The following is a 996544-nucleotide window of genomic DNA, read 5'->3' as shown; positions in this document are numbered from 1 at the left end:
AATACAATAGTGGGTGTGAGTTGAATGAGCAGAGTTAAGCTGCAAGTATGTTCTTCAAATCTGAGGCAGCTGCTTGCCGAGTTCAAACTTCAGCTTGGTTGGCTGGTTGCTTTTATGGATTGGAGTAAACAAATTCAGGGAAATAATAAAAAATTCCATACTCATAAAATAAAGCTATTTCTTATCACATAACCCTATGAGAAGGCATAGCAATTTATATTCAAAACACAGGCAAACAGGAAAAAACTGTGGGTTAAGAAGATAAAAAATGAGTAATTTCTGCCGTAAAACCTTATCAAAGGCCTTCGAGACTGCAAATAAATAACACTCCACATCTGTACCTTCCAACAGATCTGTCGTTTGCTCACACCAGGCACTTCTTAAATTTCAGGACAGGCAAGGAGGAGGAAAGCAAAACATCTGTGGAGGGAAAAGTCAACAAATTTCAAGAGCCAGAGTGTCATTTGTTCTAAAATCATAGAGGTCAGGTTAAGGAATCCTCTGTGCAGGATTACAAGTACCAGTTGGGAGCCAAGTACAAAGGAAAGGCAAAGAAGGAGCATCTGTGCAACATAAAATCCTGCCAGCTTCCAGCTTTATAACAGCATTTAACCATTTCTTCAAATTGCAGCATGCTGAAGAGTGCTGTCTGACATCCATGCAGTGATAAGTACCAGTTTATTATTACATGCATTTATCCCCATCAGAATATTCCATTCCATTCAGAGCTAGAGAACGAATCTTGAGATCCAGCTCTGGACTTTATCATCTGACTCAATTATTACAGTTTAACTAAACAGCTCTGTGTACAACTTGTAACTCAAATATATACGTTGAATTACTCTGCAGGACTACATCACTGTTTTTCAGTGTTCATTATAATCATTCCCTAAGAAAACAGATTCTTCTCAAATTTCATCTGAGTACATACGTTCTTGGAGAAGATGGTTACTGTGGTCCCTTTTCCACAATTCATTGCTGGGAATTACAAAGTATCAGGCAATCATAATGTCCCCTGGTTCAAGACATGGCACTATTAATATAATTCTTTCCTAACCTGTGTTTCTAATGAATGATTATGACATTAAATGAGAATCTCAGCTTCTTAATCAAGTATAACTCCACTACACATTTACACCAAGTGAGTGCACTGGGTGTTACAAATTGAATATTAGAAATTTCTTAGTCTGTGACAAACTAATCCAATGAAAAAATGGAACGCCGTGGTACAGGTAAGATCTTGAATCAAGATCTTGAGTTAAGAAGTGTGTGTGAGAATGGAAGTATTTTAGGGTGCTGCACTTTCGTGCATGTTTATACAGTCCCCCAAAACCATCTGTATAAACAGGAACTGAGCACTGCTAAGACAAGAAAAAAGCTATTTGTAAATATGCAGAGAATACTCAAGCAGTTATAGGGAACTTCTTAAAATCTTGTTTTCTCTCTCACCAGTTTTCATGAATTAGGAAAGGGCTTAATGTTTCATTTACAAAGGAATGGAAAATCCTGATATTTAGGATGATGTAGCACAAAGTGAGTATGTTAATCTAGCCATCTGTGGATAGCAACCTATGGATAAAAACATTGCCTTTGGCAAAAAAGAAGATTTGGGAAAATTAAAACTAGAGAAAGCCCAGTCTGAATGGATCCGCTCTGCTGTCCTGCGCCTAAGTAAACTCCAAGTGAACACCAAATATGTTTTTTCAGCTTTTGTCTGTGTTGCTGTGCTTAAGGCTGAGCTATTGTGTTAATGGCAGGTTCCCTTCAGGCCCCTCAGGAGCATGAGGTCACCTCCTGACCCCAGAGGGCAGTGGGGGCACCCATAGCTGTCAGCAGTGCCGGGCTTTTCCTCATCCATAGTATTTAATAACTTCACATTCCACTATCCCACCTTACCACCCATCCCACTCTCAAATGATCATTTCTCCTGACCAGATACCAGGGCATACTGGGGGAAAAATTCCAGTGGTGAGGCACTGGCACAGGTTGCCCAGAGAAGCTGTGGCTGCCCCATCCCTAGCAGTGTTCAGGCCAGGTTGGAGAGGGGTTTGAGCAACCGGGTCTAGTGGATTGTGTCCCTGCCCATGACAGAAGAGTTGGAACTGGGTGAACTTTAAGGTGACTTCCAACCCAAACCATTCTATGGTTCTGTGGTTTCTACACTGCGAACACCAGAGACACAATACATTAACACAATATGTGCTGGAATTGGGATAGGGAATTTAAAATAGTTCCCAGAAGAAGGCACACTGATAAAACCAGTTACTAATCCCACCCAGAACTACATTTAATGGCAAAGTAAGGTTTTTTTATCAATAGCTATATTGTACAACAAAGGGTCTCTAATTTTTAGCTGATTTTTGTTGGGCTCTTTTGCACACACCTGTTACCCAGTCTTCCTTTCTGTCCCATTATCTCATGAGCACTACCAAAGTGTTCTGAAAAAGCATTCTGGAAATAATTATCACTTGTAATCAAAGGAAAAAAACAATACAATAAACTGCTGGTCTGCCTCTAATAAACATTCAGCCTCTACTAAAACTTGGTTTAGATAACTCTTCAGTTGTTCCCCAGAACCTTTCAAGTACTTTTCTCTCTCCCTCGGAGAAGTATGTCCAGAAGTTCCTAAATCTGAGCTGTGACAGACCAAAGAGAGGAATAAATTCAAAGCAAAAGCCCCTTCAGAGCACAACCTGAGCACAACTTCTTCTCTGCGGAGGCACCACCTCCACAGCTTGACGGACTGGAAATGCAATCCAAGGAAAGAGGTATATGCAAGGGCATCTTCCAGGTCCCTCTTGGTGTTCCTCAGCTGGTAGCCTAACACTCGGCTTCAGCAGCAAAAGTCTTTGCCCTTTCTAATTGTGAAAGTAATTTCCAGCTGTAACTTGGAATTTATGTTATGACAGCTTGGCTCTTAGATGACAAATGCTTCCAGGAGTATTAAAGAGAATCTGCTCTTTTGGATGAACCTGGGAAACAGCTGCTCCAGGAGACTACACAGAACTGTTACAGAGTAGAGAAAAGGCAGAAGTGGATTTAATCCTTCCTGCCAGGCCAGCAAAAGCACTGCATAAGCTGCCCCTGGGTGTATTAGGTCCCTCAAGGGTTAGCCTGCTGCATGGTACAAGTTTTGCTGACCTCAGAAGTTGCCTGGACTTCAGTGCTCACCAAAGAGGAGGGCAGGTTCTGGGGAGAAGCAGGCACTTTAGGACAGTTTGGGTGCAAAAAAGTGTGAGCAGAAGAAAATGAGAAACTGAATTCCTACTCTGCTCCCACAGCAGTAAGTCCCATAACACAGAGGGGTTTTAATCCTTGGGCTATTGCCCATGCCTGGTATATGTCTCCACCTTCATGCACTTCCACGTCCCTCACACTGACAGCACCTAGGTTTAGTGGTACCCTTTCTTCCCCACTTTCAAAGGGCTCTGAACACCCAGTCACCCCCTCCTATTACCAGCTATCACCTATCCCAGCTGCTAAAGGCAGTGAGTCCAGCCACCTCCTGCCAGGCCACTGAGAACAAGGTCCTAATGGCCGCAGCAAAGAGGCCAACATCCTCCTGCTGAGGAGATGTGTGTAGAGGTAGGAGAGTACGGAAGCAGTGTCACTGGCTGTTCTTGCATGGGGAATGTGCAGGGTCCTTCCCTAATCTCAGTAAGAATGGCATGCCATCAAATTGTATAATAAAAGTGATTTAATAGTAAGACAATAATACAAAGAATAAGAAGAGGAATAGTGAGTAATTCTTAGATCTTTTCATCTTGGGAACCCTGCTTTCATGCAGCATCAGATAGACCCAATGCAAGCAACATAGTTGTCCCAGATAATTTTGAAATTAAATATGTCACTATCTCATTGTATTGTGGTAAACATATTGCATGCCTGGATCATGCCTAGGCTCCTAACAATGAAGATACTTCTTGTAACTCTTGTCTTTTTATAGCTACCAAAGCAGGAGATGCCAGTGGCAAGAGATAACTGGGTAGCAGGAAGCCATGCCTGCAGAGGGTGACATGGTTTGGAAATAGGTTCCACATTGCAAAATAAGTGGTGATGTTTTTCTGTTGGTAGGTTTCTGCTGTTTTCCTACTAGAACTGACTCAGCATCAATGGTGTTGAAGGCAAGACTGAGCATGTTTTCTGTGAACAGCTCACAGGCCAGAAACTGGGATTATTGTCCAACAGGAATGATTGGATGGTGTATGGTATTATCGTGAATTTATTCCTCCCCCAAAATCACAGTGAGTTCACATTATTTTTTCATTTGTTGAAAAAAAATGTAACCCATAGGCAGTAGGGGTTCTGTCACTGCCAGTAGTCAGCCACAACCCTTCCATGATGCAGTTCCCAGTCTGGGAATGGGATTTTTCCTTATATTTTGACAAAACTGCTTGCAAGATCTTGAAGTTTCCAGTGACTCATGCAGGCAAACAAACAGCCACAGTTACATTCTTAATGTGAAGAACAAGTGTTACAAGCAGGAAAAATCTCACCAATCATCTCCAAACTGATCTTGGACTTAAGGGAAGGAGTTGTGGGACTTGAAGGATCCAAACCCATCACTTCCGAATTTTTCTTAGGAAGGGGAAAGAATATGACTTGGACCTCACAGAGATGTGCAAGCTGAATGGCATTTGTGTTCCTAGCATCTCACATAGTTCTGAATGGATAGAGAGTTTATAAAATAACTCAGTTTATACTTTTAAGCCATGATTAATTTGTAAGAGCAGATTAAAGTTTATGACTATTTTCTTCCTTGTTTTTTTGCAAAAATAAATAAATAGGAGTTAATCAGTTAATCATACCCTCTGCTCTTTTTTTTTTTTTTTCATTTCTTCTCAGGTGCAGTCAGGTATGCAGCTGGGAAAAGATCCATAGGACATCCACGTTGTTCTGGTGGTTGAGCTTTTAACAGCAAGTGCTGAGATTTTGCTGCCCAGAGACATGTACCTGCCTGTGCAAAATCTATGTTAAAGAAAGGTATCTTGGTGTGAGATTAGCAATGTTTCACCACCTTTTTGGTAGGATATCTACAAGTAATGCAAGAATCAAAGCTTTATGAAAGCAGAAGGTGAAAGCCAGGTGCTTAAATAGGTGACCTTAGCCCAATTTCTAGAACAATGAACATCTTCAGTTGTCTTCTGTAGCTTTTAAAATGAAGTAATTTATTTATACACTTACACATGAATTTGGTGTCAGCTCTAAGCTTCTGTTATAGAAATTTGCCATAGAATCTAATTCAAGAGGCAATTTAACTTTATTAACGTGGGAGGAAAAATGTGCCTAATGCGAGCTATTTTTTAATCTTAACTGCCATTCTTGCTGTTGCAAAAAAGTGCCTGCCACCTATCTGGAAAGCCATTATTAGCAAACTGAATAATTTATCACCTCCAATTTTCAAGAAATTAGCTCTGCCTAAGACTGAAACCAGAAGCCATTTAAAAAATAATAATCTAAAGATCTATGTCAGGTTCCTAATTTGAGAAACAGTAGGAGTGTCCTAAGGTGAGGCTTAGGGACCACCATTTCAAAACCAGCACTAACTCTTCCTGTCTACAAAAGCAGGTGAATATGCCTTCCTACTATTTAATAGGTACCCTTACATGTATTTGAACTGAATTTTCATAGTGAATTAAAAAAGGACAATGTAGTTGGGAAATCTCTGTGCTTCACTTTTCTAATGCTTTTTAGAGAGGTCCTCTGCTGCTCTGACATTACCATTAATATATAAAATGGAAGCAGAGTTAATGCTCACATTTCGTCTTTGAAATTAACTCTGCATTATTTGAAGCATATGATCTTGAATTAAATACACTTACCTTGAACTACCTACGGGCAGTTATGGAATCTGTCTTTAGGTTGTGTTGAAAGGATAACCTGACTTGCAAAATAGGTGAAATCAGATGCCCTATTAATTCATAAATGAATAAATATGGGCCAAAGGACAAAGTTTATGGGGCAATCATAGTTTAATTACTCTCAAGTTAAATTGCACTGACTAGAACTCATTTTCTAATTCCCTTTCTACTTGAGTGCAAAGTCAGTGTTAAATGCTACCAAGTCTGACAGTAGTCTTTGCTATCCTTTTTGGTATTGTGTAAAGAAGCACTCAGCAGCGAGGAAGCTTTCCAACATATTGTAATATCTAGCAAGGTATCAGCTCCACTTTAAAAAGAATTATAATTAAAAATTCATGAGGTACTGGAAATGTTTAGGGTTAGGGTTAGCAAGAAGAGACCACATTGTCTATGTAAATATTATACACATGGAGGAAGGAAGGAGGGAAGGAAGGAAGGAGGGAGGGAGGGAGGGAGGGAAGGAGGGAGGGAGGGAGGGAGGGATTGTTAGGCTGTATTTACTAAGATGTTGTCTGTGTAAACTCCATTGCTAATTACAGGTTTGTTCCAGAGAACGAGACACAAAGCCTATGAGCTCGATGAGGGGAGAGCTTAGGTGGTGATTTTCTCTAGCTAGTCTTTGACTTAAATCAAGAAATGCCTGTGTTTAAATAAATGAAAACATTATCAAGCTTCAGTCAGTGGTTATCTGCAGCAGCACTGTAGCGTTGTATTTACTGCTCCTGCACATTTCTCATCAAGGAGCAGGTGCTGTCCTGCAAGTGGTAATTAAAATTCTTCCCCATCTGCAAAAACTCACTTCTCCTCCATTCCCTTCCACTATCATGCAGCCAGAGGTGACCCACCGCAGGTACTCCCAGGAATGCGCACCTGCCTGCTTAGAGGCACCATCAGGCTGAAGGTAACTTTTGTGGCTAACCTTGAGCTGCCTGTGAAGGATTGATTTCTCTCTTTACTTCAGTTTTTCTCAGTACAGAGGGGGGAGAAACCTTTTGTATTGCATGCACAATACAGCCAAGCAAACTTTTATTGAAGTTTTTTATAAATGCCATCAAGGAACAGGAAAAATAGCTATTACTGCTGTGGGATTTGTTTTAAAATATTAGGAACTACAGATGGTTGAAAGCTGCTCTCTCAAAGAGTGACTGAAAATGAGTCAATGAGTCAGAACATAGAGCTTACACAGTGAGTTTTGGTGAATGCTTTCTATTAGAACATTTCCAAAGTACCCTAGAAACTGTAAGCTGATGACACAAAAAAACCCACATAAGATTCAATTAATTGGCATGACAATGAAGCCACAAGCACAAGATCATATAGGGAAAAAGAAAAAAAACAAACCCAAAACCAACAAACAACAGCTTTTATCTATAAACAGGTCACTAACATGTAGGTTAAGAATTTCCTAATGAGACTGTTCAGTTTTCAGACACTGCTAAGTTATTTGTGACAAGGCTGTACCTTAGTGGATTGTGTTCTACAGGGTATTTAATTCGGGTTTTAATCGAATTTTTAATACTAATATACATAGCTTATTTGTTTTAAAAGTAATGAAGTGCTTCAGAAGTTAGAAAAGGTACTTAAAAATGTTAAAAAGTAAATATTTGTAATAAAAAGTTAGTTATTAAAAATATAGAATCATAGAATGGTTTGGTTTGGCAGGGACCTTAAAGATTATCTAGTTCTAACCCCCCTGCCATGGGCAGGGACATCTCCCACTGGACCAGGTTGTTCAAGGCTCTGTCCAACCTGGCCTTTGAGCACTTTCAGGGGTAGAACATTCACAGCTTCCATGGGAAGCCCATTCCAGTTCTTCCCTATAGCCAACCTAAATATCCCTTGTTTAAGGCTCAACCCATTACTCCTTGTCCTGTCGGTACAGTCCCTTATGAAGAGTGCCTCTTCAGTATGCCTGTAGGCCCCTTTCCAATACTGGAAGGCTGCTCTGAGGTCACCACACAGCCTTCTCCAGTTTAAACAGTCCAAATTTTCTTAGCCTGTCATATAAATTACATTTAATCAGTTTATTGAAATTTCACTTTTAAAACCTGTGTTGGGTTTCATTCAAATCTCAAAGTCTTGCTACATGGTGTAATCTCCAGTAAACTCCGCGTCGCGTTTGCAGATTTTATTCTGCAGGCAATTAAGGTAGCCACTGGGTGGCACTGTAAACCTGCAAGTCAAAACCTTGAATTCCTTTCCTACTGACACCCACTTTAGCATGTTGATAAAATCAATGTAACATATATCGCCAAGCAGAGCCCACCAGCTTCTTCTGTACTGGTAATTTTTGGTTTTCCGCACCTTACACGAAGTCCCAGGTGCAGCGCCACGCTTTGCCTTTTGCTGGCCACTTGGTCTGGGGCCCATGGTACCCTGCAGGAGACTGGCCAGCTCTGTGTGGATGCTTCAGGCAGACAAAACAGTCACTCTGATGGAAAAAATGATGAGACAGGCTGTCTGTAGGGGAGTTTTTCTGCTCCTGAACAGCTTAGCATTGGCTTATTTCATCAAGCATGAGTTTTATGCATTTAATTTTAAGTAACTTACTGGCTGCCTGAATGTCCTCATCATGCATATAGTGCTTGAAGATTGACAATATCAGGCTTATTTAACACACTGCTCCACCAACAGCATTTCTGAGTAATTTCTGAGAGTCCACAGAAGATGGTAGAAGGGTGGATGGGAGAGGGATGAGGATGGGCACAGGAGCTAATGTGCAAATTTGAAAATTAATGTGAGTACGATGGGGACTTCTTGGCTGTAGCATTTCACAGCACTCATCTATAGATAGATCTATCATATCTATCTCTTGCTTCATCTGAATGCCACATGAGCCTCATCTCTTTGAAAAACAACCAACCTTCATGAAGCCTTTTATTCCCTGAAAAATTCTGATATTGAGCTCCTCCTGGCGTCATACTGAACTAGCTTATTTGCATTTGGCAAGTAGGATGCTGTTGTAGTTTATGGGTGTGATTGCTCTGCCAAGGTAACAGGTTTAACTGTTACATATTTTGTGCAATACTGACAATAAATTCCACATCCCTTCCTGAAGCAAATCTCTCATTAAAATTAGTTTGAACTTTACCACAGGAAAAAAAAAAAAAGTGAATAACTGGAATTTGGATTTACCACATGCCAGATTTTGCAGCAGTGACTGCAGTGAAGCCAACAAAATCCAAAGAATTTGCTTGAGATCAAATCTTTAGCTAGCAGTAAATAATTAATAGGCAATTGTTACTAAAAGAGATTATCTAGGGAAGCTAATAGCTGTTCAATTTAAATTCAAATGTCTTTTTTCTCTCTCTAATACGTATTTTAAACCACCTGTCTTTAAAATAAAGTTCGTTTTTGTGCCCATGTGAATTGGCTATGTGTTATAAAAGAGCCTTTCCAAGAATGTCTGAAACATAACAGCTATCTTGACAATTTTCAATACATCATTCCTGGCTGGGAGTCTCAGAGGAAGAGAAACTAAACGATGAGTGAATTATCCTTTTATCTCTAAAAGTGATCTTTCTGAATCAGGGCTGAGGCACTGGGAGGAAATGGGTTTGGAGCGCTAATAGTTCTTCTATCTTGATTCCCTCTATTCTCTGAGCAGCCAATGTCCCAAATTTCTACTTTATGGGCAAGATTTCACCGGCAGATGTAGAAAATGGTCAGTGACTAGATGAGGGGATTAGCATACAGGGTAGCGGTAGCCATACACTAACTAAACTCCTCTTGCAGAAGTGCTGGAGTTGCACAAATACACCTGCTTAAGACACAGTGGGATCCACCAGAGTCACATGGATACAAGTTACATAAGCTAGGAGTTGCACAGCTAAATCAGGAGTAATGCCTCTAAAGTAAAGGCGCTAGATCCCAGCAAGTACCCAACAGCTCTGTTCCCAGCTACTAGGCTCCCAATCACATCTGTGCCAACAGGCAGAGCATGTCTGTGCTGCCTGTCTTCTCTCTGCCCAGGCTTTGCCTTCTTGACCTCCAGAGGCAGAGGAGGAAGAGGCAGCTGTAATCAGGACATGATATAAAGGCAGGCCAGACGCAGCTTGTCTGGCCGGAGCACACCTGCTGAACAGAAAGATGAATGTTGAATTTCTGAGTATGTTTCCAAATGGCATCACTTGTTTTGCAAACAGCAAAGTAAGCGCATACCATAGCTTTTTAGCTTTTCAAAAAGGGGCATGTGGCCATGCTTTTCAGGCAGCCCCAGTCCAGCTGATAGAGCAGGGAACAGTCAGAGACAGTGGTGGGGCAATGCCATAAGCCACTGAGCAATGTTAAAGATCCCAGTTTCAACGTCTCTGAATAAAAGATACTCTGACAATATGCCATGGTATTATAACTGGCTTCAAGTCTTATTTTTTCTAACCTGAATGCAAGCAGAATTAGAGTATTCCTGAAAACACCCATCATTGGCATATTTGAATCACACCGTCATTTGAAGCAATTGACAAAATCACAGCTACTGAACTGTACATGTGTTTTGGTGTATAGGAAAGGCCAGGTTAGATGGGGCTTTGAGCAACCTGGTCTAGTGGAAGCTGTCCTTCCCTGTGGCAGGGGGGTTGAAACTACATGATCTTTAAGGTCCCTTCCAATCCAAACCATTCTATATTAGGTACCCATTCTTATATAACCAATGAAATATTTTGGTAGCTTCTTGATACTCTGCTAGGATGCTTAGTGGTTTAGAGAGGAAAAATCTCATGAACAAATCTTGTAAATGCAAGCCTCACACAAAGCCTGGTTCCTATACTCCAGTGTCATCTGCACGTTCTTTAAAAGTCTTTGAATTAATACTTTAAATATTTATACTGTGTTTCCTTTTCATCACTTTTGTCAGGAGCTAATGGGCTTTCAGTTAATAAATTATACCATGTACATTTGATAACTTCAGGAGTGTGTGCAAATCTCTGTTCAGTTAGGGTGCAGAGACTCACGCCTTTCTGTCTTAACTACCACAACAACTGAAAAAATTCAATGGATTTTATTTGCCACTAAAATGTCAACAGAGAGTTTAAATAAAAGGAAATTATCTGTGCAGGCATAGTTTTGTATTAATCAGCAGACAGAGCTCTTCCCAGTGTCAGAAGTATGGAAGGGATGCAACAATGGGCTTGTAAGAGTCTATGAGAAAGCTCCCCCATTTTTGACTTTGAGTTACATGTGAATGCTTAAGATGCAAAGCCAGACAGTCACATTCCAGCTGAGAATTAACAGGTGTGACTTCCAAAATAAACAACTTTGACTGACATTGATTCAGAATTTGGCCTGTTGTTTAGATAATATTTTTGTTTGCTTAAGGGCCCAGAATACAAAATAACTTCACACGGTCACAGATGTTCTCAGATCATCTAAATGCAATGGATTGCATAAAAATGTCATTCAGTTCTAGAATATAGGATTTTTAGTAATTGTCCTGTAAATATACATTGCAGGTCTATACTTTATGAAATAGTGGTCACCTACAAAGAGATATAACCAGAGGTCATATTACTACTTAGCACTATGTTTATTTTTTTAGCAACATTTTTTTCACTGTATCACTGTATCACACATATTTTTCATGTCTAAAACAAAGCTTATCTGTCAGCACTTGTGTTAGAAGCCCTCAAATGACCTAAATGCCTCAGGAGCTATGTCTTTATGAGGGGCCACTCTTGCCTTCAAGTCAGCACAGATCAGGAACTAGAGCTCTGCTGCAGCAAATATGGTGCTGCCAAAGCTTACACCTCAACTGAGCTGTGCAGTGGAAATAATGGCTATGCGTGGCTTGAGAAGGACTCAATGTGGAGCACATCAAGAGGAGCCCAGGGGTTACTGCTGCTGTGTCTTGCCTAATTCTATTTCCTTTCTCTTTTTTTTCAGCCATAGGTGTGAAAAATAATACTTCCTACAAGCTGTATGCATAGTAGTGGAATAAATATAGCCCTGATTGCATCAGAGAGTACAAACGCCTTTCAGAAACTACTTGGGAAAAAACCTGCCTCTGTAGCACTGTCAAATGCCACTGGTCAATCCTTTGGTAAAAACAGAGAGGGAACCGGTGAGGCTTTCCTAATAAGAGCAAAGTGGGAAAAAGTTTGCCAGGCTGTGGAATGAGAGAGTGTTAGTCTTTCACAGCTGATGATCTCACAAACCAGTGGTTCAGAACTGTGCTTATTACATAGCAACAGAATCTCTTACAAAATCAGTTTTTGCAGCAGATGCTATATGCTGCACACGGACAACTCAAAGGACAGTCCCTCTTCCAGTGCTTTTCCTGTGACTGCCTGGATGGTTCAGTAAGTTATACAGACACCACTTCTGCAAGGACATGTTACGGCTGTATACCGCTGCTAATGGAGAATGCGCCTTAATTTATGACTTCTACCTTTATGGCACTTTTTTTTTTATTACTGAAAGCATTTATTTGAAAATTAATACGGCATGTAAGCATTATAGTAATAGCTGAGATTTGTTTATGAGATTTACTAGGGAGGGTTTAGGCTGACACAAATAACAGCTCTAACTAGCTGATTATTATCCTTCCCAGAAGACTGATTCAGGAGAATATCAGCAACTATTAATATTGAAAGACAACATACCATGTCCAGTGCTTTCCTATGTCCATACTTGTACACATCATTTTGCTAATTAGAAAGAGAAAAAAATATGTTTGGCACCTGAGACTTTCTGTATGAAACCTGGCTGGTGCCTCAGAGGAAGGTGAACTTATATCAGATTGGCAGGTCATTAGGCTGCCCTCCAGTTTACAGTTTCCTAATCCTCAGCACCTATAGCGTGGCTTAGTCCCTGGGGCCTGAGATGTTTTCCAGAGCCTTTGATAACACTGGCAGTTGAAATCCTCCTGAAAAAATCTACATCATTCTTAAGTCTATGCGTTGCTCTATCTAAAATTTTTGCCCCCTCCTTTTTGCTGCATCTGTGTGCTTCTTTCTTCCTGTGCTTCTTACAGAAATTCACAACAACTTTAGGCAGCGCAAAACAACTCTCTCCCTGTTTAAATGCTAGTAATTATTGCTCTTCGATGAGTGTAATTTATGGGATAATCATTCAGCTTTCTACTGCTTACATTCACCTTCTCCTTCTTGTTTAGGAGGCAGTCTAGTTTAGCACATGCATTCCTACAACTCATATATGAGAGGGCATATCCTTGACTTATCATCATCTGTGTTTTTTTTTCACTTGACAGGTTGAAAAATGCATACACCTATTTTCTCTGATGGTTCCCTTATCACTGTGGGCCTTCCCGAGGCTATGTCTGCTCAACCATTCAATTTTGATTCTGGAAGCAATGTTAAGGCCATTAGCTGTGTCCACATAAGGATGCTGTTATAAAAGTTGACAAGCTTATTAATCATAAATTCAGTAGACATTCTGCTTCAATCTTTCTAGGGTCTGCTTATGCTTCATATATGATGTGAGGGTTTGGGAGGAAGGTGATGTATTTTTACATTAGTATTTATGTCAGGTAGCAGACAGTGTTCAGCATTTTCATATCAGTTTCCACCCAAGCAAGAGCACTTAGCCCTTTTCTACCTGCATTGCACATATTTTGCTCCAGAGTGAGACAATGAAAAAGTGCAGTTAAAGAAGTTCAAGAACAGGTGGCTGTCGACAAATGTTCGCTCTGTCTTATCAGTGGGGGAATATCACTGTTCCTTTGTCATCATCTATTACCCAATATTACTGCAATATCCATGACACTATCATTTGAGGGGTAGGCAAAAACAGCATATTAAGAAATATTTTGCTTGCTGCTCCATTCCATGAGCAGCTTTTAAAGTGAAGCTGCCAAAATCTCTATTCCAGAGCACTGGTGGTTTCCAGGCTGCTGGTTAAATACATCTGATGAAGATGATGCATGTATATTCATCTTTAGATTGCCAAACAGATTCAGTTATGACATTTGTAACGCATTGTATGTTCAGCCTGGACTCATGAAATGGCTTAGCAAAGTCCATTAGCCTTGGAAAAGTTGAATCTATTTCCATGGAGGAGGGAGGGAAACAGACTGTAACCTTCTGCTAGCATCTGCCAGCATGTTGCTCTGAGCCCACCAGTTCAGCTTATGCCGGCACCCAGCCCTGGCTACAGATAAGATTCCTTATCACTTGGAAAACAACTGGCTGCAACTCTTATAATTGCATTTTCCTCTAATTGCCTGCGTTTGTTCAAATCCAATAAACTAAAAGTGAAATGCATCGATGCAAAAAACGTACAGATCAGCATCAAAGATAATGTGAATGCAGTGGCCTGTGAACTGAGGCTTCTGAATTTTGCACATGTAGGGGAGCTGAAGACTGCAGGAGAGGAGGTCAGATTTAAGACCGCAGCTTGAGAAGAGACAATACGGGTCACCAGGTCTAGTCTCTGCATCTTGCAGGCAACCATATCATAGAATGCCTTTTATCAGTTTATTGAGCTCTGTGTGCAGTAAATTTTACGACAAATGCCCAGGTTGGCACTGTTGTTTCAAATCCTCTGCAAATATTGTTTGCTATCTTCCCTGGTCCAAAAAGATAAGATTAAAAATAAAATACTCCAACCCCTCGTCCTGCTCACCCCAATCCAACCTCCTGTTTTAATTTCATTCTTAAATTTCACTATTACCATTTGGCACACATCATTTTCCACCTTTTCAAAAAAGCTTGCCTTATTGTTAGCTGACCTGGCCACATATCAGTGCATCAGACCTCACCTTTAACTTACCTCCACCGCTACAGAATATGCTGTCATTCCACCTCAAGTGGAATCATTAACTACAATATCCTGTCTGCCCACACTCCCATAACTGCTGAAACCCCGTGGCTGTAGACCACAATTAATCTTCTGTGATGTTCAGGTACAGAACAGACACATGTTTGATTCTCTCTATTGGGAAGTTGCTCATTAGAGGTTGTAAAATAAGAGAAAGGATGATTATTGGTGGGTCTTTCTTCTCCTTTCTTGTGCCTGTACTCTTTTCTTTTGCCTGTACTTCAGCTTGAAGATCTTATTTTCCCTTTGATTTGCTCTATTTTATTACTTTTAAGATTTTTTTTATGCAAGTTACTTTTCATGTGTTTTTTTCACCTACTGGGCTATACCTTCTGCCACCAGGCTATGCTCTGAGGGATGTCCTTAACTCCCCTTAACTGCAACTTGACTCAGATCTCACTAGCCTTTGTTTGACCATACAGTGACTCATATTATCTCATAGGATTTCACGTATTTCTGTCATACCAATAATAGCAAGATGCATTGCTTTAATGATTGCTTGAAAAGTTTATTTGTTCATTCAAGCCCCAGAATCTAAGCATCGATATCTTTCTTTAACTTTGAGCTTGGAAATTTAAAAGTCAAGCTATTAATTGTCAGCATTGAGTCTTCAAATGTCTAGAGGGCTGTCTGCCCTTTTGTTTGATAATGTCTCTGAAAAATCCCAAACTGAGACACTGGTATGTGTTCCAGGGAGTTTTAATTAGACTCTGGTTTATCATTTGTCAGGCATATGAAAGTAAATGCAGAGTTTCTTCTTATATCAGTAAAATCTGTGTAAGAGTCATGGATCTGAGATTAAGGCTCCACAGCAGCTTTGATTCAAATATTTTCTCAGTTCTTTTTTGCATCATTATTGTAATAGACTCTGGATGGAAATATCTAAACCCCTTCACACTGGGTCACATTGATTTGCAGTACTGATTTGCCAAATTTCACGAGGACTAAGATAAAAAGGGCTTGTGCTTTCAGTTGGAGAAGAATGGTTTTATTTTAAACACAAAATCAGGCACAAAAAATGATAGTTTGGTGTTTGATTTTATTTCTAAAATAAGTTTATCACTTCCCTCTGGCTTTGTCCCTTAAGACTTTATGATACAACAGCATTTTGAAACACACTTAGGCAGTAAGAACATAAAAGAGGTGCAGAAGCAATTAACTTTGCAATAAATAACATTCAGTTACCTGGTCTTTACTGTGGCATGCAGAACCCCATGGAGCCAGGACACATGCACATTGACATTAACAATGCCTGGGGAGAATCACTTATTTTTAAAAGTCTATCAAAATCAGAATATTGGCAGATTGAGCAGGAGGAGTCTGTAAGACTCTTACTAGATAATACTGAATTAATGGTCTAGCTTAAATCCCATCTGTCTCTAAACTGCAGGTGCTATACTCAATACCACATGGAAATGCTTCTCTCTGCTCAGGACCCTCAGAGTCAGCTCTGCCTTTTGTTTCCAGAACAGAGCATGGATTTTCAGATTCCAGAAAAGTAGGTAACTGCAGTGACACACTAAATGTAAAATACTTAAACAGTCTTTGGAGGAGGGACTGGGAGTTCTGCCAGCAGACCATACAGTCACACTTATTTTTGGACTCTCTGCACCCACGAATGTTTAAGAAAACCCTGCTAATTTGAGCAACAGCTTTAGGAGAGGCGGGGATATTCCCTCATCCCAGAGTGACGCATAGCCCCTGGTCACAGGATGCTTCAGAGAGCTGTGGGTTGGATGCCACAGGCAGCTGAACTGAACCTGCTCCAGGTACTGAAATAAGTCTGGGTGGAGTTGTCATCCAAAAGACAGACAGACAGACAAAGAAAGAAAGAAAAGTATCAATGTATTCTGTGTGAAGGTCAACTGAATAGGCATGTGATGGACACTTAGCTGATCTGACTCCTGTGAGGCAAGGCAAGAAAAACCTCTTTTTAGATCAGATTAGATTTAGGCAAGGAGTATACGGGCTCTCTTTTCTACTTTCCAAAAATGCTGTTTTGCTTCTTGTGATGCCTTCAAAATCTAACAAGTTGACCTTCAGAATCTAACAAGATGACCTTCAAGAGCTCTGTGAAAAAGAGTACCTGTAGCAGATGTGGTGTGGCAGCAGTTGTACTAAAACCTACTTCATACAGTTTGGAGAATCTGTTCCAACTTTTTTTTCAATTTGATTCAGAAAGCCACAGACCACAAGTAGCATTTAGCAAACATCCATATTGCTATCAGGCAGGTACAAGCCATTTTATGGGTGTTTATGAATGTAGATGTGACTGCTCATAAATGTAGTGATGAATAATAGAACAGCAAATGCTTTTTATACTGCAATGGTATCCTTCATGTAATGACCTCAAATACATTTATAAATGGTGTCAAATCAGTCACCACGCTGACTGTTTAGAGGAGGAGAAGGCTGTGCACAGATGACTAAATAAAGTAGGACAGGGCCCTCAGTGTGTTCATGAGGATGGTGGTGAACCCTGGGACATGTCCATGTGCTAAACTGTCCTTTCCCTGCAGAGGAGAGGGAAAGCATGGAAAGCAAGTGGGTTTTGGCAGTGCCTGGGAGAACTGTGGTAGGCACAGGAGGAACCATTGCCCCAGAGGACACAGGTGATACTGCAGTGCAGGGTCATGGGCTGCCTCTGTTTAATATAGCCAGATGGACTACCTATTTGTCTTGCGTACACACAGGGAAATTGTGACAGAAGTAGGAGCTGACCAATCATTTATTCATTTTATGGAATTGCAAAATACTTCTGCAAGTTTGTGGAAAAGAAATAAAACTTCCTGCAATTATGTCTAACATGAGAGTCACTCTGGCCACTGAACACCAGCAGGGATCGAGCCTGTCATTTCTGGTTTACATACACTCACAAAACCCAATCTCTCTCTTTTTATTCCATAAATAAATATGGATAGTTTAAGCTTATCTTCTATCAAGAGGTCTTCAGAAAAAAGCATTGCCAAAGCTCTTGTTAAATGAGCCCCTGCTCAGGCAGTCATTCACCTCCAGGTCCAATTCTTCATGGGTCAGGCAATCCAGCAGCTCCACATGGGACCTTACTAAAGCATTCCAGGAAACCTCCAGGGACACGCAGTCATTAAAGGCTGTTAACAGCACCATAATTAAAAACAAATTAACAGGAAATCTGAAACTGCCTTAAGAATTGTTCCCGTCTTGTGTCACATCTCATAAATCTCAATTTGCCTTTGAAACTTGACATAGTATTTCAGAATAGCTGCAAGATCGACAAGCCAACAACCTACAGAGTAGTAAAAAAACTACAAAATTTGCTTCCTTAGCACCAAGACCAGAGGCTATCTTTGAGAGTCTGCATGGCACCCATACTTTTAAAACTCTTTATTTACTTTAGAGGAAAGGAGCAGCACAAGAGAAGATGGTTCAGGAGCTGCAGTTGTGTTTGTAGTGAATATTTCTCCAGCATGGCTGTTGCTTTCTGCTGAACTTGAAACAAGTTAAGCCTTTTCAGTCAAAGCATCCTTCTTGTCACAGGTAAGTAGCTAGGTAGTCGGGTTATGCAGTTTCTGCATCCTTTTTCAACCAGGTATTTATTAAGGACGGTTTAGGTACTTTCTGCATCTTTTTTTAGCCAGGTCATTATTAAGGACACCCAGATAATGAATGAAAAGGAAAATTTCTTCTGAAAGAGCATGAGTTGAACTTCCCAGCATTTTAGAAAAGTCTATTCTTAGAGATTTAAAATATTCCTTGTTATAGTAATATATTTTTTAATAAAGCTGAGCCAGAGAAAATATATGGGATTTTGACTTCATAGAGAACATGAAATTTGCTTCAAAATCAATTACAAACCTATATGTATATGCTGATAAAACTATAAGTATCTTGTATGCTCACCAGTTTAAAAGATAATGTCAGACTTTGGTTTTGCAGGAAAACAGAATTTAAACTCAGTGTGTCAAGACAGCTATGTTTCATTAGGAGCTGTTGGGTATTTCCTTAAAAACTCAAATCTTCTGGAAAAGTAATTATGTGATGATCTCAACTTTCATTTAAAAACAATGCAATTGTCCAGCCCCCCACCTGGCTGCAAAGAAAAGCTTAAAAATATTCCCAAGTGTATTCAAGAGACTCCAAATCTACACGCAAATAAAAGAGCCCATAGACAATAGACTAACATTCCAGGTCTTTGTGCACCCATCTTATAGTTTTTTTTCAGGGCTGACAATCCTGATTCCTTCAAAATAAAATCTAATAATTTGCGTTGTCAAAGAACATCAGAAAATATAGCTTGTCATTTTTGTCAGCTTACCAGGTTTTTTATCATTGCTAATAGTGCAGTTTCTCTTATTATAGTACTTAGACGACAGAGTTCTTCAGCAAGTTTTGGGTCATTTTTTCCCCCTGCGCACTAACATTTTTGGTTAATCCATGGAACAATTTTCAAATACAAAGTATCATGTACATCTTACCTATTTGCTTGGGGTTTGGGGGGTTTTGTTTGGTTGTTGGTTTTTTTTTTTCCCTGCCAAACTTGCACGCGTGAAATTAACTTGTGCTTTCTGACAGGCTGTGTCGACACAGGTCAGCATTTCACTGGCCCAAAAGCAGCCCAAAAGAACCGATCCATCCTCACAACACAGGGCAGGGCAGCAGGCAACTTGGAGGAAAGGGAACTGGAAAGTGGACAAACGCCGCCCAGGACACCAACTGATAGGGGACTATTTTTGTTCAGAAATTTAGTTCCTGAGATGTCCAGATGAGGCCACTGTGGTTTTATTGTCTCGATGCCGAGAAAGGAATTTAATTTGGTTACCTCAGAGTTTCCCGTCTCCCCAACTGCAAGCGCGCTCAATAGCCTGTTTTTCTGCTGGAGAACAAAGAAAAGGAAATGGCTATATTTTTTTTGTTTCACGCAGTGGTTACGGCAGTCGTGGAGGCAGGAAGGGAACTGGACAATGGAACCTGCAGATGTGGGATTTCTTTTTTAAAACCCCGTTGCTGCTGCTGCTGCTGCCTGACAGGCAGTGGAGATACAGCAGTGCAATAGCAGGAGATGCTGCGAGTCTGAAGCAGAGCAAGCATTTTTGTTTGATAGAGAGCCCCGGGTGAAGCTTTCCAACAGCAGCCTGACCCAGGCTGTCCTGGGCTATATCACAAGCATAGTTTCAAATCAGTGGTGTGATGCAAAACCAGGGATGGGTACGGAGCACTTTGGCTGAGTCACGCTGTTAGGAAATGCGGATTTCTGTGCTGAGAGGCTGGACCAGACCCTGCCAAGTCCCCAGGCAGTGAACTGTAATGCATTTTGGAGACGGGGATGACATTCTCATCCGAAAGTATCTGGGCAGCCAGGGGGGAGACCGTGGCTACAGGAAGACTGTTTCCTTTGTGTTTTGTTTTCATTTGTTACTAAAAGCAACCTCCAGAAGGAAGAGTTCTGAGGCGATTGTGGGGACATGGGCACACGTGTCAGCACAGGCACAGGGAATGAGGCTGGCCACCAGGCAGAGCTGTGGCAGGTTCCTCGTTCCAGCAGTGTGACTAAAAGGGAAATGCCTAACTTTGTAAACAGTCTCTAAAAGGCTTTTTTCTTCCCTGCAGAAAAGAATGCCTTGTTCAAATCCATTTAGGCTGTCTTATAATAGGTGCATTTTTAACAGCAACTGGGCAGACAACCCAGAGTCAGGACTTGTGAGAGGCTCTCATTTTTGCTTCTCCACCTGCTTGGGCTGAAGGGCCAGATTTTAGCCTTAGGTCCCCTTGTCACGCAAGGCCAAATCCGGCTGAGCTTGGCCTGCTGTTGGGTTTCCTCTCCCCACAGAGCCACTACTCTGCCTACAGCACAAGGGTCATCTCTGTCTCTCTGGGGCAGCATGTCTGCGCTTCAGCCCTTTTCAGGCTTGTCCAGGCACTCCAGGGAAAGCAATACATCAGCGATTACTGATTGTTGATTTTATGCCGTGCAGCCCTGTTAAGGTGCACCTCTTAATTGGTCAGCTTGCTCAGCTTTCCACAGTCTTATGCTTCTTCCTGTGGTCCTGTCTCCTTTCCTGTTGTAGGACCCCACTTGCCAGACACAACCACAGGGACACATCCCCTCTCCCCTCTTTTCTCTAGCAAGAGCAGCTTTATGAGGGGCCCAAAAAGACTGGCAGTACAAAGGGACTGCAGGGATTGACTCTAAAGAGGTTTCTGGAGTGCCCCAACTCCCAGCTGCAGCTTCATACAGTCTTTTAGCATCTGAACTGATGCAGGGTTTTAAGGAGAGGTGCTCTGAAATGAGGTGTTGGGGAGTGGTATAGGCATCACTAGATCTCTCAGGCAGCAGCAAGGCGTCTCCATCACCACAGATCCACTGGAGAGGAAAAGCCCCTGAAAGTCCTGTACTATTTACTGCAATTTTCATCTGGTTTAAATGGTGCCTGAAGTTTTTGCATATCCTTTTTAGGTTCCCTTTGAGTTTAAATTCACTGCAGATTCCTGTAGCAATACAATTTCTTTTCAGCAGCAGAGCTAGATTCAGCTGTTGTTGGGTATTATTATACCTCAGTGCTTCCTTCCTCTCCCATCAGTTCCTCTGTCCTGGAGTTAAATGTCACTTATAGTTTGAGCTATTTGACTGCTAGTCCCCCTGTACCCCAGAATAGCCCAGAAAGAGAGGAAAGTTTACGGGGAAAGGAACATAAGTGGCACAAAAGATTGCAGACCCCCAAATTCTCACTAATAGATGTGAAAGCAGCGCAGGATATTTAGGACAGAGTAATTTGGGCAGAACTGTGTGGTATGACTTCTCACACTTGGCAACGTGGGTAGCAAGCAGTCATCCAAGTGGGCTCAGATACCACTGGAAAATGTCATTGCTGCAGTGAGGGTGGTACCCTTTCAGAAAAGAAAGAGGCCTATCCTAATCTCAAAGGGGATATAAAAGTTAACACTTTTTATGAGCATTAACTTTTTCTTCCCCCCTTTTATTTTTAAGTAAACAAAAAATAAGGACTCACAAGAAAAAGTCTTTACCATCATTTTTACAATGTGCAGTTTTCTGGTGGACTGGTAACTACTTCAGTGAAATCAGGAACATAAAAATAATTGGGAAAATATCCTTTAAATCTGAATTGAAATGATGGCTTCTTTGTTTGCTTGTTTTCTTCTATAGCTTGCTTGCTTGTTTTTTGAAGTCACTCTTGTTAATTGTCCTGTAGCCATGGTATGAACCAGATAGCCAAGAAAGCTGACATGGTGAAGTTATATACAGCATCCTTGTGACCTTTTTCCAGTGAAGATACATATCTGTCCAATAAAGCCCAGGCCAAATGACAGTGACAGCTGCCTCATGGCATTCAGTTTGAATTGAACAGGTTTACTCACAAGTCAGGAGCAAGTATTTCATTACAGCCTGTGCACCAAGACCAGCATAAGCCCCCAGAAGTGAAACTTTCCCTCAGCAGCTATGGAAACTGCCCCGGTGGACTGAGATGCACTTCACAGGCTCCTCCTTGTCTCCTTGCTTTGACTTTCCTGCCTCCTGCAAGCTGTCATCCTCTGTTGGCATTTGCATGTTGGTGTAAGCACTTGCAAGGGAAGAAAACCTCACTTCATCTCTCAGGAGGGATCCAGGGTGTTATGGGAACTGAGCACTCAAAGAACGAGGGGCGAAGGAGCATGTGTTTTCTGAGGAGAGGTCCAAAGTTGCCTGCATGGGAAGATGCTCTTCTCTCAGGGAAAGAGCCTAAGTCACTGCTGAAACAGGGATTGCGTTATGTCAGCTTGAGCCTTATAATGAAAGGGATGACCAACACACCTGACTTCTTGTGGGGACTGCCTGAGGTGCAGAAACTGAACCTTTCACACAACCAGCTGGTGGTGATTCCTCCTTCACTGGGGAAACTGGACAGGATAGTAGTGCTGAACTTGGGTGACAACTGTCTCAAGTATCTGCCTAAAGAGATTGGGCTGCTGAGGAACCTCAAGGTCTTGTTTATCAATATGAATTGCCTGACAGAAGTGCCAGCAGAGCTCAGCTTGTGCAGGAAGCTGGAGGTTTTGAGCCTCTCACACAACTGCATCTCTCAACTGCCTTTGAGCTTCAGCGACCTGACAAATCTGAGGAAACTGAACCTCAGTAACAACAGGTTTGTGCAAATTCCCCTCTGTGTTTTTGCACTGAGGAATTTAGACTTTTTGCACCTAGGGTCCAACAGGCTTGAAAACATTGCAGACAGTGTCCAGTATCTGGTCAATCTGCAAATCTTTATCATAGAGAATAACAACATACGCATTCTGCCACGGTCTCTCTGCTTCATCACCACTCTGGAATTACTAAATGTTGATTACAATGCTATACAGACTGTCCCAGATGACCTCTACCTGCTGCACCAGCTGCCACGCATTGCATGGAACCCAATGGACAAAGGTCTCCACATCACCCACAACCCTTTGTCCCGTCCTCTGCCTGAGATCATAGAGGGGGGGCTGGATGCCCTCTACACCTATCTCAGGAATAAAAAGGAGCACAGCTGAGTTTCTGCCAAACTTGGGATTAAGCCTGTCATCAAGACTTACTTGTATCGGAGCACTTCCCTGCACTGGCATTTCCACTTCATAACGCCCGGACATTGAAGACTGTGGATGGCTTTAGTAAAGGTTGAAGGAAAGCAAGTAAAGTATGGTGGTCTTGATTAACTGTGTGAAGAATAAACTTTCTAAAAGTAGCCACCTCTGCAACCTTTAGTTCTGGTGTGCTTGGGCTTTTTTGGGTTGTTTTGTTTTTTTTTTAAATGGAAAACAACAAACTTGTGATAAAATATTTGCTCTTTGTTTGACAGAAACAAATTAAGTCAGACTGCTAGAAGTGCAGAAATGTGTATTTGCCAGTTATTAGGTTAGAGGTATATTAATATAAATTGGATTTACTATATGTGATTGCTGTTGCACTTTAACTCCTGCTCACTTCTTTATGCGAAGATAAACCGCTATATAAACAAACACTGCTATCTAAGTGACTCTCAAGGAGAATGTTCAATTTACTTTCAGTAGTGAATATATCCTGAGCTATATTAGCTTGCAGACAGTGTATTACTGGCCAGTTCAATACCATTTGTTGTTTACCCCCCAGCTCTGTGCTAGACTCTATAAATTACAGGTGAAGATCGCTGCTGAGGAGGTGATTTCCTAGGTTTTTGGAAGACCCCAAACTTCCCCAAAGTCCCTAGTTCCCTTCATGAGACATTCAGCCTTTCCCAAGGAGCCTTCTAGGATGCTGGCAGTGGTTCATCACATCAGCCAGGAGCAGCACGCCCATGAAGCAGAGAAACGAACATGGGTCCTTACTCCTTCAAATGGAAGTTGTCAGATGAAGTTGCTCATTACTAGATGAGCAAGTGCACTCCATTTCCTTTCCTGCATCCCTGCAATCAGAGCCATGGAGTAACTTTACTCAGGAGGCAGTACTTGTCTAGAGGTGAAATATTTCTTTCAGGAAAAGCAGTCTCACACCAGTCATTGGCTTAAGCGCTTCAAAACTAAATACTTATTTCTGTGATTTTCAGTATTAGCCAGTAGCATAAAATTCAGGTCTTATGTGGTTTCTTATATTGATCTTCTGTGAGTGTCCTTCATCAAAGTTTTATCTGGTAATAAAGAGGCAATATGAAAGAGCTGTTAACAATTTATGCAACCTGGGTTTTTTTGTTTTCTCACACCAGTGTAAAACAGAAGCAACTCTGTTGAAATCAGTTGAGATAAATGCTTGCAATGGCAGCATAAAAGAGGAATGAGCCTGTAATTCTTGGGCTAATTAAGAGTATTCAAAGCCACTTTTAAAGTGCTCCCTATCCTATGTCAAATCTCAGGAATCAATGATTACTTTCTAAAACATAATTTGCTTGAAATTATGGAATGCTGTGGAAGGCTGAGCCTGCTTCTAGTGAACTTAATGGACAACCCCTGGCTGAGGGAAAATCTCTTCAGCAGAGGTAGAAGAAGCCTGGTAACAGCCAACAATTATGTAATTCATAGGTAGATGCAAGCAGACACAGATACAGCACCTTTGCCCATGCTAATATTTTAAGTGCAGTATTGAACATAGCAATGAAGAATCAGTGCTCAGAGTATATTTCTTTCTGGGGCTGTTTACCCTGATATTTTATTATATTGAATTATTTTGTGTATCATTTCTTATCTTAATCGAGAATTTCAGTGTTATGCCCAGGAATCCCAGTTTCCAAGTGTGCAGTCAAGGACGAATCTTACGCTTCTAGCAAACAAGAAAACTTTTTGAAGAGCACATCTGCTTAAATGCAAACAAACAAACAAGACAAGTAAACAAACATCAAAGCAGGATTTTTGTGACTCTTTTTACTTAATGTATGTTTCAAATGCAAAGATATATTATGTGTGGCTTTGCGGACATATGTCACCCATGCAATGAGATTTATAACAAAGTTCCAAGTTTTTAAATGAAGAATGCACCTAATAAATTAAGATGTGATTCAGTTTGTGACAAGAAATAAAGCTGCAATTATTTATAGAAATACCAACAGACAATTCTTGGAGGGGATTAGACACAGATTATTAACTTTTATAAATGTCCAGTTCATATCCCTAAGCCTGGCATTCATGTAAACACTGCAGTCCTGCAATAGTGCTTTGCAGGAAAATTAGACGCCTGTGGCATTAATCACCTGATAAGATTTTCCATATAACAGTATCCAGGATTATATGACACCAGATAGCTGCTGATATGATCTGACTAGAAGAGGTATGCACAGTCATTTACATGGAAGATGTCAGGCTGGACTGTGTGTTCATTAGGATACCGCTACAGAGGGTGAGAAAATGTGCATGATTCAAGAAAATGGTCTCCAGACAGGGGATTAAAAAGCAAATTTGACATAATCAAGTGCATCTGGAGAAGCAGATATAATATGAAGTGCAATACCAATAGTTTAAAATTCAATTATTCAATTGAATAATAATAACCTTTTACTCAAGCTAATAAACCTTTGTAAGCACATGAAACACATAAAAGTCTCTGCCTTCTTAAACAGAATAATAAAAGTAATTGAATAAATGGTACCTTAATGAATAATTCAGATTTCACCATTAAGAAGATAATTTCTACTGAACTGCTTTAGTCTTTCATTCCTCAACCAAGACCCTTATAAATACCTTTCTTGGAGATACAGAAAATGATCTCACATGACTAAAGGTCATGTTCTGAATTCTACCCTTAAAAAAGACTGTATATCACTGTAAATATGTAGAAATATCCATGAGAGGCAAATAAAGACATATGTATTTGCGTCTGAGAGGAAACAAGATAGAGAAAGCAGTCAAGAGGCACAAGAGGGAGGTAGAAAGTATGATGTCACACCCTGGCCCTAGTTTTGAGCCGGGCATTAGCAAAGAATTGGTGGATTTCAGCATTGTCATCTGATATTAGCTGTACACATGACAGGGAATAAAGGAGCTGAAACACTGCAGGGACTGTAGTCATATCTCATAATATGTGGTGACAGTACCACTTCTACGTGTATATTAAATGATACAATTTTGACTCACAAAATTTCAGAGAACTATACACAGAGTGTTATATTTGTTACTAGTACTCACTGAAGTTTTCTCACCTGAAGCTCACAACAGCATAACTTTTGATGCATCTATTATTTCTATTGCTATTGGTGGTGTTGGTCTTCAAAGGAATAGAAGAAATGGAATCCACTTGTGGAAAAGGATACTTTCTTGGCAGGGTGACTTTTCTATGGTTACTGCTCAAAGAAGCTCTCAAAAAGCTTAGAAAAATTCTTGATGTGGATGAAACAAAGGGCGAAGCACAAGAGCAAAGTGGAAAGAATATAATCAGGGGTCAGAAGGTTGGGATAAACGTAGTATACAACAGGGCTATACAATTTGTTCCCCAGATATCATCAAATACACAGGTGGTACTTTTGGTGAGGTGAACGGATTCTATCTATTTTTATTCTAAATCGAAAAGAAAGCTTCTGTGAAAAGTTTCAAGTCTAGTCAACAAACAAAGCCTTTGAAAACTGAAAGGTTTCTGGCTCTTGGCCTACCCAAAGTTAGTGGCTTCAACTTTGACTGAAAGGAAAATGTTTTCATCTAAAGTGTTGCTGTAACATCTTACTGGAAGTTAAAGCTGAAATGAGTTTTACCTGCTGCTCTGGGGTTACTGGGCAAACCTGCTATGTGGACAAACTTCCTTACACACTTGTGACTTCCCAAAATCTATTGCAATTTCCCAGAAACCGCATGGGGCACCCATGGACACATAGTCTGTCCAGGAACACCGGCCTGTTATGCGAGCATAGCAGCAAGAACTACAAAGACCAATTTCTAAGATGCTCTGGGATGGCATTTCAAAACAGAATTCTTCAGATTCCAGATGGAAGCTAGTAAAATTTGGGTTAAATATGTTACGATTATTATTTTGGTTGAAAAATGTCAACTTTTTTTTTTTTCTAACTTGCCAATATTTTCTCCATAGTTTTCTTCATTTTCATCAAAACTCCTTTTTTTTTTTGTCAAACCCAAGAACAGTTTTTAGGTATTTTTACTATAACGATATGCAGGTTGCAGCTTAAGCTTTTTTGAAGATAAATGAATTAATTTCTTATTACTATGCTGTAGCTTCAGGAAACCATATCCTTCAGTTAGTATTTTAAGAAATTTACAGTCATCATTTAAGTGAAGGAGGATGCATCAAAGAAGTATTGCATTGATCCTGCAAAGATCTGAACATGTTCTTTACTTTGCTAGACCAGCACATTACTTGAAAAAAAAACCCGTATCACATCATATAATTTACACAGGTAGAAAAATCATTGATACTTCAGCTTATGTCCTTAACCAAAGGGAAAAAGAAGCTTCTAAGGCCTTCAGCAGATGAGAGGTAAATAAAGAAGATAAAGAAAGAAAGCAAGGAAAATGACCTATACATCTGGCCAGTATGGTTTCACCAAATTCCAGGGGTAAATTTGCTGCAGAATCTTCAGATGATAGTTCTTGAGTGATTCAAGGAGTGCTTCAGTCTGCCTTGCACAGTTCTGTTAAGCATAATTAATAGGTATGAAAATAATTATATAAAATTAACACTATATAAAGGGGTTTTAAATATTAAGAAAATAGTCATATTATTATGTCACGTGTTTCTATAGTCCACATATGTGGGAGATGAAATACTGAAACACCTACAGCCAAAAGAAAACTGCTGCTGACTGTATAGAAGGGTCTTCATTTATATGAGAATATATACATTTACCATTTTATATATGGCAATAAAAAAAGATTTAAAGACTCAATAGATGTTTAAATGGGTATGAAGCTTTAGATATATTGGGACAGAGGTACACTTTAATATTTGTATGTGGAGTAAGCCTGAAAATCCTTTTATAAAACGGCATAATCCTTTCTCTGTACAAGTAAGAGGCAGAATAATAATTATAAAAGATGAAAAAAGAGACACTGAAGCAGGCCTCTTTAGAAATATATTAGGTTATCTGAACACCCTGAATATCCTAAGAGGAAATCAAATTCATATAAAGATCTTTTTAAAGTGGGAATTACATAGGAAATGTTTTTTCTCTTTCCCAGCAATCCAGAGAAAAGCAGACTGCTGACAATATTACTTTAAAACTCTTCTTTCACTCCCATACCCCCATTGATTCCATGTATTTGTCTGTGGTGATTAAAGGCCAACCAGCCTTCAAATAGCATCCCTCATCACTGTCTTCTGCAACCCAGTGATACTGACAGCGTCCTGCACCGATACAATCACCTACTGGACTGAATAACTTTTCAGGGTTTAGTGACAAAGCCTGAAATTCATACTCCAATGTTGGAGTCACATCATGCATAGCTAAAAAAGGTGGTTTCCAGTGAAGCAGGAAGTGTAGCAACAGTTTTAGAAAAGGTCACTGCAAATTATGCTGCCTCATAAAGTGAGCTTACCCAGGCAGACTGAATAGAAGACCAAAGGGCAGAGCTTTATGTTTTCCTGGGGCTCAGATACCGTAAGTTCATTGATGTATAGCTTCTTTTAATTTTCACTTCCCAGACATAAAAAAATAATAAATTTCTCTTTTTTTTTTTTGATACAACTCTTTGAGGGAAATACACCCTGCTCCGTTCTATGCTGGATCTGATGTCCAGCCTCTGCATCATGGGTGTAGTCACAGAAACAGCAAATTGCTATTCCCCTCCTGCAAAGCCAGTGTTGACAGGTGAGGGTGGGTGTGAAAATGTACCAACTGTCCAATCCCTTACCCCTACACCTATACAAGGAGGGCAGGACAGGGGAGGCTGGCAGGCTCTACAACCACCAGTCATGAGACTGGTAACCTACCCAAAACAGGCTCCATGATCACAACACTAACCTGATGCACCTGCCCTAGAGGTTTCAGAGAGTGGTTAGTATCCGGACACAGTTTCTATGGTTGATAGGGAAAGATAGGTACATTACTCCTGGGAGGCACTGGAAAAGAAGTATTGCTCTAATGCCCTACGTTGTCTCAGGGTCTCTCTTTGCTGGCTAGAAATTGCCCCAGGACGTCTGCAGAAATTGCCCCAGGATGTCTGCAGACTAATTTAGGCATCTGAAGCAAGGCCAGTGAAGCTGTAGGGTACAAATACTTTGCTTTGACTTACAAATACCTCCCTTTGCCTGGCCTTCCCTCTGCAGCATGAATGCAAAGGACACGAAGCACTCTCTCTCAATATAGTATAACATTCAGACTTACTGAGAAGGGTTAGAAGATACATCAGAAAAACAACAACAGACCTATAATACTCTGTGCCAAATGCTTTCAATGGCATAAAATTCTCACTAGTTTTCTCCCTATCTATTAAAATGCTCCACCTCAAAGCAGGGGTACGCACGGCACATTTGAAAGAAGTCTCTGTAGTTTTCAGAGGTGGCATTCCAAAATCAGCCAAAAAAAAATGTTTACCAAGTGAGTAACAGCAAAATGACAGTAAAAAAATCACTTCCTTCTAGAAAACAAAGCTATTTTCATTATACTTTCCTGGCTTGGTTTTGGTCCTTTTTGTTTTTAGAAACATAATGGAAGTCTCTGTATGTATATATGGGGGTTTGTATTGGTCCATGCGTGTACTTGTATTTCCCCAGTAGGGAAAATAGAGGCTATTAATGGTTCCTAAATTGTTTCCCGTGTAAGCAAGTCCTTCGTGGCATGAAGTAATATAGTGCCCTGTAAATGGCACTGATGGGAGAGCTGAAGAATCCAGAAGAATAAAACCTTCACTTTGGGAAATTCATTCAACTGAACGTGACTTGGTTAAGATAGTGCTTTTCCATAGCCATTTCTGTGCACAAGCATCCTGTATATCTTTCAGCACACTTACCTTCTTTTTCCAGTTAGAAAATAACACTGTAAAGAGCAGATTGCAACATGGTGTTTGTGTGTTCTGTCCACATACAAATAAAGTTAAATATACTAACCTTGAATTCAGTTCATTAAAGAAAACCCCCTCTGAGCCTGTATGCGTATGCATTTGTGTGTGCATATCTTTGGAGGTATTTGGGAGGTTTTTACAAATCTTTGCAAGGTTGTATCTGAAAAATATGTGTGAGCCGACTTAAAACTAGCATATTCCACTGCAAATGGAATGCTGGTAATTTAGCATCAAAATAGGATTTAAAACACATCATGGTACATTACGTTGCTTTTGACTTTCCAGGACATGAAGTTTTTGGGGTGTTTTAGAGTCCATTGGGACTTTACTAAGCAATGTGGGATTTAAAATATGGGAGAATTTGAATTAGTTTGGGTTATTTTGATCAATAATCATACAAGCAGGTACATTCATTTTCTGTTAGTCACTAAAAGTTTAGTCGCTCTTGCAGTGAACTATTTGAAATGCATTCTTTAGCCCATCAAATAAGAAAAGAGGTTAAATTCTACACAGCCTGATCTGTCTAAGAAAATATATAGATCTGACACCAAACTGAGTACTTTTGAAGTTCAGTTTGGAACAGGTATTTTTAGAAGGCTCAAAATGAAAAGTTCAGACAATCTTGCCACCCAGTTGTCTGGGCTACTCCTAGAGACAGTGGTGATCACCCAGGGGTTGCAGAAGAGAAAGCAAATGAGTGCCCTTAGCCACACTTGGTAAGTTTTCAGTTTCACAAAGCCCGTATCGGGGATATATTTGATTCATTTCTCGTTTGGCTCAAAGTTATTAATTTACAGTGGTTAAGATGGCTCGTCTTCCTTGGACTGGCATGCAGATATTAAAGTGCATGGGTGAGAAAATTCATCCAGCATGTCAAAATCCTCATAAGGACTAGCCTTAGAGGAGGATATGGAAATTTACCAGGGACTCAGAATTCTCCCTGGTGTATCAGGGGTGTCCATTAGAGAGTCTATTTAATGTTCTTAGGCTAGACTAATATGTTGCAAAGCAGTGACATTTCAAACCTAATCTGTGAAGCTAATAGCTCTTCTCAGCAAGTCATTTTCACATTTACATCACTTTAGCATAGCCAAGATTTGGATAAAGATAAGTATCTTTTTTTTTCTTGCCAGTGTAGCCAGGGTGATGAGTCACCAAACTGGGATTTCTGCAACAGTCCCCCCTCCCTCTAGTAAACCCCAAACCAGCAGCTGGCTATTCTGAGCAGGACCTAGGCTTGTGTGTATATTAAACAACAAATACACAGCAGAAATGCCCCATGTTTGCCTTGCCACGGTTCATACCAGCAACAGTATATTTAAAAATATCAAATAAATAATAAACATAAAGGGGGGCAAGGGGAAAAGTATTACCACTTTAGAAGCTACTGCTGGCATCTAGTCTTTCTAGAAAGAAGCCAGGGCAGCTGAAGTACAGCTTCTTCTATATTAGCTATCTGCATTTTCTCATTAACTCTGTTGCCTTTTTCTTTTCATTTGTCCTTTCTTTGTTTTATTATATTGTCTCTTTTCTATTGGCATCCACTCTATTTCTTTTTTTTTTCTTTTGCCTTTTTGTTTCATATTAATGAGTTGCAACATTTTTAATTAAAGCTGAGGGCTTGACTGATGCCAGTTCAACCCTCCTTTTCTGAATTTGCCCTCCAAAACAAGTTAATCATTAGCAGAGGCCTCTCTTCATCAACTATGCTGGGGGATGACAATAACAAAAAAGAGAAAAAGGAAAAAAAGGAAGAAAAAAACCAAATAGAATATGTGAAAAATGGCAAACAAGCCTCAGGAAGCAGTAACTAGCCAGAAGAGCAGAATATACTTAGCACTTAGTGGCATTTTTCTGTGCTCTGTAGCTCATAAATACTCAGTCTCCAATACAGTTCAAGACTGACATTTATGTTAACCAGTTACCAAAGGGCTATTGCAAATATTCAAGACATAGGAAAGAGTCTATACACAGCTGTGAACAAACAACAAGTCCTGTCCTCACCTGATTTATAATCCAGAGATCCCTCTTGGTTCCTATGAAGTTCTACATGAATTCACTGCCTCTGTTACTTGTATTTTGGAAATGAGGAATTTTTGGTCCCCTTGTTGTCATATTGCTACAGAATGATTTAGAAACACATAAAAGCAGGAACAGAGTCACTTGTCTAGCTCCAGATTTTGCCATGTGCTGAAGATGGTGAGATTTATGTCTAGTTCTCCATTTCTGCTGTAAAAATGCTCCTGCCTATCTCACTCCCTTTCACCTGTGTGTAATACATTCCTACTCTTTGGTATTGATCCTTTAAAAGTTGTAGCCTGAAGCTGGAGCAAGGATGCATAGCCACGATTTACAAAGGAAGAGTGGTGACAATCACACTGTTCACAGAAAGAGGGGGAAAAAAGGTAGGATAAAGAAAAGGAAGACAACAGGATCCAGTAAAGAAACACAAATTTGCTTTCCTAGTTTGGACTGACTCAGCTGATCTGCATATGCGGTGTGCTGCTCAGCACTGCCTTGCCATGATTGTCAGGCAATTAGGGGTTTGGGTCTCTCCTTGAATGGGGTACTCACCCCAGCAAAGCAGGATCAAGAGAACTGCCCCTACAAGCCTCACCTTTTATTGAGTACAGTCAGAATGGTAGGCATGCAGAACTGAAGAGGGACAGACCTGCTGATCTTATGGTATAAGGTACAGTAACAGCATAATAGTGTAATTTATCCACATTCTGAAAAGAATCAGTCAGGGTTGAAAATAATGATCTTGCTTACTGCTGGGTGCTTGAAGGTGCAGCCAGCTCCATGGAAGGTGGTGCTGCATCAGTTTTGCACTCAAGGGAAGGGTACGAAAAAATCTTCTGCCTCCAAGGACAACCTCCTGGTTTAGGATCCTGAAAATCAGAGATAGATTTGAGCCAACCATACCAGTTTAGAAGTTGTTTCTCAGCCTGACACTACAAAACATAAGTCAAACCGCAGTACAGTATCACTGAATACATGCAGTTAGAGTCTTATGACATAAAAGCAGGCAAATATTATGACTAGAAGGGCATTTTAATATATTATACTCTTACATCGTCATTCGGTGTTGAATATATGAATTATTAAGCACGATATAATAATTCCTCTATTAACATGAAAATGTTCACATTTTTAATCTAGAGATCTCACTGATGAAGCATGATTGTTCAACATCCTAGATGGCAGCTTTCTAAATTATGTTATTCCCCATGGCAAGTGAAAGACAGATCACAGACTTAATGGAAAGAACATTTTTGTTTTCCCTGATGAACAATGGGGTTTACATTTCAGCCCTCCAGCAAGAAGAGTTACTCATGATACCTTCTAAATTAGTACCACCTCATAAGTTGCACCCAGGGTACTTCCTAAATTAACAAGTAATACATTTAGGAATCCCTGAAAGGCTTATTATCTCCTGTCTAATATATCATTATCACTGTATATAACTCCCAAAATAGTGTGCCCACCCCTTCTTCTACTGAAAGATTCCCATAGGTTAAACAGGGCATTGTAGAGGTCCATTTCTGGCTTCCCGTTATACTTCTGTTTCTGCAGAGGAATTAAGACTAACTGCGAAAGAATCATTCCCCTGGCCTTTCAGTTTATGTGCTTTCGTAGCTGTGGAATAACAACAGAATTGCCACTCCATTATGTTATCATTTCTATTTGATGGTATAAAAGTAAATGCTATATTCATAACCCCACCCAGAGATGAAAAAGAGCTGTCGTTCCAAGGTTAGGGTATTTGCTTCTGTATCCCAAGTCCTCCTGGCTGTTTTACATACCTATGCTGCTGCAGTCATCTTTGAGCTGCCCGCACACCTCTGTGTCACCACTCAGGATAACGCCAGGAAACAACATGGGGTGAAGAAGTGCTGATCTAACAGTTTGCTTTGGGAAGTAGCTGCTCATTAACATGCTCTCAGTCTGTCATGCTTTGAGATGCTGGTCAAAGGTGTTTGCAAAGCTGGAAATCAGGATATGTGGACCTCTTCAGCTTTGTCTGCACTAAGAATTTAACCCACTGCTGACAAAGCACATCGGCAGCTTGAATAGCTGGAGCAGCACTCACACAGGTTTAGCCAGAGCATGGAGATACTACTAACAGCTTCATACAGCCCCCCAGCCCTTGTCTGAGCTCCTCCACTGCCTGCTTCGACAGCCTCAACAGTTGTTACTGTTGCTAATGCCAGTTCATCCCTTCATCCCGAGTAGAAGACTGCCGGCAGCAGAAAGCTGTTTCTAGGCAAACTGGATCTCTGCAGGCATGCAGAGATGCCTGAGACAGTGCCTTGGTGGTCTCTAGCTGGGGTTACAGTGATTCCTTATTTCCCTGAGACAGTTCCCTTGGCTGCCTTTCCAGCAGAGACCTCACTGAAGTTCAGCTACTTTCCCTCAGCAGGTGTAAGGCACAGCAAATACTGAATCTTCTGACTTCAGAAGGAACATATATACTTTATTTAGTTTTTATTGTGCTGGCTAGAATAACTCACACCTATGAGCTTTTAATACTGTTCTCAACTGTAGCTAATAAGCATGGCACAAAGATGGCCATCATCTTGGAAATAAGTGGCCAAGAATTTGCACAATAGAAGGTTGGGTTTTTTTCAGACTCACAAGAAGACATATATTATATTTCTTTCTGGAGGTACCTTCCAGCTGCTCAGTGAGGTAACAAGAAACAAATATATCTACAGACTCTCTGCTACTTCTTTTGTGAGCCGACACCATTTGCATTATAAACATTTTAACAAAGACACATTGAGCTAAATTTAACCCCACGACTTTGATGAGTTTAGTCCACTGACTGTGGAGGAAAATACAGAGCTGAGTCTTGTTTTTGGTTAAGCTCATGAGTACAAAGAACTCTCTCAAAAACTGCCACTGTGGGACCTCAGCCAGCAGAGGCCCATAACCAAATAATGGGAACTTGTTATCACTCTTTGATTATAAGTATCTGTTGGCTAAATACGCACAAAGCTAGTACCCCTTATTTTTAACAGATAATCTTGTTGCATCTGTTTTTAAAGAACAAAGTTTCCACTCTCCATTTCTGAAGGTCCCACTAAGTCATTTAAATATGGTAGATTGAATTCCAGAATGACTAAATCTGATTTGTAACAAGAATCAGATCAACAGATTTTTCTTATCTCAATGCAAATGCCCCTCATCTATGTGAATTAGGAGTCTCAGTCAACTCTGAGTTGACTCTTACAAACTCCCAGGATTCAATTTCCTGAGCAGGAGACAGTATGGATTAGTTTGATTTATAATAAATTTTAACCCTCCCAAGGTAGCTGCCAGCAGGAGGAGATCTTAAAATATAGGAGTCAGATACTGAGGTTAATAATTAATGTGAAGCCTCCAGATCTTACAGCTATTCCAATCTAAAGTAATCATATAAAGCTCCAAGAAGCCAAAAAAGAGGCAGAAAGAAAGTCACAAGAAATACATCCTTAATGGAGCCTACGTGTCCTAAGCTAGTGATTCTGATACTTTAGCCATGGAGTGTGTGTTCATTCATTACCAGTAGAGAGTGGGATTCATATTTTGAACCCATGCAGAAGCTGACTTCAGTTCTTGGAACTCATCTCTCTTCAAAGCAAACACCTCATCACCAGTTTTACCCTTCCCTGAAATTCAAATTTAGACCCTTGATTGCAAAGATAAGGTCTGCAATATGAACCATCTCTGAGTTACCACAGAGCAGCTGTTGCCCCAGAATCCCACACCGTTTAGTTCCAAAAGCACTGCTCCTCCATGCACTGTTAATGAGCCGGGGAACAGTAGAAAAGGACATAGAGGACAACTTGGAAGTCTGCAAATTAACAGGAAACTGAAGTTCAACACCTACGGCAGACAAATTGCAGGAATTCTGTAGCACATGTGCAAAATTAATAGGCGCCTGAGGAATGGTCTAATGGGGAAAATGAGTAAATGCTGGAGTATGTCAAGAACAGCCTTTTTCCTACAAAGTTTCAGAAAGGGAATGCCCTAGTATAGGATTGTTTTTTTTTAATGGGACCTGTTAAACACAACACCATGTGGGTTCATGATGTTAGACTATCCGTCCTGCAAACTGTCATTAGGGAGTAAATTGGGCATCCACAGGGATGTCATAGGACAGGGAACCATTTTATCAAAGGTCCATTCTTACACTGCCCTGGACATGTTTGTAGGAAACTCTTTTAAAAAGTAGGCGTGCTTGAGTAAACGCTAAAAAGTATTACCTGCATAAACACGGATGTGTGGATTACAGACTTAAATCCACCAGAATTGTGCATGCAGTGGCTACACCTGTATTTTATGGGTTCTGTCAGGTTCAGTCCTTAGAAATGAGTTTTTAGAGCTATGATGAAAGGCAATATAAAAATTCATAGTATTTATTAGACATTTCCGTTATAATCGCTTCAGATAATATAATGTATAAAAAAGGTATTCAGAGATGTAATGAACACTGTGAAAAGAACTGTGTATAAAAATATGGATCAAAACTGACATCAAATTTCCACGAGTAACAGAAAGCCCTTTTACAAGGTGGCAGAAATGTCTCATAGAAAACAGATTGGACAGCAGCCATTTGGTTGCTTACATGTTCACAATACACATCTTCCTGATGGACTGCTTTATAGTGGACTGATCCTTCACAACTGCCTGAGCACGGGGTCCTGCTATACCAAGAGAGACAAAACCTGCTTTTAATGGGCACTTGTGAAACAGAAATGTTTTTTCAGGAGGCCTGTATACATATTTGGGAACAAAGGCTGGGCCGGAGGAAAGGCTGGGTTTCATCCTGCCCTCAGCTCGGTGCTACATTGGGGATTTCAGATTTGCTGCTATCCCTGCATCAGAGCAGAGCTTGCTTTCACAGAGGAGTATGCGGCAGATGGCACTGTTGCTTCAGCAGTTCTGCAAGTCTCTCATTTTTTTCCCTTGTAGGAAGTCACAGGTAAATTTTTCCTACCTCAATCTGTGGGATTTTACCCCATTCTCTGTGATCAGGTCCATCCACACCTGAGCACAATGCTGCAGCACCAGGGTCCCTTGGTGCGAGCGTCTCCTCCTGGGCAGCCCCACGTCCACCGCGCTCCTTGCTTAAGACCACTCTAACTCCTGGCAGTTGCTTTATGTAGGGAAAATCTTACATTTGCATAATAATTTATTCCCATTGGTTCCCTTGTATGCCCAATTTAATTAGTTTGTAACATTTTAGTGGTGTTTTTCTCAGACGTTAATAGCATGTTGGGGAAGCTGAGCACGTTTCTGCCATGTCTTTTCACTTGCAGTGCACAGAGACTTTTATCTAACTTTGTCTCAGTGATATTTTTCTTTCTTTTTTTCATGTTAGATGCCTTGATGCTTATTTCCATTCATTTCAGAATTGTTATGCCAAGCAGTTTTTTAAGACGCTAATATTTCTGGGTTTCCCTTACCCCTTTATTGTCAGTCATTTAGATGTTAAATTAGTTTAGACTTTCCTGGATGTGTTTTAATTAGATACTTGTTTATTTACCACTAGCTGCATATGCATGAGCTGGCTTTTTAATACAGTCCTATCCTGAAAGCTGCTGAAAGCTTCTACTAAAATCAACCAGCATCAAGGCAACTGGAAACTTACTGGAGGTTTAGTCGTTAAAAAAAAGATAACTGAGGAATTGCAACTACTTTCTGTCTATCCTGGCAAATGCTCACCCAGGCAGGATTCTGCCCTGTTAAAAAGCACAGGCTTGGTGCCCAGATGTGACCCTCTGAGGTGCCTGGCCGCCTGTGTGGAAACCAACCCCCACCAATTTGGCATTATATCTGCAAACAAAAAAAAAGTCTGGTGTTTGAGATCAGGGAAGTAAACGGGGGGAATGGGAGCCACCTAGTGCAGTTAATAAGAAACCCCGAGCACAGTGGAGTGTCTGAATCACAGCAACCAGCACAGGTCCCGTTGTCTGAACCAAAGTTGCAGGCAAGATCTGCTGTGTCCCTGGGTCTGACAGGTAGGATGCTTGTCTGAGGCTAGTGACCCACATTTTTCTTGTGCTTGAGCTGGACATGTATCGCTGGTTTTCTCTGTAACATGACATATGGGTTCTGGCATGTACATTGTATTTGTCTGAGAAGTAGGAAACCTTCCCCCCAGGCTGAGATTGTTCTTACCTATTTTTACCTCTTCCTGTGGAAGTGGTGGAATAGTAGAGAAAGAAAAGTGACTTTCTTTCTCTGCAGTATAAAAGCAAGCCTGACTTGAGATCCTAGATCCCCTCATGTGCCTGAGGCATTTCTAATCTTTGGACCCCATCTTCCCAGCACTTTGGATCAAAAAGGAGGCACTTGGTAAAGGTGACACCAGGATTAAGTGACTTGAGTGCCAGTGTCATACACAGTTTTCAAATTAGGCACTAAGTCCTGTTTTAGTAACTGAAGTTATTTCTATGCTGTGGAAGTCAAGAGTTGTTTCCACCTTCTGTTGTTGAGGAAAACCATAATCATGTGCTGCTGCCATTCTGAGACAAACCTTTCTGTCCATCATACTTTTGCTGAGTCCCTTTGTGCCCTGAGTTTTCTACAGGCTGATGCAGTGAAATTCAGCATAGATTCAGTCTAAATGTGTAGGCACAAGAATTACTGAAAGTACTACCTTCCTCATCACTTTTCCCTTGTATATTTGAGGTAGAAGCATATTTGAGCCACAGCAATCTAAGATAGACAGATTTTTGTGTCCCTCTGAAGCCTACAAGTCTTCCAGAATTTTAAATCTAAATAAACCTTGAGGCAAGAATGTTAAAACATAATCCTTGGGATGCACATGGGGGCAATGGACTGGCTGAATCAGAAACATATGCTGGAACTTCCTGGCTGCTAGGACAATTGAAAGTATAGGAACTACTAATTTGGTGTGAAATTCTGAAAGTCTGTGGTGTCCTCTTGTCACTCTGTAAATGTTCAGTCCTTTGTTGCAGGAGTAAATTGACATGAAAGGATTTAGAGAATGAAAGACCTGTCTATGTCCTCCCTTCAGTTTTCCTGGAAGTGCAGGATTGCTCCTTACACCACAGAAACGTTCATCCTCTTTAGGCAAGAAGTGTTGCCCTTTTGGTTTGTTGCTGTCTGCATTTAGCTAAAAATTAATCTTTAAACCATCACAACTATGAAAGCAATCTCAAGAAAAAACTGTGTGTATGTTTTCTAGGAGAATGAACATGAAAGACAAATAAGGCAAAACAAAGCAAAATAAATGCAAAAACTGTAGACTGAATTATGTAATCCTTACTCAAATGAATATTAACTGGAACTCTTCACATGAGTAGACATTGCAAAAGCATATCAGTATCTCATAGGTTTGCTTTTGTTTGAAGACAGCTGGAAAACAAAGTATTCGTCAATGACATATGGATGTTAGTACAAATTGCATACTCTCCACTAATCAAATACTCATGAAATGAGCACATCCATCATGGAAATTAAACAATAACTTCTTACTTGAACAAATTCTGCAATGAATATGTTACAAAAATAATTAAGAGATAATGTCAATTGGCTAGAACTTTATCATAAGAAAATGGTCTCCATTTGTGAGATTAAAAAAGCCCAAGACAAATCATGAACAGGTGTAAAATAAAGTCACGGGCACATTTTTTTTTCAAACTATGAGACATATTCTGTGACAATATTTTATTATAATATTATTGTTTCTATTAAATCAGTTGATGGAGGGATCCTTTAGACAGCTGAATGACAATTGTTCTCTGTAACATTCTGGAAAATCTGAGTCTTGATTAGTTTCAAGAGCATTTTTTTTTCTTCTAGCCAATAGTCATCTCAATCAATGAAATTATAATTTCTTTTTAATGTGCTACATATTTTTGAAGAAGGAGGCTATTTGATTTCTTTATGCATCCAATTAGACATGACAAGACATGCTTTGAATACATCACCACCCACTCATTTCTTCAGCAGTGTCCATAAGAAAAGAGTTATTTTCAAGCATCCAAAAGCTCTTGCTAATGTTTGGTTTCAAAGACAGGAAAAGGTTGGTTTGGTTCTTATTTAATCTCAAGCTTTTCTTTGGGGCAGAAAACATTGATATTTTCATTTCTCTTAGGTATACCAGATTTTGCCATATTTCCTTCATATTGGCACAGTAGACTGCCTCATCTCCAGCACTGCAAAGACAGGCAATGTTCTGCAAAAATACAAAATGCCTAACAGCCTCTGGGAATCAGCACAGAGCTGGAATTCCAGCTCTGCCAAGTCTTGTTTATATTTCCTAGTAGTTCCCAGCCATTGTTTTACACCTACCGCCACCATTCTAGGAAGCTATCAGGTTTTAGTCCCTGGTTTACAAATAATTTAAGAGAGAAGTTGCTCAAGTTTACTTCACATAGAGATGGAACGAGAAATCTGTATTCAAATTGTCAAAAGCCTTGTCGTGATCAGAAAGTACCACACCATGCACAAGTCAGAATACCAGCTATGAGAAACCCAAGTTCATTTCTTTGCTGTAGCCTGTGAAAATCAAACTCTAATTTTTCATCTTGCAGGGAATCCTGCTACATGCTCAATTTAAGCTGATAGCACAGAATAGCTAAGGAGAAACAAAGCTGCAAAGCCTTAACACTTGTTGGTGAAGATATTTCATCATGTTTCACATACCTTTGAGATTCATTTACAAGAAACCTCCTTCAATTCACTTCTAGGTGGCCATGTATGTGCTTCTGCATGTACAGGTGGCCTCTTTTGTGCTCACTTTTCATCTTCTCATTTCTTTTTTTGTGTGATGGTATTGCTTCAACAGCAAGGGAAAAGGGACTTTCCACCCCAGATTAGTTTATGAGCTCATCTATGAGCTAGGCCGATCACTCCTTTATCAGAGTCACAGCAGAGGAGAGAATTGAACCTTTGCTTCTAATTTTCAAGGTGAGAGTTTTCAGTCTCAGGTATATGAATGGAAAAGGAGCAGTTAATGAGAAATAGCAAGTACTCCAGGTTGTGTAGACAGGCAGCTCTGTCCAATGACAACTGGTACTTTCAGAACCCATCTACTGCATCATGCTCCACATACATGGGGAGCTGGCAGGCACAAGTCCCAACAGCTTGCAGAGATTTGATGTCTCTGAGATCTGACAAAGGTGAACCCCTGCTAATTACTATTTGGACTTAAATCCAAGCTGAAGTTTAGATCCAAGCTGCAGCAATTATTACCTTCTCCAGATGTTGTAAATGTTCTGATTGATGATATAAATGCCATTAGTAATAAAGATTTTTGGTTTGGGTGGGTTTTTATAGGTAGCAGTGGCAGTTGTACACAATGAATGATTTGACTCATTTTTACTTTGACATTGCCATTAACTGTAGCTATAACAATGCATTTTGCTTCTTTTAGAATACAGACCTAATCTCACTTTCATTTAAGTTAATGGCTAAATTGCTATTGACTGTGGTGGGAAGAGCTCTATGCCCCTATATAGTTAACTGCTGTAATGTAATTGCTTCACTATGGTGATCAGTGTTTGTAATACAGGATTTAAGTTAATAATCCTTTTTATATTTCTATATATGTGAAAGGCAAGCTTATAATACAGAAATAATATGGTCAGTGTTGGCAATAAGTGAGATTACACCATACAACTTACATGTTTCATAATGAATGTGTAGATTCTAATTAGAATTGGAACTAAAGTGAGCACTGTCTATGGATTTATCTTAACTCACAGGGATTATCTTCTGCTTCATAATGTGAATGCAGCTTTTAGAAACTGAAAAGAAATAATGAACTTCCAGGTTGATTGAAGCTGTCAGAGTAACCGTGGCAAGTTAGAGCTTGAAGCCAGTTGGCAAAATGGGTTTTAAGACATATCCTTGCTTATCTTAACTCACATTCTGCCTCATTTCACAGGCTCAGGGCTTCACCTCTGAGAAGGAAAAGATGTGGTACATCATGTTTTGAAGAACATAAGCAGATTTGATAGAAGTCTGGAAGCAAGGACATACTTTCATGAAAATGCAAATTTAAGACTGCATGGATTTCACTCCTACCTCTTGAGCAACCATCTCAGACCATCTTCTTTTGAAAAAAAGACCCATTGCAAGTAAGTTCATTGCAATCAGTTTGGGTTCTGAGTTTTCTTGAATCAGTAAATACTTCTGAATTTCAAACGAACATGCAAATATCTGGTAATGTTGCACAAGGCCATCGCAAAGGGGCAAAACAGCCTATACAATATTATTTGTGTAGTCAGAGCAAGGCTATATTTGGCATAAAATACCTGAAAAAGTTTATTATTGAGGTCTAAGGCATTAGTAGAGCAAGTGTCTGGTAACAGAGACAATATTTCTCTGTGCAGTTTGCTACATAAGTAAATATGCTGTCTAGTAGATAAAATGACATGAGAGTATAATTTATTCAACATACATAAAAAAAACCAAACCTAAACCACACTTGAGCTAGTTATCTACAGACTTACACAGCTAAACCTCCCATCTCAGAAGAGGGAAGTAAATCTGGTTTATGCTGCCACTGCCAAAATATAGGACAACCACACAGCACTGAACTACTCATTAGCACAGACAGTGGGTTACCAGCAAAAACACTCAAGCACATATTTACTAGGGAGTATCAGGAGCTATTACTCCCACCTGTCTTCTGTAGCACAGTCATTACTCACATGATCAATTAGTGCTGCAGTTTCCCTTGTGTCCTGCACTGGCAAAAACACCTGAAGAAACACCCCTGAAGTAAAAAATTGCCTACACCCTTGAAATGAATGATTTCCTCCTCTTGCCTCTCCTCTAAATGTAGAAGATGAAGGTGCCATGGGATCATGCAGGAATGGGGTGGCTGGATCTGCATACTGCTCCCTGTGTATTTGAGCTTGGGGGTGCTGGTTTCTGTGAACATGCTTGAAGCAAAACACATCTCTAATGCTCTCTGGCTTGCATATATGTCTCCAAGTAAATAATCACCCAGTCAAAAATTGGTAAGGACCACAGAGCCAGCAATTATTGGAAGTGTGTATATCTAACTGAAAAACAGAAATCTCTGAGATGTGACCAAACCAAATTTCCTCTCCCTGCCTCCATTTCAAAAAAAAAAAAATTAAAAAAAAAAATGTTTTCTCAGCAGTTGAAGAGCCCTCACAGCAGAGTTGGGAATGCCTCCCTTTCCTGCTTCCTACTTCTCTCACAAAGCTGAAAACTGACAATTAGTGCATGTCCTAAGATGCTGGAACACTTCAAGCTCGGGAGTAGAAGGGAGAGTGTTGTTTTCTAGAAAACATCTTCTGCTTCCACAAAGAGCTGGCTAGCCTCTATGCTAACATACAAAGAGAAAACGACTTTTGTCCTCTGACTTGCCTGAAAGAAAGAATGTCCATACCCACTTTCAGATGGTGGCAGGCTGTAAACCTTGTGAGAAAAGAGGAATATTAGTGCTTTCCAGCCACGTCTGTTTCAAGGACTGCAGACCTAAGGCATAGCTTTGCTCACAAAACTCTGCTTTTGTCTCCTGGCACAGGCAGCTCTCTTCTTACATCCCAGATCCACACACTTATTTCGCTGAAAGCCTACAGGCAGCTCCTCACTGTATTTCAAAGAGTACAATAGAATAAGGGTTCAAGTTTTCCATGCCCTAAGACAAGCTGTCAGGATGCAAACCTGCGCTCAGACATTGCATTTAATCAATCTCCAGAGCCTGACAGGGCAGAAAACATACATGTCCCCTGCCTCCTGGTGATTGGACTGACCCACTCCATACTATTGCATTAAACTTCCTTCCAGGATCTGGATCATCTGGAGTGCTTGCATCAGCTAAATTAGCTATACGGATATAAACTAGAAATTTAGGGCAGTGATATAGAAACAGGTTTCTAATTCTAATTAGTTCTGCTCAGTTTTATAGGATTTTGTAAACTTCTGCTTTTCTTTCATCCTGGACAGTTATATTTCCCATGTGAATAAATAATTTCAAAGAAGACTAGTATCATAGAAAAGTTATATCAGAAGGGAATTTTGGAGGTCAACTAGTCCAACCTCCTGCTACAAAGCAGAAGTGATTTCAAAGTCAGATTAGGGTTGCTCAGTGCCTTTACCTTTCGAGCTTTAAAATCCCAAGTGGCAGCTTCCACAAACTTTCTTGGCTCCAGGTTTTAAACACTTTTACTGTAAAAAGAACTTTTTTTATATCCACTTCAAATTTCCCTGGATGCAGCTTGTTATTGTATTTCACTTTTTGCCTCTGAGAAGCATTCGCTTTCCCTTCTCTGTAACTTGTCTTTAGGCAGTAGAAGGTAGTTAGCTTTGCTCTTGACTTTCTCTTCTGCAAACAAAGCAACCCCAGCTCCCTTTCCTCATGTGTCATATCCTCAGCTGACAAACACCTTGATGGCTCTACAATGGACTTGGTCCAGCTTGTCCATGTCTCTCTTGGATTGAGTGGCCCTGGACTAAATACAGTATTTCATGTGCAGCCTCTTCAGTACCATGTAGAGGGCAATAACCACATTTCCCAGCTTAGTGGCTACGCCTGTGCTAAAGCAGCCCAACAACAAGTACACCTCCATTGCTCTCTTCTGTGCAATTTGCTGTTCACCAGGGCCTCAAGTCCTTTTCTGCAGAGCTGCCTTTCCTCTAGAACCTAGCCTGTACAACAGCATAGGATTACCCTGTCTTGGAAGAAGGACTTCGAACACCAAGAGGCTCCTGTCAGCTTATTAATTCTGCTTGTGGAGCCTCATGTAAGTGTCAGCTGTACCCTTCAGTGCATGGATGCCTCACCGTAAGTTAGCACAAGGCATGAGCTTGCTGGAGGTGTTCATTAATCAAGATGTTGATGAACGTAATTCAGGGTATGTTAATAGGTGTTAACCCCAGTAGACTTCTTCACGTGCCAGCACAATGCAGCAAAATCTGAATTTCTTTGGGCTCTCTTTTCTTTGTTTTGGTGGTGTTTTTTTTTTATCCCTACAGCTTTAGCAGGAAATCCATGCGAATGTTTCTGGCATCTTTATGATTTATAAAAAGCAAACTTACTTCTGCAACATTTTTGACCTAAACATCTACTTAGCAGAAACACAGTAATAACAGTAGCAGTGCTAATACTACTGAATGAGGTAGCTATCATTTTAAGTTCTAAGCCTTAAAACAGCATATGTCTTAGTACATTTCAGCGCTTTCCAAGAAAATAAGCAAAAAGTTCCTTCCTTACTAAAATGGAACATGAGGTGGTATTTGTGGAGGGGAAGACACTCAGTAGAGGCAGCTAAAATATTTCCAGAGGAAACATTTTCCCATAACATCTGAAAACTCCTATCCAAATGCCTTATCTGTCAAGATCGCAGCAGTAGGGTCAATTGTATATTGCATTTTTTATGTATTCTTAATTCATTCTGCAAGCACACACACATGCATACACCCACACCTGTGCATGTGTGCTCACATTTTATGTTGTTCCTTCTCTCCCCCTGTATTTTTCATTTCTTTCAATTGCCATCATATATGCTGAATTATAAAATGATTCATTTTCCCCATTTAGTGCAAAGCTACTTTGTGTTTAGTCTTACTAGTTTATTCAATCCTTTTGGTATTGGATACAGGAGGATATTAAGTTTAGGTGGTATTTTTCAGGTTTTTGTTGTTTTAGAGGAAAAAAAGCTTCTTGCAAGCTATTATTTTCAGCTTTTAACTATACAATAGTAATAAGATTTACTTTCTAAAAATCAAAAGCCTGAAGCTTTCTTCTGATTTTGCATAAAATAAACTTTCTGCTTTCTTTTCCCTCACAAAGGATAAGAATTGCAGAACTCCAAAAGTATCCTCAGCTGATACTGTTCTTGTTTTCAGTTTCCCTCATTCAAAACCATTTACATCTGCAAACTTCAGTATCTTCATCATCCATATTTCTGAAACTCTTCCTTCTGTCTCTACAGGTTGTCCCCATTCTCACTGTGGGATATCTAAATGGTATGAGAAATCATATACCATTAGCAACAACACAAACACTTGTTTGGCAAATGCTGAAGAGGGAGGTCACTGAGGAGGAAGAGGAGGATGCTTTCAACCATTTCTGCCATACCCAAAAGAAAAACAGAATTGCTCAGCACAGGCTGTATATTTCATGCACTAATCATGCTGAGCATGCCAGGACAGTATGCAAAGCTTTATTTCCCCTCTCCCCCCCCCTCTTTTTTTTTTGGTTGGTCTGTGCACATAAATGATTTAAGGGGTCTTTGTTTCCTGGTTTGAAATCCTTACCAAATTGGTAAAGCCAGAAAGATTTCTAGGCACGGATTTCCAGCAATGGCTTTTCTAGGCACGGATTTCCAGCAACGGTTCTTGATGGCTGGCTGCTGCCTATGACCATCTCAGAGCTCCTCAGCAGCTGCCTCTTTCCACTGGACTGCTCATTCCTAGAGCAGGAACACGGCTTTTGCAACATAAAAAGAAGAAACTTCTCCCTTCTCCCCTCCCATCATTTATGGGAATTTCATAACATGGTATTTAAAAGCTGAGTGACGCTCACTTAACCCTAGTGAACTGATTTTTGTAACAGTTTTAGCCCTCCAGCTTGCTTTCGCAATGGGAAAGATTGATGCTATTTTCGGCTGAAAGATGAGACTTTCCACTGTATCTTCTAACTGACTTTGGGTAGCGCAGCCAGAGGGCTTAGGGGCATCAGGAATGCTAGCAGTAAGAAGATGGCATGTAGCAACAAGTTTTTATGACCTCCAAAATCCTACCTTCTTGTCTGATTTGCCCTCAGTTTACTAAGAATGGAAAAACATTGCTGCTGTTCTAGTAACCACACATCAGTTAAGCCATGTGGGCAACATATCATCAGGCCAAAATATACACTATTAAAACTGGAGTAAATAACGTCACTATACTGAAGTCATAGCAAAAGCTGCACGTTAAAAAAGAAAACGAGCCTCAAACACAACCCCCCTCAGCAAACCAGGAATGTCCAAGCAAGTTTACTGTTACAGCTCTGCAGATACATGTGTTACTGCTCCATTTGACTTACATGTGGGACTGCAGCAAATTGAAAGGAAAATCGCATCAGGTTATGCCAAGTCAACCGGAGAAATGTATTGTGTCTCCTTAAATGCATCCTTTCTCCCAGTTTCAGCTGAATAGTACCACAGCTGTTCTTATGCTGTTGGCAGTTCTATGTATGCGTTATGCATTGACTTCTGCCAAGTAAGTTACCTTGGAGGAGCTGCCCTTAGAAATGCTGATCTGCTGCTAAATACTGAGCCCCTCTGGGGCACTTCTAAGTGGTTGCCCTGAAGGTGGGAGACCAAAACTGCAATAAATCCTTCTGGAAATTCAGGGCAAGTATATCACTGTCAAATGAGAGAGAGTCGGCCAATTTAAAAGTATTAACTTGCTTCCCATATGTTTTGTAAGTACATAAAATAGTATCATTAGCACAAATAAAACTGTCATGGTTAAAACATTTGTGATTATCTACTATATGTGGTATTCATTTATGTACATTATGGAGAGGTGTGGGAGTGTTTACAAAAGGATTAACATATTACCAGCAATGACAGCCACACTGAAAATTATCTATTATCAGGTCTAGATTTTCAGTTGCTTTTAACTTTTCATGTTTTTTTTAATGCCTGCAGCTTGATTTTGGGGATGGGAGGGAGCAAATATTTCTGTTACCAAGCTCAGCCATTGACAAAGAGATTAAAGGAAAAATATATTTCTTTGCCCTTATTAAAATAATTTAAAAAAAAAATGCTACTCAAGAAGTAATTCTATTGAGTATTTAAGTTTCAGACCAATCAACGTATAGAACTATCCACTGAAGGGCTGGATAAGAAACATGCACTGAATATTTATCCACTAGGTGACCTTCCTTCAAGTGCAATCACTGAGACAAGGAACCAAAGGAAAATGAGGGAATGCATTTGCTAACAACCCTAGCAAGACAGAGGAGGGTTGGCTAAGCACTGTTTGCTCAGAGGCAATGGGGTAAGGGGGAAGGTGGCCCATTTTCCCACATGTGCCGCAAATACATAGTAACAAACCACCAACATTGCACCAGCAACCTGTTGGAGGCAGAAACAAGTTGAGTGATTAATACAAAGTTAAATTCTCCAGTGCTTTCAGATGCACACAGAGAAGAATTCTGAGTCCCTGAAATATCTTGGTCAATGATGTACCAAATGATTGCTGCTTCCTTTTACTCTTCAAGAGGAGGGAACTGAAAATTGTATATTCTCTAAAATACGTTGTCCTTTGCTATTGGTCTCCTGCATTTTTCGGTGCTTTCTCTCTTCATATTCCTTCCAGTCTAATGCTTGCCTAATAGCATTTCAGACTTCAGAAATCCGCTGAAATTTGACCAGCCTAATGCCAGTGTTTTCTGTAGTGACCTAAATGCCATGCGTCTTTCTGTTGCTTTCTGATTGCTTGAGGTTGAGTTGTAATAAAATAACTATGCCTTCACAGCATCTCCAGGCAGCTCCTTTTGTTTCCTCTGCAGCCAGAAGAATCTTCTAAAATCTTTTCTTAGCCCCCTTAACTGGAGAGTGATAAAGAGCTATGCTCTGGAATATAATTTGCTACTTCATGAACGCTAAGCTCTTTCAGAACAGATGGAGGTTGGCTCACTGGGGGAAAAAAAAAAGAAAATAAAAAAAAGCCCAAGGTAATTTTGTGATGCTCAGTATAACAATTCTGCGAAGAAGCCTCCTTTCATATTTAAAATCATTTGCTATTTAAACAAGCTGGTACATTTAGAACCACCCAGTGGATGACGAATCACTTCTCCAAAGGTGCTGACTGCTTCTCAGACTGCCTGCACCCTAAGTACACATAGCAGAGTCATTGGCAAATTTTGTTAATGTATTTTTACCTCTTTGGAAAAAAAAAAAAAAGAAAAAGCTAATCCAGTCCTAGGAGTTCTATTTAACTTTTGCCTCAGATATAATATTGTCAATTTAAAAGGTGGGGGATTTTGGATCTTAGAAGAAATCACATTGGATGAAGCATGAAATCTGGAAATCCAAGAAGTTAAAGATACAGGTTGTAAAAAATTGACTTTTTTTTCTACTAGATGTTAAACTCATGAGCAGCTGACATGAGCAAAAAAGGAGCCCAACAATGCTGTGAAAGGTAAAACTGAGTTCAAATGGTAATGCTGCATTTTCCACACTTGGTACCCGTCACTGTCCATAATGCATATGTTTGAAATGTTTTCTGATTTCATTTACTCCAGTGTAAACTCCGGAGTAAAATTGGTATGAACATGATTATTTCGGCTTTGCCCCAATGGAAGTGATTTATCCTGCTGTCTGTTTTGTCCCTATAACAACAACAAGGATTACTATCACAAAGTGATGGAGTATAATGTTTCTGATTATGCTAATAATAAACCCCAAAGAAATCCTTCAATCTTACATGCACATAAGCAGCAGAACAAATTCCCTTGCATGCATGTCAAACAGCAGTTTATTCCCTTTCTCTTCCAGACAGGTTTAGAATGTAAGCTGGTACAACAAAGTGACAGCTGACTCTGTAAACTCTCTGTCTCCATATCCATATCTGCCAAGGTGCTTGTCTACTGCAGCGGTAGGTACGTAGGATGTATTGCTATGTTCTTAATATTGTTGGTTTTCACTACTTATCCACTATCAAAAAATGCTTAATACCCTCATAAAAACAAAACAGGATGTGATTCCACCCCAAATGTAAATAATTTGTAACTACATACTACAGCTGAGCAAAATGCCTCTTCTGTGCTCACAGAGGAGCTGTTCTTGCACAAGCAGCAATGAATGTGTTTTAAGCTGGTCTGCTCAAATACTTCAACTAGCAATAGTTTATACTGGATTTTAACACAGTTTACCACTGCTGGGACATTACATTCCGCATCACATTCCCCAGTCTTTGCATAAGCAATTACAAATATGTCAGACAAGGCTCTGATGATACCTTTTGCAGGAAGAGCTACTTATTCGCATACATTTCCTGTGTACAAATGTGCAAATGTGATAAACCAAAATTAAATTCAACCCTGCAGTTAAATCTTAATGCAGCTTGCTTTTTTTTTTTTTCCCTAGGAATGATGCCTCAGGCAAGGCAAGAGTGTCTCAGTAAGGAAAAGGATTAGCATTTTCTAAAATTTCCAGTCTTTTTATCTACCACCTTTTCCTAAATTGCTAATGCTTCCCCAGCTATTAAAGCTGCAATGGCTTTTGTAAATCCACTTTCTGATTATGTGAGTTAAGCTATGAATTTGAGACCAAAAAGAAAATAAAATAAAAGCCTGAGTGAGTTATGTCACCAATTGCCATTAGTGCTTCAAATCTAGACTATCAAAGACACTGGCACAATGGCCAAGATTGTCCCAGCATTTAAAAAATAGTATTATGAGTCCTTTAGAGAGGTAAATGAATTACAATCTCTTCGCAGGTGAGATAAGGTTTGTGGGTGGGAATAGCTTCCTATATTAGACCAACCATTATAGTTGGAAAATGTAGGCAGAAAGGGTTCATACACAAGGAAGATTATCTCCTTTTCCCCACTGTATTAGTTTTTCCAGTAAAGACCTGCAAATTTTACCTTGCCCGTATGCTTTGACCATCGCAGTTATAACCAGAGTAACACAAGGCTTTTTAAAACCAAGCTGCAAACTAGAAATAAGTAAAATGAAAAAAAACAAGAGGACATCTTCAGCCTGCAGTGGTTTTGAACTTTCTCAACTTCACCAAGTCCATTGGGGCTTGGACTATTTGGAGTGAGTCTTTATAAATTAAGATCTGTGTACTACATTGCTAAGAACAAAAAAGCTGCTTTTTTTCCAAGGTTGTCTTCTTCTAGTAACACCAGAAGACAGGAACAGAGATAACCGGCCTCCTCAGAGAATGCTTTTGTGAGGCTGCCTGCATGATTTTGCCCTGGCAAGACATTTCTATACCCTTCATGCTTCTGCACAGGATTTAGCAAATATTCATTGTTCGTACATGCTATGCATGGTATTTGACAATAATATTTTCCCCATATAAGTTTAAGAAGCTATTCTATGTCCTTCATTTCTTGCACATTGCTCTGCTCTTCCTTTTATTCTATTTCTTCTCTATTCTAGTCTCCATCTTCATGCTTTTGCTATATTGTCTGCTTTCCCATGAGCAAAGCTGCTAATGTATTGGTTAATATATCTTTAAAAATGTCAGGAATTTTTGTCTCCAGGACCATCTTCTCATTTCTCCTGAACATATTTTGCTTCTTGTCCCAGAAGCACAGAAAGTAAAACAAAATTCAAGTGAGATGGCATAATTAGGTCACAATTTTATTAATAAAAATCATCTGGGAACAACTGTTAATAACTTGTGCAGGGTAGGTCACAGTCTCTTCCCTAATTGTTTTCACCTGCTTGAAGGCTGCTTCCTCCTTCCCTGTCATCCCACTCCCCACCATCTCCCTACACTATGGAGATCTCCTCCTTTGCTCCTTGCTAATCCCCAGCCTAACTTTGGGGTGCCCTGATCATGCAAAGATTAAGCCTGGGAAAAGGAGATTGTATCCTTTCAGAGACATAGTAGGAGCTCTGCTTTCCACTGTGCTCTCATTTGATTTGGCTTTATAAAGCAAGGGATCAGATTCCTCATCAGATAAGTGTCTAAGATGGCTTTCTGTCACTTGCTGAAATGGGCCACTCTGAACTTATCCTCTCCAGGGTCCCAGCCGTGTTCCTGGGAAAGGCAGAATGATTCACCCCATCTCAATCAATCTGGTGATGGAGGAAAATTACCCAAGTCCCCAGAATGTGGGAACAACTGCAGCAGGCTAAAACCCAGTGTTTTCCTGAAGCCAGGTGAAGGAACTCCCCTCTTGGCCATGGTGAAGTGGGTCTGGGACAGGGAGGCAACTTGGAGAAGAGGCACCAGCAGCTGCCAGCAGCCCTTCCCAGCTGCCTACGCAGGAGCTACAAGCACCCCTGTCCACAGGCATGTCGCTGAGCCTGTGGCTCAGCAGGAAGGAGGGAGTTGTCTCAAAACCTGAAAAGTTACTTTCCCCCAAACCAAAAATATATGGTTTCAGCAGCTGATGTTCTGAATCGTCATCCTTAAAGAAACCCCAACAAACCCTGTGACGACATGAAACTGCTGAAGTTACTGAGAGAGAGAAAGCCTGCCTGGTTTTGTAAATGTGTCCTTTCTTAGAAGGAATTGCACTGTGCTACCATCTGTGCAAAAAATTACAGAAAGCCTGCAATCAAAGTAGAGAGAACAGAGGAAGAGAAACATGAAAAAAAAAAAGCAGTTTGGCCAAAGTCATGTAGGCAGGCAGTGGCAGAGCAAGAACTAATACCCTCAGTCTCATAATTCCCAGTCCTTTCCTCCTGTCATCTGAAAATGCTTTATTTCAGGCACTTGCTATTTGCTGGTCTCGGTGGGTCAAATTGGACCAGAACATTTCAATGAAAAACAATCATTTTTATGTTCCAAGAATCACACTGAACAATCTTGCAGCTGAGGTTTCTTAGGTAATACGCAGCTGTTAGACGGAATGAAAGTTTGCTGTAAGTGCTTGCTGCTGAAATGTGAGAGTGAAAGATGACTTTGGAGAGCTTCAGTAGTAGCTCAGGCAATGTGTGTCCTCCCACAGATAGAACAAGGAAATTACATAGTCAGGGACAAGGCAAAAATCATAACTGTTTTTTATTAGGCTCTGTCCTCTATTTGTTAGGATTATTGCCTTCACTGTCATCGAAGTGTAAATCTGGTTTTTTTTCTTCTTTACACTGTAATTACAATCTTGTTTGGGGGAAGTAATATAACTGGAGATGAAAAAATACCCCTAAGCCCTCCCAGTACAACTTGCTTAAAGGGAAGAGATGCCTTTTTAATAATATATTCTACTCCTAATAATATATTACAGCAGAACAATCTACAATGTATGGCAGCAGTCTTTCAGGAATGAAAACAAGAGATTTAATTGAACATCTATCCTGGAGCATTCATTCATTCTCTGATATCACATTACAGGTAAAAACATTGGAATTCTATTTCAATAATAAGATGATGTTTCATTCAGGCTGTGGGGCTTTTTCTGTACTGTATGTATTCCAAGGTCTGCAAAAGCTGGCACAATTATAAAACTATCATATTAATGACTGGATTGTGTTAATTGGCATTAAAGAATATTTATGCTGGATTGACAAAGTTAAAAAATTTAATTGGTCACAGACACTTGGGTGATGCTATCCAGGGAGTCCTATTAGCACTGGATTGCTGTAGGAGCTTATCCTTGTGGTTGACGGCAATATTGCACAGTGAATAAAGATGCAATGTAACAGTAAATTTGCCACCTTAGATTTATGATACTGAGAGGTCCAAACCACACTCCATTCTGCATGGTCTGAATTACAGATCTCTACTTAGCTGGACAACATAGACCTGCTGGTACAATTGTGCCTATGATTACAACGCTCCAGAGTGTGCATTGCATTGTAATGCAGTTATTTATGCTGTACCTTTTTGCTTAAGGCAATAATACATCAGTACATATATTTGAAAGTCAAAGGAAATTGTTATGCCTCATTACTTGAGTGAACTTTCCTTAAGATAGATGCAAGTGAAACTCAGAGAAATCTGAGTTTCTCCCTGCAATCATTCAATGGTAACTTGCATGCCTTCAGAGTTTTTCTTTTGACAGAACATGTTACTCCTGCAGTAGATAGTTCTGTGCCTCTTCTATCCAGTATCTCTGGAATCTTCACCCACATTTAAGATCACATAGCTTCAGACTGCATTAAGCAGCAGAGCAAATTGTATTTCTCTTATACAGAGACTGGGCAGGTCAGCTACCTGGAACACTGCTTCCTTTGCTGTCACTCCTATAGTCTGGTTTATAAACACAACCTCATGTATCCTGAAACATTACATCCATTAAGAGCCCTTTGCCTCTGTGCTTCCTTCAGATTTTTCCAGCAGCCAGGAGCACTGGGGCCATGGAGAGGTTGTGGAGCAACAGAATTCTGAATACATTTCTGGAGCATCTCCAGGGAGACTTTTCAAAAGCAGAGTGTGTGCCCCATGCTTTCAAAAAGAAATGGATAAAAGGCACCTGAGTCCTCTGGTTACCTTAGAAAAATTCTCATGAAAGTCCACTTACCTTTCCACAGCACTGAGTAACTTCCTTTAAAGATGACCCCTACCACTACAAGCAGGTGACACTGAAAGCTACAGGGTTTTCAAGGCAGACGCTCACTCAGCCTTTCCTGTGCTGTGTCTCACAGCAACTCAGCAATTGAAAGCCACTGTCTGATGGGGTCATTGGCAAGAATTATTTGTTCAGCCTCAGTTGCTGAATACTGGCCCAGACATTGTGGGAACACTACACCAATATCCACCATTGACAGTGATTTCAAAGTGTGGAAAAAACATCAGGTTGCACGAAGCGAGGCTGGTTGGCAATTTGCATGCTATGAGGATACCCTACTAGTGACACCTTAAATGGGGAAGCAACCCGTATGTTATACAGGCTTACCAAATTTCTCTGTAAGGTCATTTCACCTTTGTCACTACAGAAAATATGTTTAGCAATATTTTGCTAAAAGATAATAAGAAAATTTTGATTTAAAGTTGCTTTACTCACTGTTAATGTCTCATTAACTCATTAATTATGCACTTGTTTTCTTAATATTACTTGTAATTCCTTTTTTTTTTAATATTTTTTTAATGTTCTTTGTATTTCTTTAATATTACTTAAGTAGCAGCCTTCCAGTACCTAAAGAGGCCTGCAAGAAAAATGGAGAGGGACTTTTTACGAGGGTATATGTGTTGTGGTTTAAGCCCACTTGGCCACGCAGCTCACTCGCTCACGCTCACTCCCCGCCCTTCCTCCCCCCCCCCCCCCCCCCCCCCCACCTCCCCGAGGAATGGGGAGGAGAATCGAAAGAACGTAGTTCCCACAGGTTGAGATAAGAACAGTCCAGTAACCGAGGTATAACACAAACCACTACTGCTGCCACCAATAATAATAATGGTAAAGGAAATAACAAGGGAAGAGAATACAATCGCTCACCACCCGCTGACCGATACCCAGCCCGACCAAGCAGTGATCTAGTCCTTCCGGGTAACTGCCCCCAGTTTATATAGTGGGCATGGCGTGCTGCGGTATGGAATACCTCTTTGGTCAGTTTGGGTCAGGTGTCCTGTCTCTGCTTCCTCCTGGCTTCCCCTCCTCCCTGACAGGGCATGAGACTCACAAAGTCCTTGGCCAGAGTAAACATTACTGAGCAGCAACTAAAAACATTGGTGTTATCAGCGCTGTTCCCAGGCTGAAAGCCAGAACCACAGCACTGCACCAGCTACTAAGAAGGAGAAAACTGACTGCTACTGCTGAACCCAGGACAGCATGTAGGGATAGTGCAAAGGGTAATGTTTTTAAACTGAGAGTAGACTTAGATTACATATTGGAAAGAAATTCATTACTGTGAGGTTGGTGAGACACCGGAACAGATTGCCCAGGGAAGCTGAGGATGCCTGTCCCTGGAAGTGTTCAAGGACGGGTTGGATGGGGCTTTGAGCAACCTGGTTTAGTGGAAAGTGTCCCTGCCAATGGCAGAGGGTTGGAACTGGACGATATATAATGTCCCTTCCAGCCCAAACCATTCTATCATTCTATGATTTTCTGATTCTATGATATTTGACAGAAAGCAGCTGCAAGATACCTCCTTAAGCCCAGTCGTGCTTATCATCACTGTTAGGACTATTAATTCACTGCAGTATACTTTAATGTACTATAACATTTAGAAATGGCATTTGGATGTGCAGTAATATTATTTTGCACAATTAACCTCTGGTTCCCTCCTATATAAGCCTGTTCCAACGAAATACCAGTTACACTGTGTTATTTTCAAATTACATTGGGGTTTGTGCCTTTTTCCTAACAGGTTGCTCTTTCCTTAGAGAGTAGTAACACACATTGAATTGTAATAACGTTTTATTGTCCTTGTGACAAAACACTATAAATCACAGAGATAAAAGGAGATGAACCAATTCCCCAGCCCTGGTCAAACAGCTCCTGACTGCAGTTTTCAAAATCCAGTTCTAGATCCATAAGTTAATTTTGCAAACAAAATGAGAAAATATCAACAAGGAAATATTTCTCCTTGAAAATGAAAATTAAAAAAAACCCAAACATCTAAATAATTCCACCTTAAAATCTGTGCCAAAGACCAAATTTTTCAGTTCAGGGCCATCTTAAGATAGAGCTACGTAGTTTGTTTTATTGCTCAAGAAATGGCAAGTAGAAGGCTCTGTGACAGTGCAGAGCAGAGCAAATGTATGCAAGATGTTTGATAAATTTCATCCTGAGCCCTTTTATTCTTTTTCTGGAACTGGCACCTTACCAGAGGCTTAGAGAATTACAGAAGTATGGGATGGTTCTAAAATAATGGAGAAACATGGGGGTTTTAATTTGATTATTGTAATAGAGATGTGCCACTATAACAGCAAGCTCCATTACAGTGATGGAGGCTACCTCTGAATGTAGGACCTTTTTAGATGAGGAATAGACCATTTTAGTTTATTCAGGATGCAGTGGGTGAAAATTCTCATCTCTTTTATTAATCACACTAGTGAGGCATAACAACACTGAGCCACACACTGATGTAGCTGATCTCACAGATTCATCTTTCTGGTGGACTGAACTGGAAACAACAGTTTATGAGATCTTTTTGACAACTTACTGCTTTGCAGTTCTATTCTGTCCAAATGCACCAAATTCTTGACATAGGTATTTATTTTTATTTTTTTTAACATAGATTTTGTTATTTTTTTTTAAGACCCAGAATCTAAACAAGGAGAATCTTTCTATAAGATTCTACAACAAACCAACTAGACTTCTGCTCCTTTTTTTGACAGCATATTTTTAAATGACAGTAACTTAGCTTACTGTGTTGTCTTAATTATAATACTGCATCTGAGATCAGAATGTAGCCCAACTTATTTTTCCAGTCCAAGGGAATGGATTTGACTTAGTCAAATTATGCTTACTGATGTTTCATGCATAACTTCAGCTGAAGACTATCAGAGTTGTATGTGTGCATCTCATCACAGAATTTGGCCCAAGGGTTTAGAGCTCTTAATAGTTACAAAAGAGATTATGTACAACTTTCTGACACAAATAAACAGTTTTAATGCTGCAAGGTTTTAAGAATTTATATTCATTTACGCCTAGATGAAGGATAACAGTGGAGGTGGAATGAGTACAATCTTCCTTCTTACACTGCTTATTTTGTAGTAGAGTGATAAGATTCAGCAAACTAGTCTCCTCTGGGTAACTCATTGCATTGACTTTCATCTGAAGTTACAAAGGTTTTCACAAGAGCAGGCTCTTAATCCCCCCTGCTTCTTGCTAGATTTTCTAATCTTGGACTGTTATGTTCAATCACACGTGAACACATTTCTCTGGCATTTGAGCTGCACAAAATCTATTGTGTGTGGTTTCAAACACGCTTTAATGTACCTCTAAGTTGTTCAGTTTATTCACTTATTATGCTTTTCCAAATGGGGAAAAGTAAGTTCACAAAGCAGGAATGAATTGTTCCAAGGCCAGTGTTTGTTTATATCAAAGGGAAAGGTTCAAAAACATCATCAACAATGTCTTCTCCTAAGGTATACCTGGGAGAACATTTGGATTTGCCTCAAGTAACCAAAAGAATAATCTGGGCTAATAAAATCAACCATGATTAAGAAAGCTATCTAAGGATATGATTTTACACAGCATAGATGTGAAATGCTGCACAAAAGCAAGGTTAAAAGATATGTGTAGGATAGTCAATGATGTGTAAGGACGTAGTCTAGCATGAGGGGGTGGATGCTGTATGGCTGCCAAGCCCATATACTGGATATGACGTTGTGGTATGGAATACCCCTTTGGCTAGTTCAGATCAGCTGTCCTGCCTGTGCTCCCTCCTCCCAGCTTCTTGTGTCTCTCCTTGCTGGCAGATCATGACAGACTGAAAAGTCCTTGACCAGGGTAAGCATTACTTAGCAGCAACTGAAACATGGATTCAGACTAAAGACAAAACACAGCACTGTGCCAGCCACTAGGAAGAAAAATATCCCAGATGAAATCAGGACAGTATCCACCTCTTACTCCGACCCATAGCAGGAAAACTGCAGACAGCTCAAACACCTGTTGATATACTGACTAGTGGCCTGGAGTTCATGTGGCGTAATAAGCGCCCATTGCTTGCCCATTCATACGTTTTCAACCCTCAGCACTCACGAATAAAAGCAATTAAGGATGAATAGACTTCCTTTGACTCCCCATGGAGGACTTTGCAGAGCAGCTCACTCCTGGTGCTGCAGAACATCTGCTCGCAGAGGGACATGGCAACTTGGTGCCTCACGTGGCTCTGGGAAAGGAGGGTTGCTCCTGACGTTCAGACATGTAAGTGAGGCTTGAAAGATTGGGTAAAGTTTGCACATGAGCATGCTGAAGGGCCTTAGGGAGGATACTGAGGGCACTGAATTCTGCTTCTTTGTGCAGGTATGTACTCCTGCACAAAGGAGATGTTGCCCACTACTGAATCCCACAGCAGTGTTTCACAGCAATGCAGATGATGGGATGCAGTGGAAGACAGCAGTGAGAGGAAGTCCCAGTTCCTTTGGGGCTTCAGTATCTGCTCTCTAAAATGGTGTAATAAATCACACAGACATAGGGGTGCAATAAGGAAACAATGTCCTAACTGCTGGATAATGTGAATTCCAGAGTAATGCCATCCTCAGAAAAATAAATAAATAAAGGATTGATGTATTTCCATTCCCTGAAACTCTCTTTGTGTGAGATTTTTTCCTTAGGTCCATTAGAGCTACTTGTCTTTCCTATTTACCTCCCCTACTATCCCTTTTATCACCCGCTTTACCCACCTACCTCGCTTTTCACATTCCTCTTCCATTTTCATGTGTCCTGTCTTTCTGTGGCTTTGGCTATCACTTCTGAAGAGCCTGTAGTGTGTCCCTGGGGCTGGCTTCTGAGCAGTAAGCTCCAGTGCTTCAGGAAGGTGACCTGTGGTATTTTTAGGCTTGACTGAAAAAACAGCAAATAATGCAAATAAGACAAGATTTCTGTTTTGCACCCCTATACTTTGCACCCCTACACACACAGTTTGGGACTTGAATCCTTGATGTTAACACAGCACAGATGTTTATGCATGTGCAGGGGGAGAGGATTTATCTTCAGAGGTCCTAACCCACACAGAAGGAATAAACACACAACTTTTGCACTATTTACTGGTAAAAAAAAAGAGAAGAAAAAAAAAAACACACAAAAAAGGAAAAGCTGGGCACAGAGAATAATCTGTGGACTCTGCTGGAACTATGAAGCTGGGCTCTGCTGTCTTATTGGAAAGAGAGGAGGAGATAAAAATAGAACTTGTTCTCGTATAGAAGAGTCTCTCATGCTGCTAATCAATTTGGTGGCCAAATTTGCTATTGTGGTCTGATGGTTTAGCTCTGCCAAGTCTTGTAATTATCTCCATTCCCATTCTCCATTAGTGGCCTTTTCAAAGGATATGAGTTTTCACAGTGTCAGACTATGCCATGCAGTGAATACCACACCATCAGTAGGTTACAAACATAATACAGCTTTACAAACATAAATGCTTTACAAATATAGCCTCTTGCAACAGTAGGTGGAACACAACAGTTATGTGTTTCTAGGCCTCGGGGTTATGGTTTCCTAATGGGTGACCTTTCCTCCCTTCAAATCCTTTTCCTTGCAGATCATGGTGTGACAGTCCCATGCTATCTCATTAGCTGTGGGAAAATTAACACATATGAAAAGATGAGGGAGCATTCGGATAACTACAGCTGACAGGTAGCACAAAATTACTTGGAACAGCCAAGGGACTCTGGCCAACCATTCACTCTGCTTATCATTCTCCTAAACATCACTTTACAAGATGCTGTTGCAGAGGAGGGCACCACACCAGCCCACAGGCACACACCAGTCTTTGGTGCTGTTCTCAGAAGTGCTGCTACACTTGAGCAGTACTTTCATATGTGAGCGAAACTCACAGAAGCCACATGCCAGAGCTGTGGGAAGACCTGCTGTGGCTGACAGTGAGCAGGTGGTTTAATGATTGAAGGCAAAATGAAATGTCTGTTTTGACTGAAGGGCTATGTACTGTTTTCCCAGGAACTAAAATGTGGCTTGGGGACCTTTTAAGTGCATGCACACATGCCAAGCACAGTATTTAAGAAATGCAACATCACATACAATATTTAAGAAATTAAACACAACATTTGAGAAAATGAGAAACACCATGCTAAAAATTCAAAGACTTCTTTTTTTGAAAAAGAAAAAAAAAGAAGCAGAAAACTGAACAACCAGATGAATCCCAAGAGAATCTGATGATTAAGTGGCTAAATCAGGACATCTGCAGGATGTAAGAATAATAGAAGGAAGCGGGAGTTTTGGCTACCACTTTTATAATTAGCAATTGTAATGATCTTAGTGGTGTCCTCCTGAAAGAATTTGAATATTCATGTTGAGGCACAGCATTATGTTTCAGCGCTTTTGGTAACTGTAGCCACTTGCACAGAGTCAAGCACACACTCAAATCAGGAAGTCAAAATGAGTGCTCCAAATACTTTCTGTCGGAAATTATAAGGAAAGCTGTTATTTGCATGCAGTAAGATGGGAAGAGAAGCAGAGTGTCCAAGAGCTCCCCTTGGCTTTTTCAGTTTCCTAAATAATCATCCTGCTTCTTCTTCCTTTTTTTTTTTTTTTTAATTACTGGTTAAATTCAGACTTGACCTGAACAAATGCAAAATACATCTGAATCTATAAAGTTAGATTTCATAACATCAGGCCAAACTGTAGCCAAAGGCACCCAAAGTAGCACTTACTATCTATAGAAAGCCGGGCGTCCATCCACTCTTCCTGGCTGGATGCTAAGATTTCGTAACAGCCTAGGCTGAGCCTGTAGGTCATAGAGGGTTACTTGCAGTTGTACTTATTTAGTCGTTTACTGGATGCTCTGACTGTTGCTTAATCTCATCACCTTTACAAGCAAGTCAGACCCATGCCTAGCCAATCTCCTCTTACCTTTCCTCTAGGTTTGTGTCACAAAGGAACTAAGATGGATGAAGTGCCTCATCCTTGCAGAGAAACATCTAGACCAGAGTCACTCCTCTGAAAAGCAGTAGAAAGAGGGACCCCCACCTGCCTGCTGATAGATCTGGCACCCCCAAAAGGTTGCATACAGCCAGGCAAATTGGGGTGATCTAAAGAGAATTTACTTCACTTGCTCTCTTTAATTACTGGAAGAAGAAACCACAAACAGACTTATGTAAATTTGATTGTGTGCATGTGTATTTCTGGACTGTGGACACTAGGCATAACATGCAAATGCCAGTTAATGACTGATACACAATAACAAATGTTGTTAGGTCTGTAGATTGCTCTTGAGCAACTAAACTGTTTACTTCCATCCAGGGCAAAAAGGAATTCACTAGTGGTGTGCCAGAAGGCAATGATCCAAGGGCAACCCACGTCCAGAGGAGCAGGCTAGCAGCTGCAGTGTGGTATCTAGGGCAGAATCAGCTTGGTAGGTTGGCACCTAGGGAGTGTTACAGGCATTTAACAGACTGGTTGGGTCCAGTCCTGGCTTCCTATCAGTCAGGGTCAGACTGATTTCACTTCTGTGCTCAAGCAATGCAGTACCTACCCACAGAAAGGCTCTTATCATCAAAATCCTACACTGACAATCAGTGTTTACTCTTTTTTTCACTCTGCTGAATATGACACGATGTGTATGCAAATCTCCTCCTAAGATTCCATTTTTTTACCAGTTTTTTACCTGTTTGTAAAGGTAAACAGGTTGGTTTCTTGCACACAAACCTCTGCATGCTTCAGATAGCTCTATGCCCTATGAAGTGTATTTTGGGGAGACTAATCAGCTTTCAAACAAAGAGATTATTTCCATGGATGCGTGTTGCCATGGATTCATGTTTCTTCCCGAAGCATCTGACAGAAAGGAAGTGGCACTGCTGGTGATTTGCCCCTCAGAGGCTGGTGTTCCCTTCACAAGCAATCCGAGTTGTTATGCAGTTGGCTCCAGTCATGTTCGGTACTTTGGATAGCTGTTGCATAAATTTAACCGCTCCTCTCCACTTCAGCTTTCAGGCTAGGGTTCATTTCCATCACTGTCAAGATGCTCCTCAAGTTCCATCAGTGTGAAGTTCAAGTGTCTAGAGGTCCCACTTTTACCCTGGGCTGGCATTCAAATCTTCCAGGTGTTGAGATATTTTTAATGCTAGTACACAATATGTCGTCTCAAAATTCCTCTATCCAGATCAAGGGATGTTTTAGTAGCAAAAACAAATACCTCAGGTGGCCTTCCTCTTTCATTTGTGCACCAGTATATTACACTGTGTTCAATTAAAAAAAGCTACAGGGCTTTGAGCAGCCTGGTTTAGTAGAAGGTGTTCCAACCCCATGGCAGGGGTTGGAAGCAGATGATCTTTAAGGTTGGTCCCTTCCAACCCAAACCATTCTATGGGTCCATGATTTTCACGCAAAATGAAGCAAGTTTACTGTGTATAAAAAAAGTAATATAAATCTGACATAGGTATACTCAGCAAGTCTGAAAAAATAATACTTTATTGAAGGCCTTCATATGACAAGCCATTGTAGACCTCTCTGCACAGCAGGATCATAAATACCCTTTTGGGCACTGGTGTGTTTACCCACATGCATGAAGTTTAGCATGTGCTAAGGTGCCTTGCCAGGCAGTGGGAAGGCACTTTAATTGCATGATCTTCCACATCAATGTTGTTGAATTTTGGCCACAACTTACAAGGACTCAAGTAAGCAACTGTTCATTCTGCAACTTGAGTCCTAGCCTCCAAAATCTATTTTTTAAAATCCAGACACGTCTCTTAAGAGGAAATGTATGTAAACCAGGAGAATTTCAGAGATAGAAACTATGAAAATCCTTTTCCCCAGAATATTAAAATCAGAATTTTATATTTGCTCATATTTGCAGATCCACATCTTTCAGTTTTTGTTGGTTGAAGACTTACCTTTAATTCTACAATCAATAGAGTGCAATGTTTAGGTCCAATTTGTATGTTTTGGACTGCATTCAGCTGCACAGATTTGCAAACAGCAGCAGTTGGACTCCTGAATACTGATGTGCTGATACTGGAAGAGCTAGCTCAGGGACCCCAATTGCCAGTTCCTGTATTACATGACAGTCAGAGTGAGTAAACAAATTAGCAAGAAGGGGTTTTGTTTTTCTGGGTTGTTTTTTTTGGTTGGTTTGTTTTTTTTCTGTTGCTCTTATTATGTGGTGGGGTTGGGGGTGTGTGTGTTAGTTTTTGATTGATTGGTTGGTTGCTTTGTTTCTAAATTGCAATATTTATGAAGAAGAGGAAATAATCCCAAATTTACATGGATGGCAAAAGCCTACAAAATATCCTACTTGCCCTTAGATGGACTAATCTCATCCTTTAAAGCCCAGCTGAACAGCAATCACATTATTCAGGCAGGCCCCTTGTCCTCAGACAGATGCTGGCTTGGAGGTCTTTGGAAAGGAAAGGGAGGAGCATCCTGTCTGCACACATTTCCCCAGAAAAAAAAAAAAAAGCTTTGCTGGCAGAGCCAGGAAAGATGCTTTTCAGTGATAGCTCCAATGTTTATTGTTTCATACAATATTGCCAGAATTTTGGAAGGCAATATCTAGGTGGAAAGGTATTGTCTTATAGGAAAGGATAATGAATGTATTCGAGCTCTGCTTTTGTGTAGGAAGATGAAATTATCCCCAGAATATGTTGCCCAACAATGTCTTTCTGCATTGAATACTTCCAAGTGGATTGTGTTAAAAAAATGCAGCAAACTGCCACCAATCTCTTGGATTACCTCATTTGGGAATAAAGGGGGTGCTCACAATTCTTCTCATGTAAAGATGCAACAAGCAAAGACTGTTGTTTGAAAGGTCTCTCTCCAAATAATAGGGTGCTACCTGTTTTCAGTGTAGGATTTTGTTGCTGGCTTAGTTTTCATTGGTATTTTTCCACTCTCCTTTTAGCTCAAATATTAGGAGACAGAAAACGCAAGAGAAGTGACATCAGAGACAGATTTTTGTGTTATGGCACTGATTCATGAAAAATTCTGATATCATACAGATCATGGGTAGGTACAAAGAAAGGGAGACATGAGCCATGGATCTGAATTTCAACACAAGGCTACTATCACACATAAGGTGTGAATAAAGTAATAAAAGCCGTTGAATATAACAGGATTCCTACATTTATTCTTGGCACACAGTTCCTAAAAGGTTATGGAGTGAGCCAAAGGGTACCAAGGTTCCCTAATCCACTTAGGGCTCATGGTGGGAAAAAGCATAGGAAAGCTGGTCCAAGAGTCCCAGGTTTCACCCTCATTTCTTGGAGCTCAAGGCCCATCAGCCAGCCTGTCTCCTACTGCTGGGTGGGCTCTTGGCTTGCACTGCATCCAGCCATACCAGGTGGTGTACCACAATCCCCCAGAGTATTATTCCTGTCCTATAACATGGGATTTTTTTTCTTGGTTGGCTTATTTAAAAAAAAAAACAAACAAAAAACATGATCCAGATATGTCTATAAACCTCTTGCTGTCAGATGGATGCATTTCCCACTGCTCTGAACTCCTTTTCCACCACTCCTTGCATAGTAGTGTCTTTCCCTGTGAGTCATATCACCTCTTCCCATGCTTGCTGTCATTTTGACCTCTTTCGAATGCAGCTTTCCTGCTGCCCCTGGTATGCTTCCTGTCCACCCAATTTGACAACACTGCTGACCGGGGAAGCACATGGCTTGCCTGATTGCCTGGAGCAGCCTGGCATCCCTTCCCTAACAGGTCTGCAGCACTTCATCCATCGCCTCCTTTTCTCCAAGAAGACTTTTCTGGGTTGTGCATACCCTAAGATGACCAAACATGAGCTGGCTGTGCTCCAGCCCTCCCATTGCAGCTGACAGGTGGATGGGTGCTTCCCAGGACCTCCAGCAGTGCACTCCTTTTAATTATTGCATCCTCTTGTGAGCCTAAACAGTGTCTGTAATGCATACTAATGGCCTAACCTGCATGACCAAGCTACTCAAAGAGCTGAAAGGCTTCCCCTGATTTTTCTTCTGTTTCTCTGACTGAAGAGACCAGCCAGAAAAAGCCCAGCAGTGCCATACCATATGGGACCTTTCCTTTGACCTCCTTTTGTATCGGCCTTTCCCCTATTCTCCCAGGATAGGAACGAAAGAGTGCTGGTTCCTCTGATGATTGCCCTTTCATCTCACTGAGTGGGGATATTTTGTGAAACCACCTTCCATAGAAAAAGACTGTTTTTTTTCTCATGGGTGACCAGTCTAGTACATTCTGCTGCTTCCTTGTAATGTTTTGATAAAGAGCATCTTAGCCCTGAGAAAGGTCATTTACTGGAGCAGAAATATCAGTAAGGCATCTCCTTGGGTAACGGTCATAGCTATGTAGGTCAGTGGGTGAAGCAGGAATACTTGTGGATAATTAAGCTCCCTGTATGGGCACACTTTGGACAGGAAGTGAAGGGTACTTAAAGTTAGAAGAGCCCATTGACTCCAAGGTAGTCTTATGCACAGATGACCAGAAGATTGACATGCCAGGATCAAAGCACAATCTTTTGCTCCTCAAACTGGCATCACTTAAGAGAGAGGGAATGCAGAGGGAAAGCACCATCCTGGATTGCCTGCCGGTAACTTATCTGAGACCTCAGCGGGGAGAATATTTCAGGGTAAATACCTTTTTAAGTGTATTTGCCTCTTTTTCTATGTTCAAATTGTCTATAAACATGTTTTTGCAAGTCTGTTTGTCATTCTGAATGATTTACAGTGAGTGAAACTCAAGTTTAGGCCCATTTACAGGCAGCTTATTGCAGGTTTTCAAAAAAGAAATTCAGTCTGATCCAATTTAACACAGGGATCACATGGCATGTCTTCTTGCCTCAATTGGATAATTCTTTGATTCAGCTTTTTGATGTGAATATCAATTATTCATTTGAATTTTAACATTCTAGTACTACTTGATGCTATTCTAATAGTATATGCTGTTTCAGCAAGTATTTCTGTACAGATATTACTTGTCAGTAAATTTATGGCGTGAAAACTAAAACCAAGGAAATGCAGAGTTCCTTTCAAAATACAGATGAATATTCATAAAAGCATTACAGTGTTTGCCTCTCTGATGTTTAGTGTTGATCACTCATCCAAAGTTGGAAGGATATAGCCTGAGACATGCTTCAAGAAGGCAGATAAATGAGGAGCAGGGGAGATTAAGTTATAAGTAACAAGATGATTGTAAGACTCCTGGACATTTTGGGGCCGCAAAGCCCTTATCAAAGTTGGGAGAAAATTCTACTGGGTGTTATACAGGCACGATGTAGAAAACTAGCTCAGAAAATAGGACATTCAAATCCAAATTACTGCAAGAGCCCTGGTCTAACAGTACATTGTGAATAGGAGTATACAAAGCATACTGAGAGAACAGAAATTTTAGTGGGCTTAACTTTTCATCAGCTTTGTGGGCCCATTTCTAAGATTACAACATGGAGAAGTCTACATTGGAGTCTGATACAAAAATGGATAGTTCAAATGCTTTACAGGACAAAAAAAAAATAACAGGGAGAAATCAGTGTATCCAGGTCTCTCAGTAGGCTGCTGCCACAAGAGGTGACTAAGTTGGTCAACCAGGAGTACACCTTTGATAGCAGAGCTACTCAAGAATGTATTGACTTCAATGTCTTGAATTATTTGTTTTTTTTCTTGTCACTGAATTTTGTTTTGTTCCCCATTGAAGTGTCCGGAACACTCTCTCAGATGCAAAGGGATTAACTGCATCCCACAGAATACTCAAGAGGTTTGACAAAATAAAATGCAGTAAGGCTTTGCCAGTAGTTGCATTGTGGAAGTGTTGGCAATTTGAGCCGCAAGTGGTAAAGGTGAAATAGCTGTGTAATTACACTCTTGGTTAAACCTCTTTGAAACCAGTAGCTAGGGGAATGTCTAATCACAGTTCTCCACTTCAATATAGTTGCAAGAATACAAGTGAGTGGCTCTGATTTCTCTTACATATGGGGGAGTTGATACCATTACAGCTTCATCTCCACATTCCAAAGATGGAGCACGGGCACCCAAAAGCAGAGCTGCCTCACCCCTCCTTGTTCTGTTGAAAATTTTCTGTATTGCAGGAAAAAACTGTTGCAAGGACAGAGAAGCTGAAAAAAGGGAAGAATCAAACAACAGAGTAACAAAGAGGAAACCATCAGGTATAGAAGGACAGGTAGAACGGCTTCAGAGAAAAAGCCTGGAGAGCTTTTGGGTTGGGTGCTAGTTCAAAGAGATTTTTTGCTCACTGCTGTTTGCCTTTTTTTTCTGGTAGTTGTTGTTTGATTCCTGCTGTAATCAGGGAAAATAAATTAGAATACATAACAGATACTTAGTTTCGACATGAATTTTGCTTCCTACAAGGCAGCACTCCAGTTGACTGTTCAGATCAGCAGGCAAGTTAACCTCTTTGGGAATGGAAGGAAATGCAACTACTGTCCTCCACAGAAGAGAGCCATAAGAAGCCATTAATCTCCCTTATGTAAGCAGGCAGGTGATATGAAAATTTCCAGATGGTGTGTTTGGATCTCATTCCGCCCTGAATTTAGGATGAAGCTGTCCCAGGCCTCTGCTTCACTCAGTGTTTCATCAGCTGATGTTCTGAAAGCTGCTTTTTCACCACACTGAGTTAAATCTTCAACAAACCCATCATTTTTCAGAGGATTGGACACATTAAAAATAAAAATAAGGATCTTCTGGGATCCAAAGATGTAGGCATTAATTTGAACCTATGGATTTAGACCTGTGTCTCCTCCACCCTTCCCCTAAAAGATTAAAGGGTGTGTGTGGAGTTTAGGTTCTAGTCTCTGTTGAAGTCTGAGGGGTGCAGGGAAAGCTACCCCTTTGTCTTGTCTCTTCACACAATAAATACTGGATGAAATTCATACTGCAATCATTGGCAGTAGAGCCCCGTGTACACCAGCAAAAAGAGATTAAGAGTGTCTCTTGGCACATCCCATCAGAGGACTTCTTTTATCACTTGAATCAACAGAAGCTTTGGATCAACAAAAAGAACTGAAGCGGGTGTCTCGTTTGCCTCGTGCCAATCTATCCTTCTCTCCATCTTCAGAAAATTGCTCTTTAGCTCTCTCAAGGATACTGAGCACTTGGGTAACCATTTGTTTCTGCTTTATCTTGACAGTACAAACCCAAACAACAATAACCCTAGGATGCAGAAAGACCCAAAATCACCTATGTTTTATTATTATCTTCATATGCATGATATATTGTATTAAAAAATCCCACGTGCTATGTCATGCTATCAGATATGAAGCAGTACTTCTCTTCAAGGTTATGTTTAGCAGCTCTTAAATGCAGCTTTTAATCAGAAATTCCTGGCTGTCCAGAAAGAAGCACGTCTTAGATGGATATTCTCTTATCTTTACAAAAAGTCTTTCTTGAGCCATAGTTTTGCACACTCTCCAAGACTCCGAAAGAGCGGGTTAAGCTTCTGTCCCTTCCCCCAGTCACTCATTTACACGTTACGCTTTCAAGTCTATGTTGGCAAAGCTATTTAGGTGTTTTGCACTGAACTAGGTATTGTAACTAGGGAGCACATGACAGGGAACTGTTTTTTTTCACTGGCAGTGTTAACTGCTCAAATTGTACATCTGATTATGGCTGCAGGACATGTTTTCTTGGGCTGACTTAGTAAAATTGCAGCTTGCTCATGCCATACTCTAGTCTTACCTGATAAGAATAAACACTGTTCCAAAGCCTTACCATGCTTCCACATTAATGTTACCCTCTTGAAAGACAGGATATGGGATCTGTCCTGCTGCAGAATGGGAGTAATTCTGCTCAGTTTTGGGGTTTTAATATTGTGGAGAAGAGCAGCAATTTCCTGCCCTGCTCTCCCAACAGAGATGCTTTTGAAACAGCAGAGTCAGCTGTTCTCCCAGATTTGTGCTGTCTCCTTTTCTTGAGTTTCCCTTTCATTTATGCCTTTTTCTTCCTGTTCCCTAACCTGCTATAACCTACTTCCACACTTCTGCAACTGCTTAAGAAAGAGCCATCTCCCTCCTACTCCTTCCCCCTGCCTACCTCACCAACCTGTTGCTGGAATCTCAAATCCTCAAGCACTAAAAGAGAAGAGGCTTCTTTTCTCAGCTAAATTAACACCAATCTGCTCTTGTTAGCTTGTCATTCTCCCGAGAGCAGCCATACAACCTCTTCATTTCATTTCCCCTTCCCTTTGCTGCTTAAGAAGTAGCACATCCTCACACCAGAGACACTTGCGTGAATCAATTTGCAGTGACCAGCTTAAATCTCTCCTGGGCTACTCTAGCTTCTTTCATTTGGAGCTGTACAGTAAAGAAATAGCTGCCCTGCAATGGTGGTAAAGGAAACCTGACAAGGGACAGAGGGAAAGTGCTTGTGTTAGTGTACTGTGCTTGCTCCTCAAGTCAACTTCCATAGCCTCAGTGGGAGCATCATCAGGTCTGCTAAGCACATCTGAAACATTAGTCTTTTTTATGATCCTTCCAGTTTTCTTATACACATTGGATGTTTGGGCATTTCAGTAGAAAAGCTGTCCGATTTCTTCCCTCAGGATCAGTTTCATGCCAGTAATCCTTGCCAAACTTGACACAAGCGACGGGTGAAATCCTGGCTCAGCTAAAGTCAATAGCAGAGCTCCCATGAGAGCCAGAGTCCAGACCATACTGTCAGCTTTTTCCACAGGAACCAGCCTTCTCATGCCTGCTTGTCTGGGGGGCTTTCTATCAAGAGAGATATTCCCTCCTTGCAGAAGAGAAAGGGCTGGAAGGCAAGCAAAACAAGCCCGGTGTCAAGAGGACCTTACACATGATGTTAGGGCTTTTAAAGACAGTCTTTCTTTTCTTTGAAAGGTGTGTTATAAACGTAGCTGCTAGGTGCAAAGCTTCCCCATGTCCCCTCACCCTCCTTTAGAATGACAAAACATGCTGTATGAAGCAGTGCATACATTTTCTCCCTCTGCCTTTTCTCCAGTGAGTATTTCTTAGAGAGGAAATAACCTAAAAGAAACTCATTCTATTCCGCCAGTCATGCCTGGAGAGGAGGAGCTATCTAACCTCCTGGCTGATTATTCTTTAAAAATAATAAGAAGAAAACCATGCTTTTGTTTGTTTTTTTTTTTTACTGTATCCTTCACGGATAAATCAGCTCCTGACCGACCTCACTGTCAAGCTGCGGCACCAGCAGCTATCCAATTACTCACTAAATGTCTGTGAATCATTTGGTGTGTTAGAGATGATTTGCTGTAGGTTGCAGACTCCCAGTTAGTCCGTCTTGCTGGAGAAATTAAAGTCTTTGTTGCCATAGTTTTGCTGACTCTTTTTCATCATTGTGTTTTGTCATTTGACTACACCCCAAAGATGCAAGAAAAATACAAAATAACATCTACTAAGATTTTAGTATCTTCCAGGCTCTGAAATGTCCCAAAGGCAGGGGGTGGGGATCCTTGATATAGTCACAATAGCATTTTCAGGAGAGAAACTATGGAGTTTTAAAACCAACAAAAGGTCAATGCTGTTAGTAACACTGATCTTCTTTAGTTGCATTCAGGTGGGCTCATGACACTATCTGTCCTAGGTCTGGATAATCCTCTAAATTCCCAGAGAAGTTAATTGGGAGCCTGAGATTTTCATGCCAAATCCTCACTCCCCAGCAGGAATAAATAGCAATAGCTATTTCCTTGCTCTTTGCCTCGTCTATGCAACTGTATACAAAGAGCTTACACACTCCACACTTGCAGTAATTTAAACTTTTGGGGCTGCTGATTTTGTTTGCAGCCACATATTCCCACTAACTAATCAGAAATAGACTTGCTATCAAAGGCAGAATATTCCCCTCCCTGTCCAGCAGACTGGTTTACTGCAAGAAAACTACAGACACAGGCAAATCTTCCAGACATGTCAGACTTCTAACAGAGCTATGAATTCTCTCAACAGTCAGAGGTAGAACATTAATAACCACTACCATAAAACAAATCTAAAAACTGCAGAATAATAATAATAATAAAAAAGATATTTATAGAGGCAACACAGGAGATGCAACAGTAAAAGAGTCTCCCTTTGGGTCATCAATTCATGAGTTCTGTGATCCTGAATAACGGGCATGCTTCCAAACAATAAAATAAACCACATCATCTATTCAAAATCACTAACTTTCCTCTTGCGTTCCTTAAAGGTGAATTGCAGCAAATGTATAAATTTTAGTGCGTTGTAACTTGTGTGTCTTTTACTACCATAGGAAGTGAATTTCACAGAATTTATTGGAAATCATTATCTTCCTGTGCTTCTTAAAATTTAATTTAAAATTTGTCACAGCAGCAGCAGCAAAGCTGACACAGTGTAATACTGGTGATAGAGTGATACTCTCTGAAAGAACTCCATAGGAAGATCTGCCATGATTTGCCAATAACAGTATCTGTAATGATATTTGCTTCTCAAAAATCACTTCCAAAATAAAATAATGAAATGTTTGTGTTTGAAAAGGACTCAAGGACAGGGATCATGACCAACAAAAGAACATTAACTGATCTCAGCAGCGGCATCAAAAAAACCCAACCCTCCATGGAAGCAAAATATTCCACCCTATTTAATTCAATATTTAATTCTTCTTAATAATTTCATTTGGGACTCTGATAGCAGATGTAACCACTTGCTCAATTACAGTGTGTTTCACACCTGCTCTACCCAGACTGAAGAGGCAAACAGGTGAAAATCAAGCTCCTGCTTACTCTAACCAAGGCACTTTTTGACAGAACGAGCATTTTTTACTGTTGAGAAACGCTCCTGCAGGCAAAACTCTGTATGTAACTTAACATGTGGAAAGTAAGCCCTTACTTTTAGAACACGCAAGGGTCATAATTATAAACTAATTATAAGTTCAGGTTATGATTGATAAATGAAAGTGAGCGTTCAAAGAGGGATGTACTCAAATGCACATGGAATAGGTGTCTGCATTTGTGGATATGCACACGTGTTTATCTGTTTCATTGTAGGTGGGTAGGCAAATATCAAGTGCTCCTGTCTGGCCATCATTAACCAACTGATTTTCAACAGGTGTTGTGGTAGAAATGCTTACTGTCAAGTTGAATATTGTTTTCATTACAGCCTGAGGAGTGATGAGATTTTTCTCTTCTGAATTCTTTACGTGATCCCATGCTGATTTGAGTAAATGTAATTTCACTGTGAGTTTCATGAAGTTCCTAATATCTTTTCAGGGGCTTTCTGACAAGATGTATTCTATGATTCACTTCTTTTGAAGTTATCACACCTCTCTCCTGCAATCCATATCTGTTTATAGGGTAAGTAAGTTCACCCAGTAGTTGATTATTAATCCATATAGGCTTACTGAAAACAGCTGTATTCGGACACCATTGTATTTGCAGTGCCTTCAGATCAGGGTTTAGGATTATGGACCTCTCACTTAGCTGTAAATAATGTTTAGGAAAATCCAAAAAACGTAATACCAATAAACACAGAGAAACTTCGAAAACAGCAACATATGGTACATATGTGACTATTAAGTACCCACCAAGAAATCCTTGGTCTAACTCCATAAATCCTTAATCCAGAGATACCCCCATAGGAGAGCCCCTAAATAACCTTTTAATAGTAACCAGACACTAAAGAATGGGCTCCATGGTCTCTAATCCATGTGGAGCCTTCTTCAGTTTTTGCTTCTAAATCAGCAGGAGCTGACAGTAAGTAAGTTCACTTGGAGTAAGACACAGTACCAAAATGGGTGTGCAACTGCTGGGTCTCTTAAAATCTTTAAGTGCTAATGGCACCACAATTAAGATATTCTGGCATTCAGCCTCAGATGCAGGCAGGCAAGACTTAATGTGATCAAATTTAGACAGCAAAATTGTATGTTCATATCAAACGTAAACAGATCCTCATCTATGACCTTCTTCAAGAATGTGTGAAAGGCAAGCTAGGTCTGCCAAGATTTCCTAGTTAGTTTTCTAAGGAGGCAGACAAGGATTAGGCAGCTAACAGAGGAAATGAAAGACTATTTATCACTTCATGTTTTATAAAACATTCCATAACAACCTGTAAAAATGTCAAACACAGAAAACCCTTAATCTGGCATTTCCTCTCTGTGCTCCTGTGAGGAATCCAACTCAGCAGGAAGTTAGACCTGACACCTTTAGATTCCCCAAGTATCGGTTCCCTCTACTGCCACAAAAAAAGGAGCTCAGCCAGCTAACGGCTGTAGAAAACATTGTCATTTTTCAAACATAAGGCCACAAGGAGGAACAGATCATGACAACCTCCCCCAGGTCTTAGCTAGAACGGCAAAAGTGTAAACTCCTGTGTGTGCTTCATGAAGCTTGTTTCTTCAGCTGTTTCCTTCCTTTGGTTTATTTTACTTAAACACAACCATTTTGTGAGCATGTGCTCAGGTATAAAGATGAAGAGGTAGACCAGGCCCTTGTTTTTGACACTGAAAGCAGTGAGAAACAGCAATAAAAGCTGCAAATTGTAGCAAGTATGAAATCTATTTCACTACAGGAACTGTACTTGGCTTTCTTTTAATTGCAGGTGATGGTAGAGCCTACAGGCAAGTGTCCGAGAATTACACTAAAAACTTCAAGTGCCTAAAGCTGTACATAGAGATGTGTTTGGATAGGGTTTTGTTTATTGTGGGAAGGTTATAGAAGAAGTACACAAAGGTATTTTGCAGATGGGCTCAAGGTGGCAAAGTGATTGCACTACTTGAATGTTTCTTTCTATATATGTATCTTAATTGTACCTCAACTTTCCTTTAAGAGAAATAATCTGTTTATTTCAGATAAAACCTAGAACTTCTTCAAGAAGGATAAAGACAAAACAATTTCTTAAAACTGCACTTTGACTTCTGGGAATTACGTAGTCTGAAAGCAGCTGTCTTCTGCCTTGCTTTCTGTAAAGGTGCCTGTCCCATCCTTTAAGTGATGTAAGCCTGCTTCTAGTCTGACTTCCACAAAGAGGCATACAGAGAGAGCATGGAGACATTTTCAGAAGCAAAGATGGTTGCAGGATTTTCAGCCTGCCAATTAGGTGGGAAATGATGTTTCCTCTATGGTTGCCAGCTTTGTCTTATCCCATTCCTGACAGAAAGCCCAAAAAGTGACATGACTGATCTCCCAAGCTTCTGAAAGTACAGGTACTTTCAATATAAGTCACCTGAATTGATGGCTCAAGCACTCCCAGCTGCTTGGCTGCTTAGTATGCCATTAGGCAGCTTATTACGCCAGCAGGCCCAGCTAGAGAGCCTACCCATAGGCATATCTGCAGGCTGCTCCTGAGGTCTCCTGTCAAATGGGATGGGATAGGGATGTATCGGTCACCCAACTTCTCTGGAGATCCCTGCCTTAAAAGGGGGCAGACTTAGCCAGTAATTCGTGTTGAGCGAAATGGAGGGAAAGCAGCAAAAATACCTGTCTTGCTTTAATGAAAGAACCCTGAAAGTTTGCCAGTTCTAGCCTAACAGTGCTGCTGTCAAGCCTTCTGCATCTGTTGGCTAACAAAAAATCCTGCTCCAAATGGGAAATGGGAGATGACAAACCAGTTCGCTACCTAGGCTTACTTTGAAAATTTCCCAGAGGATGGCTGTGGGTCTTGGAGCTTATTTGCATTGTGTTTATTTTGGGCTGTGAAAAGAAAGGAGCTTAGGATTTGTTGTTTGGGTCTAGGGATCTGCCAAATGCTGAAGAAGAGAATCAGACCCCTGAAACAGTTCTGGAAAATCCACAAATATCAATTACTAACTAGAATCTCAGTCTAAGCAGCAAAAGCATAGAGTAAAAAGTCCCATTTTATGTTCCCCCCCCTTCCCTCTCCTCCCCACCCAAAAAAAAACAAACCATGAAGGATCAGTTTCAAAGGTCATCTACAGTGCAAATTAGACAGCAGTTCTGAGGGTCGGCTTGGGAGGTTACCCAGGCTACAGTCAACACTGATTACCTACGTTTGAAGCTTACTAGAGTAAGACTGCACTGACATAACATGATGACATGCAGCAACTAGCTTTTTTCAGTGCTTGGCTCCTAGATCATTTTCTCCATGCTTTCCAACATTTTGATTCAATTTTTGCGTTGGTCTTAGTCACTTCAGTGTATATATAAAAATTGCTGTTGAGCTGTGATTTTAAGGCGTTCTGCTGCATTATGTAATGTTTTCAAGAAAGTTATCAAATTCCTTCCCAAAAGTTTACATGGTGTTAGCCTCTCGTTTTGATGGCTATTCTGTGGGAAGTTTGCTCAGACCTTTAAAACAAATTTCTAATACCACATGGACTTCAGCGTTCAACCTGTAACTTTTGCAGTCTTATACTGAACTCTCTTTAACAAGAAAAACCTAACAGAGAACTACAGATGTAGTCTATATTAGCATTACTAAGAAAAATATGATAAAATGGGATAACATAGCAGTTGTTTCATGAAAATAGTTATTCACAGACTCACAGAATGGTTTGGATTGTAAGGGACCTTGAAGGTCATCTAGTTTCAACCCCCCTGCCATGAGCAGGGACACCTTCCACTAGACCAGGTTGGTCTGTACTAAATGATATTAAAGCTGTGCCATGAACTAACTCTTCTGATAGTCAGTTGTAAATACCATCATAGGTTTGGTTTTTTTTGTGAGCCTTGCAGTCTAAATATCCCAGTTATTTACTGTCACAGAATTGTGTTTAACTTGTTTGCAGTCTTGTGTCTAGTTGAATAACCTAAAGCAAATATGCCAATAAGTAACACTGTTTCCTTGTTCTGCTGGGAAAGGACTAACATATATATAACAGACATACATATAGGTACATATGCAGGACTGATTTCTGTAGAAACTATTCTTGTAAAGACAGTTACAAAACCTCATTGAGTAGCCCTGTATAAAATGAGGAATTTGATGTTACTTACTTGTCCTTTAGAGTACTGGATAAACGTATTAAACCGGACTTCAGCATCCCCCTTAATAGTATTCCTGTTGCTAGGAAACAGTTATCAGGACCCCACAAGCCTTGTCTTTGGGACTGCTTTCATACTTTACCCAAAGCCCCTGCTCTGACATGCTTGAAATTGTGTTTCCATTTTTCATTGTCTTTCCTGCTATTTGTCTCCATTTGTTTTTGCTTACAAAATCCAATTTTGCAAATGAGCAGATACATATCATGTAACTAACCAGCTGTGCAAAATTGAGCTCTCCTTCAAAATGTGTCCTCGTGGTGTACACCAAATATATTCCTGGAATAGCTTTTCACCCTCAGTATTTGTCCTGGGATAAGTGTTAGAATGGATTGGACTACTCGTGGAAGATTACCACTTTCTAAGTATTTACTGAAATAGCTGTATTTCTGTGTAAAATACAATGTTTTCTTTCCCTTCACTGGTGAGGTATTTATTGCACCCACTTACCGCAAGATTATGTTTAATTGGAAGCCTCATTGTTTCATTTGATGCTCTTTTAGATTATTTCACTCTGCATATGAGACTTCCCATTGATTTCCTAGAAGGAAAGGACACTAGGTCCTCCTCTTTATCAAGCTTATAAATAGATTGTACAGTTTATCTTTAAAAAATCCTAGCAAAGCCAAAATTATAATTATAGCTATATAATTATTAAAATATGTTCCTAGCTGAGCTTATTATCGCCTCTCAAGAATCAATGAAGAAATAGAAGCCATGGATTTGATGACAGGGCTGTTTCAGTGGTTCTTGTTTTACAAAGCACAATGAAGGAGGTGGTGAAAAGGTCACAAAAGGTGGCAAAAAGGGTGAATTCAGCATTCTGCCATAGAAGGCGCTGTTCAGCATCCTCCAAGGATGTTTCTAAACAGCTAGTCTGAGATATAAAAAAGCCCCAAGCTTCTAGACTTACCCTATTTAAGCTTTTACATATCCCTGATTCAACACGATCTCCAGATATACATTGCCAGGACACTTTCCCCTCAGCGTATCAAACTTCTGACCTTGCAGCTGTTATAAGTCAATCGCAACGACACGTCCTGCTGTACCATGTTATAAATAAAGGTAACTTGCTCATCAAATTCCAAAGAGCTACAAGTACTATGCAGCCTGATCCTGCAGTTCTCACACAGGCAAGACTGCCACTGAGCTAAGGCTTCATTTATACTACTGATGGTCTCAGCTCCCTTTTATTCATGGTGGCATAAATCAGGATTCACTCAAATAAAATCATGGGTTTAGGCAGAAAACAGAGTGTGAGTGGAGAACCAAAGGACAAATTCTTGTATGCAGTAATCCCTCAGACTTCAGCCTTTCAGATTTCCTGAAACCTTGGCCAGTGGAAATCCTGTCCCCCAGCTACCCGAAACCAGTGGATACCTTGCTTCTATGGAAACTGTAACTTCAGTGCTAGTAAAAATGGTTTCTGAGTAATTTGCAGGGCTCACTTCTTACGCTGCCCACTTACAGAGTTGGGTTGCTTTAGCCAGGCTGTAAGGTCTTCCTTCTGCTTCTTGCATACTGCAGTGTATTGTATAGGCTCTCAGCCCTGTCACTTTTCCAAATGGAAATTCAAAAGCTGAAGAAAAAATGGAAGAAAAAGGTTGGAGTTAGAGACAAGCTGCTGAAAGAATCATCCCATTGTCATAAAAGGAAGATCATGATTTTCCTTTTTCTGGTTAGGGACCTCAAATTAACCATAATGAAATGCTGTAATGCTTTATTTATATCACATAATCATAATAAATATCATAATAAGTGATCTAAAATTTGTGTTGCTGCCAATGCAGGCCACTCAGAATGCAGGATGTAAACTGATATACATGCACTGTAGATCACAGTGAGCCCAAAAGAGAGACAACACTGTAAAACAAATCCATCTATATAGCACAGTCTTGTCACGCAAATCCCACTATTTGTGATAACTTCCCCTCAGTGAATTCAGAAATTGCCCAGTGAATCTCTAGCATCAAAAAAAAATGCATTGTCCTTGGCTTTTACATCCAAATCAAAGCCCTGATTTCAGAAAAAATATACTGCTCCAGTTTTAAAGCTGCCTTTGGGTGAGGTCGTTAATGGGACAATATATTTGTAGGCCAAATCAAATATGGATTTAGTCAAATTCTTGTTTTGGAAAAAGCTGATCACTTCATCACTTGAATCTGCTTGGCTGTCATTCATTAAAATATGAGTATCATCTGCTATTTCACTCTGGGCCTAGTGGCAAGACTAAATAGTGCCACAGTAAAGTAAAAGAGGTATGCTCCAGCTGTCCACTGCATCTCCTCTGTCCTAAATATATCTCTTCAGTGGTTTGGCTGGCTTAGTTTCCAGGAAGACTAGCAAAGGTTTAGCTTTACATATGGCTAGCAAAATGAATGGGCAATAAATGAAACAGGGTTTCTGGGGAAAGCTTTGTTCTCAAAACACGGTATGGAGTACAGGACTTAAGAAGTAGCTTTGCTGTCCCTGTGTGTTTTGTTACAAAGACTCTTGAAAAAGCATGATAATCCTTTCTTTTCTTGCTGGCATTATCTTCTTTGAAAACCTTGGTAAAACTCTGCTTTTTCAATATACCTACAAAACCTTGGCAACAGTTAGGTTTTGCTGTGCTAAGAACAGCATCTATCAATCAGGTTGGTGGAGAAGGTTTTACTGCTTCCTTATATTCCCCATCTCCATCTGCTGCCTAATATACACCATTTGAAGCTCTTGTGGTAGGAAGATGTCTCACTGTTGTGTGTTTATGTGGGAGGTACTGGTACAAGGATAAAACTCTTAGTTCTAAGTTCTAGAAATAATAATAATTTTCAAGGTTCCTCAACTGTGTCGGCAAAGTGGTATTTATGGCAGTGACAGACACCTTCACACAAAGAACCAAGACACAACTCTCCCAGCCTACTCTTGCCTTTCTCTTTGCTTGCAAATGCTTTGTTCATGGACCCCACTGGCAAAAAGGAGAGGAGAGAAGAGAGGAGAAGAAAAGAGAGGAGAGGGGAGGGGAGAGGAGAGGGGTGAAGGAAGAGGGGAGGAAATAGCTTACAGAATGTCAAACATGGCTTAGAGAAAGTCAAAACTATACCTTTTTATGCTCCAGAAAAATGGGAGTAAGCCACTGAGGAAGAAAACAAGCTGGATGAAGATGTTTTTCAGACACATGAGAGATCTGGAACTGATGATTCTCTAGGGTGTGTCAGGAATTATGAGACAGCTTTCAGATATCATCACCTTCATGGTGATGAAGGTCAGAGAGATGGAGTCAGATGAGACCCCAGGCTCTGAGGATCCCTCTAGGCAGGAGAATTCAGAGGACCCCCTGTCAGAAGAGACGTACATTCTAGGCTACTTTCATGGTCATTGTGGACTAAAACTGGGGAGCTTGGCATGACCTGTGTGTATTGCAAGCCCACCTCTCATTAAGATTTGATACTGTGAAGTTCCCCCACCCTGCATTTGCTTCCCACTTTGCAGAGGGCCTGGGGCAGGGCAAGCTCTGCTCCACAGGTGAGACTGAAGACATTTGTGTGTTACCATCAGAATGGAAGGGCCAAGGGAGTCCTGCCTGCAGATTTGCACCTCCCATCACTTTTACATGCTGAGATTTTGGACCTGCTGTCCTGAGTGCACAGCATCTGCCAGGCACTGTGCCACAAATCCTTTCTCAAGAAAATACAGGTGAAAAGCAGCTATTGATACTGCTCAGCAGCACAGTCATTTAGGCAGCATGGTTGTTGGGATGATCACCAGAGAGGAGGGTACTTTTAAATGCTCTCCCTCAAGCCCCAGGCGACCTGTGATAGTCCCAAAGAAGGTATGTTGGAATAGCTGGGTGAAACGGATGTTTTTATTTCTGATGCCTTTCCCCTATAAAATATTCAGGTTAACAAAGAGAAGATTGTTCAGTTGTAGAAGTAGAGATGACCTCTGGACTCCTATGAGCGTCTTATGCCCAAATGAACTTGTCTAGTGAGGAAGCTTCCCAAACCTGCAATTCATTCTTTTGAGCTTTCATACTTTGTGGGCCAGTAATTAAAGATATTAAAAGGAAAATTTGAGGGAGGGCACAATTGTTGATTTTACCCACCTATTCGCTTGTTTGTTTGTTTGGAGTTCAGCCATTGGAGGTGTGATTCCTCTGATGTTTAGAAGAAATCAGACTACAAAATATCCTATCGCTTTTTTCTCTTGGCTTTCTCAGTGACAGACCGTATTACTCAGCAGGAGAAAAGGAAGCTATGGCTTTCATCTTGGCTTCTATCTACTGGCACTTATGCTTATGTTATCAGCCTTTAGGAGAGACTGTTGCATTTTAACCATTTTCCTGATTGCTCAATTATCAATCTGTCATTTCATCCAAATTTCAAGGGGGCTTGACCAGACCTGTTTTCAATGCAGATACAAAGCTGATTACCTCTTTGGGATCCTCATAAACTCCATCTCTGACACAAGATTTTCCTGCAGAATGGTCTTGTTTTTTTTCTTGGAGGCCCTTTGTCTGGGGTTATTACTTTGGCTGTCTTAATAAGTAAGAGCCATCTGGAGGCATGGTTGACCGAGTTTGCACCTGCGTCTACATCTGCACTGTCTGGCCATGTCAGGTGGATGTTCACTTAAAAGATCCATCTCAGTGTGAGAAAAAGGAAAATAAAAGGGAGGGAGGGTGTAAAACTGTTATTCGTGCCTCACTGCAACAGCAGGTGCACCATATGGCTCTCAAAGTAATTAGGGTGAAGAAACAGCATCAAGACTTCGTGTGGTGTGGTCTGTAAATGATCATCAAATCAAATTCTCTATCAAAGATGGAGTTTTCTCTCTCTCCACTGGCAAATCGATACACATTTGAAACAGCACATGTGATCTGCTGCCGTACGTGCAGGCACCTGGAATGCAGACAGAAACCTGGTCAAGAGACCATTCTTGTTAAGCAGCCATCTGTCCTAACAGAGTGTCCCAAAGCACTCCCAGCCTGTTGACTAGTTATGCTTCACTTATTTGAAGACAGTCTTTCCTAAAACAATGTATTTTCAGCCCCTTAAGTGGTCACCTAGAAGAAATTTTACCATGCAGCATGTTAGGTAAACAGTACAAAGCTTCCTGGTAGAGTTATGCTTTGGCAGCAGAACAGGACTTTGAGTTGCTTTCATCTCCAGACCTAATTATTTCTAAAGCTTCTCATAGTTTCCTCCCTTTTCTTAGCTTTACACTGTGTTAGCTCCCTTAGACACAGGGAGATACTGGCTCCTGCTTGAGTCTGCTGGACTAGTTTATGATTAGCATATTAGATATCTGTTAGCACATGATAATTTACCATCCCCGTGTCTCAGCTGACAGCACCTCAGTAGAGGACCATTATGTCTCTGTACAGTCTACTGTTTTGAAAAGGACTGCTGCTGCACACCTGCCTGCTTTCTCTTCACATACTCTGTCTCTAACCCATCTGAAATAACCATCCTAACTACTAATTTTTCTCTCCTAATTTTTTGCAACTTTATTTCCCATTTCGAATCCTACATTGTGCCCAGGGAAGAAGCTCTGCACCATTCTGGCACCATGGGAGCAACATCAATGGAGACCACAACCATTGATGAGCAGTTTAATGACAGGCCTGAGGTTTTAAATATTTTTATGGTGGTATTTCTGTTTATGTTCTGGAACACGTCTCTGTCACACACAGCATTTCATCAAATAACTGCAGTAAAGCAATACTGCATGAAAAAGGAGAAACCTAAAACTGAGCTTGCAACTGGCTTCTCAGATAATCAGAGAGTGGTGAGGGAGCAGCTGTACAAGGCTCAGATACTGCAGGATAAATTCTGTAGCAAAACTTACACATAGAAAGAAGTTTTAACAATGTGCATAACACTAGCCTAGGATTTAAATCTAAGAAAGCAGCCTGTTTTCCTGCTGGTATTTACTACAACCTGAATCATTTTTTATTTGACTGTCAGCATGTTTGTTTCTTTTTCCCAAATGACATTCTGCTATGGTGAGCTTACAGCTTAAAATTGATAGAAGATTTACCTTTCCAAGTCTGTGATCTTTCTTCAGTAAGCCAGTCTGTAGCTGAATGTTTTCTGTTAAAGGAAGCTATGACTGAGTTAAAGTTATACTGAATCCCTGTCACAGACGCGTGCGGCACGCAGGAGAAGAAACCTCACGTGGGCTGCAGCACAGGGTACTGTAGTGGACTGCTGTAGTGTAGGGGATTGTAGTCTGGAAGTACAGTGTAAAGCATGTGATGCTGAACCCAAGAGAGTTCTATAGAATCTTTATTTCTGTTCCCCAGGACAGTTGCATTTGCAGTGTTTAGGTATATAAATATGAAACTGTGATTTTAGTTTGTTGTTTGTTTGTTTGTTTTTTTTAAACCCACTAAGAAGCTAGCCAGCAGTATCTAAACTTGCTGGGTTTTTTTTGGCAAGAAAGTTTGGCCCAGCTCTTATTCATTTTCTACTGATATTCAAAAGCTAATCAAGGGACAGTCTACTTCCTCTGAGGGACCAGTACATCTCTGAGGTCCCCAACAAAAATCAGAAGAGCTCTTGCTTTCTTTTGAAGTGTCCCTCTCCATATCCTCCCCATGTCCTCTTCCCCCAGGCTTGGCAGGCCTCTGAGTATGATTCTCGAGTACATGCTGTTGCAGATAAGATGCATGGAGGGAACATCTCCATTGGTCTTCTCAGGAAGAAAACTCAGCTCCTCACCCGAGGTGCCAGGCTCTGGGTCCCCACCACATGGAGGGGCCTTCATGGCCTTCAATGGCTTGGCACACGATCTGAAGCTTAGTCTTTCTTGCTAACTAGCTGAAAGCAGGTACCTGTTCAGGGTTCTCCGGATCAGCTGGATTTTAGTTTCTGCTCAGTGAACTGCATGTTTTCTGTTTCAGGCAAAGCAGTGTCTAATTTGTAGACTTATAAATCCTTTATTGCTTCTAGCCCTCAGTTTAATATAGAGTCAGCAGTTCAACTCTCCTAATTTCTGCACTCTGTTCAAAACTAGATAATTATCTATCCCTGTAATTACAATGGTGAGCAACGTGTTACTACCTGACACAGGCACTCCTGGTTACTCAGAACAACATTTTTATCTTCTAATCTAGTAAAAAGGAGCCGAATTTCCCCATTTGTATTGCTAAAATCAACTTCACACATGAAACCTAAACAATTTTTTGCCACTTCCAGAGTGGAGAAGCTATTGTGAATCTCTTTGCCATACATCTGGAGTTTGCTCCATCAAATATGTCTTCGCAGAAACGTGAAAAAATTATCTGTAAGATACCTAAATCTTAATTTTCCTGTAAAAGACATTTTAGGAGCTTTCCTCAGCTTTAATTTGCATTATTGCCTTTGCTTTTGTAATATCTTCATAGGTACCTGAAAATAGAGTTTATTTCCCTACTGCTTTTGATTACTCCTGGTTGGTAAACAATGCAGATTAATTGTTTTCTGATGTAGCAGAAGCAAACGTGATTCTTATTCACAAGTAACCTTGGCAGTCAGGAGGGGCAGACACAGCCCTGGGAACAATGTTCTTAGCCAGCTGCACTTACAGAGTCACAAAGCAAGCTCATGTTGCTGTTGCTTAGGTAGAAAAAGCTACTGCAGAGAACTAGGATACAGTCATATTCAAATTAATAGGTGATTAAGGTGAAATGCATCTTTGAACTTATTTCCCTGTTTTTACAAAGCTCTTTAATTTTTATGGAACACTTGGAATATGCTTGTTTTCCTGTTGTATAATCTCAGCTTCCATATCTTTCTGAAAGACCTGTGGCAGAAACATAAAAGCAGTGATGGGACTGTTCTTAGAGCATGACTGCATACTGAAAAGAGCAGGAAGCAGACCAGCCCCATCACAGCTTGAGTCCTAGTCCTGTTGCTGAGACATGAGGTTCTACTCTACTGTTGGATGTACAGTGCTGTGTTTTAGAACTACCATTGCTTCCGCTTTAGGTTAGTAGCAGACCTCTGTATACAGCAATGAGTGGACAGACAAGCTGGGATGAAACCTATTGCAGGCATCATGCTGTATTCCTTTGCAAAACACAAACATACACTTAGTGATGAATGGGGGGGGGGTGGTCTAAACTTCACGGTAAACATCCTTTTTCATGGAGGTGTATAGGGAGTCAGAGTAATTTAACAGTTTATAAAATGAAGGAAATTGATATACTTGCACTGCCAGATGATGGAATATATAAAAAAAAAAATGTTATCATTCTTCAAATGCTGTATGTTTGAAAACAGAAAGAAAAGAAATAGAGAAATTATACCATTAATCTATTCATTTTGCTTTGTGGTAATGTTTCTTCAAATCAAATTATTCTATAATGACCTATTCAGTGTTTTGCATTATCTTTGAAACAAATCGTCTATTATTTTGGTACTTCTTTGGCGACTAAAAATGTGTCTCAGCTCTTCAAACACTGATGTAGAAAAGTAACATTTATTTCTGTTTCACAAATAGGAAACTGAGGTATTGTGATCCTAAATATCTTATTTACTGGTGGGAGAGGTCCTGGTGAAATTCTGCACATAAGTTTTGCAATGGCAGAGTTAACAGAGGACAAAGATCAAGCAGAAATGAGGACAGGATTGTGACTGAAGCTAGATCACCTCACACTGAGCTTGAACTATCCTTCCTTAGTTGCAGCAGGAGTTTTGCCCAAGTAATACTATAAAATTAGGTCTCCATACGTGTCAACAGTTTTAATAAAATCCTTTACTCCTAAGTCATAAATATAAAAGTCAAATGTGCAGTATTCAATAGTGCAGTATTTACTTGTGGTCAGCTTGAATCCAAATACCCTTTCAGTACCCTGATTCTGCATTATAAGGATGTCATTCCAAGATATTGAGCTTGTTTTGAGCAACAAACCAACTGCTCTCAGTATAACTGTGCTGAAACCATTGTAGGACTAAGCCCTATGTGGCACTTACACCATTTGAATTACGAGACTCAGTAGAATATTTCTGCACTTTTTCTAATTAAAATAATAATTATGTAGTGCCTATTTTCATGGAATTCCAAATGTAAGCCTCAGGGTCAAATGGCTTAGAAAACTGAAACTCTCCACTCCTTTTGTAAGGGAAAAGGAGACAGTTCCAGACAGCTTCATTTACATAAATGACAAATACTGTTTACCAATACTTCCATCTACTGAGTTCTGCTCTTCAGTTGGAATCTTTCTGCATAAATGACGAAAGATTATTGCTCATGCACCCTAGCAGCATGCCCCCAAGAACTGGTCAGTCACTCTCATCAACAGGTAGTCATGTTTGACAGTGGAGTAGAAAAAGATCAGTTAGAGGGTGCATAGACTTTTTATGAGCATGGATAGTGTTCATAGGTCTGGTGGTCATGAGAGTGGCTGGTAAAGGTCATATAACCTGCTTAGTTTGGTGACTGAAGACAACACATAGTCAGGATAGTTAGAAGGCCTCTTTGGGAAGACAATACCACACCAGCAGAAGCAGATCTGAAATCACAGAACCAAGCCAAATTAGCTGCTCATCGGAGTAGATGCTGGTGAAGTGCTTTTCCTTGAACTGAAGATGTATGGTGGAGGATCAATCAATCAATTTATAAGCACCTCGAGGGTAATAATAGTCTAGTGAATGCGAATTTGTCAAGGACAAATTGTATCAAACTAATCTAATTTCTTTCTTTGACAGGATAAGTGAATAAGGGGTAGCAGTAGATGAGATATATCTTGACTTCAGTAAGGCTCTCGAGTCTCCTACATAGCATTCTCGTAAGCAAATTAAGGCATATGATTAAATCACTGCAGAGAAGGCTCACAGCTGTTTGAGAAAACAAAATCAAAGAGAAACTATCAATGGTTTGTTGTCAAACTAGGAGGACATTTAAAATGGGGTGTTTCTGAGCCCCGTTCTGTTTAATCCCTTGCTGATCAATGATTTGGATGATAAAATGATGAGGGTGCTTTAAAATTTGGAGGGAGTTCCAGAAACTGGTGTGTTGTTCTGAAATCAGCTGGTGGAAATTTAATACAAGCATATGCAATTATTACAAAAGTGCTTTGCGTACATGAAATGGAGAAAAAAACCTATTAGGAAGCAGTGACAGTGGACAGGCAGAAAATGAGTTAGAAGTTAGGGGAACAGAGAGTGGCAACAGTGTGATACTATGTTAAAAATGATTCTTCTTATTCTTGGATATATTAATCTTCATTTGTAAAGGGCAAGAGGTTCAAGGTGGCTCTAGGTGACCCTGCTTGAGCAGGGAAGTTGGACAAGATGACCTTCAGATGTTCCTTCCAAACTCAATCCTTCTCTGTTTCTACATAAATCTAGCTATTCTTGAGACCACTGATACCTCAGTTAGATTGCAGTTTCAGGCTTCAGGATATAGGAAAGATGCAAACAAATATTAAAAGGGCAAAAGGAAGATAAATGATAGAGGCTTGAAAATCTTAACATCTTAAATAACTTAGTGTCATTAAAACACGTAACTAACATTTGAAAACTTGGTGTTCAACAGACTTCTGATTTTGTGTCATTTTGTTGTATATTTAGAAGTATAGAAGTTCTCTATTTCTTTTTTTCCAGTTGAAACCCCTAATGTTTATCAAGTTTCGCCTTTTTGGTGGTTTGTCTTTTTTTGGTTAGAAATATCCCTAGACAGATGAAACTCTGCTCTTGATGTTGGCAACTAAGATTTACAGAAAAAAAATAATTTCAGATCTGTGTGCTTTGGGCTTTGTAAATTTTATAGTATTATACAACTTTCTTCTGCATCTCTGTTTTACTGATTGGAGCAACACAGGTGAACTAAATGAGTAATGTTATTCAAGAAAACACTGTGGCTTTATAGAGTAACTATTCATGAAGAAAAAGCCTTGAAACATTTCCAGAACTGGAAGCAGAGAATTTATTGTTCCTGCTGGAATCCAGAATAACTACTGCTTTGTGCCATCATTTTATAATCCTTGTCTGTCAATAAACATAACTGTTGCTAGCAATAAAAATGATACAGGATCAGTCAAGCAATGCTATTCTGCTAAAACAAATTTATGAGCCAGTTAATATTTTTAATCCTGTTACAGAGATGACCTTAAAACCCAGACCATTTATCTAAGCCTCTATCCCCTAAAGGAGCACATGTGGATGTCAGATAAGTGAAACCTGCTTTTGAATCATGTTGATCTTGGGCTGAGGTTGGGCAACAAGAGGGAGAGAGGGTGGAATGGTAGACATCTGTCTGCAAAAACAAACCAGCCCCCTTAGTGTCTGTCTCCTAGCTAGTACAGAGTTGGTCAAAAACTCTTGGAGACTCAAATGAAACCATTCATTGGATAGCACAAAATTCAGTATATTTTTTCCTTCTCCACATCAGCTATATGCCAGTGATTATTCCACTTCCACCACTGATCCAAGATGACTTACCACAACAGGGAATCGTTCTGTTTTCACCACTTCAGAAATCTCTGACATTGTTTGATCTACAGCATCCATTAGACACACAGAATACATTTCCTTCTCTATTGTTCTATTATTAGTAAGATACAGCAATGACACTGTCTGCTAATTGCTATCCAACTAGTGCTTTGTGCTTGTTAATTTTGACTAAAACACTTTTCTGCGTAACACAGTGTAGATATTCCTAATAGGGGAAAGACAGGTAGTTAGTTGGTGTCTTAAGTGTTACACAGACAAATAAAAAATTGACTGATAATCAGATTTTTTCAGATGGAAGGGTCGGCTCTTGTCGCTATTTTCTGCACTGCACTCTTTCTCTCTGTCCTGCAATGTATAATGTCTTACTCTTGTAAAAGGTGCTGAGATCTGTAATGGCTACTAGAAGAAAACATGCTGCTACCCACAGCTTATGATGAACTAATACAAAGGAATACTCTCTTTCTGAACCTCGTGCAGGTATTCTCCTGAAGATGAAAGCCAAAGATGTCCTAGGACAGAGTGTATTTTAGCACTGATTGTCTATGTCTCCTGGAAAGTCTGAAAGACATCAAGGCAAAGCACATTGTATTAACAAACCAATCACAGGATCCACCCACTATGAAGTGAGAGGGGCTGTAAAGATACATATTGTTCTTGTTTGGGAAAGACAGGTGGGTCAGTCCAGCAACAGAGGTGCTGTTTCTAGTTCTAGTTTGTCATATAAAGGAGGAATTTTTGATTGCTACAGACAGTGATCCTTTGAGTCCTGAAAGTAAATAACAGAATGTGCAAGGAAAAGAGTTTTCTTTCACCCAAACTACTTACACATTCTATTTGTTCTTGGACCTAGACCCATATCCAAACCTTTTGCACTGCCTCATCAAAAATACAGGTTGATGTTTCAGTTCTTATGTATACCAATGTCCTGTACTGTGCACATTGGCACATATCTGAGGCAAAACAACTGATGGCTTTTACAGAGTGTGAACTAATTGTTGAGATGATATATGCACAGGGACAGCATTCAAATATCGTAAACCAGGAGATAATGGAAGCTTTCTGGTCATGAGGAAATATATTTACATACCTGGTCTTGTAGAAGAGATGGATTAAATGTTAGTTATCTCTCTGCAAGTTGGCTGTTTGTGGAGAAATCGAGTCCTGCAGCTCCTACTGAAGGCAGAGTTGTGAGTATACAGCATCTTTGAAGAACAAGACTCTTAGATATACATGCCTGCATTAAAAGCAAGTTTGGTAACCATGTGGAATGCTACATATAATTTTTAATGTCTGTTCACTATAAATGTTTACTTGTGAGAAAATGTTCTGGTTTCACTGTTAATTTTATTCAAATTTTTGTATCTGAAGAACAGCCTTCAGACAAATAATTATTTAAGTGTACAGATGAAAACAAACCTTAGCAAGTCTATAGCTTCAATTAATTTGTAAGACATTGGAATGGCTCTCTGAATAACAATCAGGAGCAGCCACCCAAGAAAATCAAGATGTAAGATGAGTGCAACAAAAAGGCCTCCTAAATTCAGTACAGTCTAGTGACAGGCAAACTCTGTATATCTTCCTACAGAACTGCAAGAAGGTCACATGTGATCTTAATCATGTGTGAAGATATGGGTGAGCACAGCTCAGTGCAGCACCCTTGCACTCTTCATCTTGCTTAACATGCCTGGGCTCCAGCACACAGAAGATGAGTTCCAACTTCTCAAACACTGTCTGAACTTACAGCCATTATCAGTTTAAAAATCACACCTCTGCTGGAAAATGTTTTACCTATATTGTTATAATGGCACCTATGATTAAAAAGAGGAAAAAGAAACGTATTGATTATTTCTTTTCTCCTGTTTGTCTGGGGGGCGGTGGGTGGGGTGGTGGTTTTTTTTTGGGGGGGGGGGAGTGTGTGTATTTGAAAGCAGCCTGTACTTTGCCTGTTTCAGTCTAGTTACTCTGTTATCCTGGGGGAAGGGAGCTAAGGGAGGGTTTGGGGAAGGAGAGAGAGGAAAGAATCACATAGCAACAAGAAAAGAAATTAAAAAATAAATAGGATAATATGATTTCAAAGTCTGGGGAAAAAAATAACACAGGTGTTTGTGGATGTATCTAGAGAATGATAAGGAAAGTGTTTTAATTGACTGGATTTTGAGCTAACAGCTCCTCTTGGAGAAAGGAAGGCTATGTCAATTTTCTCACTGCAGGGAAGGCAGAGCAAGCAGGGGAGGAAAAACAGGTGAGAACCCTTCTCCCTCCTGTGGCTGCCATTCTGTGCCTGCTTTGAGACGTGCATGTGCTACACGCAGAGCCTGGACAAAATGACTGATGTACTTCTCTTGCAAGGCTGTTTGTGAAAGAGCAAATACTCTCCCAATCAGTTCACTTCCCCCTCTGTGTCTCAGTGCAATTGCCAAGCTTGAAAATTATAGATATTTCATATGCTTAAGGAATTGCTAACTCACGCTCCTGATTTCCTTTTTCTCTTCTTTTCACCGGGTGGGCAGTTTTCATTTTTCACATTCAATATCACTCCTTGTTTTCTCCTTTCAAATCTAACAGTGACACAGAAAGAAAAAATGAAGATGTCAATACTATAAAGAATACCTCATTAGTTTTGATTTATTATTTTTCCCTTCCCTTGCAGAGAAAACTGTGGATTTAATTTGAGGAGGACCCAGTTGGTAAACCGCTACTGAGCAGGAATTCAGCTGGAGAAAAATGCAACTCAACAAGAGCAGTTTTGATAAGCTTACTTAAATCCCTTATACATGAGCTCTTTCTTTCCCTCTCCTACACAATGTGTGGCATATTGGCTTTTGTAACACTGACTACCTAAAAGGCTACCTTGAAATTAATTTCACAAAATACCATTTCCAAAACATGTTTTCAAAACTTTATTTCTGATTAGAGAGGGGAGATGAAAATTTAACCTTTGATCTAGACTTTACTCTAAATAACTTTTTGCCAGTTTGCCCTGAACCGTCATTTCCACTGAATTGACTAAGAGACAGAAGATGTGAGAAGCAAAAACCTGTTTTCTGAAAATGCTATGATCTTGCCAGTGTCTCACAGACAAGTTGGAACTAGTCTATCGCAAGCTGCTTTAAAAAAGTAATATTTGTACCATTGCAATATTTCTTCTTTGAAAAAAGAAAATTTAATGATGGATTCATAAGTGATGGAGCCTGCCATTTCTCCACCCCCTTGGCCACAAAGTGCAGGAGCCTTTACTCAAAGAAGCCATGGCTAGATTTAGGCAGTGCTGATTCCAGGTGTCTGTTTAGTCCTTGTTATGGCTGAAGAGGTTTTCTACTCACCATGCAACCAGAGGTGACTGATCCCACAGTCTGCTATTGATTCCTTTTGCAAAAATACCTGGGTTTGGGTAAATGTTTTCAGAACTCAGACACTGAGGCAAATTTTATTTTCCTAAAGCTAAATGTGTGTTCTGAATTTCCAAATGACCAGAGAGGCAATTCAGCCCAGGGAAATGGGCATGGAAGGGAAGGAGGAGAGGGAGGAGTGGCAGGTTTGGTTGTCATATTTAAAATTGATACTGACATGTGAGCTTTGTGGGATTTGAGTCCTGGCTTGCCCTTTATTTCTGTAAAGTATTTAGCACATTTTGGACCCTGCGAGCTGTTGCATTAATAATGATCTTGGCTCACAAATAACAAATGGCCTTAAGCTCAGCACAGTCAATATTTAACCTGGATTGGGAGAGAAGGTGGCATTTGAAGCCCTGTCCATCTCAGTATACAAGCTGCAAGGTAAAGCTCTTAGCCATCCGTATTCTATTAGTAATCCGTATTCTGGGCTTTCACAGTGCTATTGTAAAGTCATAGGAAAAGGATATGATGATATACAGACTTGATGAGCCACTGGAAACAATGTGAGATGGTGCAATAATGTTAGCAATAACAATTTGTGTCTTTGCACTGTTCAGTGCAGGAAGATGATAGAAAAAGAATGTAATACAGTTTAACAATAACGGTTTTTAGAATGTAATATTCCTGAAAGGGTTTTCCTGTGAGGATTCTACCCATGATGGTGGAGAAAATGGGAGAGAGAAATTCTCTGTGTTAATTTTAGGTTTATAAAGCAGTTTCCTTTTTCCAAGGAAAATGATATTGAAAGACAAAAAAAAAAAAAAGAGACTAAATTTTATTCACCATTTTGTAACTATTAAATACAGATTCATTACAATAATACAGTTTCTTTTGTTTCTATTTGTAAAACGTACAAGTGTTACAAATATGTTTATCTCCTTTGTTGTTACAGGTCAGCATGGGCTAAAAAAATTGATTGCTAAACAAGTTGTAGTCTATATTTATTTTTGTACTTCCCAAAATTTTAGCCAGTGGTTACATGTTTGTGAATACGCATTTTGTAATTTATTTCTGCTAACAAACCTTGCTTCTACAGATAAAGATTATTCAGTTCCTCTTTAGGGAGAAAGTCGAGATAAACGGAGGCATGTAATAAGGTGGGGGGAGCATTTGCTGTGAGGGGACTGATGGTGTAAGGCAGTTGTGAGTACCAATTAAAAGCAAAATATCTCTAGAGAGATTTCATTTATGTTTTTTGCTCCTTGCAGTGAAACTTTCTAATGAAGGAAATGTCCTTTAAATTCACTGCTAAGTGCTGCTACGCTGAAGCGTGCACTATAACTCCAATCTTAAAGACTAACAGATGTTTTAACTTCTGTTAAAAGACAAAACACTTTTTTTTTTTTTTTAAGACTGTCAGTGTTAGTGTGTGCTTGTTTACACTTGGTATCCTTAAGGAAAACAAACCTTAACCTTGGCACAATGATGGAAACTGAAAAAAGTGATGCTGAATGACTGACTCCATTTCCTTTCAAGGGCCCAGTGCAGCAGTACAAGACGTCTTCCTGTGTGACATGCAGGGGCTTTAACAATAGCATATGTGGAAAAGTGTTTAAGTGTTTTTTTTTTGATAGTCAAGGATGAATTTCTGAAACAATGAATATTTAGATCTAACTTCCTTCAGCCTTCTCCCTCCCTGCTCTGCACCCCTTCCCCCCCCCCCAGTAAATTTAAATGAGATATTTATATTATAGCTGAAAGTTCAGCATTTATAAAATAAATTTGGTACATGATGCAGTGAGCATCAATAGGAGCAGGTAAGTTTGAGGGGAAGGTTAGGCATTTTTGTTTCATTTAAAAAATTTTTTTTACTGGTACAAACTAGTTGATGAAGATAAATCTCTAGTGTGTGCCTCTTCTTGGTACCTAAGTTCTTCAGAGCAAGGAGAACACCTGAAGAACTAAGTCTTCAAGTATAGTCAGCAGAGGGAGGTATTTCTGAGGGTAATTCAGCCTGTTCTATGTGAAGGATGGACACCTTTTTATCTCTCTCATCACCACCTCAGTGACTATATAAGCTCAGCTGGCTTCTTTACAACACTCCAAAGTTAATTTTGGATGAGGCTATATTTAGGTGACAGAAAGTAATCTTCGTTGGTTGTTTTAGGGGTTTTATTTAGTTTTTTTTTTTTTCCCCCAGTACCTTAAAGTGAGTCTGTACTACTGCAGTAAAAGCTGAAGCTAGTGATAGTTTTCTTGGGTTATACCCACTGCATAGAAGTGATGCAGGAGCTCAGTTCTGCTTTTTCATGGTTATACAAACTGCCACTGAAAACAACACTGAGAAAGGAAAGAAAAACAGTGCCCTAGAGCATGAAGAGGATATCCTACTTCCACTCACCATACATGGATAACAAAGGAAATGTGATTTGACTGAAATGGCACAGCTATTAACAATAGAAATATAAATACCTATAATATCATATAAAGCAATGTTTTGATACCATTCTGAGTGAAGGATTTTCCAAACAGGAAATCTACCTGAGAACCTGATCCACTTGAGAACAGCGCGAGTGCAATGTTTAGTGTGTTGTATGTTCACCTTAGGTTTTAGTTTCAAAAGAAGTAAAACAACATCTCTTGTGAGCTTTTTTCTTTTTTGTCACTTAAACTATTCTAATAAAAATGCTTGCAACTGTTTTTCTTCACAATCTGAGAACAGAAAAGCTGTTAGCTGTGGGTTTGCTTGTTTCCAGATAAATCTCCAGCATTGCCCTGTTCCTTGCAAGTGTTTCTTGCATTGGCTGCACCTCTTAAGGTTGCACAGTGAAGCTAAAAGGTTCCTTTGCAAATTGTGACCTTCATGACTTTTCTAAACAAGGGCAAGGGAAGTTTCAGAGGCAGCAAGTTTGGAGTTGCTATATGTTAACTGACTCATTAGCTTTCACAAAACAATGACCTTTACTAACATCTTCTCTAACATGGCTCTCTTGAAAGTAAATTCTTCCTCTGCCCTGATGGGTTACCTCACTCAGTGTGTGTGTGACTGCTTCCTCCCTTGCTACTTCTCTAATTCCCGTTTGGTGATGAGCACAGCTTAGGTTTCTGTGCAACTCTTCAGTCTGCTCTCTTCTGTTTTTCTTGTTTGTTCTGTGCCATTCGTTGCTTTCTGCACTTCTGCAGCTTCTGTTCTTTTTAGAAATATCATGGGAGTGACAGCGGTTAATGCAAACACTTCACAGAATTTCTTGATGCCAGAATTATGAAAATCTTCTCTTGATGGTATTTTTCCATTATTCACTATACAAAGTGCTGAAGCAATACCTCAAGGAATGTTGTTTTCTTTTCTTTTTCCTTGCATCATCCCCAATTTCAGCTGATCATTGATTCCTTCTGAGCCAGGATTCAAATACGGACTCTGTTCATTCTGGCTCCTGCAGATCTTTTGAATGCCATCTGACCAGGGCCCCCATAGCTTTCATCTGTTTTCACTCCAAATCCTCCTTCTAAAATGTAAAATGATGGCCTCTAGCCAGCATGTTGCATTTTACTTTTCCTGTGTCCCAGACCTCAGTTAAAGATTTAACAAAAGCAAAAAAGCTCTCTTTCAAGCCAAATAAAGGAATAAAATCTAAAAGTTTTTCCAGATGAAAATGTTGGACCTTTCACAGGAAGCTCATATACTCTTTGGTAATTGAAATCTAGCACAAGCTTTGTCCACATAATAGGAAATAGCTTTTTTATATAAACTATTTCTGGAGCTTCTGATTGTTGCCCTCTACTTTTAATACCTCTTATATTATAAAATTTACATGAAAGATGAAAGCAAATGAAACTTTGCATCTATGGAGGCAGACTCCCTGGGTTATTAGCTATAGTTCTGTGCTGGGAGTGAAGGATAGTGGCAGCTGCTTGTACTTCAAGGAACACCTCTCAGCTTCCCTCTTGCAAGCATGTCATCAGTCACCACAAGGGTATGGAGGGTCTGTCTTGGGCTTTCCCATACATGTGGAAGACCCCTCTTTGCAAGGACTGACATGCCCAGTGGATCTCGTAGATGATGTATATACCTGCAGAGCAGCGATGCTTTTGAACATCAACAGCAGAGCTCCCATTTTAACAAAGCACTCTGATAAAACTATGTTATGCTCAGGGGATTCTGTTATTTAAAATCCAGTGGGAGAGGGGGCATTGAAAGCTGATAATCTTCATACTTACTGCACTGTGAGCTTTTGTTTGTCGTTGACGTGACTTTGCAAGGAGAAACTCAAATGAGGGATGGGGTGGAGAAGAGGGTAAACTCTTTCCCTCCCACTTTCCAAATGACAGGCCTGATGCAATGTAGTTATATACTATATTCATGCTAAGCTTTTTCACAGCACAAAGTACTACTCAAACACAATAGGTGATTACTACAATTTCCTCTCTTTGGCTCACAGACATTATATGTGTGAGCATCTCTTAATTTGCCGTTTGTGATGCTAAATGCTGGACAGGATTTTCCTGCCATTTATGTTCTCGGCAGAAATTTTCCTCTCTGTACAGTGCACTGTAAGTGCATGTGTCTACCAGGGCAACCCAAACCCAGACCAGGCTGCTCTTAGCCTGCTGGGGAAGACAGTCCTGGATGTACTACTGGAAGAGGTGATTCAGAAGGACTCATGACATTAAAGCACTTCTGTCCAAATATATGACACAGATTTGGCATGTGTGACACTTAAAGCTGATCCAGCTGGAGAGGGATTTTAAACAGAAGATGGTGAACCTTTTATTTCTTAGATGCCTTTGAAAGAGAATAGATTTGCTTCTCCTCCCAAACCACAGACTTCTTTCCTTCCTTGTTCATTCTCAGAACATCTTGCTTGGCATAGGCGTTTGTGAGCCACTGGTGCAAAACTAAGTTTAGCACATGAAAACAGAAACACTGCAATTACTGATTATTCTTTAAGACTTGGTTTCACATAGTGAAATATCAGCATTGAGCTTTTTGTTTGGTTTTCTTTTTCATTTTTTTCCGTTCCACACATTGTACCTTGAACTTCTTATATTTCATGGAAAAAAATATTCTGTTTTTCTGGAGGTTTGCTTTGTATGGATTCTGGAAGATACTTTGGAAGTCTTAGCACCAGAAGTATTAATGCATTGAATCATTTAAAAAATTTCTTTCACTGTTCCAAGTACCACTAGAGTCCTAAGGTCACAAATACATGTATTTCCTGTGAAGTTCAAGAGTGGGCTTTAATTAAGCTGAGGAACAGGCTGCCAGCTGCTGCCTGAAGCCTAATGTAATGGCAGGGACAGAAGAAAGTGAATGTATAGATAGCTTTCAAAGGAGGTTGTGAGACAGAAGACTGAAGAGGTGGGGAATGCAGAGGTGAGTTGAAGGGGGGAGACAGACAAGAATATAGAGGTATCTATGTGACATAAATGAAAGAGGAACAAGGAACCAGAAAAATTTGAAAATGCACTGTGAAAGGAGATCTATTCTTATGAAGAATGTATAGAAGGTGTGGCATGCATGTGGCATGCATAGCTTAGCCAAATGAAGACTGTGTGGATCTTGTTGATGTCGATAATTTCTTTCTAAGGATACATTCCGGGGAGAGCAGAGAATTTCTTAAACTAAAGGACTGAACTTGCCTAAAAGGAAGAAACTTAACCGTAGGATCATAAAATCAACGAGGTTGGAAAAGACCTTTAAGATCATCAAGTCCAACCATTGCCTCAGGATAAAATCAGAATGGAAACTGGATTTCTAATTCTAAGGAGATTTCCTAACAATTAGGCTTTGTGGGAACTCTGAGGTGAAGCCACCACCTTTTTTTTAAGGTGGTGCTTGATCACTCTGTGAAAGCAATTATATGAAATGAATCTTCCCAGGCCTCTATTTCTACAATATATCAAATTTACAAACACATATGTCTAGAACTAGATGAAACATGAAATAGGTAATATGAAAGTTTACGTGACCTTCATTGGTGTTATTGTGGAAACTGTGATAATACCACCATAGCAGTAAATGCTCATTTCATTTATGTTTGGTGAAATTGTTTCCTGGAAACATTTATTGTCATGCAGTATTTCACCTGAGACATTTTCAGTAAGATACAAAATGTTCTATAAGCAGAATGGCTTTAATATAGCATTGCTTTCTGAAGCTGAAATACCTTAGGAAAGATTGTTTCTATAGTAATGAGTTGTGCAAGAAAAAAATGGCTTGAGAATGTTGGGGGAGGAGGAAGCAGGAGTTGCTGTTGGGTTTCCTAGTCAAATTCAATGAACTACTGAGTAATGTTGACAAGGAAATTAATGGAGAAAATTCCAGGGTTTTAGAAATTATATTCATAAATATGGGAAACTCAATGCAAGTCAAAGTCTCCAGTCTCTACATGTGCCAGTGACTGACTCTTTTATGTTTCAGTGCACAAATTAGAGCTGCTTCCTGGGGTCTTGGAGACAATTCCAGATTTTTTGGCAAATTCATCATTAGAACAGTGCAGCATGTTGGGACAAACAAAAAATAATTTGTATTGTTAAGATATCATTTTTACTGTGGTCACCTCACCTTCCTGCTCTTTATTTTTATTCCCTTGATCATCTGATTCATTCTTCCAAAATTACTTCTTTTCTTTGTAAGACATTAATTTTCATTGTCCTGGAGACTAACTGGCTCACTTTCCACTCCAGCTCTGCCTTCTTATTCTTGTATGGCTTACATAAAACTGACTGCACTAAATAAGAGTCCTTGACTTACCAAGTGCAGCAGGGGAAGAAGAAAACACTCTATAAAAAGGCCTAAACAACTACTGTGATAAAAGTCTTGCACTGATTTCACAAGCATTACTAACTTTTCCCTAACTTGGACAGCATATGAAAGGCATATAAAAAGTGTGTGACAAGTAAAATAAATTTTAAAAAAGTCTTCTTAGTATAGTCATGTAAAATAAATTATAGTCATGGTAGTTTTACAAAGAGGTACATTTTGTACTCATCAAGGGAGATGGTAAAATAAATACTCTTCAAAGAGTTAAAAATACTTTATTACAGCTGCTCTTCCCAGTGCTTTAAGGCTTCTCTCTCCCCTCCATAGGTAAGTAGAAAAGTATCTCTAATGCCTTGTCTTTGTGAACAAAAATAATATAGCTTAGATAGCTATACCTTTAAAATATCATGAATAAGCACTTACAAATGTCTTACCAGCTGAAAGTAACCTAGATGAGAAATTAATCATTTTCAGAAGCTGTAGTTATTAACAAAATATTAAATCTTAAGAAAAACATCCATGAGAAAGATTCTGCCACCTTTATGCAGGCTTAATAATAACTTACTTGGAAAAGAAATCCCAACTGGAAATTAGTGAAGAAAGATACTGTGCCGTCTGTTTAAGTGTGTCAAAGCTTGAGCCAACAGCAACAGAACTTTTGAGATGCTATTTTTGGCTATCTTAAATATTGGTTCAGTTTGGAAGAGAACAATTTAATAAGCATGAGCCATTGTGAATTTCTGAAAGGTAAATCGTCTCAGACAAATCGTAGTACTTAATGAAATAACTGTTCGTATAGATATAGCCAGCAGATTTAACATATTTGGATTTGCATAAACCTGTAGTCAACTTTATATATGATGGATTATTGTGACATGATCTTTTCAAATATAGGACAGGTAATAAAATAAAATAAAATAAAATAAAATAAAATAAAATAAAATAAAATAAAGTAAAATAAAATAATTAAAAAGGAACATCAGAGAAGAGGAAAGCAAAGGGCTGAAATTACGAAAGCCTTAGCATTTACAGAAGAGCAAGGTCCAAGAGGGATCTCTATTGAAATCAAAGCCTCTTAATATTAGCTTGTATAATATTCAAAGAACTATGCCTTCTCATGGAGGTTCATTAGATTTTTGCCAATTGCTGATCAAAAACTGATCTCATAATCAATTTATAGAGAGTAAAATGAAATTACATTTTATCTGTTTTAGGATGATCTCACTTGCATGGCCAAGCTAAAAATGCAACAGAAAAAGATAAAAAGCATTTTAATGCATAACATTATACATTTGAATAGAAATGAGGTATTTGAAGTAATACATTATTCAAATGACATTTGATTTGCTAATATGATTGAGAGAAAGGCTTCATGTTTGACAGCACAGCAAGCATTTCCAGGCATACATGTATACAACAGCAGCTGCAACAGCCAAGAGGATTTGCTTTAGCCATCCACACGTGTTTTGTCACTTTTCAGTGCTGTTACCTGTGCTTGAGGGTGCAGAGGCAATTCCTTTCTGAACTGTGAACCAAATACTGGTGATGGAAAAGGCCCTTTGAAAGAGAACTAATTTACAACTTAAGTGTGAATATTTTTAAGACCTCCAGCAACAGAGTCACACTGTATATTTTTAGCTGCAGGTGACCTGAATCACTGTCTGGCGACATCTCTAATATATAGAGAGGCTTTACTGCTTTACTCAATATTCTCTTTGCTGCATGAAGTAAATGATGTGAATGCCTCTTTAGACCATTCAGTGCTGATTAGTAGGAAAATTTGGATTCTTAAAGTGATATGAAAAGTATAGCATATATCCTACAAATAAAATTAAACTTGAAAATTTTAGAGATTCTTTTGACAGATAAAAGCTTGAAATAGGCATAGTTTCTATAAATTCAGAAGAAAAGCTTTCTGTGAGTTGTGGTGTTTTACTAGTGCTAACATTCTGAAATCATTATTTTTTAGCTTGCCTTAAAAGGCATTATGTGATCATTAAGTGTAATATACTAAAAATATATTGATCAATCTATCATCTTGCAAATTTAATCAAATGGATTATTTTGATTGATTTGAGTAGGGAATAAATGAAAGTATCATCATTTAAAAATCAAGTACTTACAGTTTTGTAGAAATCTGCCTTCCTTTGAAAAGTCTCACCTGTTATCATGTGATGAGGATGTATCAAGAAAAGCACTTAAAATATAATCATCTTATTAAACTATTTTTTTTACATAAGCATGTATTTGATGGTTAGCAGTCATTGTACTCCTCTAAAGTAAACTCAAAATAATGAAGGAAAAGGAATACTTTGCTTATGTTTATCTAACATTGGCACAAAAAATTCAGTTACAAGAAAAACAATTTAAAGATGGACTGAAAGTAAATGTTGTATTTTACAGCTCTTGTAATGGAAAAATTTTGATTAACTTACTTACCATTGGTATTACATTACTAAATGGTGCTTTTTAAATACTGTTTAGCAGAGTTCCATACAGACTTGTTCCACACAGCTCCTGTGGATTTCAGACAGAACAAAATATGTCTCACTAAAACTTCTGCTTTAATAATAAGTGAACAGAGAACAACTCAGTTAATTAGCTCTAAATTAGAACACTGTCTGCATGTATGGTTGAATGCCAGTTAATATTGCAGGATTCTGGATAGCACATCGGGCCCACAACCCCAAACCTGAATATGCATATTTAATATATCTAACTGCTTACTAGGATAGGATAACAAACATAATACTGCACTTTAAAGTAATTTTTGGTTTAAACTCAAGGTCTGTAAAAGTATGTCTATCAAACCCTGTTTGTGTTACATTTCACAGCAAATGTCAATAAACATCAACCCAAAGGAATTTTCCTCAAAATCTTGCCTCCAGGAATCCCACAGTCACTACAGTATAAAAGGGTAAGTGAACAAACTTCGTGTATGCCTGAAGGTCATCAAACTTGTGCTAGCAGGGTCATCGACCATAAATACTCTCTCCTCTGCTGCAGATTCAGAGTATAGACTCCACCATCAGAATCAAGTATTTGATGCAGTCCTGGTGCATTGGGAGAGACCGTATTTTTTCTACAGCTTTACTGTGGGCACTGAAGTTCAACAAAGCAATATACAGTTCAAGCTGCCTGACAAAGAGTCAAGGTTGCCAGACCCTGACTCCCTCTGCATTCAACAGACAACAGCTGCAATGCCTGTTTTAGCCATCTGTATGGTATAAACATATTTATTTTGCAGACAGGACACAAACAAGCTCTGTCCTCACTCCCAAGCTCTAGGTCCTACTTCACAATATCGCTTCACGCAATTGTGCCTGATACAATGGTGAGACTGCTCACAATGCCTGCTGGATTTTCAGAGTCTCTGAAGAATTAATAATGGGAATGGGAAAACCTAAATCTATAAATGCTAGAAGAGTATACATTCCTCTACTTGAGGAAGGAGAGGAAGTAGCTATAAAAATAAGCAATAAACAACAGAGGTAGGCAATACTGAATATGAATTCTCTACTAATTTCTGTCAGTGTTTTAAAATTGGACAATAAGCCATTCAAGAAGCCTTCTACCAAACTAATTCCTTTTGCTTTCTGCATTTATTTTTTTTCAAACTTACAGTTGGAAGCAGATAATCATAAATTTTTGCTGGTGTTTTCTCTCTAAGGAAAACTTTCACTGTTCACAACAGTTAACATTGAATTCTTCTAGTCCTCTAGAGGTTAGTTTTCATTTTCCCAGTAAAACCTCATGCTGTCAATATTGCCCCTTGGTTCTTTAGAAAAATGTGCCTAGAATGTTCCTATTTGTTTATAGTAGAGATTTTATTATCTTGTAATTTCCTAACATAGTCTTCTGTTAAGAATAAATCTAGGTTATATTTGCTCTATTTCTTATGATTTTGTGGATAATGTCTTCCCTACAGTCTAAAAAAACCCCACCAAACCCAAAACAAAACACAATTAATATTCTTCTTGCAATTCTGTGAAATATTTTAACCACTTCAATCCAATTTCTTAACATATTTTTAATATTTTACTTGGGAATGTATTTTAATGATTTCTTTTCTGAAATTAATATCTGCAGTATGTAAATTGTGGTAAAGACAGACACTGGACTTATTTCAATTCCTTGTCAGCACAGTCTGTGAATTTATTTAACCATTATAGCTGCAGAAACCTATGTCTGCTACAGAATTCATTGGTGAGAATAGATGAAATATGGAATAACTTCTTCAGATATATCCTCAAGCTACTTAAGGAAAGGTATAGTAAGAAAAACAAACAAACGAAAATTAATTCATATATCCGTAGGTACTAAAATATGTTACTGCTTCAATCTAATATATTCCTTTGCACATCTACTGCCTTTTCCTATATTTGTATGGGAAAAAAATTGTATTGCCAAGGTGGCTTTCTTTTAGAAAGTAACAAAGCTAGTGCTTAACTTCTTAAAATATCTACGTTTGGAGAAACAATCCCTTCACTTAACTTCAGCGCTGATTGAAATGCAGCCCTGCTCTCTCCGCTTTGAACATAAGCATGCTTATTATAGTGTAACCAGTTTTCAGATAGCTTTATCTTATAATATACTTTGAATGAAATACACTAGTTTTGATTCACAAAAATATTTCATGATCTGATTATAAATCTTGTTGCTTCAGGGGAGAAATTAAGAGGTGCACTTCTGCTCTACAGCTCCACCATAGAGACTGGGCAACATTTCAAATCTTACTATTCCCTGTGCAAACCACTCAGAATGTGCAAACCACTCACATTGCCACGTCCATATTAAAGGGAGTATTTCTGTATAGTCTTTTAAAATATGAAAATATTGGAATCTTGACAGTTTAGTCCTTGCACTTCTCAAAATTTTAGGGGACAAGACACCCTATATTTTCTTTCCACAACTTCTTTACCATATAACTTTTTTACCATTTTCTCTCACCATAAAATATGATTTAGTGACAGGTCTGAACTCTTTTGTCACATTCTGTAGGTCTATTAAAGTTTGTTTTCCACTCCCTACAAAACAAATATAAGCCCCCATAAATCTGAATCTGAAATGTGTCCGTAATTTTGAACATTATTGACTGAAGCAGAAACAACAATTTTCTCCTCTGCTTCTTGAAGAACAATGCATGTTTGTAATCTTAAATACACAACAATGTAGCCATGCTGATTTTACAAGTAAGGAAGGTGTTGGAAAGAATCAAACACTAAAACAGTTTTTCCTTAAAATTGTTTGTGGAAAAGACATATTTTGGGAGGCAAATTAATAAATTGTTGAAATGTCTACTTTCAACATTTTCTAGAATAACAGCAAACTCCCTAAATCCCTCAGGTAATTTTTTTTTTGTTTTGCCTGGAATACTAAAATATACATTAGGCAAAAAAAAACCCCAACCTCCAAACCCAAAAACAACCGCCCCTCCAAAATAACAACAGCAACAACCAAACAAGCAGAAAGAAAAAAGAAACAGATCATTTTGTAGGTTACTTGTTTGTTAGGGTTATCCTTTTACCCAGAACCAAATTTGGGTTCCAAGCCTGGCTCCACAAAATGTCTAAGGATGAAATACTGATACATAAAGGAATTCCAGATGTGAGAATTCCTTTTTTTGTGGCTCAATTATTTCCCTACTTGACAGTGTAAAGCCTTTTATGAAGTCCCTTTAGAGACTGTGTTTAAATCCAAATAGTAGGCTTGAGTTTGAGAACAATTTAACATTCTGCATCCTCTTAGTTTTTAATTTGTTATTTTAAAAATAAAACAGAGAACTGATTGGTGTGATAGCCATAATGTCCATAGAAGTGCTTTAGATGCAGACTTTCTTAAATGCAGACATTTAACTGGCTTATTATATATCTTATATAATTTTCTATTTTTCCTATTTCTATTTACTATTTTTCCTCTCAGCAGAAAAAGAATGGATTCATCTGCTAATGATTTTTCTAATAGCTAAAAGAACTCAACCTGGCTTTTCAGTGGTTAAACTGGATTTTCTCCCACCTGCAGTGATATACTTATTTTTCCAAAATATACATCAAAAGTGGCACATGCCAAGTCAGGTAGTATAATTATATACCTCTCTTACCTATGTAAGAGAATACTACATATATAGACTTAAGTAAGTTATGACACTTCCACAAAAGTGTAGAAAAAAATACTGTTATGGATCTCTTGATGTTCAGGACAATAGGTGGCTTCCATTTTTGCTGTGGCTTTCTCTGAGTTCCAAACCATGACCAACCTGCTGAGGAATGGGTAATATCGTACATACTGCGTACCAACAGAATGTGAATATTCTGTCAGGCCTTAGTGACTTTTAAACTCCTACGTTGCAAGTGTGTTCAGAAGAGGCTCACAGGTGATGAACCAGAAATAGTGTTAAAAAAGTCAGCAATGGCCTGCTTGAGTTCTAAGCCAGAGCTGAGCTCATTTAGTGAATAGCGGGATGTTATTAGAAACTTTTTCTTACAGAAGACAGAATCATAGGTACAAGGTGAAGAAAGGAGAGAGAAAAATGAGATGACAGGGCAAGGGGGAAAGAAGGCTAATGAAAAAGCGAAGTTAATATAGCCTTACAGCTATAGCCTTGTAGCCTTAAGGAAAGATAATATAGCCCTACACAAAGTGGTCTTTTGTAGAAAAAGATGGAAATTGGTCTTTCTGTTTATGTCTGAACTGCTGGTCTCAGGAGCATGTGCATCATCCTGTACTGTCACATGAATCCCTGCCGTAATCATCCACTAGCTTCTCTGCACTTCCTTTTCAAAACAGGGAAAGCTTGTATGGCAGAAATGGTGTTACATCGCACCCTGGTTTTCTGCTGAGGGACCAAGAGGCCAGAGCATGCCATGACCTCACTGTTTAGCAGGCTTAATCCTATTATAAATCATACACTCCTGGAGAGATGAAATGTAGTGCACATTCCAATGCATGTTATTTACATAGTAGCACTAGACAGCAAGATGCCCCCCCAAAGTATACCAAAAAAAATAATGTACTGTAACATTATTGTAACTGTAACAGTACCACATATATTAAAAGAAAAATACATCCAAAAACTGCTGATGTTGATTGAACTGGAAAACAGGCCTCAAAATGTAAAGTCTTATTATCCATATCATGAAGAGTGGTTCAATGCTGTGAGTCATCATGACTCTACAGCAATCCTTTTAACATTTCTGACAACGGTGTTTTGTCTCTGAGAGAGCAGGGAGAGAAGAAAATTAACTATTTTTAGTCTCTAACCTGAGAATATCTGGGACAAAAAGAAGAGGCATCTCATAGAGTCTCTTTTGAGGTTTGTTCCCAGAAAAGGCCTCAGTTGGAGAGGTCAGTCCTCTCTTAAGAGTGGTAGTGGTTCCCTCCCTGACCAACTATTCCTACGTGAATATATGAAGCTCCTTTCAAGTAGCAGCATACCACACAAAGAGGATAAAGACAGATCTCTTTATCTAAAGATGGAGTTAAATATTTAATGGGTGCATTGGAGTTCCCAAATTTGGAATATAAAGTTTTTATAAATACAGCTATTAGAAAACCATTTGTATGTTGATAGGTTAAATATAACACCAAGACTGCAGTCCTAAAAATGGCAAACAGCAAAAGGCTTATCCTAGCTCTTGCTCTGCTCCTTTGATTATATAAATATACTGCACAATAATAACTATGTCTGACAAAAACCAGCCTGTTTCTGACTCCTTGGTTTCCCTCTTAACGCCTAGAACAAAGAGTGCTGTTCGAGGTGGGGACGTGAGAGGAAGGGCTGCAGCAGTTAAGACAGTTTGGCAGAGTGCTACAATCAAAGAGGTAGCCAGAGCTTTAGCAAATCACAAATGGTCCAACTACCTTGGCCCTGTGGGCCCTAATAAGCAAAACAGTCAAATCTGTGTCTCCACTCTGGAAAAAGTAAAGGATCCTTTGATTTCATAAGTCACTTTCACACTGGCAGAGGGATGCATGTGAAATCCTGCTAGCCAGGTCCTACAGATGAGTCATGCTACTGGAGTTCCTGCTTCTTTAGCAGCCCGCTCCCTGGCATCACACCCTGCCTAGCCCCTCTCTGGAAACTGCACTCTATTCAGTGTATCACTGTTGCTAAATATGTTAGCTGTGATACACAACATGCTTGTTCAGCAACTGAACTGAAACAGACACTTGGCCCATGGGCCTGAAGGCTAGATCGCCACTTAGAGAAAAGTATGCATAAACAAATTCTGCCTCATTTTACACCTTATCCTTCCTTTCCACTTTTGTCTCCAGCTACCATTAACAGACTCCTTTTCAGTCTCCCCCTTCTTATCCTTTTTCGTTCTTTCCCTTTCATCCTTGTTTGTGTCTTTTTCATTTCCCCTTACTTTATTTTTTTTCCAAATCCTTTTGATCATTTGTCTCCTCAGACCCACAGTTCTTTATCCAACTGTGTTCATGGGCTTTTCCATTTTATATCAGCTTCTCTCTCTCTTCCTTCTTACTATGTTCTTCCTTCTTACTATGTCCTTATTTCTTCAGATGAATTAAACCTTATTCCAACAGTCCCAGGACCTGATCTTCAGCATTGTCTGTTAACAAATTTTAGTCACTCTTCCTCAATGAGCAAATTTGTATGGAAACAAAGCATATGGCTAGAAGGAACAGCATGGAAAATGGGGTGATAAAAATCAGTGGTATGAAAATTAATTTAATTATATTATTCTTATCATTGTATCATCCAAATGCTCATTTGCTTTGATAATGATTTTCCCTCAGCATGTGTGACATCTCAGTCATATACTTAATGTATAGGTTTTTCTCTTATTTGTTATTAAAAAGCAGTGAAAGGTTTGTCTAAATGAAATCTGATCTACATTCTGCCAGAAGGAATATAATCTTCAGAGCAAATGATCTTGCCAAGAATGTCTGTGCAGGTCATGTATGCATGTATCTGTTTTAATTATTCCCCTATAAATATGCTTGTGTTCTTTAGCTGTACATAAGCACATACACCGGTACACAGGAATATGGAGTATGTTATCCAGTTACAAATTAATCTCATTATCCATTAAACTGGTACAAACAGAGTAATTTGTTCACTTTCATATGCTTTCAGGCAAAGTACCTCTGCCTTGAGTCCTCTCACTTTCTCAAGTTTCCAGTTTGAAACTAATACTCTTGAACTTAAGATTCCTTGACTAGCAGTCTAACATCCTTTAAAATAAAAAACAGACAAAAACGCACAAAAAAAAAGAAAAAAAAAAAAGAAAACCCCTGATAGTCCCCCAGCCTTCCTTACATTGCCAAGCCTTCCAGTCATGTACTGTGATAGAGTGGTTTTCAGATTAAGTATATAACCTTCAGGCTCTATGTGCCAGAAAAACATAGAATTCAAGTTCAGAAAGAAATGCCTTTAGTTTAACTTGCAAGTTTTCAACATCTACAGGTGCTCTGGCACACTTTCTGCTAATCTAAACTGATCTCTACATCCATATTTTTTTTTTTGTCGGCAGCTGAAGCTGATCTCTCTCTTCTTTCCTCCTTTAGCTCTCTTTATGCAACGACGTCCTACTCTCTTCTGCACAGCTGAATCCCACTCTGACCTCTCACTGTTCGATGATGATGAACATTAAATGTCTTTTTCAAGCAAGCCAGCTACTGAGGATGACATAACATACACTCAGAGAATCCCCTAAGTGCATGGTACAAAGCAGACCTCTTAATCTGGTTAAGTTACAATTCACTTTGTTGCAATATCTTTACAAAAACACCCTCTTCCTACAGTTTGCAGCATTCTAAAACATTGTAACATTCCATGCATGAAAACTTATCTTTTAATACTAGATAAGTCTTCTGCAAACTCTTTTATTGGTACATGAGTGATATCCATAACATTAATTTCTTAAAGTCTTTAAAATAGTTTCCATTTTATAGACTGTAATTCATCATAAACCCATTATTACACATGTATTACAAATGAAAGCTCATCTTTACAATGACACTGACATTTTGTTTCACTCTGAGCAGAGCCAAGAGAATGCCACTGATACGTTTTCTGATTTCCCTCACCTAAAGAACTCAGTGAATTCAGAAAGATAAATGTCATCAACTGAGATCAGCAATCGCATAACATGTATGTTTTTAATTGGGACTTTCTGTCTTTCATTGTGCCTGGTAGAGTGTTCTCCTCCAGCAATTTTTTTTTTTTCAGTTGTGCTGGACCCAAAGGACCATGAAATCTAAGTGGACCATTTTTATTCCAAATAACCTTTTCATGTTTAGCTATTTGTAAGTTCCACTTTTCTTTGCCAGTCACAATGATTTCATTATTATCTGGGTCCCTTTATTTTGGGTCTCTGATTCCTTTCCCCCTTCATGCCTTCCCACTTCATTAGTGCTCCTGTTACATGATGTTTTCTTTCTTAACTGCACCTTTCCTTTGTTTCTTTGCTATCCTTCCCTTCCTTTCCTTACCCTGCCTTTTCTATTTTTTTCCTAGATTCTTCATCCTCTTCATAGAAACTGAATCACAGAGTATTAAGAAAAATGAGAAAAATTGTTCTCAAGGGCATTAGGAGCAGTGAAGAAATGTTTGCTTCTCAGTAAAACATAAAATGTTCAGTGAATGTGAGGGACATTTTCACTTACATTCATCTAAAATAGATATAGCTAACACAGCTGACGTTCTGCTATCGGTGAAGAAAGTCTTGTGGCCATGTGAGCTGCAACAGATTAAAGAAGCTGAAGCACATTTATGTCAAAATGGTATTTATAAAGGTCAAAATATAACTTAGGGACTGAAGATTTAAGCACTGGTTTTGGAAATAGTAACCTTAATTGGACAAAAAAGCCTATTAAGTTAGGACAGGAGGAATTATATGTAATTCTTGGTTCTTTTTTTCTCTTTTGCAATGTGCAGAGTGACTTCCTTCTAACTTAATTGTGTGCTAGGTATTATGAACAGTACAAAACTGTTACATTGTTTACATTATCTTCTTGCGCAATCAGCATTTTTAATATTAACAAAAATATTGACATGCTTATAGAAGTTAGATTAATTAAAAAAGTTACTCATCTTTACCATTCAAATCCCTCCCAATTCTTGTCAGATTTTATTTGAAATCAAATTTGTTATTTTACCAGTGCACTTGGTGACTGTTTCAGAACCAGACGCACAAAGTTCAAAACTGGACCTAGAAAAAGATGAGAATAAACCCAGCGACTTCCTTTTTGTATCTTTAACAGCTACCACTGTGCTATCTGTAAAAGTATCTTCAGAGACAGTCTTAAGGCCAAATGCACGCTACAGACCACTCATGCTGACACTCACAATCATTTTCAGGCTATTATTTCCCAAACTGGTGAGAGACTAGTGCAAAAAGCTTCCAGATCATCCCAGACAACAGAAAGCATAATCCACATTACCACAAATCCACTCTGCTGCAGCTGCAGGAATACCTTCCACTCTGCATTGATCCAAGTTTCCCCAGACATCCGCCTTAGGTCAAGGTTTACATAACCTGTCTTTGTATCATTACACAGAGCCATCAGTAGCCCCAGTCCTGCTATACAGAGGACCTACTCTTTGTCAGACTAGTTAGAGACATGCTTTTAGCTATACATGGCTTTCTATCAAATACAAATGAATAAAACTCTTTCAGTGGACCTCTTCTCCAGACCCTCACAGACCCAGTGAATATATTTCTGAGGTTCCTAATTCCAAAACATCCAGAATAGACCATAGCACAGTATCCAGAGGCTCAGCTTCACAAATCTGAGGAAGAAGCAAGACAGGAAAAAGCAGAGATAAGAAGGTACAGGAACTGCTGTACTAGCATACATACTAGCTAACATCCATACTTCAACTTTGACCCTGGCCATTGCTGGAAATCACATTTTACAAAACTTTTTTTCTGCTTAAAGCAGCAGTAGAATGAGTCTGGGGTCACCTGACATTTGCCTTGTGAGTCTGCCTTGTGATCTCTTGCATTTCAGCCCCGGATGCTTCCAGCCAGCCTTATCTGTGGACCAGCGGTCCAAGGCAGTCTCCACTGCTGTGCTCTTGTCTATCCCTTCTCCCCAATCCTCTTTCTACCAAGCAAAAGGTCAGTGTAAAGCCTCAGTGCTATTTCCTTGTATTTTCAAGCTAGCATGCAAAAATACAAAGTTATGCCTATGTAAGAAAGCTTAGTATCCTGAAATCCAGTGTTAAGTGCTGAGGGAGGTGTGTTTTTACTATTGATTTAACTGGAAACAGGACTTGATCTAATAGGAACAGTACTATTAGTGAAAGTGTTAAGGCAGAAAAATCAGGCACAGGCTTGTTCTTCTACTAGTGTGATTATGAAAAAGCAAAAAAATTTTGATTTCTCCGTTTCAATTTTCCCCCAGTTATTCTGTTGGAGAAGCTGTGTATACCTGGTTTTGAGGCATTTCAGAGATAAACAGAAGCAGTTATTTCCATTCATGCTATGGATTATTCCAAAGTGTTTGGCACTTAGATGGAAGAAATTCTAATCTAGGAAACTTTTAACTCATATCCGCAGTGCTTGTGACCACAAAGGTTATTGTACATAATTCATTCAATTATATTCTGAAAAGCTCTTTTACTTCACTGTTTGCACTTGAACCTTTGAACTCGGCAGAGGTAACTCTGACGTTATAGAAATGTTTCAATCTAGGTGTTTTAAAACTTGCTAGTGCTTGATTTTAGTAGTATTCTTTCAATATGTTTTGTTTGTACTGTAATAAAAATAAAGTTTTGTGATGAAAACTTATTGCCCCTGATTAAGCATCTGTCTTTCTGGAAACAACATGTCCTTAGTTTATGGCTTCATAGAATCATAGAATAGTTAGGGTTGGAAAGGACCTTAAGATCATCTAGTTCCAACCCCCTTGCCATAGGCAGGGACACCTCACACTAAACCGTATCACCCAAGGCCTCATCCAACAATCAATGACTGGTCAGTTCCTCAACATGAGAAAATTTTCCTTAGCAATGTTCACATCTGATCACTGCATAGGAGAAAGGAGAAAACAACATTGTATTGTTTGCCACATAGATTCACCTTTCTGAGAGCTTTAACTAATACTACTATGTAGCCCTTTGAAGTCTACCACCCTTTGACGGTGAGTAGACCTTTTTTTGTTTGTTTGTTTTTATATGGGTAATGGTTTCACCCCCAAACACACCTGTAATTCCTATTAATACTGATGTGAGTCTAACAAAAACAATTCTACCACACTGAAGCTTTCCTGTGCATAGAATTCCCATTAACTTTAATCTAAGTTCTGCAGAATAAGCAACAGCAGGATCAGCACTCATTTTGAAAAGCAAAGTAGTATGTAATGATTCGCCACATGTGCAATGCCTTCCTGACTTTTATTTATCATGCTTTTATTTGGGTAATCATTCTTGTCTCATTAGAATGGTTATTTAAACTTGTGAGAGGAATCCATTTCAGCATTTTAGCACATACATTTGTATCCATCATAATTCTTAATTTAGGCTTAATAAAATAATTTATCAGTATAAAATCAATTATTAAATAATTGATTTTTTAGCACAATAGTACAAGGAGCAGGCAAATCAATAGCATTCATGGCCACAAAGAATTTCAGGTTATCATTCCTGATGCCTTTGACAAATCAATGGGTAGTTGAATTCCTACTAATTTTATTATGTGTAGCTTGCTAAAAAATTTCACTGTATGCAAAAAAGTCATTCTTCGATTAAGTACATTTCTGCTCTTATTCTCTCCTGTGCTTGCTCTCCTCTTTGTCTTCTCGGGGCCACACTATTTAAATAAGCTCCCATTATTTTCAGTAGGATGACTTGCTAAAGGGAAATATTTGTGTCCCTTCAGTGGACATCTGCTGTTGGTATGAAAGCAATCAAGAGGAAAAAATGATGGTATGAAGCACATTTAACTTTCACGCCTCTTCATCATTCTGCACAAGCGAACACCAACAAAAATTCAATCATAAATATGTCGAAATATATTCCTCCCCTTTCTAAAAAAGCAGAAATATAAAAAAAACCAGAAAAAATGCTAAAGATAAGTCAATTTTACTTGTGAACCTTTCAACTTTGTAGTACCTTCCTTGACCCATTACTACCATTTAAAAAAAAAAACAAACTTCTAAATATACAAATATGAAATAAATTCTACAAATGACTAACACAAACTGCATAATTTAGACTTGTCATCAGTAGAACATATAATTTACTTATCAACAACTTTTTAACATACTAAGGTAAAAACTTGCAGTCAGCACAGGTGGTGGTGTGAGAGGTTGTACTTACACCTACGTTCATATGCTGCCTCTGATGGATTCTGGATCACTGACTACTGTGGGCTCAGAATTGCCTCTGATGAGATGGTATTGCAGTGTTTTGCAACAGTATAAATTGCTGTTAAAGTAGACTTCATGAAAATTCTTTTTTTTTTTTTCTGTTGTAAAACAAGATAAAAAGTGCATTTCCTTTCCTTCAACTACAACTGTAAGAAAAAAAATCTGCACCTCATGTGCCAATTGGATCCAATTTTATAACATCTCATGAGTCTCATATGACAATTGCATTGAAGTAATAGTAGGAAGTTGCCTAGGAATGCTGTTGACATGAATGCTACATTGCTAAACAGGAGTTAGTAATGAAGAGGCAGAAGAAACTAATTCTATCCATCCACAACTGTTTTTAAGACCCACAAAGAGAAACAAAGAGGCTGCATATTTCACTTCTGTTTCACAAACTCCTAATTAGCTGTAAATGAACTTTTGTAAAAACTTAATCTTATGCCAAGGCACAGCTATCATTATCTGATGCTAATTCAGAATTATTGAAGAAAAATAAGAGAAATATATGTGAGTGAACAAGCTCAAGGGAAGTCAACAGGTAGAAAGAAAACTAACCTTATATTGAAGATGGCTTTTCAGCTGGTTTTTGCCTCTTTTCATTTTTTCAGCTGGCTTTTGGGTTCATTTTTGGTGGAATGAATCCAAGATGTCAGTTCTCCTAACTGGAGATACCGTCAGAAGGGCTCTCACAGACGTGATCAGTCAACACTAGCACTGATGGCATCAGACATTACTATTCCTTGCCTTATATGAAGACAACTAAAAAACAAACTTTTGTCAAGTATTTCTAGAGATTGCTATTAAAGGATATATTCCATCTGATGGGAGCCTGCAGGAAAACACACTTTAGAAATGGGTTTATCTATGGAGAGGGATGGACTAATTTGTAGCAAAAAAATTATAATGCTATAGCTCTGCTGGTATAATTCAGTGTGTGTTTCTTCTATTATGTAGTAAATGTTAATTTGTTTTGGAACAATAACTCTGTCTTGAAAGACTGAGAAGTTAGCTAACTTCACACTGCTTACCTCCTAAATTTTGATTCTTCTGGTCTCGCTCTTTGACACAGTTGATTATAAAAGCACTGAACAGAAAGAACAGCAACTTGAAGTTCAAATGAGTAAGGAGAGGTAGAGCAGTACAGAACTTTGAAGACAATGAAATTAAGCCTAAATTTGTAATAGGAAAGGATGTTAAGCCAGATGAGTGACAAGATCAAAGCAACGAATGACAAAGATGATATTACAGTCTGTATTTGTACAGACTTTGAAGACTGAATATATGAATATTTGCAAGTATTTGCATTTGATCAATCCTGTGTTTCTGTTTCTTTCTGCTCCTGACCAATTTTATTCAGCCACAGACAAATCTGAAGGTTATACTGCTCCCAGTTGGCATAAGTCGGTGTTTGTTTAACAGTATTAGGTATTTGAACCATCTTGCTCTCCTCTCCTATGCGTACCTCCTCATAATGTTGATAGAGACACAGCTAAGGACATGCACTTTTTAGGAGAAGCTAGGAAGAAGTGGGAAAAGAAGAACGGTGAAGATGCTTTTCTTTACAAAGTAAAATATTTTCATTTTATGGGAAAGCTAGAAAAGTATGGGAAGTACAAGGAGTTAGAAAAAATATTGAGAGCCATGTAGTACATTTGAAGATGCAAAAGTAGAAAGTAAGATGGCTCTGAGTGCAGTAACAAGCCTTAAAGGTCCTGATTAGCCTCACCTGGAGCTAGTCTCTGCCTAGTCTTCCCAGGAGCCCCATTTCAGATCACGCTGGAGCCTTTAGTGTCTACTGGTGCTATGCTGTAGGAACACTGGTTTCCATGTGTCTGGTCACAGACCCTGTTTACCCAGACTCTGGCCATTGGGTTGACTTCTGGGCTTGATCTTGGATCTGTCTTGTCACTGTGGACCTGCTTGGTGATCACCAACATGATCCTAATTCTGATTTCTAGATTGTCTTCCTGCCTTCATCTCAAACCTGCCTCATCAACATAAACTTGCCTGATGGAGTCTTGGTTGAATCTGGCCATGGTCTCTCAGCATGCCCTACTTAGCTTTCTGGGGCTGGTGGATTAGAGCCCCCAGCCCCTTTCCTTCTGGGAGGTGTTACTGTTCTCAGCTTCTGGTTCCCCATTCCTTAAGGACCAGCTGACCCCTTCTGTTCCCTGACAGGAAGGTCAACTTTGAAGATCCCTGCTTCTCATGTATACTATACAATGGTTAACTATTTCTTAGGGTTAAAAGCCACAATGGTTTTATGTCTTTGTAGATTGTTAAACACAATAGATTTCTAATAAGATGCCGACAATCAGAACACAAGACAGTCTTTGGCTTGCAGACATCAAAATGCATCAAACACAACCAGAATGAGGTACATGTTCTTCCTTGTCTGTACAAATCACATGTGGATAGGAGACTATGTTGATTAATGATCAAAACTCCCCTCCAACCTTGCTCTTTGATTCCAGCAGAAGGGACAGCATTGCATATAGAGTTAATTTTTTTACAAGTTTACAAGCTTCTACCTGCCTAGGCAAACCTCTATCTTATCCACCTTATTATAGCGAAGTGTGACATTATAAAATAGATACTATTCCACAATGTAGCTATTTGTTCTTGGGCTTGAATTAGCAATAACCATCTTGCTACAATGCCATCTGTTGCTCTTTGCTCCTTCCCTGACTTTCAGAGCCTAAAGGTCCCCCGCTGATTCCTTGGCTATTTCAGACCTCTCACCTCTATTTCAGCAATTGCTCATTAAAGATTGCTTCTCTCTGGTCTTTTAAATAATTTCTTTCCACAGATCTAGATGTGTTTTCTCTCTCAAGTCCTATCTATGGTTTCATATAAAGGCCAAGAGTGGACATGTAGAATTTCCTCAAGTATCATAAAAAATGTTATTTTTTGACAGTTGGAAACAAAGAGGACTTCTGTTTTTAATACCACCAAGCTTCAGAGTGAGCAAGTGAATAAGGCAAGGTGTCCTTGGTACCAAATGGATCATTATCATTGCTTGCACAAATCATTAGTACAAAAAAAAAAAAGAGAAAGAAGCAGGCAGTCATATTACACATGACAATATGTGATAGGGAGCAGCCACAGTTGTGATTAGCACATCTCAGTGCCAAATGAATAATCAGGGATCAATTCCAGTGCCAGCAAGCCCCAGCAGCAATAAGCAGGAAAGATGATGAGCCTCTACTGAAGATGGAACATTTTGTGTGCAGCAACTTTTGCAGCTGGTTTATACTGACCTTAGATTTTAAGGAGTTATCTGTTGTTCCTCAGAGGCAGGCGAAGATGGGGTATGTGATGAATGTGATCTTTTAAGAACACTATTATGTCCTCACTTTACCCCTCAAAAATAAAAAAGGGGCACACCTGACGTTTTGAATAAACACTAGATTTGTTCAGAACACTACATTTATCACTGAAATAGCTCTTCAGTAACAAATGAAGCTTTTACAGCAGCTAATGATACAGATATATTAAACGTTATGAAATAAAATATAATTGAGTATAATACAATCAATAAATCCTGGTGCAGACATAAACACTTTTTTATTTTTAAAGCTTTCGACAAAAAAATCAGCAGTGAATGGAGAAGAATATAAATAAAAATCTGGGTGAGAAGATAAAGCTAAGTGATAAGTGAACATTGGCAAAGGAGATGATATTGCTCTGTATTTAAGAAGAAAGAGTAACAAATGGATAAGAAGCCCAAAACCTTTTACGTTCGGCATATTCTCCCTCAGCCTACAGAGATAGTGGGATTTCTCCTGCATGGTCCTCATGGCCAAGGATTTCCTCTGCAATTTTACTGTAGCAGAGAAGTAGTTTCGATCAAAACAGAATCTGAATCATTGTCTGTATTCCTTTTAAGAAAGAATATCTTATTTTTGCTTATTAGCTGTACTTAACTAAGAAAATGTGCCCCTGTCCTGTGATGAGAATTACTTTTTCACATGTAAACAGTCGTGTCATTGAAAGATTCATGAAACTTGTCTGTCTGAGCTTTATAACAAGATGGAGTGTGCTACTGAAAATCATTCTTGTCCAACTACTTTATAGTGCAAAAAATAGCTTCAAGCTGTGAGTGATGTTATCTGCTACAGATCCAAAAGATCAGGTTACAGCTGTGCAGCCTGCATTCTCGGCCACTTAATCAGCATTGTCACAGGTCAGAAAAAGGCAGGATGTTTGACTACTCACTTTTCTATTTGTGCTGTAACACGATCAAGAGCGTGTTCCTGCTTCATATCATTATAGGAGAGGTGACTTCATGCTACGGATTATGCAGGATGGCCTTGATGTCTTACAGAACTTGAGATATGTTTACTTGTTCTTGTGCCAGTAATATAGAATGAATAGCACTGTGAATATCATTAGTACCTTACAGGAAAGGCAACAGCTAAATAGATAAACAATATATATGTAGATGTTCAGCATATATGTATGCATATCCCAAGAACTTTTCCTTGACATTGGTCAAGTACTTCTGCTTCCACATTATGATACATATTTTCACCTCACACCACTCCAACCATTAACACAGTTCTTTCTCAGTTTGGAATTTTTAAAAATTATTTGTTAGAAGTAGCTCAGAGATCTGGAATATCAGAAACAGATCTGCAAGAGAATGATTAGCATGGAGAGGGCAGCTGAGCTAGTGAAGTTTGTGTGATAAACCATGTAATTATTGGTAATTTATCATCAGGTTGTTTCATTTTCCCCCAGTGGAATATACACAAATTCCATATTTAAAAAATAAAATAAAAACTTTGCAATGAAGGCTGGTTGTGTGCATTTCCTATTGATGTACATTAAAATCTAGGAGACAGTTGCAGCAATGTCCAGATTATTTTTTCTCTTTATTCCGTATGTTTTACTCATTCTTTTGACTCCTTTCAAGCAGGAGTAATTCTATTTGTGATACCTGTGATCTTCTATGCTCCTAAGCTGAAGTGTAAGCGGGGAATGTAAACACGTATTTCTTTGAGGTGAACTTGGTTCAAGAAAAGATGCAAAGTATCTGTTTGTCAGTAAGAAACAATCAGCAAAGTAATTTTCTTTCTTTTTTTTTTTTTTTCCGATGATTCCAATCCCCTTTCCAGGCACAGTTTAGCTCTTAATGAACTCTCTTGAAGGCATTCTTGGAATCATACCACTAGTGAACCCGTGTTTTTTTCTCTAGTGTTTTCTTGATGCTCTAATTATTTTTCTTGTAGTGTTTCTGGACCCTTTTTTCATACATGCTCTAGTACTAAACCACAGCAAAACAGAGCTAACAATTCCTGATCAGCCATGCATGACCTGTGTTTCCTATTGTTCGCACTGGTTTAGCTATTCCCTGGAGCTTAACTGTTTCTTAGATTTACTGTAATTAAAGCAGAATGGTTATGTCTCTGAAGGTCAAGCACTTTAGCCTTACTCCTACCATAACTGTGACCAGTTTTAGATACTCTTCTGTAATCCACAGAACTCAGTGACTTTTGCTTCCATCTCCACTAAGATATGCTAGATTGCTGTGGCTATAGGCATGGAGTTTTTGATTCCCTGTAACAAATATGGGGTTGAAAGTTATGGTTTTAGGTCTGAACATGATACCTCACCACACTGTGTTAGGATTGACATTGCCTGATCAGAGATAAGATTTTACTTGTGTCTGGACATTGTGAAACTAGACAAAAGTCATTGTTAGACTAAAAATTAGTTTTAACTGTCCATTTCTGGATTTTTAGTGACAGATCTAGCAGAACACACATTTTACAGTTAAATGTGCCTTAAATTACTTATGAGACTTCTTGAGGGTTTTTAACAGTTTTATAGTTACAAAGGTAGCACTTTCAAGACTAGCTATAAGTTTAGAAGCCATAACTGCAGCCTTTAAAGAACATAAAATTTGCATAAATTATGCAACCAGGAAAAATTTTAAAATAAAAAAGAAATAGAATTTTTATTGCAACACACCCCTAGGTTACCAAGACTTTGGCGGATCAAGGTAACTTTTTTTTCGGGGAGAAGACTGGGAAGTTTCAGGCAAGTAATAAATGAAAAGGATGCTCACAGTTCAAAGGAAGTCTGACGTCAGGAAACACAACAATTAATGCTATTCTGCCCCCTTGCGTTAACTTCTGAGGTAGCTGCCTTACCCCCACGCACCTCAAAGCTCAAGTCCCTTCGTGAAGATTGCATCACATAATAAACGCATTAGGGAAAACATAACAGAGCAGTGTCCTGACAACAGCGTGGCTGGGCGACCACTAGAAATGATAAAGCTGCGTGCCTACGTTTGAAGATGGTGTATTATATGTAAAAGTAATGCAAAATATGCACAAATCATTAATATGTTGTAACTTGCACTATCATGTGGGGGATGGGTAGAGTTAAGACTTCAACCGAAATGGGAGTGAAGCCAGCTAACTGTATATGAGTAGCACAGAAAACAGAAGACCTGTGCTGGAGAAAAAAAGGAGAATCTAGTACTTGAGCTCTCCCATTTGTTTTTGCCAGCTCAGGCCCTTAATTATCTAGAATCTTGGTTTTACCCTTTTATTTGTAACCCGCGGGGAATAATAAATAGGCATTAATTTTGGTCACACGTGCTCTTGAAAAATAAAGCTTGCACTGAAAGCCATAGCCAACAAAAATATGTCCACCTTTAGAAGACCAATTTAGAAACTGGTTTAAACCCAACAAACACATCTCTGCAGTGCCTTGGACACAAGGAGACAAAGCCCCAAAGTGGAAAAGATTGTCAAGCAGCTGTATTTCATTCGTGATGTAGAGATAAGTGCCAGAAGTCGCAGAGTGCAAATAACGAAAGGTAACTGCTATTTTAACGCGATTTTACTTCCATCATTACTACCTAACCCTGCCAATTTATGACGTCATTCTTCACTCACAGGGCTGAAAGCTGCGCCCCTGCTTTGAGCGGGGGGACGGACTGGAGGAGCTCCAGACGTTCCTTCCCACCTCCCGCCCTTCCCAGCCGTCCCAAAGCGCTGCGGAGGGACGCGGAGCGGCTGGGACTGGGGGCTGCGCAAGCGGCTTCGCAAGCGGCTTAAGTTTTGTTAGCGGCACGCGAATGAGAAGCAATTTATTTACAACGCAGTGCCGCTCGCCGCCAGCCCGGAGAAACCCATTTACATCTCAATTTCCTTTCAGCATCAGCCTTTCGCTGCGAGGGCTGAGCTCTTATGCTGGTGATTTCTGCGGAAGGCCGAGTAGTGGCCTCGAACTAGTTCTCCTGACAGACTCCAGGCAGCCTGTAAAAACATAACAAAACGGTTATGAGGAGCCAGCTCCTTCTCCGTCTCTCACTGATCCATCCTCCCCTTGTCCCGTTGCCCCGGCACAGCGCCAGAGCGGTGGGGCGAGGAGAGCGGGGCCGTTGCCCTGCGGCGGCGGTAGCCGTTCTCTCAGGGCCGGTTCAGGTAGACACGGCGACCTACGGCTGTCGCCGGGGCCGGCCCGCGGCAAAGTTACCGAGTGGCTGGGTTGAGATTTTATTTCGTTACTGTTATTCCTCCCTCTTCTCCCCTCCTCCCCTCGGTTCTTCTCTCCCCCGCTACCCAGGAACTTTTGACCTCGTCTTGCCGTCCATGGAGCCGCCTCCTCTGCTCACAAAGCCACTCTCGGGGCAGCGAAGGGGGCGGGAAGGAGGCTCGGGCACTTCGCCTCCACAGGCGACGGCCGTAACCGCGATCCCGCCCGCGGCGCCCCGCCGCTGCGAGCCTCGCCCTCTAGCGGGAGAGAGCGGCGGAGCCGGCGGCTGGGCGTGACTTCCCGCGCTCCCTTTAGCCTGCCTGCCTGCCGGGGGGGACCGCGAGTCAGTCAGGGAGCCGAGCTAAACCGGGACTAACGGCGGCGCCGGGCGAGGAGACTCCGGGATTAACGGTGCCCCCCCTCCCCGGGCACCGGGGGAGGCGAGCGGCCCTGGGGTGAGGGCAGCAGCGCGGTCGGAGGAAAGCGGGCAGCCTCCGGCCCCTTGCACCCCTTTTCCCTGCCCTTAAAAGCGAATAGAGGGCGAGGAGGGGAATACAGCCCGCGAGGTACCGAGTGGGGGAGTCTGGCTGCCCCTTCCCCGCCTGCACCGCTGCCTGGAGGGGGGCGAGAGGGGCGCCTCCTACTTTGGCAAACACTTTGGCACTTTGCTGGATCCCGAGCAGGAAGGGGTGGAAATATGGGGAAAGTTGGAACTTGCCTGGTTACTTTGGCCGGACTTTTACTGGCGGCGGGAGCGCAGACATTCACAGGTAAGAAGCCGTCTCGCCGCCCCGGGGCTCGGCAGCGCTGCTGCGTGCGGGGGCAGCAGAGGTGCGAGGGGGGAAGCGTTGCACTTTCGGAGCTGGTTGGGTTTTGCTTTGGGGTTTTCTTTTATTTGCTTTTTATATAGTTTTTTTTTTAATTTCCCTTCCCTGTCTCGTGCCGGGGCTGACCCTTCGGAACCGCTGCGTACATAGCGGGGGGAAGGCGGCGGTGGTGCCGGGATGCCCCTGCGGGCTAAGGCGAACGGCGCTAAGGAGGGCAGGAGAGAGGACGGCGGGGCTCGGGCAGCTCGAGGGCAGGGCTGGAGGGGGACGGGCGGGACTCAGGCTCACCCCGGTCGCCGACTTCCCGAAAGTTTCCCGGTGTCCCGGCTCGGGAGGCGGAGGGGCGAGGTGAGCCGCCGCCCAGCCGCGGGGCTGACGACGGGGGAACGGGAACTTGGGGTGCTGCCCGGCGGGTGCTCCACCGCCCGCCCGCCCGCCCTCGGCGGCCTCCCCGCGCTCTCTCTCGGAGCTCCCCACCTTTCGCGCTACCCCCAGTTACGGCTGTGGAACGCCGGCAGAGCCGGAGGTAAAGCCTTGGCCCCTCGTTTTCTGCAGACCCCCAGGATCGTCACCTCGGAGGGCAGGGCAGAAGCTGCCCGCGTCTGCGGGGTATCAGGATTCACATCCACCGAGGAGCCCGGCAAAGGGCTCCATCAACAACGTTTTGTCTGGTCCCTGAAGTTCTAGACCTGCAGATGGTTATCTTGGTCTCGAGTCCTCAGCCTGCACCCCTGCCCTATTTATATGTTGAAGAAACCCATAATTTTAGACAGAAACTGGGATTGTGAAATAGTTCTGTGTGCTTCACTGAGAAGAGTAACTTCAGATTTTGTTTGTTTTGTTCCTAACATGAAGTTAGTGCAACTGAAAAGCACGTTAAATTGAAGACATCTGGTCTTCGGTTCATGGGAAGTGTGCTTTGATCTGGTGGTGGGAAGCAATACGTTTGACTGTCCTTGTTCACGCTGCAGAACAGTTTATGTTTTGTATGTTATATATTGCTTGTATGCAACACTGTAGCTACATCAAGTTTCATGGCTAGGAATTGGTGGTCTGTTTTAAAACTTGCTTTAAAAAATAAACATTTCTGGGTTTATGTTACGTTCCAGGGACCTTTTGTACACGTAGCTTCATTTCCCCTGATTTCTCTCCAGCATTTTTACTGCAGATGAGACAGAAAATCCCTGAGCAGAAAAATGTTTCGTACCGTGGTGATATATAACAATGATGAAATCTTTTCCAAACAGTCACGTTAGGAAGAAACTATGCTCTGTAGTGAATTACGGAGCTGAACTCATGTATATTAGCCCTATAACTCATTAATATTGTAAGTCTAGTGTCCAGACTTCAGTGAAAGCGCTTGCTTTATTAAGATAAATCCATAACTCATTGCTGACCTGCATAAACTGTCTTGTCTTCTTGTTTAAAGATAAGCTGGGGCAACTCTTCTGGATATTTAAATGACTTGTGCATGCGATATGCTGATGCTATACTAGGGTCAGAACAAAACTGATGAAATTTCCGTTTTTGTACTTTACCATTTGAAGTGTGTGCCTGGGAGTTATTTTTGCTTGGGGGAAAAAATTGCTGTTGCTTTTGTTAAAAGCTTGATGTATCAGTGTCATAGAAATTAAATTACAGAAAAATCTGTCCTTGAGTTGGGTAACTGTCTTTTGTAACAGCTATCCCTTGTTGCAGATGGGTTATATGACTAATGTATAAAAAGTTTAAAAACAAAGGAAAAAGAAACAAAACTAGCTTGATACTTGTTCTAAGCAAAGAATAGCAGTGGTGAGCTAAGTAATCTCTGGCATTTCTACTTCCATTTTTATTTTTACCCTTTTCTAAAATGACTGTTTTACAGAGCTTGGTTCTAACTTTGCATTCAGCTATTGTTTCATTTAAGTTTCTTATTTAGAAAATAATCTTACTGAAAGATCAGATCTTGGCTTTTTAAGGCCTGGAAGCTTTTGAGTAATCTTTTGAAAGCAGCTTAACAGTTAATAACAATGAGATCTTCTCTGAGTCCTTAACTAAAGAATTTAAAATTCTGGATTCATCAGTTCAAGACGCAAATGGTCTCAAGAATTTGAGTTCATGAGATGTTACTGAGAACTATCTTAAATGGACAATGCTAGCTATCTTAAAAGTAGCTGGGGTCTTTCTGTGAGAGTAGGTTTTGGTGGGGATTGTTTATGTGGTTGGTTTTTTTAGCTTCTTTTCTGAGAAACCGTAGCACACCTGATTTAGCTGGTTTTGTTTATAATTTTAACATAAATATTATTAAGTGGTCCTTATGCTAATATGCTAATATTACAAAAGTTACTGAAACATCGCATTCCTGTCATACATAATGCCACTTGACTCCACGGTGTTTCTTCTTCCATCTCCTTGCTAGATAATGCCACCTGACTCCACTGTGTTTCTTCTTCCATCTCTTTGCTAGATTATTCAGGCTAGGGAAAGCAGTCTACTCCTCTAAGAGATTTAGGTCAAACACAGAGATGTGGAAAGTTAGAAGGGGCACTGTAAGCCTAAATATCAGGCCTTATATAAAATAAAGGGTCTGTCAAATAGCAAAATGGGAAGCTGAAATCAAAGGCAAGGAGATGTGTAATAGAACTTGGAAATGGTGTTTTTTATTAGGTATTGTGTGCAGATAGATACACATTTGCACACAGCTGAATGCTGAAATTGGTGCTTCTTGCTTATGACCCGAATCTGACCAAGGATGAGCTATTGAGAGAGAGATCTGGATGGGTAGACTGACTGACTAAAAGTGCTTGTCAGAGGCCATTCATAATGAACTTTGCACCAGGACTAGTGGCAATTATTAAAACAATAGGAGGAAAAGTGCTGTACAAAATTGAAAATCACTTTTCATAGTGACTAGTAAAGGCCTTACATAGAGAATAGTAGTCCTCAAGCTATTTTATGGATTAAAAATACAAAAACTTGCATTCTGGATGGGTGTTGTGCTTTATATTAATCTGTTTCATTTCTGGGTATGGGTGCTTTCAAACAAGAATTGCATTTTTCCAAAAACAGAAGGAAGAATTTTGATGTGCTGAAGCTGAAACTTACTGTGATGAAGTTGATGCTTGGTGATTGCAGAGAGGGAAGATGAAAAGAAAGAATATAGGTTAAGTCTTTATAGCTCCTACCCCAGCTGAAATGAAACTTCTGGCAATTGGAGGAATGTACAGAAAATAAAAAGTTTCTCTTATAATTGACCATGTTTAAAGAGATTTCTCAGATTATTTAGGATCTCTGTTTGGAAGTCTTGAATAAATATTCTGATCACTCTACCAGCAAATAGTTCCAAGTGTGGTTATATCTCATTTTAACAAGTTCTGCTGTTGCTTGCATTGCTTATTCCACCTGCTTTCATTCCTCTCCACCCATCTATCAAGTCTGTATTCCTGCACTTCCTAAGGGAAGTAACATATGCTACTGAAAATGCAGCTTTATTAGTGGCTGACAGAGTTAGCTCATCAACAAAACTTCCAGTTAAATTTCATAGTGTGGACCTGGCCTCACTAAATGGTGAGAGTTGTGGTGGAAAAATTCTTAAACCAAACTTCCCTCTGTCAGAGATTTTTGCTGCTGCTGTTACAGCTGTTAGGTGAATAGGTGAATTACTTGATTTGTGTTTTACACCTAAAGGTATTCATCTTTAAAATAGTCCAGCAAATGAATGGAAGCATGTTGAAGAATTTGCTTCTGAATTTTGCCTTAAAAAAAAGAAAATCCAGCCTTTGAGAGAAACAGAGAAACTGAATTTTTTTTTCTCTATAAGCTGGGATGTACTTTAGGATGTTTCAGGAAAAAATGGGTCTGGGCTTTGGAAGTGGCACAGTTTGTCAAAAAAGAAACTGCAGTGGGTATGTGGATTGGGTTTATTTTTTATTTAGGTATTTTGGTCTTGTTCTACTTACAAAAGTTAGTGATGAATACTCATCAGAAATTAAAAATAATTCATACAAAATATAAGGATGTAATAATACAGGGAGAGGAAAAAAATCCTGTGATGTTTATTTGGTCTCTTGACGTAATGTTTGTCAGAATCCGCAAAGAAAACGCATCACAGTGTCCTGAAACAATATCGGAACGTATAATTTACGAAAAAAATAATGTATTTAGTGCTCTAAGGAGTTGCTAGATTGACAGGTAGAGAGAGCAAATCCTCAGGCAAATCACAGAACATGTTAGGATAGAGCGAGTAAGCTTCTGAACTCCATCTCACTAATGTCATTTGAGTCTGACCTGAAGAAATGTGGAGATTATTTAGTTTTCATGTGTGCGTATTCATGCGCTGAAATGGTCAGCAAATGTCAAACAACCTAGCTGCCAGTGGCCAGGTCAGTTTTACACATTATTGCTGAGAGTTGGTTCAGTTTGCATCATTAGATTCAGCTAGGGGAAGATAATAGGTGTAGACTTGACAGAGCAAAGTCCAGTGATGTTGTGGGGTCAGGACCTGTGAACTGATCCTGCATTTCACATGTTGCAACTCTGTGCTGAAGGAAATGCTATTTGAGAAGGATCTCTCTTGTGTTTAAAGCTCATTAGTATCACTGTCAAAAACTTACATGAGGTAGCTACATCACTAAGTTTTAAAGATGTTTCCCCAGAAAATGACATGCATTTATGAACCTTTCAGCTCACATTTACAACTGTTGTATAAAGAAGTTCTGAAAATTTTCCAGGGAATAAATTCTTTGTTGATATGTGAATGCAGCTGAATTATTAGATCAGTTTCTTTAGGAAAAATTGGAAGTCCTCTTTATTTCGTTTGATATTGCTGATAACTTCTAGATCTGTATTTCTGTTTCAATGTGTAATGTTATCGATGTATTAAAAAGCATTTTAAAAAACCCAAACCATTTTGGAACATATGGTTGTATATGGGGGGGGGGGGGGAAGGAGGAGAGGGAGGGAAGGAGGAGAAGTGTAACAAAATTTATTGTCACTTTATGTGAACATAGTGGAGTGAATAAATACTACTTTCTGTTTTTTTTGTAGTGTCTGAGTTTTGCCTGCTGTGATCTGCTGCTGATCACTAGGTGTAGCTGCATCTCTAAATCCGCTTTTTGAAGCACAGAAAGAGGAAGGGCTGTAAACTGGGCTTTATAAGAATGTAGGTGTGTATCTGGAGCTGGGTAGGTGTGAAAATATTTGATGGATTTTTTTGACCTAGAGAGTTTTAATCCATTGGTGGCTTGTTTGCACGAGTTTGATTATAATACAAATGATTTTTTAAATACTTGTAAAAGGCTACTTTCAGTATCATTGTTAGTATATGAAAGAAGGATGAATAAATAATATAATAAAAGTACATAGTAAAATGCATGAAATTACGAAGAAATTGTCAGTAGTTTCCTAGTGGTTTTAAATGCAAGTTTTATTGTCATAGAGATCTAATAAGGGTATATCTTAACCATCTTGCTTGATCCTTGTCTTAAGGAAAAGTTCAAGTGTTGTGTGAGTATATCTCTCCTCTCACAACCTACCAAGCTTTCTGTTCCATGCAAACGAATTCTTTTCAGACGTGATGTTGATGTCAGTGGAGTTCTGTTCTGCTTTTGGAAGGTGGTGTGTTGGTTTTTAACCCACGTAACTTCCATTAGGGTTACAAGAAGGTACAGAGGGTAAGTCCCCACATACTCCTTAAAAACGAAGGAAAGACATTTAGTCATAACTTATGGTGATTGAGTGTAATAATAGTAGTTTCTGAGTGTAATAATAGTGAAGATAAAGGTGTATTTATGCCTCTAACACATACTTGTGTTCAGTAGCTGCAGAGAATAGGAAAGAAGTGTCTTGGCCAGAAGTGTCTGACTCCACAGTGACCCTTTGCCACCTGAGGAGCAAGGGTAGGAAACAATGTAATGACCACATTTGTTCAGGCGAAACCACAGCGGGACTGGCAGGAAGGAGTACTGAAACCAGGTGAGAATTAGGGTGTTTGAGGAGGAAAGGTGGGAAGGAAAGTATAACATTTTCTGGAAGAGCGTAAGAGATGACACTGACTGAAAGAGAAGATGTGCTAGAAAAAAAAATCTGAAGTCCTAAAGGTAGCTAAATTACATCTGGAAAAATGAAATTAATTTGTAATTATTCACATATTTTTGTCATCTTAGTTTTGAATATGTTTGTCTTTAATAATATGTTCAAGGCTTGAACATGTCTTCTGGCAGTGTTACGTAACATTAGTTGATTATCTTTACACATATGATTAGCTGTAATGATGTTAATGAATCTTTAATTTTTTTTCTGTGGAATGGTATAAAACCAACATTTTTCTTACAATTGTATTTGTCCCACCCCCTCTCCCTCCCCTGCTCCCCCAGCGTGTAATCTGCCCTGATTTAGAGAGCAATAAGTTTTGGTTGCAGTAGGGTTTAGGTTGGCTTGGCTCTTCCCTACCCACCCCTCCCCCCCTTTTTTCTTTTTATCTTCAGTGTTCAGCTTTTATAAATATCTCTTACAGCAGTGTTCTGTTAATCACGAGAAATGTGGTTTTGCTCTGGAATAACAGCTAATTGCCTCTTTCATCACTTTAGCTCTTCATCTTCTAGGAAAAGGAAATAAAGCATCTTATGGCTGTATTAGAGCAGGGTTGTTTGGAGTTTGTTTTGCTCTTTGAGGTTTATGGCACAATTATTTTGGGGAAGTTTTCAGAAAGATCATGCTTTATTACCTTGAATCCTATTGCCACTTTTGTCCTTAACTCTGAAACCAAATATTGTTTAGATTCTATTTTTGAAAGTAATATACTGGATAGCATACTTTTGTCTGTGGCCTTTTGTTTTAATTCTGTAGTGCATAAAGATAGGCTGATGAGGTAACAGAACTGTTTAGTTGTGCTGGAAGATTCTAACATAAGATTGAAGAGGATATTGCAGCAGTTTCTGCGCACTTTCAGGTGAATAGATAGTGGACCTCTACTGTCTTGAGGTTTTCATAATGGAGTTGTTCTTACAGGTAAATGAATAGAGGAGCTTTTCACGTTTATTTTTCTAGTGAATATAGGCTAGCCTGAGTAAATAATTTCCATCCATAATGTGCATTTCTGTACTTGTGTACATGCTTGTAATCTGTGCACTAGTTTGTATGTCTGTGTCTGAAAAAATTGAATTGTTACCCTTTAGCAGACTTTTGCTGTACTTTTTGGTGTTCTCACAGCAGTGATGGTTGCGGGGGAGTTACTTTGGTTTTTTGGTTTTGGGTTGGTTTGTTTTTTTTTCCTTCTCTTTTTCTTTTCTCTCTAAGGTCAAATAATTCCTTATTTTGGGAGCTGATGCCTAGTAATTCTGTTATACCTGTAACAGTAATTTATGATAAAACAAATTGTCATCTACATGCACATTTTAAAGTTTTGATTACCAACTTTACATAGTTTTGGTAGAGAATAAGGTTCTCCAGGTTTGAAAAAGGAATATTACCAGGTTGTATATCTCAAGAAGAAGCTATCATCTTCCTAAAGGAGTTCATGTTGTCCTCTACCTGCACAGAAACTCTTGTTTGTCTCACTTCTGCTGTTCTCAGGTTCATGGCTTTTTACTGTTTTAAGAAACAGTTCAGGTAAAAGTTGAAAACAAACATGAAAGTCAGTTGCTATCTCAATGAACTGTGTTAGGCCCCAGAGCAGACATAACTATTTTCTCTGGCTTTTTTTTTACAGTTGCTCTTTCTTCTTATGCGATTTGTGTATTTATTTGTTTTTTCTTTGAAAATAAAAATTCTATTATTACCTATTTCTTCTTCCATCCTTCCAGTAAATAAAATTGCTGTGACAAGTCCAGTGATTCCTAAGAACTCTACAGCCTGTTCAGAGAAGGCTCACAGGCTTGGTAGAAACTTGTGAGGAAATACATTTGTTTCAAGGTTGACACTGTTTGCATATCTGTATGGGACTGTATGTAATCTGTTGTGATTGCTGAGATGTTTACGTCGACCAGTAGAATTCAGGATCAACAGAGTTCTTACGACTACAATTTTGAGAAGTAGTTACTATTTTGATAGTGTAAGATCTCTTACTTAATTGTTTAAAGATGTGTCATATAATCTTAACCAGGAGATTATTTTCTCTCAGTGGAACTTTCTGAGCCTGGCAGTTTTTCTGGTTTCACACTGGGATGACATAGCCTAACATGATTCATATCACTGGTGCACAGAATGAAAAAGGCAGATATATATATTTTAACTCCAGTTGTAATAGTCAGTTGCTTAGTGATCAGAACTCCTACAGAGGTGTGGGAGACCAGGATTTAAGTCTGTGCTCTGGCATTTGATTGTGTTATGGGTGAGGATTTTCATAGCCAGGCTTTTCTGTTCTTTCTGTGGATTTTTGTTCAGTTTTGATCGGTAAGGTTGTTTTAATTATTTTTTTTTCCCATGGTTGAGAAATCTGCTAAACTTTCATATAAAAAGAAAAAAGAAAAAAAAGGAAGGTGGCAGTTCCGATCCCCCAGTATATTTAGAGAAAATCTACAGCAGCCATTTGTCACCACCTGTAACTTTAGTTTTCCCTCAAACCTTAGCAATGTGCTTAAATAATGTCACATGTTTAGGAGATAGAGACAATTGTGGACATTTTCAGGAACCATAGTTCTCGGTGGGGTAGTTCTTATGTTAATGACTGAGAATTACTGTAGCATTTTTTTCTTTAATGTTACCTCTTCTGAATTCTGCAGAGTAGATGAAGATTATTTTACAAAGCGCTGCATTCAACACTTTAACATAAGCACTTTACATAACACATCACTTAAGCTGTTTTTCTTTTTAACTTCTGCAGAGACAGCTGTTACTGAAGTAATTTCTCAGTTATGTAAGGTAAATTGTTGACCCAGTGATAATTTTAAGACATTGCAGTTGATGCCCTCTTTACTGTGTCTGAAAGATGTCAACTTGACTAGGTCCTAGCTTGGAAGAAAAGCTTTGCAAGCAACTTTCTAAGTATGAAGGTGATCTTTTGGTTAGGTCTGTGAGTGTCATGAGAAACCAACAAAACCAAAACACAATTAAAGTTAATATTTAGTTAAAATGTTAGAGGTTGAAAATTGGAAATGGAAGCCTGTATATTGCCCAGCATTACTACCCTCTGTTTATAGTGACAGGAAAGCACGTGGATTGAAGAGCACGTATGAAGCCCATGAGGTGTGTTTTATTTATTTTTACTTTAAGAATTGTTTTTACAATTGCCTACATAAATCTAGGCTAGTAAGGAATTTATGTGAATTAGCCTACCATTTTCATTCAGGGGTCTGGAAAACACTGGGGTTTGACTTATTTATCTAAGAGTGTTTGAGACTAGCACATGCCCATTAGACTGAATATGCATTGAAACTGCCTAGGGCTCAGAAGCCCAAGACAAGTTGAAATACACTCTTGACAAATAAAGGCCTGGCTTCTACAGCAGTCATTCAGCAACAGCAGACATGGATTGGGGTTTTCTTGAGTTTTGCAAACAAGTCTTGCAGAAACTTCAGCATTGCGTTTTTACATATACAATTGCTTGACAGAAAGTCAGTCTGTCCACTAGGATCTGGTACTTCTTTGCATCCTGAATATTGGGAGTTAAATATTACCCACGTAAAGAACTTGACACAACCACAAAAAGGTGTGCACATAAGAAGCCTAAAAATGTTCTTCAAGTTGTAGTCCAGTGTCTAGCATCAGATTATCCATGCCGGGAAATGATGTGGAAATAGCCCCTTAAGAATAATGTTATTCAGCTACTTCTGTTCTGTTTTCAACCACAGACAAAAATACTGTTGTGCTTGTGGGTTGATTCACTGACAAATCCATTGATCAAAGTACACTTCAACCTTATTCACCTGTACCTTCCTTTGTCATACAGTGGATTTAGAGTCTAGAAGTACAGGTAGTGATTTTCAGATTGGAAGTAAAGCCTTAGGTATTGCATATGTTCAGACTGAGAAGTTCAGGTAAAGGCTGTCTGAGTTTGGCCTAGCTGTATTTCTAAAGTTACTTCAAGGGGAATTAGGGAATGTAAATTGTGCATGCATTGTCTGCTGCTTTTGAAATGATTTCTCTGATTTCTACAGAGAAAACAGATACAGTCTTTGGATGATGTCTGAATTTTTACTTGGAAGGTACTGTCTATGATTCAGTGATGAATAGAAATAGAAAGCAGGACTCATCAGTCAGGAACTTCTTTTGGAGGTTTTGGTTACATGGGTTGTAGTTTAGGCTGCAGCATAGAAGCTTGTATTTTGAAAGTTATTGCTTGCCTGTCACTTCTGTTGCATTCATTGGAGAAATTGAGTCAGTTTCTGATGTGTAGCACAAACTCCAACACTTTGTAATGAAAACTGTCAATATTTTTTAAGATCTCAATTTCAAAACGAATATAAACTTGTAGCTTCCTGAATTGGACCACAGTAAATCTCCTCAGTGAAGTAGTATATGACAAGCTTGCTTGCTTCAAATCAATGCTTGTAGTGGGTGGATCACAGGAGTTTTTCAAACCGCGATTTGTGAACCACTCACTCTAAGTGAGAAATTGCACTTTTCCAGAACTTGCTATGTTAAAGTCTTTGCAAGCTGCAGAGTGCTAGGCTTGCAGCAGTGAAAAATTAATTCCGGCTTGTATGCCAGAGTTGGCTGACGTGTATTTCTGGACTTCTGGGAGCAGAACTGAAAAAAAAAAAAAAAAAAAAAAGAGAGATCTGCATGTTTGAAACTGGCATTGAGCAAATATGTGGCATTCACCAGCAGCCCCATTCACATGATTTCAGTGCTTTGACTCTACACAGTGGTCTAGCAATAAAAGAAAGAATTGGCCAATTATAGTAATCTGCCAGAGCTGTGTACTGTGGAATTCTGTGCAGAGGAAGAGGGAGGGTTCTTACCTACTCTCAGTTCCATCTACAACTGCACTTTAGTACCAGCTATCCAACAGCAAATAACATACATATTTAGCAAAGCTTCAACCACCAGGCCTCCTTTAAGAACATATTGCTTACCTGCCACTTCCTGTGCTGTACTTTTCTCTGTTCATGTCTGTTCCTCATTGCTGTGTGCCACGAATTGCAAATCATTTGTGCCTTCCTCTGCCATCTCAATCCTCTGGGCATCTGTGACTGAGCTGAGAAGACAGCGAAGACTGGAGGATGGTAGGTCCCATTAGGATATCCTGTCGTGCCATGGGCCACGCTGTTGTGTGCCCCTATGGTTTGGAGATCTATGTGTGCATTTTGAGAGAGCCCCAGAGGCTCTGGTGGGGGGGCTGTGACAGATGCTTGGGAATACAATTCCTCAATGCCTCAGTATTATTTGTAATAAAGTGTTGGGTTTTTTTGTTTGTTTGTTGTTTTTTGTTTGTTTTTGGGTTCTTTTTTTTGTCTTTTTTTTTTTTTTCCCCCTGAGACAGATGAGATCAAAATGATCCTGTGCATGTGCTAACACACATGGCAGCAAAGCATGTGCTTATTGTAAGTACAGCAAGTGAGTGAAGCTCAAGTCTTTGCACTGAGTACATTCACACCAAATACTTGATAGGAACAGCAGGTGCTGCTAGTGGAAAATGAGATACTGTTGGCCAGATCTAGATTTCAGACCAGATGGACATTATTTGTAATATTATTTGTGTGTGAATGGGTTTTACTAGAGTGTGAAGTAAACTGATGAAGATCTTTTTGTTTGTTTTCCAAGCTGAATGAATTAGTACTACTGGCACTATTTACACAAACACAGACTCAAAACCTAAAGATGAATAACACCATTTTTGGGCGTACTATGAAAGTAATTACAGAAAGCTCCTGTTGACACAATAATTGCAAGTGAATCAGGTGTTAACAAAAGTCAGCATGAACTCACTAATATCAGCATTTTGTAGAAACGTAGTTACATGTATAGTTTCTGGAAATACAGCTTGGGTTAACCTATGTTGTGTCCATGCTATTTTGGCCTTTGTTTTTATGTGCTTTTAATGCATATAAATGTGTATGCATAGTGTATTCTGTGCTATCAGTGCATATTTTTACCAGTGAAAATTGTGCTTTAAGATGAGTTTGAAAGTTTCCATTGTACTTTGTGCAAATTATTAATGAGGTTCCTATTGATGAAAGTTCAATATATAAGCAGGATACAGGCCGTGCTCGCAATGCAATATATAGTCTGTGCAGAAGCTGAAGTGGTCTATTAAAGCATTCAAGTTCTCACACCATATTGAGGGCAGATTTCTTCTTAATCCTCGTATGGCTGGTGTCTCTGCTGGAGTGTTAATAGATAGTCTAATTTGTGAGCTAAATTACTAATTGTATTATGAGTCTAAACCTTATTAAGCCTTTTGTGTAGAATTAGATCACAGAGCTTTGGGAAGCTGAATCCTAGTTGGGTTCTGTCTCTTGTCTTTAATGATGGGAGCAAGTTTCACTGACGCCTTCAGAGCTGCATAGCTCTGAGACTTCCAACTGATTTCTCTTGCTACCTTCTACAGCAGAATCATAAGTTTGAAAAGCAGAGTGACTTTTAGAGTAGATGAAGATTTTCAAGCAGGGTCTCAATTACCTGGAAGGACTAAGATTCTGTTAGCTGAGGTGAGGCCATGATTTGGAATGTAGAAGGGGGTTACTCTGATCTTGTGTATACACAGTGTGTGGAGGTTCAGCTATGGAGGATTTTTTTGCAAAAGCTTTAAAATGGCCACAGTTATTTAACAGGATAATGAGTCTGTTAGAGGTATATTCCCATAAAAGTTCAGGTAGATAAACTTTTAACTTCAGCAGATCACTGGAGTTAGATTCTTATTTCCAAATATGCTCACTACCCACCTAGAGATGGAGGATACTCCCCTTATCGCTCACCTGTGCTGCTAGATTTCACAGCACTCCTCATCTCTTTCTGTGCAAATCTATCTGGGTCAACTGAAACTATTTTCAGAGGTGGTTCATGCTCCCCATTCTGACTTTGCATTGGAGTCAGCCTGCTAATGGAGCCCGGTTGGAGACAGAGCTGATTGCCTCCAGCGGCAGATTGGTAATAAACAAAGTGGGACTTAATGGATTTTGACATCACTTGCAATAAATTTTTATGTTGATGTGAAGATGGCTGTGAACTGTTGCGCCTTTGATACAAAAATATTGCACCCATAGTAACTAATTTTCTTTAAGAGAAAATATTCACAGTTACTCCATACAGTTTCCTGTGTATACACGAGATAGAGTTGCAGTAGTATCAAGTTTTAATTTATGCACTTTATATACAACAGTACTTTAATCTGTTGTGAGAAGCTATTCTTATTTTACACCTGAAGCTATCAGGGCCCTGTATGTATTTAGTGGCTTTGCTTTTTATTGTTGTAGATTTCATGCTATTTGAAATGCATGGGCAATAAATGAAAATAATAGGATATATCATCTTGTATTTTTATAGAGCTTTTTTCTATTTCTGCATAGCATTTTGTAATATACTTTGTAGAGTATATTAATAAAAATACAGTGTCTGTTCTGAGAAAGAAAAATTCAGAGGCTCCTGCGCTGTTCTGTTTCATGTGCATTGGTTCTCTCAACCTACACACTATTTATTACGTTACCGTTGAGTAAAGCAGCCACAGGACATTGCCAAGAACTAATTGTCTTCAGGTGTATCTGTAGAAGCCTGTATTTCTGTGTAGCTCCCAAATTGATTATCATACTTATGAAAGTATTTTGGTAGGTGAATGGTTTTTGAGAGAGTTTTTGTTTGTCCATTTTATGAAAAATAGTCCATATTCAGATGCAGCTGCTCTTGAGACAAAAGCTTAAGAGCACTACATATTAAATTTCTGCTGACAGGAGGGCAGTTATGTTGAAACTCGCAAGTTACCTTATCTACCTTTTGGTAACAAATACAACTGACTTTGGCTTAGATTTGCAGATGAAATAATTTTGGGATCCAGGAATGATGAACTTCAGAGCTTTTTGCATACTTTGTTAGAGATGTGGCTAGGAATTAATGATTGGACCAAATCAAGCTGCTACTTCTATAGAAGAGAATAATGCAGGTCACTGAGGCTCATACTTTGTTAGAAAGGCAGAACTAATCTTACAAACCTTAATGGCCTAACCTGATGTTCTGGGAGGGACTAAAGCAATCCGTATGTATTAAAAAAGGCAAGTGAGTCACTGTGTGCCCACCCTGAGACCTCTAGTCCCAACACCTCACCCCGGTCTTGCTTTCTGTCAGGAAAAGCAAAGGTGGATGTTATCTACGAAGCTGGTTATCTTGTTTGTAGGTTGACCAGGCAGATGTTGTTTCTGATTGACATGGGTATGTATTAGGAGAAAAGGCCAGACTAGGTTGCTGAGACCCTCTATATCTACATTCCTGCCCACTTGCTGTCTTTTCCTCCATTTCTAGACTCTGTGCTTAAAAAGTACAGTGTCCTTCTACCCTGATCTTTGTTAAATAGTCTTGGTAATTTTCTTGGTCTAGCCTTGATTGGTTTCATTTATTTGTGAGGTTTATTTGAGTTTGGGATTTTGTTTTTTGTTTGTGTTGTGTTTTTTTTTTCCCCTTAGGCTGAGAAGTGGTAATTGAGCATCGGTAGCTTTCCTATGGTGGTTTTCTTTGTGTTCTCTTTTTGCACAAGAGGCCAGGTTCCCATAGAAAATGGCAAGAGCAAATTAGAAGGGTCAGTGTTGTTTCACACCCCTATTAAGTACAAGTGTCTTTTACTGGAGGTAGTACAACAGAAAACAGAGCATTGCCATGCCTTATATCTTTCAGGGCTGGTGTCACTGTGTGTAACAGCTTCATTTTCAACTGCAGCTACTGATTTAAACCAATAATTAAGTGGCCTGTTAATTGATTTTTTGAGAACTCCTATGCTTGATCCTTGAATGTATTGTTATAATATTCCTGTAGTTGGAGAATGGAATATGGATTTCATGTCTTCAAATAGCAGCATTTTGAATTTTTACATTCTCTTTGGTGCTTTGAAGAAGACATTGCAGACATAGTGCCTCATCTGACGATAATCAGATAACTACGTGCAAAAACTACCTCCACTGAAGCTTTTGCTGCTGTTTTTCAGCTTCCTGAGGCTGGGAAGGAAGTTGGTTCCAGTAAATAGCAGGGGGCTACAAGAGTTACAGGTATGGAGTAGCTGGGGAGTGTGGTGGTCACAAGTGTCTCTGTGTGTTTCTACATCTGTGCTCCATGTGATGACCTTATCTACTTAATGAACTGAGATAGAAATAAAAAATTTAAGAATATTGGTTTTAGTAACTATGCCCTTTGAACCCCAAACACAAGTGGCTGATAATGTTGGGAGAGTACATGAGAGGTAGGGCACTTCCATATCAAGGAGTCATAGTTTTAACAAAATTTACCCTGAACTCAGTAGCTGTGTGCCCATCTGGCTTACACCCTAGTCTACAACTGGTTCATTTCATTAGTACTGGTCAGGATGGACCCACCTTGGTAGAGCCTGGACTTAAGTTTTAAGGTCTTATATTGGGCAAAAGTTGCCCCGTCCACAATCTGTTCTTCTTCCTACTGCTTCCAGCAAAGCGTACTTCTTCCTACTGCTGCTCTGTAGCAAGAGTTTACTTTATGTCTTCCCACTTTTGATGCCTGCCTCCTTTCTACACCTGTCTGTGGGAGCAACACAGTTGCCTCGTTTGGGTTGTAGCTATCTGGGAAGAGGGGGCCTTACTCAAAAAGCAAATTGTCTGTCCCCCGTTGTGCCCATCCAGTGGGCAATGGCATACGAGTAATTCAAGTCAGGAAACAATACTTGTGACTTTGAGTAAGCTGTGGTGGTTTTTTTTTTTGTTTGTTTGTTTGTGTTTTTCTTGCTACTTATGGTATATGCTACATATTAATAAGGAACCTTCTGTTGCCATGGGCAGAACCTCCCAGTGGGAGGTACAGGAGAAAGCTGTTTCAGAAGCAGAGAGTGATGGAGAAACCTGGCATGGCGGCATGGGAATTGGAGCTGGGAGGGCTGACGGAAACATTGTAAGTGTTGAATCTTTGCCACAGAAGAAGCCAGTGCTGTACTGACTCGGGAGAGAACTGTGCTTTGAGCTAGGGAATTTGTTCTAGAAGTTTTCCAGGGATTACTACCACTGTCACTGCATGAAATGTAGGGACAATTTGTGAATGGACATGCAGCTTTACAAAAGCATTGCAAACTAAGAGCTTTTCAAGGTACATTTAGTTGCAGTGCTTTTCTGCTTAGACTTGCTTATGGTCTCCTATATTGCATTTACGCTGTGGGAGTTTGAGAGCTGTGGCCTTGGTGTTTATTCCTAAAGAAGGGAATGCTTCTATATTAAAAAAAAAGAAAAAAAAAGGGGGGGGGGGAGAAAAAAGCGTAACTGTGTGGTTGTTATGTTAAATGAATTTTAAAGCTGGTGAGAAGAGGCATTCAGAGATGAGAATGCTTGGGGGGAGAAATGAAAGCACATTGAAGCTGTTTCCCCTTGAGGGCTTTAGGCGGGATTGAGAAGAAGTGGTGCATACTGAAGCCTTGTTTATAGTCTTTCACTTACTGTTAATAAAACAGGGATGTTCTAAAAGGTTTCCATAATTAAAATGCAGTCCTTGAGTATAGTGCATTTTCAGAGTGGTCTAAACCCCGCTGCCTCTCAAACTGCTTAAATCATTATTTATAAAAAATGCTTCAGTGGACTTACTTAGTGCTTTCAAATTCTTTTCAGTAAGAATTATGCTAGAAATGTTGGGTATTGAATAAATGAAAATAGAACTTATGGGGAGGCTTATAAGTGTACAAATTGACTGGTTAGTAAGTAATTACCAGTACAAAGATTGGTTTTGCATTCTCTTTTTTTTTTTTAATTGCCTGAATATTAATAAATGTGGTTCATTTCTGGAAAACAGCAAGTTTTAATAGTCGAGCAGAAATTAATAATAAAAAAAGCTGAACGATTAGCATAATAAATAATTATGGCTTCTAGGGTTTTTATTGTTAAGATAATAAAATGTTAAAAAGCAAACCACTTGAGTAGAAAGTAATTGCACTGACAAGCGCCACACAGCTAGCATTCACAATAAAGTAAACCTTCCCTCAATGTCAACCTGATTTGCTATCCACATAAATGCTTCCTCACATTATGGAAATGTGCTTTTTCTATCAACAGAAAAGAATAAAACTCTCAGCATCTAATTAATCTTGCCTGACATTTGATTTCATACTCAGGTTAAAACATGAGTCAGGTGGGTCTATTTCCCCCCTTACTCTATGTGCATGACCACAGGCAAATCTCTCCATTAATGTCAAGCTGCATCTGTGTGTCTCTGTCTTTGCCACATGTCAGTCATTAATGCATTAGTGTTGCTCCTATTTGATTCATATGCACCAGTTTTCTTGTCTGGAGGGCTCGGTAAATAGGGAACCGCCAGGCTTCAGCTCTACATTAGAAGTGTTTCACCTTGACCCTCCCTGTAAAGGAAGAGGGACGCTACAAGAAGGATCCGAAGTAGTAATTTTTGTAGCATAGGGAATTTCTGAGTTGGTGTGATCAAGTAGAAGAAAGAAGCAAAACCGATTTGGCTTCGACATTTTTATTGATTAAGGGTGCTCTTGTTAAAGACTAAGAACATTTAATAATGCCTAACTATATTACCTGCAGTAGTTTAGACTTGTTGATGGCAGGATTGTTTTTCTGATGTGCACAGAAAAACTCTACAAAACTAGTCAGGAGCATTATGGGTATTTTATTTTCTGAAATTCTAGTTAATGTTTTCTGCCAGAGGCAGCATGCAGCACTTGAAAATGTGGTTGTTTGACCTTGTACGCTAAAACCTGTGTAACTCCATTGTATTTTCACATACTTTAGTAGTGCAAACACTTAAAAAGAACTTGGGTCTAAACTCTGCTTGTTCCTAAAAATAAAATAGTGATAAACTTAAGCAGTTTCATAACTAAAAGAAAGTTAACAAACTGAAAAATATCTCATTATGAACATAGTCTGTATGTGAAAATATTTTCCTATAGTGTTTACATGCAAAATCCTGTAGCGTTGGGAAATAAATATTTGCTTATGTAGTTGAAAAGTAATAGGAAGATTTTTTTATTTTGTTTTTTTTACTGACTAAATGCAAAAAGTAAAATCATCACTGATGAAGAATGCCTGATTTTATTTTTTTTAATATGTATTTTAAAAAATTAAGTTTCAAACTTCTGTTTCTAGTGTCAGTCTACTACATAGCAAGTATGCAAGTGTGAGTGAAATTGTTTTTCTCTGCATTCTGCGTAAAGAAGAGTCTGGATGCTGTTTGGAAGAAGTGGTTTACAGCAGTTCCTAGATATAGCTGCATAGCAGTCCATTCTATAAGTAACTTATTAAAGCTGCTGAAGAATCCTTAAAAAAATAGCGTACAAGATCAAACAAAAAGCTTGGCACAAGCAATCCAGGAGGTTCCTCGATTGTGTGGAAGACAACTTCCTCCTGCAAGTAATAGAGGAGCCGACAAGGAGAGGTGCTGTGCTTGACCTTATGCTTACCAGCAGGGAGGGGCTGGTTGGAAATGTGATGCTCCAGGGCAGCCTTGGTTGTAGACATCACAAGATGGTCGAATTTGAGATCCTCAGGACAGTGACAAGAGCGTGCAGCAAGCTCACTGCCCTGGACTTCAAAAGAGCAGACTTTGACCTCTTCAGGAACCTGCTTAGTAAGGTTCCATGGGATATAGCCCTAGAGGGCAGGGGGGCCCAAGACTCTTGGTTGATATTCAAGGATCACCTACTACAGGCTCAGGAGTGTTGCGTCCCAACTAGAAGGAAGTGCAGCAGGAGGGCCAGGAGACCTCCTTGGATGGATAAGGAGCTCCTGAGGAAAATTCAAATGAAAAAAAAGGCTTATAAAAAGTGGAAGCAAGGACAGGTGGCATGGGAAGAGTACAGGGATGTTGTCTGGGAAGTTAGGGACCAGGTTAGGAAAGCTAAGGCCCAGTTAGAAATAAACTTGGCTAGGGATGTTAAGGATAACAGGAAGGGATTCTACAGGTACGAAGTGAATAAAAGACAGACTAGTGACAATGTGGGCCCTCTCTGGAAGCTATCAGGAGAACTGGCTACCCTGGACTTGGAGAAGGCTGAGGTTCTGAATGACTTCTTTTCCTCGGTCTTCACTGGCAAAGGCTCTGACCAAACCACCCAAGTCTTGAAGGGCAGACGCAGGGACTGTGAGAATGAAGACCTTGCGCCCACTGCAGGAGAGGATCTGGTTTGAGACCATCTTAAGAACCTAAACGTGCACAAGTCCATGGGACCTTATGAAATCCATTCATGGGTCCTGAAGGAGCTAGCAAGTGAAGTTGCTAAGCCACTGTCCATCATATTTGAGAAATCATGGCAGTCAGGTGAAGTTCCTGATGACTGGAAAAAGGGAAATATAACCCCCATTTTCAAGAAGGGGAAAATGGATGACCCGGGGAATTACAGACCAGTCAGTCTCACCTCTGTGCCTGGCAAAATCTTGGAGCAGATTCTCCTGGATGGCGTGCTAAGGCACATGAAAATCAGCAAGGTGCTTGGTGACAGCCAGCATGGCTTCACTAAGGGGAAATCCTGCCTGACCAATTTGGTGGCCTTCTATGATGGGGCTGCAGAATTGATGGACGGGGCAGAGCAGTTCGATGTCATCTACCTGGACTTGTGTAAAGAGTTCAATACTGTCCCACACAACATCCTTGTCTCTAAATTGGAGCGACATCAACTTGATGGATGGACCACTCGGTGGATAAAGAACTGGTTGGATGGCCGCACGCAAAGAGTTGTGGTCAATGGCCCAATGTCTGCATGGAGACCAGTAACGAGTGGTGTCCCTCAGGGATCGGTGTTGGGACTGGTCTTGTTCCACATCTTTCTCGCTGGCATGGACAGTGGGATTGAGTGCACCCTCAGCAAGTTTGCCGATGACACCAAGCTGTGTGGTTCGGTTGATACGCTGGAGGGAAGGAATGCCATCCAGAGGGACCTTGACACGCTTGTGAGGTGGGCTGCTGCCAGCCTCATGAAGTTTAAGCATGCCAAGTGCAAGGTCCTACACCTGGGTCAGAGCAATCCCAGGCACAGCTACAGGTTGGGCAGAGAAGAGATTCAGAGCAGCCCTGCGGAGAAGGACTTGGGGGTGTTGGTTGGTGAGAAAATGAACATGAGCCAGCTTCAGTGCACGTTTGCAGCCCAGAAAGCCAACCGTATCCTGGGCTGCATCAAAAGGAGCATGACCAGCAGGTCGAAGGAGGTGATCCTGCCCCTCTACTCTGCTCCCGTGAGAACTCACTTGGAGTATTGTGTGCAGTTCTGGTGTCCTCAAGATATTAGTAAGTATTCTATGCAAAATGCATATACAACTGATGTTTGTGCCAAGTTGTTTATAGATGAATAGAATGTAACCAGAAGATAATAGGCAAAAAATATAAATAAGAAAAGTTCTCATTATGGTGAGCACTGCACTGAGTAGATGGCTTCTTCACACGACATCTGCTTTTGAACAGTGACAAGTAGAGTAAGATACCAAAGGAATTAGCATGCTCATGATTGACTTCTGGTGACTGTGGCTTTCCTGCTTTGTTGTGTTGGTGCTTGGCTTGGTTGTCATACTGTAATCTTGAAAGGCAGCCTCACCAGGTGGAGGTAGAAGATGGAGCCATGAAATGCCACTAGCTGCTGAATTATTCTCAGCTATGAGGTTCTTCTCTTAGCTTGTCCATGGATAATTCTTGACAGACTTTCCCTTCAAGAAGCAGGTCCAGAAACCTAAAGGAGGAGCAGTAACACAGCTTTGGTCTATACTTACTAATTTTTTCCACCTCAAAGAATGAATATTGCTTTCTAAAAGCTTTAAGAGACTTTGAAACATAGATGTGGAGTTGGAGAAAGGCTTTCCTTCAGAGTACCCCATGTAGGTAAAAGCAGCAGATTTTTAGACTGGTTGTAAAGCAACAATCAGTGCTCTGCAGGTTTTTTTTCAGTTGCTTTTGGAAGGGATTAGAGTCACAGAAAAAGTAGAAAGAAACTTCTTTAGACTGTGCAGCCCAGCCCACTGCTCAGTGCAGAGCATGCTGACTTCAAAGCTACGTCATGTTGCTCAGGGCCTTGTCTGTTTGAATTTTGAGTATCCTTAAGGATGGTGGGAAGTTCCACAGCCTCTCTGCTTAATATGAACTTGAAAAATTTACTTTTTCAGCGTGTTAGCGCAGTATTTTTATACAAGAGAAAAAACTGAAGAGAAGATATTCCAGAGTGTATTAAAACATAGAAGATAAAAGCTAAAGGATGTTTTAGGTTTCTGAATACACCGATTTTGTCATACATCTGTCAGGAAGGTTTTTCTAAATATCTTTTCATAGTTTTGACAAATAATTTTGTGGGTGCCAGTAATGGAAAATGCTTTCTGTCTAGTTTTGTTCCAAATGAATACAGCTGTAGCAGTGACTGCTTCTGATTGTGTTATTTTCAAATAAGATGATGACCTATATCAAGTAAGAGATAGTTGTTCCACAAAACATTTTCATTTGGTTTTCAAATTTACATAGCTTAAAGGCATAAGCTTAACTACTTTCATAGCAGTAATTGTCATTGTATGATACCAGCATTCTTGTCTAATGACAGAGAATACTGGAGCTCTTCTTAATGAAGATGTTTTTTTTTCAATTAAAAACTTCATCAGAAGAAAATACACACTGATACTAAACAGAAAACAAATTGCAGAACCACTAAAATGAGAAAAATGTATTTAAAAAAATCCCTGTGGAGGGAAATTAGTAGTTGAAGGATAAGAACTGCTGTTTTGTCCCAGATAACACTGGCAGCAAAAGAAATGTTAGTATTGAGACTCAGTGGGGATTTGGAAGGGAGGAGAAGTGGTGCCTATAGAGTAGTTTGTGGAAAAGAGCAACAAGCACAAACATGTTTTCCTCTTGCAGGAGAATTAGAGGCTATTATGCTGTATTAAAAGATTTTTTTCACAGAATCACAGAATGCCTGGGGTTGGAAGGAACCTCTGGAGATCTCCTAGTGCAACCTCCCCTGCTAAAGCAGGTTCACCTAGAGCAGGTTGCAGAGGATCATGTCCAGGCGGCTTTTGAATATCTCCAGGGACGGAGACTGCACAATCTCTCTGGGGATCTTGTTCCAGTGTTCTGTCACCCTCAACATAAAGTTTTATTTCATATTCAGATGGAATGTCCTGTGTTTCAGTTTGTGCCCATTGGCCCTTATCTTGTTGCTGGACAGCACTCCAAAGAGTCTTGCCCCATACTCTTGACACCCAACCTTAAGATATTTATTTGTATGCATTGATAAGATCCTCTCTCAACAGGCCCAGCTCTCTCAGCCTTTCCTCATAGGAGAGATGCTCCAGTTCCCTAATAATTTTTGTAGCCTTCCTCTTGACCTTCACCATTAGTTCCTTCTGTTTCTTGAACTGGGGAGCCCAGATCTGGACACAGTACACCAGGTGAGGCCTCACCAGGGCAGAGCAGATGGGGAGGCTCACATCACTTGACCTGCTGACCACACTCTTCCTGATGCACCCCAGGTTACCATTGGCGTTCTTGACTTCAAGGGCACACTGCTGGCTCATGACTTGTTCATCATCAGGACCCCCATGTCCTTCTCCACAGAGCTGCTTTCCAGCAGGTCAACCCCTAACCTGTACTGGGCTGTGGGGTTATTTCTCCCTAGATGCAGGACCTTGCACTTGTCTTTGTTGAGCTTCATTTCATTCCCTTCCATCAAAGTCTGATTTCCTGTGCTCCTATGCTTCCTTCCCTCCCCCTAATTTATCTAACTGTTGTTGACTCTCAGTTGAGTTTTATTTGTTCCAAGTGCTGTAGAAACCTAAGCCTTTCTTTTTGTTTGGAGACCGAATTAAGAAAGACTCAGAGAAATGGGCCCAACTAGACATGCTTTGGATCCCAGGCATTCTGGTATTCACAGGGCTATTTGTTCGTTTGAGACTTATTTAACATAAGTCTCCATTGCTGTCTGCTTTCCTTATTTATCCTTCTTGCAATAAATTTTGTTCTTGCCAGAAATGTGCTAAGTAATGAGATGACATATGCTGGTCATTTCCAGGGGATTAAAGTTCATGTTTTCAGAGAATTCCAGAGTTTATAGTCACAGTAAAAACATCTTGCTGGTAATCACTGAACAGTGAAAAGGTTATGGGTTATTCTGTGTTTAAATTAATTACCATGTCAGACTTCTAATTAGGAATTGGTGTATTATAGCTGAGATTTCATGAATGACTAAAATCTGTATTTCTTTCTGTGTTTCAGGAATCTCAACAGGCTCTGTAAAAGTGACACTGGAGAATCTAGGTGCATAGTGGGGTTTTTTTTGTTGCTTGTTTGTGGCTTTTTTGATGGTTTGATGTTTTGTTGTTTTTTTTTTTAGTTCTGTAGGACAGTGTAAAGGGGTTCTTTTTATTTTTTATTACTGCTGGTGTGGCTACCAGTGCTGATTTTTGTCTTAGAGGATAAAATGCAAAAGACTAAGTAGCATGCTTCTGCATGTAGTCATGTAGCTGCTATTATCGTTTGAATCTGTGTGCACATGCATATGGGCACATAAGTGCCAATTTTAAGAACTGTCAGTTCAAAGCAAGACAAAAATACGTAGTTTTAAAAAAAACCACTTTATACTTGCAGACCAATAGAATTGTGAATATCGGATTGTACATAAAAGGTATCTGTGAGCATTTTCCCAGAGGTAGCCTATTTGACTCAGGCCAGCAGGGAAATTAAGCGAAACCTTCTAAGTGCAGATCCTCTTTTTTCACTCTCAGTCTCATTATTTGACACTAACAGAACTCAACACGCTACTTTTGTCCTTTACTTTTTTTCAGCGTTAACATTCTTTTTACCATACTCCTCGCTGACATAGTAATTGTGGCTGTTTGGAGTATTGCTTTCTATAGGCAGGAAGGCATTTTGAACAGCAGCCAATGGTTCTACAACTTGAAGCTTCAAATTCTGTCTAATTTTACAGTGGCTATTTTATGCCACGGACTGTTACTTGTAAGAGTGAAGTCAGAGAAATAGAGTAGGCAATGTATGGTGTTCTGCATTTCCATTTTGCTCTCTCTGTCTTCATTTCAGTAGTTGACAACGACAATGTCTTCACAGAAATGGTGGTGCAGTGGGTAGTGTGTGTGGTAATGGCCTCGGGTTTTTTGGTACTTGGGAGAAAAGGGAGCATCAGGATTGTGAGAAGGTAATATAGGAGGGACACTGATGAAACCAGCAAGCAGAAGTTACACAACTGAGAACTTTGATATTTCATTGCATGGTTGGGAACCCACCTGATCCTGATGAAAAGAATACAGTCCCAACCTTTTGCTAGGCCAGCATCTTTATAATTTAAGCTAACAGGAGTAAAGGGGTGTTTTTAGGTGGCGTAGTTGGAAAGAAAAGCTTGAAAACATGGACTCTATGCTAACTGCTGCAGTGATGCTCAGCTTATAGATACTCTTTCTTATATGGATGCTGATTTTAGTGTAACATTGTGGGTACCAGTACAGCTGTAAATTGTCAGGTCAGTTTTGCTTTCTAACTATAAATGTAGAAGCAGGCATTGCAGTAGTTTACTGTGGAGAAGACAAAAACAATACTGACAGGCTGTGGCAGGGAGGCTGCAAGCGTGAAAGTCTCCACGCTTGCAGCGCACATCAGTCAAGTATCAGAGGGTTGTAGGAATGGGACAATAAAAGTAAGGTGTTTTTTTTTTTGCATTTCCCTGTTATTTTTCTTAGATTTCCGGTGACTTTCCCTTTCCTTTCCCTTCACAGATTAGAACCTACAGATCTGCTTTCCAGCACATCATTACATAAGGCCTCTATTCTTAGTTTTTCATATTAGCATTAGTTCTTCAGAATGTATTTAAAATGTCCTAGTTGTGAAAAGTGAAGTTTTGTAAGAGAATCCTAGTTGTGTTAGAGAGATTGCAGGGATAATTGAGAAAGGAGACCTAGGGAATTGTGAAGACAGAGAGGATATTGACAGAACTGGGAAAAGAAAGGGAATAGAAAAGACAGGGTGGAAAACCCTGCAAAGCAGAAGACAAAAAAATTGTTGAGAACATAGCCAGAGAGAAGAGAAAGAAAAACAAAATATGTGTGGATGTGGAACATACGGGAATATTTATCTCATTTATTATGTGTAAGAAAAGCAAAAATAAAATAAGAGGCAGCAGCAAACTCAGTGTTTTAGTGTATTTAATAAAAACTAGTTACAGTATGTTGCAACTAAATGAATTACATGATGTCTGAAGAGCTTTTTTATTTTTTGGGGCATCTGATGATGCATGCATTTTCCAGTCTAGGTATCAGGTAGATTCGCTGCAGTAGTGGACATCGTTAAATTTTCAACTTCTTGTATGCATATCAGACATGGGTAGGTATTGCATTGTCTCTTTCTTTGCAATGATAGTTTGCCCTTAAAAGAATCTTTAAAATTAGGATATTCCTCCCCCTTCCCTCTCTCCCCCCTGTTTTCTACACTCTTCAGTCTGGGCAACCCACTGTGTTTTTAGTTGACCATGAAAATAAAGCAGATTTGTCTACTCATTTAGTCGGTGTTATACAGCCTGCCGATACTGGCAAAACTGCACTGGGGCAACGTTTGAGGCTAATATATTGCTCTTCTTTTCTTTCTGACATCTGCTTAAAAAAATAAAGCAAACAAAAAACAAATGAGCAAAGAAACTTCACAAAGTGAGGTTAAAAAAAATATAATCGTTGATGCTCAATCCCCTTCTCAATCAGGTTGAATGTACAACGCAAATAATGGATGTTTTGAAAGAGTGTCGTAGATCTGTATGTAGGACTATATGGGTTGTCACAGTCATTGTAGAAAATTATATACTACTGAACTTAAGCTAATATATTCTGTTAACTATTTTAATGAAATATAACATGTATTTACATTCTTAAACTGAATTGCTGCAGCTATGAAAGATCTCTATATTTGCTTCATGTATCTGAGTTCTTCAGGCAAATGTACAAAAATGCTTTGGTCCTCGCTACTGTCACGTCATCAGTGAAAGATATTTCTTCGGTGTATGTAAGTTTAGTGATTGAAGCACGATTTTGGATCTTATCTGGGTATTTGTACACCCATTCAGTAAGAGAATTTGTGATTGAACTGGCATGTTTAATATGAGTCGGTGTTGCATATAGTCTTTTATGAGTACGTTTATACAGAATGAGTTATTTAAAATAGAATTCTGCCTTTTGTAGAAAATGCCCTATATATTATGACTATAAATTATCTTTTGACTTTAAATATGAACTATATAATGGCATTCCAGTAGCTAATTGTTTTTGCTGCAAATGTATAATATAATGTAATTTAAGGCTTGGAGGACCATTAGGTCATGATCTCCTCTGATCTCTGGGGCATAGATCAAGTATCACTGCGAATGAAGAACAAGTAAAGCCGCACTTATGAGCACCAGGAGAGGAGTGCTCAGGAGTGTGTGAATTCAGATGGTACTAATTCCCTTTTGAATACACACTGAAAATGTGGATAACTGTTTGAAAAAAACAGTAAATTATCTTGCTTTTAGTATTTGTGCACAAATACATTTACTGCACACTAGACTAAGATGTGAAATTACATTGTACTGGCAATTCTGTACTAGCTTACAAGAGGAGGTTCCTGAAGAGCTGTGCCTGTGAAATAGCTGTATGAACCACCAGTGCTTGGAAAAACAGCCCAGCTTGAAGGTATTCAAACTGCACTGTGGAAAGTATCTATGTAATCTTTGTGGTATTTTATCATTTTCTTGGGATAATTTTTGTCTTTGGTATATTTCATGTCTTATTTTAAAAGGATTTAAAGTTCTGATTTCATTATACTGTGTTACTGTCTTCTGCGGTAGATTCAAGGGAATCTTCTGAGTTAGTCAAAAGATTATGATTATTATAACAGATTTCCCACCCCGTCCCCTGCAGCTGTTATTGGGTGGCTTGCACTAGCTGTCCCTGATACTGGCATCTTATGAACTTGAAGAAACAACAACAAAAAAAGCCAAGAGACAGTGTGAAAGATGTACACACAGACAGGGATTTATTGCTGTTGGTGCAAATTACATTGCCACAGCTGTTCAAAGTTAGATGAGCATGCATAAATGTGGCATTTATTTTAACTGTTTAATATTTTCTGGTTTTTTTCAATGTTTAACCGTCACCCGACTCTTTTCACCTCTTTGTGGTATTTTACAGTCCAGTTCTCATCTCTCAAATTCAAATGCTGCTGCTTAGGGCTGTAATAGGCATTCTTACACTGATTTATTCTTCCTTTGCAACAATAGAATTCTGAACTGTGAATTGATGAGTAAACCAGAAGCTAGGCAATGTCATTTGTTTCCTTTTTCAGAAAATCTCAAGGCGAGAATAGTAACTATACCGCATCATCTACCTCCTTTTAAAGTTTGTGCCTAAATTGTAGAGACCAGACTTTTTGTTCCCCAGTACTAGCCTAATATTGATTCATATGGTTTTGAGTGTGTATATTTTGAATAGGCACTATAAAAATAACATCCCCCCTCCCCTTTTTTTTTTCAGACACTTTCAAAATTTGTATTAATTAGGTCTCTCATCATTTCCTCTCATGTAGCTGCTTCTTCATGGGCATAGTGCTTGTTGTATGCTGCTTTGCTGTTAAAGAAAACCTTCTTTTTTGTACAAGGGAAATATTTCTGTAGTCTGTTCTTTTTAAAGTTATGCTGGATGCAGTGGGAAAACAAGTTCTCTATCAGGCTGATGTGGGTGAAACAGAACCCCCTTAGGTGTCACTGCAAATAACCGTTTCCGATGTCTAGAGAAACAGTTTTTAATTGTCTTGGCTTAGCTAATATTAGCAACTGAGCTGCTGCTTTCTGAATACTTCTTAAATGTTGGCAGTAATCGAATAAGAGATTGGTGATGTCTCGGTGCTTTTCCAGTTTTCAGATGGTTTAGGCATAGAATCATAGAATATTGTTCTAGATAAGACAGAATACTATATGCATGTGCAAAATGTTTATAATTTAATAATAGTACAACCTTGGAATAAATAAAACGTATGTTGCTATTTGTCAGTGTGTTAATTGTGAGCTCTTAATTCAGTCTAACAATAAGTTTAGCAGGGCTAATTTTAAAATATTTGAACTTTTCAATAAACATATTAAAAGAATATTCTCATTTAAAGCCAGAGGTATTTTTATTTCTTTTAAATATTGTTGAAACGGTGCATATGTAAAAATACATCTTGGATAAGAAATATAAATCTGTCACGTGATTTAAAGGTTAAAAATCATTAAGCACATATGCCAAGCTGAAACGATCTCGATAATGACAGTAAAATAGTTCCAGTTGTTTATTCCCTCCACACTGATCATCTGTAGCTATCTCTTCTCAGCAGATCTCAGAGCACATTACAGAGGAAGGTATGTTTCTTCATTTTATGGAGGTGATTTTGGCCCTCTGCCTTATTGATCGATGCAGTACTTTTTTCTGAGTACATCATAACAACTCTGCATCAAGAGCTCTTGAAGGCTATAAGTAATGATGAGATTTTCTTGTCTTTCACAAGCATTCTGGTGCAATGCCTATGTATATGATAAGATATGGCCCTTCTATAGAACTGTCCCTTCTCCTTACCCTATGCAGCAAAGGACAAAGAAGGTATTTCAGGTTTCGTCAGTACTGCATTTACAAAAGTTCAGACATCTGAGCTGAATAAACCTTCATGGATGTAATGCTTGGTTTCTAATGTAGCGTTTTACAGTCATAAATTTAAGGCAACATAAAAGGCTTATTTCAGCTTTCTTCTGTGACTGTAATAGCTTGACAGTGCTGTAATAGAGGAACTGTAGAAAGATGTGTGTCCCACAGGATTATGAGAGTCATGATGTTGACCACTTACTTCGGTTATAACATTCAAAATTCTAGGTCTGATGCATTTTAGTTTTTTTTGTTTGTTTGTGGGTCTATCTAACGTCCCAAAACTCTCTTCCAAAAAAGTTTGGATTGCATTTTGACTATTCCATTTTCATGTTTGTTAGGTGTTTTATTTGATAAAGAGAGGTAAGCTACCATACTTTCTTATCAGATGACTGTTACACTTTTTATAGTGAAAAATATGGAAGGCATAGATTGCAGGATCGTTTAGGAATTTCTTGAGACCTACCTGGTCCTTGGAAGATAGAGGATAGTGTTAGCTCAGTTACAGGGATCAGTGATGCTTTAAGGTTAGCAGCAGCAAACCTTCACAAAATCTCATGATATAGTAGTCTCGCAAACTGCATGAGGAAATCCTCCTGAATATATGTTGTGGTGGGTTTTGGAGATGAGACTTCATCTCTGCCGTTGTGTTTGAAGGATTAGCTGTATGTTTCTGTATGCTCTTGGGAGTCTTAGGAGGCCAAATGATCTGATGCAGTTACGGCTAACGGCCTCAAAATAACACTTGTATTATGGCCAGTGTGATTGACAGGCTGTGATCATCCAGAACCATCTTTAGTTTGGATCATAATTGGTAGTGAGGGACCGATTGCCAACACATTGCATGGACTATTAATGTTTGTACACATCTAAAGTTTTGCCTTAGCCAGAGTTGGAAAGTGGTTGGTGAGGATGGAAGCAGGTTATGGTAGACCCTGTAGGCACAGGTGGGACTTGAAGGGCAGTTTGAGGATGCGTTGAGACAACCAAGATGTTAACAGCAGGGCAATTTTAAGTGTTCCTTTCTCAAGCAGCCTTGATGTCCAGTTCAACAGTAGTACATACTACTTCAAGCTTGTTTATTGCTTTCTATTTTCCAATATTTCAACTCCATTCTGCAGCAAAAGAGGATGCAGTTGGCAGGTGGCTACTGTAATGCAGAAAAAGAGGATTGGACTTCTGGTCTTCCTTGTGGCAAAGGCCTGTAGAATTTGAAAGGAAGCTATCCCTGCCATCTAATTCTATTGGATTATTTACTATAAGAATTACTTAATTTGGAAGATACTGTAGGAGAACTTAATATATACTTTTCCAGTATGCTCAACATAGTTTTTCTAGTTGATATCCCTATTATGTTCTACTGAATTTTATAAAAATATGTCTCCAGACAGATCTGGATAACTCTTCTTAATGGCTAGGAAACAAGTCAAATAGGAGTGGGGAGATGTGTGGTTGCCCATATGTGTATCCACGCACATACTTACATCTATCTTCAAAACGGAAGGCAGGCATTTATAATAGTTTTATTTTTACATTTTTTCCCTGTTCATCAAACACATTTTGTAAGGGGAAGGTTATGCAATGTAAATTTTCTCAAAGCAATTTTTATTTGAAATTTCTAGAATTAAAAAAATCCTTTCAACAAATAATAAATAGTATAGATTAGAATGCTTATCTGCTATGTGTAGATTGGAGTGATCTGGGGAGACAGCAAAAAAAATTAGCTTAATTTTTGTTTTAATTAAACAAGACTTATATCAGTTATGAAGCTCCTTGCGCAAATAATCTGCTTAAGTATATTTTTACCAGTCTCATTTAAAATATCATGTTTGATATCACTGCCTTGTAATGCAACTACTGTGACTTACTAATTTGCCACTAATTCTTTATTAACATAATCACTGGAAGTTTTAATAAAATCAGTCTGGCTGATATTAACAATTTGCTATGGATTTGGTGCTCTGTGTTAGAGCATATACAGTTTGTTGTGCTCACTTCCTGGTATACAACTTGCTGAGAGTATGTTTCCCATTTTGTAAAAGCTGCGTACAGACAAACCCAAATGCTTCTTTGGAACTAAGTTCTGGAAAAGTATAGTTAAACTACTTGCGGTTCATCTTAATTATAGTTCGATTATATGTAGAGTTTTCCATGCTAGAATAGTAATATGTTTTAGAAAGGCTTTATCCCTGATCTGCTTCAGAATAAAATATTTTTGTTATTTTTACTTTTTTGTTCTAGAAGTATTTAAGCTAGGAAAAAAACAGTGAACAAACCACTATTTCCTCTGAACATGTCTTTTTCTGCAAAAAGTCTTTAAAATTCTTGCTGTTTTTTTATTGACTTAAGAAGAGACAGAAATAGGAGCTTACTGAAACTACCCAACGATGGGAATACCCGCAGTGCGGTTAATCTGAATAAAGTATGGTGGTTCACAGTGAAACTGGTTATGAAACAGTTTTGGCATAACTGGTTTTGGGTTTGTATTTTTCTTTCCTGAAGTAGTTTATATGACTGGGTGCACAGACCTCCAGTTCAGTTGCTGCTGTGCCTCCAAAAAACATCATAATGTCATAATGCTGTAAAATCTGAAAAATATTTGCTGTCTTTACTGTATGGACCTTTATTTCATTTTATGTGAAGTTTTCATAATGAATACAGATTTTTTTAGTTGTGGCAGCCTTAATGGAGAAGCAGCTTAATTATTGATAATTTACAAGGGTGGTACACTGGCTGGATTTCACCCATGTAAATCTGCTGCTGCCTTAGCAATAGCTGGAGTGTATCATTTAGTGCTTAGGCTGTTTGTGAGCTATACAATATCATAATTATAGAAAGAAATGTACAGATGTAGGGGGCTTGAATATAAATGAGTTGTGCCTCATACAGTCTTGGTTTTTTTTAGGAGGGATATACACAGCATGTGTGTCTAGCTCTCAAGTTTCTTGTCCCCCAGTGTTGTCCATAGTGTAAGGGAACAGTTGGTTATTGTTTAGGATTACTGTACTGCAACATAGGAAAAAGGTTCATGCAAGCAGATAGAAAGCAAGAAAGCTATTGTGTATTTGTTGTGAGAAGCAGGACAGTTCTTCAGACCTAGACTGACACAGTGTAAGCAGAGCAGTAGATGCTTTTGGCCAAGGAGAGGCCTACAGCTGAAGATAAAGGACACACTCAAAAATGCAGAGAATAAAACATTGATCACAGCAGCTTTATTAGAGTAAGTTCTGCAAAAGAAAACCCAAACAAAACCCCCTCCTCAACAAACGAACCCCGCGAATAAGCAAACAAAATAAACTAAAAGAAAAAAAATAAATTACAAGATTCTGGTTAGTTTGTGTCTGGATGGGGCTTTGAGCAACCTGGTCTATGGAAGGTATCCCTGCCTGTGGAACTAGATGATTTTTTAAGGTATTTTCGAACCTAAATCATTCTATGATTCTGTGGTTTCCTATTTATTATGTAGCACAAATCTCTAGCAGTCTAGCAGTAGCCTTTGTAATAGTGTCATTCTTGACACACTTGACATTTTAAGTGGCTGGTTTTTTGTGTTTGTTTACAAAGATACTTTGGTTTGTTTCCATACGCTGTACTTGACTCTGTGTGAAATATTTTATTATACTGTGCACTGTTCTTAATGATTATTACTAAATACAGATGATACAGGTTGGGCAGAGAAGAGATTCAGAGCAGCCCTGTGGAGAAGGACTTGGGGGTGTTGGTCGGTGAGAAAATGAACATGAGCTGGCTTCAGTGTGCGCTTGCAGCCCAGAAAGCCAACCGTATCCTGGGCTGCATCAAAAGGAGCGTGACCAGCAGGTCAAAGGAGGTGATCCTGCCCCTCTACTCTGCTCTTGTGAGACCTCACCTGGAGTATTGTGTGCAGTTCTGGTGTCCTCAACATAAAAAGGACATGGAACTGTTGGAACAAGTCCAGAGGAGGGCCACGAGGATGATCAGGGGACTGGAGCACCTCCTGTATGAAGACAGGCTGAGGAAGTTGGGGCTGTTCAGCCTGGAGAAGAGAAGGCTGTGTGGAGACCTCATAGCAGCCTTCCAGTATCTGAAGGGGGCCTATAGGAATTCCAGGGAGGGACTCTTCATTAGGGACTGTAGTGATAGGACAAGGGGTAACGGGTTAAAACTTAAACAGGCGAAGTTTAGACTGGATATAAGGAGGAAGTTCTTTACTGTGATGGTGGTGAGGCACTGGAATGGGTTGCCCAGGGAAGCTGTGAATGCTCCATCCCTGGCAGTGTTCTAGGCCAGGTTGGACAGAGCCTTGGGTGATATGGTTTAGTGTGAGTTGCCCTTGCCCATGGCAGGGGGTTTGGAACTAGATGATCTTAAGGTCCTTTCCAACCCTAACTATTCTATGATTCTATTCTATGATACACTATGGAACAAATGTACAAATCCTTGCAAATACATATAAGGAACATCATTCACTCTCCATCATCACCTTCGTTTTCCATCTTCATTTGAATGAAGGATTTTGCTGTACACATTTATTTTACCTGTCACACTGTATTTATCCCTCTTTTTCCATAAGAACAGAGCTTTGTTAACAAGCAGGCTCCTCAGTGGAGCAGCTCTTTTAGGGAAGAAAAAGAAACTTGAAACATACTAAATATATTGAAGAAGTCTCAGTATATTTATTTAAGCATCTGTTCACACAAATCCTCATTTCAGCTTTTTTATGCACATGGATTAGATGACATATATTGTTTCCTTCAAAAGGTACCAATTTTGTGCACTACAGTACTCAAATGTCATTGTAGAAGAAGCACAGGTTAAAACAGATGTCACGAGTTAGGAAAAAGAATGAAGTTTTTCATACAAAATCAGTTTTAGAAGTTTCTAAAGAGTTGAAGTAAAAGAAAAGTAATGGCTGTTAAGATACAACCTTTTAATCTGCTGCTTCAGACATAATGTGTTCACCAGTGCTTTAGTAGAGTGTGAAGCACAACCAAGACATCTGTAGTGACTCGACATGGCAAAAAAGCTTGGAAGTAATACACTGATTTCTGTAAGCAGTACAGAGCGGAAAAGGGAATTTATTATTTAAATGTTTATGAAAAGAACAAGAAGTTTTAATGTGTGAAAGTGCAGAAAAAAAGAAGAAAGCCTAATTGAATGGTGGGGAAAGCCGCAGCTTTCAAAGCTAGCGGTGGCTTTTTCTTGCTTCTTAAATTAAGCTAGGAAGAAGGCTTTCTTTTCCACTAAATAGCATAATTGCCCCTACAGTAACTGTGTGTCTTGAAGTCTCATGTTTGTTTTCATGACCTGCTTGTTTATTTGTAAGAAGTATTATTAAAATAATTGGCAGGCTTTGCTCAGTAAGGTGTGTGTGGGAAACACACTAAAAAAGTGGGGTATGATAAATGATGCACAGTATGATAAGTAGTTTGAGGATTTTGGTTTTAAATTCCATCATAAGGATTAAGGTTTAAGGTTCTGCTTTTTGGGTCTAACTTTTCCAGTCATAATTTATCCTGTGTCAATTAGATAAACCACAATATGTTTCTTGCTCTTTTTGATTCTTGGTAAAGCAAAGATAATTGTAAAACAACTACTCTGATGTGGTATGAATGTTCCTTAACTGTATAGATTGTTTTGGATGTATTTGTTGTGCTGTACTATATATTCGGTTAAAATACATGAAATTTAATGAGAGATCTGGATTTAACATTTGGTTTCTAATGTTTAATGAGTTGTTCACAGCCTTCATTTTAAGTTGGGAATTTCTTTTGTCTGCTTAAAGAAATTCCCAAATTTAATATGAGGCCTAGTTTTGTCTCCAGCACTGCATAAAACTACATTCTGAGTAAAGGCTTTTGTGCTTGAAAAGTGTTCTGCTTTTTGGAGGTTTTTTTTTTTAACGATTCTTTTTTATTTTATTTAATTTAGATTAAATGGGTTAATACACTTATTTTCTGTTCTTTGTATCTGTGCCTTGCTTACATTCTTAGGGAGCACTGAGTTTCAACTGGACATGTACCTCTGACATGAATTTTAGGATTGGCTGGGTTTGTGCACCTCAGTTCATATTGCCAGACCCTTCTGGAGGAGGCAGATTTGGATTCTTTTTGGATGAAACTAAAGCGGGAGTTGTGTCACCTCCTGAAACTACTGGGTTTCCAGTCCTTGAGACTACACTGCCGTTACTCTTAAAGTCAAATCCAGTGTGGAAAATGGCCCAGCTCAGCTGTTCTGCTCTGCAAGGCCCTCGCACCATGCAGCACCCATTTCGTTTTACATACCTGAACGTTTTACAGGTATGATGATGCTGCAGCCAGGACCATGGCAGATGTTTGAAGGTGTTGCTGCTTTGTGATGCCCATGTGCCTGTTGTCAGTTAGTGACTGTTGCAACAGAACAAACTCTGTGTTTACTTTTCATTCTGTCATTATTCTGTGTTTGGTTTGGGTCACATTCTTCATAAAAAACTAAGGATTAGACAATGAATCCTCTGGCTGCATGGACCAGGGCACTGTACATTGTTAAATGAGTAACAAAGGGTTGGGCTCTTTGAAAACTTTGAAATTCTTTTTTTTTTCTGAATTAATTTGTCCAAAAACTTGAAATTTTCATTTTAATACATTCCAGGGTGTATCTAAGAAGCTTTCCTTGATATTCTAGTATTTGATTAACATAAATGTTGCTAACCCAAAAGAAAGCTTATGTAAATCTGTGTACATAGTAAAACTAGGCTTATGATACTCTGTAATAGATGAATTTTGTTGAAGAAAATACTTGCTGGGAGACTGAATGGGTTAACAACTATTCTGGTTTACCTGAAAATCCTAACTTGAAAAAATATTCCCAAACTCTTTGCATTATTAAAGTCACCTTTGCAAAATCTCTAGTGTGTGTTATAGAAAATAGAGTTGTTTGCTAACCAACTCTATCGCCCTTATTAAGCTTTTTCCATTCTGTAAAAGCAATAGCTCTGAAATACAGAAGAGGTTGCATTAAATCCTTGGCTGGCAATTTTGTGTGGGATTGAGTATTGAAATGCAGCAAAGCAAATAATGAAGGCATATGTTTACCTATAATTCTTTTTACCTTGGGAGAAGGATTAAATAGGAACAGTTTGGTTGTTGTCAAATTCTTAACAGTTGCTTTCAAGCATGAAACAGTCCCTGGGCTCTCAGAGGATTTACTTAGCAGTTTGAATAGAGAGGTCTTTACTGCTAATGGAACTGAGATGGCAGGCTTAAGCAATGGGGTGCTTTATAGCCTCTTTAGCCACTTGAGAAGATATAGCATCAAATAGCTGAAATTGTCTTGGTCTCCATTGGTGTTTGCAAAGTTGCACAAAGATTGGTAAATAAATAATTCAGAGCTGTAGGAACGTCTTGATGGCAGAACATTGCAAGTATCTAAAAGCTTGATTCATGGAAGATTTAATACTAGGAGACATTCTGTAGTTTTTGTGAACTTTACCCCAGGGAACATTTACTGATGATACAGAAATAAAATAATAATTGAAAAACAAAACCCAATCTGATGGGGTTGAGGTTCGTACAGAACGATTTAAGATTCCAAAATTTTCTTCATAAAAAGGCATATGCTATCTTTGTGGAACGGCTTACAATTACTGAATTATTTAATAATTTTTAATATGAAAAAGTTGAGAGTTTTCAGTGTTTGAGGTGTTTGCTGTTGAATTCCGTTACTGTGTGATGCCTTTTTAATAAACAGATAGAGTTTAATAAGATCTTTACCAAAACATTTAGGAAGTGTATTTAGACAATCCACGACTGTGGATTCATGCTCAATCCTACCTATAAATCAGATTTTCAGTTCTGGTTTTACCTTGAGTTTTTTTTTGAATGTTTTGTTTTTGTTTAATATTTACTAGGTATGCAGAGTGGATCCTTTCTTTGAAAGGAGGAGGCAGCAGAAAGACTACTAGCACTGGAAGAATGTTAGGTTTGCATATTACCTTTGTTTTCTGCCAAGTGGGACAACATTATTTATGATTTTAAGAAGTACAAAACATTCCCACCCATTCTCTCCCCTTCCCCCTTTAAATTTCTTACTAAACCTGCCAAGGAGATATTTACTATTTAGAAGGTTTACTACAGGGTTCAAAATGTAATGAGAAACTATTCTGGTTGAATACCCACAAACTTGGGCTAATTTTCAGTGCTTTGAAAAGATTCTTGCCCGCTCAGTTCTGCCCACGCTAATTGCTGAGTTTGTACTGAAGTCTTAAATTTCAGCTTCTCTAATCTTTCCTCTGAAGGCTATCAAGTCTGTGCCAAGACTCATTTGTAAGAAGGTCCAAGAGCAAATATATTAATTTATAGATTTGTAGATTTTAATCTTCCCTGTTGCCTTCCCATTATGTAATGGCTTTCCCATTACAATTTGCGCCTTTTTTAGACCTGTATCTGCAAAGGTTTTAATACAGAAAGTCTATCTGATAGATAACAAGCCATATCCTGAGCTAAGTGGTTTCAGTGGTAAATTACTGTCACTTGGAGAATTTAAATGAATGCCTGTTTCTAATTTGATTTGTCTGACTTTGAGTTTCTGCTCTGTTGTATCTCCTTGTGCATTTTTTTCACTAGGTAAGGAAGTTGCATGTTCTCAGAAATCTCCTTGTTCTTTAAATTCTTTAGACCATGAGCAAATCACCTCTTAAACCTTTCTGAAATTATTAATTATTTGGACTTTATCAGTCTCTCATCAAATGACAGATTTCCCATACCTTCATTAATGCTTGCAGTTCTTTTCTAATAATTCTTTGTTTTCTTCTGCCGAAAGTGTCTGCTGTACACTGAAGCTGGCTAATTCATCTAGCTAAAATAACTGATACTGTATTTTATTAATTAATATTTTGATTGCAGTATCAGCAGTAGAAGACTGCTTGTCTTCATGCTTTTAATCCTTTAGTTACTTCTCTTTAGATTCCCTCTTACACCATCTACCCAGCCCATTAAAAGTTAACATCTGAGACTTCAGAAACTAAAGTTCCTGTCTAATGAAAAAGCTCAAGTATTACAACTGCTAGTGATGACATCATGAAAGTCAGTATGCTGTATCTTCCATTGGTCCCTTCGTATAGTTGATACTATCAACTATAGTTGATGTCTCACCTAATACATTGCTTTTAGTCTGCAGTAGAGCCAGAATCACTCTGATTAGGTTCCCTTACAGGTAAAAAGAACATTCACTCTGATCTGGTCTTGTTTTGCTGTCTTCTGCAAAAAAAATGTTGGTGGGATTTAATGAAGGCATTTTGAAGTTTACTGCCAGGATAAGAGGATACTACTATCATGTGCAGAACTTGCTCCAAGGAGGATGAATCCAAAGAAGATGTATAGTGGTGGAAAACATTTTGCTATTTCTAGGAAAGAGACATCTTGATAAGGGGCACCCCAAATTAAAACCAAAATGCTTTCAGATAATGCCTCAAATGTCCAGCTGGACATGTGCTCTGTGCTGTATGGGTTCTGTCAAAATGGTAGATGAAGTCACAGTTTCCATGGAAGAATGGAAAAATGATGTCCGTCTCCCACAATCTTTGAAAAACTTACGACCTATTGGTAGGTTTTAGTCACTCTCCTGGGGTATTTTGTTGCTAGTTTTTTTGCGGGGTTGTTTTTTTTGTATTACTGGGGGGATGGGGGTGGTGGTGGTGAGCCTTTTTTTGTTTTGTTCTGGGTTTTTTTTGCCTGGTCAGGGCTTCCTTCGAGTAACACTCCATTTAGTGGCCTCTTGCTGTGGAATATAAGTGCACTTTTGTTCAGGTCAGCAGACCTTATCCTGAGGTATTGTTACATTACTTGTCTTCTAAAAATGAGTATCACTTCAGGGACTTACTTGGCTAAACTCTGACATGTTCTTGGGAACCTAAAGACTGGTCACCTCCTGTTATCCAAGAAATAGCGTACTTAAAACTCGGCTCGTTTTCAGGCATAGCCAACTTTTACAAGCTTCTTTTCTTCTTTAAAAGAAAGGCAAGGACATTTTCCAGGTCAAGTGCTCTTTTTCCTCAGCTGTGCAGTGAGGCACATGGCTTCTGAAATCAAGAATATGAAATGGGATAGCTTTGTTCTGCTCAAATCTTTTGGGAGCCAATGCAGTAAGGCATTTTGTAACTATTTACCAGTATGCCTGCAAAGTGTTTGGGATGAAATCCTTGTGGATTTGGAGGTTTGGTGAATCCTGGTGTCAACCCAGAAGTAGTTGCTCTGGTGGATGATTTCCACCTGTAAACTCATAGGCAAGGTAGATACGATTTTAGCAATTCAGTTGCCTGGACTTGCAGAGGGATAAACAGATTATTGATGCTAGTGAAATAACTGGGTTAATGTTAAGACATTGGCAAAAAGATGATGTTTAACTGCTTTGAGAGTGTAAGGATGGTAGAAAATTTATTTTCTTAAAACCCACTGACTTCTGAAATCTTAATCTTGCAAGCACAACGCTCCCTGTCCTTGTATTAGATTGGGCTGTTTAGTGATCTGATCATTACGAATCCCTGATGTTCAGTGTCTAGCAGTTCACAGTGTACTTGTAAAAGGATGGGGGGGAATATCAGAAATCCTATGTTGAAATTCCAGCTGTATGTGCAGAGGTCACTATAGTGGGGATTGAAGTTTTCCACAAGCAAATCATGGCAACTAACAGTGATGAAAGAAACTCCATTAATTCAAATATAATAGCTATTTAGAGAAATTGGATAGATGAATGCTCTGCAGTGTTAACTAATTTACAAAAGAATGGGTATTAAATGAATTAAAACAAATGAATCGCTCTTTACTCTGGAAAAGTAAATTGCTAGTACGTGCAGGTTATATGCATGCGCTTGCAAATACTGGGCTTGATGACTCTTGATTTCTCTAAAATACGATAATGAAGTTCTGTTTCTGCTGGTAATCAACAATTAGAGTGAAATCTTAGTTTACGGGTCTTGAGATAGTCTTCCAGGCCTTCTGCATTAGGAGTAAAACAGGAAATTTTGAGCTCAGGGTCACCCAAGCTAAGAGGCAGCCCAGCTAGATAAGCTCATAACTGGGTTTTTGGGTTTATGGTTTGTGGTTTTTTTTTGTGTGTGTGTTTGTTTTTTTTTTTTTTGTTTGCTTGGGTTTTTTTTTGTTTTTTTTTTGTTTTTTTTTTCTGTTATCATTTTATAGTCTTACAAGCACTGGATTTGAGAAATAAATGTTCACCTTTGAGAGAACCCAGCCTTCCTTGTTTTGCTGTATTGTTTCGGTTAGCATTTTGCATACGTTTATTTTGTTTAAAGTGTGTAAGAGGAGAAAGTGTCAGGGATGTACTTTATCTGTTGTTTCTGCACATCAGTGTTACCTGGCTCATTTGTTGCCCAGCATTTTAATACTGCTTGAGTAAAGCCCATAGCGTAAAAATTAGGATTCCCCCTAGCTGCCAATTTTTAAAAGGTCTATGTTGGTATTGCTGAAGTCATGTTATGGATATTAACAGTGCTCAGAAACTCAGAAGCAGGTGTTGCTTTCTCACACCTGCACTCTAACAGCCATTAGTCCTTCACTACAGAAATAGTGAATTTCCATACCTATTTGCCTTTGAAACGTATGGTCATGAGATAAATATGCACATAACTATTGTTCGGTGAAGCAGAAATCTGTGTATGTATACATATGAAAACACATAGTGTTTCGTTTCCCTACAACATGGTGGCATACACAATGTTGGAAGCTGCTAGAGCTCATGAAAAAATCCAGAGGATACCAATTATATTTCTGTCAGTGGAGTATGCGTAACCTCCAGGGTTGCCCTTTCTTACAGCTTTTTGTTTTCCTATATTTTGTTGCTTTAATAGTATCCACACATTTGACCTCTACATCCTGTGTCAGAGCTTTACTGAAATTCTGTACAGAAATTCTGCTTTAGTAGTCTGTGTCCTTTGCTATGGCAATCTTGTGGAGATCTTTTTTATTTAAAAAATCGACAGAATTTGCTGTTGTGAAAGGTTGATTTTACTGGGCAAGAACTTTTCCCCCTGTTTTGGGCTTAATAATAAATTGAAAGGTGTTTTTTAACTAAGAAATGAAAGATTAAGAGATTATTAACTGCCTGTTAAAGGCCAGTTTCCTTTTGTTTCTCTTTCCTTGCAAAGGAAGCTAATCCGATTTGTGGTTTGTGGAAATTGTCACATGATTTGTAGATTATATTAGTGGAAGGTACTGGGGGTGGATGAGTATGAGTGGGTCTGTCTGCCTGTGAACTCTAGGCTGTAGCAGTTTCCACAGTTAAATCCTCCTTGTACCCCAGCATTTAATGTCCAGGTAGCTAACTTCCACCTGCTGTTCATATGTGTTTCATTGACCCCACAATTCTATGAAGAACCCATATTTGGTTGACTGTCTGGGTTTGTTGGTTTTCTTTGGGGGCTGAGGGGAGAGGAGAGGTGTGTGTGTGTTTGTTTTTAAATGCTTGAGCTTTGATCCTTCCTTCCTGGCATGGAAGCCCTTGTTCTCCATATTTATCCTTTACCTCTGAACAAAAGGTTTTGTATGTGCTTGTCCAAATGATTATTTACTAGTCTCTGACTTAATGTAGCTGAGGTTGCTCTGTCACAGTCTTTATTACTTAATGTTTTTCTCAGTCTTTTTGACATCTTGAAAGTGAATTTGGGGTTGGTGCAGCTTTCTTAAAGGTCACTAATGCTGTCCTGTTCAACATTTTTGTTAAGACTTTCCACTGTACACCTAGTTAGATTTGGTTAGTTTTGGTCTTTTTCCCCCTAAATAGTTACCACTTGAGATGTGTTTCAGGTACTAGGTTTTCTCCTAGGTTTTAGTTAATTGAAGAAATGTCAGAAATTTTATTTCGTGCTCTGATTTTCTTTGTACAGTGTTTTAAAGCCCTCATGAAAAAAGTGCATCAAAACTGTTATCTTTTGATAAATTTGCTTCTAATGATATATTTCAGTTTTTCAAGGTATTCACTATAAACTGTTGCAAATTTAGGGTAGTTTGATGTGATTGAACTTTGTAGCAGCTGTTCTCTCACTGGGGATTGTTCCAGAATTCAGGGAGAGGTTTCTTGTTCTTGTCTCCTTCCTTCCTTCCTTCCTTCCTTCCTTCCTTCCTTCCTTCCTTCCTTCCTTCCTTCCTTCCTTCCTTCCTTCCTTCCTTCCTTCCTTCCTTCCTTCCTTCCTTCCTTCCTTCCTTCCTTCCTTCCTTCCTTCCTTCCTTCCTTCCTTCCTTCCTTCCTTCCTTCCTTCCTTCCTTCCTTCCTTCCTTCCTTCCTTCCTTCCTTCCTTCCTTCCTTCCTTCCTTCCTTCCTTCCTTCCTTCCTTCCTTCCTTCCTTCCTTCCTTCCTTCCTTCCTTCCTTCCTTCCTTCCTTCCTTCCTTCCTTCCTTCCTTCCTTCCTTCCTTCCTTCCTTCCTTCCTTCCTTCCTTCCTTCCTTCCTTCCTTCCTTCCTTCCTTCCTTCCTTCCTTCCTTCCTTCCTTCCTTCCTTCCTTCCTTCCTTCCTTCCTTCCTTCCTTCCTTCCTTCCTTCCTTCCTTCCTTCCTTCCTTCCTTCCTTCCTTCCTTCCTTCCTTCCTTCCTTCCTTCCTTCCTTCCTTCCTTCCTTCCTTCCTTCCTTCCTTCCTTCCTTCCTTCCTTCCTTCCTTCCTTCCTTCCTTCCTTCCTTCCTTCCCCATTCTAGCTTTATCTTCTTATTGCAACTTTATTTTCTGAAATTTGCTGGTGTTCCAGGACTTAAATTCTTGCGTAATTATTTCCTGAAATAACAATGCATGACTAAGAAATTGCTTAAGTCATCTCTTTCAGAAAGTCTGAACTATATGATCTCAGTAGAACTGCCTGTGGGATGTTAGTCATTGATTAACATTCTCCTTTACTAAAACAAAATTAATATTAGAGACTGCATTGTAGGAGAAGGATCCCTCCCCTGTCTTATAATGCAGGTAATATATCTGCAGCTTTGGATGCTTTTCCTAGTGCTGCTCTTAAATAGGGGATAAAGCAAGTCTGCAAACCTAAAGTTTAGTTATATCTTCATTTAATGAAATGTATAACTTGGTGTAACTTGACATATTTTTTGGTTTTATGTTCCTCAGCCCTAGTAAATGATCAAAGGTAGTCAGTAACTTCATCAGGTTCATAAGGCTGTGCTTAGTAATACACCTGGGTAATTTTAACCAACTTCGTCTGGAACAGGACTGGGGAAATGCATTGGAAGCAAACGAAGGTGCATGGGATTATACTTGTGAGATTAACACTAATATAACTGTATTGAAAGCTGGTTGTAATCTTGTACCCTGTTGTCACCAAGTGTGGTGTTTGAATACAAAGGATAGGAAGTCTCAGGCAAAATTAAGGGTAGTTTATCTTGGCTGTACACCCTTTTTATGTAAACCTTGAGTAAGAAATGAAAGCTTTAGCTTTGCTGGATGCATTGTATCTGCAGTTAACTGTCCTAAGTGGTGAGGTATATGTGACTGCTTCTGCTTGTTGCTCTGTCAGTCCCTCATTGCAACACGGGAACTTGCTTCTCCACATTTAACAGCTGAAAAAACCCTCAGAGTTAATTAGTTCCTGTTAGCTGTGTGAAAATTGGTGACTGAGTAAAGGAGAGAGATTCAAGTTAGTGTGTGCCAGGGGAAATGACTGCTGCAGAAGCTCAGCTGTAGAGTGGCTGGATGCTTGCAAACTCGGAACTGTCACTGTGGGATGCTCTGTTATAGCTGATGGGAGGCAGGAGAGAGCATCAGGGTATTGAGGGAAATGTGAAGATACCAGTTTGTGGAAGTTGTGATAAGCTGTTACAATTTGCAGAAGGAACTCTTGGGCTGTTTCCTAGAGCTTTGTTCTGTTGTGAAAGAAGCCAAAGAGCTGATTTTTCTTCCTTTTTTCTATCCTTTAACTTTGATAAAACTCAGATACACAAGTTTAAAATTTGCTTTCAAGAGGCACGCAGTGGAGAAGACTTCTGACAAAGATATTTTGGCTCTTCATTGCTGCATTTTCTTTCAGAGTTGTTTTTAGTATATTTAACATTCTGCTGCATCCTGAGGGTAGTTCTTAAACTTCTGTATGTTAACATTATTGAATTAATTATTACTGTTATATGGACTTAATGAAGATTAGGTTTTGCAGTGTTTAAGGTTGTTTGCCTGAGGTTCTAAGCTTAGGAATATGATTAGCTGATTGGTCTGCCATGACCTTAAGTCTTGGCCTAAACACAAATAGGACATCTGCATGACAAAGCATGGATTATATATTTCTATGGCAGTTAAAAAATAATTTCTTCAAAAAAAAAATAGAAGAAGAAATGTGAAGGCTGCTTGCGTTCCTGTCAAGTTGCATTTCTTTGTCAGAGTGCTACTTTAAGTAACTGCAGATAATATTACCTCCGTCTTTTCAAGGCTGAACAGGCCTAGCTCCCTCAGCGTTTTGTCATAGCAGAGATGCTCTTGACCCTTAATCATTCTAGTAGCCTTCTGCTGGACTTGCTCCAGGAGCTCCGTGTCTCTCTTGAACTGGAGAGCCCAGATCTGGACACAGCACTCCAGGTGAGGCTTCACCAGGGCAGAGTAGGGCAGGAGGATGACCTCTTTCTCCACCTGCTGGCCACACTATTCCTGATGCACCCCAGGATACCACTGTCCACCATGGCCACATGTTGCTGGCTCATGGTTAACTTGTTGTCCACCAGGACCACCAGGTCCCTCTCTGCAGAGCTGCTTTCCAGCAGGTCAGCCCTAACTTGTACTGGGCTGTGGGGTTATTCCTCCCCAGATGCAAGACCCGGCACCTGCATTTGCTAAATTTCAAGACGTTCCTCTCTGCTCTTCTCTCCTCCTGAGTGATAGCACAGCACTCTGAGCAATAGCCACTTCACCTAGTTTTGTATTGTCAGCAAACCTGATGAGGAGGGGCAGTCTTCATCCAAGTCATTGATGATTAAGTTAAATAATACTCAACTCAGTGTTGAACCTTGGGGAGCACTGCTAGTTACAGTTGTCCAACTAGACTTTAGTAGGTTGTTCACCTTGTGTTGTGAATGACATGAAGTGGAAGAGTTGAATTGCATGTTGACAGGGACAGTACCATCTAAGACCTTTGTCCTGATGCAGATTGCGACCAAGATGCTGGCTTATAATTTTTGCTTGTGGACAATGACAGCTAGTGGGTGTTCTGTTTAGAAGTTGAATTATGTTGCAGGAATTTCTAGCTTGAGTTCATCCCTGAACTGAAAAAAAAAAATGCTCAAAAATACAAGGAGCTTTGAAGGCAGTTTCTCACAAAGACAAAAGGCAATTTAAGTTAGTTGAAATAAAATACTATCCCAAAATATTTACCAGACCGGTGGTGGAAATACACAATTAACTTTGTGTAAGGAACAAAAATATTATATTAAGAACAGCTGTCTTCAGAAAAGCTTACAGGCCTTCCTGATCTGCTTGTTCCTTAATAGCCTTCGTCTCCTTGAAAAATCCTGAGAGAACTGGAACATTTTGCATCTTTTCATGAAGGTCAGCATTGTGTAGTTTTGCAGAATCAACCAATTTCAGAGTTGGGCACCCCTGCTGAAAAGCCCTGCCAGAGCATAATACAAAAAGAAAAGTGTTTTCCTAAGTAGCTGACTCAAAATTAATGTCAGTGCTACCAATCCTGTGCCTCCACACCTCTCTCCCTAACAAATAACTCACTGAACCCTTGGAAATCAGCTGTTGTATAGCGAAGATCAGAGACGATCTTAGTAAACAGATGTGTCACTTTGTGGCCAGTATAACATCATGACTTTTACAAGAGCTGCATTATAACATAAAGAAGAGGCAAGTGAATCTAAAACATGTGAATGAGGTTCTGGCCATGAGAACATGAGTCACAAAGATGACAAAGAACAAGGGAGCAAACCCCAAATTAAATACGGTGACCTTGGTAAGAATGCCAGTTATGAAAGTGTCTTTGAATGCTCACTGCTGTTATGAATGTACTTGTATGGAGGCAAATGCCCTATCTTTAAAGAAAAACAGCAGAAGAAACTAAAGAAAAAACCCAAACAATTGCAGGCTGCCTAACAACTACAAAATGAAGACAAAATCCAGCAAGGAACCAATAATTAAAGGCAGTAAGCGGAGGCACTAAGCCCATCCATTAATAAATGTACATCAACAAAGTAATCAGCAGATTAAAGTCCAAATAATGAAAACATTAGGACTGCAATACTAATTTAAAAAACTAAATTAAGCAGAGGAGATGTTACCATTGTTTCTGAAGATTCACCCCGTGTATATGTCCTCAAAAATAAAACTGAATTAAACAGCTTTTACTGGCCTCGGGGGGGGGAAGTTTAATCTACATATTTTGTGGTTTAGTTTTGCTGAATAATAGTGGGTTGGTTATATTCCACCCACAAGCTTTTAAAATCAAAATGTAACCATTCTAGTCAGGAGTAGATATAATACCACCAGTAATTAAATATTAGTAGGTGATGTGGTTGCTCTGTCAGAACAGTAGTAAAATAAGAAGGAATAATATCTTTTTGGTAGCACACGGTAGGAGTTTCACTAATAAATGTTTCCCAATAGAAAAGGTATTTCCATCATGGTGTGATCTGAAAAAGCCTGAAAGAGAATCATAGCAAATTAGTCTTGGAAAAAAACCCTTGAAAATCTGATCTTTGCAGAATGACAGATTTGCCATTTTTTGATGATAATTTTAGTTGAAATTACCATTCCAGCTTTATTAGATGGAAAGATAGCCAAAATGCAGTGACATATTATGAGAAGTCTATTAATTTATCTTTTGAATAAAAAAAAAGACAGGATGAATTTTTCAGGCAGTAAAATACATTGTCTTATTTAAGTGTTGTAAATGACAAGATTTCTGATTTACGGCCTTTTTAGCAGTTTAAATGACATTGCAGAATGTCACTTTTTCTAGGTTTCTCCTCTCCCTTTTTATTTTGTCCTGCAGATTTTTAGATGACCATAAGTTTTACTCCCATCTGTCGTCTACCTACTCATTCACTGTTGTAGTTGTTTATGCCACTATTCCCACAGCAACAGGGGTAGAAAATAATTGCTACTAAAATCAGTTGAAATGTAGTGTGAGAAAAAAGTTCTAATTCATTGTAAGCATTTATTTAGGTAGTTGGTAACATTTGGACATACGCTAAAACGTGGATTAGCAAATTGCTAAAGTTTCTGCAATTTTTTAATGCCACATGTGATGAGGTTATCTATTACTATCTTTAAAAAATTGATACAGCTAAAATATCTTCAGTAATTTTCTGTTCCTGTCTCTTCAGTTATTGAAATTACGCATCTGTCAAAAGTTCATTATGGTACAAAGATGAAAATCCCATTATTTTAGGATCCTAAATGTCTTAGATCTGGTTGATAATATCCTAATACGATGAAACCACTTCCATAGCTTGTACAACTACAATTTCCAATGTTTCACTTTTCCATTCTAGATACTGTCCAGGCACATAGTGCATTGTTAGACCTGGGAATGGTTGTCGTTGCTGGCTTGTAGGTGATCTGCTGGAATCACATACTGGCTGCAGTGGTTGATGCTTCTGACTTGCTTAGATATAAGGAAGAAGCTCTTTACTATGAGGGTGGTGAGATGCTGGAAGAGGTTACCCAGAGAAACTGTGGCTGCCCAATCTGTGGAAGTGTTCAGGGCCAGGTTGGCTGGGGTTTTGTGCAACCTTGTCTAGTGGAAGGTGTCCCTGCCTGTGACACATCATCTTTAAGATCCCTTCCAATCAAAACCAGTCTGTAATTCAGTGTTCTCTCCAGTTCTATGCCGCTTGTGCATGTAATAATAAATAGCCTATTTCAGATACTCCAACACCTGCTGGCTCTTATATCTCAGGAAAACTGCAGAGTAGTCATTAAAGCAAAGGTATGAAATAGCTGTTCCATTATTGACACAGCTACAGCCAAAAGGTAACTTTAAACCAGAAAGAGCAATGTATATTAAGAGTACTGAATTAGCTTATGCTCTGAATCAAAACACATTTCACTTTCACTTAACAAAACATATGTGATCATCCTGATTTCTGCTACTGGGGTAAACAAGCTGCTAAAGTACAGCAGTTCCTGTAACATAATGGAGTTGCAGTATGTGCTGAAGTCTGTTGGCTGTTTTTTCAATACTCAGATAGTTCCAGAAGTTACAAAGGGAGCAACTTCAGGTAGTTATAAAAATATTTATGACCACTTTAAAGTTCAAAATCATTCCTTAGGTGTAAATTCAGTGTACTTGTTCAGTATTTTTCAGTGTTGCCTTCAGTAGTCTTGTGTCTTCTAACAGACCTTTTTCACTTCCTAACACTTGTGTTTGGAGGTGACAGGAAGAAATTGTGTTACTTGGATGTTATTCACCTCTGGTAATAGACTACAGTCTCTAATATTTCTGGGAATCTTGATACCTGGAGGTTGCCTCTACTGCATTAGTCTTTTCTAAGTGCTAAAATTTGTATAAATACCTAATCTAAAAAAACCCAATGCAATGTATTTAATTATATGAAACTTAACATTCATTATAAGCTTCTTAATCCTATTTTTTTTTTTTTTTAAATCTTCAGATAGCACCCGATCTTGCAATAGGTAATTTTAGTGACATTTCATATTGATTTCTAAGATGGATGCAGTTTATCTTTGAATAACAAAAAATCTGAAAAGTAATGTTAAGAGCATGTGAATGGCATTTTAGTAGAGATGTGTATGGTAAGAGAAATAAGTTAGAATTTCAACATATTTCTATTTTGTGCATTCTTCAGTTTCTTGATTTTAATTTGTGGATCAGCTGAGTTAGCAAATATTTTTTCTGCCCATTCCATTTAGAAAAGTTACTCAAAACACAGACAAGGTGCAGCAACAACTACCATTTACTTTGTAATATCAGTAAGAGGAGGCAGATCTCTTTAATGTCACTTTTTCTAGAGTCTTAACACTTGGATTTTTGCTCAGTGCCTTTAGAAACTCTTTGAGATAAACCAGAATTGCTCTCTCAGGGCTTTTGTTGCTCAGTTCAAGTCCTTACATGCATGGGCATGAGTTTTATGGACATTAATCTTCTGGTAATGGGAGCTAATTTCTTCAACCACTTTTGGTCATGAAAAGCCTCTAGAGTTTCTTTAAAAAACACAGGAAAGGCACTGATAACGGCTGTGGGATACCCAGGCGTTAAATGCTGTGGTATTTGTGGTTACTTCAATTTGAATATGTGGAACAGGTTTTGCAGTGAAGTTAAAAATCCGGGTCAGTTCTGCACCTCAGCTGTTGGAGGCTGGAGCCCACAGTACGAGGCTATACATGCCTTTGTTTTCTTTGGAAATGCTGCCTCTAGTTGCTGCTTCGTCATTTAACTTGCAGATATTGGCAGCTGAAGTTTCTGAATTTTGGAAATCCTAAACTGCACATAGTACTGGAAAACCACTGTTAGGTTAGCTTTTCATTAGCTGAAATTCAGATGTTCGGATGTTCATTGTATGAAAAATCAAAACACTCAGGAAGAATTACTTGATATGTATATTTCATTAATTGGTGCTTGTCTTGAACTTAGAAGCAAGACAATTTTGTGTGTGTGTGTGTGTATTCTTGTTTGGTTTGGTTTTTTTTTTAATTTTTTAATTTTTTTTTAGATTGGGTTTGTGCATTTGTTTCTATCAGTCATGATATCATAAATGAAAATCCCCATTGGTGTTTGCTGGATCACAAAGAATGACTGGTATTTTTTCATGAAGCATAAAGAAAATCCATTGTATACGTCTCTGTAATCTGTGTATTTCCATCATATGTTTAATTTCTTTTGATGTCTTTTTTTGAGGTAGGGTGTGAGTGTGTGTGGATGTTTAAAGGGACTTTGATTCAAATTTACGGAACTTACTAAACATGTTAAATTGGTGAGAGTGTGGAAGAGCTCAGTATGCTGATCATCAACAATTCAGGTTATCATCAACAATTCAGGTGTCTGTATTTAGAGACTTAGTGTCATTCACTCGGAACAAAACATAAAACCTCCACCTCTTTTACAGGTCTTTTTACAGTGAACCAACACTATTCAGCAAAAGAAGCTGTGATTTCTGCTGAGTTAAACTGTCTGTCTACCTGTCGTTTTGTTTAATAACAAAATCAGACTTAGATTTTTATGTCAATAAAAGCAGTGTACCCTTGCAAGTTCCCCAGCACTTTTTTCTAGGGATCAGGCCCCAAGTTCTGTATAGTTTGAGAGTATGCTTTGTGTCAGTGTTTAGTATCTTTGGTTGTTAGCTGTACAGCTACTAAACCAAACAATTAGCATAGAAAAACTTGCTTCTTCTATGATAAAGCATATGTTCAGTGATCTCTCACAACAGAACATTGACTGATTAATGTATTGCAGAGGAAAACTGGAAACTTCTCTTTTTCTTTCCTTTTTTTTTTAATGATTATTTTTATTCCTGTGATTGCCTCAGTGCCCTGCATACTCCTGTGTCAGCAATTAGTGGTAGCAGTGTTTCATTAAGCCATCAGATTTCTGATGCGGCACATTCTGAGACCAAGAGATAATAGGGAATCATTTATTTAAACCTCAGGATTAGCCTCTGATGCATCAGGCTGCAGTGTGTCATTAACAGCAGTGGTGGTAGAACGGTAGACTAAAGCAGATACATGGCCTGTGGTTGGTAGTCTAAGGTCAAATGACTGCTGTGCTTTGTACCTTTAAGCTGGCAAACAGGTATTGCAGCTTACATAAATTTGAGTAATAGCTGTGTGTTTATATTTCCTTGTTGTATGAATCAGTAGGTTGTATTCCCCAAATATTTGTTTTACCATGTTAAAATAAATGTAAGTCCACAAAGTAACTTTATAAGATCCGTATATATCAACAGACTCTGAACTTTCAGAATACTTGCCAGCATTCATGTTGGTAAGTCCCTATAGGACTTAATTCTGAACAGCTTTATATGCATACATAAGCAAGAAACATCATGGGCAGTTATTTTCATTGTGCCATTAGCACATCTGATACCAAATTCATACTGAAAGGAGCTCAGTTTTGTTTTTCATTGTTAAATGCATCTAGATTATTATTAATGCAAAATGCATTTGAGATGTTCCCTTATACAACACAGCAGTTGTATGAAACCAGAGTTTTTATATTCCTTGTAAGCTTTTACAAGGAGATACTTGATTTCTGTGCTGAAGCACTAGCTTTTAAAAGTAAGAACTCAGTTGATTTAATTTGTAAATTACACAGTATATTGAACTTGCAAATTATTGTGCCATTAGAGAGATAAAAGAGGATTTATAGGTGCTTTCTCCTTTTGATTGAACAGTACTGTCACAAGAACACTGTAAGTGCGCAATGGCTGAAGTGATGAACCTTGCAATCCTATTTGGCTCATATGCAGAGACAGAGATTCTACAGGGCTGAATGGCAGATAGCAACTTGTCTACAGTGCAATCACAACATGGCATAAATGAGCTCTAGTTCATCTGTGTTACCAGTATCAGGTCTGTTATCAAGAAATGTCAAAGTCCCACGTAAGGGTTGTGCTGCACAGAGTGAGGAGAGGTTTTCCACTGTGACCAGATAGTTTTAACCTGTTGTTATTACTAATGCTCAAAGACTATCAGGCTACTTCTTGTTGTAAATCAGCCCCTAGCTTTGACACCAGGTCTGCTATCCTCTTTCAAATCTTTTGCTCTTAGGTCACTTCACTGGCTTCCAAACTCCCTCAGACCTCACCTATAAGATCATAGAATCATAGAATAGTTTGGGCTGGAAGGGACCTTCAAAGGTTGACTAGTCCAAACCCCTGCAATGGGCAGGGACATCTTCAGGTTGCTCATAACCACATCCAGCCTGGCCTTGAATGTCTCTAGGGATGGCGCATTGGCCCCGCCTCTCTGGGCAACCTGTGCCATTATTTTACCACCCTCATTGTAAAGAATTTCTTCCTCTTGTACAGCCTTAATCTCTTCTTTTAGTTTAAAACTATTACCCCTTGTCCTGTCGCAATAGGCCCTGCTAAAAAGTCTCTCCCCATCTTTCTTATAGGCCTCTTTTAAGTACTGAAGAGCTGCAGTAAGGTCTCCTTGTAGTCTTCCTTTCTCCAGGATGAACTAAGTTGCATCGAATGAAAATTAGCCCTTGCAGCCTGTCTTCCTTTCCCTGTTGTGTCAGGAAGAGGACTGTGAGGGAGCCACAGCCGATGTGCCGTCTGTCCCAACATGGAAGGCATTTTCCTGAGTCCTCTGGCTGCAGGCTGGCTCCACTGCCCATAGCACAGATTGTGCTGATGGCTCTGCTCCACAGAAAGTGAGGAGCTAAGGGCTTCCTCCTGGTTCTGCTGCCAAAATAACACAGCCTCAAGGTCAGCCATGACTTGTATATAAATCCATTTGCCAAAGTGTACTCTTGCCTTATCTCCAGTTACTGCAAGCATTGGGGGGGAACCTAGTTGAGGACAATCCTATACCAGTCCTTCCTAAGGCCAAGCAGATCCCTGCGTGGATGCAGTATGGAGGTGGGTGGGAGGGAAGTGATTTCTTATCTTGAAATGTATCAGCTGATGTGAAGGCATAACTACCCTGCAAAGCCAGGTAGAATTTTGCTTGTGTTTAATTCAGTACACTGGCTTCTTATGTACCTGGTATTCTTAATTTGAAATCAGCAACAGCTGCCTGAAGAAACCTTTTTCTTTCAGATTCTGTTATCTGTTGAGTTCCTATGTTGCCTTTCTAACTTTGGTCTGAAATGTTTCATGTCTTCACAGCTTCTTTATATTCTGTTTGTATTTTTTTGTGGAAGGACACAGGAAGAAATACAAGCCAGCGTAAACTGGAATGGATTAGAAATTTGCTAGCTATGATGCCTGGTTTCATGGTTTCCATATTTTTGAATGGCCGCCTCCTGTTACCGGTATTATGTATAAAGAATAAAGTATAGTAGCTTTGGAATACTGATTTTAATCTTTAAACTTGTGGACTTTACCTTCTAATTCTTTTTTTTGCTTGTTGTAATTTCCTTCTGTAATTTCTATGGAAGGTAATTACAGTGTTTAGCAGAATCTTCAAGTCCACAGGTAAATGAGAGAGGAATCAAGAAAGAATAAGAAAGTCATAGTTTCTGGCAAGGAAAGCTGATTTACTGTTCTGTGTACTGAGGCAGGTTACAGGAATAAAAATAGCATGAAAAATACATGGAAACTTTTTTAATTTTTTGCAAATGTCTTTTCCACTTAACTGCTCAATATCTAATTACTACTTCTATTTTGAGAGAACTGATTTTAAAAGTAGACTACAATAAAATACAATAAAAATGCTTATTATAGCTTAAGTTGGTAATGTTGACACCCTTAATTTGAGTGGCTACAATCTCATTCTAGCCCTTGCGCTTTTACTTTGTTTTTGTTGACTAATGGAGAGTATCTCCACATTTCTAAAGTAGCCAAATAACATCCTGATGTATAGGCACTGTATGAGCTAGTCAAGTCTGAGATTGTAGCTGCACCTTATGTAATAAGGAGATCAGTGAATAATGAACAAATACTTGCTGAAATGTAGAATATCAGATGAAGAAGACTTCAAAGCTCAGGATTCTATAACTCATTTCCTTCTGCCATCTCCATTTAAAAGTAAAATATATATGCCTAGGTTATATTGTGAATAAGAGGTGTACTTACAGGAAATAAATAATCCTTTAGGTCATGTTGAGTCAGCAGAACCTAGATATGCTAAGTCTTACTGATGTGCAATGTTTTCATATAGTTCTCTAGTTGTTTAATTCAGTGAGACCTTTCTCTCTGGAAATACTTATTGTGCTGAACCAATTGTCTTCCAAGTAGCTCTGTTTGAATGATTCTGGTTGAATCGTGTGTGTTTCAGTCCTTGTCCTCTCCAGATATCTCATCTTTCCTGAGCTGGTGAAACACTAGATGTTTAGTATATGCTACAAGTAGGTAGAAGTTTGAGGAAAGGTGATGTTCATTCTGCAGACTTTCAGTAAGGACACTGAATGCAGACCATTGTAGCCCTCAGAAGCTGTGTCAGTCTGCATGACTCTGTACAGTGGGGACTCATCTTTGTTGTCTCCTTGGGGACCAAGAAGGTTTGGGATCTCACAGGTATCTACTCCTATCCCAAAAGCTGTTCTCTTCCATTCCATGTTATGGCATTTGCAGAATTCTTTGCAACAGCCCTGGGGATTTCTCTGACATTAAAAAATAAAGGAAGAAACTGTAACAGAATGACCTTTTATTAACGAGAAACCTTAAGCAGCTTGTCAGAGCTGCTGGGGTAAAAGCAACACCATAGTGTATTCAAATTTCAAATTGGTACAGTTACATTTTCAGTTTTGTGTCTGTTAATGCTCTCCCTTATGCACTGGGTGGCTGAAATTTTCTTAATAGGAGCCTTTAGCTAAGGCTTTGGAGAGACTATCCGGTTGACTAATAACATGTAATAATATATAACCTGCATATACTGGACAATTGATCAGGATTGTTTTCCACTGGGCTGTATAAAAAAAGTTGCATTTCCTCCTCTGGCTGTTTGGGAGCCTTTCTTGGCTTCACTGATGGGCATTTGGGGGCAGGGGTGACAGCCCATTTTCATTTGGAAAACTGTGGCTGAGTGTGAGCCGCTCTTTTCCATGGTCATTGCAGTTAGAAGGAACAACTGAACAATTTGCCATTTACTTGTATCTTCTGGGGCTTTCTCTTCCCTTCACATGAAATTATTTTAGCATCATGACATCATTGTAAATTCATCTGACCTGAGGCAAACTGATCTGTGGTTAATGATGATGGTGCTGTTAAGACAGGTATATAGTTATGGTGGCATGAAGGTAAAGCTGAATTATTTTTAAATTTGGGATGCTATTTCTGCACCTGGGACTAATCCACTAAATAAGAAACAATCTTATTACATGTATCCAGTAGAACTTACTCTATAAAGCTATCACGCTTAAAAAAAAAAGAAAATTTGCCTCTGATGGATTGTGAATCAATAATCTCCTGCTGTATATGAAATGTTCCATAAAGAAGCTCCATTTTAGGAGAGTAAATGGAGATTAGTCCTGCTAGGAGAGAAATTTTGTGTTATAAGTCATTGAGGCTGCTTATTTCTTTTTCTCCCTCCATGCCCCCTGCCCTGTTTCTCTCGCTTCTTCCTTACAGAGAATATTGTGCCAATGAAGGGAGAATGGCAATCCTAGCTGCCTCACTCTTGTTTTGCAGAAGTGAATATTGAGAAGCACTTGGGGGGGTTCTTTAAAAATAATTATGTCTTCAGAAAAATAATTGTGTCTTCCTGTGCCTTACTCCCCAGATGTTATCAGTGGGCCTTACAAAGCATACTTTGCCATACGTGCTTGTGCAAAAGCAGAGTCCTAGGAGGAGTTAGGAAGAGGCAGTGAGGTGTAGAGGGGCTGCTGAGAGGCAGGAAGACCCAGCCTGTGAAGGGTCAGAGCCTGGGGAGAGCAAGGTAGGAGTCAGCAGGGAGGGAAGGTGAGTGGAGGGTCTTCAGTAAAGTGGCTAGTCTCCTGCTGGGGATTTTTTTCCAAGGAATGGGGAAGTAGGGTGGATAAGTTATTTTTTAACTTTCTTTTTTGGGGGTGGAAGAGTGGGAGCGGGAAAAGGTGTCATGGTGCTTTTATTTCACATCACACCGAATTATTGATCAGTGAGGATGTAGATAGAATGGTGGAATTCAGGATCTTGTGTGGTAGGACCAGTAGAATAACAAGTAGAATTGCAACCCTGGACTTTAGCAGGGCAAACTTTGGCCTTTTCAAGCAATTGCTAGGGGAAATCCCATGGGCAAGGCTGTTTGAAGGTAAAGGGGCCCAAGATAGTTGGTTGGCATTCAAGGATTGCTTTTTCCGAGCTCAAGATCGGAGCATCCCGACACGTAGGAAGTCAAGGAAGAGGGCCAGGAGACCTGCGTGGCTAAATAGGGAATTGCTGGGTATGCTCATGTGGAAGAGGAGAGTTTACAGGTCATGGAAGGAGGGGCTGGCCACTTGGGAGGAATATAAGGCTGCTGCTAGAGGATGTAGGAAGGCAGCTAGGATGACTAAGGCCTCCTTAGAATTAAACCTGGCGAGAAGGGTCAAGGACAGCAAAAAGAGCTTTTTCAAATACATGGCAGATAAAACTAACACCAGAGGCAATGTAGGCCCACTGATGAACGGGATGGGTGCCCTGGTGACAGAATATACAGAGATGGCAGAGTTACTGAATGCCTTCTTTGTCTCTGTCTACTCTGCTGCAGGCAGTCCTGAAGATCCCTGTACCCCTGAGACCTCAGACGAAGTCAGGTCGACGGAGCGGTTTGCCTTAGTCGATGAGGAATGGGTTAGAGACCAGTTGAGCAGTCTGGACATCCATAAATCCATGGGTCCAGATGGGATGCACCCATGAGTGCTGAGGGGACTGGCAGAGGTCATTGCTAGACCACTCTCCATCATCTTTACCAAGTCTTGGGAAACGGGAGAGGTGCCTGAGGACTGGAGGAAAGCAAATGTCACTCCAGTCTTCAAAAAGAGCAAGAAGGAGGACCCGGGTAACTATAGACTGGTCAGCCTCACCTCCATCCCTGGGAAAGTGATGGAACACCTTATCCTTGGTGCCATCTTAAGGCATATCAAGGATAAGAGGGTTATGAGGGGCAGTCAACATGGCTTCACCAAGGGGAAATCATGCTTGACCCATCTCATAGCCTTTTATGAGGAAATAACATGGTGGATGGATGATGGCAGAGCAGTGGATGTGGTCTACCTTGACTTCAGCAAAGCAATTGACACAGTCTCCCACAGCATCCTCACAGCTAAATTGAGGAAGTGTGGTCTGGATGATCAGGTAGTGAAGTGGACTGTGAACTGGCTGAAGGAGAGAAGCCAGAGAGTTGTAGTCTGTGGGGTGGAGTCTAGTTGGAGGCCTGTATCTAGTGGAGTGCCTCAAGGGTCAGTACTGGGACCAGTGTTATTTAATATATTCATCAATTATTTAGATGAGGGAACTGAATGTACCCTCAGCAAGTTTGCTGATGACACTAAGCTGGGAGGAGTGGCTGACACACCAGAAGGCTGTGCTGCCATCCAGCGAGACCTGGACAGGCTGGAGAGTTGGGCAGGGAATAACTTGATGAAATATAACAAGGGAAAGTGTAGAGTCCTGCATCTGGGCAGGAAGAACCCCAGGTTCCAGTATAGGTTGGGGAACGACCTGTTAGAGAGCAGTGTAGGGGAGAGGGACCTGGGGGTCCTAGTGGACGACAGGATGACCATGAGCCAACACTGTGCCCTTGTGGCCAAGAAGGCCAATGGCATCCTGGGGTGTATTAGAAGGGGGTGGTTAGTAGGTCGAGAGAGGTCCTCCTTCCCCTCTACTCTGCCCTGGTGAGACCCCATCTGGAATATTGTGTCCAGTTCTGGGCCCCTCAGTTCAAGAAGGACAGGGAGCTGCTGGAGAGAGTCCAGCGTAGGGCAACTGGAGTGAAGCATCTCCCTTATGAGGAAAGACTGAGGGAGCTGGGTCTCTATAGTTTGGAGGAGACTGAGGGGTGACCTTATAAGTGTATATAAATATATAAAGGGGGAGTGTCACGAGGATGGAGCCAGGCTCTACTCAGTGGCAAACAATGATAGGACAAGGGGTAATGGGTACAAACTGGAACACAAGAGGTTCCACTTAAACTTGAGAAGAAACTTTTTCTCAGTGAGGGTGACGGAACACTGGAACAGGCTGCCCAGGGAGGTTGTGGAGTCTCCTTCTCTGGAGACATTCAAAACCCACCTGGACACATTCCTGTGTAACATTATCTAGGTGTTCCTGCTCCGGCAGGGGAATTGGACTAGATGATCTTTTGAGGTCCCTTCCAATCTCTAGCATACTGTGATACTGTGAAACAGATACGTGTGCACACACACACACACACACACACACACACGCATTCATGCACTGCATCTACATATATATATATCTTTGTGTGTCTGTAAGTGGAAAAGGCTACTATTTGAGATAACCAGGCAGTTTTGCATTTAAAAACACAAATAGTGAAAAAATGACAGAATTTCAGAGTCTGCATTTTCAGCTGCTTTCTCCTGATGGGATCAAATAATAGGATTAACACTGCAAAACCAAAACCAATGTGTAAATAGCCCTTGCTTTGAGTTATGCTTCAGTTAAACAGTTTTTATGTCTCAATATCTATAAATAGTTTGGTAATGCTTGCATTAATACATATGTTGGTAAAAACTGTACTGTTTTTTCATGATTAGAAGCACCACCATTAGAAGAATATAGAACAGATATTCATGCTGTGTGATAATCTTCTACTAACTGTTTTATTTGCTGTTTATATACGGATATTGGGTTGGAAGCAGTGCTCACTTTGTAGGGTAGAAGGTGAAAGTATGGCCTGGCTTAGCACAGAACCTTAGCAGAAACATACAGTCAGCTTCTGAGGACTGTTTCAGATTTAAAGCATCCACCTTTACCATGTTGTAACCTGTCCAGCAACCATATAAGGTTCTGGAGATAGTTCAGAAAAATCTTGTTGATTATGATGCAGTTGCTCTAAAGACAGTAACTGCAGTGAGTGCAGGTTGCCTGGATTCCTGCTTAAAGCATCTGGCAAATTGCGTACAAATCACCAGAGCTAGTGTGTTCATGCCTGTGTTTTCAACACCCTTCTTGCCTGTTCTGTCTGTTATTAAATTACCAGCATATGTTTGGCTGGGCTTTGGTGATTTGTTATGAGGACACCTCCCATTTTGCTTGAGAGTGACAATGGGCTTTGTTGTAGCACAATCTTCAGTCCTAAATCTGTTACATGTAAAATCGGAAAGATTCCAACATTCGTCTTTGTCAGGTGGGTGTAGAGTTTGGATCTCAGATGCTGTAAACCGTGCTGCCATTCAACTCAATGGTACCCTGACTGTGGAGTTCAGTTGAAAACAAAGTAGATCTAGGATGCTTCTGAATATAAAATTTGTGAAGTTTTGTGCCGTTGATTCTTATGACTATAGAACTTGTATAAAATAATTTTATAAGTTGTTAGCTGACTGTAAGTGAAAGTCTTAAACAAAATACAGTTGATTTAATTGACTACGTGGTAAATTAATGAGAAATGTCTATTATGAAATTTTCAGTGCAAGACTCCAGTGTGCTCTAGACTTCATTAAATGGTTGTGAGTTTTAGGTCCCTTGGTAAGATACTGTCAGATATATGCTTTGACTTTGTGTCTGTGGATGACTGAGGGATGACATCTGTGGTACTGTTGTAAACGTTCCAGAATATTTAATATTAATGTGCCTTAATTTATAAACTATTCTTAGCAAATGTATATGTAACTCCTTAAAATCCTTAGGTATAAGAAAGATTTAACAAAATAAAATCTAAATCACTGTGTTGTGATGAAATAGGGTATAATCCTCTCAGTGAGCTTTCATGCTGTAAAAGGGAAATGGCTGTTCTGAATTGAATGCTCATACAGACCTCTTCTGTTTGCCAGGTGTCAAAAACTCAGTGTCACATGTAAAAATAAAAATATTTTACAATGGGACAAAAGAATGTAACTAATATGTTCATGATGGCATCATTTGTAGATGGCCTTTGGTCTTTCAGTAAAGTGTTACTCATCTCTGAGAGCAATAATAAGTATACAACCTGTTAGCTTGCCTCCGGTTTATCATCTCTTTGCTTATGATGAAACAGGATCAATGAACTGATATGTAGAAACTTAAGCATGTTTCTCTGTCTCTCTTTTCTAGTTTTTAAATGTTTTTATCAACTTTTTTCTGTTTTTCCAGTCCTTTCTTGTTGATGGTAATGACACTGCTGCTTCTCTATGGTTTACATTTCCATTAGGATTTCCTTTCAAATTCTAGCCCGTATTTCTCTTTCATGGTCAGATGGTCATTTGGGCCAACCGCTTCCAGTTAGTCTCTTATCTCTCAGCACCAGTCTGAGTGAAAAATGAGGCAAGTTGGTCCACTGAAATGTGTGTCCCCTCCCATGTTGTTATTCCTCCTTCCCCCCCCCCCCAAAAAAAAAAAATGTCTGTAATCATTGCTCTATCATTTAAAAAAAAAAATATATATAGTCTTTGTTGTTGAAGGCTACAAGTCACATTGGATTCAATTTCTGAATTTTACACTGACAGGAGGCAGATTGCAGTGAAGACCATAAACTGACAGTTTAGGGCAAGCATGCTATTGCCTGAGGCAGTCAAGGATGTGGACCACTCCATCCTTCTGACTTAGGACATTCATCCCTCCTGAGGTTCCTTGTCCTTTCTGATGATAGATTGAGAAAGACAAGCAGCACATGGATAGACAAACACCTCACCCAGGCACTTGGTGCCATTTAACAGTTTCTTCCTGCATTTGACATTTTCGTTTCCCTTCTTCACCTCGCTCATCACTAACTGTTTGGGTCTTGTTTTCTGTACACAACACTAATAGAGAACGACAGAATACAAATACGAGCTCCATTACTCATTTTATATGCTGTATATTCTAGCAAAATATAAGATTATATAGGAAGCCTCACCAGCTGAACCATGAAAGGAACACTTAAGATTTAATTGACACTGACCTTATGTGACTGTCATTGAGGAAAAAGTTGTTTGGATTTTTTTGTTTCTGTTTTGCGTTTTTTGTGTTTTTGTGGGGGTTTTTTGTTTGTTTTTAATGAAGCATCGATATCCATGAATGTGCAGGTATTCATTTATTGCTCTGTAAAACTTTCCTGAGTTTACTACCATCACAGTACCACTATCAAAATACGCGTTGCATATAAAATAATCTTCTTGTCTTGTTACTGTGTTTTGCTCAGGTGGAATCTTAATACAGAAGTAAGAAACTGTAGTGCAAAACAGATTCCTTTATAGACCAAATATGTGAGCATGCATGTATTTTCCAATTCAGTGTTACAAGATACAAGCTCACGTTGCAGAGGAAAGAGTCTTTAGGGAGACTTTATCTCAATTTCGTGCATATTCTTAAAACTGAGAGATGACGAGGAGTTAGAATCTTGACCAACTTGGTCGGTAAGTGGAGAAGGAGAAATGCCTTAATAATAATTTCGATTCTGGTCTCTGATAGGGGCCCAGGTGATGCATAGTTTGATGTTCTTCATAGCAGTGTAAGGAAGTTCTCAGAAGAGCCAAAGCGACTGTGTGAACCACTGCAGGAGATGATTCCTAATCGGTGTATTCACCAAAAATCCTAGCTTTCATCTTCAATACCAGTAAGCAAAACATGCCTTTCCATAGCTGTACTGTTGGCATACAATCAAAGAATCAATCAGCTAGGTTGGAAAAGACCTTTATGATCATCAAGTCCAACCATTACCCCAGGACTGCCAAGACCACACTAAACCACATCGCTGAGGGCTTCATCTACATGGTTTTTGAACAGTTCCAGGGACAGTGATTCCATCACTTCCCTCAGAAGCCTGTTCCAAGACCTGATTATCCTTTTTGTGACAGAATTTTTCCTAATATCCAATCTAAACCTCCCCTTGCTCACCTTGGGGCCATTACCTCTTGTCCTGTCACCTGTTACTTGGAAGGAGAGACCAATCCCCACCATACTACAGCTTCCTTTCAGGTAGTTGTAGAGAGCTATAAGGTCATCTAGCCTTCCCCTGCATTTCTTCCAGACCTTTTCCGGTAAGATGGTGGAGGAGGCTCTTCTGCAAATATCTTCAGAAACTTATTACTGACACTTCTCATGCTCTGAAATAAGGCTGGATTAAAATAGGCATAATTCTAGATGATGATACTAGTATATGTTAGTGTAGATTTTTGATTAACAGCACTGATACTGTGCAGAGATTCCATTTTGAAATCTGTTCTTCCTTGGGGAGACCCTAAACTGGGAAGGAGATACTAGAGATCTTCAGTAAATCAGATCACTGTCCATTTATACACTTGGATTGAGGTTTATTGTTTTCATTTCTATTTCTGAGGATTGTTTCCATTAAGAAGAAAATACTGAACTCATCAGAAATCTATGGTCAAGTGTTCTATCTCATAACCTGTGAGCGTGGTTTTATCTTAATCACAAAAAGGAAGAGAGGTAGTCTTTTGTAATAGGAAATAATTGCCTACTCAAACCCACTGAAAAGAAGGTACAAATGGCACTGTTAAGGGTGAATTAACAGAAAAAGAGGCTTCCCGTGTTTTGCTGCTTCTCCTTTCAGATGCATCAGTGCATTGTGTAGAACAGTTTGTGGAGCTGTGATTTAAGTTAAAAAACTTTATTTAAATCAAGTTCTATGGGATTATTTAAACTGAGAGTCCCACCTGCAGATGGGCAGACAAACTGTAGCCTGCTCAGTTGTGAAGTGAGTATTCATATTGTTTTATGTGGTTTATAATAATGGAAAGTGAAAGCTCGTCAGCTATTGATTTTGACTGCTGAAGAATTTAGCAATACATATTTGTATGATTGCAAGGATCATGAAGAGCTATAATGGCTTTGCTATGTCTCTCTTTCCTTCTATCATTATAGCCTCCTGACAACATGGACATTATCTCCAGAAATAATGTGATGATAAATATGCTATTTAATCCTCTTTTACATTGAGCTCCTATGGGACAGATTATGAAGACAGAGAAAAGTTTGGGCGTTATATGGATATTGCAGTCATGTGCATCTCTCATCTCTAATCCCCCATTCTTGAAAATACAAAAATTCTCATAACTTCTCATGGAGAAATTAATTACACTGGGTTAGAAAGCTTTGCAGGCCACTGTGACTGATTTGGTTGTCCAAATTTATTTTATGGCTAGAAACTGCATGTGAAGTCATATATGGTCTCAAAAGAATGCTGCTACTGCATATTTAGCATAATGCAGAAGAGCTGGTAGTTAAATATATAAAAAGAAATATCATGAGTATTTGCAGATGCTTTACTGTGAGTTTAAAGATAATGATTTGTGGATTCCTTCAAGAAAAAATTGAAAGGTTAATTTTTTATAACCATTTATAATGTTACTCATAAATTTTCCAATTTCTCTGCTACTTAGCTACAATACATTATTTAGAACATAAAAGATATTAATTTGAAAGACTGATCTCTAGAGATAAGCCGTCTTTCCTTTTTAATAAACCATTTAAAGTACAGGGTGCCTAGCAAGAGTTTTGCAGATAATATTTCTGATTGCATTAAAATAATTACTTATTTCAGGTTGTATTATTCCAGACATTTGTACTGAGAGGAAGAGTGCATGACAGAATTTAGACTTCATGTGTGATGATAAAACACCACATTCCCATATGGAGTATCTGCAGAAAATGAAGGCATAAAATTTGCTTAATCATAAATACTCTAAATCAGGCGTGCATGCTTCTCTGTATATGATGCACATATGGTTACTTCCAGAATACAAAGTTTGTTTTTTTTTTTAATACCTCTTTATTAGATGAATAATATTGGACAGAAAGGCAAACCCAGTCTATAAAATAAATGATAATTCTGAATTCTTAAGGAGGTAGCAAAAACTGGTAAGAAAGTGAAAAGTATCATATTTGCTAAGCATATGAATCTCAGTACCCCATGACAATACAGATTCCGGGAACTCTTTAGTTATCAAGAGTTTGCTGAATTGATTTACTCTGCAACTGGCTTCATACATAGTTCCCGATTTGGAGTACAAGGATTACATGCAATTATTAAAGCAGCTTCCATCATCTTCCTGCTTGCTATTACCATCTTCAGATCAAAAAACGTGTTGGAGTTTGTTTGCCTCTGTGTGTCTCATTTGGAGAGCTGACTGTTGTCTTTCCTGAGTATGCTCGACTGATAACTGGCACTTCACTGGGTCTTCACAATTCAGTGGACCTCTGTGCTTTCTGAAATCTCTCTGCTTTCTGAAATCTCTCTGCTCTCGTATGATTCCTAGAATAGCTAGTTGAAGGATAATGCGTTTCTTGGGGAAGAAGAAAACATTAAATGAAGATCCAATTTGATGGATTTTTTTATGTTGAATAGCCACATGAGTGAAATTCAGACTCCTCTTACTTAAAATGCTACACTTAAACACCAGTGATGTGCCAGACACTTCTTCAATTGGATGGGTGGAATCCAGTGTCTCAGTTTCCTCTCAGGTGTAACTCAGGAGCAAGGAGTACTAACTCGGCTTCTCTGTTCTCCTACTGTCTCCTTGGTGTTAAAGGTGAGGTAGTGTGGTTTGATGTAGGTAATAGAAGCCAGTTTTGTCTAAGAAGCAGATGAAAATTACCCATTTGCTTGTTGGGAAATTGCTCAGCTGTTTCTGGGACAGACCAGAATGCTGCAGTGCTTTGTTTTTATAGAAATTGCATAGAAATAATGGGTTGTCAGCATCTGGCATGTGCTATCCGGGCCACCTCCTAGGTCTGCTGCTCTGCTGAGACATTTTAAGTTTTTCAAACTATGCTAAGGTAAAAGGCTGCTCTGTTATTCTTGCTAACTGGTTTTTGAACAGTGAAGGTTGTTTTAAGACTAATTTCTTGAATGGCCACTTATTTGGTAAAGCTGAAAAGTCTTTTCTGTATTTCTGGAAGAAATTACACTGTTTGGTGCCGTCTGTGTCTCCTGTAATACAGAAAATGTTTGGCATCATATGTTGTATTTCACATTTCAATTGCAATTCCAAGGTGATAGCAGAGGAACAGAGTGTATTGCTTTTTTTACTATATAACAGAATTGGCATTCACACGAAGTTAAGATGAATTCCTCTGAAACAGTGTTGCATTTCATGCTCTTTTTATACTGGCATTTGCTAGGATATGGCTGAACATGTTGTTTTTTGGTCTTGTCATCTCTCCTCTTGACATGCCCTTTCCACTAGAAGGGTATGAAATCAGCTAAGGTACACTGTCAAGGAAGTTGTTACATGGAACATCATCTCTTTCCCTCTTTCTCATGCATTAAAAGTAATATGCAGGGATATCTTGTCCGTAAAAATTGTTGTAGTTTCTCTATGTGTATTACCAATCTCAATGAAGTTTTCTTGTGATGTGCATTGGCAGTAGATACCAGAGAAAGGTGGGTTAATGTGAAATGTGGATGCTGTGCTCATAATTCAGAATTAAAATAGAATGTTTGTTTTTGCTGCCTCTCTCCCCCCATTCAAAGTTAACTCATTTATTCTCATTTATTTCGCAAGTAAGTGCTGCATTGCTGTGTTGTTTCTTCTCTCCCTTCCATGAATGACTCTCTAAATTAAGAATATGAAACGTTTGTTTCATTTATAATGAAGAGGATACTAGAGCTTTGATTATGAAACTTGCTAGTGTTCTTAAACATTATAAGCAACTTAAGCATATGCTTGGATATGATGTAGCATATGTTTATGGAAGAAGAATTTTATGAGTAATCACTCTTGCAGCAAAGTAGCTAATAGTAAAGTCAAGAAAGGACATCTGGAATCCTGTTCTCTGGCCAGTGACCTCTACTTTTTCATGAAGGAAGTGAATGTACTTTTCAAATATGTCATGAGCTTCCAAGTTGGGTCACCACCCTTTCCTGGCAGGGGTAATGGTTACTAAGTTTTGTCATCGGTCCAGTGCCAACTTTGTTTATAAAACTTAGCATTTTTAGTACATGTTCAGTAATTAAAAGTGCTAGAAGGTTGAGAGTGGCTCTGGATGAAAGTAGGCAAGATGCTTAGTGTTCGTGAAAGATCTTGAAAGGGAGGAGATATCAAAGATAGAGTAGTCCAAACTCAAAAGGCAATGTTTTTGTTGGAGAGAAGTAAAAGTATATGCTAGGAGGAGGTGGAGAATGTTGGATCAAGGAAAGTTATTTTAAGGGGAGAACTTTGAGTCATTTTGTTTTTCTATTTTGACCATGCAATTTTTCTTTTCTTCTTACACCTTTTTCTCTGACATAAAATTTTGTGTCCAAACCATCCTTTTTCTGCACAGAAGGAGTACGTACTGGTAGATCTCGGCACACAATGGCTTCAGTGCAAGATTTCAAGCACACGTAATTGTTACATACAATCGGGCTGGGTTTGGGTGGTTGCTACAAAATTTAGCAGCTCTTCCCCCAGCCTACCGACAGTGTCATCTGCTTCCTTCTCTGTCTTGAGAGAGCTGAGCTGTTGAGATATAATTGGCAAAATATAGTGGATGGAAATGGAGCTATGTCAGTGCTTTGGTTGGTTGTTGGTTGTCAGAATATGTTTCTTGGTTTGCTTTTTTTTTCTTCTTTTTTTTTTCTTTCTTTTTAAGTAAGTGCTATTGTAGTATACTGTAAAGATTGGTTCAGATATACAGGTGAAATGTGGATGAAAAGGCATACTCAAGTCTGTGAACTGAAAGTGCGCAGGAACACAATAGATGTGTTTTTGAGGTACACACTTTGAGCAGGAAAGAATTCATAAATAAACTTACATGCTTTGAAAATATAGTTTCTATTGGTGGTTGTTTTTTAGTTGCATCTTGAAGAGGATGGAGTAAAATGTACTATAAAGACAGTAAATGTGTTGGAAACAAAGCTAAGAAAATTTTTCTTTAAAGGCCAAAATTTATTAAAAGGCGCCAGTATTGTGAATGCATAATTTATGCATAAAGACTGAATTGTGTTTTGCAGAACATCTTTTGTCCTAGTTTATCTCTTTATACAATACTCCTCTAGTCATTAAATATAGTTTACTTATGTTGGAAGACAAAGTTCTGTATGTTTACAAATCTGCACAATGATCTTGAAAGAAAAGAATCTGTAGTCCTATTGTACTATTGCAAGTGCCTTTTTCGTCTTTGGTGGAGACTGAAATTCACTGAAATAGACCAAAAAAGAAAACAAAGGGGTTTGTGTATTCTTGGATTTTTTTAGCATGTGTACAATAAACTATTCCTTGGCAAACAGGACTTTCAGTAAAGAAACAGTATGTAATTGTTTTAAATGGTCCCCATACATTCCACTGAATCAGAAAATGGAATATTGTAATTATGAGTCACATTTTTGTTTTTGAAACAATGTTGTACGTTTAAAACTTAACATGGGGTACTTGGAGTGTTTTGGGTTTGGGCTGCATGACATAATTTGTATGCTGCTGGGAAAAAGAGGATATTGCTTTTACCAGAATTTAGTCTCAAGTGCCTTAAAAATTTAATCACTGTAAAGATCAATATATAAAGTATTCAATATTTTGCAAAGCTTAAAGGAAGTTTGGAGTTACAAGATTTTAATGAATTATTGAATGCTACTTGCGGGAGAGAGATTTAAATAAACTAAAAATAATTTTTTTTTTCTTTTTTTTAATTGAGTGCCTTGCTTTGTTAACAGAAGCTTAAATTATCCTAAGGCTGAAAGACTGCTTGTGTAGAAGTCACCAGGCATGGTTTGCCCCAGAATTATTTGGAATGATTGTATTATAAATGCAGAGACTTTCAGGGCTACATGTAAACTGCATGCCATCTTATAAATTATTCACCATAGCCCACAGGTATAATTATTCAGAGAAGTGAAAATGAAGAAAATTATTTCCTATTAATGTTTGCTTATTCAGATAATTATTTTACTTACTTTTATTCAGTTTTTTAGTTCTAAATTGTCTGCGTCCAGCTCATATAATGTACATATACTTTGTATGCATTTTCTTTGTGAGCCAAAAATAATAAAAGATGCATGAATAATATGTGTTAATGTTTCTGCAGCACATTACGTATTTTATTTCACTCTTGCATGTTGTGTTTTTAAGCAACTCCGTCCTTTATCTCAGCTGCAAAATACAGACTTGCCATATTCCTAGACTAGCTGTAATGCATCAGAGGATTTCAAAAAGGTGCCGAGGTTGATGAAAGTGGGGCTCTCCAAGCTGCCATCTATAAAATATGAGTGTTGTATATGGAAAATAAAAGGCCTCTGTGTGAAACAGAATGTCAAGAACAAAATTGCTTTAGGTCTCATTCTTCAGACAGCCATATATACAAATGTTTTTGCTAATGTGAGTGTCCCATTGAATAAAATTAATCATGTTTGGTGTTTAAGATAAGGACTCAATACTCCAGCCTCTCCAAAACAAGTGCAAAATTTATTAGAGCTCTTTCTGTGCTTTGCAGTAGCTGGTAGAGGCAGTGTCCATCTTGCCTCTCAGCTGTTGTAAAAAACAGAGAAACAGCAGGATCATGCATATTTTCTTTTTAATTAATTTTGGCCTCTTTCTTGTGTGATTTTATAGCATTTCTGTGAATGACAAGAGCCTTCAGGTGTCATTATATTTTTCTAAGTACAACAAAGAGCTGGAACTAATTTTAAAATCAATTTCATTGTGTGCTCTCTGCTTCTTTTGAAGCATTGTCATCCATTTGTAGGTAGAGCAAGTCATGAAAAGCAAGTTCTTCAGTTAAAATAAAATCAAGCTCCCCCTCCCCCCAACTCAGTCTAGAAAATAGGGGACCAATTTGTTTCTTTTGACTCAGTGTGTTGAAGTCAGACATCTTGTGTAACCTAGTTGTTTAGGCTTCTCCACTTGTTAGTGGCAGGAGACGTTTTACTGAGTCTCACCTTTCTTAGTTTGGGATGAATTACCTTAGAAAGTGGCTGTCTCCTCTTTGTTACAGGGACAGTGTAAATGACTAACTTAAAACAAATAATGACTTTCCAAGAGCTGAAAACCAGTGAGTGGTTATATTAGTATTTTTGCAGCTCAAGCCATTGGTAATCCTCATTGGATATGGTGCTGCAGGTGCATAATGTCACTATCAATGCTGTCATCACTGTCGTTGTTGGAAAGCAGCAATAAATAGGTGCTTTTTCTTGATCTGTCCCTGACCCTTCCATAGCTTGAATTAAAATGTGGTTATAATGTAATTCTGTATTAGGAACTTTTGAAGAAAAAAAAGTCATCCTTTTTGTATTACTATCTAAACAGACTAGTAAATAATTCAGTAACTCTGGAGAGTCCCAGAAACAAAAATATAAAATTAATAAGGATATATAATGGTCTTTGGGGAAATGTAGTTTTGCACTTAACTCTTCTCATAAGTAGGTTGCATCGATCAGTTTGTAGTTGATATATGTTAATAGTTTCAAAATTCTGAAACTACTCAGTAATTTTAAAGTTAATCAAGAGTTTCAAAAGAAAAAAACCCAGCAGATTGATATTTCAAAGTGGAATGGGTCACCTTGATGTAGTCCTTGTTTTTTTTTTAAACTGAGATAATCTCAGTTTAGCAGAGGTAGAATTACCTCTCCTGGGGAGAGAGTGTGCTTAGCTTTCTATGGCAGTTGTAGTAGGAGGACTTGTCGGATGTAATGGTGTCTTCCTGCCACAGTGAGTATTAGGTACAGTAGTGCTGCCTCACTGAAGCCAGCAACATCCCACATACTTTAACAGAAGAGAACATAAACGAGGATCAAAAAAAGTCTGGGTAATAGAAATCCATCTGGCTCTTACATCTTTACCTCATCAATTATGAACTGCTTGTTTTTGTGTTCAGGGACCTCAAAAGCCCCTTACAATGCATCTCCACCCTGTGCTGTCTTCTCTCATTCACATAGACAGGCTGGTGCCAGCTTCCATCATCAGATGAGTACAACTGTGGATGTCAGTTTGTGTGACAGTTTATCCATCTCTGTTCACTACATAAACCTAATTGTCAGTAGATGGCTGTCATCAAACTTGGATATGAAAATGTGAATGTAAATAAATAGAATCACAGAATTTCCTGCTAGCAGTGAGACTCAGAGACTTTCTGTAGAAATATCTTCAGACTCCTAGATCTCTAAATCAGTTGACTCAGATCCATGAAGTTTTTTGGGACAGACAGGCTGTTCCAGTCTGGAATACCCAAAGACTTTCCACATAATTTTTAAACTTTCACTTGTATAAAATCAAAAATAAGCATTAACACCACAAACAAGGTCATGTTTCGACTGTGTGGTATTGCCAGAGATATGCACAGAAGGAATGTGGATCCAGGGCTCACATCAGAGAGTGTCTGATACTCTCTCAGCTCCACTGTCCCTGAATGGTCTGTGTGAAATGGCACAGGTTTCTGTCTTCTTGTTTAATTTCGTGAACTTCAGCTGAACTTTCTTCCTCCTCATCGCTCTACTCCCTGACCCATCTTCTCCTTCCACTCCCTGCTTTCTCATTTTCCATATTTCTAAATTCTGGGGAAGGTTTGATCTTGGCAGAATTTTGCTAGCAGTGTCTGTGTTCGAACTGTGTTGAGTTACAGCATTTGAAAGCTGTCTAGTTCACATTTCTCATGTGGGTGTAGATGGAAGCAAGATACAGAATTGGCCTGGCATTTAGTCAGGTACTTAATATATCTATTCTTGTTGCCAAATGCTGGGGGTTTTGCTGACATCAGGATTTGTAAAGTTGTTCTTTTTGATAAGTACTTTGAAGAATTTCCAATATAAAACAGGCTTGGTCTGCTATTAAGGATGGTGGTTCCCGAATGGCTTCCGTGACTGATCTTACTCTTTTGCTTAAGCTGATACTTAAAGCAAACTGATTTTTCTTCAGTGAATGATATCTTATTTTTCTAGTACTGTTTTCAAAGTCCATTTTACTCAAGTGTCTTAGTTCTCTCTGAGTTGGTCAGGTTCTTCCACAGAATTTTATAACCCTCTCTAATACTTCAAAAGTTAAATATGTACAAAATGTGTTAGGACATGAACAACATAAGTGCACAGATTAAAAAAAAAATATTCAAGAGCTTTGATTGAAACACATTGTTAAGTTTAGGAAAAGAAAGAAATAATTGTTTTCCTTAAATATAAATCTTTAGTGGAAAACAAAAGATATTTTAAAGATGCAGGGTATGAGAACAGTTTATTCGATGCTTATAAAATGTGAACGTTTGTCCTTAGGCATTAAAATCTTCTTGTGCCTTGCCTGGTATCTCCCATTTGTCCACTTCTGTTGCTTTCCTCTTCACTTTAATAAGTGATCACGTGTGCACCAGCTAAATGTCTGATAAATCTCCAGGCGAAGCTAGGTTGACTTGTGTGGAACTGACTTTAAAAATATTTGATGGAACATTGCTTCAGTCTCTGAATACTTGTCAGCTTAGATTTATTACAGCTGCTCCCATTACAAAGATGTGCACTTTGGTCCTTAGGGATCTTTCTCTCTCCTTTGCTATATAGTCCCAGCTATTGTGGTGTTGCAGTTGATCAATTATTCACTTCGACAATTTGAGTCCAGCAGAACATTGACAGAGTAACTTATCACTGCACCTTCCCGATTACTTTTCTTTTGTATGTAGTTGTTTGGTTTTGTTTGTTGTTTTTTTTTTTTTTTTGAGTGAAAGCACTTGTATATTTTATTTTTTTTTTTAAGTAGATGTTAAATTTTATTCATGGGGTGAAAAAGGCTCCAGTGTCTTCTGAAGCATCACATAGTGTGTGGAATAAATGTATGAAATATCAGTAACTCTCCTTAATATGTTTGTTATTGTAGTCATAGCCCAAGTTTCTGTATGCATAGGTGAATTACTATATACAGTTGTTGTGGGAATAGGAACAATAAGGGAATTCTTTGGAAGATCTTTAATAAATAAATCAATATTATAAAAGTATTTCCATAGGAATGCCTTCCAACAGGCAGTTTAGAGTTTGTGCAGAATCATAGCTGGCATGCCATACTGCTATGTAGCTGTGATATGTAAAATAAATATTCTTAAATATACTTTTTAACCTTCTGAAAATATGTGTAGTCTCAGTGGATTCTGATGTCAGCAGGAAACACTCATTTTACTAAAGTAAGAGGAGTGCGTACTTACAAGGGTATAAGCAAAATTGATGACTTACGCAACTACTGTTGATGATAATGGTATGAATTGTTGTTTAAAAATATCCCTTGAAACAACAAAAAACCTACCCCCCCAAAAACCTCAAACCCCACCAAATTTCTCATTAAAATAATCAATGGTACAGACTTAAAGTGGAGCCAAGTGGAACTGACAATAAATTAACAACAATTTTAATTCAGTTGGAAACCTTTGAGCAGTTATATACCAGAAAAATAATATTGCCTATGTATTACCATACTTCTGTCTCATGTGGTTTGAGAAAAACTTCAGTAGTCAAGGTTAAACATGTAGTAATCATATTTATTCCTCTCAATAACATAAAAAAGTATATTCTCTAATGTCTTAAAGTGGAAGTATCATGTAAAAGCTCAATCAGTGTTTCTTCCCTGTCCTCAGGAAAAAATCCTCCCCCTCCCTTTTCCTGCATCTGTACTGGAAAAGTGTAGGTCAAAACTGCAGAACCTTTTAGTGTTAGTGGTCAGCTGTGCTATTTAAAGTTCTTCTAAGTGGACCCCTGCGGAGCTGGTCATTTATCACTTTAAAGTGGATTAAGTTAGCACTGTGAGGTCAGTTAAATGTTCCTTCAAGAATTTTCTTCTTTTCTCTGCCTTGGGATAAAAGAATAAAAGTGGACTTGTTACCAGCCCTTGTCAGAGAAACTACACTTGACAAACTTGAAACTGGTTATCATCCTGAGACACAGCACTGGGCCATCCTCTACTTCATGAACAGTTGAGATTTAGATTTACTTCCTTTTCCTTTATCTAACAATTTTCTGGTTTTCTTCTTTTCAGACAAAACTAACTGCATACTCACTTTTTGGGGAGAAACTAAGTGAGTTTGTTGTGGAGCCAAATGATTTTAATACCAAATTGTTTAGTTTTCTCAAGGCATTTACTCAGTGCTCTAGGTTTTGCTCTAGACTCAATGCTCTAGGCTTTTTTCCTGTGAATAAAAGAATGAATACACAAAAAAAAAAAACAAACCAAAGTATTTTTCCCTTAGTTTTACTGAATGAATGTCTTCAGTAAATATGGTAAGTAGGATTTCAGCCCAGAGAGTAAAGCTGAGGGGAGGTGGTGGAGAGGGAATCAGATCTTACAATCTGTAAAGCTGCAAGAAGAAAGCTCTAGTGGGAAATGGAAATTAAGGGAAAAGCACCAGCATTACCAGCCTTTTACAGTAAACTTACATGAATTCTCTCCCCTCTGAGAGGGGAATTCTTACCAGCATGCATCTGCTCTCTTAGAGAACCCTAGGATGAGGAGGACAGGTGATCTATAAGGTAACTGGACCATATGAGGGTTTTTATAAAATAAGAATAATCTAAATTTCAGCTGAAAACCTGAAAATCTGAATTTTATGTCAAGAAGCTCTGCTTGTTAACCAGCTGCAGCATCCTGTGCAAGCTTCAGGTTCACGACTGGCTCAGGGTACTGAACACATGCTGGGCATACTGGGGCACTTCTCTTGCATACTGTCAAGAGCAGGCTTAGCTGACCTGCTGTGTCATGTCTGCTGTCTTTTCCACTAAGATTTTAATTGGAACTTCTATGCTCACAAGATTATTTTAACCGATTTAATATTTTGGTAGACTTAATTTTAGGAATGCTTTAAAGTTAGTTCATCTTATTCTCTCAGCTGAGTTCAGGTTGCTATTAGGTGAAAGGCTTCCAACCACTGGATGGCCTTTGCAGAGGGCAGTATACTTCTTGTGAGGTTCTGTATTCACATTGTTGGGCTGGAAGTTCTGAACTGAATTCAGTTCTTCATTTGAAAAAGACTCTACAACGTGATACATTGTGTTCCTTGATATTGGCTGGGTTTTTTTTTGACTGTTGGTTATTTATCTCTAAAGTATCTTTGAGATCTAAATGTTGGACTTAGCTTCAACCACAACTGGTTTGTGACCCAGCTGACGGTGGGGAGAGGGAAGAAATAAATATTCCTGTCCAAATCAAGTGATTCTGAAGGGCAAGCTTTTCTTATGATTTGAAGACTACAATATGGATTTCATGGTGTCCAAAAACTTTCTGGGCAAGGCACTTCAAGTTTGAAGTTCTCCAGAATGCATTTAGTTTCTTTAGGATCTGGGACTATGAAATTATTTTTAAAATTCTATTTTGAGCCATTGAGGAGCTTTTACAAGTGTCTGTATTACTGTTAACTATCATGACTTATTTCAGTTGTGCAGATGGAGTTAGTAGTCAGCCAAGAGGGATGATGATAGGAATTTTAAGTTGTTGTGTATTTGTCAGTTGGGTAGTCAGCATTATGAAGACAAAATTTGGTATATAATCAACTTTCAAATTTACTGTTTTTTCAGCTCTTTGATGTAAGAAGCAGATGCTCAGAGCTTCCTTGGATACACTTGCAAGGCAAGCTTAATTAGATAATAATTCATCTGCTATTTGTGAAACACTCTATAGAGTATCTCTCCTGTAGAGTCTTGTGCTGGTATTTTCTGTAAAGAGTTTATTTACAGTCCATTCTTATACCTGTATTCTTGAGTTTCACTTGCTTCATGCCTAGTTTAAAATCATAATTAAGTAAATCAGGTTTGGATTTCACATACAGGCTGAGCCAATGTTCAGACAGTGTACTGTTCCAAGAGACTAGTGCTGTCTTGAATGTTGCTTGGTTAAGCAAAGTGACTGAGTACATGTTAGATTTCACTTTGAACCTCATAACTAACTTGCCCTTTTCAGTTAAAACTGCCCACCCACAATAAAGAGGTCTTCACTAAGCAACTTAGTTTCAAAAAGAAACACCATTTATTTTCCCTTCCCTAGAGTTCCATATGTTAAAGGCCTCCCCTTGGCTTTCAGCAGGCTGCCCGCGGACGAGCAGATGCTGAAGTACTAAAACCCTCTTTCCCGGATGGTGGAGATTGTTGGCCACATGTGCAGGGATCATGGTTGCATTTAGAAGTGGAAGGGGAGGGGCTATTCCCCAACTTCCAGTGGCTAATAATTGGTGAGTATTGTTGGGACATGTTGCTTTGCTAACCTTCATAGGTTACATCATAGTATGTTGCTTATCCAGTTCTCTGCCTTGGTCATTGTTGCCAGTCTTCATAAAGATTCCGGAGTGGCAGCTAGATTCATTGTGAGCCACATTGTAAATACGCTGTCCATCATCCCTTGAACACATTGTATAAAGACTGGTCTAATATATAACTAGTCATCAGGGAGAAAGGTGAATTTTATGTAACTTAAATTTTAAAGAAATGTTCAGAATTAATTGACTGAAGTATTTAGGCAAAAGAAGGAATGTAAAAATGATGGACAGCACACCATCTTCCCCTTTGGCCTATGCATGGGAAGTAGGTGAACAGTACTCTGCCAAATGAAATCTCTTGTGGATGGTCATAATGGCAATTTTGTGCTTGCATATTTAGCATATTTAAAAATGGAAGGTGGGCTGAAGAGCTGTTCGGAAAGTTACTGTCATTATCTGTGGTGGACAGTTAGGGGAAGGAGAGAGATACTTTGTACATAATGGGAAAATACGGATACTTTAGGTGTCTGGCTGTAAGGCTATCTACTATTCATCGTCTGATTGTCTGGCATCTTTCATAATCTAATGTATCAGTCCTCTGAAGCCCTTTCAGGAGAAGTGCTTGTACTATTAGGGTTTTTTTAATCAGAAGCCAAGGTCTAAAGTGCTAAGCTCAAAGTATTTTCAAAGGTAAGCGTCATCTAGAAAAGTGAGATGCAGGTCTTTGAAATATGCAGAGTCTGAATTAATGTATACATTATGTAGATTGCTTGTTCTGCAGTGCTTAACTGCTGAAGTCTTGTGTAGGTGCAGTTATATTGGAATGAAGATGATTTTGTTAACAGTTGTTTCCCTTGCTGAATGGGTATATAAGTACATAGCAGGGCTTTTACCTGCGGAGCTGCCCCAGCAAAACTTTCATCTGTGGTTTTCCTGGAGGGCGTACAGGAAGCGTACTGTTATGTGCCACACTGAGCTGCAGATTCCTGAGTCCCCAGACACACCCATTTGGTGTTTATTCTCTGTACTGTCTGGAAAATCAGCAACAAGTGTTTCAACATGTTGATTATGATGAAATAAAGATGTGCTTTATCCCTGCAAATGAGTTGTAGAAGCTAGCTTATATGTTTATTCAGCTAAGGATTCTTTATATACTTAAGTTCTTGCACATCTTTCATCTCTCTCCGGGACCCAAATTTAAATCCGGCACTCAGGGATATCATGCGGATTTGTAGACTTGTTGGTGGATTGTGGTTCAATAAAACAATGAAAAGATTATGCTTATCCATGCTTATTCCATCTGTAACAGATGTAATATTAATAACATATATATTTTTTTTACTTAAGTCACTCAGCTATAATCCAGTGCAAATTAACTAAAATTAGAAATAGTCTTTATCATTTCAGAGCACTTCAGGCAAAAGAACATATCTGATTATTGCTTGTAAAAGATGCTGATAGGTACATCCTTTTTGCATACAGTATGATTTTCAGTGAAACAAAATCATGTTGCAACATGCACTTGCCATAGAGGTGGGCTTGCTGGCACATTGACTGAAATGTTCCTTCAGTGGCTTGCTGTAATTTTTTTTTGCTATGCAGAATTTGGGGTTTTAAATGCATAGTATTAGGTAGTGATAGATGATGTTTAGGCTCTCAGTTACTGCTATGGAAAATTCCCTCAGCTGTGGAGACTTTTAGTAGCTTCCTACACCATTTACCACTTTATGGGATAGAAAACATCTTGGGAAGGGAAATAAGAGTCAAACTGCCATTATTTCAAACTGGTGACGTGGTCCAGGTGAAGTCACAGGCTGCTCAGGAGGGTTGTGGAAGCTCCTTCTTTGGAGACATTCAAAACCTGCCTGGACACATTCCTGTGGAACCTGCTCTAGGTGGCCCTTCCTTGGCAGGGGGGTTGGACTAAATCATCTCCAGAAGCCCCTCCCAACCCTAACGATGCTGTGATTCTGTGAAGCCTGGCTAGTATCTCACATGCATGTTATATTTCTAAGATTTTTCCTAGTTGCTTGTACTTGCAAAGCCTGAGATACTGTATGGGTGCTCAGGTAGATCGGCAGGGTCAGCTGAAGTTGCTCATTTTTCTAAATGGAAGTATGCATGTTTTTTTTTATCACTGGGAGTTTGTGTTTTGAAGCGCGTATGAAAGGAAATGTGCTCCACAAATACACAACATTCCAGAAATACACAACATTTCTCCTCTATTATTGCATCCATTGGTTAGACAGGTGTTTGACATTAGCACAGACACACTATAGTGTGGTTAGCAGAAACCATTTAATTACTGTCCTAAATTTCCAAATTGGTCTGTAGATGAATGCCTTTCTTCATCAGCAGCTAAAGTACGATGAAATGAAAGGCTGGAACAATAGGAACACTGACTTTTAACTCTGCAACAGTAGAATGCTTCTCTAGATTTACCATTTTCTTGAAAGAATTTCCTTTAGAAGTGAAAAATTAGGTATTGTTTTGAATATGTCTGAGAAGAATAATTGTACATTGTATATAAACAACAGGTAGCATTTCCAATGGCTGTGTGCTGTACTGAGAATACGGGTATGTTACCATCTGCTTCTTATAATAGGATTGCATCTATGTTTAGTGAATGCTTTAAAATAATCCTTTTTTATTATTTTGCAATATGATAATATTCCTTTTAAATGAACAACATGTATGTTTAGCATGCACTTTTTAAAAGTCAACAATTTCTGTGAAAGCTATCATGGTGTAATAGCATTGTATGAAAAGCTTCTTTTCTTTATAAACCCTTATATTTAATCCCTCAAAGCGGCAAGCAACATGCTGGCCAGAGAATTAACTTCAGATTGAAGATAAAGGGGAGGCCAAAGTTAATGACAGCTACAGAAACCTGAAAGATATAATTTGAGTAGGAGAGTAGCAGCTTACAAAACAGGCTGCAGTATTTGCTTTATGGCAAATAACTGTTGCAAATGGAAGTGTATTTTCTGTGTCTACACAAAACCACATTTTCTGGTAAATAGATTCTTAAACTCATATTCCTGTGAACATGCAGGTAATACGTTACATGGGTTATATTTGCTAGCTATTTGACTTTAGAATTTAAATGGCAATGTTGTGTAATATAAAATTAATTACACTAATCATACTTAGTTTCTATTTCATATTATGAGATAGTCAAATAGAAAGGTAATTTCTTTAATGGGAAAATAAAGAAATCTTATTTGCTGTGAAACCCAGAAAAAGGGATACCATGTTATTAAAGGTCAAAAAAATTATGATTTTCATGACTTTAAACTTGTTCTTAAAGAAACATAGTAAATATTCTCTGACATACTTAGCAATTGTTTTCAGTCCTGTTTCATCAGGTGCTTTAGTTATGTATAAGTCTCAGTGAGTTTCTAAAAATTGATGTGATGCCTCAGAATGTGCCAGAAGTTACTGGTGGAGTCAGGTGGGGATTCACAGCTGTCTTGAAAAAATTGATTTCTTCCTAAGATCATTTAATTTCATTTGATCGGGGTAATATAAAATACTATATGCATCTCTTAGAAGTCAAGATGTAAAAGAATTGGTCAGGTGTATAATTGACATTTTAAAGTGTGTGTTCTCTGAATTTGGGTGTTCCAGGCAAATGCTGGACCAGGCACTATTGTTGACCTGTATTCTACCTCTCCATAATTCATGAAGTCCCAGAATGGCTGAGATTAGAAGGGACCTCTGGAGGTCATTTGGTCCAATGCCACTTCTCAGGCAGGGACACCCAGAGCCAGTTGCCCAGGACTGTGTCAGGATGGCTTTTGAATATCTCTGAGAGGGATGAAGACTCCACAATCGCCCCAGGCAACCTGTGCCAGTGCTCAGGCACCACCACAGTAGAAAAGTATTTCCTACTGCCAGAGGAAGCCTCCTGTGTATTTAAGGTTGTGGCCATTGGCTCCGGTCCTGTCACTGAGCACCACTGAAAAGAGCCTGGTTCCATCCTCCTTGCACCCTTCCTTATGTACTTATAGAAAGTGATTGGATCCCCCTGAACCTTCTCCTTTCCAATCTGAACAGTTGTTAACTGTAGGATTTTTCTCATAGGAGAGATGCTCCAGTCCCTTCATCATCTTTGTGGCCATTTGCTGAACTCTATCCCATATGTCTATGTCTCCCTTGCATTAGAGAGCTTAGAAATGGGCACGATCTGGTGGGAATGGTTGGAGATAGAGAGAAAACAGTGATTTCCAACCTGTTGGTTGTGCAGTAACACTGAAAGCCAAGGGTGAAGAGTCTGAGGTTATGAGACCTTCCTTCTGTCCCAGCTCAACTCTTTACTTCTGGGAAGATTCAGGAGTTTTTACGGTTATTCATATCTGGATCGTTGTATTCAACTTTCACTTGTGCTGTGTATCAGTGCAGCAAGATACTGCTTCTTTACAGAAGCAGCACCCGGTTTATTGTGTTCTGCACACTTAATGTGGGGAGAAATAATGAGAATAAACTATAGTTGTTCCTTAAGACATAGTACAAGTACATAGTAGTGGTATTCAGCTTGCATGGGTACAGGACTGCTAGGGTAAAAATAAGATAAAAAAATTCATTTGGAAAATCCACACAAAACCTATTGGATCCATATGGTGAGGTGAACACATAGCAATATTCAAGCAATGCCACTGTCATGATATTTTTACATACAGAAAGAAAAACACTTTCATCAAGTCTGCTAATAATTCTTTGTGTCACATGGCACTGAGGGTACAGGAACTTTGTCCAAATTACTGTTTATTCTATTGAGAACAGAAACAAAGCTTTTACATCTTTGTAATTTACATGGGGTATCTGTGTACTGCAGCTTCCTAGAAAATGCATCCTAAATTAATGCTGCTTTTGAAGAGGTAGAAATTATCTAAAAATTACATAAGTAATCAGCAGCATTGAAACCACTTGAAGAATGAAGCTGATACAGTCTTGAGAGTTAAGTAGGGCAGTTTATTAAAACAAATGGAAGTTATCAATTCCAAGCTTTCCCACTTTCTGAGCCAGTATATTAGAGCAGGAATAAGCACTGCATAAGAGAATACTTTAATGACAGAATCCTCTTATCTTAGAAACCAAGTAATAAAAACAGTTATTATTGTCTGGATGCAGCTAGCTTAGCCGTGGGATTAAGTAGCACAAATAGGGAATCTGCCTTTTTAAAGAATGGCTGACTGTTTTTTGCCACATAGGTCAGGAAGGAGAAAGCTGTGGCTTTGTTTTATGCACACCTTCCTACCCTATTCAAAAAGCAAAAGGTGGTAATGTTGCTTTTGAAGAATTCATTAATACTGCTTATAAACTTTTAATGCTACCTTACTTGAGGCTTATACTGACTTAGTTACAGTGATTATATCCTGTAATGGAAGATTATTGTGGTCTCTGTTTTAGAAAATTCAGAATATCTTTTATTGAGGAACAGGTGAAAGTATCTATTTGGTGAATGTTCTATGACAAAAAACTAAAACTGATATCTGAATTCATAATGCCTTGATCCTGTGGAAAACCTTGTTTGGGGAATATTTCCAGGCATGGCATGAGCTACCTATTTCTTTCTGATAGATTTCAGGGTGGTGAGTGTTTTCTCTCTGGAGGGTCCTCTTAAACTGAGATGTTCAAGCTCTGCTGTTAAGCAGTTTCGAAGGGAATTGCAGAACAAAAGTTCTTAACAAAGTTCTGGCTCTTCAAATTGGTGTCTTGCATAGTATTCGGTCAATTTACCTTCAGAGAATGCATCAGGGTTCATGTTTTTTCTCCCATTACTTCAGCCTTTAGATCTCAATTAAGCAAAGTAGCCTAGCACAAGCATATTGTTATGTAGGCAGTCCTGTCAAAATAATGATGCTCTTTAGATCCTAAGTAAGCACATGTTTATGTCTTAATAATGTGGAAGGTGAAGAGCAGAGAGATCAAGGGGTAGTTCTTCAGCTGGAGGTGGGTCTCCCCTCAGAGAAGACAGAAAATACTACTGTAGAGCTATTTAAAATGGTTTTAAGCACTCTGCATAATCAAGTATTCCTAATGCATAGTTGATTGCTTTTCCACAAAGAGTGGTTGTTACTGTTTTCTCTTTCTCTGGCTCTTTCCTCCTTTTCGTATAGTCAGCATAAAAGATTTAACATTTTTATTTTGTATTTCAAAATACAGGTTGATGGCCCAGTCTCTGGAAAGAAAAAGCTCTGTCTGTGCCTCTGATGTGTCACTTTTCACTGCTTCTTCTAGGAGACTCAGTTTAGCCCTCTTCATGGTATACCTTGAAGGTGGGTCATGAGGGTTAGCATGGACAAAGGGAAAAAGTTTGCCTTTGAATTTCATTTGCCAACATGTCAGCTTTGACCCAGGTCATGGAGTCATTCAGCTGAGACTTAGGAAAGGCCTTACCAGTACTGTGCTGGGCTTTCTTTCCTGTCTGTAAGGAGTGACTGCCTTTGTAAGTTCAGACATATTCATACAGGCTTTAATCTCCAGTGTTAGCTTTTTCCTACTAACTGGTTCTAGGCTTCACCAGACTTCCCTAGAAGAAAACACAGAGAGTTTAATGAATCTGCAGAATTAAAATTGTGTCTTAAATGTGCAGAACTGTGTTTTTATTTCTGAGCTTGACAGTTCTCTGTTTAGTCAGATATAGCAGTGGTGTCTTAAAATACGCAGTGTCTGTAACACCTACCTACTTGAACTTTCTGAATCATCAGAAGCATTTGATATATTTCCCCTAATGTCTCCCCTACCAAAATACTCTGTTCAGATTTTGCTGAAACTGTTCCCTTCCAAGTCTCTTGAGCTTTTCTTAGTCCTTTTCTTTTGTATCCTTTCATCCTACCAGGAAGAAGATAACCTGCCAACTAATTAGCCCATCTAGGTTAAATAAAATTACCTTATCATCAGGACATTTCATATAACTTGTTATAAATGACAGCATTGGCACTGATTCGCTTCTTTCACTTAAATGCTGTGGTCTTGTTAACAGAGTTCATGCGATGAGCAAACTGAGATGTTCAGAATTGCAGATAATGATCCTCTGACTTCTTTTCACCTTTCTTCTCTCATTTGATGGGGCAAGCTCTAGTGCATTCATCTGAGTTATTAAAGTGATTTTTGTAATACATGAATCCCTTTGAAACTTATACTTCCTTATTTCTTACAAAACATAATTATCGCTTCATTAGTAAACTATAGTCATGAGATTTTGCCATGGGTAGCCAGTTAGTACTGGTTTTCTTGTTTGATCATTAACTGAATGTTGTAGTTAGACAAACATTTTGCTGACTAAAATGCCTAAAAATACTTGGTGAAGTTCAAAACCATGAACTGTTTTGGATGACCTTGAGTTTACAAAAGCACATCCAGTGTGCTGCGTGTGCTTTTCTAAGTCTGGGGTTTTTGCCATGGGGATGGGCAGCTGTAAGCATGTCCACATATTTCTGTTCAAAACATTTGCTCATGCTTATATAAATAAAATGTTCAGTTATAAGACATCATTCTTGCAGTTGTGTTTTTTTATAAATTATTTTCAGTTATGGCATTAAGTTGCAGAACAACAGTATGAACAGTCACAATACTATTTGGGAAACAGCCCATTTCACGTTCATCACGTAGTCTGTAGGGAAGTTCTTTGTCCTGCTGAAGCTGCTGTTTTATGTGATGAAAATGGTGGTGCTGTTGCATATTACAGTAAATATGAATAGCTTCCCGAATTTCAAGTAAGTAGACTTCCAAATTAGCAGTCACTTAATTTCCTGCTGATCTAAGAGACTTGGCTTAATTTCAGTCCTTTAGAAGTCAATAAAGTGACTTTTACGTTATTCTTACTTTTTTAAAAGATGAAAGTTGACTTGTGCTGATGGGCAAAAGTTGCTTCTTAGTGATAGGGTATAGTGTTGCTAGGCAGTCATAATAGTTAATATTTCTGTGTAATATTTTTGTGTAATATATAGGAAAGCGATTATCACCAAGAACACTATCTGATAATTCATCTGAAATAAAATGATGTTGGCAGAAATATTGGCATGGCGCCTATTACAGCTTAAGACCATAAGGAATGTTTATTATTAATACAAAATCTGGTCATGCTTCAATTCCTTTGTGCACCCCATACAACACTGGCAGCACTACTAATACTTGAAATTTCAGGCATCGGTAGAAGTTGTGCACTGTTTTAATCACTTTAGTGTTAGTGTCAAAATTTACCATAATAATTTAAAACCCCCAAGAGAGTAGTATTAGCCAGTGACAACTTCTTGAGCAGGCTTATTTATCAATGTAGGAACTGTACATATTTTATAATATACCTTCCAGAATCCGTGTTCTCTAAGGTCACATCTGCAAAATTCAGGCTTTTTGGATGCAAATTATTTAACCACACTTCTTGCCTAAGCACTTCAGCTTAGTTGATGTGATAGTAATAGGTAATGTGAGCATTGACTCTTGGCTTCTTGGGTTAGAAATTTCACTGTGCATCTTTCTTCTCATGCCTAGTTGGCAACAGTCCTATTGTGTAAAGTTGAGTTTTGATTCTTTGAAACAAGAAAGTGGTTCTATCTTATATGGTGTTACATGATATTGGTAACACTGGTAATTTTGTCTTTCATGTAGTTATACATCCATGTGTATACTATTTGACAGGGCATCTTTATTCAACAGAAGAGTGAAATATACTGTGTAACTGATAGTTTTCTCATAGAATCCTGTATTTCCATATTTATCCTGTTTATGCTAATCATGCAATTGCTGTATATTCATATTTGCAGATTTTCATTCTGTGCCCATTGATTTGGCTGTTTCAACTCTGTAGTTTTTATGTCTGAAGATGATCCATAGAAATACAAACAAGGAATTGTATCAGCAGTATTTTATTACCAAAGCTGAAATATGTCAGACGTAATTACCAAGACTAACATCTGGAGTAGTTTATTGAAGGAAAACCTGCCAGGATTGTTAGCACATACAATGGTGCATTATCCATATGTATGAAGCTTTATAACTGGAGCAAGTTGGGCAAGTAATACAAGTGAAAAGTAAAAAGCACAACGAAGGTAATTTATGAATGCGCCTACTGTGCTGATGTGTTTGAGTAAACTACTCAAAGTAGCTGTATCTCGAATGTTTCCAAGGTAATGTGTACTGCCCAGCTAGAGGACATTTTGGCAAAAGCTATGGGATACAGAGTATTTGAGCTTACAGTTAAATATAGGGTAAAGTGAAATGTGAGACTCTTCAGGAGAGAAAAGGTCTGAGGCAGCGTCACAGAATGAGTGGTTAGATTTTGTACCTTTTTATCAGGCCACTGCTCTATTAGGAGACAGTTTTGGAGTGCTGAGAGTCTTGATACTGGTTCTTGCCCTGCCAGGGGCTTGACAAAATGGTTTGGAAAAAGTGTTAACTATCTATATTCTCCAGACTGTGTCTTTTCTCCTTGCTGGTAGAATGGGGGCCAGTGACCTTTAAGTATCTGATACTTACAGACAGGCATAAAACCACCATGTATCTTGATGAATCTAAGGTACATAGGAAATAATGAGGTAGAAATTGAGAAATGCTCTCAATCACTTGGAAATTTCCCACCACCACTTTAACATTTTCTACATGAGGATTCCAGTACTGGATGGGAGTTTGTGCAGTCACTCTGCAACACAAGGCTTTAATAGTGGATTCTTGTGTTATAGTTGCAAGCAAAAGTAAGTACATATGGCATCTGTGCTGGGAGTTTTACAGTGGTTGTTTTGTCTGGTGATGATTTACACCAGTAGCATGCGATAATGTTAATATGATTATCGCTGTAAATCCACTGTACCCATCCAGTGTTTACTTAGCAGTATCTCTTTCTAGCATGTATTAGGATAATAGGTTAAAAGTCAAGAGTATTGGAGGGATAAAATTGATATTTTAAACCATTTTCCCATGTTCTCTCAGTGTTAATTGTAAAGCTTTTATTTTATCATGCTTTCTCTTACACATCCCATTGTCATGCATATTCGCTTTCTGGCCTTTTTCCCCCTAATTGTCTGTTGCATGACTTGATGATTGGCAAAAAGACTTAAAATGTTGATGTAAAATGCCTCTTAACTAGGACATCAAAATCTATGTTATTGATTTCTGGATGTTTTCAGTTATTGCATAATTTGTGAATGTACTTCACATGGATAACTTTAAAAGTTTGTAGAAAAAGCCAGTCACAAAGCGTTCAGCTAGTTCCCATACCAGTTTTGGTAGGTACTATAAGGTGTAGAAAAAATATTTTAATGTAAAATGCTTGTTTATGTGAACTTGAAAAATAATCTGCTTTTGGAAGGTGATAAAACTACCTGATATAATTTTTCCATGAAATATTAATACCATGTAATTAATTTAAAATAACATTAAAAAGATAATTTGGTAAGTGTAAAATTAAATATTTTTAGTGAGTACAAACCAAATATTTGGCTTTAAACCCATGTATTGCCTTAAAAGTTGCTAGTAGTTGCTGGTTGCGGAACAGGCAGTGTCCTGTTTACTTAGATAGCTGCAGTAAATACTTGTTTACAGATCTGCCCTCAGCAAGAGTTTCAATTCATGCTTAATTATTAAGAACAAATGAGTCCCCAAGGAGATGTCATGTATTTCATTATATCTGAAAAGAGCTGGAGTGCTGTTCTAATTACTTTACTAGTTTCTTCGTATGCCAATTATACCTCATACACTGGGAACATCAAGATTTTGTTCAGAATCAAATAATGTTCGAGTTTTTATTTTTCTTCCTCATTTTCAACAGTTTTAAGAAATTGGGTAATTCACAAGGAAGCTTTAATTGCAAAATGTACACCTGCATTAGAAGGTAATAGCCCGTTAGTCTAATACCTTACATGTCTGAGGGTAGTATTTTATATTTAGTAAAATCAGTTTAAAGGCACTGAAAGTCAATAAAACCATAGTGGGTATGGTGCAACCAGCGTTTGTAAATAATCATAGTAACTCCATTTCATATTGGGGATTTTCCTCTTGGGAGGCAGTCATATATACTTAAGTTTGGAATTTTCTTTTGGGGTTGAGCTGAAACCTGATGACTTGAGATGTGTGAGAAAAATCAATTTTTTTTTTTTTTAAAAGACACTTCCTTAAATGGTGATTTGTATTTACTTTCAACAGTAAGTGAAAATAAGAGGCCACAGAGGATTTAATCTGGGTCAACTTTGTGAAACTCATTTATAACATATATGGATGACATGTGTAAATTAACAATAGTCATTTATTTATTTTAGAAGTAATAAACGGTGTAATGAATTACACTGATATGTTTATTTTTCTTTTAGATGTGTGTTACCATAAGAAGAAATACTGAAAATATGGCACTTGACAGTCTTATGGGTAAAAAATGCAATATATGATGTGCCAGTGCAGAACTGAAGCCTCTGTTTAATAAACTGTGCCAGTGCAACAGATTTATGTTGCAAACAAATCTTTCTTGTGCATTTGAAGATCAAGTTAAGCACATATTTCCTTGCACGTTACTGGTTTGGTTTTGCTCAAAAGAAAGGAAGTAAAGCTGAAACACAACTTAAAAACAAACTTACCACATTTCCAAACAGAATGATGATCACTATTTAAAAGAGTGTGCATCCTCCTCCCTCCCTCCCAAACCATTTAATAACCTTCATGTAATCCTTTAATCCTGTAAGCTTTTATCTGGGGTTTTGTATATATTACCAGAGCAACTTTCTTTCATTACAGTATCATCAAAAGAATGGATTTCTGATGTTCTGTAGTGCACAGGGAACATTAAGAATTTTTCAAAAACAGTTCCTTTCTGTCACTGCTTTGCCTTTTAGACATAACAAGTTTTTTCCTTCTCTCTGCTTCTAATAATATATTTGAAAGGCATTTACAGTTTGGAGGTGTAGTTATAAAAATCTTGCAATTGAGTGTTTTTCCACAAAACTTCTTAATGGGTAATAACTTGAAGGTTGATAAGGAATGTCATGTAACTCACTTTATTAATTTATGGTCTAAGAATTCTTCCCTTAGTGTATAACAAGCTGACCTTTTGCAAATTGCCAAGACAGGAGGAATAAATGACATTGTTACAATGAAAAAAGATGTATAAATCGAGTGTTGCATTTTTAACTTTGAAGGCTGAAGGTCCAGTCATGTTATTTCCAAACTTTATTAGTGATTGATGCAAAATTAATTTTCTAATGTTTTGGCTAATTTCCTTAAAAGCTTGATCGCTATAAAAAAAAGTTTCTGTTTAAAACATCAACATTGATGTCAGTATTGTGATCGTTATTCTAGACAAATCTTTAAGGTATTTATGCAGTTGAAGTTATTTCAAACATAATGTGTGGGTTATATTTTTGTTAATTAGATTGTAGTTAGGAGTAACATCCAAGTGTCACTGAATAAGCTGCAAATCCCTGTATTTGTTTTATGTGTTAAAAACAGAGTGTAGTGTTTGTAGAAGTTGTCTCAGAATGGTGTGAGTCAAGTCCAACAATTTTTTTTTAAGCATCAGATCATAGACTATTCTTGTATGGAAACCTATACATCTTGTAGTTCTCTTCAGTGACTAAAATTACAGGGGAAATATCTGTGTGCAGAAGGACTGTAAATGCCTCTTCCTGGACCATTCTTACTGTCATCACTGACAGCAGGCAGAAGGCCTGGAGGGGCATCTCTTCCTCAGCTTGAAATACTCATCTTTGAAAGGACTGATTCTGACTTTCTGATTGCCTTTGTCAGGAGCATGTATGAAATTTCTACATTGATCTATGTCATAGATATTTCTACATGATTTTGTGGGTGGGGAAAAAGTAGCTGAACCTAAGAGAGGCTATAGCTTTCTAGGCTAAATTTGATACGTATCTTATGACCACAATTTATGTGAAATGTAACTAGCAGTATTTGTGAAACAATTTGGCCTCCAGTTTCTTTATATTGAATTAACTTGTTCCAAAGGACTGCCAATTATAATCAGGCTTCTTTTGAAGAATCTACTGGGGATTACATTTTTAAGAGAGCAATTTATTTGGTGAAAACACTGTTATTTACTTACAGTGCTCTTTCCATCCTTTTACTGAAAAATTCTGGCCTAGTGTTTGTTACTGCAAGTGTTCAGCCTAAAAATTATTGCAGCAAAATATAATAGGTATTGAAATAGGTCTAGATTATTCAAAGTGGGGTGAAATTAATTCTTATGTCTCCTGCTTTTGAGAGGAAGGAAAAATTTCACATTGACTGGATGTACAAAGGAGGAAGAATTTTTATTAAGTCTTAATAAAATTCACATAATGCATTTTATTGTTGATAATATGTTAATTTTATTTTTAGTTCAAGTGTAAAATGATGGAGTGCTTAGTTGATGTTGGTGCATTTCAGTGATTGGCCATTGCAGATGGAAAAGGTACTTGCTGGTTTTATTCTATCATCTTCTTTCAATAGCTCTATTTCAAAGATACTTAACATAAACTTAGCTAGAACTATGTGACTGGAAGCCGGAAAGGAACAAATGTAATATTTTTTTTTTTATTCATTCTAATAGTAATGATGATTGTATCTGCCTTCATGTGGTCAGTGTTTCACAAATTCCCGTATTTCTCTCACAATTTCTGAGAAAATGTTTTGTTTGGTTGTTGGGGGCTTTTTTATTATTTTATTTTAACACTTGCTGTATAATTAGTTTTCATGCTTGGCTCTTTTGATCTCCCTTTGCTTCTTAGTTTTTCTTCTAAGAAAGAAAGGGCCTGAGGACTTACCTTTATTCTTATTTTTATAGCCAGTATTGTTTTCTAAGTATTGGTTGTCTGTGCTCTAGCAAGAGTTCTGTTATTTAGCAGTCTTGAAATGAGCTTGCTTAAGATCACTTCTGGTACGCCAGTAGTGCCCACTCCCCAGATATATAAATAAGTCCAAGAGAATTTACTGTTCTTATCTCAGTGAAAATTCAGCTTATTCACTTGCAATGTGCAGTCCAAGGACTGATCTAAGTAACTATGTCTGCTGAAATACGGAAGCAAAATCCACAAAAATCTACATGTTCATGATCTTGCACGTGTTGTATGAGACAGTGCCATGTCTCCAAAATTTAATCCATGTTGGATTAAATGCAGTAGGATGGAAAGAATGACAGATGTTCTTCTATCAGCCTTGACAACTAGAAAGGCATTCTTCATAAGGAAACTGTTAATTGTGTTTCTGGGAAGGATTTTAATATGCCTAAATAGACATTTTTTGCTTATTGACTTGTTACTGAAGATGACTGTTAGTGGAGGAAAAAAAGCTATCCTTCATATAAAACCTGACAAATTCCTGCACTGGGAAGCTTTGTAAAATAATTAATACCTGAGAAAGCCCAGAAGCAGCTACGGAATTGCGAGAAGTTGTTGAATCATAAGAAGTGATGAAAAGGTCAGGAGAAAGAAAAGGAGAAAACTTGCTCTCTGTATTCCTCTGGTGTAGGCTAGTGCAAAAAGGGATGGATAAACATGGTTTAGTCTTTGTCTTGACTGTTTTACCAGAAATCTACTGAAACCAGACAGAACAAGCAGTGAATGCAGTTTGTCAATGGGCCATCATCTTTCTGATTTTCAGGGCCTGAAGTGAGAAGCGTTAGTTTCAAATCCAGTAAAAATACTTTAAAGAGCTTAGGTGTCATGCCGTGGAGCTTTTTTGGGTATTGTAGTAAATGCTGGACTCTTGTTGGGCGTGCATGGTCTTCCTAATACATTTGGGGCATTCTCTGTGGGACAAGAAGGAAGCCAAGCGTTCCAGGGTGGCTGGCAGAGTAGGCAGGCAGCTTCGCCAGCTCACCTTGCCAATTCTGCTTAGAATTAACCGTCAGTGAAACACCAAGGAAAACAGAATGCCCAAAAGCTTTCAGTGGGTCTTCTGGCAAATGCATCTTCCTGAAGGTCCAGGACTTGCTTTTTATACAATTGCTGCTTTTTTCTCTTGTCTTTTACTGTATAGTAGCTTAAAGTTGTTCACCTTCAGGGTAAGTTCTTTTATTGTGAGACTGTAGTGTCATCAGTCATCCTTCTGTTTTCTTGTCTTTGTACTGGTGAGTCTTGCATCCTTTTCTGCACAGCAGTACATTTTAGTGAGCCAAACCCAGGACAGAAGGTATCTTCCCTCCAGAGAATTTAAGGCTTATGTTGGCCAGTAAACTGAGATTGAATCTGTTGATTTAAATCCAGGAACATTGCAGGACCCCTCTGCTGCTTTTTAAAAATTTGTCTGTTGCTATGTTGTGTGGTGTTCCTTCCCTAGGGTATATGCTAGCCATGGTCTCTGTTGCAAATAGCACCTCGCTTTGGGATCTCAGTAAGGCTCATAGCACCTGCCACAAGTCAGGCTTGTGGAGAAAGAGCGGCAGGGCTCAGCTCAAACCTCATAGTTCAGCTGAGCTTTCAAAATAATCAGACTGCTGCAAGGAGTTAAATGCAAGCATTTCATATAGCCTGTTTGGGCTCATCGTAGCCTTAGCTCTAGGGAATACAGAGCTGAAATTCTGCCACTTAATGAGTTTAGTTGGTTTGGGATTGGGGGACAGTTAAATCAAAACAACAAATACCGACTGATTTTCATGTTAAAATTTTCTTCAGATTGTACTACACCCAATTGAGGGTTTTTTGATGTTTTCTTTACCATAGTGTCTGCACTGGTATTGTAATCTGCTTTCAACTACACACATAGCTTTTGTTGTCCAAGTAGGACCCAGTGGGACAAGAGCGTATGATTTTACTTAATTGTTTTTCTGAAGTATAGCAATTTCTTCTGTCTGCTCTTTGAATATTAATCTCTCCAAAGAAAAATAAGAATTATGAAGGAGGTCCATATGATAAAAGTCTGCTTCCATCTGCCCTGTATCAGGTATGCCTTAAAGGAAGGGTGCTGGGAAAGTTGCAAGAAACCAAAAATGGTGATTTAGATAGTAATAGCTCTTTCAACCTTAAGTATAGCATTGCTGCGGCTGCACTCTGTAATTACGATGTCACTTGAGGATTGCTTAACAATTTTGATGCTTTAAAATATGACAGACTAATTCTAAGAAATGTTATTTTAGTTCTGTGGCACTTGGAGTGGCGCACAGGTGCTTGAAATTTCTGAATGTACACTACTTTCTGCTTAGAAATTTGAGACAAAAAGGCACCTCTGAAATGAACTGTCAAGCTTCCTTAGAGGAAGATGATTCAGATCTAACCTTCCACAGTAGGTGGTATCACTAGGGATGAATGAAGAATTCTGCAAGATGTAATGCCATTTCACCAGCAGGAAAACACTTCATATTTAAGATAAAAATGGTTTTTGAAAGCTCCTGGCAGACTCAAAGTGACAAGGTAGCTCCTATGTATTTGGTCTATAGCAGGATGGGAAACATCAGAAGGACAACCTGGGACAGTATATTTAAGGAAAGCTAGGATGAAACGAAGGTAATACAAATTGAATTTGTCCCTGAGCTTTTTTACTCAGAAATCTTGTAAATGTCACATTTGAGTTTTTGCAAACTTTACTTAAAATAAGATTCCTTGTGCTGCAGCGTGTGTAACTGTCAGGATGCATTTATGAAGCTGTATACCTGTCAGTCAGACCACATCAGTGAGATTTGACAGAGCTACTGCCTCGTGTCTGTACTTCCATAAACTTTTCATAAGTCTTTTCATCAAAGGTGGAGAAACTTGCTAGTGAAGTTAATAGTCTAGCTTTTTTTTTATTATTATTATTACTATTTTTTTTTTTATCCCTTTACCTTTTTCTTTTTTTTTTTTTTCCCTTAAAGAAGCCGGTCTAGGTTGAGTCCTTCTTCCATCTGTTTGACAGAAACCTGCTGTGGAAGGTACCTCACTCTGTAGTATGAATTGTGTACATAATGCTGTTCTTCAGCTGTGTTAAATTATACCTCACCGACAGCTAAAGTAAATACCCTGTAATCTTTGAAATGTGTGGTACTTTGTCAAATCAATTCCTTTTGTTTTCTTTGTTTTGTTTCTTTTTTTTTTTTCTAAGTCTTAAGGGGGACAAAGCCTGACTGGATTTTCTTGTAGACTTGTCTTTCCTGGATGTACCCCCACAGGTTTCAGAGACTTTCTCCTGGCGCACATCTGAAATCAGAAGTGGTTTCTGTTAATCTTCCAGTACATCTCTCCAGATATTTTGAGTTGTGGTAGTATGAATACATTTGGAGTTACACATGGAGACATACACTATCTTTTTCTAAAGAAATCGCTGTATAAGCCATTCTCACTTTATAATTTCTTCCAAACTGAGGAACTCCAGACACTGTCCATCTGTGATTAAATGAAGAGCAATCCAGCTGAAGGGCATAATGCATAGTAAAAATACATTCTCCTGAAATGCACACTGTTTGAGCATGGATACTGAAATGACTAGAAGTCAAATGCAGTCACATGCAAAAATTACTGCAAGATAAAAACCCTTTTAAAAAGTAGAGAGTATGGATTTTCTTTTCTAAAGCTTAGTGCTCTAGGATTTTGTGGAATGTGTTAAAGTGACAAAATGTACATTCTGGGAGTCTCTGTGCAGGTTTTTTCAAAGAGCAGGTAATTACACAGAATCTAGTTCCAGCCCCCCTGCCAACTCACACTAAACCATGTCACCCAAGACCCTGGTCCAACCTGACCTCGACCACTACCAGGGATGGAGCATTTACCACTTCTTTGTGCAATCTATTCCAGTTCCCCACTACCCTCACAGTAAAGAATTTCCTTATATCTAACCTGAACTTCCCCTCTCTAAGTTTAAACCCGTTACCCCTTGTCCTGTCACTACAGTCCCTAATGAAGAGTTCCTCCCCAGCGCCCTTGTAGTCCCCCTTCAGATACTGGAAGGCTGCTATGAGGTTTCCACGCAGCCTTCTCTTCTCCAGGCTGAACAGCCCCAACTTTCTCAGCCTGTCTTCAAATGGGAGGTGCTCCAGTCCCCTGATCATCCTCGTGGCCCTCCTCTTGACTTGATAATAATTACCAAATGGCTGCTCACTTGACGTTTTCTTAGAATATTATCAGTGTTTTTCTTCTTTTATGAAAGAATTGTTTTTACATAATTTTCAGTATGTAACTTCAGTGCCATGTTAGCTAATTGCTCGAGGAGGTGTGGGGGGAAAATCCTATGTCTTTTGGGGGCTTTGATTCACTATCCTCTTCCATTCCCCAAGGTTTTCATAATGGGCTAATAAGAAACATTTTTACCAGATATGCATTCATTTACTGTATTTAAAATAGAGATAGTAGCAAGTGTTAGTTACATTAAACACATGCATTTATTGTTGTTGTTAATGTCAAGGAACTTGTTCTGCAACATTTTTGGCCTTCAGCTTCTTTATCATAATTACAGAACATTGTGCTGTTCTGATGGATATGGATTCAGACTGTTTATTGACTGGATGTTTTTTCATGAAACGGATGGTGAACAGAATGCATTGAAATTCAGTAATATGCATAATTCATCTATCATAATTTAACAAATGGAAAAGACTAAGACAAGCTGCCATCCATCACAATTATTTAACTACACTCCAGGGTGAGTTAAATTGTATTAAACAACTTTTGGCTTAACAGATTTGGAGATTGTATTGAACAAGTTGCATCTTCTCTATCAGCTTACTGCTGCTGTTCAGTGATTTACAGTTTTGACATTTGTTACAAAACATTTAATTTGAATTAGATATTTTTCAAAGCTCTTTAAAAACCAAACTTGCATAGGTAAAACATTAGAAGTGTCTAGCACATAAATAGCTGCAACCAAATTTGGAAGCAATACTGCTGTAAATCTGAACTGTTTCAGAGGTATCTGCTTGTTTCCTGGATTAGATGGTGGGGGTCCAGGGCCTTAAGGGAACTAATTTTTCTGATTTAGGCAGTTGTGTCCAAACTCAAGGAGAGGTAAATCCTCTTGCAGTCCTGAGACTCTTCAACCCTTAGATTCAGCATGTGCCTCAGTTTTCTTACTTTGTTTTGAGTATTGTATGTTGCTTGTATGACAGCTTAGCCAAACTAAACTTTCTTCCCATTAATAAGAGACAAGCTAAATAAAGAGGAAAATCCAGTTAACCAGGTAGTTCCTTTGTACTTTGGTACATTTGACAATTAGCTGTTAAATTAGATTTACATGTGTTAGGTAAGAAAAAGCTAGCACATTTTTTCTGAGTTCTGCTCTTCCTCAGGGGACTTTCATAGAAAAGGAATTACGGTGTGCTAATGTTGGATTTCGTGGCATGTGGTGATTTAGAGTGAGTATTTGCTTCTGGACCACGTCACTGACTGTGAAAGAGACTACCAAAGATCAGTAGAAATTATTGAGAGGATACAGTCGGAGAAATGCTGGTAGCGCAGGGCAGGCTGCACTAGCTGTTGAACATAGCCAAGGTCTGCAGCTTATATTTGACATGTTGCACCACTGTTGCCAAAAAATCTTCATCCTTTGCCCATCTTAAGAGGATCTGAAATATGGCAAATTTAACTGTCAGGCTTTCTTCTTCAAGGCGTTGGAATGTAGCTGCCATCAGACCCAGGTCATCAGCTTGGAGATTCTGGCTGTATTGTAAATGCACTTGGCTGCTGGTCAGTATAACAGCATGGGTGTGATTGAGCAGCATTACACTGCGCTGTATGACTTGGCTTGAAGAAACTTGGGACCTGCCCCTAGAAATGCTAAATGGAGCAGACCGTCAGGCAAAATACCACTGTGCCTGCCATGGGGAATTCTGCTAGGAAGCTGTGCTGAGCACAGATGTTGTTTCTGGAATGTTGCAGTTGTGTTTTCAGATGAGTTCTTAATTTTGAATGCACTTAAGCACAAAATGGAAGTATCTCTGCATGCATTTTGGTTAAGGAAAAAAGCATAATAGAAGGATGGGACATAGAACCATAACTTGTGGATTTGAATTTCTAGTGTTTCTTGATATACTAATATAAAATTTGTAAACTCAAATTAACATAGTTTTGTTTCATCTTAATAGTAAAAAGTCTTCTCTTCAGATTTTCCTTGGTGTCAGCTTAGGGTCTGCGCAGTTCTTACTCTGTTGATAAGTAACTACTGTATTAGCAACATCATAAAAACATGCCTGCGAAATGCTCTTCTTCATTCTTTACAGGTTCAGTACTGCTTTCAAAATATCCAGAGAAATCCTTAAGATATTTCTGCCTGGTGAAGTTCTTGTTAAGTCACCATAACATTTTTTTAAAGAAAGCTTGTATTGTATCCCATCTCTTCTGAAGTGTAATATGATATCATACAAACAATTACATTGGAAAAGACCTCCAAGATCATCAAGTCCAACCATTACCCCAGGGCTGCCAAGACCAACACTGAAGCGTATCACCGAGGCCCTCATCTAGACAGTTTCTGAGCACTTCCAGGGATGGTGATTCCACCACATCCTTGGGAAGCCTGTTCTAAGACCTGATCACCCTATCTGTGAAGAAATTTTCCCTAATATTCAATCTAAACCTTCCCCGGTGCAGGCTTGAGGCTATTACCTTTTGTCGAATCACTTGTTACTTGGGCACACTGCAGGCTCATGTTTAGCCAGCCATCAGTCAACACCCCCAGGTTCTTTTCTGCCAAGCAGCTTTCCAGCCACTGTTCCCCAAGCAGGTTGCATGGAGTTGTTGTGGCCCAAATGCAGGATCCGGCACTTTGCCTTCTTGATCCTCATGCCATTGGCCACAGCCCATCGATCCAGCCTTTCCAGATCCGTCTGCAGAGCTTTCCTGCCCTTCATCAGATCAATACTCCCAGGCACCTTGGTGTCATCCACAGATTTACTGAGGGTAATTCAATCCCCTCATCCAGATCATCAATGAAGATATTAAATAACACTGGCCCGGTTCTTTGCAGAAGAGTCTGAATAATAGTCTATTCTTAATCCAGTCCTTTTCATCTTCCCTGGATTATCTCATCTACTCTTGAATGCACCTTCCTTATGCTGAGAAAGTAGGGGGGCACTTAACTCATCTTAGATGATGCTCTTTCCCCTGTTCTTTCTACTCTTTCCCATGCTTCTTGATTTAATGAATCTTGGTGTTTTATTGGGGCTACAGCTCTAGTGCTTTGTTTTCTTTGATACATGCATATTGTCTTCAAATAGTACATAATTCTAAAATCAGATGCGTTCTTTTCTTGCCTTTGCAGATAGATGTTGTATATGTCTTCCTCGCCTCCCCCATCAGTTACTGCAGCATCTGCTGGTGTTCCTTTGTATAGTCCATTAGAAATCCAAAACTGCATTCCCTGCTATTGTGCTAGAATGAGTGTTAATACTGCAGCCTTTCGCTTGACTTGCCTTCTTCACTAAAAGCTTCCTGCTGTCGGCTTTTATGGATTATCACGTTTGTAAATTTGCTGTTGGCCATAACTGCATCTTTCTTCCCCCTTCCCTTAAGCAAGGCTAGTTAGCTTTACCTACCTGCTACTTGCGGTCTTCTTGTAGCTGTCTACAGGCTATCTTTCATGCCCCTTAGTCAAGTGACTTCTTCCACATGGTTATCTGAATTCAAAAAACATCTTCAAACCTGACACTGAGATTATGTGCAAGTAATTAGTCAACTGATTAGGATGGAGAGCAGTGAAAGGCAGCCTAAGATGATACTAATTAGGGGCTTTTGGCAATGTGAAAAATGAACAAAGATGATTACAGAGAGATGGGCCTTAAAGGCAAGGATTTACAGTTTTCAGTAAAGGATTTACAGTACAGAAGCTGTTGTTAATTCACCATCTGTGAGAACTGCTGCAGAGTGTTAATTTGAGATTTTATCTTGAGGTTGTCTTCATGAGTAACTCTGTGGGATAGTGGTGTGCCCTTTTTAAAATAGTGAAGCCATCTTTGTTGCTTCATTTTTTTTTGCTTGTCTGTTTATGGTGGGCCTTCACAGGGACTACGGTTAGCTGTATCAAAAAAGACCTCAAAACCAATTCCATTCTTGTCAGGTTTTGTGCATGTCAGATGGCTCCACACAGTGCTCAGGATATTGTAATGCAGAGATTAGTTCCCTGCAAAGAAAATGCCAGAATTGGGATATTACCATATATAAGCTATGAAGTCAACAGCAAGCAAGCAGGTAAGAAGGCTCTAACACCATTCCTTCACAAGGAAGAATATGATCAGAGGGCAGCTGAGTGAATGTACATCTTCCCCATTGCCCTCATGTCCTGCGTCTACCTGGCTCTGAAGTATAGCTGTTTAAAAGTACGGATTGTAAGTAGGCCATTTCTCCTGTTTTTATAGGCTTCTTTTGGGAAAACAGAAGAAAAAACAACCAGAAATAGAGGTGTAGGAGGTGGGGTATGGGTGAATGCCACTAGTCCTTTGGGACTGAAGAATTGATCTACTGCTGAAAATCAGCAGAGGAAAATGACTTTAGCATTAGTATTAGTATTGCATTTAACTTAAATAAGCTTCCAATATGCATGAATTTGAAGCTAGACTAAAATACTTTTGTAAAAAATGGGAAGCTAAGTATGCCAAACAACACTAAGAAAAATAAGAAATACAAATTTTATGTCACTGTGGTTCCTTTAGTTTAATTCTCGGTTGTTCTTGGGCTTACCTGAGGGGGGGAAAAAAAAGAAAGAAAAGAAAAACTGTGTTACGAACGTTGGAAAATATGGCTGAATGTAATGTGTGTATAAAATGTAGGACACTTGTCTTGTAAATGAGGCAATTTTCTTGGAAAGGAGATCCATTATTTTGTAGTACTTTCCCAACTGTGGAGAAGCAGGGGTGCATTTTGTCAACGATATTTTTAATTTTACATTGATAAAATAACTTTCTAAGGAATAGAAACTGTTAGACCCCGTGAAACTGGCTGTTCATCTTGTAACTACTAGTGTCCATTTTAAAAGAACAAAAGCTCATTATAAATTTTTCTCCAGAAAGTTCTCATGCATAGAATTTCCTGCCCCCATGAATGTTTTAGTCCTTTATTTACTTTTGTTGAGCTCTGTTTCTGTAGTCCCATTGTTCACAAATCAGCGCGTTTCTAAATAAAATGCCGCATTTCCCAGAACACTGCTAATCATTTCATGTCACAGGTGAGTTATATCACAATTTTTCTTTCCCTTGCAAATAAAACAAAGTGTGTGAAAAGGTGTGTGTGTGTTCCTAAAAGCCTCAATCCAGCTTAGTGGAGATATTTGAAAGGGCAGTGAGTACACTGATAGTGATGATGATTTCTGTTATAGCTGATTGTTTTACGTCATTGCTCTTGAGCTATGTGTGGTATTTTTATGAAACCTTTTGGACTGGTAGGGTCTATTTAAAAATATCTGTATGACTGGTTTTATGTTTAAGTCTCTGGGTTTTGGGGGGCTTTAAATTTTTTTTTTTTTTTTTTTTAGGAAATGTCCCATACTTTCCTTACTACTACGATTAGCAGTTTACTTACTAGAATCATAAACCCACATAACTACATTGGTAGGCTTGTTCATGATAAGAACATTTCTTTCTAACAATTCATAGGTGCTTATTTGTGCTTCCAGAAGTAACGTGGGTTTAGAAGTAGTAGAGAATGAGGTAGTCAAATTTATATACAGAATATTACTAATAGCAATAATAGGTTTGGTTTATACTTGTTAAGTAAAGAGGAAAAGTAAAATAGGTTATAAAACTAGAGAGGAAGTGGGGGAAAGAGGTAAAGGAGAAATGGATGTGCATTAGAAAAAGTTAGGAATTGTTTAAAACTGGTAAGAGAAAGCATTAATAGGGTGAATGGGGATGACCAAGTAATCATCTGTAGAAGCAGTGCAAAATAGTAGAATGGCTGACTTGGAGTCACCTGTGTTACGTATTTGTAATTCTTCAGTAATTAATTTCATTCAACATGAGGTTATGCGAAGGAGATCTTTTCTCAAGAGAGTGTGATGTTTTGAGACAAGATTGACTCTTCAAAGATATGTGACATTTAATATTTGTAAAATATTTTATTTGGGGCCGTTTGATGTCTAGAAATTGGAATAATACAGAACAATCAGCATAAATCAAGTGTGTTTTTTAAAAAACGGTTAGTAGGTCTCAATAACATAATTGTAGTTGGTAATCAATGTGGAGTATGTAGTGGTGCTCAGAGGATTAATTTTAGATTCAGCAGTGTTTAACCTTTTTATTAGTGATAAGGAAGAAATACAGATATTCCATACAGATAAGTACAGATAAAAGCATGCAGATGACAACAGGGTCAGTGCCCTGCTAAGTAGTGATCAGAGGGGAGCTGAGTGATCTTACAAGCTGGAGTGCAAGAAAGCACTGCATATTTTGACACAGAAATGAAGACATGCCTCTGGCTTCAAGAAACACTATCAAGCAAACAGTAATTGAAAAAGACTTGGAAGCCATGTTTTTTGATGTCTGATCAGAAGTATCTGAAACAGGAAGAATACTTGGCATTATTATAATGTCATCAGAATACTTCATCTAGGTCATACAGCATCACAACTCCTGAAGGACAACAAACTCAAGGGAGCTCAGAAGAACTATGTTGAACCATTAAGTGTTTGAAAGCATACTTTTGAAGTTCCTTAAATCTACCAAATACAATCTATCCAATAAATCAAATCGACTACATTTGATCTGAGTTTGCAAGCATGCTGTAGAGAATCATTGTTTGATACTTGAGGCAACCCACAGGATAGCAGGCCACTGGTAAAACAAGCCTGAATGACTGAACAAATTTAGGCTGAGAGTTAGGTGAATTAAGTTTTGGAAAAAAAATAAGAGTTGAAGTGGACATTCCTTTGGTACCGCAGTCTAGATGGGATGCACCCATGAGTGCTGAGGGGGAGCTGGCTGTTGTTAAGGCCCTTTCTAACCCTAACTATTCTATGATTCTATGATGTCACTGTGAAGCCATTGTTCATAACCTTTGAAAGCTTGGTGACTGGGAGAGGTGCCCAAGAACTGGAGGAAAGCAAACATCATTCCTATCTTCAGAAAGGGCAAAACAGAAAATCCAGGCAGCTGCATGCAGGTCAGCCTCACCTTGATCCTAGGAAGGTGATAGAGCAGCTAATTCTGGTAACCATTTCCAGGAATATGAAGAAGGAGCGATGAACATGAACTCACCAAGGGGAAGTGACTGATTTGATAACCTTCGTGACCAACTTAATAACCTGCTATGATTAAATGACTGGCTTGGTAGATGAGGTGAGAGCACTGGATATTGTCTACCTTGATTACAGTAAGGCTTTTGACATTGTCTCCTACAATATCCTCTCAGAGAAGCTGATGAAGTATGGGCTGGATGAACAGATGGTGGGATGAGCAGAAAACAGTCTGAACACCCAGATGGCCCAGAAGGTCGTGGTCACTGATGAGAAGTCCCATTGTAACTCAGTGACTGGTGGAATACCTGTGGGGTCTTTATACAGGGTCCAGTCCTACTCAGTGTCTTCATTAATGATCCTGATGATGGGGCAGAATGTACACTCAGCAAGTTTGTAGAAGACATCTGGGATGTATGACTGTTACGCTAGGGGTTGTTCAACAAAGGGAATTGCAAAGTCCTGCGCCTGTGGAGGAACAACCCCACGCATCAATACACGTGGGTTCTCACCAGAGAGCAACAATTTGAAGGTCTGCCTTTAAGTTCAGTCTATTTCAGTACTGATACCACATTTTTGGGGGACAGGTTCTTGTGAGAGCTCATTAGGTCGTCACTCTTGTTACCTTGTAATGTGACTGACTCTTACTAAGGAGAAATGTCAGCTCTGACATTTTCTTGTTCACTTGTGCTTGCGTTATTAGTATCATCTTCAGATTTGAGTTTCTTGCAGGGTTTTTTTTAAGCTGCTTGTCCATTTGGGAGGTTACTTCTAAAACTAGATAATATCCATAAATCCAGGGACAACTGAACTGCAGTGCATTGCAGTTTCTTGAGGCAAATGGTCAAGTGATGTTGTCATAGTCACTTGCTTTGTGGAAGACATGACCGTCTAACCTACAGAACAACTAAGAGTACTAGTGTCTAGTTGTTTATCAAATATTAGTAAAGCTTAATTTATTTCTTATTTTTGTGTAAAAAAGAAAAAAAAAAGTAGAAGTTCTAATATTTTCTTTCCACACCACAATGGATTGTCAAGCACATACCCCACTTTGGAGTCTCCTGTTCTAGGGTGTCCATGTTTGGGGTGGGGAATGCGAGATGACCTCCCTAGGTCTTTTCCAACCTCAACCCTTCTCTGACTCTGTGATTCAAGAATCTAAAAATGCTGAGAAGTAATATTGCAAATACATTCAAGTGATATGTTTGAGATGGTGTTGTGGTGATAACTGGATTATTCTGCCTGAACTCATTTTCCAGGGAGGCTGACAAACAAGAAGAGAACTCTATAGCTGGATGCATAATTGTCAAATTATTATCAGGAGACAGTTGTAGGAGAGCATCATGCTTCCACACCTGAAGCTGAAAAGAGGACTGTATTGTTAGTTCATGGGAACAGTACTTTGAAGGGCTGTAAGCAGTTAGGAATGTTTGCTGAAGTGAGAAAGACTGAACTGTTCATCAGGATCTGTACAGTGCTAATAGGGAGGGAGGCTGAGGGTAGAGAAAGAGAGGCTTTTTGTGAAGGCAGGGTGTTTTTTTGTTTGTTTGTTTGTTTTTTAAAGACTATACCTCCAAGTCCTAAAAATGTTAAACATTATGGGAAAAAAAAACAAAACATGCAAAACATACTGACTTTCTGTGTTAAACTGTTGTAGTATGTTTTTAACTTGAACAAATACTGTTTTGTGTTTACAAGATGTTGTGGGCTATCATCCTTGGCTCCAAAAGGAGCAGAAGAACTTTAGATGTGAATAGATTGGGCTGGCTGAGAGTAGGATGAGGGACTGCAGTCTATAATTTGACATGATAGCAGGAGAAATACTGAATTCTACCTGTGAAAAGAGTTGAGAGGTAAGGCCTGTAATGGTGCTCAAATAGACTACGAAAGAAGAGAACACAGTGAGGTTAGTAACTGACATCTCTATAATTTAAAATGTTTAAAATCTGTGTTTGCATGTGTCAATAAAAGATAGGCTCTACTTCAGTTAGGAATCAAGTACTTTACATCCTGAGGTCTGTGCTGTGTGTTGGCTTAGACTGGTGGTGACAGATTACTGTACCACTGTGTTGCATCCACTTGAACTATCCCTGTATTTGGACAGCATTGGCACTTGACGCACAATTTTCACCCATTGAAGCCTTGAGACTTTTTGGCAACCTCAAAAGTAGAGGCCAAACATTAAGTAATATGCATTTACATAGGAAGAAAATTGCTTCAAGAGCTCAATTGTTTATTGTTTTCTCTGTAAGTAATTAAAGGTAAACTAAGAAAGATACTTCAAAATACAGGTAAAATACATATCTGTATACACTGTAATAACAGTTAAAGTTTATGAAAATTGCACTTAATAGTATTCTTAAGTAATTGAGCTAAAAAAACTCTGAGCTAGTCTAATCTGTTATAAACCAGTGACTGTCATAGCCTACACTGTTTGGAGACATGTACATTTAGCTTTTCTTAGATTATCCTGTCCTGAAGTGAACTGTGGCAACAGAGGGCAAGACCTTCCCAGTTTAGTAATGTTCTGGGCTCCAAGGAATAGCAGACCCTTTTCACAAAGTATTGGAGTTATTTAGCCCAGTGTGATGACCAGGACCAAGCATTGCTTTCATCAGGCATGGAGCAGGAATTAGTAGAAAGCAAAAAATAATTTCAATCAACCTGACAGTCTTTGGATTTGTTGGTGCTTAGATATTGCAGTCAGTCACACAGAGACTTGAAATGGTTTCTACAAGGTTAGAAAGTGAGAAGCTCTCTCTGGCCTTGATTTGTCTTCTAGTTGTGGTGCAAGCTTTAAGTGAGTTTACTAATGATTTATCCTCTTATAGACAAGAATTGGAAGTAATTATTTTATCTGGGTAGTGTAGTGATAGTGTGCTACTCTATGTGGGAAATTCAAGAGTTTGCTCCTTGGGTCATACAAGATGTAGCATGTCAAAGTTCCAGCAGTAGTGTTTTTAATGCTGTGAAATATGTGTCTCTCTTATAGTTGATCAGACCTTGTGAAAATGTCAGAAGTTTTTAAAATTAATTATTTCTTCTCTTTCTGGAAGGCTATAGATGTTGTGAATGAAATAAAGTATGATTTATTGCAAGAGACAATGACTAAAAATGGGTAAAAAAAAGCAGTAGCTAACTACATTTAAAAATAGAAAGTTATTTATACATGTAGTACAGTGAAAGCCTGTTGTGCTGACTGTATTTAACAAGCGGATCTGGGATTCAGCCTTGGTGCTGCTAATGACTGGAGGCGTTATTGATGTAGTAAACTAATTACTCTGTGATGAAGTTGCCTGTTGGAAGTTTTTGACTGCTTCATCACTGTGGCACCTCCTACAGGTTAATTCATTGAGCAGCACAGGTAAAACCTCCAGATGGAGGTCCTGCTCTCTTGTCATCCAGGCGTAAAGAGTTGTACTGACAGCGGTAACTAAATCGAGATGAATATTTTCTTGAATTATTGATTGAATAGCTGGAGCTATATCATGAACTACATGGTTTGGGATGCATCTTTAGCATTTCATGGTCACTGCATGGGAAAACACATACACAGTAACTTTAAAAGGCAAAACAAAATTATTAACAGCCTTTCTTAGCTGAAGAACAACCCCCAGATTAAATGAGGAAAAGTACAGCAGAAAACCTGTAGACTTAAAAAAAAAAACAGAACAAACTTTTTGATAAGCAGGCAGGGAAAAAGGGTGCTGCAGAGAAATACCTCTTTGTATTCTTTCTGTGTATAAAATTCTCTTAATGCATTTGTTCTCAAATGTCTCAGTACACACATTACAATTCAGAACATAAACAGCCTGTTTAATTAGATGATGAACTATTTCACTTAAAATTTATAGGGAAAAATGCCATTTGTAAGATAGGCTAATAGCAAATTGAATGAATACCAATGTGTCCTGTCTGATTTTGCATTTGCTTTAACCATTCATGAAGTATAATATAAACCTCAGCATATTCTGTCCAAATCTAGGTCTTTGATATATTGTGCAGAACAAATATAAAATCCATCTTAACATTGTTGGTTTTATAAAAATATTTTAATTTTGTGGAATCCTTTATGCAGGAATGGTTAATGTTTTGGGTTTTTTAATTGTGGTGTAGCTGAAAAGCCTCATGAGACTAGTAAAACTGACGCTGCTTTTGTTCTTTACTTAAAGCTGGAAGTGTGTTGTAAATAGTCTGGTTTTCTCATCCAAGCTTAATATGCTGTTATCTAACAGGACGCATTAAGTGTTCTGTAACAACTGCAGAACTCATCAAGCAAATGGAAAGATTAGCCCTGAAATCAAGCTTCAAACTTTTATTTTCTCACAGTCAATAGGCAAGTAATGCATGCTGGATTTATAATGATATTGAGATTGACTGCTTAAATCCTTTTTAAAGTTCAAAGCTGGAAACAGATTGTGTGTACAATCAATCCACTGTAGAGTTTCTAAGTAGGGCTTGCGATAAATAAGTGAAATTGGGTTTGACTGAAATGGCCCATCAGTCCCATAAGGGTTTAACAGGAAGATTTCAGCCTCAGAAAGACGGGTTTTGAAGAAGTATCAAGCATTGGTTTCACATCACCTGAGATTGCTTTGTGGAGTCTGTCCCCTGGGAGATGTAAAGACAAGAGGCTCACTAAAAATGAGCAACACCAGAAGAATGATCTAGCTTGAAGTACACTTGTGTTCTTTAGCTTGAAGAGTTTAAAGGTGAAGATACGTTTTAAAAACTCAACTGGCAGATAAGAAGAATGCTGTCAGGTTTCTCAATGAAATCCCTTTATATGTGGATAAATAGGATATTACTGTTGTTTTTTGACAACAGCAAAGAAGCCCACCAAAACTCAAACTTCCTCAGCTCAGAATATCATGATAGTTGGATGAAATTATAGTTAAACTCTCAGCTATTAAAATTGGATTTGATAAAACAGGTTGTCTTCAGTCTTGCTATCTGATGAATTTAGAGGCAGTATTAACTGCTTTCACTGTCTGTGAAAGTTGTGGAAGCTGGGGAAGAAATGAGCCTTGGGACTTACTTTGAGGATATCCTACACTTCACTAGCAATCCAGCCCTGGTATGTTAAAGTTTGCTGTGGGCCTATTGGCTTAGAGCTGACTTTCACCTACCCCAAGATTTTGAACTGTTTTGCGCTGTTGTATTTATTGACCTTAGAAAAGCATAATGATACCGAACTTCAAAATCAGAATTTTATTTGCATCTTATTCTGATATAATCTGTGCTGTTAACAAGTACCCAGGAAAGTTTTTTTAAATATCACAGGTTTTGATTATTCTGTGACAGCATGAGGATTTGTCGATGACTGCCCATTTACCTAATGCTGTTAAGGCAAGGAGTGAGCAAAATGACTTTGACCTATAAAGCAGCATTGGTTTGTACAGTCAGAGCAAGTGTTCTTTACCTCAATGTGAATTGTAAATTTATGTGATGAATGTGTTGAAGCAACATAGTCTTTTTTTTCATAGTCTCATAGTATGAAATGCAGCTGAAATCTTATTTGTTTTAGGAAAACTTGAATGACTTGGCACAACCACAGATGTAAGAACAGTGACTGCTTACTGTGTTGCTTATTCTTGCCTTCATTCATGTCCATTAATTCATGCATCCTTATTACAACATGGGGGAGATAATTGTAGAGTACAGTTTCTAATGAAGATGTCAGATTTTAGTAACTTTAAGTCATAGGTGCTATTTCTCAAAGTTATTTAAAAGTACTTTACTGAAAATCATATTACACTGATGTCAGGAACTTAATGGCCTTATGAGTTTAATGACTGGCAGTGGTGGTTGTGGAAAATGGGGTTTGACTGTCTTTTGTTAGGCTGTATATCCCCAGAGCCCTAGGATGGATGTATCATGAAAAGGTTTGTCCTCATGACAAACTGAAAATCTAATACAGTTTTCCTGAACGGATGTTAGAGAAATGATCTGTTGTGGTTTCATGGTTACAGTCTTGATGCCTGTACGTTTCTTAGGTTGCACTGTTTTATAAAGTGTTGGAGTGAGCAGACCCTTCATTATGATGGATTTTGGCTGCGAGGTGTGTGTTTCAATCCCCTCCTCTCAGCTGGGGTGAAAAAAAAGACTAAATATCCCCACCCTGCTTTTTCCTTCCTTCTGAATTGCATTTTATTTCATCTCAGATTTTTCCCCTACCTTTTTTTCTTTAATGTCATCTGTGCAATTTTGTATTGTTCCCACTTGTACAGTTGTATTGTTTCCAAAATGCCTTCCCCTGCTCTCCTCTCCCGTTACCTAGCTGCTTCTAGAGCAGCTCTACCGTGATACATGTGATTTCTAGTGATACATGATGCTGGGGTACTCAGGTGAGGTGAAGTGGGAAGGAGTAAGCAGTTTTTAGGATAAACAATTTAAAAAGTAGGATTAATATAAAGTACTGAAAGCAGAGAGATGTCTGCTTTCTGTTGTCTTTTGCTGAAATTTGCTAATCTCCAACAGATCAGCACAAATACTTAGATCCTTTGTAAATACTATATTGAGAAATTAATGGTGAGTGATTCTTGAGCTTACCCTTTGTCAGGGCAGCACTTCACGTAAGGAAACAATTTAGGATTTTGCCACTAAGCCTCAGTAGCTCTATAGGCATAAATGAAGCAAGGAAAAAAGAAATCAAATTATTAATTTCTTAACATGTTTAGATGTTTTCTCTAATTCCAACTGCATGTACTTGGGCAGGGGGATTAGAACTAGATGATCTTAAGGTCCTTTCCAACCCTAACTATTCCATGATTCTATGTTTTGGTGATAGCTCTCCTCAGTGAACTGAAAGAAGTGAAGCTAGAACTGCAATAAAATCCAAGTGAGGGAAGGATGGAGGCATTCTTCATAATACTTAAATTGAGAGGGGCAGTTTCTGTTACCAGTGCAAGAAATTGTAAATAGATGTTGAGTGGAAAAGAGGGACCTATAGTATGCATTTTGTCCCTCGGCTGTCAGAAGGGTGAAATGCTAGAGGCTACTGCTTCAAAGTCAAAACTGGCTAATGTATGGTCCCCAAGCTATCCTGAAAATTACCTTGTTTAGTTTCTTCCCTAGGAAAAGGTAAAGAAAACACTGTCTCGTGTTTTACTGTAGTTTTTCAAAACAGAGGTGTCATTTCAAATCCGTTAGAGCTACTGCATATTAATGTGTCAAAAGAAATTATGTCCAGTTGTTGCCTTCTGTATGTATTACTGCAGTATGTACATTTCCCACCCTTCCAATACGTCTCTACTAGTCTGCATTTCAAGTAAATAGGAAAAAGTACCTCTCCCACATCTCTGTTTTGTATCATCTTTCTTTACCAACCAAGGTGATTGAATGCTTTTACATGTTTAATAAAGGAGTTTTGTGCACTCCTGGGTGATATTTATAAAAATAAATTAAGGTGAATCCTGTGATATAAACTATATGAAAGAGGAGGTGTCTTTTTTTTTTTTTTCTCAGGGGGCTTATTCCACTGCCAGCGTATCTTTTGAATTTTTACTTCTTTTTTTAAGTATGTGAAGAGAAGGTTCCTTTTGTTAGTTATGCATGGGTCAAAGCTTAATGTCAAAATGTTTTAGTCAGTTTACACAAGAGATTTCTGCACTTTGAGGCATGGTTTTGTCGTGTATTTGTGATAAACAAGATACAAAACGTATGGGAAATGTGTCTTCTACTTATTCATTTTTGTTGTGGTTTTGACCACAGTCCACAATTTGGGCAGGTTGAAAGAACTTCAAAACACATGTATATCACCTGCCTTTCTTTTGCAACTGGTATGCCTGATGTAATTTTTTTTAATATGCTATGTACATCTGTAAGTTAAATATATGTTGCAGTCTGGACTTCTAGTTGTTCCTGCAAATTCATTCCAAAGTACTTATTATATAGAGATTATTATTTATTTATTTATTTACTTATTTATTTTTATAAAGCTTTCTTTCAAAAAATCTGTCATAATGATACGATATTTATTACTTTTGTGAATTCCCTGATCTGGAAGTCAGTTTAAGCATTAAATTAATAAGAAACAACGGTATGGATACAAAAATATGAAAAATGAAAAAAAACCCCATCCAAAACAATGAAACAAACCAAAACCCCACACAAACCCCTTCAATCACTAATAGTTATCCATACCAGTTATTTGTACAGGGAATTTCTCTTCAGTATTAACTAGGACTGGAAGACCAGCTAGTACTTTTAACCTTTTAACACCCATCATCCTATCTTTCACTATTACTAAAGCATAAAATCTGATTTCTGCAAATATGCTTGTTTTAATAATACCTTTCAAAATAGGGTTTCCTAAATATGTTTCTACATAATCCTCTACTTTCTTTATTGGATTTAACACTCTCAAATATTTCTTTTTGTAGATCTGTTTTAATTAATGGTAACTGTAGTAGGGATATAATTTGTGTAAGTCAGTATATATGCACACTTGCCCATATAAGCCATACCATACATTAAGAAAAGCTATCACTAATATCATAAAGTCAAACACCCTGGCATTAAAAAATGGCAGGAATAGGTTTGCTCACAAAATAGTAACATGCACTCATTTTCCTCATAAATATTTACTGATATGAAAATGACACAAATGTATGGATATTATCTGCTTACATGAACGATATTTATTTTATGAACTTTTATTAGTATCTTTTATCCTTGGTGAGTGGTATCTGTTCCTATATTCCGGTACCTGAAAGAAGTTTAAATACACATTTTCTGAGGAAACTGTTCCTTCTTTTCAGATCTTTTCACTAGAGTCCAGGAACCCAACTTTGAAGCATTCTCAGTTCCTATTAGGCAAGTGTAATTTTTAAAAAAACATTCTATTTGCCTAAATGTGGGCAGGTTTCCAGGGGGACTTACAACTAACAGGTATGTTTTCCGTAAAATGCAACTTTGCTTACAGTATCCTGTGTCACCAAAATTGAAACATTTTGGAGACATTTGTGTTGATTCAGTTCTGTCTGATGAGCAGAGGGAGAACCGACAGAACATTTGTAAATGTTTTATGAACCCGTAGTGAGCTTTTGAAGTCTCATAAATAACAGCTTTTAATGTTTATCCAAAACATATTTTTTCTTCTGTATACTGTCATCACCTGCAATCCTTCTGAATTGGGTCCGTGAATTCAGAACTAACATTCTCATACCACCTTTTCCATGTATCTTAGCACAGTTTCATATCATTTTCCATCTCTTACTCTCCCTTACAGCCAGAATTAATATCTGGCCTTTCTTAGTTGCAAAACACATCCTTCTACCTTAGCATCTTTGCTCTGGCTCATAGGGTTTTTCCAGATAGCTTTTTCATCCTCTACCTTTCTAAAACCCTTCCTGAGCACAACTGTGACCAGAGAAGTTTTTAATTGTAAAATCAGTTTCATCTTGCTTACCTCCCTCGCCCCTACATATATGCAGAGTTGACAAAACATAGACCCTGTTTTAAATTAGATCACCTTTATTCCGCACATGGTTTTTCAAACTGCCTGACCAGTAATCTGGATTACAGTATTATTTTACAGCTCTGGACACTTACCTCTGTCAAAAACTTGGTTTATTTTGAGAGAAAATAAATGTTCCACTTACTTTAAAACAGACTGCCCACTGTTGAAAGCTCACTTGTAAAGCCTGGATAAGAATTGTTGGTGTGTGTGTCACAGCAGATACGTGGCTGCTCTGCATGCACTTTGGAAGCACACAGAGAAGTGTTTCTTTCAATAGCTGTCTCTGAGCTAGCATGTCTGCAAAGTCCTTTTAACATGTGATGCTGTAACACCTTTGAAATGGCAGGTAGAGCCTTTTTTCCTGAGATCCCAAACACAAAGCAGAATCCAGGCAGGCTGTTATGTCCAGTTTCTAATCTGTTCCTTAAACTGTCCATTTGTGTAGCTGTAGTTAGTTTACTTGAAGTTTTATTGGCTCATTTATTGATTTCAGAGAGTTAAACAATCTCTTATTAGGTGATTTCTGTTATCACCCTATCTTTAATGAAAGTTGTACAGCAGACCAGAGTCATTACGCAGGTTTAGAGATAGCATTTTAATGGTTTTTTTTTACATCAAAAATTGTCCACTGATTCCCACTTTTGCTTTCTCTGTTAGCCAGTGTATAATTGAGAATGGCATTTTATTTTCTACATTATAACTTCTTATTTGCCCACAGGGGAGTAGTTTATTCTCTGATTTGATGTTTGTCAGTTTAGGGGCCCAGGATCCTGTTTTCCTAAAGCTTTGTTTCTTGGTTTAGTTTTGAATTGTCATGAAAGTGTCTAGATAAGGCCTTTGTATCAGTTCTAGTAATGTACGCATGTTCCCTGCCAATGCTAGCGTTGATACTCATAAGCATTAGAAATTTTAGCCCTTGTACATTTGGCAGCATATTTTTTCTGGAAATTACATACTGATCTGAGATCTTTGCAGGAAGTGGTGCGTCCAGCTTAATTTTAACCTTGTTTTATGTCATTTTTTGTGACTTAACCAGTCTTTGTCTTCTATTATCCTACTTTTTTATAAGGTATTCTTTGAGAATACTTCATAGCAGGTGTCACAATCTGTAAGACAGAATACTTTTTCTGAAAAAGACTTTATTCACATTAGGAAAAATGTAGTGTATTCTTTATCCCATTTACTTTAATTGGTTGCTTTCATCTTAAATTATATTCCTCATTTAAGCTCATAAATTTTTCAAGATCTAAAGTAATTTAACCAAATAAAAATAGAAACACGCAAAAAGGACTACGTTTGGATGATGGCATAGTTATATTGAACTGGATTCATGATGGTTAAATGGATAATTGTACTTGAAAGAACCATAGGCTGTAATAGACTGTGGTGTGTCTTGTACATTTGTCAATTCGATTCCTCTTAGGAATCCCAAAATATCTACAAAATGCAGCATAAGCCAAAGAATCTTAATGGGATACATATCTCCTGTTTTAGTTATAAATATTTCAGTCAGCACAGAATTCATCCTTTAAAATACATTTTGGCTATCCAAACTGTAATGCAAGTATAATAGGCAGGGAAATTGCTTGATTAAACTATATAGCAGACAGTGTGTATTTTGATTGTAATTTATAAATTCTAATAGCAAAAATGGGCAGAATTTCTCAAGTGTGCTAGTTGATTATAAACAGCTGCCTATCTTGGCAAAGTGTTGTGGAAAAGGGCAGGAGGGCTTGAGTAGATGTGAATGTAGGGCTTTGTCGAATGTCATGACCTGTTCCTAGAGAACTTCATCTTATTTGTGATACAGTCAGATGTGAGAGTCTGAACTCTGGGGAGCAGGCATAAGCCATTAGGAGGGTTGATGACTTGTCTTTTTTTTTGTTCCAGTAAGATGTTCTGTGTTATTTGTCCAGTCTATAAACTCGCCTAGACTTCTAACACTTATATATGCTGTGTATGCTATTTTAATCTACAAAATACTTGCCAGAAAGCCATGGCTGGGCAAAGCCTTCATTAGTATTCATCTAAGTGGCTGGCTATAGAAAGAAAAATGGCTTGGCAACTTGTTCTGTTAGAGATCATCTGTGGACTGGGTAATACTTGGTGCAATTTGGTTATTAATTGTCGATGGAAATGACTTAGGAATGGAAGGAATTTGAAAGTTCCTTTTGTAGCAGATGTAAAGGTTAGATATCCACTTTGGAGAAGTTATAGTAAATTCACAGAGGTTTGAAGGATGTCAATGGCAAAGATAAAAGAAAAGAAAAAAATAAATCCTGACAGTGATTTAGCTATAGACTCGCAACAGAAATGAAGAAAAACAAGCAGTGAGAAACAGTCCTGCTTTGACAGAAAAATGGTCTAGACAAGTAGAACTGTCATTCTATTTATCCATGGTTTTGACATCTTCCTAACCAGTGAGAAAGGGATAACCCTTTATTAACCATGTAGAATCACAAACTCTTCCCTTTTTTCCAGTATTGGACATTTTGCAGTATTTGGCTAAACTTCTGTGTTTGAGCAAGAAAACACCTTAAATTATTTTATGTTGTCTTATTGCTAGAGATATGTATGATATAATGAGGTATGGGAGCCATTCCATACATTCATTAGTCCTGTGTTTGAATATAAACCCTTATTTATGCCAGGTTTTATTTTGGTGTGTATTTTTTGCAGTGTGCAATGTAGTCAAGCTTGGCATAGCTTGATATTTAAATTTATTTCCTAGTATCATTTGCAGTACCTTTGCAAGGGAACTACCTTTTGCTTTACCTGTGGTTTGGGCTTTTCTATTTTTAGAAAAAAAGAACAAATAGGTCTGTGAAAGTTGATGGTTTGCTTTTGTGTCTGAAACTGAGCTTGTGGCATATTTTATGAAGTTTGAAATTATGCAAGTACTATAACAAACGTGTAAATGGCTGCCTAATTTTCTAAGCCTTCCCACTGGAAATGTTGCAGATGCTGTTTGATATACTTTATACAAATCTCTTGAATTTGTGAATTGGTTTTAACTTTAGGAGAGAGAGAATTTATGTGTTGTTATCATGGAGGTGAAAGAGCTTGGAGTTGCGAGTTCCTTAATGGGTTTTCTGTTCCCATTAGATTATCTATTTGAATCTTGTGCACCTAAAATTGTACAGAAAGATTCAGCATCCAGAGGTGCCAATTTCCGTGATAAACTTCGAGCTAATGAAAACTTCCTATAGAAAGATATTTTAGGAAGGAGAAGAGTATAGGATGACCACTAGCCAAATTTTGTCTTCTGCTTCTTTATAAGGTATTCTGTATTGCCATTTATAAACTTCTAGGAAAATTTAGACTTTTTAAAAGTCTTTTTTAAAGCTAGATCTTGTCTGTTTCCTATTTTAATACAGCTTGGCAAGGCTAAGCCTACTGTGCCTATGGACAGACAGCAAGGATGATAAATAGCCCTAAAGTTTACTTTTGTTTGAACAGCTGCAGCATTTACTTTAATATGGACAGAAATATCTGTGACTAGGGTTATATTTGTTTTCCTGAATAGGAAAGATGTCATTCTTCACTGGAGTGAAACACCAAACATCAAAGAAAACAGAGTTTTGTAACCCTGTGTTAGTCTCCTGTTAGAAAAGAACAGTGTAAAAAAGCTGGCCAAGTTTCCTCTGTACCAGAGGAACAAAGCAAAGCTTTTCCATTTTCTTGTGGATAATGCTAAATTCCATTCTTCTAAATCTGTGACGTTAGATTTTTCCCTGTCCCAGCTTTGGATAATGTGAGCTTTTATAACATGTTACTCTAAATTTCTAAATTATTTAGGAGAAAGTTGGAAAAAGAGAAGATATAATATTGCTTTCTTTCAGAGTTTAAGGCTACGTGTAGATTGGCATTTTGAGGTAGATGTGCTGTATTGTACCAGAGGCACTGACCCCACTAACACCCAGGCTAGTACCTGTTTGTAGCACTATGCGCCAGGAAGCATTTAGGCCTCCCCTTACTCAGGATGCATCAGCTGGGAGCTGATGTTCCCACCCTCACAGTTTTCTTCTAAAATGTTCTTGGGCATGGAGTAGTTTGTTTGTCCTGAAGAGTGCTAATCCTTCAGTCTTATAATGTTCTGAATTCTACTGCTTTTTATTTTGCTGGTTTTTTTTTTGATACCTGATGATTGTGTCATAGGAGAAAAATTGTCTGCAGTTCTAAATCTGCTCCTTTACACTTGAGATTTTGTTGTCATGATAAGAAGGTTTTATACCCTCTCCAAAAGTGATGATTAATAAATACATAATAATTTGCATTGAGACATCTAGAAGTTAACGTAGACTGCTATCTGCATGCCTTGTTTAGTTTTTATCTTTGTGTTTATTTTACAGGATGCTGTACTTTCGATGAGCCTCTCAGTTCCTGTGGCTATAGTCAGTCAGATGATGATGATCTTAACTGGGATCAGGTGAACGCACCGCTAAAGCCCTCGTCAGGTCAAGGGATGCCATCTGGTTGGTCATTTATTTTGCTTTGTTTCTCGTTGACATGTGTTTATTCAGCATTTCTTGACAGTTATTGTTAGATTTAGACAAAGTAGCATTCTGTTTAATTGCAATGCTCAGATCTTACAAAGTGATTTTTGTGAGGTGTATTTTGCAAATCAAGGGTTTTCTTTTGTGGCGTGGGGAGCGTAAAGGTTAGAAAGTAGAAATAGAACCTTGATGTCATCAGGGAAGGCAGAAAGAAAACAGAACAGTGGCATGAAAGTGAATATGAAGTAGTACTAGAAAGAGGCAAACAGAACTACTCAGTAAGACTCAAAGAAAGGAGAAAGAGTAAGAGATAAAACAAAGATGGCCTTAGGCATTTTCATTGAAAAAGATATTAATCAAAATCTGTTCTGAAAAGAACTGGAGGGTGAAAAGAGTTATGAAAAAGGAGAAGAGTGGTATCCTGAAACAAGTGCCCTCAATGATACTGTGCTTGTTGTGCTTAAAAAGCAGCTGTGAAACTATTATTTAATGCACTTGATGAACTGCATGCAGTTGGACCTAATTTCATAGCAACGACCCTTGTATCCTGCTGAGCTATAAACTTACTCTGGTAATACAGTCATTCGTTTACCCTTTCACCCTCACAAATATGCAAAATCTGACCATTGGTTGTCAAATATTCACTAGCCTAAAATATATCAATTATTCGTTTTTCTTTTTTTTACCCAGCCATGTTAAGAATTCCCACAGGTACTGATCTCCATCTCCTGGGGAAAGCAGCATCTTTGGCCTTTAAAAGCAGCCTCTTGTAACTTGTCAACTAGAAGTAGCCAAACAAAAAGACCACTTTATAAAATCACTGGTTTTAGCATCAGGATGACTTCTACATTAGCCTCATAATTTAGTATAAATATATCCAGATCACTTAAAAGCATTGCAGATGAATATCCTGGTGTTTCATATCCATTTAAATTATATTTTTAAAGCACTTATAATGTACTTTGATAATTTTGTACAATCTCTTTAACAGTTACCCTTCTCAGGTAAATGTTCCTCTGTTATTTTTGTATATGGGAATTAGGGGATGAACAGTGTGAATCTTCAGAAGTGACTGTATAAACAAAGCCAGAATGTGTGCAGTCATCACTAATAGACTAATAAATGCACTAGAGTACAATATGCATTAATCAGCCCTAGGTATCATTCACTTTTGAAAATGCTCACTATAGATTTATCAGTGTTGCTGTGTGTTGTGGACGGTATCACATTTGAGGTTGATGGTTGAAGAGAAGTGCCTTTTCCTTCAGCACTTCATTTCCCCTGGCAAAGTTAGGAATCCCAAATTTGAGATGAATGTTCAGTTTGCCTGAGTCTCAGTGCTTGGATTGTTGTGCTTGATTGAGTTCATCATTCCAGATAAAGGAGGTTCTTGCAAATTCCTTTTTAGATTGGATCTTGTCCAGTGGTCTTGGCATACACTGCTGAAAAATTTCTGGACTATTTCAGGAGTGCTTAATATTGTTTCTCAAGTTGGAGCTAATACACATAGTTTATCAGACATTTTGGCTTGCAGTACGAGTTATACATTCTTTTTCTCAGTCACGCCACTGGAAATTCATTTTCTACTGCAAACTTCATTCATTACTCTCCCCACTTGTGTTTTCTGAAAGCTATTGTTGCTATATGTTGTTCAGTCTTCTTGGCAGATAGAGGAGGTTCAAATCTGTGTTCTTTTCTGTGGTGTGAGCATAGGCTTGAAGAGTATTTGGTTTGTTTTGTTTTCCCAGGGGCAAGAGTCTGGACTAGGGACTGTTTTGGTTTTTTTTATGGAGGGAGAATGATATAGTTGTAATCTCATTTGTCAGATGTCATACAACTTGTTTGTTGTCTTCCTGTCTTTTTATCAGAAGACTAAAATAATGTTCTGACGGTCAACTAAGATATTAAATTTGGTAACAAATTGTATTTAGAGTTTAGAGAGTTTTATTTCTGCCCATAAAGGAAGTGAAATGCTTTGGGAGTCTTGGGTCAGAAGATGAATGAGTTAGTCTGAGGAGGGTTTGGATATTGGTGCCTCAAAAGGTCAAAGACCCCTTTGAGAGGGAAACAAATGCTCATTTTTTGCAAATGAGAAGTGCCGTGTCTAAAGGCACGATCCAGTCAAGTGGTATCTAATTTTTCCTCATAATTTCATCTAGACAGTTTTTTCCTGTTCTTGTTCAAATCATCTTAATGATTTTAATTAGTTTTCAGTTAGCCTTAGCCAGAGGGTTGTGTGATACACTTAAAAAATGATTGCAAGTAGTTTCTCAGCAGTTTCTGAGCTACATATTTTAGAATAAGTAAATTCAGATGATAATGAATAGAACATCTTAGATTAATGGTTTGTGGGGAATTCTTGGCTTGAAAGCAAAATGCTTTATGCAATGATGTTGTAATACTAGACTGAAACAAGAATTCCCAGTTCAGTAGTCCCTTGTCAGTAGAAAACATTAATGCACATAACATTCCTAATATCAGGCAGTATGCTCCAGTGAGTGAGTTGATGTCAATATGTAATATTTTGTATAATTTGGTGGCAGTCAGGGGGAAGCACACTAGTTATGGCATTTGATTTCTTTTAATCCACGTGAGACTGTTGAGAGTGTAGCTGTACTTCGGATAGATAAATATTTTGGCTTGATGTGTTATTTCAGGGAGACAAAAGAAATGTCGTATAACATTTATGCATGTGTGTGCATGCATTCATGTACACTCTACATTTTAAATGTTAGTGAGAATTAATAGTTTTTTGTGAGATCTAGCTTCAGATGAAAATTGGTAAGTTGTATCAAAGATGATAACAAAAAGTTTCTAGAAGTGTTTCTTACAGTGGACTTTAATCTTTGTTGAATTGTTACTTTAGTAGAGAAATAGAAATTTAGTGCTAGTAAAGTAAGTAGGGTTATAGCACTATAATTTTCTTGATAAATATAAGCATCACTTTTAATGAGTCAGTACTAATCTAAAACTGTGTTAAACAGACCCAAAAAGCAATGACATGTATATTTCTGTGTGTATTTGCATGGCTTAAATGAGAGTGGTTAATGCACTTTTCTTCTGTTTCAAGTGACCTGTGAGACAGATGGAGTAAATGCTGTACGAAGAGTGGCTCTTCTCTTTTCTCAGCCCCTTTCTCCTTTTTTTTCTGTTCCAAGAATGTATGTTTATAATATAGTTCTAAACTATAATTATAGAAACAGTCACATTAATGCCATCTTGCATTGTTCTATAGAACAGTTAGACCAGTTTGATATTAATGTATATATATAATATATGTTTACAATTACAGGTAGCTGTAGACCCTCTAGCTGTAGCCCAATAAAGATGTCTTCAGAAAAATAATGCCCAAACATTAGATTACGATATTGGCAACTGGTTGGCGCTGGGGTTGTGCTGGTGGCTTTTGTGAGAGGAGACCAGGGGCTGCCTCATGTTGGACACATCCAGTTCCAGCTGTCTCCAGTAGGCCAACCTCAGGGCACAGCTGAGCTGTGGCACCTCTGGGATAGCATGTTTAAGAAAGGTTAGAAAATGCTGGGCAGCAGCTGTGGGAGAGAAAACAGAGAAAAAAAGTGAGAGGAACACCCCTGCAGACACCCAGGTCAGTGCAGAAGGAGGAGAGGAGGTGCTCCAGGTACCAGAGCAGAGCTTCCCCTGCAGCCTGTGATGCAGACCATTGGGAGGCAGTGATGTGGTTTAAGCCTAGCCGGTAACTCAGAACCACACAGCTGCTCGCTCACTCCCCCCTCTTCTTCTCCTCCCAGCTCTCAAAGGGGTGGGGAGGAGAGTTGAAAGAATGTAACTCCCACAGGTTGAGGTAAGAGCAGTCCAGTAACTAAGGTATAACACAAAACCACCAACGCTACCACCAATAATAATAATGATCAGAGGAATAACAAGGGAAGAGAATACAGCCACTCACCACCCGCCGACCGATACCCAGCCTGACCTGAGCAGCGATCTAGCCCTTCTGGGTAACTCCCCCCAGTTTATATACTGGGGCATATATAATGCTGTGCCCCTGCAGCCCATGGAGGTCCATGGTGGAGCAGATCTCCACCCACAGCCAAGGGAGGACCCCATACTGCAGCAGGTGGACATGCCGTGAAGGAAGCTGTAGCCTATGGAGAGCCCACACTGGAGCAGGCTCCTGGCAGAAGTGGTGAGTGTCCTGTCTTTATCTTGACCCACAAGATTTTTCATCTCATCTTCTCCCTCTATCCTGTTAAGAAGGGAAAGTGGAAGAGGGGCTAGGTGGGTGTCTGACAGCCAGGCAAGGTCAGCCCACCAGTAAAGGCTTACCCAATCCAGTTAAACACTTGGATGCTGTGGTTGTTTTTTTAATGACATTTTTGATGAGTGTGGGCTGTAGCACCGTTCCTTGTTTACGTCACATTGATGGCATCTTCAGTTTTGGCTTCCTTTTAGAAAATAGCAAATTTAGGATGTAACAATTTATGCCAAGTTCTTGCAGATTTATGTCCCATGGGTATCTACAAACCACTTTGCATTTGAAATGTAGTTGCAAAGATCCTGTTCCAAACCAGCTGCTTTTACATTATTATTTTTTTTAATTTCCCCTCCTGTACTGCATCAAATATGAACTATTTATCTCAGTTCCTTGTCTGCTGCCTCCTTAGTTATCACATATTAGCATAAGTGGTGTTATACCAGTTTTGCTTTCTGCTGTATCATGACGGCAGTCTTCATCATCTAATTGGTAAATTCCGGGAGAGACCTCTATGATTTCCTTCATGTCGCTTCACCACTGAAAGCTGCTCCCTGTAAATACATATGATGCTTTCTCATTGTTTTTAAAACTTCCTTTTGTTGTTATGTCTATGAGGAAAAGAAAAAAATGCTGTGCCTAAGTCCTTTTGTGCTGTTCTGATCAGTACTGTTTCCTCATTCATTTGTTCCATTTTGTGTTTGCCTAGCAGTTCTTGTTTAGTGCTCTAAGGTCCTGTGATACTGCAAATAAGCATAAACAATATTCTGGAGCTTCCTGCATTTCTAATCTGATTTTCACTTGATCTCCAAAATAAAAGATCAGTTGCTCTTTTTCTTCCTCTGGCCTGTGCCAGCTTTACTCTGACTCATTTCATGCTCATTTCCCATCCAGCTCATTGTGGCCTGTCCCATTTTGGTGGTGTGGTGTTCCCACAGAGGAGTACTCTGGTACTTCACATTAAAGCTCAAAACTATTGCTTATTCTTAGATGTTTATGGGAAGGAATGCAGGCTGAGTATGTAACACTGCAGTAGTGAAGCCATCTCTCTGACACCTGGCAGTGTGTCCTAGAAGAGAAGAACAGAATTACTGAGAGCAACAGAAGTGTTGGTTGGATTAAAGGGGAGAGAGGAGGGAGGTACAAGATGACGAAGTGTGTAAAAATATGTATATGGGCACATGCGTACATACAGTGATGCAATTAGAATTTTAGAGCTTACAGTAAAAAATTAAAATATTGTAAAGTGCCTGCTGAATTTGTCATTTGCTAGAAATATTTTCTGTTCCTGTCCATGTATTTTTTTACTAAACACTGTGTTCAGTTGTGTAAAATCTTTCTGCAATGTTTCACAGTTCCACTTGATTTCTAAAGGACAGTAGCATCATTTTTCTTTGATGCAGAGGTTGGTTTGATAGCACTGAAGGGATGTCACTGCATTTGCAGTGAGTCACTGGCATCAGCTTTCCATTCATTTTAGAATTGTACAAAACCAGTTACAAATCAAATCTTCACAGGCTGCCATTCAGTGCATTGAAAGGATATTTTCAGCAATGAAGACTTCTGTGTTTGATGTGGTGCTGATCAAAGCCAAGATGAAGATTCTGTTTGTGCTATTCAAGGTGATAATATGTGATTTTCATGGCTATATGTAATTTTTTGAACGGCCTACTATCGTTATTTGTATCCTGAATATCTAGTGTTGCTTTAAAAATTTAGTAATATCTGTGCAGTGTCTGCAGAAAATGCATATAATGCTTATATTAATTATTGTTTAAAATGGCCTTTTGATACCTAGTTAGCAGACAAGTGTAGCTAGGAGATATTCCATAGACCAAGCTACTGATTTAAAGGAGTATTTAATATTATAGGCTGTGAAGTAGTTGTGTGAAAAATGTACCTTGTTGTTTTATTGTGCGTGGAAGTGTTGTGATCCGTTTTAAAGACAGATAAAGCGATCAGTTGGCAAGTCTATGTTAAAGCCAACTACAGTGTCTCACCATGTGAAGTTGTAGTGCTGTCACTTTCCATTGTGATGAGTATTTTCTCGTTAAGTATATTTTAGCACTGCACTATGTTTATCCTGTGTTAGCAGGGATGCTTTTCTTCTGTTTAGATTCAGACAGAAGAGAATTAAATGTTTCTTATTCAATGCTGTTTCTCCCAGATTAAATAGCTGCATTTTTAATTTGTGAGAATACTCTTAAAAGTACTACCAAGGTGTGGGTGTTATTCCCTGTGTCACTGTGTTCAAGTTACATTTTTTCATAGAATTTTCTAGACCTAGAACACCGGCATGTTTAGCATTTTATTGCATACATGCAGACATTAAGGACATGCCTGTTTTGCAAGCAGCTCCAGCTTGTGTTGACATATTCAAGCCAGTTTCCAATTAACTGCCTAAGCTAATATCAGTTGCTGCTAATATGGTGCAACGTGAAGGTCAGCCTGAGCAAACCACCTGAGTACGGACCCAGCTAGCTTTGTGCTGCCATGGCTACAGTCTAAGCACTAAAGGGGTTAGCTACTTTAAAAACATACCTGAAGACTTTAGTGAATAGTGTGCTTAATGGATTTGTTCAACTACCAAAGTAATGCCACCAGCTGTGTCTGAAGTATTGCTTGTTGTGATAACTTATGGGAATCTTGAGGTCTTTTCTGTAACTTCTGACCTGACTTACAGATTTCAGCACCTGACACAAATCCTGGGCTTATTACAAATGTTGAGCCTCCAGTATTCTTGCAAAGGGAAGTAGAAGATTGATCTGAATCAATGATGGACGATGGTCCTAGCTTGCTTAATAGGCCAGCTGGACAAGTTATTTAAATGCATTTTGTTTACAAACCTAATGGTTTCAGACATAATAGTTGGGTTGATATGGTAATGTATTATTTAATCTTTTGTTGTAGCTGTTCTCTACATATGATTTATTTTACACTTTTTTCTTCTTTTGTAGGAAAAATATTTTGAATATAAGCAGTGTGATTTATGAAGTAATGCCCAGTGTAGATGACTGACTTTCAGATTTGCATTTGAAGCAATGGGCTTTCTTTAGCATTTATAACTGTAACTTAACAGGAGGAGAACAGTTGTCCTGTTTTCTTATACATCCCAGCAGCCCTCTGATGCTTGCAGAAATGCAGAGCATGTTGCACGCTAGAATCTATCAATAGTTGATAAAGATTTGTTAAAGATGTTTTACTGGAAAATTATATGATAAATTATGTTTGAGGAACTCTCATGTAGAAGACGGAGTCTGTGAGAGGTCTGGGAATTCACATTTCATTAACCCAAAGTATTCTCAAAGCAACCTGGAAGATAAAATTGACTGCTGAGGGTGTTCCTGTGTAACACTATGTAGTGCCACACAGTGCTAAGCAGGCCTTCTAGCCTAACTCATTTAACTTGCTGTGATTACATATTTCCTGCTGACGTATATAACCCTGCCATCATATGTGCTGAAAAAGTTAACATAATAAGCTAGACACTGGAGCTGGGTTTGAAATGGATTTCTTGACAACAAAAATATTTAGGATTGCAAAGTTTTACTGTTACGCATTAGAAACCCAGTCTTCCTCCCATAGTGCCAGACACTGTCTTGCTGGTTAAGTGCATCAGAATCTTCTTTCAGATTTCCCTGCTAAATTAAAAGTAAAGTACACTGAATAACTGGGATTTTTTTTTTCCTTTTTTTTTTTTAACGTTTTTGGGGTGTTCATGAGGAGTTGCTTTGAATGGGGGTAGGATTATCCCAATTGGAGAGAGGGAAAGTGAAGTAGGCAAATCCCAGCAAGAGGGAGGGAAAGTGCTTTGTGTTGTGCAGCCAGTAAATAATGGCTAAATTATTTTATCATGGACTCAGGGCAGCTACCTTTGCATTACCTTCTGGTGAACTGGCATTTCTCAACTGGACTATTCGCCTGGAAAAGAAAAAATCAGTTACTTCTTGTGTAGGCTCTTGATTCAGAAAAGACCACACAGAATGTAAATTTTCTTTCCTGGGGATATGCCTGAGACATGTAAATGTACCCCAGGAAGCTTTAATCTAGGCAGTTAGGGATCTCATAGTAATATAAATGAAATAGCACATTCTGTAGTCCCTAGGTACTCAGTGCTGAAGACTGTTACTGTACATTCCCTACCATGGGTAAAAGCACTGCAGTTTCTGCTCCAGTTTCAGCAGAATTGTCTTAAGTATCAATGCGAATTTTTGTGCTTGTTTGCCTACCTATTTTATTCTGTTGGAGAATGAAGATACTTAGCCAGTTTGAGGAGAAATTGTGACCAGTAAAAAGCCTGTGGGGACTGTGAGTAAACAGTGAGTCTGAAGATGTGCCTGTAGGAGCTGCACTCACTGCATTACAAGATCAGGAGGAAGAGAAACAATCAGAGTATTCCTAAATAAGCTTTTTCTTGTTTAGTAATTAATCTACTGGAAAAAAAGCCTCTTAATTTCTTGCAGTCTTCAGGGCTTTTCTTTCATTCTCATGGTTATCCCATTAGATTTCTTCTCATCCATCCTGCCCTTTAGAAACTAATAAAGAGTGGATCAAAACCTTTCCTTGCATTATAGGCTTTAAAGTATGTAACGTGACTACCTCCATTTGAGGGCCTAAGTCGGTTATTTCCTGAGTTAGAAGTTTATCTTTTAAGACAGTTCTTTTATAGGACAAGATCATAGTCACAGTTAAAATGCCAGTGAGCGGCAGATGGACTCTATCATTCCTCTTTAGGAGCGCAAATGTTATGATTCCTGAGGGAATCATATTCTTGGCATATTATTTTAAGGATTTTTTCTGAAATTAAAGAGGGAATTCTTGTCTCAATTAGATTTATGGGAGATTTTTTTTCATCCCTTCTTACAGCACTTAATTCGTTGGCAGGCATTGATGACTGATAGTATGTTAACGGCTCGAGCTGTGACTATAGTTAGAGCAGCCAAAAAGTCATTGATTTGAGTGATTTGAGGCAGAGGTCATTAAATGCTGCATCAGAAAGCTATTTGGCAAACCTGTCATTTACGGAGTACTTGTTCTTTGGGTTGAATTTGAAATTGCTCTGAAGTACAAGATAGTGATAAAGAAAGCTTCTTCCTCATTAGTGTCTAAAATGAACCCCGTATTCTGACCAAACCCATCTTTTGATCACAATTTAAGAACAATGTATTTTTAGCATCTCCTTTTGTCTTCCTCCTTTTACCAGAGAATTATGTGGTTTAAATTACTCTGCTAACCTTAATCAAGTCTTGTAGGAAATACTCCGTGTAATATTTTAAAATCTGATGCACAGTAGAAGTGTACTGGATAACATGCACAAGCAACATTTTTCTGATGAAAGGAATTGGTTCAGCCAAAAACAGCACATTGAGCAGACTACGTATAGCCACCTAAAAGTTCTGCTTGCTGTGCCCCTGCAAGTGTCTCCAGATATCTATGATTTTTGGGCTTCTTCTCCCACGCTGAGGACAGTCATGTTGGCAGAATGTCAGGTGGCAAATGTGTCTGTGGAGCTAGGTTTGTACACAAGCAAAATGGACGGATCATATTTGCTATTGTATTGAAGTCTTCTTGCATTCGAGGCAATCGGATTTCCCAACATATCAACACAGAGTCTTAATTCCCTTGTATATGTTCAGAGAACCCGGAGTCAGAGAAGAAGCAATTAAAAGGCTTTCATGAATTCCATGAGCTGAATTAAAGAGCTCAGTACTTCTTTGTTTTCGGTGTTAAAGCTATATAGTTATTTCCCTCAGTAGCTGAAATAATGCATTCTTCATCTAGGAGTCACAACATTTCTAATCAACTGCATTTCAGTAGCACAAAGGAAAAAAACTACCCAGTCTGGACCTCATTGAAAATGTAATGATGTACACAGCCATTTAATTATGAGGAAACAGGTGCAGGTAATTATCCAAGTCATAATGCAGCAGCTAATAGCATCAAATATTTGATAATTGCATGCAAGCAATTGATCACAGTTCTGTGCTTCTCACATGATACAGATTTGAAAAGCACTTTTCAATACATACATATTCATATTAGAACATGGATGCTACAGATGTACTCTTCTCACCCCTAACTTTATACACTATGATTTTTCAATGAGATTAGATGTTATTATATTGTTTCTTAAAATCTTACTCTTTCATTTTTCCCCTTACCTTCGAGGGGAGGAATCTCCTTCTGCCAAATTTGAGTTCCTGATTTCCCCATATTCTTGCAGTCTTCACCTCTCCTTGGTGTCACAGCTCTTGCCAATTAACTCTTGAGTCATTCTGGTTTCTGCTGGAGCATGACTTGGTGGAATGCATTTCACTAGTTGCTGTTGCTGGGCATTGTGGTGCCAGCCTGAACTCAGTAGTCAGATGTTCTTCCCAGGGTATGTGTCTCCTGCAATTGCACAAGAAATACATCAGATGTAGTGACAATGGGATGATCCTTAATATATTCTCTCACTTCTCATGTGTTACAAGCCACCAAAAAAGAAGGGAGGGTAACTGGGAACTTGCTAAAGTAGCTTGCTCTTTTACACAAGGCCTGTGTGATCAGAACACTGTTCAAAGGAGCTAGAGATGCTCCTTTCTGAAGCTTCTTTAAATTCACATCTTAAGTTGCAAGGAAATGGCCCTGTCTCCAAGATGGGAACCTAAGTTGGTCATTAGCTCTCCTTTTGCACATGAGCTATTGCAGAAAAGAAGTCAACATGAGAAACTGGTATGTAGAAGAAAAATCAAGATTTGTCAGGGACTTGAGAAGGCTCTGAAAGGAAAACAGCAGGTGAAGAGAAGCATGCCCTCAGTCTTTTACCTCTACAGTATTTTAGCGATTTTCGGTGAATAGGAATCAAAGCTAATTACTGTTTGAGTGGCAGACAGCACTGACCCTGTGGTTCTCACATCTTAGGAAAGGGATCCTTCTACTATACTGCTACTTGAAAGGGTGGTGTTCAGATCTCTTACAAGTAGTACCCCAAGACGGAACTGAGAAAACAGGCTTTCAGAGGAGGATTCTGGGCTTTCTGTATCCCAAGTAGGGAAGGGTACTTTTCTAGAATCTAGCAGGGTACCTGAAGAAAGGGATATAAAACTTACTATTTTCCTTGGTGTTTCCTTATGAGGTTTCCTTATTATGCAGCCCCATATTAAATGAAATGCCCTTGAAAGGTCCAGGCGGGGTTGATGAGGGTCCTGAGTTCTGAGTTCTGGAAGCTCATGGCCTAGCAGCGCTAAGAGTGATTTTGTTTCCGTAGCTGAAACAAAAAGTTACATTCTAGAGTGGCGTTGGGCAGCGGCAGCATCAGGTTCTCTTCATGAGTGTGCAGTTTACCTGTATAAAGAGATGTGGTATATTTCAGCAGTGTTACTTAGATGTTACCGTGCTATGGTGCTTTTCTTGTGATGTTTCATTTTGGCATGAGGCATATTTGTGAAGGCAGAAAGTTGTTTGGAAAAATGTCAATTCAGGCATTTTACTTGCATGGCTTGAAAAACATAAGCAGATTTACTGAGTGCATGGCAGCTTTTCCCCCGCCCTGTTGTCGTTCCCCTCCACACCCTCCCCCTGCTTTTTAGTGTAGCAGTAACAACAATTACATAATTAGTAAGAAGCTAATTATTATTTTAGTTACAGCAAGGAAAAGCTATATTTTGCAAGGATATATTATAGCACCAGTTGAATTTAAATTGCCCACGCTAACTGTTGTAGTATGTCTACATCCAGTTGTACTTGTAAGTTAATGCAAAGTATTAAAACAGGTCAGTTTACCTCCTGTGCAAGTCCATAAAGAAGTAAAGTTCATTAAAAAAATGAAGGAAAAAAGAAATAGCCCTTGGAATACACACCTTAGGTATGGTGTGTATTCACAAGTGAAGTCAATCTTTAGGATTTCTATGTGTATAAAATGGATTTATATTAGGTGTAGTCTTCACATCTGCACAACACCAGCAGTATGACAGTACTTCTTGTGTTACAAATCCATGTCAATTAACCTTGTCCAGCCTCCCCTTTAGTTTCATCTTTATTTTCTGTTCATTCTCTTCAAGCTGATTTGATGTTCTCTGTAGCATCAAGGTTCAGATTACATGCATCCTTTTCTATCAAGTTATTCTCCTTTATAGCTGTTAGAGATCATTTTCCCTGAACAGCAGTGATATCTTGACTCAGTAACAAATGGGTCATTAAAAAAATGTTCTCGAACGTGGATTATTTCTGGAGTCTGAAATCTGTAATTGCTGTGATCTACTGAAAGGTATTTAGCAATGACATGTGAAATTGTCCAGACATAAATGAAACGTTTAGTGAGTTTGTTTCTCATTAATGAATTTCTTTTCCAGGAAAGAGCTCCTCCGAGATCTTTTCTTTACCGTATTACTGTCTTTAAATGAAAGTACACTTTTGGAGAAGCTAGCTCTCTACCTGTAAGGATGAAATAAAAATTGATACTGCAATGATGCTTCAGACTGCTGCTATTTATCTTTTGTGTTTGGCGAATATAGCCTATCATATGTAATCATAGAATGGTTAGGGCTGGAAAGGACCTTTAAAGATCATCCAACTCTAGATCATCTAGTAAAGGAACACAGAAAACCCTCTGGTATAATTTTAAGTTGTCTAGTTTCTTTCACTGGTAAATTTTACTCATATTGCAAGAAAAATATTTGAAATTATGTACCCTGAGGCCTCTGTTTTGCGTGCTAATAGGTAGGTGGCTTTTATGATGAAGGGCATTTTAAGAGCTTTTCAATGGCTGTTAGGCTGAAGCCTAACAGAAGTCCTAATTTTTGTACTACGTTTGTTAAATGACAGATCTTTGTAATGAAAGCAAACATTAATTGCCAAAAGATTTATTCATTTTTGTTACTTTTTGATTCTGAGGTTCTGTTACTTCCAGGATTCTGTTCTTGTTCCAATTCTGTACAGTTTATCTACTATGATACATCTTGAAAGAATATATATATTTGCAAGAATTTAATTCTCTCTTCCTTCTGCTTTAAGCTCAGTATGTGCATAAGATTTCTGTGGTCGGGAAGTCTTCATAGCGCCTTTCTAAAGTCTGCTGAATCCAGTAGCCACAGACTTGATATTTTGCATTGTCTGTTGTGTTTGTTATTGTGCGCCAAATTTCTCTCTTTGCCAACTCTAACTTGAGATGCTTTTTGTAAGCATTATTATTTTTCAAGGATTCATTTCTTAAGAAAGCTTTGTTGGTGTACTGCATTTTAGCATATCAATGATGTGGAGTCTAGGCAAGCACAAACTGTCAAATTCCCTAAAGGATTCAGGGATATCCTTTTTTTATTCAGTAGCCATCTGAGCTTTGCTTTGCCTTTTGAAATGTGTTCCTTGATGGTTTTCCTAATATAAATAAAATTTGATGGAACATTTGAAGATAAGTCTAAAAAAGCACATGTATTAATATTTATGGTTGCATTTATTCCAACTCCAGAACTGGATGTAACTACGTTGATGATTTTCAGTACATCTGCTGAGCCACAGGATATTCTGAGCAAAGTAGTTGCCTTTACTTTGAAATGAACACATGAAGAGATTCAGTTTAACTTAGCTTTCACATGCACAGATGCATTACTTAAATTCAAGATAAATAATGTTTCAGGCCGCTTTTTCTTCCAAGGCATCCTTCAATACTTAATACAAAGCTTCATAATGCATGCTTCTTTTTATGTCAGAATTAAGTTGTGAGAAAGCATGTTTCTAGAAATTGATACAATTTGTCTGCAATTTTGGAGTTGCTATTTAAGTGCAAATAGAAGCAGATGACACCAGGTTTTGCCCTCATCTGGTATTCTTTGTCTACAATTCTGAACTTTGTTATACAACACATGTTAATTATAGCATAGTAATTAAAAGTATAATCACTTTTTCTTTGTCCAGTACATTCTTTGTTATGGTATCAAAAAGCATTTTGCCTCAAAAATTTTAAGTGTCTTTTAAAAGAGACAAATCTCGTTGAAAATGAAATTCCTAGGTAAATTTTGAAGTGTCTTTTTGGAATAGAAGTATTTTATTATAAGAAGACAAAACTTCCTGATGGAAGTTGTGAGGACAGCATACTTAGAACTTGAACAACATGTTGATTTTTAGTAATGCATTGTGTCCCAACCAGGGGCTGAAGCTGAATTATAGTTATCCTGTCCATCCTGACTTCACCTGGGCCTCATTTACTTATGCTAGGCTAGATACATGCAAATGCTCAAAACTAAAATTGTAATGGACTTTAGTTTGTGAGTATAAATTGCTTGTAATTCAAAATAAGGATAAACTTCTAGGAAAAGAACACAATAAAATAACTTTTCTGTGTCATTTTTTCCTCTCCTGCTCTTTTTTTACTCCTTCCTCTGCCTTCACATTCTTTTTCAGTAATGACAAAGAAAGTCTATTTTGTGTAGTTACTTTATCTTAATTAGGGGGATTATATTCACAACTTTGTTACACTAAGGAAACATAAGTGTAGTTTTACTTTGGAGTTCCAGATTGCATGTAAGGATGCCCGAAATATTTTTACTTTGAGACTTGGATGGGAATGTGCTTCTTAATTTTACTGGAGTTCCTTTAGGGGAAAAGAGAGTGGTTTTTGGTGGAGTTGTCTCTTTACAAGGAATGCACCATGTGCCTTAATATTCTATGCACTCAGAGAACTGCACTTTCCAAATATATGTATTGGCTCTGGTCAATGCAAGTGGAATATTAAGTTTCTTTACAAAACGACAACAAAAAAACCCCAAACCCCATTAAATCAAAACCATTTCAGTTTTGAAAGGATAAATCAACCACTTTCATAAAAACAATTGTGTAGTGAAATAGCATAATATTTAAATATTGATGTGCTAAATATATATTTGAGATATTAAATGTTATTACACAATTTACTAAAAGAAAAAACTCAAGGCAGTAAAGTTGTGTGTACAGTACAGTTGCGTAGTGTTGTAGTAGGCCTTGTCTCTCAGCTGGGAATTTTTCTGCCTCTCTAAAATTTTGGGTTTTTTTTTACTAATAGAGGTCAGGAAAAAACTAATAGGTCTCATGCCAGCCTACTTAAGGGGTGTCCTAGTCTCTAAAGGACTTGCTTTTATCACAGGCAGGATAGCTGCTGCTGGAATAAGCTTGACATTAGATGAAACCAAGTATTACCACAGTTGAGTTTCCTGCGGTTCCCATCTGTATTTTGCCATACATCACAATAGAGAGAGGGGAGGAGCTGAAATGTTGCTCAGACTGAGTGCTTAAAGGTGAGTTCCTCTTGGAGTTTAAGCCATCTTAATTAGCTACATTGTATGCAAAACAACACTTGTTTGTTTAGGGATGAAGGAAACTTTTAAATGACCAAGTCAGCATTTTCTGAAACCTTTCTGTAAGTATAAGAAATTAGATCATAAGCAAGACACTTCAGCGGACATATGGATTGGGTGGGGAAAGAACAAATACAAGAGACACATGTGGAAAAGGGTGCTTGGAAAAGAATAGAAAAAGTATGTACTCATTTTATGGTCTTATGATTGGTTGGTTGGTTGGTGTCAGACAAAAAAAAAAACAAATTGGGTTGGTTTTGTTGGTGTCAGACAAATGTCTTAGTTTTCCTTAATTTTCTGTTTTGCTGAGTGCTCTGTCCATCAACAATTAAAGTCTAGTTCAAGCACCGTCCAATTAATAAATATTGTCCCTTTTTATCTTGGGATGGGAGTCAGGAGAAACTGTGCTAGATAAGCAGATGAAGATCATGTAGTCTGAGTGTGGCAAGTTGATAAATCATGTTCTGTGGTCAATAGCACTGGTAGCAGCTGGAACAGAATTTGGAGGGCAAGAGATGTTTCAAAAACAGAACATCCAATAAAGTGCTGGAAGAACTAGATCATCTTTAAGATCCCTTCCAACCCTAACCATTCTGTGATTCTGTGATTCTATGCTAACATTCAAGTCTAATTCATAATAAAATTCCCAGAGCAGTTCTTTTAGGTGTTTTCCAGTAGTTTCTCTTTTACTGGAGCAATTTAAAGTTGAAATGAGGCCTTTCTGGGTTCTGTCAAATGAATCCACCTTTCTAATCCTGAAACACCTTTCTTCAGCATTTTGAAATGGAGTGGAATAGCTCCTGCTTTTAGAAGCCTTTCAAGATTATGCTATGCTTTCAGCTTCTATTTTCCTGTACTACAGGGTCATCCTTTGAAAGAAATGTGATGGGCCACACTGCTGTTACTTTCTGGTTTAGAGGTAGGCCGTATCAGTTCGTAGCTGTGATTTTTTTACTTTTTTTTTTGTTGTTTAACATTAGCATGAAGTCTAAGAGGGCTGTAATGGTTTTGCTTCAAGATAGACAATGGCTCTACCAACAATAAGCAGTTGTCTGGGTAGGGTTAGATTTTCTGCATCAGTTTTCTCACTGTTATCAATGAAGTGCCTCTTTAGTTATTATATTGCAAACATTTAAAATGTGATGGAAGTGTTTAACTCTGCTGTAACTGCTTTTGCAGAAGACCTGAATCAATAATTCCTGGTTTCTTTAGTAAGCGCTACCTCATGTAACAAATGTGATATTTTAAATGTCAGTGTTGCTTAGGATTTAATTTCTTACTGAGGTTTGTACAACTGGAGAGGAAATACATATATTATTATTTCTTGTGGATGAGCTGAGATGAAGCCTGGGTTTCAGTCATTTTACATTGACCAACCCCTTCCTTCCCCTGTTAGGGAGAAGCAAGGGCTGGCTGCTTCTTATGAAAAGGAGATTTGGGAGCCAAGGGTGACTCCAGCACCAGCTGTGGCCTCACAACATCTAAACGCAGCATGACAGAGCTACTGAGAGAACTAATATCCTGCTAGTGGGATCCAAGGAAAGCCCCAGGTCCAGGGTCCAGAGACCTGGCGTAGGAGCTGAAGGAGAAGAGCCTGGAGACAGGGCTGGGGATGGGCACTCTTCCATCATTGCCAGGAAGAACAGCAGATCAGTTGGGTCCTTGATCTGGTTTACTACCTGGCCTCATAGGGCAGAAATAGGAAGTACACAGTAGAAAGGTGTGGACTGCTTTCTTTAGCAGTACTGGTCTGTAATGGCTTAAAGAGGTAGGCTACAGAGGTAGGCGTTGAAATGCTTCCTAGCCTAGCTTCTGCATTCCACCTGATACGCTGCTTAACAGATGGCTCATCAATGGTAGTTGAAACAATTCTTTGCCCATTTCAAAAAACAATTACATTTGACTGTAACAAAATTTCATGTTATACCTAGGGAAACTAAAGTTTTTTGAAGGTTATGCATTAACAAGTGTCTCCTGAGAAAAGACCTTTTCTTCCTTCTGTCAGCATGATCTTTTTTTCTGTTTGTGTAGCAAAACTGGAAAACAGCTTATTCCCATTTTAATTAAGACAAAGGGAAAAGAGAGAAAAAGCTCAGAAGATGTTAGTAAGATGTTTCCTGTGAGTCGACCAATAAACATGCATTCCCTCACCACAAGTTGATGATCTCTGTATCTCTTAAGCAATATTTGGCATTAGCAGGCATATGTACTGTGTAGTAAACAGTCTTCTGCTTCTGGCTTCAGGTAATAATAATAAAATAGTAAACTGCATATAAACAGCTCGAATGGGCTTGGTTTTAACATACCTGTCAAATGAATAATGGTATGCTGTAAAGTAATTATTTGACTCAGTATTACATAGGGAGAATGGTTCTACTTTTTACTAAACCAGAAAATTAATCAAGGACATAGTAATCATGACTAAAAGGTTACCGTTTGTTTTACTTTCCAGAACAAAATGAACTGTCTTATTTTTGTGGATGCCGTTGTCCCAATTTTTGTTTCAATTCTGTATGAACTGATGATTACTGTCCTTGTTTCATGCCTGTCTTGCATACTTAGTGCAAAAAAGCTTGTCAATATGAAAAACAGGGCAGGGACTGAGAAAAGTGACATTCACCACTGATGACCATTTGGGAGAATCATTTATCATGCAAAATAACTGCAAATGCACACAGTCTGGCCCTCATAAGCTGATTTCTTGTTAACTGACAGTAATAAAATTTGCACTCTTATTTATCCAAGAATTTCAACTGTTTTTCCAGGAATGAGTAACAGCTCATAACAACCATGAGGCCCTGTGGTATTCTATATAATTTACAGGCAATCTTGTTGACCTACGCAGGCTAACTGACTCACTTGACATAATGAGTCAGTGGCAGTGTGTGGAATAAAGCTGAGAGGCACTTTAGACTAGTTCATGATTCCTAACAGGATGCCTATATTGCTTTCCATTCTAAAACACCAATGCTATCTCAAAGTTTGTAGTCCACCCTTTATTTCAATGAAAGTTTTTAAATTAAAAACAGCCCTAATGAAAAAGCCATTATTAAAATATAAACTTCTTATAATGGATGTTTGAACTCAGCACTGGGCAATTATTCTAAAGGAATGCACTAGAAGCAGTGCAGGTATCCCTGCATATAAGGTAACAGATGTTGATTTTTTTTCTGTATTGCATATCTTTCTCACTCCAGTGAGCTCCAGCTTGCAGTTGACTCAGGTGAAGTTTCTCTTTATATTAGTGCAAGGCTGACAAAAGTCTTTCTCATTCTTTAGGCACTTTTGTTGCAGAAAGCCTGAGCTATACCTCTTCAGCATTTACCCAAAGACAGAGCATTATGTCGAGTACTTGAAGTTCAAGGGTTTCTCTCAAAGTTCATTTTACTTTGCAATCATTTATAAACATTAGTATTCTGATATTGCTTGCCAAGAGTACTAAATGTAATTTTTTTTAATTTCTAAGTCTGATCATCAGATACAGATTTGTGATACAAATTGCTTTTGAAGGGCTAGAGATTTTCTTTGGCAGTTGAAATTTTTAAGTCTTCGATTCCAAGTCTTTGATTTTAGAGATGGAGTCACTGTGCAGATGTACACGGGCGCTAGTCATGCTTTTCAGCATTTTTGGTGATGATTTGCAAGACTTGGGTATCTCTTCTTACCTGGGGTCAATTAGATCATTTTGAGGCTAACAGCTGCAAACCGCATGAAGGTCTATGGGAGAACAAAGCAGAAGGATAAAGAAAAGCGTATAAATTACAGGGCTTTCAGTAGACTGTGCAGCAGAATTATTTCCACTGGATTTTCTATTAAAATTACAACTATTTTTTAAAAACAGTGAATGTTTATATTACTCTATTATCATATTAGCTAAGTTGTCCTGACAGAACCCAACCCTAAAATACTACTTGTCTGTGCTACCCAAGTATTAAGCCATTGTTAAATAATTACAGTACTAAGTATTAATACTCCTTGTTCTCAGACAATTAAAAAAAGGAACAAAACAGAAGATTACTTTCTATGGAGGATTGCAGGTTTCTCTCTTGATCTTAGTAACCTTATTAACCAAAGTTCAAAAGTGTAAAAGGAGAAGTAGCTACTCTATAATTGCTGTCCTAGCTGAGACAGATAGAAAATCATAATTAATAGTAGAATGACTATGTGTTTGTGCTAGAAATTTGTAAGGAAACGTAAGCCATGGGAAAATATGAGTTTAAATCTCTTTGTGGATATAAGCTAAGTATTAGAGAATTTTAGTTATTTCTGGGGATATGGTCTCTCTTGAAGTGCAAACAATCTTTTCTAACTGTTTAAGCATGTTCTTATACTGTTGTAGGGAATAAAATACTCACTGCTTTTCTCCTCATGCTTGATTAAAAAGTAATTTCCTGGCAGTGGTTTTCTTGGGCATCTGAGAATCCTTAAGCATTTTTTGACTTTTTTTTTTCTTCACCTCTTTTTCTTTTCTTTTAATGGACTGAACTAGTGTATTAGTCTTTAAAGAAAAAAGAAAATCTTTTTAGTTGCCATGAAATAAAAAGAATGCTACAGAGAATAGCTGAAGTGCTGTTATTTTGGCTCAACCAGTGTCTTTCCATCTGTTAGAAAATCATTTGGGATTTTAAAGGTATGAAATACTATTTTTGTTGTTTAATGCATGATTAAAATTAATTCATCTAAAGAATGCTTTTTATATGTACATTAACTCATGTAATCGGTAGATAGGTAACTGATGAATGCACTAAGGTTGTCAATGCTTTCCATTGCTTTCAGACCCTGACTGTGTGCTTAGATCATGTCTATGTTGCTATTTGCACAGTGTCCCTTCTAATTAAGTTTAAAGGCTCAATCTACTTTGTAGCAATTTTCCTGGTATGCATGAGGTCAGGTCAAACCGTACAGTGTAAGTGCTTCTGTATACGATCCACCTGCGGTTTTAGAAATTGTGGTAGCCATCGCTCCCATTAACAGAAATTAAGGAGTTGGGATTCAAGACAGAAGCAAAAGCAAAGTTCAACAATTAACTTCTTTAGTCTGTTAATATATTGAATGCCCTTTCAAACTGATTTAGTCAAAGAAAGAGGGTGACTTGTTGAACACTGTGAGGGAATTTACACAGGGACATGATTGAGGAAACCATTGACTGAAGAGGTTTGCTCCTAATGAAGCAAAGAAGTTAGGTAGAATGTGGCAGTACAAGAAACTCCGGAAATGTAAAGAAAGAATTATGCAGGTAAACTGTGAGTCTTAAACTAATTTTTGTCGGTGTGAAATAAGCATCAGTACTTGTTAATAATTACAAGTAATGAACTAGCTATACTCAAAAATGCATCCTTTTTTAGGAAACCTAGATTTTCATAGAAGTAAATAGTCTTCACAGACTCTAGTTCTTAAGAGAATTAGGTTTCATAGGATTTTATTCATCTCCCAGGTCTTTGCTTCCTCCTTTGCTTTTTATTCTGAAAGATTCAGAAAAGAGTGGTTATGAATTACTGCTGAAAAGTTTACACAGCAGGTATTGAGACAGCAACTTTTCTAATAAAGTGTAATGACTTTTAAATCAATGAAACAGGCATATAAATTGTAATAATTTAAATAAGTTTTAGTGCTGAACTTGGTTTGTTTTAAAATATTTGGTTGAGGAAAAATGAGGATTCTAGGGAAAACAGAAGTTCAAGATTATTCCTGTCTACTTGCTAAAACTAGACTTGCAAGGCTGTAGGTCCTTCCTGGAGTAGCCATTGTCAGAATATATTCCAGCATTTTTGCCCCTGACTTTTGACAAAACAAGGAAATTCATAACACATTCTCCTCATCTGCCAAACTAGGCTGAAAATTAAATTATTTTGTATTAGCAATCTTGCCAGCCCCTACAACTAGAGGAAGTCCTGGATGGAGGTTTCTCTTTTTTAAGAAAAGGCAGCAGGAGCTTGTGTGTACCATTGGCTCCTTTCCTTCATTGCTTTTCCAGTTTTGCAGTGTGACTTTTGTGACTTTTATTACTGAAATACATGAAAAGGTGACAGACTATTATAAAAAGATGAGAGGAAGCAGTATATTTGTAAGGCTGGACTGATTAATTCTCACTGACCTCCATTACAGAAATGATATCAGCCAATCCACCTACTGAAGTGATAATAAAGTAGAAGTAATTAAGGTTTAATAAAAATCTCTCTTACATTATTCTTTCAGGAAATTAACTTACACTCTGTTAAAACTCAGTGATTTTTACCTCTTATATCATGACAAGCCTTATCAAAATGATGAGCAAAGGCTAGGAATAACCTACATGCATTTGTCTATTAATTTTTCATCATATGGCAAAATCTATGGTGTTACAGTCTGCACAAAAAATCAAGTTTGAATGTTATGAAATGGGTGACGTTGCTGCTTAAGTAAAAAAAAAAAAACTTTCCTTTTAGAATAAGTACATTACAAATTATTAAAAAACCTCTCTCTTGAGAGGCTTACGTAAGAGTAAAAAGAGTTTTTTAGTTACAAAAGTTAGTGAAAATTTTAAACAAGGTGTGAACAGCAGCGCTCAGCATCTTTGCTGTGACAGTTCATTCTGTGCATAAATGGCATTCAGTATGTAGCTGTCTGTTGTGCTTCTCATAGCAACATGGGTGTCTCAGCAAGCATTTCAGAATACTTATTTAATATCCCCCTCCTTCAAGAAATATGTTTACAAGAATTATATTTCAAATGTTATCAATGTGTTCCAAAGTCTTCATCTCTGAATTTGTAAATCCATAATTGTGCAACAAATTAAAAAGATTGCAGACATCTGATGAGTAAATGTACATTTGGTTTTCAGCAGACTATTCTCGACTTTCCTGTGTTCAGCAGGTGATAAGAAGCAATAGAGGACAGATGACTAGGAAAAATTACAAGTATAATATGGAGTGAGCGAGTTAGCAATGTTCAGTGTTCAGATTAATCCAACGGATTTAGTAAACAGTCCGGTTTGCCTGTGGAGCTGAGCTTTTCACTGTGCTTCAGAGAGTTGGTACTTTCTAAGGGGTTGTTTCGTTTATAGTTTATTTTCTAGCTTTTCTGAAGAAGGCACCTAGGACTCTTAAGCTGAAGTTGCAGCCATCTATTTCAAAACAAGTCAACTTCCAAACTAACTTTAAAAGGTGTATTTATGGTACCATACCTACAGTCAGTTTCCTCCTCCCCCCCCCCCCCCCCCCCCTTTTTTTTTTTCAATTCCATCTCCGTTTTGGTTTTAAATACCTGGGAGTCTGAATGTTCTATATACCGTCTAAAACACGCAAAGTACGCTGGAAAGATAGGGACTGTATTATTTTTAGCTTGGCTAAGTACTAGAGTTGTAGGTATCACTGGTAATAAGGAGCCGAGTAAAAAAATACCGAGATTATAAATGGAATTTTTAGTTCGAGGATGTTCTGCCACTGGTATTTCCTTGGCAAATTATTCCTGGGATGATTGCAGATAAATCTTTGAAATTGGTGCACATTTCATTTATTTGAAACTTCACCGCTAAACCAGTCGAAAATATTTGCAAATGTAAAGTAGCCAGCCTTCAAGTGATCACAGCAAAAATTCCAGCAGAAGGAACTGTGGTGTTGAAAGTCTGGTTTTGGTAAGTCAAACCAAAACTATATTAGGTAAAACCATCTTATTAGGCAAAATGAGAAGGCAACAAATGAGAGAAGAGAAAACAAATGCACCAGTGTTTCAAGTAAATCCAAGTTGTTTGCCTAAAAATGAATTTATGTCACTATGTTTTGCATTCCTGCTTTTGACAAGTTGTAGTCTGAATGAAACAGTTTTTATTATACTGTAAAGGGTAATTGACTCTAGCAATTATTTATTGTAGGATTTGATTTTTCCTTAAAATTTTAACATAATCTGGTTTACTATAATGTTTTATAATATTTCTGAAGACTTTTTTCCTTATAAAATGCTGTTGGAAGTATGGCTTATTTGGGTATGTGAAACAGGCTTTGAAAATACTTCAGAAGATACATTAAAATGGTTCACATTTGCAGACAAGGAAGGGAAGTTTAAAGGAATTGAGACTTTAAATCATATCTTTAATTGAACTTAAACCAAACTACAGTCAGACACAGTCAGTTTGGAAACTTTTTTTGTTGGTTTTTTTTAATTAATCGTTATAAATACAGAATCATTACTTCATGCATGGTTTGACATACCTAGACCTAAACTGTTGCCTACAGTGTTTGTTTTTATGGTTACCTAGGTATGAGCTTAAGGCTGCCTTCTTGTACACAGCTATCTGTTGTTAAGATTAGGGTGACAGAAATAAGAAACTGTTAATGTAAAAAACATTAATGATGCGTAACAGGAAGAAGCATTAAGGTGTATTTGTAGTAAAACCTGCCTGTAGCTATCATTATCATGGTCAGCCTTCACCTCCCTTCTGCTGAGAGCATTGCAATGGGGATGGGTTGCTCCAGTGGTGGGTTGCTAAGGAACACTTTATGCCACACAGCAGCATCGCAGTAACCATTAATTGAAAGAAACAGTTGAAATTCCTCTCTTTCTGATACCTAAAGGAGAGCTTACAATAAAGCTGGGGAGGGACTTTTTACAAGGGCCTGTAGGGATAAGGCAAGGGGCAATAGCTTTAAGATAAAGAGAGGGTAGATTTAAATCTAAATCTAGATATTAGGAAAAAATACCTCTGCCCTGTTATCTTTTAGTTTGGTTTCTGGTTGATTCTGCTTTATCCTGCAGCATATCTTAAATACATGTAAATACATGTTCCTCTTTCACAGCAGTTAAAGCACTTAATTTATCGCTATTCCCCCTTCAGAATCACTCATGCCTGACTATTTAACATCTGGGTTAAATTCTGTCTTGAAAACATTTTCAAGAGTGTAAGTCAGTGTTGTCCAGACTTTTTTGGTTTGAGCATTGCTACCAAGCCTTAACTTTTTTTATAGACCACCAGCCAACCTTAATGTAAAATTTAACTGAAAACACCATACAGAATGGCGCTAAATATGGTTCTGCATGGTTCATTTACTTTCGTTAATTTCAGAATTACGGCTCTATCAAGAAGTGCCTAAATACTGTTAGAAAAAATAGTTTCAGGGCTTAGGAGTCTGAGTTTACTGAATTAATTAGCGCTTCCTTCTCAGGGCAAGGGTTAGTTCAGATGCTCTGTTAATATGCACAATATATATATATGTGCTAGCATCATTTTACAGCTCCTAGCTCCTAAATTCCTCTTTAGCTACTGTACTTTGTTGACAAATTAGCTCTTATGAAATCACTCTAGGATTTCTGTATCACTTAGGTATTTCTGAAAATTTGTGTGCGTGAATACAACGGTATTTCAGTTAACAATTTTTAAATAAGCTGTGAAATGTCAGGTTCTTTCAACAGCAGGAATTCAGAACTGCAGAAAATATCATGCAGAAGCATTATGCATGTACCTTCTCAATTTTTAATCCTATTGAAGCCAAATTAAGTAAGTATCTAAGTGCTTTCCTGAACGATACTTAAGCACATCATTAAACTCTTGTGTTAATTAGAGTCTTAAGCTTTCTTTCTTGGGAAAAAACCCAACCCTGTTGTTCTCTTGAGTGACAGTCTAGTTCCTGGGATTGTGAGTCATGGAAACTGGAAGGTTTATTTCAGTGGTGAATCAGGCCCAAATTAATACCTTTAATGCATTTATAGCAGACTAGAACTTGAAAATACAAACAGTATCCTCCATGGGACTGCATAGGAAAAAAAGATATGCAGTTCCATGGGGTAAGTTGTTAACTTCCTTATGTACACTGGTTGAATAATTTAGGGATGTTTTCTACTATATTTAAGGTGGAGATAAGTTGAGACTAAATAGGACATAGCAAATAGCTGTAGTAGTATAAGAGTTAAAACGAATTCCATCTCAGGCTTGGAAAAAGACTCTTTAAAAGAATGAGAAAGAAAATTCCTACTTTATCAGCATGGAGATGACTTTGGAAAGTCTGCCTGTTGCCACAGTGAAGAAAATTATTGTGTGAATAAACACTGATAAACTGGCAACCTGCACAGTATTCATTACTTGTGATGTGGTCTGTGACGTAATCTCTTCTAGATAAGAGCTTTTAAAGACAGATTGCACTGTAGTGATTCACATGCCTAGAATAAAATAGTTGAGTCTTTTTTTTTCTTCCTGGAATGCCAAGAAGGTTTTTGGTTTGTGTTTTTTTTGTTTGTTTTTTGTTTGTTTGTTTGTTTGTTTTTTAAAAAGAATTTTATTTTAGAGGTGAGATTTCAAAATTGTGGAATTAAGTTAAATATGTTCTTCAGACAAATATGACCCTTATGCCTTAAATTATTTTGATTTTTTCATTTGTCATGTACTGAAACCGTATTATGTAACCCTGTCATAAAACTAGGCCTTCGATAACAAATATATGTGTACTTTTTACTTGCTTTAGCATTTGGAAATCAGGTAGGAAAAAAGAAATCTGAACTCTTAAGATATGTCACTCTTCTCTCTGTCATTGCTAAGTGTAACAGGATCCCTCAAAGAAGAAAACCTAAGTGAAATATGGCTTTCTATACCAGTTTGTAGAAAATGCTGCCAGCAGCTTCTTTGGCAAAGGTAAAAGTGCATTAAAAAAGAGAGAAAGGTATTCTGGAATGGAGATGTAATGGGTCTCTAATTCCCATACAGAGTCAGTCCAACTAATGCACTATTCCAAGCTGATATACACAGAAATATAAATCTTGATGTAAACCAGAGTTAAATTCCATTTCAAAAGCAGATTTTGAATTCATGGTGGTGGGGTTTTGGTTGTTTGGTTGGTTTTGCTTAAATTTTTTTGGGGGTGGTGGTGTTGTTTTTTTGCCTTTTTTTTTTTTAAGTTTTTTGAAGTTTGGTTTGTTTTTCTTTTTAACTGTTGTGCAGTTGCCATGGGGCACGTGAGTGCTTTCATGCTGATATAACAGTGCTTTCCTGTGGGTACGTGGGCTCAAGAGTAAAGGTTCTGCACCATCCTGTTGCTCATCAGCTAAACACAGGCTCTGATGTGCTTAAAATTTTACTCAGCAAGCCTTACTTAAGGTCTCAGAAGTGTTTCTATGGAAGAAAAATGCTGTGAATGCTAATCTAAATTAATGTGTAGTATAAGTGGGGAAGAAGCTCACTGCTTGTGTTTTGTAGTTTCAATCAGTGATTTGGTTCACAAAAACAAGCGAACAAACAAAATACAGAAATATCTTCTAGGGAAGCATCTCTGATTTTACTTACACGGGTAAGCTTCTAATTTCTGAGTAGGATTTTTTATGTGGAAGTGAAAGAATTGAAGCTGTATATGGTTCCTGCTAAGGGAGCTTTCAGATGAATGTATTAAGCAGATGAGAAAAAGATGGTTGCTTTGATTCAAAAGAGTAGGTTAAGCATTACATTGTCATCTACTACAGATCTGAAGTTGTTTTTTGTTTTATGCTGCCCTGTTCTTTAGATAAGGTAGATAAAGTAGATTTCTTGTTGAGTAATCTTTATTCACACTCATTAAACCAGGAGTAAATTACTCCAGTAACAGAATGGCCCTTGAGGCTAATATGCTTCTAAAATTACTGGTATGTTAAACAAGATATCAGAAGACTCCGTATTGTGGGATTTGGCACTATAGGCAATACAGTAATGTTTTGTTTTCAGTCTTAAAGGTCTGTGACAAGCTATCAGACTTTTGGGTGAAATTCAAAAAATGGATTTAATTTGCTTGTGCTGTGTTACTGCAGATACTAATCTGTGTAGCAGCTTAGTAGTAGTTTACACGCCTGATAATATTATGATGACAGTTTGCTTTTATTAGTGGTTAGGAAATTGGTAATGGGCCAGGTGGCAGTATACTTTTCAGAGAATATTGTATGCAGAAAGTCTGCTTTTAAATGGAATGTAACTTATTGCTGGGGTGACCTGAAGTTTGGAAGAGTATACCAAGGTATGATCATTAGTCAAACATTAACCTAGCAACCTAAAGCTGAAACAAAATTGAGTTTCTATAAAGTTGTACAGCTCACTGTCTTTGGGCTTTCAGAAGCTTTTTGTTTTAACCTCTCTGTTTAGCAAACCTTTCAGCCAAGTCATCAGGAAGGGAGAGGAGCACCAGCAGCACTTAACCCTGTTCTTGGAGACGGCCCTTACTGTATTTACTTCCTCAAAGCTGTTAGTTGAAGAGTAACTGGTTTACCCCAGGAACTCCCCTGAAACATGTTAAAGCTGATTTCTGCTTATCTCCTGAGCATTGTTTCTTAAATGCTGAATTAAGTGGTTGAATGGTTCACAAAAATAACACCTAATGTTACTAGCTGTTCAGCAAAAAGAATGTGCTTAGAAAAGAAGGGAGAATTTCAGGGCTACAGCATTAATTGTTAGCATGTGCTGGTTAGTTTTACAGCTACTTATCTTTGGTGACAAAACAACTGCCTCATGCTTTGAATGCAAAGTTATAATAAAACACGTTGATAGGTAAGCAACTCATTGAAAAACAGCTTGCAGTTTTGCTTGCTTGCCCTCACTGTGTGTGCAACACACAAAGAAGTAAAGTTGGATTGGGAAGGAGCAAGCATGGGAAAAATAGAGGGATAAAGGGATTCAAGAGGTTCATCAAGTGTAAAATATCTGACCACTCAGTGTACTGTTGTGACTCTGCCTGACGCTCGATCAGCACAGACTGTCCTGTGTTCTTGTAAAGTCTCATTTCTAACCATCTTGTGTGTAGATACACTCTCATCTTAAGTGTGTGTGTGAATGCTTGTGAACTTCAAAGTAGGCTAATCAGAGAGTAGTCAAAAAGATTTGAGTGCCGGCAGCTGATGTGGGACCGTGAAAGTCAGGGGCTCTTGGGTCTGGGAGCCTGAGCATCTGGGGAGGAGCAGGGTGTGGGTTCCTTTAGCAGACTGAAATTCACATTAGCTGGAGAGGAGGAACAGGGTAGGGCTGCCCATGCTGTTCGTGTGAGTGCTTTGTGTGTTTATAGGGATGCTTGTAGAGGCATCATTTTTTTCTGTATTTGATCTTGAGGCCATCTCTTTGTGTATGAATGCCTGTCTGCATTGGGAAGCCTCACCACCAGCTGGATTTGGGGACAAGAATCTGCAGCAGTCCTGTCTTTGTCAGGCTGGGAGAGGAAGATTCACCCTGGGTCCTGAGAGGAGCCTAGATTTGGGTACTCTGACGCTTTGTGTTGTTTTGCCAGAGTTTGTTGTATCATTGAATTTTTTCTAGAAACTATTTGACATCTATTGTAATATCCTTATTAAAGAAGTTAAATAGCATCTAGTTTAATGCTGATCCAAAGAGAATCTCACTAGCAGAACCTCATCCCTTGCTTACTGGAATTTCTTAATTAACATTTGCTTCAGTGACTCAGGCTTTAATAGACTTGATGTGCTCTGTTATGCTGCTCTAATAATTTTGTTTACTATGTTAAGTACTTTACAGAAGTCTTTTGTATCTTTAGCTGCTGTCTTGTTCACCAATACTTGCAATCCTCTCCATCTGTAAACCCACGCTATTTTTAGCAAGACCTGTTTGTCAGTTGCCATGTTGATTGTTACTTTTTCTGTTTCTATCCTTTAGTCCAGAAAATAACTGAATCCTGTATTTTGACTTTTCTTCTTTTGTTTAGGATAGATCTAGCAGCTGTGTTCTAGCAAGCCTGTTCCAATCTCACTGCAGGTACGCAGACTAAAGAGTTAACCGGTGGAGCTGTGTACTATTAGGAACAGACAAGGCTAGGAAGATCTGTGAGTGTAGCCCTTGGAGGCAGGGAGAGAGCCTTTTGCTAAACAAGTTTTATTCTGTTTGTGAGATTGGAAACTTCATCTTATTTCCCTGAAAACGGAACATGCAAAAAATTCTTCATGCTCATATTGTCATTTTGTGTGTGACAAATGAGGTAGTGATTCAAGGAGTCTTTGAAGATTATTTTTGCATGCATCTTATATGCTCTGATAAGTCTATGGTTGGTAACAGTGTGCTTTTTGCTCAGGGACAGTTCTTTGAAGGGAGAAGAGAGGATTTCTTCTTTCAGAGCACCTCACTGTAGGAGCAGCTTTTCCAGGGAAGAACAGGGCAAGCAGTAATAGATGTGCTGAATGGAGAGCTCACACTTCAGGAGTTTTCTTAGAGTGATGGGGAAGAGATACAAAACCAGGCCAGAGATGATGAAAAGAGGGGAGATTTTTCTCTTGACCCAGAGGAGAACCAGTAATGTGCATTGAAACCATACAGGTTATTGAAAGTTGCTAGTGTGAGAAGCAGCTCTGGAGGGAAAGGGCCCTTGTTGCAAAGACACAGTTGGGCAGAAAAGGTATTTATTTTCAAACAGCGGTATTTTATCTCTCTCACCCAAAAGAATCTGAGTTGTCAGACAGAAGAGAGTTTGTTCAAGTTTATGTTCTAATAAAACATTGCTTCTTCAAAGCCCTTTCTGTATTTTTTTCGTGTGTTCACTTTAAAGAAAAGGTGCAGACAGGTCTGTGTCATGTTTGAGATCAAGTCATAGCATAAAACTTAAAAAATCCAGCTGTTAAAAGAAATTAGCCACCTTTGAAAAATCCAGCTGACTGCATCATAAACACTCTGAGAAAACTTGAAAAAAACTTTGTGTACCATTTGTGGGAAGATTCTTTAGTGATTTTTACAGATTAGTTTACTCTTTTAACAGTTTATAGCACAGTTCTCACTGGCTGTAGGAGCTCCTGGTGGAGCTGCCAGAGCATTTCATGTTAGGCCAAACATGGGATGAGAGATCTTACAGAAATTAAAACAAGAATGTGCAAGCAGCGCTGATGTTTATGTGCAGGTACCAAGTGCTTGGTATCTGGAAGCGGTGCACCTGAGCAGAAGTTCCAGCTTCTTTAGGTACTACTAGTCATGCTTTGAGAGATTTTCCAAATTACAGGAGCTCCATAATTTTCAAACGATACTTGAAAATCTATATTCCTTTATGTGTAACATTAGTAAATAGTAGGAAAAAATACTGAAGACAAAACCTCTTCTGTTTGCTAGCTTTGGGAATTAAAATCCAAGGCTGGCTGTTACTAAATGCAGGTCTTCTGCTTTTGGCAATACTTCCAAGACAGTCCATACACATGTTTATAAAGTATAATAAATAAAATAACATGTATATATGCATATATAGGGAGAGATAGAGGGAGACTTTGCCTTGCCTGAAAGTGGACACTTGAGCCTTGCAGTTCATCTGCATATGCACAGCAGTTCCAGTATCTTGGACAGTGACATACTTAGTCTTGGGCACTCAAAGTAGTCACACTCAGTAGTATTTTATTGGTAAAATGCAGCTGCCCCTGTTTGTGTTGGCAGTAGTATTGGCTGGCATTTAGGGAATCCTCATTTGTTAATAAAAAGTAACTGTTTATATCCACCTAGTCACAGCATTTTTGGTACCTTTCAGCCTTACAGAGATGTTTCTGCACCTGAAGGGTGTTTTGTTACTAAGGTACTGCATACAATATCTGTTCTTTAAATCAGACTTTCTGCTTTCCACATTTTTCAAATATTCAAGGTCAGAATCGACCAATACTGATGCCTAAATAAGCTAAATGCCACTACATTGACACAAAAATAAATATAATTCTAAATGAAATCACAACAGGATTGTGTCTATAACCAATATAGGTCATAGAATGCTAGAATAGCTTGGGTTGGAAAGGACCATCAAAGGTCATTTAGTCCAACCCGCCTGTGATGAGCAGGGACATCTTCATCTAGATCAGGTTGCCCAGAAACACATCTAGCCTAGCTTTAAATGTCTGCAGGGATGGTGCATCTACCACCTCTCTGGGCAACCTGTGCAAGTATTTTAGCACCCTCCTCACATCCAGCCTGTATCTCCCCTTTTTTAATTTAAAACCATTACTTCTCGCCCTATCGCAACAGGCCCTGCTAGAAAGTCTTTCCCTATCTTTCTTATAGGCCCCTTGTAAGAACTGAAACTTTGCAATAAGGTCGTATCTGTTTTCACAGTCTGGAAGGAAAACTAATCATTTGTCCTCAACCATGAATAAGACTGGCGAAAAATGAATAAAGTAGCTTTCTTTACTCACTAGTCACATTTTCTTCATGCATGAAAAATGATATTGCACTCATTTTCATTGCTTCTGACATTCCAAATATAAAAAGTATCACTTAACAAGGTGATATGACATGGTGAAAACCTGCAGAAGTGAGTGGATATTTTTGCTTGTGCCATTTCCATCATTTTCATAGGACAGTACATTGCTTTTGTAGTTGTCAGTTTTGGGGTTTTTATCTAAACACGCATTTCTTTTTTCCCCCCACTTCTTGTGTCACTCTATCTTGCGCATCCTTTTGTGTACAAAATTTTATTTTCTTCTGTGCTTACTTCACAGAAAATTCCCATTGATGCTAATGAGAATCACCAGGATGTTTGGTTGCCCATTTACTCTGGAGCAACTCTAGTCTGTATTTTTTTTTGCAAGTATTGCACCTCCTTAGAATTAATATTTTAATGAACCAAATGTTTGCTGAATTACTGCTGAAACATTTTTGCAGTACAGAATTGTAAACAACAACAGCAACTGTAGCAAATTCGTCAGTTTGTTGATTTAAACCCTCTGGGTAAAATGATGAAATATGGATGATTTAGCAAGTTTGTGGATTAAAGAAGCCTGAATTTAAAGGATGCTGAGTACCATCAGCTACATTGTATTTTATTCTCAGCTTGATTTCAGTGTGTACTTTCAAACTATTAAACTGCATGTAGTACCTAAATATAGACCTAACCACTGAACCTACTACATCACATTTAAACTTTTTGACTGATGAAATATCATCATCCATGTGTTCAAACATGAAAGTACATCTAGGGAAATCAGACATTTTAGAAGGAATATGTTTATAGTAATATGTGCACTTGCTATCTCTTATGAATGAGTACTGAATTGATTATAATTTTATGTTTTCTTGTGGAATCATTTTTTCCTGGCAGATAACTTGTTTCCTAGTAGATATACCAGTGAATAGATGCAGTTATATTTTGTATGTATTTCTTACGTGCTCATATATGTTATAAATGATTCTGGAGAAGTGATCCACCATAAGAAAGTATGCCATGGCTTTTCTGTTTTGTTTTGGTGTTTTGTTTTTCTGTTTGCAAGGTTAATGTACTTCCCCCCCCACACCCCAGCCCAATCACCCCTTTTTTTTTGGTCAATATTAAGTGTTTATTTGTGTATTTATTTTCTCCACATGCTTTAGATTTATATAACCATCTGGAATAGCATTCATTATTCAGCAGTCCTTTTAACATATGACAATAGTAAAAGCTGAAAGAGGAAATTTCTACATGACTTAACACTGAAGATAAGTTGACTAGATTAAAAAAAAATCCAACATTGTAAGAAAGACTTCAATGCATTCAGTTCACTTTTTTTCTGTATGAAGACAGTATAGCTTTAAGTAAAATGTATGTGATGATTTCTATCTAATGATTATGCCGTGTCATTTTATTACTTTTTTTTTTTTCTTCTTCTTGGGAGATCCACAGTTAGGTGTAGAAGCTGAGTTGATCTTTATCAGAATTCCCATGTCTGTTAAAACAGATACTGTCAAACAAAATACTGAATTCCTTCATGAGACGGCAGCCTTTCAAAGACAAGGGCTAGTAAAGGATTAAGGCACTTACTGGGGGCTTCCATGAAATTTATCATAAAATCATAGAATAGTTAGGGTTGGAAAGGACCTTAAGATCATCTAGTTCCACCCCCCCTGCCATGGGCAGGGACACCTACCACTAAACCATGCCACCCAAGGCTCTGTCCAGCCTATCCTTGAACCCTGCCAGGGATGGAGCATTTACCGCTTCTTTGGGCAACCTGTTCCAGTGCCTCACCACTCTTACTGTAAAGCACTTCTTCCTTATATCCAATCTAAACTTCTCCTGTTTAAGTTTTAACCCATTACCCCTTGTCCTGTCACTACAGTCCCTAATGAAGAGTCCCTCCCCAGCATCCCTGTAGGCCCCCTTCAGATACTGGAAGGCTGCTATGAGGTCTCCATGCAGCCTTCTCTTCTCCTAGCTGAAGAACCCCAATTTTCTCAGCCTGTCTTCATACAGTGGGTGCTTCAGTCCCCTGATTATCCTCATGGCCCTCCTCTGGACTTGTTCCAGCAGTTCCATGTCCTTTTTATGTTGAGGACACCAGAACTGCACACAATACTTCCGGTGTGGTCTCACAAGAGCAGAGTAGAGGGGCAGGATCACCTCCTTCGACCTGCTGGTCCAGCTCCTTTTGATGCAGCCCAGGATACGGTTGGCTTTCTGGGCTGCAAGCACACACTGTCGGCTCATGTTCATTTTCTCATCAACCAACACCCCCAGGTCCTTCTCAGCAGGGCTGCTCTGAATCTCTTCTCTGCCCAACCTGTAGCTGTGCCTGGGATTGCTCCAACCCAGGTGTAGGACCTTGCACTTGGCATGGTTAAACTTCATGAGGTTGGCATCAGCCCACCTCACAAGCATGTCAAGGTCCCTCTGGATGGCATTCCTTCCCTCCAGCGTATCGACTGAACCACACAGCTTGGTGTCATCGGCAAATTTGCTGAGGGCGCACTCAATCCCACTGTCCACGTCAGCGACAAAGATGTTGAACAAGACCAGTTCCAACACCAATCCCTGAGGGACACCAATCCCTGAGGGACACCACTCGTTACTGGTCTCATTGAGCCATTGACCGCAACTCTTTGCATGCGGCCATCCAGCCAGTTCTTTATCCACCGAGTGGTCCATCCATCAAATTGATGTCTCTCCCATTTAGAAACAAGTATGTTGTGTGGGACAATGTAAAACGCTTTGCATGAGTCCAGGTAGATGTCATCAACTGCTCTACCCCTTTCCATCAGTTCTGTAGCCCCATCATAGAAGGCCACCAAATTGGTCAGGCAGGATTTCCCCTTAGTGAAGCCATGCTGGCTGTCACCAACTGTGTTTTCTTTTTGCTTGACCTTTGTCAAACCCACAAAAATACAATGGCTTACCTCTGGATTTTAGATTTACCCATATTCTGGTAGTTGTGTAAACCTGAGATTTCTTGTGTGAATGTTTCATGTTCATCTGGCCCACAGTGTGTTTCTGCTGATTATGGCCTTCTTACATTTTAGATTACTGAAACAGTGAGAAATAGAATGTTGCAGATGTGTGTACTGTAGATTTGAGTATAATGTAATCAGAAACTTTTAGAAAACAGTGATTGCATGGAAAAGTGCATGAATCTTGCCTTCTTGCTGTCTTTCTTTCTGCTAAACTAAAAATTAAAAGTTTTCTTCAGCAAAGAATGGATACTCATTCAATTACTTCTATTTGTGTTACCTTTGATTAAGGATATCTCCGATTATGTTATAATAGCAGTCTATAAATTTAGTACAGAATAATGCCTTTTAGGAAGTAAAATATTCAAATTTCACAGTTAATTTCCCTTTTTTGTTTTTTTTTTCAACTTTACAAAGTCATTTATTTCCTCTAGAATGAAAATTAATGAGAAGTTATGCTTGATAAATAATCTAAAGAAACTGCAAAACTGTACTATTGAATAGGTAAACCTATTTCAGATAAAGGTACAGTCTGGACTCTAAACACTTTCCATTTTGAGAAATGGCTGAGGAGCCTGTATCTCATTAAAATACCAAGGTATCATCACCCATCCGAGTAAAATAATAATAATAAAGAAAACCAACTAAACGGCTTAAAGATTGTTTTCTAATAACTGTTTGAGAAATGTGTGTGCTTACATATTTATGAGAGCAGTTAGCTATGCATTTATAGCATGCAATTGCAACAAATCCATTTCTTGACTTTTATGAAAAATGTAGGGTTTAAATTACCTCATGCATTTTATTGATGCTTTTTCTTTCTACAGTAGACATTGTGTTGAATTTTATTTCCTTCTGTGATATCATAGTATATGTATTAATAGAATTATTTCCTTGTGATTTGTTCAACCCAGAAGTATTAATGTCTTGAAAAGCATGCTGTATTTTTTAATGTGATGTCTGTGCAATCATTCAAATTCTTTATTCGCACGTGTTCTGGAACATGATTACTTCGAAGGTAAACATCAATTAAACACATTAATAACACTGAAAAATAGGGCATGAATTGACTAGCAGTTCATGTGAGGGTTGTTTGAATGTAAGTCTTTGAGCTCTACATTCACATTTCTTGTTTGATGCTGAAGTTGGGACCATAGTGTAACATTCACCCCCCTTTTTTTTCCCCTCTCCTACAAAGTTTATCAGTTTGCTGAATATTTTCATTTGTTCCTTTTTTTCTCAGCTCTTGAGGGCAGGATGCAATTGTCACAATCAGTCAAGGATGTACCTGGTGATCAGTTAGAGTAAGGCTAAGGAATCGAGAACATTTTAGACTCTGTCTACATCATATACTGCAGTCCACCAACTGAGCACAGCTGCAATTGTTTTTTTTTTCCTAACTTCTTAAATCTATCATCCCAGAGGTGCTACCATTATCATTGATGGGCTCAGCCTTAGCCAGTGGCAGGTCTGCTTTGGAGCCAGCTGTCATTGGCACTGTCAGTCACAGGGGAAACTTCTGTCAGCTTCCCACAGAAACCACCCCTGTGTTTGTTCCACTACCAAAACCTTGCCAAACAAAACTCAGTACAGGGCCTTCGTATAGAGACGTTCATATAGCTGAGACCCACAGCAAATTCTCTTTTAACATGTAGATTCAGCACAGCGCAGATCACTTTAGTGTTTGTTTGTCTCTTTCTTTGCCCAGCTATAAATAAGGATTCTAATGCGAGATTTGAAAAAGTATCTTGAGATTCTCTAATATACTTTGAGATTTAAATACCTACCGAATACAATTACTGTTATGTTAATAGAAGCAAAGCAAAATGTTTTGGGGTGTTTTTTTTTAGTGACCCTTTAATTACAGATTGCCATATTAGGGGGAGGAAAATAAAGAAACTGAATGAGTGACTTTGTTTTGCAGGTTCTTTCATGTTGGTGAATACATCTGGGAGATATGCGGGACAGAAAGCTCACCTCCTGCTGCCCCATCTGAAAGAAAATGATACACATTGTATTGATTTCCACTATTATGTTTCAAGCAAGACTGGATCTAGCCCTGGCACTTTGAATATATATGTGAAAGTTAATGATGGTCCTATTGGTAGCCCGATCTGGAACACATCTATCACTTCTACTTGGAACAGAGCAGAACTGGCAATTAGTACTTTCTGGCCCAATTTTTATCAGGTATGTTTTACTTGTCATGAAATTTTGTTTCTCATAGTAGTTACCTGGTTCTTAATCATAATGCTGACTTTAAATCAAAATATTTTCTGTATTTTTTTGATCTTAATTATTTTTTGTAGATAATGCTGATTGCTTTTACGTATATGTGGTTGTGTTTATATGTTTACATCTATTTTTAGAAGATCATGAAGTGTATGCACAAACACATGTTTTAAAGGTGGATGAAACAATTATATTGAAACAATGTAGAAATTTTACCATTGATGTCAGTCAGTTGCATTTGTTTCATTAGGGATGCTGGAATTGAATGCCAGTAGATTTGATTGCAGTAGAATCCTCAAGTTTGATCTAGATCACCAATAGCTGTTGCTTTAGAACCAGCATAATCCTTTGAAACCTCAGTTTAAGTCTTCAGTTTGAATGCAATATCCATTTGATTTGGTCAGTAGTAGACATAAATATAGCAGTAGCTTAAACCACGACACTATTGTAGGAATAGTCTTCTGATTACATCCTAAAGATTTGGAAGTTCTCTTGACATTTCCTAAGGGTGCTGCTTTTCTGTAGGAAAGTTTACAGATGATACAGGTATTTATCGTTGAATAATAATTCAACAGTTTTCTCCTTCCCATGAAAATACAGTCTGTCTCCACAAGCAAGTAATTTGGTGTAATAACAGCAGACCAGTCAATCAGATATGTTATTTGGGCTCCTCTCATCTTCCCTTGCAGTTTGGAAAGTTTGGGTTGGATTTTATTTGGTCCTGTGCACCATAAAATCACAGAATAGTTAGGGTTGGAAAGGACCTTAAGATCATCAAGTTCCAACCCCCCTGCCATGGGCAGGGACACCTCACACTGAACCATGGCCTCGTCCAACCTGGTCTTGAACACTGCCAGGGATGGAGCATTCACAGCCTCCTTGGGCAACCCATTCCAGTGCCTCACCATGCTCACAGTAAAGAATTTCCTCCTTATATCCAGTCTAAACTTCCCCTGTTTAAGTATGAGCCCATTACTCCTTGTCCTGTCACTACAGTCCCTAATGAATAGTCCCTCTCCAGCATCCCTATGGCCCCTCTTCAGATACTGGAAGGCTGCTATGAGGTCTCCACACAGCCTTCTCCAGGCTGAACAGCCCCAACTTTCTCAGCCTGACTTCATATGGTTTGAAGTTTTCTGAAGAAAAGCTGACCCAAAGATGGGGGTTCTTTGACTGAAGACCTCCCTAGGAAGTACAGTATTGTCATTCCATAGTGTTGTTCCAGGGGGTGACAACATTTTAATACCTACATCAATACCCTGATTACCGATGTCACAAGCAGCAGAGCTTTGTTTCTGTTCTTGCATGTGATGTTTAGGCTGACCAGGTGTTTGGTTCCCTATCATATTCTCATTATGGTATGGCGATGTCCACTGCAAGGTTCTTTGGGGGGATTCTAGTGGACTTTTACCTGTGGCTGTAGCATCTGTTCTGTAAGGGTGTCTCAGGTGAACTGAAAATACTCCTTTTGAAATTTTTTACATCTAAGTCAAAAACACACTGAAGAACTTTCTGGAGTCTTTCCCTATGTGATTGTTTCAACCACAATCGACACAAAAAGCCTGGTCCAAAAGATGAGTTTGGAGTGCCTAGCCCATCTTGCCCTTGGAACATGGGATAGGTGGCAGTGAGTGCAGTATTTGCAGACTCAAAAGAGCATACTTACTCTTCTTGCGTCAGATAGTGCGTTCCTAGGTTGTGTAGGGACTTTTTGCAGGGTCCACATTTGCATGCTGTGCTGTGCCTGAAGTGGCTAGGAATTGCTACATCATTGGGGCTTCCCAAGAGAATTCATGGTAAATTTTTGGACATCTCGGCAAACTTAAGTGGAAGGAGTCATGGTGTGGATCTTGTATAACTGGCTCCAGGCTTGAGGAGTGAATACTGGCAGAAGGGCAGGCATATTGGCAGAGTTGAGGCTTACCTCAACATTGTGGGAGCAGCTGTGTACTACCCGTTTCTCTGGAGCATGAGGCTGTATCCTGACTGCGGAGTCCAAGCTTGATTTAGCCATATCTTTACATGTGTCGGGGTGAAAGGTCAATGTGTGTTTTGTTGTCTGTCAGAGTTCAAGGACTGTTTGCAAAGTGCACTTAATCATATGGTTTAATTTTACGTAGTCCTGTGAGGAGCAGAAGTTGAAGTCAGTGATCCTTATGGGTCCCTTCCAACTCAAGATACTTCATGATTCTATGACCTTACTGCAAGACCCCACATTTCCAATTTTGTGCAGATGTTGAGAATGCCCTCCAGTGATTCCAAATAGCCTTCCTGTCTTCACTGAAATAATAAGGACCAGTCTTATTATTAGCCTCAGTAGTTGGTGGGAGTAGAGCATTCAACAGACAATTTCATGGCTGACATTGGATATAATGCTGGCCAGTTTGTAACATGGGATGTACTGGAGGGTTCTGTAAGCATGCTGGATGGTTCAGGAGTGCTATGTGGTGTGTGCACATTTCACAGACACTAGGTGAATGTGTGACTCTCGCACATGCCTCAGTTTGGAACATTATGAACCCATCTGCGTTCGGAGTGAATTTGGAGAGGGGCTTCTAGTTTCCTGTCTTTTGGGTTTTATGCAACAGAACTAACTGGTCTGTGAAACAACAGTTGGTGAAGACAGCTAGTGCTTCATAGCCTCACTCTAAACCAAAATGTTAATGTGGACAGGGGAGTCTTAATAGAAGAAGACTTGACTCTGACTAGTAAACTTAAGCTAAATTAACATGTTAATAAAAATCTAGGTAAGCTCTGATGGTTTTAAATGTTACTGATATTAGTAATAATCTGTGTCAGATTTCTAACAATATGATACATCTAACTGATGTCTGAATAATATGGATATTTGGCCATAGAAATAGAAAGATAAACTTTCTAGTCCGCTTTCTTCTCAAGACCTGCCATCTGGACTGATTCACCCTTTTTCACAGGTGAACCCTTATATTCCTGGATGGGGTACTGTAGTTTAGCATATTACCATGTATCAACTGATACGTAATAAATACCCGAGTCTGTCTGTAGTGGATTGCCTGTTCTCTCTTTGCCTCTGGAAATACAGAATTTTTTATGTAGTGTTTCTCTTTCTGAGGAATATAGTAAGTAATTTTCTTTGCATTTGCTGCATATAGTCTGAAATAATACCTCCTCGGGTATCACAATTTAGCTGACATGCCAGTATGTCATATGCTATAGTAAATCCATGGCAGTCCAAGGAATCGGTGTAAAATAGTGTAACTTCACTGGTTTCACTGTAGATAAGCTCATTTATTTTGGGGAAGCTCTGTCTCCATTTTGACAGGTTATGGTCAATCATCTTCATTTTGTTTTCTCCATCCTCTCAGAAATCTGTGATGCAATTTCCTCACTCACCCAGTGACACTTGCAATTTCTTATTGTTTCTGAATTCTTTTTATCTATTTTCATGCTTCTCCTTCTTCACAGGGTCTATTTTGGGGGGAGGCAGGAAGTTTGCTGCATGCAGCTGGGAGAAGGGAGGGGAAGGAGAAGGAGTGTATGTGGGTTTTGTGAGAATGTGTGTCTAAATTAGGTGAGAGCTCAGATGACTGCATGTATGGTAGGAGAAAGCAGAGGGCCCATCTGACAGGTGTCTAGCACCCAGGTCTGTTTCCTGAGCTGCTATTAATTTGATTCCAAACTCTGACCTCTTTTGGCACAAATGCACATGTTTATCACATAACCTCCAAAATGTACAAGACTTCCTCCCAGGGATTTTCTGAGGCTGTCTGTCCTTATTAAACAGAATGTAAAAAAGTCTAAGAAAAAAATTAAGGAATGATAGGGCCATGTTAAATTCATATATGAAAGTTGGTAGTTTCCCAATGAGTAATCTTCAGGAACGCACTCGATGTTACTACATGAAGGGACAAAGCAATGTAAAAATTTGATTTTCTTTGCTGGTTTTGTATCACATATCCATGTAGACATCTGCATGTTTGTGAATGCCTTATAATTTTGTTCCATTAGTAGGAGACCCACAAGGTGTCAAGCTGCAAATGAAAACAAAATGTACTACAAAAATCTGAAGACAAATTACATGTGATAACATTTCGGAGTTATAGTATTTGTACAGTTTGGGATGTTTAAAAACACAGTGGTGGTGGTCTGTTTTGCTGTTGATTCATGGAAAACATAGGCAGCTCCCACTAGGTAGCTGACTAGAAATTAGGTTGTGAAAAAGTGAATTAGATTGTGAAATGTGGAGTGAATTTTAATCCAGCTTGTAAAGATTTATTTCTTTAAACTGTGTATTATTAACACATAAGTGCAAAGCATTCAAAAGATTTAATAATTGACAGTATTTTATTATTGTAACACCAGTTACCCAAGCTTGTTAATACCTTTCAGGTTGGGTTTCCATTTAGAATTGGCTATTTGGAAGTACAGTCTCTGAAAAAAGTAATTGATTTCTTTTAATGTGCACTTTTCCTTTTAGTAGGTAATTATTTGTGTAGGTTTCACCCCATATGAAAGCTGTATTACATATATAAATCACAATGATAACTGGCATGTAACAACAGTAATTGTAGTTTAATTACTGCTTATTTAAACTTAAATTGTCAAGTATTCTTGTGATTAAGGATATGTTTCATTCTATAATTAATGGTCCTCTAAGTGCTACTGCTTAACATCTACCATTGACTTTAGGGTGTATCTACGTTGGGGTCCAGTTACTGATTACAGCATAGCTGTAGTAACATAGGTTCAAGCTGCCAAACACCTTCTGAGGGTTAAAGAAATCCATACAGCTTGTTCTTTTCTGCTGGGCCTCCTGGTCTCTGAGCTATTTGTTTCTAAGTAGCTGGGATATTTCTACAGGAGCTAGTCTTATTTCTGTATTATAAAATCCTTTTAGGAGTGCTCCCCAGAGAGCGCATTGCCGCCTTCTTTTTGTCATTGGTCACAGGAGAAGTTTGTTTTGCTGAGCTATTGTCTACTTGGTGCATCTTAAGCAAGAGAATCAAGGAGTTTATCATGCCATTAGAGACAGCCTCAAACAAAACAAGGCTTCGCATAATTACTAAGACCTTCACCCTCCATACTTGAATAGAATTAGGATGTACACAGAAAAAGAGGATTAAATACTATGTAGGTTTCTATGGGTAATGGTGAGCTGGTTTTTACATTCTTGAGGAGCAGTCTCAGTATGTTAGGAAACATTAAAATTGATGCTTGAGATCCGAGTCCTGAAAAGTCTGCTCCCTAGTGAGGAAAGGGTTGGAATTTTTGGGGGGTTTGTTGTTGTTTTATTTAATTTTTTTTTCCTCATTTGGATGTTTTAGCAGGAGGCAAATCTGTTGATTTCAGGCTTGTTTCTTGCTTGTGTCTTTGGGGTGGGTTTTTCTTTCTTTTTTTTTCTTTCTTTTTCATGTTTTTCTTCCCTAGGTTAGGTAATGATTGTCAGAACAATTATTACTATTTAAAATATATTTTATGGCTTTGAAGCATTGCAGTTTTGGAACTTTATAAAATGCAAAATGCCACTACTGGATCGAGTCTGGTGAGCGGCTTGCATTCCACAATTTGGAACAGCGCTACTGCAAGTGACACACCTTCCCCCTATCAGTTTTTATATTTTGCATTTTTTGTTTTGTACTTTGTACTTTTCTGGGAGCCAGGTATGGCAGCAGTGAGCTGAAACAAATCTTGATTAAATAGAACAACAAACACTGCAGTTTTAAAGTCCAGAAATGGAATTGAAAGGATTAAAAATAGCTTCCAGTGAAGTAATACTACTCTCTATGATGCTGCATGTTCTTTAAACATAAATTCCTATGAAGCTGGAATGAGAAAATAGGGTAAGAGGCTGGCAGTAATTCCTGATCTTTCTCCGTAAGGACACAAAGGAGTTACAGTATCACTTCACGCAGAGATGAGATTTATCCTTTATATTCTGACACTTTCTCTTGTAAATTAGGAGTTTAGGGAATAAGAAGCAGTAGATCTAACCTACCTTTTCAAATCTGGTCTTAAATTTTCATTTGTTCCATAACCTGCTTTTTATATGCTTTGCTTGGAGTTTGGCTCATGCAATGTACTTAAGTCATCAGCTAGGACTGAGAATTAAGCTTCTTGTGCAGTAAAGGTCAGGCTCACATTCTCGTGTGTTGTGTGTGTTGCATTCAGCTGTGCGCACACAGTTCCTGAACTGTGCTTTGAGCTCAAAAGAAACTTTGAAATGCATATTGCATTTTGAATCACCACCCTGTGTCAGGCATCTTAAATAGTTCTTCTTCATTGAGTTGGGTGATTTGGGAGTAGTTATTTTGAGAAAGATGTGACCGTGTCAAACCTCATACCTAAATTTAAAAACCTCAGCAGTCTAAAAATGGCCAAGAGTAAGCAGGTGTGAGCTTTTTGTCATATACACAAGTCTGTGGTTTCTAAACCAAGAAAGCTTCTGGCTATTCAGTAGAGAAATGTAAGACGACAACGAATTTAGAAACAAATACAGACAAGTAAGATTTAATAAGTCTTAATATCAAGAGCTCAGTTTTCAGCGTTGCTCAGCTGTAAGAGGTTTCTTCTGAGTATCACTCAGGCTGGCAGCAACCACCAAAGTCTTTAATGGGCTTGAGTGCTTGTGTGAATGGTGAATGGTAATTGTGCAGGAGTGAGGGGTGGGGAGGGAAATGGCATAAAGCAGACATGTGTACAAGACAATGCCAGTTTTCTGGAGAGAAACTGTTCCCAACACCTTGCAAAATATCGTCAAGGAAAGGCTATAAGCAGCATGTAATACATCACTGTCCCCTTACTGGGGGTGCAGGGAAGCAGGAGTGCAGCCTGACGTAAAGTAGCTTTATGAATACACCTTTCTCTTTATTGTGTTTGCAAAGTGCTATTTAAGTCCTGTGAAGTACAGTGTGTTTATATTAAGTACAATCCACCTTTTGACTGAAGGACTAATTTCTCTACAACAAAAGCAGGAATTTACGGAGTGAGGTTGTGTGGCAACCAAACCTGTTTATTTCCATTGTTCTTTGGAACAGGCAAGTTATCTTGAGTCGCACATTTTCAGCAGTAAGCATTTATGTTAGCGAGCAGACCCCCTTTCTTTGTTCATATGTAGCAAGGGGAAGTGGCAGGAATGAAAAGCTAATTTTGCTCTTCACTGAAGCAGGGAGGATCAGGGACAGTGCAGCGCTAAGCCGCTTCCCTGGTTCCTGTTTGGCAGGCCTGTGAGGGGGAGAGTGGTGTAAAACAGCTCGCAGGCTGACATTTGCAGAGTTCTTCCTGAGCAAGTGAATTGAGTGTTTTAACCAGTTGTTTCCGGACTGATAAGAGGGAGGAATAATAGGAAAAAAAAAAAAAAGGGAAATCCAAGGAAGTCAAAATGTTACAAGACAAGCTGCTTTTCAGCTGTGAAGTGGTGGGAAAAAATGGATGGGAAATAAGTTTCTAGGTTTCATTTCTAGTGAAATTACTAGTAAAACTGATCCAGATTTGTGAATAGTCTTGACAACCTTAATACATGCTTTTCAGTGAATAAATGAGGCAACAAATATTTCTAGGTCGATTTCTGAGCAACTTCGAACCCCTCTAACAGTGTGCAGCACACTTACTAGGACTTTCAGAAATGTGTCATGCGTAGAATCAAATTCTTTTTTAGTGCAAAGGGGAAAATGCTTAGTTAAGCAGATATTTTGGTCAATAATTTTCATTTATTACTTTAAATAAAACAAAATACTGGATTTGGATACAGCACTTGATAGTATTTCACAGCCTGTGAATGGAACAGAAATTATGTTACTGTATCTGGAACAGGTGTCATGTTCTTTTATATATGAAGTAAAAGGCACATTAGTGATGTCTCTGACACTGGTATGACACGACTGGCTATAGTGTCTCTTTCCATTTACTATAAATTGCAATTTTTTTTGCAGAAGAGATTAAGACTTACAATTATTAAAGTTGATACCAGGTTGGCTATTGCTTTCAATAGAAGCATGAATAAACTATCAATATTTCAATTTATATTACTTTGGAACATGTCCTCTTTAATGCCAATAATTGTAATTTAATAGTGTGTCCAGCTGGCACTTTCTTGATGCATTGCCTTGCTTACTTGTGATAATGATATTTTTGATATGTTGTCCAGAGATATGGCAGTGTATTTTAGATCACTCACTGAGTTTTTCTCTGTTGTCATAAACAGTCCGATTCAGTTATTTCAAGGTTGCAGTTTCTGCCTGTGAACTGAAAGAACTGATTTAAGTTTAAAATCTTTACGTTTTATTTGTCTGCAAGTATATTGCAATAATATTGAAAACTCTTGGAGAGCCTGTAGCTAAGCTCCCCTGTTATGAATTACAGAAATTAAAAATTTTGAGAACTTCAACTCAGGTATTGTGTACGTTTTCTTTTCTAAAGCCTCAGGTATTTGGTTTTGCTGGAAGTCAGGTAATTCTTTGGAAAAGACACTTCTATGCAACGTTTTTTAAAAATAGTTAAAGCCCTCTTATCTGGTAGCAATATTTTTAGCAGAACACTTCTGACTGGTTTGGCTGCTTCAGAGATGTGCATGTGCCAGTTCCTCCCAGGGTTTTCTAGAATTTAGCATACCTAAAAGTGAAGAACTAGATAAAACCTCCTCTGCTCTGCAGTGATGGGGTCATGGATCAAGTAGATTTTTCAGATGCCTTTTCGCAGATACGCTTCTTATAATAAGTGCTTAAAAACAGAGAGATGTTTCATTTTGTTTTGGTTTTTTTTGTTGTTTTGGTTTTTTTTGTTTTTTTTTTTAAATAAACTGTATTTCAATGAAATTTAGAAAGTTAATATGTATTTTTTTTTCTCTTCATGACAGCATATAGGAGAGAAATCAGTAACTGTTCCAAACCCACTGTGTTTTTATAGGCAGGTCTCAGCCTCCACACTTAGATTCAGTTAACATAATGATTTTCCTAGTGGCAGCGTATTTCCCCATGAAATTTTTCCACCACTTCTGAGACCAGGCTGTCTGCTGACTGTTCTTCACTGCTGTGTTGTTATAGCCTTGCATTAACTGCAGGTTCCTGGGACTATGCCATGGTTTTCATGTCCTACAGTCTTTCAGATGATCTCCATTTTGAATAGGCTTGGTAGCTCTTCAGGAAGCGGAGCAGTCTCCTCCTCCTTCCAAGGGCACCAGTATAGCCATTTCATATCAGCATAACACAAACATGCAACTGTTTGTCATATTTGGTAATTGCGACTGCTCTTTTTCCAAAGTTCAGTGAGTGAAGCCAGGAGCTGCATTCTACATCTTCCACTGCTGTCAAAACTTAGGGCTACACTGTGCAAGTCTCTGTATTTCCATTGTAATGCTGTTAAGGTGAGCATAAGAGCGATCATGGTTGGAAAATCTCTTTCAGGTCTTTGAATGCAAGTTGTTATTTAAGAGCTTCTGTTTTTTTAGTTCAAGAACTTCTGCTTCCCAAGACAGTTCCTAAGACCAGTTCCACTGGGAAATTTTCTTTTTTGTAGGAAAAAGATGTTGTGAATTTTTGAGTGGTCTTGCTCTGAATGCTCAAATGAATGCTGAAAGCTAAATCCATGCCCTGTTCGGATCAGTGATACCAACTTTTAAGTGCCATCGGAGTACTATTGGGCATTTAAAAGGCCACAGGCTGGGGCTTGTGACTTACCAATTCTTTTCTTGTAGAAATTGTTTCTGCAAAGTTTGGTTGGTGGCTTTTGAATTTTCCCCATTGCTGTCTTGTGTTTTCTTGTTGCTGCCTGGTTATCTAGGAGCAACATAGGCACTGTAGGTTGAAAATTCTGTGTAGGCAGGAGGCAGAACTAGAATGAAAAGTAGGTTTTTTTCCCTGGTCAGCCGTGTGGAGTTAAAGCTATATTTCATTAAAGTGAAATTGGGAGGGAGAAATGAACAGTGTTTAGGAAGACAATGTCCGAGGGAGAAGAATAGGATTGGTGTCCATGAATATAGCAACGAGAAAGATGGGAGAAGGCAGAGGCAAGAGACGGTGAAGAATTTGCTCACTTCAAGGCTTGTTTTAAAATCAGAATTAGTGTTTATTCGTCACCAGGAAACTATGATATAATATTACGGGCTTATGTTATCCATGTGACATGTTTCCGTTCTGTATCATCCTCTTTCTGCTGAAATAATTTCAGTAAAGGACACGATGCGTAGTGTCCTTCTGCATCTGTTCCAAGGTCAAGTAAAGCATATGCGTGAAAACAGTTTCTAAACTCTCTTCCTCAGTGTATTTCCTGAGACTAGTTACAAGAGGCAGTTAGAGTTAACTTTCCAAGCAAAAGGATAAATAATAAAAAAATTACAACCTGGATTTGATTATGAAGTTCTTGAGCATTGGCTTGGAAATGTACCTGTTAATGTTACTGGCATATTTTCTTCTTTTCCACATAAACATTCTTGGGATATTCAAAGCTAAGGCTGCCAAAGTTTGGAGAGGTTTACTTTTGAGTGTATTTAATTCTGACGACAAGAATGGTCCATTTATTTTGTGACCTATTTATAGCCATTAAACAAACCATGGCAAATGGATCTGCTTTACTTAATTCGCTACATTTGGTGGAAGATTAAGAGCATGGAAAATACATTCATGAAAATAGGTATGTTTGTCTCTGATACCGTGCAAATCTCTGTATAATGCAGAACTGCGTTTTTTTTAATTAAAGTAGTTTACTCTGCAAGACAAAGAATTGAAAATAAAATACGAACCTTAAGATGATTATTTCGTAACTACTTTAGCAGACCAAATACTGGGGGGATTTGGTTATTCCTCATTGTGAGCTATGTATGATCACACTTGTAAGTCTCCAAAAATACTATAAAGATGAAAAAATGTGAATTATGTTCTCACTAATTTTAATTATAAGAACACCACATTTTGAGGTTTTTTTTGATTGTATTTTGTTTTCAAAGTGTTCTCAACATATTAAAAAATTAGATATGTTTTCCATAACAGAATATTTTTATATTCCCTGTGTTACAAAGCTGGTAACTGAAATTCTCTTTTTGCTTCTCAGGTTGTTTTTGAAGTGGTCACTTCAGGTCATCCAGGATATGTGGCTATTGATGAAGTGAAAGTTTTAGGACATCCATGTAGTAAGTACCTATCCACTATTTTAAAGCTAGCCCCCTAAAATGAATAAGCCACTATGCTTCAACACATGTGGAGCAAAAGATAAGTAGAATATCAGAAAACAATGTAACTGCTATAAACGTAGGCTGAGTACGTACAACGTGTTCCTAGCATTTGGGCACTGCACCTTATTGGCTTTAAAGACATCTCTTACATGCACCTCGTGTACAGCACTTGGCATGAGCCCCAGAGCCATCTAACTACTCATTCAGAGCAAAAGTCATCAAGATTTGTTGACCAGTTTTCTGTCTGCATGAAAACATCTGTGCAGCCACAAGCTGAGACATTAGTGAGAGCAAATGAAATATACAAGAGCTGAATATATATGATTTTTCTTTCCAAGGCTTAGAAGGAAGAAAACTCAGCTGGCTGAGGGCTGAGGCTTTGCTAAGCAAGGTTACTTAGGGTGCTTCATGAGGTTCATGGCTTAATTTCTGCACTGTTTTACTTATATTTCAGGTAGGTTTCCTTATCCCATTATTAAGGATATGTAATACTTAACTACCCTAAGTTCTTTTAAAACTGATGCCAAAACAAACCCTTGTAAATTAATGCTTTAATAGGGTAATCTAGATGTAATTGAACAGACTACTTAGATAATGATGATTTCACATATCTGCTATTTGTTATATGTGTTAAGATCATACATGGAATTGTAGGTTGTTAACTTACTGACCAAATGACCGAGTGGGGAAAAAGACACCTAACTTCTGTGTAATTGTTCAGCATATTGTGCTTGCATGAGTTCTTTATGGCCTGTAAGAGCTGTGATTTAAAATAAAAAGTGATTATCTGTTAGTAACAGAGTACCTCCTGAACATGGCTTTAGTGTTAATGGCAAGAAGATACAGACATTTCTTCAAATACAGAGACAGTTATGCAGAATCAGCAACTGTTATTTCTGAATCACTTAGTTCTAATAAACACAGCAGGCTCTCATGTTGTTAGACAGTATTTGTGCTTCTGCATTTTGAATTTTTATCTTTGGTTCAGATGGGGTAAGTCTAAGGCAGCATTTTATCAGCTTAATAATTTTTCTTATACACATTTTGAGAGGTTTGATCTGTGCATTTGTACCAATCAATTCTAAAAACCTGCAAATAGCTCTTAGTGTGGAGACTGAGTTATACCCCATAATGCATAGAGTTCTAATGTGGCAGTGCTGAAATGCAAAAGCTTTAATGAAAAGTTCTTTGATCAAGTAATTAAACTGTTAGAAATTAAGACATCAAACCAGTTATATTGTCTACAGGAAAATTGAAAATTGTGTGAAAATTGGAATAGAGCTACTGTGTGTCTAAAACTTTGCAAGACTCATAATGCTGTTATTTCTGTATATTGCCAGAAAAAGTACTTTTAGAATGATTAATTCTTTAAACAGAAATTGAAATAGGAAAAATATTTGCTAGGCAGTTTTCTGGGTAGGATGGATGAAGACCAAGCAGAGCACAAGCTCTAGCTAGGCATGTAGAACTGAAAGGGATAGATTGTGGTGGGTGGGTGAGGGTTTTCTTGTGTGAGTGTTTCTTTTTAAACTATTTTATTCCGTCATCTTCTCCTTCTTATACTGCTTTGCACTGGGTATTAAACAACTTTTTCTTGAATACTGGTAGCTGGTTACTTGTAATTCCTAACAAACAATTGCAATTTCTCCCGGTGAGAAGATCTTTTAAGAAAATGTTACCAACACTATAAATGGTTGTGGTGCTCTGCTAGAAAATGTATATTTATTTTGCCAGTTTACTGCTAGCACTGGCATTTCCATGTCTGAAAGTAATGTTCAGAGCCTCACTTATCTGCTGGTATTAGTCAGTGCAAAAAGTCACCTTACCTGCAGTAGGATTTGAATGTTTGGGAATGCTGCCTTTTCAAGGATAAGTTTCTGTATCAAATTTCGGTGTTTTTCTGTGTCTTGTCGTTGACTCTTTCCAGTAAACCAAAAGTATGCATACTGTCTTTCCTTCTTCAGTGGACATAGTTCTTTTTTGAATATTTATTTCATTTATTAGGCTATTTGTAGCTTTAATGCTTAAATTTTTACTGGAAATGTTTTCTTTTTCTATTTGAAAAATGAGAATTGATAAGGAGAATGCACTGGGTTTTGGGTTTGTTTTTTTTTCCCTGCAGTGTTGTTGAAAATAATTTTATTTAAAGAATACAGCTGTGGTTGGTGAGTGCTGTGTTAGTATTTTAGCTGTTTTATGTGCTACATTTCTAAAGCATCTCCTCTATGGACACTGTACCTGGTTAAAACAAAAAACTTGTTTCCCTGACAACATCAGTCAACTTCTTACTGTTTTGTCTAGTTGGTAGTGTAAGTATCTAATAGGATATTTTTTCAAAACATAATTAGTTTCTAATATGATCTTTATTAATAGAGTGTTATTACCAGAGGGGCACTGAGCTAAGATTATTTACACAGCAGAAACTATTAAAGAGCACCCTTCTCTTCTGCTCTTTCCCAGGTGCAGAAGTAAAATCTAATGCATAGTTGACAATTTAAACCTTTTAAAGCAAGGCTGTTTAATTTGCTCAGTGTGTTGTTCATAGCCAGTACTTCCATGTTGTATAACTCCAGTGCTCTTATCTTCTTCCAACAGCAAAAACTCCCCACTTCTTGCGTCTTCAGAGTGTGGAGGTCAATGCAGGACAATTTGCTACTTTTCAATGCACTGCCAATGGTGGAACAGACTCAGGCGACAGACTCTGGTTACAGGTAATTTCTTTACTAATGCAGTGATATGCTGGGAGGAGAGTTTGTCACTCTAAAAGGAATGTAAAACATGAAAATGATAGGGCTGTTCATTTCATCAATATTAGATTTTATAGCCCCTTTGCACTGCTGCAGATTAGATGTTCTACTGTAGAAAATTATACTGGAAGATTTTCTTCTCTTGTTCCAATGGGGTGTCTTATTAAAAATAAAGGTACTGGTTTTGTTACTTGTGGCGATTATGAATAAAGGCTAAGAGGAAGAGCCAAGGAAGGCTCCTCTTGGCCAAGAGGAAGGCCAATGAAGAGCACATGACTTTCTCATGTCTGTGCTGGCTAACTGCAAAATTACATACAATGACTTTCTCTGTTTACCTCTATTTCTGTTTAGTATTTTCAGCTAGAATTACGTTGTTACTTTTTAAGTATGGAGAAGACAAGTATGACAGTCAGATCTGACCTTTTGTATTATAGAGCTAAAGGATCTTGCCTATATTCATTGTCTGTAATGTTTCACTTATACAGTAATGTAACTTCTAGATAGGTGTCAGATCTTGATTTAAAGACTCTCTCCAACTCATTTTCTTTCAGTAAAGGCAGTCTCCCCTTATCCATATATGTAATCTTGTATTGAAACCATGCATCTTGATCTCTTTTAGTAACGGGCATGCAAGTTTAACTGCTGCCTTGTCTTACTTCCATCATTCCAGTGTTGTCTGGCCTCTACAGCAAACAGTAGTCTGTGTTTAGACTTAGCCTTAGGGTATAGTAACCTCCAGTTCTCTATGCTTTCCATACATGAAAAACAGCATGCTAGAACTGAGACATTGTCTGTGAGAAGTAAATAAGAATGCCTAAAATAATGCCCAAGGAGATCAGTCAGGTGAAAGTGCAGTATATGGAGAAGGTGGAATAGGAATATTGAAGCAGCAGTAACAGGTGGGACTTAGAGATGAAATTCTCTATTTTTGTTGTTTAAACAATTTCAGGCTTTTACTATAGTCTTCCTTTGACATTGCACTTGATGTAAAATTTCATCAAGCTTTTCAGATATGATTCATTTTAAATATGACAGGTTAAACAGATGAATAGTTATACGAAAACTAGTGCACAAGCAAATAAGTAAAACCACTTCAAAAGTGAAGACATATTTATCCATATATGAATGATAAACTGTTATGTCTATCCAGAAAGAGCCTAATCAAGTACAGTAGAGGACAATGGAAATTTCTGTTATTTTCTTTTTGCATGGTATTTTTAATCTCTGTGCTGATTTAAGGCTGATATTTCTCTAATTTCTCTAAGGATATTTCTCTCCAGCCCTTTAAAGCCAGTATTACAGTGTTGAATTGGTAAAATTAGACTCCCATCTTTCCTAAGCCACTGAGATTTTTTGAAACAATGAATTTTTCCAGTCATGAAAAGAGTTTAGCATGTATGGGAAAATAGTGGGTTGTTATTTCATCAGTGATAACCTTTGTAGAGCCTTTGCATCTTTGTATAATGCTCTTTTGTGAAATTGAAGGTAGAATTCAATATAGGGAAATCTTGATTCCATTCAATTTTTCCATATATTTCCAGGATAGTATAACTTCAGCGTGAACTTTTTTGCATGGAATGTATAATCATGTACACAATTATGAGATTTGTTTTCTTTTTCCTATATATGAAGAATGAGAAAGTAGAGACAGATTGACTACTCGAGGAATTTTATCTTCCAGCAGGGCCACTATTTACTTATCCTGCCCATTCAACATACAGGTCCCTCTGGTAATCAGTCCAAGGTTGTGCAAATTCCAGGTGTGCCTTTGTGTAAGAACATTTTAAAAGTTGACAGGATCTCCTGGATAGCTTTGATTTATTTTTGTACTTGTTTGCCAGTTTCCACAGATGTCTGCTGCAACTTTACTGTAAGGGTGATCAGAGAGCTCCATTTGTAGAACACTGCAAATCAATGCTATGAGATACAGTTCCCAACAGGATTAGCTGTATTTTAGTGCACTAAGTCACTGCCTGGTAACAGATCCCTGGGCCTTGCAGTTCTCCATCAATCACCTGGGACCATCTGGTTTCATGGTGTGATGTTAAGGAATTTTGTATATGCCTGCTTATAACATCTCATGATACTGCCACAGGACCATGAGTACAATGGAGCTATCTGTAATAGCTGTCAGGAAACATGATATCTTCTATGTCATATGTCTCATTAAATGGATGTTAAAGATCCTTTCCTGCCCAGATAGAAGCAATATTCAACTACAAAACATCTTAGTGAAAGATGTTCTTATGTACACTAGAGCCAGAATAAAATAAGCATCATTCTCTGGAGACTTTTATGCTAGCATGCAGGTAATAGGTTTTAGTGGTATTACATATGGGTCATGCAGTCTCTCTGATGCGTCTGCATTGTCCACCAGTAATACTAAGCCCTTTCTAGAATTATTTTGACGTTGTAGGGATTTTTTGGGTTGTTTTGTTTGTTTGAGGGGTTTTTTGTTTGGTTTTTTTTTTTGGTTGGGTTAATTTTGGTGGTTGTTTTGGTTTATTTTTTGGTTTGTTGTTTTTTTTTTTCCTTTATAAAACCTTGAGGGAGAGCTGCAGTAAATACATAAATAAATAATGGTTGTGTGATTTTTATCAGGGCTTTCTGAGCATTTCTGCCATGTAAGTCATATGAGGAGGCCTAATCTGTTTGGAATTTACAGTTCCAAAATATCATGAGATAATTTGCTCCCAAGTGATTTCCAGTACCAGTCATTTGTTTTCAGATTCACATTGTTAATCTGAAGTACAGGTAAATTGACAGAGTGAAATTACAAACCCACTGAGTTCAATGACATTTCTGAGCGTCTTCAGCATTGGCAAGATTTTACTCCTGTACTTCTGTCTCTTTTATCTTGTACCTCTCACCTTGTATGTAGCACAAGACTTTAGGTTTAGTAGTACAGAATTTTTCTGGCAAACAAATATTTTACTTTTTGCAGTCTTTTAGAGACTGCAGGAGATAGATGTTCCTTAAAACAAATGAATAATCCTAACTTGGTTGGTTATTTTAGTCTCCTCTTGGCTGAGTAGTTGTTGGAAACAGCATAGATGTTCTTAGTGTAATAATGCCCAAGCTTTGAAGCAGTCTTAAGTGAAATCTGTAGTCCATTATTTTTTTAATTTCTTTTTTTTAATTTTTCTTTTCAAGGCTATCCCGTTTTTATTTCCTATGGAATACGAAGTCTGTTAATTTATGGAATATTATTGAATTTTTTTGCAATTAAAAGCGTGATAGGGGAACCACAATGTATAGGTTAGCTGTCCGAATTAGGCCACTGAGCCGCGAAATATTTTCATGATGCTGTGATCCATATTTACTCTTTGAGGAGAGGGAAGACGGAAAGCTGTTTTCCTATTCCTCAGTGCAGTGTTTCGCAAGAGAAACATTTTTCCCTGATCCTCCTAGGCAGCTGAGAACACTATTGCATGAGCTAGGATTGCAAGCTTGTCAGAAAATTTGACAGCAAATTGTGGGTATTTTCAGTGATATCATTTAAAGTCAAGCAAAAGGACTCAAGAACACCACTCTGCATTGTACAACTAGTGTCCAATAAGGTCATTGGCTAGATTGTATGTCTGTGAATTCACGTCCCAATTAGGTTATGTTCTAAACATAAACATACTTTAAAAATAAATCTGATGACACTAATGAAGGAATGTTTGTAATTAATAGATGCGTCCCCTCTGCTTACATTGTCTTTAATGCATCTGTGGACAACACAGGTTATTTGTCAGGATGGGATGACTCTCTTTTTTGTTGAATGATGGATTAAAAATGTCATTCCTGTGCTCTTTCCTGTGTTTCCACTGTAAGGGTACAATATAGCCTTTACAGTGGGAATCATAGCAGTTGCTATATTATTTATTTTGTTTCTTTTAATTAAACAAATTCCTTCTTGATATTACAAGCTCCAGAAGTTGACACCAAAAATAAGATAAAGCACTATGCACTAAAGAAGCCAGGAGTCCCAAGGAATGGAAATACACTTCAGAAGGAGCAAACAAAACAAACCCAAAACATTTGTAGGCGGGAGCCAAAGTTAGAATTGGGAAAGAAATTAACACGTGAAACACAGAACAGTTAATAGTCAAGTGAAAGCAGCTGAGACAACATCTTCTGAAAAGCTTGTTCTATTATTAGTATCTAGTAGATTGGCACAAGAAACACTAATCTGTATTACAGGAGAAAGGGAGCGGAATTCTTATTTGGAAATAGCCTTCTTTTGGTGCAGCCTAGAAGACTGAAAAAGCAAACATTCTGCTTTCCACAAACATCTTTGAGCCAGGAATCTAAATTGTAGCTTGCAAGTTAGAATGAAGTTTAGAAAAATAAAGATTTATTTAAAACTAGGTAGATTTCCTGCACTGCAAGCCTGAGGTAGACACATACATAGATTGTTTTTCTCTGGAAGTGTATGAAGTTTGAACTGTCATATATTGAATATTTATATGTACAAAATATTATATTAAATAGTAACCAAAATAAAAATTATCAAGTGAAAAGTGCTTAAATATTAAAATAAATGTTTCCAAGGCAATACTTGGGAAAAGTATTTAGGGCTTCACTTTGCCTGCTAAATACTGTGTAAATAATGGCTGACTATAATCTTAGTGCTTCATAATATTACGTTGTTTCTGTGTGATGGACTGATACGATCTTCATTTAATAGTTGAGGATCATAGACACTGATAAACAAAATCAACATGTATTCCTTGTGTTTGGAAGCAGTCTCTGAGACATCTGGACCTGATTCCCTGCATGTAAGGCACTGATCATGTGTCCACTGATGTTAGTTGCAACTATGAGTGGCCAGTAGTTTGGGGAATTGACCTTTTCAAAGAGTTTTTTTGTTTTCAAAGGCTTCGAGAATATCAGTAAACAAGAGTCCTGGAAGCACTTTAAGTGACATGGCAGAGGCATAGTTTTACTATAAAACTGAATCTTTTGATAATAATATCTGAAGATTTGTTATAGCGTCACTAAACATGCGACAGTTGCCTTTTTCAGGGACTTGTACCTTGACTCTGTGGGTAGGCTTTCTTTGGGAGAGGTTCCTCAAACAGTGGAAAGCTACAGTTGATGAGAAAGAGAGGTCATCATTTCAGTGAAGTACTGTGTTTTTCCTAGCCTCATTCTAAAACATGGTTGAAATTCAAATAATTATTTATAAATTTAATTCTCAGGCACATAACATTTATTGCAGAGATACAGACCTAAGTGTAGTAATTTGTTGAAGGTAAGCAAATAACAATAGGATCTCTGGATGTATCTGACAGCTGTAATAAATGGCATCATCAGACTTGCCAATAGCAAGAGGTTACTGGGTATTCTCTGATAGAAGGGGAGAGTGTGAAGTCTTTCATACCTAATGGTTTGTGCATGCTGAACACATACTACTTGATTGCAGCCAACAAACTGAATAGTATTACTCTCATGGCCACTCTTCTCTACCCTATATAAACAGCTTATAACCTGTTAATAAGGGATTTCACTTTTCTTCTTGCCTTTCCTGAAAGCTGCCTTTCCCCTAATTCAATGTGTATTTTTGTGTATCTTCAGTAATCTTTTGCTGAAGGTATAAAGAGTATGAAAGGTTTTACTCCTCTACATGCAAAACTGCAAAACCTGTATGCATTATTTATTGTTAGTCAAAGGTAGATATCTAATCCTGTGTCAGAGGGAGTTCTGGAAAGCAAATTGCTTTCTGTCGGAATACACACACGAATGAGAGGTATCAAAAACATCCTTGTGAGAGTGTAGAACCAGTGTAATGACTCCTGGCAAATTATGAAAATAAAGTATATTTATAGGATGTACAAAGTACGTATGTGCGTGTGTGTGCACATATGCTTATGTGAATCATATGAAGTATACCACAAGGTACAAGAGTTTTGTAAGAATTTTTCGTTATGCTGTATACTCTGAGGCTTTCATATAATTACAATTTTCATAGCTACATCTGGAAGCACTTGAGGAAAAAATGTTTCAGCCATTCTTGAGTGTTAAGATAATGAAGCAGTATTTTACCTGTTAAAATTAAATCATATGCATATGTAACAACTTAGTAACACAAACAGGTGGAACTATTAATGCAAACTGTACAATGAGGTAGGCCTAAAAAAGATGTTCCTTTGAATATTAAAAAAATGGTATGGGTTTGATCAGTAGGTGCTTTTGTGTACCGTGGGAGTGTCAAGTGGGAGCTTGACAAAGTTTGTTTGCAAGTAACCTGAAAAGTCAGTAGCTTTTGATCCTCCTCATTTGCTGAAGATGTCTTCTTACACCTTGTATCTATAGTGTCAGAAGTGCCACTTAAGAGAGCCATTATTATTTTTATTTAATAAGGATGATATGACACTTGGACTTTGGACAAAAATCTTATGGTAACAGGTAGTTGTTCTTTTTTCTTCTTCCTTTTTCCCTATTAGAACTGCGTCTCAAGTATTCAGGAACTACCAGATACTAATGAATTGACTGCATACTCCACTGATTTGCAGAAAATTTGAGGACATTTGTGGACATAAGCAAGTTAGAGGAGATGCAATAAAATTTATCCCTTTCCTCCAACCTTATCCATTCCCATAGATAATCTCATTTGATGAAATGACCCATAAGAAAAGTTATGGTGGTATTACCTTTATTAGTCTAACCTTTTTGACATTCTTGTCTCTGAATTTGAAAGTGAAGCGATGAAAGTAGTATTCTCTTTTTAAGAAACTCAGCGTAATGTTTTAATCTAATGATTATTTTGGAGTGTTAAATAACATAGTACATGGTGATTAGCAAACTTGAGATAATGGAGCAATTGACCTGTGCCATGGAGGGCTGGTTAAATTCAGCTTGTGTTTTAAGAGTGTGTTAGGTATGCTTGTTTCTGGACTCTGAAGACTGCCTTGATATGAAGCACAGTTTAGCAGCAGTAGAATCACTTAAAGACACATATAACTTAGGCAATTGATGAAGTAAATTCAATAAACTTTCTGTGCTATGCTCTTGGACCTTTGGAAGGAAAAAAAAGAGTGACCTTTACAATGAATACTGTACTTAAAATGTACAAACTTACTGTCGGAGGGTATCATGTTCTAATTGGAATTGAATGGGGGGTTCTTTTTTAAAACCAAGGGCTGTTGAAACTTCTTTGAGACAAGGAGAATCAAAGTAAAGATTAAATTCAATTAAACCAACAGGGAAAATGACAGGAAGGAAAAACAGAGCATTGGGGGAAGTGTGTATTGGGGGTGGGAGCTGTTAAAGTGACTTAGTAAGACCAAAACACCTCCAGCCAAACCCCTCTGTTAGCTTCCCTCTTATATGAACTAATGTATACCTTATTTATTTAGCTTATTATTGCTGTGGTTGCATTTATTCACTAACTGCATTCTCACTGTTGAATTTACTACAGTTCCCTTTAACCATAGGCCTGTGTCTCTTCTTGCCATTCATTTCTTCCATTTAGAAGAATGTTTTCAGTAGGCCACTGCCTCACACTTAACAGGGCATGGTTTCTTGTCCTGAAATGTGTGTACTACTTTCTTGGCTACTTCTTCTTACTTGCTTTGTAGGACTTAGTATCTCTTTGGTTTTGCCTGCTATTCTGGTGGTTTAAAACCTTGGTTGACCCCAGAAGACATGTTGGTCTTCCTGCATCCCATGTTGCTTCTCTTTCCATCAAGATAACGCTTTTCCAATGAAGAGAATGTGGGACTTGAGCACACTGTTTTTTAACTGTCCTGTTATGTGCTTGGATAGAAAAGGCAGACAAATGCCTGCATTAGTATATTTTGCATTGTATATACAGATGAAACTATACTAATGATCTTTACTTTCTCATTTTCTCCTCATTACTTTGCTTCTTCCCAGCCCCTCCATAAAGCCTGGTGTTTGCAGAATGTCAAACCAGAGTATTTAAAATCAATAAATAAAATAATAAAATAAAAAAGTATGTTATTTTCATCTTTTTAGCAAGTTGTTCATCCTAATTCTTGAAATTTTTAATCATAGAATCACAGAATAGTTAGGATTGGAAAGGACCTTAAGATCATCAAGTTCCAACCTCCCTGCCATGGGCAGGGACACCTCCCACTAAACCATGTCACCCAAGGCTTTGTCCAGCTTGGCCTTGAACACCACCATGGAACACCGCCAGGGATGGAGCATTCGCAATTTCCCTGGGCAACCCATTTCAATGCCTCACCACCCTTACAGTAAAGAACTTCCTCCTTATATCCAGTCTAAACTTCCCCTGTTTAAGTTTGAGCCCATTACCCCTTGTCCTATCACTACAGTCCCTAACGAAGAGTCCCTCTTCAGCATCCTTTTAGGCCCCCTTCAGATACTTGAAGGCTGCTATGAGGTCTCCACGCAGCCTTCTCTTCTCCAGGCTGAACAGCCCCAACTTCCTCAGCCTGTCTTCATACGGGAGGTGCTCCAGTCCCCTGATCATCCTCGTGGCCCTCCTCTGGACTTGTTCCAACAGTTCCATGTCCTTTTCAAGTTGAGGACACCAGAACTGCACACAATACTCCAAGTAAGGTCTCATGAGAGCAGAGTACAGAGGCAGGATCACCTCCTTCGACCTGCTGCTGGTCATGCTCCTTTTGATGCAGCCCAGGATACGGTTGGCTTTCTGAGCTGCGAGCTCACACTGCCAGCTCATGTTCATTTTCTCATCGACCAACATGCCCAAGTCCTTCTCCACAGTGCTGCTCTGGATCTCTTCTCTATTAATACAAATAAAAGGATGATGAAAAGTACTTAGTGTTGTGTATTTCATACAATTAAGATACAGTATTAGATTGAATGATTTTATAAGTAGGGCTATGAATTCAGCAGAATTCTTAGCAGCTGCATGGATCATTGACACAACTTCTGTCCAAAGTATAAAACTCCCCATTACAGAGTGATTTCACAGTGCTCTCTTTTCTCCAGATGTTTCTGAGGATACAGCTTCCTACAAGTCATTTTGTATTCTATTGTGTGCTGTTAAAGATGAATGGAAAGAAGATTTGGGATTTTTATGTATTTTATGAGCACTGAAAAATTGTTAGATAATATAAACTCTTCTCAAACACTCTGGAGTTTACTTGAAAACTAAAAAATACATTGAGCCGGGGGGGGAGGTTGTTTTGGGGTTTGGTTTCTTTTTTTTTTTTCCTTTTAAAATCTTAAAATCTCTGTGTAGTAATAACAGATTTGTTCCTGTCAGAATGATGGAAAACAATTTCTGTATGTGCAGAGTTAACTGCTCTGACTAAATTACACTGATGTTAATGACTGCAGGAAATGAAATAATATCTTTGTGTTCTTTCTGTTTGTTTAATTGTATCTTCAAATAAATGTCATTGCTTAATATTTGAGAATGTGACTACTCGATGTGTAACTTTAGTAATATTTTACATTATTACCTGGCAGCTGCAGCCAGCGTTTAGGTTTAAGCATAATAAACAGAGATTTATGGAGAGCTATGTGATTTAAAGAAAAGTTAATGTTCAGTTTAATGTTCAGTTACCGAACATTAAAATATTGAAAGCTGAAATATTTTTTGAAAGGTAAAATAATAATGTTTTGCTTGAATGCTCATTAGCTACACGTGCAGAGTGCAGTTCTGGCTCATAGCAGAATAATTCCAAATAGGACAATAATAATCTTCTTCCAGCACAGCCTCATTACTTAAATGAAATACACTTGTTAACTTACACAGATGTGTAATACAGGATAATCACAGGATATGTGGTGGTTCTGATCTAGACTGACAAACAGTTGTCTTGGTTATGAAAGCAGTTCTAGAAATTCAGAGGTAGAGCCAACTGTCTTAATTATTGGAATGATATAAACCCTGCAAAGCAATTTTGTTGAGGTATTAATTACTATTTGATTTAGATTTGATACATATTTTAAACGAAATTACTTTAGGCACTGCTGATGTTATTTGAGATCCCACTGGTATGGCTCTAATCACAGTTTTATTAATGTGCATATTTGAAATTGGAATAATGCCGACTCTTTCTTTTATTAAATATATGAAAAGCTCCTTAGTCTACCTGTATGGACAGAGGGTGACTGACTGACTGATGGTTCCTTTTAAGTCTCTTCTGTCAGAATTGTTGAAATATACCCTGAGAGTGATTAATGCAGTGGTACTGCTGGATGTAACATCCCAGAACTTCAAACCCTTTGAATTACTGCTGCATTTTTGTTAAAAGTATTTCTGAAAGGTTAATACATATCTTGCTGTTAGATTGCTTTAATTTAGAAAACTAAGAGTTAGTTCATTGTGTAAAAGAGACTTTAAGTCTCATTTAAATAACCATCAGCTTATTTATTTTCATTCTAGCTTGCCTAAAATGGAAAAATAATATGCATTTTAGAGTGCTTTAAGCTGTCTCTGCATGCATTTTAATATGGTGGTACTAGGAATATGGATTTTTAAGCTGTGTATATCCTGAGGTTAAATTAAGATTTTTTTTTCATATCCCTATGTATTAAGTAGCATGTTGTTTAACAGAAAATTAATTCTTACAAGTGATTTATCATTTACATATTTTCATTAGTTGTCTTAAATAGCATTTTTAAAGATGTGCATTTGTTTGTTTGAAAAGCTTTCTCTGAGCATTTGAAAACATTATGGGCTGCTCAGCAGCCGGTAGAATCTGTTATTTTCGGTTTTGGGTCTCAAGGTCTTGCAGTCTTTTGTTTTGTGGTCAAAACTGTTCTGCTCTAAGAAGGTTAGATAGCTCTGCCCTGGGGACGTGGCCTTTATGGTCCAAGCAGGTCTAACATTAAATGATTAAGGCATTTTCCTCTTTCCAAAGTCTGAAGAGTCCTGTTCACACAGTTCTCTGAGTCCCAGAGGCAGGAAAAGCTTACAGGCGTAGTCTATGGTAAAGCCTCAGTCAGTCTTTCACACGGCAAAGCAGGGCTGAAGTAAAAAAGTAAAAAAAAAACCCTGTTTATCTTTGAATTGTATTTAAAGTAAACAAATAAAGCCCATCCAGAAAAGAGAAGCATCCTACAGATTTGCTCCTATTAACTGTTTTAATGAGCTCTAATATAGAGTATCACAGTGCTGCATTGTAGATCATGAGTTTTCTAGTCATCTGTGGAATGGGATTAGTAAATTACAGACTTATCATTTTTTGTTTAATTTTCAGTAATTCTTGTGAATACTACTAAAAATAATAATTTGTAAAAAATGGTGTAGTGGGATGAACTAATATGTTCAATAAATGAATGTTACTTTGATATCAGGAAGTTATTTCTAGCCATTATAAATGAATATCTATTGACAATCAGTACTGAGATTTGTCATTTTTCGCACCATGCCATTTATCGTTTTTTGAACCAAAATGTGCCTGTTAAATATGGAAAAGGAAACATTATTGACTCTCCCCTCCAAATTTCAGATAGTGAAAACCATAAAAGTGACCGCTGTCATACCTGTGCAGCTTTCTGAAGACAAATGTGAATCACAAATAAAGGGAGCGAAGCTGGCCATTTCCATATAGTTAAAACAGAACCCATTCTGTACTTAAATATACATATCAAATTATAAATAGCATTTTTCAGACTAAAAATAGTCTTTTGCCATTTTTTCCTTACTAAAATAAGAGTCTGGGAGAGGTTGTAGGTGTAGGATTTTTTAAATTTTTTTTTTTTTTTCTGTGCAGCCTGTTTAGCTCTCTTCTCCAATGCCTGTGGATTGAACTTTTCTTATACTTGAATTCATTACCTTCATTACCATTCCTTTATATTCAGTTTTAAATCAATTAGGCAACTCTCCTATTCATTTGCTATAGTCCCAGAAGAGAGAAGACTTGTTCTCTTCAGGTGGTTCTTTTTTTTTTCTTGTGGAAAGCAAACCAGTTATATTTCTTCGTCTTTGTCTATTCCAGACACTGTGTTTTCCAAGAAAATACTTTTCCCAAAAAGACTAAATAATCTGTGGGTTTGGGGTTTTTTGTTTAGGTTTTTTTTGTTTAGGGTTTTTTTGTTTGGTTGTTTTTTTTTTCACCTATGACTTCTAGTAGGAGGTATCATGCTATTGGTTTCTGTGGATCAATTTAAGTTCTAACTTTTAATTAGACACTCTACGCTTTGTCTTGTTGAGTTTGTAATGTTTAAGAGAAGCCAGTCAAGATGATCTTTATGAGTAATAGTCTCACATATATTTTACAAGTGTATTAATAATAAAGGCTTTTGTTCTGGAGCTCCTTCAAGAATTTTGAATCCACCATTCATAACCATTTCACATATGGATTTTGGTGGGGGGGCAAAAATCCTCGAATTCTCTGTAGAGCCAAGCTGAGTTACATTTAAGGCTCATGTAGTTTGTTCATTTGAAGAAAATGATGTGTGCCTCTGAAATGTGCTTTACCTTCTTCCTTTTTTAGCAAAATTATTGATGTGAATGCATAGCATGTGTTGCTTGGCCATATAAATCAATTATTTGGTCAAACTAAGATTTCCTGTTTTAGAACAGCAGTTAAAAGAGTTGAAACCAGGTGAGATTAGTTTTTTCAAGAATCAGCAGAAGGTGAAAAAGATTATGGGACCCCAGTGAAAAGCTGCAAAGCATCGAAGAGTTCCCGTTTTCATATACATAGGCACAAAAAAAGATGGGAAATATTTACTATGGGGCCAAGTATTTGAGCAGTTGCCTTTCTGGACTGCTGTTCATTTATATGACAACTCAGGTTGTGGTGGTCAGGATTTCTGTTGGCTACTGGGAGACCTGATGGGGGCCTGTATGGTAAGAGACAGTCCCCTCTCTGTCTGGGGCCAGTGGGGAGTGCACATGCATCATACCTTTCCATGGTCTCCTCTCCTACTGAGCGGCAGCTAAGGCAGAAATTATACTGCTTCATGGTATTGCCTGGTCCTTTCCCTTCACTTTTTTGTCCTTTAGCAGCATCCTGTAGCTTTTGTTGGGTGAGAACAGCAAGAAATAATTCTTACAATATTCATATGGTTCTTCAGTTGTGTTGTAACCCATGAGTGTCCTGGTAAAGTCTGGATGCGGTTGCCCTGCATGGAAGGGTGGGTGTACTGAGCAGGCTGGAGTGCAGAGGGGCTTGTTAGCACTCTAAATGAGCTGAGCTAGTTTAGGTACTCAAATTAATCAATGTGTGGCAGTATGTTGTTCTCTAGGGAATAACTTACCCTGTTTCTTGGCAGGATAAAGTAGCCTGTGTAAAGCTTCCAGATGTTGTGACTAGTAAAAAGGAAAAACTAGCGTGGGTGGATGTAACGTAAGCACATGACTTGGCTATGCATAGAGTCCTTAAGGAGTCTGAAAGCTGAAGAAACGTACTTTAAAATGAAACTCTTAAAATGTGGTTTGAGACTGGTCGGTAGCTCTGATAATTAGGATCAATCAGTTATTGTCTTGGGGAAAATATAATGTTGCTTTTAAGAAATAATAATTCTCCAAAATCATAACTAACCCATCTGCTTGCTTCCTGCTGTCTGCAGCCATTCTTGCTAGAAGGATATTACAGTGGTAAAAACAGTAGTTTAGAAATAGTAGTGCAAAATATTGCTTTCCAAGTGTTGTTTTTGGTAACTGTCATGCCATGTCAGAGAAGCCGGTTTATCAGCAACTCCGAATTCTAGGAATTTTAAGGAGCTGGTAATTGCCTGAAGTACTTCCCAAGTAATAATTTAAGACCAAGTAATTTTTAAGGCATAATAGTACATTCTTCTTTGGGCATCTTACAAGCCCTTTTTTTTCCTTTTAAGTAAGCTGTGCATCACCCATGTTTATTTTTGAAGAGGAAATAACTGCCTTACTGTAGAGTAATCCTATTTACTGTTACTTGTGCTGCTTCTTTAGCATTTAATGGTATGATGAATTTTGATGTGGTTTTGTGATTTATGGGTGAGTTTAATTTTATGTACCTTGTCCTTGAAACTCTCTGGGTTATAACTGGTATTTTAAGGGTACTCTCAATGTAGTGGTAAGTAAATGCTATAACAAAATGAGTTTACTATTTCCTATATAGATCTTAAATTCTGCTGGACAAACTACAAAATCTAGGGCAGAAAAACAAATCACCAGCTGTGTTGATGGTTTATAGAAGCTTGGTAGTGCAGGAGCCTTGCCCTGGTTGAAGCTTCTGAAGTCAGGAAATTCTACTAAAACGATCTGGTATCGTTATATAGCATCAGACTGGGCATATACCTTCATGAAGAGTGCCTTTTGGGAGGTGCTTATTGGTGTTCTCCAGTTTCTTTTGATGTTTTGATGATGGCTGTAGCCTTCAGTTTGTTGAAATACATGTTTCTATGAAAAGTGCATCTTTCTTGTTCGCTTTCTTGAGTGAATGTTTTCGCTAGATTTGTATATGTGGGGTTTTTTTTCAGCCAGCAGTTGTAATTCTAGTAATTCTAGTAATCTGGTAATTTGATGATGATATATTTTCTGAGAGTTTGCTAGTGTTCATAGGGCACGGATCCTGTTTCATGGACAGGTGAAACACACTTTCTGATGACTGAGAGCCCAGTCTCAATGCCCTCATCTTTGTGTCAGAGAACATGACAAGATGTCATCTCTGCCCTCTTATGCCTGCTGCCCTCACTTTTTCAGTCCTCCAGCCATGTGCCAGATCACATGAGGGAGCAGGTTGGTAGCATGGGACTTACACTGGCCTTTGTGCTCCTCAGCTGTTACACAGCTCGTTTTCTTGTGCCCTGCCTACACAAGATGCACAGTATGTTGAACTGAAGGTGAAACACTGCACAAAAGTAGAAACTCCCCAGTTCCCATTATCAGAGTGAGGAAGTGAGAGATGGAGATGGCCTCAGCCTTGTGATCATTTGCCTGGTAAATCTGTGCCTAGTTTCTTCCTCCTGAGTCACTAATATCCCCACCTGTAGGTGCTGCTATATGAGGACCACCCACTTACATTTCTGTGCAAGCTGTGCAAGATGCATACACCAAGTAGCAGATGCAGAGCAGGAAGAGAAAGCAGACACTGAGTATGCTGGGTTTCATGTTTCTTTAAAAGAAGTAACTTTAAATATTTGTGTAAAGCAAGCCAAGCAAGTAAATGTTACATTGCTCCTGAATCTTTCTATTAGTTAATCTATAAAGAGTTGAAAACAGCTGTTCCAGATGAGTGGTTGCCCACTGATGATAAATGGTTTAACTCACATGGGAAGGCAGTAAAGTCTCACAGAGTAAACATCTGTAAAAGTAACATACAGACTTCTGCTTTTATCTTGCCTCCCCTCTTGGGGAACTTGAGGTAAATAAAATTGGTTGTCAGTATTTTTTTTCTTAACTATGACTAACAATATTCTTTATTTTTGTTTCCTTACCTAGGGTATTTATGTAAGGGATGCACCTCTGAAGGACATAAAAGTGTTCAATTTTCGCCGATTTGTAGCTCTTTTCAGTGTGGTAAATGCCACAAAGAGGGACGCTGGCAACTATCGCTGCATGATTCGGACAGAAGGAGGAGTTGGTGTATCAAACTATGCAGAACTGATAGTCAAAGGTATGTCAAAATAAAATTCATTATTTGCAAGCTTGGTACATGGAATTGCTAATTCAGTAAGAGTACCATCCATAGCCTGTTAAAGTCGATAAGAGGTTCAATAAATAGACTCTGTTTATGTAAATCTTAAGAGTCTATCCAGCTGTAACAATGGAATGACAGAAGCAGCCAGGGCTAATTAACCAGTTACTTGTTGATTGTTGTTTTAAATATTTCCCCAAAATGCACTGTTTAGAGCTGTGTATCTTTCAAGTTTTTTTAAAGTATGAGCATAATAGTGGCTGTTTACCTCCTTTGTGGAGACTGCTTTCTAAAAACATACTTACTGCAAAATACAAGAGATTTACACTAAAATGAGCACATAAAATATATATACTCCAACATATGCAGGGCTGTTTTTAAAAACAGCAGGAAACACTTAAATAAAATGCATACAGATCTGTACATCCTCATTATAGAAAACTGTGCTAAACCAATTTTTAACATTCATTATGTTTAAATTCCATTTTGCTTGCTTGTCTGTGAGATGAGCAGGTGTTGATTGGAAAGGAAGAAACTTGAGCTATGAGTTAGACTGGGGAATAATAGTAGAAGATTTAAGAGAATCATAATAAAGAAACAATTTTCCAAAAGCAGGAATATGGTTTTAATGGATGCGGATTAGGAAAAATGGACAGAAACAGGACAAGACAAAGAGAAGCAGGTTGCAAATAGCCAGTGTGTGAAGATAACAGGACAAACCAAATTGTAGCGTTAAAAGTGAGATGAACTATTAGAATGGACAGATGGAGAACAAAACAGTGGCTGAGATGAGAATATAATTATAAGGCATGGTGGAAGAAATTAGGTTATTTCAGTTCAAGCATGAAAAATAAAAAGAAATAAAAGGGAAATAAAAATGGGTGGCCAAAAATGGGAATGTCAGCAAGGAAAGAAATTGTGCAGTATAAGCCCCAGTAGGAATAGCATCTTTCACACCTAACAGCAGTGAAAATGAGGAAGAATGGAGACTGCCTGAAGGAGGCAGATGGAAGACTTGACTACATCAGTGACAGGAGGTACAGAAGCTGAAGAATTTAGATTTTTCCAATTTCTTTAGTTTAGGGAGTTTTAATTTATTAGTGCTCCTTTTGAGGTGTAGTAGTTGAAATTATGAAGTGTATCATTACAGCATCTGTGCTTACTCAGATTCTTTCAGAAAATTTGCACTGGGCACTGTGGACAAATGGATAGCCTTAGGGTGTAATCCCATTAACTACTTGTAGAGTGGCAAAGTAATTATGGTAATCCCCGTTGCCTGTATTGGAGCTTTTATGAGGCCACCTGCAGGTCATTCCTTCTGACCTAAAAAGACCCATTTTAAACATTGTGCTGTAAAACCTTAGATGACTATACTGAAATAGCAGCATTAGGGGCTAATTAGTAAATACGCTTTTACATTGATGGCATATAATTAAGAAATTGTATTTCCTATTTTTTTCAGCAGCCTTTCTGCAGTGTTAGTTAGCAGAATTCAAAAATAATGGCTCGATTTTGGTGCAGCTATATCTTTTTTTAATCCATTACCATCAATAAATCATGGAAAATGTACATTTACCCATATTGCATGTAATGCTTAGTATACTTGGGAATTACTGATGGCTTAATAATAGTATGTGTAGAAACAGTGGTGTAATTACTCCCTGCTCTTTGTTGGAAACAATGAATCTAATTCTCTTCTCGTTTACACTAGCGTAACTAAACTGACTTAGTAGGAATTGCCCTGGAATTACATTGCCAGGATGACAGGACAATCAAACCTAGCTTTTGTAAATTAAACAGAATCAGTTTTTCACTATTACTGTGCTCTGTTTCATTCTGGTTGCTGAATTTGTAACTCCAGTTGGAAATAAGTAAATTCTTCTTTTTCAAAGTATCTTTGCTTTTTAATTAGGGAGCACGTTACAGCTCTGTACAACATTCATTCTACTTCATTGTAGACATAGTTTCACTAAGTAGGAACTTATTCTAAGTAAATTCCAATTACTTACATAAACCTCTTGAAGGTTTGTAGTGTTGCTGTAGCATGGTGATGTGTAGCATTGGACACCAAGTACCAGAACTTTTGAAATCAGCAGAAAGGCCAGTAGCAGGTGCTGAAAAATAAACCCGAAATCACAAAGGAATAGGAATGCAATCTGGAAGATAAGAGATATGTAAGTAACTGCCTGATGTTCTTTCTTTCCCTCTCTTTTGCTTCTTTACCTGAGCAGATACAGTCATAGAGAGGTTTAATCTGTATGGAGGACAAAAAAAAAAAAAGGCAATTAAAGAGCTGTCAGTTAATCCCGTGTTATCTCATTAAAGAAGTGTAAACATGAATATTGTCTAGATCACGTGAAAAAGCCTGTCAGTGAACAATTAGTCTGGCCTTAAAAGCGAAGGAAAAAGAATCAAGGGTATTTTTTGAAAACTTGTTTGTGTTATTTGCCTTTTAGAGGATGGTGAAATAAAGTATTGATTGATCTATTTAAATAAATCCTGAAGGGGAGGTTTTCAATTTACTTGAGTGTTTGTTCTGATAGGAGAGGCTGAAAAGACAAGTGCCTTGTCATTGTGTGTGCTCAAACCGCACGCTATCCTCATCTAAGTTTGTTGGAGAATTGGATTGAAATGTCACTTTTTCTAATTGGAGACATGAAATTCTTGTCTCCCTTGCCTTGTCAGATCACCCACTTATTGTGAAAAACAGCAGTTTGTATCTAATAGGTGACATAAAAGTAATCAAACATCAAGCAAAAGGAAAATTGTAGGGTGGAATTGATTAAATGTATTTGGTGAAGTAAATTAGACTTTTACATACAGTCCCTAGGTTGAATTTTTCTAAAAGTGGGCAGACCCAGCACTGATTAGGTTTAGAAGAGCAGAATGAGTCCGTCTGACCAGACATCAGATTATTACAGAGTTCAGACTGCTTATTGAGTTCAAACAAGGTAAACCTAGGTGTCAGATTGACTGAAAGGAGTTTTGTTAGGTTTTTAAGGAAGGACATAGAAAGGTAGCCATCTGTAATACAGGCAGCTTAAATGTCTGCATCTTTCCAAATGGAAGATTTAACACCAAGAACAGAAACAAACCTATTTGGATATCTACAGCAAACAATTTATTCTGGAGGACAAAATCATTTTGAGAGCAAGAGACAGTAAGAATATATTAATGGCTGCTTATCTTTAGTATCAGTTGTTCTTATACATTAAGTATACACAGGTACTTAACATCTCTTTTCTCTCTGCCAACTACCCTTTTATGCTGGATCCATCGGTCTGTCTGTACCCCTTTTTTTACAAACTGCTGGTATGAGGACTCTATTTTTATGGTTGCTTGACAAACCCTGTCATGAAGTCCTGCTTTCAGATGCTGTTATTTTGACAAACTGACTCCAGGCTGATATTATCCTTTGTGGGTGTGTGCCTCAGCCTGAAGGTTTTGAGAAAACCTCCCGCCAAAACAGATGAGATAGTTCAGCCATTTTAGCAAACTTGCTTTAAGAAAGTGCTGAAAAACTCTGGCCTTTGAAGCAGGGACTTTTTTTCAGGAGGATAATAGTTAGGTCAAAACCACTGTTTGTCTGTACCCATGAAAGTCAATTTAAAAGCTACTGAATAAAACCCAAACTTGGAGTGGGCATTTAGGGTAGATGAATTTAGAACACTTAGGTAAACAGATGTGGATGGAGTAAAAGTATTGCAGACTGGGGCACCACTGTCTAAAAAGGAGAGTTGGCAAGTCAGGACTGGACAATTCAGAATGAGTTTCGAAGAAACTGTGTTTGGGGAAGAGAACTCTTTGTGCCTTGCTGGCATGGGTAGTAAAAGTACAACTGCTACTACTATAGGGTTTAGCAGGAATGCCAGCTGATTAGATTACGCCTGCATAGGCTTACCAGTGTATAGTACAAGGACACTTGTTTTTCTGTAAAGTTTAATAATAGGTATAAAATGGAACAGTTACTTTTTTTTAAATAATGACTTTAAAAGTAATTTCAAGAACATTAGGGTAGTGGGCCAGGTCAAGTTTTCATCCTAAACAATCTCAGTAAAGGAACAGTGTAAAATTATCTCGTGTTATGCATCATAGTGTTTAGAGGTATTGTTTAATTAAATAATTAAATGTTTTGGCAGGAATTATTTAAAGCCTTTTTTTGAGAAAAAAAAAAAAAACCAACAACAAACCAAAAACAGAATTGCATGAGGAACTGTAGTGTTTCGGTCACCTCCATGTTTTTTGTTATCCGCGGGGATATTTGTTGTCCTTCATCCGCAATTAAATGCTGTAAAAATGACACTGTTCTTCATCATTCCCAATGGCATGGAATCATTTGCATGCTCAAAAGAGGAGCAGAGGAGCACAATAATATGTATATATGTATATGTGTATATATATATATACAAAAAAAATGTGGGAAAATGGAAGAAAGTAGTTTTAAGGCTGTTTAGTTGATTTCAAGACTATACAATTATGATGATGTGATTAGTTTTATAATTATTAAGACCTTATTAATGTGGACATAGCATCAGAGATGATTGATACTTTATTTTTATCACTTCACCTGCTCATGATGTGCTAAACAGTATCACATGGGAATACCATGGTATTGACTTTCTAACAATTACTGTTTAATTTAAGAAATAAATCAGATTGCAGGATTAATGTTTTTTCCCTGTTCCTCTGTAAGTGAAGCCTGGCTCCATTCTCCCACTCACCTCAGAAGAAAAATCGGAAAATATTATTATTATTGAAGTAGATATCCTCCCCCCCATTTTTTAAATTAGCTCTTCTGAGCCACCAAGGATAAACATGTATTTTTTGTGTGATGCCTTTCCTCTCCCTATAAGAATTTTAAAAGAACTGCAAAACATAAAGATCTTAGGATCTTACAGAAAATATCTGGAAATTCTGTATTATTCTGTGTAATTAAAATACAAAGCAGTGTAAATAAAGGAGTTGACATTTCAAGTTTCCAGTTAATATAGAAGGCATAAGAATGAATAGTTTATATGAATAAAGTTTCTATGCAAGTACGGTTAAATTTGGTTTTATCCTCTGCCTATGAGAAGGGTTGCTCCTTATAAAGGCTTTGTCTTTTTCTCATATTTACTGTAAATGTAGGGTAACATTAGAGCATCTGCCTGAAGCCTTCTGACTTCTGCAGATCTCTGGTTTAGTAGGGTGGCCACTGTTTCCTTTCCATAAGAGATTATGCTTATCTCCATTTGTCACAGAATTTAAAAGCACTGAATTTGAAATTATAAATGAACTTACCTTTTTTTTTTTTTTGAGTTAATGTTGTATTTCAAAAGCATTTTTAAAGGGTTTCCCAGTACTGGACAGCGTTTTTTTTTTAGCTGTTTCAAGAAAGATCTACAAGGAAGAACTTCTCTTTAAGCTAACCAATTAACCTAAACAGCCAGTGCTAGAAACTTGTTTCTGCAATCAGTTGAAATTCTTTTTCTGAATATCCCTAGCTGTAAAAACACAGGTTATTGTACCATTTTTGTAAAGGTATTAATCGCAAAGTAATTTGAATGATATGTATTTCAGACTACCCTGGTGGCAAACAGTAAAACTGCTTTCAGTGAAAGGTAGTGGTGCTGCAGCCTGATACTTACCTGATTAAGTGATTGAAATTTCTCAGTATCCTAAAAAAATTAAACCATTCTGTCTAAAGAACAAATAAAAAATAACAATAAAAAAATAACATAAACAAATAAAAAGTCAGAAGAACAAGTTTCATATTTCAGTCATGAAATTGGCTCATTATATTTGGTAGTACACTGTATTAAAGTGTCTGCTTAACTCTGGATCTCATGTTTTTAACCAGTCACTTAATAATGAGCATCATATTTATAATGAAAGGTTCATTTTATGTAACCTCAATCTCTGGTAAGAAGACTAGTTTTAGTATTAAACTACGTTACTAGAATTAAACTGCAGTATATGTAGGCTTTGATAAAATAATGCAGCTTGCATTAACCTTTTGCACTGTGGTCACAAAGGAATGAAAAATATGCCCTGAGGGATAAAAAGACAATAAAATACTGTCTGTTTCAAGTTCTTGTAATACTTGGAATGAATTGTTGTAACCACTAACCTTAGTGACCTAACTCCTGAGTTCGCATTTTGAATGGCACTTCAACAGCTTTTAGTAGCATTTGAAACTTGAAAGTAATTAACTGTTCTTTCAGCATGGCTAAGTAAATGCCTTAGGATGCTCTATAAAAGTTCCATTTCATGTCTTGGTTCACAAAACAGCCTAATGATTTAAATTGATGCTAAATCATTTTGAGGCTGTTTCCAGACATGTTATTGCTGTATGAAGCCTGAGTTTATATACTTCAGGAACAATAATTTCAATAAAACTGCAGTATGACTCTAACCAAAAGATGACATCAGTTTGCCATATACTGCTACTGACATATAACCTTGTTTTCCTTACTGATTTGAAAATGTAAATAATATTATTTTCTTTATGTTTTGGAATCTGCCAGAATATAATAAGCAATTTTTATGTCTATTCCTATCAGTGATAATTAGTTAGATGTCTTCAAAGGCATTTTGGATTGTTGCTCACTGTTTCATGCTCTTTATTACAATAATCAATTTGTTCTGTTAAGATGAAAATATATATTGCTGGTGCCTTTGTTTGCCATTTTGTGATGGCATATTTCAGCAATTACTAACAGGTCACACAGATCGAAGCTTACATACAAGTGTGCAGTGCTAATTAGAGACTATCTATCTGAAGCATAGCTAATCTTCAATGTACTTTGTGCTCTGTGGGTTGAGTACTCTTTCTGTAACTAAAGAAAGGTATCCTAATGCAGAATAATTACATGTTTGTTAAAATAGCAAATCTGCTATTTTTCAGGAAACAGTAATACCTATTTCCAGAGTTCCTTTGTCCCCTGTGCATCATTCCTATATGTTTTTTGCTTTAACTCTTGACTTTGAAGTCTTTGAAAAGAGTATGAAAAATATAAATTCAGTTTCTTTTCTGTTTGACTACCTATATCTCAGCATGCTGGAAAATGGTTAGCAGAAGAGGATAAATCTGAATCTACAGCTTAAGGAAGGCAGATGTTCTACATTCATTACATATTCTGTGTAGCCTTAAGAAGGTGGCAGTGTTTGCTGATAGATATGTTCAGAATATTGGATAAAACAATGCCTTATTACAGCAGTCTGATTTCATTCTACTTCAATATATTTAACCAATGGAAGGGGTATTTTGTGCAGCTGTGATGTATGAAGCAGCAGAGTAATTTCCTGGTTAATCAACAGGAAAAAAAAAAAAGAATTTATTTTCCTTTAAAAGGAGATGAGGTCTGCAAATTATTTCTGCAGTCTAATTTTAAATGAGGTGTCTATCATCTGATAAAGAAAAGTTGTTTTAACAGTTAAACTTTCGAAATCTTTAGAATGCCAACTATCAAAAGATGCTTGCTCTGTGAGACCAGGTACTGCTTCTGTGTGGCAGCAAAAATAAGCCGTAACATCAGACTCATATGAAAGACTAAAGAATTCCCCTGGCTCTCATTTAGAAGCTCTTTCTGTTTAACCAGGATAAAGGACTTGAAAAATGCTGTATTTATTCTGCTTACACTGAAGTCTATGAAAATACGAAGGCTGAGTAGCACAGTCTATGAGAAATAATGAATAAAAAATTCATTTTGTTTTCATGCAGAACTCACTGTTCTGGTTATGTCTAAGGATAGACTGCAATAGCAATTTTAGCTTAAAAAAAATACAGTTTTCTGTAGGATTTCTATTTACATCCAGTAAGAACGATATTTTGATAGGAAAACCTGACGTCATCTTCATTTTTAAACTGTAAGTTATAATTTGCCATGTAATGTCTGATGACTAGAGTATCAGTTGTACCCAGTTTGAAGTTACTCAGAATAAAACAAAATTTTCATATTAGAATCTCCAAGTACATAAGCAACACAGTTTGCATATTAGATTTTATTGGAAATAAGGTTATCCTAGTGATTATTTCTTCATAACTCTAGTTTTATGGATTCTTCAACTCTAATATAGTGCAAAACACATTGCTTATTTGAATGTTTTAGAAGCAGAAAAGAATTACAGTGTAATCATTGCTGTTTTTTGTAACTTGCTATGCTTCAGAGCCACCAGTTCCCATTGCTCCACCTCAGCTGTCCTCTGTTGGTGCAACTTACCTGTGGATACAGTTGAATGCCAATTCTATCAATGGGGATGGACCCATTATTCAAAGGGAAGTTGAGTATCGAACTTCAAGTGGAAGCTGGTATGACATACAACCTGTGGACTCCACAAGCTATAAGATTGGGCACCTGGATCCTGACACAGAATATGAAATCAGCGTATTACTTACAAGACCAGGTGAAGGAGGAACCGGCTCTCCTGGCCCAGCTCTCAGAACAAGAACAAAATGTGCTGGTAAGTACTCAAAAGCAACTGGAAATTTGTAAGCATCTTTCTAGGGTTGAAAACGTAAGTTATTTCACTAGCAGTTTTTACTGTGTACCTTAAACCATCAGGCTGCAGGATCTAAGACTGAATGCCTTTAAGTATAAGCTATTGGTGTATGTCAGCTACAATGACCTTGAAGCCAACCTTCAGTGCCACTGTAGAGATGCCTGTGCATTCTTTATTGTCAGGTATGCACTGAGCTCTCTCCATTTCATTACACCCCTTCCTTGCCAGTTTATGTTTGATCCCAGGTTGTTTTTTTCTTCTCTCTCTCCCTTTTTTTTTTTTTCTCCCTAGTATCCCAAGCCTGATAAAAATTCTCTTTCTTTTGGGTAAAGTTCCTTTTTTCTTTTTTTCAGTGTCAGATATATCAAACTTGCAGACAAAGTGGAAAGAGATCCCGTGTAACAGCAAAAGTATGCACTGTTAAGTCTCAATTAGCAGATGAGGTTTAGCAAAGGGCTGCTTTCCTGAGTGACTGACAGCATGTCTTTTCTTTAAGTGAGGTAGTGTGATTTATTTTCCTGGGTAGCAGTCTTGGCTCCTGTTTTGGATGTTATAATTAATAGTGCTGACCTCTGTAAAAAGAATTCAGAGTAGACCTATTATACAAAAGCAATTGTACAGTAATTTTCAGGAAGACTGGCAGTGATATTAATTTGGGATTCAACTGCTCACAGTATACTCTGACCTGGAGGGTTGTTTTTTTTTGTCGTTAGTATTTTGAATCTTCTTTCCGCTGCTGTAAAGTTGGTGGAAGATAGGCAGAAGTGTATGTAGAGGAAATAGGACTAAGCCAATGGTATTAGCTTATTGATCCTAATCTTTTAAAGAATGACTTAGTATTATTTGTCTTTTTAACAAGAAAAATCACATACTTCAGTTCTTAACTGTGAGGTTGGCGAGGCACTGGAACAGGTTGCTCAGAGAAGTTGTTGCCGTCCAATCTCTAGAAGTGTTCAAGGCCAGGCTGGACAGGGCTTTGAGCAACCTGGTCTAGTGAAAGATGTCTCTGCCAGTGGCTGGGGGTTGGAACTATATGAGCTTTAAGGTCCCTTTCAACCCAAACCATTCTATGGTTCTGTGATTTCATGTATTTCCATTGGATATGAGAGTAAAGTTACTTTTTGTGAAGTCACCTGGCCACCTGTCAGTGGCTGAATGGCATTTTAGGTGAACTGACTGGTAAAATACCAAACATAGAATGAAATAGTTGTTGTCAGAATCCCAGTGTTACGTTTTGAAGATGCAAGCTTATACAAGTACTAACCCTTTTATATTATTTTTGTTTTCTTACTGTCATTACTGGAAAGAAGTATTTAATGAAAAATACCAGAAAGCAGTACTGTTATCATAACAGTTAAGTATTTAGTATTTATAAGATTTATATTTACTAGACCGAGATAATTTTAGCTTAGTCAAAAGTGAGGCATAAAAAAATTAGAGTTCCTATCAGGAGGCTTTCTAGGTGACTATGCCTTTCATAATAATGTAAAATTATCTGTCTAGTCAAGATAAGTATGTATTTAATACACAAATATTTCAGTTTTTTTTAATTAAAACAGTTTTTTCATAGTTTGATCATAATATAACATAGAGTGCTGTGTAAGTGAACCTGTCTGTGCTGAAGGCTTAGAATGTGGTGGGCTGATAGCCAACAACCAAGTACCCACACAGCCATTTCACTCAGTCACCTCTGCTGCAGGACAGGGAGAAAATAGAAGGAAGCAAGAAGACTTATGGTTTGAAATGAAGACAGTGTAATAGGTGAAGCAAAAGTTGCACTTGCAGGCAAAGTGAAATAAGAAATTTATTCAGCATTTCCCGTCAGCAGACAGGTGTTTAGCCGCTTCCTGGGAAGCAGGGCCTTGGCACACGTAATGGTTGCTTGAGAAGACAAACGCCATAAGAATGAACTTCCCCTCTTCCTCTCCTTTACTTGTGCTTTGATTGCTGACCATGACTTCATATGGTATGGAATATCCTTTTGGTCAGGTGGAGTCAGGTGTTCCCACTGTATCCTCTCTCCCAGACTCTTTTCCACCTTCAGTGTACTCACTGCAGGGACAAAGTGGGAAAAAGAGAAAGCCTGCAAGCACTGCTTAGCAGCATTCAAAACACTGGTGTGTTACCAATCTTCTTGTAGTCACCAATCCAAAACACAACACCATACGGGCTACTGTGAAGGAAATTGATTCCACCCCAGCCAGACTCAGTAGAGAGAGAAGTCCACAAGTTTAGTTATATTTTTGGCCATCATATCCTTTTGGTCTTTTCAGTGGTGCATACTGTTAAGTGTTAAAACATGGTTTCAGAGTCATAAACCGTTATGTAGTGGAAGTATTTTATTATCTGGTAATGCCTTGTAATACATCAGCATTATTTGTGTTTTCATTAAGCTAAATGGTAACTCTTTTCAATTAAAAGCAGAAAGTGATGGCTGGCTGAAAAATGTAAATTGTGTGATGATATTAAATCCATCTCTATAAATTGTCTTTTTTTTACAGCAGAAGATCCTGCTTTGAAGGTGTAGTGGTTATTGGTTAACTATTAGCAAATGTGACATGCAAATAAGTGGCCCAAGGGTTTAAAAAGAGATGTTGATAAACTAATGACAGTATAATTAAGCTGGGTAGGAGTAAAATAATGCCAGTCTCCAAAGCATACCATGGAATTAATAAAGCAGGAGTCTTAAAGAGGAGAGTCATTGCACCTTTTTAATTACTGTGATAATTGTATGCTGCTTGCCTGTTCCCTAGGGGTCTAGTGAACCACTTGGAGACTTGAAGCAGTATGCTAGATATTCAATAATCTTAATATTTCTCCAAAGCATTTGAAATATGTTTTCATTTTAGCAAAATGAGATTTCAGAGGCTTGTAATAGACAAGTCTTATCTGCAATTTTAGTAAATAAAAGCATCTATAATTAGAATGCAAAGGAAAAAAAATCTCTCCAGACTTGGTTGCATCACCTCAGTGGAGCAGTTACATGCTTTCTAAAGTGCTTTGACTTCCTTTTGATGAAATGTAATACAAATGTAAGTGCTTTTCCAGTGTAATATTCAGGAAGGCCAAGGAATTACATTCGGGTCCGGATTAGATTAAACCTAGACCGTGGAGTTCAGGTTTGAAAAAGAGGAGTTTAATGGATTTTGGCCATTGTGGATTTTGGTTTGTGGAACCACATTAGAGTCAGACTTAGAAAAAGGAATGTTTCTCCTTTCAAGATCTGAAATCAAGACCTCACCTAGTTGTCTGGAATTTGAATCACCAGTTGCTGTGCTCAAAGCTTCCTCTTCCTGCAACTGTCTCATATGGTGTTATGATCCTAGAAGAGTGATGCCAATTAAAAATAAAAGGGGGGGGGGAGGGGAAGAATATCCATCAGGAGACACATGACATAACATTTCCATCATACAGCATATCTCAAATTACTCTGAGGTATATTTCGACTCTGGCATAGTTGTAAAATAAGGATTCCAGAGTAGTCACACACAATTAGCACTATTTAGGAGCAGGATACCCGAATGCTGCACACTAAAGGCACTGTTATTTGAGGAGTAAGACTTTTAGCTTAGTGTGGTGCTCACAACGTCAACTACTACTATAGAGACCTCAACCACCCAGCCATTGCTAGCAGTTAAATAGCTGCACAAATATTTGAACAGAAGGAATCACCTTGTATGTAAGCACAGAACCAACAGTGGCTCTGCCATATGGGATATAATAAGTTTGAGGATCTGAGAATCAATAGTTATAAAAAAAACGCTCTTATGCTTTACTGAAGTAGATTGGGAATCCTCTTGTGCCTGAAAAAATCCAGAATCAAATCTCTAAATCTGGCCCAAACCCAGTAGAACTGCCCATAGTAAAACCTACGTAGGATTGTTGAAGGATTAATAAGGTAGACAGTGTTTTGTAGTTTCCCCTTATCTGTATCAGTATTTCTGTGGGTAGAATTATTTCAATGTTTTGCGGCATATTTTGTCTTTAAAATGGATTGCATGATACCAATCTTGATCCAGTGTATGTACCTGCACTCTAATGGTGAGACAGTGCCCCAATTAAAACAGTCTCCCAGAAAATCCAGAACTGCTATAGCCTCTCTATTAGGAAACTTTATTTTTTAACAATATGTCATTCCTTGAATCCACTGGTGAACAGAAATAGCATAAAGCAAGCTACTGGAGGAAGATAAAATAAAATAAAATCCTTTCTCCTGCTAAGGGAGAGGATTTTTAAGGCCTTCTAGGGAAAATCATTAACTTTCCTCATCATGTTTCTTTTTTCACTGTGACATATTGAATAATTCTAGAAAATCAGCATATTTTCCTTTCCTGAATCAGAAGACTCTACTGTAATTTAAGAAATTGAAAAAGAAGTAAAAGACTGCCATGAAAGAAACTTCTGATGGACTATCCCCAATTTGTGAGGTTTTTTTAACAGTCAGAACTAAACCACAATTATTGCCTTGGGATATTTGCAAAAAAAGTCACTGACAATTTAACCAATAATTTTCCAGGCAGAGAATTCACACATTCCTTGTACAAGGAAGTAACAGGAATGTCTTAATTAACATAGTTCATTTTGCTGTCTCTTCTACCCTATCACCAGAGATTGTCAGGAGGAAAGCTGTTACTCACAGTACAACTGAGCTCTTGATTCACTGCTGCAGGTTAGTTGTAAACTATCTGTTACTCCTGGAAGGCTTGTTGCAATCTGGAAGAACAGAGGAAAGGAACTCTTCAAATCCCCACTCTTAAAGATTATTCTTTTTCATTTTATGCATTTTGATCGCTGCTTTGGCTTCAGCTGGGTAATTTTTCAAGGTGTCAAAATAGCTAGTTCTGTGCTGGCATCTACTCGTGCTGTGAAGAAAAATCTGCATGTGCCAAAATGCTCACTGGATTGAACAGTGAATGAACAGGGATGGAATGAACATCCTCTTTCCTCTGATCAGTTAAGACCTCTCTCCTATTACCAGTTTGTGAAAATTATCATGTGTGGACCAGAGCAACAACCCTCTTTTGATTATGTAATGTCAACTAAGTTGCCTGTTTACTCTTCTTCAAAGGGGTCATAATTTACAAGCATATAAGACCTATAGCCATTTGAAAAACTGTAGGGACTTTTTAAATAGTCCCTAAAATTACACAGTACTGTATTGTCATACATTCTCTAACTGCATCAGGTTGCAAGAGACAAAAGTATCTTAAGGCAGGTGGTACGGGCCAGCACCTGTCTTGAGCCCTGCATGCAAAATCAGTGTGCTTCTGGCACACCAAAGAGTACTCTATGCCACCCCTTCCCTCCTACCCCATGACATGGAGCGCTTTGCCAAGTCCTACATGGTGGACAGTCTGCAGCACCTAGTGTATGACATTCTGAATGCTCAGTCATCTTCGTAGTTGATTTTCCCTATTTTCTACCCTCTTCTTTTGTCATCAGTTCTGTAGGTAGTCTCTCCCTTTGTCAGTGTTCATGCCCTAGCATGTCTTCAGTCTCAGTGGTACTGCTTATTTCCATGATCTTCCCCATTCTATATCACTATTAGGAAATTAGTTTCTTCCTAAGAACTTCTTCAGGTTGAAATGGTGGCTGCCTTTCTCTGTCCTTGCAGGCTTCTGTGGATCTTTTGACCCTTTTGTCTCAAGAAAGGAGGGAGAATCTTTGTGTCACTGGGAATTAAGTTCTTCCTTCTTGTTGTTGTACCTTGGGGGACTGTCTGTGAACATGTTCAAGTTTTTTCAGGCATATAACAAAGTCTTACCATGGCTTAGTTTTGAGATCATAAGAAAATGTCAACTTGAAGCTATAGTGCAGATTCTTTTCTACAGCTGTTTCTCAAAACTTTGCAATTTTATCTCAGAAGTTTGAAACAAGGTTGTGCAGCGGTTTTGTGTCAGAGCTAGACCTCAGATCACGGACACCTGCACCCTGAGGAGGAGAGTTGCAGATACTGCACCATTTTATATTCCATGGAAAAGTTCAATAGTGTTTCTAAGGTCACCATTCAAAACCTGAAGATGTAATAAACTTTAGTAGGAGGTTGGATTGATTTATCAGAACAGGAAGTCCACAGCAAACTTACATTTCATGTATGGGTTTTATTGTGAAAATAAATTACAGTTTTAAAAGAAATTTGAAATTGAGAATTCCTACTGTATCGTATACCATCCTTTTCCTAATACCTTTCCAGTATACAAATCATTCTCATATAAGGCTCACTTTCTCATAAGGGTAAAGGCTAGTATTGTTTTTTGTTGCAGCGTAGCAGGTGAATCGCAGCTTTTGGATGTGCAGAAAGTAAGCGCTTAGATTTTAATAGAATTCCAAGAAAATGTTACCTAGTAGGATGTATATCCATGTCTCTCTGTCAGTTGTCACTTCCCTCTGATTTAGAAACAAGAAGAATTTATTCTTGGAAAGGGCCCTACTGAAAATACAAATGATGTCCAGCTGTAACTACTGTCGGAAAGTTCTTCCCTGGCAGCCACTTGCCTGGAAACTAGGATCCCCATTGTTCCTTACTGACCTCTGATGCTGTTTTACAAAACAGCCTTCCTTGGTGTTATTGGAGATCTTGAGTCAAGGAAAAAAAAAAAAACATAAATTTCTCCCATAAAAAAAAAATAGGTTTTTTTTTTCAATCCACATCTCCTTTTCATCTCACAGTGCAAAATTCCCCTCTGTGAGTCTGGTTAAGTTCATGAAAGTTAATGCAGCTGCAACAACTGTCACTCCTATCTTCAAGACGGGCAAGAAGGAAGACCCAGGAAAGTACAGGCTGGTCAGCCTCACCCTAATTCCTGGGAAAGTGATGGAACAACCAATCCTAGAAACCATTTGCAAACACGCAAAGGACAAAAGCATGATCAGGATGGGTCCACAAGGGACAAGTCATGGTTGATGAACCCGATAGCCTTCTGCAATGAAATGGTTTGGTAGGAGAGGGGAAAGCAGTGGAGATACTCAAAAGCTGTCTGGACATGGTACTCGCAAGGGAAATTGCAGGTCAGTTCTCCATTCTGTGATTCTTCAGTCTGTGAATACAAACACTTTTCCTAACAGCAGCAGACAAGGAAGCTGGTGTTATGTAGAAATTACTAATCCCTGTGCTTTTGTGTTGTCATTACTCACTAAATACATATTTTCGGTTTAATTACAGAATCCATAGGTCTCACTGGAGAAACAGAACATTTTCCCTCCCCATCACCTGAAGGGGAGAGCGGGAAGGGGACAGGGAAACTACTGTGAAGGTCTGTTGGCCCTCTCTGATTGGACTACAGATGGCTGGAGTGTATAAGAAATATAGACACATTCTAGTGATGATGAAGACACAAGAGTATTAAACCTGAATGTCAGATTGGTTTATTTTGAGGAGCCTCTCCTTACAATGAGGGGAAGCATTTAGGATTCTTTTCTGACAATAATATTTGGGTTAATGGAGGGGTGAACACTGTGTTTGTATAAAGAACTGCCAGGTAGGACTGTCTTTGGTCATGTGAAAACCAGTTATATAAATGGAGACTTAGTTCTTCGCTTTATTATATTCCCATTTCAAAACATTTACAGAGGAAGAAATTAGCCTGCTCTTTGAGACAAATGAACCTTCACCATCTTATAGCAAACCTGAGGGGCAAAACTATTAATTTCACATCTGCCAGGTAGAGGGAACGTAAAGAAAACATAATGACCCTTGAGAAAAACTAGATAATATGATTCTCCTTATGACATATTTCCATCTTCACATTTGTTGCAGTCTCTTATTAATTCTAAGGACAATTCTAAGGATAATCTCAAAAAAAAAAAACAAAAACAGCCCACTCAAAAACCCAATTTTACCCAACTTTGATTTGTGAAAAATTTCACATTATGGTCTGAAAAAAAAAACCAATGTTAAGCTGGGAGTGCGCTTGTTATAAACAGAAGACTGGTATGTGAGCACCTTTCATAGTAATGGTACATTAGCTATACTTGTGATAAATATTGATAGCGCATTACTTAGGATTATTCTGTTCTGAACAAATTGAACATGAGCTGTTTCATGGATGCATTGAACCTCTGTTTTCAGGAGTATTATTAGTGAAGATTTATATGCACACAGTTCTCTGTTTTTAAAAGGAATTAGAAATACAGAAAAAGGAATTCTTTGGGTATAGGTGCCTTCCCTGTGAAGTTCCATGGGTACCTTGAATTTATCCTTAAAAACTTTCTGCTGAGCACTTTCTCCCCTCTTCTGAGGGGCAATTTTCACATCAGTAATTCCAGTTTTCACATCCAGTTGTACCATACTGCCTTCCTGTTATAGGCAAACTTCACTTTAGCAAATGATATGGGAAAGGATAGCTTTTCCTCTTAGTCACTAGAGAGGGTTTTATCCAAAAGGAAAGCAAAATCTTTTATACATTTGAAGTGGGTAAAGTGTATTTGCTTCTTTAATTTATGTCTAAAAGAATAACTAATTATGTGTGCCTGAGAGTGTGTATATGTCTGTATACATACACACATATATATCCCCATCAATCCAGTTCTCTTTTTCCTTTATATACATGTATGAATATATCACCCCTATGACCAAAGGGGACTTAGGCTCTGAAGAACAGGTTTTGTAATTAAAAAAAACACGAACAGTTGGGTGAAATTCTGAGCCCTCTCTTTTACGAGCCAGGAAAGTAAGATATCCCATGGACAATGGAAGCCTCATTTCTGAAAGATTTGTCAACTAAATATCATCGCCTTTTGACGGTAATCCCATTTGCCCTTATGACAGACCTGCAAGGCAGGAGGCAGCGCTCAGTTAACCAGGAGTCTGCTGTCAAATGCAGTATTTGATGTTAAGACTTCTGCTTCTCTACCCTGAGCCTCCTGAATGAGTGCACTAGCTTGGCTCTCTCTCATCTTCTGGAATTAAATTCTAGCAGGTCTGCATCAAATTTAAATATGATCCAAGTCGATTTGGATAAAATATGCCAGTGGTTTTAAAGGGGATTGAGAGATGGATGGATGCATGGACAGGCATGCTCCTCTGTTTTATTATTTTAAGGCTCACTGTTTTATTTGAGACTGTTAGACCATGTGCTAGCTTGCATAGCATCTTTGGCCAGTTGTGAAAACACAGAACTGCACAATTCTATTGGAGCATCTGTGAAGCATGAAACATCCAGAACTTACATAGAAACACTGAAATCTCTTAGTTTTGTTTGTTTTTTTTTAAATACTTTACAAAAAAAGTAGAATCATGGGTTTGCAGAACGAATGGTACATTAATTCTGCCTCACTTCAAAGGAAAATGCACAATAACACCACTCAGGTGCTTCCGTTCTTTTTTTCAGTGCTTGGGAGGCATTTTGGCTTTGCAAAGCTGTTTGTTTTACAAATGTAGAATTGTACACTGATTCTAGTCCAACCTTCTGAAAGTTCCCAGGAAGAAGGGCCTGTTCTGTGAGTTGTGGCTTTTCTGATACTACTTTTTTGCCATAAAGTACAATTACATATTTATAGCGTGGACTGTAGATGAGGTATCTAGTTTTAAAGCTGAAATCAGGACAGATGCTGATGAAGTTATTTTTTGATTTTGGAAGAAAAAAAAATCTCTTCAGAGTGCTGGGTCACTGCAGTACTGAAAATAGGTAACGCCATCCTTCAGTTCAAGTATCTCTTCTGGTCAGCGAGTGTACATCACGTTTCTAACTAGAGAGTAACAAATTTCATACAGTTCAGAGAGCACTAGACCTCTGTTCTGATAGATTTAAAAGAATGTTTCTGTTTGGTAATCCACCTAATTACTGCTGATTGTGGTGGTTACACAGGGATGGGCATCTCTGTGGAAGTGAGATTCTTCCAGACTCTTGCAGGCAACAAACATTCCAGACAGAAAAGTTGCTCTATATTCTTTTTTTGCTAGACTGTATCTACATGGCTAGATGGATTCTGGCCCAAAGAAAATAGAACATTTGATTATGAAGACACTGAGCAGACAAATACTTACTTAAATATCTAAAAGGAAATAAAATTGGAGATGCTGTGCATAGCATTATTGTGAAGTACTGTATTAAAAGAAGAAAATGGAGAGCAAAATAAGACTGCCAATGAAGTTGATTTAAGGGTCTTGCCTTTCAGTATGCTTTTTCATCCATAGGGTGATCTTTTTTTAGAATGAGAATTATGACCAACCATCTAAAATACTTTTAACAATTGTGTTTTCAATTTTATACTTCTGATGTCTGCATTTGTCTTTCAATATATACCAGGCTTTGAGCACTCTTTTTATTATTTTAAATGCATTAACAATTATCTGTGCATTTGGTTCATAATTATTCATTCTGTTCAGCTTGATCCAGTTCCTCGTAAGAAAAAAAGGTTTTCTTTTGGGAGAAGTAGAGTTCAGTTTTATCCATTAATTCATGATTCAGAGCCCTCTGAAAATGTTTTGGTTCAGAAATTTTGCAGTAGAAAATGATGTTTATAGTGGACTGGTATCTTTTAGTATTATACATATGGGAAAAATGCATGTAGAACAAAAAGGCAATAGTGTTTACTCTTGACCCGCAGAAGCACCTTTTCATTTCTAAAAAAGTTATATTCTTTGGAAACAAAAATCAAATTGTCTGTCAGTTACTTTTTGTTTTGACTGTTTCTGCAGATATTTTTCTTGCAATTAGCTAAAAAAAATAAAATTCAATAGTTTACTTAATTACGGTTGTACAGCATTGAGTTTGAGAGGATGAACCAATGTGTAACTGGTATGTTTGGCCAAGTAAATTAAAAAAAATAACTTTTAATGACCTGAGCGTAATTATAGATGGCCTTGGAATGACAACTGGCAAAAATTGTACTATAATTAAATTTCCATTATAAAAGTTTCATCTTTTTTGTCTGACATGTAAGGCTGGATTGTGAAGAGTATTCATTTATAAGAGGAAGAATTAGAGAGCTATAATTTATAATTCAGGATAATCAATGAAAGCATTTCTTTTGTCAAAAAAACCTTTCACTGACAAATAGCATTGCATTGTTGTTTTAAAAAGAAATGAAAATGTCTTCTCATTATTTTTTCACTTACTGTAAAAGGAGATGAAAAATTTTGGTGGTTGAATTAAGTCTTGCAGTAATTCAGAGCAATATCATGCAGATAGGGCGCTCAGTCTGTTTTCTGTTAATTAACATTAACTTTGTCTCAGTCTATATCTAAGAGTGTTCATGTAGAAGTAGGATCTTTCTAAAGGTCATCTTACCAACTTCCATTTAATCTAGAACAGAGTTGCTACCAGTAGAAGTGATAACATATTGTGGTTTTCAGACTTTCCAGTTATTGACTGAAACGGACCCTTTGCTTTCCGATACTGTGGTCTCAAAGAAAATTAGTTAAAACATTATGAAGCTACCCTGTTCATTTTTTACATAATCCTTCAAAGGGAGCTCCATCAAAGATCAGTATTTTAAAAAGTTTTGGCACCAGATTTTCAAAGGTAACTGCAAAGCTCAGAATCATTCTCATTTAACCAACAAATGGGTGACGCTTCGTCCATATGCTCATTGGTGCTCTGTATTTACAGAATTATTTTCTGTGCTTTTGTTATCACTGTTAATTAGACACAAGTCTAATTGTATAGTGATTCCTCTTACTATACTATCTCTTCATTACTTGAAATGTATATGCCATTAATCTCAAAATGTGATGCTTGCATATACAGAAAAGTTAGACTCTTGACTAAGTAAAATTGCCTTTCATCTTACCAGTGAATCTGTTAAATAAATGAATCTATTTCTGCTCAATTAACATGACAGAATAGTTTGGCATGAATCTTCCTAAGCTAATTTATTTTATTATGTGTTACAGTGACACACTGTCTGCTAAGCAGTTAATGTACAATATTGCACTGAGTTCCTGAAACAACTGACTTGAAAATGGGTGATTTTCATAACAACGATTTTCAGAAACTGTCTGCTAAAATTCAAAGTGATCATTTCTTCTGTGTGTACTACCGCTTTACTGTTAGTCTTTTGACTTATAGACCATTGCTTATGAAAGCAGTCAGTGTTAATATCTAAAAAACCTGTCAGAAAATTACTGTTCTGTATTCATTTTCACACTGTGCAGTAGCTGCTTTCTGAATGGTAGTGGAGGCCAGTTTGTAGTCTCTTTTCATTCAGACAACAGGCTTTGAACTCTGCAAGCTGATACATACACTGATTACTAAAACTATACAGTTTGCAATTAGATAACATCTTAGGGTTTATTCTGCATCTGGAGCTTTATAGATGGACCGTTCTTCAGCAGATCAGAATAGAGGGGTTTTTTTCCCTTAAAATTTGAAGGTTTGAGCTGTCTTCTGTTATTGAGAAGTTTTAAGTGGCATGGCCCTAGATGTCTTCTGTAACAACTGTAGTCTAGTATCAGTTGACTTGACAAGTTGAAATACTGAAATGGCAGGGTGATACAATATTCTGCCTTTGCAGTGTCTTAAAGATGCTTGAAGAAGAAAAAGGCATCCCTCATGGAATTTAGTGAACATGAGTACATTATAGATACACATAAACATTGAATTATTTCTTCATAGGGAATAGCTTATTATCTAGATAAAAAATGGGCACATCTAGTAGAGCTCAGCAACAGAGTAAAGAAAATCTTTATAAAAATTCTTAGATTGTACATAAATGGTGAGTTACAGCTCAGATTTACAACTCTTAAATCTAGGTTTATTTTTTTGAGCCCAGGTAACCAATTTCTTTTTTCTTAATTTTTTTGCACAAGATTATTTCTGGCCTTAAAGGAATGCTGAAGCTATCAAATGATGGTGAAAAGACATGTAATATCAGATAAAATAATTTTTAACTCGTTCTTAGAAAAAAATGAACTATATTTGCTACCATCTTCCAGCATGATGAAAGTGGAAGAATAGTTGTTTCAGTCTAAATTGTTAACATTCAGCAAAATTAACACAAAGAGTTGGTAAGAGACTGATAATGAAATATATGTGACAAGTATATGTACTGGTATCTGCAGGCCTGTACTTCCTATTACTGTACTCGTTCTCACACAAAACACCAAATTTAAGGTTACCAAAGCAATTCAGGAGATAATTAGTTGCTTTATTTTAACATGCACTGCCTGATGCCTGCCTAAAATAAAATACATTGAGTGTCATTTAAAGTAGTAGTGAATAGGTTTGATTTTATTTGGTAGAAAATGTTAAAGAATATATGCTACTCAAATACTCTTCCTAAAGAAACTTAATGTGATGCCATTTTTATTGGATTCTACAAAAATGACAACAAATTCAAATCAGAATTTTGTCATGCTGTGTTAAAAGCACAGGGCACATGATGTAGAAGAAAAGCAATTTTTGTTTATTTTCAGTTTTATGTTTCTATGGATTGCGAAAGTTGCAATTATGGCTGTTTGGAAGAGGGAAAAAGGCTTCAACAGTGTTGCAGTGGTATTAGATGTTGAAATTATGACTGGAATGACTTTTTCCAGTAAAAAAAAAAAGCTGAAATGTGCTGCAACTCAAGACTGCTCTAGAATGAGACAGCCTGAAGGAAGATGCAGAAGCTGTTATGGATCACTAAACCTTTACCTACTTAGAGCTTAAGACTTGTGAAAGTTAACACTTGGGTGGCTGGAGGCTCATTTCAGATGGAAGCTTTCTAGATGAGGATAAGGAGACCCTTGAGTCTGTTGCTTTGGTTGAAGCTCATTAATTCAGTCCAACCTTGGCTTGCATTTTTTTGCTGATTTCCAGCATTTTCTTTTTCTTATATCCATGGAGAGAGCTTCTTTCCTCCTTAACTTTCCCATTTCATTCATCATATTTGACACTAGTTTTAGGTAGCATTTCACATATAAACTGTATTACAAAATAGGTTATGTAGGTGTAATCCTGAAAAACGCAGTTGATAAAGCATGAATTCAAATAATATTAGATTTTTTTTTTTTCACTAATAATGATCTAGTGCAGGAAAAGAAATTCCAAGGCAAGTCTGTGGTATTTATCAGGAGTAATCAGAGTAGCAAAGCAATGTTTGTTTTCAAGGTACTAATAAGTAATCTGATTATGCTGTATAATTGTATTACCATCATGCTGTTATTTCAAGTGATTTTATTTTGGGGAAAGTAAATATAGGCAGTAACACTAGACTAATTTTGCCTTCCGCAGTCAAACTTGGAAAGGTTTTGTCAATATTTTCACAATAAATTTTCTGCTGACTTTTCCAAAGAATTGCTGTAAGTAATTTGAGGAAACACTGTAGTTTCTTAGACAGCTTAGTGCCTATGGAAACAATGTTACTCCCATAAAAGTATTTTTTAAGATTTAGCAGAAGTATGGGTTGCTAATTGAGAATTACCTCCAGCTTTTACATATGCTATCAGAAACTGTGCTTTTGCTGCTCAGTGTAGTCAGCATGGAGATAAAGGCTTTGCAAGAGGCTGATTCAGAGCAGGATCCAAACAACGTGTTCTTATTCATCTTCCAAATGAATTTTTGTTTTTTTCTTTTAATGCAGCTTTTAAATTAATCTTTTAAGTTTAATTAGCTTTTCACTGATGAGAAAATGCTTGTAAGGGAGACTACCTCCTGCGTCTTTGTAAATACCCACGTCTCTTTGGAGATAAAGATAAAATATTCTAGGATGAAGGTGAGATTTGCTGCTATTATAAAATAGGTAAAGACCTGCTCAGGCTATTGGCACAGTGATAGTGTCTATCATTACGGAGGAAGGGCCAAATTCAAAACTGAGGTCAGGAACACCTTGTTTAAAGCCTTGCTTTTAGGTCTTTGTTGATTAAGTTCTGTGTTATAATATATGAGATGGTGCTTTGACTTTCTCAATCTGAGCAGAATGTGTTGTTACTCTTGTCCTGGGTTCAGCAGTAGCAGTCATGTTTCTCCTCCTTGGTAGCTGGTGCAGTGCAGTGTTTTGACTTTCGGCTCGGGAACAGAGCTGATAGAGATGTTTTGGTTTGGCCAAGGACTTTGTGAGCCTCATGCTCTGCCAGGGAGGAGGGGAAGCCAGGAGGAAGCAGAGACAGGACACCTGACCCAAACTGACCAAAGAGCTATTCCATACCACAGCACGTCATGCCCAGGATGTATCTGGGAGTTAGCCGGAAGGGCTGGGAGACTGCAGGGTTGGAGGAGGTATCGGTCGGTGCTTGGTCGGGCTGGGGGGGCGAGTTATCGGTCAGCTGGTGCTGAGGTGTTGTATTCTGTTCCCTTGTTATTTCCTTTATCATTATTATCATTGGTGGTAGCAGTAGTGATTTGTGTTATACCTTAGTTACTAAACTGTTCTTATGTCAACCCGTGGGAGTTGCATTCTTTTGATTCTCCTCTCCGTCCCTCCGAGAGCAGGGAGAGGGCAAGAAAGGGGGGGAAGTGAGCGAACGAATTACCTGACTGGGTTTAAACCACGACAACTCTGAAGAGAAGGCAAATGTCTCCTTAATCTTTCAGACTTTGTTAATTCATTTTTAGATGGGTCATTGCCAGGGTTAAAGTATAACACTTTGCTTGCTCTCAAAGACTGTTTCGAGGAGTATATATGTAATATACTGCTGAAGCTAAATCAATTGCCGGATTACTCTATGCCAACAGTTTGCCTATATGTCTACTTTTTAAAAGTTTTATTTTATTTATAAAACAATGAACAAATACCAGTGTATGTTTTGAGTGTAGGGTTTTTGTAACCAGCTGAATGGTAAAAAACATTGCAGGTCCTATACCACTGCTAGTCAAGATAGACTAGAAAGTACAGTACTGGACTGAGATAGCTTACATTTACATTCTCACATTTTGATAGTTCAAAACAAGACTTCCTTTATACATAATTGGCAGCTGGAAGAACAAATCTCTGATTTTAGCAACGTCCCCTCCAAATCTGATGAGAGACGGGATAAGGTTCTTAAGACGGTAGGTGACTGAAAAAAGGGTGGCACAATGGAAAAAGAAACATAGGCATGCCAGACCTTCCCCTTCCCTACCAAAATATGTACTAAATTCAGTAGGTTCAAATCTGAGATGTTTGATTTTTTAAAAACATTTTACTAATTTTCATAAAATAATTCTTAGAATGTCATCCTGTGCTGCCTGCTTCTTCATTTCTTCTTGTGAGTGCTTTTATTTTCTAGAATCTTCTTTACTTTTTTTACTCTCCTTCCTCGGCTGCATATTTTTCTTTTGGTTTAGACAATCAGTCCCTCTATGGCATGACATTGAGGATCACATTACACTTAAGTCTCACTAAAGTAAATATGCACACCTGAAAGAGTGTAGTAAATTTTACGCTTTTCCATTTTACTGTGTTTGGTATGGTAAGAGTGAAAATATTAAAATATACCTTGTTTTAAGATGTAGATTGTATGTTTGCTTTACTCTTACTATCCTGTCCACCAGAAAACGGAAATGCTAGAAATAAAGCAACTCAAAGATGATGATTTAAGGGACAGTATCTTTATTTCTTTTTCCTCCCTTTTTATAGGAAACAATTTAACAAAAAAAAAATCTAGGGTAATACCTATGGGATTTCAAAATTTTAAAAACTAGAAATGTTTGAAAGAATTCTTTAAAAATACAGGTGACTGAGGCATTATTTAAAATAATACATTGTATTGCTTTCTTTGAATTCAATGATGAAACTTCCTTGCAATGTTTTCAGAAAGCAAGGATGGAAGAGGTTTGGCCATAGCAATAGCCATAAAAATGATCCCAGGCTTAGACACCTGGCAGTTGAGCTGGGATTTTATAGATTATGCTATGGGCATGTCCATTTCTCCTGGGCTCCACTTCTGGGGCTAGAAACTTCTCTGAAACTTTAGCTAAGTGACCTTTTTTCACTTGTGATCCATTGTCCTTGGCCAGCCAAGGTCTGCTGAAGTCTCCAAAGGAAATGCCAACAAATAAAGGAGAAGCAGCTCTTTCTGTCCTGTGGAGGAATTAAATTTGGCACAGGCCATCATCAGGTGCTTCAAGCAGGATTGGCCTGTGAAACAGATCAGAAGAACCCAAAGGGAATACTATCAAAGAAATGTGAACGTCCTGCATCATCTGGTTAATCTTCCTTGTAAAATAGAGAACTACTTCAGAGTTGAATTTGATCCAAGAAACTCCTGACAGTTTCTTTGATGTTTTTTCAAACCAGTGAGGATTAATTTTTTTTTTAAAGCTATAGTTTCAGCATTGAAAGGACGTCTGTCATTGATACATCTGTGCATTTGGCTTCTCTATGATCCCAAGAATTTGTAAAGAGTTTTTGAAACTTGTGGTGGTGAACTTTTTTCTTTATTTGGATGACACTTTCATCAAGCTATCATCCAAGAGCAAAGTCATTTAGAATATAACCAGGGTGAATTGTGAACTCAGCACACATTGATTTGCAATAAATCTAGACTAAAGCAATCTCATCTTCAGTAGAGCACTGACTCCTCCAGGGATTCAGATAAACACCAAAAGAGACAGAGCTGTTCTTTCAGAAATTAGATTTAGAAAAATGAAAGCTGTATTTCTGCACAGATTTCCAGAGATACATCAAGTTTTGGATTATTCAGAGTTAATGATTTTTTTCCCCACAGAGATATTGCACCTGTTCAAACAGTGCTAACTTCAGCATGGAACCATTCCTGGATGCAAAGGAGTAGCTGGGATCCACAATAATAACCTTGTTGACCTGTGTGACCTGGTGTACAAGGGGGGTCCACTGGCAGATAGCATCATTCTGGAATTCAGAGCACATTGAAAAAAGGAGAAAGCTTAGGAATTTGAACGTTAGCCAGAAGGCGGCACAGCCTGAGTATCTTGGAATATGGGAGTGTTAAATTGGCGAGGAAAGTCCCTAGTAATGAGAAGTCTTTTAGGAAATAGTTCCTGGACTAGTTTCAACTTGTATTTTTGCAGAAAAACATAAGGAGGAGTATTGGCTTCCCAAAGGGTTGGATTCCAGCCCCAGCACATATGTTTTACTGTATTTTTTTTGCCAGTTCCATGGTATCTCTAGAAATGTAGAACTGAAAACTCGTGCAGCTAACTAAACATCCAAGTAGAGTTAGCTATAGATTTTTTCATCAGATAGACACAAGACAAAATACTTGCTTGGAGGCCTTTTCCTTTTTCACAGATCAGTTTCTTTCAGTCTTACTGCTTTGCTTTTCAAAGTCAAATTTTGACGGAACTCAGATATTCAGAGAAAGCTATTTTTGGTGCCTAGTCTTCTAAGAAAGGATCATGAAATCGGTATTTTAAAAGGGGATGAAAAGAGATTTGCAGCCTGTATAAATCCTATTACGATGCAAATATATAGTGAAATTTCTCTTACGTCATGGATTGAAAGATCTTTTGAAAATACAGAAGTTCATACCTTATCCTGTCTTGGAAAAGTTAGTTAGCAAATTTATTCAGCCACATTTTACAGAACCAGATTGTGCTATAATAAGTAGCAGGATCACCATCAGGTAGGAGCAGCACTTGCAAATCTTAAATGTCATGGATTATGTCATAAATGGTGACGTGTAAAGATCTGCTGTCAAAATAGTTATACAGAATATAGGTATTGCTTGGAAATGTGCTAATAGCAAAAGGAAAAGAATTAGAGGAGAGATGTAATGATCCTTTTAACAATCTGCAGGTCATAACATTTCACTTCCTTTTACATGCATACAAGTGGCAAATAAAAAAATGGATGTAGAAAGTAAATGGAAAAAGTATTTTTGTTTTCTTTATAAACTTACTTGAAGGAAGCTTGGCATGTGAAAATGGCAGTTCCAACTACAAAAATATTGGAAATATTTCATCCAAGTGTATTTAAACCACAAGAATATTTTCCACATCTTGGACTGGTACTACTGCATAGATACTAGACTTTTCTGACGTTCATTTGTCGAGATGGAAGGAACATATTATTAAATTCAGATGTTAGCATGTTTCCCCTGGTGACTAGTCTGTGGTTTGCAGAGCTGCAGATGTTTCTGTCCTCGTAAAAAAAAAAGGCAATTCCTTAACTATAATGATACCTGTAGTTAAGTGTGGTTCCAAAACATATAGCGCTAATGACATACAAACTAATTACACCATGTGATTTTCACTGTAATAACTCATGTAGAATCAATTTTATTCTGGTTGTGGATCTTTTTCATCTGTTCTTCATGCTTTTATTTTATTGTGCTTGGTTCTCTTACCAGTTAGTGATTTCCTTTCAACTGCTAGCATTTCATTTTTCATGACTATGCAGGGTTAGTGCTGAACTGCCTTTACTAGACTACAGACAAAAAGTCCAGGTCTAGGGGCCTTGCCTTCTCCACAGGATCTTAGCTGTTATCAGCGTAATTAGCATCACTGTGAATGTGAGAAGTCTCAGACCCTGATGTTCAGTGTATGTCAAAACTGCCTGGTCTCAGGTGCAGATAGTGGTAACAATCATCTCTTGTATACATATAACATTGCTGGCAGAGTGGTAATTTCACTAGTTTAATTGATATTTCCCCCAGCATCGGCTAGTAACTTAATGTATTCTTTAATTTAAAAATCAGATTTTGAGACAAGGTGGAGGTTAGAGCTCTTAATTTATACTTTCATGGTGTTGGTAGATCAGATAGCTTTAGAATGATTAAGTAATGTGAAAAGGAAAAAAAGTTTAATGATTGATTAATTTGTTTTGGTAAAGCACAGTTGAGGATTCTTTTTTTCCAGTTTTCATTTCCAGACCTCCATACAAATTTTAACAGCCATACAGCTGTGCCATTACTGCTTACAGCATGCTGTATAATGCATATAAGCCTATTGACCAGAGGTCTGCTCAGTTACCTGCTGAGGGTTATACAGAAGTAATTGGTGGAGCCACAGAAATCTCAGCTGAAAAACACCGATCCTGGTGTTTTATAGAAGGATTTGTGATAAACTCTGTCATCTAGACTAAATTGGGAATTACAAATTTTGTAAATCCACATGACTGTTACTCCCATGCTTAGTGTGTTTCCTAGCAAATGGTTTAGACGTGGGCTAAATTTTGCATAAAAAGGAAGCAATACTGATCCATCTCCATGCCTGTAGCTTCTTAGTACAACATAAGACTTCTTAGGCTTTTTCATTTGACCATCTCTGAATGCTCAGTTCAGAACTGCATAGGTTAATGGCATATGCTGACTAAAGAATAATGGGAAACAGAAAAAATTGAATTACTTATTCCAGGAGTAGAGGGGAAAGATAAGATTTCTGTTGACCCAGATTAGGTCTGTATAAGTGTTCCTAAGAGAGGAATGCTTGTAGGCTGTGAGCTGGGCTGAAAGTCCTGTTTGCCTCAGTTAGAAAACACAGTATGTTCTTTGGAACCACTATTGTCAGTGATGTATTGCACTCTCATAGTAGCACCTCAGCTGAAGTGTAGGAGGTTTCAAAGCTCAGACAGGCCAGCTCATGCCTGTCCTGGGTTCAGCAGTAGCAGTCATTTTTTCTGCTTCTTAGTAGCTGGTTGTCCTGGGTTCAGCAGTAGCAGTCATTTTTCTCCTTCTTGGTAGTTGGTGCAGTGCTGTATTTTTGACTTTCGGCCTGGGAACAGAGGTGATAACGCTCAAATGTTTGGTCTGGCTAAGGACTTTTCTGAGCCTCATGCTCTGCAGGGAGAAGGGGAAGCCAGGAGGAAGCAGAGACAGGACACCTGACCCAAGCTAGCCAAAGAGGTATTCCATACCACAGCACATCATGCCCAGGATGTAACGGAGAGTTAGCCGGAAGGGCTGGTAGACTGCGGGGTTGGAGGAGGTATCGGTCAGTGCTTGGTCAGGGTGGGGGGCACGAGTTATCGGTCGGCTGGTGGTGAGGTGATGTATTCTCTTCCCTTGTTATTTCCTTTATCATTGTTATTATTGGTGGTAGCAGTAGTGATTTGTGTTATACCTTAGTTACTAGACTGTTCTTATCTCAACCTGTAGGAGTTGCATTCTTTTTGATTCTCCTCTCCACGCCTCTGGGAGTAGAGGGAGGGAAAGAAGGGGGAGAGTGAGTGAACAAGCTGTCTGGCTGGGTTTAAACCACGACACTGGTGCAGTGCTGTGTTTTTGACTTGCAGCCTGGGAACAGCGCTGATAACATCAATGTTTTTAGTTACTGCTCAAATGTTTAGTCTGGCCAAGGACTTTCTGAGCCTCATGTTCTGCCAGGGAGGAGGGGAAGCTGGGAGGAAGCAGAGACAGGACACCTGACCCAAACTAGCCAAAGAGGTATTCCATACCATAGCACATCATGCCCATTATATAAACTTGGGGCAGTTACCTGGAAGGGCTAGATCACTGCTTGGGTCAGATTGGGTTGGCGGGTAGTGAGGTGTTGTATCCTCTTCCCTTGTTATTTCCTTAATCATTATTATTATTGGTGGTAGCAGTAGTGGTTTTGTGTTACACTTCAGTTACTAGACTGTCCTTATCTCAGCCCGTGGGAAACATGAAGCAAGGGACCAGAGGTTTCATCTGATGGCCTCAGTTTCAAGACCCTGTGATAAGATCAGAGACCTGCAGTAATAGTGATATAAAAGTTAGGACATATTTGCTCTATTTACCATAAAGCATTTGTAATACTAAATTTATTGTACCTAAAATAACCCAACATAAAAGCTACCTCACCTGAATGTGGTAGAGGTTTTCTAAACTTCAGATAAACAGTGTATGCCATAATTGCTGGTCATAATTGATAATCATTGCTCAGCACACAAAAAAGATGGTCCATATGCTACAGCTTGACAAGGAGCAGCCAGATTGTGAAGTTTTATGATTATTCCTGCAATTTGTTGCATACCAAAGCAGAGGTTACATTGTCCAGAGAATAAGGAAATGTCTGTCCTGGGTTCAGCAGTAGCAATCAGTTTTTCTCCTCCGTGGTAGCTGGTGCAGTGCAGTGTTTTGACTTCCAGCCTGGGAACAGTGCTGGTGATACCAATGTTTTCGGTTGTTGCTAAGTGATGTTTACCCTGACCAAGGACTTTGTGAGGCTCATGCTCTGCCAGGGAGGAGGGGAAGCCGGGAGGAAGCAGAGACGGGGCACCTGACGCAGGCTAGCCAAAGAGGTATTCCATACCACAGCATGTCATGCCCGGGGTGGGGGTAACTGGGAGTTACCCGGAAGGACACGGGCTTCTGGGTCGGACTTGTTTCTCGGCGGGTGGTATTGTTTTCTCTTCCCATGTTATTTTCTCTTATCATTGTTGTCGTTGGTGGTGGCAGTGGTGATTTGTGTACATTGGTTGCTGGGCTGTTCTTGTCTCAACCCGTGGGAGTTGCACTCTTTCGATCCTCCTCCCCGTTCCTTCGGGAGCAGGGAAGGGGAGAGCCCCGGGCGGCGGGCCTTTGATTGCTGTCAGCCCGGCACCACTCACTGGGAGTGAGTGAACAAGCTGTCTGGCTAGGGTTTAAACCACGACAGTGTCATTATTGTTGATGTGCTTTATTTATTTACAGTTTTAAGCTAGTTTTATTTTAGCACCAGTAGAAAGAGATGTTTCCAAAGATTAAATATTATGTATATATAGAATCATAGAATCAGAGAATAGTTAGGGTTGGATATGTCTTGTTTCTAGGTATCAATAAGGAATATCAGATAGCTATGGATGACTTTAACAAAAGAAAAAAAAAACTGTAAAAAATTTAGTCAAGGAAAAAGAGAAACTACCAGTGAAAAACAGGCGAGAATTTGGAAAATGCACTTTTACTGTGTTTGTTCTTAGGAAAGTTTACCAGCTGGGTTATGTTTCTATAGGAGAAGGAACGGATCCTGAAATAGTCACTACTTGCACAATTCCTTTAGACATTAGGTTTTTGAAAATTCAGTCGTTCTACAAACTTTTATAACTATTTCTAAAATATTTCCTGAATAATGAACACAGGTAAAGCTTTGTTTATGCTTGTGTGCACCAGTGTCTTACCATGTTAATTTGTTCTTTCTAGACAAATCATTTACAGCTGAAAAGAAGTTTTCTAATTAGGGATGCAGTATTCTATTCTAGTATTTCAATAAAAAATCAAGCCTGTGTTAGAAGGGTTGAGATTCTTTTATGCCAGCAGAACCCTCTTGAGTTTGTACACTTTACAGATAGAGTACGATTTTAGAAATTCAGGTAAAGAAAATGGTATGTGGTGACTTCCTTATCTTTCTTTTTTTGTTTTTTGGATGTTGGGTTGTTTTTTTTTTTCCTCTTTACCCTTCAAAACCAAAGTCCATATATATCTCATTAGCCAGTAACTCACTGTAAAAGCTGAGGAAGTAAACAAGTTTCTAAAGGTACTGTTATCCTTTAGCAGTAATTATATGGGTTATAAAAGTGGTAGTTATATAAAATATAGTATCTACTATAATATTTCAGCTATATTATTACCTAATATTATACTTTTAGCTACACATTGTCGCTATATCACATAAAATGAGTAGTTATGTACATTGAAGGAAACATATGATATATGTGACATGTAGTCTAGGAAGTAATTCCACATGAAGCCCACAATACTAAATGTTTATTTTACATTTACTGGCTTGGTTGCTTATTTTGCAGCTAGTATTTTTCTAGCAACAGCAATCCAGTTATAATGATTTGTCCTCGCAGAGTAGATTGCCAGGAAGCTGAGCCACAGTCAGCCCATGGTTATCTGTTGGTAAATTATCCAGCTTTACAGTAGGCTGGGCCACAATGCCAAGACCTGAGCTGGCTCCCAGTGAACTTAGCCAGGGTCTGGAAGCCACATGGCTGTGTTTGTGAAAGGTTATGCATTGGAGCCCTCAGGCTGAACTGACATTGCTTCCTGAGGCTTCTCCACATTCTCTTTTCTGCCTTAGACCCATATTGCACACTCCCATTTCAACTTGGTAGTGGCCTAATTTATACAAAGTGTTTCGTATCACCTAGAGAGTTTTGTTCTGTCTTGCTTATCTCATTTTTCCACTATCTGAACAATAGATAATTTATTGTATCTTGGTTTTGGTTGCTCACAGCCGTATAGATTTGATTGGCGCTATATCTTATGGTATGTCTGTAAGACTGTACTAGTTTAATTGGAGTTCTGGCCTTAGTCTGGTTTTTGAGGCATGATCTACAAAATCTATGGTTTTATGTGGTTTCATGTGAGCTGTGTACTCCCACTTGTCAGTTTGAATTTAGTCCTGCAAAGAAGGAACAAGTCCCTAAGGATCTTTAAATTTTTAAAAGCTTGTTATCCTGAGGAAAAGGCATATTCACACATTTTCCATTCTCAAAAAATGGCTTCTTTAGTTAAAAGAAAGCTCTGGCAAATCTCTCTCCTCCTGAGCAATAGGCTCTAAGTGGTGGCAGGAAGTATGATGTATTGGGATTATAGCTTGTGCTGTAAAGGTCTGAGCAGCGTTTGTATTGCCAGACTTGGTGATGTACTATAGAACCAGGCATGTACTATTTAACTGAATGTCTGTTCAGTACCTCTTCTGTCATGCAGTCAGATTTACCTCCAGTCTGGAGGTACTTGGTTAACAAAACAGGAAAGGTGCAAAATTAAAACAAGACTGATTTCTGTAATAATTATGTCCTGCATACACAAACTACAGTAGTTATGTTGAAGGGCAAAGTCAGATAATGCCCCAAAGCATTTTAACTTCTATAGCTTCTGAATGAATAGGGGCATGCTGTGACTCTGGGGCATATTAACAAAGTAAAATCCTTACTTGGATGAACCTCTATAATACTGACTCAAGCCTGATGCAAATTTTGTAAGAAAATAATGCATTCTAATTTTTAATGCTGTCAGATATCTTTGTAATGTTCAGAAAAGAGACAGATTTTCAGTACTGTTCTGGAGTACTTCTGAAAAATTATCTACCCATCCATGCCTGGTTATGCAGATTGCAAAATTTTTAGATGGCATATGCCCTGACAGGCCCCCTCTGAGGATCAGCAAGTATTTTGGTATGGAGATGAACTGTAAAATGTAGGTGAATAGTTACGATTTGAGTATGTGGTAAAGTAGCAGAGGAAAATTACATAAAAGGTCTTCTCCATCTTAGCAAAGTGCTAATATTGCTGCCATGTTAACTGCCAATATCAGATCGTCCTCCTACATAGCATGGAAATTGCAGACTATCAGATGTGTACAGTAGGAGGTTGTCAGTGAAGTCCTGTGCAATGCAAAATAGATGTCAAGGAAAATCAATAAACAGCTGCTGACACACTATAGGAAAATTAATGGGTGAGGAAAAAAAGGTGGTGAAATGTGTCACTGTTAAGCTTAAAATATTTTTTTTTGAGGAAAAAAGAAACCTCTTTTGTCTGTATATATTGTTTTTAGAACAGATCTGTAAAAAAAAGGGAAATCGTCTTCATTTTGCACTGTGAATGTGTTAAGAAACAAATACTTTTCTAACTATGCTTTTAGGAAGTGTTTAAGAAAGCACATGATTTACTTTTCCAAAGTATGGATGGTTGTATTTTCCATGGAGTAATAGTAACAGAAATAGCTTCTGGTTCTTTAATAGCTTCACTTCTTTCTTTGGAAATGGGTGTTACCCATAAGACAAACAAGGAACACCTCTACTTGTTCCACTGTACAGAACTGCTAATGCACCCGCATATGGTCCTGTGTTGCGCAAAAGCTTGAAAAACTTGAACGTAGGCATTAATTTTACCTGCATAAAGGTACACGGTTCTGAAAGCAGATGGTGTTCTCAGACTGAGGTTGTAGAGCTTGACTTTGCTTCTGTTACCTGGATGCATGGGGCTGAAAGAGGAACATCTACGAATCCCCCACAGTCAACTACAGCAGAATTTCTAAGCTCCACTCTGGAAAGCTGAGAGCACATTTTTGTCATGTGGCCTCATATCATATTAACGTCACCATCCAAAAGCAAAATTGAAAGGCGACTGGTGCTTTTTAAATGCTGTTGGAAATAGTTAAAGGGATGATGATGGAAAGAAACACAGGTAGGGCAGCAAGGCATGTGTTGATAATTCATTCTAGCACTACTTTTCAAGCAGTCAAGAACATTAATAACCTGCAAAGGGCAATATGTATGTTCCCTAATACATTTCCTCCAGCAGTGTGGAATTGCATATTGTGATTGGAATCAGAATTATTCTTTGCTTTCAAAGCTTAGTATTGATATCACTGTAGAATTTCACAGAAGACAGCGAAAGAACTGAGTAATTTATTTAGTTCTAAGTCTTTCCCTTGGCTTAATTTGCTGCCTTTTTTTTAAATATAAAGCTAACTTTTGTTACTGTGTGCCTCCATTCATGTGCATTCATTTCAAACCTTGATTTTTTTTCTAGGGGAGATATATAACATTGTACATGGCTGAAGCAAAGCAAGCACTTAAAGGAATTTTGCAGTTAGTGTATTGCAACTGTGGAGTTAGTTTTGTTTACCTTTATGACTTCATAGGGAACAGAAAAAAGAAATAAAACAGCAGCGGATATGGAAGGAAATCATAAACCTAGGAAGAAATCTGGATTCTCTTGTTCCTTTGTCTGAGTTGCTTCCCTTATTCTCTTATTTTCTCCTACTCCTTTCAGTCCACTTAGTCAAGCTAGACGTGTGGTATATTTGCTTAAGTAAAACTAATGTTACTCAAATGACAGTGTGTTAGATTGGTGCATGCAGTTGGTATAATTGCCTATTTTTATATTTTGTTCCCATTATGCATGTAATACTAAAGAAAAGAGAATAGATTGGTTTATAATAGAAATAGCTGTCTGGGGCAGTCAAACACATAATTGAATATTTTTCTTGTTTCTTTTCCTTCTTTTCATGAATGATTCTGATAGTCTGGGTCCTGAACATGATAAAACTATATTTAAAAACTACTAAGTAATCGTGTTTACTCTGTTTACTCAAGTTCAGTTCAGGTCCCTAAACAGAAGTAACTAGTGAGTATCTTTGAAGATTCATTGTAGTGTCGCTCCTGGTCTCTCTGACAATCCAGAAGGGCAGATGATCTCTCACATTGTTTATCTTATCTGAAATCCTTGTACAGATGAGATATGCTGGAACATTTCAGCAGTAGGCACCTATGTTCAGGCAATTAAACTGTGCCCAAACACACTTTATTGAGGCATGTTGAAATAAATTGTGTGGATGAATTTGTTGTTCGTTCATTTATATTTTCAGATTTTGATATTTACTTGCGTGGGTGAAATCTTGATAGATTAGTGCCGTAGCATCTTCATCCTCATACTGCTTCTGTGGAAGGCAAACATTTGTATTCTATTACTCTAAAGTGCAGAAGTATTACATGGCAATTAGAATTGTGAGGATAATTGCCTCTTATGGGTGCATTATGCATCAGTTGTTTACTGCTAAGTGAAATGTGAAAAGCTGATACCAAAGCAGGCAATAATGAAGGCGAGAGCTTGACAGAAGGGAATTTATTCCTTGCTTGTATGTTCTGAGTGAGGAACTCTTTTTATGTATGAAGAGCATGAGTCTGCAGTCAGGCAAGTCTGCAGATCTTATCAAAAAAAACTTCTACTGTGGAAAATATGTGCCATTCCCTGTGACTGTTCATCATTTATGTGGCAACCCAGTAGTATATTGCTATGAATCCAGAGAAAAATTGTCAATTACAAGTATCCACTTGCATGCTCTGGTAGCCAGCCAGAGCCTTGAAGAAAAGGGCTTTGCTCATCTCTGTCCTTCACATTTCATTTCTAAGAATGTTGTACAGTTTCTTCTGCAAAACTCATTCTGATAAGCTCACTGAACTGCTGAAATTGTCTCGTTTCAATAAATCTACAATTACACATGTTATTTTAGAGCATCCAGTGCAAACTAAATCACAGTATGAAAAGGCATAAAATTTGTATGTAATAACAAGTACAGTGTGTACAGTTCTTTCTACGCTGACCCTGATCACTGCTTTGAAAGAATGCCTTACACAACATTGGCAACACGTACTAGACAAAAGAAAGTAGGGTTATTCACAACTCCTGCTACTATTTTCCTTATTTCAATCTAACAATAAAAAAAGAGTATGCACACTTCTTAATTTAGGATGCTCCAAAAGAAAATTTAAGATCTTGCCTTTTCCACCTTGCTCTCCAAAGGGACTTTTGGAGTTCAGAAAATGAATTTTTGTGAAATGTAAAAACATGCAATTGAACAGTGAAAGACAGATTTTGTTTCTGTGTCCATGTCTTTTGGTGAAAAATAGGAGGTTTGTAAAATGTTATGCCTTGTGAGAAGGGAAAGGTAGGAATGTAGCCTACATACAGACTGGAGGACAGAATATAGTACTGAGGGTTGTTCCTTCCAGGCCCATTGAGTCCAATACCCTTGTGTTGCTCTGAGATCATAGCATATGTGTAAGTACTGTAGAGAATTTTTTTGGATCTAAGTGAATTAAAGACTCTAGACTGCCACACTAAGGACTTTTTATTCCAAAAACAATGATATGTGAGGCAAATAAAAAACAATGGCATTCTGTACAACACTTAAGTATTTTTAATGGACTATCCAGAATGAAAAACAAGATGATGAGAATCTCTCCATATCTAAATCTGTAACATCCTTTATTCATTATGTGAAAATAAATGAGTTCCAGATAAAATACAGTTATCAAAGAGATTTATCAGAGATATATAAAGATATATTTCTTCACAGTTTTAAAATACATACTGTAGAAATTTTTCCTCCCTGGCATAAACTATATGATGTGTATGTATCTAATATTATCTGATGTTTCACTTGTTCTCTGCAATCCTTGCATCTGAATCTGTTCTGTAGTCTCTAATTTTGTCTTCCATTTTACTGAGGTTGTCAACAGAAATAGGTGCTGTCATTTAATTTTGTATGTATTTGCCTCTTAGATCAATGGAATAATGAATAATTATATAAACTAGGCCCAATGGTTTTATAAGTGATTAATATTATTGGTGTTAGATTAGGCACTACTAGAAGAGTATTGCCTGCTTTGTTGATCATTTAATGATATAACAAGTTATTAATTTTAATATATTTAAAGGGTCACGTTATTGTTAGTAGGCTGCTGTTGAGAACCATATTCATATAGTATATAAAGCATCTGTTTTCTTTCAATAGATAATTTACCCCCCACCCCCAAAAGATTTCTGTAATTTGGATTGCCTTTTTGATTGTATTACTTACTTATTTTTAAATCTCTGTTTATACATTAGTCCATTATCCTTTCTGGGAAACCGGTGCTGCTTTTTAAACCACTCAGGTGTGTTGACTGGATTTGGCAGTGTAAATGTGCGAAGGGCTTGAAAGGAATGACACAATTGATTCCTTCCTTCACTTTTGGTAGATGGCCATTCAAGAGATAAGTAGGGGGTCAAGACTTTAATAAAATGGAGAGCTAACTGTTAAGTATATTAAAGGTTGTTGTGATGATTTTTAATATCCATTCAAGAATGGGAAGTTATTGTTGTCATTCTAATGCAAGCTGGAGAAAATTAATTAATTAATGCAAGTTAATAGAGTAAAGCAACATTTTAAAAAATTGTAGTATTGAAAAAATGGAGCTTGTTTTTTCTATTTCTTCTTATTTGTCACACACCATTAAACATCTTTTCCCCTAGGCTAAACTAGACATCTGCTACTTTGGCCTACTTATCAAAAGAAATGAAACTTTTATTGGCATGACATCATTACATTTAAGCTTCTTTAAAAGAGGAAGAAAATACCAGCTTAAGGTATCTAGGGTGCCATTTAATATCTAGATGAACTACCTACTTTTAGCAGAGAGAAGTGCTAATTCGTAAATGATCACTCAAGTTCATGCACCTTTGTGTGTATTCTCCTGCTCACACACAAGTCCTTGGAATGATTATATCCCAAATTTTTACATCAGAATGGCCATCAGCCTCACCTCAGAAAGAAAGGAGAATAACCAGTCAGCAAGAGCAAGGAGTTAATGATGTTGATGTGTAGACGGGTTTGGGGATTTATTGACATCAGGGTTGGATTTTAAGTCTCCTGAAGCTATTTTTAAATTGCTGGCAGATTAAAGAAGAGTGTGTTAGTACACAGGCTATTGTAATCACTGTGATTTGTTTTCAAAACTTCAAATGCAAAATGGTTTGCATTTTTTGTGTTTTTTTTTGTTTTTGTGGGTGTTTTTTTTTTTGTTGTTGTTGTTTGTTGGTTGTGGTTTTTGTTAAGCTAAAATTAAAACTTAATTTCTGGAGTATAGAACTATAGGTGGATTTCTGAAGCTACAATCACAAAATAACAAGAGATTGCTGTATTCCACCTGTCAGCCTAGAGCTCTGTTTATTCATAACATACTTCAGCCTCAAAGGAATCCATAACATTTTCTTTCTAATGCTGATGTCAGCTGTTGCCATTGGGCAAGCTACATTTTCCTTTGTCTATATTTTTGGAAGCTCTGCGTTCTTAGTCCACACATAGCACTGCATTTCAAAAGCATGGGAGGGAACAATTAATGGCAAACTTAGAAAGAAAGCAGCTATCTCTGGCTTTGGTTTTGGTTTTCTCATGGTTTTTACTAAGAATCTGTTTTCAAGGAAATGATGTTGAATTGAGTTTTCTAGGGGCTTGCCCAAAGCAAACCACATTAGTAACTGAGTACTAGTATTTGAATATTTCTTAGTAAAAACCTGAATAGTTTAGTAGTATTTTCCATTTCTGTTATCACCATGGTTTGCTTTTCAGTGGAAGGACTCTGCCTGTTCTGAAATATGCCATGTAGCATGTCAGCCAGATTTCTTTTTTTTTTTTTCTTGTTTGTGACACCTTTTTTGTCCAGCTTTCTCAGAGGAATTAGATCTTGTAATTTCTTCATCCTACCAATACCAGCAGTTCATACGATTAAAAGTTTTCCTAATCTTGAAGCTAAGTCTTCTTTGCTGCAGTACAAACCTGTTATTTTTCAGCTGTAGACGCAGAGAAAAGGTAATCCCCTTCCTGAACATTCTGCTTGAGTCCTGAGCAGTCCCAGCAGTGTTGTTTTTTTCACATGTGATATTGCTAAATCGTAAAGTCAAAGAATCATGACAGGGTTTTGTCTCGGGAGGTCAGCCGGTCCAATCTCCATCTACAAGCAATCCTTAAAAGGCTGGCTTAGCTTGTTCAGAGCTTTTTCAGTCATGTTTTGAATATTTCCAAAGACTGAGGTTCCACAGCCTCTCTGGACAGCCTGATGCAGTGCTTGACCACTGTGAAGAATTCTTTTTTCTTCATAGTTAGTTGAAGTTTTCAAGATGAGAGATGGCTCTCATCATTTTGTTTTGCACGTCAGAGAACATGACAAGTTTTTATCTGCAATTCTCCTTCATGTGCAGGAATGCAGTAATTAGAAATGTCTCTTTGACTGAGCATGCCCAAATGCGCAGTTCCCTCAGCTTCTCCTCATTATTTGATGCATTCCAGCCCCTTTATTCACCCTCTGAGCCATTCCAGTTTGCTGTCAAATCTCATGTACTAAGCAACCTAAACATTTGCACATACATACAGCCTCACTAGTGCCCTATACAGAGGAATAATCATTTTCCTTCACCTACTGCTAATGCAGTCTCATACGTACTTAGTAAGGGCACATTTTCTGTCTCTTTGACTGACAGTACAAACTTCATGCTAACTACAAGACTGTCTTCTACAGTTTCCAAACTCAGGGCCTGTTGCTTTGTCACAGAAAGAAAATACTGTAATTTTCTATACGATGTTTTCTTAGCAAGTCTGCGTTGTCTTCTACTAGTTTGGCAGGGATGCAAGTAGTCTGGTTAGTTGTTCTATAGCCTTATAATTCTTCATGTATCTTCCTTTAGTCTTAGAAATAGCCTTAAAAACCCCACCTTAACAGCATTACTTTTGCCTTTTTGAGATCTAAGTTATTTGAGTGCCCTTCAGCGTACCTCTTTCTTCTCTACTGCAGGCTAAGATCTTAATCCCTTGAATTTGTTTTTGATACTCAGTAAGTCATAGTTGAGTTTTTTAGTGCAGACTAATACAAAAAGGACATTACATGCTTCAGTTACCTTAGTGTCCATACTGCATATTTTTCCTTTTTGTTCAATAGCAAGCCAGCATTCTCTTTGGTATTCTTTTTTACCATAGTTTCTGAATCAATTATATAGTTTTGCTGCACCCTACTGATGCTGTCTTTGTGGCCAGGCATCTGTACTTAGTGATTTGGCTGACCTGTCATTGGCTTCTGGTATGTAAGGTTTGAAAGTAAAGAGCATTTTCCACTTGAATTTCTGAAATTTTTGTTGGATAAAATTAATATTCAGCCAACAACTTGGATAACTCATTAACCCTCATTATTTTGGCTCCAAAGAAGACAAAATCTTGTCAAGACTTTAGAGGCCTATGCGAATTTCATAGGTTATGAAAAAAAGAAATGCAAAAAGCCTTCCATTCTCTGTATAGAAAAGTTTATAGAGGATTTGGACCTTGTTGCTTAGGTATCTGTATTACTCTGTGGATTCTTGGGTGTTGTTTCATATACAAAGTCCAAGTACAGTTTTTCTGCAAGTCCCCAGCTGTATGTACCCTTCTCTGTAAGCATATTGAATCTCTGTGTTTTTCAAAAGAAAAAATGTCAGTCCAACCAACCAGCAGAGCAGAACAGAACAGAACACAATGTTTGTACAGGTTGCAAAATTTGTATTATGCATTGTAAACTGAAGGAGTTTTAAATTGAAATTTTTAAGTTGAAAAGTGCCTCTCTGGTTTTAGACACAGTTGCAACAAAAACTGTGCATTTTTCTTTCACTGAAATGCGTATCAACATTAGCAGTGTGAATGACTTCCATGTAATTTGAAAAATACATGTATATTTGTTTCCTTAGGAACCTGCATAGTTCCTGAGTTTTATGCTGTTTGCTGTTTCAGCACGTAAATCTCGTCTAGCTATTATCTGTTTATTTCCAGAGAATTTTGAGTCTGGCCATATAAAAGATCTCAAGAATATTGCAGAGCTAGACAAAATGAATAGCCAAAGATTTACTGTTTTTCTTACAGTTACTTTGTCTCTTTCACATTTGTGAGTCATAGTATATGGTCAATGAATGAAAGGTAGGTTCTTCTACTTACAATATGAAAAGTGCAATGAATATATAGTATTTTCATTCCTAGCTGTAGAATCTTCAGTGCAGCTGAAAACAATGTTTGTTAAATAAATTTATTTTAGATTGATGTTTTCAACACTTACTTCTTTTGAGTAAGTAAAATAACTTCTCAAGTGATAAACAAGAACAAATAGAGGAATTACATGTTATAAGGAGGAGACAGATATTTCTGGGATTCCACAGAATCGTAGAATTATAGAATTGTTTAGGTTAGAAAAAAACTGTAAGATCATCAAATCCAACGGTAAACCCAGCACTGCCAAGTCCAGCACTAAACCATGTCCCTAATCTACGCATCTTTTAAATACCTCCAGGGATGGTGACTCCCCTGGGTAGCCTGTTCCAATGCTTGACAATCATTCTGTGAAGAAATTTTTCTTAATATCCATTCTTAGCTTCCCCTGGTGCAACTTGAGTCTGTCACCTTAGGTAGACAGTATACACAGCCTTCCCATCATCCTCTAAGCAGATCACAAGTCATATATCATCAGAAATGTATTCCTGTTGGTAAATGGAACCCTTGGCATTGACGTGTTACCACTTCAGATTCTTCTGGAATATGTTTCATGAGAATAACCTGACCAGTCTTCATAAATTTTCACTTACAATTCCAGTTGTCAATGTTTACAGCTGGCAGTGTTTGCATAAGTAGTATGTAAATTCATATGCATTTATTTGTTCAGCTGTAATTAACAAAAACAGAGTTTTGTGGTGATGGAAAAGTCAAACTTCTGATCCTTAGTTTAGCCACTTAAATGCATTTTGGATCAATTAAACTGTGAAATTTCTAGAAATACAGTTTACTTTTTATTCCCTCTGAAAATGCCCCATTTGTTCTTCAGATGTTCAGTGGGGTGACAGTGATGATCTGTAACTGAAGGAGAAAACCTTTTTTTTTTTTTTAATGGTAGTGAGAAAACAAGAATACCCTTGATCTCTCAGAGGTCTTGTTCATCTCCACCACTGTATGGTGGAAGGTGTCCTTGTGTGTGTCTAAGGCTCAGAAGAGCTTTTATTCATAGGCTGCTTTGGCAAATCGCTCTGCATTTTAAGAAGCTAATTGTGACCCTGGTCTTCAGTGATCGTAAGTTCTCATATTCAAGTTTTCAATTTGCACATGTAAAATAAGGCACCCACTGAAATTATAAAGCACAATGGTTCTTGAGAGTGTTGTGAAGTATTTCTACAGTACCTAACTAGCATCATGTCCCTGAAGAATAACAGGAAAAATTGTTGGGGGCAGAACATGAAAATGGTGGCAAAAAAGACCCAGAGAAGACCGAACAGTGATTCACACAAAGAACAGTCAAAGGCCAAGGATGAGGAACTGAGACAAAGAAAATAGTGATAGCTTAGTGAATGACGAGGAAATTAGGAGGATCTTGACTGTAGAAATATGTAGGGAAAATTAATATCTCCCTGTGATGAGGAGGTCAAATACAATAAAGCCACGCATGGCAAACTGAAAACAGCATGTAACAGGGTAAAGTGACAAATGGCAGAAGGTGATTCTGCTGTTACAGGTGGAATTCAAGAAATGTGGAGGACAGAGAGGATTTAATTTATCCAGGATAATTCAGGTATAGGGGCTTTCAGGAACCCAGGGACTAAAAGTTGGTTTTTGATAATATCACAAGAGAGAACAGGTGTTGGCAATAGGCTGAATGTAGAGGGGTTTAGAAGGGGTTTAGGTGGGGGAGCTTTGACTTCTTTCTTGCTCTGAAATTAGAGGAGTTATGCTCTTTCCTTGTAGGCTTCTGCCCATGTTATTCAGTTAAGAGGCTTGTAATTCTGAGTTTCTGTTGTCTGACACTGAACAGGTGCTTCAGGTTTTTTTTCTCTCCAATTACTTAGAAACAATTATTTATTCACTGTTTTTGTTAAACTTTAATAAATACATGAGAGACTAGCTAACATTTTGCTTGACACATCTTAATGACTCCCTTACATCTTCATGTGCTTGAAGATAACTGGTGAAACCTACTGAAAATTAAGGCTATAAATTTACAAGTAGGGATTTCAGTCTAATCAATATTTTGCTGGTAATGATATCAGTTTATTCTTGTGAAATACATTGGTTATAAGGTGTAGACTCAAAGTCTGCAAATGAAAAACAGGTGTCAGGTTTGGCAGGGGCATTACTGTCATGATCTCTGGAGGACAGTGGGTTGTGTCAGCAAGCATAGCAGTAATTCATAGCAGTATGTGAGGAATTAATGGCAAAATTAGAAACTCTGGTTCTCATTTGTGAGCTTGAGTTCTTTAATAATATGTTCTTCTTGGTTTTACATCACTTCTCCCTCTCTTTTCATTCAAGTTGAAATTCATAATACAAAATATATGTTCTCTACCTGTTTTTGTTCAATTATGGCATGAGGTGCAGTGTGTGTTAGTGTTCCTAACAGTTCCTGCTCAGAAGAGTGGAACATGCAAACACTATGCAGGTCTCTGTGTGTGTGACTCTATGTGGTCACGCAAACTCTAAGCAGATGTTAAAAGACTAAAAAAACGTTGAGGCCAGAGAAAGAGGACTTAGAAATGGTAAATGTAAACACATTTCCTCATCACATCCACAAACACTTACACAAAAATAAAAATTCTAAAACCATGATTTGTGATGAAAGATAAAACCAAGTGCTGTATAAAAATTAAAAACAGGAAGCTTTTCTCCATTGTATCAGAAAGCTCTGATTTTGCAGTCTGTTTTCCTATAGCAGTTCAATTTTACCCATCTATCAGGAAGCATTTTAACAGAAAAGAAGAGACTGAATAGAACATGTCTTTGCTATAAGTTATACTTTATAAGCTTAGGAAATACTTCAGGTGGTGTGCTGAGTACACACCGCTTGATGAAAAATACTGCTTATAGTTATGCTAATACAGAAGTAATGGCATCAGTCAGGAAAGGGATCTCTCCAAACTTTGTAGGACTTTGCAGCTCCAGTAGTGCAGAGAGTTCAGGTCTGGTGTCAGGGAATAGTGATCATTTTAGATAAGCTGCTCTCATTATGCTGGGAGTTGCTCATCTTTGGAGCTATCTGTCCGTCACTTGACAAGTCACACTTTTTCTCTCCTCTTGTGATAACAGGCGGTATCCTAGCCACTCTATTACTATCAACTCCCAGTACTGCCAAATGCATCAGCAGCTGCTAAAACTCTCATCTACAAATTGTGGAAAATATCAGCAGTATGATACCGTGCTGTTTCTTTATGAACATTAAGAAGATGTCAGAAATAGAATCATAGACTCAACTAGGTTAGAAAAGACCTTTAAGATCATCAAGTCCAACCATTACCCCAGGTCTGCCAAGTCCACCACTAAGCCATATCACCGAGGGCCTTATCTACATGGTTTTTGAACTGTTCCAGGGACAGTGATTCCACCACTTCCCTGGGCAGCCTATTCCAATGTCTGAGCACCCTCTCTGTGAAGAAATTTTTCCTAATATTCAATCTAAACCTCCTTTCATGCAGCTTGAGTCCATTACCTCTTGTCCTATGGGAGACCAACCCCCACTTCACCACAATCACCCTTCAGGTAGTTGTAGAGAGTGATAAGGTCCCCCTGCACCTTCTCTTCTCCAGACTAGACAACCTCAGCTGTTCCTCATAAGACATTCTCCAGACCCTTCACCAGCTCTGCTGTCCTTCACTGAACCTGCTCCAGCACCTCAATGTCTCTCCTGTAGTGAGGAGCCCAGAACTGAACACAGGATTCAAGGTGCGGCCTCACCAGTGCTGAGTACAGGGGGATGACCACTGCTTTGGCCCTGCTGGCTACACTATTGCTGATACAAGCCAGGATGCCGTTGGCCTTCTTGGCTGCCTGGGCACAATCTGCTCATTCAGCCAGCCAGCAATCAGCACCCCGAGGTCCTTTTCTGCAGGCAGCTTTCCACCCACTCTTCCCCAAGCCTGGAACATTGCATGGAGTTGTCGTGGCTCAAGTGCAGGAGCTAGCATTGAGCCTTGTTGATCCTCCTACCACTGGCCACAGCACATTGATCCAGCCTGTCCAGGTCCTTCTGCAGAGCATTCCTATCCTGCAGCAGATCAACACTCCCAGCCAACCTGGTGGTGTTCACAAATTTACTGAGGGTAACTCAATCCCCTCATCCAGATCATCAGTTTGATATCTTCATATTAAACGACACTGGCCCTAACACCGAGCCCTGAGACACACCACTAGTGACTGGTTGTCAACTAGATGTGATGCCATTTACCACCACTCTTTAGGCTTGGCAGTCTAGACAGTTTCCAGCCCAGCAAAGAATCCACCTCTCCAGGCTGTGAGCAATCAGTTTCTCCAGCAGTATGCTGTGGGAGACAGTGTCAAATGCTTTACTTAAATCCAGATACACAATGTCCACAGCCTTTCCTTCATCAGCCAGGCTGGTCACTGTATCATAGAAGGAGATCAGGTTGGTCAAGGAGGACCTGCCCTTCATGATCCCATACTGACTGAGTCTGGTCCCTCCGCTTGCCCACATGTGCTTTATGTTGTCACTGAGGATCATCTGCTCCATGACCTTACCCAGCACTGAGCTCAGGCTGACAGGCCTGTAGTTCGCAGATTCTACCTTCCTGCCCTTTCTGTAGAAAGGTGTCACATTGGCCAATCTCCAGTCGCCAGGGACCTGCCCACTAGATCAGAACTGCTGATGGATAATGAAGAGTTGCTTAGTGAGCTCCTCTGCTGGCTCCTTCAGCACTCTTGGGTGTAAGCCATAGACCTTGTGTATGTCTAAGTGGAGGAGGAGGTCTCTAACCATTTCTTCCTGAATTATGGGAACTTCAGTCAGCTCTCCATCTCTGCCATCCAACTCAAGGGACTGAGTACCCAGAAGATGGTGGGTGTGACTATTAAAGACTGAGGCAAAAGCAGCATTAAGTACCTCAGTCTTTTCCTCATCCTCAGTCACTAGCTTTCTCCTAGTATCCAGCAGAGGATGGGAGTTCTCCATGACCTTTCTTTTATTGCTAATATATTTGAAACAGTACTTTTTATTAACTTTTATGGCAGTGGCCAAATGTAGTTCCATGTGTGCCTTCGCCTTTCTAACTTTCTCTCTACGTAACATAGCAACATCCTTGTACTTCACTGGGTGACTGTCCCTTCTTCCACAGGTGATAGATTCTCTGTTTTTTTCCCAAGTTCAAGCAGTATCTCCCTGTTCAGCCAGGCTGTCTATTCCCCATCAGTTTCATTTTTGGCACATAAGGACCGCCTGCTCCTGCATCTTAAGGATTTCATTCTTGGAAAGTGTCCAGCCTTCCTGGACCACTTTGTCCTTCTTTCCAGGATATTCTGCCAACCAGCATTCTAAACAGGCCAAAGCCAGCCCTCCAAAAATCTAAGGTAGCGGTTTTGCTGAGCTTCTTCCTGACTTCTCCAAGGATTGAAAATTCAGTCATTTCATGATCACTTTGCCCAAGACGGCCTCCAACCATCACACCACCTCAAGTCCTTCTCCGTTTGAGAGCAGCATCAAATCCAGGCAGGCATCTCCCCTAGCTGGCTCACTAACCAGCTCCCTCCAAGAACCTCCTGGATTGTTTCTTCTCTGTTTCTTCTCTGCTGTGTTATACTTACAGTAGACATCTGGTTAGATTGAAGTCCCCCATGAGAACAAGGGCAAGCAATCGTGGAACTTCTCCCAGTTGTTTGAAGAAAACTCCATCTATAGCTTCAGCTTGGCTCGGTGATCTGTAACAGACTCCTACCAGGATATCAGCTTGATTGGCCTTCCCTCTGATCTTCACCCACAAACGTTCAGCCTTCTCACTCACAACATTGAGTTCCAGGCAGTTGATGCACGCCCTGACATACAATGCGACCCTGCCACCTCTTTTGCCTTGCCTATCCCTTCTGAAGAGCCTGTAGCCATCCACTGCAGCACTCCAATCATGCAAATCATTCCACCACGTTTCTGTGATGGTGATTATGTCATGATTTCCCTGCTACACAATGGCTTCCAGCTCCTCCTGTTTGTTGCCCATGCTGTAGGCACTGGCATAGATGCATTTAAGTTGCCCTGTGGATCTGGATTCCAACAGCAGCACACTACCCAATGGCTAATGTCTAGTGAGCCTAGTGTTATCCCTTTCCCCCTTCAAAGCTTGTTTAAAGCTTTCTCTATAAGCCCTGCTAGCTCCTGGGCTAGAATCCTTTTCCCTCTTTGGGACAGGTGTGCCCCAACTGCCACCACCAGCCCTGGTGCTGTATAGACTGACTCATGGTCAAAAACCCAAAAATTCTGGTGCTGACATGTCCTTCCTGGCCAGCAGAAAGGACTTAGTTTTCTTTGCTTTCTGTCAAGAGGATGCCATCCTTGAGCACCTTCTCAATGACTGCCAGCTGAGACCACATCTGACACCTGCCGGGCTCCTGGGCCCTTTGCACTCACCCTGCCCGCGCAGACTGCCACACCACTCTCCTGCTCACTTACGCTCCCAAGGGCAGTGTTCAGGGTTAGTGCCACCCATTGAGTCATTTACTTGGATCAGCAGAGCTGCCCTATCCTGGGCAAGTCCTGATGAGGACTTGGGGCTCCCTTGGTGGCTCCCAGCTGACATCTGTACACTTGCAGTGCTCTGCAGGAGATGTACTTGACCTTTAATTCTAATTATACTTTTATAGTTAATAAATCACGAAGTCTGGATATTCTAACACAATTTGTCTTTGCAAAAGCAAAGCAAGACATGAAGTATGTGCAGAGCTACTTTCTCGCTGAGATACCACATCACCTGAGAAAAAGACCTGGCATGGGACAAAGAGTTACAGTACGCCTATCTTTTAAATAAAGCTTAAACTATTTCCTGCTTTCCTTATCAAAGCTGCTAATAAATGCTAAAGATGCCATGTCTTTGGTACATGCCTCCAGTTAGGTACCCAATTCACCTTATTTCATAATAGTACCTTAGACATCTGAAAACAGAACCACGAGGCTTTCAAGCAATTCTCACCTTATATTTGTAGGTATCATTAGCTAGTCAGTGGACTGCTGAAAGAAACTTTACAGTGAACTGAAAAGAGGGAACATGCTTCTATTTCCGTGCCTTTTAGTAAGAGAAATCAGTGTATTCCAGAAATGGTGTTTTCCTGATATATCTGTATGCCTGCAAAGCAAAGATTGCATATAGGAAATGAATACAGCATTAAGTTATTGTGACTTTATGGTATTAGCTTCAAGCAGTGATAATGTGCTTTCGATACTTCTGTTATGGTCTTAGACTCCCTAGAGAACATTGACTTTCATCATGAAATCTCATGCTTCAACATTCTTTGTTCATTGCTGTTTCATTTTCCAGTAGGGTGATCTGTAAACTTAATGTCTTGTCTTTTATCACATGTGGAAGCCATATGAATCAGGTAGATTAAATCTTTTGCCCAGTGGATAAATATGGATCTGATATTTCATCTCAGATTGGATATTAAGAGCTGAACAAATGTGCTCATCTTTGGTAAAGGAAGTTGCTGCAGGAAAATGACCAAGCAAAACTGGCTTGTTCACAGAAATTGAATCGCTCTAGGAAAATGTCATGACAGATTGCAAGACTAAATTTGTAATCAGTCTGGTAGGACAGCCTTATTGCTCAACAATCACAACAATCTAGCTGTCACATGGACTTTTGAGGTGTGGGCTGCGCCCATTCCAAAGCCAAGGGATACAGTGCTTTCTTGAAGAACTTATGAAAACATTACATACATTTTGTATATGAAAGCATATACAAAAAAGAAATATCATTAGCACCAAACCCAATTACAAATCCATTTGCTAGCAATTACAAACTTGCAGGGCTATGTTGCGTATGAAGCAAAGACAGCGAAGCTTGTGAAGACTGGAGAGAATGTTTTCCAAGCAAAAGATGTCTCCAGATTGAGTTTACAGACAAAATCAATTGCCAACATTATTCTATAAGTAATGGGAAAGTAGATTGATGGAGGCTTCTCACTACTCCTAGCTATTCCATATTGCCGTATTCCTAGATATTGTAAATGCTTTCATTTGTTAGGTAATACCTTCATAAATTCTGTTAATAAAATAAACCAATGATGTGTAATAGCTTAGACAATTTGTGTTACTCCTGAAGACATTGAAATGAATGGATAAAAACAAAGCTACATGCTCAAGTTTTTGGTCAGCCCCTATTAAATGTTTATGCATTATTGTGAATGAAGGAATTTCTCACATAAAATGCAGACTAACTGTGCTGTATCACAGTGTATACCTAGCTCAGTTTTAAGGCATAAACACTTCTTGGTGTACTTTTAGGATTCTGCAAAACATCCAAATCCTACAATAAAAATCACAGAAACGTTTCACCTTGTGAGAACTAAGTAATCATCAAATATTTAATGAAAGTGGATGCTGACTGTGTTTAATCATGCTAGAAATTGGTATGAAAGATTAAAGAACCATCGTAAGGGAAAACCATTATGTGAAAATGTGCACTTAACAAAAAAGAGAAATGAATTGAAATATATTTTAAATGTACTGCTTTTTTGAAGATTCAAAGGCCTCAGGTCTGCTGTAGATAGAAGGGCCTCTAGTCTTTTGCCTTCTTATTTTGCAACTAGTAGGTGAACAGTTTGCAAGCACTTTGCAGATACTGTAGGCAATATGCTTGACTTAGCTTTGTAATGTTGTAATTTGTCTTTTTGTTGAAAGGATAGATTTATTTCTTTGCGCTCACATGGCCAGATTCTGCCCTGGGTGTGTACCTTGGGTATCAGGTTGCCTGAACCAAAATGACAGTGTGGTTTCCTATAGGCAGTGTTTTACTATAGTACAAGATTGAGATGTTAGCCTGTGGTCACAAGGTGAGCCTTTTGCCATCTGATAAAGTTGGTTTTATTTTGAATGCAAGTGAGACAAACACATTTTACAAAGTAGAGTCAGTTGCAAAAGGAAATGGAAGTTGAAAAAGGAAATAACCTTATGAATTATCAGCTTTACTTTGCCATATACCTCCAGCTATAAATGTTTGATTTATATGAAGGACTTCTTTTCTTCTTCAACCTCAGATATTATATTTTAAAAGTTATTTCTACAATATTACTGAAAAAATGTTTACAGAAACAAGCTCAAAAAGCAGTGACTATTCACAGTGTAACAAGTGTACAGATTGTGCTATCCATATACTTCTCTGATTAGAATAATTGCTAAATAAAATTGGTAATTAAAGTTGGAGGGCTTTTTTCTATCCTTTTTCTTCTTTTCAATTGTCCTGTATAGATGATGTTCCTCTTTTTCTCCTCTACAATCTGGTCAGCATCTTCCGTTCCTTAAGCTTCAGTCTTGTCTTTGCTGCTATTTAAATTCTGTTCAATAACAAGGGTGCTCACCTGTAAGTACTCAATGTGGTATAAGCCACCTTTTGCTCCCCAGTGTTTGGGAATGTCTCTTCCTGGTGTTGCAGCAATCATACCTAGACCACCAAGCTGGTGGTGACCTGCAGTCTGCAATGGCATAGGACAGTTCTGAAGGTCAGATGTCACATGAATAGCACAATTGTTTTCAACAAACATGCTTATCAATAAGTATCTCATATGACATTTCAGCTATAAACTTGATGGGAGTCAAGAACCCAAATCCTTTATTTTGTGAAATTCTGCTTTTAATAAAAAGAAAGTTTTGCTGTGTTAACCTAAGTCCTGATAGTACTCCCTCTTTGCTCTTCTTAAGTTTGCATCTTCGTGCAGTTTGTGATTTTTCTTTACTTTCTTTCCATAACTTCTAGAATGATCCAGCTCTATTTCAACTAAAAAGCAAGCTATTTGAGAGCTATTTTGTCTATTTTCAAGAAAGTAGTCAATGATATGAAACTTTTAAATATGGCTTTTTATATTAGTTAGCCTTAGAGTTCAAGATAAAAATTAATGTCCTGACATTGTGTTACTTAGATTTTGGATATGTAAATGTATTTTAAATTGAAACAGCAATCACTAATGTTGCCATATGGACTGGCAGACTTAAATGCATGTAAAAATAAATTTACATGGGAGTGAGATATCTGCAGGCCACTGCTAAGTTCCTCTCCTGATAAGACAAACAGCTATACCTACCTCTAAATGTAAAGGCATACACAAGAAAACCACAAGATCACTCAGATTGATACCAGCATTATTTGTGCATTTCTGTAGCTTTATTGAGAAATAATAGAATTCTTTAATTTTTGTAACCAAGTGAAGGAACTCAGGATTTTCAGTGATATTTGTGATGCTGTCTGGCTTTTTTCTGCCTGTTTATAATGTTTTCATAATGGCTTTTTTGTATATACAGTATTTTTGTAATTATTATTGAGTGTTATGGGAGCTCTATATTAGTCAGTGGTTTTGGTAGTTTGCCTTCAGAATGTTTCCAATGCTCTTCTTCATTTTTCGTTAAGGAAATGAAGAAAGCTCAAACCAACTATTAGCAATTTTCTTCCATGACATTCTAAACAGTGCCTTGGGCAAGAATAAAGTATCTTCATGTGTGTATAGGACAGCCTTCATGCATGTATTTCTTTTGTCTCCATAGCATTGCTATATTTGTTTTGTTGTCCATGTGTTTCCCTCTTAAGAGATGGCTCTATATTAAGATCAGGAAAGCTGTTTCTATTTTTTAAATTTTAAATGAGTTGCAAATTCTTCTGAAACAAATAGTTTAATTTATTGTAGTTTTAAATAGCTTTTGGGTTGTACTGAGAGTACAATTGTTTCAACCACATACAGTCATGCGTACAGACCATCCTATGGTCTGCTCAACATACTGAAAAGAATAATATGTCTATGGTAATGAATATTAGGCTTTGATTTTATCAAGAGATTCTAGCAACATCATAAACAACAGGTTTGACTCTTGAGCCATTTGTTCATGTCATTGGAAACTGTAGATAGAAATATTGCCTTATTTTATGTGAATTCTTGGGCAGTACTTTTATATATGGATTCTGATTTGGCCTGTTTTTTTTATGGGTTTGCTGTTTCGTTTTGGTTTTTTTTTTTAATTTTGGTTTTCTTTTTTGGTGTGGTTGGTTGGTTTTAGTTTTGTGTTTGGTTTTTTGTTTGGGTTGGTGTGGGGTTTTTTTGGTGGTGATGGCGGTTTTTGTTTTGTTTTGTTTTGTTTCTGTTTTTTTTTGAGAGAGCAACTGGGTGTCTAGTAGCCAAAACCAGTGGAGGTCAACCCACCACAGATGGGTTTGGTATTTTGAATACTTAGGTCAGATTCAGTTACAAGGGAGTGTTCCCTGAATGAAGAATACTGTAACAAGACCTCAGTAAATAGCACACTAGAATAGACAAGAAATTTTGCACTATACAAATGTTTTTGTTTAATTTTTGATGAATTCATAATGTATTAAGTACTGGAGCAAAAAGCAACTTTAGATTTATCATCTCTAGGAGCATGTAGCCATGGTAATTAAAACAGTATTATTTTAAAAACTACAGCAGAACACTCAAGATATATGAAAGGGAAATATCCAAGAAAGAACACCTTTCTTCTGATAACTAAAGACACAGACATTTGTACCCCTACTAAACAGTTAGTTAGATATGCTACAGAATAATGCAGTCTGCAGCGTGGTCTCTGTGAGGAGAGTCCAGAGCTGACGTGTGCTGGGCTCCAGCCAACTCACTGCAGGTCACAGCTGTGAAGAGGAGGAATCTGCTTGTTTCAGTTTGCTTTTGTTCCTCGCTACTTAAATCTATTTCAACTGGCAATAAATTAAATTAATTTTCCCCAAATTGAGTCTGTTCTGCTTGTGACAGTAACTGTTAAGCAACCTTCCTCTCTTCACCTTGACCCATGAGCTTTTCCATCTTATTTGTCTGCCTCTCCTGTTGAGGACTTCACAAACTGTGTAACCTATTATCTTCAATTTTTTTTAGTTTCATCATCGTGACAGAGACAGGGGAAAACCTGTGATGAAATACTTCGGTGCTTGGAAGAAAACGGCATGATTTATAATATATGCCAGTAATTTATAAATTCAGATTAGAGTAAAATATAAATAGTGGCTGTATAGCCCTTGCTTTTTTATTACATTGTGTATGACCTTTTTCAGAGTAGCAATTATTTTCCATTAGTTCAGTTTGGGGGAAAAAAACGCTTAATGGACTTTGAATCCTGAGTCACTGGTGATTGCTGTCATATGCCTTTCCGTAATTTCTTATACCAGCTTAAGTTCTGGTGGACATTTACCAGCCACCTTTTCTGTGTTTTCCATGAGGTGTGTGGTAAAACTGCAATCCAGGGCTCCTTAGTGACCTGTGGAGCTGGCTTATGACTCAACAGATAGCAGCTGTCTAGGACCAGTGAAACTGTAATCTAGTCCTGGCCTCTCTCCTTTGCTCAGGTTTGCAGGTACTTCAGCAGCCAACCTCCCATAACCTCCACTTTCCTGAATATTTGATGGATGCTTTGTGTTCTTCCATGTCAGTTATGGTTCTGGCATAAATGCATACATTCTTTAATCCATTTGACAGGACCAAATTTAGAAGAGGGAAGGAAGCAAAAGGACATAACCAAATGCAAAGTGACCTGTAGCAATTAAAGCCAGGGATGCTGGAGGCAAAAGGGGAAAATGTAGTCCTGATAAATGATTAATTTCTATGACTAGAGAAGGGAAATGGCACAGGCTCAAGACCAAGTGTGGAAATAAAGCATGGCTTAAAAGAAATAAGCAGCACTAACCTGTGGTACAAATTACGCAAAAGCATATTTTCTTCTTTATCCTGTGCTTGCATTCCTTTGTTTACTCTTTTTGTCAGTATTATCATATATTTGTGTACCTGAGGCACACCATCAAAGTCCCAGCTATATGCATTTTTGTGGGAATCTTAGAACCCTGATAAATCTTATGAGGAAAAAGAGAATTAACTTTGAAGCACTTTACTGTCCACTACACCTGTATTCCCCAGCTCTTTTCCTTCCTCCTCCACTGGAATGTTATTTTATTACAAGTGTGTCAGAAGCAAGGATGGGCTGATTTATCCTGTATTTAATAGTATAGTTTAACAGTATAAATTCCCTTCATGAGCAAGCATGTTTTCTTACATTTGCTTTTTACAGGGAATGATATAGCAGAGAATGCTGGTGGCAATTCAGCTGTCACAGGAAAACTCAAACAAATCTGCCAGAAAGGAAGCAATCTGGGGGAGTTCTTCAAGAAATTTTCTAGATAATGTGATGTAACAGGGAAAAAAAAAAGAAAAAAAAAAAGCTAACTATATTCCACCAGCAAATTCAAGCGTGTATACTTGTATTATAGGTATTTTCCAAATACTTCAATGTATAAAGACGTTATGTACAGTTATTGAGTGAGAAATACAGTCAGCAAGAAGTTCCTTTCGTACAAGGTGGCCTGATACACAGGCAAACAAAAATTACTTTACCTACATAATTTATGTAAGTTCTTATATAATTCTAAATTAAAACATCCCAAACTTGAAGTTACCCAGATAGCACTGAGGAAGTTTGTATTTTGCTTCTTTTAAAAAAGCCTGAGTAAACCATTGGTTTTGTTTGTGCTAGCTTGAGAAAGGAATCAGGAGTTCAATGTTAAACTGATATTGAGGCCCAAATTATTAGTGACAGAAGGTACACAAAAACAAAGATGGGAGTTTAGATTGGTGGGTGAGAAAGCATCTTCGTTAACTCAGTAACTCCTCAGGCTTGTGTGAAGCTCCTGGAAAAGTCCTGAGGATGGGCCTAACCTGAGGAAAGTTAAAGGCTGTACCTAAACTGACTGGGAATTATGTAGGAGGTTCTCTTGTGTAAAGGGTCTTGTCAGATACTAAACAGGTGATCTTCTCAGCTTTACAGTAATTACCTCTCATTTAATATTGTGATTACATGTTAATAGTGGTTAGCACATAGTAATGTAGTAGGAAGACAGAATATTCTCTTCCCTTTTGACATGTATGTATCTAAGTCCAAAGTTTCTTTTACCAGTTGTTACAGAGAATCTGATTCATTTATCAGGCTTATGCATTTGAGAGTTATTTGTCAAAACTGATCTCACTCTACATCATTTGGTTAAGGTTGATTGCACATGTCAGATTAGAAAGAATGGTAAATACTCTTTTTGGACAAGTAACATCGATTGGTGACATTTTCTCTTTTACATGGATTTATAAGACCATGTTGTCCTGTCATCTAGGTTCAATAAAGGCCTGTTTTCAATCCCCAATGTAGCTAACACCACTGTACATAACAGCTCTGAATTAATGTGATTTGTCAGTAGCAATAGGCCACAGTGATAATCTGAACATACTGCTACATCTTATTCTGACTGATCTATGAAACAGCATTGCCCATTTATTTTTGCACGACATAATAAACAGTCACTGGGCTTCTACTTTCAGGGCAAATATTGAGCAGCTGAAACAATCACTAATTTACACAATGGTTTATCTTTCCTCCAGCTGACTTCAGGGGCAACTCAAGCAGCTGTGCTGTAAAACTTAATGAGTTCAAACATGCTAATTTGTCACACAACAGGGCAAATGGTACATGTTTTGCCATTAATATTAGTCACAATTACAACGTGACTGGGGCACTTACTGTACAAAAATACATGTACTGTATTGGTGTATAAAGAGAACAGCTTGCCATACTACAGTGTCATAGATGTATTCTAGACATTTCCAGGAAAATGGACTAGAAAAGAAAAGGTTTTTCCCTCACACTGGAAATTAAACTCTTCTCCTGGGTTCCCAATTTTTGACCACTGCAAAGAAGAGTGTGTGTTACGTTAATGCTGTTTCCACTGTTTATAGCGTCTGGATAAAATTACATCTGTTTGATTATGAGCCAGCCACCTGCACCAACTTTTATATATCTGGAAGTTTCTGAAGTGACCCTGTGTTACCAGGTGGTTTCATGTTCAGTGAAGACAATACTGTTTCGTGGAAACTGTGTAAAGGAATTATGTCTGGTGGCCACACGAGCAATTCCTCAGGCCTTCACGTTCTTTTGTGTTGCTTGCAGCTTCTCTAATATGAGCAGCATCTGGGCTGTATGCTGTATAAATTGTTGTATAACTCTGCTACTTGTACCAGCTTCTGAAGGGTGCCACAGGTGTGGAGTACATAACTGACTAAATGTGGCTCTGTGTCAGATCAGGAGATAATTACGTCTGCTTTGTTAACATACAATGGGTGTGATAGAAAGTGACAATAATGATACTGTAAACCAACCATGTGATCAACTCAGAAAAAGGGTTGAACACCTATGATTGATACATTCAGTCGGGAGGGACAGTATAGGTCATTCTGATCCACGAATCTGCGAAAGGTGGTTCTACCAAAGGTAGCATCTAACAGAAATAGCCACTTTATTTGCCATATTACCATAGTAATTCTTCTGAGAATTATTTGTCACAACCATTTATTTCTTGTTGATTTACATATTCATGTAGGTTCCTGGGGTGAAGTGGGGATAAATTGTCACTGCCATATCTGTGAAGTGAAAAGTATATGTCTGCACTCTTTATTTTTCATTTCTCAGTTAGATGTGTACTCCCTTCATGCAAAAGAAAGAAAACCTTAAGAACACATGCTTGTCTGTCTTTCGAACTCTCTAGAATTAGCTTGTCATGAAATGTAAAACTAATGTGTAGTTGTAAAAACCACTGCCAGCATTTTCCTCACTGGTGGCTGATGGCTAAGTAGATTTCGAAATGAAAGGGGTTATTATAAAGTGATTACTGAATAGCTAGGTATGTCATTTTAAACAAGCAACTGAAATCTTGGTTGCAGATTTGGAATGTAATCTTGTTTGTATCATTCATACTTAAAATCGGATTTTGATTGTGGAGGAGTAATCATGTAATGTAGGTAATTTGACAAAAATGTATTGACTGATGTTTTTCTTTCATTCCTTATTTAAACGTATTAGAATTTAAATGACTCACCATTCAGAGTATACCTATAAAATGACAACATAAAGAAATATTAGATTCAATTTGCATTGGTGGAGATTCAAATTTACAATAAAGTGAAAAGTTTGAGTATCAGCTCTCATAAAAGAAAATACTGTATAGAAACTAACACATAAAAAATGCTACCTTTAAAAGGGTGGTTTTGATGATTAAAAGGGTGTTTGATGATTAGACCAATATATTTCACGACTGTGAATGTCAGCCTGAAGGCGTAGGCCTCATGGGAGATGTGTAGCCATGAACTGGAGAATAAGACATGAAAAAGTTAAGGAAACCATCTCAGGTAGGATTACATCATTCATGTTTCGGTATCCAGTGCTTGTAATAATACATTACTAAAAGCTTAAATCCAATACCTCATCTGGTTTCAAGCAACAGCTACACTTACTTTTTGTAAGCAGTGAACTGATGTCTCAGATGCTTATTAGAATGTGTTTTCAGTAAATCTTCTATAATTGGTGAAATATCATCATTCTCTCACAAGAATTCCTGTACTTCTAGGTTGTGTTTCAGCTAGAAATATCATTAAAAATAATCTCCTAGTCATAAGGTAATATTAGTACTTATGATCCTTCCTGAAAAAAGTAGACTGCTGCTACATTTCACATTTGAATTTGTGGAGAAGTGAGTGAAGGTTCAAGCTGGCTCATTTTAAGAACTTAGCCTACTCATTTTAGTGCTGTGAGCGGTGAATATGTGTTTTGTTGTTTTCTGAGCTCACACATTGTGGAACTAGCCAATTCTGTCCACAAAGTACAGAAAAACCTGTGGAGAGCTGTGCTCTGCTGTAGTGAGTTAGAAATAAGACTGAGAATTAGGATTCCACAGCTTTTGCTGATGCCTTGTAAACTTTAGCAGATAATTAATTTCTTTTGAACTTCAGTTTCTTTGTATATAAACTAGGAGAAATGCTATTATTGTACCTCATACAGATACAGAAGTTTTAATTACACAATACTTTGGAAGTATATGCTAGAACAAAACCAGTGGAAACACAGTCTTGTGTCTGGTTCCATGCTGAAGAAGAGTGGTATTAGCTATAATCTGACTAACAGCATTATACCTTGGAAGATGCTAGGTTTTCACTTTTGCCCATTAGCCTGCTGGCATGCATCTCTGGCAGGAAAATGAGGCTGAGTATGAGCACATGCTGTAAGTGTGAATCTTGCAGTTTTCAGATGCTGGAAGTGGGTTATTGAGAGATACAAAACTATCCGTGCTGGGTTGCCCTGAGATATGTTTTTTTATACTTAAGTCTTGTCATGGACACCCCTCCATTGTGCCAGAGTGGATGCTGGTTACTGATTAAAGGTGCTGGGCAAAATGTGCAGGAAACATACACTTCTGAATGCTCTAAAGTCTGCAGTCATTTTGAAGGGTGCAGAAGGGGCCCCCACAGGCTACTGCTCAAAGGTAGCATCCTGATAACTTTAGGGTACATACACCCTTGTGTTCATCTTCCTTCACTGGCATTTTGACTGCGGAAGATGAATATAATTCAAAAGAAGATAATTATTTTTTTTTTAAGACTTTAATTAAAAACAACTAATTTCTCTTCCCCCGTCCCCCCCAGCAGAATTTGCTCAAAAAAAACAAGGCATAGTCCAGTTTTCATCGTACTTTATATACAAACCTGATCATTCCTCTTTTGGGATGCAGATGTCTATCATTTCAGTTCTGCTGTCTCATAGTTCTTTCTCATTAGCACTGCAGCTCTGCAGGGCTTGCATCCCAGCATTTTTTAAAGTGTCACGGAGTATGTTTAGAAGACTTATGGAAGTGCTACTTTTCTGTGGGAGGCATCTGTTTTTGCAGGAGAGACATGTTCTTTTGGAAATGCTATTAGGAAGTAACAGTGAAAGATTGGTGAGAATTTTAAATACTATAGCTTGAAACCTTTCCAGAAGATGCTGGCTATCTTCTGTGGTCTGTTCTGGCTATCTTCTGTATCTTCTGTTACTCTTACCTAAATGATCTTAGTAACTATTGCTATCAATATCCATGGCTGCTCCATGCCAGGAAATAGAGATGCCCCAGATGAAACCAATGTTTCAAGTTTTTACAAATTTACAACTGATCTTTAGAGCTTTTAATATATTTCCTTTCTGCCCAAACAACCTGTGTTCTTAGATAAGGAAGATGACCACTCTCTAATGTTCCCCTCTTCACTCTTCACTTCATTTTGGGATCTTCAGCAGCTTTGTGCACACTGGTAGCTTTGTCTTTGGTTTCACTTTAAAATGATGGGACTCAGCAGGACGATGACATCAGCACCATCATACTAGGATTTGGATTTTGATGATGAGTCATTTCTCCCTTTGTGTCTTTGTTTGCCTTCTCTTTGTTTGATTCCTTTCTGTTATAACCCAAATAACAGGCGGTATGAAAAATCACAAGGGTAAAGTGGCCCTTTTATTCCTTTAATCCTAACTATAAAGCAGTTCTTCATAGTAACAAATTTGACTGTTCCTTTGGCTTTGAGATGCAGCTGCATAAATCTAATACTTCTGTTGACCAAAATAAAAATGTGTCAAAAAATGGTAAAATTACACCACCTGAAATCTTGCCCATTGAATATTTCTTCACAGCATTCTTCAGGTTTTGGAAACTGAAATTCGAAAAACCCAGATCTGTTACCAGATCTGAGAAATCATGTGGTATTTTGAGTAAAGAGGAGCTCTTGTTGAACTTCAATCTGTTGTTGAAGAATGCAGACGAAGAATAATTACAGTATAAAAAATCATTCCATCACAGTTTAATGTGATCTTTTACAAAACTGTCTGACCAAGTTTGCAAGGAGTTTCAAATTGTTTGCATGCATGTATATCAAATCAAATAAGGACAAGCCGAACAACTAACATATTTTGCCTACTTTCTTGTTTGTTGTCAACTACAGATGTATACAAATCTTGAGATTTGTTTTCTAAAAACAAACCAAACATTGTTACTTTGATAGCAGCTGACTTAGAAGGAATATAGTCTCTTCCCCTATAGATGAAATTATATTTCATTACCTCATGATCTGTGCCCCTGAGGCATAACATAATATCTAGACTACTGAGGAACAGCAGGGTATCTGTTTATCTGGAGAACTGTAGGGTGAGTAGAGAGGTCTGGCTTTAAAAGTTCTGCAGAGTGGAGTTTTACCAAGTAAAGACAAATACGGATGAAGTATGGTGTGCATAAATATATTTAAAGTTGTGATCTCTTTAATTAATATTTTTGTTAATTGTTTAATGTTTTATTTTTCCTGCATGGAGAATTGAACTTTCTGTGTCACCTCCTCAGCTGTTCTGTTTTGTTCTTCCCTGGAAGGTACTTCTGATTCAGCAAAGTGCCCTGACAGCCTGATAACTTTTACCTGTGCTGGTGAGCTCTTAGAGCATGTGTTTGACTTAAAACACAAGTAGTCTTTTTTGAAACAAAGTCTTAAATTGCCTCTTGAATCAGATGTAGCCCTGATTTAGCATGTAGAATCAAGTCTAAAGTGTGTATGTGCTTCTGGTCTCAATCACTGTAGTATGCAAGTTACAGGCATTCATGAAACTGCGACACCCTCTGATACTGATGCTAGAGTACTCTGCCTTCAGATTACTTTACTCAGAGTACTTGATGTGAAAAAATGTTAAGCGATTTCAGCAAGACTGCTAAGGCAATCTGTGACAAAGTCTATACATTTAATTGTAATTTAATACAATTAAAGTTAACTTCTGTGTTTAAAAAAGCTGTAGTGGATAATTTCTTAAATCTCAGATGATTGAGTTTTAATCTTAAATGTGTATATTTTCTTGTTCTGTTCATACTTACTTCCTGTGGAAGGACCGCGGAGTCCAATCTGGAATTTAAATCATGAGAGTTGTTACAGAGCTAACTACACTAATAGTTTGCCTAGACAAGAAGTAAATTCTTCATTCCTATCCAGATGCCTTTGAATAGTATCTAACACACACCAGATGTCTGCAGCTACCAGAGTAGCATGGAGTGTCAGAAAATCACCACACCACCACTCTTTTCTTCATCTTATTTCAGTAGGTCTGTGCAGTCTGTGGTGAAAAGACAAAACTTCTCAGACTGAGTTTTCATTCTAAACCCAAGTTTTGATGATCAATGACAGGATCCTAAAAATGCACCTAAATGTCTCTGTGATTCTGAAATTGACTTTCTGAAAAAGCATTGTACTTGTGGCAAGAGGTGAAGTGAGAAATGAGCTGTGAATAGCAGCTGGAATGGAAATTGATCCTGTCTGTCAGCCTCTGCTCCATATTCTTAGGAAAACAGAGTGGAGCAGAGAAGGAGCCAAGATCACCAATTAGATGGCATGCTAAAGTGCCAGGGGCTAGAACCAGGCTTGCTGGTCCCTCAGGTCAGAGCTGCAACTGTCAGAATTCACTCCTGGATACCCTGCTGAAACTGGCAGAAGGAGAGCAGTATGAAAAATGCTGCAGGTGCCAGCAGGGGAATTAGTAAGAACTATCTGGCTAAGCTTCAGGCATGACAGGCAGTACACTCCTTTGGGAGGAAAACCTCGTCTCGTGAATTGTTAGGCCTTATTCTCCCCATTTGCCTCATGATTTTACCAGGGAGGTGTAAGAAAATAGCTGAGATATTGAGGAATGACAGAGGCTCAGTTCATCTAGAGAACTCCCAAGTGAATTGAGAAGTGTGACTGCATAACCTCTCTGAAACCTTTCCCAAGTGAGGAAGAAACAAAGGTTCAGCAAATAGCTGTTGTGGCATGAGGTATATATGTTGCATAACAAATGGTGTGGCATATTAATCTCCTTACTCATTTTCTGTACTTAAAACATGATTTCAGCTGTGATTAACGCTGTGAAATTACAATTGTCTATGTAGCTATTCCTTACCTTACTTAATGCAAGGTACCAACAGCAGTCCATTGCTAGAATGACAATCTTCAAGTACCACATCAATAGGTAGGGCAAGTCCCTTGAGCACAACATCAGCATCTCTATCGAATGCTTATTTTTTTCACTTAAATTTGAGAACTCACTATGGGAAAGTAATAAAAAGATCTGGTAGAAAACAAAATCAGACAAATCAACTTAGTATGCTGTGGTAATTAATTCAGCTTCCCCTTTTAAAACAGTCATTAGCTGTCATTCATTTTGTTTTGCTTAACATTTTTCTTTCCCCAAGTATCCTGCATCCTTCATAATTAAGAACATATACTTTCCAGATACTGGAAGGGATCTACTATGCTCTCAGAAGTATGTCACATTAAATATTTCCTCTAGGGTATACAATGATACCTCCAGAGAAGTTCAGTGCTAACTTGATCAAATAGAAACTTTTCTTTTGTTGCAATAACTGCTATTTTTCATGGCTGTTTTAAGCCATGTGGGGTTTTAATCAAAAATCTCCATTGTTACATTAGCTTTTATTTCTTGTTAAAAGTAGAAATGTTCCTCTTCATCTCTTTCCTGCTTATTGTATTAATTAACTGTTCTTAACCAAAAATTGTATTTGACTAAAAACTCAGATGAGCAGATGAGAACTGATATCCTCAGATCTGTAATGAGGTCATGTCTGATAAATCAAGGAAGCGTGGTATTGAAAAGAAAAATGAATAAATAGATTAAAGTAGTGGTACCTCAGGAGTTAGGTTTATTTGATGAAAGAAATAATAAAGCATCATCTTTTCTGCTAACCATGTCCATTTTGAGAATTTAAAAGTGACGTTGAAGACACAAAGTGAGGAAATTCATTGTACAGGCTTCTATCTTCAGAGGCTTTTTCACAAACAAACCTCTTTGGAATATTCAACCTCACTTTCTCAGTGGACATCCCCCAAAACCAGCAGTTATACCACTTGGTGCTTCATACAAGATGTTGCCTTACTGACTTCCTGTGCTGTGTCCCAGAGGGTTTTTATATTCTAACTCTTCCTTTCTTTTCACTACATGCTGTCACTGAGTTGTTGACACTCTACACTTACCCATGAAGTGGTCATTAGGGCCCTATGAGTTCCATAATCTCTTAATGAATGGTAAGAAAAACAGGTATGAGCTGCCTGATACTACAGATTACGGAAGTAAGGCAGGAACCAAAGCAACCAGGGCATTTGCCTTATCTGATGAGCTTTATCCTGTGGATATCAACAAAAACTGTGTTGTCTCCATCTTTAAAATCAAATTTCTTTTTACCCTGGTCTGTTTTGTTAGAAGTGAAAATGTATATCTGTCATTCTCATAGCAATGACTTCAGGATTTAACTAGAGGGCTAACTCATACTTTTTATTAAGGTAACATGACATAAGAATATTTTCCTCCTGGGCAGAAATCTTGGATAGGTTTTGATCCATTTACTTTTTTTTTTTTTTTTTACAGCTTGGAAAAACTCAGTTTCAGTTTCAAAATGCTATGAATTAGTTTTATATCTCTAATAAAATGATTTCTCAGCTCCCATGTGAATTTTCTGATGTGCCTACTATGGAGCTAAGCAGGCTGTTCCATATTCTTGCAGCTAGGAGCTTTGTTGTATGTCAGGGTCACCCCAATTTTGTTGTTTTCTAGTCCCATTAAGCTCATTCAGATAGCAGTACAGTTACACAACACCCACCAAATCTCCTTTGCTATTCATAGTCTCACCTACATGAAGAAATGCTTAATAGGAAACAAAAAGAAGAAAAAAATAGAAGAAAACAATTTTTTCATTACATTCATGTCTGAATTATGCAGGAGTAAATGCTTAAAGACATGAAACTTCTAGGACTTACTTACCTTTGAGCTTTGCCATCAGTAATCTTAATTGTTGTAGCAGTAGAAAATGTCCCAAACACCAGGATTCTTAGCTGGGGTATCTGTGTGGGGAAGCAGGTAAATGGCTCTATTGTGGTTTATCCTTGGTGAGTATATTTTTACCAGTCAGTCACTAGAAAGGAGACCAGGATTAGATCTCTTATTGAATTTGTTTTACTTTGCCATTTTGTCACCGATTGTCAAATATTCTATGTTGGTGATCAACACTGTTGGGTAGTGGCAATTAAGAAAAAAGAAACAAAGAAAAAAAAAAAAGAAAAAGAAAAAAGAATCTGGAGAATTTGAAAGGGGAAAAAAATACCGGGCTTTGTAGATGTTAGAGAGAACAAGCAATTTCTTAACACCTTTTCTTCAAGGAGTTAAGATGAATAACATCTTTGAACAAATATTTCAAGCATGCAGGGATTTTATTAAAAAGTAAGAAGATGAAATCCTGTGTAAATTGTTTAGAACATTCCTAGTGAAGGCACGTTGATTAATAAACATAAAAGAGGGAAGATGCATATTAATTTGTTTACGTGTAAGAGGCTTCTAGCTCATTAAAACTCTTCTAAGTATTTAACTAGTGAAGCAGTGGATAAAACCAGACATTGTCTTTAATCTTGTTGAGGGCTCCAATATGAAAAAAACTAGATTATTGCTAAATATGTATAATAGCTTTATTAATGACAGTGTTTTGAAAACGTTTGCGGGGGGTGAGGGGGGTGTCAGCTCAGTGGTTTCATTGTAATATGGTGGAAGTTTGGCTTCACTTTTCTGTCTCAGTCTCTGGGACCAGTAGGACTGAATGTAGACAAGGCCCTTGGTGGCATGGTTTATTGGTGGACTTGGCAGTCCTGGGGTAAAGGCTGGATTTGGATGATCTTAAAGGTCTTTTACAACCTAGCTGATTCTATGACAAAAATTTAACTACATCAATGACAGTCTTTGGTTCTTGTGTATAAGTAGCCGTGTTCTTGGGTATGATTCTGTTAGATGTGATCTATGGCTGGTTATCAACTGAGAGATCACCAGGAAAGCACAGGTGCATTAGGGTATCAGCTGATGTGCCTTGTCTGTTTCTTTTTATTCTTTGCTAAACAACTAGGACAAATTTTAGAGGGGGGGGTGGGTATGGGGATGAACGACGAGATGACGACAACATTATCAGGTAATGTTGTCAGGAAAAGAACCCTATGGACTATTTTAAAGGAATTGAAATATTAACTTAATGTCCTGGCCAAATAGAGATTGAGTAATTGCATTCAGTCTAACTTAAATGACTAAAAAATAGCGGAAGAACAACTTAACACTTTTTCTTTGTGTAAACAGTCCCGGGAGAAAATCACCATGTATTTGCAAGTTTTCCCTTAACTTTTCTTGTTAGATACTGGTTGTGTTAAAGTTTTTGCTTTTAAAGTGTTAACGCAAATTAATTTGTAAAAAAAAAATGGGATGCATTTATTTTTTGCAGGCAGCAGATAAGTAAATAATAAGCATCATTTAAACTGTATCATGTACTTTGAGTTAAAGCATAAAAACTTTCTGGTACTTTGTTTGCTCTTCATTTTTCATCAAAGACTTTTCTGTCCCTTTCTCATATTTTGTCTGGGTTTTTTTCCCTGATTTTTCAGATCTGTGCTTTTATTTCATTGTCATTTTCACCATTAGAGATAAAGCAGTGAATTTCTGTTTCTGCTTATACGTCATATTTATGGAAATGTACAGCTTGCTACTCCTGTTACTTACTGCTATAACATGAATAAATAATCATACTATAATTATGTTGGTAATTTTGCAGATCCGATGCGTGGGCCACGAAAACTAGAGGTTGTGGAGATCAAATCTAGACAAATCACCATTTGCTGGGAACCATTTGGATATAATGTCACACGTTGCCATCGATACAACCTCACAGTCCATTACCGTTACCAGGCTGGAGGACAAGAGCAAGTGAGAGAAGAAGTAAGCTGGGATACAGAAAGTTCACATCCCCAGCACACAATTACTAATTTATCACCATATACAAATGTCAGCATCAAATTAGTACTAATGAATCCTGAAGGACGAAAAGAAAGCCAGGAACTTGTAGTACAAACTGATGAAGATGGTGAGTTTTATATTTACAAATATTTATACATGCATACTGTCTAATAGTCAATACACTTCTGTATAAATGCATGTTCTACTTTCACTCAAATCTGTAACAAAGTTCCCACCGAATTCACCAATTTTAAGGTATTAAAGGTTCCATCGGAAGTGTTAAAATGAGTTTATACATAACCTAAAACATCACACGTCATTTAATAATTTCTTCATTAAACTAATAACTTATGCTTGAGCTATGCTCTGCCTATTAAAGGTTCCAGTATCATTTTGAAGAAATTTCAGGTGATTGTTCACAGTATCTTCATGTAAGCTTTCCTATAGAACGATGTGCTCAACATTAACTATTTGTTCTTGACTTGTGGTTTAATTTTTTCCTCTAGCTTTGGCTTTCCAACTACTGGACTGCTTATTCAGACAATATCAGTATATTCCATATACTGACATTGAACTATATATATATTCCCTTCCTTTTTGGTATTTCCAGCTAACGGGGGGGGGGGGGGGGGGGGGGGAGTCAGATCTCATTTTTTTTAATTTTGAGCAATAATGTAATTTATGAATGTCTTTTTTCAAAAAAGCATGACAACATAATTGGCTAATATGGCTCTGTAATGTTCTAATAATATTACATGGAAAGGTTATGCTGTCCTCCTAAGTCCTCTGTGATATTATTGTGATATTGTGATTATACTTGCAGAGAGTTTACTGGAACTCTGTTAGCTATGATACCAAAATGTGATTCTTTGTTGAATTGGTCATGCATCAAGAATCAGTTTCACTTTCCCGGAGCGTTCTGAGATATAGCCCCTTCATGCACTCTACAAGTGCGCCCAAGTCTTTTGACCTTGCTTTTAACTATTTTAAAATGCATACTGTTCAAAGAAATGTTATCAAATGACTGGCATTGCTTTGTATAACAAATCTGTCCTCCTCCCAGTTTTCTCGTCTGCGATCTGAACAGGAATGGCTTTGTATTTTCTTCCAGATCAGCGATAGATTTACGGCAAACATGTTGGAAAAATTTCTAGAAAAAAAATCAACAATGATGAGTTCCTCTTATAACAAATACTTGGAGTCTGTCATTTAACCCTATTAAATCATTTACCATCTGCTGTCTTGGTTTTGTGTACTACCAATTTCTAATCAAAATATATGAGGGAATAAATTAAACAATTTAGGAATGTATAGTTGCTATTGCAAAAGTTTTGACAAAGCATAGCTAACAAAACATTGCTTAATTAGAATTAATTCTGCTGTCATCCTCTAAATTTTATTCAGTTCAACTGTAGGATGACAAAGCTAAAGACCTTATTGTTATCTGGGCTGTTCATGTATTTTCTGTAGAATTTCACATAATATGTTCTTATTCCTGGCCCTCTAGATTATTCCGAGACCTATTAAAAAACAGCATCGGTAGTTAAGAGAATACCATGGACAAAAATTACAACTTTTTAGTATACTGTACACCTCCAGTAAGGTACATAAATCTGGATGTAACACAACAGAGTGTACGGACCCAAATAACCATCATAATTTTTCAAATCACACAATCATGTAGATTGCAGGGGACCTCCAGAGCTCATTTAGTCCAGCCTTTTGCTCAGAGCGGGTTCTACTGTATTTTTGCATATAGTTTGTGGAAAAGTGCTAACCCATCAATGCCTGTTGCCTCACAGCAGTCCTGCGTACAATCCCGAAGATTTTCTTTACTCATTCCATTGCAAGTGTTCAAAAACTAAAACTGCAAATACATGTCCATGTGCTGTTTACACATATTCTTCTCTCAAAACTGCATTGAGATTGGCTGAGGGATAAGGAAATTTGTTGCAGAACAAACAGTAAACAGAAATAGATCTCTGACAGTGGTCTTGACATCCCTGACTCTTCAGAGCTCATTCATATAAATTAAGAGACTTTTAAGAAAAATGAATAATGTTAGATATTTGGTTTGGCTGCTTCATAATTTCCTGACATTCACCCTGTTGTAGGTCTTCAGGTCTAATGCCAGTGAGCACTGCTGTTCTGTTGAACATGTGGCTCATCTTTCCAAGCTAACCATTTTAGTTCAGTCTGTTGAAGCTATACGTTGTTACTTCAATACTTGTCCATTTTCATATATGAATGTTTACTATGTTTTTCACTGTGGGACAGTAACACTATTGAGAAGTAAGTACCTCAAGTAGATTTTACTTGCAGGAATTTATATTTGAGATATCACCTAATTCCTTATAAAATGCTGGCTTATCCTTTTCTTTCATTAGTAGCATTTATGGGATAAGTGTTATGCTCACTAATTCCTTCTTACACTGAAGGTGACACGTTTCCTTTATGGCACAGTTTTGTTAAATTAACCATTCTTCTCCTGAACTGCCCTGGCCTTTGCTTCAGTCTTGGGGAATTAATAGTGGGATGGGTTTTATGCCTCAACAGCCCAAATATTAATCAGAGTGTCTCCTGAAATTTTTCTCAAAAGATCATTTTTTCCTCTTTTTATCCATTAGTCCCGAGTGCTGTGCCACTTGAATCCATTCAAGGGAGCACCTTTGAAGAGAAGATTTTTCTTCAGTGGAGAGAGCCAGCGCAAACATATGGTGTAATTACTCTGTATGAGGTACCTAGCATTTTGCCATGTTTAAATTGTTATGTATAGTTTTGATTTTCAAAATGCATAATTTGTAAGAAATATTTTTATTTTTTTACAGTGTATGTAAAATTAATCTTCTTTTTGAAGATAGTACCGGTTACAAAGTAATAAAATCACATACGTAATGTAGGAGTGAATTACGCAGGAAGCAAACTGTCCCTAGGTTATCAGCTCTAAGAAACCTGGTATTTTTAGAGCCATGTGATACAGCATTCTACCTAGTAATGTGGATCAAATATTGTAAAAAGACTGAAAGAGAGATCTTAGTGAATTTTTTTAAAAATAGGAGGCATTACACAGTGGTGACAGTCAACACCACATTTAGACTCGTTACAGGGAGCCTATTGTAATACAAACAAGCGGGCATAATTAAAAAAAAAAATCCCCTAACATTTTTTAAATGCAAATTAACCAAAATTGCATGTTGTTAGATGTCTAAAAATCGCTGCTTTTCCTCGTGTGGAACCTTTGCCTGAATACCTTTTAGAAAAATTGACAAAAGACTGCACAGATTAAGCTGTCAGACAGTAATCACTGTTAAGCTTCTTACCTGACCTTGCTACAAAATTGGTATTGAAATGATTTGTTTAAAAAAAAAAACCCACCTAAATGAGATACTGTGTAAAAGAAAAGTTGAATTGAATGGTAACCTATTGATACTGTTTTGAAAACTACTCTATTGTAAGAGGATAAAATGTTATGAAAAACTATGAATTGATTTTTTCATAAAACTAACTACTTTCCAGCTAGTTCAACAGTTGCCTGTCTTCAGGGATCAGAATGTTTTAGTTAATATGTTAATGTTCTTACTGATGTTAGGCTTTGTGCACCTAGACACACACCATGATGAACCATCTTTCTACTTACAAACGCACATGCACATCTAATTACACTGCTGAGGAGTATATGCACTGTATACGTGCAGTTCATTCTGTAATGTATAAACATACAGAACTCCATCATCTGTAATGGGAGATGTGCAGATGTATTCAGAGATGGAAAAGAATAGCATGGCCAGACTTTCTAAGGTAGTCAGGACTGTGCAAGTCAAAAGAAAATAGTATTCCAACAGTGAACAGAATATTGAAAGGTAAATGCCGGTATCTCATTTACTGTTTATCTAATGCACTTCAAAGCAGAGTCTGAGGGAGCAAGGCAAACGGTTAAGTCATAAACTTGATTTAATTACTTTTTAAGTAAAAGATACCAACAGACTGATACAACCGATCTGTCCCTTGTTTTAAACATGCCGACTCAGTCCAGTCAGGTGGCTAAATGTGTACAGACACCTAGTTGCTGAAGGTTTATTTGTCAATACCTTTTCTGCCCTGATGTTTTCTTATAAGCCTAAAATGTATCACAAAGGTTTTATTAATATGACTGCTAAACTACCCAGAGGCAAGCAAATATACACAGTGAATCATGGGGACATTTCATCTATTTGAAATGTATACTTGAGGGGAAATATAAAAGTATACTTCAGGCATATTTTATCTAACTGAAGCAGGTCACAGGGTAAGATCCAGACAAGTTAGATGATATTTATGTGGTTTATAGATTGATTTAAACTATTCATGATGTCTCAGTAGACACCTCTCTGGCTGATCACTGTGCTGTCAAGGTAGTGGATCCAGCACAGCTCCAAACAACCCAAGCTTGAAAAGTGAAGTGTCTAACTCCTGCCTATAACTTGTTGCAAGCCAAGGCTTAGAAAAAGAGGCATCTAAGCCCTGGCTGTGTGTACATCAAATATTCTGATAATAAAAAGCACAGCCATTAAAGTTGCTCTTACACAAACATATGCTGTATTTGGTATGTTCATGAAAACTATGGTGCCCTTGGCATTCATCTTTCAGAGAATGGTCTGTCAGATGAGCACTAACCTAGTAAGGAGAAGGTCAGGGTAGGGGACATTTCAGATTGAGGGATTCCCCAGTTCATTATAACATGCTTGCAGGGGAGTGACTGAGGCATGCAGGGAGGGGCAAATGGTCCTTCCATTTACCTGTCACCTGCCACTGGGCTGTAAACAACCGTGGGTAAAAGAATTGTAGTGCCAGGAGGAAAGCAATTGTGAGAGTGCCTCTGGAGTTGAAGAGGCATAGCTCGGGTGAGGCAAAACTGCAAGTATGTAAGCCTGAGTCAGACCTAGGAGCAAAGTTGCTCTTTCCAGGTGTCCTGGGTTCAGCAGTAGCAGTCATGTTTCTCCTTCATGGTAGCTGGTGCAGTGCAGTGTTTTGACTTCCAGCCTGGGAACAGTGCTGGTGATACGGATGTTTTCGGTTGTTGCTAAGTGATGTTTACCCTGACCAAGGACTTTGTAAGGCTCATGCTCTGCCGGGGAGGAGGGGAAGCTGTGAGGAAGCAGAGACGGGGCGCCTGACCCAGGCTAGCCAAGGAGGTATTCCATACCACAGCATGTCATGCCCAGGGTGGGGGTAACTGGGAGTTACCCGGAAGGACACGGGCTTCCGGGTGGGACTCGTTTCTTGGCCGGTGGTATCGTATTCTCTTCCCTTGTTATTTTCTCTTATCATTGTTGTCGTTGGTGGTAGTGGTGGTGATTTGTGTTGTACATTGGTTGCTGGGCTGTTCTTGTCTCAAGAGTTGCACTCTTTCGATCCTACTCCCTGTTCCTCTGGGAGCAGGAAAGGGGAGAGCCCCGGGGGAAGGGGGGGGGGGGGGGGGGCTCGATTGCTGTCAGCCCGGCACCACTCACTGGGAGTGAGTGAACAAGCTGCCTGGCTAGGGTTTAAACCACTATATCAGGGCAAGCTCTTTAGCTGGTAGCTGTTTTTTATAGGGGTAGCCTTAAAACTACAGGCACCTTCTTTCAGCAAGAGGTCCCAGGGTCTTGATCCCAGCAGACAACATGAACTTAAAGTGCAGTCCTGAGTCTGCATCCTTCAGCCAGTGCGGAAGCTCAATCTTCTCACCTCTGTATCTAGCATTTCTTACTCTGAGTACCTAACTTTACATGTTGTTAAAAATCCCATAACTTGGCCTGTTTCCCAGGGCCAGGAATTTGCTTTTATGCCTGAAGGAGACAGTCTTTTAATATATGTGGATATCACATATATTGGAAGTGTGTTGAAGTATCAAGTATTAAAGTATTCATTGCTATTGTGAAATTACATGCAAATCCAATTATTTTACCAATATTTAAAGAGAAAAGCCTTTAGATGAAGAAATGACATAATGACAAATTATACTATTTTGCTTCCCTATCACCAGTACAGATCTACAGTTGGAGGAATAAAGGGATTAGTCCTTTGGGCAAGGTTCTGTCTAAATTTGATAAAAATAGTCAGGATCCAGTAAGAAAATGACCCTCATGCCCCTTTTTGTCATCCATCATTCTGGAACATCAGCTCTTAGCTATCTAATAACTAAATGCTGCAAAAAAAAATTGTAAAAATCTAACATAGACCGTGGAGTCTCCGATATCCTGGCATTATTTTGAATAGAACTTAAATGAGATTTTGGAAAATTCATTTAAGAATCATAGAAATGTAGAAAACAGAGTTTACAGGGAGCAGCAAGGCATCATTTAGTTCACGTATCTACATCAATTGTGTATGAAATGTAATTGTAATGCAGTTGTTTAAACTCTCTTTTAAAATCTCCAAAAAAAGTTCTGACCCACTCTCCCACAAGCAGGCATAACAGCTACCATCAGAAAGGGAGATTATTTTGGGCAATATGTAACCTTTATTTCTTTACTGATAAAAGTTCAGATATTTTGTAATGCAATGTTCTTCTGTCATAAGTAGGAGAGTGAGTTGAGTCGTTTTAGGGCACTTCCAGTGCAGTTTATGGATGGGGAGTTGTAGAGGATCTGCCTGTATCCACTGAAATAATGTCGGGGTTTATCTAGGTGGTATCAAAGTTTTTATTAACAATTTTCCGCGCTTTATTGGTGTTATATGAGTCATATAAAAATCAATTTTCATTAAGTCAGAGGTTCTAGGAAATTGCAAGTGTTTAAGGTGTGCAATGCCGACACTTAGATGTGTCTATGTACTGTCTTATTAAGTATAATGATATGGAATAAATATAGCTAAAGGAGTGTCAATTATCACTTTGTATAATAAGAGTGTTTGGAATTATTTGCGTAAAAATGAAACTTTAAAAAGGAGGGATGAATCATTTTTACTTTTTTAATGGATTTCTTACTTTTAAATTCTCATTACAGAGCATAGAAATTAGTAATTAACAGAAGAAATCTGGATCAAGTTTTACTGTGAACTTATATTAACATTTCTAATGAAAACTGAAAATACTGTTTGAATCAAAGAAAGAGCTGAGGATACAATGTACACTATGCATATATTACTTAACATTTTATCTCTGTTTTCCTCCAATGAGTATCTGACCTAGGTACAATGTAATAACCTGAAAAAGTCCAAATTAGCAATTACGATACCTAAGCTTCAGACTAAAATAGAAGCTTTACCCACTTCCTGAAAAATTTGCCTTAAGCTGCCCTTATCATCTTTTATGGATAATCTTATTCAGAGCAAAGTGTAATTATAATGAAGTCAGCTGGAACTGGATGCTATACCTTCTGTTATTTGCTTATCTGTTTACCTGATTGTTTTGGTTTTCCTGTTGTTATTGATTGAAACCAATAGTAAGATGAATTTAAAAAATGATGCTGTTAAAGCCAGCATCTTGAAAGAATTAATGTAAGCCTTAGCCCATCCTTTAGAGTTGTAATCCAGCTGCCTCTAAGTCTCTGTATCTATAAAAGTAATAACTCATACCAGTTACAGCTGAGTTTCTGTGTCCCTTCATGGGATTTGGAATTTGAAGAGTACAAGAGAGTAAGATAGCTTATCATAAAATGTCTGACAGCGCATACATCCAGAGGGTTTACTGGATAAAGATGCAATCTCTGTCCATCTGTTCAAGGCAGTTTATAACTTTCTTATTCTTTTGCAGATCACCTACAAAGCAGTCAGTTCCTTTGACCCAGAAATAGATTTATCCAATCAAAGTGGACGAGTCTCAAAGCTGGGAAATGAAACACACTATCTCTTTTTCGGACTGTATCCTGGTACTACCTACTCTTTCACCATTAGAGCCAGCACAGCTAAAGGCTTTGGACCTCCAATTACAAATCAGTTCACCACTAAAATATCAGGTACTTGATTAAAGAATATTATAATTTGCTTATGATAACATCGTGTGCAATTCTTTTGTTGTTTAGTTCCTCCTTAGGATTTAACAAGCAGCAAATTGAAGAAGTAAAATACATGTTCATCCCTGAAGATGTCAAAGTGACATATATTAACATACCTGAAAAACTTCCAAGTGCTTAAGTACCAGCTAGTACTTTGAAATTCCTCTTCACAACTGTAACTTATGACCCAAGAAACCCTATGAATTATGTGCCTCCAGTCAGTGCCAGCTGCTGTTGCAACATTTAGCATAGGGTTTTCTGGACATGAGGATGAAGGTTTCATTCAGAGCTTAGTCAGCCTTGACGTGGTTCTAAATTAGTACAGTAACGGTGCTGGAAAATCTCTTCAATGAGCCATGAACAATTGAGAGTAGAGCAGAAGTACTGTATGTCTACCACTCGCTTAGAAAGTGTAGCTAACTGCCAGCCTGAGTATGTTCCTAGAAGGCGTGTGGACTGAAGTGGATATGAAACTGTATTAGACAGGAACATCAGGACTAGTGGTTTTCAAATAGCAGCAGCATGCCTTTGTCACTTCTGCAAATCCATGAACAATGTTTTATAGCCTTCCCAGAGGCAAAGAAACACTTCATTTCTCTAGCTGATGGGATGCAATACAATTGCATCCTCTAAAATACTTATGTAATTGATGACAAAATGTTTTACAAAGTTACAGTTGGAATCCCTTTACTCTTCACTTCTATACAATCTTCTTGGGAATTAAACTGACAGTTGAACTATGGCCCCTTAGTAATATTTATAGAAAATTGCCTTATCTATTTGTGGTCAACTGTGCTTTTCAGAAAAGATAAAGGAATGCATTTGGGTTCAACATCTTGTTTCTCTTTTGCTCTCATTCTGTGTATTGTCCCCATCACTCATTTTCTGTCCTCACTGGAATGAAAACAAGTAACAAGTGTTAATCAGAGATAGATAGACCAATTTATTTTTTGTTCTTACAGGAAAGGGCAGTTAATGCATGGTGGAAATTATTGCCAATACAGAAGTTAGTTGATAATTTTCAAGTTACAAAATAATTCTTTGTAGGAGGTCTTAACATAATTAACAGTGATCAGTAAAGATGGGATTCATTTTTCATCCCATTTGCTATACTGAGCAAAATCTTTCTCTGTCAGAAATCAATTTCTGACACACCAAGACTCAATAGGACTTAAGATAGCAGAATCAGCCCTTATTGCAATGAGGAAGGAAGGAAGAAGACTATTGAGAATGGATGAGAATTCAATCGTCTGAGAATAGTGCTGGATCTTAAATTTTTTTCTTTTCTAAATTTGATACGTCCCCAGCTAAAACTCAGTGGTGTGAGCAAGCATTTCAGGCATGTTTGGGAATGAGAATAACCTCCAGGCTACCATGTGATGAAGCTTTGCTAGCTATCTCGTCTGCACCCCACTCTCTCATTACATTGTGTTAGTTACTGCACTAACAAGGAATGCTTATGACTTGTCCATGGGTAGTTAAAGCCATGGACAAGCTTTAATCTCCTGGGGAATTTAAAATAGAAGCAGAATGCATATATTTCTTAGTCTTGTTGAAAAATCACAACTGAAATTTTAGCTGTTGAATATGGTATCTTCTGCAGTGCTATTGGCCTGAGATCTCATTGTCTTCCTGTAAAGCTTTGAGGCTCTTGATGTGGCCAGTGCTCTCCCTTTTGGAGATATATGGAACAAAACCACTGAACATTTATGAATGAAAGGGTTTTGGTTTTTAGAACAGATGAGGTGGCAACAGTGCATTCTGACCAATTTCTGGATTGAGTCATTGCATTTTACTTTGTCTAACTCTAGACCGCATTTTCATTTGAATAAGATACTCAAATTTCCTATCTTAAGTGTTTGAGTACTGTTCTGTACTGTAAATAGTTGGTATGTTTCATTCTACAGTAGTGTGATTGGCACTGATGGATGAAGCGATCTGTATGTAAATATGTATTACCAAAAGCAGAGCTGGTAGCAGTGCATGCTATCAGAAATGATGGGCACTCTATTAGAAGACTGTTTTCTGTTCCATATAACTTTGTGAAAAGTCAGCTGTGTGGGCTAAAATCTTGTATGCTGTCTTTCATACTAAGAAGAATTTCATCCATCTGAGGAACGTGGCTGACATTGTGGAAAATTCTGCTGACTGATACATTACTGAAGTGTTTCCAAACTGGGATTTAAATATTTAGCAAGAAGAGAGACATTAACCTGGACCATCACTCTGAAAATCTGTCCAGATTAGGGCAATTTGTAATTTTTACAGTTTGCACATAAATGATGGAAAGTTGACAGAATTGAGCATCTAATATTACCATAGATACCATACTTACTGAACATTTAAGTTCTTTGAGCTTTGAGAGCCTTGCTTGTGTGTTCGTCAACTCAGTGTGGCCCAACACAGAGAATCTCTAAGGGCATTACCTTTTAGCGCATCTGAGCTTTCTGCTTCCAGAGACGCATGCAGTTGCAAAAACTGTGGACAGGAAAAAATATCTCCTGTTTTCTCTTCTTATTGATAATCTCCTTCTTTACATGGGAGCAGTGTGGCGGAGAAATACTCCTAACCTAGGCAGGAGAAAAATGGAAGAGTAGATAATATCCAAGTATCTGTGGTGAAGAGAAAACGTAACCAGGACTAGAAGATGGGACTTGGAGAACCACAACTCATACTCTGGTCAGGAAGACAGTTGTAGTGGAGAGGCACTAAGATTAGTTTAGAGTGCATGTAGGGACCTAGGACACGTAAATTAGGAAGATTACAAGACTTGTTAAAATGTAGGCAGGAGACCAAGGGCAAGAAATGACAATTGCAGTGTTGCAAAAACATTGAAAGTCCATACAGCTTTCTGGAGATGCACTCACTCTGTGCTTCCCTTGTTTTCTTCAGGATGGCCGACTTGAAAATAGGGCATTATGTGAACAAATTCTGGATATTCAAAACTGCAAAACTAAAATATGTGAAAATTGTGTCTGAACCTTTAAAGTACTGTAATATGCCTTTAGACTTCTCAAAGTGGGTACCCAATTTACTTAAAATTATTAGTTTAAATGTTTGTACCTTATATCCAGGATTGTAAATAGAATAAAACCTTCTCACCTTACAAGGAGGTTTTAGAACACTATCTTTTACATTTGTAAAGCATTTCAAGACAGGTGAATATCAGTGAAAAGCAATGAAAGTGTTAATGTTTTCATGGCAGACTGACGAGTTGTGGATGAAAGTGTTAATGCAATCTTTACTTGGATATGTAAGGCAATATGAATAATGGAGAGAGTTCATATGCCTTTCAAGTAGATGCAGCTGCTACTGGGAATGTGAAAAAGACTGGAAAATACACTTGAAAGAAAGACTCATGTTGTTGCAGCATTTAATTTGCTAGAGGGGCCCACAGGTTGCTATATTTATGCGGAGCATACTATGAGTAACTTCTTCAGCATGATACACAAAGTGTCCAGTGGCTGGAAGTTTCAGCTGAACAAACTGAGATGCCAAACAGGTCTCCATATTCATCATGAAGTATAATTAACCATTAGAAGAACCTGCTGGAAAAAAAAACATCTTGTCCCCTGCTAAATGTGTTTTATTTTTCAGCATGAGTCAGCTTAGGTAAGTTCACTGCCCAGCATTATTCTTGTGGTCAGAAAAAAATCATTGTGATGACAGCTTTTTGCTTCTGTAGTCTTTTAATCTGCTAATTGTATATCATCATTAACAACTGGAGTCTAAGGATACAACAGGCTGCTAAACAACCAATTAAGCAAGCAGCCTTCCATCCAATATAATGATAAAATGTGACTAGATGATAGCACTGAAAAAAGTAGCAACAGTAAAAGACAATAACTGAGGCATCGTTTGGTTTTATCCCAACTGTAGTTCCTTAACGAGGACATAGTTTGCAAAAGTGCTATGGAGTACGGCTTCAAATGAAGGTACTCTCTCATGGTGATAATCCTGATTATTATTGTAAATTATGTCTGTGGTGGATAATGGGCCCAGGACAGTTACAGCACTAGTTAAAATTCCAGGAATGACAAATTCTGAGAGTGCATCCCAATACAACTGACATACTGAGAAAGCTGGGCTCAGTTTCAAAAACTACAGTCACTTCAGCATGCGCATTCGCAGATGTTCTTCTTGAGATAAGTTTTCTGTTTCCAAGTCATGGATTCTCAATACTTTCTGCAAACTTACTCCTACTAGTGTCTGTTTCCTGTCTTGAAATTGGCAGCATTTGGCGAAATTTCTTTGTTTGGTTTTTCTTTTTTTTCTTCCCCCCCCACACCTCCCTGAAGTTATTTAACAGTGGTCTCACACTTGTGTTGTAAATGGAAAGCATCTTAGATGTATGATATGGTCTTCGTATCTGAAGAAGTCTTTAAAATTACCTATTCAAATAAAGATACAGCTCTTGAAAGAAGAAATACAGGAATAATTATTATTTCTGCATCTTTTCTTATTCTAGCACCCTCTATGCCACCATATGAACTTGAAACACCTTTGAATCAAACTGACAGCACTGTGACAGTCTTGCTGAAACCTGCACAGAGTAGAGGCGCTCCTGTCAGGTACTGGGGGGAAAATCTTCGTAAAATTAAAACCAAATTGATTAATTTCTTGAACATGCTTTTTTGGGATTTTCTACACAGCAATCAGTGTCTAAATTCATGTCTTTATTAGCTCTAATTAAATTAAATAACTGAAGAAAATGAAGTGCTTTGATGTTGAGTGTTTGTGTATTGTTTAAAGGATTTGATCCAGATGCAAGTGGCTTGTTCTTTGAAGATAAGGAACAAAGCCATAGTTCTGTTGTGTGGGTGGCTTCTTTAAGGTAATTGCTTACTGCAATGTTATAAGTTCAAGGGCATATCACATATTTTATGCTGAGCTACTGTCTTTAATATTCAGCCTTCTTGTTTACTTCACAGATTTAAGATAAACTCCTAGTAAGTTAGCCCATTTAAACAATATGTGCTGTAACATTCAGAACGGATTTACATTTAATTGACCATGATAGCAGAAATAGGGGAAAAAAAATCAACCTGGAAAACCAGTAGCTCATGTTCTTTAGTGTTATATAGTACCTGTTAATGAATTTCCAATTTGCAAAGGTTTATTTCACTGCCAAGAAACATGGCACTGTGTAAGTCCTTCATTGATTGGAACAAAAGATGCTTGCTTTTAGCTGAAGAAAACAAAGGAATGATTAGATTATTTTGAATGCGAACCGGTAATGAGCTCAGTACTGTGAATAAATGAAAATACAGATAAGAGAAATACAGATATTTCAGAGGTTTAGGATGTTTCCCTCTGGCTAACTGTGTATCATTGAAAAAGGTGAATTTTTTATTACTGGAGGAAGTTTCCATCTGTAGTGTGTGATTGTCAATTATTTTCATTGTGATACTAAGGTCTTTGGTCTGGGAAATATAGACCTGGTAGACACGTATATGTGTGAATGAAAATAAATGTGTTTTGGGTTTCTTCAGAATATTCAATGTTCCATGTAATTAGTGGTTTGGTCTTATTTTTACTATACAGCATATTTATTGCTGCCTTATGTATTATATGTATGAAGCTTTAGGTATGTAGGAAAGGCCATCCTGTTGGTCATTAAGAAAACTTTTTTAAAAGAACATGTGAGACTTTGGGTAACTCTGTGCCAGCTGAGAAAAGAAAAGAAAAAAAAAAAACAAACCAGAAAGCATTTAAAGCAGGTTTAATGAAACTGATTTAGCAAGATAGATTAGAAACAGAATGATACAATATTTGTCTTAATTTATTTCACAAAGCTATAATTTGGTCATTCTAAATTCAAGTATGTGGGTTGAAATAATACCAGTTGAAGTTGTTGTTTAAACACAAATGTATTAGACCATTAATAATAATAATAATAAAAAAAAATTCATTCCTTTTATCTGCATCCTGAACTAAAGATGATTGACTTCTACAGCAGTAGTGACACATCAGAAACTTCTGACAGTAGAAAGGAGCTAGTTAGGAGATTAAAGTATGCTAAATGAGGGGCTGAGTGGTTAGGAAAATAGGAGGGAAGATTTAATATAACATGAAGCTGTAGAACTGACAGATGAACACAGAGTGGCAGATTTACCGAGGTCCTTTGCAACAGGTCTTAAAATGAATGCTGACTGCAAACCTACAATGTAAATTCAGAGTGAAGCAGTGTGAAAATTAAAGAATTTCTTAATACCTACAACATTTTATCGTGCATTACATTCTCAAGCACACTGTCATTGCTCAGCTTGTAGAACACATTCTGCATATGGATTTTATCATCTTAATCTGTATTCATTGGGTGTTAAAAGTTTAGTCATACTTCATTTATGCACACCACTAAGCAAGATGCCTTGTCTATTGATTCTGCTACAACTACCAGCTTGGTTAATGCAGATTTTTGAAACTGCACTAAACTTGCAGTGTAAATGATTGTTGTTGTTTTATTGATCAACACATCAGCCATGTCACATAAAACTTTTAAATTCCTGAGATGGATAAGGAGAGCACAAATTCTGCTGTTCAAGTCAACAAAGGCAATACCTGAGGAATTTCAGCTTTTTTTCTGTGATTAAATTCTTCTTCTCTACTTAGTATGAAACATCCTGGTATCTTACAACTTATTTAGAATCTGCACGCAACCACTACAGCATTAAAGGAGAGAACGGGCAATGCTGATTGTTTAGATGTTGATTCAAAAAGCAGACTTTATAAAATGTTCAGGAAGCCCTGTTTACAATGATAAAGTACACATTAATCATGAAGGCCAAATGGCATTCCAGGTTGTTTTAGAATTCGTAAGACTGGACAAGATTAAAATGTATTTTGTCAGAGTTTTAATACAAAAAATACTGCTTGCTCTGTCTTCAATTTCCATCATGTTTTATGACTGTTGCATTTATTTCAAGGAGATTATTTTGGAATTATATATGTTTAAAGCAGTAATGCATTCAGTAATGATGAGTGTATGTGCTTCTTTAACAGCTGGCTAAGCTATTTTGACTTTTTAGAATTATTGTAATTTGCAAGGCTTTTTTTTTTTTTTACATCTAAGATGATGGCTTTGTAGAATTGCATAATACATGTCCTTGTATCTGAAGGGGGCCTATAAGGATGGGTGGAACATTTTGTTAGGGACTGTAGTGATAGGACAAGGGGTAATGGGTTAAAACTTAAACAGGGGAAGTTTAGATTGGATATAAGGAAGAAGTTCATTAATGTAAGGGTGGTGAGGCACTGGAATGGGTTGCCCAGGGAAGTTGTGAGGTGGTGTTCAAGGCCAGGTTAGACAAAGCCTTGGGTGAGATGGTTTAGTGTGAGGTGTCCCTGCCCATGGCAGGGGGCTTGGAACTAGATGATCTTGAGGTCCTTTCCAACCCTAACTATTCTATGATTCCATGATTCTATTGTGGATATTCTGTCTTCTTTTCAAAGGTGTATTTTACAGTAAAGTTTTTAAGAATTTTCATTAAAAGCATGGAAATGCAAATATTTTTTTCTATGAGGGTTCTTCAGTATCTGTTGAGGAACTCACTTTTCCAAGACAGTATCATTTGTATCTTTTACTTCTTCAGGGCAAGTTAGGCTAAAGTTTGAAAGACCCTGAGGACAAATTGTCTGTAGGTTTATAGAATGGTCAGGTCCTTATACTTCAGCTAAGGACCACTAATTTATTGCAAAGATTTGGCTCATACACAGAAATTAAAACTGTAGTGCTCACTGACTGCATGTTAGAAAGAGTTTCAAATTGTTTGCCACATTCCATAAGAGGTTCTTCTGACCTCCTCTGAAAAAGTTTTCCTCCAAGCTTTTAGCTTCAGCAGAGAGAAGCAAGTTTTCTCTGTCACATAGTTTTCCAGTTAGTCTTGCCATAATAAAGGTTGAGTGTTTCCACTTCCTTTATCTCGCTTACATAATCAGCAAAATACTGTTGCCACACCACCCTCTTCCTGCTGTTCTGTGCCACATCCTCAAAAAACCTTAGTAGTAAACATCCCAAAGACTTCTGCCCAGATAACACAAGAACGACCTGGACATGGCAGGCACACTGAGAGCAGCAGACAGGGGAAAGGAGCAAGGATAAGAAAGAAAGCAAGACCATCCAGGCTCTACTCTGCCCCCTGGTCTCTCTCACATTACTGACTTTGGCTCAGCTGGATTTGCCCCTTCTAATCAGTTAATGGCTCATTCAGACACCCTTTCTGCTCTTATAGACACCATAGACACTTGGTACTCTTCTGTTCCAGTCTGAAGTGAGAGAATAGGAGGGCCAAGTGTGTCAGCTAGCAACACCCTGGGAATACAATACTTGACATTAAGGATGCCGCGGTGCCTTCTGTGTGGAGTATGTGGTATCTGTCCCACAGCACCTGAGGCTGCAAAGTCCAGACGAGAGAGAGAACTGCAGCAATTGCGAAGTACTACAATTTAAAAGTACCTTAAAGAAAATATGGAGAAGGAAGCAAATAAACTTCAAATTATGTGAGTTGAAAGCTGAGAGTGTGCTAGAGTGAAGACAGTCTGTGTACTTTCAATGCATGCCCTTTATAATCAATGTGCCCAACATCTTCAACATGCATAAATAAGAATAACTCTACTGGGAAAATAAAGCAAACATCTCTTTACTTGAAGTGCTTAGTTTTGAATCATACTTTTAATCTCTCTTCTCTTACTTCTCTTCTCAAGAAGTAATGTATACTGTATTTCAGCCTGAAAGGCCATATGAAGTTATTAAGTATTTTGAAGTGCAGCTGAAAACTACCATAGAAATTTCAAACTGCATGTTCCCTAAAGTGATAAGCACTCCTTTCTACTACTTATCAGATAAACACTTCACGATCTGTTCAGACTGTTTGAATTCCAGAGAGATTTACATTTCTTATTGGCTTAATGCAGACCTTTAAAGGCACCTTGTAAATTCTGGGTTCACTGTCATAGGTGGAATTAAGGCCATCTGCACATGATCCCTAGGATAGGAACGGCATGATTTAAAGGAAGATGCATGGTGTAAAGAAACCATTCTCAGCTCAGGTCCAGGACATAATCCTGTAGATGGCTTAGGCGTTTCAACAACATTCGTAGTATGATTCTTAAATGAATGACAGAACACCCAATTCCTACACCCTGTCTACTGATAGGAAGGAGTAAATTAAACTGAGGCAGTCACCTTTGAGATGCAAAGACTCATATGTGATGAAACAGTTCCCTACTTGAGCCACCACACACTCCACACTAAGCAGAGGTCACAGTTGCCTTCCCAGCCCTGCCACACATGTTGTGAGGTAGAAGGTCATGTCTAAGGGCCTCATCTCTTTCCTTCAGCATGACAGGTACCATAAGGATTAGCTTTCAGTGACTGTTTTGTCACTGTGACTGCTCTCTTTCTCATAGTCTGAGAGCAGGACTTTACTCCTAGTTCTACATCTGTTAGGGAATGCAATACTGTTTGGACATTTCCACGTAAACGGAGATGGGGTCATCTGAAGCCTGAGAGCTTTTGCAGGACCCTGCAATCCTACAGATAGCCTTCCAGAGAAGTCATTACCTGCCTTTATTCTTGAAACCTGCTGTCTTCACAAAAATGCTCACCTGGTTGGCAGATCAGCAGATTAAATTGTTTTCCTGGCAATCAAGAAATCCAAACAAAAGCCAGCAAGCTAGCCAGGCTGTTTAGAAACCCATGGCAGGTATCACTGAAACTCAAAAATCAGCAGGGCTTCAAGCATTCTGTATACAAAAATTTCAGGATATTTTCTATAACCTTGAAGAGACCATAGGGGCATTTTTATTGCTGTTGTAACTACATGACAGTGAAAGGGCTGGGCCTTAATGTTGTAATCCACTTCACAGAGAAGAGGTACTGGTATCTCCATCTTGAGTTTACATGTTGCATAGAGTGCAGCATTAATTCCCATGCATGAATTATAGAGGCAGACATCTTAAGTATGATTGTAAGTTCAGGATAAGTGAACAAATGAGTTTTGAGATGAGAGAATGCTGATTTGCACAATAAGAGATTTGTTACCGTTCTGTGTGGGAAAAAAAAACAGGGCAACAGCACATGCAAATAAAAGCATCGCAACAACATCTGTATTTTTAGCTCCGTCCTCTCACAGTTCCTACCTGGCACATTATGTAATGTGCTAGCATGTTATTCTAATTTCCTTCTATTCCCAGTAACATTTTATGATAATAGGGTAATGAGAAAAAAAGAAAACCTCATCTAGATGCAGATGAGGAGAGAAATATCAAAACTGTACATTAACGAGGAGGTTGGAAAGCTTCCCAATAAAACGAAAAATTAACTTTGGCCTTTCAAGAGCTCACTGATAAAACAGTCTAGATATTTGGTGGATTTATGATAAAGGAATGGTTATGTTGAAATAATGTTATTGTACATGTTCAAGTAGCATTACTAACTCAGTAGTATTCTGAAATGTCATGTTCAAAATATAGCCTTTAGAAATAGAGTGAGACTGCCAGGTCTAAAAAGCATGAAGGGAACTTAACTGTCCATTCTTCGGTTTGCTTGCTACAAGCATCCTTTCTATTGTTTAAGGGTCTGTAAACATAAAGGTTTGAGTTGTATGCTGTAGGGTCAGCTCTTGCCTGCAAATTGTATTTTCAAATCATAGTTTTACAACCTGTAAGGCAGCCAGTAAATTTGTTTGAGGATGTCTGTGATACAGAAGGGATGGGGTTTTATTAATACCCATAATTGTCCTTCTTTATAGCAACAAGTATAATTATTTACAGCAGAAGGGTCAATTTCAGTTTCATTGAGGGAACAGTACAGTAATTGCTTATGCTGTAAAAATGCTGTAATTCTTTTTTGTTATGCAGTAGAACTTGTCCTTGGATTGTTACTGGGACTTGAGTTAGAATTCATGGTATATGTTGTCTGGGCATGCCTGGTGCAGCTTCACATGTTCTGCTGGCTTATTCAGAAATTTCTATGGTCCTTTTACTGTGATTTCTCACATAATCCCTTGGTAAAAGGAGCATCAATTCTTGATTTCTTTATGTAATTATTCATGTCACTGAGAGCCTAGCATGTAATGCTATCTGTCATTTAGCAATATGACTAATAAAAATGAATCTATTATAAATAAAGCAAGCTATAGTGATTCCAGAATAAAAGAGAGAATAGATTATTCCATATCTCCTAAGAGATTATTTTTCAGTTTCATATCTCACCAATAATTTCTTGTGGGTTATGGTTATAATTAACAACCAAAGCATTTGCTGCACTATTACGAGGCGCCGCGTTTTGATTTGGTTTTGGGTATTTGGTTGTGGTTTTTTTACTTTCCTTCTACATGCTGGTCTCAAGTAGAATGCAGTGGAGACCATATCGTTGCATAATTCCTAATGATAGTCATCTCTGAGTTGCTCACCTCTCATACTAGCGGTGTGATAGTCCAGTTCAGCTGGGCTAGTTCTCTGCTAGCATCCTTTGGACCACTGGATCCATCAGCAATTCAACTGGTGAATCATAAACTCTTGGAACTCATACCCTGTTTTGCTGCCTCTGGACCACCAGCTTCAGTCAGAATTGATAAAATATGTTTTTCTTAAGCCTACTTACTGAAATGAACAGCTCAGACTCTCAGTGTGCAAGGAACAAAGCAGTGTCATTTCTTCATGATCCTTTTCCATGGAATGGCTACTTAGCGCTCAGCTTAGCCTACTTGAGTTCAGACTTCAGGTGTGTGTATTTACTAGTGAATTTTGTATGCCCGATACCATTCTCTGGTCACGAGGCCAGCTGGCTAAAAACAGTCCATGTACATACTGCAGAGCTCACAGGCCCAAGGATCACCTCTAGATTGCCAGCTGAGAATGGGCCCTGATCATGTCTAGAAATTTTGGGGATCTGGTAGCTGGCTGGTCCAAAGCCCTGCTGGGAACCTTTCAAACCATTTAACAGGGAGGACAGTGTTCCATTTCTGTGTTCAATCTCCTGTGAACCACCACCCCATTCTGAATTATTGCTTGAGTATCTCAGTAAACCAGTAGAAACCTCTAACTAGGAGCACAAAGTTTCTGAAGCTTCTCCTGGGCAAGCAAGAGACCTGAAGTTCTTGCTCCTTTCTCATGGGACCTTAAATGTGTTATATTTTAGGTGGTCATTGAATTAAAAGGGAAATAATGGACAAAGAGAGTAATCCATTTGATTAGACAGTTTCCTTTATGAACACTATCCTGTGATTTCTTGTATTTCTGTCTACATGCTAGGCCAGCCTCAGCAGGAGACCGCAGTAACCCTGCTCAGATGGCTGTGGGGTGGGAGCAGTTTGGTGAAAGACTCTCAGGTTGAAAACAGTATTGAACCCTGGCCTCCAGTTTCTGATAACATGCTTAAGTTGTTAGGTTATTGTGGAAAAAGCTGGCATGACTGTCACATCTCTCTTAAGACAGCTCAGCCGTTTATCCTAAGCAGGTGTAGACCTGCATGGTAAAGCCCCAAATAAAGTCTGTTTCAGGTCTTTAAATGTAAGCATCCACTTCTGGCTGTGTTTAGGTAGTTCCTCAGTTCTGGACACATTGATCACCCCGTAGAGACAGTATGAGAGGTACAATACCACCTTCATCTCAGAAGTAGCCTCTGTAGTTGTAAAGAGATGTGTTTATATCTCCCACAGAGTGTGTAGGGGACAGAAATACTCAAGTGTATTTCTGGGCAGTTGCCTTGAGAGAGGGAGAGAGAAAGGTGTTAACTTAGGGATCATAATGAAAAGTAGTGAAAATTGCTGATAATTACTGCATTGCATGATTTTAAAAGTGTATTTGGTTTATACATACCTGGGTTCAAACACAGAACAACCAGAGCACTCCTTGAAAAGGTAAGAAAGAGATACTGTTGCTCTGTTTTTACTGCCAGATATTCGTTTTCATTTTACTGTGTGCTGTGGGAGGATTGAAGGGGGAGTATGTGAGTCAGCTACTCTTCCCTGAGTGGCTGTTGTACAGGATTACATGGGGATGTACTTTCTGGAAACATTTTAAAGTCATTTTCTGACAATGTGTATCACAGTAGCTGTATGTTACTTTGTAGCCATAGTGTTGAGTGACCCATTCTGAATTCCTGTTCCTGTTAGGAACTGCCAGGCACATATAACCCATTACTGTTTTGGGAGCTTTCACTGTTGATCTTACTGTATATTATGCATGTGCACTTCTTACATCCTTAATGTCAACGTGAAATTAGATTTTCCACTCTGGCTTATCATCTCACTACAGTTCTTTTGTTTTCTTGGAGGTTAGAATCTCGTTTATATTTTTGCTCTCAAGTGCTGGATGCCAGTGTGAGGTATTGCTACTGCAAAGAACGGAGTTGCATTTAGTAATTGTTTACCCATTTGGCTAAATGAGCACTCAAAAGTCAGTCTTGCAGGTCATACTGGAAAACATAGCTGCTTGGGTTCTGTTAGTTCTGAAGCCTTGGTAATGTTGCAGACAGTCTTTCTGTGCTTTAGCTGTGTCATATACTTGAAATTTTTTTGTTGTTCTTGAGATTCAGTTGCTTTTCTTTGATAAGTATTTAAATTAACTATGTATTTTGAAGAGGCTCACAGGAGCTCTAAACCAGCGCCATTATTATAAGTAAATGTTCAGTGTGCTGCGTTGTGAAGTACTGAATTATCAACTGAGAGGTGACCTGATAACATTCTGAATGTTTTGTTTATAGATATCAAACATAAATACAACACATTATAATCCATTTGGCAGCAAAAGTAGATCCTACCTGCAGCACTGGATTGGAATGCTGCACAAAAAAAATACTGAATAGTCTTCAGGATTAACCTCCTACAAATAGGATGAGATGCAAAGTCTGCTTTTTATGACCTAATAGCAGGGATGCATGTTGTAAGATACAGCCTCATATCTGGATATAACAGAGAAGAAAGTGTGTATTGATGACTTGTGGTATGACTGAATCATCAAAACATGGCATGGCTGTGAAATAGTCAAATAGACTTTACACCGCAGGTGGGGTTTCCAGCAAAGGTGACAAGCTGTAAAAGCCATTGTACAAGACACTGGCAGGACCTCATGTGAACTCCTGTGCCTAAATCTGATCTACCAAGAAACACAGCAGCAGAGTATTACTGCATAAATGATCAGAGAATTGGCAAACTTGTGTTACATGTGGAGGGACCAGGAGAACTGGACCTGTTTCAGCTACCCAGTTAAAGCCCAGAGAAGACATGATTGTTTTCTAAAAATAGATCAGAGGAGGCAAAAGAACTTCAGAGAGGCAAAAGAACAATTCCAGTTCAGAAAGCGTGTGCATGAACATCTCAAATATATAGCCTCTTCCCAGTGGTGAATTGAAGCACTGAAACAGGTACAGATATAAATGTCAAGAAGGTGGTGCTAGATTAAATTTATAGGAGTGATGATGAGGTTGCGGTATTGTGTGAGTTAGTCACATGGCACTGTGATGCCAAAAGTCCCTTTTCAGTTTTCTGTATATGACACCCCACAAAAAGCACAAACTTTTGACAAGAAGCTCACACAAACTAGGATTGTGTTCATCAAGGAGCCAAAAGTCAGCAGGGCTTTTTCTCATCTCAGTTACAACACAGAAGTAAGCTGTACCATTTTAATTGCCTTTTCCATAGATCTTTTGGCAATTGTGCATTTTCATACTGCTGTTGACCTTAGGATTTTTATTTCCAGTGCCACAGCCCTGCTTTTCTTCCAGTATTGTGTTTTATGAGTAAGTTTGTATGAGCCCTTTATTCACCAGCAAACACTAAATAGATGCATTAAAAAAGATTCTGTTAATAATATATAAATATATGGCAGGAGGACTGTGGTTTCCAAGACAAAGTAATTTGGGGGAATTCCTGACTCAGTATAAATAATACTTGACTGACATATTCTGTGTGTACTAAAGTATTTTGATCATGCATTGCAAGCAAACAAGTGAATATTTTATTTGGTGTTAAGTGTTATTAAAAGAGACCACAGAATAAAGAGGAATGCTACATGGAAAGGGGAAGGAAAGCTATAGATGTGCTCTGAGTGCAGCACTGTCTTTTCCTGTACTGGATGCTAAAAGAGTATTAATTTTACTGAACATTAACATGAAAACTTTCTTTCTGCTACACTGTTCGTTTAAGTAGGAAAGGAAATCACTGGCATTTACAACAAGAATCATGACTCTAAAGCATTGCTAAGTAAAAGCTAATCTGCTCAACTGGATTACATTAAATGACATAAAGAAACATTAGAGTCACTTCCTGGGCTCAGCAGCTGAAAGCAGCAACTCTTAGTCAGGAGCACTATAAATGCCTCAGCCTGAAACAGTCTCAGAGAGCAGTAGCATAGATGTCTAAGGCATTATAAAAATGTTAAATTTAGGGAGAAATTGCCATGGGGAAATCAGATGAGGGCGAATGAATTAACTGTATTCTCCCATCTAGAGTTGAAGCTGTTTTCAAGATTAGTCTTGTAGGGTAGTAGAAGCACAAGACCAAAATCTCATCTGTATTTAACAGTTGTGCTAATCCTGAACTGTGCAGAATCTTTTATCTGCAGCCAGATTTCCTGTGGGAAGAGCTGTACAATGTCATGCTGCCAAGGTTTCTATGCCATCTAATCCTACCAGAGTTGTTCCCAGAGCAGGAAAGAGGAAGAGTTATACCTTCACTGACAAAAGAAGGTCAGCTTTCTATTTAGCCGCAGAAGTCCTGAGAAACTAGGGATGATGCCACAAAAGCTGACTGGTTTTCTGTATCTGCCTGCATCATTCTGCACTGCTGATTAGAGTGCCCTGTGGAGTCTTTTCGTAGGGAAGAAAGGATGAAAATGAACACAGACAGTAATCTCCATTTCCAAATTGCTGGACCAGGCCCCACTGCATTTAAGTTGTGGAAAGAAGCGATAGCATTGAGAATTTTGTTGTGGGTATTCTTGCTGTGGTCCTGCTCTCCCACATCAGAGTTGGCAGGAGAAAAATGTATCTGTGCCTTGGGTTGCTTAAGTGATAACACTAGGCTTTTCTGTTCCAACAGCACAGGCATGTGCTGCTTTCCACCAAGTCTCCTGCGAAAGCATAGCATCTGGCAGGAGAAAATGGACAAATGAGACAACATCTTAAACCACCGCAGGGGATGCTGGAGCTAGTCTCTCTGTGCTCCATGTTGTATCCCTTAGCTGAATAGATTAAAAACTTCATATCCTCTGTGAGTGCTTTAATGAGCAGTAAACAGTTTTCAAGCTTTGAATCCAAAACCTGTTGAAATTGGCTTGTGTATTCATTCAGCTTCCTCAGCAAATATTTTTCTTTCTGTGCTGCATGCAAACCAGCAGGTTGCAGAGCATCATTGAAAAAGGGAGAAAATAAACATTCTTCCTCTACTTATAAATTGCTCATTTTAATACATCTTTTTGTTTAAGTCCCCAGCCCAATTCAGTAGTGAGTTTCCAGTGCACAGCTTTGTAGAATATGGAAAGTTCTCTTTATTTTAGTGTTAATATTGTCATTAATCCATTAGCCAATCTCCTGTTCTACATGCTACTTCTTCATTTCTATGTAATATACAATTTCCTTGATCAATTTGCATGTGTATATTATTTTGAATTCATAAATATGAGCAGTGCAACTTGCCATGGTTACACACGTGAACGTTGTTGCATTTGCGTAGTGTCCACACCTCACGGACACTCTCCAGGGCACAGTCACAGGCAGGGCACAGCACTGCAGGAGTGTATGGTTTATTAGAAAGTATTGCAGTAGAATATTGCTTACTTGTAATAAGTTTTTCTCAGTGGAAGTGATTTGTTTCTAATTTGTTTCGAATTTTGTTGTGATTTTAAATATATAAGCTGTAGGTTTGTTTTTCTTACCTTTGCAGACTGTATCTCTACGAATTTGCAGAGAACAGAATGTAAACCACTGTCCCAGGATGCAGCATCTCATATAATAAACATAAATTGGGAATTGAATACAGGAGAATGAGCAATAGTGTATCTTGTCATCTTTCTATTCTTTAAGAAAATTACATTATTTCTCAAAGTATTTTTTTTCATTATTCTTATACTCCATTTTTGTGCAGCTACTGATCTTCAGTGCCACTGAGGAAGAGACCTGGCGTCTGCAGGTGGCCCTGGATTTCTTTAAAAGTAGAAATCCTGCAGGCAGGCTTTTGCATTTTGCCTCTTTTTCAGTTACTCCATTCCTTTTAATTCCAGTACAGTATTTTATCATATTATATCCAGCAAGTCTGAACATTGTAGAATGATAACAACATAGTATAGTATTTCTTAAAAAAAATACTTGATTCTCAAAATTGTTTAGTGGAGATGACATGACACACACAGCCCCTGTAAATTTAAAGAGCTAGGAGTGTCCCAGTTAGGTGGGAGCCTGCCTTCTTGCTTTCTTGAGATTCCAAGTGAGCCGGACATTTCGACCTTGCCAGATCTGTTCTCTACCTACTTTGTGAAGACTGGGTGATAGCATTGTGTCATGTCTGTAGTAAGAAAAATAATTAGTTTGTTTCTTCCTTGCACCCTGGCTTACATAGCAGGAAGGAACCAGGTGGAATCTAATGGTTCAGCTACTGCCAATGACTTTGGTGGAGCTGGCAGTATGTTGTAATCAATTTTTCCGTTCTAGTCAGAAGCAGAGCTACAATTTGCATGCAGTAATGAGCTTTCTTTGAATGTCAGAGACAGGCTTACGTTTTCAGAAAGGCTACTACTGATTCTGATAGGATGGGCTGTGTGATCTCACGTGTTGTTGCATATTGGTTCGCTTGTGTTCAGAATTTTGGAATTTCCTTTTGTTTCGTCCTTGTCGATCTGTACGTCAGTGCCATTGTGCATCAATACTTTCTTTCTCTGTGACACATTGAAAGGAAAGGATCAATCAGCTCTGCCATTGCTTTTAGTTTTGAATATTTGCTTCAGATCCCCCTAACTTCATTCTTTTTTGGACTAAATTATTTTAGACAGTTTTGCTTTCTTTGATTTCTTTTAATCTGTGACAAGCCTTTACTCCTTTTTTCATTTTTTCTAGTTGTTTTATAAATTGGCTTTGGCAACCTGAAAACTTGTGAGTTAAATGGTGTAATATTGGCTTATAAAAGTACCTCGCTTGCTGTACCAACATATTCTTATCTTGTATTTATGAACTTAGCTTTTTTTTTTCCTGTTCCTTTTAAAAAGAAATTAAGCAAAGAACATAAAGCTGATTAAGAAGCTTTGAAATGGTCTTTGGATTGTTCCAAATGTCATAAATGTAAATTCATTGAAAGTATGTTTTCTGGCTTGGTACCAAAATATGTTGCCATGGTCTGAGCAAATTTTGTTGAAATAGAAAATACTTTTAATAAAAAACACAGTTCTTCAGACAATGAAAATCTTATTTTATGATATAATGGCACATTTTAGCCTGCAATAATAGATAAGATTGCTCAGTTCTTATGATTCACTACTACACATAGGATTTCAAGGTCATATTATTTACTTTGGGCTAATTTACAGTTGTAATTTTTCCCAATCTGGTCTTGTTCTATTAAGTTTTTGGTAATTCACTTGACCTTACACTCAGGTAAATTGAGCACATGAAGAGAAATGTATTCATTAAGAAGTCTTAAAATTATTTATATTTCATTGCTGGTATTTTGTTTAAAAAAAGCCTTGGCTTCCTAAGATGGTAGGACCACATCTGCTATAGTTTGGTGCTGAGAAACTGCCAATCTGACTGAAACGAACACTTTTAGAATCAGCTGCTAGTTCTTATTGATTTTTTATACCAAATAAGGTGATCATTTTGCATACTGTGTGTGATATCTAACCTTTCATTATAAGTGCTGTGTCCTTGTCCTTGTTACAAATTTCTAATTACTGAATCGCAATGACATCAAAGAAAAAAAATTGCTCAGATAAAGAAATCTTTAAATTAGTTAAGTCAAAAATATCATCAGCAAAAATCTTTCATCTTGACCTAATTTACTTGAAATTCTATGCCTGATGTGAAGATTAATAACAGGTGGCCTTTTAGGGAGCTTTAGTTTAATGTTCTGGTTGTTCTTTTATTATCCCAAACCTCTATAACTAAAGGATTTTTTCACCGTGCCCTTTGTTCACAAGATGGGCCTGTAATTGAGTTCATATTTCTCACCCAACCTTTCAGATGTAATTAATATTTTATTATATCAGATTTTATCACTGAATAACTGAGCAGCAGGGTATTGAGCCACACGCACACTCCCACATGCACGTGCACACACAAAAGTGATAGTGACTTTGTGATGCCAGGCAAGTTCCATGTAATGAGTTATGGTTGAGAGAATACAAAATACACTCATGGTACCCGGCTAATATTTGAAAGCAGTTTAGGACTGATCTTATCTTTATCACACCAGGACAAAGAGAAATTAAACTTACAAGAATGAAATATTCAACAGTGTGTTATTATAGCAAACATATGGCACCTAACAAAAATTGTCTGTGCAAGACCAGCTATTATCTGTTTTCATTATTATACTTTATGAGCAAGAACTGTTAACGTCATACCCTTTTTTGTGCTAAGAGAGAGTTACACACTGTTTTCTGAGCTTTGTAAGCAAGAACAGCTCCACAGCATGACAGATGTAAAACTCTGAGCACTGAAGTTGATACACTATTTGTTCCTTAAACTGGAGTAAGCCAAAATGCCTTCCTTTCACTGCACTGCATACTGAGGGGGTCTTTGTTACTTTAAACTATTCTGATGGAAAGAAGGTGGGTTTAATACAAGTTTTGAAAAATGGAGGCAATCTTACCATGTAAATAACTGTAAACAAGATTGGAGAGAAATATTTGCTAAACCTATGTAACTGATGATCAGTGGTTTTTGTTATAAAAACATCACACATAATTTGGGACTAACTGGCATTCCTATTCCCTGCACAATTTTACAGAAATCTCCCTCTGGCTCTCCCTCTGTGGCTGTCCCTCTTTTCCCTTGCATCCCTCTCACCCTGCTCCTCTTTCCCACCCCTGCTTGGAACAGGCGATTGATGAAAAAAAAAATACTCAAGACAGAGGTCACCATCAGGATGGTGTAGAAGAAGGTTTTTACTTGAAACGGTTTGTTCATTCTTTGATATCAACAGAAATAGCCTCTTGAAATGTATCTCTGCAACATTTCTTAAAATTATTTTTATTGTTTGTACAAAGCAAAGTCACCCAGATAATGAGTGACCCATCTTAAGTGGGTTATAGAGATGAAGAAGAGCTAAGCCTTTTCAGATGGCCAGGAGAGGAATTACAGTGTTTCCAGTTACTGAAAGCCTTAGTCTTACTGTGGTAGGAAGTATGGTCTGGAAGATACAGCACTGGAACTCAATGCAGATGGGAATATTCTTTTATTTCTGGTGCATGTAGGGACAATTTATGCAGTGTTCTGCAAATCAACATATCACGCCATCTCCATTCTTATCTCTAAAATTAAAGTAAATGAAAATAGCATTTTCCTCTAAAGAAAAAGAGAAGAATGTATCCATGTATGGTTCTGAAAAAGTTGGCAGTGGTGAGGACTGTCATAATAAGCAGCTGTATGTATAGCTAACTGTCTGGAGGGAAACTTTTTTACTTACCTCTTCCATGATGCAACCTAGCCTAGTGGAAAGTCCTGCCTACATCAGGGTGGTTGGAACTGGATGACCTTTAAGGTCCCTTCCAACACAAACCATTCTGTGATGCCCACCAGAAGATCTCAGAATAGTGACTTTGTGGAATGTTTTGTGGAATTATCCTCACAATCTGCTCCTGGTTTCCACTTATCTTAAAGCCGTGTTGTGAGCAGACTACAGAAGAAGTAGAATGCATCACTATTTTATATTGCTCTGTAGTGAAGTCAGTCTAAAAGCCCTGGAGAATCTGAAGCCTCAGGTTAGTTCAGTTTAGACCAGCATCACTTAAGTGAATGATACTGCTGCTTGGGCTGTAAATTAAGAGCATAAAGACTTGTGGAGTGAGATCAATAGTGTCTGGTGTCTAGAGGGACTGAGCCCTTATACTCAGTAGGAATAAAAACTTGTTCACTGGTAAAATGAAGAAATGAAGTACTCCTTGGCTTGTGTGTGCTATGTAACATATCGAAGATAAGAAACTTTCTGGAACATAACTAAGTTAAAGTTTATACCTGACTTTATCTTGGTTTCAAAAAAAAACCAAAAAACAACGAATCTTATTTATCATGTTGTTCACCTGTCTGTATGTTCCTTTCTTCCCGCATTAAATTTGGACCTCTCAGAAGCTTTCAGACACGTATGAAATAAATTAAAAGTTGCATGAATAGTAAGTTTCTCCCACACTTTGGAATCTCCGGATACAGAGGGAAGACTGACATTAGCAGATTAGCATCTGATGAAGGATAGGCTGTGTTACGGTATGAACTAGTTAGTTCATTTCATTTGGTCCATCAGTAGAGAGCTACAATTCACATACCATCAAACCCGTATGTAGCTCAGAAGCAGCCACAGCATGTGTTGCCTCTTTTCCAGCCAATATTTGGGAGATACTAAAAGGAGCTTAGCATATTGAGGGTGGGAGCTGGGTATCACAGGCAGCGTGTGGAATATAGATAAGACTATGGCATGTTCTTGGGCATGCATTCTCAACTTCTTACTGTAAAACTCGTACCATCTTAGTCTATTTATAAGGCTTTGAAGCATCTTCTGTTCCAAGTGGCATTTAAAGAACCCAGTACTGAATCAATGTATAATGGGATGCTCTTATCACATATATGTTGAAGAGATATCAGCAAAGAAGTTTTATGTTTGCCAAAAATATAATGGTGACATACCTATTAGAAAGGCTACCAGATTGGTATACCGGAGTTATTTATGGGAGCAGCCAAGTATCAGTTTATAGAACAATTAAAAAAAATAGTAGATCAACATGAGTGTAAAGAGATCTTGTAGCAGTCATTCTTGAATAAACAACCCCCTGAATCTTATGAGAGTATGTATGATTTCATAACTAAAATAAGAAATCTAGTAATTTTATTAATGTGTACCTTTGTAAAAGGTGTTTCATAATATAATTATGAAGTCAAACACCTTTAAAAACATATTTCATGTAATTCATAAAAAAGTAGCTGACTGTAAGCTGTTAAAAAAAAATGTTTTATTTAAAGTATATCTGTATTAGACAGAATTCCATTTTTATTTTACCTGCTTATCAAAGATAAAGATACATCTCAACCTGTTTTCAATCTATTTTCTGTTCTTTTATTTTCCTGTTATTTTCTTCTTCTCTCCTTCTCTGTATTCCTACCTGTGTAGTCCTTTGTATTAAATATTTCAATATTTTTATCTGGGGTTTTTTTCTCTGTTTTTATTTCTTTTTTTACATACACATTTACTTACCTACACATTAAAACTATTTAAATGTCTCCTTACAGTCTCTTAATTCTAAATAGCCAAATTTTCTCTTGCCTTATAGTAATTGCACCTGTAGAAAATGATGTAGAAGTCAGTGTGAAACAGTACCATTATAAATAGGTTAAATTTTATTACATTCACTTAATTCTGTGCAAGACTACAGAATTTGTACAGAAACTATATATTTTCTTGGCATTTGTGAGTTTGCAGAGAAAGAAGCCAAATGCATAAATCCATATTAAGTATGGAAAACACAAGCCACAGAGAGGTTGTTAAGTGGTTCAGAAGAAGTATGTTTCTGATCATAGAATTTTGTAGCCTTCAATATTTTAGAGCTGGTGCGTTTTTTTTTCCAGTAGAAGAAATAATAATGAAAAACTTTATCTTCAAAATGACAAAAGGACATATATGCTTATCTTTATAAAAAAAGGGAAGAATTATGTGGTTATTTTGTATTATGGAGCTGCTAATACATTGTGCCTCATCGAAGTGATTGTATCAGTACAGAATGTAGTCAGTCCCTTGAAGAATGGGCGTGGGGAAACTGTATTTCAAGATTAAGGAATTTCAGGTGTAGAAAAGTATCTTGAGACATAGTTGTGTCCTTTTCTTCCTGTTTGTACTGTTTCTGACAGTCTCTTACACTTGCATACCAGTATGATAGTATCAGTCCCAAGCGTTCTGGGGCATCACTATTTAAATAATTAGGAATAATTAACCGTGTGGGGCTGTATAGCCAGGGAGAAAAACAAACAAAACAAAAACAAAACAACAAACAAACAAAAATAACCAAATAAACAAACAAAAAAAAACCCAACCCGTCAGTATTTATCAAGGATTTGGGGGTTGGGAGGGTTAAGAGAACAATTTTAACTCCATTGCCAGTCAGCAAACCTCAGTTAATAGCAGAGCAGTCTCTTGCGCCACAGTCGTTGGCTTTATGTCTAACCATCACTTACAAACATGTTAATCAAGTAGTTCTTATCAATTTTACCATGCTGTTTCAGCAGTAAACTAATACTTGCTTTGAATAAGGCTAGATTAGCATGTGTATTGAATTTATTGATTTTTGCAAAGGATGGATGGGGCAAAGTTAAAACTGCAGTCCAGCAGCACACTGAATGTTGTAAAACAGAATACAGATTATCTACTGCCTCTTACATGTTGATAATCTTTTATTATCCTGCTAAAGCAAAAGTATTACAAACTGAAATCCTTAAAAGATTTTTTTATTCCTCCCTTATTCTCTGTCTGATTTGTTTACTAACAGAACAAAGTTATATTTTGAGTCATCATTTATGATAATTGAATACAAAGGCAGAAACATTTCATGAATGGTACATGGTTTCCTGCAATGACAAGCCTGAAGATCTGCTGGACATTCTCTGTCCCTGGGCTTAGATTCTCTAAACCAGTGAACCTGTATACCAAGTAATAAGGCAAAAAATTAAATACACTGTGTCATCAGGACTAAGTGACACCCATCTTGCCAATGGAAGGTGGAAGAAGTGTGCCTCATTGTCTCCTTTTCCTTTCTTGCAGTTTTTCTTATAAGAATTTTTGGAGCCCAGACTCTGATGTCTCCCTTAAATCCTTGTTCAGACTTGTAAAAGAGGAACTTATCCGTTCTTCTGTGTTTGGAAAAAAAATATTTAAATCCATGATGAACTTATGGTGGCCATTGCTTTACCACTTTCAGAGCTCACCTGACTCCTCTGCAATTATGATGTTGTGTAGTAAGTGTTTCCCTCTTGAGGGAACTGAATTCATTGTCATATCCTTCCCTGGTGACTGTCCTTGGAGGAAAGATCAGGCAAAATATGTTTAACTTCCAGTGACATAATGCTCCCCATATGAGAACCGTCAGGATTTCCTATATAAAGGAGTGCTAAGGAGAGTTTTGATTGGATGTATTTTTGCCAGAAAATCCCTTTTGTAAATACTGACTTTTAAGTCTTGGAGACTGTCCATACAAAAGAGTTGGGCAGTCACAAAGCAGCTTAGGAGTTTTACATTAAAAACAAGAAACTGTTCCCCAATGGACTTGGTTCTGTGAAGATAAAGCCTATTAGGACACCTGAGAGTTTACATTTGGCAGTATCTCAAGGGGCTGAACCTAAGCTGTCTTATCTCCTCCTTTACAGCTGTTTAGGAATTTCTGCTTTGATTTAATTGAGAAATAGGGGCCCTTGCATGACAGTGGAGGTGCTGTATAATATTTGACCCTCTCATGTTCACTTCAGGTCTGATTCAGAAAGATTTGTGTCTTTCTCCAGTATGATTTTTCCCACGGGCTGAAAATTTCAAGTGCCAGTAATAGTTTTTCCCAAGAACAAAGACAGACCATGCCTTGGAGGATCTAACCAGACTTATCTCTTGACTTGCAAAGCCAGTAAATAAAGCCAGGTATGAAAGAATCACTCCATTCAAGTTTCAACAAGCTACCAGCACAAAGTATTTTTGTTTTCACAAAGGGACTTCCTAGTCCCTTTCTTACACTTTGGAAGCACCAACTGTCCTACAGACATAGAAATCTGCTAGACTGTGGAGCTTTGGTTTGCATAAAACCTCCTGACTTCAAGTAAAGATGCAAACAGAACGTTACAGGATTTTAAAACCCTTTACTCACAAAAAGAAAAGGCAATACACCTTTAATGCTGGCATGTGAAACACTTAAATGCAAGAATCCTGACTGCTTCTGTGTTGCCACTATTATTTGTAATGTTGCCTACTTCTTTTTTCCCGGTTATAAATTAGATCTTAGTATATTACTTTAACAACGCTTGCCTCATTGCTGGCATTGGTACAGCAGTCTTAATTTGGAGGGTTGGTTTGGTCTGGTTTTGTTTACTATAAGTTCTGCATTTTTATATCTGAATCTTATGTTCATGCAGGGCTCTCTGGCTTCACATCTGTACTGAAAATGACTGCACATGGAGTGTATTTTGTTCAGTATATATTATGTTTTGCCACAACTCCAGAAGTAGTGGCAAAGCCTATGATGGTGAGACACCTGATAAATCTGCCATTATCATTCTCGCATTCTTTTAATGCCACCTATAGTAAGTATACAGACTCTTGCTCAGTAGGAGGCGAGTTAGTGTCAATTTCTTGTAGCCTTCTTCTGTTTGCCTGCTAGCTGTAGATTATTAATTCCTGTCCTTTAAAAAGTAATTTCCCTCTTCCATTTCATGATATGGTTTACATATTATTCCCAGTACTATAAAATCATAAGTTATAGATTAATTACAAGAATATAGTGCAGTATAAGGGCAGGAAAAAATAGATCAAAATAGTCAATTTTAATCCGTATAGATAGATGTGTTATGAACACATCAGAGACAACTAATGACATGAAGAGATGAAGAGGAAGTTATGTTGAAGATTAGATTAAAAAATTGTCCATTGCTGAGGTGAGTAGCTCAAGAGAGGACGCCTTCAACACCGGAGCGAGGGGGAGATCAGGGTCCAGGAGCCTCAACTCGGAGCGACGAGAGCCACCGAGGGAGCATCAAGTCATCGACAGGACCTGCCCAGGAGACGAGAGCAGCCGACTCACGGGGCCGGGGGGGGGGGGGGGGGGGGGGGGGGTGCCAGGAGGAGCAGCACCAGCCCTGACTGGATAAAAGCCTGCAGTGCAGAGCTCAGGGTGTAGAGAGTGCCTGCACTGGTCTCGTGAGGGAATGGTGCACAATGGGCAGGGCTGCACTCGGTGCTCCCTGGTGGAGGTCCTCTTGCAGCAGGGGCTGAGCTGCGGGATGCTGTTAATAGACTGCGAGATGTCAGGGAACCTGAGAGGAAGCAGGAATGCTTGCTCCCGGCCCAAACTGTGCAGGGGCCTCAAGCATCTGCTGTAGTTCATGGAGAAAAGAAGGAGGCTGTTAATCTGGGAAGTTGGGAAATAGTAACAAAAAAAACCAACGCAAAAAGAAGGAAGAGGACAATTAAAAGCATAAGGTTTCCTCCTAAATCTGTTGTCCCCACTCAGAACTGCCCTGCAGTTCTACACGGGGCTGATGAGGAAACATCCTCACACCAGAAACAAACAGCTGATGCCCTGGTAAAGAAGATCTCTACTGGTGCTGCTGGGAAAAAGCAGCGGGTCGTAGTAGTAGGGGACTCTACTTTGAAAGGGACAGAAGCACTTGTCTGCCGGCCAGACCCCGTCTCAAGGGAGGTGTGTTGCCTACCAGGGGCACGGATCAGGGATGTTGCAGAGGGGCTGCCTGCTCTAGTAAGTCCCATGGACTACTATCCACTTCTAGTGATCCATTGGAGATGTGTGCACGTCTACAGGGGTATGATATAATAGGCATCACAGAAACATGGTGGGATGGCTCCTACAACTGGAGTGTTGGAATGGAAGGTTACAGGCTCTTTAGAAAAGACAGGCCTGGCAGGTGGGGAGGGGGAGTTGCCCTTTATGTTAGGGATAGGCTGGAGAGTACGGAACTCTGTCTGGGGACAGGTGAGCAGTCCACAGAGAGTTTGTGGGTCAGGGTTAAAGGGAGAACAGCGATGGGGGACATTACTGTGGGGATCTGTTACAGACCGCTGATCAAGGAGAACCTGCGGATGAAGCACTCCATAGACAGATAGGAAAAGCCTCACGCTTGCGGGGCCTTGTTCTCATGGGAGACTTCAACCACCCTGACATCCGTTGGAAGGACGGTACGGCCCGGCACAAGCAATCCAGGAGGTTCCTCGATTGTGCAGAAGACAACTTCCTTCTGCAAGTAATAGAGGAGCCGACAAGGAGAGGTGCCATGCTTGACCTCGTGCTCACCAACAGGGAAGGGCTTGTTGGAAATGTGACGCTCCAGGGCAGCCTTGGATGCAGCGATCATGAGATGCTCGAATTTGAGATCCTGCCCTGGAGTTCAAGAGAGCAGACTTTGGCCTCTTCAGGAACCTGCTTAGTAAGGTTCCATGGGATACAGCCCTAGAGGGCAGGGGGGGCCAAGACTGTTGGATGATATTCAAGGATCACCTACTGCAATCTCAGGAGTGTTGTGTCCCGACTATGAGGAAGTGCAGCAGGAGGGCCAGGAGACCTCCTTGGATGGATAAGGAGCTGCTGAGGAAAATTCAAAGGAAAAAAAGAGGCTAATAAAAGGTGGAAGTAAGGACAGGTGGCATGGGAAGAGTGCAGGGACATTGTCTGGAAAGCTATGGACCAGGTTAGGAAAGCTAAGGCCCAGTAGGAATTAAACTTGGCTAGGGATATTAAGGATAACAGGAAGGGATTCCATAGGTATGCAGCAAATAAAAGGCAGACTAGGGACAACGTAGGCCTCCTCAGGAAGCTGTGAGAAGATCTGGCTACACAGGATTTGGAGAAGGCTGAGGTTCTTAAGGAGTTCTTTGCCTCGGTCTTCACTGGCAAAGGCTCTGGCCGCACCACCCAAGTCTTGGAAGGCAGACGCAGGGACTGCGAGAATGAAGACCTTGGGCCCACTGTAGGAGAGGATGAGGTTTGAGACCATCTTAAGAACCAGAATGTACAGAAGTCCGTGGGACCTGATGAAATCCGTGGGTCCTGAAGGACTGGCTAATGAAGTTGCTAAACCACTGTCCATCATATTTGAAAGATCATGGCAGTCAGGTGAAGTTCCTGACGACTGGAAAAAGGGAAATATATGCCCCATTTTCAAGAAGGGGAAAATGGATGACCCAGGGAATTACAGACCAGTCAGTCTCACCTCTGTGCCTGGCAAAATCTTGGAGCAGATTCTCCTGGAAGGCATGCTAAGGCACATGAAAATCAACAAGGTGCTTGGTGACAGCCAGCATGGCTTCACTAAGGGGAAATCCTGCCTGACCAATCTGGTGGCCTTCTATGATGGGGCTACAGAGCTGATGGACAGGGGTAGAGCAGTTGATGTCATCTACCTGGACTTGTGCAAAGCATTCAACACTGTCCCACATGACATCCTTGTCTCTAAATTGGAGAGACATCAATTTGATGGATGGACCACTCGGTGGATAAAGAACTGGCTGGATGGCTGCATGTAAAGAGTTGTGGTCAACGGCTCCATGTCCAGCTGGAGACCAGTAACGAGTGGCATCCCTCAGGGATCGGTGTTGGGACCGGCCTTCTTCAACATCTTTGTCACTGACATGGACAGTGGGATTGAGTGCGCCCTCAGCAAGTTTGCCGATGACACCAAGCTGTCTGATTTGGTTGATACCCTGGAGGGAAGGAATGCCATCCAGAGGGACCTCAACATGCTTGTGAGGTGGGCTGATGCCAACCTCATGAAGTTTAACCATGCCAAGTGCAAGGTCCTACACCTGGGTTGGAGCAATCCCAGGCACAGCTACAGGTTGGGCAGAGAAGAGATTCAGAGCAGCCCTGTGGAGAAGGACTTGGGGGTGTCGGTTGATAAGAAACTTAACATGTGCTGGCTTCAGTGTGTGCTTGCAGCCCAGAAAGCCAACTGTATCCTGGGCTGCATCAAAAGGAGCGTGATCAGCAGGTTGAAGGAGGTGATCCTGCCCCTCTCCTCTGCTCTCGTGAGACCTCACTTGGAGTATTGTGTGCAGTTCTGGTGTCCTCAACATAAAAAGGACATGGAACTGTTGGAACAAGTCCAGAGAAGGGCCATGAGGATGATCAGGGGACTGGAGCACCTCCCGTATGAAGACAGGCTGAGGAAGTTGGTGCTGTTCAGCCTGGAGAAGAGAAGGCTGCGTGGAGACCTCATAGCAGCCTTCCAGTATCTGAAGGGGGCCTGTAGGGATTCTGGGAATGGATTGTTCATTAGGGACTGTAGTGATAGGACAAGGGGTAACGGGTTAAAACTTAAACAGGGGAAGTTTAGACTGGATAGAAGGAGGAAGTTCTTTACTGTGAGGGTGGTGAGGCACTGGAATGGATTGCCCAAGGAAGCTGTGAATGCTTCATCCCTGGCAGTGTTCAAGGCCGGGTTGGACAAAGCCTTGGGTAACACGGTTTAGTTTGAGGTGTCCCTACTGTCCTGGGTTCAGCAGCAGCAGTCATGTTTTTTTTTTCCTTTGTGGTAGCTGGTGCAGTGCAGTGTTTTGACTTCCAGCCTGAGAACAGTGTTGGTGAAGTCGATGTTTTCAGTTGTTGCTAAGTGATGTTTACCCTGACCAAGGACTTTGTGAGGCTCATGCTCTGCCAGGGAGGAGGGGAAGCCGGGAGGAAGCAGAGACCGGTGGCGCCTGACCCGGGCTAGCCAGGGAGGTATTCCATACCACAGCACGTCATGCCCGGGGTGGGGGTAACTGGGAGTTACCCGGAAGGACACGGGCTTCCGGGTGGAACTCGTTTTCTTGGCCGGTGGTATCGTATTCTCTTCCCTTGTTATTTTCCCTTATCATTGTTGTAGTTGATAGTTGCGGTGGTGATTTGTGTACATTGGTTGCTGGACTGTTCTTGTCTCAACCCCTGGGAGTTGCACTTTTTCGATCCTCCTCCCCGTTCCTCCGGGAGTGGGGAAGGGGAGAACCCCGGTGGGGGGGGGGGGACACGGACCTCGATTGTTGTCAGCTCGTCACCACTCACTGGGAGTGAGTGAACAAGTTACCTGACTGGGTTTAAACCACGACACCTACCCACGGCAGGGGGTTGGAACTAGATGATCTTAAGGTCCTTTCCAACCCTAACTATTCTATGATTCTGTAATAGCTTTTTTTAAAGAAAGATAAAACTTGTTACATCACATACAATGAGCAAAGATGTATGAATCTGTGTGTTCAAAACATGCATGAAATATTTTTAAAACGCAATTAAATGGCAGTATGATGATGATCTTAAAGATCTTTTCCAACCTAGCTGATTCTGTGATTCTATGACAGGACTTTCACTGTCTACACAACTATTGGTGAAATTGTGAGGACCCTATAGTTTGCTGGATTTGGGCAATCAAGTTATTAATGGACATAAAACTGGGAAAACAAGGTGGTTTGGGGGTCTCTTAATTTTACCCTCTATTGGAACGTGAGTATTTTATCAGAAGATTGCAGTAAATTGATTCTAGCATATAGACGAATTAGGGCTGTAGGAATAAGTAACTGAAATAATGGTCATTATGCAGATTCAGGGTTATTCTATTTCTTGGTGTTTTAGCATTTAAACAAAGCAAGCAGACAAGTCGAGATACAGAAACAGATCTATAAGTACCAGATTTATATGTTTATAATAAAGTATGAGACTAAGAACAGTATTATTAGAATGAGCAGAAAACTTGAAATTAATCTTCATAGTGTCACCATAACAGTCAGCCAAGATAACCCAAGAGTTTACACAGCTGATCAGGACACTGTTAGTGCAGTTTAACAGCTTTGCAGTCTATGTTCAGGTTAATTTTTCAAGGATAATTCAAAAAGCAGATATTGAAGAGGTTTCAGTTTTGAACAGTTGAAGCAGGCTAGAGGGAGTAAGAAACTTTCCTATTCTCATTTCACAGCAGGAGAACTGTGGCACAAAATAATTGACTTGCCTAGAATCACACACAACAGTTGTATTAAGATTAGTAAATGAATTCAGATAATCTTAGTCTAGATTCAGGTCTTTAGCCCATTTTTCCTTTACAAAATAATTTTTAAAAAATTCTTTATCGCTTCCATTAAGTGAAGCATCAAGACTGTTTAAGAGAGAAAAAATAAAACTGACATTTCAATAATGAAGTAATCAAGCTTGTTTTGCCTTTGTTTTTGATTTAAAATTACTTTTGGTGGAGGTATAATCATAAATTCTTAAGTCTCATGTAATAAATGCCTAGATCATTCATGTTAAGAACTTCTGAATTAGGAATCTGAGAGTCCATGCTGGTATCCAATAGGCCCTTATTGAAAAATTATTTTATCACTTTGAATAAGACTTTGATTAATTAAAATTTGATTTGCTGTGTTCCAGTAATATGGACTAGGGTCTTGATTCAGCTGGTTACTGAAGCTCATCAGTTCATGTACTTAAGAATAGATATACACTTAAGTCTCTAGAATTGTTTGAACTGTCTGGTTCATTTGCAAAATATTCTTAGCATCTTTGATTACTGTGTCAACATGTTTTCTTTCTTCTTTCATGTCTCTTGTTCCACTCTGAAAAAAAAACGGTATATTTAGCAGACATTGACTGGCTATTTTAATTTAAGCAATCTGATTTCAGTAAATATCTGAGAAGGCTGGTATGTCTAATTTCTAATGAAAATTACAGCCATTATTTTCAGGTCTGTATCTTTGCACAATCATTTAGATTTGGAATTGGTTTGGAATTGTTAAAATAAAAATTAACTTAAAAATTACATATTTTTTTTCCCCAGGCATCTTTTTAATCCCCAAATTTGAAATATTTGAATTTGAATATTAAAAATAATTCCCATGTCTTCCTTTCTTGATGCAAAGTAAGTTTCAGTCTACATAAAAGTTGATTTTGTGTTAAATTTTCAGGGCATTGGAATTCTTCAGGAGAGCTGTGTAATATGAATTAAACTTAAATTGCATTTCTTTCCTTCAGAAAGATCAATCTAAGTTCTACCAATAACCAATAATGCTTTTGGCACCTTTCAGTGTAGTGTAGCTTTTATTGTTTGGATTACAGATAGGAGGAATTTATTCTCTGAAATGTAGAGGTGTGGAAAAGGAATAATACAACCTCAAGCAAGCAGAAAATCCTAAGAGGAGTAATATAGTCCTGGTGCAGTGCTAGCTCAATTCTCTAAGCCTGAACTCTTTTCAGAGTAGACAATTCAGCTGTTATGTATTAAAGAAAGCAAATTTAATAGTAAGAATTAGAGGAAGCTTTTGGATTATAATTGTAATAGGGGTAATTTTGTAAGATTCATTAGGAAGATCATCTCATTTATACAAATGTAAAACGTATCACATATAAAGTTCTGTCAGGTTTCCATTGACCCAGGTACTTATAATGTGTTAATTTACATCAGAGAAACAGCAGTGTGTGGAAACTGGGCAGCAGGTAGGATTTAGTTATTTTTCATTAGCACTTGGACTTTGATAGAGGGGAACAGAAAAGAGCTGCTTGACCTTCCAGTGCTTAAATTATTAAAGAGCAAATAGATTTGAGGTCTAGATGCTTGCAAATCTAATTTGGCTTGTGGAGTAAGGATGAAAAGACATTTTGAGTTTGAAATTGCTCCAGTCAACTTAGTTCGTTCTTTAATGTATCTGAAGATGAATAGATGGTAGGCATTTAAAATGCAATATACAAGGAGTAGTGCATGTAGTATAACTAACGTGAATTTCCCAGGGGAAAAGTAGCATTTTAATGTTTCTAAAGTATCTACAATCTTTACGTTTAATCACTGAGTGAAAAAGTAAAAGAATCCTCAGTTCAACCCACAGTGAAATACATTGTCTGTTCTGAGGTCCCTCGTATATTCGGTCCTGTTGAAAAAAAACAGTAACAGTACTCTCCTGAAGGTGACAGCCAAACAACTTAGTTCACTCTCCATCATACTTCGGTGAAACTGAGGGATTTTTATGTTTGCTGTGCTACTAGCAAGTGTATCCAGGTTCATTACCTTTCAAGATGTTAACACTGCACCCTACTTTTTTCCAATACTCCCTTTATATTTGCAAATGGTGTTTATTGTAGTTTCACTGTAAATTAGTTGTTGGAGGAGGCAACACGCTGTCCTCAAAGTAGCTCAGAATCCCAATTCTAAGCAACTGTGTTTTGGGCTAGAAAATTAACTGCTGAAATTGTGTCAAACATGGATTTGGAAGAGCAAAAATAAGATTTTAATGTAGTTATTTCAGGGCTAGTTTTTACAGATCAGTTCTCACAGGATCAAAGAAAGGTTGCCATATATTGACCTTCATTTACTACTCAGCATGGAATTAATCAACTAATAAAAATCTTTCTGCTAGATGAGTAGACTTTGTTTCACAGAGCTGCAAAATGTACAGACGGTGGCCTTCAAGTAGACCCTAGAGACATTTGTTTGTTTTCCTGGCTATACCAAACATAAACATGGTTGAATTTCTTCCTGGGGTTCAGCATAGATTAAAGCTTCTAAATTTACATAGGCCACATACAGATGTCTACATGTGAGCTGAGTATTTAGTTATTAAATACAGTCAAGTGGAGCTTAGAAAGCAATGAATTGAACCCCAAAATAGACCCTCTCTGTTCAGGTCTTGAAGATCTGTTGCCTGGGCTGAGTAGGTCTCAAGTGACTGTAGTAAGAGTTTACAGATGTATAAACATCTTCATGAAGACACTAAAATTCAAGTGTCTTAACTTTAGGCTAAATTGCCACCATAGTGAAAGTCTAAATCAGGCAGAAGAGGTATTAAGCATTCTCAGTGATAACTTTCTGGGCATTTTTTGTGAACACGGGAAGTGCAACATCTCCTAGTGGAGATGCTAGATCTTAAGAACATAGTGAACAGGGTCTGTTGCTCATGATCAGTAGGCCTGGTAAAAAAGAAAAACAACAGTAAGATAACCAAGAGAACAGGCATTCTTTTGCCTCTTGCTGATACTCAGCTATGAAGGCTATGCAGACCTAGCATCATGCTGTGATAGAAACATAGGATCATAGAATGGTTGCAGTTGGAAGAGACCTTTTAAGATAATCAAGGCAAACACACACACCCGCTGTGGGCAGGGACATCTTTCACTAGACCAGGTTTTTGAAAGCCCTATCCAACCTGACTTTGAGCAGTTCCACTGATAGGCCATTATTCAATCTCTCAGCATTATCTAAATATGCAAAGGCAGCTCGAATCTAGAAGCAGTTAGTCTGGTTGTGCACTGAGTCAGTAAGGCTCCAGGGGGTGCAAGAGCTAGAGAGCTGTATGCCAGCGCTCAAAGCAGCTTGAGTCTAACAAGAGCCCCAGAAGGTGTAGTTCGCTTGCTATGAGCCGACCTGGTGACTGCACAAAGTCATCCCTTTTATTTCTAAACCAGATTTGCCTTTGGAAGGGGAATAGCCATAGCTGTGCAGTGATATGACTAAACCAATAAGCCCTGTTAGGTCCAGACTGAGACCTGCAGGGGCCCCTGCCACGCATCCCTGTACTTTGGGCAGAGCCTTCTGTAAACATGATCATGTACATACGATGGAGTGGGAACAACATATCAGAGACAGTGCATATTTGAACTTTAAGAAACATACCATATGCAGAGAATGCTGCTTTTTATGAATTATCAACCTGAAACATTATAAATTGTTATTAGATGTAGATGATGTGCAAAAATGTGGACACATTGACACTTTAACATCAGTTACCTATACTGACTTGCTTTTCAAGATTCCAGGAGACAAATAATGATTAAGAATCACTGGTCCCCAGTGAAGCAATAAACTTGCAAGCCAGTCCTCTTTAGAGGCATGGACTTCCCACTTCACAAATTTGAAAGCACTGACTCAGGTTTTACAGCAACTGCAAGGGTATAATGATTACACTGTTTGCATATACAGCAGAAATCACAATTTCTTTGTTCTTGCTTGAATGTCCATAGGACCTTTACAACGAAGAAGGATCGACTGCTCCCTTTAGGTCCCAGTCTAGCAAAGAATGCAAGTGAAAACTGCTTTGCAGGATGCAGAAACACTTAAAAATTTGGTTATCTTTCAGATGTGTAAAAGTTCTTTGCTGAGTGAGAATAACTTCCATCAAAGTGTTTTATTCTTGCTCAGCAACAATCAGTATGCCACTGAAATTTAAAAAACCTGTACTTTTGTGTGCTTTTGTAAGTAATTATAGTGTCAACAGTTAAGCAAATATTCTTCCCTGTCTCTCTGTAATTTATTTCTTCATTTTTGTCTTACTACTAACTCAATTTTCTTTAAACAAGATAAGCAGGTTAAAGAATGGAATCTATAGCTTTATACTTACTTCTGTGAACAAAACAATACATAATTCACATTTTAGCACTAATTCAGGAAGCTTTTTTCTGTGCAATAGTTAGAATAAGAAAGTGTTCTGTGCACTTGCTGGAATGAAAAGCTGTGGTGTGTGTAGCTAGATTTGTTTTTCCAAAACAAAATTAATTTATTTGAAAGCATGAATCTATTCCACAAATACGTAAATATCAGAATGACATTTTCTTCCTGTGTCCTTTGCTTTTAACTATTCTTTTTTTCCGTAAAAACCGGTATGCTAATTTGGCATGAGAATGAGTCGACTGCCCAAGTCTTAAAATAACCTGTGTGTTTCTTTTGTTTGTTCCTTTATACACTCTTAGTGTCTATCAAATAGTTGTTGAAGAAGAACGCCCACGGAGGACCAAAAAGACAACCGAAATCCTGAAGTGCTACCCAGTGCCCATTCATTTCCAGAATGCCTCACTTTTGAATTCCCAGTACTACTTTGCTGCAGAGTTTCCAGCCAATGGTTTACAAGCTGCTCAGCCTTTTACTATTGGTGATAACAAAACCTACAGTGGTTTCTGGAACACCCCTCTTCTTCCTCATAAAAGCTACAGCATCTATTTTCAAGCTGCTAGCAGAGCCAATGGGGTAAGTCTTATGACAGGTGTGGTTTTCTACACAGTGTGTAAACAGATGATTGGCATGAACTACTAAGACACCCTTTTTAGTTGCTAATGAGAAAATGAAGTAACCATGAAATTTAACACACTGAGTTTAAAAAAATAACAGTTTTCCTAATGCAATATCGCTTAATGATTAAAAGTTACAGGAAGGAGGAGGGGAAGACAGCACATTTTGTCAATAGTGAATAAGCAAAGTAGTGCACTACCATTCTATCTTAGTATTTAAAAGCTGTCCAATGAGTTTGTTAGGTTGTTTTTCTTTCTTTTTCTCTTTTGTTCTATTGCTTTGAAGAGAAGAGCGTTGTGGTGTCTTTTGTGAAATTTAAGCCAGACTTGATTGTAAATTTTAGCACATCTGTTTTGGCGCATCCTGTCCCATTACCTTAGTTTGTAACATCTTGAACACCCATTTTCTCATTTGGTTCCCTGACTGAATTAGAAACCTCTTTTTTCACCCCTTTCTTCAGACAGTGAAAGAAGATAAGTGGATGGGACTGAAATAAAAAGTGTGTAAAAAGGGCTTTGCAGATCATGTTTCATTAGACTAATTCTTCCTAGAATTGTTTTTCATTTCCTGGACAGACCTACCCAGAGCCTTTCAATTCTTGATAAGCTTTGGCTGTCTGTGCTGACAGCCTGGAAATGTCTTCTGCCAGAAACCATAATGGTCCCTCTTCCACAGTGTACTGACAGTGCAGAAATGTGAAACACCATTGATTATTTTTTCTTTCTAAAATTATCTAACATGATGCCTTAAACTGTACTATCTGTAAGAAAAAGAAAGATCTCCCAAGGTCATTGTGTTGCCAAAGTAAAAAAGCTGAAGTCTTGCTTGTGCTCTTGTGAATATCTTTCACGTATTCTACTATACAGGTTTCATTCTTAGAGGATTCTCAAGTGAAATGTTTACGTACCATACCCAGGCAGTGTTTGTCCATAGCATGAAAGCACATTGAAATTGCATAAAAAGCAGTTATATATCTAATGAGGCACATTAAATAAACAGTCCTCTGACATTCTATCAGTACTTTTAAGAATAGAATCGTGGATTACTTTCTTTTCTTAGAAACACATGATGTGACCTTTTTCCTCTTTATTTGACACAGGAAACCAAAATCGACTGTGTGAGGGTAGCCACAAAAGGTATGTTCATATTATGTCATGTATTTTGTATTTCAGCTTGCTGACCTTCCCTTCACACGGTCTTTGCAAACTTCCAGGAGTGTTTATTTCATAAAAGGCATCACTGAAACCATTACAGAATTTTAAGTGATTAATTTGCATCTCTTGTTGAGCTTTGGGAAGTTTGTTTGTTTGTTTGTTTTTAATAATTATTGCTCACTTTTAGTTTTCTACTTGAACACAAGGTTTTTAAAATATATCCTGTGGGTTTTTATATGATCTCACAATATTTTAGACTTTTCTATATATAGTAGAGTTGTAAAATTGCAAATTTCAGAGTGCATATTAGCTGCTTATACATCTGTACTGAAAAATTACCCCTTACTCATAAGCAATTATCTTAATTGTTTTATAAAAGAAAAATGAAGAAATCATGTTCTTCATTTTCATGGTGCAGAACAGCTCCGTTTATCGAACTGTCAGCACAAGATACTACCATTTGTGAGACAAGTTTGTGGAACTGAGACAGTGCTAACTGTAGGTTTGATCAGCAAACAGGGAAAGATAAACGTGCTGCTGCTATATTGAACTTTGGAGGCTACGATCTGTCAGTGATTATCTTTGCAGTGTCACTTTTTTAGTACATCTAGCTGGTAGCAACTACAGAGCCTGAGAAAGAAGTGATGGGGTAGTATGATTATATGATTATTTGGAGTTTGTAATAGAGGAAAAGGGAAGAAAGTTCTGTTGTGAATAGGAACAGGTACTACCACCCTGCGATCTGGGCACCTAGTAAGAATAGGAAGCAAAAACTACTTCACCCCTGTACCACTGTTCCTTGTGGGAGATCATGCATGTCTCATAGTGACTATCCCTAATGTAACTGATGCCAGCATGATTTCCTTTATATGTAGACTTCACAGTTCCACCGCCATTGCTAAATCTAAATCAGATGGATGAGAATCTCATTGCTTGACAGAAATCTTAGTATGCAGTTGCCTCTGTTGAAAGGCTTGATCCTCCCTTATGTGACAAATTCTTTTTTTTTATGGTTCTTTGAAGTGGCTCCTGGTTTGGTAGTTTTTCCAAGCCAAAGGAAGTAATTTTACTTCTAATTTAACTAACTGACTGCTTATTAAGCCATAGAAAACTTTCAAATATCTAAACTAAAACCCAGTAAAATATAGATGAGAGACTAATTGCAGATTCAAGTGGAATCCTTTGTTTGTTTCCGGTAGATCCAGTGGTACTATGAGTGGGACACATTACCTCAGAAATCATAGTAGGTGATTAGACAAATGGGTTTTAAATTATTTTAAGTATTGCATTCCTAATTGCTAATAGATGTTCAACTATTTCAGTTACATGACTGACTGAAAAACTTAACTATCTCATTTGAGAAGCTAGGGTAACTTTATGGATCGGAATAGCTCCCATAGCAACAAGCTACTTTGAGCTCACCCATTTGGCAATAGATATGTGAGAAATGCAGCTTTTATTTTAAACAGATCTCCATACATTTCTGCTTTGAAAGCATGTTTCTGAATACTTTGTAATACCTTTATGAAGCCTGTAAAATTATATGAGGGGTTGTTTTGAGGACTTGGAAACCAGAGGTGTCCTCTATGGCATTTATAGTCCCCCCTTGCAAAACTTTCCTGGGGGGCTTCTGTAAAGCTCTGAATGTCTGTATTATATTTTAAACTACATTAATATTAAAAAAAAATAAAATGGTGGCTATGGCATATTGCAATATGATATTATCATAGCTGTCTGTACAGATTTTTTTTTTCCTTTAGACAACGGATACTTGAGAGAAAAGTAGAGTTCTGTGCCCCTTTTGGACTTTCCACATACGCACTAGAAAAAATAGCAAAAATGCTGAATGTCTGCAGGTCAGAAGTCACCACACCTACAATGGTGACCTCTGTAGGTGTGAGAGAATTGTTCTCTCTTGTTCACGCTCCCTCTTTTGTAGACACCCCCCCAAACAGCTTAGTAGCAATATTCAATGAGGTGTCCATCTATTTATTACCGTGCTTCTTACAAATAAGGTTGCAAATGCTCTCCAGTGCAACATGTAGTTTTCATATGCTAATAACATTACTGAGATTTTTGTATTCTGGGCATCTGTCATCTTTAAAAGTTCAAGTTTGGTGGGTTTTAAAGCTAAAAGGGAGTGCTTTAGGCCATTCATGTATAAAACTGGTACAACCATTTTTTTAAATTAAGGTCTGATCCTGAAAATAACTGCAGCCTTGTGTAGGCCACTGGAGTTAGCAGATGTACTCTAGAATTTAATATGAATGTGGGAAATTTAGGTTCTAATCAAGTCAGCTATGTCCCTAATTTTGAGCTCAAAGGATAATCTCATAATAATTGCAACTATTCTGTCTTAAAGTAGAAATGTATGTATTTTACTGGATAAAAGACCTGTGCCATAAAGTATGCCCTATAAAACAGAACATGACAATGCAGCCAAGCGCTTGTTTCTCGAAAGCTTCTGCAATTTCCTTTCTGTGGAATTTAAGGATTGCACCAAGGAATCCTGCCAAAGTATCAGCAGCCCTTCATGGGATCCAGGTGACCCAAGGCAACCTTCAGACTGCTCAACTGAGCCAGCTGAGCTTGGTTGTCTGTATTAATGATGTGTGGTTAGCCTGTTTGCAGTCTGTTCTCAGGACCAGTATGGGAGTTCAGAACCTGATATGAGTGTGGCTGTATCATTTGCTAGCTCTTTAATTATCCCAACTCCAGATTATCTACAAGTTGTTGGTGCCCTTGAGAGCTTCTGAAGGTCATAGAGATTCTGTTTTATTCCAAGTTTTGCAGTGTCCATTCAGTGGCTTTTCTATAATTTTTGTTAAACTAAAAATAAATGAGTAAGTGTAATATAAAGATACAGAGTGTTCTTGCCCTGGTTCCAGCAGAATCCTTGAGTATGTACTTCACTCCAGTTGATGCCAACAGGAATAATGCATGTGATTACTGTTAAGTATGTGCTCAGCTGGCACAAAGAAAACTGTGTTGTTGGATCAGAGCCAAAGTGTGCCAGATAGCATGTTACTGTATTGACAGGCTTCTTGTTAGAACAGTACATCCTAACTCTACTGAGTCAAATGCATGTGTAGCTGGATAATAGATAATACATTTTCATTCCATCAAGTATGTAACATTTTGTAAAATGCTCCTGGTTTATGACCATTACAATTTTACAAATGAAACCTCTGTTAAATGTGTTCTTTTAGAGATCATATAAAAATCCTGATTGCAATGATTGTAAGTGTAATTTAGGATCAGAATATTGGGGTTTGTAGAGCTGAAAGTTCTCTTCTTGCTTCTGCTGAAGTCAGAGGGAACCTTTGCCACTAACATTGCTAGGGGAAGGATCAGACAGCATATTCTGGTGTTGTGGAATCTTCTGATCTTAATTGTCTACGGAGAAAGGCTTCTAGGACCTCTGTGACTATTCGGTGTATATATGTGGAAGCTGCAGGGTTTCCATTCCCGTTATATTTTATGAGATAATTAAACAAACAAACAAACAAAAATCAGGAAGATATTTTTTGTACTAGTGGTAATAAAGGTTGTATTTTGCTTGAAATATGGCTTTCATATACCTACTCTTTCTTCAAGCTAAATGACTGTAAAATCTCAGCAGACAAAGTTGAAAACATTCCAAAACTACTCCAAGTCTATTGCTATCAACTTTGTGGTGGTTTGTGATTTATATTAGGGGTGTATTTCCTGATGTGATTTACAACACTGTCTGGATAGAAACATCTTGATTACCTCCAAGGAATCCAGTTCTCGAGGGAGACATCATTGTTCTAATTTTGCAATATTGGAAGGCTTTTATTAATTATTAGAGAGAAAAGGATATTATAATATTTTAAATCCAATAGCAACAGTACTCTAGCAGCTATTATCAACACTGCATTTCAGTGTTGCAGAGGGATATTTCAAAATATTATGCAGCAGCAGTTTTGCGTTTAATTGTCTGCAGATGGTAGATGATCTATTTTCCTCACTCATTGCCACATTTCTAATAGCACCCAGGCTGTTCTATGTAAATGAGTGATCTTTCATATAATTTTGTCCTTAATTTTCCAATATTTTTTCTTTGCATCATTCTCCAGCTGCATCATGTTGGATCTGACCTTTTAATTTTTTTTATATTCCTTAATATATATGTATCATAGTGTGCTTAACCATAGAGGCAATCATAGAACTGCTGGCAAACAAAGGAATACAAGAATTTATTAATGTCAGCCATGGTAAGAGTAATCTATACCAGTTAATGATTGTTACAGCTCTGACACAAAAGTCTGAATACTTCAGGCGCACAAACAATTCACGTTTTTCAGCTGTTTTCTTGTCTCAGTTGGCAAAACATGAACTTGAAACTCAGACCCCAAAGAGTTACATCCATACCTATGTAGAAACATGCCAACTCCCAGTGGTTATTCTCTGTATGCTGAAGGTTAAGTATGCATGCAGCGTGTGCATTTTCAAAACAAAGACCCAAGTGGGTACAAGAAAAATGAATGTGACCTAGCTCAAAAATACTTTACATGAAAATTACCTTTAAAATAATTCTAGGAGAAATGTACTATTATGAACTAGAAAACAAAGTGAAACTAGTTCAAATTACTTGGAAAACTTAATACTTAGAGTGAGATGAATAAGCAGTTAGCTTTCATTTAGAAAGACCAGTGCTGTGACTAGCAGAGCCAAAGAGTCTCCAGTTCCTTAAATGCATTGTATGTAAGTAATGTGCCTTAGTCCTCTTCCTGAATGAAAGTCACATATGAAATCTTATTAATTTGCAGAAAGTCACATATGAAAGCTTATTAATTTGCAGAACAACCAAACTAACAACTGAAGATAAAAAGAACTTGTGGGAGTTTTTTTGGTTTCTTTGTAAGAAGTTCAGACAACAAACTATTGACCAAGATTCTTTTTGCTGGCCTAGCTTCAGTCTGGCTTTTTTTTCCCTCATGCATGCTGACCTGGAAATCTTCCTTTGCCTTAGCTGCGATAATCGTGACTCAGCTTACAACACCATACATTCGCATCGCCCCTGCTGCAGGCGACGACCAACTAACAGGTCAGATGTTCAAGTACAGACAAGTCATCATGCCCATTTTGTCTCATTTTCTCTGGCTCCTTTTCCCTGACGGTTTCTTCATTCTCTACTCATGAATAGTTTCCTATGTTAAAAGTTTCTTTTTGTTTTTACATTTTTCTTCAGCTCCATTAAGTTGTGTGGTTGGCACCAAAACTTACACACACATCCCTCTATCTCCAACTCCGCTGCATGTGCCCATTGTGTGTGTTATCTGTGGAATGTTCCTTCAAGCCTGATGTTGTAAAGCAATCTAGTCTTGCTCCATCCATAAATTAAATGACAGTTTAAATATAGATATATATCTATGCACCTGTTTATTTTTTCTCTTTTAATAGATCCAGACACTAGAATTTCTAAATCATTTAGGCTCAAGATTTGCATGTGTAAGTTAGGACAAAGATCTTGCATTAATGGATTGGATTTTTTTACTACAGAATGTTGGGAAGATCATATTTTCTGGCAACATTTCAATATGCAGAAAATCAAAATAAATAAAATTAATTCCCTTTTAATTCTGTCATACATGAGTTCTGGGACTAAAAATAACCTAGCAGGTCACATGTGAGAATGCATGAGACTGTAAGGTTTTTAAATCTAATTGTCAACATAAACTCAGTATGCAAGGTAGTTATTAATCTGTGCATGGCTTGAAGGTTGGTTCAGAATGTATCAGCGAATGTATCTGTGAACTTGGGGAAAGTACTCATTTAGTCAGAAAATACTCACATGAATAAAGGTTTTAAGAGATTTAGAAATCTTTATTTTCAAACATAAAGACCATTAAATCTCTAGAATCTAAGATGAGTTTGATGGAATATGTAACAGGGGAAGTTAAGACCCAGTCCATCAGTATTTAGCATATGATAAAATCATTGCCTTGTATCAGGAATACTGGCATAGTTATTTGGGAAGCATGTAAATGTTGCAATCAGGATGTCTAAGGGTCAAAGAGGAGTTCAGATGCTTAGAATCTGGATACTGGCATAGTCAATAAGAAACAGTTAAATGATTCAGTTTATGATAACAGGATTAGTGACGTATCTGTTGCAGCTTTTAATTCTGGGCTATGTGTTATAACAAAGCTGAGTGATCCATAATGGCCAAGTTGCCATGTCAATCAAGACAGAATTGTTGCATGTATATTTGTGTTGTGTAGTAACATATGAACTAACCAAAATAACATATTTAAATGATGCCAGGAAGTACTAGCTTGTTCTTCTTAATGCTCAGTCCACATACATTTTTATAGCTTGTTTTTTTTTCACTTCAGAATACAAATAAATCATTGAAGAGAGAAAGAACATCTCTTCCATAGCCTCGAACTTCAATGAGTTTTGATTTCTTCATCGAAAGATTCAAATAAGTTTACAGACATACAGCTAGCACAAGATAGCCAGCAAAGTATTTGTTTGCTTTGTCACTAGTGGCTCATAGCATTGGCACTCTGTGGCTGTCTGTCAGATATGTGACTTTAATTTCCTTTAAAATAAATAAATAAATAGATCAATAAATCAATAAATCTGTTCTAGTAGAAACTAATTTTATACTGAAAAAGTTCACATGATACAGCATTTATGGCTCTCTGTGAAATGTATTTTAAAAGCCTCTGAAATCCTCTCATCATTTTCACGACACCGTTTCATGCTTGAAAGATTCACTCTCAAGTTGCCACAAATGCAATAGGGAGTGAAAAAACCTCACCCAACCCACATGATTGGTCCCATGGCAGCAACAGCAATTCATGGTTGTTCTACAGAGGCATGCTTTGTAGGGATACAGTAGGCAGGCTTTTCTCCCATATCACAGTACAGCAATAAAGGTATTGGCAGTATCCACGAGGATTCCAAAGATTTTCCTAATGGAGTTTTACAGGATCTGGACTGGACACGGGGAAGCATGACTGCATTCCTAAATATTGTTACCAATTTTGAAAGATCTTCTTCAGAAAGATGATGAAAATACAGCTCAGCTTTCAAAACAACTCTACTGGCACTCACTTCCTCCACCCTTGTCATCAATGCATCCTGGCCTTTACAGGTGCAGTTTATAAACAATGCATTATTCATCTTTGCTTTTCTTTTCTCCTTCCTTTTCATACAAAAATAAGATGATTTTCCTTTATAGGATTACCTGCTATTTGCCTTAAATATCTTGACAACCAGTCCTTCAATACTCCTTTGCAGCCTATAGCAAAGGGAACTTTTCCTTGCAGTTGCACTTAAATACCTATAACGTAGTTGTTCTTAAGTTATAGTATAATAAAACATGCTGTAAAGACAACTGTGTGATTTTAATTCTTACAAGACAAAATAGGCAAATTGTCACTGATGCACTAACTTAGTAACTAAGGAACTGAAATTTGGGGAATTTTAGGGAATAGTGTTTAGCTTTCAGTGTTAACCTTACAAAAGTAAGGTCACTCAGTTGACTCTATCCTCAAATATATAGGGAGAATATCTATCTACCATCTGTCAGCCAGGAGAAAATACTATGTGTACATGAAGCACAATAGTCTTCATGATACCATCTCCATGTTTTCATAAACAAATACACTTTAACAGGGTGGTTGAAAACATGTAGAAGGTTAACAAAAACTTAGCAGATGCACAAGTGACTGTATGATCTTGACTTTAAAGTTGAGTAACAAATCCATGTTTTTGAGAAATCCTGAAAGCATTTGCAGTTTGTTTCACTATTTTGTAAGAGACACTTCATGTATCAGGGTTAAATTGTCCGTATTTGGTATTCACTTGGCCCTCATCTGTTTTGTTCTGTCTGCATTCTGATAAAATAGCATGCTTGGAATTATGATTAGGGTGTTTATTCTTTCAGGCATTTTCTTAATTGTTGAATTATGTCTGAGCTACTTATATTTAAATTAAAGTATTTCCATTTGTGATTTAGTGGAGCAGCCACTACTTTACTGGATATTGTTAAGGCTGATTTTCGTAGAACGCCCTTTTTTACCACCCATTGTTAATGCAGCTGGAAGAGAGAGTTCTGTAATGTACACTCTTTGTAGATTAAATTCTTGGTACAAATCAGATACAGCAAGATATGTCAGAAGTTTTGCAGAATGACTGTATTTAAGAATTGGGAAGAATTATTTTTTAAAAAAAGATGGTGGCAATCTTAAAGCTTAAATTCTTTTTACCTAACATACATTAAGGTCTAGACGAGCAGCATATTTTATAACCATGTTAAATGTGACATAAAATAATCTCAAAGGCTTTCTTCTCCCTTATGAAGTTAGTAACATAATAAAATACACAGTGTATTTAATACAGAGCAAAATTTATTACTGTAGTCTGGGTCAGATTCCATTCTTAGCCATTCCACTGTAAATGTGGAAAAAAACAACTGAAATCATTGATTGATTAAATCGCAGCCTCATTGGATTTTCTTTATGTCAAGGGATTTCTTCCAGATTAATACTGCATTACTGAAGATACAGTTTGTTTATTAACACAAAAAGCAACAGCGGGAATTTGAGAAGGAATGTTTTCTTGTTTGCCTAGTTTCTTGTCCTTTACAATGCATTTGAGGTATAGCAACTTGGGCTGGACAGACATTCACATTCATTTTTCTCCATCCTGAACCATGTAACACGGATTTAGATGTATTCTGACATGTTGAAACTTGAAGTGCTATTTTGTGTAATGGAGAAGTCATGAGTTCCTAGTTGAGACTACAGTTCTTTCTATAACAACAAAACTATATGCCGATTTGTCTGTCTGCAGGTTGAATACCCCATTTTATGAGTTTATTCTTCTCTCGATTCTTCTGTACACCAGGGTGGTGTAATATCCAAGCCATATTATGATGCTGTTGCATGGCCAAGTGATGGGGAAAGCAGAGTGAGAATGGGTCTGACTCTCCAAAGTGAAATTCTAAGCCTGTTTTTTACATGATGGTTCCAGAAATTGTTGCACTGATTGTTTGAGGATTCTAGTCCTCTTGCTCAGCTGGGCAAAATGCAAAGCAAGAGGAAATCTTCCTACTTTCTGCAGCACCAGTTGAATGCATTTCAATGGGCTGTAGTGTCACTCGTGATTTATTGCCCATTTTTGTTCTTTCATGTGTTATATTTGTCATTTTTGCAGTGACAGTTTCATCTATAAAACAGTATAGTTACAAGAAAATGTTAAGAGCATACAGGAGTGCCATGGGAGCTACTGTTGCCTTTTCTCCTATTTTTTTTTTTTTTCCTAGTAACATTACAGAGTCAAATGTCAGATTTTCTATTTTTAAGACAGTGATGCCAAAGCATCCAGGATTTGGAACTTAAGTACGTTTTCCAACCTGAAAAAAACTGAAGCTAAACAATTAGACAAAAAGGACATAAAAATAATACTGGTAACAACTCACAAATGCTGAAATAACCCATAATATAAATACAAGCCCTTTCCAGCTGCAGACAGTAGAGAACCTGGGCTGATGAGGTCAGTTACCAAGCAGGTTCTCTTAGAGATATTAAATGCTCCAGTTATGTTTTACAAAAATAAGGATTCCTACAAGGTTTTCTGAAAATGAAACCGTAGTTTTGAATGTGTTCAAATCATTACAGAAAAGCCAGAGGCAGGATTCCTTCCATTCAGCTCCTCTCACCCTGAACCGGTTGAGCTGGGGACAGTGGGACCTTTGCGACTCTCCTGCGTAAGTAGGGAGGATTAACTGCAGAGGGTCATACCAGCAGTTCTGCTCCAGCCATTGGTGCTGACCAAGTGTTGGCCAAGGATGTATGGGTTCATCACCACCCTGGCACTGTATCACCAGAGCCAGTGGTTTTACAGACCTGAGACAGGAATAGTTGGAGAAGATCCCAGGACCTAGAAGAAAGTATCAATCTTTCTCTACCCTATAGGAAGGACAAGAGGCCTAATTAGGTATGTTTTGCATTATAGAAACTGTTTGGCTTTTATTCAGGGGTGTTAAAAAGTTGTTTACCACGGAGTTAATAGTCAGTTGTTGCAGGTGCTGTGTTACATCCTTCAAGTTCATAACTGATGGTGAGACTTGAATGTTCCAGTCCATAACTGAGAGAAGAATGTAATTCCAAGTGTCAGTGTCAAATATCCCTCTCGTGAAGAAAGTGAAAAATATACCTTAGATCACTAACAATGAGTCTGTTTGATTCATCCTAGCTTGAAAAAATAATCTATTTGCACAGTAATGTGTAATCTTAATATGAGGATATCTGTGAGATTCTTTGAGTTTGGACTGGGGGAGGGCACTCTCCTTAATCTCATTACAGAGAATGGAAACATAAAACCCAGTCATGAAAATGTCAATATGAGTGAACTGACCAGGATAAATTCTTAATGAACTGAAGGAATCTCTTCCATCTGTCTAGTACTGATCAGTGTCACATCTAATACAAAATATTTCAGCAGCAGCAATCCACAGAGAAGCAGAAAATGTAGGTAAATTTTAGAGCACATCATATAGTGTGCTATTTCATTTTTGTATAAAAGAAAATATGCCTCTGATTTTTAGATTCAAAGCAGAACTTATTTTGCATGTACCACAATGAAAAATTAAGGAGACAAGGGAAGAGAGAGAAATTCAGAGATACAATTAGTAACTAAAAAAAACTGTGAATTTCAGTGTTTCCCATCTGTAGTTATGAACTGTATTCATAAAATGCTAAGCAATTAGAATCCTAATTTGAAAGAAAATGTGGGATCAGTTGTGGGTAAAATATCCTGTAGTTCTTAAGAACTGCTAGTCTGGTGTTTGTATCACTGGAGAGTTTAACAAATGTGTAATGCAGTATTACATAGATTGCCTCTGTTCATGTATAGGTGAACATCAAAATGTGTTACACTTAAATAGAGTATGGTGAAGAGGAGAGTAGTACTGTTGTCTTTAATCAAAAGACACAGAGCATACTACCTTGGGCAAACTCGTGTTTCAGCAATTCCTTGAAATAACTGATACCTAAGCTGCAATTGTCTGCTTGGAGTAAAAACTCACTGTTTAAGCAGTGACTAGTTACTGATGGGTTTTTAACACTCACTTCTCCAGTCATTATACCAAAATGTCCTTTTCTGCAGTAATGGGAATTAGACTGCCAGAGCCAGTAATTCTAGAGCTCTAGGAAAAACATTCAAGTATATGTGTGCATTTTCAAGTCTTTATTTTCTAAACCTTTTAACTTTCATTTCCTTCTCTTAATCTGATTTTCTGTTATTGCTGACCACTAAGAAGTTTTTGTGCAAATAGAAAACTTCCATACAAATGAAAGTTGTGTCACAGTTTTGCATAAAAGTGAATGGAAGTTTCTGTCTTACATGGTTTCAAGCAGACAAGAGGGGGAATGCAGCAGATTCAGGTAGTTTCATCTTTTGAGTGCACATCAGAAATACAAAGGGAAACAGGAAAAATAGTAAATTGTCACTGGTCAAAAGCGAACAACATCTTCATGAAACCTTTTTTAGGCAAAATTATTATATTTTGTACTTTTTGGTATGCTTCTATTGAATTAGCTTTGGGTTATATGTAAGTGTGTTCATAATTAAAAGTGATGTGAAAAGAACTGATGAGAAAAATGGCTATTTAAGGCATTCCTAATCAAATAGGGCAAATGGAGATTTTTGTGTAACCGCTAAAACCTACAGGAAACATATGATAAATGAAATGTAGATCAGAGGTGACCATTCAGAGGAGGCCTAGTCTGTTCTTCTCTCTGTAATAGATTTGGTGCATCTAACATTGCTTTGGTTTGGACAGGCTTTTTATTGGCAATACTGTAACTGCTTCTGAACTGTGAACAAAAGAATTGCTACACTGTATTGGCACAGAGTTAAAATTCTGTGGAATTATTTTTCTTTTCTTATGCTGATTCTCCTTTCCAGGTCTTGTAGCCATCCTTCCTACCCCAAAACAGTGTTGACTCTGGAAATGCTTTAAAAAAAAACAGTTTTATGTGTTTTTTCCTGCTTTTTATGAATTTATCAAAAAAATATTTTTTAATTTCTCTGTGCATCATTGCATGTATAATTCCCTTTATCTTTGAGCAGAATGAGCTATGTTATGCTCTCCTCCAAGAAAATACATAGATAGTGAGTAATGATAAGTAAATTCTGAGAGTGATTGTGAAGGATTTATGAAGAACCAATCATAGGGGATACAACGTAGAGGGAGGCTAGTAGTGGAAATCAGCAGGAATGTCAGCCTCATCTATGAGCCAATGGCAGCACAAGCCAAAAAAATGCACAGATGTGCAGAACTACCAATGGGATTCCTATATTACATTGTCCTTCTGCCTACACATTGGCAAAGTAACCACGTCTTCACTGACTTTCAGTTTGGAACTGTTCATCAGTGTTCCTGTAAATAAGTCCTCAGTGGCATCAAGTTCAGAAGACAGTACCTTACTCCACTGTTTCCTACCCATAGCTTCAGGTTACCCAGTTCCCAGGCTGGATGTGATCCCTTGCATTCATGGATGGAAAATAAAACATGCTAAGAACACTTCAGCCTGAGTAGGTCAGCTCCAGAAACATTACTCTGATCTGAATTCACATCTTTCCTGCCTGATGAGCGCCGAGTACTAGAAAAACACATTTTACATCTCCTGAAGAGGGCAGAGTCATCTTCAGGCTACAAATCCACACCTTTTTTGTTTGCAGAAGATAGCTGAAATAATAAACTTTCAGGGATGTCCGATATTTCTTGACACTTTTCAGAATACTTTCAGTAGTAGATCTGGTGTTGAAAGCATGAGAGTCAACCAGAAGTCTCCTTTGGTGACAGGTGAAATTTAAATGTCCTTGGTGAGGGTGATGATAAATTATCCAGTCTTTCTAATGGAGTGGTTAGAAAGTGGTGCTGACTTGCTTAGGAAATGTATATATGGCCACAATCAGTTGGGCTGACTGCTTTCATTTTCTTGGAACTAATTTGTGTGACTCTTCTACCCTGAGTACTGTTGAGTTGAGGTTATCTAGAGAACCATAAAATCAAATGTTTCAGGGCTAAAAGCTCCCCTTGTTGTACATTATACCTTTAGGACTTCTTGTTCACACAAGTCAGATTTATAAGATGTTGCACTTCTAATGGTTGCAGGTGGTACCTTTTCCGCAGAGCATCAGCTAGTAGTGAGTCCTACATTTCAAAGTACTGAGACACCTGCAGTTCCAGCTCTTGTCGGTGCCTCTTTCTCAAACCTCCTTATCCAGTATGAAACCTACATGTATAAAGCTAATTTGATCCAGCTATGTTCATGTTGCTCCTTGGTCAACCTCTTGTTGAGAAATTTGCATCTCATGAAGTCATATTGACTTTTGCTGTGTTTGGTTCATCGGAGAGCAGTTTGGTAAAGAAGCGCAGTTTCTTCTTTCCATAGCAGTCAGGACAATTTTATCTTTTGTTTCGGTGGCAGGTACTGTCTTTCAAATATGCTGCCATGACTTTTCCCTTTGTTGACACAGAGGTCTCTGATGTGCACCATTGTGTCTGCTTCTTTGGCCACAAGGAGTACTTACAAATATGTAACCAAAAACTTTATATTTTTTTACTTAGGAAATTATTTATTTCCAAGAAGGATATCCAGCATGTCTGTATATTCTAGACTGGTAGTGGTGTAGCTGTTGAGCCTGCTTTAAACATCCCTTAATGATCTCAGTGCTATTAAACTGCAGGAACTTACACTTTCTTTCTTCCAGTATGAGTGAGGGCTTCCAAATGCTTGGGTGCCCACTGGAGAGGAAAACTTTTATGTATTTTAATTATTTAAATTTCCTTGATTAAGAGGAAAGAGAAAGAAAAGGAGCTAGCAGGAAGGTTGGTGGGTTTGTTGTAGAGGAGAAAATGAGCTGTTTGTCAAGGCTTGCTTGCTTGTTTTCTTGTCTGTCCTTTTTTCAAAAATCACAGTTGCCAGAAAAATCCAGTCTAAGGAGCCTGGATTAAAATCCTCTTAGAAAATAGATTGTGATGAGACAAAAAGATGTCAAACTGTGAACTTTATTTGGTTTAGGCATGTTTTGTAAAGAATGTTATTATACTTGACAACCAGAAACACAGATGTTTAGCAAAAAAAGTCTTTTCGCTCACATGCACCAACATGAATCATCTACCAGTGAGAGATAGAGTTCATTTGATAGTCAGTTAAATGAGTCATATTCATCAGTGAAGTAGTTCTTTGCATTTCTTTTCATGCAGTTCTTTGTTGCTTATATTTACATTTTTTTAAAGAATATAAAAAACAAAATTAATAATTCATAATTATTGTTACACAGTGGAGCCTTATTTTGATAGTCCCTTCTTAGCACACATCTTTTGACAAGGCTAATTTTTTCCTGCATTTAAAGAACACCCAATAAACAATGTACAAAATCAGCATGGGTGTCTTATGGAAGTACAGAAATCTTTTTTAGGCAAGGACTATCTGTACACAGCAATATGTATGGTACCGGTGATAATAAATTACATAGAAGGTACTTTTCTGCTAAAATATACATGCTGTTTGCCATCTTTCCCATACATTCAAGAAATAGATTTAGGAGCACTAACATGTCATAGGAGGGAGAATCAGGATACATTGATTTCAACATTTAAATGGCTCCTGTGCTCAGCAAAACAGAAAGATAACATAATCCCTACCCCGTGGAAAAGCAGTTTATACATGAGCATTTCCAAAAGAGTCCAAGAACAGAAAGGGAAAAATACTGCAAAAAGTGAAGTAAAGCAGACCTTACTCTGAGGCATTTACAAAACCAATATGTTCAAGGCATGGAGTAGGGAGAGAAAACTGAAAAAAATACTGATCAAAATCACCTTCTGTCACAAATTATATACCCTGCCCAACACCACCTCATAACTTCTACCATATGGACAAAAAAGCAGCGCTGTTTCGAAGGAGAACTAGGAACACTGATTTGAAAGCTAACAATGAGGAAGGGGAGGGAGAACTTTCTCCCCGGAGTTCTACCAGGAGTAATAAAACAAAGACTTTGTTAGCGGAGTACATGCTGGCTAGCAGATGAGGACTGAATGCCAGTCACTTACAGTATAAACAGACTAGCCAGCGTGGTAATTCATTTCATCTACAAATCTGTATGTGTTTTGGGTCTTGTCCAGGACAGCCACAAATCCTGGCATCTGGAATGAACTTGAAGCTCAAATAAAAAGCATGTTGGATTGGCTTGCCTTTTCATAACACCAGTAGTGCTGCTACAGACTTACTTAAAAATGAGGGTACAGTTTCCTGCAGTCACGGGGAATATGGGGATATAAATGCTGTGGAAACTTCTGGAGGAAACTGGATATTTTACACTACTGCCCCATTCAGGTGTATTTTGCAATCTGTGACATAGGACTGTAATTCCTGTTGATCGTTTGACATTTCTGAGAAGGACCTATCTCTGTGGAGCACCTCTTTTCATATCAGTAGCACAGACATATTTGTGTACATTCTTTTGTCATACTGCCTTTTATCCCAGCCCTGTACTTTTTGGCACTTCTGCTTTTCCTACCTTTATGTTCCTTCCTTCCTTGGAGCACCCTAACAATCATCATCCATAAAAAATTCCATCATCCATAAAAATTCTGTCCCTCAAATCATTCTTGAAGATCTGTTTCTACTGTTACTAATTGGAAATACTGAGCGATGCCAGCTAGCTAAAGGAGCAGGAAGGGTAGAAGTGTTCATTTATTTGGGCATTGTAAATGCATTTTCTTAGGGATATTTGCCTTTCCCTCCCCCTTGTGATTGCTGTGCTTGCCTCTTATAGCCTAACTCAGCTAGATAGTATGCTTTTAGTGGCAAAGATTGCTCAGCTGTGTGCTTGCACTGTTCTCAGCACAGTGGGCCTCCCAATCTAATTTAGAGTTTCCAGATTCTACTATCATACAAATAATAGAGAGTAATAATTATAATGGCCTTTGTAATTTGTGTTGTCTTTGGAGAGCATGGGCAGAGACTTCAAAGACAAGTTCTCTGATATTTTCAGTCTTTTTACTTTGTGGTAGGGACAACAGAATCCTAGTGATGGGTATTCCAAAGAAGCATCACATCTCTCTTCCTCCTTTCTGCCTTCTACCATTTTGCGTGATTTCTGCCACCTAATCACACTGTAGCTGTCACACAGGGGTATAATGTTTCATTTTTCTACTCACTCTATGAAGTATACTAAAAGTAGGAGCTGAGATAGTTGAATCACACTGCTAGCAATAAAAAAAAATCATGGTCTAGTTACTAACACAAGTTAGTTTTGAGTTTGACTGGGAAGAAGGATGATTGGGACTAACTTCATTATTACTTTAAGGCCTTGTAAAGTTAGCCATTACATCAGTCACTGGAACACCTGTGAATGAAATACAGTTGTAAAGTCTTAAAAGTGACTTACCAAGCAAGTAACCTTTTAAGCCACAGAAAGGAAGTGTAAAAGGTGGCAGATATGAGTGAGACAAATAAAATTACACCAGTGTAGTTAATTAAAGGAAGGGATTATTTGTTGACTCATCTAGAAGAAATGTCTGGATCTTTTAAAGATGACTTTGGATAAAACAACCTATAGCTATTTTTTAGTACTAACAAACAGCTTTGATCTTAATCCTTTCTTCAAAAGGATAACTACCAGCTCCTAGATTATTAAACCAGGATTACTTTATTGGTCATTCTTTACTATAAAATGCTCAGTCCTTTCTAAGTACACTTTTTTAAGGGGTTAATAAACACTGAAAAGCAAGTCCAAACTTTTTTCATTTACAAAGAGAAAATGAGAAGTTTTGTTCAATTTGGTTGAAGTCCATTTCTTTTAGGGAAGAACATTTTCGTTGGTTTTGAAAAACAAAGTAATGAAAAGAATGATTTTTCTTTTTGCTTAATCAGTGATCAGTCTTAGCTTCCATTTTAATGAGGAATAGTTCAGCTCAAACTTTTCTATCCATAAACTACCTACAGGAGATTATTGCTTATGAGTTTTGGGGTTGATCAATAACATGGCACTTGTGCCTTCTAAGTGAGAAAGAGACGGCAAATTTTCCAGCCGAGAAAGTGGCAGAACCCTTTTCTGAAAAGTATTATTCCTACAATACTAATACCAGACCCTTATTCTCTAATGTGAACTAGAAATTCTTCAGAGACAGGAAAATTTTTACCTGGTCTTCTAACCCTTGGTACAGAAATATAAATTTCATTGCATGAAGTAATTTAAGAATTCACAGTATGGCAGATGCTAAATATTAGCAACTAGAATATAATCCAGTTCTCAATCTGAAGAGAACATAAGATGCCAAGAAGTGGCTGAGTAATCACTAAACTTCAGAAAAAGAGATTCTAATATTAAGAAAAAGGTAATAGATCAGGTCTGAGAGTTGGAAAAAAGTGAAATAAAATCCTTAGGTTGTTTCATGGGTACTACTTAAAAATATTATCCCTGGATCTTGCGAAGTACTGAACAAAATGGGACCCATGAGGGAAAGTCATTAATCAGGCCAGGTGAATACAATTTTTCTCAAAGTGAAGGAAAAAAACAAAAAAAAAAACCAAAAAACCTTCAGATTTAAAATGCTGCTGTAGGGAAAGCCACAAAGAATGGGCAATAAATAAGAAAAAGGGAAATTGAAATCACTGAGATTAATTAGAAAAATAAATAACTACGGCTATGGAGCCAAACAATGTTACTGTCTTCCACTCTATTCAGTGCAGAAAGACTGTGGAAATACTTCACTGGGTTTTGTGGCACCTTGGGGTTTACCTATAATTATATCTCTGTTTTTCACTTCTGGCAGGAAGCACTCTAGCTCTCATCAAGTAAGGACTTTTCAAAGTCAGCACCTTAATCCTTTTTAAACTGGCAGGAAGCATTTCCTTGTCCTTTCATTTTCTAAGTAGTAACTTTGAGCTGTCCAGTGCTCACTGCTCTTTGTTGACCTATTGTCTTTCTAGAGGTGGACCACAGTGTATGTGTCAGCTTGACGTTGACTCTTCCAACTACACTAGCCCTGACAGTCTCAGTAAGAAAACAGAAGTGAAGTTATTGTGCAAGGTTTGAAGTCAGGTTTCTTGTGTGCAAGGATAGAACCAGAACCCCCTAAGTAAGTCATTACGTCCAGTGTTACAAGGACAGTAGACTTAGCTCAGCTGCTGGCAACAATATGCATTGTTCTAATTAAAACCAGGTATTTTAATGGAGATACAGAACTCCAGTAGTCTTGCAGTTACATATTGTTAAAGGCACTAGAGTGATCAAGGAAATAAAAAATTGCTATGTCAGACACACTTGTTGAAACAATAATAATAAAGAGAACAAAACACCAGGACTATAATATCATGATACAGTAGAATCACAGAATCATGGAATGGTTTGGTTTGGAAGGATCCTTAAAGATAATCTAGTTCCAACCCCTGTGGACACCTTCCACTAGACCAGGTTGCTCTAAGCCCCAGCCAAAGTGGCCTTGTGCCTTGTACAGTTAACATCATTCATGTTAACTATATAAGTATATACATATATATACAAATATATGTATGTTAATATTATTACTTCAAATTATAGTGTATAGTTAACATTATTTCTGTAAAGAAAGATTACAGTTCACTTAACTGTTTCAGTTGTGTCAGTACAGCAGAGTAAAAGTGAAATCATGGCATTGTTTTTGTAGACATTTGAGATAATTTTTTTAAATCTTCCTTGAAGACATACAAACAACACTAAAAGCACAGATTGACATTGAAGTTTATCAAGTGACAAAACAGATTTCGGAACTACTGCCCTAGCTGCTTCAATCCCCTTCCGCATGGTTCACCTTTCTCTCCATGGCGCCAGTGCAATTGCCTGTGTAGCTATAGGTTTAAAGTGAGTTAAGAAGTAATTATGGTGTGAGAGTCAAATATTACTCTGGACCAAAAGTACCTTTTAGACAGAAACTAGAGAGAAGTAAACTGCCAGCTTTTATCATAGCAAATGCACTTCAGAGTTTAATATTATATGCTGTACAGTATGTTTGTTAAATAACATGGAAGAGTGAGTGTTGAAGCAGCAACTCTTGAGTATGATGCTAAGTGATGTGGGTTACCAGAATTCCAACTGGACTCTGAAGGATTTCAGCAGAACAAAAATTAAACTGAATAAAGAGGTAGTGCCAACTCAAATTTCAGTCTTGATAAATGCTGTGTAGTGTTCAGCAGAGGTAAGTTTGAATTACTTTAAATTTGAATTACTTTTAACTCATACAAGTTTCAAAATTGAACACTGCACTGAAGAAAGGGATGCAGGTTTCACTGTGAAGAGTGCACCAGTGACCGGTTCAGTGTTCATATGATGTCAAAAGAAAACCAAGCAGAATGCAAAGGGGTATAAGGAAAGGAGTGGAACACAACAATTTTTACAAATCCTGTTGTACAAAAACTGAAGTATGTTAAAGGATTAAACAGTATTCAATACAATTAAAAAAGCTGATCCAGAATGCATAACACTGAAAGGCTCAAGGGATGCTCAAGAAAGGTGAAAGGTGGCAAATTTAGTTCATTTACCCAAATGGATTTTTGAAACCACTGATACCAAGAAAGGTTCACCAGTCAGTCAGGGAATGAATGAGATGCTGAATGGACCTAAAGGAGAATTAAGGTAATGCCAGTCTTGGGGTTTTTATAATAATTAATGATAGGAGTTTTTAAAAGGCATGTCAAACATCACATTTCCAGTTTAAGACAATCTGTTACGAGTTAGGCTGAGTCCATCATAGTGGGAAGCTTTATTCTATTTTTAAATGAGGGTGGCATTACATGCACTTTTCTTACACAATTTGAGATGAACCCTCACTTCAATAATCAATAGATAATGCAGTATGGTGAGTTCAGAGTCCTGATGTTAGGCTTTCTATATCTTCTTGTGTAGGCTTTCTTTGAAGAATTTGCTATAGTGATGGATTCCCCAGCTTGTCCATGACTCCCAAGAGAGTAATACTTTGTGTCATTGAAGGCATTTCATTAAAGTTGTGCTCCATGATACAGAGAAAGTGTGCGTGCTCTGATAACAATTTCAATATTGTCTCCTCTACCTAGTGTAACTCTCAGTGGTTCCACTGAAGTGAGGACCCTGTGCTGTCAAAGAGAGACTTGACACGGATAAAACACATTGGGTAGTTGAGAGTTGTGTGTGAAAATGTAGCAAGGCTGCTTTCACTTACTGTTAATGTTTAGTATTCATGATCCCAAAACTAGCATTGGGAGTCTTAACTAAAGGAATAAAACCATGAGGCAGAATTTGATTTAAAGAAAGAATTGCCAATGAGTATTCCAGGAAGGTGAGGTACCCTGAGAGAGATAATGAAGACTAGACTTTGGAAGGAAGCAGTCTTAGAAATTACATCTAGAAAGATACTGCCTGTTGTTGACTTTGCATTTTTACTTGTCTGGATTTTAGATAAAAAAGAGGACTGTGAAGTTCTTGTCATGTCTTGCTATTTGGAACATACTTGATTCACTGTTTCTGTTTGCCAAGTTTAATTCAACAGCTGCCTTTTGCACAATGATACTTTAGATGTCTTCTGAATATCTGCTACAATTTGAGTGCCATGCAGATTACAGCAGTACAGTTTAACAAAATTATTTATATATGACACAAGGAAAATAGAACTGTTTATAACAGGATTTTGTGCATCTGCATTGAAGAAAATAGAGCTAGATTCTGTTACCTTTACTTGTACGAAGTGAGAATTTTACTAATTCAGAATTGTGTTGTGTGTTAACAATACAGTGTATTGCTGTTGAACTAATACTCTGGTGGGACTGGGCACAGAGACCAGCAGCAGATCATCTTCTCTTACTTAGCACTCACACAAAATACCATGGCCAGAATTTTCCAAAGAACCTGGTTCCTGCAGTTAGCTCTAGATATATTTTGATTTAAGGTTATCACCTTCTCTGGCAGCAAGACAAATTGCCAGGTTTTCCTGGCATTCCTCCTTGTAAGCAGTTTTGAAGATGTAGTTACACAAAAGTGTAACTGTGGCTACTCAGAAGTACTCAGAATTGGTTACAACTGCGATTGTAACATTGGAAATGCTTTCATTGGACTTTTCAGAAAATACCTCTGCATGTAAACTGATCACTGTTTTGCTTTCCCTCTGTAATGGGTTGACCGTGGCTGGACCTCAGGTGCCCAGCAAAGCTGCTCTATCACTCTCCTCCTCAGATGGACAGGGGAGAAAAAAAGTAACAAAAATCTTCTGGGTCAAGATGAGGGCAGGGAGAGATCACTCACCACTTACTGTTGGGGGCAAAACAGACTTGACTTGGAGAAATTAATTCATTACTAATCAAATCAGAGTAAAATAATGAGAAATAAAACCAAATCTTAAAAAATACTTCTTCACAGACCTAATTTCACTCTCAAATTCTCTACTTCCTCCCCTCCAGTGATGCAAAGGGATGGGGAATGAGGGTTGTGGTCAGTTCATCACTTGTCTCTGTCACACCTTCCTCTTCAGGGGAGGACTTCTCACACTCTTCCCCTGCTTCAGTATGAGATCCCTTCTACGGGGTGCAGCCCTTCAGGAACAGACTGCTCCAGCGTGGGTCCCCTGTGGGGTCACAAGTACTGCAACAAACCTGCTCCAGTGTGGGCTCCTCTGTCCACAGGGCCACAGATCCTGCCAGGACCCTGCCCCAGTGTGGGCTTCCCACGGGGCCACAGCCTCCTTCAGGTGTAACCCTGCTCTGGTGTGGAGTCCTCCATGGGCTGCAGGTGGAGATCTGATCCACTGCAGACCTCCATGGGTTGCAGGGGCACAGCCTGCCTCACCATGGTCTGCACCACGGGCTGCAGGGAAATCTCTGCTCCAGCACCTGGAGTACCTCCTCCCCTCCTTCTGCACTGGCCTTGGTGTCTGCAGGGCTCTCACATATTCTCAATCCCCTCTCCTGGCTGCAGTTGCACTGGATTTTTCCTCCTCCTTCTTAATTCTGTTATCACAGAGGTGCTGCCACCATTGCTGATGGGCTCATCCTTGCTAGCGGTGGGTCCATCTTGGAGCCGTCTGGCATTGGCTCTATCAGACACGGGAAGCTTCTGGCAGCTTCTCACAGAAGCCATCCCTGTATTCCCTCCCACTACTAAAACCTTGCCATGCAAACCCAATACACTTTCCAAGAAAAGGAAGTGAAGAAACAAGTAAAATATAATTGGTGGTATCAAAGTCATCTGTGAAACCCAGACTATGAGAGTAGAATGTGTTCTTGAAATATTACACTTCACTTAGGCTTTACTCTTCCTTCTCCTTTTCCAAAAAAGCTGTAGCAGGAAAGTGATCCATAATCCCTATGTCCACTTTATGACATGGTGCCTCAAATAACGAATACTGTCACATTTTGATTTTTTAAAAAAACGGAAGTCCATAAAAAAACAAAATTGGTTTAGTGAATTGAATGTTGCTTCCTTAACATTTTTCATCCTGAACTCATTTAGAGGACGAAATGGATATTTCATCAGACGTGGATTTGACGTTCCATCACATTATACAGTAAACAGTACAAACGATATTATTTTTTTCAAATGGAGGAGCTGGAAGAGCTAAGACAGTAGCTGCTGTAAGGCACTGGTTATCTCATTTAAACAGATATTAAATGTAGGTGCCAGTGGTGTGATCATCAGCTGCTTCCCACTTTGTGAATAAATTGCTTAGAAGGAGTCTTTTTGCCTACCAGATGTGACCTAGATTTAGATTTCCAAAGGCTAAAAAAAAAAGTCTATTGTGTAAAAAACAATTGTGGGTAAAACGCATGGAAAATGAGCTTATCTCACTTTTCCAGGTGTTTAAGCTAATATGTTATGGAATTACAGCTTCATTTATGAAAAATAATTGAGGAAAATGTTCCAGCAAATCAAATTTGGATAAAGGCTTAGGCTGGTTATTGTGTTGTTAGCAAGTTTCTAAATGGCAGAAAGAAAGCGGAGCCAGCACAGATAATAAAAAATACAGAAATTTCTGAATCTGTGAAGAGGTTCTTAAAAAAGGTTCAGGGCTGGCAGAGGTATCCCACCTGTGTTGTGCTCTTGCAAAATGTAATGGAACAATATGAAGAATTATATTCTTATCAACGCATATGGAAGCAGCATTTTTTTTCTTAAAAGACCAGGCACTGATATCTGTTGGCTCTGGATAAGACTAATGACATCGGTAGGTTAAATGATAAACATCGAAAGAATAACATCCTTATTATTTTTCTCCTTTTTTCCTTTGACTGATTCCATAGGGGCTGCCACTCGAAAACCAGACCCAGAGCCTGAGAAGCAGACTGACCATACCGTTAAAATCGCTGGAGTGATTGCAGGCATCTTGCTGTTCGTCATTATTTTTCTGGGGGTCGTGCTGGTAATGAAGAAGAGGTGAGCAATTAGTAGATGTTTTCTATGTATGTATTCATATCACAGCATCTCCTACAGCAGTTCTCAGTTTGATATTGGCAAAAGTATCCAGCCACCTTCATGCCCTTTGCCACAGAGTTTAGGAAGTACTGCTCCTTCCCACCCCAAAGCTCTGTTGAGTTTTCACAAAACCACAGTTATCTGTTTCATCCCACCGCATTTTCTGTGAATTAATGTTTGTGGCTTTGTTATAGAAGAAAAACTGCCAAAGGTTAATGGTTCTAGCACTTTATGCATTAGTACTGCATGATGGACTCTAATCATAGAACAGTATCTCTGTCCTAAAAGTGTGAATCTCCACTCTATTCAACAGAATATTAGATATAGTTTCATTCTTGAATGTAAAAGAAATCCTCAATCAAACCGAAACTAGTTCTAAGGTAATTTGTGCTAAGAATGGGGTCTCTATTTTCTGCATAAATGTCATTCCCTGAAAAAAATATGAGAACATTGCAAGGCTGCTGACTGTTTCCAAATGCTGGTTCAACACACACATGGACTGAGATTGTTTTGTTTTGATAACATTTGAAAACTAGTACAACATTAGAAGTGTAAGGTTTCTAAACCTGATTGCCTTTCTCAACACTGTAAAAGGAAAAATAATAAAGGGGAAAATACCTCATAGCTAGAGAGGTGGCCTGAGTAAGAAGAAAATCCATGTGATCATAGGAGCTAAATCTACATTGGAAGAAATTAATTAGCAAATAGAATTAAGTTCTTTGGTTTTATCCTGAGCAGCTGTAGAGATAGGTTTTGGGAATGTGTGAGGGCTGTGTAAAGGGGCTGAGTCACAAATTCTCCTTCCATGTCTGCCTTACTGTCCCTTAACCCCTCACCTCTTTGCTATGCACTCTGTACTATCCCGTATTCTTCCTTTGTTAGCAATCTCGGTCTGATTTTGCTCATCCCAACAAAATGTGATTTAACTGTACGTTAACTAGTTTGGCAGGTCTGAGATAGCCCAAACCCCTGAGATGCCTGAAATTCTTCCAGAATTTGAACAGAAGAGGTGCATAGCTAAGGAGGCAGCTGCCTGACAGTGCCTCTGGGCAGGCAACAAAAGTAGCTGCTTTTCACTCTCCTTGAAGAAAGAAGCTGGGCCATGAGATAGAAGGGCTCTTTGCAGAGAAAGGTGAGCTGTGGCCAGGGCTGAGGGACAGGTCATGACAAGAGGCAGGTAAAACAGTCAAAAGCTACCACAGAGAAGAGATTGAGTCTTAAGCCCCAGGGTTAGTCTGGCTGCAGCAGTGAAATTGATGCAGTAACCAAATCTTCTCAATAAAGTACGGTGTAGCCGAGTTAAAATCTATTCTGACTTTGCAGTTCTTTTTTCTTCCCACTTCTGATTTCTTGTGTCATTCATACCTTCAATTTTAACAGTTGAACTCCCAAACTCCTCCTTAGGGCCAGACACAGCACTTGTCGTGCAGGGAGGAAGGAAGGCTTCTCACATTGTCTGGCCAGTCCTTCTCATAATTCCCTGGTCAGGACTCATCCCTCTCTCTCTTCCAGCTCTGAGTCTCTCCTTAAGTGTTTGCATCAGAGGCAGAATGTATTCACCTGGGGGAGACAAGTTCTTCTTAATCTTGAAGGGAAAGCATTGTAAAATGATCCAAAAAGTTTCACAGTAAATAAGGTGTCAGGGTCTCTGGCTAAATGGATGCTATACCAGCTCCTGCTTCATTCTCTAGGGAATAGCTCTTTGATAATCTAATTGTTAGACACAGGAAGGCTCACATGCTATGTGTTTGCATATTAATGCAGAAGAATACTTGATTCCTTCTGTCTACCACAGCACAGTAATTATTATTCATAGTATTTCTGTTGTTAGAAGAAAAGTGCATTTTGTGAGCTTCTTTGAGGTTTGAAATAATCTGCTTTTGACGGAGATAAAACTATTAAAAGTACAAGTCCAGGAACTCTGTTACCAAATGCAAACATTTTCATTGCATAGTACAAAAAGAATGGTACCAATAACTTAAACATATCCCAGAATGATGCTGCAGCCTTCAACAAAACAAACTGAAACGAGTTGAAATGAATATTAAAAAGTAAGAATGGTTCATCTGTGTAACAGGATGTGACTAGGCTTTAATGAGTGTTTCAGGAGGTTGCTATATTGTGTCCCAGACCTCTAAAGCAGATGCTGTAGCATAGAAGGTCCTGAATACAGTTATACTCATGACTTAAGCAAAAGATGAACCAATTATTCAATCATTTGTTATTAGTGCATTTATTCACTGTGCTGCTGAGAGCCTCTATGGTTTCACCTTGGTTCAGTTACAGTGTATGCATTATGGATTTGAAGAAAATGTATAAATCATTCTCCAAGCTTATTATAACTGTAGTGGTTTTGCAGTTTTATGGTACTTTAAGTGCTACTTTGTGAAACAGTCTTATCAAGCTAGCGTGTCATTTGACTACTGTACTTGATCATTTTACTTCATTTACTTTATCAGGCATTTTACTGGAGTAAAGATCAGAGTGAAAAATAAAATAGCACCTTATAATTCAGTGGCACCTTTCCCCTGGGAGCCACTTTACTCTCTCCATTATTACGTGCTGGGCTGCGGTGCAAGGTTTCACTGTGCTGGGTCTACATGTTCTGAAACTTTTCTTGCTTGGAGTTGGCTACAGTACTATACCATTCACACTCCTCTATCCCAAGGCATATCCCAAGGCATATACTGTCTGTTACTCATTTCATGGAAATTGTAGACCTGATCTCCGGATCTCACCAGTAGATTAAATTTATTCTGTCTCTGGGGCTTCACAGTGCTTAATTAACTTAATTTCAAACCATTGCTTTCTGTTGTCAAGAGATTTGGAAGGCGGGTTTACTGTATGTGATAACCATGACTTTGTCCAATATAATCCTTTAGTAGTCACCTCATTTTATCCAGCAACCATTCTTTGCAGGGTTGATGCCAGGCACCATAGGTTTGCACAGATCAGCCTCTTTGACTTTTAATTCAGTAGCCAAATAGGCAAGACCAGCATTCAAAGCAGAGCTTTCAGTGCAGTACAGACATGCTTTGGATATGGTCAACTATCAGAGCAGTAGGTAGAGAAGTTCTGCAAATCAATACTCATTATTATTATTAATTTCACTATGTAGTGGTATTAGTGGTATTCTGAATTAGTTATACTATAAATTGGGTCACAAAGAGATTAGGTGGCCTCAAGGTATGGTATGGAATCACTAGTGAGGGTAGGAACACCATGTACACTAAAACATTTTGTGTGTGGACACTCAGTCTTTGACTAAAATAAACCAGATTTGTGTGCTTGTCACCTGGGTCAGTGGAAGGCTAGTGGAAGACTTTTAGTGATTAGTGCTTTCCTAGTTTTCTCACCACTTGATTGTTCAGAGTTCTTTGTCTGTTCTGTTCTTATCTTTTCTTTATCCATTCAACCATATTCCTGCATAAAGATGTCATGTAATGTAGACTAGGAACCTGCAAGCTATTCCGGATACCAGTATAGTCATATCAATGAGGTGATTCTTCTCTGTGAAGTCAGAAAAATGCCAGTAGGCTTTCCTCTCATCAGCTGTGTACTGAATCTCTCCCATAGGAGGTCACACAAAATCAGTGGAAACCAATGCATGTGTTACCACAATATTGCTCCACAATAAAGTGGATTTTGAATCTGATCCTGAATATTAAATGTCAGGCAAGGTCCTTGATCTCTGCCAGTCTTTGATACACCTGCATAGGACTTTATAAAACACAAAAAATAAAACGCAGCAAGTAAGTTCACCTTTTGGTCAACTTAAAGTAAAGGGGTGAAAATGTTCCCACAACCTTTGGAAAAGCAATAGCAATTAAATCAACACTTGGAAAAAATCAGAACCTCACTACTTTACTCTTTTCTCTCTCTTTTTTTATATATATATATATATATATTCTATTTCAGCTAAATTTAAAAAATATGCAGAAGTCGAGAAATTAGATTTGTTGGTCCAAGGTTCGCTTAATAGTATTTGTGTTTTTGAGGCAGCTGTTTCTTTCAGGGAGACCATCTTGCTGCTGCAGTGGGATTGAAGTAAGGAAGCAGTTATTAAAATTTAATTATATTGGCTTCTGCTTCAGTTGTAGACTAGAGCTCTTCTGATCGCTGCATTTCTCCATGAGAAAAGATTCTCTTCTTTTGCCTGTCTTTAGTTTCTGTTTTCAGCCGTCTCTGCGCCTGAGCCTTCCAGTAGATTCTGATATGTGTAATTGTGGCATCTGTTTAACTCCGAGACCCTAGTTCTCAGAATTATAAGGTAGGCTTTTGCGCTCAGTGGAGCTGGTCTGGGAATACACTGGTACCATTCCCTGATTGCAAATCAAGCTGTTCAGTTATACACCTTTGCCAACAATTTAAAGCAGTTAGGATAGAAATTGGAGATAACAGGTCTAAAGGAAAGCTACAATCTTCTCCCAGTGCTACCCCTGAACCTCTTGTTCCCTCTAGGCTAACTGCAAAAGAGAGAGAATGAAAGAAATCGCTGCAGTAATTACACAGTTCCAGAAGTTTACGCTTTAAGTGGTATAGTCCTCCTGCAGCCAGTTGGGTTGGTTTTGATAAATTTCATAGTGGGGCCTTGTTGTACAAGTGATACTTATGAAATTTATTTATGTCTTCAGTCCTGAAGGATATAAAAGTGCTTTATATTATCCCTATGCACAGAAAGAGTTCATTGGCATAAGACAACCTTTCTAGTGGGATATGTCTGAAGAGCCACTCACAGAAGAAAATTGGGCAAAGATTGTCCAATGTTTTTGGGTCACTCTCTTTAAGAGAAAAAGACATTTCATACATAGAGAGAAAGTTTGTATACATCATGGAGTAAGTAAAATGGAACTTGTCCATATTTCTTAAAAAAGTTAGATCTTTTTCAGTTAGGAATGGTGATTTTTCATGTGGCCCAAGAATTTGGAAGTCTGAAACCTACTGTTTCTGTAGGATTTTAATTTATTCTTTTTACCTGTTTTTTATGTGGTGTCAGGTATTCTTGAGAGTCCAAAAACACAGTGCTTTTTTTCAAGGACTTTCATACGGAAAATCTCACAACTGTAACAATATAAAAATACGTGGATCTTGAGACTTAATTTTCCTCATCGCATACAATTTTTTAATGGGGCATTTACACAAATTAAAGCTCCTGGATTTTCAGCATTTTTTCATAAGGAATAATTTTTCTCTATAACATATTTGGCAGAATTCTGCATATAAGTACCAGCAGTGCTCCACTGATAAATTGTATTTATTGTTGTTTCTCACATTATTTCACATCTTTTAGAAGTATGAGAACATTTGTACTAATTACATTAAATCTCTGTCATGGCAACATATGGCAAGAAACAATGTTGGCAGTGTTATGAGATAATAAATGAAAGTGAGAGAACGAGTTATTCTGAGAAGAAGGGGGGGGCAGTGGGGGATATAATTATGACTGAACAAGAAAACAGCCCCTTGCTAATAGAGCAGGTAAGTTGATCTGCTTTGATAGGACCTGATTCTTTGCTCCTTACTGAAGGCAATGGGATATATGTGCTGGTAGAAGCATATAACTGTTTTGCATCTTTCCCATTAGTCTGTTCTTAGTTGTCTTTTAAAACTCAACCCTAACAGGTGTGCCTTTTTGCAGATGTGCCAAATGATTAAATATTAAGTATCTAGCCTCTTGTGTTTGAACAATACTGTTTGCACTAGAAAAATGGGAATAAAAACTGGGAAATATTTCTAACAGCATCTTCACACAAAGAAGATGAGAGAGAAAAATTGATGAAAGCCTAGTTTTCAAAGAGTTGCCTGAAGCATGTAGCTAGAGGCAAGTTAACGTTAGTTATAGTCCTTTGCAAGGCCTGTTTACATGTTTCCTCTGTAGTCAAAGGGCTGTACGTATGTGCTGTAATAATTACAAAATTACTTTCAGTCTTTTATCTTACCAACATGTGAATGGTACTTGACATTATGCTCAGATATGTTTTAAAATCTCCTGCCTCTTTTTAATTGCAGTCAATATATGGAATTCATTTGGGCTGGAACTTGCCCCTTTTGAAGGGTTGCAGTTCTGCTTGTAGTGGACTTGTAAGTGAGAGAGAGAGAGAAAGAGATGTAAAGCAGAACAGTGTAGCTTGAGGGCTTCTGTACTTTGTGCTTATGCAGGGCATGTCTGAGTGGAGGATCAGGCTGTGCAAGAGGTGATGCAGGAGAGACTGGCTGGGTCCATACTTCTCAAGATGTGGTGCTAGGTGTCCCCAGAGTCTTCTCTTCTCCAGGCTGAGCAAGCCCAACTCTCTCAGCACCGAGAGGTGCTCCAGCCCTCTGATCATCTTTGTGGCCCTTCTCTGTACTTCCTTGAGCAGGTCCACCTCCTTGTGCTGCAGGCCCCAGAGCTGATCATAGTACTGCAGGTGGGGTCTTGTTGAGGTGTAATCGGAAGCATTTTATCACTTCAGTTGGGAGTGTTTGTATGCAGAGATAAATGAGCATTAAATACATCGCATTACTTAGACAGTAGGTTTACTTTAAGTTGATTCAATTTGAACGTGCATTATGTATTGTATTGCTTAATGTTCAATGGAGGTTAGATATGTCATCTGTCTGTTCCAGGCGCTGCATGATATGCTAAGATATGCATTCTTGCTACCTTTCACTTGTGTCACCAGTTCTGGTCTCAGTTTCATCTTGATTTTTCATACATTAATATTTGGCTTTTCTTTCCTTCCATTTCATCTTTCCCACCACTGCCTAATCCTTCCACCATCATGGCAGAAGAAGCTATCACTCCTACACTTACTACCTGTAAGTAATTTCTTTGTCATCAGACATGCACTTTCTGCCATGTTGTTTCATGCATAAGTAGTGAATGCAAATCTTGACAGTTCCTTTATAAAAACAAACTTCGTAAAAGTTTTAGCAAAACAAAAACAACATGGTCAGTATTGTAATGAAATATTAAGCTTTATAGCATTTTTTTTGCCTCTTGCTGTGCATTAGAGTCCTTTGAATATCATTATGTAATGAATTTTCTTAATCAAAACATAGTAAGTATAAATATAACTACCATGTCTGTGAGAAATTTTCATGCCTAAGTAACTATATTTAGAATATATTTAGTTGTTTCTTTCTCATCTGTTCTGTGAAAAATATAGCATTGGTTAGACATGTACAAGCATTTCCATTTGTTGCTGCGTACATATTATTACTTGTTCATGAATAATGATTATTCATAAACATTATGAGTTGCCATTACTGGAGTGAATTTCAAAGGAGAGAGCACTAAAAAAATGAGGGCAAGATGAAGCAAAACTTTCAGTAAGTAATAACGATTCATTTTGATACAGTCCTTAGTAATACCATTATATGATTCTTTATTTACCCAAAGCCTTTGTTTCATTCCATGCTGTCAGCAGGTGATGAATGAAACAGGTTCTTCTGTGAATTTAGCAATTCCCTTTCTGAGGCTTTTCTCACTTTCCAGGTACAAGGAGTACATGATAGCTTTGGATTAGCAAAATATTAGGGGTCTTAGTCACAAAATGTGATTCATTTAAGCTTAATCTTGTTGGCAACTAGAAAAATCAGCTGTCCAGTAGATACCTGTGTTTTTTAAAGCTTAGATTTAAAAGTGATGGGAAACTAGGAGGTATTTTTATATACTCTAAAGAAGATGGGGTGTCACTTGCATGAGACGGATTGTAGTACAAGTTTTCAGGTACATATGGTAATGCCATGCTCTTGAAAGGAACAAATTTCAGTAAATTTTTATTCATTTCTAGTTGCCCTTCAAACTTTTAAAATATTATTTTCAATTAATATTTTGAAAAAGCATAAAGTATTAATTTATGGATTTTATGGAAAATTAGTAGACGTTTTCTAACTTGAAAACTTGGTAAGCAGAGGCATGCTTGAAATAAATTAGAGCAACTAAAATTTAAACCTCTTAGCTGAAATTCTGTAAGATTTCTGAATACATTAAAACTACTCAGTTACTTAGTAATTCAGATTTCATATTACATTATTTGACACAGTGCAATTTTTTAAGTGTTTTTTAAACCACTGTATTAATGCGAAGGTCAGAAAAAAATTCTCTCTTCCACAGGTACAGTATTTCAAAATTTGTTTCTGTTCCCAAGATGGAAAGACCATATTTCCATGAAATAGGCCTTAAAAAGGAAAAAAATAACCCATTTGGGACCATTTAAATGTAGTTCTTTATAATGTCAAAAGAGTATAATGTAGTAAGTTTTAATAAGTAAATATACTTAAATTAATATTTAAAAGATTAAAATTCTAAAAAAAAAAACAAACATTAAATGAAACACTGTTTCATTATTCAAAGAAATTGGATTCTATCTTTTTTTGTCATTTTCGCCCACTATGGAAAATATGTGATTTGAAATGTTTTTATAGACTGGTTTTGTCATGAGTTTTGCAATCATACATCCTGTTAATAGTTGATGGTTTAGGGCTTCTCTGATTATTTGAAATACTTTCACAGTGGCTTCAAGAAAGGATCTGTCTTTTTGTTAGTGTGATACAAATTGTGTGACTTTGTAGTTTGGGTACATTAACTCTTCCGAAAGAAATTGTGTGATCTTAACTGTATTGTTTTGCTCACTGTCTGGCAAAAGAAGGGAAGAACAAGCCCTGGAAAGAGCAGACAAGGTTGGCCCCCTCTAGGAGGAAATATTTTGGACCAAATTCTCCACCTGTTTATGCACCACCCAATTTCACTGAAATTGGTGGAAATCTTAGATGAATGCAGAATTTATTACAGTTTTATTTTTAGCTGAGGAAGTTGGTACCAGTTATAAAATGTTCTGTATTTTGAGAAACATTTGAAGTACTCTGCCACTGCTAATTTACCACTTCTATATTGAGTATCATATTCAAATTTGCTGATTAGTCATTGTAAATGCAAGCTGTAACATCCAAGCAAGCATCTATGCACTGAAATAGTTACTATTGTCTTGTGTGCTGCTTTCCTTATGTGCTGTGGGCTCCTTTCCCCTAGTAGACTGCTATCTCTGCCACTTCTAGATCCATCCTAAATTAAAATTAAAAGAGAAAAAGTTGGCAGTTCCTAGAGCTGCTGCTGAATCATCAGAGGTGAGCCTACAGCTGTGCAGATTTGGCAGAGGCTTATTTCCATTTTATCTTGTGCTTACCAGTTAGCCAGTCAAGAGACATTACAGAAAAGGAGTTGAGTATTGCTGTTGAGAATTATACTTCTTTTTAATAGGTTTAAGTGCCTTTGCCAGCATCTTTCTTCCCACTCCTACTTTCCTGAGAACTGGCACATTTTTTACCTTTCACCTCAGTCAGGCAGCAGATTTGGGGGGGGGGGGGGGGGGGGGCTGTCTGTCTGGCCATAGTTAGTCCTCTGTGAGTTCTTTTGTTCTTCATATTAGAGCAAATGTAATAGTGCTCATTAACTCTGCAGCAGGTCTTTTGACTTTGCAGTCGATTTCAGGTGAGAAAAATGAAGAATAGAGATGGTGTCATTAGCAACACTTGTAATGACTGGTGTTCTCAGCATGGCAGCCAACACTGGTATGAGTGCTTTCTCCTGACATGTTTTCTGATGGGCAAAACCCATTCAACAAAGACCAGAGAAGGAAAAGTACATTAGTAGTTTATTGTGTAATTATGGTTAAATGAACTAGATAAGCCTGTTGTTCAGGTGACAGTGAGCACCACTGTGGTCATTAACTTATGTATTTGAGATTTTCATTTTGAGAAGGGTTCTGCCCTTGGAAATCATTAATCATTACTCAGGACCTAACAGGTAGATTCATGCAAATTCAAGCATCAGAGAAACAAAATGAATGCTTGGACCATCTGAGTTTACTCAAGGCACTGGCACCTGATGGAGAATTTGAGGAATTCAGTTTACCCCAAATTTTGGGGCAGATAGTTACAGATTGTAGCTATTATAAATTGCTTTGAAGAAAAGGCTTCAATACATTGCTGCGAGTAGGATGTACGCCCAATTAAAATACAAAGTTGTGAAGGTAGCTTTCAATACTGTACCTCAATTTGAACTTGATATCGAAATGGTATATTCTGATTATTATTGATATTAAATACTTATGCAACAATAAACTGCACAGCAGTTAGATGCATAATGTTATTCTATTTTTGTTCCTTTTCACAAGTCACTTCAACTTGTGAAAGGAGAAGTAGGGAAATAGGAAACAAATGTTGCCAGTATTCTGATAAAATAGTAATCATGTTGAGATCTTAACAGATCAGATGAAATCTGATATTGTCTGTCCCATACTAATTACGTGACTTATGACAGAAGTGCATCACAGGTTTGTTGTCTACATGGAAATCTCGATTCAGAAGCCTAATGCAATGTTGAAACATTACTAAAATGGACTGTATAGGGTTAGAGATTCTGTTGCCTGGTATTTTGCATATGATTCAAAAGTGGACAAAATTCTTCCTATAGCAAAATTAATTCTACAAGCATCAAGCTTTTTCATATAAAAGTGATTAAAAACATAACCTTCTTTTCATGAGAATTTGATAGTTTGGGGCCCAGTTGAAGTACACTTGTCTTGTGTATCTGACTTGAGCTCAGGAGCCTGAGAGTCTGTTCTCAGTTTAGTTATCTATGTGTCTGTTGCTTTGCTAACAGATTTTCAATGCTGGCTTCTGGAGCTCTGTACAGAAACTTAATTTGTGGTTCATTTCTCCAGTGTCATTGTGACTGATCAAGTACTTATGGCAGAAGGCAGAGGTTAGCAAATCTGCAAAATGACACAAATAATCAAAGTCAGTAGAATTTCCAAAATATCAGTGGTGTTGAAACTCCAAACAGTGATTTCTGGATAATTCCCGGAAATATGCAGTCATTGTGTTTAAAACTTATTAATTTGAAAACAGTGAGAGAGCTGAGAAACAATCTTGTATGCTCAACTGCAGCTGCCCCTGGAACTAGAAAAAGCTCATCGGTTTGCATCTTACAGATGGAGGAGAGCACTGAAAAGAAAAACATGAGTGTGTTTGAACTGTTTGATGTGTTTGATCTGTTAGACTATGCCTGTGTTCTCTTCTGAATCTTTAAATATGCATAGATACATAGATTTGTACCACAGAATCATGTAACCCAAAATAGACGTGAATTTCTGTAATTGTCTTTAAGCTAGACTTAAATGATTTGGGGCTATCCCGTGAGTTTTGTTGCATCTGGCAAAGTCTAGAATGCCAACATTGAAATCTTCGGACAATGCGCAACGCTGAAAATGGCAAGGAGGGTATCTTACAAAATTGCCATGACTGAAAAATGCATTTGTGGGCTGTGTGCCTTATGCTTTGAGTACAGAGGTACAATATCTAGCCTTCATGTGGAGATACGGAGCAATCTCCTAATTAGAATGTTATTTTTAATTAAAATACACCACGTAGTTTTAAAAATATGCCTGAAGTCATTGATACACTGATTCCTTTTGGATCTTCTGATTCTTTTGGATCTGACTGCATTGTTTTACAGCTAAGGCTTACATTCCCATTACTCTGTTGAAAAAAACCCTGTATATAATCCTGAACACTCAGACCACCAGTAAATAAATACTTTTTTATTATTATTACATTATTATTATTTTTATTATACTAGCTCTTTCTGACATGCGTGAGTCCCCCAAGGCAGTGATCTGACTATGTGAAATAGCTTTCTTGAGATGCAACAGGGATCAGGTCATTCATGTGGAGAAATAGCTCTGCTTTAGTTCATCTTTCCTGGGCATGTTTAGTTACTCACTACAAGTTACTTTTACAATACCTACATGTAGAAGACCCATAGTAATTTTTTAAGTTACCCAGACTTTTTAAGACCACATTAGCCCAGTGTGTTGAGTGAGAAACCATAATCTGTAATGTCCTACAAGTTTGGGCTTTTTAAAGTAAATGGATACTACAGAGAGAGTGAGGTGAAGTATTAGAAGTGGTTGATTGCTATGCTGGTCCCACAGTCACACTCAGTTACTGTCCTTGGTCCCTCAGTGTCAAGCAATAAATTCACAAATGAGCTGGGATTTGGAGATTTTTCTGTCCATAGAGAGAGGTAGTTTCAGTTTACACTGCTTGTTTTGTGAAGGTGCCAGACATTTAGTGAGGGAACCATTATAAATGTAGGAAAAATAAGTACATATTCAATCTAGAGGGGTCTTCATTCCTTCCGTGTTAATAAAAGCTTTGTCTTGCTTTTCTAAACTAATATACAGGGATTTGAATTGAATACTGAAATTGCTTTTAGAAATTGTGGATTCCATATACTCTTGTAGGATAAGCCTGATAGCCTACCTTTATTGTATATAACACTAAGACGTAATACATATATTTGGGACGGGAAGAGAACAGAGGAGTAGTTATGTGTATAAAAGAAGTTACCTTTGTATTTGAGTATTTCTGTCCTATACTGAGTCTTGTTCGGTTAATGTTAGCAGTTTACCAGGGTGGACTGTCTTCTCTATAAAATTGTGAATTGAATTATTTCTCAGTTAGCCTGTTGACATTGTAGCTTCCTAAAAAATTTCATTCCCAAATAAGTCATGCTTACTGTCAAGAGTAGTCATTCTAGGCACTGAGATTCTGCCATTATCTACCATCATTGTTGAATTATAGTTTCAAAGAGGGTCTAAGGTAATATTTTTCAGTCACTTTTTTTAAGACTTTTACCACAGGAAAAAGGTGCAATTCATGTGTTTTTTTACTCTGAAGTTGCATTTCTGTATACATGGATAGCTGAAAACTGACTTCAGAATCTATGATTTTAAATCTTCAAATAGAAAACAGAACCTTTCCTTATTTTAGTATTAGCATTTATTGTACAGGAGGAGTAATGGCATTGGAAATTTATTTTCTCTAAACCCCAAACTTGCTATCACACTTTGTGTGACTGTAGTTGTGTTAACAGTAAAGAAGTTATTAAGCATATTAAGACTAAAACTCACTTCAGAATTTATGTTGCTAAAGGCCTGTATTTTTTCTACAAGAATGAAGTGATAGTTTTCAAAATGGCTTAATTAAATATTGAACTGATCGACAGATGTCTGTAAAGGTTGGGACTGCAAAGAATAAGGTGAATGTTGCATTGTATTTCACCTGGAATCAAGGAGGACATGCAGTAGAAAAAATGCTTGAAGAAAAATGGGTAGAATTTAGCCAGACGTCTTTGCTCCAGTAAACCACAGGCTTAATGACTTCTGTGATACAGATAAGAACTGTAAAGAGATGTTTGTGTCCCTTGAGTGATGTCAGGAGAGGGCACTGAGGAGTTGTAGTCAGTAGTATTGCAATAACTTCTATTGACTGATTATGGTTTTGCTTGAGCTTCTTATCTGTAATCTTTTCTCTGACCCCTGAATCCCATGGGAGATGCTTCAGCTGAAATGCCTTTGCTGAGCCTATCTGCAGGGTTTATGGCCAGGTTAATGATAATCCACCTCAAGGTAGCATCTGTCAGTGTTCACTCTTAATTTCACAATGAAAATGTTCTAATCTTGGCTCCTTTCAGCTCCTTTTCATTTCAGTTCTTATCTGCAGTATTCCTTGAGCTCCCTTAAAGTCTAGACTGCCAGATCCCTGGAGGGAAGAACAGTGGCCATTTGTTTTCTGTATTGTCTAGCTGACCTAAATCATCATTCATTTCCAAATTTTCTTTCTGTCATTTTTCTTGGTCATTGTTTTGCCGCAATGAATTACCTGACTCTGTCATGGGAGCATAGGGAACCATTCCTCAGTTGCTTTCTTCTGCCCCTCCTGGTCACTCAAGCCCTCTGCCTCCATTGTGAGAGTCTGTGAAAGGATTCTGTCTGATCAGGGTTCCTCTGAAATTCAGAGCAATAGCCCACATGTAAAATGTAGGTAGGAAGATTGCATCAGCTGTGAAATTGAGCCTCACAAAAACTAATCAAGCAAGGAAACAGAAGAACGAACAGTGTTGTGTGCTTATAAATCCTGCAAAGCCTAGCATTTTATTAGTCCCAGAGACCCTGTTGCAGAAGAAAATCTTTTACAAGGCTTATCATAGATAGCAGAAGCATGGGTTTATTTCACTTACAAGTGTGCAAGAAAGATTTTATTATTGTTGTTATTATTATTATTTTAGTATATGCTACAGAGAGAAATCTGTCGGACTGTCAGAAGTCAGTTCCTGTGCCAACCAGAGAGCAGCAGTGATCCAAATGAAGAGGTAGCAGTTGGAGCAGAGCAGAGTTTTGTAGGGCTTGTGTCATAAGCTATTTGGTCCTGTAAGTACTGAGCTGGTGAACACAAAGAAGCACGTGTTTTTTGTCTTCTAGCAGCTGGAGCACAGGATCACTTATGCATTTGATCTGAGATCCCTTGGTGAGACACTGAACAAAATGTCTAGGGGTAACTAAATTGTACTCAGTTCACCTGCAGAGGGAGTTAGGTTCTCTCCTCATTTCTCATTCCCTGATCATGAAGATATAAGAGCTACCAGAGGCATCTCTGGCTTGTCTGAAGCAAAAGAAAAGCAAAGCATCCACTTAACCTGTGTATTTCACATTTGTATATGAATGAGAGGATCAGCTGGTTTAGAGCAGTTATGCCACTCCTTTATCACCTATTGTATGGTGATAGCATACTTTCCTCCTGCATGGTGATGTCAGAAGCAAAAAGTAGACCTTCCAGTATGGAATTGGCCAACATGTTCATATTGAGTATGATAATGCATGTCTATTGACTGCAGCAAATACTGATTTAGGTGTGCTAGGTAGATAGTTTGCTTAAAGATGTGTATTGGATTGTGCTTTAGGTATAGCGGAATGTATCTTGCAGCTTATGGTTCTATTTAGTAACTGTCTATGGAAGTGTCACTTCAAAGGGACTACTAGATTCATGGCTTACAGTGTATTTTCAGAAGCCGATGAAATATTGAAGGTTTTGAATTTACTGAGGTTTTTATGGTAAGATTGTAATGTTTATGATACGGGATAGTATAAGGCCCTGATCCTTAGCTGTAACATGCAGGTGTTACTGCTGGTAGAACTTTAGTTTCTGCTTACCAAATAGGGAAGAGTCACATCTGCATTTTTATATTTCCCAAATTAAGATTAGAGAAGATATTTTAAACTAAGAAAAAAAAAAAGAGAAACACGTAAGGATGTTAGTAGACTGTATGCTTAAAAAAAAAAAAAAATATGAGGTATATTGTTTGCATATTGAGTCCTAATACAGACTCTCAGCAAAAGCTGATCTATTCCTTTTGCTCAGTAGGTTACTGCAGTTTCAGCTGCCTTTTGCTGGAACCCAAAGCCCTGTAAACCCCTTTTGAGTCAGGAGTACTGTACATTCATAGAAGTGTGTTGTCCAGTTCTTGGTCCACAAAGGGTTTTATCTTACAGCTTTGATCCTGCTGTTAATGTCTTCCTTCTAGTTTCTTTTTCTCTTTTAGCATTAATGTGTGTGTCCAGCTCTTAAGCCTGCCTTCTTGTCCTACTGACCATTTCCTTTTTCATCTCTCTTCCTCTGCTCCTCCTTTTACTTACTTCTCCTTTCCTTTAGCCTCTTTTGCTCCCCTGCTCCCCCTCCCCACCCAGCTACTATATGTCTGTCCTGTCCTGAAAACAACTTCCTTAAAATTGCTCTATTTTCATTCTCTATACTTTGCTTTTTCACCTGAGACTAGGCAGGATGCCTAGCCATTGGTTTTGTTCCACATCCTGCCATCTCTCTCCTCAGAACCTATAGAAGGGAAGGAAAGGCAAACCTGAGAGCATCAGAATATCCTTATGTACTCTGCAACCTTTTTTTTTCTAATTCTTTTTATTCTTGATATTTACTAAAGTGATTATTTCTTAGATAGATTTACTCTGTGGGAACATTTAACACAGTAAAATTAAGAAAAGACTGAGATATATGTCTACGTGAGATATTTTCATAGGGGATTGCTGGTTTTCTCATTTTGTCTCATTAAAAAATAATTTTAATAAACAATTTTGGCTTTAAAAATATTCACCTCTATGTTGAAATTTAGCCTGCAATATTTTACATTCAAAGAAGAAAAAATTTATCTTAAGCGACTGAAAATGATGTCATCATGGAAGTTACAGTATAACAATTATAGGAAGCGTACTTCAATAGCCACAGTACTGTGTATTTACTTATGTCAAAACAACGTAATGCTTACTGTATTAAGAATAGCTTTTCATTTTATGATTGCCTGTTGTTCTTTGAATCATAACCTTCACTCGCTTCTTTAATTTAGGAGAAAAAGCCATTAAACATAGATACTTTCTGAAAGTGTGTGCTGCATGAAAGCTTTAATTAAATCTACAAGTAAAGCTTTAAAAGAACAAGATTCAAATTAATTGCAACAAGGACCGTGCATTTATTTCTGTGACAGGCCTTTGCGCTTTAGAGAAAAGGCAATCTGTGTACCCTTATCTGAATTAGTAAACTCAATATCACTTTTCATTAGCATGGTAGGTCATTGTCATGTGTCTTCAGTGTGACACTGTTTACATGTTAATGACCTCACAAATAGAGTCTGTTCCAAACAGTTTGCAGTAGTAGAAAGTTGTAAATCCATGAAGTGGAATAAACTGTCCTCTGCTTTCTGCATCATTGCTTCTTGTAAGTTCCCCTCTAGTCTGAGATTCATAATTAGGCAGAAGTACAATTAAGACAAATTCAGTAAATGCAAATAGGGCAAAAGGATTTATAGCTGATTACGGTTTTTATAGCATACCTGAAATAAATTAATTTTTAAGCATTGTTATTAGCTGACTTTTCAATTACATGGAGTCCAGAAGTAGAAAGCACTGTTCACAAAAAATATTTGTAACTCAGGATAGTATGAGTCCATAGATGTATTCAGATTTACAAAGTGCTGACATATCCATGAAAAAAAACACAGAAAGATTCAGTAGAACATACTGCTTTAGTTGTTTGGGTTCTGATTGCCTTGTATAAATTGAGATTTTCAAGATTATATTTTTCCCTCATCATATAATGTAACGAAATCAGCATGCTCCCTAAAATCATATCCTTAAAGAAAATGTCATATGTACATCTGGTAATTTGACTAGATAGTGGAAAGCTTCACTGCTTTAACATCTTGGAATGATAAAGCCAACATCAAATGAGTAAAACAAACTCAGCATAAACACTTAAATCTGATTGCGTAAAACATCTAAAACAAAGACCATTCTGATACCCTGCTGTGTGAATTTATTTAAGTGCTGAATGCCCTCAATTCCCATTGACTTCAGCACCTTGCAGAATCTGGTCCTGTATTTGGATGTCTTCACCCTGCCATAACAAAAAGCCTATTTTTCACTTGTCGTATGCAGCATATACCTGGTATTGCAAGACATACTCTGTGGTTCTGCCTGCAACAACCTTGGGAGTTGCTTTGCAGACAGAGAGTAATGGTTTCTACTTTAGTCACTCACCTAATATGCAAAGTGAGTTTAGTTATATGCTGTCCAACCCCCTCTGCTACATATTTTTCCACTTGCTGGCTCTGGGTGAAATACATGCTTTCTACGTGCAAAGGTTACTAGTAAGTGTACAGTGCTGCTGGAAGCATTTAAGGCTAATCTTGCCCTCAGCGTGCATAATGTAGCTAAGTACTAATTAAAGGTTAAAGAATAGGGATCCATCTTTTCTCTGCCTGATAAATAGAGGAATGTGTTCTGCATGGAGTCAGATGCTGTTTTCAACTAGACAGAATTGCTAGGATGCTGCAAAACCTAACTACGTGAGACTAAAATTTGAGTCTCCAGATCTTTTCACAGCACAACTAATAAATCACTGTCCTGTGTTGTGTAATGAATTAGCTGGTTTACTGTGTTTCATATAAATATGTAAAGCTGCAAGGTAGACATGGGTAGAATGTGGATTTGATTTCCTAAGGGTCATTTTTTTGTCCTGCATACTGACTTCTGAAAATTATCTGTAGCCCAGTTGTACATTTTGCTATTAAAGAGAGATATAGTTCTGGCAAGGCAACGTTATTGCCCTCTCTCAGATCCCAATAATAGCTGATTAAAGCAGGTTTTGATTACTTCTAAATATTGCTATGCAATAGAAGAGAAATTAGCTGCTGAGTGATGGAGCTGTGGTGGCAGATAAAAACTTGGCCATTCAGTGAAAGTCTGTCTTTGTACGGCTACATTTTCCCCACAGTTTCTGGAGGTTTTTTAATTTTAATACCTCTCCGATACCTTTCATACCAGAATGGACTAACTTTGCAGTTCTTTGAAATAATCCTTTCAGAAATCCTGTGTTCACTTCTTTTTTGTAGATCTTCCTAGCATAAAAATCTAATAATAGAAATTGGTTTTTAAATAAGCTTCCAAATAGGTTATGGGAAGAGCGTGCGAATGAAGAGGTCTGGTTTCTGCCACCAGCTTTCTGATGAAAGTTCTTAAACCTTTGGGTGCCATATTCTTCACATTAGTTAAATTTTGATTGCCATTAACTGCTGCAGAGCAGTGGTTTCAGGGCTGCTGGAGGTCTGATAATCAGAGTTCTTCATGCTTCCTTTATCATCACTTGTATCTGAGAAAATTTGATCTTGTGTTTCTAAATAGAAAGCCACCACTGCCTGAAAATACATGTTGTTGGAATACTGGTACCTTAAAATCAAAGACTGAGATATCACCAGCTAAGGCAGAATTAGCCACATACATATACTTGCAGAAACACATGTTGTCTTATGAGTAGCCCCTGCAAAAGCACCAGGGGAGGTGTAAAGTGTTTTCTCTGACACTAGCTGCTTTGACACTTCAGTGGCTGCAGAGCTGCGCCTCCTTTCCCACAGCAGGAGTAATCAGCATCAGAGCTTTACTGCTTGAACTCCTGGGCATGTGGATTACTCTTTTGACAAAACAAATAAAACAAAACAAAACAAAGTCATTAGTTAAAGCCCAGATACTGCAGTAGTAGGTTCCTTGGATAAAGGTATGAAAGCAGTAAACCAGAATAATACAATTATTTAGCATCTCTTCATTTTCAGAAATGCATAAATAAAATAACTGAGCATACTGTACCACTTAGAGTCTAATCATTTGCTGTCTGATTAGAAGTCAGGTAGCCATAGGGTGAAAATAAGATGGAAAAGGTCATATGATTAAATTAGCTGCATTCAGACAGGCATTACTTGAAATGTTTTTTTGCTATGATTAAAGAGAATCAACAGTTAAATCAAGCATAAGATCGTTAGTGACCCTTAGAAAGGGAAATTAACCTCAACATTAAATGAAAGGTTACTGTCCAGTATGAGCACTGCAAGATATGCTACTCTTGGTTAATCACATCTTTCACTTCCAGCTACGCATATAACTGCCATTCTGAGTATTTAGAGAGGAATGCACATCCTTAATATGGGATCCAAATATTAAAACTTATTTTCCCTTTCTTTATAACTTACACTGTTTTTTTAGTAACACAAGAAATGTCTAGTGTGGTCCTAGTGCTCAGGTGCTCATCCATTAATATCCTATCAGATTTGTCGGTATTTTCATATTTTGTTGTAAATAGATTCACCTGAGCAGTGCTGTTTGAGCATCGCTTAACCTCTTGTAGGTGTTTCCAATCACTACATTATTGCCTCTTGGGTTAAAAATATTGCCAACAGGTTAAAGTTTTGGTCACATGATTCTTCCTTTTTAATACTGAGTTTATTTTCCTTTTGTGGACATTCTTGGGAGCCTGTTTTTTCCTGCTGTGTCTTGCCAGACACAGAGTCTAATGAAAATCTGTGCTAAATCTATAGTGTTGGCTTTTCATAATATATCTCTTGCATTTTATTAATCGTGGAGAACCTAGACTTTCATAGTCAAGTCAGTTCTCTTTCTCAATGTCTTTTAATATGGGTGAGGAAGTGTGGTAGTCCAAAGAGTTGTAAAATCCCATAAGAAGTTAATGGTGTTATTTGGTACTTGTGAATTTGCTGTGAAAGAAAAATTGCTCTGCCTTTCATTGTCTGGGAGCCCAGAAAGGTGTTGGAGTGACTAACCAGGAGTGAAAACACAGCAGGAAGGTTCACTGTCCTGGTTCACACTACTCATTAGTCACCAAAAGCTAAAAGCTAAATTGGCCTGTCTTCATCTTCCCCATATTTCATTAGCCTCCACAGCACCTGTGGTCTAGGATTTTCCTTCTGGGATCTTCTCCATATATACTCTTGCAGATCTCGTCTGTTTCTGACAAAAAGGATTTCCATGCATATTAGCCTTTCATTGTCATTTTAGTAACTTCTGTGTGTTGGTTTCTATTTGGTGTTGAGAAATGTCTTCTTTGCAGATGTTACACTATGCTGTGGTAGAATGTCTTTGTCTTCTTTCTGAGTGATGGGGTGTAATTTTCTTTTTTGTTGCTTGTTTTGCTGCCAGATGCTTACCAGACAGTAAACCAAAACAGCTGCAGGACAAAAGCATTTACAAGCCAAACAGACTTGGCTGCATATTTAAGAGGATATTTACAAGGAAACAAGAAATAGTTAAATCCTTCCTCAGAGTTACACCATTTTGAAGTGGCATCATCCAGTCAGTATTGAGTAATCATTGAGAAACTAGATTGAAATACTAAATAAACCTATGTCCCTTACTACTTCTTAGATATCAACTAATAAAATGTTAATGCCATGGTTCCTCATACTCTCTACAGGCTGTTGTTTTATTGCATTATGTCCTACAATGACACTGTCACCTTTAACGAAAAAGGTCTTTTCTTTCCTTGTCTTCCCAAGGTCAGTAAGAAGGAGAGTGCTAGCTTGTGTCATTGGCATGGAAGTCATTACTCAGGAATGAAATTTGAAGGTAGACCAGCAAATGTCGTAGAAGTTCAGATACATTTAGTTTGCCCTTGCTTTAGCTAGTGAGAGTGATTTGACAGCTGTACTTTGTAGTTTCTTCCTTCTGGAGCATGTGATCATGCTTTGATAGCAACCCTTAATCTATTATTAATGCAGTTGTATGTAGATCAAAACTAAAGCTCCTTAGTCATGTCAGAAAGTAATGCTAGCCTATTTTTATATCATCTGAGGATGTATCTGAAGTGAAGGAAATGGAGTGCCAGAGTACTAACATCAGGTATTTCATACCTCTTTCCTCTATGCTAGCTGTAATCTGAAGCTCTGTGGGTGTGCATGCACATGTGCACCACACAGTAAACCTCCTCAGTTTTTTGTCCCAAGAACTAGTAATAAGTAAGTGCCTCGTCTGAGTCTTTTACTTCTGTTGATTTTGAGCTGTGGCTTTTTATCAAGATTTGAAGAAGAGAATTTGAGACTTTTTTATGTGAAGTCTTACTAATGTCTAGTTGCCAACATTTTGATAATATTCTGTGTACACCACCTTTCAAACTCAAGGGGGTTAATTTAGCCTTGTGACTTTCTCTAGTAACATCATTATTGCAGGTTACTGCAGAAGTGATGCTGTGTGGGTTATGTTCACTCTCCCATTCTGAAATGGGCTTTTTGTGGGTTTAAGCTATAAAGTTTTACTGCAGAAGAGCACATGGCTTGCTATGACCTCATCTTTGAACAAGCTTTCTCCTTCCTCTTGTTCATACTCCTTTTAGATCAGGCAATGTCTGCGTGGATGATCTTTAAAAAGCAAAGCAAGCCATTCAGCTCTTCACATTGCTGCCTTGTAATGCAACACAACTTTTTGAGAAAAAAAATGAAACCCTGGGCTGGGGCGCATCAGGGGGTTTAATTCTGCTTGTTGCAAGTCTTAAGACATAAGGCATTTACAATTTACTAGCTTTACTGCTGGAGACAACTGAAGCAGCCATAGGCACCAGATGGAAGTAATGAGGCAAATGGCTATGAACCGGTAACAGTCAATGGGCGATGTCATCCTGCTGACATCCTGACACCTCCTGGAAGGCTGGTGCATCCTCCTGCAGGAACTCCATTGCAGGACAGGTGAACACTACCATACATGCCAGTTTCTTATGTTGGTTAACTTGGATCTGCTAGAAAACCAAACCCCTGTGCATTGGGATGATCATTCTCAATGTCTTCTGAGGATGAAGTTGGCATACACGTGGCTGCTAGGGTTAATGAGCACTCCTGGGCCATGAGCCGGGAGACAACTGTATGCTTTATCAGGAAGAAATGTGCCCCGAAAAGGAACAGCTAAGGAAAACAAATGTACTGGAAGTCAATACAGAGAAGGAAAATAGCTGTGAGACTGAGGCATTACTTTCAGTATAAGGAAGAGCATTGAAAATCCTCAGCTACGGCGCTTCGGGTGCTGACAAATTTCTCTCACGGAACATCCGCAAATATCCATTTAACCAGAGAAATAAGCTGGTATCACATGGACTGTAAATTGCTGATGACACAGCAGCAAAAGTGTGCTATGGGAAGAAAAGTAACTGGGACCCTTCTCTTTGACCCAGTACCCACACACCTTGTCACAACATTGTGCCAGGCAGTCACCCTTCTATTGCTGAAGTGGAGGTGGGAACAGCAGGAACTTGAGAACTGTCACTGTTGCAGTATCACAGCAAGCAGAAGTCCACCGAAGGACCTGTGGCAGAGGTCCACAGAAGCTTCAGGATGGCCCAAATTTGAAGTTGCAGATCTCAGTGGTTTAGTCCATAATATTATGCAACAAGTCATTCTGTTACTACATTCTGCCTTTATATATCTAAGGAAACGGGACAGTGTTATGTTTCCTTCACCATCCAGTCAGCTGCACAACAAGACAGTGTCATAGCTTTTATTATGAATATTGGAAGATTTCCTACAGTAGCTAATTTGCCAGTGAAATATAGACATTTCAACATGTCAGCTGCATTTTTTATTTCCTATATGCATCTTGGAGTTTATATACAGATGGCATTTTTACGCTTATATCTAATAGCTATTAAAATTTTCCTGTGCGTTATTTCTTTTGAATGTGTCTCTACCAAGCCTGTCAGCTCTTCATCTCTGAAGCTAAAAATAAATGTTTATACAGAAATCAGAAGAGATTGAAATTATGGGTTGATTCACAAATAGAAAAAAGAAATTACACAGCTTTCATTAATTATTCCATGGATACTTTTGTTTGTGGGAGTGGTGCATTGAGCATCTGTTTTTTTCAATCCTGAAGAAAGTTAAGTAGCTGAAAACACGAGATTAGAGAGAAACAAGCCAAAGTTGCACGTTGCGTTTAGTCATAGGAAATATCACTTTTTGTATTACATTGAAAGAGGGATTGCATATCCACAGCTGGAATTTTTGCTACCCTTTATTGTAGCAGCAGCAGCTGCCATTTTTCTATTCCATAGCATTAAACCAACCCATAATTTTGCAGCAAATTCTGCCAGAAATGTGCCAGTGAATACTGATACTCTATATGAACCAGGCCTCTAAACCTTTTTACTTATTTCTGGGCAGTATGAGACTGCTAAAGGAAATGACATTTTCATGTTGATGTGAACAGTAATGGCATAAAATCATCTTGTGACATTTTCAGGTGGCAAATGACTTAATGAGGAGCAAGAAGGATGAGTAGTTCCCAAATAAATAACAGTACAGCCATAAGAAAGCAAAGTAGTCCTTTCAGTGATCCTGCAGTTAGATGATGTTCATTTTCAGAAAATGCATTTTTCATATCATTACTTAGTTACACACGGTAATAAGGTTAAAAGTGTGATAGATGAATCAGCTTCCTGAATTTGATGTAGCAGTATAAAAGTTTGCATTTCTGGAACAAATTCCATTGAGGATTTTAAAAAGAATGGTGTTTCACAAAGAACATCAGAGGCAAAGCTAGAAGCAGCATTCTGTATCTCAGTCTGCTATTCACATAAAAAAGTGTTTGAGCCAAATGTGTCCCTCGGCCTTCAGCTGTTCGTTTTTAATGTATGTGTGTCTTCCACATGCTGCAGTTCTTATATTCAGTATTCCATCTTCATTCAAATATAAGTGTATTTACTCCAGGGACAGAGAATTCTTGACTATCAATACTGTACCTCACTATTATTTATGAAGGTTCTTCTTTTTTGCTCTATTCAAAAAGATGAAGCACTATTCCAGGCATTTAATGATTACTCTCATATATGCAATTATGCCAAACAGATCTAAGACAAACAAATCAGAACTGCAAATGAACCTCGCATTCAGTGGGTTACTTTTAGCAAAGAAAGACCATCTTTCTGAAGAGTCATGTTAAATTGCAGGAAAGCTGAATCCAGCTAGAACAAGTTATTAAGAAAAGCGGCCTACCGTGGCAATTTTGTAGGACTGGTTTGTTTTGACACCAACTGTTTTTCTCTCAGTAACTGTCAGTGAAGTCATGTTCACCAGATATTTACTTTTATTATACAGTTGACACTTAAAAGGCTATTTCCAAAGTCAGGTGGCTGTATCTCATCTTCCAGCTATACTTAGCCTTCATTTCATATACTTTTTGTTTGCTAAATGCCTTACTTTACTTTGCAGACATTCACAATACTTGGCGATACAGTAAGGCTGCAGTATGTTTTCACTGAGGTTATTTTTTCTGTTGCTTGAAAAACATTTAATTGTTTGAAGACCAGTTGCGTAAATGGTATTTTCACATCAAATATGTTTGTATTTCTGTCAGCCAAGTGGAGGCTGAATTTTTAAGACAGTATTTTATTGTGAGGTTGAATTTTTAAGACAGTATTTTATTGTGAGGTTGAATGTCAGCAGATGTATAACAAAAAGAAGAGAACTCCAAAATAAATCAGTTTACAATGTTTCACAAACTTATGTAATACCACAGTGAGCACCTGTCCTATTAGCAAGTGAAAAGCAAAGAGCAGGATACTTTCCATCTGTTCTATTATGAATTACAAGGACATATGTGATGGGAAAAATGTACAGAAGCTGCTTTATGACCAAGAACTCTTTGACTTGTCTAAAATAGCAATAGTTATTTATTAGGCCTTGCTTATTTGCTGTGATTGTAGCCAAGGAGTTGTGCCTACACAGTCTGAAAAGAGCATAAGCAAGAAGGACTGCTGCAGCTGAAACCTACCCACCTCTTCTATCTGATGTGAGTCAATGTGGAGATCCAGACCATGGCAGAACCTTTGGGTAGTTTATTTAAAATGTTTATTTTGTAGAAACAGGTCTCTTCTTACACTCCACTGTGTTAATGGCATGTACCTACAGTGATACAGTGCAGAATGTGACTATAATCAACTTGCTTTTTGTTATTTATAATATTTGAGCAACCAAGGATTCCAGGCTGGTCATGCTGTTACTTCAAGTCCACATTTCATTTTGACATAGGTGCTAAAACCAAGAGTCAACTTAATTTCTTTCTGCCAAGTCTGTGTCTTTGTATTGCATGTGTTTTGAGTTCATTATCAACCTTGGTAGACAAAGATCCTGATTTTACTAGAAAAAAAAAAGAAATCCTTAGTAAAATTCTTGCTGGGTTTTGGTTACATTAAGAATATTTGGCTTGAGCACAGTCAGAACAAGAGAGTTTCTTCATACAGTATTTGTAGTTAATAGAAAGGCAAGTTGATATATTTCCGAGTATCTTTCTCCCTCAGGACTGAGATACATCTACATACAAATTCCTACCATATATTCAGATCTCTAGAGAGGAGCAATGGAACTCCTGATAAGCCTTTTTGTAATTCTTCATTTGCCTGTATCCGTTTCTTTCATAAATTTGATATTCTATGGTTCTATGATTCTGTTCCAGGCATCAGAAGCAGCAGTAGGTAAGCAGACACATACTTACAGAATAATTCAGGTTTGAAGGACCTTGTGAGGGCAGCTGGTCTGATGACCCCTGTCAGATGATCATATTCAAGTCACTGGGTCTGTTCTAGCAAAATGTCCTGTATGCTCAGAAATGCCTGTGACATCAACAGCATTCAGAATCTCACTCATTAAATCACGAATACAGAAGGTAGGAGCAGCTGTAATATGTATTTTCTAATCAGAAAATCCTGAGTTATTTGGAAATAAAGAAAGCAGAAAATAACCTCAGCAACTTCCTTTTTTTTTTTTTTTGAAGCTCACTGCTTCACCCTAAGCAATACCTTCAACCTTTACTTTTTCTGTTTAGTTTGTTAGATGGTGAGCTGTCTTATCAGCTTAGTTACATGAAGCTTTTTCACTACATCAGATGTGAAAAATCTGTCATCATTTGTGTTGCAATTATGCAGTAAGCCCTCTGTAGGTGTTCAGGTAAGCTGTCATGAAAGTGTGCTGGAAAGAGCATCTTTGCATTCCCACAGTTCTGGGCTGACTGTATCCTGAGTCAGTGCTCTCCTCCAGGATGAACCCCACTGGCAATATGTAAGATGATTTGAAAGCGCATGCGCTGTGGGGCCCTGGAACCGTATCATTCCATGTTTCCTTTCCATGAAAACGAGGTCATGAAGGATGAAAGGAATTAGAGTGATGGAATCAGTGTAGTTTCAAGGTATGCACAAGGAGTGAGGACCCAGAACCTGTTTCCAAGTCCCCTTTTCTATATGTAGTTGGTGTCAGGTCTAGATGGAAGTGCCTAATAAGTACTCTGTAGGCCTCTAGAAACTAAGGACAAGACAAAACTTTCTAGCTCTACATTGTGTCAAACCCTCTGATACCGGTGAATTTATCTCACGGTTAGCTGGGTTGCCTAGGTGTTTCTGGAAGTGCTGAGCATGATTGTTCCCAACCCAGTAAGTCCACTGCATCACAGTTAGTATGTGCACACAAGGCACAGTGTCTTTGGCATGTTCATTGTCAGACCTGTTGTATGTTGCTGGGTAAATCTCCGAGCCTTTTGTAGCTGTGGGCATGGAAACTGCTCAAGTGGGTCTATGCTCAGAGTTAGGCTGAATGCTGACTTTTGACTGACCCACTCCCAAAGTAGATATGTTGTGTGCAGAGGCTGTCTCTTTGAATCAGAAAACAGTGAAAATCCTTTTACCAGAATTAATGAAGCAAGAAAGATTTATTGTATCTATATATTGAGATGCATAGGGATCATTGTATTAAGATTATATCAAGCATGATCTGAGATCTCAGACTCATAAATTCTGTCCCTGATCAGACTTTGATTTGATACTGTTACCCATCTTCTGAAAATTTCAGTTACACCCACAGTAAAGTCAGGAAATAATACTGGGCAGTAGCAATCCCACAGGCAACATTAGAAATCACACAATTCAACCATGGAGGCAGGATAGTTTTACTGTTTGTTTATTTTAAAGCATAACAGCCATTTAAGTAGTATATGTATATACTGGCATGCTTTCCTTCAGTGTTTAACTACATGGTATGTTTAACTACATACCACTAGCACAGAGAAATAAAATCAGGGTGTTCCATTCTTGCTTCCAGTAGCAACACTTGTACATGATAGGCGTTGAATTCCATATGTCTTAAGAGGGGATTGTATAACAAAAAAGCCCTTGTATATTCATTCACTTTTTTAAACTTTGTAATGACAGACTTAATCTGAAACTAACCAGAGATAGAATTTTGAAGCAGCCATTTGTGGCAATTGATAATAATATGACTATGTTACTTCTTATGGAGCCTGAAGATGCTAGTGGCTATTGCTCTGAAACCCTTGTTTTTATTTGTAAATGAAAATTACACTCAAAGGTGCTCCAGGGCATATTTTACTCTGCATTGAGCATTGATGTGCTCATAAAAGTGTAATCTACATTGTGATCTAGTAATGTGTTAATGCCAAGTTCATAAGATTAATCAGGCCGCACGCTGTCTTGTGATTCTGCTAATAGAGTTTTGAGTAGCATCACCATTTTCATACTTTTAATCTGCAAACGATCCTTGCATGGCAATACACTGTGTAAGCAGACATCTCACAAGATGTTTTCGGAGCCCGTCAGCCAGACTGTGCTGCAGATTTCCTGAATCTTGACCTACCTCAGCAGTTTGCCCCTAGTTGCTATAAACATATTAAAGACCAATGTGCACTGACCTTTAAAAACTGCAGTATTTAAAATAAAATGCATAACTAACTTTTTAAATAAATCATTTGTTGAGAGTTATTTTTGACCATCTCTTTAATTACACATATGAGAACCCATTTTCTGTTTTATATCTGAGTCCCCAGACTTCATAATCCAGAACTTGGTATAATTGTGAAATGTGGAAAAAATAGCTGGTTGCTACTGCAGTTGGTGTAAAGGGGTGAAAGCATAAAAATAATAAATTGAAAAAATAAAATACTTTGTGTACACATTAACTATTTAAGGTTTGGACTTCACTGGTGGAAACAGGCTTCATAGGATAAATTCAATTTTATTTGGTTTTGTTGGGTTTTTTTTTATCTCAAAATCGAATTCAACATCATAAATTTCCCAAAAAATACTTTAAGACAGACTTCAGGTAATAATATATTTTAAACTTAGGAGAATCTCAGAATGTTGCTGTTAAAGACATAACTGCAAAGATCATATTCACCATCACACTCCACCTGCTTTGGGATACTTTGGAGATTAAAATCAGCCATTAACCAGACTTAACTACCCAGTTAAGTCAATTTATGTCCATTTTCCACTGCTAAATCAGAAAAATGCAGCCAGAATCTATTGATCCAACTGTTCTAAGTGAGATATTTTAGGCACAAGGCCTTTACAAGCAGCCTTAGTTGTGATTCACTTGGTCCACTGCAAAGGCAATGGAAATACAAGTCTGTTTTATGTCTGATATCCTCCCAGTCTACTCCTGACATGTAGGAAGAGAACTTTGTCCTTGATTTCTGGAAAAAAAAAAAATAGCAAGCTTAAATCATGTCTTTGTATGCATCCCAAATCCACTTTAGCTCTTCAATACAGGCATAACACTCTGAAAGTAGAACCAAATGCCAAAGATTCAGCTTTAGTAAGGACATTTTCGAGCTTCTCTCTATTCCTTTACAGCTGGCTTCAGTTTTGGCTTTCCATTTTACAGTATTATTAAATCGCCAGACTCCTTTCACTCACTACCTCAGGCAGCAGCATTGCAAGAGAGCTGAGGATGTATGACTCTCACTAAGTGAAAGTTGGAGATGATTCTAAATCTGCAATTCTCAGCCTTATGCACTTAATGAAGGGGAAAGATTTTTTGTACAAAAGCAATGAATTCAAACCTGACATGGGATCGGCATTGCTCCACTCATACCTTGGTTATGCCTGCTACTGTGTTTAGCACTGCATGTCTGTCTACAAATCAGCTATGTTTCTGCTAAAATCTCTCCCAAAGGGTTGTACTAAGTCCTTATCACAAGTCTTATGTTTGAAATAAATCAGACAAGGCAAGCAACAGGGCAGAACTGTACGTAGCATCTGCCCTTGCTTCATGAAGATACTCCCCTTAATCAAGAAGGACAGCTCCATTTAACCCAAACTTTCTTCACTTAGTTTCTAGTTTTAATTTAATTCAGCTGTAAGACTTGTTGACAATGATAAAATGTTAAGTCACAAGCTAGAGTCCAGATGAGGTCGTGCCTGTGCCTCATGCCCTGGCATCAATACTTCTGTATCTCTGGAAATTTCTGTCTTCTTACAGCTGAGAATTGGATTTCCTTTTTTAAGGCTGCGTCATATTGATGGCTTATAATAATATTGTGATAAATAATACACCCAGGTATTTTACGTCCTGTGTCATTTTGATTTAATGTGCTCTCAGCTTTTACTAGATGCTCCTAATATTAGGAGTAAGTATGTAACTTTGTACCAAATTATAGAACATAGAATGGGAAGGAAGGATTATTTTCAAATTGGATTCCAAGGCTGTGTTCTAATTTCTGGTTCTGCCAAAGAGTTTCTTCATGATCTGGTACAAGTCAGGTTTTCTGTGCCTCTCTGGAACATGACAATGTGATATTTTATATCAGAGCACCACTGGAAATATATTTTCTTTCTTCTACGCAGTATGATTGAAACCGCAAGGGATGTTTGAAACCACAAAATCAACATAATTAGTATTCTTCAAAAATAACTCCCTTTAGCTCTGAGTTAGCTCTGGTTATTACCGTAAGGTTATAACTTATACAAGTCACCAAGCAAATCATCAAAGGTGTGAGAGTAATCGTCTGAACCGTTTGACATTATATCTGTTCTTTGTTCTTGATTTCCCTTCTAATGCTGTTTCTTCCTTGTCTCTATACTGAAAGGGGTTTCTTAAACTAAGACAATGTTTTATCCTATGATCATGGTTAACATGGGGATAAATGCCTGTCAGCAAGAATGACTGACATGAATAAAGGCATAGAAATGGAAATTCCTCTGTAAGGTGGAAGAAAAATTCAACTCTACACCCAAGCTGGAGAAAGCAAATGATGCACCTTCTTAAATTCCAAAAGAACTGTCAGATGAAATGAGAGGTCCACTAGCAAAAATCTTTACTAGAGCTGTTGAGTCAGAGTGGTTCTGTACGACTGAAAATATCTACTGTAGTGCCCATTTTCAGAAAAAAATCCACACAGGCAACTGTTGTTTCAGATAATTTTGCATTAACTCAAGGCTTTAGAAGATTTTTTGAAGAAAATAACTTGGAAATGAGATTAAATGTCAATAGGTTCATATGAAAATAGATTTACCAAGGTAGGTACTGCCAAATTAGGGAGATAGTTCTGTATAATATTAATGCTTTTCTACACAGCACGCATTGTTTGTCAGTCTGCCTGGAATTAGTTGGACAATGCAGTGCCATTTGGATATGTATTAGTTAAGGTAAGCAAGATGACAATTATTACAGAAATTGTAGGACGTGTAAGAAAGTGATCAAAGGAGAGCTGGCAATGCTTGGTTATATTAATGGCAAAACTTCTTTTTTGACCTAGGAGCTTCTTAAGTGTTGGTCTAAAGGCTGATTTTTTTTCCTGATTTGCCATTGCTCATGTCACAAAAGCACAGAAGTCTGCTAGTGAAGTTTACTGATGAGTTAGCAAGCATTATAAATATGTTGGAGGACTGGGAAATGAGGGTGAAGTGGGGACCTTGAAAAGCCCTGGAAAGGTAATGGTGGAGTTTAACAGTAGAAAGAACACTGTATTACAATCAGTGCCCTTTAAGCAATTCATAGCATGCATGTTAATTGCTAGCTAGGAGACCAAGAGGTGGCATGGTATGCTGGTTGGAGGTGTTGTCCTTTGATCTCTGACTTCTCAGGGGGCTATAATCATGCAGCCATGGGTTTTGGACAAGATTTCACAGTGATGAGGAGAATAAGGCATAACTGGTTCACTGAACCAAGTTGCACTGATGCCATCTTTGTTAATTTAGCTGTCAGTCTTCCTCCAGATAGTCACTTCTATTTCTCCTGGCTGTACATACAATCTTGTGCTAATCTGACATTAAATAAAAGGTAATATTTTGACAACAGAAAATAATCGTGCATCTCTGTGTGTGCTTTGCAGTGTTTGGATTACCCCTTTGAACTGCCTGAAGTCATTGCAACACAATGCAAGCAAGAGTAGAGTAGATTCCTGAGTGGTACAGTATGTGTACTGAAAACATGTTGCGTGATCAAAAAATATCTTTGCATTAAAGCAGTGGAGGTTGCTGCTAGCATTGTCGATATGATAAACAATCAGCTAATTAAATATTCCAAATTATGTATAGCATACCTTTAATGGCTGAAAAGCATTCCTTCCATTTTTAGTTCCTTGCAGACTGTTAAAACTTGTGGTTTCAAGCCCAACCTTCATTATATATCTAGGAGTGATTTATTCTTTCTTGGCTTATGTCTATGAATTTGTTTTTAGTAAACATGCTGTCATGAAAACTGAAGAAATAAAGAAAGACACAGAGGAATTCTAGTGGCTGCTACTGAAGTTGAAAGTATCCTCCTCAGATTATTTTGCAATCATCTCTTTAGAATAGAGGCACTCTTCCAAAATGGAAGAAAAGGGGGGGGAGAAAGCCTTTCACAAATCTTCAGAAAGTCTCTCTATTTATTTAAACTGCCATTGCTGTTTTTGTAGGAACAGAACACAGACAAATGCTGTCACTGTGTTGTGGATGCCTAACAGGGACAATACTGAACTCATTTCTGTTGCTTTAGTGTCAGTTAACATTTATTCTAGATACACAGATTACAGTCTTAATTATCACATTTTTTTTCCCCCTTTCAGGGTGCGTAAGTGTAAAATTGTTGCTGTTAGTACCCACAATCACTAGCTGTCTACCTAAACATAACATTTTTTGATTGGTAGTCACTCACTACACTTTGGGATATATTTTATCCCTTCTTTGTGTGTGCTGAATAGCGTGGTAGGGTGAATTGTATCTTGACATTTTGAAGTGAAATAGGCTTGTTTCTTTTTCAAATCCCCAAAGTTGTTTAGTGAAATGCTGCAGTCTAGGCCTTTTTTTTTTTTTTTCATTGATATATAAATAGAAAGAAGATTAGTTTTGAAAGCACAATGGCTGCTTACAGACTACAAAACAGTAGAATAAAGGGATGTGCATACCTTGATGTCAGTAAATTTTCTAGGGGTGGGGGAGGGAGGAAAGAAGAGAGAGGAAGATTCAGAGATGAAAGGAGATGGCTTCCAGCGTAGTATCTGCGCCAGTGAAGTGCAACAAATGGAAGGTGTTGTGGTAAGAAGTGTCAGACTTCTGTAGCTCCCTTAAAACTCATCTAAAGCTGTGTTTGCACCAGATTCAGAGCAGTGATTGGATTAGAAGTTCTGTATCTGTGCATCATCTTCAACCTATTATTCCATGTATGCTGATTTATTCTTTTCACCATTGTTTCATCCTAAATTACTTATATTCCTTTCAATTTTCTTTGTGATCTGTAATGCTCAGGTCTAGTAATGGAGATAGCCACAGTATTCAAAAAGATTATATGAAAACTTCAAAAGATATTAAATTTTTGAGGTTGCTTGTACCTGTACTGTTTGTAACTTTACTGCTGCTTTTATGGAGTGGCTTCTCTGCTGTTATTGACCCGAACGTTGCCCAGTTAAATGTTACAGTTTATTGAGTTTGCTTGTCAATTAGATAAGGATTCTAGCCAGAAGAGCAAAATATAATGACTGTTTTCAAATGCTGAGAGTGTTGTAGCATTCAAGAACTGCGATACAGCATCCACAAAAGACTGAAATGTGGCAAGAGCTTTACGTACCAAACCATCACAGTCGTAGTCATTTGTCAAGGAAATACATTTTAGTACTGTCTAAACCGGCAAAATTAAATTTTCCAGCACAACTATATTGTGCTGTATGCTGTTCAATTAGTTTTATCTACCTGGTGATTCATCTGTCAGAGACACACAAACGTTCACATGGTGTATACACGGCGGACTGCACAAGTGAATAGGGCTTTACTCGTAAGAGCTTTTTTTTGCAAATTTTCCAGCTTTCAACTTACTACCAGGCTCCTTAGAAAACTACAAAATCCCAGGAACTTTAGAAACACCTAGAGATTAAAGAAAAATGGGTTTGCACTGGATGCCTCTGATGAAAAACTGCATGTGTGGCACTCTCTACAGCAGATCTATGTCCAATACAATCAACACAGCTTCAATCCACATCCTTATTGGGATAAAGCAGTGAACAGTTATACAGTGTGACTGCACACTCACAAAAAAATCAAAAGGAATTTTTTGTTTACATCTGCACTGGCACAATCGGCTCTGAAAGGGTTAAAATAATGCCATGACTCTGGTTCTGCCATTCTTTTGAGATACAAGCTATTAAATCGCAGGGCTTCCAGCATTTCTAAACAACAAATAAATACTTGTAACTTACCTCTTACAGTGATAAATGTCTAAATTAGCCTTGCTGGAATATAAACACTCCCTTCAGAGCTCTCTGTGCATTCCACACCAAGATTTTAGATTTGTAAGTCATCTGTTCTAAAAGGAGTATGAGGGAGTGTGTGGAGAATTTTGTTCAATTCCTGAAAATTCTAAAAGAATTGATAAGTGGGCTGAATGAATAATTCAGTATTGTAAGGGAAGTTCAAGAAACTATAGCTATTATAAAGGCAAATTTTCTCATAAAGGATTTGAGGTACAGACTCCCAGGATGTGTCGAGCATTTTCACACGTTTCTACTCACATAGTCAGTTACCAATGCAAGATTTTCACTCATTATGCCCAAATGTCAATGGCAGAGCAGATTCACAATTTCTTAATTGACTTTTGTGAAGGAAAGAAACAAATTTACCATGCAGTAATATTCTAGCACATTTATGCGAGTTAGTTCAGTGGGAAAGATTTTAAAAAGAAGCCCTAGGCATCATCAAATTAAATATATAACGGTACAGTCAGTTAACTGTCTATTTGCATATAATGTGAGTTTATAGTTGGAAAAGGTTCTTTAAGAGGACATATAGCAGAAATACAGAAAGTCTTGTTATATTATATCGCCATGTAGCCTTAGCCTGGTAACACAGAAAGATGCATGTACGCTGATGTATGTTATACATACATACAAAAATAATTTGACAAATCAGAAAAGGACATTTTTAGCTGTGATCTAGACTGCCAAAAATGAATTCCTCTGTTTATTCAGTTAGCTTTCATACTTAATTGCCTACCTAGTCATCTGTGGACATAATGTTGGCATACTCTGCATAATATGATACAGTCTCATTTTAGGTGTATAATGAACTTCAGTTTCCTAAGTGGAGTTTATATTAGGGGACATCTTCCTTGTTGAGAAAATTGCATTTCTTTGAGAAGAAGCTTTACAGAAAAAGTTTAGAGATCTAAGTTAGTTTTGTCAGTTTTAGCAAAACATTTGCATTGGATCACAGCTAGAAAGTAAGCTGAATGACTTAATGGTAGATTCCCAGGACCAAGCTAAAAAGACACCAAGAATTCTATAATTTCTTGAACTCCTGTGATTTCTGTTGATTGTACTTCAGAAGAGTGGCACTTCTTGAATACCTCAGGAAATAAGACGTGCTTTTGTTGTTGCTGTTTAAATTAGGCAAAGAAAAAAAAAAGAAAAGAAAAGGAAAAAGAAAGACATTTGTGTTAATATCCACCAGACTGTTCTGCATAAATTTCATCTCAGCATTTAGAGTGCAAATGTTCACACATAGTGAACAAACCTTCTCCATCATTCAAGGACAGGAGCATTTCAAGTGGAACCTTCAAACTGGATGTTTTATTCACAGTTGCCTTTGTCTCTTCTGAAGGCCATTCTCACAGAAGTTAAAGGTCTCTCGATTAGAGCGCGTCACTTAGAAGAGCATGTAAATGCCAAGGATTTAATTATTGCTGTTCCGTTGCCACAGCAATTGTATATTTAGTTTCTCTCTTAGAAGTAGGACAAGAAGAAAAAACATCTGGTACGTGCATCCATGTTTTTTCTCCTCTTCTTCTCATGAAGATACATAAAAGTCCTGACTGAATGAAACAACCTGTGTTAGTTTCTCTAGCTTGTTATACCGTGATCAGAAGGAGGAAGTTTATGAAGAGGAAGAGCCATGCAAAGCCCATGCAAAATAATTGCAGGTGATTTTTGTGATAACAGAGCAAACCTTGCAACAAAATTTCCAAAGACCCTAATGAGAACATTGTTAGTCTTCATGTTTGAAGTCTGCTAGACTGACCCTGGGGCAGATTCCGATGACAGATAAAAACAGCTCTGACTAGTTTACAGAAAATGATGTGATCTCCATGTCCACACCAGATACAAAACAGGTTCTTACAAGCCCCTCATACTTAGGGTCTTCACTTTTGACACAAGAAGATCGTGAGCATTCCCTGTATGTTTATTACCTTTTCAAATGAAGGTCTGGCTTTCGCATTTTCCCCTGTCTATGAACAGTTTGGTGCCGCAGGGATGGAATGGATTGTATGTCATTCTAAACCTCCCAAGGGAAGAATTTACTCCCTCTTCTCGCTCTGGTCATGCTGAGCCAATGGAGCACACTAATTACATGTGAGGACTACCAGCCTGTGCTTGTGCCCTTTTGATTTTCCTTGAAGGCCGTCTTGACTTTCCATTTACCAGAAATAGGAAAAGTTAACAGTGTTGAGTCAAGCATTGCTATTTAGAATTTGGAAAGGAATATATTCTCCTGTTCTGCAAGTTTGTCTCATTATTTACTCTTACAAAATGCAGCCTTTGTTGTTAGACCAGTTCAGAAACACAAAAGGCTTTCAGCCAGCTTCTTAAGAGGCTGCACTGCAATCAGTCTCATAGGAAAGTGGAAGAATTCAAGCTAGAATAAAGTGGTGAAATAATTTAACCCAGAAGGGCATATGTGCATTAGTGTTGTATAACTCTAAACTACTCTTACTTTGGTCAGTCTTCATCTGAAAAAGAATATTGAGGGTGAGAGAAATATCAGAGGGTACATGAGCAGGGCCTGGAGGATTGGGCATTGACCACTTAAGGGAAGAGATGAAAATAGGCACAGTGAAAGTAAAGAAATTAATCAACTGGATATCATACCAGGAATTTTTATTCTCCATAAGTCAGCTAATACAAGCATAAAGGGACCAGGTTTTTAAAGTCACCTGCATTTAAAATATGAACAAAATCTGTAATAGATTGTATGATTACATTATGAAAGTCACCAGATGCTGCTTGGGCTAAGATTGTAGTAAGACTCAAAAGTGAACTGGACATCTCTGTGGATTTGAAGAAAATGAAGATGTAAAATTTCAGGTAAATTTCAGTTGCAAATACCGCTTAAAAGCCTTTTGGAAGGCATGTAAAACTTGGTATTTAAAAACTTCGAGCAATTTCTTGCCATTAGAGAATTTGAAACAGTTTTTTCCACATAAGCATTTTATGGTATCTCTTATATGTTCCATGAAACATCCAGAACTTAACAGAAACAGGATATAAGACCAGTTGGGTTCAGGTCTAATCCAATATGGCAGTTCTTACTTTATGATTAATGAGATTCCCATTATCAACAGATGAGGCTCTGACCTTTATGACTCTGCTGCTTATCTCCTGATTTATACATCTTCATAACCTGCATCTCATTTTGAATAAAACAAAAATCTAAATAACCTTTTCAAATGTTTGCTCTGAACAGGGACATTCAAATCATTTGTTCACAGTATTTCAGATTGTGCATCAACAAGTACTCTTTTAAAGTATAATACTGCTAGTAAGATTTTTTCATATGCAGACGTTCGTTATGAAAGAAAAGGTATCCTCTGACATTTAGGAGAGAAATAATGTACTTACCCTAACCTCCCTGCATCTAAAACCTGAACTCCTGCTTTGAAGACCCAGTTTTAGAAATATGCATCTCTCTTATTTAGTATTGTGAGAGGGTTAGATATATTCAGAGATTCCTGGTTTGTGATGCTAGTATGATTCAGAACATGTTAGCTTGATGTGTTATAAAATGATCCAGTTTAACTTTAGTTTAGCCAGTGATCAGTGGGGAGAGTGCTTTTCCTTTGGGAATTGAATGCAAAATAACTGAAGCAGATTGAAGTTGGCAGTGACTAATGAAGTCTTGTGAAGGAGTCGGGAGTCAGTGCGTTACTACATAGGATGGATTGAGAAGAGAGTAACAGCAGCCTCTTTGTTGAGTTTATGCTGTTTTGTTTTGGGGTTGTTTTGGCATTATCAGTGCTGCTGTGAAGAAAATCTAAAAAAAACCCAAAAAATTAAAAATTCCTGATGTATGTCTCTGAAACAGACACATCCACACACACATTTGTTACAGTGGGGATAATTCTAGGCTTCCATGTGTAATGAGCCAGCCTGGCTGCCTAAAGGTGTTCTACATGTTAATAATTTTAATCAGTCACACAGAATTTATGGAGTTAGAATTCCAACTGAAATTAGCATGAGTAAAAACCGCAGTCATTTATTTCTCTGAGAGCACCCCTACTTTGCCAGTTTGATAATATGCCCTGTCGTCAGAGAATCTGGCACAGTAAATCAGTTGTAATGCAGATGCCACTGAGCAGCCTGTCATGGGACGTTTGTACAGAGCAGAACTACTCTGAGCAGAAAGCACTGCAGTTGTTTTTGCATTTGCTACATGTGTAAAATTTGTGGGCATGGAGTGAAGGTTGAAGGAGCATGAGGAGGAGGAGGAGTATGCCAGCCTGGCCTTGAAGGGACTGGGAAAGTGGCAGAGAGAATGCTAGCCAAGCCCCTGCCTCCAGCCTGGCAGCTGACCCAGGTGAGGAATCCCTGTAAATTGGTTCGCTTAAACCCATGATTAAATGATTTGAATGACTGCTTAACTTAGACTGGGTGTAAAGCAGGATGAAGGAGGTCAAACACTGCAAAGGGGAACATGGCCTGCTTACACAATCTGTGGGGAGTTTAGCCGGGCTTTGTGTTATGGGTAGTGCTGTGGAGTTTTTCAGCAATGCTACAGCAATTCAGAAAACTACTGTGGTATTACAGTGGTTTTGTTCCTGAAGCATTTTGTTTATTGAAGCCTTTTGTTAAACAAAGTCTCCAAAACTTTTCTTTTTTTAGAGTTCATTTTTAGACACACAATAACCTGGGGATTTTGGCTGAAACATCGTGAAGCAAACTGATTCACGCTCTCTGCAGTCTGTCCCCCAGCCTGCACACACAGAAAGCAACAAGATTTGTGTTTTCCACCTCATTAAACTGACAGCAGAAATTAGTTTGTGGTATTAAAAACTAAAAAGTTAAATTACAGCTACACGTGTCCTTTATGCAATGGGGTGTGTGAAAGATGTTTGATTTTAATGTTTGCTATAATGGAGAATTTAAATTGCAGTGTTTGTCAAATCTCTAATCTTTGTTTCAGAGTGGAATATTAATTATGCTTTTAACTACAAGAGGTAAATAAAATGAGCATCCACTGCCAGCCTAAGGGTAAATTGCAGATTACTGACAACGTGACGTGACGTACTAAATGTCAGTTTTGTCAAACAAATTTAGAGGAACAGTTAAACTATTAGCTTCCTGTTGTTACAGGGGTTTCTTTGCAATGAATGACTGTTCCTAGCAGCAGGGGCACTGTACCATATGGAACACTAACAGAGCTAAATCGAATAAGCGAGATGAATGAGGAGATAGCACTACAGACGCACTCAATTAGTTTATAACTGTCTGTTAACTTCTGTTGGTGGTTTTGAATAAACAATAGATTAACCATTACACCCCTTCTTTTTCTTTCTGAAACCAGGAGAAAGACAGTGTGATAATGGCACACAGTGAAGAAGAAACTGAACAATTTCTTCTTTTTTATTTTTACCTCCTGCTTCTTAATGTCTTGACTTGTGTGGTGTTGGCAGTACCTGCAAGTAATAAACCACATTATTTCCAAGAAGTAGATCAAAATATTTCAGATGTGGCTATGCATGCAAAATAGTTCTTTGGATACAATTACCAGCAGTTACTCCACTGGATTCTTAGGACCTGTTTCAGTAGGTGGGAAGCAATAGTATGGCATGTGCACCTAAGCCAGTCGTGGTAATTTATTTCGCAGTTAAAGGAAAAGTGATCAGTGCCAAAATAAAAATGTAATTAATATGTCTGCCTATATCTCTGTGCCCTAAACCACTTCTAGCCCCTAACTACTTTTAGCACCTTTTGTACCTGATTATGTCCTAGTGAAGTCATTGGGGTCAGGTTATTTCCATCTAATATAAATCCTAAATGAATATACATAATGCAACATATTACTATCCCTGGCTTCCATTTGGAGAGAGATGAGGACCTCCAAGGGGCACTGAGCTTACTTCAGATTCTATTGTGATATTTTGGCCTGTTGTTTAATTTAAAATTTCTCATTAAAAAAAAAAATAAAAATTAAAATCTGAAGACCTCACTCGAGCTATTCCATGTCACACTTTCACATCAGGCGTTCAAGCACCTAATCAGCGAAGGTCTCACCGCTGCTGAACCTAAAATCCAAAACACCAAACATGATTAGCTCACAGTCTGTCGGTGAGAGTGGGCCATAGCTGCCATAAGCCTTGTCACTATGTCATTGCTTGAAGTTCAGCACTTTTAGATATAATCCTGAATCAAGCTTAAGTTATATAAAAATAACATGAGAGTCTTTTATAGTATAGGAACACAAATTTTGAAGATCACTGTAGTGAAAAAAAAAAAAAGAAGTGGCAGAGACAAACTCAGGCTAGGACTGCAGAGGTGAGATAAGATGTCTTTATCAGATACAGCCACAGTATTAATACATTCCTATCTTTATGCTATTTTGGTATGTAAAAAAGATATTCCAAATTATGCAAACATTCTGTCTGCTTCTGGCAGAGTAAATTTGTATTTTATTTTTCAGTTAATTGCAGTAATTAAGAAACTTTACCTTATTTCTGAAATCAGCTGTCATAGTAGAGGAAATTCTGTTCTACTGCCATTTAAAATTCTACTCAAACTTATGTCTAAGTATCCAAAGCAGGTGTGTGTTATCTCCTTCAGCCTTCATTTCTGAGTCTGGATTTGAGAAAAACTCTTGTTTATCTAGCTTCTTGTTATCATAATGTCTCATCTAATGTCAACTAGAGTCTCCTTACCTGTAATTGGTCTATGTCAAAATATGATTACAATGTCATTGCCCACTGGTATTTAGTTACAGGGTTTTTTTTATAGTGTTACTTTTTTTTTGAAGACTGTTTAAATAGCGAACATGTGTCCCTAATGAACTGCACAGATGTCCACTCATCTGTTTTCAAGTTACTTCTTTCCTTGCTATGGAAGAAACTAGCACAGTAATGATTTTTATCTAAGCGTTTGTAAGCTTAAAGGTTACTAGCAACTGTTAAAAATTACCCCATAATGAAGGATAATGTCATTCCATGCAGTGACTTACAGTTCAGTAGAAAGCTTTTATAAGTACCTGTGATGCAGCACTTGGGTCATCTTTTCATTAAGAGGATTGCATTACCAAGTTTATTAAAAGACCAAGTTTAATGGATGTACTAAAGGTCCTGGTTTACATTGGGTCTTGCACAAGTAAACGTTAGGAAACAATAGCACCTTGAAAGAGGCAGCACTCCTTTCTCCAAGGCCAGAAGTGGAATGCACAATTCTGAAGTTCTCATTCATGTAATTCTCCACTGGAGACAACTGTAAGGAGTCTTGTAATTTCATTTGAAAGATAAACCTTTTTAATAAGTTGTCTAGATAGGCTAGGAAATGTCAAAATATTTGACATCCGATCTTAAATTTATTATAACTTGAATCAAACAGAATGTTAAAGAGAAACTGCCACATTCTAGTTCCTGAAAGTGATGTATAGCTTTAGAAAACAATCACAGCACCACAGGTATTTTCAGGTGGTTTTGTACAGTTAAATACCTATAATTAATATATTATGGATTACTTACCCTAATCCAGTAGAAAATATGCCAACACTCATACCAAAACATTAAAAGAACCTGTTCCACAGTAAATACTGTACTGTTTTAAAAGCATTCCTACTAACTGCATTTTTTTTTTAAGTTTAGAAAACTGTTTAAGCATTATTTTCATATATATTCAATATATTCCACATATTCGAAATGTTACTGACTGGTGGTGATGTCTTGTAAATTAATATCTTGCCAACCTCTCCCTCTAATTTCTGTTAACAGGACTCCTACCAACATGTGTTTCCTGACCTAACCTGCAGTTTCTTACGGGCATTAAGATGCTCCTTCTCAAGTACCATCTCCCAGGTTTTCTAAAGGTTTAACAGAGAATCCTATCCTAGCTATATTATTCCGTAAACTCATAGAAAGGGTATTATTAACCATTAAATTATTCAGGGCTGCAGAATCACAGAATCATAGAATAGTTAGGGTTGGAAAGAACCTTAAGATCATCTAGTTCCAACCCCCCTGCCATGGGCAGGGACACCTCGCAAACCATGTCACCCAAGGCTTTGTCCAACCTGGCCTTGAATACCACCAGGGATGGAGCATTCACAGCCTCCCTGGGCAACCCATTCCAGTGCCTCACCACCCTCACAACAAAGAACTTCCTCCTTCTATCCAACCTAAACTTCCCCTGTTTAAGTTTTAACCCATTACCTGAATGACCTGAATCTCTTCTCTGCCCAACCTGTAGCTGTGCCTGGGATTGCTCCAACCCAGGTGTAGGACCTTGCACTTGGCATGCTTAAACTTCATGAGGTTAGCATCAGCCCACCTCACAAGCGTGTCAAGGTCCCTCTGGATGGCATTCCTTCCCTCCAGCCTATCAACCGAACCACACAGCTTGGTGTCATCGGCAGTCTTGCTGAGGGCGCACTCAATCCCACTGTCCATGTCAGCGATGAAGATGTTGAACAGGACTGGTCCCAACACCGATCCCTGAGGGACACCACTCGTTACTGGTCTCCAGCTGGACATTGAGCCATTGACCACAACTCTTGGCGTGCGGCCATCCAGCCAGTTCTTTATCCACCCAGTGGTCCATCCATCAAATTGATGTCTCTCCAATTTAGAGACAAGGATGTTGTGTGGGACAGTGTCGAACGCTTTGCACAAGTCCAGGTAGATGACAGCAGCTGCTCTACCCCTGTCCATCAGTTCTGTAGCCCCATCATAGAAGGCCACCAAATTGGTCAGGCAGGATTTCCCCTTTGTGAAGCCATGCTGACTGTCACCAAGCACCTTGTTGTTTTTCATGTGCCTTAGCGTGCCATCCAGGAGAATCTGCTCCAAGATTTTGCCAGGCACAGAGGTGAGACTGACTGGCCTGTGTAATTCCCTGTGTCATCCATTTTCCCCTTCTTGAAAATGGGGGTTATATTTCCCTTTTTCCAGTTGTCGGGAACTTCACCTGACTGCCATGATTTCTCAAATATGATGGACAGTGGCTTAGCAACTTCGTTCGCCAGCTCCTTCAGGACCTGTGGATGGATTCCATCAGGTCCCATGGGCTTGTGCATGTTTAGGTTCTTAAGGTGGTCTCAAATCAGATCCTCTCCTACAGTGGGCGCAAGGTCTTCATTCTCACAGTCCCTGCATCTGCCTTTGGTGGTGCAGTCAGAGCTTTTGCCAGTGAAGACCGAGGCAAAGAAGTCATTCAGAACCTCAGCCTTCTCCAAATCCTGTGTAGCCAGTTCTCCCGAGAGCTTCCTGAGGGGGCCTACGTTCTCCCTAGTCTGTCTTTTATTCACTTCATACCTATAGAATCCCTTCCTTTTATCCTTAATATCCCTAGCCAAGTTTAATTCTAACTGGGCCTTAGCTTTCCTAACCTGGTCCCTAGCTTTCCGGACAACATCCCTGTACTCTTCCCAGGCCGCCTGTCCTTGCTTCCACTTTTTATAAGCCTTTTTTCCCCTCAAAGTTTCCTCAGCAGCTCCTTATCCATCCAAGGAGGTCTCCTGGCCCTCCTGCTGCAACACTCCTGAGCTTGCAGCAGGTGATCCTTGAATATCAACCAGCAGCCTTGGGCCCCCCTGCCCTCTAGGGCTATATCCCATGGAACCTTACTAAGCAGGTTCCTGAAGAGGCCAAAGTCTGCTCTCTTGAAGTCCAGGGCAGTGAGCTTGCTGCACACTCTTCTCACTGTCTTGAGAATCTCAAATTTGAGCATCTCATGATCGCTGCATCCAAGGCTGCCCTGGAACGTCACATTTCCAACGAGCCCTTCCCTGCTGGTGAGCATGAGGTCAAGCATGGCACCTCTCCTTGTCGGCTCCTCTATTACTTGCAGAAGGAAGTTGTCTTCCGCACAATCGAGGAACCTCCTGGATTGCTTGTGCCGGGCTGTACCGTCCTTCCAACAGATGTCAGGGTGGTTGAAGTCACCCAGGAGAACAAGGGCCTGTGAGCGTGAGGCTTTTCCTATCTGTCTATGGAGTGCTTCATCCGCAGGTTCTCCTTGATCAGGTGGTCTGTAACAGATCCCCACAGTAATGTCTCCCATCGCTGTTTTCCCTTTAACCCTGACCCACAAACTCTCTGTTGACTGCTCAAATCATTTATATGGAACTCTTTTAAGTTTCACTACAGAGGTGCTGCTTTCCTTATTATCGAAGTCTGTTGTTTGGTTGGTTTTGGTTTTGTTGTTTTAATAAAAAAAAAAAAACAGCATTTTTCTTTGCATCTGTCAGAGTTTACATCCTTTCTTTGTAAATAATGAGTTGGAGAGTTAATTTTAGCACTACCACATTACATCTTAGAAACTTCATCGTTGTTTGTTATTATTAGAGGAGTGCAAAGAAATCGTTTGTTATTTTCAATGCAAGAGCCTGTTAGTTTTGTTTCTGACTGCACTGCCACCTCTCTGCAACATTTCAGATGGGTCTGTGTATCTCTATAAAGCTCAGCATACTTCCTGTATTGCATCACTACTGTAAATTGTAATATTCCAATATATTTGAAGTACTGCACTATGCACTGTAAGAACAGCAGCTATTATTATCTGTGTTAAATTGCAAATTTCAGCTGACTGACATTTTTATTGATGTAGTAGTATTTTAGTTGTTTGGGGTTCTTGCCTTCTGAAGAACAGCACAGTGCCTAGCAACTCATGTTAATACATATAGTATTCTTAGATGATTTCATTGGGGAAGGACTATGACATCATTTGTGGCTTTTATTCTGTGTGCTGAAATGGAATTATGTCATGCAAGCTCTCTTCAGAAGTTTCAGATTTTTCCTTTTGCAAGGGTAAATGGTGTCTTTCTGTCTTTAAAACAAAGTATTTTCACAGAATTTAGAATTAGATTTGGGAAAAAGCACAAGGCATTCATTTTCTCTTTGTTTTTCTGTGAGAGAGATGTAGACTCAAAGGTAGCATGGTTCCATGCAAAACTTTTGATTCCAAAGTTTGATTGATGAAAATCCCATATTATGTGCAATTACTAATTAACATTCTTCTCAAATGTTAAAGTTATTGTGGCTATAACACTGATTTTTTTTTTTTTCCAGATGAAACTGTATTAGAAAGATTTAGAAAAGCTTTCCTTCACACCTCTCTTTCTTAAGAAAGCCTTTGGTGTTTATAGGTTCAAGCTTGTCAGAATTAGAATTGAAAGGATCTAAATACATATATTTAAAATGTTTTCATCTAAAGCCAACATGGTGTGCAGCTGTATCAGCTGCCCTTTCCATAGTGGTATAAAGAGCCCCTTAAGTGGATGAGCCCTTGCTAGACAAGCCTCATATTATCATGTTCATAATGAGCCATTGAATATAGAACATAAGACCCCAATACACATACCTGCTAAGAGAGAAGCAGGGGACTGGACAACTTCATTATCTGTTTATAAAGGGAACAGATAACAGTTTCTCCCAGAAGCCCCATTCCTCTGTGTGGCATAAGATTGGATTGAGGGTGCAGCTGCATCTTAAACTGACCAAATAGTATCAGCCTCACAAGATATCAGCTGGGCTGCATCCTCCTGTAGTCATGGCTTTGGATTATCAGCAGTCCATCTGCCACTGCACTTCCACTGCCAATTAGATGATATACCCAGGGCTTGGGAGAGCACTTGAATGGTTTACAAGCTGCATGCTACTAAAGAACCACTGCTTAATGCCTTCCTTCCCTCAGTGATCACAGAACGCTATTAAATTAGTGTACTACCAAGAACACTATGCTCCGGGTGTATCTTCATGCATCCCACTAGTTATTCTATCTGCCTTAAGGGGATGGCCCAATTTCAGCACCCCCTTAGGAAAACATTAGTTTCTTTCTTACATGACTGAGTATTGCCCATTCTGAGTTTTTAGTCAGTGACTTTTGTTGAGGCAGAGTTGTTCTTGTGGAAGAAAAAAAAAAGACTCCTCTAAAAAGCTGATTAAAAACCCTGTGCAGTTGCTTTGAACTGATGAGGTGTATTGAATATTACAGTGTCTTGAAGGAGAAAATTGCTTGAAAAAGTGAAAGATGCATGATGGTGCATAGGTAGTGCAGAAAAGAAAAATTGTGTATGAGTTTGTGAATGCTCAGTACCAACACTAGGAAATATGTTGTACTGGCTGCTGCCTGTACTGGGATGCAGAGAGTCAAAAATTATCTATTTAAGTACAAAGTGTAGGACTGTGGTTTGAAAGTCAGTCTGAGTAAGGAGTGCAGTCTTGTGAAGAAGTACCTCCCAATGCAGGACTCTGCTGCCAGAGCTAGGTGAAGATACTTAATCCATCTACCAGAACACCTGTACCAACGCAGTGGAATTTTTCAACAGCAAAAAGCCTTTTGCTGTTCTGTGTTCTGTTACTGGGGAGCAGCAAGCCAATGGATGAGTTGTGTTAGATTAAGCCTAACAAAACCTTTGCTTTTGGTTCTGCACTACACCACTACATATACTTACTTATGTATTTACATATATATGTGTATGTATATAATATATACAATATGTGCAACATATTTGCATACATTTAAATAGGAAATATGCTAAGGATTCCTTTAAGGAATGTTTTGGAGAACATTAAGCAATTTATTTTGACTGTGTTGTAAGCCCTTATACTGATAAAGCCGAATGCCTTAGTTTGTGTCCAGTGAGAAAGAGATGTGTGCAAAGACCTAAATGGCTTGAGCGGAAGGTATTTCCTATGTTTAAAACTGCCACAGTTACTATTGCATTCTATTAACTTGAGCCTATGCAAGCCTATAAGTAACTGTTAGACTCATTAGAAACCTGGGAGTTTGTTTCCTCCACTGAGACTTGCAAGACAAACTTCAATGAGAGTGACAAGTTATTTCATGCAGGAAATACCTGTCCCATACCTCAGGTAGTGATGCACTCTGGGGCTAGGGATTTTCCATTTGTGGAAGGAAATGCTTATGTGGCAGATTTACTTTTAAGGAAAGACATTTCCCTGGCCATGCTTAAGGAGTTTAGAATATTATAGTGAATCTCAAAGAGAGAGGCTAATGGGCAGAGAGGAGGATGAAACTACCATATAATAGGTACATCTGCCATACAGCTCTGTAATTTCTCATGCTGAGAACACCTCTGAAAATGTGGGGAAAATTTGGTGTGGGGAAATCATCCCAGAACAAATTTACATCAATTTAACACTGTCTCTTGTCTCGGTTTGTGAAAGCAGAGGGATTCTGGGCACCTGTGGTGCACACCACCCATTGGAGTTTGAGGCTTTATTTAAAACTGACAGCTATGGGATAAGAAGGTGTTTTCTTTCATCATTAGCCAGCCTTTTCTAAAATGTTAATTAGTTTCAGGAAGAGAATTTCAAAATCTGTTGTGAATGTATTCCTGTGAAAAGCTTTCATATTCATGCTGTCTGGCACTGCACATCACACAGCTACCTCCTCCTGAGTAGGCCCCAGTGTTGTCTGTTTAGTTCTTTATTCAGATCATATGATATAATGGGGGAAAAGAAGAAAAAGAAAAGCTGTTAAGACAAAGGAGAAGACTTGCAAAGTCAAATGCAAAATATATCTTAAACAATATGTTATAAATATGGTGTTCTTGTACCATATGCAGAGACTTTAATACCCATCTAGACAATACTATGAAGGGAACATATATCTCCGTGAGCTCATACACATCTTTCATTCATCTGAATTGTTTCTTTTAAGTCTTATCACTTAAAATGAAGTCATGTATGCATATTCATTTGCATATAAAAGAACATAGATATTCTTGTTAACTATAGATAAGTAAAATGGCATATATGCTAACAAAAGAGAAATCCCAAGTTCTGTATAGAATTTCATTTACTGTTCTTAATAGATTTAGCTAAGAAAATGAAATTTCCTTTTGTGGGGAAAAAAGTATCCTCAGGCAAAAGGAAAGGTCAGGTGTGGAATTTTCCTGTGACCATACATTTCAGAAAAGGATCTCTTCAGACACTTCAAATGCTTCATTTCAATAATGTTGAAATAGGGCAATAGAAAGCATGCAAAGTAGTGTAATGTCATTTTACATTTATGTACAATTAATGTGCCACAAATTAATACAAAACAAACACAATGGAAAATGGAACATTTCATCTTCATAAAAATGAGAATGTGTATATTATTATACCATATTAGAAAATCAAAATAGAATTTGTCTTTTTTCATGAAAAATTATCACATTCTCATTATGCATTTCAATATGAATATAACTTGAATATAAATAGCTCTGTAGTGAAAAAGCTTTATTGCTAAAAATATTTATGCCAGCTTTGCTCCTTAAGTTAGAAAGGTGGTTTAGGACATGTGGCAGAAAAAGGTGGTTAAAAAATGAAATAAGTAAATAAAAGGAATCTATATCTATCATTGTATTTAATTATTTGACTGTATGTAATTTTGCTAGTATTATACTATATTGATTCTGAATGTGCCTCTGAGGTGCATTACTATTCCAGAGAAGAGGCACAGTTGAGAATTTTGTTCTAAATCTGTAATCCTTTAAATCCCTGCAGCTTCCTTTTATTAAAAAAAAAAAAAAAAGCAAACCCCCCCCAAAAAAACAACCAAAACCCAAACCAAATCCAAATCACAAAGCCAACAAACCCAAAACCAACAAACCTATTACCAGGACATTTAATGGGAATCCTAGAATAATTTGGATCAAAAGGGACCGTTAGAGATCTTGTGTTCTAATCTCCCACTATAAAGCAGATTTAAACTAAATCAGGTTGCTCAGGACATTGTTCAGCAGGGTTTTGAGAACCTCCAAAGATGAAGATCCCACTTCTCTTAGCACCTGCTCCACTGTTTGACTACCCTGATGGTGACAAAATTTTACTTAGATCTAATAGGGATTTCCTGAGCTGCAACTTGTGTCTAGTGTGTCTTATCCTTTCACCATGTGTGTAGAGTCTAGTTCTGTCTCTATAGTCTTCCATTACATAATTAATAACTGCAGTAAGATCCCCTGAAAGCCTCCTCTTCTCCAGGCTGAACAAGCATGCCTCTTTCAGTATCTACTCAGTCAGGACTGTCAATCAAGAATGATCCAGGTTCAATTTCCTAGTCAGGTAATATTTAAATAAGTCCATTTCCTTTCCTATCAGGAGGTCCTAATCTCTTGGTTAGTTATACATGGTTTTTCATAGGAAGAACTTTCCAAAGCCTTTAAAAATACACTGCTTTGGAGAGAGTAATTCAAGACTAACCAGATCAGAGAGTTTGACTTTCTGGGTTAGTCAGCGGAGAGAGAGAGAGACCTGGGTGTTGGTCTGCTCCTATGTCAAGGACTTTAGGGATTTTTTATTATTTTTTTTTTTCTTGTATAATGCAGTCATTTCATCCCTCATCTCCCTACACTGTTTTAGCTACTCCAAACTGCTCTGGACCCCTGCAGTTCTCATTATAACAGACCTCTTAAATGTCCAGCTGTCCTCCTTTCTTCCTTGAAAGGGAGGACAAGCACATAGCAGTTTATTGTCAGTCTGTGATCTTTGGCCTTCAAGCATTCCAGGTGGGCTGCTGAGTTCCTCCCAGTGCTTGTGAAGGTTTTGTCATACTTTGGACTCTCCTGTGTTCTAAGTGCCACCCTGATCCTCATCCTGCAAGTAGTTTCTTCCACATGACTGCTCTAATCTAAGTAAATCAGTTGGCTGAGTCTTTAGTGAACTGAACAGATTCATAAGCATTTGCCTTTTAATTCATTTGGGGGTGAAAAAAAAATCAAGTGTTAATATTCTGTGTATTTTTCCTATACACCCTTACAATTCAGAGGACCTATAGGTCAATTAAAGATTGTATTCGTTATTTCTTGATTAATTTAGGGATCATAAGAATCAAAACACAAATTTAAATTCATATTGCCAAGTTGTTAAATTTTGAAGCAAATTCAGAAATTTTGTAGCTTTTAATTTTTCCTTTCTTAATTCAGTAGAGTAGAATGGGGCATTTTATTGTCTGATTCTTAACTCACCACAGATCAAGGTCGTGGTCAAAATTAGATAATAGTAAATTTTAAAAAATATTGCTGTTCACGTCTCATTACTGGTTTATTCTTCTGTTGGAGAAGCAGGGGGATGTTAGATTTTTTTTTTTTCAAAGTGTGTGAGTGCATTTTTCTAAAGACCAGGAGCCGGAAATAGTGCAGCCAGGAGCTTTGCAGACATATACTTTTGCCAAAGCTTCTCAAATTCCTTTTCACTGCCATAGCCTAAAGCCTTCCCTGAAGATCCTGTCAATCATGGTAAAATGCACTGAGGTCTTCCCAGGTGGACAGACAAGAACTAAACTGTAACCACAAATTTAAGACAAGAGTCAGCCCATTTCAAATAAATGTTGTTACGTTAATCTGACACACCATGTAGCTCCGTTTTTTTCACACAGTCAGTCATCAGTGTTTCCCCTCAGCCACTTTGCATCAGCAAAGAAAATCTCTCAGTGTGATGCCTCTTTTGACCTAAAATGTTCTTGGGTTTGGTGCTATAACCCTCACTTGCAGAAACTCAGATAACCTGATGGAGTCCATGTAAAGCAGAAGCTGAGAACAAATAGGCAGAGTTTTAAATGATGTCGCTATAACCAAACCTCAAAGCATGTGTTGAATACCTAAATTCAAGAAATAACACTTAGCAGTAAGGGTAAGTGAGCTGTGTCTGTAATGGCAGCTATGCTGTATTTCTCTATTATCCTTTCCTTATTTCCCATTTCCCTGCATATTTTCTATCTCTTTCTTGATCTACTCTATCTCAAGTTATGCTGTTTTAACTGTGAGCTATTTCTGATATTTTGAGAACAGGATGGAGCCAAATAACTTTTCTTTTTTGCTTTCATCTCATGTGATGCTAATGAACCAACCTACTATAAATAACAATTAAGTGCAAAAAAAAAGACCATTGAAGTTCTAATATGTAGTGAGTAAAAAGGCAAGTAAAAAGCACAGAAAATCAAAGCTGGTTTTGTTTATGCTGATATAAATCAAAACCATTTTTCATTAACCTCCACATTCATTTAATAAGTTTGTACTGATTTTAAAATCAATTCTTGTAATTGTGTAAGTGAATCTTCCTTTCCCCTTTTTACTCTTATTCCTTTCTCCTTCTCCCTTTCTATCTAGTCCTGCTAGCAGTGGGATGCCCTCTTGGTCCTGCAGTACTGCTTTTGGTGTTACTGAAAGTGCTTGTAAAGTCTCTGTGGCAGAAATGAAAGACACAGTGAATGAAAGCAGGGAAATGAAATCCTGTGGTATCAGGAACACTGTTTTCAAATTCAAGCAGCATCGCAGCGTTTTTTTAAAATTCATTCTTTTGTCTTTATCAAAGAATGCAAGAGCACGATAAAAATGAAATTAATAATGAGCACTTGCTCTGAAGCAGGAAGTTCGTAATTAAAACAAAGAGAAGGTATCTTAAAGAAATAACAATAAACCACCACTTTATAAAGTCAGGTAAAAGAAAGGGTGTACTCACCCTCACCTATAGTCAAATATTCATAATCTCTTCCGTACTGGTGTAGCTTTACTTTGTTGGGATGTCAATATGAAATCCATGTTGGACGTCTTAGGACAAAGAGTAATTTTATAATCTAATATAGGTTCACATACTAAGAGGTCCTAAGCAAGGAACAACACAATTCAGTGGGATCCTGCCTAGTTTTTTCTTTTTTAATTCTCTTGATAATTACTTTTCCCTGTTGTTCTCTAGAAATGCTAGTTCCTGAAGTAGGGACAACTTGTAAAGCATTTTATTAAGTGTTTGCTACTCCTTGCTGCAAAATGTAGCGCCTTTAAAAATGCTTCTCCTAACTTTATTTCTGTCTGATAGAGTGTTGACAGTACACAGTTTAGTGTCACTGTGAAATTGCATTCTTGAGCATATTACATTCCAATATAAAGCATATAAATATGAAATTGAATGACAAGTTTGCTATCACTAATGCCATACCTTGTTTATTGCACTTCCCCACTTGATTTCAATTGCTTCATATTTGTATCTCATTCAATTCAGGGAAGATAGAAAGGGTTCAGTGCAGTCTGTTGCTGTTTTGATAAGAAATATAAAGTATAATAAAAGTATTATTTAATTATAATGATAGTTATATCACCTGAAGAAATTTACCATTTTGATTGGATTCAATATTCAGGTTCCTAAAACTTGTTTAAAACTTGTTTAGAATCATAGAATCATAGAATAGTTAGGGTTGGAAAGGACCTTAAGATCATCTAGTTCCAACCCCCCTGCCGTGGGCAGGGACACCTCACACTAAACCGTGTCACCCAAGGCCTCGTCCAGCCTGGTCCTGAACACTGCCAGGGATGGAGCATTCACAGCCTCCCTGGGCAACCCATTCCAGTGCCTCACCACCCTAACAGGAAAGAATTTCCTCCTTATATCCAATCTAAACTTCCCCTGATTGAGTTTTAACCCGTTACCCCTTGTCCTATCACTACAGTCCCTAATGAAGAGTCCCTCCCCAGCATCCTTATAGGCCCCCTTCAGATACTGGAAGGCTGCTATGAGGTCTCCACGCAGCCTTCTCTTCTCCAGGCTGAACAGCCCCAACTTTCTCAGCCTGTCTTCATACAGGAGGTGCTCTGGTCCCCTTACCATCTTCGTGGCCCTCCTCTGGACTTGCTCCAACTGCTCCATGTGCTTTTTATGTTGAGAACACCAGAACTGCACACAGTACTACCAGATTTCTTTCCTCAATTGTTTATAAAGTCATATAGACCTCGTACTGTGTGTATATAGTTAGGATTTTTTTTTCCCATATGCATTACTTCATATCTGTCAACACTGATTTTCCTTCTTAAGCGAATATACAGTCACTCTACGTCATGAGATAAATTTGTAACTTTTTCCACTCTATTTCTGATTTTTACTATACATTAAAAATTGTTGTCCAAAAACATTGTGGACAGCAATGTTGTTCAGCCATTTCCTAAATCAGTGCATGGCGAATAATATACATCCCAACATGCACTTTTGTAGAATGCCCACTAGTAATGTATCTCTTTTGAGGATTATTTAGTTCTACCCTTGGTGTTTTTTATCTTTTTGAACAACTGTTATTTTATGAAGGATCTTTCTGATTGTAGTTTATATTCTTTCAGGCATGTGGTGATCGAAATATTGAAAGCTTTCGTTAACTACAACTGCACCACACCAGAGGCTTGCATTACAGCCCCTAATCCTTTCTTCGTCTGAAACTGTTCACAAACAGAGAAGTAAAATTTGAAACAATATGTATGTAGGAAAGAAGAAGATATTTTATTTAAACTTACAGTAAGTGAAATAGTTCATAGAATTAATTAAAGGAAAAACATAGTGAAATCCCTTTAGCAATACTATTACAAATTTCATCTCACTGCATTTATATATCACACTGTTAATGTGTTTCTGGAGCTGTGGAAAGTAACAGCATCTTGTTTTTCCTTTCTTTGCTTGGAAGAAAGGAGGCATACTGATACAAAAAGGAGAATACCACTCATTTTGGAATTGTGAAGAAGGAAGTGAGTGCTTTTGCCTGATTCAAATAAGTATGCTTTTCTCACTAAATTCCTAATTATGCTTTACTTATTGTTTCTAAATTAAAATGGAAGGCACATTCCTTTCAGAGCCTAAGTTAATTCCAGGCATCAGTCTAGTCACCATTTATTATTTTTTATTTTTATTCTTACTATTTACATTCTCTAACTATAGTAGTATCCCATTGTGCCTTGTGCTTTATGCCTAGTGCTTTACAAACACAAGCGTAAAAGGCAAGCTAGGTCCCAAAGAGGTTGTTACTAAAGTCAAGACAGGAGAGAGAAACTTGATACAGGTAAGCAGGTGAGAAATGAACCAAATAGAGGCTGATCTTAGTTATTGGTGTTGTTCTGTTGGAGGATTTGAGGGAGAAATCACAGAGAAAGATTTTTGGAGAGGTGTTGAGTCAGGTGTGAAGAAGCTTTATAAGGTGATCCTTTCAACTAGAAGGGACTGCATAGGAGAAATGCAGCATTTAAGAGTTTCACGGCGGCAGACAAAACTGGGGACAGATTGTGATGAAGCCTCTAGCTAACTATTTTCTTAGGCTGATTTTATGAATATTTGTAACAAAACAGAGTAAACAATACCCAAAATCTCACACAATTTTTGAGGAGGTGTCTATATGTTTTTCTGCCCTATATTTTCCTGTATTTTTAGCATTACACCAGCTCACTTCTTGACATTTCTTGTGTCTTAAAATACCAACAGTTCCTAGCCAGTCTTGAGGTTGTTCTGAATATCAGGCTTCTCTTTTCTGAGACTAATATGGTATATTCTCTTTCCTCACATAGTGATGGTAACAGTGTTTGGGTGGTAAGCATTTTGCTTTCCCTCCGTCAAGAATTTCATCCTAGGTAATCATCTGGGAGCTTCCATCTGTTTTATTTTTAACTCTGGTTGTAGATCTCTTTTCCTTTAAGAAGGTGGAAACATCAGAGAATAGCTAGTAGTCTTTTCTCTGAGTGAAGATGATCAAATATTTAAGTCTTTTTTTCCCCCAAATTTACTTCAAGTCTAAGAGCGTGAGTGGTGATGGTGATGTGAAGTACTATGGTTTTACACATTTCTTAAATCTTGTATAGCTAGAGTCTCCCAGGGATTGAGAGATCCAAGGAACGGATGACTTGCAGAGGCTGCAGCACTGCAACACTTTCAGCAATATCTGAAAAGTGCAGATGTAAAAAATTTTATATTCTGCTAAAATTTACTTGACTGAGTCCACTGGGTGTTTTTGTTCACAGTACAAAAGTCTGGATGGTATCGCTCTCTTCCTGTAACAGTTGTTTCAGGTTTGAATTTTTCCCACAAGACCTATTTCCAGAATTAGATTCAGATTGAGAAGTCCTGTACAGTTGTTAGTGTCATAAAAACAATCTGCTGTAGCTGTACTATGGGACCAAAACCAAAAATTAAGGAAATGAGAAAATGTTGGTGTAATTTCTTTAAGAAAATTAGCTGTCTTTTTATAAAATTCGAGCTTCATGTTGTTGGTGTAATAAGCAAGAACTCTGGTTTTCTTTGGAAAGGATTCCATTTTTACTGTAAAATAAAACATGTAACAGGAGATGCTTGAGATGTGCACCCTGCAGCGCATGGTGTTTTTCTGCAATCTCATTGAGGGACTGGTATCATATATTCTACCATATCATAGATTTTCAGATATGGATCAGTATCACTATAATGTTACCCAGGGCAATTCTCTAGTAACTTTTCTCTGAAAAGCTGTTTAGGAAGATTTGTTACCTCTTCATTAGTACATTGTTCACATGCAAGAGTTCTTAGATAAATTGCTGAGCTTGTGACACTGGCAGCGATTAAAGGTTTTGTGAATAGAGAGTACTCACAATTCCACTGATGGGCAAGGGAAGACCACTCTATACTGCAGTCTCCTGGCTTAGTGAATATGAGATAAGAGACAACAGGGAGGTAGGTAGGTGGGGAACATGGGGAAACTCAAAGCAATACTGATCAGCTTAGTGAGCAGTAATATCAGTACTTCGCAAAGTGTGTCTGCAGGCAGTGATTTGAAACAGAGCAGTGAATTATTGGTAAGGTTTACAAAAAGCTCCTCCCATGCAATGTGAGGGAAGACAAGTATGTGCCTGCTTTAAAATCTAGTTGACAAAGAAAATGGCTTTGAGAGTTAGCACAAGTTGGTTATGCTTGATGCAGTAGACCTCTAGAAGAAGGAGGAAACATGAGATAATAAGGTCCTGTAGTTTCTAGTTGAAGATAGCTAAAACATCTGTTGGATGGATATGAGCTGGCTCATTATGTTTTCCACAGAGGAAAAGTCATTGAATGAACATATATGAGAAGATCAAAGTCTATGGAGGAGTTACTTCTGTATAGAACCCATACCTTGAAAATACTACACAGATGGAATCTGGAAAATTTAAATGAAGGCTGCTTGCAAGACCGAGCAAGGAGAAGGGCTTGGTCTAAGACAGAACCACAGGCCAGGGATACAAGACAAATGGGTATAGAGCCCACCATCACCAGGATCACAGGCATCTCACAGATGCTGAAATAAAAATCAAGTTTTGGACATGTTATTTTTTGATGGTAGCTAAGAATAACTCTGGGGGAGACAGAGTGAGATTTTAGTTTAGACAGATGTGGAAACAAGAGATACATGCATCTAAAGCAGTTCTATAGCTTAATGAATCACTATAACAGTATCAGAATCAAGATCTTGCCTCAGACAGACCACTGCTGCTAAGAAGCAACTAACTATTGTGACTAATTCTCCTGAAATGAGGAGTGACAGAAAATAGTCTTCAGAAATGCAATTCAATTTAAAATGCCACTTACTTGTACAAAGTGTGTTGAGAAATCAAACTGTACAGTATGATATAAACCAGTTAGCTGTATTATATGGTGTCTCAATGAAACAGCTCCAGACAATTCTACACGAGGTGAAAATCATTACTGATTTGTCAATTCCATCAAAATCTTCTCTCTTATAATTTTTATTTATGGATATAAACTGAGATAGCCTCTGATAGAGTAGCTCACATCACCTTTGTATCCAAGAGACCTCACCTGGAGAACTGTGTGCAGTTCTGGTGTCCTCAACATAAAAAGGACATGGAACTGTTGGAACAAGTCCAGAGAAGGGCCACGAGGATGATCAGGGGACTGGAGCACCTCCTGTATGAAGATAGGCTGAGAAAGTTGGGGCTGTTCAGCCTGGAGAAGAGAAGGCTGCATGGAGACCTCATAGCAGCCTTCCAGTATCTGAAGGGGTCCTATAGGGATGCTGGAGAGGGACTCTTCATTAGGGACTGTAGAGATAGGACAAGGGGTAACGGGTTAAAACTTAAACAGGGGAAGTTTAGATTGGATATAAGAAGGAAATTCTTTCCTGTTAAGGTGGTGAGGCACTGGAATGGGTTGCCCAGGGAGGCTGTGAATGCTCCATCCCTGGCAGTGTTCAAGACCAGGTTGGACGAGGCCTTGGGTGATATGATTTAGCGTAAGGTGTCCCTGCCCACGGCAGGGGGGTTGGAACTAGATGATCTTAAGGTCCTTTCCAACCCTAATTATTCTATGATTCTATGATTCTAAGTAGTCCCCTTTAATTCAGTGGTCATCTAGAGGATTAAAGTGCTGTTCACCATAAATCAGGGCATTGGCAACTATCACACGATTATTAGATGCCATCAAAAGATGTGAGTGCGAAATCAATTTAAGTCTCTAGAAATGCGACAAAAATTTTAAATGTTACTTAATAATGTGGTTACAAAGTACAGTACTGATCTAAGAAACATGAAGATTATGTTTGCTCACTGAATGTTTTTTTCTTTTCTTTTTTTCCTCAACATTCATTCCTCAAGAAAATTGGCTAAAAAGCGGAAAGAGACATTGAGTAGTACACGGCAGGAAATGACAGTGATGGTGAATTCAATGGATAAAAGCTACAACGAGCAAGGCACCAACTGTGACGAAGCTTTCTCTTTCATGGACACACACAATTTAAATGGGAGATGTAAGTTTTTTCTTTTCTTATCCTTTTTTTTTTTTTGGAAGTTAGAAGAAAGGTGCAAATGGTTTTTAAAATATTCCTCATTTCTCAGTCATGGAAAATCCATGGGACCCAGCGTTTCCCACTGTGCAGCACATAACAGTGTGTATTCGAATGAGCAAGACAGTCAGACATCAAGAACAGACTCCTTTAAAAATAACAAGGATAACTGAGCTTTTTTCTGTCCATCCTTTTCTTCTGCAGAAGAGCAAAGACATTACTGAAACAGCTGTTGTTTTACCTTTTTCCAGTCTCTATTACATTCAAAATTTTGTATCATTCCTGCTGTCCCAAGTCCTTCAAATGCTTCTCCTGCTCACTTCTTCTTTTTTTTTTTTTTGTAGGTGAAGTTTATTTTTGAATGTCATAACTTAATAATGGTGATCTGATTGTCTCATTATTTCCAATTCTAGATGATGCTTTTTCTGTTGCTTGTACAATGGCTGAACTCAGTGGAATTATCTGTTCTGAAATTTCATAAGAGATTCTGTATATCCTGGGTATTCCTGGATCTACCCTGAAAAGAAATAAAATTTGGGATATACAATTTCCTGTATTAAATTTTAGTCAGGGACTTCCTCATGTCTTGGGGTTAGCACTAAGCAAAGACCAGGAAAAACAGTAGGTTTTGATAATTGTTAAAAAGAATAAAAGAAAGGATGGCTATGTTCGAAAAACTTTGTTGGTTTTGTAGTTCTTAAGGAACCTCAGTTTTTCTTGTGTACCAGTGGTTTTGAGCATCTTCAGAATTTTTCAAAGATTGAATTTTGTTTCAAGTACTAACAGTATATGAGGCCCAAATCTCACTCTTTAATAACGCGTTTAAGAACTTACCTTTGACGAGCTCAGTTGTACAAAACCTGTGAGATTTATACAGTGAGACTTCTCTCAGCAGCATTAGGCTTAGAATTTGCAGTGTTAATTTGTGTTTGAAATTTGTACTTTTGAAATTGCTTTGAAATAGATCTTTTAAAATCTGACTTGCCTTTCTAGTGAGAATATAGCATTGCAGTTAATGAGATTACTTCTGTGAAGAGATCAAGAGGTTTGACTTCATCTTCCATCATCATGATGTAGTTTTTCAATAGTGTTACTAAATAAGCACCAGCAACTAAAGAAGCTGCAATGAGTTCCTGGGACTAAATCAAGCTATATAAACCACCTTAAACCAGTTTGAAATTATTGGCATAGCAAGTATTTTGTATCACATGAGGGTTAGACTTCCCGTAAGATAAGTGGTCACCAGAAGCAGCAGTCTGACAGTTTTCAGAAATACTTTGTGTAAGGCCTTGTACTCAAGCAATTTAGAACATTCCTGCTTCCTATTAAGGTTTATTAGCCTGGCTGCATTCTGCATATCTAGCCAGTCTTACTAGCTGCAGTAGCCCTGACCTCAACTGATCTCTGCATTCAGACCCAAAAGGAGTCCCTCTCTGTTCTTTCCATCCAGTGATTCAGGAGACATAATCAAAGGAAAGTAGTCTCAGATATATTCATTTATATGACAAGTGATAACTGCCAGCATTATTTAAGCCAGTTTTCAGATAGTTCCATCTTAACAAGGGCTGGCAACTGTATGCACTAGAAGATCAACCAAAAAAAAAAAGGGATGAAAGCCAGCAGGAGTAACCTCACTCCTTATCCAGCAGATCCTGTCTTCCTTAATTCAAGCTTTGTTTTACAAATTCCTGTTTGTCTGTTTATCGGTATCCAGATATCCAGAATGTGCTTACATTCACCGATTTTGGGCTGTGTAGACAAGCAACTGAGGCTGAATTTGCAATGAGTTTTGCTTAAAAGCCTTTATTGACTCTTTGACTGAACATCCTGTAAAATGTTGTGATTAACTCCCACCTGTTAAATGTATCTGTTTTACAAAAGTAATTCACATTGTCTTTGCATACCAGCAAACAAACTGAACTTAATTTGTTGCATTGGTCTTTCCCGTAGGTTTTACAAATGGTTAAATGATTAAATACCAATGTGAGCATTGATCTATGTATCACTTTGAAAGTGATTGTTAAACAAAGAGGCTTATTCAGAGCATAATAGTAGCTGTGTACACATCATCCATCTGTCTGAACAAATAAAAAAAGAAGGGAGAAGAAAAAATGAACTATAGTAGAATATTTGCAGCATTTATATATTTACCCTATTGTTAATTAAACTTACTAATGATCAAAGCTTCTGTCAAAAACACCTGTCATCGTAGTATCAGTAGTATCAGTAGCATCACTATTCAGTCTCATCTTGTAAGAAGTAGATTTGTTATCACTGATCAAAATGCTTTCCCTGATGACATTTCTTTTTAGAGAATTGATCAAATTCAATGAGCTATTTTATTCACTAGGCATACCTGGTTTTCTCTACGTCCTGATTCCAGCACAACAAACACAACAGGATGGACTCTAAACAACCAAGTCAATCATATGCACTGTATCACTCAGCTTAAATAGCCACGTATCACTTTGCTGCCACTAACCAGCTTTGTTTCTCTTTGCAGCTGTATCTTCACCATCTTCATTTACAATGAAAACTAACACATTGAGCACAACAGTGCCTAATTCTTATTACCCAGGTAACCAATTTTTTTCTTGGTTTCCACCCCATATAGACCTTTTCATAATAGAAGCACACATAATTATGTTCATATACTTCTTGACATAGAAATTGAATACATACATAAGCAACATACTGATTGCTTACAGTAGCTTTCTGAAAGAAAACTCGGGAACCCTTATCAACCATTTACTGTTCTCTCTCTTTTTACCTTTTCTGCATTGACCTGCTTATGATGTATGACAGATCCATTTGTGCCAACTGCAATTTTAGGTGAGAACATTTCCCTTTATCAAAGTTTATTGCTGAAGTAATTTAGAAAGTCACAGTTCTCGGGGTACAGACAATAGTATGTAAAAAGCTGGAATTTTATCCTAAAGGGAGGTGTGGTAGGCTTGGCTACACTGAGAATGCTAAGGACACTATCAGGCTTGATTACTACTGTTGTAGTGCAAGTCAGGGGAGAAAAGAAATACTTTTAACAAGTGGATTTGCGAGGAATGTTTATGCATGTATTTGGAGTGATACAAAAGAATTTGATTATTGCAGCAATTGATATAGTTTCCCTCTTTTTTTTTTTTCCATTTTATCTCAGAACTGAAGATGTCACTTCTTAAATGTAACATTTTTTCCTAATTAGGCTATTCATGATACAGAAAATCAGACAAAATACAGTTTTGTCCATCCAGCAGCTATCATTTCTTCTCACAATACCACACAGTTTCTGACATGCTTGTCAAAGTGAAGTTTCAGAGGAGAGATGGTATTTTGAACAGCCAAATGATAACATGAGACTTAGAGTATATAGTTTATTATGCATCAGGTGTCACGGGAATGAAATCTAGGAATACCTGGGGAATCTAGGGAAACCAGCAATTGTCCAATGTCAAAAAGAGAGTTTTCTGCACAGTGATAGAATAATAAGCATGAAAAGCTTTTGCATTTCCAGTGCTTAAGTAACTCTTAACTGCTTTGTGGCTTGTCTTCATTTACACCTCCTTCCCATTCTAACTTCAAACTAAACAGGGAGATATTTTGGTTTTTTAAGTAGAAAGTCAAAATGTAACAGTGCACTGTAGCAAGAATTCACACTCCAGTATTAAGCTTCTTTACTCTTTTTACAACGATTGATGTGTTTCCAGCAAATATTTTTCTTTCTCCTCCTTTTTTCTTCAAATCAGTGAAAAAAATGTTAGACCTCTTAACTGATTCCTGCTCTTAAATTGCAAGTTAAACAGGCTTAAGTAGAATAAAGTATATAAGAAGTTTAGGAAGGTGATCTTGAAAATTTGTTATTGTGAAATAATATTTAGCGCAGTGCATTTCAGCGTGATAACTTGGGAGAAGGAACTTATGCGTTTTTATACATTATGTAAATCTGGAAGAAGGTAATGATAGTGACTGTGACAATGTAATAATCTGCATGCAAATGAAATTTGCAGTGCCTTTTAACTGCCTGAGATGTTAGATTTTTTGTGTGTGTGCTTTAGCATTCATTCAACACTTCATCCAGTAGATGTTCTTTCTGACCTTGTGTGTGGGCAAGGAGAAAAGTGCTATTATCAGGAGAAAAACTTTGAGATTTCCTATCTCAATTATTAGGGTTTAGTTAAAGGTTTCTCTGATTTAAATTTTTTTTTTGTGATCCTTTGCCATATAATAGAGATGGTAAAAGTATTTGTTAGCTTCTTTTTTCTCCACAAGAAATAATCTCTGAGCAAGTAATTCAAATATCATACAAACACACACTGGGAAATAAAATTCTTTGCCTTTACTAAGTCTTTAAAATCTGGGATTAGTTAAATATGTATTTTATGGTCTGCTACGGCAACCTCTGCATACTCATCTCAGAAAATCTGCCAGTAATTTCACCATGGAAAATTAATGTTTTTGTAAGCTTACATGTAAAAAAAGTTAGTACCCTTTTATAACTGGTGTTCCATTCAAACCAGTGGTGTTCCATTCTCCCAGAATGTTTTTATGGCTGCTTGTATAGGAATAGTGTTTTTTCTGACGCAAATCAAATTAGCTATGCTTGAGTCAGTAGAGCATTATAGAAATTAACAAAATATGCTGTGTTTTAATTGCAAATAATACCTGCTGTTGCTGTCTTCCGGCCTCCAGAGAAATTGTGTTAGCCTACAGAATCAAGCCTGTAGTTAAAATTAAATAAGCTTTAAATACTTTGGATAATGGTGGCTGAATTTATAGATGCTGATCATGAGTGTAGGTCATGTTTGTCTAGTATCAGTGATGTGCATTTTTCTGAAACTCTTGAGCGTCTCAGCCCTGAAAAGATATTGGGCTGGGTTTCCAGCTACCTTCCATGCTATAAGTTCATATAACTAGTAAATAAATATATTATTTCTGAAGTGTTGTACAGCTCTATGAGAATGAGTGAGTGGAGAGTAGAACAACTGTAGCTGTAGGAGTATTTAAGCTGGGCAAAATTCCTGTTGCATCTGAACGCTGCATCTGGAAGAGGTCACCCTGTGAAAAACAGTGGACTGTTATGCCTGAAAGGCTCATGCAGCAGTGCTCAAAGGCAAAGCAAAAATTATGAGGCTCCTAATGTATGATATAAAACAAGGATTGAAAGCATTTTATTTAAAACATCTGAAAAAATCACTCCCAAAGAGGAAAAAAATAGTATTAATGGAGGTAAAGTAATGGAGAGAGAAAAATCAGTCTAAAACAAAGGAGCTCATAGGAAAGAGATTCATAAATGGCTGCTTTCATAGTACAAGACCTTGTTAACTGCCTTCATCTTAGTTACTAACAAGGAATTCTGTAGTTTGCAAAAAAAATCCCCAAGTTTTCTAGCCTGTTTCTAAATTTGAAATAAGCCACATAAAAAATCATGATCAACCTCCTATACTTTTTTTGTCTTTTGTGTCTTAGCCACCTTGTAGTTTTCAGGTGCCATTTCAACAGCAACATATTGTACCTACACTTGTATACCACGCTTCATACCATGCATCCCAAGGTGCTTTGCAGTAAAATTTTATCACGTATTAGAAAAAGTTGTCGAACTTTCTGGGTAAAAGATGAATCACTTTACTCTGACTTAGATCATGTTAGCAAACTGACAGGAAAGGTAGTGAAATTCCCATACTAATACCCATAATTTCTTCTTTGTAATTTTTGATTTAGGTTTTAAATGCATAGTTCATACTGACTGTATGCTTACTGAGGACCAGTTTTTATGTGTCTTAGTATAAGTGAGAATTGAGAGAGCCTAAAATCATCCTTGAAATATGCTTTCTTGAGCTCTGTGGCTTTAACATCAATTTTCAGTGGTTTAACTAAGACCAGAAATGCACCTTTAATGAGGTTAGGTAGTATTTTTTGTGTGTACATGAGAACCTGGGACCTTTTCATAATGAGTATTTGCAGAACTTTCCACTATAATATGCCTAACTTATGAATGCAGAAATAGTATTTTAATACTTCCCTTCCATACAATATATTTTACAGAGTATTAATTTTTAAATAAGTATAGTATTTTAATAAACCCCTTGCAGTGTTTAATGTGCAGCCATTGAGGAAGAGCTTGGATAAGTCAAAGCACCACATTTAAAATTTCAGCTAAAAATCAAAACTTCATTGAAACATGTAAAATTATTATTTGGGTAAACAGAAAATATATTTATGATGATATTTGGACCTTAGAATTGGGGTTGGTTTTTTTCTCTTGTCAGGTCTGAACAAATTTTTTGAAGTCCACCTAAGCAGGAAGAAAGTCATATTGCTTCTTTTGGTAGAGTGCACTTTCACATCTATCTATTTACTGCTAAGTATAAGTTTTGATCTCAGTAGCATCTGTGTGAATTCACCCATAGTAAAATACCTTGGTTTCATTACATTTATTTTATACTGTGAAACTAAGATCAGAATCTGACTCATTTAGGAAACCACTCTGTAAAGACTAAATTACAAACATAAAATTACCTGTAATTATTAATGTAGTACTGTTGCTTATGCCCTGTTTCCTTTTTCTCCTCCTCTTTTTTTCTCCTGATATGTATCTTCTTAAAAGTGCCAATCAATGGTAAGTTGCCCATTTGCCCCACGGAAGAGATGTGGAGGGTTGGGAGAGTATGTGTCTCATAAAAATTTTAACCAGCCCAGTGGGTTCTCCTGTTTGTTGGCTTGCATGTCAGTTGACATATAACATTCCATGCCTAATGTGATGGCTCATGATATACCATGGTTCCAAAGCATGTTCAGCAGCCAGTCAAGACATTTTTCCTGATGAGATGATCCTTTGCATTTGTCCTCTCACAGTTCATCTCCAAATGTTGTCTCAGATCTACATTTCCATTGCAGTCCTAGCTTGATGAAACCATAAGCCATTTTGTGCATCTTTTTATTTTGCTCACTCCAAACATTTGCTCTAAATTTGCAGTGTGAAATATAGCACTTTAGTAATTAAAGAATACAAGTCCAATTTCATTCCATGGGGACTTGTTGAAGTTTCAGAATGAAACTTCTATGGAGTTTAGAACCAAATGCCTGATTTAAAACCTGCTTGTAATCAGCTAGTGATATTTAAAACAATATTAGAGTTCGGACTGCTCTGCAATGCTCAATGGACTTTGCCTCATTCCAATTAGTCTTGCAATTTCCCTGTGTAAACTGCTCCATGGATTTACTGTTCTCCTGGTGTAGCCTTCACAGACAGAAACAATATTGATGGTGTCAGATTTCTGCCATTCCTCTAGAAATCTGTGTAAGTTATATTTCTGTTAATAAGTGAAAATGAGCCAGTACGTGATGAGTTACTCTTGTTCTAGATGAAACCCATACGATGGTCAGTGACACAAGCAGCCTGGTCCAGTCCCATACCTACAAGAAGCGAGATCCAGTGGATGTTCCCTACCAGACTGGACAGCTTCATCCAGCCATCCGTGTAGCTGACTTGCTACAGCACATCACCCAAATGAAATGTGCAGAAGGCTATGGATTCAAAGAGGAGTATGAAGTAAGTGTCAGGTCTAATGATCTGATTATTATGTCTTCTGCACTGTTGACTTTTCTGTCTGCTACCTGCGCTACAGAACAGGAAAAATAATTACTCAGCCAAGTAATACAGCTGCTGTGTGAGGGAAGATACTGATGGGAAAGATCATCTCTATAGTGAGGAAATTTCCTGATTGTAACCAGCCAGAATGAGGAGTGAGACATAAAAACCTTTCTTGGAAATTTCTGCCTAATTCTAATTGCATAAAGCTCTATATTCAAAGAAACGGATCCACTAGTGTTCTCCTAGTCCTTCCCATGTTTTTCTTTTACTACTGAAGAATAGGGCTTTTCCCAAAGTTCTACATCACAGATTTTCTAATCACAGTTGCCCTGTAACACGATATTAGCTTAGTAATCTACAAGCAGTATTTCTTGGAGTATTTGTCATGGAGAAGAAGTGTGCAAATCCTCAGAGTGTCCCGTAGGGCTATAAAATTTATTCTGCAGTGCCTGAAATGTTTGCCACTAGCTGGAGGCTACCTCTAAGCCTCGTTATTTTTCATGTGAACTTACAGCCTCTCTTTTTTTCCTTTTTTGTTGATTCAACTTCTGTTTCTTCATTTCATGCTAGAGTGACCTGTTCCTCCCTGTTGTCATCTGAATTTTAAATGTCCCGTAAAACAAGTAGTATGAATATATTACTTCACAAAGGAAACATACTTAAGTTGATCCACAGAGTTGGCCTGTAAATTGTCAGAATTGACGTAGGTGTGTATGAGAATTTATGAGATAAATTTTATTGATCGGGAAGATTCACTCGTAAGAGTTTGCGAGGTCTGATCTGGTGATCTGTAGGCAGACTTGAAGCTGTCACCTCCGAAAGACTGCTAACTTTTGGTCCATTATATGGACTATGATCCAAGATGTAATTAGGTTTACCAAAAAATATTACCTGCCATGTGGTCTAGAAAGCAAATGATAAGCAGCAGATGATCCCCACCATTTCCAGGAGTGGGTTACACTTACAAAGTTTTTATCTGCCTCTGTATGTGAAAGTGTCCCTTTATCCAGTTGAGGAACCTGTCCCATCCATTTGTCCATTTGAGGAATCTGTCCAAATTGCACTGCGATTCCAACCTAGTGCACAGTCCTAAATTTCCTTTCCTTGGAAAACTAGAATGTGAAACTAGAATCAGAGGAACAGGTGTAAATGGGTCTTACTGTAATGTGACTCTGACATAGCTGGTGAGAAGCAGAATTAAATAAATTCAATTTTAGCTCTGTCTTCTCAAAGCAGAAGCCAGGAAAAAACAGATCCCTTCTCATTCTTTCATCTGATAGAAAGAGAAGTGAGAAGGACAGCCAGCAAAAGTAATTTAAATTACTTCCACCCATAGGGCAAGCAACAATTTATCTTCTGGGCATGCACAAGTATACACTGCCCTAGAGGGTCAATATACCATGCTTAAATTTTTAAGGTAGGAACTAGTGTACTCACTGTTGCAGACCTTTCAGGATGACTCATACAATTATGTGCATACTGCTTGCATTTTACAAGAGATGGTGGGTTTTTTGAAGTTTGTGCTTTGTCATGCCAACTCCAAGTTACAAAAATTGCGGAAATATGTAATCGTTTAAACTGGTCTTTATAGTATTAGACTTCCAAAGCCCATGCTTCAGGCCACTTTCATAGTCACTGATGACATTTTTTCTTCTAAAATGTAGAAAACAATTAATTCCCAGAAGGGGCTAATCACTTGTCAACTTTCATTTGTGTAGCTGACTTAAATAAGTTTGTTCCTATGTGGGTTTTTATGCCACCGTTATTTAAAAATGATAGAATTGAAAATTCCTGTCTTTGGAAAAGATTTGTTCATCAGCCAAAACCTTTTATGCCAGCATTAAGCCTAGAGGAAAGCTACAATTAATTTATATTAAAAAAAAAGAAGACTGTAAAATGGAATTTATAATGCAACCAATGACATGGCTTTTTAACTACAGCGGATCAAATGGTGCTGCTGAGAAACAGCTTCCAGGAAAATCACTTAATTTTGAGCTTACCATGCTGATGAATGGCATCCCATTACAGACAGTAGGTGCAGTCATGACTAATGCCAGTAGATGCAATACACTAGAGTGCTGTTTATTAATAGTGGCAGGGATGGGAGACTTAAAATACTGCAGCTGCATTTGAGAAAGTCCTCTTTATATATGGAAATTGTTTGTAATTAGAATGAACCATAACTAGCTTTATCTTTGGTTTATTTTTTTTCCACTGAACTACTGCAATATTGCTGTTTTTCCTCCATATGCAACAAACAGCTGTCCAATATATTCCAGCACTGCTAAGACTGCAAAACTCTGTTTATGCTGCTGTCAGACTGATACAGTCCTCTTTACAAGGTTTAACATGACAAAGAAAGAATCTTTTTCCTTATAAATTATCAGAAGGATAACTGTCTAAATGAAAAGGAAGAAATAGTTTGGCAGGGGATTTGTTTTGAATGAAGTCTCGTAGATGATTTTTGCTTTAACAAGACAGCAGGATTATATAGTCTCACCAGGGAACGAGTTTGATTCAGGAGAAATTCACACAGGATTCACTCTGAAAATAAATCTGTTGAACTGAACAGAAAGAAAAGGAGCATATTACCCATTAACAGCATTTCAGAGGAGTGCAAGGATACAGAATACTTAGTGTCATGCATAGTTTTAAGTGCTTTACAATAAAGCTTAATAATTAGGCCACTATTCTCAATAATTAGGGCTATAGTTCACAATCTAAGTACATCTACGTACTTTCAAGTCCTACTGGTTTCATGAATGAGTTTTTGGAGTACCATAACTGACTCAAAGGATAAAGGTTGAAAAATTATCTTTAAGCAGTTTCTGGCTGGTACTTAGTCACTCATTGGTCAACTCTGCATTAGGATTACCCACTTCAGTTCCTGAGTATCTTTAGCTCCAAATATATGGGTGTTGGGAGGAACACTGTACTTTTTGTGATTGTGCCCTTTTGTTCTCCTTCTGCGATGAACTGAGATACTTTGTCTCTCATCACTGAAAATGCTTGTTTGAGTATCAGCCGGGAAGCATCTCACAGCCTGGCCCTGTTCCTGCGATGACATGTGCAGAGGCTTCCATTCCCGAGAGCAGGATTAGGCCCTGCTTCTTGGATGTAATGATGCGGCTTCTGGTTTTCTGTCTAGCTGTACCTGTAGAACGAGAGCAAATACAGATGTGTCCTTAGTGGCACATGGGTAACAAGTTCACTGCCCATTTTCCCATGAGTTTCTCGGGTGTGGAAATAACATGGACAAATTTCGGTAAGCTGTGGACTCAAATGCAGACCTTCATTTGCAGCCTAGTGGAGTGTGAATGATTGGAAGGGATTGCACAGAAATCCTTAAACTCGGGGAAATTTCCACACAGCTAGTCTGCAGTGGATCTTTAAAATCCCTTCTATCCCCTACCAGACCCTTAAAAAAGGAGAGATTTGAGCTTGGTTCTAGCAACGTTAGACTGACAGGATAACATTGGCCTGATTTCACATGCACCCCTACACTAATTGTGTGTTATTTAAGCTGCTCCCCAGTACTACACCATGAGAGTGCTTTTACTGATCATGAAGGAGGCTCATTGCTTATCACCTTTCTGCATTACAGAAACAAATTAATAGAAAAGGAGGGTGAAAGTGGTCTCTGCAATTCATCATTTCTTTCTCCTTACATCTGCCCTCTTTTGGTTTTAGACTCCCTAGTTCAACAGTGCTTTACACTTTCTCCTTTTGCAAGGACGTGTATCTATCAAAAGGCTGTAAATACATAGGCAGAAAGAAGTAAGTTTGTCTCCTTCCTATACAGATGGACTAGGCTACTGGAGGCCAGCATAGCTTGGCATAGCTAAGGCAGAAACAGAGACATTCATCAAAATCTTATAATTTAAAACAAGATTTTATTTTTAATCCTGTTTTTGGATCAGCAAAAATTGGTGCCTGTTCAGTGTAAATTGGTTCTTTGCCAAATTAAGGTTAGTTGACATAAGGCAGTTTCAAATCAATTTCTGAGTGTCCACACAGGAGCTTGGACTGGTTTAACAGAGTTGATTTAAAAACACACCTTTAATTAAAACAGTGCAACTTTGTGTAGATAAAGCCTTACAAAATCAATTTCACATTATGTTCCATGACAGGGAGTTGTGAGCTTCCATTATCTCGGAACCAGAGGTTCCTTTGAAAAGCCAGGGTTTGCAAAAGGTATCCTGCTCAGATCAGCCTCACGTACTGTCAGTAACAGGACTGTGTCAATAGCAGAGTTTAAAAAAAGTTCCTCCATGTAGCTTCAACTTTAAGGCCTTTCCCCCCACTGTCTGTCTTGTGTTCCCTCTTCACCCCTCCCGTCGAACAGGAACCTTCTCAAGGTTTTGTGGCAGTCAACTGTTTTAGGCAGGAAATGATTCTATATTAATATCATTAAACCAATACTATTCCTAATACTCTGAAGTTATATACTGTCAAGATAAACTGTACTGATTATGCCCCTTTTATGCTGCATGGTCTCCACTCTGAGGGGTTGCACCAGTGTAGCTGTATTAATCCCTAAATCACCATAGTTAAATAGATGGGTACAGGCTCAGAGGGCCTATCAAGGTCAGGAACATGAAATATATTATCTAATGTATGTTAAACAATTCATTTCAGTTTAGCATTTCTTAGCACCTATTATAGATTGGTAGAAGGATTTTAAAATAGGTTATTTGGTCATGGTCACGGTTCAGTTATACCTTGTGGGATTATGGTCAAAGAAGATCATAAAAAATGGATAATTCAAGAGTATTTGGAGGTGAGTGTTGAAAATAATTGGGGTAAGAAAGAAATCCTGTCTTCATAGCAATACATTTTTTGAAATGGAACTTCAGAAGATATGCAGGTCGATGTGCTGATAGCCAAGAAAAAGTTTTTCACACAATGTACTATTGGCCAGTGAAATATCTGGGGTACACAGAAAATGGTTTGAAGAAACAACACTGGAAAAAAACAGCAGAAATACAGATTCTTGGGAGCAGAAAATACTGCAGGCAAGCAGGAAAGTTTTTATAGGGGATGTTTGCCATGTAGATGCCCACTCCAGACTGCTGTTAGATGAATGTCTGACCTAGGGCAAAAGTCTGATATAGTTTCCATTTTCTGCTGTAGTGCAAAGGCATAACAGACTAGAATCGTCACTCCAACCCAGTCCTCCAGTTGTAGCTTTCTCTTTGGTTCCAGCTGGAAGACAAATTTGCTGCTACATGACCCTTCTAAGCCATGTGCTTCTGGGCACCTGTTCTGATACCTATAGTAGGAAAAATAAGTATTTTATTGATGTTATGTTGATATAGCTACTGGCAGGACCCAGCTGATGCTGCTTTTTCTGATGTATTCCTTGTGACTGCAACCGGTCTGTCTCGCCTACAACCTGTACATTTTTATCATGCTTTTTTTCTCTGATTTTATTTGCTATTCTGCACCAGCTGAGACAGTCAATACCACAATCAGTGCAGGTTATTTTCTATCCCACAAGACACAAATTATAAAGAAGCAGAAAGATTCTGGAACACTGGGTGGGAATGGGGGCATTAGTCAACAGTGTAGATACACTAAGGGCAGCATCTGCGTCCTTCAGAACTGAGAACAGGTAGCTGTTGTCTCTATTTCAGTAATAATGAGAAAACTTATTAGAGATTGTGAACATGACAGAAAAAAAACCAGAAGTAAAATAGGAATTTGTCCTGAGAAAATGGTGTGGAAAATTGTTGGAAATATTAATCTGTAGAAATCATTGCTATTATTGTCTGTGAAGTTTCATCTGTTCAGATGCGGCTCAGAACAATCACCCGAATGCCTGGTTGAATCTTTAATACTGGAAATACCACTTTAATCGAGTGGTCTGGTTATAGGCATATATTATATAAGCTTTCTGTCCCATGCATAAAGTATAACCACAACTAATGGTGATATAAACATCCTTTATATGAGGCAGGTATTTCTCATTTATCAAAGGACTGTGTTCAGAAAAACCCAGTTTCTTCAGATTGCTGTGAGATCTGCAGCAGCCTTTCAACATTCCCAGGTAACTTGTTCCTTTTTGGGTTTGTCCCAGATTCTTGGAAGCCTCAGCACTGGAGAGATCATATCCAGGGAGGTCAAAAGCAGTAGTAAAAATTAACAGCTGCCATGCCCATGAAGCATGTTTTGGTTTGGAAATCCTAAGGTACTCCAGATCAATACCAAATCGTTCAAATAAAGTCATCCCAAACCAGAAACTGCATTCACTACTGAACAGCCTATGTTATTAGTGACACAACTCCTGAAGCATGCAGTATGCCTTTAATTCTGAAATAAGTCTTGTAGCAAGATGGGTGACCTCCAGTTGTTGATCAGCAAGAATCAGTTGTCAACAGTTTTAGCTGGTTGGCAGTTAACAGGAGCTTTTTTCAGTTCAGTGGAAAGGCACTTAGTTTGCTGAATGTCTGTAGGTGCGTGAGCCAGTTTTATGCAGTTCTGAAGCTCTCCTTAATAGTTGTGAATTTCTGTTCTTGCAGATTTCAAATGTAAAAAAAAGCTGTCACAGTGCTTAATATCATTCACATGACACTGCCGTATTGCTGCGGTGTGGATAACTGCCTGGTGATCAAGGTATCCCAGGACTTCATAAATCTCACCGTTTCCTTCTTCACTCTTCCTAAATGCCTTCTCGGACAATTTAAATAAAAGTGCATGTATATGCAGAAACAGCTTTCTAATTTGTTAATTTGGTTTTGTTTAAGCAGGTTTCATTAGAATTTATTCTTTTCAGAGATTATAGATTTAGGCAGACTTTATTAGAAAGGCTTTGGGGTTTGTCCATTTAAATAATTAAATTGCAGAGGTGTATAGATTAAAAAGCTTCCAATATCCTTTGGATCTCAGTAGGACGTAGGCAGCTATTTGCTCATGCTGTGACATGGCTATTTTCGGTACTGATCAGCTTGCTATTTATTTGGGTGTGAACCTTCTGTTTTCTTCTTCTTAGTAACCTGAACAGTCTGAACTGTGTATCAGGCAGCAAAGATGCCTAACAAGGACAAGGGTGCCTGATGCAGCCCCACTTGCTGTCAGTAACTCACTCTCTGAGTTTGCCAGACTCAGTCCTGTGTGTAAAGTTTAGACTCTGTCCTAAGGAAAGACTTGCAGCTTTTAAGTGCATCTTTCATGACCGCTGTATCCCTCTAAGCAGTTAAAACAGAGGCTGGTGGTATTGATCCACTCAAAAGTGTTGGTGCACTTGAAAGTTGTGAGATATAGATGCGTAAGCTGATCAATTGGATGGATGAACTGAATGTAGATTGTTCTGATGTAGGAGCTGTAGAAACTATTCTAACCATTCCGACTCTACTGAATCTGGTAGTCCTGGTATATGTGGTTGCAAACATATAAATGAATGCAAAATCTAGCAGCAATTTAAAAAGTGCTGCAACCTGTCAGTTCTCATGGTCCTGACAATCTTTTCCATGTTCAGATATTTAGCAGACATTCATTTCATATTTCAGCATAGCTGGACAGAAAATCCGAAAGTAATTTAAAGCATGATAAGCACCTCTGATGTTATTCCTGATCCTTATTAAGTGAGTCTACTTAAGTATTTAAAATGGAATCATTTTAGCTGTGAATGCAGTTGTGTGGTTGTGCCTCTTGTCCTTCATTATCCATAGCAATGAAGTTTCAATCTGCTTTAGCAAGTTGTGAGCTTTTCTTAGGTCTAGCTGCCACAGCATCTTAGGTCTAGCTGCCACAGCAGTCTTTCAAAACTTGTTTTAATTTAGGTCCTAACCTATGACTCCCTCATTAGGATCTTTTATTCTCTGAAGGTGTTGCAAAATCTTTTGCTATTTATGCTGGAAAGATTTTTGGGCATGCGCAATGACAAATTGGAGCAATAAAGGAAATAGCTTCCAAGTTTCACTGATTGTTGTCAAGTTGGCACTGAGCAGGCCTTTGGAAATCCAGTATCCACATCTGGTAAATCCAAGTAATTAACACAGGGGTTATATAATTTTAATGTGAAGAAATTAACTTTTTCCATCTTACTGCTTCCTCGTGGTTGGATGTACACAGAGGTATATGCTTACTCTTTTGATAACTAACGCTCACACATCACTCCACTGTTTTAGCATGTGAAATCTGTTGCACTATTATTCTCCAGTCTGTCTTTTCTTCCTCCCTTTTAGCAGCCGCAGGTTGGGAAACAGTCAAACTGTACTAATCAGACTTCTCAGATTATATTTCATTCTCATTATGTGTTAGGCAAGTCATTTTTGCTGAGGGATCTTGCTACTATGCTTTGGCTAGTATCAAACTTATGCTCTCTGTACCTATTGAAATTAGGGCTTAGTTTCATATTTAGCCAATTTGTGCATCATTATGGGCTATCGAACACCACGGTAGGAAACTAAATGAGGCCTCTGAACTTAATTTCACTCATAACGTGAGGTTCCAGTGGGAAATCTGCAAAAATGGCTTTAATGCTCACAATGATAAGGTGATAGGTTAAACTTTCTAAATGTTAGTGACAAGTATGATTTGAAAGAAAAAAAGCTTTTGAAACATTGCAGGCTATATGCTGCATATTTGCACCAGGCTGACTTATTAATTATTCAAAAAAGACATTGAATATTTGATCAGAATCCCTAATCCCTTCTTCGGTTAGCAAATTCTTTACTTTTTAAAACTGCTGATGTACCATACTTTTCCCATTGCACCTGCAAAAATGAGTTAGTCCAATTTATGTGCACAGAATAATATATTGTTCTTTAATGTGAAAGATATTATTCATTACTTCTTACTCATATAAGCCTTCATACCTCCTTCATATTTTATTGGTGCCCTTTAAAAAGACATAAAAAATCAGTCATGTAGTTATTCCATTTTAAATTATGCAAATGATGTTAAATGCAATTATAATCTATTCTTTAGTAATTATGTATACACCCTATGTGTTTTCTATCGAGTATATTTATCCACTACAAATAATTAGGATTTTAGTCCATTGCTGATTTCATGACCAGAGCATTTTTACTGGCTGTTTGTAAAGAGAGAGAAACACTTTTCAAATCAAATTAGCATAATTTAGCTATTAGGAGTTTTCATTTAGCAGCACATTTATCCACAGCATACCTAAAATATGCATTATTTTCTATAATGCATTTGTTTTAAATAAGTTAAAATAGCCATTATAAATTTTTCAAGAAATGAAAATTCGTATTCTTATGTAGCCTGTGGCTCAGTGTATCTTTTAAGAAGTTTTCTAACTGGAATATGAGATTTCTTGCACGTTTCCTATAGTGCTTTAGTAATTGTTCTGTCAATGGAACAGATGATCATCATTTTCCAGCTGGAATGATCTTTCTGTTACAACACACAAAAGAGTCTGTAGGAAACGTGAAGTCCACTGAAAATCTGGGGGACTGCAGTTGGGCAGACCAGGGGGTTGGCAAGGCTCTTTTCTCTCGTGCTGGTTTCTTGCCATCGCCTCTGTCTCTGTGCAATAGCTGTTCCCTCAGTTACCCATCGTGGAATCTCACTGATGCCACTGCCTCCACTCTTATAGGGCTACTGCTGTTCTCTAACTGCTTGGCTCTGTATCTATCATCTTATTAATTAGCAGTTAGGTCACTGGGTCCTCAGCAAGTCATCTGAGAGGTGAAGAGGACATAGCCTTTCAAACAGCCATGAGAAGATATCAGGCATCTCAGTCAGGCAAAGATGAGCAGGGCAACTATGGTATAAAATTGCATCCCCAGGGCGAAACTGAAGGGAAGACTGGAGTACGCATAGAAACAAAGCAACCCAGCTGGTGGGCAGTAGGAAAAGCAGGCTGGCTTCTGGGGCTTGTGAAATATTGCCAGCAAGAGACAGTATTTCAGAAATTACATAATGGTAACATCAGCTATGTAAAACTGCTGGCGTTACTGGATTTGAGGCTCAGTTCAGGACTGATGAAAATTCATAATAATAACTCTTCTTCATAAGACACAAGCTGCAGACCAGAGTCGTTTGCTACAAACCCACACACAGGAGCTGAAAGATTTGGGTTTACAGCGTGATTTGGCATCCTCAAGCATGTGTTTAAGCCATTTAGTTTTAAAGGTATGTAAGGGACTGTTTTAAAGTTGCTTTTAATACACATTCTTTCCTGGTTTTCATTTTACCATTCACAGAAGTGGAAGCAACACCAGGGCCATCAGACACATAATAGTTTAGATATGTTCATGTAATGGTGACAAACCTTGAATATCCGTCAACCCAATTGGCACCGTTTCTTCCCTTTAAGTTCTTTAAAAGAGTCAGGACTGACAATGCTTTGCTTTGGTCTGCGGAAAAAATAGCTAGCATGTGTTTATGTGAGGTTAAAATGCATCTATCAGCTTAGTTCAGTTATTACCTGTCTAACTTAAAGGTGCTTGCCTGTGCAACAATAACTGCTCTTGATATATAACAGAAAAGAAGCTCTTATGTCTACAAGAGAGTGGTCTATCTCCACTCATATCCAACACATCAGAGGAAGACAAAAGAAGTGAGGACCTTCTTTGATGCAAGGCTGGGGCTGTTTGGAAGCAGACGCAGCTGTTAGCTGCCTTCTGCTAATAAAAGGTAGCCTTTAGTAAAGGTGCAAAATTGTAGAATTTTTTTTTGTCTCTGTCCTATCCAAACAGCAACAGGATTCCTTTCTATATAGAATGCCTGCTACTGCTTGCTCTGGGATGGTGGGAACATCCATGCAGTGCAGTGCTGGTTCCTGAAGTAATCCTAAAGTTCATAAAGCTATAGCCTTGATTTTTATCCGTGCCTGCTTTTATTTGTTATAGGTGCCTCTGGTTAAACTGGAGAAATAACTACATAAAAACTCTGTTTTCAGTTACTAGTTTTGCTCATACACCCATTCGTACTTCAACTCCAGCTTTTATGCTCTGTGTAACGCTTCTGTACACAGCTTCTGTAAGGTTGACATAATAAAACATGCAAAGATCCTAGGAGAAAAGAAATCCTTAAATTGGCACAGAGCCATTTTACCAGCTCCATTAACTACTAAGTCTATCAAGTCTCTACCTTGTTTCCAGGATAGCAAAATATCACTCATTCCTGGCTGCTGTAATGCCCCCTTAGGATATTCTCAGCTGTGCCAGAGAACAGTGTTACTTCTGCAATGCTAACAATTATTCATTATTGCTTATAATCTAGGGAATCAGAAGCACCCAACAAATCTATTAGGCAGCAGGTTTAAAATGAACAAAAGGAAATATTTTTTACACAGCACATAATTACATTGTGGAGTTCATTGCCTCAAGATACTGTGAAGCCAAAATTAAAAGTGGGTTCAAAAATGGGCTAGACAAATTCATTATTAAACACAATGGCTATATGCACTGTCTGGCTGAGAAAGAGATTGTTCAGGAAAGCCACTAACTGCTAGAAGTTAAGATGGTATGTTGGGGAAAGATTCACTCTTTATTTGCTCTATTCTTCATACACTTTTGTAAATATCTGCTACTGGTACTTTTGTAGAAAAAATAATGGGTTGTATGGATCTCTGGTTTGACCCAGTATGTCTGTTAACACACATAAAGAAGAAGAAAATAAATCAGTCCTTGTGTATATACAAAGCAAACAATGTGATGTGAAATTATAATCTTTTTTTCTTTTTTCTTTACATACTGGTAGTCAGTTTTATAGAACTAACATCACCTCAGAATGAACACAAAGAGCCCTTTAAGTTAGCTAGCATTCTGTGTGGTTTCTAGTTCTTTTATTTTAGTAGCTGTCCTCCTGGTCCACTGTCCTGCTGTGGGTCTGTGAAATGCTGTAAATGGAAGGAGAAAAAGAGAAATTCGGTTGTAAAATGTTGTTATTTAAAATGTATGTAGCTGCCATGCTAAAGCCTAATCCTCGAGCCCTGATTTTAGATAGTGCTTATTCTGCAAAGAACCCTGTTTATGTTCATTAGGCCCTTTCAAGAGAGTCGTGTTACTTACAGTACATAGAAGTAGTGGAATTAAACTAGTATGGGAAGTAAACCTCTTCTTGCCTTTTGGAGAGCAAAAGGGGGACAGTTATATGAATTCTGAAAGTAAACAAATTGAGCTTCCAAACCACACCAAAGCATCTGCTTTGGTTTTGCACTGGGTAAAGCATTTCAAATCTAAACAAATTTGGTGCCTTGCTGCTTTCTTAGTATTTATATACACATTTCAGTTTTATCACTGACTTTGTAATTGGCTTTTCTTTTACATCACCAGCTTGAATCTTACATTTTGATGGATGCACTGTGAATCTAGTCTATAGAACTGACAGTAGCTAGAACATACAAGAATGTTTGAATCCAAGGAAAATCACATAAATTGCTCATGCTTTTTATGTGTTTAATTGTAGATCTGATTAGAGATTGACATATTTTCCCTCCATTTGTCAGTTCTTTGCACAGCATTTGTGTTTATTTTACTGATATTTACTAAGCACATGTATCTGGCGCACAAAGAAAGCTAAAAAAGGCCATGCTGTCTGCAGCGTTTAGAGCTTCTATAAAGTTTAACTGTTTTGTGGATTGCTTTTTGTTTCTTGTTACTGAGACTATGTGTTTGTTGCTCTTTTGGTGACATTTTTTTCTAAATGCTATGATTCTGCCATCAATTGATTTTTAAACATTGCTGAGGTAGAAGGACAGCCTAGTTGGGAAGCAAATGTCTTTCCTGTTGACATAATATAGGGTATGTTTTCCTTTAGCTTAAGTATGCTACAGTGGAATTGCCTTAAATACCTTATAAGGTATCAGGTTGGAGCTTTTTAAAATAGCCTCGTTCCAAGAAATAAGTGGAACTACTAAACTTCTGTCTAGATGCACACTAACACAGAGATCTGCTGGTGCTTACTCAATATTTACACTCATTCCCCGGAAGAGCTCCTTCTGCTACCAGGACCTTTCCCCACAGATAAAGCTTTACCTTTCACTACCTCCCCTCCTAGAAGTGGGGACCCCGCAACTCACGTGCCGACTGCCACAGAAGGGCAAGGTGAAAAGTCACAGTCACATAGCTATTGAGGGATATTTAAAACACAGAAATAGTGTGGAACAGTGATTCTGCCTTCAGTGGAAATGATGCTAACAATATGTAAGTTATGCTATGTGTTTCACTACTTGGTCCATTCCAGACCTACCGTGCACCTCTCAGCCAGGTTCTGCCATTACCATCTCCTTCTTCTGAGTCCAGAAGGTACAGCAATGGGTGGTGTTCCTCCTCCCTAACATCAGGAAAAATGAGGAGGAGGAAGTGAATTATATTCCTGATTTATTCCTTTCAGCTAGCAGCACTCTTCTTTTTTTCCCCAGAAAAAAAAAAAACATGGAGAAGATATGCTGACTGGGAGGCCAAAGTGTGGAAACATCTGTGGGAAGGAGTTATACTAGGGTAGTGATTCTGCATCTCTGGGATTGAGGGAGGAAAAGGTTACCTGTTTATGTGACCTATTTCCCCAGTTTTGCAAAATAACAAGGGCCAGAGTCCCTGAAAACCTGACTGATTAATCTAGAAGTTTAATAGTAACATGATTTTTTTGGTGTCATGAAAGGTTTGAACAGGACTACCCATATGACGGTTTTAGCATGGAGGAGCTGTCTGTTGGAGTGCTCAAGCTTCATAGTGCGGTAACATAAAAACAGCAAAAAAGCCTGCTTTCCTCTCTATTTCCATGGAGAAAAAGTCCTGTAGAAAGGATTAATTTTAATGACACTAATACACACCAGATTTTTAAAAGCTGAAAATGCATGTGCATAAAGCAATGAAGGTACTCAATTCACTGTACAGTTCTGCCCATGCCTGGAAAAGTTTAGGCATCTTCTAATGAAAAACATTCAAGTTTGATCTACTATCACAGCAAGTGTTTGTATTTCAACTGAAATGTCAAGTTTATTTACCAGCTATTATGACTATAGTGAGGTTACTGAGAATAATAAAAGCAAACCATACTTTTTGGGGGGTGTTGTCTCAGATATACTTTTACATATATTCTCATGGAACTAAGATTCAGCTTACAGAGGCTGACACAGGGCTAAGCAGGGAGCCAGAGTGGGACATGGGACCACCATGTTACATTGGCAGATTTGCACTAAGTCCAGGCAGCTTACAGATACCAGAAGGTTTCTGCTGGAACCTTTAATTTGGTAGGCAGTAGAATACTGCACATGTGGGAGAAAACCAGAATTTAAGGTTCACTGAGCCTGAATCAGTTTTACTGTCTTTTACTATCTTACTGTCTTTTACTAACTTGACTATTTTTACCATCCCCATGTCCCAGGAGCCTGTTTTATTTTTTGGAAGACAAATCTTTTCTTGTACCTTGTTGGGTAATTCCAGGATATTTCTACTTGCAATGCAATTTTGGCTGAAACCTAATTTTGAAGAACATTGTGTCCCATGTCCAGCAAATTGCAAGTATCAGGAACATATCCTAATCATTGAGCTGTCAGGTAAAATTTTAGTACCACGGTCAAGTTACTCTTGTATCCAGCATTAAAAGAAAATGAGACTTTTCTTTCTCTTCAGCTGAAGCAACTAGGGTTGCTTAGTCTGGAGAAGAGAATGCTCAAGAGAGACTGACCTTCTGTCTAGAGCTACCTGAAAGGAGCTTGTAGCAAGGTGCATGTCAGTCTCTTCTCCCAAGTAGCACGTAATAAGAGGAAACAGCCCAAGGTTGCGCTAGGAGAGGTTGAGATTGGATATTAGGAAAAATTTCTTCACCAAAAGCGTTGTCAAGCACTGGAACAGGCTGCCCAGGGAAATGGTGGAGCCGTGTTGTGGTTTAAACCCAGCCCTACCCGAGCAGTGATCTGGGCCTTCCAGGTAACTCCCCCCAGTTTATATACTGGGCATGATGTGCTGTCGTATGGAATACCCCTTTGGCTAGTTTGGGTCAGGTGTCCTGTCTCTGCTCCCTGACAGCTTCTTGTGCCCCTCCTCAGTGGCAGAGCATGAGACTGAAAAGTCCTTGATTGGAGTAAGCGTTACTGAACAACAACTAAAACATTGGTGTTATCAACGTTGTTCCCAGGCTGAAAGTCAAAACCACAGCGCTGCACCAGCTACTAAGAAGGAGAAAAATGTTACAGCTGAACCCAGGACAAGTTGCCATCCCTGGCGCTATTTGAGTGATGCGTAGATGTGACACTTAGGAACATGGTTTAGTGGTGGACTTGGCAGTGCTGGGTTAACATTTGGACTCAATGATCTTAAAGGTCTTTTTCAACCTAAACAACTCTGTGATTCAAGAAGGTGCACTCTGCCCCATCATCCAGGTCATTAACGAAGGTGTTAAACGGGATTCAATTCCCTAACACTCCAGCTGTATACTAGTATATGTCTTCTGTAGTATTCCAGCTGGAAAGCCTAGTCCCTGCTGAGCTATGTCTCTGAATCTCATTGCAATAAGTCTTCCCCTGTTGTTTAAATGGATGTTTGTCTCAAAGTTGGAACTTTCACTAAATGTCAAGACTGGAGCACTTCAGTGCCAAGTCACCCTTGTCCATCTAGCTCACTCATTTTGTCTGGGTCCTTTTGCAGAATTTGGTACTTAGAATCTAATAAGAAATAACTTTTAATAAGAAATCTGATGAATGTGGACTTTATCGGATTATTTTAAACAACTAGTAATTGGTTTAATGAGAGACAGATGCCTGGAATCTTTGTATTGTCTTGTAAGGAAAATATTTATGTAGAGACCCAAATTTTAAAAAATTTTGTTTTATGGAGGGATGCAGAGAATAAAGTCATCTCTTGCTATTCAACAGAGCTTTTATAATGTTGGCTTGCTGCAATTAATCGAGCTTGAGAGCAGTGTTCTAATGAAAGGAAAAGTCGAATAAAAATGTAGAGCCGCAATGTATATAAATCTTGAAATGTCCATGGAGAGCTGATAAACTGCTGTATTTTGCTCAGTTTATGCAAAAGAGAAAATGAAGAAGCAGATTGCAAAAAAAAAAAAAATTATACATCAAGTCGTTAAACCTCAATCTTCATTACTGAAGAATTGTTTTGATACTCAGCAAGATCAGAATCAGAACAAAGGAGTAGCTAGGTGACATGTTCACAAAGGTCCTGCACATCAGGAAAAAACCCACAGAATAATGACATGGGTGTGATCTAACTGCAGAACTGTGATTACTCCTTTTCTGTCCTTAAAGCTCTGAATGTAAACAGTATTTTGTGCTTTTTTTTTCTCTGACTATCCCTTTGTTTGTTTGTTAAGTTTCTTATTTCATAATCTATTTGTGTTACATGGGCTTTGTAACTTTTTAGTTAGCTCCCTTACTCCATAAACAACTAACTTTCATGTCATCACTGTATTGTCCTTCATAAAAAAACTGTCCTGTCAAAAAATGGCACTTTTCTTCCCTTTTCTTTTTTTTTTTTTTTTTTTTTTTTTTTTTTGACAAGGCCTGTTTTCTGTATTGCATCCAGTTTTATTATTTTGCTAAACTGTGCTGGTAGTGTAAGGCACTATCAAACTCGAGTAGAAAAAGCATCCTTGTTGCACATCTGCCTAGTAAATAGCTGATGGCACTCAAATTGTCATCTCCATCATTATTGCTGGAGATTGATATTTTCTGTTAGTTAGTCCAATATTTATTTCACTTGCACAATATATTCCCTGAATGTATGTCGTGTGAGTGATAAATCAGAAGGAAAAGACGTTTGCACTGAGGCGTTCAGAGTTCTCCATTGTATTGCATAAGGTCAGTAGAAGTTTATAAAACTTCTCAAACCTTTTTGAAAGTTTTTTTCCCAGACATCAGGGATATACTAGCTGATTACATGGAAACAGAGTAGGATAATTCAAATGTCCATTGATAAGCTTCTGTGGGTATATGCCATAGTCTGTTGTGTATGTTGTGTTTGTACTTTCCCATTGACAAAATACTAGCCCTGTATATCTGATGTTAAATTAATAACACAGAAGTGGGCCTCAAGTGACAGTGTTTAGAGACAGGAACCCCTCTTGCCCCTCCCTTATCCTTAATCTATAATACTTTCACTTCACTTCATCCATTAGCTGAGTCTGAGTCATTTGAGTAGCCTGTGATCCCATGTATTATATGTTTGAATAAGCTAGTTTTAAGTCTAGTTTTAAGCCTGGTTGAGCAGTTGCTGCAGCGTTACCTCTCTTGGAATTAGAAACTGCCGAGTATACATTTCAGACATCAAAATAGGACAGTTGAGGTTCGTGAGCTGCTGGTCTTTGTTAGTGCACGTAACGGGATGCTCTTTGTTCTAGCAAGTAGTCTTGGGGCTGTATTGAAGCACTTACTGTCTGTCAGTATACAATGAGCCTGCTAAAAATGATTAGGTAACAACTGACAGCAACACTTGTCATCATTGTCAATCCCATTACTATCACTACTATTTTGATCCTGATTATCTCTATATGCTCTTAAATACTTTGTATTATTCTTTCAGTAGTTTCCCAGAGAGCTGTAAGATTGTCTAGGACCAGCAACATATTCTTTCAAAGGTTTTATCCACCCACTCTTTTCCAGTAAGTGTGTAGTTGTCCAAAGGGAAGATGATTGGCAGGAAGTAATTATAGAGTGAGAGCCTGCAGAGGTATGTCTGGGAAAAGGAAACATAACTTTGAAAAGCCAGAGCCAGGAGTTCTAAATAGTGAAGTAGCAGGAGCTCCCATTGCTGTGGAAGCATTCAGCAGCTCTGTGGTTACCCATAACTGCTCTCCCCTGAGCAGAACAGCGTAGTAGATGATAGGTCTGGGGACTGGATGCCAGCCAAGAAAAGTAGTTAGTAGACACGAAGCTTTAGATAGAAGGAGATCTTTAAAACAAGGAAAATGATGGCCTAAAAGTCAAGCCAAGAGGAATGAATAATTGTCTTTATATATGCTAGCAAATAGTGTATTTGCAAACATGCAAAGCAGACACCAAGGCACCAAAGTTTCCTGTGAGGATCAAAAAATGTAATGAACCAGCACAATGAAGTGCTATCCTTTCTTTGAAAGGGCACTGCAAGTAGACCCTTATCTATTTTAGGCTACCCTACTGCTCTTGCTTCCCTTGAAAAGTACCGTCTTATCCACTGGGAAAAACAACACTGTGCAAAATATTTGCGTTCCATCTGTGCACGCCAATGTACTCTGGCTTTTATCTCATAGTTTAATATAATGTCAATGTTGTCCTGTAGCACAGTTAAAATCTTATTATGTGAGCTTTGTTTCTTTCTTATCTTCTATCTGAACTGTATTAACTAGAGTGGCCTAGATACACTCATGAAAACCCTTGTGGCTTACTTAGTGAGCAAAATCTGAGAGGTGCTTTTTCACTTCTGAAAGGTTAGATCAGCTGTGTGTACATTGCAGCTTGGATGAAGATAGGAGGGGTTTTGTTCACTTTTCAGATTCAACATTTGTTTGCTTTGTTTCATTTCTCCACGTGCTCCACTGTTGCATCAGTAAACTTTATTACATTCAAGTTTTTTTCAAGTTGTGTGATTCTACATCCAGAAATAGGTAATTTTTACAGGTTATTTGAAGATGTTATCACATTTTCTATGCTTGGGTCAGCTGATAATTTGGAGTCAGAAGTTCTTATGAATTCTGAGCTCGGGGCCATCTCAATTACAGTAATTTATTCAGATAAAATCAGGCAAAGCTATTACTGGATTAGTTATAAATGTGTCAGAAGACACCTTCCTTATGAGTGTGTGTGTCAACCAGTGCAGTATCGATCACCTTTCATAGAAATAATCTTCAGCAAGCAGATGAAAAAAGTGCACAAGTATTATATAAATAGTTCCTCTTCAAATAATATAGTTGCTCAAAGAGTAGTATCCCAGCCTACAGTGTCAATCAAGTCATGGAAAGAAAGTATTTTTCTGTGTAAAGTATTTCCCACTTCAGTGTTTTAGAATCCTTAAGCCTTGTTTTGTACATTACATAGTATATGTAAGCAATGAGTGGAATAGCTCTCATTGACCACTACATAAAACAAGAGTGAACAGAATATTTTAATGACTACAACATAAAGCTTATTGCTTCAGTAAAATGTACGCCATTGTTTTTCCTCTGATATTAAAAAAAAAACCAAAGTGCCATCTTCTCCCTTCTCTCTTTTTATCTCTGTATTTTTTCCATTTCTCTTTTTTTTTTTCTTTCTTTCCCTTTTTTGTTATATTTTAAACCAATGGTAGACTCTTCTCCTTGCTGTAGGAAAAATTCTGTAGCTCCTGCCTACATTTTCCATAGCACATTGTATCTTTATGCTCTGCTTTAATAACATTTCATTAGCTCATTCAAACCATTCCCTGGGGTAAGCTTTTATTATTTGTAAAGTAAATAAAATATCATAGTGCTAATATTTAAGAGGAAAAATGGGCCAGACTCAGAAGAATAAAAGTTTTCTATTATTTTTTTTAATTAAAATTTGAAGTGCACAAAAAAATCCCGAGTAATATTCTGGAACCTCTGAAGTAACTAAAAACACCTTGTAGAAACCATCTGCCTGCTAATATTCGGAGTTCAACAGAGAAAGTCTAGGAGTGATGTACTTCTAAGTAGTAATGTGGAAGTAATCTGTTTGTTAGAAAGACACTTGAAAAAGAGTTTATTAATTTAAAATTGGACACAAAAGACAAGAATAGACATCATCAATATTACAGTTTGCTCAGTCTGGAAGTTCTAGAGGTCTATCACTGTGGCTATTTCCAATAATAATGATAATAATATTGTTAACTTCCCTGTATTAAGTCATAGTTTCACAGTTTCACAGTATTCTAGAGATTGGAAGGGACCTCAAAAGATCATCTAGTCCAATCCCCCTGCCAGAGCAGGAACACCTAGATAATGTTACACAGGAATGTGTCCAGGCGGGTTTTGAATGTCTCCAGGGAAGGAGACTCCACAACCTCCCTGGGCAGCCTGTTCCAGTGTTCCGTCACCCTCACTGAGAAGAAGTTTCTTCTCAAGTTTAAGTGGAACCTCTTGTGTTCCAGTTTGTACCCATTACCCCTTGTCCTATCATTGTTTGCCACTGAGTAGAGCCTGGCTCCATCCTCGTGACACTCCCCCTTTATATATTTATAGACACTAATAAGGTCACCCCTCAGTCTCCTCTTCTCTAAACTATAGAGACCCAGCTCCCTCAGTCTTTCCTCATAAGGGAGATGCTCCACTCCCTTAATCATCTTAGTTGCCCTGTGCTGGACTCTCTCCAGCAGGTCCCTGTCCTTCTTGAACTGAGGGGCCCGGAACTGGACACAATATTCCAGATGCGGTCTCACCAAGGCAGAGTAGAGGGGAAGGAGAACCTCTCTCGACCAACTAACCACCCCCCTTCTAATACACCCCAGGATGCCATTGGCCTTCTTGGCCACAAGGGTACAGTGTTGGCTCACGGTCATCCTGTCGTCCACTAGGACCCCCAGGTCCCCCTCCCCTACACTGCTCTCTAACAGGTCGTTCCCCAACCTATACTGGAACCTGGGGTTGTTCCTGCCCAGATGCAGGACTCTACACTTTCCCTTGTTATATTTCATCAAGTTATTCCCTGCCTAACTCTCCAGCCTGTCCAGGTCTCGCTGGATGGCAGCACAGCCTTCTGGCGTGTCAGCCACTCCTCCCAGCTTAGTGTCATCAGCAAACTTGCTGATGGTACACTCAATTCCCTCATCTAAATCATTGATGAATATATTAAATAATACCGGTCCCAGTACTGACCCTTGAGGCACTCCACTAGATACAGGCCTCCAACTAGACTCCGCCCCATAGACTACAACTCTCTGGCTTCTCTCCTTCAGCCAGTTCACAGTCCACCTCACTACCTGATCATCCAGACCACACTTCCTCAATTTAGCTGTGAGGATGCTGTGGGAGACTGTGTCAAATGCTTTGCTGAAGTCAAGGTAGACCACATCCACCGCTCTGCCATCATCCACCCACCGTGTTATTTCCTCATAAAAGAGATTGGTCAAGCATGATTTCCCCTTGGTGAAGCCATGTTGACTGCCCCTCATAACCCTCTTATCCTTGATATGCCTTAAGATGGCACCAACGATAAGGTGTTCCATCACTTTCCCAGGGGTGGAGGTGAGGCTGACCAGTCTATAGTTACCCGGGTCCTCCTTCTTGCCCTTTTTGAAGACTGGAGTGACATTTGCTTTCCTCCAGTCCTCAGGCACCTCTCCCGTTTCCCAAGACTTGGTAAAGGTAATGGAGAGTGGTCTAGCAATGACTTCCGCCAGTTCCCTCAGCACCCGCGGGTGCATCCCATCTGGACCCATGGATTTATGGATGTCCAGACTGCTCAACTGGTCTCTAACCCATTCCTCATCGACTAAGGCAAACCACTCCGTTGACCTGACTTCATCTGAGGTCTCAGGGGTACAGGGATCTTCAGGACTGCCTGCAGCAGAGTAGACAGAGACAAAGAAGGCATTCAGTAACTCTGCCATCTCTGTATCTTCTGTCACCAGGGCACCCATCTCGTTCATCAGTGGGCCTACATTGCCTCTGGTGTTAGTTTTATCTGCCATGTATTTGAAAAAGCTCTTTTTGCTGTCCTTGACCCTTCTCGCCAGGTTTAATTCTAAGGATGCCTTAGTCATCCTAGCTGCCTTCCTACATCCTCTAGCAGCAGCCTTATATTCCTCCCAAGTGGCCAGCCCCTCCTTCCATGACCTGTAAACTCCTCTTCCACTTAAGGATACCCAGCAATTCCCTATTTAGCCACGCAGGTCTCCTGGCCCTCTTCCTTGATTTCCTACGTGTCGGGATGCTCCGATCTTGAGCTCGGAAAAAGCAATCCTTGAATGCCAACCAACTATCTTGGGCCCCTTTACCTTCAAACAGCCTTGCCCATGGGATTTCCCCTAGCAATTGCTTGAAAAGGCCAAAGTTTGCCCTGCTAAAGTCCAGGGTTGCAATTCTACTTGTTATTCTACTGGTCCTACCACACAAGATCCTGAACTCCACCATCTCGTGGTTGCTGCAACCAAGGCAGCCCTCAACCCTTACTGCTTCGACCAGACCCTCCTTGGTAGTGAGGATGAGATCCAGCAGCGCTCCTCTCCTGGTTGGCTCATCCACCATTTGCAGGAGGAAGTTATCATCCATACACGGGAGGAACCTCCTGGACTGCGGCTGGGTTGGTGAGTGGTCCTTCCAGCAAACATCAGGGAAGTTAAAATCCCCCATGACGACCACGGCCTGTGACTGTGAGGCTGCTCTCAGCTGCCTGTAGAAGGCCTCGTCAACTTCCTCACCCTGATCTGGTGGTCTGTAACAGACACCCACAACAGTATCGCCCCTGCCAGCCTGCCCCTTAATTCTCACCCAAAAAAAAAAAAAAAAAAAGAAAAAAAATAAACAGAGGGGAGGTGAGGCATCCCCTCCCTGCTGCAGCAAAGGTGGGCAGCAAGGACTGGAGCAGGGTCCCTGCGGGGTGCTGGTGGCACAGGGCAGTGCTGTGCCCATGCTGTGCCCTCACACCAGCCCCACACGGGATAAGGCAGTACCTCATGTATTAGGACACATAGTTAAATGGTTGTAATCATAGAATCATAAAATAGTTTGGGTTGAAAAGGACCTTAAGGTCATCTAGTTCCAACCCCCTTGCCATGGACAGGGATGCCTCACCCCAAACCACGTCGCCCAAGGCTCTTTCCAGCCTGGCCTTGAATACTGCCAGGATTGTAATGGTATCTTGGATACCAGCATTAGCTCAGAGTTGATGTTTCTGCCTTGACTCCAATTCTTATCTTTTTTGGCCTATGACATTCAAACCATATCATAGTTATCAGGCTGAGTATTTTCCTTCTGTCCAAATCATTTGAGGTATATATGTGTTACCTTTCTAAAGATGATATGAAAAAGTTAATTTGGAATTTACCCTAAATGCACACATTCAGTGCACTGTATGCAACCTTGATTCCTGCTCCTTTAGTGTGTATCATAGAATCATTGAATCACAGAATAATTTGGATGGGAAGAGACCTTAACAATCGTCCAGTTCCAACCTCCCTGCCATGGACACCTTCCACTAGACCAGATTGCTCAAAGCCCCATCCCACCTGACCTTGAACACTGACAGGGATGGGGCAGCCACAGCTTGTCTGGGCAACCTATTCCAGTGCTTCACCACCCTTATAGCAAAGAAATACCATTGTCTTCATAAGTAGGAATTCTCATTAAGAAATAAACAACTCTTCAGCACCATCCTTTACTCATGTAGTGTTTAACAGTGCAATTAACACATATAATTGGATCCTTTGGAACAACATAGTTAGGAAGCAAGGAGATAACAGAGTTACTAAATAATGAAGTGGATAATTTTGTTTACAAAAGTATGGATAGTGGCTATGTGATGATCAATGTCTTTTTTCTATTTCCTTAGAAGAGGTTTCCTGTCAACACACAGAAGTATTTTATATTCACTGCAGCCTGTGCATATTCGCTTTATGTTTACAAACATTATAGTTGTGTGTTGCTCAAGTTCAGTCTTCTTGCAAATGCACAAGGTACAATAGTTGAGGACAAAACTTTTTAATTACATACTGTGTTGAAAGCAGGAAAGGAATAGGGAGATATGAAAATCCCACATGCTGTACATGAAAACTATTTGTTTAAATCCTCCAAAAGCAGAAAATCTATTTTCATAATAGGAAATAAGCACTGCATGAGACCAATGATAATTTTTTTTTTACACACAAGTTAAAAAATAATGTATCCTGCACATTAGTTATAGTGCAAGTGTGCATATTGTACCCAGAGGGTTCTTTCTATAAAAAAAAGGATCATAAAATCCCATCAACGTACTATATTTTTCTGCTGGAGATAAATCAGGAAGATTAATGAGGTTAAGTTATTGCTGTCTAGCATGCCAGGGAATAAGTTTCTAAATTAGAATTTTAATTGTACATTCTATTGCAGTCCTCTTACTAATTCACATTTCACTGTATTTCTAAAGTCTTTCCTTATACAGAAGACTTAAAGAATCTTAAAGAAATTAAAGTAATGGAGTTTTTAAAACTTAAGGGGGTAAAATGGAAATGGCTCTGAAAGCCTGTGGAAACTAGGTTACCTATAAAGTTTTTAGATCATTCTGCAGAATCTACAAAGATTTCTATTCCTGCTGTTGAATCTTACAAGTGACCTTCAGGTATGGCAGATTTAGATACCAAGATAATAAGTGCCATTAACAGATATCATGAACAGGTTGGCATATATGGAAAGTGATTCTTTGTTAGTTATTTTAGAAATACTCTATGACACTCTTTTGTGGTATTGTCATGGTTTAAGACCAAATGACAATTGGTCAGTTGAGACTAAATGTACTCACCTACCAAAATATTTCAATCACAGATATATGCAATTTTATAAACTGCAGTGCTTTCCTATTCCGCAGTAGAGAGGACACGGTCCAGTAGTGAAGTTGGCTGGGTCTGCATGGTGGTTCCAGCCATGCTGTGTGTTCTCCTACAGTGTCTCTCAGGGGACCTCCTCCCCTCTCCTTTGGGTTCTCTTCCCGAGAGGCCCTGGCCACTTTCAGATGTAGGACTGGGTAGAAAAGAATACCTAAGTCTCAGTTATCTTGTTCAAATGCACTTGGCACCTAAAAACTGGGTTTCACCATAGCTGACACTCATGATCTGCTATTTCTGAAGGCATGCAACATCTTCACAACTTTCACAGTGACTGACAAGTCGTTTCTCTATTCTTATACCTGAGCTACTCTGTTATCCTGTAGTGTTAACTAAATTTCATAGGCATTTGCTAACCCTGTGGTCAACTAGAGCTATCTCATGCTAACTGCTACAAGTCATTAAAGATACCACACCAAAGCAGTCCAGTCCTTTTAATATATTTTCATTATGAGCAATAGCTTGAATAGACTGGCTGAGTGTCCAGGATGTGCCAAAGTCTGTGACCTTAAAAATACAAATGTGTTAGAAAATACACTAATTGAAAGCATCTTGCTGCTGAAAAAAATAAGCACACCAGTCCAATGACAGAATTAGTCCCAGATTTTGTCTTACCATGTGGTTTTAGCCCTTTTTTTTGGATTCCAAATGGCAAGTCATGTGGCAATTAGTCAGTGGAGAAGGCAGTGGTTCCTCTTCCATTTCAGCATTTAATTTAGGCAGTGACAATGATGTTTAGTGTCTCAAAAAAACAGGAGGACTTTTGCTTTCCTACTTTTCTTCTCATGTGTAATGTAGACTAACCTAAATGCACCTGAGAAGGAAAAAAACTGTTTGCTGCCTCTGGCTATGCAAGCCTTCTTGAATAGATGTTTTGGTGGGATTTTCTGCATCATTAAAGGACGCATAAGCACAAAAAGGAGCAGCAGGAACAATATTAGAGAACTGCTGTATGTTGGACTGTAACTGCTTTAAGACTGATCAGAAAATCTTATGTAAAGTATCAGCCTATTTTTGTAAGAAAATTCCAAGCAGAACTAGGGGGTTTGGGTGATAACATCAGTATATACTATTCGCAACAGTCTTTATTGGGCTTTTTCTTTCCATGTTCAGACCTAGGTTACAGTAACACACTGGTAAGTGCTTTATAACTGCTGAAGGCAGTTTACATTGATTAGATAGATTTTTCACATTGGCTCTTGCAACATACAGTTTTCAAGGGCAGGCATAGTAAAATGTTTTTTTAAATTCCATTATTTGAAAACTGGACATAATTCTCCATGATTGAAGCTGACAGAAAAGAAAAAGCTGATGGTGAATATATTCCCTAGTGGCACGCTGTCACCCACAAATACTTTCAATGACCAAAGCAGTGATTGAAGTATGAAGAGCTACTTGCGTACGCTGGAATGCCATCAGTGAAATCATTCACCACTGCTCTCAAGCACTTGGGGTGATCGATTACTTGCAGGTGATATGTTTTCAATGACAAAATCTTTCCTCAAAGTGACTAGAAGATTAACAATGTTGTTTCATAGCTTGGACCTCTCTGCAGATTTCTTTAACATAACTGTCAACGACTCTTTCTTCTTAATCTCTAAACAAACTGAATAAGATTATGTCAGTTTTCTATTTTAAAAACAGATAATGTTATTAAGTAACAAGAGCATCCTCACATGCCTGATATTCTGCAGATTCTGAACACTGAAAAACCAATGAACTGACAAATTTACTGTAATCATAAATCTTGCACTGTTCATTAAGTGAGCCTTAAGGTCCTTATCCTCCAAATGTTTATGGACTTGCTTAAAATAAAATGTGTATTTACTAGGGTTTGTGAATACAAATATGAGTCTAATGTGACAGTAGAATTTAACTCAGAGTTTAATGGATGCATTTTCTTCTGTTTGTGATCTCCACATATAAAGCAGACATAGCAATAGTAAAGGGTGATATATTTAGGTAAAACAGTGATGATTCTTCACAATCTAATTCAGGGCATTTTAGGTATCTATTTTAGCTGCAACTCAAAGGACCTATGGTAGAAATATAAGTTTCTTTTGTAACTAAGTTTGGACAAGGACTTCCATTAGGACCACCATTAGTTGTCTGGTCTGGCCTAAGGTAGACAATGTGCGTAACTCTCTGCATGTAGCTTAAAAAAAAACCTCACAGGCATTTATAACTGCATAGGTCATATTACTCATTTTGCTAAAGCACATCTTAATCTGGTTATCTAGAAATAGCATGGAGAAATTGATGTTATCAGTGGAGAAACCAGGGTCATGTGGGAAAATCAGATATCGTAGAGTCATACATTTGAAAACAAATACACAGATCAAATGTAAGATGGTTATGCAGTGAAATATTTCCTTGTATCTGTGAATAGTGTTCTTCCTTATTAAGTAGGCAAAGTAGATTTATTATGTCCTTAACTTCTCTTTTTTTCTCTTGTAAGAGCTGGCATTTTGTAAATGACATCCTAGGAAACTACACTGTTGTCACCTAGCAACTGTGAAGTATTTTTTTGAAAAAGTTGCTGCTTAATAATAAAAACAGTAATTCCGCTCAACACTACATTTGTAGATGTTAAAGTACTTAGAAAGATGCATTACCTTTACTGTCCTTAATTGGAAGCAGGAAAATCTAGAATAGAAAGTGTTGCCAAAAATTACAATCAACAGACCTGCAAATTGTTTCCTGAAGATCTCCACATTCCAGCCTCTTCAAACTGTACTTTTATATAGGTCCCTTTCGATATTTTCTGGGTTTATTAATTTTAAATGAGGAAAGGGGATAATTTAAAAAATCTGTATTTGCAATGATTATCTCCCCCTCTCATTTGAGATATTGCAGTTATTTTCTAGTCTGAGGGTCACAGTGAATTAGCCCTTAGCAAATATTTAATTTTTAATAGAGACCACTACAGCATTGATTTAAAGCAAGCAAAAGCTTCACATTAAACAGGGGAAGTTTAGATAGATTGGATATAAGGAAGAAGTTCTTCACTGTACGGATGGCAAGGCACTGGAATGGGTTGCCCAGGAAAGTTGTGAATGCTCCATCCCTGGCAGTGTTCAAGACCAGACTGGACAGAGCCTTGGCTGACATGGTTTAGTGTGAGGTGTCCCTGCCCATGGCAGGGGGGTTGGAACTAGATGATCGTAAGGTCCTTTCCAACCCTAACTATTCTATGATTCTATGATTCGTACTCAGATGATCCTGCTGCTGCATCATGACCAGTTCCATGTTGCATATACAGCAGTTACATATAATTCCGGGGTTTGGGATGGTTTTTTTCAGAAACTGTATTATCCTGATTATTGAAATATTTTCTAACAATAAATGACAGCTGACATTGCATACTGAAATGTCTGCTGTACCAACAGCTGGCTTGAAAAGTGTTTCATTTTTCAAGTAGATCATGGAGGCTGGGTAGCCAAGGTTTTCTCAGATTTGATTTAAAGAAATACATATTTTAAATTCAGAATGTCCTACACTCATTTTTGATTCTCTGCTGCCCTTGCCAAGCATTTGGTGAAATGAATCAGTTTAGAGGCATATATCTTTCTAATAGTCCACATTTTTTAAGAAACTTTTAAGGATGAATTAGAACAAATAGCCACTAAGTTAATGTGTGGGCTGCTGTGCAGCAGTCTCCCTGGAGAGTGATATGTCAGGAAAGAGATTAAAAAAAATTCTGTAATGAAATGTATATTTCTCACAAGTAAGGAAAGATCTTGACAGATCATCTGATATGAGGTAGGTGCTCTGTTCTTTACTTCTGGGACAAATGGGATTTCTCCTTATAATTCATTGCCGATTATCATTCTGTGCAGTTTGTGTAATGGCAGCACATCGCGAATTTAAGAAATGACACTCCAGCTGTCTTTTACAATAACTGTTTCTTTTTATGCTTTTTCGCTGTAATACCTCTTCCTTCACGTTATCTTTTCTGTACACTTCTCACTGAAATACCTGTGTGTATCCCAAAATGAATTAAAAAGAACAATGGTTCTACATAAATTACATCTATCTATTTTCCTTATGTGATGGGGTTTATTTCCTTCACTAATTTATTGATGAAAACCCAAAGAAAAAAAAGAATCTGGAGTTCTTTTTCTAGAATATATTTTTAATAAAGAAAGTGAAGACAATATTCAATAGCTGGAAACATAAATCTGTCTCCTGGCTTTTGTTATTGTGTGAGATTTGATGTATATGTATTCTAAAGAAGAGAATTATCTATGTTGCAGATGCATTATTAGGAAATACTTTATCTGTAAGGCTCATCAAGCTTATAATTGTTTTCAAAAGTTCCAAACAGGTGGAAGAAATTGAACCTGTATGTTAGCAGATGAGATGCAGACAAGCTGCCCAAACAAGTGCATTGCTTATTGTATATCTTACCTGAATTCAGTACCATGCAAATCTTTCCCAGCTGTCTCCAGAGATTTACTTTAATTGAATGATTTAAAACAAGTTCAGATAGTGTAGAACTTCATTAGGTAGAAGTTCATTAGTGGGACAGGGAGGTTTCCTTAGGAGCCTATCTGGGTCCTCTGTATTTCAAGGTGTAGGCTTGGAAGCCTATCAGCAGGGCTCTTTCTCTGTAACAGCACACATAATGCTTAGTGAATTAAACCCAAGACCACTTGCTGGGTAGTGTCTTACAGGTCAATTCTGTGAACTAGTCTCCAGCAGAAGGACTGTAAGAAAACTAAAATTCTTTGTAGTCTATCTAGCTGTCTGAAATGCAAAATCCTGAGGAAGATACTAGGTCAGGTTTTAGACTGGATGAATGATTAGTTTCTTCTGCCTTTGGAACTTTCATCCAGTGTTAGACATCTGAGAGTGTGACCTTTGCCAGAAATTGCAACACAGGTTTTTGCCCATGGAGAGCAATTCTTTATGCTGTTTGGTCTGGCTTATTACAAAAGTATTTTCCATCCAGCCTGAGTTGAGAGTGTTCTGGAGTGGGAGGGCTTGCTTATTTTAGATGTCATTGAGTAATGATTGGCAACTTTTTTGCAAACAGCCATAAAGCTGTAAACCATCTTAGGATTTGCAGGGTTTTGCTTCTCTATTCAGGCAGCAATCATCATTTCTCAGAGCTGTACCCAACGATGGTATGCCGTTATTAAGGAGAAACTTATTTGTATGAGTAGGTTTTAATAATTTCAGTTTGCAGAGCTTAAAGAATTTTCTAAGGAAGTGTGGGGAGATGAAGGACAAACAAGTTGAAGCCTTTTGACAAGGCTTCTGTTTTACTTCAGTTATTGTTTACAAACTTTTCAGAAATAATCCATGTATTTCCAGGAATTTCTATATAATAAGTTCAAAAACAGCATTCTAGTGAACCTTTTAAGAGAAAACTCATTTCAGACAATGAATGCTTGTGTTCCATTGAATTTAGCAAGAGGTCAAGGGTTTATTTTGACTCTCACAGTTTTTACTAAGGGAAATGACTGGGATTTGAACAACAGTGTTTTTAAAGTATGAGGGCAGAGGACACTAATAGTAGTCGCTTTAATAGGCATTATCTATTTCAAACCGCTCAGAACATGTTGAGGTCTTGTGAGAGGTACAGTCTTCCAGAGGTTTTCCCTGTTTAGTTTGGGACTTAGCCATTTTTGGCTACTGTTACAAGAAAAGTAAATCATGTACCTTGATGACCCTCTTGATTTAATCTCCTTATCATTCCAGTAAATAGATCAAAACATGACTTAAGACTGGCCATAGTCCTGAATTCCACTGGTTTGCTTGGCAATTAAATATTTTTAATACAAGATTACTATTTCAATAAAAAATTATAAAATGCATGTACATTATATGACTTACAGATACAGTGCATAAGTTAAGAAATTGTGCAAATGCCCTTTAGGAACATGGAATGCATATAACTTCTTTGCTGCCCTTTCAGCAGCCTGTGTGTTTTCATAATGTAAAGTACATTTTTAGCACCTTCAACTTTCTTATTTACATTATATTCATTAACGAGAGCACAGAGGTTGTGTGAATATGTCATTATATCCTTAAAAGAATCCCATTATTTTTATTTTCTGACAAAATAATCATTTTAGTGGTGTCCTAAATTGTGTTTAAACAAAAAGATACATACATGCGACTTGAATCCAAACTTTTTAAATGCCTGTATCTGACCTCTAATCCATGAGGTCATCTACCAAGAAGTAACTAAAACTTACTAGAAGTAACTAAAACATTAAAATATGTCAAAAATAAGACGTGTTAGTACGGTGTGTAATTCTGCACTCAGCTACTGAAGCAACTCCAGCACCGATGATGAAGCTCCTTCAGCTTTGTGTGTATGTATGAGAGCTGTGCAGAGAATCTGGATAGCACAGATGAAGAACCCTTAATGTTGCAAGAGTACAGCTTTGGAAAGGTTTAATAGCACTTCACGTGCAAATGATTCTTCTTGCTCTTACGCATCGAATCTCATGTAAAATTTTAGGTAGCATCTGGAGCTATGTGTAAATACCACCTAATCAAGACTCTTATTTTTACTCAATAAAAGAATCAGTTAAATGACACTTTAAGAACAATACCCACAAGTACTGTTTGCCTTTCTCCTTGGTTTATCCGTAAGGTAAATATTGCTGCATACTATCCTTAATGTCACTTTCTTTCCTTTTTTAGAGTTTCTTTGAAGGACAGTCTGCACCATGGGATTCAGCTAAGAAAGATGAGAACAGAATGAAAAATAGATACGGAAATATTATTGCATGTAAGTATTGACGCTACAATTGTGAGCTGTGTTAACTTCCCTTCAGAAATGGGTAAGAATGGCAACCAGCCTCATGCTCACATCAAGCTTATATTCATCTCTCTAACTAAGGAGAGAAAAGTGATGGAAGATGGTTTTGGCTTGGTTTTATTGTTGGCTTTTTGTTGGTTTTGTTCTTGTTTTTGTTTTTGTTTAAAGAAAGCTGTCAGATTTAGTGCATTTTGTCAACCAGCCTCCTGTGATCAACATTTGGCTAATGGAGAATGACACCTTTTACCAGTATTCAGCTCTTAACAGCTCTTAAATTTCTCCTGGCAGCTTAGTGAAAGAGTACCTATGACTGCATTGGTACCTTGATTTTGGGTTCTGGATATTGTAGGAGTGGACAGTACCGCTGCTTAAGTATTCCTTAATAACAGTGACAGCTATCCTGGCTTACCCTCTTAAGTCTAGACAGACTAAGGAAAAAAATGGAATCTGTATGTTTTACTTAAAAATGCCAAGCTTGATAAAGATTAGATATTATAATAATCAAATAACTTGAGGAGATTATAGCATGTTTTGGTGAACAACCCCTAAACCTGGCATTATCAGAAGATGCTGCACATGAGCATGGGAACAGAAAATATATCAATTTTGATAAGAACACAGAGGTGGTAGGTATTGCACTTAAAGGGTAACTTCCAGTGACCTTGTAGGACATGATCCCTTCCCTGATTGTTTCTTCACAGTCCAAGTTGAAGATAGGTAGTGGATGTGTTTCTACTACCTGCCAGACAGATAACCATGAAGCTGGTATAAACAGAGAAATAAGTACCAGACACAGCATATCAGAAGGTTTGGAAGCATGAAAATAAATGATGGCCCTTAGGAACAGATCATTTAATGATACAGCTGGAGTTTAGAAATCATGTGTAACCCTGGCTACATGGGAGAGCATAGACGAATAGTGCTGATTCTCTGAACATTATGAGGTCCTATGGTAGGAGTATGTAGTGCATATTTACACTGACTAACTTCAGCACCTACTCTAGATGCTTGTCCAGGTACAGATGTACATAGTTTTCCTTATCAGTGAACCATAGGGACCTGACAGAGAGAGGAGCAGATCTTCTAGAGAAATGATTCAAGAAGCCCACTTGAATGTCTCTGTATCACCACCTCAGGTGGTCTCTCTGGAGTGACAAGTCTAGGGAGACCAACTCCTAACACAGTGACCTACAGTACGTGGTATGAATAGGCTGTTACAGCACTGTGGTGCAGCTGGGCTGCAACGGTCTATAAAGAGAAAACAGCTCTGTAACTTGCTGTGGAAGGAGAACCCACAGGAGATGCTTGTGGAGGCAGAGGCAAAGTAAGCAAGAGATACTATGCCACATCGGTTTGAATGGACTTGCTGGTATTGCTGTGTGTTTTGGGTGTATAATGTGCTACTTACTGAAAAAGGAAATGAAATCTTCTAGGGAAATGTGAATATCATGATGTGCTGGAGCATATGCAAAAGAAGTTCAGTTAGCTAGATGTGGTTTTTCGTGTTTCCTTCCAAGCATTCTTGAATGTGTAACAAACTTGTTATTTTGTGAGAATGTAGCAATACGTTAGATGACTTGTCATTTAAGTAAAAACACTGAAAGCATAAAGAATAGCCAAAAGTTTTATGCTTCTCTTCCCTTTGTGAATTTTTTTTTCCAGTCCAAGCCTATGACAATAGATCTTCTCTTTTAGTCGAGTTTAGTGTTGTCAGTCCCCTCTTTAATGTCATGCCAGGCATCACCTTACAGACTGACACCCTTTGGCAGGAGAAACCAGAAGACTACTAGTGCTCTATATCTGAGGTAATGAAGTGATGAGTGGCCAAAGGAAAACAAGTAAAAGATATTAGATGCACAAATCAATGGCAATTGCAAGTGATACTGAAGGCTTTCTGAGAGGGCAAGTATAACTCAGATCATTTAGATCTCAATTTACCTTTAATGTCCTCAGTCTTTAGCAAGGGGAAAGAATTGGATGGAGTTTTTATCAATAATGCTTCCTATTTATGTGGCTGTGAAAACACAGATAACACAAGTTAAAATTAAAATCCATTAGCGTTAAAGGCAGTATCTTAAAAGAGAGGCTGAAACTGTCCACAGTTTGTCATTTGTTAAATAGATGTATGCAAATGGGGTAGTTAACTGTTTAATTATTTTGTCTGGTTTTCTGCTGAGTAAATGATCGCTTCTCAGAGTCTGAGAGTACAGTTTTAGCAGTCCACTCTTAAAAATTTCTCCCAGATAGTTGTATAAAGTATTTGCTTTAGCTGAAAAGCATTTTACTAAACTGTCCTCTTGTGTTATGTTTAAAGAGCTAAAAATACACTGGTTCAGATGCCACTGACTATGGGTACATAATTATAATGATTTTTTTTTTTCTGCTAAGTATTTAATGGGGTTTTTTCATCCATTTATCCTCTTTGTTTAAATTTTCCCCAAGATACTGCTGTCATATTAGTGCTCATAATCATTATTGTTCCCGGAGAGAGCTAAAACAATAGCATCAAGCGGCCAGCATTGCAGGAACTTGTCAAAATGGCAATATGCTTTACATTGCCCAAGTGATGTGTGTTTAATTGGTTACAAGCATGTCCTACACACTGTACAAAAGTCAGTACAACTTGTGAGCCACGGTATCAACAAGCTAAATCATGATCATCGTCCAATCACTCACAGAAAATATGCTGCTTTTTTCCTGATCACAAAAAGCTTTGTATTTTCTCAGTAGGAACTAAAACTGACATGAATCTGCCAAATGAAACTTTTTTTACCTAAGAAAAATTTGGTTGCTGCTGTAATTGTTTAGGTTATGCATGGATTTTGGTAAAATCTATTGTTTTTTCCTCAGGAGAGATCATGAGGTAATTTTGGCATGGTGGGGCTTCTGTATTTATTTTTACCCAACTCAATATTGACTAAATGAGAAGAAAATATTGATCACAGCTTTTAAAACCAGCTAAAGATTTTAGGGGAGACATTTATATAAGGCTTGACTTGCAAAGAATCAGCAAGGCACGTCCCAAGCAAGGGTCATTGGCTAGGCATTCTAATCAGCCAGCTACTCCAGGGGCTTGTTAGAGATCACTATGTGCAGTCTGGCATATACATGTTGTAAGTAACATGAGATAATATTCATTATCTATTACCATTTTCTACAAAGTCAAATGGATTGTAATTTAAATGATTTTGAAAGGTTAAGTGATCAATGCAAGCTTAAGTTTGATCTCCTAATAGAAGGGTATCAAAATAACAATAAGCTGGAAAAGAGAACATTTAAAAGCTACAAAAAGTGTCAAGAGCATGTGAAGTCTAAAGGAAAAATAAACTCTGAAAAATCTAGACAGTTAAGCTAGAGGCTATTTAAGAGCCAGCATACATGATGGAATAATATATGGCTTGGGTACCTCTTAGGCTTAAATCTACTAGACATAAGCACAGGCAGAGACACAGTAACATTTCTTTTTGTTGACTGAAGTTTTTTTTCAAATTAAGGAGTGTTGCCATGCAGTAACTAGTTAACTAGAGTTTTCAAAGCAATAAAAAACAAGTCACTCCAGCTCCACTGCAAATAAGTGGGTATTGAACAGTCCAGTACCTCAGAATTCCCAGAAACTTAACTGAGAATGCAGTACTAGAAAGGATGCACTTGAAAATGGCAAAAAAAAAAGATGGTACAAAGATATTATGAAGTAACTACTTAGTTTTGTCCAATGCAAAACAAGAGTTATTGCAAGAAAAGAATGGAGTACCTACAGGAAATTAAAAAAATAACAGGAAAGGTGCAAAAAAAGGTACCACTGCTTCTTTTCCAGTTGTATAAATCAGTCTAAAAGGAATAACAGGAAGATGTTTCTTAGTGGGAAATTTGGGCTTTTTTAGCACAATATGGAATTCATTAGTGCGCATGTCATCAAAGATGGGATTCAGTGGCTTAAACACAGACAACTAGTCTGTGCAGGACCAGCAAATGTGACAGTGTTATTCCATAGTGGCAGCTGAAGACTAGGCAGTATGTCCTTGGGTATGTAGAGTGGCATGTGGTGCTTCTGCTTAGACAACTGAATTGTGCGTTAAGTACCTCAAGAACTACAGAAGTGTAGATTTTTACTAGCCTGATCTGTCCCGGTGAGAATGCTTTTAAGGCAGTGGTGCAGGAAATTATGAGAACGTGAATGAAAACATACCATGAGTCTTAACTTCTGGAGTCTGCTGACTTCAGCAGAAGTTGGATGAGGTCTCCAAACTGTAGAAGCAGCAGCCATGTCTGGAGCTTAGGTAATTCCTAATGTAGTGTCTTTCTTAAGTAAGATGTTTCTTTTAGAATTACAGACCTGTAAGTAGAACAGAAGAAGAACTGTTCTGAAGAAGCTGATAAATAGCTTAATTAAGCAGAGAATAGCACAGCATTTGAATATGTGTAGCATGGAAGAGTCAGACCACCATGGGTTATGTAATAGAGAGTCATATTTCTATAAATTTGTAGTCCTGGAAAAGTGAATAAGGCTGAAAAGGCTGACCTGATGAAAATAATTGGTTTAAATATTGCAACATGTTTGGAAAAACTCATTCTTGAGGACTGCTGGGTGAAATAAACACAATAAAAGAACAAAATAAGAGCTATGTAGAACCTAGAGCTAGAATTTTAATTCATTCTAATTTCCAGTATTTGGTTTAAAACTATTCCTTTACTCTCTCCCAAGGGAGTCCCAGAGAAGCAAATGAGGCTCTGAGATCTTCAGTCCCAAAGATTCAGAGCATAAAAGCGGATGAAATAAAGAATTTGCCTCTTCTTTTCCTACTTATTCATTTGAAAATTTCTTTGACTTGTAATTCTAACACACTGTTATTTTAAGAACCGCTTGCCCTTTCCTTCCTCCCCCAAAATATTATGCCACTTATGAAGAAGGTGGATTTTTAACCCACTTTGTGTTCTTTCATTCATTCGTTAACTTTTAGGATTTTTAAAGCTGAAAAAAATAGCTGTTTGGAACATGAGTGGCAAGTTTCCGGTGCTCTAATGCTTATATACATTTACAACAAAATAATGACAGGAAGGTCTGTCATAAGCTGCAAGTAATACCAGCTCAGCTAGCAAGCAGCATTCAAAACAATTATACACAGGTATCTAATTAGCAAGAGTAACTTGAAACCAATGCAGCAGGAAAGTGGCTAGTATCTCTCCATTCTTGAGATCATACCCTCAAATTGTTTTATAATCAAGCCACACAGCATTTTGGAAAAGCCATTGTGTTTGGTTGCTTTTGAACCAAAAGTATCAAGAGGAGCATATGAAGTCTCAGAGAAGAAAAAGCCTTATCAGCATGCAAAGATCTTTTTGCAGGGGGGAATCTAGCCTCTAGCACTTCCTAGTCATTGCTGTGGTGTCATAAGGAAAATGAGGCAGCTGGCAAGAAACAAATTCATTCAATGGTGTTTTGGACTGGAATATGGAAAATAGAGTTGGAATTGTTTGCACATTTCTGAATAGACACAAATGGCCACAGTGGAGCAAACTTCAGTGACAAAGCCATTATCTGACTGCTTGGGGTTTGTCATTACTTTCTTTTGCTTTCTCCTTTACTGAAAACATAATGAGTTTCCTTCAGAAACTGTGAGGTGGCAGTATGTCTTGTAGAATGACTTTAGCTTATTTTGAGTACTGGCAGACACATTTTGAAATTACTAGACTTTTGTCAACTTAATGTTATTAATTTTATTGACAAAAGGAGTGGCTGTCAAGGCAAAAAAAAACGTAATTGCAGTAGGTTTCACAGTATAAGACTCAAAATCAGAGGAGATTTGTAAACCCTTATAAATGACTGATGTGAGTTTTCATGGACAACAAAACAAGCATGAACTTGCAAATGCTGAGGGTTTAGTTTAACTTTAAAGGGGGTTTGATGAAGGCTTTGTTATTGAATGTGTCTTTAATTACTTTTTTTTTTCTCTGTCTATTGTTCCCATTTCAGATGATCATTCTCGAGTGAGACTGCAGCCCATTGAAGGAGAAACAAGTTCTGATTACATCAATGGAAATTATATTGATGTGCGTATACTGATGTAGTCAACAAACTTAATGTTGTGTTCAGTCAAAGAGGGAGCTCTTATTATTCTCATGTTATTCATAATTTGTAATAGATATCACAGCTGCTAAACATTGCTGCAAAGTACTATCTTTGGAAGCTAGGTGTACACTGAAGGGGAAAAAAAGGCCTCAAAGATTTTGTCAATAATCAAATGAAAGGAGTAATTTCCTCCAACTGCCACAAGACTGAAACCTTGCCAGGAGCACTGTATGGCTATTTAGCCTGCTGGTGCTTATAGAGGCTAACAAAATGTTATTTTCACTTTCTGTCAACAGCCTGGCATCATTCCACATTTAAAAGAAAGCTGTTTGCATATTAATGTGACAAAACTCTGTAATGCCTAATGCAGAGATTTGCAATCTCTTGTCATTTCTGCACTTTTAAGTCGCCTTCAAAGTATATTCTGCAGCTGTTAACCAGTGCTTCTAATGCAAGCAAGACATTTCATTAAATATGTAGGCTGTTTAATTATTGAAGGTGGCTTCTTTGTTTATTCTGCATCATGTTAACTTAATGTTTTACATTAGAATAAATTCTTTAAGAGTCAAGGTGGTTTTAGTTGAAAGAATGAACTCAAGAGTAGAATTGAAAATCATTAGAAAGTCAATAGTATCTAAAGACATAAAACTATAGATAGCAAAGATAATAATTTTATTGCTCACATGGAGTACTGGATGTTAGGCTAAGTAAAACAAGTGGTGCTTCATTGGAAACTGTCTGCTAAAGATGTCTTCTTCAGCAGTGGCATCTTTGAAAAATGGTGTCACAGTCTGCAGTTCAAATCTCATCACCAATATGAAACAGAAATGTAACAGATGTTTTTCTCAGAGACTGGAGAAACTAGAGCTATACCAGAAAAGTAGGTACTTCAGTTTTAACAATTTGAAATCTCGAGTTGTAACTTTCTGAAGATGCCTCCTTCTAGTGATGTTTATTACAATGTTCAAGAACCATTAATTTCAGCTTAGATTTCTGCACAGTCCCTTGCTGCTTAAAAGAATAGCACAGACACCAAGAGTTAAAGGCACATATGGTAATACATTTAGTTGGACATCTCACTAAACTCTGAAGGGAGTAATTTTCTGTCATGAAAGAAAAAGAGTTCACATTGGGGGCCTACATCTGAATTCAATTTCAACTGAATACACTTTCTATAACATTCAGGATTGTTCTCATTTTAGGCTACTAGTATGTTCTTGTGTCAGATTTTGATCTGACTCAAAAATATTAAAAGATGTGAGGAATTGGACCATACAGTCTCATTTAAAATGCTGGTAAGATAGCTGCATAGCAACTTTTTTTTGTTTATGGAAGCACAAGAGAGAGCATGGCCCTAAAAGAAGCAGTGGGTGAGAACCAAAAAATTATCTCCCTCATCCTCAGCAGATGGCTTCATTGCAGAGCTTGGAGGACTGCAGACATCTTCCAAAGAGAACTCTAGCACAAAACACAGCATTTTTTGTTTATAATCTTGTAAGTCAGGTTTCCATTAGAAATGCTTGGTTTTCTACTACAGAAGCAGCTGCAATTTTATTCTTGCATGTGCTTGTCAGTACAGTTGTCATGTTGTTAAACTAAACATGCAAATAAGGGAATGGCACTGTCACAGACACTACGAAATTTTCTTGGATAAAAGAGAGGGGCAATGGTTATGCTGTGTTTTTTCCTATGGGTTTTTTTACTGGGAAATGGAATTGTTTGATCCCAGCCACTAGGGATATTAGATAACACATAGCAGAAAAGAAATCACCACTGTAGCTGTCTGAACATTTCTCAGTTCACAGACTTCCAAATTTTGCTTCAGTGGCATGTAAAGGAATCAATTCTGTAATTCATGCTATTCATTCTCTCATATTCAAGGTATCTTCAGCTGGTCTGAGTTCTTTCCCACCTTGCATCACCACAATGGCCCTTGCTCTTTGCAAAGAAATTGCAATGGCATGCAAGCTACAGTTTTAAGTTCTTCCTGCTGTTGACTGAAAATGAACAAATCACAGTGGACAGAGTGAACATCCCCCCACCATTCCCCAACCCAAATGCAAATCTAGTGTTCTTTAGCTGTTAAAAAAGGAATAGGTTTTGCACTCAATAGCAATAGCTTGGAGGTATATCTCAGCCTCCATGAGCATCTGATGCCATTAACTGCAAGTGCTAGAGAGGATTTCATGCTGCTCATTTTCAGCAAAGTCAACAAGGGACTGAAAGAGCATATTACTTCTGTCCCTTAATGTACAAGGCTGCAACTTAAGTATCTTACAGAAAACACATTTGCCTCTTGTTCCCTTTCTCCCTTGCCCTTCCCCCACTGGAAAGAACTTTTGCATCTAATGCATTATCTGTATTGTGATTTTTACTGAATACTACTCTAAATGAATTTTCACTCACAGCAACATAGCGGAGCATATTGCTTATTTTTTTTTTTCCCAATTTATTTTAGGGTTATCATAGACCAAACCACTACATTGCTACACAAGGTAAGTTTATCACCCTTTCTTGTTGTGAAACTAAGAGGTTTTGGTACTTGGATTACAGTTTATGCTCTAATATGCTTTCTTGCCACAGTCACTATCCAGGACAGAGTAGGCTTGATCACTTAGGCAGAAGCTAGCGAACTGAATTATTACCTAATTTTCTAATTTTCAGGTATGTCAAGTAAGCAGCCCTTTACTTTTGTGTTTAAATACGTTTTGAGTAGAAAAGCAAAATTCACCCATTTTGGTAGAAGTTACTCAACATGTTGTTACTCATGAAAAAAGAAATAAGTCATGGTATAAATACTCATAGCAGCTCATAGCAGCCTTCCTGTATCTGAAGAGGGCCTATAAGGATGCTGGAGAGGGACTCTTTGTTAGGGACTGTAGTGATAGGACAAAGGGTAATGGGTTCAAACTTAAACAGGGGTAGTTTAGATATAAGGAAAAAGTTCTTTACTGTGAGGGTGGTGAGGCACTGGAATGGGTTGCCCAAGGAAGTTGTGAATGCTCCATCCCTGGCAGTGTTCAAGGCCAGGTTGGACAGAGCCTTGGGTGGGAGTGTCCCTGCCCATGGCAGGGGGGTTGGAACTAGATGATCTTACGGCCCTTTCCAACCCTAACTATTCTATGATTCTATTCAGTAAGCTTTTGAGAGAGACAATGGTGTCATAAAAATGAAAGTTCTCTTAATTGTTCAATGATAACTAGGACTCAGGTCCTGGAAAACACTTCACTTAGCAAGTTTTACTAGAGAACCCAAAGGCATATTATGCTTGCGAGGGGATTCTTCAAAGGGATCTAGTAAGACAATTTTACAGGCCATTGTTTAAAAGCTTGCTTGTGGACAGGAGCCCATTCCTTTGACAACACACAAATTATTTTTCAATTTGTACTTGTCTTCAAAGACATAATTTGCTCATTCTGATGTAGTTCTTAATTAATTTTTGGCCAAGTTTAGAGCTGGAACAAGTGGGAAAGATGAGTCTTCTGTGTCGGCTTCACCGTAGTATTGAACAATATGCCAATCTCCTGCCTATGCTTGAATAGCATATAGGTGAAAATTTGATAGTTCCTCCGCTGCTTGGAGGGAATTTTCTCTGTAATAGGTGTTCTGTGACAAAGCTTCCTGCATTTGCCCATGGATCTGAAGAAGCTGAGCTACACCCACATACGTTATTTCAACACATGTCCAATCTTTTAAGAAAGCCAGCTGGAGTACTGAGTATAATACTCAGAATAATCTTACCATGTGTTGGATTTAAAGGTTATGCCTACTTTTTAATGACTTTTTATCAAAGCAGAGAAAATGTTGGCCATGTCAAATAAGAGCTCTTACTGTGATTTCAGTTGTGCCTTAAGTAACCCAGTCTGCAGCCTCCAGTCCCCACTTCTGCCAGTGGGAGGATACATATCTCTGCCTTTCTGTACTCCAGCTCTCGAAAGTCCCTTTGTGCTACTTTGTGTGAGATGACAGTGGGGCAAGACACTAGTCTTATTTCTAGAACTGCCTCACTACTGTCAGTATTACACTTTAGACCAGAATTAGAATTTGTGATCTTAGAAAATGAGCCATTTAAATGTTATATTTCTTCCAATTCTGCTAGCCACCCACTGCATTCCTCAATCCACAGTCTTTCTACAGAGGAGACAGACAGGAAAACTAGGACAAAAATACAACATTTGCTTAATTCTGTTTGGGCTTTTGCACCCTCCTCTTCTGAGAATACATGGATTGTTTCATTTAACCTTTAGCTAATGAAGATGTTGCTTTTCACCCGTAATTGTATCCTTAAAATGAGAAGTTACACAGTTGGCATTTTACTTGCAGTTTGTAATGCATTTGTTTTCATCAGGAGGTTCACCAGGAGATCCCCCTGACAGCTTTCTGATAGACACATAAGATCCCTATCTGAAGCAAGTTTAAATGCAGCTTTATCACTCATCATAGTACTTGAATAGCAAATGTTAAGCTTGAGGTTTTTGTACTTACAGCTTTCAAAGCCAAGTATGTAATAATGTATGAATAATGTACTTAAAGTCTCTGTACCAGATCTGCCAACAAGTCCCAACAGTTTCTTTGCCACAGTTGTTTCCTGATACGGTGTCAAGAAGGATAATAAGAGAAATAGAAACAGTTCTTCTTCCAAGATGTAAAGGATATGTCTGTTTCAGCTGTTATTCTTTGGGCAGGTCCCATCAGTTTCTTCTGTATAGGTGCAGCTAAGTGGACACAGGGATGCCTAACCCTTCCCGCAAAGCAAAGAGAGAGAAACTGACTCTCTGAAGAATATAAAATTCATTTTTAAATGGGCATACAATTTATAGCAAATTCAGAATAATCTGGCTGTCAGTTTTTGATGCATCACATCTGTAACATCCTAATTTTTAAGGCCAGTTGGGAAATAGATTTGTATCTCCAGTTTGGAGGAATGAAGAGCACTGGTGTCACTCATCTCAGGAGGTTGATGAATGCTCTCTGGCTCTGTCCCTGGCCTTATGAAGAATCATGAGAAAGTTTCTTTTCCTTCCTCTGTCTCAGCTTTCCCGTCTGCAGAATACAATTAAAAATACTCACCTGCTTTTTATAGTTTTCTGCAATGTCCTGATAGATGCAGCTGTGTAAAGGCTGTTTAGTGTGATTCCCCAGTATCACAGTTTCCTGACAAAGCCTTTGCACAATAGTAACACTTCCAGTAAGATGCAGTCTCTGTCTTTTGCAAAGGTGGTAAGATTACTGGGAATAATCTATAGGACTTCTTTAAGGCTCTATATTCACTGTTAAAAGAAAGACATTTGTTTCACTTGTCAAACAGACTATGCCTTTGTATGCCTTCCTTAGTAGTAGTTAGCCTGTCACAAGGCATGGCTTTCGATATAGCTGATGATGTTTATACTGTTTTAGAACACACTTTCATATAGATATGTATAAACACATCACTGCAGTACAACAGTTAAGCTGCGTGATTAATTCCCTTGATGTCTACTTTACATCAGTCTTTAAATAACTTTTCCCATTCTCCCTTTTCTCCTCCACCGCAACTTTCACAGGTGCACGTGCCTATTGTTCTTTGTTCTTTGAAGGAAAGTATCATTATGTGAGTCAGTTTAACATCTCTGAGGAATTAGAATGATTGATACTTAATTTTCCTATGTTATTCTTAGGCTGCATTCAACATATCATTGTTAATGAGGAAATATAATTGTTTTAAGTGAAGAAGTGGCAAATTTAATCAGTTTGTAATAGATTACCATTCTGCTTTTAACAGAGCTGGGAGTTGCATAATCACCTGTTTATTAAAGTGTTACTGTCTTCCGTACTAAGCAGAGTTTGACACACAGACTGGTATCTTTCCACCTTGGCATGTGTAGCTTCCTGTTGCTAATTTAAATTAGGGAGAGAAATGTTCTTTAAAAGGCTTGTCTAATGGAGGCTTTCTCAACTAATAATAAAAAAAGATTTTGTTTCTATTTTTAAGAGTAATACATTCAGAGGGTGCAATTTCAATTATAAAATTAATATCAATTTTCCTTTATGTGATAACTATAATGTGAGTGGTATACTGAATTTACAGCTAATAAAGACTTTCGGTGATCTGCTGTAATTGGCGTCAACAGATGGGATCCGCACCTGAGTCACCATGATTAAAAAAATCCCATATCACAAGCCAGCATATTGGGCCATGAAGAACCAGAAAGCTGATGCAATTTAAAACTCGCTATTTTGTTTTATGTATCCCTTGTTCCCATGGATATAATTCTTTAGATTTTTTTTTATAGCAGGATATTGAGCTCTTGTATGATCTGCTCAATTTACTGGCTGCTAGGGTTGTTTTTTTTTTCCAGGCGTTAGATAATCAATGAATTTTAAACAGGTCCTTTAGTAAGAGCATTAGGTTGAATATCTCTACAGTACTTGTTCTCACACACAATACTGCATGTTCTTACTATCGGATGACTGTTGTTAATCTTGTGTGTCTCACCTGATCACTAAGCAGGAAAAATTAATCTTTTTTGTATTTGCTTGTTCTCTGTCCCCTGGAGTTTGTAGAGTTAGCTTAGCTAAGACTTAGCTTCTTTTAGCAAGTCTCTGTCACAGGTTTGGTCATGCTTCCTCCTTTACCACTGCACCAGACACTGTAAATTATGAGTGACAAATGAATGTTAATATATTTCTACAGTGTTGCTGATTGCCATTTCCATCAAGGCTGGTTTTTGAGCAGACCAACAGTGTGAACAACAAACACTCACATGCAAGCTGCATATTTTTATATATGAAGTGCATTCACTTATGCATCTCAGACTTTTGAATATTCCTCAAGGTTCAGATTGTCTCTGCTTGCTGCAGCTTGCAGATGAACCAGATCTAAGATATTTTGTGGAAGTAGTTCAGAGCATTTCTTAGTGACTGTAAAAAGCTCTTGAAAATAAAGCAGCTTCAGATATAATAGTGCAGCGTAGGCTTTCAAATTCTTTTTTGTCTGCGTCCAGTTGTAAAGCAGATGCTAAACCATTTCAGTCTGTGTATCACTGAATATGGAGACAGACATCAAGTCAAGTTTCAGTCAGGAGGAGTTTTTTAGGTATGAGTTAAAAACTTCTGAAAATAAGTATTTACAGTGAAAATGTTTACAGTCTTCACTGCAACAGCATAAACTTGCCACTGTAATAACCCCTTTCATATTCCTTCCCTTTTCTGCAAAATATGTCTTTCTTCCACACACGACTGTGTATGTTGTGTGAACATTTTAATAAGGGTTTTCAGAAACAAAAATACATTTTCTTTCAAACTTAAAAGTCCTGTTCAGGCATCTGAAGCAGAAATACTGCTCTGAATAGTAATACTCAGCTTCCATGGCATGTTTTTTTGGTTTTATTTTACAAAAAGTTTTCAGAACTACAGCAGTGTGGAAGCCCCACAATTCTCTTTGCAAAGAAACTTTTGCTGCCATTGTTTTAGCCTCCAGATGAAAATTAACTTTTGAAATTACTTCAGGAAGAACTGAAAAACAACAAAGCAAGGTAGTTCTGCACAACTTTTCAGAGTTACATATGCTGTCATTTTTGCATGATGTAGGGTAGTCAGGCTGATTTCCTGATACATGTATGTACACACGAAGAGATTGAATTCTATATACCTGTATTAATGCTAAAGATTCAACTGTGTTTGACTCTATTCTTTACTTTTTAATCATCAAAACTTTAAAAAGGCGGTTGAAGCAATCTGTCTTCAGTGAAGGAGATAAACCCATAAGAATGCACTATATTGAATAGGTGAGGCTTTCTGAAACATGTTCTTCACCTGTTTTGCAATACTGATGACAAACGGCAAAGAAGTTACTTTTCTTCCCACACCCAATGCATACAGAAGTACTAGACCCTTTGTGTTATCTCCAGGTTATACTGTGAAGCCATAGGGGAAATTCACCAAAGCTGTCTTATGACTGTTTCTCACCAAAGGCTGATGATAACAACTACAACATTTGAGCACCTTTTGAAAATCATTACTTTTACTAGTGTTGAGGACAAAAAGTGTGTATTACAAATGGTAACTATAAAAGTTAAATTTTTTTAACAGTTGCCACATTATGGTACATGAGAATACCGGAGTTTCTGCCTCTTTGTTTATAATAGCACATTTTATCAATAACTGTGTTAGAAGAGTTTGACCATTTTCACGATTCCAGTATTTTTCTGTCTTTGTCTTAATCAGCTGTGTGTTCGTTTTGTCTGCACAGGGAATGAGTTGCTCCTGTGGAAGGCTACAACTGCAGAGCTAGCATAGATTTATTAAAAAATACAAAGTTGGCTTAGGCTCTGTTGAAGTGTGTCACTTCTCTGAATCTTTGTGTGTAGACCAAGAAAGAGAGGAGCATTGTTGGAAAACTGATGACAGATCCATTGCTAGTAGAACCACTTACTTTTTACATATGTGCAGCTACATTTTGCATAAAATACATGCCTACCTTTAATAAACCTTTGGAATTTCTTTATAAGAACAAACAAGATCTAGAAATTATGTTAAATAATTATTTGATATTTATTTATATAAAGCCTGACATGCCATGCAGGCTTGTCCTGGGTTCAGCAGGACTGCATTGACTGCTACTGCAGGAGAAGGCTGTTTTTTCACTTACTTGTTAATGTGGCTTGTGAAACAAAAGTTTGAGAAACTGATGATTTTTCTGTAGTTCATTGTCAAAGCCACAGAGGAAGAAAAGCGATCCTTCTGACCTCTTCCCTGCAAAGATTGAACAGCAGGAAATCAGACATAAAGGTCTTCAGAGCATATACAGATCTCTGTCTCAAAGGCAAGATACTGGTTTGATTTGTCTGTTGTGAAGTCAATCTAGAATAGCTACAACAGACTTCTGCATATCAGAATTAAGAAGCAAGAGAAATGAGAGACTACAATAATTAAGTAGACAGAGGTGAATCAGGTACAAGGAAATGTTTCAAGGTTGTATTGTAAAAAATAGAAGATCGTGTGAAAAGTAATGTAGCTGTTCTCCTTTCAAAAATGTGACTATGTAATATGTCGTGCAGACAAGGAAGTTATGATCTTCCTGGAACTCAAGAGCTAAGCAAACTGTCCTTGTAAACCAAACGCGCTTTCAGAAAAGAACATTATGGAGGTGGCCATCTATTAGCATATTTGCTGCTGACTCCTAGTTACCTAGATTATGCACTAGAATTCACTTTTTTGTCCAAGGAAGGTGTGTACTTCAGCATTGCAAATGTATCTCACATGTCTGGTTTTTGGGGATGCAAATTATGAAAAGTTGATGCTTGATGATAGGTTGTCCTCAATAAAGAATCAGCCATAGATTGAACTTCATGGGGAAGGTACCTGGCACTTTTGACGGAGTACCGTTAGCATGCCTGCTAGTGAATCCTAATGCTAAAGCAAAAGGAGCAAAGAAATGCAGTTTGTCAGGAAAATCACTTGGTAAGGCATCTTGGTTTTCTGTGAAGTTTATTTTCCAGCTGGACTTCAGAAGCATGGAGGAAGCTTGGTACCAGGTGTAAGAAGGCTTTTTGTCTTCCCATTTGCTGATAAAAATGAGTGTAGCAAGTTGGCGAACTGGATATATTTCAGAAACCCATGTAACAAGAAACAAATAAGGCAGGTTTTTGTTCGTTTTTTTGGTTTTGGTTGTTTTGGTTTTTTTTTTTTGTATTATCACCATATCCAAACATTTGAAACACGTCATCTTTTCTCTATTCTGTAACCTTTGGTAGTAACTTAAATCTCTATATTGGTATGGACACCAATGCACACAACAGTCTGGGTGATTTTGAAGCACTGCCTTTGAAAAAGAAAAGATACAAGCTTACGAGATTAATTTCTATCCATCTGTATTATTCCATACAGTTGCATAGTCAGATGAAGACTTTGTGGAGAGTCCTTGTGCTGCTGCTAAATCCCATTCTGTTGCAAGCATGCTCCTGTTACTGTGTCTGTGTCAAGCACAAATACATTCAGTTTGTTAGAGTGGCTTTCCTTGTTTACACTGTACATAGAATACTGTAGTCTCCCATGAAAATATAACAAAAAATGGACTGAAAAGGTTAGTGTTTCGCTTTCCTACTTGAAGCAGTGAAAATAACCAATGTGCTCCCAAAAATAACAATAAATAATAGAGCTGAGAAAATTTGTTGTCATGGAGATTTAATTTTTATCATAGTTGTCTTGAAGTCAAAAGGAAAAACATCCAATACACATTTGTTAATACCTTCACATGTATCTTGATCTAAGGTTTGTTTCATTCTATTTCTATGACTGAGGAAGAAACAAATGTACCAAAGTTCTCCAGCCTTAAATAGAAAAATATATTGTGAGAGATACAGCTCACTCATAAATTATGACAAATTTGTTTTTTTCTAGCATTTTTACTTATGCTTTAATGTAGACTAAATTACCTTTTTTGTTCATCTGGGTAAAGAGTTCGTGTTAATGCACTTAAACTCCCATCATAAGTTTAAAACTTACAGCATCTGAATATCTTACTCCCATGCATGAGCAACATTCCTTCACAGTAAGGTCCTTGGGGAAAAATAAAAGAAACTACTAGCCAAAATGAACTCATATTTTCAAGCTTGTGAATAGTGATGATTTTATTACATTCTGATGCTTATGATTGACTCAAAGTGAAAATAGAAAGTAGAAATGGGAAAGACTAATTAGGTTCTTTTGTCTATTCCCTAAGGAGCCTTCTACTGAAGGGGATAAAATGATCTTAAACTTCTTATCCATCATCAAAATTGATTCTTCATTGCCAGTTGATAGGAAGAATCCAGTCCAAGAAGTCAATTACCTGAGATTTTTTTTTTGGAGATGTTACAGGCAGCATGTTTTTTCAAAATAAATTATGTATTTGTTAGTCTTCCCAAGCTCAGCTGGGTTATTTAGAATAAGTGATTAGTAGGTACTCATATTACCATGGTGCAAGTCACCCTTACTGAGAAGAATGCACAAACCAAAAACTAAACAACTTTCTTACTGGAAAACATTGATTTAGCTGAACTGAAACTTTCTGTTGGACTGCTTTCACAGACAGTTCAGGTTCCAACTGTGGACTCAAGGCTCCTGGAATAAGCCTTCAGTCAGAGCTGTGACCTCAGGGAGAGCCAGTACTTCATGTTGCTATTTGATCTGCATTAATTTGGACCTGTATCTCAGTTTCCCAAATGAGTTACCCATTGTTCTCCCAACATGCCTGACTGTAATTAAACAAATGTCTGTAGGGCATAGAGAGAAAGAGAGGCCATGTGCAAATGAGACCAACTCTGTTTCTCTGTAGCTAGTACACTCCATTGCAAAATACATAAAGGCCTCTAGTTACAATTATAGTTATTCAAAGTATTCCTGTTGGGTAGCAGAAAAAACTGAAACACACTCGCTGCAAGCCATTGCCTAGCAGTACTCTCTTAAAAGCTGTGTGAGGTAAATATTCAAGCCTCTGGCTTTATTCAGGTATCCCACATAACCCTCACTAGGGGATCTCTGACTCCTGGGAGTGCTACATGTAGTGCAAAATCAGGAAGATACTTGATTTATCCAGTGTAAGGAAATGTTAATGAGAGGAACAGACCATTTAACATCCCTACCATGAGGCAAACAAATCATTATAAAAGTAAGAGTTTGTCAGTTATTCCGGGTTATCTACATCAAAGAACAACTACATCGTTTTATTAGGTTTTTTAATTTCCTGCCATTAAGATCAGAAAAAGTAGCTTTCTTGCATAGCATAGTGTTACTATGTATGCAGTTCTTATTGCTTCCAGCTTGGCCTAATCTCAGGCTAAATCTTGGAGCATTTCTTCTGCTGCCAGTTCCTTTGTTGCTAGTCTACAGTACTTCTGGGAGTAGTCAAAAAGTGTTATGGGAATGTGCTATTTATTCTTTGGGAAATCGTATGACATTTTCATTTTATTTTATTGATACAGAACAAACTGAGCTAGTATTGGAAATCTAACCATGGAGAAATGTCAATCAATAAGTGCGTAACACTTTATTAGATGGAAGCTTAACTGGTAGCATTAGCTGTAGTGTTATAAAAGTGCCTTAAATAGCACCTGCCAGTAGTGCACAAATAAAGTCTGGTCTCAGACTTACAAATAGATATAAGTGCCGCAGTGACTTGTTTGTGAACATGGTGGAAATACTAGTATGTAGTAGGGACAGGTAAAATTATTCAGAAATTACCAGGGAACTGGCATATTATGGCTGCTCTATATTATACCAAGCCTGTTCATTTCATTCAGACCCTGCCTTGCCTCCTGTTGCCTCTCAAGGTATGTTTGGATTGTGACTGTGAGGGGCATGAACAACTTTTTGTGTATTCAGGGGCATTTAGTATGTAATCCAGTTCCCGCAACAGCGGAGCCTCGGTCTCAGACTGGGACTTCTAGATGGTACCATAATGCAGGCAAAATAATGCATGAAGATGTGCACCGTTCCAGCCTTGTTAGATCTGTATCAATAAAGAAAAGAAAATGCTGTATGATATTCCAGAGAATAAATACCACGTCCCTGTGAAACTTTCTGGCTACCCACAGAATCACCAAAGAATAGGATCAGAGAAAATGCCAGCAAGAGAAATGATCCAGCTCTAGCCAATAGTTGATGTGTATGTGTATACACACTCTTACAAAATAAGTGTTTTCAAACTGATTATCTAGTTTTGTGAAACGAATAATTTCAGAGAAAAAAAAATCATTGGAATAATCAGTTTTCTCATTACTCAAAGGATATAATTTTTAAGCATCTCTGTATTAAACTGGGAATTTAGAATGGAGGGTTTGGGGTCTTTTTAGCTAGCTGTGAGACGCTTGTGTATATTTCATAAAACAATAGGACTGTAGCTCATCACTACTGTACATTTTAAATGGCATGTTACAGGCCAAATATTTTTATATTATTTTACATTTGGAAAGAGATGGAGAATTTAGAGGTCAGTCTCCTCCTTTGCTTCATCCTGTGAAATGCCTTCTGCTGACTTTTCAGAATGTAGGAGGAGGTGGTATAGGAAGCCAGCCAAAGCATGGGTCAATCTCATGGGAGCTGTAGATAAAATTTCTATATGCACCTCAGTCACTTAGTAATCTAAGCCTTGTTGAAAGCTAATGGGACTTGAAAGCACTTTGAAAATTTCATTTTGTGAAAGCCAGTTTTCACATAGAGCAGCGCACAGGCAGCAAGGCTTGCTGACTGGCTAGCTCAGAGAAGGTAGGATTCAGTTTGTGCTTGAAAATCAGCTGATTACTATTCACTGTGCTGTCTCTTGGCTGATAATGAGAGGAAGTTCTGTTTTCTCTGAGCAAAAGACACAGTAGAGAGCCTCTATGTGCTCGTAGCTTCACTGGGCAGGATTTGTCCCAGTAAAGCATTTCAGCTTGCTTTATAAGCAGTGTTTTCCTGAGATGTCAAGCTAACAAGATTCAGTCAGATCTGTGTCTTATTGACAATCCATCTAAGATGAGGAAATAATGAAAAACACATTTTAAATTCATAGCTCAGTTCTGATTAACTCACTTGAGTGTAGCTGAGATGACTTGCTGTGGAATAGTGTTGCTGCATACTGTCTTCTGGTTTGTTGCATTGTAAGGTGGTATCATTGAAAAAGGACAGAAAAGAAATGGTGGACTGCCTACAACTCAAATATAGATTCTGCATATAATTGGTATGCATGGTATATTCTGAAGCCTGGGTTTAAACTAATGTTAGGAGAAACATTTTTTATTTGTTTCTGAATGAAGTTTGGATAGACTTCTTGCTTACAAAATGGTGACATTTCTTACCTGACTCTGAATTAATTACTGCCTCTTCAAAGAAGTGGCTCCTCTCTGCACCATCTGTGAATCTACTACCACGGAGGAGACAGTTAAAATAAGGTTTAAAACTCAGGGGGAGGTTTTTTCCATACCTCACATAAGAGTAGCCATAGCCTCAGGCTTTCTTGCTTGGGCTGCCTCCTGGCTTAACATACTTACAGGGAGCCAACTTCAACAGAACTTTATCCACGGCTTGCTTTGTTTGCATTTTTCCAAGACAAGAGAGATTTTCAAGGAAGTCTTATCAGGAAAGCCAGCATAGCTCTATAATTACAATATAGCTCTGCTAAAGACTACATAATAATTAATATTTGTAAGGCTAAAATTAGAAAGTGCTTTTCAAATGCCATCACAGTCGACACTGTAAGTCAAATGAAATAGAGTGATAAAAGCAAGAATGTGGGTTTTCAGCTCATTACAGGGGTTTTGTTTAGTTTAATTTCATTGAGATTCTTTAATGCACAGAATGTCTGGGGCTGGGATATGCAGAAGTAACAAATAATAATTAATACTGAAGCTAGAAACCAGCAATTAATAAATAACACTGAAGTATTTGTGGCCAAGTTTTGCCAGTGTAAGCGTCTTTTGCCTTTTAGGTATGCTAATTTTTACAATGATGATGCTATAGGAGACTTCAGTAAAAGCTAATAGATGCTGGTTGAGTTTCTGGAACAGTCTTGGGAGGACTTTAGTTAAAGCATTAGAAGCATCCAGGTTATATGACCTGATTCTTTTTCATCGTTATTTTCTTGACACTTTAAAATACAAAAAATTGATCTGTATGCATTTGGATAGCTATTGGTGAGTGGAGGGCCCATATGGTTTAGTGATATCTTGACCAGCTTTATCTCAGACTTGAAAATTATTCACATTATTTATAGGAGCATACATACTGTGCCTATTAAACATACTCTTGTAGAAGTTTTAAAGTTAAGTTAAGTCTATATGTTGTGGTAGAAAACAAATGTCTAAACCTATTTTGAGAGAAGTTATAGCTGAAAGACTGCATGATCACTGCCCGAGTTTTTTAAGTTTTTATAGCAAAGCTTTGTTCTGCACTTCATTGGCCTCCATGGAGGCACTAAACCCTTAAGAACTCCTGGAAATGTGAGTGAAAGTTAAATGTGTGCTACCATAGCTACTCAACAAGCATATGGTAAAGGCTGCTCTTCAGAAATCAGATTATCAGGAACTGATCAGATCTTCACAGTGTCTTCCACTCAGAAACCCCCTCGTTTGGAGAGGGCAGGGATGAGCCAGCATACAGCTGTACTGCTGTGGGGCAGTAGCAATGCAATTACAAAAAACAATGAGCTAGCAGTTAATCTTGCTATTTGACTGCATCAGCACAACTGGGATCTGTCACTTCTCATTAAGTATGCTGACTATTTTAGATAGAAAGATCAAGACATTTTATTTTTGTTTACTTTGCTATGAAAAAACAGAACCTAATCTTAAACTCCTTAGTCTATGTCTGAACATGCAAAGAGGTGTCCAGGACTGCAGAGCTGATGACCACTGATGACCTTCCCATGAGATTTCTGGAAGGCTGAAGGAACTGAACATTCATGGAAACCTGATCACCTAATGATGCGCCTGCAGGTTCCTGTTGCTACAATCTTGAGCACATTGCCTTATTGAGTAGGGGAAAAATATATTTCAGTTAAGGGAGATGTACCCTTGCCTACAGTCAGCGATATTTATAGTTTAAAGGAGCATTTAACTGCAATTTTTTACATAACTTTTGAAAGGGCATTTTATTCTTACTTCCGAATTCCAGCATGATTAAAAGAGCAAGTAGCATGCATTTATGGATTATCAGATCACTGGACTGGGAGAGCATTAGTCACCGTGTAGTTTTCATAGAATCAAAGAATGGTTTGGCTTGGAAGAGGCCTTAAAAATCATCTAGTTCCACAGGCAGGGACAACTTCCACTAGACCAGGTTGCTCAAAGCCCCATCCAGCCTGGCCTTGAACACTTCCAGGGATGGAGCAGACACAGCTTCTATGGCCATCTGTGAAATTCTCTTTTCATTACCCTATTAACAGCTAGTTTGTCCCATTTAAGAAGTTTATTAGGAAGAGGAGAATTCTTGAACTTTTCAATCTGTTAGCTTGTAGCCTGTTCTCCCAGTATTTTTTTTTTTTTTATGTCTGATTTTATGCTTTCCTGTGTGTTTTGAGCAATTTCTTCTACATAATGGGTTTGGGGGGGAGTTGACAGTGTAATTGCAAAGGGAATCATTGCTTTTGGCTTTTTTTGCCATGCATCAGTTAAGAAAGCATTTACCATGTCTCAAGTTCATGTTGGACAGATCATGCATAGTTGAGAACACCACTCCCTCTATGCAAGTATACTAGCTAGTTGTCCTTGAATGGTCAAGTGATAGGCAGCCACAGCAGCAAGCAGCAAAAGGAAAAATACTTCTGTGAAAGGTGAAGACAGTTATCATTGCTACTAGAAACTGGAGAAAGTGTTAGTCAAGGGCACCATTTTATAACCACCTCCTCACATGGGGTGGATGCATCACTGTAAGAAGGCTTATTGCACTCTTTTCAAGGTGGAATTTAACTGCTGCAGATATAAGTCTTGCATCTTGTCAGTCCACTGCTGCTATCAAGACATGCCTAATGGCTACAGCTACCTATGCACTGTCCCTGGGGAGCCTTTGGAGCTTAAGGGCATCTGTTCATTTTCTGCACAGTTCTAGTTTTAATATCTGTCATTGAATTTGGTTTCAGGTGGACCAAACATCAGCTTTTGGATTTGGTATTCTACACGTAAGAAAGGTTTAAGAAGCTATTTGTTCCTTGTTTAGGCCGCCAGCTCTTCTAGAAACTGAAAAATTACCCATAGATTTACAATTCCATCTCACTAAGTGCCAGGCACATTTCAGGATTCAGTTTTACTTGTTTCTTGGTGCATTTGCTTTCTTTCCTACATCTGAACACTTTTTTTCCTATATTGCGGGCTAGTTTATCACATTTGTATTGATCACATACCCTATTTGCCATACTAGCTGTTAGAATTGGGTCTCACAATAACAAGCAGAAATAAAGGCTCTAAAAACCTTGGTGTACAGAAGCAGCTTCTTAAGAGTTTAAGCCATTCTTAAAAGCCGTGTGATTTTCCATTTCCTAATAAGCTTGCATTCCCAGAGCAGCAACTAACAACTACTGGTAATACAACTAATGGTTGTGATATTTACAACTGATCGTTTCTGTTGAGTTTTTTCAGTAATGCATTTAATTAGATTGGGGTTTGGAGGGTTGATTTCTCCTTTTCTTTTCATCTTCTGGTGTCAGTATGTTGTTGATTTCTTTTTTTCACAGCAGAAATCTTTGATACCAACTACTATATTGTGTAGCTAATGGGGTATGCCACAGGCTTACTGTTAGGCAGCACAGTTCCTTCTCTTCAGACCTTCTTCTCCTGCAAGGGGGCAACTGCTGAGAATAACCTCCCTGCCTATTGTGCGCACATCTGTTAAGCTGATGCTTAGAACAATTATAGGCTCTTTCCCTATCACAAGTCTCTGGAATCAAATTGTTCAGTTCTTCATGACAATAAATCCTCAACCCTACCTAGCCTCTAACGCTGTTCAATTCTAGCTGGAGACAAGTAATAATTTATTCATATGTCAGAAAATAATTTGAAAAATGTCAAGGAGAAAAGAAAAATGGAGTAGAAAAGAATTACTTGCTGAGAATTTAAGGTAGGGTTTTAGGTTGGGTTTTTTTCCTTTCGATGTCCTGAACATGAAAAAAGTTTGGAGGCTGTATGTAAGGGCTGGAGGGGAAAAGCAAGAAAACACTTCAAAATACTTGAGGAGAGCAGGAAATCCTGTCAAGCACTTTTAATTAGATTGTCTTATCATTTGGATATTAAGATTGGGAAAACCTTAGCACTGAAGAACAGGACATTTCTTCTAAGAACATTTGGAATCAAGCTTGAAGGACTTGTCAGAGCTTAGCTCTTTCTCTGGCCTGAAAAATGCTATTACTTTTTCTAAAGATTTATTTTTCTCATAATTTTTCTTCTTTATAAAGAATGAAAATTGAAAATCTTCAAGAAGAAATTAGGGTTTAGGATCTATCCCCAGTTGTACTTTGTGATGTAGGAATCTTTAAATCATGAGAAGAATTATGATGTCTATAGAAAAAAAGAAAATCAGGAATAAATTGTCACAGGTTATCCCAGGGCTGTCAAAAAGAAATGACTGTTACAAAGTAGAGACCAATCATCTTGTATCTCAAGCGTATCTGTAAGAAAAGTGAAATAACACATAAAGAAACTGGCTACATTGCCCCGCATTTCTCAAAGATTCTGGCATCTTACAAGGAAAAAGAAGAGGGCTGTGTAGACAGAGGATCTTTTCTCACCTTTCCTGGAGCTTTACCCTAAACATATTCAGATGAACAATCTTGAAACATCACATAATCCTGTGCTGACAGAATGCAGTGGAGCCATTTAGATTTTCTCCATTAAACAAAGTTGTGAATCAGAATTCTTGGAGCAATAAGGTGGTGATTTTTTGTCCTTGATCAAGCTTAAATAATCTTAATAATGAAGAACTTGCAGAATCTTTCCAGGTCACTACTCTGTGAAAATCTGCCTTTCCACAATCTTATTTTTAGCTACACCCCTTAAAAGATGGTAGCAATAGTAATTTTGCTGAATATTTGTTTAAGATTTGAGAGAACTAGTATTTTTCTACAGTGACTAAAATACCCTCCTTCCTTTTACCAGTAGGAGAGGTTGGCCCAAAACCTTTCTAAATGACTTTAATTACCCAAAAAGCTATACTGAATCCTACAATATTAAACCAAAAGCAAGCTAAACTTGCAGTATAATGTATATTAATTTTCTTACTGTGACATTCAATATGGCACTTGGACCACGCATGTATTACGTATCTAGGACATTTACTTATAAGTAAAATACTTACTGTAAATTTCCAGATGGTGGAGAGTGATTTAGGAATTGTCACACTTCAGAATGAAATCTCACAAAAGTATCACCCGCTCTGTGCTGTAAATTAAAATAAAATAAAATAAAATAAAAAAGGTGTCCAGTTTTGCATCCACATCATCTTGAATTTGGTAATTTCAAATACTGTAGGTTTAGATTCTGCTGTTATTTCTACTCTGAGACCTTCTGATGTTTCTTGTGTTCTAACAGTCATAGGTTCCTGTTGTTTTAAATTGCTTTTTCTTCTGTTACATGAACAACCAAAGCCAGAAAAAGACAAGTTGTGAGACTATAGGGAAACCTGTGAAACTAGCTATATATGCAGAATTCTTAAAAGCAGAGAAAATAAGGGAGAGAATACATAACATCCTTGGTCTATGCAAATTATGGATGATAAAATTATCCTTTGGAATTCCTGAAAATTCAGAAGTTTTAGACTATTACCATCCTTTTTCTGACACTTGAGTTCCAAGTAAGTTAGGTCGTAACTGTAATATTAGTTATTTGCCTAGTGAGTTGGTTTTGACTTGCCTGTAATATCACAGAATCACAAAGTCATAGAATCACAGAACTATTTGGGTTTTAAGGGACCTTCGAAGATCATCTTGTCCAACCCCCTGCCATGATAATCCAGTAACAACATATGACTACATTTTTCATTAAGTACTTGACTTTTAGAATGAAAGTTTTATGTTCGAAGTGAGCTTAAAGTACCAAAACATGGGAGCCAAACTGCCCAAATCTTCAGTGTATAGTTTTGTAATGTTTTAAGAGTGTTGGTTTCTTCACTAGAGGAACATTTAGGCCAATACATTGTCCATTTGTCCTCCAATTAGCTGATTGAAGACATTCCTCTAGATAAGCCACTAATTGCTTACTTCAGTGTGGCAGTACACTAATGGATTCAGTATGGATGTTTAGTTTATAGTACTTCATAGCATTTTGAGTTAGCTTATCTTTATTGGCTCAGTGATTTTAAAGTAGTGGTTTAAGACTGGGGTAGCACATTGAATGTCATGAATAAGACATGTAGAAGTGGATAGGATGAAGTATACATAAAGCGGTGTGGTGGGTCTCAACACTTTGTTTCTGTAACATTTCCTGTGGGCTGGTACCCAGCTTTAGCATGACACTAGAGAAAGCCCTGTGTGTTTGTCTACAAAGGCACAGGTTGTTGAGGAAAGCTCTGCAGAGGACATGGCCGTCATGGCATGGCAGAGTTCTTTACCGGTTTCCCCCTGGTTTTGCAAGGTGATATACTGCTGCAAAAAAAACCTGTAACTTCTGCCTCGCTTCAGGAAGTACGATTTGGGAACTGGAGTAATTTGATGGATAGTGTATACTAAGAAAAATATTAGAAACCAGGAAGCCACATTGTCTCTTGAGGCTCATTTCATTCCAAATACCCCTTCCCTGGGTTATCATCCAATTGTTAAGAGAAAGAGTAATGTTATCCATTTTTTATAATTCCACCTCTGGGCATTACAGAGATAAATACCTAAATGCTGGAGAACTAACTTTCTTTCAGAGCACTGTTTCAGGGGGAAAAGACTTAAATGCAGATAGGTGCAATGACAGAAAAGAAATTGACCCTAAACAAAAAATATGATTATAGTGATATGAATATATGTGTATAGTCACGGTTTCTCAAAGTTCCCCAGAGACAAGCTTCCAATCATAAGACTTTCAGATCGTAACCTTTCATTTGATTTATTGTTTCAGGACCAATGCAGGAGACAATATATGACTTTTGGAGAATGGTATGGCATGAAAACACAGCCAGCATAATCATGGTTACTAATCTCGTAGAAGTGGGAAGGGTAAGTGATTTTTGTACTTAAAAATATGAAAGACTTCCAAGGTGTTTGCTTTTGGAAATTAAATAACAGACCAACAAGGTGCTTATATTCTGAGTATAGCACATAAAATATTTATGACTGCCTGTGCTAAGAGGTTCATTATCAATTATTTTTAAACATTCCTGGGATGCTTGGCTTTGATAACTTTAGCACAATGAAGAAATAAGTGATAAAGCTGCATTCCGTAAAGCATAGCCTGCAAAGACTGCCAAACAGGGAAAGCATCGTATCTTTGTATATGTCTCAGACATACCATTTCTATTAAGGGAAACCAGGGAACTGGAACACAATGAGGTATGGAGTCATCTATTTTTTTAAGGGAGGCTGAGAGGGAGAAAACAGATTTCTGAGGACGGTAGTTAAACTATGAAATCACACCTTCTCCATGGTATATTAGTCCAAATTAATCTGATTTATTTGGGGTTTTCGTCCTATAAGCCACGTGGACCAAACCAGAAAAAAAATCAGCTTTTCTATTTGTACACTAAATTTGTGGACCAGGAGGGCTTCTTTGGGAGCTGAGTAGTAAAGTAAAGCTTGAGTTACCTGATGTTGATACTGTGTACTTTTCTTTCTTTCTTTCTAAACTTCTAAAGTAGGCCTCCTACTCAGGTCATTATGGCTAATTTTGTTTTCAACATGTATTGAAAGGAACTGTTTTCTTTGTTTCTCATAACTGTCAGTAACGGAGTCTTTTAATTTACTGCTTTGTCTATGCACTGGTGTCTTAGTCCTCATCTGGGATGGGTATTTTTCAAGGAAGTTTGCTTGCGGACAGAGCATAAAGCTTTCATTTGGAATGAAAAAAAAAAAAAAAGCACAAAAAAAAACAACAAAAAAACAGCCACTGCTTCTATTGCAAATACTGCAATTATTATACATCAGAGTGTAGAGATAAGAAGTCAAGTGCACATACCTTGGTGTGAGCCACGTGTTTTTAAGAGATGTTTTTAATTTCACACTGGTGGAGTGGCTGATACCACTCTGCCCTGTGGCATTTGCATGAGGAGAGAGCACTGTTCATGTGATGTGAGTCAAAGTGTTGGATCTTGTCTCCTTTCTAGCAAGTCCAGTTTCAACAATCTCAATTTATTCTTCCTTATGTCCTTTGTCAATCGTTAATATAAATCCTAATGTTTTTAGATATCTGTGTGCCCAACCCTGACAACAGATCAGGTGCCTGTATTATTTTTAAATATGAAAAAGATGGGATTTCTGACTGCAGTTAACACCTGCTGCAGAAGCATATGCACACCTAATTGCGTAGACAAAAAAGGATCATGGAAGCTGTCTTAAAAGTACAGTCCCTTGAGTGAAGAGGAAGATAGAAATAGTTCAGTGGTCACATATTGATTCGAAACTGATTTGTAAGAATAAGAAGCTCTCAAAGCTTCTTATTCTTAAGAGGCAAACCTCTTTGCTGAAGCTTCATACACATAAGTATCTAAGCACACAACTTAAAAAGGGATGTTTTCAAGGTATGGATAAACAAGCCTTAGAACAAAAATAGTATACTGCATGAAACCACAAATTGTTTTCCTAAAGTCAGTATTAGAAAGCATCAATTAGAGTGAACTGTCAGGTATCAGCTAGGGAGGCACAAGTCTTGTTGCTGGTGTTGGCAGCCTCAACTCAGAACATTTAGGTATGCAGCACATTCCTTTAGCAGCAAGCAACAGTTTGTGCCACCATGGAGATTTCTTCAGGGTGCAGGCATCCTAGTGGGATACAGATCTGCAGTTTTGTTTTTCCTGGCAGTGGTAAAAATGACTTTGTTCTCACTTTCTCTGGAGGCCAACATAGGTGAGATCAGAGAGCAGAAATTGAAATGAGCTTTTAATGGAAATGAGATCATATGAGCCACAGAAAAATGCAGCCAGTCCTCCATCGGTGCTTCTGTCCCACTCCTAGAGCTGGAAACATCAGCAACAGGGAGGCATATTACAAATACACCATCTGTCCTGCAACCCAAGCTCTTTGCCACCTTGATTAGTAATGATTTTAATGGACCTTTTGGTAGCATTCCTGCAGGGCAAACCTTGTAACCTGCCCAACCTTGAGGTTTTCTATTTCAATTGCTATTGCTGGTATAAGATTTATAGAGGTTTATAATTCATATTTTTTAACCCTCTTGACCCACTGTAAGCTGAGGAGGAAAAAAACTTTATCTTTTCAGGGAAGCAGAATTTCTATTTAACGTGTTTGCCATACAGTGTACATCCTTCATGAATTAATCATTAAGGGGGCGTATGTGTATTTGTTTACCAGCACTGGCTGGATAGTCATTAAATCAGTGCTAGGAACTTGCATCTTGCCCTGGAGCATTAAGCATCAGGACTGTTTTAATTGCGGATGGAGGAATCACCATGAGGCTGTCCCTAATACAAGCACCTGCTGCAAATGACTCAGTCCCCACATTACCCTCCAGCAGGGTCTGGGTACATCTGCCAATATCTGTCATTATCTGAGGCACACTTGTCAAAACCATGCATCCCTTTAAGCTCTTGTGTGTTCCAGCAAGGGACCTTTGTCAGAGTTTCTGGCACCTGCAGACTGCTGTGCACCTGGTATTTAAATGGCACAGAAATGTGTTATGATTGTTTTCTCTCTTTAATGAATCCACCTGAGGGACATTTAGCTCTTTATCTAGTAGCCTGTTACCCAGTCACTCACATTTACGCTGCTTGTATGGAAATTCAGAACTCACTTGTGCTGTTATACTAATCCATCTGCCAAAAATCTTATCACAAAATCTGCAGGGCTCCCAGAGGAGACTTTTGTACTGGTAATTTAAGCTAATGATTTCTAAACATATTTAGTCAGTTTTAGGAAGACCTCATTAGAATGTGACTGTTTATTAAAAATCTAAATGAGGTCTCACAGTCATTTAGAAAAATCATTGCTGAGTTGCATGAACAGTTCTTTGATAATGGGTGATGATGGTTTTTTAGTTAAGATTGGCCTAGGTTGACATAAGAACTTTTACAAGAAAAACTAAACAAATAACCAAACCTTGAAGCAGCCTTTGAAAAAAAAAAAGCCTCTGTCATCTTCATGCTGGAATCAACAACTTTCCACTCTCAATGAAGTTCACAAAAAGGGAATGACAAGTAATTAATGGTATAATATAGCTACATTTTAGTGCAAGAATTGGAATTCTCCAAACCACACCCTAACAAGTAAAAAAGCAAAGCCAAGACTCATAAAATATATCAGTATGACCCCAAGCTATTTCAAAGCAATATATTTGGGGTTATATTATTGCAAGAGGTTTGCAAATGGTAAAGCAACTGAAGGTGGAAGTGTAATGTCAGACAAAATCTCTTCCTGAGAGATTTAGCATACTCTAGTGGGTTATTCTAGATGAAACAAAACTGTTTATCCCAGCAGAGTAGATGTGATCATAAAATGGACACAGAAGAACATCTTGCTTACTCCAAGAGTCTGCTCCCAGATACAGGCTTCAAAAGACAGACCTGGATCCTTCCATGGAAAGCAGTGGGAACTAGATCAAGGTCTTTATGTACTGGCCAAAGTCTCTGGCTGCTTCTTGAAGTGTTTCAATGTTTGCACACATTGGAACATTTCTCCTTAAAGTTATTTTGGGAAGATTTAGAATGTATTCAATTTGCCATCTAGCTGTCACCTCCGTCTTTGCTCTTGTTGGGCTGGTGCTAATACTTGGTTGGCAGAATCAAACTTGGCATCTCACATCATTTGTTATTTGTCAGTAGTCACTGTCTCTCCCACTCTTTTTTTTTTTCCCTTGAGGCAGGAGAAATTTCCTAATATCTGATTAATCAGTGGTGAAATGCGCTGATGAAATTCAGTGGAGGTGGTTAATACAGAAATGTGCTGCAAGGACTCGTGGTTGTTATCATGCTTTTAATATAACAAAGTATTTACCAACAAAATCACTAGAAATAATTACAAAAACTAAAACCTCACCCCAGGAGCATAGTAATTACAGTAATTAGAATTTCTCAATTATTATCCAAAATTAGAAAACTGCCAGTGCTAATAGTGTTAATAAGCACACAAAAGACCCTTTTTTTGAAAGGAGGCAAGGTTGATGACAGCAGAATGGATGTGACACAAACAGGGGAATGAAGGTCAGCTGTAGACTGGTTAATAGTCCCTATGCCTAAACACATGCCTTAGCATTACCAAAACAGCTTCTCACTGCCGTATGATCTCTCAATTGTGTTGTGCTTTCCTGAGAGCTCTCTCACACTCCTCCCGGGTGACTTTTCCCTCCCCAGAGCCAACCGGACTGTGTCTGCATAGGGAAAAAGAAAGCACACAGTGGTGGTTTAGCTTTTCCATTGCCTTTTTTACTGGACCTGAGGTTGAAATGTTACATACATGACACTCTTATCTGCCTTGCTGCAAAAATGTTGAGGGTTTGACTTTTTGTGCTTAAGACTGTTGGGGTCCACATGAGAGTGAAGAGACCCGTACAGTGGTCTTCTGACAGAGAGGGAATATCTCCTTGATGCTGGCTGGCTTAAAAGCACTCCCTGATGTAAGGTAACATCTGTCAGAAAAGAGTTGCTCTTTTCAGGATTGTATAGACCCTGCCCTAAACAGTCATATGTTCTTGGGCCTTGGGTGCTCAGGATGTGCAGTATTGGTCATCATTCAAGAGACATTTCTAAACCATGTGCAAATATGTTTCCTTAACAAACAAAACAAACAAAACCCAGATGTCTTTATGTTGAACCAGGTCTTCTTCAGATCGATCTGATGATCTGTTTCTTCTATAGACAGACATTTGACATCCAAGAAAAACAGCCGATTAAGGCCCTGTTGAAAGACTTCTAACTAAAGTATGTTGCAAGAACTAAATGAAAACTCTCTATGAAATTCCAGCAACATAAAAAACTGAAAAAAATTCCAATGGTTGTGCCAGCTATTCTTAGAATAAAAAGGAATTTTTCAACACAAAGATGTAATGAAGCTTGAACTTACGCATTTACAAGTTTTGAGAATCTTCCATGTGGAAGAGCCCTCTAATAAACAAAGGTAAATTCAAATTGTATTTAAGATTCAGATCAGCTATTACAGAGATATTGCAGAGGTGAAACACGGTAACTCTTTAACAGGTCACACAAACAATACTTTTGCATTTGGTATAAATAGAACACTACTCTATCTAATTGAAACTGCCTCTAAATGTAATAAGCCAAATCACTTACATTGGTTTTATTTCAGGGTACTGTCATTAATGCTCCTTAGATGTGCCAAAGAGTTTCTAAGCTTACTGGTAACTAAGATTTCATTTTAACTTTTCTACTGAAAGAAAGAAACCACATTTTATAAATGAGAAGGAGAAAAATTGCTATATGAAACCCTTCCCTTCCTCTAGGTAATTCTAATCTCAGCTTCTAAAAACCTATATAGATAGTGTCCTTCACCATCTAGAGAAGGTTTTTTTTTTCTCAATCATGTTTACCCAGAAAGCCTGGGACCTGTGCTTATGGTACGTATGTTACCATGTATTCTGCTATTACGCTTTTGGTTCCACTGTCATTCCAGTTTCACTTGTTAGACAGAGTTTATACTTTCAAGAGTATCAGTGAGAAAAAAAGAAACTTAAAACTATTGTAAGTCATTCAAATCTGAGCCCTTCTAGTCAGCAAAACAGATTTCAGCTTTCTAGACTTCTAACCAGAAACAGCAAGTTAACATTACTCTATTATGTGTACCAGGGGAGGAGCCCTTGGGGGAAAAGAAAAAATTGGCAGTTCTGCAGCAAAGAAAAGGAAGGACTCTGCAGTCGTTTAATAAAGTTGTCCCCTGATTAGCAACGTTATCATCATCAAACACGACATCAATTTACAAATGCTCAGAAGTGTCCCATGTCACTCAAAGCAGACATAGTTGCAGTCCTTAGTGTTTTGATGCATTCTTGTTGCCAGCAAAAGCTATGTTTCAAAGAATTCTAATCAACAGAGATTAGTGTCTTAATGCTCACTAATCCAATTGAGATAATTCACTTTGAGGAATAAATAAAAGAGGTTTAAGGATACACAAATGCATTGACCCCCTTCTTGCATTAGCCATTGAAGTACTGCAAGTGTAAGTGCAGTTTGCAAAGAGGGCTTCAAGTTCTTCTTTGAAATGTTGGGGCTAGCAAAATGGCTTCATCACTCAAGTCTCCTCACCTCAGCAGTCTCATTAATCTCTCAGTCTTTCCCTATAGCAAAAAATATCCTGGAGGCACTGGCAGAGTTTTACCTTACCCAGTAGAGTAACATGTAGAGCTTTCAAACCTAACATCAGATGATCAGGTTTAGAGCCAGAAGGCAACCTGATAACTAATGTAATGATTCTGCTCTTGGAACAGAGCTGTTCGCTCGATGCAGGCACATTAGGTCCTCAAAGCACAGGATCTAAGCAATATGCCCATACTTTCACAGTTGTGTAAGGGATTAAGACAAGCTTTGAGGAGCTCCAGCTAATCCTGTAACTATCCTTCACCTTTGCATGGAACCATTCTTCTTATCATTTCTGTGCTCAGCCTTTCTTTCTCCAGGGCTTGACTAAGGTGAGTAATTTACAGCCTATTTTAGTGTCCAGTGGGAAACCAAACTGCCTAAACATAAGAAATAAAATAGAGGTAATCCATATTCTTCTGTTGGTATTAGCAATGGAGGCAGGAACACTACAACAGCTTTACCTTGGGTTAGCTTTACCCTAAAGCAATTCCTGTAGACTTAATTCGGTTTTATGGCCAAAGGAACGCCACACAATGGGTTTGGCCCATCAGCTTAATTTCATCTAACCCAAGCCACTGGGTTGGTGGCATGCTACCAGTATACCGTATTCTTAAGAAAAAAACATCATGCTCATTCCCTCAGAAAGCAGAGTGCGTGGCTACAACTGGAACATCCAGAAAACCAGCTATTCTGGCCAGAAATTGAATGAGAGTGTATCCACTAAGCAACCTATGATTGCGCTGCTGGGGCAACATGGGGCAGGAAAAGGTGAAGAATTATGTCAACTCTGAGTTGTCACTGGAAGAAGTTAGACTGAGCTAGTAAAATTCATGGAGACATCTCTCCCCCTCTGGGAGTTGTGAACAATATGAAGACTTCTGGCTGCCTTTATACAGATCCATTCATCTAATGGTGACAAACAGTATCTTAAATGTCGTATTTCTCTTCCGTACCTCCTTTAGAAAACTGTAAAAATGAGGTATGAATCAATTAACTGATTTGCTCAAAAGCAAACAAAGAAAATGAAAAAAAATTAAAGACTTTTTTATCATCTGTCAAAGGTTATTTTATAACTTATAAAATGTTCTTAAATCACAGTACATTTTTTATTTGAAAAGTATTTAAATAAAAATAGTTTCAATTATTGGATGTCCTTTTACTTCAAGTTAGCCAAATAAAAGTATATGATGTTATCCTAGCTACATCTGTGAAATCTGTTAAAAATTTTCACTGGTGAGCTTGGTTGGCTATTTCATTTTATATCGTAGAGGTTTCACTTCAAAATTTATGTCTGACTTATCGTCATTACTTAGTTCAGGATTAATTTTAAATTAGAATGTATAATACTGCTCTTCACTAACCACAATCCATGCAGTGCGTAGCAAGTTATATCACCTTTTAGATAAGAATATTTCAGAATCAAAGGGAATTGGAAACTTTGAATAATACGTGTTATTTAAACTGTTCTGTACGAACTGCAAAGTATATTTCACAGCCAGCTCACATATTAATTCTGTAATATTCCTCCTATTCCAAACCTCTAAGTAAATGAATTACTGTCTTGGCTTTCATACTGCCTTTAGCTGGATGTGTCACATTGCCAAATGGCTAAATACACAGCTTCGGAAGTCACAATTTGTGTTCATTAGCTGTCCATTGCTTACACTGTTTGTTATATTTAGAAGTAGGAACAACTTTCCACATTCATTTCTAATTCTTAGTTTCTCACATTAGACTATTTTGCTGGGGGATGAAGCTAGGGGGTGGAAGTAGATAATCATATTCTCCAAATTCCTACAATTATTGGTGAAATAAACATGTTTGGAACAACTGGACAGTGTACCTTGGGATGAATAGATTAAACGAGAGCATTTTCATTATGTCTCTGGCAATCACCCTTTCATCTCATCTTGTGATGAACATCTGTATTTTTTGGCACGTTGTTAGGATATAAATGTGGGGTGTATCTGAACAAACTCTCAATTATAGTTCTGCTCAGATGAGATTTCAAAATTATGTTTCCTACTTTGTGGATGATATTTACTGTTATGGTAGCAACTGCCTGAAAAAAAAACACAAAACCCTAATGCATTTAATATTCAGTTCTGGATTCATGTATCAATTATTTAGCTAAACCTTCTGTTAGTAGTTTTTTTTGTAAAACATGTACCAAATGTTTATAAAAAAGGGAAGAGATTCGTCAAGTTACAGTAGCTAGAGCTGTGCTAGAAAGAAAAAATGAACATATGTTACCAGCAGTGTTTCTCATATTTGATGAGTAAAACCATATTCTATTTTGTTGCAATTGTCTTTCCTTGTGCAAATAAAGGCCCTGATCCAATAAACATTTATAAGTATGATTTTGATTTTCACTATTTAATCTACTTGTGTCTTTAAAACACCTTAGCATTTATTTTAGAGGTCCTGGGGGAGATGGGAGACTGGTCTTGAAGCATTTACTTAACTTTTGGCTCATGAGGAGTCCACAGAGTTCCTACGTCTAGAGCTCAGCACATGCAGCAGTGTTGCAGAACAAGAGTCAAAAGCAGGAAAAAAGCATGAATTAAAAAAAAAAAAAAAAAGAAGTTTATCCCACACCCCCCACCACCACCACCCCCCACCCTCCCAGTGAGTGAATCATTTAGTGTTGGTCTGTGGCTCTGACTGCGGCTCTGGGATCATTGTCTGGCATCATTCTGACGGCTGATAAAGCCCCTCATTCCACTTGGGAGGGTTTCCAGGAAATTGTGTTGTCATGGATCCTTCTGCTCAGCTCCAATCTGCTCCGTGCCCAAAATCCCCTGTGCAGCAGAGTAAGAAATCTCCAGTGAGCATGAGCTGCATGAGGCACAAAAGGCTTTAACTTCTGTGCAACATTCCCCAATGCTTCCCTGATTATTCCGCTGGATCATCTTAAATAAGGTTTAAAAAAAGAATGGAAACACATCCGACAGTTGAGACATAAGAAGATGGTACTGTGCACTTCTAAATTGGTCTTTCCAGATGTCCCTAGTTCTTAGTCATAATACAGACTGTCTAGACTTACCAAGTTAGAAACAGGCATGTTTTCCTTCAAGCCCAAGCAATTTAATTCAACCAGGTTTCTTCTTTCTTTACCCCTGATTGTTTATTTTACCAAACTTAGAGCTGTTTTGAGGATGGTAGGCACCTAGCAGAAAGAAACAAAGCTAAAGTTAGCAACAAAGAGACATGTTAATCAGTAGTGCTGTGGCTAGGATCACTGCTGCAACTGCTCCCTTCCTACGTGCATTGACTGACTTCATGTGGTTCAGGTTCCACCTATGGAAAGGATGAATGAACAGGCAGGAAAAGAGAATCACCTCCAGAGATGGGGTTGTCAGTGTGCTGCTCCAGTCTAGAGATAGTGTGAATTCCCTTATTCTGCATGGAGAGTCAAGAAATTATCTTAGCCATAGGTAGGAAAACTCTGAGAGTTCCCAGCAATGACGATAAAAGGGTCAATTTGCTAGTCTAAGGGATTTGAACAAAATGAATTTTCTGGATTATTTTAACAACACAGGCAAAACAATAAGCATTCAATGTTTTTCTCTTAGCTCCTATCAGAGGACTTTTGGAAATACATCCAAAGATAAGATGGGAATAAATATCAAGCAGATGCAACAGTAGATAGCAGCACCAACTACCAAACTGCTTGCAGCAACATTTAATGCTTTTAAAATGTTTGTTCACTGCTAACAGCTGATAGATACACTTTAGAGATGAATACGCATTTGCCAGAGATCCTGTCATTTAGGTACCCTGGGACTGGCCCTTGACTTGGCCCTTGGCTGGTGGAAACCTTCTCATCCACACTGACCCCCTGTCAGCTTGCTGGCTGGTGAGCATGGCTGGGGAGATAAATCTTGCCACCCTTGCCCCTGTTACAGGAGTGCTAAGCACTGTGAGAGCTATTCAGGGTTCCAGCTCCAAGCCTTTCACTATGCAAGGGAGCTGTATAACCTGCCAGTTGTCCTAAAAACATGCTTATTTACCAGATGAAATGTGAAGATAAAGAATTTTTCTTTGTCAGTACTAATGCAGTTACTAGGTCTGAAGACAAATTTAGAGAAATAAATAAAAACCTGCTTATAGATACCTGAACTTCAGCTCTGCTCTAGGAGCTTTCCATCAGCTGTGTAAGCAGGAATAAGCTGTTAGGATGCTTATATAATTTTGTGGCTGGGAGCCAGGGCTTACAACTAGGCTACTTTTTTTTCCTCTGAAGAGGATCCTGGTGTCGGACTGTGTTTTTCTAGCCCTTCAACTCAGTTCTATTCAGATTTAAATTTAGCCTGCTAAACCCAGAGAAAGGGAAAGGGCTACTGACCCTGCCTGGAAAAACCTTTTATTTTATCAGCTCATGTTACTACTTTGATGTGTCAAGACCTCTGTTCTGTCCAGGCAGTAAAGAGGGGTTGTACATGATTTTCAGCTATGTCACTTGAAACAAATTTTGAAGGAAAGTATTTTCTCCTGCCTGATAGGACAACTTTTTACTCTCTGTGTAATCCTTTATAAACTGAATCTGGAGTTTGTTTAAATATATCATTGGAATCATGCATTACAGTTTTCACTGTACGCTTACACACACATTCACCAGTTCTACCCTTTGCTCAGAACTAGACATGATAATAGTCCTAATATTTTGGCATGAAAATAGGTTTGTGAAATATTCTACATATTGTGAAGTTTAATTTTTTTATTTTCCTATCAGTTTTCCATTGAATATTTTAAGTGTTGGGGTTTTTTACCCAACCCATTTAAGTGTATATTTAAGTAAACCACTAGATTTGCATATATTAAAATATCCATTTGAAGTTTTCCCTTTGGTGAGGGAAAGAGAAAAAGGGAGACCATTCCATGCATCAGATGCGTAACAGATGTTACTCCCAGCACATAGTGCACTACTGGATGATGGCCAGATGCAGTGGTGATAGCATAGCTATTACCATGATAGAGCAGAATAAAAGAGATATAGAAATAATGTGTTACGTTCCCTGCCCACCGTCTTGTCCACCTAAATGGGAAGGAGAAGAAAGTTCTTAAGTCTGTCAGCTATCTACATCATCATATACAGAGCCCACAAACACCTACTTTACAAATAACAGAATAATAGTGTGTGTTTAAATGCATGAAATGGTGTAAAGTCTGTCCCATCTAGACCACATCAGGGCGCAGAAAATCTGAAACACAGTTCACAAAACCCACCTTCTTTCTGTCTTCATATCCCAGGATGAATCTGCCAAAAGAGCAGAGCTCCAGAAGCTTACTGAAATGAGTAGGAGGGAAAGGGGAATTCAAATTCACCTAACTTTAGCCATCAAGAAGCTGAACACCTAGGCAAAGGCAGTCATCTGAACTCTTTTTGTAGTTAACAAAAATAAAGGCACCTTTAGGAGGCATTAATGCTACTCCTCTTGGTTTGAGCTAAGTGAGATGAGTCCTATCCATAGTGTTTGGGGTCATCTAGTGAATTGATGTTAAAGCTCAGACATAAAACACATCTCTCGACTTCAAGTGTTGAGTTTTGCCATTTGACCTCTCATCAGTTCCTTTGCAAAGTTAATCTGACAAAACATACTTTCCTAACAGTAGAGAAGATCCTTCCTGTCTGAAAAACACATTTTCATTTTTTAAGATAGGAAGATATTTTTGAGATGAGTCACCAAGTAGAGGTTGGGGGAAAAGCCTTCTGGTGGTAGTTGTCCCTCTGGGCACACCCTGCGTTGGAAAGCACAGGAAATGAGCAGATAGTCTTGAGTTGTGCAGGGTATAAATATCCCTTGTGCTCCATACAAATTTGCCTTACTTCACCAACCGCAAGACAAATCTCACCTGCAACTCTGAAAGCTGTCTTAAAAACAGAAGAGGCAATGTCCCTTAAACATTAATCATTTCCACATGCAGAAAATGTGACTGATTTGCACCTGATTGAATTTTAAAACCAAAATCATTTCACAGAAAACAGAATAGATTCAGCATGAACCTTCTAAAATAAATGACCCTTAATTTCTTTTGTATTTTTTAAAGGTCAAGTGCTGCAAATACTGGCCAGATGACACAGAGATATATAAAGACATTAAAGTTACCCTAATAGAAACAGAGCTCCTGGCTGAATATGTGATTCGAACATTTGCAGTAGAAAAGGTAAGTTTCTAAATTCAGTTTTCTTAAATACAGTGGTATCTGCCTAAGTTACTTACATACAAATTCAACATGGGAAAGTTAAATCTTTTGACTGATAGCCCAGTTTCATAGCTATTTTTTGCGTATACAACTACCGCCCTCTTATGGTAAACATTTTTCTTTCAATGCATCAACTTTTCTGTGCTTTCCATCACTGTTGGCCCCTGCCTGAGTTAGAAAAAGTGATGTTCCTTGCCTGGGAGAAATCGAAGCCTCCCTACCAGCAATCAATTGAGAAACACATTCGTGTTGTTTTCCCATCTTATGTTCCCTACAATCATTTCTGTCAGTACCGGGGGCCGCATGCGCCATTATTTAGAGGTCCATGGTGGAGAATACTATTATTATCTGTTGGGACAGTGTGTTCCTGGTCTGCAGTGACAAAGCTGTAACTGACTAATTTTCTTCTCAATGCAATTTCACTTTTCATGTGGAATCATTTTCATATGGAGAATTCAAATCAGCACGTTGTATTATTGATAGTTAGAGTAATGACATTAATTTGTTCTGTGCTTACTAGATCTTATAGCTCTCCCAGAAGAGCTAACAACATGCAATTAACAAATAAGGTACTTACTGAAAGCAAGAACAAGCAGGGTCAGTCAGTGCTGAAGTGTGTTGTGCATTTTGTGTCAATTCATGGCGTTTACTCAGACTTCATCAAATGACGGAAATGTTTCAATTGTATGTATCAAGACTCATTTGCGCTTCAGAACAACAAGGAAAGAGCTGCTTTGGAAGACTTCATATTCCTGATGGAACACTGAAGTGGTGTTCTCTCAGTATCACATTAGATTTTCAACTAATTAGCTAAGAAAAAAACTCCTTTTGATTTAAGTGCAGTACCTATGATATACTGGTTCTGTCAAATGGTGAAATAGTATTCAGTTGCAGGTTTGAAGAACATAATTTTTAGCATCAAAGAATCCTACACCCAGGTAGGTGAAGCTGCCAAAAAGAGACAACCCAACAGGGTCTCTGAACATACATCCATAGTAACAAAGGAACTGGGGGGGGGGGGGTGTCCTGTTTTATTCTTCAATCTAATACTAAAATATGCATCAATGCAGCAACCTGAGGGTAATGATAATAGAATTATGTGGTTTGAATGAACAGAAATATTGTATCATGTTTACCACTATACATACTGTACATCAAATTCATTCAAGCCTGTTGTTTCTGTGCATTTAGATATTTTTAATAAACAGCTGAGAAACGGTGGCTACACTTTGAAGTAGATGAAACATTGGTTGGTTTCTATTCTGCAGATTTTAAGCCCATTCTTTGATGTTAGCTTTTCGCTCCTTAACTGGGACTGGAAAAAAAAAGACCCAGAGTATTTTACAGTTAAGCATAACCAAACTGTCTTGAATAAGTGCATTAGAACAGACAGAGATAAAAGGCACTAAACATTTTATTTCTTAAAAAAAAAATCTCCATCTGAAAAGATTTCATTTAGACACTGCTTTTTAGTAGTTGGTAGTTTTTCAGTAAGCCTCTAAAAGCAGCATCAGTGTAGTTTAAGTGAAGTGCTGTTGTTTTTACTTCATTTTCCATATTTTTTACCTCTTACAATGGTACTGGAAGGTCAAGTCTCTACATCTCTTCCACCATAATTCTCCTAAATTTATGTTTCTGATCTACTGGGACTTACACTTTTCAGCCTAAGACAAGCTGAATGATGCAACAGAGTGTACCCTAACCAAATCTGCAGATAATACTAAGTGAAAGATGGCGTTGAAACACTGAAGATTGGAGCCTCAGTTCCTTTGGACTTGAAGATTTGGCCAACAAAACCTTTAGTGATTCAACAAGGGAAAACACTAAGTTCTGTGCCTTTGGTGGACTAGCCCCATGTGTCAGTACAGGCTGGGAAATCCAAGATTATTAAGAACATAGGACATAAAAGCTGAAAGGGAGATTAAAAGAACTGGCCTTTTTCAGTGTGGTAGAGATGAGGAGGAGGGGTAAGGAAGATCTAATTTCATCTGCAACTACTTCAAAGGCATTTAGAAAATCAGGGGCACCAAATTCATCTCCTCATTCTTCTCAATGGTAGTAAATAGCAAAACAAGTGTCAACAGCCAAGAAGTTGCATCATGGAAGGCTTGCAATGGAAAACTCCTTCAGGAGTGTAGTGCAGTGCTGGAGCAGGTTACCCAGAAAAAGTTGTGGAATCTCCACAACTCGTGATTTTTGGAGGTCATCAAGGCTTAGCTAGGCAGATCTCATGTTGGTCATAGACCTGCTCTGAGTGTGAGGTTGGATTATTGACCTCCAGAAGTCCCTTTTGAACATCTTTTCTATTTGTGGATGAACATGTCATGCCTACTCCTCAGGCACAATTTAGAAGTTGATTTGTTTGGACAGAAATTGTTCACTTTTTTTTTTTAAATGGCTATTTGGTAATTATAGAGGAGTAGGGGGATAATGCTAAGAAAATTGAACCCAAAATTACACTCTGATTCTGAAGGCCACTTCCTAGATGCACTTCATGTTGTGCACATAAGCAGTTCCTTTGGAGCAGTTCCTTTACAGTGCAACAGTTAACTTAGATGAATTACTCAGATAGTTGGATTCAGCAGCACCGTAAGTATTTGTAGCATTTATTAACATCCTAGGGTTTGTTAGCACTGTATACCACTTTTTGTTTGTTTCAGCTGAAAGAAAAAGTAAAAAATACAGTCTCCAAGCTGAGCATATGCTTTTATGATTCATGCAGTTGTGTTGCTATTTTGGATCTCAAAACCAGCAGGCAAGCTACAGACATGAAAATCATTCTTTTGTAGGCATAATAAGCAAACTTATTTTAAAAGGACCCTATATGCCATACCTTTTCTAAGTAACTGGGTGTTGCCAACAATAGACAAAAATGCAGTCAGCATGACAGACATTTTCAAAACTAAGGCGCAAGATATATAGGACATATCCTGCGTACAGCTGGGCACATTATTTTAGAGGGGCAGTTTGCTTTTTGTAAATCACTTGAAAATCGAGTCTGTGTACAGCATGAAGAATTTGTGTGGGGTACTCATTTCAGTCCTCAGTTTGTATAGTCATAACATTGCTTTTTTGCATGGGATCTTTGTTGCTTGGGGAATTGTGGGCAGTTGTTACGAGCAATATGAAAGTGTTTGGGACATGGATACCCCACCTACGCACAGTTATTTATGGAGTTGGAGGCCTTGCTTTCAGTAACAAAAAGACATTTTAAGTAACACACTCTGAAATCCCCAGAGTACAGAGACCAAATTGTATTTGAATGTGTTCGCTAGACTGTCTTAAAATGCAAATTACTTTTTCGTGTTCCTGAGTTTCAATATGTTTTAAAATTGGGTTTTAGAGCATAAGGTCATTTCTGTTGCAAGGGTGTGATCTCAATCCACATCAGTGTCGCATCTACTGTTCATCTTCTCCCTTGCCTGCCTTTTTGTATCACAGTTTCTAAGGGAGATGTGTATTCCTCTAAGCAGATACCCAGATTCCACAGACCCACAGCCTGAGCTATCAGAGCATCGGGACTCCAAGATAAGTCATGCCCGCTCCAGTCATGTAGCATGGCCAGAATTTCACAACCATTGAAAATCCTGGACTCTTTTAGCTTGCATAGTAGCAATAAATTAGGATGTTTATATTGCTTCATTATGCAGAGAGAATTAGACCTTTTATATGCAAACAAGCTCAAGACAGGTAATACATCTTTAAGAAGAAAACCTGTAAACCACCAGTTATTAATAGCACTGACATTTAGTCCACTCTCAACATGATATGTCATAATTTTGCTGTTTGCATATGAGGTATGTATGATGGACTCTGGTCTGTGGCCTTCTACTGAGAATAAAATACTGGCAGTTACATTTTTAGACAGGGAAGAGGAAATACAAGCATTAAGAAAACGAAATTTAGCATACACGTCTCTAATATTCAGACTGCTCCAGAAAGCCATATGGGAAATTACTTAATCAGCTTTTCAATTACCTGTCTCACCATATCCACGTCCTTCTAGACAGTGGCAAATCACTTGAAGGGTGAGCATGTGGAGGGCTACAAACACAGACACTATGATTGGAGGATTTCTTCCTATTCTGCTATTTCTTTCAGACCAATGAAGGAGACAAATGGTAAGGAGAATTAGGCTGAAGCTATACTTCCTTGAAGTCAGCAGCAAAACTCCCATGGAGAGCAGTGGGGAAAAATGTCATCTCTGCTGTATGCTCATGGCCTTGCTGCTGACCTGTTCTGTGAACATGGCTTGCATCTTAAGGCCACAGTTTTCAAAGCAGCCTAATGCTTAAATGTAGAGACAGAGATCTATCTTGTTGCTTAAAGTTTCTAAGCAGTCTAGTGCTAAATTACTCATTTTTGTTGTAAGGCTTTGAAACCAGTTGATATGTAACCTTTGAACTTGCTCTTCTGCTTTGAGAAAGCTCTCCAACAGTCTGTACAGATTGTATTGGTAGGGGGTGGATGCTTTTCAGCAAGGCTCAGGCCTTTGAAGTTACATTCTTACAGAGTCACTCATCCAGTTTCTTTCACATTCCAATTTGTTTTTCAACCCTTGTCTTTTCAACAGAGAGGTGCTCATGAGATTCGAGAAATTCGGCAGTTTCACTTCACTGGCTGGCCAGACCACGGTGTACCATACCATGCGACAGGCCTGCTGGGATTTGTACGGCAGGTCAAATCCAAGAGCCCACCAAACGCTGGCCCTCTGGTTGTTCACTGCAGGTAGGTAGAACAGAAATCCCTCCATCGTATTGTTCACTAAACTCCAGACGTACTTTTTGCTTCTTCTGTACTGTGTAATCCCCACACAGGTTGCTGAAGCCCTGAAGCCACTGGAGCTCTACGCAAAATAACTTAATACCTAAAATATAAACAAGAATGGAAAAACTGAGTCTGAAATCCTGCAAATGCCCAAATGCAAGGCTCAATTTCAGTAATCATCCCACTGATCAAGTACCTGCAATATGAATCTTTACACTTTTAACTTTCCAGTACACTGCTGAACATTAACTGTGCTCTTCTTTACTTTAGTGCGGGTGCTGGCAGAACTGGATGCTTCATTGTTATTGACATCATGCTAGATATGGCAGAAAGAGAAGGTGTTGTAGACATATACAATTGCGTGAGAGAGCTTCGATCTCGAAGAGTTAACATGGTGCAGACTGAGGTATTGTTAATCAACTGGAATAGTACCTTATGCTTTGCAAGGAAAAGTATTCTTCTGGCCCATAAAACTAGAGCCCCTTTGTGGTTGGCACCACCCAGAACATAGTTTATTCAATCATACGCAGAAGAAAAATCCACACACAAACCTGAAGAGCCGCTTCCAAATAAGTGCATGGTTATGCCACACTTAAGGCTCACAATGGTGGGGTTTTTTAAAAAAAAAGAAAAATCATGAGTGTTTTCTTTCTCAGAAGGATTCATTCTGGGGTACATCTTGTTGAGTCCTAGTTATGTGGTAGCACCTACAGAGCTGTGCAGAGGAATGGAGAAACCAGAAACATTCTTAATTTTATTATGGAGTTTTACTGCACTTCTGTTTGTACTTAAAACTAGCTTGAGTCAATCCTTCTATATTAATTTCTAAGTGAGTGGAATAAAGTTTTATGAACTGCTGTTGTTCCTTCTGGTCTTGCTTCCATGCTGCTAAAGTCAGAGAGGATTAGAGGCAACCATAATAGTTGCTACTGTTTATTTACCAAAATACTGTTATCATATGCACTCCATGTCAGTAAGTGTTTGAATTGCTTTACCAGGAACAGTATGTATTCATCCACGATGCTATCCTGGAAGCCTGTCTTTGTGGGGACACATCTATACCAGCTTCTCAAGTTAGGTCTGCTTACTATGAAATGAATAAACTGGATCCTCAAACTAACTCCAGCCAAATCAAAGAGGAATTTAGGGTAAGTTAAGTTGTGGCTAGCATTACCTAGAAGCTCTGCAATTCAGGTATACTAAAGACTTCTGCTTAAGTGCTTGCTTACGAATTTTGGTCTAGGCCTGGGAGGGAAAGACTGCAAAAAAGGGAAAATAACATGTCACTAATTGCTTTTGAATTATGCTAAATCATAAAATAATGCAATGAAGAAGTAGTAAAACCTTCTTTCTATTCAAGGGATGTCAGATCCTTCCAGTGTTGTTTCTTCAGAAAGCAGGTTATTCTGCAGCTGTCTTTGAGGTTATTTTTCAGATCTGTACGCTTCCAGGATTTTTTGGTTCTAAACCCTGCTGACTGTGATGTGTTTTCATTTCTTTGCATATTGATTCCCACAAAACTGAATGCTGAGATGATCTATTCTTAAATATTTTGGGATGCTTTCACTGCTGTGTTAATTTTTCGGTTGTATTGTTTACTCTTTTTGAAAGACTTTAAATATGGTGACTCCGACACTGCGTGTAGAAGACTGCAGCATAGCACTTTTACCACGAAATCATGAAAAGAATCGCTGTATGGATGTTCTGCCTCCAGACAGATGCCTGCCTTTCCTCATAACGATAGATGGGGAGAGCAGTAACTACATTAATGCTGCACTGATGGATGTAAGTCTCTACTACATCATTAATAATAAAAAGGGAATAAGCAGCCCTCCAAACTGAGCAATGCCAGAAAGTGGAGTCAGCGCAAGAAAGCTGAAATCTTTCTAGCTTGTTTTCCAAAAACATGGCACAAAATCTTTAAACTCCCAAGCACATTTAGGATCCCACATAAGTTACGTCATAGCCAAGGTTCAAAGCCATGCTCAGAGAGCAAATCAGGGAGTTTTGATAAATTATATGTGTCTGGATTTCTCCCTAGTGCTTGAATTTTTAACCATCTGGCCTAGGAAAAATAGAGTTACCTATTAAGATACTAAGGCAGTTAAGTAGGATAATAAGGTTTGCAGCAATATTTCAGTTCCCTTTGTTTCTAATTTAAACAGTAATTAACAAAAAAAATTATTGTCTGTCAGCACAAGATAGTACAGAAGCCATTACTTCAATCTTTCGATTTATTTCTGTTTGAATGAATGATTCCTCTTCATGTGTGTGTGGATTGTTTTTTCTAATGCATCTATGGTAATTCTAATCCTGCTAATAGAATATCAGTAAAAAGACACTTAAACTGCCTTTACAGTCTGTAGATATTTATAGCCTATCTTTGACAATTTAGAGTTATAGTAATTATGGTTGTCAAACACATAAACAACAAGAAACCTGAGGTTAGCAAAGAATGAATACATTGTAAATGGCCTTTTTGAAAAGTGAAGCTAGAGTAATAACAGTTTATAGCAGTTTTTTCATTTCTTTCCTTCCAAGTTCTCCAAGCATTTTCCTAAAATAAGCCTAAGTTCAAAACACTCCTCTGAAAAGGTAGCTGTATTATCTTTGTGTTTATCTATGCAGAGAAAGTGAGAACAAAAGCTGAAGCAACCTCTCTAGGTTCTCACGGTAGGTCAACAACATTTCATATTAGAACGGAGCTCCCTTGATCTGCAATTTTTCAACTTTGCCATTACATTGTCTTCTTTCCTGGAGAGTTCAGTACTGTTTTGTTCTGTAAATTAAGTACTGCTCAGAAAGAGCAGTGCCTCAATACTTGCTTTGAAAGTGCTTCCCTTCTTCACTATTGACACAATGAGCTGCATCTAAAAGTGTGTCTTGGCACAAGGCTCTGAGGGAGAAGGTGGTTTGGTTTTCTTTCCACCTGAAGCACCCTAGCAAGGCTCCTGCAATGTGTCTGCACTGACAAACAGAAGCAGACATTTGTCCCTCTCTCTAAAAACTCAGCACTCCTTCTCCAGCAGGCAAAATGATGCATTTCACCTTCAGTTGCATCAGCTGAGATGTTCACCTCATGTAAGCCTTTAAAGCACACTTCAAGCAAAAGGGGTAGCACGCATAATTTTCATTATTCAGTATCAGAATGAATTTGAGAATGGTTTGCCCTAAAAAAAAACTGCTGGGGCTTCTAACTAAGGAAGTGATGGAGAGCCCTTCAAGCATCTGTCATCTGCATGCAACTTCCAGCAAGAAAAGACCTGTAAGATAGAAAGCAGCTGACCAATATACCAGCAGCATCGATACCTGCTGGTTGCAGTTTGCTGAAACTAAAACAAAGAACTGAAATCTTGCATGTCTTCATCTGTACCCCAAAACACATTGAGTTAATTTTCTGTGGTATCTACAGTGACTGTCTCTGAAAGAAGGACGCAAATAGCTGATGAGATTTTACCTCTGGTAAATATTTCAGTCCCAGGCATGTGAAGGCTTCCCTTCCTTCCTTAACGAAAGCAACAGTAACCCCTCCAACAATTAGCCCAATACAGCCACGCTGGCCTTCAACACTCAGGAGAATGTAAGTGAAAATGCTAGTATGAGATCCACAATGGAACAGTTTCACCAAACACCTCAATCAACGACATAGTCTGGTACTAAAGAAAACAAAGAGCACTGAAACTTATCCCCTGGGTACCTTCATGGCTGTCAGAGAAGAATTTCAACAGTATTTCTGAAAAATAACTAGATATTTCCTTTCACAGGCATCTTTCAAATTAACAGCTAAGTGCAGACTGCCAAGATTAATCAGTCCATTAACAGCTCAAAATAAAACTGCTGCTCAGATCTTTGTAGGAGTTGCATTGGAGGCAAAAACTTATGATTATTTTACTCTGTGCCTGTGGCATAAAATGAATTTCAGAAATAAAACATCTGCAGAAGTTGTATTCTGCCCAAATACAATTTATTAACTTTGAAGCATAGAAAATCTCAGGAAAGAGCTGAAAACAATGCATTAATTACATAGAAAATAGAAATAATGCTTTCAGTCCCAAAGTTTTGGGGCTATGATGGGATAAATGGGTTTTTACCTCTTACCATTCCTCTCACTAACTCGATGTTTCTTTGCAGAGCTACAAGCAACCGTCAGCTTTTATAGTTACACAGCATCCCTTACCAAATACTGTCAAAGATTTCTGGAGACTGGTCCTAGATTATCACTGCACTTCACTCGTTATGCTTAATGATGTGGATCCTGCACAAGTAAGTCAAGAAAACTGGTCCATTCAAAAGAAGAGTGCTAGTGCCTTGGCATTTCAGAGCAGCTTTAGGATGTAGTTAGTTTTATAAAACAATATTAAATACTAACACACTAAAAAGTTGATTCGTAGCTTCTGGATACATACAGGGAAAGAGGAATAAATCAGACAATCAGCAACTTCTCTACCAAAATGTTAATGCACACACACATAAGTGCATGTACCCATCATTTATTCTGATAAGTGAACATGCTTTGGGAAGAGCTGTTAAAAAACAAAAATGATGGTTGTGGAATTTTGACCCAAGTCTGAAGCACTCTAACAATAGCCAACCATTGTAAACAGAAGCCAATTCATTAGCCCATCTGAAACAGGTCAATGACCTTGGTCTGCTTACCAGGAGATATGTATTCCCAGTGTAAAAATCTGTTATGTTTGGCATAAAATTATATTGTTAGCAGGGAAATAGGAACTAAACAAGACTGGGGACTGAACATCCTTCAGAAGAGAAAACAGGGCAATGAAATGTATGGGGGGATGTAATTACCTTACAAAAGAGTTGTGCATGCTGTACATGTTCTTTAGAAAATTGAAAAACCGTACCTACTGGTTTGGCAATTTAATCACTAGCATTAATCACAGAGAGTCCTAGAGCCTGGCTCACAACTGTGCAATTCCAAGTTCTTACACAAATATAATTTCCTTGGTTCCAACAAACTGCACCAACCATCTGCTGGAATAACACAGTGGTAATCTGGATTCTTAATATGTAAATATTTGCTAATTATTGGTTTAAGAGCAATTGTTATTTTTTTATAGCAGACCACATGTCTTTTTTATTCTTGACATGATCAAGAATCTTTTTAGCTTTGTTGATTATTGCATACGCTTAGAAAAATGTTTCCTCTTGCTTCTTTTTAACATGAAGAATTTGTTTTTAAAACACAGTAATCTTCCATTTTGTCTTTCAAAGGAATATGTAAGAATTCCACACACTATTTTAAAGACCGAATTTCTGATTCCAAGCCCTTAATTCTCTACAGGGAAAAAAGAAATATAAATGAAAGACAAAACTTCTATTCATGAGCTTCAGATTATTTTCTGAGTGAACAAGGAAAGACTCAAGGGAGTCAGACTGTTAAGGACTGCTGAACGGAGTTTTTTTTTAATTTGTGGGCTGTGTTTTGAATTGACAATAGTGCCTGGCTATTTCAAGCATTTATTAGCCTCACGGGGTTTAAAAGCTATTGGGATATGTAGTTAATGCACCTGCCTCCGCAGTATGTTAAACCTTTTTCCTCTAATGTGAGTAACAACCTTTTCATTAGGAATAAATCTCAAAACCCTCAGAGCAAACAGAAGCGGAGAGAGGGCAGAGCTTATTAAAAACACGCTTTACGTTCATATTTATTAACAATCAGTATTATCATTATTATTTATGTATATGTGGAGTGTTTATAGTTCTGTTTAGATATTACAATATATGTGGATTGTTATGCTCTATTGGGAAATTAAATTCAACCCTTCACAGTGCCTCTGGTTTAAAGAGTGTCACTAGCATCACATGCATGCAAAATGCACAGACCTAAACGCTTTTGGCTTCTTTAGAACCTGAAATTGTGGCTTCCTAAAACAGCTCCAGCAAACAGCTCTGCTTATTATCTTTAAGCATTTTTCAAAGATCTGTTTGACCGGTATTCTGATGTATTTGAAAGACGGGTACTAAACTGTGCACATGTTAAATGATCTGAGTGCTGGCATTTGCATTAGTTGTGTGCATTGCATGTTGCTACCCTATACACAAGCATATTTCATAATAAAAATTTATGTCATATTTGACAATATTTGAAAATAATTTTCTCAGCTGACCAAATTGGGGGGGGGGGGGGGGGGGGGGTGTAAAATGGAAAAAAAAAAAAAATTTCTTATTCAAAGTTTCTGGTTTTAACATGTTAAAGTGAATTCTTGCAAATCAGAACCTGTTCTCTTTTTAACTGATGTAGTAAGTGGTTATGTTTTCGTAAAATGTAGTCATCTCTAAATGTCTTTATTGAGGACTAAGTGTTAGAAGAAATGCAAAACAACATCTGGAGTAAATGTGATTTGTCAACTCAGCTCTGGATCACCAACAGCAGTGCAGCAGAATGAAAACCACAGCTGTTTTATTGAATAAAATAAAGTTCCAAATATGACATCAATGCTTCTGCAAGCAAACAAAATTTCACGAGTTCATACTTAATTTTAGTGAATGTTTGCAAAAGCTACATGCTTGAACTGCTCTAAATATCCCTGGGAAAAAAAAAAATCATTGGGGTTTTTGTGTTAAAAAACAGACAAGCAGAGTCTGGCTTCAAAATCCTCCTTGCAAAGTGGTGATTTAGTCTTTAAAGTATTAACACAGATGATAATTGGTTCCTGGATGAAGGCATCATGATATTATTAGACTAAAACGGTGCAATATAATGTTAATATTACTTTGTAATCTTTAGATATCTAGAAGTAATGTCTTCTGAGCACTAAAGAAAGCATAATTACTATTTTCAGGTAGCACTCGTAGGATGATACCGAGCAGTTATTATTGCAGAATTTGAAGCAATTCAGGTATTAGCCGGTATCATCAGTCACAGGTGGAACATATATGAAAATTAACTCCTGAGATTTGAGAACTGCTGCACCCTCCATAGTATAAAGCACACATTCTGATGTGTGTTTGAGTTATTACCAACTTCTCAGAACATTTGGCGATACGAGCCTTCAGCTTCATACTGTCTTCGAGATACAGTAATATTTGACAGCACCCCCCTGTCTTGTCATAACATGTTGCAGAATCGATGTTGAGTGTCAGATGTGTTACTCCAAATACTAGAGAATGGCAAGTATAGCGGCAAGCAATAGCATGTTCAGTTAAGTGAAAAGGCATTTCTTTAAACTTGCTGCACACAAGTAAAAGCAGAGTTCTCTGAACTGGTGGAAGATGGTACACTGTATTTTATAAAGACACTGTGTGACAATTTCAGTAATAAATGTAGCACAAATTAAAATCTAGAAAAGTATATTGAGGCAGCGAGAAATTCAAAGTGATTAACTGTGTGCTTTTATGTTTGTGGTCTTCTATAGTTGTGTCCTCAGTACTGGCCAGAAAATGGAGTACACCGACACGGTCCTATTCAGGTGGAGTTTGTATCAGCTGATTTAGAAGAAGACATAATCAGCCGGATATTCCGAATTTATAATGCGGCCAGAGTAAGGATATTAATTGCAAAACAATTCTGTGTCAGTAGATGACTTGACTGTACTCAACTCACAAAAATGGAAGTTAAACTCATATAAAACCATTCTCATTTCATAGCATATTTATTTGGAAGCAGCGGTGCAATACTGAGTCACGCCGTAATCAATGAGAAAAAAGCCTTCTGCATATAATTAAAGTAAAAAATATTTTAATGCATATCTCAAGTGTGCTAAATGCAAATGAAATAAATGCAGTATTCAGATTGTATGGTACCCCAGAAATACCGAAATCAGTGCTGTTTTCAAGAGTGTGGAATTAGCCATCTTGCATATTTGTGTCCTGTGCCATGTGAAGAAAGCTGTGCACCAATACTAGGCATCTTTGTCAGTACTAGTCCCAGGCTTTTAGCAAAGATTTTGTCCCACTAATCACACTTTGTAATACATGTAAGCACTTCAGAGGGACGAATATGTTCTCATGTCCAGCTTTACCACTCCCACAAAATTGAGAGAAGACTAGACAACACGTGTTCCAAGATGAGTGGAAAAAAGATTCCACCACAGACCAGGCATCTCTTCCCATCCAGATGGAGGGAGCCTTTGCAATGGACTGGTATCAGTCACCAAAGAACCACAGCTAGGAATTCGCAGCACTTCCTGCTGAAAAGAGTCAGCACTACCCTAGATCCAGTAGCTCCTAGGACAGTGAAAGCCCCCAAAACCACACCCAAAACCATACTAATACCCAAAAAGGGAAACCAACTGTAAGCCTCAAGATACATGGCAGGGGGATTGGAACTAGATGATCTTAAGGTCCTTTCCAACCCTAACTACTCTATGATTCCATGATTCTATGAATACTGTGAAGGCCTGGCATTCACAGTAATAGTGGCAATGTAAAAACACGATCTCCAGCAGTGTTAATGTGAACTTTAGCAGGAGCTGGGTCTGGCTGATGTGCTTTGGGAAGAGGGACCATCAGCCGAAAGAAACTGGCCAGGAAATCAGTAGATTCCAAATTTTGACATAAAGCAGACAAAACCCATTGAAAAACATATCTAATGCTGCATCCACTTTGGTTTATTCCCTTATCTCGTTAATATTGCATCCTCTCTATTGCCTCTTACTCTAGAGAAAAAATTGTATGTCAACATTTCTATGTGTTGCTAAATGCCCTCACTTTGCACAGAAGTGAAAGTGGCAAATCCTAGACTCCAAAAAACTGTTTTCATGTGTGTATTTATTATGCCCTTTTCAAAGGACTGTAATTTTCTGCCACTAACACTTGTTCTATGCTCCTTTTTTATTTTAAATCACCATAAAGCAACTGTTCAGTAGCATTTCACCAGAGGGGATCTGACTGCTGCAGTAACACACAGTAAAATAAAATGTAGTTAGATTATTTTTATAAGCAGAAACATCTTAAGGTTTTATTTGGGATTTTAAATGTTTCCTGCTTCAGAATGTCTTGAGAGGTTTTGACCTTTCTTATATAAAAAAGACAGAAGCATACAAGCATTCTTCAAAATGCTGAAGCATATAAAAAAAGTATATAATTGAAGTTGTGTTGCAGCTTCCTCTTTGCTACCAAGTTTCTGCTATGATATTAATTAATTACTTGCTTTATCCTGCAGCTGTAACATTGTGCTAGTCTAGTCTATTTGTATAGCACTGTTTAAAATCTCTTGTTCTAATAACTCTGTTGGAAATTAAAAGTTATAACTCCTCAGGGGCAGTTAAAATTACATCAGTAGTTTGTCAGCAGTGATCTTCTTGAACAACCTCCCTTACTGATGCAAATATCTCAATTATGTACCAAAAAATGCTTTTATTTTTCCTGCTTGTTGCCTGAATCTCTGCAGCCCCAAGATGGCTATCGGATGGTGCAGCAGTTCCAGTTCCTGGGATGGCCCATGTACAGAGACACTCCAGTTTCTAAACGCTCCTTCCTGAAGCTCATCCGCCAAGTAGAGAAGTGGCAAGAAGAATATAATGGGGGAGAGGGGCGCACAGTTGTACATTGCTTGTAAGTACTGGAAACAGAAGGGTGATTCCTCTTCCAGACGTAAAGCACAGCAGTAAATGTGGCATGATTGACCAGTTATGATGATCCTGTAATTGCCTTACATTTTGCACCAGGGGAGGTTTAGATTAGATATTAGGAAAAAATTCTTCACAGAGAGAGTAATTAAGTATCGGAACAGGCTTCCAAGGGAAGTGATGTAATCACTGTCCCTGAAAGCATATAAAAACTGTGTAGATGAGGCCCTCAGTGATACAGCTTAGTGGTGGTCTTGGCAGTTCTGGTGTAATGGTTGGACTTGATGATCATAAAGGTCTTTTCCAGCCTAGCTGATTCTGTGATTCTATAATAACGGACTTTTTGTCCTCCTGTGACCTTTGTGCTCCACTGGTATTGGCTCTCATCCACTCTGCCAGCATCCTTCTTTTGATACGGCTTAATACTTGTACATGCTGTTTGCCCTCAGCAGAAGCCGATCTTTTGAGACTGAGTCTTCAAGTGCTTGAAGTTGCATCCCTCTTCCTCTAACCATCTTTTAGAAAAGGGGCATGCTAACTGCAAAAGCACACACTAACACACTTTCAAAAGTTGGGACCCAATGTTAGATAGATGGAGGAAAATCTAAGAGTATATTAATAATTCCCACTATCACTGACCTTGAACAAGTCATTGCTCTTTGGTTTCCCCATCTGTAGAATGGGGATAATAATACTTTCATCAAAGAAGCATTGTGCAGTGTGATTAATTAATGTTTTGAGATCTTCAGCTGAAAAGACCCTTTTGAAGTGCAAATTACTGTTATCTCTGAGGTGGCTGATGATATTAAATAGTTGTACAACATCACACATGCGTCACTTCCAGGCAGTAAAGAAAGAAAGAGCTCTAATATAATCCTTTTCAATTACTTTATTTTAATTAAAATTCTCAAAGAGTCCCACAATATCAGGCAATGTTTTGGCAGCAGAGAGCATTCTTTTCATACTGCCGGGATGTGACAGATGTGCGACGTTGTATCTTCCTTTGAAAATCAACCATTTGCGAAGCTGGTTTGAAAGACCTGCTACCTAACTAGTCTGCACTCTGGTAATTATTAAGGTTTCTTATTTTCCGCGAAGCACAGCCTAAAGATTGTAGCCTAAAGCCTCGAGCAGCTTTAGAAATAATAGGGTTCCCAGAAAGAAAAAGATTCTCTTGAAGATTAAAAATAACCGGGGATAAAGTATTATTAAATACTGTATTTGATCATGCATATGAACATTTCTGCCTGGCTTCTTTGTTAGCAAGTCACTTTGGGTTCTCATCCTCTGATACTGTGGGTAAAGGAGGACTATATACACTTTTAAAAGTAGTCACTGCCAGGCAGCTGGCCCCTCTGCCTGCTGCCAGGGGAAGGTGGCAGCACCACCTGGTACCCTGCCAAATGTGCAGCCAGCAGAAGGGCTACAAATGAGACTTTTGGAACTTCTGCTATTCCTTCAAAATGCCTTTTGGTCCAGGAGGAAAGCACAACGATCTGGAGTAAAAGAACTCAAATATCCATTTTATCTCTAATATTTCTAGGCCTGATGCTCATTGCAATCTTGTGTGTTTAGAGTGCAAAGGGGGTTTGAATCTAAAAGTACCTTGTCATCATTTCAGCATCCTCTTTGTGCTGTCTCAAATGTTCACTGAAGGCTGGTGCAAAACTCAGCCATTGTATTCCCACTAGGCTTTCAGCCTGTTGTATTGTGAATCATAGCTTTGAGGTCTTTCAGCCCATTAATTCCAATTAAAAAGTGTGTTTTGCCCAGAGTTTGGTAGCTTTCAGGGACAGGAATGTTCTGTTGTTTCTTCCTATTAGAACTCATGCTTTCTTTAGTCATCCATGGTGCTGTACAAACTTGTAATATGGGAGTCAATTGTAGCTGAGCTGTTTCATCTCTCTTATTGTAGGAATGGAGGTGGCCGCAGTGGGACATTTTGTGCAATCAGCATTGTTTGTGAAATGCTTCGACATCAGAGGGCTGTTGACGTATTCCATGCTGTGAAGACACTAAGGAATAATAAGCCTAACATGGTGGACCTTCTGGTATGAGCTTTTTAACTGCATCACTAAATAGAAGATGTTCCTTTTTCTCAGAAGACTCAGTAAGATTTCCAGGATTTGCAGTGGGAGTTGTTCACAAAGCAAGCAAGTCATTTTCAAAGGGGATAATGAAGTCACTTCACTTGTAAGAGTATTTTTACACTGCTTTCTTCCCAAGGAGACTTTGTCTCTGTTCATTTGAATTTTTTAAGAGTTTTAAACTTTCAGCCGAACATCCTTATTAATTTTCTTTTCTAGCAGGCTGAGCCAAGTGGAGAGCAGCCCTTGCATGGTAGAAATAATAGTTATGTAAAATGAAATGCCAGATTTTCAAATTATATATTTTATAAATAGCTTAATCACCTAATATTTATCAAAGCTATGAATTTCAGTTTGACATCCAGAATATTGCATTTAATTATGGTTGCTCTATCTCATAGAAAGATTAAAGAAGTTCAGAAACAAGGGGCCACGTGCAATTATTTTCCTAGAGAGTGTTTTATGAGCTTTTTTTCTTTTTTTTTCTTTTAATGGAGCATTGCTCAAGTGCCAGCTGCTATACCAGAAAAGCTGCAGAACCAGCTTAAACCAGCAGGTCCTTACACTCCAGCATGGAGTTCTTACTTGCAGGCGGGTGGAGCATGATACCTGATTCTGAAGTGGGGGCTATAAAAGATACAACATCCTGCTGTAGATGTGACTGCTTAGGAAGTAGCTGTATTTCATTTAGCATCATAGTCAGGAGGAGGCAGCATCTGCACTGCTTCAGGGATGCTAACCAAATTTGAGCTGCTTTTGCAAGCTCTGATTAAACAAATTTGGGTCATACTTGAACATTACAGGGTGCCCAGGGTGAGGCAGGAAGTGTCTCGCAGCTGGTCCAGCCTCTTGTAATTTTGGGAGAGATCCCTCTCTCTCAGATGAGCTAAGATCTGGGTGTGAAACACACTGGAAAATGGGCTAAAAGCAGGAATTTCTGTTGGGAAGAATGAAGCTTTCAGGCTTATGTGTACATGGGCAGAGATACCCGCTTTGCCATCACACGTATCACTGCATCTCATCTGCCCCATCAAAGAACAGCTCCTGCCACATCTTCCATTGATGTCCTCCCATCTAGCCTGCACATGAAGTCCCAGACCCTCCCCTAGGTCCTGCTCATGGAAAAACCCAGATGTTGCCAGCTGTGCAAAGCCAGGAGTTTACAGTCAGGGCCATGAGCCAGCAATATGGAATTGTGAACATTGTATCAGTGAGAAACTACCAAGCTTTTACAATGGTGGGAGGGGGCAGCTTAGTTGGCTCCTCTTCTTCCTCTAGTTTATATTCTTAGGAGGAGAATCATCATGCTGAGAACCATACATTTTCACTTCCTAGATATTAGGAAAAATGTCCTACTTCTTCATTCAGATAGTATAGTTTGGATAGAGACTTGGCAGGCCTGCTGTTCTCCCTTCTCCCAGAGCTTAAGTCCACATAACTCACTGATCCCTTATTCATTTATTTTGTAGAAATAAAAAGAAAATTACCAGTGTGAAGCTGTACAGTGGAAGAAAAATGCTCTTCATAAATTCCCATTTGTGACAGTTCTCCAGGTATAGATCTGTCAGGCAGCAGACTCCATTTTTCAACAGAGAATTTTTTTAATCAAAAGCTAAATGTATTATTTTAGAATATAAAAATAACTTTTAGTAAATTAAGGATGGTCTTGAGAATGTCTGGATGGCATTGAGAGGCCATATAAGGCCTTTTCATTGGAAGATTTCAAAGCACTTGTGAAGGAGATCAGTATTTTTTTCCTTGTTTTTCAGACAGAGGAAAGAAGGCAGGGGATAATCAGGATTTTTACCATTAGCATGTAATTCACTGACAAAGCAGAGTTAGAACCACATCTCTTCAGTCTTGCTCTGCTACTTTGTAAGAACAAATATTTGAATTAGCAAGGTTTCAATTTCCATGTAGATTGTTTCATGGTGAAAGGGAATTGTGACACTCGAGTTCTTTTCCTGATCTGTTACTGACTTTATCCTTTATGACCTTTCTTATATTAACATGTCTTTTCCTCAGTTTCCATATGTGAAAAGTGAGAATAGTAATATTCATCTACCTTTGTAAAATGTTGTGGTAAAAGATAAACTACTCAGAATTATAAGGGTATTTCACAAAAACAGTTTCAAGACTGCTTTATCAATACCTGTTATGCGCTTTCTGACTAGATGAAGGGCAGTGTTTACAGTCCATACTTAGAGATTCATCCCTTAATTTCATTGAAACCTTTGGTTTTCCTGCAAATGTAAAAATCAGAATGCCACATCCATGCAGTATGGATATCTGTGAAATTCTTCAACCATTGTAGGAAAGTAACACGTGGTATTACAAAATATCTATTACAGAGTGCCCAAAGCACTTTGTGATAAATGTTGTTGGACCTACCAATAGGTGTCCCAGACAAAAAAAATAAATACACCTCTCTGAAGCTAGCTAACGTAAAGAGATTTTTAATATCCACCACCAAGTGAATAATAAAAACATATGAAGGGCATACATGAGTGAACACAGTGGGAAATAATAGATGACTGCTTTTTAAGACAGGTATTCGGTTTACTAAAAATGACAGTTATTCTGCTGGATCAGTAAATCAGCATAAAATGAGCATGGGAAAAATGGAAATGGATGAGTGGCTGATCTCTTGTTTTGACCTGTTATTTAGTTATAGCATAATTTTCACTTATTTAGAAACATATGCAAGAAAGCAGAAAAGGAATAATGTACATAATACTCCTTTCTATCCTTTCTTTTTTATTCTTTTCTCATTCCAAAGAAGACATAGTTTGTGAAACCCTGCAGGATATCTAAACCTCACATGCAACTCATTCATAGCTTAGGTGATACATGCTCCTAAGGTTTGTTTTGGTTTGAAGTGACAACTCTCCACAAAAAACCTTGGAAATTGTCCATCCATGTTAATGGCTTTTTGATGGTTGTAATATTACTTTGTCTCTTATATGTTAAGGTAGACTCTCTTCTCAGCTAAAATGTGACCCAAAATCACAAGTACAGGCCAAAAGAGTTAATCCTTTAAAATGCTTGCTTTGGTGAAAATGAGGATATATCTGAAGTGTAATTGTAATCTTCCTACTTGTGATGCTGGGAAGGTGAAGGCTTGAGTGCTGTCTTCTAGCTAAGTCTGTTGTTGTTCCTATATGATAGTACATGCTTAGTGATCTTTTATTAATTGATTAATGTGCCTTAGAGAAAGAGGCATTTCAGTGGCAGACATAGTCATAAAACTGGCAGGTATTTCCAAACTGCATTTTTAGTAGCCAGAGCTCTTGGATTTGGGGAACCCACAGCTACTATTTCTTTCAGCTTTTTTGCTTCTTTTAAATGTTAAGAGCTGTTAAGAGCCTAACTTAACCATCACCATTAATTGCTAAAAACTAACTGTAATTAACCCAATTTATTTGGCTCAGGCCTGATTCCACAGGCCTGTTACACTGGGAGAGGACCGTATTTTGGCATGGGCTTGGGCTGCACGTAGAGGAGGAACAGTGGTATTACAACTCTTACCCTGAAATGTAGCAAGCGTATGAATGACATTAAACTAAAAGTTGCTATCTTGGAAGCAACTGGGTCTGTTTTAAAATAAACACTTCCAGGGAGGAATTTCAATATCTTCGATTCTGGTGAAGTGCTACCCAACAAATTTTGACAGACAACAGAAGGGGTACAAGTCAATTTGCTTATGTGTAGTCAATTTTCCTCATACAAGTATATTAGAGCATCTAAATACATATCTAATATGAGCAGTAGCGTAAGTTACTGTGTGTAATGTCTGTTGTGTGGTTGAAATAAAGATTTTCTTATCTGAATACAAATTGAATTTGCAAACTGGTTCCCACTGACAACAACTGATAGTAAATAATTTGAACAGAAGAGAAATATTGATCCCCTTAATTAAGTCCCTTCGATAACTCACTTTGTGGCTTTCTTTTGATTTTTCAGGATCAATACAAATTCTGCTATGAAGTGGCTTTGGAATACTTGAATTCTGGCTGACTGCATAAACAGCACAAAGTTCCTCCTTTCAGCACCACAAACAAAGCAAGTCGCTTCATGATACCTGTGTAAATGAGATGAAGACTTCTCAGTGTTATGCTTATACTGCTTTGTATAATTGGCTCTTTTTAAGAGCCCTAAAAGATGTTTATAAAACTGCTTGCACTGCCCATTTTCCACTATAATGCCGCTGCCTGACACCCATACCAACATACACCAAACCACGTGGCAGTTGTTGAACACTGTATTCATACCTAGCCATTGATGTGGTGAAGCAGCATAGTCCTCTGGTAAATAAGAGAGCACAATTATATTCTTATGAAGGAATTTGTACTTTTCTGTTATATTTTGTTGCCTGTGATTCTCAGTTATTGTCACAGCCTAGTGTATATTTCTGTTCTGTGGAGAATGCTGTCTGGCATTTTGATAATATATGATTTTAGTTATATTTGTATTCTAACACGTGCATAATAAATGAATCATATGTAGCTTATCTGAACTAATGGAAAGACATGTACCAAATCATGTTAACTTTGTTGAGTTGTAATTTCTATCCACTTTGTACCATTTCAGAGAGAGAGAATCTTGATAGAAATACAGTTAGAAAATGCAAAATACAGGATGCTCAGATTAATATATCCAAAGCTTTTTCATTTGTTTATATTGTAAATATTTTTTGATTTCATCAAATTATTTATTCATTAAATGAATTTTTTTGTGAAGCACAGTGAGTGACAATCATTTTTATGAAGCCCTGGAAATGCTTACTGTACAATAGTGTAAACATTTGTTTACCTTGTATGGATTCTCAGCTCAATAAATAATTACATACATGATAAGATCTTGTTTAATATCTCTTGGCATCTGAGTGCCTTCAACTAAGCCTCTTTTCAAATTAATTCTTGTAAATACTGAGCTACCTCGAGAGCACTTTTAATGGTGTGATCCAGTGTTCATCCAGCCAATAGCAAGATGTGCCGTGCCAATACATAAAAAGAGGTGATTTGTATGTTTAAAAATGCAGATGTACAAATGCAGAACCTGAAAACTTCCCTGCTGTCTGAAGAGGTGATGTTGGGCTTGCAGTACTCAGTCTTGCCACAGCATTCCTCTGCAGCCCTCGGCATGCCCTGCCATTCACTCTGTATCTGCTGCTACAAAAGGGGTGATGGTGCACTGGTTCTGGGGAAGAATGACTGCTGTGAGGAGAAAGTAATTCCTTGTGGTAAAAATACCAATACTGAAATGACTGGGAGGGTGTTAAAAAGTGAGTAAAATTACTGCTCTATTACTAGTGCTGTTCTCAGTACTGCCAGCAGGCAGGTTTATACCGTTAAAGCTCTTGCCTCTCCTGATTGTGGCTGTACTGCGCTTCCATGGTGTTTTGGATAGTTCTCCCAAGCACTTACCATTGCCAGAACAAGCTGGGACTCGCCTCATGTTCACAGATGCAGGAAGTGCAGCAATAAAGTAGCGAGAAGGGAGAATGAGCCATCACACTGGAGCTGCAGATCTTTCTCTCACCCAGAAGTGGCAAGGAGATACGGCAGACGTAACTGCTCGATACTGCAGCCTCCCAAAGCTATATAGGAAACCTAGTGCAAGGAAGAGGCAGACTGCAGAGTATCTCAGCTCTTAAAAAGATTCTTTCATGTGCTAGCCATCTGGAATGGAGGCAGTATCTATATAGAGGTACCACTCACAATGTTTCAAGAACCTCTAAATTGCTAAAGAGATCCAGCTTGGACAGAATGACTTACAGTTTGTCAACTCCCAGTTTGTCAAATCCCAGTTCAAAACTGCTTCAGATCTGAAGACATGAGGATAAGCTTCCTCTGCAGCTAGAAAGCATCTTTTAAAGTTGCTTTAAAATGTAGCTGGCAAGTATCAGTCATTGCTATAAATTGCACAGATGTACACAAAAACTGATGAAAAACAACCCTAGTTCTGAGAAGAATTATGGTCCTTTGATAAACCCTGTAGCACTTCAGCCTGTTGCAGAATATGCTCTTGTACATTGGAAACACTACTGTTAGGAAATAAAATCCAAACCTATTCCTCACAATCAGTTTAACAGACCAGGAATGCCAGCCAGGCATGCTTCTTTGTAATAATTGTAAAAGTTGAGTTCCGTGATCTATTTAGTGAAATATGCATGTATGTGTCCAGTATTTTCTGATGTTTTCAAGAAGTGTAAGACAGACAAGAGTGCTGAAGGAACCTGAGCCCAGAAGGTAATGAAGGCCATGTGATCCCAAACGTGAATGAGATTTATTGAAATGCGGCAAGAATCTCCCCAAGGACAGAGACTGCCAGTGTCTGGCAGGCATTATTTCAGCTGCTATACTCTTGCAGACATACTTTGCACAGGTAGGTCTTGAGGGATGAAGGGGAGAAGGAGATGAGAAGGAGAGAGCTCTCCAGTGTTTCATGTTGTTTTACTGATACTACCTTTTTGTTGTTGTTCTTCTAACACAGGCACAGTCAAACCTGTGTTACAGAGTCTGTGTGATGTTGTCCCAAAAGGCATTCTGTGAACTACAATGCCTTACAACTGGAGACAGCTAAAGAAAGCACAGTAAGAAGCTGTGTCCTCACTCTCATACTGCAGCTATCAATCCATACAAATGCCAGAGAAATCCAGGCTTAGGTAAAACAATATTTTGGCAGGAAATAAAAACAGATGAGGACTTCAGGAGCAAGCATAAGAAATCAGAAAGGAGCAGAATGAAGAGATGAATGTGGGGGGCATGTATTCAAGAAGCAGCATTGAGCTTATGAAAGTTGCCCTGGAGTGCGGCATTTTAGATGACACAACAGAAGAAAACAGCAGTGACAGCCATTCTAAGTGTTCGTAAACCAAATTCCCTTTGCAGAAGAATGCTACACAATTACAGGCCCAGTACAGCTGCAGAACTTAATGGAGACATCAGTCCTAGTTCGAGAGGAAGAGAGGAAGGGATGTTTTCTTCAATCCCCAGTATACAAGAGGTACATAAATGATTAAAGAGATACTTTAAAGAGTAGGCCATATGTATCACCCAACTCATCATCTCCCTGGGATTTGAGGTAGATTATTTTTGCTAAGCTATTCTGCAATAACAGGAATGGGGATGGTGAGAGACATGATCACACGCAGGTGATCTCTATCTTTTTAACAGCAATGCTCCTGACAGCTTCCTGGGCTGCTTTGTCAGCAAAATGAGCCTGTCACTGGCAGGGTAGCTTCACAGAGTACTAATGCAAAGCTTAAGTACTACATATAGTAAGACTAAAAAAAATTAACCACAGAAACAATTTTCTACTCACCTGTTTGCAGTGTGGTTCAAAAGGGTCTCTGTGCCACAGACTTGCTCTGAAGTGCTGTGCAGCATCAAGACCACCTTCCTTTTGGATTTCTCCTTCAGATCCTTAGGGCTCATCTTTAATATCTCTGAAATATTTGCTTCTTGTTTCACTGTATATGGGTGCTCCCCAAGGTCTAACTGTATATGCCCCTTCTCAGTCAGCACTGGTCCTTTGATAACGTGTAGCAAAGACATAGATAGGTTTTCCTTCTTTGAGGTGTGGCAATGAAGACAAATCGACCCTTTCAGCGGCAGCTATTCCAGACCGCTTCCCTTGGGGAAGCCTGGAGAGGGTGTAGTGGTAGTAGCCAAACCTAAAGCCTCTTGGCATTACACAGTCCAAATCATTCACAGCAGGATCAGCTGCTAAGCCTCCTTTTGCTTGTGGCAATTTTGTGTCTTCCCCCACAAATCAAGGATGACTAAAGAAAGTGATGTGAAAGTTGTTTACTTGAGGTTTTACAGCCTCATTAGTTTCCTGATTCAAAGGTAATTCAGTTGTTCTGCTTCCCAGAATAACTCCTCCAAGCAGTTGTGCATTTGCCTTCAGAAACAGCAAGCTATGTAATGCAGATCATTGTAACAGAAGGATTTGCCATCAAATTGTTTTACATTTTATTATTTGCTTTACACTTATTTTATCAACTTGGAGCCAACAAAATCTCATGCAGCCCATGATGTTCTTTCTGGGAATATGACTTGAGGTAGGCGCAAAGGAGATGCGAGGCTGGAAGAGGTTTGGGTCTGTAAATAGCCTGCCATGATTTTGTTTAATATTGTTGATAGTACTTGATGCACAAAAGCACAGAAAAGGTGGGCTTTGACAGTGAAGAGTGAGAGCAATGCTTGCTGTAGCTTGTCTGAGGGAATGTACCAGGGGAAGATTAATATCTCATGTTCACTGACAGTCTTTCAAAGCAATGGTATTTTTACTCCTGGAGCTCTTCTATTGATGTGTTTTCAGTAGCACCTTAGAAGACTTCTAATTGTGTCTCTACAGTTGTGATATTTCTAGCAATTGTTTTTTTTTGTGAAGATGTGCTCATGTGCCAAAATTAAGGCATAAGTCTCATTCATGCTAGACATAGAATCATAGAATCATAGAATAGTTAGGGTTGGAAAGGACCTTAAGATCATCTAGTTCCAACCCCCCACCATGGGCAGGGACACCTCACACTAAACTGCATCACCCAAGGCCTTGTCCAACCTGGTCTTGAACACTGCCAGGGATGGAGCATTCACAACCTCCCTGGGCAACCCATTCCAGTGCCTCACCACCCTAACAGGAAAGAATTTCCTTCTTATATCCAACCTAAACTTCCCCTGTTTAGGTTTTAACCCATTACCCCTTGTCCTATCACTACAGTCTCTAATGAAGAGTTCCTCCCCAGCATCCCTATAGGCCCCCTTCAGACACTGGAAGGCTGCTATGAGGTCTCCACGCAGCCTTCTCTTCTCCAGGCTGAACAGCCCCAACTTCCTCAGCCTGTCTTCGTTAATCCTGCTGTCAGGCCTAAGTAAATGCAATCAGAAGTCCTAGTCCTACAAACATTTATGTTCACATCCTCATCTGTTCCCACTTGCACAAAAAAAAATTCAGTGCAATTCACACATTTTGCATCTGAGCTCATCAGTCCTTCTACATGTCATGATGCTGTATTTGGTCTGAAATGAGATGAATGGGAGGTGACTGGTGAATGCCTTTGCATTAGTAGTTTGGTTGGTTTTTTTCCCCTCCACTCTTCTTTCCTTCACTGATTAAACTATCTTTACCTTGACCCACAAATTTCCATGCTTTTCCATCCTATTGTCTTCCCTATCCTACCAGAGGTGGAGGGAGTGTGTAAGTGACTGTGTGGAGATTTAGCTGCTGGCTGGGGTCAGCCCACCACAGATGGCATAGAAGTGTTTGGAAGCCTAAGGTCTACAGCTGTCAATACACAATATGCTTCAACAAAAAGTTTTAAATGTGAGCTTACTTGTCATAAAATAAATAGGATTGCTTAGGTGCTTAAAATTAAAAACATTATGTATGTTATTAAAAGCACATTTTTAAAATAAACCTAAATAGACACAGGTAGATTGACTCACTCAAAGTGATAAAAACATGGAATTCTGTGTTGCAGGAAATTTTTGGCAGATACTTGGCCTTCTCTGTATCTGAATTCAGTCAGTTTTAAGTGTTGTCTATAAGCAGCAGATACTACACCAAAAAAAAAAAAGAAAAACGAAACTCTGCTATTGTTTTTCCTATGCCACGAATGAATGCTACAGGAGCAGCAGAGCCCTGCCTGAGATCTTACAGACCTGCACAACTCTAGATGCTCTACAAGGAGATGGCATTTCACGCTGATGAGTTGCTCCCTCAGAAGGCAGAGCACCATGCTGGATCACATAATACTCATATTACATACACATCAGGTTAATGATTGCAGCCTCTGAAAAGACTATGAGATGCACCCAGTCTTGTAGCTCTCTGTGTTCGTAACTTTCAGAAGTTGAGTTGCATGCCCAGAGAATTAGTCTGCTGTTGCATCCCCTTGAAATTCTGATTTATATGGTATATAAAAATCAGCCTATAATATAGAGCGTTTGGGGGACGAAAAGGCATCAGAATGAAATATAGTTACTGCCTTGCCACATGAAAAGTGTGATGAAATTTGATGTTGGTCCTTGAAGACTTCATTATCTGTTCATCTGTGTGTTCTCCAGTTTACATAGTTTGATTGGGAATGCCTGTGACGCTCCCACACAGTCAGGCTTTAGGAGAGTAACCCTAGTTGGTCATGTACAGGAATTTAATCAATATTACACACCACATAAAACAAAATGTAGCTTTGCTGTTAAAGGGGATCAGCACAGATTCAGCCGTGCTGACGGGCTGCAGCCTTGTGTTTTGGAACAATGACAGTCTCCATCTGAAAACACCAGCTTCTGAGCAAATACACAGATAGCACTGCTGAAAAAAAACATCTGCTGACGGCTTGCAGTTCTTGCTCCATTATATTCAGTTGTGTGTACATTGGTTTTCTCTTGGTAGGGTATGAGCAAAATACAAGCCATCCCCCAAACATGACATTCTTCCTATCGTGCACTTCTAGACTGCCTGTACCAGTCCCTGTCAAGACCTAGCAAGAAGACAGCACATGCACAGATCTCTACCTTTTTCAATGGCAAGAAATTAATCAACTGCTATCAGCCTGCCTTCTGCCTTCTTTAGGCTGCCTAGTGTGGAGCTACACCTCAGTCTGACAGCCAAAAGGGTCAGTAAGTCAGTGATGTTGTAACTGATTTGAATAAAAGCTTTTGCTGTATTAATCTGTACTTTCTATCAGATAACAAAGTCTGCTGGTCAAATCAAGCTTTCCTCTCCTGTTGGCACTCCTCCCTTCCCTCCTCCCTCCCCCTCTGCCAACATCCCCTCTTGCCAAATCACACTGACCCACATTCTGAATCTCTGACTACACTTCAAGGATTAGTTTGTGGCCATTCTGCGTCTGTTTTGACAGGCGGCATTGCCAAACGCATTTTCTCCAGTGAAGGATCTCATTCATGCTGACAGCATTGCACTCCTGTCTGCCATCCCACCACATCTGTCAGCACACAGACTGGGGCAGAGCATTGTCTGGTGAAGGTGGGCAGAGTTTTATTGTCTTGGGTGGTGTTTACTTTCCATGTTTTTAAATAGAGCATTCTCCCTCATCCCAAAACCTCTGCTCAGAACACTCTCTTTCAACACATGCACTTGTTGCATGAAGTTTCCATTTAGCTGAGACTCTTAGGAAGAATTAGACAACCTCCCTGATACTGCTGTTACAACTGCAAATTCATTTGTTACACTTCATCTGGACCACAGAGATATAATTTAGTCCAACCTTGCAAATTAAAGCCACTAAACACTTTTTGTAACCAAGTAGACAGAACAATATTGCAATGAAATTTTCCACAATCAGCTGTGTCAAATGTGCCGAGGTTATGGTGGTTACCTTTCAGAGGCAGTCAGGCAAGAGCAGCATCTTCCCATTACAACTGATAAATGGCTGCATGATTTGGCACCAGATTATTCAAGCAGACAAATTAACTTCAAATATTAATACATTCAGCAGCCAGTCAGACAAATTGCTTGTTCTACAAGTGCCAGAGTGGTCATGGGGGGATTTTCCTTCTGCTAACAGAAAACATAACCTTCAGAGCAGTGCTCGGCCAGGCCAGCAAACCCATCCATCACCTAACAAAGTTGGCAGCAGTTAAGCAGATATTCATTTCTCTCTGGAAAAGGAGAAGGGGGAAGAAATAAATGACTTGGCTGACTTAGTCAATTTGGCCAATGTCTACCAGGATTGCCAGAAAGCTGTATTTCAAATGAAACTAATGTGCCAAGGGCCTGACTCAGTCATTAAATCATGGCCCCCTGACCGAGGACCCTGATAGGAGTGTGCCTACCCCAAGACTCTTTTCCCATGAAGACAGAGATGACCATGGGGTAAGTCATCCTTGAAGGGGTCCATCTGTCTCCAGAGGCTGATGTAGATGGTGTACAAGATAACAAGGGCCACCATCACCTCTCCTCTCCTCTGGTATATTTTACACCTAAATCCTTTCAGGAAGAATGAACCTGCTGGTTAGATTTAATGAAATTTTCTATACGATAATAAACAATGGAGAAATTGAGGTTTATGTATATATATGATTATAGCAGGAGAGTTTAAATTTGAAATGCTCTTATCAGTTAATGAGAATAAAAAATCCCTGAATCAATTTAATTCTTTCCAGCTTTCCAGCTTTTTTAATATATTTTTTGAACAGTAATGTTCTTAAAACTGATGATAACTAAGTTGAATATGGACTTGGAAACCAGTCTATCAGTGTAGCATATCACTAGAACAAACAAATAAAAAGGAAGAAAGATTTGCAACGCATGACACTATACTGGCTGTGTGAAGTAATTATTGTGCTCTTTGTACTCTACTTAATTGTCTGGTTGTAGAGCTCCAAAAAACACTTCTAGTAAGGGAATATTTGAAGAAAGCCTTCAGAGGCAAAAACAAAAGCCAAGCTGACTGTTGCAACACAACCAAGATAAGATTACAAATATAAATTCTGTGTTCAACAGGCAGAAAATGTGTTTATAATTTTATCATTGTATTCAAGGTTTCCTTACAATTTACATCTTCATGGAGTATAAATACATTTTCTATACAACATATGGCACTGAACTGAGCCAATCAGGAGGCACCGTTCATGCTCTAAGTGCTAAAGCAATTTCATAAATTATGCAATATATTTTGTCAGTAAATGTATAGATGGGAAAATCATTAACATCACAAATCACACCTTATTGCTGTATATGTTAGCATATTTTTTACTGTAACTCACAGGTGTGAAGCTCTAAATACACTTCATATGGTGATGAGGTATGTGCATCCAATTTGATTTGGCTTCAAGGTGTTTAACAGTACCAACCCGTGGAGATGAGATTGTTCCACCACTGGACTTCGAATTAGTGGCATTGCTGTTCCAGGCCCAGCAAAAGGCTGAATTAAACTGAGCACTGCTGCCCATGTGGTGCACCCTCATTACTGAGAGAGGCTTGGCAGCGCAAACACATCCAAGTCATGAATATGCCTACAGACCTCAATGCTCCTGCATTCGTGCCTACACTGAATAAATAGAGCAAAAAAGTCCCTTAGGACAAGAGATGTATAACTACTCCAGACTTGGTCTCCACAATTTAATTTAGATGTGAACAGCAGTAATGTAGTTTTAATTTAAACAAAGGCCTTTTATATCCCTAACAGCAGGAATATAGTGTAAAAGATCCTTTATCAGTATCACATGGGCAGTGTGCATAAATTCACAGAATCATAGAATAGTTAGGGTTGGAGAGGACCTTAAGATCATCTAGTTCCAACCGCCCTGCCATGGGCAGGGACACCTCACACTAAATCATATCACCCAACGCTCTATCCAGCCTGGTCTTGAACACTGCCAGGGATGGAGCATTCACAGTTTCCCTGGGCAGCCTATTCCAGTGCCTCACCACCCTCACACTAAAGAATTTCTTCCTTATATCCAATCTAAACTTCCCCTGTTTAAGTTTTAACCCATTACCCCTTGTCCCATCACTACAGTCCCTAAAGAATAGTCCCTCCCCAGCATCCTTATAGCCCCCCTTCAGATGCTGGAAGGCTGCTATGAGGTCTCCACACAGCCTTCTCTTCTCCAGGCTGAACAGCCCCAACTTTCTCAGCTTGTTCTCATAAGGGACATGCTCCAGCCCCCTGATGCTTAACTTCGTTAAAGAGATCGTGTTCCCTTAGAAAAGACCACAGGATAAAACCTCCATTGTCCCGACCGCTTGAGATTGAAGAGCAGTTTTGGTGCCTTAAGTGCATGCACCTCTGAGCCTTTAAGGCTCCTTTGCTCTCCCCTTGACAAGCCTAGTTTCCCACTAGGAGAAAGCTGTCCAGGACACACAGAGGCAAGCCAGTGCAAACAGCTATTCACAAATGCCTCCAGCCTTGCTGAAGTTGGTGTCTGGAGTATTAAGAACCATAGCCTTTTTAGGATATCTTTCCAGACACATCTGGCTATGAGTTAGTTTATTACAGGACAGACCTTGCATCAGCCAGCCCTGCATCGCAGGCTCAGACACAGCATGCAGAGGACATGGTGTGCTGCTCCACAGGCATCTCCTCCAAGCCCTGGGGCCGCAGCCCTGGCACAGTCGCCTGCCAGAAGAGCAGCGCTATAAAATGGGCAGCAAAAAGTCAAGAGAAGCTGCAGGTCCTCTGGAGGCTGTTAGTTATTAATGGAAGGAGCTAGCAACCAGGCCAGCACATGAAACTCACCTTCTGCCTGCTGATCCCAGGCTGTGCTTCTTGCCTAGGGAAAGCAGAGAGGTAAAGCTGAGCTGTGCTGCATGCAGTTGTGGACTTTGTTTTCCCTTTGTGGGGTTCATGCCATCACTGCTGTTCTTCTTGCCTCCTTCCTTAGTTACTTTCCCAGCAGCTATGCAGATGTTTTACAGAAAGGAGGGGTAGCATGCAAATTAAGTTCTCTCTCTTTCTGAAAGGTACCAAAAATTGCCCTCATCTCGGTTACTTTAGACTGTGTGGTACTACCATTTGGGGTTATGTTCTTTAAAGGCAGATCTTCTACCCTGAGTTCATCCACATCTATCTGTATCTGTTTAGATATGGATTTTTTGCTCATGGAAAAGGGCAACTGCCTATGAGTAGTTTGTATTACTTGCTGCCCAGGTGACTCTTCATAGATTTGTTCAAAAAACAAATTATGGTGATTTCGTTTTTCTTCAAAAAGGAATTATTTCTTTCACTATAATGTTTCCACTCTACATGTCCCACCCCAAACTATTCCAGACCATGAGGGAGTTTTTATTTCTCTTTTTGGAGGAGGACCCATCACCACTCTCCAGACAATGCGAAGGGCTTAGCATTTAGCCTGAAAGCAAAGGCAGTTGGGTAAAACCCATTTAAAATGCAATTACCAGACCTGGGACAAAGTTACATTTCTGATTTCTCTTCCAGGAAGCTTGTGCTAAGCAGCAGCACCACCTTGCTCTTGTATGCAAAACCTGGTCTCATCAATATGTTTCTAAAAGATATTCACTGTACTAAACAGTTTTCAAGAGATATCAGTCTTCAAAGCCCAGCTTCCATCAGTCAAACGCATTTACAGAAGTAGCCTCTTCTCTGATTCCCTGTCTTGTGGGTTAAGTAGCTTTGAGCCCTAAGTCAAGGTAGAGGAAGAGGGAGGTTAAAACTACCCAACTTCATAAGGACACTTTCCCTCGCTGTATGGAAGAGTGTTTGTAGTTGATGCCAGCCTACTCAGCTAGAACAACATCACTCATGTGAGCATTGTGCTCCCATTTGTAAGAACTTCCCAGAGTATCTGACAGCAGCAAAGCAACTGGCTCCTCTCTGCCACCCCATTTCCCAGGGGCATCTGTGCAGCAGAGGGATTTGGTTCCTGCCACAGGGACCCAAACATCAGGACATGACCAGCCGCTCAGCCTAAAGCAGCTGCAGTGGGTGCACGGTGCAAAACACAGCACTGTCACACAAGTGTCTTGGGGTTAATGACTTCACTAATGATGCATCTTTCTGGAGAGCTTCTGGTGCTGGCTGGCACCTACTGCCCACTGCCACCTGTGCCTCATCCTGTGCTGTGGGCCAAGGGGAAAAGATTCTCTTGTGTGCAGCCATGCAGGAAACAGATCTGCCTCTCTGAAGGATGGCTCTGAATGATAAACAGTGTAAGCCAAGAATCTTGGCAAATTAAAAACTTTAATTTATGATCCTGCATAATTCCAGCTGCTTAGTAGGTGTGACATTACTCACTTATTTGAAAGCCAAAAGAGGTAAATTAGATGAAAATGTGTTTTGTAGGAGGCCAGCAATCAGAAAGGACCACTGGCTCCTTTAAACCCCAGGTGTTTCCACCAAGTGGGCTGTGCCACCAGCAGAGACCTCCAAATCTCACAGGTTCATGGCTGCCTATGAAAGCTGTTTGCCTTGTTGGTTTTGGCAGCTGCTGACAGGTCTTTAACAAGGCAGTTTTTCCTCAGAAAGGCTCAGCTCCTAACGCCTCTTCCCTCAGCACAAGAGCTGATTCTCAGCACGAACTGGCACGGCTCCTTGGCTTATTCTGTATCCTACAAATAGCTGCTGAGCAAAGCAATTCCGGAGAAAGAATAACAGTCTGGAACCATTCCCACCCAGTGTCACAGCAAAGTTCATCAGCCAGAAGATTTTTTTTGTTTCCAAAAAGAATAACATTTATCTCTGTAACAGAAGAAAATTAGTCTCTCTGTGTGGCAAGGTTTTACTGTTGCTCACAGTTGCTACTACACTTGCTCAAAAATCTAAAAACACCTGAAAAAATGAATCACTGAATGTCCAGGACCTTCAAGATAAAAATTGCTACAACGGGTATAAAGGAATAAAAGGCATTTTCCAGGTCTACAGGTGGTTTCAGACAACCACATTTGGGATGAAATAGAAATATTATGGGGGATGGAGGGAATTAAGTAGTTATAAAAGTGAGAAAAATATTGATGCTGGCACTCAGTTGTAAGGCATCAGGGGCTCAGGGCTCTGTTCTGGGCTATGCCACAGACTCATGCTGGTCCTTTAGCTTGGTTGTGTCACCTCACATTTCTCCAGTTGTGGGACACAAAGAAAAACAAGACCATACCTACCCTATTATTTAGTAATTCCTTGGAAGCTGCTAGTACAGGTGTCATGTGCACAGCCATGAGATATCTTTAATTCAACAGCAGTGAATACAGGAGAAGGCAAAGCAAAGTAACCTTTTATGTGGTGTGGCATAGAAACTGTTACTTGCTCCCATCCCCTGGCAGCAAGCAGGGTGCTGCTACCCTGCCTGGTTCATGTGAGGATGTGGGTTACCCGTCTGCTTATTTTCAAGAAGTAATCTTTTCAAAAGCTGCAGCTTACCTGAGAGGTGGGAAGAAGATGCTATATATTATTGAAGAGGCATAGAAATGGGAGTAAAAGTCAGTACAGCAATGTATTTGAAGCTCAATTTCATCAGCACTCTGCAGACAGGACCTTCCTGTGACACGATATAAAACATTTCTGCATACTCCTTAAAATATCCTTTTTCTGTCCTATGTGAGTCAGATTGCTATTTTTATTTCCTTTCAATTCTCATTTCTACAGGTCTGTCTCTGCTGGCTTCTCAGCCTCCCAAGCAGGGCACAGCTGTCAAAGCAAGCTGTGAGAGAAGAGCAACACCCACAGCCTGAAGGGTCCCCAGCTGGACAGTTAAGATGGGTTGGACCAGCAGTCGGCCAGTCAAGAGGTCTCCTCTCATTCTCTGCACAAAGGTCTGTGCCAGCCTCCCCATGCCACTCCTTCCAGGCACACATTTCAGTCCTGCTGTGTTTCCTTCCCCTTCTCCCAGTGGTTTGGGTTGGGTTTTTACGGGGTGTCAGGGGTTCCAGAGGGATGGAGGATGTTGTTGCTGAATTAATCTGAGGCTCAGGGGAAATTCATCTTCTTGCAAATTCCTGCTCATATTTCTAACTCAGTTGAATCTTCTAATCTACTGTCACCTCCACCTCTCAAACAGCTCCCTAACAGGGCATGAAATACCAGTGAAATGAACACCGGATTTCAGAGAGCCCAGAGCAAATACTTCCTTCTGGTTCGTCATTGTCATTAATTTTTGAACTTTCCTTCCCTCTCCTTAAGTCCTTGATCCAATCCTGAGCTCTCATTGCAGTTTCTTTGCAGCTCAGATGGCTACTCATTATTCACACCAGATTTTGTGACACACTATATCAAATACCTTACTTAAGCTCAGAACTGCTTAATCTATTTCATTCCCATCATCCATTAATTTATCAATCCTATCAAAAAATAATCTAACTTGGGGGATATGATTTGTTCTTTGTAAACCTGCATACATTTTTTTTCTGTGGGTTTTCCATCTTCCAGACATTTATGGAGCTCTTTTCCCCTTAGTATTCCATTACTGAATAACAGGCTGATACTAGACTCACCAGACACACTCTGACAGCCATGGCAGAAAGAGGCTGCATGATCCTTCCACTCATTTTACCACAGTATGGGGGGGATCAGCAAACTAGATTTCAAGACAAGTAACGTCCTATAACACATGGGGAATATGGTGGGCTCAGTCCTATCATTGCAAGAGTCCTGATTACTCCATTCCCTCCAGTTTTATATCTAAGTCCCCTAATTGTTTTCACCGTCTCCTAAAATCCTATGTGTTACAAAGCATTTGCTTTTTATCCCACAGACTAACACATGATGTTCCCAAGCCTGTTTGTATCTCAATCAAACTATCAAGCAGAGAGCAGTTGTTTAGAGAAACATTTTTAAGAGGAATTATTTCTTCCTTCCTCCCAGAGAACTGGAGTGTACTGGGACAGGATAAACACGGTAAACTTGCAAATGAAGTAGATATTCTTACACATGCTGATCAAGCAACTTCTTCAGCTTTATCTGCTCAGTGAGTAAAGCACTATAAAGCCTGATGGTGCAACTACACAATAAACTGTTAACAGGCTGCCATTTTCAGTTCTTCATATGGGAAACTTTTTTGACCCTGGACCCTTCATTTCTCAGTCACGGCATTAGGCATTAAGCAGCTGGGATGTCAGACAAAGAAGTCATTCAGAACCTCAGCCTTCTCCAAATCCAGGGTAGCCAGTTCTCCCGAGAGCTTCCTGAGGGGGCCTACGTTCTCCCTAGTCTGTTTTTTATTTGCTACGTACCTGTAGAATCACTTCCTGTTATCCTTAATATCCCTAGCCAAGTTTAATTCTAACTGGGCCTTAGCTTTCCTAACCTGGTCCCTAGCTTCCCAGACAACATCCCTGTACTCTTCCCATGCCACTTGTCCTTGCTTCCACCTTTTATTAGCCTCTTTTCTCATTTGAATTTTCCTCAGCAGCTCCTTATCCATCCAAGGAGGTCTCCCGGCCCTCCTGCTGCACTTCCTTCTACTTGGGATGCAACACTCCTGAGCTTGTAGCAGGTGATCCTTGAATATCAACCAAGGATCTTGGGCCCCCCCTGCCCTCTAGGGCTGTATCCCATGGAACCTTACTGAGCAGGTTCCTGAAGAAGCCAAAGTCTGCTCTTCTGAAGTCCAGGGCAGTGAGCTTGCTGCACGCTCTTCTCACATGCCTGAGGATCTCAAATTCGACCATCTCATGATTGCTGCATCCAAGGCTGCCCTGGAGCGTCACATTTCCAATGAGCCCTTCTCTGTTGGTGAGCACAAGGTCAAGCATGGCACCTCTCCTTGTCGGCTCCTCTATTACTTGCAGAAGGAAGTTGTCTTCCACACAATCGAGGAACCTCCTGGATTGCTTGTGCCGGGCCATACTGTCCTTCCAACAGATGTCAGGGTGGTTGAAGTCACCTATGAGAACAAGGGCCTGCGAGCTTGAGGCTTTTCCTATCCGTCTATGGAGTGCTTCATCCACAGGTTCTCCTTGATCAGGCAGTCTGTAACAGATCCCCACAGTAATGTCTCCCATAGCTATATTCCCTTTAACCCTGACCCATAAACTCTCTGTGGACTGCTCACCTGTCCCCAGACAGAGTTCCGTACTCTCCAGCCTATCCCTAACATAAAGGGCAATTCCCCCTCCCTGCCTGCCAGGCCTGTCTTTTCTAAAGAGCCTGTAACCTTCCATTTCAACACTCCAGTCACAGGAGCCATCCCACCATGTTTCTGTGATGCCTATTATATCATACCCCCGTAGACATGCACACATCTCCAATTCCTCTTGTTTGTTCCCCATGCTACGGGCATTTGTATAGAGGCATCTGAGCCAGGCTCCAACTGAAGCCGGCTCATTGGCTGGGTATCTCTACATTGCTCCAAGCATTTATTATAGGTTCTGGCAGCTGACTGGGTGTGTTGGGATGGAATGATGCCCCCCTCCCCCAACACATCTAGTTTAAAGCCTCCTTGACCAGCCTGGCAAGCCTCCTACCAAAACTGCTCTTTCCCTTCTTTATCAGACCAGCTCCACCAGCCCCCACTAGACCTGGCCTACAAACTTGGGTCCCATGTTCAAGACACCCAAACCCCTGACTATGACACTGCCCTTTTAACCATTTATTAACCTGGCTAATCCGCCTAGCTTTTTTAAGGTCCTCCCCTGTACCCTGGAGAATTGATGAAAAGACCACCTGAGCTCCAGAGCCCCTAACCACCTCCCCCAGCGCTCTGTAGTCCTTCTTTATGTTCCCCAGGCTACTACTATCTATATCCCTAGCACCCACATGGATCACCAGGAGTGGGTAATAGTCCATGGGACTTACTAGAGCAGGCAGCCTCTCTGCCACATCCCTGATTCATGCCCCCCGGTAGGCAACACACCTCCCTTGAGACAGGGTCTGGACGGCAGACAAGTGCTTCTGTCCCTTCAAAGTAGAGTCCCCTACTGCTACCACCCGCCGCTTTTTCCTAGCGACACCAGTAGAGATCTTCTTTACCAGGGCATCAGCCGGCTGCTTCTGGCTAGAGTGCGTTTCCTCATGAGGCCCCTGCAGGACAGCAAAGTGGTTCTGCGTGGGAACAGGGGATTTAGGGGGAAGCCCCTTCCTTTTGGTTGTCCTTTTCCTTCTTTTTTTTGTTGTTTTGTTTTTTGTTTGTTTTTTTTTGTCACTGTCCTGGGTTCAGCAGTAGCAGTCATGTTTTTTTTTTCCTTTGTGTTAACTGGTGCAGTGCTGTGTTTTGACTTCTAGTTTGAGAACAGTGTTGGTGAAGCCGATGTTTTCGGTTGTTGCTAAGTGATGTTTACCCTGACCAAGGACTCTGTGAGGCTCATGCTCTGCCAGGGAGGAGGGGAAGCTGTGAGGAAGCAGAGACGGGGCACCTGACCCGGGCTAGCCGGGGAGGTATTCCATACCACAGCACGTCATGCCCGGGGTGGGGGGTAACTGGGAGTTACCCGGAAGGACAGGGGCTTCCGGGTGGAACGCGTTTCTTGGCCGGTGGTATCGTATTCTCTTCTCTTGTTATTTTCCCTTATCATGGTTTTAACTGATAGTAGCGGTGGTGATTTGTTGCTGGACTGTTCTTGTCTCAACCCGTAGGAGTTGCACTCTCTCGATCCTCCTCCCCGTTCCGCCGGGAGCGGGGAAGGGGAGAGCCCCGGTGCAGGGGGGGGGGGGGGGAGACGGACACGGACCTCGATTGTTGTCAGCTCGGCACCACTCACTGGGAGTGAGTGAACAAGTTACCTGACTGGGTTTAAACCACGACAGTCACTAATTCCCAGTTTCCCGGGTTAACGGCCTCCTTCTTTTCTTCATGAGCTAGAGGTGAAGCTCGAGGCCCCTGCACAGTTTGGGCCAGGAGCAAGCATTCCTGCTTCCTCTCGGCTTCCCTGACATCTCGCAGTCTATTAAGAGCATCCCGCAGCTCAGCCCCTGCTGCAGGAGGACCTGCACCAGGGAGCACCGAGCGCAGCCCTGCCCATTGCGCACCCTCCCCTCACCAGACCAGTGCAGGCACCCTCTACACCCCGAGCTCTCCACTGCAGCCTCCCCTCTCGTCGGCTCTCTTTGGGTGCCTACGCTGGCCACCGCCGGGGCAGCCAGAGCAGAGCTCCCGGACCGGGCCCTGCTCATACGACGGGTGCTCACCATCCCGCTCGAACTGCCGCGCAAACTGCCTCGACCCGCTCTGTTTGCCGCTGGGTTCGCCCCGCTCCTGGTCTCTCGCGCTCCCTGGGGCCAGGTTTTTACCCACTCAAGGCTGGTGCCGCTGCTTCAGGCTCCGCCCCGTGTGAGTCAGCTGCTCGCTCTCGTCAGCTGAGCTGCCGGCTCCCGGGCAGGTCCTGTCGAGGACCTGAGGCAGCGTTAACCTGCAGCGGGTGGTTGCTGAGCATGGACAAAGTTTTCTTTTCTTCTGGGAGCCCCAAGAGAAGCCACAGGGGATGTATAATTCTCTAGACCATTTATTCAAGTGGCAGGTGTGAAATGCAGTTATTGAAGGTTGAGGGTTGTGTTTTACTTTGGCATTAAAGAACAGGAGTTGATCACAACCTTTGCTTTGTGTGTGTCAAAAAATAAGTCCAGGGGTTGGATCTTGCTCTGAATTCTGCTGGGTAAGAGATGAGAACACTGAGGGACTCTCTGACAGTTTCTTTAATTTTGTCAGAAAGAACAAACTGGTACCAAGTTAATCCACCAGCTAAAAAAGGAGGACATGACTATTAAGGACTCTTTACTAACTCAGTCGTATGACAGGACAGACTTCAGGGGACCATGATCATTTTGAAGTGCAGGAAGGAAAGAGGCCCTACATCTTTGGATTTACTACCTTTGGATTATTTTTCAGCACATTCTTTGAGGTGTAGACAAGTAACCCACTCTTAGAGGGAGATTTCTACACCTCATCCCAATCTTGAACATGTCTGGAAGCAGGTGCCACAGGGCAGTGTCGATTTACCAGCTCAAATCAGTGTTGTCTTGGGGACAGTCACGCTCCAGTCTCAGGAGTTTTACTTGCCTTATTTCCCTTCCCCATTATATTTTTCACTGAATGTTCCAACAATCTAATTGCCATATGGTTTGCATTAGCTACATTTCTGCTTTACATGAGCCATCTTAAGTCTCTGTTAATGTGGATAATCAAGAACTGATTGCATGATATCGTGGGGGACAGAAAAGTTTGAAAACAAATGGTCTGTAGCACATACCTTATCCCATCCTTTCCATTTGTGGTTTTCTGGTCCCAGTCCAGAAGTTTTTCCCTAGATGTTGTTGGAAACTAGTCAGTTCCAAAAGAGCACCTCAGGCACAGCACCTCAGAGCAGCTAGTGACTGGAAGAGAAAGCTGAAAGAGGGAGAGAGGAGGGAGAATCAAGTACATGTACTCCTCAACTCTTATAATAACCGAAAGAAGCTGGGCAAAATGGTAGAAACTTCACTTGAAATGCTCTGTTAACATTTTTTTCTTCCAAAGGCAATTTTCCTCTATACGTTATTATAAGATCAGTGATGGTTCATATGTACCGCAGAGTCTGTGGTCGCAAATCACATTCATGCTGAACAATCATTTTGATTTCTATATGCTGTCTCCTTGTCATACAGAGAAACTATCAACACCTGCATGCAGACCATGGACTTCAGCCCAGCAGGAATTCCAGAGATCTTAACAAATCTCATTTAACCTCTGCAGTCTCTGCTAGGAAGCTGTGATTTTCAGTGTAAATAACAAAATGGTCTGCACACACTATTTCTGAAATCTGAGGACACTGGGGCCACAGAACTGGCTAATGCTTGGCCTGATGCTTGCTATGACTTTCTGTAAAAGATCCACGCTGGAAAGAGATTGAGAGTTCTCTTGCTGGGAGGCAGCCATCACAAACAACTCATTTCTTCCTGCCAGCCACCTTCTCAGAATTCACTTTCTGAAGCTCCTGAATAGCACCACTCTGCTTAATTGCACAGCTCATTGCACACCATGACAAGAGGCATCATCTATCTGTGTGCTTCCCCTGAACCTCCTCAGTTAGGTTAAAGCATGTCTCAGGGGCAACAGAAGCAATCTCCTGAGCCTTGTGAGGGTCCCCACAGGGACAAAGAACATTTCCAGGCTATGCTGAACTTACTTTATTATTCCCTCTGCCTCATCTTATTCAGGCCATGACCTGCACTGGGCTTTGCTCCCAAAGACTGTTTTTCTCAGGAAGGTGCAGACAGCAATGCCTGGATTTTCCCATATTATATCAGAATGGCTCAGGGCTTGAAATGATTAAAGGTGATTACTCTGACCACTAAGGTATTTACCACAGGCTTGCCAACTGGATCCCATCTGATTTTGGTCAAGAAAAACAAAGCAAACCACCATTTCAGTGACTTAGAATGAGGTGCTGATTTATATTTATTTCAGTAGAAAATTTAAGCCTTTACGAAGAGGATAAAGTTCCACTGAGACTGAGTGACAGATCCTGACATAAGAAGCTTTCGCATTTTATTCATTTAAAAGAGTGTATTTGTAGTCACTGTAATGCATAACAATTCCAAATAACAATCTTTTTTTAATGTGCTTTTACTGAAATAGAAGAAATATGTTAACAGAAGCCTGTGTTCAGAAATCCAGTATTTGCAACATATTTTATGCAAATGGCTATCCTTCAAGGTTACTGTCTGGTCTCTGAAGGTGGGGAGAGAGCTCTTGCAGTCTTGTAAGACACTGAACCTGCAACCAGCAGAAAAAGAGGGGTTAAATCCTCATTTCACCTTGGTCTATCTGATGCATTGACCTGATGCATTGCCCTCAGTGCTGACAGCCTAACTCAGGTTTAACTAGGTCTGCTGATGTTAAAAGCTGTTTCCCTTCCAGCTATACTAACATTACCCCTCTCCAAGCTTGCACTGTGACTCCTGCTCCAGCTCTGCTCTATGTTTCCTCCTGTTTTTCTGGTGGCTGTGCTATGGTTTATGACTGAGTGAATGTAAGGGACAAGTGTGAAAGCCTAGTATCCTTCATCCAGATATTCAGAGGTGAAAAGCATTAGCTTTTCACTAACCGGCATCGCGGTGGAGTAGAAGCATCTTGAGAAAAATGAACAGAAAACAACAGAAAACCAATATTTTGAAAAATGACCTAGAACTTCAAAAGAGCATTAATCTCCCTACAGATAAATGTACGGAGGTTAAAGAACACTGGAGATGTGTAATGATTCAGTGGCAGAACTTTTCAAAGGTAAAAATAGGAGCAATTGCCCCACTGACATTCATATTTATTGTTACGGATTTTATCTTTACTATTATTATTATTTGTGTTTCAAAATTTCCCCTGCAGTACCTAAAGTGGATGATGACAGACACTACAGGAAAACTCAAAATAGGTATTTTAACTATAAGGATGTGGAAAAGGAAAAATAGGAGCCAAGTGCAGAAAACCAGCTACATCACCTCTTTTTTTTTTTTTTTTTTCTTAGATGCTGAGTTAGATCTCCAGACTAAATGTCTCCAAAAGTTGACCGGAGGATGACATTTCTGCTTTGTGGCTGCTCTTCAGGTTGTGACATTTATTGTTGCTGCTGTGTTTTTTACTCCTTACAAGGAGAAAAACAAGCTGTTTCCATTGTTTGCAAAAACTGGGGCTGTGCTGAAGCACCAGTTTTCAGTATCCGATGCCTGCGCTTGTGACTCCTGGTGATGGCAGGGCTGCCCTGCAGCACGGGGCTCTTCTCCCTTGCTTTTCAAGCCTTCAGAAAAGGCCTTGCTGAAACAGAAACCATCCTGTAAAACATCTGACTGGTAAAGCAGCCTATTTCCTGTATGATAAATGAACAGCACGTACTAACCAGCTCTAATGGGCAGGATACGGGTGAGTGGCTTGAAATTGGTATAAGAATAGGAACAAATGGAATGGACTGAGCGATAGGAAAAATGCCCATTTGCAGTGCATTCTTGTCATGGTGATATCCCCTCTTACCCCATTAGTAGCATTTTTGAAGAGGCTGCTGCTGCCCCTGCAGTCTCCGATTCAAATGGGAACAGAATTAAAATGACACCAAGCATATTTAAAATTCGCATCCCAAATACCTTTTCTTTGCATATTTACACTCTTGATTGGCATTAGCATGCAGTCTGGTACCAGATGAAAGCACAGACTAAGTTCATCAAAGATAACAAGTAATTCTGAGTAATGACTAAATGGCATTCCCTGATACCTACTTTTAAAAAAGGAAATGAATAGTTCTGGTTGTAATTACCAACTCGGGTTCCATATACAAAGCTAGCATTTATGAATATCGAACTAGACTGTATTTGACTATGTTAGGTATGTGTCAGTTTACTTTCCTAATGCAAAAAAAAAAAAAAAAAATTAGTCATTATCACTAGAACTGTTTGTTGAAGTTGAAAGGAGATAAATCATTAATAGGGAAGTCATTTATTCATTACAGCTAAAATATATATATCCACTTGTCACTTGTATGAATCTAGTTTCTTGTCTCATCTCAGATTATTGACATCATAGATGAAAAGAGCTTCCTTACTTCATTCCTGTTGGAGCTTAAAGCCTCTACAATGGTTTATTGATGAACTAGTATTTTGAAAATCAAGACTGCTGAGGCTTAAGATTGTAGAGACAATTACATGGTGTTTCACTGCAAAGCTAACAAACAATTTGCATGGGATTGATGATAGCTTGATATTAAGCAAATAAAGTATTATTATTGTAATTTAGTACAGACTTTTGTAGAAAACACTGCCTTGGACCAATGCAAAAATGTCTGCCACAGTGCTATGGTATTTCTTTCATGCAAAAATTTAACTACTTAAATACCATTCAACTTGACATCTGTAACTTGCAGAATGCACATAGAGGAGCTGCCAAGTCCTGTATGCACTACGGCATGTGGGTAACTCCTTCAAGTGGATTGGTTATGCTGCAGATTATTTATCTGCATGAAAGAATTCATGCACCCCTATGCTTAGAGGACTGACCCTGGAAGACCTGCTATGAGTGTACGTGGTAGCATACAAGCTTCAAAGGTCTTGTTGCTAGATGAAGAGATTTTTCGTATTTTGTTAACCTATTTATTGCTGCCTCTGAAGCCTCTTAACCTTTTTATTGATGCCTCTGTCCATTCAGTGTATCCCCTGAGGGAACATCTTCATCAACATTAGCTCTGAATTACCCTTCCAGTTAAAACTGGGCATATGCTGGTGGCCATCTGTCTAGGAACACAGACTCACCACATGGAGGGGTGAAATAATGCTGCCTCTCTAATGCTGATTAGCAGTGTGACTTCTTCCCAGGGACTGCCAGATCTAAGAAAATATTGTACGCTTTGATAAACCACATGCACCTACACAACCTAGTATTGCATTGGGGGCATGTACAGATTAATGATACAGATCTCACAAAATGAAATACATTGCCTGATGCTTTAACACCCTGAGATTATTGTTCACTGCTGACTGAATTGATAGATTTTTTTTTTTGAGTATTTTTCTCAAACACATATCTGCCTCTCCCATCCCCACATTGTCTCTAAAAGCAGTGAGGACATCTCCATAATCTTCCTTCCTGATATTCCCTATTGTGGCTTTATTTGTTGAGTTCATGTTGATATCATTTCTGTGTTCTGTACGAGACATTGTTTTGTGCTTTATCACTTAAGACTTTCAAGTATCATTACTCGAGTCACAGACTGTAAATTTCACAATATAGCAGTGATATATTTGAACACCACAGTTTAAATTTATTGTTTTATTTTCATTTATACTGAATTCACTCAAACTGCTAACATTTGAGCATGCACAGAGTATACCGTTACACTTTGATTTACAAGGCATTGCTATTGTTTTCATTATTAATATTCTGTATCTTAATAATAATAAAGATTTTTTCCTCCATTTAATTCTACAAAGATTTGTGAATCTTAGCCTAAAACAAGATCATGAGATTTCTACTGTTGTATCTTTTTCCAGTTGTCTCCATGATACACCAACTGTAATAATTTGTCCTGTACATCCCAAAACATCACTTGCCAAAGACCAATACGGCAGATGGCATATTGCATGGCTGGCATTGCTGAACTGGCAGTGTTTTCACCGCTGTACCACCTAGTTCAATCTGAGCCAGGTAAGTAGGAATAGATCCTGATTTTCCAGTGTTTCCCCTGGGTGCACTGGTGACGCTGTATCCTCTGTGGCAGAAGCGGCTGGGTGTGAACGCCATGCTAAGTTGCTAGGTCCAAATGAAGGAAGAAGCTGACAAACTCAGAACAGTCTGTCTTGCAAAGGGCTGGTAGAGTTGCTCTTCTCTGTGTTTGCTTAAATATTTTCAGCAGGTACCTGGCTATGACAGTTACACGTGCAAAGTGGAAGTACGGAGTTTGTCTGATCATGCAGAGATAGAGTTAAAAAAGCCAAAGCTGACTTGGAGCTCAGTCTGGCAAGGGGTATGAAGGACAACAAGAAGGAATTCTACAAGTTCATAAACAGCAAAAGGATAACCATGGAAAATGTGGGCCTCCTGCCGAATGAATCAAGAAGCTGGTTACAAATGATATGGAGAAGGCTGAGGTATTCAGCATCTTCCTTGCCTCAGTCTTTACAAGGAAACCTATCCTTCAGGAACCCCAGGTACCTGAGAACAGTGTGAAACTCTTGGACAAGGAAGACTCAACTTGGTGGAGGAGGAACAGTTCAGGGAGCACTTAAACAACCTGAATGTACATAACTGCATGGGGCCTGACAGGCTGCACTCACAAGTGATTAGGGAGCTGTCTGATACAGCAGAGACATTTTTTATTATCTTTGAATAGCCACAGTAACCAGGAGAGGCTCCTGATGACTGCAAGAGAGAAAATATCACTCCCATCTTCAACGAGGCAAGAACAAATCGAGGGAACTACAGGCCAGTCAGTCTCACCTCCGTCTCTGGAAGGTGATAGAGAAAATCTTTCTGGAAAGCATTTTCGAGTACATGGAAACAGAAGAGACAAGAGGGTGATAGGGAGTGGTCAGCAATGTTTTACAAAGGGAAGAACAGCTTGACCAACCTGATGGCCTTCTACAATGATATGACTAGACTGGTGAAAAATGGAGAGTAGTCAACACTGTTTACCTTGACTTTAGTAAAGCTTTTGGTATCAACTCCTGCAACATCATCATAGACAATCTGACAAAATATGTGTTTAAAAAGTGGCCAGTGAGATGGATTAAAAGCTAGCTGAATGACCAGGTCCAGAGGGTTGTGAACCGTGGTCTAAAGTCCAGTTGGAGTCAAGTCACTGGTGGCACAAGCCACAGAGCTCAATATCGGGTCCAATACTGTGCAACATCTTTACTAATGACCTTGACAATGGGACAGAGGGCACCCTCAGCAAGTTAAGAGACAACACAAAACAGGATGGAGTGACTGATACACCAGATGGTTGCTCTCCTGCTCTCCACTTGTACACTGATCTAGTCATATCATTAGCAGGACTGTTGCCAGCAGATAAGGTGATCTCTCCTATGTATTCGGCACTGACGAGACAACACCTGGAGTGCTGAGTCCACTTCTGGGCTTCCTAGTACAAGACAGATATGGACTTACTGGAGCAAGTCCAGCTAAGGGCCATTAAGAAGATGAAGGGACTGCAGCATGTCTCATATGAGGAAAGGCTGAGAGAGCTGGGACTGCTGAGCCTGGAGAAGGATGAGGGGGATCTTATCAATTTATAGAATTAACTTATGCTTTCCATAAGTTAACTTTCAAGTCAAGAAGACAGACCCAGGTTCCTATCAGTGTTGCTCAGTGATAGGACAAGAGCCAAAGGACACAAATTAAAACACATGAAATTCCATCTGAACACAAGAAAGCAGTTTTCTACTGTGAGGGTGGTCAAACACTTGAGCAGGTTGCCCAAAGAAGTTGTGGCATCTCCATCTGTGGAGCTATTCAAAGCCTCACTGGACATGGTTCTTGGAAACCTGCTCTAGGTGGCCCTGCTTGAGCAGTGGGGTTGGGACAGTCCCTTCTAACTTCAGCTGTTCTGTGATTCTGTAACAATGGGTATAGTTTGACTGGTCCATTCCACAAATCTAAGGATCTCTTTCTGTTCCACTACCACCTAAAATGGGCTATTTTAATCAGATTAAGTTTTGCAACAGATTGTAACTGGAGGTTACCCTTCCAACGAATAGTGATAAGGGTCTTATGAACATAGTAGGGAAGGAATCAGCCATGACTTTCAGTTTAATCCAGCCATTTCGGTGTCTAATACGTCATCTCACTTGGTGTCATTCAACAGACACTGTCTACTCCATGATTTCCAATAACAAAAGAGGCCATCTCAGCAACAGGAGCCCTTCATGAGAAACCTGGACAGGGGTAGGGTTGAGGAACTGCAAGGCAGAACTTTTATCACAGTAATTCTGTTAGACTTCTCCACAGGGAGCTGTAGGGAGGGCGAGGGCATTTCAGAGAGTAGACGCACCAGGATCTGTAAGTTCATAAATACTTTCCCTGAACTAAGGTCCCCATTCAGAATGCCACTAAACTTTAGCAAAGTCTAGATCCCATTTTATGCAGCTTAGGACCATTTCTTATTAGACCTGGGAAGACTAGATATAGATCTTTGCCCAAAACAGTAATCCTCTTATATTTCATTACTAGCACCACAAGCCTCTGTGAAGTGGTCTCTATCAGAACCATAATAGCAATGGGTTGCAGCTAAGCTCTCTATCCCAAGTTCAGTCACGGCAAACCCACTAACACATTAAATCTGTGCCTGCCTTTGATTTATTAGTACTCCTTAAGCCTTTCCACAGTCAGGTATAGGTCTGAGGCAGCAGCTAGCAGCTGAGGGGAAGGAAAAGAGATTCTAGCATCACATCTCTGCTACGCCTGGCTATCAGAGCACTTCATTTCAGGTCATGCTATCTTAACAAGGTACTGAAGATAGTTCAAACTAATCTGTTATTTTGCTTTGCTAGGAATTGGATAGTGTATAACTTAGCTGAGAGCTGGTAAGTGACTACAAGGGCTCTTCTGCTCCATCTAGGGGAAAATTCAAACAGATGAATTTTAACTGATCTGATTTTTGTCCTGACACAGAACATACGTGCTCCTGTGGACAAGTACAGAATTACAGCTATCAGCCAAGACTAACAGGTGAGCAGCAGTTAAGGACAATTTCTGACTTTCTCCTCTCAGTTCCATGTGTTCTGGTCTGCTCAGTAGGAATGAGGAAGTCAGTTGCTGACCCTGTTTCTTCCAGTATGTTGTTAATTCACACTTAAGTTTCAAGGGGTGTTCAAAAGTGCTAAACTGGACAATTTAGGCTAGTCTTTTTGTCTCTTGGGTATTCAGGACATGAAATGTCCTGTGCTGGGACTCTGTAGACCTACCCAGTGACTCCAAAAGTGGATGGATGCTGCCTTTAAAAGAGCTGAAGTCTGGTTTAGCTTTTGCTCCTGGCAGGGAAACTCTGCTTTTTGACAGTAACCTATGAGATGAAGGACAAAAATACAAAAGATTGGTGCTTCATCTCCAGCAAAGTCAGTGCACAGTTCCAAGGAGATGGCCTTTCCAAGTAGTCACTTCTCACTGTACCTGTTGAAGACTATTACAGCACACAAGTTGCAGTTGATAATTTTATTGAGTATGTATCTTCACATGAATATTCCCTCACCACACTTTTGCATCCAAATCTTTGTTTTCAACAAGCAAACCTGTACATTGGTCAAAAAATAGCTATGTACATAGTTTTTGTAAATAAATGGAAGTTTGGGACATGCTTCTCTTCCTTTCAACAGGACAGTAGAGAACAAAATAGCACAAAATAAGAACAAATGCTTCACTTTTTCCCCCAAAATTGGGTATAAACTATTTTGAAATAATTCTCCAGCTAAAAATGCCATCAAGTTCTTGTGCAATAGCATTCTGCAGCCACTTAACTAATACACCGTTAACTTGTGACAGGTGGGCACGGCTATTTACTGCTGAACCTTTAAGCAAGTGCTATTATATTTTACTTGCTTCCTGTAAGCAAATAACACCAGGCAAGAAAAAAAAACCCTGTGATGCATGTGGTATCATCCAGGTGGTTAAACTCTTTATTTCCACAGGTCTGTGCTAGTGAACTTGATGCTAGTCAAATCTCAACAACTGTTACAGCCCGCCTGATCAAGAAGAGCCTGCAGATGAAGCACTCTATAGACAGATAGGAAAAGCCTCACACTCACAGGCCCTTGTTCACATGGGAGACTTCAACCACCCTGACATCTGTGGAGGAACGGTACGGCCTGGCACAAGCAATCCAGGAGGTTCCTCGATTGTGCAGAAGAAAACTTCCTTCTGCAAGTAACAGAGGAGCCGACAAGGAGAGGTGCCATGCTTGACCTCGTGATCACCAACAGGGAAGGGCTCGTTGGAAATGTGACACTCCAGGGCAGCCTTGGATGCAGCGATCATGAGATGCTCGAATTTGAGATCCTCAGGCATGTGAGAAGAGCGTACAGCAAGCTCACTGCCCTGGACTTCAAAAGAGCAGACTTTGGCCTCTTCAGGAACCTGCTTAGGAAGGTTCCATGGGATACAGCCCTAGAGGGCAGGGGGGGCCCAAGATCCTTGGTTGATACTCAAGGATCACCTGCTGCAAGCTCAGGAGTGTTGCATCCCAAGTAGAAGGAAGTGCAGCAGGAGGGCCAGGAGACCTCCTTGGATGGATAAGGAGCTGCTGAGGAAAATTCAAATGAGAAAAGAGGCTAATAAAAGGTGGAAGCAAGGACAAGTGGCATGGGAAGAGTACAGGGATGTTGTCTGGGAAGCTAGGGACCAGGTTAGGAAAGCTAAGGCCCAGTTAGAATTAAACTTGGCTAGGGATATTAAGGATAACAGGAAGTGATTCTACAGGTACGGAGCAAATAAAAGGCTAGGGAGAACGTAGGCCCCCTCAGGAAGCTCTCAGGAGAACTGGCTACCCGGGATTTGGAAAAGGCTGAGGTTCTGAATGACTTCTTTGCCTCGGTCTTCACTGGCAAAGGCTCTGACCGCACCACCCAAGTCTTGGAAGGCAGACGCAGGGACTGTGAGAATGAAGACCTTGGGCCCACTGTAGGAGAGGATGAGGTTCGAGACCATCTTAAAAACCTGAACATGCACAAGTCCATGGGACCTGATGAAATCTATCCACGGGTCCTGAAGGAGCTGGCAAATGAAGATGCGAAGCCGCTGTCCACCATATTTGAGAAATCATGGCAGTCAGGTGAAGTTCCTGATGACTGGAAAAAGGGAAATATATGTCCCATTTTCAAGAAGGGGAAAATGGATGACCCGGGGAATTACAGACCAGTCAGTCTCACCTCTGTGTCTGGCAAAATCTTGGAGCAGATTCTCCTGGAAGGCGTGCTAAGGCACATGAAAATCAGCAAGGTGCTTGGTGACAGCCAGCATGGCTTCACTAAGGGGAAGTCCTGCCTGACCAATTTGGTGGCCTTCTATGATGGGGCTACAGAATTGATTTGATAGGTGGAGCACTCGGTGGATAAGGAACTGGTTGGATGGCCGCACGCAAACAGTTGTGGTCAATGGCTCAATGTCCAGCTGGAGACCAGTAACGAGTGGTGTCCCTCAGGGATCTGTGTTGGGACCGGTCTTGTTTAACATCTTCATCGGCGACATGGACAGTGGGATTGAGTTGCGCCCTCAGCAAGTTTGCCGATGACACCAAGCTGTGTGGTTCAGTTGATACGCTGGAGGGAAGGAATGCCATCCAGAGGGACCTTGACACACTTGAGGTGGGCTGATGCCAGCCTTATGAAGTTTAACCATGCCAAGTGCAAGGTCCTACACCTGGGTCGGAGCAATCCCAGGCACAGCTACAGGTTGGGCAGAGAAGAGATTCAGAGCAGCCCTGTGGAGAAGGACTTGGGGGTGTTGGTTGATGAGAAAATGAACATGAGCCAGCTTCAGTGTGTGCTTGCAGCCCAGAAAGCCAACCATACCCTGGGCTGCAACAAAAGGAGCATGATCAGCAGGTCGAAAGAGGTGATCCTGCCCCTCTACTCTGCTCTTGTGAGATCTCACCTGGAGTATTGTGTGCAGTTCTGGTGTCCTCAACATAAAAAGGACATGGAACTGTTGGAACAAGTCCAGAGAAGGGCCACGAGGATGATCAGGGGACTGGAGCACCTCCTGTATGAAGACAGGCTGAGAAAGTTGGGGCTGTTCAGCCTGGAGAAGAGAAGGCTGTGTGGAGACCTCATAGCAGCCTTCCAGTATCTGAAGGAGGGCTATAGGGATGCTGGGGAGGGACTCTTCATTAGGGACTGTAGTGACAGGACAAGGGGTAATGGGTTAAAACTTAAACAGGGGAAGTTTAGATTGGATATAAGGAAGAAGTTCTTTACTGTGATGGTGGTGAAGCACTGGAATGGGTTCCCCAGGGAAGTTGTGAAAGCTCCATCCCTGGCAGTGTTCAAGGCCGGGCTGGATACAGTGTTGGGTGACATGGTTTAGTGTGAGGTATACCTGCCCATTGTCCTTTCCAACCCTAACTATTCTATGATTCTATGATTCTAACTATTTTTAGAACCAGCTCTGGATTTTGTGACTATTTTTGTTGTTAGACAGCCATCTTGTGGTGCACCTTATTAACAAGAAATAGTAAAAACCAGTCTATTACACTTCAGAAATTGTGGTCCACAAAGACTTTGGTGGTTTTGAACTTCCATGTATCTGGTCTTCTTAAAACTCCTTTTGAAATGGAAATACCTAATCTCAAATTGCACTTCTGAGTCATAGCAATACTTGTTAGGGACTGGGGAAGAGGACATATTTCTCTATGCTTTTTAAAAAACTGAATTGAAAGGGTTTGGAGTGCAAACAAATAGCTACAATTTACAGCACAGTTTTATGCCTTCCCTAACAACTGATGTATTGATCAAGGTAGCAAGCAGGTGGTCTGGCTTTATTAATGTGCTATATGTAGCTTTTGCATCCACAAGATTTACAAAATATTCTGGAAACCATTTAAATTCAAACAAAACCTGTTGTACTGGGGTCTTATCTTTAAAAATAGCAAAAGTACATGTTGAAGTGTTGTTTAGGATGCTTGCACATTGCAAGAGTTTTCCAGTGGCAAGAACATATTACATCACACTTAAAATTCCTGTTTTCAAATCTGTAGTTAACTGAAAAAGATAGATGCACATGAACTAACAGTTCATAAAACAATTCAGAAACTGCTTTGAATTTTGGTATATTTCCCTTTCCACGAGATGCAAACCCTCACACAGTGTTTTAATAAGAAAATAATGCAGTGTGCAAAATATTACCAGGCCTCTGAAGAATCAGTGTTTAGCAAACAAAACAAAATCCAAGTCTTTCCATAAAACAGAATGCCTATATACATTGAAAGTTTTGCCTCTGCAACTTTGAATGAGACCCTAACATTTTTTTCCTGTATGTAGAGAACTGTTCTCTTGTCCATTAATAAGCTATAATTATCTATTGTCCTTTCCTTGAAAGGAAAAAAAGCACTATGTAGCCAAAGATCATTACTGGTCCACCCTCTGCTATCAGAGAAGTCAATGAAAATGAAAAGGTAATTATAGAGGGCCTTTAGAATAGTATACAATAATTAGCATCTTTTCAGATATCAGGCAGAAATCAGGTATAAAATTTCAAAAATTTATGTCTTATGTGATTGCCTCTGCAGAATTTACTTAGTTAATCTCTTTTGCTCATCTTGTCTGATATTTATTCAGGGTGGCAACAGGCTTTCATAAAAAGATCACAAGATAAAAAACATTTAGGAACCAAATGGGGAGAGGAAAGCCCAAGGAGTGAGGACCAACAATGGGGTGAATCCTGATGCACAGACTAAACCAGCCTAGGCAAGACTATTTCAGTTGGAAGAGACCTACAATGATCATCTAGTCCAACTCCATAGAGAGGAACTGCTTTGGGATACCAACTGGAGAGCAGACATGTGATTCTTAGAAAAATGTGAATACTTGTAGCTCAGACCTTTTCTAACCCAGTAATGAACAGTCCAAGCAAATGAAGCTGTGAACATGAGCCATTGGTGGAAGGATGCTCTGCTTTCTTTCAAAGTCCCTAAAAGTCAGAAGCCAATAATCCAAGCAGAGAGATCTGCAGACGACATCATGACATTGGTTTGTACCCTTTCATATCTTTCAACTCTATCTCCCCATTCTTTTCATAGCGTAGGTGTGAAAAATGAAGACAGTATTCTAGTACTGTTGTTACTATTGATACATGTAATGGCAAAGTCTCCCTGCTTCCCTTTACTCCTTCTTCCTAAAATGTAGCATTAATGTTTGATTTTGAGGTGAGCTGTCAACTCTTCTTTGAGTCACTCATTTACCAAGACAGAGCTAGCAAGTCTGCACAATGGAACAGACATACCTGAGGTGACCCAGAAAGAGTTAATTTTAATAGGAAGGACAGCATAGCCAAAAACACACGCCAAGACAAACTAGCCCTCCTAAAAAGGGCTCAGTCGTGTCTCAGATTTTGCTGTGCCCTGTAATGACACCTAGTTATAGATAAGGCTTTTCTGAATCACAGTTCTTTGGACTGGGTAATTGCATTTAATTAGGTAACTAAGTCCTCTCTGTAAAGCAACTTGTATTCATCATCTACTTCCCCGTCAATCTTTATATCATCTTTAAACCATTCAGGCAAAGATCCTGTATCATCATCTACACAACTGATTTTAAAAAGAGTGTTGAAGTACTTTAATGACCCCTTTGGAGCCTGCTGGAGACACCCAGCTCTGTCAGCCTGGTGTCAGTTGCACTTCAAGGCCTCTCAGTAATCCAGTTTTAAATCTATATGCTGTGCACACTGGTTGTCCCACATAAATCACATATTTTATTCAGAATGTACAGCATTATATCAAACCAAATGGAAAAATCCAGTACAACTGCCTTGTTCTATCAGATCCATAGTTCACTATAAAATAAATGAGTTTTGAAAGAAAGATCTACTTTCCACAAATGATGTTGATTGACAGTTTAAGTTTATAATTTTATTTTAAACAAAATTAACTGTTTTGCTACTTTGTATAGGATTCAAGCAAATATATAGATCCCTGAGTTTCCTTCACTTTCTCTAGGACAGTGATGGAAATCCTCACTGGAATGTCTCAGGTTTCAAGACAATTTGAAAATTATGGTTATTTAATATTATTCCAAGAAGAACTTTAACAGCACATAAATTATTGATATTATTTAAATTTAGAAGATGCTACCAGATAGTCTCCTTTCTACTTTTCTTAGGTAAAGTAAATGTTCTGTTCGATCAAGAAAATGAGACCTTTGTTACAATGATCTTGTCATCTCTGTCATAAAGAAGCCAGTTTCATTACACCTTGTAACTTGGGCAACTGTGTGACCAGACACATGCTGGCATTTACACACTAACCTCTGAACAGTGACACTCACTAAGCATGTCCTTCGGTCAAGTTTGTCGTGTAACTGAAAATAACACTTTCAAATAGCTGATAGGTCTTCAGGAATTTGGCATTTAAAGTTTTGACACTACATAGATAGTCACTGCTCAACAGGGCAGGCTCTGCCACCCGTACCTCTTCTGTACCCCAGACATGATTTAAGCTGTTTTTCTGGTGGACCTCCTGGATGAAGGAATGATGTAAACAATTAGAATCTTCCCTGAATCATGCTCATTTTTACTGCTGAGAAACCAAACGTGCACTACAATAAAGTAGTGACAAGGGCCAGATGAGCTTGACTGTTCCCACCTCCAGTACATACCATTTTAGTTTTGACCACATTTGTATAAACATCACACAGCACTGCCCGTATGAATAGTTGATGCCAAATCTCTTGTTCTGCAAAGGGAGAGAACATCTGCAACAGAGAGCATTGTGACTGCATGGTCCCAAACCTGGCAGTGGCTGTGAAAAACAAGGGTTTCAGAAACATGGACAGGAATTTCATGCCTTTTCCATACAACTGGTAGCAGACTGCACTTCCTAGCCATCACTTAACATAAACCAACAACCAAAGTGCTGATGGTTGAGGCCTCACTATACTGAAATTGGAGGTGAAAAAAATAACCTCCCATTAGCTTAAATAGAATTGGGATTTCACACTGACAAATATAACATTGAGTGTATTTTGATTCACATTACATTTTCTGGATCATAACATCATTCTGGTTTATGTAATTTGCACCTTGCAATTAAAGAGAGGGAAAACCAAAATCTGAACATGAAGGGTTTTATGGTTTCTAAACTTTGCTTCAGAATCTTACCCATGCTCTTACCATCAGCTTGCTCCATTACTACATACCCTCTTAAGACTATATTTACAAGAGGTATTAACATACAAATATTTTACAGAAGTGATTAATCTCTTGATATTGGTTACTAATTTTATATATTAAATACTAATTTACTATATTTCATTATTTACTCCAGTATTATTTTTTTTTTCCAGATTTTGAAAATAATGTGGGTACAGCTTCATTCTTAGGGTCATTTTACTGTCAGGGAGAGAACAATTGTTCTCTTGCAATTTTTTATCTAAATCTTTGCAAAAAAAATTTGATAATGCTTAGTCTGCCTTTCAAAATTCATTTCACATCTCTGTCATTATTCCTTCTGAAAAAAAAAGAAAGTCTATTTGAGTCAAGAGAAGAATGAAATGCTATCTCTTCTTCATTAGGAAAGAGAACGGTGGTATCAAACATACGTAGCAGCAATAACCCTGCTTTCTGCATATTGCACATTTTATTTTAATGCTTCATCTATCAAACTATGCTAATATAGACACACTATCCATGCACTTTACTCCAATTTCTTGTCCCATGTTTATTTTCAAGCCAGTCCATCTTCTGGTAGATCGGAATACAGATTTGCTAAGGACAGCTAAATCACAAAGGTTTCCAAGCCATTTCATGCAGCCATGAGCTTCCATTTGCCTGTGGACAGGTGACTCACATGTTGTGACTGATGTTGGCATTTCACTCTTAAGCATACTTACAGCCATCATGGATAGGCTGTTTAAAGCCAGAGATTTGTACTATTTCTATTGTAACCATGCAGAAAACCTTTATTCTTCTGTTCCTGTCTGTCCTTAATCTGCAGTTGCATGTACAGAATTAGCTGTCAGTGAAATACATTAGGAAGGATTGAGTGCTAACTGTAAAAGCCCAGCTCTCCATGTGTGATATAAAAAACAACAGACATCACATTTAAGATTATAATGGGCATCAGAGCTAAAATGAGATTAGAAACTTTTAACTGAACCTAAACTACATTTTTCAATTTTTAGTAATTGCCTGACAGTAAAGCCCTTCTATGCCAGCCAGACCAGAATACGCAGACTTTTTGAGTTTTCCTTTCTTAAAACATTGGAAAGGCTTTTTGCAGGATTTTCTTGATACCTTTTATTCACCATGTCAGTAATTGAGGGCTCAAAACTAAGTGGCCAAGGAAATGTTTTTCCTAATTACATAACATAAGCTCTCTACCATATTTTTAGCTCTATTCTCAGTTGTTCAGGTTATACTCAAAATTCAGTTTGATACTATGAATAATTCACGTATTTCCTCTCACTCACTATGAGACTGTAAGATTTACTGCAGTGAACAGGCAGCACCTAGTGGTCTGGAAATGCATGAACAGTTCAAGTTCTTAACAGTTTCAAGTTCTTGAAATAAACATTTCATGAACTAAAATCAAGTATTAGTTTTCACATGCGTTAGCATGTGCAAGTGTGTGTGTATGTGTTTGCATGGGACAGAAACCATTCAGTTTCTGACTTGCTCTGAGATCTAGATCTTCATCTGGAGGAAATTTATCCTTTAGTACTTCACAGATAAATACAAGGAAGAAAACAAACTCTCGAGTTTTATAAAAGCTATTGGTTACAATGAAGCCAACCCATACAAAGCCTCCATATTTTACAAAAATTCTGATTTACAGTGAATAAAGTACTTTAATGCCTCCATCTAATTGTAACCCCTCAATTTTAAATTCAAAGCCCCCAAGCTAATTATAATTACCAATATTGAGTATCAAACCGCAGAGTCTATTTCTGCTGAAATTAATAAAAAATTTGAAACCTATTGGACAAGTAACTCTCCAGAATTGCTAGGAAGAGCATAGCATTAAAATTAAGGAGGAAACTTGGTCAGTTAAGCTTATTATAACAGCCTGAGCTCCATAAGAATGCATACCTTGAAGGTAAGTTTCATATTTTATCATATTACAGCACTCAGAGATTATTGGATCATTAGCTTTGATTTTATTCTGAGAATTTGTTTGTATATCCATTTATCTGCAGGATTTGTTTTTCCTCTCTACTGAGTTTCTCACTTCAAAAGCAAATATATCTAAGACTATTTGAAGCATTGCTAGAAACAGGACTGAAGTAAATGTGATTGCATCAGCAAAACCACTCTGTGCATTTTTAGTATTCTTCCAAACTTTATTGGAAACTTCAATCCAAAAAAAATAAACGTATTGCATATGCACTAGTTTGAGTGCATAGAAGTCAATGGACACAGTCTCTGTTTCCATTTTTGGGTATCCCAAAAGGCCATGACATGGGTGGACCAAGAGAAGAGTGGGAATTGCTTCAAACACTTTCAACCAGAAACTGCAACAAGCCACTTACTGCCCCTGCCTGGACTTCTCTGTCACCCTCCCCACCCCCAACAGTTCACCTGCAGTATGCCAGCTTTACATGGATGATGGATGGATGGATGGATGGAATGCATTTTGTATTTCCTATACATGCACTGAAGCTTTCAAAACTGCCACCTTCTTTTACAATGAACCTGCTGCTACATTTAAAACAAAGAACGGGAAAGCTTAATATGGAGCATGACTACAGAACTAAGGCCAAATCTGAAGCCACTCCACTGAAGTCAATAAGAAAGATGTTGCTCTTTTGTGAACCAAGGAATTTAGCAAAATATAATTCTAAGAGACCCTTTCATTAGGGATGAGGAGCTGCTTGCCCTGACAGAACACAGTTCCCGCAGCAGACCACACAAATCCATGGCAATAGCTGAAGAGTATTAGGTGTTCTGTATGTCCAAATTTGTTAAAAAAAAGAGGGCTAGGCAAGCCTGTTTCTCCTGCTTATTTCTTTTCAGTCCTCCCAAGGTTCTCTGCAAATGTAGAAATCAATCCTGCTCCCAGAGAGATATGGAAAGCTGTTCGCTCCTGCATGAAGAAAGGCATGGATTACATACATTACATACATGCTTTAAGCCCAGCCAGCAACTCAGAACCATGCAGCCGCTCTCTTGCTCCTCCCTTTCTCCCCCTCCCCACTACCCACTCAAGGGGAGAAACAAAAGAATGCAAACCCCACGGGTTGAGATAAGAACAGTCCAATAACTAAAGTGTAATCAAAACTACTACTACTAATGATAATAACGATAAGGGAAATAACAACAGGAGAAAATATAAAACCAAAAAAAAAGTTAAAAAAAACAACAATGAACACAAATGATGCACAATACAATTGCTTAACACCTGCCAACCGATACCCAGACCAATATGGGCCTTATGGGTGACACCCCCCAGTTTATATACTGGGCATGACGTGCCATGGTATGGAATACTCCTTTGGCTACTTTAGGTCAGGTGTCCTGTCTCTGCTTCCTCCTGGATTCTTGTGCCCCTCCTCACTGGCAGAGCATGAGAGACTGAAAAGTTTTTGACCAGGGTAAGCATTACTCAGCACCAACTAAAACATCAGTGTGTCATCAGCATTGCTCTCAGACTAAAGCTGAAACACAGCACTGCACCAGCCACTAGGAAGGAGAAAAATTACTCTTAGAGCTGAACGCAGGACACACACATATACAGCCTCTTCTCTATGTGCATGATCTGCATAATGTGTCAAAGAAACTTAGCCAGAAGTGACAGTGATCAGAATACAGCCCATTAACTCTCACACTAATGGTACTAGTAAAAAGTTCCTCCCTCACATAAAATCATTTTATTGTCTTTGTACAATTTTAAGGTACAATCAGGAGGCCATCTTATACTATTGATTTTTCTTAACTCCACACTGAAATCAATGAGGAGGCCTGCTTAAAATCGATAGCATAATAAAGAATCTGCAGAGCTGTTTACAGTAGGACTTTTTCCAATTTTTGTTTGTTTTCTTCTTTAGTTGATCATACTCAATCTGACATGTTGATACTGGATGATAAATAACCCATGTGTGTATGGGATTTGTCAAAAATGAGAACAATATGGACACAATAGTGTTAACATTGAATTTTCAGGGGAAACAAATATATTAAGGAACTAAAACAGGGTGTGGTATCACTCAAAATTGCTATCCTTTCAAATCCGAGAATGGGTTCTGATGGCCTAGGAAAAAGGTTCTTTCAGTTCACTCACACAGTAAATAAAATATTCAAGTCCAGAAAAGAAAAAAATATGTTAAAAAGAGGGTTTATTGCCCAGATTAAAAGCAGTTTAGAAAGTGTATCTAAAATTCACATGGGAATCACAGTTGACCACCCTGGAAAGAGAGGGAAAAATATTCAGAGCTGATGGATTTTCTGAAAACAAGGAAAAAAAAGGTAGTTGTTTATTTCCACCAAAGAAAAAAGTTGCACATAGATCCACGGCCCTGATCTTTTCACAAATATAGAGAGTAGAAAAAAGAGCAATGAAGCTAACAGGACCCACCGAGTTATATTTGATAAGAGATTGTCTTTGGATATTAATCTGGGAGGGAGAATCTGCATTCTGCTATGCACCTTGAAAGAGTCTGTATAAAGCTTTGAACTCTCTGGAGAAGAGAGATGTCAGCTATAGCCCTGTGCTTCGCATTTTTGACAAAAGTAGCTCTAGACTACTTCTTGGATTGTTCTTCTGAGGTGCTAGAACTTTTCCAATATACAATAGCCTTGAAACATGGCTTTTAGACTACTCTGGCAGTGTGTGCATGTAAGCTTGCAGTCCCTATTTTGTATTGATTTTGACTGCCATTGCTTTAAAAATTATTTTGCCACCCTTTACAAAACAGCAAATTCTAACCAGTTTATGACGGAAATCCTCAGGATTTAACACATAAAATAACCACATAAAATTTTTCTAATCAGTCTAAAACAGTACACAGCCAAAACTACCAGGGCCTCAGTTTCCCATCTGTAATATGGGCATAATGGCATCCTTTCAGATGTGTACTGAAAAGAGAAATTAATTATAACACTAATATAGTTCAGATATTACGGTATAAGTATTGCAGAACAGACTGTGAGAAAGATTGATTAAAGAGACATGTAAATTAACTAGACTACTGTACTCAATTGAGTAGCATGAGTTCCTTCCACTGAAATGATGGCCACTCTGTCAATATTCCATCAATAACCTTTAAGCTTAGAGAAACTGGGTTTGATAGCCATGAAGGCTGACCTACCAACACTGCTCTCCTCCCTCTCACCAAAAGAACGCTTCATGTCTTTTCTTTTAAATATTTGTCTTGAAATAACTGCAACCTGGATCAAAACTAAAGGTGTACAAGGAACAGTGGAAAGCAAGAAAAAAAAGAAAAAAAAAAGGCATGAAAATAAAAAGTTTAGTCCTAGGACACAACATACAACATATAGGGAATATATGCTAAAGGCTGTAGAGCAGAAATTAACAGTACAGACACAAAGTGACAACTCCAAACAGCTCACCACATTGACACAAGACTCCTTTCACATTTCCAAACATATACATATGTACTAGCTGCCCTAAGACTACTGGGATATAGAGGAGGGATGGAAATATTAACTATTATTAACCTTAAGAACACAGATTGAAAACATACAAAACCAGCCTTTTTTTCCCCTTACAAGTGCTTATTAATAAAACAAGATATTTGAAGACTTTTCGTTTGCTTGTTTCTTTGCTTTTTAAGAGGTCAGAAGCTCATTTTCCATTTCAACCATGCTGCTGTACCAATCCTGTGAGCATTGCCCCAGGCTTTTTTCTCTGGCCAATACCAATTTAATTTGTAATGAAAACATTGCAAGTCAGACTACACTACCTACTAACATATTATTTTTCGCTAAACAATTACAAGGAAATCAAAATCCCATCTCTTTCTCTATTTTTTGAGCTAGTTTTTGATTGTTTTTTTTTTCAATGTTGATCTTTTGTTTGTGTACATAAATGAGTTGAAGTGTAGGCTATTTTATCCATAGAAGTTGTATAGGTCTACCAAAACTTTCTTATATAGTGATATCAGCACATCCTTTGTGTGTAGGTATTAATCTACTGATGCACATTCATAAGTACATCATACGTACAGACTCCAACTTAGGGAAAGTGTATGAACTATACCAATACAAATCTCTTTGTAACAGTAAAAGAACTTTACAGTTCCTAAATATCATCTCCAGTTCCCAAATATCACCTCTTTCCAGCTGAGCAAAAGAACCCATTTTCCATGCTTTTGATAATGACTCTTCCTCTAACGATCACTTTCTGCCATGGGTAGGAGAGGAAGAAGTCTAGATGAAAGCATCACTCCCAACCATCTCTCACAGCCAGAGGTTAAAATGCTAATCAGATCACCCAGAGATGGCAAGTAAAACTCTCAAACTAATACTGTGCCATATCTAATACCCTGGAAAATTAATTACATTCCAAGCAGTGAATGATATTCTCTGACATAAATAAGCAAAACTCAGAAGACCATTTTGAAAGTTTATTTGAAAACCTTTCCATCAGCAGCTACTGCTGGTGTTGTCTGTTTTATAAAGAAAATCCAAACCCAGCTATTGGGGAAAATAAATAAATAAATAAATAAATAAAAATTCTGCAAAAAAAATACTTGTTTGGAGTGAAATTGTTGAGGGTATGATAAACTCATTTCTGCAGTAGTGCAGGTTGCCCACATGCTTCTTCTTCTGCCTGAGATTTGTAAGTTGGTCTTGACAAATAAGGACCTATTGCTCTACTAGTTGGTTTAGGTTGATGGGAAGTCTTTAGGTCTGTTGGCCTGGGTTAAGTCAACAGTGTGCCCTGGCAGCCAAAAGGGACAGCTGTGTCCAGGTGTGCATCAAGCACAGCATAGCCAGCTGGTCGAGGGAGGCTATTGTCCCACTCTACACTGACTGGGGTGGCCCTACCTTGAGTACTGTGTGAATTTTTGGGCACCTCAATATAAGGACGTCTAACTATTAGCGTATATCTGGAGAGGGGTGACTAAGATGGAGAAGGGCCTTGAAGGCAAGACTTCTGAGGAGTAGCTGGGGTGATTTGTTCAGCTTGGAGGAGAGAAGGCCCTGTACTCAACTGATACTGTGACCTCATTACAGTCTATAACTTCAGCAAGAGGGGCAGTGGAGGGAGGAAGAGGTGCTGATCTCTCTCTGGTGATCAGTGGTAGGGCATGAGGAAATGGAATGAAGCTGTGTCACAGGAGGTTCAGATGGACATTAGGAAAAAGCTGTTCACTGAGAGGGCAGTTGGTCACTGGAACAGGCTCCCCAGGGAAGTGGCCAAGGCACCAAAAATGTCAGAGTTCAGGGATTGTCTGGATGACACTTTCCATCATATGATTTCATTTTAGGTAGTCCTGTAAGGAGCATAGAATCGGACTTGATGATCCTGATGGGAAGAGCTGATCCTTAGGAAGGGCTGATAGGTCTTGAGGATCTATCAGTGTTGCAAATGGCTCATAGCAAGTGCCCGATTTTGGAGAACAGAACTCTAGAGGAAGGACCTAAGGGAAAAGTGAACAACTCAAAACAAAAAGGTTATCTTGTTATGATCTTCTACTTGCTAGATTATTTCGCACTCAGTGATGGATTGCCCTTTCAAATACCTAATTACAGCATTTTAGGCAATAAGAGGATGGAGGGACAGCAATACATAAGAAGTGTTGGGGTTGGTTTGTTAAGCTTTTTTTTTTTTTTTTTAAGGTTTAGACCATTCTACTTGCTTGAAGAATCACTGATATTTTCTGATGAAAATTAGTGACATTAAGAAAAATACTAAACTAGTTATCTTGTTCTTTATAACTGTTGGGTTTGGGTTTTGTTCTTGACAACATAACCTTTCTGTCAAACTGTTTCTTGTTTCTTCCACAAAATTAGCTCTTGAGAAATCATTCCTATATACCAGTGGTTTCCTATGTGTAAAGCCCAATTTGACGTTGTGGCATTTCCTTAGCTTACAAGCAGGAGTGAGAATCTAGAAAATGGGACAAATTTTTGCAAACATCCATTCTTTTTGGCCGCTCTCACCTCTGATGTTCACAGGAATACTGCATCTACCCAGAGATCTCAATTAAAACTGAATCCTTCCTACCTCTGGAAGTCAAGCTTTGATGTTGCTGAAAAATCTGGAGTCTGTGAACCCTTAAAATTTCCTCAAAAATCCCAGTGAGCAAGGCTCACCCTGATCATTTTCCTCCACGTGATTTATGACACTACTTCCTCTAATGCCATTTCCCCCCTTTGCTTGGAATGTGAGCAGCTAGACTAGGCAGTGGTTAGGGAAAGCTCCACGCCCAGGAGCAAAGATGTCATCCATATGCTCAAGTACTGGGTTTGGATTTTACAGTGAAATCCTCCCCAGCCGACACCAGCACCGCGAGTGCTGCGGCACCCGGGAGCTCCACTTGACTACCTGAAGGCAAATTTAGGGTAAACCCCGCCGCCCCGGCAAGGACAGCCTTCACGGGGCTCCTAAGCGCGGCCTCACTGCGCAGGTTCCGGGTACACCAGGCCGGAGCACACCACGGATCACTCCACCGGAGGGGCCGAGGCAGCGCGGGGATAAGGCCCACTCCGGGAGGCCGCCGGGCCGCCCTCCCCATCCGCGCCGGGGCGCACACCGGCAACGACCCGGCCGCCAGCTCCAGCACAACGACGGGAACGCGCGGCCGGCACGAAGCCGGCGGAAGGGCGGCACGGGAGCGCTGCCGTTCCCCGCCCCCGGCACTGCGGCGTGGGGCCGCGGCTCCGGCACTGTAGGGGGCGCTGCGCGGCCTGGCGCAGGGCTGGGTTCGCCGCTCCCGGCGGCGGCGCAGTTCCCGTTCCTGTCGGTGTTGCTGTTGCTGTTCCCCTCGCGTCGGGTCGGGCCGGGTGGCGGCCGTTTCTCGTCCTTCCTGTCCCCCCTCCACCCCTGCCTCGCAGTGTCGGCGCCGGTGGCAGGGAGGGCGGGAGCGTGGGGCGCGGCGAGGGAGCGCGGCGCTAGCGCGGCGCCGCCGCATGCGTCGCTGATGGAGCCGGGCTCGGGGCTGCCGCAGCGTAGGGTGGGGGGCGGCGGGCTAGACCTCGGGGCGGGCTCCGCGGCGGGGTCGCCGGCTCTCTCCGGGGGGCAGTCCCGCCGCAGGAAGCAGCCGCCGCGCCCGGCCGACTTCAAGCTGCAGGTGATCATCATCGGGTCGCGGGGGGTGGGCAAGACCAGCCTCATGGAGCGCTTCACCGACGACACCTTCTGCGAGGCCTGCAAGTCCACTGTGGGTAAGGGAGCCCGCCGTGCCGTGCCCGTCATGTCCCGGGGAGGGGGGTGTCCTCCCCCTGTGCCCACCCTACTGCAGGGCCCGGCCGGGGGAACACGGGACTCTGTGTGGCTGCCGCCTTCCCTGGCCCCTCGCCCGCTTTCCCCCAAGCTTGGCCCCCTCCCCGCATGCCGGCCTGAGGGTGTTCCCTCGGGGCCTCGAGGGCCTCGTCCCCTTCAGGGTGCTTGGTGGTGGTCCCCTTCCCACTTCCGCCCGGCGGAGCGAGGTTTACTGAAGCCGGGTGGGTTCCTCCAACTTCCACAGTGGAAACCTCATAGGCAGTGTGGGGAGGGAGCCCTTGCTGCCGGACTTCCCATCTCTTGACGGGAAGATCGTGGACGGCCTAGTTACATCATTGCAAGTTTTGAGAAGGTGTTGGGTGTTCAGTTTCAGCCTTGCTAACGACAAACAAAGAGCACAGGTTAAAAAAAAAATAGTAAACTAGGGATGGTTGGTAAAGTGGAGGTTTTGTGGGGTTTGTTCGTGGGTTTTTGTCTTAGGTGTTGCATATGAGGTAACAAGTATTTTGGGAGTTGAAAAGTTGCACAGTGTGCATTCAGTGTAGTCAACGGGACTTCAAGCACTCTTCCAGACCATAGTCTGATTAACTTCAGTTTTCTGTTACACCTTCCTCAAGAACCCCTCGCCCCCCCATGATGAAGGAAGTTATGTTTTGTTTCTTGAAGAGTAGTACCTCTTGAGCACACTGTGTGTTTCACTTTTCACATAGCTAACTGGAGAGCAACCTCCTAGTTCTGTAGTACACTGGCTTATTTGTGGTTTAGTCATCTGTATGAGTCTTGGGGTAATTTAAGGCCGGCTGTCTTTTAATACACACAAAAGGGTAAAAGAAGGAAAACAAGCAAGTTAGTCTGCATTGTTATTAGAGTCCTGTCCTTGGAGTTGAACTCTTGAGTGTTGCAGCAAAGTGCTTGTTAACTCTATGTCATTGGATAGTATGTATGCTTAGATTAATTGTAGCTTGGAATGTGAGGAAACTTACGGCATCTGATGAAAAGTGATTGTATTGCCTTCTAGACGCCGAATTATTACTCTCCAAAACTCTTCTGGTGACAAAACAATATACGGTTACTTTAGTTTTAATGTGTATTTTATCAGTTATTTCACTCTTTTCTAGGTACTCTAAAAATAAAAATCTGGTAGTGCAGATTAGCATGGTTAGTGTCAATATATTTTTGTTTTGAAGCTGGTAACTTTGTAGAAGTTAGACAGTGGTAATGTATTAGAATCATTAATCCTCAAGTGATACGTTGCAATTAAGATGTACTGATGACTTCTGTAGATGGACAGATTTCATTGAAGATACGTTACAGCTGAGGAAGTAGAACTAATAGTGAAATGTATTATTTATGAATTCTGCAGGTCTGTATGTTGTTTTGAATTCCCATGCATCTTCTTTGGATTGACCAGCATTAAGGGCTCCTTCAAGGTTGGGCTGCTGTCTGGAGCTAGGGTTAGTTTCCTGATACAAATTTTGAGAAGTGAGAGGAGGTGCTCTAGACCCCAGTTCAGACTTCCAGGCTGGTGCCTTGTAAGCAAAACTGATTTACTAGATAACTCAGACAGTGATTGAAGCAGAGAAGCATCCTTATTTTAGAAAAGAAACAGGAAAGAAACGTGGTATGCTGCTAGACAGAAGATTACGTAATGTTTGATGTGCAAAGTGTGCCAACATAAAGCACCATAGGGAAACAGCTTGTACCAAAATACATCTAGAAAGACCTGCATTAACGGCATTCTTTCAAGGTCCTCTGCCTAAACTTGAGAGCTGTTGAGATTCCCCCAGATCCTTTTGACTGCCGAGTGGAAAAGCTTTTCACAGCTTGCACCCTACTTTTTTGAACTACAGAGCAAAAAAAAAAAAGTAACCTCTGCTATTGACATTTCATGTAAATTGAAAATAACCCACACTCCAAAATGACCTGAAGTCAGACTTCGATACACAGTTGAAATTATAAAGCCCTTTCTTTGCCACCACTTGCTGCAGTGGTTTTCAAGAGTTACAAGTGGAGAACATATTTTGAAATGCTGTTGAAAACCCCGTGGCTGATATGATTCCAGGGGAAGTTTTGTAAACCAAGTATACCTCAACATTAAATTTGAAAGGGCGATGTAACTAAGCAAACAACTAAAATTTGTTGTATCTGCCTTATATTAGTGAAGCTGTATTTTAAATACCATGCTAGAATACATATTTACTCCCTTACCTTTATCATGGTATCCACTTTTTCTGATTTAATTCTAAACCCATGGAAGTATAGGCCAAACAGAACAACTTTCAACACTTAACCTTTTGTATGAAAGTGTATGGGCTACTTGAGGGTCTTCTCTGGCAGTGGAAGAAATGCACATGTCCAAAGTCTTTGGCCATCTCCTGCCCCAAGTGCTGTTTAGGATAACAACGCTGTGTCTTTAAAAAGTAGAGTGTATCTGCTACAAAGAGGAGGTGTGGATTCAATTAAGAAAGATACAATATTTTAATGCTAATTTAAGAAGACTACATTGCCAGATTGGTAAAGTAAATTCTGTAATAAAAACACATCAACATGTCTTCAGTCTTGTCTCAAATACTGAAGTTCTTTGAAAGTGTTCAAAAATAGCTTGGCAGATTTCAGCACATTATTCGTAACGGCACACGACGTGCTGTTGATCTAAAATTCTTTTGATGTATTTATTTTGGGCATTAAGTTAGTTGCATAGAATATTGTGTCTACTTAATCTGCTATTTACATAGTACTGTGAATACTCAATATGCTCAAATGTTTACTGATTTTAGCATGTGCTTAACAGAAATAATGTTGCTGTTTCCAATTTTATGTGCTAGGGTTTGAATGTTTGTTCTTACTACTAGGTTATAACTATTTTTATTACTTGTTTGGGTGAAGAAATTGTTTTTAGATACATTCCTCTGTATCTTCAGTGATGTAAAATTACTCTCTTCTTGCCAGTTTTAAATCCAGAGGAGTTACAGTAACTTCTTTTCTATAATGGATTAACACTTGTCCATGGGTAATATTGGCATCATATTAGCTTTGTCAACAAACATAAATATACATCTTTTTTTTTAATACAGTTTGTTCTCTGTTTATGATTTGTTACCTTACTCCCATGCACCTGCATTATTCATACAGGAGCAGAACCCAAAACTGTCACTTCTTGGTTTTTCAGACTTGACAATTAAAAACAGGAATGCCAAATTTGGCACGAAAAAGGATGATCTTTCCAAAAGTAGTGGATAAATACTCGCTGCCTCATTTGTGAAAAGATTCAAAGATGGGAAGTGAAGGAAGAATGCTTGCCTTTGCTTCTTCCCCCTCCTTACCCTGCCCCAAGTAGTTATTATTCTGAAAGAAATTAATCTTAATTCAGATCTCCATAGTGGTGATGTTATCATTTATATATTTTTTTTAATGGTGCTATCTCACCCTCTTTTTCATTGGAGTCTCTTTACTTAGCAGTCAGAGTTCTCTGTTCTCTTCCCAGCATCTGTCCAGGTCTCACAGTTGTCTGTCCTACCTGCATACACTAAATCTTAGCTCATTCCCAGTCTCTCTCCTCTGTTTTACTTCCATGACAGATCAAAAAATTCCTGTACTCGGCAGTATTTCCTGTCTACCTAATTTTGCTGCAGGCAGTACCCTTCTCTCTGGGTTTTAATCGCTGACCCTGAGGCCTTGCACTGACTCACCTCTCAGATGGCTGGCTCTCCCACTCAAATCAAGTTGAGCTCCTTGGCTTTTCTTTTACATACTGGCTTAGTATGTGAAGTTACTGAGGCCTAGTCTTATCCTTTAGCTCTTTTCCACTAAGTCTGAAAGCATCCCAGGATAGAGTCCTTGTCCTTGTTAAGGTCAGAGCTATTGACAGGAAACTACAGTCAGACTTGTAAACACTGAAGGTTTCTTCAGTCCTGGTTTACAAGCAAAATCACAGGTGGAGTTACTCAGCTAAGTTTGTAATGGAAAGATTTGTTGTGAATCAGGATGGAAATGTGGCAGCCTGTGATCTGTTTTGGGCTAATAGTAGCCTGTGGGATACAGATGAGTGGCATGTAAATGTACTGCAGTGTAAGACTCCTTTGATACTCAGAAATACTCTTTGACCTTGTTTCACCTTACTTTGATGTTAGTGTGAGATGATATGCAAGTTGGAAACTCATTAGATTTACAGCACTCCGTAGCTTTTTCTTCCAAGCAGTCTTCTCTGTCAGTTCTTTTTAAAATGCCCATGTCTGTGCAAAATGCCTAACATCCATCAAATAAACAATATCAGTGGTAAAAACTTTAGGTTTATATTTTATCAGGGTAATCTTAAGGAAGGCAGCTTCTGGTTTTAATCCATGCACACATATATATGTTATACATATATACAAATATATATATATGTATATTGTTCTGACATAATTCAAACCCTTTCCTTGTTCTCCTTATCCTTAAAGAATGTGGACTAACAACATAAATGTTAAGTTCCATTCCCACAGGCTTGTCATATAACATAATTATATTCACTTAAAAGTATCAGCCTATTCATTGAAAAAGTATTAATTAGTCATTTTTCAGAACTGCCCTTGAAGTTGCTCCTCAGTTTGTCAGTTACCTACTCAGTGTTTATTCTCACAAGCACTGTAATGTGGCATGTGGTTTTGAAAAATAGTTTTCTGTAAATAATAATTAAAATTCTTTTAAAAACAAGTTTAGTAATTTCATGTAATCTGAGGTGAAGAAAAATCTATATAAAATTTTCCAAAAAACATCCCGTATCAACTAGAACAACATTTATCTTTTTGCTGTGCTTGTATGTGTGCTGTTTGTGATAAGTATAATTCGTTTTAATTTTTCTTTCAAGTTTTTTTTCCTCTTCCGTAAGATGGCACTGAAAACTTAGTTGGGGTGGGGAAAGGGAAGAAAAGGTAGAAACAGGTGTCCCTTGCTTTACCACATCATGACAAAATAGCAGAAAGATGTTCTTGCTTTACACACAAAATCAGCTGTGAACTCAGACTGATACATTTTTGCTGTTGTACAAACAAAGGAAGAAAATTCTGGTCAGTGATAGCTGTTTCTGTGAGAATCAACCATTCTTATCTTTGCATGTCCAGGGTGTTAATACATATATTTTCTTATACAGGATTTTTGGCTAGGGAGGAATAGTGTAAATAAACAAGTATCTCATTAATGGTGCTGTGACTACTTCACAAACTACAAATATAAGAGAGCAGGAGGTTGGAAACTCTCGTAGAAAACAATTTTGACTTGCACAAAACCTTAAGATAATTAGACAGTACGCAAGCATCAGGCAAGTCATGGTTGCCTTATGTGTCAACTAAGCATATTTTACAGCATTTGGTGTAGTCAGCAATTGTTTTCTATGCGTAATGGTTTGAATCCTGACAAGGTAACAAAACTATATTCTAAAATAGGAATATGTACTAGGTAGGTGATACAAATTATCAGGGTTCAAGAACTCAGTTTTGGGGAGGTATGGGGATTTTAATTAACAAAAGCTTGCAAAGAAAAGCAAATATGAAATTGTTTTCTTCATTTGTAAATTAGTTGTTAACTTCAGCTGATAGAAATATTCAGGTACTGGGTTATATCAACACTGCAGAACTGTCAGAGCACCTTCTAGACCCCTAGTTAGTGCATATATGAGAATGTTCAAATAAAGCAACAGGCAAAATGAAGAGACCACTTGAATGGTGTTGGCTGTAGAGTTTAGTTTGCAAGGAGAGTGGAATGCAGCTGTCAAACTCAGTCTCTGCTGTGAACAGCTGAGCACGTCAGTAGCAAAGGGAAAAAAAATACAGTCAGGCCATATGAGTCTCTGTTATGGACTTTCTTATTTCTTTCAGGGAGCTGGGAGCTTAAATGTTCTTTTAATAAAAATAGTGCATGCACTATGCAGAATAATTGCAGTTTACCTATACTAAAAAATGGAAGAGATGGGATTTTTAGAGTGCTTTTCATCACAAACATGCTGAAATCTTTGTAAACTGTCTTCACTAGCCTGTCCTTAAACAGGAGGATTAATATTTCCAGTTGTTAAGATTGCAACTATTTAACAGCATATAGCAACACCTTTATAACTTACTTCTTCTGATATGTCAAGGATTGGAAAACGTAATACCCAAAACAAAATGCTAAATTCAGTCTTATTTTGAAATATATTCCACCTTTTTAAAATCTAGATAGTGCTGCTTATTAAATAATTTAGGGTGTTTTTCACATGCAGTTTTCTGGTCAGGTCGGGGTAGACCAGTGGCTCACTACGTTTTCCTGTCTGTAATCAGAAGTTTTGAAATTAAGTCTTACTCAGGAAGACACAGTCTTATTCCTTACAAGTTCCCTTTCCACCTCATTCTGTTTATCAAAATTTTGGTGCGCACTTTGTGCCATAAATAGTGCCAAAAGCCTACGTTTTGTGAAAGGTTGAATTTACTGTCCACAAGAATATAAAGAAGTTGTAAGTTTCTCCATTCTCATGGAGTTTGGAAGTACTAAAGATCTGGGATGTTTAAAGGCTGTATGATGGACATTCAAAAATCACCTTCATGTCTCAAAAACTCATTAAAATTACCCCTTCAAAATTTAGTCATGCCATATACATTATTTTTTTTTTTTCTTGTTGGTTTATCTGTTCCACTCTGGTCGGTAGCACAGTTGCCAGTTGAGATATGGGTACGCTTTTATTTTAGGCAAGCAGTTCTCAAATGTCTGCGTGTCAGCCATTCTAGAATTACATGCTGAAGCTTTATGGGCAATGTACTTTACCTGCCTCTAAAATAATATCCAAACTGGCTCATATCTGACTAATACTTAATGCTTCCAAATCTTTACTTTATAACATGCAGTTTGAAAGAGGTGTTTCTGCTTTAGTGTGTGTTAAAATTAACTGCATGTCCTACAGCTTAAGTTAAAATAAGATACAATGTGTTTGGATTTGTTTTTTTCCCCAAACAGTTTTTGTAATCTCCCCCCCCCCCCGTACTTGTTGTTGGCTTTCCCTGTCTCAAGAAAGACAGTACAAATCAGTATCAAAGCTATTGAGCATCTTCTCCTTGACTTCAGTTGTTTCTGGGTAAGTCTAAGTTGTTGTACTGTATTTAGTTACAGGCCAGGACTAATGAAGCTGGTTCTCAGCTCAAGAAGCATGTGACCTCAGTCATCAGTTGTAGCAGAAGTTAAGAAAATTTGTCTATATAATGCTGTCAGATGTCCAAATTAAATAAACTGTTGCGGTCTTTTAATTATATGTTTGTTCTAATGGTTAATTAATGTACAACCTCTGATTATTTAAACTGATTGTGTTTCTTTAAATGCAGTCTGATTATTTTTCACTGATCGAATTGCTTTGATGAAAATCACTAATAGGCCTATGCAAATTTAGTCTGTTGGAATTGATTTTAGTTGGAGGGTTTTTTTTGTGCTCCCTTTGCATCTGTTTTCCCAGTTCTTCCTTTAGCTTTATTATCAGGAAATCTTGGCCTCAGAAAGGTCACTCTGTGCATTAAGCAGGACAGCTTCCACTTCCTTTTTCTGGCACTTAGTGGGGAGGGGAAAAAAAAGTATGAAAACATAAATGCAAAATACGTTTGAAGAAGTTTTTTCACTATTTGTTTTATTCCTAAACAATTTTTTTTGGCTTTAAAGAGAGAGGCTAGACCCAGTTGTGAATGTTTCAGTTTGTACTTTCATAGATAACTTTTTATTTCCTGTTTGGGGCAAGAAAATAATATGCTATAATCTTTTCTGGGCTAGACTCCATTTTTATTGGATTTCAATCTAAAGTTTGGAATGGTCTCAAGTTTGGTTCAGTGACAAGATAAATCACCTTCATTGACTTACCCTTATCTAGAACTTCATTAGTGCGCTTCTATTTTGAGTGTCTGTTTTCTTTCCTTTAAGGCTGTTTATTTTTGAAAGGAGTGCAGACAGTTTGCTTAACAGGGTGTTTAATATACTTTAAGAAAAAAACAAAACAAAACTCTTCTATTCTACCAGCCCTTTATTTTCACTGGAAAAAAAAAGCAGTTTCAACTGAGTGCTTGTCATAATAGATGTTCTCATTTGCATGAAGCACATTTTTAATCTAAAGTTCATGTGCTGTTAACAAAGACAATGTGCTTTGTATAAAAATTTGAAAATCCTTACCTAATAATCTTACCTTACACACACCATATAAGTGTTACTATACTCAATGCCTTATTTGATGTGTACCTAGCCTGTGGAGAAAGGGAAGTAACTCATTTGTAGTTCCTAGTGGTAGGGCAAACTGAAGAAGTATGCTTTGAAACACTTAACAGGTACAAAGTCAGAAACCCAAAATAGGGGCTGAGATCTGTATTTTTGTGCCTTTTTCATTACTTCTTACATGTGTATGGGTTGTCTGTTTGGATTGTTGGGAAAAAAAGAAAACAAACCACCCAAAACAAACAAAAAAACCCACACCCAGGCCTCTTCCAGAGTAAAATGGGGGTCAAATTCTGACATCCGAAATGCACACCTTTAAATCACACAAAGAGAGGTGGTGATCTGGATTTACTAATGGTGTGAGTGCAGTGATTTTTAGAACAACTGAATACATTGATTGCCTGTGGTCCATGCAAGTCTCATGTGCAGATAGGAAGCTGAATTTGTAATTGCAGGGGAGATTGTAATAAGCCTTTTCATTCCCCTTGCATCACTGTGACATGGCAAAGGACACACTTCAGTACGATCATAAGCACATGCACTTGTTGGCTCCACTGACATGGGTACAGTTGGTTATTCATTAACAATAAATTACCCAGCAGGCATTTAAAATGCAAACTAGGTAGCATGCAAACCAGCAATAGTTTGATGGTGTTGTGGCAGCTGAAGAGAGCCTTCTACAATCCTTTCTTTTTATAAGACATGCTGTTCAGATTTAATGCAGTTGTCACCAGTAATTATTGATTTCTCTGTTTTGTTGAACTATATATAAACCCATGCTCTCAGTTCTGTTTGCATAATTAAGGACACAAGATGCTTAAATGGCTTGTGTTAGCTGGTGTTGACATCCTTTCAGGCGATACCCACCATAACTGGAGGTGCACAGTGCGAAACATGTTGGTGTAGCTGTGCTAGTAGAGTGTTATACCAGTCCTGTCTGTCAGTGCACGTGTCTTAGCACACCACTGTTCATGCAGCTATATAGCTTCAAGTAGCCTCTGGTGGGATTCAACACAGAACAAATGCACAATTTTATTAAACTTGGGTATTAGTTGCATTTTGGGATCTGGCTTATGGGAGTGGTAACTGTGCAAGGACTACAACTATCATTACAAACAGCATGAAACCTGAAAAAATTCTGACAATTTGCCTATACTTGTCTTAGAATTAGGTTTAACAATACTGGGAAACATGTATCCTGCTTAGAGCACTGTGTATTAAGAATTTGTTGAAGCAAGGATTTTAAAGAATTTATTTAAAGTATTGTTGGCATCACAACAAAAATGGGAGTTTTCAGGTGTTAGTCCAAATCTTCTGTTCTACAACTGCAAGTACAAACAATGAAAAGGTGCAGTTGTATAACTCTGAATGTCATGTATGACTAGTATTTGTTATCTATAATAATGGAAAGTGTTAGTTTTCTGACTGACTTTCAGAGAACATTAACAGTTCTTCATCTTGTTTTTAATAGCTGGAGTAATTTTACGGATAGAGAAAGTTGTCATTGAGATATTTTCACTGACATTAATCAAGCTAAATAATCTGTTTCGTTGAACTTTTTCTTAACTCAAGATGATACTTGAAGTGGAAAACAAATTACTGTATTGCTGTTTTAATTAAATTACTAATTTGTACGTAAACTCGAAGCACTACCTTTGGCAGGTCTGTGGTGAAAAATGGTAATGAAACCTGACGGGCTTAGAAATTTGTTTCTTCATGTGCAAAAGGAAAGTTGCCAGATTTTTTTCTTTCAGTATTGGCAGACATGAAGCTTTTGGTATTGTGTTGATGCTTGCAGAGCATTACTTATTATGAAAAGCAGTTGAGCAGCCTTTGTGTAGTTCTTGCAAGCTATCTGACTTAAGTGTTAAATAAATTCAAACAGTTCTGTAGAAGAATCTGCTTTTCCAAAACTGTTACTGCTTTGCCCTGTTCACTGCAAAATTTAACAGGGGAAATGTTTCATGGTCTGACTTTAAGATGATTAATAGAAAGATCTGCTTTTGAAGTAAGTACACTGTTAACATATTTTAAAACCATCTCTTCAGTAAATAGGGTATTTTCTACTTCATATGTTGTGCCTGCTAGTCCCAGGAAGTACCAAGTTGAAAATTTATTACAATGGGTGAATTTTCTCTCTAGTTCATTATTTATTTTTCCTTTTAAAAAATGCAACAAAACCTTTTTGTTCCTTGGTTCATATAAACCACTTCTACAGAAATAAAAATATTTTTTGGTGGAGTTAGTGAAACTTGCATGATATTTCTTTGAAGGTTTTTATTACACAGTTTTGGATTGGAGATGGTTTGGACTCCTTTTGCTGTGTGACAGTGGGGCTTTTTCTTTAAACAGCAGAGCTATATTCTCTCTCTGCTTAGATCAAGCTCCTCTACCCGTGTAATTTTTAGCCAAAGACAAGTATACCCACCTGTGTACCCACCTTCTTTATGCTTATGTTTCTGTGGGAGAGAAGAGCAAGATTATTTTTTTGTTTTAACCTAACTTCTCAGATGAAAGGCAAATCGTACACTATGTTGTATATGAGTTAATGGCAGGATTGAAAATTGGAGGTGAGACATGTGGGTGGTTAATTCAAACTTCCTTAAGAAATGAGAGATTTGAAGCAGTTTTAGGGAATACCTATTTTATCTTTAGCAAGTAAAGTTCCTGTCTTTGCTGTAGACAAAGCTATGACAGTTATGATTGTATTTCATAGTCTGAATGCATTTATGTAGAGAAGACTTTTAACAGTAGAAATGGTTGTGTGTCTCTTTATAAAAAAAGCTCTCATTAATAGAATTCTTGTAATTACTGCTTTTCTTATTTCCCATATTTTGGATAGTATAGCATAGCTGGATCATTTCACTGTCTTCTGCTGTTACACTAACACAGATGGTGGTTTTTCAAAAGTGTAGAAACTGTTTCTTAACATTAGGATAAATAAATGCCCTGAAATTATAATCATTCTGTTTTTATATTTATTTTTTTTTCAATTTGCATGTGAATACTTGAAAATTGCCATTAAAATTGTAGGCCATAGTAGAAATCAGTTTAACTCTTTAGCTGCTGTACTGGCTAAGAACCTTACTAGGGTTTGAATGGGATAAATTTTAGTAAGTGAAGTATAAGCATCATATGTCCTGAATAGTTCTCCTAGAATTGGTGAATAAGCATGCTAGATGCTTTTAAGGACATGGAGAAGGAGGACAAATGTTATGGTGATAACAAATACTTTTATCACAATGTGATGTGCAAATGCAAGCTGTTCAAAGGGGTTTTTGTTAAGGAGAATGAAGATCAGTGATCCTTCCATTTATTTAGTCTAGCTGAATAGTGGCAACCTGTTTTGCGAGATAAAAATAGAATTGACTGTATCCTTTATATTTCAATCAGTAAAGCCTATCTAGTCTTTTAAAACTTATTCCATTTTATTGTCTCATATCAACAACTTTACAGACATAACAGTCTTCTAAAATTTTGAAACATATGTCAAGTCAACAATGTGTACCTGGTTTTCAGGATGTAAAATGCCCTTTTTTTTTCCCCCATACCTAAATTATTAGGATTTTTTAAAAGCTTTGCATAAGGGCCAAGTTCACTCCTTTTTTTCAAAGTTACAATCCAGTCTTGATTCTAACAACATCAGCAGGGGCACTCAGTTTTTACCAAGGGCAGACACTGGGAAAATGTGTAGTTAGAGGAAATAAAAATCTCTTTCCTCTTCACTTTCATCCCAATCCTTGCTATACAATTGTATGTGAAGTAGTGAAAGTGTTTCACACTATGCTTCTGCACTTTTGTGTGAGTTTTAAGTGTCCCAGTCTGTACCATGTTCTCTTGTTTTTTTTATTTCCCCTTATTTGATTTATCAATGTTATGAGGGATGATGTTCAGAAAGAATTGAAGCAAAACTCTTCATACACATATATACTAAAATCAACAGGTTCACAATCTACAAATACTATGATACTGTAGGACATTTATAACCTGAAATATCCTTGTAGTTGAGGTGGTGATCTTTTGTGTCTAGGTATTGTTTGATCATAGTATGTCTTACTTGTTGATTGGCAGCCTAGGTTTGTTTTGGGTTGTTTTTTTTTTTTAATAGAAGAAAAAAATTTCTGTATAACAAGGTCTTCATGGTTTTATCTTATATTTAGCATGCATTCAGAATACGGTTGGAGTTTTGAGATGATGGATAAAAGTACCATACAGGTATAAAAGAAATTATGAAAGTCAAATACCCTTTCTAAATCTAAGCAGTTTGCTAATATGTATTTGAAAGAATTAAGAATGACAGTGCTGACAAACCTCATAAACCAGCCACTATTCCAGCACTTCTGCTAAATTACTTTACAGAAGCTAAGCATCACAGCTTGGAAACCAGATGTGTATTGTTCTTTTTAACAGAGAGCAAAACTGGTGTGGAGGGATTGGTTCACTCCACGGCTCCAGGGCATCTATGCCAGTTGGAGGGAGAGCAAGCTTGTACTTTACAGTCAAGGTGAATAGGGAGGAAACAGACATACCCTGCCTGTTGTTTTACTGTTCCCTTGGGTTTACCTGCTGCTGGAAGTGTTGCACAAAGTGGAAGGTTTATGGTGTGATGCTGCCAAATTGGAAGGCTCACAGACTATATCGTGATTATCAAATCCCCATGATGTTCCTAATGTGACCTATAGTGGTGCAAACCCTTACTGTTATAAGTTGATATTAAAATTATTTAAAAAAAAACAACTCATTAGTTTTGCTTCTTATTCCTCCTTTTCTGTTTACTGTATTTTATTTATAGGTGTTGATTTTAAAATCAAAACAGTAGAGCTAAGAGGAAAGAAAATTAGATTACAAATCTGGTAAGTAAAACAAATGTGCAACCAGCAGTATGTTTTAATTTTTATGTTCTAGCATGAATTAATATGCTTGTCTAATACTATTAACTGTAATAAGCTGGTTTAGCTCTTACCCTGTTCCTCCTCTCTGCCATTCCCATAAGACTTAAGCAAAACCAAATAGTTCTTAGAATTTTATGAGGGGAAAGGGGAATAACGGGAGATAAAGAGGTCTCAAGCTCCTTTTCCTAAAAGAATGACATCATCTACATAAGAAACAGAATTAGGAGTTCTACAAACAACAAAAGGTGACTGTGTTAAATAGGCACTATTTAAAAGTACACTTCGCTGCTGCTGTTGTATTTTATTTTTTTTTTTAATTTTCTGGACTGTTTAAAACTCACTTTAATTGTAACAACAATTCTAAAACAACTATACAGTGTTTTCTAAATTGTTTTTCTAAAAAAACTTCTAGGTAGTGCTGTCTCTTTGGAACTATATTAAAGAACTTTAAAGTGAAGGGCATTCAAGACTAGGTAAATTATATCCACTCAAAACAGCACTGAGAAGTAAAATGATCCCATACAAATAAGACTACACCTTAACTGATACCGATGTCCTATGACAGAATGCTCAAAGTCTGAGCTAAGTTTTCCTTTCTGGAGTACTTTACGTGTTTTCTGATAATGATTCTCCATGTGAATGATAAATACAGTTTTTATAGTTCAGAAATTGAGCTTAAGAGCTCCTTTGTCATGCAAAGTAATACAATACGTAAACATTTTTATGAGAGAATAAACCAGCTATGTTCTATACATTAATCTTACATACTGCTGTGTAGAAGCTTAGCTTTGGTTTATTAACAGTGTGTGATGCATAATTGGCATTGTAGTTAAACTGTTAAAGTCGCTAGCAGTTCATAGCGGGGAGGAAGTGCTAAATATACTCATTGTTACACTTTTGGGATATTCTGGTGGTTTCTCATTAATTACATGGATGCAGTAAATTCAGCTTACTAACTCCTCTTGGCAGGTCACCATCAACTCTGTCACACCATGTGTCTGTCTTGCTTCCCTCTGAGTTAACTGCTGCTTCATCTTTGGTATCATCAGTCACCTAATACTTGAATGTTAGTGGCATGTCTTCATCCATCATCTGTCCCTGTTTGGAAACCTGTGACCACAAGGCTGGCAGTTGAGCCAGCAATTGTTAGCCAGGGTCTACTGAAGCTAACAGAGGTAACAAAAAAATTCCGATATGGAGATGCTACTGTATGCCTGGTATGAATTCTTGATATGAAATGTGCTAAGCTTATCAAACAATTTCTTCATGTTGAATAAATACTTTATAGGAGTGATGTCTTGTTGGAAAAGATATATTTAAACCATTATTTTCCACATATTGAGAGTATGCTAGGATATAGAAGACTTTTAAAACTGAAAATTTATAGGTTGCTAAAATGTGACCATTACTCGTGTGTGAAGCCCTGCTAAAATGATGGAGAAAATCAAATATAAAAAGGTAGTATTTTAGAATATGATTAAATCCATTAATACAACGTTCTGCCAGTCAGTGTCACCTTCTTTCCAACAGCGACTGTTAAAAATGCCTGTTAAAATGCTCTTCTTATCCTTAAAACTGTCTTGGCATACTTATTTTTTGGAAAAGCAATTAGATAAGCACTCCTTTTGCTAATTTATCCTGAATTATGTTGTGTATGTTGTTGGGATTATTTATGAACTCTTACTATTATAGAATCACAGAATCATTTAGGTTGAAAAAGACCAAGTCCAACTCTAAACCCAAAACTACCAAGTCTACCATTAAACGCACAACATCTTCATCTTCTGAATACCTGCAGGGATGGTGATTTGACCACTTCCTGTTCCAAGGCTTGGCAACTGTCTCAGGGCAAATTTTTACACATATGCAGTCTAAACCTGGTGCAGCTTGAGGCCATTTCCTCTTGTCCTATTGCTTGTTACTTGAGAGAAGCGACCAAAACGCACCTCGCCACAGCCTCCTTGCAGGAAGTTGTAGAGAGCAAATAGGTCACCTCTCAACCTCCTTGTTCGCCATGCTAACCAGTCCCAGTTCCCTCAGCTGGTTATTATACTTTCAATTGTTAAATTGAAAGAGGAAAGCAATTTAGCAGGTAAAACACTTACACCAAGTCAGACATGTATCAAGCAGTTAGGTGTGCAAGGTATCCTTTTGAAAGCAGCTTTCACACCTGCTGCTGTTAGTAGAGTAGTATACAAATTGGTCTTGTCTCCTGTATCCCTTTGCTGATGGAATATTGTGCGCTAAGGATCACAGAGGCATCTGCTTTCACCTCTAGCTTACCTATTCCTATCTGGTCCCTGAGTTTCAGTCAGGAAATATTATGATAGGAGCATAATCCTGCTCCTTAGAGTATGAAATATGGTAGAGCAGCACTGAGAGCACAGAGTAGCGTCCATATTTTCTATGCCACCTGGAACAGTAGTAGTGCACCTTGGGCTGCCAGAAGTCGTAAATAGAGTAAATTTGCTTTCACATTGCAGTTCTTGTCTGAAACAAGCTCATATATTCTGTAAGAAATTTGCATGCATGCAGCTCAGGCTGTGGGTTAAAGTAATAACAACTATTGGATAGCTTCAGTGACCAAGTGAGTAAGAGCATCTATGAATCAGTCAGTGTTTTTCCAAAGCATGCTAGGCCAAATAATAGGAACCTCCCTTTGATGCTTTGAAGAATAGGTGTGCTGGCAGTTGCTCAGCAGGACAGTAGTGTGTCTGACTGTGCCCTTATCTGGGTCTTTTGGGCACTTGGCTGAAAGAAGCAGCTGTCACTTCTGGCTTCCCCTATGAAAGGATGTGGTTGCTGGAAGCTGTGGTTCCCTACCACTACACCTGGTTCCACGCTGGGGAGCCAAAGGGGCTCTCTGGTACCTCTGCAGGTTTAATGCCAAGGAAGCCAGTGACCTGGCAAGGAAGGAGTTCTGATTTGCTTCTGAAGGTTGTTTAAATTGGTTCTTTCTCATAAAATGTTCACATTCTGACAGCTTGGCTTTTTCTAATGGACAGTTACTGTTTTGGAAAACCTCTGGGGTGAGGAGTAGTTTGAGGAAAAGATCAGCTATCCTGGAATAAAACAGAATGTAGTTCGTTCTGTTCAGGTCCTCTGAAATAATTTCATATAGAAAAAAGATCTTAGCTGTAATTTTGTTTTATGGGAGGAAGAAAGCTCAGCTTGACAGCTAGAATCAACCTCTAAACTTTACAACATTAAAAACAATACTGCTTGTAGGGTCCATAAAAGCACAGAGAATGTGGAAGTGTTAAATTAGTCTTAAATTTTTATCTGTGTTTTAAAAAATTTCCTTTCTATTGCCACTTCACACCACCAGTCATAAAAAAACTGATTTAACTTCAGAGCCAAAGACAGTTTTGAGTCTGTCCTTGTGTTTGTTTTGTCCGTTCCAGTTTTGAGTCTGTCCATGTGTTCATTTAGAGAGACCGTTTATGTAAAGCAAAAATTATCCAGACCTATTTTAATTAAGATCAACTGTATTTGTATTGTACTTTTTGCAGTCTAAACTACTGTGAATATGTGTCAACACTTGAAAATGGTCTTTGTGTATTTTCTTTATTTGCTTTTGTTTAGTGTAATGTTTGTATTTTTGGAGTGGTGTCTAGTTTCTGTTTTGGAAGCAGAAAAACAGTCATACAGTGGGATTTTATTATGGCAGATGATAGATAGTCAAGGAGTCATTCACTGCTTCTGATTACAATTTAGAAATACCAGTGTTTCTCCATTAGAACAATTTGTTTTTAAAAACTCAATAAAAGAAAACTGCTTTTAGCATTAAAAAGGGGGTAATCTGTTGTCTGGTTGTTTTTTTTTTAGTGACAACAGAAGCATTGATCAAGTTGTAGTATTTTATTATTTGGACTTCTTGAGTTTGAATTAAATTGAACTGCCTTATTCTGTTATGTTGATTTTGACCAGAGCAAATAAAGAACTAGCAGCCCTTAGTATCACTTATGAAATTAATGAAGTTGCTTACTGTTAAATAGTGCTCAACTCTTTTTCCAGCATTCAGCTAGTGCTTCAATAGCTATTCTTACTAAACACTCTAGCAGCAGGAGTGTAATACATCAATGAAAATGATTTAACTAACTTAGTTGCTCCAGCACTGCACACGGAAAGAAGGCATTTTAAGTCAGATATGCTTTTAATAATAGCTCTGTATTAGGGATTGTATTTTTTTCACTCAATATTAGAAGAATTTACTGCACATTTTTATGAAAAAATAAGATAGGAACTGCTAGCAGATGAGATTTGCCACATAGAGGATCAACTTGATACTCTTCTCAAACAGCAATTTATTTAGGTAGCTTGGGGTTGCATTCTAAAATTATTGCAGAAATAGTTTTCCAATTTTCACTTTACTATTTGAAGGCTTGTAGAATGTTATATAATGTTAGAGACCACAAATTCATCTTAGTTTCTTCCACTTTCCAAAGGAAAGGGTTATCATTCTTACAGTCAGAAACCTGTTGACTGGTTTCATTTAAACTTGCTGCATCAATAGAGGCATTGGTTGCATGAAGTGTGGGGAAGTCAATGACTTAAAGTAAGGCCAAGAAAGTCAGCCATAATTCACTGTAATTAGCCAGGCTGTCTGTCCATGGGTGTTTTAAGCTGGCCACAGTATGTGGTGTGTCTCACATAGCCAGCAAGCCAGCCTACAAATTTCATGTGGTGTTTGTGTGAACAACCTACATAAGGGGAGTGCAGTACCTGGGGGTACAACAGCTGAGAAGAGCAACATACTATAAACTTAAAGAGCTTCAGGGTGCTGTGGGGTGAGGAAAGGCTGATAGTACCAGGTAGACTTGGAGATACAGCACTCAGCAGGCATTGGGAAACGTGAAGTTGGAGATAGCTGGAGTGGAAGAGAGTAATGTTACGTGATTGGCTCTGTCGCTTACCCTAGGCTTACCCAGTGATGATGACTGTCTTCAGGGAGGGTAGTTGAACATTGGTGTGTTTATTTCCTCTGTTTTTCTAATGTATTAACTGAGTGATCTGGTAGACTCTCAGAGATGGAGTTGCTGTAAGTCCTTAGCAGTGACCCAAAGGCACAACCAGGTGACTCTGAAATAGCCCCTTTAGTTCTGTGTTCTGGTAGGTGCACAGAAAAATGAGGAAGGTTGGTCGGGGGGGGGGGGGGGGGGGGAAGGAACATTTTTCTTCTCCCATCATTCTGGCCCAAGCTAGGATTGATGCATTCTTCCACATTAGATATGCCCTTCCACCTGCCATCTAGTTATGTCTTTGCAGAATGATGGAACTAAAGGGATCTCATCCTTAATATGTTTGATCAGTAGGATGGATTAGCAAGACATAACAGGGGCTGCTCTACAAGATCTTTATTCTGAGTAGTATGTTCATAAGTACTAAAGCAATGTTATCCATATGTGGAAAATCAACAGTTCGTACTAGAATTTTTAAATATTTAATGGAATGAATATCCAAACCACCTTTCAAAAATTAAATCTGACTATGGCGAAGAAGTGATGGAAGAGCAAGTAGAGTTCCTAACTCTGAGTAATACTTACATATGTAATTTCAGCTGCCAGAACTTGCATTGCTTTAATAAAAATGCCTCATTAGTGATAAGAAAGCAACCAATTAACCACCCAAAGTTGGTCTGACCTTACGGAAACAGGCTGCTTGTTCTCACCCTCTGTAGAGTCCCAAATATTTGTATGAATGTAACTCAGAAGTTCTGAGTAGAGAATGGGACTTGACTAAAATAAAAATGGATGTGATATATTCTCTTCTGCCCTTTACTGCAATGCCATTGGCTTGCAGTGAAGTATTAGTCAATATTTTTCTACAGACTATGAAGCAGAGGTTTCAAATCTGTTTCTTATCAACACTGCTTTACTTTGTGAAATCACTTGCAAAAATTTGTTGCTATTGAGTACACTTGTGGCAATTTCAGAAGAAAGTATTCCACTTATAAACCTGCTTAGTTGAAATTTATAAAGACTTGAAGATCAAGATAGGTTCGTGGTACTTTATTCTACTGCTTGTTGAGAATAGGCTTTAAAAGAATTAATTCTTCGGGACAATCAGTGTGGCCTGTTGTGAGCATTACTTTTTTTTTGGTAACAAGTGTTTCAGGTCTCCATTGTTAATCTCATTCCCAAATTCATCCTCCTTCTCCTTTTGTCTAAAATGTGACTGCTGAAGAGAGTTCCTTTTAAGCTTTTGAGTGCCAACACACATGAACTTTTTCCCTCATGGTCCATCTTTTGGCTTGCTCTAACAGTGAAATTTCAAAATTATCCATTGACTCTGGAGGCTGAACTCAAGCAGCAAATGCTTGATCTCTTTGGGGCACCATATAACTTACTTTCCAGTTGTGATACCAGTCACATTTTAAGACTTAGGATTATGCACCAGCTACTTTTTTTTTTTTAGTATAACTGCCAAAAGTCTTCCATAAGTAGACTTGATGATATGATTAAAAGCAGTTCACTGGTTTTCATGGTTCAGTAAAATATAGCCCTTCTGTCTCATCTACTTTGGAACATAAGCCATAGCTAGTACAGGCAACATGGTGTCCTTGCTGGAAAATAGCCTCCAGAGTAAATACACCTTGTCCAAAATGCCTACATTGATAAAAATGAGAATGGAAATGTTATTTGAACACCTGCATTAGTAGATGCATGCATGAAAGCCAGGCATCTACTTTCAAAAACCGTATGACATAGTGGTTGCTCACCCTTTTCATTCAGTTTTGCCAGTAGCATTAGTTTTAGAATCATGGTTGAATTGCTGTGGTTGATCCAGAAAGGCTCTGAAAGCTCAAATCATAATGATCAATGCATTGCTCATTTTATAGTTGGATGTCTGGCTGTGTTTGATAAGCATGTATCCATTTCTTTTTTCTTTTTTTTTTTTCCAGAGCTATTAAAACAAAACAAACAAAAAACCCCAAACAAACATAAAGACCTCACAGACAAACCCCAACAACACAAAACCAGGTTCATCTGCTGGACACCACCACATGTAGAACTGTTCGGTGGCCTTTCTTGGTGTAGTATGGGATAAGTAGTCCAGATACAAAACTTTCTGTGATTGAAAGTGCTGCTCCATTAATTTTTTTTCCCTGAAATTCCCACATATAGGAGGAAATCTTGGAGATAGAGTGTCTAATGAGTGTGGGGATGTTTTTATTAAAATGTAAACAGTTATTCTGTACTTTGCGAATTGGTGAAATATTTGTGCCAATGTTTGCTGCTGCTTCTTAGGGACACAGCAGGTCAGGAGAGATTCAACAGCATTACCTCAGCTTATTACAGAAGTGCCAAGGGAATTATTTTGGTGTATGATATCACCAAGAAGGAAACATTTGACGATTTACCAAAATGGATGAAAATGATTGATAAGGTAGGCCTTAAGTATTTTCTTTTTATGTAGTTTTTGTAAGAAGCCATTTTTTCCTCAAAAGTACTCTGTAAGACTTGTAACAGCATTGATACAGGATTGTTAAACTAATGCTAACTAATTTTCAGCAGATTCTTTTATCCAGAAGTTAACATTAATGCATTGATGTTGCAAAATGGTTGTCCATTCCCACTTCCTTGAACTACAGTTGTCCCAGTTGTAAGTCTCAGTGGCAATATGTAACATTGCTCATTTACCTGTTCACTGGGGGTGAGTTTTATTTCCTGTCTGTGAAATAAGGTCATTCTGTTCATTCTTAGATAAACTAGAACAGCTAGTTCGAAAGTCTTGTTTTAAAAGTGGAATTTAAAAATTGAAGGTTTTTAAAATACCTTTTGGAAAGAATGTTTACATATAAACTGTATAGGTGTGGTTCCTTATTTAGTAGGGAAGTTGCCCTTTTTTCATATTGTGTTTACATTACAAAATCTTTACATTTCTAGATTTAGTTCGTTAAAAATGTTCTAATTGCAGTATGCTTCAGAAGATGCAGAGCTTCTGTTAGTTGGCAATAAACTGGACTGTGAAGTTGATCGAGAGATTACTCGGCAGCAGGGAGAAAAGGTAAGAACAGGTCTAACCAAATTCTTAGCTACTATTAGAAGCAAAACTGCTGTGGAGTTGTTGCTGATGGTCCATAGCTAGTCTTATCCAGACTGTTAAGCCTGAAAAGCATATTGAGAGTGGTGGCATTCTGTCAAAATCCATATGGTATTTACTTCTATGGAATGTGCATATATATGTGTTACTGCTGGAGCAGCATGCCTTTAGATCAAAGAAAGAGTAAACTACAAGTTGGCTTGCACTACACAGTAGTTCAGGGGATACTCCTTTTGGGGCTCTGAAAGATTATATAGTGGACACTTGACTCACAAATGGTCAGCACATCTTTGTGAGCCTTCTTCCAAACAGTTGCTTTTCAGTAGTATCTTAGGACAGGCAACAGTCCTGCTTGATTACTCTAGCTCACCTTTTCATGTTTCTTTTATTCTCTTCCAAATCCCAAAGTGGTAAGGAACCTGACGAGAGGGTATGTCTTGGTGTGACCCTCATAGCACCATCTTCATCAGGACACGATCAATATGGACATACTCAAAACGTTTTCCTTCAGCTACCTGTCATCTGTTGGAGTCAAGGCTAATTCTTACATCTGTACTTCTCATTTCTGAATTTTAATAATAAGGTTGAGATTAACTCTTTTGAAAAGCTCCTACTTTTTGGCAGTCTGCAGTAATCAGTGTTAACTGAAGACATGAGTTTCTCAGACTTAAGTCTGGAAAAATGCAGCACACTTTTCCAGTAAGCAGACTTTAAGTGAAAATTATCTGTATGTGGCAATATTTGCTGTACCTTGGAGATTCAGAATTATTAATTGAATTAGACTTGAGTCACAGATTTGAGGAAGGTTGTGGGTTTTGTTTTCCTTAAAGGTTTTATGAGGAGTGCTTGTTTTGCTGTTTGCTGCTGTTTGTGCATATCTTCATGTAGTTGTTTTCTTTTCCATCAGTTTGCACAGCAAATAACTGGGATGCGGTTCTGTGAAGCAAGTGCCAAGGATAATTTTAATGTGGATGAAATATTTCTAAAACTTGTTGATGACATTCTGAAAAAGGTAAAATATATAGAGGTGGTAGCACCTCTGACCACAAAAACGGTCAGTGTTCAAATAGTGACTGCTGGTACTTGTTGGGAGGACATAGAGGGCGAGTGCACAGTCAGGTGAAATTTTTGGTTAATACATAGTGGGCATGATGTAATTCACAGACTCTGCTGAACACTTTTGTTAATAAATACTGCTTTCAAATTTGGTAAACATCTCCTGTTTGTTATAATTTCTCTTTGCAATAACTTCCATATATATCAGCAGCTGACTGTATGTTTGCCTGCTTTCATTTGTGGGCAGTTCTGTTGTGATTTGTTGTAATTAGTTTAGGAAGTGGCTTTATTTTCACCAATGTCTTGTAACTTTTTTCTGAAAGAAATTATTAACACAACTTACTCGAATGTATTTCACACATACAAACCAAAAAATTCTTCAGTTAAGGCTTTGGCTGACAATGAACTCTTGGAATGAGTTCTTTGTGCCGAGTTCTTTGCAGATGACTGTTTACAGGTGATTTTTCTTTTCTTTAAGATGCCACTGGATGTTATAAGAAATGAGTTGTCCAACAGTATCCTGTCCCTGCAACCAGAGCCAGAAATCCCACCAGAACTGCCTCCTCCAAGGCCACATGTCCGTTGCTGTTGACTTGTTACTCCATACAGAGTGAAAAATAGGAGCAGGAGGGTAAAGAAAGTATCTGTACTACTCTGCACTACAATCATTGGCAGTTTCTCGTTGCACTTTGTTATTCGAGTCAGAGCTACACACTAACTTGTAAATATGCAAATATGTGATCCGATATAGGATTCAGCTATAACATTTAATTATTACCCCTCTCCCTCACAATGATGTTTCATTCATTGCCCCAGTGTTATAAATACTGTACAGTCGGTGGGGGGTTTACCACACTTCTGATCGAGGAGGAGGAGAAATTAAATCTATACCTATTCTTGACATAAATGTTGTAATAGTTCTTTGTTATTATAAACAGGCAGGCAGAAGCTCTTCTGGTATGAAGATAAGTATATGGTGCTTTGCTAACTATTTTAAAGACAAATTTTTTTAAAAACCGAGGACTTTATGTACAAAGCTTCCATAATCAGCATTATTTTTCCTTTTAATGTAGTGAAAACACTTTTGGCTGTAGCATCCTCTGCTGACTGGATTTATTGAAAAGCTAAGTTTAATTTTTTGGCAGTCTTTTATTTATTTTGTTTAATGCTGCACCCTTTCTTTGTGTACCAAAACATCACATCTGGTGCAGATCTAAGATTGCACTCGGAGATAGCATATATAATTTTCTGCGTAAGCATAAACGTGGTTGCAAGAATCATTAAGTTTCAATAAAAGAATGGAGATATATTCAAGTTCTAAAAGAAGGTATAAAAAGCAATGCTGCTGTCCTAGACAAATTCTTAAAAGAAAAAAAAAAAAAGATACATTTTCCTGTGGTAAGGAATATATATGTGTATTTGTCTGGACATCTGTAGGGTTGGGGGGAAGGGAGTCTAAGGTAAAATTATTTTCTTTCCTAATGATGGAAATTATTCCCATCAAGCAAATACTGTGTTAGGTTTTGGTCTGATAATGAATTTGTGAATTATATCTTTGGTATATCTTTTATTAAAATGCACTGTTTAGTTTAGCTGTGGTAAATATAGTTACATATTTGAATAACTTGGTGTGTCCTGAATGTTGTGGTATTGAAAAACCTTGTGGTCTTTCTAAACTAATGAAGTGCAAATAAAATTTTGTATTTATGAATGACAGTGGAACTGCACCTGTTATTAGAATGGCAAGTATCAAATGATGGGTAAAAAGTAGAATCTGGACTATGGAACAACACTTGTTTTAATTTTGTTATGATTTAATTTTCAGTTTGACAGTTCCTTTAGGTGTAGTTAGAAAAGCAGCAGATGTTAGTTGTTCACCTTGATCACTGCTCTGTTGGGAGAGCAGCTGATGACCTAGCCCAGCTGATGCCTTCAAACAGCATGTGACTGCTTGTCATGCTATCTTAGCAGGTGGTCACCAAACTATTAATTACACTGGGAACACAAGTATGAACCAGTCTTTTTCACACTACAGCTTCTCTGCTTCTCATTCTCTGGTGCTGGAACCCATTTTGTCACTTCTGCCACTCTTCTAGCCAGAACACTGGGATTGACCAGTAAAGTATACCACTGACTTAAACAGCTTCTCTCTGTTTTCTAGAAGGAAAAAAGACGCAGCAGATTGTTAACATTTTAATAAATAAATGAAAGATGAGCCCTTATTTCACTGAGTAAGCTCTGACATTCTGAATACAATACCATGCAGGTCCTTAGCACACCTGGATTTCAACAGGCAAAGTAAAGAAACATGGTTGATATTTGTGCTTATGTCTTCTGCCACCTTGTGCCTAAATGGTTTGCTTTTTTACATAGTAAACTTTAGGTTTACTATCATTGATAAGATGAAATCAGTTTCTAAAGTGCTTGCAGGATTTCTGATGGTACTGTAGGCAGTAGCAAGGAGAGGAAAATTATGGAAATGAGTTTTAATTTGACAACTATTTTATTTTAGCCGATTTGTTTTTATTTGTACTTAGAAACTTGTGATTTTTTTTTCCTGCAATTTTGAATTTAATAAAAATTAAGAAATTTGACTTAGATAAACTTTTCTTCTTGTAATTCTGTGCTGTTTGTATATAGGTAGATTGGGATCCCAGTCTCTTGTACCAAAAATTAAAAATTACTGAATTTGAGAAAGACATATTCATGTAAGAGTGTTTGAATGTGTTTGATTATTCATTAGAAATCATAAAGCATTCAGGAAACCTGTTTGCTTTGCATACATTGTACTATGAGACCGAAGAGGGTTTTCTCTCCTAATTTTATCTCTGCAACTTTTATATCAGTCAAAAAAAGTTTGTTTATGTCCTTGTTCTACCTAGTAGGCATTTGCAGTGTGCCATGGAAAGATGGGTGGGGAAAAGGGTTGTTCTTGTTGCTCTGTTGCCTCATCTGGAAGTTCAGCAGCCAGCCTAACCCTTGTTGACATCTAATGATGGACCAGTTGAATGGTCTGCGCAACCACTGAGAGATCACAGGATGAAGAAAAGGGAAGATGACCATTAGCTGCAGCTTTAAGTCTGTTTTAACTCTACATTAGCAGATGGCTGTTTTGGTTAAGGGTGGCCTGTTCCCAGTCTTCAGGGGGTGTGTGGGAATTGTTTTGTTTTAATACCAAGCCCAGTCTGCTTTATCACCAAACTCATCAGATGCTGCCACGGTCCTCTAGTCCCTGGCAGTTTCTTCATGCTGACAAAAATACACAGGAGTGTCTTTTGAATAGCAAGCATGGCAAGCAGAAATCACAGGAGTGTCAGAAATTGGGTAGTAGCATCTGCTCCGAAGTAGCGGTGGCAGGTCATGGTCATTGAGCAGTAGTTCGCCACTGATTTCAGCATGGTTAGGTTTTATACTACTAAGTTCCTGCAGTTGCACAGTTTCAGTGATGTGTCTGGTTAGCAGTGTGTCTTGTACCAAAACCAAAGTTAAAGTCCATCAAAAGACTCATACAGTATTTGGTTGTGTCCATAAAGTTTTAGATCTACCTGTAATGAACATCCAACCATTAACAGACCGCTTCTTCATAGGTGAGCAGAAGACACCAAAATTTCTCTTTTGTGTAGTAGTGAGTCTTGATACAAAAAAAGCTGGTAACTGCTGGCTTACCAGGACATCTTGAATTACATACTGGTGCTGTGAGCTAGAGGAATAGTGACAGTCACATCTTCCTTCCACCAGAGGTTCTACTGTGTCAGAGCAGAAATACACAGCCGATGTCAACATTTGGTACTTCTGATGAAGGAGGATGAGAAGAATGTGGGAAAAAAAAAGAAAAAAAGGACTGGAAGTTAAAAGCCAGGATACAGGATCTTGCTAAAGCAAATTGAGGGCTGTGTGTTTGTGCCCTTGCTGGAGATTTCAGCATTCCCTCATTTATAGAATCGTAGAATTGGTTAGGCTGGGAAAGACCTTTAGGATGGTCAAGTCCAAACATTAACCTAACACTGCCAAGTACACCACTAAACCACATCCCTAAGCTCCATGTCTGCACATCTTTGAAATACATTCAGGGATGGTAACTCCATTACTTGCCTGCGCAGCTGTTCCAGTGATTGGCGACCCTCCGGGTGAAGAAATTTTTCCAAATATCCAATCTAAATCTCCCCTGGCACAACTTGAGGCCATTTCCTCCTGTCCCCCCTGTCCTATCTCTTGTTACCTGGGAGAAGACACCAACATCCGCTTCACTGCAACCTCCTTTCAGGTAGTTGTAGGGAGCTGTAAGTTCTCCCCTGAGCCTCCTCCTGACTAAACAACATGTTTCCTCAGCTGCTCCTCGTAAGAGTTGTGGTCTAGACCCTTCACTGATTTTGTTGCCTTTCTTTGGACACACTCCAGCACCTCAATGTCTCTCTTGTAGTGAAGGATACAGAATTGAACGCAGGATTTGATATGTGGCCTCACCAGCGCTGAGTACAGGGAGATGATCACTGTCGTGGCCCTCCTGACCACACTATTTCTGATACAGGCCAGGATGCTCTTGGCTGCCTTGGCTGCCTGGGCACAAGCTGGTTCATATTCAACTGGCTGTTGACCAACATTTCCAAGCCCCTTTCTGCCAGGCAGCTTTCCAGCCACTCTTCCCAGGCCTGTAGCATTGCATGGGGTTGTTGTGACCCAAGTGCAGGACCTGGCACTGAGCCTTGGGTGAACCTCATGCAGTCAGCCTCAGGGCTCAATCCAGCCTGTGCAGATCTCTCTGCAGAGCCTTCCTACCCTCAAGCAGATCAACACTCCTGCCCTACTTGGTGTTGTCTGCACACTTAGGGAGGATGCACTCAATCTCCTCACCCAGATCATTGATAAAGATACTCAACAGAACTGGCCCCAATACTGGGCCCTGGGGAACACCACTTTTGACTGAGGGACAACTGCATTGAGCTCCATTCACCACCACTCTTTGAGCTTGGACATCCAGCCAGTTTTTTACCCAGCAAGCAGGACAGCCATCCAAGCCATGAGCTGTCCGTTTCTCCAGGAGGATGCTGTGGGAAACAGTGTCAAAGGCTCCACTGAAAAAGCCTAGGTAGACAACAGCCACAGCCCTTCCCTCATCCACTAAGGGGGTTACCTTGTCATAGAAGGAGGTTAGGTTAGTCAAGCAGGACCTGCCTTCCACAAACCTATGTTGACTGAGCCTGATCGCCTTACCGTTCTGTATATGCTGTGTCATGGCACTCAAGACAATCTGCTCCATAACCTTCCCCAGCACTGAGGTCAGACTGACAGGCCTGTAGTTCCCCAGTCCCTCCTTGTAGATCGGAGTCAAATTTGCTCAATTCCAGTCAATGGAGACCTCCCTGGTTAGCCAGGACAGCTGAGAAATGACTGAAAGTGGCTTGGTGAGCCCTTCTGACAATTCCTTCAGTACTCTTTGGGGGATCCTATTGGCCCCATAGACTTGCGTGTGTCTAAGTGTTGCAGCAGGTCGCTGACCGTTTCCCCCTGGATTATGGGGGCTTCATTCTGCTCCCTATCTTCCAGCTTGGTGGAGCTGGGTAGCCAAAAAACAACTGGTGTTGCTGTTAAAGACTCAGGCAAAAAGGCATTAAGCGACTCAGCCTTTTCCTCATCCTTTGTCACTACATTCCCCCAACATTCAGTAAAGGATGGAGATTCTCCTTAGCCCTCCTTTTGTTTCTAATGTATTTAAAAAAAACATTTTGGATTGTCCTTTACAGCAGTAGCCAGATTAAGTTCTAGTTGGGCTTTGGTCTTTCTAATTTCTCCCTGTGTAACCTCACAACATCCTTTTAGTCCTGAATTGCCTGCCTCTTCTTCCAAAGGCCATAAACTCTCCTTTAGTTTCTCCAAGTTCCAGTCAAAGGTCTCCCTTCAGCCAGGCCAGTCTTCTAATGTGCTGACTCCTATTTTGGCAAATGGTGATGTCCTGCTCCTGCACCTCTAAGATTTCCTTCTTGAAGAATACCCAGCCTTCCTGTACTCATTTGTCCTTCCAGGACTGCCTTCCAAGGGACTCTATCAACAAGAGATTAATTTAATTGATCTGTTGCTTCACTGTTACCACACTGAAGGATCAGGAATTTCTGTCAGCAAAGGGCTTGCCCTAATTAGTTTGCCTTTTTATCATTATTATTTGTGAAAGTGATCTCATAAACTGATCATTACTTCGAATGCTAGATTTAAGCAGGATTGGAAATTTGGTAGGTCTTTGGAACTTGGGCAAGGATTTCTTGTTATTCCAGTTAGGCTTGGAAGCCAATAGTTGTCTTACAGGCTAGTGCTATCAAGTTGTCTAAATGGGGCTGTTCTGCTAGCTGTCAGTGCTAGCATCAGCTCTGTGATGCTTTCATTCCACACCTTTACCTTTCTGCGTGTCAAAATCTCACTGAGATTGGAAAATTTGTAACAGGTACATTTTTGAGGTGGGAAGGAAAGGAAGGTATGTGAGAAAATGGGAACAGAGCAACCAAGCTAGTAAAGAAAGAACATGAACAAAACATTTTCTAAAGGGGGAGTAGGAAATGTAGCCCATTTCCAGCTTGGTCACAGTCCTGTAGTGGGAGTTCATTCACATGAGTTCATCTCTGCAGTTTGTGAAAGACAAAAAGAAACTGCACCAACCAGCATGAATTCATTCTTCCTTCTTGTGTTGGCAGTTTTTCTTTCAGTGGAAACAGCAGTAGTTTTGCTAAAGCAAAGAATCCTTTTGCTGTAATGAAAATGTCTCATTCCTGTACTAATGGCAGGTATGTGTCACTCTGGGGGGAAAAGGCAGAAATACTTGGACTCTGTCTTTCAACTTACTGCTATCATTTATGCAGACTCTTGATTGTCCTGATTGCAAATCTTCCTTTTCAAACAGTTTAAATGGGTCAGTTTGAGATACCGGTCCTTGATATTTTTTATTTCTTGTTGCAAGATGTAAAACCAGTTGGCTCTATTTCTTAAAAGGTTGAATTTGCTTTGTCCTAACTAGTTGTCCGAATATCTGAATTACACATACTGTTTGCTCACCTTTCTCTTCCTTCTGATTTAGAACATTTCAAATGCTCTAGATACAAAGGTGACAGCCTAGTAGGTACAGCCGTCTTGAGTGTGAGCTACAAATATGTTCATGCCAAATAATGAAAAGCCGAAGTGCCAGAGTTCACGTTAGGCTGAAACGAGGTTTGAGTACTGCGAGTTTTCATGGCGTATCTTGAATGTCCTGCAAGGGCAGGCGCACCGATGGAAGCTGTCCATTAGGGGTCACTGAAGATCCGCCGGTGAGAGTCTATTGCCTGGCCCGTCGGATTCGCAGTTGCTGTTCGCCGATTCCTACCGACTGAATGTCCCTTTTGTCAAAACTCCTGCTTTTTCCAAAGCAGCAACTTAAAGTATAATAGCGGTGGATAGCTGTGGGCGATGAAAATATAGCCAAAGAAATGCACGAGTGTGTTGTGTTGATACAAGGAAGGAAGTAGTGCAGGATTAAAAATAGACACTTCTCTTTCTGTATGTGAACCTGTGTTTGCTTAAGTATCTTTTCTGACAGAAAGGACACTTTAATCTAACTTCCAGTGGTCTGTGTGATAGATGCAATTTATTTTAGCTGTACTTCTTGAGGATCATTCAGGCATCATTAGGTATCCAGATGGGCCTTCTTCGTTTCCTAATAAATGAATCAAAATGTAAAAAAAAAAAAACCAGCCAAACAGTGTGGTTTATTACGTGTGTTTCTATCAGGACTCATAATATCTTTTCTAATTCTTAGATTTGCCCCTAAAATCTGTTCTTTGTACTATTACTTAATTAGGTGGTCTTGAGTAAAATTATTTTTCCTTCTAACTGTGGCCACATTATCTCTGGGGAAGGATGTTTTTCCTTAAAATCGTAAAGGTAAAATTTTAAGTATTTCAGAGGTCCAATTCTATAAATTATTCTTCAAGGATGCTGGTCTGTCACAGAGGGTTACGGGGCAATGCTATTAAAACAAAATTTTATGTTAGTCTGTGTATGTGCCAGCCTTTGCAAAAGAATCCATCTTTCTGTAGATCCTAACAGATACTTCAGGAAACATTTAGGTTTTATTTATAATTTAAAATTTTTATTTCTTGTAGATGATTTTGGTCCTGGAATCAAACAGGAGGAATCCTATTTGGTAGTTGCTATGATTTTTATTGTGATGTGGGAATTACGATTTTGTTGACTAAAATCATTGTTTTTCTCTTAACTCAAGCGTTCCCTACCACATCCTTTAAAGCCTCCTCATGTTGCGTTCAAGAGTTATAAAGTCTACCAGGTGTATCTCAATGTGTTACACTGAAGCACAATCCTAGAGGCACCTTCCCTAGCTGGCAGTAAATTACATGTCCCTAGAAGCTGGCTAGTAGTAAAGAAAGCAGTTAGTTTTCTTTCTCAGGGACAGCGGTGCAAATTCACAGTAGCGATGTGAACACAGGTTTTATGGAATTGTCCAAGCTTGCATGAAAAGCAGGAGGGAAGGCAGTAGGGCAACCAAAATGTGTTACCTGCCAAGTCAAGAATTTACTTACTTTATGCTACAGGTTTCTGACTTTGGTCACTTCTTGGAGGATACTTCAAGCTGCCCCTAACGGGGTTTCTAGTGGCATGTCAGGAGGGACAAAATCTAAAGAGCTCTGATAACCGCTGGGAGAAAAAAGAAACCAAAATATCCATCTGTAGCCAGTGATGACCTCTGCATTAGGGCATTGCTTTGTTTGCTTCATTGCAGTTTCAATTTTTAAGAACAGAGAAGTGGGAGGGGCTGCTCAGGCCTTTTTAATGTAATCCCCCATGGTCACAGGCAAGCATCAATAGAGGCTTTTCCCCTACTGCCATCCTATAATAGACAAGGATTTAAAGAAAATACAGTCTTTCCCCTGCTGGGTAAGAAATCTTGATGGTGAACTGCTGTCGCTGAGCTGATGAATCGTAATAGCACAATGGATTTTTCTTCCAAGAATTGGTCTGATTTCTTGCATTTTTTTAGACCCATGTGGCTTATCGATATCTTCAACATAGTGTGGTAGTAAGTTCTACAGCAAAACAGTACATTGCAGGAAAAAGTGCTTCCCTTTACTTTCAACCTATCACCTGCTAATTCATTTCATTCCCCAGCATTCTCTTACCAGAATAAACAGTTGAACAATCGTTTCCTTTTTGCCTTTTCTGTGCTTCCCATAAATTTCAGATCCTTTATCAAATGTTTCCATCAGTCATACCCTTTGCAGGCTTGACAAGTCCTAATATCTTCAATTGTTCCTGTTATTGAAGCCATTTCATACCTTTAAAAGTACTACAGCCCTGCTCTGTATGGTTTTTTTTATTACTGTCTTTTATTCAAGAAGGCCAGCACTGCGTTCAAAAATGTGTTTTCAGCATAGGTTTACACAATAGGTCTTTATCATTTAATCAGTAGTTTATCCACAAGAGGACGTTTTTTGCCCCTCTACTCTGCTCTTGTGAGACCTCACCTGGAGTATTGTGTGCAGTTCTGGTGTCTTCAACATAAAAAGGACATGGAACTGTTGGAACAAGTCCAGAGGAGGGCCACGAGGATGATCAGGGGACTGGAGCACCTCCCGTATGAAGACAGGCTGAGGAAGTTGGGGCTGTTCAGCCTGGAGAAGAGAAGGCTGTGTGGAGACCTCATAGCAGCCTTCCAGTATCTGAAGGGGGCCTATAGGGGTGCTGGGGAGGGACTCTTCATTAGGGACTGTAGTGACAGGACAAGGGGTAATGGGTTAAAACTTGTCGTGGTTTAAACCCAGTCAGGCAACTCGTTCACTCACTTCCCCCCCCTTTCTTGCCCTCCCCCTGCTCTCGGACGGACGGAGAGGAGAATCAAAAGAATGCAACTCCCACGGGTTGAGATAAGAACAGTTTAGTAACTAAGGTATAACACAAATCACTACTGCTACCACCAATAATAATAATGATAAAGGAAATAACAAGGGAAGAGAGTACAACACCTTAGCACCAGCCAACTGATAACTCGCCCCCCCCAGCCCGACCAAGCTCCGACCGATACCTCCTCCAACCCTGCAGTCTCCCAGCCGTTCCGGCTAACTCCCAGTTACATCCTGGGCATGACGTGCTGTGGTATGGAATACTTCTTTGGTCAGTTTGGGTCAGGTGTCCTGTCTCTGCTTCCTCCTGGCTTCCCCTCCCCCCTGGCAGAGCATGAGGCTCACAAAGTCCTTGGCCAAACCAAAACATCGCTATCAGCTCTGTTCCCAGGCCGAAAGTCAAAACACAGCACTGCACCAGCTACCAAGAAGGGGAAAAATGACTGCTACTGCTGAACACAGGACAAAACTTAAACAGGGGAAGTTTAGGTTGGATATAAGAAGGAAATTCTTTCCTGTTAGGGTGGTGAGGCACTGGAATAGGTTGCCCAGGGAGGTTGTGAATGCTCCATCCCTGGCAGTGTTCAAGGCCAGGTTGGACGAGGCCTTGGGTGATATGGTTTAGCATAAGGTGTCCCTGCCCATGGCAGGGGGGTTGGAACTAGATGATCTTAAGGTCCTTTCCAACCCTAACTATTCTATGATTCTATGAAAAAGGGATGATCTTGATCTGAATTAAAATACCAACATAGGCATGCCTTGCATGAGATCAAAACCATGGTGATTAAAGCTCTTATCTGGCTTTTTTTGCTTACTGGAGCATCTTCCAGTAGTGAAGGAAGAAAGTAGGAAATTAGGACTGGAACCAGGAAACTAAACAAAACAAGTTAAATGTGAGAGAAGTGTGAGATTGCATAATAAATGCACTCACACAACCAGTGAGATATCTCTGCAAAAGCCATGAAATATGAAATGTGAGAGACCAGGGTCACCTACACTTAGATCAAGCCGAAAAATTCAAAAGCTCTGTCTGCAAACCTTGAAAAGCATACAGTCATGGTTCAAAAGCATACAGTCATAGTTCAAAAGCATACAGTCATGGAGGAAAAAAAAATGGAAAGTACAATATTGAAAGACAAGTGCACTTCAAACTGAATGTCATTCTGCTAACTCCAGTCCTTACTTGTGATGTCTTGATCTCTTTTGTGTCAGCTGGGGCAAGGCACACTAGGCTGTATGAAATGCCAGCTAACATCTTGAATTACAAAAGTCAGGGAGAAAAACAAGATCTGATTCTGTGGTGAAACCATCCACTCAGAAGATGCTTTTCAATGCAAAAATAATAAATGCATGCTATTAAATGTAACCGTAAACCCAAGCTAATATTTTGTTTATTCCCACTGGGTGGGTTCCTGTGAGTCTGATCTTTTGCATCTCCTTAATCCCCGCACATGCTACTTTATGCATTTTCCTTTCTAATACTCTGCTTTGCTACCTGTTGTCTGTGCACTGCATAAATTTTTGTAAGCATGTGGGATTATCTTTTTTAGCAGTAGCTAGCACTGGCTGGCATTTGCATGCTACACTCATTCAATTCAATTACTGATTGTCCACAGGGCAGTAGCTGCAGTTTCAGGAAGCTGAGGTTAATGGGTAAATTGAGTTTTATGTCTTCCCGGGTCATAAGATACTGATGGGTAAAATGTATTTGGATAGTATAGACTTAAATTGTGGCAGGCTGTGCTAGCAGCTCATAAAGAAAGTTTAGGTGTCTGCTGAAATGAAAATGTCATTATTGATAATGGAACCCAAAGGATGGAAGAGAGCTATCCTGACCAGTTCAACTTCTGTTTTCCCAATAAATAGACACAGCATTCAGTTTGGTTGGTAAAAAAAAAGCATTTCTGTTTTTCTGCAATAATGACAACTTTTCCTGTGCATTGCCCAACTCTAAGTAAACATCGTTTGAAGGTCAAAAGGCTTAAAAGAGAGTTTTGTCTAATGTAGGGGTCCAAATGAAAACTGGACATTTGCCTCCAGGTGCCTGTCCATTTTTGGAGAGGTCAGAAGGCAGTCCCTGTAGTACCTCAGTTACCAGCTTGATCAACAGGCATGAGGGTTGATTAACTGTATCAGCCATCCAGTTCTAACCAGCCACTATCTAGAAGCCGAATTCCCATCAAATATGGGGCTTTTCTGTATGTTTCAGTTTTTTAAAAAGCCTTTTCAAGTCAGTGGTTCCAGAGAAAGACTAATTTGTCCCAGCTCTGCCATGCTAAGAGAAAGAGGTTATGCTGCCGTAATAGCTTTCTGAGAGCACTATGCCTTTCAATAAAACATTAAGGCTCACATTTTCCTGTATGGCAAAAGGTTAAGAGTAACTAAAATGAGTAAGAGGGAGAATGCAAATGTAAGTAGGGATGTGGGACAGTCAAGCCTCACATCTCAAATGTTACACACCAAGTAGTAATTCAGCTGAGAGTCAGATCTGCCCTGTGTTGCTTGGGGCATTCAATGCCTTATGCTTTCTATCTTTACATCCCCTCAGTCTCCTGTGGAGGGCTTCAGCGAAGGCTGACTGTAGGGATCTGGACCTGTTTTCTTCCTCCTCTGGCACACTGCAGCCTTTGCCCATCTGGCCTCATCTTTGACCTCCCTTAAAAGCTCTTCATTATAAAGTATGTCTCAGTCATGGCTGGAACCTTGACCTCTCTCTTGACCCATACCCTTCTTTCTCATTTAACCCCATACAAGGCTGTGTTAGCCAGGGTCTGGAAGGTCAGTAACTGCTTATCTGGGCTTTAACTTCTCAGTGCACTTGGCTACTGTGGCTTTAGGCAGGAGAATTAGAGGTGTGTTTGAGGAAAAAACAAAAAGAAAGTAGAGAATGGATAGGAGTATATCACAGGTAGACTGAATTTAGATGAGTGAAAGTGGGGGAGCAAAGGAAGAAGACATGAGAATTATCAATCAAATATTAGTGAGGTACTGGAAGAGGAAATTGTGCTCATTAGTATTAGACCTGTAAAGTCAGCCTGTCAGAGTTAGTGGGGGAGATGCCTACCTTGTCAGCACTAGCTGAGCTGAGCTGAGGTCCTGCTGTGCCCAGACGAGCCATCAAAGCTATGTCTTGCCAGTCAGAAGGTGGGGGGGTAGCTGAACACCATACAAGTTGCACACCAGTGCTCCCTGGGCAGCCCTGGTGAGCAAGCAGGGCTCAGATCCTCAGGACAGGATCCAAGGACCCATAGCATGAAAGTCTTATGCACATTTCATATCTACAGGATCGGACTGACGGGAGCCTGCAGAACACTATTGCAATGGGTGCAAAAGAATTAAAGAAAGAAAAGGGAAGAAAGAAGCAGACAGACTGAAATGGAAGAGGAAAACTGAAACAAATGTTGATAATATTGAACGCATAGTCTACATCTTGCCAACAAAATTGTTAGCATGTGAGTGGAAGCATCTTTCAGCTAGAATCCACTTGTATGCACTTTGGTTATTTCTAAAACATATATGTAGGTCTGCTTTTGTGGTGGCACAGGAAACCAGCCCTCTGCTTTGTTTGAAACTGTGCCAGTAACAGCAGCAAAACCTTTTTCTAGCATTGCAATACTGGGACTTGGCATCACATGTGATGCTCATGACAGCAGAAGCAAAAGGGAGGTGGTAGGTATTTTCTGCCCTGGTTTCAGCTGGGATAGAGTTCATTTTCTTGCTACTAGCTGGTACAGTGATGTGTTTTGGATTTGATGTAAGCATTGTATTGATAACACATTGATGATACAGTTGTTGCTGGGCAGTGCTTACCCTAAGTCAAGGACTTTTCAGCTTCTCATGCCCTGCTAGCAAGGAGGCTGGGGGAGGGCATAAGAAACTGGGAGGGGACACAGCCAGGACGGCCAACCCAAACTGGCCAAAGGTATGTTCCATGCCATATGGTGACATGCTCAGCATATAAACTGGGGGAAAGCTGGTCGGGACCCACTGCTCGGGAACTGGCTGGGAATCAGCCAGTAAGTGGTGAGCAGTTGTATTGTGCATCACTTGTATATTTTAATTTTTCTAACATTATCATCACTATTTTCTTTCTTTTCTGTCCCATTAAACTGTCTTTCTCTCAACCCACAAGTTTGAGTCTTACAATTCTCTCCCCCATCCTGCTGTGAGGGGGAGTAAGAGAGCAGCTGTGTGGTGCTTAGTTACCAGCTGGGGTTAAACCACAATGATTGGATAAACCTATTTAATGCTATTACACTATACCGTCTTATTCCTCCCTATGGAAACACACGCACCTAAGCATATGGCAAATAGTTTGAAAACATTGCTGGCAATTAGAAGTCCCGTGTCCTTGACCATCCACCTCTGGCAGAGCCATAATTAAGGTTAATTCCTCAAATTCTGAATTGGTATCATGAGAGCATTTTATCTCATTTATTTATATTTTCTGGTAATGCAACACATCAAGGGTATATCTTGGCCTTTCTTGGCCTTCACATCATTTGTTTTCAAATTTCCACATAATATTGCCTATATCCCACTCCTTTTCTTAGCATATGACCAGCTGAGGGTGCTCTCTCCTAATGGCTAGTAATCATTTTCTGATAATACTAGTGTTTCCATAACCAAGATGGATATTTCCAAGGGAATGACTACATGAGTGCTTGCAGCTGTGTTCAAAACATAGTACAGCCAAAGACTGTCATGAGTGTATGTTACACACCCAAAATTCAGTTCCGAACAATATCGGGACTGTGTTTTAAGAGCTCATGTTAATTCCTAGGCCTGTCCATGAAAATCAAAATTCTTGATATTTTAGGATTAGTCTGCGGCAAAACTCATCTGGAAGATGATTTTTTAATCCCACTGAAACTATGGGTGGAGATCTGGTTTCACATCCTTACTCTCTAACTATTATCTGTTCCTGGCCAAAGCAGAATTAGTTGGGATTGTGATCCTTAGCCTATTTAAATGGCCCTTTAATAAGGGTTCAGGTTTTCTCATTATAGACAAAGATCTCAGATCTGAGGTTCCAGTGTCTCCATAGCTCTTTCCTAGGCTCTAAAGATTATATTAGCTCATGGTTCTAGCCCTGAAGAGAGTGTAATTTCATCCTCACATTTCAAAAGGTTAATCTCTTCTCATTAGCAATAAAGGGTCACATCACATGGCTAAAAAAATAGCAACATACATCTGAATCTCCTACCCATGTGAGCAGTGGAAAAATGAACAGGAGTGGGAAGGAGTCATCACATCATATACGTAACTCATCTAAATCTGGATGCTTAAATTAGGTTCCTCCACCAAGTGGAGTCAGGAGGAGTCATCTCTTTCCCTGTTAGGAAAGTTAAAAGAGCTCCTCATTTATTTAACAAAATGTTCGATTTTATTTGATTATGTATCAAATACCTTAAAAAGGTGCTGTGAATATCTTGGCTTCCTCCCAGGCTCTCAACTTCTTAGGCTGCCGGCTTGCTGCTCCTGCTGACCTTTCAGAAGTACACCAGAACATCTTTCTTTGGGCTCCAGGCCAACAAGAAACAGCAAAAAAAAAAAAAAAAAACCTTGAAAAACCCCAAGAAGGAAGCATTTTTAGAAAAAATCCAGAGGTGAAGAGGAGGAGCCACAGATGTGTGTCACAGCCACAATAGCTGCTGCGTTTGGAGATAGATAAACTCTCAGCCCACATGAACTGTGAGATGTGAGAGCTTAATGAGCAAAACTGGCCATGCACTTAATAAACATTTAGGTTGAAGGACTGAAGAAGGTCATGTTTTGAGGACCTAACTACAGAAAATCCAATCATAATGGGGCTAACAAGGTATTTCTAGGAGGCAAAAGTGTCACTTCAACAAAGCCAGGTAGGCAGGAGCTGTCAGAGGAAGGGCTACCAAGATCACACCTCTCACAAGCAGATGCCAGCATTCCCTGTGGGACTGTAAGGGCCCCTCTGCTATGATAGCTTCCCTGCCCTTGGCTTCATTAGCCCAGAGGTTGCAGAAACCTTTAATCTGAATCTAGCTAGATGTGAGATGCTGCAGGTACACCTACCCATGCCATAATGGCAACTTTGATTACAGTGTAGGTATCTTTGAAAACAGAAGATCTTGAGAACAGAGGTCAGGGTGTGATTATAAGAATTACAGGCTTTCCTAAAAGCGCTGAGGAAAACAAGAACACAAGCAAACTGAAAAATCCATTGATTCTTCTGTTTTAATCCTGATGACCAGCTACACCAAAATGATCTGCCTGGAGCCACTGCAGCCAAATCCACAATAAAGGAAACACCATTTGGATCAGCAGCAGACATCAGAAGCCTTCCCAGAGGAGAGAAAAGGTAAGGAATGTAGTACTGGCCTTGTTGCTTCTCCTTTGGAAAATGACTAGCTCTCAAAAACCCTAATTAAGTTTCTGTCTTTAAAATGTGATTTCCATTTGCTCCCTAAGGTTTAAAAATAGTGAAAAGATTTCAGCAATTGATGACACTCTCAGTTGTACTAAATTAGAGCCTAGAGGAATTAGAAGCTGCTGTTGGTTTCACATCATAATGGTACCTCCTTTTCTTCTTTCCCTTGCACCAGGACGCTGTTCCCTGACGCCACCCTCATGGGCAGCAGCTACATGCCAGAGAGGTAAATCACCTGCCAGTGCTGCTCGGTGGTCAGAGTAAGTTTTCTAGTACTTAAGGTTTCATATAACCTTTGGAGCCCTTCTTTCAGTTTATCCCATGGGCCTGCACCTCCATCTTTCTTCACATATGCAGCCTTGTGAATGTGGGAACAATTTTGCCTTTATGAGTGTTTTTGACAACAGGTTAACTTTACTGGCTGTGATGGAAATCCTCTGGATTTGCAGTGCAATGAACTAAGCTGGGCTCAGGGGATTCATGTGTGTGGGTACAGACTGCTTAATTGCATGTGAGCAATGTTGTCCCCTGACTCAGAAATATCTTTGCCTTGGGGAAAAATAATATATCCCCCCAAAATTCTTGTCTTTCTCTGTACACAGACATCATCTCTTTAATGGTGCTCTTAATTTGTCTCAACACAATTTCTTGAGTAAATGGCATAAAAAAGACTATTAGTTGTTTCTACTGCAATCTCTGAATGATAAACACATGTGGTTTACTCCTGTACAGTAATTGGGCATTTCTGTGATTAGATAGTCCTTAATTAAAAGCATCTCACCTGCTCTCAATATGATGGCAGTAAAAACATAGCTATGTGCTGTGTTTCTGGCATAGTTTCAGCTTTTCCACAGAGCTGAAATCATGACCATATATACCAGTTAGCTTAGGCTTCAGGCTTTGAAAGCTCAATGTGAGTAATGAAGAGAAAGCAATCTGATTAGCTGGTGGAGCTGTCTAAAAGGCATCTTCATTACAAAGGAGCTTAAAAAAGGAATAGAATTATGCAAAATAGATTAAAGATAAAATAATAATAATAGAATCAAACAGCATGACAAAGAAAAATGTCTGCATTCATCTGAAATTAATATTTAATAGATTGCACAGTGACGTCCATGGCTTTATATTCTTCTATTTTAATGATCTTCACCACAGCTTGAGGTCCTTTGTCTTGTCCCCTTCTACTGACATCAGCTGGAAGAGACAGAGATTAAAACAAGGGTAATTTCCCCATGGTGGTTCCTTGGCACTGTTTCTGCTTTGCTCAGCCATGAACTGAAGTTTAAAGGATGAAATGTTGTCACTCAGACTGATTCTTCCCTCCACCCCTCCTTACCAGGGTTAACCACTCAGCTAGTCACCAAGGAAACGCATGGCTCCTTTGCCCATCTTACTGCCATCCTACAGCCTCATATTGAGAACATCACCATAATCTCATTAGGAGGTTGAATTTCCCATTGAAGCTTGAATTCCCTTAACAGGAGGGGACTGGACTAATGCAATTAAGCAAATTAGTGTTTTGAGCCATTGCATGGTATCTGTCTAATACCATAAGCAAAGGCTAGGTAGTTATTTTTCCTAAAATAAAATAAATCAACAAAACCAAAACCCCAGCCCTCTCCCCACATTATGTTCATGGAAATAGTGTAGTCCTCTCTCAGCGGTAAAGGTCTTTAGAAATGGGAAGATAATTGTTCACTTGACTAAAAACATTAATTGCCTTCCCCTTCTTTTTCCTAGTACTCCCATCTGAGTGGTTCTGATTATTTTTGTCTGTGTAACATTTATGCTTCTAGAGGTAAAGTAGGGTAAACCTGAACATTTTGTTTTGTTCCTCTCTTACAGTACGTAAAAATGGTTACCAGATCGGAACAAAACTCCTATTGGTTCCAAATCTATTTTGATGTGAAGTGTTTGTTAAGTGCTATGAATAACTATTTTAAAATGCACAGAATTTTCTGGAGATAATTCCATCGTATTCAGTAATTCTCTAGAAATGCAGATTATTAAATGCTTAATGCAGAGCTTTTCTGCATTTTGTTGTGTGGTTTTGAGCCTAATCCAGTTCCCTCCTCCCTCCCCCACACTGCCAAGAAAACAAAGCTGTAAGAGCGGACCATAGCAAGAATCAGAATCCATAGATCTCTGAATAATATCCTGGTACATGAGTTTCAAAGGCAGTGTATTTTTCTAGGAGCCTGGGGGAGGGAGAGGAGAAGCGGTATCCTCCTGTGGATAATGCTGCCATCTCTGTCACGGCATTTCTTCCTGGGGAGATGGAAGATGGAACGACAGGGATAGGGGTCTAGGAACCTCTTACACATATCGATTACCAAGGAGGTTATGTTGCTGGCTGTTGGCTGTGTTCAGCTTTGAATGAGAACGGCAGGAATAACAAGTGAATTTTAATAGATGTTATTGTGCTACCACTCATCTTCTCACGAATAAATCCCAGTCTGCCACTGGGCACTACAGCCAGAAGGAGCGAGAACACGGGTTATTGCTAAATAAAGATGTTGGGTTTACACTCCACTCTCCGTAACACACAGTCCCCATCCTAAGCCACTTACAAAATAGATATGTATTACATAGGCAGTACACATAGTCCCAAAGGATAGACTAATCTTAGCATTTTTGCCTGAAAAAACAAGTAACTTCACGAGTGAGTCAGTACTGAGAATATCTGTCACAAACTTGAAAATAGAGTGTAGTACAGATAATGGTGCAGTTATTTCAAGAGTCAAGAAACTAATAAGTATTTCTGTGGTCACAAAATCCCAAAATGTCAGACCTGAGCTCCTGAGCTGGTACTGAAGAGAAATTGAAAAGTGCTGAAACAAAATACAGGACCGAGCCTCACAAACGAAATGAGCTCTGCACTGTTATAGCAATAGCCATTCAGTTTGGATTAAAGTATTTCAATATTTATGGTGTCAGATTAGAGAAGAACAGAAAAAAAAACTCAAAAAACACCAAAACAAAAAACCCAGAAGAATTAATATTCTGAAATACCTTTTTCCCCTCTTGATATCATTACAGGGGATGAATTATTTCCCTATGTAAGTTCTTACATAACAACTAGTCATGTTTACACATTTGATTTTTCCCTCCTATCATGTTTGGATTTAAATATAGCCTTAATCCTGCATATCCTGCTTTGAAAAGCTTAGATCTGTAATGTATTGTATAGTATTCCTTAAAAGGCTTTGCTGTGTAGTGTGTAGTGTGTGCTAGCCTTCGGCTAACAATACAGATTCCCATTCTTAACCTTACGCTTGATAGCTTTGGATAATATTCTTATGAGGAGTGTTCACCTAGACTGCAGGATCCATTCATACCTTCCTCATCTCTTTGGGAATTTGTTAAAATAGTACATGGTTTTGCCTCCTGAGATAGTGAGCTCTTTTCTTGAATGGAAAAAGGACGGTGTACAGAACCCCAAATTAAAGCAGTCAAAGAGAGCTTGAAAGTTACAAATTTTGATAAGCTTAAAAATAATGAGCGACAAGTGCCAATTTAAACAGACGTAAAGATAGATTTTGGTCTTCAGCAGAGAACACAACTGTTATAAAAATTAATGCACATCTCTGGAGTGTGGCAGTGCAGATTTTAGTAAAAAGGTCCAAAAGACACAAGGACATAATCTATGTGTGGCATGCAGAGACACTGCCACCTCCAAATCCATTACTGTTTGCAGACAGCAAAAAGGATGACTCAGGTGTGTATACTTCTTCGTTCAAATGATGGCTGTCATACTATAATGGCTTGTGTTATTGTTCACTGTTTATTGCCAAAAGGAAGTGTCCCAATTTTAATATCAGCATTTTGCCTGAATAAATCCCACATGCCTGTTTTTTGAGAAGCAAGATTGATTCATGTAGAAAAGGTAACTAACAGCAAAGCAGAAAAGGGGGAAGAAATAAAAATAATGGATCCTTAGTGTTCCTTTGCAGGAAAGGCTCTATTTATGAAGCAAATGATACAAAATGAATGTATTCATGAATTAAAACTGAGAGGTGGCACAAACATAAACAGACTATTGTTGAAATAAAACTGTACTGCTGTGCTTCCTGTGAACCACCGCCTTATACTGGCACTCCTCAGAGCAAAGCTGCTTACTGTCATGGGGGTGAGTGGCTTCTGCACTAGTGAACACAGAGAGCAGAGGGATGTCCTCATGCAACCAAGGCTTGTGATGTGTGGGGTGGATTTGTTAGAAAGAGGCACTTCCAGCAGGCATCATATGCAGCTATGGTGTCTCACGGGGCGTCCACCAGCCCCTTCCTTCTCCCTGCCCTCCATCACCCACCTCTTCTTCATCTGTTTGGAAAGGTCAAGTGAACCACGGGAAGAGAGGAAGGTACAAGTTGTCATCAGACTGCACTGGGATAGTTTTCCAAATATACTGTATGTCCTAGACCTAGAGGAATTAGTTGTTGGAAAGTAACACGCTTTGTAAGCTTGTTTCTCTTTTTCTCCTTGTCCAGATTTTTTCCCCCAAATTCTCCACGTTGCTGTGTGATAGTAGTGTTACAGAAATCTGGGTGCAATATAATTATAATCCAATGCTAGTTGTCTGTAATATGTGCCAAAACAGGCTCAGCACAAATCTTCATTAAATGATGAAAGCTTGATCCAGTTCCCACCTCTGAGATGTTCTCAGCACACACAGTTACAATGCCCAATAGATGGGGTTTTAGGTGCTGTTGACCAACATAGTTTCTTACTTTTAACACACAGATTAATTCTTTTTCAAAGCAAACTGAAATTATGTACTTAACTATTGAAGTCTTTTTTTGACCATCCTGGTAAAATGACAGCGCTAAGAGGGTGCTGTGAAAATTGACTGATCATTTTGGGTGCTGCAAATTTTCTGAGCTTCTCTACAGCTTTTCTATGGTTTTCCTTCCAATATACCACTTTTACTAGGATCAGTTCTCCTCCACTCCATATTTACTCCTGTAATTTTTCTCAGATGCATTTTTTATGTGTTAACTTAGTTTTCCTTTAAGCTCTGATGAAGACCACGTTTTAGCTCATGTTTTAAAAATCCTGTAGGGTTTCCTCTCATACAAAAGAGGTGACGAAAGGCCAATCCACTTTCTGTGTCTTACCATGACATTTTCTACTCTATCATACATCGCCCTTTAACTTCACTTAGTTTACCTAATTCTAAACTTCTAGAAACCTCTCTTTAGCATATTTACTTCATGCATAAATGAAGGATGTTCTGGGGTTAAAACCACAGAGATCAGTTTGCGCTGCTGTTTACCACCAACCTGGCATCAGGAGTCAGAACAAGTGTTGTGAGATCCTACCTAATGAAATGGCGAGAACTTGCTATAAATAATTTAGGACTTGAGCTTTATTCAGAACAATTCAGTTGGGAATTCCTGAAACAAGTAATGAGTTTTGGAAAAACACAAATGGATTTTGCAGACATACACAAAAGCTAAATGTGCTGGATATGTTTTAAAAAGAATTATTTGCTCATCTCTGGTCCCCAGTCTTGCATGGGTCTAAATTTAATTTACCACAATTGTCTATAACCTAATTTCATTAAGATTTTCCTAGATTCTGTCACAGTCTTGAGCCACCAGAATAAAATTTTCCATCAGCAAATCTGGTGAATGAGGGCATTCACTTCTTCTTCTAAATTGCCAATAAAATGTCAATTCTATTGTGATATTCCTTGACTAATTCAACAATTAACAGCTTTCCATTTTTGCCAGTTATCCCTCTGTACTTCCCACCTTTCAGTGAGTTCAGACTTTGTCACAAGGTGAATTGTCAAGACAATCTCCACAGACAGATTTTATCAAAACCCTTCAGAACATTTTAAATAAATGGCAGCTGCTGTTTTTTGTGCGTTTCGTGAACTCCTGGTATTTTGAAGAATGTTAGTTGTTCTGTGAAAGTCTCAACAGTTTGGTTTTATTACTTTTAATTAATGTCTACACTACACCCAGTGCTTGAATCACCTTCTGCACACTCCCAGAGGGTTAGCTGGTCTGTGATTTCAGCTCGGTGCTGACACCCCCTCTTGGTAGGGAGATCATCCTCCTCCTTTATTTCTTTATTCTGGGTTTAATCTAGTCTGACCCAAGTGGTCACAAGCTGATCAACCCACTATAGTCAATGGATTTGACCTCCTGCAGGGACACAGCGGACACAGGGCTCCAGCTCACACCCCAGCCACATTCCCAGATCATCCACATGCTCCATGAGCAAACCACTCAGTTCACCAGTCCCTCCTTGGAGATGGGCAACACAAAAGGCTGGGACAGACAGCCAAGCCCATGGCAGCATGGATGGAAGAAAAGGTGGAAAATCAAACCCCAGTCCTATCTCCTCCCAGCTCAGGGCTGAGGGGTCAGGGTCGGGGCAAGTGCCTCTGCCTGTGGATGTGGGAAGCACTGACTGCAGCCCACAGTGGTGCTGCACCCTGCTGTGAAAGGAGCTGGTTGTCACTCCTGCCACAGCAATGACACTGCTGAAATACCCACTGCTGTGGCATCCCTCTAATAAGTGTTGGTTCTTACTGAGGGATAGAATAAATTAATTTACGAAGTTGCAGTGTCAGTGTAAGAAAGGCAGCAGCATGAGTCTGTAATCACTCCCAGTCCAAGATACGTATCCAAGAAACTGAGGTTTTGGTTTATCTTGTCTTTAATGTAGAAAGATCTTCATATGAATTTTGGACAAATTATGCACAGGTAAGGCAATCAAGTACATTTAACATCTCAAGACTGGTAAGTGCTAGCACTGTGCTGTCACCTCACAATATTAAAGAGAGAATATTCCAGCTGTAATTCCACTGCCAGACAAGAAATTAAACAGAAAATATTTCTTCCTTCATAACTTTCTTCTTTCAAACTTTCTTATAAGTTAAAATACTGTAAATCTCTTCCTCCTCCCCCTGTTTTTTTCTGACCTGGAAGGGCACTTCAGCATAGTTTTGAGTTCAACCCTACAAATTGGAATGCAGTAAATCAATTAGTTATCAGATTGTATCTTATTCTGTATAAAATGTAGGCATTTCCAGTACTAAATGGCATAAAGAGCTGCTTCAGACTAGCCTCAGAAAAGAAGAGCCCCAGAGAGTTGTAAAGATACAATGGATGTCCAATTTTTCAGCCTTGTTTTTGGAGTTCTAATAATTCAGCGCTAAGGACACTTCTTGGATATGCTACACGCATCTGCTGATGTGAACATATTTTTTAGTGAACATTAACTCCCTGTTTTAGTGAAAATCTGTATTGATGAACTATTTGTTACAGTTCCAGGGAAAAATCACTATCCATTCTGCTACTGATCAGAAACAAGCTGTAATACACCATGAGGCAAGTAAAGAATGCAAGCAAAGAGTATTCTTTGATTTCTGCATAGGAGATGCTAACAGTAATGATTTAAATTCACGAATTAACATTAATGACTTATTTATTGAAGGAGTGTGGAACCCTGAACATACCACTAGTACTATTTTTGGTGGGTTATATTGTGCTTAGATTGTATGTATATAGTGCCTCCATCTACCCCTGCAGTCAGTGGCCCGTCTTCTAAACAACCCTCTGATGAATGGAAAGCAGACTTACTTGCATACATTTCGCTTCAGGTTAGGGTAACACATTCATGTTCATTGGTTTCTGCTTCTTCTGGGCCTTTGTTTTATGATACTCAAACACTGATGGATGAGAGTTTGCACATTCCTTAAACATCATTGATTTCTCAATGGATTGTGGATCCTTCTTGGCTGAGTCTGAACTGCAGGAGGTAACTATAGGCTTGCCTCAAAGGTGCTGCGTAATTAAGAGCTTGACTGTCACACAGGGATGCAATGACATGATCCAAATTTGGATGGGAGAGTTGGAGAGGAAATTCCATGTGGAAGCACAGGCAAGGAAGCAGACTTCAGTAATCAGCTTTCCTGAGCCCTAACAGAACAGCAGATGCAGCGAGGACAAAGTGACTCCTAAACCATTATAGTCAGTGTATTTGTAAAAAGCAATTGTTTGGGATTTTTAGAGGCAGGAAAAAACCTAGGGAGCAGCTGTCTCAAAAAAAAAACCAAGACTTAAATCAAAACCAGCTACAGCTTTGAAGTGAACTGGCACTAAAGCCAGAGGTCCTAAAGGTTTGGGATCAAATGGAGGTAGATTAATTGGAATTTCTGAAAGGAGATAAAATAGAGAATACAGAATGCCTGCCCACAGCTTCTTAGGAGGAATTGAAGTGGAAATGAAAATAAAAGTTGGTATTTCGTTACTGCTGAGAACAGTTACAATACTGCTAAGTCTTCTTAATAATGATCAGAAAAGAAACAGTTGAAGAGGTGCTAGGGGTAGGAGGAAATAATACAGTGGGAATGAAGGACTGTGGAAAAATACTCTTTAATTGCTAAGTTTGGCAGAGATATATCTAGGAAGTTAATCCTATTGAATGTTTTGCTATACTGGGATATCAGTTATCAGAGTGGGGGTGTGTGCAGAATGATGTTTTCTGGAGTTTTGTTCAGCCAGCTGTACCAATAGAAATGGATAATTTGTAATATTCTGAGATTGATGTTTTGCTTAGTGTAAGGTGACACTTTCCATGCAGAATATCCAAGCTAATAATACTGTCAAGCAGGAGTAATCTTATTAGTCTGCTCCCTTGGCTTTTCAAATATGTACATAATTCTGAGAAATATTATTCTCATGTTGAAGTAATATCAAACTATGTCTTACAAATAGTATATCCACTGTACACCAGTGCGTACCAGTTTCAACAAGAAACTGTGAAAAACTCTATCTTCAGTCAGTAACAAGTATACAACCCATCTTTCTTTTTCCTCATTGAATGCCTGATAAATTAATGCTACATTTCTGTGCCAGCTCCTTACTGGCTATGAAGGAAGACTCAAAATGCACTGTTCCTCCTTTGGTGCTTCTGATTAAAGCCAGTCTTTGATTCTCAATGATTCTTGATTTATTTGGTCTCTCCCTTTTGAATATCACCATACATCCAAGGGTTCAAAGCAATCAAATGTTTTATGGCTTTATAAGTCTTGATTTAGTACAGTTATATTCCCCTATCCCCCCCAAAATCCCCAAACCCTAAAACAAACAGTAGTGGCCAACTGCGTTGAGCTGCACCTGCAGGATGTAAGGGTTACCCAGAAACAGAAGAACCTGTATCAATCCTACTTTAAGAGAGACTTGATGAAATGCAAGAAATGATCCCTTGAAAGTTAGATAGATGGAAAATGAGTGGCACACAGTGCTATGCTACAGACAACACCAGATCCTAGGTACTTGTGCCTACAATGGGGAGAGGGTGATAAATATTAAACTGTGCATGTAGGTGTTTATTGAGGTCACAGGTGGTTTGTGAGGAGAAGAAGTACAAATTCATTTAATATTGGAAATTGCATGTTTGCCTTGTTTAGTTCTGAAATAGGCAATAACCGTAATATGTGCTCTTTGGTTCAAAGATGTCCCTTGGTATGATAGCACAATATATTAATTTTGGAGGTTTTTTTACCATAAGACATTACAGTTGGCTGTACTATGCAGAGATGGGACAATGGGTAATAGACCAAGTCAGGCCTCAGCATGAACTTTTGTGACCCTTCAGCAGCCACTAGCCTGGAAAAAAAACCCTGCCTTGTAACACTGAACATGTAGGACTTTACGTTCTGGCTCTTTGGTGTTCCCTTGGCCACTGAAATTGTGCACACTTGGGAATGCCTGCCCGTAACAGGGTTGCAGATTTCAGTCCAGGCAGGAGGGGTTAACCCAGAGCTTGAGGAACCTGGGGAAGGTTCCTCCTTCTCTTCCATGCTCGGGAAGGGGAGGAGGGCTTCACCCGTGGAAACCACCTGCTGCTTGCACAGGGAGGCCCAAGCTCTCACCCCGGCAAGGCTGCAAGAGCCATGCTTGCTTCCCAATTTCAGGAGTTTTCACACATGCACAGAAAGGCTCAGCACCAGCAGAAATGACTGACAGGAGTCAGCAAGCCCCATCAGCCCCTTGGTATCTGGGGGTTTGATCTTTAATCCCTGCAGAATGGAGAAGGCTTCAAAGCCAGTCCTCTGACTTGCTGCTGTGCCACATGGCCACCAGGTCCTCTACAAGAGGTGCTGCTATTTTCTCATCAGATCAGGTCCCTACCAGAAAGCATTAGTAGTGACCACATGATGCCTGGGGCTGCATTGCTGGCTCTGAGTGAGCAAGGGTGGACATATACAAGGATAAAGCTCTGGTCATCCATGGAGCTTTATGGCCAAAATTAAGATGGCAAACAGCTAGGAGTCTGAGATGGGTGATGGGCTTTGGATGAAGGTAACTAAAGCCTCTCTAAAGCCTTCTGCTGCTGCTAAAGTCCTTTATAGGAATTAGTCATGCAATTATTTCCATTCCCTGATGGAATTATGGCAATCAGTAATATTGTTACTGCAGGACAGGAGCTCCAATAAAGAACTGAGATTTTTAATAGTGGGGCTTTGTACAAATAAGGAGCAAGCAGCCAGAATCCAGCTACAACTTATGGAACTAGGAGTAAAGCTTTAAAAAAGCTCTTTGGGGCTTTGAATCCCCCAGGGAGGGATAGCAGTTGAGAGAGAGATTGCAAAAAAACCATAGTATTTGTGTACCTGAAAATGTCACACATTTTGTCTGTTGCAGCTATGCCTCATTGCGGTTGTTAACGTGTTACTGTAACACCTGCTGGCCCTGATTAGGATTCCTCCGGGATGGTATAATCACAGAGCAGAATGTGGCCGCCAAGAAATTACAACTCATGATCTGCAGCACATAAAGGGGGAATAATGATAGACTCAACCAGATAGATGTATGCTGGTTTATCCATACATATGGCCAGTATGGATGAATTTGCATCTTCATTTACTATTTTGCTTTAGCCCCATGAGCATCAGTGCTCCCTTATAACTCTGAGCCTGGCCATTATAAGTTGGCTATTCTTACAGTGTCATTGAAGTAAATCACAAATAAGTATTTGAAACAGGAGAAAATAACAGCTTAGGTTTAGGCTACTGTAAGCTGGGCTGGCTCAGGGACAAATTTACGTTTAGACTGAGCTTCTTCACATCTTCTGTAATTAATTGTAAACTCTCTCATGTCTCAGCCCTACAGAAGAATTTAGGCAGCCCTGCACTGCCAGAAACTGTGCCTTACGCTTTGTAAGACATGCAATAGCTAATCTAAGTAGTCAGGCTTAGCACCTACTTTTCATAATTATTTGTGCAAGTACAAGTAGGTTTATCAAATGTCTGCATTAATCAGACAAAGGATATCAGCCTTGCCAAAATAAATCTGTTTTAAAAGTGTTATGTCTGATTATTTGTATTATTCAACCAACACCCAGACGTCCTGTTATGTTAAGAGCTACACAAGCATGTAAGAAACCATTCCACCACCAGGGAGTGTATGACTAATTCACGATAAGAGAAAACAATTGGACATTACAAGCAAATAAAGGGAGAGGAGAATGAGGGCGGGCACGATCGTCTGTGACTGGGTATTACTATGAGAACTGTGAGCAAGTTTTAAATAAAGGAAAAAATGGTTTGACATAAATAAATTGGAAATATGATATCAGTAATCCTTACTGGGCATTCGCCTAGCCCAATGGAGATTTCTGCGGTATGTACATAGCTTTCATATTAGGGTCTTATTCACAACCGTGCCTATTTACACCACTTTCACAGGGAACTCCAAATGGCATTGCAGAGACAGCAGAGGACAGAGGAACACAGCCAAAACACTACAGCTGGCCTCCTCATACCACACAAATCTGCCATCTGCACCCAGCCAGGCATGTGCCCAGTGAGGGTTATGGAGGCTGCATTTCTTTGTTATTATATGCTTCATACTGTCAGCACAACATAAAGGGATCTTAGTGGGACTGAGTGTTTGTGTCAGTCTAACATGTTTTGCTGCTGCATGTTTTCAGTTCCACAGCTATTCTGCTTGAGCATTAGTGTGAATAAATCACTTCATTAAGATGCCTACTTGAACTGGTGCTGCCTGGAATAACAAACCTTACTGTATGTTTCAATGAGAGGAAGATGTACAGAATAAAAGGATACATGTTTACAGAAGCCTCTGCTTTCCAGTACCCTTTCTGATCTGAGGTCACCCTCCCATGTCATGGGCCTTCAATTACTCTGAGCCTTTATTCATCAAGAGCACCTCCTTAGAAGTCAGGTTGAGTTCTGGTCTTCTTTGCCTTTAGGAGCTTGTGGTCAGTGATGCACAGCAATATAACAAGGCATCTTAAAAGAATAAAGCATTTAGCAGCTGAAACAAAGAACTTAGTGGAAAGAAAAAACAACAAAATTGCAAAAATAGTATTTATTAATGTATTTTCAAGGTAAAATATACAAGGTAAACTTGTGAGATGAAACTGGACTCTGTCAGGCACTCAAGTGTCTCAGATTAATTTTCCTGGACAATTCCCAGCCTTTTGTGAATGTGCTCCTTTCTTCATATCCCTAATTCTTTTCCCATCCAGTGCAAAGAAGCCTGGCACTATCTCTCAGCTATTGTTTGTAGGAAAGTGGCTTATCTTGAGTCATACTCTTTTCCTTTCATTTTCCTTTTGAATTGAATTGTTCTGTTCATGGGGCAAAGTCAAAACAGGGTGCTTGCAAATTATCACAGCGCAGTACCCTTTTCATCACAGTCATAAAACACATTGCAAATCCAATAGATGAAGTTGGAATTCCTATCTATTCTTGAAAGTTATAACCAAAACCAAGTGCTAGTGGCAATATAGTAAAGCAAAACAACCTTTGTGATACCTCTCATCTAGGTTAACATCCATAATATTTAGTATTTACATAATAATTACTATATTTTTCAGGATGAAACACAGCAATTGCCATCTCTTTCACCCTCTAGCATTCTTGAAAAAGGAGCATGGCTTGAACTGACCAGCAGTGTATTGCCAGAAGAAACCCCAGCTACGAGCACAGCAGCTTGGTAGGAAACACCAGTAACATGTGATGGCCTTACACAAACGCTATGTCATTTAAATGTAACAATAGTTTATGTTTCATAAGTCATCTTCTGTGTCAAAGCCTACCTGATACACTTCATACTGCTTCTGTAGCCTCAGAATCACCCAGTCATCATTGGGTCATCTCGCCCAATAACATAAATTACTGGCATTGTACACAAAGGGAGAATGCAGGGGCTTACACCTGCGAGGAGGGCTGCTGTTTTCCCTTCCTCAGAGTATTTTGTGTAATTTTTAAAGACCTTGGCCAAACCAAGTCTCCCGGGAGCTCCACTTGATGTGCAGCCCGGCAGTAGCAAGTACATCTTTGCCACAAAAGGTACTTTGCGGTGTGAACCAAAGGGCACCTCTGGATGCAGGAACCAAGCCGCCCGGTAGCGATGCCAACCGGGGGGAACCGTGAGCAGTGGCAGAAGCCGATTAATAAAGAGATTAACAAAAAAAACCGGACAAAGACAGCAGCAGATCGCCTGGCGGGTGCCCTGGAGCAAGGCTTTCATCTCCTACCCGCTCGCGGAAGGACCCGGCCGTGGGGGGGAGGTGAGGAGGCCAAAAGGGGTGTGTCCGGCAGCCTCTCCCTCCGCCCCGGCCTTCTTTGGGGTGCCGGGCCCCGCTGGCAGCCAGCCCACCGTGTTCTCCTGGCTGTGCTGCCCACGAAGGTAGCCCAGGGTGGTGCCGAAGGGCTGCTCCCAGTTCCTGAAGACCTGTAAATACAGCTCTCATTTGGATATATATATTTATTTATTTATTTATTTATTTATTTTCCCCACCTCTGCAGCCTTTGCAAAATAAGGGACTACCTGTTGCATACTCATGCGGCAGCAGCGGTATTGCCGGAGAAGAACTGGGACCTCCACTGCCGAAGCCGGATGCCCGACCTTACCTTGGGCACCCTGCCTGTGCTGTGCTGGTGCTCGGCGCCCCCAGCCCCTGGGGCTTTTTACTTTTCGGGGTAGCACTCTGTACCCCTAGGTACTGCCCCCCTCCACCCCAGAAGTGCCCTTCCCAGGGCGCTCTGTGGTCACTGCCGTTCAGGCGTGGATGATTTGAGCCTCCCAAGGCCTTCATGAGCTATGCCCGCGTTTACTGCCTCCGGCTGGCAGATAAGGAAGAGCCAGAGCAGCTGGTCCAAGGTCCCGCTGTGCCCGAGCGGAGGAGTCCGAAACATCCCTGCTCCTCTGCTCTGCCCATTGGGCTGTGCCTCTTTCCCACGCCTGAGCCTCTCCTCCCTCTCATTTACTCTCCGGGTGCTTTGCAAATACAAGGGCTGTAATTTCTGATCCCCACGCTCCAAAAGGTTGGGTCCGTTCCTTTTGTAGTTTAGCTACCGCCAGGAACTTGCTCGGATACTCAGCTCTGCCTCTGGGTGAACCTGTGTCTGCCTTGAGAAACGGGATAATGCAGTGGCTGTTGTTTTGCTGCTGCCAGTCTCTGGAGAGGGGGGTTTCATGAAGTCTTAGCTCCGACAGCAAAACATAAAATAACACACAGGCAACGCCACACACCTCATGGCTGGGAATTTAAAATTTCCCCACATGAGGCTTCCTGCTAGGAAGCGGCTGGCAGAGGCGCCCCTATAATAAAGTGCGCGAGGAAAGTAGTTCGCTAGGAGAGCAGCCTGGCTCGTTGACAGAGGGGGCGGATCCTGCGCACAGGCGGGCCGCGCCGGAGCGGCCCCGGCAGCATCGGGGCTATTTCAGGAGCCGGGCGGAGGCGGCAGCGGCGGCTGGAGTCCGGGGCAGTGGGGAGTCATGGAGTTAGCGGAGTCGGTGGGCTGAATGGGGACTTGCAAGTGGAAGCGAAGGTAGCCAGGGAAACACGGGTTTGCTTCGGTTGAGGGGAGAAGAGGGGGGGGCGGTGAGGGCTGCATCACAACTTGAGCTGCATCAAGCTGAGCCAGGCAGAGAGGGGAGCGGGAGGAGAAGAGGGAGGTGGAGACGGCTGCCACCGGGGGATTTGGGCTCGCTTTATTGAAACAAATCAGTGTTCGGGAGAGAGCGGCGAGGAGGAGGAGAAAGAAGAGGAGGAGGTGGGGGTGTGGGGGCAGGAAGAGGGGAATCGAGAAAGAAAAGTGCGAGGGCTGTGGCTGGGAGAAGCAGAAGTGATGAGAGAGCGAGCGGGGAGGCTGGAGGAGGCTGCCCGTCCTGCTGCTGCGCCCCGCGGGGACCGCCGCTCCTGCCGCCGCCGGGCGCCTCCGCGGCCGCCGCTGCCGCCCCGTCGCCCCCGGCCCGCGACATGGAGGCGCTGAACGGCCCCGGCCCGGGGCCCGGCGACGCGTTGCGGCCGCCGCCGTCTTCGCCCGGCCACCACCACCCGCACGCCGAGAAGAAGAGGCTGCACCGCGCCCCGTCGCCCGCCAGACCCTTCCTCAAGGATCTCCACGCCCGTGCCGCCGTTGCCGCCAAGCCACCGCCCGCCCCTCCCAAGTCCCCTGGCCTCCCCGGCCGGGCACCCCCATCCCCGCACCCGGGAGCCCACCAGCCGGCCGCAGGGCTGCTGGCGGCGCCGGGCCGCCTCTCCCGCCGCCCCGCCGCCACGGGGTGCAAGGCCGCCGCTGCCGCCGTCGCCGCCGCGGGCAGGGCGGGTGCCAAGGCCGCCCCTTGCGCCAAGCGGGCTGCCCGCGGGCCGGAGCCGGGCCCCGGGGGTCGGGGCGGGGGGCGGCAGCCCAGTGGCGAAGCGGCCCCGCCGCCCGGCAAGGGCAGGAAGGGGAAGCGGGGCGCCGCGGCGGGCAGCGGCCATGCGGCAGCGGCGCTGGCCCGGGTGGGCCACACGGACAGCAGCTCCGATCTCTCCGACTGCCCCTCCGAGCCGCTCTCCGATGAGCAGCGTCTGGCTCCGGCCGCCAGCAGCGACGCCGAATCCGGCACTGGTTCCAGCGACCGTGAGCCGCCCGCCGCTCAGCCCGCCGCAGAGCCGACCCGCACCGGTGCCGGCCGCGGAGCCCCGCCGACCACCCGACCCAGCGGGGATCCGCTGCCCGCGCCCTCGGGGGGAGGACGAGTCCCGAGCCGCGGAGAGCCGCCGCCGGCCGCCCCTGAGGAGTTGCAGCGGGAGGTGGAGGAGCTGCGCTCGGAGAACGAGTACCTCAAGGTGAGCATCGCCCGCGGAGCCCGGCGTTGGCGGGTCCTCGCCCTGGGAAGGGGAGGAAATGGGGAAGCAGCGGTAGAGGCGCAGCTCTCTCCTGGCCGGGACTGTAGGGTCCGCGCTGGAGTTGGCGAGTGCATACGCGCAGCCTGAAAACACCTCCCGTAGGACCCCCCGCGCCACCCCTGCCAGACCAAATGGCCAACTTCACCTGCGGGAGAGAAAAAGGGGCAGGGAGAGCCCACCGGGGGCCTCGGCGCTTCCCCCCAGAGCGAGACAGGGCACCACTTAAGGGCAGACACGGTGCTTCAGCGTGGGATCACGGCTCCCGGTAAAGCCCCGTTAGTGGAGGCTGGATGAACCCAAATGCAGTGCAACATGTGCTGTGTAGCAACACTGCGTTTGGTTGACGTGGTGGTAGCTCAGCAAACCCCAACTCTTTCTGAAGCGCCGCAATCACTGCGCTGGTTAGCAAGATCTTGCTTTCCAGGAACTGTTTTCCTCAGTACCACCCTTTAAGACAAGCCAAAGAAACTGGTTTGCTCCTTTGCTGTGGAAGGAGTGACAGGTTTATGTTGTCTGTTTGTTGTGTTGCTTTATCACTGGGAAGCGAAGCTACTCATTGTGAAGTACTAATGGAATAACACAGCAGCAATGAAAGGTGTCATTGCATCCTTGTGCAGGTCGAAAAGTACAGCTATATGCATTCATCCTTGGAGAAACAGGAAAGCTAAATGCAGGCGTGCACTGAGCTGGGTTGACCTGTGGGAACCTCTAGTTGGACTTGCACTTACAATCTGATCTTTTGGCACAGTGAAGAGGTTGCGTCCATAAAGATCTATAAATAAGATAAGCTGAGATAATTGTATAACCACATCTACTGTACCATTTGACTCTTGCTAGTGAGAACAATCTTTCTTCCCTGATGTTGGAAGCACCTGGTTGTTAAGCAAAATGACCGTGGAAATCCATGGGAGTTTTCTTGGATAAGGACTGGAGCTGGGCTTAACCTTGGGAGGGAAGGGTGGTAAAGATACAGACTGGGCTTGTTAAGGGCTTGTGACTAAGGAACAAGAAACAGTGTTCAGTGTAGCAAAAGGTTAACAGTGGGGGTGCTGCAAGCTTCTTTGCTGGATCTGGTGCTGCTTAATGAAGTGGGAAAAGGAATGAGCAATGATACAGCAAAATTTGCAGATGGCATTAAGGCTTTTCTGTCTTAACTCAAGCCTAGAAAAGATCAGACAGAACTTAATTGTAGACTTGAACCCTGAGAAGTGGGTGAAAAATCAAGGCAGAAGATGAGGAATAAATCTCGGTACTGAAAATTTAAAGCACTTGGAGAGGACTGAGTATGCACTTTTCTGGGTTTTAAATGTGTTGTGTTAACTCAGGAGCATAATGAGAAAAGGAGCAATGAATATCTCTGCTCAGTGTGACACTGCAGGCAAAAATATGTTAGATTTCAGTGGGAAATGAATGTTATTCTTTGAATAACAAAGACAGTTATAATAGATCTGTAGCTGTTACACAGATCAATAAGTGTACCTGAAATACTGTGGGCACTTCTGGTCACCTATGAAAGAATAACCCAGAACTAGAACAATAAAAATTATTGGCACATTGCAAAGCTTTTTTACAGCACTTATTGGATGGAAAACTCTGGGGTGTGTTAAGTAAATGTAATAGTCTATAAAATGCTGAGCAGCAGAGAAAGCCTTTATCAGAAGCTTCTGTTTTACTCGACAGCCCAGAAAGAAGAGGTGTAATGAAGTCACAACTGGTAAAAGCATTGAACTGGTATTGCTTTTTAAGGAGTAGGTGAACTGACACTGCTACTAGAAGTCAGAGAGACCAGAAGCCCAGGAGCATCTCTTTGCATTACAGGATTTGCACAATTACAGTACTTTAACCTATTATGAAGAGTGTTTAAGCTTCTTGTTTCATATTTAAAGTAATTTTTAACTATAGGAAACTGAAAAAAATAGAGTGTGTCTGAATTGTCTAGGACCAGCCACTGTTAGGGTGTCTCACCCGAGGGACTTTCTGATCACGGGACCTGACTGATATTGACAAGTCATAGAACCATAGAATGGTTTGGGTAGGAATGTACCTTAAAAAGCATCTAGTTCCAGCCCCTGGCATGGGCAGGGACATCCCCCACTAGAAAAAATTTTATTCTACGTAGTTTCAAACTTCTCACCCTGTGCAACAGTGCCTTCAGGTCTTTCACCTTGAGGTCTTCATCATCTACAACAGATGTGTCCCAATCCTTCTTTGATTTGGACTATCGCTTTTTTGGGCTACAAGTAGTTCTGAGACCAGTAGGATACTACAGACTGGTTTCTTGGGGCTCTGTGTCTCAGCTGAATTCTAGTGGGCTTGTCCTGGTGCCTTGAAAGCCAGCTGGCACTGTCATCTCTTCTGAGTGGAATGAGTGCATGGTCTGTCTGCTCTCCTTGGCCACCTGGGTGCACGAAGTCCTAACAGTTCTGCTCCTCTCTCAAAATGTTTGGAAACAACCCAGTGGTGTCGAAGTTATCAGGAGGATTCCCAAACTTCATTTTCCTTTTCTGGGGAAACCTATAAAAACCTTCTGCAAATTAAAACCACAGCATTGCCCAAGTTGTTTATTTGTGGGTTTGTTCCTCGTGTTTTTTTACAGTGCAGTTCTCTAGTTTGCTGTTAGAGTTTTGTTTCCCCCTTTAACTGGAGGGGTATAAGGGATAACAGGGAGGCTGTCAGCTGTAAATAGACAAATAATGAGATAAATCCCAGAAGAAACTGTTAATTTTGTGAGCATAGCCATATGCTGAGTTTTTTTTGTTTTCACATGCCCTTATCCTCTCTGCAGCTGGAGTGCAACTGTAAATGTGCACGATTTTAAAGCCTGTTTCAGGGAAATTTATGCTTCACATAGGAAGCTCTTTCATGTGTCTGGAGCATAGGTTGTAGAACCTTGTGTGTGTATACACACACACAGAGACTTAGTGCTAAAGATTACTGGAGATTAAAGGGCTACCAGAAAAACCAATTGCTAGTTTTTCTTTCTCATCAAGAAGTTCTAGAAGGTCTCCCAGAATGCTGAATGGAAGCTTTTGCAGGGCAAACTGTTAGTGATGCAAGCATCTCAGACTTCATGTCCTGTGAGCTAGATCTCAACCTGATATCAAGTTACTACCTTATGTATTTCCAGGAACTTTGATTTTGCCCTAGATGAGACTTTGGCTCCAGCAGTGGCTAACTATCAATAAAGTTAAGCTTGTAAGTGAAATGGTTGAGGAGACATGTTTACATTGGCAAGTGTCTCTTCTACTGCTTCTGCAAGAGCTCGTCATTGATTTCACTTTCATATATTTCTTGTGTAACCTCATTTGAGCTACCTGTGGGGAAGACTGTAATCCTACAGTAGCATTTAAAAGGTATTGCTTATTTGTTGATGTGCAAGAGGAATTATGTTGTGGAGCCAGGAGGTCATCAGTAAGTGCTAGTGGAAGGTGAAGTTTTAATTATTACTCCTCAGTACTGTTAGTAATAGCAAAATACAACCCACACAGGTGGTTGTTTTTCAGGATTACTTCAAAGTGTCCGGCATGTGGAGAAGCGTCTTGCACTGTGCAAGTCCTTGGGAAACTTTGAAAGAAGCTCTTTGTGGTGTAGAGCCCTCTAAAGGATAAGGGATCCTAAGGAAGAGGGCCCAAATTTTAGCAATTTTCTAAATTCAGCAATTTTAGCAATTGCATTGTATTTCTTGGCATCCTTGAAACTGTAGGTCTTCAAGTCTGTAGGCTTGAGATGAGCTCATGAGGAGTAATAGCACCATTTCTTTTGTTAACCTGCAGGGAGTTGTGTATGTCAACGGGTTTTGCAGGGCAAAAATCATGTGAAGTGATGGGACCAATTTTTTTCCATTTAGCGAGGGTTAGCGGGGTTAGCAAAACAAAGCTCACTCTTCATCTCTGCCTGACAAGCTGCTATTCCCACCTGGTGACTGATGGTCCCAAAGAGAATGGAGGTGATAACCCTGCCTGGGGTAGAAAACCCATGTGGCTGGGCCCAGCTGGAGGGGACAGTCAGCTGTTGGAGGGAGATGTCACTTTGGGGAAGAATAGCAAGGCAGTGTGCCTTGTTAGCTCCAGCTGTGTCCCTGTCAACCCCAGTGCTGCCTAAGGGGGTTTAGCTGCGTGATGCACTGGGCAATAGTTTCTCTCGGTGGGCCTAAATAGATTATATCAGTGTTGCACCAGCCAGACAACTGCTTAAACCGCTTCAGCCGCCACAGTTGAGGAAGTGTGTTTGAAACAATGCCGGGGCTAATGCTTGAATGAAGCAGAAAAGCTGCCAGATGCTGCTCTTGCTCTCGGATCCTACACGCTTAAACCAGCCGTGATGTTAACAGGTGCTTGTGGTCCTGTGATTTTTTTTTTTTTTTTTTTTTTTCAGTTTTTGTTTTGTGCACAAGCTTCAAACACTGTTAGGTTGGTGTGTGACTTGTAAAGTAGTTTGGCTTGAGAGCTAAACAGTAACATCAGTGGCCCAGGGGCTTTAGGTTTGTTAACATACTTTGCAAGAGGCAAAAATAATAATTACTTCCTTCTTCCCAGACAAAGCTGTTTAGAGCGTATTTATCTGTACTGCAATTCTGCCATAAAGTGATATGGGGGATGTGTTTATTCCTTAGCAGTAGCATCTCCTACATATAGACAGTTTGAGGTGTTTAAAATACAAAACCAGAGATTATGTTCATGAATCTCTGCTTTATCAAGGACTTTCTAGAAGTTCTGGGTTCGCCAGAGCAATAGCAGCTACCCATTGTAATTTCCACCACTCCTCCCTTCCTCAGTCTACTCTCATATCATTGAATGTATATTGAACTTCTTTCAATTTTAAAAAAGTAGTAGTGGCATAATTATAAATATGACTATTGGCTAAATGAATAAATACTTCTATGTTTTACATAAACAGTTGAATTTCATCCTTCATTTGCATTTTCTTAAATACTGTACATTTTATTGGTTTGTATGTTTTTGTCATCCTAGCTGGCAGATATTTCCAAGTTTAACTGATGCATTCTAATTCATAGGAGGCTTAAAATTTTCAGTTTGCTAATGTGCATAACTGTAAATGCATGATAATGAATTCAGTATCCATACATCTTTTATGCTATTCACACTCTGCGTTAAGAGCTTTTTCTGTATTGGCCAGTAATTCAGCTTGGTGGGGGTAGATAAGCAGGCTGACCTAGAGGTGCTGATGCCCTTACTCCTGCTTTTATATGCAGTTTAGGGGTCTTTGGATTGTTTTTATTCTGCCCCATTAAATGGAATATACCTATTCTACATGTGTTTTATAGCTGTCCAGAGGACTCGAGAGAGTGGAGCACATTCAGTACACCCCTGGAGTGTAGGTCTCTCTTCTACCAGAACCAGAAGGAATCTGGTTCTTGCATGCTCTGTGGGCTGAATGACTGTGTAGTTGGTGGGGATAACTGGAAAATTTACTTTCAAACCTCATTACATATCTCAGCCAGGCTGGCTGGGTAGACACAGCCCATCAGTTGTACAAGTATGCCTGGTTGTTTCAGTGGGAATGACTCATGAGTATGGGTTACTTAGTGTAATGGCTGTATGACCTGACTCTTTCTCTCTCTCTCTTCCTCCCTCACACTCTCTCCCTTTTTTTTTCTTTTCCAGAATCCTGAACAAGACATATTCCTATAATTTACCCTTAATTACACTTCATTATAAATAAAATCCATAATAAACAAGTATGACATCACTAAAGGTATTAATGAGATAATGGCTTCTCTTCTGACAGGCAAGTCTTCAATTTGCACAGCACAGATGTGAAATGACACCATCAGTATGTATTTGGGCTATGCTGTGATGTAAGCTGCACACAGGCTTTCACCTTTCGGCCAATTCACCTTGGCTTTTTACATTGACAGGCAAACAGTGAATCCTAAGTCTGTTGCCTTTGCACTGACATCTAGGGGAATCCTGCAAATGGATCAGTTGCCCTGTGTTCATACAGTCACCCTGTGAATCTCAGATGAGTGATCTCTATTACACCCCAAATAGCAGACCTCTAGGAAGTCATTTGGGCCAAGTATCTGAAACTGTAAGTGGTTAGACTCAGGAGAAACTTAGATTTCTACTGCAAATTTGGGAAAAGCTGTCAGTTAGAAGGTTTGTTTTCTTTCCTATTCTTCTATTTGCTCTTTCTGATGACCAGGGTGACATCTGGAAAGCAAAGCAGTTTAGCTTTTTCCTAAACAATATTCCAGGACACTCTGCATGCTGCTGTTCTTACTGAAAGTAATAGTGTAATTACCATTAAATTAAAAGGGATCAAGAGGAGGCTCTCATCCCCTACAGGAATGTATGGCAAAATGAAGCTTCTTATGCCTGCACTTGACCTCTCAGTTTCAATTGCCACTTTGGAATGCTGCAGCAGGTCCTCCATGTTTAAAGAAGGGAGCAGGCTCTCGTTTTTTTTTTTAGGTACACAAAGAGGGATGGCTGCTTTCTTACTTGTTTGGTTTAATTACTTTTAAGTGCCTATTCTGATCTCTTTCTTCAGTTTTACAATATTAAAATCCATTGTATGAAGCACAATACCTCCTGAGAGAGACCTTTAATTCTTACTCACGATAATCATAGTAATACGAGCAATACATTTTAATGAAGTCAGGGGTTGGGTTTATCTAGTGTTTCCGACCACCTCACAGCCAAAGCATTTTTTTTTTTTTTTTTTTTTTTTTTGCAAACTACTAAGTTTGGTATTTTCAAGGTTCTGATTTACCTTCAATTTCTCTAATGACTGGTATGTTTTCCTTCAAAGAGGTAGGTTTGCAAGTTTAGTAAGTAGGACCATCATAGTGTCAGTTGTAATTTCTACTTCTCTGAGTCTTCAACCTATCTTCCTCTGTTTTGTGTGTGCTCATCACTTCAGAAGAGGAGTTTAAGGTGTTCTGGTTTTATAGGTGTAACCGTAACAGCTCTGACTTAGGTGATGCTAACTCAAGGTTTCAGCATCTACAGCAGACTCACAAGTACCTTCCAAGGAGAACAAGCTGTTATGAACTGGAAGCATCTACAACCTTGCCAGTGGTTTTGTGGCCTGTATCAAGAGCAAGATTATATCTTTACTATAACTAGTAAAATATTATCCCAGCATCCATAATTGTGTGCTGTCATACAAAATCTAAGTCACGTATTCTTTTCCTCTATTTTGGTGTTTAGAAGGTGACATGCTCCTGTATATATATTTTAATATATAGAAATGAGACTTCATCTTGCTACTCATCTGTCCCATTTGGGTTTGTTTTCCCTGGTCTGAGCCAACTATGTAGGTGCAAGCCCCAGGCAGTGCAGTAACACAACAGAAAGTGGGACTGTATGGTGAAGTTTCCACTTCTTAGACACCCAAAATGTCTGTGCCTGCATTGTTTTTGCATATATGTTGCCATGTTCTAAAGCTCATCCAAAGGATGCTGTATTTCTAACTACAAGGTCTGGGACACAGTCCCATTTCTATATGGAAGTTTTGGGAGCAGAGAAAAAACTTGAGTGTTTTTTTTTATCTAAAGAAAATAATTTATCTGCAAAATTACACTAGAGAAAAGCAAGCTATGTATTTATAAGCAAAACCAGAGGCAAGAATAACAATAAAAAATCACACACTTGCAAAATCAGAGTTGTGCTGTTGAGGGAGACTGAGAAAACTTCAGGTTTTCTGAAGGTAAAAGACAGGCCTATTCCTGAAAAACAGCTCATGCCAATGCTTGCAGCTTTTGTGGAGCTACTTTGGTGAGAGGAAAGACATTGGATTCAAGTTGCCAATTGAGGCAGAGTGACTCTTAAGGCTGGGAGAGCTCCCATGCCTGCTGAAAGAATCTGGGAATATAATTTTCACTGGGATGACTGTTTCAGGGATTGGGTGGTTTAAAATGCTGTGACTTTCACTTCCCAAATTTGGTTGTAATAAATGCTTTGAAGTCAAATATTGTACATTATTTGTCTTTAGAAACCAACTGTATTTTACTAATAAGTATATAGATAAGAAGAAAGTTAGAGTTGAGCAGTAACATTAGAGTTGCTTTTTGCAGGCCACTTAATACATGAAAGCTACTGCTTAGTTTTTAAATAGAAACATCAGATTATAACCAGATCCCACTAATTTGTTGATGCCTGATATTTTTCTTTGTGGGTTTGTGTTTCAAATTCTCAATTTACAAGCAAATTATTAATCTAACATCAGCATTCTGAAGATGATATTAAAAAGTTAATTGAACTTAAATTTAGTTCAGGTAGATTCAACTCCCGAGTCTGCAGACAACCCTAAGGAATAACTTTGGTCCTGTTCATCCCAGAGGGCTGTATTAGCTCTGACAGGTAAAGACTGTACTTTCGGTATGAGTACCTTAGCCAAAATACCTAGCTCATAAACTGGTAACACAAAAGTGTATTCCTTTTCTTAAGTTAAAAAGCCACTGCCACTATCTAATCAGTTTCTATCAGCTTACTGGGGAATAACCCTTTTGCTTCTCCATCCATGTAAATATCTTACTCCTGCAGCTCTCCCAGGGAGACTGTGGGACAGGATGCCCCTACAGCTGAAATCTGAATATACTGGGAATGTATAATGATATAGTTTGGGGAGAACTCTGTAGAGCCCTGAGATGGCTGTACTGGTGGAGCAAAGCCTCACTGCTGAGTCCAGAGTGGTCATTTTGGAAATAACAAGCTTTGTGCTTACCTAAAATTTGACTCATGCTGGCTCAACTAACTGAAGTTAAAACATAGCTGTATATATACTTGTCTTTTTATACGTGGATGGGATTTTGGTCAGAATAACACTGTAGTTCTAACATAACCATGCTAACAATGCTAAAGAAGTTTAACAAGTCTTCCTTTGGTCAGGACTCTGCTCAGAGAGAAGATCTGTCCCTCAGTTACTAAAGCTTCAGTGGAGCAAGATGAATACGGGCAGAAACATGACTGTCCATCAGTTAGGACACGGGAAGGGGGAATGGTTGAGAGGACTACCAGGGGGATGCAGGCAGACATCTTCATGGAGAGACTGGACAGGGATGGTCCAGCCTCGGTGGGAGCTTTGTCAAGGGAACTAACCCCATAGCAGTGCCTTCTCCATCCAATACAAGTGTGAAATATTCTCCAGCCATCCTTGGTATTTCAAGTGTCATTTATATATCTAAAGTGAGGTGAAGATGCAGCTAGCCCTGGTGCAAGTTCTTCTGTAGACTTATTCAAACCATGTTTTGCACAGAAAATTTGTTTTTTATAATTTCAAATGCAATTTTGAAGAAAACAATTAAAAAATTAATAGTTAATTTCAAATATTCTTGTCCTGTCTCTTGATTATTTTTTTTACCCCCAACTTAGTTCAGAGTTAGTAAAGTCATAGTTTTTGTGTCATGCAGTAGTTTAGCGGCTTGTACCTTTGGGCTTGGAAGACCTTTATAAGAGTTTTAGCTTTGGAGCTTCAGTCATGCACAGATTAAACAAATGGGAATGATAGAGCTTATCCTCTTCAGCCATAAATCTTTAAATCTGACTTTAGAGAGCATGTGCTGTTCATGGTATGATGTAAAATTGGGGCAGTTCCTGATGCCCAGAAAAGAATGACCAGGTTATTCCCAGGGGCACAGGTTTAATTTTGTCCTGGTGGTCCTGTTATTGAAATGTGTGTGCATGCAACAGAATCCCAGTTTCTTCCACACCCAGCCCATCTGTCACTAAGCATGTTCATGGTTCTAGGCTCAGATGGGACAGCATTTTCATGTGGAGCAGTTTGGTATTTGGTATAAAGATTCGTTCAAGTTTTCAAGGGACAACTTCGTTTTCAGGAAGTGCTGGCTGTTAAAAGAGACATCACATAGAGATGCTGATGTAGCTGATTAAGTAGGTTTACTGTAGTCTAAATAATATGCATTTCATATGTATATAAATAATATGCAAATTCAGACATGTATGTTTTAATTAGAGATAGTAAAATGAAGGTGTCACCAGTTTCAGGAGACAGATAAGCATATGTTCTGTTTTTAAATATTAAAGCAATGGTAAGAAATACAACAAATATTCATTAATTTAGTTCAGCATAATTAGTCAATGTTGGGATAAAACTTCTCTTCCTGTGACTTCTGGAGCTGCATGTTTCATTCTGTATCCCTTCATTAATATGGTATCCTAGCAAGCATGTTTCCTATTTTGCTCCCATGGGTGAGATTTAGAGGTATGATGGAGAACTGTTTTGACTTCCCACAGGATGAGCTGGATGAACTTCGGGCTGAAATGGAAGAAATGCGTGATAGCTATTTAGAGGAGGATGTTTACCAGCTGCAGGAGCTCCGGCGGGAGCTGGACCGGGCAAACAAGAATTGCCGCATTCTGCAGTATCGTCTCAGGAAAGCAGAACAGAAAAGCTTGAAAGTTGCACAAACAGGCCATGTGGATGGAGAGCTCATTAGGAGCCTGGAACAAGATTTAAAGGTGGGTGAGAGATTCATATTCATAGTGAAAGAGAACAGACCAGAATGTGGCTCCCTGCAATGGAAGGGATGGTGACACATGAAACAGGCAATAGCTCTCCCAGTGTCAGGACCAATTTCCTTCTTGCGTGGTAGAGAACAGATATTCAGCTTATCATCCTAAAAAGATGTGTTAGTGAGTAAAAAAACATGTGCTTAGATTCAGAATGAAAGAAATGCTGTCAAGTTACATTTGTGCATTTGAAAGATTAAAAGGGTCTTGTTTCATTAGTTTCACGGAAAACCTTAGCTTTGCAAAACTGTGTAAAAAAACTTCATATGCTTTTCCCAATTCATGTTCTTTCCTTCCTTTTCACTTCTTGCTTAGGCTAAATAACTGGAAAGTAAACCTAGTCAAAGTTGCATTTCTTAGTGCCTCGTAACAGGAACAGACTGTTAACAGTACTTTAGGAAGGCAGATAGAGAATCAAAATGCTTTTTCACATAAAACCACAAATTCCTGTAAAAAGAGTTCAGAAAACTGAAACAGTTTTTATGTTTTTTCAGAAATGTTTCCATCAAGGCTAAGCTTTGCATAGGCACAATGCTTATCTGGCTTTACTCATCTTTCTTAATATTGCTATCCTGTAGCTCTCTTGAAAATATCTTCTGTAGGGAGGGACTGCTTACCACTAGAATTACTAAACATTTTGTACTTAAAAATGCAAAACATGAAACCTTTGAAACTGGAATGATTGGTTCCCAGCAGTGGAAATAAGAATGACATACCAAGTCATCAAACGTTTCAAAGTGTCAGAACTAGTTTTCTCTTTTATGATAGAAAACAGTGATAACCTTGTAATAATAGAAATGATATATTACTCAGTAAAAATTTTGTACATAGATTCAAATGAAAGAGATATTGAGGGTTTTTAGTTTGTTTGGTTTGGTTTTGCTGACTTCTTGTAATTCAGTAATTCATCATTTTGGTTGATGAATCACCTTCCCAAATGTTTTTTGAGTAAATATTTATTCTTGTTAGGCTGGACTCAGAAAACCTAAGCTAGCATGTATTTCTATGCTTTCATATCACTCTTGCTCAGATGTGGCAAATTTCAGTGGATGAAACTGCTGCATGCATGTGGCTTTGATCAATGGCCTGTCAACTTTACAGCACAATTCCTTGTCTTTTGTTTTATCGACATGATATGCTAGAACTTTGATGGGAAGCCTTGGTATCTGCTTGTTTCCTCCTGCTGTTCATGACATTGCCTTAGCATAATGTGGAAAGGGAGGTGGAGACAGGTAATCAAATATATTTTCAATTCGGATTTCTTTATTAGAAATGAATATCCATTTTGGTACTTGCAAGGCTTGGAGCTTTTCATCAACAGTCTCATAATTGAATTAAAAATCTCTCAGCTGTCTAGGGCTGTAATATGCTTCCTGTTGTAGGAGACATACTGTAGCTGTTGCTCCTCATGGATCCTCTTCATGTGTTTGTGCTCTTCTGACCAGGTAGCCAAAGATGTCTCTGTCAGACTGCACCATGAGCTGGAGAGTGTGGAGGAGAAACGTGTTAAAGCAGAAGATGAAAACGAAATCCTTCGGCAGCAAATCATTGAGGTGGAGGTATCCAAGCAGACACTGCAAAATGAGCTAGACAAGTTAAAAGAGGTAAGCAGTAGTCAGGGAAGCCATGCAGATTAGTGTTGCTGGGTAAAATGGGAAATGCGACACACAGGCATCTTAGACTAATTCTTAAATGAAATGCTTGCTGATATGCTTGTACAATTGCCAAAAAGGTGTCCTTTGCTATTTGTCCCAAGTGGGTTGGTAATTTAGAAGGAATAGAGAGTTAGATGAGCAATGCTGGGGCTTTTGTCCAGGGCTTCTCACAGGGCTTCTGTCCCATTTTAAACTGGCTTCTTAAAGCCTCTTTTCCTACTGGAGTAAAACTGTCTTTCATTTGATTCCAGCTACCTCTGACTCTCGTTTACACAAACTGGGGCCTCTACCTATTTGAGAGTCAAATGAGATATGCATGACTTGTCTCTGAGAGATGGTTCAGATAGGCAAGCTGTTGTTTTGGCTAGTGCTCTTCAATGGTGACAGTGGGGGCCATCAACATGAGCTAGGCAGCAGGAATGTGGTCTGTAATGTATAAATAACATTGCCCTTCAGGCACAGAGATGCTCTCTGTTGAGAAAAGAGATCATTTCAATTGGAGCTGACACACAGTCATACTGGGTGAAGTAATGATCCTTGGAAGCAAGTGAGTTGAGGAGCAGGGATCAGTAAAGGAAGCCAGATACTAATGGTGGCTCTTTACCAGAGCTCATATCCCAGTCTGTAATGGTATTTCCATTCTTTTAATAGTATAGCAGCCTTTGCTCTGTTTTGAACCAGGTTGTGATAGAGCATTTAAACATAATGAGGTAAGGCATTTATCCTCTGAGCCCTGATCAGATTTAGAGAGGTGGTGCAACTGTGCATTGTTTTAATCTTTCAAACATTGCTTGCAAGTCAACTGGTGCAATGTCTGACTCAGTTTTATAAGGACAACCCCTATTTAATTTCTCTATGTGTTTGGGTTGTGAGTGCAGCATAAGAGTTTTGAAGCATTTGTGCCTAACAAGGCAGATCATCAGCCGGTGTAGATATCAGTGTTTCTTATATATTACTTAGGAGCCTGACAAAAAAGATAAAGTCTGCATGGTGTTTTGCTATTCTTATTTCTCAATGTTATTTGTGAATGCTGTGCTTAATGGACATGATACCATGTTACAGGGTCTATAGTCTAAATTCCATACAAAAATGCTGTGCCATCAGCTACCCAATATATTGCTTGCTGATTAATACCCAGGTCCACTAGATACTGCTTAATAATCTTTAAGCAGGTTGAAGAACTAAATTGTGGGTGAGCAGTGTGAAAGAAACTGGTCTAGCAGTGCCAGAGTCCCAGTCTAGCTCTAAACATGCTGAATTTACCCTGCTTCTTAGATTGCTTCAGCCTAGCAGGACAGGGATGCCCAACTGTCTCTGCTGCATTACAAGTCAAAGTGAATCTACCCTTACTTTGGAAGTAGACTTTGCCCTGTAAGGGCAAAGGCTAGACAGAAGCTAGGGTAAGGGGGAGATGACAGGTAGAATGATGGTATGTGTTCATGCTGATCTGGAGGCATAGCAGGGCATAAGATGCAGTAGAAGTAGTAGAGATAGTCTGTTTTTTCATAGCATGAGTGGTGATTTCTCTGGGAGTCAGAATTTCAAGGGGTCACAGTAACTGAGAAGACTGAGGTTTGGGTCCTCAGCAGATCACACGAGGACAGATGAGCAAAAAGGTGGAGAAACACAGTGATATGAGTGCCAGATAAGTATGTGTTTGTAATGCTGTTGACATTGTTGGGGGGGGGGGAGGAATCTTGCCTCAAGATGTATTCAAGTAACTACCAGAAGCAGTGCCTCTTTAGAAGCATTTAATGTGTACAAAGCTTGAAAGGAATGTACTATAGATATGTCAGTGGGAAAACTAGTGCTTTATATACCAGGAGAAAGTGGCCCAAAGGCCACATAGCTTCTTCCCAATCCGTCCTGTCTATGCATCTGTCTATCTGAAGGCTGACACTTTAAAGGAGTGTCTTTCCTATCCAGCCCTGGAGCATTGCCTGAGACTCAGTTAGACAGTATCACCCTCTGATATAGCCCACTGTCACCAGAGCTCATTTTCTGTAATCATAGAATTACCATAGAATGATTTGGGTTGGAAGAGACCTTGAAGTTCATCTAGTTGCAACCCTCCTTGCCAGGCCAGGGACACCTTTCACTAGATCAGGATGCTCAAAGCCCTGTCTAACCTGGCCTTGAGCACTGCCAGGGATGGGGCAGCCACAGCTTCTCTGGGCAACCTGTGACAGTGCCTCACCACCCTTACAATAAAGAATTTCTTCCTAATATCTAATCTAAATCTACCCTCTTTCAGTTTAAAGCCGTTACCCCTTTGTCCTGTCCACACATGCCCTTGTAAAAAGTCCTTCTCCAGCTATTCTCATAGCCCCCCTTCAGATACTGGAAGGCTGCTATAAGGTCTCTCTGGAGCCTTCTCTTCTCCAGGCTGAACAAGCCCAATTCTCTCAGCCTGTCTTCATACGGGAGGTGCTCCAGCCCTCTGGGCATCATTGTGGCCTCCTCGGGACTTGCTCCAACAGGTCCACGTCCCTCTTGTTGGGGTCCCCAGAGATGGACACAGTGCTCCTGGTGAGGTGTTGTGAGAGCAAAGTAGATGGAGATAACCACCTTCCCTGTCCTGCTGGTCACACTCCTTTTGATGCAGCCCAGCACATGGTTGGGTTTCTGGGCTGCAATCTCACACTGCCTGCTTATGTTGTGCTTCTAACCAACCAGCATCCCCAAGTCCTTCTGTGCGCTGCTCTCAATCCATTCTCTGCCCTTCCTGTGTTTGTGCTTGGGATTGCCCCAACCCAGGTGCAGGGTCTTGCACTTGGCCTATCCTTGACTGTTCTCAGTTCTTCTCTGTATCATCATCTGATCAACAAAAAGATTTTCTCACATCTGCATTCATGTTCATTGCTTCATTCAATGCTAATTTCTGCTTTGTCCTGTATACAATTCCCTCAGGTCCAGTTTCTCGCTGCAGTGGATGGCATATATGTTGATAATGTATTTTGCATGCTGAAATATCTTTAGGAATTGTGCACATCTCTGAAAACACTCTTTCTTTAGAGCCACCTTAGTTTCGTATCAGAATCTTTTGAGGAATTTCTAATGTTTACAGTGTTTAGTGCTGTTATATAGTCTTTCACCCCGGTACTTGTTTTGATCTCCGGTGATACTTTCACCAGGTTTTTTGTGTGTGTGTGTGTGTGAAGTATGTGCAGGTTGCTCTGTCTAAATAAAATTCTTATTGCCTTATAAAAAGCCTTACAGTTTTAACTGGGAAATTAATTTACACCTCCTTCTGACCATGTAATTTCAAGTTGCTGTGTTAAGTACATATGAGGTAGGCTTTCTTCTTGTGCCACTGAATAACACTCCTCAGTGTATCTTGGCTTTGCAAATAAAAGAAGCAAAGTTACAACAAAGAGAAAGGATGACAAGAAGTCACCTGCCATGTCCTTCAGAGTGCTCTTATCTCCTACTGCTGTGTCATAGCTAATGTACTTTATTCCCCAGTCCCAGATGCTTCTGAATTTCCATTTGATGACATGCTTTCAGAAGCTTTTGCACTATCAAAACCACATCTAGACTCTTGTTCTCCTATCTGCCAGGTACTCCCCATCATCAAAATATTCTGGTTTTCAGATGTTTCAATAAGGAGCTCTCAAATCATCAGTGAGTCACTGCCGGGTTTTTAGGACAATGCCACCTCTTTCCTTTTTTTTTTTTTTTCTTCTCTTTATTCATAAGCATGCTCCATCCCTCCAGCCTTTTGCAGTATTTCCTATAGATGAGTTTTGAGCTAAGATACAACTGGTAAGGATTCTTAACCGGTGGTTGTGGATTTTATCCAATTCTGATGTCTTCCTGATAGACACTGTTGATGAATGTCTTCATCAACACTCCTGCATTCATTTTGCTTAATCATGCCACTCTGCTTCCTTTTTCTTAAAGTCCTCTTAGATGAAAGATAACACAGTGTTTTCCTTTCCCATAATGTTTTGTATTTTGGGTTTTTTTTCTTCACATCTTGTTTATCACAGTGTAGGTTCATCAGTCTGCTACTTTTGGCTGAAATACTTCCACTAATTCTTTTGAAGCTACTTCTTTCACAAGGTAATAATGTTTTCTGTCTGAATGTTTTTTAACCTTACTGACTGTACCAAGTTTTTCTGTTTCAGTCTTCCCAAACTGCTGCAGCAGTGTAGTTCATTGGGTTTGGGTTTGTTTTTTTCCCCCACAATTCTATTCACCTGCGTTTTCAGATTCTCTTTTTCAATTCTTCCTTTATTTTTTTTTTTTTTTGGTGAACTTTTCAGCTGGTTTTGGGCTTCCCTCTGATGCTTTTTTTGTGGCATTCTCCGTCAAAGCTTCAGAGTTTTCCTACCACTGTGAGCACTTCTTTGTAGCATATCCTTGCAAAACTGGGATATTTCTTAGAACTGTCCTTTCTAGGAATTTGCTAGGATTTTCTGTGACTTACCAAAGCTGTTTTTGCCTTATAGCTTTAGAAGCAAAGGCAATGTACCGTCACTGATTCAATAAGTACACATATCACTGCCAAGGCTTGCTTGCTTTTTTGTCTTGTTGTCTAGGTTATTAACATCTCCACTTGAGTCAATAAGAGAGAGGAAAAAATTGTTCCATCACTGACAGGTTACGTCAGCAACATCCCTGCAATTTTCCTCTTCTTAATATCTTAATTTAGGTCATGAAAAATAATTATGTATATTAAGAATTTAACGTGGTCAGCCAGCAAGCATTCAGGAAACTCTTTCCAAAGCTTCCTTTCTTTGCACCAATGCGACCGCCTTACCAGTTCTCTCCTTAGCAACACAGATCTACAAAACAGATCTTTCCTTAAAGGCTTGACAAAAACAAGTAGATTTTCTTTGAGATCTGAACATCTTCCACTCTAACCCATACCAAACAGCACTTCCTTGGAGACACCAGGGCATCCTTAAGGAACATCTTCCTTATATTTTCTCAGCAAAGAGAATTTACAACTAGATGATCTATCTTGAGTGTAAGTTTAAACCATGAAATAATGCTTGGCAAGTGTTGAGTGCCTTTATGTATAGCGACCATAAATTCCCCTGCAGTTAATACCTCTCAGAGTAATTCTCTCTCTAATAACTCTTTACCTTGGGGAGAATAAACCATTTTTGCTACTTACTGTAGCAGTATGCTGAGGTAGCATGTGACCCTCTCCTGTTCCCCATGGGGAGAATGAGTGAGTCCATTGCATGTTTGCAGCCTGGGTTTGAAGTTGTGAGCCAGGGAAGAGAAAGAGACGTGGCCATGGCAGTGCTGACACTGCCTGGGAAGGGTAGTCCTGCCGGGCTGGACAAAGAGAGGGGAGGAATAGGGAGGGGAGGACAGGGTTAGCAGCTGCCAAAAGATTTTATGTGAATGCTATGAAATAGTTCAGTAAGAAGCAAATGAGAATGGTGTGACTGAAGAAGAGGAAGAAAAAGGCATTTATTGCTTGTGGGACAGCCATACCGAGCAGGTGACAGTCTCTACTGCTGCTGAAAGTAGAAGTACAGGAGGGGGAGCAACAGGAGGTGTTGCTTTCTCTCTTACAAGGACCTCTGGTGTGGCAGTGAACCCCCCCCATGACACTGAGGTTTTCTTGGCCAGCTCCTAACTAGTTGAACTAATCTGTGCTTTAAATTCTCCTCAGTATTGGGAAAGTTAGAGGCATGAGTGCTGTTCTCTGGGCATGTTCATCTGGAAATCATTTCAAGTTGATGGAGGACCATGGCTGCAACTTCTGTTCACTGGTGTTTTTACAGAAAGGCAGAGGCAAAATGGAAAGGCAAGAAATACTGTTTCCATTCATTTCTGCATGAGAGGACAGAAGTTCAAGTCCACTGGCCGTTAGTAATATCTCTAGCGCATCTATTTAGGATGCAGACTGAGATGAAAAGCAGTACATACTGTAAATGGGCTTTCCCATGTTACCTGTGGGCTTTTTAGGGCAGTGCCTTCTCTCAAGGCTCTTTCATCCAAGGCTTAATTGATAATGGGGATGCTGTCATGCCTGAGCTTCCCCTCTCCTTCTCTCCTACAGCTCCTGATTTTTGAGGCATAGCTCAAAATCTGCTGCTTTTAACAGTCAAAGTAATTTTTCGGTTAAAATATCTGTACTTTTTAACAGAGTAAAAAGATGCATTCAGATGCTTATAAAAATAATAGAAATGTGCGAGATGAGATCTTTCAAGCATATTATTTAGAGGCAAATTTTGTTCTCAAGTGCATGTGTACTACTACACTTAACATCACTAGAATAGAGAGTGTTTTGGTGATAGAAGAATTTAGCTCTATAAACATAATAAAGCAAAAGGAAATTTGGAGGCTATTTCTTAGAGCTGAGCATGACAGTTTGAACATTTTAAGTAGGGCATAATCATGTAGCATGTGTAAAGTGTGATTATTCCAATCTGAAGTCACTTTTCCCTCTTTTTGATATAAAGATATGGTGCAAAGTAATACACAAATGTCAAGGAAATTATTCTCGGTGAAAACATGCTTGTTTATAGAAAGTATTACCCATGTTTTCATAATGTTCTTTTGGGTGAAGTGGGTCTATACTGTGAAGAATCTGATTTTTGTGATATATGACTTTTTGTAGTTATCGAGGATTTTAAATGATGGGAATTCACTGAGACTTGTCAGCTGTAGATTCAAATAGCATTAAAAGGGCTAAGCAAGATCACCATGTTTACTCAGTAACCTGTTTAGAAGTTACTGCTTGTGACAGTTGTAAGTAATGAAGTCTCGTGCAATAATCATCACTAAAACCATTAACTGAATCAAAGTTTTACCACAGCACCATTTTGTCTTCAGTATCTTTTTTTCATTGTGATAAATAATGAATTGGTACCTAAACCACAGTGAATGATTTATGGCATTTCAGGAGCTGTACAGATAGTGAAATGGTCTGCACAGCGTTAGTACAGACAGGATGGAGGGAAGATGTGGGAATAGATCTCACTAGGCTCAAAATGTATAGCAGCTAAGAAGCAAACTCAGTAATGTAATTACTTTTTTTCTCCAAGAAATTTTATTATGTCTTATAATGCACTGTCCATGTTTCTTTTTAGAAATTTAAACCATAGAGTTAAACACACTTCCCTGAAATTTTCAAAGTGCTTTGTGCCAGTCTCTTATGCTTGTAAATGCTCCCCCCGGCCCCAAACGGTATCTGCATCTAAATTTGTGACGTACAAAATGAATTTTCACCAGGCTCCAGCTAGTCTTTACTCTCTAGATATTTGCTGTTTGTCCACACTTACCAGCAATAGTCTGACACTGCTTCCAAATCCCGTTAGAATGCTGGAAGTAGGGGGTTTTGAGAGAAAGTAATAGTGACTCTGCTGATCAGATCCAGAGTTTTATTTCATGCTGTTCTGTCACTTAGACTGGACGCAGCCTCTCAGCTCAGATGTGGGCTTCCTCTAACTCACCCACTTGCTCTCAAGTACTTTGGTGGACCTCAAGTAGCTTTTGCATATGGAGAAATTACGTTTAAGCAATGGCATTTTCAGGAGGATCAATGAGGTATCGTAGCTGCATGGCTGTCCAAGTGCTGGTTAGGTATAAGGAAACCTTTCTGTAGGACCTGAAATGCCCCACTTCTAATGTGTTTTTCTTACTATACAGCAAAAGTCTTCCAGTAACTAAAAGAATGCTACTCTTTCAATAACAGAGACTGGCATGGAGATAACCTCCACAAAGCTCAAATTGTGTATCAGTCTCCCCATCCTCCACCCAGCTACCAAAAATAATTCTGCTGCCTGTCACGTGGGCTTCAGCAGTGACAGTGCAAACAAACTGTAACCTCTGTGACATCTGTGTAAAACTTCCATGGGAAAAAGATGGACTTATTTTTTACTTTTTATTTTTCCTTCCCTTAATCTATGCACAGCATAATGAAAGGTTTTCTTCAGCAAGCCCTTGTGAAAAATTGGTAACAAATCCTTCAGGTGCTGTTTTGGGATGAAAAATTGGGGCATGCTTTCCATATTCTAAATCATGATCCAACTGGGGTATAAGTCCTCAATGAAGTCAGTACACTTTGCTTTCCTTGCCAAGGTGTGGGCAAGACTTTGTTTCAGGGCAAGGAAATTTTCGCAGCATGCTGCTGTTCTGTGAGCAGAAGCAGGGATTTAAAGCTGGAATATCCACAGCTGAATGTACAAGGAAGTTAATTAGCAAAGTCCCTTGTCTTTCTGCTCTTTGGTGAAATTCAGATCAGCCACCATCTGGCAACTGTTCACAAAGAAAGTGTCGTACAGTGCTTGTGGTGGAGATGGGTACCCAGGACATGATGGTTTCAGAGATGTCCTGTGATCTGCCCACCCTGCTCTCCTCCCAGGGCTCAGAGGAGCCAGCACAGATCATAAGTGAATCTGGCCTTGAGCATATCAGGGAGCTCCAGCTAAGGGAGAAAGGGTACATAAACCTATAAAAAAGGAAGCTGGCATTGCCAGCAAGCTCAGTGCCACCACTCTTGTGAGGCACAGCTTTCCTGCTGCCCTTTGGCTGGCTCACAGTGAGCAAGTGCCAACTGTTTTCATCTCACATCGCTGGTAATTTCATCCCAGATTCTGGAGCTCTGGGTAGTGGGATGGAAAAGAGGAAGATGCAGTCTCTCAGTGTGAGAAGAGGAGCTTTGTGAGATGTATGGTTTTTACCAGATTTCCCAGACTGCCTGTGGTTTTTGTTGTGGTGATATTGCGTGTAGGAATATGTGTCGCATAGGAGTATTGGCAACTATGGGGCAGCACTGTCCAGAAATGCTTAGGCAAGTGAAAAAAAAGTCAGAGCTATTGATTTTTGTCCTTATTTTAAAGGGTTAATTGATTATTTCTCTTCTCGGATTAATTATTTACACGTGCTTCTCTAGCTCTGTTTTTAAGAGGACCTTATTGCACCGATAAGTTATGAATTATTAATGCTGCACCACTCAAGCTGTCAGAGGATGAATGAGGGAGAAAGTTCTGATGGTCTTGGCAAGTTCAGCATTGCCACATGCTCCAGCGCTAGGTTTTCCCCTGCCCTATCCCCGGCATTGTGGCTCTGCCACCCAAAGCCTTACTGGCTGTCAGGCAGCCCAGCTTGGCAGTGCATCACATGTCCTCCAGATCTGCCAAGTAGTTCTCTGTTCCCCTGAAATGGAAAAATGGAGTTGGTCGGTGCAAGTAAGTCAAGAAAAGGATTTAAGTGGCAAAGAGGTGGAATTGAGCAGTTGTGAGCCTTTAAGCAACCACAGATCAGCACATTTTGCACTTTTCTGTAAATAACCTGTTTCTTTTATGCCACAGATGAGGACACTTTCACCCATCTTGGTCTTCTCACAAGCCCAATTCATGCCAAAATGCTGGCATATGCAGCACTTCAGCCTCTTTCTTATCCTCGCAGGAGTGATCCCCACACCTCCATGGGTTTTGCCAGCAGTTCTATTGCCAGGGAACTCACTGCAAGGCAAGTTTTTCACCTTGTTCCTATACTCAGTCTGCTGAGAAGTGCAGGAAAAGATTCTGTTCTGTGGGAGGAGGCAAGACGAAGCCTTCACTTGGTTTTGGTTTGTGCCTTGATGTGAGAAAGCCTGAAGTTTCTTTTAGGTTCATTCAATCTGTAAAAAATATGCTATTTGCATCTAATGGGTACATTACCTATGTTTTCTTGGTTTCCTTTTCTTTTTACTGTCTATTTTGTTGCTAGATGAAAGCTTGAGTCCAAATGAATATAAGCATTAGAAGATAGTCTTACCAGAATATAGAAATTTTAGGTCTTGCTCCAGTGACAGTAGCTGGTGCTGGGGAGGGTCAGTTGTGGTGATATTTAGGGACATCAGTATAATGTCTATGTGGGCAGAAGGAGCACAATGATCCATCTGAGATTGCCAGATGTACGTATTAGTCTATTTCAGGCTGCTTTCTCAGGGATCACTCCAAAATAGTTACAGTCCAATCTATTCAGCATGCTCTTGCTGCAGTCAGCTGTGCCAAGAGAAACTGGGTCTTGTGCAGAGATTGGTGAAGGCAGCTCTCCCCACCATCGCTGTCTGCAGTGTTCAGTATAAATTCCCATTCCTGATTTCAGTGGTGTCAAAACGGCAGACTTGCAAGTGATGAAGGAGGGAATAAAGTAATTAAATGACATGATAAACAGTTCTAAAGCAGATTTAAATCTGAAAGCCTATGTGTTCCTTTTCTCTTTAATGTTTTTCATCATATATAATATATTTTTCTATGAAAAAAATAATTGAGGATTATTTGTTCATGTTCGCTTTCAGTTCTCGAGAATCTGGTCCTTCATAGAATATTTTGGGTTGGAAGGTACCTTTTAAATATCATGTAGCTCAACCCCCCTGCAATGAGTAAGGGCTTATGCAACTGTATCAGGATGCTCAGAGCCCTGACCAACCTTACCACGAATGTTCCCAGGGATGGGGCATCCACCACCTCTCTGGGCAACCTGTTCCAGTGTTTTACCACTCTCATCATAAAACATTTCTTCCTTATGTCCAATCTAAATCTAGCCTCTTTTAATGTAAAACCATTGTCCCTTGTTCTATCACAATAGACCCTACTAAAAAGTCTGTTCCCATTTTTCTTATAAGCCCCCTTTAAGTATTGAAAGGCCACAATAAGGTCTCCCCATAGCCTTCTCCAGGCTGAACAACTTCAACTCTCTCAGTGTGTCTTCATAGGAGAGGAGCTCCAGCCCTCTGATCATCTTCTTGGCCCTCCTGTGGAACCACTCCAGCAGGTTCATGTCTTTCCTATTTTTAATGACACTAGAGCTGAATGCAGTTACTTCAGGTGGGGCGTCATGACACTTGTGTAGGGGACAGAATCACATCCCCTGAACTGCTGGTCATGCTTCTTTTGGTGCATCGCAGGATACGGTTGGCTTTCTGGGCCACAAGCACACATTTCTGGCTCATGCCCAAGTCCTTCTCCTTAGGGCTGCTCTCAATTCCCTTATCCCCCAAGCCTGTGTTAATACCAGGGATTGCCTCAGTCCACGTTCAGCACCCTGCACTTGGCCTCGCTGAACCTTGGTGCCATCTGCAAACTCGCTGAGGGTGCTCAATCTCACTGCCTGTGTCATTTATGAAGATACTAAACAGTACTGTCCCAACACAGAACCCTGAGGGACTCCACACATCGCTGATCTTCATCTGGACACTGAGCCGTTGACCACTACTTTTTGGATGAGATCATCCAACCAATTCCTCATTCACCGCACAGTCCACCAATCAAATCCATATCACTTCAATTTAGAGAGAAGGATGTTGTGGGGGACAGTGTCAGAGGCCTTACAGAAGTCCAGGTAGATGACATCTGTAGTTCTTTCCTTGTCCACTGCTGTAGCCACTCCACCATAGAAGGCCACTAGGTTGGTCAGGCTGTCTCAGACCACCTCCTTGTCCTCCATGTGCCTTAGCACAGCTTCTAGGAGGATCTGTTCCATGATCTGCCCAGGTACGGAAGTGGTTCCTCTGATCTTCCTTTCTAAAGGAGTCCTAGTTTTCTGGTGCCATGCTCATGCGTCTTATATGATGACTTTATTAATTTGTTGATTATTCCCAAACCAGAAGATGTACTGCATATTGCCACAAGTATCACAAACTGTGGGCAGTTATAGAGAAAGGTTCCCATATTAGTCTGAAATGTAAGTCCTATGTTACTTAGCAGTATGTGAAATGCTGAAAGTTATCTGTGGGAAGGAGGTTACTGTTGTACCTTGACCATTACGCATCAAAATGGATCTTTGAAATGCCCAGCACACCTCCCTTTTGGTGTCGTATCCTTCATCTCCTCAGAGGGCTTTCCTGTTTCCCTTTTACTGGTCCCTCCTTGCTGGGATTCTCACATATTTTGTTCCTTCCTTCTCTTCTTCACTCTGCATATTGCAGATGTGGATGCTAAGTCGATCCCTCAGTCCTCCAGTGTATAGATGCAAACCAGCCTTTGAGGTTAAGGGCAGCTGTGATGGGCAGTCTCTAGTGCTGGGAGCTGAGCTGTGCCGTTTGAAAAGTGACTTTACAGCTGCTGCCAGAAGCTTTTGCTCCACTCAGTCAGGGCTTCAAGCAAGCACAAAAATCTTGAAACAGGAAGATTTTCCTGTGCTATTCTGTGTTCCACCTGCTCAGCTTCCCTGGGAATACTGCAAGAACGTTCCCTTGTTGGGATAATTTGTCACTTCCATTCTGGTCCTGACTGTAGTAAGTTCAAAGGTCAAGCAAAATTAAAAAGCACTATGTCAGTGAACATTAAAGTCAAGGTGGGTTTGATCCTACAGTGCTGATGTCACTCTTGGATAAAGTTTTGCATCTGTTCAGTTTTGTTTGAGTGGATAGTGCATCAGTCCATACAACCATAGAGGAGACAGTAAGTCAAGTAGCACAAATTCAGAGGTAGTCCTGGCTTCTTTTGGCCACAACTGTTGTCAGAGTAGCATGTGTAACAATGTTATGTATTCTCTGGGGGTAGAAATGTAGAAAATGGAGTTTCTGTGGCTCTGCACAGGAAGATTAGGCATCAGCATTCCTGCAGCTGTCTTTCATTGGACATGGCTTTGTGCTATTGGGGTGTTGGAACAAACAGATACATTGCATGAATTGCTGTCCTTCTGAGTTGGTATGAATAAGCACTATGGAGATCTTCAGCATTGTTGTTTCTTTGCAATAAGATGATCAGGAGAAAATTTGGCAGTAACTTTCTTAGTCAAAGGGAAGGAAGAGGAGCCTTGTGGGGATGAGTATTGCTGGCATGGATATGTCACACATACTTCTTCACAGATGCTTTCCTTAGAAGTAAGAGCAATAGAAAGGCTGTAGATACCCCTCAAGTATCCACAAGTGATACTCCACAAGCATTCACAACATAATGCTCCACCAGAAGTACATTACTTCTTCAAAAAATCTGGTCTAAACAGAAAGATTTCCGTAACATTACTGCTTGATTTTTCATAGCGATCACAAGCCAAGAGAGAAGGAAAAGGGAGGCCTTTCTGTACACTGTCTTCAATTTCCTAAACCAACCAGCATGTAATTCTCAGCTTTCCAGGATTCACTGAGGCTGGTTACTAATAAAGGCATTTTCACAGCTAAACCTGACAGTCTGTTAACTGGTTTTAAATGTGGGTGTTGATTGGATCCTGGCACCTTTATTCCAGGTCATCAGCTGACATAATTGAAGGGGACAGGAGCACTAACCAGAATGCAAAGGTTGTCATTCTTATCATATTACAATCTGGTCTTTAAAATTGAAGCTGTCTTTTCACCCCATTCCTGGTCTGCAACTGATTTGGTTCCTCACTTGGTCACTTTAGCTTCTTGCTCTGCCATCCTGGACTTGAGTTTTACTCAGCAGCTTGGAGAGGAGAAGGGGCACAATATGAGATTTCCGCTTGGGCAGTCAGGAGGGGAAATAGTTCAGATAAATCGCCCACCACTAACGGCTCATTCACTCCTGTCTCAGAAGGGGGAACTGCTGGGTGAGGACAATGTGGCAGTAGCCGCTTGGAGACTTGTGATGGGGGATGAGGTATAGAATGCCTTGGAACACTTCTGAGTTTGCTTTAATTTTCTTTTAGGGGGGCTTCTTGTGGTGCAACTGCTTGTAGCTAATTATCCATAATCAAGACATTTCAAACAAAGCCATTAAGACTAATAATTCTACTGTCTCTCTGAAATTCTTCATAAAGGTTTAAAGCCTTAAACTGGATTGGCAGGTTGACATTTGCAAGGATTGTTTTTACCATGTGAAACTGCTAGCATAAAAGAGTCTAGGCATCATTAAGGATTTATTGAGTTTCTATTTTCTCCGTAAAGTACTTACTATTATTTTTAAATGAAAGATTTACGGTAATGAAATCATTAGTGACTGTGCATTTAGGGTTTTTTTCTGACAGCACTCCTAGCTATTATAGCCAAGCAGTCAGACTCTGGCTGTAAAGCATGCATAGCAGTGACAGCTTACCTTTTCCTCTTTGACAGGAGATGGAGAATTTGACCATAAGTGAGCAGATGTCAGAATGATCATAGCTGTCTGCAGGGTTTTTTTTTAAGGTCATGGTATAAGATCTCTTTGGCTTTTTACTGTTTTCCTTCTTTAATTGCAGGCTTAGGGGGGGGTTATGACTGAGTGTGTGTTACAAAAGTAGTCCTGGGGAGTGATGTGATGAAGAAATGCAAAGTGAAATATCACTTACTGCCCAAACAGGGGAAAAGTCCAGATCAGTCTGTGTTAAGCTTTTTAGGACTTCAGCATTCAGTTCATGGGAATTTTGAAACACTGGAGAAACTGATGACAGTACTTACATATTTACAAGGGATTGGAGGTAGGGGGATTGAATTCCTGGAGGTGATAAAGGTCTGATTGCTGTGTGTCTGCAGTTTTTAAAAAACAGAGAAGCTGGCTATACAGCCAGGGCAAGTCAAACCTTCCCAGGTAACAGTGCAACCTCCAGAGGCAGACTGCCCAAAGGAGAGGTTTTCTTCTGTCTCAAACCATTGATTGTTTTTACAGACCTAAGAAATCCTTCAGACAAACACATAGGCATCAAAGCAACCATTGTTTTGGTTTGACATTCATTAGCAAACAATTGTGTGAGGTTTGATAAGGTAATTTAATTATAGCCAAATAAATTATGAAGGTTTCAGTACCTTGCAATTGTGGGTATTCTCAATAGTGGGCTTTAAAAACCTCCAGTTACTGTTGTCTTGTGGAGTGCGTACTCCTACCTGCATGATGTGGGATCCGGCAACCACGCAGTCCCTTTTCTGATCTGCATTTTGTCAACCCCAGACTGTCAATTCAGTGTTGCAGCAACAGGTAATGGAATAAATTCTGGAATAGATGAAATACAGCATGCTGCTTTAAAAGGGTAGTTTTTGTCTTGAAAATTGTATGTAAAGCAATGTCCAGGGCTTACTGTTTGATTAAACAGACCTTCAAAGTAAATGTTTAGGGTACTTTTTGATTACCAGTCCTGAAATCTTAGCATGGGATGAGGTTTGTTCATAAACAACATCAGTAACAGTAAAACAACAGTAACAACGGTAAAAAGATGTCCTGATGAACAGACTGTATTCCTTGGCACAGTTTGATCTGCTATGATCAATAGAGGTAACCTCGTCTTACAATAACACATCAGAGGGCACCGGCCAACCCAACAGCTTTTACCTTCAGTAGCAGATACTAATCCGTTTGTCTGCTAGGAGGAATGGAAGAGAATACATCTCCTTCCCTTTCTTTGCTGAGCATGAGGGGAACTACATGTACAGATGTTCCTCTCACAAAACAGTTGCCTGATCTGCCATACAGCTGGTGCATGGGGCAGTTGTATGGTGCTTCCCTACTTGCAGATATATCAGCTGCAGGTTGCTGCCTCTCTTCTGCTGCCTGCTCCTGCTCTTTGGTGGGTTTGGAGCATTTGCTAAATGAGGGATATTAGAGCCAAAAGCTCAAAGTGAAAATTCACCTTTGACAGAGAACATATGTCTTAAATCCTCTAACAATTAATAGTTATCTGGGATTGTGCATGTCTTCCGTATTTTGCCTCACAATCATTTGCAGAGTTTTCATGAAAGGGAAGCAGGAGGGGAAGAAGATTATAATGCCCAGATTTTTAGAGAGTGGTGGTACAAAGGGTGGGATTTTGGAAACAGAACAGCTCTTTCAGATATAAAACGTAATAAATTGCATCGGCATAATGATGCTCAGCAGAAGCAGAAAAGTGAGTAGCAGAAAAGGAATGTAATTTCAATTATGCCATAAGTTCACTTTCAGCTGGCACAGACAGCTCTCAGAAGGCAGACAGAATTTCCTTCCTAACCTTAATGAAATACAAGCACTCTGGTTTTAATTTGCAGTTGGCATTTCTTCTTTGACGCAGCAGAGGTTGGAAGACACCTTCCCCCCTTTTTTGATATGAATTTTATTTGCCTAGAAGCATTATCCGTTTGTATTATTCATTCCTTGTTTTTTACAACATGAATTTCCTGTGATGATCTCATGATGTTTATGGCATTCCTTGCAATGGTGTAAACAGAGGCTGATGCCTTGTTTTCATATTTGGGTGTGGTAGGGAATATCCATATGCAAACTGTAGCTCAACTACTCCCAGGGAGCCCTATCTACTGTCAGTTTGAGACTCATTCCAAGTACAAGGTAGATCGTCTGCTAACAGTGTCAGTCTAAAGTTGGTCTCCATTGAGTTTCAGGGGTATTTACACAGTAGTGGGAAAAGATAAATTAATGAAGAAGAAAGAGCATGTGGAAAGTAAATGTAAATTTCTATGGATTGTCATTACAGCGATAACAAAAAAAAGTCATCGATGAAAAAAAGTCAGGAATGTTCAGAGTTGTTGTGTGTGCAAGAATTTGCAGTAATCCTAAACTAATTTTTAGCCAATATGACTACTTAAAGTATGAGTAGCTCTTTCATACTCACAAAAATGAAAGGAAGGCACTTCAGAGTGTTTACTGACATTTACTAAATGCATTTAGGCTTATCAGAATACTTTTAGTCAGAGACCCTCACTGTAATTCACCAAAGTTAATAAAATGCATCATGGAGTTCTCTGTGTGAGTTATCCAGGCTTACTGATGGGGAAGAGAGAGGCACAGGATTATTTAAAACATATACTACTTTTTGTTGTTGTTATTGTGCCTGATCTCTTGAGTAGGGATAACCATTGGGCTTTGAGGCCCAACCACTATGCAATGAATTCTTATCCTTTTAGTGCAGCTACAGTAGTTTGTCCAGGGGTACTTTGAAGACATCTTTTTGTTTTATTTTGTTTTTCAGATTAGAATTGTTATGTACGTGTGTGGGAGTTTCTTCCTGGTTTGAGTATCCTTTTGTTGACAGCACTCCAAATCACAGCTTTTAACAGCAGTCTTTAAATCCCCATCTTTTCTCCTCGGTGTCTACTAGAGAAAATGTTTCTTCCGCTACTTACTCTGCTCCTTCAGTCCAAGACAAAGTGACTTTTATGCTGGCACAGAGGGTTGCTGGAGGCAGAAGCTATTGCAGAATAACTTGTTGGGTAGGCAGCGTAAACAAGTCACCAGTCTGTGAAACTCACGGCTATGTGATCATCACTAAAGGGCAAGGGTTTAGGGAGACTTAAAGGAGACTAGGCATGCATCTGTATGAAATGAACAACCGGACCTGTCATACGAATGCAAATATTACCACAAGTTTTAGGAATTAAAGCAGCACTGGATTTAGGATTGAAGTGTACATAAAATTTGGAGATTTACCTGAGTTCCCATTAGCTTGAAGGGATTTCCTGTAAAAGCTGCTTATTTTGGGCAGTGATCATCCCTAACTTGCTTTCCAAAGGGAATGTGCAGGTGTCTCTCAGTCCGATATGCATAACCTTGCTAAAAAAATAGTGAAGCTGAGAAGCTTCACAGCTCCAAATCCCTAACAGAAGGGATTACATCTGAATCAGCCTTGGGTTGAAACTCCAGTTTCATATTCTTCCTTCATCTGAGCTATTCAGAATCCTCATTCAAATGTCAGAAGTCCATTTCTGTAATGTGCTTTGGCAGCTCAATTTTTTTATTCTCAATACAGCTTCCGGACATGACTGGCTTTTCTTAGCTGATGCTTATCTTCTGCTCAGGAACTTTAATTAAAAATAGTACATCTTAATAATGCAGTCACTTGTGTAATTTTTCTCTGGCAAAATAAATTAAATTTAAGTAGGCTGTATCATCTTGCTGCTTACTGATGGGGCTTTTTTCTTTTTTTTTTTTTTTTTTTGGAATGGAAAGTACTAGATAGATGAACATCTAATTAGTAATTCAACTGAACCAAGATCTTTATTTTTAGTACTTTCTCCCAATAATAAATAAAGGAATGATAAGGTTATGGAATTTCTAGGAAGTCTGAAAGTCTAAGTTTTAGCTGGTGCATGGCTTTAACAAGCCTTTTTAGCAAGGTTTAGACTATCATCTTGGTTGTATAAGCTTAATCCTGACTGTCATAAAATAGGATTTAGTGCTGTTCTGTACCTTCCCAGAAGAGTTGGAGTATACAGGATTTGTGTGGGTAGGTATCTGAGAGGAACAGCTGTGTAACAGATCTGCAGTAACTCATGGAGCCTGTGGGCTGCAGCATCATGGGGGGATTTGGGCTCTGGTTTTGTGCAAGGGAAGAGCTGCCACTCAGTGCCAGCCGCCTTCTCCAGGACATGAAGGGATGGACATGGTGCAGCAGAGCTCAGCACAGTCTGGTGGGCACTGCTCTTTGTGCTGGGATGGAGAAGCCAAATCTAGAGAGAGGTCAAGATCCACTCAGAGATATGTATTTCCATGATCACTGAAATGGGTTAAAAAGTATTCTCCAAGTTTTTAAGTCCTTTGGACAGAGGTTATATAAAATCTGTTGGTCCCCTCTTTACATTTACTAGATCTAATGTAAGAAAAATAGGAGTCATAGGTATGACCAAGATATTGGAGTTGTTACGCAGGTGGGAAGTGGAAGGAAGGAACTGGACAGCGCAAGTGCTGGGTGTACTGCTGCAGCTGGTGGTACTGCTGCAGAAGTGAGAAGAGGACAAGAATTAATCCCATGCCACCTCAGCACCGCTTGGAAAATTCCACCCAGATTTTTGGATTTTATTGTATCTTTATTATGCTGAATTTCATAGTGTCCTGGGTCACTTGGCAAAGGGACCAGTGGTGGTTTTCCATCTCTTCTGTAGGCTAGAACTGATAGGTAGGTAGGATTAAAAGGTTTTTGTGTGAGTTCAATAAATAAAGCAGTGCTTAACTGCTTTCCACAGACTGCTGGTCTTCAGGCAGACCTTCACAGCAAACTCACCTTGCTGGACTTATTCCCTTACTGTCCCTGGAAATAGATAACATCATCAGCTGGTTCCTTGGGTCACCTGTTATTTTGATGTGCATGGTTAAATACTCATGTATTTTACTACAATTTCAGAGTGCTGCATTGTCAGAGAAGCTGTGCTTTGGAACATGGGGTCCATTTATGGTTGTTTCCTTTGTAGACAGCCATCATCCTGCTAGCATTCAGGAGACGCGAGCGACTTTCTTGCTCACCTTTCAGTGTGTGGACACAGGCTCACTGGGTGCTGGAATCACTTGCCTGAACTCACTGGAGTGGTGCCTGCCTAAGATCACATGCCTAGTGGGTTGGTGCTGGTGGAGCCAGGGCTGCAGTGTGGTAAATCCCTGGGAACAAAGCCACCTCTGGAACTGGAGCCCAGGAAAGAGCCACGTGCCTGTCCCTGCAAAAGCAGCATCCAATATGTCCTTCTAATACTGCCCTCCCTGAAAGATTGCTCAATGGCAGCACCAGGTTCCTTCTCTGACCGTTTTTCTACCACATAGGAAAATAGAGCAGAATTGCTGTTTGCACCCAAAATGGCCCCACGCAGAAACAACTTTTATCCACACTAGCTGTGGATCTGGAAACAAGGATAGTCTTGAAATGAGTCTTACGGTGTTCTTTGTGGGTAAGATCTGGGAGTTGAAGACTACCTGAGAAGGAAGTACGTACTTCCTATCACACCCCTCCCTTTGAATCAAATCTGACAAAGGGTGATTAATCACTGACTTGCAAAGAACTTTATTCATCAGGTTAGCGGTGAGACATGATTTTGTTCTTCAGGAGTTTGGTATGCTTCATATGTCTATTTCTGACTCGCGTTCCTTGTGTTCAGTGGGAATTCAAGTGGTCGATGGTAAAGGTAATATGGGGAGGTCTTTACCGAAAAGTTGAAAAAGGCAGAAAAAATGAAGTTTTGAACTTCCTTGGAGACTATTCCTTTGAGTCAATATTCAAGGACATGGAATAGCATGGAATTACTGGTATCAACCCCAAGGCTCTTTTCACCCACTGCACAGGTTCTAGCTTTGTGCAGAAAAATTACGCATGGTCTTCTCTAGGTGAAAACTGAGTATTAGAGGCACACAGAAACTCCAGTGGGAACTATCAGAGCTGTTAACAAACTTTGCTTTCTGGCATGCACATGCCTTAGACCTTTGCAAGCACGCAGAGTATTCATCTGAGGATGCAGAGATGTGTATTCCAGCAAATCTGCTACAGCACGCAGTGAATGCTAAACAAGAAATTCTTGAACAACTGGAGGTGGGAGGTCTTCAGTATTTTCCATCATAAATTTTAATGTATGTAGCAGACAGAAGAAGTATTATATAAAAAGTTAATGCTTTCAGATTTTTCTGGTGCTGACCTATGGCAAGGAGGCCAGTATTTGTATTATTTCCGTGGTATTTTTTTCGTAGGGGAGGAGTAAAAGCAAAGAATAGAGATTTTAACTTGAAGCCATTTGTTCCTGTGAAAGTATGATTTAAAACAAAAACTTGTTTACAAGTAGGAAGATGTGAAATCAAAGTCTGGCAAGGTAGAAATAAATTTTGTTTATAAATAAAACTTCCAGATAGTTATGCCCGAATTTTTTGGAACACTTTTTCTGTCAGAGAGACCATTATAAAATGCTAGTTTCACTACTTTGATTGTGAGGATATTATCACTTTATGTGGCCCCCAAATATGCCAAATACTTAACGGAAAAGGCAGAAGACAGTTCTGTCATAATCTACAGTGTAAAAGTGAGGCTTACATTAACTGTATTAACAGTTAACGATTAATTTTCTAAGCCATTGGCTGCAATATATCTGAAATTTTAGCAATGATAAACCTTCTAATAATGTTTCTCAGAGACATGCAGTGGAACCTAAATACAATGTAAAAGAGGATTTATGCTGAGAAGATAAACTTGTTTATGGGTACGCACTGAAAGAGATTGTAATAAAGTCTTACTCAAAGCTCCTGCATACATTCAGACTGTGGGCAGGTCTTCCTATTTATATATGAGTTGGGCATATATTACTAACTGGGAAAAGGCGAGCAATGTTTTCAATCTCTATTCCAATTTTTTCCTGTAACGTGGCTGCAGCACTGTTCTCACTAGCAGACTCTCCTTCTTAATTTAGCAGTGATAAAGTAGCCCTGTAAACCAAGAAGTTTCACACTGACCTTCTGCACAGTGGCAATGAGATCTAAAAACACCCTGTTTTCTGTCTTTGATTCAGTTGCGGTTTACATTCTGGTAGGGGTTGTTCCAGACGTTTTCCAGAATGTTGTGTATATCTCAAATACATTAAGATCAGCAGCTGCAGTTTAGGTAACTTCTTGTGCTGTTCCCAGAATTCATGGCTAACTCAAGGAGGCCTGTGTCTCAAAAGAGCCGAAACATACAAATCCAAGCCAGAAGCATGTACTGTGCTTGTGAAAACACAAGGTGCATTTCACTTTGACCAGCTGAGTAGCACAATGTAGAGAGATGCATGGTGCAGCCCTTTCTTATGTGCAGGAGACATCATACGCGCTTGGATGGAAAGACCCAATAGCTGCTTCTAGCTGGTGCAGGCTCTCACTTGCCTCCAGAAGTCTCTCAGCTACTAGACACAGGGGTTTACCAAAGTGTGATTATATACATCATCGCTATTATTTTAAGTCTGCTTCTCCTGACCCTCGGTACTTTCTAGTTTCTGTGTGAATACCGGCAAAGCTTAAAAATGAGGGTGTTCTGAAGTTTTAACTGCAGTTCTGCATAAGGCCAGTGATGTGTACTCCTGCCATGTTGCTGTTGAGGACTGTATATGTTGCTAGTCTTAGGGTACCTTTTGATAGCAGGGATGCCTCTGAGGAGCAGTGAGGGGTAAGTCACATTACCTAGTCACCGTGCACAGAGGTCGAGAATCTACGTCTTCATTCACACTGAGTGGCCTGTGTTGAAAGCTTAAACTCGGGACAGAGTAGGTAAAGTCCTTGTGATTCCCTATATTCTGACTATATTGGTGAATTATGTGAAGAGGGATTTAATTAGTCTTTTGAAGTCATGCATCTTCTTAACCCATTGGAACAATTCTTGACTCACACTCCCTCTGTAAGCTGGCATTCATGACTTGAGGTAAACTTAGGAGATTGTGTTGAGTTCCTGTCCAGAACATCAGAAACTTCAGAATAGGATTTCCAGTTTTGGGAACAAGCATGTGATTCCCATTCATTGTGTATAATAGTGGCCTTCATCCTTTTTCTTTGAGTGAATTTTCATTCCTGGAAACTTACGTGACACGGTTTTTTGCTCAGTGTGAGCACAGAGCAGGTGAACCTAACAGTCTATTAATGTTATAATAAGATGCTTAAGTGAAATTGAACACAGCTAGTAAAGACTGTAATGGATAAGTGAAATTATCTATGCTGTCTTATTTAACCCTTTAGATAAAATATGCAGATGTAGGGCATGTAGAACATACAGCCATAGTGCACATTATGACTTTGTCACTTTGACATCTGTGGAGATATATAAGCAATGCTAAGCAGAAAAAGAAAATAATTGTAAATAATAGTCACACCATCTCTCTCCCTAAACGTTGTTGTTTTTTTTTTTCCCACTGTAACCAAGTGGATCTGCAAAATATGGTATTTCATCTTCTTAAAGTGACAAACTGCCAACTGGATAGGTTTTACGCCACCACCCCCAGATTTGCTTTCCCCTACATCCCATAATAAGCCCTGTGCCCCTTTGGGCAGTAACTCCCATATTTTGCATGGCAGTCAAGGAAGACATTTTCTTCCCCTTAGCACTTCATGGATTTCACTCCAGGGACAACAACTTGATCTTCTTTGATGGAACACTCATCATGATCTGATTTCACTGATTAGGTTACTTGGATTCCTCCACCTATCATTCCTCTGATCCTTTCCAGGTTCTTATGCTTATTGTGATAAAGCCTTACACCCTCATTCTTTATTTTTTTCCATTTCTGGAGGTGTAGCTTTTTTATAACGATAGCCTTGGTATTCTTGGGTCAGTCAGTCTGAGACTAAATAAAATCAGCAATCTGGCAGTGGATGCTGGTGGGTAACTAGGCTGTCTTGAGACCTTCCTGCTCCCAGGCCACATTGCCATCAATATTACTGGGGCTTATCCTTTAATGAAATAAAATATTTAAATTGTCATGTTATTTGATTTTCCCAGAGGGACCAACTTTGAATAGAGCTGCCAAGACATACTCTGGGTTATTGTGAAGGTTTTAGGTCTTTATCCTCTTCTACTAGATTGTAAAACCAGAAATATATGTCCTGTCAGTTGATGAACACATGCCCCAGAGTACTCGCTTTTCTTAGAGGAGCAGGAAAATCTGCTCTACCAGCTCACTCTCAAAACTCCTCCTTTTGCAAAAAAGTGTAGCACTGTGCTCTGGTTATTCCAGCATTGCTACTGCATAAGTAGCATATTTGTAGCTTCTTGTATTGCAGCTGTTCACACCTTCAGCTGCGTTTTCAGTATTTAGAGAGACAGTAATGAGGAAAAAATATCTGTGTAGGAAGTATATTTTTCGAGATCTCTTCAAACTTAGTATTCAGTTGGAGTAATGAGGAGCAGATGAATGCTAACAGCATGTTTTTGAAGTCCCTTTCTACTGAAGCAGCTTTGCTTGGAGCAGTTGTCCACAGTGTCTTTAGAGACAAGTGGATGTACTCAAGGTGATAACCCACTAGATAAGCAAGAGTCACTTCAGCTTTACTCACCATCAGAAGAGCAACTTATGTCAGTTTGGTTGCTCTTAGGAGTTCCTGTTTGTGTGGTTTTTGTTGCTTGATCAAAATTAAATTTGGTTACTATTGACTTTGTGCATTGCTTTCGCGCACTGTTTAGCACACTAGGTAACACACTGTACAAACCAGGTGTGACCAACTTCTTTCTCTTAATGCAGGGGTCTGATCCAGCTTCCTGCTATGTGGGACTGCACTCATTAAACGTAGCTTACTAAAAGAGATGTAGCTCTTGTACCACCTTGATTTGTACATTTTAACGTTATTTAGTGTTGCTGTTTATCCCTGACAGCAGGTTTGCATCCCAAAGATGTTAGGTTGATACTAGTTCAAGGCTCATTGCGCCTCTTTTCATTGCATGTCACTGATGTCTCAAAGCATGAGGGGGAAGGCATCAGGCTGGAGAAAGAGGGGCCACATGTAGTAAGACCAGTACATTCTTGTGAAATCTTTATGGCAGCAGGATGTGTCAGTCCCTTCTCCATATATCTCTCCTTTCTCTCCATAAGTTTGGCAAACTGAACTTCAGTTTAAGTGTCAGAAAATGCCATTGATGATGACAAAACTCCTTAGCAAAATGTTGATGTGGGATGAATGCTTGCCTCACCAAAGTCCAACTGTGAGTCCAGATGCATCATTCTTCATTTACTGCTTGACATAAAACCATACACAGGCTCAGATGAGATTAAAATGAATATCAGAAGGTTGATGGAGAGAAACAATCAAGATCTACCTTCCCATCCAAAGAAACATCCTTCCCTGGCTTCGCTTCTCAGGTCTGAGTTGGGCCGTTCTTGCCGATTTGAGACAACAGATCAAAGGGACAATAGATCCAAAAATAATCACTCACATGAATCAGGCCTCATTGTGCAATTTCTTGTACTCTGTTTTTTTTTACATTTTAGAACATTCTCTTTGCATGGTGCATAGGCATTGCCTAGCTGCTCAGATTTAGGACTGTAATAGCGCTGCTTGAAAACAGGCCAAAAAAATCTGAAGGAAAGTCGTGAAGGGACTACAAAACTTCATATTTGTGGTCTGAAACTAGTCTATAGCTGGTAAGAATAAGGGGAAGATTTCGTTGCTGGGCAGATTATCCCTATTAACATACCATCAGGCTTCTTACCTATTTCTCTGAAGCAGCTGGTGGTGTCTGCAGCAGACATAGTACTGGAAGATGGGTAGACACCTTAATGATTCTCTGTATCCTCTTCTTACGTTTCTGCTAAAGTGGTGATCATAAATACAGGCATTCAAGGACAGTCTGTTGTCCTGAAATTAATGCATTCCTTTGAGAGACACAAACTGGGTAAGGCAGACCAGGGAGAGTCCATCCCAGTTTATGTATTTATGATAAGCTTTTGCTGCCAGTGAGACTTCCCTTTGTTTTTTTCTAATTTGTATTCAGCGTCTTTTTCAATTTGTGATGGAAGAATGATCCTATATGAAGAATTCAGTATTGGTCACTCGTTTCACAGCTGTGGCCATGGTTGTCTTTCTTAATAATGAGAGTAATTATCACCAGTGACACTTATTTATGGTGGGGCATTATAGTTTGGATAGTTCGCACATTTTCTATCTCATGTGCAGGATGCATTTTTATTTTTCCATTTGCTAAGAGAGCTACAGTTATTTTTATTGCTTTAAAAAAAATTATCTGATAAGTGCTAGCACTAAAATTAGATTGCATTACTTTAAAATAGTAAGGTCATCAGCAGAAAAACTGTTTGGGGAAAAAGGAAATGTCAGAATAAATAGCCAGTTTTCACAAAGAAGACAGACAGATGGTTTGCTCATTAGCAATAGACTCCTGAAATGCCCTCTCTTGCTTTTCCTTTATTCTATAGCTAAGTGCCCTACTGTTTGGTAGATCAGTGTCTGAGGAGCTGCTTGCTGGTCCTTAGAAGCTTTAAATTGAATCCTGTGATTGCACAGTGTTCAGGAGAGCATGGAGTGGGCTGATGACCTTCTGTCAGATGGGTGGGGATTAATCAAACATCTCTTGGGCAGAAGTCCCCTGGGAATCCAGCAAGAGTTTAGAGGGCCCAGGCCAGCATGGGACTTTGGTCTGCAGATAAAATGGAAGAGTGTTTTGCTGTCCTTGTGATGTGGAGATTAAAGGCATTTGCAGAGACCCAGGACTGTGCATTTCCCTACCAAATGACATGATTAACATGCTCCCTTGCTTTTCCAGATGTAGCTTGGAAGAACTGGTAGGACACAGAAGAGGGAGTTTAGTGATGGACTAGATCAAGCAGCAGCTGGGGCAACCTTCAAGTAGCCTCATTAATTGTTAGAATTATAGAATCATATAATACCTTGAGTTGAAAGGGAGCCATAAGGATCACTGAGTCCAACTCCCTGCTCCTCACAGGACTACCCAAAACTAAATCATATGACTCAGTGTCATCCAGATGCTCCCTGAACTCTGACAGGCTTGGTAGCATGACCACTTTCACATGAGCCTGTTTGGGTGACCGAACACCCTCACAGTGAAGAGCCTTTTTCTGATGACCAGTCTGAACTTCACTGCTCACAGCTTCATTCCATTGTTGGTGAGAGTGCTACTTCTGTACAAAACCTGCTTTTTGTACAGTACAAATCTGTTTAAAGTGTTATTGTCTGTTACTGCCAGATAGTTCTCACTGCTGTCATGCCGTTCTCTCCACTTACAGAAGTCCTTCATTGCTTTTGGTTTTGTAACTACATTGACCTTACAACTGATCTCATCTTGGGGTCTTTCCAAATGTGGGTTTCCAGACCATAGCACTTTTCTTTCCTGGGCTAGATCTTTCCCATGTATCCATTTCCAAATGAAGGGAAGAACCACTTGTGGGGCAGGGATAAGGCAGTCCTAACTTCTGTATCCTGTTCTACTGGAATTTGAACCCCATGAGCTCTTGGAAAGCCACTGGTAGCGACTAATAGAAGTGACTTGGGAAAAAACTCCAAAGCAGAACATGCTCCTGCCTCCCCTCACGATGGCATGCCTGTTTCTCTGCATGAGTCTTCATACCAGCAGCAGCTTCTTTTACTGAACTCACCGTACTTCTCTTCTGAAAGGTTGTCTTTTGTCAGAGCTTAAAACAGGAAGATCTTAACACCTCTGACCACAGGACTGCCGCAGAGAAGTGGCTCTTCAAAGCTATAAGCTTGGCCGTTGTGTTTTGTGGGGAACTTCTTATCTATACTGCATTTTTTACTTTTTGTCCTTGATTTAATGCTTCGCATTCAAGAAGACAGCAGTATAGAATTGCATAGAGGAGCAGAACTGTGCGCATAAGGGGAGCCATAAAGGTGTAAGACTGGCACATTCCTGGTTTGACAGACCTTTGAATCAACTTCATTTCTGTTGGCAGGAGCTGCGTAATGGCTGGATTATGCCAGGTTGCACTTATTAACACCAATACTGAATTTGGCTCATTGCCAGGCTAGCTACCTTAACATGCAATGGCATATGTGTTTGCAATGTGGGGGAACATCAAAGGGAATCAAAGAATAAATTATGACTGTTATTTGTGTAACTGTGAAATCATGTGAGGTATATTTTTTTGCAACACCTGTCTCCTTTTTAAATTCTGCCAAATTATGCACAGATTTTACCCCAGGATAATAGAGTTTTTTCTAAATGCAGTGTAAGATAATTACATGACAGCTATCAGCTGATCTTTTAATTCCTATTGCCTGGAAAGCAGTCAGGTGACCTTAACTATAGCTGTTATTCTACATATAATATGCAGATCTTTTTAAAACACAGATTTAAAGATTAATTCTTTCAAAGATTTATGCCTCGCAACAATCCTGTGAGGTACATCCGTGGGCAAACTGCAGTCTAGAAATTAGGTGATACAAAAATCGGTGTTAAACCAGAGCTCAACATTCTCATTTACCACATCCATGCTTGCATCTGCTGCTTTGGCTGTCTATCTGTACGGGGTAGAAATAGTGCTGTAGAGAAATGGAAATTATGACCTCTCTTGCAGAATAATCTGCTTGTTCTGCTCCAAAGTGGGCACAGTCCCAGGACATTTTTCATCCTTTTTCTATGTGTCTGCCTGACCTTTCACAGCTGAACTTTGGGATTCTGATGACCGTGCAGCCTCTTCAAGGCTCTGCAAGGAAGTCTACATATTTTAGGGTTTGTTTTCATCATAAATATCAAAGTGTGGGGAAGGAGAGAAAAAACAATATTGCTTTTCTTCAGTTAGCAACTTTTTACAGCTATGTGCAAAGATCCAGGAACATATGCACAAACATCCAAGTATAATGAAGTTTAAAACTCATGGTTTGGAGAAATTTGCATCAGCGTTGTGGGCTCTGGGCCACTTAGATGCCAGCTATCCCTTTTTGTTTGGGGTACTGCAATGTGCCGCTAATGCGTCATGTGGGAGAGAACAAAGAGGCTTCAATGGAGCCTGAGATTTCAGCTAATCTCTCTGTGGTGAAACATTGACAGATAGGAAAGAAACAATAGGATCATAAGGAAACAAAATTGCAAAATTGAAAATTTGCCAGAAGAGCTGACAATACCAGCCTATCTCTAATCTGGGAGCAGTCTGACAGTATACTACCAAGCTAGTATCCTGCGGAACACCTCAAAGCTGCAGGTTGTTCTACATTAAGGCTATTCTGTTTTCATTTTAGAAGAAGACTGAAATAGCCAAGTAAAAATGTAAGAGCGATCATGTTATAAAACCTGTAACCCCTTAGGTGACGTTATTGCACTGTTGTACTCAGAATATTGATTCAGAAAAGGACTGGTCGGGTTTTAGGTTTTATGATCAGTGGCTGAGATAAAAAGGCTTTTGACTCAGAAGATTTGAATAGAAACATTCAGATTATAAAAGCCTATACCCATTTGCATTCATTGTTAAAATCCAGCTGAAAGGAAAATACTGCTTCTGCAGATTATCCACGCATTAGACCCCATGTAGTTTCTTGCTATGAAATATGTCCAGAAGTGCTGTTGTGCACTGGGTATGTGTTAATGCAATAGCAGTGGTAGGGACATTGTGCCTTCCACGCAATGTGTACGAATACCTGGCATTGCTTCCAGTCTCCAACGCTTTTGGTATCAAAGCCTCATTATTCGTAGGAAAATAAGAGTCCCCAGGCTTCTATGGTGAATACTATTTCCAGAAAAAATTAGAAGGATGAGCAGTTAGTTTGCAGGAAAGCTTGTCAAAACTGCTTTTAAAAATATTCAGTGGAACTACCATCAGCTGGTAGCCTGGAGTATTTTCAGCAGACTGTTTGCAGACAGTAATTGCAAAGTTTTAAGTCTTCTATTCTCTCAGCTCTTACCCTGGGCTCAGCTCTTTAGTGTTGGCCAGCGAGCATCCTTCTATTGCAAGTTTATTGTGTGACTGAATATTTCAGCCCAGGGTCTTGTTGAATATGTCCAGCATTCCTTGTAAGAACTGTAGTCTTACAAGTGAGTTTGCAGTGAGGCTCCCTGGTTCAATTCACACTTATTGTCAAAAGCTACATAGAAGTTAGAGGGCAGAGGAAAGATAAAAGAGCCTAAGGAGAAGAAAAGCAGGGCTGGAGGAGAGCATGTCATTCAGAGGAGCCGTGTGAAATCTGACAAGTGTGCATAAATATGCGGCCTGCCCATAATAGGGCTGTGATTTCAGAGTTCATACTGATGGGAGACAAGTGGATGCCTTGCATGACTAATAATGAACCACTCACGTCAGTACATGCAGCACAACTTTGGAGCCTGAACAGCTGTGACTACTACTGAGTCCCTTTGCTCTACAGAAATAAAAATGGTTATTTAATTTTCATTTTGTTTGGTTTTTTTTTAATATTATTTTTTTCTTTTCTGGAGGTATAAAGTTTTTTATTTTATGTCTCAGTAGTGCTGAATGGTGTTCAGAAAGTTTTATTTTTAAAGAGAATCCCTGCTGAATCATTTGGAAGACCCATAAAGCCTACTTAGTTCATTTTGCAGTGTCTGCAGGGCATTGCTGGAATCATAGCAACAAGTGATACAGAGTGTACATAATGCTGTACAGGGCTCAGTGACAAGAAAGTGAGGTTAAAACCAAGAAGTATCTTTTTAAGCACCAATCAGAATCAATCATTTGCTATTCCTAAGGTATGAGTAGTTTTATTATCCAAAAAGTGGGACGAGATTTCAGCATATATGTTCAAATAAAATTAATAATCTATGCCTCTTAGATTAAGGCTGCAACCAGCTTTTGCTTTAGTTTTTGTTATAAGGGTAGACTATTTGATGAAAACCTGCCATTTTTATGTTGATGGTTAGGGAAATAAATAGGCAAAGTCTGAAGAGGACTCATCCAAATGAGTTTCAGTTCCAAGTAATTAAAAATAATTATCTCAATTAGAGTTTTATTTTGCCTAATTCTAGATCTACTTTTGCTTCAAGTTTCTTTGTCTCCTTCTGGGGCACAAAGAGGTTTCTCCAGTTTTCTCATGTAAATGAAAACACCTCAGAAATTCATACTTCAGTTATATGCAAAATAAAGAGAAAATTAGGAAATCGGGTGTTGTTCAGGGCATTCGGGGTGGCCAGAAAGAGCTTTTCTGGCATTGACACTGGTGAGACAAGTAGCGCAGGGATGTACGTGTGTGTACGGGAGAGGGATAGCACTATGTGCCTGGCTGTAATGATGCTGGCTGATGGAGAAATAGTATGGAAGGATGCATGCTCATGTGTATGTGCACATCTGTATGAGAGAGCACATGAGCACGTGGTGAAGGTTTCTAAGTTTCACTGAACTCTTTTTGTTTTCAGTTTTATAACTTCACGTCCCTTTAATGAATTTGCAGATATCCAAGTGCTGAACAGCCAGTATTTTCCAGGCTGTTGGTGTATGCTGCACACTTTTTTCCTGCCTTTTTCTTTTTTTTTTTTTTTTTTTTTTTTGCAGGGTTTCTTTTTCAAAGAGATACTGTGTATCTCTGAGGGCTTTCAATCCTTGCTCAACCATCCTAATCTGTGGGGTCCAGCCTCTTCCTCATATGCTGTGTGTAGTAGTAACATGCCAAAAGCATACCACAAAGATCTCTTAGAAAAAAAAAGCCTCAATATACATGTGTGAGGCTCCTTTGGTGTTAAGGGCACATGCATTGCATCTCCTGCTGTGCATTTAGAGGCAAACCACTGCAAAAAGTGTGGGAAAATCAGTGTCTGGAGAGGGAGACCTGAGCTTTGCCACACTTCAGAGATTTACTGGGAGAAAAAGTGGATGTTTCTCCATTTCTGTTTATCCAGAGCTTACCTCAGAGCTCCCTTGAGGTCTCCTGGGAGCCTGGCAAGGTAGGGCAGTGAGGAAAGGAAAGGGAAAGCAAGGGTTGGAAGTGATGTCTTGGTTGAGACCTGCTGCTCATTGCTGGTGATTTTATTTGCTTTCTTCCTCCTACTGTTTTAGGCATCAAGACTGTCAGGATCTTAGAAAATAACTGCCAAAATGGTCTGGGGACTTCAAGCTTGTCAAACAAGCAAAAAAGAAAACCCACACCAAAATTTCTGTGAATAGAACAGAAATGCATATTTTATTATGGCCTCTATAAAAACTGTGATCACATGAAACTTTAGTGTCTGATCAGCAGCTGCATTAGAAGATCAGTCCCTCCTTTATTGATCAGTGGACAGAGCATACACCCAGGTAGTGACCACAGCACACCTGCTTTAGGACCACCAGGAACTGAAATTATGCGGTTCTTTTGCTGTGGCAATCCCTCAGGCAGCTATTCCTGCCCTTATTTTAAGCCCTGACACTGTAGCACCCCTTGAGATAGGGTGAGCCGTCAGCTAAGAAACAGCTTACCTGCAAGGAGCTGCTTTTTCCAGGTGACTGAGGACGCACAAAGAAAGACTGAGCAATGAATTAAGTGGTAGAGAGAAGTAGTTTTCATGTTTTAATTAGCCAAATGAAAAGTGCATTAATTTCCTCATTGTAATAGTTTCTGTCATCTGAGATATAATGATCTAAAAAAATAGCAGGTCTCTGGCAGTCCTTCCACTGAGCTCTCATTATTCACTCTAATGCATACATATTATTCATAGTCATTAATCATCTGCACCCAGGCTGGGATAAAGCCTATTCTGCTGTTAGTTGCCATGTTTTGTGTCAAAAGCACATCCACTGATGTAGCTCAGACGCTTTCATTTTGTTATTGCCAGGACAGTAACTGCTTTCTGGGAAGCCTTACCTTAACTAGTGGTAGAGGAAGAATGTTTAACTAGATTGTTGAGGTTTTTCCCTTTTCTTTCCCCTCTTTGTTTTGCTGGTCAGAGAAAGGAGGTGAAGGTTTGTCAAGTCCCCTAACAAATCTGCACTTGCTGTTTCTTCAGGCTTCCCAAAGTAATCCTAGATTTGTATTCTTGCCTGGCAGACTTGGTATGACTTCAGGATATGACCCAATCACAGTCTTTCATCAGGCATCCCTGCTGCCTTCTTTTTAATCACAGCAGAACAGTAGTCATGGATTAGTGACTATTAGATACCTCTTTGCAGCAACCCCTGTATCCAGTCTCCTACAAACTTCTGTTTCAGAGAACATAATGAGAGCCCTTGACTCCTAAGGCTTTTATCCAAACCTCACTGAAGTTAATGAAATTGGGAGGTTTTTTAAATTTTTTTTTAATCATTAAAAAATGGAGATTGGTGTGATTTTGGTACATGGAATTATATTCCAAGGTGGTATCTGGTATTTAGCCATTTGTATATAGTTAAATCCCTGTACTTCATATGCTGATTTATAGATAAAAAAGTGCCTTCTTTTCTTTTTGGTCAAGAAGTATGATGAAAAGCAACTTTTCCAAACGTTTTCCCAACCTGCAGTCCCCAGCAGGAGAATGCCATTACTGCTTTGCTCTTCCTGAGTGCTTTGCAAACTTTCCACGTATGAAGAGGTTCTTTGGAGTAGGCAAATCAAATACAAAGCACATAAAGATGTTCCTGTTCTGATGTACTTTGGAATGAGAGGTACCCAGAGATGAGAAGGGCTTTGGAATTACTGTCTAAAAACAATTTTTCAGAAGCTGATTCTCAAGTCATCTTCAGATACCTCTTGTACTAGGCAGCAGCATCAACAAGCTGTGCAAGTGGGATCAGTAAGCTCTTCCCTGTAATTTATGTGTTTTGATGCGTGATTGCAGCTGAAGAACACTGACTGGCATCAGCTTTCAGGGACTTGTGAAGTTGGCAATGCTGCTCACCTTTTTTGTATTTTATTCTGTATTTGGGACTGGATGTGCAGCAGCACAATCCAGGTAGCTGGGGTGGGGTTTTGCCACTTCATTGATGAGCTGTATATATTCTCAGCAAAACACATACTCTGTAGCAGGTATATAAAAGTACAAAGAAAAGGGCATGATTTTATAGCCTTCGAGAGAAAGCCATCAAACACAACTGCTGTCAGTCTTCATTTATTATCATAATAAAAATACTGCATACAATGTGACTAGGGTTACAAATTCAGTCACTTGAGAGGTTAGGAAATGGTAGAGGAGAAGTTTCCCAAGCAGCCTAATGCAGTGCGTAGATGATCCCTTCCTGCTTGCTGCTTTGGGTCAGGACTGATTATGGCTGTAGTGACCTTCCTGCACTGCTCCCATAGGTCCTCTAGCTCCTGGGGAGTACAAGGTTTCTTATGCAGAAGTTACTGAAAACCAGCCCTGGCTGTGTGTGTGCAGCTCACCCCACACAGGGGAATGGAAACATTGGCTGTTATTGAGCATAATGATTTTATTTTAGTTTGGGGTCTAACTGCTGTTGCAAAGTTAGGACTCAAATAGGATGCAAAGTGAGAGATATGAATACTTACAAAGTTGAAGCTGTGAATACCTCCTTTCAGCAGGTTCTGAGCACCATCACCGCCCCAGAAACCCGTGCCCAAAGTACTGAAGCACTGCAGTGGGGAGGCTTGGGGTGGTGAGCTCTAACACCGAGGGATGGGAAAGCCGTCTGTCCTTCCCAGGAGCTACAGAGCAGACCAAGAACCATTATCTCAGCCCATGCTTTCAACCATCTCTAAGAGCTACTCTAAAAGGCTTGAGAGCATGAAGCTCCTCTCTAGGGTCTCCCTCCCCCACCTAAGACCCAGTAATACACAATACCTTTCATTTTGAGCTTTGGTCCTTAGAGTCCGAGCATCCCTCCGTATCCGGAGGCAGTGACCATGAACTTCAGCAAGGAGCTGCAAGCTGGTCATTTAGGCTTCAAAGCAGCACAAGAGCGTACAGCCCCTGCACACTTACAGGGTCACCACAGCTCCCTGAAAGCAGTGGGAATGGATTCCCAGGCAGTCGTGGCCCAGCCCCAGGAGCAGGCAAAATGGTTAAGGATAACCCAAACACCCGCCCAAATCATCTCCTCAGGTACATGCTTCATACAGAAATATTTTGCTGTTAACATCTCTTGTGCCTTTATATTCTGTGTGTTTTCAATTTTAGTGTTTAAAGCGCTGTGTTCTTGCTTGGGCTTGTCATACCCCTTTCCAAGCACATCTTTGTCAAACTATATCCATCACATAGAATTTTTCATTTTCTATTTACAGGCTTGCTGCAGACACATCTCTGTAGGCTGGCTTTATTGAGGAAATGCAGCTTTTGCAATCACACTCTCTCCTAACAATTGCTTTCCCTCCTGGCCATTTCCAGCGGCAGTGGGGCTCATAGGTAGCTTAGCACTTTTCTCCCATAAGGATAGCTCTTGCCCCACAGAATGTGTTGGGAAAGTGGCTGGACATTGCATTGCTGCTTCTGGAGCATTGTTTGTTACAGCTCACCATGGGGCTGGTGTGCTTGAAGGAGTTCTGTCCCTTTCTCACCTGTGCCTTGCCCTGGCCTGACCTTCACTGTTTCTTAATTACAAGTGTTAGGCTGTGGCTTGAATTTAATTCCTATAATTGATGGCTTTCTTCATTGTAGCAGAACTAACTTTATTTGTGCTTGAACTGTGACTCCCATGATTTGCTGAATGTGGATGTCTTGGGGCTGACCCATCACCTATCGGTAAATGGCTGTGTGCACTAAATGACATATAGGAAAAGGTAGCAGCTCTCTGAGGTTGAAGCTACTGAAGTGTGAATTTGCTGTCTTTTAGCTCTATTTTTGTAAACCCCATTTTCAGAGTACAGTGTCCTTAAAATTGTGAAATAATAGATGGTCAACCAAGGATTACAAAGGCTATCTGGAACATGTTCATTGGGGATCATTGCAGCTGGCCTTTAATCTCTCTGCTTCTTTAGAATTTCATTTAATGCTTTATAGAAACCGCAGGTTGCTCTAATCCAGAGAGATTGAGTATTCTTGTGCTTATAGTTGTCTGCTCAAAGAAAATATTTATTTCTGTCCCCAACATGAAAAACAGTCCTGTAGCTGTTGATCTGTTAGCGCAGAAAGCACAGATGTTGTGCAGTTCTGAATACCTTCCTCTTCAAAAAGACTTCCAAAAATATCTGGGGTTTTTAGATGCTATGAATTTGCTCTTTACATCTGTACTGTGTGAGTTACAGAGATTGCAGAGCTGTGTGTTTTCTTCCTCTCCCAGCGCCATAAATTGCTACAGTAACCTCCTGACCTAGTATGAGCTCGGGGGTGGGCTCAACAGCCCTCCTCTCCTTTGCCACCGCTGTCCAAATCATGTCTAGCTCTGCTTCAGCCCATCACTGTCAAACTCTCCAGTTTCTCCAGTGTGCTGAAGGCTGTTCTGGTACTGGGACCACCAGTTATGTAGCACTGCTCTCTAAATGCTTTTAGTGGCAGAGCAAGCTCCGTCTCTGCAACTGAAGATGAGGTATCCATCCCTGTGCATGTATCACCTTCTTAGTCTTCTGAAGGAAAAAAAACCCAAACACCATCATTTATGCCTGTAGTAGATTACCTCTGCTACAGGAAATGCCTGGCTGGGTGTGCATTGATCAGCAGAAAATGCTCTTATATCATCTTCCTTTGGAATGTAAACTCCTAATCCCTTCTCTGAGCCCTACCTGGCCTGCAGTCCTATTTTGTAAAGCCAGCCCTGGCCAGTTGCTCACCAGCAGCTCCCAACTGTGACATGACAGCAGTACACTTGCTGCAGTCCCTCAGAAATGATTTGGGTTTTAAAGCATTTTTTCAGGGAGAAGAGATGGGGAGGGCAGTTAACCTCTGTTTTCAGGCAGTCTGCATTTAGCATTGGGGGGATGCCGAGCAATGTGGTGTGGGAGTTAGATGGAAGAGCAGATATGTCAGGGGCTGTTTCCAAGGGTTTGCTTTCCCTAGCGGTTGTCTAGTTTGCCCAGGTTGCTGCAGTAAGTGTTGTCACAAGAGCACAAAAAGGCTTAAAACAGTCATAAAAGTTGTTTGTGTTCTCCAGGAGTTTTGCAACCCCGGTTTTGTCAAGAGAGATGGAGAAGAGAGCCCCAGCCGGCACCACTGGCTGCGGGGCTGTGTGCCTGCACTCCCAGCAATAGAGGGACACTATTTCTCTCTCAGCATGCTGAAGCTATGCCTGGGCCTGTATCATTGCATAGGGTTTTGTGGCTGAGGATGAGTACTATTCTTGTTGGCAAGCCATTTCAGGACAGGTCTGTTTCTCTGTGTATATAGTGCCTGGCACATTTTTCATGGGCTGTCTGCTACGGTGTAACACTAATGAGGTAATTACAGGGCTCAGGCGGTGTCAGTGCAGCACATACCATTCAGATTAGATATGGCTCTTGAACAAGCTCTTTCCAAAAGGGGGTGCAAGCTGGGGTGGCTCCCAGCCCATTTGCAGGGACAAGGAGCAGGCTGCTGCTCAGTGGCTGCAGCTCAGCTGATGCAAGGGAATTTGGGGTGCTGCTCCTGCCTCCTGTGCCAACAGGGAGAGTAGTCCAGCTAGCATACCTTACCATGGGCATTACGGGCATAATATGGTGGGAGACAGAGAAGTAGAGGCCTGGCAGTAACCCCCTGCTGCAGGTTGCTGCTGCTCCTGTCTGGCAGGAGTGCAGTGATGCACAGCTGTGGTTTCCTCCTCTGGCGCAGGGGCTGGAAGTGAGGTGGTGCCACAGCAGAGGGTTGTCAGCGTGTGATGTGGGGGTTAAGGGACAGGCACAGCATGGGGGACTCATGTTTAATAGCTATGCAAATGCAGGGGTGACAAGGGTTGGAGAGACACATTTGCTCCTGACACATCAGCATCACAGCACTGGTGTTAGCCAGAGGGGGAGAAGCAGCATTGTCTATAGTGATCTACATTGCTTCCTTCTGGTTTTCTTCACCTGAAATAGAACCCAAAATAAAAAAGGAAAGTCTGGTCCTAGTGTTATAATTTTCTTTATATATTGTGACACGTGATGTAATTTGGATCTTAACAAAACGAGACAGACAGGGACTTTAAAAATACATTTTAATAAATCTAAGAATTTACCAAGAAAAGTGTTTGGACAGAAGCACGGCATAGATCAGTGATAGAACTCTTAGAGTATAGAATCTCAGGTGTCTGTCACAGGATTTCACTTATTATGTTAATAACAACTATTACATCACTGGGATGTAAATTTTTACCATTTATTACTATAATTATTTACTCAATATCATATTAATATGAATTATCATATTGCTTTCAGGTCCTCTTGTCAACCTTCACTGACCAAATATTAAGTGACATGGTGTTTTGTGAGCTGAATGCAGACCTGGCTCAGCTGTCTCACATCCACCTGAGAACTTCAGACACCAGGTGCAGCCCTGCTGCTGCCCTCCCCACAGCACGCTCCCAGACCTGTCACAGCAGGTTATTTGTAAACACCAAGCCACCTAATATCACAACAGTATCAGTCTGCAGGCGAAGGGCACTAGGAAGCCGTGAGAGACAGACAGTGGTGTGTGTTAGTAGTAAGAGGCAAAAGAAAGAGGCTCCTCCAAAGCCCCTATTCATAAGCTTAGCACAATAGAGTAATGCAGCGTTAGGGAAATTTAAGCTGGTGCTGAAAGCTAGTGTGCTTTGCTGCTTTTTTACTCAAGGGATGGCTTTTATCCTGACCTGTAATGCTTATGATATTTCAGACATGACTTGCTTTGCTAGGTCATGTGAATGATGAATATCGCAGTGTTTAGAGGTTTCTAGTAAGCGAAACACACATGGGAATGAATGCAGATATAGATCATTTGCGTCAAACCCAGCTTTATCAGGGCTCAGTGAGATATCTTTTTCAAGGGCCTACAGCAGTTGAAAAGAAATTAGAATTTCATTGTGTTTTCCATTTCCATTAACCATCCCGTAGATACACATGAAAGTCCACGTGGAAAAAACTCACTGCACATTCACTGTGTAGCCGTTGTAATACAAAAGCATGGGATAGCAACAAAGCAAAATTTTACTTGGTTACTTGGAATTTAGAGACACTTCAGGCCTTAAGAAAGAACGGAAAGCAAGTCTGTCCTATTACTTAAAAAGGTATGTTGCTACAGAAATGGGAAATGCTTCTGTTTCACCACATGAGCAGGTAACAGTACCAGGAAGAAGATTTCAGAGAGCTGCAGTAGAATCACAGAATGGTTTGGGTTGGAAAGGACCTTAAGATGACCTAGTTCCAACCCCTGTGCCATGGGCAGGGACACCTCACACTAAACCATGCCGCCCAAGGCTCTGTCTGACCTGGCCTTCAACACTGCCATGGATGGAGCATTTACCGCTTCTTTGGGCAACCCATTCCAGTACCTCACCACCTTCACAGTAAAGAACTTCTTCTTTAAAGAACTTCTTCTTAAAGAACTTAAACTTCCCCTGTTTAAGTTTGAACCCGTTACTTCTTGTGATAGCTGAAAGGTGCCCCTCCTAAAAAAACAGGTCCTGGTCATGTCTGAGAGTGACAGAGCTCTGCACAAGGTTTTTTTCTTTATCTACCAGTGGGGCTATCGGTGAAGCAGTGAGACCAAGGGGAATCATGCACCCCCTCAATGTCAAGGTCTGGCAAGTCCAAAGCTGCAAAAAGTTGAGTGGGAAACTGCAAGAAGTGGCCAGTGGAGCTGGTGTGTGGAGGCGAAGCACAGAGATCCCCTGCTTTTTTCATCCTCTGCCATAATCTTCCCATGTGGTCCTGCACAGTGCCTGGAAAACGCTTGCAGTGAGGCATTCCTGAGCAGTAATTAACAATGCAGTTAATGAACACTGGTTTACATCACTTGGGGATAAATCCACCTTCTGACCATCTGTTACAAGTGGATCTGGTTTTCTTCTGATTCACATTCATGCCAAGCAGTATTACCTTCACTTAAATCACTCGTGTTTCTTGGAGAGTAGCTGCTATGAAAGAGTTGGTCCATCGGCAAGATCTCCCAATGAGTCATGTACCATGGGGCAGAGATTATGGTCTCTGGATGTTTTGTTCATTCTTGACCATGAGGGTGTTCAGCAGTTAGGAGGAAGTTACCTCTTATGTAGAAATGACAGTGTGTAAATCTGATGCTATTAGCCTTGCAGATACCTGTAATCTGAAAGCAGTCTGCTTCACCTACCGCTGTATTTAGAGCAAGTGGATTTGCTCCCTTGAGCCTACCTTTTTTTTCTAAGTAGTGTTAGATCTCTCACCAACAATATTTTCTAATGAATGCAAGTGAAACTTGTGATCATCCATTTCAAAGCAATCTGTAGCAAGCCATTGGTGTGCACAGAACACTATTTATGCATCTTATAAACCCAAGTGATGCTGTGCATAATTCCTCACATCACAGTGATAGAAATTGCCCTCAGGGATAGACTTTTCAAGCCAGCCTCTCTGTTTCTAAGTTGCAGGCATTGCCACTTCAATGGCTGACTACTTCATTTTGCAGGTTTAGTTTGATGTGCATATGATAGCAAGCCCACGCTTGCCTGCAAATGCCAGAATGCACCAAAAATTACTTGCTTCTCTTAATAGCAGTGAATAAAGTGACAGGCTGGCAGCTGTTAAGAGACTCTGGTCCTCTCTTCTTATTTTCCAAGTCCTTCTTCACTGCTGCCTGTCCACAGCTCTATTCTCATCCTACTCAGCACTTACCTCAGTATGAAAACTTGGGGCATATCATGTATTTACATGTATGATTGCTTTTAACTCAAACTTTATTACCGTGTCTTGATCAGTCTCTAATTCCAGTGCACTGATTCCCGCTTGCTGTTCTCCGTGTGGGTGGTCTCGCTCTCACTTGTCAGTTTGCAGGACTTCTTAGACCTTTTAAAAGTGGAATTCACAAAAAGACACAAATTATCTCTTCCTGCCAATGCTAAGCTCCTAGGGAAAGGAAAATAATTGTGTCTCTTCCTGCTGTTATTATTGTAGTCGCTACATCTAATAATCTTTTGGGAAATTTAGCTTTTAAAACACTGGGCAATTTGTTACCCCATATATTAGATCTCCTTGGTAGCCAAGAAGTACGGTGACAAATTGCAGTGAAACTGTAGAGGTAGAAAATACCCAGCAAGTAATCTCTTTCCTTACAGAGTAGGTTAAACAAAGGACTAATAAAACCTTGCTTAACCATCCATCATTGAAAGACTTTTTGATAGAGGGCCATCTCTGGTTGGTCTCTTGGCTATAAAAAGTAGTATAGAAATGTTTCTTATAGCATGAATTCATATCAGCTTGTGATGCCAATCTGTATCTCAAATAAAAATACTCCTTTGTTGCACCATTTTACATTTTAAATCATTTGAGCTTTTAGCACATTCTACCTGCTTCTTTTTGCAGTTGCACCCTCTGCCTTTAGTCCAACCAGAATATCTGGTATGTCGGTTGGTGTTTCATATACATGTGCAGCCTGGTCCCACAGTGGTGAGATGGAGATCTTTCCTTGCTCTTATATAGGGCTTAGAGGGTTTTGGCCAAGCAACCTCTTGTTGCTATGCCTGTGTTTCTAGTCCTCCACTGACTAGAGGCTGTGAGGTTTCTCCCTGTAATACACTGGTAGTCCCCAGAGGTAAATATTCCATTCTATTTCTTACACCAAGGACAGACTCAGCCTAAGGTTGAGTCTCTGTCTTATGGAAATACAAAACAATCTCCCAGCCGAGCACTGATCACAAGGTTGTTCTTACGCAAATCCAAACAGGACAGTGTGAAAATGCTTACAGCAACACCCTATTTATGGCAATATGTTACAAACTTTTTAGTCTCAGTCTGTGAAATCAGGTTTTTCAGTGAGGAATAGACCTTGCAGCTTCCAAAACTAGATCACTACCTGCCTGTTTCTCAGTCTGTGACCCATGTCTCCTACCTAAATTTTAATTCCCTTTCCCTTATGCTGTACAATAGAGCAAAGGCTTTATTGCTTTCTCTTGCACAATGCAACCGATGTATTTATATCCCCTTCTCAAGTCGGATGTGTCTATATGTAACCTTTAACCTGTAGGTAAGAGCAAGAGGTTTTTAGGATTTGGCACCGTGTTTTGCATTTCTAGCATGACTGGTAGCTGTTTGCTACAATTGTGCTTTGAGGCCTCTGCAGAAATTAGTAGTCTCATCCCTGACTCTAAGGGCTTACAAATTAAATGCAGTAACCGGACAGCCTCCTTTTGCTCAAGCTGGTCTTGCTTGAAGTCACATGGAAAAGCAGTGAAGATGAGGGCCAGGGCTATGCCCCCTATCTCTTCAAACATAGTGACCATTCTTGCACAGAGGGGCATGATGCTGCTGACTGGTGACTGCTTTCAGTTGCATGTCTGCTTCCAGAATAACACCACATTTAAAAAAAAAGAGAAAACAGTAACTGTTTATCCTGGCTAAGCTTATGTAACAGGTTTTCATAGGATTCTGTGATTCATGTGATGTTTTTAGTGTTTGAAGTCTTTTTTTTTTTTTTCATTAAACTGTTTCAGTATCCAGAAAAAAAAACATTTCTCTTACTCAGCTTCATTAGTTATAGAAAATCACTGGATTAAAGCAGAGAGCAGATTAGCAAAAATAAACTGTAGTATGTCTTGGGCATATGGTGCCATGTATGAATGGGTTTTAACTACTTAACTGTGTATAACAAAGAGCAGAAGGAGAGATTTGTCTTAGTGTGCAATAATTATAATTTGCAGTAGCTGCATAGCTTAACAGTCGGAAACCACAAATCCATGGAAAGCTTTTGGTTAGGATTTGCTTAGGGTGTGTGCTCCCATCCCTGAGCTCACGTCATGTTTTCTGCAACTGACAGCCAGGCACGAGACTGGACTTAGCTAATTAACAGGATGCCTCTCCCTGCTTTCCCTTCCTCTTTGCTGGGCTCATGTTTTGCAGTGCTGGGTTAGTGTGTGTTACAGAGGCTGGGATTTAGCCCATTGGATATGGGAGCTGGTCCTGGGCCAGGCACGCTTCTCCATCAAATGGGCCGGAGGGGACACACGCTGTGGACAAGCCCATGATGGCCTGGGCTTCACCTCATCTGGAGATTGTCTGTGCAGAGCAAATATAAACTGAAGAAATAAATAAAAGAGGCCACAATGTCAGGGTGATTGCTGGCTCTGGCCACAGACAAAGCAGTACAGCCAGCTTTGAATTCAAATGACTCTGCAGTTTCTAGCTTCCCACTTTTTTTTGTGTGATATCTATCATTCCTCTCTGATACTTCAACCTATGAAAGTCAAGTTTATGCCTTTTCTGAATAGACACAGCTCACACTGGTATGAACTTCATCCCAAGACAAGAAGTCAGTGCAGACACTGGTAAAGTCTTTGTGGTGCTCCACCTTCCAGTTCTCAGGAAAACTGTGCTTTTCCATTTTAGTGCTAAGAGGTTTCTGAAAACCAAGCAGTGGTGATGACATCATTTCCATGTCTCAAAAAACTGCTTGTAAAGGGATATAAAGAATTGCAAAGCCAATCAAATTGAACTTATAACTTAAATTCAGAAATACCCGGAGAATCACCTTTATCTGGGCTCCTCAGTACATTTGCTAGCATGGATTAACCAGTAATGTTACACCACGTAGTTTAAAAAGGGCATATCCTTCCCTTTTTTCGGGGGGTTGCTTTCCTCTGAGGTTTCCACAATGTGTTTCACATCCACTGTGAGTAACATGCTTGGAGCTCTGCCCTAGATTAATCAAACATAAATCATTGCCCCATGCAAAAGGAAAGCTTTGCCAAAAAATTGTGGTGGTCCAGAGAAGAAAAGAGGGCGGGTTTTTTCCTCTGTGAACTTTCAACTGATTTTGTTCTCTTTGCCCTTTGATGGGAAATTTCATGCATTGAAAAATTCACTGACAAGGCGCTGATCATCCTGGGATTTTAGTGATTATTACAAAAAATCAAATCCCCCAGCTGCTCAGGAAAATATTCTTGCTTTCTCCTAAATCAGTTTTATCATGGTGAACCCTCCCAACCTTGCAGCTTTGTGTTTTGCTTATCAATAACTCAGCATTGCTTCTGTTGCAGAGTTCCCTGAAGAGAAGAGGCAGCAGAGAAATGCACAAAGAAAAAAAGGCCTTTACCCAGGTATGGTTTTCATGAATGTGAGATTTTGAGCAAAATCACATGATAAAACTCAGAATTTCTTTTTACGGGTGTTGACAGGGCCATCAGGCACATTAACTAGAGTGTAATTAGGCCTTAATCTACTGAGACCTCCCAGAGATAATGTAGAAGCAATTTAGGACACAAGTGTGATCTCTAAACATATGCAGTTTCTCAGGCTCCTGTGCTTGTATCCACAGATTCAGGCTGCAGTTTTCTACCAGAAGAGAAAATCACCTTGCCTCACAAAGTAATTGAATCACAGCTTAGGGACTAAATAAATTTACATGCGGTGCCAAAGAGTTTGTGCTAATCAGCATCTTGGCCAGGAATGCAGTTCACACACAGCAACGGCACCTCATGAACTCATGTCGCAGCCTGGGGTTTGATGTCTCTGGTGTTGAGGGGCAGCACATGAACTTGCGCTCCCCCAAGCTAGGACACACGACAGAGCCGAAGCTGCTCACTCAGCCTCACTTTGCACACCCATTTTATTGAAATCCCGGAGGCTGATCCTTCTCAGGAAAGTGGTCTGCCCAGTTTCCTCTGCTTTTTGTGCTGACTGTAGGAGTTAAAGCTTTTCCCGGCACCCGTATGGTTACTGTTTATAGCCGGAGAGATGGCGATAGTGTTTCTTCTTGCTGGGAAAGGAGCCAAGACTGACATTGTGCCTTCCTTAGAGAAAGGTTGCACCTCCCCTGCTGCCTCTCAGCAGGCTGAGTGTACACAGCCGAGACCTGCGGGCTGTCTCTGAGTCGATGGAGTCTTCAAATCCATTGATTTGTAATAATAACCTTAATAAATAATGACAATAGGTTGCGCTTCAGTGGGTAGAGCGGACAGCTGAGTGGACACACATGGGGCTTAGGGTGACCGGAGGCTGCAGCTTGCTTTCCTGGGACACAGCAGACTGAGCTTCCTCACTTAGCTTATAGCTAAGCTTAATCAGACCTTAAAATGGGGCCCTGGCTTAATCAGACCTTAAAATGGGGCCCTGGGCAGCATTTCCTGCAGCACCTGCAATGGAGAATTGTTGAAGTAAGTTGTCAGTCAGGTCAGAGAGTTTATGTTTCTGCAAGTCTGTAAAATAGATGGATGAAATATATATATATATATGCCCACACACATGCAGATTGCAGATGAATCTACATGAAGGCACGGTTGTGTCCACTGGGGTTTGTGGGCGGCACTGTCCTTCCTTTACTCATTCCTGGAAATATAGAGCAGTGCAGAGGGAATGGATTCCTTGTGTTTGCTTTCTCCGCCCAAATCCAGGCATTAAAAGCAGCTGTAGTTTGCTGTGGAAAGCCCTAAAAATGACTTCACAAAATTAGCCAAGTAACCATGGGTCAGCTCTGTACCATTCACAACATGGGGAAATGGTCCAGGAAACCACCTAGGGAAAAAAAACCAACCTTTATGCTGTATACACACATTGTAGTTTGCGGGTGCAACAGCACTATGCAAGGTAGCAGTTTTCTTCAGCAAGTCTTTAGGGTAGGAAAGTCTGAGAAACAATACTATATATATTGACATGGCCCAGCTTATAGGTGCATGTCCCAGCTATCTCCCAACTCTCAGGTGTTACTCAGAGCTGTCTCCAAACCCTGGTATCCAATTAGAGGCATATGCTGGTTGAGACCAGAGTGCACCACAGCAAGTGCCCAAGCTGGTGTTCAAACAGCTGCCAGGTCCTGAGGCATGGCCTAAAAGGATAGGTACAGACACAGCCTGGGAGGTTCAAAGTGCTACTCTTTAGCAACAGCCTAACCCTAAGTACCTAACATAAGTTCAGATCCCCATTAAATGTTTTGTGAGACGTAACCACAAACTTAGGTTCTGTGCATCCTCATACTCACAGATATGTGCAGCATATGGCAAGACTGGTGTTTTTACTTACTGAGAGCTAGTTCATCATGAATATTAGCTGGAACATCGCACCCACTGCAGGGCACACCAAGTAAAAAATACCTGTGAAATCGATTGTCTTGAAGCTGTGTAAAAGCAGAATTCGTAGTAGCGCTTACCCACCTCTAGCAGTACTGAAGGAAAAGTTTTTATTCAGCAGAATTGCAAAACGGAGCTTCTTGGAAAGTACCAGGCACCAGCCAAAACACAAAGAAAAGTGGTTCTCCAGCGCAAGGTAGGAATGCTGGCACTCAGCCAGATGCTTGGGTGCTGGTCGTACTGCCCTGTCGTCAGACTTGCAACCCCAATACCGCTTGCCCATCTTCTGCCTGGCAGCTCCTTTGAGCCGGTGGTGGTGGTAGAGGAGATGGCATTGGTCTCACTCTATCTTTGTGTCTCCTTGCCAGAAAAGAAATATCATATTTGGGAATTTTTGATCAGCTCTTCATTCTCATCACATCATTTACATTGCAGAATCACTTTAAGTTCTTTCCTTTGAGTTTCGTTTCCTTATCTCCACGTTCTACATTTGTCTAAATTAGACTGCAGGCTCTGCAGAGAGGGATCTGGATTTTTTTCTTTTTTGTTTTTTTTTTAAATCTGCATTAACATCCCTGTGAAGTGCTATGCAGAGCATGGTGCTATTGCATGCAAATAATCACTATCAGTAGTCATTAATTCCCATTTATCCTTAACAGTCTCTTAAAGTCCATGACAAGCACCATGACTGATAGAACATTTTTGCACTGTCATTCTTTCTTTTCCTTCTGTATGGCCTGCCCCACATACGTTTTTCAGGAAAGCATCCACATACTGGATGTGTAATACAGTCATGCTACCATAGCCCTTATTTAGCCCCTAAGATTTGAGCCTCTTGTTCTTCCAAAAAGACAGAAAGACTATTCTCTCCCTCCCCTCCTCCCCCCTTTCTTTACATTTTTGATTTAACTAATAATGAACTATTCTTATTTTTGGTGATTTGGCCTCTGCTTATTTTGCCTAATGTGTCAAAACTCTTCTTGCCTGTGTGGGTGTCTCGCTTTCTTGCTGTTCCTGCTTTGTTTCGACTGATCAAGAAATCACTGATATTTCTGTACATAAAGTTTCTGAGGGACAGATGCATGAAGGTTGGAGTCCTACCCTTCTGGCATGCTTAGATCTGGCTGATAAATTTCTCGTGACCATTCTTTTCCTTTGGAAAAAAAAGCTGTCCAGGGAATGGGATTTTCAGTAGTTATGGTCCCTGGCAGAGAAGCAGGGAAGATTTAGAGCTTTCTCACCTTTCCAGATGGGATTGATATTTAGTAGGCGAGATTAACCTCCATCAGCTCTGTTGTGTTGTATGAAGCTTGTGTTTGCTCAATGAAAGAAATCTCATTTGTTTCAGCTCTTGCAAAAAAAAAAAAAAAAAAAATCTACAAATGTGGTCCTTTTTTTTCATAGATGAAACCTAGCAATAAAGTAGAGCTGTTTTAAGAACAGTCATTTTGTCCTGCCCTGATAACATGCTAATTCTGCAGATGCATTGAGTCGTGCAGTGATGCTGAGCAAAAACACTGGGGCCCTGAGCCCAAACCCAGCAAAGCCTTTCCCTTTTCTTCAAAGCTTCAAAATGCTGAGTCCAAAGTGTGCCTGGGTGACTGTTATTTATACTATTTGAAATGCAGTGGGTGTCAGGCTGGACTGCTCCCTGACCCCGGGGGGGGAGCTGCCCCCTAGTGCTCCCAGCTGGGGTGAGATCTGCGGGCAGGCTGGCCCTTCCCCATGGGCAGTGGTCCAGCCAGGGAGCTGCGAGCTTCCAGCTAGTGCCACTGATGGCTGGGCGCTTGCAGCCAAAGAAGCACAGGGAAGAATGTTGGATTACAAAGACAGAATAAGGAAAATGTCAGATATCATTATTTCCAAGCTATTAACAGGTAAATAAATAAACTGGAAGGATCACCCCACCTGTGAGCTCTGACATGCAGCACTGGTCTGGCTGTAACTTTCCCTGTGATCCTTGTATTTCCCTAAAAGCAGAGCCTGCAGCTGGGGATAAACTGATTCTCGATGACAGGAAAAACAGAGCTCAGGTGCTGTGCAACCCTGAGCAAAGAAGATGCTTTAATCATACAGCCTTATCCAGCCAGAGCAACCAAGATTCAGAGTGACTCCAGTGGAGGCTGCATGGTGTTTTGCCAGGTTTTAATCTGATACTTAATTTGCAATTCCAAGTCATAAAGAGAAAAGCAATTTGCAAATACATGTGTGAATAGGTGGTGTATGTATGTGAGCAGACAATAGAGAGGAAAGAAAGCCCATCTTCTAGAGGCTCTGCTTCTAATCAGTTATATACACCTTGATGATATTCATAGAAAACTCTCATTTCTGGTGCCAGAAACAAGATGACCAGAATTTTTGTCAGTCAACTGATAAACTGATTGCAGCTGTGTTTGACTCCTGAAACCCACATATTAACAGACACTTTGGCTATTGTTTACCTCACTCATGTTATTACCTTTTAAGAGAATTATTTTACTATTTACTATATTAAAATCCCAACCTGCACCCAGCAGAACCAGTAAGAAAGCTGATGGAATTCAGAAGTATTCAACCAATTTCTTCTGTAGCTGTTTAGTTATTAATAGCTGAAATTAAGATACGAGTAGTATATCTCTAAGTAGAATGAAGCAAAATAAATCTAGGTAACGCAAAAGACACTGATCCCAATGTGCTGTAGAAATCAAATCATTGCCTCAGATTGCTGAGCCATAATTAGTTTTGTAAAATTTTTATTTCTTTTTTTTAATAGCCTCATCTGGCTGAACAATTAAAGTCAGTCATGTTTGCTTCTGGATTTGTTTGCCATTATTAGGAGTTATAACAAAACAGTGCTTGTGAAAGATAGTGGTGCTCCAGAGACTGAAATGAAGTTTCCATAGATACTTGCACATATGTCCACATGGCCTACCAACAATGATAAAACCTGCTGTCTCAAGAGATCATCTTTCAAAGCCTGCCTTCCATTATACTGCTAATGCTGATAAATGTGTCTGTCTCCTACAGGCCAAGTGGCTGTATCTCCATGACAATTCACAGAAGTGATTCATGCAAAGAAATTGTTCATCGGCTTAGAATTTGCTTAACCTTGTCTCCTATTTCAGCACAATACACACTGGAGTTTTCATTTGAGTTGAGATGCAGCACTTTGAAATGCTCAGCACACACAAAAAGATCAAACTCTCTTTTAATACCCTGGTGCTTCATGAGAAGTTCAAGTTTTCACATGGGATGGATTTGGATGTTACCATGGTTTAATGATTTTTTTCCTTTCCTTTTCACGTGTTTTCTCCAATCTCCCTTGTGAACAGTTGTCCATACCAGAAAGAGTGATCACAATCTGGTCTATCCCAGTAATAGCAGCAGCAGAGACAACAATGTGCTTCCTATTTGGAAAGCGAGTTAGGCATTCTGGCTATTTCACAGCACTGTGAGATTAGACTAATGAAAGTCTTCACTTTGCAAGGCAACTGTGCAGCTTAGCAAACTTTTTTTTATGCTTTCTACCTTTAGGAGACTGAGATTTGGGATTATGATGAGTAAATTCATCTGAGTAGTCTTTGTTTCATGATGCTAAAAGGAGCAGATGTATCATTAAACATAAATGGAACAGAAAGTGCCAACAAATCATAGACCCTTTCATTTGGATCATTTTTTCTAGTGGAAGTTGTCCCTGCCCATGCAGGGTGGTTGGAACTAGATGATCTTTAAGGTCCCTTTCAACCCAAACCATTCTGTGGTTCTGTGATTCTATGATTTTATAATTCTGTGTTCGTTTTCCACAAAATTTGCTCAGTATCTGAGAAAAACTAAACATTGTGCTGGCACTCTTGCATCACTGAACACTTGCAAAAGGCACACGTGATTTTTTTTTTCCCCTCTAACTCAGGTCAGGCTGCTTTGCCAGTTTAACCAGGACCAAGAGATGTGTCTCAGTTGTGTGGTTTGCGCAGCTCTGTTTGTGTGTTGTTTGCATACCTAAAAGATACAGCTCAAAGGGTGGGGAGGAGAAGACTTTGCAAAATAAGATGCTCTATTGTAATATAATCTTGGGGTGGGGGGGGCTTGATTATTCTTGGCAGGAGGACAGTGCTGATTTGAAGTGCCAGCTCCAGTTTGCCAAAGAGGAGGCAGCACTGATGCGTAAGAAGATGGCCAAACTGGGGAAGGAGAAGGACGAACTGGAGCAAGAGCTCCAGAAGTATAAGTCCATCTATGGAGATGTGGACAGTCCCCTGCCTACCGGTGAGGCAGGGGGCCCACCCAGCACCAGGGAGGCAGAGCTGAAGCTTCGTTTGAAGTTGGTGGAGGAGGAAGCCAACATACTGGGCAGGAAAATAGTGGAACTGGAGGTGGAGAACAGGGGGATTAAAGCTGAAATGGAGGATATGAGGTGCCAGTATGAAAAAGAGTGTCTCAGCAGGGACCACATTTCAAGCATTCCTACCTCGCCCTACGGTGACTCCGTGGAGTCAGCCACGGAGCTGCGCCGGCACCTGCAGTTTGTGGAAGAGGAAGCAGAGCTGCTGAGGCGGTCGATCTCTGAAATTGAGGATCACAACAAGCAGCTAACGAACGAGCTGAACAAATTCAAGTTTGATCCAGGCCAGGAGCCGGGCTGGTTGGATGACACGGCATCCAAGTGTGGTGGGACATTGCAAGAGGAGCTGAAGTCAGCCAGGTTGCAAATCAATGAGCTGAGTGGAAAAGTGATGAAGCTCCAGTATGAGAACAGGGTCCTGATGTCCAACGTCCAACGTTATGATCTTGCCTCTCACCTGGGCCTGCGCACTTCCAGCCCCAGGGACAGCGACGCTGATAGCGATGCTGGGAGAAAGGAGAGTGACAGTGAAGAGGGTCGCCCACCCCAGCCAAGGAGAGAGGGGCCCATTGGGGGTGAGAGTGACTCTGAAGAAGTTTATGAGAAGACATCAGGTTTTGGGAGTGGGAAGCCATCAGAAGTCAGTGACCTGTGCTCCACTGAGCTCATGAGAGTGAAAGAGGACACAGAGTCTTTAATTAACATCAAACGCGAGGCTGAGCGGCTGGAAAGGACCGTGGACCGCCTTATCACTGATACAGACAGCTTGATTTATGATGCCAAGGTGCATGTAACCAGCAGCCCATCCACCGAGCTGGATTTCAGAAGTGGTGAGGAACGGAGAGAAGATAAGCACGAACCAGAGCTCCTGGACACCGTCAACTCCAGGATGAAAGCTTTCCGGAAGGAGCTACAGACCTTCCTGGAGAAGGTTGATCACATTGGGGAGGGCCTTAAGGAGCAGATGGAAGACCTCTCCCCTCTTCCCCATCTCACAGAGTCTTCCAGTTTTCTATCCACAATGACATCCATGTCCCGAGACTCTCCTATTGGTAACTTGGGGAAGGAGTTAATCACCGACTTCCAGGTAGGTTGGCCCGTTGTTTGCCTTCTGTTTATCGTTTCTCTTTCTTTCTGGCATCGCTACCTTAGAGCTGATTTTCCTCACAGCTGCTTTGTTATGATTTCAGACCTGCAATGTATTTAAGTGTGTAAAGTTAAACAAACACTTTATAGGCTTTTTTCTTTTATTTGTTTGCACAACTCCTTTGATTCAGAGGCGGTTCCTCATGGCAAAAAGGCTAATCCACTGGTGCTATAGAGATTGGTCTTCTTTTTGTCTGTAACAGCAGTGTTTTCCCATGAAAGAGGAGATTAATTAAAAAAAAAAAAAAAAAAAGAATCTGATGAATGTAAATTAGCAGCATTGCTAAGAAATGTGAGGAGGTCTTTACCATGCTCTCTCATAAAAGGGTCAGGCGTGTTCTCAAAAGCCTTGCCAAAAGAACCCAACCAAATGCAGTTTTCTAAGTGATGTGTTTTGAAAAGCCTGCTTACAGCTCACTCCCCTAACCGAGCAGCGAGTGAGAAGCTCTGTAGCCAGCGAAGGACTGCCTTGCCTAAAGCGTTGCCCATGGGCGCATGTCTAAACTGCCACAACTGCCACACTGGATATGGCTTTTCTGCACAGCACAAGTAAGGAAGGAAGAGCCTTGTGTCCCGTATCCTTCATGACTTGTATGCTTGCTGTTGGTTTGACTCATGCATCCTCATTGCATGCGCCTCATAACCAGTGTTTGCATTCTTTTTTCCTCTCTTTCTCTTTTTTGCTTTTCAGATGTTTCAGCCCATCATTTTGCTCATCCTCATTTTGGTTTTGTTCTCTTCACTTTCTTATGCCACTGTATTTAAGTTGGTTTTTCTGTTCACGCTTTTCTTTGTCTTGTAGTTTTTCAGTCGTCTACCTTACCCATTTTTGTTTTCTTTATTCCCTTCTGTCCTTTTGTTTTTTTGTTATAAACCGCCCATGCACCTAACAGTCCAAACTGAGGGATCAGATGGAGTGGCAGCTCAAACAAGATCGTGGAGAGGAGCAAGAGATTCACCACCAGCGAGCCACCACCGACCCACACCGCAGAGCTGATGGAGACATTAAACTCTACAGGCCAGGAGACAAGGGCTGTTTCAGTCTAGAGGTCAGCAAAGCAGCCCATCTTACTCACTGCCTCCTGCTGCCTTAGCCAGGAGATGAGTAACAGAAGCCAGGGGTTGGGGGATTAAATTGGACCAAACAGAGCACCTGTGTTGCGACATTTGTGATTGACCTCTTTTCCCCCTTGCAGTTTCAGACAAGCAAATTGGTCCTCACGTTGGACTCATCACCCTGCTCCCAGTAGCTTTGCTAAGTGGGAAAACATGGCTCAGGGACCCACTAAATTGAGTATGAAATGAAAGATCCCTGGAAAAGGGATTCACATCTCTGATGTGAAATCATGCTTCCAGGTTTCACTTTATTGGATATTTTAAATCTGGATAGTCTATAGATAGAGATCGTTTTACATTTTGCCTGGCAGTAGTCTGCGCAGGAGAAAGTTTGAGGCTGGTGTTCATGGTGATTCTCAGAAAGGAACACAGCACCCTGCAGCTTCCAAAACAACTTCCTTAAAGGAGAATTCTCCATTGTTTGGGTTGTTGAGTACTTTTCCATTCATCAAAAGCATGAATCAGTTTTTATTTAAACCTTCATCCATGCAGAGGCCGTATCCGCCTCAGTTAACATCTCCTTAGCTGCTTTCTCATGAACATAGATTATCCAGACACTACAATGAGTCCTGAAGAAATTTATTTCTAATCTGTCTCCATAAAGGCAAGCTTGGAGCACTGAAAAACCTTTCTGCTGGCCACTGGGAAGCCAAATCCACCTTGAAACTGGGGTGGTTAGAGTAGCTTCTAGTGAAGGATGAGTTTTAATGTGTTTATAACTCCAAAAACAAGTGTGCAGTCCTTAATATATCTGAAACCCCTAAGTGACTCTGGGAAAAGGAGAATGCTGACTGGAACAGCTAGGTTTGTAAGTGATAGCAACCACTAGAAAGCAGGGTAGGAACAAAAAGCTTCAGGCGGCTGGTAGCCAAGCAGCTTGATGCTGTGTTGAATATCAAAGGGAGAGTGGCCCTTCATCTTAACACAGGTAATTCTTTGCTGGTTTTGTTTTGCTTGTTTCGAATTATCCTGACAGTGCAGAGTTTTGGTAGTATTACTATAATTTATTTGTTCAGCTGCTTCTCTTCCAACTTCTCACCTTTACTTAATAAACTTCAGGAGGGATATCTGATAAACCCAGGACACCGTAAGTCACTGAAAGGTAAAATCTGTCTTCGGCAGCCGTGAAATGGGCCAATGAGGTAGAGAAGCCTTGCTGTTCAGCATGGAGCCTTTTGCAATTGTACTGGTCAATAGTTATTGTAGATTAGGTTAGAAAATGCCCACAGAAAATGTTTGCAATACTTCTGTTTAAATTCTGTTATCTTTATTAATTCCGCTTTACCTTATGTTAGCCTTGTTATTATATTAAATCTTATATATATGAGTCCTTTGTGAAAATTAAGGATTTGGGTAATTTTAGCACAACATCTTTTTTAACTCTCTCAGCATGGAATGACGGTGTGTAAACTATGTACAGCAATCTGCCTTTAAACAGAGGGTGGATAGTTTCACACCATAGCCTGACAAGGAACAAGCCAGTAATTGTAATCAAAGGTAGAAACTAGCTAGCTTATGTCCAGATGTGCTCAAAAGATGGGGAAGGCCAGGGCTTAAATGGCCTCACTTGAGAAAACGTTGAAGACTAAGGCCTTTGCTTCAGTCAGGTTTACTTAAGCAACAACGAATATTATGCTGCTTTACACTGAAACTGAAATCCTAGAACCTGTAATATTCAAACCCAAGTGAAGCAGAAGATTCATCCAAATAATTTTGTATAATGTAATTTTTACTGTTTTTTGATGTCATACACCCCACTAGCAAAACCTACCATTTTTTTGTACCAGATGAATGAGCAGGAAAAAATACTATTCAAATACCAAAGGGGTGTTTTAATTACCACAGAAAATTCAGATGGATACTCAAACCTTTCAATGCCCACAGCAGAGATGGCTACACATAAGCTGTTATTTGCATTCTCTAGAAGTGAAAATATATGCACTGGCTAGTGTATAACATTGATTGATGATCTTCTTACTGCATATGGACTTCCCACATTAGAGCAACATATTTCAATGAGGCTGGTGTTTTCTTTTTAAGCAAGCAAACCCATTTTTCTAATTTTTCCCAATTTTATTTTTTTCCCAGCTGAATTTTAAATAGAAGTTTTCCCAAACAATGCTGAGCAGCTTCCATTTAGCCACTTCTCCCATTTCTAAAAATAAACATTGTGGGAGCCTAATTGTTTGATTAAATATGAAAAATGCATACTGACTTGTGCTTGAAACTACCCAGTAGCCTAACTGTAAACATCTGCCTTTGTTTGGGCTTTGCACTGCAGTTGTTAGTGCAACAGTATCATTAGAATGTATTTGCATGTTAAAGAGGTGGGTTAGAGTCACAGTCCAAGGGAAATTATATCTCAAAATTGCCTTAGAGCAGGTCTTTGTTTTCTTGCTGAAACAAGCATTCAGCTGCTGTTGCTGGAGGTTGGAGCCCATTGGAGTGGATGTTCGATCCATTATTCATGATTTTTGCAGAGCTGGGTTATGGTGGGAGGGGGAAATCATTCTTTACCATCCATAGAAAAAGCAAGTGAACAAGTGAGAACTGCCCTGACTAAACGACACAGAGGAACTTAAAAAAGGGAACACAATGCTTTGTGGAACAGATGTCCGGCACAAATCAAATGATTACTATGGCAACAAATTGGAACTAATGGGAAAACTGATAAATAATTTTTCATCTGGTGAATTTTACCCATTTTACCTCCTTAAGCCACCTCTTTCTGTTTATTCAGAAACAAGAAGGCATTCTGGAGAAGAAAAATTTCACTCTTTCACATTCATATATGACCAAATATAGTCTGTTTGATATATTTGATACATACATATTTGATACCTAATGCTCCAAAAGGGAGCTGTATCTCTTAGCTGTTTGCTTCTTCAGAGGGCATCAGTTCTGCCCTTACCCAAGTACGTTTCACCAAAGGCAAAAGCACTTATCTTTGCATTTCAGATTTGGATTATTTTCACACATGGCTTTTAAAGACTTACACATTTGTTTCTGTGTAGAAAAGTGCCACAAAACCTCTGACAACTCTAGGTTATGGAAAAGCAACCACTGAAGTGAATTCACTTACAAGGAAGAAGAGAATTAAAATAAAAACAGATAGAATCATAGAATGGTTTGGGTTGGAAGGGACCTTAAAAACCATCTAGTTCCAGCCACCCTGCCTTGGGCATGGACACATTCCACTAAACCAGGTTGCTCAAACCCCCATCCAGTCTGGCCTTGAACACTGCCAGGGATGGGGCATCCTCATTGAGATTTAGAGCTACCCTCTTTCTTCTGATACAGAGAGGAAAGAAGGAAGTTAAATGATGTCTGATGCTGAAAATCTGACAGGTAAGTCTGTTCTACATGGTTTGTTTGCTGATACCCAAATATTCAGTGTATTTTTGAATTTTAGGTTTCAATTTTCATATTTCTCTCTAACAGTTAGCTACCACTAATAAAAGTTACAAAGTACTTAAAATCAAGGTTAAATTAAATAGGCTAGAGAAGGTGAGAGCATGTCTTAAAAAGCAAGTCTTCCACAAGGTCTAGTAATAAAGTGGGAAGAGCATACACTGAAGAATAATTTCTTCTAGTCCATTCTTGTTCTGTTCATCCATTTTCCTTACTTATCATGCCCATAAGAATTATAAAACATCTCTATTACTCTTAAATTAATCCCTGGGTTCAGTGTGGACCAGCCAGATACAGTGATGTGCAAGTTAGGTAAGTCACTTTATCACCTGCTTTGAGTCAAAACTTCTGTATGGACCATTTTGGATATATGGGGAGAATTTTGGTCTGTGTTTTGAAAGTTGTATTTTTAGCTGGGTTTGGAATATCTGTGTTCCTTCTGTGCAATTTTCATTATTCCCTGTGAGAACTTTTCAGCTGGATGGCTTTTGCTGCAGCTCCCAGCCATGTGCTGAGAATTTGCACATCCTTTTCTCTTGCCCTGATTTAAGATTTTGCTTTCACAGAAAGCAAGCCGTGAATGTTTTATACATCGTGATGTCCCTTTCTTTTGGGGGGGGGGGGGGGAAGCAAACCAAAACAAAAAATAAAAACAAAAAAAACCCACCGCAACCCTCAACAAATGAGGACACGTAGCAAGTTGTATGTCTTAGTGCCCACTGTTCCTCCAATGCAAAGCTGTGGGAAGAAAAAGACAAACTGGTGCTGACAGTATTCCTTCCCACCAAGATTAGGGGCAGCAAGAATAATTTACTTTGATGAATTGTACTCTTTCTTGCTATGCAAGATTCTGTAAAGGTTGACAATATAATGGCTTGAAAGACCCTTTATGATGTAAATCTGGATATCGAAGTCCTAACTGAACTCGGTGAGACTTTGTGTACTATCCATACAATGGGGTGTTTTTTTAAAGACTTAGAGCAAAGTGTTCTCTTTCCATATAAGCACAGACAAATAACTACACAACTGCCTCTTGTAGCAAATGGGATAAATGTAATTTATTTTCAAGGGGTGAGGAGAAGAGTACATCTTGAGAAGCAGCCTCTGAGAATTCAGTTATATGTGTATTGCTTATAAAAAGTAATACAAAATGCACTGGAAGTGCCTTTCTGATCTGATTGATTGTATGTATGCAATGGTCAGCAGTCACATATGAAAAAGTAGCAGTTTTTAAACTGCATGGTCAAATGTGAGGTCCAAATATCAAAGCATATAACGTAGCATTAGGAAAACAGCTTAAGATGTTTATCTTTTGGTTTCCTTGGAATTACCCACAAATGCTGGAGAGCATCTTTCTACCCTGCCTCCTTAGGGTATGCTCCTCCTTCAATTTCTCCTGAAAAAAAAAAGAACAAAAAGAAAGATTCCATGAAATTTGATGTTCACAGTTGTTGCATATAAATTGATTGAGTTTGCAGGCAAATTGAGGTTGTAATTAGCTATGGTAAAATGGAGAAAAAGGATGAGTGAAACCCAGCTGTACCTCATGGTGCCTGGCAATCATGCGAAAACAAGTTGTGGGAGAAATGTAGGATTGTGTGAGCTGGATTGTAACCTGAAAAGCTGTCAAAATGCGGAGAGGGGTGTAAAGGGGTCAGTGCAATAAGGATGTGATGGTGAAGCCCCCAAAGCGTGGATGAATTTTCTCTGCTTTCCTCTTGAGGTAAAGGCATTGGCATGGATTAGCTTGTTCTGGAGTGGTAACAGGTGAGAGAAAAGGGTTCAGCAGAAGGATTTGGCACTGCCTGTCCAAGAGGACAGGAATGGAAGTGGATCTGGAAGTGCATTAATTGGGAAACCATCTGTCGGTTTGAAGCTGTGAATGAAGTGTAGCTGTTTCTGTGGTGCTGTGGTGGAATAGCAGTAGGTCTTAGTTCCAGTTATATTATGTTTGTGTCTTGTGGGTTTGTGTCTGTTTCTGTGGTGTCAGTACAATGTGTAGTGGCAGTCTCAAGGTTTTTTCTGTTCTTCATGTAGAGCATTTGTTAATGAGCACAAAGGAAACAAAGAATGGAAGTTAACAGGTTACCGATTTTTGTGTTAATTTTGTAGCAGTGTTGTTTTCCAAATCGAGCCAAAACTACAGTTGTGCCACAGACTAAACCCTGCTGATTACATGATTATGTATGATAGGGCCTGATTTCCATGTGTAAACATATAGACATCCATCAGTGTAATATTGGATACCTGAACTGTGTACACAAATATCACGATGCATTTCTACCTATTCTTCATTCGTGATCCGGACATTTAGCAGCAATCTATAAGGTGCTCAAGTAAGCTTATCTCCCTTGATTTGAGCGTATGAATCACAATGCTACTGGTAGAAATGACATTACATGACATTATAGATTATGAAGAGTCCTCAGGTTGCACTGGAAGGAAAAAGTTGTGCAGCTCTGCATTCATGCATGAAGTGCTTTTTGTCATGTTTTCTTTACCACTTCTGAAAATATATTGTCTTTAAAGAGGCAAGGCAATTGTAAGATGATTTGCACTGTTTAGTGTGCATGTAATAGTCTGTCTTTATGATGTATTTAATCTCTTCTTAGTAGTTCCAACAGTTATCACACAATCCCATCACCCAAGTTTCCTGAAACTTGGCTTTTCATGAGCTACATTTATCAAAAATCTGTATGAGTTAATAATTTTCTTGCTTTAATTTTGCAGACATAAGGTATTATCCGTATACACTAAGTGATTCCAATTAACTCTAGTCTGAATTAGAACAAATGATCTTTTACCAAACTGTTGTTCATTGGAAAACACGAGTGTGAAGTGCATAGAGAAAACTCACACCTTACCTTCCTGGTAAATTTTGCTGCTCTGATTCAGCTTCCAGTTTCAGGAATCCCAAGACCGACAGTATTTCTACCTACCTAAATGCGTAATCGTATGGCTGGAAGGAGAAGCATACTAAGATCAGTGATTATTGTGACCAGATTTTGCCTTTCTGCAATGCAAAATATCTGCAGACACATTAAAGTGTAAGATTAAATCAGTAAGGCAGATAACATTCTCTTGGTCACTTCACGCATACATTTCAGAGGGCTGGGAGTATCTTTTCCTCAGGTACAAAACATACTTGCACAAGTCAATAAGTGAATCAAGACAAAAAGGAACTGATAAGGCCCAGAAAGTGTATGCAAGGGCGAATTTCATTTTCCAGGCAAGTCTCTTCCTGCCAGTGGTTTATGGGATTCTTCGATCTTTTTCCCTAGAGGAGCAGAGCAGCCTCTGTTCCAGTGACAAATACTTTTTGAATAACCAGAAGTGTCCCAGCAAGAGCAGCCACATCCCAAACAGCAACAGCAGCTGGTTTTGCTCTTGGGAAGTGGAAGTAGTGCCTGGGGAGAGGATACGAGTGCCAGGGCTGATGTCAGAGGGAAAATGGCAGTGCAGGCCCCGAGAGTGGTTCCACGACCTGTGTTACATCTTTGCAGCTGCTGAGGTTGAAGCGCACTGGACATTGACCAGCAGAGAATTTGGGATTACGCTTTGAAGCCTGAAGTGATCTCTGCCTTCAATGTGTCTTTACTGTGGGAAGCAGGAGTTTGGTGCCATAGTGTCTTCTGTAGTCACACATGTGAAGAGGATGGCATCTGGCCAAGCATCATCTTTGTACAGACAAGTCAGTGTGAGAGACAGAAAAGTTCTGATCAGGAATATAAGTGTCACCAGATTAATTAACATAGTGTAAATGATGACATCTGACTCTGCCTTCTTGGGTCTTTATTTTTTGATTAAATAACATCCAGAAGTACAGTGGATGGAATGCCAAACCTAAAGATAACATAAAACCAGAAGTATTAAGATTAGAATGGTGTAGGACCTGAAAGGGGAGACACTTAAGCATTTTGGTCAGATCTCAGGCTCACACAGCTTATCCCTGTGACATTTGTGGAGTAATTATTTTGAGTAGAAATCGCAGAATGAAGTTGACATGTGCAGAGAGCTGTTATGTATCTGAAGAAAAGGACCTTATATGCTTTGTCAGTCTATAAATGTTATCCCATTAGCTGCCTAATCAGGAGTGTTGCAAATGAATAAATAATTAGGTCCAACGTGTATTAGATGCATCTTCTGCAGAGTTTTTAAAATGTTTATAGCATAAATAGCATAAATAAATATGCCACCAAATATGTAATCCTGTAAGTAGGAGCTCATCTGGCAAATGCCAGTGATGGTACACTGTCTCAGCTAAATGAGTGCAAACCCAGAGCAGAGGCCTGAAGGGAATATCCAACATACAACATCAGCATCCCAGCTTTAGTTTTCAGAAGAAGCCACACAGGAAATTCCCACACATATTTAGGGCATTGCTGTTTGTTTGCACACTGTACTTTGGTTTAAACTATTGATAACCATGGGTTGTGCAGATGTCTGTCCTGCAGTTCTTTCCTTTTCTCCTTCTTTTTTTCCACCACGGAGACACATTTTCTGCTAAACCTATCCCTTTGTCCTGCTGATCAGCTCAGGGATTCCCATGTTTTACCTGTACAGAATGTATCGATACAGGAGCTTCAGGCTCAGCTTGAGCAGGAGACAAGACTTCACCGAGAGGAGCAAGAAAAGTTTACAGAAAAGATCATCCAGGTAAATACGAAACCCACCTGCTGGGAGAGATGTGTGACCATGACGTGTCATGGACCTGGGTTGTCAGGACCATGCCCATGGCAGCTTGTGTCCTGATGGCCGTGCCTGCTTGACCTCCTCTGAGTAAATGAAGAATCTGGAAGTTAGGGAAATGTAAACTCAAGCCTGTTATGCAACTTTGAATCTGGCTTCTCTGCTTGGCGGAGAGGAGTTTTGTCCTCCCCTGTGTGGGGCAAGTCAAGGTAGAGATATGAAATACGGCATGAGGAATTGCAACAGCCCCTTCAGCTCTCTGTGAGCTGGGGGAAGGGTGTGTTTGATCTCTGGTAGCACAGTTTGGCTCTATGCCTTATTCTAGTACAAAGAAAGTCCAGCACTTCTCTGAAGTTGGAGGAGTCATTACACACTCGTAACTGAGGTACAAATCAGGACTTTTTTAGTATTTCTCAGTACCCTATGCTCCTAACCCACTTACTCATAACTGGTGAATAAATCATATTTTGTTACATGGGCTCCCCCTGCTCTTTTGAAGGCTGGAACAGATTAGTCAATCTTTTTGTGATCTCTAGCTCCTAGAGCGAAAAAAATCTGCTACTAATTTTTGCAGGCTGTTTGGCTCTTAACTGCAGTTTTCTTTTTAAATATACTTCATGGACTAAATTCAGCATAATTGTTGTATAGTTTAGAGCATTTTTCCTTTGCCAGCTTATCTCATTACGCCCAAGTGGTATCTCTCAATTTTTTCATAAGTAGTCTTAATTTCCAGTTGATCTCCATAGGAGCTTTCTCATGAAGGCTTTTGAAGGCAACTAGTAAATTGATTTCCTTCCTGGTTGCTTTTGCCATGAAAGCTTTTTGGAAGCTATGCCTGCCTCTTAAAGTTATTTTCTTTTTCAATAACTGTCCACTGAAAAAGCATAATACTCTGTGAAGTTACCTCCACCAGGGTCTTCTGCAAGAATTTGTGACCATGGAGACTTAGATCATAACAGCTTGTAAAAACAACGAAAAATGCAGCAAAATCAAAGCTAGCTATTCATGTTGACAGCTAGTAGAAACAGAAGAATAAAAGCATCTTCTGGATTCTTCATTTTTTCCAGATTATGCCCATCCTGTCAATATTCTCCTTTTTTATAATCATCCAAGGTTTCTGGTGGAAATTACTCAGATCTCTGCTGTATTTAACCATAACTTCATTTTGTGGAATCAACACAGAACCTATTTGTTTCTCTTATGTAAAGACTAAGTTTAAAATAAGTGTGTGTTTTACTATTCCAATTTTAGCAATGTTTAACATTATCAAATTGATGTTTGTTAGCAGTGTACAATTTCCATGAGTGTTACTAGGAGTTGCGTGTATGGGGTTTTTTGGTCATTGTAGCTAATTTTGTTCCAAACTACTTGTAAGCTGCATTTTAAACCCATGTAAGCTAGCAACTACTGTAAATAATTCTTATTTAATCAGACTTTTTAAGGCATAGTAACATAGATGCTGAAAATTTGCATCATGCCAGAGCACACCATTTAAAGGGCAGACAAGTCCTTAGTAAACAATCTAGTATGGACCAGTAGCCTGTGTCAAAGGCATCTGAATGTTACCATGAAAATCAAGCATATATTTCTTAGCAGTATTAATTTCAAAGGGGTCCATGCTCCTGAAGAAGAACCCCTGATGTATTCTTCATTCCTGTGTCAGTGTTGTTTGTTTCAGGGTATGTTCTTATGGTTCAAATCGTTGTGGTCATTAGTGTACTACAGCTTTCATAGATTCCATCTATGGAGCTGGTGAGCAAAGGGAGAGGCGCTTGTTTCCCAGAATGGAAAATAACAGAAACTGGCATCTGTAAGCAGTGGCTCTGTACTTATTTTCCATTTACCTTTCTGGATCAATGTGAGCCACTGGTTGAAATGGAAACACTATCTCATCCATACAGAATATGAGATGTAGTACAGCTAACTTGTACAAGTGCTGTTGGGCACAGGTCATGGCATGGTTTGATTTTGACATATTGAGGGAGAAGTCACATTTACAGAATAATGTTTCAGGTGGCTTTGTGTTGAAACAGATGTAATTCCAAAGACTGAGCTTTTCTTGGTGCTTCTAGTACTGAAACTGAGACATGTTGAATGCCGAGCTGCAACCTTTTTCTGTCTCTTCAGTTTCTGTGTGTGTCTCTGATCTAGTCATATTAGAATGAGAAGCTTTGCTGTGAGTCATTCAGATGTCTCCAAGTATGAACTGTTGAGAAGTGAGGGACCAGTAGTTACATCTGAGATGCTGGAGGTGGTTCCTTCAAAAGCATTGCCTTTCCAGAAGCAGAGGGAGACATAACCACAGAGGAGAGGATGAGTCTGTGGCTGGGGAGGGAAGAAGCATGGATAGTATCCCAGTTTGTCTGAAGGGCAGCTCTGGGCCCACCTTGTAGAAATGGCTGCAAAAGCATTTGTTAGGTGTGATATGTGCAGCAGTGTGGGCTGATGGCTGTGCTGGGGACATAGTGCATGGATGCAACAAAGAGAAAAATATGAGTGGTGTAAAATGTTTAAGCAATTGCAGAGGTCTCATGCATCTTTAAAGTACAAGTCCATTTACACAGCTAGCTACTTGCATATGGTTATCTAAGCAAAGCTTTTTGGCTTTCCTTGACAGTCGTAATTGTTGAGGAACTTATTGAGCCAAGCTCAATAGTTACTCACTACTGATGAAAATTAGAGATTTCAGTTTGTCTCACCCACCAAAGTAAAAGTGCAGGAAACTGCCCCAGGACACTACCCCATTGACATGGTGTCTGTCCTTCCATTAAAGCTGGAGGAGGAGCATATGCAGACCCTGCGGAGGAAGGACTTGGAAGTGCAGAGCTTGGCTTTGCAGAACAAACTGGAGGAGAAGACCTGGAGCCAGGAGAAAAGTCTGCTGCAGCAAGAACTCAGGCATTTCAAGCAGGACACCTTTCTTCTGTATGTGAAACTGAAATGGCTGCTGAAACACTGGCGGCAAGGCAAGCGAATGGAGGAGGAAGGGGAGGATACCTTAGAGGTAACTGTCTTTTATTAACACAATGATGTTGCAAACAGTGGGGTACTAGGATGCAGTTCTTTAAGTGTAGACTTTAAATACGATGTGACAACAGCAACTTTGTAAATACATCTAGATTTAAAGGGGATTCAAATTAAACATGAAACCGTGTCTTAAGTTGGCTTGTGCTAAAGTGTATTCTGCATATGACTCCTGAATAATTTTATGAAAGAAAATAACTATTAGTGAGCTGGTAGAGTCAAATCTCTTTAGATGGGTTGAATTCTGTCATTTTCTCATTGTGTGCACAGTGTGTTCCTTACAAAGCCTTCAGCAATACAGATGGAGGGAAGCTCTGTTTTCATGTTGGCAAGAGAATTATGCAGCTTTTTGTGGGAACTTACAGTGATTCATTCTTGTTTTTTCCTCTTCTCCGTACACAAATCTCTCACCGTCAGCAGCAGTGCACCAGTAGTCATCACAGTGATTTTCCAAGTAGTGACTAAATTAAGATCAGGAATTTCGGAAGTACATAACAACCTGGAATCCCCAAGCGGACGCATCTCAGCAGGAGTGTGATTGCCAGCAAACATGTGCACTGTGAAGAAAGCTGCTGCTAAACTGTGTCAAGTTGCACATCCAGAATCACCATTTGCTTTGGAAATCTTACGTTAAAAAAAAAAAATGTGTTTGCCCATTCTGACACTTTATACAAAATTTTTGAGAATAATAGATCTATTTTGCAGGTTCATGCAATTCTGAAACCATTTGCTAAGGCAGCTAAGTAGTTTTTCTCAGTATTTCTGATATTTACATGCCTAGTGTTTTTCAGGGTTTGTTGCATTTGGCAGTACAAGTAACCTTTCAGGTCTGGTAAGAGTATGTGTAAGTTGAATACTCCAGTGTTTTGAATTCTTAGATGAAGGGTGGATGAACATCTTTACCTTCATCTGCTGTAGTAATATGAGTCAGAAACAAGAGATGAGTATCTATCTAGCTTCTACTTTACTTCAACAGCACCGATTTACTTCTGTGTAAACTAGCTCATCTTCTAATATCAAAATCACTTTCATTTTTTCCACTGTTTGGATTTTTTGAATGGTTAATTTATAATCAGTCCACTTCCAGTCATTATTGGAGTCATGCATTTTGCTAATGCATTAGAGAGAATACAGTGATAGATTTGGATACTTCCTGATCTCCATATCTTCGTCAGACAATAAACCAGTGGTTTGTATAGTTTTTCATTAATGCGTGATGAATTATATCCACTGTGCTACATTACACCCGTCTTCTCAGCTTCATAGATGTCCTATTTTGCACATCTGCGCGGTGTTGGTTCACATACACAAGGTGTAATATATCACGAAAGATCATTTCCTGTAGCCTGCAGGATAGAAGTCAATATACCCCACTGCAGGGATGCAGGGGAAGATAGTCTCTTCCCTTAGCCCTTCAATAAATTTCTGTCCCTGAGGTAAATGACAAAATAGCGTTGATGTGTCCTATCTCTTACATTTTAGATTCAGCACCCTGAGGCTGTCCCAGGCTTCGGCGTTCAGTCTGAGCAGAAGGTGGATGACACAGAGCGAGAGGAGGAGGAAGAGGATGTTGTGTTTGCACTGACAGATTTCTCCCAGCGTCCCTCCACAGACAGCACTGATCATGGACCACAGCTGCAGACTGCAGAATTACTACAGCAGCAGAAGCAGGTATTATACCATTTGTATGTCACGCCCTGGGAATGGAAACTGGATTTTCCAAGAGAATTCATTTTTTTCTGCTGCTGTGTTAAATCAGCTAGAATCATACTTGTTAAAATACTTCTAGCTACACAGCAATTACAGTGGATTTCATCCATTATATTTATATTTAATCAGGAGCCACGTGATGACTGTTCTGTTGGCAGATACTATCAGTGAAAAATCCTATTTCCTCTAGTGGCTGTTTGCCCAGAAACATCTATCAGTATGTGATGGTTTGGAGAACTTACATGCTCCTCTTGCCTAAGCACATCTCTTTTATTCTACTGACAAGCTTTTAGTGAGAAGTTCTGATTTTATTTTCCTTAAATCATTTAAAAAACTATCATATGTATTTTATGTTTCCCTTGGAAATGATGGGAAAAGAATGCAAAATTTCCTTCCCAACACTGGGCTTGTTTTTAAGTGCCTAAAAGTAAATCATGCTAACTTCTCCCTGACATATCCTGTGCCCTGACTGTGTCTGTCAAAGCATTGCCATGTATCCTAGTTTTCTCCTTTGTGCATTTAATACCAGCAGTCTTAACAATAATAATAGCAAACACTCAAAGGGGACAGACTTAAAGCTTCCAACAGTTCTTCAGGAGTATCTTCTGATATTTTTAAAATGGAAAACATTCAGATGAGAGCATCTTGTCATGTAGTATTATTTGCAGTCATAAGTAGAATGGAACAAGAAGTCTCTGTAAAACACAAGTTCAGTGAAAAAGGACTTTAAGCTTTTTGCCCGTCTCTATCTTGGCCCTTGACTTGGGAGCCCGCTCCACAGCAAGAGCTCTCAGACGAATACATGCATTCTATGACCACAATACTTTGCTTGCAACCTACTTCTCTAGTTCAAGATGTAACTTCAGTTAGAATTTCTGTTTGAATAAAAATAGTAGAGATCTGTGATCTTTATGCTGCTTCATATTCTGCTTTAAGTTTATATAATCTTTTGCTTTCCTTTTTCATAGTGTTAGCTGACAACTCCGTTCTCTAGCTTTTATTTTCTTTGAAGTGTGCTACCAAGGTAGTATTAATTTGATCAGTTTGGCATTTGGAAAGGTTCCACCTTGCCAGTCTCCCAGACCCATCACTGTCATCCTCTCAGCAAACTCTTCTGTTTCAGAGGCTGAAGGCAGCCATGGAAGAGATGCTTCTGAGCATGTCATTTAATGGCATTCCATCTGTAGGCTGATTTAATCCAGAATAAGTAAAATAAATATAAACCAACATGTTATCTTAGTGGAGACTCTATCATGTACTAACTTTCTATAGAAATCTCTTAAAATTACCAAGAACATTCTAATAAATTATGTCCTCTTTAAAATGATGATTGCTTAGACTTTAATCTCAATTAAGATGGCAGAAATGGAAGTAGGATTACTTATAATTCATTTTTATATAAATTGCATACTGTTCTAATACAGCAGTTCCAGCTAATCTTGCTTAAACAAATGATCCGTAGGAGCAGAGCACATCTCAGTGCCCCTCTTGATAATGAATTGTGCATGATAGCCAAATGGACTTGTCACAGTAAAATGGGTTTCATCGTTTCCAATCAGGAAAAAAGCGTTATTTCAACACTGCAAAAATGAGTGAGTTTGCTAAATATTTTTCATTTTAAGCACTATTATTTGTTTTGCCCGCTCACACTCGTCAATCTTTTAACAAGTGCTGTGTTTTTTGAGAGGTATGTAAGAAGGGTTTTCAGTGCTATAGGGCTTTGTCAGTAGTAAGAAAGGCCCATGATTATTCTCTGGCATAGTAATAGTAAGCCCTAGTGAAGGTTAATTTTGATGCTATCATAGCTACAGGGCATCAGAAGGGTCTTCTGAAGGACTGTGACAGGGGAGTAGCCGCCTACACACCTGCGCTCTTGACGCTCTGCCATAGCTTTGCTCTGTCTTCACACATCTTAGTATCAGTTGGCCCTGAATTTTCCATCTTGCTATGGTGGATGGCTTGGCCCTGCAAACCTCCTGCATGCAGGACCTTTGCTCATAAAGCTCACAGTCTCTGGTCCTTGCCCTAAAAACCTTCCAGACTTTCAACCATAAACATCATCTCCACTTAATTCATACATGATCCCAAAACACATCAACTAAATGAAAAATAGTGCAAGAAGACACTTCACCTGTGTTTTCCCAGCTTTAAAAGCTCTGAGAGTGTCATCAGATCCAGAGCACATCATTCATGAAGGGTTGGATCTCAGCAGTGCTCACCTCCCACTATACCACTGACAAATCAGGCTGTGCTGAAAAACCCTCAGGGTTTTGGGGCCTCCAAGGTTTGCATCCACCTGAGAGGGCCTTAAGTTGCTGGTTCTGCCTGACAAGCTCCAAGATGAAATGCATCAGCACTTGTATCGCATTAGGAAGGAAATCTTGCGATAGCCTAGGAGTGGCTGAGATAACTAGGTCAGAAAAAAGAAAGGGCTTACAGTAACTTGAAGTAACCCATATTTATTTTTAACACTTAATATTAATATTTAATGGCTTGTGTTTTCAGCCTGCACTCTTGCTGCTGACTTTCTCACCCTGCTTGGAAAGTGGAATTGTTTTGACAAAAAAAATGGTAAAGCCTGAGACCTTAATCTCAACAAGAAGCCTTTAATTTTATATCATTATGATTTGAGGTACTCAACTTGATGGGAAGTATGCATCTCGCTTGCCTTTGATTTGTATGTGACTCGTGTGTGGAGGGATGAAAGCATAGCAGAGGGGAAAGGCCAGGAAAAGGTAGGTTGATGAGAGGCAGAGTAGATGGGGACTCTGAGAAGGGCCAATTCAGATTTCTCTTCATGGTGTTGTCCCTTGGCTTCTAGCTGAGGCACACTGCAGAAAGGGTCAGGCAAGGAACTGGCAAGACTCAGAAACCAAACAGGAAGTCTGATCAGGGGCAGGAGATAAGAATTGGGCTGAAAGCATAGTAGAGGAGGGCTGCCTGTAAGTCAGTGTTTCTATGTGAGAGATCAGGGAGAATAGCCTGTGGAAAAAGGAACAGCTTGTGTTCAGCTGAGTAGAAAGGTTGAGGTGCCTGTTGGATGGTGTAAGATGGTGAGTAAGAGAGTTTACACATTTGTGGTCCAGCGGAAGAAGCATTAAAAAACTATACACATGTGGAACAATGAAAAACCCCAATTAGAATTTTTTTTTGTTCATACAGTTGTTTTCAATACTTAGCTATTTGGAAAAGCCCAAAGCAATAGACCTAAATGCACTAAAGTTATTTACATCAAGATCCGGCTTCACTTTTGAGTAGATCTGTGATTAGACAGAGGAAATGCACAGTTCTTGTTCACTGTTTAGACTCTTGACCTTGTGGTTTTAATTGACTCTCTACTAAACTGCTTGTCATCCCAGACTGTGGCTAAATTCTTAAGTGAATTTCTCAGAGAAAAAAGAATTGTGATTAAAAGCAGAACCAAGCTTCAAACAGCTGCCCTGGTCCCAAACTTTTCTGGAGCTGGAGGTTTCTCTCTGTGGGGCTGACTCAACTTAGTAAGACTCCAAAGTCCTGGAATTTAATTGCAGTTTACTGCATTAAGTTTTTATTTATAGTTAGCTGTTGTTTCCTTTATCAATAAATCCTGAGTTGTGGATACAGCAAGACTTCAAACTGCTTTTGTAATTCCCCTGTCTTAGATCAGTTGTGAATCTGTCAGATTTTTCCATGCTCTAAATTTCAGTAACTGGTAAGGTACTAAAGAGCCAGCTCCTTGTATGGGAGACTGTCCAGAGAATCACAGCCATGACCCGTTTCTTCTGCCTGTACAACATCCCTGGGAGGAAGGGGAAGACCATGACAGCCCTTATGTATCTATGGGGCATATGCAGAAGCTGTTTGGCAGTTTTACCAGCAGGAATCTAAAGCATATCTAGAAGTAAATGTCATGTTTCAGAGCACATTGTCTCAAAAGACCTTCGTCTATTCTCCAAAAACAGTTTGGCAACACAGAAAAAATAATGTCATAGACCTCTCCAACTTCAGACTGTAAATACAAAGTCAAGAAAAACAGACTTCTCTGCAGGAATTAAAAGTATGTAACCAAAATTGGATTTATATTGGCAAGTTAATTAAAATCCCAGCAAGCCCAGGGGGCACCTGGGTTACTTGTCTCATAACACTGACATTTATGTAATGCCTTTAGAAATAAGACATGCCCTCATCTCAGTAGACTACAAACCTGCAATGATGCTCTTTTGGCTCCAATATGTACTAGTCCATCACTTCTTTCTTTGCAAATTTAATTTTACAGGACTCTAAAGCTATCAAATATATGCATGGGAATGAGGGATGTAGCTTGCTTTAGTTTGATTTTTCTTCTGCCTCATTTCCCTCATGAAGTCTTTAGACTACTTGGCCAGAGAAGCATACCAGAAAACACAGAATATGGCTCTTGAATGAAAGCACTTCATAGACATTTGGGGTTAGGTTTTTTAAAGAGGGTGAGGCCAGATTTTAATGTGCTCAATACGCAGCAGCTCCTGTTGTGACACTAAAGACAAACCTTCAAAAGAACTCTTATTCTGATTACTACACAAGGGGCTTGAGATGTTTGGAGACTTTAGCTTTAATTGGTTATCAGCACAAAAATTCATGGTGGAAACATAAAGTTCATTATGTATTGAAAAGTAAGTGATCTTACATTCATGATGGAGAATGCTGCTGCATAGTAGGAAAATGCTAATTGGCATTAAATGTTAATGGAATTAATTCTGCTTCTGTGGGTACGTTCCTTATAAAACCCCATGTTGTACACCATCACATTTCATTAGCCCAAACAGATTGTAGGCCAGCCAGCGAGCACCTACAGTCATTTTTCCACATCTAGTATGATGAATCAAATAGCTTGGAAAAAGTAGACCACATTTGTTTACTTTTAAAGAAAAAAGGCACCATGTTGTGTCTGATTAGCCATTATGAAAGTGGGTAAGGTGGGTTCAGTGGTGCCAAAAATCTGATAAGCGTATAAAATCAGATTTGTTGCCTGCATAAAAATTTTATATATATTGTCGTTGAAAAAAAAAGCACATGAAAATTATTTAGATTTTTGCAACTATCTGTTTATTTGACTTGTCTAGTCAAGTATGTCCCCAGGTAGTCCATTCTTGGCTCCTGGCTAGCACAAGAGCACAGGCATTTCAGTGTGACTATGACATTCTCAACCAGACATAGATGGGGATGCACTCTTTGATCCCCTCTGGGGAGGGAAGGTGGCCTACCTGGCATTCACGCCTTTGGTATCAAACAAGGTGCTGCTGTAAAGCTGATCTGTGTGCAGCTGCCTGGACTGAGCAGAAATGTGAAGTACAGACTAGTGAGACACCTTAGCAGAGATACCCAGCTCAGAAAACTCACTTCTTTTTCCCAAAGTAATTTTATCTGACAAAAGAAAAGCATTGAAAAATAATCCCTTTTCTTTATATGTATTTTACAAATATCTGACATTTAGTGCTGAGCAATAACTGTATGTATAAGATAGCCAGCTACCAAACAAACCTCAGGAATGATACTCTAGCTTTGAGTTACAGTATTAAAAAAGAAATTATTACAGATGTCCTCAGTCTAGAAAGATGCTTAGTGCCTTTTTCAGAGTGATTTACGGATCTTTGGCTTTCGGGGGTGCTTCAGGACTAGGGCTAACAAGAAGTAGAATCATAGAATCACAGAATCACAGAATCATAGGATCATTTAGGTTGGAAAAGACCCTTACGATCATCAAGTCTACCCATAAACCTAGCACTGCCAAGGCCACCCCAAAACCATGTCCCTAAGCACCATCTCTGCACATCTTTTAAACACCTCCAGGGATGATGACTCAGTCACTTCCCTGGGCAGCCTGTAGACACAGAAGGCATTGCTATTCTTAGTTTTCTCATGCAAAAGTTAGCCCAGGAACTTTCTTTTCCATGCAGTAGCTGTGTAGGCATTTTTCATCCTAAAAATGAAACTGGAGGCTGCGGCCATCCAATGACAGGATTTTGTTTGCTGTGTTGCTGCAGGCAAGTGAAAGTCGGAAGCTCCTGAACGCTCTGAAGGGTTTGCTGGATGATTTCCGCTCTGAGCTGCGGGATGAGGAGCGTGAGCGCCAGGGGCTTCAGCAGCAGTACGCCCTGCACAAAGCAGCCTGGGAGGTGGAAATAACTGAACTGAAGTGTCACCTCGAGCAGGTAATGTCCTCTGTGCCTGACACCAATAAAGAATGGCTGAGATTCTTAATGAAACCGGAAATCTGTGACACCAGGAAAGGGACTACATTTATTCATTTTACCCTGGTGCCTGAAAGCCCTGTTGAAGCCTGAGAAACTTGAGTTGTCTCTTGGATTTCCGTTGTCCCATTATGAGTGCTCATGTAATAGGTACTGTGTAACGTAAGTGGGGACAAAGGAACTGAACCTGTTCCTGCTGTACTTTCTCAGAAGTGTTAGCCAGTAACATGTCAGCTGTGGCAAGGAGACATGCAGGTGTCCATATTTTTTGGTATTTATGGGAGAGAAAATTGTCCTGAAGTTGGCATGCTCACAATTAGCTTGTCACTGTGCCTTTGCACGTAACTGTGGCATTTGATGCATAGGAGAGAAAGCGTGATTTAACAATACTGAAGTGATAGATCAATATGTTAATATTAAACCAGCTATTCAAAGCTACTGGTTAGTGATGGATAGTACCCCACTGAAGAGAGAGCTCTAGTTACCTGCCATGGGAGGCTGTTAAAAGTAGGTGTATGAAATGTGGTGCCAGGTGCTTCAGTACAATGTCATGTACAGCTGTTCACAGAAGATGTACTGTTTCTGAAGCAATATGAAGACAAATCAGCAAAAAACCCCACAGGATTCATTTCCAAAGCTGATGGCATAAAACTCTAATTCTCCACACTGAAGAGGGGAGGGGTGGGAGAATTAGTACATTCAGGTCTTGAGAAAAAGGTTTGTAATTGTATAGCCTCTCTGCAGAAGACAAACACAATAAAAATGTTCACTGCTAGGAGGGTGGTACATTTAGGAGATTTACTGAACGTCAGAGGCTCACTCTGACGCACAGAGCTGAGATGCGTGCTCTGCTTTTCCTGCCCAGGTACTGTAGGCTGCTGTCCCAGAATGAAGGAAGAACCTTTCGTTTTAGCAGTTTTCTCTCAATAGATTCAGTTTCTCAGTTCAGCTGCTTGTCACTGCATGCACATTTCCAGACAACAGATCACTTGAAAAGAGGAACAACATCAATTCCCACTTTTGCTCCTCCCATAATGAAACCACAGTGACAGGTTTACCTTAAACTTGAGATAGCAACAGAGTGAAACTTAGAGAAAGTCTGACAAGAAACTGCCAATCTAGAGCTTGCATGCTTTGCCTTTTCGTGGGTGATAGACACCCAGACTGACACTTTGGCTCATGTTTGGCACTAGGAAGGCACTGCCATTCCGGTTCAGAAGAAAGATTTGTACCCTTCTTTCTGGAGGCTTTATCAGGCTCTTTTCTGCCTTCAGTGCTCCACTGGTAATAATATGTAACATATCGTAATTACTGAGCCATGGGTGTTAATTTTTACAGTTTTTCAAGCAAATGAAATGAAAAAAAATGGTCAATATTTGCGACAAAAAACTGTCTTCTTTAGCCAATTCCCCACAACATTTCTATTTCACAGGAAAAACAGGTCCCTAATGCAGTAGCAAAAAGATAACACATCAGTCATTAGAACGTCAATTAGGATAGGGAAAACAGTGTAAGTGTCCCACTGAGATCTGGTGTATGTGCCCACAATTACAAGGAGGTAATTAAAAAAATGAATATAAAAGTAGCATCATAATTCTGAAATAGAAATAAGATAAACATACATTTAACTCAAACTAATTATAAAGATTCAAAATATGGGGTGTTTTCACTATAGATACAATTTCAGGATCAAAATGGGAGGAGCTAGTGAACAAGGTATAAAATATCAGCATTACATATAATCATGTTAACATCCTTTGCTATTCTGTGCCCAGCACGTGGCATAACAACAGCTTTAACTAAATAGCCAAGTCTGTCAGGTTGGTGTGGGTAGCAGGGCCTCTCATAATATTTTGTGGTTTTGGATGAAGCTCTGGGCTGTACAACGCTCACACCATACGTTTCATATAGAGCTGCCAACCTCCTGAAAAGCCCACAGAAAACCAAGACTTTTTTAGTCGCCACTGTTGTCCTCACTGTTGCTGTTTTCCACTTCTTTTCTGAAGCAGTAGGTCAATTAACAAGAGCATTTTCCTCAAGAGAGTCAATTCCTAATTTACAGTCACTGGCAATAGTTTTGTATTTTGATGTTTCAGTCCTCTGTGTAGGAAAGCAAGAAAAAAAAGGACAGAAAACTCTTTTGATACAAAAGCACTGTATCTCAGAGGTGACAATGTACTGCTGCTTTAGAGCATTAGCACTGCATATATCATTAAAAATAAGTCTTGGCTGACAAAAATGCATATACATGTTATTCGGTGGAAGGATCCTTAGGCATTGTCTGTAAGATAAGAAATAATGATATTGCTCCCAAGTATGGGATTGTGATAATGCTGAGCCAATAAGCGTCCCTGTAATTCTCAGCCTCCAGCTGGGTAAGTGAAAAATCCCAGTATTCTGAGAACTGGGAACTGAGAAAAGTTTGGAAGAAGGAGGGAGTTTATATGAGGGGCCAAACTCTGCGTATGCTTTGAGAACTTGCATGTAAGGACATGGGCCCTCTTTAGGACTCTGACCAATTGACCAATGGTCCACCTTTAGGATGCCCAGAAGGAATATAAGCTGCAGTGTACTTGGAGAGACATCTGGCCATCCTTAATAGTTAGCAGGTTCAGAACAGTTACATCTAGACTTTCATGCTAAGGAGCCACCTTTCCTCTATGATTGGATCTGTTTTGTCAAAACAGAGGCAGAAGGACTCCTTGCCAGGAGCATTGGCACCAAGATCTGCCTTCTGAGTCTAAAGACACTTCCTCCAACTGAAGAAGGTTTTAGGTCGCAAATCACTGAACACCAGGAAATTATTCTAAAGATGCCTTGGTTTTGAAGTTATCTTCATACTTACAGACTTCCTGTATTCTTCTCAAATGGGGGAAGAGCCAGGGCACTGGTCTGGGTGAGCCCATGGTCTGGCACAAAATGACTTACTGTATTTTGGGATCTTGGGCACTGCACTCTAATGGCAGACATACATTCTTGGGATATTGATCTCCTGGAGCACTTACTTTCTCCCCACTGCCTCTCTCAGCTTTCCTGCCCTTCACAGGTTTCACTGCCCGTCTTGTTTGCTATGGCTTGTTTGCTAAGCCTTGCTGAAAGGCTGAGAATTTGTCCCCTGGTGGTGAAGAAATCAGTGGTGTAAGGGGAGAGAAAGAATGAGTCTTGCTGAGGTTCAACATTTTCGTAATATTTTTGAGAGTCAAAGAATCGGAAGAAGGAATTTGCTTTATAGGATAATCATACAAACTGCATTTAGTGCAGCTGAACATTTGTTTGCTTTATAGGTGGCTTTTAGCATTTTCATGCTTCATACCAGCTTAACAATCTATCCCAGGCATTGGCGGGTCTTTGCAACTTAGCATGCTAGTCATAGCTACTGCTAAGGCAGCAGAATTGTAAAGTTGAGTCTGCACACTAGCTTAGTTTGATTTGCCCAGGCACACCAGCAACCTCCCCTAAATGTTCCTATTGGAAGATGAGAAGTCTGTGGCGCATGAAAAGTCATTGAAAGATTACTTAAATATATCCTAAAGAAGAGGTCCTAAACAGCCTTCTTTCAGACTTAGGTGTAAGGAAACTGCACAGACTTTACTTCATTAGTCCCTTGATATTTTGGCTGATCTCAGCTCTACAGTGACATTCCTGAAATTCATTATTCTCTAGTGTCACAGCTACTTAGTTAACCCAGCAGGAACACGTAAGAGTGACCCAGGGTAGGGGGTCACAGAATAGTAAAAGTAAAGCAAACAAACCTAAAAGAGTAGGTGTCAACATTGCTGACTCTGGCTGCAGCACCAACTTTGACTCCCACAGCACCATGAAATGGAGCTGGGGAGTTGTGGTTCAACAGAGGAAGGATGTAGCAAGGGCCAAGAGGCAATTACCTGAAGTTAATGGTGAGTTTGGAAACTAGAAGTGATTCATATTGCTGAGCTAACATATGGGTAGTCAGCTGGGGTAGGAGAGAAGAAAAGCTTTCCAGCTTTCTGAGGAGCCACGCTGCCCAGGATGGTGTCTCCCATCATGGATCTGCAGCACAGAGCTGTCTCTCCTGGGATGTTCTGCATTTCTGCCCCACAGCACCTCCAGTCTGCCACCAAGCCGTGCAGTTGTGTGCAAGACAGACTCACACGTGGCTGTGGGTGCCACAAATTTGCACTGCACAAATAGCAGAAGCATGAGAAAGATGGTATTGTGTCAGCTTTGTTGAATTAGAATGCTGCAGGTTTATAATTTTTGTTTGGTTGGTCAGTTGGTTGATTGGCCATGTGAAAACTACTGGACTTTGGAAATCAGTAGTAGAGGACGCAGGTGTTTTACAATTTCCTTGTCAATGCAAGTGGCTGTAACGGGATGTTCTCTGCAGCGCAGTACAATTTTAAATGACCCAAGCAATGACCTCTCGGCCATTTATTTGGGGAGGCTGTTGCAGAGACAAGCAAGCTTCACTCCTGAACCCAGTCTAAATTTCCCTTTGCTCAGAAAGTCTGGGCTTATTTTCCACCCAGGGCAAGGTGAAAGTGTTGTCCTTCTCTCTTTCTGAAGGAGCATGTTTCCCAGCAGACCTTCTGCCTCTCCTTTTTGAGGACAAGTTTAACTTCAGAGGCAGAAATGAGCTTTCACTGCTTTTCACTTCAGTTTACCTGCAGAGCCAGGGGACAGAGATGTATCCCATTCTGAGTCACTCACACATCTACTGAGTTGTCAAGAAAAGGTCAGGCGTCAAGGTTAAATTCTTCACTTGCTTGAACTTACACAAAACCATTGAGCACTTATTTCAGTCTGACAAGAGTCCAGCAGTGGCCCACTTTGGCCAGAAAGGATGTGCAATCCCTGCCCAAGAAGGTTTGTTAGGATCCAACTGAGCAAAGTCCTGCACAACCTAATCTGATCTCAGAGCCAACCCTGTTGAAATCAAGGTATTGGTCTAGAGACCTCCTGACGCCCCATCAAGCCTGCATTTTTCTGTGAATCTGTGACTTTGGGCCAGCAATTCTGATCCAATTGAGCTGACCTCTCAGCATGAAGTGAAAGAGAAGGGAGGGAAGGTACATGAGTTAACTGCTCTAGAAATCAGTTCAGACACCAGAGCCTGCAGAGATGGGGGAATGATCTTGATACATCTCCTTCTGCTGCTAACACACTTGTTGGAAGGTGTGAGGAGCTGCAGAATAAAACCGTTCCTGAGGGTAGTTCTGAGAAAAGTGTCTTCAGAAGATGAATGCATTCTCTTTAGGTTTCAAGTGCACAAAGCAGAGCAGTGGCTGAGGACTTTGTCCTGGCGATTGCCTCAGGAGTGATGATGAGGCTGAAATTTACCTCTGTGTTTCCTTTATTGCTGGTACCCATATTCACATCAGAAAGATGATAATAGATGCTTTAATAGCATGATATAGTAGAGCTTGAGAAATTACTCACTGTGGTTTTCACCATCTTGATTTTAAAACATTTTTCAAATTGAACATATTTGATCATTTATTGAGATCCTAAGATCTAATAATTGCCATAATTTTGCCATTATCTTCGTGGAGTTAGATCTTAAACTCATTGTCAGACACAGGCTTTTACTCCAGAAAGTTTAATGTTCTAGTAATGTTTTACTTCAATGCCAGCTGGAAGGGAAGAGTGAGAACACCTCAGGAGAAATGGGCCTCACTTCTGATGCAAAAGGAGCCTTCAAGAGGGAAAGAGAGGAGCACAAGAAGCTTCTGGCTGAGAGTCATGGTGTGGTGATGGACCTCCGCTGGCAAATCCAACACAATGAGAAGAACTGGAACAGGGAAAAGGTGGAGCTCCTGGACAGGCTTGATAGAGACCGGAGAGAATGGGAACGTCAAAAGAAGGAGCTGCTTAGGCGGATAGAGCAGGTAAGGAGTCATCTTGGGGTGAGGAATTGCTGGCTCCAAGCACATGGCACTGTACCATTACGACACTCAGGCCAAGGTCAAAAGACTATATTAAGAAGCAGCACAGGAAAGATTTTGGTTCCTTGGCTACATCAGTGTTTCTCATGCTAGAAAACAATTTACATACACAAGGGAGTAAAAGGGAAATGCTCATAATCCCTGTAAAAGACCACTTACGAGAAATCAACTCCAGGTTAAAGCCCATTTCCTGCCTCATTTCAATTACCCCAGACAGGCATGGTCGCATTGATTTATTCTGTTTGAAAGCTTTTATGCATCTCTCTGTGCTAAAGCACTCAATTCCATGTTCAGGGTTATTCAAGGTTTGATGTACAGCTTCCTGCCAAAAAAGTCTGTCAATTTGTGTATTAGCCACCAAAGACGCAGCTGCTGTAACTATTCAGTCTCAACTGAATTCTTTTTCTCTAGCAAAGGAACCCAGGGGTTAACATGAAGGCCGGACTGATCACAAGTAAATAGCTATCAATGCTAAATATTCAGAAAACACATCTGACCTTAGTTACATGAATGCTGTGCGCACCTTTGCTATCATTTGCAAATCTGATAACTGCATACCTGTCCCCTTGGTTTTTGTGCTTATCCAACATTCATCTGCTCAGCACTAGAGACAAATTATACCTAATAGAAATACTATCTATCTGGAAGCCATACAAAAAATAAAGAGTTTAATGAGGGAGAGCTAATACATCATTTCTGACTGAACATTGTTCAGCTCTGAGTCATGCATTCCAGGAAAAGTAAGAAAAACAACTGAAATCGTGGGTCCTCCATTAACTGAATACTTCCACTTCAGAAGTGGAACGGCACCAGATTTGTGCATGCTCTCTAGGGAGCCCTACACTTGGATAAAGCACAAAGTAGTTTCACAGGTTAAATTGATGAAAGCTCAGCGTAACTTCATGACCAGTTTTTTAAAAGGGTTCATTATCTGTGTCTCATGTTCCCATGCCTAGGCTGCTACAAGAAGCTGAAGAAAAGACACAAGGCTGTAAACATTATGAGTGCAAGACTTACCCTCGGTTTAAGCTATGGCTGTTAAACCCACAAAGAAGCACTCAGGAAAATCCTGTACTCTACAGATATTTCTAAAATCACTGCTGAAAGTGTAGGTCTGAATGGGCAGTGACCAATGTGAAGGTTTTCCAGATGAAGAAAGGCGATTTTGATCTTCTAGATTTAAAAATATCAATAAACAATATGCTGGATCTTTTAATTTCCTGTTTATCTGAGGGGGTTCATGTATACTTTATGCAGCTTTTTGAGCTACCCCTTATAATGCAGCCCGATAGTATGTCTCCAAAGATAAAACAACCAACACTAATGAGCTAGAAAGGCTTGTAGCAGAGCCCTTCATGCATGTTATTTGGTTTTCAGGGTTAAGTGCAGAAGGTGCCTAGTTCTCCATGGCTTGACTGGGCTGGTTTCAAACTGTTGATTTTCAGTGCATTCCTCATGCACAATGGAAATTAAATAACTCAGAAAATATCACAATATATGAAGAATGTGGACACAACTTTTCCTCCAGACAGTCACTGGTACCTCTTTGGATGTTAATGCTGCTGTTCCTATGAACCGTGGTTTTTATGTTACCTCTTCAGTGTACCCTCAATAGCTTGAGGGACTTAACCTGGTTAAAGATCGGTTTTTTCTCTTCCCTGGGAATGGGGCACATTGAAGGAAGCAACACAGAAATCCCTGTTAGTGTTACCTAGTCTTTAATCCTCTTTAAAGCTGACATAATGTCTCAGTGTCATCTTGGGAGAGCCTACAAAATAACTCTTAACTAGTCTAGTCCTGGAGCTGATTTCTTTTGTTACTATTCTGAAATCTCTAGGCTTCAACTATATATTTACTGTACAACAGAGTTGTACACAGAATTAGCAATAGATAGGGGAAATGAAAAATATTACATCAAGCTAATTTCAGAGGACTAGATGATCAGAAATAGCATTTGAAAGCTTGGCTACCTGCCTGCAGAACTTCATAACTCCATCTTTGCTTATAATCAAACATTTCCCTGTGTGACAGGAACCTTCCAAATATTTGCAGGCTTTTAGTTGAATATCCTCTCAGATTGCAGTTATGCCCTGCTTTATATGGAAACAATTAGTGTATCTCTGAAGTCCTTCTCCCCAGGGTTTTTCTGTGTGTATTCCATGTATGGCAATACATAAAGGATGAGGAGACTACACCAGTGTGTATGTTTGAAAAACAGAATCGAAGGGATAGCAGAAGCATGTGCCAAATTTCATACTAATGCTTTATGCCTGTCTGCTTTCACACAGCCCCTGAATAATACATGTATGATAAGAGGAAAGCTCACACCAATGTATAAAGTATATAAAATACTTTACTACTTTACCCTGGATGGTTATGGGAATACTGCCGGATATAAAAAACATGATGGCCTACTTTTTTCAGAGCTCAAAGTTGTGGGTTTTTTTCTTTTTAATACACTGTCACTTTGTTTTCTCTTAGAGGATCTCCCTCCACTGTGCTCCTAAAGCTAATTCTGCACAGAGTGCTCTTGCAAATATTTAAACCTGCAAAATCACCTGCATGAAAAGTTGTGTGCTTAAAGGCATAAACACATGGACTCAGAATCATTATCACTCTTAAATGTATTTTCCTCTTCAATTCTCTTGTCCGCTGTCTGAAATCCAGAGAATGAGCTAGTATCTGTACTGTTTTCTCATAAAGGTTTCCAGATCCTTATCCTTATAGAATCTCTGAATATCTGGAGGGGCTTGCAATTAGAACTGTAAAAAGAAAACATGGGATGACTGTGCTTTGATTCTTGCCCATATGCTGGGGAATGGACCACAGGATCTCTTGAGCTGTACTTTCCAGCCTCTACCTATACAGGACACCTTAAATTAGCTCCTTTTAATAAAACTTTCAGATTTTGTATATCATCAGCAAAGCACTGAAGATGCATTCACCTGTTTGTAGACCTGAATCAAGCAAAAATCTCACTGATTTCAGCCTAAGGGCAAATTTAATCATTTGGGACCTAAAATGTTACAACCTACATTAGTCAATACAACGTATATTTATTTTCTCAAACACATGCAACAAGATTAAAATAATATGTTTTGTAGATTCTCAGTCTCCAGGGTCTTAGGGAATGAGTTGCATTTGCAGGTTATTCTCATTAATTTTAGCATGCTGCTCCAGCAAAACATCACAGTTGCTTATCAGATTCCTGCTGTCATTCATCTATCTTGTATTTACAATTAAAGGAGAAGTTGACTACATAATCTAATTTTCAGATTGGCAATTTCACTAGTGGTTCACCTTCTCTTCACACAGCTTTTGCAAAGTGTGGATTTAATAGCTTTGATGGCCCTTCTATAAATATGCATTTATTTTAAACATGCTTTGCATGCCTAATTCATTCTTTTGAGAGTGCTGTTCTGTACAAGTAGTCAGCTTTCCAGACATGCATTAGGATTAGACCATTTATTATAAAAAGCCTTTGTCTTCTGTTAAGTGGAATTTTCCACTTCTGGAAACAAGTGATATACATAAAAGTGCAACTTTTGTAGTGCTGACAAGAAGAAAAATTGGTTTGTTTTGATGAGACTCCAAGTTATTTACCCTCCTTGAGCTTCTACTTTGTAGTGCTTTAGGATCTCATATGAAGATTGCTTTTAAATAACAATCAATGTTGATTCAGAATACAAACAGATGCATTGCTTTGTGTATATGTACACAGTGTGTATATATGTATACATATATGTGTAAACAAGCAAAATTATACATATACACATTTAATCACGCAAAATCCCATGAGTAATAACATCAAAGTCCTAGAGACATCCCTCTTTGCAGAAGGACCAGTACATCAAAGCCAGCATCCTTGGATCCAGGTGGTGATCTCGTGGTGCCTCCCCAGGGCACGTGTGCCTCGCTCCTGGGGAAGGATGAGTTCTGCAGAATGCCATGCACTACCCAAGTAATTGCTGTTCTTTTCAATTTGTCTTGTCTCCAGCTTCAGAAAGAAGTGAGCCCGAGAAGAGGAGGTGGTTTTCTGTGTGACCAGAAGGAGAGTAACCTTCGTCCATTTACAACCCAGGGGAACCTTCACATGCCTCGAACAATGGGGTCAAGATCCTACTCTGATTCAGATGCCATTCAGTTTGAGGATCGGTCTCTGTCTAAGCTGAAGGAGAGCGATAGGTGCAGTGCCACGGAAAACCTGTTTTTGGAATCGCTGTCTCTTGATTCTCCCGATGCATCTGATGAGCCCCGGCTTCGGCAGCTGGAGCGAGAGAAATTCTTGACCGGGTTAACGGAAGTATGCGCTCTTCTACCTTTTATCAAGCCAGTGTATTCTCTCTTATGTCAGAATTGGTACAGCATCCCTGCTGTAGGAAGTGAGATGCTATGTCACAGGCAGTGCTTACAGTTACCCATTAGTGAATTTGGAATGGACAAGGTTCCTTGTTATGAGCTGATTGGACCAGTGTCAATCACCTGTAAAACTAGGAGTCAGCCTAGAGGTCCCAAAGATTACCTCACCTTCTGGCCATACATACTATGCATAACTGAATTTGGCACAACATACTGGTTTAGAAGGTCTTAAATCTCTTCCAGATACACCTATACGAAGGAACATAGGCTGTATTTTGTTAGTAAAGCAGTAAGTGCTGTAGAGAGGCACTTCTGGTTTTTCTGTTGTGGTTGCCTTCTAAATAGATTAGCTTGAGTAAGTGAGATGAGACGTTAAATAAATAAAGTTTTTCTTCATCAGCAAAGTACCTACCCTGAGATCGCACCAGAAAGCTGTAAAGATGTAAAATACAGTGCTAAGTGATGCCATTGGGACATAGTGAATGTAGTCTGTGCCCTGCTGAAATCTGCGCCACCACAGGCTTGCTTTCACTGGTTTCAGGTCTTCACAGTTTTGTTTATATTGTTCCTGAATGAAACCCAGGGTCCCCACCTGCATACACTGGCACAAAGTAACCTGTGAACTGGCATATGATATTAGTGGCACTGAGAGTGTTCACACTAATCACAACTGTACACTCTGAGGGTTCCTGTGAAATTTAGAACATATTACAACTTAAAAACACTAATATTTCACTTATTTTCTATTGTTCCTTGAATGCTAGCAGCTGTTACAGAATGAGAAGCACTTGGAGACTGACAGGAGTTAAAGTTAGCAAGAAGGCAGCAGGTTGCTTGATGCAGGTTTTGAGTATTTTCTTTTTGCCTGAAAATTCAGATTGGTGCACGTGGGTTACACATTCAGCTTGTGCTCTGAGCATGTGAATGGAGGTATTGAGTGTACTCATTATAGCGAGGAGGGAAGCCAAAGCTTCCCAGTCAGAGATGTACCTGTGTGTTCTGGCTTAAAAATTTGACCAGTCAGGAAAAGAGTTTGTCAACAAGTCAGATTTCAAGCTTCCTGCCCAATCAGGTTCGCTGGTGTGCCTTAACCTGGGAAAATTTGATGCAAGCATTTCTTTGAGGTGTATAACATTGTTACTCTGCTAAAGGTTTGTGAAACCAAGTTTTCTTGAGAGGAAGAAGAGGAAAAAGATTAAGAGAAGCAAGAAGCGTGACCACCCTTCTTACATTTTAAGTAGCTGTAGGTTGCTGGGTGTTCCAGTTAGATTTTCCTCCCTCAGTGCCAAAAACGTACAGATAGCAGTGTGGGATCCTATATTCCTTATTTCTTAGCTCTTATTTCATACATGTCCAGTGCTCAGTGAAGAATGTTGGTACCAGTGTCAGGGATATATGTTTTGTATTTAACTTTGATTGCTGTTTCTTCCCTTCAAATTCAGTCCGATATTTAAGAAGGGAGATCTCTCTCCCCCTTTCTGTTTTTGAGATGTTACTGCCATTAGCAAAAGTGTTGGCAGCAAATTTTGGTCGTTGGTGATATTTGCATAGCTTCATTCCTTCAAAGCATGCTTTAGTGAAACCTCAGCAAAGTCATTTTCCCTCAGAGGGTTTGCTCAAGCAAGACTGATTGGAGTTTAATGAATATCTAAACTGAGGATACACAGGGGCAATAGCAGCCTTCTGACTGTTCCTCTTCGCAGGATTTTTTTCGTGGTAGTAACTGCAGTAGAAGCAATCCAGCCTTCAGCCTGATTCTCCATTCAGTCAGATCAGATTTACTCTGCAGTAACTCCACTGAAGCCACCAGCATTATTCCAGACTTACACCAGAGTGAATACAAGGAGTATTGATTTACTGCTATTTTTACCTGTGACTGAATAAATACCATGAAGGTATCTGCTGAGTTAAGCAGTGTGATTTTGAATAGTCACAATTTGAAATACACTTGTGTGTATTTGATATTGTTCCTGATTTCATGAGTACTAACACTCTTTTTTTTTCCAATCATAGTTTGTATGCCCTATAGTTTATTAGAAACATAAGCAAACAGTTAAATGATAACTGTAGAGCAATTGCTTCACAAGTATGTATTAAAAAAAAACAACAACTCATTATGGGAATTGTCACAGGGAAATAATTGCCATAAAAATATCTTAATGTTGTTAGCAAGCTGTAGGTATTCCCCCATGAAACAAGTAAGTCTTCCCGCACATTTAATGTAGCTAGCTTAATGAGTTTTGACTGGTGCCATTTGTTAGTTCCTAGAGAATATATAATGGAATCTTATGTCAAAGGACCCTGGTTTATCTCTTACTTCAGCACAGTCTCTGGCATAAAGCAGATTACCTTCAGAGAACAAATTCAGTCACAAATATATGGTCCAAGCCAATATATTGTACATGGAGAAAAAAGCCATTTGCAGCTTACCTCCATTTGTGATTGCACAGGACTAGAACAGTTCAAGGCTGTTGTAGATTTGGGATACAGGTTTTCTTGTGCAGTCTGTGGTTGCGATGGGATTGTCCATTCCTGTGTACATAGGGGAAAATACTCCCACTGGCAATTTAAGATTCCTTATCAGAAGGAAAATCAGGCACTTTTTAGAGACAAACATACCTGGTACAACTAATGGGAAATGAATGACAAAATTCCCACAAGCTGATGCCACCAACAGGTTCAGAAATAACTTGTCCTGTCTGTTTCTGGTTTTCTTCAGGAGGAAGAAACACACAAAGGAAATCTTCAAAGGTGAGTAAAACTTGCAGGGAAAAACCCAGCAAATGCTCAGCTCCCAGAGCTATAGCTCTCTGGTGCCCAAACCACAGATCTGGGGCACAGCCATGCCACTTCCTAAGTAGCCTATGATCCAGATTAATAGATTTACCCAGGGATTAAGTTGTCTCAATATGCTTCTGTTCTACTCTGATTAATTTGGACCACATTCAGTTGTGTAGCACAATGATCAAACTGTATGAAAGTGCATAAAGCTGCAGCTTACACTGAAGGCTAAACCTACCTTAGCAAGTACTGTGAGGGTGGCGAGGCACTGGTACAAACTGCCCAAGGAAGCGGTGAATGCTGTATCTCTGGCCGTGTTCAAGGCCAGGTTGGATGAAGTCTTGGGTAACGCTGGGTTTAGTGTGTGGTGTCCCTGTCCATGGCAGGGGGGTTGAAACTGGGTGATCTTAAGGTCCTTTCCAACCTGAACTATGATTCTGTGATTCTGTGAAATAGTTCAGACCTGCAGTCATCAATACATAGAGGAATACAGTTAGTGCTGAGGACTTGACATACCCCTGCATGTCAGGGATATTTTGGTTTGGACTAGTTCTGGTATCATCCCACCATCCCATCTGGCCTAATACCCACCTAAGCCTAGTGCATTACTTGTGCTTCCCAGCTCACTTTCATCTCAAAGGAACCCAGCCCATTCTCTCTGAATTACCTTCTGATGCAAACCAGAGCATCTGAACAGGAGATCCACTTCAAAACCGCATTCCTGGTCTCACCTAAAAGTCCTTAACGTTGATGCACCCTGACTGCAGCTGGTGCTCTTGATTAAAAACTCAGCGTTATTTTACTGTATCCTCTGGATCACTGATATTTTAAAACCACTGCTTGCTGAAACCTCACCCAGCTTGAGTTACCTCATTGAGCTGAATCTCATAACTACACTTACTTGCACTTTTAAGTAGTCTCATTCAGAAAGATGCCTTTTTGTTATTTTTGCTTAAAACAAAGCAGTAGGACAGCTCAGCTGAATGCTTGTGATTTGTACAAACTAGCAAAATGCAGGAAAGCCAAAAATCCAGGGTTATCACACAGCAATTCCCTTTGGTTGAATTTTAGCACAAGTGCAGCTCACCAAACCAGTTCAATGTAACAGCATCTAGGCTGCATGTCCCACATCGCTACGCACCAGCTATGCAGCCTGGGCAACCTCAGGAATGGGGCTGGATTTGCTGATTTCCCAGCAAGTCAGAAAAACTCCACGCTTGCTTTGAAAAGCATTCCTCATACTGTCACATATGCTCATTTTCTGTGAATGATGTATTTCTGAAATCCTGCTCCCGTATTTCTACTGCTGCCATATTTCAGGCATTTGCCAAGCAGTAATCCATGAGAAAGCAGTAAATTAAGACCTATTAATAACCCATTTGGTACTCTTAATGACACATCAGGAATGCTTGAATTTCACAGCTATTTTAAGGGTAATAAAAGGGAACTTTAGTGAAAGAGACAGCTAATGTGGTTGTTATTGTAAGCAGATAGTGTAAGTTGGGTTTTCTGGGTTAGTTTACTGCTGAAAATATATCACTCTGTGAGTTTCCAAGCCTACGAGTGACACTCTCGTGTTCTCCTCTCCAGGGCGATGTCCGTTTCTTCCATGTCAGAATTTCAGCGCCTGATGGATATTTCTCCATTCCTCCCAGACAAAAACTTGCCTTCATCCAGCAGCAAAGATGACCTAACCCCTCCCTTGTCTCCTGATGATTTGAAATACATCGAGGAGTTCAACAAAAACTGGGATTACAGTAACACTAGGAACCATGGTGGGGCCAGCGAGAAGCCTGCAGATGGCTGGGCAGAAAGGACAGAAACTGGGAAAGCTGGGGGCGATCCTGCTTCAGATTCTTTCCAGGCATCATCGTGGTACCTCACCACCAGTGTCACTATGACGACTAACACCATGACCAGCCCGGAGCACTGCCAGAAGCAGCCAATGAGGAGTCACGGTGTAACTGAAAAAATGGGAGTTCGGGTCTTTCACAGCCCACCGGTTGTCCGTAGGTTTGATAACTCAGTGATAACTGGCAGTGAAGGGAAAAACCAGGCTGAGCCAGACTTCCTGTTTTCTGTGACCAAAGCTATGGGGAATGTAGCTGAGACAAAAGGTGCTTCCTCAGATATGTTTGGAAGATGGTCTTGTGACCTGGCCAAACATCATAAGGATTTTCTGGAGAGTGGTCTTCATCCCATTGAACGTCCTATTTGCACTACTGTGGGCTTTGCCTCACCCTTGCACAACTTGGAGATGTCCAAAAATATGAGTGATGACATGAAGGAGGTCGCTTTCTCTGTCCGGAATGCAATACGCTCTAATTCAACAGAGCCTCAGTTTAAGGACACTGCGTGTCAAACCAACGGTATGAGAACGACAGGGACGCAGACCACCCAGACCATCAGTGTTGGCTTGCAGACAGAAACACTGCGCAGTATCACCAGCAGTCCACACAAGTGTCTGACACCAAAGGGGGGGTCCACACCTGTCTCTTCACCATCCAGAAGCCTAAGAAGCAGGCAAGTGACCCCCGTCATTGAAAAGGTCCAGGCTAAGTTTGAACGCACATGCTGCTCCCCCAAATATGGCTCTCCAAAGCTGCAAAGAAAAATCCTTCCCAAATCAGACCAGCCAAATAACCGGACTTTGCCTGGCACACCTCAGAAAGGATTCAGTGAGTCCGCTTGGGCTAGATCAACTACTACAAGGGAGAGTCCTGTCCACACCACTATCAACGATGGCCTCTCCAGTTTGTTCAACATTATTGACCATAGCCCCATCTTTCATGAGACCTTCCAAAAATGCCCCAGGTCTAGCAGCCGGTCCAGGTCAGCAGAACCCAGACCGGAACTGGGCCCAGTGCAGGAGCCATGTACAAATGCCCGTGGCAGATCACCCAGTCCTCTCCGGCTGGGGACAGAGACGCAAAAGGAAGAAGGGACTGAGGTGACAAGTATCAGACAGGACTTATCTGCTCCTCCAGGGTACACACTTACAGAAAATGCTGCCAGGATCTTGAATAAGAAACTTTTGGAGCATGCCTTAAAGGAAGAGAGAAGGCTACCTTCACACAGCCCACCAAATCTTAGCAATGACAACAGCACAGGAGAAATTGTCAAAGTAGATCCAGGGTCCATAGAGGTAATGAGTTTGTTTGTTTTTCCTCCTATAGCTAAATGCACTCTTCTTTGAACAAATGCACGATGAGATCTCTTGCAGTCCTAGTAAGTATTTACAATGAATATCCTAGTCCTGTTGTGGTACCACCAGCGAGTTCCAGTCTTGAAACTATCGGATTAGTCACTGAAGAACTCATTAAAGAATTGAGTTTCTATCTTGACAGCTTATCGGGCTTGAAAGCATCAGAAGAGCTTTATCCTTTATAGGATAAAGATGACTTTACAGGATAGAAATGGTTCTCCCCTGAATGACTGGGTTAAGGGGTTTCTGTCATACCACATGTTAACAGATGCTCTAGGGACTCCAGGTTTGAGTAAGTTTCTCTTTTATGGAAAGGTAGACTCTTCTACACAAGAATGGGTGTTTACAGGTGTGTGTGTGAAAAGGTTTCTTCAGTACCCTGAAGGGCTTTCAGCATACCTTTTCTGGATGTATCTGATGAAGTTTGGCTTGGGTCTGAGAATGTGATTAAATGGCATGACGTTTGGTACTGCCTGTTGCTGCCTCACGAAAATAAGAAAAAGAATATATAATCAACTAGTCTAAGCGCATACGTACTTAGTGTTTAAGAACTCTTTATTGAAATTTTGCTTTCAAGAGTATAGCAGTCATCACCTGTCTCAGCAACTATATGCAGGTATTGGGGGTCAGAGTCTCAGGTACAGTAACGTGCTAGAGCAATCAACAAAAGAAGGGTGCAATGATGGACTAAAGCTTTCATTATCAGTGTCTAAGCCTCCTGTTTCTGTGCCCATGAGGGTGTTGCCCTGAGGAGGCCCTCAGAAGCTGAATTATGCCCAGCTCTTACCAGCACATGTTGCCTTTCTGGTACAGCACTGCAATGGCACGTGCCTACCTGGTCGGTGATACTCCCCAGGTCAGGGGCAGAAGCCCTTCATCCTCTCTGCTCCATGCTGCCCCTTTAGCATCCTGATGGTTTGGTGGGCCCTGACCACAGGTCAGCAGCTCTTCCTTGACCTCTGCACACCCCAGGCATTCCACCTTGGCCTCAGTGGGCTGCCTCCTACCACTCCTGCCTTAAGATAGCCTTAAGGGAAGGTTCAAACCCCAGTTTCTAACTCAACATTTGGCTTGAAGGACCTTGCGGGCACCTGAATGCTGAGACTTTTGGTCTGCAGTTTGTCTTGCACTAGTGGGGGCGGTTCTCAATAGGCAGTCGGTTCCTCTTTTGTAGGCTCTGCTCAGAGGACCTGATCTTTTTTAGCCAACAGAGAATTCAAAGCTGAGGATATATTCCTTATATGCAGTTTAAACAGATAGAAATAGGGGAGTTTGTACATAAAAAAAGAAACCACATGCACATAAATAACAGTGAATGAAAGTGGTCTTTATGCATAAACCTCAGAGTGAATAAAAGTGGAAAGCAGCCTCATTTGTTTGACTCTTTCTAGCTACCTCTTCATTTTGTCCTTAAATACTGGGAATGCAATACTGGTCCTTGTTAGAAAGTGTGTTGTACTCTTACAGGTTCAACTCTGCTTTGCCTTCAAGGCATCCCTGAAAAGTCTTGATTTCCTCCTGCATCTTTTAAATGTCTCAGCAGATTTCAAGTGCAGGTAAAGAGATGCCATCCCACATCATCACAAATCACTGCTGGCAAAGTACAGCTAGCATCAGTACCTGAGTTTGATGCCTGGAGAGGTATGGGTCAATGCTGTTTAGCTAAAACTCATTGACCATCAACCTGGCAGAAAATTGCTCTTCTTTATGAATTATCAATATCTTTTGCCTAATTTTGTGAGTTCCAAGCCTCAGAGCTGAGACTTGTTTTTCCTTGCAACTCTTACTTGGTTGTTATGATCTTTGGATGGTACTGTCATTTTTCAGGAACACGCATTGAAAAGGAAGGTGTTGGGCATTCACAGAGGAGTTTAGCTTTCCCTCAGTGAAGTGATGCTCTGCAAGATGTACTTAATGGAGCATGGGTTTGCTGCTGAAAAGAAAACCACAAAAAAGTTTCAATTCTGCAGATGCCTGCAGTTATTTATGGATTACACTGACCACACAAATTACACTTTGTACAAATTCCACTTAGCACATTTTGTACAAAGCCAGGCACAGCAGTTCAGCAAATGATGATCTTGGAGGAGGCAGGCTGTGCTTGGGGCAGCCTCATGTCAGCGCTGCCCCTGCCACCCTCCCATAGATCCCTGCTCTGCTCCCCCCTCACCTGTGGTTTCTGGCCAAGACAAGCACCTTCTTACCACCAAACGCCTTCTTGGTTTTGCATGGCGTGGTATATTAATGACTTTTAGACTTGCATGGAGCATCTGTTGGTGGCTTTTCTTTAATTTGACCTTCTGAGTGGTTTAGTTACATAATTTCCTCTTATATTCCTGCTGCAAATAAGAAATCTAGTTCATATATATATTTATATGCTTACATACATATATGCGTGTGCAAGTGAATGTATATGCATACATGGTAGTAATAACTTTGTATTTTCTAAGTTGCCCAAAGCTGCTTACAAGCAAATTCATATCCACCCAGTGTAGCCTACTAGTGTCTTATCCTACTGACTAAAGCACTATCTTGCTTGCATATCATGGGATTAATAAATATTACTATTAAATATGCAGCATAGCATTACCCAACTAATGGCATAAGAGCTGTATGGACATTTTTTCTCCCATTGACTATCAAGGCTGTAAATCATGGAGGTTACACAAAAGTCCTGGAAGTGGGTCAGACTCACTTCTAGAGTCAGCACTGTGCAAGGACCATCCACACAGACCGACAGAGAGGCCAGCTGCTACATCCTCTACTCGCTGGGGCAGAGCAATTGCCACACACTTGCCACTGAACCATTCAGCATGGGAGGGGGAATGTTAAAAAGAAGGCAAGGCGTTGCCAGACTTAAAGGGCTTTTGATTTAGTTTTAGTCTCCCATCCAGCATCACTGTTAAATAGGAGCAAGGGAGAAGGGTGAAGCAAAGGACTCATGAAACCTGAGCAACATAGGCATGAGCAGGGTGAGGAACATGAGCAACATAAAATATTGGTCACCTTTTCGCTTGTTAAAGATTTCCAAAACAGAAATTCTCTCTTGAAATCAAACAAAGGGGGACAAAAAATATAGCTTTATTCCTCTTTCATAGAAATGTGGTTTTTCCCTAGCCCTACCAAGGTTGGCAAAATATATCAGATGTGTTTCGCTGCTGAATAGAAATGTTTGGTTTGTTTGATGCTGTGTCCACTTCTGAGACTGTGCTAGGATTGTAAAAGGTTGGTTTGTTTGCTTCCTTCCTTTCTAAATCTTTTTCTGGTAGTGGCTTGTCTTTTATCTTTGATTATTAGTTTCCCTGTGATAACAGTGGTAACATGATCTGAATGGGGAGTAACATCTGGAGACTTCTTCCTTGCTGACATGAAATCTTCACTTTAAAAACATAATTGATTAAAACAGTTCTTTCCAACCTACTTGCTTTCTTTTTCTTTTCTGTCTGTTCTGTCCAGAACCAAACTGTCTTATTAACTGCCCCCTGGGGACTCTAACCCTGCCTGCCTCACTGCTGTAAGTCCTTTCTACCTTGTTTCCAGAGCTTTCCAAGAGCGGTCTTTTTTGAACATTTCTGTTAACAAAGGGAAATAAATGATCACAGCTTCAGAGGTATCAGCATGCTCCCAACATCTCTGTGGGGTCCTTCGGATGCAACAATCAGGAAGCACTCAGGATAGGAGCCCGTCCGCTGTCTCCTGTGGCAGCACGGGCTGTAAAAAGGTCACACTTTAGTCAAACTTTGTCCTGTTGGGTTTTTTTGTTAAACTTTAAAAAATTGGCAAAATTTGAGACCAACATAAAGCTATGCAAAAACATTGTGGGGGAGGGGATTCAGATTTATAGGAAACTTCACAAAATCACAGCATCATAGTATAGTTTGGGTTGGAAGGGACCTTCAAAGGTCATCTAGTTCCAACCCCCTGCAATGGGCAGGGACATCTTTCACTAGATCAGGTTGCCCAGAACCACATCCAGCCTGGCCTCGAGTGTCTCCAGGGATGGTGATTTTTATTACTGTTCTGTCTACACATACATAGCACTGCTCAGGGCTCCTGACTGCCCTGGGGTGCATTCCCTCCAGCCATGGCTACAGCAGCAGGTGGAGGAGGCTGAGGAGGGGACTCCAGCACCAACCCATGGCTGAAGGCCGCCTTTGCTCATTAAGCTGTTCTCGGCCCAGTTTTGGCTGTTGGCTGGGGATGCTGCAGCAGAGGAAGGGAAGAAGCTTTGCAGACATGAGCTGTGAGCATCCACTCCACCTCAGAGCCAGAAAACTCTTTTGTTTATTTATTAATACAGGCATAGCCATGGTGGCTGACAGCCTGGGTCAGGAAATAGCTAGAAACTAAAGCTGAAATCATCTTTCCCATTTTCAGTGGCCAGGCTCAGAAGTGCTGCCTGTCCACCCACACCCCCCAGCAACCACCAAAATAAATTACTCACAGGACATTAATGTTTTTAAAAACATTTGTAGCTATGACAGCTACATGTGGTAAGTGATGAGGAGCTTTCACAGACCATTCCGGACATTTTCCTTCTCATGATTGGATTTCCATAGCAGAGGAAGCCATGCTGCAGGTGGAGGTGATGGACTTTTAGCAGCCAGCACATTATAAGAATTACGCTGGCAGTCACTTGTTGGCCCTGGAGCAACATCCATCACCAGCACAGCCTTGTGTTGTGCTGGGCATGTGTGCATCACAGATAAGATGAGCTTAACCCTGCCATTCAGTAAAAGCTGACCAATATCTGCAGGCGTGCTGAAGAGAGGTTTTTGAACTGAGAGGCAGCAGTGAAAATAAATTTTGTTATCTCCATGCTAACTCTCAATTACTGCTATGAAACTAGGATAAAGCAGCCAGAAGCAAACAGGGCTATAGAGATACCATTTTAAGCCACTGTTTAGCAGAAAGAAGCTAAGACAAAACCCATAAATCCCATAGCCTCAATTCACCATGTTGCACTGCCTGTGTGTGTTGCTGTGCATATGGATTTCTCTTAACAAATCTGAGTCTAGTGACAGCTTTCACAGACCATATGTTGCCCCAGGCACAATGGGATAAGGTGAAGTAAGGACACAGAGTCACTCTTCTTGTTAGCACAGATTTATATTTCAGCCTCACTGTTGTTTTAGCAAAAGATGTTGTGAAGTTTATGATGCAGAGATGGGGCAGTGCAGGCCTAAGCTCTGTAGTCCCCTGACCAGCTTCTGCAGTGGCTCACTGGTCTTGTTCTCTGCAAGTAGCAAGGGCAGATGAGCACAAGCTCTGGCTCAAGCAGCATTGTGCGACTGTAGATCACCCTGTTGGCTGCGTACTGGCCAAAGGCACCAAAGTTCACCCTTCGCAGAGGCTTCCGCAAGTCTGACAATACCCTCTATCCAAAAACTATGCATGCACAAGCTCCATTTCCCATACCTCAGCTCCGTGCCTTCAAAACTGATCTTCCTGTCATGTAGCATTCATGTTTGGTCCTCCCACTGCAACGGAAAAGTTCAATGGTGTATCACCTTGTTTGTTCACTGCCAATCACATCATGTTACCTACTCCAGTATTCTCCATCCCTAGTCACATTTCTCCTTCTCCATGGGAAATAGTGCACTGGATCCTTTCCTTCCTCTCAGATTGTTCTACTGCTGCCTTGGTTTCCCTGTGCTTTACCTGTGCCGAGCTTTTCCTTTGCATTGTGTCGTTTCTGGTCTGTGTCTTCATTTATCACTAGTCTGCATTCTGACTTTGAAACTTGTTTTTATTGCACTCTCCTGTCTTCCCAATGACTGCTCCTCAATGTACACCTTTCTATACATTGACAAACTCCTCTGATTTGCTTTTATAAATTACAAAATACACAGAGAAATACAGAAGGTTGGCTTTGGCACTACAAGACAGACTTGCTCCCACAATCACTCATCCTGATGTAAGGAGCATTCTGAGCAAGGCAGGAAGCCTAGCTGTGCAAAGAGCAAAATCCATAAATACTAGAGGCAATTACCGACTTAGTGCCAGACAGAAAAATGTCAACTGCAGATTGCTTCTAATCACAAAGGCAGGCTAACCGAGCCTGAGCAGTGGAAAGTTGGTGTAGGAATGAAATTTCCATTTTCTTCCATTTCTGTGAATGTCATCTTTAACATACAGTACCACTGAATCCCGTAATTCAGGCTTCAGCAGCTGGCAGTAACAAGTGATGTTCCAGGAGATGTAACCTGTAGGTAAGCCTCATCTTTAATCCATTTGGAGATCATAAGTAGTCCTGTAGTCATTATTCTGCTGCCAAGAACTCTTTCCTGCTTGTCAGTCTGAACTCTGAAGCAATGAAGCAGACAAAAGGAGTCAGTGGTTGATTTTCAACCCACTTGCAAATGCCAAACCTGGCCCTTTTATGCCTGGTCAACATTTAGATCAATGTGATGAACAGTGGATTTTCCTGAATTATCATGCAAATGTATTTTTCATCTCTTCTCTTTCAAGCACAAGGAGAATTAGCAAATGGAGGTTTGTCAGCTGCTCCAACTCATCCCAGACCTCTTTCTTTCATTCTCTCCTTACCTGTTCCATAAATCACGGACATTCATGCAGACCCCTGGAGCCCACACACAGCCAGGTGTTCGCTGCTTGCTTTTGTCCCACAACATGACAGATACTTAGCTTTAGTTTTAATTTCTTGTTTCCTAATTCTTTGCGCATCCAGATGGCCTCTAATGCAAGTCACTAACCGCTGTTTTGCTCTCTTGGCTGCCAAGGAACTACCTTGTTCTGCACTAGCCCCGTCCCTCCAACCCTGCTTCTCCCGGCCAGAGAGACCAGCGAACCGGCGCCCACCGTCGCGATGGGCTTCACATTCCCCTACTGCCTCACAGTCGCAGTCCACCGGAGACCTGACTTCCTCGGAGGAGAGCGGAAGCAAGGAGCCTCTGGCAGAGACCCCCAGCCAGGGAGGTGAGCCGGCCTGACTCCACATGGGAATAGGGAGGGCTGCGACTCGCCTCCACCAGGTCGCCCGCCAGCCGTCTCTGCCGCCAAGGAGAGAGGTCTGCTTGGAGAGGTCAAAGAATGTTCTCAGATGCAGCTGCTGAATGTCCGACCTGGGAAATAGAGGTGTTTCTAGAATGAAACAGTTAATGTGCCTGTAATAACTTAATTTTTTTCATAGCTGAGAAAACTATTTTTGTCTCCATCTTTTCTACATACAGTATATTAACAAAAAAAAAAGAAAAAAAAGGGGGGGGTAAAAATGATTTAAAGTAAGATTTAAAATAAAATGTAAATTAAGGTTTAAGGGAATTTGAATACGTGCTCGCGCTCTCTCCAAATACTGACTGCCTTTTGGTTATATTTGCACTGTTACGTTTTCAGTTTTGGTTTGGGATTCTTTGGGTTTGTTTTTTTATTTTATTATTTTTTTTCATGTAAAACTAGGGTCTTAAGTTAATTTTATTGTATTTTAATGTCAGTGTTATTGGTTTTTAAAAGTAAGGTTCTTAAAGATGCTTCAACTCTCTGAAGTGATACCTTTTAAGTAGTGAAGAAAGCCATTAAGCTCGTTCACTAGACTTGTATTAACTGAGATGGAGGGGAATACAGGTAAACACAAGAAAAAGTGTAAAAAAGGAAAAAAAAAGAATGCCTCAGAAAGTCTTATGGAGTTAGCTGTAAGATACACCTACAATACTTGACTTGCATGCCTCTGGGTCCTCGCACTTTAGTGCATGTACATACTGCTACTGTACCATCACATAAATGTGAGTCAACCTGTTTCACTGTAATATTGTTGTGAATTTACCCGTACTGTACTTTTATTGTTGGTATTCTTGCATTGACTATACAAAAAGAGTTTTTAAATTATTGTTAGCAGTGCAACTGGCAATGTACAGTGTTTACTGAGAACTTCCTTCGTTTTGGGAAAACCGTGGAGATCTCTGGGCATCCTAAATTGTGACTGGTCTTGTTTAAGAGTCTGTTGGAGACCATTTGAAGTGGAAATAAAACCCTCAGTATTTACAAGCTGCTTGAGTGCTTTACGATGGTTTTTTGTGATGGTACTTCGCAGTTTCATTTACCTGGGGCAGGAGAGCCCCAGACTCCTCCTTTAAGGGAAGAAAAATGCTTCATTATATGAAATAAATAATGGTAATGCCAAGTATTGTGCTGTGCTCCACACACTCCTGTGAGCACTGGATGAGGCCACAGGAAGGTTTCTAAATTCCCTCACTGAACTCTACAAAACAGATGTTCACACAGATACTGGGACCCATCTTCTCAGTTCCTCTGAGGCTGTTGCTTTCAGTCATTCATAGGAGTGAAAACCGGCCAGCTAAACACGATAACAAAAGTATGACGTTTCCAGTGTTGATTCAAGCTTATGTCTTATCTGTATTGCACACAGAGACCAATAAAACCAGGGCTTTTGTGAAACAGGTGGCTAACACTGAGAAGTAAATGCGGTTGAGAATTCATGCACTTCCGAGAGGTGGAAGCCTCTCAAGCTACTTTGCCTGAGACCATCTGTTTGGCCACATGCTTTCTCTGGGAGCCCCAGAACTGCTCTGACTAGTTATCCCATCACTGAACTGGCTCATTCCTGTTCAATTTCCTCTGCTGAGGCTTTCAGAGGTTTTTCTGTTGAAGTGCACCATCTGGGATCCCTAGAATCCTTCCTGGTTAGCTCTGTCAAGAGATAAGCCACTCACATCCTGTCCTGCTGTGTTGTGGCCAGCTTTCTAGGAACTTTAATTCAGCTGTTGGATGAGAACAAACTCCCTAGCTCCCAAATAACAGCCAGTTGAGGTCTGATTTCTCTTGTATCAGTTAGGGCCGTGGCTATTAACCCAGTGTCAAAATGTTCACCTGTAGGTGACAGGTTGCCCAGAGAATTTGTGGCTGCCCCATCCTTGGCCATGCTCAAGGCCAGGCTGGATGGGTCTTAGAGCAACCTGGTCTAGTGGAAGGTGTCCCTGCCCATGGCAGGGGTTGGAACTGGATGATCTTCAAGGTTCCTTCCAACCTAAACCCAAAAGCTGGATTGGACTTTTTAATGATGCAAAAAAAATCCAGGTGACTGATTTGTAACTTTGCTGCCTGGAAATGGTATTTGCCTTTCAAATCAAGGATACACCAGCCTGCAGAATTAGCTGCTGGCCATCCTGTGAGGATAAGCAGCTGCCTGTGGCTTGATAGGTAAACTGCTTATGGAACAGCAGGAATCGCTGAAACAAAGCAAGACAGCAAGCAGTAGCACAAATAGAAATTCTGTGGACAATCTTAAAAAGAATTACATTAATTAAGCACTATTTTTCTAGTCTAATTAGCAAATACAGTGATATTGAGAAATATCACATTTCTGCTGGCTCTTTGAAACACCAGGGCTTTTATCTTCCAATATTGCTGCAGGTGGGGTTGGGAGATTCCCTCCTGCCCCCCATTATTCTGACCTGCTCTATAATTAATTAAATAATAAAATAAATGAAATAATAAATAACCATCCAAGGTTATTTTAAAAGCTCCTAAGAGAAAATGAAAAGCCTTTTAATAAGTTCTGCAGCTCACTCAGTGTCTGTGGGGTATCTGAATTATTGCCTCATGGATAATCAGGGCAGGAGAAGCTTCACAGATTGCCACACAAATTAGTGTGAGGGGATATGAATGCATCTGTCAGTTTTCCCTGATGTGGCTGAAACAGATAGCTGGATTTCACTATGGGGTTTGTGGTGACTTAGATGATGATCTTGGGATATCACCCAGTCCTGCAACACAGCAGATATCAGGAGCAGGACTGTGATCCATGGCATCCTTCCCAGTCCAGCCAGCTTTCAGGAGGATGCTGCAACACCCCAGGGTATCCCTCCTTCCACAACACTGCAGTGTCCATGTGGGCACCATGAGGGGGAAAAGTCACCCTTTTCTTCTGCTTTACTTCATGCCTCTCCACAGTCAGATGCCCCTCAACATGCTGCCCTACCCTTGACACACTAAGCAGACCACTGGTAATGCTGTACATCCCCTTAACTCACCTACCTCACTTCACAAGAAAAGACCCAAAATGGGACAACATGGCAACATCACATCTGTGCTGTGCCTCGGTGTCTGGACAAGGACTGGGCTCGGACCAACTTTCCCCACCACCCTTTCCCTCACATCACCCTCTGCACAGAGGAAATCTCTGCACATACAGAGTACCCCAAGGCATGCATCTTCCCCCTGACACTTCCTTCTCTGAGTACCTGGAGCCATCACGCTCCCTCATGCTCTCTTTGGAGGTACCACATCTTTTGCTTTCTCCCAGTTCACCTGGTTTAACTTCCTTTTATGTAAATCCCTGCAACATGCTAGAGTATTGTTAAGCTTTTGAATACATATAATTTTCATATGAAATGACAGTTAATGTTTTCAGTCTCCACATAGAGACTGCATTCCGGAGAGGCTTAATGGCTTTAAGCAAAGTCTGCTTCCCTTCCCTGTTTATCATCTTATCCATTTTGCAGGAGGAGTATGAGACATTCTGCCTTCAGGTTTGGGTGAGAGAGATTACTGCCCTGCTATAGATGTCTCTAGAATAAAAACCTACCATCTGCTGCTGAAAAATACCATTGTTTTTTCTAACAGAGCAGATTTAGGACTTCTCTCATTCTTTTTACTTCTTTGGGAGGGGAGCTGTTTACAAACACCTTCTGGAGGCTAATCTCAGCACCCTCTGACAAAAATGTGAGAGATCCTGAGAGCACTTGGCAGGATTTTGCAGCTGAGGGAGGGCTCCACAGGCTGCTCAGCAATGCCATTGCAGCCTCTTGTCCTGGAGCTGTCCTGAAGAGAGAAGGTGCTCCCTATGGAGTAGCTGGAAGCAAACGTGGGGCTGGGCTCCTCAGGTGTCCCTGGTTTGGAGGCCATCAGTTGCAGGTTAGAGCTGCAGGAAGTCAGAAGGTAAGTGGCAGAAACGCTTGCCTGCTGGGGACAGGGTACCCACTTGTCTGAGTTAGTCTGGCGCAGGATGATGGGCTGAGACCTGAGGAGAGAAGGTCATGGAACAATAAAATAATAAAACTCTGGTGTACTTGGCAGCTGCAGGCAGATGGAGATCTGAACGAGAAGAAGAAAGAAGGTAGTTTGGATATTGAGTTTTATATGTCTCTTGATGGCAACAAGCCTGGCCAAGCTATGTAAGTGGATACTGCACTAAAAGGGAAGAGCACTGGGTAGGCTATGGAATGTGAATCATATTAAATGCCAACAACAGCAATTTTGGTTTGTCCTTTGAAATCCCTAGATATTTTTTTTTTTTTTTTTAATATACCTTAAGTGGATTTTTTAATCCCTACAGTAAGGCTTTAGAATAGGTTTACACAGAAAAATGTCATGGACTCAGGTACACCCCTCTTCCTGCTTCTCTACCTGGCTGTGATCTCTCTGGATTAGGCTGCAAAAGAAAGAGCTGAGGGTAAGCGGACAGGCTCATCCCACAGGCATTGCTCAGCAGGCACCTCTTTCTCACTAAGCTGGATGGAACCAACTTGGCTACAAAACACTAAACCCTGCAGTAATAGGCAATGGGGCACAATTTTGGGGTGATGAAAAAGTTCCCATTTTACCTAGGAGAGGAGTGGTCCATATATTTTAGTTACTAAGAGCTGCAATGCTAAGTGCTTGGCAATTATGAACATAAATCTCATTGATTTTCTGCCCAGGGAAGAGACTTAAGTAACTTAAGAAATTTTGGGAACCTTCATCACAAGTCTCTTACTACAGTGTGTTTGTCTCTAAAATACAGCCTTGATCCCTGATGTTGTATGAGAGAAGACATATATTGTGTTGTTCCTCTTTTGATTTTCTGCACACTGCATTGACAGGATAATAAAAAATACACTTTGCATATATGAATGAGAGGAAGAACAATAAAGGCCATGATTTTGTCACAGCTATTTCCATGACAAAACTGAAGACTTTTGAGAGGGTATTTTCTTACTACAATGTCACTGTGTTTGTCATGGAAATCACATCTTAGACAAAAAAATCAAAGCCCTGACTTCACAAATCATCTATGTTCTACTCAGTCCATGATGCATCTGACAACACCATAGCTTCAGCACATACACATAAAATGCAAGTTAAATATATTGTACAAGCAACGACAATGTTTTACAAATAGGAATTCGTGTGCAAACTAAAAATATATCATATTAAATGTATTTTTTTATAAAGTAGTAGGACCATGAAATATATGGGAAGAAAACAGTAATAAAAAGTCAGAGAAGACAGACCTACCCTCTGGAAAGCAGCGCCCTGAACCATGTTTGGTAAAGAGGGGCCTGATTCCAATTTCCCAAGGAGTAGCCCTGGGCCTGTCTCTTGTCTGTAGGGAGCCTCGAGTTGTACTACTGCACAGGAGGCCTCACAGACCTTGCCCACCTATAATGTTGACAGCATCTCTCAAAATCAGTCCACATTTGACTGACAGGAAAACCCCAAGTTGATGGAGCTGTAGCTGTTCTGTGTCAGTTTTCCAACGAGCCCCCAGGTCTTCAGCAGGACAGTGAGACTTGCCAAGCGGTGATGTCCTGAAGAACACAGTGACACCCAATGGAGGAGAAACAGTGGGATGCTGTTTCCTGAGATATTCAGCCTTTCTCACATCAAGAACAGAAGCAAATTTATTTATTCTGAAACTGCAGCATTATGGTGCAACAACTCCTCATGCACATGGGCGACTTTTATTCAGCAAATAATTAGCACATCTTCCTTGCACAGAGATAAATAACTAAATATTTCCTTGCTTAGAAGAATTTGCCTGAGCTCTTGGTCACAGGTCTGGGTTAGGTGACCAGAAGCCCTCCTGATTCGTATCAACCCTTCTTAAAGAATCGAGAGAATCTTCATTCACTGCAGACCCCGTCCCACTGCTTAGCCACCACTGGCTCCCAGATCCAGAACTGGTCCCACTACCAGGGTTCCTGGTTTCTCCTACTGGAGCGAGTTACCCTGAAATCACCCCAACGCCAGCACAGAAGATCCCTCTGGTGCTGGTTCTTCAGGTTAAGCAGAGGCAACTCTGAAATACAAATAGAGGCAGGATGGGGAACAGAGTAAGGAACTAGCCCACTGTTACCTGAGGCCACTCCTGACCTGAATGGAAAAAAAAGACAACCACCCTGCACCAAAATTAAATTACCATTTGAGCTACTTAGCAAGTTAACTAAATTTACCATGACCTACATACCAGACAGCACTGGGTATGTGGAAATACTTCTTTCTGTGGGAGCCAGGTCACTCAGTAAAATCTAGTTTAAAAATCCATACACACTTTCCTGAAGCCTCCATCCGTCTTACAGCAGAGAACAGCTAATCTGAAGAAGCAGTGAGACATTTTTAACCTTGACATCTATTAGGTCAGGCCTGCAATGATTTTAGTCTCTTGTCAGGGTATCAGACTATGCTGACAGATGAACTTATTAAGCTGGGTGCATATTGCAGTGCAGACACAGTAATTACAGCCTAGAAACAATCATTTAAATAGAAAATAATGCATTGCATGCAGGAAGTTCATTGCCAGCTGCCTAGGGGCAGCACCTCCACAGCTACTGTGCAGAAATAAAGCACATCAGGCAGCACATTGGGTATTAAAACTTTGTAAAAGTACGTCAGCTGAAAAGCAACCACTCACAAACAGCAGATATAGCTGGAGAAGATAAAACAATTAAATGTATATATTGGAAAGAGTCTCCTAAAGAAAGACAAAGATGCATCCATCTATCTATCTATCTATCTATCTATCTATCTATCTATCTATCTATCATCTATGTTTAAAACAGAAAGTTTACTTTATTTTTTTATACCTAGTTATTTATATGCATATACACAGGGGTAAAACCAGACCCTTATTAATAGTTACCTTGAATAGTCTATATAATGGCCTCTTCCAAAACAAAGTGGAGGATATGTCTTTCAGACCAGCACTGGAGCTGACCAGCTGGACCTTTCCCTACCTTTCAGCATCTTTTCCTACCCCATGTCAGCATCACTCAATTTTTAACCACATACTGATGCAGCACTGGTCGTTGTAAATAAAAATGCTGAGTCACCACATAATATTTGCTCTGCTGTTTTTAAACAGTATTTGTGTATAAAAGATCTGCTGAGATTAAGAAGATAAAGACAATGCAGAGCTTTAGAGATACGTTAAACGGACAGTGAAAATTGGCTTTTAATCTACTTAGGAATTCTTTGTGATTAAAGTCTGGCATTTTTTTCTGTGCTAATGAAGGACTGGGCCATGGCCCGTTCTGTTGTTGCTGCTTTTCATTCTAAATCATTTGCACAGGTAAATTTTGATTTCCTTTCCATACCCGTGTGATCAGATGAAGCACACAGACACTATTAAAAGATGCATACATTGGCTTTCAACCTCCATCACAGTGAGTTTCTTTTTTCCAGCAGGCATCTGAGTTTGCTACCCCTTATGTAAACCTACTTTGGATGCATGCTTTATGCAAATAAGCTTTACTGAGCAGCAGGCCACGAGCTGGCACATACATCAAACAGCATGTAAATCCTTCCCCATTGAAGACATGGTTTATAGTGTGCCACTGGATTGTAAAAATGTAAAACATCTGTCAAATACTGTACTGGTATGGCATGGGGGCTCTTAAAAACAGCCACTCGTTGGATTAACAGAGTATATGCTTTGCAAAACCTTCTCTGAGGCACCTATACCCTTAGCGGTGTATTCAAAAGCCGTAAGAAAGAACAATTAGTCCTCCTGATGCTTTACAGTGGATTAGAAAACAGAGGAAACAGGCATGGATCTCAGTTTAAACCGAGTTTACTGGAGCTCAGCTGATTGACTGGATTTGCTAGGAATTCATTTTAGCAGCAAGATAAAAATAATATTAAAAAGGTGAACACTGGGAGGTACTGGAAAGCCCAAGTGCAACCTGATTTGAACTGCATTGCACAGGGGGATATCACTTGAGTTAGGGCTGCCCACAGTTAACGTGTTTTCCAACGGAGAAATGGAAATGAAACATTATGCTACAAATGAAATCAAAGAGGCTGTGTGTGCTCACCCTCTTTGAAAATGTGGTTATAAGAAACAGACACCTAAGAATAATTTTCTCTCTTCTATTTAGTCCTGCCACGCTTACCCCTTCAGTATTTGAACACTGTCATGGCATGGTTTAATAAGCAGCATGACTAACATCTGTCCCATAATTTATTTACTCATCCTCTCCCTCATGAATGACCCGTGTGCAGTGCAGACTGCTTTTATTATGTATACACACAAAACCATACTTAATTAAACAAGCACACACATGTCCACGTAAGTTTGTCAGAGAGAGCAAGATGAAAGCAAAGGTGTGCCTCATATCTGAGGCAGGGAGTGCTGGGATTTATGCAGTGGGAATGGCGAGGCTGGGGCTAGAAAGGGTCCTAAAAAGGTGCTGCCCAGACACGTCTTGCCCTTCTCTTGGATAAAGCATGGCTACGCTCTTGGCATAGCACTGCTGTGGCACATAATCTTGAGCAGCATAAATGGTGACCAGTGTAACTGAGTGGTTATGGAAAATTTGGAGTCTTACATGAGTTTTAGCTATAGCTGCTACATATAGTGCCCAAGAACACAGAGCCAAGGAGCTTAACTAGTAATGATGCACCAGGATTTCTTCAGACAGTTTTAAAAAGCTTTGTCTATGCTACAGCACTGTATTTTACTAGGAACTTGTTTTTATATTAGTGACAGTATGTCTGTGCAATACTGTTATGCTGGAGCGACCTGCAGAAGAAGCTATTTCCTTAGTACAGGAAAAAATTTGGGTACTAATTAAATTTTTGCAAGTAAAGGCAGGAGAAAGGAATTTCTTTGTTTCTGGCAGTGAGAGAAACAGATTTACAAGGAGTTTTATGGAACTTGGCCTCTTTGAATAGGTAAAATCCATTGCCATTCAGGAAATACATTAATGTAGTAGTGGTGCTATACAAGATCCACTTCTAGTTATTTTCACAGTGCATGATGGATGCCCTTTAGCTGGCTGTGCCCTGTGACTGAGGACAGGAGTGCTCTTGACCATTTTTCTAGTGATGTGTGGTCTCTGTGAAGATGTACTTGTATTTTTTTCACCTGGACGGCACATCCAACAGTGGAAAAGAGCTAATCCAGAGAGCCTGGCAGGTTTCAGCAGGAGGGGTCAGGCAGTATCACAGCAATAAGTGACAGCTAACATGAGAAACTACAACTACTCATCCAACCTCTAGGAGCCAGGATGAAGGGCCCAAGCCACTAGCACTCAGCAGCACTGTGTCTGACTTTCAGCCTCTTTTCAAAGTACCCACCTGAATTCGATAGTGTTTTCCTTTCTCAGATCCTATATGAGCCCAGACAATGCTTACACAGCCGTTTGTTTCTTAGGAACATATAGCAGTTTGCTTTCTCTCCTGTGGCAGTTGCTGCTTTGTCAGCTGTGAAACAGAGGCATTTAGAAGTTAAATGGTTTATATAACGATGTGAAACGGAGCTTGGAAATCACCCCATTCCCGCCCCTTCCTGGGCTGAGTTGAGTTCAGTAGGCTGCCTTTGCATGTACAGCAGATCAATGGCAAGGTTTAAGAAAATCTTCCACATCCTATGCACTTTTCCATGAAGTAAGAAGGGGCCATCAGACTAGAGAATGTGACCTGCAAAAGGAGAGCATCCCTCTGGTGTTAAGGAGCAGGTCTCTTCATACTGCCAAGCATTTTAGTTAATAAATGCCTTAAGAAAGTTGCTAAGACACTTCTTATACTGCCTAAAACTTTACCAGCAAGAGCAGACAAGGCATTACAGCCCTGGGCATGACTTTCAGCCACAGCAAGGGAATGTAGCCCTGCACTGGGTTCCTTTGGGCTGCATTAATGAAGGCAAAAATGCCCAGAGACCAGCTCTGGGTGCTGTTGGGTACCCTCCACAAAGAGAGCAGCTCTGGCTGTAAGGATCCTAGCATGGGCTTTCTGCTGGCTGCCTCACTCATAGCTCCCCAGAGCCCAGAGGAGGACCTGCTTCCCACCAGGCTGCTGCACTGCACGGTCAGCACACAAGGAAGAGTGGAGCAAGATGAGCAGGGCAGCTGCAGTGCTGCATGCAGATATTCACAGATCTGCCTGCATTTCCTGCTTTTTCCAAGAATGACAGCGCAAAATAACAGCATCATAAATGTTTCAGCTGATTTCCAACCCGGGAGTGTGAAGTGTGCATGTGCCTCAATCACTACTATGGAAAACACCTTTCAATTCTAACCAGCATTTCTGAGGACTTCCTGAGAGTTGCAGGTGGCACTCTGCCATATTTAGGGATTTAAACACAAATAAGAACTGGTGCCACTGGTGAATGAGGATCATGGATCCTCATGAAAATAAAGTTGCTTGCAGGCATGTCACAGACTGGTGGTGACATCAGTCTCAAAGGTGGTGCTGGCCTCCTGCCATTGCCCAGAACAACAAAAGGCCAGCTTGGCAAGAAGCAGGGACATTGTGTGGATCTGTTTGTACAGCAAGCATGGTGCTGCAGATTGGGAAAACAAAATCTAGCACCACCTCAATCCATTTCTTTATGCTTACTGCACTGAGGGTGGGACAAGGGCTGGGTTTAAAACAAAAAGGAGGAAAAAAAAGATAAAGGTCAGTTGTGTTTAATGTCACATTTAACTCTGTGGGTGGCACCAAGTTTTTGTCTGTGCCTGCTTGTCTGTGCCCAGAAGCTGTGCATATATTCTTTTGCAATGGGAACCAGTATAGCAAAGCAGCTGCAACAGGCTTTTATTGCGATGCTGAAAGGGACCCCAGCACCTGCAGAGCACTCTTTCTTCCCATTCCCATACTTATTCAGCTCACTGGGGCCTGGCATGGAAAAGAAGGATTCGTGTAGTGCCTGTTGTCTGGTGAACACTGTGAAACCACTCCAGGTTTGACTGTCTGGGCACTGGATTCCTCCACAGAGAAACGGTGACAAAACCATTCTTGGAAATCTAGTGCTGTTCTAGGAAATGAGGAAAGTTCGTTGTAGTGATATCAAAGCATCAAATAATTCCTTCAGACATTCTTAATAAAGCCGGGTTTCAAAGTCAGGGTGCAATTTCAATGTTAAAAGGTAAAGCTTTCTGAATAATCCTGATATGTTTATGACTGAGCAGTTATGCCATCACAACAATGTTCTCCTTTAGCATCAACAGGAGCGTGCATGATGCCTTGAAGGATGAGGAGGGCAGAAAGGTCACAGTTTTAGAGCATTGTTCATTATTACATCTAATTTTGCTCATTTTATTAATAACTGATTTTCTCCCAATCCTCTCAGATGTCACCTTCATGTTTTGTCATAATTCTGTGAAGTTTTAAGCCTTCAGATTACAGATAGAAAAAACAGCAGACACAGTATTACAGATTGACTCTCCCTCTCTTCATGCAATTCAGTAACTTGGGCCAATTACACTGCTTGGGCTCCAGAAGTACTGGTAATTCTGTAATTTCTTCACAGAAGTAGGTTCCCCTGTCTTCCCTGGTATTGGGCACCGATTCTCCATCCCGCATGTACCTAAAACACCCAGGGATTTAGCTAGAGGATATGAGATCAGGCTCTGCTGGTTTACAGAGGATAAAGAAATCTTCTCCTGCTGGGCCCCCAGCTGGCAGCATTTATGGCATCTATCCAGCTCTTCTGGCAAATCTATTGCTGTACCAGAAACAGAGCCCACCCCCTGCTCAGGACAAGCTGCAGTACAAGGCAGGACACAAAGGTACTTAGGTGTGAAGGACAGCACTTCACAGTGCCTTCGAGATTTGCATCCAGACTACTCATCAAAGGTGTCACACTCCATTTCACATTACATTTGAAAAGATGAAAGACTATATAAGCTCTGCTATGTGTCCAGATAAACAGGAAATTTAACCGTCCTATGTACGGGCGCATCTGATGCTTGTATTGTGTGATAAAGATAAGCAGCATACAGTAGTGGAGGACTAACTTTTGCCTTCATGGGCTGTGCAAACAGCTGATGAATCTAAGAGCCTAGCAAATACCTTTGTCTGAACTCATTCTTCTTCTCAGATGCCCTCCTCTGCTCATCCATGGGTGTTTCCATCTCTCATGCTGGCAAAAGATCCACAACTTTCATCCTAAGCAGCTTCTTATTTCCAGCCAGTTTCAGCCTCTGCTCTAGCTCATGGAGAACCTGCATCAGCACCTGAAATCTTGAGTCCTACCCTGTATGTTAACCTAGGGCAAGGAGGTACCTAATATTAACTGCCATTGTACCTTTACATCAGTAATGCAAAGCCACAGGGGGAGGGCCAGAACTGCCATTTTCAGAGTCCACATTTAGCGGTAGGATTTCATTAAACTGATCCTTAATTCCATCATAAGACAAAGCCAGAAACTCAGGATTACACATAATCAAAATCAAATGTTCATCCACACCTCATTTTTTACTAGAACACAAATGTTTCAGATACAGACCAAGAACTCGGGTCATGCCAGACATTTTTTACCGATTTTAGAACTTTGTCAAATATACTGCAAGACTGAGTCCCCTAGTGACTTCTGAAGCCATTTACGTGTATGTAAAAGCCCATGGGTGAAATTCTTTGCTGCAATTCCTGTGCTAGTTCCACTGAGAGTCACCAAAGTGACTCAGGCAGAGTCCAGCCCAGATACTTCGACTCGGTAACATTTCTGTTGGTGTGGTTTAAACCCAGTCAGGCAACTCGTTCACTCACTTCCCCCCCTTCCTTCCCTCCCCCTACTCCCAGAGGGTTGCAAAATCAAAAGAATGCAACTCCCATGGGTTGAGATAAGAACAGTTTAGTAACTAAGGTATAACACAAATCACTACTGCTACCACCAATGATAATAATGATAAAGGAAATAACAAGGGAAGAGAATACAACACCTCACCACCAGCCAACTGATAACTCCCCCCCCAGCCCAACCAAGCACCGACCGATACCTCCTCCAACCCCGCAGTCTCCCAGCCCTTCCGGCTCACTCCCAGTTACATCCTGGGCATGACGTGCTGTGGTATGGAATAGCTCTTTGGTCAGTTTGGGTCAGGTGTCCTGTCTGTGCTTCCTCCCAGCTTCCCCTCCTCCCTGGCAGAGCATGAGGCTCAGAAAAGTCCTTGGCCAAACCAAAACATCAGTGTTATCAACACTGCTCCCGAGCCGAAAGTCAAAACACAGCACTGCATCAGCTACCAAGGAGGAGAAAAATGACTGCTACTGCTGAACCCAGGACACTGTGCACAGGGAAAATGAAGGGGCAGAGACTGGGACACTGCCAGCCACATCTGCAGGACCCCCCTCACAGGCAGAGAGCAGAAGTTGTCCAGGGGTCTCTTCCCTTCCCCTCTATTTCAAAACATACCCAGAGGTACAATTCTGCTCCTGATTTTCATTACATTTAAACTGTCAGATTTTTTGTATGAAGTGTTTTAGAGTCAGAGACCAAGTTTCCTGACTTGTAAGGTTTTTGTTCCATGAGCTGTCTTCTAGACTGTTCACTGCCTAGCAGCCTTGCGTTATTTCAGCCACATTATACTAAAGTTAACAATAAAAGTAAAGTTAAAAATAGATGATAATACAGTCTGACAAGAACAGGCTTTCTATGGTTGGGCCATTAGCCTAGTATATATTTTGGTGCCTTGTAAATATTTGGGATGGCAGGTACACTTTTTTTTTTTTTTAATAGTAAAAAGAGCGATGAATTTTAACTTACACTAATAAAAAAGGTTCAAACTGTTCTTTCAGTCATGGAAAAGTCAAGAAAATTATTTGAAGAGCACTATCAGCTTTAAACCTCTTAAGCAGTGTTAAATAGCAACCCTGGTTTTGCAACCAGCTTTTCCCAGGAAGGGTTTTCATAGGCACACACTCATACTGATTCCGTTATGGCACTGTGGTTTCAAAGCAAGAGAAATAGGGCAGAATTACAGGGGAAAATCCTGCTGAAAACAAAAATGCTTTGATTTTTGTTAACACTTGCTAGGAGTCAATACACTATCAGTTTCCTGCTACAAACAGAAGGGATTGGATGTCTTAAATAAGATATCACAGAGGCTCTATGCACTGAGAATATCAAATCCATAAATTAGCATCATATCAGAAATAATACATCTAGCTATCATAGCAGCTTTTCCCCATGAACCAGAGAGAGGAGAGTGCTTAGTCTCACAGAGGTTAACATCTGGAAAAGAATTCAAGTTACAAAATCCACAAATGACTGGCAGCCCACATTAAATTTGTTGTCTTGAATCAATTGAAAGTAGTATGGGGGATTCCACAAGGGATATTATCTTGTTTGGCCTTAAGCCACTCACTGGAAAATGTGCATATTGGAAGTGAAATCGAATTACATAGATTTGTCTTCTAAATATTCACCATATGTTCTCATAAAACTAAGTGACAGCCCTATCTATAAAATGAATTGTTTATTGTGTAGCTGTTTTCTTTAGGCTTTGCTTCAAATCCTTAGTAGAAAACATGAGATCTGTAAACATTTGAGTCATATACAAGATGTTAAAGGAGTTTATTCCAAATTTTTAGAAAGGAAACCTTTACAGCTTGAATGTTTACACATCAATCGCTCCTCTTTTTGTAATTACAATCATGCTCCAGTCTTCTTCTCCAGTTTCAGGTTTTCTCTTTCTATCCTAAAACAATTTGTGCTGTCTCAGCTATTGTGGATAAGGTAGGTACCATCCCAGAAGGGACCTCATCTCAGTCACCATTAATAAACTTGTAACACAGAAAAGTAACACAACCCTTCTGTAGTTAATAGCATCTGGTGTGGTCTATAGAAAGCTGACTAAACCAGCTGAGAATTAGAGCTGTACAGAACATATGCACAAAAGTTATCTAGTAAAATAATAGGAATGTTTTAGTAGTTCAAGCTGGACTGAGTAGCAACACAAAGAAAATAACTATAATGACTTTAACACCTTTGCTATATAAACCTAAAAGATGCTGTAGGGCCTCTAGGGGAGGAACATCAAAAAACCCAGGAAGAATTTCTATTGTGAGTAGGTTTGGGTTATGTCTAACACCAATTTCACTTGTAACCTGGTCTTCAGGTCCTGTTAAATGTTTTGCTTTGTTTACACAGAAAGTCTTGTGTGAGGGGAGAGATGAATGAAAAAGAAACTTGGTGAACTTAACAGTGCAGTGCCTTCCCAAAGCAGCCACCCAGAGTGCTACAGTATGTCCAGGCAGAAGTGAGGAACTGGCATCCCAGGACATGAACAAAGATGAGAGAGGCTGGGCACAAAAGGAGTTTAGGGGTTTGTGCTGCCAGGTAAGAGGTGTTCATGTCAATGAGCAGGTACCTCAGCCCTTCCTGCAAGTAACAGCTGGTAGAGATACTGTACAGCTCTATGCAAAACCCCAGAATGCCACAGCTTTCCTTTCTGAAGCACTCCTAAAAGGCATTTATAGAGACTGGTTAGACAGTAAATCCAAAATACAGGCTCTAGTGAAAATGAAAGGCAAATTTGTCTGTTAGATGCCAAACCACTGGGTATGACGTCTGCAACCTCCAAGCTGCCTGAAAGCAAAGAGGGTTGTCACTCTCTGAACATAGCCCTCATTAGACCCTAAGGAAGTTTTAAGACATGCCTTGGGCAAAGCATGGGCAAGAGCCATGGATGGGGGAAAGAAACACTGTTCCTTTCCTACCACCTCCTGTTTTAAGTATAAGTAACAGAGACCAAGACCTTACAGGTCCCACTGCATGAGCTCAGTGTAGGGATGCATCTGTGCTTTGAGGGAAATGGTTTGTTTATAGGACTTGTAACCAACCTCTCAGCCAAGTTTACTTACTTCTCCTGATTGCAATATGTTGTACCTCTAGCTTGGCAATTTTTGCTGTTGTACTTTTTGTATTGCATGACTTCAGGCACTGTTGTTGGGATCTGTTTCTCTTCCAAGACCAAATAAGAGTTCTCAAGTGGAGGAAAGGTGTTTTTAAATAAAGGAGGTATTTTACACCTTAAAGGGACATTTTGCCTTCTTGCTCAGTCTGCAACCTATTTGCTGATATTTTTCTTCTCTTGTTCACAACGCCTCTAAGAAAGTTCCCAGAAAAACAACATGAGGCTCACTAAGAATGATGGCTTGTTGGGAACATTACCTCAAGAAGCAAACGATTGCCTACATTTCTGCTGTTTTCTTTAGCAGAGCTCAAGAGTTTCAAGGCATCATGAACTACAACTTGCTCTTTCCTGTGCTCTATTTTTAGATTCCCATGATGAATGCACACAACTCCACCAGGACTCACACTGTTCTTCCTTCTCATAATGTGTTTGTCATATAAACTCAGAGTAGCCTGAGGCCACATGGCTAGCAAACAAGAAGGTCAAGTTCCTTCTTCTAACTCTCAAAAGAATCACAAACATTTTTCATGTTTGACTGAAGAATACATGTTGTTATAGGACCTGCCTTAAATATAGTTTTGTTCTTTCTCTGACTTAAAAGATTGTTGATCTCACTTTATACACTTAGGGTCCACACGTTTGTTTTTGGCATACTGTTGTTGTAATATGTTTTACTTGGTACTTTCCTAAGAAAGTAACCCCCCAGAGCTTACAACTTTACAATAGTTTTGGGAGGGGTTTTTTATAGAAAAAAAAAAAACAAACAACAAACAAGCTTTCATTGCAGGGTAACATTTTCAGTAGAGATGAGATTACTTACCTTGGGACAGCTGAAACCTAGCATTATTTCTGCCATTTTCTAGGCAAAACATGTCTTAATAGTGCAGACCCGAGATGTCTTCGTTGGTGGCCATATTATATAAGGAATTCATAACTTATCAAAGTCCTAGAAGCAAAGACCTGAAGTGAAAATAGCCATATCCATATGGCCTAAATCCATATTAAATTACACAATTTGCATGTTTTAAAGAATAAGAGGAAAAGACGTCCCAGCTCACCAGGCAGATATCAGCTCTGTTGCCTTGCATTACTTGATTTACCGTCCACCAAGATTGTCCTGCAATGTCTTTCCCAGATTTTTTTTTAATAGCTTTCTCTTTACAGCTACAACAGAAGAAGCTGCTGCTTTTCATGGAGTTCAGTAGGACCTTCCTGAGATCCTTCTTCCCACACACAGGCGTCTAGAACCAAAGAAAATGATGCTATACTTTCAGAAGAGATGAGTATGTGGTTCATATGTAGTAGACAGAATCACAGAATCATAAGTCTACTTCTAAAGAAGTCTATCATGCTCCCTCTGCCATGTCTCTTTAGGCACAGGAACGTGCACAGAAACCTGCCACTGCCTGATTTTCATTTCAAGTCTCTCCTCATTCTCTTCTTAAGATTTATCACAAAGAGTACGATGCAGCACTACCTATGGTGCCATTATCAAAGGCTCTGATACAATAAGTACTTTCTGATCATCTGAGATCAATGAATGGCTAAAACAATAAAAATACAAGAGTTATATGAATACCAAAGTGAAAATGACTAAGTAAAATTCTCAAGAGTGAAGGCTCATTTAGCAAAAGGAAATATCAAAATCTTGAGCAGAAAGTCAAGAATCAGCAGTCCAGTAAACTTAAGAAGCTTGCATGAACTTAAAGGCATGCTTTTTGTCAAGCCTTAGCCTGTGTGTTAAGCAGAAGTTTGTCTCCATAAGGTGCTACGTCAGGTCACTTGTTTTCCCAAGTTTGGCATCACTGTCAAGCCCTAAAATAATGCTAAACCAGTCAGATTACATGGCAGAGATGTTGAGACCTGGTGACAGCCACAAAGGACAAATTGGTCTTCTGGAAATCATCTCAGCTTCCCACCTCCATCATTAGCTGCTTATCAAAACTGAGCTGACTATCCAACACTACTGAAAAACAAATGGATATTGTAAGCTGTCCCAAACACTGTGTGATAAAAACCAGTTCTAAAATATTTGCAATGATAAAATCATTCCTCAGAGGGGAAGCCATTCATTTTCTAGCCATGGAAACAGTTGTGAAGCTGTTTCCATTTTGGATACAGGTTAGAAAGCTTTGGTCTTCTGAAGCTGCAAGGGGAGTGAGAATTTATTCATTGTTCCAAACGGTGCTAGAAGAGCTTATACTGATCATGCCAGATAGAGCTCATCTCCTAAGGAAAGTTTTGGTAACTGGATGATGATGAAGTCCTGAGAATTTCAAGTCCCTGACTTGGGAAACTGAAGAAAATAAATGGAGGAAGGATGAATCCAATCCCAGAAGAAGGCACCTCAATGACTTGTGAAGAGCTGAAAAAATGCTTACTTGATCTTCCTACCTCCTACAGAATGAGGAGAGGTAGTCTTCGCTATTTGACCAGGGATGCAAGAATGATTCAACATGTCAAAGTTATCTCATGCAAGATTGAAAGGGAAAGATGAGGCAAGACATTTTAGACTGGCACACAGAGCAACAAGATCACCTAAAAAAACTAGTAAATTTGTGTGCAGCCATATTTATTTTCAATTAAACCTCATTTTGGGTTCCCTCTGTTTTCCTTTGTGGAAAGAGTGAGAAAATCTCCAGTTCTGTAACAGACCAGGGACCTGCTCACTTCTGGAAATATCCCAGGAGGTGAACATTCTGTGGTGAAATGCTCTCAGCAACAGCGCTGCCTATATAGCAGAAGGTGCACAGGGACTACTCTAGCAAATTATTCATGGACAATAAATAATGTATAATGTGTCTCAAAGGCTAGGGAAGTGCACTCTGCAGTGCACACAACATTCCTATTCCAGAAGGCGTTTTTCTTTTTGTTTGGGTTAGTTTCCTTCTCATCATTAACTCTGTGGGTAAGCATGACCTTGCATAAGCCTGGGTTTGGGGTTTTTTTTCACATCTCATGTGACCATCTAATGCATCAGCTAAAAGAAAATAAATTTTCTTCTTAGTCTTGTTTTTATCAGGATTTATTATTACATTCATATTACCAGGTTAATTTGTTAGCTTTGTATCTACATAGGTTTTCCTGAGAATAATATCATCTCCAAACTACATTATCCTGTTAGGTTTAGTGGTAGTAATAGTGTTTCCAATGTCAGTTACAGAAATGGTTCTGTAGCAGCAAGTACTGTATCAGCCTCCTGTGAAATATACTCCCCATCCTTGGGAGCTCATAAACTAGGTTATGATAAGTTGCAGCTGGCTGATGAGGTAACAAGCGAGAAGATATCATGTCCTAATTAAAGGAGTTGGCTTGCTTTCTACTTGGCTACTGTAGTAAAGGGAGTTACTTGGAAAGCTGCTTGTCTTCCTACCTCATGTCTGAATAACGTTTATTAATCACCACTGATTTCTCAGTGTACTTCTCCCCTGGGAGAAACAGGGGAGGATCTTTCTCTTTCCCTTTTACTATGTGATTTGCAGCCTGGATGACTCAGGGTAAGCTGTGCTATTTCCTCTCCTTTCTTTCCAGATGTTGTGTTTACCACACCTTGGACTGCTCTGCAGAACAGCCTAATCTTCCCCAGTAACTATTCAGAAACAAGCTAAAATAAACTAATGGGTACTTTTGCCCAAGATTCCCAAGACCTATTTCACTCTTCTGATCTCTTGGACAAAAGCAGTTGGGAAATAAGGTAATGTAGTTCATATACTCTTTCAGAGGGCCAAGCAAACTTACTTTGAAGATGTAACTGTCATGTAAAGATTTATTTCCAGAAGAAAGTCTCTGGGGTAGTTCCTATCCAATTTCCCATTTCTTTTAAGGCTCTTCTTCTAATGGAGGTTTAGATCAGATATTAGGAAAAAATCTTCACCAAAAGGGTTATCAAGCACTGAAACAGGCTGCCCAGGGAAGTGGTTGAGTCACCATCCTTGGAGGTTTAAGATGTGTAAACACAGCACTTAGGGACATGGTATAGTGGTGAAATTGTCAGTGTTAGGTTTATGGTTGAACCCAACAATCTTAAAGGTCTTTTCCAACCCAAACAATTCTATGATGCTATGATTTGGAAATACATAGTTTTCAAAGTCAGGATTTATTTTGCTTTTCTTTTTATTTAGTATGTCTCTGTAAAGAAGTGGGAGGAGAAAAACAATACAATTTAAAAAAAAACAAACTTTTTGAATATTTTCTCTAGTTCTAGAATCTTGATAACTTTAAAGTCTTGGCACAAATACTTGAACAGTGTCTGACTACTCTCTGGAATTAAAATTCTAACCATTAACAGAGCAGATTTATGATTATGAATTCTAAAATATGCTTAAACCAAAATTCATAGATGCTGGTGATTCACCTAGTGAAGATGTGGCTGCAATAATATATGAGCAATAGAGCTGAACAAACACAGTACATATTTTCAGTTTGAGAGTTAATCATTTGAATGATCCTGTTTAGGCATTAGGTAGATAGAATTTAAAGATAATACAAGAAATCTTCCATGTAAATACACTGAAAATGAAAAGTTTTTTAGCAAAAAAAGTGACTTGGTTTGATTAAATCCGTAATAATTTACTATTACTGAGTTATCATACTGTACACATCTGTACGCAGCTGTACTCATCTGCGGTGTTTTCAAGTTTTCAGATTTGTCTAATTTGAATGCTTTAAAAATCTCATCTTGCTGTAGGGCACACATGCAATTAATGACACTATCATATTCTCATGCTATCATTACAAACTCTGTTTTCCAAATTACTCTCAAATTGACCTACTTTATGCTTCAAACCAGTTCCTTAGGAAAAGATGGAAGTAATTGGCATGACTGACAAGTATCAAATGTAGTTGAAGACAAGAGCATAGGAAATGCTGAAAGGAAGTTTCTCTTTACATTAGAACAATGAAGTGCTCCAGGTACTTTGCTGGAACTGCACTAGGAGAGAATATTCTCTGGGACAGTTAGAAGGAAAAATAATTGGTAGATCACTGTAACTAAAAACTATCAACTGAAAATCAGACGATGACCGATAAAGATATGTTATGTAATGCTTTTCCTGGGTTAAGAAGATCTATTGCTCTTCCAATCTATATAAAAGTAGATAGCTCCTACTTTGTTAGCTCTCCCTGATAGCTTAGCAGGTGGAAAAAGCTACATTCGTAGCCTTCAGAAACAGCTTCATATAAGACTGAATTACAGCAACCTTCCTCAGAATTGTACAAAGCAAGAATTATAATAAGGATCAAATTTGGTCAAGCACAGACACCACTAAGAACAATTTCATTTCCACCTTATGTCTAAGCATTCACCAAGGACAGACATTCCAGCAGAACCTCTGAACTGCAAGAGAGAGCAAGTTTATTTAGTGAAAGCAACTGAGAAAATTTCCTCACTTCCCTGCATCCCACTCTCAGCCGAACCTCAGTTTCATGTTAGTCTTTGTTTCAGCTGGCCCCAAGTTCATTCTTACTCCGCTAACTAGATGAAAAGAAGACCAAGAGGCAAACGCTGCCTCAGGAGCTCATCAAACTGTTGGTTCGTTGAACAGAAATAGTGAAAAGGTTAAAGGTGAGGACATTCCACACAGTTCTTGGCCTTGCTCTAGCTTCCAGCTTTCTGCATAGAAGAAAGCCTTGGCATGGCAGAAATGAAACCTCCTCCCTCATTCTCCCAATTAGACTTTTCTCTCTTCTTTGACTCACTGTTGTGGTTTTAAATTCCAGCTGTGCCTTCAGGCTCTAGCATCATACCTACTCATTAAAAAGTGCAGTCATCTTAAAATCATCTTCTGCAGATGTAAAGCTGTGACTAAATAACCTCTCATTTAGTTTAGCATTCCCATCTTCTCAGTGACTTGGCAGTGCTATAAGGAACTGCTGCTGTAAGTCCTCGATCAAACACTCTGAAAACACTCATACCATAGAACCACAGAATCATAGAACAGTTAGAGTTGGAATATGCCCCAGTATTGTTTATTTTGTCCTTCCCGGTTTGTTCCATGGAAAGCTGTCATAACACCACTGCCATACCAAACTCACCTGGAAGATTTAACATACTGCATGATAAACAAGCAGCAACCAGCAAAATCATGAATCTGGAAAGCCTTTTCTCACAATAGTGAGCAGCTATTCAAGAGCTGAAAACACTGGGATGATTCATGTGAGTCAGTCACTGCTCAGTAATGCCAGTAAAGATCTCGCAATCTCATCAGATCTCATGGAGGCCATTGCTTATAGAAGACATCCAGCCCTTGATGCATGAGGTCTGTGATGGTGTTAAAGAGCTGACGTATGCACTGCAGAGAAGGGCCAGTCACAGACAGATAAACCATCTTATCCGATGTGACGAAATCCCAAGTGTTCTTCAGCAACTGCCAGATGTTGGCAGTTCTCTGTTCAGAAGATGAAAGGGCTAAGAAGACATGCATATTGTAGATGATAAGAGGATGTGACTATGACCCTTGGGCCTGACAGCTGATATTAGGTTGTTCATGTGCCTCTGCTACCCCCAGTACATCGCTGTCCATAGGGCCTAATGACACATCCTCTTAGTTTTCACACTCCTATAGCAAATTCAACTTGGCATGCAATATACAGGGAAGTAACACACTAGTACGAGAATGAGCTTGTAGCTGGGGAATGTCAGGATTTTAAATCAAAGGGTTTTTTTCTTTTTTTTTTGTTGTTGTTGCAGCAGCAGCTAGGAGTATGAAACGATCTGTTGAACATCAGGGGGAGTAGAATACTAGCAGGACATGGCCTCCTATCATAGCTTTCATCATATGCTCATCCAGGTCAACAACATAGAAACAAACCATTTCCCTTACAGCAGAGAGGGAACACACAAAAACTGTGATTGAGTCCTGACTGGTAGACTTCTTTCTGCCCTTTCACTATTTGCATGTGCACAACTGGCTCTGTGAATTTATTTTATGTCTATGTATGGGATCAAGCATGATATACAGCAGCAAAAAAATAAGCCATGAGTTTCCTGGAGTTCTTCGTGTCGCACTGACGGTTGTTGATTTGAAACTTGAATCATTAGGCTCATGAATTTAAACTATTTGAATGCTGATTCTCCTCAAGATAGGCAGTTGGGAATACACAAGGGTCTGTTTCCTCCTTAAATGTGATGGCTGAAGAATAAAGAAAATACAGCTTCATTTCTCAGTCTTACAGCTATATTGGTCCTCTACTTTGTTTGTCTTAGGGTAAAAAAATATTAAATAAGATTCATCTGAATTTCACTGAAAGGACTTCTTGTTCTGTTTGTCATAAAGATGTGGGACCGTGTAAGGATGCTACACTGCCCTTGAGGATGCTCAGTAGGGTAAAGGGAAGCACCCTGACTAAGCTTTACCTGTTTTTATGAAGTAATTAACATTTCCATCATGTGCCGACCTAAAATTTTCACATGTACTACTAGCATCTGTTAATACCCCTATAATTCAAGAAATAATAATTGTTGAGTTATTGGAGATTAAAATTCTAAATTCATACTGAAATTTTGTGCACTTTACATTACTGGTCATAGCCAAGAGTGTTTTTATGAAATATGTATCTGTATGTAAATATGGAAATTCATTATAAAAGATGAAGTCTATTTCTCGTGGAAGGTCTGACAGAATATTGGAAATACTGGATACCATTTTACACCCTGAAGCAAACTGGATCAAAGGAATGTTCTTCCTGGATATTTCCTTCCTCCTTTCCATCCCATTTAATCTGTCTTTGTACTTCCTTGGAAAAAAATTACCCTAAAACTAAAAGCTTATCATTTAATTTCTAAAATGAAATGAATCAACATAATGATACTATTGTGGCTCCACTGTCCCGTGCTTCTCATTGCCTAAGTGGTAGATGATCTTATTTGCTATTTGTGAGCCAGTAAACCCACTTAGGCAGCTATGATATAGGTAATTCCCTTTAGTATACAGCGTTCTTTTTCTAACTTTTTTTTTAAGCACTGTTTTACAAAGGAAATCAGTGTACATTATGTGTGGGGAAAGTCCCTTTGTGCCACTCCCTTTGCAGAAAGGGACAAACTGGAATTTCAAGACAACTTGGACTACATTTGCATTTTAAAACAAACTTTGGATTTTACTTCATGAGCTTCCTTTTTTCTTTTGCCTAGCAAACACATGAAGAATGCTGACCTCCCATCGTTCAGTTACAACGCTACCTCACCAAACAGTCCAGCTACGGCCTACAAATTTTAAACATACCTTTCCTAGTTACTCAGAGATGGGGTTCGATAAGATATCTGCAAACCAACGCTTTTAACTCATCAGTTGTTACCTTAGTCCTCAAATGGTTGGGACAAAGTTTCTATGCATAACTAAAAAAGACATGGAGGATTCACTTCGGTTCCTCCCCTCAGAGGGTTGTGTCACGAGTACGGTGAGGACACCACACATGCTGTAAAACAGAGGACCTCAAGGAGACAGAAGTTGCTGTGCTTCACCTTCCAAGGACAGAGAAAGGGTGACAAGAACAGTACCTAACCCCAAAGGGGTACGATGGGAGGCTGGAGTCTGCCCTTCATTTGTAGTTGTAGTTCCTGCTGTAACATGGGAGGTAACACCATGTCTTATGTCATGAGTGACCGAGGTGCATCAGTGTATTGAATATGCTTGTACACTGAGGATGTGAATGCGACTTGGTGGAATTACTCACCATGCAACACTGATGTGAGAGCAAAAATAACCCATCTGGTGCTCAAGGTGTCCAGGGTGCCAAAGTGCTGTCTCTGAACCAATAGATTAGCCCCTGATCATGTCTTATTGATTCTTGCATGCATCAGTTAATTTTTTCTGTAAGACAGAGATACATTTTACAAGATAGACAAGAAAATGAGCACTCCTCCTGCAGCAAAATCTTTTCTCTCCAGGACAAAATGAACAGGAAATCCATTTCATGTCAGGGAAACAGGAACTGGCATGGCTCAAATGTGGACAAATGCATCTTAACTCCCTGAAATCTGAAACAAAGACAAAGAAATCATTTAAAGGGATGAAAGCTGCATTTCAACAATCTTTAGTCTGCACTTTGTGTGTCATGCTGAGGTCAGGGAAGCAGCCTATACTTATCCGTGAGATGACAAATGAAGATTAAGTGAGAGTATTCACCTGGCAATTCCACTTGTGCTCTGAGCTCACAAAATGCTGCTCTGGAATGTGTGCTGGATTAGCGTTTCTGGCCCATGGGAAGCAAAGCCTGAAACTTCTGTGATCTGGAGAACATGGAGTTGCTGCTCCTGTGCTGTCACCTGTGCCAGTCCTAGCGAACAGCATGCACAGCACTGCTTTTTAGCAAGGGAAGTGAGTGAGCTACAATCTCCCTGTGGCTTCTGAGACTCCTGAAATTCCTGAAGCTTTCAGGGCATGTTGAGTTATGCCAATTTTCACAAGCAGGAAACTACTGTTTCAATAAAAACTCTTGCTGATACATTTTATCTATATTGTCACTCTTGATTTTAGCATGGCGTGTTTCCATTTTTCCAGAGGGACTAGACACACACATCATCAGTGACCGATGGAAAACTCAGTCTATTGTATCTCTTCCCTGTAATATCTGCCATGGCAATTCTTAGCATGTGGAAAGTGTTGGGCATTTTGTTTTTAGGAGAAGCCATGTATCCACACAGTGTTATTGCCAGTTACACATACTCCTTCTTCCAGGGCTGGGCTTGAAGGTAGTGACGATTTTGCCACACATGGTGGTCTCTCAATCCATTTCCTCCTTGGCCCTTCCAACATTCCTTCTTCTCTTCCCCTTTACCTTTCCTTCTCTTCACCTCTTCCACATCCTTATTTTGCTTCTTACCTAGGATGCACAGACATGGGCTCACCCCACCTGTGTGCTGGACCCAAGCTTGCTGCCTCCTCTTTCTTTTCCCTTCCATCTGTCCCCCCATCCCAGCTCCAACCCGTCCTTTGCCCCTGGCAGTGCATGGGGACTGGAAGTGGGCTCCTTTGCCATGCTCAGCCTCTTTAAAGAGCTGCCTTTTCATTAATCCAGGCTATGTGTATGTGTGCATGATTCTTTGTGTGTAAGTCTAGACAGCTGCAACTGGGCAACCTTGCTGCAAGATCTCCGTGGAGTAAAGTTTGTTAGCTGTTGGACCTTAGTATCCAACTCCAATCCATTTCTGTTTCAGGAAACAGAATTTTAACCTCAGTAACTAGTACAAATGTAGTGCTAATTTCTGAAAGGAAATATTATCCTGCTTCTGTCTCAATCTCCTTTTTTAGTAGGTACTTTTCCTAGGCCACACACATAAACATGCCATATTCATTACCTTTAAAATTATTATTTGGCCAGAAGATTGGTTTTGCCCTAGCAGATAGGGCCAGGTAGGTCACATTTTTATAAATGATGACTCTAATTTCTGTATTTTGTCTCCATTTACTGTATCCCTCTGCTTGTGTCCTTAATTCCTCACAGGTTTTCTAGATAACTCGCATTGTTTCCTTCCGGAAAAGAGATTTTGATCCTTAAATCCAGCTCAATATGGCATTTAATGCAGTTAAATGAATATCATGAAATTATATTTTTTCCTACACACATACTTATTACACATAATTAAGGTACCACAGAAATCAGAAATGGCATACTGAGTTGAGCTATTTCTAGGACAAAGAGCAGACATTAATAACAGAAGTGATTTGTGCAGATTTGTGGAGATGTGTTTTTCATTTTATTAAGAAGAAGCAGCCAGGAAAATATATCACATTTTCCAGCAATTCACATGAAACCTTAGCATCCTATCTTAAATGTGGTATCCCTGATTCTTCTTATCCACGAGCTTTAGCAATTCAGAGAGCCCTCAGCCTGTGCCAGCAGCCTAAAAGAAAACAAGAGTGAGGGAACAACACTTCTTTGCATGCAGGAGTTGGCCATGCCCCACCAAACACAAACCCAATTCATCATCTTCCAGACACTATTTCATACCAACAATTTTGCTGTCTCTTTAATGCATCTGTCTGTTTATCTATTCTCAAGCACCATCTGCTTGTCCTGCTCTCTCGCACCGCACATGTTCACAGTGGCTACACCTCCAAGGTGACAAATGAGCAGTCGAGCTAATTTCATTGCGATAAACAAGAAAGCAAGAGCCAGATGGAAAGCCATGGAGAGAGCCAATGTCATTTTGGGGGAGGAGAGAGCGTTTGGAGGAAGAATCACCATAACAACAGCAAGTGCAAAGAAGAGGTTTCTGTTCTGTCTATACCACTAATTACTATGAATATTTTATTCTTGCCCTGTGGTTTATCCATGTCCAGATCAATGATTTACTGGCAGATGGTTTATTTTGTTTTGTTGAGGCTTTTTCCCATAAAGTTTGACTGGGTTTATTTTCATGAGATTTTGGGGTTAGATTTTTGAATTCTGTTTCAGGAGTTTGGATTGGTTTTATCAGACACTCATAGGGAAGCAGTGCTCAGAGGAGGTCAACAACTTTGTGAATTTTGAAATGAGCCCACCATCTTGTTACAGATTTTAATCACTGTAAAGACTCAAGTTGCTCATTGGTAATGGTCATTCAGTTTACAGATAAGCTTCTGAGACTGTAACTTCTCTATATGGCACTTTCCAGCACTGGCACAACATAAAGGTCTTGCAAATAATCCTGAATACACTGGCAAAGGTCCAGCTGACTTCAAAGCACCAGGACCTCTCTCCCTGTCAAAACACAGAGATTTAACCCATTTAACTAAATTGGTTTAAAAAACACATTGGGTAAACCACTACAAAGCCTAATGCAGACGTACGTGTGTGTTTATGTAGCTTTAAAACTATTTTGTATTGCCTTAGCTTGCCTCAGCAGAGACATAATCCTAAAGTGAGAGAAGACAGCTTAGACTGAACTAAATAAGCCTGTACAAACCTTAACTGGAAATGGATTTTTTAAAACATGATTTTAGTTTCGTGCAGCTTGTCTTGACATATGTTATATAGCACAAGGCAGTGCAATGCAGATATGCCTTAGCTAGTGGGGGGGGAGCTATCTTAGAGCTGTAAGCAAAACTCTTTGGACAGGCTAATAAGCACCAACCTTGTTCAAAAACGACACAGTACAGCATCTTGCAGAGATACCTGTGCTAGCTGGGCATTCCCACATAGCAAAAGCCAGCGATGTTACAGCAAAAGAGAATTTCTAGTGGCACACAGATACAGAGCAGGTTCACTGTCATTGCATCCAATAACGGCTTATTGAATTTAACAACACAGGCTCAGTAAATACTTTATTTTGCTACTACGAGTGGAAAAGGCATTTTAAAATCTTTCTGATTTTTGTACATTATCAGTATCAGTCAGTGGGAATTGGTTCCTATATCTCAACATGTAATATTCAAAGAAAAATAATGTGAAAGAAACATGATCTAACTAAAAACTCCCCTCACCAGAGCTTCCCAAAGTTCAATTTCATTGCTGTGTACATTCAGCCATTGCTTCAAAAACTAATCTGTCTGCATCAGAAACTCCTATTTCATGCTTTTCAGTGAAATGCCTGTTAGAAAGAATTTGCTCCCTTCCCCAGTGGAATATAAACTTTCTGAAGATAAGTTTTCCAGCAAACTCCATTATACCTCTTCTATAAGAAAAGAGTAATTCTTGATGTAATATAAGCTGTTATTATAAGCATTCCCTTTTAAAAGCAGATTTTGACTCTGTCAAGTAGGAGGTACTCTGTTTTCAACAAACTGGAGCTATTTTGCTTAATGGTACAGAATCATGCTGTGTGCTGGAAAACTTCGCTCTTTGTCTCCCTTCTCTTACTAAACACATGCTTCTCCATCAGCTTACTGGACCAGTTTCTTTTGTTATGTTAAACACTCATGGAAAGATTAAGGCTCAGATCTGTCTAATATTCCAGTGCATTCCAACTGCACTAAATGCTATTTACATGAGAAGCAATTTTAAGACGCTATTTGATTAAATTTTGGGCATGGTATTATGTGACACAGTTTCACATTAAAGTAGGGGCCTAGGCTTAATAAACAGAAGGGTCCCTCTTCTCCTATACCCTAATTCCTAAGGGAAAGGACTGCTCATGAGAAAAAAAGGTCCTCAATAAAAAGCCTATAAATGATGAAATTTGATCCTTAAAATCTTATCTAAGACTTTTCTGTAAGTCTTCTTGTACTCCATGGAAGACAATGCCATGGTAAATTTCACCATATTTTCTTCTACTTGTAAATGAACAAAACAAATGAAGAACATACCCAAAACCTTAAAAATAATGAGTTTTAGGACTGAGAATGTTGTGTATCTCTGTCAGTTAAAGAAATTTATACACTTTGCAGAAGGAACCAAAAAGGAAAATATTGGCATAAACTTAGCTCTCACACATCAAGATGGTGTACTGGTATCATAAGAAAGAAGTTCAGGTTATGCCTTAAGATGGATAAATAATCTCCATAGCCAGGCAGTTTAAAGAGAGCAGGCACACCTGCCCAGGCATGAATGATTGCAAAACCTTTTCCTCTCCTCAGCAGCCATGAGATGCCCAAGGCCTAAATAATGGAAGAGCTTGAAGTACATCACAACCTTTCCTGAACAAATGCTCTGGAAGGAGCCCTCAGCCATGGCCTCCCTGATGGGCCTTCTGTAGTCTGCCAGGACAACAGCACAGGAGGATAATGTTTTGTCATCTCACACACAGAAGATGAACCCTATTTTCAGCAGCACCTCCGCCATCCCCCTGTCTGTAGCACAAATATCCAGGTGCTTCTGAAGATCAGGTTTGGCCTAGGCAGACTTGAGTATGTTTATAAGCTTTTGACTTTTTCTTCTTCCTTTTTCAAGTTCTATCATTTCTATTTCAAGCACTCTCCTTCTCCATCCAAGGGTAGATAGATGGATGGATCTCCATCTGGTGACCTTGTGTTTACTGCCAAGGTGGAAAACGTCAACAGACTCAGCAAGAGAAATGCGCCCGCAAGCATTGCTTACAGTAATTGGTACATACCCTGGATGAAGTGACTGTATAGTCCTCATTCTCTCTGAATATACAAGGCCTTTGGATAAGTAAGGAGCATGTTGAAATCCATGAAGCAGCTGCATAACGTGCAGGTGCTCTGGAGAGAATTGGCTCTTCTTAGGGCTATCAGGATTGCCTGATATTGAAAAATTCCACAGAACAAGCCTTATGTAGCTTAAAAAAATGCCTCTCCTTCTATCCTTATGTTAATCTTTCCTTAAAATGAACTGCATTTTCCTGAGGATTTCATTCCCAATATACTTGAGAGACGATATGTCATTTGGTAAGATGAAAGATGGAAATTTATGCCAGGACAAGAAGCTGTGAAAACTCTTTAAGAAAATCGATTTCCGATATAAAAGTTCAAGTTATATAGTTTTTATTTAACCTTTTCAGAATGCTTACTTGAGGAAGATTTACATGGACACACCTTACTTCAAAACTGTACAGCTTGCAACCTAAAGCACAGTCTTAATAATGTGTCTCCAGTGACGGATACTAGGAAATCTGCTACTGCATTTACCAGGTCCTGAAAATGGATCATACACAGGATAGAGGGAGGGAAAAAAACAAGCAAATTCTGTAGTGAAGCTGTGACCCAGAAAAAACACACCTGCTCCTGTGCTCATACCATCTCAAACCACCTTTATTAGAGCTCTCTGCACCAAAGTTATCATCCTCTAGCCTGCAAAGCTGCGTATCTGGGGAAGAAGTTCTGGATTAGGACTGCCAAGTGAAAGAAGGTTACTTTTCTGGTGGGTTCAGTGTGAGGACTAATGGTTTTAACTCCACTACTCCTATTTTAAATCCTTTTGGACTTTTGAGCTTTGATGTTTTCATCTAGAAATACTCCTCAGAAATTTTGCCTTTCCTCACTGTAGCTTTGTAGGGCTTAGCAACTTGACACACACAGAGCATTTTTAAGATGTACATTATGCTCAGCTTTATTATTACAGACCTGGATGTTCACTTTTCCGAAGAAAAGATACCAGGTCTCCTAAATAAAAAACTGCTAGGTACTTTATGGAAATAAAATATTAAACATATGACACTGAAGACCTACTTTGGACTCTTATATCTGCATGTATGCACCAGCCAAGTGCAGCTTCATTTAATTCTGCATTAGCTGAATTTCTGGGTACCTACTATGTCCATCTGTATGCATTACAATGAATACGTGCACTGAGGGCTTAATGAGTCAGACACCTGCTCAGATAAACAATTGGCTTAGCATTATCATTGGTAATATCATCCATACATTTTAGCTGCTCTTAATTTAAAAGGAGTGCCAGTGCATAAAAATAAATGGAGGTGCAGACTAGAACTTATTAGATTACTCCAGCCGGGCTGCAGTAATAGTGACATGTCTTCAGAACCATCCTCTGGGAATGCAACAGGACTGGCTGCATCTGCACAGTTGAAGAGTGAGCGCCCTCAAAGCAGGATAGTCCTGTTGGGAATGTTCCTGCCAAAGGTGCCTGAGAATCCAGGGGGAAAATGCTAGTTGACCTGGATCACAGCCATGACCTGGAGCACATCTGTGCTTTAAATGTGTAATAGCAGAAAAGACCAAATCTCACAGCAAAGAAATGTTCTCTGGCCCTGTTTAATTTACTGTGATTTAATTGCTAGTGAGCCCAGAACAGCAAAGTGTCTGTCTGAAAAGCAGGGGGAAGCGGGGGAAGCCATTTTAATTTAGCTCCTCTTACACAAAAATACCACCCTCGTGTTTCCATACCATTAATATGATTCTCATGCAATTTTCTGTTCTCAGAAAGATTTGACTATTATGTAGCTTATTCTGAGTAACTATAGATACTCCCAAGTCAAACATCCCAAACAGCCTCCCACAGTCAGAAGTCTTGTTATGGTTGTGTTTATGGTGATATTTCAGAAAAAATAATGCAGGGGAACAATGAACAAAAACATAGATACAACAGGATCATAAAAGCCTACTTCATTGCAGTACATAAACTGGCATTCACAACCTTGTTTTCATTTATGCTGCTTGAAGTATTTAGCTGACATTTCTCTCATGGTTTTTTTTCAAGGCCTGAAGGAACAGACCTTCCAATATAGGCCTTTTTCAAAGCAGATTCTGTGGCACTCAATTAATTCTGTGTTTTACTAGTGTGGTACTCCTGATTGCCCTAATTACGGTAAGCAATTCATTCCATCTTTGAATGCCCCATCCCTGGGTTCTGCTATTTCAGCATTCTCTTGTTCTTTTCCATCAAGTTCAAGTCTCTTTTCATAGTAGTTCTGACTCACCCCACTTCTGCCCTGCTTGAGAGACATTTCTTTATATTTGCCAAATCATCCTTCTGCTTCCTTCACCTTATGATTTATCAGTCTTATCACTGATTACTAATGGGAAAAATGACCATGACTTTCCCACTAATACTTGGTCATATTCTCCCAAAACTACTGTGCAGACCCAGTTCACCTGCTTCCACCAGAAAAGCCCTCAACTAATTAATACCAAGATAAGGACTGAGAGACTGCTAAGGCTTAGAAGGTTTTTTAATTTGAAAATTAGAGGGTGCTATCAAATTCTTGCTGGTACCTGCTTAAACACACAGGACGTGTACATTTGTGTTTGTATGCATGCATGTATGCATACGTGTTTTCCCTTTTTCACCTATTATATATTGCACTCCATTTGTGCATATTGTAATGCTTCTCTCTTCTATAATCAGAAACAGCATCTGTCTCAATGTTACTGGAGTTCCAGAGGGGCTCTTAGATTGCATGTCATCACAGACTTTTTGTTTTAAAACTCTGTAGTAGTGGCTTGCCATAAGATAACATTGGGAAGTGGAATATATCCAAGCAATATGGCTGTTCCGTAATTTCATCCAGTAAGAGTAATGAAAGTTTCTTTCACCATTAGATAAGACATCACTACCATCACAAAGTATTTCAGAAATATTAGTATCAATAGTATTTCATCTAAAGGTCAGAAGTTAAAAAACATGCAAAATTCATCACTGTATTTACTACAGGGTTTCCAAGAGAAAATATTCTGAGACAGAAAGAACACTCTGAAAAGCAAAACTGACTCTGCACACTGAAATTTAACAAGTGAAAGTACTGATAGCTGGTCAAAGATTAGCAATTTCCTAGCTTTCCATAGAGAAGTCAGTCACCTGTACTGCTGACTTATTTACTATATACTGAATAAGTTATAAACCAGAACACAGTCCATCATGCAACATAACCTTCTGTAAATATTGTAGGAGACTATGCTTCACGTACGAAACTAGTTTACAAGCACTGAAGTTGGAAGGTCTATGCCATACAACTCTTTTGTGGTGGTAGAAGGAAAAGGCATCCTTAAATAAAACCAAATGGAATGACTACTTTGGCACTGCTGTTCCAGTCATTATACAACATGTGTTGCTAGTAAGCCAAAACGAAAATCAGATTTATGCTCTTAACAATGAAGAATCATTCCAACAGGCTTTTGATTCTTGGCAGTCTTCATATGCACAGGAATTTGACCCTGCATGGACACTGGAAATTAGATATTAGAAACTGCAAACGATGCAAGATCAAGAGAAAGACCCATATCAGACCAAGGTCCAATTTTACTTAAAAGACCACCACCTCTTCCCACAATGGTTACAGCAGCAACACCTCTCTACTTCCTACGGAGCAGACACTGCCCAGTAATCCTTTTGACTCAACAAATTTGCAATGACTGAGAAGACGGCAAAAGATCTGATGAACTACCCCCATGCCATGATTTCCTTCGTACCCTACCAAAAAACCACAAGCCTACTTCTAAGCTTTATAGTGCATTCAGAACACATTACACTGTGCATCATTTTGGCAGTGATCTGCTGCTCTTCAGTGCCTTCCAGAGTGGATGTGTCACCAGTCTCTCTTCCTTCAGATGTCAACACCCAGCTGACATCCACAGCAGACATGGAAAGGATTAGAGATCCTGTAGCCTTCCTGTTCGTGTATATACAAGGGTGCTGCAAGGGTGAGAGCCACACATTGAGGGCTGCAGTATACCAAGGGAGAAGGGGACACACAATAACACGTTTTTTTCACAGGGACCCTGTTATTAGCATTCATCAAGGGTCTGGTGTGGAAAGGATCTGCTTTACTCACAGGTGTTTGTGTGTAACAGAATTTGGTATATAAGATATTTCCTCTGCTCAAGTTTCTATTTGCATATTTCTTTGGAATTTTATATCATTATCTACTCTACTGTTCTCACACTCTTGAAAAGAGTGAGGAAACCAAGAGTATTTCAAGTTTGAATGAAGGCAGTGATGATTAACAGTCTTATTCCATCTGTAATGGTGCAGGGGAAAGGGATTTTTCCTCTCAGACATGGATCTCTTCACAACTGCCCATACCACTAAGGAACCAATGTGCTTAATGGGGAGCAAAATACAGTTACTCTTTAAGGCAGTAGCCCTTCTAAGTGCTACACTAAAGGATAAACTAAATTTTAGCTCTAATATGCATGTTTTGTGTGTTGCATTAGCTTAATGACTGAGGTCAGGTGATTTCATCATGATAGTGGCAGTCCTTAAAATGCTGCCTCCTCTGAAAAAGTTAATTGGAATAAAAATACTTTCTGTGCTGCCACAGTTGAAAACGCCAGAAATATGTGAGATTCAGAGTCCAGAATAGTTTTCTTCTGTCCTAGGGAACATATTTTAATTTAAGACTATAGAACTTGTTGCAAAGGGGTTTAGAAGTTTCATATCTTATTTCAAGGACATTGAGTACATCAAGCTCAGCACAAATGTATTTTTATTTCCAAACCAAACAAATTGGCCTGATTAAAAACCTTTAAAATAGGAACATTTTTACAGAAGGTGACATGGATACCACATCTTTTGAGTACATTGAGCACATGATCAGATATACTGTTATAGATGGTATATAACATATTTGCCGCATGCTCCAGAAACTGCCAAGTGTTTTCCATAACCCCTCATTTTATTAAAATATTCCAGATACATCTGTACTGCACTAAATCCTATACTGCTATTTGGCATGCACTGTATCTTCAGGCTGTTCTGCAGAGTTAAACTGTGCCAAGACTGAAGTATTGATTGCTACTTATTGCACACTGCACTCTAATAAATCCTCTCTGTGTCCTGGCTAGCCACATATATATAGCCCCGGAGAAATCACTTCTGCATTTTAATAGTCCTGTCCCAGTGGAACAAGGCACTAGCAAGAACCTTTCATAATTCTGTGAGATGAAGAAATCAATCCAGCTGAGCCATTAGCATACACACAGTAAGCAAAAGCAACTGGCTGCCACATCTTCGGTTTAGCTCACAGAGCTGGAACAGGGGTGTCTGCACCTGGCCTAGAGGCTGTAACCAAGAGAAAGAGAGAAGTTAAAACAGGCAGAGGCTAAAACTTCTCTGTGGTCCTATATCAAAGAGAGATTTTATATTGTTGTCTCCGTGCCACATTTTCATTTATATATTTTATCCTACATCAGCATATACTTGACTCCATTTTTCGTGATGGTTATCATTCTAACAGAGCAAGTTTTTTAGGACAATTCAAAATAACAGTTACTGCACACTAAATTCTTAAATTATACATATGTGCTTATGGAAAGACTGACTCATGAATCTGGAAATAAAGAGCCAATACTGTTAGATCACCCTGCTCTATGCAAACACACCCAGCATTCAAATAAATAAAAGGAGTTACAGACATGCACACACCTGCAGGGCTGTGATCCTATTGGCATCACAGAGGCTGGGATGGCTCCTATGATGGGAGTGTTTGAATGGAAGGATACAGGCTCTTCAGGAAGGACAGGCAGGGGAGATGAGGAGGGGGTGTCACCCTCTGTGTCAATGACCAGCTGTAGCATGCAGAGCTCCACCTGAGGAACTTATGGGTCAAGACTAAAAGGAAGGCAGAAGAAGTTTCAGGGAAGACCTTATAGCAGCCTTCTAGTGCCTAAAGGGGGCCTATAAGATATCTGGAGAGGGACTTTTTACTAAGGACATTGTAGTGACAGAGCAAGGGGGAATTGCTTTAAACTGAAAGAGAGTAGATTTAGGTTAGGTATCAGGAAGAAGTTCTTTATTTCTGTCCAGTGTTTCACTTCAGGTGAGGCACTGGCACACGTTGCCCAGAGAAGCTGCGGCTGCCCCATCCTTGGAAGTGTTCAAGGCCAGGTTGGATGGGGCTTTGAGCAACCTGGTCTGGTGGAAGGTGTCCTTGCCCACGGCAGGTGGGGCTGGAATCATTAAGCTCACTTCCAAACCAAACTATATCCATATTTCTATGATTCTATTAAGCTAGAGACTAGAAGTTATTGCCTCAGTTTAACTTCATCTTGACCACCAGTGTTTCCCGTCTAGTTGTCTGGAAATGCATCCATTTTGGAGATACTACTGACATAGCTGCATTTTATCATATGTCTGGGAAAAATCTGTCAAGTTGGAATACAGAAAAACTACAGAACAATAGAGGAATTCTTCTCAAGGATTGACAACATTTTCGAAGCAGCTTACAGTGACTTGTAGAGCCAGTTACTTTTCTTCAATAATTACCAAGCAATGATACATTTGGGTAGCTCAAATGTTCACTTTCAGTGCCTACTCAGTACCATTTTTAGCTCCATTTACTCAGGAAATTAAGCCTATTCTATAGAATTTGTGTGTCTGTTTGTCCATCCCAGTAATACTTGGTTGACTTCCATCAAATCTGACACTTGGTAGAGGCTTTAATAGATAGTAGATAATAATTTATTGCTTGGACAAGCATCTAGAGCATTTTAGATGTCCACATGCATTCTCCATCTGCTGCTCCAGAGAGGTGCAAGTCTTCAGTATATTTTGCATCTTAGCTCCAGTCCCACATCGAAGTCTCTAGGGCAGCATGCCAGCTTTAGGCAATGACATAAATGTCTAAGCACCTGTATCCCACCCTAAACTGCATCAAGTTTTGTGAAACTCCATTGCCTGCTGAGTTAACAGGCACAGAATAAAGCTTAACATTTATCCATCATTAAAGTCCCAGTTCAGAGCTGGCCACTGCTAGGTATTGCCTCTTTCAAACTGGTAGGTGTGGGACTGGAAGAGCCTGGAGATACTGTGAAGAGACTTAGATTAAGTAGAAAGGGAACTGCAGGAATTACAGGGTTCTTGTGATTATTGCAGTGAGGTCAAGGCTGGAAATCAGACATGGACTTAAAAGAAAACCAGACTTCCTTATTTCCACTGTTTCCCCTGTTCATTATATCACTGCTTATATTGATGCTCACTAATCTCTCCGGACATAAATAACCAGGCCCTGATTCATTTGCTGACTTTGCTAATCATCTTTCTCTGCAGCTCATCAGTCATGGTACCCCAAAGGCAGATCCGAGGCATTGCTGCATCAGAAAGGAGCTGCAGGTGGATTTTGGTCATGGCTCTTACCTGTTGTACACAAACCCAGTGCTGAGGAAGGAATCTCTCTCTCAGTTGTTTACTGTAATGCAGTACTACATTGGCCAAATTTATACTTAATTAATAGTCAATGACTAATTTAACCTATTGTTCTGACTGCCTGATTCTAATAAGGCATAGATGAATTCTTAGCCAGTAAAATTCTACAGTGCATCTTTAAATCCCACTGTGATCAAGCAGCCATACCCCAAAACAAACAGACCCTAAAGCCTTGTTGAATATTTCTGGCCTGAGTGCTGAATCCTTCTGAGTGAGGAAACGTCCAGGTTGAGCCTAGATTAAGCATCTCATTTGTACATTACTGTGTCACCCATATGCATTGTGATAACTTTTGTGTATAGAATATACTGTCACTAAAGCCTTTTAAGTTAGCTTACTGTATTTTAATTTTTAATTTTGTTTTTTGCTATGCACTCTGAGGTTCTCCAGAATTTGTCAGAGAACCAATGAGACTGAACAGCAGCTTTGTAAGCAACCCTGATAAAAAAGGATGGAAATTAGGACAGGAAGCATCAGAAAAATCACTCCAAGAGAAACTAGACAAGTGTAACTTAGTGGGGAATTATGATCCAGTTTCATCCTGAAGTCTTATACCAGCTCCCCTGTAACCAAGACAGCACTCTATCTGGATTCAGAGCCTAACATAACACTGCATGTCACTGCTCTTTAGCGTAGGAAAAACCAAGAACTTAGACTAAGTGAGAGCTTCCCATGTTATGCCTCTTGCTTCTTCTTCACAACACCTCAGAGCAGGAGAACCACCATTGCATTAACACACCACTATTTCAACATGTGGAATCTTGGAGCTCCTATTTAGACTCAGTGGGCAGGTACCACTCAGCAGTGTTTTGCTTCCAATCATCTGTCAGCCACGGAAGGGTAGGCAGGGTGAGGCTGTGGACCCTAATCTCTGGTGCACTGCAGAAAGGTCTCAGAGCTCATCTGTTGCAGCAGAAAGAGGGACAGTTCTGGTGACCTACTGGCAATGGATCATAGAATCATAGAATAGTTAGGGTTGGAAAGGACCTTAAGATCATCTAGTTTCAACCCCCTTGCCATGGGCAGGGACACCTCACACTAAACCATGTCACCCAAGGCTCTATCAAACCTGGCCTTGAACACTGCCAGGGATGGAGCATTCACAGCTTCCTTAGGAAACCCGTTCCAGTGCCTCACCACCCTCACAGTAAAGAATTTCTTCCTTATATCCAATCTAAACTTCCCCTGTTTAAGTTTTAACCTGTTACCGCTTGTCTTATCACTACAGTCCTAACGAAGAGTCCCTCCCTGGCATCCTTGTAGGCCCCCTTCAGATACTGGAAGGCTGCTATGAGGTCTCCATGTAGCCTTCCCTTCTCCAGGCTGAACAGCCCCAACTTCCTCAGCCTGTCTTCATACAGGAGGTGCTCCAGTCCCCTGATCATCCTCATGGCCCTCCTCTGGACTTGTTCCAACAGTTCCATGTCCTTTTTATGTTGAGGACACCAGAACTGCACACAATACTCCAAGTGAGGTCTCAGGAAAGCAGAGTAGAGGGGCAGGATCACCTCCTTTGACCTGCTGGTCACGCTCCTTTTGATGCAGCCCAGGATACGGTTGGCTTTCTGGGCTGCGAGTGCACACTGAAGCCGGCTCATGTTCATTTTCTCATCGACCAACACCCCCAAGTCCTCCTCCGCAGGGCTGCTCTGAATCTCTTCTCTGCCCAACCTGTAGCTGTGCCTGAGATTGCTCCAACCCAGGTGTAGGACCTTGCACTTGGCATGGTTAAACTTCATGAGGTTGGCATCAGCCCACCTCACAAGCGTGTCAAGGTCCCTCTGGATGGCATTCCTTCCCTCCAGGGTATCAACTGAACCACACAGCTTGGTGTCATCGGCAAACTTGCTGAGGGCGCTCTCAATCCTACTGTCTATGTTACTGACAAAGATGTTGAACAAGACCGGTCCCAACACCGATCCCTGAGGGCTGTAGAAGTGCCACGTTATCCTCAATATTTAGTACCTACACCACTGGCAAGTGAAATAAAATCGTAACACTATAGTCTTGTTCTTTTTGCATTTGAAAAATATTGAATACTTATCTACAGGTGGCTGCTTAAAATTGGAAATTTACAAAATGGTTTGTCATGGTATATTTGACTAATAATTTTTCCTAATAAGGGAAAAAAAATGCCTGGCAAGTTGTGTAACAAAAATGCTTTCAATGGTTCTTTCTCTCTCCAGCTTGCAGTTCTCTCTGGCATTATTGATGTTAAGTCCCTCTATTTCAAAGCCCCGATGCATTAAATAATTTTGTAAATTAAAAGAAATGTGCTATCTCCAGCAGACAAGGAGTGGATAGATCTTCCAGGCTAACACCAAGACTTCAAAAGGCTTTTGAAATCTCATCATTCAAGTATCTAATGGACAGACTAACAGTTGCTGCATGGACTTTTCTCTTTACTATGCATTGTGTATAACTGACATACATCAACATTCACTGTGTTGGTAAATGGGGTGGATAATCTACCAGCTTTGATTCTCCTCAATACAATTTTCCAAAAATGTAGGAAATTAATGTTTACATATCATAAATGAATAAATGTAAATATAGTTTAAGAAGACTGCCATACTGCATATCATAGTATTTTTAAAGTGTGACCATAAAGTATTATTACAACCATTTCACTTTATCCATTACTTAAATTAACATAAAATATAACAAACCCAACCTTTCCCTCATGTCTTTCTCAAAAAATCCAAAGCCATTTAAGCATAACTAAGATTTGGATTTATTAATGTCTAATGATGCACACGGTCGAGTTGTAGCCTTATGCAAATCAGGGTGCTGAAAATCACTTTCTCCCCACTTTTGCTTCCTGCTTCCCTTCCTCTCTCTCCCTAAATGAGGCCTGAATTCACACTGACCTGTTCTTGACTACAGACACCAATATAATCTTTCTCCACTTCAAACCTTCCCATCCTACAGAAAAAAAAAAAAAAATCCAGAATTTAAGATGACCTTACATAAGCTTTGACTTAAATTATATATGGATTCCAATATTACAGTACATATACAATTATGAGCTCCTAAGTTACATTTTCTGACTAAGTTGGGTTAAAAATCACTTACATGAGAAAGTCTGCCCATTCCTGAATTAACAAAGCAGCATTTAGCAAAAGATACTAACCAAGACAAATCTACATATCCCTTAAATATTTAGACTTGGATATTCTAGAAAGAGCAATGAAAGTGTATTTTCAGAAATATACTATGCTCATCTAACTCTGCCCTACCACCAGTAGCAGTTTGATAAATGATCCAAGCAGGGCAAAGAGCATTGCTGGGCTGTCCAAACTGTCTGTTGTCTTTTCAGTCTTCTGACCACACAATCTAAGTTGAACCATTGCCAGAAAAAAACAAAAAAATACTGACCATCATCCAAACTTGTGCAGATATTTGACCCTGCAACAACTTTATCTCAATCCCTTTCCTCTGATTTATGTTTTACTTGTCTTGGTAAGTGTGTGAAAGCCTGCTTTCAGCTATGCACCTACCCTGCCTCAAAAAGCCTTAACAGCAGAGCCCAGGGCTGCCTATTGACAGGCTCAGGGAAAGGAAGCCATGTGCCTAAGTGGAGAGGCACATTTCAGACCCAGAGACATTTTACACAGAGCAGATGGAATCAGCATGGGACGAGGAAACTAACTTGATGCCATGACTGTAGGAAAGCACTAAGAGATGTAAATTTTGGCTCAGCTCTGCAGGGAGAACCAACATATCCATTCGCTGTCTCTGTTCAGAGTAAAGGGGCTCTCTCTGCACTGGCATACAGAGGGCACGATTACAACCATTACTGGCCAGCAACTGTTGAACAAAACTATTAAAAATCCTGATTCACAAAACATAACACATGTGTTATTTTCCATTAAAACTTTAGGTGCACTGAATTCAAGTTTCATATCAGGAAGCTGCCTCTTGAGCTGGTAGCAGTATCATAAAGCCCAGCTCTATGCAGCACATGGGACCCCACTGCAGGACTGCTCCACCACCACTTCCCAATTTTCTGTCCTAGAAGCAGCAACCTTAGAATCCCAAAATGCTTCAGAGCCCTAGTTCAATCTGAGGTGAACTTTTGGATCATGGAAGAACTCATCCTCAGACTACACCAATTCTGGAGGGCCACCATCTCCACATTTCTTTGGCAAATGGCTTTGTATGCCTACCCCTTGAGGAGGCATTTTTCACTGGAAAAATACCATGTTGTTGGTATTTGCTGTGTAAGTTTTTTCCTCTTAGAGAATTTCTTCTAGAAATTTTGACAAATTGGATTTCATTTCAAAGAGGAACAAAACCACATGTCAATAATAGTGAAATGTTTCTCTGAAGCACAATTCCATGAATCTGGCCAGTTCTGATTAAGGTGAACTAAGAATGATTTTCCTCACAATATACTTCCACTGTTTCTCTTCCAACAAGGAAGCCTGTTCCAAAAGTCCCAAATATACATGCTGAGCAATTTGATTTGCCTGAACAAAGAGATTAATAAAGAGCTCAACAAAATGTGTGCATGGGAGCAGGCACAGCATCATGACTCTTGAGTTGTATTATCCTGCAGTCACAACATGATGAGCATGTCCTAGGGTCATTTTGCACTTCAGTCTGGGAAGTAGTTTGGACAGTCTGGTTTGCAACTGTCTTTGGGACTAATGAAAAGAAGATGGAGAACTGCCTTTGAAGGGAAGACACACTGATCTGTCATACTATTGAGGTGTCAGTTCAAATGGGGATTTAATTTACTTTAGAAACCCAAATATTAATTCACTTTGTTTACTCTCTCCTTCACATCCTCATCTTGCAACGTTCTTACATGTTTTTAAAATTCATATGCATTCTCACCAGGAACAAGAATGATCTTAAATTCCTGAGTGACTGGGTGGCTCACTGAGATTTCTTTATGACTAATGAATTTTTCACACTCCCTCAAAGCTTCATCATTAAGGCCATTGTTTCCCCAAGGAGATGTCCTTGCTCATTCAACGCTCTTCCCATGTGCTTTGTAGCAGATGCAGCTGAGTTCCGAACACCTGCAAAGACTCAGCTACTTTGCAAGTTGGTGTCAGCCATTAGTTGGTAAGCTCTAAGGATTACATCTGCTCACGTAACTGTACTCTTATTCCTCCTCTTTTTCTTCCTGTTCTTATTCTACAAAGTTTATGGCAGGGTTATATAAATTTTCAATAAACTATGATTTGCTCTCAATTAAAATCATTAAGTACATGATAAGATGTGCCTGTGAAACTACAGATTGTGACAAAATGGGATTTCTGAACCTTTATCTCATGCTTCTGCTGTTCAGCTGCCTCTGACCTCTCTCTGTAGCCTCACCATTCCCACATATTTTAAAGGAACAAACTCTGGGGGAAGGAGTGACCATGTTAACCACAAATGTAAAAGCAATCTTTTCTTCTCTAGTCTTTCCAGGAAGTCTGTTTGCTTTCAACATGAAAAGCTATAGCTGTGTGAGGGTGAGGAGGTCAGTAGATATTCAAGGTCATGCAAGTCTCAAGCAATGCCAAGTGAGAACAAGTATTTTTCTTTTCTTCTGGTTTTACTTGAACTTCTATAAAGACAGAATGAAGCCCTTTCCTCTGAAAAAAAAACCTGGCTGTTTGATGAGATGGCAGCACTAAGTAAGCGACAATGTGAGATGTCTTTGAGCTTTTCATGTGATTAAGTAATTATTATATGAGAATTTTAGAAGTGCCAGAAGAGCTACTATCCATTTCCCCTGTATCTTAACTGTTACACAAGCTTTTCACACAGTCTAGCACCTTACAACTGTTACTGGTTGTTTTTAGCAAGTGTGCTTTATGCCTCCTTCCTTCCTTAAGCCAGTTTTCCCCTTTCTCCAGATAACAAAGCTTTGGGCTTGAACAGCTTCACAACCTGACGCAAGTCGCCAGAGCACGGCCTGAAGAAATCCCTTTCTTTTGTATGCAGCACCCCTAGTGAGTCCTATCAGAGTAGGCAGGAAGAACTCAGTTTCTTTCCACCAGCCTCCTGCCCACTCAAACCCTGCTCCCATCCCACAAAGGCAGCTCTGCCTAATTGGTTTCTCTGAGTCCTGCCCTCCAGATGAAGCTCTTGGCACAAATACACCTGAGAGCTGAGCCAAAACTCCCTTTGGGCATTTTTCCTCTCAGCACATGCTTCTGCAAGACCATTTTCTGCCAGGCAAAGAAGAGATGTGGTTGACCTCAGGACAAAATCGATTGCTGAGCAGGACCCAGAAAGACTGTTTCTGATCTCAGCTGATAGATTTGAGGGTGTGCACAGGGGTGTATTTTAGTGTCTTCATTCTGCTGTTAATCATTAATGATCAGGGATCAGTAGTGTCATTTCCCAAGGAACAGAAACACAAAGTCTGTCTTCTTTGAGGATTTTGCAGGGTAAGATGCTGGCTGATAGCTAAAAGACTTCTTTCAAGGCACAAAAGGGAGTGTAAAATGGCTGATGTTTGTGTGGGTTTGGGAGTGGACAGGGAAGAAAGAAGCTTTGTCAGCCTTTATTCGTCATTCTTTCTTCTTATTGACCAAACTCTCCAACTGCACACAAACATGCACAGCTTTTTACACACAGCTGCTGCTTGCATTTTCAGTGTGGTAGCTGGTTCCACCCTTGATCTTAGCCTCTAGACATTGTATATATAAGTCACGTCCATAGAGCACTAGTGACACTAAAAAGGATTTTTGTGGAAGTCAAGGGCAAAATTAGTTGACTCCCCTTCAATGGGAGTTCAATCCCCTTCAAAATGATAATGAATGACAGAATCACACCCCAGCTGATCACGAACTGGTGCTATTAGCAGAAGAAAGTGCATACTAATCAATAACCCTTGGAACTTAATGGCTCTGAAGTCTTGGTGGGCTGGCAATTTACATCTGCTTACAGCACTGTACCTAGTCACAACAATTTACCATCTTCTCTCCTGTTGAAACCCACCAATATAAGTTGACAGACAGGCACTAGCTAATTCTTCCTTCCAGTCTCATAAATAACTCTTACAAAGGTCTGTTTAGGAATCAGCAAGTCTTAAATAAGGAATGGGCAAGGAGGCTTACTGTTTAATTAACAGGTAACTGCAATAAAATAACATCATGTTTTTCCATCAGATTTATTTGTTGCAGTTCTGTACGTTTCCTCAGAAGACTGCTTATGCCCCTCTGAACTTGTGGAGATCAGGTTTCAATTTATTCAATCTCATCTGAGGCACTTGTGTTCCCCATCTCTTGAGATCCAGCTTCCTTCTTCTTGTTCAAGACCTGCTCAACTCAAAGGGCTCCATAACCTACTGCGATTCCAGCTTGGGAGCCCACTCCAGACAGCCCACACCCGTTTGTGCAGGGAAAGGCAGAACTTGGGGCACCAGGGGACTGTCTGCATTGCAGATCACACTGGTAGCTTTAATCGGAGGAAAAATCCACTCATGGCAACTTCCAACTTCTCCTTCTTAAGTTTTCACTCAGGAGTTTCAGCCAGCTCACCTCCAAGAAGATCAACTACTCTCCTATAACAGAAACTTATCAGAGAAAGAGCATTTCACAAAGCTTTCCCAGAAATTACCACAATTTCTCCCCTAGTTGCCAAGGAAACCAACAATGGACTCTTGGCAATGTAGAGATCAGCAAAAAAACCCAGAGGTTTGCAGACACCTGAAGGAGCATGAGTGCTCTTCTCTAAGAAAATTTTCAACATTATTGATGTAAGCTACTTATACAGAAAGACTTGCAGGAAGGTTCGTTGAGTCTCTTACTGATCTGAGACAGTGTAAGGGACATGTCCACTTACACTCCACTGCAACATGGGAGTATCACAACATTGCTCAAAGATTTACTGTTTGACATCATACTGTCTCTTGCCAATAATTCTTATATATCATAAAAACACCTTTAAAAGACTATTTTATAGTATTCTGTTCTCTTAAAACAATAATTTTTTTCTCTGAGATACACTTACTCATTTTTGATAGCCCGTTCCCCAGTGAGTTCAGTTTGATCGGGCTTTTGGACAAAACGTAATTATAAAGATGATAGTCAATTACATTAATAGTTAGAGTTTGCAGAACCAAATCTGTTTCTCTCATGGTTCTCCTTTATCACTGTTTCAGTCATTTGATGTAGGAAAGGGAATTACAGGTGAAACAAGAAGTAGCCTGAGAGCTAGAGAAGGCCCATGGCACACCATCAATGGGGAATGAGACAGGAGAAATTTATTGAATCTCCTTCTTCACAACTGAGCTTGAAGAAGTCTGAAATTGTATCCCAAGGTCCCATTATTAAAATAATTGAAGAATAATCTTCAATTGCACGCATTAGACTGGAACTTACAAGACATTGTTGTCACCAAGCATTTCACTTATTCTCTCTGTTCCTGAACACCACATAGAACAAGGACAATAGCAGTGCACTCAGAGGCATTTTGTGAGGACAAATGAATGAAGATCAGAAAAAGCTCAGAAGCTATACCACTAGGACACTTAAGACATTGCAACAAACCTAAGGCACCCTGTAAGTTCCTTGATGTTTCAAATACTTGCAAAAATCACAGATCACCCATATACAAGGAGATAAAACAGCTGCAGACAAAACAGCTTCTCCTGTTTGGCCCACCCAGTCCTGGACGCCCAGAAGACAGAAGGAAAACTACAGGTGATCAGGCCAGAGGTATGAAAGCTCTGATAACCTCTTGGAATTACCTGCGTGTGAGTACTGAACAGAAAACAGCACAAGTCAGTAGTTCAAAAAGCACAGACAGCTATGGAATTGCTCTCATGCTCTGCCACAGTCGTAGAGAGAAACCTGTTGCATCCTGGACAGGCTGAGCCAGAGTCCTGCTTTACAAACCACTTCTGAAAGCCTGAGGCTTCTGGAACGAGGGGAAAACAAAAAGTGGGCTATTTGCACCAACAAATTACCAGTTACAGGTGAGACTCCAGAGGGGCAGCAGCTCTAGATTGATGGAGATTTGAGTATAAGCTCCTGCTTTCTAGGTCTCTCTCGCTGTGGAAGCCAGGATGGAAGACTTTGCCTCACTAGGTGGGAGAGACAGAGAGGGCAGTGTCATGCAAGCTCTTCTGTATTCAGACAGGAGAGCATCACCACCTGACACAAAAGCATCACTCGGGTCTGGGGGACTTTTTAAGTGGAAAACAACCTGTATTCAACAAGCTCAAGGGTGCTCTTGCAAGAAAAAATAGGTTCCACCCTGGCTGCCTCTGCAAATGGGCACTTGATATCATCTTCTTCAGTAACGACTGGTTTTATTAGGCGTCTCATCTCTGAAAGTCATCTTTAGCAGAAACAATACACAGAGTAAGGCACCTCACAGAGCAATATGACACCTGTATATGCCTACAGCAGGCTTTGACTATTAAATTTGAGACCTGAATTCTTGTCACATCTTGCATTTGGACTTTCCCTGTGCTCTCCTGCTCTCTCATCCACGTCCTTCAGTCTAAATAAAATGTTTATTTCAAAATAAATTCATAGATGCCAATAAATGCATCAATCAAATAAGTAAATCTTGCCTAAAATATAACATTTACTTGGAGATAGTCAAGCTATTTGAGGTCTTCAGGTCCTAGAGGTCACTGTACTGTAGGTAAACTGATGTAGTCACCGGTGGCACAGTGCAGCACATGGGCAGCACCAAAAATCTGGCACAGCTTTAGCAGCAGCTCCCCAGGGCAGGCACAATTGTGCTGAGACCAGAGGAGTGTATGTGTTTGCTGCCTCTTGGTATGAAGCATTCAGTGACTTGAGCAACCTGCAAGTGAGGGATGCATATACTAAGTCACTGTGTCCTACAGAAACTACCAAGAGAAAATGTTCAGTGCTGTCAATTGTTTGCTTTATTTCCTTCTCACTGTTCAAATTCAGTCTATTAGCACTGTTTGTCAACTGCATCCCAAGTGCATTCTCAGTGAATCGAGCTACATCAGAGGTACATTTAATGTTCAGATTCACTGTTTTAATTTTAGCAAGTTGTCTCTACTGCCTCATACTTCATCTTACTAACATTTATGTCTATGATTTTTGTTCATCCATTATTTCTTGCACTATTCAGTGCTTTGCCTTTTTGCCCTTATTGTTAGCAGAGAGGTGAGGCACACAGATCTCTCTCCGGGGCCAAAGGCACTTTCAATTTTTCTTCCCGTATTAATAATACATACAGACAACTTGTCTTCTGAGGGTTTTTTACTGTATTCTGTTGCTTCTTATTCTACAAAAGATACACTGTTATGAAAAGACTCATTGTAGTTGCTTTCTCCTATCTTTATCCTCAGGGTACTGACAATGTTATCTATTAGCTACAGAACAGCCCAAGTTTTTCATGTGTCTCAACAGTCTTATTACTTACTGTTCCTTTCACTAGACTATCAGCTCATCTCTGTTCTCTGCTACGTATCACACTTTAATCATTATTTCACATTGTTGTTTCACCATCTCCTAGAAAGGCACATAGAGGGGGAAAGCTCCTTTTCTCCTATGTCTATGGAAAATCTAACTGTGGCCTGTGCCAAGAGGGACTTTTCATCATCAGACAAAGCATCTTTATTGGGATTTTTCATTAACACTCAGATTCATAAGGGTTTGGGTTTTCAACTCTTTTGCTTTACTTGAGACTGCCCTCCTTTGACAGAGTACTGAAAGGCTTTGATGATGTCTTGAAAGAAAATACAGAATTTTCCTTCCTGTTTTCACCTGTGACTGAAACAGAAGCTCCTGGAGTGGGGCTGAAGAGAGGGCTCCATGGTGATACACCAGAGACAAGGCTCTACACACAATCCTTCTTCATTCTCTGTTTATGTTCTTGTAAATCATGTCGTTTAGCATAATTTTGCACCATGTAACTAGATACAGCTGCCTTTCACCAGACCTTTAAAAGTATGGGTCTCTACATACTCCTTTTCCAGCAACATATAACAATAACTAATAAGCAACTTACCGTTAGGCAAGTTTGAACATGTATAAGCAGCCTATTAATTAAAACAACTTGCTGGGCCAAAAAACCCTCTTAAGGGCTCTCTTGAAAGACTATTATGCTTCTCTTCTGGTTTTCTCCTCGCCAGGAGCACAGCAGTCACAAACAACACTTTATTTAAGATGAAGCAGAGGTTTTTGTTGTAGTGGTGCTTTGTTCTTTGTCAGCCTGACTGACATAATTCAGCTCTGGACATCACCCCACCCCTGCCAAATGCGAACATATCTGCAACCACTACAGCTCCTCCAGGTTTGGCTTCAGTTTGGAGATATGCACAGCTGAGTGAGATATTCTTATACTCAGGGAGGGGCAGGGAAAAACTAACGTTATCTCCAGACTGCATCCAATGCCCCATTTGCTGATTTTGCTGGAATAGGGCCTTTAGGACAGCAGCTTCAACCATTCTGTTATCAAAGCAGTGCACATCCATAGAGTCATCAGTGGGCTTATTTATACATGTCCTGCCCAAGCGCCCAGTTCCCAGTGCCAGACATGGCTGGACAGTGACTCAGCAGCAGGAAACCTGGTGTTGATCCTCCTCAGCTCACATCCAGGGTATCACTGAACTCTGCTTTTTGACAGTCACCAGGGCACCACAACATCCTTCTGATAAAGACATTGCCCACCCTCCATCCCTGCCATGTGGAGCATTAGATAGCCACTCTCCCTCCATTTCTTCCCCTCTTTCCACAGAGGTAGTTTTGGAGAAGTAGAAACCTAACAGCAAACTTCACTGAGTTTTCACCTAACCCAGTTAAGAAAACTAAATTCAGCAGGAAAGCACAGAGGTTTATTCTAAGTACTCCCTGTTTTCTGCTTCCAGCAGAAGATTTTGTTATGCTTTACTTTACTTGATTCCTCTCACTCTTTGTGTGAAATACAGAATTGTAGAATCATAGAATAGTTAGGGTTGGAAAGGACCTTAAGATCATCTAGTTCCAACCCCCTGCCATGGGTACGGACAACTCACACTAAACCATGTCATCCAAGGCTCTGTCCAGCCTGGCCTTGAACACCGCCAGGGATGGAGCATTCACAGCTCCCTTGGGAAACCCGTTCCAGTGCCTCACCACCCTTACAGTAAAGAACTTCCTCCTTATATCCAATCTAAACTTCCCCTGTTTAAGTTTTAACCCGTTACCCCTTGTCCTGTCACTACAGTCCCTAATGAAGAGTCCCTCTCCAGCATCCCTATAGGCCCCCTTCAGCCTTCTCTTCTCCAGGCTGAACAGCCCCAACTTCCTCAGCCTGTCTTCATATGGGAGGTGCTCCAGTCCCCTGATCATCCTCGTGGCCCTCCTCTGGACTTGTTCCAACAGTTCCATGTCCTTTTTATGTTGAGGACACCAGAACTGCACACAATACTCCAGGTGAGGTATCACAAGAGCAGAGGGGCAGGACCACAGGCAGGTACCCACAGCTATTCATGCCACAGAACTCCTCCAACAGCTTCTCTAAAGCCAGGCCCCCAAGAAGATTTGCCTCTGGGGCAGAAAAACTTCACCCTTTTCTTTTTGCAAGCCAAACTCCCTGATCCTAGACAAGAAACCTAGACCTGGTGGCCTTTGTCCTGTGTGAGCCATCTGCAAGGGGAGCAGTGACAGGCATGGAATAAAGTCCACTGGAGAATGTCCATGTGTTCTGCCACTCAAAGGTGAGGGTATTTGTGTTGCCGGGCCTTCTCCTCCCTCCCAGTAGAAAGGCACCAGTAGCCACAATGCTCAGCCTGGGGTTTTGAAGTCAGACTACTGTCTCCCCTGCTTGGTACCACGGCAGTGCCCGCCGTTAGGGCTACGGCCCTAAAACAACCCGCCAACGCATGAATTTGGGCAGAGTCTGTAACGCTGCCCCCTCCGCCGATCCCCTGAGGGCTGGTCAGGCCCGAGCCGCGAGCCCGCTTGCGCGGCAGCAGCCTGTCAGCCACGGGCCGGCCGCAAGGAGGTAGCTGCGGCGCCATCTTGTGTCTGCGCCGGGACGGGGACACGGGGATGGAGCAGAGCGGCCCGTGGGGCGGGAGTGTGTGGCCGGAGCAGGGCGGTGAGAAGGGGAGAGGAGCTGCCGCGCTGCACAGCCACACACTGCCGGCACCTGCCACGCATAAGCAGCCGTCTCCCCCGCAACGACCCGCGGCGGGACAGCGCGGGCTGAGGGACTCCTGGGAGCAGACCTGCTGCACCGTCAGTGTCTTGCTCTTTCTTGTGGCTGCACTCAGATGACACACTTTTCCCATTTCCCAAAGACCTGACCAAAGAGAGGAATGTGACTGAAGCGCTTGGCTGAAGATGAAGCCAGGGAAAAGTGGTGGTGATGGGGACAGAGTTTTGTGCACTATTACTAGTTCTGTGAAAACTATTGCATTTTTATATCACTCAGGCCTAAATCATCTGAGCCTCCTAAGCTCCAATATTTGTGCATGGCTCTCCACAGCCACTCCTGTGGCCTAAGAGATGGGCACAAGTGTGGGTACCTCGTGGAGGTCACATACAGGAGCAGGCTGTGCTCCCTGTTGTCTCCAGCAAGTGTGGGGATGCTCCTCCAGGAGAGCTCTGTGGCACCTCTAGTATCCAGGATCTGCAGTATCCAGCAAGCTTTTAGGTGCAACAATGCCAGAAGCCATGTATAAGGAAAGACTTTGCCAATGGAGGGCATTTCTTTCCACTGCTTACACCTAACAGCAGCTTTCATTTGTTGTGAGGGAAAAGTTTTTTTGCTGGAGCATAAGCATCTGCATGAGATTCAAGATAGCTGATGAGCTGAGCTCCTTAGTGTCAGTACAATGAAGACAGGAAGAACTGAAGAAGTGGAATAGCTAAAAAGCAGAAGTTACTCAGGAAACTAATAATTCTCCGATCTATACTCTGAAGAGCATTTCTCTTCAGTTTTTCAGTACTCTGAAAGGTCCTTGGGGGCAGGGGGAAGCAGCACAGAGAAGCAATAGATATATTGTTAATCCATCCATGTAGACTTCTGGTCCTAAAGAGCAGAGTAAAGAAACCCCAGGCACAAGTGAAATTAAAACCCAAGTCCAGTGAAATGGAGAAGCATTGTAGGGGGAGAGGAGAAGGGGAGGGAACCAGAGGAAATAAGAAACTCAAGAGCACAGAAATACCTATAAAAGCAAAGAGTTAAAAGGGAAGGGGTAAATGACTATCCCACAGAAAAGGTAAAGGATTATTTTAACATCTGGAGTATTTTTATTTAGTTTCTTCCTAATCAAAAGCCATGTGGCTGACAGCTGAAAATGCAGTATAGTTGTGGTATCATTCTATTTTACAGGTTATCTCAAAACCCACTTCTCTAGTGTCACTAACCTTTGGATATGTTTGTCTCCTACATTCCCCCCAAGGGAGGGCCAAAGCAGACTTGGGAAAGGATGAACAAAAATATACAGGTGAAAGAGCATAAGTAAAGTGATTCTGTGAATCTAATTTCTGTGCATTTAAATGCTCTTCAGGAGAGTTCATGACATACAGCTTTCTTCCTCTTTATTTTTAAACATCTATAACACTAAGCATTTTGTCAAATACTAATTAATCAGATAATAATAATAATTAAGAAGAATTATGTGAGCGTATTTTGACAATATATTACTCAAATAATATCCTATACTTATTTGTACAAAGTATATAACAAAAAAATATAGGCTTTTCTATAATGTTGCAGAATTCTTACTTGCAATCTAGAAAGTAAATGCCTGCTTACCTTCAGCTGAGCCTATGCCTATTAAATGTAAAGGTCACTTGAAGAGCTGTGTGGTTTGACTGTAGGAGAGGGTTTTTCCTTTCACAGGATGAGAATTGGCTGAGAATATAGAACAATAACTCCACATTCCTCAGTAAGTGAATGTACATTTAGCCTTGTCCCAGTCTTGAAGTGACCATACGTAATTTCCATTATGTGATCCTCTGATTATGATTATCATAAGTTTCTACTTAAAATGATATCAAACATATTTCATTAATTCTGTGTTTGGAAAGAAGGAATAAAAAAGGGCTGCTAGGGCAGGTTGAAAAGCCCAGATGTCTTCTACCTGACACTTCTCTCACAAACCAGCATCCCTACCCTACCCAGAAGGACAACAACCAAGCAACTAAATCTCTAAAGCCTCAGTTATGGACCAGACATGCTGACCATATATATGTGAACAGATGCGGATGAAGGCAGTTTTAATATCAATAGTGGCAGAGCCCTAAATGCTCAGCAAATGTGTGCTCAGCTTACTCATATTTAAAGAATGTAAACAGGGTTTCAGGTATCAAATCTTAGGGATGATGTTTTGGAAATTGCAGCTCTAGCCAGTTCCCTGCATGATGGTGCATAAAAGGGTTCAATGCTTTCCCTTCAATCTGGCAGGTGAATGGATTATGCCACGGTACACTGTTCTGGGCTGCAACAGCCCGTGGCAGCATTGCATGAGATGGGTGCTGAGCTCATCCGTGAGTGGAAAAAAATTATTTGCAGTCATAAATCTCTAACTACGTATCGGTGCTATCAGCTCAGTCATTGTGAACTCCTTAAAACTTTATATGGTGTGATATAAACTTATGTTTTATTATATCCTTTCAGGAGACAGTATTTTCTTCTTGGGCTCATTGACAATAAAACTCCACAGAGATGAACTGCATTGTGCTGGTGAAAGTAGAGAGGAGCAGTAGCTCTGGCTTAGCTCCACCATCAGCTCTGCATAATTAATTAACATTTTTATTTGTTCTTTTCACTCCATACTGTGGCAATTTTGAGCAAGCAGATCCAAACATCTGCTTTCAACGCATGAATTAGGGTGAGCGAGGAGGCAACTCAGTCATAACTCAAGGGAATGTTTGTCACCTATAAAATCGATGTCAAAAGATAAAAAGTAATAAAGTAAATTAAATATATAATAATGGAAATAATAGATGCCAGCATTGCAAACAAAACAGTGAAAACACTGCTTTACCATAAATCTAGTGTGAAGCAAAGATCACAAAGGTTGGTTGTGGATTTGAACAGCACTCTAAGTAAGAGGCGTAGAGGAAGCGACTTGAACAGGTTAGTGTTGAAGTAAACAATAACATTGTTATTCCTTGATTTTTCAAGCGGGTGAAGTGTTAGATAATCATTTGTGATGTTTGCACACCTCTGAAACATTTATAATGTTGTCATCAGCTTTTCATTTGGAAATCATATCACCTTATAAGAGTGTAACAAGTTTACAATGTCTGATTTTTCCCATTTCCACATTCCCTGCGTACCAAATGGAACAATAAACACAAAGAAGCTCCAGTGTTGATTAATTTGTCACCAAAATATGCCACCAGCTATGTGGGGGCTCAGGAAGTCTTTTTTTTTACATCCTGAAGTCTGTAGAGCCAGACATGCTCTCTGATTTTAGAGAGTATTTTAGAAACTTCCAGAGGACACATCGTCTTTATGTTGCAGGAACCGGCCTACAGCATGCTCAAGAGTGAGCTGGCTTTCTCAAATACTCTGACAGCTCAGTGTGTGACAGCACAGGTAGATCTGTGTGCCTTCCTCTATATATATGTGTGCATGCATAAGATGTGCTTATAAATATGTTCTAAGTGTTAGAGAAAACAAAATGATAGCAGCTGATAGGAGATGGCAGTTTTATAACCACTTGCTAATTTTTCTGTAGTTTATTACTGAGCATTTTAGAGCAGAGATCTTGCCAGTAAGTGCCAGTTCTTCTCGTTCAGTTCAGTTTAATAGCTTAATAATGCATAATTGGAGTTCTTGGGTACTGGTAGTGAAAGGACACTATGCTCCATTAAGTTCAGGATATTTATTTTGAGAAAATGAGTGAGAGCACAATTTTATGGGAGCACTAATAGACTTAAATGGATTTCAAAAGCCTTTTACCATTAAGGAATAAGACTCCACTATGGCCACATGCTCAGCTCTCGGAATGAGCACAGGATGCAGTCTGTCACTCACTCATTCTTCATTAAAGAAATTCTGTGGATCTTGCTGGGAGTGTTCTTGATTCATTGAGCTATGTCTGAGATCAGACACAGACCTCTTAGTTTTAAAACGTGCAGCACTCCTTACATAAAAGATATATGGCCTTGAAGCAAGTTAATTTAGCATTATATTGATGATTTGTAAGGCTATCCATAAGAACTACCCCGTAGACATTTTGTTGTTGCCTGATTCATCCACACAGAGGGATGTTGGTCTCAGAGTGTTTTTAAAGTTCTTTTGTTGGCTGATGGATTCTGTGTTCAAACTTCCTATACCGTCTTTTACAGAGCTTATATGTGATGGACTGTAATATAATGTAACACCCTTTCTGCTGCTTCCTCTGGACTTCGCACCATGATTAGGTGGCTACTGGGCTACAGAGATACTTATGTGGCATGACTGGCATTTGGAGTTTGTTCAGCATTTTCAGTATCTGTGGAGCATCACACCCTTCCCACACTTACGACTTCTTGAGTATTCAACATAAATACGTATTCAGCAGTGAACAGTACAGGAGACATTCTTCCCTAATTTTTGATTTCTGATTAGTGTTTATTTTAGGGGTGCAACATCTCAACCTTCTCAGCCTAGCCTTCAGCTTTGGTGTTAGAAAACAGTATTGCTAAGAATAGAAAGAGAATATCTGGTCAAAGACATTTGACACATGCAATACATCCAGTGTAGTGTTGTAGAAGGCTTGCCTGTGTTTCCTTCGTGTCACTGGAGGGAAAGGGAAGTTGGGATATTTTCTACTGCAAAAGCACAGGAACTTATTCCCTTCTGGTCAGGTTGGCTCATCATTTCTCTCCGTAACATCCCTCAGTTAGTCTTATTTGATATTTTGATCATCCCTTATTCACTTCCCACTTGATAAACACGTACCCACTGTTGAGGAGGTAGGATTTTTTTCCCCAAAATGCCTGGTATAAATGCCTAAATATATTCCAGACTATGTGTCTTGCTTCAACATAGATTAGTTCCTCCATTGCTAGTAGCACTAGTAAAAGTTCTTTGGACAATCTACCCATTTTGTACTCACATCACTCATCTCATGTCTAAATAAGAAACAGATAAAACTCTTGAGCTGATGCTTGGCATATAAACAAGAAAACAATAAAACATGGAAACTATACCAGAAATAAGTAAAAGATTTCACATTTCAGTTTTTAAGAAATCTTAGTTTCACTTGTCACATGCATTTGGAAAACTGTCCCATGCAATATTTTCCTTTTCAATTTAATTGACTGCTTTTCTTTTTCCAATCCCACTCTCATAAATATGGCAATATGAATTATCTATGGATGATTCATTTATCTTGCTGACAGCTAGTCTGTCCAATGAATTTGAAACAATCACAACTCCATGACATCTAATTATACTTCTCTTTTTGCTATGTTTTAGAGGAAAATAAGGTCTTAATCAGCAATGATACATATTTAAAATATGTTTTAAATATATTTGAGGGCTTTCATTTGAGTTAAAATATATTTACATTTTCTAACCATTCTGAAGATACATGGTTTTCTGCAAAGAGTTGTAATATTCTATTGAATGTCAGAGCTATGACAATAGTATAAATATTAAATGTTTTATTTCTGGCTATTTCTGTCTCTAGCTGCAGTTTCTCCATATGCAATGATGCATGTATTTGAGCAACAGAGATTACCTCATGCAGATAAGGATTCACTCCATACACCCACTTTTCTCTTCATGGAGTGTTATTTGCATCATTCTCCAGTCAGGACCTTTGAGCCCCTTCACCTGTTTTGACTGTTGACATGGAGTCAGCCTCTGTCATACCCATCTCCGATGACTGTAAAGGTAGTGGTGCTAAACTAACCACAGTTCCTGAGGACAGATGGGAAGCAGAATTTGAATCTGCATCCCATAACAGTTCCAACAGCAGAGAAAGTCCTAAATAGCTTCTTTCATCACCAGCCATACTGGGGACATGGATGTGACTCCTTGTTCACAAATAACGCTTCTGTTGCGAGAACCCTTACATATTCAAGGGCTGACACAGAGAAGCAGGTTGTACAAGCCTCTATATGAAGATACTCAGTAGAAACAAGACGTGTTGCTGAACTCAAGTGCAAGAGGAAGGATCCGCTCCTCAGAAGCTCATACTTCACTAGGAGGTGACCCATACAGAGCAACACTTTACTTTGGTGAGTACTTGCTAAAGAAGAAGGTTCTGACATCCCTGTGAACTCTACTACTTTTAAGTCCTACTACAGCTTTTTGCACTGATTAAACTAATCACATATTAGTTCTCTTGTAGCTGAGACCCAAGAACAGTATCATTTTGCTTTGTTTTGTTCCACATCCATATGCATTAAGTCCTGCAAAATCTTACTTTTGCCAGCTGGCAAAAAGCTGTAAACTTATTGTTTTACTGTGCCTCTGGTCTGTGTTGACAGCAGGTTCATTGTGCCTTTGTATGTACCATTGTCATTTTTGCCATCAGGGCTGATGAGCTGCAGGGTGCCTGACAGCCAGCTGTCGCAAAGTGATGTGGTGCATCTGACTCAGAGCTTTAAATTGGAGAGAAGCAGTAGGCAGGCAATGATGCTGAGTCCTGCTCACTGTAAATAAAGGGTGCTGAGCTTTGGAAGACGTGTAAAAGTCATTAGTAAGGCACTTGAAAGCTCTTGCTCTTTTTCTTGCATGCAGCTATTTTTCTTGATGTTAACTTCATACAGAGTTCTGTGTGGCTGGTTTTCATTCAGGTCACTAACAAAAATTTTCACCCACTGGTGGGTAAAGCAGTACAAACTGTATGATAATCCAATGGAAGGAAAACAGGAGGAAAATCAGAACATTGTCTCAAATCTGCATATGGTTTAAACTTAATAAAGCACCAAGCGTCAGCTAAATGCTTTGTCGTTACTAACAGCTCAGAAATTGAAGGCTAAGAGCCATGAAGTTATCAAAATTCACAGTTATGTTTTACATAGCTGCTAAACCTCAAAATAATTAGTATTGAATACCTCTGCTAATCAATCTAAAGCAGATGTTGGAAGTGAGAAGCTAAGTCATGTAATCCTGGATGCCAAAAGTTTATCCAAAAGTCCTATTTATGGCACACCATTGTTTTTTTTTTTAGCTTCAGTAATAATTGAAAGATGTGGTTTAGAACCATAACAGACAAACCCACATTTTAATAACTATTCTGGGGGTATCTCAGCATACATATGAGCATGCCTATTTGGAGGATTTCTGGCTCTCATACACATAACTGTTGCCCATTTTGGCTAAAAGACACTTCAAAGCAAATACAAAATTGAACTGCAAGTGTCTTATAATTAGTCATGTTATAACTTACATTGTAACATACTCTGAGAACATGTTGGTTGGTGCGGTTATGGAATGCAGTCACAGAATGAGCCCCAAAAGGGATTTGATTAGGGGAGAACAGGCCTAGCTCTGGGAAAGTGTTTGTTCACTTGCTTCAGCCTTACTCTAGTCACAAGAGTCCTTACAGGATTTTCTGTACAGGATCAGATTCTTTCAGAATCATTTCCAAAGTTTGGGCTGAATAAGTTAAAGAAAGAATTTCAGTGGTTTTGCTGGCTTTTGGAGCTGAACATGGCTTTTAAAAATAGCTGCAGCCCAATTAAAAGAATCATTTCTTCAAGGTCTAAGTACACTGTCATTTAAATCCGACTTGTAAATAGTACCTGCAAAAACACCATCTGGCAACTTTCACAATATTGATGCGGTTAAGCCTTCATGAAACTTGGGGGGAAAAAAGATGGAAGCTAACTCCTGCCATAAAGTAAAGAGGAAAGAAATGGACAGAAAATGCATTTCTTTGCAAAGTTTCATAAAGCAACAAACAGGCTTCATTGGAACAGTAGGGCAAACAAGTTCTCTTGACAGTAAGTAAATAAATATCCATTTAAGAGTAATTCAAATAAAGAGTTCATTAGCAACAATGAGTAAATCACAGCCTCTTCTTTCTCTCTATCTGTCTCACAAATCAGGAGTGCAGTTTGAGAGGGAAAGGCTTGAAATGCTGACTCAAATAATTTGTTTGTGCTGAAATTTTTGGAGCCTGAAATACAGGTCCTGAACTTCTTCTTGTGTGCAGCTATTTTTATATACAGATATCAGCTTTATCTAAGCTGATATCCATGATTTGGTCTACTTCAGCATAAATGAAAATACACAGAAGGAAAAATCCAGTTGCCTGTAGTTTCTTTGCCCCATGATTCTTTCTAAGAGTATAATTAAAAACCAGTGGTGAGTTTCTTGAAGTTTTATAGAAAAATCATGCAGAGAAAAAGTAACCCTGTCTTCTCACACCTCAAGCTTTCTGGTGCCACAAGCTGCATAACAAAATCTTCATGTAGACAGGAGCCATGTAGACAGTAGTCACTTCCTTGTTTTGCCTCACTTTTTTGGTCTCCTCAGCCCAGGAGACCCAGCTTAACCCCAGTGCCCCCAAGCTGTACCCCAGCTCTGTGCTCTCAGGCAAAAGTGGCAGCGCTTGTGCACAGGGAGCCCAAAGCTGCTCCCTTGGGAGGCAGCACTGGCTGGACCCTGTCAGGGCTCTCTTTGTTCCTGTCCCCATTGCTCTGCATGGTGGACTGCTGCTGCTCTCCAGCCAGCTGTCCAGAGACCCTGGAAACATACTGAGGGTGCCCATTTATTGACACGTCATGTCAGGAAATATATATAGCTTTCTTCTTCACTGTTGAATCTGACCCACCATATTCATAGAATCCTAGAATCATAGAATGGCTTGAGTTGGAAAGGACGTTAAGGTCATGCAGTTCCAACCCCCTACCATGGGCAGGCACATCTCACACTAGACCGCGTCACCCAAGGCTGTGTCCAACCTGGCCTTGATCCTATATATCTTTATATGTGCATAACAAGAGCAGAAAACCCAGCCAACAAAAAATCTGTGTAGAAAGCTGAGAGAGAATAACTGTAGGTGTGAAGGCAACAGCATGAGGAATAATGCTCTTCTGTAAGGCTGCATCACAGAAGCAGCTGAGAAACATAGGAAGAAGGGGGCAATTGCAAGCATTTTGAAAGTTTTGAGAAATAGGTAAACGATTCCAGCATGGATACAGAAGGTTATGCATACTATGAAATTTACAGTTCGGGGGGGGGGGGGGGGGGTTGTTTTGGTTTTGGGTTTAGGGTTTGTTTTTTTTTTTATGGTTTTTGGTTTGTTGTTTTTTTTTTTTTTCCAAAAGGAAGAAACTTACTTTTTTTCAGCACATTCTCTATTTTTGATAAACTGCAAGTCATATGCCTGAGATAAATGAGTTCCTGGATAGCTCTATTTGCTTAGATAACATTTCTTGACAATGTTAATCAGTTTATAAGGGGCTTTTTTGAGTTTAAAAAAAAATTAACTAAACATGAAACTTTCAGGATTACATTTTCACATAAATCATTTGACTTTGTATGCTAAATCAGCACCACAGCTAAGGGAGCTGCTATGTAACTATTAACAAGTCAGCTGCAGCTTGTAGTTTCTTCATACTATTCTGATAAGCTCATTCGTTGTTCAGAAGTCACTCAGAGCACAAGCAGCGATAAAAATCTTCCAAAATCTGTGTTGAAAACAAATCCACCAGTATTCTGTAATGCAGTCATCTGCACAACACAGCAAGTCGTTCCAAGTGTCTCTTGTGAAATCCTTGCAAAACTAGAGTTCCCCACCAACATATTGCCAGCTGAGTATATGCAGTCTGACTGGGCTTTTAGTTCAAGTGGAAATAATTCCAGCCCCATCTACTGAGTCATTCTAAATTTGCAACACACCATGTATTTAGAGAAGACACACAGAAAATACGCAACACTTGTCTTCTTCACCTATGGAAACTCTAAGTTGTTCAGAGAAGAGCCTTTTTTTCTATATGCTTTTATAATAAGAAGGGCCCCAATAGCAGTTAGAGTCTTAAAGCAATAAAAGGTAGAAATAATAAATAGAAATAATTCATGAACAGATGTGCAGAAGTTCTGAGGCTCACTAAGCCAGAATTCTTTCATGTTTCTCCAAACCTGCTGGGATTTCTATAATGGAGTGACAGAAACTTTATAGGATGTGTTCTTTTACATTATTTTTTCCCAGTCATTTTCTAATCACTTTAAGAGCAGAATTCCAATAAATTTAGACTGTTATAACAGAGACCTGCTAGTGTTCAACACTGAACAGCAGCAGGCACAAAATCAGCCTGCCACTTTCAGAACTCACTCCAGAATCACAGAATAGTTGAGGCTGGAAGACACCACCAAAGGTCATCTAATCCAACCTCCCTGCTCCAGCAGGGTCACCTACAGCACACTGCTCAGGAATTACTCAGAATTTTCAGTGGAGACAAATTCTGGGTTTATATGAAGAATTTCACACTTGTCATGGTACATCTGTGATCTCTTAATCTTTGAGGAATATTTTAGAACACTGAAAAGGGGTAGAGATACAGGTAATACAGGTTAGGGAAAGAATAAATATCCTGTCCGTTCACTGGGGAAGCATTATATATTATACCTGGACAAGTCAACAGAAAGGGCCAGATCCTGTTGCACAGCAAGGCTTTGCTCTGCTACCTTCATCAGCACAAAGCTGCCACGAACTCTTGACTGATCACCTTAACTTACCACTGCACAGTTCCTGCTCCACTACTCCTCCTGCCTGAAGACAGGGATACTTACCTCCAAAGCCATTTCTGGAAGTCACAATAGTTTTGGGAATTCCCAGACCAGCTGCCAGAGACTGCATCTGTTTTGGTGCGGCTCCAAGGAGACACTTTCCTGAGCTCAAATAAGACATCTTGCTTGACCAAGTCCTCCTGGCCACTGCTGAAGCTAATTAGACCATCTAACTTGCTGCTTCTGCTCTGAGAAGTAGTTGGGTTAGTAAGACACATCTTGCTGTAGTAGGAGGGCCTAGACACCCTCATAGCACAGGGCCCAAGTCTGAGTCATTCCTCTGTATTTGAGCAGTCCTACATGTAGCGGCACCTGATCTCCTGGTGTTGAGGTGATGGCAGTATTTAATCATTCCCTTCTCTATCAGGTTGTGTTTCTGCTAGCTGGAGCCTGCTATGAAAGCTAAAGCTCTTTATAGTGCAGGAAGTGTTTCAGGGACTTCCCCCTCAAGCTGTGGCAGGCAAGTTCTTAGTGTCTCAATAAGTGCCCTTCCCATCCATAAGCGCAGCAGAAGTAAAACTTCCAAGAAGCACCCCTTTAAGCTGAAATATGGCATCACAACCACAAGTTTCCCGTTAATGAGAACAACTAGAAGATTCAATATGTGACTGTCCAATAGATCCCTAGGGAAGGAACCATAGCATGCCAGATTGGGTAAATCCTTGTGTCATACCTGAATAATAACAAATCCCTTCAAAGCACTTTCTAAAAGTTAGAATAAACTTACGCAACAGCTCATATCTGCAAGTTAGTTAGATACAGCTCTTCATTTGTTTCATTAACTGTGTGGGACAATTCCAGGAAAAGGCTGGGTTTTTTGTTACCAGAGAAATATTTCCTGAATTTCTTTGATTGCAGCTAGCTTTTCAATCACATGCTCTCAGACTGGATCTTGGACTTTTTCCCAAACTCTCTCTTTTATTCCCTGTGCGCCTTCATGTAGATCCCATGCAGACTGATGGACTAATGAGATAAATTGCAGCTCCAGATGGTTTATGCAACATTGGTGCTGTAGAGTATCAGAACTGAAGTGGAGCAGTGGAGTGCTCTAACTAAAGAAGACAGCATTAGTGGTGGGATTAGAATCCATTTATAAGATGTGATTCAGGCACCTAAATTTAGGTGTGTAAAGTGTCTATGATGAAGCAGCTGCCTATGGCACCATTACCATAAAGGAGGTTGAAGGGTTGGTTCTTAAATCATAGGTGTCTTGTGCTATTTGAGACTCCCAAGGGCAGCCGTTACACAGAGCTCACAGGGAATTTGTGTCCCGCTGAAGGGCAAAGATCCTGCTAGAGACCAGGTGGGATGTCTTTGGGCTAGGGGCTCCTTTTACTTGCTCATTGGAGATGCCCTAGGAAATGATGGCACTTTTGGCCACACACTTTGACTGATATTGAGCTTATCATCAACCCAGATCCCTCTCTTCAGGGTGCAGCCCAGCCTCTTGTTCCCCAGACTATATATACATCCAGGATTGCACCATCCTAGATGCAGAATACCTTCCCAGGAGCAGAATTGCAATCATAGAATCACAGAATCATTTAGCTTGGAAAAGACCTTTAATATCATAGAGTCCAACCATAAGCCTAGCACTGCCAAGTCCACCACTGCACCATGTCTTTAAGTGCCACATCTACTCATCTTTTAAATACCTTCAGGGACAGTGATGAAACCACGTGCCTGGGCAGCCGGTTTCAATGCTTGAAGAAATTTTTTGTAATATCCAATCTAAACCTCCCCTGGCACAGCTTGAGGCCATTACCTATTGTCCTATAACTTGTTATTTGGGGAAAAAACTCCCGGTTAGCCAGGACTGCTGAAAAACTACTAAAGTGGCTCAGTGAGCCCTTCTGCCAGCTCCCTCAGTACCCTTGGGTGTATCCCATCCAGCTCCGTAAGTTCCAACTACTTTAATTAGAAGTAGGAACTAAAACATGTCACTATTGAGAGAATTACAAACCTATGTCCTTGATGCTGAGCAAATCTATCTTCAGAGTAAATGCCTATGAGCAAATTCCCATTTACTATTTCAGGTTCCCCGCAACACCCAGGATCACAGTGCCCTAGGGAAAAGAGCCCTTAACTTTTTCTCCCACTCCTACCTCTTTAATGCCTTCCACATCTCTTCAAGAGCCCATTAAGCATCTCCAGCTGCTGAACTTCCAAGTTTTCCCTGTCGTACTCCTTCAACCAAATCTGCCTAAAAATGGACAAAAGATGGTGAATATGAAGATGTCCCTGCTCATTGAAGGGGGGTTGGACTATGTGACCTTTGAGGGTCCCTTCCAAGCCAAACTCTTCTTTGATTCTGTGAATATCTGGTTCACCAGATATATTCACACAGGTTTCAGAGTGCTGTTCTTTGGTGTGCAGAGAGAGTATCCTCAGATGGAGTCCTCTAAATGTCCATTAATTTGGCACCTGCTTAGTGTGCCCATGGTATCATCTGATGTTTTATTTTTGTATGATTTCTAACGTATCTCATTATTACCTTGGCACCTGGGGACTGGTTTGGAGGAAGGGTTCTGTCCCAGCCAGGCTGAATTATATTGCAGTTCCAAGGCATGCTTGGCAACTGCTAATAGTGGCTGGCTATTTTTAGGTGGGTTTTTCTGCTCTCTCAGTTCAGATCTGTCCTATTTAAACTCTACTTTCAAAAAATTTTAGATCAGCAATAGTTTTCACTCAAGTTTTGGGGTATGTAAAAGGAATTTTCAATTAGATTGCTTTCACTTTGATTTTTCTAAAACAGTAGTATAATTATTTTGGGCCTAAATCTGTATCTCTTTTCCATGGCATGACAGTATCTCTCAGAATAAGGACTAAATTTTCATAGAAACCCTTTGTCTACAGGGGAACTTTTTTATTTCTCCAGTAATACCTGGTTCTGACACCTGAGTATGAGATAACAGTCTTTTCAAGGGGCCTGCTCCTCAGTCTTTGCTGTTTATTTGCATGCTTCCAGATTTGCCCTGCTCTGATTCAAAAAGCCAGAATCAGTGATGCCTTCAATGTCTGGGGTCACTTGCAGAGCTAAGAGTAGCACAGGGAATAGAATTTGTCACCTTCAGTATCAATTGCAGTAAGCAGAAAAAAACTACTTTCTCAGTATTATCTCACCTGAACCCACACAGGTTATTGCCCTATGTGGAGCTAATTCAGTTTGAAACCTATGGTTCAGAAAAATCAGAGGTGGGGGAAAGATGATTTGGAGGAAATATGTATAATAGATTTTCCAAGGGAGGTGCCAAAATTGTCACACATGCATGCACACAGGGGAAAAAATAGTGCAGTGGTGATGCTAGATCCTCTCTCAAGCCATTTTTAGCATCTTGCTAAGTGATGACATTCCCAAAGGAAGGGGATGTACTCTGGAGTATACATTAAGTGTACCAATGAAGTATGAAATATATTAATATGCCATGCAAGATTGCCTTGGCAAAGCCAAAACCAAAGGTCTTGTTTACTTTCCATTTCACAGGTATCTCTGGTGCAAGCACAGTTATTGTTCTGCTTTCGATTGCTGCTATGGGCTTATTGTTATACTGGGGCCATGGAGGCAGACACTTCACAGGGTGATACATAACACCTGCGACCTGCCATGCTATTATATATACGAGAGTGATGTCTTCACAAAATGTTTTCCCTAGGGCAATTTTAAATCTACTTGATTTTTGACTCTCAGAAACACTCAGTTTTGGCTGCTAGATTTCTTTGGAGTGTTGCTGTGCAATGAAGCATGGCAGCCGATGAAAAATCTGACCTGCTTAATGGAGGGCTACAGGTTGCACATCAGAAAAGAGAAGAAGCTCTTTTTCTTGGAGCTATTAGAAGCTTCTTCAATGCTCTGGAAACTTATAAAGACTAATACTGCAGCTGCTGTAGGTAAATTTCTTGACAGGGAATGAGAAAGCTAGAATGACAACTTTAATAAAAAATGTGGGACTTGGTTCTTACCTCTCTTGTTCTTGTATACATCAGGATTAACTTAAATTTTAAAAGAAAGAACTTGCTGCATCAAAAGGCACATGGCCAGCAGATTGAAGGAGGTGATTCTGCCCCTCTGCTCTGCTCTCATGACACCCCACGTGGAGTGCTGCATTTATCACAAGAAAGACATGGGCTTGTTGGAGCAAGTCCAGAGGAGGGCCACAAACGGGGCTGGAGCATCTCCCCTGTGAAGACAGGCTGAGAGAGTTGTGGCTGTTGAGCCTGGAGAAATCTCAGGGGAGAACTTAGAGGAGCCTTTTAGTACCTAAAGGGGGCTTACAAAATAGCCTGTAAGGATAGGACAAAGGGGAATGGCTTTAAACTGAAGAGAGGGTAGTTTTAGATTAGGTATTGGAAAGAAGTTCTTTACTATGAGACCCTGGCACAGGTTGCCCAGAGAAGCTATGGCTGCCCCATCCCTGGCAGGGCTCAAGGCCAGGCTGGACAGGGCTTGGAGCAACCTGGTCTAGTGGAAGGTGTCCCTGCCCATGGCAGGGTGTTGGAACTACATGATCTTTAAGGTCCCTTCCAACCCAAACCATTCTATGACTCTAAGGTATTTGTGACCATGGCTAATGATCTGGATGCGTGTAAAAGATCTAATAAAAATGAACAAATATATTATCAGTTTGTATTTGCTTAAAATATTGATAAAGTGCATGACTGTGTTAGTTTGAGTACATTTGTCTTACAATAAAATCCAAAATTGCATATAAAAGAAAGGATCGTCATTTCAATTGTGTTCCACATCCCTGGTAACTCAAGCAGCTCCCTCTTCTCTTCTGCATGAGAGTGGCATATATAGGGCATAAAAGCATAAGCAGAGAACATTGAGCATTTGGAGAGCTCAAATGCTGTCGAATCAGGATTTTTTGAGGGACAATGTGGGAGGAAAACCCCAACCCAGTTTTGGCCTTACCTGCTAAACTTGCTTTGCAGCCATGTGTCATACTGTTTTTTGTAAGACATGTCTCTGACAAGACAGGCACTGTATTTCTGCTGAGTTTTCAAATAAGTGGGAGCAACCGAGCCAGCAGCATGCAGCCAGGTATGCAACTGGCCCTGCTTGCTTCCTGATTCAAATATTAGTCTGTACTGATGCAGAAACTTTGCAGATGCTGCAACTCCATATTTGTGGCCTTTGCAGGCTGATTTCCTACTTGATTCAGAAGAGTTCCTGAGAAATTTCAGCTGTCTAGCAGGGCTTGGAAATTCTGTCATGAAATAGGATGAGTTTGTGTCCTGATGGTGCTTTGCTAGTGGAAGAAAAGATGGGAAGTTTATTTATGTGGCTGATGTATTACAGATGGTTGCAACCATTTCCCAGCTATATGCGTGACTTACTTTTTCTAAAATTAGCGCTAATCATAACTCTGTCTAGTGAGAATTGCCTCAAGAGTACTGCAAGAACTGCTATATCATGGCCTAGAGAGAAAGTGCCCAAGTGCTGGAAACTGAACACAAAGAGCCACCGACAGCTTTAACAGCCAGCTTCAAAGGGGTGAAAACTCCTAAAAAGCATATCTGGGCCACTGGAAAAAAGCATGTAAGTTGCTTGCTACCATACCAAGGCTAATGCAAGAAAAAGATTATCTTTTTACCTTTTTTAGTTATACATCATCTTCCTAAAGATCAGGGAATCAAAACCACACACACTATTCATGGATTTATGCTGGAGCATAATGCTGCTTCCTGTTTTACTAGCTCTTCCTTACTTAATAATTCCTGTCATTTGACTTGTCTTTTGCCTTCCACCGAGGTTTTCAAAGAGCTAAATGCACAGACTGCAGGATGACTTTCCCAGTGGTAATAGGTAATTGAAAACCAATCATTGTGTAAGTAGGATTCTTTTTCTCCAAAATGTCAGTTTGCCTTAACTTAATCTAATCTGAACTCATTACGGGGCTTCTTCCTCAGCTCATGGCTCCTGCTTCTTGTAAGCACATTTGTCTTTCTCTCCTTCTCCAGACACAGATGTTCAAAAGACAGGTTTCTTTCCAGCAAAACTAAGGCTTCAGCTGCTACAAATTCCATTGCCAGACTTCTGCCCCATGCTACTGACAATAGCTTTAGGGACAGGAAGGGTGTCCCTGTGATGATCTGCCATTGTGAAAAGGGTCTTGTTCCATTCCTGTTTGCACCAGGTGATCCTTGGTCATTTTCATGTACTGAAGGGTTCCATAGTGCAATATTGCTACTCATAATAATGGTGCTAGGGTAAAACTGCTGCATTACAGGCCTCACTGTCAGAGGGCAGCAGTGGCTTTTTCCACATAGAGGGGGAAGCTGTCAACCAAGACAGACAGCAAGGCAGACAGGAGCAGAGACCTCACCAAGAAGAGAGCAGTCCCACACTACTCAAACACAAAGAGCAGAACAAGTTCAGTGACATCAACCCAAGTCAGCTGAGAGTTCAGACTGGCAGAGAGGTCTGTAGTGACAAGGCAGGTCTGAGGTCAAGCTGGGAAGCCCGGTGGGCAAGGCAGGGTCAGAATCAGCAAGGTACAAGACCAGGCACAGGTATACCCACAACACAGCTCAGGCAACAACCAAAGCTGAATGCCTGAACTTCAGTGCAGCTCCTAGCTAATGAACGAAAGGCCCTTGAGAAGGCTTCTCACAGCATTCCCACATAGCTCTTCTCATAGCAGCCTGGGCCCTGAATACACTGTACAGTATCAGGGCTGTCCTTCAACACACAGGACACTATATCCTTGGGTGGTAAGGGAAGAGGCTGCAGACCTTCTTAGTGCAGTCAGGACCCTGACATTTATATCTTCATCCTTTTCTTACAAAAGAGGCTCAAGGTTACCTGTGCCCCGAAAGTGGTATTTGAATATGTCGTGGTTTAAACCCAGTCAGGTAATTCGTTCACTCACTTCCCCCCCTCCTTTCCCTCCCCCTACTCCCGGAGGGACGGAGAGGAGAATCGAAAAGAATGCAACTCCCGTGGGTTGAGATAAGAACAGTTTGGTAACTAAGGTATAACACAGATCACTACTGCTACCACCAGTGATAATAATGATAAAGGAAATAACAAGGGAAGAGGATACATCATCTCACCACCAGCCGACCGATAACTCGCCCCCCAAGCCCAACCAAGCTCCGACCAATACCTCTTCCAACCCTGCAGTCTCCCAGCCCTTCCGGCTAACTCCCAGTTACATCCTGGGCATGACGTGCTGTGGTATGGAATAGCTCTTTGGTCAGTCTGGGTCAGGTGTCCTGTCTCTGCTTCCTCCTGGCTTCCCCTCCTCCCTGGCAGAGCATGAGGCTCACAAAGTCCTTGGCCAAACCAAAACATCTCTATCAGCTCTGTTCCCGAGCTGAAAGTCAAAACACTGCACTGCACCAGCTACCAAGGAGGAGAAACATGACTGCTACTGCTGAACCCAGGACAATTAGGAAAATCAGCTGTAAGAGCCATGGAAGCAATTCATCTGTTCAGCCCCTTGGTCACTAGTTTATCCGTGTACCTATTTCCCATTTGTTCTAGTGGAAGGTGTCCCTGCTCATGGCAGGGGCATTGGAAATAGATGATCTTTAAGGTCTCTTCCAACCCAAACCATTCTATGATTCAATTATTCCAAGGTGAGCCAGAACACTTCTTTTTCGTTTTGCACACTTACATCCTAACTTTTTCTCTCATATATATGCATTTTATATCTGTGTCATTCAGTAGAGTCTTTTGATGTCATAGCAGAAGAAACAGATCACTAATCAGACATCTCCTGTCTGAGACTATCATTATTGACCAAAGGATTAGCTGGGCCTCTACCCTGTGGGCTCATAACTCAAGGAGAAGGAACTATTACAGCTCCTAGCCTTATTTTAGGATAGCACTTCAGCTCTTGCCTTGCAGATTAGTCTTCATTGTCCAGGTAGAAGGAATAATCAGTTCTTATGTTCCCTGCACACTGGCAGCCTAAATTGTAATTGTAAAAGCCCAGGGGTAAAGATCTCATCTGAGCCACCTTTATTCAAGGTGAAAGCCTAAGGAATTTTGCTATAAATCATCTAGGTGAATTAAGCTAATACGTAACAGGACAGCATGCTTGCTCAACCACTTCCACTAATTTCTGAGCACTAACAACTACATCAGATAAATGTTCCACATTTAAAACCCCTTGAGGAGGAAAGCAGTGAAGGGGCTGGGGTGGGATTAGGATCCCATTTTTACCCCCAGACAAGAAAAACACCTGCCCTCTTCCTCCTCTGTCAGGTCTCTCAATCCCAAACCTGTCTCGTGATGGTTATTCAGGCTGCAGGTCCATAAACTCTGCAGTGCAGCAGCAAGTTACAGCTACATTTGCTACTCACTCAGGACCAGTTCCTTGTTTCAAACTGTGCAGAAGGCAGGCTTCTCTCTTTCTGGGTTGCCAGTAATAAACAAGTATGGCCACTTCTTCTCCAGGGAACTCAGGTTATTTCTACTTGTGTCCACAGGTGCTCTCACTCTCCAGGAAAAATAAAACATCGGTGGAGTGATGAGTTCTTGAATGCATTTTTTAAAAGCACCGGTGACTTTCTGGAAAAAAAATAAAAACCAGTATTTGTTATAATCAACAGTGTTACATAGGGGCTTCAAAATGTCAGTGATGGCCTAAGCAGTGACTAAAACCGACAGATTGATGTTCTACAGTAGCTACTCTTCAGTAAGTTCTACCTTTACTCTGATTTACAAAGCAAAATAGGATTACTCTCCCTCCTTTTCCCAAGTGTCAGTTATTAACCTCAGTGTTTCAGAAGTTATTAAAGCAGGTAGGTTAGCAGCTTTTAAAAAGTGTTCCTCATTTATTGGTACAACTCACAGTTATATGAGCAGAACAAAAATTAAATGGGCTACTGATCCTCCTTTCCAGGCCATCAGGTTCTCACTGTGCATTTTGTACATCTTCTAAGATAAGCAATTGTAGACTGTGGCAGTGTCATGGTTTCAGCAGTAGCAGTCATTTCTCTTCTTCTTAGTAGCTGGTGCAGTGCTGTGTTTTTGACTTTCAGTCTGAGAACCGCGCTGATAACACCGATGTTTTTAGTTGCTGCTCAGTAATGTTTAGTCTGACCAAGGACTTTCTGAGTCTCATGCTCTGCCAGCGAGGAGGGGAAGCTGGGAGGAAGCAGAGACAGGAAACCTGACCCAAACTGGCCAAAGAGGTATTCCATACCACAGCACGTCATGCCCACTATATAAACTGGGGACAGTTACCTGTAAGGGCTAGATCACTGCTGGGGTCAAGCTGGGTATCGATCGGCGGGTGGTGAGCAGTTGTATTCTCTTCCCTTGTTATTTCCCTTATCATTATCATTATTGGTGGTAGTAGTAGGGGTTTGTGTTATACCTTAGTTACTGGACTGTTCTTATCTCAACCCGTGGGAATTACATTCTTTTGATTCTCCTCCCCATCCCTCCAGGAAGCGGGGGAAGAAGCAAGGGGTGGAGTGAGCGAATGGCTACATGGTTCTGAGTTACCAGCTGGGCTTAAATGATGACAGATGAAAATTGTCCCAGTGATTAAAATCCTTACCTGACCAGCTTGTAGTTCCTTACCACAAACTCCCTCTACAACCTTCCACAAATCCCAGACCAGGACCTTAGGATGTTCATTGGATGCTAGCACTTCAGGAGGTTGTGGCTGCAAACATAAACATGATGCCTGGTTCTGGGAGCAGGCTTCACAATCTGAATGGGGATTTTTCTCTCTTTCTCCTTCCCCTGTACATGTGTACATCCCAACCATTAAGAAATTTACCTCCCTAGACTAGGCTGAGAAAAATGAAGGAACACTGGTTCTTCAGTGTGACTTGGAAGAAGGAAGGCAGTAGGCTGGACAACAGCTCCATGAGCAAGGAGTTGAAAATTATACTGAAAATAATAAGAAAGATGTAGAAAGTGAAATCGCTTGTAGTGAAGAGAGATAATATAGGGAAGGGACTGAAGAAATAAATAAGGTCAATATTAGATGTTTGAGTTAGGAAAGCTGCAAGAGAGGAAAGCCAGGGAGTATGAAAGCCTGAGCTCAGGTGGAAAACTGTCAAAACCAGTGAGTTATCTGTTTTTCACATACAATAAGAAAAATACCCTGTGGAAAAATCATTCTAGAGTCCTAATGTATGCACTGCACATGATAGATTAATCCTACCCTAAGCATTGTTCTCTTACGCTTTCATTTGCCAAAGCTAATTTGGTCATTAAGTCCTTAACAAAGCTGTGGATTTCCATCAGTTTTACCCCCAAACAAGGAAAGTGCTTCCTGTTTTTCAACTAATTCTTTCTCTTCAGAGGAAGCCAACACCTTCTGCTAACTCAAATGCCAGATGGTGCGTTTGGATGTATTTAGACATGACCCACTTCACAGGAGGGAGTGCTGCCCATATGATACCTGCACCCCATGGGTTTGCATGAGGGACCAAACTTCAGCAAACTGATAAGGCCGAATGCAAAGCAATGCTGAGCCCAGCACTGTGTACTGCAGGTGATTTATCACATTAGCAGGTCAGCTGGATGCATCAGGAATGTAATGCCTTCAAACTAATAGTACTTGCAAATGAATAAGCTGCAAATGTATCTTTCTGGACTGGCTTAGAGAAGAAAGTAGTACGGAGCCAGCGTGGAAGAAAGAAGCCTGTATTTCTTTTTACTCACATTTCTAGCCTCAGCCTATCAGAGTGATATTTTGCACTCAGTTTTGCTCTCTGGCAGTATAAAAATATCTGCTATGAGTCTCTAAAAGTCAACTGTTGCTAATCTGCCTAAACTACCTTCACAGTGCCTCACTACCCTGAGTGCAGAACTTCCTAATAGCTAATCTAAATCTACCTTCTTTTACTCTAAAACCATTACCCCTTGTCCTACCACAAACAGGCCCTACTAAAAAGCTTGTCCCCATCTCTCCTGTAGGTCCCCTTTAGTTACTGGAAAGCTGCTATAAGGTCTTTCCAGAGTGTTCTCCAGGCTGAACAGCCCCAGCTGTCTCAGCCTGTATTCACAGGAGAGGAGCTCCAGCCCTCTGAGCATCTCCATGGCCCTCCTCTGGACTCCCTCCAACAGGTCTATGTCTTTCCTGTTCTAAGGACTTGAGAGCTTGACTCAGTACTCCAGGTGGGGTCTTGTGAGAGAGGAGTAGAGTAGCAGAATTCCCTTCATTGACCTGAAGTTGTTTTTCCACCTATAACACTTTAAAGATGTCATTGGGAAACAATTACAGGATTAATATGTCCCATTAACATCAAAATGACTGACTACCAGGACATGTATATCAGAAGTAAAATCCTTAACTTACAGTGTCTTCAAAGTTATTAATTACCTGCTTCGTTTTGCAGCCGTCAGATTTAGGATGTCACAAGCTAGAGGGTTTCCAATGATTAATCCTTTTTGAAGGATTCTGAGTTCTAAATTCTGTATCCTTTTTGAATATCTTTATACCTTATACTCAATGGCAGGCTGCAGCATTGAGTTTAATGATTTAATCATGCACCCTAAGGAAAGAGAACTTGATTTTGTTTGTTCTTAAACCTGTTACCAAATAATTTCACTGAATGCTCTGTACCTGTCATACTGTGAGAAATAATGAACAGCCACTCCTTAATCACCTTCTCAGTTCTACTCATGGTGTTATAAAATTTAACATCTCCCCCTCTTCCCTCCCACAGTTTGTTTTCCAGGTTGAAGGGCTCAAGATTGCTTACTCTTTTGCTGTGGAAGTTGCTGCATTTTGCAGATTAATGTTGCCATTCTTCTTAGCATCCTTACCAGCTCAAGTACAACCCTCTCAAGATGAATGGCAATGATTTTATTAAATATGAAATATATTTGTGAAAACAGAATATTAACTCCTACAATTTCTTTCCTATTCTTCAAGATGATATTAATCCCTGAGAGATCTTCTAGATTAGATCATGTTACCTTTACATGCCTTTGATAAAAGATCTTTTACAACGATTTTTTTTAAATCCATATGTAGAAACAAATGCAATCCTCCACTCCTTGACGCCTTCAAGACTGTAATAAGCTTGCAAATAAAAAGATAATCTGAGCGGATTTTCCCTGTATCTCATATTTGAACTTCACCCACTGACTGATTTTATTCTGTCTTCCAGTTTTTACAAATTTTCTTGGTGCGAAACTCAGATTTACTGTCCTCAGAACAAACTCTTTAGCTCTCTTATAGATACACGCAGCATCTGCTTCTATTTTTAATGCATAAAAAGGCCTTTGGTATTCTTGCTGCAACTGTCTCAGCCTTTATATTCATTCAAATAAACACCTAGATTTAATAATATAAATTATGAATTGACCAGTGAGATAATACATATTTCATGATTGGAAAAAGTTTTAAATAGACACTTTCCAGGCAATAATTTCCAGTCATCCACTTCCACTTACTTCCCCTTCTCTTAGATCTCAGACCTTGTATTCAACAGAAAAATACTATCTCCAGAGCAATAATTCAACAAAGTCTGCATATGGAGATTTATTTTCCTTCTAGCCTGAGTAATTCCACTCGTGGAGGCAGGGTTGCAGGCCATCCTTTCCACCAGAACCTGAAGGTAAATGCCTTTTTTGTTTTATGGAAATTAACAGGAACAAAGTGCAGTGCAGCCTTAAAATGTGAACATACTTGAAGTGCCCATGTCTTTACAAAGATCTTCCATGTCCTGGCAACAAAAGCCATTATACAAAGGAAAAAAAACCTCCAAACATACTAAAACCTGATTCTAGAAGTAAAGACTTACAGATTGAGGAATTAAGAGATGCTTCCAGCCTACTCGTATGTGCATATTATTTATTGCTACCCCGTAGCCCTTATTCAGAGAAAAACATACACAAGACTTTCTAAGCTTGAGAGATCCCTCAGAATTGTCTGTACATGATTTTGAAAATCTCTTCACCCACATTGTGTAATGCTTTGCCTCCAGCCCAAGGTCTTGTATTCCAGACAGTATCTTGAGAAATCTGTCAGAACTGAGATGTTTTCATGCAGAAACCCCCTGATTTTGAACTCAGATGGATACAGGAAAGCCTGGAGCTCGCAGTGGTCACTCATTCAGCGCACCAAGCAAAACAAATCAGCTAGCTGTGAATGGCTTTCTGAAGTTGCAGGGAATTCAGCAGGGCAAGAAAGTGATGTAGCTCAGCTGGTTTCCTTGTAAAGGGGAAAGACAGCACAGCAGCACCCAGCTGTAGTCTTTGAACAGAGCAGCCTTGTGTTATGGAACTAAATAGGAAACTGAGAAACCAGGGAACAATTTTCCTGCTTGCAGGCCTCCTTGACCGTTTAAAAAACCTCTTTTAATCCTATCTGTGAGTTCCCTGATGAAGAAAACAGGTTAATAGCATGGCAACCTGAAAAAAGAAGGGCTATTTTTCTCAGCTAAGCAAACATACATACATATATGTCACCTCCATCAATGCCACGCTTTGCAGAAATATGCCAAATGTTGTCAGGCAAGATCCACAGGTTTAAAAGAGCTTTTAATTAACATTGCCCTGCCTCCCAGGAACAGTGAGAGAATGAATACACTGAAGATACAAGGTGCTCATCTAGCAACAGGATCACGTAAGTATAAATGAAACTCAGTTCAATTTTTATAGAATATTCTTCCATCTGACTGATTGAAATAAAAATATCATATAGTCCCTGAGATCATCACCTGCAGATTTATACAACAGCCAGATCTCGTTCTCAGGAAAAAATTATTAATTGCAGCCTATTATTAGCCATGAAAACATCCTATAGTGTTGTGAGTCCTGGTTCATGTCACTGTACTTTCTAAAAGCAATACCCTTAACTTTCCTCAACACAATGTTTGTGTTAGCATGGGTAAGTGCTGGCTCTCCAAGGTTTTATTATGAAAGAAAATGGGCACATGTGAAATGACTTGAATAGTATCGCATGTATTTGGACTTCTGTGGTGGAGGACTGATGCTGCCATAGCAAGAAAGTCTCTGGATAGTTCATATTTGAAACCACCACAGTTAAACTCCCTGTTGTGACAGAGAACAGCTGTATCACTAGCCTGTGGTCACCTTAATTTTTGCAGCTGCAGTGGTCTGCAGTTCTTAGGGGCTGTATTTCCCTATGATTTCACATGCAGACTGGTGCATTCCTCCCACCTGACCATGTACATGTCTGTATTTACAGACCTGGGTACCAAAGCTGTAACTGAAGTTGGATATTTCTATGGTGTTACTGTCTTGATGTTGGTATTATTTCATTCTGAAGTATAATCACAGGACTTCTAAATAAATATATGTGCTTTTTTGCAGCTTATTTTATATATTTATATGTATATATTGCACCCTCTATCACAAACTAGAGGCAGCAAAATAAGCCTTTTGCCAGACACATGCTTCTGATACTTCTTTTCTTTCTGGGCTTAGCAGAGGTCTGGTTTAGGAGACTGCCTCTCTACTTACAAATTGTTATGCTTGAAAGCTTATAGATGAGATATTTTAAATTTCTGCCTTTTCCAGCATTAAGCTGGTTTTGCAATATCACACTTTAGATGCTCAGGTTTTTTCACATTTCTTAAAGCACTAATTATCCTTTTCAAGCACTGATCTTTTTCATATGCTCAATCTTTACAGCAATTACAGTTACAAATTTCATAAACAAATACTATTATAACAATGTGAAGAACAGAGATAATTTCTGAATCATTTTAATGTACTAGGTACATCTCCTGGGTTACATCTTTTCATTTCTCAACTGTTTGTACTTTCCCATTAATACTACATTTTCTCTATTTATCTACAGCCACTGCTACTCTAAACTTGGCTCTTCTGCTCTCTGGTCACTCTGTTGGAGTAAAGGCTCTATCTAAAGGTAGATTATATTTTCATTTATTTTCATGTCTTTCTATGTATAGTAACTGCATTGGGTATCTTCAAGATGAAACAGATTCAGTTGTTCTGGTGTAATTTCCAACCCCTCCATATTTGCAATTGCTCCCAGTCAGAAATAGCATATTACAAAAGAGCTGCTACCTATTAAAATATTGCTGATGGGAATCCATCAATGAAAATGTATGCTCCATTAGTGACATTTCCATTACTGAAATTAGTTATATAGCCAACATAGCCACCTGCTAAGTGTTAAATTAACATTCCTTTCCCTCCCTGCTCTACTATGCTCTACTTCCAACCACTGCTACCCCAGGGAAATAAAATGGGAGTATTTTTAGATATGGAGTTTCTACTACAAAGCAGAAACTTTGCCTGTAAAGGTGAATTATCCATACAGCCATAAGGATGTAGTTAGACTGCTACTACGGAGACAGTGGGACAACTGCTGCAGGTAGTTTCTTTCAGGATTTGGAATGTCTCTTTTCAGTTTTATATGTCTCTTTAAAAGCACCTTAAGCCAGAATGAAAACAAGCTTAAAATAACATAGATGTTCACAAGGGGACTAAAATCAGCATACTCTCAGTGGTATAATTAAAGGGGGTTGGAACTAGATGATCTTAAGGTCCTTTCTAACCCTAACTATTCTATAAATCTAGGATTCAATTGAGATTATAAACTTCCTGAGAGAAAAACATCCTTAAATAAACTCTTCTGTTCTGCATTAGAGGCTCTTTGTCTCACATTAATAAAAAAGTGTGTGAAACACAAATTCACTACCACATAGGCTGTTGTATCTCATGCTATCCCACAGAATGAGATGGCTAGGCAGTGGGTCTTGTATCTTCACGTGTTACCACAACAATCCTGAATACAGGCATCTCAGAGGAACAGTTACTCCCTAGCTCACCTTAGTGGAAATTTGCTTTTCAGTTCTGACATTGAGACCCCTTTGGTATTTGGGTAGCACTGGTCATTCAGGCTGCTGTGGTTTCCCTGTCTAGCACCAAAGGTCCCTTCACGTCAGTTCAGTAGTGTGGAAAAAAGATTATGAAGCGCAACCTTCACTCAGGTTTTTAAAACACCCTTTTATCTGTGACCAGAGGCTAGCACAGGCTGTTCTATTGCTCTCTATAAATTTCCATTGCCTCTGAAGATTAACCAGCTTGGGAGCTTTTAATATATCATCATTATTACATTTGCCTTTGGTAAATGTACCTAAAACATCTTTCTAGAGGACAAAATTGCAGCATAGCAAGGGAGATGAGAAGCTGCTATTCATAAGCTACTGTCTAGCAAAGGTTAGCTTATAAAAATGCATGCTGACTTAGGCAGTATTTTTCATTGCCATTTTGGGGATGAAGATTTGGTTATAATAAGATTTCTTACACATCCAGGAGTGTCTGCACACAATATATAAATAAGAGGAAGTGCTGAGATCTGAAAATAAATCACTTAACTTTGCTTGAAGATTTTTAGGAAACTCTAAGGGCTGTGAAGTTAGAAACATTGCTTAAAATACTTCCATTTGTCTTCAGAAAAGTCAATTTTTGGTGGGCAGTGGCATGCAAAGCCAATAAATACTTCATCAGAGGCATCTTCCAAGGAGAGTCAGGACACAGCACTGAAGAAATGAGTCAAATGACAGTTCTTGCTTGACTAGGTATTTTGGAAAAATCAACTACCCAGCATCTATGTAGAAAGCTTGGCCGCTCAGTGACTTTCTTCCTTGGACTAAGCATGAGAAAGTATTGTGGTAGCAGAGATCCAGAATTTCATGAGCCTGTCAAGTAAAAGCAGTGCTGGAGCTCAGTACTCTGCCTCAAACAGTATGCATCCATTTGCTTACCTACAGAAAGAAGGAGGAAAAGCAAGCTGAGAACTAATGCTGAGGTCCTCACTTGGCCAGGTTTTACAGTTTTCTGACAACACTTTAGTTTTCAAAACATAAAACACATGTAGAAAGAACGTTCATAAATCATTAAGTGGTCTGGAGTCTTACAGACGCATTCACATGGTATGGGAGTCATTAACATGTTACAATGACAGGGAAAATGTCTAGGAGTTCTTCTGGTGATACAGGACTTAAAGATGATGGCAATATGTTCCTATTATCTAGTTTGCTTTAAAATTTTATTATGTGGAGCTGCACCCTAGAATTTTACATGCAAATTAGTGCCTCTTAATTCTTCCTCCCACATGAACCAAAGCATTAACTGGGCCATGTTTTCAATAAGTGGAGTCCCATATGCGCACATCTCTGCTTACATGTCCAAATCCCAAAGCTGTGCCTGCAGCTGAATGTTTTGGTATCTGTTATTTGCATGAAAATTGTTGTTACTAAGGGTAAAAATACAGGTATGTTTTGTATCAAATTATAGGCCTCAGTTTACTGGAAAGACTTGAGCATATGAATTGATATAAATATGAACAATAGATTGCCTGATATGTTATCTCCTTTTGGGCTCATTCAAGTGGGAAAAATTGGCTCCATAGTTGTGAAATTACTTATCATTTGGATGGTAACACATCCAAACATTACATGCTGACTCAAAACATTGTGGTGTCATTGCACTCCCTGCATCACCAAAAGCATGCTGGATTGCCTCGGGCAGATATGTTACAGGGACCCTCCAGCTAAAGTGGAATTGTCCCATAAAATCACAGCTAGCCATTTTGTTGGCAAAGTAGTGAAGTGCATACTCATCTCAAAGAACTGCTGTAAATTGTCTTCCTGGTCACAGGGAGGCAACAGGAAAGGAATATGCTTTGCAGACAGGCATGTATTTGAATCACAGCAGTTCCTTATCTGTACAGCAGCTTACACTTCACTCGAAGTTCTTCCTGAGCATAAAATCACTTGCCAGAGCTTTGCAGGGTCAGAGCAATATGCACACAATTTTTTTTAAAGTTAAGAAGTCTGGTCATCAGCAATATTCTTAGGTCTCTCCCCTAGGGCACTAATTTCCCAGAGCTTCTTTTATACTCAGTTCCTTTACACAATACTTCAGCTGGTCTGGATTGTAGAAAAAGTTATCTCATCCCATTGGCTGCTAAAGGATAAGCAAAAGGAGGTTCATTTCCCTGGCTAAATTTAATCTGTGAATAGTTCATCATTTTTACAGTTGGCTTTTTCTACTATTTTTCATTAAAGGAACCATGCAAAATAATGCAAATTATTCTGGCAAAGGGATCCACAAAATCAGGTGAAGAATATCTGGTGCCTGCTCCATTTAGTCCTGAATGTTGTCATCACAGGATAATGTTATAAACAAACGTTTTCCAGGATGTGTTTGAGATTTGTGAAGGACATCTGTCTGGTCATCACCTTCCTTCTGTGTCGTGTGTTCCGGAGCTTGGAAAAGCTGCACATTGTCTGCTGCAGGCATGTATTTTGCATATCAACACATGATCTAAAATTTATACAATAGGATTTTTGCACTGGGGCAATTCCCGCCTTTCACCAACACCGATCTTTCCTAAATGCACAGAAATGACAGTCATAACTAGCTAAAAGGAGGCCCTTCTGAGAGAGCTTCTCCAAGTAGGAGGGAACAGTGCCATCTATTGATTGGGTGGTAAAATGATGTCTCCCATCTGACATTGAAAACACTTCGGGAGTTTTAAGTGCCTTCTTCAGAACACCAGCCTTGCTCCAAAGTCTTTGTTTTGGTAAGTGTCATGCTTCAGTAATACATTCTTGAGGAGGAAAAGACCTAACCCCCACAGCTCCAAAGTGTGATGCTTTTAGCTATTGAACACTGCAGTCTAGAACATGGCACAGTTACGGAAGGAAAAATATAAAATAAAAAAGGCCTTATACTGCTTTCTTCCTAATGTTTGACTTAGGTTCTTTCCACTATTTAACTTACTAGCTATTTAGCGAAAATGTAGGTGCATATAATAAGTGGCATTACACACAACAGAATTATTTACTCTACGTGCTTCATTTACTAAGAATCCACAAACAGTATCTCTTACACAAGTCTGAGACTATGCTACCATAGTTAAAGTGGAAATACTTTATTACCAATAGTTTAAAATTCATGTATACATGAACCCAAAAATAGAAAACACTGAAAAAAATCATAGATGAATGCAAACAGAAGTTTTGCATGCCACCAGCTACCACACACTCTATTCAATATATTTCAGATTAAACTAAGTAGTCCTCAGTTGTTTAACTGACAATTTACAAATTTATAAAAACTGGATTTTCTTCCTGTAGTGTATATATATAACACATACATAACAGAATACCATGCAGCATACCATAGCATTCATATAGGATAATCACACACTTACTGTGAGTAAAGCAGTCTTCTCAAGTTCATGCTGATGAACCCTTTGCCTAGTACTTCATGCTGCCATTTCCTAAAATTTTACACACATGCTTATCTAACAAACCTGGTTGTGCCTGCCACCTGACGACCAGCTTCATGGAATATGCAACTATCCAAATATCACTGAAGTTGGCTCTACCCACACAATAACTTTTGATTCTATAGGTGTCTATATAGGGCGGGTTCTTTCTCTGCACCTCTGAAGTGTAAAGGCTCACATGTATATAGAAAAAAGCAGTAGCTGGAGAAGCTGTTACCCCATAGCTAAATAAAACCGGTGCTCATTCCTCATCTTTAGTGTAGAGTGCAAAAGCTCTGGTTAATCACAGAATCACAGAATGGTTTGGGTTGGAATGGACCTTAAAGCTCATCCAGTTCCAACCCCCCTGCCCTGGGCAGGGACACCTTCTACTAGACCAGGTTGCTCAACGCCCAGTCCAGCCTGGCTTTGAAGCTAAGGCACGTGCTCAGACTTTCCTGGTCTGTCTGAAGGTGGCATCTTGTCTGGGTCAGCACAGACCTGAGCAATGGACACAAGCGCCCACAGGGTGGCACTCAATAACAACACTGTGGAGCGGCACGTCCCTGTATCCCGTGTCGGGGATGTAACCAGCTGTGTTCGTCTGAAAGGTTTCAGGATGCTACCCGCGTAACTGCACATGTTCCTCGGAATATTCTGAATTTCAGCTGTATGTTTCCTGTCGAGTTGGAGTTTAAAATTCGCAAGTGCAACACTGTACTTCTTTTGAAGCAGTGAAAAAGAATCACAGGTTGGAGACAGAAGCTGTGACAAAACAAGGTATTGCATGTAACAGAAAACAGCAGTTTGCTCACTGTCCATCTCTTATACTAAAGCCTGCCTTTTACTTCATCCTTTTGTTCCACGATAACAAGTCAGACCAAATCAATCAGCCAAACCTTCACAAATAAGCTCTAATATTGTGTTGATTAAACATTGTTCTAAATACAGTGCTCACCATAAAGAAACAAAGAAAGGCAAGGCTTGTAAGAAGAGGTAATACCTGTTAGCAGGTAATAGTACAGTCACACAAATGCCAATCTTCTGAGCTTACATGCATTCTTCAGGATTTAAACCTGTTCCTTAAACAAATACTAACCTTAAGGCTTTAGGAAATTTCCCTCGTGTCATTTGAAGTGAACTGAACATCTGAAAAAACTCCTCACCAGTAGCGTTTATGATTTTGCCCGCTAAAACTTGGTATCAGCATAGGCCTCTGTTTTGCACTTGTATGTTAGAGAACAATAACATATGAACATGGAAATGGCTGCAGGAGGTCACACTGAAGATCCATCCAGTCCAGCAGTCGCCCATAGTAGAGCATAGGGCACATTGTTAATAGGGCAAACAAATACTGATGGCAAATACTTCCGGTTCCTGACAGCATGAAGCTTAGGCATTTGCCAGCGCAGAAGTGGTATTTGTGCTCAGTAGCCTTTGGTGGGGTTTGGTGCTTTGTTTGGGGTTTCTTAATAGATTTGTCTTATTTCCATTTTCTCAACATGGGTCCGTTTGGCATTGATCACTGGCATGGCAGCAAGTTCCACGTTTAAGCGGGCATTGCTTGAAAAGGTATCTCTTTTTCGTTTGTTTTGAACCAAGAGTATTGCTGGATGCAGGTATGATGCTGCAGTATTACATGCAAGGGGAGAAGCTTTGCACTTTTAAATCAGATAGGAGGGCTGCCTAACCAAACACCCTTACATTTGCTATTTGCACCATATATAATAAAAGAGATGAAATTTTTTTTATATCTTCTCTGAAGTCAGGAGATCAATGCAGCTATAAGCCTCAGCATAAAGGCTGACCTTCAGAACCAAACTAGTATAATGTTTATCCAGGCATAAAGATGCTGTGAGGATAAAGCTTGTTATCTCAGGCCTTTCCAGACTGAGGGAGAAGTGTTATATTCGTGATGATGTATAAGGAAATACGCTGATATAAAGCACTGAGGTGAGATTCTGAGCTGTGCTTGAATCATGCTACAGGATCTTTAGATGTTAAGATAGTTTTACACCTACCCAGTTCTGAGTGTCTCTGTGACTGAGGAGATCTGCCTGTAACCGTTTAAATCTCTCTGAGGCATTCAGGGGGTCACAACACTGCCTTGTATCATCCCCTTCTGCTAAAACATTTTCTGTGACAGGAAACACATATCATATATATAAAGACAGAAAAAGTTTCAGTCTCTTTAAACTGACTATAAATTAAATACATCAAGAAGCTCTGTGGTTCCTCCTTTCAACAGTTCAGATCCTAGTGTATTGCTTCCTCTAGAATTCAACCAGCGTAAATGGGGAAAAGAACATTTCCTTGTAAAACAATTTGAAGATCGATGGTTAAAAGATTTTTTACAGAAAACCTAAAAATATCAAGATGAGGAGCTGGAAGTTTCCTGCATTTATTCATGAGTGGCATTTTTCACAAGCAAAAAATGGCTTTGGCATTTTCCAGTCCTAAGGTCAGCCAGAAAGCTAGCTGCAGACCTAAAATTTAAAAGCATTTCCTAATTCTGAATAAATCTTTAAACAAAACTAACTGGACCAAATTCCTTCTAGACAAACCTAAATGAAGCCTGTTGAATTATGTCAACAGGAAAAAATTTGACCTATCTTGTTTACAAAACGTTGCGCAAATACAACAAATCAATTGAGTAAACAGTTCCAGAAAGAGTGCAACATCATAATTCAAAATATGTTCTAGGAGACATAAGGGTAGATCGTGAGCTGAAGGCTTGCATCATGGAAAAAGTGCTAAATAAGGACTAAAATCTGCTCTAACACATTTAGCCTTGCTGCTCTTACTTCTTTCTCTAGTTTATTTAGGACAGAAGAAAAATGTACTTACCAGACAGGATCAAATTCACCTCTGGTGTAAGTTAGCTGGATTTAAGACCAAGACTTACTTAGTATTCTGATTGCCAGAGGATGACAGACAGTGATCATGACTAAAGGACAGAATTCTACCTACATGTGTTAAATACTGAAACCCAATGAGAATACTGCATCCAATCCATGAATGAAAATCATAGAATCATAGAACCATAGAATGGTTTGGGTTGCAAGGGACCTTAAGGATCATCTAGTTCCAACCCTGCTGCCATGGGCAGGGGCATCTTCTATTAGACCAGGTTACTCCAAGACCCATCCAACCTGGCCTTGAACACTGCCAGGGATGGGGCAGCCACAGCTTCTCTGGGCACCCTGTGCCAGTGCCTCACCACCCTCACAGTAAAGAAATTCCTTGTATCTAATATAAATCTACCCTCTTTCAGTTTAAAGCCACTTGCCCTCATCCTGCCACTACAGGCCCTGGTAAAAAGTCCCTCTCCAGTTTCTTATAGGCCCTTTCTCTAGGTACTGGAAGGCTGCTATAAGGTCTCCCCTGAGCCTTCTCTTCTGCAGGCTGAACAAGCCCAACTCTCTCAGCCTGTTCACAGGAGAGCCCCTGCACAGGAGAGCTGGTCCATTGGATTTAGACATCCTACTCCTGTCCTCAGCTTCTGTGTGGTATTACTCTTCCTGGCAGGAGTTTCTTCTCAGTCCCTGCAAAGCATGGTAAACTGGTATAGGTAGCAGAAACTGCTTTTTGCCAACTCTTTCATAGCTGGGACCTGGGGACCACTATAATGGGAGAACGCTTAGTGGGTAAGCCAGTCAGTAATTCAAGCAGGCATATATCTGTGCTCAACTTTTATGCAATCCTTCTGCTAACAACCAAAAATCAAGTATTAATTAAACATACAGACCTAAACAGGAAGTCTTAGGTCTACAGTACTGTGAGACTGATGCTGCATTGTGGTTTTTGATGGCTATATCACTTTTTGATTCTTAGCCTCCAAGGCTGTGATAGCTGAGTTTGAGAGCTCTTCAGCAGGGGCAGCCAGAACTAAAGAAGGTATATTGTCCCTTCCCCAAGCTCCACTGTGTGTCACTAGTGCTCACATACAGCTTTTCCATGGATTAAGACCAATCCATTCCAAAGGTTTGCTTCCTCTTTCCATAGGTCAGAGCCAGTCTGTTCTGGCTTGTCAGACAGATTTTACACTCTTTTGCATGCAGGACCAGTCCAGCAGTTTCAGGTGGGTGCTATTTGTCTGCAGACTGCATGCTGGCCGTCTGAATCCTTCAATTTTTTGCAGACTGGATACAGTTATTTTAGTTCTACTATTTTTGTGCAACTATGCCAAGCAAACAGATATTACACAATATTTCATTTCCTAAAACAAACAGTCTTGTGATATGTCTGGGTGCAAGGCAAACAGGATGCCTCATGTTTCTGTTTTAACCCAAGCAGGCTTGTGGTATATCTGGGTACAATGTAAATAAAATATATTTCTCAAATAGGTATTCTCACTGAACAGCTATCCCTTCTGACTGTTGATTCCTGCCATTCTGTGAACACACTAGCTGATCACACAACTGAGTCCAGTATGATTTTCCTTCTTTTGCCAAATCACTTTTCACTCAGCATAGAGTTAGTCACTGACTCACCTGAAAACAGCTTCCACTCCTCCTCTACATGAGCCACTAAAAGCTACCTTCACACCATCAGGTAGAAGCAAAAGTTAAATTTGTATTTAAATGTTGGGTTTGGGTTTTTTTAAAGAGAATGGGTCACTCATGCTCATATGTTAAGATTATGACTGTATACTTCTCTGACAACTTGGTAATGGTAATGATTACTTGTTTAATGAGGGCTGGATATAAATACTAGGCAGAATTTATAATCTCTTGTTCTTCAACTGTGAACCACAGCAGATGGTTTCACTCTATGCAGATTAAGAGCAAAGTAACACATTTTGTATTTCCAGAATAAATAGGAATAACTTAACGCCAATTCAGTTAGATCATACAAAATAGGAAAGACAGCATTCTAAGCACTGTGTATCTACTGATTTGAGGAGATTTTGACATTACAGATATTACATTTGGCAGTTTAGAATCATCCACACCACAAATGGATGAGAAACTGTGAGAGAGAAGAATGAATCTGCAATAGGACTGGGATTTGGTTCTCCTTTCCTTTACACCCCTCTTCCACTCAAGCCTTTACTGTAATTTCCAATAGAGCTCTTTTTCTGCAAGGACCCATGTTAGAACTAGTTTGTCATTAGAACAGTTCCTCTGAGTAAAGCCCCTTTTATGTCCTATCCATGTCTCCAGGAGTTTAAATCAAAGCATGAAACAGGAGAGGACAGAAGTACTTAAGGGATAGACTAGGAAGCACAAGGAAACAACACAACAGTACGCATCAGTGTGACTGGTATCAGTTCTAGCAGTCTTAACCGTTGTTATGGGGTTTTTAGGTATCAGAGCAAAGAAGAACTTTAACAAGAAATTGAAAGGTTATTTTAGATATTCATACATACAGGAAATTTCTCCCCAGTGGACAGTACAGGGAAAGCATGAAAGAAGCGGGCACTGCAGACTGACATCACAGTGTAATAGTAGGAGATCTTGATGGAGGAGACCTTGATGGCACCAAGGTCTTGCACATGCAGACTGCTCAGGAGCCCACGTGTTTGATTTGGGAGCACAGCTCACCCATCCTGCCACCCAGATGGATGAATTTATGCCAAATATGAGCTGGCAATTCCAAGCCAGGAAATCTCTTGTCACTCTGTATGAGGACAGCAACCAGGATGGAGAGAGCATTCTTCCGTATGACAACACCTGCAGTGGAGATGGGCATTTCTGTGGATGAGTTAGTGCCACGATTTACCTCTGAGGAGTGACAGATTGGAACAATGTAGTGCAGATTGGACCACGGATTTTGTCAGGTAGGATCCATGCTGCAGGATAATACCTAGTGTGTTTGCTGGTCCCACAGTTCCTGTTGTCACCCAGTTTCTACCACAGAAACAGCTGTTGTACAATTGAATCAAGATAACCACGGGTATAGGATAGAAGAAATACAGTATGTTACAAGGGAAGCTTTATAACAGGGGAGAGACCTTGCAAGTGAAACAAGCTTTTGGATAATAAAGGAAATCAGAACTTTCCCATATTTTTGCAGCCAAATTTAGGGAAACAGTATTTTCAGCAATATTCTGAATGGCTGTGAATTGGAAAACATTCACAAAGGACACAAAATTTTTTGATTCACAAAATCACAAGGACATTTACTCAGGAGACAGAAAGGAATGTGACGGTTACTGAAATAAATAATAGGCATAGGTGTCAGCAAAGTACAAGGGCAGAAGCTGCATTAAAGTGCTGGGCTGCTTTTGATGAAACCCCAGATACCAACTGTAAATTGTTTGTTAAGTACACTGAGAGATTAAAAGAGAAAGGATGATGAGGCAATAACCAGGAAAGGCAGGTGAGTTCAAGGGCACTATTTTAAAATGGGAGAGGTCAAATCATGCCTGGATCTGCGAAGAGGAGAAGCAGAGTGAGGAGAAGACTAAAGATGATTAAAGACAGTGTGGTGAGTGGGCAACAGAAACTAAAAGAGAGGATGAGACTAAGTCATTAGGAACATGACAGAAAAGAAATAAGTAGTTTGAAACCTTAGCATCTCTCATGGCAGGAATAGCAAGCTGCAGATGGGCATATATGGTTTTGGGTCTGGTACATGGTTCCTCTGTCTCCTGTTCCCATGCGGTGATCATGAATCACTGTGTCAGCTTTAGATCAGCCCAGACGGGCACAGTCATGCTGCTGGAACTCAGACTTTGTGCTGAGTCCTGGAAAGGCACAAGTATGCAGGGGACACAGCCATGGGAGGCTTTTGTGTTGTAAGCAGGACCTGTGCACCAGGATGCTCCTGTCTATTTGGCCGTGACTTGTTTCACCACAGGTTTCAAAGTATGGAACAGATGGATCCTAATAATCCACAAAGGTATCAAATCAGTCTGTCTCTCCCCAACACACTTAATTACTCGTAATTACAAGTAATCATAATTACTTGTGCTCGTAATTATCATCCATAGAGCTGTGAAGGTAACTGACTTGGCATGCATGTTTTGATTTACATTAAGTAAGATAGATTTCTTCCCTGGGGATCCACTTTGATGCAAGGGAAAGGCTAATATGACCTGGTGATAGCAAACAACTATGCCAACAGAAGCGTTATGTCCTGGAAAGATCATCCAAGGGGAAGAGATGATTAAAGGATGAATAAAAAATAGCTTCTGGTCATCCAAGATGGTGTCCACGAAATAGGCAGGGGGGGAAACAAGTGGAAAAAAAAATATTGAAATACAGTATAACTGTTATAATAAACAGAGTAATAAACAGGGATGGCAGAAACTTATTTGTGCCCTAGGGAAACTGACAGAGAGAGAAGCATTTGTTTTCAGACAAGATATTAGCACATTAGAAAGTCAGTGAAAGATACTAACACATTAAAGGCCTTACTAGGCAACGTAAAAACATCCCTTTAAACTGCATAATAGCAATAGTATAATAATAATTTGACCAGAAGTCAAATTCATTCCTGATAAATTTTATTCCCTCTAGGAAAAAAATGAAGATGTTGTCTCCTTGCATGCACACACTCACTGTGCTGTGTTTTTTCTTACTTTTTTTTTTTTTGTAAACTCAACCCCAAGAGGTTTGAGACATTTTATTTCTTTTTAAGTAGGTCACTGTCTTTCCTTTTCTGCAGTGCCTTCTTTCTAAAACAACTTGTAGCCTAAACTTTCTTCTCTTTACAACAGGGGAAAAAGAAAAAAGGCCTGCAGAAATTTCAAATCTACTTTAGCAATTCTACCCTATTCCATTTTAACCTCACTCCCTCAATACTGACCAAGCTATTCTCAAATTCTTGCCTTTCCATCTGCTAGTCCACAGATAAGGATTTGGGGAGGAAGGCATCCTAGAGAGATGAAAGGTGTGTACTGCACAAAAGAGGAAACTTGTTCTTGAAAAGTAAGACAAGGCAATGCAAGTTGTTACTAAAGCTGTCACCATTCTGGTCAAGCATGATCTTTGCAAAAAGACAGTGACACACTGACTGTCAGGAGCTTAAAAGAAAACAGCCTAAAACTCCATCCCATTATGACCTTCCTGCATTTATCTCCATTGAAAATTGCCATTACCTCTCCTTCCACCTCCCAGAAGACCTGCAGAACTTCTTGATACAATAACCCACAAAATGTCAAAAACATAGTTTATCCAGCATGAGATGGGGAGAGACGACAATGAGGGAGTGACAACAATTACGATACATGCAGGTAGTAAATGTGTACAGGGGAGGTCATCTCTGATTGCTTGCCTGAAAGGTGGAGAGAGTGCATTGGTAACTTGGTTGCTTAGGATGCTAGAGGCTGTAACACCACTGCTTGCATTTGGCCAGCATGCTTAAGCCCAGCTTGTAAATCAAGGACCATGCCTGGAGCTTGTGAAGCCAAGTAGAGCAACATTCAGACTCTCTTCTCTGCCAGAACAAGATGTGAGGTTCACAGGCACTGTGGGAGGAAGACATCAATAATAAATGAACTAAATAATGAAGACTAGCTGTACCTAATTATAGTGCTAGCTGGCCTTTTGAATAAAGAAAGTTCAAAGCTCCTGCAAAAAGATGCTGACCACTTTTCTGAATGGTGTTTGAACTTCACGGATTATTAACATGAGAAAGTCAGGAGATGCTAGTGGAAGTCACAGCAGCCTTTCATGACCTTACTGAAGAGAGAGGCAGTGTCTCTTACAGCAGTTTGTTTACACATCAAAACATTCTTAAGCTTAAATAAATATTTAACTTGAATACAATATACAATACAATTAACTTGAAGCAATATATGAATTAAAATTAAATTGTGTAGGGTATTTGGAAGCTGTTCTTCCTTATAGCTCTTGGTACCTGACTTGGGAGACTAACTTAGTAAAGTAGCTCTTCAGGCTCTGTACATAGTCAGGAGAGAGTCAGTTAACCACAGAAGGAGTGCAGGTTTCTAGCCAGGGCATTTAAGTGTCTAATGCTAAGTGTGTGAATGCATTTAACTCCTCATCCTTCTTTATTAATAGTTTAATTGAGAAGGATTTATTCCTAGTGCCCTTTCCATGATGCAAATCAGAGATTATGAATGGCTGATAACTGGGAACTGAATTTCTCTCAGACCAGGGGAAAAATGTTGTCCACAGAATAGGATGTTGGGTTATAGGTTGGTGTACTTGTGTTCTTGTCCAGTTCTTGGTGACTTCCTGTGACTAAGTGGGGGTCAGTATACACTTGCTTCACATTTTTCTACGTGTAAGATAAACATAGTAATTCCTAATCACATTCTAAAAGAGGTCTTCATCTTTGGATAACAAAGTCTTGATTATACATCAACTACAATTATTTCGTTCACAGCACAATTATCTATGCATATGGGCACATTGGAGTTATTGTTACATATTTCTAAATAATGTGAGTAGTAGAAATTAAGGACAGTTTAAGGTTCTTTCTAAACTTTAAGTGCATTTTCACTTTCATGCATAATATGAAATGTACTTTCACATGATGGTGAAATTTAAACTGCTAGAGCATACTGAAACAACTGCATTTGCAGAAAGATCTAATCAAGGGTCTGATAAAATTTTACTTTGTGCAACTAGTAAACACCATTAAGATGTTTTTCATCATCCCCTATTCTTTCAGTGGAAGAGTGTTTCATAGTGCTGTGTAGGCTTCCTCATTAGACCTCAGTAACACTAAACCAGCATCTAGGAACATAAGCAATATGTACACATGCCGAGTAAAGTGCAGTGTGTCGTAAAAGTACACAGTAAAGGAAAAAACGTTGCTAATCTGTAATGCCATCTGTGTATGGCACAGATTATATCACGAAGGAATGCCAACAAGTCATTTTTGAATTTAAGCACAGATTACTTTTAAATATATATCAAACTTCATGATATAACACAAAATAACTGGCTAAACTATATATGAATATTTTGCTGAGTTCAGTGGGTATTACGTAAAGGATGCTGAGGCTATAAACATTTTATCTGCATTTACAGCTTGAGCCTATTTTCATTATCATTCACCATTTACTGGTACTGCTGCCATTTGCTTCAAGCATACTGCAGAACAGTGATGCAAATTTGTCATCTCTAATACTCAAGCCATGGAAGCAAAGTAATCATAAAATAACTGAAATATATTTGCTGCATGCAATGTGAAAGCGCCTATCTCACAAACCAGTAGACCTGGTCCTTGGATGAGGAAAGTCAGTTCAGTTCTCTCTTCTGCAGTGGAGCTATACCACTCTCCGCCTGCACAGAAGCTATGGCCAGTTACCTGTGGCAGTGACATGCTCCTTCTTTATAAATGTCTTTTCAGATGCTCTACACCTTTCAGGTTTCTCTGGTATAGTAAGCACTATTATCCCAGGCAGCCTCCCCCTGCAGCAGTATTCGCAGTATCCCCTGATGTTCACTTCCAGTTTGGTGGCTAAGTAATTGTGGGATTGTTGTTTTTTTCCAATGTGCCTTCTTTTTTTCTTTCCAGTCCCTATACTTCTGTAGTTATTTCTCTGAAGTAAAATGTTCTGCAGAAGAGGTTGCATGTACAACCTCAACACTAACTATACAGTCATCTTTTGTTGGAAGAGTTCCTTCTGTGATGCTAAAAATATCTATTCTAGTATTTACTATTCTCAGGTGTGTTAAATGAGGCAGTTCACTAACTGCTTTGTCTACCTTGCTTACAGAAATGGGTCTCAGATGATACTTCACACTAATTCTACTCTGTAGTACATGTAATTAAATCTAATGTATCATAAAGATAGCAGCACTTTTTAATCTCAAACACTCCTGGGTATATAAGCCAGTTTTCATACAGTCACAACGTGAAGACTGCAACTGAGAATGTTTTGTTTTCCAATGTTTTTAGGCCTTAATTATTTAATATGATCTCTTCTGTTTGTCCCCTGTGTTTTCACACTTCCTAAAATAGATCACTGAACTAGTTCAGTATGAACATACTAATGTATAATGCTCAGGTTTCAGAAAGATTTTAATAGCCTTTTCTTTTTTACAGCAGAGCTGATTGAAGGTGTGTCAATGCAGTAAGAAGCCTGTGATACCATTTCGTAGTGCTTATATTCTCTCCAGATGACCTGTTTTCAGAAGAATCTTCAAATGGCTTGCAAACATTCACAGTCCCTACACTGCAAATTACTTATGGTTTCTATAACAATGTTAGAGCATGTATTATAAAACAATTCAAATTTAATGGTTTCAGTCTAATTGTAATGCCGTGGCTGGAGGTACTGCTGTTGAATGCCAGAAAATATACAGCAAATGCCTGTACATAAATAACAGATTGAAAATTAATGAGTGCCAATCTCTTTATTTTTGTATTTCAGGGCAGAGGGTAATGTAACAGTCATTAAATATCCCTAGTATGACTGCATTTAAAACAAAAGCCTGATGGCAATTATTTGACATAATATGCATACTAATGAAGAAATCCAGTGACATACTGAATAGTTATTTGGTTGCAAGCATAATTGTCTAGCGTATATTTGCTAAAAGGAATAATACTCTCTATCTCTCCCTTACTAGCCCATACAATTAATACTTGTGAGGATGCTGAGGACAAGGTGCAAGATTACTGGAAGAGGTGGTCTGGCCATTTCTCACCAGTCGTTGCACACCTGGAGACACAGGCAGAAGTACATCATCTGCTGCATTTCCAGACTCTTGTCCAAAGAATAAACACAAGGAGTCTTGTTCTCTGGAATGCAGCTTCCCTCACTGATGGGTCACACTGGGAAGAGAGTGGTCTGAAATCATTATGGTCCATAAAAGACCCTCTCAGGTACTTACTGATAGTGGTTTTGAGCCACTGTATGCACACGCTGTAGGCAGGCCTTTGACACTTAAGGTCAGTGCATGTAGAAGGCAGAACGCACAAAGCAGCGTCTTATCACTGCAGTCCCTGATGGAAAGTCCCTTTCTGGCACCCCGGTAGGCCCCCTTCAGATACTGGTAGGCTGCTGAAGCCATGAAGACAACCAAATTTTAAGTCTTCCTTTTTCCGATCAAGGAAGGTCAAAACATAGGTGCAAAGAGTTAAAACATTCAATACCCCAATCAACAAAACTGGGCTGAAAGGAGGAAAACAGAGGACCCAAAAAGCCTCACAAGTTTCTGCGATTTCCCTCTATTTACCACAGGTCCTTGCTTCTAAAGGATTTTATTGGTTTGTTTGTGTTTTTTTCATCCTGTGGGTTGCTTCTGTTACTTGACACAAACCGTCCGGTTCTGACAGTGCAGAAGGGGCAGCCCGGGTAACTTCTCCTCGCAGAGCAGGCCGCCACGACACCCGCCAGCGCAGTAACCGAGCGGCGACCCCACTCGTTCGCGATCCACGTCCAGCAAGGGGGACAGCGCAAACCCAACGCCGATACCGCCCATACCGCCGATACCGCCGATACCGCCGACACCGCCGATACCGCCAACGGCCGCCGGCGCGACCTTACCCGCCGAGGGGCCCGGCTCGCGGGCGGGAGCGGATACGCGCGCGCGCAGGGGTGCGTCGCCAGCGCATGCGCGGCGCGCGTCTCCTTGGCGCTGCGCGGAGGGCGAGGGGAGGACTCAAGGAGAAGGGAAGGGGGTGAAGGGGGGGTTCGTTGCTTCTGCTGTCGCCATGTTCCTGTGGGATTCCCTGCGGGCCGCGGCCGCACGCTCGGTAAGGGGGAGGCCGTTGCTGTGGCGGCGGCTGTACGTCTGTTCCCCGCCGGCAGACGCGGCTGGAGGAGGCCGCGGGAGTGGGGACAGGCCGCGGCGGGCGGGGTGGACTTGTGGGGGAAGCCGGTGCTACCTTCCTAGTGGGAGGGCGGCCGGGGCCTGCGGTAGGGCTCGGCCACGGGGAAGAAAGGCCCGGGACAAGTGGTGGAAGGGCGTCACTGCCGGGTGTTTGTCTCGCCCTCAAGGCCCCGCGGCTTGTCGGGGTTATCTGACAGGCTCTGGAGTGGTGCTGCCTGCGACAGGTTGAAGAGGCTGCAGCAGCAACTGCGTGGTGCTTATTGTAGGTTATCGGGAAGCTTCCCATATGGAAGTAAAGTTTCTGATTTGTCTATATGTCAGACTCTCTATTGGAAGGAAGCCCCTTAATTTGTTTTTCATTCCCGAGTCAGCGCTTCACAGCAATAGAAATCCTTTAGGCTCATCCTGTTTCTTCTTCAGTCTGAAATTACAGGTGTGGTTCTTGAAAACAGAACAATATCTTTGGATAGAATAAGGGTTTTTCATTTTGAAGGAGCACTGCATACATGTGTTATATTTATTTAGCATACTTTAGTATGATTTATACCAGAGCATCACATTCTCATTTGCATGTTCCTTTCAGCATTGCAGAATTTCAGTTATATTTGCATGCTCTACTCAAAAGTCTTTTCCCTGTATTTTATGTGCTGTCTGGCACACTGAGGGCACTCAAATTGCCATGCCAGTGCACTTCATTTGCTGTTTCATCTCAGTTGTTAAAGATGGTAGCCTGAAAGTCTCTTGAAGTGGTGGCATTTGGGAATGATCTGCAGTCAGCAGTTATCCATGTATCCCAGAGTTCATTTTGGCCTCTGACAAAGAATGGCAGATGAATTGCTTTCCTAGCTGCTGCTTTCAGATGACCCAGAAGTGGAGAGCAAAGAGGAAATCGGTGCACACACTACACATAACTACGTGGTAGATCTAGTGCTTCCCGGAAGTACTGATCATATGACAGCAGCCAGCGTGTGAAATTACACTGTAGGTGAAACGACATGAGCTGCTGCTGAAAGCATTAAGCTGATCAGGTTGCTCTTACAGAAGGGAAGGGACTGTAGTTCCCTGGCACTTAGGCTTGGGTTTCAGATCTCACCCTGTGACTATATTCTCACTAGTTTGATGCTGATCTGCTTGGAGTCCCACAAATTTTGTACAGTAACAGAAATTAATTAGTTAAAGAGGGATTTTTTAATATATATGCTATACTTTAGGAAATATAAAAATTGATCTAGAATTCAATATAATAGTAATATGAAATTAAATTTGTTATAGAATGATTGCTTATGACAAGATAATATTAACAAGTTATCTTAGTAATACTGGCCAGAATCTAAAAATCTTGATCTGTTTTGGCATGACAGATCCAGACAGAAAGTACAGAGAATAGCTAAATAACTTGCATATAGATGTGTGTTCTGATGATATTTCAGATTTGTGTTTATATTTGTCCTCATATGCCTCATCATACTGCTCAGTTAGATAAAAGCTGCAGAAGCATGTCAATGAGAAAGAACCACTGTAGTTCTGGTAGTTTCTGCAGACTTTACATTTAAAGTACTTACGATATAAACTAACAAATTCGAAAATTCTTCATTAAATGCTTGATGAGAATTTGTCTTCGAGGCACTTCAATTACGCTGTGGCAGAGTATTACCTGAAGTTAAATCCTTTTACTTCTATGTTGTCTAAAACGGTCAAAGTGAATTAAGAGATTTTCTCTCCTAATAGTAGAGGAAAGCTCCTAATAGTCTCTTCTTGACTTAGTTTAAATTATTAATTATGATAGTAGTATTAATAGTTTACAGTTAGAGAAGATATCAAGCTGGTTCTGAAAGCAGCCACTAGCAGTATGTAAATTATTAACTATTAAATACTTTGTACTTTATTTTGTTTGTAGATAAGACAAGTCCGATACTTACATAGAACAGCAGGATGCAATAGCAGTGGAGGAGCCTTATTTGTGGTAAGTCATTTTCTGTCCTACTGTGAGGGGAATGTGTAAGACTTGGCATATGCTTTTTTAATCTGCTTGAAAGCTTCTGGTAAACAGAACTTTGCTATAGAAGCCTGCTGGCATTTACACAGAAGCGTTTTTTTTTTCAATAGAACTTTTTATTATGGTTGTGATGGGGTATTAAAAGGGTTGTTGTTTTTTTTTAGTTTTTGGCCTTGTGTTTCTTTCCTTGTATAGTGAAAACTCATGGTAATGGTGATACTAGTAGTATTTGGGTGTGATTGCAGATAAGATTGCTTAAACTGTATTTCATTATAAAACAGTTCTTGTTGCCCTTTATAATTGGTGTTACTTGAATTTGTAATTGGAGGTCATGAAACTTTTTGCAGGTGTAATTTCTTGCTTTCTGACATGGGCTGCAGAATTACTGTTAGGTCCAGGTTTAGCCCTGCTTACTGTGAGTTGAACCATGCAGTTCTTGTTCATTTTATATGTGATATAGCATGTTGCATAATGATTAATAATTGATGCCATTAGGCATTATCAGAGGCATCCCTATATATATATATATATATTAAAAAATAGTAATAGCAATTGCAAAAAAGAAAAAGCACTCCAATTTAAATGTGTAAAGCAAATGTGTGGTCTACTTCTGAAAAGAACCAGAAGCATCTCCAAGAGGTGTATTCTGCCCCATTCTGCCGTTTAGAGTTTTAGCTAGTGTGTGGTTTAACAGCTGAGTAATTCGGTGGTTTTCCAGTGCTTGCTAGAAATCAGCACTTTACTAGAGAATTGACCACTTTGTTGAAAGCAGGTGCTCAGCATTTTTGGACAGATTTTTGCTGTTGTTGCCTTTCTGCAACTGCCTCTACAGCTTTTCTCATACAACTAAGTTAATGGGATTAAAATACATGCTTTTTATACTTTTCCAGAAACTTGAGCAAGCATCGATGATTTGTAGAGTGAGAGCTGGTATTCAAGGAATAGAGAAAACAGTGTAGGCTGACAACTTAGGAAACTTCAAGTGTAGTTTGAGGTTGGTGAAGACAGGCAAAAGGTGTCTTTGGCATCCTAATGTGTGTTGGTGCCTGGCACATGAAGCTAAATAGCTTTGTAAATTCTCCAGGTATTTTTCAACATTTATGTAACTGTTTAAATTATTTGCTGGAGGGAGGAGCCTTAAAATAGAGGAAGGAAAGTAGAGAAGTGAAGTTGTGTGTTCTAGTTAGCTACTTGTGATTTGCAGCTCTTTATTTAATGGCATCACTGACTTCCTTTATTTTTATTCTACAACAGCAGTTTTGCTAGAAGAGCATAGAAAATTGTTCCGGGGGAGGGGGAAAGGGGAAAGTGTGTGTGGTATTTTATGGGGGGAGGGGGGGCAGTTGTTTTTTTTAACAGGTTCATATTTGTTCCTCTGTGAAGCAAAAAGCTATGAGAAGGGAGATGTCAGTGCATGTGTAGTTAGGGCAAACAATTACAACTAGAAACCTTTAAAGCAAGTTTCAGATGTTGTTTAACACAGCAGATTTCAAGGGAAACTCTTCCTGCTGATTTGAACTGAATGTATTATTTTAATCAACACTATATACAAAAAAGATTTCTCAGGGCGGGCGGTGGGGGGGGGAGAAACAGCAACATTTGAAAAAGAAAAGTAAGTCTTAGTTTCCTGGAATTTATATAAAGTGTCAGAGGTTGTTAAAAAGTGCTTGTGGAGGAATAGTGGACTTACCTGGGAGTAACTAACCTTGTGGTAGCCCTCTTTGTATGTCAGTTTATACATACAAGCCTCTTGGTTTTGTTTTGCAAAGCATATTGGTGGTTCTTGTTTCACTTTCTGTATATGAAATCTATCTGTGAGGACAGGAAATACATACAGCATGTTTGTTTTGTAACAGCAGGGGACCTGGCTAGAAGGAGACCTGGTTGTCATAAAATCTAGTATTAAAAGGCAGTTCCGATTTACATGCCTATGCATCCCTTTACAAACTTTTTTCATGCAAGTTTTGTTTTCCTTACACATTATCAGAAAAATATAGAAATAACAGAACTACTACTGATACTCCTTTTTATTCTGAACTAAACAAGAAGAGACTTAAACTTAGTACCATCACAGATGGACAGATCACTCTGCCAAAAGAAGTACATATGTGAAGCTTAAAACTAGGTAGATTGTTTGCCTATAGTAATGCAGAAGAGCTGTTCCAAAACTGGCATTTCTGATGGCCAGGGAAGGCCTGATTTCAAATATACTTTTATTTATAATAGTTGTCTACCTTTCTTTAAACGTGCCTTCTCTGCCTTTGACTTCTAAGCTGTGTTTAGCCCCTTAACAGCTAAAACATAGCTCTTCTACTTCATGGTTTTAAACAGATGGGCTGAGTTTCCTTAACACATAGGCTGCCCTGATGTGGGCTTTGTCATAGGGCTGCACAGCAGGTTAGAGAATCTATGTATTAACAGTTTCAATTACTTGTGAAGATGGTCAGTGAAATACTTGGGTCTGAGAATACTTCCACCATTCTTCAATTTATTGGGGAACATGAGAAGGGAACTGGGAAAAAAATTAATAAAGTTTGACCTTGCTTTTCAGTAAATGTCTGTAATTGGCAGACATAGCTGTTTGCACTTAGTTTGTATAGGGAGGAAGCCTTAATGTATTGGTTTCTTTTGATGAGTGTATCTTATATGAGGAAAAGTTGAGAGAGCTGTGACTACTAGAGAAGGCTGGGGGAGGGAGTACCTTCAGATCCCTTCAAAGAGATCCAGGCTCTACTGAGTGATGCCCAGTGACAGGACCAGAGGCAATGGCCTCAGAGAACATCAGGAAACACTTTTTTGTAACTGTGAGGGTCGCCAAGGACTGGCACAGGCTGCTCATAGAGGTTGTGGTGTCTCCCACCTTGGAGATACGCAGAACCCATCTGGACATGGCCCTGGCCAAGCAGCGGTGGGTGGCCGTGCTTGAACAGGAGAGTTTGGCCTGGATGACCTCCAGAGGTCCCTTCCAACCTCAACCACTCTGTGATTGAATACAGTATTCTCTCCAATACTGTGTCCTTAACTTTGATCTTGCTCACCAGAATCTGTCCCCCAAAAAAAGGGAGACATGCACCCTTATTATTCGGAAGTAAACCAGTTCATGCAAGTCTTGAATAAGAGGTGCATCATCAGACAAATCAAGACTAGGGAATGTGCGATTGACAAAATCCTTACAGCTCAGTAGGCCTAGAACTCTAAGCTTTTGATGAAAACTATCAAACTCTCTGAAGCACAGAAATAGATGAAGCCCATTTAGGAAAATGGAAAACAATCTGAAGGGGGCCTACAAGGATGCTGGGAAGGGACTCTGCATCAGGGACTGAAGCAATAGGAAAAGGGGTAATGGGTTTACACTTAAACAGGGGAAGTTCAAGTTAGATACAAGGAAGAAGTTCTTTACTGTGAGGATGGTGAGGCACTGGAACAGGCCCAGGGAAGCTGTGAATGCTCCATCCCTGGCAGTATTCAAGGCCAGGCTGGACAGAGCTTTGGGTGACATGGTTTAGTGTGAGGTGTCCCTGTCCGTGGCAGGGGGGTTGGAACTAGGTGATCTTAAGGTCCTTTCCAACCCCAACTATTCTATGATTCTATGATCTCAATGGTGTTCACCTGTGCTGTAGCCTTTACAGTGTATTTTGGAGCCTTGCTTCACAGAAGTGACTGTGTGACAGCTGTAGCTTTGGATATAAAGTCTTTATTATTCCTCTTCACATATAAAATACCCATTTAGAGATGATACACTGAAAAAAACAGCTGTGCTAGACAAAGAGGGAGATTTCAATAAATCAAATATATTTGCAAAAGAAATTAAGTACAATTGTATCAAATAGCTATGGAAGGCAAAATAGCAGCCTGAAATAAAACAGGCATGCAGACTTGAGAAGGAAAAGTTAAGTTACGGAAATACTTATCATGAATCATGGATTTGATCTGTTCAGCTAAAATACAGCCAGGTCCGGAAGGGGAAAAAACTTAAAAGCTGCACAGTATTTCCAACCTGTTTTTTCTCCATCACCCTCTTTTTGAGAACTTTCATTAAAATTGCCACAAAACCCTCACCACCATTACAAATGAGGAGTCAAATCATTTATCTTGGCCAGTCTAAAATAGTGACAGCTGTGTTCCTCAAAGCTGTCTTGTGTTATCTAGCAGACCACACAATAAGCAGTAAATTCACACTTAATAAATTATTAGTGTGTTCAAAGGGAATCAGTTATCTTACTGTAATTCCTGTTATTTGGGGGGAAAGTCATCCTTGGTGGTGAAGTACATAATGACTGTGGCTTTATATTAGACTTGGGACCGTGGTAGGTGTGCATGCTACCAAATTGAGAGAGGCAGTAGTACTCTGCTCCTGGATATAGACAGTATAAGCAAAGGGAATCTCTCATTAGACCAGCAGATGTAATTGAAGTATTTGGCCTTTTGATATTTCCATATTAAAATTTCTAAACCCAGGAATAGCTATGGGCCACACATATTTTAAGTTCTGCACTGATGACAGTCTTTCAGTATGCAAGTATTTTGCAATGTTAAGATTTGTCATTCAACCCTTCGCTGCTCAACAAGAACGCAGCATGGAAACTGCAACATCACCCTGGGCTACTTGAGAAAATGATCAAAGTGCAAGTGAGTGGAATGGGTTTCTTTCTCCTAAATATCATTTTAAAGCTTTTATTATTAGCTGGTTGTGACTTGCTTTTAACATCAAGGCTCAAGTATAGTTTGCATTATTCCCGAAGATTTCCATTTAATTTGCAAATTTCTCAATTTGAAAACTGTATAAAGTTTGGAATGAATCTTAACTACAAGTATTTCAAGGATATTGTAATGAGCAGATAAGAGAGAAATGAAAGTTTTGGGCAGGAAGTTTTTCTGGTGAATAAGGATTTTTATCAGAACTAAGATTTTATTATAGGAAAATGTCACTTCAAGACTTCTGCATTCTCATGGGAAAATAAAAAAAAAACAGGCTACCAATATTTTTGATATCTTGCCCAGAGACGTTTAATCCTTTGAGTTCTATGAAATCTTTACCTGGAATATATCTGTTTTATTCAAGCAGTTCAACTGTAACTGTCTATTGAGAAGACATTTTACAACAGTAAATCTGTTCTGAATTTCTTCACAACCTGATTTTTACACATCTTCTTTTTCTTCTCCTGAAGCACAGAGATACTCCTGAAAATAATCCAGATACTCCATTTGAATTCACACCTGAAAACCAAAAGGTATGAAGACAAAAAGCAGGGAAATGCTCAGACTTTGTCTTTAGATCAGTACTGATGTATTTTTCCCTCTTTCCCTTTAAAAAGCGGATAGAAGCAATCATAAACAACTACCCAGGGGGACACAAGTCTGCAGCTGTCATGGCAGTACTAGATCTGGCCCAGAGACAGCATGGATGGTTGCCCATATCAGCTATGAACAAGGTATTTAGTACTCAATTCTCTTTCAAGCACAGTTTTATTGTTTTCTTTCAGTATCTTACTAGAATATTGGCGTTTCTTTATCAAAGCATACTAATGTGGAAATTTACACATGGGACAGAACTGTCAGAGTTCCATATGAGGCTACATTTAAAAAAATGGAAGGGAAAACTAACGCAGAAAACCCGGGGCTCTGTTTTCTACGCAGTGTTAGCCTGTTGTTAGAAACTACAGATAAAACAAAAATCACATGAGCCCTGTATAGATTTCCCAGACACATCCTGGAAGTTGGAACAGAAACTTGAAAGATTTTTGTCTGCTGCTGAAGTTTGGGAAAGAAGAAAGGTAAGGATGATGGGGGCTTTCTCCTCACAGGTTAGTGACGCTATGCACATTACCAGGATCATGCTTTACAGTCTTTAGGCCTGTAAAGACTGCAGACTGACCAGCCTTAGTGTGATACATGTCACGAGCATACAAGTAGTATAACACTTCCCAGCAAATGCCTGGAAGACTTACAAATTATTAAAATGGTTTCAAAGTAAGCAAGCGCACTGTTCCAAAGTGATAGGTTGCATGGTAGTAATCAAATAACAAGAAATAAAAAATACTGTTTATATAAATAAATTGTTACATTATGTATTAGTCTGGCATATCATCAGTTTTAAAATGAGAAGCTTTAAACTCAATTAAGATACACTAAGTGAGGAGTGTGAGCATTTACAGAAAATAGTGAAGGAGTTATGGGCACATTTAGAGGATGGCATTTTAGGTCAGCTGCTGTTTGTACAGTGTAGCATAAAGCTTCAAATCTCTATTAATACTGAATGGGAAAAGTTCTCTATTTACTCTGAAGTTTCGGATTGATATTATTAAAGTGAATGAATATTTTTCATGGTCTGTTATTTGCCTGCTAATAGAGACTGGAACATAAAACAGTTACCTTTGAAAACAGAGCCAGTTCTCAACCTGAGCAGTTTGCCAGGGTTCCAGGTTAATGAGGTCAGGGACCTCATTGCACCAGAACTGTCTCCATGGAGATAGTGCTCCCCCCCGGCCCCGTTTATTAGCTGTGACGCCAATCTGTAGAAGTAGCCATGGTGTGCCACAGAACCTGAGGCAGACCTGCTGTCTGAATTAGGTGACCATAGCAGCAACCTGTAAGTATTCCCTTACAGAAGGCTTATGTGGGTTAGTGTAGGCAGATTCGCACAAGTTTGTTCACTCATACAGCAAAAGAGCAGAAATGTGATACGAGCTGGAGCTGACAATGAAACCTAGAAACCCTGCTGACTCCTTGCATCTGCTTGTGTATGATGCTAGATGCTGGAGGGGAAGTGACCTGAGCTCCTCGCTGTGCTAATCCATGGCTCAGTGGAGTTTCTTCTCACATGTGGTGACTCCAGAGTAACTCGGGTATCTCTACTTGGCACTTGAATATAGCTGTACACTGATACCCCTCCCCTCCTTCTTACTTACCTGCTGCTGCAGGGGACAGGTGACTTTACAGGTTTGTTAAATGCCTTTACTGATGCTGTGCGAGAATTCAGTATAGTCTGTTTTCTCCTTCTTACAGGTTGCTGAAGTATTAGAAATGCCTCCTATGAGAGTGTATGAAGTAGCAACCTTCTATACAATGTATAATCGCAAACCTGTTGGGAAGTACCATATTCAGGTCTGCACTACCACACCTTGCATGCTGCGAGACTCTGACAGTATTTTAGAAGCCATTAAGAAGAAACTTGGTATGACACAGATTTGCAATATACTTGTAATTTTTTGTTTAATGAAGTAAAACTACTCATGGTGGGAACAGCAATAGTATTGAAAATAGAGTGTAAGTATTGGAGAAGAGGTGCTAAACACTTCAAATTTGAGATTCTCCCTTCAGTCTTTATTTGTAAAGATTTCAGTATAGCAGAGCAGAAAAGGCCATTGCCTAGAATGCCATTTATTGACCTTAAAGTGGTTTTAAAGACAGTTTGCCAGGAAGCTCATTATTCTAATGTGGCTCTTGGACTGAGAAAGTGAGTGCTATGCCATATACAGGAGAGGACTCTGAATGCTATGGCTTTTTTTTTTAATATACAAAATAAGATTTTTGAGGTATATGCTATATGAAAATTGTAAGGCTGTTCTTTTTTTTTTTTTTACTTCAGCAAAGTGATAGAATAGTTTGGGTTGGAAGGGACCAGAAAGGTGATCTAGTTCCAAGCTCCCTGCCTTTGTCAGGGACACCTTCCACTAGGACAGGTTGCTCCAAGCTCTGTCCAACCTGCGCTGCCAGGGACAGGGCAGCCACAGCTAATTTGGGCAGCCTGCTCCATTGCCTCACCACTCTCACAATAAAGAATTTCTTCATAATACCTAATCTAAATCTACCCTATTTCAATGTAAAGCCATTCCCCTTTGTCCTCTCCCTACCTGCCCTTGTGAAAAGTCCCTCTCCAGATTTCTTGTAGGCCCCCTTTAGGTACTGGAAGGCTGCTGTATGGTCTCCCCTGAGACTTCTCTTCTCCAGGCTGAACAAGCCCAACTCTCATCTCAGCCTGTCTTCATAGTAGAGGTTCTCCAGCCCTTTTTTTCCTCCTTATTGGACGGTTATGAGGAAAAGTGGGGATAAGATCAGCAACTAACAACTCTTCCCTTTCTATGAAATTACAAGTTATGCTAACCCTTCCTAAGAACCAGTGTGAGAACAGCTGCAGAATAGCTGCTTATTATCTTGCATTTCACATATTCTGTGGTCTGGAAAAGGCATATTTAGATGAAATTTAGCTGAAGTTTGTTACTGCAAAGATAGCTTAATTTTAACTGAAACTCTTAGCTTGAGAAATCAAAGCATTAAAGATGATAGTGTAGTTCATACTGAGACAGGCCTTACTTAAGACATTAGTGTGTTGTTCCTGCTCCCCCAGTAACTGTAGAGGAAAAATGCTTTTCAGCATTCTTCTTTCCATGGAGTGTTTTGTTGAGACCAGACTCAAATGTTATGGTGGCTGAACTGTCCTCTGGGGAAGGTATTTGTCTGGATCACTAAAACAAAAACATGTCATGGAAGCTAAGTCTGTGTATAGTGTTGTTCAATGTATAAGCCTTGGTGTATAAAATTGGAAGTTGTTTATGAATTTGTAGCTAAGAATTTTCATGCTTGAATCTTGGTTAATTTGGGAATTTTATACTCGGTGCCATATTAACATATTTCATACCAGCACATGAAAGCTGTTTTCTCTATTTTCCATTCTATTGTATTGATTACTAAAAATGTTCCCAAGTAGAGCTGTTCTGTTTCTTAGAATTGTCATTTCATGGTTATTTTTCAGTAAGTCGTAACTGTAAACCTGTAACTAAGGTCTCCAAAATGTGTATGAAAACTGACTTCACAATTTGTTAGAATCTTTTGTTGAATGGAAATATTTTGGACTCATTGAAGAGGACTTAACTATGCAGCTGTTTTTAAGGGCAAAACACAAGTAATGAGAAGTCTCTGAAGTACTTATACTTTATTAATCTTGTTCAATAACCACTGCTGAACCTAATATTCTTTATTGGTTTAGGTATAAAAGTTGGGGAAACAACACCCGATAAACTCTTCACGCTAATAGAAGTGGAATGTTTAGGTGCTTGTGTAAATGCACCAATGGTACAAATAAATGATAATTACTATGTAAGTATTGCTTTCCCTTTTTAAAGATGAAACTTCTTTGCTGGGTTATGTTTGCATTTGTTTCAGACTCTGAAGTTCTGGTCAGTTACTTCAAATTCCTATTGGCAAAGACAACTTCCAACCTAGAACATCTTTCAGTTTCTTAGCCTCCTCCTAGCACACTTTATCTGTAGCACAGTGTATTGGAGTATTTTTCCTTTCTGTTACTGTGTTGATTTATACAAGTGGGGTAATGTGTTTCTGTGATAGTAGTCTGCCCATAAATCTGGGATTTTAGATAGGTATTTGATAAGCTTTTAAAAGCACTTTAAAGCAGTCTGATGGAAAGCATGGGCAGGCTTAACACTAACTATTTTTAACTTTTAGACTTCTAAATTTGGCTGACCTGAATTATGCCTGACCTAGATGCCATCAGACCAAAGGAATTAATGTATTGACTGAATTCAGCTTAAAAAAAAAAACCAAAACAACAACCATCCCAAACAAAAACCCACAAAACCAACTTATTTTTAAAATATTTTATTGTTATCAGAGTCTGATTAATTTTTATGAACTGTACTCTTGAACTATACCCACAATTGCTTTTGTCACAGCTGACACCATTATGTACCACTATGGATACAGTGGGTAGACAGAGATCCAGCTCACTGAGGTACCAAGGAAACTGAAAACACAAGCCCATGTTACAGATGACCTGCATCAACATTGTTAGTTTTTACATAATTTCTGCAATATATATAAAACAAATTTTAACATTAAAATGACAGTAGGTTTTTTAATTTTCCTAATTCTTTAAACAAGTATGCATGTTAATGGACAGGGTCAAAATTCACCACACCTGACAGCCCCTAATCTGATGAATTTTGAATGCTGCAATTACTGCAATTGCTGACTTTGCAGGGTCTTTTTTCTGTTTGGTCAGTTATTTGTTTTCTTTTTTGTGGTTTGTTTTTTTTTTTACAGGAAGATTTGACACCTAAAGATATCGAAGACATAATTGATGAACTGAAGGCTGGCAAAGTTCCCAAACCTGGCCCAAGGTATGCTCTGTATAATACTGGCCAACTACTTGAAGGCTGATGCTTCTGAAAAACTAGATTCCTGTTCCAGTGATTTGAGGTCATAACCTACAGATAAAAGGCATTAATTCACATCCTGAACAGAATGGCATGTATTCAGTGCCTTGCGGTATCTTCAAAGCCAAAAAGAACTGAAAGGAACAGAGAATTTGCATGTTCTTGATGCACTAGAGGAGCATGAAATGTGAAAACATTTAATTCTGATTTGGCTTAGTACTTAATAACTGAATGGTATCACCTGTTGCCTTTTTATTTTTCTAGCTCATGGGAATAAACAAATTCCTGTTGTTTGGTGTCTTTTAAATTTCTGACAAAACCCAGAAAGATTGCAAGTTTGTGGAAGGGTTATTTCTGAACTGTTAATTTCCATTGCTCTCTGTTAGCCCAACTACACACGTTTGTGTGAATGGGGGAATTAATTTGACTTGGATGTGTTACCTATTCCTATTGTTTCATCATAATGTTTTGGGTTTGTTTGTTTTTTTTTAATACAAGAACAACAGTCTTAAAACAATCAGTTTCCAAACACAGGGAAGCATCTTTAACAAAAATATGACCACTGTAATCAGATACTGCCTTTGGTATTACTGGGATCAGCATCACTTTTGTCTGGCCAACCTATAAATCAATAAAAAAAGAAAACCAGTCATCCTATCTTGTATTTCAGTTATGAAACTATTTGTCACGAAAGAATGAAAGAAAAAAGTGGCTTCAGGCTTAAGTCAGATGCACACAGTATGTGAGGTGATAACAGTACTAGCACTGGATAAAACACTGTTTTTCATTTTTCAGGAGTGGACGTTTCTCTTGTGAGCCAGCTGGTGGCCTTACTTCTCTGACTGAGCCACCGAAAGGACCAGGTTTTGGAGTTCGAGCTGATCTCTAAGGATTTTGTAATATAAGATAAACTGTCTGAAAATAATAAACTCATTCTAAATTTCTGTAAAATTATATGCATTCCTAGTACTTCTTTTAAAAATCAAGAAAGCAACAGCAGTTAGAACACCTAACTTATGTGGTTTTAACTACTGCAAAGCATAATCATAATTCTAGATTATAAGAAAAGTGGTTCTGTCGAATGTGAAGTGGCTCACTGAAAGAGTCCACTTACAGTCACTGAGAGGTGATAGCTGCATCTTTTGATCTGTCATTAAAAAAACCTTTTATCTTTTTCTAAGGTTCTTTGAAGAAGCAACAAAACTGCCTAAATTACTGGCACATCTGGCAAATGCACAAGGAAACAAAATGAAAGGAAATTATCTGGCAAAGCTTCATTGCTTACTACTTTTAATTGCAATTTAAAAACAAAAACAAAAAAAGGTGATCAAGCATAAAAAATCTGGTAGGTTCCGTAAGAAGTGTTTCTTGAATCTAATGCTTCCTACTACCATTCAGTGAACAGGGAAGATGTGAGAATTATCTTTTTATCATGTTAACCAAAAAAAAAACTCAAATAGCAGTACTACTCTACAAAAAAGAATGAACAGTAACCATTTCCTGTACAAATTTATTCAATACAGCCAAGGTATGCGGGGGGGGGGGGGGGGGGGACAAAGTATACTAGAACAGTTTAAAACTAGGTATCTGGTTCGCAGATCTTTCTTTGACCTTACTGCTGTGTACCTGCTACTTTTAAGAACAAAATTTGTGTGAAACTGAGGTTCTTCTTCTCCCAATACAAAAAAATCAAAGATAACTTTTTAAAAAAATTATTGTATACTGATACTTGTATATAAAGCATTTGACACATTTTACAAGTGTATGTATATGTACGCACACACTTTTCAATGTAAATGAGGAAACATGAACATGTCAGTTACCAGAGACTATACTTTGTCTGCCTCTACTAAAATCTGCCATGGAACTTACATGATTATAATTAATGTGGTAGATGGAGCTCAATTGTATTATTTATATTTTATTCTGTATTATATTTAGTTTGGTTTGATACTCTGATTAACAGTTCTTTCCTAAACTGTTTTCCCTTGCCCAAGTTTTGCATCTACAGATTTCCCTGCATAATGGTTATCTCTTATAGTCTGTTCATGCCCTACCTTTGTTTCAATAGACTCTGTGAAGTTCTTTGATATACTGTTTAAGTAGTGTTACTGTTGGTAGTTCTGAGAGCAAAATATATGAGAATATCATTTGTATGTAAAACTTGCTTTCCCTTCTACATTACTAAATTTATAAAATGAAATAATTGAATTGCATACAAATGGAAAAGTAAATTCAATAAATATAACTCACGAGTGAAGCAGTCACCCAATAAGAATGAAAAAGCCTGATCTTATACGTAAATGTTATAAAGCACTGTGCCTATGAGAAATAACGCATGGATTGAAGTATTATCTGTAAAGTTGCTGAATGCTCTTCTTCAAGGTCACTTGAGTGTCTAATAGCCAGATGCCTTGTAGCAGACTAGGCAGCTGGCACTTCTCTGGAGACATGAGATAGCACACTGCATTTTGATGTAGAGATGCTTATTTTTATATACCAATCTAACTAAGCTGTTTCTCAGTAACAACAAAGCTGTATTCCTATTCATACAGGATTACCATATTCTAATCTAGTATGAAAGCAGACAACTATTTTCAAAGTATACACTGAACATAAATGAAGACTTTGCACGTGTTATGGAACTACTGTGTGCTGCAGTTATTCAGCATTTTGTATGTAACTGAAACTGACGGGATTGCATAATTGTGTTGAAAAGAAACATAGTTTTAGACCTGCCAAGTGTGAAACTTTCAAGTATTCCAAAACAAAACTCAACTGCCAGACTCCTCCCATTCGTAAAGCTGGACAACAGGATTCATTGCCTCCTCCCACTTTGCTCTTATTCATTCCCTCTATACACAAAAAATCTTGAATGTCTGTCTCATGAGCAAAACATGAACCTCAGCGGTTTCCCATTTGCTGGAGATCACCTTAATGATGTTCCACAGACAGGTATGTCACTCATTTTGATGCAGCACATCATAGTCTGCCACTCATTTGACCAGAAAAAGATAATTTGGTATTATCCTTACAGTGTGGTACAAATCTGATACACCACTGTTTAATTTCAATACTGTAGTGCAGCTCTAGCATTCTGAAATATGTGAAGAGAAATACGCAAATAACCATTGTTCTTCTCTCCCATCTAAACCCACTTCATTCATCAACTGCATGAAGCTTTATGGTTCTGGTTTCCACATCAAGAGTTTGGCTATCATTGTATTACAATAAATACTTGAAAAACAAAAACCAAAACCCCATCTTGTGTTATTTCAGCTTTTGTTGAAATCTGAACATTGCAAATTTGAAACATGTCAACTAGAAATACAGATTCTGCGACATTTGTTACTTGTCGTTGTTTACTATATTAAAAAATACTTTCATAATAACTTAAATCTGACTGTGATAAGGATTAAAACAGTGATTGTTATGGAAGAGTTCCAGAATAGTGTAAGAATTGTAATATATCCAGGTTCTCTTTTCTAGTCTTGAACAGCTGCAAGTAATACTCGGTACTTGCTTTTAGTAGTACTGAATATTTCAGCTAACAAATACTAGTAAGACATCAGTTCCGTTATCCTCAACAGCAGAGGGCTACTAATAGTAATGCTAGGCAGCTAACCAGTCAAATACTTCTAAATCTGCAGTTTTGATGTACCAGTTAGTATCTTGGACTGTAAGAGCACTGGGTGGCCAGTTAAGTGAAAAATGAGTTCTAGATGATCTTAAGGTCCTTTCCAACCATAACTATTCTATGATTCTTTAAACTGATAATAGAGGAGCAACAGGCCTGATTCTGTGGGTTTTAGTGGTCTTGTTTATCCCTCTTCTGGAATGGGGAAAAAAAATGAAAGAATTCATGTGCTATATTATCTAAAAGTGGAAGAAAAAAAAAAGGCGGCTTTTTCCCACCCCAGTTAAAAGACTATAGAGAAAATTTTAAGAAAAATAGGTTTGGGAAAGGAAAAGAGATTTAGAACATGGAAGCACAAAGAAACCACTGGGCCAAGCCAGTGGGTGGTGGTTGCTCCTTTGGTGAAGATGGAGGAAAGTCTGGAGTAATGGGAGACTCCACTACATACCCAACAGTGTTGCATAATGAAGTGTTTCCATGACCTCTACACGCTACTAGAAAAATGTCACCTGGAACCACACTGTCACTAAATAGGAAGAAGCACTGAAATTCAGTTCCACCGGTGCAGTGTTAGCTGGGCCACTCACTGGCTGACCTGCCACTTACCCACCAAAGGCACGTGTGTATGCTTTCACCAGCATGATGTTCTGCTAGTTCTTGGGATAAAGTTTTTAGACTTTTGTACTATAATCAGAGATTTTCAGTCACTGAATTCCTAGATGTGAGTTCAGCAATGACGGAGTCCAACTAGATGCTGCACACATTCATGTTGATTAAGACCAGCAGCTCACACTGCTGGTAACACAAGATGTTTCACCATGGAAGGCAGATCAAGGGAAGCACAGTGCAGCTACAAAGGCATTTTACAGCTGTGCTGTATGTAAAAGGAGGGGGCTCTGGAGACAAGGGGAAGAAACCCATGTAGGGGAGCAATTAGCACTTGACTAAGGCTTAAGGAACCCTTTTTTAGTTAGATATTAAATCTTAACATCTGCTGCAGATGTTGCTCACAAGATTCCTTCCCTGTTTTGTCAGCTGCTGGTTGTGAACACCTACTAGCACACACTGAAATCCTGAAATGCTACTCATGCGGATGCATGAGGATCAGGATGCAGTGCTACACCACCACACTATACTTGTAGCCTGTCATGTTTTAGAGGGTGAATCAGCAATGGCAACCCTGTATAGTATTGTGAGAAGGAAAAATATTCTTCCTCGGTAAATAGTTGTTAGTCCACTTACATTGTTAGCCCCTAGCCTGTCCACTCCTCAGTGTGCTTGCCATCTCATGTGATGACCTCTGCAATCAAGCTGACATGAAGAATATGAAGCAAGTGCAACTCCCTTTGTGATGTACTCAGGGGTGCTGGAATTCCTGCTCCAGGTCACCTGACAGAACTCCTGGTACACTAACAGAATTAAATGAAGGCAGTTGCTTTACCACAAGTGACCTGCACCAGCAGATCATACATTACAGTAACATTCTTGAAAGCATGTGAGAGAAATCTGCCTGAACAGATTAGGCAGATCAACAGTAAAATGTTGTGAAGCGTGGGAATACCTGGGATTTGCGATGCCATTCTCTACTCGGGCTGGAAAATGATGGGTGGAGAAAGTCTACATAATAGATAGCCTTAATCAAAGCAGTCTTTTCATTCCAAAAAAAGCATCTGAGAAATTCACCCATCTGACTTGCACAGTAAATATTAAGGAATTCTTGCTTTCTACACAACTAACAGAAGAAAGAAATCCAGTAGCAGACTGAGCATGGCAATTAAGACTCCACTAAGTAGAAGGGTTTTGTTTAGTTGCTTTCTCAAAACATTACCCCTGAGACAGCCCATGTATCTTTAGTCCCCCACACCCATCCAGAACGCACAAGTACCAAACTACATGTGACTAAATTCTTTTAAGTCTTAACGTGTAATACTATTTTAATAAGCAGTTACAAAGCCTTTCACAAGTGCAGATGAATGACCCATTTTCAAAGTTGCAACTAGGACTAACGTCAGCCTACTCCTGTAACCCCTTCTGATGCATTTGTATGACGTCTCCCTTATTGGCGCAAGCAAGACGCCCCTAAAAGCTACACACTTTTTGGTGTCCCTGCCCATGGCAGGGGAGCTGGAACTAGATGATCTTAAGGTCCTTTCCAACTCTATTCTACGATTCTATGTTGTTCTTAAACCTGGAAACGGGCCCGAGCTCCAGACAGCAGGCTCTGCGGAGCTGGGGCCCGCACACCCACACAAGCGGCCCTGCAGCGACGTGCTGCACCCGCCAGGGTGCGAAGGGCCGAGCGGGGGCGGACGAGATCCCTGCCTAAGGGCGGCGCGGCAGAAAGCACCGAAAAGGCCCAGGAACGGCGGATTCATCCGCCCGCAGCCCCTCCGCGCGAGTGCCCCGAAGGGGAGCGCCCCCCCCCCCGGCGCCGCGCCACACGCACCTGCGGCCAGCAGCTGCTCCGAGAGGCTGCGGGACCTTTCGCTGCAGGTTGCCGGCACGCAACGATCCTGTCCTGCCGCCTACGAACACTCACACCGGACACCCAAGACAGCACATACCCACACCCGCCTCATTCAGATGCGCCGCCAAGCTGCGCCCGCCACGCAGGCGCAGTGCGCCAACCGTTAAAACTCACTGCGCCACCCCCGGCGGCGCTGGCGGGCGGTGGCCGCTCTCCTGCCGGATCCGCCGCCACAGAGAGAGGACGGGGTAAGCGGCGGGAGGAGAAGGAGGACGCGTCCCGCCGCCGGCTCCCTAGAGAAGGTGAGGACCGGAGCGCACCTCCCCGACCCTTCCCGGTGCGCGGCGCGGCCCCCCGATCCCACCTGCCGCCGCGGTGCCGCGGGGTGACGCCCCCTTGTCTCCACACGGCGGACAGTGGGGCGTCCGGGGAGCCCTCACCGCGTGCCGCCTCAGGGGGTGTAGCCGCTGCCTTGCCCTCCCGAGCATCGGGCACCGCGCCGCCCCTACTGAGTTCGGAGGGCAGGCTGCCGGGCGCCGGAGGCACGGCGGCGGCGGCGGTCAGCGGCGCTGGGCTGTCAGCCTGTCAGAGCCGCGGCGGGAGCCATGGCCGCCGCTGTCACCGTCTGGCGGCCGCGCCTCTCGCCCGCCCAGCCCAGCCCCTGCCCCGCCGTCCCGCGGGGGGCCCGCTAGCGGTGCCGGGGGCCGGGGCGGCCGTTGTGGCGGGAGGCACGGCCGGGGCGGTGGTGTGGAAGGTGGCGGGGGCTGTACGGGCGGCCGAGGCGCGGGTGCCGAGCGCGGCATGGCGGTGTACACACGCTCGCACACACAAATACGTGCCGCCGCCCCGTCTCCGTTTCGGGAATTTCGGCAGCTCGCTCCAGCCTCTGGAGTCGCTCCGCCGCTTTCGGCCGTGCCGCCCTGCCGGGGTGGCCTGGCCTCCTCAGATCGAGACCTGGGGCGAGCGGGTGAGGCGTTCCCGGCGGCTTCCGTTGCATGCTCGCGGCTGCCCGGCTGTTCTGCAGAAGAATACGTTGAGCTTGCCTGGTGTGCCAGTGCAAGGCAGCCGCCGCTGGTGTGGAGCACTGCAACTCGCGCGGCACAGGTGACACTAGGCAACAAAGGAAGGGCAAGAAAAGAGAGAATGCCAGGCTCAGCTGCACGGTTCTTTATGTAGTTCTAGCTTGACTGCAGGAATATTGCTAATAGTCAGTCTTTTATTTAGTGTTTGTTACAGACTGGATAGCTGACAAGAAATTAAAGGGTATTATTTATTTATTTATTTATTTAAACTCCCAGATAAAAAGAGTAGTTCAATATCAGTATTGTCAGATAGAGGTCTTGTGGAAATTGTCTGGATGCTGTCACTGTGCCTGCCTTCTACAGGCTATGGGATGTGGAGGAAAATCTGAATTATATGCCTCTGAATTACGAGGTAGTTTGTGGGATAATGCAGTTCTTTAATGAAGACAAGTAAGTTATGATTCTTGTAGGAGCAAAAAGCTATCAGACAGATGTGGAATGATCCAAATGTACTTATGTTCCAGGAAAAATTGTTTAATCTTGGAATACTAGGAAAGGGTGAGATCATCATGTCTATAAGAAATCATTAACTTTTATTAAAATAATTCACTATTATTGACATGTCATGATTTTGGGGGAGAGGTTGTGCATTTCTGCTCTCAAGTTTCGAAGCAGCAAGAGTTTAGGTAGTTTTCAGTATACAGATTGATAGCAGTTTGGTTGTCCTCACATTTTACTTACTCTAGGTAGGAACATAGTGAGCTACCCACAGGTGCTGGGCAGCTGCAAAGAACTAATGGACATGTGCTTGCTTTCCTTCTTCCACTGTATTCATTTGCAATAGTTCAGTGGATAGTAGTCACCAGGATGATAGATCCAATGAGAAACTTAACATGAGCTGACAGTGTGTGCTTGCAGCCCAGAAGGCCAACCGTATCCTGGGCTGCATCAAAAGGAGCGTGACCAGCAGGTCGAAGGAGGTGATCCTGCCCCTCTACTCTGCTCTCGTGAGACCTCACCTGGAGTATTGTGTGCAGTTCTGGTGTCCTCAAGATAAAAAGGACATGGAACTGTTGGAACAAGTTAGAGGAGGGCCACAAAGATGATCAGGGGACTGGAGCACCTCCCGTATGAAGACAGGCTGAGAAAGTTGGGGCTGTTCAGCCTGGGGAAGAGAAGGCTGCGTGGAGACCTCATAGCAGCCTTCCAGTATCTGAAGGGGCCTATAGGGATGCTGGAGAGGGACTCTTCATTAGGGACTGTAGTGATAGGACAAGGAGTGATGGGTTAAAACTTAGGGGAAGTTTAGATTGGATATGAGGAAGAAATTCTTTCCTGTGAGGGTGATGAAGCACTGGAATGGGTTTCCCAAGGGAGCTGTGATTGCTCCATCCCTGGCGGTGTTCAAGGCCAGGCTGGACAGAGCCTTGGGTGGCATGGTTTAGTGTAAGGTGTCCCTGCCCATGGCAGGGGGGTTGGAACTTGATGATCTTAAGGTCTTTTCCAACCCTAACTATTCTATGATTCTAAGATCCTCAAGATGAAGTGAGATGTCAGGGCATTTCACCTGTGCTTCTTACTTGAGGCTTGTGCAGATGCTGAGTGTCACTTTATTTCATTCTTTAGATGGAAACTCATACTCTCAGCTACCCTTGTGACTTTATCAGCTGGAGACCTTAATGTCACCCTATGTGAATTTAGTAGGTTTCTGTGCAAGGTTGAGAAACTGTCTTCTCAAAAAAAATTCCAGGGTTTGAGGTATAGCAGGATCCTTCATTGGGAACATAATGGTAAACCCATTGACCATCTGTGTCTTCCCCTACTCCCCCTTTAATACTTCTGCTTTTCTGTATGTCTTGCAAGGTAAAATGTCAAGGCGTGCCAATGTTTTTCTCAGCACCCAGGGGACTATAGTGGAATTCTTGTGGTGCTGTCAGGTTTTTTGGTGTATGGTATGTGAGTTCCTTGTCTGATTTCCTAGGTTTTCTCTACTAATCACTGAATGCAGACAGTTGATCACGGAGCCTTTGGATCTTTCATAAAGATGACAGCTCAATCTTTCAGATACAAGGATTTCTGCCATCTCTTTGTGTGTTCTTCACCCACCCAGAGGTTTACTCAAAATTATTTGTGAACTCTGAATACTACAGACAGCACAGCTTAGGACAGATGTTGAGTAAGAAAGCAAGATCTGTGCAACAAACTGAAGTTCATTTATGTTTTCTTCCAGCAGGCTTGCACAATAAATTAACTTCTTTGAGGAAAAGGTCTTTTAATAAGCAGGCTGAACGAGTGCTTATTAAGCTTCAATGTTTGTTTGGCATTACTTGGAGGGGATACTAGTATGTTACCACTTACCTTAGGATTTAAAGAATATATTGAAAATATAATATCTGTGTTTACTAAATTAGAGGTCACCAGTCATAGTCTCAAACAGCAGCTTCTTTGCAGCATTAGGTGTCTAAACTGCTACAAAACCCATAAACTGTTCCAGCTTTAGCTTTACTAGAGGAAAAGTCCTGGATATCCTTGTAGTGGAAATGTGGGCACGGCACCTAGAAATGGCTGAGTTAGAACATCTTCCTCAAAATTTGACATACAGATATGTGAAAGCAAGTGTTGAATGGTTTGCCATGTTTAGACAGTGTTAGGCTGATGAAATTGACTGAGAGATGAGCACAGTTGGTCCTCTGTAAAATAGGAAAAAACTATTGACCAGAAAATATGTAATGATTAACCTGCTACCACACTGTTAATATACACACTCAGAACAACTTTTGATATTTTTTTGATCTTATGTTATGAAGAGGTGGGCTGGGCATGAATGCTTGGTGTTTCTTCTTTTCTATGTTCTATTGCAGATGGAGTAGTATAAATTTTGGTTGGTCATTTAGTCTCCAAATCAAACTATATCTTTTTAACTACATCATTAGACTCTACTTAGGCTCTAGCAACAGATGGTATGAAATAAATATTAGCACAAACTCTGTCTTGCATTTTGTGTTATGACACTGAATAGTTTTATTAACAGAACAACAGAAGTCAGAGCCCTGCTAACATATTTAGCTTTTTTTTTCCTACCAGTTCATCATTACTCTAGAACTTAGAGAAGTCTTAGAAGGTGCCTCCAAAGCTTGTGGAGCCATACTTTGTATCTTAGCTGTACAGTTGAGGACCCTTATTGCCACCTTGCATGAAACCTAAATATTAATTTAAGGAGAGGTTTGAAGTCCTTGAGAGTATAACTGTGCCTTGGCTTATTTTGAGTTTCTCCCTGGATCTGACAAAGCATCCTTATATCTTCTGCAACTACTTTTATCTTTAGCAAGCAATATTGAATGAACTCTCCTCGGTTTCATGGCTGCTACTTGGAGTGCTGTAGGTAGTGATAATGCCACAAGAGGACTGATTTACACTAAGAAAAGTCATTAGCAATGTTAGAAACAATTATGAGCTATATTGGAGACAAAAAGTAAAAATGCAAGCTGAAGCGAAAGACTTGAGATATTTTCTTCCTTGCTCCAGGCATGTGCTTTCCACTTGCTGGTAGCCTAGTGGAGATGGAGAGTATTGAAATTTCTTCTTGTTCTGTATCTTGCCTTTATGAGGCTGTAAAACATCAGAGATTAGAAAGCACTTATTTCTCCTCTCTGAGCTTCAAAATGTATTAATTGCAACAGAAACCAAATAACACTTTGCATTTCCGCTATTGTTGTGGTAGAAATCTTAGAAAGTCCCATTGCTTTGATGACAATGAAAATGGGCTTACTTATGTGAAGACGTTTCCAATAGTTTCCTTTTCCTTTCAAAGCCTTTTGTATTAGTCCTACTTAAAAAGTGTCTGGCTTTTCAAACCTTTCAAACTCTGATTGGTAAATAACTTCCTTAGCAGGCTCATGGAAATGCCTTCTTCTTGCTTATGTTTGCTTCAAGACTGTGTGGAACAAAGATAGCTAAATGAGAGAAATCATCTTTCTGTGGTGCTCTGCTGTTCAGCAACCTACTAATCTGGGTTCTTACTACAAGTTTAATTACAAAGGAAAAATGGAAAGTTCTCTTTCTAGTGCGGGTAATGCTAATCCATTCATCTTCTGACTTCAAGAAGGGACAGGTGTCTTGACAACTGTATTACCTACCTTTTTTAAAAAAATAAAGAATACTGTCTTTTGTCTGGAAAATAACTGCTTCTTTGCTTTCTAGTCCCTGCGATTCTCCAGACAACATAGTAAAACATTAATGAAGGTTAATTGCACTACTCGTTGTAGCTTTACAGCTCTAAATAGTTATACTTGTATGCAAACAGAGTTCTGGATATTCTCTGTTCTCTATTTCCACTCCATCTGTTTCCTCGCAGTCTCTTTTCCCCCAAAGAAAAATTATTTCCGTAAAGGAACTGACAGACCATTTTGTTCTGTTACTTTTGTGATATGTGGTGATAGCCAAGAGGTGGCAATAAAGACCGTAAAATATTTTGCATGTCTTCACAGTTTAGCCAGGACAAAAACCTCTGTTATCCATCTAGGGACCTGTAGGTAAGCCTAGTCAGATGCCTGCTGTTTTTCCCTGCACCTGCTGCTTTAGGTCTTACACATGAATGGTAGCACTCAGGTGCGCTGTTTACCCATGGTGAATCCTGCTGAAGTTGGAGGTCTGTAAGTAGGTGTTGGCAGTTCATCTGTTTTTAGACCATGAAGGGCCTTTGCATGGTTTTAAGATTATGTTCCTTCTGGCAGTGCTGCAGGTAAGTTGTGGGATTTTTTTGTTTTAGGTTGGAAAATTATCATTAGTTTATAGAGATTTAAAGGGAAATTACTGAGGTTCTAGTAATCATGTATACAGTAGGTTAGAAATGTCTTGTTTTTCAGATATTTAGAAGGTTTCCATAGAGGATGTAGGTTCCTGTAGAAGGAATTTAAACTCAAGATAAGCAAGCCTATTGACAATTGAGTTTGGCAAAGTACTGATAGAAAGGCTTGTAAGTTTTCCTTTGGTAGTCACTGTGATAATGGAATAGTCTGTCTTAGTTGACAAAGGTCTACATAGTTACATCTAATTAGGATGTAACTAAAATCCACTTAGTTACATCTTTAAGGATCCACTAGATTAAAAGTTTACACCTCCACTTCTCCATTTTACTTAAAGGGAGTATCATGTTATGATAAACATCTGTGCAGGTGCTTCTTTACAACCTGTAGCTCATTCTGAAAAAGACTCAAGAGGAAGCAAGCACCTGTGAACATACAAGTTTTTAAACTTGTAGATTAAAAAGGAGGACTAATGAATTTTGCAGTAAGTGGTTTTTGCTCCTAAGAGCCAGGGTTCTTGGGCAAGCACGACTCATTTCTTTCCCAGAACAGATTTCTTCTTTAGAGGATCAAGAATCTCCATTATTTTGAGAGGCCGTCCAGAATAAAGGGAGATCCCTTCAGACGCCCTGGAAACTTATGTATCAGTATGTCTGATTCTCAGAGTAAAAAAGTAAGGTTGTTTTCCTATGTAAATGTTTATTTTGACAGGTAGGTATATCCCTCTGTAGGACTATGATGTTTGTATTCTACGCAGATGTCTTAATGATGTGATTTAACTTGCATATGACATCTGTACTCACAAGCTACACAGGTTCTTCTAGCCACCTGTGTAGGTCTTTGTTGGAGTAAATTCTGTCCTGACTACATAGCAGAAGTCGCTGGAGAATATAGAAGGCTTAAACTTTCTTGTATGGTGAACATATCAGCATGAGGAGACAGCTGCCAGTAGACATGCTGTCGCTGAGGTAAAGAGCATCTGCAGTTCTAATTGGTAAAACAGAGTCATAGACTAGCTGAGATCAAAAAACACCCCTGGAGGTCACCTAGTCCACCTCTCCACCTGCTCGGAGTGGTATCAGCTAAAGCAGATTGCTTATAGCCATGACCAGCTGAACCTGGAATTCACTCCAACAGTGTGAGTAAAATGTTGTTCTCATTTTAGTTTACTGGGATTCCTTGTTGAACCTGCTGCTGAGGACTTCATAGGTTGTAAAACTGTCAAACTTCTTTTCTTCTTTTTTTTCCCTGTTTGTTGGTGGGGTTTTTTTAATAGTGTGGAATAGAATTTTTTTTTTTTCCAACTGTTGTAGGTAATGTGCTTTTCCTGACCTAATTTCATTTTTAAGAGTCAAAGGATGCATTCTTCTTGTACTGCCTGTATGTGGTAGTCTTGTAAAGCTGTGTTGCGTTCTACTAAGTACTGCTGCGTATTCTCAGTGAAGTCTTTTTTTTTTTAGTGACTAATTAACTGGCTGCATAAATAAGACTTATTTGCACTTCATTTCACTTACTAAAATTGCAGTTTCTGATATTGTTTTAAGAAAGAAAAGACAAATACATGTCTGTACTCTGTATGTTGTTTGTGCTAGAACTCAATTGGAGAGTCCCTTCCAGTGCCTGCAACTCAGAGTAAGTCTGTGAGTGAGAAACTGAAACAACTTTATTTTCTACTGCCAAAGGAGAAATCTGAAAAGTAGCTAAATCATAAGTATTAATAAAAGCATTTCTCCAGAAACTATAATTTTATTATTGATAAAATTTGAAAAGAAAATTAATGATATTTTTGATCTTCCAAGAAGAAAAACAATTATTTATTCGACCAGTTGTATTTGTACCCTCATCGTTCTATTTGTTTCTTTCCAGTGCTTCCTTGTAGAATGTAGACATATATGAGAGCAATAATGCTAGTATCTTGCATGAAAAGACAAAGGGTTAATGTGAGAGTAGGGAAGTGCAGTTGTGAATAAGAAAGTAATGACAAACATCTTCCAGATATGTCTTGAATTCTGGCACCGGTTGCAGTTCCTTACTGGCCCACATGGGGGAATGCTGTAGAAATGGTATATGTAGTTCAGAAGGAATGATGCCCTTTGTCACTATGGGAGCCGTCCGTGCCACACTGAAATGGAAGTCAGTGTCAGACTTCTGGAAGGCAGGTTTATCACCATTTTGGGGAGAGGCAGTGGTGGGGTTTTTTTGTTTGTTTGTTTTTTTTGTTGCTAATGTCAGAACATAATCCTGTTCTTTAACATTTGTTTCCTACATCTTGGTCCTCCCAGTTTGAGCCAGGGGATGTGTACTTAAGCGCATAAAAAGAAGCTTTAACGCAAGTCTTTCAGAATCAGGAAGCATTTTCTGTTTTTAAGTAATTCGTAACCATTCTCTGTTAAAAATGGCATCTGGTTTATGTTATATGTAAGCTCCACAGACTTTCAGCTTTGGTAATTTAAACTGTTTAATTCTAAATCAGTTTTTTCAGAAAATACTAGTTTAAATGCTTTGAGTGCAGCACTCAATATGATAAAAAAGTGGTGATAGAATGATGTACCTTTTTTTGCAAGATAATACGGGCTTATTGATGAAGATTCTGCTATTCTTGCACAATCTGGGATGCCATTGTGATATCAAATGTTCTACTGTTTTATACTTTTGGAAAAAAATAGCATTTTTCCAATCCTATTGTGAAATTATTAATCGCTTAAGACTGTGGTTTTGCAAGTTCATTTATTATATACTATCCAGTCCACATGCTTCACGATTAAGCAAGCTTGCAGCGCTAAGACTTCTGTGAAATAGTATATTATCCTGAAATCTTAAGCTGGAAGGACTTGTGTTCTGAAATTTTATCCCGAATGTAATTATGCATATGATTGAGATGTAAATCAAAGAGTACCTACTGTAAAGACAGTTCCTTAGCCCTGTGTGTTTTCTTTAACAATCAACTAGCATTTAGGATTTCAGACTTGTGAAACTATTTCTGTTCAAAAACAGAATTGAAGAAACCATCGTGTTTGATCTTACTTTTTGCTCCTTCAGGTACCTTCTCATTCAATGCTTCCCTGTTTCAGATGTCTGTTTATATTAAATCTTCTTTTGGGATCCCTGTTGCAAAGCACCATCTTCCCCACTTGTCTGTTTTCAGGCTTGTGTGACCTGTCAGTTTAGGCCATGTTTGTCAACATTTTTCACCCTAAACAACATTATATAAGCACATTAATTCCCATAGTGTTTTGTTTGTTTTTTTTTATGTCAGGATATAGTTCAGTGTTCTAGGAGATGCCCAAGAGTCAACTGGGAAAGAATTCATCCCTACTTCTTTTATTTCGTACATTTTCTCAGTACCTTACAGGGTTTTTGGAGACAGTCTCTGCTGTCTTCTTTTGGATAGGGTTTGATGCCTATACAGAATGGATATGATGGGTTTACCCAGGTTTTGGGTCCATGAATCTAACTGATTCTTTGAGAGTCTCCCGTCCTTTGAAAATGACACCTTTTTGGGTACTTGAACTTTAATATTTAGTGATTACTAATATTACTGTGATATGTTAAAGTAGAATTAGAGCCTAGCACACTCATTTTCTTTAATTCTTCCATGTTCACCATCTACTGAAAGAACATTAAAGGTCATTTACAGATAGCTGGGATCCTTTTGTTTCTTTTTCTATGTCATGTTCAGGGTTTTTTTGCTCTTTTATACCAAGCAAGACTAGATTGTTTGGATATTTTGACAAAATTTTAGATTTTGTGATTTTTTTCCAGTACCTTGGCAAGGTATAAACAGTAATTAATTCTATATGAGTTTAGAAGTCTGATACAAACAAGCTGCTTTGATTTTTTTTCGTAATCTTGATGTGCAGAGTGACATTTGCAGTGGGAGGACCTCAGAATCTATTTAGGACTGGAAACTTCAGAGAAAGTAAAGGAAGAAAATAGGAGTGTCTTGCGGAAGAAGTGAAACTAGTGCTTCTTGTCTGTGTTTCCATGCCTCTTGCATAAAGGTTAGTGTCAGTAACCTGCTGTGTCAGAAATGCTGTCTGCTGTATGTTAGAGTAGCACTTCTGCAGATAGCAAAATGTGAGCACAAGCTGATGGTTTTTGGCTGGGACTCCACTTCAAAGTAATGAAGTGAGTGGATCTCTGGGGATAAGTTACAATTGTGCAGTCCAGGATATTGCTCCAACAGGAGTCCTCTTGCAGAAGTTGGAATAAGTCATCTGACTTAGGAGGAGGTTTCAGGAAGAGAAAAGAGGGTCCCATGTTCAAGAAAGTTGAGTACTGACCCTGAATATTACCAAGTTTTAGTCTGTTTTGGAATTCATGTAAGATGCAAGCTTTTTTTGTGAACATTTGCCAAGTGTTTTTCTCACTTGTGGATAACTGCTTTGACACTGTTTTACCTTTTTCCTTCAGCAGTGGTAGGGAAGAGGAGTTGCTTGCAAAAGTTGAAACTGAAGTCACTAGTAGCTATGGTCTACCCAAGTATAAAGTGCTATCTAACATGAAATAATCTGAAAAATGAAGTCTGGGTTTGGCAAATTGCTGAAACTCCCAACTTCATTAGTTCTGTGAACTGAAGTTGCCATCTGTAAAATGAAGGACATAATGTATTCTCATCTTCCAGTGATATTGTGAAAATAAATTACTGTCTGTGAAAGGGGAACCTTAACCATTATTATTCCCAGTTTTGATTTATGGATAGTAAGTTCTGTAGTGTTGTCCAGGATAGGTCCTGCTTTTTATTTAGGGTGTGTTTTAAAGTAATAATAATTAAAAGTATTGCAGGCATTTCCTTCTCTTTAAGAAGGTAGAAATCAAGACAAGCTGAAATAGCAGGGAATCATGGTATGTGTAACCAGTGGATTCTCTTTGTCTGGAAGTAAGTGATGCCACTTGTTGTATGTGCTTCTGGTCAGTAGTTCCTCAGAACTTCACCAAGTTCTCAAAAAAATTTCACACAGCAAGAGAAGCCAGTTTCTTCAATTGCTATGAGAATTTGCCTTTGCCAGTAGTGAGAATGATCACAAAGTTTTTGCCTCAAGTGCTACTTAAACATTTCTGTAGGAGCATTAAGAACTAAACTGGCTTAAAAGGAATGTTCAGCAAATGAGTATGTTGCTTGATCATGTCTGAGGAAGTATAAATAAAATCAGAGTTGTAAGATACCCTGAAAATCTGTTTTTGTCTTGTTTTGATTTTACTTCCAGAGACAAATCAGTGCAAATGTATTTCTTTCCTTCTGCCAGGTGAATTTTTTGAGTTTTAGTTATGTGTGTAACATGAGAGATGTTCAGAGCTACTTCAGCAAGAGTTAGAATCCTTAATTGCTTGACATTTATTGTAAGTGTAGTTGCAAGAAAACATTACAGAAAGAAGTACAGGTATATTTCTAATGAGCTGTGACACAAAAGAGAAGCCACCTCTTGCTCAGGTACAGCTTTTATTGAAGCGTGAGCTGTCTGAAACTCACAAACCAGTAGTGCCTCTAACATTCAGTCAATCCATGCAACAAATTTCAAAGGCATATTGGGGTGTGGTATCTTCAACTGGAGAATTAGATTTTGTAAATTAAATATTGGGCCAAACTTAGTTTGTTTGGGTTTCTTATTCAAGTTGCTGCTTGTAAAATACAGCTGCATGGTTTATATGTGTCTATAGTGAGTCAGCAATAGGAAGGGTTTTATTCTCCATGTTTTCTTTTACAGCTTTTTTTCCTGCTCAAGTAACAAACTCGACCTGGTCTGTGTAAGGTGCAACAACAGCTGAAAATGTCTGACTGACTAGATAACTGAGGGACTTGGATGACCTCCAGATGTTCCTTAACCTCAGTTATTCTTTAATTCTATGAGCAATGAAGTTCTTGTGTTCTTTGATAAGCATGTGTTTGGTTTTTTTAAGTAAGACAGGTGGGGTAAAGCCTTGTTAAAACTTAATCAAAAACCTACAGATTCAGTCATGTTCTTTACTAGAGCATAGTTGTTAGAAAGACAAGTTTAGGTGCTATGATTAGCATGGAAACTAAATTGAAGAGTATTGTAAATCAGTGGAACTTGACACTTGATACCAACCACAGGTAAACTTTGGCTCTTAAAATAGGGATTTGAAGGTGTTCTGGGTTGGAGCCCGAGGTCCTATATAGGCAAGTGCAAAACCCCTGTAGAGTCTTGTTTGTTTTCTATATAGGAAAGAGTTGTTATGTCCTCATTTTTTGCTTTTCCGAGTAGAAATTCCTAGACTATGAGATATGTTCTTTATTTTGGTAGGAAGTAGTGGTGAGTTCCAGCTGAAGTACTGGAAAATCTTTCTTGCTGCCTGAGTGTCGGTTGTCGGCTTTTTTTCAGGGACTTGGCCCTAGTGCTGCGTAGTGGAGTCTGGCATGCAATGAGTAGGTACTTCAGAGTATGTTAAAAGCTGTTCTGGAGGTTATGAGTAGTCACTGCTTATTCCTGCTTCACTGTTCAAGGACACCCTTATAAAATGGGGTTAAAATAATTCTGTTTTTCTTATTACAGAAAGATTTGTGCAATTCTTAGATGTTTGGATCTCAAGTATCTAAACATTTCATATCAAAATCAGAAGTGCTTTGACAGGGCAGCAAGTCTAGTAGACCATTCCATGTATTAGCTAGGATCTGTGGAGTCTTGAGAATACACATATCCGAATTATGTCATGGCATATATTTCTGAAAAGTATGTTTGTTAGGTTGGTGTTCTGTTCTCTTGGATTTTTTTAATGTATCATCCAAAATCTAGTCAGGAGAAATGTTGGGGGGGGAAGCGGTAAGGCACTTTTTCTGAGGTTGCACAATAGGTATAGCAGAGAAAGGAGTAGAACTGATCTTAGAATTGCATGTTCTAGCCACAAACTCATCTCAAGTATTGTGCAAATCTTAAAGGAAAACTGTAATAAAAAAGAATTCCTGTTTTGTCATATTTTACCATCAGATGCTGTTGTAAAATCTGCCAGATTTGTGACTCATGTCCACCCTGCATACTGCATTTGCACTTAATACCACAACAGACTGTTGCCTTAGGCACCATTAGTTTGAGACTGTGTTGGAGCTTAGTTCTTTCATCATAACTGTGACAGTGGAATCCACATGGCCTGCACTGTCACAGTCATGTGTGAAAAGAGCTTGTGAATATTTTCCAAATAAAAAAATGTTCTTGTCACCTTTCATTTGCATAAGCCACTGCATGTACCATTAAGGCACTCTTCTCTCCATCATACTAAATTGATGTGCTACCTAAAGCCAGTTGTATTTAGTAATTCATGCTAGTTACTGCTAGAGAACTGAATTGCAAGTGCAGTGAGACACCATGGAGTGCAGGGCAAAAAGTACCTGGTAATTTGTTAGGTTCATCGTAGTTGATGGTCTTTTAGTGTATGCCACATCCCACAGGAAGGGATGATAGTAAAAATTTAGTCTTGGATAGTATAACATACACAGTGAGCCTCTGTTTCATCTTTTCTTATTCAAAATGTGTTTTTCTTTAAGCTTGTAAATGATAACATGTTTCTAGCCTGCAACAGGAGGTGGGCTTGCCGGTAGGGTTGTACTGCAGTGAATGTTTAGCCCGTTACAGCTGCACATGTCTAATGTATTTTCAGCTTTTGGAAAAAGTGTTTTATTATATAGGTCTTCTACCTGCTCAACTTTGACTTCTGCACCCTTCAGCGTCCTTGATTGCTAAATGATTGGGAGGAAGTCTTTTGGGAGATCCATATAACACTGTTTTCATAGGACTCTGCACAATATCTGGAACTGGTTTTGCTCAAATGAAGCCTTTAACAGCTCTTTCATTGTAAAGATCAAATAAACTGCTGCAATGATTATAGAATAGCTGTGTTTATATAGTTCTCTGCTATGAAGACCTTATTAGAAAGACTAAAATTTTTGTGGCTACAGTCACTCTGAAATTTTGAAATTTCAAACCAGTATTTTGCATAATGTTCTAATGAGATTTTGAAGTGCACATCCTGGGCAATGTCCCGTTCTTTACCATCATTTTGGCATTCTCATGAGTCATCAGCAGTGTTTAAGATTTCTTTTCTACAAGTATGTCTGTCCAAGGAGGTAATGGAAAACTGACCACAGTAGTAAGTTGTCATCCTCCATTAAAGCTAAAAGGAGATGGAACGCTTGTGCTTTTTTACAGGGCCACAGGAATGGCAAGACTGAATAATTTTGGTTTGTGTTCTGTGTTCTAGGGGGAAAAAAAAAGTCTTGTGTGTTGATCACAGAGTCTGCTGTGCTTGCTTCACAAGCATAATCCCTTCTGACTTGTCCTCTGCAGCTTCCTCATCACAGTCACATTCTCTCATTTAGTAATCTGAAGTTTTACTCCTCACAGGCATACTTCTGTGGTGGAAATACCAGGCAAAAATAGAGATGCTCTTTTCATACACATGGTGTTTAATTTCCCAAGCCAGTGTATGTTGTACTCGAATAAAGTCTTTCCCCACAGTCCCAAATTCCAGGTCTTGCATGTCTTAGCATGTCCCCAGCCTCTAACCAAAAGATCCCAGATAATCTTTTGTTCCATCTTGAGCCATTTTTTTCTTACTGGACACTGTGTGTGAAAAGGTAGATGCTGATCTGATAACACATGCGTTGCAGTCTGACTGGCAGCTGGTTCATTGTATAGCAGTAGGTTATGGTTAAATAACTCTGTGTATAGAAGCACTGAGTTCTATAAAAAGAAAAAAATTGACAATGCTGCTACATCTCCCATCACATTTCATTTAGTACTAGTAACACTGGAGTTTGTTAACAAATCTCTTTTGGGAAGAAGTCACTCTCTTGTTTGCTGAAGGGTGCTTTTATTGTGAAATAAAATACTGAAGTAATTTGTACTTTCTCGATACGAAGAAAAAAAGAACCCAAAGACTGTTAAACTTAATTAAATGAACATCTTTTTGCTAGTATCTTTCTGCTTAAACTCTGCTCCTTACCCTATGTAAAAAAAAACAAAACCAAAACAATTTTCTGTGGATTTCAGTCTTTTGTAATATACCTAGTGCATTAACCTTAGCTGCTTTTAACACTCCCACCAGAATGTAGATAACATTTGGTATGGCTGGGCGGGAGCTACCTACGTACTTCTTAATTAGCCAGTATGTACATAAGGGTTGGCCAGCTGGCTTTCTCTGAACAGAATATGTAATGTTGGCTTTTGCCTGCCTTTCTCTCAGTTCAGCTGTTCTTAGACATCTCTCTATTACACTCATCCACCAACTTTTATTTTCCTTTCCATAATAGAGTCTTAATAGCTTTGAGATGCAGATCATACTAGTCACTTCTAAATAATCTTGGAAGAGACAAAGTCTTGGGAATGGGAGGGGGGAGATCGCTAGGAGGAAATCAGGTCAGTGTCTTAGTTTGAATCAGGTATACACCTTTAAAATTACTATCCTTAGCTCTCCTCACTGTGGTTTAGCTTGCTATAGAGTGGCATCAGAGCTTAATTCCTCCTGTTTTAAGCTGAGAGATGTGTTCAGCAGTGTGCTGAATGTGCTCCAACCTTTAATGTGTGCTTAGTACATGAGACTGCACTAGAAGTAGTCTAGGGTAAAATTGCAAAATGTGACTAGTGTAAATTCTGACTTTTTGTTACCAGCTGTTCCAGTCTACAGATCTGCTCTTGATAATTGTGTATTCCTTGCTAATGTAGATGTAGCCTTAGCTGTCATTTTCAGAAGGTGAATTTTAGCAAAACATCCTGAAGTACTCCTGTCAAATATTTATAGCAGAAATTTTGTACAGTCGATTCACTGTTTCCCAGTCTGGAGTAAATGCGTACTGGAAGAGAGGGTTTTTTTTGTTCTTGGAGTATGGCATGAATTCTGTTTTTTCACATAGGTGAGAGCATACTCTTTCATTGGTACTAGATGTAAGCTTATACAAGTTAATAAGTTAATACAGTAATCTGTTGGTGTTAGAGATTTATTATATGCCTAATTTTCTGTAGCTTCCTGTGTTTGAAGTTCTGGTGGTTGATGGGGGGGGTTTGGGTGAGCATTTTTTCATGAAATAATCCTGGCTTTTTGTATCACTGGCTGTAAATCTGTCAAAATGCTTGTATTTGTTACTCTAAGGGGGAAATAGATTATTTTTTTTTTCTTTAGGTGAAAAATGATTGAGAAAAGAAGTTTAACAGTATTTCAAATAATGGGACATTGATAACTGATAATGAATGTGCAGGAAATATGTTCAAGCATAAAGACATGCAAGCATAAAATCTGATTATCCACTTTGTTACGTGCAGAGAAGTTTCTTTAGTAGAAAGCAGATTCTATGTTTTATTGAAAAGGGTGAAATAGATCAGTGTGTGAGAGAAAAAGCACAGCTGTGCCTGTTAGAGGAAGAGTGATGGTGCTGCTTGTTGTGACAGAGGAGAATAATTTGAATGTAAAGAGTTTAACACTCGGTTTAGGGTTCTGGTGATTTGAAATATGCCATCAAGGCTGCCTAATAAACCAGTAATTGCATTAAGAAACAGCCCTGAAGGAAACTCAAAGCAGACAGATCTAGGTTTCCCTGGAAGAACCTGCTAATGTTCTGCATTTTCACTCTGAATGAAAATGTTTGTTGACTGTTCAGAACATGAATTGAAATGGCACTGCATTGCAGGCAAATGGAAATAAAATTAAAATGACAGTAAAATCGCTTCTTCAGTTCAGAATTTGATTGTAAGATATATTATGTGATCATGGGTTGAATAATTTACTTACATTTCTGGACCATAGCTCTTATAAAAGAGCTACACTTTCTGAAAAGAATTTTTTTTTCTCCTCAAATATTTGTAGCATTTATATCTGAAAAGTGTTTCACAGAGGGATTGTGAAATACCAACCTGGTATATAAAATACTTAATGAAAATGCTGCCATGTGTCCGTGTGATAGTTGTGATGGTTCTTTTTCAATAATCCAGTATGTGATGCTCAGTTATAGTGAACTTCTAAAGCAGTTCTCTCTTCAAAACGTAATTGGCTTGGGGTTGAGAATTGAACAAATTCACATTTACTTTTGATCATGTGGTGAAGAAAATGGAAACATGCTCTGATTTCTCTTTTCATGGAATCATTGGAATGCTTATAGTTGGAGCATGATCTATTCCAACTCCCCAGGTAGGGACAAGGAACACCTTCCACTAGACCAGGTTGCTCAAAGCCCCATCCAACCTGGCCTTGAACACTGCCAGGGATGGGGCAGCCACAGCTTCTCTGGGCATTTTCATTTACTTTATGTTTGTATAGTATTTGTGCTAACTGTATTATTTAAAAATACCTTTAGTTTTAATTTATTAATTTATTTTGAAAATGTTCTCATCATCCTCTTGCCCCTATACAATGCCTTGTAGCTTGAATTATTTAAAATACACTACATAGATGAAGGGAATACACTAATGTTTCTTTTGTTCTGGGTAAGAACAGAATAGTAGGAATTCCACAATGTTGTGTCTTGTATCATACTGGAGGCAAGATTCAGATTATGGTATGTCAGACAGTTTCTAATTAAGCTCTTCCTGTTTTTCCTAAGCTTGTAGTTAATGTTGAAAAAACCCAAACAAACACCACCAAAACAATTCACACCACCCTCAGGTGTAGGGAAAGTGGAGGAAAAGAGCAGACCTTAGTGCAGCATTTCCTAATTTTCTAACTTGAGGACTGAACATTTTAAACTTTCCTTCTCCTCTTATTCTTCCCTTTCTGTTCTGGAGGAGTAAGAGAGATATTACTTTGCTGTATATAACAGTATTAATCTTAGCTAAGTATTCTGTTAGGGAATTTCTCATAGTTTAGGTCTTGTGGGGGTTGGATGGGTGGGTGGGGTGTAGAAATGTGTTTAAATATGAAAATTTTATGTGTCAGGTCTGGTGTGCAAAACAGTTTTCTCAAAGTCATCTGCCAAAGAGAAAATATCAGCCTCTGTTGTCAGTTACCAATGTCAAACCAAAACAGCGGCCCTATAACACCAACAAATTTGCTACATGATGATCCCAGAATCTTAACTGTAAAGCAACAATATAAATGTCACTCTTAATGTCTCAGTGAGACATAAAATTACTACAAGACTCAGTAAGACTGTGATCACATAAATATTTGTAACATAATACATTAACTCAAAAAGACCCATAAAACATCACCAGCTTTAAAGTGAAGTCAAATGTGGTTTTCCTTTCTACACGACCTTTATTCTTGCAAGAAGAGTGGTTCTTTGCTCTGTGGAAGAGGCAAGCCAGACCTCTTCCATTATGTGAATTTATAATGACACTTGGCTTGGAGATGAAACATCACAGAGCTCTTAGAGCTTCATATGCATATATATTTATATATATGCATATATATATATATATATATCAATGGCTTATATAATTAATTTACTAGACAGTGAAAATTAAGGCTTCTAGTTCCAGGTCTAACCTTTAGATTTTTTTTCTTGTAATACCTATCTCTTGATCTAACACAAAGTACAGTAAATCACCAAAATTTGATTGTCTTTCCATATTTTGGGTAGACAAATTTCAGTTTCCCAGGCTAGAAAGCTTAATTGCTCTTTATAGTGTTGCTAGAAATGATCTTGTGCTTCCTACCTATAAAATTAAGCGAGATAATCAACAAATGGCCCATCAAATCCCCAGAAGTGTTCAGTCTGCCAAAGAGGTAAGTTAGAGGGCTGAGGCAGTTCAGCGGCTGACTTGGTGGTTTTCTAATGGCTGTGTCCCAAGAAGTAGCCATGTTTGACTTTTTGGGTTTTCGCCCCAAGGTTTGGGCTGCAGATGAATGGGATGCTTGAAGTCAGGTGTCACTGTTACCCATCTTTTTAGGATACTGTTCAGCTCTGCTACCATCTGCAGTAACAACATTTGTCCTGAAATGGCACTGCAGTGTATATATTTAAATAGTGTTCTTTGTTTATTTTTCAGACACACAATGAACCCACTGATACAAGATACAGCTAGCTAAACAGCTATAAGATGCCCAAATTTGGGTCTTCAAAAACAGTTCAAGTTGAAAATTCTGACAGTGACAGCACCATGGTGGAAAAAACAACTGCAAAAAAGGTAACAAAATTACATTAATGTCCATTTAATTTCAGTGAAATGAAGAGCATGTGTTCTATCACAAATTTTGTTGCTGTAACAGGAAGAAACAAATCTGTATTCTGGTTTCTTGAGTGCTGAAAAAAAGTGTCTGTACATTGAACTAGGGAACAGAATTTATGCCTTTAATTGTGACTTGCAGTTTAATTCAAAAAGAAGCTGGATGTGTTGGGTTTATTTGATACAAGTTAGTTCATAGTTTCCATATTTTAAAAGAACAATGATTCATATTATATTTAATTTTAGGGTGTCTTACTGTCTGTAACAAACGCATGAAACATTTCTGAAGGCCTGTGACAGAGCACAGACCAGTGAACAAACAAGTTTCTTATGTTCCTTTGTAATACATGGGCTAGTATCCTCTCCCAGGGCTTGAAAGCCAAGTGCTGCAGAAGGGTTACGAGTAAGTCCTGTACAAGGGAGTCCACTTTAAAATTGTACAATCCATTTTTGAGTGGTGGAGAATGAAGGAATATGGGAGGTCCAGTAATACTGAAAAGGTAGTTTGTTGTTTGTGGAAGTGAAGTATCCCATCATTTTCAAACCAAATTGAAAATAATCCTGCCTGACCACTTTGGTGGCCTTCTATGATGGGGCTACAGAACTGATGGACAGGGGTAGAACAGTTGATGTCATCTACCTGGACTTTAAAGCATTCGACACTGTCCCACACGACATCCTTGTCTCTAAATTGGAGAGACATCAATTTGATGGATGGACCACTCAGGGGATAAAGAACTGGCTGGATGGCTGCACACAAAGAGTTGTGGTCAATGGCTCAGTGTCCAGCTGGAGACCAGTAACGAACGGTGTCCCTCAGGGATCGGCGTTGGGACCGGTCTTGTTCAACATCTTTGTCACTGACATGGACAGTGGGATTGAGTACGCCCTCAGCAAGTTTGCCGATGACACCAAGCTGTGTGGTTCAGTTGATACCCTGGAGGGAAGGAATGCCATGCAGAGGGACCTTGACACGCTTGTGAGGTGGGCTGATGCCAACCTCATGAAGTTTAACCATGAGAAGTGCAAGGTCCTACACCTGGGTCAGAGCAATCCCAGGCACAGCTACAGGTTGGGCAGAGAAGAGATTCAGAGCAGCGCTGTGGAGAAGGACTTGGGGATGCTGGTTGATGAGAAAATGAACATGGGCTGGCAGTGTGTGCTCGCAGCCCAGAAAGCCAACCGTATCCTGGGCTGCATCAAAAGGAGCGGGACCAGCAGGTCGAAGGAGGTGATCCTGCCCCTCTACTCTGCTCTTGTGAGACCTCCCCTGGAGTATTGTGTGCAGTTCTGGTGTCCTCAAGATTAAAAGGACATGGAACTGTTGGAACAAGTCCAGAGGAGGGCCACAAGGATGATCAGGGGACTGGATCACCTTCCGTATGAAGATAGGCTGAGAAAGTTGGGGCTGTTCAGCCTGGAGAAGAGAAGGCTGCGTGGAGGCCTCATAGCAGCCTTCCAGGATCTGAAGGGGCCTATAGGGATGCTGGGGAGGAACTCTTCATTGGAGACTGTAGTGATAGGACAAGGGGTAACAGGTTCAAACTTAAACAGGGGAAGTTTAGATTGGATATAAGAAGGAAATTCTTTCCTGTGAGGGTGGTGAGGCACTGGAACGGGTTGCCCAGGGAGGTTGTGAATGCTCCATCCCTGGCAGTGTTCAAGACCAGGTTGGACGAGGCTTTGGGTGATATGATTTAGTGTAAGGTGTCCCTGCCCATGGCAGGGGGTTGGAACTAGATGATCTTAAGGTCTTTTCCAACCCTAACTATTCTATGATTCTATGATTCTATTATTTGGAATAGCCCAACCAAGTTGCAAATAATCCAGTTCTCCATTTTGTCTGCTTAGTACACTTGTGCAATAGAGAACAAATTTATCTGTAATACTACTGAATAACAGAAGACAGAACAATATTCTTCATTGTGAATCATATAACAGGGTTGGAAAGGACCTTAAGATCATGTAGTTCTAACCCCCTTGCCATAGGCAGGGATACCACGCACTAAACCGTATCACCCAGGACTTAATCCAACGCGGCCTTGAACACTGCCAGGGATGGAGCATTCATAACGTGTTTGGGGAACCCATTCCAGTGCCTCACTGCCCTCACAGTAAAGAACTTCTTCCTTATATCTGACCTAAACAAGGAAAGAAATTAAATGATGACTTGTATATTGCCTTAAGGAGAGAGAATCCATTTATCTCCCAAAGGGTCTTTAAAACTGTCTTCTCAGGAAAGGGTGATTGTGTGTGTGGTCATACATAATGTTACTGGTTTGAAGCCTGTATTCTCTGTAAAACCATTTGATGAACGGATATAAGATAGGAAGAGATTAAGAAGCAGGGAAAGATAGGAGGATTCAGCATCTACTTGAAACTGTCTTCTGAGAACATTAATAGAAAACTTGAGACTTTTTAGTCTCTTCCTAGTTTGTTTTATTGGTCCCACTAAAGTGAGGCAAAGGTAGTTGTTCCTGCTAGCTGTGATGAACTACTCAGATAAGAAGAGGACGATAACAGAATATCGGGAAAGGAAATTGGCTTACCAGTAAAAGGATGAAAGAATGTTGGGGTTTCTTCATTATTTGGTTTTTTTTGTGATCCTTGTTTGATATATGGTCAAATTAATTCAGGTGTTACTCAATAGCGGGGGAAAGAGGGAATGTCTGGGACCTACAAGCAGGAAGAATAGGAAGGCTATTGCATGGAAATTTAGTGGTATTAATACTGTCTTTTTATGTATACTCTTGCAAATAAGTGACATTTTGTAAAGATTTTAGGTTATTTAAAACAAAAATTGAATGTTCTGGCTTTATAAACTCTCATCTTGACATTTTGGTATTTCTGAAAGAAAGTTTTGACACAGGAAATCTTCAAGATATAACCAACAGCTTCTTAGCAAAACTGACTTATGTCAATTTTTTCAAGCTTTATTTATGTTTATAAAAAATGATAACAGAGGTTAAAATAAATTTTCATCTTTTGTTCACTTTCATCAAAGCAAAAGTGGTGGGTTTGCTGAAATCTGTCAATTTTAAAGTGTTCTTTTTCCCTGTTTCTTTGCTAAAGGTGTGGCGTGAAATGCTTGGGGTATGCTTGTTTGTTGGTTTGAGCCTATAGAAATAGATTATTGTAGTTTCATAGTGGAGATTAATTTCTTCCTTCTTAAGGCTTTGAATTTTACATAAAAATTGTTCTCCAGTTTGAGTTTTATTTATTTATAACTTTATAATTTATAAATCAAAATAAAGAGTTTGCTTGCGAGGTCCCTTTTACCTCTTGCATTCTATACCTCTGACTCCCCCTCACCTCTTCTTGTTGCTCACTGTCATTGTAGAAAATTGGTGCTAGTTTGGCCATTAAACCTGCAACTGCTGCCAAAGGAACTCCCTCATCAGTGACTCTTTTGCTCAGTTCAGTATTTGCTGGTTGTCTTGATGCCTTCCTCTCCAGTAATCTCCTGCCTTTGATCCCCATAAACTGTTCCTTCTCTGCTAATAACACTAGCAGTTACATCTGCAGAGCCACATAACCCCTATACTCTGCAATCTCTGTTAGGTAATCTTCTGAAGCAGAGATGTGTAGCTCTTTTGCCAAACATTAAAAAAAGGAGATCTGAATTCATATGAAGATGTGAATAACTTATTTCCAGGAAACAGAAGAGTGAACATAGTGTCGTTTATTTAACCAGCAGGAAATATGGCAAATTTTGATTTGATTTAAAAAGAAGTAAATTAACATTCTCTTTTTAATGTCATGTAAAACCCTTTCATTGTGATACTGGTTGAAGTGAGGGTTTGTCCTTAGCTGATTGTTCTAACAAAGAAAATGTTTTTGGCTGATGACCAGTCTACAGGAATTAAAAATACAGGCAAATGTCAGATTCTGCCTTGCCTGGTATTTAAGATGCCAGTGAAAGCAGAATTACGTAGAAAATTAAAATCTAGGGGAAGATGGCAGTTTGACCAATGTCATAGATACGGAGTCACAATGTGGTTTGATTACACTGATACCAAAAAGTAAGCTGATAAACTGCTTGCACTGTTATATTCAGTCTTGCTCACCATCCAGCTTGGCACAATATATAATACGAGATTAGAGTAATGTAGGGTTTGGTTTGAGGATTGTATGATACAAATTAAAATGTAGTATTGAAAACGTGAGATCCTAACTAAAATTGCAGAATTATATAAGTGTTGCAGTTAATAATCCTGTATTCATTATTTTTAGCATAATAAATATAGTTGGGTTGCTTTTGTCATATTTGGGGAAAAACTAAATATATAGTTAAGATGCTAAATAGTCAGTGACATGATCTGTTTTCTAACATATGGGCAGGTAATTGTCGGAATTGTTTAGCTGGCCTTTGAATAATCTGCAATCTTTCCCCATCTATTAGTAAAAGTAGACAAAATCATGCCAAAATGTAGTAGTTTTCAGCCTAGAAAAGATTCAGCCTAGAAAATCAGTTAAAATTCAACAGGCAGTAGAGTAAAATTTGAGTTTGAACAGCAGAAAATCATTAAGGCAAATCTGTATTACATACACAAACATGAAACTCTGAAGTAAAGGTTGACCAGGCCAAATCAATGGTGATAATTTTAAATGAAATGTCTTTAGGAAGTAGCGGAAATTTCTGTAAAGCAAATAAGGATTTTTCTCTATACATAAATACTCGCCACCATAAATTTTAAACCAGTAGTCTTTGAAGCATTAGAACTTCTTATGGAAAAGTTAATGGATTTGTTAACATAATTGATGTAGGAAAGTACTGAGGCCTACTGTGAAATAATGTTCATACAAAACAGTGCATCTAACAAATGAACAGTCATGTTAACACCACTCCCTTAAAAAAAATCATTCGTGTTAGCAAAATAAACACTGTAATGGCCTAAATATATGGTGTGAGCCTATTCCATTGGTTAATATATTAAGATAAAAGAAAAAACACCTGCAGGATTTGGTTTTCCTGTCATAGTTGGTGCAGTGCTTAGCTCTTACTGGTTGGGCACTCTTAGCTGTTGACTGGCGAATGTAGTAAAGTTACTGTTGTTATGGTACTTAATTTTTTGTGTTTTTCCAGTGGAAGTTAGTGCTTATTACACCGTTCTAGCAACATGTGACGTGAATCAGCGTGTGTTAAGGTCTTCTGAGAGCTTAAAATTCATTAGGAATAACATCTCTGTTAATAAACTGAGTTTATATTATGTATGCTTTAGGGTACATATATTTTTATGTCAGTTGCTCATCTTGGGAGCATAAAATAAATTGTGAGAGTGTGTACAGCAGATAGACCATTTGGTGTTTGCATGAGATATCTTGTAAGCACAAGAGCATAATGACATTTTAATTTATTTAAATTTATCCTTTAGAATTTATGTGGCCACACCTCAGGAAGTAAATGGTATATCTGTGGTCTGAAGAAGAAACACATTTGGGGTTTGTAAGAATTAACTCTTTTCTTAAAAGAGTCCAATGATAGTGCCTAAAGCCTTTTTAATACCATACAGGACACGCTTCAATATGTAATTATCTTTGATAGGCAGAAAAAGAATGCTGCTTCTCCCAGGGTTTAGTACATCTGCTAGATTATATGGCACTCTGTTGTCTCCTTTTGTGTATTGTCATTGATTGTCACAGTACCAGACAATAGAGCTGGAATGAGATATCCAGAAATTGTCCAGGCTGCTCTTTCTTAGCCTTCCGAGACTGTTGAACAGATTAAAAATGTGTTCCTCATCATAGCACACTAGTATGGTTTTGTTGACAGAGAAAATTCTTCCTTGTTACTACATCCTCCAGTGAGGCATGCATTAAATGTTGAGACATGCAGATCCAGTTCATCCATTTGCCCCAGAGTAGAATGAGCTGTACTCAGCTCTTGACAGATGTTTGCCAGACCTTTTCTTTAAAGCCTTACTTGATGGAAATTCAACTGTTTGGGCAGTTTATTCTGATACTTAATTACGCTGACTGGCATAGTTAGATACTTTGTAGAAGGATAAATAACCTTTGCTTGTCTCCTGTTGCAGTCTAAAGCCATTAAATGTTCTCTCACTGTAGCGGGCATGGAGAGTATGTAATGCTTTGCAGCAGCAGTTTATTTACCTGAACAGAACCTCCTTAGAAAGTCCACAGGAATTCTAAGTTACAGGTTGTTTTACAAAAGATGTCAACGTTGTTTTAGGTTGCTTCCACAGATCACATTAATATATAGAACTGTTCATGCTGAATTTCAAACCTTCCTTTGGACCATGAAAAAGGGAAATCCATGCTGTTACAGTGACCAGGAGTAGCTGGAATAGTGAATGCTCGCTCTTTAACTCAAAATGCCTATTCTAACCTGAGGGACTTGCTGCTTCCTTTTGTCTGCCTTCATTAGGAGTGGAATCCAGGAAGCTGTTAAGAAGTTTCTGGCATTTAATGTGGGGTCTTGTGATTGTACCATTAATTTTGTTATCCGTTTGTAGAACCTTGGTTTTATCCTGGCTTTTCCACTTCTGTTTTGTATTTAGACTGTTTTTCAAATTTGGCAGTCTTTTTGCTTTCCCTTCGCCAGCGCTCTTTGCTTCTCCCTCTCTCCCAGTTGTGATGGTGTTTACATGTATAATTGCATCTCTATTTCAGCATTGTCACTGAAAATACTAAGTAGCATCGACTTGTACAGACTTTTCGAACACCCTGTTCGTTGCATCAGTTGGGTTGGAAGGTCCACCAGTGGTAATGGCTAAATATTTAGCTAAAGAACAAAATACTCAGATTTTTTTTTTTTTTGTTTCTGCATATAGCTGGTTCTTTCAGTGTATCTTTTATCCAAATGTGTGCATTTTGAACTGTCTCTCCTCCTAATTAGATCATCACAAAATTAGTACTCAGTGATTATCAAGAAAGTAGTTCATCGGTCATCATATTTAACATAATGCATTTATACAATTTAAGAATAAACTTTAAAGTAGGAAATTATTTAAGCAGTTTGTGTCTCTGCACCTACCAGTCTATTGTATTGATTAGTGCCAAAACGAGTGATTCTTTTTAAGGATTGCCAACAGCAAAATTTTGCCTTTTTTTCCTATAGAGCAAGTTGAAAACCAAATTTTTAATTGATTGTTTCTATTGCATGATACCTAATGTAAGATAATATTCTACAGAAAGCAATAAGATTTTAATACTGTGGGAAATTTACACACATACATATGAGAAGTAATTGGATTGTTTGAAACAAGGGATGAGAAAGCTCTTGGTGAGGTTGTGCTGAAGTGGAAAACTCGCCTGTGTAGTGGAAAAGACTAGAATGGGTTTAATGGAGTTTAGATCTGCTTTTGTCAACTTATAGATGGATTTGCAAATGGTCAGTTGTGTTTGATTGAATGGCTTCTTTCAAAAGTAGTCACACAGATCTCTCAAGGGCCTAGGAGAGTCTTAAGGAGATTTAGATTTTTAGACTTTCTTGTTCTAGCATGTAAGAAAAAGATGGGGGGGGGGGGAAGAGGGGGGTGTGTTCCTTTGGGGTTTTGGAGAAGGGTTGGTTTTGGCATGTGGGTTTTATTCTGTGTTTTGGTTTAGAGTTTTGGTTTGGGGGTTTGGTGGTTTTGTTTTGGATTGGAATTGGGTTTTGGGTTTTTTTTCCAGGTTTCCAAATTCAGAGTGAAGATAGGTTTTCTCTGGGGATATCAACCTTCTGTTTCAGGAATTCTCCTGACATAGGCTGATCTCTTCTTTGTGATTACCCTGGTACAAACATTTGTTGGCTGAAGATTGTAGAGTTTGTTCGCAGTTTTTTTTGTGTAATCCCTTCTACCTACTGTTTTGGCAGTAGTTTAAACTCAGAGGGTGAGATGATGTACTCAAACTGTTCTCATGTATTTATTTTTTAAAAAATGAAAGGTGCCCTCAGGAATAGTACCTTTACTTGGAGTTATTTTTCTAGTTTTCCTCTAATAAAATAAATCTTTTAAATTCTTCCTTCAAAAGTACCAAGGAGCAGCCTTTTGTTTTTCACTGATTGGCAAACTAGTGTGGCTCCCTATTCTGCAGCCTTTAGAAAATGAATCTGTGAATGATTTCATCCAATCATCTGTTAAGAATGATACAAAGTTATGGAGTTGTGGTAGCTGACATAGCTGGATAATGTTCTTCTGCAGCATGTAATGAACAGAAAATGTTATGTCTCTACATTACACCTTGGTTGGTAGGCTAAAATGTTGGGGTTTGCAGAGGGTTCTTTCAAGCAGTCTTCTCACTAATCTGATATCTTTTATGTACTTTGACCTCCTATATTATCAAAGTAAACATAAGTAAATATTGTGCCCATCCAGATTTGTATCTGTTTATCTTGAAATATGTTTTGTAAGCCATAAATCCCAGGTTTATGCAACTAAGAATAACAAATAGCTTTTAGTTTCTTCATAGATTTTCTAAGTTCTTAGTAAACTTTTGCTTTAGAAAATCAAAACTACACAATTGTTGAAATAGAAAGGGAGTCCTGTATAGATGGATTACAGGGTGGGGGTGGAGGCAGGGGAGGGTTGTTAGAGTGGGGTTTGGGGGTGGGGTTGCTGTGTTACTATTCACAGTGATTGCAGCGTGGGCTTTTAATGGGATTATTTTGCTATGGTCAGGGAAGGAAATTGGAATGGTCGTTAAGATTTAGCAAATTTTCGTCCAGTTTGTGTTGTTCCTTTGCTTATTAATCAAGGCTCTAATAGGGAACAGCAGTTCTACAGTGATGTATCTGGATGTAGAAATAACACAGAAGGTGCTCATTTTAAAAATAAAGGAATGCCGTTTATTATTTTTATGTTATTTTTAGTAAGGCTGGATTAAAAGTTTTTCAGTAAACTGTTATATGCATACTTACACACATGCACATACATTCTCACATAGCAGTCTTTTCAGTCTGTATACGTTATAAAACTATTCTGCTTTATGCAAAAATTACTTAGTATACTTTTTATTTATATTAGAGCAAGGACAAGATTGCATCCTACAGCAAAACTCCAAAAGTGGATAGGAGTGATGTGAGGAAGGAGATGAAAGAAAAGTCTTCCATGAAACGTAAACTTCCTTTTACTGTTAGTCCATCCAGAAATGAAGATCGCAATTCAGACACAGGTAGAACCTTTTTATTTCCTTAACTAATTATTTGTTGTTAAAATACATCCTAATTTAATTAATTGTATATTATGTTTTTATATTGATTATTTTTCCCTATAGAAAAGGATACTAAGTATAAGAGTTGTTTGCTTACTTCTGATTGTTGCATCTCAGTCTGATAGGCTTTCATCCTGTCATTAGCAAGAGCTAGCATGCCAGCATAGTTATCTGCATTTTCCAGTTGTTTCCTAACCTCATTCTTTTACTTCTGTTTTAGTAATAAATGATTCTTTTCATTGTCATCTGTAGAGGTCTATATGTTTAAACAAGTAAAAGACATTTTAATTGTCTTGATTTGAGACAGCTGTCAGCCTTCTGTAGCTTTTTTTGGGGAGGGAGACTTGGAAAGATTGGTAGATGTACTGTCCTCCATAGAAAAGGATGCTGAGGTTATGGAACTAACTAAACTATCCATGGAGAGTGAACTTTTTTTTCAGTCTCAGCTCCTATGATCTGTTGAAGATCCCTTTTCTGTACAGGCTGGTAGTTCTTCCTCACTTAAGCATATTCTTTTGGAACTGATTTCAAGACTTCAAAATACTATTCTTGGCTCTTTTCAAATCAAGATGGAGGGATCTGGGTGTATTCCAAGAGTACCTCTGAATCTAGGTAATTAGTTTTCTGTATCCTAGTTCATTAATAGTTCTGTCGGTGGCAAAACAGGATCTGTGCCCTCTAAAAGGCCACCAGACAGCATGTTCTCACATTTGTCAGAGGCTCAGTGCTATGGTTTCTTACATAGTGCTCATTGTAAATTTGAATGTTTTCATAAACAGGTAATTCCCTGAATGTGCTTAGATTTAAATGCAAGGTATAACTATGTATCTTCAGTACTTACTTAATTTTTGGCCAAGACTGCTTTAATGCAGATTTGGTTTCTGGATATTGCATACAAATTTTTGTTACTGTAAAGAGAATATGGCAAGAAATCAAAATTTGAAATAGTCGCGTTACAAAACAATACTTTTGGCTTTAGATCTCTCTTTTCAGTGGTTTTACAGAATTCTGGAGTCTTAACACTATTCGTGATACTACTTGATTCTTAAAAGGCCATGTATAAATTAGAAATATGCTTCCAGCATCCACTTTATTAAATTTATTGTTTGGGACTAGACCCTACCTATTTTTCACAATGGAAATAAATATATTTAGAAGCAATATTTAGCACTTATCTAATGTTTTCTGTGTTGAAAATCTTCTATCATCTCTCCCCACACCCACCAATTTTAAATAATTCATTGTCGCAGCATCTTGTAAGGTAATTTACTTCTTTGTGTTTCCTTTGCTGTAGCTTATGTTGTCACAGTTGCCACAAACAAGATATTATTCTAGGAGCTTAGAATGCACAAAAAGACCATGGGCACACTACAAAATCTTTTTGTTACAAATTGTAGCAGGGAGATGAAATAAACTGTTCAAATAGGTGTAAGAGGTACTTAATATAACAATAGAAGGCACATAGCTTTTAGCTACTGTGTAGCAAGCATCATAGCTTGTTGTCCATTTCTTTACTGCTGAGGTAAGGAGGTAAGAACAATTACCGCCTTTCACAGATGAGGAACTTGGTACACAAGCTTTCCAGAAACTTTTTAGGGGCAGGAGCATTACCAGGATGAAAAAAATAGTTCTTTGTAATGCTGATTATGTTCCTCACTAAGTAGATTAGACCAGTGGGAATTAGCTACTTACACTGGTGCCAAGTTTGCCACTGACATAGATCAGGACTGACATCAGTGATCATTGAAGTGCTGCTTCTGACACAAACTTGGCCTTATGCAGTGAAAAGGTTTGCCATCACTGAACTAAAATGTTGGCTCTGAAAGCAGAGTTCCCTGCTAACTACTATGTACAGAGAATGTCAAATGTTATTTGAGAAGGAAGAATGTAAGCTTTTGGAGATGGGAGTGTAAACAGAGTCAAAGAGGAAAAAGAAGAGGTGGTGAAAAGTTTTTTTTATCAGCTACTAGTGCTGGTGTTAAAAAAAAATAAAATAATAATCTCAGTTTTCTTCTGATACTTTGTACAAATCTGCAGCGGTATTCTAGGTATGTGGTCAGAGGTTGTGTATACAATTCATAACTGGAAGGATTCTGAAAAAATACGTGGTACTACCTCATTCATTCTACTGCCCATTACAGTTCCAGGATGTTTTTTATCACTTCCCAATAGTTTGGGGTTCTTTTTAATAATCTCCCAGTATGGGTTTGTTTTTTTTTTCAGAGTTCATAGTAGCAAAATGTTCTTACTGCTTTGCTAAACAGTTTCTCTGTGACAGGTAAGACCATTAAGTTTGACTTTTAAATGGTCTTACAGATTTAGGGGACTACTAAAAATCTCCCCGGGAGAACAGAAATAAAGAAATGCCGTAATAAGTAACTGCAGCATGAAAAATTTAATTTAATTAATTGTTTCATTTAGTAAATGTTAATCTCCACAATACTATGATATGGTTGCTACCTGATTGTAGAAACTCCATGATGACTGGGCTTCATCCTGTTTAGCAGGTGAATCAGTCAAAGAGTTGGAATACATAATTTTGAGAGCTTTACATCATTAGAGCTGTCTTGGTTCTGTCTACAGAGTATTCATTCATAAACTAAGATTTTGTCACTCTTGCTTTATTTTTGTAAAAATTGCCCCCTGCAGTTATACCTCTTGCTTCTTTTTGTGGTGGGTGTTTTTTTTTGTTTGTTTAGGTATTGTCTAGAAACTGTAAGTGATAGTGAACATGGACAGCTGAATATTAACTTAATTGGGAAATATTTTATTAATATTGATTCCTACAAAACTATACATAAAGTACATTTTACCCCAAGTCAGTTTTGGCAAGGCTGAAAACAAATGGCATTTGTAGTGTCCTGTAAGAGTCCAGGACAATTATAATCTTCCAGTTTATCTAAATTTATATTTAATTCAGTGTTTTTGCCTAAGAAACCGCTGCAATAAATTGGTATTAAATTTTCAGATTTAGCCTTTAGGTTACTTTCTTAACAATTTCATACTGGGTAGGATTGAGTCCAGCTGCCTGAATGGAGTCATGCAGTGCCAGCTGAGATGCGTGCAGAAGCTAAGATGTCTGCACAGGGCTGAAAGATGTGAGTAACAGAAGAGCTGTGGCCTGCAGAGGCCAGCAGGACAATGAAATGGCGCTACATGCCTTTTTTAAGGAATAGCATTCTATTTTCAGTTTCTTCTGTTGTGCAAGGGTTTGTCTGTTTGGACAGCTTCCTAAACTGAGGGCTGTTATGGCTTCCCCATTCTTTTATCAGAGCAACCAGAAAAAGCTAGTAAAAAGTCAAATTTGTTTATATTACAAATTTGGCAGTATAGCTTTAACCCTTATTTAAGTTAATCTCATAAAGGATTCTACATGCAAGCTTTAGTGAAGATTGAGAGAATGGATGGTGGAAGGAGAAGCATTTTTCACACCTTTTTAAATAAATTCTCTGATTCAAAGTCTCCTAATCCCAAACAAGAATTTGACTGAAAAGCCATCACTTATTTAGACTACTTAAATAGCACTATTTAAATTCTGTTAGTTTATTTAATGAGTTATTTTAAAATAACCTCTGATGTGTTTATCAGAATAAGAGCAACAGAAAAGTGCTGCTTTTGCAAAGGAACTTTTTCTCCACCTTATTAGTGTGAAGAGAGAAATTTGAATTTTTGCATAATAAATATAACTGCAGATTTTCTGCAGATCAGAAAAATCATATTAAAAATTTTAGTTGTGAGGATAAGTATAGGCTTTTTTTTCCTCATAGTCCTATTACAAAGTCAATTATTCAGGAAGAATAACAAAAGTTGCAATTATACTGACTGCTAATTTGTCATCTTTCCATGGAAATTATGTTCTCCAGATTTTCTGTTTATAGTAGCATCTCGGTTTTGTTTTCTGACCCCTTCAGTTTCTGTCTTTAAAGTAGACCACACATGGCACAGTCATATTTCTTTTAGCATAGAAGAGCAAAACAACTGTCCTCTTCATGTTCCATGTGTATGTCATAGTAAGACAATTTGTGTACTTGTGCTTCCCGTAGTTACAGAGGTTAGTGGGGTTGTTAAAGGGACTGTTTACAAGCTCACAGTGTTACTCCTTCCTGGATTTGGACTTATTGTTCAACTATTACAAGTTTTTATTGTTTGGCCTAGAAGCAGTAAAGTGAAGGCGGTTTTGCGTGCGTGCATGCGTGTGTGTCTGTTGGTTTGATTAAATAAATATGCAGTAAACTTGATTAGTTAGGTATCACAGTAGTACCTTGATATCTCTACAGAGTACAGTATACTGAGAGGTCTCTTCCATCATGTTCTAATCTTTCACTGAAGGTTGAAAGCAGCAGTCAGTCGTGTTGTTTCTCTTTAAAGTAACTTCAATCAGATTATGACAGTCACACAGATCTCAATAACTCTGTCTCTTGACTTTATCAGCAGCAGAACTGATCATCTTGACCTGTCTTCTACAGTTGTAATAAGCATATTAATTTCTTGTGTATCACTCAATCCTATTACTTCCTTAGCAGCATTTTTTTCAAGCAGTACATATTTTAGCTTTGCATGGTCCTATTTCTTAATCCTGTTATTCCTTACAATTTGCACTGTGAGAGGTGATCTATATTCAACTAGACTATCATGAGACCTGAAGTTTGAATTTGGTCTTTTTGCTTTCTTTTATCCACTAAGGTGGATGTTTTACTAAATGTGATGTTCTATTAGCTTGGATTAACAGTTTTGAGGACTACACATCATATTATTTAATAATTTATTTTCAGAAAACATTTAGAAATTACTTGACTGTAAATTTGTAATGTATCCAAATTAAACAAATAACACACACACACACACACAACATACATAACTGGTTGCCTTGGAACATAATCTGTCATACATAAGTTCTTAAATAATTGCTGGTGATTCTGATGTTTCTAGTCCTAGAGTGAAATATCTAGGACTAGAGTGTGAGTGAATTTCATGAAGCTCCTCTCCAAATAAGTGCTCAAATGCACCTATGTCACTGGTTTACATAACTTGGCTATTTTTAAGTCCTTTTATTAAGTGTTAGGTGAAAACCTTACATTGCAAAATGAAAATCTTAAAAGGAATGTTGTCTAGATAGATTCGGCTGCATATTATGAAGGTTATTTAATAAAGATAATTGAACATGAAGCCACTTGAAGAGCTTTGATTTTTATATTTTTTAGTAACAAGAAGTTCTCTGATATTCTGTGTCCAGCTGCTGAAGAGCACCAAAAAGTGTCAAGAAAGTGAATGCAAAAGAAATTTTCATTCTACAGACTGAAAAAAATGCTCAAGATCTTTAAAAAAAACAAAATGCAAAACAACATACCCCCTCAAAAAAACCAAGCACAAACAAAAGCCTAATTGACTGTCAATTTTATAAATTCTCCTTAAACTTAATTTCTTAAACTGATAGTATTCCTTTATTAGGAAAGTTACTACTCTAAAAATTGTATAAACATCAGGTACACAGCTATGTAAAGTTTTCTGTTACCTCAAGATAAAGAATTGCTAAGAAGTCAAAGTTGATGAATGTTTTTAACAGGAGCAACTTCTCCTGCTAAATATAGTGTACTGCATGATGGTATTCCTGGAATGAGTGAATGAAAACAAATTGCATAATACACTCTGCAACAAGCGTAATGGGGTTCCCAGTAATTTAGAGGAATTTTTCTGTGGATTTGTGCAGCTTCCTTATCAGCACTTGCATCGTTGTTTTCCTTGGAGTAAAAAGAAAAAAAAGAAAAAAAAAAAGTAGTTTTTTACTATCTTATTTATCTATTGGTGTATAAAAAAAAATCTATATGCCCTACTACCTTACTTTTGCTTCCTTTCACCCCTTTGTCTTGTGTTATTCTGTCTTGTACATTCAGAACCAGAGCATATGCATGAGATCTTGAGAGGGGGAAGCAATAGCCTCTTACAGGACGTACTTCATATTTTAGGTTTATTCTTGATCATGTTAATTTTGTGTATTGAACTGTTGAGATTTACTGAAAACACATATGAAGTCTCACAAATTTTAATAAAGTTGTGTCTTTTTTGACACATAAGCACATAATTAAAGTATAATTTGGTGAGAGCACTTGTATTCTTATTTGGTACTTTAATTGGAAAGCTCTAGAAATGCCTTGCAAACATTATGTCAATAAAGAGTAATAGAAAAATAATTTGCTCACCACTGAAATGCTTTGGAAGGTGTAGGAGGGGATCTTCATATTGTTTGAAAACACTAAACATGAGATGGGATTTAACTGCACTCATTTATTTAGTAAGCTTTTATAACAAGATTATTAAAAGAATAAAAACCACCACTAACAACCCACACATACACAAGAGAAAAACCCCAGACCAAAAACCAGCAGATAAAACTACCTGGAAAACTACACTGTGTAATAAAAAAGCAACAGGTAGATCATCAAAACATTTATTTCATTTATTTAGATGTATTATTTTCTCAAGCTGAGTATAGCTATAAAGTTGCAAGAAGTACTTCAGAATGAAAATGAATATGGTTTCGAAGAAAAGAATAATAAACAGTAAATAGCATAGCTAAGAAATAGCAGATCATGCCAAACAAACTGAAATATATTGTTTTGATGGAAGCGTTAAGTTAGTCAATGAAGAGTATGCTATGCATTATCCTTGGAGAGATAGCCACATATTCACAGTGAAAGTTTTGAAAGTACAATTTCAGTGTTGATTTTCTTTAAGATTTCCTATGCAGACATTCTACCAATAGGGCAATAGCCTTGATTTAGATATTCATGAGTATGAGATGCCTGCAGTTTGGAAAAATCTCATGTATTGCTGTAGTAAAAGGAATCTTGTTTCCTTTTTAAATGTGACTGATAGATTTGTAGTTTTTTTTTAAATATGTACGTAGAACTGTAGCTTTCCATTCTTAAAATAGCCCTGCTTATAATTGTTTAGTCTGTAAAATCATGTATTTCTGTTTTGGTCATTATGAAATTCAAGGTGTGCACTATTTACTTGCCTTCCTGTGCCTGAATAGCATTGCATTATTAAAGCCTAGAAGATGAGATTTGGAGAAGGTTAGGAAGGCAGAAAATGAGAGGAAATGAAGGAAGTGAGGAGGGCCGCAGAGAGGGCTTTAGGCAGAAATGGAGAAAATCAAAAGATAAAAAAAAGACAGTTTGGGGTTTAATGAAATGTGGAATGGCATGGTTAGGAAACCTCAACGAGACTTAAGCTTATAATTTGTGATTTTTATTAATTTTTGTGTCTCTGTAGAAAGTCATGAAGTTAGCCTGGGTGGAGTCTTCTGTTTTAATATTTTCTGCGTTTGCAGATGACAGGGGGCTTGGGGGTTTGTTTCATGTTTTTTAATAAAGCTTTTATCATACAGGTGTTTGAGGTTGACATTTTGAAAATGAAACTGGGAGGACCAATATAATCATGGGGACAAGTAATAGCACCAAAATTCCCACCCCTTACTTTCACTTAGCTTAATTGCAGTTCACAAAATCACAGAACTGTTAGGGTTGCCAGGGGCCTCTGGAGATGATCCAGTCCAGCCCGCTCCCAAGGCAGGCCACCTAGAGCAGGTTACACAGGATTGTGTCCAGGAAGGTTTTGAATGTCTCCAGAGAGGGAGACCCCATGGATCCTCCTGGGTAGCCTGTTCCACTGCTCTGCCACCCTCAACGTAAAGAAGTTATTCCTCATGTTGAGGTGAAAGTTCCTGTGCTTATTTTATGGCCATTGCTCCTTATCCTGTTGCTGGGCAGCACTGAAAAAAGCCTGGTACCTTCCTCAATTTTTAAAAAAATAAATTAAAAATTTCCACAATCTTTTTAGTATTGTCCAAAATACAAAGTTTAACAGTGTCTCATCAGAAGGTAATTGGTCACAGTAAGAATAAGTTGACATAACTTACTACACAAAAAGCTAAAAAGATCAGAGTGGCAACCAGGCTTATTTAACCAATACTACCAATCCCCAACCAAGCCTCAACGAATTCCCAGCCAAATTCTACCATTTTTATATGGCCAAGTCTGTTTCATCTATGACACATTCTGTTGGAATGACAGTACAGCCCGGCACAAGCAAACCAGGAGGTTCCTCGATTGTGTGGAAGACAACTTCCTTCTGCAAGTAATAGAGGAGCCGACCAGGAGAGGTGCCATGCTTGACCTCGTGCTCACCAACAGGTAAGGGCTCGTTGGAAATGCGACGCTCCAAGGCAGCCTTGAATGCAGCGATCATGAGATGCTCGAATTTGAGATCCTCAGGACAGCGAGAAGAGCGTGCAGCAAGCTCACTGCCCTCGACTTCAGAAGAGCAGACTTTGGCCTCTTCAGGAACCTGCTTAGGAAGGTTCCGTGGGATACAGCCCTAGAGGGCAGGGGGGCCCAAGACTCTTGGTTGATATTCAAGGATCACCTGCTACAAGCTCAGGAGTGTTGCACCCCAGCTAGAAGGAAGTGCAGCAGGAGGGGCAGGAGACCTCCTTGGATGGATAAGGAGCTGCTGAGGAAAATTCAAATGAAAAAAAGAGGCTTACAAAAAGTGGAAGCAAGGACAGGTGGCCTGGGAAGAGTACAGGGATGTTGTCCGGGAAGCTAGGGACCAGGTTAGGAAAGCTAAGGCCCAGTTAGAATTAAACTTGGCTAGGGGTATTAAGGATAACAGGAAGGGATTCTACAGGTACATAGCAAATAAAAAACAGACTAGGGAGAATGTAGGCCCCCTCAGGAAGCTCTTGGGAGAACTGGCTACCCTGGATTTGGAGAAGGCTGAGGTTCTGAATGACTTCTTTGCCTCGGTCTTCACTGCCAAAGGCTCTGACTGCACCACCCAGGTCTTGGAAGGCAGATGGAGGGACTGTGAGAATGAAGACCTTGTGCCCACTGTAGGAGAGAAACTGGTTCGAGACCATCTTAAAAACCTGAACGTGCACAAGTCCATGGGTCCTGAAGGAGCTGGCGAATGAAGTTGTGAAGCCACTGGCCATCATATTTGAGAAATCATGGCAGTCAGGTGAAGTTCCCGATGACTGGAAAAAGGGAAATATATGTCCCATTTTCAAGAAGGGGAAAATGGATGACCCGGGGAATTACAGACCAGTCAGTCTCCCCTCCGTGCCTGGCAAAATCTTGGAGCAGATTCTCCTGGATGACGTGCTAAGGCACATGAAAAACAACAAGGTGCTTGGTGACAGCCAGCGTGGCTTCACTAAGGGGAAATCCTGCCTGACCAATTTGGTGGCCTTCTATGATGGGGCTACAGAACTGATGGACAAGGGCAGAGCAGTTGATGTCATCTACCTGGACTTGTGTAAAGCGTTCGACACTGTCCCACACGACATCCTTGTCTCTAAATTGGAGCGACATCAATTTGATGGATGGACCACTCGGTGGATAAAGAACTGGCTGGATGGCTGCACACAAAGAGTTGTGGTCAATGGCTCAGTGTCCAGCTGGAGACCAGTAACGAACGGTGTCCCTCAGGGATCGGCGTTGGGACCGGTCTTGTTCAACATCTTTGTCACTGACATGGACAGTGGGATTGAGTACGCCCTCAGCAAGTTTGCCGATGACACCAAGCTGTGTGGTTCAGTTGATACCCTGGAGGGAAGGAATGCCATGCAGAGGGACCTTGACACGCTTGTGAGGTGGGCTGATGCCAACCTCATGAAGTTTAACCATGAGAAGTGCAAGGTCCTACACCTGGGTCAGAGCAATCCCAGGCACAGCTACAGGTTGGGCAGAGAAGAGATTCAGAGCAGCGCTGTGGAGAAGGACTATAAGGATGATGGAGATGTCATTAGGGACTGTAGTGATAGGACAAGGGGTAACAGGTTCAAACTTAAACAGGGGAAGTTTAGATTGGATATAAGAAGGAAATTCTTTTCTGTTAGGGTGGTGAGGCACTGGAATGGGTTGCCCAGGGAGGTTGTGAATGCTCCATCCCTGGCAGTGTTCAAAACCAGGTTGGACGAGGCCTTGGGTGATATGGTTTAATGTGAGGTGTCCCTACCCATGGCAGGGGGGTTGGAACTAGATGATCTTAAGGTCCTTTCCAACCCTAACTATTCTATGATTCCCTGTTGTAATCTTTAGATCTCAGCTTCTTTGTGCCAGCCACAGAGGAGAAAAAGCAGGCAATAGACATCCTTACTGGATTCTGCCCCGTCTCTATGGTCAGTAGTCCAGCCTGGAGGGTGAACTGGGATTACCTTTGACTGTAGGATACAAAGTCCTGTCCAGCTGTTTAAAAGCCTGTTGGCAGGCTTCCAAAAGATGAAGATGCAGTAGAGTGAGCAGGATCTCTAGAAATGCCTGGAATTGGAAGATGTTGTTTCTGTTGGTTAAGTCTGTTACACTATTCTTCAGACCGTTCCTTCTTGACAGTGTTGGTTAAAAATGTTTTTGTAACACTTTCAAAAAATTAAATTCCAAATCACGTAATTTGTGAATAAGGTTCCTTGAACCATCCAGTGTATTTATATTCAAGAAGTAAATTTAGGGGCTCTGAAGAAAAAGGTAGACATTATAGATCTGGCATGTAAGTAATAAAAGCTGTTTTCAAGTTATAAGATGTTGAATTTAGTAAGAACTTGTTAAGACAGAAAAAAAGTAGTTGCCTAGAAAGATGAGATAATTACAGAAAATTAATGGTTTTCATTCCACATAAATATGCAAACTACTATATCTCTAGAAAATAATAGTTAAACAATAATGACCAGGTAGGGAGATCTGCAGAAAACAGTTGTACCAAAAGAAATTTGGTGCACTGAGAGTTTGTACCTGATTGATTTAAGAACATTAAATACTGCTCCAGTTAAAAGTGATTTAGTTAAAGTCAATTACAAATCAGTTGTTTTCTATCATATTTTAACCTAAATGCCTGTGTTCCTTTTACAAGACCTTTATGCAGAAAAATTAAGGGAGAACTTTTGAAAAGTATGGCAGATACAGACCAAAGTTTCCAAATTACACAAAATTATAGATTTGAAAATCATTAGGTGTTAAAAAGTTATCTGATTAAGAACACATTTAACCAATCTGAAGATCTGTGAGAGTCTGTAGGTACTGAACAGTTTTAGAAATGATCTGTTTATTCAGATGCGTAATTTTAGCTCCTGGTTTAAAACTTGAACATGAAATATTAAATAACTTCTGTAAATATTGATAAAAGGAAAGAACTTCTGTATGTAAAACAGCCATATGATTTGGAAAGAGATTAACTTTGGAGAATAAATTGCTCTAAGGTGAAGTAACAGGATGAGTTTGAGAGAAACAGTCTTTTATGCAATTAGCTAACAATACCAGTAGTTAAAAGCCTTTTCCTAATTTTTAACATGGTATCTTGAGAGAAGTAGAATCGAGCAGTCTCAGGTCTGTGTTCAAGGCTGAAAATTGACTAGCTGATCTTACAGAATCTTTCTAAGTGCCTGACTTTAATCTCTGAAAATTAAAGTTGTGACATAGACAAGTCTTCCTGCTGTGAAACAGGTTTTTCGTCTTCCAGAATTGTTTAGTAATCCTCAGAGCTTTAAGTGCTTTAACTCAGTAGCTTATCCTGATATGATTAGAACAAGTAACCAAAACTAATACAAATGCAGTAAATTAGAGATGCAATTTCTGGTTTTCATCACCAATCACCAGTTCGCATACCTTGAAAGAATGTTTTTATTTCTAGAAAGATGTTCTAATAGAACAGCAGTTTGAGTTATTAAATGTTAATATTTCCAGAGAAGGAAGGTTCGGAGAAAAAGAAAATTAAGAAGGATGCTGGAAATAAGAAAACACCACCAGTTAGCATTCTTTTTGGTTATCCTCTGTCAGAGCGCAAACAGATGGCACTTCTCATGCAGATGACAGCAAGAGACAACAGTCCAGGTGAGCTTGCAAAGTTAACAGCTTTCTTCCTCCTGCCTGTTTAATTTTGTCTCGGTCAGAATATTCTGAACCCTGATGTTTTTCAACAATCCTTAATTTTATTGCTTTTTAAAAAATTATTCATAAATCTGTTAAAGCTTCTTTGCATTCACAAGCAATTTGATAATGTCTTGACCTTCTATATTTATGTGCAAAAAATTGCGCTATGATAGCTGTAAAACCTGAAAATCTTTTTCTTTCTTTAATTATTTTTGCCTCTCAAATAATGTGCATTACTTAAAAGCGAAATGTTATCTGTTGGGGGGTGTTGATTTTGTTTCTTTTTTAATGAACTTTAACTACTGTCTCATTGTCTCGATTGGAGCAGGGTTTTCATTTTGAAGGAAAGTGGATTGTTTCCTTAAGATTGAATGGGAGAGGGGTGACACCTTGTTTTGAATTCAGAACTTCAAATTGTCCTTGCTCCAGCTGTATTTAAAAAAAAAATCTTTCTTTGTGTATGTTCTACAGGTGTAACATTTTTACAACATTGGCATTTGAAAGTGAATGGTTGCATTTCCTTAAGAAACTATGTATTCCAGCCAAAAACATTTGTGCACAGAGTACAATACCCAGTAATTCATCAAACTGGTATCCCACTACATAAAAATATGGTGGAATTGTGCTAGAAGAAGCAGAAGCAGAGTAGATACTAATCTGCATGGTCATGCTTCTCTGTTTCAGCAAAATTTATAACACAGTTTGTGAACCTTGCAGTCTGGATAGATTTCATCTGTCCTTGGAACCTACATAAAAAATAGTGAGATATTGCAAAACACGCTTTTGCATGCTGTGAATAGGCATTGTGTTAATACAGATCAAGTGTCAAATATATCCTTTATTTAAATATAATTATCCGGTAGTTATTAACAAGAGTTAAAATTAGCTAAAGTAAAAATAGTGTTAAATAACTTCCAGTGACCATTTTAAAATTTATTTTGTAGATTCCACCTTAAATCATCCCTTACAAACAACACCAACACAAAAGAAAACTCCAACCTCTTCTTCAAGACAAAAAGACAAAGTTAACAAGCGAAATGAACGAGGGGAAACTCCTCTACATATGGCAGCAATTCGAGGGGATGTTAAACAGGTTAAGGAGCTAATCAGTTTAGGTGCAAATGTGAATGTAAAAGATTTTGCAGGTAAGTTGATATAAGTTCTCTTAACTGTACTAATTCTATGTACTAAAACTATGATTCTATGATACTAATTCAAAATTAATGCTGAAGTCATTATCAGAGGTTTAATTTCAGTTCATGCTATATGCAAATGAAAAAATACAACTCATTAGAAATTCTTAAACCATGGTTGTTTTTTTTTTATTTCTGATAGCAGTGGTAATACTGGGACACTATAGAGCCTAGTATATTATTAGAACAGTATATTAATACCTGAAGGTTTCAGTTGTGACCAGGCAGTCAGTAACTGGTAATGGGACTGTAGGTTGTGTGAGGAGATGGAAAGTTCAGTAACAGCAAAGGTGGCATTGTAATGTATATTATCTTCTCACTGGGACAGCTACTGTGCACCAAAGCAGATGGGTATAGTGTAGCTTGCACTTGTCATTTAGTTCTGTTAGATTAATGATAGTTTTGATATGTCAGTATTTGCTGTGATTTCAGCAATGATTGATGAACTTTAAGGTGAGTTGCAACTTGTACCATATTCTTAGCATCCTTTATTTGGTATCTTTCTTTACTGTCTGTTTGTCTGTAAGACCTTCTAAATAAGTTTTTGGAACCTGCTGGAAAACTTTTGCCTATTTTGTTTTTGATATGCTCACAGTAGTTAAGTTTCTACATGTTTTAGTAAAAAATCCATTGAGTAAATACAAGATTCCCTAAGTAATGCTTTCAGAGAAGATGATAGAACCTTCAGTTTTGAGTTCAGTAGTTGCCAGCTGCTGATTGGCCAGGCGCCAAATGAAATGCATTTACATACTGAGATAAGCCAAAGTACTTTCTGAGTTTTCCTCAGCCAGTGTAAAAGAGTCTATGACTTAGGAGCTGGAGTATTGGGTAGAGATTTAGGGCATAGAAGGAGGTTGGGGTAATGAGGAAGGATGGAACAGAGTGAAAGGAAGGCTAAATTACAGGATAAAGGGTTCGGTGGGGTGTGGAGGTTGTTGTGGGATTGAGGTCTAAGAGACATCTATAAAAAGATAGGATTTCAGTACATTTCTCTCTTAAATGCAAGGATAACTCTAAAAATAATACAAATATCAAATGCACATTATATAAACAGCATAAGAAACAGCTCTGCCTCTCAACATCGGCTCTAAACACTGGCTTTTTTCATCCACAGTAGAAGTGGGTCATGGGAAAGTATGGTAGTAAATATAAGAAGGGGCCATGTTGCTTTTTTTTTCTTTTTTTTTTAGAAGCAAAAATATAATGAAAGTTTGCATGAGTATTTTAACTAGACCTACAGCAAAGCCTGCTCTTAAAGATCCTCTTTTTATAGGTCTGAATGGTTACAGTGAGAATTACATTCTCAATGGGAATGGGTGAGATGGGCTGAGGTAACAGGCTCCAGTTGGAGAAATTAGGATTTACATGATACAATTAGTTGTCAGCTCTAACTTGATGTCAAGAGAAGGTATTAACTAGGTGGACAAAAAACTGAATTTTAAGTAATAAAGAGATCAGTAATTTCTTGGTTTGCAGAGGGTAGCTGAATTTGTGTTTAAAGATGAGGCTGCCCAGGACTGGCATGTAGAGGAAGAAAAGAAAGGAAGCTGAAGTAGAACCCTATGAGATCTTCAGAGAAATTGAGAGGGAAAATGAGAAGAATTCGTTGATGAGCAATTTTAGAAAAGGAGGGGGAGGTTCAGGGGAAGATAGGGCCGTAGAAACATTACAAGAAGAGATGTTGTGGTGGGTTAACCTTGGCTGGTTGCCACACGCCCACCCAGCTGCTGTCTTACTTTCCATCCTTAACAGGGCAAGGGGAGAAAATAAGATGAAAAAAAGCCCTCATGGTTTGAGTTAAAGGCCTTTTAATAAGAAAAGCAAAAGCTGCACATGCCAGCAAATGAAAAAGAGGAATTCATTCACTACTTCCAGTCAGCAGGCAAATGTGCAGCCACTTCCTGGGAAGCAGGGCCTCAGCAGGTGTAATGATTGATTGTGAAGACAAACACAATAACTATGAACATTCCTCTTTCCTTCTTTCCTGAATCTTTTATTGCTAAGCATGATGTCATATAGTACAGAATATACCCTTGATCAGTTTGGGTCAGCTGTCCTGGCTACATCCCTTCCCAGCCTCTTGCACAAGGAGGGAGGGAGAAAGCCTTGATATTCTACAAGCAGTTTCAGCTGTAGCCAGAACACTAGCTGTGTTATAAACACTGTTTTAGCCTCAAGTACAATGCACAGCACTTTTTGAGCTTCTAGGAAGGAACATTGTAGCTTAACCCCAGCCTGACCTGGTACAGATACTTAATTCATTTTGAAGGCAGAGGAAAGGATGGGGAGAATGGTAGAGAGCTGGTTCTGAGAATTGTAGAGTCATAGAATGTTCAGGGTTGGGGGCAACCTTAAAGATCATCTAGTTCCAGCCCCCCTGCCATGGGCAAGTACACCTCACACTAGACTAGGTTACTCGAAGCCCTGTCCAACCTGGCCTACAATGAGATACTTTGATAAGCAGGTTCATAAGAAGTCAGGCTGCAGTATCCAACATTCATTGCTGAACAGTTGTACGCTTACACAGACAGACATTTTAGTTCTGGTGTTTCTCTAGTTAAAGGTCTTTTTGCTCCAGATTAAATCAGGCACCACCAGAAAACTGAGCAGATGTGGCACGAAAGTTCCTAACTGTTTTCACAGGCTTTATCAAATCATTTACCACCCAATACTGCTTTCAGCCATCTAGTGACAGGAGCAAGAATCAATTGGGAGCAAGTCATTAGAGACTTCATTCAGAACTCTGAAGGAGGTGTTTGGGATCAAGTGAGATACTTTTCTATTGGTAATCCAAAGTGAGAAGCAGAGGTGGTTAAGCTTCAAAATCCTGTGTGGAGGAAGAGGTCAAGAGGAGGGGGAGGATCTGAGCAATGAGTCATGAGTGGAAAAAAATAGGAATTCAGGATGCAGTGAAGTTTAGAGAATTAGAGTTTTTAGCTAAGAATTTGGCAGGACTAAAGGAGCAGAAAATGAATTAGTAATGGAGGAAGTAACCCTGCTCATGGGATACCTGCCAGAATGATACTGCCATGTGAGAACAAGAGTAAAGGAAACAGATGTTGAGAGCAAGCCAGACTAGAATTGGCAGGCCAGACACTGTGGTAGGGTAGAAAGGAAAAGCAGTAAAATATGGAGAAGAGTGAATTACAGAGAGACTTAATGAGGGGAAAGAACACAGGGATCAGAGGGCTGAGAGCAGAAGAGTGTCATCATTGCAAGTGATTGAGAAAAGGGCAAATGAGAAGAAAAGGCAAAGAAGGATGTGGTAGCCAGGCAGTGTTGAAAGTGAGTGACCCAAGTAATGTTTGGAGAGAAACTACAGGATACGAAGATCAGGAAGAAATGTTTTGCTTTTTAATTCAGATGAGTGGCAGGTGAGAACTTGAGGGAAAGGTAAAGGTGAAAAATTACCTTACTGAGGGATTAGGTAAGTTAGATGTTTCTTGTACCTCCTCATCATGGGTATACAAGACTATTACTGATTAGACACAGAGTTCAAGTGAATGTGTTCTTCCTGACTTACACTGGTTATATTGGAAAGAAAAGTTGAACAGCTTCCCAGAATTGAGCTTTGAGAAGGCAGCAGCAGCAGGCTAGAAGTTCAGGGCAGCTATGAAGTGGAAGGCATCAAGTTGGGAAGAAGTTGAGGTAAGGAATATAGGGTGTGTGGGTTGATCATTGTTTTCCACTGAGGCTCTGTTACAAAAAGTGAGCACTGAACTTCAGATTATCAATGTAGAAATCAAAATTGCTAAAAATTACCAATATTCTAGGAAATATCAGGAGTAAATTCTCTGCCAGTATTTCTTACTAGCTTGTTATCTACACTAGTAACTGCTGAGTGTTATTAGTGATTCCTGGTGCATGTTCAGTGGCTCTAAAGGAGCACTGTTTATGATAATTTGCCATCATCCTTCTTTCCAATAGTGTGGTTTTCAAAGCATTTCCATATAGAATAATGTTATCTCTATATCCCCAACACTGTATTCAAATGCTCACTAGTCAAAGAATTTCTAGCATGTTTAGCCTGGGGATTTTGTGTCAGATTTTGTCTTTTACTATTTGAGTAGTGATTTCTATGTTCAAGATAATCACAATAAAGTTTGGAATTTGACAGGAGGTTTAAAATTGGTAAAGCACATGTTCATCAGATGAGTGGCATTACCTTCCTGCCAGTTACTGTGTGTGAGTGTATTTTGAAATGTCTTGAGGCAGTAGAGATCTGTAGTACAGGATCTTTGACCTTTCAAACTTAAATTTCCCACTCTTCACTACAGGTTGGACGCCACTGCATGAAGCTTGTAATGTTGGTTACTATGATGTTGCTAAAGTCCTGATAGCGGCGGGAGCTGATGTGAACACACAGGGCTTGGATGATGATACACCACTTCATGATTCTGCTAGTAGTGGGCATAGAAATGTGAGTCTGCCGGGAGAGCGGGAGGGAAATACATAAGTGGTTTGAAATGCTCAGTCTTTAGAACAAATCCTAAATGTCCTGACCACTGTCATATGGTTTTTTAATTATGCTTCTGCTGGTTTGAGAGCATCTTAAAGTTGTTTTGGTTTTGGTTATTTCATTTTGGTTTTCATCCTACTTCTATTGCCAGTTGTTTTCTACCAGTATCTGCTTTCTCAAATATTTGAAAGTTTCACTTCTGCTGTTTTAATAAACATCTCAATGGACTTTTTTGGAGAGACTTCCACTGTGTAGAATTCTCAAAATAAAAATGTCTCCAAACAAAAATGGTTTGTGTGTGTGTATATATACACACACACGTATAAAAGTATTTAAGGGGGGGTGGGGTGGTGGTGTATATATATATATATATGTCCTACACTTATTTACAGTCTTTGAAATACAGCACTGATGTTCATATATTCTTAAATTATCTTTTTAAGTTTTACCAATAACGAATTAGCAGAGAAGGTAAATGGAGCACTGTAGGTATTTTACATTAATTACTGAATTTGTTCTTGCTTTCTACAAAGTAGATGCAGAAATTACTCTGCTTTGCCTTTATATCTCTTTTATTTCATAATGGTGTGTGTGATCTACTGTATAAAGCAAAAAAAACCAGAAAATATCCTTAAATTCTTCCAAACAAAGGTGTTCAGTTTGAAAGGATCTTCTGGAAAGGCTGGAGCAATGAATTATATTAATCTGATTGTGACATTGTACATGACTCTTTAGTAACCATTTCTTATGGCTATCTAAACAGAAGTGGGTCTTTACCTAGAACTTGCATAAAGTTGTAGTAGAGTTTTGGAGAACAGGACCTCTTGCTTGTCTGGTCTCAGTATATGTATCTGTGACCATCTCACTGACATATATCAGAAAAATTGCGAAGTTTCCTGTTAACATAGTTTCATGTTAACATTCACTGTCTGCTGAATTTACCCATTCTTAGCATGTACAACAAAAAAAGAAGTAACTCATACTGAATACTGTGCTGAAGATGCAGTAGCCTCAGTATCATAACTTTAACAACTTGATGCCCTTGATGCTAGAGGAATCAATGATTTTGCTATATTGTATGTAGCTGGGGATGGGGGTAGTTTGTTCCTTCAGTAAGATACTTGGATCTCTGTCAGGGCTTTTCTAAAATGCAGTGGAAGCCAATAGTACTGCTACTTGAAAAAACTTTCCTGTTCCTTAGAGGTAAGTGCTATAAAATTTGGAGCAAGAAGGTGAATCAAGCACAGAGGAATAGAGAGAGAGCTTGGTATGTGAGGAACCAGATGAATTGTGTGAAGAAATGCTAGAACAGCAAGAACAAAAAGGCCACTGATGCCTTTCTTTATGATGATGCTATGTCTGAGTAACAGAGGACAACCTTCTTCAGTCTTCCCAATTGCCTGTTTTAACAAGCAGATTACATATACCTGGGACTTTTTATTCTGGTTGCTGAAGGCTTGCTTTCCAGTCTCAGTTTCATAGGTTGGAAGTTTGGGATTATGTATCATGTTATCCACATTTCATGTGCAGTGGGAGATTTTTATGCTGGTCAAATAACACGTTGTGGAAAACCTGAAAGTTCATTTATTTAATGCTGCAGATTGTGAAGCTGTTGCTTCGACGTGGTGGAAATCCATTTCAAGCCAATAAGCATGGGGAGAGACCTGTTGATGTTGCTGAAACTGAAGAGTTGGAAATGCTATTGAAAAGGGAAGTGCCCATTTCTGATGATGAGGAAAGCTGCTCAGGTAAAAGTAGCCACTTAATAGTATACTTCAAGTGCATCAATTTGTCTGAAAAGTGGTTTTAATCTTTTGCATAATATTAGCTATTAAGAGTCTCTGCAGGTATCAGTTGCTATTGCTAAGGTTGTTTTCCACCTTTAGGGGTAGCTTTCAAATCTTTCAATTGAATTGAGTTAATCTGGAATGTTTTTTTTGACACCAGGTTGACCATTCCAATAGTTTTTTTTTGTATTCTTACTCTAGATTCTGAAGCTCCATCTGTAAATCCTTCCAGTGTAGAGGGCAATGCTGATTCAGAAGTGGAAAAGGACTCTGTAGCCAATGACAGCAAACAAATAGCCCCTAGTAAGGCTCCACTTTCATCTGCTCTTGATGAGTATGAGTTTAAAGATGATGATGAAGGGGAAATGAAAAAAATGATTGATGACAAGCACGTTCTTAGAAAAGACTTAAGGAAAGAGGACGAGACTGAAGATAAGAACAGTTTGTGTGTGAAACAAGAAAAAGTAGTTTTTTCAAAATCATTTAAAAGCAAAAAGCAGAAGCCATCTAGAGTTCTGTATTCAAGTTCTGAAAGTTCAGATGAAGAAATACCTCAGGACAAGAAGATAGTCCCTGTTTCAGAGACATCGAATTCTGATGTAAAAGTGAAGAAAGACTATATGGTTACAAATGAACAGAAGCAAAAAGGCAAAGTTAAAAGGAAAGTAAAAAATCAGAGCAAAAATAAAGAGAATCAAGAACTTAAGCAAGAAAAAGAAAATGCCAGAGTAACAAATATAGCTGCTTCTGGGTTAGATTCTTTAGATAAAACTAGAGAGGAAGAAACCTTTAAGAAGTCTTTCACTCCAAAAGAAGATTCTTCTTTACATGTATTTCATATCACTGCTGGGAAATCTTCAAAGCATCCCTGTGGATTAAGTGAAAAGCAGTCAACACCATTAAAGCAAGAAAACACCAAATCTTGCTTATCACCAGGAGGTTCTGAAATAACATTGCAATCAGAATTAGTTCGGTATGATCACAACACTGATTCTGAATACCTAGTAGAAAGCTCTAGTGGCAAATCTTGCAAGCACAAAGAAAAAAGCAAGCATCATCAGAAAGATTTTCACTTAGAATTTGGTGAAAAATCTAGTCCTAAAACTAAAGAGGAAGATAATAGCTCAGCATTTGAGAATTCAGATTATACCCTGAAAAAGATTGACAAGGAAGGTAAAGCACTTAAAAAGCATAAATTAAGGCACAAGGAAAGAGAAAAGGATAAGCATAAAAAGGAACAGGATGGGGAGAAGGAAAAACATAAGCATAAAGAGGTTCAAAGAAGTATTGAGTTTGACAGAGAATTTTGGAAAGAGAACTTTTTCAAAAGTGATGAAAATGAAGATATGTTGTTAAATATAGAGCATGAATCTCTTTCTTCAGACAGAAAATCAAAGCTAGAAAAAGCTGTGGCAAAAGAAGATAAGTTAGTTAAGGAGAGACAGTTCCAGAAAGAGAAAAATACTAGAGAGGACAGAGAGAGAGAGAGGAACAGAGAGAGGGAGAGGAACAAAAAGGAAAGTGAGAAGTTTCTCAAGGATGAAAAATTAAAAGATACAAAAGAAGAAAGTACGCTTGCAGATAAAGAATTTGAGTTGTTCTGCTTTGGTGTTAAAGATGAGGCTGTCAATATTCATTTAATAGAAACAGATACTGAAAAGCAGGAAAAGAATTTTAAGGAAAATAAGGAAAAGACTGAAAAGCAAACCTCAGCCAAAGAAAAAGATATTGAAAAGTTAGAAAGAAAAAATGGAGAAAAAGAGAAAAAGGTAAAGCATGAATATAAGGCGGAGAAAGAAAAAGCAGAAGTGAATGAAAATTTAGAGAAAGTGAGGGAGAAGCCCAATTTCCAGCAAACAGAAAGATGCCATAAGGAAAATGATAAACTAAAAAGCAGCAGTACTCTTAAAAAACTTGATGACAAGGAAAGAAATAAAGAAAAAACTGATAAGAAACATGATAAAGAAAAGGCTGATAAAGACAGACATTGGGCTGAAAGCAAAGAAAAACACTGTACTGAAAAAAAAGTCAAACAGTCTGAAAAAGAATCTGAATATGCCAAAATAGAAAAAATTAAAACTAAAGACAAAGAAAAGGAGGTTGAAAAAAGAGACAAATCCAAAGACAGGGAGATCTCAGCAGCAGCAAACTCAAAACACATACAAGAGGAAAGGAGATGTAGTACTACAGAAAGTAATAAAACAGTGCATGACAAACTGCCATCATTGAAAGAAAAAACAAAAGATGATCTGTTGAAAACTCCAGATGGTAGAGAGAAAGATAAAAAAGATAAAGATACAGACCGATACAAAGAGAGAGACAAACATAAACTGCATCAAAGTAGTTTACTTAAACTAAAACTTGAACATGAAAAACTTAAGCCTAAAGCAGCCCCTGCACCAAAGGATGCTCGACCTAAAGAAAAAAGATTAGTCAATGACGATTTAATGCAGACTAGTTTTGAAAGAATGCTTAGCCTTAAAGATCTGGAAATAGAGCAGTGGCATAGAAAACATAAAGAAAAAATAAAGCAGAAAGAGAAGGAACGTTTAAAAAAACGCCCTTGTTTAGAACTTAACAAGATGAAAGAAAAACCAAAACACTCGTTACCTGAAGTAAAAAGCAAAGAACTGATTCATTCAAAAAGCTCAGAGTTGCCAGACATTTGTATGAAGGACAAACAGCAGAAAGACACCACATGTAATAAATTGCAATCACTAGATACAAGAAGTGTTAATGTTATAAAGCCTTCATTGGGTTTAGATAATTTAAATAGATCCCCCAAATCAGAAAGTGAAAAGACAGGTCTGAGCTCCAGATCAGTGTCCATGGTTTCAGTTGCAAGCTCTGAGGATTCTTGCCACACCACAGTAACTACTCCAAGGCCTGTAATTGAATATGATTCAGACTTCATGCTAGAAGGTTTGGATTCCCAAATGTCTTTTTCACAATCACTGTTTCTGGCAAGTGCCAAATCACCAGCCCTTCTTGAAAAAGAGACCGATGGTCTTGCTGAGTTGCCAGATCGCAGTAAGCTACCTTTCACAAACAGGCTTCCACCAGTGTATATCAGATCAGCACCTGCTGAAGATGTTAAACTGGTTTTAAATGAGTGTAGACCTGTAGTAGAGGTTCGAAGATGCAACATGCCTGCTGCTGTTTCCGACCACAGCAAACAGCCTCAAATACCAGAAGAAAATAATCAAAATGGTCTGGCATCAGCTGAGACGTATGCTAGCACTTCTGCTAATTCAGAACTACCATGTAGCGTGCTTGAAAGGGATTTTCAAAGTAGTGTGTCTAGTTTGCAGTCAAACTTCACATCAGCTCCAACTGGAGCTTTTGGCAGCAAGCAGACAACAGGTACAAGTACCATTAAAAATACTGCTCAGATAAGCCCTTCAGAAGACTATAATATGCACTTAGAGCCATGTGGTCAAAGTGGTGTGACTCGGCAAACCAAACCATGGGATGTGCCTTTTGACAGACTTAATTCATTAAACAATGAGTTTACCAACTCAGGTTATAGTGTTTCAGAGCAAGATACTAACAGTGTTACAGGAATGCATAATTCTGAAAAGAGGACGTTAAAAGAGCAACAAGTACCTGAAATTTTGCCTCAGCATGCCGAAATAAAGGGAAGTTTTGATTCTCAAGAATCTGTATCATTTTTGCCTTCACAGTCGCCTTGTTCTTTACCTACCCAGGCACTCCCAGATGTATCTAAATGCGTTTCCTTACCAGGCATTAGCAGTCAAGATTCATCAGTTGTACAACAAAATCTACTTCAGGCTACAACTTCTACTTTGGATACAGATGCTACTGGTAGCAGAGAGCAGGAGAATGCTTTTTTCCCTTCAAACATTAAGAAGGTTGATGCGCCCATTGCTGTATATTCTGAGAGCTCTGCAAAGGGTATTTCACAGAGCTATCTAGGAGTGAATGATCTACCTACAGTACTGTTAGAAAAAGATACTCCTGAAAGTGATAGCAGTTCACAATTGAATACAAGTTTGTATGCCTTCAGTAAAGTTGCTTGTAAAAACGCTCGGAGTGAAGTGGATAGTAACACAAAAGATACTTCAGATCCCAGAAATGAAAAAAGCCAACAAGAAAAGCTGGTTTCAGTCCATGTTGTTGATAATAAAGCCAGTGTTGATCTCTGTGAACTAGGTTCAGGAATGTCAAAGGGAATTACAAATGAAGTGGCTAATAAAAAACCCCGCACTACAGAGAGAGAAAATGTGTTGACAGATGATCCACTACAGTATTCCTCTTTATCCAATTTGGCAAATAATTCACAGCAGATGACACAGGAAGAGTTGCATAAATACAGCCAAATAATTAAACTAGAGGAAGAAATTGCTGAAGATCAGAAGGTGGAACAGCAAGAAATACCTCAAAGAATCACAAGGAACAGAGCAAATTTGCTTGCTAACCAGGCTAAGCAGAATCCTCTTGGCTGCACACAGACATCAGAAAAAGAGTCTGAATCATCAGCGTCTGTGAAAGCAAGGATTAGATTAACTGAAGAGGATGATGCTCAGGTCCATCATCCACGTAAAAGAAAAGTGTTGCGTGTGCCTCAGCCTGCACAAATGAACCCTTCTTTACTGCAGGCTAAGGAGAAAACCCAGCAGTCACTGGCAGCTATTGCTGATTCTTTGAAACTTGAAGAGATTCAGCCATACAGTTCTGAGAGAGCAAACCCGTATTTTGAATACTTGCACATAAGAAAAAAAATAGAAGAGAAGCGTAAATTACTGTGCAGTGTTACTCCTCAGGCACCTCAATATTATGATGAATACTTGACCTTCAATGGCTCATACCTACTGGATGGCAATCCCTTGAGCAAGATATGCATCCCAACAGTAAGTAACATGGTCTTTAAATATCCAGTACAATAAAAGGCATGTTCTGCTTTCGTAACTTTCACATTCTTCATAATTTACTTCTGAATACTTGTGCTGGAAATAGTGAGTTGAACATGTCAAATTAATAATGACCAGTAATGTCAGTCCCATTCAGGAGGCATAAAAAGTGTGGTTTCATAGTTATTACAAGACAAACCATCATGTACAACACCTTTAAAAGGCACACAGACAAATACTATATTTCAGAGTATTTACTACTGTCCTTCTAGAGGTGAAGTCAGTTGTTGGGAGCTTCTCAGATTTTCTGCTAGCAACAATTTGGTTAAAACTTAATTATTCAATGTTGTTTCATTTGGGGTGGGGGGGTGGGGGGGTGGTGGATGGGGTGTGTGCAGTACTTCAAAATATTAAGTCCGTCACCAAAAGATGTAAGTAGGAGAGAGCCTGCTAGCTATTTCAGTTCCTCCTTAATGCTCTCAAGAGCAGCAGGTGTAATCTGCTGTGTCCTAGCTTTTGTAATCATTGAAGTATTCTGCATTTCATTTAATCATGTGAAGTTCTTTGCCTTTTCACTGAAGAACATCCATAGTTCAGGAACACTAGTTTGGTTCAAAGCTCTCCATAGTTCTGACACAGGCATTTTTCCTGATGACAGCTATGAAGGAGGTCTGTGCAATGCAGAACATAATTGGCTCAAGTGCTGTTAATACTACGATTTACTATGGAGGTGTAAAGGTCTCTCACAGTAACATGGTCCCTGATGGTGTCTTGTTTTGAGATCGGCATAATCATGGTAGCACTTGAATTGTATTTCCTTTCTTTGCTCCTCAGCACACCTGGTTCTGTGCTTATTGTTCTATATGGGGGACGGGAGACCTGAAGCATTGCACATTGAGGGTTTTCTGAAGTACTTTCACTCCTGGGAGTAGGAGGTTTTCTATTTTTCCACCTATTTACCTAATTCACTTAAATGGTTCTAGTTCTGAGGTAAAACATATAAGCTTAAGCCTGTTTGAATGGTTTAAGTTAACACACATAATAGCTAAAATTGGCTGAGACCACATATTTGATTTCCTAAAGTAGTTGTTTGGCTGACATACAGTAGCTTGGTAATGTTAGAATTCAGCAGAAGTTGATTGTATGCCTGTTACTTAATATGCATCAAGTTAGGAGAAGTCTGAGTTTCAGTATTTCTGAATGGAGTAGTTGCGAAGTTGACTCATTTAAGATAACTTGCCCCTGTTTGAGATGTTGCCTTAGCTTTTTCCAATAGAGTTGAAGATTTTTTTGATTTAGCAATGCACACAAGTCTAATATATAAAATTGAAAAATGTTTGCTTCATTCAGAGGTAATCATAATCCCCCATATAAGCTGTTCCTTCTCATTTTTCCAGTCTGACCCCTATTTCTGCCTGAGAGAATTAATATGTGCATCCTCTTTCTATTGAGTTCTCTCTTATTTGATGGTGACCACAGTTCTTTGTAATTAGTAGATCAATTATAGTCTGAGGAAAGATGTGGGTTCCCTTGGTCTGCAAGTGAACTAGGATGTATCATAAGCATTGCTGCAGTGTATCAGGCTGTCAGCTTTCCCCAGTCTACCAGTCTTTCTCAGTAGCTTTTGCAGCTTCTGTAATATATCTTTATCCCTGGAAGCAGAGGATTTTTAATTTCTTTTTTTTTTTAATAGCAGCTGCTAGTCAAGTACATACTGTTTCCAAGATACAACTTACTGCTTGGGCGTCACACTTCAGTGTTTAATCTTGGATAAGCGGAAAGAGAAGAAGCAAGGCATATATTTTTCCCTGGTCCATCTTCTATCTGGGCAATAGAATTCATTTCCCTGTCATAAATGGAAATATGTGTAGGCACTATAAAAAAGGGAGAGTTATTGACTTGATATTAAAGCACTGCTTCATACATCCTTCCTGTCTCTCTTGCTGTGCACAATAGAGACTCTCCAGTTCATGAAAATAATTTAGGTAATGGGGTAGTGCGAATTCTTGGGTAACTTAGGTTCAGAAAACATCAGAGGTGAGTGGATGCTCCCCATTCTGAATGGCTTTCAATTACTTCTTGTAAAGAAAAACCTCTAAAAAAGTTTAGAAAAACATGCATATGTACTTGAAGGATCACAGTTACTGAGTTTTTATCTCATTTTGATTTCTGGGTTGCTTCCCTGTACATACATGTTCTGGTGCTAATTGCCTCTATGCAAATGAATGTACTGCCTCTATGCAAACACACCCAGCATGGGGAAAAAATAAGAGGAGTTAAGAGACATGCACACACCTGCAGGGCTGTGATCCTATTGGCATCACAGAGGCTGGGATGGCTCCTATGATTGGAGTGTTGGAAGGATACAGGCTCTTCAGGAAGGACAGGCAGGGGAGATGAGGAGGGGGTGTCGCCCTCTGTGTCAGTGACCAGCTGTAGTGTGCAGAGCTCTGCCTGGGGATGGATGTGGAGTTGAACAAGAGATTTTGGATCAGGACTAAAGGGGGGACAGGGACAGGTGACATTATAGTGGGGGTCTGTTATAGGAAGACTGAGTGGATGAGGCCCTCTATGGACAGATAGGAGCAGCCTCACATTCGTAAGTCCTGATCCTCATGGCAGACTTCAACCACCCCAGCATCTGTTGGAGGGACAACACAGGAGGGCATAAGTAATCCAGGAGGTTGATGATAACTTCCTTCTGCAAGTGATAGAGGAGCCAAAAAGAAAAGGGACTATGCTAGACCTTGTTCTCATAAACGGGAAAGGGCTGGTGAGAAGTGTGAAGCTTGAGGGCAGCCTTGGCTGTAGTGACCATGAAATGGTGGAGTTCAAGATTCTTAGGGTAGCAAAGAGGGCTCCTGGACTTCAGGAGACCAGATATGGTGGAAACACTCCCATTTTTAGAAAAGGAATACAAGAAGACCTGGGAAACTACAGGCCAGTCAACCTCAGTGCCTGGCAAGATCATGGAGTAGATCCTCCTGGAAACTGTGCTAAGGCACATGGAAGACAAAGAGGTGATTGATGACAGCTTCACTAAGGGTGAATCGTGCCTGACAAATTTGGTGGCATTCTCCGATGGGGTTATGACATTGGTAGATAAAGGAAGAGCTTAACTGATGCCATTTACCTGGACTTGTGCAAAGCATTTGACACTGTCCTGCATGAAATCCTTCTCTCTAAACTGGAGAAGTATGGATTTGACAGATGGGCCACTCGGTGGATACGGATTTGGCTGGATAGTCATGCTTAAAAGGTTGTGGTTACCAGCTCATTGTCCAAATGGAGACCAGTAATGAGGGGCATTCCTCATGGGTTGGTATTGGGACTGGCACTGTTCAGCATCTTTGTCATCAGCATGGATTGAGTGTACCCTCAGCAAGTTTGCCAACGATAGCAAGGTGTGTGGTGTGGTCGACATGCTGGAGGGAAGGGATGTCATCCAGAGGGACCTTGACAGCTTGAGTGGTACTTTTTACAAGGGCATGCAGAGGTAGGACAAGGAGTAATGGTTTAAAATTGAAAGAGGATGGGTTTAGATTAGATATTAAGAAGAAATTCTTTATCATGACAGTGGTGAAGCACTGGAACAGGTTGCCCACAGATGTGGCTGCCCTGTCCCTGGCCATGTTAAAGGCCAGGTTGGATGGGGCTTTGAGCAGCCTCGTCTAGTGGAAGGTGTCCCTGTGTGTGGCAGCGGGGATAGAACTAGATGATCTTTAAGGTCTTTTCCAACCCAAACCATTCTGTGATTCTATTTAAAATGTCACTTGTTTTGTATATGCTTTCATGGTATTGCTAGTCTTCTGTAGTTGTAGAAGGAGCTTTTTGGATAGAGCTTTTTGTTTCAGGCAGAAGGGAGGGAAAAGAATTCTGAGAAGCCCAAATAAATGATTAGGAAATGGGTGTTTATTTCCATTAGGAGTAAAGTGTAAGAAAGCAGCATGATTTTTAATCTAGAGGGAAATATTTTAAGCATTTTAGTTTTGCTTGTTTGAAAAATCATCTACGGTGCAGCTAAATGTTTTATTTAATTACTGTCACTTGCATAAATGCACAAGTTTGATAAAATTAATGATGTTTGTTTCCAGAAATAAAAAGATAGAATTTTAAAAGTTATTAGTAGTTCAGATTTAATGTCTGTGCAGGGTTTGCTTGTGTATAGAATTTAATAATTTTAGTTTGCCACTGTTGACCTTTAATGGTTCTTTCATGATGCTCTGCCAGCCTGAGTTTTGCCTCATTAATTTACATAGGCTATAGGAAGGTAGATACTCTTTCTTAAATTATTGCTGTATGTTAGATATCACTGTGTGAAGGTCTAGGTGAAGACAATATATTTAGCTCTGACACTCTGAGACTCAGAATAGTTTGTGTAACAAACTGTTCTCTGCACTGGAATTTTAATGATGCACTATAGTTTATCTGATGAACTTCAGACATCCTGTAGGTGGGAACTAGGAGATGGTGCACTTAAGTTTGATTTCCACAGCCTTGTTTACATACTGTAATTTATAACCCATATCACCTCAGGCTGTAAGGATAGTCACGTATGAATTGTAGCTTCCCTCTCTCCAATGCAAATAGAAGACAAGATATTGGACACCAGTTCAGTTCAAAACAGAGGGCAACAAATCTCAGTCTTCTAAGAGAGTAAATTTAAATTGTACTTAGCTATGTTACCTTTCAGATTGCTACATCAGTATGTTCTGCGGGGTTCAGTCATCTTTATCTGTGCTGCCTCCTGAAAAGAGATACCCGGGTGATTCATTTCCAGCTTCTGATGGCTATCTAACAGATGTTTCTAGTAAAAGGGCTTCTGTCCAGTCTTTCAGCCACTGCTGTAGAAACTTAAGTGGTAAAACCTTATTTTAGTGGTGTTACCAGAACTTTGCTTCCTAAGTGCATGAAATATTATAGCGGTAGAGCAGGCTTGTCAATTTTGGGTGGCATGGGTGAGGGGAGGTGGAGAGGGATGTGTGAAAATAATTGTGGAAAAATTGTGTACGTGTGAATCTGAATTAGCTTCAGTGTTGCTTTTTTTTATAACTGGCAGAAATGAGAATTGAATGTTTGTAGAGTGAGGGGCTGCTGGTTTTGTTGTAGTTGTTATGAAGGATGCAAGGCCTGCAGGAAACTTTCTTAATTGATTTTCATGTGTTGGAGATGTAAGGGCATGTCTTGAACTTCAGCTATGTACGATGGCTGCCTTCTTGTGAAGAGGAGCAGAGAGGTGAGAGGCTGAGTTCTGTCTGCCTTTTATGGGTGAGGTAAGAGAAGGCAGGGCCTCTTTGTATCCTTCTTGTCTGTATGGAGTCTGAGCCTTTAAGGAACTACTTGCGATAATTGGTTTTGTTTATACAAAAAAACTGAGGTCAACTTTTCCTCGTGGCATTCAGCTTCATGCTCTGTTCTTTCAAGTTCAGCATGCATGTTTGTATTTTCCCTACACGTTTTTTGCAGTCTCTTTAATAACCGTCTCTTTGAGTAGAAGATCAAGAGGCTCCTCTGGCTGTTCTTGCCTTGAAATCTTTAACTTCATTTTCCTTTGAGGCCAGGAAGTTTGATTCCCTTGTCCAGACGCAGTGCCTCCGGCCGGCAGGGGGAGCTTTATTTCTGACTAACTTGGATGCATAAACTCGAACCCTCTTTATAGACAGGTGGTTTATCTTGCCGCTTATGTGGTGAGCTTCCCTCTCAGCAAAAGCGCTGGGATTTTTGAGAGATCTTTGGGGTTTGGTAAAAGTAATTAGGTAAAAGTTTGGTGGTGTTACAAGCATCTTATTTTATTGAAAGACTGTGACAGCATTGTTGCACTGTGCTGTGGATCCAAACTTTCCAGGCAAAACTAGACTGCAGTATCTCTCAAGCTAAACTTAAACACATTGCTATCAGTTATGATTAAGACTGATTCTTCCAGTAGATGTTTGTGATTTGTTTTTTTTGTTGTTGTTGTGTTTGTTTGTTTTTAGTGCTGATGACTTATACCAAATGGCACATGCCATAAGCATTACTCACTGGTTTGGAAGCCAAACTGTTTTGTTGGGAAGAGTGAAGTGTATCTTGTTTAGTAGTTTGAAAAGTGAAGGAGTTGAATGTCATTTTATACGAAATAGTAACTTAAGGAATGAATCACAATTAGTTATTCTGTATGTTCTTTAACTTCAAAGATATTGGCTAACTTCCAGTGGGGGAAAAGCTTGTCCTGAAATAATTTGCCAAGATAACAATAATTGAGTAACTTTTGGTAGGTAAATCACTTTGTTATTGGAGTGCATGGGGCAAGATTGGTACTAATAATACAGTGTGTTCATATTTTCATAATGGATTTAGTATTTCTTGATAGTTGCAGGATGCATATTATTGAATAGAGTGATTTCTGTCTTTGTGTTTTGTATGAGGTACAAGGTGGAGTGGAAACACCTGTAGGTATATATTTCAGCTGTGGTTTCTGAGCATCAGTGGTAGTAAGCAATGTTTTATTTAGTTTTCATCAGTCTTTCCAAAGCAATACCAACGTTCTTTCATCTAGTAGTTGTTAAAAACCATGCTGAACTGTCAGGCAGAACTTGCATAGAGAAAAGTAAACTTTGCATGGAGCGTTAAAACTCCCAAAATGTTTATTAGTTACTTCTCAAGAAACTTCTGGTTTCTGCAGTTGCCATGAGGGCTCCAGGTGCCTTTACAGTTTTTGTCATACAGCTCGGTCTGGTCAGTAATACCATACAGTAATAACTTTAATTGACTAGACATGCAAAATGTTTGGAGTATATCCCATCAGTAATAGTGTTGATAGCTCACTCACTGTGTGATTTTTCTTTTTTATAATCTTTTTTTTTTTTTTTTAGGCATAGGCCTTTAAAAAAATCTTATTTGAATAACTGACAGGAAGAAACACTTCTAAGCCACTGCCTGGCCTGTAATGGGGTTTTTGTGCTTGCCTGTGTTCTGCATCATTATAAAATTAGGAAGATGGTTGGTTATCTTTTATGCCATATATATGCTCTTGTATTTGGTTAGGCAGCTTTTAACTTCTCAAAATGAACAGTTGTGCTTGAAAGTCTTTAAAATTGAAAGCAAGCTGTATTTTTACGATGTTCTAATGTATAGCCCTTTTAAAGAACAGCTATGGCATGCTGACAATGACTGGTTAAAAGCAGTAAACAGTTCGAAATGCCATTTCAGTCAGCTTTATTAACTTTATGGCAAAGAATCCTTTAAACCTTTTATTGCAAATGGGCTGAAGCCATATAATTAATGGAATGTACAAAATTCATATTTTCCCTAAAAAATACCTTGCTTATGGTTGTTTTGCTTTTTAAAAATAAAAGCCCAAATCATATAAACAGTATTAAGCATATGTTAAATACATAAAAACATATGTTAAATATTCACTATATTGTATATTAACACTTTTTCCACAGATTACCCCACCTCCCTCACTGTCAGACCCGCTTAAGGAACTATTTAAACAACAGGAGGTTGTAAGGATGAAACTACGTTTGCAGCACAGTATTGAAAGGGTAAGGCTAAAGTAATTTATTCTTGTATTTCCCAACTTTAAGCTTTAGGGGTTTTCATTTTTCAATGGACATTTGCTCAGTTTGACATTACTTTAGAAGTAATCTGCCTTCTATCCAAATTTATGAATTGGAGAGACTTGTAAATAAAAAAAAAAATGGCTTAGCAGAATACTTAAGCTAGTAAGATAGCAGCTTTTTCCTTTAATTGCTCTAACATGTGACCCAGATTTTTCCCAGAGGCAGTGAGAAGTGGGAAGAAAGCTTCGGATTCTAGTTTTGAAAGCTTGTAATGGTTGTAGACTCTGAACCAAAGTAACTGAGTTAAATGAATTGAAACAAGAGCATATTCTGTATTGGTAGTAGACATATGTGGCTTTAAGACTAAAACATTACTTGCAATATTCTGCTTGCAAAAACGGCCTAAAATTATGTTAGAACTGCATCCGTAGGCTTGACTAAATATGAACTCAGATATTGAGAAAATATTCCTGATTTAAGAGTATTCTTTATGGTGCCCAAACCTTTCTCTTTGGCAGCTAGCTTTAGATGTCTTGTCAGTATTGCGAACCAGATTGCTTGTGAATATAGACAGGACCGCTTTCTCACCTATAATGTATCTTAAATATTTCCACAGGGTTATACAAGCAGCAGGCTCATTAAAACCCAATGCAGTACATTTTGGTTAAGTTGATTTCATTGTGGCTTAACTAACCACATTGGGAGGCATTTCAGTGTAAAGCTAGGTATAAAATAACAAGCACAAAGAATGTAAACATGGTTCAAGTTCTGACTGAAAAGAAATTAATTGTAACCAAGGAAAAGATGCTGCTTTTTCTGTTTTCCGAGCTTTCTGTAATCCACCTTCTTTTCTTCTGATAAAAATCAGAGCCATTATGTTGCAGAGCAGTAAACACAGCATGTACATTAATTTCTGTCTTTTAAAATTCTCCATATTTCTAGTTAGTTTGCTCAGACTGTCCTTCCAATCAGATCTACTTTATAGAACTGTTAAGTCAAGTTTGGCCAAGTAAGCTGTATTTTCTTGTATTGGTTCAGGAAAGAATCTTTGTCCAGCTATGAATTTATGGAGTTTCTGCATGTTTGGTTTTTTTTTTTTGGTTTGGTTTGGGTTTTTGGTTTTTTTTTTGTGTGTGTGGTTTTTTTTTTTAAAATAAAATTAAATTCTCCTACATATTATATTTCTGCTTGAGTATGTTTGGCCATTTTGCCTGGTACGACAAGCAAGTAACAAAAATCTTAATTCAGTCGAGACTCACAAACCTATATCCCAACCCTGTGCTCCTCATACCTTTCATCTTTCACCTTCTTCATCAACTAGAACTTGCCTCAGTGGCACTGAGTGGAAAACCTGGGCCTGACCTGCAGCCAGCAGTGGTGGTAGAAGAGAAGGTATTTTCTGTTCTGACATGCAGGGAACACTCTTTGCATCATTAAGTTGAAATTTTGGATTTGATCAGATAAACAACTACTCCTCGCTCCACTGGCCCGTTTCTCACACTGTTCAAAAGTATAAACCCTAAAAAGAAATGGGAATTTTAATGAATCCAGCTGAAATGCTTAATTTACCAAATGTATACTTATATGGTGATGTCTTTTCAATTAGGAAAAGCTTATTGTTTCTAACGAGCAAGAAGTTCTACGTGTTCATCATCGAGCAGCAAGAACGCTAAATAATCAAACACTACCATTCAGTGCCTGCACTGTTCTGCTGGATGCTGAAGTTTATAATGTGCCTCCGGATGCTCAGGTAAAGAATGTATTTCAGAATTTCAAACAAAAAGGTCAAAAGGAGTGTTTGGAGAGAATTCTGTTCCTTTACTGAAGTTGTCATTGAGTTGCCTGGAATTAAAATTTTGCACACTATAGACTGTTCCTTTGATTAGGCTTCATTTGGGTGTTCAGTAACAAGAGGGTATGGATATAGGTACACTGTTTTTTTGTTTTGCACCATGTCTGGTTTCTTTCCACTTCCAAAGATTATGAAAAGGATAAATTGAGAACATTTTTCTGCTGATTTTTATTAAATCAGTCATAAACAGAACATATTTTGGAAGCTTACAAATATAACTTCAACAACAACAAAAAAATATTTGCAGAATGTAGGATCATTTTTGTCAGTAGTCCAGAGAATCGGAATGCAGTAGTGTGTGAAGTGATGAGATTGGTTTGTGAAGTCTGGAAATGATTTGTGGAGGTATTCACATTATACTTTTCTTCTTTCTCTAAGGCAGCCATTACAACTGTGCCGTAAAAATCAGATGACCAGCAGTGAAATATCCAATGCTATTTCTTTAAAATCACCTCGAGCTCCATATTATTTAAATGCACCATGTTATTTATGTGTCCAGTGTTGGTACTTCGTCCTGATTAAAACATAAAATGAGCAGTGTACTTTATAATCTGCATACCTTTCATGGACTACCACTCAGAGATTTGCTGCAGCTCTGTTTCTAAGAGAATGTAATTTCATGGTCTTGAAATTACACCATGAATTTTGTGTGTTTTGTATATTTGTATATCAGTATTTTGTGAACAAGGCTGCTAACAAAAAATGAAAACAGCATTCAGCACCTGTTTTGGTGACTGTAAGGAGCACAAATAATGGATGATTTGGGGGCAATAAAAGTGTTGATGCATTGGATGTTGGGCATTTTTAAATGGAACACTTACATTTCCAACATGTGTGAGATTCCACTTTAGTCCCAGAGCCCTTTATAGAATTATTATAGCTTCCAGTGTTTCCTCAGTCTGCTGCTGTGCTTTTTCCCTGTCTTTAAAGAACTAGAGCTATGCACAACTAGGTGATTCAGCAAGAGATAGCAGTTTATGGGGAGTGTATTGTTCTTCCATTTTAAGCTTTATAATGCTTTATACCAACAAACTTTTAAGTCATTATTTCCTTAGTGCATTTGTTAGGGCAAAAAATATATTTTTCTCTTCCATTAACAGTCCACATACCATCATTGTTAGTTCTGAAGTTCAGAATGTGCTTGGCTTTTTTCTGCCCCAATTTAGAGGCCCTCAACTTTTTAGAAATTTGAGGTACATCTGATTTTTATGCACATAACTGCATTTTATAGTTAACATTTTACAACAGATTTTAAATAAACTGATTCTACATTTGAATTTTGTGAAACAAAAGGAATCTTTACTGGGGGAGCAGTTGTGGTTCCTACGTCTCCCTCCACACCAGGTACTGCAGCTTTTTTTGACCATTAAGAGAGCAGCAGTAGTAGTAAAATGCCTCTCCTTCCCCCTTACTGCCTTAACAGCTTTGTGGTTCAGTCTGTGTTAACTTTTCTTACAAAATTATAATACTGCACATAACGTTCAGCAAAGAATTAAATATATTTTTTAATTATAATTGAAGTCAGTGTTTTAAATTATCAACTTAATGCTTTAAATTTGCTTGGTGGGAAGAATGTAGATGCGTAAGAAACCATTATCTTGTAGTACGTTCTCCCGCTTAGCTTTTGTCCTGCTAACAACTCTTAGTTTTGTTCTACGATGGAGAAACATTTCTGATGAATTTTTCAAGTATTTGAGCAAATAGCTGCCAGAGATTTTTGATAAAAGATTGGTTTATTTTGCAGGAAAATGACCACCTCAGAGCTGGTTTTATGGGGTTTCTGGGTTTTTGGAGGCTTGCCTTTACGGCTGCACGTGTTGCTCAGACCTTGAGAACCGTACTTGGCACTCATATGGGCCAGAGCAAAGATGGGGGAGGGAAAACAACCCAAGTTTCTGGTGAATAGACCGTTAGCTGGTCACAGCTCACCTGAATGCCTATGCTATGGTTCAGGGTTACCGGACAAGTGTTGTTGAGGGCTCTTTGTACAACCAACCTGTGCAGCTGTCCTTGATACCTGAAATCTTGGCTATTTTCTAGAAACTTCTGTCATTGCAGGTTTGTTTTCCTCCTGTTCTTGCCCATTGCTACGATGTACAAGTTCCTGCAGCGTCCTATTTTTCTTCCCCCACCCCCTGAAAAGTAATAGCAGCTTGTTCTATTTAGTGGTTATTATTTAAACGTTACATTGGCATAGTCTGGCTTTAGGGCTATCTGTAGAGTATCTACTTTCTCACAACGGGCAGATGTGACATTCAAGATTCTTATTAAAAAAGCTTTAAAAAAATAATAATTCACAGGACATAATATATGTCTGCTCTCTTTTTTTAACCTCCTCTGGGGATTTTGATGGAAAAAATATTCTTTATTATAGCTTTTGAACACTTGTGTACCCAGTTAAGTCAGGCTGCTTGAGTTTTCCTTTATAAATGTTTTTGCTTTTCCCTGAGGGAATATTAATGTAATTTGTGGCTGAATTTTTCAAAGAGCAAAGAGATAGCGATTTTATGGAAGGATCTGCCTTGTACTGATTAAGGCATAAATCTTTAAGCCTCCTACTCTAAATTTCAAAACCAGAGTACAGTAAACAGATTGTGGGAATCTGAAAATACCCACCTTTAGTGAGCAGCTGGCGCACAGCAAAGGTGGTGGTCAACATTTAAGCTCGTATGTACCTCTATACTTTGAGTTTATTTTTCCATCTGAAGCACTGTTTAGGAAGATCCCACACAGGAAGTTTAATGTTTTAAAGTCTGTTTAAGAGTGATTCATCAAATAACTTATCCTTTGAATAATTTTTTGCAGGCTGATGACAGCAAAACATCGGTAAGGGATCGATTTAATGGCAGACAGTTTATGTCATGGTTACAGGACGTTGATGATAAGTTTGAAAAATTAAAGGTATGTTTCTTTGTCTTTCCACTTCAAAAATAAAAAACAAACACAACAAAAAGCCCCCAACAACTCTAAAGTGACTATGAAGACAAGATGAATAAATAGTAGATTTGCATGCAATATCATAGGCTATTGTAGAGGTTTTAAGGGCAACACAAAGGAGGGTGTAGCTGTATAAAAAAACAAATTTTTCTTGCTGCATGGTGTAATGGAATAATCTACAAATTTCTGAATACTTAGTGGGGAAAATTACTCACTGCCACCAGAGAGGCTTTTAGATTTTTCTTCTAATTTCAAACTTGTTGCAGTATTTTTTTCATATAATAACTTCTTTCTCAATTTTAAAACAGACGTGCCTTTTGATGAGGCAGCAGCACGAAGCAGCGGCTTTAAACGCGGTACAGAGACTGGAGTGGCAGCTTAAACTACAGGAACTCGATCCTGCTACGTACAAATCTGTCAGCATTTATGACATTCAGGAGTTTTATGTTCCTCTTGTTGAAGTTAATGATGACTTTGAGTTGGCACCAATATGACAGCCAGCATCTTCTGGTCACCCTTTCCCTGGGACAACTAGGGATTGAGGGGCAGTGATACACAAATCTTTGGGGATTTTTTTTTCAGACAGAGCACTTAATTCTGTGGAATACTACCTTTCTCAATAACTTGGGTGTTCCTTCGGAGAAGTGTGGCACAGCCTCTTGTTCAAACAAGTCGGTTTCCCAGTAACTGCATTATCTGTATTTTAAAATTGCCTGTAGCTTTACAGCTTATTGCTGAAAAAGATGACGAAACATGGTGAGTTAACAGCGCTGGAAGCTGTTAACAACTGAAACAGCCACCAAAAAACAAATGATACTTACAATCTGCTGTACAGCTTTGTGTTATGAAACTGCAGTTAGAGTTGGACTCCCACAGAAAAACAATGAACAAGCCTGTGGAAGAAAACATAAGACTTGGAGGAAAATAGTCTATTATCTTATATTTTGTAAATTGCTGTACAGCTTTCTTTTTGGGGAAAAAAAAAAAAAAAAGAAAAAGATGTAAGATTGTCTTCCTTTTCAAATAATTTATTTTATACATATTGTGCAAATGTAAATAGTCTTGTAATTAATGTTCAAACCTGTATAAAATAGAACTTTTAATTGTAAAACTGTTTTTTGTCTAATGTTTTATTGGACCAAAGTTGTACTTTTTATTAAGTGTAGCGTATTTCTGGTTGGCAGTTCTTTTCTTTTGTATGGCATGTATTTGATTTAGCTGCTTGTTCCATCACCATAACTGTAAAATAACTGAAACTGAACTGTACTGCATGCTTCACAGAACTCCTAACCCCTTTACTTCAGTAACCAATACCTTAACAACTGTAATATCTACAAAGTCATATTTCATATTAGTCTGTTGTTGTGATGCCATACTATGACTTACTAAACTGAAAATATTTTTGTGTAAAGCAAACAAAAAAGTTTTGCTCTTATATGGTGGTCTCGTAATAGAGCCTATTTTTTCCAACAAAATGCCTTTGAATGAAAATTCTTAAATTGTATATTGTCTATTTTAATATTAATCTATGGAAGGATATGTAAATAGTTGTAAATACAATGTTTAATAAATTTTATCGGTCATGTTATTAGTTGGAGTTTCTTAATATTGTAACACTGATACAATATCGCATCTTGACATTCCTGAAGTACATAAAGAGGCTGAGTGAAAAGCTGAAAAAGAAATCCCATGTTGTGAAATGTAATGCCCGTTTTTTTTTCTTAGTCCTGTTAATGAGCAGAGAGTTAATTATTTATTAGTAGGAGCCTACAGATATTCATGGAAAAGATTTGTTACCCTCTAGCCCATAAATTATTCAGGAATGCTTGGGATCTGATGTCCATGAAATTACTTCTGAAAGAAATGGGGCTTAGGCAACAGACCCAGTTACCTGGAAAAGAAATGTAAAGTGCTTTGTGGGAGCTGATGTTTAATTACTATTTGAACTACTACAGAGTACATACTCCTTAGGCTGGCATGAATGCCCAGTTTACCTTTCTTGTGATGGGGAGCAAACAGGCATTGAACAAGAAGGGACTGTGTGGATAGTAGGATCCTTTCTTGTGCACATCACTGCTAGTTCCAGTCGAGAGTAAAGTAATAGTAACTCAAGCACCGTAAACCCAATTAATATGTGGTTCCCTCCCTGTAACTTTTTTTTTCCAGTTTTAATTTGTTAGGTACCTGTGGAAGAAGTTGTTCCTGCTTTTATATAGGAGTGTCTTCCTGACATCACTCAGAATTGAAGATGTGCTCAGGAAAATGTAAATATTATTCTTCTGAAAATAAAATACTCTTCTGAAAGTAGCTGTAAACTTTTAAAATAATACAGATGTCTGTGTTACCTGTTTTAAAAGACAAGGGAGGAAATGGGAAAAGCTACAAGTGTTAATAACTAGTAAATACGTGTTAGGTTATTTCCATCGGATACTAAAAAGTTATATATCTGCAAATGGGAGATCCTGATCCAGGCGTTAGGAAGTATGGGTTACAAATAATTCTAAGTATTGCGTAAAGAACAGGAAGGACAAACTGGGTTGCAGGAGCATTGGCTGTGCAGGTGACAAAAATGCTTGGGACGGAGGAAACAACCGGGACTTGGCGTGGTTTACAATGGTACCTCAGCAGGTCTGAGTCCACTGGGGCTCCCGCTGTGACACAAATAGGGTAGCAGGATGGCAGCAGGAACAGCCCCACAGGCCTTTGGGACCTGGCAGGAGTGCAGGGGGTCAGGGTGTTTCCTGTAAAAGGGAAAGTTCATCCTCTGGAAGCATGAACAGAACCAGGTTTGTGATAAAAGTGGCTTAGCAGTACCCATTTTACAAGGAGATCCAAAGACAGGTGTTGCTTAAGGGTAGACTGTGTCTTCTTTACAAGGAGAGGCGATTTCCCACTACTGGGGTCTGTGGAACAGATTTTGTGTTTTACAGTTGCAACTGCTTAGTAAAAGTTGCTCAGAAAACTGGACTGACAAAATGTTTCAGTCCCTTAGACAGTGATCTCTTGGCATATCCGATATGAATGCAGGATTTGTTCCAGTCGTGTAATTTACTTGTTTTCCAAGGTCTGCTTTGGGGGACAATACCTGGTGTGTTGTTTAAGGACACCCAGCTGTGGATTTCCTTCAACAAAGCGGTGCGAGGTGGGGGGTCAGAAGAAGGGATGAGATGAAATAGAGTAACAACTTGTGGGGGCGGGATGGCCGTGCCTCCTTCAAGGAGAGCGTCTCACAGGAGGCCTGACGGCTCCCCGGAGTTTCCAAGTCCCTGCCAGGTTCTTCCTGCGTTTTCCTCCTGGGGACCAGACTCGTTACCTTGGTCCCTGCAGCCTGGCCGGTAGGAGGATGCCGCAGCTGTTTGAGATCCTGAGCGGGGCTGCCCCAAAGCCCCGGGACCCTCCTCCTCAGGCACAGCTGCTGCGGACTTACCGCCAGCCTCGAGTGCCCCGGGCGCTGCCGCTGCCAGCGCCGGCCGCCCGCGCCCCCTTCTCTCTCAGGGCTCATCCGCAGCTCTGGGTGCGGGGCTGCCTCTCGCAGCAGCCACCCGGTGACACCCAGCGCCCCCGGCCCGGCTCTTGCTCTTCTCCCCACACGACCTCCGCGCCCTCTCCTGCTCGCGATCGGGTCGGAGGCGGATGCTCACCCGCTCCTCCAGCGCCCGGGCTCCGCGGCTCCATCCCGCGCCTGCCCCCTTCCCCGCTCCGCGCAGCCGCCGCCCGCCGGGCCGGAGGGTCCCCCGGCGCGCAGCCGGCGGCGGGAGGAGGGTCCTGGCGCCTGACGGTGCCCCGAGGCGGGGCGAGGCGAGGCCGCGCCACCGCCTCCGCGCTGCCTGCGGCCGAGGGGGGAGCAGCGGCCGAGGCGTGCGGGTGCTGCCGCCGCTGCCGGAGCAGCGAGAGCCGCCTGCGGAGCGGGTGGTGCCGGCCCGCGGCGCGGTGCGGTGAGCCAGCAGCCAGGGGAACGGGGGGGGCGGCGGGAGGGTGCCGGTGGCCGGGGATGAGCAGGAGGCGGCGGGGCCGCGGGTGCTCCTTTGTGGAAGAAAAGTTTCGGGGCGGCCCTGCGCAGCCGCCCGCTGCCGGCCGGAGGAGGAGGAGGAGGTGGCGGCGGCCGGGCCCCCACTGCCGGGGGATGGGGGGTTCGGCGGTGTTCCCCCTGCGGGGCCCCGGCAGCCCCGCGCCGCTTCGGCAGGGGGTGCGCGCCCTGTCACCGGCCTCTTGGCGGGGCCGTCTCTGCGGCCCGGGCCTCCCGGGGGCGGTGGGGAGCGGGAGCAGAGCGCGTGTGACCGGAGCAGTTCTGGAGGTCCTTCAGCAGCGGGGTGAGCCCGGCAGAGAGGGGGAGCGGGGCCGGCCCCGGGCAGGGTCCTGCCTCGGGAGGAGGGGGGCGCCGGATAAAAGTCGCGGGAAAGGAGGGGGCAGCGCGGGGAAGGGGTGCGCGCCTGGCCCGGTCACCCCGGGGGAGCCGGTGGGGGTGGCACCGCTCGGGCTCCGCTTCTCGGGATCCCTTTATGTAAGGCAGCCCCTGGCCGAGGCGGTGCTGTGTTGAAACGCGCCTGGATCGCGCACCCGGCCGAGCATCCAGCCTGCCCCGCGTTCGGTGGCTGCCCCTCCGGAGAGCAGCACTCGCACCCGCGGGTTTGAACCGTCCGTAGCCGAAGGGAAGCTTCCTTTGCTCTGGGTGCCAGGGAGAGGAAGCGGTGCCTCAGCTAAGGGGAAGGATTCCGTGTTCTCCAAGCGGGTCTCGTATGGGGGGGTTCCTCGGTCCTGCATGGGTACAGATGGCCGTGCGCCCAGCACGGGGAGGTCGGGAGTGTTTAATAACCATTGTGAGACTAATCTGACACAGGCTTAAATGTCCGGATCGTGCCTTACTTACATGTTGGCTTATTTTCTCCCTTTCATATTTGCCAATTGCTCATTCAGAGTGGTGGCTTTTTTTTCACTTCATAAAGCAGAAGAACATTTCTAGATACCAAAAGAAAGAAATCCAGGGCCCCATTAGCATTTCCCCCCCCCTTAGGAGAACAATACAGGCTCACTGTAAGCTTGCCCAAACATGGGCTGCCTTTTATTATACGTTGGTACAGTGCCTAGTGCAACACGGTCCTCTTCTGCCGGGGGCGCACATGCTGAGCAGGAGTAGAAGCTCGGTGGCACACCACTAATCATCGCCGGGCTCGTAACAAATACCACCTGCCGACAAGCTGGGTTTGCACAAAGGGGGAAAGGTGGAATGCTTTGAACCAGCCCAGCTCCTCTGCCTGTTTGAAGTAGCAGATGCTCGTCTTCAGCTGACTTCAGTCACTTGTTTGGCTCTTGAAAGTCATTCAGAGACCCCGGAACTTTATGGTTTTGAAGTATTGGTGTCTGTACCTAACAAAGAAGGAATCCGACAGCGTTGTGACTGAGCTGAGCAGCAGTGTGACATCTAACTGCTGGTTAAAGATGACACGGCAGCTTAACCTTACACGTGGTAAAAGGTTGCTGTATAGCTTTGGTCCTGCACACCTGTGCCTACCTTTAGCCTGAGGGCATACTACAGGAAACCTACCCTTCTGCTTTATGCATTGACAGGATTAGGTCTTCACTGGTGGCTTGTCTCTTCTGAGGCGTTTTTTTTTGTCGCCACTGCTTATAGGTTGTAATATTTGACACTGCAAAGTTGAGATTGTTCACCTTAAGTTTATTGTAGCATTAATGCATAGGTGCAGTAGCAGAAAGCTTCAAATAAACAAATTAGTTGCAGGAGGAGGGGTTGGGTTTGACATTAAGCACCCCAATTTGACCCAGTATTAATCTTTGTTGAAGGAGTTGCAGGGGAAGGCAATGGCAGGATTTCACTTGTGTCCCAATAGCCTTTTCAGTTGCTGTTTCTTATTTCAGTGCTGGTTGAAGTACTTGTGAAAATCACTCACCTGCAGCAAACATGAGGTTGCAGTACATCACTGTGCCCACCGTCACCATCCTTCTCTTCCTGCTGTGGACCCAGTCCTCAACAGGCTGCAATAAGGCTCTCTGTGCTAGCGATGTCAGTAAATGCCTGATACAGGTATGAGTCCCATTTCCTTTATTTGCTTTTATGTGTTTCAAGACAAGGTTCTGAAGTTGCCTCTTGAAAAGATCCAGTGATACAAATAACTGGTATTCTATGTTAAATAATGTGTTTTAAAGAAGCTAATTTGGTCTCCTGCATGTATAAATGCAGATTACCAGCCATTTTATAGATAATGTTAAGTGCGTGCACCAATGGACATGTTTCTTTTCTTAACGGAAACATTTTCTAGTTGAGGATTATGATTGCTGGGTTATTGTTAGAAGCCACTTCCAGTCACACTCTTAGTTTTCAGTCTCTTCTTTATTAGTGATGTTACGAGCAAGCAGCAATTTGAAACAGACATTCTATTACAAAGGTTTCTGCGGGCAATTGTACTTTTTAAAGTTAACTGCAATATCACAAGTTCATATGTGCTTACAGTGCTCCCATATCTTTCTGAGGTGTTCTTATCTACTCTCTCAACTTGCAATCTGTCTGCTTTCTTTACCCTCCTGGCCCAGGCAAAGGGTCAGTACTTGATGTCTGATGCCTTCCACAACATCAGGTTTGTACAGTCAATTAGAAGATGCCGGGTTAGATGGGGCTTTGAGCTACCTGGTCTAGTGTGAGGTGTCCCTGCCCATGGTAGGGGGGTTGGAACTGGATGATCTATGATTCTAAAAGCTCACATGTGAGAACAAACGCAAGTAGGGGCAAAACTTGTCCTGAGGTGCATTCAGGAAAGCTTTTTGATCAGGAGGGACTGACAGCTACTAATGGCAATGAGTGAGCAAGCTCTGAAAGCATGAGTCCACTAAGAAGCGTAAGAGCCAAACAAACCAAAAACCCCAAACCACACAGATGTTTAACTCAAATCCAGATGCTGTTTTTGACTTGCTGTGTGTCTGTCTTCAGTGAAAGAAACAGACTGAGACCAGGTTGCTCTTACAGCAGGAGTTAAGCAGGAGTTGTTCTTGCTGTGGCAGCGCATATACTGAAATTGGAATGATTCAGAGATCAGCATGGTCCCTGCACAAGGATGACATACAAGTTCATGAAACGTTCCTTTTTTTTTTTTTTTTTTTTTTGACTTGATGATCTTAAAGGTCTTTTCCACCCTAGCTGATTCTGAGATTTTGTGTTTCTAAGGTATGGTGGGCAGCAGGACGAAAGTGTCTTTTCTAGCAAAATTGCAAGCGGGTCTGGTAACTACCAAGTGTTTATTTATCAGTGGTGTATTGAGCATGCTTCTTGACTCTGTATTGGAAAAAGGAACCTCGATAGTGTCAGTTGCAGCTTCTTTTAAATGAAACTGCTTCTTTGTAAGTTGGAAAGGCAGTAGCAGAGAGCACAAGCGTCATGGGGTGGTAACGTGCTAGTACACTTACTTACTGTAAATGTATGGTCGCGGTCTGAAAAGTGGTGCTGAAGTGGCATGAAGCATTTCCATGCTTGCTTCATTTCATTGGCTTCTGTATAAAATTTGTCTGGTTTACAAATAAAAATACTCGTCGGATTCACAAATCCATCCTGTGAGATGAAGACTGACTGCAGGCTGAACTGTCTTCTGTCTGGCGCCTGCACTGCTATAGCTTAGAAAGAAAACCCCCAGAAATGGGAATTGCTGCTTCTCCTTAGCCCCACCATTGCCTGTGGAGTTGTTAAATAAGGGAGCAAGAAAGAGGCTTTTACTTTTCCAGAGACAATGCCAGTATTGTTGTTGGTGCGGTTGGCATTGTGCGCTGCCACAAATTGATGCTCTCAGAAGTTCCTTCTGTTGCATTTTTTCATATCACCTTTTAGGTCTGAAACCTTTAAAAAGTATGGTGCCAGTTGTGCACTGGATGTATGAGCTGTTTGAATAGCAAGCACAGTGGTACAGATCTGTTGATTCGGGGGAAAGCTGTTGGTCCAGATGAAGGGGAAAACAGGAGAGACCTATTGCCTCCTTTTTCTGTGATGCTGATGGAGCCCACAGATGTCTCCTTCCCAAGTAATCACTTAGCTTTTATCAAGCCAAGCTTGAGACAGTCAGCATTTAAACTTCATTTTTATGAGCTAGTCTGAAGAGAGTACTTGGTGGAGAAGTGGAGCTAATGCTGCTGGAGTCCCTGCTGCTGGGATCAGCTGAGGTTTAGCACTGCCTGGAGGTGGCTCACATAACTCTGCTTTGCTTGGATAATGTTGGCATCTCTGTGGCTACACAGCCCTGTGCATGCAGACACCCCTTTACTGCTTTACGTGTTGTAGTAGACATGCTCTCTCTTTGCATAGGTGATGTTGAATCCCTTTCTAAAGCATTTCCTTAAAATCAAAACTGTATGCAATTCTCTGAGACCCTAAAGTAACCCGCACCATGTGAATTGTGTATGATTATGATTACAGAAGGCCACTGTTCAGTTTCCCTGTCTGGCTGCTTTCTTCCTGCAAATAGGAGTGACATACCTGTCAGCATTCATTCCTTACAGAAGAACAGGCAGACTGATTGTCACTATGAAGGCTTCTAAAGCTTTGACTTAGAGCAGATGAGTATATCCATGTTTGTTTTTTTTCCCCTTTAAACTCTTCTGGAGAAATCTGAACTTACAATAGCATTGAGTGAGTTTTCTTGACTATTGCATGACATTTTTCCCTCACCTGTTTTTATTAGTGTTCTAGTTTGGCAATGAGACCAAGATAATGTCACTCAGAGGCAACTGGGGAACAAACAGAGCATGGATGTTTGTCATCTGTATCTGCATGCAGAAAGCAAGGCTGCCTGTCTCAGAGACATAATGAGACAGAGGACCTGCTCTCTGAAGAAGCATACGGTTAACATAAATATTTTTGCCGGCATGGCTAGAAGTCAGTGCAGTCATTGCTGCCACTCCTTGGAGCTGCTCTGCTGAAGGGTGGTCCCTACATAAATATTTATTTCGTTAGATCCAAAACAGAGCATGAGATCAACAACTTGCATGCGTTCAGCTTTCCATCTACATCTTGAGGCTTTAGTTTCCTTGGTGCACTCATAGCCTAATTCTTGGTTTTCTGTAAGCAAAGTCCTATAAGAAAATAGCTTGAGGCATCTCTCTGTGTAAGCTCAGCTTTCTCAAAAAAACCTTTGTGGCTTCCTGTAGTTGTTGAAGGAGTTGTAGATTAAGACTTGGGAGTGTAGAGAGTGGGACCTCAGTATTAGTTCCCTTGAAGGCTTTGAACATAGTTCCTTCCTATGTCGTTGGGATTGGAGCATTGAAGTCAATACCTGACTGTTACCTTGCTCTTCAGGTAGGCCACCAAGGCTGGGTTGCACATGATGTGTGTATTGCAGTATTTATTCCAGCACATCTGTTGCTGACTCGAACGCCTGGGTGGTTGTGATGTTCCCATGTGTGGAGGAGATGAGAAGACCAGCTACGCTCGCTGGGTGGAGTGTGTCTATGCGACATGGAGGAAATCCTTGAGGACAGAAATCTCTAGGATGGGACATTCCCACAATTGTTCATAGCAGATGGGTTTGAGGCGAGCCCCAGGCTAGCTCTTGCAGTGCAGAGTTACCTGCGGTTGTCAGGCTGGAGTAGTATGTCCATGTTGTGCTGGAAGCCGAGCTTTGCTGTCTCATGTGCGACAGCTCTTTAAACTACTGCTGTCTGCAGGAAACTAACAGTGCTGCAGTTCAGACATGGATGTCAGATCCTTCTGAAGAGGGGTTGTTTTGTGGAGAACAGAGTTTTCTCTCCCAAACACTACCTGCCCGCAAGTCACCTCAGCTGGTGTGGTATCGCTCTGATTAAAACCTCTCTTCATCTTTTTCTTCACCTCCTGTTAAACTTGTGTACAAACTTGTCAGCTTGAAAGGGTTTCCCAGACTTTTAAACCCTGTGGTATGAGATGAACACCACTCCTTAACTTCAGGGCTCAGGCATCCAAAGGCTACTTTTTGTGTGTATGTTGTCGCTGTAGTAGGTAACACAGCTGGGTTAACAAAACAGTTCTGGCTGGTTTGCTTCCAGGAAACTTTCTGTTATTAAACTGTTGTAGGAAAAAAAACATTAGCTCTTTTTCTTTCACTCCCCCTTCCAGTTTGCAGAGATGTTGCCAATGCCTCCAGGTCCTGTTTCTCACTGCACTGAGAAAGCAGTCTCTGTCATTTAGAGAAAGCTTTGAAAAACAGGCAGATGTTAAATACCTTGTAAGAATCTTGATTTGCTCTCTGGAGCAGAAGTGTCTTCATTGTACAAACATGCCCGCTTCCTATTCAATGCAGTATTTTTAGACTGGGAAGCTTATTTCTTGCCTAGCAAAATACATTCTCCGATGCACCTTCAATAGTTCAGCTTGGGAAGTTGCCAAGCTGACTTATGAGTAATATTTTCTTCCACTGACGCCTTGCCACCCCCAAGCCATCAACAAGGAACGTTTCTCATTCTGCCTCGCTTCACCCACGTCTCATGTTAGCGTTCTTTTAAAAAGATGTATCTGTACAAGTATCCAGTGGAGATGAGTCAGGCAGAAGGACTCAAAAGTGGTTAAGGAAACCATGTACATGCAAGCAAACATATGGAAGAACAGACAGTTATTGCCCTGAAGAGCCTGTCAGACTCTGAGAAGGGGGGAGCTGAAGAAATGCATTGAAGACAAATGAATTACATTGCTCTTTCCTCCCTCCTCACCCTCCAAATTACTACTACTAATAATAATAATAAAAGAAAGGCTTAAAAAATTGCACTGCTCATAAGCCCTACCTATGAAATGAATTTGTTAAAATAACTGGTAGCTGTAATGCTGCCATCCCAAGATAATGCTTACACACAGAGATGCTAAGCAGACATTTTTTCACTATGTTGCAAACACGGAACTCAAGGTTGCGTTTAATTCTGTGAGAATACTCATAGAAAACTGAAACAACTTAAATTTAGTGAATTTTCTGGCTTTGATCCGCACATTACATTTAATAGGGTATGGAGAATCACCTCCTCCCACGAGCTGGTTTGTTGGTGTTGCAATGTCTTTAATAAGTGTAAAGTTGTTTGCTCGGTTTTCCTGTTGATGAACAAATATGTAGGATATTTTTAATGCTAATATGTGTTAACGGTATTCTCTGGCCAAGGTAACAGTATTTTACTCATGGTTGGTTTTAAAGCTATTTTATTGAGGCTCTTTGTTCTCAAGGCTGACACAATCTATCTGTTTATCAAACAGTAAGATAAATATTTAGCAAGTGCATCATTCATTCACATAAGTCATCTTTCTAAGTTTGTGGTGTTTCCTCTTGTGGAAAAATTTGTATCTCTTACTAACAAGCCTGCTTTTCATCTTTCACTTGGAAGTAGCGCAGTAATAGATGGCATTAATAAATTCTGAGGATGCAGAAGTAAAAAAATCTTGGAAGCTTTCCCCTCTGTAAATAAAAATCCAAGACTCACGAAGGCTGCATGTTGCAGAAATGCATGTGGAGCAGCAGTTCATGCTCGGTCAGTCAGTGGGGCAAACAGCTCACATTAAAGTGTGCAGGCACGTTACGTAGCGCATAGAATAGTCTGTGAATTTTGTTTCTTTGTGGGCTTCAAGAAGATTTATGATCTGGTATGAAGTGAGTGGAAGGCAAATAAGAAGTCGATGCATTTATACTACATTAAGACATTGTAGCATGCCTGCAGCACGTTTTAGGGTTTGTTCAGTTTTATTTCAGAACGGGCAGTGTTGCAGCTTCATATGCTGTATTCTTAAACCCCATCCCCTAGCCAGACCTTGGTCTGGCCTCTCCCTCCGAAATGCACTCATTGGTCTCCTGTTGGTTCATGTGAGCTGGTGTGAGTGAGAGGCAGTCCCTGTGCACCTACAGCCAGTGGACATCTGCATTTGCTGGTGTTGCCAAATAGAGAACAGGGGTTGTACACGATCAGGTGCATCTCTGTGCCTTGCCTAGCAAATGCGCTCCTAATGTTTGGTATCAAAATGTCTCTTTCTCCCCTTCCTGATGCTTCTTAACAAATTTCCACTTAAAAAGTGGAATTTTGCCCCCTTGGCTTCTTCCCAACGTGCTACAGCGAGACTTTGTGGATGATGTTTGTGTCTGCCTGCAAAGAGTGTTGTCCCTGACCCAGCTGTGGTTACCTGAGGTGGAGCCTCTGGTGGTGACTCCAGGTTGGGAGAATTTCACACCAAACCCTCTTCCTGCCCTTCCCTCCTGTCCATGTGGGTCTCTGGACCACACCACAGCATGTCACTGCCCTGCCTCTGGAGAACGAGATCAAAGAGCAAGGATGGGAGTCACCTTCTCCCTGGCCCAGTGCACAGCAGAGATTTGCCGATGACTCTTCCAGTACAGCCAAGGGTGGGAAGGATCCCGTGGTCAGTGTTTCCAGTAATGGGATGTTCTTTTCTCACCAGTTGTGCGTAATGTGATAGTAAGGCAGACGTCATCACAACCAAATTCCTAGGACAACCAAATGTGACTTCTTGGCTGTCCACTTTTTGCACGGTGGTGTAATTCAAGCCTGTGTTATTGCCACGTAGCCACAGTCTTTTGGCCAGAGTGGAATTACGAGTATGGATTTGAGATAGAGGGAAGGAGACTGCCTGGTTTTTGAATTTTCTTCATCCATGTAGGCTGTTTCCAGGCTTTGAGGTCCACAAGTCTCCAGCAGATTTGCTAAACCAGTGCCTTCAGGTTTAGGTGATACGAAGAGAAAGGTTTGTCTTCTTGCTTGTTCTATCTTTTTGGCTTAATAATGGTTAAAGAAAAATAAGTGTGTATGCCATTGCACTTTCTGGAGACTGCAGAAGTCTTTGGTAACAGCAAAAAGGAATCAGCTGGACATGGTTGGGGAAAATAATCTGGTCACTAGTACTGGACAAAATCCTGCAGTCAGGTGACTTAACTGAGTAAGTTCCTTTGAGAACCCATGAATAGATGTGATGGTGGACATCATGTATCTTCTGGAGCATGTGCATGTGGCTTACAGTAACTTTTTTAGCTAAATTATAATATACACACACTATTTATATATGAAGAAACATCTTTCTTTGAACTGCCTGTTGTGAAAACGTTCAAAGAACTTGCAGATTCAGGCATACATAGAAGTGCACACACCTTTCCCATGAATAAACTTAAATGGGAGATTTAGGTTAGATATCACGAAGAAGTTCTTTGCCGTGAGAGTGGTGAGGCACTGGCACAGGTTGCTCAGAGAAGTTGTGGCTGCCCCATCCCTGGCAGTGTTTAAGGACAGGCTGGTTGGGACTTTGAGCCTGGTCTAGTGGAAGGTGTCCCTGCCTGTGGTAGGGCGTTTGGAACTAGGTGATATTTAAGGTCCCTTCCAACCCAAACCGTTCTCTGCTTCTAATAGGGTTTTTTTCCTCTTCTAAATGCTGACTTCAGATTTGTCTTCAGAATGTCACCTTTAAAAAATGTAACAAACCCAGAGTTGCAAAAGTTCTTTTTTGTAAACTGAAGTAAGTTCTTTGGCTGGAGCTATTGTACCGTATTAGAGCACTAAGCTTTTTTAATGCTGTAATTTGAGTTGTGGCTTGAGAAAGAATTGCTCTGCTGTGTTCACATTTTACATCTGGGATTGCTGCTCTGTAATGAGTTTCTGTTTTCAGGAGCTATGTCAGTGTCGCCCTGGGGAAGGGAATTGTTCCTGCTGCAAGGAGTGCATGCTCTGCCTGGGCACCCTGTGGGATGAGTGCTGTGACTGCGTTGGTAAGTTTGTGTTTCTTTGGGATTTTCTTCTATTTTAAATTGCTTTCTCCTGCTACGTGCTGAGCTCACAGTCTTATAATAGAAGTAAAACACTGGGACAGGATCTGTGCTTTAAACATCTTGCAGCTCATTCTGTGGGCACTGAATAAGTTACTGTGGGGAGCCAAACACTGGAAGGCTGTATCTGCCTTGTGGAGTGGCCATAGGCCAGGTTTTTCTTGGTTAATGTCATCATAACTGACTATTAATTTTGTCTCTAAAACATAAACTCCTTTTTGAATCGTCATCTTGAGGAAATTACGCAGCACGTGGTTCATGGGGTTGGATGCCATATGGAGGTTTCTAACTGCAAAGTGTACTGACAGATACCACACAGGGACAATTTTAGGTTACAGTTCCCTTGTGGATTCTCGGGACTAATAGGAAATAGCCATGGCCAAAGTTTTCATCTTTCTTGTATTTGCAAAAAAAGCTCTTTGTGGAGGATGAGAAGGAGGCATACAAGTTCCTACTGTGGGATTAGCTGTAGGATAACAAGAACAGTGTTATTACTAACAGGTAGTGTTTAGAGTGCCCACATCTTTGAAAATGAATGGTGCCCCTGCTTGTGGAGGATGTATTCTAGTTCCATCTCTTGTTTAAATGTATTGGAAGGCTTTGTCCTCCTGTGGTTGCTGGAAATCTCTCTCTGCAGCCATTCAAAATCTTTCTGGCTTCCGTGAAAGGGATGCATCTTGAGTGTTGTACCTGCTCTCAGCTTCTCTGGCTGACTGAGTCTTGTCTGAATTCATGAAGCTGTTTAATGTCAAAATGCTCCTTTTCAGCCCATTGTCTCTCTTGTTCCATCATGATGTGAATATGCTTTCTGACATCCTGCTTTCTCTTTGGCTCTGGCTAGCTTACCTTTGCTTTACTCTTCTTCAGTAAGCAGTGGACTGGCATGGTCCTGCGCATGTGTGATTCTCCCCAAAGGCACAAAGTGTTTTCAGCCCCTGCACCTCTGGAGGATATACATTTAGAAAGAGGCCCTAGAGTTTGTATTTTATATTAGATCTTGGGCTCCCATCCCCTTTGCCCTTCCAGCATCATCTTGTGTTGGCATATTCAGTCATAAGAGTAAGGAATAGGACAGTAGACTATTTTCCCAGTTCAGAACAGTTGTTTGCTGTAGAAATCAAGGCATAGTATGCCAGTATCCTCTAGGGAGAGGAAAGACCTGCCTCTAGGGATTGTAAAGAAAGCAAGCAAACTCCACACACAAGTGGCTGTTTTTTTTTTTCCTAAATCTGCAGATTACTTACTCCTTGTTGTGCTGCTCTTCCCATGGTGTTATCCAGGACAGAAGATGATGAGGCTTCAGGTTCAGTTTCCAGTACCAAGTATACTAAACCATCTCCTGATGGTTTTGCAGGTGCCTCAGACCTTGTTGGTTCTATGGTATAGTCCTGTTCTTCTCTTTAGCATAGGGTCTTCCTTCCTGTACCCTTATTCAAATGAAGAAAGAGGAGTGCATGCCATACCCAGCTCCCTGGAGACTGTTCTTGGATGATACTTGAGCTGATATTTAAGTCTCTTTAAAAGCTGATCATGTCTAATGTAAAAGCAGATGGGTTGTCGTGTCTTTCACGTCATGTCTGCTCTGAAGTCAGGAATTACCTCCTATCATGCAGCACTGACTTTAATGCCCTGTGTTTTGTGTGGATGTTATCTCCCTTATCTGACGGGGAAAATGAGACTGGAGGAGGGAGAACAGCAACAGGTTCCTCTGACCTTTATTTTTCTAAGCTTTGTGAATTAAGCTCTTCTAGTCCCTCCTGTAAAGGCTTGTCTGCTTCCATCATTTCAATAGCCCATTTCTGCATTTTCTCATCCATTTCAAAGAGGTAATGTAGACATGTTTGTTCTTGACCAGTTGCTGCTCATATATGTTTTTTATTTTAATTTTATAATAATTATATATAAATATAATTGTAATTAAAATACTTGTTAAAATAGAGGGAAGGATCTTTGTGGAACGAGCAGTTATCCATTAAACTATGAGCTATGGTTTCTTGTTACCATCTTAAGGTAATGTTTTCATAGTGCATTGGTACACACACAAACTCATACACATTCTGCAATACTCTAATAAACAATCTGGGTGTTATTTTTCATGTATATTCTTCTTACCAGCGAAATCTATTTTCTGAATCCCACCTAACAGAGGGGGCCCCTAGAAAGGCTCATTGGATTCCATTTCACAATGTTCATACAGAGACATCAGCTAAAGTATGTCTCTTGATGTATCTGTACAAAACCCTTACCTGGTTTGATATCTTCCCAGTTCATTTTCAGCTGGGCATGCTTTATTCCAGTTGTATGATGAATATTCCATGTGCTTACTAAGAAGCATTAATGCAGGGATAGAAATCTTTAGTTAAAGCAGTGAGTCCAGGAACGTCTTTGAAGACCTTTTTATAGGAGCAGACTGTCTTGTGGTGTTCTTGTTATTAAACACTGGAAATGCTAACCACTTGCTTAGGATTTGCCAGATTTCATACTCATCATCACGGATGAACTTTCCTCTGCTTTGTTCATTATGGAAATGCACCTCCTTAGATTGAAAAGATTGGGGGTTTGTATAAGGTTCCAGTTAAACATGGTTTCTGAAGCTGGAGTCCTAATGTACCTGCAGGGCAGGAGATGCATGGGTTGTGTGGAACAGGTTGTATGGAACAGGTAGTCTTTGAACGTTTATGTCCTATATTTCTTTGATACTTTAAGGATTGGTGTGCTTTGCAGCTGTAGCCGTCTAAAACTGTGTCTGTGAAACTATCCAAAATGTTATCCAGATGTACATGAGGAAAATGGATTTGTGTGTCTCTTGCCAGGTGACTTCTAATGGTACTTTATGGCTTCTGAGTTTAACTACCTATGCAGATACAACTTTTCTTTCTAACCTTGATTGTTTCAGTGTTAGATTAAATAAAGATACCCTTCAGTTTCATTGCTAGTAACAAATGTTAGTTATGTTAGTGTTTAAATGGTTAATGAAAAACTAGCACCTGCATTGCACATCACAAAAATACTTTGTAGGAAGTGGCAGAGAAAAGATTACAAAGTTTCAAAAAAGATACCACAAAAGATGTTGAAAAGTAATGAAGAGGTAAGCTGGAAACAAGCATTTTGCCTGTGGTGACCCTTCCAACTGAGTAGTAAAACGAGGTTCATCTGGGCTATCTCTAAGCAGGTAAAGTAATGCTCCCTCCTTGCTCAGTCCTTGCAGCCCAGAAAGCCAACCGTATCCTGGGCTGCATCAAAAGGAGCGGGACCAGCAGGTCGAAGGAGGTGATCCTGCCCCTATACTCTGCTCTTGTGAGACCTCACCTGGAGTATTGTGTGCAGTTCTGGTGTCCTCAACATAAAAAGGGCATGGAACTGTTGGAACAAGTCCAGAGAAGGGCCACGAGGATGATCAGGGGACTGGAGCACCTCCTGTATGAAGATAGGCTGAGAAAGTTGGGGCTGTTCAGCCTGGAGAAGAGAAGGCTGCGTGGAGACCTCACAGCAGCCTTCCAGTATCTGAAGGGGGGGCTATAAGGATGATGGGGATGGATTCTTCATTAGAGACTGTAGTGATAGAACAAGGGGTAACGGGTTAAAACTTAAACAGGGGAAGTTTAGATTGGATATAAGGAGGAAATTCTTTCCTGTTAGGGTGGTGAGGCACTGGAATGGGTTGCTCAGGGAGGCTGTGAATGCTCCATCCCTGGCAGTGTTCAAGACCAGGTTGGACGAGGCCTTGAGTGATATGATTTAGTGTAAGGTGTCCCTGCCCATGGGAGGGGGGGTGGAACTAGATGATCTTAAGGTCTTTTCCAACCCTAACTATTCTATGATTCTGTGACAGTGATCTTGGTGTCTCTGGCAGATGACTAAAAAGATCTAGTGCACTGCTGCAGCAGGTGAGATCAAATACTTGAATTGTGATCAAAAGTTTCATGTAGCTCAGGACTTGTCAAGATACTATCTTCATCCAGTCGCAAGCTTTCATTCCAGATTCATGCTAGTATCGATTATACTGTGCTTTGTTTCTTTCCCCAGGGAAAACAAACCTTCCATTGAGATCTTCATATTCTAAACTGTCATTCTAGCATAAAAAGGGAAGTGAAGTGCTGTTTGGATGAGGTTTTTCTTTTCACTTGAATCTCACAAGTTACAGGTGTGTTTTGTGGAAGTCTGCAGAGATGTGAAACCTGCCATTGCAGAAATCTCCTCCTGCTGTATTTGGTGGCAGTTCTGCTATTGAGCTGAGAGTGCAATATGTATGAAAGGGCTCTGTTCTAAATGTTCTAAGTATTCCTGCCTGTTTCAAGGAGGAGTTCAGGGAGTTTCGTGTAACTTATTGTTTCATTCCTCTGCAGGTATGTGCAATCCTCGCAATTACAGTGACACACCTCCAACATCCAAGAGCACTGTTGAGGAGTTGCATGAACCAATTCCTTCCCTTTTCCGAGCCCTGACGGAAGGGGATACTCAGCTGAACTGGAATATTGTTTCCTTCCCCGTGGCAGAAGAACTGTCACACCACGAGAACCTCGTTTCCTTTTTAGAAACAGTGAACCAGCCACAGCATCAGAACGTCTCTGTTCCAAGCAACAATGTCCACGCACCTTACTCTAGTGACAAAGGTATGAGTGTAGTGTCCTTCCTCTCATCTCTTCCAGGAGCCTTCTTGGTGCATACCCTATGCTTGTCTGTGCTTGCTTCTTCTTTTCCCATGAGAAAGTGAAAAGTTCAGTCTAATTTTGAGCATGAAGTAACAAAAGGAGCGAGGCAAAAGTATTGAGGAACATGGAAGATGGTGTTAAAGTGTCTGATGATCTTAGAAGATGCTGAACCACATGAGTTTGTTACATCTACAGTTCGTCCTGTGGCATGAGGCAGATTGTTCATGTTATTTTGCATGCACCAGCACATAAGCAGTTACATGTATCTTAGGAGACAGGACAGACAAAAAACCATGAAACCAAACCATGTATCAGTGCAGAGGCAGGCAACTGAAATGCATGGCTTCAGAGGTTTGAGAAAGCCATGTGCCATAAACCGTTGTATCTGGAGTAGGTGTTTGTTTCTTCCATCTGAGTTGGCATAACTTGAACTCTTTAGGAGGATGGTTTGTAGTAGAGTTGAGTAAGATTAGCAAGATCTCTCTTTAGGCTGAGGAGGGATATGTGACAGACACTCTTAAAAATAAGCAATTTGGGGACTCATTGCTCTTACTTTTATATCAAGGTTTTTGTATTCTTACCTTTACTTTAGAGGACAGACTTCAGACTATTGTTGGGGAGTGAGGGAGAGGATGAGAAATTTGAAGTAGTGACAGCAGTGGCATAAGAAAGAAAAATCCTCTCTGCTTCTTGGTTTCCATACTGAACCTGAAGTACTTTTCCCTGCATATCATTACATCAGACTTAAAAGAATCTCATAAACAGTTCATAGTGAAATTGCTGCTTAACAGGGGAAAAAGAGAATCTGATTTGCTTTATTAGTGTAATTAATGCTTTGCTTCCTTCCCAACACGCACTTTTAAATATTCATTACCTCATATGTTTCTATTGTGATGGCTCTTTTATCTTACCAATGAAAGATGCCCTAATTGATGGACACACTGCTTTGCCATGCCATTGTGAACCTTTGACCTAGTTACGTTTCTGAGTAGGACTGCTGTTGATTAAATGGGACCATAATGCAACATCTCTTATTTCCTTTGGTTAAGACACATTAGAAAAATAAATTAACTCCAGAACTGGGAAACCAGATGGTCAGAAAGCATCTCATTCATATGTTTTTGACGTTATTAAAACCTTTGCTTGCCTTTATGAGAATGATGCAAAAAGCCATGTTAAATGGCAAGCCACAAAAAGCCCTGTGTGCAAACACTACAGTATTTAAAGAGGTAAATTATACTTGGGGGAAAAAAAATTATGCTTAGAACAATCTTCAAAATATTCCACTGTACTTAACTACTGCAGCCCAGATGGCTGTTCTCTGTCAGTCCTTTACTACCATACCAACAGGATGGGCTAATGATAGTTTTGGATTAAACTTGGAATTTGAATTTCATCTCAAGGGTGTGGAGGAGTTTTGAGTTTAACAACAGGCAAATACATAATACTGCAATTTTTTCTTAGTCAAAAGTCTCCTTCATTTCACTTACTAAGACTGTATTAGAGATTAAGTTGAAAAAGGTTTTGCTGGAATGATGACAGTCCAAAAACAGCAGTTATGTTTGGAAATAGTTACCAAATGCCACTGGTTTTCAGGTTTCAGTAGACACTAAGAACAGAAACAAATGTCAGAGCTGTTCTTGTAATCATTGGCTGTGCCTACTCCATTTTAGTGATCAGTGAAGATCTAGAAAAAGTAGAAGATGGCTTTCAACATCGTATACTTTAAGTATCTAAATATGTAAGCCTGTTTGGGAGTCTCTTTTCTTGGTCACAGTGTAGGTAACTTTCTAGTGCTCTGCTTTTTCAGAAGTCATTAAAGTTTGCTTATAAAAATGTGGATGATTCAAGCATTGAGAACAGAGAAGGTGGAAAGAAAATTTGGGTGCCGGCCTTGGTCAGTTGATGCGTAGTATGGTGGAAGCAAGGACATCTGGGGAGTTGTACTGCTTGTGTTGGATGTTGTGTGAACCGTGGGGTGGCATTTTTCTTAACACTTACTTGATGAGATCATTGATGAAGCAGTAACCAAAAGTTGGAGGGGTAGTAGGTCAAGGGCTAAAGAGCCTTGTGAGCATGGGCACAGGGAGGCAGCCCAGGAAGTTGCTGGATTCTGATGGCTTCTGCCTATTGAAAATTCAGTCACGCAATCAAATCAGTGGTTTAACAAGCTAGCATGTGTTGGAAGAATCACTTGAACAGAGGCTGGGTTTGTGCATGTGTATGTGTCAGGCTCAGTTGCAGTACATACAAGCATAGCCTGCAGTGGAAGAAACTGAAGACCATCTCTTTACCCTTTCCTTCTCCCCAGCCGCGCTGCTAGGCTTAAGGGCAGATCTTGCAAATGGAGAAGTCCTTAAGGTGAATTGCTCAGCAGTTGTCTTCAAGGCTGTAATATTCAGGGATTAGAAAGAGTATTCCTGTAAGCAGGGACACAGATGCTCTATGATTTCTTTAGCAGGGCTGTGCCTGCACCATTTTGTGGTTCTTCGTGGCTCCTTGTGTGCTTCACTCCAACATGGTGTGCTGGCAGCAGCCTACTGCATAACCAGTAATGAGGAAGAGGCTAATGAGAGGTAGATTTTGGTAAGGGGACAGTAGTCCCTCTGCTAACTTCTGGAATATATCCCCAGTTTCAGAAAGGCTCTGCCTACAAATACCCCTTGTTACGTTGTGTAACACAGTTCTGGTTTTACTTTTGAGGGGTTGTCATTAAGCTGGTCGAGGATGCGAGGCTCGCTCGATGCAGTTCTGGGTGAGTGCCAGGAAAAGCAGCACCAGCCCCAGGAGCCCACAAGCTCTGTGCCTGAGTGGCATGAAGCCACTGGCCCCGGGAGGGTGGCTGTAGATCCGGGAGGAGGTGGAGTGTGGTGGGATATAAAGCATTCCTTTCTCGCCCCAGCCTGCTGTGAGCCCAGCCGCCAGACCTTGAACTTCCCCATTATTATCTTAATGAGTGTCTTCCCTTTCCTCCTGTGAATTGACTTTTTAACATTTTAGTTGCCAAAGTATGCGTGTGCTGCTGGAGCTGCTGTAGTTCTTTGTATCAGTAGTTTCTGACACTTAAGAGAGGATTGCAATGACTGTTAATCTAGAGCTACAGTCATACTTTACTCTTTTTGCTTTACTTTCAGCTGGTACCCTCAGAGCTCTGAACTGTGAGTTCAGATGTTTAAATAAGCTTAATTGTTTCAGATGATGACAGGATGTTGGCGAGAGAGAAAGGGGAACTAGATAATCTTTTGGCAACTGATGAAACAAAATCTGTGTTGTAGTTAAGGGTTTCTGACTTACACAGCTTGGTGACATAGGGGATGGTGTCTGCTCTGCACTTCTGCTCCCCTCCAGTGCCAGCCAGGTAGAAGAGAGCTAGTAATCCACTAAAGTGGCTTCTGCCTCTGTAGGTACTCTAGGAAGACTTTTATTTAAAACAATTAATTATTTTTATGAGTTCTGGTTGGCATAAAATGGTTTGGCTGCTGGATGGACAGTTGCCTCTTTAAAGTACTCTCAGAGCTATCAATAAATAGACCATCAGACAGCTGAACTCACATAGCACCTTTAGCTTCAAAGATTGCATGCAGGGAACTGCCACTATCTCGGGAAGTTTTCTCATCTTGTAGATAAGCATTTTCCTTAACTTGCAAGAACGGAGTTGTTTTGTCTTCTCTGAGTTGCTAAATTCCTCCATAGTGCACTGATATGGATCTCACTTGCAGCACAGACAGTATCATAGCAAAACCTGGCAGAAATGCAAGTCTATTTCTTCTGGCCATTTTGAAATTAGACTTGATTGATTCTTTTCTCCTATGCAGCCTTTGTTGAGTATGAATTGGGGGGGGATGTGTGTGGAAATAGGTGAGAAGTTCACCTTCTGGAAGAAAAGAGAATGCTGCTTCATCCTTATCCCTCCCCACACCTGTAGTCTGTAGTCCTTACTGCGTGAAAATTGGCAAAACGCAAACGAAAGAGATGTTACTGTACCAAGTAACATCCTTTTTATCTACGCTGAGGGAGCTGAGCGATGACTGTGTAATTAGGTTTGTGAAACAAGTTAAATACTCTCCACAATCCCAGCTGAGCCTGTAGGTATGTATATTTCTCCCCTGTGTAACTGTTTCTGCAGCCTATAAAGAGGGATTTAATGTTTGAGGTGAGGAACTCTCCTGCTTTCAGTAACTCAGCCTCTACACAGGCACTGCTGAGGATGTGACCTGGAGTGTCCTGTGACAAAGAAAGAGCACCCTGGCCAGTCTGACTCAGTCAGACCTGGCAAGTGTCTGAGTGAGTGAGACTTCAGAAAGAGTTTGGTAGCAAAGATGCGGCACATGTCCTTCAGCTGCTTACAAGAGCTGCTGGGAACCGGCCAGATCTGCTGCTGGTTCTTGCTTGCTGTGTACGGTCTGTTCTCTCCCCTTCGCAGCATTTTGGACTGGTCCTTTAGGACCTAACCCTCTTGGCTTGTGTGCAGGTGGAAATAAACTTCCTCCTACAGTTAGGTCAAAATTAATGCTGCTGCCACCTTAATAAGATTAATGTCTGGCTTTGGTTCCATTTTGGTCTTGGGAGAGTGGTCAAGGAGACCAGCCTCACAGGACCTGACTGCTGTCATCTGGTTTTGCCAGGGTTATGGACCTGCTGCTGCTCATCCTCCGGCCTCCTTTCCCCCAAGAGAGGTCTTCAGTCTCTCAGTTCAGTGTCATTGATGTTTACATCCTAGAAATCACAGGCTCTTCTTCCACAAGGTTTATTTCATATTCCAGCAGGCATTAGCTGATGAACTAGGCTTCTCCAGGACTACTGAACTGGTACTAACATGGAAGAGGCTGTCACAGATGAGGTTAACATGAAAGAGAGCACAGATGTCTTCTAACACAGAGGGCACTGGTCATTCTCTGGTGTGAAGACAGCCTGCAAGTGCTGGGAACAGCTAGCCCACCTCAGAGTGTACACAACTTTCCCGACAAGCTTTCCTGACCTAGCCTTTCTTCTTGTGTGTTACAAGTCAGAGTGCAGTGATCAACATGATAGCAGTGAACTCTTCTAACAACCCCCTGGAGAGGGCTCTGGTTTCTTCAAAGAGTTCTACTACTGTCTAGAGTGAGCCAGGAGTCATTTTGCCTTTGCAAGATGGTCCAGAGACTAGGTCAGTCACGTGGAGATGGCATCTCAAAAGCTGATTTTGCAGAAAGAAATCTAATCTTTCTGGATTATCCTGGATTGCTTGTTTGGAGATAGAAGCTCTGTGCCTCCAGCTGTCACCTTCTAAGACTGACCCTACCTATGGCTTTTAAGGTCAAACTTGAGAAGAAAACTAGTAAAAAAACTATCAAAGAAGTGCAGTGGTATCAAGCAGGAGGGTACAAAGAGTATGAATGTGTCTTAGAGGCTTCTGTAACATCCTGTACTTGCACACTAGCACTGAACTGTATGACCGACAGGACACTTGCTGGTGCTTATTTCATGAGGAATGCTGCCAGGAGACTCACCTCTACTTTCTCTGACCCTACCCTTCCACTGAAAACCTCCTGTGAGGAATGAGCAGAACATACCTGGGAATGTCTGGGACTCCTGAGAACAGGTGGTGTCTGCTCCTCTTGGGACGCTGGCAATCTGAGCTGTTTGTTGCTGGTGACTGAATGTTGCCAAGTGTGTCCTCCATAAGAAGATAGAGCTTCTGTATGGTCTCTATGTGGATTCTTGCCTTCAAGGCTGTCATGGCTGTATCTCCCTACTACTTTTCAGCTTTGGCCAAGCACTTTAGGTATATACATGGCTGGTATGTAAGCATACACATCCATTTTGCTCTTTCCTTCTCCCCTCTGTGAACAAAATACTGCTGTAGATATACTGGTTGTTTTTAGGCAGAGGTTTGTTTTTTGAGAACTCTCTTCCTCTGGTTGTTGTGCCACAGGCTCTATTATAAAGAATCATAGAAACAAAGTGCGAAGAATGGGACAGGACTCACACAGCCACAACGTACTTTGTTATTCTCAGCAATGCTTCAGGTACTCCAAAATTTCTTGGACAACTGCAGCGTTACCTGCAGTACAGCTTTTCTGCTTCAGCTGTGGGTCTGCACTTCCTCCCCAAAATCTTTACTGCCTGTTGCACTGTCCATCTGCAAGATGTGTCCATCAGTTCAGACCTAAACAAGGTAGTGAATACTGTCTTGCTTTCAGCAGGCTGGTAGCATGTCCTGTGACCCTCTTGCAGCTGTTGAGGTAGTGGCAAAACAGTTTGACAGTAGTCAGGGTCCCTCAAAAACGTTTTAACAAACGATTGGTCTTAAAAGGGTTTTCAGATGTCAAAGAGGAAAAAGAAAAGCTGTTGGATGTATCATGCTTTCCTGCATGTTGTGTTGTCTCTTGCCACATGCTTGAAAGCATGGGCACCACACAGATCATCTGTTGGTACTGAGGAAGCTGACTGCATAGATCTGATGACTTGTAAAGTGATGGAGACCCTTGCTATCCTCGACTCACCTTTGGACCTCACCAAGCACCTTAAGAGCTTGCCATGAGATGCGCATACTACTACTGAGGCTGTTAATGTATGGAGCACCCAAATTTTAAAGGGGAGGTTCTGGTGCACATCAGCGTCCCAAGACTTGCTTACAGATAAGAGACTGAATAAACAGTATGCTTAACAGCTGCACTGCTCTGAGAGTCCTTTGGTTACTCACCATTCTCTGTATCTCTGTAATCATTAAAAAAAAACAACCCACCCTGTCTTGGTTTACCATTTATGATTGGATTACATTTTTCTAATCCACGTTGGAATGTAGGTCAGGATGTTTCTCCTGGATCCATACTTCAGAAGCAGTAATAGGTTAGAAAGCCCTTTGACATCTCCCACTCACAACTCTGATGTGTGCAAGTGAGATATTCATATGTGCAGACAGCTCACAGTTGTGCTTTTCCCCAAAGTGTGCCAAGTTAATACTGTAAGTAAATACAATATAATTCAAGTCCTTTGGAGGATGAACAAAGGTACGGTGTAATCACCTGGTCAGCACAAAAGAAAGTTGGTACAATCTGTACGTAGACTTGGGAAGGATGTTTTTGTTCTATAGCTGTGAATGCCTCAGCTCCAGTTTGAAGCTGCAACACCAAACTTCATGGCATTTCAAGTTTGTTAGAAGAATAAAGTCAGCATTTAGGCAGAAGGGGGTTCTTAATGTTAGTACTAAAACTAGTGGTTTCGCTTAAAAACGAAGGAAAAAGTGTGCAGTTTCAAGTTGAGGAAAACTGGATTCTCTAGCTCTGTGATTTAATGTGGCTGAAGAATATTGTGGAGTTGGGGGGTGGGAAGGAGGAAACATTTACACTAAAATAAGTGGGTTTTAAGTTTTTCATGATGGTATATAGCAACTGCTGGTAACTGTGAAAGTGATACCTTGGTATTACCTTCAGAGGACACATGCCTTCCTGTTGTTTTGACACAGACCATCCTTCTGCTTGAGAAGGTATATCTTATAACTGAGGGCCAAACCCCCAAATATTCATGCCTCTGACTGTAGAAATGAATGAGTCCAGCAGGAGAGCAGACAACAGGTTGAGTTGTAGACACTGAAAACTTGAAGTTGATAGATTTCACCTTGGCTCTCTGCCTCTTCTCTCTGCTTTCACTATCGCCTTTTTTTCTGTATGCCTTACAGTCATGATGATTTCCAATCCTCCTTCAAAAGCTGCACATTTTATTAATTTTTAACTAACCTTTAAAAATATTTCAAGACCCTTTAAACCAAATTTTTCCCCCCTCTTGGTTTAGAACACATGTGTACTGTGGTGTATTTTGATGACTGCATGTCAATACATCAGTGCAAGATCTCTTGCGAGTCCATGGGAGCTTCCAAATACCGATGGTTTCACAACGCCTGCTGTGAGTGTATTGGGCCAGAATGCATCGACTATGGCAGTAAAACTGTAAAATGTATGAACTGCATGTTTTGAAGCAGGAAAATTGTAATATAGAAATATTGAGGCCAAAGTAATCTCTCTCGGTTAAAGAGATGGGGATTGCAAATACTGTGTTTTGGTGGAGTGCCTACTGGTTGCAATTAAATGCACCTGGTTGAAAAAAGATGTATAAAATCTGAAAACTTTTTTTTCCCTTGTCTTTTAATTTTAATTCATGTAAGCAAGGCTAACTAGTAGAAGTTTCAACACTACGTTTTAAGTTTATTTCTGCTCAAATGGTACAGCCATGCTCATCCTTGCTGTTCTGATTGTTTTCCTTTAATTTGAAAGTATCGACTATACTGGTTTTCAGAATGTAGTACTATATCTTGTAGTTTAGAGTAGGGAAACGTTACGAGTATGGTAGTGAGATTTCTATCACCTAAGCTCAACAGATAATGAAATGGCTGCTAGTTGGAGGGGGTTGGTTGTTCTTTAGGGGCTGGTGGGTTTTTTAGTTTCTGGGCTTGTTTTTTAATCTTATTACATTCCAGGTTTTCAGCTTAGCCTTTCATTGTGAAAATGGTATTTGGGCAAAAAGAA

General features: G+C 39.4%; 7 protein-coding genes and 1 pseudogene across 29 annotated transcripts; all 8 read left to right on the top strand.

Annotated features, from left to right (window-relative positions):
- The first annotated feature begins 21752 nt into the window (after positions 1-21752).
- On the top strand, positions 21753-23364 carry LRRC30 (leucine rich repeat containing 30). Its single transcript, XM_057397377.1, has one exon. The coding sequence runs from the start codon at positions 22242-22244 to the stop codon at positions 23136-23138; it is 897 nt and encodes a 298-aa protein (XP_057253360.1). The 5' UTR covers positions 21753-22241; the 3' UTR covers positions 23139-23364.
- Positions 23365-120002: 96638 nt separating this feature from the next.
- On the top strand, positions 120003-591114 carry PTPRM (protein tyrosine phosphatase receptor type M). 12 transcript variants are annotated; one of them, XM_057397491.1, is made up of 35 exons: positions 120003-120267; positions 233624-233746; positions 270307-270572; positions 281634-281712; positions 284350-284465; positions 299830-300004; positions 308174-308467; positions 366041-366349; positions 368850-368959; positions 373937-374138; positions 378646-378748; positions 409773-410046; positions 411188-411224; positions 416239-416313; positions 434540-434672; positions 441480-441509; positions 491742-491893; positions 494433-494507; positions 494735-494761; positions 498528-498539; positions 499285-499472; positions 530600-530687; positions 536689-536765; positions 539243-539279; positions 557310-557407; positions 569719-569835; positions 574448-574602; positions 574912-575047; positions 575640-575789; positions 576253-576426; positions 578773-578904; positions 582018-582143; positions 583994-584157; positions 586087-586222; positions 590222-591114. In XM_057397491.1, the coding sequence occupies exons 1-35, from the start codon at positions 120195-120197 to the stop codon at positions 590273-590275; spliced, it is 4497 nt and encodes a 1498-aa protein (XP_057253474.1). In that variant the 5' UTR covers positions 120003-120194; the 3' UTR covers positions 590276-591114. The 12 variants fall into 12 exon arrangements, with proteins under 12 accessions (XP_057253474.1, XP_057253481.1, XP_057253476.1 ...); XM_057397498.1 differs by lacking the exon at positions 416239-416313; XM_057397493.1 differs by lacking the exon at positions 441480-441509.
- A 41625-nt stretch (positions 591115-632739) lies between these two features.
- RAB12 (RAB12, member RAS oncogene family) lies at positions 632740-657073 on the top strand. The gene is made up of 6 exons (XM_057397490.1): positions 632740-633120; positions 646161-646221; positions 653511-653649; positions 654181-654270; positions 655214-655318; positions 655841-657073. The coding sequence occupies exons 1-6, from the start codon at positions 632877-632879 to the stop codon at positions 655952-655954; spliced, it is 753 nt and encodes a 250-aa protein (XP_057253473.1). The 5' UTR covers positions 632740-632876; the 3' UTR covers positions 655955-657073.
- A 30226-nt stretch (positions 657074-687299) lies between these two features.
- On the top strand, positions 687300-794825 carry MTCL1 (microtubule crosslinking factor 1). 9 transcript variants are annotated; one of them, XM_057397486.1, is made up of 17 exons: positions 687300-687753; positions 698034-698258; positions 699755-699913; positions 742902-742961; positions 745045-745122; positions 749009-750334; positions 751287-751442; positions 759484-759576; positions 762383-762613; positions 764116-764304; positions 770346-770513; positions 776165-776419; positions 780474-780779; positions 783555-783586; positions 785207-786761; positions 790278-790335; positions 793565-793704. In XM_057397486.1, exons 2-16 carry the CDS (start codon positions 698061-698063, stop codon positions 790314-790316), a joined length of 4845 nt encoding a protein of 1614 aa, XP_057253469.1. In that variant the 5' UTR covers positions 687300-687753; positions 698034-698060; the 3' UTR covers positions 790317-790335; positions 793565-793704. The 9 variants fall into 9 exon arrangements, with proteins under 9 accessions (XP_057253469.1, XP_057253465.1, XP_057253464.1 ...); XM_057397482.1 differs by lacking the exon at positions 790278-790335 and having other exon boundaries at positions 687301-687753; positions 745048-745122; positions 793565-794825; XM_057397481.1 differs by lacking the exon at positions 790278-790335 and having other exon boundaries at positions 687301-687753; positions 793565-794825.
- A 91652-nt stretch (positions 794826-886477) lies between these two features.
- Positions 886478-899816, top strand: NDUFV2 (NADH:ubiquinone oxidoreductase core subunit V2). The gene is given in 9 exon segments (XM_057397479.1): positions 886478-886544; positions 886547-886620; positions 888595-888660; positions 893862-893924; positions 894009-894125; positions 895699-895867; positions 897680-897789; positions 898753-898829; positions 899661-899816. Coding segments are annotated over 9 exon segments (837 nt in total). The 3' UTR covers positions 899755-899816.
- A 5337-nt stretch (positions 899817-905153) lies between these two features.
- ANKRD12 (ankyrin repeat domain 12) lies at positions 905154-971210 on the top strand. 4 transcript variants are annotated; one of them, XM_057397475.1, is made up of 12 exons: positions 905154-905271; positions 923726-923863; positions 932869-933016; positions 944794-944940; positions 945924-946124; positions 950450-950592; positions 952232-952379; positions 952620-957289; positions 964717-964815; positions 966440-966583; positions 969491-969586; positions 969931-971210. In XM_057397475.1, the coding sequence occupies exons 2-12, from the start codon at positions 923777-923779 to the stop codon at positions 970114-970116; spliced, it is 6069 nt and encodes a 2022-aa protein (XP_057253458.1). In that variant the 5' UTR covers positions 905154-905271; positions 923726-923776; the 3' UTR covers positions 970117-971210. The 4 variants fall into 4 exon arrangements, with proteins under 4 accessions (XP_057253458.1, XP_057253459.1, XP_057253460.1 ...); XM_057397476.1 differs by lacking the exon at positions 905154-905271 and adding an exon at positions 933538-933667; XM_057397477.1 differs by lacking the exons at positions 905154-905271; positions 932869-933016.
- Positions 971211-974599: 3389 nt separating this feature from the next.
- Positions 974600-996150, top strand: TWSG1 (twisted gastrulation BMP signaling modulator 1). Its single transcript, XM_057397474.1, has 5 exons — positions 974600-975086; positions 975497-975662; positions 983232-983331; positions 987735-988001; positions 995814-996150. Exons 2-5 carry the CDS (start codon positions 975540-975542, stop codon positions 995993-995995), a joined length of 672 nt encoding a protein of 223 aa, XP_057253457.1. The 5' UTR covers positions 974600-975086; positions 975497-975539; the 3' UTR covers positions 995996-996150.
- LOC130593014 (U6 spliceosomal RNA) lies at positions 976622-976721 on the top strand (annotated as a pseudogene).
- Positions 996151-996544: the final 394 nt, after the last annotated feature.

The sequence above is a fragment of the Pezoporus wallicus genome, unplaced genomic scaffold (genome assembly GCF_028554395.1).
Source record: "Pezoporus wallicus isolate ANWC-B61680 ecotype Strahan unplaced genomic scaffold, APGP_CSIRO_Pwel_v1 contig_227, whole genome shotgun sequence".
NCBI lineage: Eukaryota > Metazoa > Chordata > Aves > Psittaciformes > Psittacidae > Pezoporus > Pezoporus wallicus.
The sequence above is the reverse complement of the archived record's forward strand: the minus strand, read 5'-3'. Positions and strand labels throughout refer to the sequence as shown.

Bases quoted from the DNA above. Each gene is read 5' to 3' on its own strand.
- LRRC30 (XM_057397377.1), top strand. From the start codon at position 22,242: ATGGGAACTGAGCACTCAAAGAACGAGGGGCGAAGGAGCATGTGTTTT.
- PTPRM (XM_057397491.1), top strand. From the start codon at position 120,195: ATGGGGAAAGTTGGAACTTGCCTGGTTACTTTGGCCGGACTTTTACTG. The intron at 233,747-270,306 runs GTTGGTCATTTA...TTTGTTTTGCAG, and splicing joins AGGTCAAGGGATGCCATCTG to GTTCTTTCATGTTGGTGAAT. The intron at 584,158-586,086 runs GTAAGTACTGGA...CTCTTATTGTAG, and splicing joins CGCACAGTTGTACATTGCTT to GAATGGAGGTGGCCGCAGTG.
- RAB12 (XM_057397490.1), top strand. From the start codon at position 632,877: ATGGAGCCGGGCTCGGGGCTGCCGCAGCGTAGGGTGGGGGGCGGCGGG. The intron at 633,121-646,160 runs GTAAGGGAGCCC...TTTTATTTATAG, and splicing joins GGCCTGCAAGTCCACTGTGG to GTGTTGATTTTAAAATCAAA. The intron at 646,222-653,510 runs GTAAGTAAAACA...GCTGCTTCTTAG, and splicing joins AAAATTAGATTACAAATCTG to GGACACAGCAGGTCAGGAGA.
- MTCL1 (XM_057397481.1), top strand. From the start codon at position 698,061: ATGGAAGAAATGCGTGATAGCTATTTAGAGGAGGATGTTTACCAGCTG. The intron at 783,587-785,206 runs GTGAGTAAAACT...TCTCCTCTCCAG, and splicing joins CACAAAGGAAATCTTCAAAG to GGCGATGTCCGTTTCTTCCA. The intron at 786,762-793,564 runs GTAATGAGTTTG...TTGGCTGCCAAG, and splicing joins TAGATCCAGGGTCCATAGAG to GAACTACCTTGTTCTGCACT.
- ANKRD12 (XM_057397475.1), top strand. From the start codon at position 923,777: ATGCCCAAATTTGGGTCTTCAAAAACAGTTCAAGTTGAAAATTCTGAC. The intron at 944,941-945,923 runs GTGAGCTTGCAA...TTTATTTTGTAG, and splicing joins AGCAAGAGACAACAGTCCAG to ATTCCACCTTAAATCATCCC. The intron at 952,380-952,619 runs GTAAAAGTAGCC...TTCTTACTCTAG, and splicing joins TGATGAGGAAAGCTGCTCAG to ATTCTGAAGCTCCATCTGTA.
- TWSG1 (XM_057397474.1), top strand. From the start codon at position 975,540: ATGAGGTTGCAGTACATCACTGTGCCCACCGTCACCATCCTTCTCTTC. The intron at 975,663-983,231 runs GTATGAGTCCCA...TTCTGTTTTCAG, and splicing joins TCAGTAAATGCCTGATACAG to GAGCTATGTCAGTGTCGCCC. The intron at 983,332-987,734 runs GTAAGTTTGTGT...ATTCCTCTGCAG, and splicing joins TGAGTGCTGTGACTGCGTTG to GTATGTGCAATCCTCGCAAT.